The sequence below is a fragment of the Lissotriton vulgaris genome, chromosome 12, assembly GCF_964263255.1.
Source record: "Lissotriton vulgaris chromosome 12, aLisVul1.2, whole genome shotgun sequence".
In the NCBI taxonomy this organism is placed as follows: Eukaryota; Metazoa; Chordata; class Amphibia; order Caudata; family Salamandridae; genus Lissotriton; species Lissotriton vulgaris.
Window position 1 is genome coordinate 46,007,965 of NC_141700.1, and position 957,969 is coordinate 46,965,933.

At 45.9% G+C, this 957,969-nt stretch overlaps 3 protein-coding genes across 5 annotated transcripts; 1 reads left to right on the forward strand and 2 right to left on the reverse strand.

Moving 5' to 3' along the window:
- Positions 1-54,321: 54,321 nt before the first annotated feature.
- LOC147673218 (uncharacterized) lies at positions 54,322-96,160 on the reverse strand. The gene is made up of 2 exons (XM_086946558.1): positions 94,837-96,160; positions 54,322-54,326 (listed from the first exon to the last, which is right to left on the reverse strand). Exons 1-2 carry the CDS (start codon positions 96,158-96,160, stop codon positions 54,322-54,324), a joined length of 1,329 nt encoding a protein of 442 aa, XP_086802684.1.
- A 77,876-nt stretch (positions 96,161-174,036) lies between these two features.
- Positions 174,037-706,649, forward strand: SSBP4 (single stranded DNA binding protein 4). Of its 2 annotated transcripts, XM_086947014.1 has the most exons (18): positions 174,039-174,219; positions 283,480-283,552; positions 303,319-303,380; positions 338,067-338,151; positions 589,637-589,726; positions 649,506-649,589; positions 664,145-664,204; positions 667,027-667,093; positions 668,913-668,983; positions 669,668-669,735; positions 671,161-671,206; positions 672,957-672,992; positions 674,348-674,402; positions 679,405-679,475; positions 688,777-688,855; positions 693,430-693,458; positions 694,111-694,212; positions 702,751-706,649. In XM_086947014.1, the coding sequence occupies exons 1-18, from the start codon at positions 174,164-174,166 to the stop codon at positions 702,778-702,780; spliced, it is 1,164 nt and encodes a 387-aa protein (XP_086803140.1). In that variant the 5' UTR covers positions 174,039-174,163; the 3' UTR covers positions 702,781-706,649. The 2 variants fall into 2 exon arrangements, with proteins under 2 accessions (XP_086803141.1, XP_086803140.1); XM_086947015.1 differs by lacking the exon at positions 649,506-649,589 and having other exon boundaries at positions 174,037-174,219.
- A 101,645-nt stretch (positions 706,650-808,294) lies between these two features.
- On the reverse strand, positions 808,295-833,030 carry ISYNA1 (inositol-3-phosphate synthase 1). Of its 2 annotated transcripts, none has more exons than XM_086947016.1 (11): positions 832,745-833,030; positions 830,150-830,288; positions 825,635-825,796; positions 824,455-824,584; positions 823,714-823,907; positions 819,823-819,972; positions 818,046-818,261; positions 815,931-816,095; positions 814,654-814,767; positions 811,418-811,635; positions 808,295-809,059 (listed from the first exon to the last, which is right to left on the reverse strand). In XM_086947016.1, the coding sequence occupies exons 2-11, from the start codon at positions 830,261-830,263 to the stop codon at positions 808,858-808,860; spliced, it is 1,665 nt and encodes a 554-aa protein (XP_086803142.1). In that variant the 5' UTR covers positions 830,264-830,288; positions 832,745-833,030; the 3' UTR covers positions 808,295-808,857. The 2 variants fall into 2 exon arrangements, with proteins under 2 accessions (XP_086803142.1, XP_086803143.1); XM_086947017.1 differs by lacking the exon at positions 832,745-833,030 and adding an exon at positions 830,364-830,433.
- Positions 833,031-957,969: the final 124,939 nt, after the last annotated feature.

A 957,969-nucleotide genomic window follows, 5' to 3' on the forward strand; every position in this document is an offset into this window, starting at 1 on the left:
TCTTTTGCCATTATGAAGAGCCCACAAAAATATTGTCCTGATAATATTATGATGAACAGTACGCCAACCTGCGAGGGGGACGACTCAAGTACCTCAGTGCTTAATTTGAGCCGGTAATTTCCGGCACTTAATTGTCAGCACCGGCGCTTGTGAGAGTCTGCCACAAGGTGGCGTTGTCTGGGGAATTTCGAGGGGACCACCACAACAGTTAATTATAAATTGAATATACATAAAAAATTACTGTACCTGCTGCCCAAGCCATTCTTCTAGCTTTGGGGGCCTGAAACTTTCCGTATTGGCACACTTGTAGGTGTGTGAGGGTTAGTAGCTGTGTTGGTAAAGTCATGGCAGAGCTGGGAGGGGCAATGTGTGGTGCACGTTTCAGTGGCATCCTGACGAGAGCCCTGGCACTTATTTCTTTTTTTTACAAATTAAGCACTGAAGTACTGCTTCTGAATGCCAGCCTGGCATGTGTGACCACTGATGCGGACAGAGACCAGAGCTGCACACTGCATTATCACACAACTTGCTTTGACAACGAGCTGCACATGGTGCCAGGGCGGCTCCTGCAAATGCAAAATATGTTGTGTGTTATCTGTGGAAGCGAATGCTTCCCACACAATTGCTATTCTAAAGGTTACAAGTATTGCCAGTGTCCACGCATCCCAAGTATGAAAACTAAACACTGCCATCTCCGTGCCTACATTGCCCATTTACTTAAAATAACACTTCCGCGTGAGAAAAAAAACATTTGAGCTACAAAATGTAACATTACTGTGTATAAATGTTTTCCTTTTTTTGAACAGCCCCACAATCTTACCAGATTTCTTATTACCCCAAATGTAAAGCACGATTGTCATGCCAGAATCCACTTTGCCTAGGTATATGCAGGAATATATTCATGCCGGAAACCAGACTGCCCTGATATGTTGTCAGGTTTCTTTTTTTAATAAATCTTTTTAGTGGTTTTGAACAAAAACAGACAAAAAATGCACATTCACACCCTGTAGGAACATGGCTAATACATGCGAGTCTGGTAACCCCCACTCAATTACCACGTCACAGTTCATGTTGTCCAGAGGTGGAGAGGTTAACGTGGACCAAAGACTTGTGAAAATGATGCTATCCACTGGCCCATATCTTTGCGTGCGTCCTCGTGCCTTATATATGAGTTCTTCCACTCTGGAGCAGAAGTCGATCGCCCATTGGCAACTGAGGGTGCCTAGACAGCTCTCAATTATTTTGCCATGTCGCTTTTGGCAGTGGTGGCTGCTTCGCTAAGGTGGAGGAGCATCGCCCCACTGTTTTTTTCACCAGTATAAGAAACAAATAAATGATAATAACTCAGATATTGTAATTTTATTCTTTTGTTTTTGGTGAATGTTAGCTTTGTGAGGCGAGGTGGGGAGGGGCAGGGCTGACAGAATAGCCGAGCAGTGCTTTGCCCCCGCTCCCAAGTGCCTTCTCAGGCCGCCCAAACCAGTCATGCGCACTTTCCCTCTGCTCCATTGAGGCTGCTTCCTGTTCCAGTCAGCGGGAGGAGGAGAGACGCAACCAGGAGGAGCGGTAAGGATGACGCGGCAAGCAGGTAAAGATTTTTTTTTATTTTATTTAATCTCCTTCAAACCTGCGCTGCTCCTCTCCCCCCACCGCCCCTCCACCCCCTGATCGATGCCGGCAGCTGCTGAATTTTGGCTACATGAAAACACATCAACTCTAGTTTTGGGTTCCCCCATTCATCCATTAGCTCAAGAGGTGCCATATTAAGGTGAGGTTCGTTGGGTCCACCAGCTACCTGAACCAACATTTTAGGTACCTCATACTAGTGTTGCTGAATCTTGGGACATAGCCATATTGTGTGAAAGAAAGTGCTTATTTCCAATACACAACTGAGGCAGTTGAGGGAGGGGCTTCTCTTCATTTCACAGCCTATGGGGGCGCGGGGGAGTGGGAATGAACTCTTTGAAAGTACTTCTGTTGTATCAGGCGTAATTGCATCAACACTGCCAAATTACAGAGGGGTATTTTTGCCTCGGTCCAGTCCGCCTCCTTCAGTGGTCATTATCACTCCTCAACCTGCAGGAAGAAGCCTCAGAAGGTTCAGGGTATTGTTGACAATGGAAATATAAAGCACAGAGTTGCCCTTCTGAGCCACCCTGTCCAACATCACCCTGGCCTCCAGTGTACTAAACTGGGGGAGTTAACCAATCTGGGGCAGCATTATACATGCAGCGTATTTTTCTTCATTGCGCTGGGCGCACCTTTTAAAAGGTGTGCCCAGTGCAATGACGGAAAATGCGCCATATTATGATGAATGGTAGCCCTTAGGGCAGCCGTGAACTCACAGCGCATTCAGGTGAAAAACAGAGTGGCTGCTTTGAAGCCTCTCCATGATTTTCACAGTGCATGGGGCAGGCCAGGGATTAGAGATCCCCTTCAGTCGGTGACAGCACTCGTCTGCAAGGTGATATCTGGGGGGGTTCATAGGACCCCTTTTCCCCCTCCAGAGTTCTGCTTTCAGGGCGGCGCCATCTTTTAGTTGGCGCACTGTCAGTGCGCCTCCTATGAGCTTCTTTGCCTCTGCAACCACGTCTGTTATAGGGCGCATGCGCAGAGGCAAAGGAATTCCCTCATTTGTATAGGGCACGCTCCCGAGTAAATGAGGGTTCACCGCCTGAAGATAGCGCTGGCGCTTTATGTGCACCAGCGCTATCAGTATTACAGAATGGGCCGCAATAGTATCTGCGACCCCTTCTGTAATACCAAAGTGTCCCGGGGCTTGCAAAGCAGACGCAAACGCCCGTTGCCTCACCGGGGCACTTTGTGTAATAAGGCCCCTGGTCTCTGTGTGTATCGATTGTGTGCCATAATTGAAAATAATGACAGAATTGGGACTTGCATAGAGCGAAATCTTGTACTAGCTGTGCAAGTGTTTTAATATGGTCGTCCTCCTACATGTTCCCTGGTATAACAAGCGCTTGGATACTGTGTGTGCAAACACCGCACTGTGGAGAGCGGGAGAGACATCTTTTTTTAAATAATACAACTCGGCGCGAGGCTCCTTTCCTCTGCAGAGCGCGAGCTGCGGCCGTTATTACAACACAACTCACATGCCGAGCACGAGCAAGCGCTTGGATACTGTGTGTGCAAACACCGCACTGTGGAGAGCGGGAGAGACATCTTTTTTTAAATAATACAACTCGGCGCGAGGCTCCTTTCCTCTGCAGAGCGCGAGCTGCGGCCGTTATTACAACACAACTCACATGCCGAGCACGAGCAAGCGCTTGGATACTGTGTGTGCAAACACCGCACTGTGGAGAGCGGGAGAGACATCTTTTTTTAAATAATACAACTTTAGAAGCTAAAAAAACATTTTAACCAAGTCAAAACAGCTCACTTGTAAACAACCAGATTGCTCAACAAGCCTTTCACCGTAACACGGCGGGCAGGGGAGGGGGCGGAGAGGGGAGAGGTGCGACACGGCAGGCAGGCAGGGGAGGAGAGTAGGAGGAGGAGGGGGGAGGAGAGTAGGGGAGGCACGGCCTAGCGGCAGGCAGGCAGGCAGGGGAGGAGAGGAGGAGGGGGAGGAGAGTAGGGGAGGCACGGCCTAGCGGCCGTGCAATCAAGTAGTGAGGGGGCGGAGTTGTGGGAAGGCTGAGAGAGAGAGTAGGCGGCTGGGGGCATGTGCACGCGCATTTAAGCTCAATGCGCATGCGCATTGAGCTTAAATTTATCGTGCACTGCAAGGAATCGCCACGATTCCTTGCAGTGTGGATAAAGAGTGGATAACTCGCAATAGTCTCGCTTGCTCGATGCGCATGCGCATCGACAGGCGAGACCTAAAAACTAGCATTGGCACATTTAATTGGTCTGGAATGTGCCATCAGCCTCTTGGTTTTGTCAATGCTTGTTTTATTTTGTTGTAGTTTTTGCAAAACTTTCCTGTTTGGGAAGCTTTAGGACCCTCTTCAATCTAAAAACCACATTGGTGAAAAGCATAAACATGTTTGTTTATCTCCGAAACGCACACGTTGCCATAGTAGTCTCTGGTACTGAAGGGACCTACGTTGCGTGCGGATGTGCCTCTTGTGAAAGAAAAGAAGGCAGTGAAGTTAGCCAGTGGCTGAAGTGGGCTGACCCACTGCCCCATCCTGTATGCTGTAGCAAGTGAAAGAAATATGTTAATAAACAAGAAAAGATGAATGGATGATGAGAGCTGACTGAAAGTCCATGTACAAAAAGTATATATACATACAATTTTATGAAAATCAAAAGGTCTTGGCTAACCTCACACCTAGAAATGCAAGACTTGGAAAACAAAAAATATTATTTACCAGCACCGAGCTTCTTTTTTTAATCAGAAAGCAATGCTTGACTGGGTATGAGATGTCTAAAAATAGCCGGGTGTACTTCATTGTTTCCAGTACTGTCCACATAATGTCTCTTCCAAACTCAGTGACCTTTGCTTTTTCAGTTCAGGTCGTATTAGCTCTTCAGATGGTTCTATAAACAAGCACATACAACCTGCACTGTAATGGCTTGCTAATCATTGACCTAGACGGCCAGCATTTGTGCTCCAAAGGGTTGGTGGAGGTGCTGGGGTGGGCAGTCTTGAGACATTTAATGTATATTTAAACTCTGATAAATGCAAATGTGGCAAATTAGCCAAGATTCTCTTTACACGAGAGATGCTAATTTTGCAGTGTTTTCCCCATATTACCACAAATAAGATCTGAAAAACTGTCTTGTTATTTTTCGGTAGTGTGCATGAAAACAGGGGTAGTGCAACATGGTCCCTAGAACGGTTTTTGCTGCAGCTTAAATTTGCTCCACATGCCCTGTTCCATGTCCCACCGTGTGCATGCGTGTGACAATCCTACAAAGGGGAGAGGGCGGTAGAGATGAAAGTATGGAGGTGAACCTAGAAAGGAATGAGCAGGGCAATGGAATTATGTGATTACGCATTTCAAGCATAATAAGGATTTACCCTTGTGCCACATAATCCGTCATCTGCTGAATAATTTGTATATTTCAGCAAAAGAGTGCGTTTCTACCTCAAAAGTTCCAAAAGAAATATGCCACACCTGGCACGGTGGCAGACCGTTTAAAGAGGTTAACTGGTGGTTGTATTTCATTTGGTGTATTCATGTGTTAATCAGGTATTAATGAGGTGGAACGTTTGCCCTTACATTATTAATATGTGCTAAAATTATAAAATAGAGATATAATACAACTATGGAAAGTGCCACAGGCTGGCCACTTAGGACCTGATTCAGATCTCGGCGGATGGGTTACTCCATCACAACGGTATTTTGTCCCGCTATTTTTTGTCTACAATATTCGTGATTCACAATATTCCTATCCTCATCACTTAATAGTACAATCATCACAGACGTAGGAGGCAGGCCCCGCTATCAGAGCCCTTTGATGGCAACTGTAGTTGTTGGGGAGACACAGCAGCATCAGTAGCAGCATCTAGAATAGCATCCTGAGCAGCATTCCTCATAGCATCCATGGTAGCAACCAGAGCAGAATCCTGCATAACATCCAATTCAGCATCCCACACAGCATCTGGAGCAGCATCCCACACAGCATCTGGAGCAGCATCCCACACAGCATCTAGAGAAGCATCCCACATAGCATCCAAAGCAGTATCCCACATAGCATCCAGAGCAGCATCCAGCATAGCATCAAGAGAAGCATCCCACACAGCATCTGGAGCAGCATCCCACATAGCATCCACAGCAGCATCCAGAACAGCATCACATATACCATCCAGAGCAGCATCACACATACCATCCAGGGCAGCATCCCACATAGCATCCACAGCAGCATCCCACATAGCATCCACAGCAGCATCTAGAGCAGCATCACACATACCATCCAAGGCAGCATCCCACATAGCATCCTGAGCAGCAGCCCATGTAGCATCCACAGCAGCATCCCACATAGCATCCAACTAGTTGGAAGTGGTACAAAAAGCCAAAGCTCAGGCGATCCTCCAACCTAAACCAAGATATCCGATGTCCCCCTCCATAAATCACTTCATTGGTTGAGACTGAAATCAAGGATTACATTCAAAGCTCTTGTTGTCTTTTTTAGGCCCTCCATGGGAAAGGAGCTGGCTACCTTGGCAAACGAGTCAATCTCTACATCCCGGCTAGACCTCTAAGATCCTCCTCCTCGGACCTTGCTCGTACTCCCAAAGTACGCCTGGCTCAGATGGGTGGCAGATCTTTTGGATTTTTTGGGGGCCCAGGCTTGGAATAGGCTCCCAGCCACCCTACTTTCCATTTCAGATATTTCAGTCTTCAAGAAACACCTAAAAATGTGGCTTTTTAAAACTTAGCAGCATACCATTGCTTCTCCCCTAACCGCTTCTGTCAGCGCTGGGACATTCTTCTGAGTAGCTTTTTTGCGCTATAACAAATGCGTTTTCCTTTATTCATTCATTCATCTTCCACAGCAGATTCCTGCCTAGCATCCAAAGCAGAATCCCACATAACTTCAACAACAGCATCCGGAGAAGCATTCAGCATAGCATCACGAGCAGCATCCCACACAGCATCCACGGCAGCATCCCACAGAGTATCCAGAGCAGCATCCCAAATAGCATCCAGAGCAGCATCCCGCATAGCATCCAGAGCAGCATCCCGCATAGCACCCAGAGCAGCATCCCGCATAGCATCCAGAGGAGCATCCCACATACCATCCAGAGCAGCATCCCGCATAGCATTCACAATATTATCCCACATAGCATCCAGAGCAGCATCCCACATACTATCCAGAGCAGCATCCCACATAGCATTCACAATATTATCCCACATAGCATCCAGAGAAGCATCCCACATATCATCCAATGCAACTTGCAGAGCAGCATCTCACATAACTTCAACAGCATCCAGAGAAGCATCCAGCATAGCATCACGATCAGCATCCCTCACAGCATCCACTGCAGCATCCCACAGAGTATCCACGGCAGCATCCCAAATAGAATACACAGCAGTATCCCACTTAGCATCCACAGAAGCATCCAGAGCAGCATCGCACATACCATCCAAGGCAGCATCCCACATAGCATCCAGAGCAGCATCCCACATACCATCCAGAGCAGCATCCCACATACCATCCAGAGCAGCATCCTACATAGCATCCAGAGCAGCATCCCACATAGCATCCAATGCAGCATCCCACAGAGTATCTACGGCAACATCCCAAATAGCATCCACAGCAGTATCCCATATAGCATCCACAGAAGCATCCAGAGCAGCATCCCACATACCATCCAGATCAGCATCCGACATAGCATCCAGAGCAGCATCCCACATACCATCCAGAGCAGCATCCCACATACCATCCAGAGCAGCATCCTACATAGCATCCAGAGCAGCATCCCACATAGCATCCAATGCAGCATCCCACAGAGCATCTACGGCAACATCCCAAATAGCATCCACAGCAGTATCCCACATAGCATCCACAGAAGCATCCAGAGCAGCATCCCACATACCATCCAGAGCAGCATCCCACATACCATCCAGAGCAGCATCCAACATAGCATCCAGAGCAGCATCCCACATAGCATCCAATGCAGCATCCCGCAGAGTATCCACGACAGCATCCCAAATAGAATACACAGCAGTATCCCACTTAGCATCCACAGAAGCATCCAGAGCAGCATCCCACATACCATCCAGAGCAGCATCCCACATACCATCCAGAGCAGCATCCTACATAGCATCCAGAGCAGCATCCCACATAGCATCCAATGCAGCATCCCACAGAGCATCTACGGCAACATCCCAAATAGCATCCACAGCAGTATCCCACATAGCATCCACAGAAGCATCCAGAGCAGCATCCCACATACCATCCAGAGCAGCATCCCACATACCATCCAGAGCAGCATCCTACATAGCATCCAGAGCAGCATCCCACATAGCATCCAATGCAGCATCCCGCAGAGTATCCACGACAGCATCCCAAATAGAATACACAGCAGTATCCCACTTAGCATCCACAGAAGCATCCAGAGCAGCATCCCACATACCATCCAGAGCAGCATCCCACATACCATCCAGAGCAGCATCCCACATACCATCCAGAGCAGCATCCTACATAGCATCCAGAGCAGCATCCTACATAGCAACCAGAGCAGCATCCCACATAGCATCCAATGCAGCATCCCACAGAGTATCTACGGCAAAATCCCAAATAGCATCCACAGCAGTATCCCACATAGCATCCACAGAAGCATCCAGAGCAGCATCCCACATACCATCCAGAGCAGCATCCCACAAAGCATCCAGAGCAGCGTCCCACAGAGCATCCAGAGCAGCATCCTACATAGCATCCAGAGCAGCATCCCACATAGCATCCAATGCAGCATCCCACAGAGTATCTACGGCAAAATCCCAAATAGCATCCACAGCAGTATCCCACATAGCATCCACAGAAGCATCCAGAGCAGCATCCCACATACCATCCAGAGCAGCATCCCACATACCATCCAGAGCAGCATCCCACATACCATCCAGAGCAGCATCCTACATAGCATCCAGAGCAGCATCCTACATAGCAACCAGAGCAGCATCCCACATAGCATCCAATGCAGCATCCCACAGAGTATCCAGAGCAGCATCCCGGATAGCATTCACAGTATTATCCCACATAGCATCCACAGAAGCATCCAGAGCAGCATCCCACATACCATCCAGAGCAGCATCCTACATAGCATCCAGAGCAGCATCCCACATAGCATCCAATGCAGCATCCCACAGAGCATCCAGAGCAGCATCCCGGATAGCATTCACAGTATTATCCCACATATCATCCAGAACAGCATCCAGAGCAATATCCCGCATAGCATCTACAGCAGCATCCAGCACAGCATACAAAGCAGCACCCGGTGCTGTATCCACAGCAGCATCCAGCATAGCATACAAAGCAGCACCCGGTGCTGTATCCACAGCAGCATCCAGCATAGCATACAAAGCAGTATACTAATTTTTGTTACATTTAAATCACAGCACAATGGCTTCCATCTACCTCCCAACATGACTCACCCTTAAAGTGTTACGGCTGTGAGAAGAGGAGGGTTGGAATGGGAATGAAGAGAAAGCACAACACTGTTAGTAGTCCAGTGAGGCCTAGCCTCATCCTTCTTCTAAGCACCTAACCATATTTCATCCTTTCACAGGTGGCAAGAAAAAAGTGTCATTGACAGGAGAAAGTCTCTAACCCCTTCTGGTGTGGGAAAGGATCAGGAAATGGGTTGTGAATACTCACAAACGTGTATGTTGGTTTAAATGTCCATCTGCCACTGGTTACAGTCTTCCAGGACATTCCTTCCCTCCACGGAATACACACATTCCAAATACAAGGCAACATGTACTTACACAGAAATATCTACAAAAGTAACCTAATTTATGAGCCTAAAAACAACTTTCCTGAATAGCAAATATGGTTTTGCATCCACAAATGAAGCTATTTTGATGTATAAGTCAGCCTTACATGTGTAAATGCCTTTAACAGTGCGTCTCAAGATGGGGACCTCTGAGCCAATACTTTCATTTCAATGGGGTTACATCTTTCCAGTGCTTAATGTGTGCCGGTGTTTGCTGGTGCTCAGCACCAGCACGTATTTCTTAGCACCGACACATAATTTTACAGTCCACCACATTTTGGTGCTCTCTGCCTTTTATCCAACTGAGCACATCAGTTGAGTGTTTAAAAATGCTTAAGTGTACTTAAAAAAAAAAAAATTGTTCTACCAGAGTCCCCATGTCCATTTTACAGTTTTGCGTGACCTTGAATAGACCAGATTGTCACATATGGATGAGGATGATCGTTAATAGGTAATGTTCAGTTCAGTTCACATGTCTTGTAGAGCGCATGGCTACCCTACACGGGCTACCCAGTGCTTTCGCTCCTAGCTGGAGTGAATGATGTTTAGGCATAAAGATAGGTTTTCAATTGTTTTCTGAAGCTCATTAAGTTGTCATCTAATCTCAGGCTGGTAGGTAATGAGTTCCAGAGTTTTGGAGCGACATAGGCGAACAAACAACCTCTGCCTCTAACTCTGGGGACAAAAAGAAGGCATAAATTATTCAACCTGAGATCTCTAATGGTCCCATTTGAATTGACAAGCTGATGAAGTATGTGCGGACCCACTTTGTTTTGCTCGTTGTGTGATGCATAGAGCCTTGAATTGTATTCTACTGTTTATTGGCAGCCAGTGAAGGGTATTGAGAGCCGCACGTGCCAATTGAGTTTTAGGAATAACCATCAGTATTCTTGCTGCAGCATTCTGAATAATCTGAAGTTTTTTAATAACAAACATTGGGCTACCAGGATAAAGTGAGTTGCCATAATCAAGGTAGGAAAGATTTAATCCTTGAATCACTGTCCTTCGGGCCTCCATAGGGAGTCATTTCAGAGTCTTCCTTAAGGCTCTAAGAAGGCCGAAGCAGCTGGCTGCAACCTTCCATGCCTGGGAAGTCATGGAACGATGTTTATCCAGAATATTACTTGGTACAGCCCTTTGGCAGCACTGGTAGGGACAGTGGGTGGCGAAGAGACGGTGACCTCCTGAGAATTAGGTTAGGCCTTTGCACTTATTTTTACTAAATTAAGCACTGCCTCTTTCAGCTTTTTAGGGCTCACCTGCTAATGCGCTTGCGCATAGCTGGCGAGCTATATTGTGGCTTAACGAGAGCCTAACCATCTCTGCGATTTGTTGCTGTGCCCGAGAAAAACAAGCCCAATGCGCAAGCGCATGGGCAAAAAGCGCGTGCACATCAAAGCCACCAGCCTCCCTCCCACAGGCATCTCAAGCTTCCCCCAGCCGACATTTCTCCTCCCCTAATTATTCACTGCACGGCCGGCCGACACATCAAAGGCTGCTTCTGCCGTGACTCGCATTTCTCCTCCCTCCTCCCCTTTCACTGCCCAGGCCGGCCGTACTTTCACTTTACACGGCCGCCAGGCCGTGTCTCGCTTTATGCTGGTTAACACGAATGCTATTGGTACCATTAAGACATCTCCTACAATAGTAACGCATTATCCCTTCATTGGAGATCTCTAAAAGCATGCTATGTTGTCTTTTCACAGCCAGTCTTCAACGCATGTTAACTTTGATGAAAGGATAAAACTTCAGTGGCTGCTTAGGCGAAGAGGCGTTCAGTGTAGACACCGGAAAGGTGCTTTTTCATAAAGCAACGCATGGTCTCCCTCCACAGGGGACATGAACAAACATGTTGAACATGTGCCACTCTCCAAGACTGTAGGTCAGCCTGTAGCTCTTCACTGGCTTCAGTCACGCAGCTCTCCACAGAGAACGTGCGATGACAGCGCAAATAATGCTTTCACGCCTATTTTATGCAAGATACTTGAGCAGCAAAGAATGCATAACTATTCTTATTTTACTTTGTTGGCCACACCTCACTAATAGCTGTCGTAAGCTGGTGGAAAGATTTCATACCCAGTAATTGTCCCGTTTTGAAACTATTTTTGTTTTTAACTGGTATTGTAGCTTGGAAAGCAAGCTGACCAAACAAACAAGACCAAGCTCTCTCTTTTCTTCGCCCTGATCTTTTCTGATTATTTCTCATGGTGTACCCGCAGATGCAGTCTGCGTGTTTCGGTCCGCCTTTCAGCTCCCTGGTTGAATGTCTTCTACCTTTCCCTCATTGAGTTTCCTGCGCTGCCTTGTTGGAAGGCTGCCAGCACGGTCCGATGACACCCAGATGTTGCTAATTCACAGGGGCTTGTGTTGTGCCAAAAGCTACTGCCTTTATATAGAGTGGGAAACAGTCCTTCTTTCTCGGAACTAGTGTGTTGCGTTTCTAGTAGTGATTGTTGTTTGTGCTGCACTCGCTTATTATTTCCACTTATTTTTATTCGGTAGAAGTGATGCAATGAGTAGGATTGCCAAACATAGCTACAAATCACCCCCGAGTACCTTCCCTATTCTGACTCCCTTCTTAGCTATTTAAATATGTTGTCTCAGTTTCCTTGTTTGTCTAATTGGCAGACTCAGCTGAGAGGCCAACAACTGAATGGGTGCGTGGGAAGAGTCAGGTAGCCTGTACTTCTGCCACGCGCTTTCCTTTCTAATGCCTACAGAGCAGGCAGCGCTAGTCTCTCACTCGCCTCTCTGCATGCATGCTTAGCTTCCTTTGTTAGTTTTCCTTGGCCGGACTCTACCGCCCTCACTCTACCACTCTACAGCCTCACTCTACCGCCCTCACTCTACCACTCTTCCTCTACCACTCTACCGCCCTCACTCTACCACTCTACAGCCCTCACTCTACTACTCTACAGCCCTCACCCTACCACTCTACCGCCCTCACTCTACCACTCTAACGCCCTCACTCTACCGCCCTCACTCTACTGCCCTCACTCTACTGCTCTACAGCCCTCACTCTACCGCCCTCACTCTACCACTCTTATGCCCTCACTCTACCGCCCTCACTCTACCGCCCTCCCGCCCTCACTCTACCGCCCTCACTCTACCACTCTACCGCCCTCACTCTACTGCCCTCATGCCCTCACTCTATCACTCTACCACCCTCACTCTACCACTCTACAGCCCTCACTCTACCACTCTACCTCCCTCACTTCACCACTCTACCGCCCTCACTTCACCACTCTAATGCCCTCACGCCCTCACTCTACTGCCCTCACTCTACCACTCTACCGCCCTCATGCCCTCACTCTACCATTCTACCACCCTCACACCCTCACTCTACCGCCCTCAATATACCACTCTACTGCCCTCAGGCCCTCACTCTACTGCCCTCACACCCTCACTCTACCACCCTCAATATACCACTCTACTGCCTTCACGCCCTCACTCTACCACCCTGCCCTCACTCTACCACCCTCACACTACCACTCTACTGCCCTCACTCTACGACAACAACAAAACCCTTCTCCAGCGTGAGACCGCTTGGATATACAGACTACAGGCAATGAAGCCGCACGGGCTCAATGACCGGATTGAACTGAGTTGTTTCCTATGAATACCCTGTGTGGTATATTTGCTTCACCCTATATCTTTTGTGCTTGCGGCTTGTACATCATTAATGAAATGATACATACTGAGTTCATTACACACACACTTCCCCATTCCCATTCCAACATGGCCGTCACCCTCCCGATCCCCCACTCAGTCCCTTTTCTATTTTCACCGCCAAACTTCGCGTAGTGTCATATTCCGGCGGCTCCTGCCGCCACTCCGTGAAACCTCCGGTCCGCGACCTGAGGATCCATCAGAAGCCGTCCCTTACCCATTACCAAGTAAGTTGGAGCTCCAACAGAGACCCATGCGACTCTGTTCAATGCCGGGCATCGGTCCCGTTTAACCGTCTGTCATTCCTTGTCTCCCCAGAGAGCCAAGAGTTTCCAATACCCTGACACGTAAGTGTACTACGCTCAATTTCCCCTCTTCCCGACCCCTCTGGTTCCCTACCCCACCCACGCCACCACACTGGTTCACTAAACGGGTGTATCACGTTATTTCTGCCACCGAGGATGTTATTATTTAACGCAATGTGAATGTATTTGTTATATTGGTTAATTCGTAAGTTAAAAGCGTTTGTTTTGCTTTCAGAACTCCTTGACAAAGGGCAATTCATGCCCGAAATGCATCGGAGTATTTCTTTGGAAAAGGATGGGATATAAAAACTTTGAAAAAATTTTGAAACTGTGTGAATTAACACGTCAATGACTTTTTGCAATACTGATGAATAAATAACTAACCGATAAAAGCAACATAGGAGTCTGTCTTCATTAGACGAACCATAGAGTGTGCCCATTAGCAAGAATGCGTTTACTCCCCATGTGACGCACTCAACTTGTTCTTATCCACGACGTACACGGACGGTTACGTCTCTTGCCGGAGCGCCCAAAAACTACCAACAATAATTATAGTAAACACAAGGAACTAACAAAAATCATTGCTGTGCGCCACGCTACTTATTTTTTTCTCACTCTACCGCCCTCACTCTACCGCCCTCACTCTACCACTCTACCGATCTCACTCTACTGCCCTCATGCCCTCACTCTACCACTCTACCACCCTCACTCTACCACTCTACAGCCCTCACTCTACCACTCTACCGCCCTCACTCTACCACTCTACTGCCCTCATGCCCTCACTCTACCATCCTCACTCTACCACTCTACCGCCCTCACACCATCACTTTACTGCCCTCAATATATCACTCTACTGCCCTCAGGCCCTCACTCTACTGCCCTCACACTACCACTCTACCGCCCTCACTCTACCGCCCTCACTCTACTACTCTACTGCCCTCACTCTACCGCCCTCACACTACCACTCTACCGCCCTCACTCTACTGCCCTCATGCCCTCACTCTACCACCCTCACTCTACCACTCTACTGCCCTCACGCTTTCACTCTACCGCCCTCACTATACCACTCTACCGCCCTCACTCTACCACTCTATCGCCCTCACTCTACTGCACTCACTCTACCACTCTACCGCCCTCACTCTACTGCCCTCACTCTACCGCCCTCACTCTACCACCTCTACTGCCCTCACTCTACCACCCACACGCCCTCACTCTACCGCCTTCACTCTACCACCCTCATGCACTCACTCTACCGCCCTCACTCTACTGCCCTCACTCTCCTGCCCTCACACCCCTGCCCTCACACCCTCACTCTATCGCCCTCACTCACTCTATCGCCCTCACTCACTGCTTCACTCAGCGCAACCACAGGATCACTCAGCGCAACCACAGCATCACTCAGTGCAACCACAGCATCACTCAGCACCACTACAGCATCACTAGTTCAAATATGTTCTTTCAATGTTTCAAGCTGTTTTCAAGCTTTCAGGCTTTATAACAAATCACAAAAAGATGTTAATATTTCACTTCTGTTCTTGGATTTTCTTCACTATAAAAAACACTGAACATAATATTCACAAAAGTTATTTACAAAAGTTTAAGCTATTGCCATTACAAATTAAATACATTATTTAAGTATTAATTATTTAAAAAAAGTAAAAGCCCATGTTATTTGTAATATCAATACATCTAAGTCACGTAAATACAAAACATGTTGCATTACAAATGCTATAGGTGTCACATTTGCGAAAGTTATAACTATTGGCATTGTAAATGACAAAGCTATTAATTTAGCTATTTTAAAAAATTACACATAAATAAAAAAAATTCATTTATAAGACCAATAGCTCAAACTTTCCTAATGCGAGCCATATTGCATTTCTAATGCCTTTTGAGATTTTGAAATACTGTCAACAATCCACATTTCCCTGCCTTTTTCTGTCACCCTTTCTCTTGTTTTCAGTAAATAACGCCATGTGGGGTTAGCTAAGCAAATGTGACATAGTGCCTCAGGACATTGTTGTATAAACTGCGACTGGCAAACCTTGTAACAGAAATGCTAATGTTTTTGCATAAAAATAAATAAAACACTTTTGAAATAAAAAAAAAATCTCTTCACAGCAAACAAAAGCAAGAGATAGTCTTTCTGATATTTCCATTATTTAGTGTGGAAACAATAAAAAACATCTGCTTGCCCACAGAGGCGAGCTGCCAAGACTTCTATCCATTGAACCAAAGTCTCCTGCAAATTAACTCCTCGCGGCCCATGCTCTATTACGGAAGCAGCAAGATTAGCATTCAGGGAGCGCTCTGCGTGTCCAGCCACTGAGAATTCATTTAAAATTCACTGTAATAGCACTGAGATCATGATGAATTTCTCCGGTAATCGCCGCGATGTTGCCGATGTCTCTGCGGGAGTTCCATTACAGCTCGGCATTAGTTAGTTAAAAAGACCAGGGCTGAAAAATAAGTCAAATGGGAAAGAATAAAGAATACAATAAGGCAAGGTTGAGGACTTAAGAATAAAATAAGTCAAGGTTGCTGAGACTCTTCAGAAAATCACCTTTTCAAGCTGTTGGTTCTGAAACTTGTGTTGCAACATTACATGCACAAGTTCACATCCAGAAATTAATATTATTATCTTTAGGTCACCTTACGCATCTCCGTACCTGCCAACTCACACTATGGCACCGTGTGTCACACGATTTCGTCTCCCTTCACCCGAACACGATGAGGAGTTGAAATCACACAGTGGCAGGGAAAATTAGCTAAAAACCAGTGTAAACGGTGAATTTTCTTCTCTTTTTCAGAGGCAGTTAGCAGCCAATGTCCAATGGGAGGTGTGAAACCACCTTAGCACAGCCTCAACGACCCTTTGTTAGGTCTCGCCTGTCGATGCGCATGCGCATCGAGCAAGGCGAGAGTATTGCGAGTTATCCACTCTTTATCCACACTGCAAGGAATCGTGGCGATTCCTTGCAGTGCCCGTGACTTTTAAGGTCAATGCGCATGCGCATTAAGCTTATGCGCATGCGCATTGACCTTAAAAGTCACGGGCGCGTGCATGTCCGTCTTTGTTTACCCGCTCCGCCCCCTCCCGCCGTGTCGCCTTGCCTACTCTCTTCCACAGCCTCCCCCAGCTCCGCCCCCTCACTACTTGATTGCACGGCCGCTAGGCCGTGCCTCCCCTACTCTCCTCCCCCCTCCTCCTCTCCTCCCCTGCCTGCCTGCCGCTAGCCTTGTTTCCAATTATTTCTACACGCAGGCTCCATATCCAGTAGCGCTGCCTGTAAATATCGCGAGCGTTCCTCAGTCCGCCACTGCGGCTGTCCAGGTAAATAAATACAAAATGGTTGCTTGGGCGGGATCGTTAATGGGGCTGCATAGTACAGCCTGCATCTCTCCAATCCATGCATCTCTCCCCTTACCCAGTCTTCGGTTTCCAAACACGCCTCTACTGGTGCTTGCTTTTACTATTGTGCCGAAGATTATTGTGTCGCCGATTTCACGAAGCGCCTTCTGATTTGTTTTTAAGGGTCAGCATTCTAGTGTTGCCTGCTGTACCAGCACGCACGCACCATAGAGTCTGGCACTGCGTAGACTTGAATGCCCTGATCACGTGACCCGGAAATACCGAGCAATCTGGTTTGGCGCGCTCTGGCTTACCTATTTAAAAATAATCGGCCAAGACAAGCCCGTGTACACATCGAGGGAAGCGGGCAGACACTTTTGGTACCAGCGGCATGTAAGTAACCCTCCAGATTGTCCAGCTTGCTAATCTCCATTTTACTTTGAGGACATAGTGCGAAGCCGCATCACTCAGTTAAATTACCCGCTATTCGTTAACACCCTATCTTGGATGTATTTGAGTATATGATCTAGCTGCACTTATTGTTTGCGCCACGTCCCCACCACATTCCACTGCTTTACAAATATTGTGTTAATCTCCTATTGATTTGGTTCAAAATCAATTGGCGCTCCAATCTTATTAGTGATCTGGTCAATATTCCTCGGTGTTGTGCCTCGTTTTATTAACCAGCGTGCGTTAGAGGGGTGTTTCAGTCTGCCGTGACAGCTGGTGTTGTGTGTTTTCGTTATCAGGGTCAATAGTACTTACTATCGACAATGGTTGTAATTTAAACAGTCTATAAGCAGTCCTCTGAAGTCATTAGATGTAGCTCACTCACCCTCACCCACACTCACCCTCACTCACCCTCACTCACCCTCAACCCCTCACCCTCACTCACCCTCACCCACACTCACCCTCACCCACACTCACCCTCACCCTCACTCACCCTCACCCTCACTCACCCTCAACCCCTCACTCACCCTCACTCACCCTCAACCCCTCACCTACCCTCACCCTCACTCACCCTCAACCCCTCACCCTCACTCACCCTCAACACCTCACCCTCACTCACCCTCAACACCTCACCCTCACTCACCCTCAACCCCTCACCCTCACTCACCCTCAACCCCTCACCCTCAACCCCTCACTCACCCTCACTCTCACTCATCCTCACTCACCCTCAACCCCTCACCCTCACTCACCCTCACTCACCCTCAACCCCTCACTCACACTCACCCTCACTCACCCTCACTCACCCTCACTCACCCTCAACCCCTCACCCTCACTCACCCTCACCCACACTCACCCTCACCCACACTCACCCTCACCCTCACTCACCCTCACCCTCACTCACCCTCAACCCCTCACTCACCCTCACTCACCCTCAACCCCTCACCTACCCTCACCCTCACTCACCCTCAACCCCTCACCCTCACCCTCACTCACCCTCAACACCTCACCCTCACTCACCCTCAACACCTCACCCTCACTCACCCTCAACCCCTCACCCTCACTCACCCTCAACCCCTCACCCTCAACCCCTCACTCACCCTCACTCTCACTCATCCTCACTCACCCTCAACCCCTCACCCTCACTCACCCTCAACCCCTCACCCTCACTCACCCTCACCTTCACTCACCCTCACTCACCCTCACCTTCACTCACCCTCAACCCCTCACCCTCACTCACCCTCAACGCCTCACCCTCAACCCCTCACCCTCACCCACCTTCACTCACCCTCACACTCACCCTCACTCACCCTCACCCACCCTCAACCCCTCATCCTCACTCACCCTCAACCCCTCACCCACCCTCAACCCCTCACCCACCCTCAACCCCTCACCCCCACTCCCTCAACCCCTCACCCTCACCCTCACTCACCCTCACTCACCCTCAACCCCTCACCCACCCTCAACCCCTCACCCTCAATCCCTCACCCTCACTCACCCACACTCACCCACACTCACCCACACTCACCCTCACTCACCCTCACCCTCACTCACCTTCACCCTCACTCACCTTCACCCTCACTCACCCTCAACCCCTCACCCTCACTCACCCCCACTCACCCTCAACCCCTCACCCTCAACCCCTCACCCTCCCTCACCCTCATTCACCCTCAACCCCTCACCCTCACTCACCCTCAACCCCTCACCCTCACTCACCCTCAACCCCTCACCCTCAATCCCTCACCCTCACCCACACTCACCCACACTCACCCACACTCACCCCCACTCACTCACACTCACCCACCCTCACTCACCCTCACCCTCACTCACCCTCACTCACCCTCACTCACCCTCACTCACCCTCAACCTCATGCTAAAGATTTACAAAAAAAACCATTAACAATTCTAAAAGCACTAACTCTAATGCTGCGAGACCTATTGAATTTCTAATGCTTGTTTTTATTTTTCGGGGAGAGGCGCATGAGGTGGGATGATGGTTGAGGGGGAGAGTGCCTCTTAGGTAGCTCTCAGCATGAGACCCTGCCCCCTTCAAGGCCCCGCCCCCTGCTCACACGGTGGCATCAAGTTGTAAGTTGGCAGGTATGCATCTCCCTTTGTTTGACATAGGCAGCATACAGCAGGGGAGGAAAGGGTAGGTAGGGGGCATACACTCTGAATCTGGCTGGCATTCCAACGCCAAAGAAATTACTTTCCATATAATTTACTTTTTTTTAGGTATGAGAAATGCTCCATTTTTTCCATTGTTTTTCCACAATCCTGTTTCAAGCAGACCCCACGCACAGACTTTGTTTTAAATGCAGACTGTTCACGATCATTCTCAGTCAGAGCTTTAAGTGACAGAGGAAGGGTCTCTGAAAGGGGCGTGGCCTATGTAATTAAGGGCATGGCTTAAACATGTAAACTAAATGTTTGTGATCATAGTGCTGGTATTTTGGTACAATATTAAGTAAAACATGGGAGCTATGTCTAGGAATAAATCGCTGACATGGGTTACCTTAACATATTCAACATTAATTGTTCAGAAATCGATCAGTGTTATAAGCTGTAGAGTTAAGGGCATGAATATAGCGTCTGATAGGGCCATTTTTTATTATTAACGGTCTGAGATCTGGTGGGGGACTCTCAGGGCCAGACTGGCCATAGCGGGCACTGAGCAATCCCCCGGTGAGCAATCCCCTGGTGTGCCGCACGGGTGGGGGGCGGTTTTGGGCCCCTCGGGCCGTTTTTGTTACAGGGCCGTTTTTGTACCAAAACCGGCCGAAAACCGGCCCGGCTAAGAGCTCGGCGGCACCTCCACCCTCCCCCCCCCCCCCCCCCCCCCCCCACCGAATGGGAAGAGGGGGGGCCAGCCAAGCACTTTGCCAGGGCCGGTTGTGGTTCCCGATCCGGCCCTGGGGACTCCGCTCCCTTAAAGCTCTGTTCTTAGCTGTGAAGATTCTCTCTGCAATGTCCTTCGGTGCCCCTTTGGTATAGCGCCTCAATGCATATTTATTTATGCATTTTTATATAGTGCAAACTTTACCCGAAGGTGTCAGAGCGCTTTACAACAGAACCAGTTACATTACATAAGGACTTCAGAGTACATGAATGACACAAAAGATACAAAGAGATAAACTCTAAACATAAACAATCATTTGTACCCTGCAAGCCTCCCTTCCTGCAGCTGCTGGAGTGCCCATGAGGTGCTGGGAAGCCAGACAATAAGAGGCCGCATTCTGCAGCCCACAAGGAAGCACTCCCTGACCTTTAACCTCAGACTCAGGGCTTCATCCATCTCGAAGCCCCGAGAGGAATTAACATGGCAAAATCCCGGCAAATCAGAGCATGGAAACTGGGAGTCATTTGCATAATTAACAGGCTTCTCCTGAAGGGGGAGGCGACCCCTCTCCCCGAAGATGCAGGCATCAGGCAGGCTGGAAGGATGCTTCTCTCGAGAGGCTGGTGCCTGGAGGTCAGGCGCGGGGGCAGCTGGGAGTGGGGGAGGAGAGGGGGAGGCTAGCAGCAGCACCGCTTATGTAACACATCTGCTGAGTGTGTGAAGACGAGGCTTACAAGCCGGCCCTTCTCGTGGCTCCGTTGCACGTCAGGGTTCACATAGTCATGACGCTAGTATAGCTTCTGAAATAGGCACCTTTGGCCATATTTAAAATACAATTTTCTTTTCTTTTTATGATCTCTATAAAGAGAATTTTTTTCCATGGATTTTTTTTTTTTTTTTGCTGCAGGGGGGATTTGAAAAGGACGCTGCTAGCGTACAATTTACTAAGGAGGCTAAATTACAGCACGGGCAGCGCGACATGCATATTTTCCGCCAGTTGGTGGAATTTCACTGGATCTCGCAGAGTTTTTATGTAACTCCACGGAGTTCTGGAGAGTAAAAGAGTTCAGCTCACTCCTACTTTTTTGTGCTTCATGCAATTTGTTTTTTTATACTGAATGTAATTTGTTTACTTAGATGACTGGGTAGCATAGCAAATGTCATGCAAATGATTACCTACTACAGAGATCCTGTATCTAGCATAAGTTTTTACCAGAGGGCAGGATTTCCGTAAGATTTTCTTGAAGGCCTTCGCCCATTGCAATGAGCAGGTATCCTTCAGGACTGCAAGACAGCTGCCCAAACGTAATTCACATATAACATGCAGCTTTTCCAAATATTGCTTAAAAAATTATGCAGTTCACGCACCCTTAATCAGCAGCATGTACTGTAGAACGGAGCCTGTTAGAAAAGGTGCAAAGTGCAAGCTTCCTCTCGGTGAATTGTCCTTACCAGTCCAGAGAGTAATTATTAACACACTCAGAAGCATTTCAATTTTACTACATTGGAGACTTTGTGAAAATCTGATAGTGATAATGTGAGGCACTATAAACATATGCACATTTATTGACTGACTCCAGTGGCATTGATTGTTCCCATACTCAAACTAGATATTGATCACTTCTGAAGTCTATCCTTGCACTTCAATGCTCAGAAGAGTATTTGATAAACAGTGTGCATTTTATTGATTAGATACACTGTGTTTTTAGACGCTTGTGTAAGCAAAGTAGTTTACAGACCATCTGCCATGTTTGGGACTACGTCAGTCGCTGGCTAGTAAAAGAATGGAAACTTTTAATATTGGTATCAAAGAAGAAAAAATAAAGCTTTTTGCTTCAATATAGAAGCGACTTATTTACACTTCAAGACAAGGTAAAAGTCTAAGTATTAGATAGATGCAAAATCACACCGACTAATCAATAAATAAACATGTGAAATAAACAAGAACATTTTGTGCCTACCAATGTTCCCCTGAGTACGCAAGCAGCAGGGTCTAAGTTAGATCTAAGAGGACTGTATCCATGCAGGACGTTTAGGAGATCCAGTCTGAATAAATTTACATCCAATGAATCTAAGGGAACTAAGGGCCTGATTTAGATGGCGGACGGACTTCTGTCCATACGTCATGGTCCTGGGGAAGGGGACCGCCCGCCTATATGGCGGCGGTCCCACATATGGCACTAAAATGCGCCCGCCACCATGGCGGACGCAAGTGCCATGCTTTCCATTGTGGCGGGTGCTGCTGGCTGTAGCACCCACCTCAATGGAAAAAAATGCATGTTTTACTTTTCCCGGCACTAGGTGCCTGCGACATGGTGCCGGGAAATTTGGTGCCCCCCCCCAAGTGCAAAACCAAACTTCCCCTGCTCAAAAGGGGCCGCAACGGGCCCCCAAAGTCCATCCCCATCAGCCTTTCTATGGCGGGTAAACCGCCATGGAAAGATTGGTAGGGAGGCACATCCTAATGCCGATGGCGGTGCCTGGTAAGCACCGCCACCAATTTGGGGATAGGAAGGTCTCTGCCGCACCGGCGGGCTCAAGGAGCCCGTCGGATGCGTAGCGGTCAGATTTTCCCCCCACCACGGAAATAGTATGGTGGGTGGGAAATAGCCTCATGGTGGCGGGTTCACCGCCATCGTAATTAGCCCCTATGTGACATTGTCAGTGCTAAGGCTGAAAATCTTTTCACCGTTTCATTATAGATATGCTGAAAACCTGGCCTTCTCTGGGCTTACATTTGGCACCGTGCAGGGTCGGCCTTAGAGTATAAAACAGCATTTATTGATTATTCTCAGAGACTCTTGGTAACAGCAAAGGAAAGTGATACCTTTTGTTTTTGAACGTTTATGACCTATTTCACTTAATGGAAAACTTCATATAAAATATATAGGTCCGAAAGGGGCTAGGGGCATTCTCCTGAAGTATTTTTATGAAAACTGGGAAATACTGCGGTTTTAATGCCCTTTATTTCCCCAGTTCCAATTAGGATCATTATTAAATCGTAGCTCGGAGATTTTCACCTAAAGAATTTGTTCAAAATAGAATAAAACAATACAAGTTTTGAAGGCACTATATCTCATAGCTTCCTTTTTTTGTTTAAAGGGTTTAATTCCGAAGATATGATTGTGGGGAGTCCTCCTCGAATTTGTTATTAGAAAATAGAAGCAACATGGCACCTTCTTAGATCACTTCTAGCCCAGCAGAGAAATTAGAATTGAAATGAAATAGCACGAGCTGTTTATAAAGTGCAGTGAACTAGCACTAAAGACACTCAAGAAATGCCCCCCAAACCGTATGCAATAATCCTACAACAAGTATACAATCCCACAAAATATTACTAATAGATACACCTTACATCAACAGGAAATAGTTGCATAACAAGCATCACATTTACTTATGTTTGTGCGCCTGTGGCAAACATGGCATTATTTGTGCCACATAATATTGAGATGCAGGGCTTATTGTCCAATATTGCTATAGAAACCATGTTACAGGGTGTCACACAAAGGAAGCCGCCAGCAGCAAAGAATAATTCCAATAATTGTCACAGAGCGTTGCCTTTTAGTGCCACATGATATTAGTGTGGTACACGAATATTATTATCATCATCAGAATATCAATTGACAAAAGTATTGTGTCATAAACAGCATCAACAAAAAAAATAAAATGGCCCCACTGGAATTATCAGTAGAAAATCCATGCCCAAGATATATATTTGTAATGATTTGTCTGGTGTGATATTTGTATTAGGCAGTATTTCAATATATAATATTTTGACGTGCGACCCATAATGTTGATTATCAGTGCCACGTAATATTAGTAACCGATATATTTCATGTTTGCCCTTCCTTTCAATTACCCAGAGCTTGATATTCCATGCAACCCCCGTCCTACTGCCGACATGATTGATGTGGTCTTAGAGTGCCACGCCCCTGTCCCACCCACCAGTATCATATTAGGGATATTGCAGGCCGGGGCAAAAAATATTTTTGGAGGCCCATGTTTGGAACAACTTTGAATTTTATTACCTGTTTTTTGGTAATTCAAGCTCAATGGTACCAAACAAATTGAATTATATAGTAAAGGTTGAGATACAGAAATATGCACAAGTGAGCGAGAGCAAAAATTAACTTTTCCGAGGGGGGCTAGAAAGTGAGGGCCCTGGGCAATTGCCCACTTTGCCCATGCCTTAAACCAGGCGCGCAATGCCCATTGGGCTCAAAGGGCTTCAACCCCCGTAATCTGTGCAGCCGGGGCTGAGACAGCATCCCGGGCACACACACAGACAGTTTTTACGTCTCCTGGCGTTGAACCGCGCGAAAGCGTGGTCTCGCCAGAGACCTATTGTGAGCGACTCTGCTTCCCAGGAGAGGGGACAGGAGCTGGCCGCGCGCTCCTCTGAGAGACGGAATACAGCGGGCCACGCGCACGCGAACGCGCTCGCTGTGGCCAGCCCCTGTCTCCTCTCCTGGAAAGCTGCCACACAGTCACAGCTCCCCCTGCACGCATGCGCACAGAGACACACACACACGAGCACACCTACACACACGCACGCACACACACATAAAGAGACCCCCGCCCCCCCCTGCCGCCGCCTCACACATGCACACACACACGGGCGGACACACACACACAAGCGCACCCCCCCTCCTCCCTACAACTAAGCCCCACTTACCATTGTAGAGTTCTGCAGCCTCCGCGGGGCTCTACCTCGGGCATGGGAGCCCCGCGTCACCAGCACTGCTTGTTTGGCCATGCACTCCGTGGGCGTGTGCGCGGGCTTCCGAAGACGGAAGTCCCACCCCACGTTAGGTTTCAGTTTCGCTCACGTCTTGTTCTCCAGGTCCTTGAGGGAATCGCTGGGGGCGTGTGGTGAGTACATGAAAAACAACTTTGAGCGGTGGATTGTCAACGGCGGACGTTATTGGCGTCTCCCGGTTTTACTACACCTCCTGAGTAATTCGAGAACTTATTTACTCCTTTTAAAAAAAAATAGTATTGCTTTGACTAGATCTGGAGGGAAACGGAATGATTTAGAATAGGCAGTTATGTTGGGCCCTAAAGAAATCAGGGATGCAAGTTTTAATTTTTAATACGGAAATTAAATTGTCTATAAAGCGCTCCCTGTAGTGTTAATTGCATTTTGCTTCTGAAAGTATCCGGTTGCCGCACGAACTACTGTTTAATGTCTTAAACGTCTACAGGTTTCTTATCTAGGCATGTACCTTTATAAAAAAACAGATTAGTTGGACTGGTTTCTCATGTTTAATTTCTCCGACGTCATGAAGTCCATTTATTCCACACACTAACAGATGACATACATATTCATATGTTGCCCAAATATTGTGCCAGTCCGTCGAAAGGTAGGTTATGCATCAAATGTAAGATTGTAGTTATACGGTTACATTTTAATGTTTGACTAGTGTAATACTACAAATATATCCACATGTGCGTTGGTGGTTGTTATTGATTAGTACAGTTGCTGCCTGGAAAACGAGTATTGAATTTATTTCACGAGCAGGAGTGAGGGCGCTTTAAGCATGGAAAGATTAGAGTCAACATACAGGTGTCGAAAGTGCTCATCTGTGCAAGATGAATCACGGTACTAATAGTGGAATGTAATACTATTCGAAATTGTCACAGTTTCTCTCTCTACCATCTCACTTTGTGTGGCAGTCTTTGTGGTATTCACTCCACTTTTTTGCCCGGTATATATGAGGCTTTTGTTCCAGATATTGAGATCCTCGTATCTCTCTCTAGATGTGCTGGGCTCCTTGGAGTATCCTGGGGCCCAGTGAGCCCCCACTGCCCTCTTTGGCGTTGCTTCTATCCTCCGCTGGCTCTCTGATGTGGTAGTCCTTCTGTCTTGTGTAGTTTGTGCTAAGTCCTTGAACACCATACCATTTTCAGCACGATAGATCTCGCTTGCCCTATGCCTTGCCCACTGCCACATACGTGCATTGTTTTTTTTGTTGTTTTTAAAAAAAAAACTTTATTGCACCTTTATAATACACAGCGGAATGCCTACAACCCTGTGGGCCGGCCGCTAACACAGTTCGTGATTCAAAATGCAGCAGTTCAGAATCTTCAATGAACACACAGTCTCTGTATAACTCAAGAAAAGGCCGCTGCGAAAGTAAGGTGCAGCACACATATCTATATCGTCACTGATTGAGGTTTTTGAGTTTACTTTTTTTTGAGAACAACAACACTCCAACTTCAACGTTAGGAATAGTATTACGATCGTGCATGAATCAATACAATCTGAGTTACAAGTACCTCTTGCGAGAGGCCTACTCTAGTCCCACCCCCATGTATTTGATCGCTCCCAACCAATCTTACCACGTCATCCACCCCCTGCCTCCGCACTTTAGCATTCAAGTAGGAAATCTCATACAATAACCTCGGCTTTCCCTCTCACAACAATTTTCACATGGCTATTATCGCACTTCCTCTTCCTCATCGGAGTCATCTTGGTCATCCTCCGGCAAGGGGTCACAAATGTCCCCCCTGTACACATTCCATTTCATCCAAATCTTATTCCACTTCCCCGGGCAAGCCCGGTTGGAATATACTGCCCTTTCCGTTACCATCACCCCGTCCATGTTTAGACACCATTGTGACTTGGTCGGCAGTTCTGCCGCACCCCAGCGCTGCGCGATGTCTCGTTTTGCCACCATCAATCCTACTGTGACCCAGAGCTGTTCATGTCTGGAGAGGTCAGTCGGCTCCCATACGTTTAACAAGCACCTCTTTGGGTCGGGCAATAGCGACAGGTCTAGTGCTTGCGAGATGGTGCGGAGTATCTGTTTCCAGTATTCCCGAATCCTGGGGCATTCCCATATGGTGTGGAAAAATGTGCCTTCCTCCCCACACCCACGAAGGCAGTAGGGATGTGGTATCCTGTGGATGCGGTGTAGTATGGTCCTAGTGTAATAAACCCTGTGTAGTATCTTCAGTTGTACTAGCCGTAGTCGGGCCGAGATGCCTACTTCCTTAGGGGACCCAAGTGCCTCATTCCATTCATGTTCGTCCATTTCACTAGTGTGTCCCTCCCATTTTGCCTTTAATAAGAGTGTCGGATCTGGGAAGTTAGTGAGCAATTTCCGGTATGTGAGGGATGTTGCCCGTTCCATCATAAAATCAGTAAGGAGGCGGTCTTCTAACGGCGAGGACTCAGGCAGTTCTGTGTCTGGGGGTAGGGCCGCGAGCGGTGCATGTTGTATCTGGATGTACCTGTAAAGTTCCCTGTCACCAAGGTCATATAATTCTTTCTGATAGATACATCTGCCGTGTGGATTCCTCACCTTGTATATCCCCCTTGCGTCAGCAACGTTCGGAAATTTTCTTCGTAGCACGCCGTCGTGGGCGACGTCACAGGAGCACGGCATCGCGCGCGACTCCGTCTGACGTCACCGACCCCATATTAGGCCCACGCCGGCGTGATGACGTCAGTTCCCTTTTTTCCGCGTCTCCGACGCTAACGGTTTTCGGGATCTTCAGCGATACCTAGTATCTTTCTGACTAATATTTGTCACTGTTTCTCTCTTGCGACTTTGTTCTTCTCCGGAGATGTCGTCGAGGAAAACAGGCTTTAAGCCATGTAGGTCTTGTGCCCGCATGATGTCTATCACGGACCCGCATAAGGATTGTTTGTGGTGTCTTGGATCGGGCCACGACGTCAAGAACTGCGAGTCCTGTTTCAAGATGAATCCGAAGGCGCTTCGGGAGCGTGAAGCAAAGTTGCTCTTGGCGAAGGTGAAAAAGGACTCTGGGCAACTTTCGAGATCTACGTCACGGAGATCGAAGTCGAAGCAAAGGTCTCGGTCGAGGTCGAGATCGGCGTCGAGGTCCAGAGCGGGTTCGAGGTCTGGAGACGACTCGAGGTCCAAGGCGAAGTCGAAGTCCAGAGAAAGGTCTAGGTCTAGATCTAAGTCGGCTTCCGGGCATGCTTCGAGCTCTTCGAGGAGAAAACATAAGAGAAGGAAGCACAGTTCGAGACATCATTCGGGGAAGGATTCCTCTGACTCGAAGAGAAAGTCTCACAAACACCGTAAGGACTTTGTCTCTCCTTCACCTGCTTTGTCAAGAGTGGGTTCTCCGGCGCCGGAGCCGGAGCCGGAGCCGGACCCGGAGCCGGTTTCCTCGGAGCATGAAGAAGAGGAGGTGACTCAAGAACCGGCTTCGGCGGAGACTCCTGTGAATCCAGAAGGTCAGGGTGAGGATGTGTCGGGTCGGCCTCCATTGCAACATCCGGTAGGTCCGTACCCTTCCTTCCCTGGTCCTGGGCAGGATCCCTCGCATTTTCTCAATGCGATGTTTGGAGTTTATTCTAGGGCGATGTACCCCGCTGGAGCGCCTGGTGGCCCCATGGGTCCGTTATCGTACAACCTGGGTATTCCTCAGTCGTATGCCCCTGCTCCATTTATGCCTTTCATGCCGGCGCCTGTTTCACCTTGGCTCGGTACGGCTCCACCGAGGTCCTCGACTCCGCATGCGGCTTCGCCGACTCCGGATCGACCTCGCAGTCGAGATCGAGGTGCCACACCTGTTCTTGACTCTCGTCCTCCTGCTTCAGTTCCTCGAGCGACGTCGGAACCGGCTCCGTCGGAGTCGTTACCGGATCCGTCGACTTCGATTCGAATGGAGTGGTCGAGGCGAAGAGCTCAGCGTCTTCTCGAGCAAAAGGATGATGAGAGTTCAGATGTGGAGGAAGGCGAGCTTCCTGATCATGGTGATGACTTCGAAGAGCTTCGGGATGCTAGTGGTCTGGAACTCTCTCCCGAGTGGGGTCTGCCTTCGACTTCTGATGCACCATCAAGGGACGTGGCTCCTTATCACGTGGTTATTAGGAAGGCTGCTGAGCTTCTTAACTTAAAGCTGCCCACGGTGGAGTACAAGCCCAACATTCTCACGGAAGTCCTGCATTCTCCATCCTCAATTGTGGAGCCAACTTTGCCGTTTACTGATGCCTTGTCAGATCCAATTAAGGAAATTTGGAAGAGGCCGTTGTCTGCTCCTGCAGTTTCAAGGGTTATTGCAAGGCGCTATAGGGTGGCTCCTGATGACCCTGCATTTCTTTCTACGCATCCGTCTCCGGAAAGTCTTGTGGTTCAGGCGGCTTGTTCTAATAGGGCGGCAGGCTCCTTCCCTCAAGTGCCTGCTGACAAAGAGTCTAAGAAAGTGGATCAGGCTGCGAAGAAGACTTTCTCTTCTGGGAGCATGGCTCTAAAGTCGTCAAATGCCACTTGCCTTTTAGGTAGATATGTGCACGCGCTGATGGACTCAGTGAAGCAGTTGTCACCAAAACTTCCTGAGGAGGATAGAAAAAACTTTAATGAAGTCATCTCTGACACTCAGGCTGCGGCCCGCATGGTCATCCAAAGCGGCATGGACACTGTGGATTCAGTTGCCAGAATTATGGGCTCATCCATTGCAACTAGGAGAGCCGCATGGTTAAAGTCATCTGATTTCTCGGCGGATGTACAATCTACTTTGTTGGACTTACCCTTTGAAGGATCTGGCCTTTTTGGTAAGAAGGCAGATGTGGCCTTGGAAAGGTTTAAAGACAGCCGTGCCACTGCGAGATCGTTGGGTCTGCAGATGAGAGGGTCTGCAGCCAGAAAATTCAAGGGTTTTGGTAAATCTTCTTTTCGTCCCTTCAAGCAGGGCCAACAACAGCAGCAGCAGCAGAACCCTCTATATAAGTCCTATAGAGGTAGACAGAGGGGTCGTGGTCGTGGACGTCAAGTCTCCTCTTCCTCCACTTCCTCCAATAATGCCCAACCCTCACCCGCATCAGCAAAGCAGCCCTAGATCCACCATTCTGGATCATGTAGGGCCAGTAGGGGGTCGGCTTACTCACTTTCTACGAGATTGGGAATCGGTTACATCAGATCTTTGGGTTCTCAATCTCGTAGAGAATGGGTATGCACTTCCTTTTCAGGAGTTCCCTCCCAATTACCCTCCTTGCCAAGGTTATTGCTCGGAGGACCACCTGCTTCTCCTGCAGGAGGAAGTCCTGGCTCTGTTTCGAAAGGGAGCGATAGAGGTGGTTCCAGAGCAGGAGAGGGGTCAAGGGTGCTACTCCCGGTATTTCTTGATTCCCAAGAAGGATGGCAGGCTTCGGCCTATCCTGGATCTCAGGATTTTGAACCTCTATCTCAAACAGGAGAAGTTCAAAATGCTCACCCTTGCTCAGGTTCTTCTGGCGCTGATGGAAGAAGACTGGATGGTGTCGATCGACTTGCAGGATGCGTATTTTCACATCCCAATCCTGAAGTCGCACAGGAAGTATCTCCGTTTTACGGTTGGGTCGCAGCACTACCAGTTTGCGGTCCTCCCGTTTGGACTTACTACTGCGCCTCGAGTTTTCACCAAGGTGATGGCAGTGGTGGCGGCGCATCTCAGGAGGTCAGGGATTCCTGTATTCCCTTATCTAGACGACTGGCTGATCAAAGCAGAGTCGCCGGAGATGGTGCTCCATCATCTGCAGGAGACAACTCAGTTGTTACACAGGTTGGGTTTTTCGATAAACGTACCCAAATCTCACCTGGTGCCCTCCCAGCGCAACCTGTTCATAGGTGCAGTACTGGACACGTCTGTATGTCGTGCATTCCCTCCACCTCAAAGGATTCGCGACATACAGGAAATGATTCCTTTGTTTTACCCTGGAGCGGTCGTTCCAGTCCTGAAGGTCCTTCGTCTGCTCGGTCTGATGGCTTCTTGCATTCTGTTGGTCAGTCATGCACGCTGGCACATGAAGGCGCTCCAGTGGTGCCTCCGCAGGCAGTGGTATCAGCACAACGGAGATCTCAGGGAGTCTGTGAGGATCTCCAGAGAAACTGCAGCGGACCTGTCCTGGTGGGGCGTGGAAGGCAATCTGTCACAGGGAAAGCCTTTTCAGCTACCTCCATCAGTGGCCACAGTGATATCGGATGCATCCACTCTCGGGTGGGGTGCTCATCTGGGAGACCTGGAGGTCAAGGGTCTTTGGTCTCCGGAAGAAAGGTTGTTTCACATCAACCTTCTGGAATTGAGGGCGATACGTTTGGCGCTCAAGGCCTTCCTCCCTTCCCTTCGCGGTCGTTCGGTCCAGGTCCTAACGGACAACACGACTGCGATGTGGTACATCAACAAGCAGGGAGGAGTAGGGTCGCAGTGTCTCTGCAGAGAGGCTCTGCGTCTCTGGTCCTGGGTTCAGGACCATCAGATTTGTCTGGTGGCAAATCATCTGGCCGGGGTTCTGAACGTGCGTGCGGACAGTCTCAGTCGGCAGTTTTCTGCCGACCACGAGTGGAGGCTTCACCCGGAGGTTGTTCGCAACATCTTTCGGATGTGGGGGACTCCTCGGGTGGATCTTTTCGCCACTCGCGAGAATGCTCACTGCCCTTCATTCTGCAGTCTCCAGTATCCGATGCAAGGAGCATTGGGGGACGCGTTTCAGTTGAGTTGGGGAGATCGACTCCTTTACGCGTTTCCCCCCATACCTTTGATTCCTCGGGTTCTGAGGAAGATTCGTCAAGACCGGGCCCAAGTCATTTTGGTCGCCCCGGATTGGCCGAGAAGGGTGTGGTATTCGGACCTACTCCACCTATCCTCTCACCAGCCGCTCCGTCTCCCTCACAGGGCAGACCTCCTCTCTCAGTTGGAGGGGCAGGTTCTACACCCCCACCTCCAGACATTACACCTTCATGCCTGGAGATTGAACGGGGCAACTTGAGTTCTTTTTCTCTCCCACACGAGGTGGTGGATGTCATTCTCTCTGCCAGGCGTGACACCACTAAGTCCATTTACTCCTATAGGTGGACAAAATTTGTTTCTTGGTGCAGGGAGAGGGATATTGACCCTTTGAGGGCTCATTTGTCTAATATTTTACAGTTTGCCCTTTATCTGGCGCGGCAAGGTTTGGCTGTGTCCACGGTCAAGGGCTATCTTTCGGCCTTATCGGCGTTTCTATGTTTGCCGGATCAGCCTTCTCTCTTTAAGTCTCCGGTGGTTGTGAGATTCTTGAGGGGTCTTGTGAATATGTTTCCTCCTACCCCTTTTATTATTCCTCATTGGGATTTGAATCTTGTGCTGACCTTTTTAATGGGTTCTCCCTTCGAACCCTTGCACAAGTGTCCATTGAGGCTTCTCTCTTTTAAAACTATTTTCCTCGTTGCAATCACCTCGGCAAGGAGGGTAAGTGAGCTTCAAGCTCTAAGTTCCAAACCCCCGTTCCTGACCATTCATGCAGAAAGGATGGTTCTTAGGACCAGGGCTGCTTTTCTGCCTAAGGTGGTGACTCCTTTCCATCTTGGGCAGTCTATTACCCTTCCTACCTTCTATCCTCCCCCTCACCCGTCTAAGGAGGAAGAGAGACTGCATCGCCTGGACCCTAAGCGGGCGGTGTCCTTCTATCTGGACAGGACTAAGGACTTCCGGATGGACGACCAGCTGTTTGTTGGCTTTGCTGGCTGCAAGAAGGGCAGAGCGGTGCACAAGCGCACTCTTTCCAGATGGATAATCCTGTGCATCAAGATCTGCTACTCCCTTGCGGGTAAGGACCCTCCTGAGGGTATTAGAGCTCATTCAACTAGAGCAAAGTCTGCAACATCTGCTTTGTCTAGGGGTGTGCCTGTTGAGGATATTTGCAGGGCCGCGACTTGGGCCTCCCTCCACACTTTCGCGAAGCATTACTGCTTAGATACCGAGGTGAGGAGGGATGGCCACTTCGCGCGTTCTGTCCTCCAAGACTTCCTGGTGTAGCAGAGTAGACACCCTCCTCCGGGAGTGGGGACTGCTGTGGGAATCTATTCACAAGGTGAGGAATCCACACGGCAGATGTATCTATCAGAAGAACAAGTTACTTACCTTCGGTAACGCTTTTTCTGGTAGATACTATATCTGCCTGTGGATTCCTCACTGACCCACCCGCCTCCCCGTTTGTCTACTCTGCTATACCTGGTCTTTCTGTATATATGATTATAATACTGTTGTATTGATTTGGTTCTATTTGTACTGTGTACATTGTATATTTGCATATTTGCTATCGTTGGTCCGTCCGTGTGCCTCGAAGGCACGGAAAAAAGGGCGGAACTGACGTCATCACGCCGGCGTGGGCCTAATATGGGGTCGGTGACGTCAGACGGAGTCGCGCGCGATGCCGTGCTCCTGTGACGTCGCCCACGACGGCGTGCTACGAAGAAAATTTCCGAACGTTGCTGACGCAAGGGGGATATACAAGGTGAGGAATCCACAGGCAGATATAGTATCTACCAGAAAAAGCGTTACCGAAGGTAAGTAACTTGTTCTTTAGTCGGTCAAAGGGTATCACCCCGTTCCTCTCCCAAAGATCACCCACCGTGGAAAGCCCTATAGTGTCCCAGTGTGCAAATCCCTTACTGTTTCTCATATTGCCCAACACTCGAGAATCCCATAGCGGGGTCATCTTGGTGATTCTCCCCTTCCAACCCAGCGCCGCTGTTGCTGTATGCCACATCTGTACCGTCAGTCTAGTGGGCCCCAGCAAGGCACGAACTTTACGGTGGTCATATAATGGACCCAGCAGGCTGTTCATGCCCAGTTGCGCCCTGTCGGACTGGAACGCTGGTTCGGTTTGAGGTGCGTGAATCCACTGGTTGATTGGCTTAAGATGTGCTGCCCAGTAGTACAACCTCAAGTTAGGTAAAGCGATACCACCATCGTACCAGCCTCTGTGCAGTTTGGATTGCGTTATGCGTGCAGGGAGGTTTCCCCATAAAAGGTTAGAGACCAGCGCTGCCACTTTCTGGAAAAACCTAGGGGCCACCGGGTAGGGTGTATTTTCGAGGACATACAGGAAACGTGGCAACGCCATCATTTTGTAGAGTGCAGCTCTCCCCAGGAGTGTTAATGGAAGACCCGACCAGAACGTAACATCTTGTTTAAGTCTATCCAGGTGAGGCTTCAGGTTCTTATCCATAAATTCTGTTGGATCCCTCGTGACCTGAATGCCTAGATATTTAAACGACGAGCCCGCTATCGCTAGTGGGCACGCCGCACCAAGGTTCGGGGCCTGTCCCCGCAAAACATACAGTTCCGACTTATTCCAATTCAACGTATAGCCGGAAATGCTGCCGTGCGTGTCGCAGATATGTAATAAAGCCGGCACCCCGCTTTCGGGGTTTGTCAGATAAATCAACATATCGTCTGCATATAGAGACAGCCGGTCCTCCCATCCCTCACTCCAGGATATGCCCTTGAGGAGAGGCGAGGTCCGGATGAGAGTTGCGAGGGGTTCCAAGGAAATAGCGAACAGTAGTGGTGATAAGGGACAACCCTGCCTCGTGCCCCTCCCCAGCGGGAACGTGCGCGAGATATGTCCGTTAGCTACCACGTGTGCCACCGGGTCAGTGTATAACAGTTTAACCCACCTAATAAAGCGGGGCCCGAATCCCAAGCGCTTCAGTGTCTCAAAAAGATACGCCCATTCCACTAGGTCAAACGCCATCTTAGCGTCAAGTGCTAGTATCACCGCTTGTGCGTTGATAGAATCTGCTTCAGCCAGCACACCGTGCAGCCTTCGCAGGTTCAACGCTGTGTTTCTGTGTGGCATAAATCCGGACTGATCCGGATGTATAATGGACGGCAGATGGGGCAGGATTCTGGTTGCTAGGAGTTTCGCCAAAATTTTAACTTCGGCATTCAGCAAGGATATGGGGCGATAAGAGGAACACTCCTCAGGTGGTTTGCCTGGTTTAGGAATAGTTACTATGGTCGCCACTCGCTGGTCCGGTGGAAGGGAACCCTTCTCTAGACATTCCCTAAACATTCCCAGTAGATGTTCACTGAGGGTTCCAGGCACTGCTTGATACCACTCAATGGGTATACCATTGGGTCCCATTGCTTTACCCGGGTTTAGTGCCCGAATCGCCAGCTGGATTTCATCGTCTGCGATGTCCGCTTCCAGCTCATTCGATGCTTCCGGTGATAATGTTTGGACCTCGATCGGGGCTAGGATGTCTCTGGCCATCTCAGGTGTAACCACACGTTCCGGGGTGTACACCCGTTCAAAGTAGGTCGCGAGTACTTCAGTGATATGTCCCGGGTCTGTGTGTACCGCACCTTGGTCGCCTTTCAAGCGCTGGATCCCCCTGGAATTACCCTCCCGTTTGTCAAGCCATGCCAACATCTTCCCAGCCTTCTCACCCACCTCGTAGATTCTATTTTGAGTGTCGGTTATGTGCCCTTTTACTTGGATGCACAGGTGATCGTTGTATAGTTGTTGTTGAATGGTAAGTGTGTGTAGGGTTGATGGAGATGGGTGTTGTTCATGAGCTGCGGTCTGTTCCTGTAAAGCCACCTCCAAAGTAACCAGCTCCTGTGACAGCTGTCTTTTATGACCCGTGATGGAGTTAATGGCTTGTCCCCTCAAGACTGTTTTATAAGCTTCCCAGAGTGTCTCGGGGGAACGCGCTGAGTGTACGTTTTCTTGAAAGTACTGCGTCGTTGTTTTCTTGAGAGCCTTGCGAACCTGGGGTACCTTAAAATAGGTAGCGTGAATGGGGTAAATGCGTTTGCGTGCTCGTGCCTGGGAGGAAAGTGTTAGTGTGAGTGGCGAGTGGTCCGAGATCCCTCGAGGGTGAATTGCCATTGTGTCTATATGTTGGAAACCTTCTCCCAGCGTCAGGAAGTGGTCAATGCGAGAAAGACTGCCTTGCACAGCGGAGTGAAAAGTGTATTGTTTCGTACCAGGGTGTAGATGTCTCCAGATGTCAGTCAGTCCCATGGCCGTTACAAACCGCTGGAGGTGGGGGACCCCACCCGTATGAACCGGTGTGGGGTATCTATCAAGTTGTGTGTCCAGAACTGCATTGAAGTCCCCCCCTAGGATGATCTCACCCTCGGGGAGAGTCAGGAGGAAGTCTCCTAATTTTGGGAGGTGAACCGAGTGCAATGTCGGTGGGATATATACTGAAACTAAATTGAAAAGTTTCCCCTCCCATTGCCCCTACAGGGCCGCAAAGCAGCCCTGGTCGTCAGTCTTAGTCTGTAAGAGGATGAAACGCGTGTTTTTCTGCATCAGGGTACCGGTCCCCCTGGAACCGGACGTGAACTCAGAGTGGACCAACATTTTATAGCCTCGTCTATCCAAGGCCTTGGTAGCCCCCCTACTAGATGAGTTTCCTGCAGTAGCGCTACAGTGGGTTTTTGTCTTTTAATTGCGGTCAGCACCAACCCTCGTTTGACCTTGTCCCCAAGTCCTCTTACATTCCAAGATAGTAAACGCAGGGAAGGGCACTGTGACTCAGGGTCTATGACACCCATTACCGGGACAGGCTCGTCAGCCATTAGTTATTATGGGATCCATGGTGTAGTGGCCAAGAAGTGGACCGTGTATATTGGCTATGCAGATGCATAGCGAAGGGCTGAGGGACCTCACGGGGGCTTATGATCATTGTCCATCCCACCCATCCTGCATTGACTCATATAGAAATTCAAACATTGTTTTCGACCGTATACATACATTCCTAACTGTAACAGTACAACCCCCCCCCCCCAACCCCCTTCCCTGCTACCCTGCCTAACGGACTTTCAACTGCCCGCCCCCCCAACTGAGCAGAGTGCTTTACCCATCCCACAACCAGAGTACTTGCGTGTAGGGGGGAGAGCGTCTCCCCGAGCAGGCGGCATCCCTGCGTGCCGATGGGGTGTTCATGCCAGTGTCCAATTGCAACTGTTAAACGGTGTGTGAGTAGTCAGCAACTGCCCTGTTCATGAAAATCGGAGTACGGGGTTTATTCTTCACCTCCGGCCCCCGCTAAACCACGGGACAGAGAGCCCTCCGCTCCTCCTCGCCCTGACGTCTGTGAGCCAGTCCTGCTGTCGCCTCTGCAATCCTGGTTAGACCTGTGTCGCCGCCGCTGCCGGTCCACAGTATGCCACCCCTCAAGCAAGTCCCGGGCCGCTTCCGGTGAATCAAAAAACCACACTTTTTTGTCCGCCACCACACGCAACCGGGCTGGAAAAAGCATCGAGTACGGCAGTTCCTTTTCCCTCAAAGTTCTTTTCACCTCCATAAATGTTCTTCGTTTCCTAGAGACCTCCACCGTGTAGTCTGGGAAGAAGGCAATTCTCGAGTTCTGAATTTGGATCGGTGGCGCCACCCTTGCGGCCTGCAAGATGGCGTCGCGGTCTCTGAAATTGAAAAGCCTTGCCAGTATTGGTCTAGGCGGCCCACCTGTCTTTGGTTTGCCCCCCGGCACTCTGTGGGCCCGTTCCACTGAAAAAAAGTTCGAGAGGCCTTTGGGCTGGAGTCGAGTTTTGATTATTTCTTCCACGTAGGGTCCATTGCACCCTTGTCTTCCGATTCCGGCACTCCTAAAATTCGAACGTTATTGCGCCGGGAGCGTCCTTCTTGGTCATCCAACTTTTCTCTGAGCAGTTTATTATCAGTTTGTAGCCGTTCCATCGCCGTTTGTAACTCAGACACGTCTTCAACCAAGGATTTAGTGACAACCTCCACCTGTTTTACCCTTTCATTCATTTTCTGGAGGTCCGCTCGTATCAGAGTGACTTCCGTGGCTGTCGCTCCCACCGTTGCCTGCACCTGAGCCAGTGCCGCCAGAACGTCCTCTAGTGTGGCCTTCTTCGCCCCCTCGGTTTCCGTCGTTTTCCCCGTATTTTTGCGTTGTTCTTGGGGAGGAGTTTGCCTCTCGTAGGCGAATTTGTCCAGTTTGGCCTGAGTAGTGCTATTCCTGGGGCCTCTGTTGGACATGGCTTTGGTCTCGCGGTCGTCTCGGACCAGCGTGAAAAGTCCGTGGTCGAACCAAGGAGGGCCGGCGCTTCGCTATCCTGCGTCATCTGTAGATGTTCACGTTAATTGACCATTTCAGTAGTAATCACCTGTGAGGCCTCCAAGACCACGGGTCTCTATAGTCCCGCCCGGGCGGGTGGCTCCACGGGGGCGGCTGTTGGAAGAGCCCGGGGCACTACGTGTAGCCAACGCCCAAGATGGCGGGTCTGGCTATTCGAGCTTCGGCGCCTCCGGGCGTGGTCTCCACGAATGCCCACCGTCACTGGCCGTCACGGGGCCCTGCTGGTATCACCGGGCCGCCGGAGGATGCTTACAATTTGTCTTGGCAGTGCGTCCCGGACACCGGTACATCCGGCCAACCACCGCCGCCAAAAGTTTATTTCTGGCCGGGTCCCAAGTTCACGCAACTCTGCTGCCTCCAGGAGAACGGTAGGCCCCACCTCTCGCCGATCTCTGCCAAGCAATGTTACGGTGTTCCAGGGTCGTCGCTGCCTCGAAACTGGTCTGCCGGGCGCTGCACGGGCTCTGGGTCCGATCCACCCCGTTAAGCACCTTGGAAATCAGGATAAATATGACGGATTTGAGTGGGAAGCCGCCTCGTCACGGGAGCCTCTCTAAGCTGCGGCCGCCATCGTTGGCTGCTAGCCACGCCCCGTGCATTCGTTTTTTTAACTAAGCTTTGCCTGAGGTGAATAATAACTGCGTGAGCCCCGTGCGTGAGTTGCATCATCAGAGCTGTGTGAATAATAACAGCTGTGAGCCCGTGCCTGAGCTGCATCATCAGAGCTGTGTGAATAATAACAGCTGTGAGCCCGTGCCTGTGGTGCATCATCAGAGCGTCCATATCTCACTGGTATGCATTTAAACACATTTTGTCGAGTTACACTCACTCCTGTAATCTCACCCCATCCACCTTGCTCACGTCACCCAAATACCTGCACTCTCTACCACACTGCTTTCAAGAACAGCATACTCTTGCACACACTCTCACTGCTCACCAATTCAAAGTTTGCTAAAAAATTTATGCAAGGCATTGTCACACACAATGCCAATAACTCAAACTTTAATGCTGCGAGACACATTGGACTAGTAGTGCTAGCATTTGTGATGTCACGCTAGGATGTTAATGCTTGTCACACATGGAGTGAGATAACTGTACCTGTTAGTCAGCAGGGCTTTTATATGTGGTGTTATGTGACTGGTAGGCACGGTGGGTAGGCATTGCCTCTTCATATTGTGGACACCGTGGGTCACCCATGACTACGTGTGCAGCAGGCATTGTTATATATGCTTCTGTAAAAACATGCAAAATATAACCATTACTAAATATAATTTTATCAGAGAAAAATTAGAAAAAATTGCTACTCATCTTTGCTACTCAAAATATTGCTAACTACTAACACACATACCATGCCATAAACAATGTCAAAAGCTGTAACTTAAATACTGGAGACCTATTGCATTGCAAATGCTTGTTGAGCTGCTGTGGTCTGGCTGGTCTGGCGTCCACGGTCCATCTCATCTCAGCCGCAACGAGTACGTCACAGGTCTTTAAACGACCATTTACGTGTTAACGAGGCTTTGTTGTTTTTTCACCCCTCTGCCTATTGCTGGAAGATTTAGACCCCCCTGCAATTTTAAGTAGCCCCCCCCCCTTAATTTGGCTCTAATTGCGCGTCTGCCTTAAACCGTCTCTGCCACCCACCCCGGTGCATTCGTGTGACTGTTATGGTACAACTATGGCCCTCGTCTGGCTTCCACATTGCCTCATGCACAGCTTAGAAGAGGTACGCTTGCACCGTCACGAGTATTGTGCTGCAGTGGATGGCCGGGGAGAGGCCTCCTCTCCATGGTCTCACAAGCACCCAAAAAAGATTTCAAAGTATGAAGAGTCAGAACCTATGCAGAAGGTTATCTAGTCTTATACCAAGCCTTGATACTCGTGCTGATAGTATTGCAGTATGCATGGTAACTCCTATTACAGCACATGTCACAATTACGACGTGTACGATGATCACTGCATCCGCACATGCCAATGCTTGTTTTGTATGCAGCCTGAAGATAAATAGTTCATGGTTGCACTATTTTCTGAAGATTTTTCAAATTCCAACATCAATCCAGCGTATGCATGCATAGAAGGACATTGATCAGTTCTTTGCAATTCGATTAAAGGTTAAAGCGCGGGTATTCACTTTTTCAGCATTTGAATGAAGCTGCTTTTTTAATATAATGCAAGGTACCGTGAAACATTATTTACTGGTTATGAACATGATGGGAAAGCTAGGTTACTCCAGTATTGGAGCTTTCATAGATTCACATACGACGATGGGGAATGATTCAGGTATGTGAATGTATGAAAGCTTCCAATACTGGAGAACTACAGTTAAGGTAAGTAACTTGTTTTCTTTCCTGGTTACAAGACCCACCTGGTTTGCACTGATTGCCAGTCAATTCGCTCCCTAGGCAAGAGACGGGTACGTCTGGTCAATCTGATGGCCCTGGGTTCAACTAGGCAGTGAAAATGTGAGCAAAGGAAAGGCTCACATTTTGATTCAATTTGATCGCCTGATAATTTCTCTGGCAAGCATTCCATTCTTTTTGTGAGCTCACCTGTGCTATTATAAAACATATGCACCTTGACCCCAACTTGACTGCTAAGCCACTTTTGGGAGCTCGGGCGTAATAGTCAACAGCGTCGCCCCTCTTGCGTTGGATAACGCACCCCTTCCTGGACCTCATGAAAAGCTCCAACCATCTGAGCAGGTGCCAAGGTGTTAATAGGATATTCTGCAAAGAGGGACCCTTTCTGATTGGTCAGAATGCGACCATTCGAAAAGGTGAAAGCATCATATGGTTTCAGCAGCTCATTGTTCGGTCATTCAGAATTGGTTCTATGTGTTTAGCAGTGGTGCAACAAAACTTAAGAGAGCCTCCCCCTGCAAAGTATATGGAGCCCCCCACCCCTTCGAACCCAGTCTGGAGCTCTCAGGCCAAGGACACGCTGCCCGGGAACAGTACTGGAGGGGGCACCCAGATCTCAGGGCCCCTGCGCATCGGGCCTAATGTTATGACACTGGTCTTTTGGTCGTTCTGACTGGCTCCTGGACAACCAATCAGAACATATCAGATCACATTTATGCCACCGATCTATCTAGCTGTGGGTTTTCTCTGAAGTGCAGGCCTCGTGACGCACCCCATATGAGTCATCTAAAAATAAAATTCTCATTATCCTTCTGTTCGAGAGAAATTTTCCACCCCAAAATGCTGGGGAAAGGTATTGGGTTGAGTGTTTGTCAAGAACTTTAAGGGGCTTGTTCTCTTTTCTGAGACCCTAGGCATCGACTTGCAGCCCACTAAGACATCAGCTAGGGGTAGTAACTGCTGCTTTTTTGTTTCCATTCCCACCATTTGCAGGACTCCTAGCAGCGAATAGAAGGCTGTTCATAGGCTAAGGATGGGAAAAGGGTCCATGCAGCAATGTCTTCTGGGTCAAAGGTTGTATGATGTCACTTCCACTTCCCCTGGCATTTTGGTGAACTGATACCAGGCCTTCCGTTTCCTGAAGGTCAGGCATTGGGGAGGAGGTTTTGGTTTATACTAATGTTCCTCCCTCTGTTGTTTTAGCTCTTGTGTTCCTTCTCAGTCTTTCCACCAGACCCTGGCGTGGAGTGTTTGCATGGAACCTCACATTACCTCTGCATGTGTGTGGAGCTATTCTTATCCTGCGATGTAGGTGTTACAGCTTTCGATGGAGACTCGCGCCTCACAATGCGACGTGCTACTTTACTAGGAGTGAGTCATTACTGAGACGGGCACATTGACTTATAAATGGTAGGCATGGCTACCACAGCACCCAGCAGGTGAGCTCACAGCTAGCTGGGGCTTTCCTCTGTACTTTGCATAAAAAAACCCTGATTTTCGCATGCCTATGCTCAGTTTTTTTAGCCTTTGCTGAACAACAACTGCCCTAATTGGAAATTGGAATATGGAATATTGGAATATTTAATAATAGGCCACCCAGAGGGCTGACGAATTTCAGATACATGGGTTATTTAAAAAACAACAGGCAGGGCCACTGTTATCACACGATTTGTGGCCGCTTTCCTTTCCACATATTTGTTGATATGCCATATTTCCCACATAATCTGTCATGTGCTGCATAATCTGCAGTTTTTAACAAACAAATTGTTTCTAACTCAAAGTGATCAAAAGTTACTAAAAACGAGGCAACACACTGGCGCGTAGCGGAAGGCCGTTCTCAAAGGTTGACTGGCCACCTTTCTGTTCGAATTGCTGCATGTGGTTTTCAAACTGGTACTGATGAGGGGACACATTTGCCTAGACAGTGTTAACATGTGTAACCAGATAGTGTTAACGTGTTAAATGGCAAAGCAATAGCACAATACAATTATAAAACGTGCCACATTATGCTGCATAATTTGCCTTTTCTTGCCTTATAATTTAGGCATCCCTTCCGCACAGTTTTGTTCTCCTGGATGCATAACTCAAGTAACCTAGCCAATTAGCCAGTCCACCACAGAACTGAGATAAAATGTCCAGAGAACAGGTTTAAGAAATTTGACTGGGCTTTGGATGACAATTTGATTTTAGGGTACTGGGTGTGGCTGGTGCTAGGATTTGTCTTCGTCCGAACTGTCAACCAGATTCATATGTCCAAGCGTTTCTTATTACAGTTGGTCATCATTGTTTATCAAGTACCTGAACTTCCTCTCGAGATGCCCTGATATTCTAATCAGCCGCATTGCAAAATGTGGATTCGCAGGTGGTCGCAAACCCTGCTGCCTTTTGAATATTAATTAGGCGGGAGGCTTTCTGCGACCACTGGTAATTGTATGTTGTTCTAGGGACAGAGACCTGTGAGTAATAGACAACCTCCAACCTTGGGATTGCAGTCATTCCAAGTGAACATACTTTTTAAAGCATCCTTTCTCCCTTAAAGGAACATATGCTGGTATTGTTAAGTTGGAGTAAATGAAACCGGGAAGAGACTCCAGTGGTCCCTTCAACAACTTTCTGCTCCCCAAGGCCACCGGCACGATTCTTTGAACCCCTGTGCCCGTTTTGGTGGGCTTCCTATTGGGAACGAAGAGGACAGATTGGAGACTACTCAGAGTTGAACTTCCAAACAAGGGCACACGCTGCATCAAAGCCCCTATGATTTAGCTCAGAGTTTTGCATAGAGTCAACATGCCAATGGAGTGGCCTGTCCACAAATAGTCAAGAATTTAAGTGTGTCCATATGGATGGAAGGAGGGAGCAGAGACCATAAGACAGCACAGACTTTGCTAAGAGCAACAAATAGCATAATGGAGCAAAGACTTGGGGACAGGCGACCTGACGTCACATGCCATAGGGAAATTAATGACATCATATAACCTTCTGGTGACCCTGATGACAGGACATTGTGCATTAATCTAGGCCATACCTATAGTAAACTCCAACCCTCAGCTTAGTGATCAACAGTGATTGTCGACTGAAAGTAGAAGCCAACTGAAAAAGCTAAAAAGTGTGACTCACTTTCAAAACTTCATAAATTAGATTGGTTAAATCATGTAGATTACACTATTTCCAAGCAAGAACCAAAGGGCGAGTGGAATTGCTTTTGATGATAGTGCTCAGCGATTATGATTCCTTGGGTGGCAATTGAAAGTTTAATTTACAGAAATTTAAAGTTTAAAAACTAAAGATTCAAAAATGGAGAGTGCAAAAATATTTAACACTCAAAAATAAGATATCTTATCACAAAATGTCAACCTTCTCCCCATTCCTGTCCACATGCATATCTGAACAGGGGTTAGAATTACATTTTATATATTTTACATACAATAAATTGGAAGTTGCTTTGACGGTGGGTTTAGGAACTTTTTTACCTGTCCTACATTTTTGTGGATAGGTATTTTTACAAGTTATTTTTTTACAACCCTCATCTTTTTAAATTCTGTAATTTAGCAGGCAACCAATGCAAGAAGTGAATGCTTGAACAATATTCGTGGATGTATTTTTCTTACAAAGGGCTTGAATGCCTCAAATAACTTCAGGCAGAAGGAATAAAAATACAAACAGAATGTGAATTAAAAAACACCCGGGGCAGTTGCAGGAAAGAGCCTTTTGATGTCCTACATGTCTCCGGCAGGATCAGTTACGTGTTACCCTAACTGATTATACTCTGGACCGGATAAATTATTCATATTCAGAGATTTGTCAGTTGTGAGAAGGTTATTCACTGTGCAACCATTATAAAAAACCTACCATTTTAATTAAATTGCTAAGCAACATACCGAGGTTGCAGTATGGGGACATGCAAACCTAGCTACAATTCCATTACCATAACATAAGCACTTCCTTTGGGCCAACAAACTAATTCCTGATCACAATGCATACCGTGCCTTTGTTTTCTAGTCAAAGAAAAGAAAATATTTTCATTTATTTTTGAACGACCCACAATTGAGTAAAAGAAAAAAGGTCCCTATTTAGGCGCTTGCTGATGGTCCGCCGGGGGGCAGAGGTTGCTGTATTGTAAAGTGAGCCGCCACTGTCCCAGCTCCCCTTACATACAACACTGAAGATTTTCCTATCAGGCACCATGTTTAAAGCACTCACTCTGCAAACTTTTTTGTCCAGAGAAAACTAAAGTGGAAATTTGTTTTATCTAAGGAAAACACAAATGGCCTGGCCAGCCAATGGTTACCATCCTTACCTCTGTCACAAACAGAGTTTTTCTCCAGCTCCTCTGGTAATTTTCAGTTGCTAAAACGAAAATTCTGAACCTAGGCTTTGGGACTCTACTAACACCACACAAGACACCACTTGGGTCATATAGAGTGTGGAGGAGCAGGACCTCAGCTGTCAATCAGTGGATGTCCTGTTCTGCCACATTTGCAATTCCCCAGCCACATTTAAGGTCGAAGAATGGAAGGAATTACAGCACGCCCACTGCTTTTCATTCGTTTGTTTCAATGCCCTTTAAAAATCTTTGCTTCCAATTGGGTACTTCTTCCCATTTGTCCCTCCTTTTAGTTGTTTGTTCCCTCCCATGGAGCAGGCCACCAGGAATTGTATCGGTCCACTTTTTGTATTTTAATTACTTCCCAAGGACCTATTTTTTAACATAAGTGTTAGTGTGTTTCTCTTGATCAGCTCAGCGCCCGCTTCAGAGATACTGTGCTTAATCTTTCAGCATACGTCTGCTTCGGAAGGGCCTAATTTGCCATACGCCCGCTTTCATCTCAGCCTCAACTCTGATTTTGCTGTTCCTATCCACCCTGGGAAGCATGGTGGTCACATACTGGAAAAATAAGAAAATGTCCCACACTTTCTAAGAAAAAAAGTCCTTCAGCATTTCAGGTCAGTTCTTCTTGTTTTTCAAAAACAGTTGGGAATTTGTTTCTGAAAAACATGCTTTGTGGGCACCATGAGATGGCATTCTCCCCAGCATTGGCACTTTAACTGAAAAAGATCCCATAATTTTTTTTTATAAAACTTTATTGGTTTTTTAATGTACACCCATCAGGGACAATTAGACGTCAACTCTTGGTTACATAGATCACAGTTGCCCTAGCGTCAAAACAAATCTCGATTCTGAGATGCGCTCTTCTCTGCCCTCCCACTCACTCTCCCAAGGTCTAAACATCAAGTCAATAATATTACAATAATCTAACCCAACACGGCTCTGTCTATCGCATTGTACAACATCTGTACTCTATAAGCCCACTGTAATCATACTGATTCAGGCTAACCCAATAACTCTTTTAAATACCCCCCCTCCCTCTCCACCACAGCCCCCAGGCATGACGCTCCTATAATTGCACCTTACTTTCATACATCTATAACATCACATAAATTGGAATGGAAATAAACCCATGACCCAATACTATGGACATGTGCATGAACCCATCCATGATAGCTACAATGGCATCCCTTTTATTATTGTGGCGAAACATCATGACGGTGCTCTAGGTCTTGTATGATTGGCGCTGTATCATCATCACTATCAGCGTCTGGGTCTTTTAGCAATCCTACCAGATGCTACCATGCCCTTGCCATCTCCAGTGCCTTCTTGTTTCCGGATCTTTTTGCCAGTTGGAGCCGCACCTGAAAGAGTTCTCATCATGTGAGCAGAAACAAATTCTAAAATACCTAACATGATGATGGAGTTCACTGAATGCAATGGACAGCCTGCCTCACAGCGGGTGGAGACCACCGCACTGGTTGAGTGGTCAAGGGCTACATGATCCAGTGTATGCCTTACCTAGGAATATCAATGTACAGCATCCTCTAACACATGTGCGTGCCCTCTGAAGCTGCCATGCGCCAACATATTTGGTCAAACTAAAAACTCTATATAAATAAATACCATAAAGTGCATCTGTAACAACTTAAAAAAACACTGTCTGCTCAGCAACCCCCATTGCCTCTGGCTACATGAATGAGCACCTTCAAACAAAATCACCACCACTGCAGCACAGCATGGATGAGTGGTCTATAATTTGCTGGATTGAGTTACCTGTTTTTTAATTTGTCATCCTAATTTCTGTATGGATCCTGTAATGGCGGGTTTCAATGGAGGAGTTGTTTGGAACCGTTATAGAAGTATGGTGCAAGAGTTGTGCTTAGAGGTTGAAAAGTGGCAACAGAGTACATTATGTGCAAGTGGAAATCTTGAAAAGATGGTGAAAAGAGAGTGGATGACGACTCAAGGGACCAAATGAAATCCCACAAACTCTCAGTGTGCTAGCCAAAGCTCTTTGGCATGGAACCCGGTCCTTAAACTGTCACTGGTGCGCAGGACCCGGAAAGAATTCCCTCATTGGAGCTGATTGCGGCTGCCATCTTGGATGGGATGCAGATGGGTAAAACTGAGGATTAAAATCTATGACCGCCATCTTTGATTGGAGCTCATGCTGTGATGCTTGAGTCGCTGTGTCACGGCTCCAAACGGCCACCCCATGCCATTGCCGGTTCAGCTGTCGCAGTGTTCCACTCCTTGGACCTCAGCTCAAAGACATATAGAATTCAGGACTACTCCAGAAAGTGCAATAAAGTCTGCAAACACCACCATGCACAGACTTCATTCCAGAAGACATGATAAGAATTCATAATATTCCCGGTGGATGTCTGGCAGCCGAGTGAGCCATCACAATCTGCTTGCCTAGCAAAATAGCATTGTGAATTTCCAAGGCAATTTGGTAGCACTCATGTGGTTTATAGAATATATATTCCTTATGCCAGTGTAACAGATATGCAGATGTGGAAGCGTGACCTTTATGAAGATGTATTGAAATGTTGGGTCCACGTTTGATCACGATTTTGAGTCTGCAAAAACATATTTGAAGAATTGCATTGTCCTGGTACCCCATGACTGCAAAAGTCTGGTAAGACAGGATTGACAAACAATTGCTCCACGTAAGTGTGGTTAAGGCATTGAAGAATGGAGTATCATCTTTTGATTGGCTGGCTTTTTGGCTTCCACTGCTTGCTTTACAAGCACTACTTTTGGGGCAAGCACTTTTTGGGAGTGCATGTGTTTTCCAGCTGTCTCCTCCTACCTCTCTTCACCTGCACTTCATGTTGCATGAATTTGTCCTGTGTGCTTATCCCTAAGTGATTACGCCTTAACCAGACTAGTGGTTTGTTTACTTAAGATGATTGGTGTATGCGTAATTTTAGCGGAATGAGTTGCATGGATTTTTTTTAGGCATAAATCCTTTCCCTCTGAGGCTTTGTTTTTTGCCTAAAATGGAAAGAGCAGGCATTCCGTGGCTGAATACAACTCTGTTGCTTCTAGTTACTGTTCTAACTATAACTTTGCAAAACATTTCTCTTTCAATCTTCTTTTAGTTCCACGTTTGAGGACAAACTGCATAGTCTCCCTTTGTAAACTCAGGCTTCTCTTTAATTCTTCCACATTGACGTTGAAACCATTTTGGTATTTACAAAGCTCGGGCTTACACTTATACGTTTTAGTCACATGCAACATAGACTATGTATTGTGTATTAGTACTTGATAGTACATGTTCTCATGTGGATGACTAGTGCCAATTCAAGGATTGGTATGTTCTGAAAGGGTTGGCCTCACTCACAAACTTCGGAGTTTGTGTGTATTTACTAACTTTTTCTTGGCCCTTCCGACCATGGAAATGGCTGAAGATTTACCCCCTGTTGAAGTCTGGAGTAAGTCCTTTTCTGGGATGGGAATGTGCATGCAACACCCCCAAAATCGTTGGGAGTGTGTGGGAAGGGAAAAAATGTTTTCCCAAAAGAAGAAAAAAATTAAAAAGAAATAAAACCGCAATTGCACCCATGTTTCGACACTTTCTGTTTCACAATTCTTTATTGGAAGATTAAAACAAAACAATGTACAGGTGACGGAGGGGCAGGGAACATAAGGTACCAAATGTGAAACAGAAATACTGTACTGAAAAACTAAGTGCAAGATGAAACTAAGCTCTAGGTACATAGCATGTGATATTCCCATGAGACAGGAGCCCTTGAAGGACAAAGAAGGGCAAAATCAAGCAGAACACGCAGATCCGTAGCTGTACACAGAAAGGTCAGCGGGTTGGTATTCAGAAAAAATATCCCCCAAAAATATTGAGATGTAAAAATATCAAATAATAAATATTGTAATGCACGAATATTGTGTAAAAAATATAGTTGACAAGAATATACATTTTAAGGTAAGTAATATCGATGTTAAAAATAACTATGTAGTTAAAATCGATTTGAAAAATATGTTTGTTGCTAACCTCATTTACAAAAATATTATTTTATTATGTTTATGTATTTTTGTATATATTTTAATTATATATGTTCTAAATTGTTTGTATAATTATTGTTACTGTTTTTTAATATAGTTTGTACATTTTTTGTTGTTTTTTCATTAAATATAGTTTTGTCCACTTTTTAGTGCTGTAGCGGGTTGTGGGTTTGTAGGGGTACAGAGTGGGAAGTAAATGAAATATAATTAATTGTTATTTAATATTAATTATTTAATCACTAATTAAATATGTTAATTGTGTAATTAATTTTTATAACATTGACATTTAGGTGCAGGTTGTGGTGATTTTAGGGGTATAGAGCGGGAAGTAATTTTATTATAATTAATCATTAATTTTTAACAATTAATTATATAATTGATAATTAATTATGTAAATTGTGTCATTAATTTAACATTTATTTTATATTTTGGGTGTGGGATCATGTTTCTGTAAGGGTAAAGAGTGGAAGGAAATTAATTATAATAATTTATGTTAATTATTAATGATTATTTAACTGATAATGAGTTATGTAAATTGTGGTATTAACATATTTTCAAGTTATATTTCAGGTGCAGGTTGTTGGATTTATATTATCATGTAAATAAGATATGTTTTTGTTTATCTATTAGGTGCGCATTGTTGTGTAGTTATAAATGTGTGGGAAGTTAATTAAATATAATTATTTTATTATTAAGGAATTACGATTAATTTTTTAATTGATAATTAATTATGTAAAGCTTTTTATTATAATTTTTGAGAATTTTAGGTGTGTTTATTTTGTAGCGGTGTAGGGTAGGACGTTATGTGAATTACATTAAATGTAAAAAATCGTTTTTTTATAGTGTATTATTCATTATGTTATGCGTTAATTGTGTTATGCTTTTCAATTGTAAATGACATTCAATTTGTTGGTTGTTATGATTGTGAAAATATAGAGTTGTGTTTTAATTGTTTGTAATATTTGTGTTAATTTAAAATATGTATTACACATTGTAATAAATATGTATTTTAAATGTTTATATATATATATAGAACTGATGGATGCTAGCGGGAGGAATTTACTTTCTTTCAAACCACTGGAGGAGTATGATTTTTTACAATCAGCAATGACACTGCGGGCGAGACCACCATAGCAGTCATACGGAAGAGGCGCAAACGCAAGAGGAAAACAACGAGGCGGGGAGGAGAGAAACACAAGAGGAGCAATGTCGCATGGGAAGTCAACACGACAGACCAAGCAGCAATGATGGGTGAGCCCAATCTGACTATCATAAACATTTCTTCTCATGTCTTGACTTGGGCTTGACATTTTGCCCAATGGCCAATTTCGACTACAGCTGGACTAGAATCGATGTTTTTCTTTTTGTGCGCAAACTGAAATTAATGAAAATGTTTATGCTAAAGAAAAAACGGGCTCTAGAACAGAGGATTAAGGAACCAGATTGGAGCACACAGGTGTCAAATGTTCTCAGTATACAGGATGTGGAGAGTCTGGCATGCGCTATGGAATTGTGTGGTGAAGATGTGAATGGTTTGAGTGATTCTGAAATACTTGGCAGAATGGGATTGACACTGGGAGGGTGCAATGCAACCAACCACAGACCCAAATCAACCTTCAACCCCATCACACCACACGACCACTTAGAGACATTCCATGACATTGCAGTTGGAGATCTATTATTTCTCTGGGAGAACAGCAATAATAAACACGCACACAACCTGACGCCAGACCAGAGAAGAGCCCTTGATACACTCAATGCTGACCCCTGTTGTGTAATAAAGCCATCTGACAAGGGAGGCAATGTTGTCCTGTGGGACGTTAATCTGTACAAACAGGAGGCCAATAGACAACTGGGGCTATCTGGCAATTATAGGAAATCTAACAAAGAGGAATATGTCTCCAGTATTACTACCTACCATGAGAAACTACAGGGCTGGAGAGAAAGAAACTTGTTAGCGGAATCAGAGTTCAGATTTCTATGTGTCAAACAGCCAGTCTCCCCCTGTTTCTACATGTTGCCGAAGGTGCACAAGGACGTCACAAACCCACCTGGTAGGCCCATTGTTTCTGCCAATGGCAGTCTTCTCGAGAATACCTCTATTTTTCTAGACACATTTCTCTTTCCCTATGTCCTCAACCTCCCATCATACTGTAGGGACAGTACGGATTCAATTACCAAGATAGACGGGATCAGATGGGAGGACAATTTCTGGCTAGTCACAATAGACGTAGTCTCCCTATATACGTGTATCAGACACTCTGACGGCTTGAAGGCATGCAAACATTTCCTGAGGGACAGATCTGTCTTCTTTCTCCAACAAACTGAAATGTTGCTTGAAATGTTAGAATTTTGTTTACTTAACAATTTTTTTCTGTTTGAGGACAATTGGTTCAAACAAGAGGTGGGCACAGCGATGGGAAGCTGCTTTGCTCCAGGTTTTGCCTGTATGCTGATGGAATGGTGGGAGGAACAAGTATTATGGTCTGATGAAAATGCCAACCTCACACGCCACATTGCCTTTTACACCCGTAATATCGATGATATTTTTCTGATCTGGGATGGTTCCAAGTTAGAATTGAACAAATTCCTTGCCTCTCTTAATAAGAATGATGTCAATCTGAAGTTCACTAGCAAGACAGATCAGACAGAAATGGACTTCCTAGATCTAACAGTCAAAATTGAGAAGGGAGTTATACAAACCAGCCTATACAGGAAACCCACCTACGGTAACAGCATCCTGCATGCAAGAAGTCACCACCCCACTAGTCTCAAGGATAGCATTCCGTATGGGAAAATCCTGAGGGCAAAGCGCAATTGTAACTCAGAGACAGCATTTGAGAAGGAACAGGCCGCTATGACCAAAAGATTCAAGGCTAGGGGCTATTCCGACAAGGTACTGCTGGTGGCAAAAGAAAAAGCTAAAGCCAGGAATAGAGAGACACTCTTGACAAAGAGGATAGGGAGAACCACAGAGAACCTTAAATCCAACAATGTCAGGTTGATAACCAACTTCAATGTAGAAGCAGGCAGAGTACGTGAGAAACTTAAGAGACACTGGCACATTGTCAAGAGTGATCCTATCATAGGGAAAACGGTTAAAAGACAACCCCAGATCACTTACAGGAAAGCACGATCATTGAAAGACATGTTAGTGAGGAGCTATTTTGAGGTACCTAAGAAGAAAAAGACTTGGCTCAAGGAACAGAAAGGTTTTTACAAATGTGGCAAGTGCAAAGCCTGTGGTACCAGCAAGAATGTCAAATCATATCCCCTTCCTACGGGCAAAAATGAACAAATTGGGAAATTTATGAATTGCAACACTGATTTTTGTGTGTATGTGATTGTATGTCCATGTGCCAAGTTTTATATTGGGAGCACCATCTTCCCAATCAAAAAACGGATATTGGAACACATGAGGGCTATCAAGAATGCTGATATGAGTTATGCTACTGCACGCCACTGGATGCGTTTCCATGTCAGTGATGTTAATCATTTTTCGTTTTTTGGTATTTAAATTTGCACTGTATACCATACTGTAATACTAACAAACGGGTACAACCAATGAATGTGTCAGAAAATAATGTTGCCGATTACTGATAAAATCCCTTCAATTGTTTTGTGTGTTAGCATGATTAAACAGTACCAACATTTAGCACATACTACATGCCCCACAAGCCTAAGGGGCAGGTTAAGGACATAACAGGAAATTATGTAATGGTCCGGTTTTCAAATGTTTGAATGAAAGAAAAAAAATGTGTTGTAAGATGCCGTGATCAAGCAGCGGCTGCTGTGAAACGCCTCGGCTTTGTTGTCTTGTTTTGGAGTGTAAAAACGAAATGAAAATGGAATAAAAAGGAAACTTTATGAACACGAGTACCTTTGGTGAGTGCGATCCGTTTTTGCAATATATATATATATATATATATATATATATATATATATATATATATATATATATATATATATATATATATATATATATATATATATATATATATATATATATATATATATATATATATATATATATATATATATAATATATATATATATTAATCCGTAGGGAAAATCAGCAGTCAATATATGGAATTTCTAGATCTAAAAGTTGAGGTTGCTGGTAGTCGACTAGTGATGAAATTATTCAGCAAAAGCACTGCAGGCAACACACTGCTTCACGCAGAGAGTAGTCACCCCAAGTCCCTAATACGCAGTATTCCGTTTGGAGAATTCCTCCGGGCTCGGAGGAACTGCAGTAAAGATGAAGACTTTATTTTGGAAGGGGAATGCATGAAAGAACGCTTCAAGGAACGTGGATATCATCCACAAGTAATTGAAGAAGCCTTTGTGAAGGCAAGTAAAATCAGCCATGAAACGTTACTGGTCCCCAAAGAACAAGAGAAAAGTGAGGTACAGGAGGTGGTCAGATTTATCTCAACCTACCATGCTAAATCTTGGCAGGTACAAAGTAGCCTAAAAAAACACTGGAATGTATTGAAAACTGAGCCTACATTAACTGATGTAGTTGGCTGCAATCCCAGCATCACATATCGGAAAGCAGACTCTCTAAAAGATAGACTGAGTAAAAATGAAATCAACACCAAACATAGAAGAACATCTGACATACAGGGTTTTTTTACATGCATGACATGTAAGGCGTGCAAATTCAGCCAAAATGTCAAATCAGTCTACTATCCAATTGAAGATAGAGAAAAGACTATTAAACAACATCTGACCTGTCTTTCCGATCATGTGGTTTATATTCTTGTTTGCCCGTGTTCCAAGAAATACGTAGGAAGCACAATGTTTCCTGCTAAGAAACATATTCTGGAACACATGCGGGCAATCGAAAATAAAGACCAAAATTCACCAGTAGCCAGACATTTTGAAGAACTACACCGAAGCAATCGCAATCTTTTGAAGTTTTTTGGGATTGACAAAATACCCCCCATGAAAAGAGGGGGAGACAGAATACGTAGGTTACGACAACTAGTGAGTAAATACATTCTTGACTTAAACACCCGTATTCCGGGTGGGTTCAATTCTGAAGAGGAATTAAAATGGCATCTGAGAGAGTAAACCACTGGGTATAAATAAGATTTTAACTGCATAGGAATGTACAGCTGTTCTCACAGTCTCCTGTTTGTGCTTCTCATGTTTTTAACATCACAATATTTGTTTATCACTTTATAATTTCATTAATGTTTATGTCATGCACTTTTATGATTCGAATCATTAGGCCACGCAACTTCTATCGAATATCGAGACTTATTGGCTTATATCTTTTTCATACAGGTAATATATGTTGAAGAAGAATGAATGTGCAAGACAAGATATACTCCCACTTGGGATTTACTAATGTGTAATGCACAAGGACATTGTCATTATTGTTTGTGACTCATGGCGAAGACCATTCCACTGGGACATTTCTTGATCATAACGAGTTTTGATTGTCAAAAGGATGTTTAGAAGTGCATTGCTACAATATCCTTCTAAGTGTGATTTTCATTATAATTATCGACAGCATATTCAGAAAATGTTATAATCGATGTCATTGTTATTCACTAGTAGGACACTGTTCCAATATGGCCACGCTGTTTTGATTCGTATTTTAGTCCTTTGTTTATGATAACACGAGGAAGTGGTATGAGAAACTTTATTTAACAATGGTTTTGAGGAACACAATTCACCCGTGATCAAGCCGAGCATTCGGTGAAACGCGTTGGGTTGGCTCCATGCACTGTTTGTCAGGCTGGAAATAAATTGGAAAATTATGAACTACGATCATCTGGTCTAATGGAGTGGTGATTAATGCTGGACTAGAGTGCATTTACGCTACTTTTTGGAGCGTTTGGTGAAACTGATTAATATATATATATACATATATATATATATATATATATACATATATATATATATATATATTCACTGAAAAAACCATTGGTTATAGACCATATATAGTTAGGGATTAGCCTTTTCAAAACCTTATTTTACTCACACAAAACCATTGAAATTTCATATATAGTTAGTTCCACTAACTATATATCGCGCACCCGCAATCCACTGCTGATGATGTCACATATTACATCATTCATGACATGGTTAGTGACATCACTGATGACATCACTGATGACATCTCAAATGACATCACTGATGACATCACTGATGACAACATCCAGTGACTGTATGTTTCTGTAAAGTTAAAATATGTCTTACAAATTGAAGAATGAGTGGATGTATAAGTGTCTGGATGAAGGATTTAGGAGGTGCATGACTGACTGTATGAGTGAGTGATTAAATGTGTCTCACTGAGTGCATGGGTTAGTGACTAAACTGTTTTAATTTGTGCATCATTATATCTGTTGTTCTACAAACTGCTGCATATGTTGATCAGTAGCTATATGAGTAACTGTATGGGTTATTCATTGGTTGTCCAAGTATTTGTATGGGAAACTGAGTGTGTGTGTATGGGTGGCTGGGAGGTGTGTGACTCTGTACATAGATGTGTGAGTAGTTGATTCACTATATGTATGGGTTCAAAAGTGCATGTGGAAACAGCTGTATGGGCGGTTGACTGTGCATGAGTGTATTAGTGAGTGAATGGATATCTCAGTGCTACATGTCAAAGTAAGTACATATGTAAAACACAGTACATGTGAGAGTTGACATATATAAATAACTGTGCATAAGAGCCAGTGAATGTGTGAGTGGCTGTATGGATCATTGTGAACATGTATCAGGGATTGTATAAGAGAGTAAAGTAAATATGTGTTAGTATATGTTTGAATAAGTAAGGTGTGTATAACTGTATAGTTGAGAAAATGGAGGTGTGATTGATTTTTTGCATAACTGACTAGGTGTGTGAGTAACTCCATGGATGAGTGACAGTCTGTGACTGTCTGTTTACACTGATTGTATCTTAGGTTATATTAGAGTCTGAAGAGGTTCATGGTATTATCACATGAATGATATCATCAGTGATGTGATCAGTCATGTCAAAGGAGATGTTATCAGTGATTTTATCAGTGATGTCATTTGAGATGTCATCAGTGATGTCATTTGAGATGTCATCAGTGATGTCCTTTGAGATGTCATCAGTGATGTCATCAGTGATGTCACTAACCATGTCATGAATGATGTAATATGTGACATCATCAGCAGTGGATTGCGGGTGCGCGATATATAGTTAGTGGAACTAACTATATATGAAATTTCAATGGTTTTGTGTGAGTAAAATAAGGTTTTGAAAAGGCTAATCCCTAACTATATATGGTCTATAACCAATGGTTTTTTCAGTGAATTTTCAAGGTTTTGTAAATGCAAATTCCTAACTATATATGGCCTATAACCTATGGTTTTTTCAGTGAATTTCATTGGTTTTTTAATAGCAAATATCAAAAGCTGTAAAATGTCAAGTACGTGATAGGTAAAAACTTTTTCGTGTTTATGCACGCTGATGTGCTTTGAACGCTGCCCCCCTCCCCTCTTTTCTCTTAGTAGTACTCTCTCTTTGCAGATAGTGAAGAGTAGTTAACGCAGGCCTTTACCCCCGTTGTAATCCGTCGTGCCTGCTTGTCTCTCCATTTGATTGATTGTTATCCAAGCATTTACTGTTTTACAATTGATTCTCTTTGGTTCATTCTCTATTTACAAACAAGCACAAAGTCGCAATACTCTGTTTAGTCTTTGCAGATAGTGAAAAATCGTGAAAAATCGTGTAAAAAAATAAAAGTAATCGAGCAAAATCAGTAGGCCACTAATTGGATCTCTTTTTGACCTCGCTAAAATAGAAATATTAGGAACAACCCTTCATGGGAAATACGAAAATAGTGAGATGAACTGAGCTCCACACCATGAGGGCTGCAAGACAGCTCGGCTCCGTCACCCACCCCGCCCAAAATAACGACAAACCCTATGCAAATATTAAAAATATAGACAACACACCAGCAAAGTAACAGGGTAAAACATTTTATTAAATAACTATTTACATTACGTTGGTTTATGAGATGATGTCAGTAGTGGACCGATGTGTGAATAGGTCGGAAGCAGCACAAGGCGCCAAGATCCGGATGGCAAGTCCTGGATGTTGGGTGGCATAGTTCAGAGTTCTGAGCAGCGCTTATAACACTGTCTGAAGCTTATTTCCACCTACTGCAGCTTCACTATTCTCAAAGTAAGTGAGGGTCGTTTGTGGACCTGACTGCATTTGAAAACAATGTTATATGGTACCTCCCTAAACCGCTTGACGGAGGCCCCCGAGGGGCGGTGTGATGGCACGGACTCGGAGAAGACGCTTGGCTCCGACCCCCTCCCCAAGTCTTATAGCACTGGTGTAGCCTGAGATCGCCCCCGACATAGGCGGCCGGCTCCCGGGGTCCGGCGGAACTTTTTGCCTTTTGATGACTCTTCTATTCTGGACTTTGTCCCACAATCCGTTTGACCTGAAGACACGCTGTAGTGGGGCGCCCCTTTACCGTTTTAGTTGCCATTCCGCCCGCTTTTGCTACACTGTGCCTCTTCCGCCATTCAGCTGTTTACCGCCCGCTCTTGCGACTACAGCGTCTCGCTCACCATGTAGTTGAGTTGCGCCCACTCTTGCGGTGCAGCGATAGGCGACTGCCACAGGACTCTCAAAATGGCGGCCGGCTCTTCAGATTTGGGCGTGGTCCACTAAAATGGCCCTGGGACACCTTGGAACTCGGACGCTTCCCTGATAGGGCTTGGGTCCCATTCTCGAAAGCGTCCCCTCAGCCGTGAAGATTCTACAAAAGTCTTGGGGGCCCCGACTCCCGCAGGCTTCTGGTGGGGAGCGGCTGCCATGTCTGCTCGTGGAATGGCCACGACGGAGCTACGAGATGGTAGTGCTCTCATGCTGACGCCAGCTTTAGTCTGAAACATCCAGAAACACTGTAGACTACCAATTCGATCAGTTCCGGTAGCGCCCCAACATGACCCGGTAGAGAAGAACTTGCCCTCCCCTCTTTGACTGATGGTTCTTGTTGCCTGTCCCCTCTATTGTCATTTAACAGAACTTTTTGGACTGCTGAAAGGGGTTGTGTTCCGAACGCTGGTTGGTGGAGACATTTTGACTATATTCTTGACCTACGTTGTCGCGTAATGCGTTATATGACACGCCGCGTTAGCGCACCCGGAAGTGATCCGGGGCGCGGGGCGCAGCGCGTAACGTAAGCATAACAGGTCATGTGACTTGTTAATAAAACTTTTTATTGGTTCATTTTACTTTTGTTATTTTAATAATGAAAAGCTTGGTCATATGACCTAAAAAATACGCTTTTTATTGATTTCGAACTTTTTAAAAAAAAACATATATGTTATAATATTCCAGGCTAATGTACTTTCCCGGAAAATTTACAACTGTCCTGCAAGTAAAATATATTCCTTTTTCGAGAAAAAGGGCGTTTCTTCGTTCCATGACGGAGCCGTTGAGTAAAAGAGACTCGGCCTGCTGTCTTAGTCGCCGATACGCCTGATTATCAGATTCTTATCGATCACTTTATGTTGCAGGAGTGGAAAACACAACTGCCCTTGACCATTTATCTTTACTGCGTTCCTACATATTATACCTTTTATCCGACATGTAATTGGACTGCTTTATTTCACTTGCCTTTTACTGATTCGAAAACAGTGACTAAAAGTAAAAACTTTACCAATGTAAATACTACTACCATGTTTTGTTTTAAAAACCTTTATTGTGAAAATGTCAGTATACAAATACGGGCCTATAACCACGTGGGCCGGCCACGGAGCAAACTGAAATCGTATATGATGAGGAGACATTTACATTATAGAGGAACGTAACGAGCGAGCCATTAGGTTGCAAGAACTAAGGTGTCTAACAGTTGCGGAATCGGTGGATGTACATTTTGTAATTAAAATACGACAGGGCCACTTACAAAAAAGTTATCTAGATATACATTTGCGTGCAAGTACCATGGGTGACGTTAATTCGAACTTTCAATAGTACAGTAATCAATAACACATCAGAACTTAATATCAATAGGGATGTCGAAATATTCAATCAATTCTCGTCCCCGCCCGCCATGAGCATCAAAACTGCATTCATATCTCGTGATATCAAGGTTGTTCAACCAGTACACAACAAGGAGTTACGAGTCCCATTTATACCGGCGCCATTTTGGGCGATGCCGGGCAGGTCCAAGATATAGTCAAAATGTCTCCACCAACCATCGGCCAGACCAGAACCCCTTTCGGCCCTTTATGCTACAAGATGGTGTCTTCCATTCAGAAAATATTGTTGGCAGCATTTTGAAAGGAAAGATAAACAGCCGTTCTCCTAGTGAGTCTCACATTGTTACATTTAGGAAGAATGTTGAAGAGTAATATGTGGAAAATCTGAAGCCATTTTTCTACAAACTCTCAATCAGCCTTGGATGGAAAAAAAATCCTGAAGAATGTACAAACTGAAAACCAATTTTTGTCTGTATAGCATCAACAGCAACGCTTGAGTCAGCTTTGTGTCAAGCCGCCATTTTCATTCAATCAATAGCGTCCCCCTGCACACATTCAGGGACCTGGTCGTGTCGTCAGGTGAAACGGATTGTGGGACAAGAAGCAGAAAGGAAAAGGAAAAAAGTTCCGCCGGACCTCGGGAGCCGGCCGCCTATGTCATGGGCGATCTTTGGCCACACCAGGGCAATAGTGAAGCTGCAGCAGGTGCAAATAAGCTTCAGACAGTCTTACAAGCACTGCTTTTCTAAACATTTTTTGATTTTTTTGTATTTTTGCACAGTTTTATATTTTTTTTTTGTTTTTGATGGAGGGGAAACAACAAAAAACAGGCATTGAAAAAGGCTCAACAGTGCAGGGCGCCTTGTGCTGGTTCCGACCTATTCACACATCGGTCCACTACTGACATCACCTCATTAGCCAACGGGGCACCCCACGCCGACTTTCGGCGCAGCATTGTAGGATGGCCACACCAGTGCGGCAACTTGCTGGACACCACCTCGGTGCCATCCGGATCTCGGCGCGTTCGAGTCACTGTACCGCAAGAGTGACCGGAACTCAGCTGGACACGCCGTCTTTCGGCACAGCATTGTAGGATGGCCACTCCAGTGCGGCAATTTGCTGGACACCACCTCGGTGCCATCCGGATCTCGGCGCGTTGTGCTGCCTTCGGCCTACTGTAGCCGCAAGTGCGGACGCAACTCAGTTGGACGGCGAGTGAAACGCTAAGGGGCGCTCCACTGCAGCCGAGGAGCCTCCATCTTGGGGGAGACGCACAGCCCCCACTGACTGACGCGACCAAACAGGCCAATGGGGCGCCCCACGCCGACTTTCGGCGCAGCATTGTAGGATAGCCACACCAGTGCAGCAACTTGCTGGACACTAACTCGGTGCCATCCGGATCTCGGCGCGTTGTGCTGCCTTCGGCTTATTCGCACATCGGTCCGCTACTGACGCCGCCTCACGTGCCAACGGATTTTCTACGCTTTTTGTAGCCCTATGCCGCATAACAGGTCATGTGACTTCTTTATAAAACTTTTCATTGGTTCATTTTACTTTTGGTTTCCTAAAGATGGAAGGCTTGGTCATATGACCTAAAAATAACACTTTTCATTGGTTTAGAACAATTTTTTTTCCCAAACGATGAAAGCCCCACCTTGTTTCTGGATGATTCAGACTGAAGCTGGCATCAGCATGAGAGCACCACCATCTCGTGGCTCCGTCGTGGTCATTCCGTGAGCAATCATGGCAGCCGCTCCCCACCGGAAGCCTGCAGGAGTCGAGGGCCCCCAAGACTTTTGTAGAATCTTCACGGCTGAGGGGACGCTTTCGAGAATGGAGCCCAAGCCCTAGCAGGCAAGCGTCCGAGTTCCAAGGTGTCCCAGGGCCATTTTAGTGGACCAGGCCCAAAACCGAAGAGCCGTCCTCCATTTTAAGAGTCCTGTGGCAGCCGCCTATCGCTGCACTGCAAGAGTGGGAGCAACTCAACTACATGGTGAGCGAGACGCTGTAGCCGCAAGAGCGGGCGCAACTCAGCTGGATGGCCGCCACCTGGGGAGGCCCGTTCACGCCGCCTCCCCCACGCCCCCCCCGGGCCACCCCACGCCAATTTTCGGAGCAGCATTGTAGGATACCAAAACCAGTGCGGCAGTTTACTGGACATCACCTGGGTGCCATCCACATCTCAGCGCGTTCTGCTGCCTTGGGACTATTCGCACAACAGACCGCTACTGACGAGGCCTCCCCCCGCACCACCCGGGACGCCCCACGCTGTTTTTCTGAGCTGCATTGTAGGATCCCAAAAACCAGTGCGGCACTCAGGTGACATCACCTGGGTGCCGTCCAGAACTCAGCACGTTGTGCTGCCTTGGGACTATTCGCACAAAAGACAGCTTCTGACCATTGTTGCTTTTTTTGTCAAAAATGTTTAAATGTTTTTACAGTTTTTGTTCCGTTTGTTATATTTAAAAGTTAATAAAGTTTTATAATCCTACTTTGTTGGAGTGCTATATATTTTTTAAAAATCGGGTGAATGGGGCCTTGAATCGGGTTATTGTCATGTGTGGGCTTTGCAAGTGTACTGCTACAGGATCGGACATGTCAAACTCAAATTCACATTCTTTTTCTTACCTTTCCGAAGCATGGAGCGCAATAGCAGGCAGAGAAAGGGTGATGCAAGTGTTGAACACTGCCTGGCCTGGCAAGTTGCTGGCAGTGCCCCCCCCCCGCCCGCTCCTGAAAGAGGACACACACACACCGCCGCCCGAGTACTTCACAGATCTTTAAAAGACCATGCGCTTGTTCATGAGGCTTAAATGGTTTATCACCCCTTCTAGAACCCCTGCATCGACCCTCTGACGTTTCCTGGAAGAATTACCACGTAACACAATACCAAGCCTTGTCAGCTGAAACCCCCGAGGAATCGTGGGGCATATTATCAAGGGGGTTTATCTCCGCTTTTTTGGCTTTAAAAGCCAAGAAAGCGGAGATAAAATTATCTCCCTATTACCAAGCTGTCGCTAACACCAGTTAGTGACAGCTAAAAGGAGATAGCGACCATCTTAGGCCGCGCTTTGCATGTCAGTGATATTTATCACTAATGACATGCAAAGTGGGCGTGCCAAGATGTTAGCGACTGGAAACAGTCCCTAACATCGCTATCTCCTATTACCAACTTTTGGAGATATTCGCGCTAAGCGCGAATATCTCCAAAAGCTAACACCTGCCCTGAGCAGTTCTTAGCCATGTTATCCAATGGGAGGTGGATAACATGGCTAAGAGCATTTGCTCGATAATGCATGAATATCGCTGACTTTTCAGCGATATTCATGCATTGCGGCCGTTTTTTATCGCATTTGCGATAAACCTTGCTGATAGCAAGGTTTATCTGCGATAAAAATCGCCGATGTGCGGCAATAATTTTTGTCTCTAAACAAGTTAGAGACAAAAATTATCGCTAGTTGTTGGTAATATGCCCCCGGGTTTTTGCTTGCAGAAATCGGGAGGCGGGAGACTAGCACTGAAATCAGTAGTCTCACGCCTGAATCGGGAGGGTTGGCATGTCTGGATTCTCTACAGCTGGGGCCATAAACTACATCCGCAGGGCTAGGTGATAGCCTGGGACCGGCCTGGCATCTAAAATGGCTGCCGTGCACGACAAAATTGTGGCATTGGAAAAAAGGCAAGATGGCGCAGACAATGTTTATCAATAAGGATTCATTTATAACAAAATATTTTATCGCACTGACAAATTGGCGGTCAACACTTCCTGATTTCCATCGAATCGAATGTTAACAGACGTCACGCAGCAAAAAAAAAAAAAAGCTCACGCACAGCCGCTGGAAGACATGTATCAACATATATGAGCCTCCTCAGCCACCCTCAGAAAACATAAGGGATTAGGATACGTCTCCCGCACCCCCTTATACCTAGTAATTTAATTAAAACGAAGCACAAAATGGCGAATTCCCGTTTCGCTACCAGTTTGCGGCCCGGGAAGCGCTTCTACCGTGAAAAATAATTTTTATTTTATTTTCCCCACGGGACCCTTTAATAACCCCAACAACATTCCTAGGGGGTCAAGAGGGGTATACCTTGCCCCCTTTCATTAAATTCCCCCTTCGTTTTTCACCTCTTCTTCTCTCTCGATCCTACCGAGAGATAAAATGGCGGCCGCTCCGGACTGTTTAGAATGTTGACAGACACCGGGGAGCCAATCAGCTTCGCATCGCAAAGTTCCGTTTCGCGAAAAGTAAGCGGACCGGAGCGCAGCCCGGAGCGCTGTTACAGATATATATCTTGTTTTGAACGTTAATTTCTCAAAATCCACTGGAGCACATATATTGAGACCTAGCAAAGGCACATCGGGCTAACAGTCCCTACAATTTTGCCAAGTTTCGTGCAAATCCATTCAGCCGTTCGAGCTAAAAGTGAGGCCAAAGGCCCTATGGAAATTAACATGGGAAAAACGCGTTTTGGGACCCCCCTTTTTTCTCGGCCCCCCCCTTGACGAAACCCCCCCAAATTTTCAGGGGCTGCTCAGAAACAGAATGTGCCATTTTCCTGAAAATTTCAGCCGATTCCGTCCACAAACGCCAAAGTTATTAGACATAGAATTTTCAAAAGTTCCATAGACAAAAAATCCTAACTATATATACCTACTGGCGACACACCAGTAGGTAATATATATATATATATATATATATATATATATATATATATATATATATATATATATATATATATATATATATATATATATTTTATAGTTTATAGTGTGTCATGACATGTACTTGTTTATGGGGTATGGTACTGTTTCTACATATGCCCATTTTTAACTTTTTGATACTTTTTTTACCATTTGCAATTTTAGAGAACCAATAATTCAGTCATACAGTCATTTATGAACTCAGGACAAAGATTGGTGGTAACTTGCCCAGAAATTATCGACAGTAGTTCTTGGTACCAGAACAATCAAGGCTTTTTCAGGTGTAAAACCTGCAAAGCATGTGTTCATGGTGTGAACAAAAAAGTGTACAAGGACGGATTTAGTGACCAAGAGCATCGCATCACTAAAGTCCTGACTTGTAAAACGGACTATGCCGTTTACGTCCTTGAATGCCCCTGCAAACGGCAATATGTGGGAAGCACGAAGCTTCCCGTGCATAAAAGGATATTGCAGCATCTAAGGGCGATAACCACGCAGGATAACACCTATCCCGTGGCGAGGCATTTTAAAAGTCAACACCAAAGCAATAACAAGGATCTAAAATACTGGGTGGTGGATGCTGTAAGTGCGAGTAGGAGGGGAGGCAACAGGGAAAACAAGTTACGTAAAATGGAAACCAACTACATACTCAAGCTTAATAGTAAACAGCCTGTAGGTCTGAACTTGACAGAGGATCTGTACACATGTTTGCATAATTAGGGACTATGAATGATAAAAATGCCCAAGCGAGAGTAATAAATGAGTGTCAACAAAATAAATGTGTAAATAGGATGTATATATATGAATTAGAAATGAGCAATATATAGATGTATATTTTTTTAATAATTGTGTATACTTGTATGTATGTATATATAGTTGTATATAGGTGATTAAGATATCAATTGTAAATAATGAATTTTACACAGAATCAGTTGGGCAACTATCATAGTCACCAATGTAACTAAACACATGTGATAATTGAGTAAGAAGTGGAAGGACCATATTTATTGATACATAGTATTGAGGTCAGCAACCTGAGGAAAATGATCACGAAGAGTGATGTAACTGGGAACATTAATGACAAAAAGATAAACTCAAATATACTTGTTGTGGGATGTATAATGTATGAGAAAACACGGTTGGCTCTACCAATTATAACAATGAAACTAATTGCTAAATTTACAAGGTATAGCCCTAGTTTACACAGTTTTTAAACACTTTTTTGCACAGGATCACTTTTTAATGGGTATGGGAAAGAACACATATAATGCAAGGAAAACTAAAATATAAATGTAGTGTTTAAAATGATCCTTAACACAGTAATGGAAAAAAGACCGACATGGGGATTTAACCCAGAATTGCATTGAGTGTGGCAACATCGTATGAAAGTAGTAAAAAAATATATATATTTTTTATATACACAATGGGATTTAACCCAGAATTGTTCAAAAATATTTAGGGATTTATCCCAATATTAAAAGAGAGTGGACCGTAAATGACAGTAAACATTCATTGTAAATACGTGTATATATCGGTTTAATGTGATGTGTAAGTCCATCATTTGTGTTTACCTAATGTATGTAAAATTTGAAATGAACCAATCACTAATGAGCACTGTGCACTTTAAATATGCCAAAAAAACAAGGTTACGCTGTCATGTGATCAAGGCTTTTCAGCCGAAACGTTATGGCGACAGCTGAATAAACGCAACTAACCAGCATCCAAGTGTGGTCCGTGTCTGTTTCCAGCGCGATCAGGTCAGAGGTGATTGTGGCAGGAGAACGGAGGTTATATATATATATATATATATATATATATATATATATATATATATATATATATATATATATATATATATATATATATATATATATATATATATATATATATATATATATATATATATATATATATATATATATATATATATATATATATATATATTTTATAGTTTATAGTGTGTCATGACATGTACTTGTTTATGGGGTATGGTACTGTTTCTACATATGCCCATTTTTAACTTTTTGATACTTTTTTTACCATTTGCAATTTTAGAGAACCAATAATTCAGTCATACAGTCATTTATGAACTCAGGTATTTGAGAAATTATATATGTATGAGATTCGATGGTATCTCCGTTCTGATGGTAATGCGGCTCATTCTTGCACTTTGCACTTTTGACTCTTAGATTTTGCACTTTTTTACACTTTTTGCACTTTACCTTTCGCTGCTAATGTATAGATTTGCACATGTTAAAAGAAATGCTACAAATAACCTGATGGGGTAATTATTCAACATCTATTTGCTCAGAGGATTATGACTATTGTATTTATACTGTCAAAATATATTTTGCTAGTTTTAAAGAAATTCATATCTTTGATGACTGGCAAACATTAGCCTCTGAACATGTTTTACTATTGAATGGAATTTGTGGCCTCTTTTAATTACATGGATTTAACCAGTAATAATTTTTTCATATGCAATGTGAAAGAAAGACTTGCAGCGATAGTATGTTTACACTGTTTGTTGAGTCCAGAGACCTAGTTTGTGTGTATGGTTACTGCGTAATTCTGTCAGTATCTACCATGAGAAGAAAGAAAAATTTCTTTCTAGAGTCCCCTCACTCACCGGGGTTTCCCCACGGTGACATGCTTCATCATTGGGGCCATCCCAGTTCTCTATGAAAAGGGGCGTGCTGCGACTAGCGGACTACGCAGGAGCACTGTATATGTGAAAGGCTATGTGTGGTGTAAAGTGTTGTGGTGGTGGAGTGGATATGTGATTAAAAATACCGTGCTAGTGGGCCTCAACCATTTATTCTGCTCCTAGTTTGGTATATTAAAAATGGGGTGACACTGTTATCTAACCTTTAGTTGGGCTAGATCAGTGTCTCGTGGTCGACATGTTTCAAGCTCCCCAAGCTTTTCATCAGGACCATACAGGGTCCAGCCCTGTATATTCCACTCCTATATTTAAATAAATAGGATTGATTTAATATTTTACTATTACGCTGTTAATTTTTAAACATGCGTTTTTTTTTATACATACGATTTGTATTTCAATAGCGTATCTGTAAAAGAGAATGACACTTGATTAGTGGCAAACATCCCCCTCAAAGAGTAAGGGGATCACACATGCAGCTCACTTTGTCTAGGGCGTGAGTGTGCCTTATGCACCTTATTGGTGCGTGCAGGTTTTCAAATCCAGTGCAAAGATAAAAACAATGTGAAAAAACGTGGTTTTGTGAATTCACACATATAAATAACACAGGACTTGATGTGACTATGGACAAGACACACAACATATATATACACATAATTTTGTCATGGCAGAATGAATATTTACATGTATTGGTGCTAAATTGCACTTCATGGTCTCAGGCGAGGGCGGGATCACCTCGTGGAAACATTGCTGTAGGGTTTTTAAAGTAATAATTAAAGTCGTGTTTCATCAGAAAAAAACGCGTTGTTAAATGAAGAGTCTAAACCCTCCTTGCGTTCCGTTTTACTGTACTTACTTCCTTATCAGCGAAACCGCTCGGTATTACCTGCTCAGTCCTCACCCGACCGCATATTGACGGTGATCGGGCAGAACGGTGTATATGACAACCCCGCTCTTCCGGGTTCAGAGTTCTAGAGGCTAGACCGCCATATTGGGAGGATGCAAAAGTGGCGGGACGAGTATATTTGCAAACTCGCTCGCAGGTGCCGTTTTACATGGAGATTTTTAGATACAAAGTTTTATCGTATGTGTCCCAGTGGTTTGCTTCTATTCTATGTTATTTAGAACATTTCTTGAAAAAAAGAAGAAACGTTGGGTATTTCAAAACGCTTATGAGTGGGAAGTTGGCTCTTGTCACAGCTAAAATCTGCATTCTTCGCCACTGGCATTCTCCCACCCCCTCCCATGATGAATAGCTCTCAACCTTGTTTAGGCATTTTAGGCGTTGTATACTATGGGCCTGATTACAAGATTGGCGATCCAACCGTCGGACCACCATTGCGCCAGTCGGGAGTACACCACCAAGCCAGCGGCATCCCGGCCGCCGCATCATGAGTTTACAGTTGGGCTGGTGGTGTGCTAGCGGTGGTCTTGCAGGGTAGGCATGCTTTGACTTACAGAGTGTGCCTGAATGCAATGCCGCTACACTTCTGTGCCTGCATTGTCTTGCATGTCATGCATGGCAAATAGTGCGAGCACAAAAGTGCAAGTATAGAGGTGCACAACATGTGCCCCCAACCACATTTTCCAATGCGCTAAAATGCTCGGGGCTTTGTTTGGGGCACCGTTTTTGCCTTTCTGATGACCTCTCCTTGGCGGGGTTTCTGCCATTAAAAGGTCGCCGGAAATGCAATTTGTAACTCCGACGGCGTTGCCTGTCAGTGGCGGCCTAGAGGCGGGCCAACAGCCCTACTCGTAATAGGGTGGTCGGTCCGACAATTAGGCTGAGGTTGGACCGTCACCGCGGCTAAGGTGGTCTTGAGACCACTGTACTTGTAATCGGGCCATATGCGTGGTTTCATGTGCGGGAATGGGATTGCATGGGCATAATGGAAATTTTGCAAAAGAGTAATCTCGGATAGTTGAGACTGCCACATCTTTCTGGCAGGATTCTTGAAAATCTTAGCTTTGTGAATACCAAAAACTAGAAAATCCTCATTCAAATGGAGGTCTTCATTTATGGGCTTAGATTTTGGATTTGTTTGCAATTTTGGGCCTTGCAAGTATTCGGACATTGAAAGGTATTGCATGAACTGTGAAGGGAAGACATTCTATTGTGCATTGTCAGCACTACATTTTTAAAAGCATAGTTGCAGGGCCCAAACATTTTCTAGAAGCCAGCCTCTGGTGCTGCCCATCTCCAGGGCTGTAGAATACCAAGGCTGCCGAGTCTTGATTCCACCTCGTGCATCTTATTTCCACCCCCTACACTTCCTATCTCTTTATTTCATGAATCCCACCTCATGCATCTTACTACCTTTACCATATTCTTCCTATGTCTTTATTTCATGAATACCAAGGCTGCTTAGTCTTTATTCGACCTCATGCATCTTACTTCCATTACCATACACTTCCTATCTCTTTACTTCATGAATACCAAGGCTGCCTAGTTTTGATTCCACCTCGTGTCGCTGTCTTCCTCCTTGCTGTATTTCATGTCTCTTTATCCCTACCTTCTCACTTTTTTCATATCTTTGGCTTTCTTCTTTCCTCCTTGTCATTGTTTTCCTACCTTTCATTCTCTCCTTTATTCATCTCTTTTCTTCCTTTTTAGTTCTTCATGTCTTAGCACATGCGCAGTCTCGCTGGCAAGATTTGAGGTTTTTGAGGGCTTTCATGTATAGGGCTTTAAGCCCTGCCCCTCTTTCCCATTAGCCGGCGTCACCGTTTATACTAAACAGTGGCCAGCCATTGGGAAAGAGCTTTTGGTGACGTGGACTTTTCTCTCTTTCAGACGGCCCACTTAGACGGGCTCCTCTGATTTACGTTGGTCGCAAAAGGTTTCTTATCTTTATGGGGCCATGTGTTTCAATCACACCACCCCATAAAGACAAGCTCGGCGGCATGTTTTTTTTGGCATCTCGCTTTCACTTTAAAGTGAAAGTGAGATGCAAAAAAAAACTGCTCCAGTCTCAGGTTTCTTGTTTTGTAACTGGTCGGATTTGCGGGCAGCGAAGGAGTGTTGGCCGTCGAGGGGCTCACTTAATCATGAAAACTTGAGGTTTTTTTACAGAGTTCTAGTGTCTCAAATTATTATTATTGTCTGAAACTTTTTTCTTTTTTCTGATTCCAATTTATCCTTTACCACTGGTCAGACGAGGTAAAAACTAAGGAGCAATTAATTTGCTTTTTTTGGGCGGATCGGCAAAATTGTCCTGGTACTGTTTCTCTGTGGGTGTCACCCACATTTGCATTGCATGTCTTTAGCCACTCCTTGATCACTCCTCTTTTGGATATGTAAATCAAGGTATGTTGTACTTCCAACCCTGTCGCTTTACAGCATACTTCGCCCATGTGCAGCCAGGGCTGGTGTAAATTAGTCTGTGATTGCAGAAGTTATGCTCACGCAAAGTGATTTACTTACACGCACATCAAGATAATCACACTTAATATTGGCTCGAGCAGCTTTTGCGCATGTTCCAACCTGCACGTTTTAGAGGGCGCAACTCTTTTGCTATTAAAAAAAAGCATGAAACTCGTAAAATATGCCATGATTTAATAACACATTCTTAGTGATGGGATGAAAGAATAACAGAAAACATCGAATCGTCAAAGAAGGACAGAGGTTTCTAGCATTTCAAACCGTAGGGGATAAATATACTCTTGTTAGCAAACATATTTAAAAGAAAATACGAGCCTCAAATGTAGCGCATCGATTGAATTTGAAAAACACAGCGCAGAATTTTGTTTGGAAATCTTTTCACACATAACAGGAAGCACAACTTTAGTGCAAACCGTTTACAGGAGAAAAAGATATTGTTAGTGGGAAGTCGAATATTGCTAATGGCTATCGTACATAAACCGCGAGGGAAGCAGTTGGAGTGCCCAGGAGCAAAAGCTAAGGGATATCATCCGGCTCCAGGGACCTCTAGCGATGACCTGCTGTAGTGCAGTCAGTGATAGCGTAGGCTCCAGGGACCTCTAGCGATGACCCGCTGTACTGCAGTCATTGATAGTGTATAATTCTGTGGACCTCTAGTGATGGCGTGTGGCACTGCAATTTAGTGTAATCAGCGCTGGCATCTGGCTCCAGGGACTAGAGGGGGGCGAGCCGGCAAATTAATAACTAGAGCGGAGCCAATGGGTTGGTTTATGTTGAAACACAACAGTTTGGCTCTAAGAGCCGGTACATGAGATCAGCCATGAAAATGTTTAGCATGTAAACCATTGCAATAAAATTCATGTAAACGTAGTCTAAGAGGCCAAGGAGCGTGTCACTTTATTACATTAAGGGGCTGATTAGGATGGACGATTTTCCGCACCCTCCGGGCCGGCGGAAGCCACCGCCGGCCTGGAGGATGCGGAAAATCCTCTGCGGACCCACCAAGACCCACCGCCACATTAGGATGGCTGGTGGGTCATGGTATCCGTCCGCAGCTTTTCCTCCGCGGTTGGCTTACAACCGCGGCGGAAAAGCACTAATATGGTGACGGTGTCTCTCAGACACCGTCAGCCAGATTAGGATGTGCTTGGAAACATGCTTTTCCGCGGCAGCTTTTTCCCCGTGGAAAACATGTATAACTTCACTGCGGGGGCCCGTTGCGGGCCCCCTAGGTGAAGGGGGGTGGGGGGTGCACATGGGGGTTACCTATGGTACCCCCCTGCATTTGTATGCAGAAAGCGGCAGGCACCGCGCGGTGCCTGCCACTTTCTACATTCAAATGCAATGCGTGCATTTTTAACATTGCTGCGGGTGCAGCTTGAAGCTCCACCCGCCGCAATGTTAAAAATAGAGGATGTGACCGCCAGGGTGGCGGTCACATCCTAATCTGCACAGAGGGAACGCCGCAGCCCATGCGGATGTTCCCTCCTACTCTGGGGTCGCGGACGGACGCAAGTCCGTCCGCGATCCTAATGACCCCCTAAGTTTGAGTTTGAGTTTTAAATTATTTATAAAGCACGCGTACACCTGCCGGTTCCATGGCGCTACAGTATGCTGAGTCCCTGAGAAGCGAGAATCACGGGGGGGGAATGGAGGGAAATTATAGGGGGAAGGCTTTTGAGAATAGAAAGGTTTTAGATCCTTTCTGAAAAGCGAGTATTAGGTAGAGCATCTAAGTTGAATAGGAAGGGAGTTCCAAAAAATGGGGGCAAGAGTAGAGAATTTCGAGCCTCCCCATTTTTTACGGCGAAAACGGGGGACAGTCAGTAGATGTTGAGAAGAGGAGCGAAGTTCCCTGGAGGGGGCATATGGTTTGATCTCCGAGGAGATAAAAGCGGGAGATGAGCCTAGCTGGGCCTGGAAGGTGAGGCAGCCCACCTTGAATTGGGAACGTTCGCGAATGGGGAGCCAGTGCAAGGATTTTAAGAGGGGAGTGACGTGATGGGATTTTGTAAGGTTGTAAACCAAATGAGCCGCTTGGTTCTGGACCAGCTGAAGTCGTCGTACGTTGTAAGCCGGCATGCCGTGGTAAAGGGCATTGGCATAATCCAAGCGGGAGACGACCATGGCAAGTACGATAAGTTTCAGGGCCGTGAAGGAGAAGAAGCGGGAAACCTTGCGGATAGTGCGGTGGGATAAAAAAGAGGAGGAAACCACCGAGCTCACCTGGGAGTGCAGAGTGAGTTGGGCATTCATTTTTATGCCGAGGGTTTTAACAGAAGAAGGGGGTGGGGGGGGTCCAAGGGAAGAAGGCCAGAAGAGGGGGGACCAGTGACTGGACTATTGTATGTGGAGTGGTAATTATTAGAAGTGATTTTCAAAAGATTAATTTAGAAATAGGGACCTCTAGTAGCAGCCTGTGGTACTGCAGTAATTAATAATAAATGCTACTAATAATGCCTGTCGCTAGCGACCATGTTGTGCTGATTACAAATCTCTTTTATTCCCTCTGTCTGTTTTCGCCTTTTCTCGTTTATAGCCCCTGGGTGCGCGCTCTATATTTGGGTGTGGTCTGGAGAACCGCAGCCTTAAGGCCCGGCGGCGCAGGGTACGCCTAAATCCCCGGAGTTCACCTACCTTATCAAATACAGAGACACGGACTCTTCGTCTGGCGTAGAAGATGGTATTTATTAGCTGCAGCTAGTACAGTGGTCTTAGAAGTCGTCAGTGCAACGAGGTTCAAAAGAGACTGCCACTTAACTCCGTGGCGCACAGGTTTATATACAGTACACCACAATACAAAAAGGCAATAACACACAAGCATGAGCTATAGGCAAACGTTAGAGACAATGTTTTAAGACTAAGGCAACTCAAATTCCCGGTCCCGTTTTTCACTCGACCCATTAAGTAAATTACAAATGAATCCACATTATTTGTTTTACAAGCAGAGAAAAACACAGCTGTGTGTCGTAGAAGGACAGTCGTGAAACAGGAGAATACAGGAGACATGTAGCGAAGGACAGCAGATAAGATAACCTAAAGGAAACAATGGTGTGAACCAACATGTAGTCCGGACGGGGATTACTCAGCTCAGACAGGAATTAGTGTACTCGGCCAGACCCTGACACTCGCTAGTAAAGATTAGCATTGAAGCCACCTGACACGCAAAAGCAGAAACGACAAAAACATTGCGTTCGCCGAGCTGCCTGAGTGAGGGCAACCTAAAAGGGCGGCGATCACAAAATGGAGGCTGAGTACGAACGAATTCGTAATTTTCAGAACCTCAGACCCTCCTTTTGCCATTACTCAGGCAAAGACAAACCAACTCACGCTAATCTGAGTCAGAGTCGACACTGATGTTCATAAAGTCTTCAAGTTGTTGCTGCACCATTATTCGAATATTCTCTGTCTTCTGAGTAGCAGATTGTGGAACACATAAAGTAGCCAACAGGCCACAAACTGCAGGACCACATTGCACACATACATAGAATATGACGGCTAAGATTGCTCCAAGGAATGTGAAGATCTTCCATCCCCAAGTTGACAATATTCCCCAAAACCATCCCATAAAAGACCAATCTCGTTCGTCCTGATGAATCGACTCGGAGGTCTTGTGCAATTTGAAAATGGCTTGGTATACTACCGGAGCGTCGTCTGGAATATAAATGCAGCAACTAGATCCTATCAATCTACAGACACCACCTCGGTCTGCTAGGATCACGTCTAATGCAATTCGATTTTGCACCGTCATGAGACGGTCACCCTGAAGCTCTGCTGTAATATTACCTATCGCACCTGCAGTAACATTAATAGTGGTCTCAACCACTCGAACCAGTTGCCTAATATGTCTGCTGTTAATCATCGGGCCCCAAAGGGGAAGGAATCCTTTAAGGAAGTCTCCTCCCTCTTGTTCTGCCGTGTCTTTGGCATCAATTACACCTCTGCTATGTCTAACTCTGTGATGGTCTGACGGAGCCATATATGTAGGGGGAAGGAGAAAAGCTATGTAGCAAGTTCCAGGAAAATTAGAAGGGAGCCAAGTATGAGCTCGGTCATTGCAGACAAAATACGTTCCTTGTGACGGAACCAACGGAGGGAAATCAAGGGACGAAAAGAAATATGTGTATGCACATTTCTGCTGCATGTCAGCCTTCTTGCTATTCATTTAGAGACAAAATTTACCTTGATGGGGCACAGTCCATACTGGAGAAGACTCACTCTTCTTAGTTTTGTCCCCAAGAATAGAGACATAGTGGGTAACATTCCATCCATCGTAAGCTCTCTTCTCATCTAATGGAATCTTACTCTTCTCTACGATTTTAGCCATTATTACTATGCCTTTTATCAGGGAGCTATGACTAAAATCTAGTCCATTCCCAGAAGTTCTAACAGGGCTTCTAAGTCTGTTGTGGTATGCGGCTGAGAACATCGTCAGATAAGCCCAAGCTGAACCTTCATATGAGAAGGGAAGGACCAGATATGGCATTCCCTTTTGCGCATTATGTGGCATAAGACCGTACACCCAACAGTCAGTCATATTAATAGCCAACTGATGTTGGTGCAACAATTGAACAAACGTATTGTTCATATACTCGGCTCTCCTTATCTGCTCATGAGGGGGTAGAGTATGCATTTTATATGAAAAGACAGAAAGACGAGAAGGCAAAGAGGATGTAGAATTAGCAACATTTCTAGTTTGCAAAACATGAACGATCCATCCTGAGCAAGCTAATAAAATACACAAGACCATCAAAACACACAAAGTTACGCCAAAGCGACTACGCAATAATTTACAATACTTGGTTCGCATTTCCTGCTTCCTATTTTTCCTACCTATGGTTGTTGCGCCATCCATCTTTGTCTAAAAAAAATGTCGCTCACTGCAATCTTCCTTAATCACTCAGCTACTTATTTCTGTATATTCTGAGGCACTAGCCACTTACTAAAAGATCAAAAACCAGGTTACAGTCTGAGACTCCTACCGTGACCCTGCGACGGAGACAGATGGCACATCTAAAACCAAAAGGAAGCAAAAAGGTTAAAAAAGAAATGTCTTTAAATAGGAAAATGTTCACAAAAAAAGTTCAGTTCTCTTTATTAGTTCTTGGTCTCAAATTGTAACGTGTTTTGCTCGGCACGGTCTGGTCCCTAAATAGAGCTTCTGGATTTGTAGTATCTAACCGACGATGCAAAGGCACAGCAGCTTGAAGAATGTCATCATCCGCCTTTTCTGACTGAGTCCCATAGATTTGAGCGTCACTGAAGGGAACGAAGCAAGGAATAGCTGTGTCTGATTCTATCACACCACTACGAATCCACTGGTCGAAGGGCAACGGCAGTGGCACTTTTTTACAGTGCACACCGTGGACCCAGCTTCTCTTTCCCACCACCTTAACAGCCGTGCGGGTGACGAGCAAAACTTGCGTAGACGCAGACCAGCGTGGCTCCAGATTCTTCGTCCGTTGAAAGTTTTTCACACAGAACCAGTCTCCAGGTTGAATCGTATGACCTGGGTCTATGGAGGCCTCCGGCAAAACACTTTGCACCTGTTGGCGAATAACACTCAATTTAGTAGTCAAATTCTGCAAATAATCAATCAACAAAGGATATGGTATGTCAGAATATCTTTTGGGACGAGGGATGCCCCAAACATTAGCCGGGCGTCCGAATACCACCTCACAGGGGCTAAGTCCCATACGAGAGTGCACAGTAGTTCTGGTGGACAAAAGAGCTAGGGGCAAAGCATCAGGCCAAGCAAGGCCAGTGCTGGCATGAATCTTGGCTAGCTTCAGTTTGAGTGTACCATTGTAACACTCAACCAAACCTGCTGACTGTGGGTGGTTTGCCGCAAGGAATTTTTGTCTAATACCAAGACCAGAACATACTTTCTGCATAATCTGGCCCACAAATTCACTTCCATTGTCACTCCAGACAATGCACGTGAAACCAAATCTAGGGAAGAATTCTTTAATTAGCACTTTAGCAGTTGACAGAGCACCATTATCATTTAAGGGGTAGGCCTCTGTCCAACGGGAAAAGGCACATACCACCACCAGAACATACTTGAGGTTGTTGCAGCAATCCATATGAATGTAATCAATCTGCAACACCTCAAAAGGATATGACGGAGGAGCAAAATGACCTGCTGGAGTTGGGGTACCCTTTCCTGGGTTATGCATTACTCTTACGAATCCGCGCCCATATACCTTGCGGAATCACATTTCCAAATAGCATATCAATGTTGGCCAAATTCATAATGCAGGCATCGACTGTTTGGGACAATTCTTTATAATATCCAGCAGGATTCTTACGGGGGTCCGGAAGAGTGCTCTTAAGTGCCAAAACTTCAGACCTCTTCCAAGGTTCATGGACACATATACGCTGGAAATGAGCGGGGAACGGGTGGTGGACCAAGTTCCGCTTCTCTCCATACAGGAGGAACATCACGCATCGGATAATTCTTATTACCTTATTTATTGGCGGGATTAGCCTCGGAAACAGACAAGGACAAGAACATAGTGCGGAATGCAATGAGTTTATTCACTGCCTCTTCATCCCCGTTTCCTACAATAATGCCTTTATTAAAGTCTGCCTGCAACTTCAGCAATTCCAAAGGAACTGTATCTGACTCCATATCTTCCCAACCTTTAATAAGAGTTTGACACATAACATTAAAAACATATCTCTGCGTAGGTTCTGACCACTGATAGAAGTTACTCATAATATCTGCGGTACTATATTCTAGTCCCTGCTCAATCCATCTAGAGCGAGAGTACCCAAAACTACTTTCTCGTCCGTAAGAGGAAGCTGACAACGAGATTGTCATCTAGAGAAAGCTGGAGACAGATTGAAAGACCCAATGAGAGGAGAAAAGAACTTGAAACAGCATCCGCTATCCTCCTCTGCGAAGTAGGAGAATCCTTCAAAAGGATAGGAGGCATGACAGATGTAGAAGGCAGCGGAGACTGAAACATAACAGGCTGAAGAGTAGGAGTAGGAGAAGGCGGAGGTTGAATCACAGATTGCGTGGATTGAGCAGAAGCAGGCAAAGAAGTATTAACAGGCTGAGCCTGTTGCTGAACAATAGGCAACTGAGCAACCACTTGCTGAGCAACAAGAGGGGGTAACGGAGGTGCTGTAGCATTTTGCACTTAGGGCGGAAGGGAACTCAATAAACAAGTCATTAGGGCATCATCTTCTAATTCCATATTTTTATCTGAAGAGGAAGTAGGCAGCATCGGATAGCATATATCTATCGCCATACGATGTTGTCTCTCTGATACCTCCTTTGCATCAACCACTTCATTATCTTTAAGCTGCTGGGCAGCCTGTGAAATCGACATGTACTTTCTTATCCTTTTTCGCTTGTTTAATTTCTTTCTGTTTGGCTTCTTTACGCCAAAGGCGAAAGGAGTCAAACATAGCCGGCCGGGCTTTTCTTTTAAACAAAATCGTTTCTAGATTGTCTAAAATAGTGGGATCAAAGCTACCATTCTGGGGCCATCTTAAAACTCCACTATTTTTCGTATATCGGACCCATGTCTCGTTAAAGGTAATGGGACCAATACCATGTTTCGAATAGAGCTCATAAGTGGGAGTTCCAACTGGAGGGATCGGGCACGATTCCTCTAACTGGGAATCCCTTGTACAACCTAAACAACAAAATCTCTTAAACTTACTCAGCCCAGGCATAGTCACTTCTCTAGACTGATCACAAACAACAAGGGGTATAGATCATTGTAATAGTCAATCGTACTCACCCCTTGGCTTCAGCTATTGCAATACCTGAATGTACCAAAGACAAAACAAAACAAAGGTCTGTGGGAGCGACCCACCAAATACTTAACTAAAGATCGTTCTACACCAGCGAAGGTCCGTCTATCATCTCGCTCTACCAAACGTCATCAGAAGGGTCCAAGTCAGGGCGACAGTCAGGGCAGCAGTCGTCAGCAGCCGTCGCAGAGGAGTAGCCGCGGTGTCAAAGACCTTCGGTCCACTTCTGACATACAGGGGTCGATCAGGTGGTGCGCCTCCTCCAGAATTTTCTTGCGGGGCTCCTCACGACCCTCGGGCTCAACCGCTACCGCTGAAGTCGCCCCACATTGGGCGCCAGTTGGAGAACCGCAGCCTTAAGGCCCGGCGGCGCAGGGTACGCCTAAATCCCCGGAGTTCACCTGCCTTATCAAATACAGAGACACAGACTCTTCGTCTGGCGTAGAAGATGGTTATTAGCTGCAGCTAGTACAGTGGTCTTAGAAGTTGTCAGTGCAACGAGGTTCAAAAGAGACTGCCACTTAACTCCGTTGCGCACAGGTTTATATACAGTACACCACAATACAAAAAGGCAATAACACACAAGCATGAGCTATAGGCAAACAATAGAGACAATGTTTTAAGACTAAGGCAACTCAAATTCCCGGTCCCGTTTGTCACTCGACCCCTTAAGTAAATTACAAATGAATCCACATTATTCGTTTTACAAGCAGAGAAAAACACAGCTGTGTGTCGTAGAAGTACAGTCGTGAAACAGGAGAATACAGGAGACATGTAGCGAAGGACAGCAGATAAGATAACCTAAAGGAAACAATGGTGTGAACCAACATGTAGTCCGGATGGGAATTAATCAGCTCAGACAGGAATTAGTGTACTCGGCCAGACCCTGACACTCGCTAGTAAACATTAGCAGAGAAGCCACCTGACACGCAAAGACAGAAACGACAAAAACATCGCGTTCGCCGAGCTGCCTGAGTGAGGGCAACCTAAAATGGCGGCGATCACAAAATGGAGGCTGAGTACGAACGAATTAGTAATTTTCAGAACCTCAGGTCCGCATGTGTTCTGTACTGTCAGGTGTTATATAAGGTGGAAGGCGCTATTTAATAACCTTTAATCTTCACTCGCAGCGCATTGACGTAACCCCGGTAAATTACATAACTTTTATAACAGTGATGAATTTCCAAGTTTCCTCAATTTCTTTTTGTCGGTTTCTTGTTTTTTTCTGAGCTTTTGACTGCAACTCGACACTAGGGTACATTGCTTGAGCATAGAGGCAAGCGTGCAGACGGGTGCTGGGCCATGCTGACACTATGCAGTGTTGTCGTCAGGCTCCACTGACCTGTTGCAACTCGCGCCCACTGACGCACAGGTGCTGCACTTCCAACGTGGGTGTCTTGCTTGACACACGAACAGGAACTTTGTGGATGATCGATAGAGTCCCCCTCTTAAGCACTCACACCTCTGAAAAGAAAGAATAGCACTGCAGTCAAAGCACTAACCGGGCTGTACGGGTTGCAGGTCAGAGTTCATGTGTTTGCCTTCAAAAACTCAGCAGTCCTGAGATACGTGGCTGTCTGGGTAAAGAATGAACCCACTTTGGTATGTTTTGTATACCCTAGATTGGCTCTAGGTTAAGGTGACACTAGCATGTCAAAAGCACTCGGGTATGTAAGAGCTTAAGTGGCAGTGACTCACAGCCAGGTGTCACCACCTTCACATTAAAATACACATGCCTGTTTGCCGCAGCACTCCTTTTTGCGTGCCATTTCATTTATTATACTTAAAAACATCAAGGTCTTTTGCAAATTGAAAGACAATGGTTTTATTTCTTTTTTGCACTTGAATGCACAGTATTCCTTTACATGCACATGTTGTAATTCAGGACTATGTCATGAACACACATCAATAGGGTGTTTTTGTTTTCAGTTATTTTGTAAATTGTTATTGCAGCGCTTTACTTCGTCAAGAAGGAACATCTAGAGACACAGGTTTCCTTTGCAGCTTTCACAAAGGACATCTGTTGGTGGATTGGTGCCAATGCAGCCTCTTTAAACAGATGACTTTGTACACCGAGCAGCTTCATCTGCTCCCGTATATTAAGGTATACTTCTTCTGCAGCGCACCTTCCAATCTGTGGGTGTGTGCAGAAGTTATGGATATTGTGCTGCATATCTAAACACTTATAAGGTTCCAAAGGTAAACACATAGAGAAAATATCTTATCATTTACAATGCCAATAGCTCTAACTCTCCCAAAACGTGAGACCTATTGCATTGCAAATGCTTATTTGCAAGATACTCTGGCTCTTGATACCACTTACAGGGCTAACTGAAAATGTTCAGATGTTAATAAAAGACTCATACTTCAGGATAAATGGAAGTAAGTCTGGCACAGCTTTTCAGCAAACAGAATATTAATCTTCTAGTTCATTTAATCTGATGAGCGGGAGAAAAGGTGATATTATCTCCTCAACCAATTCCATTCTTTATTTTTAACTAGCGTTTTGTCCCATATCACAATGAAATCCATTTTCAACAATCATGATATTGAAAAATTAAATGACATCATAGAATGAGCAGTGACCCCCATTCAGCAGTACTTGAGCAATGCATCCGATATGAAAGAAAGGAGAATAAAACAACAAGCATTAAAAATGCAATAGGTCTCGCCTTTCATCAAGTTAAAGCCATATGCTTTGCTGTACAATACCATTAGCAAAGCAAATGGCGTTAACTTAATCAAAGGCGAGACCTATTGCATTTTCATTGCTTGTTGTCTTTTGCTGTGAGTCAAATTCCAATGATGAAAATAAGGCCCTGTGTTAAAAACATGAGTGCCAATGTACGCAACCTGCAACCCCGACCCCACATTAGAGCATTGACTGCCACCGGACTGGAAAGTACCGCATTCAAGGAGACCTCATTAGGGCAGTGTAATCCAGAAAGAAGGAAAAAAGGCCAACACTTTGCTGCTTCGTTCTGTAGCAAATTTGGAACAGTTGCGGTTGCCATGGCAATTCTGGCATCAGGTCAGATGCTGGTCCTGCACACAGTCTGCTTATAGTTTTTGCAAAGTACTGTCGCGCCACTGGTGCCCAGCCCAATGCCGCTTCTGGTGGATGGGGCACACAGTGGAGCAAGTACAGCTGGGGCAGCGAGGCCGACAGGCCGCCACATTCCCTGTCTCAAACTTACCTGGTGGCGGCTGGCCTACCATTCTTATTTTTGGGGGTGACTTGATGGGGGCAGCCATTAGGTCATCCTCATTTCCTGGTGAATTCTGGGTCCCAGAATTTCCACCACAGAAAATATCCAGCCCAATTTAAGCTGGCTGCCGTGCTTTCTTCTCCTACCAGATTCTCCCATTCTAAAATCGCCATGCTCGCTTTGATGCAATTTCCTGTTTTCAAGAGTAAAGATTGAAGCCTGTCCATCCTCATTCACGTTGCAACGCTTCCTAGTGTTAGGTGCGTTTCTTCGCTCCTGTTTCCTGTCCAGGGCAGAGGACTGCGTTCCTTCCTGAAGATTTTGCTTCCTGCTCTTTCAGTTTCTTCTCCTGCGAGCTTGCTTCCTGTTTATGGTGTTGCTCTGCTCCTCCACCGCCGGATTTGTTGCTGTCACCTGGAGATTTTTTGCCTTTGGGCTTTTTCCTCCGTCTGGGGCTCCTTCCTGGAGGCGCTACCTAGTGTCTGCGGTTCCGTGGCTGCTGGAAGGGGTCGCCCTTATCTCTGGCAGACAAAAACAGCTAATGCCGGAGCCCTTCAGTCTCTTCATCGTAAACGTCCCCCAGACACGCGTTTAGAGCCTGACAAGTGCTGTTTTACAGTGAGAATGATTGATGCTGTCGGGTGCTACTGCAGGTTTAAAGGTTTCTCATGTGTGTGTGTGTGTTGGGTCATATCTCTTGGCTGTGCGTTGTATGTGAATTGTTTGTGAGTCACCTTTCCGGAGCTACTTCTGGCATTTCTGAGGTACATGGGAGTGAAAGATGGCCTTGTAAGTTGTCTGCAAGGGGCGAGAGATGACCTGATTTTCTTGCGAGTGCCAATGTGAGATGCAAGATGGTGTGTGAGCAGATATGCCCTTTAAATATGTTTGAATGCATGTCTGAGAGATGCCCTTCGTGTATTGTTGTATGAGAATCTGCCGGATGCTCTGTTGTGTATGAGTGTGAGATGACTGATTGATATTGTTACATGTGGGTTTGAGACACACCCTGCTGAAATGTATGCTTGTGGGTAAGAGTGGTGCCCTTTTGAAATTGTTGCATGCCCTCTTGAAAGATGCTTTGATGATACTTTTGCATATTGGTACGAAAGATGCCATGTTCCTGTTTTTACTTGCGGGTACCAGTCGCGGGCGGTGCAGGTGAGAGCAGTGGGGTGGGGGAAGAAGTCAACAGATGACAGAATAGGAAAAAAGAAATAAAACTACTTACCACTCGGCCGCATCGCCAACTCCAGGTAAGTGGCTTTATTTCTTTTTTACATTTTATTGTCCACATTCGGTTGTCTGTCGACTACCCCTTTGCCCTGCCTCACCACTCTTACCTGCACTGGCCGCGACTGTCAGGCACCCAACATACCCTTTCTTTATTGTTGCAGGCGGATATGACAGAGGCCCTTTGAAACTGTTGTGTGTGAGTATGAGATGCACTTTTGGTATTGCTGCGGTTGAAATTGCTACATGGCCGTATCAGTGATTTGTGAATGCCGTATGAAAGATGCTGGTGTATATTATTGCATATGGGTATGAGAGATGCGATTTTGTTATTGGTACGTAACTGGTATGAGAGACGCCCTTCTGATAACGTTGAATGCAGGAGCAACAGATGCCCTGTAGATATTGTTACATGTGGGTATGAGAGATGTCTTATTGATATGCTTACATGCCACTGTGAGAGATGTCGTACACATGTTGTTACATGCCACATGGCCTGTCGACGTTGCTACATGCCAGTATGAGAAACGCCCTGTTGATATTCTTATATGGTGATGGTATTGCAGACAGGTATGAGAGATACCCTATCCATATTGTTACATTCAGAAATGAGAGATGCCTTTTGACACATGTAGAAGTGATGCTGTGTCTATATTGTTACATGGGGATGTGAGAGACACCCTATAGATATTGTTAGCGACAGAATCAGAGATGCACCATATGTAGTTGCATGGAGGTGTGAGGGCTGTCCTATGGATCTTTTCACCTGGGGGTATGAGATATCCTGTAGATATAATTACATGTAGGTATGTTAGACACCCTTTTATATTGTTATATTGTTGAGTACAGTTTTAAATATTGATGTATAGCGGCGTGGTCCGGCCGCACGACTGCACCCCCAGCAAGTGCTCCAATACTGCCTTTGAGGACCGCCTTTGGAGGAGAGTTGTGATGCGACACATGGCAGAGGAGCCGCCATGAATCACTGCGGCTTGGATCTATATAGCCTGTATGTTACGGAGCTGTGAAATAGAACGAAATTGGGGGCGCTACCTTTTAAAAGTATTTTATGTGGCCCGCTGGGGCTAAAAAACTGTTTGACACTACAAAGACCATCATGCATTTCAACCCACGAGGATAACCAAACATTAAATATGCAATAGATCTTTGGTGTCATTTAAATAAGAATGCCGTTACCTGTGAACCAGGTCAGATGAGACCAAAACGCATCAGTTAATTACAGCTGGTGACTTGATTTAAATAAAAGGATTTCCATGGCCATATCGTGAGTGCAGACTTCTTTCTTCTTTTGGAGAGAAATGTGCTTGAGATATATATATATTCGTAAAGCCACACATATATATAATCCTGTAGGTGCGTTATGTGATCAAGGCCTGCATAGGCCGAAACGCGTCATGGCGGCACAGCGCACAAAGCAAAAGAAACAATAAAAGGTTTGCACAAAATAAGAGGTGCCCGTTGCTGTTTCTGGTTCCGAAGGCATTGAAGCAAGTAAGAAAAAGGACATTCGTGATGATATATATATATATTTATATATATATATATATATACACATATATATATATATATATATATTCGGTAAGCACAGACGTCACAAACAAGTTGGTATCTTGAATGACGAGGCAGGACCCATAGATAGTGCAGGTTTTCAATTTATTGTGCGACCCAACACCAGTCCGACATGACGCGTTTCGGCTCTTACAAGCCTTGATCACATGACCATATATATATATATATATATATATATATATATATATATATATATATATATATATATATATATATATATATGGAGTGGATGAAGAAATTCGCTCCAGCGGCAGAGTTTTGCCCACTCCGCGCTGAGCAAAGAGATCCTTAAAACTCTGCAAAGTGATGCAGAGCGAAGTTTTTCTTGTGCAGGGTTTTGCTTACATTAGGCATGATTTCTCAATGTGTCGCGGAAGGTCACAACCACTGAGAATGCTGCCACGCGAGTAGAATGTCTACTCAAGTGGCAGAAAGCAGAAACGCCCTCCGGGCTGACTCGGAGTGCCATTCGTGCTGATTTTACAGTGCAGGACAAACTCCCAGCTCTTAATATCAGTGCAAGTAGCATGACTTAATAGACCCCGCCGCTGGTGGAACTCCCCAGAGTGCGGCAGAGCTTTTGCAGCACTTTGCAGAGTTCCGCAGAGTAGAACTCTGCAACTCCGCCCAGGCTGAAATTTATATATATATATATATATATATCAAACCACTGGGAATCACAACTCTGTAATTATAGTTACATCATGGTTTCCATAATCTTGCCGACAAATATGCATGAAACTTTGGTGGGATATTCCCATGTTCATTCCCATAGGAATCTTTCCTCTCTGATACAGAATAAAACAGCTCTAGGCATTACACCAAATGTGGCAAACATTTTTAAAAGGTGCTCAGATGGGGCGTGTAGGGGTTAAGGCTCAGAAAAAGCTAGGTATGTCTAGATGGCTTGTGCCGCTGGAGTCACGCAATACAAGAACATTTAAGAATTACAGCCTTCTGATTGGATGAGGGAGCTTTTTTCCCCTGTGCCGGTACCATGGTACATAGTGATCTGATTGACTATCATCAACACTGAACAAAGTGTTGCTGCTGCCATTACAGGACTCGGGAACCTGGTCAGCCCCTGATGTACAGTGCCATAGGCTGTACGCAGCAGCGGTTGGCCACTCCATGGGTTTGGATGTACTGCCTGGCTGCAGGTCAACCACTGGCCGAAGGCTGTGACCAACAGGTGTTCCTGCCTTGCGGGGGGTTGGGCTATGGTACAGGTCAAGCCATGCAGCGAACCCGTGGTGCAGCAAGGGCTGGCCGGCAGGCAATGGGTTGGCAGGCCCTGCAACGTGTCCCCGCTGCGCAGCACTGAAGGCCATACACAGTGCGGGTTTGCCGCTGATGTGGGGGCTGGGTGTGAGTTGCCAAGGAGGCAGAGACTATACACAACTTAGATGTGTTCATAGGTTTCAGGCCTTATATAGTTAGGAATTAGCATTTAAAAAACCTTTGAAATTCACTGAAAAAACCATAGGTTTCAGGCCCTATATAGTCAGGAATTAGCCTTTAAAATTCACTAAAAAAACTATAAGTTTTAGGGGTGTTATAGTTAGCTGGACATTTCACTCATACAAAACCATTGAAATTGCTGCTATATAGTTAGTTGTACTAACTATATTTCGCACACCCGCAATCCACTGCTGATGATGTCACATATTACATCATTCATGACATGGTCAGTGACATCATAATTCCTAACTATATAAGGCTTGAAACCTATGGTTTTTTTCAGTGAATTTCAAAGGTTTTTTAAATGCTAATTCCTAATTATATAAGACCTGAAAGCCCACCAGGAATCTCCAGTATGCGCCAGGGGACTGCATTGCAGAGAGGTGTAATGAAGCCACGCCCCTTTTTACACCTCTCTGCAACGCAGCCCCCTGGCACATTTGCAGAGGGGGAAAGTAATTCCTTTTGCATACTGGGGGTCCCTGGGGGCCAATTAGCCAACCAGGAGCCTCCAGTATGCGCCAGGGGGCTGCATTGCAGAGAGGTGTAATGAGGCTACACCCTTTTTTACACCTCTCTGCAACGCAGCCCCCGTGCATGTTTGAAGAGGGGGAACTATTTCCCCTTGCATACTGGGGGTCCCTGGGGGCCAACTAGCCCACCTGGAACCTCTAGTATGCGCCAGGGGGCTGCATTGCACAGAGGTGTAATGAGGCTATGCCCCTTTTTACACCTCTCTGCAACGCAGGCCACTGGCGCGTTTGCAGAGGGGGGACTAATTCCCCTTGCATACTGGGGGTTCCTGGGTCATATCTGCCCAAACGCCGATATTCCGATCGATTGAAAATGACTTTTCTTGAGAAACATTTGGATTTGGATTATCATGTCCTATAATTTGGAATTTTTGAAAGACTGACTTTGAGGATGCTATAAATTACTCAAGTCTGCCCGAATTGTGTGGGTAAAATTGATACCTAGTCACTTTGAATAAGAATGTACTTACTTCTCGTCTAACATTTGGAAGAAATATCTAGTTATATGACAAAAGGATACCGACATAACTTGAAGGAAATAAGAATGCCCTGAAGAAGTTCTGTTGTACAGAACGAAACGCGTCGGCTGGCTGTGGTACATAAACTTAAGGAAAATAAAAGCATTTGAATATATACCAAGATTCAGCGCTTCAATAAGGACTCTAAGTGATATGATTTGATTGGACTTATTGTGGAAGTGGTGCTGTGCCAAACCTTAGAATATTCTCCACTACTCTCTACTACTTACTCTCTACTACTCCACTACGCTCTAATACTCACTCTCTACTACTCATTCTTTACTACTCTACTACTCTCTCTCTACTACTCACTCCCTACTACTCACTCTCTACTACTCTCTACTCTCTACTTCTCACTCACTACTACTCTCTCTTTACTACTCACTCTCTACTACTCTCTACTACTCACTCTCTACTACTCTCTACTACTCACTCTCTACTTCTCACTCTCTACTACTCTCTACTACTCACTCTCTACTACTCTCTGCTACTCACTCTCTTCTACTCTCTACTATTCTCTCTCTCTGCTACTCACTCTCTACTACTCACTTTCTACTACTCTCTACTACTCACTCTTTACTACTCTCTACTACTCACTCTCTACAGCTCTCTACTACTCACTCTACTACTTACTCTCTACTACTCTCTACTACTCACTCTCTACTACTCACACTCTACTACTCTCTACTACTCACTCTACTACTCACACTCTACTACTCTCTACTACTCACTCTGCTACTCTCTCTACTGCTCTCTATTACTCACTCTCTACTCTCTATTACTCACTCTCTACTCTCTACCTCTCTCTACTAGTCTCTACTTCTCTACCTTTACCTCTTTACCTCTACCTCTCTACCTCTACACCTCTACCTCTCTACCTCTCTCTACACATATAAATATATATATGTGCATATATAAGCATATGCATTTATATATATGTATGTGTATATATATATACATACATATATAAACATATATATTCTGCATATCTATATAAATACAAATATAAATGCATTCATACATATACATATATGCATACATATGCATGTTATTTACATGAAAGTTTTAAAAACACTAATAAAAGCAAAGCTAAAAAGCCACCTCATTACAAACAGAATGGCTTTAACTTAAACGAGGGCGAGATCTATTGCATTTTCAATGCTTGTTTACTTTGGTTCCATCAAGAAGGCTTTCAGATGTGTCACACATTTGCCATAAATTCTGAATGTTAGCACTCTAGTTGCTCATTAGATCACTGTAGTAAAGATACTGCTCACCAGGGAAGTCTGCTGCTGGTGTTCAAAATGCATGATTTCAGTCTGCATGTCAGAATTTTTTTAATGAAATAGAAGAGGATTTGAGAAGTCACTCAAAATGGGCCCTAATTTTTCTTTCTGAAGCACTAATTATACTTTCTATGGAAAAATGAGCCCCCTCATTTTGTTCCTTTTTAAATTAAATGTTTTCAGACTTACCACTTCATTCCAATCAAGATGGCTTCTGGTGTGCCATACTTTTGTCACAAGTAAGACTGTTAGCGCTCTAGTTGTTCTTTAGAACACACTGGGACATTCTGTCATTGGGCTATACTTGGGCTACATCTGGGTGATATTTGGGCTACATTTGGGCTCTTTTGTCTCTGGTGGCCATCTTGGGAGACTGCATGTCAGAATTTTTTTATGAAATAGAAGAGGATTTGAGAAGTCACTCAAATGTGCCCTAATTTTTCTTTCTGCAGCACTAATCATACTTTCTATGGCAAAATATACCCCCTGATTTTGTTCCTTTTTAAATTAAATGTTTTAAGAGTTGCCACTTTATTCAAATCAAGATGGCTTCAGGTGTGCCATACCTTTGTAATAAGTAGGACTGTTAGCGCTCTAGTTGCTCTTCAGAACACTCTGGGACATTCTGTCATTGGGCTATACTTGGGCTACATCTCGGTGATATTTGGGCTACATTTGGGCAAGCCCGTCTACGCCCGTTCGCGCCTGGACCGCGCCCAGTGCCAGACCCCCTGGTCCCCGCTACACCCAACCCACTAGAGTCACTTATGATGCCGCAACTCTCCTCGCCCTCAACCCCGGATGCACACCTCACTGCTGCGTTGCCATCCCTGGACGTACCCACGGCCCTTTCGCCTGCCTCTCCTGCACATTCAACTGCTCCAGAACCCTCACCAAATCCACTCCCTCCGTACAAAGCACCGACTCTGACCGCCTGAAATGCATACTGCTTAAACACCCGCTCAGTCCACAGACACGCAACTGAACTCTGGGACCTACTCGACACTGCGTCACCAGACATCGCCTTCCTCACAGAGACATGGATGAACACATCTTCAGCACCCAACATCGCCATAGCCATAGCGGACTCTTACAAGATTATCCGTAAAGACCGCTCCATTCAGACAGGAGGAGGCATCGCCATCATTCATAGGAACACCATCAAAATCACGACTAGCTCCGACGACAATCTTACAACCACCGAACATCTCAACTTTCAGATCCACACCGACCCTAGGACCACACTCAGAGGCACCCTCATTTACAGGCCTCCAGGCACCCGCACTCAATTCAGCGATGACATCACAGAATTCATCACCCCACATGCCCTCGCCTCCGAGAACTACATTCAGCTAGGAGACCTCAATTACTACCTTGAAAACAAACACGACAGCAACACCACCACCCTTCTGGACAACCTGAACAACCTCGGACTCAAACAACTTGTTGATACCCCCACCCATATAGCCGGACACACGCTTGACCCTATCTTCACCTCCAGCAAGCACATCTCCTTCGACCGCACCACAGCTCTCCACTGGACAGACCACAGCTGTGTACACTTCAGCTACAAAACCACCCTGACCCACAACCGCCCACAACCTATTCCTCTGAGAAACTGGAACAAAATCACCTCCGACCAACTCCTCGCTTCACTCAACCAAAACCCTCCCACCCTCTCATTGGACCCTAACCAAGCGGCCACCAATCTCAAGCAATGGATCACCCACAGTGCTGACGAATTAGCACCCCTGAAAAAGCACCAGACCAAATCAGCAAGCAAAAAGGCTCCCTGGTTCAATGATGACCTAAAAAAATCCAAGAAGCTATGCCGCACCCTGGAGAAAACATGGAGAAAAAACCCAACCAATGACAACATGGCCACCCTCAAGGCAGCCACCCGCAAACACCATCAACTGATTCGTTCAGCCAAGAAATCAGCATTCACGGATCGTCTCAACAACAACTCTCACAATAGCAAGGAACTTTTCAACATCGTCAAAGAATTCACCAACCCCACCGCAGCATCCAACGACATCACTCCCTCCCAAGTCCTCTGCGATGCGTTATCCTCCTTCTTCTACAACAAAATTGCCGACATCCACAACAGCTTCGAGAATACCCCCAGCGATCAACACTCCCCACCCCCCTCAGATCCTACTCCACCAACTAACATCCTTAGCGCCTGGAACCCAATCACCACTGAAGACACCATCCGCCTAATGAACTCAATCCACTCTGGCTCGCCAACCGACCCCTGCCCCCACCACATCTTCAACAAAGCCGACTCCATCATTGCACCCCATCTCCGTGATGTCATCAACTGCTCGTTCAACTCTGCCACCTTCCCTGAAAGCTGGAAACATGCCGAACTCAGCGCTCTTCTGAAGAAACCCACAGCAGACCCCTCTGAACTTAAAAACTACCGACCCATATCCCTCCTCCCATTCCCGGCCAAAGTCATTGAGAAAGCTGTCAACAGCCAGCTCGCCGCCTTCCTTGAATCCAACAACTCCCTCTCAATCCGGATTTCGGGCCAAACACAGCACCGAAACCGCCCTCATTGCAGCAACAGACGACATCCGAAATCTACTGGACAACGGAGAAACAGTGGCCCTCATTCTACTCGACCTCTCAGCTGCTTTCGACACAGTCTGCCACAGCACCCTCATACAACGCCTCAGCAACATCGGCATTCAAGGCAAAGCCTTGGACTGGATCACCTCGTTCCTAGCAGGGAGAACTCAGAGAGTCCGACTTCCCCCTTTCAACTCAGAGGCCACTGAAGTCATCTGTGGAGTCCCACAAGGATCCTCACTCAGTCCCACCCTCTTCAACGTCTACATGAGCCCACTCGCATCCATTGTGCGTCAACATAACCTTAACATCATCTCCTACGCTGACGACACCCAGCTGATCCTTTCCCTCACCAAAGACCCCAACACCGGCAAAACCAATCTGCACGAAGGCATGAAAGAAGTAGCCGAATGGATGAAACACAGCCGCCTAAAACTCAACTCAGACAAAACGGAGGTGCTCATCCTAGGATCTTCCCCATCTGCCTGGGACGACTCCTGGTGGCCTTCCGCTCTGGGCACAGCACCCACACCCACAGACCATGCACGTAACCTTGGCTTCATCCTAGACTCCTCTCTCTCGATGTCCAGACAAGTCAACGCAGTCTCATCCTCCTGCTTCAACGTACTTCGCATTCTCAAAAAGATCTTCCGCTGGATCCCCCTCGAGACAAGAAAGACCGTCACCCACGCACTGGTCACAAGTCGACTGGATTATGGTAATACATTATACGCAGGAATCACAGCAAAATTACAGAAAAAACACCAACGCATCCAAAACGCATCAGCGAGACTCATATTAGACGTCCCTCGCCAAGATCACATCACCGGACACCTAAAAGACCTCCACTGGCTTCCCGTCAACAAAAGAATCACGTTCCGTCTTCTCACCCACGCACACAAGGCCCTCTACAATCTAGGACCCGAATGCCTCAGCACTTGACTGTCCTTCTACAAACCCACCCGCCAACTAAGATCGTCCAATCAAGCCCTCGCCGCAGTCCCGCGCATCCGAAAATCCACCATGGGTGGCAGATCCTTCTCCTTCCTGGCTGCCAAGACCTGGAACTCACTCCCCACTCACCTCCGCCTTACTCAAAACCACATCTCCTTCAGAAAAGAACTTAAAACCTGGCTATTCGACAAATAATGAACCCCTTCCCCAAGCGCCTTGAGACCCTCTGGGTGAGTAGCGCGCTATACAAATGCCCGAACTTGAACTTGAACTAATCATACTTTCTATGGCAAAATTAACCCCCTCATTTTGTACCTTTAAAATTAAATGTTTTCAGACTTACCACTTCATTCCAATCAAGATGGCTTCTGGTGTGCCATACTTTTGTCATAAGTAAGACTGTTAGCGCTCTAGTTGTCCGTTAGAACACTCTGGGACAGTCTGTCATTGGGCTATACTTGGGCTACATCTGGGTGATATTTGGGCTACATTTGGGCTCTTTTGTCTCTGGTGGCCATCTTGGGAGACTGCATGTCAGAATTTTTTTAATGAACTAGAAGAGGATTTGAGAAGTCACTCAAAATGTGCCCTAATTTTTCTTTCTGAAGCACTAATCATACTTTCTATGGCAAAATGAACCCCCTCATTTTGTTCCTTTTTAAATTAAATGTTTTCTGACTTACCACTTCATTCAAATCAAGATGGCTTCTGGTGTGCCATACTTTTGTCATAAGTAAGACTGTTAGCGCTCTAGTTGTTCTTTAGAACACTCTGGGACATTCTGTCATTGGGCTATACTTGGGCTACATCTGGGTGATATTTGGGCTACATTTGGGCTCTTTTGTCTCTGGTGGCCATCTTGGGAGACTGCATGTCAGACTTTTTTAATGAAATAGAAGAGGATGCAAAATTTCCTAGCTAACGTAACGGAAAGTTTCAATTCTATTAAGGACAAGGAGGCGAGGATTATGCAGTCCTTTCTTCTCTTTATTATAATCAGCACTTCAAAGAAAAACCAATCAAAACATTTTTCTTGAACCACAACTCCCATGAGCACATGGGAAAACAGTGTCCATAGCAACCAACAACCAATGATGGCTCCGTCCGCCGTATAACTAGCCATGACGTCCTCTTCTATTCCTCGTCTTCTCTGTGAGGCAGAAATTTACGTAAGACACCTCATTCTTTCTGGTCGTGTCCTAAAGTAAATAAGGAAAACGTTATCCAGTCCTTCTGACCAGAAGCGAGGCACATCAATACATAGCATGTAGAGAGACTACGAAGCATGATGATTTATGCGCAAACAGTACAGATTGCAAACCAGTGAACTGACATGGTAAAAACAGTGATTCTCACAATGCATTGTACAAACACAGTTGCAACATACTTCAAAAAGTAGTACTTACTGACATACGAAGGTACACGGGGGGGACGAGGCCGCCCCGGCTCGGGTGGGATAATCCTCGCCTCCTTGTCCTTAATAGAATTGAAACTTTCCGTTACGTTAGCTAGGAAATTTTGCATTCTATGTCAGGACGGAGGCGAGGATTATGCAGTTTCAAAGCTTATCCACAACAAGCTCTGCTGCGCCATAGATAGGCTTGAAGTAAAACTTTTTGAAGGTAGACTCCGAGGACCAGTCTGCTGCTGCCATGATGTCCTCTAACCTACCACCTACCTGAATGGCTTTAGAAGCCATGGCACCTCTAACAGAGTGAGCTCCGAAAGTGGTCACATCTATGCCCGCCTCGGCCATAAGCCAACGGACCCATCGGGCAATAGACGGGGTTGAAACCGCTTTAAAAGGTTGCCTCAGAGCAATGAGGAGTTGACGCTCTCCCGGTGGGCGACAATCCTCGGTCATGTCTTCATACGCCTTAAGGCAACGCACCACGCACAATTTAGGGTGATCTGAGAAGGACGGGTACGATACTGACCTGATGCTAGTCTTTGTACGCCTAGCCACCGTGAACGTTACCCCTTCCGGAGTAAATACGCGTGCCGAGACGTCTAGCGCCCGCACGTCAGAGACTCGTTTACACGAGACCAGACACAGCAACATAGCCAGCTTAGCTGACAGTTCTTTCCTAGACAAATAGCTATTATCACGCCAAGAGGTAAGGAACCTGAGAATGATATTGACATCCCAGAGATTGGAGTACCTGGGCTCGGGAGGAGCCGAAAGCCTGGCGCCTTTCATGAGTTTGCAAACCCAAGGGTGTTCTCCCGCCGGGCGTCCATCGACGTGAACATGTCCTGCCGAAATGGCGGACCTGAAAGAATTAATGGACCGATACGCCAACCCCGAGTCGGACAGTTCAGCCAGGAAATTCAGAACGAGGGTAATGTCGGCCCCCACCGGATCGGCGTGTCTTCCCAGACACCAACGACGCCACCGTTGCCAAGCCGATCGGTACCTTTTGATCGTACCAGGGGCCCAGGCCCTGCTGATGAGTTCTGCTGCTCCCGCCGAAAGGCGGTCGTCCGGCCACCGACCCCGGAAATCCTCCATGCCATGAGGACCAGGGTCCCTTGAAGTACCAGCGGGTGCCCCTCTCCCAGAGGCCCCGAAAGTAGCGACGGAAACGAGGGCAGTTGAATTGGACAGTCCCAAGACAGCTCCAGCAGTGAGGGAAACCATGCCTGAGCCCGCCAAAAGGGGGTCACTAGGACCAGGGAAGCTTGCTGGCGGCGTACTTGAGCCGCTACTCGAGGAATCATGAGAAAAGGAGGGAAGGCGTACGCCTGTTCCGTCGACCAGTCCTGTAAAAAGGCATCGACCGCGACCGCCTCCGGGTCCGGCCTCCAGCTCACGAACCTCTGAAGTTGACGGTTGAGCCTGGAGGCAAACAGGTCCAGCGTGAACGGACCCCACGCTCCCTGCAGGGCCTGAAAGACCCCTCTGTGCAGCCTCCAATCGCTGAAGTCCAGGAAGTTTCTGGAGTGCCAGTCCGCTATCGAGTTCTGCGTGCCTGGGAGATATTCCGCCGAGACAGAAATCTGTTTCTCCAGGCAATAGTGCCAGAAGTCCTTCGCCATGTTCGCTAAGGCCTTGGACCGAGGTCCACCCAGGCGATTGATATACTGAACCGCTGACATGTTGTCCATGCGCAGCAGAATACAGCACGACACTTTGTTCTGCGTCAGAGACTTGATCGCAAAGGAGCCCGCCAAAAGCTCTAGGCAGTTGATGTGGAGACGGAGTTCGTCCTCCGACCAACGGCCCCCCATCGTGATCTCTCCGCAACGGGCTCCCCAGCCCGCTCTGCTGGCGTCCGATTCTATGATCAGGTCCGGGCTGGATCCGAAGATCGCTCTCCCGTTCCATGCACTCATGTGTTCTATCCACCATCGCAGTTCCGTCCTCGTTTCCTCCGTGAGGGAGATGAGTTCGGAATAAGTCAGGCCTTTCCGGAGGTGTTGTGCCTTCAGGCGTTGAAGAGCCCTGTAGTGTAGTGGGCCCGGAAAGATCGCTTGGATCGAGGAGGAGAGCAGGCCCACAATACGGGCCAGATGTCGAAGGGAGATCCTGTCCCTCCTCAGGGTCTGTGAAAGTTCCTTGCGGATCTTGTTCACCTTCTGCTGCGGGAGACTGAGACTCGCCGCGTCGGAATCTATGAGGAAGCCCAGGAAAGAGATTTGTTTCTTCGGGAGGAGATCCGATTTCGGGGCATTCACCACAAAACCCAGGTCCTGGAGCAGGGCAATAGTCATGGTCAAGTGTGACCGCAGACGATCCGACGATTGATCCATGATCAGGATGTCGTCGAGGTATATGATCATCCGAACCCCCCTCTCGCGTAGTGTTTCCACCACCGGCCGAAGGAGCTTCGTAAAGCACCATGGGGCCGACGAGAGGCCGAACGGAAGGGCTTGAAATTCGTAAACGTCCTCGTTCCACAGGAACTGAAGGAAGCGCCTGTGAGGGGGAAAGATCGGTACCGTGAGATACGCGTCTTTCAGGTCCAGACGGACCATCCAATCCCCTTGAAGGAGAATGTCTCGGAGAAGATGGATGCCTTCCATCTTGAAGTGGCGGTAGACCAACCACTCGTTGAATTCTCGTAAGTTGATAACCGGGCGGAACCCTTTGTCCTTTTTCTGGACCAGGAAAATATTGCTGAGGAAGCCCGAAGGGTGCAGGCGCGTTCTGCGAATCGCGCCTTTTTTGAGGAGATCTGCAATTTCTGTGTCGACAAGATGTCTGTCCTCTGAGGACAAAACCAAGGGACGAGGGCGAACCCTCTGTAGGGGAGTGCCATAAAACTCTATCCTGAACCCCCTGACCGTCTGGAGTACCCACGGGTCTGAGGAGATTTTGCTCCAGTTGTGGAGGTGATCCCGAAGCCTCCCTCCCAGAACGACTGGGGAAAAAAGGGTAACACTCACCGGAGGGGCCTCCTGGTGCGTTTGCACCACCGTGGTAACCTCTGCCGCGCCCTCGGCCGGCGCCTCTGCTAGGGTAGAAGTTCCCCTGGCGTCCATCGTTCCAGCCATTATTTCGGCGCTGCTGGGCCTTGTTGTTAGGGCCTTGCTGGGGCTGGCGGCCGGAGGAGCGACCCCGTCCTCGTCCGGCCCCTGCAAAAACCCGTCCTGGAAAAATCTTTTTTATGGACGTTTGTGCTCTGTCGAGTGCAGAGAAAGTTGTTACGAACTTGTTTAGTTCCCTAATAAAAGGCTCTCCAAAAAGCCTGCCTTGTGCAACAGGGCCCGCCTCCGACGTGGCTAGATCTCCTAGCTTCGGATCTATTTTAATGAGGAGGGATCTCCTCCGTTCTGCCGCCAACGCACAATTTGCGTTCCCCAGGAAGCATAGGGCCCGCTGAGCCCAACCTGCCACGACCTCCGTGGACATCGGAGACCCCGACTCCTTGGCCCTCTCGGCCAACTGGATGATCTGGGTGACGGGGCCCACGGCGTCCAGGAGCTTATCCTGGCAGCTGCGCCAGGAGCGATCGATACCCTTCCTGGGGTCTTTCATAAATTTGGCGAAGAACGCATACAGTTTCTCGTCAATATCAGGAGTGGCTGCCACTCTGCCATCCAGTTTAGGTCGAGGGCATTCACCCCGCATGCGGGTCCGAACCTCTTTCTCCAGGGGTTGGCGCACTTTACTAGCTACATACGCCGCCACCTTGGGATCCGGGGTCCATTCCGACGAGCGCGGATGGTAGATCCTCGCCGGGTCGAACATGTCCGGGACTTTGTCATCCCCTTCCAGGGACTCAGAGGAGTGCGACGCAGGGCGCCAAGGGCGTCCTGAGCCCTCATCCTCATCGTCCGAGGAGGTATCGTCCTCGGTTACACCCTCTCCCTCCAAGGGGAAACCATCATCTAGGTCTGAATTCGGGGCGACCTCGTCGCCATCATCTCCGGGGAAGAAGCCCTCCCGGCAGGGTACATTTTTAAGCGTCCGCGCACTTTTATGGAAGGATTCCCTCAGGCGGTCGAACTCCTCCAAGTGCCCCGCGTGACGCTTCGCCGACTTTTTCCCCCCCCCCTGCGCGCCTTTAGTTCCGCGGTTCGCAGGCACTGCGCCACTGAACACCCCGGGGATACTCTGAGTGAGGGCCTCCACACTCTCCCGCAAAGGAGCCAGCACCGAATCCAGCGCCTGTGACAACGCGCGGCCAACCGCCGGCGGCAGTGGTTGGGAGCAGCCAGGTTCTTCCGTCCCCTGAGTGAGGGGGGCCGACTGATCAGCAGTCTGCATCGTGTGAGGGTGAGAGCACTAAACACCTTTACTCAATTACAGAAGGTAGCCCCCTCGCCGGTGCTCAGACAGTACCGCTGTCAACTAAGGGTGCGGTGACTGACAACCGCCACTAGAGGGCGTCGCGCACGAGGGCGCTTAACTACACCGGCCCGGTGTCAGGCGAGGGTTGGTGAGTCAGGTGAAAACCTGCCTCAGCGCACCGATCCGAGGGGCAAGCGCCGCAGTCGCAGCCTTAACCCGAACAGCGGCGCCCTACGGAGCTAAGGGGAATCGAAGGCGCTCTCCACAGAGCCCGCGATGAGGGAAACGGCAGAGACGGCGCAAGCAGCGCCTGACGCACGTCGAACTGCCGAGGATCTAAAGTAAATCAAGCGCACCGCAAAGCAAGCGCTATTGCACAAGCAAAACAATTTAATCTACACAAGACACCAAACGTCAGGAAGATAAAAGGTTTGACTTATCTGACGAGCAGAGAAGAAAGAGGAATAGAAGAGGACGTCATGGCTAGTTATACGGCGGACGGAGCCATCATTGGTTGTTGGTTGCTATGGACACTGTTTTCCCATGTGCTCATGGGAGTTGTGGTTCAAGAAAAATGTTTTGATTGGTTTTTCTTTGAAGTGCTGATTATAATAAAGAGAAGAAAGGACTGCATAATCCTCGCCTCCGTCCTGACATAGAATTTGAGAAGTCACTCAAAATGTGCCCTAGTTTTTCTTTCTACAGCACTAATCATACTTTCTATGGCAAAATGAACCCCCTCATTTTGTACCTTTAAAATTAAATGTTTTCAGACTTACCACTTCATTCCAATCAAGATGGCTTCTGGTGTGCCATACTTTTGTCATAAGTAAGACTGTTAGCGCTCTAGTTGTTCGTTAGAACACTCTGGGACAGTCTGTCATTGGGCTATACTTGGGCTACATCTGGGTGATATTTGGGCTACATTTGGGCTCTTTTGTCTCTGGTGGCCATCTTGGGAGACTGCATGTCAGAATTTTTTTAATGAAATAGAAGAGGATTTGAGAAGTCACTCAAAATGTGCCCTAATTTTTCTTTCTGAAGCACTAATCATACTTTCTATGGCAAAATGAAACCCTCATGTTGTTCCTTTTTAAATTAAATGTTTTCTGACTTACCACTTCATTCAAATCAAGATGGCTTCTGGTGTGCCATACTTTTGTCATAAGTAAGACTGTTAGCGCTCTAGTTGTTCTTTAGAACACTCTGGGACATTCTGTCATTGGGCTATACTTGGGCTACATCTGGGTGATATTTGGGCTCTTTTGTCTCTGGTGGCCATCTTGGGAGACTACATGTCAGAATTTTTTAATGAAATAGAAGAGGATTTGAGAAGTCACTCAAATGTGCCCTAATTTTTCTTTCTGCAGCACTAATCATACTTTCTATGGCAAAATATACCCCCTCATTTTGTTCCTTTTTAAATTAAATGTTTTAAGAGTTGCCACTTTATTCCAATCAAGATGGCTTCAGGTGTGCCATACCTTTGTAATAAGTATGACTGTTAGCGCTCTAGTTGTTCTTTAGAACACTCTAGGAGGCTGCAGTAGAACACAAAGGAATCAACTGACAGTCTCTGTTCTTGTTGTATGTACATGTTTTACTGAGAATGTCTGACTTCATTTTCACATGACTGAGAAAGATAATGTGAATTTACAGAAAATATGCTTTCAGTTTAGCTTATAGATCCCCTTCCAAACCACTGTGGGAAAAGCATGATATAATAGTTTTCTTTCAAACATGATTCATGATATCCCAGCAGAAGGCTTTTTCACATGGTAAAATCACCTTAGAACACACCACAATTCCTAAAATGAGTATGGTACCATCAACAAATGATTTATAATGTAACTATTACCTACAATGCTTTTTGAGGTGCTTTCATGTATATTGGTTCCAAGATGGCTGCCAACACTTCTTGGATGAAGTGCTGACAGCCAATCAGATCTCATGATGAGATGTGTGGTTAGGCTCTGCCCAGATGTATATGTGTTTTTGAAGTTAATTTTCATAAAAACCACTGGAGCAAATTTCACCAAATATAGCAAAGGCACATCTGCGTACCAGTCCATACAATTTTGCAAAGTTTGGCGTAATTCTGTTCAGCGGTTCGGGCTGTAGCCGTGTCAGAACGTCCTATGGAAATTTGCATGGGGAAAACACGTTTTGGGACCCCCCTTTTTTCTCAGCCCCCACTTCACGAATCCCCCCGAAACTTTCAGGGAAGGAGCGGAGCTGGCCAAAATTTTGGAAAATTACATGCAAATTCCTCAACCGGCGCCAAAGTTATTCCCAACAGAATGTTGTGGATTTCCTATGGTAGCTAGGTCCTAACTATATATACGTACTGACTATCGCCAGTAGGTAACATATATATATATATATATATATATATATATATATATATATATATATATATATATATATATATATCTCAAATCCTGTAATGTGACTCCTTGTACACTCCACGCGGATTCAAAACAGGACACGGACCCAATTTCTTTTGTGTCTCAAATGTTTATTTCGGCCAGATGTCTGAGACGCGTTTCGCAGCGCGAACGCCGCTTGTTCACTCGACAATCACATTTGAGTGCGAAGGCTTATTTAAAGTGACAGTGCTGTGTAGTACTAAGACCACGTGATTACTCAAGTCATAGACATGAAAGAAATACATATCAATTCAGTGTAATCCTAGTTAAATACATTGTTTGTGTTAGGCGTTGGTTGAAATCTTTGTACTTAGTACATGTAAAATACATTGGTGCATTGCTAAAATATCTAAATCCAGGATTTCATCAAACAGACAATTTACTGTTTTTATCAGATCAAGTTAAATTTATGTAAAATACAATAATCTTTTGATCCTTTGCCACGCCGACTAGGTTACTGTTAATTGTACATTCTTTTATTCATGCTAATCTACAAAGAAAAGTTATATAAAGTGCTCAGTGATAGGTGCTTCTACTAGATTTAAAAATGATATCCAATATCTTACTCATCATTTGTTACTTTTCATGTATTCGTTCACTTTACCATTTTATAAATTTTGATGTACCATATCCTATATATTTACATATTCTTTACCAGATCCTGCATCCTGTTGCTCATTTTTCTTTTTTACTTATTTTACGTTTTTTTCCACCATTTTTACTAGATACATATACATTTCATGTTTATGCTAATCTTCCTCGTATGTCATGTTATCCTGCTTTGCCCTCATGTATATTCATTGTGATTTTAGTCACTCTCCATCTACATCAAATATTTGTATTTGGTCCACCTTAGTTGCAATACTGATCATTAATAATGCTTTGAATAAAAAATCGATAAAACATTCCTAAAATATTTACATCATCCTGTATATTTCATATATATACAACCTATTTACAATATACAAAAGTTAATAGTATAGATCATGGGTGTTGTACCACAATTGATGTATTGATTATTATTATTGTTCGTCTTCTTGGAGCATTTGATCTAATTCTTATCATTGTCTTACCCTGTGACATACATTTTCTGATTCGTATACATGGTTATACTAGGACAAACATGTGTACATATCCTCTGTAAGGTTCAATCCATGGGGGTGTTTCGAATCCAACAGAAGGATATACCGTGTTTCTAATTTACGCAGCTTATTTTCTCGGTCCCCACCCCTCCTATTAGGGGATATTGCATCTATCAGATAGAACGTCAACCCTTTGTTGTTCGATGCATGATACTTTCTGAAATGGCGAGCCACTGGATACGTATTATCCATATTAGTTATGGCTCTTAGATGTTGCAGTATACGTACATGGGCCTGTAGTTTACTGGACCCCACATAGTTCAGCCCACAAGGGCAAGTGAGTACGTATATTGTGTATTCAGTTTTACAGTTTAGCATTTTGTTAATCATATAGGGTTTGGTTCTAAAGGGACTTAGGTACGTTTTTGTATTTACACCATGTGTGCAGGCTTTGCAGGTTGGACATCGTTTAAACCCCTTCAGATTCTGATACCAGGAGGGTTTGCCAATAATTTCTGGATCTGACACCACTAGTGCATCCCTCATAGAGGGTCCTCTGCTGTATGTAATGGACACCCTCTGCGGTAGCAGGGGTCCTAGTACTGGATCACTTAGGACTGTGGGCCATGCATCTCGAATAATTTTCTGTATGGTTTTATGTTGTCTGCTATATCCCACAACTAAACGAAAATTATCCACTTCCAGATCCTCTTGGCTAGGCTGTGAGCCTGCTATTGACTGGTCAGAATCTTTAACAGTTTTGCCAGCTAATAGTATATCTCTCTCAATCAGGTTGGTTTTAGCTATAGCCTGATTTATAGTTTTCTTAGAGTAACCCCTGGCTATGAATCTCTCCTTACTCTCCTGTTGGGCTAATTCCAAATCTTTCTGGGTACTGCATATCCTTTTTATTCTTAGCATTTCGCCATAAGGAATGCTTTTCACTAAATGTTGGGGATGTGAGCTCGAGGCATGCAGTAGGGAGTTTCCTGCCGTTTTCTTTCTGTGTAGTTTAGTTTGTAAGGTGTTATCAATTACAAACACTTCCGTGTCCAAGAAACTCACCCTCGTGTCACTGATCTCCACCGTGAATTTTAAATTAAGGTGGTTGTTATTTAATTCATCCATAAAGATTTCCGCCTCTCCTTTTGTTCCATGCCAGATTACAAATAAGTCATCTATAAATCTATGTATGTATATATATATATATGTATATATATATATATATATATATATATATATATATATATATATATATATATATATATATATATATATATATACATACATATAAAGACTCTGCGCATCACTGTTCCTTATGGCAGAAGATTATCCCACTTAGTGTAATTAAGAAATAGCTTACAAAGCGAAGGCTGTTATACAGCACTTATTAATGGCTCCCGCTGTTGTGTAAGTGGTTATGCATTTGTGTTTAAAATAAATGGTGAAGCAAAACTGAAGCATTTTTTTTTAGCAGCAGGAGACATTTATCACTTAATGTGATCCCACTGAATCATTATCTCTGTTATCGCAAATTAATGGGTTAAGAATTAAAGTTGCCTTCCAGAATTCAAAGAATGTAAACCTCAGCTTTTATCTGTCTATAAATGCAATACTGGTGCCTCGGCTAATCCAGAGCAGACTCCCTGGGGAACTGGTGTGGATCAGAATTATCCAAATAGCATTTACTTTTTCTGCTTCTTATCTGCAGCTACACGTGGAAGGAGCAACCGGACCAAAGGCGGGAATATTTAGGAAACATCTCTTGTGTGCCACCTAAAGGGCCTGTGCAGTACTGAGATGGTCAAGTCAGACTAGGATTGGAACACTCAGGCCCACCCTGGTGGTATAGGATACCTGCAATGGTAGGAAGTTACTGGCTGTGAGATCCTGCTGGCAACAACACACTAAATGCTGCGCACCACCCACCATTGGGCGGGTCAATAAGCCATCTCAATACATCTTTTCTCCAGTCATTCACCGCCCGGTTGCAGAACCGGAGATGGCATTCCCACAACAGATAAACCACTGTTATTAAGACCAACCCAAAATTAATTTACAGCTTCATTACTACCTTATTTCTCAATATTAATGTTTTCAGACAGAAAAATCGCTATTGCCCTTCTGCCTACATTCCTGGCAGAAGTAGGTTCAGTTTTGCCTCCACTTCGCCCAACAAATTTCCAGAAGAGGGCACTCAGATATTCTCAGTTGCAGTTTGAGTTTTACCTCACATTTTACCGTCAGTTGTGAATGAACACAACAAATTAAAATTATGTACCAGGCATCCTTCCACCCTCCTACACTTTTTTTTCTTCACTTTCACTAGCAATGTAGCCCGCTGGCGAGAGTCATACTAGTTGTTGAAGGCCTTGAACCCAATTTATAGGCCCACGCTGCAGGCGAAGGACTATAACGAGGGAGAGCGCCTTTAAAACCCGTAAAGCCCTTGGCAGGAGGGCTATAAGGTTATTAGAACATTCCACCCACTAAGGGTAGAATCTTCTAAATTAAATAGAAAGAAACATGAAGACAAGCATTGGAATGTTGGAGCTCCGGATTATAATAGGCATTATAAGCCCAGAGCTACCACATTGTCTTCAGTGGAGCTCCCAGCATTCCAATGTTCTAATCCGTGGTATTTAAGGGAAGTCTATCTGTTGAGAAGTATACAGGACACCAGGTAACTGTGAAGACTTCTTTATTTGACCATCCACTCTCCAACTACGCTTCACCTCACTCAACATTCTAAGGTAAGCTTCTTCAGAAGATTCCATTATGAAAAGAGGGAAGGGGTGGCGGAAGGTTCCATATATAAAGTAATTAATCCAACACACCTCCCTTACTTATTCAACATTTTACAATTTTATCACAACTCCACAGTTGACCATTTTCTAACAGAACTACATTGTTGAAAACTGTAGACACTTTACATGGTGGGTAAAACCTGCTTTGATTGTTGTGATCCTTGACACTGCGTTTGACCTGTACCCAGTCTCCTACCTCATATTTGTGGTGTTTGACACAATATCTGGTGTCGTACCAGTTCTTGTAAGATTCCTGGTGCCATAAGATCTTCCTTCCCACCTCTACAGTGTCAATATTAACAGGTTTACCCCCTTTAGCCAATTAGGGTTTAGTTTAGTGTCAGGTTCCCTACCCCTGAGAGAAACAAAAGGGGAGATTCCAGTAATGGCGTTGGGGGTGGTGTGAAAAGCCCACAAACATTCACACAGGGATGATTCTACTTCAAGACCACTGGCTATAGCCAACTGAAGATGTTGATTTATGAGTCGGTTCACTCTCTCGACCCACCCATTGGCCATAGGGCAATACAAAGCAGTTTTCTCATGTTTGATGTAATGGTTCTCCAAGAATTCCCTCATGTCCTGAGAGGTGAATTGTACACCGTTGTCCTTTACAATGGACGTAGGTATCCCCTCAGTAGCGAAGGTCTCTGTAAGGAACTTGACAACTTATTTAGTGTTCACACTGTGTACAAATCTCTGTGTTAGCCAGTGAGATGTATAGTCCACCAATACCAGCATAAACTTTTTGTTTTCTCCTAGATGATCCATTGGTCCAATCACATCCATGGCCAATTTGCTCCAAGGTTTCTTGGGAACAGGAACTGGGGACAAAGGTGCTCTGCGGATGGATTTCGATGTATCACTCCTGGCGCAGCTTACACAATCCTTGACTAGACATTCGACCATGGTGTCCATACTTGGGAACCAGTAATTAGCTCTGATTCTGCTCTTAGTCAGGCTACTTCCTAGTGTCCTTCATGAGCAAGTACCACGATTCTTCTTCTTACATCTCTAGGAGGAACTAATTTATCCTTCCGGTGAACTTTTCCTCCTAAAATGCTCAGTTCTAAACGGACTTCCCAAAAACTTTTTAAGTCGTCATCAACTTCCATACGCAACAACACGATCGTAATTGCTACCCAAAGATTAACCTTCACTTATTTGCTGTTTGGTAGCCATTCTTAAGTGATTTTAGTAAATCACTTTAGAATGGAATAGATGTATGCAACCTACATGGAGAAAAGGGCAAAGTGCGTATGACTGGTTTGGTCGGCCCTGGGGCCGACCTAACAGTCAGCACCCTCAGAGTGGACAAGCCACTCCTCCCCTGCCCTAGAGCAGGACCGCCCGCCCCCAACCAGACTCTTCTGCTTTCTCGCAGTGCAAGAAGCAGAAAAATACAATTGTATTTATAATGCCATTTTATGTTTCTGCTTCTCGCACTGAGAGAAAGCAGTGGGGCGACGCTCCTCCACCCACATGGAGGAGCCGCCCCTGCAGATGCCTCCTTTCATCACAGCCTGCGATGCCTCCTTTCAGCACAACCTGCTTCGACCAGCCTCACATGCCTCCTTTCATTCCAGCTTGTTGAGACCAGCCTCAGATGCCTCCTTTCAACACAGCCTACATTAACCTGCCTCAGTTGCCTCCTTTCATCACAGCTTGCTTCTGCCTGCCTCATATGCCTTCTTTCATCATAGCTTGCATTGGCCTGCCTCAGTAGCCTCCTTTCACCACAGTCTGCTACGGCCTGTCTCAGATGCCGTCTTTCATTACAGCCTGCCTCAGTCCCATCCTTGCACCATACTCTGCTTCTGCCTGCCTCTGTCACCTCCTAGCATCACTGCCTGCAGCCACCTGCCTCAGATTCCGCCTTTCAGAAAGAGCCTGCCTCAAATACCTCCTTTCATCACAGCCTGTTGAAACCAGCCTCAGATGCCATCTTTTACCACAGCCTGCTTATGCCTGCTTCAGATGCCACCTTTCATTACAGCCTACATCGACCTGCCTCAGATGCCTCCTTTCATCACAGTCTGCTTCTGTCTGCCTCAGATGCCTCCTTTCAGCATAGCCTGCTTCGGCCTGCCTCAGTACCTCCTTTCCGTCAAAAAAACTTAATTTCGATTTAAAAAAATCATAAAAGTTATATCAACATAGTAGAAAATAAAAACAGAGGGTATCCACATGCAGGTTTGTCCAAATTTAGAACAATCACTCTGAAATTTCATGATATAACAATAAATACCTAAAAACATTAAATCTCACAGTATTAATGATACAGTCTAAAATATCATTCCTTCATTAATCATCATGTGGGACAGAATCATACAATAAAGTGCAAGGTGATAAATTATTAATGGAAACCTACAGGACATAAACAAAACAAAAAAAAGTCGTTTTTACTTTCCAACGTATCAGCCCAAAAACTTTGCAACAGCGATGACAATTGGACCTTCCAAAGATGTTTTTAAGATCCTAAATGCTTTGCTGCTGGACCTAGTCCCCATGTTTGAACATATGAGTTTCAACCATTTGGACCTAGGTTTGTGATACAATGGGCAGGCAAAGAAGATGTGTGCCACAGATTTCCTCATATCATCACAAAAGGGACAATTACTACTGTTGGAAATGCACCATTTGTTGGTAAAAACACTTGTGGGTATCGAGCCCACCCTAAACTGATGGTACACTTTCCTATCTCTTGGGGAAGTAATTAAATCCCAATAGCTCTCATAAGAAGCCTCATGCTTGGTGTCAAGAAATAATGTAGACAGAGAGGGATTAATATTAGCTGAGAAGCGCCTAGTAACTATCATGTTCCAGTACACTGCCTTTAGCTCTGTTTTAGATGGAAATGTACTTTCGGCAGGTGCTGTTCAGAGGCGGCTCATCCCCATGTCACTAAGTGTATTTTGTGACACACTGTAGCCATAGAATTTTCCAAGAAACATCCAATTCTCTAACTTCTAACAAGGCCAGTGCATAGTGTGATCGTTCCGGTGTAACCCAAAGCCTCCTCCAATGGGCTAACGGCTTATAGTGTGCCACATCTCTAATCGATTGACAACCAAGATCCAAATATAGGGGTATTAGTGGGGTAGACTGCGGGAGGCCAATTATAGACCTCAAAAATTTGTTCTGGGCCACCACCAAGTGATCCAGATTAGCATAACCCCACAACTCTATCCCACATAAGATTGAGGCGGCAATTTTAGAGGTATAAATATGTAACAAGGGAGCAATTGGTTTAGTGTGAGATAACCTTTGCTCCTTCCACAGAGCGCCAGACAATTGCGCGTGCTTAACTGTAAGCAGGTCTATTTGAGGCTTCGAGCTAATTTTTTTGTCAATAGTAACTTCTAGATATGAGAAGGTCTCTGTTTGCTCTAGGATTCCCCCCTTCATTTTGACAGCACCCACAGTATTGTTGTTGTTTTGTAGTGTAGGAAGGTGGATACCTGACTATGGTTGCCCCCAACTTTTTTCCTGGTGTTTTGCTGGTTTTCCGACTTAGTTGGCCTGGGACCCTGCCAATCAGGACCCCAGGCCTACTGCTCTCTCTCTAAAATGGATTCTGTGTACCTTAGGTGCATTATCCAATTGGTACTGGGCCACCTTATCAGACCCTGTAACTCAGGGCATAGGTGTACCCAGGGCCTACCAGGGGCTGAAGCATGTATTATGCCACCCCTGGATGGCCATCTAAATCTGACAAAACTGGCTGCACGACAGCTGGGGCAAGAGGGTGTAATCACCCTTTGCTTTAGATATAGTATACCTATATCTAACCCTAAAAATGGACACACAGATTCCTATCAGTCACTCCTATGGCAGGCCTTGACAATCCTGAAGGCAGAGTGCTTGGAATCGTGTGAGATGGTGCTCTGGCATGAGCTGAGCCCGTTTGCAGCTTGCGGAACCAAGTCCTAATAGCTGTTCCATGATAACGCATACCATATACTCTTAAGTGCATTATAATCCTCGCGGTTAAATGCTATCTCTGGTATCGCTTTATCAAAACATGTCGAGTAAGGTGTCATACGAATTGGAATACTAACCCCTCGCCAATTCTGGCAACGGGGTTAGCATTCCACCCTTCTAGAGGGACACAACATGTATGTAACTGTGAACCCCGGTTAAAGTTAACTGAAGCCTCAGCTCCACAAAATGGATGCTGCCACCACAGACACGAGTCTGACCTCCTGCTGCTGGGAGTCCTTCCAGCGAGGAGAGCTTGGACAAAGGGTTTCCTGTCAGGGGCGGTGCTAGCACCATCCCAGACAGGGTTTTGTGTTTCCTGGGTAGGCAGGGCTTTACAGGAAGGTGACTGCAAGTGGCACCCCGGTGCTCACTACGCATCTGCCGGCTAGAACCAGTTCCAGGGGCACACCAGCCCCTGGCCTGGGGAAAGTCCGGCATGGGAGAGGGGTGTAACCACTCCCCTTCCTGGTCCCACCCCTAGGGCAGGACCTAGTCGCGTACCCACCCCTTTCTTTAGGATAAAGACAGGAGCGGGGACCCTTCCAAATTAGATCATCTTTGAATCAAGAAACTACTTTCTACGAAAGGAACTCTCGACTTCTTCTCAAGATTTCTCCCTTGTGACTAAGGAGTAGTCACCCTGCATCCGCAGGCACCATCTAAGAACTCTGCGGTTTGCTGCACGTCCTTCCTCAGGAATCCGACCGACCAGCTCGACGAGACCCAGCTTCCCTGGCACCTCTGACCTCTACCCACATCATCAGCTCAGCTGAGATCCGTGGGTACGACGAGACCTCGAGGGACCGGCCATCATCAGAACTGCACGACTTCTATCCAGCACAACCGCCGAGGGATCCTCTGGTGAGTGCTTTGGGGTCCGAGAAGCCCCGACCCTGAGCAGCTCCAGCACCGAAGCCCAGCCTCCCAGCATCTCCACGATCTGCGTGGGGCCCTTCTGCTTTTTGCTGCTCATCACGCTGTCTGGCTACTAGCCCGCTGGCTTGTGGCCTTCTCGACGACGCCCGACGACAACAACACTGCTGGTCTGGTTGCTCCAGACTGGCCTTTGCTCCCTTCTGAAAGAGGAGCACCCCGGACCCTCCTGGTCCACTCAAGACGCCATTTTAGGTCCACCACGTGGCCCTGAATTTGCCAAGGCTTGTTGCCCCAATCCTGGGCCCAGCGACGCCAACAGCATCAACCATCGTGGGACAGCTCGCACCTCCATCCTGGTCGCCGACAACGCCTCCTGGTCCGTGAGACTGCAGAGCCTAGCGTCGCCCACTCACCTAGTCGAGGTGACTACCATCCGGTGCCCTCCTGGTGCCCTCTGACTACTGGCTAGTAGTTACGAACTTGGTCCCCTCTGCTTTCAGGTGTCATCCATCTTCGATCCAGGCTTGGATCTCTTCGAACTATCTTCACTGGTCCCCTGCCAGCAACTCCTTCCTTCAGGCTCCTGGTTCGTCAGCGAGGATTCCTGACGTCTGTAAAGACCTATGCAGCCGCAGCCCCTGGGCTAGGTAACTTCGGCATTTCGGTGCCCCAGCATAGCCTCATTATCTAAGGGTCCAGAGTCACTGTCGCTTCCAACTTACCTTATCGGGTTCGCCCGAGAACACTAAACTTTCCGTGCCCTCGGGCATTTGTGTAGATTGTGCACTTGAAGTATTTTCCTAAGAGTTTTGTTGTGTGCTTAGTACCCTGTCCTCATAAAGAGTACAGGGCTGTTGTGACTTAAAATAAATACACTGTTTATTTTCATAACACTTGTGTGGTGTCCTTTCACTTGGTGTTCAAGGGGTATATGTGATGGTATAACAGCTGGCTTAACACGCCCTCTATAGTTTAGCCCGAAGACTGCTCGTATCCACGCTACTAGGATAGCTGGTCTAAGGTTGACTTACAACCAATCACCATAAGGGTCGTTTGGACTGATGCATAGTGATCACTAGAATAGTGAGCACTGCATATCAGGCCAACTTCTCACATGTAGGACCATGTATTTAGTTTTATCCACATTTACAATGAGCTCATGATCCTCACAAAACTCCTCAAACCTCATAAGGGCTCTTTGAAGGCCCTGTCTTGTCTTGGAAAGAATAAGGGTGTCATCAGCAACCATTAAAAGGGGAATCTTGGAACCAACCAGGGATAGTGTATCCATGGCAAAGTTCTCAAAATACTGCACCACCCCATTGATATATATGGAAAGGAGGGTTGGTGCTAGGACACACCCTTGTCTCACCAGCTTCTCAACTGGAAACTTATCAGTGGTATTACTCAGTGCGTTCTATCTAACCTGGGCAAAATAATCAGTGTGTAACTTAATCAATAGAGCCAAAATATCCAGCGGCATACCAATCTTCAAGAAGCTACACCACATCTTAGTGCGGGGGACGAGGTCAAAGGCCAACTTAAGGTCGACGAATGCTGCATAGATTGTACCTCTCCCTAGTACTACTGTGCGCCAGTATATAAGAATAAGCCTTAGCACCTGATCTATGGTGCTAGTGCATGGCCGGTACCCCGCCTGAAGGTGGGATAAGATTGCACGTTCTTCCAACCATGCCTGGATTCTACCCAATAACAGCCTTGCTGACACCTTTTAGATACAATCTATAAGGCTTAGTGGCCTATAGTTCCCAGGTCAGGAGTGCTCCCCCTTTTTGTGGATGGGGAGGATAATTGCGCCTGCCCAAGTAGCAGGTATTGGTGCTCCATTGGCGATGGCATTCACTAGCTATTGAATGTAGGATGCCCACGTATCTGTATCATAGAGAAACAGGTCGGCGGGGATACAAACAAGCCCCGGCGCCCTACCTCTTGGAACTAAAAGTAATGCATTTTCCACTTCTTTCTTGCTAAGGTAAAGAGTGGAAGTAGGAGTGGGCAATTCAAACTGGTCTTGTGTTTCTCCAACACTTGCAAACTGTGCTTTAAAATAAGAAACCCACTGGTCTGGCTCTACATGATTCGTGGGCACCTTGCTAGGTGACCCTCTGCCCCACTTAACCAAGAGCCATAAAGCAGTCATATTTCTTTCCAAACATGCACTGAGCAATTCTGCCCAATGTTGTTCATCCCAATCCTTTTTGGCAGAATTTCTTGCAGCCTTATATGTGGCCCTTGCCTTACAAATTTCATCCCTATCATTTGACCTAACTGCCACTGCTAAATTCCTGTAGGCAGTACGACAGGAAGAATTATACCAGGCGGCAACTTTATTGCCAGAGTTAATCATGGGTTTCTTACTTTTTGTAATAAAATAAGCTTTAAGCTTCATAAAAAAGGTCCTCATGGACCTGGACCGCGGTGGAACTGAACTCTGTAAGGTACCTAAGGCTTTAACAACCAAATTGCTCATTTGTTCCATGTGCTCTGTCTTTGTCCTCACATTCGCCCATTTTACACGTCTAAAATCATTAGACAATTGAACCTCCACATAGTCAGTGGAGGGCACTCGCATTGCTCCATGAGGCAAGGGCACTAAACGTATGGACAGAAAAAGTGGATTGTGATCACTTTCAAGTCATTCACAGACCACCCTATCATTTAAATTAGACCAGAACTCCATGTTTATTAAAAAAAAGTCTATTCTGCTAGTACGCTGCCCAAAACTAAAGGTAGGCATGCCATGTTTGTCAGAGACTGTTCTCCCATAGGCTGCCCTAACCCTTTGTTCCAGGCAAAAAACTTTCAGCTGCAGTGCCGCTCTCGTCCACCTTTTTATTACAGGAAAATCCAATGTTGGAATAGACCACACGGCATCCTCCTCTTCGTTAAAATTAATATCATGAAAGTAAAGGGGTTCAAAAGTGCAATTAAAATCACCCACTATTAATACGTGTTTATCACCTCTGTATTCTGCTAAAAAAGAATCTAAAAGTGCCTCCGTAGTGGAACCTTTACCACCTTGCATACCCCTAGAGTAAGTCAGAAAGAAATTCCCTTTGGGCGAATTTACAATAGTACATAGGTACTCACAAACATACAGAAGACTAACCAACACCTCACATATAACAAGGAAGCAATGCAAACAGGTGAAAATTTCAATATATGTGAAAACACTCTGGAAAAAATTAAGGTATTAAAAGAATTTATTAAGCATACATTACATCAGTTAAAAATTGGGAAACAAATACAGGACGGTACAATAATCAATAAAAACAACATTCCAATAAAAAAAGGAGTTTACAGGGAAAAAGGATTAAACTCAAACTCAAAACGGTAATTTTGAATTTCTCCTTAATTTGTAATCCCAGATTAGCTCCTTAGGCATCGACGCGTTTCGGCGGTACAATCAATTAGATCCGCCTTCATCAGGACAGTGTATAGAAAATGTTTCCCAAATATTTTCTGAAATTTAAATAAGATCAGTCTTAGTCATAGTATATAGATACAATAGATCAGATTAAATGACAGAAAGTGAAACCAAAATCCTTAAAAAACGTAATGTTTCCAGCTCACTATATTAACACACATAAACATTGCTTCCAGTACATAGAAAAACATGCAACATAATCACATAGACATTAGGTTACTACATTTGTACCAAACAACCATTAATTCATTACATCGTAGAGATAAGTTCCACATGATTGAACATAGTATAAAGGACCCATCTCTTATTGCCTAGATTGGAGACCAGGAACATATGATTTTCCATTGGTTAAAAATAAGGGGTAATACCAAATCCAAATAAACCAGAGGTGGCAAGTACGGCAAGAAATTATATATCACCTACCTCAAGCAAAAGATTGATCTAACAATGTATCATAAGGGGTGTTCAGCCTCCTTATCATTGAGTAGAGATATTCGTCCAGCGAATGATCTTCTATATCTGTTCAGAGTTCCTAATTATGAGAGGAATGAACATCTTATTTAATTTATTTCAAGGTCAAAGTATCCTATTTATTGACCAATACAATCGGCTTATCGATGTACCACAGTGGCATGTATCCAATGTGTCCTAAAACAGCTATTTGTCCATACTGGACACCTACATATCCACTCACGCATTGGTCCAAACAATGAGCAAAAACCTCTCTTCTCTGCCTTGTATATAGGCGGCACATTATTTAAATAAACCTTGCTTCTACTGAATGTAATACATATGGATGCATAAAGTCAGTAAGTATCATTGATATCGAGGCAAAACGGAGAGCGTGCCGATATTGGTACAGAAAAAATGTTCATATAGAGATGGCTATCCCTCCTTATACTTACTGTTTAAAAACAGTGACAAGAAGCGTTTACATATCTTTCAGTGTCGTGGAAGCATCCAGCTAAGTGACTGGAGGTGAAAATAAAAAACATGCCATTACTGGCTAAATGCCACCCGGATGAAGACTATTAATGTACACGAGTCACTAGGTATACTCACAGAAAGTTTAAAACGGCTGCGTCCAAAGCACGCGGTAATTCTATTATTGATTCCGACTTCCACTTCTCAATGGAGCATTTCATGGAATCGGTAAAATTCAAAATTCAGGGTTCAAGGTTCCAAAAAGGATACTCGCTACACGAGGTAATTCCCTCTCTGTAGACCCTGCATATTGTGACAAATTCAAACAAACAAGCTATGTAAGGAGCGTGCCCTTCTTATAGTTGCGCGTTTTTGATAATGCCCCCCATTCAGTTCATTTACCTTATGTGTAGAGATCGCATACGTCCCGCGTGCTTGTCTGCTCGTCTTCCCGGCTAGCAACATCTATGGAAGACGCGCGGTTTTAAATACCTGGTAGAGAATGGCAATTCGCGGGCGTTTGTTAATGACGAACGCGGAAGTGATAGAGCAAGAGAAAAGACTACCCGTGATATTTACCGCGTTGCTCAATAAATGTGGTAGTGATGTAGTCAACCTTTTATTCATTAGAACCTGATAAAGGAGATAACATCATACACTATATTTACACAAAATAGTACTGCACTTCGAGAACATATTTTATTCTCCAAATAATGGTGTAGTAATATGTTTATAACGACCATAGGAAAAAATGTTAGATTACCTAAATTCAATGGTCGGTATTGCCTTAATTTTAGTTAATTTTAGTTACACTAGGATAGCTCGTTTAATAACCATATACCATATAGATGGTGGAGAAATACTGAGGCTGGTAGAAATAATTATGACCAAGGGGTTTTTTTAGAACCGCGCCCAAGGAAAGGGCAGACCTACAATGGGAACCGAGGCCAGGGTCACTTCAGTCGAGGAAGACAACAGTATCAGAATCAGGGGCATCCCCAACAAAATTACAACCAAGGACCTCCCCAACAGAACTACAATCAGGGACCTCCCCAGCAGAGCTACAACCAAGCACCTCCTCAACAGGAGTATCTAAGTACCCGGAACAAGAAGTACTGGAAACAAACAAACTACCAGTGATAAACCTATCAAGCAAAATCCTGAGCAATATAGAGATAGGGATTCTTAGTAAAGGCTTTAGTTTTGTCCCATCCACTTACCTGGATAAATTCCAGTTTGAAAAGGACTTACGCTCCTTTTTCAGGAAGATTAGACTTAAAAGATTTTTTGAGAACAGGGAGTATAGAGAAAAAATAAATATTTCTGGTCTAAAACCTAAGTCTAAATTTACCCCCACTCTAAGAATGGTAAATAAAAACATTGAAGCCTTCGAAACAGCTGTCGAAAGTGGTATTCATAAACTTTTTGAAAAAGAGAAGCGATGTTATAACCATAACATCTCAGCCAGTGAAAGAGAGGCCCTTAATTGTCTGAGAGAAGATAGCTCCCTAACTATTAAGCCAGCAGATAAGAGGGGCGGGATGGTGGTCTTCGACACTGGAGACTACGAGCAGCGAATGCTTGGGTTACTAGGAGTTGGGGAACACTACGCCAGGACCACTGAAGCTAGCCTTAAGAAAGTAGCGAAAGAGTGTCTAGCATTGCTCACAGAAGCTAAAGAGGCGGGCTATATCTGTGAAGAAGAATTCTGTTTCCTTAATAACCTTGAGCCTAAAACACCAGCCATTTATGGCCTGCCTAAAGTGCATAAAGACAAATTGAACCCACCCATGCGTCCAATAGTGAGCAGTATTGACTCACTACTGGAACCAGTCAGTAAATACGTTGACCACTTTTTAAGACCCATTGTTTGTAAGTTAAAATCTTATGTGCGAGACTCAGCGCACATTACCTCCTTGGTTGAGGGCATCCCTTTCTGTGAGGAGACTCAGTGTCTAGTAACTCTAGACATTGAGTCTTTGTACACTAACATCCCGCAGATGGACACCATAGAAGTAATTGATGAAATTCTGTCTGGACAAGATCTTGGTGGGGCTAACAAAGAGTTCATAGTTGAATGCGTAAGACTCATCCTCACTAACAATGTGTTTCTTTTCAAGAATGATTATTACAAACAGCTCAAGGGGACCAGCATGGGGGCCACTTGTGCCCCCAGTCTGGCCTGTTTGTATGTTGGTAATTTTGAAAACATACACATTAACAATGAATTGGCCCCTTTTTTCGAAAATGTAGCGGGCTGGTACCGCTACATAGACGATATTTTCTTTATATGGGAAGGGCCAATCGAATTACTTGAGGAATTCCTTCTTTGGATAAACTTAGGAGACCCTAATCTAAACTTTACATCGTCCTATAGTACCAGCAAGGTCGAATTTTTTGATATATGCATTAAGAACTGCAATGGAGTTTTGGCAGTTGAATTGTATACCAAGCCAATGGCTAAAAACACATTGCTGGAGTTTTCTAGCTTCCACCCGAAATCACAAAGGGAAAGCATCCCTTTTAGCCAGTTTCTTCGTCTCCGTTGAAACTGTTCAGATTTGAATGACTACTACAAACATGCTGAAGATCTCAGACTTAAATTTAAAGATAGGGGATATCCGAAAAAACTCCTTTCCAACTCTATGAAAAGAGCACGGTTTTATGACCGGGATGTTCTGATTCGTAACATCCCCAAAGAGAAGGAGCCCCTTAATAAAGTTGTCTTTGTCAGTAAGTTTTCGAATATGAGTAACCAAATAAAAAATATGGTGAACAGGCACTGGCACATTTTGAATTATGAAGAAGATTTAGCATTAGAAAAACCTCTATTTGCTTTTAAAAAGAACAAAAATCTTCGGGATTTGCTGGTTCATACTTATAAAGAGGAACCAGCGGACAAACAAAGAACAATCGATGGCACTAAGGTCACTGGTACAACTAAATGTGGCAATTGTAACATGTGTACCCAATGTATTGTGGGGTCAGAGATTGTATGCAACTCCAAGAAAATTACATGTAAGACCCACAATAATTGTAAGAGTAAAAATGTCATTTATCTGCTTCAGTGCCCTTGTGGCCTTTGCTATGTTGGAGAAACTGGAAGAGAGGTACGAACCAGACTCCAGGAACATAGATCAGCCATTAAAACAAAAAAAGTAACTGCTCCCATTGTTGCCCATTTCCTAGAAAAGGGTCATAAGGAATCTGAATTTGGTTGGTTCATTATGGAAAAAATTAAAATAGGGAAAAGAGGTGGCAATATGGTTTCCAGAAGAAAAGAAAGAGAGCAGTGGTATATCTCTTACCTCGACACAGTCAAAAGGGGTTTAAATTCGAGAGAAGAGTGGGATCGCATTATCGGAGCTATATAGAAAATCTTTCTGCTCCATTTGGATTCCATTTGGATTGTATTGATCTAATTTGCTGAAATCAGATAATATACTTAGGCAACTGAATAGCTCTTAGAATTGTGCACATAGTGGTCAGATTATAGATGATTAGCTCTTAGAAATATGCGCTTAAGGAGTAGAATGTATCGGGCTACTGAGAGAGGCACAACATCGACAACAAACATACATTAGACACATAGGAACATATGCGATTAACTGGGTGGCCATGTACTATGAATGCATGCTACCAATAGGATATTTAGATTCGCACACATGACGGGCCAACAGAAGTATTTCTCCACCATCTATATGGTATATGGTTATTAAACGAGCTATCCTAGTGTAACTAAAATTAACTAAAATTAAGGCAATACCGACCATTGAATTTAGGTAATCTAACCTTTTTTCCTATGGTCGTTATAAACATATTACTACACCATTATTTGGAGAATAAAATATGTTCTCGAAGTGCAGTACTATTTTGTGTAAATATAGTGTATGATGTTATCTCCTTTATCAGGTTCTAATGAATAAAAGGTTGACTACATCACTACCACATTTATTGAGCAACGCGGTAAATATCACGGGTAGTCTTTTCTCTTGCTCTATCACTTCCGCGTTCGTCATTAACAAACGCCCGCGAATTGCCATTCTCTACCAGGTATTTAAAACCGTGCGTCTTCCATAGATGTTGCTAGCCGGGAAGACGAGCAGACAAGCACGCGGGACGTATGCGATCTCTACACATAAGGTAAATGAACTGAATGGGGGGCATTATCAAAAACGCGCAACTATAAGAAGGGCACGCTCCTTACATAGCTTGTTTGTTTGAATTTGTCACAATATGCAGGGTCTACAGAGAGGGAATTACCTCGTGTAGCGAGTATCCTTTTTGGAACCTTGAACCCTGAATTTTGAATTTTACCGATTCCATAAAATGCTCCATAGAGAAGTGGAAGTCGGAATCAATAATAGAATTACCGCGTGCTTTGGACGCAGCCGTTTTAAACTTTCTGTGAGTATACCTAGTGACTCGTGTACATTAATAGTCTTCATCCGGGTGGCATTTAGCCAGTAATGGCATGTTTTTTATTTTCAGCCTCCAGTCACTTAGCTGGATGCTTCCACGACACTGAAAGATATGTAAACGCTTCTTGTCACTGTTTTTAAACAGTAAGTATAAGGAGGGATAGCCATCTCTATATGAACATTTTTTCTGTACCAATATCGGCACGCTCTCCGTTTTGCCTCGATATCAATGATACGCACTGACTTTATGCATCCATATGTATTACATTCAGTAGAAGCAAGGGTTATTTAAATAATGTGCCGCCTATATACAAGGCAGAGAAGAGAGGTTTTTGCTCGTTGTTTGGACCAATGCGTGAGTGGATATGTAGGTGTCCAGTATGGACAAATAGCTGTTTTAGGACACATTGGATACATGCCAATGTGGTACATCGATAGCCCGATTGTATTGGTCAATAAATAGGATACTTTGACCTTGAAATAAATTAAATAAGATGTTCATTCCTCTCATAATTAGGAACTCTGAACAGATATAGAAGATCATTCGCTGGACGAATATCTCTACTCAATGATAAGGAGGCTGAACACCCCTTATGATACATTGTTAGATCAATCTTTTGCTTGAGGTAGGTGATATATCATTTCTTGCCGTACTTGCCACCTCTGGTTTATTTGGATTTGGTATTACCCCTTATTTTTAACCAATGGAAAATCATATGTTCCTGGTCTCCAATCTAGGCAATAAGAGATGGGTCCTTTATACTATGTTCAATCATGTGGAACTTATCTCTACGATGTAATGAAGTAATGGTTGTTTGCTACAAATGTAGTAACCTAATGTCTATGTGATTATGTTGCATGTTTTTCTATGTACTGGAAGCAATGTTTATGTGTGTTAAGATAGTGAGCTGGAAACAATACGTTTTTTAAGGATTTTGGTTTCACTTTCTGTCATTTAATCTGATCTATTGTATCTATATACTATGACTAAGACTGATCTTATTTAAATTTCAGAAAATATTTGGGAAACATTTTCTATACACTGTCCTGATGAAGGCGGATCTAATTGATTGTACCGCCGAAACGCGTCGATGCCTAAGGAGCTAATCTGGGATTACAAATTAAGGAGAAATTCAAAATTACCGTTTTGAGTTTGAGTTTAATCCTTTTTCCCTGTAAACTCCTTTTTTTATTGGAATGTTGTTTTTATTGATTATTGTACCGTCCTGTATTTGTTTTCCAATTTTTAACTGATGTAATGTATGCTTAATAAATTGTTTTAATACCTTAATTTTTTCCAGAGTGTTTTCACATATATTGAAATTTTCACCTGTTTGCATTGCTTCCTTGTTATATGTGAGTTGTTGGTTAGTCTTCTGTATGTTTGTGAGTACCTATGTACTATTGTAAATTCGCCCAAAGGGAATTTCTTTCTGACTTGCGTCAATTGTGGAACCCTATCCCTTTGGTTTTGGGGTCCCTCTCTCTTTTATTAGAGATACCCCTAGAGTAGACATTAATTAATAACAAGTCTATGTTGTGTGCCCGCTGCAACCTAATTATGGATTGTCCTCTGAATCAATAATAACCTCTTCCAATTTATCCAGGTGGTCAGTTCCCCTTTCGGTCGGCCTCGCTGCCCCTGGTTCGCTGCTTTGGAAAAATTTAAGTATCCAGAATACTTGGTCCACTGCCCATGTCTCTTGGAAGAACAATATGTCTTGTTCTTCAATAAACGTGGACCAATCTACAGAGGCTATTTTCTGAGAAAGCCCCGCAATGTTCCATTACACTAATTTGGTGACTACTATGTCACACAGATTAGGTCTAGGACCTGACTGCTGACTTGAACCACATTTCGCCAGAGAAGGAGGAGCCACCCCTTCTTGTGAATGGACCACTACTGTTCTAGATAGCAGTCCCCTCCCAAACCACTCACTGGTAGTCCAGAAGGCATTACATGATTATATCTGTTATATAAGGATAAGGGGTAACTATCTATATTATTAACGCCCCTGGGCCCTATTCCCGCTTTCGTCTCGGCTGTTGCGGGCAAGGTCGGAGCAGACATTAGTGATCTACAAAGTCAATCTATTTCCTCTAAATTGGAGAAAAGCTCAAATCTATTATAAGTTGCCACATTATAGTCATAGGTGCCTTGTACCAAATCTATGTCCCTACGTCCCTCCCATCGTATTGACTGCATTGCAGTGTTGTGATAGAAAAACCCTAGAGGCAAAATACTAATGGAGTCCCTACTTTGATACCTGGCCCCTGCCCTATCCAAGATCGTTTTGAATATCAGTGGTGATACAAAATTCAACACAACGCAGTCACCTCTGGAAGTTTTCTGTGAATTCCCGAAATAGATGGTTACCCAGCCCAGTTCTTGAATTCAGCAAATGAAGTGCCTGTTCCTGAGGGAAGCCCAGTGTTCCCCATCCCCTGATGAAAGGACTGGCACGTTGGAGAGAATAATTGTATAAGGCGTGGCTTCTGGCGGTAAGTTAAGGGGATCACTATGGCTCACCCGCCCACCCTGTGGCATCCCCTGAGTTTGTTGCCCTTCATATTCCCTCCTCTGGCCAGACTTAGGTGTTATAATCAGCGTGTTACATGCATTTAAAGAAGGGGCTCACTCTACATTATTTGAACAGCTGCCTAACTCAATAGTTGGGTGGCTTGTTGTGGACGTCTTTGCTAGAACTGATTCAGGTATGCTGGCAGGGATTCCATTGGGCAGGGGGGCACTTTAAAGAAAAAAAGATGCTGCTCTGTCTTGGACAGTCTTAGATCAATGGCAGATAATTTCGAAATGAGGGGGTTAAGCAAAACTACAAGTTTTTTCTTCGAATTTTGCTATAATGGAGTCCTCGAAATCGTTGGGCATCACTCGAGTACTGGCCAGGTCACCACCACCTACAGAGCATGGGAGGCTTGGAGCCATAAGAACATGAGGGCTACACTTGTTACCCGGACTGTCCCTCTAGTTTTGGGCACCTTATTAACCTGTTGTGTGGTTTGTGGCAAAGAACACGCTTTCCTTTTTTTGTTAGGTTTAATACTTTCCCCAGCCTTAGTTTGCACGGATCTTTTTTGACGCGTGAGAACCTTATCACAGGGAGGGGATAAAGGGGATGGTGTACTAGCTGTATTCAGTGCTTCCTTGCATTGGGAAGGTGAGGACTCAGAAACTACTGGCAAGGCTGGGATAGGTAGATTCTCTTCCAGGGGATCCTCATCAGTCATAAGCACTGAATATTCCCGCCCATGTGTGGGACCCCGGAAACAATATAAAAATATATATGTAAAAACACATATATCTCGCTCCCCATATATGTACATACATATATTATTTTTCTCACACCAATGCAGCTTCAAAACTGAGGCTAAAACAATGTAAACACATGTACATGTACTGCAATTAGTAAGTAAACAAAAAACACATTAGGTCAAATTTCCCTTGAACTTTGTGTTTTAATGAGTAAAACCACTCATAAATCCTGAAAATTGCTTATAAATAGACATTGTTAGCCCTCAGACTGCATTGTAAAACAATTGCATAGAAAATGAAACCATTTTCAACAAAAAACTGGCACCGTGCCTTTAAAGCAGCCCTGACCCCAGGCTTCCCACCATGCCTCAGGGGTGACAGTTAGGTCAGTTGTTCATTCCGGCTCCTACAGTCAGGACCCTGGTGAAACAGCTCCCTTTCTTTTTGACTTTCTGCCAAAAAATACTCTTGTTAATCTACAATTTTTGCTTTCACTCGACGTCTTTTAGACCTAGGGTGCTATTACTACCTTTTTTAGGCTTAAAAAAGGTGTTTTTTCTGTCACAATGCCTTCCCTCTTTGACAAATGCCCTTCATGTGGAAGGAAGATGGCCAAGACTGACATTCATTCAGTGTGTATCCTGTGCCTACCAGACTCTCATTCTTCGAAAACCTGGGAACACTGCCAGGTTTTAACATCCAGAACTCTCAAAGACCGAGAGAGAATTCGAGTTTATGGACTTTCTGAGAGAGGAAGATCTCCCAAGAACCAGAAAAGTCGGAGGGTGCGGTCGATGTCGAAAGAAGCCCCGACTTGTTCACCTTCGGCGTCGAGATCGGCGTCGAAGAAGCAGTCTACGGCGACGAAGAAGACGTCTTCAGCGTCGCCATCAAAGGTACCTTCGCTACAGGCAGCATCGAGGGGTAGGTTGCCGTCGAAGCAGAAGAGCTCGACGGCGAGCCAACCGACATCGGAGCAGCATCGTCATGCTGTGATGTCGAGGCATTCTCTGTCGACGCCTGGCCACCGGCGTTCGACGTCGAGACAACCTCCATCGACGACTAGTCGTGGTCGTTCGGCGTCGAGGGAGTCTCTGCCGACGCATCGTCAATCGACGTCGAAGCTGCCCACGTCGACGCCCTGTCAATGGCGTTCGACGTCGAGGCACCCTCCGTCGCCGCCAGAGCACCGGCGGTCGAGGTCGAAGCAGCCTCCGTCGTCATCGAGCAGGCATCCTTCAACGGCAAGATGCTCTATGTCGAAGGACAGTCATTGACACTCGAGGTCGGCGTCGAGATCACGGTCGACGTCGAGAGAGCGTCTATCTGCTCGGCGTCGAAACAGCCACCGTCGACGGATCAGCGGAGATCCAGGGAGCGGGGCGACTCGCAGCCAGTGAACATCTCTCCTACAGATCACAGGAGAGGTCGCCTTTGAGGCAGGTGGTGCATGAGATGGAGAGTGAAACATTGGACCAGTCTCAAGTCCTAAGGTCTCAACTGGGTTCCCCAGGATCAGCATCGGCTGCGGAGGTAGAGCAATCACCATTACAGGATCCTCCCGCCAAGAGAAGGAGGGTCTCAGAAGAGAGAGGTCGGTCGAGGTCTTCCTCTAGACGGTCTCTAGTGAGCCTGTCCTCATCCTCCTCGGCAGCTCGAAGTGGCAGATCCTCGGATGGGGAAAACAGCTATTTGGATAGGGAGAGGTCAAATTCCCCTGCAAGGTCGCAGCAGGATCAAGCGGATCAGCCTCCTCCACGTTCACGTTCGCCAGAGAAGGATCGCACCCAAAAATCTCCTCCTGTTCGTCTTTCCCCAAGGTGGTATAGACCTCTTCACCACTGGGCCAAGGACAAGGAGACATCAGATCGGTTGAGGGCGTATCGAGATCAAACCTCCCGCCGCAAAGAACGGTCTCGTTCTAGAGGGCATTCAAGTAAAAGAAGATCTAATCACAGGGAGCGATCTCGTTCTAGAACGTGCTCAAGTAGGAGAAGATCTAGGTCCAGGCAGACTCATAGGTCTTCAAGTTCATCGAGGACCCGATCTCACAGGAATTACTCTCCGGCCCTAACAAACAGTCCACGCTCGAGAATATCTCCAACTGAGGATATTTTCTCGTTCCAAGACAACTTGGGCAGGGGAGCCCTGAAGCTAGGAGTGCCTATGACAGCTCCGCAGATCACGACGACGGTCATCTTCGAAACCCTGCAGCACAGAACGGCACCCAAACCCTTATTGCCGTTGGTCCCGGGTATCATGGATCCGGTGAATGAAGTCTTCCTGACTCCGGCGACGGTGAAGTCAGTCCCAGCGAGGATTCTCAAGAAATATCGCCCTCCTGAAGAGGATCCTCTGTTCCTCAAGTCCGATCCACCGCCAGATTCAGTAAGCATTGCGGCGGCTAAAAAATCCAATGCGGTGGCCTCCTCATCCACGGTACCACCGGATAAGGACAGCAAGTTACAAGACTCATGGGGGAGAAGAGTATGTAACACCTCAGCTTCTTTCCTCAAGGTCTCCAATGCGGAAGCTCTGCTGGGCAGATATGATAGATCTCTGTGGGACTCGCTTCAGAGGTTTTCTGCAAACCTTCCTCAGGAAGATAGAAAGTACTTCGAGGAGATTCTGATGGAGGGCAATCAAGTCTCCAATCAGATTATAGGGGCTGCGGCAGATGGAGCAACGCTGGCTGTGCATGGTTATGCGCATGGAATCACAGCGAGGAGATCCTCGTGGTTGCGCCTAACAGCATTGAAACCCGAGGCTCGAGCCAGAATACTAAATCTTCCTTTTTCAGGCACATCTCTCTTTGGGGCGAGTGCTGATGAGGAGATGCAACGGATGAAAACGGAGTTAGACACCCTTAAAGCTGTGGGGCTTGAAAAGAAAAAGGAATTCCGGAAGAAGTTCCGTTCTGACAACAAGGGCTCTTCGAAGCAGAGGGTTCAAAGTCCTCACTGGCAGAAGGGCCAGAACCAGCAAGGCCAACAAAAGTCGCAATATAAAGGCAAGCGCAATTCCAAAAGAAACCAAATCAGCGTCAAGGCAACAGCTTCAATAAGCCTCAGCAGAAGCAATGAATCTTCACTTCCCCCAGCGCCATTGTCCACTCCAGTGGGGGGAAGCATTGCACATCACAGGACAGAGTGGCAGGCCATTACAAAAGACCAATGGGTGTTGTCTACGCTTCAGAATGGGTACTGTCTTCGTTTCCATCGTCTACCTCCACCCGTTCCTCCGATGTCAACGTCAAGCCACCAGCTACAAATGTTAAAGAAAGAAGTAGTGACACTCCTCGAACAATCAGCCATTGAGAAGGTGCAGGTGGCTCAAAGGGGGAAAGGAGTATATTCGAGGTATTTTCTGGTTAGAAAAAAGGGCCAAAAGGCGGAATACAGGCCCATTCTAGACTTGGGAACACTCAATCTACATGTCAGAAAAGAAAAGTTTCGCATGTTGGCGATTCACCAAATATATCCACATCTCAGGAAGGGGGATTGGATGTGTTCGATGGACCTTCAAGATGCGTACTTTCCTGTCCCGATACGGCCCGATCACAGGAGATTCCTTCGATTCCGGATGGGGACCTCCCACTACCAGTTCAAAGTCCTGCCGTTTAGGTTGAAGTCGGCCACCAGGGTGTTCACGAAGTGTGTCGCAGTGGTGGCGGCAGCTCCACGCCGCAGGGGGTCTTCGTGTACCCATACTTAGACGATTGGCTGTTGAAAAGTCCAACTCCAGACAACGTAAGGAATCAATTCCAGACATGCATAGAACTCTGTCAGCGCCTAGGCCTGCATGTCAACTACAGCAAGCCTGTCTCCCAACCCACTCAGAAGATTCACTTCCTAGGAGCTCTGCTAGACTCTGAGGTAGGAAAAGTGTTTCCTTCGGAGGAGAGACAGTTTTCGATAACTCTCAAGTGCCAGCAAGTTCTTCGCAACAGGACTCAGAAAGTGCGAAAGATAGCCTCCCTCTTAGGGTCGATGGCTTCATGCATCTTCTTAGTACCGAACGCCAGACTTCGGATGCGTCCTCTTCAGCAGGATCTGGAGGACAAATGGGACCAGCAATCAGATCGCTGGGACGATCAGATCACTTTGTCGGAGTTAGCTCGATCTTCCATCCCGGGGTGGACAAAGAAGCAGAACATGCAGGTGGGAGTTCTCTTCCATCAACCTCCTCCTGCACAAACGATCATCACAGACGTGTCTTTACAAGGCTGGGGGGCGCACATGGGGCCTCTCCAAGTGCAGGGTCTGTGGTCGTCCAAAGAAAGCACATACCACATCAACTTGCTGGAATTGAGAGCAGTCCACCTGGCTCTCAAAGCGTTCCTTCCCTCGCTTCAGGAGGAAATGGTTCTAGTACAAACGAACAACGCCACCACGATGTACTATTTGAACAAGCAGGGAGGAACACGCTTAAGGACTCTATCACTGGAAGCTCAGCGCATCTGGCATTGGCTTCTGGCTCGCAAGTTGTCTGTTCAAGCAGTCCACCTCCCAGGAGAGCAGAACGTGAGGGCGGACGCACTAAGTCGGCACTTCGAAGACAGAAAGGACTGGGTTCTCAACGACAAAGTGCTAGAAGACATTTTCCAGTCTTGGGGTCGTCCTTCCATAGATCTCTTCGCGGACGACGTAAACAGCAAATGCCCAAGCTTCGCCTCAAGGTTCTACCGACCAGGAACGAGAGGAAATGCTCTGTTGATCGACTGGTCAGGGGAATTTGTGTACCCCTTTCCACCCCTTCCGCTGATCCCGAAGGTGGTGAGCAAGCTGAGCCACTCGTGCACAACAATGATCCTGATTGACCCGACTGGCCGAGGCAATGGTGGTACACGGACCTACTTCACCTGTCAGTGTCTCCTCACAAGAGGCTTCCATGCAGGCCGGACCTGTTATCGAAGATGAACGGGATGATTCACCATCCCAACCTTCCGTCACTGAACTTGGCAGCATGGCTCCTGAGGTCATTCAGTACGGCCATCTAGGACTGCCACAAGACTGCATGTCCATTCTGAGAGAAGCACAACGTCCTTCCACAAGACATTCTTACGCATGCAAGTGGAAGAGGTTCTATATGTGGTGCATGCAGAATGGTCAGAATCCGGTGAAGAGTCAGGAAGAAGCAGTTCTTCCATACTTGTTGTACCTGGCTAAAGCAGGGTTGAAGTTTAATTCCATTAAGGTGCATTTAGCCGCTATAACTGCTTATAGGTGATCACCTTCACAAACCTCTTTTTTCCAGTTGCCAGCAGTAAAAGATTTCCTGCAGGGTCTGAAAAAGGTGTACCCTCCTGTACGTCCTCCTTCTCCTCCCTGGGAGCTAAACCTAGTACTATCAAAGTTGATGGGCCCTCCTTTTGAGCCCATTCATAAAGCTACTTTACAGCATATTTCCTGGAAAGCGGCTTTTTTGGTAGCGATTACGTCAGCCCGTAGGGTGAGCGAGAGTCAGGCCCTCTGTACCAAGGAACCATATACAGTGTTTCATTTGAATAGAGTAGTGCTGAGAACGCATCCTTCTTTCCTGCCGAAAGTGGTGTCAGATTTTCATGTCAATCAGTCGATCTCTCTGCCCACTTTCTTTCCCAATCCCTCTACTCCAGCTGAGAGGGCTTTACACTCTTTGGACCTGAAAAGGGTTTTAAATTTCTATCTGGACAGGTCCAAGTCTATTCGGCATTCTGATCAGTTATTTATTAACTATGGATCGATCAGAACTGGTCATGCAGCATCGAAACGTTCCATTTCCAGATGGATCGTCTCGTGTATCAAACTTGCTTACCAATTGGCACAAAAACCTCTGGGGTTTACCTCTAGAGCGCATTCCACTAGAGGTAGAGCTGCCACGGCAGCTTACCTACAGAATGTGCCCATGTCTGAGATTTGTAAAGCGGCGACCTGGAGGTCTGTCCATACATTTACCAGACATTACTGTCTAGATTCGGACACGAGAGCAGATACCCAGGTGGGCAAGGCCTCCCTAAGGAATCTGTTTAGCAGCTGAGTTATTGGCTGTTATGATATAGTTGAGTCATGTACTTCTCATTTACCTGCAGGTGGTTGATGGGCTTGCTATTCTATTAAGTGCTTATGACTATTGATGAGGATCCCCTGGAGGAGAAGGATAAGTTACTTACCTGTAATCCTAGTTCTCTTCCAGGGGTATCCTCATCAAAGTCATAAGCAACCCACCCGCCGCCCCAGGTAAATGAGATTCTGTACTATTGCAATCTTATGGTTGAGCCCTGTCTTCAGGGTTATGCACAGAACAACTGACCTAACTGTCACCCCTGAGGCATGATGGGAAGCCTGGGGTCAGGGCTGCCTTAAAGGCACAGTGCCAGTTTTTTGTTGAAAATGGTTTCATTTTCTATGCTATTGTTTTACAATGCAGCCTGAGGGCTAACAATGTCTATTTATTAGCAATGTTCAGGATTTATGAGTGGTTTTACTCATTAAAACACAAAGTTCAAGGGAAATTTGACCTAATGTGTTTTTTGTTTCCTTACTAATTGCAGTACATGTACATGTGTTTACATTGTTTTAGCCTCAGTTTTGGAGCTGCATTGGTGTGAGAAAAATAATATATGTATGTAAATATATGGAGAGCGAGATATATGTGTTTTTACATATATATTTTTATATTGTTTCCGGGGTCCCGCACATGGGCAGGAATATTCAGTGCTTATGACTTTGATGAGGATACCCCTGGAAGAGAACTAGGATTACAGGTAAGTAACTTATCCATATCTTTTATAGATATAGGGCCTGATAAAGGGCCTTCAGAGGGGGCACAGTAGGGTTCTAAAGATAGGCGCCGTTCCGTGAGCTCTATTTCATGAACTAAGACAGACTCCGCACGAATAAGAAAAGGGTCCAAAGTACCTGCTACCCCCGAACCACCAACCCCCTTGCAATAACCTCTACCCATGGCAGCTTAAAGAGTTATAAATCAAAACGTATGCAAATACTACCAAGCAATAATATGCTAAGTTTTAAACGACTGACCAAGTCCCAAGAAGACAGAGAAGTCCAAAATGTCACATGAAGGGGGGTGGCCCAGCCCAGCCTCTTCTGGCTGCTGGCGGGCGCAGACGGGCCCGCCCTTGGCCAGGGCTTCACCCGGGCACGCCCGCGCACGTCCCGCACTGCGGGAGCCCTTGAGCGTCTTTAAGCGCCTCCTAGCACTTCTTATGTGACCCGATGTCTGGCGCCACATGGAGGTTGCTGGGGATTGAAGTCCTGTCCCGTGAAGACCGCAAATACCAGGAGCTTGGCGGTGCGGTAGGTAACATTGCAGTCTCCTGGACTGTTAATCTCCTGGGTAAAGTAGAGCAACTGCAACAGCAGGAGCTTGAGGGACCCGCGCTGCGGGAGCCCTTGAGCGTTTTTAAGCGCCTCCTGGTGCTTCCTATGTGACGCGATGTCTGGCGCCACAGAGAGGATGCTAGGGATTGAAGTCCTGTCCCTCGAGAAGACCGCAAATACCGGGAGCTTGGCGGTGCGGTAGGTAACGTTGTAGTCCCCTTGACTGTTAATCTTCTGGGTAAAGTAGGGCAACAGGAACAGCAGGTGCTTGAGGGACCCCTGTCTCAGATGCCCTCTTTCATTACAGCCTGCCTCTGTCCCATCCTTGCACCATATTCTGCTTCTGCCTACCTCTGTCACCTCCTAGCATCACTGCCCGCAGCCACCTGCCTCGCATGCCGCCTTCACCATGGCCTACTTCCACCTGCCTCTGTTGCCTCCTTTCACCCCAGCCTCCTTCCGCCCACCTATGATGCCTACTTTCATCACAGCCTGCCTCTGTCACCTCATTGCACCATACTCTGCTCCTGCCAGCCTCTGTCACCTCCTAGTATCAGTGCCCGCAGCCGCCTATCTCAGATGCCTCCTTGTACCATGGCCTGCTTTCGCACGCTTCTGTTGCCTCCTTTCACCACAGCCTCCTTCCATCTACCACTGATGCCTCCTTTCATCACAGCCTGCTTCTGTCACCCTCCTTGCACCATACTTGGCTTCCACCTGCCTCTGTTGCTTCCTTGCACTAGAGCTTGCGTCATCCTACCTCTGGCGCCTCCTTGCATCACTGCCTGTTGCCATCTGCCAGAGATGCCTCCTTGCAGCACAGCCTGCTTCCGCCTGCCTCTGTCATCTCCTTGCGCCACTGCCTCAGATGCCTCCTTGCATCACGGCCTGTTTACGCCTGCCTCTGTCACTGTCTTCCGTCACTGCCTGCAACCGCCTGCATCAGATGCCTCCTTGCAATAGAGCTTGCTTCAGCCTGCCTCTTGCACCTCCTAGTATGACTGCCTACATCTGCATGCTTCAGATGCCTCCTTGCACCTCGCCTGGTTCCGGCTGCTTCTGTCGCCTCCTTACATCACAGCCTGCACCCGGCTGCCTCAGATGCCTTCTTTCATCACAGCCTACTTCGGTCTGCCTCAGTCATCTCCTTGCACCAGAGCTCGCTTCCACCTGTCTCAGGCACCCCCTTTCATCAAAGCCTAAGTTGCCTCCTTTCAACACAGCCTGCTTCGACCTGCCTCAGTCATCTCCTTCCACCATAGCCTTCTTCCGACTGCCTCAGTGACCTACTTGCACCAGTGCTTGCTTCTACCTGCCTTAGTCACCACATTCCACCATAGCCTGCTTCCGCCTGCCTCAGGCGCCTCTTTGGCTCAGAGCTGACTTCTGCCTGCCTCAGTGTCTTCCTTGCACCAGAGCTTGCTTCCACCTACCTCAGGCACCTCCTTGCGCCATAGGCTGCTTTCGCCTGTCTCAGTCATCTCCTAGCACCAGAGCTCGCTTCCACCTGTCTCAGGCACCTCCTTTCATCAAAGCCTGCTTCCTCTTGCCTCGGTTGCCTCCTTTCAACACAGCCTGCTTCGGCCTGCCTCTGTCACCTCCTTCCACCATAGCCTTCTTCCGCCTGCCTCAGTGAACTACTTGCACCAGTACTTGCTTCTGCCTGCCTTATTCACCACCTTCCACCATAGCCTGCTTCCACCTGCCTCAGTCTATTCCTGGCACCAGAGCTTGCTTCTACCTGCCTCAGTCTCTTCCTTGCACCAGAGCTTGCTTCCGCCTGCCTCAGGCGCCTCTTTGGCTCAGAGCTTGCTTCCACCTGCCTCAGGCACCTCCTTGCACAATAGGCTGCTTTCGCCTGTCTCAGTCGCCTCCTTGCACCAGTGCTTGCTTCTACCTGCTTTATTCACCACCTTCCACCACAGCCTGTTTCCGCCTGCCTCAGTCGCATCTTTGACTCAGAGCTTGCTTCTACCTGCCTCAGGCGCCTCCTTGCACCATAGGCTGCTTTCGTCTGTCTCAGTCGCCTCCTTGCACCATTGTTTGCTTCTACCTGCCTTAGTCATGACCTTCCACCATAGCCTGCTTCCGCCTGCTTCAGTCGCCTCTTTGGCTCTGAGCTTGCGTCCAGCTGCCTCAGGCGCCTCCTTGCACCATAGGCTGCTTTCTTTCGCCTGTCTCAGTCGCCTCCTGGCACCAGTGCATGCTTCTACCTGCCTTAGTCATGACCTTCCACCATAGCCTGCTTCCGCCTGCTCCAGTCTATTCCTGGCACCAGAGCTTGCTTCCACGTGCCTCAATCTCTTCCTTGCACCAGAGCTTGCTTCCACCTGCCTCAGTCTCTTCCTTGCACCAAAGCTTGCTTCCACCTGCCTCAGTCTATTCCTGGCACCAGAGCTTGCTTCTACCTGCCTCAGTCTCTTCCTTGCACCGGAGCTTGTACCACCTGCCTCAGTCTCTTCCTTGCACCAGAGCTTGCTTCCGCCTGCCTCAGTCGCCTCTTTGGCTCAGAGCTTGCTTCCACCTGCCTCAGGCGCCTCCTTGCACCATAGGCTGATTTCGCCTGTCTTAGTCGCCTCCTTGCACCAGAGCTTGCTTTCACCTGCCTCAATCTCTTCCTTGCACCAGAGCTGGCTACCACCTGCCTCAGGCGCTTCCTTGCACCCTAGGCTGCTTTCTTTCTACTGCCTCAATCTCTTCCTTGCACCAGAGCTTGCTTCCACCTGTCTCAGGCGCCTCCTTGCACCATAGGCTGCTTTCTTTCTACTGTCTCAGTCGCTTCCTTGTACCAGAGCTTGATTCCACCTGCCCCAGGCGCCTCCTTGCACCATAGACTGCTTTCGCCTGTCTTAGTCGCCTCCTTGCACCAGAGCTTGCTTTCACCTGCCTCAATCTCTTCCTTGCACCAGAGCTGGCTACCACCTGCCTCAGGCGCCTCCTTGCACCATAGGCTGCTTTTGCCTGTCTTAGTCGCCTCCTTGCACCAGAGCTTGCTTTCACCTGCCTCAATCTCTTCCTTGCACCAGAGCTGGCTACCACCTGCCTCAGGCGCCTCCTTGCACCATAGGCTGCTTTCTTTCTACTGCCTCAATCTCTTCCTTGCACCAGAGCTTGCTTTCACCTGCCTCAATCTCTTCCTTGCACCAGAGCTGGCTACCACCTGCCTCAGGCGCCTCCTTGCACCATAGGCTGCTTTCTTTCTACTGCCTCAATCTCTTCCTTGCACCAGAGCTTGCTTTCACCTGCCTCAATCTCTTCCTTGCACCAGAGCTGGCTACCACCTGCCTCAGGCGCCTCCTTGCACCATAGGCTGCTTTCTTTCTACTGCCTCAATCTCTTCCTTGCACCAGAGCTTGCTTTCACCTGCCTCAATCTCTTCCTTGCACCAGAGCTGGCTACCACCTGCCTCAGGCGCCTCCTTGCACCATAGGCTGCTTTCTTTCTACTGCCTCAATCTCTTCCTTGCACCAGAGCTTGCTTTCACCTGCCTCAATCTCTTCCTTGCACCAGAGCTGGCTACCACCTGCCTCAGGCGCCTCCTTGCACCATAGGCTGCTTTCTTTCTACTGCCTCAATCTCTTCCTTGCACCAGAGCTTGCTTCCACCTGTCTCAGGCGCCTCTTTGCACCAGAGCTTGCTTCCACCTGCCTCAATCTCTTCCTTGCACCAGAGCTTGCTTTCGCCTGCCTCCGCCGTCTCCTCGCACCCTGTACTTCTTCAGGTTTTCCTTAAAACAACTGAACACCAACTTAACTAATATAGTTGAACTAGGGAACACTTACTATGCCCCCTTCTGGGACGACCATGTTGTCTAATAACCGAAATGATGAAAAAAGTAGGTCAGAATGAAGAACAAAGTTGGGGATGGGTGCACGGGGTCAAAGTGCAGAAAATACTAATGGGGACATAAGCAGGACTGGGAGAGAGCAGCATTGGGCTACTAAGAAAAGTAATGAGATGAGAAAGGGAACAGGACTCATGGGGCTACCCAATAAAAAGAGGAGTCTCGGATGATGAGGAAGGTTGAATGCCAGAAGAACGGGGAGGGTTAGGCAATGGGGCGGGGCAAAGGGGCAAGAGACAGGGAATGTAAATGGGGAAATGAGCTCCTCCAAAAACATCGCAGAAAGGAAGGGGCCTAAAGTTGGGATTCCCTCCTCACCGACGTGAGTGAAGAAATGGTGGCGGTTCATAGCATTTTTCACTAAAGAGTGTGAGTTAGTCAGCCTGGTAAATGTCATTCACGTTAAAAAATCTGGTGAAACAGGATAAACGAAAGCTCTGCCTCAGAAGGGGCGGGGTCAGTGTGGTTTTCACGCGAATCTCATAAATAGCTGCTTCCGCATACCTCAGGCAGGTGCATGACTACCTTTGGTACAGCAGGTGCAGTGGCACCAGGGTATATTGAACCATGAAAATGCTGTGTTTTGCTACCCCAACAACAGTCAAAGGGACCCTTTTCCTTGCTTGCACCAAGGCCCATTGCATTTTTGCTACCTTACTAGCCTCAAGCATTCAGTTCTTCACTCGACTGCCACAGTTGATGCTTAGAATGACTGTCCACGAGCGGGACAGAGGTATGAATGTGAAAGCATGCAGGAGAATTCTCAATAAAAAAAAAAAATAGACATACATTTTGTCGAGCGTCCAAACTTAGCTGGAATGTTTTATCACAATCTAGGTGCTAGGTTGTTTAGGTCCCAGTTGTGAGGTATAGTTACTGCCCTTCTGTCTCGCCATTGTTGCTAATACTGGTGGACTCCAACCCTTCTCATTTGTCACACCTTTTCCAGTGGTGGCTTCTTGAAGGAGTGCTGTGAGGAGGGGAGGGCGATAGTAAACTCCGGCATACGGCCAAACTGAGTTAAGTACATAAATAAATAAATAAAATGAATTAAATTACGCCCGCTGCAACCCAATCGGCGATGCAGCATGCGCAATGTAATTTGTTTTATTTATTTATTTATGTACTTCACTCAGTTCGGCCGTATGCCGGAGTTTACTAACTCCCACCCTGGCCCTGGCCCTGCCCCTCCCCGCCCTGCCCCACCGCCCGCAGCATTCCCTCGAGGAGCCACCGCTGGCCTTCTCCCTCCTTCACATCTTTTTCTCCTTTCATCACTCATTCGCTACATCCCTGATATATTGGCTATTTCAGACAGCCTCTCATTTTTAAGCATTAAATGGTTTTAGGTCTGGCATTAGCCAAGACCTTTTGATTTTTCTACAACTATATGTAGAATATACTTACACGTAGGGACTTTTAGCCAGCTCTCTTCATCCATTTGTCTGTTTTGGTGTCATTCTTTTTTTTTCTGCCTCTGACTACACCATAAAGCATGGAGCTTCAGCCCACTTCAGCCATTGGTTACCTTCACTGTGAGTGACATCATTTCACTTTTTAATGAGACGCATAACAGTGCACAAATTGTTTTTTAGGTCTCGCCTATCCCATTCCGCAAGGAATGGATAGGGGAGAATTATAGGAGGCAAAATAACTTCTCAAACCAACGGCAGATTTCAAACAGTGCATGTGCTCATGAACGCGCTTCTCCCCGAGCCGCCTGCCTCCGAGAGCTTCACTTCAAAGGGCTTCACTTCAAAGGCTCCGCCCACAGCGTGCGCTCGGCCTCAGGCATTTCTCCTCCCACGGCCGGCGGCAGGCCGTACTTTCACTTTCACGGCGGCCAGGCCGTGTCTCGCATTTCTCCTCCCCCCTCCCAGTGTACCAACAACATATCCATGGAGGCAAATAATCTATCAGAGCTTCTCCGCAATTTCTACTCCGTTGACCCCCCGCTATTCCCCCCATGTGCAGTGCAACAATTCAACGTGAGCCTCAAAGAATTGCAGGTCTCACTTTATCTTTTTTACTACTTAGGAATGTGAAGACATATATGTTTTATTACTATAATTTCTGACAATAAATACGTTTTGTATACTGTTTGAGGTGCGTGATTCCGCATTGGCAGCTTTAGAAAATGGAATCCTTCAAATGTATGTATAGCGTGTAAAGCCAATTGTGGCACCGAGAGTTGCTGTCAGTTCTGCTTTTGGGGAAGGGACTGGGGGGAGGCTGTTTTTTGTGACTTCCAAGCAACGAATATGGGTTATCTACGGCAAGTGTTGACAGCCTTTTAAATACTGTACACAGCTTAGCTTGATGTCTTTTCTGTAACACATGTGTCACAGATCACAACAAGAGTCAGCAACTGAGCCAGGCATCGATAAGAGACAGCCCGCTCCAAAGGACGTCTCCAAACTCTGCACAGTAGGATATTTTGTAAATTAATGATACCTCTACAAAATACTAGTAAAACTCTGTGTGTTGATGGATTGATGGACAGGCAGCCAGAAAGAAGAACAACTTGTTTTTACTTCCCGTTGTAGTTCGTTGGTTGTGTAGTCGTCACCAGAGTCCTTTAGGTATATGAGTGCACTTCACTCACAGTTGCCACTTTACTGCTTCATAGCTGTGAAACATGGATTGCAGTGGGCATTGCCTGTATAAATCTATTCCCTACGGTAAGAGTGATGGACAGACATCAGTCAAAATATCACACAAAATATCGTGATAAGTTAATTTGATTGAAAAGGTGGCTCTCTAAGAGATCGTAGTAACGGCGACAGAGCTTTAGTATCTTTGCATAGGTGCGGCCAACGTTTTAGCTGTGCTCAAGCGCGAAATGTATAGCGCTTAATTTGTGCAAGAAAGAGTGCCGGTGCCCAATGCTATTCTCAGAAGTCTAGAGCTCTTGAGCATTGCTTAATTTGTACAAGAAAGAGTGCCGATGCCCGAGGCTATTCTGAGAAGCCCGGTTACAGTCCATAATTTGTAAAAGAACGAGAGGCAGTGCTGAAGCTATACTCAGAAACACGCGGCCAGTGCAATTAAATATTAGGGCACCGAATACGAAGGGCGAGTAGTCTTCTATTCACCTCAGAGCTCTTTAATCCAGTACCAGACACACTCTGCTCCTTTATTGCTCTTTCCAGTCACTGCTTTCCCCTTTGTGACGGTTTTGCCTTCTTTCTTTTCTTGCGTCTTTATATAATCTGTGTGTCCCCCCCTCCTCTTGCGCTCGATAAAAATATGATGTGGAAAAATAAGTCCCAGTTCCCAACAATGAGCGCTGGGGCCCCCACCCCCACTCCCCCCCAAGCAGGCACCGGCTCAAATTAAGCCCTGGAATGACCCAAAGATATACCAGTGGGGTCGAGGCAATAATGTGTACACTCAAAACATTTATCTCACCAAGTCTACCCTTTTAGGGGATTGCATAATCTATTAGGAACAGGAGTAAGGTTCCGTAATGTGGCCAGGGGCCATAAAGAGCAGCCCTGGTCCTGACGGTAAACTAAGCGGACACCAGACACTCTTGGGTCTAGGCGTGGCCATGAGTAGGCCTGTTTATTTATGCCTGGTTATATTAAGTCTGCACACAGTCTTCGATTTAGATTTTAAGTATGGTCTTTTAAAACCTGCCTTTTAAATGCAAGTTTAAATTAATGTAATGTTGTTTAGATGGATTTTTTGGATTTCCTTTAGAAGTTTTTAACATTTTCAACCACAATTTCAGGGTTTAGTACCCAATGTAATGCTGCGCAGTTTACCATCCTTTGTGGGATGGACAGCTGGCTTGTTTCAGGGAGGAAAGGGTACTCTATTTTCACCCAGCAAGCATTACCCCACGAATTGGAGTTTGGATTTTTTATCTCGGATTGAAAAACGGAAAAAACGATTAACATGTAGTATCTACTTTTTCGGTCTCGCTGAGCCAACGCGCACACACAACACCCCACACCCACACCCACAACCCCACACACACACACACAACTCCCCCACACACACAACCCCACACACACACACCCACCACACACACAACCACACTCAACCACACACAACCCCAAAACCACACACACAACCCCAAACACAACACACACAACCACACACAACCCAAACACAGCACAAACAACCACACACACACAACCAAACACACGACACACACACACAACCCCACACACACACAAAACCACACACACACAAACACACACACAAACACACACACAACCCCACAACCACACACACAACCCCAAACACAACACACACAACCCCACAACCACACACACAACCCCAAACACAACACACACAACCCTAAACACAACACACACAAACACCACACAAACACCACACATACACACAACCACACACACAACCACAACCGCACACACAACTACAACCGCACACACAACTACAACCGCACACAGAACCACACAGGCAAAACAACACACAACCATCTATCTATCTATCACCCTCACTCTATCTATCTAGCTATCGCAGTCGCTCTATTGGCCTCACTCTATCTATCTGTCTATCTATCGCCCTTACTCTATGTATCGCCCCTCACTCTAACAATCTATCTATCTATCGCACTCACTCAATTTATCTCCCTCACATTATCTATCCATCTATCTATCTATCCATCTATCTATCCATCTATCTATCCATCTATCAATCACCCTCTCTCTATCTATCTCTCGCCCTTACTCTATCTATCTATCTATCTATCTATCTATCTATCTATCTATCTATCTATCTATCTATCTATCTATCTATCTATCTATCTATCTGTCTATCTATCTATCTATCTATCTATCTATCTATCTATCTATCTATCTCCCTCACTCTATCTATCGCCCTCACTCTATCGCCCTCACTCTATCTTTCGCCTTCACTCTATCTATCTATCGCCCTCACTCTATCCATCTATCGCCCTCCCTCTATCTATCTATCGCCCTCCCTCTGTCTATCTATCGCCCTCACTCTATCTATCACACTCTATCTATCGCATCACCACAGCATCACTCCGCACCACCACAGAATCACTCTGGGGCACCACAACATCGCTATGCGCTACCACAGCATTACTTAACGCCACAGCATCACTTGTCGCCGCAACAGCATCACTCGTCGCCACCACAACATCTCTCAGCGCCACCACATCAATCTGTGCAACCATTCAACAACAACTGGTTCAAATATGTTCTCTCAATGTTTCAAGCTTTATTACAAATGTCACAAAAAGATGTTAATATTTCACTTCTGTTCTTGGATTTTCGTCACAATAAAATACACTAAACATATTCTTCACAAAAGTTAAAGCTATTGCCATTATAAATTACAATAACTTTTATTTAAGTATTAATTATTTAAAAAAGTTAAAAGCCATTGTTATTTGTAATATCAATACATCTAAGTCACGTAAATATAACACATATTGCATTACAAATGTCATAGGTGTTACATTTGCGAAAGTTAAAACTTGGCATTGTAAATGACAAAGCTATTAAATTCGCTATTTTCAAAACCAACAAATAAATAAAATATTTGTTATTTACAATACCAATAGCTCAAACTTTCCTAATGCGAGACCTATTGCATTGCAAATGCTTGTTTAAAGTGCAGGGACCACTATCACAACGTGTGCCTTTTGAGACAAAAAATACTTTAGCTTTTTTTTATATCACTGAGAGCCCAGCAGCTTCTCCAGTGAAACCTTTTGCAAAAAGTATGACAAGTCAAACAAGCACTGACCTGGCCAAAAGAATGGTGAACAATGCCAGACATATTGGCCTTGCCAATGCTTGTTATTGTTAGTACTCGATATTCCATACTCTGCAAACTGTGCGGATACCCGTTTGTGATATTCTTATATAGTTTTCGAGTACCTGTAAAAGTTGAGCGAAACTCTTTAGCAAAATGTCAGAAAAGAAATAAAAAACATTATGTTCAGCAATTAGGCCCTGGGCAGCTAAAGAACAGAGTATTAATGATACAGAGAAGCAGTTTTTACTCACTGAGAAAGTCTTCATTTAGATTCAGTCAGGGAGCGGGCACTTAATTCAGTTATGTTGGAGGGAAATTGAAAGTTATTAACAGCTCTAAGATAGGACAGGCTGCTCTAACGAGCTCACACTTCCAAGCAGAGAATATCTAAAGAAAGCAAGGGAGGAGATCATTGCTATAGGCCGACACATTTATACTCACACTTATTGTAATTTACTGTAGCCTTAAAGCCCGCTGCTGAGGGCTATACCTGTTGTTAAAGGCAGGGCAGGCTTTAGCGCTGGTGGCGCCCGGTTTGACAATCATTTTTGGCGCCCGCTACACCTCATGGCCGCCTCCTTGGATTCTCTCACTGCCATTGGCAAAAGTGGCCCTCATCTCACCAATCATAAGTTATTGCTAAACACAGCTCCCCTGGTGAGATCAGCGCCCCTCCACTGGTCAGCGCCCAGTGTGGCTGCATCGGTCGCACTGCCCTTAAGCTGGCCCTGGTTAAATGTCTTGAACTCGAGTTATAACGAGGGAGAGGGCCTTTAACATCTGGTGTAGCCGAGGCAGAAGGGCTATAATGCTATTAGGACATTCCACCCACGAATGGTAGAATGTTCTAAACAAGCATTAGAAATGCAATCGGGCTCGGATTTATTTGAGTTTGAGCTAATGGCATTGTAAATGCCAATGTCTTTTCGCCATGTGTTATGGAGTGTGTGCATGTGGTGTGTAGTGGAATTATGTGGGTTGGATTGTAATTTTACCAACGGTGGCATGCTGTGTTTTATATGAATATGTTTAAAAGTAAAGTGTACCATACTGCGATTGCTTGGTGGAAAAGTGCACTGCCGGCTGGAGGTGTGTGTGCCTGGTGGAAGGGTGCACTGACGGCTGGTGGGTGTGTGCTTGGTAAAAGTGTGCACAGATGGCTGATGGTTGTTGGTGTTAGTGCATGGTGAAAGCATTCAGTGATGGCTGGGGGTGAGTTGTTCTGTGTGTCACTCACTGCCACTCTGCACTCACCGCCACTCTGCACTCACCGCCACTCTGCACTCACCGCCACTCTGCACTCACCGCCACACTGCACTCACCGCCACTCTGCACTCACCGCCACTCTGCACTCACCGCCACTCTGCATTCACCGCCACTCTGCACTCACCGCCACTCTGCAGTCACCGCCACTCTGCAGTCACCGCCACTCTGCAGTCACCGCCACTCTGCACTCACCGCCACTCTGCACTCACCGCCACTCTGCACTCACCGCCACTCTGCACTCACTGCCACTCAGATTTCATATTGCCGAATTGTTAATAAGGATGTGAATGTGAACTAATAATAATGATAAGGTATAAAACGCATAGTCAAGCAAACACATTAGCACCAAGGGCATGCTAATACCTCACGAACACAACTAGAAAAGTTTACTTTCAGGAAATTGTGCTACGAGGCCAACGGAGGAGTTGGTTGTGTTACACAAAAGTACCAAGGACATCTGGTTTGTTAACATTAGCAGAGCCCGAGAGCGCACCATGGCATGATATTAATCGCTAACAGTTATCTCTTTTTTAACTAAAACACGCGAACGCACCCGACCTTCTCATTGCTTGAAATTTGTAATGTAGACGCGCGCCCGACAAACGCACTGCTCAATGGTGAACGCGCGCACACCATCTGGAATGCATTACACGGGCACCCTGACAGCTCCTAATTAAAAGTAATGGACTGCAGTGCGCAAAAACGCAAAGAATATGCCAAAAATGGCGGACCAAAAATAAATAGCCCTATCGCATCCCGACTATTAAAAACACACCACCGCGACGACCAATCACCATTCAGATAATAAAAAAACGCACTGAAAATGCACGAGCAAAGAAAAATTTATCCAGCACGAACGCGAAACCCGCTACAATACGGCTCGCAGCTCCTCCCCACTTCGTGGTGACGTCGCCGAGCCCGTAATTAAAAAGTGAGAAACAGAAAGACAAACATTGGAAGGTAGGAGTAGAAGGCTTATACCAGCTATTATAAGCCCTGAACTACTCCATTGTCTTCAATAGAGCTCTCAACATTCCAGTGTTTTAATATATTTTATATTTTAGAGCTTCAAAATTGGAACTGTTATGATAAGATACAATTGTATAATTTTCGGTGGTGATTACTTTTGTAACTTATGTATGTATGGTATATGATATTTTATATTTTTGTATTTTGCTTTGTAAGATGTTCTGTTCTCTGTGTCTGTAAGAAAAATAAAATAAAAAACAATGATTTTTACTAAATAGACATCATAAAACATGAGGTGAGCGATCATTGGCTCCTTCAATGGCATCATTCAGAGTCCTAGTAAATCCTGAATTAGGATTCAGTGGTTTGCAGAATTTACCACAAAGCTGGAAATATTCCCCTTTTTGGAAAAACCTGGTGAAATATGACTGGAAAAAAGTGTTCTGAGAAGGGAAAATGTGAGGCATCTCAGGCTACTTAGTCTCCCGAGTAAATAACTGGAAATAGGAAAAATGCTGCACTTTGGCATCTAATTAGTGGGTGCGGTGTTACTACCCAAAATTCCGTAGCATTTGGAATGAGTGCCATAGAAGGAGAATGGGCTGTAATTGCGGGAGTGGAGATAGGGGAGAAGGCCATCTATGAGTGTGCAGAACCCCTCCTCGATCGCCACTCTTACCTGGTGATAACCCCATGGTCCCTCCTTGCTACTCCCAAACGCCGTCAGAGCCTGGAAGGGAAACAAAAGAAGGACACCAGATTAGAAAAGGGGCTGGAGTGAGTGGTTGTGTTACCCTGGTGGCAGAAGAGTACAAATGTCACTTACAAACCCTCATGGGGTGCACTCTACCATATTATCCACTGAAGCAAGTGGCATGTTGGTTATTTAGGAAAAGTGATTGTTCCCTACCAGGACCTCTCAATGTGGACCACTATCTAGCACTGGTGAAGAGTCGGTGAGATTCATGACAATTGGGGTCCAGACCTTTTTTCTCAAAGGTGTTACGGTGAAGGGAATAAACAACGCTTAGTGACGCAATTTATTTACCGCATTCTTTCCAGATTTCCCTGAGGGAGCTGGCAGTGGCCATCCTGGTGGAAGACCTGTAAAGAAGACATAGAAAAGAAAGAAAACCCTATTGTCACTTGTTACCTGAAAGACACGAACTCATCAGTTCATCATTCTATACGTGGATTGTAAAGCTACCAATAAACCTTCACGATTAGTAAATCAAACCTGCCTCCAAGCCATATATCTGCCCATCCTTACTACAATGGTATTCTCTTTATGCAGTTTGAGCTGTGGTCCCATCCTGACCTCCTGTAAGGATGCTTTGGGCAAGCGGCCAAATCCTTCCATGTGAGGGTTGGTCACGCCCTCTACGTTAGTCCCACTGTCAGCGCAATGCTACCATCAAGGCAAGGACTTGTGGCCTGTTGTGGAAGAGGGCGGCAAAGCTGGTTTTGCCAAAAATTGGCATAATCTTCCTCAACACCTCCAGCGGCCCAGCAACCATATTTGTAGTTTCTTCAACGGTGGACATCTACCCGATAGAAACTCCTCCCGCTTAGGCATTGGGTGGACATCCAGCAGATAGCTCCTCCTGCTCACTCATTGGGTGAACATCCAGCAGACAGAGACTCCTACTGCTCAGTCATTGGGAGGACTTCCAGCCGACAGAGACTCCTCCTGCTCACTCATTGGGTGGACATCTAGCAGATAGTGATTCCTCCCGCTCATTGGGTGGACATCCAGCAGACAGAGACTCCTCACACTCAGTCACTGGGTGGACATCCAGCATGCAGAGACTCTTACCGCTCAGTCATTGGGCAGACTTCCAGCAGACAGAGATGACTCCTGCTCACTCATTGGGTGGACATCTGGCAGACAGAGACTCCTCCTGCTCAGTCATTGGGTGGACATCCAGCAGACACAGACTCTTCCCGCTCGGTCATTGGGTGGACATCCAGCAGACGAAGACTCCTCCTGCTCAATCATTGGTGGACATCCAGCAGAAAGAGACCACTCCCGCGCAGTCATTGGGTGGTCATCCAGCCAACAGAGACTCCTCCTGCTCACTCATTGGGTGGTCATCCAGCAGAGAGAGATTCCTGCCGCTCAGTCATTGGATGGACATCCAGCAGACAGAGACTCCTACCGCTCAGTCATTGGATGGATATCCAGCAGGCAGAGACACCTCCTGCTCAGTCATTGGGTGGACATTCAGCAGGCAGAGACTCCTCCCGCTCAATCATAGGGTGGACATCCAGCAGACAGAGACTCCTACCGCTCAGTCATTGGGAGGACTTCCAGCAGACAAAGACTCCTCTTGCTCAGTCATTGGGTGGACATCCAGCTGACAGAGACTCCTACTGCTCAGTCATTGGATGGATGTCCAGCAGGCAGAGACTCCTCCTGCTCAGTCATTGGGTGGACATCCAGCAGACAGAGACTCCTAGTGCTCAGTCATTGGATGGATATCCAGCAGACAGAGACTCCTTCTGCTCACTCATTGGGTGGACATCCAGTAGACAAAGACTCCTCCTGCTCAGTCATTGGGTGGACATCCAGTAGACAAAGACTCCTCCTGCTCAGTCATTGGGTGGACATCCAGCAGACAGAGACTCCTACCGCTCAGTCATTGGGTGGACATCCAGCAGACAGAGACTCCTACCGCTCAGTCATTGGGTGGATATCCAGCAGGCAGAGACACCTCCCGCTCAGTCCATCCACCCCTCCCTGTTTTCTCCTTCTGTTGATGATTGCAGGATGATTCTGAAAATAATAAACCGTTTATTTAGCAGACCCTTTGGCTAGGGCCATAAGCTACTACCATGAACAGTCATAGGTGTGCCCATCACCATATTGATACCAAAAGCATAACAAATTATTGATTACCGGCACGTCAGCATAATTGATAGGTCATCAGAAATCCTTGCATTTCAATCATGCAGCAGGAATGGTGACTGGGCAGCCAGTATGACCTTTCAAGATTGTGGCTATTGGACAGCCACCAAATTCTACTTCAGTCGTTGGCTCAGCCACTTAAGTTGTCACAGTGTGTCAAATGTAGGAAACAGGTGGCAATTGAGGAGTTCTGAGAAGTTCCCATTTAAGGGGCAGAGAATTTTAAGGGACTTGCAACATACCACAATTCTTCATTTTGCATTTTTTTTATACTAAGATTTTTTGCGGGCACACATGTGGCGAAAACAGTGCAACGTGTTTCATTGATTTACTTGCCATTAAAAAGTCTGTGAATACAGCGCTGAATTGTGCAGTGCCACACAACCTCCTATTCAACCCTGTGGCTTCTATTTGCCTTTTCGGTTGCTTGTCTTCTAGCAAAGTCTTTAGACGTTGGCTGCATAGAAAACCTCACAAACCAGAACATGACTTAAGTCTTCACTATTACTGAGAAGTATCTCAAACCAGGACCGGACTGGAAACCAAAATCATACCTGGCAAAAATGATTCAATCCAGCCCACCCTGTGGGTGGCGGCCACTATAATGGGCCATCCAGTCTTCAAATCTGCGTCATGGCAGCTCATTTGGCTCTGAAAGGATCCCCCAAGACTGCAGAACCCTGGGAAAAAAGGCCAGAGTGGTCGAATGGTCAATCCTTCCTTTCACAAATATTAGTCAAGTACCACCCAGGAAAATCTGAACTAAAAAAAACACCCACATATTTCACTTTCAGTAGAGCTTATTGGAGGAGTGCAGCTTACTCCAGACAGGAGTAAGACGTCAAGTACTTGTAAAACCAAAATGCAGAGCAGCTTATGAAGGCGTGTCGCATCAAACATGCAAAATAAAGCAAGAATTGGCAAAGTCAGTAGGTCTGGCTTCAATGTGCCGACACATGCAAACACAGGTGTCTGAAAATTCAGCATGCATCAGCACTTTAAAGACATGCCTATCATCTTAGCCAATGCTCTGTGTCCATAGACTGAAAATTATTTTCAGTGCCCCAAGATAAATGATAATTTGCACTTTAGTCACTCCCCTTCTCACTGGCAACACAGATTTGAGAGCTATTTGTGGCAATTTGCCACCTTCTTGGGATCATGTGTGGTAGCACAGGTAGACACCTGCAATTAATAGCCTGAGTATTTCACCAAGTACAGCCCACCCCCCCCCCCCGAACAAAAAACTCCAGATACATGTAAATAGCCACACCAGCTTTCTCTGGGTCCCCATTCTCCCACTATGCATGTGTGAGGTAAAGAATGTAACATTCAGTCTACTTTGAGATGCAAAATAATCCCTCATGCACTGCAGTGCAAACACTCCATAGGAGATGGACTGATATATCAATAGCACATGCTGTGAGAGATTTACTCCTCTGAATGGAACCAAATCCTACTCAATATATAATTTACAGAATTGGTAACAATAAGTCTGGAGGACAACTATTTTTCTAAGCCGGACCTAAAAAGCACTTTGGGATTTGTGGGTGATAGAACTCCACTGGGTTGAGAAGCAAGATCAGCATAATTCATAAGTCCTCTCTAAAAGTATAGGGTGTATTTGTTTGTGGGGTATACCCCAAATGGATGCATCTCAAATGTATCTTAATATAAATAGTCTTACAAACCAAATAGAAAAATATTACAGATACATGGTGACAACAAATGAGAGCAGGAAGAATATGTATTCACCTACTAAAGACTGAAAAATAAGCAACCAAAAACTTATTTAGCAAGAAACGTGAACAATGGATGCGCTGTCACGCCTACGGCAAGATTACCCTTTTTGTGGAATTTAAGCACTTTGTTTGCTCATGTAAACCTAATCAAGTAATTATGAACATATTAATTGCCTTTGTGTTTGGCGTGAAGAGGATAATTTCAGACTTTCTAAGGAGCTTTTCACAGAATGTACAACATTCTGTATTTTGGGATCTTATTAATTAAATGTTAATACAATAAAGTAATTCATTCACTTAGATGCTTTCATTATGCGTCGTTTACGGGTACTATTCATCAAAGCAGAGGCAAACATCATTGTGAAAACTACTTGCATTTATTAATAATTAAATGCACTGACATTTACATAGAAGCAGCAATATTTACATGCCCTGATATACACATGTATCGTGTGGTGATATATATTAATGTTTTTCCCCTTATATAAATGTATCTGCTTATAACAGGAAGCATAGTTCAATGTATAATGAGATGCATAGTTTTTCATGTCTGTGAATATCAAAGCGTGCGCGGGTATTCACAAGCGAAAAAAAAGATGACTTGAACCTATGTGTGTCTAAGCACTCAAAGCATGAAAAGTGTATTCCTGTTGCTCAGGATTGGAACCAGTGACATGCTGTTCTGTGAGTGTGACTTCAACCTGCTGAGTAATCTTCACTCGTCTCATGGTAAAAGCTAGGAAAGTCACCAGTCTAAAAAGGCTCCAAAATAGTCCTAGATGCCGCAAGATTTAATTGTTTCTTCTTAGTAACTGCATAATAGTAGTTATACAATCAAGATTTTTTTTAATGATTTTCTCTTTTTTCATCATCAAAGTTTTAATAAATCTATAGGATTTAAAAAGGTATATGGTCTGTTTTACTGTTATAAATCTTTATAAGGACTTTTGAGTCTAAATAAATAGATCATAGAAGTATAGGACATTTTTGCTTCACTTGATGGGTTTAGCCTGAACATCCCCCACCACTTATCCACTTACCTTTATACCCCACTGTTGTGTCTTCCTCGTAATAACGACAGACTACTTCTTTATGTATCTAAGAGCTTTATTCAACATGTGCTCTCAGGTCCCCGTCCCTACTCTAACTGACTAGCCCATCCTCTGGATCCTCCTCTTAGCCCCAGCCCACTAACTCCGCCCACCCAACTACTAGACCGCTCACAATCCCACATCTCCCCCTTTCTTAACAAAATGGAATAACCAGTTAATTCATAGTTCCTCAATTAGTCGTTTAGGCCGTCGAACATCTCGTCGAGGCCGTTGGGAGCCTCCATCATGGGCAGTCTCACTCTCAGGCTGAGCGTCCACATTTGGAGGGTCTCTTATTTGGTCACAACTCTCACTGCATTCACCACTGGTTGGTTCAACTGTTCTAGTGAGAGCATCTCTCAGAGCTGGAGTACATCTTTGGAAATGGGATATGTTCCTGGTAATTCTCCGGCTGTCGATTCTGCAGTCACCATGGTGCCCTTCTGGCGCGTAATGGTCAAAGGATCATCTCGGAATCGACAGTCCGTTTTCTTTTGTTGCTCTTGTTTTACCCCAACAGTATCTCCTTCCTGTAGGGAGCAGGGTCTGGCTCGCCGGCGTCGATCAGCATATGATTTCATGATCTCTTTGTTCGCACCATCGGCAGCTCGGACTTCGGAATCAATGCGGGCAGGGGACACGGGTCTCAGCGCGCCTTCCCATGTGGGAATTCTGATCTGGGTAGGTCGACCCAGCATTAATGTCGCTGGGCACTTGCCCGTGGTGGCATGTGGGGTAGTTCTATAGGCCCTCAGCACTTCATTGAGAGCCACTTGGAGATCTCGCTTATTCAAAGTTACTTGTTGAAAAGTCTTCTTGAGAGTGGCCATTGATCGTTCCACTTTCCCGTTAGCCTGTGGCCACAACGGGGTGACTTTCCGGTGGCGGAAATGTAAATGCTTTGCAAAGTCCTCGAACTCCTGACTAGTGAATGGGGGACCATTGTCTGTTTTCAGTTCTTTAGGAACACCCCAGGCAGCAAACACCTCATCTAGCATTGCAATTGTGCTGGACGCACTGGTGGACAATATAAATTGAGCAATTGGGAATCTTGAATATTCGTCAATCACTACAAGGACATATTTGCCAGATTGCAGCGGGCCATAAAAGTCCATGGCCAATTCCTGCCACACTCCTTGAGGCAATTTAGTCATTTGCAGTGGCGGCGGCAGATCTCCAGACTTGACCAATTGACATTGAGGGCAATCTCTTAATGTGAGTTCGTCCATGTGATCTAATAGAGGGAACCAGACTCTTTCTCTCAACGCCCTTTTAGTTGCTACAATGCCACGGTGACCCTCATGCACCAGATTGATGACTCCCTGGCGTAGTTTCTTGGGAATGACAATTCTCTGATTACTAAACAGGAGTCCCTCGGAGGTGGATGACAATTCCTATTTGATGTGCTGAAATGCCTGCAGTTCTTGCCGAAGCTGTGGCTCACTCTCCCCTTCCTTATCAATGTCTCTCCACCGGTTGTTTCGCAAACAGCTCATATCTTTTTGCAGCGCTGCATCATCTCTAGTGGCTTTCTGAATGACCTCGAGGGGAACTGCCGGTGGCCTGGCCTGATCCACCACAAAATAAAGATACTCCTCAGCCATAGATGGCCCAGTGATCTGAGACTGCTCTGGATGGCGTGACATATAGTCAGCAGGATTGGCCGACTTCCCAGGCTTATGCACAATGGTATAGATGTAGTCTTGTAGTCTCAAACCCCACCGTTCAATGCGAGGCGGCATCTTCGCTCGAGGGTTTCCAAATATCGTCACAAGGGCCTGGTGATCAGTCACCATCGTGAAATGTTTGCCATATATGAAGACGTGAAAATGTTTACACGCCCACACAACCGCCAGTCTTTCTTTCTCTGGTTGTGAGTATGCTTTTTCTGGGTCTGTCAAACTGCGGCTCGCATAAGCCACAATGTGTCTTTGATCAGTGTCGTTATCATATTGTGCAAGTATGGCACCTAGTCCCACCGGACTGGCATCCACAGTGATTTCTGTCTTGCGCTTGGGGTCAAAATATGCTAGGTTGGAGGCAGACTTTACTGCCTTTTTGATCTCGCAGAAGGCTCGCTCACATTGGGGGGTCCATTCAAACAGCTGACCCTGCTTGGTGAGGGTTCTAAGAGGATGACTGATGGTAGCATAGTTTTTGATATACCTGGCAATATAACTGGCCATGCCCAGGAAGGACCTGATGTCTCCAACGTCCTTTGGACTCTTGGCGTCATTCATGGCAGCTACTTTGTCGGGGTCAGGCTTCATCCCAGCTGCTGAGAAAATGTGCCCGAAGAACTTGAGTGTGGACCGGTGAAACTCACATTTCTCTCGATTCAAGGTCAGGTTGGCTTCCAACAATGCATGGCAAACTCGATCTAGTGCCTTGTCATGTTCTTGAGTGGTAGACCCATACACCAGTATATCATCACTGTAGTTCAGGGTGTTGGGTATATGGTGAATGGTTTGACGAATGGCTTCCTGAAATATTTCCGCTGCTGAGGATATGCCAAAACTCAATCGCTTGTAGCGAAATAACCTCAGGTGTGTGACAAAGGTCGTGATATATCGCGACTTGTCATGCAATTCTAACTGATGATAGCCTTTATTTAGATCAAGTTTGGAGAACACTTTTGCGCCGTTTAAGGCAGATATCATGTCACTCAGATGGGGCCCTGGATGGCGCTCCCGTTCTATGGCCATGTTAGGCACTCGCATGTCCACGCACAAGCGCACTCTCTCGGGCGTCCCTTTCTTGGGAACTATCACTACCGGTGACACCCAGGGCGTGGGACCATGCGTACGTTCAATGATGTCAGCTTTCAGTAACTCTTGCAGTTCATCTTCGACGGCCAGCTGGAGATGGAATGGCACCCTGCGAGGGTGTTGAGCAACAGGACGGACTTGTTCATTTATGTGAAGTTTAATCTGACACTAATTCATCTTCCCCAGGCCGGAGAACAACTTTGGAAATGTATTAATTATATCAGGATCACTGTTGACTTGATACAGAATTTCTACTAGGCGAAGGCGTTCAGCGGTCGGCTAGCTGAGAAGGCAGTCCGCCTCTGGACCCTCAATAACATGTATGACAGCTGATATGGACTTAGTCTTATATTTGAGGGTCGTAGAGAATTGCCCAAGACAGTTCAGTGTCTCTTTAGCCATCCATGTGTACACCCGGACATGTGCTAGGTTCAAGGTGGGCATTGGTTTCATCTTTCTATACTCAGTCACTGGGAGATAGTTTAGCGATGCTCCACTGTCTAGCACAAACTTAGTGCTATGGTTTCCTACGAGGATATCGAGTCGGGGGTACTTTTTCAACTGGTCCGGGTTAGCCACCATGCTTGCATATTCATTGGTGTATTTAGGTTCCCAAGATGCTGACCGAAATTCTCGGGACGACGATCTGCAGACTCACTGAGAGTGAGACCGTCTCGACTCTCTACTAGAGTTTGGGGACTCAGGCAATAATTGAGTGTGATCTTGTGAGGTTTGCACGTGGTGACGCCGAGCGCCTGGCCTGGACGTTCGAGCTGCACCATTCCTCATTTCACCTCGAAGATCTCCATGCATAGCTTCCAAATGGTCCTTGTGCTTGCACTTCCGACACTGCTGGTCCATCACAGGACAGGCGACTGTATGTGGGAGCTCATAACCACAACAATAGCATTTCTTGGTACGATCCGCCCTTTTGTCTAGCCGACGGGTTTCAGGGCGCCGGTGTCCGGCTTGCTGGTGCCAGGCAGATGACCTGTTTCTTCTGGGCCTTTCTCTGGAACGCTTGCGGGATCTGACATTCTGGACTCTGTTGGCCTGCCCTCTTTTCTCCGCACGCCCTGACTCCATCTTCTTGGCGTGCTCCTTGGACTGATCGTGCACCCTTGTCATCTCCTCAATTTCATCAAGTTTGTGACTTTTCTTTACAGGCTTCCTTCTAAGTGCTTCGGATTGACACCAGTCAATGATTCGAAGCCGTATGGCATCTTCAGTGGAAAATGTGTCAAAATTGCAATATTGTGATAGTCGGCACAGTCGTGTTAAGTAATTGCTCATAAGCTCTTCTTTGTCCCGTCGAGCCTGGTGAAACATGTATCTCTCGTAATCAACATTACGCTTGCGCAGGAACTTTTTGTTTAAGGCTTCACAAACTTTGGCATACGTCCCGGTTTCAGCCGGGGGCAGTTCTTTTATTACTTTGCTAATGTCTTTTCGGAACGGATCCCTCGACCTCTCGCAATCTGGCTTCCGTGCCAACCATAGCACCGAGACCGCCCTGATCGCAGCAACCGATGACATCCGAGCCCTGCTCAACAACAGAGAAACAGCGGCCCTCATCCTCCTAGACCTCTCCGCGGACTTCGACATTGTCTGCCACCGTACCCTAGTACAGCGCCTCAGCAACATCGAAATCCAGGAGAAGGCACTGGAGTGGATCACCTCCTTCCTCGCCGGAAGGACACAGAGAGTCCGCGTTCCCCCATTCAGATCAGAAGCCACCGAAGTCATCTGCGGCGTTCCTCAAGGCTCCTCGCTCAGCCCAACCCTCTTCAACGTTTATATGAGTCCCCTCGCTGCCATTGCACGCCAGCACAACCTCAACATCATCTCCTAGGCCGACGACACCCAGCTGATCCTCTCCCTCACCAACGACCCCGCCACCGCCAGAGCCAACCTACACAAAGGGATGAAAGAGGTAGCCAAATGGATGAAGAACAGCCGCCTGAAACTGAACTCGGACAAGACGGAAGTCCTCATCCTGGGATCCTTACCCTCCGCCTGGGACGACTCCTGGTGGCCCCCCGCCCTAGGCTGCGCACCCAAACCAACAGACCACGCACGCAACCTGGGCTTCATCCTGGACTCCTCCCTCTCCATGACCAGACAAGTCAACGCTGTCTCCTCGTCGTGCTTCAACATCCTACGCATGCTACGCAAGATCTTCCGGTGGATCCCCACCGAGACCAGGAAGACGGTCACCCAGGCCCTCGTCACCAGCCGACTGGACTACGGCAACTCCCTCTACGCCGTAACCACGGCCAAACTCCAGAAGGACTCCAGCGGATCCAGAACGCCTCAGCACGACTCATCCTGGACATCCCCCCGTCACAACCACATCTCCGGACACCGGAAAGACCTCCACTGGCTCCCGGTCAACAAGAGAATCACCTTCCGTCTCCTCACCCACGCACACAAAGCCCTGCACAACCAAGGTCCAGGATACCTCAACAGCCGCCTCAACTTCTACGCTCCCAAACGCCAGCTTCGATCGACCGGCCACGCCCTCGCCGCCGTCCCCCGCATCCGAAGAGCCACCACAGGGGGAAGGTCCTTCTCCTACCTCGCCGCCAAGACTTGGAACTCCCTCCCGACCCACCTCCGCCTGACCCAGGACCACCTCGCCTTCAGGAAGCAGCTCAAGACCAGGCTGTTCGAGCAGTAGCGGACCCTCCCTCCCCTAAGCGCCTTGAGACCCTCCGGGTGAGTAGTGCGCTATACAAATGCTTTGATTGATTGATTGATTTTCCGACTAAATTACGCAATGCAATCAACTGGTCTTCATCCACCGTCACCTTGGTTCCTTTGATGTAGTCCTCGAAGTCTTCAATCCACTCCTGCCACCGTGGACCCATGCTTCCACCAGCTATCAGAGTCAATGGCTCTGGGGGCCTCCGGTGGATCATGCCCACCAGGATTGGCTTGGCTTCTCTTTGTGGCGAGTTGTGCGTTGACATGATGAATGATTTATCTAATGTTCCAGTTTCCTGTGACACTCTATCTCTCTTGACCACGTGTGGTCATTTGGATTGTCTTGTGCTTGTTCAAGAACTCTGTCGCTGCCTCTGGGCAGTCGTGTGATTCACTGTTCACAGTTTCAAGTGATGACCTTATTCACGCTGAGCCATCATCTCATGTTATTCACGTTTTCATCAGTTCATTACCGTGTGGCTTGGATGTCTCGGGCTTGTCTTCATGCAACAGGGTCACCTCATTCATGTGACTCGTCGGTACACTGTACTCGTGACACTTTATGTCTGCAATTCTGTGCAACACTACAAACACTCGTGTCCTTCTTTGTCTTGCCTCTCGGGGCGAGGCTTCTTGGTACAGTCCGTTAATCGATCATTACTGTGCTCGAATATCTTTAACTGACTGGCGCGCACTGATGCCTGACTCCAAGATGGCCGCTTCACTATTGAACAGGGAGGTCCTTCCCGTCTTGCCTGACTTCAAAATGGCCGCTTGACTGACGGCTTTCACTCTGCGATGTCCGACGACATGCACTCTTCACTCGCACGATGCGTTGCAACAGGGACTCACCGGTCGCCACCACACTGCTGGCACAATGATCTCTCCAATCGTCTGCTTGTCTCTCGCCAGCCACTCCGCTTCACCAGGTATGCTTGGGCCGCAATTCAAACTTCTTAAGATTTCGTAGCACGGTGGTACTAAGTGACTTCAGAGCTTGTCAGTAGGCCTCATACCACGCCGGGCCTCTTAGCTTCTCACAGCTTCAGGCGGGTACCGGCGCCCAATTCAAAACTTCCCCAATGCTCGACAGCGCTTCTTCGCTGGGGCTCTACGCGATCTCCCAATCACGGAACAGATACGAACTGCTGGCCTCTCTTCTCTGGGTGGAAATTCTTCTTGGGGCACCTGCGTCGCAACAGCGACATCCTTCCCAATTTCTAGGAACGGGACCAAATGTCATTTGCGGGTTCAGGGACAGCAAGCTGTGCATCCCACCCTCGTCGCCAGTTGTCGTGTCTTCCTCGTAATAACGACAGACTACTTCTTTATGTATCTAAGAGCTTTATTCAACATGTGCTCTCAGGTCCACGTCCCTACTCTAACTGACTAGCCCATCCCCTGGATCCTCCTCTTACCCCCAGCCCACTAACTCCGCCCACCCCCCAACTACTAGACCGCTCACAATCCCACACCCACTTTCTGCTTCCTGTGCCCCAGCACCAAAGCTGACCGGTGCACAAGAGGTGCTTTGATCAGATCTAGTTCCGGTTCCTCTTTTCCTGACACAACTGCTGTCAGGTGGAGGTCTGTAAGAGGAGAGGATGTGGTACAGGAGGAGGGTGTGTGTTAGCGGGGGCGGTTGGCCCTTGCCATCTAATGCCATTCCATGCCAGCCATCTTCATTTGACCCATGGCATTTCATGCCTCCAGCATGGGGGTCCTTGATGTCTATTCTTAAGGAAGTCTCCCCTAGACCTCTAGTAAAACAGAACCTCTCACAGGACCTGCATTGTCAATCTAACGTTAGTATTCGCATGTAATTCACAACGTAAACTGAATTAGGACTCAATGCTCACAGAAAAATCTTTGTGAATCAGGATCTGTGCTTTGCTCTTCACCAGTGGAAAGCCTACCCTTCTGCACAGATTACTGGAGAGTGAACAACTGTTAACAGGTCAGTCCACTGATCTTGTGCGCTGCAGTGTGAACAAGGTGACAATCACAACTCTACTGGAGCACACCGGCCACAACTTCACGACAGTCCCACTGTATGTGTATCCTGCATTTATTTCTTCATATTGATGGAGTTGTGATTTGTGATTTCTCTGTCTGACTCCCTTAAAATCCATTGTTATTGCCTGTGTATTTTTTTGTTCTAGCTGTTATTCCTCTTAATCCTTCCCGAGTCATCAGGAATCTAAAGTTTGACTCAACTCTGTTCTGTGTCAGCCTTTAAATCGTGGCATAGGTTGTAGACATTTGTGGTGCAAGATAGTGTTGGTTAGAAATGGAATGAGGAATTTGTGGGAATAATTCTCCTGAGAAGAGCTACAAATGGCTTGCTGTTTAGGAGCATTTTTTCTAGTACACTGGTGAAGTGAGAGGAAAACTTGTTTCAAGGTGAGCATATGTTGAGAGAGGATGTACGGCTTTACGACGCGTACTTTCACAATGCGTGCCGTTACAACACAGTTTTTTCAATGCAAGTTGTTACCACGGCTTGCGTTGGAGGGGGTGCGGACTTAGGAATTTTTTAATTTACTATTCCAACACCAGCCTACGTACAGTAGGGAAGGTGTTGGATAGTAAATTAAAAAATTCCTTGTAAATGTAAATGTAAATGTGGGTGTACTTGTAAAGCGCACTGTGACTCCAAGGAGTATCCTGGATCTGAAGACCGCTGGGGAACCCGTCCTGGTTTTCCCTGTGAGATGGTCCCTTACTGGGTATCTCCAAGGTGAAACCAGGCATCCCCGGCGTCTGTGGGGGGCCGTTGTAGAGATGAGGCAAGCTTAATGCCCAGAGTTGCCGAGTGTGTTCCCTGGTTAGAGTAGGCACCGAGGCGAGAATTATCGAGTCCGTATGACCCTGGTCCACGACCCTGCCGCGTCGGGAATTGAACCCTGGTCCTGGGCCGTTCTCTGCTTACGGGTCTGCCGCCTCTAACCAGTGAGCCACACCACTCCACTTGTCCTGCTGCGCCCTCCAGCGCAAGTCGTGGTAACGACTTGCGTCGAAAAGACCGTGTTGTAACGGCACGGCGGTGTAACAGCCACGTCGTAAAGGCTGTTCCCCGTTGAGAGAAGATGGAAGTGGCGATGGACATGGATACCCAGAGTGGCTCTGGCAGTGGCTCGAGCAAGAAGCACATTGAAGTCAAGACGTGCAATGCTGTGGCACTCTGGACATGGGAAATCGCAGAGGATAACTCTAGCATCTACAGGACCCACATCAGTTCACTAACAGAATATTGAGGCCACTAACATCAACCTACAAAATTATTGACACAATAATATCAACATTCCATACTTATAATGTAAATTACAAAAATATCAAAACAAAAATATCGATGTCACTAATATAGTTGTCTAAAATATTGTTTTATATATTGTTATCTGGTGTGGATTGTTTAATGTTGAACAATTCAGTACTTAAGTTTACTTGTTGCTTTTTCTTTATTTGTGGTGCTTTACAACGTCATATATTGTTTTAGTATGTCTGTTCTGAAAGGACAAAAGCAACAATAGAGTACGAAATGAAAGAAGTAAAGTCAGTAATGCTTATTCTTAATTGCCTTCTTCTCCTCTCTTTCAGGGCTTTAAGACTTCTATCCACGGACACCCTCATAAAAATGAAAAAGACCAGGTAAGTCACAGCTTTCAATCAGTTTCACCCAAGTGATTGGTGGGCTTAATAGAGTGCTCTTTCCTTTATCATGGACTTGGTGCGGTTATTCTTTAAAGTGATAGAGATGACCCTTGGGTTAACATGTGACAGGCGTCACTTATGAAGGGTGATAGGGATTAGGGAAGACCTCTCCTCATCTCCCTTCTCACTCCCTCACTTCTCATTCCCTGTCCTCCATACAGATGCTCCTTCCCTCTCCCCTCCCTATGCGTGTGCCCTGCTCAACAGCCTCTCACGCACCTGGGAAAGCCACGTTCTCACCAGGACGTGGCTAGGAACAGGAGCGGGCTGGTAACCAGGACTTCTCCTCTCCTCATCGGGCATCTTCGTGTCTCCTCAGGCTGCTGCCGTCTCCTCTTGGCGTTCTCCTCTCTCCAGCCTCGCATATTCCTCGTTCAAGATGTCTGTTGAACACCCCTCCTTCTCTGGCTGCTCCTCTTCGTTAGAAGTTGGGCTCTGCATCTTCCTCTATCCCGTGCAGCTTCCTCTCCCGATCTCTCTCGCCCCTGCGGCCTTTTGATGTGGGACTGACGGGTGGAAGATCGTGGCCGTTTCAGTTTGCCTGACTTTCTGTTGCTGTCATTGACTGCGGCTGGAAAAGAAGAAGGAAGCATTCGGCTCCATCAATCCCTCCCACTGGTTCTTGATATATATATTACTTACTGGCAGTCGCCAGTAGGTAGTTATAGTTAGGACCTATTTTCCATAGGAAATCCGCAACATTCTATTTGCAATAACTTTGGCGCCGGTTGACGAATCTTCGCGAAATTTTCAAAACTCGTGGGGCTCTCCGGTCCGCTCTTATCCTGAAATTTATGGGGTGATTCATCAAGCGGAGCAGAGAAAAAAGGGGGTCCCAAAACGTGTTTTCCCCATGCAATTTCCCATAGGAACCTTTAGTAGCAGCTACAGCCCGAACTGCTGAACAGAATTACACTAAATTTGGCAAAGATGTAGTCCTTGGTTCAGACTCGTGCCTTTTTGTTAAATGGTGTAAATCTGTTCAGCAGTTTTTTAGGTATTAAAGGAAAAGAATATATATATATGGGCGGAGCCTAAGGACACATCTCATCGTGAGATCTGATTGGCTGTCAGCACTTCAACCAAGAAGTGTTGGCAGCGATCTTGGGACCAATATACATGATAGCACCTCATTAAAAAGCATTGCAGTTAATAGAAGGTTTTAAGACTTTAGTTACATTATAAATCATTTGTTGATGGTACTATACTCATTTTAGGATTGTGGTGTGTTCTAAGGTGATTTTATCATGTGAAAAAGCCTTCTGCTGGGATATCATGAATCATGTTGGAGAGACAACTATTTTCTCATGTTTTCCCACAGAATTTTGGAAGGTGATCTATAAGCTAAACTGAGAGCATATTTTCTGTAAATTCACATTATCTTTCTCAGTCATGTGAGAATGAAGTCTGACATTCTCAGTAAAGAGACTGTCAGTTGATTCCTTTGTGTTCTACTGCTGCTTCCCAGAGTGTTCCTAAGAACAACTAGAGCGCTAACACTCTTACTTATGACAAATGTATGGAACACCTGAAGCCATCTTGATTGGAATAAAGTGGTAACACTTAAAACATTTAATTTGCAAAGGAACAAAATGAGGGGCTTCATTTTGCCATATAAATTATGATTAGTGCTGCAGAAAGATAAATTAGGGCACATTTTGATTTTTCAAATCCTCTTCTATTTCATTAAAAGATTCTGACATGCAGACTGAAACATGCACTTTGAATACCAGCAGTAGACTTCCCTGGTGAGCAGTAGCTTTACTACAGTGATCTAATGAGCAACTAGAGTGCTAACATTCAGTATTCATGGCAAATGTGTGACACATCTGAATGCCTTCTTGATAGAACCAAAGTAAAAAAACTGAAATATTTCCTACTCAGGAGACTGTAGTAAATGAGGAAATTAGGAAACTTCATAACAAATAAGTCTCCCAGACGTGGGTCCGGTGCTGTCCATGACACTGGAGTCAAGCATGACGTACCGTAATGCGCATGTGTCGCAAATACGTGGGAGCAGGAGTCGTGGACTGGTCACATACACATCGCGCACATCACGTAATATTAAATGCATATGATGTAACTGAAAAACACGCAGCCGTAGCACACCGTACGCGGATCCTTCACAGCTTTTCTAAAATGGCGGCTAGAATCCGCGCACCCACCGTGATGTGTACAATGGGGTGCATGACTCAGAAAAAATTTGGAAACATTTTTTTTAAAGAAATAATGTAAATATAGTAAAAGAAATAGAATTAAACAATATTTCAGTTTGATTTTTTTGTGTTGCAATTTTCAGAAAAATATATGTTATTTAATGAATAAAATATTTATCAATAAATAGTTTAAAAAACTGTAGAAAATCTGTACAAAAATAAGTATAACTACTATTACACTTAAAAATTTGTATTTAAAAAAGCTTTGAAATTCACAGAAAAAAACATACGTTTCAGAGGCGTTATAGTTAGAAATTAGCATTTAAAAAGCTTTGAAATTCAGTGAAAAAAACATAGGTTTCAGAGACGTTATAGTAAGAAATCAAAATTTTAAAAACCTTAGAAATTCACAGAAAAAAACATAGGTTTCAGTGGTGTTATATTTAGCTGGACATTTCACTCGTACAAAACCATATAATTTCCTCCGTTATAGTTAGTTCTGCTAACTCTAACTCGCACGCCCGCAATGCACTGCTGATGATGTCACATATTACATCAGTGATGCCATCAGTGATGTCACTGACCATGTCAAGAATAATGTAATATGTGACATCATCAGCAGTGCATTGCGAGCACGTGAAGAGAACAGCAGCAGGGAAGGGATACTGCTGAATCTGGGAGCAGCAGGTTGATAATCCCTTGATGAATGAATGAAAATAACACCTAGTGCAAAAAAGCAAAATTGTGAAAATACACCAACTCGAACACAAGAACATGGCAGACAAATCCAGGAATCGCTAACAGAGGGCAAGTGAATTGCTAAATGATGAAGCAGTACTCTCGACGAGCACGAATATGGGTTCAAAGACGGGGGATCTGCAGGTGAAAAAGAAAGAAGAACTATAGTGAGTGTCCTAAGAGAATTGCAACAGAACAGGATCTTGGAAGTAAACAAATGGTGGGAAAAGACAACCTTGGAGATTATATTTAATTCAAAAGAGTGCCAAGGTGGCTTTGTATATTAATTATGCCCACGTTAAATGACTTGGATCCAGATCTAATCAAGCAATGGCAACAGGACATGAATGAATGTTCCTTAAAACTGATGAGGACATTAATCATTCAAGCGGAAAGGAAATTGGACAAAATAACAGCCATTATCCAAGCACTGGATTCAGAATTGGCAAAGTTCCCGACATCTGAGGAAAACAAGGAACTAATTGACAACATGGAGAAGAAAATTAACAAACACGAAACAGAGGTGGAAAAAAGGAAAGCGCATAAATTCATGAGAGACAGACTTGACTATGCCAATGGGCGTATTTACACCTTCTCCCGTAAATACGACAACCTAAGAAGCAGAGTGGTGATGGATAAATGTGCAGGATCGTCCACAACAACCATAGATAATGTTGATAGCTCAGAGGTGAGCTCTACGGATGAAGACTCAAGCACGATGCCGTTGGATTTTCGGGGGGAGATGTAATTAGCCCAAATGATAATGCGGCAACGAGGGAGAGGCAGAACCAACACGTGGGGGAGAGGACAGCCAAAACCACCAGGCGGGGCAGGAGAAGAAATAAAACCAAAGAGAGGAAGAGGAAAACAAACATAGCGCTACGGAAGATAGAGGCAGATGGGAACATCAATCTAGTCCTCAATATCTCAAATAAAGTTTTGACAGAGCACCAACTGAAATTATTGAACCAGGGATTATCCTACTGTCTGAATAAAGAAATGGACTACCCTAATGCACGAATAGACCTCTACAAATTCTGCAGGAAAGTAAAATTGAAAAAATATTTTCTGAAGAGAAAAAGTCCACCCGAAAACCAACAAAAGGAAAGAGTAGAGCCATCGCCAGTCTTACAAAGGGATCTCCCAGCTTTGAAAGCGCTAACCTCATTGGGCACAGGAGTTTCATTGAATGTGGAAGTAAACCAAGACTCAATAACTTCGGACATAGATTTCTGCAACCAAATTGGAATAGCCACGAACAGAGGAGGGGAAAGCAGACTCAAAAAACAGTCCAGATATTGCCAACAACTTCAAACTGGTAATACATTCGACCTATTTCAAGAAATTATGGTGGAAGAAATCACTCAAATGGCGGTAAAATCGGCCAAGAACTATAATCCGGATAAAGGTAAACCTAAAAGCAAAAAGGACTGGAATCTTACACCTAATGAATACAAGGCAATAACAGAATTGAAAAATGACCCCACAATAATCATCAAAGCCTCGGATAAAGGGGGCAACATCGTGGTCCAAAATATCACAGACTATGTGGAAGAAGCCAACCGGCAACTGTCATGAAAAGAGCATTATGAACTCCTGACGGAAAACCCAATCGAAAAATGGATGGAAGAATATCACACTCTCCTTCTAAAATGGCATGAGAGGGAATTGATTGATTTCAATGAATACATGTATTTAAAAACTGATAATCCCATCATGGCGATAATTTACTTTCTGCCAAAAATTCATAAATCAACAAAAAAAACACATGGCAGACCCATTGTCAGTTCAATTGGATCTCTATTGGAGAATACGTCAAGGTTCATAGACATCTTCTTGATGAACTACGTAATGAAACAACCCTCATACCTACGAGATACTATGGACTTTGCAAACAAATTAAATGCCACAGAATGGGACACTGAATACCTAATGGCGACCATAGACGTCTCTTCACTATACACGTTCATAAGACATCAGGACGGTATAGAGGCAGTTCAAACTTTTTTGAAAGAAAGACCAATAGACTTCCTAGAACACTCATCTATGCTGATCAAGATGTTAGCATATTGCCTGACACACAATGTCTTCATCTTCCAAGGAAAATTGTACCTACAACAACAAGGGACGGCAATGGGGACATCTTTTGCTCCCACGTACGCAAACTTGTTAATGGCCACCTGGGAAAAAGAGGTTTTATCAGAAGAAAATAAGACATCAAAGAATAATAAGTTGGTGGAGGTACATTGACGATCTCTTTGTGATATGGGACGGAAACCAAACTGAATTACAAGCTTTCATTGACTCCCTAGGAAATAATCGTACAATCTACAATTCACGTCAAATATCAGTGACACCATTGTGATATATTTGGACGTAGAAGTGAGCATTCGCAATAATAAGATATGCACCAAGATGTATGGTGGGTAGGAGGAGCACTCGTTTATTTGGGTTTTATTTAAAAAAAGTTCAACCAATAATACTGAAAAGTATTTTATAATTTTCTCTCAGCGTGCTGCTAAGGTAGCACGTTTGTCTTGTCCGTGCCTACACTGTAAACTTATCTTAAGTGTCTGTGACACTTAACCTCAGCGCACTGTCGCTCTGCGCGGTTGTAAAACAAACACTCCGCCTTGGTTTTTTACTCAATAAACGCAATTTTTTGCTTTCAAAATATACTCTTTATCGTGAAATGAACACAAATGATTCAGTAACTATTCCTCAGTTACATGACAATTTCATTCCAAAATTATACAATACAAGAAAATTCACATTGTTACATTTTTCAACAATTTTAAACAATGAAAATAGATGACTTTATCTTGGTGCCCAATGCATTTCAAGCTCAAACGAGCTCTTCCTCAGGGGCCTGTGAAATGAATTATGCGTATGAGTTACTCTGTGCATCATTAAATGAAACAGGAAACAAAACTTCACTATGTACAAGGTATCCAGAACGTCATTTTAAAACGTGCTTTGCAGGGTAAAAAACACACATCACCATCACCCCAGTGAATGCACCTCACTGTGCAAAAAATATATCCCAAAATCACGAAGAAACTAACTTACTATGCCGTAGTCACCTATGTCTTCAATCTAAACCCTAAAAAAGTGTGGAAAACATATCAGAAACCAAGTGAAAAGCTGCTCACGACTGTCAAATAGTCCAAGAAACTGACTGACCGGTCGTGCAGTTCTCTCTTACCTTGTGATGGAAACTCAGTGCCAAAAACATGGGGTTCTGCTCTTGCGGGAGTATGAACTGATCTGAAAAGACAAACCAGGTCACTAAACCCTGGGTTCACAAACCTCAAGACCGAGTGGTGTCTGCATGGACAGATTGTTTAGAGGCCCCTTACCGAATTGAGAAGAACTGCGCTTCAAACTTCTCCTCCGCTACTCAGCAATGCTCTGTAACAGCTGCTCAATGTGCCGACTCGCTGTGTGGAACACACCGCGGTCTTCCCTGATACAAAGCGGGTTGCTAGGGGTATGAACACTAAAAACGGCCTCAAGTCACCAGCTAAAGATCATGAAATACGGGCGCCATATTCAAACAGTCTAAAGCGACTCAATGCTCACACGAAAATGCCTCAAAGTGGAAAATAAAATAAGAATATATGAAATAAACCAAAAAAGAAGAAGAAAGAGTGTGTGTTTTTTAAAAGACTCCTACTATGCATCATTTTCTTGCTGTTGTACAGTAGTCATGACATTCTACACAAAACAACAGACATCAAGCTGAAACAGACTACAGGGTGAAAAGACTCATATGAAACATGATAAATCAATTTTTTCATTTAACCCTTTAGGTTCCTGAGTGGCCAAAAATTTAATCCAATGTATTTCTCTTTGGAGGAGGGATCTGGTCAGATCAACCCCCTCGTAAACTTTCACAACTTCAAGAATGGAGAACTTGATTTGAGCTATGCCATGATTATTGTCATTCCAATGTTTTGCCAGATTGCTTTTTACGTTTTTGTTTCTTATTGTACTTTTATGTTCAGTTATTCTCGTTTTAAGTTTTCTCTCTGTCTTGCCTACGTAAATTTTCCCGCAGGGACACTTGATGTAATAAATCAAATTTTTTGAATTACAGTCTCCATTGTAGTGCAGTTCCATTGCTTTCCCAGTTTGGGGATGATGTAACGTTTTCCCTGTAATCACATTGGAACAATGAACACAATGCTCACATTTCTTCATCCCTCTGTTGGACACTTCTATGTCTCTTGTCGGAGTCAACAGTAGTTCTTTAAGGTTTTTCGACCTTGTGTATGCGAATATTGGTTTGCTATTGAAGATTCCATTAAAATCATCTTCGTTGCTCAAAAGATCCCAATGTTTATTGATAATTGTTTTTAGTTTATGGGATGAAGTTGAAAACTTGGATACAAACACGTGTCTATCCGTGGTTTTTTTTGGTTTTTGGGTTAATAGATTCTCCCTACTATTTGAATCTACCCTTTTTTCTGCTTTTAGCAAAATTTCATCAGGATAACCTCGTTCTTTGTAACGTTGATGTTGAGTTCTGAGGTTCTCTTTCAGATCTTCCTCTTGAGAGCAGATCCTTTTGATCCGCATATATTGCGATACTGGTAAGTTATTTTTTAGGTTCTGAGGGTGAAAACTGTGAAATAACAATGAATTATTCACATCAGTCTCTTTTCTGAACACTTTCGTTTTTATCTGTGTGTCCTCAATATTGATCAAAACATCTAGGAATGGAAGTTCTTTGTCGCTGATAGCATGGGTGAATTCAATGTTGTCTACACAGTGGTTCAATCTGGCAATTTCAAAATCTAGACTCTCCTTTGTTCCAGACCATAATACAAATATATTGTCTATAAATCTACGATATAAAATTGCATGTTCGTTCCAAACGGTGTTCGTGTAGATATGGTCGGCTTCAAATTTGGCCATGAATGTGTTAGCATATGCCGGGGCCCCAGCAAAGCCCATGGACGTACCATTCTGTTGAAGATAAAACTTTGATGACCATTGAAAATAACTGTGATACAAACAAAAATGTATCAAGGATACCAATGATTTCTTATTGACATTAAAGGAAACTCAAATACCATGTTCTATTCTTGTGTGTACTATCGACGTGAAGTCGTTGTACACCTCTATCCCTCATCATGCAGGAATGGAGGCCGTGGAATGGGCTCTGCTTCAACAACCCTCTGTAAAGGCAGAAAAAGTTTTCATTTTGGAACTATTACATTTTTGTTTGTATCACAGTTATTTATGGTCTGGAACAAAGGAGAGTCTAGATTTTGAAATTGCCAGATTGAACCACTGTGTAGACAACATTGAATTCACCCATGCTATCAGCGACAAAGAACTTCCATTCCTAGATGTTTTGATCAATATTGAGGACACACAGATAAAAACGAAAGTGTTCAGAAAAGAGACTGATGTGAATAATTCATTGTTATTTCACAGTTTTCACCCTCAGAACCTAAAAAATAACTTACCAGTATCGCAATATATGCGGATCAAAAGGATCTGCTCTCAAGAGGAAGATCTGAAAGAGAACCTCAGAACTCAACATCAACGTTACAAAGAACGAGGTTATCCTGTTGAAATTTTGCTAAAAGCAGAAATAAGGGTAGATTCAAATAGTAGGGAGAATCTATTAACCCAAAAATTAAAAAAAACCACGGATAGACACGTGTTTGTATCCAAGTTTTCAACTTCATCCCATAAACTAAAAACAATTATCAATAAACATTGGGATCTTTTGAGCAACGAAGAGGATTTTAATGGAATCTTCAATAGCAAACCAATATTCGCATACACAAGGTCAAAAAACCTTAAAGAACTACTGTTGACTCCGACAAGAGACATAGAAGTGTCCAACAGAGGGATGAAGAAATGTGAGCATTGTGTTCATTGTTCCAATGTGATTACAGGGAAAACTTTACATCATCCCCAAACTGGGAAAGCAATGGAACTGCACTACAATGGAGACTGTAATTCAAAAAATTTGATTTATTACATCAAGTGTCCCTGCGGGAAAATTTACGTAGGCAAGACAGAGAGAAAACTTAAAACGAGAATAACTGAACATAAAAGTACAATAAGAAACAAAAACGTAAAAAGCAATCTGGCAAAACATTGGAATGACAATAATCATGGCATAGCTCAAATCAAGTTCTCCATTCTTGAAGTTGTGAAAGTTTACGAGGGGGTTGATCTGACCAGATCCCTCCTCCAAAGAGAAATACATTGGATTAAATTTTTGGCCACTCAGGAACCTAAAGGGTTAAATGAAAAAATTGATTTATCATGTTTCATATGAGTCTTTTCACCCTGTAGTCTGTTTCAGCTTGATGTCTGTTGTTTTGTGTAGAATGTCATGACTACTGTACAACAGCAAGAAAATGATGCATAGTAGGAGTCTTTTAAAAAACACACACTCTTTCTTCTTCTTTTTTGGTTTATTTCATATATTCTTATTTTATTTTCCACTTTGAGGCATTTTCGTGTGAGCATTGAGTCGCTTTAGACTGTTTGAATATGGCGCCCGTATTTCATGATCTTTAGCTGGTGACTTGAGGCCGTTTCTAGTGTTCATACCCCTAGCAACCCGCTTTGTATCAGGGAAGACCGCGGTGTGTTCCACACAGCGAGTCGGCACATTGAGCAGCTGTTACAGAGCATTGCTGAGTAGCGGAGGAGAAGTTTGAAGCGCAGTTCTTCTCAATTCGGTAAGGGGCCTCTAAACAATCTGTCCATGCAGACACCACTCGGTCTTGAGGTTTGTGAACCCAGGGTTTAGTGGCCTGGTTTGTCTTTTCAGATCAGTTCATACTCCCGCAAGAGCAGAACCCCATGTTTTTGGCACTGAGTTTCCATCACAAGGTAAGAGAGAACTGCACGACCGGTCAGTCAGTTTCTTGGACTATTTGACAGTCGTGAGCAGCTTTTCACTTGGTTTCTGATATGTTTTCCACACTTTTTTAGGGTTTAGATTGAAGACATAGGTGACTACGGCATAGTAAGTTCGTTTCTTCGTGATTTTGGGATATATTTTTTGCACAGTGAGGTGCATTCACTGGGGTGATGGTGATGTGTGTTTTTTACCCTGCAAAGCACGTTTTAAAATGACGTTCTGGATACCTTGTACATAGTGAAGTTTTGTTTCCTGTTTCATTTAATGATGCACAGAGTAACTCATACGCATAATTCATTTCACAGGCCCCTGAGGAAGAGCTCGTTTGAGCTTGAAATGCATTGGGCACCAAGATAAAGTCATCTATTTTCATTGTTTAAAATTGTTGAAAAATGTAACAATGTGAATTTTCTTGTATTGTATAATTTTGGAATGAAATTGTCATGTAACTGAGGAATAGTTACTGAATCATTTGTGTTCATTTCACGATAAAGAGTATATTTTGAAAGCAAAAAATTGCGTTTATTGAGTAAAAAACCAAGGCGGAGTGTTTGTTTTACAACCGCGCAGAGCGACAGTGCGCTGAGGTTAAGTGTCACAGACACTTAAGATAAATGCACCAAGATGTACCACAAGCCAACTTCATGCAACAGCATCCTCCATGCCAATAGTGGTCATCCTGTAACCCTTAAATGGAGTATACCGTATGGAGAGATGCTGAGAGCAAAAAGAAACTGCTCGGAGGAAGAAGACCTGAAAGCAGAAATCAAGAGAATGTTCAGCTGGTTTCTATCAAGAGGATATCCGCTGGAAGTTCTAAAAACAGCAGAATCCTGGGTACAATTGAAGAGAAGATCGAATCTATTGATCTCACGCAAAGAACAAAAAGCAATAATGGGAGCTCAAAAAACGGGCGCTGGTGAAAATGAGGAGGAATCAGGAAACAAAATACGTCTCATCATGGACTTTAACAACCAGAGTCGAAATCTAAGAAGGTCAACAAAAGGAATTGGGACATCCACTTATTAGATGAAACACTGAAGGAACATCTAACGCCCTTCCCCAGTATAACTTATAGGAAGACATTGTCCTTGAGAGACATTTTAACCCAAAGCCATCTTGAAATCAAACAGAAAGAAGGAGAAAAAAACACTTGGCTGAATACACCAGGCTTTTGGAAGTGTGTGAAGTGCAAGGCCTGTAAGTATGGCCAGAATATCAAGGAGTACACATGACAGAATGGAAAAATAGAGAAGATCTCAGATCACATTACTTGTGAGTCAAAGTATGTTATATATAGACTCAGCTGTCCATGTGGAAAAGACAAGTTGAAACTGCAAATCTTCCAACACTTACGGGCGATAAAAAACAATGATCCCAATTACCCTATGGCGAAACACTTCAATGAACAGCACCAAGGAGATTGCGCCAAACTAAAATACTCAGGGCTAAAGATCGCCAAAATCTCCGAGAGAGGAGCAGATAGCATTATGAAACTGAGAAAGTTAGAGAGTAGAATGATCCTTGGAATGGGAACCGTATACCCACATGGACACAATTTAGATGTTGAGTTATATGTACACCTTAAAAAATGAACATCTTATCAAGAATGACCAGCAGCACCACAAGTCCCACTCCTTAAAGAGTGAGTTAGACATATCCTCATTATGAAATAAAGAAGAAAAACAAGACACAGGAAACAATCCTTTTTAGTAGATTAACCCCTATAAAAATGCATAGAATAAAGAACATTTTCGACAGGAATGAACACAAAAAAAAGAAAAGAAGAAGAAAAAAATATACCCAATGGTTAAAGAAGCTGAGATCGGGAATCATGGTTCAAAATAAGTGAGAAAAGAACATAAACAAGATGCTGGCTGTGAGAGTAACATGAACACTCAAGAACAAATTCAAAATTGGTGAAATGAAAACCCAATGAAGCACAAAAGATGAGAGTATTTGGGAACATAAACTTTGCACGAGACAATATTAATGACAATTTCTACTTCAGAAAAAGAACTTTTGAATTGACGTAATTACACATCAAGACCGAATAGATCTCAGCGCTTTCAGAATTTTGTCATCATATGAATTAATCAGCTCTTAGACTTATTACTCTCACAATCTTGAAGAATGAAGCATTTTTGAAGTCTCGATCTAGATACTTTAGGATCCAAGAGAAAAACATAAAGAAAAGATTCCTTGCACTATGCACTTTTCCGTTGCACCACAAAAAACTGTACTTTACCGTAAAAACGTTTCAAAGATATAGTGAATAACGAGATGAATTTCAAAGAAAATATGTGCAATATGAGACATCTTAGAACAGACTTGTCAAACCTAAGCACAATGAACTTTACTATGATATTCCAAATATTCCATGTACTATGCATGATGCACTTTCTCTTTGCACTTTGAAAAACTGCATTGTACAAGAAAACGTTTTAAAGAGGTAGGAAATGATGGAATGAAATTTAGAAAAAAACATTCAATATAAAAAATTAGATTCCTCGAATTAAGCACTATGCACTTTATTAACACACTTTGAATAAAGTACTTTACAAGAGATTCTACAGATGTTAATATAAAAGAAGTGTTGATATAATATGCCATGTAATAGCGTTTCTAGTTGGTGGTCTAGTTGTTTTTTTAAAACTTAATGGAAACTGAAAAGGGTACTATCACAGAGCACAGCATAAATTGTCTAGACACAGAGGACTTGATGGTCCAGTTGAAGACTAGGTATAGTCGAAACGCGTAGGCCGTCCTGTTTGCTATCGCACATGGTGTTTTAAAATAATAAATAAGGGAACTTACTGCTGCTGTGGTGCCGTGACTTTTGTTCATTACATGAGGAAAGCAAGAACTCCAAGCCATATATATATATATATATATATATATATATATATATATATATATATATATATATATATATATATATATATATATATGTGTGTGTGTGTGTGTGTGAGCAAGGCGGTTGTCCGCCGAAACGCGTAGGGTTGGTTTTGGCTTGTGGTTATGAAATAAACCAAGGATTTGACCAAGCAGACGGTATTGTGTCCAATTTCCATCTGTGTGGAGTGCGTTGTACTTTCTGTACGAGTGGATTTGCATATATATATATATATATACATACGCTTCTTCGTACACAGAGTACTAGCACTCGCGGGAGATCTTTAACCCAAATTTATTGGTGAAACACAATCAAGACATGTTTTGGCGACTGCCTTCTTTAATATAAGGCGCCAGCCTGAGACAGTGCCATTTAAATACATAATGCAAGTTCATTGGCAGTTTCAAGGTGTCACAATCAACAAAGGACTGGCCTCCGTACAGAAACCATTTTGGCCGTCTTAGAACTTGCAAAATAATGACTGACATTCAAGTCCACATGATTTAATGCACTAAATCATAAAAAGATACCACCCTGAATGGCCATGTGAATATATACATATCTATTTACATCTTTTAGCCTTTAAACAGCATTAAAGTCCACATCGTTCAAATTAATTGAATCATGGACATAATCTCGCCCTGAATGAGCTTGCACATATATACTTCTATTAACATCCTATTGATAGCTTCATATTCAGGACAAATTAAATAGTATGCCTCTGATGGGCCTGTTCCACATGAATACTAGTCAAAATAACACAAATTAAATACCGCACACCTGTCTCCACACTCACAAATGAAAAGGTGACCAAAATATCATCATACAAATAACTATATACAAATGTACAAGCCTACTCTAGATCATTTAACTACAATACCCTCATCCTGTGAAACTACAGATGGATTACCAGCTCTTCTCCACTATTCAAACCATAGGGCATTTTGGATTGCTACTCTAGGATGTACCTTGACTCTAGTCTTCTAAGCCTCAGCTCTCTGTCCCCCCCCTCTTATATCATTGGGAACATGGTCCAGGCAAAAATAGCGCAACAGATCCCTGTTGCTGTCGTGGTGACTCTCGAAATGTCTAGCCACTGGATGATTAATATTCTTGGAGACAGTGGCTCTTAGATGTTAAGAATCCGTATTTTTGTCAGATGAATGATGCTACCGACATACCGTAATCCACACAGACATACAAAATAGTATACCGTGTGGCTGGTATTACAATTCATAATTTTTTCTAACAATTTAGGATTCTTGAGCCCTGGTACAATATACGATAAGACCTTTCGACTGTATTTGCAGGCCTTACATCTCCCACAACAAAAAAAGCCTTTTAGAGAGTGAAAGCATGATTGTCTATTTTCACTTGCATTGTGGCTTTGTACCAAATGGTCTTTTAATGACCAAGCTTTCCTGAATGTCAGAAGGGGAGCCTTGGAAAGGTTCTCCTCTAAAATCTAATCTGCCTTAAGGATGTGCCAATTCTTCCTCAATAAATTTCTAATCTCATTGGCACCACTGGAGAAATCTGTGATCATTCTACATTCCCTTAGCTGTGTATCATCAGTCAAGGATCTTTTCTTTCTCAAACTGAATGCTCCACTGACCTTTTCTACTCTCGACTTGGTATCCACCTTCTTCTTGGCTTTCAATAAAGTTTCCCCCGAATATCCTCGCACTTGAAACCTGGCCATACTGTAAGCAGCTGCCGCCTGGAAATCACATTCATGTGTACAGTTTCTTTTAACACGTAATAGTTCCCCATATTTTATGTATTTATTTATACAATTTCTAGAGCGCACTACCACCTAACAGGCATCTTGGCACTGATAACTCTGAGATCATATCAACACAGGAGGGGATCAATGCGCAGGCCTAGTTCTTAGGGAATAGCCAGGTTTTAAGGTTCTTTCTGAACGCAAGCAGCTCCTTGTTTTGCCGCAGTTCAAGAGGTAAAGTGTTCCACAGCCTGGCTGCAGCCACCCCAAATGTTCTGCCACCCTGCCCTGACTTTGTTGAAGCGTGGTACTTTTATTGACATTCCTCTCGAGGAGCGGAGCTCTCTGCCCGGAATGTACCACTCAAACATTTGCTGAAAGGAGGTTGGGCCTTTTCCATAGGGGATACTGTTCTTTAGTTTCTCCAAGGGACAACTGCTGGCATGCAGCACAGAATTGCCTGCTTTGGGCTTTCAGTGTAAAGTGGTGCAAAGTATACCATTAGATACAAAAACGTTCAAACCCAAAAAATTGACAGATGTTTTACTGATTTCTCCAGAGAATTTAAGAGTTAAATCATTCATGTTGAGCAGTTTTACAAATTCCCTGTCTGATTCTTCTGTTCCACTATAAATGATAAACAAATCATCAATATATTGGTTCCAACTAACCAATCTGTTGGTCCACTCTCCATTAGCATACGACCAGGCCACCCCTTTTTCCCACCAGCCCACAAAAAGATTAGAGTGACCGGGGGCGAAGCAGGTGCCAATAACCGTGCCTTGAACTTGTTTGAATAACTTCTCTTGGAAGAGAAATATATTGTTATTTAAACAATAGTTGACAAATTCCAATAACATCACATTATGCTACATATATTTCAGGGAGCAACCATGCAGGAAATATCTAATGGCTTCCAAGCCATCCACATGATGGATACTGATATAAAGAATAGAGATGTCCAATGTGATCATCACAAAGTCATGCTCCCAAGACACTCCCTCGGTTTGCTTCAAAAAGTGTCTTGTGTCCTGGGTATAAGAGACCAACTCAACCACAAAGTCAAACAAAAAAGTAATCAATAAAAATGGACATGTTCACAGTCAAACTCCCTTTTGAAGAAACAATAGGACGACAGGGAGGATTCATGTTGTTCTTATGTATTTTAGGGAGATGATAAAATGTTGGAATGTGCGTATATTTGCAATTTAACACTTTATACTCTTCATCACCCAGCATTCCTCTCTGTTTCCATTTAATTATTAAACCTCAATATTCTTTGATGCTATTCTCATATTCTTTCAATCCAATTGGTATGTAATTGGAAGCTTCGTGTAATTGTTTCAATGCCTCCCCACAAAAATACTATATATGTTTATATATTTCCATACAATCCATTTTGCGTATTTCCCTGCCACCTTCTGCGGCAGGCTCACGGCGAGGTCGCTCACCTCATAAATCAATCATTATGCTCTCGTTAGTAAGAATAAAGCCGGGCCCAATTCCTTTTCCAGCATGTATTTAATAAATCACAAACAGCGGAAAAACGCTACACGCGTTTCAGAGCAGCCGCTCCATAATCACCAGTTACAAAACATTTGTTTCTACCATCACCATATAGTGCACATAGATTTAGACATAGTGGTAGGACTACAATATCATTCGCAAAACTCTGCAAACTGGCTTCCATTTTGGAGTGGTCATATTTCCTTATACTATTCTTACATTAATTTTACATGTTTGAATTTGGTGTATTATTTTAGATCATATCACGCATAAATTAAATCTTATATTACACATTAGACAACATTGTTTTCACATTTTCCAATTCTGCCCTAGTGGGCTAATGATACTTTCAACCAATGTTGATGTTTAAATTCGTTTTTGCCCCAGTGGGCAAAACTCACATGAACTGTATCACATCAACAATTATTAACTTTTCAACCTAAGTCAATGACCATGATATTTCAGCTCTTTTGCATTTGTCTTTCTTGTGCGATGATACCTTTGTCTCCTACCAAGATAAACATAAAGTGGAGGAATATCATTAAAATCAACAAACTTGTAAATAAAAGATATGAAGAGATTGCCACATTTTAAAAGATACATAAAGATCTAAAGAACTAGAAAAGCATTTTTTAGAAAAACATTTTTAGCCTAACTGAACTGACAGTTCCTCGTCTTTATTGAGACCCTCTGGATGCTTGGTCTCATATTTTAAAAACATCTTAGATTCTTGGCGTTGCTGTTCACATACTCTGTTTCCTCCTCTTTCGGAGATCATGATTCTATTCAGGGCACAAAACTTTAGCAACCTTGCGCCTTTATTGTGGCTTTCTTTAAAGTGCCTAGCTATAAGATATTGTTTGTCTTCTTTTGTGATCGCTCGCATATGCATGGACATATCAAAGCATAAACACACAAATCAGAATTACAAGTTAAATGCTTTTTGATAGTGAATGGCTTCAGATTTTTTGATAGCTCTATTTGTTTACAATTTGTGCTATGTTTATATGCTGTGTACTCTGCACAGGTGAAAAATCCCTCAATCTAGTTTAAATTTATTGGGATTGTACCATACTCGTACATAAGATATCTTTCAAAGAAGTGAACTTTCTGAAGGTAATCTTAGGATTCTCTCCTACCTCTTTCCTCAGAGTATCATCAGTGTTTAGACCATGCCAAAACTTTTGTAGACATCTTTTTACCTCCCAACCCTGGTTACTAAAAGATGTTACAAATCTGATAGGTTGTATTTCATTATCCTCTTTAGTTTTTATATTTAATAACTCATCTCTTTTTACTGTTTTTTCTTATTCACTTACTTGTTCTATCACTTTTTCAAAATAACCTCTTTCTTGGATTATAGTTTTCAACCCTTCCTTTTCTTTATTGAATGTTTCCTTAGAGCTTCAATTTCTCCTAGCCCTGTACGGTATACTTTTGATTAGATTCACCGGGTGACAACTATTGGCATGTAATAAGCTATTTCCCGCTGTCTTTTTGCAGAATAATAGAATTTCCAATTTTTTATCAACCACGCTCACTTTTACATCCAGGAATTCAATTTTTTGGGCCTGTATCTCACTGGAGAATTTCAGATTCAATTCATTATTATTCAAGATCTCAACAAATTCAATGGCTTCTTTTTCAGTTCCTCTCCAGATACAAAATATATCATCTGTTTAACTTGCCCAGAGGATGACATGTTGAAAAGGCCTCTATGTTAATTGCCACCTGCTCCTCTGACTATTTTTTAAGACCGTTTGTGCTAATGCTTCCCTTGTATTGAGAGACACCGGTGATTTTTTACAGTTGATCAATAATATTGTCTGGAAAGATGATTTGTGGCTGATGGTATTGGTTGTAATCCTGCTTGTATACATGTATACGTCACAAGTCAGGTATGAGAGCAAGTCGACATTTCTTAAAAGCCAGATCTGTGTAATATCTAATGCACACTGAGATGTTGTTGGACATGATGTTTACATGTCTGACAAATAGTTTTTTCATCTTTGATCATGTGATCCATAGAGAAACCCAGGGGACTGTAATGGGAACCTGCTTCGCCCCCAGCTATGCAGGGCTATACCTGGACTGGTTGCAAAAAGTCGGTGCACAATTGTTGCCACTTGTTCGAACCAGTACAGCAGTACATCTGGTAAATTATTCTTGTAAATGTTCTCTGTTGCCCCGATAACCGTAGACTGTTGGTCAGTGGTGTTCACCTCCTCCTGCTAAAGTCTCGATGTTGCTTTTTGTTTTGCTGGTGTTTTTTTTGTATCACAAAGCACTTCAAAATGATGCTAAGGTGACAACCAGTGCTTTGTAAAACACCCACATAAATAAAAACACATTGTGCAACACTGGACTCCTGCTTTCTCCTCCATTATAGTGACATGCCTGACAGCACGAGGCCTGAATGGAAGAATGAGACCGCAGCAGCGTTGGCAAGGCTCTGCAGGATAACATTGGCAAGGCTCTGCGCCAGCCTTCAGGAGAGCAATTTAATGGCTTTGTATTGGTCTGCAAACTTCTGTGAGAGTGTTAAAGTTCAGCCTTGACAGTGTGTCAATGGTTATATTTTTGTAGAGAAGTGTGGCTCACCGATTGGAGCGGCAGATCCTGAGGCAGAGGTCTGGTCCGGACCAGGGTTCAATCCCCGTCGCCGCAGGGTCTTGGGCTCAATGTCCTCGGACCCGATAATTCTCGCCTCGGTGCCTACTCTAATCATGGGTTCCAGTCAGCAACTCTGGGCAATAGCTCGCTTAATCTCCACACGGCCCTAACAACGCTAGGATGCCTGGCTTCACCTTGGGAGTGCCCAGGAGTGGACACCTCACAGGAACAGGCCAGGAAGGGTTCCACAGCGGTATTCATACAGTGCTTAGAGACCCCTGGGTGATAGGCGTTATACAAATCCAAATTACAATTACATTTACATTTACCTATTAAGCGTATTAGGAGTTGGGTGGATACAAAATGTGAATATTACATATAGCTAGCAAAGGGAGCATTCTGATTGGTTGTACATCTTCTGCAGTGCTTAATTTGTAGAAGAAAAGGGTGCGGTGCCCTAAGCTCTGCTCAGAAACCTGCGGCCGGCAGTGGCGTGCCAAAAACCAATGCTGCGAGTCTAGAATCCACCCCATGGGTCTTTAATCCACGATCAGACACTGCCTGCCCTTCTACCTCTCTCTTTTGGTTTCCACCAATCTCGCTATGTGACGTTTTTTTTCACCTTTCCCTTTTTCCTTCTTTCACCATTGCGCGTTTCCCTCTCTTGCTTTTGGGAAATGCCCACGGAGGAAAAATAAGTGCTGGTCCCCAAAAATGAGTGCCAATGAGCCCCACCAGAAACCACCAGCTCAAATTAAGCACTGATCTTCCAGGAGCTAATGAGTTATGGACTTCTACCAAATTTATAGTTTTGTAGAACTAGATCTTTTTTTATTACCAGTCTGCTGGTGACCAAATTGTTTGGGACTGATTCTTACAAAAAAAAGTTAAGGTTTAGGTTATAAATCTGTTACAAGAGAAATCTTCAAATACGCATTTATGGAAACTAAAAAAGAATGAACATAAGTTATGCAATGGAATTTATGCTGGTAAATTTCCAAGAACAGTCCTAGTTGTGCAACAGAAGGATACTTTTCTTTCTAGTATATTTAGATTTCTTGGAAATCAGTTTCCGCTGAGAACGTTTGCCATTAATTATTTAGTTAGCAAAATAAAGCTATAATTTTACTGATTTGTCACGCAAATGCTACTTCGATTTGTTTACTAAGGTGACTAAAGGCATGCATTGTGTATATAGTTATCCATAGGTAAAGTATGCCAACAATTGCAGATGTTCAATATTCTCTTGAGGACATATTTGTGCAGAGCGCTCAAGTTTTGAAGGCCCTTAAAGAAGAAGCTCATTCTGGCCAGGCGCTCGCCTGGCATTCTGGGACTTTTAGCCCTGAATGCGTAATGGCATAAACCCGACTACAAAACAGACGGGTAAAAGGAAAATCCTGGACTGGATGAACTAGGACCTGGGAATTTACAGAAGGGTGTACAGATCAGGGACTGGGAGATGTAGGGTCCCTTCCCACTGGCACCGCATGGTTTGGTATTCTAGAGAACTGGTTCTGAACACTGCCAAGGCAAACGCAGCCGCCCACCCCTTGGAGGAGGATAAATTAGGAACATTAATTTGATATCAATGATATCTGTTATTTACAGCGCTCAGAAACTACCGGTCGCGGTATTTAGCGCTATTTAAAACTGCTGTTATTATATATGCACTTATATTAATTATATTTCCGTGAGCATTGATTATACATATGAATGTTTTATAACTGTACACATTATTTTTCATGTGTAGATTATATGCGCGTGTGTTTGTTATACGATTGTACATCTTCTCAGGAGCAGGGCCTGGCCTGGCTCCCTCTGTCTGCCCGCTCTGCCATTGCCCTTTTAAGAGCGAAAAAAAACACCATCTCATCAGCGTGGGAGGAGAGCGCGATTCCTGGAACAGCTGAACAAAAAAAAAAGGGGAGAAAAAAAAAACGAGAAAAAAAAACTCGAGCTCCGGCGGTTTCAAGCTCCCCGCTGGAAAAAGTGCCTGATTTGTGGCCAATGCTCGGGATGTGAAATCCGGAGGTAGCTATGGAGATAGCGCGCAGCCGGGCTCCTTTCTCTGACAGGTGCTGAGCGGGGCAAGTCTTGAGAGGAGCAGCATGTATGCCAAGGGGAAGGGCTCCAGCGTGCCCTCCGACAGCCAGGCCCGCGAGAAGTAAGTGCCCCCCGGGGCCCCGCGCCCACTTTGCCGGCTCTTTGTGTCTTCTTGCGGCTGAGGCTCTGGGGTCCGGGGAGGACCGCAGCAGCCTCTGCCCTGTGCCCCGGGGTGGCTGCTGTGGTCCGGGGAGCTGCTGGCTGCCCCCCACGGATGCGCAGCGTCCTGGAGAGGTCTGCCGGCCTCCGAGGCAGAACCCCCCTGCCCTGGGACCGGGTACACGCGGACAGACACACGCAGACCCGGTCCAAGCAGCACCCCGGGCGCAGACACACTCCTGGCCGTCCTGCCTGTGCCCAGCTCTGCCCGCCTACTGCCCAGATCATCTGTGCATGCTGTCCGGTTGCCCATCGCTCTCCATGCTGGCCACAGTGCCCATCTGCCCACCCAGTGCCAAGCTCTACCCAAGTCTCACCATCGGCCCATGCACGTCCCCTTGCCCCGCTTGCAACCTGGTAGACTAGTGCCCCAGTCTCGCATGCTAGCCAGCCCCACTGGCCAGTCCCAACCCTGCCTCATCAGCTAGACCTACAGCCCCCCGGAGACCCAGTGCTGACCATTGCCCACCCGGGCCCTAATGCCAGGCTCTGCCCACGCTGGGTGCCTCTATCCTGCCTCACTGTCCATCCCTCGCATGCTGTACCTGCTGCCCGGCTCTGCCCACGTTGGGCCACCTGACTGCGCCCACCCCTTGCGCTCAAACTGCCCGCGCTTCTCTTCCCACACTGCCTGCTAAGTTTTGCAGCCTGACCTGCAGTGTGTGCTCTTGGGCAACTTTGAGCCCTCCGTGGAGGGTGGCGCTGTAGGTGCCGTTTCTAGCGTGCAGTGTTTTTAAATGCAGTTTAAAGAGCGCGGGTGGCCCTTGTGGAGGAGGGGCCTCCTCAGCACGGGTTCAAGAGCGGGGGGTGTGTATGCTGGTTCCAGGCCAGGGTCTGAGGCGGACACTTACAATGAAACCTGAGGAAAAGTTCCGCGCGCTGCTTTGTCTTTTTTGTCAAACAGACTTCATTGAGGTTTTTGTCAAGTGCTTTGCACAAATACATACCAGCAGCAGGTCGCACTGCTCTTCAGAGCATACATGTTATTATAGTGCCTCGTGGCCGGACTTCGCCATGACGACAGTGTTTTAAGTCAAGGGCGTCTCTGTGCGTATACTTCTCAGACTGCACAGAAACCTGCACAGCCAGCTAAGTTCCCGGCTTTGTGGGCTTCTAGGCACATTGGGGAGCGAACTGGGATATGTAGACGCATGTTTACCCAAGAGCTGATGGTTCAGGTTAGTTTGGGGAGTCTGTCTGTGGCTGGTGTTTAGAAGCTTCTGAGTAGAAGTGGGCGCAGTTCTGTGTTCAGTCTCATAGACAGGGGTACACGGCGTGTATACGGGGTCTCTCGACAGGGTGTAGGACTAGTGTGCGCCGATGGTGTACAGTGCGTCCCGGGAGGTGCCTGCTGCTGTGCACGTGGGGCTGTTGCAGTGCACGCGCGGTGCCTCAGAGCGGTGCATGTACACGGGGTCTGTCGAGAGGGTATATGCTTTGTATGTACGGCGTGCACTCATGGGGTGCATGCTGTGTACACAGGGTGTCTCGAGAGGGCCGTTGCAGTACACGCGCGGTGCCTCAGAGCGGTGCATGTACACGGGGTCTGTCGAGAGGGTATATGCTTTGTATGTACGGTGTGCACTCATGAGGTACATACTGTGCACATGAGATGTCTCGAGAGGGCCGTTGCAGTGCACGCGCGGTGCCTCGGGCAGTGCATGCTGTTTCTGAGGGTGCATGGCGTGTACACGGGGTCTGTCGAGAGGGTATATGCTTTGTATGTACGGCGTGCACTCATGAGGTGCATACTGTGCACATGAGATGTCTCGAGAGGGCCGTTGCAGTGCACGCTCGGTGCCTCAGAGCGGTGCATGTACACGGGGTCTGTCGAGAGGGTATATGCTTTGTATGTACGGCGTGCACTCATGGGGTGCATGCTGTGTACACAGGGTGTCTCGAGAGGGCCGTTGCAGTACACGCTCGGTGCCTCAGAGCGGTGCATGTACACGGGGTCTGTCGAGAGGGTATATGCTTTGTATGTACGGCGTGCACTCATGAGGTGCATACTGTGCACATGAGATGTCTCGAGAGGGCCGTTGCAGTGCACGCTCGGTGCCTCAGAGCGGTGCATGTACACGGGGTCTGTCGAGAGGGTATATGCTTTGTATGTACGGCGTGCACTCATGGGGTGCATGCTGTGTACACAGGGTGTCTCGAGAGGGCCGTTGCAGTACACGCTCGGTGCCTCAGAGCGGTGCATGTACACGGGGTCTGTCGAGAGGGTATATGCTTTGTATGTACGGCGTGCACTCATGAGGTGCATACTGTGCACATGAGATGTCTCGAGAGGGCCGTTGCAGTGCACGCTCGGTGCCTCAGAGCGGTGCATGTACACGGGGTCTGTCGAGAGGGTATATGCTTTGTATGTACGGCGTGCACTCATGGGGTGCATGCTGTGTACACAGGGTGTCTCGAGAGGGCCGTTGCAGTACACGCTCGGTGCCTCAGAGCGGTGCATGTACACGGGGTCTGTCGAGAGGGTATATGCTTTGTATGTACGGCGTGCACTCATGAGGTGCATACTGTGCACATGAGATGTCTCGAGAGGGCCGTTGCAGTGCACGCGCGCGCGGTGCCTCGGGCAGTTCATGCTGTTTCTGAGGGTGCATGGCGTGTACACGGGGTCTGTCAAGGGAGTATATGCTTTGTATGCACGGCGTGCACTCATGGGGTGCATGCTGTGTACACAGGGTGTCTCGAGAGGGCCGTTGCAGTGCGCGCGCGGTGCCTCAGAGCGGTGCATGTACACGGGGTCTGTCGAGAGGGTATATGCTTTGTATGTACGGCGTGCACTCATGAGGTGCATACTGTGCACATGAGATGTCTCGAGAGGGCCGTTGCAGTGCACGCGCGCGCGGTGCCTCGGGCAGTTCATGCTGTTTCTGAGGGTGCATGGCGTGTACACGGGGTCTGTCAAGGGAGTATATGCTTTGTATGCACGGCGTGCACTCATGGGGTGCATGCTGTGTACACAGGGTGTCTCGAGAGGGCCGTTGCAGTGCGCGCGCGGTGCCTCAGAGCGGTGCATGTACACGGGGTCTGTCGAGAGGGTATATGCTTTGTATGTACGGCGTGCACTCATGAGGTGCATACTGTGCACATGAGATGTCTCGAGGGGGCCGTTGCAGTGCACGCGCGGTGCCTCGGGCAGTGCATGCTGTTTCTGAGGGTGCATGGCGTGTACACGGGATCTGTCAAGAGAGTATATTATTATTATTATTTCTTTATTTCGGCCAGTTGGCCATAAAAGACACACAAATATACATACATAAAACAGAGGGTCATAACAATGTATATACACAAATACTTTAAAAACAAATAACTTTTAAAATACAGTACAAAATTAATCTCCGGCATCCTCTTTTAAGCACAAGGTGCTCCATTTCATTTGACAGCTGGAATATAAGCATGTACAAGATTCCTAATCAAAGCATCTGACCAGATTTCCTGCGAACAATATACACAGAGTAAAGAAACCTACTAATACTGAATACAATAAACTGGGCAGTATTAGTTTTTAAAATCCTATATGCCGTGATACAAGATCTTGTTCCTAGGAGAGTGCACATAGTGAGAGTATATGCTTTGTATGCACGGCGTGCACTCATGGGGTGCATGCTGTGTACACAGGGTGTCTCGAGAGGGCCGTTGCAGTGCACGCACTGTGCCTCGGGCAGTGCATGCGGTTTCTGAGGGTGCATTCTGTCACACGGGGTCTTTCGAGAGGGTACATGCTTTGTGTGCGTGCATGGATTGTATAAGTGTGTCCAGGGAGGTGCATACTATGCACATGGGATGTCTCAAGAGGGCTTTTGCAGTGCACACGCGGCGCCTCAGAGCGGTCCATGCTGTGTATATATGGTGTTTCCGAGGGTCCTAGGCGTGTACACGGGGTCTCTCTCGAGGATATATTTGCTTTGTATGCACTGTGTGCACACATGGAGTGCAAGGATTGTATACAGTGCGCCAGACATAACAACACAGAGCCAGACATGGTAAGGGGACATTACTGCACAGAGCCAGATGTGGTAAGGAGACATTACTGCACAGAGCCAGATGTGGTAAGGGAACATTACTGCACAGAGCCAGATGTGTTAAGGGGACATGACTGCACAGAGCCAGACATGGTAAGGGGACATTACTGCACAGAGCCAGATGTGGTAAGGGGACATTACTGCACAGAGCCAGATGTGTTAAGGGGACATGACTGCACAGAGCCAGACATGGTAAGAGGACTTGACTGCACAGAGCAGGCCCGGTATGGGGACATGACTGCACAGAGCCAGATGTGGTAAGGGGACTTGACTGCACAGAGCCAGACGTGGTAAGGGGACATGACTGCACAGAGCCAGACGTGGTAAGGGGACATGGCTGCACAGAGCCAGACGTGGTATGGGGACATGACTGCACAGTGTCAGGTGTGGTAAGAGGACATGATTGCACAGAGCCAGACATGGTAAGGGGACATGACTGCACAGAGCCAAACGTGGTAAGGGAACATGACTGCACAGAGCCAGACGTGGTAAGGGAACATGACTGCACAGAGGGAGACGTGGTACATGGACATGACTGCACAGAGCGAGACGTGGTATGGGGATGACTGCACAGAGCCAGGCGTGGTAAGGGGACATGATTGCACAGGTCCAGACGTGGTAAGGGAACATGACTGCACAGAGCCAGACGTGGTAAGGGATCATGACTGCACAAAGCGAGACATGGTACGTGGACATGACTGCACAGAGCCAGACGTGGTATGGGGACATGACTGCACAGAACCAGGTGTGGTAAGGGGACATGATTGCACAGAGCCAGAAGTGGTAAGGGGACATGACTGCACAGAGCCAGACGTGGTAAGGGAACATGACTGCACAGAGCAAGACATGTGACGTGGACATGACTGCACAGAGCCAGGCGTGGTAAGGGGACATGACTGCACAGAGCCAGACGTGGTAAGGGAACATGACTGCACAGAGCAAGACATGTGACATGGACATGACTGCACAGAGCCAGACGTGGTATGAGGACATGATTGCACAGAGCCAGGTGGGGTAAGGGGACATGACTGTACAGAGCCGGATGTGGTAAGGGGACATGACTGCACAGAGCCAGATGTGGTAAGGGGACATGATTGCACAGAGCCAGACGTGGTATGGGGACATGACTGCACAGAGCCAGCCGTGGTAAGGGGACATGATTGCACAGAGCCAGATGTGGTAAGGGGACATGACTGCACAGAGCCAGATGTGGTAAGGGGACATGACTGCACAGAGCCAGATGTGGTAAGGGAACATGACTGCACAGAGCAAGACATGTGACGTGGACATGACTGCACAGAGCCAGGCGTGGTAAGGGGACATGACTGCACAGAGCCAGCCGTGGTAAGGGGACATGATTGCACAGAGCCAGATGTGGTAAGGGGACATGACTGCACAGAGCCAGATGTGGTAAGGGGACATGACTGCACAGAGCCAGATGTGGTAAGGGGGTATGGCTTCACAGAACCAGGTGGGGTAAGGGGACATGACTGTGCAGAACCAGATGTGGTAAGGGGACATGGCTTCACAGAACCAGGTGGGGTAAGGGGACATGACTGTACAGAGCCAGACATGGTAAGGGGACATTACTGCACAAAGCCAGATGTGGTAAGGGGACATGACTGCACAGAGCCAAGCGTGGTAAGGGGACATGACTGTACAGAGGCAGACGCAGTAAGGGGACATGACTGTACAGAGGCAGACGCAGTAAGGGGACATGACTGCACAGAGCCAGGCGTGGTAAGGGGACATGACTGCACAGAGCCAAGCGTGGTAAGGGGACATGACTGTACAGAGGCAGACGCAGTAAGGGGACATGATTGCACAGAGCCAGATGTGGTAAGGGGACATGACTGCACACAGCCAGATGTGGTAAGGGGACATGACTGCACAGAGCCAGACTTGGTAAGGGAACATGACTGCACAGAGCAAGACATGTGACGTGGACATGACTGCACAGAGCCAGGCGTGGTAAGGGGACATGACTGCACAGAGCCAGAAGTGGTAAGGGAACATGACTGCACAGAGCAAGACATGTGACATGGACATGACTGCACAGAGCCAGACGTGGTATGAGGACATGATTGCACAGAGCCAGGTGGGGTAAGGGGACATGACTGTACAGAGCCAGATGTGGTAAGGGGACATGACTGCACAGAGCCAGATGTGGTAAGGGGACATGATTGCACAGAGCCAGACGTGGTATGGGAACATGACTGCACAGAGCCAGCCGTGGTAAGGGGACATGATTGCACAGAGCCAGATGTGGTAAGGGGACATGACTGCACAGAGCCAGATGTGGTAAGGGGACATGACTGCACAGAGCCAGATGTGGTAAGGGGGTATGGCCTCACAGAACCAGGTGGGGTAAGGGGACATGACTGTGCAGAACCAGATGTGGTAAGGGGACATGGCTTCGCAGAACCAGGTGGGGTAAGGGGACATGACTGTACAGAGCCAGACATGGTAAGGGGACATTACTGCACAAAGCCAGATGTGGTAAGGGGACATGACTGCACAGAGCCAAGCGTGGTAAGGGGACATGACTGTACAGAGGCAGAAGCAGTAAGGGGACATGACTGCACAGAGCCAGGCGTGGTAAGGGGACATGACTGTACAGAGGCAGACGCAGTAAGGGGACATGACTGGACAGAGGCAGACGCAGTAAGGGGACATGACTGCACAGAGCCAGACGCGGTAAGGGAACATGACTGCACAGAGCCAGACGTGGTAAGGGGACATGACTGCACAGAGCCAGACGCGGTAAGGAAACATGACTGCACAGAGCCAGACGTGGTAAGGGGACATGACTGCACAGAGCCAGACGCGGTAAGGGAACATGACTGCACAGAGCCAGACGTGGTATGGGGACATGACTGCACAGAGCCAGGTGTGGTATGAGGACATGATTGCACAGAGCCAGGCGTGGTATGGGGACATGACTGCACAAAGCCAGACGTGGTAAGGGGACATGACTGCACAGAGCCAGATGTGGTAAAGGGACATGACTGCACAGAGCCAGGTGTGGTTAGGGGGCATGACTGCACAGAGGCAGATGAGGTAAGGGGACATGACTGCACAGAGCCAGACGTGGTAAGGGGACATGACTGCACAGAGCCAGATATGGTAAGGGGACATGACTGCACAGAGCCAGATGTGGTAGGGGGACATGATTGCACAGAGCCAGACGTGGTATGGGGACATGACTGCACAGAGCCAGGCGTGGTATGGGGACATGATTGCACAGAGCCAGGCGTGGTATGGGGACATGACTGCACAGAGACAGAAGTGGTATGGGGACATGACTGCACAGTGCCAGACGTGGTAAGGGGACATGACTGCACAGAGCCAGATGTGGTAAGGGGACATGGCTTCACAGAACCAGGTGGGGTAAGGGGACATGACTGTACAGAGCCAGATGTGGTAAGGGGACATGACTGCACAGAGCCAGATGTGGTAAGGGGACATGATTGCACAGAGCCAGACCTGGTATGGGGACATGACTGCACAGAGCCAGCCGTGGTAAGGGGACATGACTGCACAGAGGCAGATGTGGTAAGGGGACATGACTGCACAGAGCCAGATGTGGTAAGGGGACATGGCTTCACAGAACCAGGTGGGGTAAGGGGACATCACTGTACAGAGCCAGATGTGGTAAGGGGACATGACTGCACAGAGCCAGATGTGGTAAGGGGACATGATTGCACAGAGCCAGACATGGGTAAGGGGACATTACTGCACATATCCAGATGTGGTAAGGGGACATGACTGCACAGAGCCAGGCGTGGTAAGGGGACATGACTTTACTGTGGCAGACGCGGTAAGGGAACATGACTGCACAGAGCCAGAAGTGGTAAGGGGACATGACTGCACAGAGCCAGACTCGGTAAGGGAACATGACTGCACAGAGACAGACGTGGTAAGGGGACATGACTGCACAGAGCCAGACGCAGTAAGGGAACATGATTGCACAGAGCCAGACGTGGTATGGGGACATGACTGCACAGAGCCAGATGTGGTAAGGGGACATGACTGCACAGAGCCAGGCGTGATAAGGGGGCATGACTGCACAGAGCCAGACGTGGTAAGGGGACATGACTGCACAGAGCCAGGTGTGGTGAGGGGATATGACTGCACAGAGCCAGATGTGGTAGGGGGACATGATTGCACAGAGCCAGACGTGGTATGGGGACATGACTGCACAGAGCCAGGCGTGGTATGGGGACATGATTGCAAAGAGCCAGGCGTGGTATGGGAACATGACTGCACAGAGCCAGACGTGGTAAGGGGACATGACTGCACAGAGCCAGATGTGGTACGGGGACAGGACTGCACAGATTACAGACGCGGTAAGGGGACATGGCTGCACAGAGCTAGATCTGGGGGTGAACATGATACTGGGGGGGGGTGTCTCAGACGCAGACGTGACACGTGAGGGAAATCAGACACCTGTAAAACCAATCGAGCGAGGTGCGCTGCTGAGGTCTTGGGGTCAGACACCAGTGACGGGTACAGGAGATGGGGGATGGGGGGACTCTCGCACATGCATGATACACCCCTCTGACAAGAGGTCTGTACCTGGCTTGGAGGTGGGACAGGAAGGGTCGGGAGGTAACACCTCGGATGTTAAGTGCGGGGGCCCACAATGGTGCCATGAGTTAAAGCACTGTACGAAGTTGAGGGTCACAACATAGCAAGATGTTTTTGGGGCGGTCATGCTACAGAATACAGATACAAATTCTCCCCTCGCAACACACAGCCCCCCTTTCACCCCCCCAGGCAGTGAGGCAGGGCTGCGGTACCCCCCAGGTCAGAGCGCTGACACCTTATAAACGGGGATGCCGTGGGATCGATGCAGGGGCACCGGCGCGTGAAGTGGAAGAGAAACACGGGCCGGCGCGCAGGAGTGCGCATGCCCAGAGCTGCTTGTGTGTTCCTTCTTCTCGTTCCCCAGAGTCCGTGGTCCCAGGGGGGCCCGGGAGAAAAGGGCACACACTCCCAGCTGGCACAGCACACCCGGCAGAGCAGGGCACACAGCACCCCGCCCGCGGCGGTACCCAGGGCTTTAAGTGGGCCGGGTCTGTCCGGGTCTGAGCACCGGCAGTTTTTTTGGGGGGGCCTCGAAACGGGTCTCTATCGGGCTCTATTTTCCCGGCTGGCAAAGGTAGTCCGTTCTTTATTTTATTTTTTTTAAACCCGTTTCGAGGGCCCCAAAACAAACTGCCGGTGCTCAGACTCTGCCTCTGCCCACTTAAAGCCCTGGCGGTTGCTGCTCGTTTAGGAAACCGGTCTGTGACATTTTGCACTACTGCAGTGAGAGCTCAGTTTTCTCACTCAGTAGTGGTCACGGCATGACGTCCACGGCACGACGTCATGCCAGGTGAGCTTTGTTGGAGGAAGGGAAATCCTTTAAGAGAGCCATTTTCTCTCAGGATTTCCCTTCTCTCCTCTCTTTCCAGCGCAGAAGCAACGTCGTGGTGGTGCCAGCGCGGGACTTTTACCAACACAGGATCAACGTCGTGGATGATGAAAAACTGAAGAGGCAGAGGCCCCCAGGCAGCCTGCTCCAGCACGACCTACCCGACCTTCACTTGATGAATTGGCGCCGTGTTTAGAATTGGAGAGGTCGGGGAAACTAGTTTCAGCATTTTCACCTGTGGAGTCCCATCCTTGATCGGTAAATGCAGTGGATTATCCCCACAGTTTGCTTATAAACGTTTTTTTTGTTTCAGCTTGCATAACGTGTAGATTCTAGTCACAAACTTGCATCTTTGTTTTTTATGCGTGTTTTGTTATCGACAGACAAGTGCCTCCTGGCAACTAATTGCAACCAATTGTTTTGTCACTTTTAGTTTCTTGATGCTTATCTTTGACTCTAAAATGTATATTATCCAAATGGTACGTCGAAAAACTGTACAGTTTTAGTTGGGAGAAAGTCACGGGGGTGGGGCCATTAAAGGGACTGTACAGGTGGTTGGGGCCTGCATCTGGGCTGGAGAGGTGGAGATGGCCGGTGTCTGTGCTGGTGGGGTGGGGATGGCCGGTGTCTGTGCTGGAGAGGTGGGGATGGCCGGTGTCTGTGCTGGAGAGGTGGGGAGGGCCTGTATCTGTGCTGTAGAGGTGGGGATGGCCGGTGTCTGTGCTGGAGAGGTGGGGAGGGCCTGTGTCTGTGCTGGAGGGGTGGTGGGGGCCTGTATCTGTACTGTAGAGGTGGTGGGGGCCTGCCTCTGTGCTGGAGAGGTGGTGGGGGCCTGGATATGTGCGGGAGAGGGCATGGGGGCCTGTGTGCTGTAGAATTGGTGAGGGCCTGGATATGTATAGGAGAGAGGAGGGGGGCCTGTGTCTGTGCTGGGGGGGGGGGGGGGTGAGGGCATGTGTCTGTACAGGAGAGGTGGTGAGGGCATGTATCTGTGCTGTAGAGGTGGTGAGGGCCTGTATCTGTGCTGTATCGATGGCGTGGGCCTGTATCTGTGCTGGAGGGGTGGCGAGGGCCTGTATCTGTGCTGGAGAGATGGGGAGGGCCTGTGTCTGTGCTGGAGGGGTGGGGAGGGCCTGTATGCGTGCTGTAGAGGTAGTGAGGGTCTGGATCTGTGCTGGAGAGGTGGCGAGGGCCTGTATCTGTGCTGGAGAGGTGGGGAGGGCCTGTATCTGTGCTGTATCGATGGCGTGGGCCTGTATCTGTGCTGGAGGGGTGGCGAGGGCCTGTATCTGTGCTGGAGAGATGGGGAGGGCCTGTGTCTGTGCTGGAGGGGTGGGGAGGGCCTGTATGCGTGCTGTAGAGGTAGTGAGGGTCTGGATCTGTGCTGGAGAGGTGGCGAGGGCCTGTATCTGTGCTGGAGAGGTGGGGAGGCCCTGTGTCTGTGCTGGAGGGGTGGGGAGGGCCTGTATCCGTGCTCTAGAGGTGGCGAGGGCCTGTATCTGTGCTGGAGAGGTGGGGAGGGCCTGTATCTGTGCTGGAGAGGTGGGGAGGGCCTATGTCTGTGCTGGAGGGGTGGTGAGGGCCTGTGTCTGTGCTGGAGAGGTGGCGAGGGCCTATGTCTGTGCTGGAGGGGTCGGGAGGACTTGCGTCTGTACTGTAGAACTAAGTAATGTCCTGATTTGTTACCTTTGCCTCAAATTGTAAAGCGCTCTGGTATCCTGCGGGATCAAGTTTGTGCTATTTAAAACTTTATAAATAAATTTTTCTTTAAATCCTGTGAGCAGCAGTTAAACCCTAACAGGGCCATATATCCTGCTCAGTTTATCAAGAGGGCAGCTCCCAGGCAGTTGGAGAGCTGAAGGCCATGCACATCCATCATTGTTATTTTGCTGAGAGGGCACAGATAGCAGTCGGATTGCCCTGTAGTTTTTCGAATTTGATGTCCTCTCTGAGCCATGTCTGGCAGTAAAAGGGGGTTTTAGCAGGATGCGACTTCATGATTTTCTTAAGCACACAATGCTAGTTATCTTGATTTAGACCACGCCCCTACTCTGATAGACCACGCCCCTACTCAGAAAGGCCACACCCCTTTAAGAGATTAGCCACTCCCCTTTTAGAGCACCCCCAGTTTTTTTTTCCCACTTAAAGCCCTGGCGGTACCCATCACAGCTGGCACAGGGTGCACAGCACACCAGCACTGCCGGCCTAGAAGAGCGCTGGGTACCCGGCCAAGCGGAGATCAGGGTCCAAGCTCATGCCAGCACCTAATACCTCAAGACAACCAGAGTACGGGGTACCCTGCTCCTGTCAGCACTCAGTACCTCAAGTCAAGCAGATTACGGGGTACCCTGCTCCTGCCAGCACCTAATACCTCAAGACAACCAGAGTACGGGGTACCCTGCTCCTGTCAGCACTCAGTACCTCAAGTCAAGCAGATTACGGGGTACCCTGCTCCTGCCAGCACCTAATACCTCAAGACAACCAGAGTACGGGGTACCCTGCTCCTGTCAGCACTCAGTACCTCAAGTCAAGCAGATTACGGGGTACCGTGCTCCTGCCAGCAACCAGTACCTCTAGCAAAGCAGAGTTCGGGGTACCATGCTCCTGTCAGCACCCAGTACCTCAAGTCAAGCAGATTACGGGGTACCGTGCTCCTGCCAGCAACCAGTACCTCTAGCAAAGCAGAGTTCGGGGTACCCTGCTCCTGTCAGCACCCAGTACCTCAAGTGAAGCAGATTACGGGGTACCCTGCTCCTGTCAGCACCCAGTACCTCTAGCAAAGCAGAGTACGGGGTACCCTGCTCCTGTCAGCACCCAGTACCTCAAGACAAGCAGAGTACGGGGTACTCTGCTCCCGTCTGCAACCAGTACCTCTAGCAAAGCAGAGTACGGGGTACCCTGCTCCTGTCAGCACCCAGTACCTCTAGCAAAGCAGAGTACGGGGTACCCTGCTCCTGTCAGCACCCAGTACCTCAAGACAAGCAGAGTACGGGGTACCCTGCCCCTGTCAGCACCCAGTACCTCAAGTCAAGCAGAGTACGGGGTACCCAGCTCCTGTCAGCACCCAGTACCTCTAGCAAAGCAGAGTTCGGGGTACTCTGCTCCCGTCTGCAACCAGTACCTCTAGCAAAGCAGAGTACGGGGTACCCTGCTCCTGTCAGCAACCAGTACCTCTAGCAAAGCAGAGTTCGGGGTACCCTGCTCCTGTCAGCACCCAGTACCTCAAGTCAAGCAGATTACGGGGTACCCTGCTCCTATCAGCACCCAGTACCTCTAGCAAAGCAGAGTACGTGGTACCCTGCTCCTGTCAGCACCCAGTACCTCTAGCAAAGCAGAGTACGGGGTACTCTGCTCCCGTCTGCAACCAGTACCTCTAGCAAAGCAGAGTACGGGGTACCCTACTCCTGTCAGCAACCAGTACCTCTAGCAAAGCAGAGTACGGGGTACCCTGCTCCTGTCAGCACCCAGTACCTCTAGCAAAGCAGAGTACGGGGTACCCTGCTCCTGTCAGCACCCAGTACCTCAAGACAAGCAGAGTACGGGGTACCCTGCCCCTGTCAGCACCCAGTACCTCAAGTTAAGCAGAGTACGGGGTACCCTGCTCCTGTCAGCACCCAGTACCTCTAGCAAAGCAGAGTTCGGGGTACCCTGTTCCTGTCAGCACCCAGTACCTCAAGTCAAGCAGATTACGGGGTACCCTGCTCCTGTCAGCACCCAGTACCTCTAGCAAAGCAGAGTACGTGGTACCCTGCTCCTGTCAGCACCCAGTACCTCTAGCAAAGCAGAGTACGGGGTACCCTGCTCCCGTCTGCAACCAGTACCTCTAGCAAAGCAGAGTACGGGGTACCCTGCTCCTGTCAGCACCCAGTACCTCTAGCAAAGCAGAGTACGGGGTACCCTGCTCCTGTCAGCACCCAGTACCTCAAGTCAAGCAGATTACGGAGTACCCTGCTCCTGTCAGCACCCAGTACCTCTGGCAAAGCAGAGTACGGGGTACCCTGCTCCTGTCAGCACCCAGTACCTCTAGCAAAGCAGAGTACGGGGTACTCTGCTCCCGTCTGCATCCAGTACCACCAGACAAGCCGTGCACAGGCTTCCTGCTCCGCTCAGCACCCAGTACCTCCAGCTAAGCAGGGTAGAGGGTACCCTGGTCTGGTCAGCGCCCAGTACCACCAGCCAAGTGGACTACAGGATTCCCTGCTCCCCTCTGCATCCAGTACCACGAGCCAAGCGGACTACAGGGTACCCTGCATACAAAGCATGTACCTTCCTGACGGCATGTGTACACAGCATGCACCGCTCAAGGCTCCGCGCGTGCACTGCAACAGCCCTCTTGAGGTATACCATGCGCACAGCATGCACCTCCCGGGACGCACTGTATACAATCCATGCTCCCCATTAGTGCACGCTGTGTGCACAAAGCATATTCTCTCTCTCTCTCTCTCTCTCTCTCTCTCTCTCTCTCTCTCTCTCTCTCTCTCTCTCTCTCTCTCTCTCAGCACCTAATACCTCAAGACAACCAGAGTACGGGGTACCCTGCTCCTGCCAGCAACCAGTACCTCTAGCAAAGCAGAGTACGGGGTACCCTGCTCCTGTCAGAACCCAGTACCTCTAGCAAAGCAGAGTACGGGGTATCCTGCTCCTGTCAGCACCCAGTACCTCAAGTCAAGCAGAGTACGGGGTACCCTGCTCCTGTCAGCACCCAGTACCTCTAGCAAAGCAGAGTACGGGGTACCCTGCTCCTGTCAGCACCCAGTACCTCTAGCAAAGCAGAGTTCGGGGTACCCTGCTCCTGTCAGCAGACAGAGAGAGAGAGCGAGAGAGAGAGAGAGAGAGAGACCTTGTGTACACAGAGTGCCCCCATGTGTGCACGCCATGTGCACAAAGCATATTCATTCTCTCTCTCTCTCTCTCTCTTTCCCCCCTGGGTACACAGAGTGCCCCCATGAGTGCACGCCGTGTGCACAAAGCATATACCCAGGGCTTTAAGTGGGCCGGGTCTCAAGGGGTCTGAGCACCGGCAGGAGCCCTGACACAGGCAGCCCGCTTTTTTTTCCCCGGACTGCAATGACCGCTGTTGCTGTCACTGCAGTCCGGAAAAAAGTGCCATGGCGCAAAACAAAGCCTGATAGAGACCTGTTTCGAGACAGCACCAGGCACATGGATGTGCGCTGCTCACACTGCTCACTTCTCAGTAGTAGAGAAGTTACAGCATGACGTCATGCCAGGGGAGCGTTGTGGGGGAAGGGAAATCCTTTAAGAGTCATTTTCTTTCTGGATTTCCCTTCTCTTTCTGAAACTCAGGAGCTGCAACATTGTGGTAGGGTCACCAAGGATTTAATTGGAAGCTTTGTCAATATTATATACAAGTCATAGTTGCAGCTTATTTATCTTCTGCAAGTAATAACCATTGACAAAGCCAATATTCCTTACTTATTGTAGGTATGATGTTACTTGTATCAAATATCTGGATGCAATGACGGAAACCGCAAAATACAAGTCGGGGGGCACACTATGCTAAGCACAGTTTTTTTGCGTAAGTGATTTAAAGCCACGCCCGTAATTACACTGACCACGCCCCTTTGCGAGACCCCCCAGTTTTTTCATCCCACTTAAAGCCCTGCATATACCCTCTTGAGAGACCGTATGTACACGCCATGCACCCTCGGAAACGGCATGTTTACGCAGCATGCACCGCTCGAGGCACCGCATGTGCACTGCAGCCCTCTCTAGCCCCCTCCCAACCAATGGCCATCCTTCGCGGCGTGGGGGTCTGGACACCAGTGCCTGTTACTTGTGTTCTGTCATTCTTGCTTCTGCCAGGGCCCGGGCCTCATGGCAAGTACTCCACAGTGCATCGGTTTCATTTTATATTTATAATTTCCCTGTGACCTAAGGTTTTACCACTGGCCATTGCACTTCATTGATCTGTTTCTTAATCCCCCCCCCCCCCCCCCCCCCCCCCGGCCCCCAGCAGGACCACTACAATTATACGACTCTACTGCCACGGATTGTTCTACTTAGTTATGAATTTGCAACATAATAGATCATCTGCTGCGTAATCTACAGATGTAAACAAAATAATATGTTGTGGTACAAAGGTAGCCCAGCACACTTTGATGGTCAAGTAATAAGCAATAAACAGTTTTCAAGATGCACATGAATTCCAATGAAGAGTCGATCTTATGTGGTCGTATTCAATTTCATCCTTTATTTTTCTTTTTTTTAACCGTTTTGCAACCGCCAACGCGTTTCGGCCATACAAGGAATAATATGTTATATTTAGCTCAAGAACAAACCTAAAGTTACTAAAAACACAGCAACACATATTGCTGCGCAGTGGAATGCCCTTTGAAAGGGCTGACTGGTTAACTTTCTTGCTACATTTGGATGTGAAACTGTTAATAATGAGGTCACCATTCTGCCCCGTGTTAACTTCTGTAGAAATAGCAAAATAAAGAGGTATTGCTATCACAGAATGTACTGCGTTAGAATGCTTAATTTGCCTTTTCTTGCCCTATAATGTAGCCATCCCAGCTGCATAATGTAGGCCTTGTCTTCTGCATAATTCCAGTGACCCTGCCTATGACCCAAAACTCGCCTAGTACCCACTGTACCTCACTTGAGCAGATCTGTTTCTTAAACATTCCTCCCACCTCATAAGTGACTGACCCATAGTGTGCATTACCCAGCATGCATCAGGCTTCTTTTATTCTCCATATCCCTATGACCCAAGTTTAGGCCATTCCCCATCATCGTCTGGTACATCCATCCACACATTCCAGGACTCACCGAACCATCCATCTCACGGCTCACCGAACCTCCTGTCCGCCCATTCATTCTAGGACTCACCAAACTATCAACCCCAAGACTCGCAGAACCATCCATCTGTCCCAGGACTTACTGAACCATCCATCCCAGAACTCACCAAACCACTCATCCATCCCAGGACTCACTGAGCCATCCATCCGTCCCAGGACTCACTGAGCCAGCCATCCATGCCAGGACTCGCTGAACCATCCACTCATCCCAGTACTCACCGAACCATCCATCAATCCATCCACCCACCCATTCACCCACCCACCCATCCATCCATCCATCCCAGGAATCACCGATCCATCCATCCATCCATCCCAGAACTCACCGAACCATCCATCCATCCCAGGACTCACTGAAACATCCATCATTCAATCCAAACCCATCCATCCCAGGACTCACAGAACCATCCATCCATCAGAAGGCTCACTGAAACATCCATCCATCCATCTCATGACTCACTGAACCATCCATCCATCCCATGACTCACTGAACCATCCATCCATCACAAGACTCACTGAAACATCCACCCATCCATCCCAGAACTCACTGAACCATCCATCCATCACAAGACTCACTGAAACATCCACTCATCCATCCCAGGACTCACTGAAACATCCATCCATTCATCCAAACCCATTAACCCATCCATCCCAGGACTCACTGAAACATCCATCCATTCATCCAAACCCATTCACCCATCCATCTTGTGACTCACCGAACCATCCATCCTTTCATCCAAACTCATCCACCCATTGCTCCTCCTTGCAGTACATGATCCTGGAATGCTAGGGTGAGAACGGGCAGGGGTCTGCACCCTGCACCCTTCTATAAGCCTTGAATGCACCGAAAGGGGAGGCCAAGCCCTCCAGGTGCCAAGCACACAGGTTCTTCACTGGAGCCGCCATGATCTTGGCAAGCCAGGGTGAAGCCCTAAACTCTGGTAGCCGAGCCCAGTCCACCATAGGGGCCCGCCTGCGTGATCCGATACCGGTGGTGTAACATTAGCTCCCACGGGGGTGGGCCCCAGCTCCAAGGGGCCCCCTCTGGCACTCTGCACGGGCGGTGAGGCCTGAGATCTCCTGACCGGGTCTGGAGCGAGGTCTCCCTCCATGTACTTTGCAGGGGGCGCCCTCAAGTTGCATTATCCCTTGCCTGATACCTCGGTCCTCCCAAAAGATGCCTGTGTTTGCGTCTGTTCTCCCAGGTGTTACTCGTGCTGTCTCCCTCGTACCCTCCCCTCACAGAGCTATCAGAGCTCTCAGTCTAGGAGAAGCGGCTTGGGCTGCGGGGGGGGGGGGGGGGGGGTCCCTCTCTTTCTCCTCTGCAATTCTGCTGGCTGTAGTGTCACTTGTGAGAGACCAGCCTCATTTTTAATCCATGACAGACTCCGATTACATCACCACCACACAGACTCTCTCTCTCTCTCTCTCTCTCTCTCTCTCTCTCTCTCTCTCTCTCTCTCTCTCTCTCTCTCTCTCTCTCTCTCTCTCTCTCTCTCTCTTTCTCTTTTCTCTCTCTCTCTCTCTCTCTTTTCTCTCTAAGGGAGAGGGACGCACTGAGTTTTCCTTCCACGTGCATTGATTGCAGATAAATAGTAAAGTATTCCTTGTACATCAACGTTAATAAATATAATGCTTATTTGCATGCTCAATAATATATTAGCTAAGATCACGATGTGTCTGTATACATGTATATGTGCATTTTTTATTTTAGTTAAAAAATAAAAGGGGACCCACATTTCTATATACAGCAAATGCGTGCATTGTCCATTGCATACATATGTATATCATAGTGCAGAATAAATACATCTTCTTTACATAATACATATGTGGTGGAGCATGTGTATATATTTATATATGGCTTCATGCCTCCATTCTTCGACAACACATATATGCCACAGTATGTAAGTCTGATTATAGGAAAGTATTCCTATATATTTGGATAAATAAGGATTACGTGTGTCTCTCCCTCTCTATGTATGTGTGTATATATATATGTATATATATATATATATATTATGGTGCATGTATACTTAGAAATTACAAACTGTGCTTCTTAGGGTATGGAGATGAGGTTGTTATTACACATTGTCCTTCTACATAGAACTATGCTTCCTTTCGTAATCAGGTTATAAGGGTGAAAGCTGTATACTTCGCCACAAGATAATAAGATTTAAGTATATATAAGACCACGTAAATATTTCTGCTCTAATGTACATATGGGTGTGTATGTATAGAGGGTTTTATGCCTACTACTAAAACTTTACAAGGTGTCATATGTAGGTATAAGTTAATTTGCTTTTTGTTGAAAAAGGAAACGAAACTAATTCCTTCAACCTTCGCTCCATCCCCCCCTCACCCCTTTCTCACATCTATGGACTCCCAAACACCCTTCTTCGAATGTTCCCCTCCTTTCTAGACCATTCACCCAACTAACAGGAGCTCATGGCCACTATTCCAGATACGAACAGTTTATTTCTTCCCTTTTCTAATCTGCTCCCATCATTGCATCCCTACTCAAAGCACTACTAAACACACAAGAACTCAAGAGCACAAACTCATCACAAAGAACCCACAAGAAGAAAAAAGAAAGCACATATTGCTAATATACTAGCAATTTAACACTAATCTTGGATCCCGGAGTAGCAAGCTACTTGCCACAAAGTGGTTGTGCGCTTCGTCATGGGTATAAAGTGCTACCTTCTTCCACTCCCTACTTCTGGGCTCTTTAGCTCCGCCGTTGCTGTGAGTTCCTTGGCTCTTATTTCACTCCCTACCTTTATTAGCCAACTTGTGCTAGGGATCCCTTTGAGCAGTTCAGCTTTCAGCAGCCTCGCTTCTTCAAGTTTTAAGTTCTCTCGTTGTAATGTGGCGCAATCCACAATTTTGAACCTTGTTCACACTTACTTTCTCCCATCTTCACAAATGTGGCAGTTAAAAGTGACCTACAGTCTCCTGGACGCTATTATCAGTATAAAGTCCCCACATTAATACACTATTTTTTTCATCTTTTAAGCGAGTTAGCAGAATTAAAATTCCACCAGCTATTACCATCTGAATTGCAATTAAAACCTTTTTTCCCAATGGCAGAGATTGTATTTTGAGAGTGAATCAAAACTTCTTACTGAAATGCGTTTGTAAAATTAGACTTCACACAAAATAGCTTTGTAGTGTCGAACTTTGGATTAGACAAATAATCAGTGATTCGGGTTTTTATAAGGTCTCATTATCAAAGGGTTGTGAACAGCAAGGAGCCACAAGCTTTGGGGCAGCCTGCAGAAACAGAGCAAGTCACTAAATCTTTTGACATTTGAGTTCAAATTTGCGGTTAAAATTTGATTTGTAGAATTAGGATTTGTAGGTTTGCACCTAAAAATGCCTGTTCTGGAGATATTCTTCTAGGATGGCAGAGTTTCCGTAGGAGTAAGCTTAGAGTTAGGGGCATGGTTTAATATCCATAAAATCAAGCACTATGGCATGATTTCAGATTTAGTTAATTGTACAGTTAATAAAAACTCACAATTTTAAAATGTACAATTATATAAAAAGAAGTCAATAGCAAAAGATAAAGCTTAAAAGGAGCGGGTAGGCTCACATATTTAAAATCTTAAAAGTCACAATTGGATTAAATACAGTCCTTTGGGGTTAGGAGGAGAAGGTGCTTGCAATTGTTTTGGTTTGTCTAGTGCTTCGGGTAAGCCATGTGACTGTTTCTTTTAGTCTGCTGGCCACTATGTCAAACATTTTTGTTATTCTGCAGTTTAGCTGGGTTTCTGCAGGATTAAAACAAAGCAACACAGCCTGTCTGCAGCTTGTTATGCCCTTCTGATTCCATAGGATCCGAAGCAGAGAACGCCTTCTGTCCAAAAGGTTTGTGCAGATGCAAGGTCTCCAGTGATTCCATTAGGTAATTTCTTGCTGGTGAATTATCTCTAATGGACAGTTCAGTCCAGAGGTGGGCATTTAAGGATCCATGGTCCACGTCTCTGATTTTCCGCCAGCTTTTTATGTATAAGCCTCTTCTCTCCACCGTTTGTTTCTGCAGTCCGAATTCAAGACGGATTTGAGCAGGCGATGAATAGGTGGGAAGATGGAATATTGCCCCGTATGCTCGACTAATGGCGTTATCTAGTGTCATTGCATCTTTGCCTCGCATGGATTCGCTGCCGTAAGTGAGCATCGGCTATAAGCGAGCTCTTATTACCTGTAGGAGACTGCCCAGTGACCGGTCAGGAAGAGCTTTCTGCAGTGGCTTTATCGATAGTTGAAATATCATGCCCTTCCGATGGATGGCTTCTAGTTGTTGTTTGAAAGAGCCGTTGCAATCTATTATGACGCCTAAGTATTTATAAGAGGCTACCTGCTTTAGCCTCTGTCCATCCAGAAGCCATGTGAATTTCTGTTTTTTGTGGTGATTCATTGTCATATGGCATGAGATCTAGGTCCTCTGACTCACAACTTCTCACTTTTGCTGGAGGCAGGCGGAGAGTGCGGGTGATACATTTGTGCTGTTCAGTACACCTTATTTCCCCAGAAAGGGGAAAACATGCTGAGTTGGACTTGATATTCTGCCATCCACAGGAATTTCGCATTCCGGGGGTAGATCACTCCTAATTCCAGGATATATCTTGGGGGAAACCTCCCCGGATACAAGTGCAGTGTCTATTTCCAGAGTGGTTGCATGCAATATCTTCTGGTAAAGCAAACCTCTGCTTGTGCGTTCTCTAGTAGGCGTGTGTGTGCGGGAATAGTGGTTGGAATGTGGGGTATCTACTGCACATAACCAGGTGCCTTTGTTTCTCATCCCCTGAGAGTGTTACTATGCGCTTCTTCATAAAATACCATAAAACCTCGCCCTTCCACCTGAGGGACTTCAGCCTTATTCTGGTGTCAGAGTCAGGGTGCCGCTCACTCAGGTCCTTGCAATGTCAATTTAATGAAACAAACATTTGCAATGCAATCAGTCTCGCCCTTGGGGCCTTATATGTATTTAGCCATGCAGCACATTAGCATGGATGCTGAAACATCTACTGTTCTTTAACATGGAGGGAAAGTTAGCACCAAACTGCGTGACATGCCAGGTATGGGAACACATGGAGAGAAATATTTCCCTTTGGTGGGAAATGATATAGTCCTTCAGTGGTCATATCACTGAAAATACAAGATTTGAAAAAAATATTGTCTACGGGTGCTCGTGGAAGACAATTTTTATGGACTGGAATCTAAAGAATGCTAAAGTTCTGGTAATTTACTGACCTCGGCTGGTCGTTTTCTATCAAGACAGTTAAATAGAGGCATTTGAACAGAAAAAAAGTCCCTAAGCAGAAGCAGACAAGTCCTAGGGCTGATCTCCAGAGCCCACAAAGTACATACACATATAAGTATATACTAAAGTATTTTCAAGAGGCCTCGAATGCTCCACCTAAAAAGTGGGAATGCTTGCCTTAGACATTGCTGTCTGAGGAGAAGGGGTACAGTCCCCATCTCCTAATCTTCGCTCACTAACAATGCGACTTCCAGGGTATCCCATCTAGTAGCATTTTGAGACCTAGTGTGACATCATTCCCTACATGGGATCTAGTCTGGCATCACTAACTCCGTGAGACTTAATATAGCCTCGCTCACTGGATGAGTCCTGTTGTGACGTCATTCAGTGAGACCTAACTTGACAAAAGTAAGGGTGCCCTAAAATGACTTTTTTTTACTGGTGGAGACCTACTGTGACATCATTCTGTGCTTGAGACCTTTTGCGGCATCACTCAGTAAATAAAACATAATGCAACGTCATTCATCAGAATTATCGTGATAACTATCACTCTATACTGTGACAGTCACTAGACGAGTCCTGTTGTGACAACACTATATCAGTTCTGTTGTGACATCATTCACTGAATGTGGACTATTGTGATATAGATTCGTCTTTGGAGAAGACCAGTCGATCCCTCGTTGATACTTGTAGGTGGCGGCAGCCCACAAATACAAATAAAAAATGCCATAATTTCGTTCAGTCTAAGAGCCCACTATGACATCTTCCATACAGCGAGTGCTGCTGTGGCCCTGTCCACAGGACGAGACTATCGTGACATCCATCACTGAATGAAAAGTATTGTGATGAACTTCACAAGCATAATATCTATTAGGACATTATTCAAAGAATGAATCCTATTGCGACTTCATTCCCTGAATGAGATGTGCTGTGGTTCATTCATTGAATGTTTTTTCTTGTGATGTAATTCTTTGAATGAAATCAATTGTGATGGCACTAAAATGTGCCCTGTCGTGACATCATTCACTGGATGCAGCATATTGTGACTCCATTTGCTGCATAATATTACTTGCTATGGCTTCACTGGGTCAGATATGTTGTGATATAATTCACTGAATGAGGCCTATTCTAACCGCACGCAGTCCATGAGACCTATTGTCACATTACTCTCTCCATGGGACCTGTGTGACACTGTTTATTGCATGACACCTTTTGTGGGATCATTTGCTTAAAACTTCCATCCCTCCATGGGACCTAAAGCGACAGTCAGTGGAGGACTGCCCTTGAGGTATTGTCGGGCCACTGGAATTATGCGGCAGGAGAGTGCCAAATTATGCAGCAGTGTTGATGCAGGACATTTTCTTAAAAGTAGTACTTCATTATTTCATCATTTTTAAACTTAATTAGACTTTTTGGGCATTGGTTGCACTACATTAGTACCAATTTAACATCAAAATATAGCAATAAGCAACAGAAAGGGGACCAGCCCAGCTTTGCAAAGGGCCTTCCAATGCTCGGCAACCCGTGTTGTCACATTTGGAGTAACTTTTGAACTCTTTGAGCTAGAAACATTTTTTTTGTTAAATTCTGCGGCAGATGATGGATTAGATGGCAAATCTATAATAATGCAAAAATCTCAGCAGCCTCACAATTACATAATTCCAGTGGCTCTTGTTTACTATATGAAACGTACAGAGGACCGCTGTGGGTCCTGCTGTGACATCATTGGCCCCATGTGGCCTACTGTGATACTTCTCACTGAATGGGACCTGTTGTGATGTCAAACATCGCTAATATAAACCTTTCTGTGCATGCTGTCCCCAAGTACCCTCCTTCCTACGACACTTCCTTGCTTTACATTTATAGGGGTGACACTGCAGGATCTGTACATTATACACACTCCTGTACCATGTAGAGTTTCTCTATTGAAGTGGAATGATACAGTATTTCTTTGTAGTGTTTTGTCAGTGTAGTGACTTTGGAGGTTTTGTGTACAACCTAATGTGGTGGACATAACCTATAGGATAGACACGTGTATGAAGTGGGACTGCTTGAAAGTCGTCCAGGACAGAAGTCGAGGGTACACACAATTAGACGGTGCCAACCCACTCTTTTCACTGGGTACACACCGTCTACCCTGCCAAGAAGTTGGGCCCCAAAGAAATATGCTGAACTCCTCCAGTGTCATTTTAATTTCAGACATCGGGACACATTCAGCAGTGCCTGTACATTGTCTGGTTTTGATCAGCAAGGTCCAAGCGGCTATTGCGCTTTCCTATTTCAGACTCCAGCTGGGCCATGAAAAAGGCCGGATTTAAGAGGCCAGCAGTGCCCGTGCAGGTAAGAGCGTTGGGGCCACATGGGGGGGATTTCGACAGCCGACAGCAAGGGAAAATTAATTATTTAATTTTCGCTTGTGGACGTCTGACGAATTCCCCCCCAACCAGGCCTCACCACTGTGACCTGAATGTACCACACCTGCATCAGGCATCCTTTTGTTGTAGTATCCTTCCTGGGAACTATCTGGAGCCTCACACCTAGATGCAAATGGAGTGCAGGGGAAACATAGGCACACAGCTTATTACTTCACAGGTACTAAAGAGAAGCATTCTTTTGCCTTTGTTCAGTCCCTGCATATGAGAGATCCGCAGGCCCTGTAAGAATGTCAGATGTGCTGATCTGCCCAAGTAGTTACACAGATAGCCATTTAAATACCACTATTTTGTTTTATTTCTTTTATCACATTGATCATGCCAATGCTGGGTGTGTGAGCGCTTTACACCACACATATACTTTGACAATAAATCATGTGTGTAAATCAATGTACAGGATGTGTTGCATAAGACAGCAAGAGTTACAGGGTGTAGGAGCCACATGTCCTTCATAGCTCACTTTGCGGTATTAGAAGGATTTAATATATGAACTGCAAGTAACAAAGGGATCTCTGTTTTAAAAGCAGTAACACACGTTCACACTTCCCAAAAATACAAAGCTGTTATCTATGTGTTACATGATTTGTTTTGCAGGAGGCTTATTAACCCTCTATGCTTCTTTGATTCAAAGTGGGACCAGACATGGATCTCTCCAGCAAGTGCATTAACCTCCAGAGTTATCTCACCATTATTATTATTCCCTGAGATATACTGGGCATTCAAAGATCTCTGCAGCAGATGCCTTAACCACATTAGATATTTTAAAATGCAGATTTTGCAACCAACTAATCAAAACAGGTTGACTGCCGCTGTCGCGAATTTCTTTGTCACAGAGTTTTGGAAAACATATAAGTTGAGATCCAGATTTTTCGTCTGGACTTTGTCACTGTTTTGAACCAACCCACGAATCTCATTTGTTCAATATTGTAATGCGTTCAAATGTACTCATGATAGGCCTGCTAAACATATGTGTGAGGTCTTAAGATCTAATATCACTTCTTGTGATGTCACTTCCTGTGTGGACATGGTTTGTGATGTCACACTCCATGGTGTGACTTGCACACTGCCTAACTTGGACAATATCCCCACTTCTTGTTTTAGGACTTGTGTCCTGGGGGCGTCCCCCTGCATTTATAGCGCCTCTGAAAAGAGACGGATCTGCTGTCTGTCTGCTCCTGCGCGCATCAGCGTTTTTTCTGGACGTCAGCAGAATTGTCTGTGTAGTTATGAAACAGGACACATGGTTTGTTCGTATTTATTGTGTCTTATTGTGATAGTTTGATCTGTTTCTATTTCATAAAGACTTGGACTGCTTGTCTTATTTTTTTGTTTGCGCCTTAAAGACCGGTTTCAAGTACTGTTACAGAGCATACCTAAAGTAAACTGTGTGGGGCAAGCCAGCCCGTGCCGGGTCAAGCAGGGGGGTCAGCGGATGGTGCTCCTGGCCTTTCAGGAAAGGGAGATGTAGGATAAATGTGGGTTAAAAACATCATTAGGGTCCTCTTTACTGGAATACGCTCTGTCGTCGACCCCTTTTACACCAAGATTTGCCCAGGTGCCTACCCTTTCAAAACACGGACTGCGAAACATGCCCTGCGGCTGCTCCAAACAAGGCAGTTGGCTGCAAGGACATGTCCCATTTGTGCCCCAGAGAGGGCTGTAAAGGCATGTGCCATGTGTGCCCCAGAGAGGGCAAGAAAAACATGTCCCGTGTGTGCCCCAGAGAGGGCTGTAAAGACATGTCCCGTGTGTGCCCCAAAGAGGGCTGTAAAGACATGTCCCGTGTGTGCCCCAGAGAGGGCTGTAAAGACATGTTCTGTGTGTGCCCCAAAGAGGGCTGTAAAGACATGTCCCGTGTGTGCCCCAGAGAGGGCTGTAAAGACATGTCCTGTGTGTGCCCCAGAGAGGGATGTAAAGACATGTCCCGTGTGTGCCCCAGAGAGGGCTGTAAAGACATGTCCTGTGTGTGCCCCCGAGAGGTAAAAAAAAACATGTCCTGTGTGTGCCCCAGAGAGAGCTGTAAAGACATGTCCTGTGTGTGCCCCCGAGAGGGCAAAAAAGACATGTCCTTTGTGTGCCCCACAGAGTACAATAAAGACATGTCCTGTGTGTGCCCCAAAGAGGGCTGTAAAGACATGTCCTGTGTGTGCCCCAGAGAGGGCTGTAAAGACATGTCCCGTGTGTGCCCCAGAGAGGGCTGTAAATACATGTCCCGTGTGTGCCCCAACGAGGACTGTAAAGACATGTCCTGTGTGTGCCCCACAGAGTGCAATAAAGACATGTCCTGTGTGTGCCCTAGAGAGGGCTGTAAAGACATGTCCCGTGTGTGCCCGAGAGAGGGATGTAAAGACATGTCCTGTGTGTGCCCCACAGAGTGCAATAAAGACATGTCCCATGTGTGCCACAGAGAGGGCTGTAAAGATGTGTGCCCCAGAGAGGGCTGTAAAAACATTTCCTGTGTGTGCCCCAGAGAGGACTGTAAAGACATGTCCTGTGTGTGCCCCACAGAGTGCAATAAAGACATGCCCTGTGTGTGCCTTAGAGAGGGCTGTAAAGACATTTCCCTTGTGTGCCCTAGAGAGGGATGTAAAGACATGTCCCGTGTGTGCCCGAGAGAGGGCTGTAAAGACATGTCCTGTGTGTGCCCCAAGAGAGGGCTGTAAAGACATGTCCCGGGTGTGCCCCCAGAGAGGTCTGTGAAGACTTTCCCGTGTGTGCCCCAGAGAGGGCTGTAAAGACATTTCCCGTGTGTGCCCCAGAGAGGGCTGTAAAGACATGTCCTGTGTGAGCCCAAAAGAGGGCTGTAAAAACATGTCCTGTGTGTGCCCCACAGAGTGCAATAAAGACATGTCCTGTGTGTGCCCCAGAGAGGGCTATAAAGACTTGTCCCGTGTGTGCCCCAGAGAGGGATGTAAAGACATGTCCGGTGTGTGCCCCAGAGAGGGCTGTAAAGACATGTCCCATGTGTGCCCCAAAGAGGGCTGAAAAGACATGTCCCATGTGTGCCCCAAAGAGGGCTGTAAAGACATGTCCCGTGTGTGCCCCAGAGAGGGCTGTAAAGACATGTCCTGTGTGTGCCCACAGAGAGGGATGTAAAGACATGTCCCGTGTGAGCCCCAAAGAGGGCTGTAAAGACATGTCCTGTGTGTGCTCCACAGAGTGCAATAAAGGCATGTCCTGTGTGTGCCCCATAGAGGGCTGTAAAGACATGTTCCATGTGTGCTCCAAAGAGGGCTGTAAAGACATGTCCTATGTATGCCCCACAGAGTGCAATAAAGACATGTCCCGTGTGTGCCACAGAGAGGGTTGTAAAGACTTGTCCCGTGTGTGCCCCAGAGAGGGCTGTAAAGACATGTACCTTGTGAGCCCCAAAGAGGGCTGTAAAGACATGTCCTGTGTGTGCTCCACAGAGTGCAATAAAGGCATGTCCTGTGTGTGCCCCAGAGAGGGCTATAAAGACTTGTCCCGTGTGTGCCCCAGAGAGGGATGTAAAGACATGTCCCGTGTGTGCCCCAGAGAGGGCTGTAAAGACATGTTCCATGTGTGCTCCAAAGAGGGCTGTAAAGACATGTCCTGTGTGTGCCCCACAGAGTGCAATAAAGACATGTCCCGTGTGTGCCACAGAGAGGGCTGTAAAGACATGTCCCGTGTGTGCCACAGAGATGGCTGTAAAGACATGTCCTGTGTGTGCCATAGAGAGGGCTGTAACGACATGACCTGTGTGTGCCCCAAAGAGGGCTGTAAAGACATGTCCCATGTGTGCCTCAAAGAGGGCTGTAAAGACATGTCCTGTGTGTGCCCCAGAGAGGGCTGTAAAGACATGTCCCGTGTGTGCCCCAGAGAGGGCTGTAAAGACATGTCCCGTGTGTGCCCCAGAGAGGGCTGTGAAGACATGTCCCGTGTGTGCCCCAGTGAGGGGTGTAAAGACATGTCATGTGTGTGCCCCACAGAGTGCAATAAAGACATGTCCCATGTGTGCTCCAGATAGGGCTGTAAAGACTTGTCCCATATGTGCCCCACAGAGTGCAATAAAGACATGTCCTGTGTGTGCCCTCAGAGAGGGATGTAAAGACATGTCCCGGGTGTGACCCAGAGAGGGCTGTAAAGACATGTCCTATGTGTGCCCCACATAGTGATATAAATAAATGTCTTGTGTGTGCCCCAGAGAGTGCTGTAAAGACATGTCCTGTGTGTGCCACGGAGAGTACTGTGAAGACATGTCCCGTGTGTGCCCAAGAGAGGGCTGTAAAGACATGTCATGTGTGTGCCCCAGAGAGGGCTGTAAAGACATGTCCCGTGTGTGCCCAAGAGAGGGTTGTAAAGACTTGTCCCATGTGTGCCCCAAAGAGGGCTGTAAAGACATGTCCCGTGTGTGCCACAGAGATGGCTGTAAAGCCATGTCCTGTGTGTGCCATAGAGAGGGCTGTAAAGACATGACCTGTGTGTGCTCCAAAGAGGGCTGTAAAGACATGTCCCATGTGTCCCTCAAAGAGGGCTGTAAAGACATGTCCTGTGTGTGCCCCAGAGAGGGCTGTAAAGACATGTCCTGTGTGTGCCCCAGAGAGGGCTGTGAAGACATGTCCCGTGTGTGCCCCAGAGAGGGCTGTAAAGTCATTTCCCGTGTGTGCCCCAGTGAGGGGTGTAAAGACATGTCATGTGTGTGCCCCACAGAGTGCAATAAAGACATGTCCCGTGTGTGCCCCAGATAGGGCTGTAAAGACTTGTCCCATATGTGCCCCACAGAGTGCAATAAAGACATGTCCTGTGTGTGCCACAGAGAGTACTGTGAAGACATGTCCCGTGTGTGCCCAAGAGAGGGCTGTAAAGACATGTCGTGTGTGTGCCCCAGAGAGGGCTGTAAAGACATGTCCTCTGTGTGCCCAAAAGAGGGCTGTAAAGACATGTCCTGTGTGTGCCACAGAGAGGGCTGTAAAGACATGTCCCGTGTGTGCCCAAGAGAGGGTTGTAAAGACTTGTCCCATGTGTGCCCCAAAGAGGGCTGTAAAGACATGTCCCGTGTGTGCCACAGAGATGGCTGTAAAGACATGTCCTGTGTGTGCCATAGAGAGGGCTGTAAAGTCATGACCTGTGTGTGCCCCAGAGAGGGCTGTAAAGACATGTCCTGTGTGTGCCCAAAAGAGGGCTTTAAAGACATGTCCTGTGTGTGCCACAGAGAGGGCTGTAAAGACATGTCCTGTGTGTGCCACAGAGAGTACTGTGAAGACATGTTCCGTGTGTGCCCAAGAGAGGGCTGTAAAGACATGTCCTGTGTGTGCCCCAGAGAGGGCTGTAAAGACATGTCCAGTGTGTGCCCCACAGAGTGCAGTAACGACATGTCCTGTGTGTGCCCCAGAGAGGGCTGTAAAGACCTGTCCTGTGTGTGCCCCACAGAGTGCAATAAAGACATGTCCTGTGTGTGCCCCAGAGAGGGCTGTAAAGACATGTCCTGTGTGTGCCCCAGAGAGGGATGTAAGACATGTCCCGGGTGTGCCCCAAGAGAGGTCTGTAAAGACATGTCCTGTATGTACCCCAGAGAGGGTGTAAAGACCTGTCCAGTGTGTGCCCCAATGAGGACTGTAAAGACATGTCCTGTGTGCGCCCCCAGAGAGGGCTGTAAAGACATGTCCTGTGTGTGCCCCAGAGAGGGATGTAAAGACTTGTCCTGGGTGTGCCCCAGAGAGGGCTGTAAAGACATGTCCCGTGTGTGCCCCAGAGAGTACAATAAAGACATGTCCCGTGTTTGCCTCAAAGAGGGCTGTAAGGACATGTCCCGTGTGTGCCCCAGAGAGGGCTGTAAGGACATGTCCCGTGTGTGCCCCAGAGAGGGCTGTAAAGACATGTCCTGTGTGTGCCCCACAGAGTGCAATAAAGGCATGTCCTGTGTGTGCCACAGAGAGGGCTGTAAAGACTTGTCCCGTGTGTGCCCCAAAGAGGGCTGTAAAGACATGTCCCGTGTTTGCCCCAAAGAGGGCTGTAAAGACATGTCCTGTGTGTGCCCCAGAGAGGGCTGTAAAGACATGTCCCGTGTGTGCCCCAACGAGGACTGTAAAGACATGTCCCGTGTGTGCCCCAACGAGGACTGTAAAGACATGTCCTGTGTGTGCCCCACAGAGTGCAATAAAGACATGTCCCATGTGTGCCCCAGAGAGGGCTGTGAAGACATGTCCTGTGTGTGCCCACAGAGTGCAGTAAAGACATGTCCTGTGTGTGCCCCAGAGAGGGCTGTAAAGACATGTCCTGTGTGTGCCACAGAGAGTACTGTGAAGACATGTTCCGTGTGTGCCCAAGAGAGGGCTGTAAAGACATGTCCTGTGTGTGCCCCAGAGAGGGCTGTAAAGACATGTCCCGTGTGTTCCCCCAGAGAGGGATGTAAAGACATGTCCTGTGTGTGCCCACAGAGTGCAATAAGACATGTCCTGTGTGTGCCCCAGAGAGGGCTGTAAAGACATGTCCAGTGTGTGCCCCACAGAGTGCAGTAACGACATGTCCTGTGTGTGCCCCAGAGAGGGCTGTAAAGACCTGTCCTGTGTGTGCCCCACAGAGTGCAATAAAGACATGTCCTGTGTGTGCCCCAGAGAGGGCTGTAAAGACATGTCCTGTGTGTGCCCCAGAGAGGGATGTAAGACATGTCCCGGGTGTGCCCCAAGAGAGGTCTGTAAAGACATGTCCTGTATGTACCCCAGAGAGGGTGTAAAGACCTGTCCAGTGTGTGCCCCAATGAGGACTGTAAAGACATGTCCTGTGTGCGCCCCCTGAGAGGGCTGTAAAGACATGTCCTGTGTGTGCCCCAGAGAGGGATGTAAAGACTTGTCCTGTGTGTGCCCCAGAGAGGGCTGTAAGGACATGTCCCGTGTGTGCCCCAGAGAGGGCTGTAAAGACATGTCCTGTGTGTGCCCCACAGAGTGCAATAAAGGCATGTCCTGTGTGTGCCACAGAGAGGGCTGTAAAGACTTGTCCCGTGTGTGCCCCAAAGAGGGCTGTAAAGACATGTCCCGTGTTTGCCCCAAAGAGGGCTGTAAAGACATGTCCTGTGTGTGCCCCAGAGAGGGCTGTAAAGACATGTCCCGTGTGTGCCCCAACGAGGACTGTAAAGACATGTCCCGTGTGTGCCCCAACGAGGACTGTAAAGACATGTCCTGTGTGTGCCCCACAGAGTGCAATAAAGACATGTCCCATGTGTGCCCCAGAGAGGGCTGTGAAGACATGTCCTGTGTGTGCCCACAGAGTGCAGTAAAGACATGTCCTGTGTGTGCCCCAGAGAGGGCTGTAAAGACCTGTCCTGTGTGTGCCCCACAGAGTGCAATAAAGACATGTCCCATGTGTGCCCCAGAGAGGGCTGTGAAGACATGTCCCGTGTGTACCACAGAGAGGGCTGTGAAGACATGTCCTGTGTGTGCCCCATAGAGGGCTGTGAAGACATGTCCTGTGTGTGCCCCAGAGAGGGATGTAAAGACATGCCCCGTGTGTGCCCCCAAAGAGGGCTGTAAAGACATGTCCCGTGTGTGCCCCAACGAGGACTGTAAAGACATGTCCTGTGTGTGCCCCACAGAGTGCAATAAAGACATGTCCCGTGTGTACCACAGAGAGGGCTGTGAAGACATGTCAAGTGGTAGCTCAGGAGAGGAAAGATACTGCTAAGAGATGCTCCTCGGATGCATCCGTGAGATGCAAAAACATGCCCGCTGGTGCCCCCACGAGGGCAGCGGACTGCGAAGACATGCCCGGCGGGTAAACCTCTCTTTAGAGCAGCTTGGTGGTTGCCAAAGGCGGGTGACTGGGGGTGCCCCTGTGGCCCTCTCCAGGAGGCAGCTCATTGCAGAGACATGCCCATGGGTGCTGCAGCGAGGGCCGTGGACTGCCCCGAAATGCCCATCTGATTGTCTACAGAGGGCAGCAGCGATGGGATGTAAAGACATGCCCTGTGGGTGCCCCAGAGAGAGATGTAAAGACATGCCCGAGGGTGCCCCAGAAAGCATGTAAAGATATGCCCCGGGGGTGCCCGAGAAAGGGACGTGAAGACATGCCCCGGGGGTGCCTAAGAGAGGCTTCTAAAGACATGCCCCGCTGGTGCCCCAGAAAGAGATGTAAACACATGCCCCGGGGGTGCCTCAGAGATGGCATTGGTCACTAGTGCTTTCCTCAACCTTTGGCGTTTACAATGAGGTTGGGGTTAAGTAGTTTTGCTTACAACTCAATTGAAATCAAAGAAGAGTAACCCTTTGTTTGGAGGTGGAGGGGGATTTTTAGGGCATGCATGCATCCCACTGAGGCCACTGTGAGGGCCGTAGAGGGTGATGAGTCCCTGGTGGGTGACACCCTCCGATTGAGGGGTGCCATGGGTAATACGAGAGGTATGTCCCTCACACCGTGTGGAACGAGACGCTTCCTCGTAAATGGGAACTGAGCCAAGGCGCGCACAGTCTGAGAGAGGCAGGAGACCAGGGCGGGTGGAGGGTGATGGAGGTAGAAGGGGTGGGGGAGGGGAGGGGAAGACGAGGAGGGAGCAGAGGAATGTAAGCTGAGAGGGGGAGGCCGGAGGCCCCGCACTGGGGGCACGTCTCAGTCAACCACAGCGGCTGCAGGCCTTTGTGTCTTGGAATGCAGGGACGGTGCTGTCTCTGGAGCAAGGAGAGGTCACTCTGGGGTGCAGGGACGGTGCTGTCTCTAGAGTAAAGAGAGGTCACTCTGGGGTGCAGGGACGGTGCTGTCTCTAGAGTAAAGAGAGGTCACTCTGGGGTGCAGGGACGGTGCTGTCTCTGGAGTAAGGAGAGGTCACTCTGGGGTGCAGGGACGGTGCTGTCTCTGGAGCAAGGAGAGGTCACTCTGGGGTGCAGGGACGGTGCTGTCTCTGGAGTAAGGAGAGGTCACTCTGGGGTGCAGAGACGGTGCTGTCTCTAGAGTAAAGAGAGGTCACTCTGGGGTGCAGAGACGGTGCTGTCTCTGGAGTAAGGAGAGGTCACTCTGGGGTGCAGGGACGGTGCTGTCTCTAGAGTAAAGAGAGGTCACTCTGGGGTGCAGGGACGGTGCTGTCTCTGGAGCAAGGAGAGGTCACTCTGGGGTGCAGGGACGGTGCTGTCTCTGGAGCAAGGAGAGGTCACTCTGGGGTGCAGAGACGGTGCTGTCTCTAGAGTAAAGAGAGGTCACTCTGGGGTGCAGAGACGGTGCTGTCTCTGGAGTAAGGAGAGGTCACTCTGGGGTACAGGGACGGTGCTGTCTCTAGAGTAAAGAGAGGTCACTCTGGGGTGCAGGGACGGTGCTGTCTCTGGAGTAAGGAGAGGTCACTCTGGGGTGCAGGGACGGTGCTGTCTCTGGAGTAAGGAGAGGTCACTCTGGGGTGCAGGGACGGTGCTGTCTCTGGAGCAAGGAGAGGTCACTCTGGGGTGCAGGGACGGTGCTGTCTCTGGAGTAAGGAGAGGTCACTCTGGGGTGCAGAGACAGTGCTGTCTCTAGAGTAAAGAGAGGTCACTCTGGGGTGCAGAGACGGTGCTGTCTCTGGAGTAAGGAGAGGTCACTCTGGGGTGCAGGGACGGTGCTGTCTCTGGAGTAAGGAGAGGTCACTCTGGGGTGCAGGGACGGTGCTGTCTCTGGAGCAAGGAGAGGTCACTCTGGGGTGCAGGGACGGTGCTGTCTCTGGAGCAAAGAGAGGTCACTCTGGGTGCAGGGGCGGTGCTGTCTCTGTAGCAAGGAGAGGTCACTCTGGGGTGCAGGGACGGTGCTGTCTCTGGAGCAAGGAGAGGTCACTCTGGGGTGCAGGGACGGTGCTGTCTCTGGAGTAAGGAGAGGTCACTCAGGGGTGCAGGGACGGTGCTGGTGCAGGGACGGTGCTGTCTCTGGAGTAAGGAGAGGTCACTCTGGGGTGCAGGGACGGTGCTGTCTCTAGAGTAAGGAGAGGTCACTCTGGGGTGCAGGGACGGTGCTGTATCTGAAGCAAGGAGAGGTCACTCTGGGGTGCAGGGACGGTGCTGTCTCTGGAGCAAGGAGAGGTCACTTTGGGGTGCAGGGACGGTGCTGTCTCTGGAGCTAGGAGAGGTCACTCTGGGGTGCAAGGACAGTGCTGTCTCTGAAGCAAGGAGAGGTCACTCTGGGGTGCAGGGACGGTGCTGTCTCTGGAGCAAGGAGAGGTCACTCTGGGGTGCAGGGACGGTGCTGAGGTCACTCTGGGGTGCAGGGACGGTGCTGTCTCTGGAGCAAGGAGAGGTCACTCTGGGGTGCAGGGACGGTGCTGTCTCTGGAGCAAGGAGAGGTCACTCTGGGGTGCAGGGACGGTGCTGTCTCTGGAGTAAGGAGAGGTCACTCTGGGGTGCAGAGACGGTGCTGTCTCTAGAGTAAAGAGAGGTCACTCTGGGGTGCAGAGACGGTGCTGTCTCTGGAGTAAGGAGAGGTCACTCTGGGGTGCAGGGACGGTGCTGTCTCTAGAGTAAAGAGAGGTCACTCTGGGGTGCAGGGACGGTGCTGTCTCTGGAGTAAGGAGAGGTCACTCTGGGGTGCAGGGACGGTGCTGTCTCTGGAGTAAGGAGAGGTCACTCTGGGGTGCAGGGACGGTGCTGTCTCTGGAGCAAGGAGAGGTCACTCTGGGGTGCAGGGACGGTGCTGTCTCTGGAGTAAGGAGAGGTCACTCTGGGGTGCAGAGACAGTGCTGTCTCTAGAGTAAAGAGAGGTCACTCTGGGGTGCAGAGACGGTGCTGTCTCTGGAGTAAGGAGAGGTCACTCTGGGGTGCAGGGACGGTGCTGTCTCTGGAGTAAGGAGAGGTCACTCTGGGGTGCAGGGACGGTGCTGTCTCTGGAGCAAGGAGAGGTCACTCTGGGGTGCAGGGACGGTGCTGTCTCTGGAGCAAAGAGAGGTCACTCTGGGTGCAGGGGCGGTGCTGTCTCTGTAGCAAGGAGAGGTCACTCTGGGGTGCAGGGACGGTGCTGTCTCTGGAGCAAGGAGAGGTCACTCTGGGGTGCAGGGACGGTGCTGTCTCTGGAGTAAGGAGAGGTCACTCTGGGGTGCTGGGACGGTGCTGGTGCAGGGACGGTGCTGTCTCTGGAGTAAGGAGAGGTCACTCTGGGGTGCAGGGACGGTGCTGTCTCTGGAGTAAGGAGAGGTCACTCAGGGGTGCAGGGACGGTGCTGGTGCAGGGACGGTGCTGTCTCTGGAGTAAGGAGAGGTCACTCTGGGGTGCAGGGACGGTGCTGTCTCTAGAGTAAGGAGAGGTCACTCTGGGGTGCAGGGACGGTGCTGTATCTGAAGCAAGGAGAGGTCACTCTGGGGTGCAGGGACGGTGCTGTCTCTGGAGCAAGGAGAGGTCACTTTGGGGTGCAGGGACGGTGCTGTCTCTGGAGCTAGGAGAGGTCACTCTGGGGTGCAAGGACAGTGCTGTCTCTGAAGCAAGGAGAGGTCACTCTGGGGTGCAGGGACGGTGCTGTCTCTGGAGCAAGGAGAGGTCACTCTGGGGTGCAGGGACGGTGCTGAGGTCACTCTGGGGTGCAGGGACGGTGCTGTCTCTGGAGCAAGGAGAGGTCACTCTTAGGTGCAGGGACGGTGCTGTCTCTGGAGCAAGGAGAGGTCACTCTTAGGTGCAGGGACGGTGCTGTCTCTGGAGCAAGGAGAGGTCACTCTTAGGTGCAGGGACGGTGCTGTCTCTGGAGCAAGGAGAGATCTCGCTGGCTGTCTCGGGGTTGCTCTGATCTGTTTTTCTGGTCTCGCTGCAGAGTGCAACAGTGACAACAGTTTCGCAGCGCGAGAGGCAGTGAGTGCACCAAGGATGGGGTCTGCAGAAGAGACTCCAAGATTAATAATGAGGGTCGGGGTTCAGTGACCGTGTGTGCAGCAGAGAGAGTGCGGTGCCCGGCGATAGAAGGTGCTGCAGAGCAGAGACAGCGTGGGCTCCAGTGAGGAGAACACAGCAGCAGTGACAGTGCAGAGTCCAGTGAGGGGGGTCCAGCAGTGACAGTGCGGGGTCCAGTGAGGGGGGTCCAGCAGTGACAGTGCGGGGTCCAGTGAGGGGGGTCCAGCAGTGACAGTGCGGGGTCCAGTGAGGGGGGTCCAGCAGTGACAGTGCAGGGTCCAGTGAGGAGAACACAGCAGCAGGGACAGTGCAGGGTCCAGTGAGAACACAGCAGTGACAGTGCAGAGTCCAGTGAGGGGGGTCCAGCAGTGACAGTGCGGGGTCCAGTGAGGGGGGTCCAGCAGTGACAGTGCGGGGTCCAGTGAGGGGGGTCCAGCAGTGACAGTGCGGGGTCCAGTGAGGGGGGTCCAGCAGTGACAGTGCGGGGTCCAGTGAGGGGGGTCCAGCAGTGACAGTGCGGGGTCCAGTGAGGGGGGTCCAGCAGTGACAGTGCAGGGTCCAGTGAGGGGAGTCCAGCAGTGACAGTGCGGGGTCCAGTGAGGGGGGTCCAGCAGTGACAGTGCGGGGTCCAGTGAGGGGGGTCCAGCATTGACAGTGCGGGGTCCAGTGAGGGGGGTCCAGCAGTGACAGTGCAGGGTCCAGTGAGGGGAGTCCAGCAGTGACAGTGCGGGGTCCAGTGAGGGGAGTCCAGCAGTGACAGTGCGGGGTCCAGTGAGGGGGGTCCAGCAGTGACAGTGCGGGGGGTCCAGCAGGGGCAGTGCAGGGTCCGGTGAGGGGAGTCCAGCAGTGACAGTGCAGGGTCCAGTGAGGGGAGTCAGCTGTGACAGTGCGGGGTCCAGTGAGGAGAACACAGCAGCAAGGACAGTGCAGGGTGCAGTGAGAAGAACACAGCGTTGACAGTGCGGGGTCCAGTGAGGGGAGTCCAGCAGTGACAGTGCGGGGTCCAGTGAGGGGGGTCCAGCAGTGACAGTGCAGGGTCCAGTGAGGAGGGTCCAGCAGTGACAGTGCAGGGTCCAGTGAGGGGAGTCCAGCAGTGACAGTGCGGGGTCCAGTGAGGAGGGTCCAGCAGTGACAGTGCGGGGTCCAGTGAGGAGGGTCCAGCAGTGACAGTGCAGGGTCCAGTGAGGGGAGTCCAGCAGTGACAGTGCAGGGTCCAGTGAGGAGAACACAGCAGCAGGGACAGTGCAGGGTGCAGTGAGAAGAACACAGCGTTGACAGTGCGGGGTCCAGTGAGGGGAGTCCAGCAGTGACAGTGCGGGGTCCAGTGAGGAGGGTCCAGCAGTGACAGTGCAGGGTCCAGTGAGGGGAGTCCAGCAGTGACAGTGCAGGGTCCAGTGAGGGGAGTCAGCTGTGACAGTGCAGGGTCCAGTGAGGAGAACACAGCAGCAGGGACAGTGCAGGGTCCAGTGAGAAGAACACAGCGGTGACAGTGCAGGGTCCAGTGAGGGGAGTCAGCTGTGACAGTGCAGGGTCCAGTGAGGAGAACACAGCAGCAGGGACAGTGCAGGGTCCAGTGAGAAGAACACAGCGGTGACAGTGCAGGGTCCAGTGAGGGGAGTCAGCTGTGACAGTGCAGGGTCCAGTGAGGAGAACACAGCAGCAGGGACAGTGCAGGGTCCAGTGAGAAGAACACAGCGGTGACAGTGCAGGGTCCAGTGAGGGGAGTCAGCTGTGACAGTGCAGGGTCCAGTGAGGAGAACACAGCAGCAGGGACAGTGCAGGGTCCAGTGAGGGGGGTCCAGCAGTGACAGTGCAGGGTCCAGTGAGGGGAGTCAGCTGTGACAGTGCAGGGTCCAGTGAGGAGAACACAGCAGCAGGGACAGTGCAGGGTCCAGTGAGAAGAACACAGCGGTGACAGTGCAGGGTCCAGTGAGGAGAGCACAGCAGCAGGGACAGTGCAGGGTCCAGTGAGAAGAACACAGCGGTGACAGTGCGGGGTCCAGTGAGGGGAATCCAGCTGTGACAGTGCAGGGTCCAGTGAGGGGAATCCAGCTGTGACAGTGCCCCAAAACGAGACATAAGCAGAAAGTGAGATCTCTGGGTTTCAGAGAGTCGTCGCTGAACCCCAGCCTGAGAGCTGAATAAAGCACCAGAAATTCAGGAGATTGCTGCAAACTGACATAGTCAACAGGCCTCCACCGAACTGAACTCACACCAGGGACTGTGACTGAGGGGGCGGGGCTCGGGGGACCTACCTGGTCTGAGTGCCCCCCACCCCCTTCCACAAACCCCCAATCACCAAGCTGCACTTCTCTCTCTGCCAGGCCCCGGAATAATCAATGGGAAGAAGGAAGACCCCTTAAACAAGTGAACAGTCCTTCCAAGTGCCGGGTGATGGGTCCTATCTGGGGTTCTGGTAACCCCACAAATTGTGATGTCATGGCTTCAGAGTGTAACAATCGACACGAACCGAAACGAATCCATAGAGATGAATATTTGGGATCGAACTTGAAAGGGGTGTGGAAAAACGAATCAATAACAGTACTTACCCTGACGCGGTTCGTGGCCTGTCTTATTACAGACTCAAAGTAGTGCTCAGCCTGTTTCTAGGCACTTGCAGTTATTTGGCAAAAGAGTGCTTTAGGTACTGGGAAATACATTATTTACCAAGCATCACACAGTTTTGTCAAGAAAAGAAGCGGAGAATAGCCATTTAGACGAAAACGTATATTGTGACGTCCCCTCTGCCACGGTCCTTGGGCTCCGGCGGAAATGAAAGCCCGTTTCTATCGTATACAGAATATTTGTTGTTTTGCAGACACCCCTTCTGGTTTTGTAGAATTTATTTATTTTTATTTATTTTATTTTGGCGGTTTTTTGTAGCGCGAAAAAGACCCTTGCGGGTTTCAGAGCGCTTTATAGATCAAATATAGGTAATAGCATATAAACAGATATAAATATAAATACAGTGTATTATATGAATACAGTACTGGGAACAATTAAAGATTAGCACATAGCTGCAGTAGTGTCTAAGACAAGTTCTAGTGAATTAGGACATGAGAATCAATTTCACTTCTTTTTTAAAAAAGGCCGCAGATGGATTAAGTCTCGTTTCTTGGGGTAGAGCGTTCCGTATCCTGGAGGCCATTCCTGTGTAGCTACAATTGTATGTTTTTTTTCTTGGAGAAACGTTGTGGTTTCAGTAGAAGGTTGTTAGAGCTCCTGGTAGACCTGTTGCCTCCTGATAGTTCTAATTTCTTCGCTAGGTAGCTCGGGGTTTTGTGATGGAGTGCCTTATGTGACATACAGGCGATTTTTAACTCAATTCTGCCCTCAAAAGGTAGCCAGTTGAGGGCCTGAAGGTCAGGGGAAATGTGGCAGTTGCGTTTGGTGCCTGTGACGAGTCTAGCAGCTATATTGATGGAGGCCCTGAGAGGAGTGGTCGTTGATTTGGGTAGACCACAGAGTGTGACACTCCCACAGTCAACTCTGGGAATTACTAGAGATTGAACTGCCTGTATGAAGTCATTTGCGGGTATGAAGGGTTTCAGTTTTCTTAGTGTGTTAATCTGAAAATGTGCACCCTATGTTGCAGTGCTGATGTGTTTCAGCATGTTTCGTTTATCATCTAGGGTTATTCCCAGAGATTTAGCGACATTAACGATGAGAGGTTGACCGTCTAGTGCCGTTAGGTGCTACATCCACTCGCGGATGATGGTTGTTTGGTTGGGAGGGGCGATTAAGAGGAATTCTGTTTTTAGTGTGTTTAGTTTGAAATGGTTCTTAGCTAGCCATATTTGTGTATCTTGGAGCGTTGAGTTAAGGGACTTGATGTCTTCAAGAGATCGGACCTTAATGTAGAGTTGTGTATCGTCTGTGTACATGTGATATTGGATATTTGCGGAGTTGAGAAGCTCTTTGAGTGGTTCCATAAACAGATAGAAGAGTGTTGGGGAGAGAGAAGATCCCTGAGTTACTCCCAAAGTGACAGGGGTGGAAGTAGATAATGATTGGTTGATCTTGAATCTTTGTGTTCTGTTATGGAGGAAAGAGTTGAACCAGTTTAGTACTGTTCCAGATAGCCCCATTCTATGCTTCAGGAGGTCCAGTAGGTTGTCGTGTTTGACTGTATCGAAGGCTGAGGAAAGGTCAAGAAGGATTAGCAGGCAGGCTTTGTTTTGATCCAGTATTTGTAGTGCATCATCAATTATGTGGGTCATGGCTGATACAGTGCTGTGTCCTGATCGAAAGCCTGATTGGAATTGGTCTAGTAGGTTGAAGCGGTCTATGTGGATACTAAGCTGCGTGTGGGCACATTTTTCGAGTAGTTTGGCTAGGATCCAGATGTTGGATATTGGGTGATAGTTATTCAAGTCGGATGGGTCCGCTGATACTTTCTTAGGGATGGGGGATACCTGACCAGCATTGAGGATGTCAGGGATGGTTTCCATGCATGAGGGAGGAATTTATGATCCTCATCCATAGGGGCACTAGCAGTGGCATGAAGGTCTTTAGGTGTGATGCTTGAAGGAGGTCTGTGAAATGGTTAGAAGGATTCAGAGAACTGAGCGTGTTAAGGATAGTTTCTTCGTTGTAGAGGTTGAAGGTGGTCCAGGAGGCATTGTTTTTGAGGTCGAGTGTTGTGAAGCAATTGGACAGGGGCCCCACTGTGGTCCGTGGGGAAATTGTGTGTGTATATCAGGAAGTGATATTAGATCGTTAAGTAGGTCTGCCTTTAGTTTTTCAGCCTTTGGTGTGAAAAAGGAGGCAAGATCCTCACATTTGGGGAGTGTGTCCGGGTTGGCTTGAGGAGAGTAGTGGACACCCTTAGACTGAGCTTTGATTATTTTGAACAATTTTTGGGGGCGATTCTTAGCTTGGTCTAGTTGAGTGCATATGTAATCCGCTTTAGATTGTCTAATCCTTCTGTAGTAGGCATTTCTGGTGCTCCTTAGTAATTTGAGGTGGGCAGTGGATGGGACGGCTCTCCATTGTCTTTCAATAGTTCTCAATGATCTCCTTTCTTCATTTAGTCTACCATCATACCAGGGGTTGGATTTCTTTGTGTTGACTCTTTTTAGTTGTAGGGGGGCTACGGTGTCAAGAACCCTGTTCATCAAGTGGAATTAGTGATTTGTCAAAGCCTGAACATCATTGGATCCATCAGGTGGGGGCGCAAGGGTGTGACTAGCTGATGAAAGATCGACCGGATTGATGTTTTCTAGGATCCTCTTCCAGAATTTTGTTCTTGTGGGCAGGGCCGGACTGGGAACCAAAACCGGCCCTGTCAAAGTGCTCGGCCGGCCACCCCTCCCCTGGGGGGGGGATGGGTGCGCAACCGAGTGCAGTGCCAGATTTCTGGCGATTTTGTTACAGGGCCCGTAACAAAAGCGGCCCCCAGGGGCCCAAAACCGGCCCCCACCCATGCGGCACACCGGGGTATTGCCCGGTGCCCGCAACGGCCAGTCCGGGCCTGCTCGTGGCTTGGACAGAGAGTAGTTTAACTACTTCCTTGATATGGAAAGTGATAATGTGATGGGAGGACCAGTCGCATGGGAGGATCGATTCCAGCTGGGTAGAGTCTGATTTGGAAATTATTAGATCAAGGATTGATCCTTTTTTGTGCGTTGAGCTGTCACAAATTTGGGTTAGATTCAGGTCGGATAGGAAAGCTTTGAGGCTATTGACCTCTGGGTCGTCAAGATCGTTCCAGTGGAGGTTGAAGTCCCCCAGGAAGATCTGTGTATTCTGTTATCCTACATTTGTCGCTAAAATATCCATCATGTGTTCGATGAAGGTGAGGTTATTGCCAGGAGGATGGCATAAAGAGTGTAGTGTGCATATTGACTTGCTATTGCTAGTAATGCGTAGGCAAAGGTACTCACAGGAAGAGAACATTGGGGTGTTAGAGCGGCTCACAGAGATGTTGTTCCTATGAATGCAGGCAATACCATGCCTATCTTATCAGGTCTATCTAGTCTTGTGATGTAGTAGTTTGGGGGAACTAATATGTCTAGAATGGGTGTGGATGACTCAGTTATCCAGGTTTCCGTTAAAATTATAAGGTCGGGTTCATTGGTTATAATAAGGTCAGCTATGTCAGAGGCATGACGTACAGCCGATTTACAATTCAATAAGATGCTTTTTAACTGGGCCTTGGTCGAGGGGGTGCTCTGGTCATGGGAGATGGGTTGCTTTCAACAATACCTCTGGGAGTGAGTCTTGTCCATCTAGAGGCATTGGGAAGGATGGGTTGGATTAAGAACCGTTTCTGGGTAATCTCTAAGTGAACTGGCCCACCAGGTAGGGATGGAGGTTCATAGGAGTGAAGTAGGGAAGTAAGATCCTTTGGTGATCGTGTTCTCCTTTCCCTAGTTGGCCGGGATGAAGCATTGGGGTAAGGTACTGTTTTTCATTTGGGGGGCCCCTGAAGCGATGGACTAGAGCAAGGCTGCTGAGTGTTTTTTTTTGCGCTTACTTTTAATAATACCCAAGGCTTGTTGGTTCTTTAAGGGTCTACGTCGGCATAGTCATGAGGGAATACGCCATATGTCGGCCACTGTTGTTTGGCACGTTTGGTGTTTCAGCATGTTTAGTTTATCATCTAGGGTTATTCCCAGAATTTAGTCAACTCTGCTGCATAATTTGGTGGTTTCATGCCACATAATTCCAGTGGATTGGTTTATCTACTGTCATGCTGAAGTGTAGCTCTCTGATCTAATGCTGTAATATTAATCCCTTTTTCGCATCTGTACATATATGTAGAACTAGTATTCTATTTTTGGGAAAACATCAACAAAAAGTTATGAACACAAGTTTGGTCTTCAACCAATAAATTTGTAATGTTTGCATTGAAATATAGCGCCTTGATGCTTTTGTTGAAATTAGAGCGTGCACCACATAGTTTCCTAGTGGCAGAGTGCTTGATGGAGAGAAGTGGTAAAGCAATTTGAATTGTCATATTTAATTCCCTAATAACAAATCTATAGCTGCAAAGTGTCTGTTCATTTTCCTGGGTTGCAGCACGTTTCCCTGCTGGGATTGTCCTCAACACTGGGGCGCTTTAATAGTGACTGACTCCAGCCGCCCCTTCTCGCCTTAGCCTGCTATGCTTCCTCATACAGTACTGTTTTAATGGATTTTGTTTCTAATCAAGGCTGTTACTTTGTTTCAATTTGTCCAGGAAAAATCCTTCCTGGTCGCTACACTTGTCTTTTTTTAATTTGAATTTTTACTATTTTGCAACAGTGTTTCAGTGCTTAGAAGCCAAGTGTTTTGTGTTCGAAAAGAAACAATTTGACATGTTGGTGAGATACTGTAGCCATACCTCTATCGGACTGTGACTTTGTAGACTATTATGAACCCGAGTGTTATAGGTCTACCAAAGGGCTCTTCGAAGCGCTATCGAAGCATGAGGGCCACGGGTAAATCCCTGGGAGGAAAGGGCATCATAGTGTAAGAGTAACGCTGTGCTATTAGTATTTGTGTGTTGGCCGGTAGTCCTGTAACTAGAATTCAAACAAGCACTGGCAAAGCCTAAATACCTGGCTTGCATGTTTGGTCCAGGCTAATCCGGGGAGGAAAGGGCATCATAGTGTAAGAGTAACGCTGTGCTATTAGTATTGTGTGTTGGCCGGTAGTCCTGTAACTAGAATTCAAACAAGCACTGGCAAAGCCTAAATACCTGGCTTTGAATGTTCGGTCCGTGCTAAAACAAGAAAAACTGTTGCATGAAAAAGCAAAAAAAGAATGTATTTCTTTCTGCAAACAATGCATCTATGTGGAGAAGAATTCAATAAATGGTGGCAGTGCACTGTTGAGAAAGTAAAATAGCCCCTTAGGCATCGCAGTGCAGGGGCGTGGCTTCGGGGGGGGGGGGGGTGTTGGGGTGTTAAACCCCCCTAAAAAAATTAATCTGTAGTAAATAGTTGGGTACAGGTGCTTTCCGTTGGGTATGATGAGGTATCTGTCGGATTTCACCATGGATTTTTACATGCCCACACTGCCAAACACAATTGGTTAGTTTGTAACCCGTTGTGTTTGAAGTTCCCCTAACAATCCACCGCCTTGTAAGCCCCCCTCGTGTTCTGCTTCTCATGGTGTATTTTAACAAGGTATTCAGCATGACTGTTTGGAAATTTGAAGCTTTCGCCCTCCCCCAATCTTACTGACCAAACTACGCCCTGAGTGCAGGCCCTTCATAGAGGGCGGCGTGATACACCAGACACCCAGTGGTGTGAGGCTAGAGAGAGCTGTACTCCTCACGACACAGCCCAAGGCTTGCCGCGGGTATGATTTAAAGAAATGCCAACAGTTGTCTAGTTGGATAGCTCAATTGTCGAGCCTGAGTTAAGTTTGTTGAAAGGTCATCTGGCTCCTGCGAAAACATAACAAGCATTTACAATGCAATGGTTTCGCCTTTGGAAAAGTTAGAGCTATTGGCATTGCTCATGACATTTCTTTTTTTTTTTACTTATAAATAAATGGCATTGTTATTTACGACTGTTAGAGCTCAGGGCTGATACTTTCAAATAGTGGATCTGCAACATTTTATCTGACTGTGGAGAATATGATTTGGAAGAAGAAATTATGTTGTTCAATTCAATTCAATGTAAGGGTGGTTGTGACCCTAATCTTAGCCACACTAGACTACTGTAACGCCCTCTATTTGGGAATAAACAAGGGTCAGCTTCACCACCTGCAGCTGGTTCAAAACGCTGCTGCAAGGTTGGTTCTGAATCTTCCGAAGCATCACTCGGCTTCATCTTCTGTTCAAGACCCTCTGCCTCACCCACAACGCATATCATGGCCTAAAAAGCATCATCAAAAGATATACCCTCAAGGAATCTCAGGTCAGCAAATCGTAATCTTCTCATGGTCCCAAGGTTCAAAAGATTGAGGTGTGTGGGGGGGTGGGAGGGGGGAGGGGGATAGGTGGGGGGGGGTGAGCGCTTTCTCGCTGACTGCGGCCAAGGCGTGGAACTCTCTCCCGGTCTTCCTCTCGGGGCAACAAGAAAACACTGTCTTTCGTAAGTCCCTTAAGACCTGGTTGTTTCCTAGGCGCAAGGCCTAAGCATGATTTCCAAAGTGGTCTGTGGGTGATCTGTACACAAGCGCCTTGACGCCCTTGGGCTTAGTTTGCGCTATACAAATTGCTCATTCATTCATTCATTCATTCAATCAAACCCAAAAAATCCTTTCTAGAACTGTTCAATATTATCAGAGAGAATGGAGAAACAGGCATTGGTCAGCAAACCAAAAGACCTCTCAAGCTCCCTAAGAAAGTAAACATTCCACCATATATACACAAATCACACCACTACTTAAGTTAGCATCTGAACCTTTTACATTTACTATACCTGTCCATTTCAAGTGCATTTCCTTGAGTTAATGTTTTTTATTTTCACCTCGACAAGGGCACAAGGTGCTGAAATCAAATCAAAATAAAAGTTGGCATATCATGTCTCGCCTCTAGCCAAGGAGTCTCGTTCAGAACTAATGGGCAAAATCTTGTAGTGAAGGCATACTGATTAGGCTGAATTTGAAAAGTATGATTTGAACTTTTTTAAAGCAGCAGTTTCATACGGCCCCATTTATTGGGTTTAGGAATGAAAAATTAAATAGGCTGAAATATTCTTGAATTGAATACGGCAAGTTGGGTCCACAGGATCGCAGAGTCTATGGAAGAATAGGGTCTCAACGGACAATGGGATTGAATCTAAACGAGTTGCAATATCCTGCATGCACATTGGGCCTTTGGGCATAGATATCAGTAAACTCAAATAAATTGGGTTACAAAAGTAACAAATGGGGGGGGGGGTGGTAGGACGTGGGTATGTTCATAAGTTACATAAATGCCGTCCATTATCACAGAAACACTTCAGACAAAGACCCAAAGAATCTACCAGAAGTCAAGTGAAGGGGTACCGTGGGATAGAGATTATGCAACTTTCCATGGATGATACTGACAAGTGCCTCAACAGGGTTACCCGACCTAGACAATAGAAAATATGGTGCAGGGTGTTCATACCTGGGGGCATTACTCAAACATAACATGTGTATTTGTAAAGCGCACGTTCACCCAGAAGTTTCTTGGCGCTGAATAACAGATGTTCATTGTTACCCAACTCAATGGTATTCATTTTATCGACCTCAGATGGATGAAAGGCTGAGTAGACCCGCCGGGATTTGAACCTGTGACCATGAGGTCGAACACAGGCCCCTGCAATGGACGCATTAGTCCACTGAGCCACCAAACCCGGTTGGCATGCAGCCAATGTGGCCCTTGCAACACCTAAACATGTTACAGTAGTGTTCTATATAATTCTCTCTTTCAATCAATCTTTTACAAAAGTCTTGGTTTCTGAAATATCTGTTGCTTTACCCGGCTCATCACTAAAAATGTTCCTTCAGCCATGAATAGATTCTCGTAGCAAGAAACAAATAATAATGGGTAATTTTCGGGGACAGTAAACTCCGTGCGCTGCTCTCCTACTGTGATTAGGTGCAAACTGGTATTGTCCAAAGTTTTAACGGAAATGCTGGTGGGCAGGATATGGAGCAAGTATTCCAAACTAAACTGATAACTAGACATTTTCTCTGCCATTTGCTTTACACTGGATTTGCTTTTTCTTTTTTCCCAAACGGCAATCATTGTCCCACAAAGGATGACAAATAAGTTCTCTAGAAACCCAGTTTCCATGTCACCAATGGAAAGCAGATGGATAGGTGAATACTTGAATGGGGCTCTATTGTGCCTAAAGGGATCTGAAGCAGTCTGAATAGGTGGATAAAATAATGTGTATTTGAACAGCGCACATCCACCTGGAAGGGTATCTTGGTGCTGTACAACAAAGGTTTATTGTTACCTAACTCAATGGTATTCATTTTAAGACCTGAGAAGGATGAAAGGCTGAGTAGACCCACTGGGATTTGAACCTGTGACCATGAGGTCAAACACAGGCCCCTACAGTGGACACCTTAGCTCATTAAGCCACCAGACATTGCTTGACCCGGATGAAATCGTAGCTCTAAAATCAGCAGAGAACTGCATCCATCTGTCCGAGTATGCCATGTGGAGTCAAGCAAGGGCTATAAGCCCATGAGTTCTCTGCAGCCACTATCCTGAGATAAACAGATAGGTCCAAAAATAGATGAACAACTCACTGACAGACATCACCTTTGCCAATTGGGGCTTCTCCTTCCTTCTGTCGGCAGACTAATCAGCTAAACAGATTGCAGTTAAAGGGATGTCGGCAGAGACACAGTCTGGTTGCCTGGAAAACAAAACAAGAACTGGAAAAGCCAGCAGGCCTTGCTTTAACGTGCATATACATGCATAGAAAGGCATTCACAATGCTGTTCGTATGTGTTGCATGCACAAATGTCGTTTAACACACTAAAAGTAGGTCAATTAACTTTCCAACTAAAGCACTGCCTGGAAGAGGGACTGGTATACCAAAAGCCCAACATGAGGCATGAGAAACATACTTATCTAGGTGGAGCTGCAGTCCATTATGTATTCTTTGAAGAACTGGCTGCATAAGGTAGACATTTTTAAAATAATTAGTAATAAGAGGTAAAGCAGACTGTTGCACTAACACACCAGACCTAAACAATCACCCAGAAGGCTACATGTGGGCGGACGCAGTGAAAAGGAATGGATCGGTGGTGGTTTAGTCTCCCTATACCCAGAACCATGGCACCAAGGCAGATCTGGGGAATAGACTGATCTGTCTATGTGCTGAATGAGGTGTCATTATCAGCACAAGAAACCAATGCTTCCTAAGCAAGTTAGCATTCCCGGACAGGCTCTTCCAGTCTGATGGATCTGTTACAGACACACTCCAGCAGACCGATGTACTACCAGCCTGTAACGAAGTGATAAGTGGAGATGTAGGAGCCTGAAGACGGATGCACGGTTCAGTGAAATTAACTCTTTTCTCGTGAGCCAACTTCTCACCCTGAGGTTCCTCATATTAAGCCAAGACATGCAATGCTGATGTCCAATTAATGGCCTTTCTCTCGCCTGCAAAGCTAAGTAGGCTAATACTAAAGTTTGCCATTCAGGAAAGGTCAACCATCTCCCCTTTAAAGACTCGAACATGCTCCCTTTCAGGCCCCAATGGCTGCACATAATATTCCCGACAACACATTTTGCCCCCATAGGAGTCCTGCTGCTTTGAAATGCTTGACAAGCCAGCCGGGCCCCGCGCCAGTCCCTCAAGCACACAGTGTTTCAGATAGCACGCGGGTGCGCTGCCTTGCTGGCTGGGTTAGCAGTCTCCAATTCAGCACAACATCTGATGCCCTGACTGTTCAAATGCTCATGCACGACTGATCAGAGATTTTTACTCTCGAAAACGAAAGAGCTATGAATGCTTTTCTCTTCTCTTTGGGCGTACAAAAGCAGCAACAAACCTAAGTAGAGGATGTGTTCGAAAACCGGGTAAGTGCGCACAAAATCAGCCTATGGCGGAAGTGGGAAAGGCACATCAACGCCTCTGCAATGGGTACTTACTTATTCTTAGGCGTGTGATGCACGTTCCCCCGCACACAGATGAAATGTCACAGCAAACGGTCTTAGATTAAAGTATTGTATTTTAATTTGTGTCTTTCACTTTGCTGCAGCTGAACAGGCACATGATGACGCAAGGGAGGACGTGGTTCGAATTAAAAGAAGGAATGTGCTCTGAACGCAGTAACGGGAAACAGTGAACGGGATGCAGCTCACAGGAGGCGGGCAAAAATGTTATATCAGTGGTTATCGCTGCCTAGGGCACAGTCCAAGCCAGGCGAGAGATCCTGATCCCAAACACGGACACAATCCCTGAAGGGGTGAAAAAAAAAAACACAATATACATGCACAACTCTGCTCTCACCGCGCTCTCCGGTCCGCCCCCCCCCCCCCGCCGCCGGGGGGCTCCTTGCGACGGCGGCAATCTGTTGACTTCTCCGGTCTCCCTCTTCAGCATGGGAGACCGGCAACGTCCTCCGCTTCTTCCGGGGCTCCCTCCAGGCAGGCCACGGGAGCCCCGCATGGGCCGCCATACTTCTTGTGGGCCGCCGTCTTCCTTCTTCCCCCGGGCGGCGGGGGGGCGGGCACTTCCGGCCGGCCGCGCTAGGATTGGCCGGCCGGCTGAAGAAACCCCCGGGCGGGGATCGAGCAGTAAGGGAGGGAGGGAGGGGGAGAAAGGGAGGGAGGGGGAAGGTCACTCACCTGCAGACCTGGGCATAATAAGGAGACCCGTCCCGAGCAGCAAGGGAGGTGCCGGCAATGCCGGAACAGACTCGGGGGCGTTCCCGGCGTCGCGTGACGTCGGCAAAAGCCAAAGAATCTCGGGAACGCCCCCGTGTCTGGTCCGGCATTGACGGACAGGCCCCTCGTCCAATGGCTAGGCTCCATTTATGGAGCTAGCCAATGGGACAGGGGGGCGTGTTCCAGAGTGCTTACTGTAATCAATAGATTTCTCTGGAGGCGGAGCCTAACGGCTCCGTCCCCCAACGAAACCTAAAAACGAACCTAAGCCTACTTCTGGCTGGAGAATTCTGTGCCGAATAATATTGGAGGGGGTTGGATATTTGGCCACTTCTGAAGTTTCAGGAATTTGAGAAACTCTTGACTACAGAAATGTACTATCTTCGCTTAAGGTTACACGCAGGACTTTAATTTTGTCACATCTTGTTTGAGGCCCTCAGTTTTAATGAACGCGGGTTGTGTTGTGGCTAGGGCCCTGGCCTTGGGGGGGGGGCATGAAGCTGGGGGTCTCCATGTGTCGTGGTTGCTTCTGAGGTCAGTACTGCACCCTTACAGGTAACTGAAAAATATACATTGCTGTAGTAGTTGTGTAATGTGATAATGCTGGGTGATCGCCTACCTTACGCGCGGCACTATGTGTGCCCTGTGCAGAGCGTAGGAAGGCGCATAGGGGGTAGATACTACATTCGGTATATTGTGCCTTGCGTAGGCATATACAGGCAGAATACGTTGCAAATCGGTATAGCGCTAAGTGTAGTTGGGCAGAAATTGATGGAACTATTTGCATAAGGCACAGAGTGTACGCAGACAGACCCTGCACTGTTTGCTTTTAGTCCTTTGTGTTAGTGTGCACACCTATGGACTGTAAACACTGCACTACTTGCGTCGTCTGGTTTGTGTCAGCGCACACACTTACGGACTGTAAAAACTGCACTACTTGTGTCGTCTGCTTTGTGCCAGCGTGCACACCTACGGACTGTAAACACTGCACTACTTGCATCATCTGCTTTGTGCCAGCGTGCACACCTACAGACTGTAAACACTGCACTTTTTGCATCGCCTGCTTTGTGTCAGTGCACAGACCTATGAACTCTAAACACTGCACTGCTTGAGTCGTCTGCTATGTGCCAGCACGCACACCTATGGACTATAAACACTGCACTACTTGCATTGTCTGCTCTGTATCCGCGTGCACACCTATGGACTGTAAACACTACACTTTTTGCATCGTCTGCTTTGTGTCAGCGCACACACCTACGGACTTTAAACACTGCACTGCTTGCATCGTCTGCTTTGTGTCAGCGCACACACCTACGGACTGTAAACACTGCACTGCTTGCATCGTCTGCTTTGTGTCAGCGCACACACCTACGGATTGTAAACACTGCACTACTTGCATCGTCTGCTTTGGGTCAGCGCACACACCTACAGACTGTAAACACTGCACTACTTGCATCGCCGGCTTTCTGTCAGCGCACACACCTACGGATGTAAACACTGCACCGCTTGCATCGTCTGCTTTATGCCAGTGTGTACACCTACAGACTGTAAACACTGCACTACTTGTGTCGTCTGCTTTGTGCCAGCACGCACACCTACGGACTGTAAACACTGCACTGCTTGGGTCAGCTGTTTTGTGCCAGCGTGCACACATACGGACTGTAAATACTGCACTGTTTGCGTCGTCTGCTTTTGTGCCAGTGTGCACACCTACGGACTGTAAACACTGCACTACTTGTGTTGTCTGCTTTGTGCCAGCACGCACACCTACGGACTGTAAACACTTCACTGCTTGGGTCAGCTGTTTTGTGCCAGCGTGCACACATACGGACTGTAAATACTGCACTGTTTGCGTCGTCTGCTTTTGTGCCAGTGTGCACACCTACGGACTGTAAACACTGCACTCTTTGTATAACACTTAAAAACAATTATTAAAAAAGTGGTTAGGCGTCAGTGAGGGATTGTTGTGGGGCCAGGCCAAAGGCCCGTCCATGGTGGGGCTGGACGCTATGCTTTGTGACTAAACTATTATAACAAGTGTATTTTAGTGTTATTGGATTTTTGCTTTATAGCATTGGCACATGCCTTACTGCAACATCTAACTATAACGTCACTTTCACCTTTGTTTGTATATAAGCATCATATATATATTCTCAATCACATATTCAGTGCCAAGTCCCTTCGAATGTACCAGCCCGCACACCGCAAGTGTGAAACTAGCACACACAGTTAAAGCATAACCTCAGAGGAGGAGATTGTTCCAAGCGGGAGGTGTGTGAATGATAAAAAGATTTGTGCCAACGCTTTGTATGTGGGACTAGCAGCGCGTCTGTTGAATAAACTCCTGCGGGCACCAAATGTGGTTGCGTTCCGCTTGCTGAGTCTGGAGGCGAGAACTCCCTCCGCTTAGCATTCAAATCCCTGCATTGATTCTCGGGCACATCTATCAAAGCATTGCCTTGATCTTGTGAGCCTGGCACACTCCTTTGATGGGCCGGTGCCAGTGGGCGCCCTGCACACATGGCCATTTACCGTCCGAAACCCTGTGGCCTGACTTGCAAAGCCCACCGTTAGCGCCCTGCCAGGGCTTTAAAGGAGGACTCCTGCATGAAAAGTGAATACCTTTTCAAAGGTCTTGTATCAGACATCAAGGTGGCCTCTTTTTCCTGGTCTCTCTTACCTTGGGAATAAATTGAAACCACAGCTTGGAGTTGAGGAGAGTGGGCACTTCTAAAGCCAATGCCTGACTGTGCTTCCTCTTTGAGAACGGAGGAGGCATACCTAGAACATTGATAAATATATTTTTGTGTTTTTGAAGGAATGGTAGTGGGTTATGGAGCAGTCTTCCGGCAGAAGAGGTGGGCAGAAGAAGATTTATCCGAATCCACAGGGTTCTGGGCAAGAGCGCAGTTATATCGTCCTATACAGCTGGAGATCATTAGAAAAGAAACTGAGTGTGCCCAGACTTTCTACCTTTTTGCACATTCTGTTTCTACCTTTCTTATATTGTCCGACTCCAAACACTTTTCACAGGTCCTTGTTAAATTCTGATTTTCCAGGACTTTATGATTTCCAGTCTGAGGCAGCCATTTTTAATTATGACGGTCTGCTCTATATCAGAGCTACATTTACAATGCACAGTAGGTCAGTGTTCCTCTGTTAAGGATCTACCAGCCCCTGACACACACTGAATGTGAGTCATAAGCGGCAGGGGTCATTCCTCGCCATCAATGTATTGTATCAGGAAATGTTGCATCAGATCAGCGAGGTTTCCCCTCGGACCAACGGCCATTTCAGCTCTGTGATGGAAATTTTTATGAATGAGTAGTTGCTGCAAGATCCTGTTCTACATTTGGTAATCATCGTGATGACCTGGATTGACTGTGCCTAAGGCAAATACCCAAACGTAATTGAACAAGATGCACCTAGCTACTAGATAGTGGCGTAATGCAGAACACCAAAATCTAGAGTAGCCTTTTTCATCTGCTGCCTGAGATGAAAAACAGAAAACACTTGAGGATGATTGATAGTGTTGTTTCAGATTTTAACAAAAAATGAATCAGGAGTTCCACTTCCAACTCACAATTCTTTTCACCTGTATATAACATTGATGATCAAAGCAAAGCTCCTCATTTCATTAGTCATTGTCTATGTTTTGAGTTTTACATCCTGTATGATTGTTGTTTTACTTTTCTGTCACATAATAAGCACCTCTGCTGCCTGACACAGTCACATCTCCTTGAAGACTGTAATCTGTTGACCGCCTTAGGCACCTCTACATCCTGATGCAGATCTAGATGCCACACAAAAGTGCCTCTTCACGCTGAAACATGTTGATACCGCTTTGGCAGAAAGTAGAAACCCATCCACCAGCAGGTGCCTATTTGTAGACAACCAAGAGTCACTGCTGCACTCATTCTTTCAACCTCATTACCTAACTTTCTGCTCTTTCATATCTCCTGAATTTTAGACTCACTGTCAAGGATAAGTTCGCCCTCCTTTTAGGGTCTGTTGTCTGGTTTCGCCATTTTTGATTCTTTTCTGATGTGTTTTGGTCCCATGTGATTGATGGTTGATCAACGTTACTTTCTAAAGGGGTGAATCTCCCATTCCTCTAAATATAATGTTAATTAATGTCATTTTTGTCATTTAACAAATTGATAAAAAAATAATGATATAGTCCTTATCAGCTCCTTGAGATTTGTGAATGTACAGTGTTCTATGAAGGTGGTATCCCGGAGTGAACTGAAACTGTTGCTCCAGTTTGAACTCTCCATTCAATCTGCTTGTCAATGTGTGTCCAGAAGGGTCGCCGCAGGAAAGCTGTCATCTAGGACTGAAATAGGGATAAATGAAACCCAGGTAATGACCCAGTGAGAATTATGTAATGAGCATCATATATATATCTTGTGTTCTTTGCTCAATCTGTTACAATGTTTTGGTATATCATTTCAAATTATCATTTATCTTTGCGTCTATTGAGCCTATTATTTTCTTTTGGAGCGTTACTTTATTTCAGTATTTTAACTTATGTCCCTCTGTTACAGTCTTCCCGTCTGGTTCGGTATTTCTGTAATTCAGACTGTTAATTTCTTTTGGAGCGTTACTTTATTTCAGTATTTTACCTTATGTCACTCTGTTACGGTCTTCCAGTCTGGTTCAGTATTTCTTTAATTCAGACTGTTACTTTCTTTTGGAGCGTTACTTTATTTCAGTAGTTTACCTTATGTCGCTCAGTTACGGTCTTTCAGTCTGGTTCAGTATTTCTGTAATTCAGACTGTTACTTTCTTTTGGAGTGTTACTTTATTTCAGTATTTTACCTTATGTCACACTGTTACGGTCTTCCAGTCTGGTTCATTATTTCTGTAATTCAGACTGTTACTTTCTTTTGGAGCGTTACTTTATTTCAGTATTTTACCTTATGTCCCTCTGTTACGGTCTTCCAGTCTGGTTCAGTATTTCTGTAATTTAGACTGTTATTTTTTCTCGGAGTGTTACTTTATGTGCCTCTGTTACGGTCTTCTAGTCTGGTTTAGTATTTCTGTAATTTAGACTGTTACGTTATTTTGGAGAGTTACCTTCTTTCAGTATTTAAGGTTATGTCTCTCTGTTAAGGTCTTCCAGTCTGATTCAGTATTTCTATAATTCAACCTGTTATTTTCTCTTGGAGCATTGCTTTATGTCCCTCTGTTACGGTCTTTCAGTCTGGTTCAGTGTTTCTGTAATTCAGACTGTTGCTTTCTCTTCGAGCGTTACTTTATTTCAGTATTTTAGGTTATGTCACTCTGTTACCGTCTTTCAACTGGTTCAGTATTTCTGTAATTAAAACTGTTACTTTCTCTTGGAGCGTTACTTTATTTCAGTATTTTACCTTATGTCCCTTTGTTACGGTCTTCCAGTCTAGTTGAGTATTTCTGTAATTCAGACTTTACTTTTTTTGGGAGCATTACTTTATTTCAGTATTTAAGCTTGTTTCCCTCTGTTACGGTCTTCCAGTCCGGTTCAGTATTTCTGTAATTCAGACTGTTACTTTCTTTTGGAGCGTTACTTTATATCAGTATTTTACCTTCTGTCACTCTGTTACGGTCTTTCAGTCTGGTTCAGTATTTCTGTAATTCAGACTGTTACTTTCTTTTGGAGTGTTACTTTTTTTCAGTATTTTAACTTATGTCACACTGTTATGGTCTTTCAGTCTGGTTTATTATTTCTGTAATTCAGACTGTTACTTTCTTTTGGAGCGTTACTTTATTTCAGTATATTACCTTATGTCACCCTGTTACGGTCTTCCAGTCTGGTTCAGTATTTCTGTAATTCAGACTGTTAATTTTTTTGGAGCGTTACCTTATTTCAGTATTTAAGGTTATATCTCTCTGTTACGGTCTTCCAGTCTGGTTCGTTATTTCTGTAATTCAGACTGTTACTTTCTTTTTGAGCATTAATTTATTTCAGTATTTTACCTTATGTCCCTATGTTACGGTCTTCCAGTCTGGTTCAGTGTTTCTGTAATTCAGACTGTTACTTTCTCTTGGAGCGTTACTTTATTTCAGTATTTTACCTTATGTCCCTTTGTTACGGTCTTCCAGTCTGGTTGAGTATTTCTGTAATTCTGACTGTTACTTTCTTTTGGAGCATTACTTTATTTCAGTATTTAAGCTTCTGACCCTCTGTTGCGGTCTTCCACTCTGGTTCAGTATTTCTGTAATTCAGACTGTTATTTTCTCTTGGAGCGTTACTTTATGTCCCTTTGTTACGGTCTTCCAGTCTGGTTGAGTTTTTATGTAATGAGTTTTTATGTAATTGAGACTGTTACTTTCTTTTGGAACGTTACTTTATTTCAGTATTTTACCTCATGTTACTCTGTTACGGTCTTCCAGTCTGGTTCAGTTTTTCTCTAATTCAGCCTGTTACTTTCTTTTGGAGTGTTCCTTTATTTCAATATTTTACCTTATCTCCATCTGTTATGGTCTTCCAGTCTGGTTCAGTTTTTCTCTAATTCAGCCTGTTACTTTCTTTTGGCGCCTTACTTTATTTCAGTACTTAAGCTCATGTCCCTTTGTTACTGTCTTCCAGTCTGGTTCAGTATTTCTGTAATTCCGACTGTTACTTTCTCTTGGAGCGTTACTTTATTTCAGTATTTTACCTTATGTCGCTCTGTTACGGTCCTCCAGTCTGGTTCAGTATTTCTGTAATTCAGACCTTTACTTTTTCTTGGTGCGTTACTTTATTTCAGTATTTTACCTTATGTCCCTCTGTTACGGTCTTCCAGTCTGGTTCAGTGTTTCTGTAATCCAGACTGTTACTTTCTCTTGGAGCGTTACTTTATTTCAGTATTTTACCTTCTACCCCTCTGTTACAATTTTCTGGTCTGGTTCAGTATGTCTGTAATTCAGACTGTTACTTTCTTTTGGAGCGTTACTTTATTTCAGTATTTTTTCTTATGTCCCTCTGTTACGGTCTACCAGTCTGGTTCAGTATTTCTGTAATTCCGACTGTTACTTTCTCTTGGAGCATTACTTTATTTCAGTATTTTACCTTCTACCCCTCTGTTACAGTTTTCTGGTCTGGTTCAGTATTTCTGTAATTCAGACTGTTACTTTCTCTTGGAGCGTTACTTTATTTCAGTATTTTACCTTCTACCCCTCTGTTACAATTTTCTGGTCTGGTTCAGTATGTCTGTAATTCAGACTGTTACTTTCTTTTGGAGCGTTACTTTATTTCAGTATTTTTTCTTATGTCCCTCTGTTACGGTCTACCAGTCTGGTTCAGTATTTCTGTAATTCCGACTGTTACTTTCTCTTGGAGCATTACTTTATTTCAGTATTTTACCTTCTACCCCTCTGTTACAGTTTTCTGGTCTGGTTCAGTATTTCTGTAATTCAGACTGTTACTTTCTCTTGGAGCGTTACTTTATTTTAGTATATTACCCTATGTCCCTCCGTAACAGTCTTCCAGTCTGGTTCAATATTTCTGTAATTCAGACTATTACTTTCTTTTGGAGTGTTACTTTATTTCAGTATTTTACCTTATGCCCCTCTGTTACGGTCTACCAGTCTGGTTCAGTATTTCTGTAATTCCGACTGTTACTTTCTCTTGGAGCATTACTTTATTTCAGTATTTTACCTTCTACCCCTCTGTTACAGTTTTCTGGTCTGGTTCAGTATTTCTGTAATTCAGACTGTTACTTTCTCTTGGAGCGTTACTTTATTTCAGTATATTACGTTATGTCCCTCTGTTACGGTCTTCCAGTCTGGTTCAGTATTTCTGTAATTCAGTTGGTTACTTTCTCTTGGAGCGTTACTTTATTTCAGTATTTTTCTTTATGTCCTTCTGTTACGGTCTTCCAGTCTGGTTCCGTATTTCTGTAATTCAGACTGTTACTTTCTCTGGAGCATGACTTTATTTCAGTATTTTACCTTCTGCCCCTCTGTTACAGTTTTCTGGTCTGGTTCAGTATTTCTGTAATTCAGACTGTTACTTTCTTTTGCCCCATCATTTTCTTTTGGTTACTACCGTCTGTCTGGTATTACCTTTTGATTGGTCTCTTTCTTACAATGTGCTGCTTTCTTTCAGCAGTTAATTTATTTCGGACTGACACTTTCTTTCTGACTGTCCTATTGTTCCTCTCTGTCACTTTGTTTCTCATTCTTCTGAACTTTCACTTTGTTATTATCAATCACTGTGTTACCTACCTTTGACTCTGCTACTTTTATCCATTCTGTTGCTTTGGTTCAAGCTCAGTATTTGTCGTGGGTGTTTCCTGACATTTCTGTGCCCTTGTTACTTTTGCACCATAAAAATAGTGGAGATATTGCTTGTCTTTTGGTACATTACTGGGCAGAAGTAGGAGAAGTTTAAATACCATCTTACATATGGTCTTTCATCCCTTTTTTTTGGGTCTTACTTCAGTTTTCTTTAGCTGTCTAAGATCCAATATCTTACAAAACACCTTCAACCCCTTGGGCGCGGCCGCGATTCTGCGCCTGTGCGGCAGAATCGCGAGTGGGCGGGTTTATGACGGCCCCCAGCCGTCATCAGCACATGCCCACCGTAGTGCATGACGGCTGGGGGCCGTCATCAGCATCGAAGGGGTTAAAAATTGCATATAAGAGTTAGTACAGAATCAGTGGGCTTTGGCTCAGCCCACTTCACCCATTAGCTGTTGTGGCTATTTCCTGGTATGTTATTGCTTGGATGAGCTGTCCATCAAGACGTTTTGTGATATGATACATTTTCTGTTTGCGTTCCTTGTGGTGATGATGTTCAAATAGTGCTTTGGTGGACTTCAGAAGCGTCATGGTGCGTAGCTGGTACTGTAGACAGCGTGGGCTTTGTTATATGTACTTTATCGAGGTGATGACATTTTAACTGCTGGTTTTGTTTAGGAAGCGTGTCAGTTTGTGTTCATGGAGGCTAAAGTTATTCACTAACCACCCTTGCAAGTTAATTTGTTTGACATCGCCACCTTGATAACGTGTGGGTGGATTAACTCAGTAAAACCACGCATGCGCTCACTTACATCTTAACCAAACATAATGGCACTTTACCAAAAGTATGTAGCATGCAATATTTTTTGGCTGTTTATGCCTTTTAAGTTCACCGCCGATAACACAAAGTTAATTTTCCACAGACTTCTTTGAGAGAGCATCAGAACTCTTGAGCCTGTTCATCAACAGGGGCCGCACGCGCAGCACTGTGGCAGCAAAAGACCAGTTCATGATGGTATCTTCTGTTTTTAGGCCCTTGGGGAGCAGCACACACCTTGACCAAACACTTCCCCTAACAAAAAGCCAGACCTATTGGTCTTGGCATTGCGTTATAATAAAAAAAAAAACAAGCCTATTGGCGGTGCCAGTGCTTGTTTTAAGAGTCTGCCGATTGCCAGAATTAGTGTTTTAAAAAAAACATTATATACATCGACTCTCGACAAGAATTGAAGACTATGAACTGATGTCAGTCTCTAGATTTACTGGGCTCTGTTCGTGGACATGTAGATGTGCCCCTGTGCACTTACGTGTAGGTGCAGAAGTGCATTTGCTGCTTTTACTGCTCATCAGTGTTCCAAGAAGGGCGCCTGGGAAGCTGTTCAGGTGTCCTAGTGTGCTGGTGTAAATGTCCTTCTATTCCAGCTCTTCAGAGGTCTCCATCGAAGAAACGTTCCTACACGGGAGCGTAAACCCATGTGCAAAAGCACAATTCTTTCATCTTCACTGCTAATATTTTTTTCTCTACGGACTAATCCCTTCCCCTACACCCCTACCAAATTTGAGGGTAATAACGTTCCATTTCCACCTCAGAGGGGTTGTTTGCTACTTCAGCTTATGCATGTTACTTATGTAGTTATTCAGCCCAACTGTCTGACACCTTTTCCACTTCCTACATCTCGACTGGGACTTAAGGCTGCAGATGTCCCTGCACTCGTGGCAAAGAAATGCGCACTCGAACATGCATGTAGGCCTGCAGGGAATCCATCACAGAATTCCTGGTAGGTGTAATGTAGGCAAATTTGGTAATAAACTTGACCAGATGATGATGCTCGCAGGTGCTGATGGCTTTCGGAATACTCCCAGTGGAGCTGGTGGGCCCTGCAGCTGCCCTGGCGCTTTGTGATGAAGTTTTAAAAGTGATATAAACCATTAAAATATGACCCATTAAGTATTTAAAAAAGAGAGTTAGGTTTGTCCTGAAAATTCAAAGGGAAACAGGAGGCGCGTGGCGGCGCTCTACGAGTGAAGTCAGCAGAGGACTCGGATGTTGGGTGGATGATGAAAGCTGTGGCCTGGATGGGAGGTTGTTTGTATGTTTTTATGTGGAATCTCTATAGCATGGACCCAGCCAAGAGGCAGGCGAGCTCTGTAGATGGTGAAAGACCAGCATGAAGTCAACAAGTAAGAGGAGCGGAAGCTAGCTGGGTTGTGGATGGTGAATGCCTGACGGCATAGTGTTCTTTCAAGAGATAAGTCTCAAACTCTCTGCTAAAGTGGAGCAGCGTTGGGCCGTCTTGATGGATACGAGAATGGTGTTCCAGATCCCGGGTGCAGAGATGGAAAAAGCCTGTTGTCTTGTTTTTTTTTTTTTCACGGTTCTTAGTCTGCTGTCTGATGGTGTCCTGGTTCAGTGTGTGTCAAGAACCACCAATAATGTTGACCTGTTGGTTTATTGTTACTACTTCCTGTACCTTTTGCGATTGCCAAATTGTAAAGCACTCTGACCCCCGGGGGCTATATAAAACTTTAAAAATAAATAATGCTGAAGGTGTCTGAAAGATAAGCGGGGATGATGGGATGGGTACCATGGCTTTGTAAATGATGCAGCTGCTTTTGAAGATGGTACAAGCCGGCAAGAAGCATTAGGATGGGAGGGAATGGATGTCCATGCACAGGAGCTAGCTTAGCTTTCTTCAGTCAATGTATCAAGCTTTTTCCCCACACATTTAATCCCTGGGACTCCATAGACTTTTACATTTGCCACATAGGGGGGGGGGGGGGTGGTCGAAAAAGACCAAAAGGCGCTGTTGAAGATTTCAAATGCTGAAAATGTGTTTCTCACTAAGATTTGGATTAAGACATTAGACCAGTGACGTCCATGTTCTTTTGGCTTCTTTTATGACTATATATGGATTTGGAACAGAGGTGAATGTTGCAAAGTAAACAGAATCCGAAACCTCCATTCATATTTGGATTCAAAAAGCCTCTGCACAGACAAGACATAGGTTTCAGAAACACAAAAAGTTCCCACTCCCCCTCGTGTTACCAGGCAACGGGGCCCCTCCGAGGCAGGCTGTTCCAGGAGAAGGCCTCACCCTCAGTGGGGGAGGGGCTGAGACCCCTAGACGAACAATGGGGTGGCCAGATGGCTGCATTCATGAGACCACTGCTGTTTTGTCCAGTTTTCTTTCGTATTTCTGTTTTAAAGCATTGGAAGGATGTAAATTCTCTCTCCCTCCCTGGGGAAATATGTCCCCCCACACCCCTCTCCCCCCTCCTAATGTCCTCCTCTCAACCCCGTGTCCACCACGGGCCCCAGGTCCACCCAAATGCCACATATAAACACTGTTCAGTGGCTTCAGACAACATGTTCTGGGAATCAAGGACTGCACACATGCAGCAGTGTCTTAGCTCCAGTCTGCTTAACCAATAGATGGGCAGCAGAGAATGAATGAATGAGCAATTGAATAAATGTATGCCGCTCTGGTCTGCTCTAGCGACTTGAGAAATCTTTAGGCAACTGTGGCGTTTTAACCAGTGAGACTTCAAAGTCTAGAACTTTTAGTTCTACGGTTCACACCCTATACGCCACAGGAGTCAAACTGATGAAAGTAAAAAGAACAGGACAGGCTGAAGATGTGCCATGAAGCTGAGGTACACGTGCAAGATATTCAGATTCCACTCTGCAGGTTCCATTAGTACAAACTTTCCCTTTTTAGGTTTTGCCTAGACAGCACATGCAATGTCTTTGTAACACATGTTGTTACAGCCACCATTTGTTAGCTTCGAGTCTCATTTGCTTTGCTCCTGTTTGTCACTGCATGCGGGTGTCCTGTCCTCTTGTTTTATTTGACCCTCCCTGGAGCATAGACCAAGTACTTGTTCCATCCACTGCTCCCTTTTTAGGAGCTACTTTTTCTTTGTGTTCAAATCCTCAAAACGTGCGTGTTCTCAGACTGTTTCCCATATCCTTGTACATGTAGCTTCGATTCCCACCCACCCCTTCCCTGTTGCTTCTTCGGCCTCCCATCACTCTAACCGGTACTCTACATCACTGTGCTCTACTCTGCACCACTGCACTCAACCCCAATGCACTCTATGCCATTGCACTCTACTCTGCGCTACTCTACTCTGCACAACTCTATTCCACTGCTCTGTACCACACTACTCCACACCACTGCACTCTATTTGTTTATTCACGCCATAGTATCTCATATATCTTTGTCCATACTCATAGTTTTTATACACCGTTCTGAAGTGAAACTTCTAACCTTTTCTACTTCTCATGGGATGATGCGGTGCCCAGAAGGATTATTTTGTGGTAGCAGCAAATATTGTATATGTAACTTGCTTGTTGCGTCCTCTGAGCTCCTTTGAGGTCTGAGTGATTGGGTTAGCAGTTACAAGATAGTGCTGTTTCTGAGGGAACTGTGTGCTGTTACAGTGCACTCGTACCTGGGTCACATTAAATGTGTTGGCTTGTCACTATGCATAGAGTCTTTCCTTTAGCAGATTCACAAGTCCATGACGCCCTGATAGCCGCCTCCTGCACCCTAGTATATCAAGAGTTGTTTCTGGGTTCCGCTACAGCCTGAATTTATCCCAGATGCTTTGTGTTTCTCTTGCCAGTCGCGTTTATGTTTCGTGCTCTCAGTGTACCAACAGACCATGAAGGTCAACACAAGCATGCTATAAGCACAACTTGTACCCCATTTCTATGTGTTTTACCACAATCTTTGTACGCTTTTCCGAAGGCTCGCACTCTTCATTGCCATTTGATGGCATTGCATATGTGTCACAACGGCAAGTAGTAGAACAAGATGAGGAGTAGCTATTACTTTTTAATGATTGCCTGAAATTGGCTGGAGACTGTTCGAAATCATATGATATTCGAGCGCACTTCCATATAGACCCACAACGGCTCACCTGCCCCAGTGCTTAATTTGTAAAAAACAAATAAGTGCCAGGGCTCTCGTTAGGAGGCCACTGCAGCTTCCACCACACATTACCCCTGACAGCGCTGCCCGTGATAGTAACAACACAGCTACTAACCACCACATTCTTGCAAGTGTGACAGTTCAGTCTATTTCAGGCCCCCAAAGCTATAAGAATGGCTTGGGCAACAGGTAATAGTCAATTTTAATGAATATAGCATTAATAATTAACTGTTGCTTTGGTCATCTCCAAATTACATAGACAGCGCCACTTTGTGGCAGGCTGTCACAAGCACCGGTGCTGACAATTAAGTGCCGGTGCTGAACACCGGAAACCACAGGCTCAAAATGAGCACTGATCTGCCCGTTCACAAATGGACCAGCAGTTGGAGATTTTTAGGTCTGCCATTAGCCATGTTTTTTTTTTATTTATTGAAACTATGTGCATAAATATACTTTCTTATAGTGGCTTTCAGCCAGCACTCTTCACCCATCGGGCTGTTATAGAGTTATTCACGTGCTTCTTGCACCCATAGGGCAGTGGGTCAGCCCACTTCAGCCATTGTATAATGTCTCTGTCAGTGACCGCATTCTGCTCTTTCACATAGATTCCATTCACACACAAAATAATCCACTTAAATGCAAGCCTGCTATGGCAAGGTGTGCTTTGTGAAACCAAAAATATGTTTGCTTTAATCAGTGCTTTGTGTTCTAATTTAGAATGACGAGGGAACAGCAGCTTCACCAATTATAAAGGGTTGCAAAAACCATTACAAAATAAAACAGGGATTGAGAAAGTCAAAGTGTTGCTTGTCTTAGCCACATTTATTAGCTTTGCCAATGTTTGTTAGAGCAAGCAGTAGGGCAGCTTAGGGAAAGCAGTAGCAACCAGTAGAGTAAGAATACTGATAACTGTGATTTTATTTCCTAATTGCACAAAATCAATTTTTGCTTCCCTTAAAATCCCAAACAACAGCTTTTATAATTTCATTTGCTGTATGATACATGTCTGTGTTCTACATGAATTTTCCAAATTTCTCGATGATGCTCAGACACCCTCCTGGGAATGGTTTGCGGTGTAGACATTTGCAAAATAAAAATATAATCAATACATTTAGCGTAGACCTTGAGCATGAGCGTTTCACTGGATGTGCCAGGAGGCCGATCCATCTTCCCAAAGCACTTTTTTCTATCACTTAGTGGATAAAAATGCTAATTTCTGTCTGGAACCCGAGCACAGGAGGAGAAGGATGCTCTTGTTTGTCACCGACTGTCGCACCTGAGGATTTAAGGCTGCGTGCCCGGTGGACTCTTTTTCCGCCAGGTTGCACATGGAAACAATAGCAGATTGCTTACTGCGCAGAAGCAGGTTGGCCGCAGTACCTATTTTGCCCAGGGGAGGAGTGCTCATTCACCACTACACATTCCATCACTCCCTCTCCAATCCCCCAGCCACCATTTATCTTAGTGTGAGGCTTTTTTCTATTTCCATTACAATCTCCTGTCTTCTGCTGATCTGTGCACATGGGAGTTGTGCATAGAAGCTTGCAGAGTAGATAATGTATATATGCTTTACTGAATAGGCCTTGTGCAAAAGATGGCTTCTGGTTATTATTGCTTGAAATTATTTTTTAGCACAAAGATATTTTTTTAGATTTTCAAGCAAATTTAGTAAACCGCACAATATTTTCATGAAAATATGCATTTGTAGAAAAATATGTAGTAGGTGGTCTAGCAAAAACTGAGTCTTTTATTCTCCCAAAATAGCACAAAACTTACTATACGTGCAGGGACTTTCGAGTTACTTTAGTAGTGTTCTGGATCTTTGTATGTACTCAGACTGTTAGCATCTATATTGAAATTACACTTAGGAAGATATGCACGTGAATCCTGTGTCACAGAATGTGGCGTAGCGGGGAAGGCAAGAGTGAGGTACATACTCTGGCAAATTAGCCGTTAAACTAGAAGAGCGAAGACACACACACCTAGCTGTATCTCCTTTTACTTCCCCGCACCATTACACCCACCTGGCTGGCCTGCCCAAATTGTCTAGACCTGAAGTTTGAATATTAAATTAGACATGATGAAGTGATGGTGGCAAGATTAAAGAGTAAGCAATAGATGTCACAGTGGTGACATGATACACAGGCCGTAAGATAGCTCAGTGTGCTCAACACTTACGGCTGAGGATCATTTGTAGCCCTCAGGTTTACTTATACCTGTTTAAGGGATTCAGATCTTCCGGCTTTGAAGTCAGTAAATTGACTATTATTAAGTGTCTTAGTCAGAGTGCTATGATAGGATAAAGGTGCCTTACTAGGCGCATTATAGAAGTTATTTGTTATTTCTTCTATTACTAAAAGTAAAATCTCCCGCATTAGAGAATTCTAGAAATTAGGCAGTTCCTTTGCCCCGTCAGGAGGAATAATATGGCTGAATACATTTAGATTCCCAAAAAATCTTAAAAGGGGCTACAGTGAATATATTTTTTTTTTACATACTTATAGCAGGGATAAGAATTCATCGAGCGGAATTACATAGATTGATTTTTACCCCATCATGGGCATTTGTAAACTAATATTCAACACAAAATACTAATAACGTTTAATAAAAGACAGCACTAATGAAAATATCTTAATAAACCTTGAAGAAGACCGGTGTCTCGAAACACGTGTTGGAGTCTTGGACAATAATTAGCAATTTTTTCCTTACCTTTACATTTGTGGATCTCCGTTTAAGAATTTATATATTTTGGAGTCTAACAGTAATAGTGTATATAGGATTCTTCGGCAGAGCACCACTCCCGCTGAAGCACAAATGCAATCCTTAAAAAACACAACATACATTATTTAGTTCCTATGAACCTGCCCCTTGACCCCTCAACAACTCTTCAGTGGAAGATCTGCCTCATGGCCCAAGAAATATGGACCATATCCTCTCATCGCGTCTCTCGTAGGATCTGTACTCTGCATCCACAGTCTCTTCTCAAACAAGGCATATTTAGGCTGTAGCCTAGGGCGCAAGCAGCAGGGGCGCCAGATCACCTCCGAAATCTGCAAAGGGTATTAGGGCAGCACAAAGTGACACAACACTACAAATCATGCCTCACTTCCCTCCACCGTTTCATCTTCCAAACAATAAGCTCTTGAATATAATGAAGAATTCTTTTACAGTCCTACCCTGGCACTGTGAGCACTCAGTGTGAAGGCAGAGCAGGAGGCCTCCAGGAATCCCTGTGAAATTCCAGCTGTGGAGCAGGATTTTCGCACGTGTCCGCTAAGCTCCCTCTGGCAGCATGGGATGGTGTTTGCAACATGTCGCTCTCCGGTTCCAGGGCACGTTCCCCCACACTTCCCAGTGAAATCCATACAGGGTAACGGAGTTCCCTCTATGGAGCTGCCACCCAGCAGGAGCTGGCTGACGGCTTAACCTCGCCAACAGTAGGACATGTATGTGGTCTGCAAGCTCTAAACACATCCGCCCCTAAAAAAAGACCTATTACTGGATTTGACTGTAAGCATTAACTAAAATATCACTACATTAACCACTAACCATGGGTCCATAAAATCGCCTTCCCGCTTCATTGGGGGTAATACGCCATATATAGGTGCAATTACTATATATAACGTGTAGGGTTTTAACATATGATAACTCCCCCCCTATTGTCTTTGTTGTTTCCCGTTTCCTACATGGTATGTGGCGTAGAAGGAAAGGCTTTGTTTACGGTCAAACGGAAATAACTTGGATCAACTGCCCCCCTTCTTTTTTAAATACAATTTTTCTCAGCTGAGCCCCCTTTTGATAACTTACTGTTTAACCCTTTCGCTGCTGATGACGAGCTGGGCTCGTCATGGTGCACAGTGGTCGTGTGCTGATGACGAGCCCAGCTCGTCATGAACAATGGGAATTTTGAAGGATCAGCACAGGAGAAAAATTGCCTTAGCAGCCAAGGTGTTAATAACTTTTTATCCTCTATTCTAACTGTTTATATTTATGGATTTTATTACTGTGCTTTGTATGTATTTTATCTGCACTTTTATGGTCTGTGACCGAAATAAAGTTATCAAATGGATACTATATATAACAATGTTTGTCCAGAGCAACAAGGTGACACACATCACAGTTAAATGAATACTTTTGCTTGCGGCATCAGTGTTGGCAGAGGGACAGCAAGGAAGATGAGTATTCATGGTGTTGCTTACCCTTGACATTCTACCAGTACTGGTGCCCCAAAAGCATGGCTAGGTTCATGCTATACACTCATACATACACTCATACATCTGTTCACCTTCTACGAAGGGGATGAATTGCTCCTCGCGCATTCGATGCACGGGCACAGTACTGCACGCCAGTTAAGAGAGGAGGCCTCCAGCTGGTCAAGGACTAATATATTTATTTCCAACGACCCCCCTATCTTTCATGGATGCATAAATTATTCCTACCTTGGTTGTAGTAATGTGTGATCTTGAGCATGTTGTGGTAAAGAGACTGTGTGAGGGCCCACTTGAGAGGAATAACCCACCATGAGCGCTCGGGTCTTGAGTCAGTAGTTTTGTATGTGTTAAAAGGAAGCTGTTAAATATGGTTAACAAGGTAACACTAGGAAATTGGAACTGTGCCTTTAAGAAATGTGGACAGATCCAATATTTTTTTTTAAATTATCAATAAGCATACTTGTAAATCAATTCTAGCACATCAAATGTTTCATGAGGTGCTCAAGTGGGTCATTTTAACAGAAAAGCTCAAAATTATGTTTGTTGTTGATTACATTTTACTTACTCTAATAGGAGAGAAAAAATAAAGTATTTTAATTAAATAAACCAGAATTGTATATTCCATTGTGAATCATTAGAAAAGGTGGACGTCCAATTTGCGCACCCCTTTTCCGAACAATTATTGGCAAAATGCACAGGAAGGCTATACTTTCTAGACTGTAGGCTTTTCCATAAGAAAAGGAAACGCTAGATGCACCATGCCCCCCAGTGTTTACATGCAAGTCTAACAGTGTAAAGAATGATCCCCTTTTCGAGAAATGGCGTTATTGCGCCATTCAGTCAAATCCTTAATTACTTGGACGTTGTTCTTCTCAAAACCTCAATTCGTGCAAGTGGTCAGCCAGAAGGCTCCACTCTTGGAAGACCGCTGCTTGACAGCTTCATCACTTCATTTGGTCGTATCAGAACTGATGTTCAAGTCATTGTACTCACACATCTGGATGGGGGTAATGCCCTGACCCATGGCCTCCCAGGTCCCCACACTGGCACTCGATAAAGGCATCCTGTCAATACGGAGTTGTAGAGGGAACACAAGCAACGGGTCGCCCTCCTCTCAATTCATCAATAAGCATATCGGACCTGTTCCATAAGGCTTATCAAATATCTAATGTGGAGGTAGAGTTCTTTCCTATCTTTTAATGTACAATTCTTTCCTATCTTTTAATGTACATTAAAAGATAGGAAAGAATTCTACCTCCACATTAGATATTTGATAAGCCTTATGGAACAGGTCTGATATGCTATTGACTCCATAAAGGCACCCTACACACCGTAGCACGTCTCATCCAGGGTCGGTAGAAATATGACCACATCTCTCCCATCCTGATGGACCTCCATTGGCTCCCCTTGCCGGCCCGCACCATCTTCAAAACCAGCTGCATCATTTCAAAGGCTATCGGAACCAGCACCCCGCGTCTCTGGCTGACAAGCTCCCATCTCGGCTGGTTATTTGCAAAGCCGCAGCCAGGACACCGCAAGACTAAGAGAACGAAGTCTAGGAAGCGTAAAAAATAAAAGACAAGACAGCACGTCTTTCCCATCTGCACCCAGGATCTAGAGCAGCATCCCTCTATCCATCGGGACCGCCCCAACTTTGCTCCGATTTGGGAAGGAGTTGAAGACGCGCCTCTTTAAGGAAGACTACATTACAACGCGTTAACCGTCCACAGCTCGCTTCGTCTCCTTTCACTCGTTGACTTTAAGCTTGCCTTTGGCCATGTTCAGTGCTCCACTGCCTTTCGGGTCATGCTATAGAAATACCATATACATGCAAACATACATATCTCCTCTGTGCCTCTGCTTTCCCCGTCAACCCTACCTCCAGGGCCCCTGCTGATGTTATTTGTGGAGCTCTGCCGCACTCCTTTCTGTTTCCCTTTGAATTTTCGTGAAAAACCTGCCTCTCTCTTCTTTTTATTTTATGGCCTAGCAGTTCATAATATTTTGAATGGTTTAGCAGGTCATATAATTTTTAATGGCTTAGCAGGTCTTATTACCCCCTTTCAAAATTTCCAATGGAGTCTGACAAGTGGGTTTGATGCAAACAAGAAGGGATGCGCTGTGATGGAAGATATCATCTTTACATGGCCCCCTTGGTCTTCAAGTCGTGACTTTGAGCCAATTGTAATATTTGTCCGGATGATGGAATTTGGTCCAACAGGTATCTGTACTTATATTTACAATGATATAACAAACACATGATTTTATTGAGGGACATATGGTTTCAGTGGGTGTAAGCTACAACATTTAGGATAAAGCCAGAAAAGTATTAACATTTAAAAAAAAATTATTATTTACTCACATCTTAACGCATACAAAAGGTTTTATGCACCTGATATTATGCATTGTATTATGTTGTGTGTTGTACTTTGGTGTGCTGATAATCACTTCGAGTTTAGTTTTTAATACAGTGCTATAATTTGATTAAAAAACCCTCTTGTTTCGCTTTTTTGTGCGTTTGGGCTTTTGGAAGTTATTTAAAGTTGGACGGGTGGCCGGCCAGCCCTCCAAATCAGTGGGGTCCACCCAAAGTCAAGCGCTCATGCGATTTCCTCCACCCGCCTGGCAGCGATCTCCACGCCTTGGGAGCAAACAGCTGTGTGGTGGATGCGCTGAAGGCAGAAGGGTGGCACCTTGTCCTGGCACTGCCAGGCAAGTTTTTGTTTATAGTATGAAACTCAAAGCAGGAGTTTGTTTGTGAAAAACAAAAACATACTAGCCCTGAAGTATGAAATTTCCTCTGGAAGTGTCAGGGGCATCGCTCCATTCCTCTGCCTTGGGTCCCTTTGCTTCGCATGGCGGACCAAGGCTTAAAATCTAGTGACAGCCGACTTGTCGTATTCTGGGTTGGGTAACTGCCACTATGTTCTGACGGCCCTATTGAAAATTGGCTGGATCTTACTGATGGAGCCAACTGAGTCCTCAGGTGGTTACCACACATCTAAATGAGACAGGAGGAATCAGGAGTTTGAAGATGTGGGTGATTGATCATTGAATGCCGGTTCATAATCTCTGCTAAACTGTAAACCAGCCAGTTTATATATTTTGTTAAGTATTTTAATTTGTATTCATTGTAACCCCCCCCCCCCTCCCGCCCACCTACCCGCTTTCAGTGGTGTTTATTTTTCCCAAGTAAGCTCTTTTCGTTTAAAGTGAGTGAAGCATCTCTATTAATAAGGGGGCAACATTGAGATGTTCAGGCTCAGTATGGAGCCCTACCAGACTCCCTTAGTAGTGCTTGTGAGTGTGATTTTTCTTAGCCTCTATGGCTTATTTCATGGTGGACCAGTGCATTGCCTATGTGCATTCATTGGTCTGGATTGAGGTGTGCATTCATTGGTCTGCATTGAGGTGTGCATTCATTGGCCTGGTTTGAGGTGTGCATTCATTGGTCTGCATTTAGGTGCGCATTCATTGGTCTGCATGGAGGTGCACATTCATTGGTTTGCATTTAGGTGCGCATTCATTGGTCTGCATGGAGGTGCACATTCATTGGTCTTCATTGAGGTGCACATTGTTACAACATAGATCTGTGCACACGTCAATTTACGGCAGAAAAATACTGTAAGTAGTCACAGTCTGAAAGTAACACAAATAATGTATGTAGCCGAAGTCTTGATAGAAGAATGTTCGAGAAGAATTTCTTTCAAATCTGTTTTAATCACATCGCCCAGCCAACATGTGTTTCGTCAGGGCACATCGCCCACGACTTCATCAGGGTTCTACAAGATGTACAATGGTTGCATGTTACAAACATGTAATTGAACCACTTATATCACCACTATTTTATCTGTATTAATGTATACCAGTGACAGCATTTGTGAGCACACAGACCACACCCAAAGGACAGCATCCCACGCTGTGTGCGAGTTACGTGAAGTGTGTGAAGGTGTCATATAGCCATGCATTTTTATGCTACCAACGTTATTTGTCCTATAAAACATGTTTAGTGCACAAGGATATATACAGTGCAAGCATCTGGACACACATCCAATATTTACAAAAGAGAAAAGAGCACAGATAGAAAGGAAACAAAGAAGATCACCCTATGTCACTGCACTACAAGTGCATCTTACTTGTAGTGCAGTGACATAGGGTGATATTTGTTTCCTTTCTATCTGTGCTCTTTTCTCTTCACTAATGCATGCACTAGAGGTTACTGAGTTAAATGATAGCCTCTGTTTTCAGAGACTTTAATATAATATATTGATATCTGAAGTATTTTAAATATTGTAAATATTGGATGTGTGTCCAGATGCTTGCACTGTATATATCCTTGTGCACTAAACATGTTTTATAGGACAAATAACGTTGTTAGCATCAAAATGCATGGCTATATGACACCTTCACACACTTCACGTAACTCGCACACAGCGTGGGATGCTGTCCTTTGGGTGTGGTCTGTGTGCTCACAAATGTTGTCACTGGTATACATTAATACAGATAAAATAGTGGTGATATAATTGGTTCAAATACATGTTTGTAACATGCAACCATTGTACATCTTGTAGAGCCCTGATGAAGTCGTGGGCGATGTGCCCTGACGAAACACGTGTTGGCTGGGCGATGTGATTAAAACAGATTTGAAAGAAATACTTCTATCAAGACTTCGGCTACATACATTATTTGTGTTACTTTCAGACTGTGATTACTTACAGTATTTTACTGTCATAAATTGACGTGTGCACAGATCTATGTTGTAACAATGTTATATGGATCTTGGTCCTAATGAGAAGTTAAAGGTTGTCCTCTTTTCTGTGGCACCGTATACTAGTTACTGAAGAACTGATAAATTACGTTACACACGGGAGGCGCCTTGTTCTGGTCGACACAACAAAAACCTGTTGCTTGTTTTGAATTGAGGTGCACATTCATTGGTCTGCAGTGAGGTGTGCATTCATTGGCCTGGTTTGAGGTGTGCATTCATTGGTCTGCAGTGAGGTGCACAGTCATTGGTCTGCATTGAGTTGTGCATTCATTGGTCTGCACTGAGGTGTGCATTCATTAGTCTGCATTGATGTCGGGGTTCATTCGTCTGCATTGATGCGCATTCATTGGTCTGCATTGATAATCATGTTCATTGGTCTGCATTGATGTGCGCGTTCATTGGTCTACATTGATGTGCGGATTCATTGGTCTGCATTGATGCGCCTTCATTGGTCTGCATTGAGGTGTGCGTTCATTGGTCTGAATTGATGTGCTTGTTCATTGGTCTGCATTGAGGTACAGGTTCATTGGTCTGCATTGATGTGCACATTTATTGGTCTGTATTTATGTGCGCATTTATTGGTCTGCATTGATTTGCGCATTTATTGGCCTGCATTGATGTGTGCATTTATTGGCCTGCATTGGTGCGCACGTTCATTAGTCTGCATTAATGTGTGCTTTCATTGGTCTACAATGAGGTGTGCGTTCATTGGTCTGCAATGAGGTGTGCGTTCATTGGTCTGCAATGAGGATTGCGTTCATTGGTCTGCATTGATGCTCGCGTACGTTGGTCTACAATGAGGTGTGCGTCCATTGGTCTGCAATGAGGTGTGCGTTCATTGGTCTGCATTGATTGTGTGCGTTTATTGGTTTGCAATGAGGTGCACGTTCATTGGTCTGCATTGATGTGTGCATTTATTGGTCTGCAATGAGGTGTGCATTCATTGGTCTGCATCGAGGTGCCCGATCATTGGTCTGCATTGAGGTGTGCATTCATTGATCTGCATTGAGATGTGCATTCATTCATTGGCCTGCACTGAGGTGTGCATTCATTAGTCTGCATTGAGGTGCGCATTCATTGGTGTTCATTGAGATGTGCGTCTTCATAGTTCTACATTGGTGTGTGGGTTCATAGTTCTTCATTGGTGTTCGGGTTCATTGTTCTTCATTGGTGTGCGGGTTTATTGTTCTGCATTGGTGTGCGGGTTCATTGTTCTGCATTGGTGTGTGGGTTCATTGTTCTGCATTGGTGTGCGTCTCCATTGTTCTGCATAGGTGGCGGGTTCATTGTTCTGCATTGGTGTGCAGGTTCATTGTTCTGGATTTTTGTGCGGGTTCATTGTTCTGCATTGGTGTGCGTCTTCATTGTTCTGCATTGGTGTGCGGGTGCATTGTTCTGCATTGGTGTGCGGGTTCATTGTTCTGCATTGATTTGCGGGTTCATTGTTCTGCATTGGTGTGTGGGTTCATTGTTCTGCATTGGTGTGTGTCTTTGTTTTTCTGCATTGGTGTGCAGGTTCATTGTTCTGCATTGGTGTGTGTCTTTGTTGTTCTGCATTGGTGTGCGGGTTCATTGTTCTGCATTGGTGTGCCAGTTCATTGTTCTGCATTGATGTGCATCTTCATTGTTCTGCATTGGTGTGCATCTTCATTGTTCTGAATTGGTGTGCGTCTTCATTGTTCTGCATTTGTGTGCGGGTTCATTGTTCTGCATTGGTGTGCCGGTTCATTGTTCTGCATTGGTGTGCGGGTTCATTGTTCTGCATTGGTGTGCGGGTTCATTGTTCTGCATTGGTGTGTGTCTTTGTTTTTCTGCATTTGTGTGCGGGTTCATTGTTCTGCATTGGTGTGTGTCTTTGTTGTTCTGCATTGGTGTGCAGGTTCATTGTTCTGCATTGGTGTGCCAGTTCATTGTTCTGCATTGATGTGCGTCTTCATTGTTCTGCATTGGTGTGCGTCTTCATTGTTCTGCATTGGTGTGCATCTTCATTGTTCTGAATTGGTGTGCAGGTTCATTGTTCTACATTGGTGTGCGGGTTCATTGTTCTGCATTGGTGTGCGGGTTCATTGTTCTGCATTGGTGTGCGGGTTCATTGTTCCGCATTGGTGTGTGTCTTCGGTGTTCAGCATTGGTGTGCGGGTTCATTGTTCTGCATTTGTGTGCGGGTTCATTGTTCTGCATTGGTGTGTGTCTTTGTTGTTCTGCATTGGTGTGCAGGTTCATTGTTCTGCATTGGTGTGCCAGTTCATTGTTCTGCATTGATGTGCGTCTTCATTGTTCTGCATTGGTGTGCATCTTCATTGTTCTGAATTGGTGTGCAGGTTCATTGTTCTACATTGGTGTGCGGGTTCATTGTTCTGCATTGGTGTGCGGGTTCATTGTTCTGCATTGGTGTGCGGGTTCATTGTTCTGCATTGGTGTGTGTCTTCGGTGTTCAGCATTGGTGTGCGGGTTCATTGTTCTGCATTGGTGTGCAGGTTCATTGTTCTGCATTGGTCTGCGGGTTCTATTGTTCTGCATTGTTGTGTTTCTTCGTTGTTCTGCATTGGTGTGCGGTTTCATTGTTCTGAATTGGTGTGCGGTTTCATTGTTCTGCATTGGTGTGTGTCTTTGTTGTTCTGCATTGGTGTGCAGGTTCATTGTTCTGCATTGGTGTGCCAGTTCATTGTTCTGCATTGATGTGCGTCTTCATTGTTCTGCATTGGTGTGCATCTTCATTGTTCTGAATTGGTGTGCAGGTTCATTGTTCTACATTGGTGTGCGGGTTCATTGTTCTGCATTGGTGTGCGGGTTCATTGTTCTGCATTGGTGTGCGGGTTCATTGTTCCGCATTGGTGTGTGTCTTCGGTGTTCAGCATTGGTGTGCGGGTTCATTGTTCTGCATTGGTGTGCAGGTTCATTGTTCTGCATTGGTCTGCGGGTTCTATTGTTCTGCATTGTTGTGTTTCTTCGTTCTGCATTGGTGTGCGGTTTCATTGTTCTGAATTGGTGTGCGGTTTCATTGTTCTGCATTGGTGTGCGGGTTCATTGTTCTGGATTGGTGTGCGGGTTCATTGTTCTGCACTGCTGTGCGGGTTCATTGCTGTGTGTATTCACTGGTCTGCGGGTTCTATTGTTCTGCATTGGTGTGTGTCTTTGTTGTTCTGCATTGGTGTGTGTCTTCGTTGTTCTGCATTGGTGTGCGGGTTCATTGTTCTGCATTGGTGAGCGGGTTCATTGCTGTGTGTTTTTATTGGTCTGCATGCAAACTCCTTGTTGCGATGTACATTCGCATCAGCAAGTACACAATAACTATAATGTAAATGACTCTGTCTGAACAGACGTTTGCCAGAGATAATATATATTTGCTTCAATGCAGTTTAATGTGCTTTGCATAGTTTACAAAGTGAGTTTTGTACCAACCTCGTTATCTTTTAATTATCTTTGAGTCCGGCCAGTGTTAGAACATACATTGTCAAGGTGTTGTGACTTTCAGACCGCACTGTATGCTTTCGTGATTCTTTGCACTTTCTCTATTTATGAATCTAGATCATGTGGTAATTCTGTGTTCAGGCCCCCTGCCCCAACCGCAGGAGTATGCCCACCACCCCCCCCCCCCTTTTGTAAAGAGCTCCAATGCTCAAGGTGGAATTCGGATTTAGCAAAAAGTGACATGACAGTTTTGACTTTTTGTGTCTGCAGAATACATTAAAATGCGCAAGCCGTTTCGTTAAAAATCATGCCTTACGCCATGAAATCCTTGATTAGAGTTCACCAAATTTGGCTTATGCAAGTGCAAATGTCTTCCAGGCAACTGTTCGAAATTTGGTATACTTTGGGCAAAAATTGCCAACCTTGTAGTAGAAACATGATTTTTTAATTTCCTGTTGAAAATATAACTAATCTGAACATGAGTATGTTTTTTTTTTACTTTTAATTTGTTTATAGAAGAAAAACAAAAAAAAACATGCACATTAACTGCATGCCAAAAATATCTGAGAGTTAGAACTGCATAATGAGTCCCTATGCAAGATACGACTAACTGCAGCTAAAAACAGATCTGTGTGGTATAAATTGTGCTGTTATACAATCAACAAGAAAACTTAGGGTCATGTGACTAGCAAAGGAGGGAAGCCATTGAAACTTAGCTGAGATGAGGCGTGCTGTGATGGGGTCAAGCCGGGTACTGGTGAAGCGGGAAGGCCTTATAGACCCATCAGTTGGCGTTAAAGTTCATAACATTCGAATGGACACGCTAAAAAGGAATGGTTTAACAAGCAAGAGCAGGGGGAGGATGAAACCCGGATTAGGCTGAATCAAGAGAGACGCACAAAAAAGGCGGGCGATGGTAGCCGCTACCCAAAGACCAGATTAACGGAGCTGAAAAGAGGTCCCCCACGGCAGGCCCTTAAAACCATGTTCTGGAGAAGAGGTGAATGGGAAGCCTGCGAGGAATGCCCTGTTCTCTTTATAATACCATGATCACTAACAAAAAAACACCTTCAAAAAAAGCATTGGCAAAGCAAATAGGCCTGGCTTTTTGTAGTATAGTGAAAATGGGATTCAATGTATTTTGCACAAAAAGGTGTTTTGTGTCTGTAAAAGAGTTGATTAAAGCAAATCCCATTGCAAGGAGTTGTGTGCGTAACACAACGAACGATAAGGAACGTGTGCGGTTAATGGTTTCGCCAAACCCCATTCCATAGTTTCAAGTCGATGCACTCATTTTCAAAGTTAGTTCCAAAATTAAAGGTGTGACAGCGAACACAGAACTGGTGACCAAATGTATGTGCATCTCATCACAGCAGGTACTTGAAGGACATGTCAGTCAGGCCTGGTTATAGTTGGACAACATCTGCATACGTATGTAGCGCAGTTTGTACACGTGCTCTCTTGCAAAATGCCCAGTAGGTTTGCTTTTGCTTTATATTCCATCACAGGCAAGTAAAGGCGCCGTTCCTGCAGCTGCTGTCTGTGGTAGATGTCCAATCCCCACTTCAAAGCGCTTTATAAACCTGCTCTTGCCTGTCCTCCTTTAAGGTGCTGCCTCTTTTCCAAAGTCCATATGTTGGCAAATCGGTAGACTCCTCTAGATGATGTCACGTGGCTCTGACACTTATCTCCTATTGTTTTATCTTCCACAAACAAAGTGGAGTCAATACATGGAAAGGTTCCTTGAGAGCACAAGACCAGTCCCAAGAACCTACATGAACTAGTGACCAACAATAACAAGTCACCTCTGGAGGAGCAAAAAAATGTGGTTTCCAGAGTAGCGTACTACTGGCTGGGCGCTGGGACGCCCTAGGGTAGCTATGCGCTTTAGAAATCCCTATTCAAATTCAAATTCAAAAAATTCAAAGCACTCCAGTGCCTCGTCATGAGTAGGAAGCACTATATAAATGTAATTACTATCAATACAGAGAACAAGCCATGTCAAAGCCAATGGGACTGGGTTTAATGTGCTAACTTACATATGCAGCATTGTAACACATGAAATCTCACCTTCCTCTGTGTTCAACTATCCTTTCATGGTAATAGCAGAACCATGATTCCAGGACATGCGTCTAGGCTGTCAGTGCACCGATTACAGTCGACCCGATTAATTCTTATATGTGCAGAAACTCCTATTACAACATATATTGCAGTTACGAGATGTGTAACCAGCACTGCATCAATGTCTGCAACTAAAACATTCCTAACTTTACGGGGATGGGGAGAGTGTCCAATATATATTGTGGTATTCGGATTTCGGTGAGGGGTACACCAAAATCCAAAGGAATGCCCCTAATAGAGGGCAGTAGTCGTAACTGGTTGCTACTTATCATACCTGATAAAGACCAATCTCTGCGGTGATGAAATATATTGGTTGTAATAATATAGCACCCTTTTCTGGGACAGGACTCTTTTTTTTCAGGATCTGTTTTATCTAAAGTGAGACTTTAAAGAGATCGAAAATGTCTGTCACAATTGTCTGGTGTGCAAAAAAATACCCTTCCTCCTTCTATATCTCATGTTATCCCTTCTTGCCCTTTCCCTTCAGGGGCAGTTATGCCCAAACAGTTGTGATCATTGCCATGAATAAGATTGGTCACCACTTGAGTTGCTCAGCTTTTCTGCTCTTAAAAGAAAAGAATGCTCCTGGTGTGTCCAGTCATGAGACAACAGATGTATAGAAACACTTGTGTCCGTTTCGCCCCCAGTAATTGCTCTGGGATTGTTCAAGCCCATTGTTTATTTTTAATCCAAAAGGCACTAACCAATCTTAATTGTACCCCGGAGTTAGCATCCTGTCATGATCTGATTATCAGTGAAAGGGATAATCCTTATCTACTGAACCATCCTGTCTGGACTATATATGATCAGGAGTCCAACAAGGTTTGACATGTAATATCTATAACTTTCTAGACTTTTCAGATTATTGGTTATAGGCGAGCAAGATGAATCTTGAGAATTCTGCCATAAAGAATATTTTGTACAACAAAGAGGATTTTCCACTTGATATAGCAAAAACATTATTCACCTTTCTTTACACTTCTAGGTTTGCTCCTTAATACTAAAATAAATGGCTAAATTAGACCTAACCTTTGCTACTTGTAGGTTTTAGTTTACCTGCCTTCCTGGATTTCCGATCTGTAATCAGTCTTGCTTTTATTTTTTTACGTATGTTTTAAACGCATTAGTCCCACTTACAATTAACACCTTGGATGGAATTTTATTGTATGTTTAGATTAATGGTTGTTTCTTTAGAATGCTTTCAGTAGGATTACTTTCAAAATTGTGCCTCTTTACTGGCTATTGTAAGCATGAATTGTCTGCTTGATTAAGGGTTTCTTGGTAAACCCTCCATAAAACATATCTTAAATTCTTATTTTATGCATAACATTTCTCAATTGAGGTGGTGTACTGTCATGTTAGTAACTGTCTGGTTGCCCATGATGAGTTTTTGAATGAATTTCTTAGTTTGGCTGAGAACACCTTTAAAAAAGTCTGGGTATTTATTTTTGCCACTGTGCCAATATTGCATTGGAAAAGGAAGTGAGTGATCCCAAAGTGTGTATGATTTCCGTTTAGCTATAAGGTGTTGCTGCATAATGGTCCTGTGTGCCCAGGGGCTTTCTTTACCACATTTATTTACATATTTCCAAGCGTTGATTTCTGCAGGTATGGTATGAATCTGCTTGAAATCTTACACTTTGGTTTCTTAGCTAATTGTCTAGACAGTAGCAAGATAACAAATATCTGTACAAGGAAGATGGATTCTGAGTGGGATGTGAGACTCATTCTGTTCTTGTCAAACCTTGCTATCAGTTTGGGTTTTTAAAGTTTTAGTAGAATACAAGGATTTAAGAAATTAGACCTACCTGTAGTACCACATGCCTCTTTTGTGTTGCCTTTGCTTCTACTACACTACCGTCCCAATCTCTCCTTTTGACTTCAGTGACCAGTGGCCTAATGTCGGAGATGAGTCGAAAGTGAACGTATGGACATTTAATTTCAAATAGGAAGGGGTTCTTCAAACAGCACTTTTGCATAGGTGACAGACTTGCACATTGCATTTTACATTTATTGAATATTTTGATAATTTCCTTTCCTGCTAGTTGATGAAGCAGCTAGAAGGGCAATTGACAAAACTTGGTTTTACAACTGGTTAATTCTCTCAAATCTCAGTCTCTTGTCGTAGAGATATTGACTGGTTTGTGGTAGCAAGAGTTCCTGTTTTTTAATGTTTTTGGGATATGTAGGCCAATCTTTTACAACCACCTAAACTTCAGTTAATCTGAACTATGGCTTTTAGGAAACAAAACTTAGATTCCCAGATAAAACACGTAACTTCTGTGCAGTTCTGAAATGTGACATTTTTACGCATTGGCACTTCCAGGTCTAAGGACGTGTTTGAAAGTTTCACAAGTCGGCACAGGTTTGCATAGACACTCCGCCATTGGATGTAGTGCAATTGGATTGTGAAAAGCAGTCTGATTCGGTACAGATGTCATAATAGGAAGTCCCGCCTCAGAACTATAAGTACCCTAGTTTCACTTGCCAAACAATGACAGCCTATGAAAAACCATCTATCCATATTTCACCCCACAGACATCCTGGAGAAAACATGCCATGTCAACGTGTTTCGGCCTCGCAGCCCCGATCACAGAATAGATATGTTTTGGAAAACACAGAACTGTGCCCTTTAAGTAAATACCGAATGACCGAGTATGTTAAGAGATTGTGTCTCTTTGGATGAGGTCAGATGGCTTTCGCAATGCAAAGCCTATATTGAGGGTGGAAGAGGTTCTTTGTTCATCTGTGTCAATGGGGCGAGTATAATGTTGAATACAGTTATTTTTGGATACAATTAAAAGGCTTGTTTTATAGTTTTTCCCTTCCATAGTTTTAACTTCAGACCTGGCAAGTTCTGGTGTTGTGGATGACACCGAAAATGGGGAGGTCTAGCTTCCAGTAGGGCAGTAGATTGATCGAAGTGTTGATGCAGTCAGTTCAGTTCAAATAACTTTATTCGATTCTTTAGAATCATAAAAGTTTGCATATGCAGTCAATTTTCTTTAGTCTCTTGATGAGGTGAGTTGCGGCCGGTAGGGCACCTTTCTGCAAGGCTACCGTTGAGTCAGAGATGCTCGTGTGTAGAGATCCAAGTGGAAAACTGGAATGGTGCAAGGTCTTCCAGCACTCCAGGTAAACTGTATTTGAAAAACTTTTTAGGCCTTGTGCAGTAATTTTGCATCACCACTAGGCAGCTTCCTTATGCTGCAGTTGTTCCTCACCTTATGAAACTACTGTCCCTGGTGGGTCTGAAGTCTGATTTGGGAATAGAGGGTTTTTTTTTCAGAGGGAAGATTTGACCTAAATGTAAATTCCCTTATGAACTGCTTGACATGTAACTGACACTTTCCCACCCTTACTGACTATCGGTGACACCCATCTACCAGGTTCTATTTTCTTACAGGCCATACTTTTTCTTTATGAAGTACCAGAAACTAAGGATGGTTTTCATGGATGGGGAGGGGCGTATTTAAGAAAAGACCTACCACATGTGTGCGCCATTTCTCCTCCATTATCAGGTAGACTCCTCCATGCACATCCCATATGTGCCTCGCAGTAGGACCAGCTCCTAGAAAGGTTTAGTCTCAGGCCTGCTTGTTTTGATACTATCGATTTTCACACTGGCTCATTAATGGCGGGAAGAATTACCTAGTGGACAAATGCATCATCCTGCAGCCTGGTCCTCTGAGCAGCCTCACCCATCTCCATCCTGCAGGGAGATGTGCAGCCTCCCCTCATCCTGCCTTGTGCCCTGCAGCCCTTCTGACCGCACTGGAACTTCAGCGCTCTCTCTAATGGGCTCTTAAATATTTGATTCCAAACATTAAGGCGGCTGGATGCAGTGGACCAAGAGCGCCTTCTTCCTCCGCTTGACTTTCTATAATCCCTCTTCCCTCATCTGTGGTATTATTTTTGGACCTGTCCCACGCTGGAGCATTTCCACCTTTAAATACCGGTAGAGTCCACCACACTTCAGTTTGGTGACCTGCAAAAGGTGCCACCGGTTCCAAGATAAATTCTGTTGGAATCTAACTGCACCTGAACTCAACTCAAATTGAATCCTAAAAACATACATTTATAATAAAACCTAAAAGAAACATACATCTAAATATGTGTTTTAAGTTTGCCTTAGTAAAATCTGATCAATTTAATGTTTCTAATTAAACATTTATTCGTTTACATTAGTAGACATGCTGAATAAATCACCGCCACCCAGTGACGTAATAAAATACGAGTGCCCCCCTCCTGCAAGAAATGATTACGGGTTCCCTCACATTCACATCAGTAAGGGCTGAGGGGTCGCTTCCAGTGTGAATAAGCCGGGTGGCCCCCCTGCACGCGCTGCAGGGGCCTTTGTTACACCCCTGCCACCACCTATAATTTATTAACCTAATACATTTCTGCTTGTAACTACACTATTTGAATAGTGCTCTAAAGAACATCTGATGAATGATGTCTCTATATATCTGACACCCCAAGGTGACGTCATCAAACAAATCGGCATTTTAAAATGACGATTTGTAGTGATTGTTAGTGACGCAGCACTCTTTAAAGAGAACTGCCTTTTTATTAAAAAATAATTAAATAATAATTCAAAATGGGCAGCCTTTTTAACATAATTTTAATTGAAAGCAAAATATGCATAGTCAGAAGAAAATAAGATAGCTGTTGTACTTTAGGCACTCCATTAAATGTGAAAGTTCCCCTCAGAATATTCCTAAATACACACAGTTTGGAATAAATGCCCTCACTTATTGCTTTTTCTCATTCCTTTAACAAATGGCTTGTTGTTTAATTACTAGTAAATTCTGTAGAAAGTTTTAAATAATTATCAGTTGTTAAAAAAACGTTAAAACATTAGTTGTCGACTTTCTGAATATGGGTTCCCTGATGCTGGTACAAGAGTGTTTTTTTTAAAAATGCGTATCTTCTTTATAAATGTACTTGTCTGCCAGAGTAGCGGGGCTTCAAGTTTTTCTCCCTTAAGAGGCGAGTTTCTGAAGTTGTGGGATAGTACCGTCAGACATTTTTTCTATGGTTGTATTTTGGGTGCTCTAAGCAACCTGTTACTTTACTCCACAATGCAAAAAACATTGCAGAAGAAGTGTGCCACGAATGCGTTAACTTGGCACGTTAGTAAATGTACCTGCATAAGTGGCGCAACTTGGAACCACAGAGCGAGGCCACCCTCTGGTCAACGATTTTGTGAAATTGGCCCCCAACCACTTAAGGAGTGGCCGAAAGCACCTCCCTCCTTTTCATAGGCACGTCATGTGCCCATGAGGAGTTTCAAAACCGTGACTTTCAGCTCCCTCCAGTGGCTGGGCATATGGAGCGCTGGCAGAGACGGACAGGGGGGAGCAAGCCTGCTTCCATGCCAGTATCCCTGTGGGGCACGCTGGCCTGTCTTTGGCGGGACACCAGGGATCACCAAACGAGGTGGGGTAAATCTGTGGCTCCACCCCCCTTTATGGGAGGGCTCCGGACAGTTCCTGGATTCCAATGGCCTGCACCCAATCATCCCTAACTGCTCCTCCCCTGGTGTAGCGTACAAGTTTTTTTGTACCCATGATATGGCATCTCTAGTGGGGGTTGGAAGGCTGGCGAGGGCATTTATTTATTTGCACGATCCAAGATCCCAATCAAAGGAGAGAACCCTCCCCTTACACAGGCAGGCACTTACTTATACACAGTCAAGAAGTATTACAAAAGGGACAAGCAAGTGCCTCAGCTGTAGTGCACATTATTCTTTCTGAACAGATTCCTTGATCTGCACCCTAGGGTCTAGTTTCCATGATCTTCACTGGAACCACTAGATTACAATTCCTTCCTGGAGTTCTACTCGACCTCCAGGTGATCTGTAATTACTGCTCCTAACTCTCCGCCAACCCCAGCGCACCGCCCGGTGGCATGGCGCTGGCCCAGCGGCAGCTTAATGTGGCCACGACTGGCACTGGGAGCATTTACGGTTGCCATCAATAACTCCTGTTCAGTGTTCCAAGCGCACGCGAGTTATACAGAGTCCCCCAAAGACCGTACATTGCCAAATCCCAAAGCAGCCGGCAATCGGGTCATTCTTCGAGTTGGTTTCCTCTGGGATAGCTGTGAGATTACAATAGGGACAGTAATGAAATGTGGTGCACTCGTCGACGCGATAGGATCTGCTCGTACTGAGAGCTCACTGGGCTGTGGCTACAGCTTCCCGTTGAGGGATTAGAGGCGCCTGCCTGCACTCTCAATTCACCAAGGAGTTTATTTATTTATTTATTTATTTATTTATTTATTTATTTAATTTGTATGGCGCGTTATAACCACAGGGGTCTCTAAGCGCTGTCTGACCATATTTACGTGATAGATGTTATATTCACTTGAAACCAGCTGTACACCTAAGGTCTGCTCCATGCTTGTTTGAATAGTACGGTTTTTAATTTTTTTCTGAAGGAAAGTAAATTACTCTCCTTCCTGAGCTCTGGATCCAATTTGTTCCATAGGGCTGGGATTGTGTTGGAGAAAGCACGGCCCCCCACCGTGGTCAATTTAAAACGGGGCTGAGACAGAAGAGTGGCGTCCGACGAACGCAAAGTCCTACCCGGTATGTAAGGGGATAGTCGGGATTTTAGGTATTTTGGTGCTTTACCATGCAAAGCCTTGTGAGCAATGCACATCCCTTTGAAGACAATTCTCTGGCGAACTGGTAGCCAGTGTAACTCCTGCATCAGGGGAGAGGCATGGGCATTTCTGGGTTTTTTAAATATCAACCTAGCTGCATCGTTCATGACTCCCTGTAGTTTGTCCAGCAGCCGCTGTGGCAAACCTAAATAAAGGGAGTTCCCGTAGTCCAGCCTAGCCAGAATTGTGGCTGAGACCACGTGTCTCAAGGTAGAGAATGAGAGTAGGGCCGCGATCTTCCTAAGTTGTCTTAACAAGCCTATACTGGTGCCTACTACGGTGGTAACTTGTTTTTCCATGGATAATTTATTATCCACATATAGGCCTAGGCCTTTGACTGCAACTGCCGGCTTTGGGGGTACACCCAGCTCCATTGGCCAAAATTTATCACTCCACGGGTTACCCGAGATGGAAATGGGTAATACTTCCGTTTTATCCGGGTTGACTTTTAAGGAGTTCTCGGACATCCAATTGACTGTGGTTTTCAATATGTCCTGTAGCCTGGTGGGAGCTCCTGGACCATCATCCAGCCGGATGATTATCTGGGTGTCATCGGCATAGTTGTACACTAGGCAGTCCATCCTATTCAGGAGAGCAATTAGTGGTTGCAGGTAGATGTTGAAAAGTAGTGGAGACAAGGCAGATCCCTGGGGGACCCCGCAGGTGATCGGAGCAGGGGTAGAAAGTAGATCCCCCAGCTGTACTCGTTGTGTCCTACCCTGCAGAAATGAAGAGAGCCATGCATGTGCTGTACCCACGACGCCAAAGGATCTCAACCGCGACAGAAGCTGTTTATGGCACACGGTGTCAAACGCCGCGGAGAGATCCAATAGTACCAGGGCGCTCGGTGTTTTTACATCAGCTCGCATCCTTAGCTCATCCAAAATGGATAGCATAACTAGTTCCGTGCTGTGATTAGCACGGAACCCTGCCTGATTGGTCTCCAACAGGTTGTTACTCTCTAGATGGCCCGATAATAGAGCTAACACATGCTGCTCAATTACCTTGGCCAAGAAAGGCAACTGGGAGATGGGCCGAAAATTTTTCAGACATTTTGTGTCTGCTCCAGGTTTCTTCAATAAAGGGATCAGGCGAGCCTCTTTAAAAGCTGAAGGGATCTGTCCTGTCCGGAGAGAGGTGTTCAATAGGTGCAGAACCTCCTCCTCTATTCCTGGCATTGCCATCTTGAATATGTCAGGCGGGCAGGGGTCCACCAAGGAGCCTGATTTGACTCGGCCTGTGATTTTAAGTAATTCCTGTTTGGAAATAAGGGATAGCTCAGCTAGAGGTGGAATGTTTAGCGGGCCAGTGAGGTCCGGTATGTGCGGACATTCGAGGGGTGCAGTTTCTGCAATTTCATCCAAGATGTCGGATATCTTCTTTACGAAGAAATCCTGGAACCTCTGACAGTCCTCCTGGGTGAACTCAGGACTTTGCTCCTTGTTCACCCTGAGCTCCGCCAGGACCCGGAAGATTTCTTTTTGCGGATTTCTAGCAGTAGTTATTCTTTCCTCAAAGAAATCAGCCTTCCTTGATTGTATGGCTAGTTTGTACTGGGCTAAGGATGAGGTATATTCTTGTTTGGAGATAGCGTCGTACTTTTTACGCCATGCCCGTTCTTTCTTCCTCACCCCGCGTTTCATCTCTCTAAGGGAATCATTATACCAAGGCGCCCCGGCTCCTCTCGCCACCTTCTTCATCCTGCGGAGAGGTGCCACCACATCAATGGCACTCCCCAGTTTATGCTGAAGATGTCTGCATAGAGCATCAACGTTGGCATCCTGCTCTATGTCTGAGGGATGATGTTCTAAGAGGTGGACCAGTTTTTCCTCATCAAGGTTTCTCCATTTGCGGGCCGTTTTCCAGCCCTCCTCAGGTTTGGACAGGGGGCCCCTCAATGTGAGTCTACCCTTAATTAAAAAATGATCAGACCAAGCACAAGGAAGAATTTCCGTGATACCCTGAGCTGGCATGGTGGTCCAGACTAGGTCGAGCACATGACCTTTCTTATGTGTTGGTCCCTTAACCTGTTGGATGAGACCTAAGGAGGAGATCGCCTCCTCGATCTGTAATGCTTGTCCTTCTTTAGGGGACTTTTCCCAGTGATAATTGAAGTCTCCAACGATCACCAATTTATCGTATCTTGTACACAGGTCCTGGACCAATCTTACAAAGAGGATAGGGAAGTCAGGCGATGCCCAAGGTGGCCGATAAACCACCAGGCACACCACACAGACTGCTCCCCTCCTGAGCTTAACCCCCATAACCTCAGCTCCTCCAAGGGTTTCGCAGAGGAACCTATTGGCACGGAGGCATGATTTATAAAGAAGGGCTACTCCTCCTCCTCTCTTAGCTCCCTCCCTGTTAAAATGAATAGCCAAATAGTTATCTGGGAGGGCCGCCACCAAGTCGGGCGCTGAGCAGTCCTCCAGCCATGTTTCAGTAAGCGCGAGGACATCTAACTCCCCGTCTTCCAGGAGTGTAAAAACCTCTAACCTATGGCTCTGCAGAGAGCGAGTATTCAGTAGACCGTAGCTCAGGGTATGTATGTTGGGCGTGCGCTGGCGCCCTCTGGCGCCTCTAGGTGACATAAGCAGACCCTCGCAGCCTAGCCGGTGTAGGGTAGCCGGCTCCGGAAGGGACTTGCCCAAATTAAATTGTAATAGATCGGCCCTTGAGTAAACCACAATCTGGCCAGGGGTTCTGGCCCCAGGCCCCGGATGGTCACGGATGGGCAAAGATGGGCTCACCTCTGGCGAACCTCCGGCGCAGGTCCGGCGCATCCGCTGTCCGCGTCCGCTGCGCGGAGGCATGACTGGCCGTTTAAATAGAGCGAGTAGAGCGCTCCTTCAATAGCGCCCAACCCAAGATGGCCGCCAAAACCAACAACCCGGGACCCGGTGACTTAGCCTCGAAAAACGGCCAAGCAACACCTGGGAAGCGGGGAAAAATGATTTAAAGCTGCTGGCGTGTCCTAACAATAATTATCGACCCCTAGGTGTGCAAGAAATAACTCGAGGGGGGGGGCGGACACAAGGGGAAATTCTACACACAATTGAAGGCTAATTTGTTAAAAAGTCTAAAATAGCGTTTCCAGTAAAAACGACCGCTCAGGAGCAGCCTTAAGCGTCTGTATGGGCAATCTCCCGATTTGGTGAAGAGCCCTTCCTTAAATAGAGCTAGTAGAGCGCTCCTTCAATAGCGCCCAACCCAAGATGGCCGCCAAAACCAACAACCCGGGACCCGGTGACTTAGCCTCGAAAAACGGCCAAGCAACACCTGGGAAGCGGGGAAAAATTATTTAAAGCTGCTGGCGTGTCCTAACAATAATTATCGACCCCTAGGTGTGCAAGAGTTGGCCATTTTTCTATATTGCAAATGTTTCTTAAATCAGAACTTTCATGCTTTACTTAGCTCATAAACCTAAACTGCCCCTTTTGCTGCAGGCTTCAAGCCATTCCTCTGTAAGCTCAACAAATGCAAAGCACGTCAGTTCCTAAAAATAAAATAATTGTGGTGCTTGTTTAAGTTCTAGAGAACTATGTTTGTAAATGGTCATTTATAAGCATCCTTGCTTTTCGACCTCAAGACGATGCCCTTTTCGATACATAGCATAATAAATAGAATTGCTGAGGATGAACAGATATTTGGGACCTCCACAATTAATATTCATTAGATACATTTTCAGAAAATCAATTCAGGCGACGGCTCATGTACATAACCATTCGTTTTACTAAAATTCAAACTTGGTGCAGCCCTGTCAGTAGTTATACAGGAACACAAAATGGTTGTTCATACACTGTCGAAGACAAAGTCCACAACAGATCCTACTAACTATTGGCTAATTTCGGCCTGCCATATCCGCTAAGTCTCCAGGAAGAGGCAGTGATGTAACAAGGCGGCCATTTTGGGAGAACAGGTAACGGTATTACGGACTCTTTCCAGACTCTCCTTTGTCAACAGTATTGAAGTGTGACATCTGTTCTATTTATGAGAGAAGCAGCAGTCTCTACATAATGTCGCAAAATATTGTGTAGAAAGAGATACTCAGAGCCTTTTGCATTTTCATTGCGCAGGATGTAATAGTGGTGCTTCCTGACCAGTCGCTACAACTATGAGCGTACCGTTGAGTTCTGCATCCTTCCTCATCACACCTCTTGACTGCTTCTGGTCTATGGACAAGCGTGAGACGCGGTGGCCGGCTGCTAGTTCCTTGTTTTCCTTCCTCTAGAAATGTCATGATTAATAAAGGAGAAGAAGCTGTAATTGCAGAATAGGAAGGCATCTGTTGGGAGTTGTGTCAAAATAGATTTTTGAAGAAGTGCCCTGCAGCTTTAGTTGCTTTTTAAGAGTCGCCTGCAGCTCCCTGTCCGTTCCTGCTGTGCTCCGTCGGCGCACCCTAAGGTGCATTGAGCTCCTTTGGCGGAAGCAGAGTGGTGGTGGTCGCTTAGAGCAGAAGAAAGGAGAATTTAAAGTGTTTTGTTTTTGCATTTATATTTATACATTTTAGTCAAATCTTTGTTGTCTGGTTAACTTTATGGAAACTCTGTAGTTATAACGCTGAAAGTAACAAATGGGCAGGCTTGAACATACATATATAGGAAAAGCTAAATTTAGGAACAGTACAAGAGTAGGCGTTTCTTCTTCTGCCTGTAAATAGGTCATGAGCTTGCAGTCAATACCCACAATTTTTAATGTTCCGTAGAAAAAGACGCTTTGCGAAGCCGAACTACGATACTATGTGATAATGCACAGCCCATGAATCTAGACCATTTTTACCATTCAAGGCTGTTGTTTGAAACAATTGCCATTTTTAATGCTTTTACATCATTGTAGGACGTGTGAAGTTGGTTGTTCAAATAATTACGAGGCATATCCGCCTGTCCATCTGTCCTCAATGATGGCAACTGCAGGCGGGTGACCATCTTGTTTCAGGCGATGCTATCAACTGCTGAGGAAACACATCTATTCTAATTTTAGGTCTAGCTTGGACGCGCAGCTGCTTGCCACCCTCTGCCACTAATTCTTTATTATATAAGTAAAGTGGACTTGGGCTCCATACAGTGGAGTACGGCCCTCTCACCTCATGCTATTGGTGTTTAAAGTTCCATTCTACCTCCTCCGGAAAGGTTGCATTGCAGTGCATGAGGGACTATTTTACATCTCAAAAGTGCACTGAATCATCACACATAAAATTGTATACCTCACTAACACACTGTGACAGGAAATACACATTTTTTTTCACTGAATAACTTTTTTTTCAAATATTGTAGTCTGGAATCATGTGCGAGTCCCAAATATATGTACATATATATTTTTATATACCCGTGCATAAGGATGCACAGGCCAGCTCCTTAAAGCCAAACAAGTATAGACAAATTAATCAGGTGTGGTTTTAAAAGTAGTAATCGTGGTGCCACAGACATGCCAAATGAAGTTTGAATGCACTGGTATATTAAAGCGAGGCTTAATGACTTTGCCAGTGGTTGTTTTTAGTTTAGTATCTCTCGTTCTAATTTCCCTAAAGTTCCACGAAACATTTGTGGTTCGTTGTTATGCCTACAGCTGGTGTCCTTATTTAGTGCATTAATTTAAAGTTTTAAAAAACGCGAACTAATCCCAAAGTGCGCTTCATAAGAACTGCTACATTGCAGGCTCCTGGGAACAGGGGGGCCGCCACAATGTGTCAGACGTCACACCTCCCTGTATCCCAGTTTGTGTTCTTAGACCCAGGGGTGATCCAGATGGGGGCCTCGTGCAGCCCCCACCCCTCCTTGCTGTTCCCTCGGGTGCCCAGTAGCAGGCCTTTTAAAAGATTGGCAGGAAGGCCTGAATAATTGATCGCTCTCAGTGCCGCTAAATGGACGTTTGAAAATACAGCGGGGTCACGCAGGGAGCGCAGGAAGTTCTGCTGCGTGGCGTCATCCTTTATAGTGGGAGGGCACCGGAAGTTACGCTATTTGACAGACAGCCAAGGAGAGTCGAGCAAGTCGGTGATTGGTGGTGGCGACAGGAAGTAACAAAGGTAAATAAGTTAGCTGTAGGGGGCGGGGCTCGAGGTGTCAGTACTTTACCTTATGTGCGCTTTTACGCACACGCAGTTAAAAATAGAGGAATTCAGAAGGAAACAATGAAGAAACAAATTAAAGTCAACGTGTGTGCGTGCATCAAGTTAGCTCCAAAACGCAAATTACTGAACTAACTTTGTAAAGGGACTGGAGAGTTTCAGAGGTGCAGCTCCGCCAAGGTTCCCAGGTCCACGCGCTACAAGCTGCTCCAGTCCAGGTTTTTTCTAAAACCTGGGACTTGAAGTCTTGCTTGTTTTTGTAAAACCAGGAATATAAATTGAGGCGCTAGACGAGTAACGCAGAGTAAGCATAACCAGGTAACTGGAAGTGCTTCTGTCCGGGTCAGAAATGGTGGGGTTCTTGTGCGACGGCAGAGTGTGGCTGGGGGTCTCTTGACCCCGCCACTCCTTACCTCGAAGTCCCGGGCTTGTCCTGGGAACTGCCCCATTCGTGATGCAGTTGATTCCTTTTCTTGTTCTCCAGTAACTGAAGTTAACAGTAACATGTAACCCGCTGTGGACGGTGTGTGCAGCCGCGGTGCTGAGATGCAGACAGTTCAACTGTAAAATGGATGCGCCTAGAAGCTGACAGCTGTAGTGAAGCTGCGACCACACATACGTGTGGTTCGAGTGTCTGCTACAGCTGTGTTGTGTGCGTGCATTGACGTGGCTCTGTCCAAGTGCGTGCATACATGCATTATTTGGAGTGTGTACGTGTTGTGTTTGTGTACATTCATTTGTGCATTTGAGGGGTGTATTTGTACAAGTGTGTTTTTATATGCGTGTTTGTGGGTATGTGCAAGATGTTTTGTGGGTTCTTATGCACTTGTGTGTGTTTGAGGGGTTGTGCGCCTTTATGTGGGTAGAGGACGACTTTGGGATAGCTACACCATGCATTCACTACCCCACAGACACACACACATGAGCTGAACACATTTTTAACAAGGTGCAGACCTTTATTTATTTTCATATCTGGCGAAGTTTTCGTCTACTCAGTAGCAGTGGGTCTCGTGGCTGGGATATAGGTGTATGGATTTCAGCTGCCGTGGAGAAATCTTTAGTTGTGGGTGTCGCATCTTGAAACTAGTAATTAGTGGCTTTTGCTCCTGGACTTCTGGGAGGGAGTCCACAGGGCTAAATGTGTGCCGAGGTCTCTGAGGGTGTATTCATTTGCCTACAGCTGGGTGTAAATCTCTACCTAGATGCAAATCACACACAGCAGGCGGGGATTTAATATTAATAATCATAGGCGTCCTCGCCTATATCCATAGAAGCTGGTGACGAGGCCAACTCCAAGAATAATCGTAAAGTTACGACTAGTAACTTTATGAAAACTTTATGGGTGCGTGCATTTGTGGTGTTAGGAGGCCGAATGTCCGTCTACCTATTGTAGGCAGGAACAGCTACTCACACTAGATGGAAATAAGAATTAAAAAGAATAGGGAAATAGCCATCACCACCCCTCCCTGGGGTTCGCCTCTTCACCTTGAGCTGCAGACCCTGGAGAGACAGGAATTGACAACAAGAATGGGTGTGTGTGGGGCATAACACGTGTTATGGATGTCTGTGAGTTTATGTAAAGTAGAGGCATTGTTTTTTTTCTGTACAATTTATGAATAATTTAAGTATGTGTAATTTTCTAAGTATGTGCATCTGGTATATTTACATTGTAAAACTGTGATTGGTATGAGTGTCGGCAAAACCTTATGTCAGCTGACCATTTAAAAATCTAATTTGGTTTTGTGTTAGTGCAATTTATTTTGTATGAGTGTCTGCAGAATATTTCTTTTTGTAGATTTTGAGATTTATGCAGGCACTGTTTAGTCCTCATCTCCAGTGGTTTATGTGTGATTTCCTATGCAGTACCTGTGAGTGGCCATTTGTGGTGTGTGACTTACTCCAGTGATTGGCTGGAGTGTGTTTGCGGCTACTTGGTCTACGGTACTACTTTGGTAGGTTTGGGTGTAACGTTAGTGAATTGCTACGGACTTACCCTTTTTGCGTGCATGTTTTTGTATTTGCTTTTTCCTTCTTGAGCCACTTTTTAATTTTCCATTTCCTCCTACCACTTTGTGGTAGATGCTCCCCCTTCATCCTCTCACATTGTCACCTATAAAGTAGAACTACTTGTGATTGGTTCTTCTCAGCAGAGACCTCCAGGTGGGACTCTTCACATGCCCCTTCCTGAGCTGGAAGTATGCGGAGCAGTGCTTCACTTGTATTTCTACCTCCGCTTGTAGCTGCCTTTGTGATTTGCACCCGTAAAGTTCGTTGTCCAACAATTCACAATTTGGGAATTGACCCAGTATCAACCAATTGTAACACAGTCCATGGAAGAGGTCTTGGCACCTGTCCTATCTGTCGCTTTATTTACCACCTACAAAACCTGTGCACTATCCCTGCTGGTGATTGATGCTTGCAAACTTTGTCATCATACCTACCAGACCTCTGAGATACGTGGCTTTGTGTTCTAATCTCATTCAGATCTTACTGTGTGCATCACACAAATAAATGCACATTAAGCTGAAATAATAAGGCCTTGTTTGAGACCAGCAGGGCTAAGTTGAAAAAAGATGTGTTCTCCTACCACCTAGCCTCTAAGAAATGGTCATGGTTTTGTTAATTTACAGATTGTGTTGTACCTAATGAGGCCTTCTGTTGTGTGTGTCACCAATGTTCTGTACATTCATTTATATTGTGATTTCGGTACAACAAACAAAATGGCCTACAAAATATACTTGTTGCAAAGGCAATTGAGCGCCTCCAGGGTGGAACATAATGTTGCCTGGTGACTTGACTGTACAAGGCCACCAATTAAATACATTCCTCTTTACAATCACAGGAGGAAAAAAACTTTGTTAAGCTAGAGGCAGAGTATATAGCCGTGGAGTGAAAAGCAGGTAAAGTGTACTACAATATGTTTTTTAATGTTACTGGACAGATTCAACGTACCGGTTAAAACAATTCAACTGCTGCCGATTCGATAGAGAGAGCAGTCTGTTCAGCGCTCAAATCTGAGATTTGTGCATTACCCGCAGTCACAATCTTGAATCCGACAGGGCTGATGCCGATTTTAACTTTTCCAAAATGGATAAATTGAGCACTACTAAGCGGGTCCATAACAATATTATTATTATGTTTCTTATATAGCGCCTGAATCGACCCCCGAAGGGGTATCTCCGCGCTTGCCTTGGGAACCCGTCCTGGCTTTTCCCTGTGAGATAGCCCCTACAGGGCATCCCCAAGGTGAAAGCCAGGCATCCCGCCGTGGAGATTAAGCAAGCTTAATGCCCATAGTTGCAGAGTGTGAACCCATGATTAGGTCAGGCACCGAAGCGAGAATTATCGAGTCCATGGACATTTGAGCTCAAGACCCTGCCACGTCGGGAATTGAACCCTGGTCCCGGGTCTGACCTCTGCTTCAGGGTCTGCCTGCTCTAACCAGTGAGCCACACTTCTCCACCATGCTCTATCAGTGTTATCAAACATAACACGCAGCAGCAGGAGGAGTTGTACAAACAAGTAAATAGTATTAGAATGTTTATGCTCATGTGCTCAGTATCCCTTTTAACATGCAGAGCTTATGTGCAGGTGTAATATGCTGTTTATTACCATTACTGAGCCTGAGGAGCAGCCATGACTCACAAGAGGAGAGCATATGTTACTCACTATATCTGCTTACAAGGAGGCCTGGGGGGAAATTACATTGTGCCAGTGCAATTTTCTTGTATTTTGCATCACACTTTTTACTTTACAGTGGGTGCTTGGGAACAAATGTACCAGAGAGGCTGATGTAAGCGGTGCATTTGGGTTTTTCTTGGCACTTTTTTTTGCCAGGAAATGCATCCACGTTAGAAATTGACGTGAAGATACATTTTGCAGAAAAATCTTTGCATTAAGTGTAATTATGTGGTATTTTGTGTAATTTTGCCAACATTTTGTAAAATTACACTACATCATATTACAGGAATTTTGCACACTGCTACTTATATAGTTAGCGCCACGTTGCTGTCATTTGTAGCAGTTGCAACCAATAGTATTTAACCAGAACCAGGATTCCGGGTCTTGATCCATGTAAAGAGATACCGTCGCACTCCAGGAGCTTTGTTACTATTAGCAAAGTCGAAACATTTCCACAGACATTGCATGAGACACTCAGCCATGTTGCCTCGTGTCATGTTACATTGTTTTGAGGCCATCACATGGAACTCTGCCTTTGCACTTTGTTTTGTGCATCCAAGTGTCAAGATCTGCGTTCCTTCTCACATATCTCAGATACCGTGTCCAGAGGCCAGTGTCTCTGCACCCTCGCACACCTGCTTTTACCTCCCTGTTGTTTTTGTATGCGCTTGTGTGTGCCTTAAGTCTTCCACCTTTTCCAGAGAAAAAAGACAGCCATTGATTAATGTTTGCAAACTCTACAAAGCCCCGGCCATGATTCCAAAATAGGATTCTATGGAAGGTCATCCATATTCATTTTAACACTGCTTTTCTGCCTTTATTTATTTTAACTATCAGTCAAGGACCATTAAGGCAGCTCTCGAGCACATTTTAAAGTGTTGTTTTAAGTATGCACTGATAAGACTCTAAATTACTGACTTTAGATGTTTTTATACATTTTTGTACCAGCCAGAGTTTAAAATACTGGTCATGCAGTAAAAAAAGACAGTCCGTGGCAACCTTAGTGTGCCTCCTAGGAGCAAGCCCCTGCTTGCCACATTCATTCACAGGAGGGAACCACTGGCTGAATTGGGCGAGGTTGACTCACTGCAGAGTCTGAGAGGTTCCTCAAAATGAATACAATTGCACTAGTGACAAAACCAAGAGTTGAATCCCGGCTTCTTGAGTTCCCGTGGCCACGACAAAGTGCGCTTCCTGCATCTCCGCTTCAAATAACTCTTGAGTGCCGGTGTTTCCTACTTACTTTGGAGTCCAGACTTCACTGTTTATCAGCTGGAAAATGAATCACCGGAATTAGTTCTCTTTACAATACAAGATAACTCTCTCTATATTGGCCGGTAATACTGATATAGGTGGAGAGTAGCTGCACGTTGAGTTGGAAAGTCGCTTACAGTGGACATTGACCATGGTTTTTGTAGGTCTTACCTAGACGGGGCATGGAATATGTCTAAAAGATACGTTGTTTACACACAGTGGGCTTATAGCTTGCCAATACCATTTGTTAGCTTGAGCGCCACTCTGATTTTCTTTATCCTTGTTTGTCACGACATGCGAGTGTCATGTCCTCTTCTTGTGTTTGGCACTCCCCTGGAATATAGACCAAGTACTTGTGTTCATCCACTGGTCCTGTTTTTGGAGCTACTTTTTCCATTGTGTTCAGGTACTCTACGACAGTGCTTGTGTTTTCAGTCCGTCACAGATATCTGCATCCATGTAGCTTCTATTTCCTCCCAGTCGTCCCCCTTCCATGTAGCTTCTTTTCTTTCCCACCCGTTACCCTGCACAGTAATCTATTCCACCATACTCTATACCACTACAACCTATGCCACAGTGCTCTTCTCTGCATCACTACCCTATGCCACTGCACTATACTCTGCACCACCCCACTTTATTCCAGTGCACTCTATGCCACTTTACTCTAAAACCACTCTACTTGATTCTACTGAACTCTATGCCACTACACTCTATGCCACTCTGCTCTTCTCACCGCTGTAGTATATGCCACCGCAGTCTACTCTGTACCTCGCTATGCCACAGCCCACTTCTCTGCACCACTCTATGCCACTGCACCCCTCTACACCACTGCACACCGCAGGACTCTACCTTGTACCACTCTACACCACGCCATTATACTCTACACCACTGCCTCTACTCCACTGCATCACTCTAAACCACTGCTTTGCTCTACACCACTCTGCTCTATGCCACAGCACTCTTCTCTGCACCACTCTACACCATTATGCACTCTGCGCCATTCTACGCCATTGCACTTTACACCAGTTTACTCTGTTTTGTGGCACTGCACTCAGTGGCACTGCTCTCTACACCACTGCTCTCTACACCACTGCTCTCTACACCACTGCACTCTACGCCACTGCACTCTGCTCTGCACCACTGTGTGCCACTACGCTCTACTCTGGACCACTGCACTCTAACCCAATGAACTCTACACCACTGCATTTTATGCCACTGCACTATACACCACCCTACACTGCGCCACTCTACTCTACTGCACTCTACACCCCTCTACTGTATTCCACTGCATTCTCAATACTGGACTCTATGCCACTCTACTCAGCACCACTCTACTGAACCCCAATGCACACTATGCCATTGCCCTCCACTCTATTCTGGACCACTCCACTCTATACCACTGCACTCTGAGTCACTGCACTGTATGTACACCACTCTACTCCACTGCACTCTACCTGAGTGCACTATACATCACTTTTCTTTACTCTGCACCACTCTACTCTCTACCATGTATTTGAGATTGTATAGCGCACAGCTACCCGCAGTGGGTTTCCCGGCGCTTGCTTAGGGAACCCGTCCTGGTATTCCCCTGTGAGATAACCCCGGCAGGGTATCCACAAGGTGAAAGCCAGGCATCCCGCCGCGAGGGGCCGTTGTGGAGATTAAGCAAGCTCTCTATACCACTGCACTCTACCCCAATCCGCGCTACTCTACTTTATGCTACTCCACTCTATGCCTCTCTAAGCCACTCTACTTTTCCACTCCACACCACTCAGTGCCACTCTTTGCCACTCCACTCAATGCCACTCTGCTCTATGCCACTCTACTCTACCCCACTTCACTCTTCACCACTCTCGTCTACACCACTCTATTCTATGCCACTCAAATCTATGCCAGTCCATACCACTCTACGCTACTATAGTCTACCTCACTCTAATGTAGGTCACTACAGTCTACCTCACTCTACTCTATTGTACTCAACTATACTCTATGCCAATCCACTCTATGCCAGTGAATTCTACACCACTCCACACTATGATGCTACTCCTAGCCACTCTCCACTACTACAAGCCACTCAACGCCACTCCAATCTATGCAACTCCACACCACTCTACTCCATGCCACTCCACGCTGCTGACATTCTAAAATACATCAGCAAAGCCAACAGCTCTCACGTAGTTGAAACCTATCGGTTTTGGCAATTCTTGTTTTTTTTTATTATTGCGAATATGGCCTTGCTACACCACTGCCAAAGTGAACTATGCAAGGGAACAGTAGCCATCATGTTGAAAGAGATCTTGATAATTTGTAAAATAACACAAGGAACCGAACACTGCACTAAGCAGAAACTAGAGGAACAGAGTGAAGGTTACGGCAAAGAGCGGTGATTTGTAGCAGGGTTGTGGCTACCAACCCAACTAAATGACTACAGTGGAATGTCGTAACATGCACTGCTTTCGACAATGCCTCAAGTGTACCGATAATTGAGTTATTTAACAGTAGCAGATAAATTGCATCTGAGAAAAAGTAAACCACATCCGGGTGGTCCTTTAGCAGTCAAAAATGCTAACCCACAGAGCATCTTTCGAAACAGGCATTGAGTCGGCCTGCAAATTCAACCTGTAATTAAATGCAGCCATTTTTCAGTCGCCACCTGTTATGTGACCAAAAAATACGCAAATACAAATTAGCAAAGTGATTCTGTATCATGTAATATTAGTGTTGACAGGGTAGACCAACGCAACATTCGGTCCAGAAAGCTGCGCCAGTCCAGTGCAATTTAGGCAGTTCACAAATCATGTTTCCCTGGCTCCCTGGGTAGTTGCCCAGGAACAGCCTTGCAGTGCTGGCAACACCGTTGGCATACGTAGCCAATGTAGACAAATCCGTCCTTTTAATTGTGTAAATCTCGACAGTTGGCCTGCAGTGAGTTTTTCACATATGGCCGCACTCCCAGTCATGCTGTACGTTATCTGAAGTAGCTTGTTGAAACAGTGGGCCTTGCACGAGCAGCACTTCAAAGGGACGGGCTTTGGGTGGTGTTCTGCCAAGAGCCACTTCTTTCAACCCACCACAAGATGGGACAATCCACCCCAGGTACCTTGGAAGATTTTGGAGCACTGCAGATAGTGAGCAAGTAAAGAGCAATTACAACAGTATTGGGCATTGGAAAGACACAAGTATATACATCTCCCGGGACAAACCTGGTCTCCAACACCCTACTCGCCACTCACTACTACCAATCTAGACCTTAATCAAAGTCCCGCTTAAATAAATACATTTTTAAGAGCTTTCTGGAGTCCGGTAGTAGGGTTCTTCCCTCTGTGCTGGGTTCTGGTAAAAAAAACTTTGAGCCTTAAACTCCTAGAAACCTGCTTCTGTATTTTAGTCTTTTTAAGTTTGTTGAGTAATAAGGAGTGAAGTAAAATCAGATTAACAAAAACGGTTATGGTACACTATAGACGCACTCTCTGTAGTTCCTATTGGAACGTGCTTACTTCCAGGGCCAACCGTTTGGAGCACCCCAAGAACATAAATCTTGGAAATTGTAATAGAAGGAGCCCTGTGTAGTTGACTATTTTGTCATAAAGAGACGAATCATTTAAATCACATTGGTCTCAATATCTATGAGTCGATCAAGATTCCAATAATGAAATATAAAAAATTATCCCAAAGAAAGTTTCAAATTGTCATGTGTATTCTATATATACCTTCATTTTTTTTTCACATTTATGACGCATGAAGACACAGCCAACGCATTTCATCCCTCAACATGGGGACTTCCTCAGGGCAAAAACATTGTCGAACAGAACACTAGTCACTAGGTAATAGTGTAAAGAGACTCCTTAGTGTTCTATACTTCAAATCTTGTTGAGGTTATATTTGTAAGTCTGCGGTCAGGACGATAGACACCATGTGCACATCCAAACTCTATAATTCTACAAGGGTTTATAATAGTAGCCATCTTTTTGAAATCACTTTGGCTCACGCTTCCATTATTTCAGTTTCATCGGTCCCGGCGTATCAGTTGGAACTGGATTTTCTTTCCAATGACCCAAAATGATTAAAAAAAGACAGCTACTACTATAAACCTGTGTAACCCTAAATATTACCCTAAAGATTAAAAGGAAGTCTGCTCCCCTTGGCTTTGTGGGTGGCCCATCTAGGCCTTAGCAAACCACTGACACATTCTCGCACCCACAAAACTAGACGGATCTGAGAAAATTTAGAAAACATTTTCATACCATGAAAAGAGGTCAAATGAAGATACCCGTTCCACCTATTTATATATTACTTTTTTCATAGACCTTCATCTTTTTCTTCGATGTTCCTTGTAGAATTTTTTCTCTTATGTGTGTGCTTTTTGTCACAGATAAACTCTAGATTTTTTAGGTAGAGATCCCGGGAGGAGGTTTAATTGCTGTCTGATAGAAGTCTAGAAAACCGGGAAAAAAAATCGAAAAAAGCTGATTAATTGTTGTAAAAAACCCTGCAGAGCACGACTGCCATGTGCCTTTCAGATAATTCCAGGAAAAAAATGCTTTGCCATTGGTTTCAGCTTTTACGGACGTTTTCTTTTCAATGTGCAGCTCACATAAGGTCTTGTTCTATAGTTACGATATTTTGCTTTCTAGTTAGTTTCTCTCTAAACTTTTCTTTGCTGTTCAGAGTAGTGAAAATATAAGTGTTTAATGCTGGACGTGTAATTGGGTTGGGGTACTTCTACGTAGTTGTAATTTGGGCGTATTAGGAATTAAGACAGATGGAGATATTGATTGCTTAGCATCACACCGTTTGGTCTAGTTGGCAAAGGATCATTCGAATCCATGTCTCACAGTTTCACTGTACAGGGCCGGCTCTAGGCATGTGCAAGCTGTGCACCTGCACAGGGCCACCAAACCCCAGGGGCCACCACACCAATATATATCCTTAATATATTAATCCTCTGAGGATGGATACATAGTTGCGTGGTGGCCCCTGGCAGGTATTTGGCGGCCTCCAGCTCTGTTCCACTTCTAAACTCCCTGACCCCCTCCCCTCTTTACTGGCCTGCGCGCTCCGCCCCGCCCGGACCCCCTCTTCCGGGCCCTCTACCTACGCTCCCTGCCCAGGGCCACCATGAGCCTAGACTGCACTGTAAGCAATATTATAAAAAGACTACACCTCCCGCCCACTTTTGTTTTCTTCAGTTGTCTTTCATCAAGAATAGTATGTCACAGTGCTTCTGGGAGAAGCATGAAAGTGAAAAAAAATTATGAAGAAAAATACTGTGGTGAACATAAATTAGAAAACAGTGAAAAAAAGAGTTTTGAGTTCTACCAAAGAAAATCCATTACAATTTAGGATCTTCCATTAAAATTTAGGATCTTTCCCTCTTCACTGATGACATCAGGGCTGAGGTGGACATAAGGTCATTTGTAAGACTTATGGTTCTAGTTCAGTGAGGAATGGGTTCGGTTGGACTCTGGTTTAAGTTAGAGTTAATATTAAGTTTCTGGTTAGAATTGTGGTTAAGGTCTCAGTTAGTTTACAGTTCCTGATTAAGGTGAAGGTTAGGAACAAAGTTTCTTCAGAGTTAAATCTAAAGTTCTGCTTCTTGTTAGGTTGAAAGTTGCTGGCAGCTTTTGTGAGTGTTTGAGCTGTTTTTAATAGAAGTAAGGGTTCTAAAAATAGAGAGGTGTCCAGCATTGGTCTAGGGGATCCAGAACCAAGCAGTATATTTTCAGGATAACCACCTATTTTGGTAGTAAGTACATTTATCCCCAGTGGATAGCTTGACCTGGACATCCCTGGTACCTTTAGGTTGACCGCTTCGCTCCATCCTTCGTTTCATTATGGGCACTCTTCTTAACCATCGACTTTTTTGTGGTAGCCTAATGCATTCTGGGTGTTTTAGTCGCGGTTTGCACCCATTTAATTAATTAGAATAACACATCTGAAAGCATTGATTTGTCAGTGTAACCTTCTGAAAGGAGACCATGTCTGTACTGACCTGGAGTCAGGAGATCACCGTAGTAACCCACTGACCAGTATTCAGTAATGGACCACCGACCAGTAGTCTCCATGAAATATATTGGAGAAAAAAAAAAATATATATATATATATATGCTGCAAGAACTCGTCTCAGTCTCCCAACGAAACCAACAGCCAATATATATATATATATATATATATATATATATATATATATATATATATATATATATATATATATATATATATATATATATATATATATATATATATATATATATATATATATATATATATATATATTCCGGTTTCCCCGTTAGGGGAGTTAAGTCTCCATGCACTCCCGGATATTCTTTTCAATTACAGCCATACACCAAAGTTGGTAGATCGGTTTAGATTTATTTTCATTTGTCAGCAAGCCAGCAACACCTAACGCGTTTCGGTCTCTACGGAGACCTTGCTCACAGGAAACCATCACTACATTTTTTTACTAAATTTAAATAAAGAAACATCCTCCATGTTGATACTTCACTTCCTGTTAGTTGCACAGGAATTATGGGACATGTAGTTTTTAACCAACCATTTAAACCATGTTGCGGTTATTTTATGATTTGAACATTAAACAATTAAATAGTACATGGGAATCACAAAATAAATTCATGCCCTCCAGTGGGATAATGAGTTATTGCCGTAATTCAGACTTTTAACCCATAGTTCGTTATAATCTAGCCCTCTAGTGGGCATTCAATTCACAAATTACAATCCACGGATCTTATCCGTATTATATCACATCTTCCCATGTAACTTTTAGATTCCTACTATTTATCCTGTGCATCTAAATAAGAGGAAAAATAAACAAAACAAATTTGTGCCCTAGATTGTTTCATATACAAGGTGAAAAGTTGTTAAAAGTTATTGAGAGAGATATAGTTCATGTTCATTTCTTTTAGTTTTGAGTTCAGAGATGGCAATGTAGTTCCTCATCCAGGTTGTGCCCACGAGGATTAAGGGTTCGAAAGTTCATTATGTGTTTTGATTCTTTCTGTCTCATTATTTTTTCACGATCCCCTCCTCGCTGATTTATTCCAACACTTTCAATTCCATAGAATTTTAGTTCTTTCCAATTCACATTGTGTTCCCTCTCCATGTGTTTGGCCATTGCATTGCTTCTGTCATTATTAATTGTTGCTTGCACATGCTCCAAAATGCGCATCTTTAGTTCTCTTTTGGTGCTGCCAATATATTTTAACGAACACGGGCACTCTAAAAAATAGATGACAAATTGTGTTTTGCAGTTGATCAGTTGGTTAATTATCCAAGTTTTATTATTTGCCATGTGAAGCATGTCCTCTCTAGCCTCAAGTGTATCAACAGAACCAGGTGTTAGTGGAGGAGAAGAGGAACAAAGAGTAGCAGGGGCAAAAGTTCCTTTTTTAGACAAAATGAAACTAATTTTCCAACAGAAAAATTGGGAGAAAACAATGGGACCCCAGCAAACATATCAAAGAGGAAGAGGGAGAGGCCGCGGAAAAGCACCACAAAACAAACCAGAAGAAGCAAGTGCAAATACAGCACAAAATACTGGCGCAGTCCACGTGGGAACCATGACAAGGAATATGCGGAAGAAATTGAATCATTAAATATGAATGACACCGATGACAATCAAGAACTACAGGTTATTAATCTATCCTCGAAAAACCTAAATGATGTGGAACTGAAATTATTAAAACGTGGCATGAACTTCTGTCCAACTAGTGGAATAAATCTAGCGGAAACACGTGTGGATTTATATAAATATATTAGGAAGATTAAATTGGCAAAACTATTTGTGGATAAACCGGATATGGCCAATTGGAGAAGAACAATTCCACAGCCGACTATGCAAATACCACTATGGGGATGCAGAACACTTTGTTAACCTAATGGAATTAAGCCAGGATCCACAACAAAGTGGAGGAGAAGTGCAAGCGTATTGTGTTCAACTGGGAGCTGGCATTTCCAATATGAAACCAAAATCCAAATTTTATCCGCAACTACCCCCAGGAAATAAAATAGACTTTTTCCACGAATGCGTAGTGAAAGACCTTTACCAAATAAAAATCCCTCACAAAAAAGACAATCTCTTGAGAGAAGAACGTCAAGTCCTTAATCAACTACAGAAAGACGACACTATTGAGATCAAAATAACCGACAACGGTGGGAATGTAATCATCCAGGACAAAGAAACATATATGCGTGAGGCACATTCTCAGCTCCGCAATAGGGAATATTATTAGAAGTTGAAAACAAATCCTTTGCCGAAGCAAAAAGAAGAATTAGACCGAAAGTTGGACAATTGGTTCAAACAAAATTTATTGGACAGTGACGAGTACAAATACCTCCAAACATCCCATTTCAAAATGGCAACCATATATTTCCTTCCCAAGATACACAAACACCCCACGAAACCACCAGGGAGGCCTATAATCTCGGCTAAAGGTGCATTGTTGGAACCTATTGCAAATTATCTGGACAGTTACCTATTACCCTATGTAAAGGGTTTAACATCATATGTGAAAGATACGGGGGATCTATTGAGAAGACTGGAAAATACCCCCTGGCAATCTTCCTATAAACTTGTGGCAATGGATGTTATATCTTTGTACTCCAACATTCGGAATGAAATTGGCTTAGAAGCTTGTAAATCTTTTTTGATGGACAGAAATATTGAATTTGCTGAGCACAATAACATGCTTCTCGAAATGATCTCGATGTGCCTGGAACAAAATGTATTTATGTTCGGAAAAGAGATGTATCGACAATCAAAAGGCACAGTGATGGGCTTTTCTTTTAGTGCATCCTATGCCTGCCTAACAATGGGTCATTGGGAAAGAACGTGGGCATGGAGATGTGAAAATGAAGTGGCGGTATCGAAAACCATAGCCTGGTTGAGATACATAGACGATTTGCTACTGATTTGGGATGGTACGGAGGAAGAATTTGCAATATATTTTGAAATATTAAACAACTCCAACTTTGGCCTACAATTTACTTACACAATAAGTGAATCAAAAGTGATTTTTTTGGATACAGAGATTTTTATTCAAAATAACACAATACAAACAACATTGCATCGCAAAAGCACTGCGACAAACGCAGTATTACATGCTCAAAGTTTTCACCAATCCAGTCTAATCCACAATATTCCATACGGGGAATTCTTAAGAATTAAAAGAATATGCTCAAAAGAAGAAGATTGGTTTATCAACAAAAAATTGGCTAGTAAAAGATTTGAAAAACGTAAATACCATCCAGCCACAATCCAAACTGCTTTGAAACGATCCTCCAGTATCAAAAGAACAGAATTGTTGAAAGAAAAATCCAAACCAGAAAGTGATGATCAAAAGATTCGATTCATAACAACCCACTCCACAGCAAATTAATCTATAACAAAAATCCTAAGGAAAAATTGGCATATTTTGCACATGGATCCAAAAATAGCTGAAATTGTGGGAGACCATCCCAACATAAAGTATCGAAGGGCTAAGAACCTAAAAGACAAATTAATTTTCAGTCATTTTCAGGATCAGAAGAAACCAGAAGCCTGGTATAAACCCAAAGGTTTCTATAAATGCTCTGGTTGCAAGGTTTGTTGTATCGCCAAAAATATCAAGGAACTGAACATGGCAAATAATAAAACTTGGATAATTAACCAACTGATCAACTGCAAAACACAATTTGTCATCTATGTTTTGGAGTGCCCGTGTTCGTTGAAATATATTGGTAGCACCAAAAAAGAACTAAAGATGCGCATTTTGGAGCATGTGCGAGCAACAATTAACAATGACAGAAGCAATGCAATGGCCAAACACATGGAGAGGGAACACAATGGGAATTGGAAAGAACTAAAATTCTATGGAATTGAAAGTGTTGGAATAAATCAGCGAGGAGGGGATCGTGAAAAAATAATGACAGAAAGAATCAAAACACATAATGAGCTTTCGAACCCTTAATCCTCATGGGCACAACCTGGATGAGGAACTACATTGCCATCTCTGAACTCAAAACCAAATGAAATGAACATGAACTATATCTCTCTCAATAACTTTTAACAACTTTTCACCTTGTATATGAAACAATCTAGGGCACAAATTTGTTTTGTTTATTTTTCCTCTTATTTAGATGCACAGGATAAATAGTAGGAATCTAAAAGTTACATGGGAAGATGTGATATAATACGGATAAAATCAGTGGATTGTAATTTGTGAATTGAATGCCCACTAGAGGGCTAGATTATAACGAACTATGGGTTAAAAGTCTGAATTACGGCAATAACTCATTATCCCACTGGAGGGCATGAATTTATTTTGTGATTCCCATGTACTATTTAATTGTTTAATGTTCAAATCAGAAAATAACCGCAACATGGTTTAAATGGTTGGTTAAAAACTACATGTCCCATAATTCCTGTGCAACTAACAGGAAATGAAGTATCAACATGGAGGATGTTTCTTTATTTAAATTTAGTAAAAAAATGTAGTGATGGTTTCCTGTGAGCAAGGTCTCCGTAGAGACCGAAACGCGTTAGGTGTTGCTGGCTTGCTGACAAATGAAAATAAATCTAAACCGATCTACTAACTTTGGTGTATGGCTGTAATTGAAAAGAATATCCGGGAGTTCATGGAGACTTAAATCCCCTAACGGGGAAACCGGAATTGATTTAATCGCGGCTTGGTTCTGCCGCGCTTCGTGTGCACCGCCACAGAGCGCCTGGAAGCCCGCCCTGTGGACCAAACGGAAAGGAATATATATATATATATTCAATTCAATCAGCTTTATTTGATTAAATGCAATGATCATAAAAGCACAATAAAAATTTATGGCACAATATAAACATACATTAATTAGTAAAATTCGTATAGTAACAGTACTGTCCAAGTCCAGTTAAATGTACACCATGATTGAATTTCTGTATTTTAAAACATACTTTAAAAATATGAAAACTATATATATATATATTAATTACAGACAGACCAACCGACCTTTTATGGTCTGACCTTATACTATTGCTTATTTGAAATATTGTTCCGCCCTCCTGTATTTCCTTTTCAATCCCTGAGCCGGACTATGTTATGTCCGAAAGTAGCACTCTGTCATTGCATTGTTTGTCATACATTCTATATGCAGTCTATACAGAAAGCAAATCTTTTTGCTACTTTTACCCCTGAATTGGCAATGCCAGTAGGCAGAACTTTAATATGACGAACATCATTTAATCATTTAGCTATTGTAAAACTTGTGTTTACATGTATTGGTGCATTAAAGCCAGTCGTATTGGATTTGCCAGTGCTTCTTCCAACTGCTGTCACCGTTCTGCGGATAATAATCTAAAAAGTGGGGGAAGAATATTGTTTGAGATGAGTCTGACAGTGGTGATGATGATATGACTCGCACGTCAGTGGATCGCGGCAGCAAGGGCTGTCAACCTGTGATATCACCAATGTGTGACACGCTGATAAATTAGGTGTGACATTCAGAAGTGTGCTTTCAAATGCATTGAAAAGTATTTACTTTCAAGTGTCACATTCTCACAAAATTGCCTTAAACATGAGTGATTGTTCTTCGAAACAAGTGACAATTTGGCGGAATGTAGTGTGTCGCGGCTCATCTTGGGTAATTTGTACTTCGCGCTTGTTGGGTGTTAAGCTGCACACCTTCGGCCTCGGCCGTAGAGATTGGCATATGATTGTCTCACTCTATTTATGTAATGAAGTGTTAGTTCAAACTGGCTGTTTTTGAAATGCACCACCTTGTAGAATAAGAAGCAAACTACACGCGACTAACTTTCCCACGGTACTACCTGCCTTTAACCCCTTCGATGCTGATGACGAGCTCAGCTCGTCATCAGCCACGGGTGGCGTGTGCTGATGACGAGCTGAGCTCGTCATGTAACGCGGAAAAATAAAAAAAGCCGCACAGCGCAAAAATCGCCGCAGCAGCGATGCGGTTAAGGGCCAACTGCTTGTCCTGTGAAACTGCTCACTTTTAGACAAAGGGCCTAATGTGGTCTTTCCGAGAGCTTACAGCCTGCCCATTGGTTACCAATGGTTGGCTTTTTTTAGGACTCTGATTTGCTTGCTTCTTTTTTCAATGTCTTTCCTTCCTCTTCTTGTGTTTGACACTCCCCTTGAGCATAGCCTCTTTACCATCCTTTTGATTGAATGACTCGCATCCTTCCAATGCTCATGTTTAGGAAAACACTTTTTTCTTTTTGGTTAAGCACTCCATGAGAGTGCTTGTGTTTTCCGGCTCTCTTCCATGTGTGCCACACCCTATTGCTAAATATCCACCCCACACTCCGCGTTGACCTTATCTCATTTCAGGGCCGGCCTTAGGCATGTGCAAGCTGTGCACCTGCACAGGGCCACCAAATCCCAGGGGCCACCACATCAATATATATCCTTAATATAATAATCCTCTGAGGATGGATACATATTTGTGTGGGGGCCCCTGGCAGGGATTTGGTGGCCTCTGGCTCTATACAACTTCCAAACACCATGACCCCCCCCTCTTCACTGGCCTCCGCCCTCCGCCCCGCCCAGACCCCCTCTTCCGGGGCCCCCTACCTACGCTTTCTGCCCTGGGCCACCATGAACCTAGAGCCGCCCCTGCTCATTTGTCTGCTCTCTCTCTCTCTCCCATGTCCACCTTGTCTTCCTTCTCCTCGGCTGCTCTGTCCCTTGTCTGACACTTTTCATCGTCTCCTCCTCCCACCCAGCTCTATTTTAATTTCTGCCCCTGCATCCACCCCATGCTGCTTCCCCTCACTGCTCCTCCCTTACCCCATAAAACCAAAGGTCTGTTTTTTAAATATTTATATCTTTTTTGGAAGGAGAGGGCTAAGTAGCAAATAGCTGTCTGGCCATCTGCCTTAAGAATTGAGCTCTAGCCCTAGTTACATTTAAAAAATATATATTTCTCGATTCTTGTGTGCGTACGTCATCACATATGCACGCACCTACAAAATAACGTGGTGTGTGGCTGCATCAGCATCAATTAGTGCAACATTCAGGCAAGCAATAGAACATTCATCAGGGCTGGTGCAAAATTACCACCCACACCCGAAGACAAAGTGCTGTTGCGCCACCTCGCTCCTGTAGGTATCTGGCCATAATTGCTGCTTGTAAAGAACACCTGCTGCTTGTGCCCTCAGCGACTGACTAAGAGTGGGTTATAAGACACCGAGCTTGTGTGAAGTGCTATGTCTACTCACTCACTGCCCAAGTCTTTGGAATATCACATCAGAGAGGGGCCTTTCATTTACTTGTCTGCTTAACCGTCGCCTACTTTTATCCCACAACAACCAAGCATGGCTGAATTGATGGTTGAGTGGCGCACATTCCTGTCCCTAGGAAGTGATCTTTACGGCATACTTTTTTTTGCCTGGATTCAGCTAATAAAGACTTTTTTTTTTTTTTAATCCTGAATCAAAATCGGTCAAGCTTGACTTGGTGACTGAAGGCGTCCAATCTGATGGTCACTCATTGGGTGTGAGTGTCACACGTTGAAGCTTCATCTGACTGTTTATTGGGACACAATATCCTCCTCTCAGATGCTGCTCCCATTGATCTTCATGGGGCCATATATGTGAAGCAGACCTCAGGAGTAGCGTTTGGTTTTTGGCTTTGGAATGACTGGTTTTGGGTTAGCAAAAAAGAAAAGTATACTATATATATATATATATATATATATATACTGCAGTCCACCACAACATCACGGACTGGGTTAGGTGAGCTGACACTGGAGGGGCGGAGCGGACGCTCACTATTGGTGACCAGCAGGAGGCATTTTGATGTTTAAGTGAAGCACCCTGAACTTTATGCCGCTGACGAGAGCCGGAAAGGCCGAAATGCATCCACCATTCAACAAATAAAGATGCTTCCAAGTCTCCCCTACGAGGCCTCTGCTCGTTCTTTTGAAGGAGGTTGTAGTGATATATCTATATATATCCATGAAAGTCAATAGGAGCAGCCTCTGAGAGCAGGATGTTGAGTCCTGCTAAACAGTCAGATGATGCTTCAAGGTGTAACTTGTTGGTGCTCAGAGGCCATTAATGTGCACAGAGCTGTTGTCTAATCCTATTACTATATAGCGGGAGGCAAGAGCAGTATTACAAAGGATGGCTCGAAGTCAGACTCTCAGGATATCCCTAAGCTACATTTATAATCAATGGACTAGAAGAACTTGGTGAAAACCAGAAGCTCTGGTCCAGCAAAACACAACTGAGTCCACCTCAATCGACAGTACATCGTAAGGTCCTTTGCGGTGCTTAATTTGCACTGGTGTTTGCCGTAGCTCAGCTCTGGAACTTATTTCTTAATGCCAGCAACTATTTTTGACAGACCACCACATGGTGGCACTGTCTGTATATTAATGTCCAAAATTGACCTGGTCGTACCTCTTGCCTTACAGCCATGAAAATATGATAGCCTTGGATGCCAACTGGCCGGTAGGAAGGGGTTAATGGCATGGCCTAGGTCTTCCTTGAGCGGTACCTGGCCGAAGACCTCGCTTGTGGTCCTGCATTGAGAAGAGCATGTACCCCTCAAAACCATCACCTAAGGCAGAATGAAATGCTTAGCGCCAAAAGGAACCGTTCGGGCGGCATAAATGAGCCAGTAATTGTGATCACATTAAGTCTGACTTTTAAGTACTTTTTAAATATATACGGTGGCCCACTGAGACTATTAAAGGCAGGAAGCGCTACTTCATTTTATATTATGCTTTTATACATGCATAGAAGGAGTATCGTAATTTGAAGAAATGCAGATTGCTCAATTAAGCCGAACATGTGACTAAAATACATTTCTCTTTTCTTGCAGGTTAGCTTTATATGTATATGAATATTTGCTGCATGTTGGAGCTCAGAAATCAGCACAGACTTTCCTGTCAGAGGTAAGAATAATTCCAGATCTTAATCCACTCTAGTGATCCCTAAAGTCTACAGCAGGTTTTGATTTAGTGTTAGCTTCTAGGCTGTGTTCCTTTGCTCCTCTAGGGCAACATTCATCGTTATGTAAAAGTGAAATAGAATAAGATCTATTTTAATCAAGGGTTATGATGCAGTAAATTATTATGTTCATTTGTTGATCATGACTACTATATTGCTGAGTTTATCATCTGGTTAATCTTCTTGGTTTGCACCCCTCCCGTGCATGTGACTGTTTGCTCTTGTCTCTTACTTCCCCATCTTGAAAGAGCTTTGATACCCTCACAGGTCATGTTTGCGCGATATAAAACTTTATAAATAAATATCTTGTAAACTACCTACAACAGATGACACTCAATCCTTGTCATCGTTCAATTTCCAATCGCCTCCCACCCAAGGAATTTCTTCGAAATCTCTTGAAAAAATTGCTTACTTTAAGTGTCGTGTTCATTCCATGTGAAGCTATCCTGCCCCACCGCGGCCCCCCAGGTAAATAATTGGGAGTTTGGGACCCTTTTTCTGTAGTTATTTCATCCCTTTAAAATAATGGAAATGCATGAATTTAGAGGTGTAATTCTTCTGGGTAATGGGATATCATTTATATGAAAATACTAAAAATTAAGACTTTAGCACATTTGTATTGAAAATTTCAATGATTCTACTGTGGGAATTATTTTTTCTGCCCTATCATCTTATATTTAAAACCCCCTGGTCAGATTTAAATTTAAATGCAACACATTTACGTAGGTCAAGGTTGTCCTGACATTCTGCCATGAATCCGGCAATCAAAGACCTACGCTGGCCTTCCTAGTCTAGACGTGATGAGACTCCGGCGTTCGTTCTATCTATCTCATGAGTTGATCAAGAAAGGCTTACTTGCTTGTGTTTTTGGTCTTCGTGACTATGTCTGCGGCGAACATCAGGCTTCTACGCTGTGATCTCTGTGACCGGCCCGCAGACCTTCGAAGATTCGTAGGGATTCCCTCATCCTGTTATATGTGCATCGGTTACATCGCCTGGGACGTGCATAAGTGCCTTTTCCTCTCCTACCTCTGAACCTTTACGTAAGCACTTACACATGATAACTGATATGTTTGCAAATGCGTTATTCTAAATCATGCATAAAATTATAACTCTTTGAAGCACGACAGTGCTTGAATGCACTTACATTACTTTTTTGGCTTTCTGTGGTGATTACATTTTTTTCTGAGTTCTTTTATTAAGGCCAACCTTCATATATATTAAAAACCCACTATGAAGCATTACATGAAAAATTACAATATGAAAGTCATTAGACTTTTTTAACACATCTGCATATTATTATGATGTGACTTTAGATCTATTTGTTTATTAATTTTATCAGCTTACACAGTCTTTTACTTAGTGCACCGTATATGTTTAAATGCATGGATCGGAAAGCTACATTAAGTTACACTTTGTGCATTAAGGTAACAGACTTTGATGCACATAGATGAGCAGAAGGTCGGGATATGGGACCACCGCAAGGTTCTATGGTACTTATCTGGTCAATCATCCATGTGGGCCAGTGTTTTAAATAAACGGGAACTAAGTACCTGAACTTCTTTCATTTGAAAGGAAGAAGATGTCTTAGTGGTGCTTTAGAGCAGATATATTGACAAGTATATAAAAATACATTATCTTTCATACGTTATTATCAATGAAAACTCTTTATTTCAGCCCCAGGGCCATAAAAGTACAATTCATCATCACACTATACATCACAAAATAAACAACGAAAATACATCAATTATTTCCTAAAAGCATATAAGATACATATGTGTGTGTGTGTGTGTGTGTGTGTGTGTGTGTGTGTATATATACACACATAATTTTAAAATGTTAGAAATAATATCCCGAAAGGGGCCCAGATAGGACACTCTGAAATATCAGTCAACAAATGGGAGAGCGACCTAGGGCGTTTTTCTACGGACCACCCACATTGCACCCAAAAAGTTTGCACTAGAAATAACCATTACAATGGAAGAGTTTGATTAAAAATATTGAGGTCATTCTGATGGTTCCGTACACCTTACGAGCTGCAAATCGGTACCAACCAATTATGCTGGGGGATAAATGGCCTGGGCAAATAAAGATAACTAGGGATACACTTTCTTTCTGGTGGGCACATATAGGACAAGTGATACTTCCTCCACCCTTCCAACCTGATGTAAACGTTCCAAGGGGTAAGGTGCCTATACAAAACTGAAAATAATGTTTTCTGTGCAATAGAACCGTCACTACGTCCCAAAATAATTCCCACCCCAACATGACTTAATATCCATGTAATCACTTGTTTGCTTACCAGCGACTGACTTCTGAACGTCCTCAGCTTCCACAAGTGATCTGTATTTCATTGTCATCTCAGCCTTGGATGGAGCAACAGATGTATACGGTTATTCCCACAGATCATGGAGTCCTAATGAATACAAGGCTGACTTCATGTTTGAGACCCATGGAATTATGTTAAATTGGTCAGCCTTCATGACATCCCGTAAACTGTCAATATTTTGAGCAAGTTCTGGAGTGGTCCACAGGCGCCCCCAATACAGCAAGGGCCGTGAATTTTGCGAGTGGCGCTAGAAACGTCTAAATCACAAAACAGTGGGTATACCGGAGTACTATTTGGGAGAGAGGTCAAGGTTATTAATCTCATCTACACCCCTCACACTTCCCCTTCATTGCCCCAGATGCAGGGCCACTAATTACACCCAATTCATGAAACGAGTTGCACGTATGACCAGTAAAATATATTTCGCAAGGGTGCACCTAAAGTTTCGGAGCCCGCCGGTCAACACCTTTCATTACGGCGAGTGGCTGAACAACGAGAGCAGGTGCAACACACCTACAGCCCCGTGCAATACATTCAGGCAGATGTGCTGCTCCTTCTCAAGTATGGAAGCAGTGGGGTGGGGCAGCAAGCTCACATGTTTCCAGTCACGTGCCGCGTACGCATTTCACCCAGGAGAGCACGTTCACGTGTACTGGCTTTACGGCTCAGTTACGATAAGTTGCCGTCAGTCTTCATTGTGAAACTCTGGCGTGGGTCTACCTGATGTGGACCCACCATTTTGGCTACTAAGAAAATGCAGTATAAACCAATTTTAGGGTGAGAGTACTGTTCCAAAAATGTTTAGTAAACAAAGTGTTCCCTTCAGGCAATCCTACACCTTAAGCAGCCTTTCTTCAAGAGTGTCACCGAACAGGAATGTCTAAAATGTAATTCTGTTAATCACTTCTTTGGAAGGTATAATTTTGGTAGGAAGCTCACAACTTTGTACTGATCCTTATATTTTAATATTTTTTTACTGTGAAGCTGTAACATGATAGATTACCAGTTTTGCACAACAACCATAATCAGTGGTGTAACGAAACTTCAGGGCCACCCCCTGAAAAGGGCAAGGAGAACCCCCCCCCCCCACATTCCGGTCCCAGTCAGGAGCTCTTAGCCCAGGGGCCAGCCACCCGCGCACAGTGCCGGGTGGGGCCCTTTGGAGGAACTCGGAGCCCCCCTGCACCACGGGGGCTGTTGTTACTATACTGACCATAATCACGTTTTTTTTTTTACTACTAAACGCAAATTTGACAAATGTCTATCTGGCCTGATGTTCAAGATAAATCCATGCTTAACCCTTCACTGCTTGCGTCGGCCAACGGCCGTCGCGTGCACTACCTCTGTAGTGCCACGCACGTCTGATCGCCGGCGTGACCCCGCCCACTGCGCTAAACCGCCGCACCGTCACAGAATTGCCACTGCGGTTAAGTCAAATGAACATAGACAATAGTCTTACAAATGATTCAAAACCCCTTTTTCTCATCTAGATAAGCTGGTTTTCCACTCATAAAAAGATTTACTCACATAAAGATTTTCATGCGTGAAGATCTTTAAGAAGGGTTGGAGGCGGATGGGGAGTTGGTGGTTAAAGAAAGGGAAAGCCTTGTGAGTTTTTGAACACGCAGAAGCTTACAGGTTAGTGATTTTCATAAATTCTCCTTTGGTCCCTTCTATTCCCAGACTAGGCGGGGATTTGCTATAACGGGATGGGGGTACATCCTTTCCAAACCAGGAGGGGAAGGAAATATCCTCCAGTTTGTGTGGGAAGTGGCATTCCTACCAACAAAAATATTTACCCTTTTGTGGGGAAAAAAAACCCTTTTTTGCGCTGTTGATATTTCTTAAGCAAAAATATGTGCATGAAATATTTTTGCAAGAGAAAATTGAATTATCAAAATCTTTCCAGACTAGCTGTCACAGGTTTTCAATCGCAAACATTTAAAAATCTCCACAAGTGCAGCGAGAAGCTTGCAGATGCAGATTGGGAACATTTTAATGGTAATCTTTCACGTTGTATTAAGAATGACTTTAAAGGCGCCTACCTAGAATAAATAAATGGGAAATGAGGTGCAACACAGCGCCGCCTAACTTCAGGGCAGGACCAAAATTAACTCTTCTTGGTCAAACGTCGGAAGTAACCACTCCTAGAACCCGCTCAACCTGTAGCTTCCCCTATGACCCCATAGAGACAACCTATTTCGTAAGGCCCCATCCTATGTACATCATGAGATTCCTTCTTGAGTTTCCTTTGATTGCACACTCCTGGATCAGTAATATAAAATTGCCAAGACCCATGTGGTTAAAAGTTGACCTAGCTAGACAGAGTAGCACCATTGAAGAACAATGGATTTGTAAATGTTTACATCTAAATGTTTAGTTTTTCTGTGTACTATCTAATATCAGTTTTCAGCAGGGCAATGCGCATAGTGATCAAACTACCAGGAAGGACAGGAAAATATTGACTTCCTCAGGATTACACATTGTGATAAATTATGGGAAACCGAGAGTGTGGCTCTGATACAGACATGATCAGAAGAATCATGGTACGTAACTATGTTTGCTTCCTGGACTAAAAGTTGCTGTAGCGGGGATGTTCTTAGCGCGTCAGCACACCCACCATGTTAAATCACTCTGGTGTTTTGCAGACCCAGAGAAACTGTCTTGGTCTTTACTGTTTTACGGAAGAAAGTCGTTGTACGGCCATATTCATTACTGAGCTAATGTAATTATTCCTAATGAAAAATCGGTCGTCGCCTTCAGTAATGATGGCATCCAGTACTTTAAAGGTCGTTAATAGTCTATTACCGTCCTGTGTTTGCCAAGATGCTAATTCACTTAAGTCATGAGTCAGGCTTAAGACAGTGGGTCAATCAAAGCGTTAATTCAGAAAGATGTATCACCAAGTTCCGTGTCCAGTCGCACTGCTTCTAGGCCGCCTATCTTCCTCCAGGGTAAGCACCGATTCCTAGAAGTAAAGTTTACGTGCCTTGAACTGATGATCAACACAGCCTGGACAATTGCCTAAAGCTTGTAGTAGCTATGCATGATCTGGTTGTCACGTCACTACTCTACTGTAATAAGAAAGGGACATCACTACTCTACTGTAATACATTGTTACTCTTCAGTATTTGCCTCACAGAGTCAGCAGTGATGCTGCAGGTCACAGAACAAAATTCCAGCTCCTGTGTAGACAAGGGAAGGATTAACTAGCGTTTCAGCTCTCCCACCTTTTTTAGCCTAGAAAATCATGGTCAATAGCTGATAAGGAGATAAGGAGACATTTATGGCAGGATGTTTATTTAGAACAGTATGTTTATTTATTTCACTGATGGAATTATATACAAGGATGCAGGGGTCTGGCAGTCTAAGCTACAGCTGCTTTTCTAAACTATACCACTTAAAATATAATTGACCTCCAATTATACCTGCTTATTGATACATTTATTTTTATAAGATTGATTCTTATTTATTCTACCTAGAAACAATGATATATCTATAGGAAGAAACACGAGACCAAGAATTTAAAAACAGTCTGGGAAAGAATTGTGGTGTGAGCTTGTATTAAGGAATAAAATACCCCCTCCCACCGCTACTAGGGTATTGTACGCCATCTCGAAGTTCCATGACTGTAAATGAGCTCTGCCTGTGGCCTTTTGTCTCTTTCTTCACAGAACTCCTAAGTGATATACAAGATCCCTACACTGTATGCTGGGGGTACTTTATTCCATATAACTTCTATGCTTAGCAAATGTCATTGTGCAAGAAATGGTTTCTAAATTTGTAATTAATGACAGTGACGTGAAATCTATATTTTGAGCAACCATTACCAGGCTCTATATTTTGTCTCAGTAAATAGCAGGCAGACTCGCTTTCGTATTTTAATTTGATAGCAAAACTGGCAAAAAGAAAAGTGAACAATTTCATATAATTGCTGAAGCCAAGTATCAGCATTTTCCACCCCAGGCTATAAATAGCATGCGGAAACCCCAGCTAAAAATCTACAGTGGGAACACTGAATGGACATATTAATCTTGCCAGAGTTCTACAATTGACCCTTTCATACCCTCCTGCCATTTTGTGCCCCTCCACCCATGCCCTATTCAATGGCGTTCCTTGTATTGTGTCTGGCACCAGCAAAATCAGCATGTAACATTTACCCTATAAGTGGGTGCATGTTGTAATAAAAGAAAAGGAACAGAAAAGTGCAGTCACTTAAATTCTAACAGTTTTAAAAGTTGTCAATACAAACATTGACAGAACCATTAGTTCGGCGTTAGGTCTGCAGTGAAAGGCGTTTCCCCATGGAGCACAAATGAGTGTTTAACCCTTTCGCTGCGGCGGCTATTCCGCCGCAGCGCTAAGTGGGCGGGGCGGCCGCCCACTTAGCTGGTGACAGAACCGCATGCTGGTGACAGAACCGCTCCGTCACCAGCCGCGGTTGAGCTGTGCTCGTGACGGAGCGGTTCCGTCATGGCCCGCCCGCTCAATAGAACGCGCCGCGCAGGCGCGGCGGCCGGGCCATGACGGAACCGCTCTGTCATCAGCACAGCGCCACCGCAGCTGATGACGGAGCGGTTCCATCATCAGCAGGGGAGGGGTTAAATTTGTGTTGTTTGCAAACAATCAGCATTATTGAATTAGGAATGAGTATAACACAAGGGACAGGAGTGTGTGTTCTTCTGAAGATTATAAAAATAAATATTTCATAATCCTGATGATTAGTTGGAAGCTTTTAGTATAAGATGAAAGTTTACGATAGCGACAAGCAGTGCAAGACAACATTTCTCCTTGCCCATTTTAATGGTGCTCTCTTTAGTGGATGAAATGCTGCGATGGTCTTCTGAGAATTTGAACTTGTAACTAGCAGATCATGTCAGTTACTATCTATCAGCACTTAACTCGCTGAGCTCTCCCGCCGCTTTACAATCTCTCCTATTTTCCTGCAAACCTTTTTGCCTGCCATCTTTGTTATGTACAGTTTAGTTTAGTATATCTCTCTGGGAAATACATTAATATTCACGCACAGTCATAATTTTGATTTTAGGCAGCTTTTCAATCAACAGCATCCAAAATTTCTGGCCACTAGTACACTGTCCTTGCCATCTAATGTGTAAATCTGTGACAAAAACCTACCATTGCTGCAGGTTTCAAGCTTCTGCTTTGTCCCTAAATCTCAAATATAAGATGTTACCATGTCAAATCTTTTTTACAATCGTTGCCAACCTTCTGTTAGTTTGTAGCTTAAAGGCAGTCCCCTGTAAGACATTCACTTATTTTCAGTCACCTGAATGTTATATTCTATTTTGGAATACTCGGCTACTGAAACGCATTCCTAAGTAAGCGCATAGTCCCGAAAAGGTAAAATAGATGGGGTTTACCTGTTCTTTCATAGAAAGGTTCTAGAAGGATGTCCAGATTTCTTACTACCTTTTTAGGGGTGGGAGCTACTAATCTTCTGACCAAAGGGCGTGGGCCTTGCTGGAAAGCAGGATCTCAGTCTTTCTACTATCTCCTATTATCCCTCTATGTTTACATTCAAGGTACAACAGCAGTCAACGTTCTGGATTCAACATTTTTGTAGGCTCATTAAAAAATAAATATATATTTCTATGTTTACATAAAACTAAGATTAAATCTCTTTCAGGTATGTTGATGTAGAGTAAAGAATAGTAAATATAGAAGTATAATTACCTTCACGATACAGTAATAAAACATTTTCTGGACTCAATATTTTGTAGGTTGATAGAAAAAAGAACAATATTTTGACACATATCCATATGCTTGGCACTACAGAGGATCACATGCAACTAGGATTATATATATCTTCAAGATACATAGATGTGGCGTTAATAGTAGTAAATCTATACTTTACTTTTTTACATTTATACTGAAGGTGTAGCAGTGGTAGTTGATCTTCTGGATTTAAAATTTTGTATGACAAGTTTAAAAAGAAAATAACTCGATAATGTGGTGGAACACCCTAGCTCATTAGTATAGCCTTTGGAACCACACCTCGAGTACCAAACAATGACCATTAGGCCTTTTTACAATATTACATTGGTACGAGTCATGACGATCTGTCGTGCAATACTACAGTAGTACCACCCATGGTAACTTTATCACAATGGTCGGCGGGATGAACCTTGCAATCCGGCCCCACACAATAAGGTATGTTTCTAGGTGTTCATATCACTACATGCATAGGGGCTAAGCAGGTAGGCCACTTTATTCAATCATAAGCTTCTCAACAGGCGAATGCATTTCGGAATCACATATGCCTTCTTCAGCGTCAAGAGTCTTATGGGGAGTTTGCAGGTAACAACGTATATATTTCATTTTTTGTGGCCGCGGTTTGTAATTGAATAGAACTTTGATGCACCCCAAGCTGTGGCTCATAAGGGACTGAACTTACCCTGACTTTGGACTTTTGCTTGTAAAAACTCCTGGGAAAATAAGCAACATGCAACTGTCAGAAAGCTTTCAGGTCTGCAGGCAAGTGCCAAAAATCCCCTGCTAAATGATCATAATTAACTGAATTAAAAAATAATTATGTACAAATTGCATCTGGGAATTAATTATATATGAAGTGTTTAAGTGTGTAATGGCATTTGTACGGTCTCTAGCAAGGCAAACATAACTAAATGGGTGAAGTATACTAATCAGCACCCCTGGTCTTTGTCAGACTTTGAGATAATTTATTTTCAGCGATAATATACCTACTGACCTTTAATTAACATTCTGATCGTTGACACCCTATCTTTATTCCCATTGTCACATTGTAATCTGCCTATCATATGTGCATTACATCCAGACGTTCTTAATGCGGTTTCTGAAGGCCGTTTTAGTGTGGTTACCTGACCCTCGCATCTGTTTTCATGCTTATCGCACAGCTGTTACTGAGTCCTCCATTACTTGGGCATTGCACGAATCACTATTCTTCAAACGCTCATTGAATAGCTTTTTTCAAAAAATGCCTGCTCCCCCTAACCAAGCTGCATTCCAGTGATCATATTTTCAGAATTTCTTATTTTTTCTATTGAATTTAAATAATGAAAAATTTCACAGACTCTCAATATAGAAGGAAAAAAACACAAAATATTTAAAGAATTGAAATCAATGCATCTCACCTTCCAAAGAAAACAGAGAAACAATTGACAATCATAAAGGCAATAGGTTAATAAATGTTAGATATACTAAATCAAGTACATGCATTTTATCATAATACCTCCTTCACCAATAAATCAATCAACTCACTTTGAACAGGCAATGTAATCAAGAATAGTAACAAATCGAATACCCCTTGGTTAAATGTCATTCGTTAAGGTATCTCCAAAAGAGATCACAAAAAGAGGGGTTAGGTGTAGATTTAGTATATTTATTCAGATTATTAAAATTCAACTCCACTTTCGGTAATGGAAACCCGTCCCTATCAATAATGCACAGAAGTTATTCAAGCAGGTTTCCAGTTAGAGGTTTGATCTTGGAAATTGCAATATCAAAAAGTTGCGTCCGAGTTATTTTATCCAATGGACCACATGATTTAAAAATGAAAATGTCATACAAAGGTAATTGTGGGATACAAGTTACTACTTATTGTTGTAAGTTAAAAGCAAAGCACTGGATGTTGGGAATCCAGCGACTTTCTTTAAATGCCGATTCGTGCAAGAGGCCTTGTTACCGGGGTAAAGCTCAAGCTAGGGTGTATATGCACTCAGTACAATGACGGCATTAGCTACTGATGCACCTTGAATTTTGGCACCTAAGAGCTAATAGTGAGCATCAGAGGAGGAAGTGATGGTTTACCAAACCAATTTAAAATGTATTTCCTTACTCCATCGACCGAATAAATATAGAATCATTGGTCCTGCTTTCTGGTATGAAGCTCAAATTGAATTTCCATTGCAGATGCCCTTTAACAGTTTTTGAAATATCACTCTAAAAAATGAGGTGAATGTGGCGATTATGTAGTCAAGTGAGGGTGGAAGTAGATACCTCAACATTGCTCACCTGTTCCAAAATTTGCATCTTGTAGGCATTCAATCAGGATCTTAGTGCCTCAGTTAGTTCACTTTTCTGGCTTGCATCAATCCCTTACATCGAGACAAACCAGTTTTTTATGGTGACAACTGCCCTTCATTGATCATCTAATAATTTCATTGTTCAGTGATCTGGAAGATCCTCTCTCATCAATAACTTTCTGCTAAGCCTGAATGCAATCAATATTATCCATAATACGTAAATGTACTCACTCCCAGGATTGTATCCTGCTGGAAGACTGCCTTACCCTAAAACTTTAGAAACATGGTCTAGTAAAAGCATCTAGATTTTCTAATAATTAAAGGAAATTCAGTCTTTATTAGTGAATGTGGCAAGACTGCTCCCGTCTGGGCCGACTTTAGGACATTTTGACATTGTGTTTCCAATGCCATCAAGCCTGATGCCCTACAAATAACTGCATTGAATGCTTGTTGCTTAGACAGTGATTAGCAAGAGACACTGTGTAGATTCCTCAATGAATCCCTCATTCCCCCATCACCTGCACTTTCCTCACCCTGCCCCGAATCCCAATGTCACTCCTGACTCGCTTTCTACGATAATCCCGCAACACGACCTTTGTCAATTATTGTATATAAAATACCATTCCCCTCAATTAATTTTGACCTCCTTTGTATATTTTAATGCATCTAATGAGCACCTGCTCTTTCAGTGATTTAACAATTGCATTTTAAATTTGTACCAAATATGAAGTCATCACGTTTTTAATCTTATAGTGTTACACACGTTTTGACTGTGACCTCCCGACATTGTTTTCTCCTGACGACACCTACTAAGCTTTACAAGGGTGTTTTTATGTTTTAATATATGATGTACTTTTATGATCTTGGAGATCGCCAAAAAGTTATTTTCATGATGGTATATAAAATATAAGTGTTGCCTTAGGATCACAGTGCCGTTACAGCAAATTCAGAAAAGGATCTTTCCAACCATATATCCCTGAAAGTTATTCTTCAGTATATCTGAAGTGTTGTCCGTATCTCTTACCACGTCCTCTCCCTTACTGCGATATCATCAGTGATCTCTCATATCTCATCCCAAAACCAAAGCTTTATTGATGATTGTATCTAAATCTAAGTATGTTCCAAACCGCAGCTTCTTCCTTAATGCAATTTAATTGACGATCTCTCGTATCTTGCCTTAGAATCCAAGCCCTGATAACAATCCTTCAGCAAATCTGAAGTGTGTTTTCCTTGTCCTGAAACTCTCTAATCTCCGCTCCTGCAGTGGAGATCAATTCTTCTCCATTCGTGATATGTTAATTGCAAGAAGTTTCTGTGCCTTCAATTGAAAATCACACTGTTAATTTATTTAATTAAAAAGGAAATGTTTGTTTCCATGTTCACAGCTGGCATCCCATCCACTTGTCCAGCCTCCTCAAATGCGGTCTCCTCAGCATCTTTGTTAAAGATGGAATTAAAAAAAATACTTGGTGTAGGTTTCCTGAAACACGATCACTTTTCTAACTCTGGGTCACAATAGATAAATGTGTTGTGTCCAGGTCATGCTTTTATATTTTACTCACAATGGCTGCTCAGTAAAGGGCAAATGCATAGACACCTTCTTTGCCTCAAGGGAAATAGACTATTCTTTGATGTACAATGTAAATTTTGCTTTGGGCGGCTAAGGGCAAAACTAAGAAGTATGGAGTCGGAAACAGCTCTATCATGCAAGGTTTCCCATTTCAAACAGGCAGGGTAATAAGTGTAATGTCCAGCAGTGGCATTGGTACTACAGTTGTGTTACCTGCACTCGAACACTGTTATCGCACAGCAGGATTGAAATCGCTGCTAGATCTGTATTATCCATGTATCACCCACGGCGAGCTCGCTTATTAATTCAGTCAACCACTGAAAAAAGAGCTATTAGGTTTTTATTTTGAGTTTTAAATTTTTTGTATTATTGTTTGACAAGTAGGAGTTTGATTTTCCAGTGCCAAATCTTTGGACTTTTTTTTTATCAGTATCGACTTTGAAATTAATTCAACAAGAAAGATGAGGTACTATATTGCTTGAGATGTATTGCATGAGAAAAGTTGAATCTATTGTAACAACTGCCACTATACTGTCAAGGTAGGCAGATGTAGAATTAAGAATAGTAGGTACATACTTGTCTTGACAAAATATTTGGTGCACTATATTTGTACATAGATATTGTTAACTTCGATACAATGAAATGCGACAGTGGCAGATAATCAAAGTGGATTTTTTCTTTCTGATATAAGATCACTGCAGAGAAATGTTAGTGACCAGCTGCCCATAAGACTGAATTCCAGAACATCATGGATAACATGAGTATCTTTGAGCGGAGTAATGTGACATATGTTATAAACAATGTCACCCCTCAGCTTCTACATACTTCTCTCTCCTGCACATCTCAACTTAACTCTCATTCTCCATCAGCACCAGTTACAGAGTAGCCAAGTCCAGTGACACAAAACATTATTGTTCTGTCAGGTGAGATTCAAATTTTATGGGGAAACCATCGCTGTCTATCGCAGCCCTCTTTTCCATCTCTTAACTCCTCCCCCACGCAACTCCGGCATATTTAAGGAGAGCTTATGTTGGCATAAAGTGACCAACATAACTTAACCCTGCATTAATTGTACCTTTTGGGTCCACAACTACTAAAAAACTGACTCCGGCTCGCCCCGGTTAATGTGATCTGAAATATTCTGTTGAAACACCCCTTACCACTGCCTTGATAAGTTTTCTTCTGTGCGTTACTTCCCTAGTGTACAAGACCAGCAATGGTCATCTCTAAACACCTCAAACTTAATAAGTTTGTTCTTCAGGAGTTTGTCCTGTCTTACTCCGCAAAAGGCAGCCCTTCTGCATCAAGTATAAACAACAAAGCTAAAAAGCATTGAATGACAAAAAACAGAAAGGCAAAACACAAATTGGAGTGCTACTCCGAAACCACAAGAGAACAAGCGGCAAAAAAGAGGCATGTCCTACTACAAGCCCAAAGCGAAACAAGAAAGAAGAGGGGCTGGGAATAGAACCACAACATGGCAGTAGTGGGAAAGGAGGGTAGCACTAGGGGTGGGTGGAGTGGTAGAATGGTGTAGGGAAATGGGTTTCAACACTTAAAACAAGCATTGACAACGCCAACAGGTTTGGCATAGACATTCCGGTGTGATGGTTGTGTTTCTTTAATTGCATCCACCTAAAAAAGGAGAAAAATGCTGCCACTGTGGTTGCCTCAAGCTTATAATAATAGTTTTAAATAAAAAAATATTCACCTATGCAGCTGTTTACCAGTGTATGTTTTTGAGTAACTGATATTTAAAGGTAACACCCAAACTAAATAAGATTGAAAAGCATGCTTTGAGTCAGCTTTGCGACCGAAGAGAAAGAACAGTTTTCTGGCAGATATGATGAGTGTGCTCAGGCTGTGTGCAGTCACTCAAAGTGAAAGAAGCCAATGACCGCTACTCTGATGTGCAACCATAGATACCAGTTTTACCATGCTACTCTTAAATATGTGACAAGTGTCCATTCTTAAACTGTATCCCAACTACTCTATAATGTAAAGCGCTCTGATGTCCACTAGGGTCATGTTCACGCCATACAAAACTTTATAAATAAATAAATTACAATGATTTTCTTTTAAATGGGTAAAGTAGACTGAACCACTGACCCATATGCAGTATACTGTGGTGGTGGAAGCAAAATCTGAGTTGAATTGATGAAGTCTGCAGAGAGAGAGCGAGAGATTGATTGATTTATATTTTTGGGACAAAACACAATTTTCGAGTGAGCCAGCGAAAGCTGTGTCCTAGGGCCAGATTACTGAATGGAGGGTGCATCTGTGTCTGTATTTAAAGGTTTTTCTTCATGGTTGTATTTCAGACTAAAATAAGAGAGTCATACCTATTAGATATGTGGAATGTAACAGGGAGTACAAGCAAGCTTTAGCTCACCAATGCAAGCACATATCAAAATTGAACATCTCACCGTACAATTCTAAATGTTGGCATTTTTAGGAATGGCTTCCTTTATATTTACTAATACAGGGGTGTCCAACTTTGGCCCACAAATGCCGTTTCCAGGATGGAATTTCAGGCTTCCCAATGGTTATGGAAATGATTCCATTTAGATTCATTGTATCCAAATGTATGTCTATGTGAAGATCTCAAAATGCTGGCTTGGATCCTCTGTCATGGACCAACACTAAGCACTCCTGAGCCTGTACTTCCCCATTACCCTGCGATGCTCTTTGGAGATGACGTTCTTACTGGAAAGTCTGAAAGGGAAACCTTAAATCTCTTGTTTCCTGAAGAGTTTCCCAAGTTCACCCATACACTGTCCTCTTAAGACGCTTAATGTAGTCTTCAGCAGACCCGTCTCTCCTTTTCAATAGCGCTCTATCACAGAAATGATTACCCTGGCCATTACGTGGTTTCATGCAATCCAAAAAAGGAGGCAGATTTCTGAAAGAGTGCTGCATTATCAAGTTTGAGATGGGAAGCTCAGCATTTGCTTTTTACTTAAAATGGCAGCGTAATAGTTTATATGATATTCAGACTGAAATAGCTTAGGTAGCCGTTTGCACTATAAGGGAGGTGGAATAGAAAGAGACTGCTTGGAGAGTTTCGGATTAGAATAGTTTGCCCGACAGTAGTACAGGAATTTCTTTGCATTGGGGGTGGGTGGGTCAAATAGAGTCCCCTATCACGCTCAAGTGACCGGATGTATTTTCGACCGCTATGTTTGTATCCGGCATTCTAGGCAATGTAGGAGAATCTACATTTTTTTTTCAATGCAAGATTTCTGTTTACTGTTTTTTAGTACGAAGAAAAATCTAGGAGTGTATGAAAATTTAGGTCGTTTTTGCATAATTGGTGCAATTTCTGCAAAATTACATGAAATGCAAACCTGTCATTTTGTACTACGTTTTAGCATGAAATGCGTCCTTGCATTAATTCTTGACGCTAGGATGCATTTAAACGAAGCACCATGAACTTTCTCGCAGTCTGTTATTTGCGTGTGTTTGTGGTACATGTTTATATCAAAAGGCACATAATTCCGTTAAGTGGCGTAATGGCGTCATTTCAGGAATGTTGCTGAACAAGTGTAGAGTGAAATTACGTGAATCTCACCCAGGCCTACAATACAAGATATCTCTTTTTTTTGGTAGTTGTGTGGTCATTGGCTAGCAAGGGTCTGTTGTTTAATTTCTTAAACCAATACAAGGACTATAAGGAAAAAATGAGGAGAGGCATCGACTTTGAGAGCCACTCTGGACACACAAAAAATACTAAATCCCGGTAGGGCTCACACATGCCATATTTATGTATGATCATTAACAGCAGTGCGATGGAATCCTGTGTTCATCGAAGTGCCCGGCTAGAGATGCGCCCAGCATGCTTACAGATCGCATGGTTAGGCGCTGCATTGCACTGTAGCTTTTCCAAGGGGTCTCACTGCAAGTGATGCTGCCCTTAAGACTTCGCTCATGAACACTGCCAGAAGAACTTTCTCCATTATAGCCTGCTGCCGAGGGGTATACCGGTTGTTAAAGGCCCTGAGCCTGAGTTCTGAAAGACAAACATTGGACTGCTGCAGCAGGAGGCTTATACCAGCCATTATTAGCCCTTGGGTTCTTCATCGACGTCAGTGTAACTCCCAGTATTTCAATGTTCTAATAGTTGTTATTGTTTGATTAGTTTTGAGATTATAGAATATGATGTTTGAACATTCAGGTAATGCCTTGCCCACCCCAAGTCAGCTGCAAAGGCTTCCTCTTCTGAAGACATTGCCTTGATATTTGGGGACGTGGAGGGGGTACAAGAAATGTGGTCCTGTAAGTATGCGTTGGCTTTGGATGGTCCCATTCAACCTGCGGCTGAGATTAAAGGTTTGTGCGCAAGGGTGGGTCGCTCGTATGAGACCACGTTCATCCACGGTGGCTAAGAAGTGTGAATATGAAAGACGAGCAGGTGGCCAATGGGGCTGGAGAACCCACTGGGATTTTTGGATCATACATTTTTGCATCCAAACCCTAGTGTCCAACACTTAAATAGAAATTTAGATTAAAAAATCAAGATAAACATGTGAATTTCCAACAGGCTTGGATCTCTGAAGGGCTCTGAGGGTTTTGTAGAACGACTCCAGCATTAGGATCTCCCTAACCAGACATGACCAACTCTGCTTCAACTTTTCGAACTACTCAGAGGGAATCCAGTGAGGGGAGCCCATTTAATTTTAAATACGTGTTCTTGGCACGGACAGCATGGCCACCATGCTGCGTGCCCATCCACCCAGCTGCTGGCATGGACGAGTAGCGAATGGTCAGTCATCAGCCAATGGCAGCAGGATGACAGTTGGTGTCAGCAGGCTACTTTGTTCCCGCAGAGTTTGGGATAATAGTGTACAGAGCAGCCGGTGTGCCGGCGATGTTGCACAGTGTGATCCCTAAGCGGCTTCTTTGGTGCCTTCTGCATGCCGGCTTTGTTTCCGCTGACAATGGACCTTGTGATAGCTGCGCCAAAAACCCCAGGCAACAACGTCTTTGTGCCAAATCGCGTCCTCGTGCTCCATGTAAATTGTGATTTGCTTCCTGGAACAGTCACACAAAATCATAGAGATGTCTGGCCGGTATGTGCAGAATGTTCTCCAGTTGCAGAATCACCGGCAGCCTGCCACAGCACTAGTGCTCTGAAGAAGCGACCAGGAAGTATTCTGCATGCATGCAACCTGTGATGTCAGCACTGTGTGAAACATGTTGACCAAATATTCAGCTGGGTAGTCCAACATCTATCCGACTACCTTGCCTACTTTTTAAAGTAGACAAACGGGCAGCACCAGAATAAACTATTTACAGTGCCCGTTTATCTTATTTTAAAGTCACTCACTCTTTCTATTTTTTGTTCCATCACTTTTTATACACTACAACACCAGTCACCCGTGTCTATACCATCTACACTACCAACATCACATTTGAGTGAGACCATTACATCTTTAGGGAGGGATCTAATCCAGCTATGGTCCCTTAACCTTCTGGCTCTCACTGTGAGATGGTCCTTTGAGGAAACCCAAATGATGAAGGGCGGCTCCGTGTGGTGACTGATGGGCATCCGGACCAAAAACCATGAGTTGTCTTTTGGTTGGCTGACCCGTAGTTTAAGTACACTTGGGAGTTTGAGAGTATGTCTTTGGTTTCTGGCTAATACTGTCAATAGGCATCACTATACATGTTGACCCCCTGACATTTTGTTGTGTTACTGGTCATCACTGTGTGACCTGAAAATAAATGCATGAACACAGCAATGGATGCGCCAGCTTGGAACCAGTTCACCTACCGTCCTAGAATGCGTATCACTTTGGCGGGGTGGTTTGTTGGTAATATCAAATTGCAGGTTCCACATCAACCTCCAACTTAGTGTCTGTGGCACTGCTTTTGGACGAAGATCGGCATGCTACTGTTGCACACCTTTTCCACAAACTAACTATGGACTGCACCCATGCAATGGGTGGTGAGTGATGTAAACACATGGTTGGCATGGGGTTCGGCACAGTGGCTTGACATCTTTTTTTTATTTTAAGAGTTTTATATAGCGCAAACTAGACCCGGGATATCAGGTATCAGAGCGCTTTACATGAGCATCATTTTCGTTACAGATGGACACATTCGTTTTTTTGTTAGGCACGGGGAGATGAAGTGATTTGCCCAGAATCACAGGATGTTGAGCGTTATTGCCGAGACTCGAACCCGGTTCCCCAGCTTCGAGGTTGACTGCTCTAGCCATAAGGCTACATCCTCTTCCCATCTTTGTGTCATCCGGTGACGTGCTAATGTCCTGATTTTTATTTAAATGGGACACCAGTTTGGTTCAACACGATTTGTGCTTGACAATGGTTGTGAAATATTCGTTGTGTAACTTGGTGATTCATTGTGGGCAAGGATATGCATTACAGCCAGACCTTTTTCTCTTGAAAACAAATACATCAGTTTAATTTCTTAGGCGGACGGAAAGTCTTACGTAGTTAATTGACAACTCTGGAGAAGATATGCCCAGTAATCCGTTAGCCAATGCTAAAAGATGCCCACTCGCACACAACCAGAATGCAAACCTCCTTATCACTGAGTTTAATTGTGTCATCAAGCAATTTGATGAAAACAACAAAGGTGTATCGGGTGCCAAAACCTGCGTGGAAACAGTCACCAACTTCATGCCACAAACTACACATAGTATTTGGTGGGACCGTCCAATAGCATCAATGTCCATGATTGGTGGAATAATGTATCACAACAGATCCCTTGTTCAGGTGCCTAGTGGTAAAGCTAAATGTGCTGCACTAGTCAGTGTGAGGGGCATTAAATGTACTTGAGATGGGGTGTAGTTGCCACCGTGTGCACCAGGTTTCACACAGGCCCCTCCGGTGTTACCAAATAGACGCTTCCTAAAATATCTTTGCAATTGCAAGTAGCATAAGATAACATATTAAAACCCTAATATTAATGGTAGCTCAGGATGATTTTCATTGAACATAAGTAGAAATAGCTACCGAAAATGTTGGAGACCCCTGCCTTAGAATATGCATGTTCTATCGTCCAGTACAGGCCACCACAGAAGAGGAGATTTTAGATGACTCCCAAAAATACAGATATGGAATCAAATTCTGGGCAAAAACTGGCAAGGTGTATATTTCTGCCTGTGTTTTTTCCAATTCGGGCCGATAGTATTTGCACACAGTCAATCAAGCAATTTGAAAATGTTAAATGAAACTTGATGTGCAAGTGCATTACTACTGAATGTATCTTTATTAATCTGACTAAACCTTAACATTTGTATCAAGACCTTTCTATGGGAGGGGAGGGGGTTGTGGGAATATGAGACCCTCTGGTCCCAGATGATGTTGGAGATCGGAGCGGAAGCTTGGAAGACATTACATCTGACCAGCGCTCCCTCACCGTGTAACCGGCTTTTCATTATTGAATTGTAAATACAATTTACAATAGATCCAGCGTAATATATGGAATGAAGAGTAGGTTGTTCTTACAAAGGATCATTCCATTGAGCTGCCATATTGTCCAGAGCCTTGACATTTCCACAGACTTCTGCAGCTAACTCCACCGCAGACCAAATAGTTTCCCTTGGTGCATTCGGTGAATAAAGAAGTCACTTGTTAAAAAGAAACTACATTAAGTAGCTATATGTGAGTTTTGATGTTTATTTCCAAGATGTTAAAATTCAGTAGTATCTGTAAGCAATGTTCAAACTTTAGAGAATTTGTTGTCTGACTTTACACACACACACGTTGTTGGATGCCAGCTGATCATGTCTCACTTTAACCCCTTGTTTTGCCTTTTTTATAGATACGATGGGAGAAAAATATCACGTTAGGAGAACCTCCTGGGTTTTTACACTCGTGGTGGTGGTGAGTACAATCTTTCTCTTTACATTACTCCCTGGTCGACAGACTTGAGATGCTAAGAAAGGCTGAGTAGAGAAGGGACTTCTATTAGTAGCTACAAAGAAGGATAGTGGCACACAGGTGGAAAAGAAACTACCTGCAGTAAGAACTGACAGTACAAAGTGATTAGCACTTCGAAATCTAAATCACATTTTTCTGGTTATGTGGGTGGAAGATTAATGGTTTCAGACAAAATAATGCATTGACTCCACTAGTTCACTCCGCCTCTTTGGCTAGGTCTGTACACCTTGAAATGTCTCCCCATGTTTGTCTCTGGCTCCTTGCATCCATTGTGGCTTGGCTTTTCCCTTTGGTATTGTATTAGCATTTGTGTAGTATCTTATACCTTTTAGGCGACCAGGAAGGGCTTGGCTTCAAATTGGACTTCTAGAATGCTGGCTGGTAATTTACTTGGTTGATAAAGTTAGGGTTTATAGAGTGGTCTATATGAGGAGTTTTGGTGTTGTGTGAGGTTCAGAGAGGTGCTCTTGTGTTGCGACAAACTAGTAGCCGCACTTAAGTGATGAGTTGACTGAAGAACGAGAGATGAATCTGTGTATGGGTGATACGTACTGTGTTTGTGTATGACTATATGTTTCTATTTTGAGTGAGTGACTTATTCCTCCTCGGTGGAGGTAGTTGTAGGTCTAGCACTGGTAGCACATATGGTATATATGTATGTTCCATCTTTCCTTGAGTTATTGATTCCTTCTTGGTGGAGGTATTTTGGGTTATCACCGGTTGTACATATCATACGTCTTTGTGTGGTTGACTATTTTAAATTTCATGGAGGTAGTTCCGATCCTCACTTGTTACACATACCGCACTCATGTATGTATGTACCGTCTTTGTGTGAGTGACAGATTCCTCTTTTTTGGAAATAGTTAGGGTCACAACCCGTTGCATGTACCGTATATATGTTTGTACAGTCTTTGTGTGGATGACTGACTGCTCCTCATGGAGTTTGTTGGGGGCTAGCACTGGTTAGGTAGGTTTTATGCTAATTGTGTTATCTGTTTGGAAATATCCGGGCCTTTACTGCCTCCCTGAATTCCAGGTGATCCATACAAACAAAAGTATATAGATGATTAAATAACATATGGGTCAGGGTCGTATTTCTCTTAAGGTAGACATTTTTAAGATAAAGGGAGAGAAGAGGTAGTAGACGTTTGCACTTTTAATTAATCCTGTCACACCTTAAAGTTATAATGTGACTCCGAACAAGCGCGACCACCTCTTCAGAGTGGAGTATTACAGCTTTACTGCAGTAAGACTGGGGTCCAAAGAAGGTGCAAAAGGGTAGAACTAAAACAGAATGTTCATGGTTTTGTGGAAAAGAGGAAATTGATCCTACCCTACTGGAACTATTGTGGACACCTATTCATCAAAATGGTTTTACTGTGTTAATTTGGGTGTGGGGGGTGGGGTGGGGGTGTCGCTGATTATTCTGAGATAGGTGGAAACTGCTAGTTTTTCGGACAGGATCTTAGAAAATTTGGACCCTAGCCAGGAGATGTCAGGAGGTTAGTGTCAAGAATATTTACTTGTCAGGTTGACTGTGTTCTTTTTTTTTTTTGGTCGTAAGGGTTTTATTGGCATTTATCATCAATACATTTATAGTCGCCTCCAACCCGCCGGCCGGCTTTTCTACATTTTCATGCGTGAAACTTGTATTTGACGCAGCTGTTTAGCCGACAACCAGCGGTCCGGCAGCGTATTATTCGGAGTTAACTGTACATCAAGTCATATATAGCTACGGATTCTCATCCACCTCTTACTTTTTTATTTTATAATTATAACTTCAACTCATTGAATCACTGGTTCGAAGAACATTCTTCCTTACTGCCCTGCTTGTGTAAAGTACCCCTCTGGCGGACATTCCATGCTCCCACCAATCAACACTATGGGTCTTCCTTACCCCCTGTGTGTCGCCCTGTTGTGTAGTGTTGGCCCGCGAGCCCCCTAGGTCTGCATTCATCACCACTCACTCATCTGAATCCTCATCTTCCGAACTGTCATTATCGTCTTCAGCTAGCGGTTCACATATGTCTCCCCGGTATTTATTCCAGGGTGTCCACACTGCATTCCATTTGCGCGGGTTTGCTCTCTTCTCATACAACGCTCTTTCAGTCACCATAATCATATCCATATTCCTGCACCACTGGCCTAACGTTGGAGTCTCCGCCGCCCCCCACTTTTGAGCTATATCCCGTTAAGCTACCATGCAGCCCACCTTCGTCCATATCTGACCCTGACGTGTCACGTCCGTCGGTCCCCATATATGTAGTAAGGCCATTCGGGGGTCCGGTACCAGTGTCGTGTCTAGTGTCTGTGAGATGGTGCGAACTATACGTCTCCAATATTCTGAGATCCTAGGGCACTCCCAAAGTGTGTGCAGGAAAGTACCCTCCTCTCCACAACCTCTCAGGCAATTCGGGTGTTCCGCCCTTTGTAGTTTATGTAAGGTTGTCCTTGTGAAGTATATTCGGTGTAGGACCTTCAGTTGTACCAGGCGAAACCTTGCTGAGATGCCCGCCTCCCTCGGGGATGCCAGCGCTGCATTCCAGTCTGTTTCATCCATGTCACCCAGTTCCTCCACCCATTTCTCTCGCAGCTTAATTAATGGGTCAGGCATATTGTTTAGTAGCTTACGATAAGTGAGGGAAGTGGCGCCAGTTTGCATGTGTTCTGTCAGCAGTCTGTCCTCCAACGGAGAGGACTCTGGGACTGTAGTTCCCACTGGTATTGCAGTCATTAGCGCATGTCGGATTTGGATATATCTATACGTTTCGTTGGGGCCCAGGTGATAAGTCTGTTGGAGGTGGGAGAACGGGACTACAACCTCCGCCGCCCACATGTCTCCCACTGTAGATATACCTATGTTGTCCCATGCAGTGAAACTTTTAGTGTGTCGCAGGTTCCCTAGTGCCCTGGTGTCCCACAAAGGTGTCAATTTCGTTATAACTCCCCTCCATTTAAGCTTTGCCTGTGCGCTGTGCCAGAGCGTCACTGTTTGTTTGGTCGGCCCCAGTAGCTTCCCCGCCTTGCCCTTATGATACAGCGGTTCGAGTAAGCTCTGTGTGCCTAGCTGAGATCTATCCGCCAAGTAGGCCGGGTCATCCTGCGGGGCATGTATCAAATATTTGATGACCTTAAGCTGCGCCGCCCAGTAATACAGTTGTATATTAGGCAGGGCGATGCCGCCGTCATACCAACTTCTGATGAGTTTCATGTGCGCTATTCGAGGCGGTCGCTCGCCCCACAATAGGCTATTCACCACTGCAGTCACCTTCCGTAGATATCTCGGGGACACCACGCTCGGGGCATTCTCCAGTACATATAAGAAACGTGGTAGTGCCATCATTTTATATAACGCTGCCCTCCCTAGCAACATCAGTGGAAGGGTCTTCCAGTGTCTGACGTCTCCCTTCAGTCTGTTCAATGGTGGCAGTAGATTCCTCTCCTGAAAGGCCGCGGCGTCCCGTGTGACGTGTATACCCAAGTATTTGAATGATACGTCCACCGTCAGCAGTGGGCAGTCAGGTGGTAGGACAGGGGGGTCCCCTCAGCTCGTACATGACAGATTTAGTCCAGTTTATCTTATAGTCAGACGCCTGTCCATGTGCCTCGCACACTGCCAGGAGTACTGGGATTCCCCTTTCGGGGTCTGTGAGGTAGACCAGCATATCATCAGCGTACAGGGAAACTCTGTCTTCCCAGTTGTCTCCCCACACGATCCCTCTAAGCAGTGGAGTGGTTCTAAGGACCACAGCTAGCGGTTCCAGGACTAGTGCAAATAGTAACGGCGAGAGCGGGCATCCCTGCCTCGTCCCTCTGTTCAGTGGTATTTCCCGGGAGATATGCCCATTAGCCGCAACTCGTGCCACCGGATTGGTGTATAAAAGCTGAATCCAGGAAATGTATTTAGGGCCAAAGCCCATATGAGCTAGTACTGCGAAGAGGTAACGCCACTCCACCATATCGAACGCCATCCTGGCGTCTAATGACAGGATGGCCGTCGGTTCAGTCAACAGCGAGGCCCGTGCTACCGCACCATGAACTCTCCGGAGGTTCAATGCTGTACTTCTGTGCGGCATAAAGCCCGATTGATCTGGGTGAATCAGCTGGGCGAGATGCGGCATCATCCTGGTGGCCAGTAGCTTTGCTAATATTTTGGCCTCTAAATTGAGGAGTGATATTGGGCGATAGGACCCGCACTCCTCAGGTGGTTTGCCCGGCTTCGGGATTGCCACAATGATGGCCTGTCGCTGGTCGAGGGGCAACACCCCTCTAGCCAAGCTATCCTCGTACATAGCCAACAAGTGTGGGCACAGCGTTTCCGACATTGCCTTGCACCATTCGATCGGAATGCCGCTGAGGCCCGCAGCCTTCCCCGAGCGTATCATATTAATGGCCTCTTGCACTTCTTCTACCGTAAAGTCGGAGTCAAGTTAATCTACTGCGTCCTGCGACAGAGTCGGCGTAGGTACGTCATGAAGCGCTGCCACCGCTATTTCTTCTGTGACACAAGTTTCTGGGGTATAGACCTCCTGGAAGTGGTCCACCAGCAGTTCTACAATTGCCGCAGGACGTGTGTGCGTCCCCCTATCCGCATCCTTCATTTGCATTATATTCCTGGCTCCTCCCCCCTTTTTTTCCAACCAGGCCAAGAGCTTAGTGGCCTTGTCCCCAACATCATATATTGTCTGTGCCGTTGTTGCTATGTGCTCTACGGCCCTCTTCTTTAAGTGGTCTGTGTGAAGTTGTTGACTTAGTTTTAGTGAGTGTAGGGTGTCTGCTGATGGGTCTAACATGTGTGCTTTGTGTGCCTCTGCTAGGCTCAATTCTAGTTGCGCGGCCTCTCCTGTGTGCGTTTGTACCCCTGTATGGTCGATATGGCCTGCCCCCTCAGGACTGTTTTATATGCTTCCCATATGGTCGTGGGGGAGTCTACCGATGCCATATTTTCGGTAAAATAGTGCCGGGTCGCCTTTTTCAGCTCCTTCTTTATCGCTGAAATCGCTAGATACCCCGGGCGCAGCTGATACATTCTCTTGTACGCCCTTTCCGGACATGACAGTGTAAGGATCATGGGTGAATGATCAGATATCCGCCTCGGTCTAATTTGTATGTCATCTATGTTAAGGCGACCCTCCCCCAATGTGAAGAAGTAATCAATGCGGGATAGGCTATTGTGCGTTGCCTAGTAATAGGTATATTGCTGCTCACTGGGGTGCATGCTTCGCCATATGTCCACCAATCCCTGTGCTTCTACGAACTCGCTGAATCTGGAGGGGGCCGGGGCACGCGCCTGTACTGGGAATCTGTCCTGTGTGTTATGTATGACTGCGTTGAAGTCTCCCCCTATGACCACGTCACCCTCCGGAAGGTCCGATAGGAACCTTCCCAATTCAGGGCTGCGCTGGGGGAATGTAGACCGATACTATAGTTAGCGGTCTACCCTCCCACTGACTGCATGCTGCCACAAATCGGCCTTGGTCGTCCGTTTTCGTGGATTTAAGCAAGAACGGGGATGATTTCCGCATTAGGATTCCCGTTCCCCTCGATCCCGAGGTGAAGTCAGAATGTACTATCATATGGTAGCCCTTCCTGTTCAGCGCCTGCCTTGCAGTTCCCACTAAGTGAGTCTCTTGGAGAAGGACCAAGGCTGGATTCGCTCTCCTAATGCCCTGCACCACTAGACACCGCTTGATTTTATCCCCCAGTCCTCTTACGTTCCAGGACATGAGCTGCAGTGGCGCCACTGGTGCCATTTGGGGGTCTATCCCTGGGGTGTCAGCCTGTGTACCACGTGCCATGGTGTAGTGTGAGGTAGAGCAGTCCTGTCCGCCACTAGGGGATCCCCAGAGGAGCACCGGAATAGGACCATGTATATGTGTGTAGCAATCTTGCAACGTGTTCTTCTACTTTGATTCAAATCGTCAACCAACAAAACCTCATACATTGAGTTATAAACTTCTAAACTCACCCCCCCTTGAACTCCCCCCCTCCCTGCCCTCATGCCACACAGACTCGTAACTGCCCGTCCCCCCAACTCAGCAGAGTGCTTAGCCCCTAACCCGAACAGTATACTTGCACGTTGAGGTGAGGAATGCCCCATAATCGGCGGCCTCTCATACTCTCCTTGGGGGCCCTTAGCCCGATATCCAATGGCAGTCTCTCAGGCAGCTATCTCGTGCGCCTAATGATCTTTATCCACCGGTGGATCATTGTCCCGTTCCTGGGTCTACCTCCGCCCCTTCCGTCACTGGTGAGTGTACCCTTTCGGCGTGGTCTGGAGTCCGCGAGTCCGCGTGACCCCTAGTGCCATGGTCACCTTGTGTCTTGCCCGCTCTATGGTGCTGGGAGGCCGGCCTCCACCCTTCAAGCCACTCCTGCGCCATCTCAGGGGTGTCGAAAAACCAAGTTTTGTTTTCCACTACTATTCGCAACCTGGCCGGGAAGATCATAGAGTATGGAATGTCTCGTGCCCTCAGGTCTCTTTTTACATCTAGGAATGTTCTCCTGCGACGGGCAACCTCTGCCGTGTAGTCCGGAAAAAAGGCAAGTGTCGCATTCTGTATTTTGATCCGGGGGGACCTCCGGGCTGCCTGTAAGATGGCGTCTCGATCACGAAAGTTAAATATGCGCGCCAGAATGGGTCTCGGAGTCGCTCCCTGTTTTGGTCTTCCCCCTGGTACTCTATGCGCCCTTTCCACCGAAAAGAACGTAGACAATCCCTTGGGTTTCAATTCCGTTTTGATCAGTTCTTCAACGTATAAATCTGTCGCTTCAGTGCCCTCCGATTCGGGAACTCCCAGGATCCTTATGTTGTTTCTCCTCGAGCGCCCTTCCTCGTCATCCAGCTTTTCTTTCAGTGCTCTGTTCTCCGCCGTGACAAGTTCCATCGCCGTCTGTAGTTCCGACACATCCTCCACCAGCGATTTTGTGACCACCTCCAGCGAGCCCACCTTTTCGGATATTTTATGAAGGTCCGCTCTGAGTAGTGTAATTTCTGTGGAGATAGAGCCAACTGTAGTTTGCACCTGTGTCAATGTGCGCATAACGTCATCTAGCGTCGCCTTCGGCCCCTCACCATCCCCATCTGCTGATTTTCGGCCGGATTGCCTTCCCTCCGGAGGTGAGGACGTTCCCTTACCGTATGCATATTTCTCGAGGCGGGCCTGCGCCGTGCCCCCTCTGGTCCCTTTCCCAGCCATTTTGTCGTGCAGTGTGACGTGCGTCCCTCGTGGGCGTCTCTGCGGACACAGTCGTGTGTGGCTTGTACCCTGAGTGATGCCCCTTGATGTTCGTTCCACGCCGGTTCCGCCTTATAAGGGATAACGGTCTTGGCGTTAGAGTCCAATCTGCCCGTACACTATTGCGGTCACGTGCAGGGGTACTGTTCAGAGGACGCCTCCAGGTGCTCTTCCCAACTTTATGTCAAGGGCACTATGACCATTGCCTTCCTAGCCGGGGGGGCTTATGTGTCAGCTGGCGCGCAGTGCGAGTTGCTAGATGCACTGTGTGCTGGGCGATGGGGGCGCACTGCGCCTGTTTCCCGATCTTCTTGGCGCTCCGGTACCTCACCACTACTCAGAGTCCCGGTGCAGGTGTGCGGCTTTACTTTGCAGAGTGTGCGGTCCCTCCGCGTGCGTCTAGTTGTCTCCGCCACCTCTATCACCTGCTGCGCCAGGGAAATCCGCGGCTGCCGCCCGAGTCGGGCTGTGCTCTTCCTATTCGGCGGTACTCGCCTGCTCGTAATTGGCCCCCGCACTCTCAGCCGAAGGCGCCCTGTGCGGTGAATACTCGCCTTGGCCGTGAATGCTGGTCCTCAAGTGCGGTGCTCACTGTGCACCGGTAGCGTCACTCACGATGTCCCGAGCTCTCCGTCTGGCCGCAATCTATGACGTCCTCACCTCCGTGGTCAGCTCCGTCGTGTGTCGGAGTCCCGGCTGTAGTCTGGTTGTCTCCTCCGGCCGGTTCTCCGCTCGGCGCCGCTCCGCTCCCCGGTGATCGGGCACTTGCGGTCCGGCCAGCCCGTGCGCCTACCACTTCCTGTCGGGGTAGTCGGTCACTTTAGCCCCTGGATTCGAATCGCTGCGCAGGCCGCGGAGGTCTTCCGGGATAACTCGACCTTCCGGATCTTGATCTCCACCGGAGTCACTGCCTTCGATTCCGCCCTGTCTCGGGCTTCAGGTACACCCCGAAGGAGGCATATGTTCAGTCGGATGAATGGTCGGATTTAGGGAGAGGCCGCTCTATTCACAGAGCTCGTCCTCTAAGCTGCCGCCATGCTCGGCTGCAAGCCACGCCCCCGACTGTGTTCTTTTTTGCTGGCTGTCTTTTCACCATCTTTCTGGAGACAAAGGCAGTATAGTGGGTTTTTTCGGTACTTTGAAGTCTGCATTGCCCCTTAACTTGCTCTTCTGAAGAATGATAAGGAGTCATGGCAGTATCAGAGCTGTGGAGTTGACTAGGCTCATGCATGAATAATGGTCCAATCCAGTTTTGTTTCTTTGGCTTCTGTAGTCCTCAGTGTATGATGGGATAAGCTGAACTACAACTACCAGAATGCACAGGAAAGACCTGGACTGGATGAGGCACTTCCAGTGATCTGGGAGACTTGAGAGCTCTCTACTATATGCTGCACAGAACGCCTTTCCAGTGCTTCCGAGGCGACCCATCCGCCCTCTTGCCAGTCCAGTGCAAAGTATGTAGCAGTCTGGAAAATGAAAAGCTACAAAAACGAGGCAGAGGTAATAATGATTATATCCGCGGTTGTCTGTATTACCTACCGATGGTTTCTCTGTGCTGTGAAGCCGGTAATGGTATTGTAGCAACTAGTAGAACCTCTGTGCCCTTTAAAGTCCTGACGATCACAATTGAGAATTTAGGATGTTGAAGCCCTTCCCTGTCTGTCAGGCATATCAGTAATTTATTTATTTATTTATTTATTGACATTTGTAGAGCGCGGCGAATACCCGTGAATGCCTGAACTCCTCAGACTGGCAAGCTCCTCGTACTTCCTGGTCAGTGCACTGCTTAGCCGTGTCCCCTAAGGTCCTCATTCTATGTATTCACGGTTCCAAAGCTCCTCCAGCCACTCGTCCGGGGTTCCCAAGCTCCTCACACATAACTTGTCCAAAAGCATCAAACCCTTCATTCTATCCAGTGCTTAATTTTAGACGGTGGTTTCCAATGCTTGGCACCGACACTTAATTGTCAACATCGGTGCTTGCGACAGTTTGCCACAAGGTGGCTCCGGCTGGCTAATTTAGAGATGACCACGGCAACAGCTAATTATTAATCAATATATTTTAAAAGTGGGCCTGCTGCCCAAGCCATTCTTACAGCTTTGGGGTCTGAAAAAGTCTGAATTGTCACATTGGTAGGAGTGTGATGGTTATTAGTTGTGTTGTTTCTATTATTAGCATCATAGCAGGGGCAATGTGTGGTGTAAGCTGCAGTTGCCTACTGACGAGAGCCCTGGCACTTACTTTTTGCAAATTAAGCACTGGTTCTATCTTTGTAAGAACCTCTTGCTACTCACACTTTGTCCACGCCCTCCTTAAGTGCTTCAGAGCATCTATCATTATACCCGAAGATCCTTGTATTGTCTGTCCAGATGCCTCAAGGACCTTATACTATACGTCATTGGAGTCGAAGCTGATAGTACTCTGTCCTTCAGCCCCAAACTTCGTAAACAATCTGCCCAGGGGCCCCACACTATTCACATTATCTGTCCATGTGATCCAGCCTCCTATGACTCTCTGTCCATGGGTCCTAACCTCCTCAAATCATCTGCACATGTGTGCCAAGCTCCTCTGACTGTCTATCTAGAGCTCCAACCCCCTCATATGTGCTCTGAGATCAAATATGCATATAGGGGACAAGATCCAGTCAATAATATGGAAATAGAGGTGCAGGCGTGGTCAAACATAGCTGCAGTAGTAGTGTGGACAGTAAGCAGCATTTGTTAGGGCCCAATGCTAGGGCCCAGACATGGGGCTTTATTCAAAGTTTATCAGGCAGAGCAAATGCCAAAATGTAGTGGTTGCCACACTGAGAGCACCATTGACGTTGATGGGACACCTGTCACTTTTTGGCAGATGCCCCTGCGGCTGCCAAACTCTTGAGCATGGCCAATTGGTCTTGTTTTCCTTAAACATGCTAAGGCACAACTAGTATATCTAGCTTTGCGTTAGGGAATGTGTTTGATAATATTTGGAAGACTTTGTTTGTATGGCTCCTGACTGTCCTGGGAGCAGCATCTTTGTTACAACAAAATGGAAACTTGGAGTAGGCTCCCTTTGTTGATTTGCTTGCATTTGCGTAGTTGAGTCGTACCTTGAAAAAGGGTGTTCTAAAAATGGAGTCAGAAGGCAAAGTTTGTATCTTATGTGGGGAGATTAAAAATCTTAAACCGCAAAATTTTTCTTTGTAGTTATTTCTAACATCTATTAATATACTATGAAGATAGCAAAGGAAAACAAATGAACTTGGAGGGGTGATTAGTGGTTAAACATAGCCTGCCATAAAAATAAAAGGATGTTGTTCCTAAAAAAAAAAGCGAAAATTGAGCAATTAACATATATATTCATCTGAGTAGATACATCAGTATCCCTCACTGACTCACCCTGAATTACAAGCTACACATCATGGCTCATCTAAATTTTAACATAAGGAGTGCTTGAGTACTCATGAGAACCCAAATGTAACAATGTGACAATGCGTGAAATGCCATGGCCTTGATGGACAGCACATCCAAGCAATAGCAAACCATGTAAAAGCCATAAAAGCTGTAATGCGCTGACCCAAAGCCCACTCTCTGTACTACATCCGTGTACTTTTTTAAAGTATTGATGACATGATGTCTCCCAGATAGCTAAAGCTGTCTGTAGCAAGACCTAAAAAGGACACTTCAGTAACATTTGATGATCTCTTTGGAAGGGCTTGTTGACCTGTTCCGAAGGCTCTCGACTTTACTCCGAACAGTCTGCTCGAAGCTCAGTAGCGGATGTGGCCAAAAGCTGACAGCCGGCAGGGAGCCTAAATTGACCCTGGAAGCGGCAGGAGTATACTAACTCTTCGCGCCTCTTAGCGTTATTGGCACTAGAATTAAACGTCCCCCGTTCAGCACCTGCTGCGACTGGGCCTCTGAGACCTCCATCTTGGCTTCACATCTGGAGAAGCGCTGGCGCGAACCTCCGCGCACAGCAGCGGAGCCGTTTACAGGCATTTCATAAACAAATAACACAGGCATTGGGCCTATTCGGAATATAATCAGATCCGGCGTCTGATGGAGCAGGCGCCAGTCTAGCGTTCAAGACTAAATCTTCACCGGGTGGTGACCAGCACCGGGCGGAGCCAGGTAGTGCCCCAGGCCTCTCCTTGAGACCAGGGCTGGACTAGGAACCATAACCGGCCCTGGCAAAGTGCTCGGCCGGCGCCCCCTCCCCACTCGGGGGGGGGGGGGGGGGGAGGGATTTGGTTGGAGGTGCCGCAGAGCGATTTGATAGGGACGGTTTTCGGCCGATTTTGTTGCAGGGCCGAAACAAAAACGGCCCCCAGGCGCTCAAAACCGGCCCCCACCCTTGCGGCGCACCGGGGGATTGCCCGGTGCCCGCTATGGCCAGTCTGGGCCTGCTTGAGACAGCCCTTCCACTTACAAAAGTTTCTGGAGATCGCCTACTGTGAACAAGTCAGATGCTCTCGGATGTGTCCTAGGTTGGTACTGGATGCGTGAGAGACTCAAGGGCTGGTCGTGACTGTGTTTGATTGGTGGAGAGCCAGGGGCGTAGCTTGGTCAGTAAGACGGGGGTGTGAGCTTCAGATTTTCCGACAATCACTCTACCATATCATGTTAACTATTACATGAGACTCAGCGCATGAGGGGGGGGGCGTATGGACCAATGTAAAGGAAAAGGAGTGCTAATTGTGAGGGTTCCATAAAACATAGTATTTTGTAAAATACCCATGTTTAAACACCTTCAAAACAGAAGTGTGTGTTTGTCTGTGTGAGTATTTATTAATCCCATGTGAAATCTGACAAACACCTCCCCATACCCAACTGAAATCTCCTGTACCCAACTATTTACTAAATAATATATTTATTAGGGGGGGGTGTAATCCCCCCGCCCCCGTAAAACAACCCCCTGAAGCTACGTCCCTGTGAGGAGCATAGTTTTAATGGCCAGTTCCATGGAGTTCAGTAGCACTCGATATCTCCAGCCAGACCGGGTTTGAAGCTGCAACTTAAAATCTAAGGTGCAACTCTTGTTTGTGGAGAGACTGTGAGAGCTGCTCCTGATGTGGCCGCCAGAACAGAGAAGAAACAGCCACCAGATCTGATGCTGTGGAAGAAATGTTATACTCCTCCTGATTCATCCTTACTTACCAAACTGTGACGTGGCGATAGGCTCTGGTGTCTCGAGTTGCCTTCTCTGGAACCTGGAAAGCTTGGCTTGAATCCCAGCTACCCCAATTGTCTCAACATTGTGTGATATTGGGCATATCGGTTAATCTACCTGTACCTAAAAATAAGAAATGTAAATGTGTGTAACATAAGTCACTGTGTCATTCCCACTTGATATACGCATATGTATTGCCTTCCAACACCCCATGTAATATACTGCGCTCCTTAGCTAGTTACACACTAAGTACCAATATATATTTGGTTCCTTTTAGAAAGTGTGCAGTGCTAAGAAGCTGGATCGACCAGAAAGGTTAGAATTGAGATTCTTCTGCAGCCCATTCGCCAGTGTCCCCTTTTAGCACCTCAATTCCTTAGATTCGTTGGTGAGGGGCCAGATAAACTTTTAAATGCCAGTCTGCCCTCTGCCCTATTCACTCAATCTGTTGTTTACCACCCTGGTGTCCTATCGTACAGAAAAAAACAAGTGCAAGTCAGTCTGATCTCTTTTTTTCAGGACACTTAAAATATGTAATCACTTCAACTATTTGGAAATCTACCGTCATTTTATACAGCACCTAATAATGGTGTTTTGACGTTCTTTCAATATAAGGGCCTCAAAGTGATGTGCAGAAGATCACACAGTGTCTGGAAGTAGGGAACGCAGAACTGGAAGCATCCCCTCCTTCACACCCCAAAGGCACCCTATGTAAGTGATGGAATATCTTTTTGCTTTCAAGGAATGACCTTGAAGAGAATTCAAACTAGGGCAAGCAATAGGTCCTTCAAAGTGTTCACGGTTTTATTTTTAGGTCTGCTTCAACAGCTTGGTTGTCTCCATGACCTAATGTTACCAGTTGTTTGAAAGTATCCGTAGGCTGGCTTTGGTTCCAGACAGAGGAGTAGTTATCTCTCGCCACCTTCTATTGGCTATTTGGTGCATCGTTCCACTTTCCAAGAACTTGCATTGGAGTGCATGCAGGACTATTTTTAATCTTAAAAGTACACTCAGTCGCACAGTTTCTTGCATTTAATTCTTGTGTCACCTATATTCTTTTTCTGATAAAAAAATTCTACTTTTTCCCCAGCATTGGCACAATCAATATGGTAGTCTTTAATGTGCATGCAACACGTTTAAACAGCATTTTGAATGTCTACATTTACGTGTGTTAGCACACTAATGTCAATTGTATTGGCTTTGCCAATGCTTGTTTTCATTTATTGTTCATCCATATTACTAATAGTTGAGTAGAAATGTAAACCGGTTAGGCATAGTTTGTAGGGTGCACTAACAGCAAGACATGGTCCAGTGTGTCAACTACAGAAGGAACTCCTGTTTAAACAAGTCCGCCCTCCGTCGGGTCTGTTTGAGATGACCCGCTCTCTGCAGCATTGTTGCTTATAGAGTTGGACAGGCTCAAGCTTAGGTGCTAAAGACGTGTCTTCTCTCGTTTACCATCACAATTTGCAGAGTGTGATATTTATCAAATACTAGTGTCTTTGGTGCCTGCAGGGGTCGTCTTCGCAGGGTGTTGTGAAACGTTGCAGGTTTACATCTTGTCGGTCTGATGGAGCGTAAAGTCTTTTGCTCGAAACCAGCATGTTTCGGTCTTAATATAGCTCAGCCTCGCTAGTCCTTGTGAATGGGACTGTGTGTCTCGAACAGGATTACCACCTAATAAAGAAAGTTTAAGAATAAGAGCGAAGACATAATGCAGTATTGATGCAAGTAAATCCAGGCTCGGCTGCAAATTGATTTAAACCCTCCGGGGTGCAAGGGTGAACCTTCACAGGTTGGCATTGGAGCATAGCGGGAGGCTCATTGCAGTGCGAGTGCTGCATGGAAGCAGTCGGGTTCCCTTACTCGTTGTGGAAAGGGAAAAAGATTATTAGATAGGCCAACCAGTGGATGATGTCACAATGCATCTCAAAACCCAAGCAGACGTCATCAACCAAAGCAACACGTCTTTTGTTGGTGATGCCTGTCTGGGTATTTTGAATTGTTCCTTCTCTACAATGGATGGCACATTGAGTAGGGTTGTGTCATCAGCCGCCACTTTGCCTGGGACCACTGGTATAATTTGAAATTCCTGTCCTTTGGTAGGGGATTTTAGGTGTCGGAGCAGGTGACTGCAGTTGGTTTATGAAGCTGGAATGACATTTCCTCCTCCGAGAACTAAAAGAATTCCAGAATTTCTCCATCTCATCAATAGACGCAAAAAAATAGCTGGCACAGCTGGAAACAACTTTGTTAGCAGAATAGAGAAAGGGATAGATTTCATGCCGGAATACAGAATCCCGTGTTCAGGCTGCCTTGGACACCAGGAAAGCGCACACGTCCCTCCGGTATTCTAATATGCTGCCAAGCAGAATGGTCCTAACAGGAACTCCTCTTTTCATTGGTTGAAAGAATACCTAATCACATTGTTGTAGTTTCAGATCAGATTAGGTTCTTTGATTGGCTGCGAAGAGCCAGTCTGAAATGTTGTAGGACAAATAGCCTGACACGTGTGCTTGGGATGGTAATCTTGCGTAGGTCCATGGACCGCTATGTTAAAATCAATTTATAAAGCGCTCGTACGCCCGTGGGCTTCATGGCGCTATAGGAAGTATGAAGAGTCCGAACAACATAACACTACGCTGACAGAGGCTAATGGTAGGCTTGAGAGAACAACCAGGTTTTTAGTCCCTTGCGGAAGGTGAGCAAATCCTTACTCTGCCTAATCGGTAAGGGGATGGAGTTCCAGAGTGAAGCTGCTAGATGGCGAAAGCAGCAGCCGCCCTGTCGCTTCCTTTTAAAGCGAGGCACCTCTAGTAAGGATTTTTGAGCAGAACGCAGGCTTCTAGTGGGAATATATTTAGAAACCAGGCTGCGAATAAAGGCAGGGCCTTTATCTTGTGTGGCCTTGAAGGTGATACAGCCAGCTTTAAAGGCAATGCGTTGGGAAATCGGAAGCCAGTGTAGCTTTTCTAGTCCTGGTTTGATAGAAGACCATTTTGGCTGTTGTAGGATGAGTCTAGCCGCCTGGTTCTGGACTAGTTGAAGTCTCTTTGATAGGCCCACTGGAAGTCCCAGGTAGACGCTATTGGAATAGTCCAAGCGGGACATGACCAGGGCAATAGTGACCTGGATTAAGGCAGACTGGGTGAGTAAGTGAGCAATTTTTTTTATTTTCCTCATTTGGAAAAAGCTTGCGGAAACCACGGCACCCACCTGGGTTTTTAAGGACAGGTCCGTATGGAGCGTGATCCCTAGGCTCTTTACCGCAGTGGACCTTACAGGAGGAGTGCCCAGGTCTGCTGGCCAGTAGTTGACACTCCAGCTGGATAAACTGTTCCCGGGCAAAAGTAGTTCTGTTTTGCCCGGGTTAAGTTTTAGATGGTTTTCGTTCATCCAGCATTGGATGTGTCTCATGGTGTTCTGAAATTCGGACACAGCGTCAGGGATGTTCAGTTGGAATAGTAGCTGTAAATCATCCGCATAGTTGAACACCGTGACTTTAAATTTCTTAAGGGAATGAAGAAGAGGGCGGAGATAAAGATTAAATAATAAGGGGGATAATGACGACCCCTGCGGGACTCCACAGGTGGATGTGTGCCTAGTGCCTGTAAAGCTGCCAAGTTGAATTGCCTGAGTCCGGCCCTCGATAAAGGAAGTGATCCAGCTCAACGCTGATCCTCTCAGGCCAGCCTGTTCGACACGGTTGAGCAAGATGTCATAGTCAACCGTGTCGAACGCAGCCGAGAGGTCAAGCAACACCAAGGCTTGGTGTATGTCGGCGTCCGCGTTGGCTCTAAGGTTGTCTTGGAGCGCCAGGATCACCGCCTCTGTTGAGTGACCTGGGCGGAACCCCGCTTGATTAGGCTCCAAATAGTTGGTGGTCTCGATGAAATTAGAGACACTCTTAGAGACATGGGCCTCCAATACCTTTGAGAGGTAGGGCAACAGGGAGATAGGTCGATAGTTTGTAAGATCCGAGGGATCCTTCCCTTGTTTTTTTACTAACGGTATAAGGAGGGCTTTTTAAAAATCTGTGGGGACTCTGCCTTGTCTGAGGGATTCATTGAGAATAGGCAAGAGTGCATGTGGAAGAGATAAGCCTAATTCTCTAAAGATGGAAGGGGGGCAAATGTCATTGGGTGACCCAGATTTGATCCGTTGAAGGAGTTCCGACAGTTGTTTGAGGTCAATCGGAGGAATGTGGTCTAAAATCTCTGGATTCTTGTAAGCATCCTCAATGGTATTGCTGGCAGGGTGTAGTGGTATACTTTGTTTGATTGTGATGATTTTATTAATGAAGTAGTTGTTCAAGTCATCACATAAAGCTTGAGAATGTGCGATAGGTAGTGACGTACGCTCATCGTTACAGAGGTCGTTCACTATTCTAAAGATGTCTTTAGTTTGATTGCGAGAGTGCAGAATTATGCCTGAGAAATAATCAGTCTTCCTCTTAAGAATGGTTTTTTGGTAGAGACGACGACTACGGCAATAGACCTCTTTATCTTGTGGAAGATAATTTCTGCGCCAAATTCTCTCTTTTTGCCTGACCTCTAGTTTAAGTTGTTTGAGGTCCGCACAGAACCATTTATGAGCCTCTTTGTCGCGTGAGCGTGAGAATTTTACACTAGGGGCATGAGTATTGGCAGCACTTTGGATCCACAGGAAGAGCGCTTCATAGATTGCATCTACGTCTCCCAGGTTGTTGAGTGGTGGCAAAGTAGAGGCCAAAGTGTCCAGAAAAGCAGGAAGATCTATCGACCCCCATTTGCGAGTTTCCCCTCCAGGCTGTGGAGGAGTCTGATGTTGTCTCGTTACTTGAAGGGAGAAGTAAACAAAATGGTGATCAGACCAGATGCAGGGCTGAATCAGGATAGACGTTAGTGGGAGATTATGCGACCATAGTTGGTCAAGATGATGGCCTTTGTCATGGGTGGTAGACTGTGTGAATTGGATCATATTGATGTCGGTGAGTGAGTCAAACAGTTCTCTAGCTTGGGTGTCAGAGTCCAGGTTGTCGAACCACAGATTAAAGTCTCCAATAAGGATGGTATGAGGGTAATTTGTGGTGATAGATGCTAATTGTTCGGCTAGACTTGAGGGAAAGGTGGGCATAGGTTGTGGGGGGCGGTAAAGTAAAACCAGAACTATGGCGCCTTTCTCAGTGTCGGTTTTTATGACTAGGTTTTCAGTACCAGGTAGCAGCAGGGATGGGCGACTAATGAAGTTATGTTTTTTATTGATAATGGCCGCTACTCCCCCTCCAGCTTTACCTGGGGCGCGATTTACTGCCAGTATATAGTAGTCCGATGGAAGTGAGGCCAGTATGTCAGGCTGCGAGTACTCAGTGAGCCAAGTCTCTGTGAGTAGTAATAGATCGGGTTTCTGTGAGGTAAGTAGCAAAAAGATGTCTAATTGATGCTTCACCAAAGATCTAGTGTTAAGGTAGATGCAGTCCAGCTTGAGCAGAGGTAGGTTAGAGCAGGTGGGAAGTTTGATAGGTGCCATAGTGCGTTTGTACTTCGGTCCTGGAGGTGAAATGACCTGAGAAATGTCTAGATCGCTCAGGCGTTTAAGCGTGTAACAGGGGAGTGATGGGCAAAGAGGCGCAGGAGGTCTAAGGTCTAAGAGTTCCTGGGTGGTGTATGTGTGGATGGGTAAACGGGCAGAATGACATGGCCCTGGTCCCGTGCGGTCACGGACGGGCACAGACGGGCTTACCTTAGGCGCACCTTCGGCGCGCCACCGTCGCGCCCGCTGCGCCCGTCCGCTGCGCTCCCGGAGGCACATTGCCTCTTATGCTCTCCCTCGGGAAGCACTAGAACGCTGACTGCGTCCAGGCTCCCGGGAGACACCCACCCAAGATGGCGCCTCGCACTCCCCTCTCCAGACCCTAATGGCCGCTGAATGATACTGTCTGCTATTCACATTTATTTTTTGATTTGCGACAGGACAACGCTGACCCCACAATGAAGGTGGAATAGCCATCTGTAGCAACAGGCCTTCAGTTTCCTAATTTGTCAGCGTCATCCTGCAATGCTAGAGAAGCAACAAAAGCTACATCGGCCTTTACATTGACCTGTCCAAAACCTCGATCTGTCATCATGTCACCAGAGCGGGTTTACTGGTCTGAATCCAGCCCCAAACATTTTGATTATACAGTGAACATGCAGGAACTGATGTTCAAGCTGGAAAGTCGCACTCGGGTCAATTCACTGGAGTACATTTTCTGGGATCTGAGGTGAAAACTGCACCAGTATGGTAGTTTTCCCTCTTTGAATGTATTTCCTTATCATCTTATTTTGTGACTCATTGTCTCTATACGCCAAAGAGAATCTATAAAATTCTGGGATTCATCTTTCCTAGACTTCCTCATTTGTGTCCAAATCTCTATAATTGGTAGGTTGCAGTCCTATGCTATATACAACTGTCACCCAAGGCACCTGGGTGACAGTCGTATTTAGCATAGGACTGCAACCTACCAATTCAATGAATACACTCCTGGCGGGGGGTGATACCCAGGAGCACGGAAAACATTGAGAATTACAGAATAAAGAGGCTGTGCACGACACAAAGCACTAGCCAAATCTCTATAAGGTCATGGTCAGCTGAAAGTAATCGTTAATTATTCTTCCTCCAAATTTCTATCTTGCATTCGTGACATGATGGCAACGCCATTCAAGATGCTTGTCTTTGAGTCTGGTCCAAACACACATGTCTGTCCAGCTTCGAATGGCACGTCGGGCAGCTCTCCAACGAAGGAATGCACAATCGTCGCTTCAAGGTAGAGCTGATGTACTTGGCCCATAGTGACTGCTCCCTTGATTACTCCTTGTTTTCCCATGATTCATTCAGAGCCAAAGGTTTGCATCATAGAGAGCTAATTGAAGCTTTGTCCGCCCACCGAATTATCATCTTGGATACGCTCTGCAGCCGTCTATTATTCTTCATACGGAGAAAGGAAGTTATTTATTGGGATGCTGAAGTATTAAAGGCCGCCTTATCTATTGGATGCTGCATCACCGGATATAGAGCGATTTCCTCCGGCATCGGGTCTGTGATAAACCCTTCAAGTGACACCAAAGGTTACAGCGTTAATATGCGCCACACGTCATGGCTGTAAATAATAATTTCCTTTAATATGTTGCTTATGTGACCGGATACCTATCTTGAATATTTTCTGTCAGTAAGAACGTTTAAATCCTACCAGCTTGCTGTACAAATTCCTCTTGTTTATTACTTGTAGAGCTCTTGTTTATAGTTTTTTGTCTATTACTGGGATTCGTGGACACTCTCCTATTCCAGAAGTGACAGATGTTTTGTGTGTACACAAAAAAATAAATCCAAGTGACTTCTTGTGTGTATTCTAATTTACATGTTTTAATATTGTCTTTAGAGATTTGTGTAAAAGACTTATCACAGATTCCAGGAACCTCTTGTAAAATGTTCTTTTTAACTGGTTAAAGTGACCTTGCATTTAAATATGTATTACAAATCCTACTGGCCTCTTGTCTAAATTCTAATTTGCAAGTTTTAGGAAAATTGCTTCGAAGCCTTCAGATAATTTATAATAGGGAAATGTGTTTTTGTGGGAGGCTCAGTGCAAGATTTATCAGATATTTTTATAGCACTATAAAGCTATTACAATTACAAACACTCAATAACTCAATGCTAGTCATTGTATTGGCCTTGGAGCGATGCACAGCTTAGCTGTCCCTACCAGATGTGAACTTGTAAGCTGCAGGTTAATGCCAATAACAGCCGGGAGGCAACACTTGCAGAACTTTAGTAACCCAGTTGGATTGTTTCATAAACTGTCAAGTCTGAGATGCACAAACTATGGGTCACAGCCATGAATTCAGCTGCTTAACTAATAGAGGTCCTTATTTAGCTAGGGTATATGTTGGGCTCGCAAGCCCACCAAGGCTAGAACCACATAATATGCCACCGACGGAACCATCACCTCGAAAAAAACGGGCAAGGCAAGCAAGACGCTGAATCGAAATGAATGAAAGTTAGGACCCTTATGGCCTGCGACTGAAAGATAAAATCATGCATTTTGCCAGGAAACTACGGCTATGGCTACGTAGAAAACACACCATTGTCTACTAAAATGTAGAGGAGCTGGTACAGTGCCATCCTTAAGGAAAGTAGACAGTGTTCTGTATCAAAGTACACAGTAAAAGTTTCCAAGTGCCAAAGAGGTCCAGTACCAGTAAATAGTCTGCAAGTCTAAAGGTGGCGAGGATAAGTGTTCCACTGACTATTGAAGAGGCTTTAAGTCGAAGTTTAAGTCATGATCCTTGTGCAGACACAGATGGAACCCAGTGAAGTGGAAGATGACAACAGAAGAGGATGATGGGTGACAACTAGTCCAGGGTTGTCCCAGAATAGGACTTATCAAGCAAATCATAGTGAGGCAAAGTCATATGCTTAGCTCTGTGCGGGTGAGATACTGTGTGGTACAAAGTCCAAAACGCCAAACAGGAGGAGGTAAGGTAAGGTCAGGTCATGATCCAAGAAATGAACAGACCTAGCGACACAGTCCAGGAAAGAGTTGTGGAGCTTGGAAGCAAGGACAAACACCCTATTTAGAGGGCTTCCACTGTCTTCCATTTAATTGCATAATAGTCATGGTTGGTTGTATTGTCTCCAGCCAGCCATATGGGTCTTTCATGTTGTGATTTTTCACATACCAGAGAGGGTTGGTATCCCTTTCTTAACAGATTCCAATGTAGATATTTGTTATTGGCTCCCTGTCAAAAGGTTCAACTGACCCTGAGTCATGGAGGTATAACCGTTTGTTGCCCACCCAGCCTTCTGGGAACCCACCCTGAACTTGCTGGCTCTTAGAAGAATCACTGGCAAAGCCAAAAAGTCCTGGCTGAAAGTGGTAACAAATGCAGACTTTGCACATTAGAGCAAGACCCATGAGAGGGAGTGGGAAGAGAAGTCTATAGTTTGTAAAGTAGTCCTTAGTGCTATACAGCACGATCCCGCTTGAAGGTGGAAGGATACATCAAAACAGCCAATGGCATTAAGTAAGAGATGATCCTCCACTGGACTGAGTCAAGACATAATTGACAAAGTCTAAAGCCAAAGGGTGAAAAAGGCTGATCGAAGAAAGCCATTGGTTAATATGGGCGCATAAAAAAGTCAGTCAGTATATTGTTAACAATAGGTCTGCTGGACAGCTGTGCTGTCAAAACCCTAAAAATGAATTACAGATCGGGAGTAAATGTGTTCTGGCTTTATCTGACTTCAGTCGCAAGACATATTTCAAGAGGGAGTAACTTCAAGACTTAGGGTGGGATATTTCGTTCCATTGTGGAGCCACAATTTGAGGGTTGCCAATGAGAGTAAGGTGTGCATCTTCATCAGTTCCAAAGCAGTTAATATCTACTTGGAACACCCTTCCCTGCACACCTTGAGGTCACTGATCCTTTTGACGGAGTGGTTTTATATATTTCTTAGCTTTCCATGAACTTCTGCGACCATTGTGTTAGGATGCGGCAAGGGACTCGGAGAGAAGTTGTGTTGACTTGACTCTTCATCATCCCTTATAGTGTGTTGTGGTTGCCTCAACCCTCCTTTCTCTTCAGTTCTTCTTTGTAGAATTATAAAGTGTTAAAGGGAATGTTAGTCACAGGATTAGTGGCTGTCGCAAAAGAAACATTAGAACCTGAATGGATTTGGAACTTGTGTAAAATTGTGACGCATGAGAGCCTGGTTGGTGAGTCCTTTCTTGTTTTTAGAAATATTTGTAATATTTACAAACGGTACATATTTTTAAGTTAATATTTCTGTGTATTTGGCTTTTAGTAAAAGAAAAGAGAAACTAGGAACACATTTTGGCCATCCCTATAGTTCACTAGTGAAGCCTGGAATGCACACTTTGATGGGAGTGTTTAAGTGGGAAATGTTTGTATGTGTTACACTGCAAAAAACATGTGCTATTGTTATACAGTGTTATTGGACCTAATTTATCTACATCAAAAGGAGAAAGGCCAAGTGAACCCTCCATTGACTTGAATCATTATTAATAAGTAGCATAAAATCTCAACACTGACTGCTTATGCCACTGAGTTTTATTACTAATGTGCTTATTCGCCAGTTCCCCCTCAACCAAGAACTCATTCACTAACCTGCATACTCACCCCCTGTGCTGCATACTCTGAGTGGGATTGTAACTCTCTAAAATAAAGATAGTGTCGAAGTACGCCTTGAAATGCGGAAATACCGAGCCGTCCACGCATGCCAAATGATAACAGCTTAGAGGTGTGAACTGGCAGTACGCCATGTGCAGTAACTCTTGAAAACTAAATAAATCAAAAACGTTTCTGTAAGTGAGCCAATAACAATAGACCAAAATTCACATTGGAAATACTGGTGACACTGCTACGGCTACTTTTGCTCTAAAACTAGCCTTAAGGCGTGGTATTTTCATGCCATTCAACAGATAGGGTTTATGGACATGACAACACACTGAAGTTGTCTTCTTCGAAAGCTGTCTTACTACATCCCTTCGAAAGCTGAACACCTTTTCCAGGTTATCTCTCTGAAGTCTTGTGGATAAAAGAGGTCATGCAAAGAAGTTGTCTTTTTTAAAAAGCAAAGCTACCCTTAGACCTTCACGGCATACCCTCCATTGGCTGAGAACATGCCCTGTGCTGTATTCAGAGAGTCCATGGCAGCAGGGAATGGCCTCTGCTTGTAGACAAAAGGACTCTTGCAGCAGATGGAGTGGGGCGGCATGGAAGTCGGGTCAGCCTGTCATGGGAACAAAGACAGAAGAATTGACTTTCTCGCTGACTTCCACCATGACAAATCCCCCTTTCTCACGCTCTCCGATGGCGAGAATGGAGTAGTCTTATATTATACTGTCAATCGTGAAATTTGAAACACCAGAATGACTTTACACTTTCTAGAGGTTATAAGGGATACCCCATGCTACACAACGCACTGTCGGTAGAAGGAAGGATCCTCTTTGTACTGGGTGCAATAAGGAATTATTTCACAACTCGGTTTCAGAAAGAAAAACATCTTCTGTATGCGAGTAAAACTGAAAAGGTTATCTGTTCCTAGTGCTTCCTATCTTATATTGTGTACAAAAGCTTGGAAGTCGCAATCTTCTCACCCCGGCAGCAAACCAACTTCCATACACCAATATTTTCAGCACTATATCTCTTGGTGGACTCAGGTTAAGATAACTAATAATCCTTGTAGAATTTGTCTGTGTAGTGTTGATTGAATGACATGTTTGATTTGTGTTCACTTTTCTCCTTTTTTTCTCTTCGTTCTTTTTTGATGTATGTTTATGCACATATGAAAAATTCAGTAAAAATTAGGTGATACATTTAACATCATTTTTGGCGGTGTCTGTGATAACGTCAGTGGAGATTATTTTCCAAATCTTAAAAACAAATGTGATACTAAGGATAAAATCACTCAAACTGATTATGATTGAACTTGAGAAAGTTAACATGCACAGTGGATACATCTGAGAAAAGGCAGGGTAGGATTGCAATGAAGATTGGCTTTAATGATGGTTTTATGCAAAAGGAGTTGTATTGAAGTCTTGAGGGAGCCCCAAACCAATCCTTGTTGAGGCCGAAACATAAATCCTAATGCCCAGATTTCAAGGATGAGCAAGAAGAATGAGGTCTTTGTAGATAAATTCTACACAAATAAAATCTGGTGTGGATCTGGCACTCCTGGACCTACATTGGATTTGATTTCTTAGCCAGAGAGTTGATCATGCATTTCATACTGGTACAAATGTAGGTTTTTAATCAAAAAAGGAATGTGTACCACGGATGATGAGTAGTAAAATTAACTGTTTGACTTTACTATCACACATTGTGCTGTTTTTTATTTGTATATATTGCGGTCATGTCTTTTTAACTTGTAATCAATGTAATTTTTATTTGAAAGAAAATCGCCTTTTTTTCCCAAATCCAGGTGAGTTTGTTGAACACAAATCTCTAAGTGTTTTGCGCCCCTTCAGTCCTTTTTCAGCAACAATAAACCACAGTGTGATTATTACATCCAGGTCCAAAATCTCTATAAACGAGAAGGACTAGTTTGAAGCTAGTTACAATGAATTTGGTAGGTTAGACCCTCAGACACCTGCTGGGTACCAGATATCAAGTATTTCCACAGTGTGCCTGCTTCCTTGCAGGTCCTCGCTTGTTATTGATAACAGTTTGAGCTGGTTGCAGGACCTCTTTGAAATCCATTGTCATCACTGATGAAGTCACATGTGCTGAAACAAGCCTCCCCACCATCTACACGCGCCATGGCCCTCAATAGTCCAGGTGCACTGTGTAGTCAAGTGACCTTAGGTGTCAACCTCGTGATTAACCAGGGATAGTACCAGCCCTTATTGTCCTCCGCCATGATCAAAGGTCGGGTATTAGGCTCTCATCAGAAGGTACTCCAAGGCGGCCAACTGAGAACACAGGTGGACTACTCTTGGCTACATCCCTTGCACACTGTGGGAGCCCAAATAATATTGTTGTCCGGGGTCTAGCGTGGTCTTACACTTCAAAGGACAATGTGCTAACTGCAGAGGGGTCTCAGCCAGACATCCTTACACCAACCAGATTGTCTATAAAGGAATCCTATATCTGTGTGTCGGCCTCATACCAAAGCTTTTTGTATGAGACTTCTGGGTGATAGTCCACCCACAATATTAGTACTGAGTACAGGAATGCTGTTTAATTAAAGGAAAAATGTGTACCATTAATTTGCAATTGAGAACTGTTGCTGTAAGCGAATCAGTCTGTAGCAAGGGCACCGCGTCATTCCCAGTTTCAGGAGAATCACTATCTAATTTGGGAGTGTCCTACATAAGTCCAGGAAGGCAAAATCCACTCAAGATTTTTGTGATGTAAAAGGACTATTTAGACTCACTGTATGTACATTTGTGACACTGGTCCAGGCTTCCTGGATCTGAGTTGAACATCGTTGATCTAGAAAGTTCCCAATTAGATTAATTGTACCGATTTTTTAAGCCATTTGATATTCTGAAAATCTAACAAGGGTCCGCCCCCTATGGACCAATGCTGGACTTTCCTAGTCTATTGCGTTTGCCTCATACATTCAAAGATGAGAAATTCCTTCTTTAAAGCACACCTAAAGTACCAATGAACTTTATCATTCTTAGAAGTCTTGTCCCCTTGAATGAGACTCCTCCGCCACACCTGTGGCTTTAAAGGGCTATCCCTCCCGCGAGGCCTGGCGAGTTTCATCAACGAACGTAGAGCATCATTTCATTGTGGAGGCCTAATCTGATTGGAGACCTCGCGCTCTCCCTCAAAAGTGTCAGAGTGGCATTTTCCCCAGTTTTAACAGGAAAGACAGATGTGATATATTTATTATGATCCTTTTTGTAATCTTTGGAGACTGCTCCCTGGCAGCTGCCTTATGCTTTTCAGATGGACTCCTACTGTTTACTTCCTCTCTTCCCTTAGCAGTAAAAGGCTTTTTTTGGCTGAAGTTTTTCCAAAATCGTATTTTCAATGGATTTTGTTCCGTCAGGTCTGGGTGTCCACTGTCTTATGCAGAACGACTTACAGTTTGACTCAGTGTCTGGTTTCTGTACACACACAAAAGTGCAAAACTCATTTTCCTATTCTCAGAAGTAAATTTACATGTTCAGGGTGGTTCAATTTTTACTGCACCAAAGTGTTGGCCCAATTCTCTTTCCTGAGGTGGGAAGGAGAGGTCCGGGATTTACTCCTGTTCAGTGTAGAAGTAAATGCCTTTCCAAGGTTGAAAGGGAAGGGGCATAGTGTCAAAGCTAGTGTGGGGGTCTAGTGGAAAGAGTTTCTCCATAGGGCGGAAAAAGCAAGTGTTTAAGTTTTTTGACACCTGCAGTGCATATTTTCTCAAGTAAAAACAAACACATTCATATTTCACGTGATTAAATGGAATTTATGTAGGTTTTCTAGGATTATCCCCGGAGACGTATGACAGTTGTAGGTTTACAGGGGTAACCTCGATAGCCATTGTGAATTCAAAAATTTGGGAAATTTGCGCCCATGCCAGAAACCCATACCTGCAGATTATAAATTTTTTCTTTTTTAAATCGGACCCTTTGTGGTTTCTTCCCATAATCTCTCACAAACAAAAAAAACATGAAACCACACTATCAAGGCAGGCAAAAAGTCATCATAGTTTGACAACATGTTTGAGGATAATGTTATTTATGTAAGAGTATTTTGTTAACTAGGTCTTCAAATACTTGAAAATATTGGCCGGTAATTTCTTTTTTTGACTAGAGCAATTATCGAACTGGACACCAGTGGCAATGTGATTGACATCTTTTAAATTCCATCATAAACGTTCAAACCCTATTCTACAATTCCAGCAGAAAGGGTCTGCATATAATACTGGGGGAAGGGATATATAAGGTTTCTTCAAAGAATGTCTATGTGCTTATCGGAGTGGAATGAATTCCTGCGCAGACTACAGACTCTGGCCTGCCATTCCTGACCGGTGGTCCCTCACACTTTTTACCAATGTTGCCTAGTATTGTGTCCACCATAAACCTATGTAGGCACAAATGTATATATTGAAGAGGAAATCCCTTTGACACTTGGCCAAGCCTTACCCAGTAATGTTTATTTCTTTTTTCTACGGCGAGAATTCCAATATTCTATTCCCAGATTTCTTCAACAGGCAATGTGGATTTTGTGTTGAGGATTTTAACCCGGGAGGTTACTGCAAAGAACATTCGCAGGCTCTCGCCAACCTGTCCACTCGCAGGGACGCCTAATTAAAGTGAAGTGATTCTGCGATTTCCCATATTCGGTTACCTCAGTGCTTCCTCTGGGCAGCTGCAGAAGGCTCAAATACTTCAATAGGAAATTAAACACTTATTTTATTAGAAAAGTGAACCTCGGGGACTCAATTGTTTATTGTCGCAGCTTAGTATTCCGTCATCGCTACTTCTGGACAGTATTGAAGTAGAATTTCTGATCCTGCTCATCCTTTCAGAATCTAGAGCGGGAGCAGACCCAGGTAGAAGAATTGTGTTCACTCCAATAGATTATGGCAGGGGTGGAAGAGGGCTGTTCATATCCACTGTCCCTTTGACGCTTACCAAGACCAGGTTCTGCTCCCTTTGATCAACCTTCGAAATTGATGCAGAGAGCTGCAGAGAGCTTCATAAGTAGACTGAGCTGGCTTTATGCTACTGTACCATAACTTGGCTGTCCTAATCTTTTGTTCAGGCTGCCAGTCCGCTGCCGGCTCCATCATTAAAAGCAGAATTATTTTTATTATACTCTACGCCGGAAATGACCAATGTGGTTCCCTGGGACTGGGTTGGTGTCATCTTTCAGGAGCTCCTAAATGGCTAAATTTACATACAGGAAGTTACAAAGCAGGTAATATGGAAACTGGCATGGATCTGACCTGGTGGACCATACAGAGAAAAATAACCCCAAAATCCCTATTATGGTTGTGACCCAGTACTGTATCCAGTTAATGCGAGGGTCACAATATAGTCAAATGTGCATAGGCTTGGCATGTAATCCACAGATGCGTAAAATGATGCCAGGTAAGAAATGGAGGTGACCTCTCACAAGATTTCAACGCACTTGGACCTCATGTGTCAACACATTTCGCCATAGGGAAAGAAAGGTTAATCCCTTTGACCCATCAAGCCTTTGGTCATTATCAGTCCTCCAGGTACATTTTTGCGGACGTTCATTACTCTTCAAAGTCATCCTGTCATCACAGCACTGCAGCAAACTGACAGACTACAAGAGTCAAGCAAAAGACTTAACCACCAAACTCCTGAAACGCGGCTATCCATCAAAGATCACACACAAATGTCAAAAGCGAGCTAGGAATCAACCTAGGCAAGCTCTCCTTGAAGAAACAACAAAAAACAGAGAGACAACTCCACTCACATGCGTAACAACTTACAACGCAATCTCGAATCAAGTCAGCAGAAGCATCCAAAAACATTGGTCCATAGTCAATTCGGGAAATCTAAGGCGGGAGAAACCTTTGTTCTCTTACAGAAAAGCCCAGAGTCTAAAAGACAGCTTGGTGAATATCAGACCCAGAAATACGACAACCAACAACAACCCCACCTTAACGCAAATGTGGGGCCTCCCCCCAGTAACAGGACACTCGCGCTGTGGGGATTGCAGTGTCTGTCACCTTACGGAAAATACAAAGACTCTAAATCTAGAAGCAGGCAAAACCTGGGAACAGAGATCCCATACTAATTGCAATAGCAGCAACGTCATCTACCTCATCACATGTACTTGTGGGAAACCGTATGTGGGAATGACCACCCGCAAAATAAAACAACGCATCTGTGAGCACAGAAGCACAATACGCTGCAAGAAAAACATTACCAAATTGACAGACCACTTTCTCACCCTCCATCACACCCCCAATGACATGAGGTGGACGGTGATAGAACAATTACCAACAGGCCCTAACATACAATCCCGCCTCTTTGAAAAAGAGCAGCGATGGATTTATAGACTTTCCACCAACAAGATAGGCCTAAATGATAACATTCCATGGGGTTCTGTGTTGAAATAATTAACCATGATACTTGATATCCTTTTCCCATTTGAACATATCTGAATCTAATAGGTCTACTCGGCATCAGACAGGACATGTATCCTTTCCTTATTCTCTGTTCCATTCACCCCGGCAATGATAGTCTTTAGCCAATGGCTAGGTGGTACTCCATCATGCCGTTCATATATCCCCCTGCATTATCTGTTTCCTCAAAAAAAAACTAACGCGACACAAGACGTGCGCGGCAGAACCTTTTTCTACTTCTCCTTTCTTTGCTTGTTTCTTTTTTACTATAGCACTGAGAGCATAGAGAAAATCGCCTTGTGCAATAACAACGTGCCGATTTCACCTTCCTTTGCTTGCTTCATTTTTACTATAGCACTGAGAACATAGAGCAAATCGCCATGTGCACAAACAACGTGCCGATTTCACAACATCCGCACTTTGAGGTGCCTCTCTGCAGTACCTTTTTCCTTAGGATACCGCAAACGCGCTACCACGCATGCGCGGTTGTCCAAACATCAGGTCCCCATGACCACCTACAACCGCACAGGCTCCCGTAGCTAACCCGGTCACGTGGCTGAACCCGGAAGCAGCCTCCCGTTATTACCAATCCCGCTTTGCTCGACACTCATAGCCGAGCAGCGGATGGTAGACGTAGGTTATGGGCCTCCCGCCACGCCAGTAAACTGTGAGTAACCCCCCCCTTTTTCCCACAGAACCCGGACTTGAGCAGATGCAAGTCCAGACATCTGTTTTTTAGCGGTTTCACTTTACCGCCCCCTGACTTTGACCGTCTCTCTTAACCTAATCACGGGTACCGTATTTCTTCATTTAGAATACGTTGTAGTGCGTGAAGCACCTACCCCCTGCCCATCGAAGCTTAACGGGATAATCCCACAAGTAAGCCTGCCACATGCCACTAAATATTTGTGACCATCTCCATGTTACATGTTTGTGAGTCTTGTTTGTCATATGATGACGTTATAATCACGGAGGGCTACCATAATGTGGCCCCAGCTTGAAAACAATTCGCATTTGAAAAAAGCTGCGATAAATCCCACAATCCCACATATTTTGGCAATAAAGCCTCAAAACAATGCGCATTTGAAAAATCTGCGATAAACCTCGCAATCCCGCACATTTTGGCAATAAATATAGCGATATTGCATGCAATGTTGCACGCACTTATAGACTTTGATATAATAATATCCTAGCCCTAATGATAAGCGCTCACGTTCACAATATGATCACATTTGTTGTCTATTGAAGCTTTTCCAAACACCACTGTGGTATGCGGTATGAATGCACTGAGAGTCTGCACGACGTAACAGGCTAGTATGGACATTTTGCGCCTGACGCCCTATTATCTTATTTTCTCTCTCCACAGGTTTTTTGTATCTATGCTCCTTATTTTTAAGAGCATCTCACCTTTAATATAATTTACCATTGGTCTTTTAAGGATTTAGGACAGGGTGGGTCTTTTAGGGGGCCCACACCATCCATCTCCTTGGTCCTGATGAATACCGGGAACCTTCCCTAACGGTTGAAACATGTTGACCAATACACTTTGAACACATATTGAGATACGTAGGTCGTAACTCCCCTTCCAGTATCTCACCCTTATTATTTTATCATTGTCCAGTTGCTTTTCAATAAAATTAATTTTCTACAAAGTTAAACCAGGACAATTTTTAACACGTTTTTTTGCACCCACATCCCACATCCTGCTCCACTGTAGTACAGGTGTCGAAGCACACCCTGATGACGCTAGGCCACCAGGGTGGACCCCGATGATGAAGCATGTCACCACTAGGTGGTGAGTGAAGGTTTTTTAGAAAAGGAATAAATATTCCAATTTGGAAAACCTTCATCCCACACATCGGGAGATACTCCTTCATTTGTTTTACAATATCACAGCATTATATTCAGTCCAGCAAAAAATATATTCTAAATTTGAAATTTGCATTTTTGTTTCAAACCATAGTTTCTTGGTGCTGGTGAATGAAGACAGCTAGTTGTACCTTAAAGGCATTCTGCAGGCCAGCATGGACCAACCATGTGCAAATCCGACTCTTCCTACTCCACTTGGTACAGTCCTTCCTAAACCATTTGAGGGCTTGTAGCTGGAGTCCAGTGGGTCTGCAATCCTGGGACCCACCTCTCACCCCACCCCTCACACATGAGAAAACAAACCATTGACAGGTGGTTGAATTTTCGAATTCATCTCAGCCTTTGGTGATCACGCGGTTCATTTAGCTACGCTGTTTATCTGTGCAGTTCTTTAAAACATACATTTATCTTGCTGCCTGCACAGATCCACCCTCCATGATTTACACATTTAACAGTAAAAAAAAGTGAGTAGCCCGGAGGCTCCTGGTGGGCCCTGCGGGTTTCTTCTGGAGCTTGGCAGGGTGCAGACAGCAGCAGGATGTTGTGGCTGCTGGGAGCAGCCTCTCTGGCCTGCCAGAGGATGCTGGAGCTGATGTCAAGTTCTTGGAATTTCCACTTCAGATGCAGATGTTCTTGGCAACGGTTGCCAGGGGAAACAGTGTCCAATGGAATTCACTGTCCTCGTCAGTTAACTCAGGGGAGACCACGCTGCCGGCCGCAGTGGGAGAGATGCGCAGGGCTTGGCGATTAATGGTGATGTGAAACTTATGACACAAAGTTTGCATTGGCTTACAAAAAAAATAAAATAATCAACAACTCCTTCTGCACTTAGTTTGTTTCTTGCATTCTAGCAAATTGTGCAGACCCCACTCCACATCACATAAATATTTTTGCGCCAAGGTAAGAATGTGGAACACTAGCAAAAATAGTTTTAAAACATCTATATGGTGTAAGCCATCTCACGTTTTTAACGTAGTCTCACGAATAGCCGGATCCTACTGAGTTTGCAGTTGTTTTTTTAAGTATATGACAAGAAATGATTCAATCGCGCTTTACCTAAAATCTAACCCCATCTTCCACATTCAAAGATTGAAAATTATGTTTGCTTTATTTTGTGTTGCATAAACGTATAAAACAATGACGCATATATCTTCTGTTCTGTCCATATACTGTTTTGGTTTAAACAGCAAATATGTTTCATCACAGATTTGCTCAGTTTCCATTTCCTTGGCGCAAAACGTGACGTAATGTGTCATCTGGCCAGCTTTGGCTCGGTTACCGGTAAACAGGACCCCAAAAGAGTTTGCCTGGCATTGTTCTTGATGGGGTATCCCCCCTGTGTCCACAATGAGAGGTTAGTGGTAGAGGTTTATTATTCAAGGGTACGGAATGTATGTACCCAAGAGATGAAGTCTATCAACTCCCTTATACCTAGTCCGTTGGCCCCCTTACACATGTCTCGCCCACATGTGTGAGTGTACAGTAACGTTGATTTAAGGGTCCCTTGTACGTACAGTTGTGTGACTTAAAATGGTGGTTGTCTTTTTGCCCCTGCTCCTCCTCCTTTTCTTCCTGTTCAGCTACTTGTAGGAATCCCAGTTTATGTTGTGAGCAGAATAATATTTAACTAAATTCAGGAAACTGTTAGACAACCACTTGTTCACCGCTACCGTCTAGCTCAGGTAGGATCATCCATTGTCGATTTAGAACTAAGACGCCTCTTTTTCAGTTAATAATGTGCTCTATACATTTTTAAACATTCATTCTATCACAGAACAGGATGACAAGCTAGAATTGGCCTGTCAATGTCAGGGTAAGCTCCATATATGGAGTTGTTTTTCTCCTGTCTAATGTGGACTGGAATACACATCTCCAATTCTTCACTGTAGGACAAAACGGATTTGTTGACCTTTAAATTGATTGTTTGGTGCTTGACGCTTGCATTTTGAAAGCAAAGGAGTTACATCAACTCAGACTAGGCCAAAGCCTGAAGTTCTGCGTAAGGCCGTGCTGCTACGCTGTTGCATGTTGACTGGACAAGTCCTACGAGGAATATCTCTGCCATCCAGAGGAAGACAGAGAAACAGGTCCAGCTCCTTGAAGCCCTCCAGAGAAAATTCACAGAAGACAATGGAGAACAGTACATATGATGACAGTGGGTAGATGAAGCAATCTTTGGGAACTGAAGCTCTGTATAGCTGGCAAACTCATCAGTAAACTTTTCATGAAAATTGCACCCCCACCTTTTTCACTCCCTCCGCTTTCGAGCTGGCTCCCATCTAGCGTAGCATGACCACATCATCCTCAAGTCTTAGTTTATGAAGAGTCTAACTAAGCCATTGAGCTGACTCCTCTGACCCAGCCGGCCCAGATCCAGAAATTATGAACCTGGATCACGAGGTCCATCGTGGAAACGTTCAGTCCATCCAGGCAGAGTTAAAAAAAATCCTCAAGTGATCGATGAAGAACTGTTAATCTCTGGTGAACGATATCATCGTAGCCCGAGATAAACAATTCTAAGGTTTTAGACTCTCCATCCATAGTGAGGAAACACCCAGTCCTGCCCCAGCATGAACCTGTTGAAATTTCCAAATTACAGAACAGCACCTGAACCAGTTTGTGGATAGCAGAGAATGTACCATGTGTAAAAGTTATAGTTAACCATATTTATCTCCGCAATTCTTCTAATTTGTGTCGGTGCGGTCACCCAGGATATGCCTGGAAATGTTTAATGTCTGTAAAACTATCAGGACATTCCTATTTAATGTGTTCTGCTTCATCTGGCTTCACCTTCCCATAGCCTCCCTGGTGCTAATCCTTGACGGCTCCACCAAGCTACCAATGAAAGACATCTTGGCTTATGAGGCCCAAATTTGTTACTCAGGCCACGTACCGGCATCTGGATCAGTAGGGAACAATTGCAGTCTCTACTGTGGTGAACCTGGCTAGTCCCTACCACCTGAACAATCCATTGCTAAGCCGATAGAGGCACAATCGATGTATCTGTTTACATTTTTGGAATCGGAACCATGCACGAATGGGGTAGGAGGGGAGTTATGGGTCAATCTAGGAATCGGTGGAGAAACAGGGAGCACCAGGAGTATTTTCTACTATTTTCTCTTTTCTCGTGTGTACCCCTGTGGAACTCTCCCAATTTTGCATTTTTCCTTCAATTTACTATGCACTTGTTTAGTAGTAGAAAAGCTTGCACACTTTAAATAATGTATATGTAAAATGTATATTATTACGTGGTGTGTAATAATCAAAAATGAGGTGAAATACAATAGTAAGTAAACATTTTAAAAACGTAGTTCCATAGGTGGCAACATTTTATGTGTGGCTGGAGGAACATTTGTCTAGTACTTTGCAATTCATATATTTCCCTTCTAAATTCACATAGTTTATAACTCTGAAACTGCAAGTATCGATCTCCGGAAGCAATTCTGCATGTGTGCCTCAGAACCCAATGTCTGATTACCTATATCATAAGCTAGTAGTCCACCTAAAAATATAAGAAGAATTCTTGAATCTTGTGTTACAGGCCAGAGTATGCCAAGCCCACTTATTCTAGCTATACCTTTTAAGAATAGCCATGGCTATTCAACAAAACCACTCTGTAACCCTGGTATGGACTCTACATCAACGGAAATATTTCATTGTATTATTTTAGTTAATCTTGTGTGTTTGCACAGCTCTCCAATGTTGAATTGGCCCAATTGAAAATTGAAAACCTTGAAGTACATGTGGAAATGCCTAAAATTAACTCATGTTTTGCTTTCTTTTCTCAAAGTGTGTTTTGGGATCTCTACTGTGCAGCCCCCGACAGAAGGGAGACGTGTGAGCACTCCAGTGAAGCCAAGGCCTTCCATGACTACGTAAGTACTCATTCCCTTATCAATTGGAAATGTTTTCACTGGCCAGTAGATGGCAGTCTATAGGTGTTTGATTTTGATTGGCCCAGAGGTTGTCCCGCTGAGGGCGCTTCTGCAGCCGCGCTTGCCATTTTCTTTTTTTTTTGCGTGAGGTCTTCTTCAGGCTATAACTGGAAATAAATGTCCGCCATGTGTTGTTGGAACGCTTTTACAGACTGATAAACAAAATTGTAATCCAGCTGGAGACCTGTAAGTTTGTCCTCTGCTGTCCCTACCTTGCTCGCGGTTTATGGTTTTTATGAAGCCCCGTGGAGGCTGGAGGAGCAGCTGGAAAGGCTTTAGAGAAAGCTGCTGGTGCCAGGGAGAGCATGTTTCACTCTGTTATTATGCTTGGCTGTGGCATGCGCACTATATAATCCGGGGCTAATGTACTCCGGCGGCGATGGAGGAGTTTTGCATTTAATTGGCGCATTTTGGTGGCAAAGGCCTCGTTTAGTGTTTCGGCTGCGGTAAGAGGGCCCCGTTGGAGGTACGTCCGGAGGGGGTCGCTGCCCTGCCACTCATGCTTCTGTGCTGTGGATGGCGGCCAGTGTTGACATACATTGTTGGAACACGATTGAATGAGCTGAAGAAGAAATAATAATCCCTTACTCGCTTTTAGATTTTAAATAGAATTAAAGATACTATCCCATTACAAGTTGAAGAGCAGTTTCTTTCTCAAAATAATAAGTTGCAAAAATGTTTTACTGTCTTCCACCTGAATGAGAAAGCTGGAGGCAAACTATTTATTTCTCTTCCATATGATTCGTCACAACTGGTTTTATTCTGTTTTTATATGAGTGGCAGAACTTTTGTTCTCTTCTGAATCATTTACAAAACATGTTTATCATCTTCCAAGTGATTGACAAAACTGTCTTGTCTCTTCCACGTGATTTGCAAAGTTTTTTTATTCTGTTTTCATTTAGTGTCAAGGGGCTTAGTATTGTCTTCAAATGAGCAATTAGTCTGTTTTAGTTTCTCCCAAATGGGTGGTGCTGAAGCTGTATTTATTCCTTTCATATAGGGGATAAAACTGATATATTTTGCTTTATGGCAGTGGCAAAGTTGTCTTCGCTTCTTTTCCATAAGGGAGAAAGCTTTCTTATTTTCTCACAAACGAGTCATAAAATATTTACATTCTCCTGACTGTTAGCGACAGAAACATTTTATTCTCTTCTGCATCAGTGATAAATATGTTTTAGATTTTCCAAAAAGCGTGCTGGTGATGGTTTATCTTGTTCTCGGTGATTGGTTTTAATTTATGTGGCTGACAAAGTTGCATATTATTGTCATCCATAAGCGATAATGCTGTTCTGTTTTGCCTTTTACTATATAAAGTGGTTTAATTTTCCTTCATGTGACTGAAAATGTTTTGTTGTGTTCTCGTCTAAGTGATCTGCGTGGCAAAGATGGTTTGTGGGAGAAATGTATTCTTTCAAAATGGACATGAGTGAGGCAGTGTGTTTTATAAGATGTTTATTTGTGAATGTGTACATATTACATACATGTATGTGCTCTTCCTCTTGGTGAACTGTAATCTGTTCGGATTAAAGCACAACACTTGCCACTTGTGGAACAATTCAGACAAGTTAATATAAACATGGCCTTTCACAGATTTTTTGACAGTTCAAAGTGGTGTTTGTAATAAAAGTGGAAATGTGAAATGAGTGTCTCCTCCAGCAATGCAAGGCTGTCCTTTATTTCACCCTGACACAACAACGTCATATTTTGGTGATTTTGAAACTCTAGGGGTAGTCACCATTTTCCCCAAATCAAATACAGAACTGGATCCACTCGAAAAATTGATTCATGTTTAGAGATTTTGGATTCCTTCTGTGCCCCAGAGAAACAATCCAAGTTACAGATCCAAATGCTCATTTGATAAATGATATTTTAATGGGTAAAAAGTGGTGCGATAGATGACTGCTGCACAATGTATATGTCACAGAAGCAAACATCGGTCAGTCTGAAATGTTTTTAGTTAATACTCCAATAGCCGAAATGTCCAGCTTAGGTCCACTCTTACAGTTTGTCCACATACAGTGACTCTAAGTAGAACTCATTTACGAGTATCCTGAAAATCAGGTGTAGAACTGGCACGCCTACACCTACGTTGGAAATATTTATTTTCTTCATGCCTGAGAGACTTAAAAGGTTGTTATGATTCACCCAATTGGCCATGGATAGGGTTCATGCTCGCTGGTTAAGAGGAGTATGACCTTGGATGGTGCAGGAAGGGTGCTCTTGGGCCTCTAGCTCACACCTCTGTCTCGCTCTGTCTGCTCAGACTAGTGATCACTCCGCCCCAGCTCGCAATCGAACCGATGGGGGCCTTGTTGATAAAGGGATTTGGGTCACTCATAAACATGAAAAGGCATGAGCCAAGAGACCCTTCTTCAAGAGATGTGCCTTTCAGTTTAAATGCTGACCAATAAGGCGAAAATCCTAGAATAACTCCAGCATCATAGGTTTTACGAAGAGGCCATACATGCCTGTATGCAATGGCAGACAATGCCCAGTCCTGTTAAGATTTTGTCTGAATCTCTGAGATAATTACCCATAGCTTGCCACTGCAAGCCCCTGCTTTGATGCAGGCGGCCCTGTATCTGAATGAAGAGCAAAACTGCTAAATGTAGGCTGACCAGATGACTCCAGCCCACCTGGATAACGTGTTCTTAGTCCTGGGCTTTCACTGAACGGAGCAGTGCATCGTGGAACTTGTAGTCTTAGTTCACTTTCATTGAATTACACACCTGAAAACCGTGGTGTGAGGAGAGCCCAGATAAAGGTAGTTTCTGCCGGCTTAGATGCTTTGGTCACCCAACGGAAACTATAAAAATGTCAACTTAAATAAAAATAACATTGAAAAGATGATTTATGAGAAGTGTTTCTTTCTCCCTCGTTCTGCTGAGTTTGCTGCTTAACACAGAAATACTCAAACTCGTAGCAAGGACAGTCCAATAAATATATGTACATTAAATCATGTACATCAAGTGCTCAAAATGAAGGAAGATTGAAGTGTGAAACAAAAGTGTGAGTTAATTATGTTTTTACTACCCTTTGTTAAAATGCTTGCCCCCACCCCATCGTAAACTTGTACTAAGTATATCCTTTCTTTAATTAAAAATGTCCTCAACTTTAATCCTGGATTGCTTAGTGTGCAAATAACTGTATAACCCTGGTGCACTTAAGTAATACAAAAATATTCTGCATTATAATAACATAATAAATATTAAGAATCTACTGTCTGATTCGTTCTTTCCTTACTCTCAAATCAAAATTTCTTTTGTAGTAATAGAAGAGAAATCTCAGAATTACTCTTAAGTTAATTCTGCTATTAAAGGTTCTTTTGTTTGGAATTGTGTGGTTATGATCTAGGCCAGGTGCATTAAGAAGCGAGGTATTGTGTGGAAAGATCTCGATACAGAAGCAGTCGCACTCCACGTGGGTTCCCTTGCTCCAATCTTTATGAGGGTGCTTTTGAAGTATTGAAAGTGAGGGGTGGCTTTTTGGCTGAGAAACAATTCCTCATGAAGAATGTTATGGATCTGAATGAAAGATCGATTGGTTGGTTAAGTAGAATTGATGCTCAAAGAATTATGGGTGCCTGTCTGCACAGCATCATATTTCTCTATTTTTCAAAGAAGATTGTGTAGATATGTATTGTAGTTATGAAATGGAAGTGTCCAGCAGTATTCAAGCATTTTAATTCTTGGGTAAACTTTAAAAATATTGTTCATAATTTTCATTTCGTAAAACACATTTCTAATTTTTTGTATAAGCTCCTGAAACCTCAACTCTAAACCACGAGAAAAGCAACAAGAAAAACGTTATCCTTGTGTAAGGTGTAAACAGATGTTCATGTTATGAATTCTTTCAATTTAAATCATCGTAATTAAATTCCTTCTACCCACATTGCTTGTTGCACTACCTTAAGATGGATCGGAGATCATTTGTATATTTACCTCGAATTGTATTAAATCTAAAAACTGTACAATGAAGTATATGATTTCGGTTATAGATCTTTAAATGACTTGATGGGCTGCCATGATGGTGGTTCCTTTTGAGATATAGAAATCACAGCTGAGCCAGAACACCAGTCGGGGACCCGTGTCACTCCTCAAGGGTTACACGCTTCGGGAGCACTCTTCTGAATGACTGGACAATTGATTTTAGAAGTGACGACCTTGCGCCTCCATGTTTTTTGTGCACATAAAAATTGGGAGTACTGGATATTTGTAGACCTTGTGATAATATACATATCCTTGATACATTCTTGACTACCCCTGATGAAGTCTGCTGTCACATCTTCCGCATAGTCGAAACAAGTGTTGGCAGGCCAAAGATTGAAAGACGCTTGTCGGAGAAAAAAAATGAAGGCTCTTGTGGAAATTTCACTATGGAACTCAATGTTGACTTATTTGAGAGTGCTCAAAGCTTTTCTTCTGCAAAGGTACAGAGATCACAGCTGAGCTAGCAGTGATCCTTAAACCAGACAGTTGATCGTGTGTCACAGTGAGTACCTAATGTTAGAGTCACCAGGCATCACAGATTTGCTGGGACAGTCCAGTTTTTTTTCCACTGTGTGTCCCGGCAGATTTCAGAAAATGTCGACTGAAAACAGTAGGAGACCCGTTTTTATGTGTTCCAAAGCAGGGCTACTTGGCAATGTTATAAGAAAACAATTGAATTAACTGGTACCATACTGGGTTTCGAAATTAAATTTTATGTCTTTTCTTATTCTGTATTTCTGTTGATGAGTGCTCTCATTCTGTGGCGCTTGTATAATGTGAAATCGTAGTCCTATTTTTGTGAAATGTCCCGGTTTACGATTTTTAAAATCTGGTCACGTCATCTAATGTCCTTGTCTTCCCTGAGGGATTGTACGTCGTCCACCAAACTTTTTCCCACTGGCCAGTGCTTAGAATGGAAAAATAGAAGTGCTGGTACGCCTATCTTTAGAAGTGCCGGTACTCTCCCTCTCAAAATAAAAAAGTGCCTATACTTCGTACCGGACAGTGCCGGCCTAGTTAAAGCACTGCCTCTGGCCCTCAGTCAGCCGATGTGAAGCGATCTGTGCTTGGTTGGCATGGGTGTGTGAATAATTTCTAGAGGTGAATGCTCAAATAATGACTCCAACGAGCAACATGTGGACTTGCAGTTATGCCCTATATGAAGAATGTTCTGAGAAATAAAAGACTGATTTTAGAACAAGGTAAAGTTTGTTAAATTTCCCTATTTCCCTTTGCCTTCGATTACTTGTGCAAAGATTTTCAGCGTGATGTGCGATCATTTTTACCACTTTGTGAGATAATTTTCACTGTAATCAGTTCCTGCTTGGTTGGGAATTTTGTGGAGACCTTTTCACACGAAATGTACCCTTTTTCACAGCTTTCACCTGCATAATGACAAATGTAGGCAGACGTTTTCCCTGCAAATTTACCTTTTTCGAGAATTCTCTCAGAAGTCTCTATTACCGCAAGTGTTGACCAGCATAAATTGTTTCGGACTCTTAAGTTTCACAAAACATTTCTGCCACACTGTGAAGGCTGTGAGCAGGGCACAAGTCCTAAAACAATAAGTGGAGGGACTAACCTAGTTAATCAATATGCAGGTGACATCATGAGGGTGTGACATCACAGGCGTGTGACATCACAGGAAGTGACATAATGGGAGTGACACCAAATCTTAAGCCCTCACATTTTTGTTTAACAGGTCTATCATTAGTACATTAGAGCACATTCCCAGTATACAGGGAAACCCTCCTGATGTAGGCAGAAGATTCACATTTTTGTAAGCTACACATAAAACAATGTTGCCTTTTGTCTGGGTAAACTTCCTCTACCCATAGTGTTTTACAAGAAAACATTGTGATATTTAAATTATTACAACACCGCCTGGGGTGAGGGGAGCAGCCACTATCTAAATGCTATTTATTTTGTGTAAATACTGGAAAGACCAACACATCTGACATTCCTACAGCACACAGGGACTGAACAAAGTGAAAAGCTGCCTCTCTTAAGTATGTGTGAAGTGCTAACAAGGTGTGAGCCTTTGTTTCCCCGCCTCTGCATTAGTATCAGGTGTGAGGCTCCTGACTGCTCCCAGCCAAGAGAATCACACAAGGAGGCCTGATGAGGCCTCAGATTCGGCCTTTGTTGTGGGCCCAGCAGGAGTCTGCGCTAGGAAAGCCCCCTCCCGCCTGCACATTGTTGCGATGGAAAGCAGACAACAACGTGCAGGCGCTGCTGAAGGTGTCTCCAGCTGTTTGGAAATTACACCGGGACGAATTTAGCATCTTTTTCAGTGGGGCCATCTCCTTTGGCAGGGTGGACAGCATCCACCCCGTGAAAATAGTGGGTGGACGCTGTTCACCCGCGTGTACTCCCGCCCTCCTCATTTAGTGAGAGTCAAGAGGCGCTAAAGTGTACCCCGGCACCCCCACTTCAAATGCAGCGCTGCCCAGCCCTGGGAGGGCCCTCGAGGGAGCAGCGCTGACACCAGGTGACCTGGAATTGCTTAACAGTAGCTGGAGGTCATCAGACCCCTGGCGGATCTGGATAAAACCCGGAAGCTGTCGGAGGGAGGAAGGCCGTGAACGTCACGCCTTTCGCCATCTTCTAAATCACTTGCAGCGGCCCTTGAAGACGGCACCAGAGGCTTTCAGACTGAGATGAATGCGCATTTCCTTTGACCTTTGCCCTTTGGACCTTGAACTCTGGTTTTGGCAGAGGCTAATGTTCGCCTGCAGGGCACCAGGTGGCAGCGGGATTCTCGAGGGGTGCTTTGGTAAACTTGGGAGCCCATGTGGCCCCTTAAGATGTGTTTATATAGAAGCAGAAGGAACACTGCCATTTCCGTTGTGGAATTTCCAATCTGTCAGTTACAAATGTGTCTGACTAGATCACGTTTCTGTTGTAATGCATCTTTGGGACTGCTACTGTGGAGAAAATGTGTGGGTGCATTTTAGAACTTCTAATTGGTGCCTAAATAAATGTGCCTGTAGGTTCCAGTCAGTGTTACATTTTGTAGTTAACAATAAGGCTTTGATTTTTCAGCTGCACCTCATACAGTCCGATGTGGAAACCTTTTGAAACTGGTCAAGTGGGTACTTCACCAGGGCTGGGCCTTCACACTGGGCGAGTAGAACAATACTCGAGGTAACAGCCATCAGGTTTGGCTTCGGGTAAAGTTGCCTCCCCAGTGCCAGCATTCTGGGAAGAAATTGTTCTTTGGTCTAGTCACTAGACAGGTGTTCTGCTTTCCTGCATTAACTTTGGTGGCACTGGAGTTATTTGTTTTAATTTGTTTTTAATGGCCATAGCTTGTCTCATAGTGGATGGTGGACCAGATGGTCCACCAAACAAAGTTCTCCCGCCTCATCTAGAAGCTGGCGAGAAGCTGATTGTGAGCTCTTGAGCCTCCATCGGCTCTGCTGCGGCTGGCCGTCGCCAGCTACTCTGCATCTAAACCCTTACATGGAAGCGCAGTCTATCCATGAACTGGGATCCAGCAAACAGAACTGTAAAACCTCCTTGGGGGTTTGGGGGCGGGGTTTTTTAGGTAAGGCTTTATATGTAGAGGATGCTTCACATTGCTTGGAATGTGCATTTCATTTGTTATTTATATATCTTGACTCCGACCTGTTCGGTCTATTGCTGCCCCTTCAAGCCTTCTTGTTACTCGAGTTAGGAATTGATTAGTCAGTGCTTAATTTGCAAAAGAAAAAAGTGACCGGGGCCTTGTCAGGAGGCCACTGCAGCTTGCACCACCCATTGCCCCTGTCAATGGCAGCGCCAACACAACTACTAAACATCAAAAGTGTGGCAGTTCAAACTATTCCAGCTCACCCAGAGTATAAGATTGGTTTGGACAACAGGTATTAATTAATCATTTTTATTATCTATAGAATTACTAACCAACTGTTGTGCTTATTACAAAATTACAAAGACAGCGGCACTATGTGCCAGGTCTGACAGTTAAATGCCGGTACCGAGCACCGGAAACCACCGGCTGAAATTAAGCACAGGATGAGCTGAGGCTCATCCTTTTCATCAGGTAGACTGCGAAATAAGGGAGCTCTTCCCTGGCCCCCATAAGGACGTACCAGATGATAGCTTTAGATGTACCCCACAGGGATGGGATGGGACTGGGGTGTCTTGTGAAGTACAGCCTCTCTGCGCTACCCCAGTGGATTGAACCTGCATCCCGCCCTTTGGAAAGCATCCACCGAGAGCTTTGAATTGATATAAAGAAGTGCTGGTCCTCCCTACCCAGAGCAGCTGTTGGCTTCTGAAAAGTGCTGGTACTCTCCAATTCAAGTAAAAGAAGAGTAGGTATGTTTTTACCAGATGGTACTTGCCCATTTAAAACACCCATCCCACCAGTGTGTCGTGACACACGTAGGCAAGTAACCAATTGGAAGCGGTTGAGTTTCAAGGCCACCCATTAGGGTAGCTGAGGATTAACGTACGTCTTGCTGGAATATGCAATGGGGCTGTGCTAATAAGAAAGCACAAGCAAACACAAAACACAGAAAGCGAAGAAGTAAAGACCATTAATGAAGTTTTGATCGAGGTGGTGAGTAATGACAACGTGTCAAGTGCCCGTGAACTACCCCAGGAGTACAGACTGGTGACTGTGCTCTGCAGCACCAACATCTATATTTTTAGGACAGTTGAAACCTCCCTGTAGTATCCACGTATCAACCAGGCGCCCTTCAGGATGGCCTGGGAACAGGCCCTTCAGCACCCTTGGCCTTGGGTGCTGGAAGAATGTCTAGTTTCACAATAGCAGGCCCCCATACTACTATCATAACGTGTAAAGTTTCAACAACAGGCCACTGTGCCTCTGAACCTAGAGTGCAAGCCGTAGATTATAATTACCCTGTTAGGAGTAGACTGGCTTCCAACCCAACTTCATCAAAGTGAGAAATCTCTGGGAACCCATGACCAATGTTGCTACACCAATCCTTCATTTTGTTTGGAGTGCCTAACAGCTACTCAGAAACAGGCCAGGTCTCAATATATCCAAAACTAAAATCAGTTTTGCAGAACAGGGTCCTACCAATAAAGGCCATGACTGCTCGACCAAACCACCTGGAGAGTCAAGTAGGATCCTGAGGGCACCCCTTCCTTCTCAGATGAAAGAACCTGCTTCCTGGCAGGGGAGGAGCTCTTGCCGTCTCACCTCTGACACTACTGCACAATCCCTACAACAAGAAGGATCCATATTTTTTCAACCTAGCCTGTTTCTGTAGAGTAGACTTATGAGGAGACTGTGCCGCCAATGGGATATACTGTTGTCTCTGCCTTTCAGATATGCAAAGAAATGGTGACGTCAGTGTGGCATGCTGTTGTCGCTGTCTAGTAGATGCTCAGGGAGCCAATGGTGGCAGTTTGGTAAACTGTTTTTCCTGCCGAGTAGGCACATAGGAAACCGGTGGCGCTGGTGTGGTATACTGTTGCTCATGCTGAGTAGTCATGTAGAGAGTCGGCGTAAATTAAGTGGTATACTATCATCCATGCCTAACAGGATTGCAGAGAGCCTGTGGCTGTGGTTTCGCTTACTGTCAGCAAGTGCCCTAGTAGACACGCTAGGAGCCTGTGACAGTGATGTGATGTACTGTAGTTTCTGCCTAGCACACACACAGTAAGCCGGTGCCGGTGGTGTGGTACATTGTCATTGCTTCCTATCACGGAACCGGTGGCGGTGGTGTGGTACATTGTCATTCCTGCCTGTCAGTGAACAGGTGGCAGTGGTGTGGTACATCGTCATTCCTGCCTAGCAGATACACAGGGAGCCGGTGGGCGTTTTCTGGTGCTCGGTCCTTCATGCTTAGCAGATGCGCAGGGAACCAGTGGCGGTTTTATGGTGCTCGGTCCTTCCTGCCTTGCAGACACGGAGGGAGCTGGTGGTGGTCATGGTGTGGTACTCTGTTGTTCCTTCCTAGCAGACGCGCAGGGACTCCGGTGGTGTGATGTGGTACATTGTCGTTCTTGCCTAGCAGGCGAGCAGGGAGCTGGTGGTGGTGGTGTGGTGCTCAGTCCTTCCTACCTAGCAGATGTGCAGGGAGCCGGTGGCGGTGGTATGGTACATTGTCCTTCCTGCCTAGCAGATGTGCAGGGAGGTGGTGTTGTGGTACATTGTCGTTCCTGCCTAGCAGCCATGCAAGGAGCCGGTGGCGGTGGTGTGGTACATTGTCAATCCTGCCTGGCAGGCGCACAATGAGTCAGTGGCGGCAATGTGGTACTCTGTTGTTCCTTCCTTGCAGACGCACAGGGAGCTTGTGGCAGTGGTGTGGTGCATGGTTCTTCTTGCTTAGCAGACACGTAGGGAGTCAGTGGCGGTGGTGTGGTGCCCGGTTCTTCCTGCCTAGCAGACGCGCAGGGAGTCGGTGGCGTGGTGCTCTGTATTTCCTGCCTAGCAGACGCGCAGGGAGGCAGTGGCGGTGGTGTTGTGCCCGGTTCTTCCTGCCTAGCAGACGTGCAGGGAGTCAGTGGCGGTGGTGTGGTACATTATCGTTCCTGCTTGGCAGGTGCACAGTGAGTCGGTGGCGGTGATGTAGTACTCTGTTGTTCTTTCCTTGCAGACGCGCAGGGAGTCGGTGGCAGTGATGTGGTACTCTGTCGTTCCTTCTTAGCAGACGCGCAGGGAGTCAGTGGCGGTGGTGTGGTGCTCGGTTCTTCCTGCCTAGCAGACATGCAGGAAGGCTCTGGCAGCGGTGTAGTATATTGTCGCTCCTTCTTAGTAGACGAGCAGGGAGCTAGTGGTGCATTGTGATGTGCTATTTTTCGGGCCGGCAGGCACGCGGAGGGAGCTCTTCGCTGGCAGGGGAGCTGTTGAGGCTGTTGCTGTGATTTTCTCTCCTGGCTCGGGGGTAATAGCCGTGTCGGAAAGGGGGGGTAGAATCACGGTGGCAGCTGGCAGATCAGTGGTAGCAGCAGGGAACGTACAAACTTGGGAGACCGAGCCGAGGAGGGGGCAGGGCGGGGAAGAGAAGAGAGGAATAATAGGTGGAGGTCTGGGTCTGCCAGGCTTTCCTAGAAGAAGGGTCTCTATGAACAAATCCTGCCTTTGGGCTTCTGATAAGAGGCAGAGCTATGACCACTTGAGTGTGCAGAAGGCTGTTTTTGCAGCCATAGAATACTCTGTGCAGAACATCAATTGTGCAGACACCAGAACCTTATCTGCAGGCACACTACTCCATGCACAGTATTCACACAGCCTCCATAGTCTGAGCACAGATGTAAAATACTGAATGTTCAGGAACGAACTGTTCTCTGTCCAGACCAAGAATACTCAGTGTGCATAGAAATACTATGTACCGGCAGATGACCATAGGGGTGGACAGACCACTCCGCGTGCAAACACAATACCCTGCGTACCCATACAATACTATACGGGCAGACGGAATACTTTATGTTCATGCACAGAATATGTGCAGACACAACACCATACCGTCATTGAATGCTTGGAACTGTGAAAGAATATTGTCTTTGCAGACTCTATACTCTGTGTGCAGACACTAAATGCTCTGTGTAGGTGCTACTGGAATTATACCATTCCGCAGCCACTGCATCCTCTGTATAATTGTGTTATTTGCCACCGTATCCATCATTTGCTGCATAATTTACAGATTTGAGCAAAAACAAATATCTGTTTCTATCTCAAACGGATCAAAAGTTACTAAAATTGCAGCAACCCGTGTTGCCGTGCAGTGGAAGGCCCTATGCAAAGGTTGACTGGTCACCTTTCAGTTGCTTATAACTATATTTGGACGTTAAACTGGTACTACCGAGGTGTAACCTTTGCCCAGACTCTCCATATGACGTATAATTTAGCCAACCCTGAAGCAAAATTTGGTCCTCCCCTGCTGCCAAATTTCCAGCTGCCCTGGTTATTATGCTGCCTTTCAGTACTAAAGGCCTTGTTAGCAGTGACATGGTTAACCAAGCATTAAATCCCACCCTGTGGAAATAACAGTTGTTCAGTTTGCCTGTTTAGTTGTGAATCTCGAATCAAGGTTTACTTTACAAAAATAAGACATTTTTGGACTAAAAATTATTTTTTGTGCCCCATTTGCCCCCTTTTGCAGTTTGAGGCCTTATCTTTACACCAGCTAGCAGGTGATTTTACAGGTAATACTCATATCTGAAAGAAACACGTTAGGTATAGATTCCGAACCTTAGAATTACCCCGAGGCGTCATACTGGATCCAGAAAGTTTTTTCGTCAGCAGTACCTCTGCGCGTCGGGAGGTGGAATCGGTTGGCTCCACGTTCGCCGCCGAGGACGCCGGGATGACCTCGCGGCAGCTACTTAGATGGAGCTCTCGCGAGCTGACGTCAGTTTTTTCCGCGCCAACCAGCGCAGGTTTATTACAGATATATTGTTACCGAAGGGAAGTAACTTGTGCTACGATATGTTACCCAAGTAAAATGAAATGTGAGGATATTCAGTTCTGTATATGAGGCCAATACACAACATTATATGTATGTGTAAAATTCTGTATATAACACTATCCAATTCTTTATATGTGGGTGTGTGTGCCTTTTGAATTATCTGTCTGGCCAATCAATCGTATATTTTTTTGCTTTCAATGCTATTTTTAATAGCAGCAATGTTCACAATTAATGGATATTGTAGTTTATGCATGTATAGAATACTTTTTATTGGCCTACATGCCTAAAACTTTATGAATGTGCAGTACTGTACTCGAGGACATGCTAGTCCATATATGTGGACATACTGTATTACATGTGTGGGCACTCCATGCCGTATATGCACCTTTGAAATCTACATGGACGCTAGCCACAGAAAACATACATGCCCCAAACAAAGGCATTTATTGTTCAATAGACATAAAAAATGAGTTGTTCTAAATTTTTGCACACTTCATCTCAGGTTTGCCCAAAAATGTAAGTAATACCCCCAAAACCTGAAAAACAAATTTGTTCCACAAATCTTGGGTCGATCGCAGGAGAGGCGGTATGTTGATAGCAGTTGGTGCAATTTGCGCTCCTGTAAGGAAGAGGCCCCATTGAACGGTGTATGTTTGACTTTTAAACTTTTTAACCTTTTAAATTTCATCCCATGAAGTGCTTAGGTAAGGAGTAAAAAAATGCTGCAAACCTCCACACCGGCCTCCAGTTCCCAATGTTGCAGACGTATTGTGGAAAGATTTCACGATAGGTGTGTTAACACTGAGCGTAAACCCTGCGTGATACCTTCATGCTCCGTTGAGCCTGTTTTACCCCACTCTCTTTTGTCCAGAGATGGTCTGTCGGGCGCCTGATTGTTCAGCTCACAAGCCACCAGCTGGCTTGGCGTGGGTCTCTATTCGGCATGGCCTCTGACGGACAATGGCCGCCTCAAAGGCCATTGGCCTGAATGAGAATGAGACGCCATACTCGAGGGAGAGTGCGAGCGGTGTCATAGAAGGAATGATTACCAATGAGGTCTCTCTAGGAAGGAAATACGAATGGCTTTCATGAGTGAAACAATAGGGATTATCGCCGTCGGGCTTCGACGGCCAACTGCGGCCGCCTCAACCTGCCCTGGACATCCAATCACGGTGCCCCCCCAGTCACCTCTTTTGAACTTGATTTCTGTGAAATTGAACCAGATTTGTCGGTTTTGACCTCATGCAGCCACCTGCCTTACAATCTGCTCCCCTGCTTGGGGTAGCGCTCTCTCCAAGTATTAGGAAGAGTGATGCCGCGTGGCACTTTTGGAGGAATGAGGTGTGACCACCTGAGTTACAAGGGTCATCCCCCAGCAGGGGCTATTAAATTTCACGGAATATGCTGTAAAATAATAATCTAATAAAAGTCTAGATTTTTCATAGCGTCCTTAGCAGGTGGACATTTGCCCTCATTTAACCACTGAATCCCTTAATTTGGGAATAGACACCTTAGACCGCTAGGTCTTTGGATATTATACACTATTCTTAAAGAAAAGTTGGAATTAGATGGAATTTGACATTATTTTTACGTTTCAAACCGGCTCCTGTTACTAATGAGGTTTTTTCTTACAGTGCTTGCTTTTGATCTGAGCAATACAGTCCATTCAGCGATAATATCCCTAACCTCTTAATAATAGGTTATTTCTAACTTCATATTATTTAGGTCTTGTAAGAAGAAAGGTGGTCTTAGTTTAGTCTAAAGTACTTTTAATGCATCTGGCCTTGTTTTCAATCTACTTTTCCAGGCCTGAAGCTCGCCCTGGCCATGCCTAGCCCCCCCACCTTACTTTTGGCATGGAGTGAAAGAAATAGTCCCTCCCTTTTTCATGGATTAAAATACATTACAATATAATAAATAGCTTGGGAAGGGCATGAAAACGACTGCCCAAACATATTTTTGAATCCCAACGGAAAATATAAAACCTTTACATCTGTATTCAGAGGAAAAGGGGTGTGGGCTTGGCAGAAGTCCAGGGGTAACTTCTGGATCTGATTTCAACTGGCAGCTAACATCATTTTCCCCAGTCTACCTAGGAAGCTTTCAGACTGGCCAGAATTTCCTTGAAACATATTTGTGGCCTTGTCAGTGCTTGTTTAATTTTTTCATGTTTTTTTAAAAACTTTATTTTTAAGGGAGTTGCCAGGCCCTTGCCAATCATTAAAAAAATAGCTGAAAGCAAAAATATATTTTGGTGTGGAAAAGCACACATTGCCACAGTAGTCCCTGGCACTGAATGAAATTCTTTTTTGTAGGGATGTGTTCTTGTGAATACTGTCACTCACAGTTAAGTTAACCAATGTCTGAAGTGGGCTTACCCATTGCTGCATGCTGTATGTTGTAGTGGGTGGAAGAAAAATGTGAATGACAAATAACTTACGAGTGGATAAAGCGGGTTGGCTGGAAGCCCCTAAAAGTAGGCATACGACTCATTTATACATTTATACACTTTTAGGAAAATCAAATGCTTTTGGCTAAGGTCAGATGATAAAAAGTACCATCATACGGCAATCTGCCGCAGCAGGATATGTTTCACACTGATTATCAGATGAATGTGTGTGGTGCAATACCCAGGAGTGGGTGCAACGCACACCCAAACTCTAATGCCCCCCTGTTTAAAGGTGAATACGCATGACTCACAGCGCCTCTGGAGGATACGCCTGATACCCAGGGTCGGATTGGGATCACAATTCGGCCCGGGCACTGACGAAAAAAGTGGCCCACATTCAAGAGGCGTGGCCCATATTTAAGGGGCGTGGCCCACATTCAAGGGGCGTGCCCTTTCATGAAACACCATTTGCACAGACAAGGAATGAAAGTGGGAGGATACTGTTCTTGCACAGGACACAGGGCCAAGGTGACAATGGCCTACATGCTGAGCAACTAAAAAAAATAGCAAGGACCCTTTTTGTCACAAAATTATTCCAGTCCTCCAGCACAGGAGCACCTGAAAAGCAGCAAAGCCCCTGCTATTACTAACCTACTCAGCCCTCCCCAGACCTTCAGCTCAGGAGCACATGAACAGAGGTAAGGCCCCTGCAATTAGTAAATTAATCAACCCTCCAGGCCTTGGGAAAATGTCCTGGCAGGGGAGCACAAAACACAGCTTTCTGGGTCATCCAAGGTAGCCAGGTAGCCAGGGGGGAGGCTGAGGTGAAGCTGGTGCATGGGAAGTGCCTTCCCAGTGTGTTCTGGCAGTTTGAGTATTTACCATTTATTGTAGTATTACCTTGTACCTGTGTATGGTACCCTTTTGTAACTTGCACAAGTCACTTTTCTCTTGTAACACACTGTTTGCTACCTCTCACTTTTGTTTGCTTTAGATACTTGCACAAGTGCCACCATTGCCTACGTAACGTTTGTTCTTGTGCTGGAGTGTCTGCCATTAATTGCAGTATTATACCTCTACTTGTATTTTGTACGCTTTTGTAACCTGCACACATATCTCTTTTTCCTCCTGCAATGTATTGTTTGCTCCTCTTGTATTTTGGTTGCTCACTATTGTCACTTTTGATTCATGTAACTTAACGTTTGCTTTTGTAATTTATCCACTTGTAATTTTTCTCCTCATGTATTATTGCTGTTCCTTGTGTGAAGCGCTCTGACACCTTCGGGTAAAGTCTGCACCATATAAAATCGCATAAATAAATAAATAAAACAAAAAACTTCCAAACATCACCTGGCCCCCACAGCAAGACCCATTCTTCCTCGCCCACTATGCCCTGAATGTGAAGGGCTGTGGGCGAGGTGTTAAGACTAACACCGTTTCTGGGCTGCATGGGCGCCAGGGGGCCGAGGTGCAAATGGCTCAAAGGCCTGAGAAACACCTAGCCCCCAGGGAGGCCGATTATTGCAAACAATCACCCCTCCCCAGCCCAGCCTCAGCTTCATTGCTGACAATCGCTGTCTGGCCGCACAGCGAGGCTGCTTTCATTTTTTCAGTCTCTGTCTCCGTGCACTCTGTGGGCCGTTTTTTTTTCTCCCCTTTCCTAGTCCACTCTCTGTGGACTGGGACAGGGGAGAAAAAAAACGGCCCACAGAGGGCACTGAGGCACCGGCCCTTCGGCCCATTCCCGAATGCCCGCCTTGCCAATCCGCCCCTGCTGATACCTCCATCTACAGAAGCGTCTTGCGCTTCGCTACGCTGACTCACCACTGCTTCGCCACTTGCTGAGGGTTTGGGGGAGTTTGAAGCCGTTCTCTTGGCAGTGAAACAGGATGTTATGTTCTCTCCACCCCCTCCTCCGGCACAATGAGAAATAAAATGATGGGCAGTAGCGAGAAGAGCTGGCTCTTGGGCGGATGTCAGTGGTTGAGTCGTGTTTAAGGGCCGGCAAGAGCCTGAAGACATGAAAATGGAAAAGAACCACAGTGAGTGGTCCTAGAAAGTGTTTGTTTAGCGTTGGTCCGCCAGGGCCTTACCCATGTCCAATTCAGAGGATTTCCACGTAAAATACATTTCCATTTAATGATTACAAATGGAGCTCATTTACATTGTCTCAGGCGTATTTTCGCTCTTGTCAGAGATACTTCACTGCTGACGTCTAAGTGTACCTTGTGAATACCATTTTGAAATAAAATACACATGTTTTTTATTTTATATTTTATTAATCGACCAATGCATCAAAAACGGTTACATCTAATATAGAATATTATACCATACTAAATATAACTTCAGGTGCCTGTTCCAGAAGATGAAATGTATTTTTCTTCTGAGCAATCCCTCTCTCTTTCACCCTCCCTCTTTTTCTCTCTCACCTCCCTCTTCTGGTCACTCCCCCTCTTTATCTCTCTCACCTCCCTCTTCTGACACTCTGTCACACCATCTCTCTTAAACACCTGTCTTTCCTCCTTTCGCCCCCCTTAGGCTCTTCCTCTCTATTCCCTCCACCGCCACCACTTTTGTAGGGTGTTCGTAAGTAGGTATGGAACAAGTGATGCGTGGGTGAACCATGGGCCAAGTTGTCACATGCTTGTGATGCTGAAAGCATAGTTCGGTGGGCACCATGGACAAAGGACGTAGTTTGGATCTTTTTTTTAATTTAATTATATTGTCTAGTACCAATGTGTGCCTTCCCCGCTTCACAGTGCTTCAAAAGACTCTATAACCACAAAAAACATTCAGTTATCCAGCAAATTTTGCCGCACTTGAGGCTCAATGAGCTACGTATGTGATATTACGATTCAAGTGGCTGGAATATATCCATGAGGTAATCCACAAGGATCCTGGAAAGCATCTGGGAAAGACCCAGGGTGAGTTTGTGGCAGCTTTCAGCACCCTGGCCAACTTCCCATGAATGCTCCACACTTGCTGTGTCTGGGGGAGCAGCTCTGCTATCTCATCACTGGGCCATTGTAGAGCAGGATCTGGTCAGACACAAGTACATGTTGTATGCTTTCTCTTCTTTGAATCAAGAGATGGGGTCCATTCGGGTGGCGAGACTGCACTTCATGTAGAGGCTGTAGATTCCCTCTATCGTGCCATGTGGGTTGACATTGTTAAATTGTCGCTGTTGATGGAGGAGCAGAAAAGGCAAAGAATGCATGGTAATCTGCAGGCGTTGCCATAGTGGGCTTGCATTGGTGGCTTGCATCGTGACTGTGGACTGCGAGTGTGTTGTTAAATTGGTGTTGAAAGCACTTTGGGGCATGTTGATGTGTTTATGGTATCCAGGTGAGTTTAATACAATTAGCGGCTATTGTCGTAAGTCTTGGCTAGTGAGATAGAAGGGGTAGCCTTGGCATTGATGAAACGGAGCGAATTCTGTGGAGATGATATATATGGAATATTGCTCGACTCTTAGACTCAACACAGACCCCTGTGGAGCGACTGGCCAGCTGAAAATATCACCCCTCCAGCCTAAACTCTTGTATATCTGTGTAGTTGCCAGTCTGAGCAAAGAGTGTGGGTTCCCCCCTCTCTATTCTTTGATAAGGAGGATCATTTTGTGTTGCCCCACTTGTTGCAACAGGGAAAATCTTGATGTCTTGACACTCTGTGTTCTGCTGTACGGGAAGACCCAGTCAACCAGTGCTGATGCGCACAAAAGAGGTGAAGACGTCAGCGGTCATCTTCTGTCAGGGGACCGCTGCCAAAGCCCCACGGCAATGACAGGGTTAAATTAATCCTCCAGCAGTCCCAATCCCCACCAGCCAGGGACATGAGGAATGAATCTGACCTATTTTTATGCACAAGATGGAACTGAATGGCTTATCCCCCTGGGATGCTCAGCTACCCAGTGCGGCTGCTCCCACCCCGGCACCACCCCACCTCCCCAACAAGATTCCGTATTTCAAATAAAAGAAAAATACATTGTCTCGCTATGCAAGACGATTCATAAATATTGGCTAATGGGACTCATTCCCAGCAATGAAATCCATGTGTCTGCGCCCATCCGCCCCTCCCCCTCCCCTTTCATTTTTTTTTTTTTTTGGTATAGCGAATGATTGACTCATTATGCGTTTCAGAATGTGAGAGGCGGGCTTGTTTTTCTGAAGCTTTTGTTTTCATCATTTAATCTAAAAGCTTTAGAAGAGGCTGGCAGGCGCTGAAATTAGGATGCCATTTTTTAAGGGGTGGTCACAGTAAAAGACAGAAGGTGAAGCCTGAAAGTGGTTCACTTAAACCAACTTTGAACATGACAAAAATATGACTTGTAAATTAAATACTTTGATATATTGTTTTGAGTTTAGAATATGACTCCCAGATTTGGAGTATGCTAAGCTTTCTTATAGCAGCAGGAGGCCACTTTTGTACCAGTCAGTAGCTTCCTGTTTCCCTCCTTCTACATCCGGTGTCCACTTTGGGACTTCCATTGGCTGCTCTGCCCGTCTTGTTCTTCGCTGAATAAAACCTGCTTTGCCAACATTATCATCTCTGGGATTTAATGTACTAATGCAGACGCGTTAGCGCATTGAAACGTGACACACATGAGAGATCCAGCATGAAGGAATAACAAAGGCCATAGTTGTAAAGTAATTTATCATGAAGCTCAGTGCCGGCACTAGAGTGGATGTGGAAGGTTACACCCGACACAGCCAATAGTATGCAGTGAGATATAAATACTGTACTTCACAGAGCCAAGACGTGATTGACTAAGTCTCAAGCCAATGGATGAAAGAAGTTGATAGGTGAATGCCAGTGGTTGAAAGAGGCGGACCCAAAGCCCACTCTGTTTATATTGTTAACAATAGGTCTCTTTGGTAGATGTGTGCTCAAAACCAGACCTAAAATGTTTTATCTGAAACATAGTAGCACATACAACTTGTCTAAATAGTGACTTCCGTGTTTTTTTATCTGGAACCCCAGAATGGTAGACAAAGTCCAATGACTTACAAATGTAATTTTTTTTTTTACTTATTTGATTTTATGTAGCATTTATTCATCTTGAAGGTCGGTTCAGATCACTTGCATTTTAGGTGTGGAATTTAATAGCACAAGGTACAAAGACCGACGCATGTCAACCCAAACTGTTTTTTCTTGCACTAGATCAAGTTGAATAAAAACACGACTGACTCATTTATAGTAACAGGCATGAAGAAAATGCTACCATGAACTCAAAATAAAGCGTTAAATGGTCATCCGAGAAAATACATCTAAAACAATCCCTGAGTAATCGTAGTGTCGTTACATGGTGATAGCAGATTGGGGAATTCAACGTTGTCTTTCCTGCTTGGCAGCATTGTGCACTTGGCATTTCACAATATGGGAAGAGTCCCAATTTTTTTTAGGTAAAACAATATATGAATTAGGCATTTATCTCATAGGATAAAAATAATGAGATAATGGCATTACTGAAGTTACTGAAGCTCAAGTGGGCCTATAGATGTTATTGTGGGCCAACACAGCTGCATAGAGTATGGATCCATATGATAATATTTGTAGTTATGGTAAGTCAACACAAAATCATGGTGGTTACAACATATGGTACTAAATTGTCTACTAGAGGGATCATCGATAGAACAGGATTCAGCATTCTGTTTTAAGAGTGAAGGGGCAGATTCACACACACTGAGTTGCCCACGAGATGATGGATAGAAACAGCAGAGCTCAACCACCGAGCCACGCTCGCCAAGGAGCAGCTATGGGTCGGCACCTATGAGACGGTGGCCGATAGCCCTGGCTCACTGAGTGGCCACTTCGAAGCAGCAGAGCTTGAGTCTCCACACCTCTGCCACTACCAGAGGAAAGCCACAGTCAACCACCCCTTGACCCTGGCTAGCCTTAGGACAACCCAGATTTTGTCATGGCAACCCCTTACAAGACATGCCTGCACTACCAAGGGCTGGTTTTTAAATGTAGTCCCATGGAGTGATCAATAGCCCTGGATGAGGGGGGTGGCGGGTGCTTCACTGGATGAGTCAGTCACTGAATGTCCTTACAATCTGATCTCGGTCATGCAAGCTTCAGCCCGGCACTAGATGCAGGCCGACACGAGATAAAGCACAGACCTATGCTGGGGATTACTAAATTGACTTTTTAGTAGCTGTTCACCAAACCATAAATAAAATGATGACTCTAGAACATACCATACTAAAAGTATAAAAGGGGGTGGCAAATATGTTCTATTTAGTGTGTGCTCAGGGTCTTAGATTGGAAGAGATGCTCACCTTTTCAACAGCGACGTCACTAAAAGGCAAATTAAGACTGAGCTGTTTATTTACATGATTGGCCAAAGAAGGCCTGCAAAAATAAAAGAAGGCGCACAGAGAAAATAATGGGTTCACACGTGTGATTTTCTGTTAATGGTGAACAAAAATGATAGGGTGTCAGTCTGAGCAGATATCAACAACATTGATTTTCACTTTAGTTGGTTTGTGGCAGAACTCATGAGTGCACCCCTTGGATACTATGAATGAATTGCGTATATACAGATAGGAATGACTCACTGGCACCTGTATCTATTGTTAGGGGGAAATTATCCAGACTGCAACAAGCAGTAATAAATCCAAACCCTGTCTTTTGGTGGACTTTTCAGCCATAATATCACCTTGAGAAGGACAAAGGACTCTGGCCCCAATCCACCTTCTTCTGTGCTGATAACAGGCTGTGTCTTGGATTCCCTTTGCAGTTTGTAAACAGGTTCTTGATAACTGTTTGGCTGTTCCATGGTGGCCGACAAAGGCATGTGTTTTTATCAGGAAGTATATTTCATTCTTAAGAACACCTCCGAAATAGGGTTGAGGATGTTGCGGACGTTCCCAACTCGCATGTAGAGTCAAAGTAGCAGATGCCCTCCAATTAAAACACCCCTGTAGAAAAGCCTCACATCTGTACTGAAATGTGAATCTCCCAATGTGATACCTTTCCCAAATGCTATATTAGTATTACACTGGGTGTAGTCCTTCAGAAGATAGTTAAAGTTTCTTCTCTTGATAATTCTCAAATGGATACATAATAATTGTATTTCTTCATACAGTTCATCACAGAAGACCCTCTTAAAAAATATTCACAGTCCCTGTCAATACTGGGTGTAGGAGAGTAGGGTCTGCAATCCTATGATCACCCAGATTTTTTGCTTTTGTTTCACTGGTTTACGACTTTCTCTGGCTGTGGGCCTGCCAATCAGACCCACAGCCTGGCTGTTCTCTTTCTAAATTATGAGATGTACCCTAGGTGCATTTACCAATTGGTACTGGGCCACCTTATCAGACCCCGTAACGCAGGGCATAGGTGTACCCAGGGCCGCCAGGGACTGCAGCATATATTATGCCACCCCTGGCTGGCCTCCTAAATTTGACACAACTGGCTGCATGACAGCTGGGGCGAAGTCGTGTAATCACCCTTTGCTTTAGATATAGTAGTCCTATATCTAACCACAATGGACACCCGAGTTCCTATCAGTCACTCCTATGGCAGGCCTTGACAATCCTGAAGGCAGAGTGCATGGGCTCGTGTGAACTGTGCTCTGGCCCGAGCCGAGCCCGGCTGCAGCTTGCGGACAAAGAACCCAATGGCTGTTCCATGATAACGCGTGCCACATCGGTAACTTCGGTGTCGCGTTATCAAGACATGTCGAGTAAGGTGTCATACGAATCGGGATGCTGCCCTCTCACCAACCCTGGCGACGAGGTTAGCATCCCGCCCTTCTAGAGGGACACGACATGTACGTAACTGTGAACCCCGGTTAAAGTTAACGAAAGCCTCAGCTCCACAAAATGGATGCTGCCACCACAGACACGAGTCTGACCTCCTGCTGCTGGGAGTCCTTCCAGCGAGGAGCGCTTGGACAAAGGGTTTCCTGTCGAGGGCGGTGTTCGCACCGTCCCAGACAGGGTTTGTGTATTCTGGGTAGGTAGGGCTTTTGCGAGAAGGTGACTGCGGAGTGGCACCCCGGTGCTCACTACGCATCTGCCGGTTAGAACCAGTTCCAGGGGCGACAGCCCTGGCCTGGGGAAAGTCCGGCAGGGAAGAGGGGTGTAACTACCCCCCTTCCTGGTCCCACCCTTAGGGCAGGACCTAGTCATGTTCCCACCCCTTTCTTTAGAATAAAGGCCGGAGCGGTGACCCTTCCAAATTAGATCATCTTTGAATCAAGAATACTTTCTACGAAAGGACTTCAAGACTCTTCTTAAGATTTCTCCCTTGTGACTAAGGAGTAGTCACCCTGCATCAGCGGGCACCATCTAAGAACTCTGCGGTTTGCTGTAAGTCCTTCCTCAAGGAATCCGACGGCCCAGCTCGACGAGAACCGGCTTCCCTGGCACCTCTGACCTCTACCCACGTCATCAGCTCAGCTGTGATCTGTGGGTGCGACGAGACCTCGAGGGACCGGCCATCATCAGAACCTGCACGCTCTTAACCAGCACGACCATCGAGATAACTCTCTGGTGAGTGCTCTGGGGTCCGAGAAGCCCCGACCCTGAGCCGCGCCAGCACCGAAGTGCAGTCTCCCAGCATCTCCACGATCTGCGTGGGGCCCTTCTGCTCGCTGCTCAGCACGTTGTCTGGTCACTAGCCGCTGGCTTGTGCCCTTCTTTGACGACATCCGAGAATCATCACTGCTGGTCTGGTTGCTCCAGACTGGCCCTTGCTTCCATCTTTGCAAGAAGCATCCCGGACCCTCCTGGTCCACTCAAGACGCCATCTTAGGCCCACCACGTGGCCCTGAGACCTGCCAAGGCTTGTTGCCCCATCCTGGGCCCAGCGACGCCGACAGCATCATCCTTCGTGGGACAGCTCGCACCTCCACCGTGGTCGCCGACAACGCCTCCTGGTCCGTGAGACTGCAGAGCCTAGCGTCGCCCACTCACCTAGTCGAGGTGACGGCCAACCGGTGCCTTCCTGGTACCCTCTAACTACTGGCTAGTAGTACGAACTTGGTCCCCTCTGCTTTCAGGTTTTCATCAATCCCCGATCCAGGCTTGGATCTCTACGAACTATTCTTCACTGGTCGCCGGCCAGCAACTCCTTTCCTTCCGGCTCCTGGCTCGTCAGCGAAGACCCCGACGCCTGTAAGACTTGTGCAGCCGCAGCCCTCGTGGCTAGGTAACTCGGCATTTCGGTGCCTGCATAGCCCCTTACTCTAGGGTCCCGAGTCCCTCGCTTCCGACTTGCCTTAACCTTTCCGTGTCCTCGGACACTTGTTTTAAACTGTGCACTTGAAGTATTTGCTAAAGAGATTTGGTTTGTGCTTAGTACCCTGTCCTCATAAAGAGTACAGGGCTGTTGTGATTCTTAATAAATATACTGTTTATTTTCATAACACTTGTGTGGTGTCCTTTCACTGGGTGTTCAAGGGGTACATGTGTGGTAAACAGCTGGCTTAACGCGCCCTCTCGAGTCTTTAGCCTTAGACTGCTCGTATCCACGCTACTAGGATAGCTGGTCTATAGGTTGACTTACAACCAAACACCATAAGGGTCGTTGGAACGATACATAGCGGTCGCTAGAATAGCGAACGTTGCATATCGGGCCAACTTCTCACATTGGTGAGCAGCGGTTGGGATTTGAGCTTGCTGTTGTTTTACCACACGTATCCTAAGAATATCTTGTTGAAAGATCGCACAAGTACTGTTAGTACATATAACTAAAAGCTTAGAATACTCTGAGTTCTACTGAACCAGCTGTTTTAGCTCCTCAAGGCTTAGCACACCTTGGCTACAACTCTTAGCAAGGGAAAAGTAGGTAAACACATAGTGTAGGTAGGTGCATCACTTACACCACACTAGAAACAGTATGTCGGACAAAGGTGGAAACTCCGGGTCTCCCCTTGTGTCAGTTGACCCTCCACAGGTCATCCCGTCAAGATATACTGCGCTTAACTTCCATGAGTTACGACAAGTATGTACCTCTAGGAAAATTAAGCAAGGGGCTAACCCCACCACCTCCTTTCTGATTGGTCTCCTAGAGACTTATGATGCCAGAAAGGCTGAGAAGCTTCTTAGCCCTTCTAATCCAGAAGGAGGCATGCCTCCCCTCGAGGGAACCCGGGACGATCCTGACCTCATTCTCCTCGCAACTGAGAACGAAGATGGGGAGGAGGATGAGGATGAGGATCTCTCTGGGGATGAGGCAGATAAGGGACAGGTAGAAGTCGTCAGACTAACACGGTCCAACTTAAGCAAACACGATAGTGGTACTGGGGGACCCCCGGCGCTACTGTCAGGTGCGCTTAACATTGGGAATGGACGAGTTAGGTCTCTATCAAGAGGCTCTAACAGATCCTTTCGAACCAATGGCTCTCACAACTCTTCTCAAAGAGGGATGACGTCCCCTCAGAGGAGAGTGTACGAAGCTAAGGAAAGGGCGGCTAATCTGCGGATCGAAAGGGAAGAACTTGCCCTGGCCAAAGAGAAGCTTGCCTTTGCTAGAGAGCAACAGTTAAGTGGGGTAGTCCCCACTGGTGGCAGCAATGTACCTAGTAATAGGGAAAAGAGTTTCGATACGAAACACCTTGGGAAGATAGTGCCCCCCTTTAAACAAGGGGACGACATCCACAAATGGATTACTGCTTTGGAGAGGGCCTGCACTGTGCAGGGTGTTCCCCAGAGTCAGTGGGCAGCTATCTTGTGGCTCTCCTTTGAAGGAAAAGGAAGAGACAAGCTCCTCACCACAAGGGTGGAGGAGGCCAACAATTACCAAGTCTTGAAGAATACACTCGTTGAAGGGTTCGGCCTAACCACTGAGCAGTACAGGGTGCTGTTCAGGGATACCCAGAAAACGCAGTCTCAAGATTGGTCTGATTTTGTCGATTGTGCCACTAAGGCTTTTGAGGGCTGGTTGCTGGGCAGTAAGGTTACTGATTACAAAGGATTGTACAATTTGATGATGAGAGAACAAATTTTAAACAATTGTCAGAACCAGTTGTTGCATCAGCATCTTGTCGACTCGGATCTGACCTCTCCCCAAGAATTGGGACAGAAGGCAGACAAATGGGTTCGTACGAGAGTTAAACAGAACCAGGGCCAGAATCAAGGTGGTCAGAAGAAAGCAGACCAGAAGGGTAAAGATTCTAAGGGGGAACAAAATGACCAGAAGTCTTCGACAGGTCCCCAACAACCCAAAGAGGGTGGGGGTCAGGCTCCCCAAAAGAAGAAAGAAGGCCAATCCAAAAGATGGTGCCAGTACTGTAAAAGTAAGTCTCACTGGTTTAGTGAGTGCACCAAGAAAGGAGGAGGGCAGACTCCTGCCACTGCAGCCCCTAAGGCACCTGTGCCCCCTAGTACAGTCAGCAGTGGTAGTGCGCCTCCCAAGGGTTTAGTAGGGTTAACCCTGGGTTCTGAGGGGCGTGACAACTTAGTTGGCACACTCACTCAGGCTGTCCTTGTCAGTACAGGGGACGTGGACGTGTCCCCTGACGTAAGCCCCAATACTCTGGGCAAATACCGACAGACGCCTTTCATAAATGGAAAGATGGCTCAGGCCTATAGGGACACTTGTGCCAGCGTCACCATGGTGACGCCTAACTTTGTGGACCCTGGACAGATCATGCCAGGTACAGAATTCCTGGTGACCAATGCAAGCAATGTCACTACCAATCACAGTATGGCAATTGTAGCTTTCTCCTGGGGAGGGGTAACTGGCCAAAAGAAGGTTGTAGTTAGTCCAGACCTCCCAGTGGATTGTTTGTTGGGCAATGATTTGGAGTCATCACAATGGTCAGAAGTGGAGCACCGGACTCACATGGAAATGTTAGGTTTGCCAGCACATGTGTTCGCTGTGACTAGGTCACAGGTCACAGGTCAGGAAATGCCCCACTGAACAGGTGCTGGATCCTGGAACAATGGACCAGACACCTCCCAAGAAAAAGAGCGGTAGGGTTAAGGCTGCGCCTTCCCCCTTGCCCCAGGTCGTGGATCAAGTCTCAGAGGAGGCTGACCTACAGGAATTGAGGGAAACTGAGCCGCGGGAGTTCGAACTTGATCAAGTTGAATTCTTGGGCTCAGGGGGACCCTCAAGGGAGGACCTGGGGGAAGGACCAGTTAGACTGCCCTTCTCTTGAACCCCTCAGACAGCAGGCTGCTGCTGAGGCTGCTGGGAACGCCACAGGTACCCACAAGGTATACTGGGAAGATGGACTCCTGTACACTGAGGCAAGAGACCCCAAGCCTGGCATGACCAGGAGGCTGGTCGTACCCTTGTCTCAGCGTGGTTTCCTACTTACCTTGGCCCACGAGATTCCCTTAGCAGGTCACTTAGGCCAGACGAAAACGTGGGACAGGCTCGTCTCACACTTTCACTGGCCGCACATGAACGAAGATACCAAGGAGTTTTGCCGCTCCTGTGTCACTTGCCAAGCCAGTGGTAAGTCAGGTGGCACAACAAAGGCCCCCCTTATACCAATGCCTGTGGTGGGGGTGCCCTTTGAACGGGTGGGGATCGACATCGTCGGTCCCATGGAACCACCAACAGCATCAGGGCACAAGTTTATACTGGTGGTAGTGGATCATGCCACCAGGTATCCTGAAGCTATTCCCCTTAGGACCACTACAGCACCTGTTGTGGCCAGAGCCCTAGTTGGAGTGTTCTCCAGAGTGGGCTTCCCTAAGGAGGTCGTCTCCGACAGAGGTGCAAACTTCATGTCGAGCTACTTAACTGCTATGTGGAAGGAATGTGGTGTCAACTACAAGTTCACTACACCCTATCATCCACAATGCAATGGGCTTGTTGAGAGATTCAACAGGACCCTAAAAGGGATGATTCATGGACTACCGGAAAAGCTTCGGCGAAGATGGGACGTCCTGATCCCCTGCCTCTTGTTCGCCTACAGAGAAGTCCCACAGAAGGGGGTTGGCTACAGCCCTTTTGAACTTTTGTACGGGCATCCTGTAAGAGGACCCCTGTGTTTGGTGAAGGAAGGATGGGAGAGACCTCTCAAAAAGCCTGCAGCCAACATAGTGGACTATGTGCTTGGCCTCCGCTCGCGGATGGCTGAGTACATGGAAAAGGCATCTGAAAACCTTAAGGCCAGCCAAGAACTCCAAAAAGCTTGGCATGACCAAAAGGCTGTCTTGACTGTTTACCAGCCCGGACAGAAGGTGTGGGTGTTGGAGCCAGTGGCCCCAGCAGCACTCAAGGACAAATGGTCCGGGCCCCACACCATCCTGGAGAAAAAGGGAGAGGTCACCTACTTGGTCGACCTGGGAACTCCCCGGAGCCCCCACAGGGTGCTTCATGTCAACAGGCTAAAAGCATATGTCGACAGGAAGGACATGAGTTTGCTCATGGCCCTAGATGAGGGACAGGAAGAAGAGAGTGACCCTCTCCCCGACCTGCTCACTCAGAATCCTGACGATGGCTCGGTAGATGGTGTTGTCTTTTGTGGCAGCCTCTCCGAACATCAACAGAGCGACTGTAAACAGGTTCTTCAGTCGTTCAGGCATATGTTTTCTCTAACACCCAGTCGGACCGATTGGTGCACCCATGAGGTTGACACTGGTGACAGCCTGCCCGTCAAGAGTAAAATCTACAGGCAGCCTGATCACGTTAGAGACTGCATCAAGAATGAAGTGCAGAAAATGTTGGAGCTGGGAGTCATTGAACCCTCGGATAGCCCTTGGGCTAGTCCCGTAGTTCTAGTGCCAAAACCTCACACCCAGGGTGGTAAGAGAGAGATGAGGTTTTGCGTAGACTACAGGGGTCTCAATGCAGTCACTAAGACTGACGCCCACCCAATACCAAGGGCAGACGAGCTTATCGATAGATTGGCCTCGGCCAACTACTTAAGTACGTTTGACCTGACAGCTGGGTATTGGCAAATCAGGTTAGCTGAGGACGCCAAGCCTAAAACAGCATTTTCAACCCCTGGTGGGCATTATCAGTTCGTGGTGATGCCCTTTGGTCTGAAAAATGCACCTGCCACCTTCCAACGGTTGGTGAATCAAGTCCTTACTGGGCTGGATGACTTCTGTGCGGCGTATCTTGACGATATTGCTGTCTTTAGCTCCACCTGGGAGGATCACCTGGTCCACCTGCGGAAGACGTTAGAGGCGCTGCAAGCAGCAGGTCTCACTATCAAGGCCACCAAGTGCCAGATAGGGCAGACACAGGTTGTATACCTGGGCCACCTTGTAGGTGGAGGCCAGGTTCAGCCCCTGGAGAGCAAGATACAGTCAATCAGGGACTGGGCTCCTCCAACCACCCAGACTCAGGTTCGAGCTTTCTTGGGCCTGACTGGTTACTATAGGAAGTTTGTCAGGAACTATGGTTCAATTGTGACACCATTAAACGGACTGACAAGTAAGAAAATGCCAAAAAAGGTTCAGTGGACAGCGAGCTGTCAAAAAGCATTCGATGACCTAAAGCAGGCCATGTGCACGGCGCCTATCCTCAAGAGTCCGGACTACTCCAAACCATTCATTGTCCAAACAGATGCTTCTGAGTTGGGTGTGGGAGCAGTTCTTTCTCAACTGAATTTTGATGGTCAAGACCAGCCCATTGCTTTTATAAGCAGAAGGCTGACCCCTAGAGAGAAGAATTGGTCAGCTATTGAGAGGGAGGCCTTTGCTGTGGTTTGGGCCCTGAAGAAGCTGAGGCCATATTTGTTTGGCACTCACTTCAAGATTCAGACCGACCATAAGCCCCTCTTGTGGCTAAATCAGATGAAGGGTGAAAACCCCAAACTGCTTAGGTGGTCCATTTCCCTACAGGGGATGGACTTTACAGTGGAACATAGACCTGGTACTGATCATGGCAATGCCGATGGGCTCTCCAGATATTTCCACTTAGAACAAGAAGACTCACCTGGTCAAGGTTAGCTAATTGTTCCGACGTTTGGGGGGGGTCATGTAGGAGAGTAGGGTCTGCAATCCTATGATCACCCAGATTTTTTGCTTTTGTTTCACTGGTTTACGACTTTCTCTGGCTGTGGGCCTGCCAATCAGACCCACAGCCTGGCTGTTCTCTTTCTAAATTATGAGATGTACCCTAGGTGCATTTACCAATTGGTACTGGGCCACCTTATCAGACCCCGTAACGCAGGGCATAGGTGTACCCAGGGCCGCCAGGGACTGCAGCATATATTATGCCACCCCTGGCTGGCCTCCTAAATTTGACACAACTGGCTGCATGACAGCTGGGGCGAAGTCGTGTAATCACCCTTTGCTTTAGATATAGTAGTCCTATATCTAACCACAATGGACACCCGAGTTCCTATCAGTCACTCCTATGGCAGGCCTTGACAATCCTGAAGGCAGAGTGCATGGGCTCGTGTGAACTGTGCTCTGGCCCGAGCCGAGCCCGGCTGCAGCTTGCGGACAAAGAACCCAATGGCTGTTCCATGATAACGCGTGCCACATCGGTAACTTCGGTGTCGCGTTATCAAGACATGTCGAGTAAGGTGTCATACGAATCGGGATGCTGCCCTCTCACCAACCCTGGCGACGAGGTTAGCATCCCGCCCTTCTAGAGGGACACGACATGTACGTAACTGTGAACCCCGGTTAAAGTTAACGAAAGCCTCAGCTCCACAAAATGGATGCTGCCACCACAGACACGAGTCTGACCTCCTGCTGCTGGGAGTCCTTCCAGCGAGGAGCGCTTGGACAAAGGGTTTCCTGTCGAGGGCGGTGTTCGCACCGTCCCAGACAGGGTTTGTGTATTCTGGGTAGGTAGGGCTTTTGCGAGAAGGTGACTGCGGAGTGGCACCCCGGTGCTCACTACGCATCTGCCGGTTAGAACCAGTTCCAGGGGCGACAGCCCTGGCCTGGGGAAAGTCCGGCAGGGAAGAGGGGTGTAACTACCCCCCTTCCTGGTCCCACCCTTAGGGCAGGACCTAGTCATGTTCCCACCCCTTTCTTTAGAATAAAGGCCGGAGCGGGGACCCTTCCAAATTAGATCATCTTTGAATCAAGAATACTTTCTACGAAAGGACTTCAAGACTCTTCTTAAGATTTCTCCCTTGTGACTAAGGAGTAGTCACCCTGCATCAGCGGGCACCATCTAAGAACTCTGCGGTTTGCTGTAAGTCCTTCCTCAAGGAATCCGACGGCCCAGCTCGACGAGAACCGGCTTCCCTGGCACCTCTGACCTCTACCCACGTCATCAGCTCAGCTGTGATCTGTGGGTGCGACGAGACCTCGAGGGACCGGCCATCATCAGAACCTGCACGCTCTTAACCAGCACGACCATCGAGATAACTCTCTGGTGAGTGCTCTGGGGTCCGAGAAGCCCCGACCCTGAGCCGCGCCAGCACCGAAGTGCAGTCTCCCAGCATCTCCACGATCTGCGTGGGGCCCTTCTGCTCGCTGCTCAGCACGTTGTCTGGTCACTAGCCGCTGGCTTGTGCCCTTCTTTGACGACATCCGAGAATCATCACTGCTGGTCTGGTTGCTCCAGACTGGCCCTTGCTTCCATCTTTGCAAGAAGCATCCCGGACCCTCCTGGTCCACTCAAGACGCCATCTTAGGCCCACCACGTGGCCCTGAGACCTGCCAAGGCTTGTTGCCCCATCCTGGGCCCAGCGACGCCGACAGCATCATCCTTCGTGGGACAGCTCGCACCTCCACCGTGGTCGCCGACAACGCCTCCTGGTCCGTGAGACTGCAGAGCCTAGCGTCGCCCACTCACCTAGTCGAGGTGACGGCCAACCGGTGCCTTCCTGGTACCCTCTAACTACTGGCTAGTAGTACGAACTTGGTCCCCTCTGCTTTCAGGTTTTCATCAATCCCCGATCCAGGCTTGGATCTCTACGAACTATTCTTCACTGGTCGCCGGCCAGCAACTCCTTTCCTTCCGGCTCCTGGCTCGTCAGCGAAGACCCCGACGCCTGTAAGACTTGTGCAGCCGCAGCCCTCGTGGCTAGGTAACTCGGCATTTCGGTGCCTGCATAGCCCCTTACTCTAGGGTCCCGAGTCCCTCGCTTCCGACTTGCCTTAACCTTTCCGTGTCCTCGGACACTTGTTTTAAACTGTGCACTTGAAGTATTTGCTAAAGAGATTTGGTTTGTGCTTAGTACCCTGTCCTCATAAAGAGTACAGGGCTGTTGTGATTCTTAATAAATATACTGTTTATTTTCATAACACTTGTGTGGTGTCCTTTCACTGGGTGTTCAAGGGGTACATGTGTGGTAAACAGCTGGCTTAACACGCCCTCTCGAGTCTTTAGCCTTAGACTGCTCGTATCCACGCTACTAGGATAGCTGGTCTATAGGTTGACTTACAACCAAACACCATAAGGGTCGTTGGAACGATACATAGCGGTTGCTAGAATAGCGAACGTTGCATATCGGGCCAACTTCTCACACTGGGCAATACACCTTCGCTGTCTATTGCCTTTAACAACCTTCCCACAACGGCTTGAACAAGATATTGGTCTTGTCTGAGTACCAGCCATGGATAACTTAGTTTGTAAGTCAGAAAAAGTTAATTGTAATGGAAGGACACTTTGGGTATCTGACAGTTTATCCTTGGTTCATCAACTTTAATACAATTGTTTAGCATATTGAGGAACTTAATGATTATATTAGGGAAAAGTTAGATAAATTAAAAGTGAACAAATGGTTGGTTTTCAAAGTTGACGCAAGGCTAGATCCACAGTAGGGATGTGTAATTTGGCAAAATATTATTTTCAATTGGCCAGATATATATATCAGTCGGTACAAGAATTAAGGTAATTTACAATATGGGTGTCAGGATATGTTTGTGTCTCTTGTCACAGATTCCATAATTTGTCCCAAATCGATTCAAAGCCTTTCTCTTATTCTTACTTTTGGTCCTAGTTTCGAGTTGCATCGCATTTTTCACAACTTTTTACTAAACCAAAGTGTTCCATTTCCCTAACTATTTATTTATTTCAAATTAAAAACTCAATTGGGATTTCCCTTTTATGTAATTGTTCTGTATTAGGTTTAGGTAACTACTGCACAGCTATATATGAGGTTTGAGGAATGCAAGTTGTTGCAGCCATAATTAAGTTCATAGTGGTGGAAAACATAGGTGGCTCAGCTGATCTAGGCAAAAGGGGAATCTGGTCAATCTTTACTCAAAAAATTGGATTTATCGATCTCATCCCAGAAGCCAGCAGGAGTGTTGTATAAGGGTTTCAGGAAGCTAGTTGTGGTAAATGTTCCATCTAACAATCCTATGTTTTGCCACCATTGTGGCCAATTATGCTTTTGAAAACTATGTTTATATTTAGTTCTTGCTCATTTGGATTTGTTTGTGGTGATCCCATTAGGAATTGTTGTTTCCTGTGCTCTTTTATTGTATTTATTTTCTAATTCAAAAATATAGAAATAATAATTCCACCCTGCTAGTATTTAAACCATTGACTAGCAAGTTAGTCACAGATCCCTACAGGGGGCACACAGCGACCAGAGCAGTCTTTTTTGTTATCGATACACAAGCAGGAGGTTTAGTGAGAACGCCTCTGGCTTCAATGTGAGACCCCCACCCCTCATCGCTGTCTAGCCTAGAGCAATATGCTTTGCCTGGATATCTCACAGAGAGACATGCCGCCGATCAAACAATGATTTTGGTTCTTAAATTAGGCCCATCGTGCCCCGATCCAGACTACCTTTGATCTCCAGCACTGGCAGACAGACACAAGCCCTCAGGTGCCTTGGTCCTGGGGTCTGCCGTCCTGTTGTGCGATTCCACAATTTGTCAACTTCCATAGTTATAGTTGCCAAGAAGAGGCTCAACCTCGTGCTCTGTAAGTGTTGGTAACAGCAGGAGACGTGCATTCCTATCTAGTTGTTTGGAAGGAGATGCAAATGATGATTGAATTAACTGGTTATTTTTCAATCTCTTCCCCATTTAATGAAATAATGCTTTCATGGTTGGCACGGGTGTTGGTCGGAGAGTTGGGCCCCATGGCTTTCTTAATCTTAAATCAAAAATTGCAATTTAACATTTTAATGAAAAACACATATAATTGGAAAGAAGCTTAATGCATTAGACAGATAGCAGTATACTTTTAGCCTTGCGTCAATTCTATGGCGACCGCAACACATTCAAAATGTGTCATTTCTAAATGTCCTCTCAAATTTTTCAATCTTATCGACAAACCAGAGGAAGATTGGATATCTAGTCATGCCGTAAAGCAATGGTGCTGCCCATCACGATCAAACGAAAGCTCTAATTAAAGGCTGATTGTTTCGTAATGACGAGAGTCATTTCGGAAACTGACAGTCTATAATTATATCCATGTATACTTATTTACTGAATTATAATTAATGCATTTACACTTCTACCCCTCGTATATATTTTCTGTCCAATAACCCGAGTTGCCCTATCCAGGGCAAGCATCGCCATTGTCCCAAGAGGCAGTGTTCGCTGTGCCAGTTCTGGTAATTGTATCTGGGTTTCACAGTCTGGGTGCAAAAATATTTACATGTCCCACATATGGTTTGGCGCATGCAAAATATTTTGTGCGTCACCCATGTTGGCGCTGCATAAATATACTTCTTAAAAGAAGTGACTGCTGCCAATCAGTTTGCAGGCCCCCTTGGCGCCCAAGACGCTGCAGTAGTCTCCCTTGCATTTCTCTTTTAAATGCGGTCATTGCCGATTTGGTATTCAGCTTTAAGCAATACTTAGCTCTGCTTGGCAACCAGGAAGTAAATTGCCTCTTAGAGGAAGGCAGACACCATGCTGAATTCTGAGCAGGATGGGGGGGGGGGGGGGGGGATCACAAACTGCATTCAAATAAACTGCTAATAGTACTGCCGTATGCTGATGTGTTTGAGAGAATAGGACAGAGTCCACCACCATTGGAATATGACCTTTTGTTCTATTTTCTGCTTTTACGGATTGTGTTAGTAAGCGTAATAAAGAAATACTCATATTTGCTATTTACGCAGAGCTCTCGAAAACGTTGACATTTTTTTCCTAATTTATTGTTTTTAATATTTTCCAACTCAGTGTAACTTATCAGCCACAGAAGGATGAATGGTTTAGACAATACACCTGGACTATGTCTATCAAGTGCTCAATCCACTAGGCTATCTCCTAACTCTTTCTAAAGAAGCAGTACTAGTATGTAGAATGTAACCGGTGGTTAACACTTCGGTTATGATGTTTAGTGTTCCAGAAAAAGAAAATAAGACCCAAAATATAATGTCAGAGTCGTTTAGATGATGGTGGCCATATTTGGAGCTTGCTGGCATGCTTAAAGGGGCAGAAGTCCAGATGGCGATCTTAAATGTCCTCCAGTGCCCCCCTGCCCTCCACTGCCTGTGCCCCCAGTGTTTCTCTTGCAGATCCCTGTGAAGATGTAAATACTGCAGGTATCTTACATACCCATGGATTTCAAATTTCTTTGTTGGGAAGAAATGTATTCCCAACATTTTTGTACATATGGAATGCCTCCAGGTGGAATTCCACCACTCTGTCTCCAAACAGTTTATCTGAAGATCTCCATGGTTATATTAACTGATAGCTATGCATTAAAAGGTTGTTTAGAAATCAGTCCAAGCACGAAGGTCAGTATTAACTCCAACCTATGCAGAGTATGCAGCCTACCTGCGCTGGACGCATAAAGTCTCACGCCTTCGACTACGGTATCAGTCTCCAACAGTCTAAGTGCCCCCCTCTAGTATCATCTAATATTTTGCTACTAAAATATATATTTTTTCCCCAAACCATATAATCTTGCTCCCGTTCACAACTCTATTGAGCCCTCTGCAAGATCAAGCCGTAATGAATTTGTACTTTGTTTAGTATCACATGATCAATAAGGACTTCACGAGGTCGATCTAGAATGGAGGAGAGAGGGGTGACCGGATGCCTCCCGTTGGAAGGTTAAAGAGCTCACATTTCCTTTGAAACATGTCTGCCGTGGAGGACCTTGGTATATTAATTTATTGATAGAGTAGGCCGCAGCACCTTGATTCCATAGGAATGGTCGGCGCTCTGGAGTTCTACGTAGATCTATAAAGTTGAGAGAAGTTGATTTGAAGAAGATCCTGGTAACATTAAGTGACTACTGCAACATCAATAAGAAATTTGGGATGAAATGAAGCTACCTGTAATCTGGGTTGCCAGATAATTTCAATTTTCGCAGGGGGCTATTACAAGCAAAGGATATAAATCCCAGAAGCACCAATTCATTAAAGGAAAGATGAGGTGTGGCAAATGCATGGCCTACAAGATGTGATCACTCGACCTTACTTATGAGTTTGGTACTAGTGATGCCAAATGTGGCTCTCACTGTCTCTAGATTGGACACCAAAGTCCTCCTCCCACAGCGAAGAGATATTCTCTGACAACATGTCTCTGCTAGATCCAGACATGCTGGTCTCATCTACTGAGCCCGTGTATGGATCCTGCCTGAATTAGTCCCCTGCGGCGCTCTACCTTTCTTGCTTCTCGAGTCTGCAGCTTGTCCCGTCCAGTGATTTACCTTTCCGTGCTACCACTGTCCTCTTGTAAAAATCCAGTTTTTATGAAGGTCAGGAGTAAAGCAAGAGTGTGTTCCAGTGAATTTCCTTTCTCCAGTATTAGGGGTGTCTTTCATAGATTCACATGCCTGAATCATTCCCCGTCGTCGGAGTGGGAGTCCCACGGTACATAAAAAAGCAATAAAATGCTATAAATAAATATAGTAATACCAATAGAAATGAACCAGGAAGTAAAACAGCCAATGGTACAGTAGGCAAAAACTTCCCATCTATGACTATCATAGTCATTTTGTATAGTCCAAACTACAGCCAATCAGGCGCCAGCACCCACCAGAATGTTCTCCCCAGAGGCTCAGGCTCTCAGATTTTCTACCGCACGTCGTGTGAAGGGAGTCTCCCTGAGCTCTGCTCAGTTTTTCAAACTTCTACTTCATCTGTGTCTTCTCTTCAGGATGTCTTCAAAGAAATCTCTCTTCAGAGCCTGTGACTGCTGTGGTAAGCCTCGGCTTTTTGAGAAGGATCCACACAAAAAGTGTATTTATTGTCTCTACCCAGACCACCAGGCCTCTGATTGTAAAATCTGCAGAACCATGCCTCAGAAGACTCTCAGAGACAGAGAGGGTCGTTTACTGCTGTGGTTGAAGAGGCTAAAGGATTCTTCAAATACTGTTTCAGAAGTAGACAGTGTCACATCTGCTTCCACTTCAGCCTCCAGGAAGAGATCTGCGCCTGAGGGAATGTCATCTCCCAAGGCTAAGCTGTCTAAAAAACAACCACCTGCTAAAGGACTGGATCAGCCTTCCACTTCTCAGGCTGTCCCCACCTCCAGGGGCATGGAAGGCGCTTCTGCTTCCTCAAAGGGGAAGAAACTCAAGCTTCCCCTATCTTCTGACAGGATTTTACCACAGAATCCATCTCCGTCTCCTGTGAAGTCTTCTTCAGCTTCCTCGTCGACGAGAACGACGACCTCAGTGACATCTACGGTAACATTTTCATCTCCTAAACCTAGTATGGTTATGTCCTCGTCTACGGCATCTCCAACGATGGTTTTTGTTTCTGTGAGGCCTATCTCGTCGACGTCCGTCGTCGACGCCTCGTCGTCGACGTCTTTAAAGGTTTTACCGCCGACGAAAAAGACTCCGTCGACGAGCTCGTCGTCAGGCTCTACGCCGTTGACGAAAATACCACCGTCGACGAGGAGTGACTCGTCCACGAAGACGGTCCCGTCGACGAAGGGTGTCCCGTCGACGAAGAGTGCCCCGTCGACGAAGAGTGTTCCGTCGACGAAGAGTGTCCCGTCGACGATGAGTGTCCCGTCGACGAAGAGTGTCCCGTCGACGAAGAATGTCCCGTCGACGAAGAGTGTCCCGTCGACGAAGAGTGTCTCGTCGACGACGATTGTTCCGTCGACGACAGGTCTTCCGTCAACGACGGGTGTCCCGTCGACGACGACTATTTCGTCGCCGAAAAGTGTCCCGTCGACGAGAGGTGATCCGTCGACGACAAATCCATCGACGCCGCAGTTATCCTCATGCACGGCACTACAGGTGTGGTCTCCGTCGACGGTGTTTTTAACACCACGCCAAGCAGCAGAACAGCTGCGCAACACTGTAATGAGGCTTTCACCCCTGCGTGTTTCACCTCACAAGGTGTCCTCTGAAGTCCCAGACCAACTACTGGATTCTGACAGTGACAATGAGATGGCCCAGAATACTTTTGGACAAGCCACTAGTCCATCGGAGTTACATATTAAACTTCAAGATGATGAATATGAGGATCCTCACACTCCTGCTGAGGTATCGATGCCTGTCACTACCCCTGTTGGTCAAGTGCCTTTGGATTTAATATCCAACTTACAACTTATGCTGGACGATTACTATCGGAGGTTTCCACCTTCGGAATCGGCAGGTTCTGGACAAGCAACTCCAATTTCGGAAACGCCTCCACCCGTGCTCCCATCGGTGGGCCCACCTTCACACCCACAACCTGCTCACGAAGAGGACCCGCAATCCTCGGAAGATGACGACCAACGGGAGGAAGGAGAAGTGGATGATTTATCGGAGTGGGAGGACTATCAGGTCCAATCTCCTTCTACATCTCCTCAGACTGCGTCGGCCTCCCCTCCTGTTGATGTAGCAAATTTTCACTTGCTGATGGAGCGTGCAACCGCACGTTTTCATATGAAGATGGAGCATACTCAACAAGAATGTTTCCTTTACGATTTTAAAGATCAGCCCAGACGACAAATTAAGACAATACCCATTGTGGAATTCATCTGGAAGGAAGGCGTTAAGGTGATGTCAACACCGGCTTCCATTCCTCCAGTCTTGCCAAGAATTGATAAGAAATATAAAGCTCCAGACAAGACGCCTGCCTGTCTCATTGGACAAGCAAAACTTGACTCGGTAATTGTCCAGGCGGCTCAGAAAAGGGCCAGAAATCCGTCCTCTGCAGTTACGGCACCGCCGGATAGAGATGGCAGACGCCTAGACTCAATAGGAAAACGAGTTTCCACCATGGCTGCAACAACTGTCCGTGCTGCCAACGCATTAGCCATCTTAGGTCGTTACGACCGTCAAATGTGGTCTGACATCTCACCATTTATCGACCTACTCCCTGAGCCATCCAAGGCGGAAGCACTCCAGATTCTCCATGAAGGTCAAAAGACCTCTGAAGAGATAATTGATTCAGCTGTTGATGTGGCATCTACAGGTTTTCGCCAATTAGCAGGGGCTGCGGTTCTCCGTAGACAGGGGTGGTTACGTTCCACGGCCTTTAGACAGGAAGTGCAAAACCGAGTTCTAGACATGCCATTTGATGGCGAATATTTATTCGGCCCCGAGGTAGAGGAGGCCTTACAGACTATCAAGAAGGATACCGAAACGGCCAAATCCTTAGGCACTCTACAATTTCACAAGCCGCCCTTTCGAGGAGCGAGAGGACGAGGAACGTCCTTCAATAGAGGTGGATACCAGCAACAACATCAACAATCCTCATACCGTCAGGGTAATCAGCGCTACCAAAATCAGCGCTACCAGTCTTATGGGCAGAAAAAATCTCAATACACCCCAAACAGGGGTAGGACAACATACCGCGGCAAGGACAAGCGACAATGATATTCTTCACCTGCCACCACCGTCCTTTCACCCTCTCAAAAGACTTGGCGGAAGAATCTCCAAATTTTACTCCAATTGGCAGTCGATAACAACGGACAAATGGGTCCTGGATATTGTCGCCAGGGGCCATGCCCTAGAATTCGAAAAATTTCCCCCAAATGTACCGCCAAAGGGCCCGCCTCCAGCTCACCTGAAGGAGCTGCTTACCCAATTCAAAGTGATGATACAAAAAGGAGCTATCGAGAGCGTTCCTCAGAGGATGAGAGGACTAGGATTTTACTCCAGGTTCTTCCTGATCAGAAAGAAGAACGGGGAGTGGCGCCCGATCCTCGATCTTCGAGCATTAAACAAATACCTAAGGAAATTAACTTTCCGGATGCTCTCTCTTCAAGAAATTTTGCATCTTTTATCACCGGGAGATTGCATGGTCACCCTAGACCTCCAGGATGCATATTTCCACATCCCCATCCTACCTCGCCACAGGAAATTCCTTCGCTTCAGGGTGGCTGGCAGGGACTACCAATTCAAAGTCCTTCCTTTTGGACTACGGTCAGCTCCAAGAGTTTTTACGAAGGTTTTAGCTCCAGTAGCTGCGCACCTCCGGCTGGAGGGAATACAAATTTTCCCATATCTGGACGATTGCATTATAAAGGCCAATTCTCATGGCACCGTTCAACGTCACCTTCACCAGTGTCTCCACCTGTTTCAGTCTCTAGGCCTGACAATAAATTTCTCCAAATCCCAAATGCAATCGTCTCAAAGAATAGCATTCTTAGGAGCAATGTTGGACACTCACAAATGCAAAGCCTTCGTCTCCAAGGAGAGACAAATGAAAATAAGTCGGCTAGCACAAGATCTCATGCAAAGAAAGTCAGTTTCTGTCCGACTATACAAATCCTTTCTGGGGATGGCATCGGCTTGTATTCCATTACTTCCAAATTGCAGGCTTCAAATGAGGCCGCTCCAGGAGGAACTAGTCCTGCAGTGGCAACAGGTTTCAGGCACTTTCGAGGACCTCATTCAAATCACAACACTCATGAAAGAGTCTCTTCGGTGGTGGACACAGAGGTGTCATCTCAGTCAGGGTCATGCGTTCCTTCAAGAACCACCAAGTCTCACCATCACTACAGATGCATCCCTCGAGGGCTGGGGGGCTCATCTGCAAGGCCTCACGATCAGTGGCAAATGGACTGTACAACAGAAACGGTGGCACATCAATCGTTTGGAACTGAGAGCCATTTTTCTTGCCCTCAAGGCGTTCTGTGCCATCATTCAGAACACCAATGTGTTGATAAGAACAGACAACACAACAAGTATGCACTACGTCAACAAGCAGGGAGGAACTCGATCTCTTCTCCTGTCTCAAGAGGCGCAGGAATTATGGACATGGGCTCTTCACCACAATGTACAGTTGCATGCGGTGCATGTTCCGGGAACGGAAAACGTCCTTGCGGATGCACTCAGCAGGACCACAATCACCAACCACGAATGGGAGCTTCACCAGAACACAGTGGACCACATCTTTCATCAGTGGGGTTGGCCAGACCTAGACCTATTTGCGACAAGTACCAACAGCAAATGCCTGAGCTTCGCCAGCTGGCACCCCCACAAGAATTCTCTGGGGAATGCATTCTCCCTCGATTGGTCCCTGAGGTTTGCGTACGCTTTCCCACCGATTCCGTTAGTCCCCAGGGTTCTGAGGAAGATGAGGAAGGAACCTTGCCGACTGATCCTGATCGCGCCCAGATGGCCGCGCCAGTATTGGTTTACGGAGCTCCTCCTACTATCAGAGAGCAATCCAATTCAGTTACATCCTATCCCGAACTTGCTCAGTGTTCAGGAAGGTCAAGTCTTCCATCCGGACCCAGCATCGCTGAGATTAGCGGCTTGGCTCCTGAACACCATGAGTTTGCACACTTGAACATCCCAGCAGACTGTAAAGAGGTGTTGGCCAAAGCTAGAGCACCCGCAACCATCAAGACTTACAGTCTCAAATGGAAACGCTTCTGTATCTGGTGCCGTTCAGCAGGTGTTCACCCTTTTTTGGCAAAGCCTGAGGAAATTCTTCCTTTTTTCTTGCAGTTGGCACGAACAGGTCTGTCCCATGCTACTTTGAAAGTATTTCTGGCTGCTATATCCAGATATCGACAGGATGGGTCCAATTCTCTGTATTCATCAAGAATTATTCAACAGTTCTTTAAGGGTCTCTTTAGAATGTTCCCTCCAGTACGTCGTCCACCTCCTTTATGGCATCTGAATGTGGTCCTGGGTCAACTCATGCGTCACCCATTTGAGCCCATCCATCGAGCTGACTTGAAGTACCTTTCATGGAAAGTATCACTGCTTTTAGCCTTAACATCCGCCAAGAGAGTTAGTGATATCCAAGCTTTCACTGTTCATCATCCTTTCCTCCAATTCACTAGCGATTCTGTCATACTTCGCACCAATCCCAAATACATTCCGAAAGTGCCTTCGGATTTTCATCTGAACGAACCTGTTGTTCTTAAATCATTTTTTCCAGACCCGCAAACTCCTGCGGAAAGAGCTTTACACTCGCTTGACATTAGAAGATGTCTCAAATTCTATCTACAAAGAACTTCTGCTGTACGCACCTCTGACCAGTTGTTCATTACCTACGGTGCGATTCGTAAAGGGCAGGCAGTATCAAAACAGACTATTGCAAGATGGATATCGGCTGCCATTGCCTTTTGCCATGCACAGGCTGGGAGACCTTTACCATCTGCGCCCAGAGCGCACTCTACAAGAGCAGTCTCCTCATCTACGGCCTTATTTGCTGGAGTCCCACTTCAGCAGATCTGCAAGGCGGCGACTTGGGCAAGCCGCCATACCTTTACCAGACATTACTGTCTAGAGTCCATCAGCGAGGCTGATACTTCTGTGGGTCGAGCTGTTCTACGGAACCTGTTTCATTAAGGTGAGCCTCTGTTTCCCACCTCCTTGTTTTCTGCTGTCAGACGCTTCTTATGTTATGTTGTCACATATTTTCTTGATTGCATTATGTTATGCATTATATGATATGTGTTTATTCACTTCGCATTGTTATTTACATTACTAGCTGACAAGCTGGGTGTTATGAGCGTCTGTTCAGCAAAGATATGTACTGCTAGCTACTCTGATTCAGGCATGTGAATCTATGAAAGACACCCCTAATACTGGAGAAGAACAATAGTTACTTACCTGTAATCTGTGGTTCTCCAGTATTGGTGTCTTTCATAGATTCACATGCAACCCGCCCACCTCCCCTCAGAGGCTTTTAGGCTATTATGGTTTACCTTCACTCCTTGCGAGAAAATCTGAGAGCCTGAGCCTCTGGGGAGAACATTCTGGTGGGTGCTGGCGCCTGATTGGCTGTAGTTTGGACTATACAAAATGACTATGATAGTCATAGATGGGAAGTTTTTGCCTACTGTACCATTGGCTGTTTTACTTCCTGGTTCATTTCTATTGGTATTACTATATTTATTTATAGCATTTTATTGCTTTTTTATGTACCGTGGGACTCCCACTCCGACGACGGGGAATGATTCAGGCATGTGAATCTATGAAAGACACCAATACTGGAGAACCACAGATTACAGGTAAGTAACTATTGTTCTTCTCGTCGCCTTCTTACAAGTCGCACAGAATGGCGGAAGCTCAGGGGAAGGGTTATTTATAACCGCATTCAGGCAACTTAGATTTTTTTTAAGGTCTCTGATCTAAGATTTTATTGCACAGTGACTTCTCTGTCTCTTTTTTTGGGCTGCTGTCCCTACCCTGCAGTGTTCCTTATGCACTCCGTAAATGCTAAACCCAGACCAAGTGATGGGCATGGGGAAGATGAGGGACCAGTGTTGGCCCAACTAGCAAAACTGCCTCAAGAATTTAGATGTGTGCTCAAATTGTTCAGTGTTAACTCTGAAACCAGAAGACGGGAGTTAAAATCCTGGCTTCACAACTTTACCATATTGTATGATCCTCTTCAAATTGGGTTAACTACGTGTTCAAGGGTTCCTTTTACTTGCCAGCACTTCAGTAACTCTGCAGAAAACCTCTAACCCACGACTCACAAAGCAGTGCTTTATAAAAAACTGGACATTTATTTTGTTAGATTAAGAGGAAGTAGAAAAACAACCGGCGGATGGGGCAGGGTCCAGTCTTAAAGAATCACCCAGCATAATTGGCTTGGACATTTTTAAGGCTTGCTATCTTGGAAAATCATCTTCAAGTAATGGTGGGTGGAGCGTGTTTTCTGCAATGACATTTTATGGGACAGATTTTCAGATTTTCTTAAACAGTATTTACATAGATGTCTGCACAGTTGTCTTAGGGTGGCACAAAAGCTGCAAGCATGTTCTAAAGATAATAGAGAAAAAACAGTAGTTGCCACACATTGTCCATTTTATTTACTGAATTATAATTCGGAAATAAAATGTGACAATTAATTAGCGGTTCATTAGGAAAGTATTTATTTTGTATGTGTGTGATGCATGTATTTTTGGTATAAGATTTGTTTTTGTTTTTATTATCTGTGTAATTTTTTTAGTAGTTATTACATTTTTTTGTTCTAATTTTACATTTTTAGTTCCATAGTGGGATGTGGGTTTATAGGGGAATAAATAAATAAATAAATAGAGAATTATCCCGATTTTTAATTATGGACTTGGAAAGTGTTTCTATTAAATTCTTCATACCAGAGTTTTGTCTAAAAATGTTCTATTACGTTGAATTTAAAGGCTCCCCTGGGAAGTATATTTAATTATGCAGATACTTCACCAAAGCTGAAAACTCTCTGCACATCTTGCTAAACACAAAATTGTTGCAAACCAGTGTAAAATAATTTCTAATAAGGATAGCAAATCCTGAAACATGAAGATTCATGTGAAATGAGCTTTAAGACCACATTTAAGTTTACTTTGATAGGGAACTACGAACTTTTGACTTGGAGCAGCTGACACCCCAGACCTAACGTGTACAACATTATCCCACAATGCCCCACTGCATCAGGTTTCTCTTAACCTACACAAAGGAGGGACACGAATTGAATGAGCGGGGTGGAAATAGATGCACATTAGGGAACAATTTGATCAAAAAGGGACGTGGTTGAAATACAGGTCTCTTGGCTGGTAATATCTCGCTCTTTCAATATCATCCCAGTGAGTCTACGTCTTCGATCTCTAATTCCATTCGGGCCTGTTTTTGTAAACAGTAGTTAGGACACAATATGTAGTAACGCTAGTCTCCTAGCGCCACCTCTAAAACCAGGGCTGGACTGGGAACAGAAACTCGCCCTGGCAAACTGCTCTACTGGCCTCCCCCCCCGGGGTGAAGGGGAGTGCAGCTGAGCAGTTTGCGAGGGCCGGTTTCTGCCGATTTTGTTACCGGGGGCAGATATTGTTGACCCCCAGTAACAAAAACGGCTCCCCAGGGGCCCAAAAGCAGCACCCACACTAGCGACCTACCGAGGAAACAACACTTACAACGCAACTTTTACAACGCACTACCTCTACAACGAAACTTTTACAATGCAACATCCATTACAACGCATACCATTACAACTCAACCATTACAACGCATGTCACTACAATGCATACCACTACAACGCATGTCATTACAACGCAGACCATTACAACTCATACCTACACTATCCAACGCTTACCCTACTGTTGCACTCCCTGGAGTTAGAATAGTAATTTTTACCCCTACACTATCCAATACTTATCCTACTGTTGCACCCCCTGGAGTTAGAATAGTAATTTTTACCCCTACACTATCCAACACTTACCCTACTGCTGCACCCCCTGGAGTTAGAATAGTATTTTTTACCCCTACACTATCCAACACTTACCCTACTGTTGCAACCCCTGGAGTTAGAATAGTAATTTTTACCCCTACACTATCCAACACTTACCCTACTGTTGCACCCCCTGGAGTTAGAATAGTAATTTTTACCCCTACACTATCCAACACTTACCCTACTGTTGCACTCACTGGAGTTAGAATAGTAATTTTTACCCCTACACTATCCAACACTTACCCTACTGTTGCACCCCCTGGAGTTAGAATAGTAATTTTTACCCCTACACTATCCAATACTTACCATGCATGCAATGTAATGGTATGCGTTGTAATGGCATGCGTTATAAATGTAATATGCGTTGTAGTGGAATGCGTTGTAAAGGTAGTTTCAAAGAATTTGTTGTAATGTCATGTGTTGTAATGGATGTTGCGGTGTAAAAAATGCGTTGTAAAGGTATGCGTTGTAAAAGTATGCGTTGTAATGACATACATCCCCAGTCCGGCCCTGTCGAAAACGTAATAAAACCTTGGAGAGTGTAACATCTTGGGTAAACTGGCAGTGCAACTATTACCACTAAACAAGTCTGCAAGCCCTTTCTCCCACGTCTTCGCCATCACCAGCACCACGCTTTGACCTCGGGATCTCTCAGCTAGGGACCAGTGCCTACATTAGGGTGAGGTTTACTGGGTGTAGCATTCATTTGCAGTTTTTTTTAATGCCCTGACCTGTCTGGTGGTACCAAGATTCCTTTGATCCTTCCCACAAAACATTTGTGGAATTCGTCCACACTGGTGTCTCACTTTGTGTGTTTCTGTCTGGGAGAAGCCAGTTCATTTGTGATGCCAACAAGAAACAGATGTGTACAGCGAGGGGCCCTCATTCGTCTGGGTATTCAAGATGCAGAGGACATAAAACTCTGGAACCTGAAGGCTTGGATCTGTATGTATGTTTGGGCATCTGTGTGGAGGGTGGTGGGTGATGTGCACTTATAATAAAGGCTCCCAGTGTTCAGTTTTTACCGATTTTGTCAGATAAATATAGGCAGAAAACAGTGTGTTACCTGTCTGTATTTATTTTTAAAAACGGAAAAACACTACAAATTGTGCTTCTTGTGAGAGGCTCTTCATGCTGTCATTTATGAATTCCAGGCAAAAGCTGAGCTGACAGACAGAATGGGGACGTACAAAACAGGGTGAGATGTCCTTAAATCCAGGCATATGTTAACATACATTTGTAGTGTAACACTAATATGCACCTATGGGTTTAGTGTTTTGTTATATGTAGCTGCTTAATTTGCTAAAACGTGACGGGCATCCATGTATGAGTATACGACTAAGAGTTAAAAAAAATGTGGAAATATACCATTTTACAACTCCATTTATTCTCAAAAGACAAAAAAATATGGATAAATACCGATAAGCTGGCCAAAAAATAAATATGGATAAAAACGGACGGAAATATAAAAAAATACCATAAAACCGGGAGCCCTACTTATAATGCATGCCAAATGTATTCATTTCTGTCAAACAGTTTCAGAACCTTTTCTTTCTCAATAATGTTTAGCAGGTAGCACTTTTGTGCAGGCGTATCCACTATTGCTCCAACATGACGTACCAGATTTTGAGGATTACCTCCAATTTTAGGCGCACTTTAAGTATGTGTACCGTATATGGATTTAGGGTGAACAGATTCTCAAAGCCAAAAACATAGACATAAATGTAGGTCAACAACTTGTCAGAATGATTTAAAAGATAACCTAGAAAAGGGACAACAAGATAGAAATCGTAGAACATCGAACAGGGGCTACAAAGAGGCAGGTCTCGAGATCAGAATTTTTGTACAAGTAGTATTAAGAACAATTATTTAGTTTTATATAGTGCAAACTTGACCCTAGAGGGGTATCAGAGCATTGACTGCATATTTGGCACACACAGTACCGCCCACTTGTGTTACATTTCATACTGTTGACTGCAGGAATTCAACCTGGCCGCGGCCCTGTACAAAAGGGCGCATTTGATTGCATGTGAGACAACATAGGAACAGAAGACCGAAATCTGTGGGCATCCTGGCAAATCCAGGACACCTCGTCACCCTAATCAAATCATGCAAATGTGGCAAGGCTCTTCCCAGTGAAGCGACATTACGCCATCTTGTTAATTACGAGGGTTTCCAAAGTGCGTAATTTTTGGAGTAAAATGTCAAGAAATTCCTGGTAAATTTGAATGATATTGCGTAAGATTGGGCTTTCAGAGCAAAATGTGGTTTGCCTGGATCTCCATACATTTTTTTAAATCGAACTACTACTCTCCGCAGAAAGTCTGTTCAAAGCATAAAGCATAAATCTGTAGACATTTTCTATGTGAAGTAGTCTCGCACTGGTACTAGTGGGGTGGATTGGGGGTGACAGTAAGAACCGAGGGTTTAGCTTCGGACCGCTATAGCTGCACTGTGATCATGCAGTCTGGCCATACATCACTCCTATTAAATCCGGGCCTGGCAGCAGCCCCTAAGCACGTGCAGCTGTGCCCCCTGGCTTCTGTTACAGACACCTCTGGGGCCCGGGGGCGGGCGGCACTGGAAGTCCTCGAGGCCCCACGTGCATGTGTGTGCAGTTTGGTATCCAGACATGAAGAGCTGGAGAGCGGCCTTGGCTAGCCGGGGGCTGAAGCTCGCCCGCCGGATTGGAGGGTGCTTTTAACCCTCTCACATCGCAGCTAGAGATGCACAAAGTGGTTGCATGCGAGAAAGGAAGCTTGCACTCTCTTATTTCGGAACGGGGGAGACCTGCTCCCCGGCTTACATGATTATTTCATGGTGCCTTAAAATATGAGATCATTGGAAAAGAGTGTTTGCAGAATTTGAGACCGAATCCTTGAAAGTGGCGTGGCTCCGCCGGTTGGGCGCATGCTGCAGAGCTGTGGGTCTAGACCAGTCATTGACTTTTCCGGGAGCCTCGTCTCCACTCGGTCTTGTGTCCTTTTGTTGGCTTAAAACAATAAAATAGCACTGACTTGTTCGGTGATACGTTACGAGTGCCGATTCTGTACAGTGCCATCGGGGTACAAGGACAAAATACCAATGTCTTGTTTGGTGATGAGAATCCTGGTTCTGTATAGTGCCATGAAGATCCAGGAAAGACAATAGCAGTGTCTTGTTCGGTGATATCAACACTGGTTCTGTATAGTGCCATCGAGGTACAGACCGGTGCTGTATGCAAAACTATTTATGAAGGAAGGTTAAACCATAGAACCGGCTGTGCATATTTGGGGGGTTCACCCCATAATCATATAGACTAGAAGAAGCACAGCCCTTTGTTTCTGAAGGGCGATGCCACAAAAGATTTTTGGGACGTTCACCCAAAATGTTATCCCACATATTGTAAATAAATTAGAACCCTTTAGAAGAAGACTGTCCCACACTGCTTCAGGAAGGCGAATCCATGCCAGATTTTCATAATACCTAAATCCATTCACATTCATTTTATGTAAATTGACTTGAAGTGCATATTTTGAAGCTCTTGCATCCAACTGATTTTCCTGGAGCTGCAATGGACACACCTCATTCATCGGTTGTCGTTAAGATCTGGCATGGCACCAGCCCTCACGCTGCAGTGTTGGACACCCTTGCTGTGGCCATCGTTTGAAGAGTGAGTTTGAGGGACATGATGCGTATGAAAGAGAATCCTGTTCTGGGGGACCCCTGCTTTCCCTACTTGCTTCTTAAGTTCTGCTTATTAGATGTCATGCCAGATTTCTGAGGCCAAACCGCAGCCCTAGAGGTTGGGACATATGGGCTTTCCAAGAAGAAATGGTGCTGGTGTGACAAAGCAGCAATTGTGAGTCCATGTATACAACACTATCTTCTGTTACTTTGTTGTTATCCATAACGCAACAGGACTGGTTCAACATTCTTGAAAAGAATCTCCTTTGGTGTGTATCTTATTTTATTTTGCGCGATCTGACGTTTTAATGGGCAAAGCTGGGCATTTATCAGTATTTTTAGCAGAGGGCCAACTCTTTAAGAGTGAAAGTGTTTACCCCAATCCCCTACATGATATTTGGTTAAGCTCTGCTAGAATAGAATCTTCGCCTATTGAAAATGTGACAATAAATGGGATTTGAGCTGATGGAGTGATAAGGAGAATTCACCCACCCAAAATAAAGCTACCTGTACCGTAGTGCGTCAGTTTCGAGGGCAGATCCTTGTCAGATTTTTAGGATTGCCACCAACTACATAGATGTGTTCAAATTCAGATCCCTTGGATGTAAATATCTCTAATGTGCATGTCTTGAAAATATGGCATTCCAGGGGATACATTGGACACCCATATACACCCCTATGCTACGGAATATTGAGTGCTTGATGCATGTGACATTTTCGAACAGAGTATTGAGTCTAGTTTTGGGGGACACATCTCCAAGATGAAATAACCAGATTGGAGTCTATTCCATAGGTGCGTACAAGGCTGGGGCAGTGTTTCCACCAAACACTGTTCCGAGAGGAGGAAGGCGAGAAGCAAAATCCAGTTGAAATAGGATGGAGGGCAGTAGTAGGACATAAACATTTACCGGATAAGTAGGGCAGAAGAGTCTTTGCATCAGCGCGGGGACCCACCAGTTGGCGGAACCAGGCGCGTTACAAGTTTGACTATCATTATTATTATTAAAGGGTGGATATGTGACAGATGCATTTAAATACCCCTAGGGTAGACAGAGAGAGATAACATTTAAATACCCTCGTGCTGTAAGTCCAGTAGGGGCAGAAGGGGGCAGATATGAAACAGGAATGCAAATACCCAAGGTAAAAATCAGACAAACGAATAGAGGGGTAATAGGACTGATAGGTGTAAACACTACACGAGTGACAATAGGAGAGATCAAGGAGAAAGAAGGTCAATGGGACATCATCAATTTTAAAACCACTGCTGTAAAAATAGGCTCGATAGGGAAATGGGGAAAGACTAGGAATTTATTTAAATTGACCACAGCTATGGATGCATTAAGCAAAAATGGTCACGCATACACATAATATGACGGATATATGTAAAAACCCAAGGATAGGAATATGATAGTTGAAAACAGTGGAGGCGTGACAGATACATTTAAATACCTGTTGGATATAAGTAAACTAGATAGAGAAAAGGGTGAAAGGATAGATGCATTTAAATACCCATAAAGGGGTAATGTAGATGACAAAAAGGGCAGATATAGGAGATAGGTGTATAAATATCAAAGGGTGAAGGATGGTAGATGAAGAAGAGGGTAGATAGAGCCGAGGAATTTAAATACCCCAAGTATAAAACTTTCTAGATGAAGAACAGGGAAATAAGACACATGCATTTATATAACCCTTGGGGAATATGATGGATGGAGAAGAGTAGATATAGGACAGATGCTTTTAAATACCCCAGGGGTAAGATATGATTGACTAAGACAGTGGTAGATTGGATAGATGCATTGAAATACCCCAGGGAAAAAATATAATAGATGACGAAGAGGGACGGTAGGAAAAATATAGGTAAATACTACAGAAGTAAATTATGATAGATTTAGTAAGTGGGGAGATTGAAGACAGTTAGTGAAATACTCCAGCGGAAAAATAAAGAAAGAAGAAAGTCAAAGTTTTGTAAAGCGCATGAATGCCAAGGCGTCTTAGCACTGGAGTTGCCTTTACTGATCACATGGGGAAAGAGGAGAGAGCAGGCATAGACCTTGGATACAAATAGCCATGCTTTTAATTTCCGAACATCTGCCTGTTGGTTTTAGTCCTCAGATTAAGAGACATGGTGCTCTATAGTTTACTGGTCAGGTGGAAGAAGCTTCGACCCCCCCCCCCCCCCTTTACTGTCTTGGCCGTAGGGATGTCCAACAGGCAAGCGATGGACGATCCAAGGCTACGTCTTGAAACATACCTCCATAGGAATTTATTAAAGTTAACAGGGCTGGCACCATAGAGGGCCTTGTGAACAATGCGTAAAAACTTAAATTTAACCCTCGCCTGGACAGGCAGCCAAGGCAGATCCTTGATACTTTGTGACACAGGACTGAGTTTGGGAATTTTGAGCAATAAACGTGTTGCTGCATTTTGAAGTGACTGTAGCTTCCGTAGAGTCCACTTTTTTGCTCCCAGATAAAGAGCGTTACAGTAATCTTTCTTTGATAATACCAGTGCTACGATCGCTGTTTTCTGTAGATCCTTCAGAATAAAAGGAACAATCTTTTTTAGAATCTTCAAAGTACAGAAGCCAGTAGATGAGCTGAGATTAACCTGGTCCGAGAAGGACAACTTATCATCTAGTGCGACACTTAGACTTTTTACTTTTCTCACTGGAGATGGACATGGTCCCGCGGCATCTGGCCACCAGGAGTTGTTCCAGAATGAGAAGTTGCTTCCAAATAATAAAACCTTGTTTTTTTCGGTATTTAACTTCAAACAGTTTTCCTGCATCCATCTAATGATGTGGGCCATACAGTTGCTGGATTTATTCACCACGTTCTCTGGCTTGGATGATAGTGGTGACACCACTGTTTGTGTGTCATTGGCATAACAGATGGCTGTAAATTCTTGTGAGTGGATTGAAACACCGGTGGGTAAAGTATGACAGATCAAGAAGAGAGGCTGCGTGTCAGATATATTTGAATACCTTCAGGTAAAGTAACATATATGAAGAAGAGGGGAGATAGGATAGATACATTAACATACTCCAGGGCTAAACTATGAGAGATGAAGAAGCAGTGAGATAGGACAAATACATTTAAATACTCCAGGGCTAAATTAAAATAAGAGAGATGTAAAAGAGGACCAGTAGGACAGACACATTTAATTACTATTTGGGTAAATATATATACATAAAAAAGAATGGAAATAGGACAGATACATTTAAATAGCTGAGATGTAAAGTATGCTGGATGAAGGCGAGTGTAGATGCAAGAGATCCATTTAAATACCCCAGGGGCAAATATAACAGATGAAGAGGAACAATAGGACAGATGCATTTAACTACCCCATGGGTAAAGTATGACAGATAGAGATAGGGTAGATTCTTCTACATAACCTAGGGTGCAAGTAGTGTAAAAACAGAAGAGGGCAGATAGGACTATTACGTTTAAATATTATGAGTTAAAGGACTAAGTATGAAGAAGAAGAGCGAGAGGAGAGATGCATTTAAATACCACATGGGTAAAGCATGTTGGGACAAGAAAAGGGGTGGTGTATGGCCCATACGTTTAAAGACCGCAGCGGAAAACTATTATTTGGGCTAATATTTTATGCTTATAAGGTGAATCAATTCCACTGTTATGTTAGATGATAAATGTTTTATCAATTGCGGGAAAATATTGCTGGTATCTGCAGTGTGCAACTAAGATTAAGGGATATTTTAGAAAACATATGGCTGTTGTTTCTAGGTTATTAGCACTTTGAATGCCTTTGCAGTTTTATTTAATCATGATGAAAAAGAGAGGAGATAGGACAGGTTCATTCAAAACAGTGTAAAATGACTTTGGGTGAAGAAGATGGGAGCTATGAAAAGTAGATTAAGTGGGGGGGTATGACAGAAATATTTAAATACCAGAAGACAAATAACCGTATGGAAGAAAAGCGTAGGTGAGATCGATGCAATTGAACCCCACTATGGTACAAGTACAATGATGATAAATAAGAGGGGAAATATGCAATACATTCAATCAGGGGTCTTCAACATTTTCTGTAACCAGAGCTACTTATGCTCAATGAAAAATTGTCTGAGCTACTGATATTGTTGGCCCTGTAATCGCAGCCCCATCAGACAAGATTATATCAGTGGCCACGCTGTTCAACTTTACCAGCGGTGATCACCTCAGCGCATCAGGCAGGGTTGCCAGCAGTAACTTTAAAAAGTCTTTGTCAGTTTGCAATCTTTTTACATAGGTCGTACATAGCATTTGTAGCTCAGATGCTCATGGCACCAAGATAATAGTATTAACAATAAATCTCCCCAGCACCACATGATTTATCACTTGGCTTTAAAAGAATTGTGGAAATTCAACAATTTTTCTCCAAACATTAGCTCATGAGCTCTGAAAATACATACATGTTTTATCTCAAATAAACAAATTTCGATTTGGTATAAATATATTAAATCGGCCAAGCTTCTAATTTAGCAGAGAGGGCTACAAACAGTAGAGCTACTCAAAGAGAGCTGGAAAGCTGCCAGTAGCTCACAAGCTACTCGTTGGAAAGCCTGATTTAAATACTCCAGGTGTAAAAATACATTACAATTGAGAGAGGGGAGATTTGCCGGATACCTTTAAATTTCCCATTGGTAAACATGGTGAAAATGAAGCGATGAGATAGGGCATAGGTTTGAATACTTCAAGATAGGACTTCAGTAGGTGAGGATGAGGGGTGCTAAAAGAGATATATTTAAATACTACAAGAGAATAAATACAAGGTGGAAATGAAGGCCAGTTGAGAGATGGGAATGAGAGATTTGAATCACTTGGTGATACCAATGCAGCATAAGAGGTGAGGGCATATAGCATAAAGGGGACATGAGAACATGGAGTATTAAAAAAGGCTTTGTTTGGGAGAATCAGCTGTAAACTTTATTTAGTTCTGAGAGGATTGGAGCATATTCACATAAACTCTTTATGTAGCAATGAGCCATTGGCACGAGGCTGTTTTAAAGTTTGTATAATTGTTTCAGGTATGGGAAAGTCGAAGAGAAGGCAATTAGGATATAAATTAATATTTTGCGTATGTAACTATTCCTGGGAAATAACTACCGAGCCTGTTGCCAATAATGAGAAGCAGATTGAGGGATCACTTTGTCATGAAATGAAATGACTTTTTTTGAAAGACCCAAGAGTTGGCTGCTGGATAAGTTGTGTTGAAGAAAAATGTTGGCAGTGTGCAGCTGTTGGTGAGTGTCATAATATTGAGCAGTTGGAATGACTCACCTGGGTGTGCTGTAGAGTTAAACAGAACAGTGAGGTTTATGGCTGAGGGACAAAAGTGAAGTATACTTTGAGGCATGGGTCGATGGATGATTTAAAAAAGGTCAGTCACGGGTGAGTTGAGTATAAAGGATCTAGGAGTTTGATTATTTAACCCCTTCGGTGCTGATGACGGCACCCAGCCGTCATGCATTACGGTGCTCGTGTGCTGATGACGGCTGGGGGCCGTCATGAACCCGCCCACTTTGAAAAACGCCACACAGGCGCAGAATCGTGGCCGCACCCAAGGGGTTAAGAAAGGGAAGGTCTGTTTACCATCTTTACAGGAAAACAAAGATGAAGTCCAGAGTTAAAAAAGGTAGGAGTCCTGCTTGTTCTTAACGATTGGTGGTATGGGGACAGGAGTGATCCGGCGTATGCCCTGGAAAGGCATCTTATGGGTGACCATACGCTCCACACCGTTCTATACTCTGCGCGTATACGCCGTGGGTTGCCATCGGTGACAAGGGTGGTCTTTGCAGTGTGGCGGCAGTCCTTGCGCCGCATGGGATGGTGGGGCAAGTTGACGGCGGAAACGCCGCTGTGGCACAACGGTCTGCTTCCAGAGCTGGCGACTCTGGCTGGGTTCGAGGGTTGGGAGACTATTGGGATTACTCAACTGGGCCACGTCGTGTCCGGCGCAACCCTCAAGTCCTTTGCAGACCTCCGGGTGGAATTCCAAATGCCTCAGTCCCAGTTTTTCCGTTACTTACAGCTGCGACATGCCCTCGCCCCAAGCATTGCCGGCCTTGACTCCCTTCCGGAGTTTAGCCCAATTGAGGCGAAAGTCTTTATGGGCGACCTGGGAGACAAGAAGGTTTCCAGGATCTACCAGACTCTGGTTATTCACTGCTCGTCTACTCTCAGCTCCCTCCGGGAAGCCTGGGAGGTGGACGTGGGCACTCTGGACGAGGACGACTGGAGAGAGGCCCTGGAGTCTCCTCGTGGCACCGCTATCGCGGTTCGGCTCCGTCTCATACAATTCAAGTATCTACATCGTGCCTATTACACACGTGAACGGCTGTGGAGGGCTGGTTTGATTGAGTCATCGGAGTGCCTGCGATGTGGTGAAGTGCCTGGCACCTTGTTGCACACGGTATGGTCATGTGGTCGCCTGGCTGGCTTCTGGAGGGGTGTATGGAATTGCCTGGCTGAGGTCCTGGGCTGGGATCTTCCCCGTACCCACCGGCTGGGCCTGCTGCACGTCATGGACGGGGTTGGGGGCAACATCTATAAACGTCACCTACTGCTTCTGGGCCTGGTGGTGGCTAAGCGCGACTTGGCTCGGGCCTGGAAATCTGTGAGGGCCCCCCCCCTGTCGGCATGGAAGGCGGGACTAGACTATTTTATGGGTCTTGAGAAACCGGTTTTTGAGGCGCGGGGCTGCCCACGCAAGCACTTCAAGATCTGGAAGCGGTGGGCTGACTACCGTGGCCTATCCTTGGAACCCCCGGCGGAACCGGAGGAGGACATTTGATCGCAGCGCTGTCTCTGGCCCTAAGGGCACATCCCAGGTTGCTTCATGCTTGCTTCTCTTATATGAACCATCTCTGTATTGCCTCTGTACATGTGTGGAAGGGGGGGGGGGATAGTGGGTACGGGTGGGGGTGTAGTTGGGGTTGGGATGGGTAGTTGGGATTTTAAAGCTGAGCTTCATTGATACTTGCTTAAGTAATTCTTGTGTATGTGATCCATGCATTGATCTTGATGTGGTGACCTTGGTGTGGGAAGGTGCCTCATGCTTGTCATTCTTTTGCTCAATAAACTTGGTTGTGAAAAAAAAAAAAGGTAGGAGTCCAGGAAACCACCTTCGGGAATGATAGATGGAAGATGTGTTTGCAAGAATTGAGGCAAGCGCCAAGAAAGTGACCAGCACTGCTGAGAACAGTATGACGCTAACCACCCTCAAACAGTGCTGATAATGCCAAGTGGTGCGCGGGTGTTAAGTAGTGATATGCGATAAACTATATTGGATGAGGCCAGCAGGTTGAGGATAGTGAGGATAGATGAAAGGCAATTGTGATGACCAGAAGGGATTGAACTGAAGAAATGTGAAGGCTTTGTCAGTGAAGTTGAGTACATGAGGCAAAGTGAGTTGGTTAGTGTGTTCCCGGGATTGATTGACGAGCTCGGGAGTTTGTTGAGCATTAATTCAGGAAGGCGGGTTCGTATCTGGGTTCTAGTAAGGAACTAGAGGTGGTTATTCATCATAGGAAAACATGGTAAAGGCATGGGACTGCCTTCCAGCAAAACTAGTGGGTCAAACAGAAGTTAAGAGGCGTGGGCAAAACAAAGTAGGCTGACTTTAATGTGCTGATGCTTGCAAACACAGGCATGCTCAAATGCTGTGTCTGATGCATGCATTATTGCTATTCAGCATGTCCAAGTCAGATCTATTAGTGGTGTCAGTGACGGGAAAAGGTAGGAGAAAAAGCATTGCTTTCTGTAAAGAATGCATTTAAGAGAACAAGAATAGAGTGTGACAAAAACCATATGATTGAGCGTAATCACCAGTTGTAAAATAGTATCTCATGCATTGCACTGAAAGCATCCCAAACAGAATGGATTGACACCCCAGCTAGTCAATAACATGAGGTGACACAGAGATATCCTGCCATGGGTGAAGCTAAATCCCAACTACTTGTATGTTTAGTTTAAAAAAATCAGTTACAGTAGGTTTTACAGAGAAAGCCCACTCTATGCATAGTAAAAAGAAATAGTAACAATAGGTCTTGTAGACTGTTGTGATGTTCAACCAGACCTAAAACGGTTCTCTAGTGAGAGCCGATACAAAAGCATAGTGAAGGTGGAGTCTTCATATTATTGCAGGTAGGTGACTGCGGAAACTAACCAGGCAGAAGTTAAATATCTATACATCGGACAAAGCGTAAGAAACCCCTAATAATAGGTTTAGGGATCCGCAAAGAGGATCTTGGATAGCAACGCATTAATACCAGATGAGTTACAAGGAAATGCATTGACCCTAAGAAGGCCCAGAGAAAACTGCCCTATCCCAGGGACTGGACCGAAACGCCTAAGGATCGAAGTGAATAATCTTAAATACGGAAAACAGGATTACACCTGATGTTGGGGTAGGGTATAGTCTTGTGAGAAGACATTTTGACTTTCAGAAGTGAGGTGTCTTCTGTGTAATTTAAAAATTTTGAAGGGGGGGAGGGGTGCAGAGGAAACTGGCTTCCAAACGGACAAATAAAGACCATTAAAGGCCAGGAAAGTGGTTGAGAACATCACCCCCCTTCGATGGGCCCTGTGAAATGACATTATTTGAAAATTCCAATTACACAATCCTCTCAATCGCATGTTTTTGTGATTTATTTACCCCCTGCACCGCCCCATGTCCCCACCCACAAATAGCTGAGAAGTTCATGCGCCCCCACCCCAGCATGGAGGAGAATGGACCGGCCTCTGTGCCAAGGGACTGAAAGGAGAGACACAAACAGCAGAGGATTACAGGCCAGGTCCTGAGAGGGTCAGAGGGGCGTGCAGGCTGCTCCCAGGGCGTCCTTTCCCTTCTATTCTCTTCCTTTGTCTGCCTTGGAGAGTTTGGCAGCAGTGCCCTCCCCCCTTGCCTTCCCCTCCCCCTTACCTCTGCCACCCCCCCACCTCCCCTCCCCGCCGCAGCTCTGAAAGGCTCTCAGGCAGGCCTGGCACCGAGCCAGCTTCCGATCACTTTCACGAGGCGTACGCCGCTAACAAAATATTCCCTCTGCCAAGGCTGGGGGGGTTGTGGGGGGAGCAGGAGGTGCGGGCTAAATGCAATTTGTACCAGTGTTTTTAACCCCTTCGCTGGCTCCGGCGGCAGCCTCCTGCCTGCTCTGTCCTTGGGGGCGGTGGGGACCTGGACAAACAAGCTGGCATTACTGGTTCTGGCGCTTGGAGCATGTATGAATGCCAACCCTTCCCCTGGCAGCGGGACCCCTTACCCTGGATTTGGCACCCTCCCCCTGGCAGCGGGACCCCTTACCCTGGATGTGGCACCCTTCCCCTGGCAGCGGGACCCCTTACCCTGGATGTGGCACCCTTCCCCTGGCAGCGGGACCCCTTACCCTGGATGTGGCACCCTTCCCCTGGCAGCGGGACCCCTTACCCTGGATGTGGCACCCTTCCCCTGGCCCAGGCACCCTTCCCCTGGCAGCGGGACCCCTTACCCTGGATGTGGCACCCTTCCCCTGGCAGCGGGACCCCTTACCCTGGATGTGGCACCCTTCCCCTGGCAGCGGGACCCCTTACCCTGGATGTGGCACCCTTCCCCTGGCAGCGGGACCCCTTACCCTGGATGTGGCACCCTTCCCCTGGCCCAGGCACCCTTCCCCTGGCAGCGGGACCCCTTACCCTGGATGTGGCACCCTTCCCCTGGCAGCGGGATCCCTTACCCTGGATGTGGCACCCTTCCCCTGGCAGCGGGACCCCTTACCCTGGATGTGGCACCCTTCCCCTGGCAGCGGGACCCCTTACCCTGGATGTGGCACCCTTCCCCTGGCAGCGGGACCCCTTACCCTGGATGTGGCACCCTTCCCCTGGCAGCGGGACCCCTTACCCTGGATGTGGCACCCTTCCCCTGGCCCAGGCACCCTTCCCCTGGCAGCGGGACCCCTTACCCTGGATGTGGCACCCTTCCCCTGGCAGCGGGACCCCTTACCCTGGATGTGGCACCCTTCCCCTGGCAGCGGGACCCCTTACCCTGGATGTGGCACCCTTCCCCTGGCAGCGGGACCCCTTACCCTGGATGTGGCACCCTTCCCCTGGCCCAGGCACCCTTCCCCTGGCAGCGGGACCCCTTACCCTGGATGTGGCACCCTTCCCCTGGCAGCGGGACCCCTTACACTGGATGTGGCACCCTTCCCCTGGCAGCGGGACCCCTTACCCTGGATGTGGCACCCTTCCCCTGGCCCAGGCACCCTTCCCCTGGCAGCGGGACCCCTTACCCTGGATGTGGCACCCTTCCCCTGGCCCAGGCACCCTTCCCCTGGCAGCGGGACCCCTTACCCTGGATGTGGCACCCTTCCCCTGGCAGCGGGACCCCTTACACTGGATATGGCACCCTCCCCTTGGCAGTAAGACCAGTTACAAACTCCGCTAGCGGAGTCCAGCGCCCCTGGGCTTCATGCGCCCTAGGCAGCCGCCTAGGATTGCCTCTGCCCTGGTTGTTATTGGAGTTGTTTACTACTGAAAACCACGGATATAGCGAGTAAAAAAATACAAAAAACAATTGTTTTCAGGTCCGCGTTAAAAATATTTTGCTCTCCTATGAAAGTAGCGACTCCATCCAGTCACAAGCGGGGGCGTTCACCCCTAGGCAGAGGCCAAACCATTTGTACCAGAATGTTACCTGGGGATTCTTGGTGGTTCATATCAAACCAAAGACAATGTGTGTAGTATCAGGCACTCAAAACGATCATGCACCCAGAAATGTTACAGGTTGGCACAACTTATTTAGTAAATAGTTAGGCAAAGTTCTGCTCTTAGTCTTTTTGGTCACTCTACAGCGCAGCTTTCAAGTATAATATTTTCCAGGGCACGTTTGTGTCCTGGCGATGAAGAGGAGTACCCTGTTCGACATTCTCCAGTCACGTCCCTTGTGTCGATGGCCTATTCGACATCCTCCAGTCAAGACCCTTGTATCGATGGAAGTCGGTTATAAGCGCGTAGTCTGATTCTGCCCTCGGGCTTGGATCCGATGCAATGCAGAGCCTGCGATCCTCTGCCCCAGGGGTGCTGTCTATATGTTCCCCCTGTTTGAACATTGATTAGGAGATCAGATGAAGGAGGCATCCTGTTGGGTGATGGCTCAGTGCTTCTTTCTGCAGATAATTGCTTCCTTCACCAGATCATGAACCTCAAATGTGATCCTTACATCAACGGGAGTCGGTGGAGATCTTACGGAGCAGGTCCAAAGAAGTTTCTCCTTTCAAAATTCAGGCACATTCTGGCTTTTTGTTTTTTAGAGCCTTTGCAGCTTATCAATGAGCTTCTTACAGAACCTGCGGTTGATGTTATGGCAATTACGGGTACCTAACATTACGGGTACCGATAACATGAAACTGGGATTAGCATTTATCTAGTTCCCCAATTGTTTCTTTTCTGTAGAATAGCCTCAAAAGTTCAAATCGCGGTTTGACCCATATTGTAACTTTGTTCTCAATGCAGTGAATGATCGTGTAGGGGGCACTCCTATCAACATCAATGTGCTTTAAGCAAACAGGTGGCAACTGAAAACAGGCATTACTTCCCATCTCGTGACAGAGGGGTAAAACAGCCTCCCTTTGCCTTGGTTTGGGTTCTGAATAACTTCAGTAAGGAAGTCAACATAGAGCTAATTGAAAATCTGCTTAGTATTTATTGACAAGTAAGGGTTAGGACGGCCGGTGCAGTTGTATCGCCACATAAATCCTTTGATGAGCCACAAAGAGAAGACAGCTTGGCAGCCTAGAAGAAACCACTCTTCTACCCCCCACAAGAAACCACACCGACATCACAAAAGTGAGTGTCAAACTACAGGTTTTCTACCACCCGAGATTCATATCACTGACTATGGTGTTACCCGGTGTGCTCGGACAGGCTGACCATTGGGACGTGTTGTGGGATCGATGCAGGGACTTCAAACCCCTGTCGATTGGCAAAAGCAGCTTGTCCGACATAGCACAACAGGGACCCTGTCACGGTGTGCAGGAGGCCAGAGAGGGCACAGGGATTGTTGAATGTGCCAGTCTGGGTGTGTTTGTAGGTTCCTTTCAGCTGTTTCTTACTACTGTGCCGCCTGGGCCTGGCTAGTGGCACCTGTAAAAGCCATTTTAATATATAAATGCCAGAATGATTGCCTTTGGTCCTTTTAGAGATGCATTTTCTCTTTCATTTCCTGAAACTCTGGAGAGGGTAATGGATTAGCCAGATGACTTCTTACTGAAACCAAACTTGATATATTTTACAAATCCATTGTCTGTTGACCACTTCAAGTCTCTCTGGGAAAGACCTCAGATCCATGCAACTAGGATACTAGTTGGCTTCGGCTTTAGAGTTCACATCATAACTGTCCCGTAGACCTCAAATTCTCCCAAAAAGCTGTCAGATAAATCCCAAATTCCTCTCCTGTATCCCTCAAATATACTGGAATAGAATGTCCAAGCAAGAACATGTTTGTTTTCTGTAGCATAAAGCTCCAGGTATATAAATATCCAACTCCTACCTGTTTGTGCAGATGTTTAGCATATACATTTTCATATTAGCAGAGCGGTCCGGTGGGTAATCATTATGCCTAAAGGTTTTATTTCAGTTACTGGTTATTCTTGGAGATAATCCCGCACATGGTAAATTCTGATATTGGATGCTGTATTTTTCTGGTGGGGTTTTATGCCCTTATTCGAACTTCTGTGCTTCGGCATGCGGAATAAACGCAGAACAAGAGGAAAGTCCCTTCCCCAAAGCATGACTGCCTTGTATACCCATGCATATATTCTGATGTGTTTTGTCTGGGAAAATTTGTGTGGGTAAAGAAGTGCAACAGAAATTGTAATCTCAATCCGGACACACTCCCATTTGTGTCCAAAGTGGGATTACTGGCTATCCTAGAATGAAGGCCGAAACCACAAATAATGCATTTGTATATGCTGAGCCTAAATGTAACTCATTTACATGATACGTGGTTATCCTAAAATTATGGCAATGGGCCAACCTTACTGGACCTACTGTGGATGGCTCTCATCTAGACACAACTGCTGATCATGGTCCCTTCATGGAAGAGTGTATTCACCTGCCACCGCTTGAAGAACACATTTACACATTGTGAATATCAGATATAAATGCTGATGTTGAACATAGTTCACAGCAATAAGGGTAATTGGAAACTAGGACTTTGATGCATCTGGGAAACGGATCTCAATTGGTGATGATAGAAGATTGTGGTTTAGTTTGATCTAAGTTCACGTTATTTGTGGTTGTTAGGTTGACCCAAAGAATATGGTCTTTCTCAATTCCGCAAACACATAACGGTAGAGGAGGACCTAGGGGAGATTTAAAGACCTAGCTCTGGGTACTATCCCCAACAGAACCAATATATACCAAAGGTACCAGAGGGTCTAAGGTAAGTATGCCCACATACAAGAAACCAAACCAGGACTCACCCTTACAACCAAGTAGTGACACAGAGAGCTCTCCGTGGATGAGGACAAGTACCCATCAGTCACCATTCGGATCCGCCCTTCATCATTTGGGAATTTTATCCGTACCACCCGTCAGAGATTTATCGGTACTCTCTTAGGAGGTCAACCCGGTGGTAGGGGGTAGCCTCACTAAAATAAGAGGACGACAGTGTGGTGTACCACTTGATGTAAGTAAGTGGTAAACAAGATGGGACTGGGGTGTGTAGTGCAAAAGAAGATGTGAAGGAACAAAAAAACCAAAGGGAGTGGATTTAAAATTGGTTAGGGCTAAGCACCCAACAATGATTTTATTCCAATTGTGCTTACCGTACCAATGTTAAAAGCAATACGCCTGCTCACTGACCAATAATGTGGACAGCCTCAGGGCAGTGTGGTCGACTAGTTTCAGCAATTTGGCGACTTATTTTGTCAATTTCTTTCTTCAGGACCGAAAATATCAATAAAAGCTACTACACCATGTGAAAGAAAGTAAGTAAGTAAAAGAAAGTAACACCCTGAAGAACACACAGCAAGTGCAGACAGTCACCTGGATGTTCTGGGTGTCCTTACAGTCTGTACACACTAGACATGTAAGGTAAGATGGCCTCACCCCACCTGGCTGTGGCTCAGGGGAAGAATGAAGCACCGCTCTAACCGTCGGTACTCCTGGCCGGCGTCCTGGCCATCTGGGGAGGACCTCCTTAGGACGGCCGGTGCAGGCCATCTTACCTTACATGTCTAGTGTGTACAGACTGTAAGGACACCCAGAACATCCAGGTGACTGTCTGCACTTGCTGTGTGTTCTTCAGGGTGTTACTTTCTTTTACTTACTTACTTTCTTTCACATGGTGTAGTAGCTTTTATTGATATTTTCGGTCCTGAAGAAAGCAATTGACAAAATAAGTCGCCAAATTGCTGAAACTAGTCGACCACACTGCCCTGAGGCTGTCCACATTATTGGTCAGTGAGCAGGCGTATTGCTTTTAACATTGGTACGGTAAGCACAATTGGAATAAAATCATTGTTGGGTGCTTAGCCCTAACCAATTTTAAATCCACTCCCTTTGGTTTTTTTGTTCCTTCACATCTTCTTTTGCACTACACACCCCAGTCCCATCTTGTTTACCACTTACTTACATCAAGTGGTACACCACACTGTCGTCCTCTTATTTTAGTGAGGCTACCCCCTACCACCGGGTTGACCTCCTAAGAGAGTACCGATAAATCTCTGACGGGTGGTACGGATAAAATTCCCAAATGATGAAGGGCGGATCCGAATGGTGACTGATGGGTACTTGTCCTCATCCACGGAGAGCTCTCTGCTTTCTCAATTCCGACCTTGGATGCATAGATTCTTCTGGACTAGATCAGCTGTCCACTAGATATTTGCCATTGGGACACTCTAGATTTTTTTCAGTTAGTTTTATCTTCGACATTTAATGTGAAAGGGTTCCAAGACCAAATGTGGTGATCTGGAAAATGTATTAGCAAATGTGGTCACCCTCACCTAAAACATGGAATCTTCTAAAATGGATATATGTTTGGGACCCCGCTTGATGCATCTTATCTACGCATTTACCTAGCCCCTGGGTTGGCGCTGAATGAATAAATCCCATTAGAGCTACTTCCGATGTTATTCAATTTTATTGTATTGAGAGGGTAAAGTGCAGAATCCGTGTATGGGCACTCTGATCCTAGTATGGTCTTTTCAATTCAAGTATTAACTGAACACCTTAGATAACATTTAAATGATTGTGACTCCTCTTGCGTCAGTTACTCAATTGAACTTTGGAAGCCTTGAGCTGTGCCTTGTGCTCAGCCATCAAAGAGAGGTTTGTGCAAAGCACATAGGTATAGTTGGAGACGTTATCTTTCAGACTTGTGCTGATCTGAAGAGAATTCAGCAGTTTTCCTAACAGACCCGACTGCCATCCTGCCAATCTATCAGGAACTCTCCCTCAAATTAATTTGCCAATGATAAACAGTGCTCAGTTCAAGTCTTATTAACCACTGGCAAGGGATTACTTGCACACCTTTAACTGCATCCAATCCCACTGAAAGAAACAGAAATGAATACATTTATAATTTTCAAGACTGCCTCTGCTTCGTTGTGACTTTTCTGGAACAAGGATAAGCGACCCAGTAAAATTTTTAGAAAATACAACTGCTATCAGAATTGCACGTTTATTGTGCATGGATTTGTTTTTTCTTCTAGATTATGCGTCAAATGCATTCTATGGAGATTTCAGCTCCAGAATTATCAGAGGGGGGGGGGCTTTACGGCACTTAATTAAATGTGATTTGATTACTTCCATACTTGATAAGCTTCCCACTTTCCCGTAGCCAGAATACTTCTGGCGAAGATTGGGAGTGCCCATACAAAGATTTGTCCTACAGAATATGGACAACCAGAGAGCTACCTTCATCCACCATGATAACCTTCGAGAGGGGTGTGGAAATGTACCTTACTGCCATTGTTGCAGCCGAGTTACCACCAGGTCCATAAGTTAACATCCTAAACACCTGGGGGGGAGGGGGATACTGAGGTAAATAGCTGAAGAAAGATCCCCTTCTGCTTAGGACAAGCGGTCGCAAGATGAAATACAGTCCTGCAATGGCGCACACATGAGGCTACGGAATTACAGCAGTGGAAGAAGATCTTAGACTGGTGTATGTTGGTCAAAAGAATGTGTGTGAGGAGAGGGGCTGCCTAAGAAATGGGACAAGGATTGGGCGCCCTGGAAAGCATAAGGTGGTAGGATAATCCATCATTACAAACTAACATGCAACATGCAAGTTCAATAGGGAAAGGGGCGAGGATGTATAATATTGTAATACCATTGATTCCTGAAACGTTAAGTATTGCACGACTAAATGTATACCCATGTGTTTTGTGCTTGTCTTTTCTTGTCAATAAAAATCAAATAAGAAAAATTAAAATAGAAATGTTAGAAATGAGTGCAGGAAGGCAGGAGAATACTGTAATGAACCATGCAAAGAGAAAGATCTGTTATGCATCAATACAATTAAATAAATAGAAGGAACTATAAAAGCAGAGGATCATGCAAACAAACTGAAATAAAGTCAAATAAATTAACAGAACTTTTGAGTGAAATAGGACACCTGGAAGTCTAACTAAGGTTGAAATTAAAGAAGAATGAATGATGGGGAAAATGAAATCTAAAAGGAACAACGAATTGTTGATGAACATCATGAATGGAAGAAGTATAACCAGAGGTTGAACAATAAAATAAGAAGTGGAAGGAAACAGAAAATGAAAGAAATGCAACTGACACAATAACAAGAGGCGTAAAGAATTGGGATAAACAGACTGGAGAGAAAAAAAGCAATTAGTACAAGTGGTTTGTAATACAAGGACACAACTCTGTCCCCATGAGCTCTGTTAGTCTGCCATAGCAAGTTGTTGTGTAACAAATTTGTGGAAACTAATCTTTTGCAATGTAATGTAGCACTCAGTAGCCCCTATTCTTATTGGTTAGGATTATCCAGATAATATGCAAAAATTTGAAATTTTTAGTTTCTATTTAGTAATTTTGCAACGTTAAAAATTTAACAATTTTGATAGTTTTCGTGTAGGCTCAAAATGTGTGTTAGCGATGGTTGTGCGTAGCCTATGCTAACGAACCTTTAATGTTTATGCAAACGAACCTCTGACTTTTTAGACCTAGAATATTGCTAGGTCTCTTCGAAAGGCTAATAGAGAAAACAGGGGAGAGCAAAGGAGGGAAGATGGAGTGGTGGAGCGAGGGGGGAGAATGCAGCAGATTTCATTTAACTAATGGATACTACACTCCTATTCTTCATCCAGTCCGAAAGCTAATGTTCTCTCGCGACTTATCGATCTGCTTCTCGGATAATAATACTCTGCAAAAAGGTCTACAGCAGAATAAAAATCAGCGCCCTATGCATGCGCTGCTGGGCACAACGTCCAGAAATGCAGATGAGCTGTACGCACTGCCTAAGCACCCGTAACTCAGCATAGTAGTCGAGTGAGTGACGCCTCAAATGCATCTGCTCATACTTCCAGGATAAGGAACCTTGTATCGTTTCGCTAGAGAGACCAATTGTGGATTGCAAGAGCAAAAGGGAAGTTATTTGGAGCACAGGGAAAAGAGTGGGGAAATTGAGGTACCCATCTTGGAGTTCAGTGGGGCAGATCCTAGTCTACTGCAAGATGGTGGAAGGATTTAACGTTACATTAACGGTACGGGACAGATTTATGGCTGGGTGCTGGTACTCGACTCACATGGCCATACCCATTGCTGGCGGATGGTCTGAAAGATCTGTCTGTGATGAGGTGCACTGTGCGTTCCTTTTAACTTATCCTAAGGTTGATTTGTTGCTACTTTTGTGCGAGATGCCAGTAATCTGCTTTAAACCAAGCCTCGTGAGGCTTCCATCCATAAGTGAGCTCAGCCTCAGCCCGGTGGTGGTGAACGTCACACTGGCCAACTTTAGTTTGTACCAAAAAGGGCAAGGTGTAACCCGCTCATGAGGTTAAACATGCATGGACATGAGAAGGGAGTGAACTCACTATAGTCACAACTCCTTATAGAATGATCTTGTGCCACTTTTTTCTAATCTGCGATTATGGATAGAGATCACTTTTTTGGTACTCCGGCCTCTGGACTCCATGTGCTAGCTGGAGGGATCCACGCCGATAAGGTGAGCAGCAGACCTCTCCGGAAGAGCTTCATCGGGGCATCAGCCTTTACCAATATGAATTATTTAATCTTCATGTACAGCAATGCCACTCTTCAAAGTGCTGAAGTGGGTTTCCAGACTATAATCATAGAAATTGGCTGATGGGTAGCCCCCATTGCGGATCTATTCCACTACATATATACAGATTAAAAATTCGATCAGTCCGCTTGTGACCGGTTTTCTCATCCCAGAAGGGATACTTGGTATAGTAGGCTGGTCCTGATCCCAACATGAATTATAGGGACCAGGCAGGGCCACTTTCCAGGAGTTGGTTTTAGCGACAACCTTTGTGCAGTCCCCTGCTGAGAAGCCTTGTGGATTAAAGTAGCAAGGTGGAGAGAGAAGCAGTGGTGGACTGTCTGACCCTATTGTTTTTCTGTGGGTAGCAACCATCTTCCATCTTAAATAAGGCTTGCGTACAAGCAGATGTTGGTGAACTTCTGAAGATATATCATGTGCACCTCAGCAGATACCATTGTGGTACTATAATACCAGACGGCATCCAATACCATTTCTCCTGCTTGTATAACCACAAGCTGTTTGTTGTACCTAACCCTGCACTTACCACCATAGAGTCCACCGCCGCACGAGTGCGTGCAGAAATGTAACATCGTCGTAGTAAAGAAGAAGAGAGGAGATGGTTCAAGCGAGGAAGCAGAACATGTGAAGGGTTCCAAGCCAATGGTATCTGCTTGCCAAGACAAGATACCAGATTTAGAACTTCGGGACATCTGTCTGTGTTTTTTCTTAATCGCTTGCTTTCACCAACACACGTTGGGAAACAAACACAAAACGATTTGTTTACTAAGCATACCATATGCAAGCAGAAACATTTTCATAATTTATTTCGGAAACGACTCCCATCCATCACTGTAGTTTCCCACAATGGCGGCGCCGCTGGGCCACACGGGATCACAATGAAACCAGCCGAAACCTTGAAATTGCTCTGCTGGTTCAGGTTTTGTTAGAAATCCCAAATCCATGTTCTTCCTTACAACAGCCACCACAGGGTTCTAGAACAATTGTTCTCCGCAAATGCAATACCCGTTATGTCTCCGATTGACGGAAACATCTGTTCCTCGGTCTGGTCTAGGGAACGATGCACACAAACTATACTAGCAAAGGTGATGAACCTGACTCACATGTATGTTAATCTTATTTATTTTTGAATTTATAACATACCAAAAATCACTCTTTGCCCACTTAAGAGCATCATGTGTGTAATCCACATTTGGAAGGCCATGCAAAAGGCATTATAAGTGTAAAAGTAGTCAAAAGTAAAAATGCCACTGTCAAAGTTGGCATGGCAATGTTTGCAAAAATAAGTTAAAACATGACCAAATGAAAAAAAAACATGAAATGAAAGCATAGATTAGCCTTCTGGCCCAGGCTTTGAAGTGAGCTATTTTTTAGATGCATGTGCACAAGCAGAATCCTGTACTGTGATAGGGCTGGTAAGAAAACCGTCTATAGAGCCGCTATTTGAAGGGATTAGTAAATATCACCTGTTAGGGAAAATATATCTATAAACCAAAGCGAATGGGCCATTATTTAGTATCAATATAGACTTCATAGATACATTATGCAAGCAATAAAAGAGGCATACTTTTGGAATGTCTCACTTAGGAATGTTCTTAATTTCTAGGGCTAACTCTACTTGGAGTAGAAACAGTATGGACATGTGTAATGTGAGCTTCTGCTCTTGCCATAAAATGATATTCGTTTAGGACATCGTGACTGCTATCAATGTGTGAAAAAGGTGTTCAGGACTACTTGCGACTCTCAAACTTAAAAACAAAAAACATTTCTTTTTAAATGAAGTCCATTTCCTTTTATTAAAACGGGCTGCATAAAAAAATGTCTTTATTCAAATGTGATTGCCTACATGATAGTCTGCAGACCCAAAGTTGGCTCCCCATCCTTGTGATAACATCCAGTAGTAGTGAGTCACAATGTGTGACATACCTTATGGATAGTGATGTGGTCGGTTAGCGTGCGGCCCACTATGATTCAGAATTTTGTAAATAGAACTATTAGTACATTGGTTGCTTTTTAAAATTCTTTTACATTCACAAAATCTCAATGCATAATTTGTCTCCAGTTTTGTGAAATATAAATGTTGTACTTCAGGCTCAAAGTGGAGAAACTTAAAAAAAAATTGATAGAGGTCCTGCTAGGAAGAAAAAAAAGAAACTCTGGGATGGGTGGTAAAGCAAAGAAAACAGAGCTACAAGGGGCAGATGTTTAGTAAGCATAAAACCAGTAAATTCAATAAAGGTACTTCATTTTAGAACTTTAGTGAAAAAGAGAAGTGTTAGCATCACCCTCAGGTCTTTGGGCAGAGAATTCAACAGCACAGGGCCAATATAGGAGAAAGAGTTTTTCATGGCCAGTTGTGCCAACATCATCTTGTATTGGTAGAATATCCATGTAAGATGCATTTACATGAATTCAATATAAATGGATGTCATCTACGTAGTAGTTGGTTACCCGAAATGACTGATCTACTTATAGCTGGGTCTGAGGTAGGGTGGTGAAGTGAGCAAAAAGAACAATGATGGATTCAGCCCACATCTGAGACTGGGGGTGAGTGTCTGAAAAGTTTCAGCGCTCCGTCCATCATCTCCTTGTGTTTGCTTTGTTTACCCTGAAAACCTGACCTAGTCCTATGGTGGACATACCCTGTGTAGATCATGGCGGGGTATCTCCTACATCTCATCATTTCTTTGAAAGCGTTGACTAAACATGGAGCTGTCCCTCCTGTGCGTAAAACTCATATTGTAAACAGATTGTTTAATGTCCACCACAATTATTAGTTTTACTCCATTGTTTCCAGTTGCTGTGATTTGCTTCACATTAAGGTATCTCTCTCTGCAGACAGTGTAAGCTCTGACACTACCGGTAGAGTCCCTTGGGCCTGTTCCTTTGGCCACGGAGGAGTCTGTTGCTCGGATTTCCGAGATTACCCCCCAGTTACTTCCACAGTGACTCAAATCAAATCAGGTGTTTGTTAAGCGCGAATACTCCCCCAATAGGGTCTCAAGGCGCTGGGGTGTAGGGGAGGATGGGGGGGGTTTGCAGGCTCCAGTCCATCAAGGAGGGGGTCTGTCGAGGAGCCAGGTTTTGAGGTTTCTTGTGATGATGGGGAGCGATGTTATCTCTATTTCGTCTGCTGCCCTGGGCACCAGTGACCCCTTGGTCACACTGAAATCCATTATCCCTGGTCTGCCATTTCTGATCTTTTAAATTAAAACAATTTATGTTAAATGGCACAAAGAGTGCAGCGGCTTGATCGTACTTATAGCAGGGCCACTGGAGTTAAGTTATTTTGTGACTATGAAGTTTTCTGCATAATTATTGATTTGCCACATAATCCACCATTTGCTGCTAAATCTGCAGCTTTTAACAAACAAAAAATGTTTCTAGCTCAAATGGATCAAAAGTTACAAAAAATTGAGGAACACATTGCTGCACAGCGGAAGGCTGTTCAAAAAGGTTGACCGGGGATCTTTCTGTTGCTTATTGCTGTGTTTGGGTGTCAGATTCGTACTAGGGAGGTGAAAACGTTTCCCAGATATTATTAACATGTAACAGTGACAAAATAATGAGATACTAGTACTATATCAAAATGTGCTGCCCGTCAAAATTTGCCTTTTCTTGATGACTAATTTAGTAAAATCCGCCGCATAATTTCAGTGACCCTAACATGGCCACTCTCTCTTGGTGTTCCCCTCGGGTTTGCCGTACTGGCACCAACCAAATACGCATTCTCTGCCAGTGGCCACGTGTGGTCATTTGTGAGCCACGTGAGAAGAAAACTGCCCTAAACTTCAGCTAGGTTGTAACTATTATATGCGAACTGTCTAGGCCCTTGCCTCGCTCGCTCTCGCTCTCTCTCTCTCTCTCTCTCTCTCAGCTTTTGTATCTCCTGCTCTTCTTCCCACTGCTTCTCCCACGGTTCACATGAAGCGTCTCTCTCTGCCCCCTTCTTTATTTCCTTCTCCCTATTATCCTCCAATTATGTATTTTTTTACGATTATCTGTTGTTTACATAGCGCAGACATGACCCAATGCCTCGGTCTCTTTCTTTCTTTCTCTCTCTCTCTTTTTCTGTCTGTCTTTCTCTCTCTCTCTCTCTGTCTCTTGTCTCTCTCGTTCTCCCCTCTTTCTAGAGTGCCCCCGCAGATGGATTCCCTCTTGCTCCATGCCTTCCTGTGTCCCTCCTAATCTGCCTCTCCCCCGCCCCGGTTGGACCCCCAGCCTTCAGGGTGCTCTGCGGTCCTACTTCAAGCCCCCGTGGTGTGGCTGCCTGCTGGCTCTCTCTCTCTCTGCCCTCCCCTCCGTCCGTCCCCCACCCTGCCCCTTGGAATGCCCTATGCTGAAATGAGGGTAGTCATTAATATTTCAGGGCCAGTGTGTTAGGGTTCTTCTTTGGAAATGCCCTGTGCGTCATTTGTGAGTCCTCGGATGCAGTAGATGTCACCCTCCTGCCCCTACGCTGGCCTGGGTGACCTGCGAACCCTGGCAGGCTCAGATGAGCCATTTCCATGGTTACCGCGGAGGCGGAGATACATGCGGTTTAGCCACTCCCCCTCCTACGGAAACCAGCAGGGGCCTGAATCCTGATAGCTGGATTCAGTGAAGCAAAGTAACAGGAGGGAGGCGCATCACTAGGGGTCACCAGAGGCTGCAACTTCCCCCCAGTTATTCCCCATTACAACATGTTCATCCTACCTTCTAACCACTTCAATTGGCTCTTTAAGTTATTTTGTAAATTAATCCCGCACTGTCATTCGGTGTTGAATTAAACGCTCTCTGATCTCATGTCCGGGGACGTCATAGGGGGTAATAGTTCCATGATGTCACTCGTTGTGCTGATACGCCCATCAGTGTCACGGGGGTAATGAGAGAAACAAAAGAGGGTTGTGGAACGCTGAGTTGATCCCAATCACTGCTAATATTTCGGGGCTCTTTCCAGTCCCTTCTCTTTTCCTGTCTTTTCTTCCTCCCTCCAGAGATGGAGTACCATATGCAAATCAGCCTTTGGTCCAGGTCCAATAGGAACAGTCCAGCCTGAACTGCCGAGCCACATCCCAGCTGAATCGGAACACAAGAACCCTACTCAGCCTTGTGGGGATCACCAGTGAGGCGCGGCGAGTCCGGGGCACACTGAGCACTAGACCCACCTCTGGGCACGCCACCGAACTCGGGGATTCACAATGCTACAAACAGAAATGGGGGGATGGGGGGGTTCATGCAGTGTCTCTTCTTGTGATGTCCAAGAGCGTTGATTCTCCTCCAAGTATTTAACTTTGGTATTCAATCCCACCCTTTAAAATAGCTCCAATAAGGTGTATGCGGGATACCTCAACGAGGAACCTTGCCCAACCTATGCAGTTTTTAATGTTCTACCTACAATTGTTTTGTAGTCATAGATAGATATTCCTTCAGACTTCATAATGAGTGAAACTTCTATCCCCTCTGATTATCAGGTCCCATCCTCCATATCCTCGCGGTGTTCACCCGTCTCTCCCTAACTAACACCGCTGTGTGCATCACTAACTGGTAGGACAGCAGTTGGGTCAAGGCACGCGTTGCGACTGCTAAACTGGATTGCCATTAGCTAGTCCTTCCACGGCGCTCGCTACCCTTGGCACTGCCCTTGCTACCCTTGTTCGCCGTCTAGAATCCGCTGCAGCGAGAAGAGAACGTAAATAGGGTCCTGTGGGCTTTGTCTACTCCTGTAGTTTCTGATCCTTGCTCTTAGCAAGCAGAAAGGAGGTCAATAAGAGTAAAGGGGGGACAATCCGTCAACTCTCTGTCCCCGTGTACGGGCCGAAGCGTGTGTGACCTCACCTCCACCACCACTGGCATTTTGAGGGATGTACATTCATGCTAACAGAAGGAAGGTGCTATGAGGATTCTGCATGATGATTGGATGTTATGTTTTTGGGGAGCCATTGTGGACCTCCTGATGTTTCTAAGACACCAATGTTGTGCATGGTGGTAGGAAACAGGGGATATTTACTTCTCTTTCAAGTCCACGGGTGCATGCAATGGAGCTGTGAATGAGTCTGGCAGGCAATCGTGCTCCATACAGATGGGCAGTCTAGTGCTTCATTTGTGCCGGTGCTTTCCAGGGTCGGTATTGGCAATTAATTGTCAACACCAGCACGTCTGATTTTGAGACTAGCACAACAACAGTTGTTTATTCATTCAAAATACACAAAAAATAACTAATACCTGCGCCTAAGCTATTCTGTTAGCTTTGGGGGCCTGGAATAGTCTGAATTGTCCCACGTGTGTAGGAGTGGAATGGTTAATAGTGGTGATGGTACTGTCGTTGGCAGCGCTAGCAGGGTCGATGGGTGGAGCAAGTTGCAGTGGCCTCCTTACGAAGGCCCTGGCACTCATAGTTTACAAATTAAGCACTGGGGCAATCAAATCAGGCCCAGGCAATAGATTGGTGCAAAGGAGCCTGCTGACCACCCCCCTGCAAGTTATGGGAGGGGGCCCTCCAGACTCAATCAGGAGCTCTCTGGCCAGAGTACTGTGCTGAGGGGGCCCCCCACACAACGGGGGCTGCGGGATGCCTGCTCTAGTGTCTTCCTCTACCCATTTTCTTGGTCCCTGCCCTTGTCATTCAGCCTACAGGCACCTGTAAGGGATGTGTTATGGGGGCGATTATTAGGGACTTGGGTCCCTGCTGTGTCCTTTCTAACTCCCTTTCTTCCCCACGTGTCGTGCCCCAGGGATGTGAGCTATCCCTGTAGGAGGTTTCTCCCTCCGCCGGTCTCTCTCCCTGGCTCCCTTGTCTCCCCTCCCTCCCCGTCGCTCGACCCCGCCCCACCCCCCGAGCATGCTCCGTGCAGCGGGGGCATTAATATTTCAGGCCCATGCTGTGGAGCTGTGTACAGCGTCCCTGCTGGAGCGCTCTGAGCACATGAATAATTGTGTTAGAGCGGAGTGCGGATCCAGGCCCGGCCCTGTGGGAATAGCGAGGCACGCTTCGGAGGTTTCGCTGTGCAGCCGGCCCCACAAGAAACACAAAGCCATTTTTTCATCTGCATTGCCACCACACACACAAACAAGCATTTACAATGCAATGGTTTTGCCTTTGCTAAAGTTAGAGCTATTGGCATTGCTCTTGACATTGTTATTTTTTTTAACATAAATAAATGGCATTGTCATTTACAATGCCAATAGCTTAATCTCTCGCAAATGCCACACACAAACACCCACGTAGAGCCCCCTCCACACCTACACACACACACAGAGCCCTCCACACACACACCCACACAGAGCCCCCCACACACACACCCACACAGAGCCCCCCACACAGAGCCCCCCCACACAGAGCCCCCCACACACACCCACACAGAGCCCCCCCACACACTGCGAGCCCGCCCACACACTGCGAGCCCCCCCACACACTGCGAGCCCCCCCACACACACTGCATCATTTTAGCTCTCATTGAGGTGCTATTGGCACCTTGCATAAACTGAATAACTTGGACTTACACATTTGTTTTTTTTCACTTAAGCCCCACAAACACTACTGACAAGCCTGGACTAAAGGCACCTTCACACATGAGGTTTTATGCATTTTCCGACCCAGGTATAATTAAAGTAGTTTTTCGCCATACAAGGACACAAGGGCAGAGACTGCTGGTAACTGTTTCAATGGGGCACAGCCTTCCGTCTCACAAGCATCATGTATATGTTTCTCAGGGAAACACCAGCTAGACTTCAGAAAACACCCCCAGCCTTCAGACAGCACCCCCAGCCAGCACCTCCCAGCCTCAGACATCCCCTCCCAGCCTTCAGAAAGCACCCCCAGCCTTCAGAAAGCACCCCCTCGGACTTCAGACCAATTACTTAAAATTAGAATGAATAACGCAAGTCGGCTAATATTCAGGCCCTGGTGTGGTACTCTGAGATGAAATCATTATGTGCCAACGGCCACAACGATACTCGCCCACCCAAAAGACCAGCGCGAGTGAATTAAGGCGCCAACACGGTCCCGTCGCTCCCTCCAAAATCGCCACCCTCCAAAACCTCAATCACCGCACCATCCCCCATAAAAACACAGTTCATGATTTCATAAATTGCCAGAATGCACAGTAGAGCATCAGCGTGCTATCCCTGTATGTTCGGGAAGAAACTCCCAGTTTGAAGCGCTTCTAACCATAAGGCAATGATTGGTCTTTGCCCGGCACCACATGGGATGGTGGAGCTGCCAGTCTTTGAGTGAATCTAAAGCTATGCCCAACACACGAGTGAGGAGATCATGGAACCAACACACTGTATAACGGCCTCAGCGGCACAGCATGACCAATCCAAGCTCGAGGCTTGAAATAATGTGTGTAGAGTTGGGAGAATGAGGGTAAAGACAAGGTGATCGCCAGAAGAGGCGTATTTCATAAAAGTTGAATTACCAAAGCTTCCAAAACTAATCTCTGCTTGGTATATTCAAGAGCGGGCTGACCTGCTGATTCATACCGTAAAACAAAGCTTGCCAAATTGTAAAAATAAGATGCTGCAGAGACAGGCTCTGGGCACATAAATATTCAACAGCTGATCGGTTCTTCCAGAAGTATTAGTGATATGCAAAACATCAGACGGATTTTACATTAGCGTTATGAAGCTCTGTTGCTTCAGGGCTGTAATTGAGCTCAAGAAGGAAAAATATGCACAATTATCACTTAAAACAATTATTCCCCACTATAAATAACCGAACATGCTCGCTAGTAGCCCCTGCGTAGAATGTCCCCTCTCTCGCGCTCTCTTTTCCCGCCCTCATTTTGTCAGCTTTTAACACACACGGATTTCAAGTACCGCTTCTGCCAAAGAAATCGAGGTCACACCCAGGAAACAACAATAACTGGGGGGACCAGACGCTGAGGGATAATGCCCGGGGCGATTTGGATGCGAAGCTGCCTGTGGCGTACAGAGCACCTCACTCTGGAGGGTAGAGGTGTGTCTGCCCTTGGTGAGGGATCACAAGATGGCAACGAAATCTCTTGTGCAAGAGCAAGCCACAAGGGCAAGTATAGGCTGCGGAATGGTGAGGCGCTTCTAATGAGGGCCTATAGTCAGTGTTTACTTTGGAAGAGGATAATTGCATACCGGGCGAGCGATCACTACAACATCATCCCAAAGACGGCCGGCCCCACAGCGCCCGAGGCCGGCATTACTCAAGACATAATCTCACTTGCAATCACGCCGCCAGGCGGAGCAGGATTTCTGTGTGCACGAGGCCTGTTTGACCATTGCGCAGCTGCCGCCCATCACAATCATCCGCGCGCTCCGAGAGGACACTGCTGCGTCTGCCAGACAGAGAGGTTTATTTGATAATGGTGTTTACACAATCACACACAGGTAGCTTTGGTTGTAAAAACCGCGTGCCTGATTAATCGACAAAGTTAAAGCCCCACTCACCACTCGAGCATCCCATGTGCAGTAAAGACGCAACAACAAGACATGTACGCCGCCACCAAAGCCCCTCAAAGTTCTCAGTCGGGAGGAATAATTTATCTCCCTGACATTTGAAAATTGATAAATGAAGATCACCACGAAACGTCATGCGCATCTCCTTAATGCCGCAGACATACAACTAGCAAATTAAATGCACGTCCTTGCAAGATTGGATGTGAAAAATTACACAAAACAATGTTTTTATGAAATGCCCTCCGCCGATACAATTGTGTGAAACTTGAAAGACAGGCAATGTTCCAACCAAACAAATTCGAGCTACGTATCGCACCAGAAGGAGACTCGTACGAGCAAGAGACGCCTCAATGATGCAGCGCACCTCCCGTTCACAACATTATGGCGCTACACTGCTTCCCTGAAATTCCCACAATGCACTTCACCATACCAAACCGGGGGGGGGGGTGGCTGTAAACACATTAAGAATTAAGGTGACTTCTCACGGACTGCAGGGTACTGTACAACACAATTTCCTATTCTCGATGCAGCGCACCTCCCGTTCACAACATTATGGCGCTACACTGCTTCCCTGAAATTCCCACGATGCACTTCTCCGCTTCACCATACCAAACGGGGGGGGAGGGGGGGGCTGTAAACACATTAAGAATTAGGTGACTTCTCACGGACTGCAGGGTACTGTACAACACAATTTCCTATTCTCGCAAGACCCCCGCGTGCCTCTGCATCCTAACATTCACCCGCCCGGACTGCATCGAATCACCCCATCGCCGACTGTAAACTCACCAGCCGCTGAAACCACACGGGAACGAAAGGAACAGCACCCGACGCCAGACAAGCCCCTGACGGAGCAAACTGACCCCTGCACTCACCGCAAAGTCGCTGTCCGGAAGCAGGGGAACCGACCGGTGTCAGACATGGAAAGACCGCACTCTAAAATCAGCGGCCGGGCAGTGCAGCGAGGCAGGCAAGCATTAAGCCTCGCCGAATTTGAATGCGCCTCTTGCCAGCCTACACTTGCGAGGAAAAATAAAAACAACAAACAACAAGGAAGCATCAACTTGCGAAGAAGCAACCTCCAGGGGAGAACTCTCCGACCGCGCCGCCATAGTGCTTGCCGTCTTGCTCTCCTTCTTCCCCGGGCTGCGGGGGGCGGGCACTTCCGGCCGGCCGCGCTAGGATTGGCCGGCCGGCCAGTCACGGGGCGGGAAACGGGAAGAAGAGACGCAGTAGTGCCGGCAATGCCGGACCAGACACGGGGGCGTTCCCGGCGTCCCGTGACGTCGGCAAAAGCCAAAGAATGTCGGGAACGCCCCCGTGTCTGGTCCGGCATTGACGGACAGGCCCCTCGTCCAATGGCAAGGCTCCGTTTACGGAGCCAGCCAATCAAGGACGAGGGCCGAACAAAAGCCACACTACTCTTCTCAACAGGATTTCGCCTGCGCGGAAAAGCTGCGCAGAGCGCAGCTTCCGCTAGGCAAAACCTAAAAACTGAGACTGGCAGAAGGCAAGAATTTGTTTTGAGTTTTATTTAAAGGGGTAATATCTGTTCTTACCCTACCAGTTGTGATGGATAGTTCTCATCTTTAAAATATAAATATATATATATATATATATATACACACACACACACACATGAGTAGAGTGGAATGTGTTACCATTGTTGAGGATAAAAAGGAGCCATGACTCATGAGAGGCGGAGCTTCCAGCATCCCCTCCCCCTTTCCTCCACATTGGTAATAAATAGCCCATTGCACCCTGCGTAGCTGTATGTATGGGAACTGCCATGGCATTATTAAAGCGCTTTTGTTTAAAACCTAGCTTTTTAACCAAAACCAGGATGCAAGGGGTTACATTTGCGCAGTATGGTATCCTTTTGAAGAGGCCTCCCATTGGTTGGGCCGTCGTTTTCCTGTGTCAAGTAACTGTAACATGCAGTGTTTACCAGGACGATGCAGCATGGAGGACAAACTAAATAATGCAGAAAGCTTATTTTACTTATGCAGCACATTCTTTGGAAGATTTATTTACATCCATTTGAGGTGGGAACAAACTTTCTTGTGAAATTTGCAAATTATGTAACAAATGCTGTAAATTCATAATTATGCGGTAAATACTGTAGCCACAAAATCACTTTCCCTCACCAATGTCCAAAGTGTTCTGAACAAGGTATTAATAAAAAGTAAATACAACCTAAACATTCTAATCCAATCAGTGCTCATTGTTAGCTTCACTTTTAGAAGACCGCTTTTCATAGTCTAGGAGTGAGTACACAAACTGTGATTGACCTCACAAGAAAGGTTGTAATAGTTAATCGATAAGATCATGACTGTATTGGTGCCATGTGAGAAGTATGTTTATTTCTTATAAGACTCCAAGTATATATTGTTAATTTTATGTTTGTAGCGTGCGGCTCCTGAAGAAGGCCGAGATTGGACAAAATGCATTGAGTGTAAAATGACAAATAAGTAGTTGCGTATTCGACACATATGTTAGAGACAATAAGGAGAGAAGAAAGACTGTGCCACACCAGATTAGTAATAGTGAATGGGCTAAAAACAGAAGCAAAAGATTGATAGGAAGATTAGAGATTACACTTCAGGGAAGTAAAGAGTAAGTCTTGCAAGCACAGCCCTTGAGGCTGCATCAGTACTCACCTACAGGACACATTCACAGCAGCTTTTAGAAGTTTGCTGAAGAGCATGCGCACAACAGTCAGAAATTGGCAGAAGCGGACAGTTCCTAAGTAGCACATGGAAAAAATAGAAACCAACAGTGCTCTGTTGGCAAGGTAATTAACAAGCAGAGCCCAGCAGTCACAAGAAGTGGAGTGTGGAGACCTCCAATGGCAACTCAAGAAATCATGTTATTACATGCCCAGGGAACTCACAAACTCTGAAGATTGACAACTGTTTACAAGACTCTCAGAAATAAAGAGTTGCGCCTGCTGGAGAGCACTGGGTCCACAATCAGAGTTGTGTTCAGGGAGCAGCTTCAGTAGTTGTCGCATGGACGCAGACGGTTGTGAGTGACTTGACTGCTTGACCACACGTATTTAACTTCCACTCACCACCTCAACCAGTATCAGCCCAGCCGTCTGCGCCATGTGGGTAAACCTAACTGACGGCCTGACTAAGGCATTGCAGGACTTAATACATCTATTATGTCTATGGCACTACAGACATAAAAGAAACACTATCATTTACATTCATTTTATCTACAATTCTAGTAGTAAGGGCATTTACTTAATTGTATGTGTTAAGCAATTTTTTTGAGAGGGTGCAATTATTAAATGCAAAATTGATCTGCACCTGTTCTCAGGCTACTCTGAATTTTAGTTACCCACAAATATTCCTATATTCAGGGTGGTAGGTGTGTGACCCGAAAATTCATAGGTATGGTTTATATTCTATGCCTATTTGTAGAAAATACTGACTGTGAGCAGGCTGGACAAAATGATGAACAGAAAGAATAAAACTAGTCAACAGGAAGTATAAAGACAGTCGGCAGGAACTATAAGACACTGAACAGGAAATACAAGGATAGTTTACAAGAAATGCAAGGATGGGGAAACATAAAATACAAAGGCAGTGAGCAGGCAGAACAAAGAGATTGAACAGGAAGTGCAATCATTATGGGCAGACAATGCAATAAGGATAAACCAGACTAGGAATGCAATGATGGTAAATAGGAAGTTAAAAAAAATTGGTGAATAGTTAGTGCAAAAATTCAAAGATATTGTAGAGGATTTAGAAAGATAATTAATACCACAAGAGAACCTAAAAGACTGTGCTTTGTACTTTCATAGCTTGGTAGTAGGAAGTATACATTGCATTGAAAATACCTTGCAAGACGACAGAGTTCTTCAGGTGGAAGTAGCAGAACTTGTTGAAAGCCATAATATGCATCGTAGAATGCACCAGGGATGAATTTCCTTCCGGGGTTCTTCTATTTCTCTTGAGCTGACGCAGGCCGAGAGTTATAAAGAAACCCATCTTGGGAGCATCAGCGTTGATCCAATATCACGTTGGTATCCATTTCAGGTGTGGACGGTCAAACAGGGTGAATTTCAGGATACATGGGGGCTGTTTTGTGTCAGGGAGGTGGTTTCCTACCGCTCGCCCTGCCTGTAAGGCTCGCCGCTGTCCCCTGGAGCTGGATTGACTATGTATAGCCTGTGAGAGTGGGACTCGTGCTAGCAGTTAAATATATGAACCAGGGGCCCAATATCTTATGGTAAAAAGTGATTTTTAATGTATTTAGGCCGAATAATGTTGTAATGTCTGGAATCATATAGTCTACCAATGAGCCAGCAGTTGGCGAGGATTGCTATTTCTTCCTATAACTAATAATCATTTGAATTTTTTTGACATAGCGCTTCCATTCCACTGGGATCTGCAAGCACTAAAGATAATACGCAACTCATTGGTGCGCCCTTTATCTACTTTGAATTATGAAATGGTGAAGTGGCCCTGCTCTGATTCAAAACATTGATTTCCAGTAAATACACAGTTCTCTGCAGCATGCGCACCAGTCCAATGAACTTATCTAACGAGCTTTCTAAAAACCTTTCATTCCTAAAAGTCTAGATCGTGGACAATCTGTCATTTTTAATACTTGTTGGGATTACTGAGGAAGAAAACGGTTGACAAGAGCAAAAGTGTTGTGGGGGGTCGAGGGGGGGCTTCATAGCAAGTTAAGCTCGAAGAAGCACAACATAAAGTGGCTCCTTTTGCATTAAAAAAACAAATGTTTTCTTTGAGAGGTTTTCTTTAAAGAGAATTAAAATGTATATCAACGAAAAAAAAACCTTGATGTTGATATATATATGCATGTACAGAACATGAAAAGACAAAGCTATAAAATATCTGCACGGTGTAGGAGATTGTGTATCATTAATTCGCGGTTTTCACCAAAGTTTAAAGGAAGGAAAATTCATACTGTGCTTTTCAATCCCCTCATACATAAGATGGGGTCTTTAAAATTGAAATCGAACTTGTGGACTTGAAGGACCAATTTCTTGCTAGGTATTTTGTAAACTCAAGGCATTTTTTTGCCGAGTCTGGTTGGTTTGTGGTAGTGTCTTCCGGGAGATCAAGCTTTTGGAGAAGCATCCACCTCCTTAAGAGACCGGGTGAAATTTGGGATTCGCAGTGGCTAGCTCTACAGCAAAATAAATCGTCAATTGCGATTAGGAGTATACAAAGTTCTTGGAAGTTTAATAAAAGTAGCCAAGCTGAACGAAAGTGGAAATGTGTTTATTGATCTAACGCTAGTGCATGAGACAAACATTGTGTAATTCCACTGTATATCGAAAAGGTAGGAGAAGTGACATCACTATCCGTTTCCTCATGAGGAGATGACATCACAGGAAGTGACTTGTATGGTCCATTATCCCTCATCACAGAGGTTAGGTTCAATTGTGCTGAATTCGCTACCTGGGTTGATCTGGCATCAAACTGTAAACATTTGTTTGACAGAATCCTTATGACCCCTTCATCTGGCCGCAATTAATGCGATCTGTGAGTTTCTCTATAAGGAACCTTCTTGGCTCAAGAAGAGTATAGCCTCCATTTTACAGAGCGATGTGAGCAAGCGGCAGACATTTTTACGCGTACCATTCTTTAGAGCCTGCCTCATCTTGGAAATGTGTGTATTGCAAAGCAGGTTTTGTAGCACAAAACATGCCCTGAAGGGCTTCCAGACCAAGGCTGCCTTTCACAGAACACCCTATGGACTTGTGCTCCAGGGCCCCAATGCCCAAGGGCGCTTCACGGTCCACGGGGAGGCAGAGGTCTGACCCAGGACTCCGTAGACAACTGTGGCCTCAAGCGCAGGCTCTTTTTGCATCTCTAGAGGGCAGGAGTTTCAGAGATGGGGGTCCCAAGAGTCTTCCACAGATAGAATTAAATAGTTTATTGAGATAATGTTCCCACTAGTGTGATTTTTAGGTGCCTGGAATTGTTATTATTCTTTTTATTGCTATCATTTTGTTGTTTATATCTACTATTGCAAATAATATTAATGTCTTGTCAGTAATAATAGTGCTAATAATAATATTAATATGAACATCAGTGAATCCAACTCAAAGATCCTGGTTCGCCTGAATATCACTGATCCCCACTGCGCCTTGAAGACTACTTGTTCTCATAAAAGCACGTAGCAGATCCAACATAAAATGTGGTACTTGCTATAAGATTTACTCTGAAGTAACATGTTCCTGAATCTCTGCCAACTTTTCTCATGCTATACTTAAGAGGACTTCATTGACTGATACACCGGCCACTAGATTTCACATACCTCAAATCACATGCGTTCTGCCATGTGCCCCGCAGGGACGCACATCCTTCTGTGGTACATGTGGGAACAGAATCTTTAATTGTATGAGTGACGTGCTCACGGTTCCACCACCCGACTCAATTATATCAGTTATGCCGCTGGCTTCCATTAGCCGGATTGTGGTGAGCGAGCCAGGTCGGTTCTCCATTGCTCCACCAGCCGCCTAAGTGTGACCCAAGCGTCTAATTCCTTCCACAAAGTGCAAAGGAGTCTGTTGGTGGAGACCCTTTTAAGGGAATAGAAAGGAATCGCTTGCATACTGAGGCGCACTTACATTAAAAATACATAAGTCCTGCCAGCGAGCGTACTCCGGCATTACCCTGTGTGAGATTTACAGAAAGGAGACAGTGCAATCTTGCTAAATACACTTGTCTTAACCCACAATGTATTTATTAGTCTTACATACGAGAAGCATGGCACATGGTGCAAATCCGGGCCTGGAGCGAAGTCCCGGGGAGTTTATAAAGTCTTAAAGTCATGGTAGTGCAACCTGCCATGCCAACTGTCCTTCTAGGAGTTTTTCCTCTCTCTCATACATATCTAGAGAATTTAGTAAAATCTTTTTTTTTCCAGAATGCAGAATAAGAAGCAATGTCTAGGGTAATGATGGTAGACACTTTCACTTCCACAAACTTGAGGCGTTAGACCTTGCTCTGATCCCTGTAACACATCTGCGTAACACTGTCTACTGAAACCCTCAACATTTACTGCAAGGGTCTCCGGCTCCATCTTCCTTTGCCCTTCTTTGTCTCATTCCTCAGCTACCCAGCCTGCTCATAACAAACTCCCTGCAACTTCTCAATCAATCTTACTCAACAGCCCTCAAAAGAGGGCAGAGTGTTTACTTGCTCCTCAGTGTATTTGACTTGGAGTGATATGGTGCAATTTGGTTGGTCAGAATCACATTGCTTTTGGTCAATGCCAAAGTCAGGATAAAAACCGATAGTTCTTAGTAATGGTAGGCAGCCCGAGCCCGTGGCATAATTTACTCTCCAGACAAAAGCTTTGGTCTTCTTGTCTTCATATCTTACACCACAAGACTTTTCCACCAAGAAGCCTGCTTGCCTAGTTCTTCTGGAAGGCATCCAAAATAAAGAACCATGGGCAGCACAAATTGTATTGGGAGGAGCAGGCCGAGAAATTGGCTACATTTATTTAAAGGATTCAGTTAAATTGGTGGGTCGTTGATAACAGTATTTATGTGCCCGGGCGAGGGATTATTGGCCCTTGCTCAATTTCAGATTTGTTATTCAGATGACTTAACAGGTAAACTCTTAGGGACTGATTCACAAAGAAATCAGCAAATCTGCCAAATAAAGACAAATGCTTATGAGTTTTGTAAACTTACTCTTTTCTGCACAGCTCCCACAAATTCCCATGGTTTTCAAAGGTAACTGTACAAAAATCATTGTTTCCATAGATTTGCCTAACTGTACACTGGTTAGAATTAAGATCTTAATTTAATATATTGATTGACTGATTAATAGCATTTATTTTGTACATCTTTTCCACAAGTCTCTGCCACATTTACATGTGAGAAAATCACTTCCACCTTCACGCCTTGAAAATATAATTGGTCCCCAAAAAATTCTAGAGCATTTTTTTACCACTAAAGATTTTGTGAACAAGTACATTGTGGATAAGGGTGAATAGCTGCAAAATGTTGACCTTGTTGTAGGGATCTCTACGTTCTACTCTCCTGAGGATGACTGGCAGTCATGACTACCATTCTCTAGAAGAAAGGAGTTTCTTTCTCCATTGGGGTTGGTGTCCTCTTCAGATATACCCTCTCCACTGGATAGAGTGTTCTGGATGATTTATATTACGTCATGGCTCACCTGACATTAGGAGCCAGTTTGGGTTGGCCCGCCTTTCTTCTTTCCATGTCTGCGTCTCCTTCTGAGGTGTACCTTTGATTTGGGCAAAACAACAGTTGATGGACAGAATGCAGAACAATGTCATACATTCACCCCAGTACAGAGATCTGGGCCTAGATCCATCGTTTTTTGCACTCCACACCACCCCAGTTCAGACATGGCCATATGCAAATCAGCCTTGACCCTGTGCTTCATGGGAACAGTCCAGCCCGAACTGCCAAGCCATGTCTTTCCTGGACCGGAATCAAGCATCCTAGGACCGGTTTCTGGCTATCAGCCGTCTTCAGCCAGGATAGCTTGACTCCAGTGGCGTGGAGAGCACAGGACTCACTTCTGAGCATACCCGTCCCACTCGGGGTGACAAATGCAAAACAACAGTTGATGGACAGAATGCAGAACAATGTCATACATTCACCCCAGTACAGAGATCTGGGCCTAAATCCATCGTTTTTTTGCACTCCACACCACCCCAGTTTAGACATGGCCATATGCAAATCAGCCTTGACCCTGTGCCTCATGGGAACAGTCCAGCCCTAACTGCCAAGCCATGTCTTTTCTGGACCAGAATCAAGCATCCTAGGACCGGTTTCTGGCTATCAGCTGTCTTCAGCCAGGATAGCTTGACTCCAGTGGTGTGGAGAGCATGGGACTCACGTCTGAGCATACCCATCCCACTCAGGATGACAAATGCAAAACAACAGTTTATGGACAGAATGCAGAACAATGTCATACATTCACCCCAGTACAGAGATCTGGGCCTAAATCAATCGTTTTTTTGCACTCCACACCACCCCAGTTCAGACATGGCCATATGCAAATCAGCCTTGAGCCTGTGCCTCATGGGAAGAGTCCAGCCCGAACTGCCAAGCCATGTCTTTCAATTGTTGTTTTTGCACATACCTTTGATTTGGGCCTCATCCAGACCAGGCAGCTGGTAGTTCCCGCCCACCTAGGAAGGTACCCTGGTTAGTTACTAGGTTCTCTCCCCTCTGAAAGATAACACGAGCTGCCTGCACCAGAGGGAAGGGTGTGTTTCTTCGAGTGGGGGGACGAATCTTCGCCATCTGGTAGGGGCAATGAGTCTAGGCTGCCATCATCCCAAAGGGGCAAACAAGGCTGGATTTTGAAAATTCTGGTAGAGAGGTGCAGACTGATGAACTGAGAAGGATGATGGATGCCTCCATCAGGAGGTAGACTCCCCCGGAGTGCACAGTCACCACTTGAAGAGTCACACTTTTCCACCGGTCATTCTGTCTAGCAAACGCTAGAATCCCTGGATCAACAGGGGAGTTCCTTGTATATATGATCTGGAATGAGACGATCCGAGCTGGAGTCACCCACAACAATGGGAAGTTATCAAATTAAGGAAAGAAAAAATGGATAGATTGAATGCTTGAACTAACACTCCTTTACCCTGTGACTTTTTACCTCCCCTATAGTACTATTAAAAGATAACATCTAACCTTAAGCAATTTACTTTTCTTCATTGTTGTCCTGCAGAGAAGTAACCCAGTAAATAGCAGGCCGCGTCCATTCTGCAGAGAACACAGTAGGTACCCCTATGCATGTTTTGTCGTTACTGGATCCCAGCGGCGACAGCTAGGGTAACATATGGGGGGACACCTTAGTCACCTTCAGAGACTCAATGAGTGTGCCGGCCATACCATGCACTGGGTACGATGGAACGAATTCCACTACCTAACTTAAGGCAAACATATGCCAGTGTCTCAAACCCATGTTTCCATGTGGCAGTACATGGAGTCCTCAGTTGATTTGAAGGATCAAACACAAGAGAGCAGGTTACCACCCGTAAGTCGGCATTCTCTTTAGTCCCGTCCTGGTCGCTCAATAATTTCCCGGTCGTTGGAGTTAGCGGGTCTCGCGGCACACCTGTGATGTGCTGTAACCGTAAGGTAAAGCTCTCCCTGCTGTGTACTCAGACCTAATTGCGGAGCCCCAAAAGTGCTTTAGTGTTGTTTGAGAACATTGGCGGGTGCCGTGGAATAAATGCGTTGACTGGTGGCCTGTGATGCGGTGCAAGTATTAGGCCTCATGGTAGGATAGATTTCGCTGGAGATCTGTGATGCCAGGCCTCACATATACCCTCATTTTGTTTTAGACTATATCTATCTATCTATCTATCTATCTATCTATCTATCTATCTATCTATCTATCTATCTATCTCTCGGTTAGGGGCTGACAGTGTGGTATATTAAAACCCGACAAGGGATTAGAGATTGTGTATAGTACCAGGTACGGCTGACCTTAAGGACATTGATGCCCTAGGTGAAAACGGCCACAGACGTAGCCCCTTTCTATCAAATGTGCAACCAGTCACAAACGGCAAACACAAACAAATACAAGCCCATTTTAACCCATTGTATGTCACATCCATCTGCTTCACAGTTAGGTAAATACTTGCATTCAAAACTCACCCCAGCTGAAAACATTTTAAAACAAATGGCAAAATACCTTGGCAATAACATTTGAAATATGCACTTTTCACTGTCACGGAGTGAATGAAAAAACATTGTTTGTTTCTTTTCTTAACCTTTTTGCCGCGGCGGACATTCCGCCAGGGTGTGGCCGAATACGACGCATGCGCAGATCGACGCACAAGCCCACCGTGACGTCGGACGGCAGGGGGCCTTGTGACACATCGAAAAGGTTAAGGGAACGGTTTTTACTGTTGAGAGTTAAGGATGGCAGGCTTGGCTATTTGATTTGAAAGAAATGATCACCTCTGCCTGATCTTTGAGAAGCAGACCCCCTGGCAATAAAGGAATCAAGCTGTGGTCTAAGAGTTTATGTTGTTATGTTATGTTAATGGGAGTTTTAGAGCGCACGCTCACCAACAGGTTTCTTGGCGCTGGGCGATGCTCTGGTTTCTCTGGCTACAAATATCTTGAGCCCTTATCTCCTGCTGCCTCCGGCAGTTGCCTGGGTTTGGAAAATTATGGGGTCGGATAATATAGGTCTTATAGAAGCCTCTGATTAGAAGGGTCCCTATTGGCGGCTCAGGAGTTAAATGTGTCCTTAGCCCACTTCTAGCGAAGAAAGAGGGGTGTAGAGGCCTTGTGGCATTTCACATAACGGCCTCCTGAAAAATGTGGAGAGTGCCACTCAGGTTCCCATATCTCACAGGTATTCATCGGTCATGACTGATTGGGGGCCCTCTGAGGGGTTTGGTGGCCCCCGAAATGTTGAGCTTCTCCTGAGCTCCTGAGGCCTGCATTACGCCCCTGTGGGTGTGATTCTGTAGGTGTCAGTAAGTCATACTATAAACTTGTTGGCCTCCACTGGATTGCCCTGCCCTGAATTGTCATGCGAGGAGAGTCCGGAGCATGGAAATGCAAAAATAACCCTGAGAAATCCCCCTTTGTGCGCCAGGGAGATATTTTTCTGAAAAGTAAAATGAATGTAGAGTGGGCCAAACAACACAAAAACGCTTGGAGAGCCACTCAGCATCTCAGTGACACACGTACATCCACTGTACTGGTGTCAGCACTTTCATCACAGATCCCCGCACCCACAGGCAGAGACCAATAATTATGACTGGAGGACCTCCACTGCGGTAGTGGAGACCTGGGCCTCCACCGTGGTAGTGGAGACCTGGGCCTCCACCGATCTATCGGGCTGGCTGGCACCCAGAAGGGCCACTATGGCCTAATAAAGGCCAACAACAGAGGACCTGCTGGAGGAGTCACACCTGCCGGGGGCCCTCTAGGCGACTGGGGTCTGTCAAACCGAAGCGTCACCTGTTGGCTCTGTTAGTCTGGCACTGAAAACAGGACTAGTGCCTATGGCTTGTAAGGTTTTGATCGCTGAGCTCCCAAGATGATGTAATTGACATTGCGTCCACCACAAACTGAATGGTGTCTTGGCACTTGAATAACTTAAATATCCAAACATCTAATGTACACTTTAAAAAAGTAATGAAAATACTATCCAATATTTTAATTCCCATCTTTGAATTCCAGCTATTTTGGCCAGCTCGGCCTGTTCAACGGGAAGATGTGGTCTAGGCGCTGCGTTGCTGACTTCCTGTCCAGGGTGTCATCCCAGCTTCAGACCTTTACCAAATAAAATTGTGATCACGTGTTTGTGGGCAGTTTGCTAAATAGAACTTTAAACTAAGCAAGAAATACTCTGGTTACTACTGGAATTACAAAAAGAAAACTATGTAACATCCACTCATAGCAAACTTTTTGGCAACTCAGACCTATTGTCTGTCAAGCACATTAACTTAGGCTTACACTAAATTAAATCCTCCAGATAAAATAATTTTTTATTAGAGTTGCACGTTTTTACTGTTTGGCACCGGTTAGATACATACAAAATCGCTCAATTTATACAGAATAATTAAACTTAAGCGAATTGCGCTTTGAAGATTTGAATGTGAACTTCAGTGCACCTATTCCGACACAAACTGGTTTATCTAAGAGGCACATGAATGATAAAAGTTTTAAAAAAGGCATGGGTTTAAAAGTTGACTGCCTTACTCTTCACCGGATTTCGATTGGCTGCAGTGCTCACGCCCCACCCCTTTATCAAATAAACACCTCTCCCGCTCACGGTGAAAGGAGGCCAAATATTCTTCGGCTCCAACAGAAGGAATTGTAACAAAACGAGGTGAGAAATCGTCGAATGGGCCTCGATTCAATACCTCCTTCCCAGGGTAGCGAGAATTAATGGCTGTTCCTGCACATCTGAAATTACTTTAGCTTTTGCCTAATACCACCTTTGTATTCAGTTGCCACCTACCTGTTATTTGTAGTCACAAAGAGGCTTTTATTCCAGTTTGGACGCCAGCTTTGAATGGGTGCCACTTTCCCCTGGTGCACCCATTGTGTTTCGCTCTGAAAGAAACCGGGAAACGACATCATATGCTAATGCGCAAGTGCCTCTGAAAGATGATAGGGATTTCTGTTTTTTTTTTTTATTATTTTAAGATTTTATGAAGTATTCACAATAGGGCATATTGGAAACTTACAGCAGAGAGCTTGTTTCTGAAAACTGTGTGGTCTGGGCACCTGCGGGCGAAGATTGCTTGGTTTCAGGTGGTGCCATAATAAAAAGAACGAAGCTTGGCCTTGAGCCGGGGAGCGCCTTGGGTGGGCTTTGGTATGGCCGCCCTCCCAAGAGGACCACCATGGTTTGTGGAAGGTGTAATGCTTCTGGCAGCTGAATGGGATTCCTAGGCCTGATTTGTGTCACTTCAATCTCAGGGATTTCTCTCTGGTTATTAAATGACCATCACGTTCACCAGATTCACACTGAAGGGTGTCAGACCACATGTCCTGCAGATTCACAGTATTAATATCTTTCTATGGGAAGTGTTAGCTCTCTAGTGGTGACCTTCAGCTAATTTGTATGTATGTCTGTTCTGTTTTTCAACCCATGGGATGTGTACCACCTTGATGTATGCATTTTTTTGCCTAAAAGCGTTAAAGCAGGCCTAAATCAAAACAGAAAATACAGTAGAGGAAGGTGGAACGAAAGGAACATGCAGCTATGCTCCTTGTACCACTTTCTATCTGCTGCAGCCAGGGCACAAGTCGTAAAAAAAGAAGTGGCGGGACGCTGTCACTGGAAGTGACGTCACGACAGGAAGTGACTTCACGAAAGGTGGCTCTGATCTCGTCCCAGAGAGGCTAGAGAGTAAAGTCCAGCTGTTTGGTAGGGGGGACGGCGTCCCCCCCCGGTAAAATAAGTGGGGGGATGGCCTCCACCCGCGTGGTACCCCGACTCGAGCCCTGGCCGCAGCACCCTAGATGCTAGACGCATACATTTATTTGAAGAAAAAAAAATATATCTTCGTGGTCAACGCGCAGAGTGGCCTTTTATTAGAACCACTGTCTGGCCTACTGGCTTTGCCAATACCTGTTTGCTGACCTACTGTGCATGCTTTGCCATTCCTGCAACCTGTATACAATCTGTGTGTTCCATGTATCAAACTCCATAAGACTTACTGACAAAGTGGCAGCCCATCCCCATCCCTGCAGGGCATTGAGGTCAGGAATAAGATTATGCCCTCTCTGCAGGTTTGAATGTGACATGGAGGGGATGCGGTAAGGGATTGGATCGAATCAAGTTTCCCAACCGTGGATCCCAACCAGATAGGTCTCCTTGCTCCTGTAGAGTTTGTGGGGTTAGGTTGGCATCACAAAGCGTCAGTTTAGTGGTTGTTTTTGTGCATCAGGGGTCCGTGCAGGCAGTCTTGCTTGTGAATTCAGTGATCGGGGTTCTGGACATACCGGAATGAGGAGGCAGCAGTGATCACTCAGACATCTTTCAAATTGTCAGCGTGAGATGTGATTTTGAAGGCCCCAGCCTTCTTTGTTCTTCCAGAAGTCTTTTTTTGCAAACTATTAATCCTTTTCACTTTTAACTGTATATGTTCATGTTTTTGCCTTTAGTGAAAGGTTTACAGTTCTTAAACGGGTGCAAATAAATCTCTTGGGGATTTGTAAATATTCGTCACCTCCAATCATCTACCTGAACCTCATAGTAAAACCTTCCCCGAGATGATAAATCTCTTCAAATGACCAAAAAGATGCCTTACAGATGTCACAGAACATCTAAATAAACTTAACATGAATTCCGCGTAATCCTGGCCTAGCCAAATGTTGCTTCTGCACACGCCCGCCTTCCACCGAGTTGCTTCCGTGACCCATGTTGCAAACGCCAACCAGCAAAATTGCCATGGGATAAAATAGTATTCACAGATGTGAGTCCTCCCTGGAGATTGTCCAGCTCACGTCATGTGAAGTGGAAAGGGTTCTGCACAGTGGTGATGATAACTTTTGTTTTATATAGCGCCTCGCAGTGCACTGTGTAAGCGCTATAAATAAAAGCTGTTACTATTAGTAAATCTATTGATACCCATTTCCAGCTGATTGGTATTGCATAGGTATGGTGATGTTACCACATGAGGCCCTAATTAACAGCTGCAATATCGGTTCTGTGTATATCGTGGTGGGATGCCTCCAGTCTAGGTATGCTGGTGTCTCCAGGTCCGGGATTACTACATTTACAAATCTAGTCGGAGTAGTCCTGGGTCTGCAAAATCTGGACCTAGGAATTCAGAACCCAGAAACACCAGGAGTGAATGTGCGCCAGGTAAAACCAGTGCAGTGAGATGGGACAGGGCTACGGACCAGAGCGCCGGACGACCCCTGCAGTGCCGCAGTGGTACCACCAAATATATAGGGAGCGCTCTAGCAGGCAAAAGTCTAGATTGAAAAGCTACTTGTGTTGTTTGTGCAATTTAGCCCACAAATGCTTGTAAGGCCAGCTCAGGTGCTCGACTGCCAGCTAGTGGGGGTGCAAACTTACTGCAAACGACCAAAGAATTTGCCATTTAAAGTTTGGTGTTAGCCAATACCTTTTGATTTTTAGGACTGGTATTAACCAATATCTTTTGATTTTTAGTAAAATTATATATACTTGTAGGCGTCTTCAATCCAGCCCTCTTTCTCCATTGGCCAGTTGTCATTCTCGTTGTTTTTCCGCCCACTTCAGCATGCAGCATGTGCCGTGGGACCGCCCACTCCAGCCATTGACTAACAATATCACTGTAAGTGATGGCTCTTTCACAAGGACCACATCCACACACAAAGTAGTTCCTTTAAATGTCAGGGATTGCTATGGCAATGAGTGTTTCTTGAGACCCAAAAATTGTTTTGCTTTTAGCCACTTGTGTTTTTATTTTATGTATTGTTGATGACCCCACAGCGCATCCAATAACATTTTACAAAATGCATGATGAACAAATTATTGACAAAGCGAAATGTCTGCCAGCTTACGCCTGGCCTACTGGTTTTGCCAGTGCTCGTTTCCTGTTATGAGGTGCACTCCAAGAGACAAAATTTGAGTCTGAGAATGTACTCAAGCTGTGCAAGCAACGCACACCACAAATGATTGTTGGGCCAGCACAAGGGCTGGGATGTGGGTCTAGTGTGGAAGAGGCTAGGCCTGAAGCAGGGCTGCCTTAAGAGTCGAGCGAAACACTTGTGACTGAACAAGAACAGAGTGTACATTGAAAGAGAGCTCTGTCAAGCTGCAAAAATGCATTGTTTGTCCCTACAGCTGAAAACAATTACCATATACCCTAAAACGGAGATAACACAGGCAGGCCAGGCCAGGCCAAACATGTGGTTCTCCTTCTCAGTTACATGTGTCTCATTGCTGGACCTGGAAACCCTGCCAAAGGGGGTAGAAGTTAACTCTTCAGGATCTGTACAGCCTGATGCAAGCCTGACTCAAAGGGCATCCTTAAGATGCTGGGTGAGACTGGGTGAGACTGGAACTGGGGATACCTCCGGTGTCAGTGCGCTTTATAAATGCAGCCTAACATTAACATTAACATTAACATTAACATAGGCCGGTATTAGTCGTACTTGGTCCTTACGGCTCATTGTTGGGCATTAAAGTTGGGCACGTTTGATTCTTTGGAAAGCTTGTTGAACCTTCTGCCAGCATTTTGATTTTTGAGAGCCGGGAGCAATTTATCTGCCATTTGGCAAAAGGAAACTGAGGAGTATGGCACTGCACCTCGTTCCCCTCAAACGACTAGTGGCATGTTTTGCTACTCATAAATAGAAATTTAGTCTTAAAACAGGCAGATATTGGTACACAGAATTCTGCCGGGTTATCTTGCTCAGTATTTGAATACCACATTGCTTACCGCTTGGCGATTTGTTGAAGACTTTGGCTTCCTAGTTGTGCGTCATCCAGTGATGCTCCTCCTCTGCTGAAATCCTTCTAGAATTACAAATTGATATTGTCGCGTGGTTCCGAGGTTGCCTGGTTACCCTTCTGGAGATGTTCCTTAGGGGAGGTGTACCGATAGGAATATTGAATGCGTAGTGGTTTTCAGTGGAGGGTCAGGTCTTACGGCACTCTGCCAAACCTGTGTCTGCTTTCGTTTGCCCAATCCGGGCAAGGTTCTAATTGTCTTATTGCTGGTGGCGGTTGTTATGTTCATGTAATAGATACATGCGCCTTAAGGCAGTGGCAGTATTGTGGCACTTTTACAAATGTCTTTACTCTCGAGGGAAGGATACTTACGAGTTAAGATATGTTGTCCAAAGGTCCTGGATAGTTGTTTCGATGTTTATTTGAGATGTGCAGTGCCTGTTCTTACTCAGTTGATTTAGAACGTGTGTCTTGTCCCAATATTTTGCTTACGATAATGCCCTTACTGGGGTCTTAGTTTAGCCCCTTACATCTTTGAAATAGAGTTTTCTGTTTTAGGTTCCTTTGGTTGCTCTGAATTAGGAATTTAGAATTGCAGGACCGCTGGGCCACTTAAGAAACTTTTACAGGCTTGTCGTCCAGTGCGATAAAGAGTTGGCCAAGTTCCATGGCCAAAGTGTGTGGATGGAGTGAGGGGCAATGGATGGTTTCCCATCAAACTCTGCCCTTTGTCTGTCATTGATAAAATGGAGACAACTTTGATGACTCGCCCTTTGGCTGGAGACCCTCTTGTGTTCAAGAGAACCAACCACAGCTCAAAGACTGAAAAGATCTGAGTGTCAATTCAAGGTCAATTAGATCCCCAGAGTTAAGGGCGATTTTCAGAACAATCTAGAAGCCCCCCCCCCCTTCAAAGTTGTTCAGGAAGACACTCTGCAGTTCAGATTTACTGGCTTTGGTTTTATTCAAATTATATTGGAGGTGTGAGATTTTAAAGTGATGGATCATGTATGTTTTGAAGAACCTGAATAGAAGGAATGAAACCTTATTAAAATAATATATCTAAGGGTTAAGGCAATACAAATGATGGTTGATAGCCTCACTTTAAATCTGTGATTTAAACCGAAGTGCAAGTGATAGTACTGGCCGAAATGCCATAGATCTTTTAATACATCCTGATGAAGGCATAAAGTGATTACTAGCCAAAACTGCATGATCAAAGTTGATGATATGTGAACAGCATTTGAAATAACACTATACATGGACATAGACTCTCAATTCAGTTCAAGCCTCACATCAAAACTGGAGAATTTGTAATACTGAATTATGGTATGAGTCCATATTCTGGAAATATCAAGCCAATCTAGGCTTAAGAACTCCCTGATAGCATGGCTAGCTTTTTTTTTAAATTAAATTATTTTGAAAGTGTGAGACTTTATAACTATGGATTCTGTATATTTTGATGAAACTAAATTCAAGGAATGAAAGCTTATTAAAATAATATATGTCTTAAGGGTTTGAACAAAGTTCACAGTAAATGGGATTTAATAAATGAAGTAATTTAAGACATCATTTGTTTCGGAGAGGCATCATTTGTGATATTTAAGATAAAAGCAGTTTGCTCCAATAGTGCTCATGCCCACTGGAAGCTGAGCGCACATTGCACACCTCTTTTAGATTGATTGACAATATCACCAGGTGGTAATTGCTTGTGCAAACACGTGCAAGAGGTAGTAATGCATGTAAAATGGATGCAATTATGTTTTGTGTCAATCCTCCTTTATTTGCATGTGTAGAGGTGTTATTCTGGTGCAAAACCACAAGTGAAACCAGGGGGCAGAAATGTTATCTGTGCTCTGATGTTTTTGCATGGGTTAACACGTGTCGGTCTATAAGGCCACGCTCACAGAATCATGACACCCTTCTTCAGGCTCATTGGTGTAATGCGAGTTTCATGATTTGCGATTAATGTACTTCAGGCACTCACCGTCACCAACAACATTGGTTCTAAAGTGTGGTAAGGAATAAATGGAGATAAACAACCGTCCTAATTGCGCTATAAAAGAACACAGCAGCCTTTTCTCAGTAGATTTCAGCACGGGATCCTGAAAATTAGGCATGAAATGTTCAAGGACTGAAACAGATGTTCCCATCAGAAAGACAATGAACTAAGCATAAATTGTGCATTGTTTATACATTTAAAGTTAATGGGCTCGATTTATAAAGATTTTGCTGCGCACCAGCCAGGCTCAGGGACAGGGAAGGTTTCTAAACTGAGGAATTGTGAAAATAGGGTTTGATTCTCAAAGGCAGATCCACTGTAATTGTGGCTGGGGAGGAGTCACTTGAGTAGTGAAAATTCTGCAAAGTCAGTGTATGTTTCGAAGTCGTGACACACAAAGGGTAAGCGCTTGGTGTGTAGGCCGCATGTCATGGGCCCTTGTGCGAGGGAGGAAATGGGTCCCACTGGCTACTATTTGAACTGTGAAATACAGCAATAATCGTGGTTCAGTGGCGTAACAAAATTTGAGAGGGTCCCCTGCAAATAACATGGAGGGGGCGCGCCATGCGCCTGACCCAGTCAGAAGCTTTGAGGCCAGGGACCCGCCACCCGTGCACAGTTCGGGAGTGGTCCAGTGGAGCTCGTGTTCCCCCGTGCGGCGGGAGAGCTATTGTTACGCCACTGTTCAGTGAGCACTGGAGCAACTGACCCTGTTGCCCCAATGAAACCTACGCTCATGTGAGGGAGGTGTGGTCAGGGAAATGCAATGCAAATGAGGTGAAAATGTATGCACCTGTGCAGGGCTTTCTCCACACTTATCTGTGCTTCTAAGCTCGCACTTAAACAGTCCAGGTGTAGGTGTTGTGCAAAGTGACTGCATATCGCTAGTCAGACCGCCGCAGTGCCCTAAGGGCTGTTCTGCATTACAGTTGTTAGCCAGTGTGTCATGGGCCCCAGTGCAAGGAAGGATGTGGGCCTCCTGGCCGCTGTTTGAACAGAGAAATACAGCACTCAGGGGTCAGTGGGCCCTTCAGGCCTCTGACCCCCGGTGCCACTGCACCCATGGAGGCTATGGGCGGTCTGTACTGTATAGTGCTTTCATTTGTATAGCGCTTTGTTCTACTGACGAGGCCTGGAAGTGTCTTTGAGGGTGGGTCGCGAGCTAGCCGTTTGGTTATGGTTGAATGAATAAGTGTGGCCAGCGTGGGAGGAGTGTGTGCTGACCAGAGGGTTGCACTGATGCAACACCCTTCTCACTTCACTTCAAAAAACCTCTGCACTGAGTGGTCAGACATCTCTGCGCCTTTAACCGTCCGCTTTATGTGCACGATGAAACAAAACGTTTACTGAACCTGAAGCAGTGCTTATTTTGTGCCGGTGGTTTCCTGTGCTTGGCACCCGCACTTAATTGTCAGAACCAGCTCTAGTGGCAGGCCACCACATGGCGGCGCTGTCTTTTTCATTTTGAGATGAGCACAACATCCTTGTTTATTAAGTCAATATACATTGAAAATGAATAATACCAGCCTCTCATGCCATTATTATAGCTTTAGAAGCTCACGAAAGTCCCACTTATTGTGCAGCGCTTTGAAACCTGCCCGACTCAAGTCTGTGCTATTGGAAACACATGAAAATACATAAACAGATGTAAATATCATACTTCTAGGCTTATCATTTCAGAATATTACTGACAACTAATGTGTTTGGGCAGGACTTTTGAGTTTTTATTTTGAAATAGTCTTAAATCACAACAACGTGGTAGATTTCGCCGCAGAGATTTGGGAGGGATGTAGTTGCAAAGAGTATCTACATGTTTGGTGCATATGATTTGGGGTCATTAGACTACATGTTTGCAGCCGAGACAACCACGGCGGTCCCCGAGTTTCCATATACAAATAGAATGTCTTTAAAGTGACCCCCTGCTGCCTACTGGACCAAACATCAACCATTTGTACCTGGTTAACTGGAATTTCCACCAGGGAACAGCTGAGATAGGGGCATAGTTATCAGCAGTGCAGCAGGTGTAGTGGCACCGAGGACCAGGGGCCTCAACAACTCACTGTACCCCAATTGTAGCTGTGCATGCCAAGAACACAAACAAGCATTGGTAAAATCTGTACATTTGTGGTAGAAAGCTACATTTTTTTTACTGGTATGAAGATACAAATACAGGCCAGGCTGGTACAATAGTGGTAAAATACTGGCCAGGCGTCAACCCTATCAAAGCCATTCCAGTGTAGCCAATGGTTCCTTCCCGGCCTCGATGGCACTAAGAGAATCCCGGACACCAGGAAGGCAGGATGGTGAGTGTTTAACCGACGCACATGGTGGTTGAGGGGTGAGTCACAGGCTGGGGTCACCAGAGCTGACAGGGCTTTGATGTAAGGTGGATGTGCGTCACTTCCTGTCACATGGAGGACTGGGGTTTTAGAGAAGGAGTCCGGAGGTGGACGGGCATCAACGCAATGACGCGTATAGGACACCGCATATGTGCAGAAAAGCTTTATGTACTATAACCATAACCAGGGCACAGGAAATGTGCAGCAGGGATTGATAAATTATGCGGTAAAAATATGCCAATGATGAGGCATAATGCAGCACATTTTGTGATAGTGTCAGTTCATTATTTTGTCCTCTTTACACGTTGTCAATTTTAGACAAAGGTACCACATTAACAGTACTAGTTTAACACCCAAAATACAGCAAATATGCAGCTGGAAGGTGAACAGTCAATCTTTGTAAAGCGCTTTCCGTTGCAAGGCAACATGTGTCGCCGCATTTTTAGTAACCTTTGATCTGTTTGAGATCGAAACCATTTATTATTTTAAATTTGAAACTTGTGCAGCAGATGATGGCTTACGGGGCCAATGCAGTAAATTCATAACCACGCAAAAAGCACCATGGATGCAGAATCGCATAATTCCTGTGGCCCTGCCTATAACAACATAAGTGCCCCAGTAGTGAATTGGAGGATTCACCAACTTGAGAGTGTGAACTCACACTTACTAGAGGACACAGCCTGGCATCCTCTGGTATTTAAAGCACTTCTATCGTCCCCCTCATCCAGACCAATGGTTTCAAGATGGCAGTCACATTACCATTGATTTGGCACTGTTTGTCCTATTTATGTAAGACTTTTCGTCAGTGCGGTGATGCTCTTGCCGGGATCCCAGCGCTTTTCCAAGATGGAATATTTATCTCTGAGACATATAAGAGCTGAGGGGGCGTGGTTACACAGTGTCACATTTATACCTGAATTTGCAACTATAGTTTGTGTACAACTTTTGTCGCAGGACCACCTTGGCTCTTAAATTAAACCTGTCCTAGGTTTGGCATGTCAATAAACCTCTTTCTAGAGAGGTGTGTGTGTGTATAGGAATATATAAGACAATTTCTAACTTTTATTCTCATCACAAACATGAGTCTGCTGTTTAAAGATGATCATGTCTCAAAGACCTTCAACAATAACAACTACCTCTTGACCTTTCTACAGTTCTTCAGAGTGGAGTCATCTGCAGAGCCCTTTGTTTTTCTCCGATTATTGCAGAATAGATGTATGTATATGGTATTTCTGTAGCGAGAATCTGACCAAAAGGCAGGGGGCGCTGTACAGGGTCAAAGACGAGCATAAAGTCAACGAGTGGTAGGTGAGGAAGCTGAGCTATGGACGGTTAACGCATTGTAATGTAGTGTTGTTTAAAGAGGTGAATCTGCAACTCTTTCCTAAAGGGGAGCAGTGTTGGGGTGGTCCTCATGGGTTTAAGCAATGCTGTTCCATTTCCTGTCTTGTATGTTTCTTTATTACAGTTCGTAGTCTGCAGTCGGATGGTGTCGTGGCTGTGGGTGTGCTACAAACCACCAGAGATGCTGAGCTTGTCTACAAGATAACTAGGCGTGTTGCTCGTGATGGCTTTGTGAATGATGCAGCTGGTTTTGAAGATGATGTGACTGGCAAGGGGAGCCATTGGATTTCCATCAGGATGAGGGTGACGTGGTCATAGTTTTTCACTCTGTGTCTGCGTGTTGAGTCTGGGAAGCCATGATCTTAATAGCAGTTCTGAAGACGCTTTCTAGAAGAAACAGTTCCACATTCTTTAGAACAGAGAACTGGTTCAATGCGGCTTTTGTTTTTGTCAATTTATAAGCACCAAGGTTCATGCCGTTGAGCCAGGTTTGTGCTGTTTCTTGTTTGTTGTACTCGGCAAATAACCAGAATTCTGTGTTGGTTGCTCCGAGCTTCGTGTGAGCTGTAGGCATCCAGGTCTGGATGATGTGCAAGCAGTGTTTGAGGCATTCTGTATCTGAGGCAGAGAAGACTTCAAGCAGAGTTGTTTCATCAGCATATTGGTGACCCAAGATGAGGTTTAGACCATGAATGCACCTATTGTGGACATCTTCAGTCTGACTGCAAGTGAGGGGCTCCTTGGAGTAGTTCTTATCCAGTGGTCCCACTAACCTGGTGTCTCACGTGGCCAACTGTGCGTGCCCAGAACAGAAACAAGCTTTAGTAAAATTTGTAGATTTGGTAGATTTGACTTTGGCACGGTTGTGTGCTCGTTACTTAAAATATATATATATTATAGCAATGCCACAAAAAAAGATGCAGAAAAGACGCCACTGCATAAATGTGGCGCTAATATGGTTGCAATACAAATTTATATAATAAAAATTAATACGTCTAACCTAGAATTTTAATAAAAGAGTAAGATGCTTCCTCGCAGGCAGGTGTACTTACAAAAGGTTTAGAAACCATTTGTAGTTTAAAGCACATCACAGGAAAATATAGGCAAAAAAAGTACTTTTGGCTTTGTAACTTCAAGGCATAGTTGAAACACAGAAGATTGGATAAAAAAAATAAGGAAGGATAAAGACTTGCAAAAAGGCATTGGTAAAATAAAGTTTTGGTGCCCCAGCGCTGGCACTGAATTACACTTCTTTTTAGTCAGATATGCAAATATAATCAGGAAAAATGCCATCACTCATGGTGCAAGAAGTGCCCAAGGGTAAGGGTGCAAAGTCCTCATGTCAAGATTCTGTTCTTTGTGCTTAGACATCTCAGACTCACTTAACCATGAGTTGGGCATCCTATCCCAAAGGGTGCGTGGTGGTGTTTCCTTGTTTGCATGGGTCCGCGTCCCAATGCAAATGATGGAACAGCCTCTTTTGAATGTACATCCTTTGCACTAGGGCGTCATAAGCCTTATTTCACCATAAGCATTGCTGACCATTCTGTGATCGAAAGTTGCATCTCTTCAGGTGCCTAAGGACCTGAGCAAGAGCAGGTGCCGAAGCGGCTCCGCTTTTCTAGGCCATCTAAATGGTTTGTGGAGGTTGTGGCTTTGCCTTTTAGACCGCCACTCATGTACTATCATATGCTTATCTACAAAGAGAAGCTGGTGAGTTAATCATTGGCAAGAGAGCAAACACTAGGCGCGTTGGCACCAATTTCTTTTTCCAGGTGAGTTGATGGTTGCATGCGCGTTCACTCATTGACGTTATGTATTACCGCCACTCGCTGGTGAGGTATTGGTGTGTGAACTGGATCAGATGTCACACGGTGTTGGCTGTGAGCAAGACTCTATTATCTAAATATGAATTTACTTCAGGTAACAAATTGTTTGTTGTCTTTGAAGACCTTCTCGAAGCCATCGAACATCGGCCGCAAGTTTTGAATATTTTGTCTTGCACATTATGAACCTGGTTAGTCTTTTACCACATTATAATGACCGACTACAAACATTCCTTGACTCTACCTGCCCAGCAACCAATTGATTTCATTCAACTAAAGTACTTCACAAGGTTCCGGTGAAGTTTGCAAACCGACGAATGTCGGGCTCGTGGTTAACGACAAGTCAGCACATTTTCTTAATCAAAACATTACACGTCCTTCGTACTAGGCTGGTTACCAGTCAAATATTTTCCTTGTTAGATAAGATGTTGAGAGTTTCATTCATGTTTTTCTAATGGCTGAAAAACACAAACAGGAATGAAGACATTATATCATAATATAAATTCAGCACACTTGAGAATTTGAATCCTTGGCAAATGTAGCACGATCCATATCTTGATAGGAATACAACGTACTGTGAGATGTGTATTTTTTTTAATGTTTCAACCCTTACATAAAATAATCAGTTTAGTAGTAACGATTTATAAGATCTGAACTGTCCTACATATATGCAGTAAAGACAACTTAACATATTTAGAATTGTGAAATCAATGCCATGCAAATTCCTAAACTTTCCATTTCTTTCATGTCATACCACTCCCAAAAATTCACTGCAGTAGTGGAAGTTGTAAAGTTAATTGCAACTTTGTCAGTTTGTAAACATCCAGACACGTTCTCCAGATTTTACAAATAAGTCCCTGTGACCCCTTAATTTAAATGTCCACTTGTTGGACACTAAAACGTCGTTTCAGCGGGAGTGAGTTTAAGACGATTTAAGAAAAAATCTATTCTGTGTGAATGTGATCATGAGGTGTGTGTTAAAATTTTTGTTTGATGTGTTTTTTTTAAAGAAAGGTGTTGAACTACTGTAGTTAGCAGCCATTTTATCTTTAACTCCTTTTGATTTTTTTCCAATGAAACAGTTATCAGAGTGGAAAAGACTTCTGTTTGACCTTTCACCTCCTACAGGTTTACGTACTATTTATTCACAGGTTAGCCTCGCTGCGCCTTTCTTAGTCTCAATGTACATTTGTTTGGCATCAGTTCCGTGTTTACTGAGCTAATTAATACAGTGAGCTGGGCAATAACTAAGCCAGTGATCTGGCTTCGCCATGAGAGGCATGCTCGAGCCAAGCCGCCAAAATATATGGCAAAAAAATGAATGCATCAACCGTATTGTGAAAATATGATGAAGACTCCTCAAAATGAAAAATGTGCTCCATTAGATTTGGAAGTGTTCCACTTTACCGATTAGATTATATTGCGGCATTAAGCGACATTTCTTGGAAGTGGTAGTTTCTAAGAATTAACTTGGAAACATTTCTAAACCCTCGGAAAAAGTACAAACAGAAACAAATCCATCCCCGAAGGAGAAGACCCGTGTCAGATGCCAGTCTGGTTCCCCGACCTTTCAGCGTAAAGGCAGACCCAGAGCCAGAAATTGGGCTTGAGCCTTGGTTGGGTCACCTACTCCTGTTCTTCTTTACTTGACTTGAGGCCCTCTTAACCCCTTAAGCGCTGCCGTCGGCCGACGGCAACGCTACCTCCCCAGTGCTGCGAACGACCGTTGGCCGACGGGCCAGTGCTCGTTATTCGAACGTTTAGCACTGGGTGCTGAACGTTCGACGCAGCTAAGGTGTTAACATTCAGAGTTATCAAGAGGTTCCATGATGCAGGACTTGTCTCTAGGATGCCCTACAGCTCTTTACTTCTTTGGAAGCTCTTTGGAAGCTCAACATATTTAAGGCTTTTCTCTAAGCCCAAGAATACAAGTAAATTAGATCAGTGAAAATAAATTTGTTCAAGAGAGCTCCGAGATTACGAAACATTCCATGCGACAAAACACTTGGCTACAAAGTTGAGCCTTGGTTGGCAAACCCCCAAAGTAAACCTTATAACATCTCAAAAATAAATGATGGGTCTGATTCTGACTTAAAAAGACGTCGGCACTTTCTGCCCTACTTCAAGGTGGCGAAATACGGGGCGGGGGCACTCTGTCTACGGAAATAGTGATGGGGCTGTACTTGAGGTCTGGTTCTAGTTTGGAATATTTGAGTCAAGGTGGTAAAAAACCGTGCAACAGATGTCACGCTAAATGACAGCAAAGTCGGCAGGCTCTACTCAATTGAATCAAAAGAGTATTGATTCTGAAGAGCACAGAGCAGAAAGAGATTCGACTAAGGGGTCTCCCCTGCCTTTGCTTATGCGGCACACTTGGCGGTGTTTCAGTCAGTGAAGCTTTTATTGTACCTTTTTTTATAATCATACTTTTTTTAAACAAGAACAGTTTAATCTTGGAAAGCTAGCCCGAATCCTTACTTCCACTCCTTTTAACAAAAGTGGGGGATCTTTGCAAATTACATCAACTTCTGGTTTGTTTCAGACTTGGAGAAACTGAATTTGGAAAGAGTTCCCTGGTTCCTCGCCTCACTGTTGAAATCGCTCAGTCCAAGAACCTTAAACAACAATGTATTTTACTCTGCTAAGGACTCTTTCCTGTGTCCTGGGCAGCCAGTGGACTCTGGGCAGTGTTCTTGGTGTATGCTGTTTATTCTACCTACCTCGAGTGAATTCACACCCGACCACTGTGCACTGTTGCAAAACACTTTTGTGTTTATTTGTTTAAATAAAGTTTTTTCATTATTTCGTTTTCAAAATGAATCAAATTAAATGCGTTTTAACAGTTCAAACGTTTACAACAAAACATTAACTGTCTATTTTAACAATTAGCAAATCTGACAGCAAAATTTATAAGCTTGACGAACATATCACATTATTCAATACATTTTATCAATTGATGCCCGATGCATTTCGAGCCAAACAAGGCTCTTCTTCTGGGCCCTGCAAACTAAACAGAGATGAAACATATATATCAAAAACAATCCGGCAAAAATGGGACCAGCTCATTCAAATGTGATGTGTATGTTTCATCTCTGTTTAGTTTGCAGGCCCCAGAAGAAGAGCCTTGTTTGGCTCGAAATGCATCGGGCATCAATTGATAAAATGTATTGAATAATGTGATATGTTCGTCAAGCTTATACATTTTGCTGTCAGATTTGCTAATTGTTAAAATAGACAGTTAGGGCCGGATGTAGGACGCCAAATACCGGTCAGTAACGGCCGATTTCGGCCGTTACCGACTGGTGTTCGGTGTCTGATATGTAGCGGGCCAATATTTACAGAATCGGTATATTTACCGATTCGGTAAATTTACTGATTCTGTAAAATACCGATTCGGTAAATTTACCGAATCGGTAAATCTACATTTAGGTGGCACTGTAAACAGTGCCACAGGCCCTTCAGAATTCGTTATTACCATGACATACTATGTCATGGTAAATAACAAATTCCTGTGTACATGCACATCTGTGCATGTACACCTGTGCCATGTGGCACACAGACATGCCCTAAGGGCATGTATGTGTGTCACATGGCACACAAGTCAGAATCAGGGGTGCAACAGGGTGTCAAAGTGACACCCTGTCCCCCTTGCAAAATCGGTAATTTTACCGAATCGGTATTTACCGATTCGGTAATTGCCATTGATTCCTATGGGACTCAAGGCCCATAGGAATCAATGGCAATTACCGAATCGGTAAATACCGATTCGGTAATTACCGAATCATACAGATTCGGTAAAAATTACCGATTTTTTACCTACATCTGATTTACCGAATCTAGAATACCGAATCGGTAAAATTCGGTATTCTAGAGTCGGTAAATCAGATTTACCTACATCGGGCCCTTAATGTTTTGTTGTAAACGTTTGAACTGTTAAAACGCATTTAATTTGATTCATTTTGAAAACGAAATAATGAAAAAACTTTATTTAAACAAATAAACACAAAAGTGTTTTGCAACAGTGCACAGTGGTCGGGTGTGAATTCACTCGAGGTAGGTAGGGTCAGTTTATGGCACGTGTGGACATACGGGCCACCACTGTAGCACGCATAGAGGATACATTAATGAAATTGAAATTAGCACAAAGTTAAAACAGTTAAAAATTGGTGTGCTTCTCCTTCATAAACATTTCAGTATGCTGTTTATTACCACTGGTGTCCCAAAGCTTGGGTGAGAAGCACTCCAGATTGATAGCTACGTTACTTCCTTTGTACACTTGATTTTCCAAGAGTAGATGCATTTAAAAGTCTGCGGAAGCCAACATCATGGAGAGTTCTAGAAAACGATGAATGTTCGATTTGGTGAAGGTGAACAGTAGACCCGTATTGTAGAAGCTGACATCATGGAGAGTTCTAGAAAACGATGAAAGTTAGAAATCGGTGATGGCGAGCAGTAGACCCGTACTGATGAAGCTGACATCAAAGGGAGTTCTAGAAAATGATAGAAGTTAGAATCGGTGAAGATGAACAGTAGACCCATACTGTAGAAGCCCACATCATTGAGAGTTCTAGAAAACGATGAATGTTCGATTTGGTGAAGGTGAACAGTAGACCCGTACTGTAGAAGCCGACATCATGGAGAGTTCTAGAAAATGATGAAAGTTAGAAATCGGTGAAGGTGAACAGTAGACCTGTAGTACAGAAGCTGACAACATGGGACATTCTAGAAAAAATGAAAGTGAGAAATCGGGGAAGGTTTAAAAGTATGCTCCTACTGCAGGAGCAGACATCTTTGAGAGGTCTGGAGAGTGACCGCTTGGGGAAGGTGAAACATAGACTCCTATTACATGCCTTCGCTTATCATGAGTCCTGAACAGCTCTCAGTCAAAGGTTATCCTGGAGTGACTTCTAGGAAGTTGAGTAGATTGAACTAAGAGTGCTTCCAAGTCATCCCTAAACTGATGTATTTCTTAGGCATAACCACTATTTATTTTTCGTGAGCTCTTAAAAAGTTTTCACGCTATCCTACCATCATGTATTACCAAATACACCATACCTGCCAGAAGAGCAATTTCGGATGGAAGTTTGGATAAGCACTGCCCTGATCTGTTTGAGATGAGCTCCGACACCTTTGGTGGGTTGGAATGAAAAGACCACATTGTTCAGTGTTCCGACCTGGTGACGCCAACCTTGGGTAAACCACAGAGGATGGGCGAGGCATAAGACAAAGGTTCAGGAGGGTTGCGTAAGCCCATGGAGACCGGAAAAAAGAGTTCTGAAGAACTTACGCTTGCATAGACAGGTAGCGCATGAGGCGACCACATGTGTCATGGCCAACCCAACGAACCTGGGAGTGAAACTAAGTGATCGCAGGTGTAACCCTTGAGTTGCTGCTTTCAAACATACAATCCTACTCATTGTTTCATCTGGCTATTATCGCACACACAGCTTGAAAGAGCAACAGGCAGTCAGGAGACAAGTTGGCCTCAGACATTACCAGACATTCGCAACTCCTGACAACATTGGGGTGATTTGCGCCTAAGAAACTGTCTGAAAAACACAAAAGTTGTATTTTTTTTTATTCTGAAAAAAAGCGGTCATATATGCATTTGGTATAACGTAAAATTGAAGTTATTTCAGAAACCTGAAAATCTAAATTGAAGATGGAAATAAAGATAAAGCATCCTTTTGTATCCCCCACCCCCCACCCCCACAAAGCAGCAGTAGAGCAAATTACTGTATGTATGCTTAAAGAGATGGAGTACTCTGGGTACCCAAGCATTGGCTGCCATCCCTCACAACTTAACAGGAGCCTTTGACACAACCTGCAACCTTTCAACAATATTAGACATAACTTGAGAATATGACTGAAAAGAAAGCTTTGAAATAAATATAAAGTTAAGCAAAATATGTAGAACAATTAAAATATCCAACATAAAAAAGAAAAACAATGTGTTCCAACATAAATAAAACAATTTAAAAATGTTGAAACAATGCAAACATTCTAAGTTTAAAAACCAAACCAGTTAACTGATTTAATAAATAAAATAACATTTGGAAAAAAAAAGCCAGTCATTCATTAACAATGGCAGACAACCCCCCATCTACTTAGCTGCAAGAAGATAAGAGACCAGTTGGAAGGAAGAGGAGTGCACAGAGAGAAAAAATAGTCCCTCTTGTTCTCTGCAATCCAAGGTGTGATGTCAGCAGCGGAAAGATACATGGCAATGGATTCTAACACTATGAAACCGAAAAGGACACACACTAAAATTGGGAGGAAATTCATAATGAATAGCTGCAGTAGCGGCCGCCACAAACAACAGGTGGTGAGGCAGGCGGAGGAAACGCTGGAGGGGGAGTGAGGGCTGAGCATTCAGGGGATATATAAAAATAAATAAAAAACGTACCTGAAGCCGACAGCAGCCTCCCACGTTGCGCTTCCTCTTCTCTTCCCAGCGGCCTCTGGGACAGACTCCCATCCAATTCCTGCGCAGGGATTGGCCTGAGAGAGCTGAAAAGATGCTCCGCTCAGGCCTTGGAGTCTGTGCGGGTTTCTCCAGCCTGCCTGAGACGGCCAGCCGAACACATATGCGCACTTAGGGAGTGCACATAGCACTCCTCATCCTCTGCCCCTCCCTGCCCCAGCTGGCTCAGCGCCGGCAAATGAAAAATAAAACAATGCTAGAACATCGTTTTATTTTTCATTTGCTTGCTCTGAGCTAGGCAGTGGGGCGACGCTCCTCCGCCACTGCAGAGGAGCTGCCCCTGAATAGCTGAGAAGTGAGCGAGATTCGAAAGTCAACAAATCATTAGTAATGGGCGGACTCATACTCACTTTTTGTGTTACTGTTTTGTTCAAAACAGGTGTACCTAAAAATATGTCATACCATTCCCCTCTATCTCATATACAAAACCATTCATTGCCTATAGCAGTGATACTTCCATCCCCTGCTCCCTGTCCTCCTTATAGAAGCCTTTGCTCAGCAAACCTGAACCGTATCACCATACTCCCCGAAATGTGGAAGAGCTTTTCAAGTCCTGGGCTCATTCCTTTCTCTCTGGCTACAACTCGAAGATGATTGCTTCAATTAACCGCTCCCATGCCCATGACGAGCTCAGCTCATCATGAGCCACGGTGCTCCGGTGCTCATGACGAGCACAGCTCGTCATGGCCCGTGGAACACTCGCACACTGGGCTAATTCCCCTTCCATTAAACGGGCGTGGCCGTGACGAGCTCAGCTCGTCAAGAGCTCCGGAGAACCATGGCTCATGACGAGCTGAGCTCGTCATGAGCATGGGGGCGCTGTGCGTGCCCCCCCCCCACCCCCGTCCTCCAGCAGAGCAGGGGAGTAGCCCCAGCAGCCAAGGGGTTAAAGAGGGAGAACGAAAACTCACCTCCTGGTTCATTCCTCTTACCCGTGCCTTGATAGGCCTGATTCTGCCGCCTGCTTGTTCATGCTTGTACTCAGGAGCAGACATGGAAGGGTTACTGTCCTCTCTGGTCAAGAACCAGCACTAAGTCTTTCATCCATCCAAACACTTTAAAGGTCGGTCAACTATACGTGGAGGAGAGTTTCAGACGCAGCTCCCAGCTGATGGACTATTGACTGGTTCCTGGGATCTTCTGATTGGTCAGGTATAAATTCTCTTTCTCTTTAGCTCCCTTCAATCCCTCTGAAACTCTTGTATGGTGGTATGTGTTGGTTTCCAATAACCGCAAAATAATTCAACAAAGAATAGGAACTTACCCTCAAACATAGCAGAAAGTCTTCTGGAATGTACCGGAGTATCCCTCATGAACTAAAAAGCCACTGCTCCGATTGCGTGATCCTAAATTTCCAGAAAGTTTGTTTAATTCTATGAAGAAATGAAGTACATGTGTCTAGTGATGAACTCACTGACCTGGTTTCTAAATCTGGGTATAGGATCTCGCCAAAAAAGTATGCGAATCTGGGAAAATTTGTTAAACTTCCTGAGCCTAAGAACTATGTGTAAAGGGGGCATGTAAAAAAGCATATAAGAGTGTCCTGCCTAAAAAAGACAAATGTAAACTTCCTGCCCACTCTCCAGCATATCTGCAATTCTGTTTTCCAATTTCAACAGAGTTCAAAGTCTGTGCAGTTCTCTGTGCGACAACGTTGCTTATGATGCTTCTCTAACCAGTGCCGTCTCAACGCATGGGCACGCTGGGCACTTGCCCCGGGGGGCCCACAAGCATAGGGGACCTATTCAGACCAGAATTTAACACAAATTTTTCGTTAAATATGTTCATTCCTGTGAGTGGTTGTGTAGGCAGGGGCCAGTGCACTGCTTTACCCGGGGGCCTATAATGCTGTTAAGATGACCCAGGCTCTTACTGTGTACAATGTCCTCTGTATAGAACTCTGCTGCTTCTTGGAGCAGTTTATATCAAATACCTAAAAAGAATTTCTAGAAAATAGGAATCAATTTGCCCAAGATCTCTCTAAATTGATACTCATCCCGAGAAAAATCATGATTCTGTGTGAGTAAGAGATTGAATATGTAAATATTGATGCTCTGGGTAAAAAGAAACCCGATTGAGCGTGAAGCGCCCTTGATTTACAAGGGAACTTTGTCAATAGTGATTGCATCGGAGGCGCTTAGGCCCAGAACTACCCATGGAGTTGTCGGGACAGGCAGAATCGATGAAAGTCACACATTTTCCAGTCAATGACCGTACCAGTAAATTCCAATTCACAACAATAGCAGTTGTTTCTGATCGGTAATTGTTACTATTGTTTCTGATGAGTAGTATTAGCTATCACTTTTCCTAACGGACACAGCTACAGTTTGTAGTAAACCTCAATCGGTACCTTTCCTTATAAGAGGCGGTAGCTGTCATTACTGAACAAAGGCAGTAGATATATTTACTGATCAATGGCGAATCTGCCTTTTTAGCTCAACTTTGGTAGGTCTTTCAGTTTCCTCCATCGGGGGCGACCTTTGATCACTCAAACACTTGGGCTTCATGTCTGTCTGCCAGGGAGCTGCATGTACTCAAGCCGTGGAATCTCTTTTTAGCCTGGGCTCGGACCTAGGAAGCAAACCCACATGCACTCCAGTATTAGCTTACGGAGCTAGGATTTGGGACTATTGTAATGTTTCCAACCTGCAGGTGGAGGAAACAGGCTCTGGGATGAACTTTGGCTATCTTTGTATGCCGCTCACATAAATGCTGTTCAGCAAGAGTTTGGGCCAGATGTAGGTCACCAAATATCGGTCGGTAACACCCTTTTTCGGCCTTTACGACCGGTATTTGGTGATTAGGATGTAGGGGGCCTAAATTTTACAGAATCAGTAAATTTACCGAATCGGTAAACTTACCGATTCTGTAAAATACCGTTTCAGTAACTTTACCGAATCTGTAAATCTATATGTAGGTGGCACTGCAAACAGTGCCACAGGGACTCCTAAGAATTCGTTATTAACCATGTAATACTATTGCATGGTAAATAACGAATTCCTGTGTACATGCACATCTGTGCATGTACACCTGTGCCATGTGGCACACAGACGTGCCCTAAGGGGATGAATGTGTGTCACATGGCACACAAGCCTGAATCAGGGGTGCAACAGGGTGTCAAAGTGACACCCTGTCCCCCTTTTCAATTCGATAATTTTACCGAATCGGTATTTACCGATTCTGTAATTGCCATAGGTTCCTATGGGTCTCAAGGCCCATAGGAATCAATGGCAATTACTGAATCGGTACATACCAATTCGGTAAAAATTACTGGTTAATTACCTACATCTTATTTACCGAATCTAAAATACCGAATCGGTAAAATTCGGTATTTTAGAGTCGGTAAATAAGATTTACCTACATCTGGCCCTTTGTTCGGGATCATTTGAAGGAGCTCAATAAATTAGCACCCTTGTTACTTTGGACCAACGAGCGTGCTTCCCTCCACAAAGGAATCATTGACGTCTGTTTGTCGTGTGATCTAGGAGACAAGATCCCCTGGCTTTATTTCATCAAGACTACCACTATTTATCTAAGTAGACCTTCCATTATTTCTGAGGCATCTGAGTTGCAGAAAGGGGAAAAAGACTAGCGCATTAAGTTTTATTTGGGCCATGAAAGTCCACAAAAGGGAAGCTGTAGAGCTCTTGAACCCCTCTCCGTGGAGAGGTCACTGCTGCATGTTTTATTCTTTTCCGAATTTTATCATCCTGTGTCCCGAAAATGTTTAGTCCCATTTCTTAGGCAGGCCCAGTTTAGGAGATGCAGGCCGGCATTAATATTTCTGCAGGCCCTGAGCTGCCCTGAGGTGTGCTCGAGTGGCGCTTCTTCTAAAATCAACCATCGGGCTTCCTAATATTCTAAGATTTTGAGGCCTGAGGGGTGTTTCTTGTTTACTGGTTATTTTAGCTTGAGACTGCTTTTATGTTATGCTTTTAAATTTACATTATTTGAAATCTGCTTTAGAACTCGCTGGTAAACAGATTTTTTTATTGATATTAATTGTCTGATTCGATCTTGATCACTTTTAAATAATCGAATAAAAAATCATTTGAATCTTGAATTGTGGTTGTTTTCATTTCCAGATAGTGAAAGTGGCTATCATTTCTGTCCTGTGTCAATAACTAAAAGGTTTGATCAGTGGCAGAAATGTTGTTTCCTATCATGGTGGTAGTCACTGGTCCTCGGTATAGCAGTAGACATCATATTCAACAAATGGTGTTAGCTATTGTTTTCAACTAGTGATACTATTTCTCATTCTGATTGATGCCAATATAAATATTTTTCAATCAGTATCCATAGGTCTAAGTGTAGTTCATTGTTGACAGCTCTTCAATCTGATCAGTTGCGGTCGTTTTCCTTTCCGATTAATGGCAGTAGTGGTCGGTGCCTTACTTTGGGGGTAACTATTATTTCCTAACCAATCAGATCGTTTACAATCAATGTTATTAACTATTCGTTCTGATCAATTGTGGTAGCTTCCATTTGCTTCCATTGACCGCATCTATCACTTACCATTGCTACTAGGAGCTCTCATCTGTAATCAACAATCATAGCTTTAATTTCAGATTAATATCATTAACTATTGTTTCTTATTAGTAAGATTATCTATTCTTCTGATCAATACTGGTAGCTTTAATTTATAGATAATAGCACGGGTAACGGTTTTAGGTCAATGGTTCAATGTAGTGGCTTTTAACCCTGATCCTTCAGAGACAGCAAGTGTCACTCTTCACGAGTAAGACTCACACATTTGAAAGGTGAATCGAAACAGGACTGCCAACACTATAAGCGCAACCTGTCTGAAGCAACATAAGGATATTGCTGCTGGTTGGAGCAGCTCAGAGCACTGTCAGTTATATGGGAATTCAGTATTTTCGATATTTAATCTAGACAACTGAATATATTATTCCTGCGGACCATTTGCAAAGCAGGTGTCTAAGTGAGTTTTTAGGTTTCGACCTGGCCGTGCTCCGCCCAGGGCGAAATCTTATGATCCTACACTATGGGGGCTTAGTCCCGCCTCTGTCTTCCATTGGCTAGCTCCATAAATGGAGGCTAGCCATTGGAAGAGATTGGCTGTCAATCATGCTTTCCCCGTGAAAACGCGATTCGGGGGCGTTTCTGGGTCTTTTTTTAAGCCCCTTGTTGCCGTGTGTCCCGGGCCGCGCTGTGATTGGCTGCCGGCCCGGGACACCCCCGTGATGTCATTTGGCGGTGGGCGTGTGTTTTTTTTCCGTGATGTTTTGGCCATTTTGGACGTGTGAGCTTCGGAGCCTGGTGTTGTGTAACTGCCTTATCGTTAAGTCAAGCTTCTACAAATTAATACGGTGCAGCATAATGTATTACCTACACCTCTTTGTTAGGACTTGCAGACGGAATTTGTGGCTCTTCGGTGCAGACCCGGCGAGTGATCTGTGTAGGAGCCGCATGCTGGTTTTCCTTTCCTTTACACACTCTACTTCGCACGATGAATTTACCAGCCACATGCACGATCCACAGCAAGATAAGAGAAAACGAAGACTTAGCAGTCAGCACCATGAAGAGGCCGTGATGAGCTATACAACCAGCCCCATAAATGAGCAAGACGCTTTACGCACGGGGTGGAAGCAGAGACGCTCCCATCCGACGCTGTGGTGTGGGGCAGATTGTTGGTTCGCCTTCCCCACACCCCCGACACGCCTTTGCGGGGAGTGCGACGGCCCTGCTCAGCTGGAACCCGCTGATGCACCGTGTCACCCTCGCACCATTTGTCAGCTATCGAGAGGGAGGGCTGTGCGGGACCACCGACCCAGCGCATCCTCAGCCTGCAGCGACCAGGGCGAATTACCAAAGCCCCCACGGGAGCTGCGGCCGACCCCAGACTCAATTCACAGCCCACAAATGGGACAGCATGCCAGACCTGCCCCCCAACCCCCCAGAGTGTTGGGGTATTGTGCACAGCTTCACCAGTGCAAGAGCACACACTGTCACTGTACTAGGGGAGCACCAGGGAGGGAGCCAGACATGGGCGTCCGCAGGGGAGGGCAAGGGGGTGCGCTTGCCCCCCCCCTGGATCGCCGGTCCCATTCCTTTTGGTCCGTAATGTTCAAGATTACAGCAGGCTGTTCCCCTGCGGGAAACCCTAGGAGTTTAAAGGTTCTCTCACTTGGGGCCTCTCACACTACTCTTTGAACTCTGGAGGCTGCAGCAGCCCCTCCCTGACCTCGAGCAGACTGTGGACAGGCCCATTGTCATTCTCTCTGCTGCTGATCATCACATAAAGAATGACAATGGGCCGTCTGCATTAAACGTGCCTTTAAGGCGAGTGAGGAAGTTAACATTTTGCCTCCCCCTGGAAACATTTCTGCGGACGCCCATGGAGCCAGACACGCAAGCCAGCAAACACTGCCACAACCAACAGCAGAGCAAGCATTTAATCCACCTGAAGCATGCACACGCTTTTTAATGATTTATCCGCTTCAGTTTATCAGGACTAGTGCCTTAACACTGCCACGCGGAGACAAGAAGCGCTACGTGCCAATAAAGAAACGTGAAATAAATGAAATAGCGCGATCCATTTCCAGGCGGTTTAATTTTGAGAATATGACCGATGTCAAAAGTAACATGGAATGTCTGCAGCATTCACTTTTACAAACCTGTGCGCAGTAAACTGCAGGGCTCTCAGCGTGACGCGGCTACGTCCACTTCATTACTGGAAACAACTGGGGTTCTTAGGCATTTTATAATTTCGCAATAAGGGGTGGTCTGCTCTTATATACGTACATTGCCTCTTAAATGCGGTTAAGCATGTTTAATATCAAGGGGGGGGCACACGCATCCATTCTTCCCCTTCATGTGCTTGTGTGTGTTGAATTCTTTAACTCTCAAGGAGGCAGCTTATTGACACTCCACGTGCAGCCACGCAACCGCCGTGCCCTGCCACATGCCGGCGCGCGCAGCTCTGCCTCTTTTTACAGGTGCGTGCCCACGGCTGTTGATTACAAATGGAAACTACAATGGAACCGGAAATTACCCTTTTCCGACGTCCCACACGATATACGTAAGATATCCGTTCATAAAGTCCATTATTAACGGACGTTGCAGTGTTCGCTTTTAGAATGAATGACACGACCACAGCAGCATTGCAATATCGCATTAAAACCCTCAGGAAACGTAGTAGAACGTACAGTTTGCTCTGAACAGTCCGTCCACTACTGCATCAATCCACCCATCCATACACCCATTCATCTGTCCATGTCATCCATCCTCCATCGACTCATCATACCAACCCACTCACATTCATCCACTACCCTCCACCCGTCCATTCATCACCAGCCACCCTCCAATACATTAGTCATTTTTACTGTTTGCGAGAGATTAAGCTATTGGCATTGTAAATGGCAATGCCATTTATTTATCTGTTTTCAAAACCAACACATAAATAAAAAATGTGTCATTTACAATGCCAATAGCTCTAACTTTTACAAAGGCGAAACCGTTGCATTGTAAATGCTTGTTGTTTTATCTGGTTCATTCGAACATTTCATTTTTTTCATTTCTTTAATGTCACTTTCTGTGATGCTGTTGACGTCATGTCATGTGACATCATTGGATATCTTGATTAGTATTTGAAGACTTGAGAGCTTTGTCAGGGGTAGTAGTTTTAAAGGGGACTTCCAGTTAATAAAGTCCCAGTAGATCTCAGAACCCCCTCTGACATCATCATACAAGGGAACATTCGAGACCTCCTGTTAGTTGTTGATGATTGGTTGAGATGCAGGACTGGGTAAAGAGCAGTGTTTTCTCTATATTGTATGACACTTTTAATTTCCGATTAACGGCATTCGCATCAGCGAAAACAATAATTTTCTCAGTTGTTGGCGATTGTTTCTGATCACGTTCAGGAGCTGTCATTTTTGATCCAGAGCCTTTGCACCTTGTTGGTGATAGCACACATTAAAACACTCATACCTGTAGTTTTAAGCCTAATTACCCAGGTATAGCCTGACTGTTGTTAAACAAAGTTGAGAATTGTATACATGGTCATTGTGTTTGTGGCAGGGCGACTCCTACATAAGTGCCTAGAAACCACCATGTTGCATCTTATGTTTTCGCCCTTGGATTCTCTATTTGTAGCATTGACTCTCAGCCCCCACAATTTCCAGCTCTACCAAAAAAAATTGAATCACTTTACGGATTAATGTAACCATTACCAATAAATGTTGAGGGTTCACCAGAAAGTTTTGAGTTGTATTCATTTTAACCCATGATGCCATGACCGTGCACTTGAGTAATATTCATCCTCCTAATGCACAGTTACACCATCACCTTAAACTTCCAACCCACATTGTATCACTTTTGTTTGTTTCTTCTTAATGTATGAAAGATGTTACATGACATGATTGTTACATGACTTCTTTGAAAATATACAAACCAATAAACAGTGGAGCAAGGTTGAGTTCCTTTATAAGGCTTTACCGTCCGCCTGGGCCTAATGCGGGGTTCTCTCTTGCCCTTACTGAACTGTTAGCTCCTCATTTGAAAGCTAACGGAGATTTTATTCTCTTAGGAGATTTTAACTTTCATGTTGATATTAAGGATCACCCGGACACCAAAGTTTTTCTCGCGGACCTTGCTCTCTTAGGTCTCCATCTTAGAAACAGTGAACCCACTCACTCAGGTGGCCATATTTTGGACTTGATTTTCACTTCGCATCCGAATGTTCACTGTTCTTCCCCTAAATACATTTTTTGGTCTGACCACAAACTGATTAATTTCTCCTTCACCCACCTTACTAATCCTATGAATCGCTCGCATTCCCAGCATATTAAACGCAGACCCTGGCATAAAATAACTTCTGCTAAACTCATGCAAACATGGGAACAGCCAACATTCTCCAACTCTGACAACATCAATACTGCTCTCTTTAAGTTTAATTCCACCCTGACGATGGCTATTGACACTCTTGCCCCTCAGAAAAACGTAAAGAAACCTACCATGGCCAAAAGGGAAGCTTGGTACACCGAGGCCCTAAAAACTGAAAAGCAGGGATGCAGAAAACTAGAGAAAATTTGGAGACGAACAGGCAAGGAGGAAGATAAAACCCGTTATCTGGAAGTAATGACCTCCTACTATAAAAATATCAAAAAGGCCAGGAAAGTAGGCCTTACAGCCCAAATTGAAGAGGCAGGTAACTCTACAAGAGAGCTTTTTAAAATCATCCAGACTTTCACTAATCATGAGGTGTGTGAGAGCCCAGACACTTTCACCCAGGCCTTGTGTGATGATATATCTCAGTTCTTTGAGGACAAAATAGAAGGGATATACAAAAAAATCACTGCAGTCTCAGATCCTTTGGGAAACGAGGTCCCTGAAATGTCCCCTATACTGACCCCTGTAACGACCCTTCGGGTAATCCCAGCAATAACTTTTGAGGGCCTGACCATACTCATTCATCAAGTAAAGACTGGCTCCCCCACTGATTTGCTACCTGCCAAACTCATTTCCCCTCTTATTGACATAGTAGGACCTTCCATCCAGAAATTACTTAATCTCTCTTACACTGAGGGCTTGCTCCCATCAGCCTGGAAGGAAGCGGTGGTGAACCCCATACGCAAAAATTCCATCTTGCCCTGGTCTGAACTCTCCAACCTTCGTCCGATTTCTCTCCTTCCTTACATCAGCAAACTGGCAGAGAAGCATGTAAATACCATTCTTTCCAGTTTTATCGAAGCGACAGGGGGCCTGGACCAATCACAATCTGGGTTCAGGCCCAACCACAGCACTGAATCAGCCCTTCTTTCTGTGACTGATCAGATCAAAATGTCACAGGACAGAAGTGGCTCCATGATTCTAGTGCTGTTGGACCTGTCTGCAGCCTTCGATACCGTGGATCATAACATCCTTCTCAGCCGTCTGCAAGGAGTAGGAATCGGAGGCCCTGCACTATCTTGGTTGGAGAGTTTCCTTTCCGGGAGGTCACAATCTGTCAGCCTGGGCCCCTTCCGCTCCACCTCTAGGGGGCTCACAAAGGGGGTGCCACAGGGCTCGTGTCTTAGCCCAACATTGTTTAATGTATACGTGGCCCCCCTTGCTGAGATTGTGCGGAAGTATGGGTTCACACCGATCTCCTACGCTGACGACACCCAGCTCCTCTACCCTTTTAATTCCCTTGACTCTAGAGTCAAAGAGAATTTTGCTGAGGGTATGAGGGCGGTGTCACATTGGATGGCGACGAACTGCCTCCAATGCAATGTCACAAAAACTGAGGTCATGCTCTTTGGTAAAGCAAGCATTCTCTGGTCCCCTGACTGGTGGCCGGTAGATCTTGGCCCTGCACCCACATCTAAACATCATGTAAAGAATCTCGGGGTAAAGTTGGATCAAAAGTTAACCCTGAAGGAGCACACCAACTACATTGCAGGATTGTGCTTTTATACTATTGGTCTACTTAGACGTGTCTTCCCGTATCTTCCTGCCACCTACAGAAAGACACTTGTGCAGGCTCTAGTGACCAGTCGTCTGGACTACTGCAACGGCCTGCTGACACTAGCAAATGCTGATGCAATAGGTCGCTTGCAGGTGGTCCAGAACACGGCAGCAAGACTGGTCATGGGCGCACCAGCTAGAACCCCTTCCAAACCCCTGCTGAAGGAATTACATTGGCTTCCCATACGACAGCGCATTGATTTTAAGATCTGCTGCACGGTCCATAGGTGCATTTATGGTGTAGGTCCTAAATACCTGTCTCAATCTCTGGTGTTATATCAGCCGAGCAGGTCTCTTCACTCAAGCAACCAAACGCTTTTAAAACCTCCGGTCACAAAGAAATCCAGACAAGGAGACCGTGCCTTTTCATCGGTTGGACCTGCCTTATGGAACAATTTGCCACCTGATGTTAGATCAACTACTAACTACCTATCTTTCAGGAAAACATTGAAAACCCTTCTTTATCAAGAAGCATTCCTGTCCACTTAATTCCCCTAGATGCACTGACTGAGAACTCTATAGCTGGCTCAGCGCGGAGATACCCTTACGGGATTGATTCCAGCGCTATAAAAGAAATTAAAATAAATAAATAAATTAAGGCTATGCGTATCCTTGTAATGTACAGCAGCGGGTATTTTATTCTGTATAACACATTGACACACATCACTCTTCCCACAAAACTCTTAAATCCTTGATATGATAGAGAGAGCATGACTGCAAACGTGAAGAATAAAAGCAGTAGTATTGCAAAATTAAACACACCAAAAAGCTAGTAATTTGCAGCAAAACATATTATAATAACTTTAATGTAAATCAGATTTAAAAGGGCTGTAAGTCAGAATGAGTGCTAATCTAACCTGCAGAGAAATTGATTCATTCCATTAGTTAAGTATATGTAAAAGGTAAACGTGTTGCCTTAAATCACTCCTTTGTGCTGATCAGTGTTCATTTTAGAAAAACAGGTTGGAAGAACAGAATTCCAGTTTTTGGTATTGTTTAAACTGAAGCTGTAATTATGCTCAGTGAGCTGCCTTTCACCTTGCCTGCTGGCTCTTACAGCGGGCCTTTACGCATCACAACTCAACTGGAAGTACGCAGAATCTCCTCAACAACTGCTTTCAAACTGGAAGCCAAAAGATTCCTAATCAACACATTTTTGCTCTAACTGGGCTAGGCTCACCTGCTCCAAGTCATTGATCCTACAACCATTGTACCATAATTTGATGCTGCTCTTCTTTACCTCATTGTGTGCCCTTCTTTATAGCCCGCTATATACCTGTTTATTGTATTGCTCACCTTAAATCATTTGTCTTGTAATTATGCGATTATTCCTGTGTTGTACTCCTACTTGATGTCGATATTGCATTTATGTCCTTCCTTCCGTCCTTTTGTAAAGCGCTCAGATATACTTCGGGATCTTGTTCGCGGTAAATAAAACTTTATAAATAAATAAACTGTAATGGGTCATTACTGTTGAATAGCTACATCTCTTACTACAGGTCGCTAGAGACGTCACAACCCTGTTGTACAAGGGAAATTAGTGACAGGTGTTTATACTGGGTTTGCAGGCTTCCATGCATTATTAGATAATTCCAGGCATGTTGTTATGTAAGGTCTGCAGGCTTCCATGTGATATATATACATTTCTTATATCTGTGGGGTTGTCAAGCCTTATATGTGCCGTATGGCCCACCTTAGGAACATAATTAACTTTACACCGCAAAAAATTAGATTCCTACTTGTGGGGATGATAATGAATTTACCACTTCACTATAGTAATAAACTTTATTCTAGCATTTCTTTAAAGCATAGTAATAGATGAAATTGGTGTCAATATGGCCCATGGCTCATGTGAAAAGAAGAAGTTTGGTTATGACCCCCTCTATTCGATGGGCGGTTGGTGTAAGGATGCTATGGAGGGTCCATGTGGTCCCTCCAGGAGTTGATCAGGACATTAGCTACTACAGACATAAATAAAACAGCTACAAAACTACACAGTTGAAAAAATAATTCACTAATTGTTTTTTTTATTTAATTGTTAAAAATATATATATAATGCATCTGTTGCACTGTCCAGCTTGTTACATAAATAAAATGACACCGCCCTCTGATCATTGATGGTATAAAATAAGAGGGATTATCGGTTCAGCAACACGCAGCTGTAGATCTTTGAACTTCATTGGCTCACTGCTGCCTCAGGGGTCCTCAGATAGGATGCGGCCACCCATGCCATTACGTTATAACAGTTATGGACGAGAAAGCTGAATGAAAGCTTCTCCATACACCCTCTGGGCCTTGAGTGACCTCCTCCTTACTCTTCTCAGCCAGGAATCTGCGGTCATACAGTCTTCATTCCACGAGTCATTTCAGACATTTATATGAACCAGGAGGTTGTTCTACCGGTGTTCTTTCTCAGATCTCATTTGTGTCCTCTGGGATTGAATGTAACTAGTGTGCACATTAGATAAGGTGCCTTGTGTTATTGAGTGTAAGACGCCAGTTAATGCTTCAGTAAAAAAATGGTTAACAGTCTCAGTCCATTTGAACATGTGCAAAAATACTCCCAATTTACATCACAAGTGGGATGCCTTTAAAGTGCCCATATGTGTACACATTATTCATCCTACAATTATGTCATGAACGCAAACACCCCTTCAATGACTGTAAATGGAGGCCAAATTCATTTTCAGAATAACTGCTGACTGAGTATGTGAAATGATTCACATGCACATTTATTCTAATTAGCTATGCCTTGCTCCCCCCGGCAAAAGGTCAATGTTCTTAATTTTTCTTAAACCTGCATTAGAGGACCATCACTATTTCAGCCACGCTGTCCTGTCATAATATGCTACTTTTCATCAAGGCTGCTGGATTTATGTGATTCTCTGGCCACTGGGTTTTCCGCATAATAATGGATTTACTGCATTTGCCACAGAATCCACCATCTTATGCAAAATTTGTAGATTTGAACAAAACAAATTGTTTCCATCTCAGACAGAAATACTGTGTTTTAAAATGTTGAAATAGTGAAATTACACAGCCACAGAATGTGACACATTAAACCACATAATGATCCTTTTCCTTCAGCATAATTTAGTAGTCCCTTTTTAACAATGTGTTCCTCCGTTGCCATATAATTTCAGTGGCACTTTTACCTTGCAGTGTTGCTCACCTCTTTGCAGTTAATCAAGTCTCTCTCATTGGTTGTGAGTCTCACACCTTGGAGTACTGTAGATTAATTTACACAATTAGTTAAATGAAACTCTTGAACATAGCCTAGATGGGGCTATGCTGGACATCCGACTTCCATCCCACCTGGACCCATCTTGGACACCCCTGCTATAGAACAGACATCACCGCTGTGAACTCAGGGACCTAGAGATCTGGTCGTGCGGGGAATGCTGTGCTTCACTCAAGTGTGCTGGCACTTAATTGTCAACACCAGCTCTTATGACAGTCTGCCAGATGGTGGCGATGTGTGTTTTATTTACAGATAAGCACAACAACTGTTGTTTATTAATACAATATATATTAAAAATGACTAATACTTGTGTCCCAAGCTATTGCCATAGCTTTGGGGGCCTGGAATAGTCTGAATTGTCACCCTTGTAGGAGTGTGGTGGTTAGTGGTTGTGTTGGTACGGTCATTGGCAGCGCTGGCAGGGGCAATGGGTCGGCACAAGCGGCAGCGGCCACCGGACAAGGGCCTTGGGTCTTACTTTTGTACAAATTAGACACTGAGCCGGGCCTTCTTGTCAGGCCCTGCAGGGCCACGCTGTGAAGTTTATTTAACTCCTGCCTGTGTTCTTTTTTCATTAAAACAGTTTACAGTGACTCCCAGGTCTTTGCAGCTTCCCCTCCGTTCTAAACATGCCTCGGCTGGTCAAGGGCTGGCCTGGATCCCCCCAGTTAGTGCTGGGAAGAGCCAGCTTTGGCGGCAGGGGCACTGACAGCTTGACACATTAAAGAGGAGCTGCAAATGTGCCAGAGACATAGCTCAGTGGGTTGCGCGCCGGTTGCGAATAACTGTGTGTGTAAGATGCAGGCTGACTTTGTCCACTCAGCCATTCTTGCGAGACTTGGATCAGAGGCGAGTACCACTGTAATAGAGTCATCAGTCTTGGGTTCCTAATATACTAACGAGTGACTCCGACTTTCATCCTTGTGAGAGATGACGAGTCTTACATTAGCGATTCGGCGCACCCCCTCCTGCCTAAACCATGGTTGCACTACTATTGACGCCAACAATATCGTGGTAAAAGAATATTGAGGATAGAATATCGAGGGTCAAAAAATCGAAAGGTAAGTGCATATAGAGAAGAATAGATTTACTATTCCCAACACCACATCTGCGTACCTTGAAGATATATGGTGCACCTGTGTAGAGTTCGATGTAGAAATGCAGACTTACCTGATGATTTTTTTTTCTTGCGCTCCATATTTTATCTCACTGACATTATGGGTTCGATATTCAAGAGCCACACCCTACCAATAACGGCCCCCACAGCTTACTGACGTTGACAGGCTCCGTGCTTAGGTCCTCTCAAGGAGTATGAAAGCGCTAACTACGTCATACCAGCACAACACCATATACTTGGTACAATGACCATTTATTCTGCCCGCAGCACATTTTCACAAGAAGAATCAGACCGCGGTCTGCAAGTAAACCTCAGACTGGGGGGCGGCCCCCTTAGGGGAGCCAGGCTCTGGCCAAAAGAAGCATTGTACTAATAACAGAGCTTTGATTTAAAATGGAGGACATGAGCGTCACCAAGGGGCAGCACCAACATCTTCTGCTATTTATACATTGCTGGAGAAGGTGTCTAAAGGGAATCCATATTTGTAAAGTGCAAACTACTCACCCTTACGGGTCTCAAGGCGCTGGGGCCGTTGTGGAAATTAAGTGAGCTATTGCCCAGAGTCACATGGTGCTGAGCTGAGCTGCCGCCGGAGCCGGGGATCGAACTGTGAACCTGGCCGCTGCGGCACACCTCAGCACTCGAAGGGAAGGGACCCCAAATGTTCTTCAAACCTCAGCCCTAACTTCCAATAGTCACACCATGGATACTTGCACGTGTTAGCACGGCCTTCCAGGTCAGAATAGTATGTTTGGCACTCATGTATTTGATTGCATTTTTAAAACAGTAACAGAACGTAACTGCAGTATTTAAATATGTGTAGAGATATTTAAACATTGCCAATGTATTAAAATAATTGTGAAAAATTCTGAGGGGGGTATTTTTATTCATTTTATGAACAAGTACATTAGCATTTCTAGGGGGGTGCGGTATTAAAAAGTTTGGACACCAGTAATCTAGTTGTTATTACACAACACAGCAACTAGGACTTCATTTACGAATATGGCTCGTTAATTCTGATGGGCCCGGGGACAGAAATTAGCGGTGCTTCAGAGTTATGAGTTTAGCTGGAACACAACTTCTCGGTGGTTTTCCACCTGGAGGTTTAACCTGCTTCAGTAGGTGAAGCATCCGGGTGGTACCCCAAAAAAACTTGGAGACCTCTGTACAGTAAGTCAGATTTCCACGTTATTCCCCAAAAACTTGTAATTCCCTTTACTTCCCTGACCTCTGAAATGACAGGGACGCCCATTAGTGTTAAATCCTGGGGGTTGCTGGGGGTGTCATTTCCGGGGTGTTTTACAAGCCACTCGTATGAGTGCCCTAACTTTCGAACCAACAACTCCCCATTCAGTCCTTCTGAGGACAGACAGCATGAAAAACATTCTATTGGCCAATAGTATCTGGAATTATATGTTTCTGTTCGTCCGACGCAATGGACGGATGCACTCCGCATTTCATTCAAATCAAGTGGATGAAATGATGACACTAATAATAGAATTATCTAATTCAACGCCAGAAGACACTTCAGATTGTTGTGTAAATTGTTTCTTTAGCGACTGCCTCACCTACCCCTTGTGATAAGAGTGCAGGAAACTTCCCCCCAGTTGTTTTTGTTTTGTAGTTTCCTTCTTCCCCCCACAAATAAAAAAAAACATATTTACCGAACTGCGGGGAAAAAACTCTGCTTCTACGGTTAAAAAAAGAGGAGACTAAATAAGTAAGGTCTTTAAAAAATATTTATTATACATAGTTTTCATACTGCAGTAAAACTGGCAGAGACCATTTTTGCCGGGAGCAAAAAAGGGAAAAAAATATAAAGTCCTGGAGAAAAAAAAAGAGCTGTGTGCTGTATGCATAAATGATTTCCATTTTCGAATTAATGAGTTTCTCCTGAACTGAGACACGGCGGCTTCAGAAAGCAGCCCGCCTCACAGGTCAGCTGGCAGATTCAGGCCTTGTTGCCATGGCAGCGCTGCCGCGCATATGTAAAGCCCAGGCCTATGGGACTCTGTGAAGGAGCCCCCTCCGAAGCCCCTTTTCAAGGGGGAGGGGGGGGCAGAGCTGTGCACAATAGACGGATGGGGCGCACAAAGAGGGGGCCCTCACCCTGCTGCCTGCCCCACACAGAACGTGCAAATGGAAAAGTTTTAAACTAAATATTAAGAGCTAATGCGAGAATAAAAACACCGAAAAGGGACACATTGGAGAAAATACCAATAGCTCGGACGGGGTGATACTGCCTCACCTGGCAAGGCAAAGGGGGCGGGTGAAAAAATTAGGGCCTGAAATGAGTATTTATAGATCTACTGAGAGGGTTTAAGGTATTCCAGATTATGAAAGGCGCACAGCCGGGTAACCGTAGGATATTTTATGGTTGTCAGGTATTGTTTTTCCAGGCAATGGGGCGGGCGGTAATCCCTCGTAACCGCTCGAAGGTGGACCAGAAATCCACACAAATGTACAAAAGCAACAGAAGCCCCTGCTCTAGGAAGAGAGTATTTGGAACTCAATGGTCTCAGGTTGGGAATAACATTAGTAATAGAAGCACATCAACAATGTTACAAAGTCAAAAACCAATGTATCCAGAAAGAAATATATAATGGAGAAGAATCCTTGATATGGAGAAAACTTTATTGTTCCTCTTGTTGTGGCCAACACGTGTTTCATCGCAGGGAAACAAGCTGCGAATCTTCAGGGCTGGGTATAGATACAAAAATTGCATTTATAAGGACGTCCTGTATGCGTTATATTAGAAGTGGTAGGTGAACCCTTCGTGATACAGAAAAAGCATGCCATTGGGTGACATGGTGTCATACATATGTGACATGAAATTTTGGAATATTGGTGACTTCAGTGTAGGTGAATAGTGGTCTCCTTTTTAACGTGATTATGCAGAATGTGTGAAAGTGACTTCGAATAGTCTGTAAATATATTTTTCTAAAAGTAAACACTAAAGAGCAGTGTATTTAGATATGGCTGTAGTTCGGGAAAAGTTCGTACAGAGTCTACAAAGTAATAAAAACCAGCGAGCAAGTATAAGTGCTAGTGAACAAGTATAAGTGCTAGTGAGCAGGTGTACAAGCCATTGTAACCTGTGGTGACTTGTCGGTGAATTTAATATTATAGGTGCTCTATGAAAGCAGTCTTGTTATTGGCATAAACACTTTAGTACAGTACATTCGACAAAAATATTCCGTTCAGTATCCTATCAAAACTACATTGATACATGTGGTCTGATTCAATAAGTATTTTGTATTGGTAGCAGGATAATGTCGATATAGGGTAGTGGGTCTAGACGGATAAAGTGTTAATGCTTTTCCCTTGGTGTTTTAGGAAATTTAAAATCTGTTCCCGGTTTAAGGATTGTAGTACAGCCATATGGTGGTGTCTACAAGTATCAATGAAATCACCAATCATTAGTCAAATGCCACTGGTCAGGCTGAGCGATGGCACGGAAAGAGGGGGGATTTATCTAGTAAAGAAATTTGTTTAATAAGCACGCTTTATTTAAAGACTATTAATCTGATAGTCAGACATAGGTCATCACGTGTTTTGTTAGAAACACGCATTACATGCATAGACTCGAGCACGTTTCTGTAGAATATGAATGTATTTATTTTATTTTAGTGTAAAGCCAAACTCGAGTTGTCATACCCGTCGAAATTCGAAGATTATACACATTTCAGCAACTCACCCTAGTTCCGATGAAAGCCGAGATTAAAGTGATGTGGCCAGAAGCCCATGCGGGCGAGAGTGTGATGAAGGCGCCTTAAGCGCGTAGTATAATTCGAACCTATATGCGAGACGAATGTATAGCGTCAAAAGAATGTGACAAAACGCTATAAGAGTTAGTTACCACAGGCAAAAGAATTAATCATAGAGATGCTCGTACCTTATTGAGTTCTTAAATGGGCCATAACCGGGAGGAGAAAAAGTATTGTGACTGTAACGATCGAGCAGCACAATCAGGCGGGTACACCTGTGGAGGAAATAATAAACAGCAAAGCGCTGTGTTGTAGCATTTTTTTGTGCCAATCTGGTGTGTATTGAGTTCAGGCGAAAAAACGCCGGTACGAACGTTTTTAAAACCGGTTTACCTGGTTGGCTTAGTTCCCCCTCTTGTTGTTCCCGGCGCCGTTTGTCGAAGACGGTCGCCTAACAGGAAGTGGGGGCGGGTACTTAAGGGTTATTTCCGCTATTTTTTTCTCACAGTTGTTGAGAAACTAGAGCGCGGACTTATCATTCAAGTGTAATTTACGACTATTTAAAGAAGAAATACTATAGTTAGTATAACGGAAAAGGTGAGAGACCTGTGGTATCATAGGGGATTGGTTTGTAGGGAAGGAAACGAGTAATTATTTGCAAATATTGTTGGCCAGTGGGTGTACTGATAACAGTATTATGCTAGCAGAGTGAGTGTGTATAAAAACGGAATTAGGGCTTGGTTATTATTACGGAGGCTGTTTGGTATTACAAATTCTTAGTCATGTTAATAAAATATATATTTGGTGTGATCTAGTGTATCAATCCGCAGGCGATTTGACAATAAAACACATTAATGTAAAGCCCATTCATAACCCAGATACATGTAGTTACATGGGTATGGTTTAAAACGAAAAGTAATTACATTTATAAACTCCAATACAAATGGTTACGTAGGTATGGTTCTAAAGAACAGTACTAACAAGGCGTTGCGGTATATGGGTGCAGTTGAGAAATGCGTGTAAGCATAAATAAAAAATGTTGCGTTGTTACAATGGGTCTCTTGTGTTCAAGAAATCTTAGACTTGATCTATGCTCTCGTGTTTTCTGTCTCTTTTAGTCCCCTAGGAAGTATTGCATCTCAGGGTCATAGTTCAGACCGAATTCAATGCTGCGTAGACGCATAATCCAGGTTGCTTCCTTGCGTCTTAACGTCAGTTCTCGGTTGCCACCCCTTATGTGAATAGGTACAGTGTCAATGCCGTAAAAACAGATGCGGAAGTCTTCGGTGTTAGGTTGGCATTTGGCTACATGTAGGGCAACAGGGTATTTGGGGTCTTGCTTTTGTATTGCTCTCACGTGTTCTGAGATCCTGTCTTTAAGACACCTTATTGTGCTGCCCACATATTGTTTGCCGCAGTGACACTCAATTATGTATATCACATATTTCGTGGTACAGTTGATGTTCACTCTGATGTCATAAGTGTCTCCATTTGGACCGTTAAACTTCATTGTCTTATGCTTTGCCCATTTGCACATGACACAAAAACCGCATTTGAAAAACCCTTTGCTGCGTTGTGTCAGCCAGTCTGGAATCATGTCTATCCTTGGAACTGTTGGACTTAGTCTGTTCCTAAGGGTTCTTCCTTTGCGAAAAGTTATTTGGGGAGTTGGAGGAATGAGATCCTTGAGTACTGGATCTTTTTTAAGTAGATTCCAATGTTTGGACATACTGGTACGGATGGGTCTATGTAGACTGTTAAATTCTGTAATCATCCTCACTGTTGAATCTTTCGCCTTGTTAGTATTGTTGCATTTAAGTGTTTCTAGTCTCGTGACTTTACTAAGTCTCTTTTTTGCGGTGGACAGGGTGGCTTGGGGATAACCACGTCTTCCGAATCTTTGCTCCATATCTTGTATGGTCTCAGTAAGCTCGTTGTCCTTACTACAGTTTCTTCTAGCTCTCAAAAATTCACCGAAAGGTATTGATTTAATCTGGTGTGGTGGGTGGTAGCTGTCCGCTCAGAGAATAGCATTGCATGAAGTGGGTTTTCTGTAAAGTTTACTGTGTAGTCTATTATCATGTATGTAGAATTCTAGATCTAGAAACTCTATATTGGTTTTGCTGGACTTCATGGTGAAGTTGAGTTCCCAATCATTGTGGTTGAGGTGTTCGAAGAAACTTTGGAGAAGTTCGTCTGTACCTGTCCACAATAAGATACAATAAGATACAATGAGTATTTATACTTGAGCGGAGTACACGATCTGTTGCAACAGAGTTGCTGATCTGGGCCCAGAGCACAGAGTGAGCTTAAACGCGTGTGAGCGAGCTGCCAGCGGTGACCAACAGAGCTCTGTCTTTCAACAGTTTCTCGAGGATAAAAACATGTTAAAAAATTCCTGCGGCCGGAAAACTTCACAAAAACACTGGCTAGAAAGTGCCACTGCAAGGAAATGTAATGAAAATTATTAAAATTAATTTTTTTTATATTCATCTCGGAGAAATATTTAAGTGTCAAGTTTGAAAAGGGACAATTTTGGGATGGTCATTAAAATGAGCAAGTGTTTCAGATGGTGAAAGAGCAAGCGTCTTTGAAGGATTTGCACCACATTACATTCATTGCCTGTGCTCCGCTGCTAACATATTCCTATTTTGCAGGTGCATTTTTTTTCGGCACTTACCCATTTTACACCCACTTTTTTTGCAACCGATCACAATTTGCACATGTACAAGTTGGGCGCACCTCAATTCCAGCAGTGCAGGTTTCCGACAGGAGCAGCTTTTTTTATTTATATGTTTTATATTTGACTTTTATTTAATCTTGTTACACTCACTCTTTTTTTTTGTTGCATGTATGCTCGATGGGTTCAAGTCTATCTGCCCATATATTTGTAATTTCCAAGTATTTTATTCATTTTATGAACAAGTACATTAGCATTTCTGTTACAAGGTTAGCCAAACGTAGCTTGTGTTGCAGTAAATACAGGTACATTGAGATATATGTTTAGCTAATCCCCTCTACATTGACTTGCTGGGAAATTAGTCAAAGGATGGTAGAAAGAGAGAGAATAGGAAAGAAAGGGGTGAAAAGACATATTTGTGATCATAAGTACCCAGCCACTTTTCCATGTGACGCCGCTGTCTGGAATATGAACCGCAGCCAAATACAATATCCAGGACCCGCTGACTCCACTCAACAAGTCCCCGGGAACCCCAAAGGGCGCCCAGACTCCACAGGCGCTTAGAGACTATATGAGTGACAGTAAGCGCTATAAAAATGCAAGCAGCACACCCTGCCCTCTCCTGGTGGCTGCTTTCCTGCAGCTCACATTGATGGAGAGCAGCTGGTGGGGAGGGTATGGGGCTGATTCTCGAAGGGAAGTAAAAGTATGCAAATGAATACTCTTCTAGTACTTTACACCCTCTTACATGCCCTTTTGACTTGGTCCATATACCTCTAAAATGAGAATAACATTGAGACAAACTCCACAGGGCCCCTTTAGTGACCACTAATGCCACACATGGCTTGGGATGTTAGTCCAGGCACTGGAATGGCCCAGGCATGGAATGCTCACCTCCTCCTTTCAGAATGGCACCCCCTTCCCACCTTCAAAGGTTCCCTCTTGCATGCCTTTGCCGCAAAGCAAACACGTGTCCAGGAGTATGCATTCCTGCTGAACTGAACTCTCACGGAAGGACGTAAGACCATAGGGCGGGCAGACTGTGTATCACATCCCGCCCCCTCCGCCGGCCCGCCAGTGCTTAATTTGTAAAATATTTAGTGCCGGAGCCCTGGACAGGAGAACTCTAGAGCATGCACCATCCGTTGCCCCTGGCAGCACTGCCAATGACAGCACCAACACACTACTAATCAGCACACTCTTAAAAGTGTGACAATTCCCACTATTACTGTGCTCCAAAGCTATAAGAATGGCTTTGGAGACAAATACTAATAATTGGAAATGTAAATTGAAATAATAAACAGACGTTGTTGTGCTCGTACCTAAATTGGAAGACACCACTACCATGTGGCAGACAGTTATAAGCCCGGTGCTGGTAATTAAGTGCCGGTGCTGAGCACCGGAAAGCACCGGCACAAATTAAGCACTGCGGCCCGCGGGTCCCTGACTAGACCCCTTGGCACTAGCCAACTTACCCAAGCAGTTGTCTGAAGTCCCTCTCCGTTCTTCTACATGGTTGTGAATTATGACCTTTACTATCGGACCCTACTGTATTGTCATGGCATATAGCATTTATATAGCGCTTCCTACCCCTGATAAGGTGTTGAAGTGCCTCAAGGTGGCTAGCGCGCTACTCCAGAACCCAAGTGTAGTGGTTAATCCAGTGGATATTGACTGTACTACCAGCCTCCATTGTTCACCAACACATATGATCCTGCTAAGTAAAGAGCTCTGATACCCAGCCGTGCTTGGTTTGTACAGTATATAAAAACTAAGCGCGTTTTATAAATAAAAAAAGGAATTTATAAATAGTCTCCACTGGAATCCGTCGCGACTCATGGTTTTGGTTGTAAGAGCTGTACCACAGGTAGGGCTGCTGGTGTTACGTGATTCTGCAGCCACAGTGTTTTTATATAGTTTTACATTTCAAAAAATCGCCACCTATCCTAACATTTGCTGCATAATATGTAGAATTCACAAAAAAGTTTTTGCCCCAGCCAATTAAAATGTACTAACAAAGCCGGAAAGACTGGGCTCTGCACAATCTTGGACACCTTGCAAATGTGACCCGATAACTCTAGTTTCTGATTGCTGTATTCTGGTGTTAAACGGGCACGCACCCTGTCAAAGTTTGCCTCAAAGAAACAGTACAATCATAGATTGTGACGCACTATGCCACATACATTTCCTTTCTTGCCCCACAGTTTCACAAAACGTCTGCAACTCATTTCATATCCCAATCTTCTTCTTATCTGTCGGGCTACCTTACACCTGGCCCAGGCTTTTGTGATGGAGCAAGTGTGTGAAAGGGCTCAAGTCTTCATAATTGATGCAGGGTTGGATACAAGAAGAAACAATAAATGAATGTTTTTGTCATGAAGTTAATAAAAGAAATCATTAGAAAAAAACTTTGCATTTAATTAATTTCTAAATTTTTAGAATGTGTGCACTACGTAGCGTGTAACCTATGCACTCTGAACACTGATTCAAAATACTATTGAAAACCGATCTATTCAAGATTTCACACGGGAATCCAAAATTCCCAGAAGGGTATCCCAAAAGATTATCGTGGACACAATAGTCCTACAAAATATTCTATGGTCAAAGCATAGGATACTAAAGTTGTGTCAAGGTACGGAAGTATAAATAAGTGTAGGTACACAATTCTTAACTCCACAAAGACGTGCAGTGACAATGTTAACATATTGCTAAGGTACATGGATCTAAATTTAAGAACAGTGAATTTATATTTGCCTCTGTTCCTTTTTCCCTATATTTTGGCCCACAATATATTTGCGACATCCAACTTTCCGAGAATTGGCATCCCGCTATCAGTGGGTGGAGACATTCTACCTGCGTACTATTAGAACTGTCTACCTACTTACTAATACTTCTACACCCACAGTACTAACCTCTTTCTTTCTATAAATTGAGTCAACCGACTTTACCCTCTCCTCCGAATCCCAACGGTAACTTGCCAGGGGTTGCTGCTTTCACACCTAGGAAGGCCTGTATGTACGTATGCGGTATTTCTGTAGTGTAAACCAAGCAAAAGGCAGCAGAGTATTGGGCAGGGTCACAGGCAAGCTTAAAGTCAACAAGTTATAGACGTCAAAGATGGGTTGTGGGCAGTTCATGCACTGTGATGTAATGTTCTTTAAAGAGGTGTGGCTTTAACTGCCCTAAATTGGAGCAGTGTTCTGCCAGTCCTGAGGCGTATGGGGAGGTTGTTCAGGATCCTGGGTGCATGGATGAAAAATGCATCCTGTCTTGTTTTTTTGTGTGAGAACCATCAGAAATGTTGAGCTTGTCTGCAAGATAAGTGGGGGGTGCTGATCATGATGGCTTTATAATCGATTGAGTTGGCTTTGAAGGTAGTGCATGTCGGGAAGGGGAGCCAGTGGAGTTCCATCAGGATGGGAGGTGATGTGAACGTATTTCATACTTGGATAAATATTCTACAATTACCCTAGTACTAAAGTAAATAAACTCTACTAAAGTAAACTCTTCCTAAAATGTCTTTTTTTAAGCTTTCCTGAAATTTCTTTTTCTTGCACATTAAAATCTAAGAAAATGTTGATTTCCCAGAACATGCCCTTTCTGGTGGAAAGTCCAACGTTTTCGAGGTATGCTTGCGGTGTCTCTTTATCATCAGCATGAAAAATAGTTTTCCATGCATATAAATTCTTTCACCTTGCTCCTCCTGGACATATTGAGTTGTTTGTACACTTCTACTTTCGCTTTACTTAAATAGGCCAGCATTTGCGGCTACAAAAGTTGTGTGTGTAAATTTGGTACGAAAATCCATTGTAAATACTCGCTAGACAAAGTTAGATGTTCACCACATTCTAAAAGTCCACCTCTTTGGAGAACATCCAAAGACCAGTCCCTAACTGGCTTCTAACAACAGAAATTCAGCTATAATGACAATTTTCCAAAATCGCAAGTGGGCTTTAGATTTCGAAAATTGTTAACATTTTAATTGTTTGACTGAGGATTTGGGAATTCCAAATCTAAAGCCAGCTTGTTGTGGTCACAAATACATTTTTTGCTCTTAGTCTCTGTTTGAAGGATGGAGTGGGACTGGATCCAACCGTAATTAACTCCTTCGGTGCTCATGACGAGCCCAGCTCGTCATGAGTCACAATGGAGCCGTGTTCATGACGAGCCCAGCTCGTCCGAACGGCTGCGCGCCGCTGACGCGCAATTGATTCCCCACCTGTGCGGGGAAATTAATTAGCGGGCGGGGTTGTGACGAGCCCAGCTCGTCATGAGCACAGCTCCACTGTGAATCATGACGAGCTGGGCTTGTCACGAGCACCGCAGCGCCGTGCTGACGCCGCCTCTCACCGTGGGGGAATTACCCCCGCAGCGAAGCGGTCAAGCTGAGCACACCTGATTTTTATTTTGTACAACCCTTTGTTATCTGTATGAGAGCATGAACCTGGATTAATGACTCCTACTTACATGCTGATCTGGGCATGACCTAGAGTTTGGTGGGCTGGTTTCTCTATCGCAGTTACAGTAGGGTAGATTGCCTGCTTAACTGATGGAGACTTTCTATATTTCGGGTGGGTAGGACCATCAGCTTTCCATCAACGGAGACATGTTGGCTGCCTCAATGGAAAGCTTCCACTGATGGCCTGATGCCTGCTTTATTTAGGGTGGATGGTGTAATGTCCATTATTTTCCGTCCATCACCACCAAGTTGGTGGTGAGGTGCAGAAAAACATAAATTATGACACCACTTAGGAAACAGAAAACTCCCTGGCTGTTTAGTTTGATTTGTTTTTCCGTAACAAACTCCCACATGTGGTTTTGTACTTTGACATGCTGATGGTTCCCATGAAGGTACAAAGATCACTGCTGGACCAGCTGCGACCTCTAAATTTGGTGGACGGTGGTCGTTAGTGGCGGACGTCCTCCACCCCCACCAGACTGACGGGTACCACCTGACAAACTCTACCTGCCCCCTTAATTTCCCTTGCTATTTATATGTCTTATTGTTTTCATTATTTTACAGAAAGTGATTGTGTGAAAAAAGAAAGAACAGCGTTTTAGGCAAGTGGAATATGGGACAGAGATGCATGCAAAGGAGCGGAAAAGGCCAACGAGAAGAGTGTGATTCCCTGTAGATTTGGGAGTTATTGATTATTTTTTTGGTTGCCTTTTTTTTTAAAGGGAAAAGATGTGTTATATCTTAATTATTGTTCCTTGTTTTATATATTTTTGTGTGCAGTGGCTGCTGGTGCAGTGTGCTCTAATAAAGTATGCAAAGCATGCAAAATGACTCGTTATTTGACAAGTTTAATTGAATTTCCCTCGTCCTGTACTTGCTTTTGCCGCTTCTATTAGCAGTTACATCATTTTAAATCTTGTTGTTTTTACTATCATTTTTATTTACTAGTTATTATGTTTTTAGATATATCATTATTAGTCTTGTTGCTGATATCGGTTTGTACATTTATTAATAGAACTTCCAGTAAGAATATATTATTAGTATTATTGTAGTGAACATCTTGTAAGTATTATTTTGTATTTTATTTTATTTTTTATTATTGCTGTTATTACTGCTGTTGGTGTTGTTGATAGTCGGTATTGTCATCAATAGTCGTCCCAGTAGTATTACGAGGTGTGTTACCTTTATTATTATTTGTACTAGTGCCAATATTACAGTCTATTATTGTTGTTGTTAACTGGTGTGCCTTTAGTTGAATTTCCAGTTTTCATTTTAGATGGTTAGTTGTAGTATTTAAAGTAGTAATTTTATCATTTTCATTGTTATTTTTGAATTTTATCAAAGGTAGTTTCAGCATTATTAGGGCTGCTATATTTAGTATTTTTAGTAGTATATCGTTAATATTTAATCAGTAGTAGCTCCAGTTTTATTTGCTATATTATTTGGTATTGTTGGTAGTGCTGGTATGGATGTTGTAGGTTTTGTTTGTATTGTTATTTATTGTTTTCCTTGATAGTGCTTCTAGTTTTTTGACTAGTGGAATGATTATGATCACTGCTAGATTTTCCCTCTTGGAGGCTGGGGCTTGTGGGGTGGCGGTAGTCGTCATGGGCTTGGACGGAATGCTGACAGAATAGAAATGCCATGAATCCGGCACCGCTAGCCTGCATCTGAGAATCTGCATAACTCGCCGGGGTGCAATAATTACAAAAGGTTATCGCTTTAATGCAGGCGGCATAATCAAATGTGATACGTATGTGCTGCTCCACAGAAGGGAAGCAGGATTTGTAATTCTAATTCAAATTCTCCGACACTCGCTCTCTTTTTGCACTCAATTTATGTTTTCCTGTTATTTTATGACAGTGAAACATATATTTAATAAACCAAAATATTAGCAATATCACCGAACAAGCACTGACTGAAATCGGAGGTTGTCATTAGACCATTCTTAAAATCCAGATACATCATTTTAAAAACTTTTAACCAAAGAAAAAACGCAGGCACCTCTATACAGGGTTTGGATATATGAAAATCAAAACATTCCCCACTGGGAATAAGTTATTCCATTGCTGCTACATACGAGACTAGTGGTCGAACCTCCTGCCTTCTTCAAAAGGTATGCAGACAGCAATATTAAAAGAAGTAATAAAAAAGAAAGTTTTTAAAAACATCGACTGCATGCTTCTACCTGAATCATCTCTGAGGTGTTTGCTATACTCCATATGATAGTCTGGCGGAGTCTGCAATAACTTTGGAGATTTTAATTGTTTCCTGCTTATATAATTCTGCTTCCTATGTGAATGGGTCAGTTATTGAAAATGATAATGTTTATTGTGAAAATGTCTGTTTTACAGACAACTCATACTACTCGGTATCAAATTAATGTGTTCACTCGCATATCATAATTACCACATGCATAATCACAATAAGAAGAATGAAACAATTATACTATCCAATACAGGTTAAACAATGGTTCAAAGGTGGATATTCAGATTATTACAGAATATTAGGAATTTAGAATTTGTTTGACAGCTACTCAAATTCAAAACGTGGACAGTGTTTCGCCCCATCACATTCTTTCAATTGTTCTTCTTCAGGAAAAAAAATGGGGTCAAAAATCATAGAGGGAGTGTTGGATAAATTCTATCAGGGTGATGTTATTTTCTGGAAGAAATGGAAGGTTTAGCTTTGTGACTGCCTTTAGTAAAGCATAAAAGCAATGTGTATAACTGAGGCTTCTTAGAATTGGTCAACTTTTCAAGAATTCTGTATCAGTAGCGGTCAAAAAAGACAGAATTTTGCCAACCACTCAAGCTTAGCGTCTGCAGTTCCACTAAGTCTGAATCGAACAAATAATGATTTTTTAACAATTGCAGAAAATGGAACCTTGAAAAAAAAATTCTCTCGACCTGCTCATTTGTAAATACTACTTAGAGTGAGATTACGCAAGATTATCTGCGGATGGGGAAATACCTGCTTAGAGAGACTCATCTAAAAATAAGTGAAAATATTTCCCAGATTGATAATGATAGCAGGTAGCACATCCACACCACTCTGGTCGGGGCTAGTCATCTCCCTACTGGCTGCCACAGTCACATCTAATGAACATAAAAAGAGACATTTTACTTTAGTGCAGTTGTGTTTAGTTTAGTCTAATCTAGTTTGGTCTATTCTACAGTCTTGTTTTCACACTACATGTCCTTTTGTAATGAAGTAGAAAGGGGACTAAGCTTTAAAACTGAGCAAAAACAGCAAGGAAAAAGCCAGGTCCTACATTTAGGTTTTAAAGGTTTAACATTAATTGTATAAATGCAAAGTAAATCAAAAAAACTAAGATGATTTACCGCAGAAAAACGTGAATCCCTGAACAAATTTGGACAAAAGAAGCATCTTTGGTCTGCCTTGGAAATCAGTCGTCTGTCTGAATGTTGAACAAAGGGAGGATGCAGGGGGCAGAGAGTCAAGGCTGCGGCCATTGTGTCGTAAGGAGGCGGTACAGCAGCCCACCGGCGGGACAAAGCGCCACAAGGACGGCGCCAGGAAGCTTAAGGGATGGAGTTTTTGCCTGGCCTAGTCAGCTTCCTTTCTTCCATAGACAAATATACGAAAGGAGCAAACCGTGTTGATGCACAAGGTACCTGCATGGGGCGGCTGACTTAGCATTTTTTGGGTGTACTACGACTAAACCTAAAAGTAGTCGCCATGTTGTCAGCTTTTAGATTTGACAAGGATTTCTGATGTACAGTGATAAAAAATACACAAACTTTTTCTGTTGTTCCTCATAGACCTAATACCTTTTAAATAAATAGAAAATAAAACAAAGTTTGAGGTCTTAAGATAATAAAAGATCGGATAGTCGCTGCCAGGCACCACTTCTAAGAGTTTTCTCTTTAGCGGATGCTAACAAAAGATCTGCCATGCTTACACTACCCAAGCCTTTGGTGCACACTTCCATGCCAGTGAGTTGTTAGGTTCAGAGCATACGTTTTGGTGAATAGGAGTGTAGGAATCTCCAGTTTTGTCTGATGGAAGTTCCCACTTCCCACTTGTGCTAAACATCTAAGATAAAGAGTTTAAAACCTTAAAAAAGACACTTGAGGAAGTTGTGGGGTGTACAGGTTTTGGCTGAGAGATGTTATTTTACACCGTAGATCGCAGTAAGCGCCCTCTCGAATGTTGTTTTTTAAACTCCGATACCTTAATAGCTGGTATTTCTGCATACACCCTGGTTCCGTTCACAGGGAGGTGAGTAGCGCCAATTGTTTGAGTATGGGACTCTATACACTGTGCAGCCACTTTGTGCCTGGGTGCAAAGTCACTGGGCGTAAAATAATTGCAATAAATTACTGCATTGTATGTTAAACGAATATGGATTCCTGCAACTTAAGAACTGAATTCTAGCTAAATTATAAATCAACCCAGTGCATCCCAAAAATAGTATGCCCTGAGTCAATGCATATGTTTTTATTTCTTTGAACCTGCCCATCTCAGGCGCCTGTCACATAATGCTGAACTAGAGGCAGATATCAGTCACACCAACTCACTCCCGGAAGAACTCACTGCAACACATAGTTATACAGCAGGGAGAGTTGTACCTTCAAATGTAGATAACTCATCACAAAAAAACACATTGGAAGGTCCATATGCACTCTAGTTCATGCATCACAGCTTTGCTGCATCACAACCTTACGTCCACTTGTCTGACGATAATCCCTTGGAGCCAACAGAACACGTGGTAAGGCCCTCCAGCCCCCTCATGTACATAACATAGTCTTAAAACTATAGCTGTGGTCATGGAATGTTTCCTAACTACACAACTTAACACAACCACCCTTCAGTGGACAACTGTTCTTCATCTGTAGTGATATGGAGAGCATTGTTGCCTATGTCGTGCACTTCGTGACACATATGGGTGCCTTACAGGCTCCAACTTTGAACTACCTACTTAAACTAATAATAAACTAAGATATCACAGACCAAATGCACACAACACAGGCTACACAACTAGGGGGGTTGCTTGGTCAGTGAAATTGGGGGTGGTGTGAACTTCAGATTTTCCTACAATCACGCTGGCATATAATGTAAAAATACATTATGCGGGAGCAGGGCGCATGAGAGGGTCTTAATGGCAATAGAAAGGGAGATGATAGGGGTACAAAACTATTTGTAAACTTGCTAACATTTTTGAAGACTTTCAAAACAGATAAAGGGTGAGTGTGAGTGCGTTTGTTTTTGTGTGTATATCAAAATTCCTGGTGAATTCCAACAGACACCTCACCATACCCGACTGAAAGCACCTGGACCCAACTATTTACCATAAAATGCATTTATTAGGGGGTGTAACACCCCCAAACACCACCGCTGAAGCTACACCCCTGTGCACAACAAGAGACTCAACTGCATAATAATGGCAGAAAGTTACCATTGAAATGAGCATAATATAATATAAAGACGCAGACTAGCAGCAAGAGACCTTCATCCTCAAAAGATCATGTAAAGCAAGAGGTGCAAGCGAGAGTAGAAAGTGCGGGGGTTGTGAACTCAGGTGAATGATTGGTGGTCGATGACCCACTCGGAAAAGATGCTGGGCCTTGAAAGTACAACTCTTTCAAAAGATAATGTTAGGAGCTGGTAAAGGTGGAGTAGACTGTGAGGAAATATATGGATTTGGACGTCAACTGACCTGAAATGTACCTGACTCTACCCCAGCTCTGCTGGCCATTCCCCAGACATTGCTGTGATGCAAAAACTCAAGATAGCCCTTCTGAGCAGCTTTATCTGTTTTATTATCAAAGGCCATGTGGTTCTCACAATGCAAAGTATCAATAGTTAGTGGAAGTGTGCAAAAATATGGGATAAAGGAAAAATCGAAGCTCCAGTGGGGAAGTAAACCATTATTTTTATAGAAAAAACACACAGGACCGTTCTGTTGTAGACTATCCCATTGACAACCTCAATGTAAATTTGCACTTGACACATTGCTCAACCTTTGACCCGATCGATCTCCCAATGCTTGCGCGCAGGACCTCATGTCCACCTTTATGCCCAATTTCTCATTGACATAGAGGGTCCTCCAATTAAGTTATTTTAACTATTTGCGTGTGTTAAGTGTCCGACCGCTGATCAATAGCCAGTTAAGTGGAATTGACTGGAGCGTTTAGTTTTCAGACTTTAGGTATTTAGAGAATCAATGATATCGCGAGCCAGTGAAGAGGCTATTGTGCTCGGAACATTAGAGCCACTATACTCCTATTCATAGCCCGCTGCTACTCGTGCACAAGTTATGCGCCAGGCTCATAAATTTATCGCTGACGGAATAATCTGCCACAGTGCAGGCGAGTGGATCAAATGTTCACCGACCAGGCATGTTTAATGGAGGTGGTGGCAGCGTATTTGGCACAGTTGGTTAATCAAGGGACATTTTTCTCGGGGAGGATGGTGGGTTTTCTTCAAGGTGACCCCTGACAGCGCAATGGATGACAGTATGCGTCCAGCCCTCCTCTTCGGCATCAGTCGGGAGCTTTAGAAAATTTACTATGTCTTGTGCCTCTAATCTTACACCTTCCATTTCGGTTATAACTACTCTTCTAACCCTTTGGGGTTGGAAGCCTTCTGTAGGCGCATGTTCGACAGTAATGGAAAAATAGTTGGTGGAATTCAGCAGGAGCTCACGTGGTGTTAGCCGAAAGAACCTCTTAAGAGGAATTGAATGATACAACTGCTGTGCCCAAGTTTAGACAAGAGTGGTCTTTGGTAAAAGTTGTTAAGCGTAAAGGATGACCCAATAACAGGGGCTAGACACCCGCATTCTAAACTAGGCTCTGTTGCGTTACCATATAGTGTGATCTTCCATGAAACGGTCCAACTTCTTCCATTTTCTTACCAACCTAAATTGTGACTGCTTAGAAATAGGTTAACACCAGTACCAGGTGCATATAAAAACTGAGCTGAAATACCTGGCTGTGGGCCTCCAGCTCAGACTGCACACAGTGCGGTAATAGTCCGTGCTTGCTGGCAACCTGGACAGTGACCCTATAGAAGTACTCTTGTGGGAGCCCGGAACTGGACAAGCATCAGGACTATAAGCCATGATACTCATGCCGGACCCATTGTGCCTGCTTAAATTTACTGCTGAGAATTACTTCCTTCCACATCTACCCATGCCACGGCATGCATGCCTGTAGCAGTAACTGAGTAGGGAAAAACTCTTACATGCATCAGTAGACACCTTGTAGTAGTGAGCTTCAGGTCTGAGTGTTCTAAAACCGGCACCATTCGTTAGTGCACTGAAGTGATCCGGCTCGGACCACCTACCTTAAAACAAAAAAAACACCCACCCACAAAGTATTATTAGTCAAATTCGAATCTTTAAAGTTTACGGGTGTCTCACTTCTCATAGTTCCCGCTCCTCATTGGGAAAACCAATACTGAGATTCATGTGCAGTCGAGCTACTCGGCGGAGTTGTCCCGTCCTTGTCAAACGCAAGGCAAGGGCTCGCAGCCGATCTCTTCTGTGCACACAGGTAACAGCAAACAAACCATTTAAAAAAACCTCTGAACTTTATGTAAAGATGGGAGAACAGGAATTTCTGTAGAAATGTGGTGGAGATCCATATTACAAGTACCAAAGGCTATAATAAACAAGTATTATGGTGGACTGATACTCCGTTGAAACGTGTTGGCTATCCATATTACAAGTACCATAGGCTGTAGTTTACTTGGAACATGGCAGGCGGGATGCTCCATCAAACCATGGTGGATTTCCCATCCGCTGTTTTACAAGTGCCCTAGGCTGTATTGCAGTGTGGCAGACGGGATAGTCGCCAAGTTTGTGACGCAGAATCCATCCTCACCTCTAAAGAAGGCCATATCTCTCAAAGGACAGGAAGTGTCAGAGATCCTCCTGGTTAAAACCAGAGACTAGGTGAGTAGCCTAGATGTAGTATATGTTCTTGAAACCTGGACAATGCCAAGTGTACAGAGTCCGAGGGGGAAGCACCTGCTGGTCTTGTCACAACTTCTTTTACATCCGGGTTGCAGGGTACCAAGGACGACCCGTAAGGCCGGTATGGGCACACCTTGTCAGCGCAGAGGCGCGCGATGAAATGCTACAGAGAAGCTCCATGCTGCTGGCAGCAGCTGAACTGAATTAGTCAGCGGGGCTCTGGCACTATCGATGAAAACAAGGGTTTGATGCAGTTGGCATGCATAGTGCTTTCTCATCAGCTGGAATGCAGCAGCACATGCGCAGCCGATGAAACCAAGCGGCCCACGTTGACAAGGACGGCTGGTGGTTAAAAAATTCAACAAAAATTTGAAATAATTTGGTGCCTTTTTTTGCCAAGGATTCTTTAGTAGCCCTAAGATCTGTCAACAATTTAAGCAGTGGCTGTAGAGGTCTGTCCATAACTTCCAGCTTTAGAGGAGCAATCAGTTCTAGGACTGATCTAGCCCTTCACATTTCCAAAGTCAATACAATGAGGTCTGCTGGCTTGGCTAATTGTTTATTGGGTGACTTCAGTTGCTTCTCAAGTATGTTGATTCTTACTATATGTGTTTCATTTCTGCTGATTTATTTAAAGTATGTTGTTCCCGATACCGCCCTCTTTAGTATACACTGCATTTAACCCCTGACACCGGAAGTGATGCCAAAGAAGAACAGGAAGTTACCTCTGTTGATCCCACCACATTAGTTACCGTGTGAAGAGATACATTTTTGTTGTTGTTGGTGAAAAGCTGAGATCGAGGCGGGTAGAGGACGGGGAACGACGTTCCCATGCTTTATTAATTTCTTAAAAACAGTTCCCATACTTCTTATTAAAGAAACATCCGTTCCTGAACTGTTGAAAGGGGAGAAATAACTCCTCTGGCAGCAAGTGTAAGGGGAGAAACATCTAAAGAAGAACCAACCTTCTCTCCTGGCAGCCTGCTACCTGAAATAAATGTAAATGTGGGCAGTTAGCTACTCTGCAAATCCAAAGGCTGCTTGAGAGCCAATGTGAGTTAATGTTGGTACATTCACCATATTACTAAAATCATACATGTTGAAATCACTGTAAACATTGAACTCAAATCTTTTTGCACATTCTGCAACAGCCTATTTACACTATTTGCAACCCGTCTTGTATTGTGTGTATTGCATTGTTTACATTAATGATTTATTCAAAGTGCTTTGTCATAAGGATTAGACATCTCAGCACTATAAGTACACGTCACTGTTTCCGCAGTGCACCGACCATTTGCCAGATAAGGCATCCCCCGGTTACACCCACAGAGATTTGAGGTGATTGCGTTAACCAACCAAGCTATCCCACTGATAAACTTATGTTGCATCTATTTTTTTATTTAAAGTGTTTGCATTATGTTGTATACGCCGGTACCTTTAGGTGAAAGGCCAGCAAAAGAGTTAGAGTAATTTGTTTTTTGCCAGCCCTTTGACTCCGCCCCACAGTCGCTGACCTCACGCCCATTGTGCCCAGGATCACAGGGTACATACTTCTCTTTACTGGTGCAAAGTAAACGTTGCTGCATATAATTTCCTTTATTGTGATAAAATGCTGCACATTCCTTGTTTTGTCCTCTTTTGACGTCATTTCCCGTTTCAAAAGTTAATGGCAATTCACAAAATGGAGGAAAGTGTGTCTGCCTGGCTGACCCTTCACACTCTCTGAATGAGGTGGCGTAGTGACATAAGACGCTTTGCACTCACTGATGGTGGTGGCGTCCTGAGGGGTGACCCCTCACACTCTGAAAAAAGTCCACGCCCTCAACCCTTCTCTCTCAGTGAAGGAAGCTGTGTCCTTATGGAAGATGCTTCACACTCTGAAGGAGGCTGTTTTATGGACGACCCTTCACACTCACTGAAGGCGGCTGTCTCCTCGTGGATGACCTGTCACACTCACTGAAGATGGCCTTGTATTCGTGCACGACCCTTCACTCTTACTGAAGGAGGCTATGTCCTCACGGACAGCCCTTCACACTCACTGAAGGAGGTTATGTCCTCATGGCCGACTCTTCACACTCACTAAAGGCGGCGGTGTCCTCGTGGCTGACCCTTCCCCCTCACTGAAGGAGATTATGTTCTCATGGACGGCTCTTCACACTCATTGTAGGTGGCTTCGTATTCCTGGAAGACCCTTCACACTCACTGAAGGAGGTTATGTCCTCATGGCCGACTCTTCACACTCACTAAAGGAGGTTATGTTCTCATGGACGGCTCTATACACTCATTTAAGGTGGCTTCGTATTCCTGGAAGACCCTTCACACTCACTGAAGGAGGTTATGTCCTCATGGCTGACCCTTCACACTCATTGAAGGAGGTTATGTCCTCATGGCTGACCCTTCACACTCATTGAAGGAGGTTATGTCCTCATGGCTGACCCTTCACACTCATTGAAGGAGGTTATGTCCTCATGGCTGACACTTCACACTACCTCCTCATGGCTGACCCTTCACACTCACTGAAGGAGGCTGTGTCCTCATGGCTGACCCTTCACACTCACTGAATGAGGCTATGTCCTCGTGGCTGACCCTTCACACTCACTGAAGGAGGCTATGTCCTCGTGGCTGACCCTTCACACTCACTGAAGGAGGCTGTGTCCTCATGGCTGACCCTTCACACTCACTGAATGAGGCTATGTCCTCGTGGCTGACCCTTCACACTCACTGAAGGAGGCTATGTTCTCGTGGCTGACCCTTCACACTCACTGAAGGAGGCTATGTCCTCGTGGCTGACCCTTCACACTCACTGAAGGAGGTTATGTCCTCATGGCTGACCTTTCACACTCGCTGAAGGAGGTTATGTCCTCATGGCCGACTCTTCACACTCACTGAAGGAGATTATGTTCTCATGGACGGCTCTACACACTCATTTAAGGTGGCTTCGTATTCCTGGAAGACCCTTCACACTCACTGAAGGAGGTTATGTCCTCATGGCCGACTCTTCACACTCACTGAAGGCGTCGATGTCCTCATGGTTGACCCTTCACACTCCCTGAAAGAGGCTATGTCCTCATGGCTGACCCTTCACACTCACTGAAGGAGGCTGTGTCCTCATGGCTGACCCTTCACACTCACTAAAGGTTGCTTCATGTTCCTGGAAGACTCTTCACACTCACTGAAGGTGGCTTCATGTTCCAGGAAGACCCTTCACACTCACTGAATGTGGCTTCATGTTATTAGAAGCCCCTTCACACTCACTGACGGCAGAGGTATCCTCATGGCTGACCCTTCACACTCACTGACCAATGTTATGTCCTCATGGATGGCTCTCACACTCAGTGAAGGAGGCTATGTCCTCATGGCCGACCATTCAAACTCACTGAAGGTGGTGGTGTCCTCATGGATGACCCTTCACACTCACTGAAGGTGGCTTCATGTTCCTGGAAGACCTTTCACACTCACTGAAGGTGGCTTCGTGTTCCTGGAAGATCTTTCACACTCACTGAAGGTGGCTTCATGTTCCTGGAAGACCCTTCACACTCACTGAAGGTGGCTTCATGTTCCTGGAACACCCTTCACACTCACTGAAGGCAGCGGTGTCCTCATGGCTCACCCTTCACACTCACTGGAGCAGCGGTGTCCTCATGGCTGACCCTTCACGCTCACTGGAGCAGCGGTGCCCTTATGGCTGACCCTTCACACTCACTGAAGGAGGCTATGTCCTCATGGCTGACCCTTCACACTCACTGATGGCAGCGATGTCCTCATGGCTGACCCGTCACACACTCTGAAGGAGGCTATGTCCTCATGGCTGACCCTTCACACTCACCGAAGGAAGTTATGTCCTCGTGGATGACTCTCACACTCCATGAAGGAGACTATGGCCTCATGGCTGACCCTTAACACTTGCTGAAGGAGGCTGTGTCCTCATGACTGACCCTTCACACTCACTGAAGGTGGCTTCGTGTTCCTTTAAGACCCTTCACACTCACTGAAGGTGGCTTCATGTTCCTGGAAGACCCTTCACACTCACTGAAGGCAGCGGTGTCCTCATGGCTGTCCCTTCACACTCACTGAAGGCAGCGGTGTCCTCATGACTGACCCTTCACACTCACTGAAGGCAGCGGTGTCCTCATGGCTGACCCTTCACACTCATTGGAGCAGAGGTGTCCTCATGGCTGACCCTTCACACTCACGGGAGCAGCGGTGTCCTCATGGCTGACCCATCACACTCACTGAAGATGGCTACCTCCTCATGGCTGACCCTTCACACTCACTGAAGTAGGCTATGTCCTCATGGCTGACCCTTCACACTCACTGGAGCAGCGGTGTGTCCTCATGGGTGACCCTTCACACTCACTGAAGGAGGTTATGTCCTCATGGCTGACCCTTCACACTCACTGAAGGAGGTTATGTCCTCATGGCCGACTCTTCACACCCAATGAAGACGTCGATGTCCTCATGGTTGACCCTTCACACTCACTGAAGGAGGCTATGTCCTCATGGCTGACCCTTCACACTCGCTGAAGGAGGCTATGTCCTCATGGACGACTCTTCACACTCACTGAAGGCAGCTGTCTCCTTATGGATGACCTGTCACACTCACTGAAGATGGCCTTGTATTCGTGCACGACCCTTCACACTCACTGAAGGAGACTATGTCCTCATGGCTTACCCTTCACACTCACTGGAGGCGGCAGTGTCCTTATGGCTGACCCTTCACACTCACTGAAGGCGGCGGTGTCCTCATGGCTGACCCTTCACACTCACTAAAGGTGGCTGTGTCCTCATGGACGATCCTAAACAATCGCTGAAAGGGGCTATGTCCTTAGGGATGACTCTTCACACTCACTGAATGTGGCTTCATGTTATTAGAAGCCCCTTCACACTCACTGAAGGCAGCGGTATCCTCATGGCTGACTTTTCACACTCACTGAAGGAGGCTGCGTCCTCATGGCTGACCTTTCACACTCACTGAACGGTGTTATGTCCTCATGAATGACTCTCACACTCAGTGAAGGAGGCTATTTCTACATGGCCGACCCTTTCAAACTCACTGAAGGTGGCGGTGTCCTCATGGCTGACCCTTCACACTCACTGAAGGTGGCTTCATGTTCCTGGAAGACCTTTCACACTCACTGAAGGTGGCTTCATATTCTTGGAAGACCCTTCACACTCACTGAAGGCAGCTGTGTCCTCATGACTGACCCTTCACACACACTGGGGCAGCGGTGTCCTCATGGCTGACCCTTCACACTCACTGAAGGAGGCTATGTCCTCACGGCTGACCCTTCACACTCACTAAAGGAGGTTATGTCCTCATGGCCGACTCTTCACACTCACTAAAGGCGGCGGTGTCCTCGTGGCTGACCCTTCCCCCTCACTGAAGGAGATTATGTTCTCATGGACGGCTCTTCACACTCATTGTAGGTGGCTTCGTATTCCTGGAAGACCCTTCACACTCACTGAAGGAGGTTATGTCCTCATGGCCGACTCTTCACACTCACTAAAGGAGGTTATGCCCTCCTGGCTGACCCTTCACACTCGCTGAAGGAGGTTATGTCCTCATGGCTGACCCTTCACACTCACTGAAGGAGGTTATGTCCTCATGGCTGACCCTTCACACTCACTGAAGGAGGCTACCTCCTCATGGCTGACGCTTCACACTCACTAAAGGAGGCTATATCATCATGGCTGACCCTTCATACTCACTGAAGGAGGCTACCTCCTCATGGCTGACCCTTCACTCTCACTGAAGGAGGCTATGTCCTCATGGCTGACCCTTCACACTCACTGAAGGAGGTTATGTCTTCGTGGCTGACCCTTCACACTCGCTGAAGGAGGTTATGTCCTCATGGCTGACCCTTCACACTCACTGAAGGAGACTATGTCCTCATGGCTGACCCTTCACACTCGCTGAAGAAGGTTATGTCCTCATGGCTGACCCTTCACACTCATTGAAGGAGGTTATGTCCTCATGGTTGACCCTTCACACTCACTGAAGGAGGCTGTGTCCTCATGGCTGACCCTTCACACTCACTGAAGAAGGTTATGTCTTCGTGGCTGACCCTTCACACTCGCTGAAGAAGGTTATGTCCTCATGGCTGACCCTTCACACTCATTGAAGGAGGTTATGTCCTCATGGCTGACCCTTCACACTCATTGAAGGAGGTTATGTCCTCATGGCTGACACTTCACACTACCTCCTCATGGCTGACCCTTCACACTCACTGAAGGAGGCTGTGTCCTCATGGCTGACCCTTCACACTCACTGAATGAGGCTATGTCCTCGTGGCTGACCCTTCACACTCACTGAAGGAGGCTGTGTCCTCATGGCTGACCCTTCACACTCACTGAATGAGGCTATGTCCTCGTGGCTGACCCTTCACACTCACTGAAGGAGGCTATGTTCTCGTGGCTGACCCTTCACACTCACTGAAGGAGGCTATGTCCTCGTGGCTGACCCTTCACACTCACTGAAGGAGGCTATGTCCTCATGGCTGACCCTTACCACTCTCTGAAGGAGACTATGTCCTCATGGCTGACCCTTCACACTCACTGAATGAGGCTATGTCCTCGTGGCTGACCCTTCACACTCACTGAAGGAGGCTATGTCCTCGTGGCTGACCCTTCACACTCACTGAAGAAGGTTATGTCCTCATGGCTGACCCTTACCACTCGCTGAAGGAGGCTACCTCCTCATGGCCGACTCTTCACATTCTCTGGCAGCAGCTGCTTCCTCGTGGCTGACATTTCAAACTCCCTGGCGAAGGCGGGCCCCTCATCCTCCCCTCCCATCCCCCCAGTGGAGGTACACGCACCCTCAGGGCTTCGAGGTGCATCAAAAGTGGGACACCACGCACGCACGCACACACTCACACCCGCACTCCCTGTTCGCAGAATGGCCACTTCTGCTGCGGAAATCATTATTGCCAAGCCTGGGCTCTCTCAACATCTGAAAGTAACTAGCCCGACATATCTTGGCTTCCTGGAGCGGCCCCGTGGCCCCAGGATGCCGGGGCTTGGAGTCAGACACAACACATTCCGCCCCTCACGGCCGCCTCCCCACATCTTGAGCAGATTCCGTGCAAAGCATTCTGGGCCGAGGTGGGGGGGTTTGTATGGGAGCTTTTGTTTAGTAACTGAGACTTCAGCCCTCCTCACCCCCCCAAATAGCCCCACCGCATGGAATAAAAAAAAATAGAGCACGGCACTATTTTGTTTTTTAATCCAGGCTGCTGAAGTAAGCCACAACATTAACATATGTACATACATCACTAATAAAGACAAGACGGTGCGGGTAGTTCTGGAATAGATGTCAAGCTGCAGAACTGCGGGTGCAGGTAAGTACCCTTCTCCTTGCCCCCTACCACTGCTCTGTCTGTCATCGGGTCTCACACTTTATTCTCACTAAGTGGCAAGAGGCGATTAAACTGCTTCAGGGAGCTATTGCCATGTGCACAATCGTGAACTTCCCAATCCAATCCCCTCAGCGGAGTTTAGCCGCCGAGACAACCGAAAAACCGACAAACTGCACAACACCAATCTTCAACTGAAGGAGGGGCCGATCTTTGTGTGTTTGTGCGATTTCTATTTATTGAAACCGCTCCAAAACACCAACCCAAGAGGACACTCCAGTTACCTGACGAATTGGCTTCCAAGGCTAAGTTTTTTAGGCAAATCCTATGATCTGATTGGTTTAGAAGACCAACAAAATACCTTGACATATATTGTCTGATTTAAAAGCACAAAGGAAGCCGTCATATTGATTTGCGTGGTGGCTCTGCTGATGCTGGGCTCGCCCCTAACATTGAGCTGAAAAGAAGGTTTATATTGCACTATGGACAGGTTGAAATGCCCTTCACCCCCCCATCCCAAGAAAAGCCCCAGGGAGCACCCCAAAAATTGGAGTGGACCCTAATTTATAAAACAAAAACGCTTTAAAACCGGTTATGTCGTGTGAAAGGGGTGAGCCACTTGCCAAGTACCTATGCCCTTTTTTGGTTAGTATTTTTACATAGGGTGACCAAAACTGCTTGCCAATTCTACTTTCTAAATTCACAATGCAAATTGAAATTACGTCAAAATATAATTGAGGATTCAAATCAAATCAGAGTTAAATACAGTTTAAATGATGATTTAAAGTAGCAGTTCAATCAAATTAAAAGGATCCCTGAGCTGGGTTAGTGAGCAAAGGGTGCTCCTCCCGTTCCCAGAAGTAAAGATTCTAAGGTGGAAAAACATAATTTAAATGCTACTGGATTTCTGCGCACCCAAGAGTTTATGGGTGTCCACTGCTTTTGCAGGCCTCCAAATAGTTCCATGAACGTGCCCTTTCCTGCTCCTAATCCTAAATTTATGACAGTGGAAAATCCACTATAGTAGTGATTTTTCCACGTTCCAAGTGTAATTTACCATCTTAAAACCTCACAGATCCTGGTCTGTAAATGAAGATGTGGAGAATCCTACTGCAAGCCCGGGACGTGTTAGTGCATAAAAGGTGCAAAATGAGTGCTTAATTTGAGCTGGTGGCTTCAGGTGCTGGGCACCGGCACTTAATTGTCAGCACCGGTACTTATGACAGTCTGTCACGTGATGGCGCTGTTTGTCTAATTTAGAGATGAGCGCACCAACAGTTGTGTATTGATTCAATGTACATTAAAATGATTTAAACTTGCATCCCAAGTCATTCTTCTAGCTTTGAGGGCCTAGAATAGTCTGAATTGTCACACTCGTAGGGTGTGATGGTTGGTAGTTGTGTTGGTGCTGGTAGCAGTGCTGTCAGGGGCAATGGGTGGTCGACTCGGCAGTGGGTTCCTGACAAAGACCCAGGACATTATTATTATTTATGTTACAAATTAAGCACTGTTTGTGACCCAGGTATGGCAATCTTTTAACCAGGAGGACTCTTGCGTTAAACAGGGGTACTCTGCCTCGATTCTCTCCTCTGGGATAGTGAGTGCTTAGAAACATCCTTCAGGCAATATCAGGCGCTACATGAACATCTGTGATTTACACCTGTGTTTGTCGTCTTTGCAAGGGGCGTAAAAGCCTTGATGTTGTGGTTGGGTAGGTGCTTTTATATTTGCCTTTGCATTTCCACTCGAGTGAGAATCCTCGGATGAATGACCTCTGAGTGACCTTGCTGGGTCTGAAGCGGCAGACCTCCCACCGGATGTAACCCTGTAACCTAAGAAGTCTAAAGGACATCCTGGCGGATATCCTGTGGCTGGGGGCGGGGAGCAGGCTTTGTGTCCGAGCAGCATGAGAAGGCTTGAGTGACGGGGCCTCCTCCTCCGACCTCCCAGCAGCCCTGGGAATCCGCCCTCCTCCTTGCAGAGCTCTTACCCAGGCCTAGAAAGGTGCCAATAACATGAACACATAGCATCTTATGTTTGTAAAGTGCCTGTTCACCGCCACAGTGGTTGTTGGGGCATATCCTTAACCAACTCAAGGGGGCACATTTTATCGACCTCAGAAGGATGTAAAGCAGAGAAGGCGGGCATGGTTCAAACATATGACCACAGTGGTTGAGTAGCAAGCAGACTGGAATGATACATGCAGGACAAAGCCCTGGCACCGAAGACAGAGCAACTCGAAAGTGATGTTTGGGGATGTGCCTAGCTCCTACTTGTTGCCTGTCTAGGCCCCCATCCATTGATTGGTGTCACTGTATGTCCCATGATGCACCAGGTCCCATCCAGTGGGAGATTTTTATATTAAGTCCCATATAGTTAATATCACATCACAATAAATCTCATCCAGTGAGTGATATCAAAATAGGTCCCAGTTGGACAATATTACTTTACTCAACCAGCCTTTTTCAGCCATTGGTTTGGGTCTTTGTTAATCGTATCTTCGCTCTGCCCAGTGGAGTACGCTTCTCTCACCTAATGCTGATTAGCTGTATCCTTCCGCCTCCACTCAGCTGATTGTGTTGAACTACATGAGGGACTACTTTACAACTGTAAGCCTCTGTCCGCTTCTGCTGTCTCTCTCTCTCTTGTGTCTTGCTCCAGTGTGCCAACATTGCATGCGTTAGCACATTAAACCAGACCTCTTGGCTTTGCCAATGTTTGTTCTCGCTATTTAGGCCTTTTCTTAGTAGCCGTCTGCCCCTTGAACCCTGCTCATTCCCCATGTGAACTTGAGTGGTGTGTGTCAAAACTCATCCCCTTGCTTCGGTCAGTCCTAATCGACTCAGTTCCCAGGCTCAATTTATATCATATTTATTGGTGTTTCTTCTTTTGTAACATGTCCTCTTACCATGTTACTGTTTGTTCTGTGCTACATACGGTGCCATAACCTAAACATATGGAAATATAATTAACACAGTAAATGACTTTAACTAGCACAGTCACTACCCTGTGACATTAATTTGCATTGCATTCAATTTGATGTATGATTTTTATTATCGTTGCCAACATAAATTCATTTTCAAGTTTCACAAGCAGGTCCTTACTGGCATCAACAATCTGCTTCATTGAGGTTTTACAGCTAAAGTTGAAGTGATCTACTTTTCTTAAACAATTTGTCAAGTACGTATCATGGTCTCCCCTACATTCCTTTGCGGTGTGGTACGCAGAGCTGGGACTAATGTGTAGACAAGCATTTACGGGACAAATATGGATCCACTGGTCACCTGCGAGGAAGCCTCAGTATCCCTTCATCCTCCGTTTTCCATAGCGAGACTGGTTTGTGAACCTCCTTGATGTCTAATGGTCATCGTTATGGAACACTAAAAAGCCGCACCGCTGTGAGAAACCTCTGAGGCATCTGGGGTGCCATGCTCCACGGCCATACCCAACTGGTAGTTTTAATGATAGCTTCTGTCAAGCGGGGTCTTCAGTTTACTTATTTATTTTGAGAAGCTCTGGGATGCGGCCTCGTCTCCAGACCTTGATGCCGGCAGACGCCGAGCCGAAGCAGTGGTACTCTACCTGTTGTCATGGCAACAACTGCTTTGCATCCAGAGGCATCAAGTCAAGTTGTGATTGACAGAGCCTGACGGGAGTTGGATGGCGGAGGATTGTGCGAATGTTTACAGCTCTGGCAGACAGCCCTGGTGTACCCATGAGACTTGGCTGGTTTGTAGTTTTGTGTGCCAGTTTCTTTGCTTTCTGTTACAGAGCTTTGTGGAGGTCACACTTTTTGGAAAAGTTTTGGGTACTGTGCAGTGGGTAAAGCTGAGCTTAAACACATTCTGATCATGGAATTCTATTTTCCTTTTCTAGGTTACTACCCTCCTCTACCATGAGAAGTGTGCAAAAGACAACATCTGATGCCTCAGTTTTGGAAGGTTGCTTTCATCGTTTACCTAGTCAGATACTACAGACCTTACTTTGCATTCCTAGGCTGTGGATCTACGGAGAGATATGTGTTACTTATGATTTGAGCTTATAGAGCCTACCAATGGTATAAAATAGCATATTGGAACAGAACAATAAAGGAGTTTGGGAACTCTGAGGCAAGTCTCTTTATGAAGTAGTAGTGAGTGGTCAGTAAAACACCTGGTCCACAGCAGAGGGATGCCTCATAACTGAAGAACCATAGCTGAGAAGGAGCCGCCCGAGCAGGCCATGCAGATCATAGATGCAGCGAAGAGAAATAGCTAGAATGACATCAACTTATTGCATGGTACATAGTCGGTATGTTTTTTTTTTCGTGGAAGTGGGGTGTGTCCAAGTTAGGCCATGTGAGTCAGACACCTAATGGGATCTGAACTCTTTGTGACATGGGGCACAAACCAAAGAGAGGCGTGAGGCCTCCCATAACGTCCGGAGCGGAGCATTGCAGACTTATTTCGCACTAAGTGATACACCGATACGAGTATCCCAATGTGCGATTTGCACCCAGGGATACAACAAAAAATAAGGAGAAACATTGAAGAACACCAAGTTGACGTTTTTGGACTAGAGATGCTGTACTACGGTAGGATGTTGTCTTCATATTGACAGCTAAGGAGAGCAGTTTGGGTCCTCCAAAGACAGAGGAGTCAATAAAGCTCAGCGAATCTTCGCAGGCAGCACAATAAATAGCCATCGGCATCTCCTGTCCTACTAGTTGTTAGTGTCCAGGCAGGTTCACAGCTAGAGGAGATAAACCTAAAAGCTCAGAATGGGTTGCCAAATAAGGCTCCAAATCTTGGTAAAGAATGTATGCGCCTACGTATTTTTCTCACGCAGGACTCTACTTCCGTACACTAACAAAACCAGGTCATCTTCATGGCATCAACAGCTCTGGTTCCTATGCATTGGCATAACACATAGTACAGGACACAATCCTTCTCTCTTCGTGGAAGGTTGTTGTTGTCGAGCACTGGCTCCGATGGGTGGTACATGTAGATACAAGGAAGGGTAGGGATGTTGAAATTTGAGTTGGAAAAATTTAAATGTTTAGAAATGTTGTCTTTAAAAATGTTTCACTATTCTTTACGTTTACAAATTTCACTCCAGAATGAAGATAGAGAGAGAGGTCTGAGCAATAGAAGACAGTAAGTGCTATTCCTAAGGATGAAGTCCCTCAAGCAAATTTCTAGCTCTGCAGATCAAAATAAAATATTTTAAAATTGATACTTTTCAATTTTAATATAATCTCCTACAAAGTACCTTACTTTAGAGACAGAATTGTGAACCATACTAAAGAAACAAATTGCGTCAGAGTGAATCACCAACCAGAATTGTTTTGTGAAATTATATAGTGGCATGTTGGCTTATACCAGCCATTTGAAATGCATTGTGGGATTGTATACATTATAAAATTAATCCATAACAAATCCCAGACTTGTAAAGCATAGATTCGGTTTATAGTCGTGATCGATAGACTCCATGCAAAGGGCTCTATCCACCCTCTTATCACCCCAGTTTTGGCAATTAAACTATTTAAACTTTAAGTTTTATCATATACCCATCCGTGTATAATTATTGACAAATTTCACAATTTCCTTGAAGCAGACTGAAATAACCAAATTCCACTTATTACAAGATAGGATATAAATTCTGAATCCCGCCTGCTCATTTGTAAGGACCCAGTGTAAGCTCTGTGAAGCTACTCTAGAGTAGGTGAGGAAGCCTGGTTTAATGTGGTTCAATGGTTATTGACTTCACTACTGTCAGCCTTGCACAGTCACTGTGTTTTTGTAATAAACATATTCCTTAAGATCTGCAAAGATTGCTTTTGTAGGTTTGAGAAGTTCCCTCATTACTATTATAAATAGTAACGATTTCAAAACCTAGTATTCTGGAAGACTGTATCTGTGGCTGATGCTCCTTTTAAGTAAAACACTTCAACTGACCAATGGCAACGTATTTTACTTAGTCAAATGCCTGAAAGATTCAATTAGCGTCATAACATGCATTCCAAGTCAATAAGTGAAATAATAATGTTTTTGTTTTGAATGCTTCCCACCTAAAGAGGGAGGCTACTCAGCTCTGAGTGCCCCTTTGGGTCTGGATTGGACATCACAGCTGTCAATCACACCTAATGTTTCTAATATGCTCAGAGTGGAGTTTGAGTCCAAGGCTTTCAGCCATTGGCTTTTGAGCAGCTTCTTTAACCCCTTGCGTGCTCGTGATGGAACCGTTCCGTCACGAGCCTCGGGTGGGCTGTGCTGGTTACGGAACGGTTCCGTCATGGCCCGCTCGTCGCGCCTGCGCGGCGCTAATTCCTCGCCTGCGCTGAAGGTTCTATGAGGCGGGCGGGGCCATGACGGAACCGTTCCGTCATAAGCACAGCCCACCCGAGGCTCATGACGGAGCGGTTCCGTCATGAGCACGGGAGCGCCGCGCGGCCCCCCCTCTCCTTAGCGCTGCGGCGGAATAGCCGCCGCAGCTAAGGGGTTAAGCCTTTGGTTTGAAATGTTGTCAATCACATTTTGTTTCGGCTCAGAGGAGATTTACTTTCTCACTTCATGCTATTGGGATATGTAGTTATACGTAATGTAAATTCATACATAACCCTTCGAACGCTCAACGGTTGTATAGCCGGCTGTAGTTCAGGCACGCTGCCTAATAAATCCCTTGCACTGCTTGGCCTTATTACACACACAAGACAGAGCTGCTTCAGGTCATGTCTATCACCCCGTGCAACACCAGTCCACAGCAACAAAGAGATGGCGAGAGGATGTGCTGCTACGCTAGCCGACTTTGGAATTGGGAAACCAGGTTTGAGTCTCCCTGTCAGGGCAACATATTGTTATTCTTAGGAAACCACCTAATCTCACCTTGTCTAAAAAAAATATGAACCTGACCATGTGTAATGTAACTTGTCTTCATGTAAAGCGCTCCAATACCTTTGAGTCGAGTTTACACTATATAAAACAAAAAAAAGTCAACTGAACAGGCACGGAAAAACTGAATTGATCTCCCACATACCACTTTCCGCCAGAGGACTCTACTTTAGTCCACAACTCCAGGTCCCGTTTATTGACATACTGTGACCGCTTCTTGACTTCTCTCTATGACATTCGTATTAGGGATGATTGTAATGATGTCTATCCCAGCTTATCGCTCCACCATCTCTCCCTTCAAAGTAAGCCCGCTCAGCAACATGAACAAAAATCTTGGAATGGTCCACCCTGTACAGTAACCATCTTAGTGAACTCTGATCCTAAGAAATACCATAAAAGGACCTGCAGACCCGATGAAAGCTGCCGATTCATCAAAAACTATAAACTACATGCCTATCCCTCACCCTTATTCACTCAGCAATACGTCCCATAACACCATAACCGCACCGCGGAGGTCATCACGCACAACATGGAAACACTTCCCATATGGGTTCAAACCAAACACAACAACCGTCCGACTACACTCCCTACACTGAGTAGTGTGCTATCCACATAGGACAGTGCTTCAGAACTAGGAATGTTACAATACAGTGTAATAGAATGTCTAATTCTGTAGAATTCCAAAAGAAAAGCAGGAAGTGACTCTTAAATACAGAAGCAACTCCGTTGTGGTGCAGGGAAGGGCCTGTATTCAGTTGGTTGTTTACGTGTGTTTTTATTTTATAGGACCCCCTGATTCAGTGCCTGACGTTTCAGTGTCAGTCCTTCCATACCTAGATTCACTTCAAACAGGTGGAGAGGACATGGCTGCAACCTGTTTGAAAGGAAATTAATGGGATTAACCGATTTTCCTTCAAGCTAAATGAAAAATAATAATAAGTCTCATTACTTTATTACTTGTGCTGGAAGGAATACTTGGCCAATATATGGCTCTTCTTGGGGTTAAAAATAAATGCATCTGTATGTAAGGTATGTGTAAAAATAAGCATTGGCTCAGCTGATATGTCTGGCCTCAGCAAGATACAATGTTGGTTTTGCAGACATGAGAAATAGAAATTAAACCGATAACAGTAATAAAGTTTGGACTGTTTTTTGCAATCCAGTATTGGTAATATTTACCCCAGACCGCTAACTGCATACACCGTTTTGTGGCTAAGCATGTATGTAATGCAGTAATCCATGCACAATGACTTAGCTTGTATGTTCTCTCTATCTAAATTGAGAGACTCCCAAAACTCTCCTAGTTTACCTTGTTCTATTTTGCATATTTTATGCAATGTCATCCTAAGTTGATCAGTGATGTTTTGCTTTCACTTAAGGTAACTGTATCTCTTGCATGCAGAATGGCTTCAGCACCACCGATGTAATGCGACATGGCAATCGCTCCCTAGAAAATAGGGCAATGGGCCCTTCGGATTTTCTCACTTAACGGGTGTACATCAACCTTTGCTTGCCTGGGATCACCCTTTGCGCAGCCTGCGTTAAAAAGTACACCTTTTAGATCATTGAACAATTGTGGCCCTCCATCACATTGACCAATCTGTTGATCAAAGCTGTAATGCCCTAAAGTTACAAAGCTACTGCCGGTTCCTCAGTGCCAGGCCATAGCATGCCACACCACGCCTACAGAAACGTTGAATGAAAAGTGCCACGTGCTAGTGGGCAACTCTCTTCATCTTTTCTTACAGCAAGATTATGACACAGTAGCTTGTGAACCTACATCAGCGCCCTAGCCATGGTTGTGGCTTGTCACTCATAGATTGTTGCAGTAAACAATGTGTCATTTGCTCAGACGGGTTCCTTCATGTGAGCTGTTTCCGCACAAACATTGTATGGTGTTGAGCACTTGAGTGATATTGAATGCTACCGTACGGCCCACACAAGCTAGACTTTCCCAGGACGGTACTAAATTTTGTAATCGGGTAATAGAATACATGAAGAAAATCAATGTTATTATTTGGCATTAATTCATTGAGTTTAGCTTTGTAGTGTGTCTCTTTCCACTTGCTCCTTGCCCATAAATCCAGGTGAAATATAAAAGTCATTGACTATTGTAGTGCGTTAATGAGGATCAAATGGTTGGTGTGGGTAATTCATTCAGAGTCTTGTAAAGACGGGTGTTGGTCGCCAGCATCATGGCACCACAGAACTCCAAGGTCTACCCGCAGATACGAATCCACTCCAGATAAAATTGTTTGTTTCAGAACCAGGGTATCTCTTTATGGCTAAACAAATTCAGAGAATTGTTTGAAATGTAAAAATTCGTGGTTGAGCGGATATTTTTGGGAAAATGGAAGAACATCAATGTTGTTGTAGACAAAGAAAGAGAAAGGGGGTATATAGAGGACATGTTTTGGGTGAATTTTGGGTAGTCCATCATTAAAAACTGTGAGTGTGAAAACCTCTTAGTGATGAAGGATGTATTACTTTAAAGAGACAATAGTCTACGGACTAGGGCGTGAGAAGATGCCAAGAGAAAACCATCACAAAATGTTCCCCTTATAAACAACAGTTTAGTAACATTTGCCTAATGGACACACATCCAGAATCAGCCGAGAGAAACATTTTCTTAGAGTAATTTGCAGAAACAAATCACAATAGGTGACCTTGACTTCAGAGAGAATAAACGCCTAGTTGTTTCTTTATGGGTGCAATGGGCCTTTAAATAATGACGAACTCCTTTGAAGGCCCTGATGTGGTTGACCATTTCTAAAAAAATGAATTCCCTTTAACTAATGCAAATGCCAAGACGGCCATTGCAGGACATGATGTTCTGAAGCTCTTGAAAGTTTTCACACTTCTTATGAGCGCTATGGACTACCATCATTTTACCAATTGGTGGGCCAAAGATGGACCACTTTAGGAGCGTAAACATTCCTTGTTCCTCTCGTGTGTTCTTAGATGTTCAGAATTGTCAAATGAATCGAGACAGCTTTCCTTCTCCCTCTCTGTCCAGAAATACATTCTCTTCAAATGTAGAGAGGCTGGTCTGTGGTCTCTTCATTGTTCAAGCTGAGGTTGTGCATGGACCCTACGATGTCCTGGGTCACAAGCTCGTGCAGCATGTTTGTCACGGGTATACTCAGGTGTACCTCTTGCATCTAAAACATTTTTACGAATTCCTCCTTTTGAAGACGTCTTCTCTAAATACTCCCATAAGCAGCGAGAGCAGAATTTTTACTATTCAGCTCTTTAAATGTAGGTTCCATTTCTGGATTTTTTTAAGACCTGAATTTTTTAATTTTAGTTCAAATGTTGTCAATTTCTTTTAAATCCATGGATCCTACCTGGTTTAAAGGCATATGATCTATGCATTGACTGACAGGAGCCCAGCTCTGCACAGACGCTCTGCATTGGAACACAGTAAGGTGTGAATGCATAGTAACAGCCTACGGTATCCATTATTGGGCCTTCAAAGGTAAACATATAGGCTAGGTTCTGAGGTGTGGAGCACCACCCACTGTCATATGTTGTTAAGGATGTTGTTTGCATTTGTCACCCCGAGGGGGACGGGTATGCTCAGACGGGAGTCCCGTACTCTCCGTGCCACTGGAATCAAGCTATCCTGGCAGATGAGGACTGAAAGCCTGAAACCGGTCCTAGGATGCTTGTTTCCAGTCCAGGGAGGACCTGGCTTGGCAGTTCGAGCTGGACTGTTCCCATGGGGCACAGGGTCAAGACTGAATTGCATATGGCTGGGTTCAAACTGGAATGGCATGGTGATCAAAAAAGATCTCTGTACTGGGGTGAATGCATGACATTGTTCTGCATTCTGTCCATCAACTGTTGTTTTTGCGGGGGCACATTTTTAGATCAGTTCCACATTTTTAGACCTTGTCTCCAAACAACGTTAGCTGACACACCAACCTTATGTTTTCCAAAAACTTCAACCTGTGTGTTGGCTCGCCGAAACACAGATTTTCAAATGTTACAGGAATTAATTAAAGTTCTATCAAGAGAACAACAGGACACTGGCTGCCAGCATCAGCCGCATCAAAGTGTTATTTTCTTGTGTTTTTTGTGACGATGTAAAAAAAAAACATCGGCAAATGTGTTGCACTTTATTCTTATCTTGTTCAGGGTTGCCAACAAGCATTGCAAATCCCGTAGGTCCCAATGATGAGACCTATTGACTTTGGAAATACTTGTCATTTGTTTGTCAACATGACTGCGTGTACTACAACTATTATTTTTCTTTTTTATTACTTTTACACTTTTAATACCTTATGCGTGTGTTTGCAAAATAAATAAAATAAAAACAATTGCATTCGTTTTCTGATTCTTTCCTCCCCTGGATATCCAACGACTCTGATCTTTTCTTTTAGAGTCATTCTTTGATAGAAGAGAAATGCTCATATTTTTGGAGGTTACAAAAGCTGCTACTTGCGTTAGGGTTGTGGATACTTTTGAGTGCTGCTTCTGTCCTTGTTGTTTGCCTCTTGCAGTCATCAATCTCGGCATTTGACTGCTGACATAAGGCACAGGGAGAAGCTGTGGGAAGATATATTTTCCTGGAAGGCCTCCATTAAGTTGATTTAATGATTCCAAGTAAAATGTTCCAAGCTAAGTGTCAAAATAAACTCAGTCTTAAAAAAACACTCTCCTCGTGATTTCTTTTACGAAAAACAACTGTCTCCCAAGGCTCTCTCAACAAACATAGACACATTTTACACTCAGCAACTCCACGGTAAATAAACGGTAAGTTGCCTTTGTTCATGTGGTCGTAGCGTGGTCGTAGCGGGTGGTACGATCCTCACGCCATCTTGGCATACTGAGGGGAGGTGATGCCCACTTGTTTCAGGGTCTTATATAACCCATCGTCTCCAGACAGACTGCCCAAACGATGTCCAATCCCTTGGGGTGAAAAGGTGCTTGGACCAATCAGCACCCAGATCACTAAATGGAGCACTAACTCCAGAGGGCTGTGTCCTTGTGATGTCATGCCTGTCATATGTCAGTGGTAACCAATCAGGCCTTAGCACTGTCATCCCACCGCTTGCTGCACATGTTAAGGTGTAAGGCCTACTGTTGTTTGAACCAATTCCAGACCAGGTGCTAAATTACCAGCTCTGCCCGCTAAAGAGCTACCCAGGGAGATACATGGGTCCTTTCTCCCCTGTAAAAGGTGCAAGAGCTGATCCAGAGGTAAAGGGGACCTATGCAGCATGTCCAGTGCTAGAGACACCTGACCAGCAGCAACCCACCCATGGCTCCTTAACGGCGACCCTATCTGAGAAGGGCAGAGGCATGCCAGCCGGCACGGGTGCGGTGAGTTCTTATTACTGGAGTAAGCTGTTGGAGGAAAGAGATCCAGACAGACTGACTCACCCCACAGGGTGCACGAGGAACGATGGAGGTGAGTGGCTGTGAGAGGGGCTTGACTATTAGCCCGTGCAAAGCAAGCCCCCTTGTGCTTGGGCTCGTAGGGATGCCCATGGCGTAACACAGGGCCCGCAGCCCCTGTTGGGGCGAAGGGTCCTGGGGAGTGGGTGCCCTCGAGTGCCCATGCAATGCCAGTGCAATCTGGGACAATTAACAGCCCCTGCTGCTCCCGTCGAGAGCCTGCACTGTGAGGTGTGCTTGGGGGTTTATTGGAAGAAACACAACAGCAACATTTATGGATTTATTGTTACAATATAGAAAATCCACGCTGAAAAGGTGCCTACGTGACCCTGTGTCCTTCATACACGAGTGACGGTGAGAACAAAGCGAAACCGAGAGAAAGAACGACCAGGGAGAGAGGAGACAAACTATAAAGAGGTGAGTGAGCGAGAGACGGCTGGGGGAGAGTGAGCGCGAGGTATAAAGACAAAGGGGAACCATGCAACTGAACAGGAGAGCAGGTGGAGGGATAAACCAGAGGGAGAGGAGACTGAGAACCGAGGGCCAGACAGAGAGAGACGCGTCTGCAAAAAGCACACTTCAACAACAGAGCCATGACAGAGACAGAAGGAAGCACGAGAGTGAGAGAGCAAAGGAGGGGTATAACGAGACCGCTTGGAAAAAGAGCAGAGAGAGAAGTGAAAGTGGAAGTACTGCACTTAGGCCCAGGTTACGAACCTCCCTCGGGATTTGTTGCACTTGATAAAGTCCAAATCCACTCGGTTTGAATGTTTCAAGTGCTAGAAAAAGGTAGCACCTAAAATTGCACCTATTCAGAGGTTTTCTGAGTAATGCAGAATACAATAGACCAAAATCTCCTTGCCCCAGTAGTTACTGCCTCTTTTTCCCCGGCATACCAGTCAGAAGAAGCTTTGGGAAGGTAGGCGATGGAGGACAGGAATGGTTGTGTTACGGTGGGGTGGTCCCCTCATCGTTCTTAGCATGGGCACCCTAAGGGGCCACCGGGGATCCCCTGTGGTTTTTTCCTGGTTAACACACTGGTTCATGTGTTTGTGCCCATCAAGGCTGTGTTTTTTGACTTGCTGTGCGTTGTAAAGCATGTGCGCGTATCTTTCCTGCTGTGAAATTTTGTTCACTGAAACCCACTCCATGCCACGTGTTTCTTGTCTAGATGCCAAGCGCCGTCGGTCGCCAACTGGCCATGATACCAAATGTATTTGTGATTTTACAAACCATTTAGCACCACCCCTTCCAGAACGACAACAGAGTGTACGCCCGTTAAACCCAGCTGGCAGGTGGCCGGTGGAAGCTCATACCCTGAAGCCTTGTGGGTAATCGCAGCTCGGAGATGTGAATTTGATGTCCTCGAAATCGCCCTGTTTCTGAGGACTCAACTTATTGATCAGCCATTGTCATCAGTACCCTTGAATATTAATGCCAGCGTTGACTTGTCCAGATGTGTTTCAGGAGGAAATAGGCCATGTAAAGGTTCAATTATGAGCAAAGAAAACAAGAATTGGCAAAGTCAATACGTTGACCCTTTGGGACGTGTTAGCATTACCAATGGTTTTCAGCCACACTGCACAGCATTCGCAATGTGATACTGGCTTGGACGACCCACTTCGGCCCACTTTGCTTCAGAGCAGTTTGAGAAATATCCATTAGAAATGTTAGTATAGCCTAGCAGCACTCAGCTGGCTTTGGGTACTCTCTTCCAGAGTTTCCACAGTAGGCTGGACTCCACAGCATCTAGCTGTGATTTGTTTGGGATTTTCGGTTGTTCTCCATCTGTGTTTGGATGGCAGTGTCGTTTTAGGTCTGGCCTACAGACAGACGGCTTTATCAGTTTCACCTCCTTATGTTTTCCAAAAATGAATACATACTCTGCATACATAGAGCAGACTTTTTGCCGGCCCGCTTCAGCTGTTGATCTGTTAAAAAGTCAGTCATATTTTGCTTCTGCCCACGACAGCATACAGCGTGGGGTAGTAAGTCAGCCCACTTCCACCATCGGTTCTCTTCCAGTGTTAATTTACGCATTTCGCCTGATGATAAATGCACCACGGCCTGAAAAGAGTGGACTTCAGTCCCGGGGCTTGTGTACTAAATGTCTCGGTTGCTGCTTTATTTTTGTTTTTCAACATTTGGGCCATTTTTTAATACATTTACCAATAAACATTGCACGTTTGCCGAGACCAGAAATATTGATTTTTCCAATGCTTGTTTACAGTGAGCTGTGGGTGTGTGATCCTGGCATTAATAACTTATTATCGTGAAATCCTAGTTTTTTCCCACTGTTTTTTTCCACCACCATGTTTTTAATGTAGCAGTAAATTCAGTCGTTTTGAACCTCCACACACAACATTTAATACATAAATACCAATTTAATATCAATAACTGAATGATTTCAAACCACTCCGCTAAAGATCATGAACTTTGACTGTTAAAGTAGTCATTATTCTTAACAATGCCCCTGAAAGCATTGGTACGTGCCCTATGAAGTCATTTATTGTACGTAATAATCTTTATTTGTATCAGTTAATTAAAATCATTACAAAAGAGTTAAAACTTGAAAAACAGTAATTTATCTCATACCAGTATGTAGATGCAAATTTACTGAGACATCTAAAGCAATGATGTTAGCAACAAGTAACTTGACAAATGCATAATCAATCAGACACAACTTACATGAATGCATTGATTGCATTGGAAGGTCATGCTGTCCAGTACATGCTTATTAACCTCATTGGCTCCACAGTTTGTAGGTATTACAGGTCAACCACGGATCAGCATCACATGTGTTGTGTTCGGACTGAAAAGTACCTGCGAGCCTCACTTCTGTATTTTCACAAAGAGATAGAAAATCATCTTCCAAAAAAGTCTTAAGAAATCCCTTCCTCTGCCCCAGCCTGTTTCCTTTAATTACTACATAAAAGAGCCTGGGCATGGCAGAGGCTGGGCCGCGAGCTGTAGGTCCTCAGAAAGTGTTGTTATGCTTTGAAGACATGGCTGGAAAACTAATGTTAGGCTGATTTCTGTTATATTGATTTAAAATATGTTTGCAAATTCCATTGGCTACCAATTATGAACAGAAGCATGTTCAAAGAATTATGCTTATGTCACAGAACGCTTTATATCTCAGGAAGGGACTGCGTTGTTCATCCGACATGCTATTACAAGACTGTTTACATCTTTGTTTCAAGATATGGCTGGTTATTCCCAAGTTTAAAAAATAGGAGTTCGGATGCTGTCAGTTATTGTTCTGAAGGGTTGGAACAACATGTCGAATAGGCTAAGATCGCAAACTGGTCTCATGAGTTTTAAAAGCTACGTGTCTGATCTTAAAGTCTAGCACAGCAGTTTCCGGCCACAAGGATACCTTTTTAGCAGTTTTGCTTTACACTTGGATGTCTCTCTTGACGCACTGCAGTTGCGCCATGCCATAAAGATCTCACATTTATTCATCATTATTTAAAAATGTGTAAGGGGTCACTAGGCTCCCTCCTATATGAGCATCTTGGAAATCTGTTTGGTAGAACCCTTGGTCACGTGAAGGTTACATACCAATTGCATTCCTGAATGAAGTCCCCACCCTCATCCCCCCCCCCCCCCGTCCCCTTCAAAATACCCCACCCCCTCCCGCAGCCCACACAAACAATTTACTCACATTCAATTTCAGGCCCTACTTGGCTACAAGTCCTAATTTGTCTAAGTCGCCCCCTTTTAATTTTTGGAGCATTGACGCTTCTCACTAGCTTTGACTCTTCAGTTTATTTTCCAGATTTGTCAGTTATTCAGGCTTTTCGATCAGCCCTGTGCAACCTTTTGAGAAAATGCACTATTTGCAGTTCTTGAATAAATCATATGTATAAGACACCTTCCATTTGGGAGTCTAGTCTACCACTATTTCCACATGGGGAGCTGGTTATCAATAACTTTTACAGAAAGATGGGCGCATGCATAATGCCGCCAGTTCAAAGCTAAAATAACCGCTCTGTTGCCCTTTATTTCAATTTCTGGTTATAAAAAAAATGTGCACGTTAGTTCCTTGAAGATTCCTTTTCGCTGACTGTAGAATGCACCACTCCAAAATTTAATATGTCAACATGACTTAACAAAATGGATAATCCAAAATTGAAAAACCCTGCTGATGAACTGCCAGTGGTGGACAGCTTCCCCTTTGGGAATTGTCAGGAGATTTGGGGGGCTGAGGGCAGACCACTGGCTGGTTTTCCCAATGTATTTGAATTTTTTTAAAACAATAAAGCATCACTGGTTGCATCTCAAAATCAGAATGGGGTTGCAAATAGTCGCTATGCAATGGGCAACCTGTCTCTTTGCACATTGGGATCTGCCTTTTTATTTATTTATTTTTTAAATTTGCATTTTTAAGGAGTGCATGCATCTATGGTTCAGTTCTTGGTGCTAATTCCTGCAACAGCGTAAAATGAGTTTTCCTATTCTGTTTCTTCTGCCCAGCGCCTGCAACGTTCCGTGAATTGCTACTGGGGACAATTTGACCTTGTTCCTGGCTGTTACAAGCCGGTCTCTTCAACAGAGTGAAGTGGTCTCTGAGACAGAAGGTTCCAGAAAAGCATGTGCCTCTCATTGCACAACGTGTACCATGTCAGAGGAACTCCAAGTTCTGGTGACCGGGAGTAGCGTGTAAAGGAGGCAGTCGCCACAATCACAGTATGAAGTCCTTCCTCATCAGGCGTGAGCAGCTCATCCAGTCCCGTTTTTATTGTATTTGTATAGCACTTACTACCCCTGACAAGGCGTTGAAGCACTTTTCAGCGAGTAGCACGCTACTCCAAAACCCCAAGAGGATTCGCAGTGGATCAGTATTGCAGGACAGATAGGCCCTACATTTACTGTAGGAAAAAGATACAACGGAAGCTTGCATTGACAGCAGGGCAGGATAATGTACTCAAGCCTTACGCAAAACAAACTTGAGAGCTCTTCTAAAGCCTGGGTGTTGAGTCCAGCTTTACTAATGCCCATGACCACAGACCCGAAACGCATCAATGTGATTCTGGAAACCAGAGCAGGTCAATAGTCGTTGATATCTGTTGATGTTATTTTGAGAACAGTGCAAAATCGTAGACAGCGTGAACTGATTTTCATCTACTGAGCCCTCCTGTTAACTTTCCACTGGGAAACTGCAGCAAACATTTTAATAAAATCATATGGATTGCAGAAGGTTCATTGTACGCCCCTTGACTTCCTGATGACTTCACATGGCCGTCCAGGGATAGTAGATTAACTTTGAACCCCGTGCGTTTCACACATCCGTTGACCCTGATGAAATCACTTTAAGTGGGTAAGAGTATCCGAAAATAATTATAAAAAAGAATAAATACATTTAGCAGATAAAAGGCAGGTGTGGGCGTGAGAAGAGATGTGTAGGATGCAGTAGAAATCCCTGGATCGCCTGTGTAACCCTGATGAAGGAACTAAGGTTCCACTAAATGAAGGGTCTTCAGCCTCTTCGTGATATCTCTAGGAAGGGGTGCTGCAAAAAAAGTGCACATATTCTATTCAATGCAAAAGCATTTCTTAAGCGCATGGCTACCCGACGGGCTTCCCAGCGCTGAAAGGTTTTTCAGACTCCTAGGAAATCATGATTACACAAACAACTATGTTTTAAGCTGTTTCCCCATTCACCTTTGGGACAGCAAATTTAGGTTCCTGGATCTTGCATCTCTTGTGGGACAGTAGGGGTGAACCAAATGAAGTATAATTAGTGGCCCCTTCCTATAAAGAGCACATTCACCACTCCTATGACCTTCAGTGGTAGAGACGTAGGAGGGGCTGGTCCATACCCAAGTCTCCAGAGCTGACTGCCTACAATTTCAATCCACCACAATGGTATTCACGTGGACCGCCCTACCATTGACAAAAAATCTGCCACATTCTTGAGTACTTTCAGAACTGGTGGCGTCAGACCCCGTTCACTCGGGCTGATGGGGATGTATTGCTCCACCCACTTCTCGCAGCTCCAACAAGCAATCGTTGTGGATCCAAACACATTGTGTACACACGTACGGTGCTGACGTCACTCCTGCGGTAATTTTGTGTTGCGTTGTTAAAAAGGGTTCCAAAGACAACCGGTAACCAAAGACCCTTTTATGTTGCCCGGCGGTATCGCCTCTATGACCCACCAATATTAATCAATGAAGAAGCAGGCGCTGGAGACTGGAAGGCGGGAAACGAGGATTTTATTCTCTCCGGAGGAGAACACATCAATTCAGACAGCAAGTATCGTCACGAGGTGCTCTAACCACATCTCTGAGGCCTGGCCTCTTATACTAGAGTTTACAACCTTTATTGCACATAACACATTCTCGTAATATTTTAGTATTTGAAAAGGACATCCTCGGAATCTCCCCTTCAGACCCGTTCCCACATACATTTACAGTTGGATTCCCCACCCCGGTCACAACAGGTGGTGGTGGTCGCACAGCAGGGCATTCCGCCGATTCACGGAATGCATGGGGTTTGATCGGATCTCATGGGGTGGGGGCTTTGATCGGTTCGGGGATCTTTGATGGGGAGGGGAAGCTTCCTACTGTACGGGTAATAAACAGTATCCGCAGGGTCAGGTGGCAGCCTGGGAACGAGGAAGACAAACGGGGACACAGGAAAAGGGGGTTTGCATCAAAAGGGTTTGAGGCCATGAAAGGAATGAGGGGAGGTGTCGCGCTGGGAACAGGATGGGACTCAGTGGTGAAGCTGCGCTGAAGAGGGGTTTATGACCCAAGGCATGAGAGAGCGGGGGTTGTCAGCGTGCGGGGGAATGCTTGCGAGGTTAAGAGAGAGAGAGACGCGCTGGCTATTGGCGAGGGGCAGGGAGACCATGATGCTCAAAATGGCTGCCGCTTACGCGCACGAATGGGCTCGAAAAGGGGGCAAGATGGCGCAGATAATGTTCACCAAGATTGTATTCATTTTTCACAGTCCTCCCTTTAACATTTCCAAGACATCTTGCTGGCCTATTTCCTATCTATACCTATATGCAGCAATCACAAGTAAGGGAGAGGGGATTTAGGCAAAGGAACTGTGCATGTACATTATTTTATAAACATCACATTGAAAAATTTCATCATTTAGTAAGCGGGTTCATTGTTAAGTTGGTTGCAGGAAAAAGTCATCGTAATGCAATATCAGACTAGAATTACGTAGCGAGGGCGTTGGGTACAGATCATAGAATAAGAACTGGTAAATTATCATATAAGTAAGTCCTTCTTGTATACAGCGAGTACATAGTCAGTCAAATGGTGATTGGGAGAAAAAAGGAGATACAGTAAATATGTCAAAGTTCTCGTTGTCCTTTGTCGTCTTCTGTCAGCGCTGTCGAGCACCTGGATTACTTAGCAACAGAAATGTTCATGTGGATTGAGTCGTTGGAGGTCTGCGGGCAGGGGTACCTTTTGCTTTGATTCGCCAGACCCCATAGGAGCAATGCGTTACGGTTTGGAACAGATGCACTTTCTTTTGTAGCGTAGAGCATAGATTTGCAATAAAAAAATGCGATTGTTCCAGAATTGTGAGATCTGTTCATTTCTTGAGTCTCTGTGGTGGGCATTTCCTGTTGCTTCCATCATCTCCAAGGTGTTTGGTAGCGGGCAGAACCACAGACTTTGTTTATCTTTTCTTCGGGGGCGACCCTTGGTGGAGTTCTAGGTCACCATTCTGGGATTTTACACAGTTCGTGGTCTACTTAGTCGGAGCTCCCTCCCTTCTGGCGTAGGGAGTACTCTTCTCTGGGTAGCTCAGTAGGATTTGGAGGAACTTGGGAGTTCGGGTGGAAAGGTGCGGGTGTGAACAGTCCTTATGGTAGGTCGGAGGAAGAGGGGATGGAGCAAGGCCAAGTCGGGAACAGATCAGGGGGAGGCGGAGAGTTTGGCGTCAGGCGAGTCCGTGACCATGTTCAGAGAGCGGGGGCTTTTTGGCATACGTTGATCATAGAGCAGGGGCTTCAGGTCAGCCCTTTCCTTAGCTTTGTTTGAAACAGTGCCCCGTCCTGTGACTCCTTACTGCCGTGGTCTCGCCTTGGCCTCCGTTGCTGATGTTCCACAATCCGCAGTCAGGCCGCGTGCTCCCACATCCGGTCTCTTTCTCCTCCGACAGTGATATCCTTAAATGAGTGTTGAAAAGACAGTCTTTTAGAGATTTTGCAGAAAAAGGTAATTACATGAATCTATTTTCTTTCCCAACACCAAGCGACTAGCGTAAGCACTCGCTACATTTGAGATTTTTGCGGCTTACGTATAAACAATTGATGATGGGTTTGCTGGATTCCTTACAACTTCCTTTTGTTGGCTAATTCTTTGACGCTTTGATGATTATTACGTTCATTTGTCATATGTCTATTATAGTAGATGTCAGTTCTTCTGGCAGAGGCCCATTTCCCTAGTACAAGTCTTGAAAGGCTAGGCTGGTCTTCCGGGCCTTGTATTTTACAAAAAAAGTGCAACGTGCTATTCACCATAGTCTGATAAGCATCCTTCTGAGGGATGAACATAGGCTAAACAAGTCTGCATTACATAAAAAAAAACATCTTATTTTCAACCATGCTTACTGCAACAAGTTCTTTCGTGTTTCAATCTAATTTTCAACTTTGCACACATCCTTCTAACTTTCTATATAAATCCTCGCAACCTGGTTACTACAAAAACTCGGGAGGGGTGGTTTGCAATAATTATTAAACTTATCCTCGGGGAGGGAGGGATCTGATGGATACCAAACTGGGAGCATTTTGGGTAGATGGGGGTGTCTCGATCATTTCTTACAGCTTGGGGTACGGAGACAATTTTCAATGGGGATGGTCGCATTACCACAGACACATTTTTATCATAGGAGCCACTGACAAATAGTTCCCTGAGAGTGGGTCGAATTTAGGGAACCTTAGTCGTCTTACCTGTCCCTTTCCTATCGGCCAATTTAAATTTCATCCATATTTTAGTAGAAAAGGAGAGGTAGTAACGTGGTACCAATACAATTTTATTTAGGACAGATTTGCGCAAATACTTGTGGTATTTGGGGCCAATCAGGAGATGCACCAGGTTCGCCAATTAGGTGCCAGTTGCTAGGAAGAGGGAAAGTGTGGAGGGGTGGAAGAGTGAGTGAGAGAAAGAGAGAGAGAGAGAGAGAGAGAGAGAGAGAGAGAGAGAGAGAGAGAGAGAGAGACAATAGGCCGAACAATACACGTGTGACATAGAGAATGACCGTGTATTGTTTGGGCTATTCAGTGCGTTACCCAACGTTAGACGTTTCGGGTCTGTGTTAGGAGGTGGGAAGCATGCAGTTTTGGGACAGAAAAGCGTTAGATTTGGTAAAAAGGTCGTGAGAGCGTCCTTGTTGTGCCATTTTGTAGCGCTAGTCCGTCTTCATGCATCGGGCGTGACGTGGTTCCAGATCCCTTATGATACTCTAATCGGGATTCTAATGTAACCTGCAGAGGAAAAAGGGGGAGAAAAAGGGGAGGTAGGGGGACAACATTCGAACACATCAAATGTGAGGGCACGAAAATCCTTTACTTACCACATACTCGTACTTGTCTCTTCGGGATATAATCCCTTAGGGTGCTGGTTTCTTAAAGTCATGGGGGCAGGCAATGTGATAGGTGGTTCATGGGGAGGTTCGAGGATGGCATTAAGGATCGTGTGTAGTGAAAAACGCTAAAAAGAGGAATCAGAGGTGTCTAGCGCGAGGTACCCGGTTTCGTAGATGTATCCGGTCATCGGGGTTCCTAAATCATTCCCAAAGTTGTGATGTTCTTAAGGCATACCAGTTCTTCGTTCAACCCTGTACCTTAGTACCTTCGACCACCATATCCTTATAACAATTTATCAATCACACCATTTTACTTTACCCATTCTCTGAAGTCGAGGTCCTTCTTCATAAGCAGCGTATCATACCTTCGTTTTGACCATCAACCCAGGGCCGAACAACCATTTCTCGGATAACCTTAAAAAGAGAGCAGAACAGTTGCGTACAGAAAAACCCTCCCACCGATACCCGTATTTACAAAAGTACGCGGGGCCTATCCATAGCTTTTAAGACTTTTATTTGTAGAATTATTCAATACGTAAAATGTGAGAGCGCAATTCATATTTTGGCCTGACATGTCGTCGATGGAAGCACATACAGTAGGGGGTTATTTTGTAGTACAAGAACATGTAAAAAGGTCTAATTAATTATTTGTAAGTAACCAAAAACATTTCATTGCGTGACGAAGGAATCAGGGGCATTTCAGTTCATAGATGGAAACACGGTCAAGCTCATCGTAATCACATTTCCTAAATGCAAAACCCCGGGCGTGCATCATGAGCGACGTTATGTATCAGTTACAACAAATATCAAAAATAAATTGTTCATTGAAATCAACATTTTTACGGAACCCTTCTTAAATGTTCGCCAAGTGAACCCTCCTCCCTTTAACATCGAGTGCGCAATGGTTTGTACATATATATATATCTTAGTACATCAAGTTTCATTAGCTAAGGAACACCACGAGGCACCCGTAAGTTCCATTGATACCAGCGCCATTTTGGGCGAGGCCGGTTTAGTCCGGAAGTAGCATCAGGGGCAAAATATCCCCGACAATTGGCGGTTGGACCAGAGTCCCTTTCGGCAGTTCAAAAGAAAACTGTGCTAACAGAGGGGCTGGTGGTGTGGACCGTCAATCAAGAGAGGGAGGGGGTAGAGTCTCTCTTACCGGGTCATGTTGATGTTCAGCCGGAACTTGCTCGAGTTCGTTAGCCCATAATGTTCCTGGGCGGTTCAGACGGAAGCTGATGCAGACACGAGAGCACCGCCATCTTGTTGCTGTGCCGTGGCTATTTCATTTGAGATCAATGCAGCTGTTTCTCACCGGAAGCCTGAAGGGGCCGAGGGCTCTTGGGACTTTGGTAGAATCTTCAAAGTCGAGGGGATGTTTTGTCGATGGTGGGGGCTTGCACCCAGGTGGGCAAGCGCCCGAGTTGCAATTTCGGACAAAGTTACTCCAGCGGCCTAGACCCGCCTTTTGAGGGCCCAGACGCCATTTTGAGGCCCTGCAGCAACCTTTGCCGTATCCATCAGGAGCGGAGGAAAACTTCTTGTGATGGCGAAAAACAGAGCATCATGCGGTTGGAGCAGGACATTTTGGTTCGGGGCGCCAGGGTGCAGTAGTGGAGCCTTCATCTGGGGAGGTGAGGGAGGCTCACCGTGTCGTCTTCCTCTCCCGGTGCATCCTACGCCGTCTCTTGGAATCAGGGGCGCACATGATGACCACCCTACACCCCTGATTCCGACTCTTGGGGGACCACTGTACATCCGGCACTCCGTAAATATGCCCGTCGGACATTGTATGTCCTGTGCTACGGAAGTATACCAGCCGGGTCTTGTATGTCCTGTACTACGCAAGTATACCAGCCGGGTCTTGTATGTCCTGTTCTGAGAAACTATACGAGGCGGGCATTGTATGTCCTGTATTACGGAAATATACCAGCCGGACATTATACTTCCTGTGCAGCGTAGGTATATGGCCGTCGCCCGGCTGGAGGACATCGGCGTCGGGCCAGGGCAGGGAAGCCTCCTACCTGTGGAGGTGGAAGAGGCTCGTCCGCGTCGCCTCTTCCTCCCTGCCCACCCTGCATCCGTTCGGTGGAGGAATTCGTGATGGCCGGACCAGAAGATACGAGGGAGGGGGTCATTTGCAGCCGCCCCCTCCCTACTCGCGGCCCGGGGGACGCCATCCCTGGAAGGGCAATATGGGAAGACCATTTCATTGGCTGCTTTGTGGAGTCTCCGGAACCTTCTCGCCGGCGATCTCTTTTTGGCCCATGGTTGCTGGCAGGCCCCGCCCCACACGTGCTATGTGTTTCGGATGGGCGGGACCATCGAACTGTTACATTTCGAGGACTTCCGGAGTGAGCATAACATGTTTTGTATTTTTCCTATTAGTCAAGTTTGCTTTTTAGAGAGTTCTACTAGTTATTCTATTTACTGTTGGTTGTGTGTTTTACCGTAATTAAATCCTAAGTTATATAATAGACGCTTGGCTTTCTTGAATCTTTTCTCTAACGGGGGGGTTGTTTACACTGACCTGCAGTTGTGTTTGTTTTTCAGAGTGGGGGGAGCAACAGAGAGCAATCAGTCCCAGAACTCTAACATGTCGTTAAAATTGGTCTGACGAAATCTGTGCCACCGAGCATAATCGAACGGGGTGGTCCTGTCTGTTCCGTCTGCACTAGTCTGATTGGTTTTTATCTCACGTCTTTTTCCTTTCTGTCGGTCCGTCCTTTCTGTCAACCCTCCATTCTTACCTATGCTTTGCAGAGTCGGGCATTGGGCTTTCCAGTGTCCAAGACGTTTACAGAAAGCACATTGGTTTTGTTGTAAATCTGTCCGTCCTGTGCGTGATGTCGGGGGATTACCTTCGGGTCGTTGTGTTCCGGGGTTGGCTTGTCGGCACATCCCTTTACACCATTCGTTTTTCATGTCTACTCCTCGGGGCTGTGCCATCGCTGGCCCTTCCCTATGCCTACTAGACGTTTGGGGGGTTGTCCGTCGTGTCCCTTCACCTTCTCCGAATTCGTCGCCTTCCCTTCGTCGTGCGGCTTCTTTGCGCCACATGCCGAGACTATCGAGCATAATAGGTGTTGTTTTATTACTACGAAGGGCTATTTCTACCGTTTCTATTTTGTCAAGATCAAAGGATCCTCTCAGTGGCCACTGTCTTTCTCGATCCCTTTTTGTATATTTATGCCACAGCTCACTATAGGCTATAGCAATTAATCCATGCTTCATGAACATGTCCTTATTAGGGGTGCCTTCCAGCGGAGCTGGATGGTTCATCTCTAATAAGCGGTCCGGGTTAAACAGGCTATTGACCAGTGGGGAGAAGACAGGCATGACGGATCACAATGGGATAATAGTCAGCACTACCTATCTTATCACTGCGCGCAAAGACTAGACAGAATATTTCTATTCTACGTTGTTTGCACGTAGTGAATACCTCATGAACCAATTCTGAGCAATCGATCAACGTTAGGTCAAAAATAAAAAATCAATATGGTCAATGGGGAGAATAAGTAGGCTCGCAAAGGTTCGCGTCACCTACCCTTTCACTATCTGTAAAGAGGGGACCTAATCTTCCCTGTTTTCAGACAGAGAATCTCCAGAAAACAATCTATAACCGTTAATCAATGGGGCAAAGGGGCAATTGTTTAGTGGGGGAGAAAAATAGGTCCGACGGGTGCGTACCTATCCTTCGCTGTTTATAAAGGGAGAGCCTGTTGTTTCTCCGTTCGTAGACAGTGAATCTCCAATAAATTAACAAAGAGTAATACTAGTATTTTCACAACAATTATCAACTTCTTTCAATTATCTATCACTTTCGCAATTCGTCGTGTTTACACGACCTTACCCGGACCGCAGGGACAGTTTCTCGTCTTCCGAATCCAGCGCCCGATCGTCCTCTTCTCTTCGCACTTCTCGTGGCACTCCTGATGGTTCCCAGTCAGGACCGCAGATCACTCGAGAGAGGTCTGTTCGGAACCAGTGAAGTTCGGATGATCGGCTGTCAGACGAGGGTCTATCGGACAGGGTACCTTCCGATCGTTGCAGTCGTTCACTCTGTCGTCAGGACCTCTCCCACTGGATCCACGAGTCGCTGATGGGCCCCACGTTTGGGACGCCAATTGTTAAAAAGGGTTCCAAAGACAACCGGTAACCAAAGACCCTTTTATGTTGCCCGGCGGTATCGCCTCTATGACCCACCAATATTAATCAATGAAGAAGCAGGCGCTGGAGACTGGAAGGCGGGAAACGAGGATTTTATTCTCTCCGGAGGAGAACACATCAATTCAGACAGCAAGTATCGTCACGAGGTGCTCTAACCACATCTCTGAGGCCTGGCCTCTTATACTAGAGTTTACAACCTTTATTGCACATAACACATTCTCGTAATATTTTAGTATTTGAAAAGGACATCCTCGGAATCTCCCCTTCAGACCCGTTCCCACATACATTTACAGTTGGATTCCCCACCCCGGTCACAACAGGTGGTGGTGGTCGCACAGCAGGGCATTCCGCCGATTCACGGAATGCATGGGGTTTGATCGGATCTCATGGGGTGGGGGCTTTGATCGGTTCGGGGATCTTTGATGGGGAGGGGAAGCTTCCTACTGTACGGGTAATAAACAGTATCCGCAGGGTCAGGTGGCAGCCTGGGAACGAGGAAGACAAACGGGGACACAGGAAAAGGGGGTTTGCATCAAAAGGGTTTGAGGCCATGAAAGGAATGAGGGGAGGTGTCGCGCTGGGAACAGGATGGGACTCAGTGGTGAAGCTGCGCTGAAGAGGGGTTTATGACCCAAGGCATGAGAGAGCGGGGGTTGTCAGCGTGCGGGGGAATGCTTGCGAGGTTAAGAGAGAGAGAGACGCGCTGGCTATTGGCGAGGGGCAGGGAGACCATGATGCTCAAAATGGCTGCCGCTTACGCGCACGAATGGGCTCGAAAAGGGGGCAAGATGGCGCAGATAATGTTCACCAAGATTGTATTCATTTTTCACAGCGTCGTACCTTAAATTTGCTTTGTTACCACCCAGTTTTCTAAGCACAATGCATTGCAACCTACCTCAATGGTGGACAATTGAAGCCATCCTCATTGGAAAAGGAAATCCGTCTATCATTCTACGCAACTTCCTTACAACAGCAGCAGACTCTTTCACCCAAGAAGGCCTTTCAGTCCTTGATCAGCTTTTCGATTGTTCTTTCCTATTTGCCACCATGTTAGCAGAGTGACTGAGAAGTCCTTCTCCCCTCTTCTTGTGCCTGGGTTCCCTCTGATGCTTATTCTTTCTGGTATGTTCTACATTTGGGGGTCCAGCCACACCACAGCTAGACCCCATACAAAGCACATGCCTCACCTTGGCTTGCAATGATCTGACCACTTTACCCACCATAAATTTCCGAATTAGGATGGACTGAATTTCAAACCATTCTTCCTAATTCAAAAAGCATTGCATTGTGGGGTTCATGACCGGACCAAGCTTACCACCCGACCAAGCGCATGAGGCTTGCTTCTGAAATTGTGCCCCACATCTGTGAGACACTGGTCCTTCTGGGGTGATAACTAAGCATACCATGGTCCACTGTCTGGATTTATCAACTCAAGCGCCTTTGTAAGGATTTTATGACATTTTATTGAAGATAATGTACCCACCTGTTCCACTCAATATGTGCATTGTACTCATACCCCAAATAATAACTTCCCCTTTATGTCTTCGTTACTCTATCTTCCCCAGCTTTTCTCCTTTGCGAAGTGCTACCAAGAAGTCTTCCAGAAGGGAAAGCTGTGCCAAATTATTATAATTATTTTAAAGCATGGATCCTGTATTTTTTTAAATTAAACAATTGTTTTTGAAATACTCGTAAAAAACAGAGAGTACTAACAAGCACACATTTTCCCCCATGTCTGTTTTAGGACCTGCATAATAGGCCCATATGTTTATTCATGGTGCATGTCCGGTGATCCAAACTTGTTTTTTCCAAATCGTGTTGCATTCTCACCTGCAGGCTGTACTAGTGAGAATGATTCCATTTTATTTCTGCCCAGAGATAAACTGCCAGTACTATCTTTTGTAATTTGGCAAAAGGGCGTTTGCGCCAGTAGGGCTGGAGAAGAGATACTCTGACGTCTGGCAAGCTCCACTGCGCTGGCAAAGCATAGGCCATGAGTCAGGTTGAACTTGTTTGAGATGGTGAGAGTGTGGGCGGGTTAGAGTGAGTTAAGTTTGCAGGATGACTCCATGTTATCATGGATACCATATTCCAATCCTGGACTTATCTCAAACAACTTTATACGTGTAGATTTCTGTAATTTCAACTGATCCAATTGAACACCTGAAAGCAATGATTATGCTGAAACCTAGTGCTTCTGATGTGTGTGTGTGTGTGTGTGTCTCATTGCTTTAGTTGTAACATAGTAAGTGCCAGGGCCCTTGTCAAGAGGCCATTGCAACTTGCACCGCAGATTGCTCCTGCTAGCACTGCCAATGACTGTATCAACACAACTACTAACCATCACACTCCTACAAGTGTGACAATTCAGGCTGTTCCAGGCCCCCAAAGCTATAAGAATGACTTGGGCTGCAGGTATTAGTCATTTTTAACGTGCATCACATTAATAAACAACTGTCATTGTGCTTGTCTCTAAACTAGACAAACAGCTCCACCATGTGGCAGACTGTCATAAGTGCCAGTGTTGACAATTAAGTGCTGAGCACCGCAAACCGCTGGCTCAAATTAAGCATGTGTGTGGTGCTTGTGTATGTGTGACATTTGTATGGACTGGTAGGTGCCAGCTGTGGGGCATGAGGAGGTTAAAGCGGGTATTGTGTATGTGGTTTATATGGAATGCACTAGAGGTGTGGATGAGTGGTCTGCCTCTGTTGTGTGGGCGGGTGTGTACAGAATGCTCTGGAGAGCAGGATTAGAGGAGGTTTCTTTGGAGGTGGGCAGGAGACTATGAGGACCAACAGACAACAGGACTAGTCTTAAAAAAACTGAAAGCCTGGTTTTATGTCCTTCCTTCAGCTGCATCACCTACAACAGTATCGAAGTGCGTGTGGAGTTAGAATAGTACAAACACATTCCGTACAGTCAACTATCGGTACTCGCACATACATGTATGTCATTGTGTGTGTGTGTGATGCGTACGTACAGTGGGAGGATGCCATCATAGGTTTTAAGTGTGGATGCTCTGGGGGCCACGTGGAGAGTGGAAGGTGCTCCTCAGAAGTGTGCTCATGGAGTGCTTTGGAGGGCTGCACTGTGCTTGTAAGGATGCACTCCTGGGGAGAGGCCTCCCCTACCTCTGCCTGGGCCTTGTTGGTCTTGGCTGTCTCCACAGACCCTCCATTGTCTTGCAAATGGCTGGTGCTGGCTGTAAAGTGAGTTCAGCTGGACCAGCGCCCTCTGATCCTGCAGATGATACTCGAGGCTGAGGGGAGGAGCCAGTGTCAGCACCTCTGCTGTCAGGCGGGCCTTCTGCAGGGTCCTAGCTCCCGCTGAGTTCTCAATTCTGAAGGGAAATAGGGAAACTGATGGGCCGCTTCTTCCAGGTGCAAAGACTTAAGGTGGCCAAGAGGCCTCCATTGCATGATATGGCTGTTTTTTTAATGCCATGACCAACAAAAAATAATGAAAAATCTGCAAAAGCCTGTAGGGATATTCACAACAAAGTAGATGATAGCAGATATATACATCTGAGCATACAGTGCATTTTTCATTCAACAATACTCATTGAAGTAGGTGCAGGTTTCTAGGTGTACTTCAGGAAAAATCCAGTGGCATGTCCTAAGGCTTTTATTCACCAATCCCACACATATTCTGTGCGTGGGGGTGGTGGGGCCTAATGTGCAAACGCATTTTTTTTGTTCTCTGGGTCAAATCATTTTTTCCTGCTGAGGAAGCTCTTCTTCTACATTCCCAGCAAACGTGGGGCTGATCTGTCCTCCTTCCCATCCTGGAAATATCCAGCTATTTCGAGGGTAGGAAAGGGCCGGATAAGAGTTTGGGAATGCCCACTAAACTTCCAAGGCAAACCACACTTTCTAATGCCAATGTCTAAACCCGCTCTTGAGATTTACTACCTAGATTTCTGTGTGTTGTGTTGTATTGCAGCACTTATATAGAGCTTACTACCCATATGTGGGGCGCTGAAGCTCTTGCCTACATGGATATTAAGCTACACCGTATAGGGTGGGAGATTGGAAGGATGTTGACTTTGTTTTGATCCTATATGGGATGTGTTTCCATGTCGCGCATGATGACCACAGAGGTGCGGTTATCGTGTTACGGAACAATAAGTATTGTATTGTATTGTAATTGTATTTATATAGCACTTACTACACCTGACGAGGCATCAAAGTGCTTTTTCGGCAAGTGGCACGCTACTCCGGGACCCAAAGAGGATTAGTGTTGAATTAGTATATTGAAACATGCAAGTACATTTTAAGTGGTGGATAGGTTAGTCAGTTATTTATATTCGGAAGGATAGCAGAAGAATAGAAGAAGAAGAAAAAGGTTTGTATTTATATAGCGCTTGTTACCCCTGATGGGGTGTTGAAGCACGCTGCTACTGAAACCCATAACGGATTAGTGCTGAATTATTATGGTGAAATATGAAAGTAGTTTGAGTGGTGGATATTAGTCAGTCATTTGAAGTGAGAAGGATTGGGATAAAAGGGGAGAAAGATTTGCATTCATATAGCACTTGTTACCCCTGATGGGTGTTGAAGCGCTTTTCTGGCGAGTAGAACGCTACTCCGAAACCCATAAAGAATTAGTGTTGAAAATGAGTATAGTGAAGTATGAAGTAATTTGAGTGGTGGATATGTTATTCAGTTATTTGGATAGAGACGGGGAGGTTGCGGAATAGAAGAGGGAAAGAGGTTTGTATTTATATATAGCGATTGCTACCCGTTGATGGAGTTTTGAAGCGCTTTATTGGCGAGTAACACGCTACTCTGGAACCCATAAGGATTACTGTTGAATTAGTATGGCGAAACATGAAAGTAATTTGAGTGGTGGATATGTTAGTCTGTTATTTCGATTGAGAAGGGTTGGGGAGGGATAGAAAGGGGAAAAAGGTTTGCATTTATATAGCCCTGGTAACCCTGATGGGGTGTTGAAGCGCTTTATTGGCGAGTAGGAGGCTACTCTGGAACCCATAAAGGATTAGTGGTGAATTAGTATAGTGTAATATAGAATTTGAGAAGTGAAGATGTTATACAAGTGTTAAATAAAACCCTCCAGCATTTAGGATTCAATTATATTTTTGGTGAGCCTTCATCTCTTCTCATGGGTCATCTTAAATAGAAAAAAGTATTTTGTCTCTATAGCCTTCCGCCTACAGAAATAATGCGCCTCCCTTCCTGCATGAATATACCTGATCCCAGTACCCTCCCCAACCAACCCAGCATTGAATCCTGCCCTCACCTCTCGGGTAGTAGGAAAACCCACAGGGCACCCTGCCGCACTCCCTGCCTCCACCCCACTGTCCAGTGCTCGCATGTTTGAAAAATAAATCTGACATTCTGTTCTTTAAAGCGCCTTTACATGACAGCTATGGTTAGCACCAGATAAAATTGCCAGTAGAAAAAACATAAACGCACAAAGATTCTGCGAAATGTACCTTTACCTGCAATAGTTTAGCTAGCTTCGACTTGGGTTACAGCAGCTATTATTTAAACTCCCAGAGTTCATGTTCCAGTGTATCTCGTTGCGTGATAACGATAGCTGCTGTTCTTTGTATAGCGCTTTGTGGCATAGCCTCTAGGCTTCAGGGCGCTGTGATAACAGCCACAAGACGTTCCGAACCTCTTCCACCCCCGGTATGTGGGGAATGAACCAGAAGAGATGTTTGCAACATTTCTCAAAATATCCAGTTTTAGGCCACTAGTCAAACTGAACGGAGTGGTGTTTTTTCCCTCCAGATGTTTTGCAGGGGACACCCGCAGATGAAGTCATCAGCTCCGCTTCTCCAGATGATGTGCAGATGTTGCTTCTGATACTTGCAGGATCCTGGAAGGAATGCTACCATAAAAACACAATTCTATGTCGCAGACATAAATGTTGCTCGACTATCATGTCACACAACTCTATTTGGGATACCATTTGGTGTATTAGTCAACCTTAGTAGCGAGGTCTTGGGTTCCAATCCCGGCATGGTCAGTTAGGCACATCGTGTGACTTTGGGCAGCTCGTTAATCTCTGAACCCCGTTTCTCAGTAGAATTAGCCATGCTTCGGTGCAGGTGCTCGCCGCCAGGGCTCTTGGCTTTAAATAAAGTGGCATTTCAGGCAGTCGTGATAGACCGCTCTTTATAACGCGAGGTGGTTAATTTATAGCTCCTCGTATGCGCCATGTAGCCTACCACAGGCAGAAATTTATCAGTATTTGGAGCTTTACTGGTCATGCGAAGCAGTGTTTGTCGGTTTACTGGTCATGCGAAGCAGTGTTTGTCGGTTTACTGGTCATGTGAAACAGTGTTTGTCTGTTTACTGGTCATGCGAAGCAGTGTTTGTCGGTTTACTGGTCATGCGAAGCAGTGTTTGTCTGTTTACTGGTCATGCGAAGCAGTGTTTGTCTGTTTACTGGTCAAGCGAAGCAGTGTTTGTCGGTTTACTGGTCATGTGAAACAGTGTTTGTCTGTTTACTGGTCATGCGAAGCAGTGTTTGTCGGTTTACTGGTCATGTGAAACAGTGTTTGTCTGTTTACTGGTCATGCGAAGCAGTGTTTGTCGGTTTACTGGTCATGCGAAGCAGTGTTTGTCTGTTTACTGGTCATGCGAAGCAGTGTTTGTCTGTTTACTGGTCATGCGAAGCAGTGTTTGTCGGTTTACTGGTCATGTGAAACAGTGTTTGTCTGTTTACTGGTCATGCGAAGCAGTGTTTGTCGGTTTACTGGTCATGCGAAGCAGTGTTTGTCGGTTTACTGGTCATGTGAAACAGTGTTTGTCGGTTTACTGTTCATGCGAAGCAGTGTTTGTCTGTTTACTGGTCATGCGAAGCAGTGTTTGTTGGTTTACTGGTCATGCGAAGCAGTGTTTGTCTGTTTACTGGTCATGCGAAGCAGTGTTTGTCGGTTTACTGGTCATGCGAAGCAGTGTTTGTCTGTTTACTGGTCATGCGAAGCAGTGTTTGTCTGTTTACTGGTCATGCGAAGCAGTGTTTGTCGGTTTACTGGTCATGCGAAGCAGTGTTTGTCGATTTACTGGTCATGTGAAGCAGTGTTTGTCGGTTTACTGGTCATGTGAAGCAGTATTTGTCACTTTACTGGTCATGTGAAGCAGCATTTGTCACTTTACTGGTCATGGGCCGTAGGAGGCCTTATCATGTGAGTTACATCTTGCTTTTCTGGTCCTGTGAAGAATACAACGAAGCTTTACTAGTCACTTGGATCAATGCATGAGGCTTTACTTGTCACATGAAGCAGAATGAGGCTTCGCGGGGCATGTGAAACAGGCATCACAGCTTTACTTTCACATGAAGCCGTATACTGGCTTTTAATTGTCATGTAAACAGCCTATACAAGAGGCTTTAGAGCTCATGTGTTGCAGTATGTGAGATTTTTGGATCATGTAAACCGTGTGTGAGGGTTTATCGGGCTTATAAAATGGTCTGAGGCTTTAGTTGCCATGTGTAGTGGTATGTGAGGTTTCATTAGTCATGTAAGTGGTCTGAGGCTTTAGTTGTCCTATTTAGTTGTACGTGAGGTTTCATTAGTCATGTAAATGGTCTGAAGCTTTAGTTGTCATGTGCAGTGGTATGTGAAGCTTCACTGGTCGTTATAAATGGTCTGTGAGGTTTTCGTTGTCACGTGAAGCAGTAGGTGAGGTTTCACTGTTCATGTAAATGGTCTATGCAGCTTTAGTTGTCATGTGTAGTGGTATGTGAGGTTTCATTAGTCATGTAAGTGGTCTGAGGTTTTAGTTGTCATGTGTAGTGGTATGTGAGATTTCACTGTTCATGGAAATGGTCTGAAGATTTAGTTGTCACATGAAGCAGTATGTGAGGTTTCCTTGGTCATGTAAATGGCCTGAGGCTTTAGTTGTCATGTGCAGCGGTATGTGAGATTTTATTGGTCATGTAAAGGATGTATAAGGCTTAAGCAGTCATGCGAAGCAGTATGTGAGGTTTTACCTAAGATTTAAAGCGTCTACAAGTAATTAGCGGTCATGTGAAGCTACATGGGAGGTCTCATTCACCATTGTAGGAGGCTTTACACAACATGTTAAACAGTCTATGAGGCTTTTCTTCTCATGTGAATCAATATGTAAGGCTTTATTGGTCAAGGGAGCACTCTGAGGCTTTTGAGGTCATGTGAAGCCGTATACTAAGTTTAATTCGTCATGTGATCAATATGAGGCTTCCGTCTGAAACAGTACAGGATGCTTCAGTAGCCGTGTGAAGCAGTGCGGTTGTAACGTTTATATAGCGCTTACTACACCTATGTGGTGCGCAGAAGCACCTGCGTACATGGCTAGCACACTACACAGTGTCGGGCGTGTGGTTGCACTGTGCGGACTTTGTTTTGGTCCTTTGTGGGAAGTGTTTCCATGTTGTGCATGAGGTCTCGAGTGTGCAGTTATCATGTCAAGAGACGCAGCGCTTCACAGTGTGATGAATGAAGAAGTGAGAGTGATAGGTGCTCAGTTTCAGGTTTTCTGTTCGCTGGCAGCTTTGAGCAGCCCTGCAGGTCTCTTTATGGCATGTCTTAGCATCTGTGTCCAGGTGAGGGCTTACTGTTCACGTGAATCAGTACGCAGGGATTTCTTGCAGTCACTCTGGTCACACACCTGGACCCATGGATGTGAGTGACCTGCAGCAACACAATTATGGCCGCCTTTCACTGCACAACAGGGGGCCCATTTTCCTTTCTTGCATTAGGGCATTTTACACTCTTTGCCACATCACTGCATTAACACACCTTACCCAGCTCTGTCTGAAGTTTAGTTCAACTTTTTAGTTGAAAAAAAGTAAAAATACAGTTCCCAGAATTCATTTATCGATTACTATATGTAAATATTATCATAACTATTTACCTACAGTTGCTTCACTATTGAAGTATTGAGAATAGATTTAATAAAACAATTACAAAATACACAAATAAATTAGCTCAAAGTACAGCAACTCTTGAAAGTCTGAGTTTATTAAATACAACTTAAATCTTGATATATTAACCTCCTTAGACATATATACCTTCCACACACTTATGTTTCTATATATTTATTACTTGACTCATACTGTAATTTTAAATATATATATATATATAACATTTTGAGTCTCTCCAATGCACGACCCTATGTTTCATGTATCCCTCCTTAGACTCGTCGTACTACTCATTTTACTACTATGGTTTCCCTAATCCAGTTCTAGCTACTCTTCCTCCTCCATCTCTCCTTTACTCATCCCAAACCTCATCTTACTACTGTTCTTCCAATAAACACTTTCTAGACCCTTCCCTCTTCTATCCCACATTATACTTTTCAACCCAACTAACAGACTCATTTGTCCACCGCTCAAATGAACTCCTATTTCCCTATGCTAATCCACCACTAATCCTTTTTGGGTTCCACAGTCGCGTGCTACTTGCCAAAAAGCTCTTTGACGCCTCATCTGGGGAAGAGTCATACGTTTCAACTTTTAAACCAGAGCAGTGCAAGATTAAAAGAGCAATTGGGGAAAATTAATTCCCCTTTTAACCCCTTCCTGTCCGACGTCGCAGTGGGCGTGTGCAGAGGACGGCCATGGGCCGTCCGAACCCCGCCCACTCAATAAATCACTAGCACTGCAGCGGAATTCGTGCCGCAGTCAAGGTGTTAACTTTCATTGAGGTAGACCATTTCCTAAGACAGAGAAAAACAGAAACAGCATATTTTTTTATTTTTTTTTTTAACAGTGAGTCTACCATCTAAATCAGTTGTTTAGGCTTACATGCTATTCTCTGACTGCACTGGGTGAAAAGTCTGTCTCTTTAGCATTGAACCAGACTTGAATGAGCGCGCAAGTGGACTTTTGGTAAGCATGACCGGTGCTGCGGAAATAATGGTACCCTGGGTGCCCTTCTTTCAAGCATGCATTTAGATGTTTAAGGATACAAAGGTACATATGCGGGAGGCTTCATTCATATTTTGTTTGAAGGTGGAACGTTCCCCTTTAAGGGCTGTCCCGCTACATTCCTAGAGGTCCATCCCTGAGATGGCGGGCTCTAGGACCCCGGGGGCGCGCACGCCTGCCTTTCAGCAGCCAGTCTTAACCCCAGCTCCCAGGGGCCTGCTGCACAGGATGCGCGAGCCTGCAGCAGGCAGTGGCAGCCTGGGGCTGAGGCTTGGCAGGCCCTGAGATTAATTAGCTGTTAAAAAGAAGCAGATAGGGAGAGAGGGGGAGCTGTCTCCCACTGCTGTGATAAAAGGGGGAGTGTGCAGTGTCCCAGCTTAACCCCTTCCTGCCTGCACACTTCTGTCTCCAGCAGGGAAGAGGGTTTGGTGCATAATATATCCTGCCTTTTTCACATCTATCTGGAGGGATTATTGTTAAATATCTTTTTGACAAATTTATTTCAAGATTTTCAACAGTTTTCCATAAGGTGATAGTAAATAAACAGATATAGATTACAGGTACAGTTTTCTTTGTTTACCATTCAAAACTTTAGTCTAAGCGTTTCTAAAAATATATTTGATTTATTTTGTTTAGTTAGGAGTTTTGTAAAGAGCTGCACATTACCTTCTCCCCTTTAGAACCCTGCTACTGTCATACCAGCAAAATCATCTGAGCGTCCGAGAAACGTAGTCCAGCCAGATGCACACAATGAACCCAGAGCTTGTATCTCCAGTGCTTCCATGTAGGGTGGATGTTTATACAATAAAATAATACATTATTACTATATAGAGAGAGTTATGAGTAGCTCGCTGTTTTACGTTTCTTTTTTTCCTCTTTTCTTTTTCTTTATTTTGTTTTTAGCGCTCCATCTTTATATAACACTGGAATTAACTTTTAAGAAAATGTAAACTATTTAATAAATTTAAAAGCAGACATTTTATTGCCTATAAAAATGTTTTTACTGTCCCCACCCCTTTATACGAATCTTGTATCTGGCACGTGTATGGAGAAGCGGTGTTATTATTGGTTTAGCGCCAGAATAAAAACTCTACCCTGCAAGTTGTACTTACAGTTCTCTTGCGAGATACATTCAAGTGGAATGGCTGGGACGGAAATTGGGAGATTCCCAAGCAGGTTGCATTTCTGGGACAGTGTGTTGGGGCAGAGTCCTTCACAGGTACTGCATATAAGAGGGTCGCTCAGAGGTTTTAATAACTTGTGTAGAGTATGACTCTAGTGAAGGTGGTGCTACACAGAGCCCTGGGGAGAGAAGCCATTGGCCACTGTGAACATTCGGCATGTCACCTTGGTCTACGGTGGCTAGAAAGCTCAGTCGGTCAATGCAAATGCAGACCACACATTTGTAACCCCCTTTCATCCAATAAAATGTGTATCAGCAGGGCCACTGGAATTATGTGGCAGGGAGAGCACCAAATTATGTGGCAGGGTTGATTAAATTATGCACCAAGAAAAGACAAATTATGCAGCACAATGTGCCACATTTTGTGATATTATTACTTCATTATATTTGTCATTTTTACACATGGGAATACAGTGTGGGCAAAGATTTTCCCTCAGTAGGACCGGTTTAGCAACCAAACACAGAACAGAAATAAGCTTCTGAGAGATGACGAGTTAAACTTTGCCAAGGGCTTTCCACTGACCACAAACACGTCCCTCATTTACAGTAACTTTTGATCCGTTTGAGGCACAACATTTTTTAAAAAAAAATCTTTAAATTATGCAGCAGATTATGGAGTATGTGGCAAATCCATAATTATGCCAAACAAAAACCTGCAGCCAAATACCTGGTTTCTGGATTTTCGTCGACTAGTTGAATTAGGCTTCTGTTCCACTGTGTTTGGTTGTATTGGATTAGTGGACTTTGGTTGGCCCAAGTGTTGCTTGTTAAGCCAAGGGTCGGCATTACATACTAAATATAAATTAACTCCTCAGGAAACTTTTAAGTGCATGGATGTCTGTGCCAGAGGACTTTTGCTGTTTGTTCTGTTTCACTGGGTGACTGGTTGTGTGTTTACCTGAGAGTAACGTTATGGCTGGCATTACTATGGCAGACTTGATATTTTAAGTGGTCTCTGTCATTGAATTGGCAATGACCAACTAAAGGCCGAGCCAGTGGAACGCAGTGGAGGAGGAACTGCGAGGCAGGCCCACCCAATTATGCAGTAAAGAATGACAGCTTATGTGGCATAGCGGGGCGCATACTTATTTCGAGATGTTTCATTAATTCTATCTGGGCCGGAATGTAACTCCATTAGTACTAGTTTTACCTCCTGAGAACAGCAATCACCAGCGAGAAGGGCATCAATTCACCCTGGCAAAGGGTCTGCCACGGTGCAAAATCTCGCGTGGCGCTTTTTAAAGTAACTGTTGCTCCATTTGAGGCTGAAATACATTCTAGGTTGAAATGTGCAACTTATAAAGTAGATGGTAAATCTTGTGGCAAGTGTGTCAAAGTATGCGGAAGACAGCAATTTCTGAGCCGTGTCGCATGCATGTTGAATGTTCTGCCTTGCATGTCCTGTTGAAAGATCTGCAAGGAGCATTGCACGATACTCCCCTACGATTCAAGATCCATCGTTGACCGTCCTGGTGGGATAAAACTCGGAGTAAGTTACGTCGGGCGTATTAGTAACCCTGGTTACAGCCTCCTCTCCCGCTCCAGTGAGATGGCATGGGCATTCCAAACACGAGCAGAGCCTGGCCATGCTTGTGTGCCCACGTCACGGGGCCTTGTGGGCTGCACACCTTTAACCGCCGAGTAAGCATCTCGCTTGTGCTAAAGAAGTGTCGGGCTGGGCCCGGTTCCAAGCGCATAAACTACAGTATTTATATTGCTTTAAAGGCTTTGACAATACATGGCAGAGATTTCACGAACCACCGGGGTTTCATGTGTAACCGTGTAATCTAATCCTCCCGCCTCTCCTGGGCTTTGTGCTCAGCAAGTGTTCGCTGTTGTGGCCCGAGGTCCGGGTTCAGGGCCGGGCGGCGCTCCAGCGGCTGCCTCTGTGACACGCCATCCAGGCCGGACAATGGCACACTGGCACCTCGGGCGCTGGGAGGGCAGTGAGGTGGCTGAGGGCCCTCGCCCAGAGGCCTCTCCCTGCCGGGGCTTGTTTTCATTGGCAGACAAAGCCAGCAGCTAATCTTTCGAAAACAACAATCGATGCCTCAGGCTGCAAGAGAGAACCGACCTTGGCATGATGAACCCCCGGGGGCTCTGCTAACTATAGTATAGTCCTGCGTTGATGGTAAACTCTACAACTCCTATTCTACAAGTTCCAAGTTAAGCTGTTTATGCCAAACAAGTCCTCCCTACAGCATGCCTTAGTGTCACTCACTACTCATGGAACTTCATCTGCAATCTAGCACCATTGTGGCAGTTTTCCTAAATATAAGTTAATATAGCGCTTAGAAATGGCAGTTGTGATAGGAAGTGCTGTCAAGAAAACAGATAGTATTATGATTGCTGGGCTGTAACTTGAGTCAGTATAAAACATCAATGCCCCTCGCACAGCAGTAATGAAGCGCTCCGATTTTTAACTGGGATCAGGTACCCTTTATGTTAAGGCATATTTAAGCCTGATTTTAAGGTGTATTGTAATGGTATTTATGTAGCACTTACTACCACTGACAAAGCTTTGAAGCACTTTACGCCACACATCACTTTTCATTTCTTACCAGGCATACAGGCAGGATTCTGTACGATTACTTATGACTTGTGCACATGTGGAAAGGCCCGCCGCACAGCCAGCAGTGCCACGAGGCCCTACTATTGGCATACTGTGCACTATGGAGATTGCAATAGCTTAATATTAGTGTGAGTCAGAGAAAGTAATAATAAATTGGGCTAAAGCTTGTTTGGTTTGTTAAGGGGCGGAATTCTTTTAAATAGCCCAATTAGGTACTTATCCAAAGTTAACTCCGCCCAATGGTGAACCAATGTATAGATGGAGATTAATTGTGATGATTGGTACTAATGAACGTCTGAGGATTTAAATTCCTCTGATAACTTAGCAGAACTAATTTCACACTTTTGAGTCTATCCTTGATGTCCCCTAGATAAAGTGTGTCTATAAAGTTAACCAATTTTCTCATCATTTATTTTTATGGAGTGTATCTGCCTTGTTATAGTTATTGGAGCAGGTTGTAATTCCCGATTACGGTAGCTGGCACAGTCATGTTGTATGTTAGATGCCACTATAAGGAATACAAATATAGCAGTAGCTTAACTGTTTCGACCTTTTACGACTCAAAGTTAGTCTTCTTCAGGACTAGAGATTGTTAATTAGCTTTTTTACATTTTGGAACCACCTCAGATGCTGTAGTGGAGTGGATTGCGCTAAAGATTTTGATCAATTGCAGTCTTGAGACCCGAGGAGAGGATTGAATTTAAAAAAAAACTTTATTTATTCAAGGAAAGAAAAAAAATAAGAGCAGGGAAAAAGACTGGGAGAAGGGCAAATACATTACAGTGCACGTTGTTAGGGGACAACTCACGCAATGTCTACAACATGGTATTGGTTAAGTCCATCAGATGAAAATCATCTAAAATGGAACATTTATACCTGAAATATCTGGTTGTGTTTCAGGTACATGGTTCAGGAGAAACTGTGGTTGGTACTCATACCCTCAGTTGCTCATTATAGTCATTTTCATCCATTGCCATATCTTCGCCAGATATGACTGTTGGGCATCCCAGATGTTTCTAGGTCTGAATTTGGATGGAATAATCAGATGCAGTATTATAGGTCGCACAACCAATCACTCGTATTGAGAGAGGTTCCCTGCCCCATCTCATTGCATTGTGTCTTTTGGTCAGTTAAAGTGCAAGAGCAGTAAATTTATTGACATGGACAGGTATGACTTTCGCATATCCAAGCAGTGCTAATAAGGGGGTGTATATTGATGTCTATCATCTTACTGAGTTCAGTAAATACAATACCCCAAAAGCTTATTTTCCAGGGTATACTTTAACTGTACAAGACTGCATCTTCTATTTAGGAAGATGTTTTGATGGCCAAGAAGCAAAACGGCCATTGCTCGTCAGAGATGTCCCAGTGAATATCTGGCTGCCATCTAAGGCGAGACCCCCATCCGCCACAGAGAGAGGATGTGCTGATGGGGCGGGATTGGGAAGTAATGAGCCAAAGAGACAGCACAACACAAAGATTGAAGCCAATAGTGAAGAGAGGCTGCAAAGCAGTGAGGAAAACATGGCGAGAGCCAGATGGATGTAGGTAAAACAGAGAATGAGGGAAGCCAAAGTCAAAAATGTCCCACTGGCCCAATAGAAAACTCAAAGAAATGTACCTACTTCCAGAGGACGTGGCTTGAATATTCACAACAGTAAGCAAGCACATCTGGTTTTTTTTCGCTGCTAGAAATACACAAAATAACGAGAAATGAAAAAAAAATGGGCAACCTTGTCGTCTCAAAATGAAAACCATTTGTGCTAGAGAGGCAGCGTAAAAGGCTTTGCCAAAAAGAAAAAAAGCCTTTCATTTTTAATGCCTCCCCAAGGACATTTTCTGATGCTTATAAACGAAGCAGCGATTATATCATACCCTCTATGGAACACACTAAGAAATGTTCAATAAATTGAAACCATACTCCGAGGGGCCATCGCGCGCCTTACTGCAGGAAGCCCTGCGCTAAAATTCTTAATTCGGATATCATTTGAAATTAAACAAACAGCAGGCTGTGAACGTTAACTTTATTTGTTTGTTTGGTCACAGATATAATTTGGTTGTTTGTCCCCAAGTTACTGGTGGCTTGTCAGCTTCCATGACTCAATGATCGACACAGAGGGAAGATACAGCATTATCGCTTTCTACTCTACCCCTGGAACAAACAGCACGAGACGCCAGCCACAGAAAAAGTAAACCACAAGAGGAAGAAAAACTAGAATAAAAAACATTCCAGGAATCTTTCTCCCGCTACATTGAACTATGGCAGCCATCTTGGGACTAAAGTGTTTATCCTGGCCTGCACCTCCAACGGCAACCAAAAATACGCGTTTTAGATTTTTGCTTTGTTTGATGATGTCAACTGGGGTTTTGAGATGTATTGCAGCATCATTCATGGGATGGTCCCTTTAAAAATGTTATGGCCCGTGGGCCAAGGGTCAAAGGTCCTAACCCATTTAGCAGTCGCCAAGACTGTGATCTGCTAAATCACAGGTTTGCAGTCTCTTTTGCGATTCAGTAACAGGTTATGCTTTCCAAATCACAATTTGGAAGGGAATGTTTAGGGTGTCTCTTCCAAATTGCGAATTGCAGTGCAATGTATCAATGGCTTTCCACTGAAATTACGGTCTCAAATTTTTGATAGGTTTCTGTCTTCTCAAAGGAGGTGGTAGTCCGTTCACAAAGCCTCCCCTTTGTGAATCTTGACAAAACAATAGTTAGGCAGAGGGCAGGGCTCCAGGAGACCACTGCCAATTCTTAAAACAAATTTTGTTTTAAAAAAAGAAGGTATATTTTCTTTCTTAAATTCAGACTGGTCACATTAAAAAAAATACTTTATTTAAATGCAAGCATACACATGGTGGTCTGCTGGCACCGGTGAGCCACTATCCCTGTGATGTCATCTAATTGGAGTGAGTCACAATTTACGACCTATCTCATGAATATTAATAAGGTAGGTTGAATTGCGAGCGATTCTACGTCAGCGCATCTTAGGCTGAACCTATTACACAGGGGCATCACCAGTTGCGCATGGGTTTCACCTGAGTGGTTTCGTTTATGGTAGAAAGGAGCTTGTAAACTTTCTACCCCCATCCCAGATGAGACTAATAATCATTTGTTCAGTAGATAATGCTTCGTACTGCACTTCTGTTGTTTCTAAGCGCTGTGAATGACAGCTGTTCCTGATATTGAACCCTAGCACTGTCCCTCACTTTACCACTATTGTAAGAGTGGAAAGGGTAGACACAGTAAGCTTGTAACCTGCAGATCGCACATAACACAGCAAAGTATGTTTAACTCGCTGAGCTTTCCTGCTTGCATGTGCATTACGCCTCTGGTGTGCTTCAGCACTAGGGCCCAGCAAAGAGGTTTGGGTCTGTGACACGCGTAGGTGTCTGTTACGCAGGCTGCAGGGTTCTTTGTGTCCACCGGGGGGGGGGGTGGAAAGCCTGCTTTCTTGCCTTGCCCTGGGGGTAGGTCCAACACAAGTAGCAGACTAGATGAAGTGACATTTTTTTAACCTGCTTCAGTAGGTGGGCAACGCTTGATGGTTGCAGGTGAAGAGGGTAGCACGCACCGGCTGCTGGGCCCATAGGTGACCAGCTACTTGTATCTACACGGCTTTGACCTAGAACCCACCCTGTCAACGCCGCTCCAACGGTGCTAGCTCTAGAGAGCTAGAATCTGATCAATACGTTTCATCCTTCTTTCCAGGAGGGCCCTGTTTTTCTGTTTGGTTTTTCCTCTCTCTGTGGTTTTTAGTCCTCCCACCCTTGCACTACACCCCTATGTTTTTCTCTCCCTACGCTTCCAGCAGTCTTGGTGGGCTCCCGGAAGTATCTCCAACAGCGCTTGCTTGTCAGTGTGCGTTGCTCCCAGTGGAGCAGTGACTCGCGCACCTCCTCCCCACATCCTGTCCAGTCCCTGGGGGACCAGGGGGTGTTTTTTCTGCCCCTTCTGCAGAGGTGGGGGATGGGAGGGGGCGTGATGTGAGACACTGGGGAGGGGGAGAGTCAGACAAAGAGAGGTAGTTTGGCAGGGCTAGCTAGACCAAAGCTACCAGACCCCCAGGTAGCAGCTCTGGGGCTTAATGTAAGATAAGTGAGTGTTTGTATGTGCTTATCCCGTCCCATTTACAGTACAGACATTCTAGAGAGATGTCTATTTGCAGTACTATAACATATTCTAGCAAGAAACTGGTAAAAATCTACAAAATGCATATCTTACCAATAGGCCATCTCATTTTGCCTTTTAAAAAAATACGTTTATTTTTACCCTTTAAAACCTCATAATTGGTATTAATGGTCATTTCTGAACACTCTCCCTCAGTCTCCTCCTCTTCTCTCTCCAATATTTTTCTTCTCCTGTCCCCCACTTTCCATACATGAATCACTCCCAAGCTTTAAAAGAGTTCCTCATCTAGCTTGTAGGTGCTCAGCGCTTAGCAACGTTGTTATTAGCTTCTAAGCTATAGATGTCCTTTTTCTTTTGGTGTAGATCCGTGACACCCAAAGTACGGCCCGCGGGCCACTGGCGGCCCGGCAGACCTTTCCTTTTCGACCCGCAGACTTTCCTCTCTGGGAACAGGGCAAACTGCAGCAGAGAAACAAAGCAAGCTGCTCGATTCCGTTTTTATTCTGTTCCTGCTAATCAAGCAACATCATTTGTGATTTTGGGCTTTTTTTAATATCAGTTGAGCTTGTTTTATGAGCTGAGCTGCCCTGCTCATAGCACAAGCTGAAATGACTATAGAAACAACGCCCATAATCAGAAATAAAAGAAAGCAATGTAACAAGGGTATATTATTTGTGGTCTTTAGGCTATAGGCTTTGTTTCTACGTCTAGTTCAACTTGTAGCAGCAAGGCAACCCTGCTCATAGGTGATTGCTCAGCTGAGCAGACATTAAGTGCACAGGAAAGGTATGGGGACTACGGACAGGACAGGGTCAGTGAGTATGGGGAGGTGGCCAGCAGGTAGCTACAAAGAACACACTGTTCTGTAAACATTTATCTACTGGTAACTGCATATACATTGTAATGCACACACCCTAAATGAAACTTTGATGCAGGTTAAACTAATAACTGAAAATACATTGTTTTGATAGTAAAGGGCAGTTTGATCACAATGGAGCTGACTGTGTAGAATAGATGGAGGGTCATTGACTTGAGTCCTGGCTGGTGCAATGGGGTCTTTTTAGTGCTATTGAGTTCCATAGTAAGCACTATGAATATACATGTAATTTGTTTAAAAATATATGACACGCAGTATAAAATAGACTACAAAAGTCATCAAATGTATAGAATACACACATTTCTACTAATCTTTAAAAAAGGTGTGTGTTTCTCGTCTATCCCCACAAACCCCCACCACACCCTGTCTCCTTTGGCTTTCACCAGCACAGGTGTGGCCCTCGGGCACACCCCTTACTGTACTTTTTGGTCACTGAGAACCATGTTTTTCCCCATTATTTGACAAAGCTAATAGGTCTCACATTTGCTAGACCTATTGGCTTTGACAGTGCTGGTCAAACATGTTAATACTCTCAGGGCCAAGGTTTTACCTAATTTGCAGCAGTTTAACACCTAAATACAGCAATTAGAAACTGAAAGAAGACCAGGTGTCCTTTGCAAATGGGCTTCCATTTAGCGGAAAGTGTTGCAGTGTTCCTTGTAATTTTTAAGCTAGAAACAATGTTTTTTAGTAAGATTTACAATTTATGAAGCAGATGGTTGTATCATGTGGCAAGCGCCGAAAATCCATAATTATGCAGAAAACTCTGCAGCTGCATAATCCAGTGGGCCAACCTACTATGTCATCTTGGGGTTCTGGTGACATTTCCAAACCACTCAGCCTTATCCCGCGTCACTTCTCATAGAACTCTCTTCTCCACTAAGATGCCACAATGCCAGTTTCTGCTTCTTGGATCTATTTGTCTGATTGCCACTGGGAAGTCTCTTGTCCTTTTGTTGCACTTCACACTGAATGTCCAGCTTCTGCTGCTCGAAGATAGCTCGCTTGTACATCTCCTACCGGAGGCTGTTCCTTCCGGGCAATTGCCTGGAGCATTTTTCTCTTCATGTCCTATATTTTCATCTCCACGTATTTGTCATTTTTGACATCAGCCTCCATGTTGACAACAGATGCTGCTGAATTGTGAGTATATTTTATTCTTTTATACATTTCAATATCTACCATGGCTCTTGTCCAAGGAAGACAAGGCTGCTGCTTTTGCGGGTTCACAAATGGAGATAGTCTCCATTCCTTTTTTGCTCCTAAACTCCTTCAATTATTTAATTCTTTTATTTTGGAGGCTAAAGCCTCTGGGTCCTTTTTGGATGCTCTCATTGTAATTATCCCCAAACCTGATAAAGATCACTCCCAATGTAAAAATTTTCGCCCCATATCTTTAATCAATTATGATTGTAAAATTTTTGCTAAAATCCTTGCCTCTCGCCTTGACTCCATTATCCCTCGCTTAATCAACACTGACCAGGTGGGTTTTGTTAAGGGAAGACTTGCTGCTGATAATGCTCGTCTTTTTTCCAATGTCCTTGCCCACAGTAAAAATGTCCCCACCCCGTTGGTAGCCCTTTCGTTGGATGCTGAAAAAGCTTTTGACCGTATTAATTGGCAGTATATGTTCCGTGCCCTCCATTGGTTTGGTTTTGGCCCAAATTTTATATCCTTCGTTAAGCTCCTTTATGCATCACCCCGTGCCAGTATTTTTGTTAACAACCAATTTTCTAGATTCTTTTCTTTGTCCAGAGGCACAAGACAAGGATGTCCCCTTTCCCCTTTATTATTTATTTTATGTCTTGAACCTTTTCTACAGCGAATTCGTTCCAACCCTGATATTACTGGTATAAAATTTTCCTCTGTTGATGTTAAATTATCAGCGTATGCTGATGATGTCCTCATTTACATGGCTAATCCCGAATCTTCCCTTCCACCCTTTTTGCGCGAAGTTCAGTTGTATTCCTCCATATCAGGTTATAAGCTTAATTTATCTAAAACGGAAGTTCTACCCCTTAACTCGCTGTGCTTCCAATACATGTTTAGTGATACTGATTTTGCATGGTGCCCATCAAAAATTAAGTACCTTGGTATATGGTTCTCTTCCTCTCTGAAAGATACCCTTAAATTAACCTTTGATTCATTAATTAGTAAAATTCAATCCCTTCTGCAAATTTGGTCCCCCTTGTTTCTATCCTGGTGGGGTAGACTGGACACCATCAAAATGATGATTACCCCTCATGTTTTATATACTGTATCTATGCTACCTTTCAAAATTCCCAAATCCTATTTTTCACGTATTAATTCTGTATGTACAACATTTTTGTGGAATAGCAAACATCCCCGTATTGGTTTATCTAAGTTGATCCGTCCCAAAAATGAAGGTGGTGTGCGCTTTCCTGATTTTGGCTCATACCATTCGGCCTTTTTGATCAAACAATCCTTCTCCTTGGCATACAACTTCCTTGATACTCCTGTCCCTAAGTGGGTTCTTCTGGAACGCTCTCTTTTAAAAGATTTCTCATTTCAGCATATTACTTTTATGTCAAATTGTACCTTTATATCCAAATACCCCATTTTGAAGTATTCCCAAACTTTGTTGCAACAGGTTTTTTCCTCTAATCTCTCCCCTCTGCAATGTTTTTTATCCTCTATAGTTTGGTATAACAAATTCCTTAGATATAAAGGTAAATCGTTCTATTTTAAACACTGGAAAGAAAAGGACATAATGTTTGTACATCAATTTTTTCTTGATTCCTCCCTTATTTCTTTTCCAGTATTACAAAACATGTTTAATCTACCTTCCTCATTTCTCTCTGAATATTCTATTATAACATCTGCTATTCAATCTCACTTATCCTCTCTATCTTTTTCTTCCGAATCTTTTTCTTCCTTTACTCCAGTCACTCCACTTTATCCTCTTTTTTTCTACTCAACTCCCTAAAGCTGCTCTTGTATATTCACTTTTACTGTCCAATTCTTCTGTTCGCTCTAAATCCAAAATAGAGACTGCCTGGGAGACTGATCTTGATGTCGCTCTTGACATTGCAATGTGGGATCGTTTATGGTCCAGGATTTTCAAAGTCTCTGTTGCTGCACGCATTACTCAATCCTTACTTTTTTTATATCATAGAGTTGTTATTACCCCAGTTTCTATTCATAAATTTTCCCCAACCTCTTCTCCCTTATGTTGGTCTTGCTCTACAGTTACAGGTACTCTTCAACACCAATTGTACGAATGTTCATCTGTTTTATCATTTTGGACTGATGTTTGGACTATATGTATGAAAATATTATCTCTTTCCTCCCAATTGTCCTTTTTACGTATCTTTTTAGGTTCTTTATCTGAGGATATTAATATTGTTACATCATCTTCTGCTAAACTGTTAGATCTATTTATTGCTCTTGCATTTAAAGTTATCTTATCATGTTGGAAAGACAATTCAAAACTCTCGGTCCACACATGGTGGAATTATATTTGTGATGAACACAGAATTTCTATTGTCTCCTCCACCTCTATTTCTCTGAAAATTAAATCTGATCTATTATGGCTTCCCTTTACCTCCTATCTCTCCTCTAATCCTTCTCCCTTACCGCGTGCTCCTCATCCTTTATGATCCCTCTGGTTACCTACCCTTTTTCCTCTCTTTCCTCTCTATTCTTTCCTTTTCTTCTGTTCTCATCTTTCACTCTCTTTCCTTCTTTTCTTTCTCTATTTCTTCTACCCTTCTTTCCCTTATATAAATTCCTATGGATTAATGTCTTTTATTAATATATTCATATGTACTTTTCCTAATTTTTCATGACATGCTTTTTGTATTGCTCTTCAATGCTTAATAAAAATTTCTTACACAAAAAAACAAATGGAGATAGTCTCTGTAGGGTGGTCTGGTCTTGCTACCACCCTGAACTACTTTGGTGGCATGGACTGAGAGACAGGCACTCAGTAGCTGTGAGCCATAACAGTCCTAAATTGGCTTGGGTTTCTCTGCTGAAAACATAGAGTAAGTATTTTCTCAAGTGTTTAGGGTATTTTGCTAATTCTCTTTCAAATTTTAGGAAACTTAGACATGAATCCCAAACATTTCTACCCACTGTGGATTGCACCACCTTATAAAAGTGTCCAAAAACAGTAAATAGAAAAATGTAATCCAGTAGTTATCCGTTTCCAAATTTTCTTTATTCTTCTTTAATTTGTGAAAAAACACCGGGCAGCCAACGCGTTTCGTTATTGTAAAAAGAACTTCGGCAGGGTGCCCTTTGAGCACCTGAGAAGAGATATTGTTGTTGTCTTGACAAACTTGGCCACGGGCACAGCAGCCATTTACCAGAAAAGAGTTACAAGACCAAAGGGATACCAGAAATATAGGAGCAATAGGCACACTAGCTGGTAAGGACACTTGAGGTGTCTGGAAATAACAAAAGAATATCAGGAGAATTTGCAATTGAGCCATTTTCGAACACACGTTCTCTTATTAGCAAACAATCACGCCTAGAAGAATCGCCCTGACAGGGCGCAGTTCTTTTTACAAGAACAAAATGCGTTCGCTACACTGTGTTTTTTCACAAATTTGGAAACGGATAACTACTGGATTACATTTTTATATTTACTGTTTTTGGACATTTGTATAAATTGGTGCACTCCATAGTGGGTAGAGTCTATGTTGATCATTGGAATCGCCCCTTGGGCACAGCAGGGGTAGTGGAAGTGCACACCGTGACAGCCAATAGCTCGCGCACCAGTTTTACTTTGGGAGGGTAGGCAGGTAGTACCTTGAGAGAGGTGCGCCACACACACTTTTGTGAGTGTAGGGTTGTGTTGTTCGCTTTTGGTTTTATGAATCCCAAAAATGTTTACATCACTGCCCACATTTCCAGGTAGAGAGGGGAAGCATGTTCGTACATCAGTGGGGCTGCAGATAGATCTGTCCAAACCCGTCACGTGGGTACACAGTGTGGCAGCTGTCCCCTATAGCTGAAGGTGGCAGACTGTTCACGTGGGTGCACAGTGGCAGCTGAAGGTGGCAAACACTAGCAGGACATGAGGAAAGGGGAATGAGGGTGAAGGCACCCTGGCATAAGGACTATAGGGTAGGAGAAAAATCGCACATAAACATGGGACATTTTGTGAAGATTAAACACAGTTACACAACATGTTTTGACATGTACATCACAGGCTCTTCGGTGAAAACTGAGTGCGGGCACTTACCTTCCATTCTGAAGCCATGTGAGATACCAACTGTTTCAAGCAGAAAAAAATGTATTTTGCCTCAATTCATTTTCTCCTGCAGGTGAAAATATCAGATTTTTTTTTAAGTCCGTGAAATCTTGCGAAATTTTCCAAATTTGCTTAATTGAAAGTTTTGAAAAATTCAATTAACGCACAATATTTACATTTCGTATACTTGACTCATATTAAAAAAACATTTGCCCAGGCACAATTGAGCCACAGAAAGGATGCTGAGAGGTGCATGCGTTTGCAGAGACAAAAACCTTGAAATATTCCATGTATCTTCTTTTTGAAATGTTCAAAAACATTGAAACAAAGAGAAAAAGTTGATGTTCTTTTTAATTATTTTTGGCATTGACTAAGAAACATTTATACGGGTTCTCACCTTTGTCTCCACAAACTTTGCAGGTTTACCCTCTGATTTGATTTCTTCCTCATGCAGAAATGTGAACATATACCTGAAGATTTTCAGATATCTTTCCCCAGATTTTTGAAGTGTCTACTTATGTGCTTGAGCTATTCTGCAGCCCTCGCAAGTATGAAATCACAGTGTATCAAATCAACCAAAATGTACAAATACATATGTATATCCTGCATAATTTCTAACCTCGACAATCACAGACTTGAAGGGTCGGTGAACACAGACCCCGATTCTGCTTCTCACATCTGCAATTGTTGAGGTTCAAAATGTTGTATTACATATATACCAAGACACATACATACATACATACATACATCTTAGAAATCACAGTCCCTAATTGTTGCACCAAGACTGCTCCATTCATATTTTATTTTATAAAGTTTTATATAGCGCGAACATGACCCAAGAGGGTATCGGAGCGCTTCAAAAGACATAAAGCGTTAGGGAGCACCCTGCCCCAGCCACGCATCCCTAGCAGCCGCGCGATGCTCAGGGCTAGGGCTGCTGGATGGCGCCTTCTTACTGAGTCTGATCCCACTGAAATGAAGCTTCAGCCTCCTGGCTCAGCAGGCAGAACTCTTTCCTCAGACCTTCTGGTCCAGCTGATGCCTTCGCCGGAGCCTTGCAGCCTCTCTGAGTCGGCTTGGATTGTGGGACTGAGCTAGGGATTTTGAAGGCTAAGAAGTGAGCAGGGACCAAGCGACCCGCAGGATCTGGGGGCTTTTAGAGGCCTGATCTTTTGATGCACCTGGGAAGCTAAACCAAATTATTGCTCCTCTGCAAACACTGGAGGCCGGAGTGGTCGCTTTTGTGTTTGGACTAAGACGGGAGCTCCAGTTTCCTGGCCTGGTGGCTTCGCTCTCGGTTGTGCATACTGATGCTACAGTCTTCCACGCACTATTGAGGTCACAGTCTATCTCAGCCGGGGTGGTACAATTTAGAGATATCAATTAAAATTCTGTTAGCGGGCCAGAGCAGGAGCTAGAGGTAAGGAGTCCGCAAATTCTGAGCTCGTGCAGGCTAGGGTCTCGTGCATGATCAGACTAGAAGGCACTGACCCATCCATATCCAGGGCCACTGGAATTATGCAATTATGCGGCCACTGCTTTTTGTCATGTAATTAAAGATTTTCCGTATAGCCACATAACCCAGCATTTGTTGCGTAATCTGCAGCTTTAACAAAACAAAAATGCTTCTAGCTCAAACGGATCAAAAGTTACTGAAAGGTTGCAACATATGTTAGCGCACAGTGGAAGGCCCTTCAAAGGGTAACTGGTCATCTTTCAGTTGCTTATTCTGTATTTAGTTGTTAAACTGATGCTAATGAAGTGAAACATTTGCCCAAATAGTATTACCATGTATAAAAATGAAACAAGAATGGAGCAATACTATTAAAAAAAATAGTAGTACTGCTTTATGCCGCATAATTTGACTTTTCTTGGTGCATAATTTAGTCAACCCTGTTGTATGATTAATTCAGTGCTCCCATGCAGTGTAACTCCAATGGCCCTCCCCTTACTTGTACACCCGAGCTGCTTGGACTCACACAATCACAAAGTTTTTGACTTGGTGAATTTATTGCACCAATCCCAAATTTAGCAACCTCTAGGTGCTTTGTGAAAAAAGAATGAGTATTAAGCCATGCTTCATTTTACAATCCGTAATTCAACAAAATGATATATTTCTCTTTGTTGGCCCTTCTTTTTGTTAGGTCGAGCATTCGAAACCTCTTGTATATCCTTTAGTATATACTTATATGTACTTTGTGGGCTCTGGAGGTCAGCCCTAGGACTTGTCTGCTTCCACTTAGGGACTTTTTTGTCTATTCAACTGCCTCTATTTAACTGTCTTAATAGAACACGACCAGTAGAGGTCAGTAAAATACCAGAATTGCTTTCTACTGAGGGACTTTCTTTTTTAAATTTTTCTGTCAACTGCCTCTATTTAACTTTTTTGATAGAAAACGACCAGCAGAGGTCAGTAAAATACCAGAATTACTTTAGCATTCTCTAGATTCCAGTCTATAGAAATTGTCTTCCACGAGCACCCGTAGACAATAATTTATTTTTCAAATCTTGTATTTTCAGTGATATGACCACGAAGGACTTGCTTTTATATTAAAAACAGAGCTTTGGACTATACCATTTCCGGCTGAGTGCAATATTTCTCTCCATGTGTTCCCATATCTGGTGTGTCACGTAGTTTGTTGCTTAATTTCCCTCCATGTTAAAGAACAGTAAATGTTTCAGCACCCAGGCTAATGTACTGCATAGCTTAATACCTATATGGGGAGAGGAGTTGGCGTAACGGCTAGGGCGTCCAACCTCGAATCCGGGGAACTGGGTTCGAATCTCGGCAATGACTCAGAACATCCTGTGATTCTGGGTAAATCACTTAATCTCCCCGTGCCTAACAAAAATGAATGTGTCCTCATGTAATGCAACTGGTGCTATGTAAAGTGCTCTGATACCCGATTTGGGTAAAGTTTGTGCTATATAAAACCCTGTAAATAACATTTTTTAAAAAGGTCCCAAAGGTGAGACCGATTGCATTGCAAATGCTTGTATTTTCTTGTTGGCTGCAACAGACTATTCGTGCTATGGGGCAAGGTGAACTGTGCTTTGCAAAGTCAAGAATTGAGGTTTTTCTGATTTTATTAAATTTTAAGGTCGAATTTAGGTTACCATTTAAATATTTGGTTTGTGTGTGGGTTGGTCTGGGCTTAGAGATATGGATTTCGAGATGTGCAATGATGGACTTTGGTTTGTCATTGGGATTTGACTTGGCTTGGATGATTGTTGGTTGAGGTTGAGTTAAGGTTTGGGTTAGGAGTTAGCGTTAGAACACTGATAGTGTAAACCTTTAGGTTTGGGGCGCATTTTTTGATTGAGGATTAAGTCAACATTTCAACATTATTTTCCTACCACTGGTAAACTACACACTTGTCTCTATGCATGTTTACACTTGGAGTACAGGTACAATCATCTTTTGGTCTACTCACCAAAGCGCTAGATTTTCTAATAATCTTTTTTTTATAAATGTGTTTTTAAAAAAAAAAAAATTATTGATAGATTGTACACAAAGCACAGATCCCCGTACTCCGGAGTTAACTGCCAATCAAATACACAGCACCGAAGAATTAGCAATCTATGCATCATTTTGAGTCCAAAAATAATCTAAAACTTAACAAATCTACCCCCACCCATCCCTCCAACCCCCCTTCCCCCAACTCCCCCCACCTGGATCCGACCCAAACCGGTCGCACGACAACGTCTCACAGTTCCTACAAACCAGTCATCTTTCTGATAATGCATACACACCTTCCATTTTGACCCCTTTATTCCACCTCCAGAGCACCCTCCCGTTCCACAGGAGGTTCCAGCCACAGGCCCTGATAGTCCGCCCATCGCCTCCATATCCTGTAATGCTTTCGTGGGCTTCCTCGGGCCACAAAAATTTGCTGCTCCAGCCCCATACAAAAGTCAAGCCCCTTCTTCCACACCAGAACTGAGGGAGCTCCGGGATCCTTCCATGCTTGGGCCACGTCTCTTTTTGGCCAAGGTTAGGCCCAGTAATAGTAAATGCCTCTTATACATGTTACCCCTCACCCCCTCCATCACATGTAGTAGACCTAATTGCGGTGTGCGGGGGAGTTCCCACCCTAGGACCTCAGACATACAATCCCACACCCCATTCCAGAACCTAGCCAGTGAGCTACAACTCCACACCATGTGGATCAACGTCCCCACCTCCCTGCCACACCGGAGACAGTCTGGGGATGCTATGAGGCCCGCCCGCCTCAATCTCTCTCTTGTAAAGTAGACCCTGTGCAGGTATTTGAATTGAATAAGCCACAAGCGTATTGCTATGGCCGCGCCCCTAGGGACCTCTAGCGCCTCCCGCCAGTCCTCCTCCTCCAGGGCCCCCACATCCCTCTCCCAGGACTCCTGGAGCTTCAGCAGTGTTGTGGAGCAATGTGTGACCAATGTCTGATATATGCGAGATATCTTTTTATCCCCTAGGTCCCCCATAAAGACCTTGGCCTTTAATGGACTAAATTCTGGGAGGGAATCAAGGCCTTCCAGGCTTGGTGTAATGGCATGGCGGAATTGCAGATATTTAAAGAATTGGGACCGGGGCATATCATACTCTTCGCGAAATCCTGGAAGGATTTAAGTGTCGTTCCTGACATTACAGTTCCTAGTGTCAAGATTCCAATATCATCCCAACCCTTGAAACCCTGGAGTGACGCCAGAGCAGGCAGACGTCCATTATGCCACAATGGGGTCTCCTTGGTCAACGTGCCCCAACATCCCATACAACGTAAGGCCTGCCTCCAAATCCGAAACACTACCTGGGTGGCCGGCGGTAACTTCTTCCGCAACTCTGCTGTGTACAAAACCGTATGCAGAGTGTTAAAGCCCATAAGATGGCGTACCAAGACGTATGCCGGATCCCCCCTATCCCCATACCACCTTTCTTTCAGGACCAGGAGATGGGAGGCTTGGTAGTAGGAAAGGATATCGGAGGTCGCCAAACCACCACAGTATGTTGACAAAAAGCAAGTGCGCAGGGCCACCCGCACCGCCCCCCAGCGCCGAATCAACTTGCCGGAACCAATGGGGTGAGATCGGGTGGTTCTGTAATAGATAGAGCAACCGGGGAAGGGCCACCATTTTAAAGATGGCCGACCTGCCATAAATAGTAAGGGGCATTCGAGACCACAACTTCATCTCCGTCCGGAACCGATCCCAAACTGGCACCAGGTTGCGCTCCCAGGAGATCGTAAGAACTTCAGAGATAAACACTCCCTGGTACTTAATACCACAACCGCCACCTGTAGCATGGATGCCCAATCCCCAACCCCAGAACGCTCCCCCAACACCCACAGGGTCGATTTACGAGGCTTCAGATATAACCCGGAGGTTTCACCAAATATCTGCATAATCTCAAGTATGCGCGGCCCTGACCTGCTAAGGTTTGTGAGAAAGAACATGACATTATCAGCATAGAGTGCAATTCTATCCGATGGGCCCCGCTCCCATTCGAAGCCACGAAGCTGCGCATCTATGCGCACCCAAGCCGCCAACAGCTCCATGGCCAGGGCGAACAGGTACGGCGAGAGGGGGCAGCCCTGCCTAGTGCCACGCCCAATGGAAAGTTTAGAGGAAATGCCCCTGCCACCCTAACCGAGGCTGTCGGGTCCGTGTAAAAAGAGTCGCAAATATAACAGAAACCGAGGCCCCAAGTTAAGCCTAGCCAGAAGCGCAAACAGGTAGACCCAGCTCAGTGAATCGAAGGCCCTGTCTATATCCGCTAGGAGAAGTGCCGCTTGCTCCCCGATATCTCAAACTGCCACCAACGCCACATGGGCCCTGCGAATGTTGTGTCTAGTTGCCCTATTTGGGCATGAACCCGGCCTGATCCGGATGGACGAGCCCTGCAATGTGGGGTAGGAGACGGTTAGCCAGTGCCTTAGCTAGAATCTTAGCTTCTACGTTTAGGAGAGATATGGGCCGATATGACGCATGCTGTCCCGGGGACCTGCCCGGCTTGCGGAACACCACCACCTCAGCATGTCTCCAATCTGCGGGGAGACTGCCTCGTTCCCTGGCTTCTTCTAATGCCGCTCTATAATACGCACCCTGCTGCAGGTGGTATTTCTAGCGCTAGATTTTCTATTGTTTTTTTTAATCTTTATTGTGTTCAGTGCTTGTGCTGTTCTTCAAAATACCTATTGTAGTCTGTATTTACCATGAGAGGATTTGGATCAGCTTCATTTCACTATTAGATTCTTTCCACCAGGCTCCAAGCCATTGGCTTTAGATATTGCCAATCACATCTTGGCTCAGCCTTCAGTGCATTTTAGTCTCACTGTATTTAATCTGGCTGTATCCTTCCTCCTCCTTTGGGATGCATGAGGTACTCTTTTATAGTGACTGAGTGGTCCTGTAGCACTCCCTAGTTCACAACAAGCCTTTGGGAAAGGCAATAGCCCTCAGTACCAATGCCAAACCTGTTGGCTCTTTTAATTGTTTTGTTTTTGTTTTGAGTTTGCGAAATAAATATCTCTATTGCTGCAGTGTAGAATGTCTTTTTGCGCCTAGGATCCAAACGTATTGTGCTCTTTCTGTGCATAAAGTAGGCAGCTCCAGATAAGTTTGTCTTCTTATTTTCTTAGATTTTTCATACCATCCCAAGTATTTTGGTTTACCATACTTTTCCGACGTGATCTTTGCTCTTCACCAAGGAGCCTGAGTCCAAGGAACCTAAAAGAGGATATTAAGAACTCTGAAAACTTGCAGTGGATCAAGAGAATTTGCTTCTCAGCTGCTAAGCCTAACCTATAAAAAAAATCCATTGTTGATTAGTGACCCCGCGGCCCAGGTAGACTGCATGTGGAATGAAATAAGCCAGGAGTGCCTTGCGGCTCTGCAGATACTGCGTAATTGAGGAACCAGGTTCCTCTCCCTGCAGTAAGATGCATTTGGTGATTTTAATTAAAGTTCATACATTGCTACACGAGTTCATTACCTGAAACTCAGATAAGGAATTATCCAATGCTTATTCTGGAGTGGCATGTTTAACTACAGCTTGGGACGGGTCTTGGTTACCAAGAGTCTTTGTCCCTGGGTGTTTGGTGGTCCTGTGAGTGTGGAGAGGTAGCTTAGTTGGTTGAGCCCCTGTTGAAGATGTCTGAGTTTAGCAGCTCTTTAAAGTGCATTCCTGCCGCGGGTTCACGCAAAACGATGGGATGACCCTGTGCTATGTTGTGAGGTAGTCTTAACACCTCTCTAAGGCTGACTGTCTCACAGGTAAACAACAGGATTGGCTGGAGGGGTGTGTTGTCACTGGCTAGTGGATTAGCCCCCAGGTTGTGTGGTGCAATGCATTACACCTCTGGGAAAGGTGGCAGCATGGCTGACTCTATTAAGGTTCCAGTTTTTCTGTCGATGTTGTTCATCTGTTGTTTTCGGACCTTGTGGGGTAAGCCTCCATTGCCCCCGAGCAGGATAAAGGTTGTGATAGAGGATAGTGACTTGTGCTTGTTTGTGTGTGGGGAAGAGCAGGAGTTTACATGCATATAATGTGTTTACTTTTTGTTGTCTGAAGTAGAACACAAAGCTATAACATCAATAAACTACTGTAATTATGCTGTAGAGAAGGACTACATTTTAAAGCTGGAATTACTAAGTATGTGGCAAGAAAAAGCCAACTATGTAGTGTAAAGTGAAACATTTTGTGAAAATATCATTACTTTGTGATTTTTTGGTCTTGACTGCCTGTTGCAAGACATTTTGTTACCTTACAGGGGGTTTTAGATCCTGTCCATTGTTTACCATTGGTTGGTCCCAGAGCACTCTCGTTTGCTCGTTTCTTATTTGCTGGCTTTTGTGGTCTTTACCCCATCATGAGTTTTCCCCGCCCGCTGAGTATGGACACATTACTGTGTCCTTACACTGCTGTTTTTTTGGGGGCTACTTGTTTCTTTTTAGTTGAGCATTCTACAAGAACACGTGAGTTTTCCAGCGGACTCTCTTGAGCGCTTCTCTGCCCGCACCGTCTCTATTGCTTAGACTTTTTGTATGCCTCTGTACCCCATCTCTGTGTTGCTCTGTCTTGCCGTGTGCTCCTGTGTTCCCCCACCCCAGTCTCCATGTTGCTCTGTCTTGCTGTGTGCTTCACTGACCCTGCCGTGTTGTTTCTGGCCCCTGTGTTGCTTTTACCCCGTCTCCGTGTTGCTCTATCTCGCCTTGTGCTTCTGTGTCCCGTGTCTCCGTATTGCTGTTTCACATCTTGTCGTTTTGTGCCTCCGCATGTGTAGCCTTGGCTCGCTGTGATCGTCTTCCCCTGTTTTTGTCTGCTGTGTTGCTTCCCCCTCTCGCCTGAAGCCCCCATTTTTCTTCCATTCAACTTGCCCGCGCTTTTTTGGGCTAACAATGTAAATTAACAAAAAGAGCAAACACATCATTTTGTAGGTGCCTTCAAAGTGATCATCGTTTTTTTTTGGGGGGGGGGGGGGGGGAGGAGTTTTATTGGGTTAAGTTCTTTAACCATGATGCACAGTGTCAGACACTGCAATGTTAGTATCTCTTTGGAGCTTAGAATGTAAGGCAGAAATATCCAACATTGGTGAATGATACCCGGATCGATTAATCCCTTTCAGGATAGCCACAGAAATATACCCACAATTAATCTAAATGGGCTTCATTCATACAGTCAGTCACTGGTTATCCTGAAAATATGGTGTCCACTGCTGTTTTTCACATTTCAGATACTTTGTAAAGAATTGAAAAAGCTCATGTAAATTCTCAGTTTCAGCCCTTACTTACCACTCAACACTGAAGCGTACAACACTACAGCACATGGCACCATTCATTATTCAGGTTGTATATTGTCAGGTTGTATATGGGATTTGGTGATGTAAAAAGAAAACTTATCAATAGATGCTTTTTCTACTTTTTAAATTTTCTATTTTTTTTTATAATTTGTTAAACTTTTTTTCTTTAAACATAAATGTCTTTTTTTACATGATTAAAGCACATTCTCTGGAATGAAAGATTAGGTTTCTTTATTTACCTTTTATTAGAAGGAGTAGTTTTTTGAAACATTGCTAATTCACGAGTTTCCTGCTGTGCATTGTGAAGGTTCAGAACCTTTCTTGGGTGGAATTGAGCAATAAATAAAGATATGAATTACCTCTGGACTAGTATACACCACAATGGTTGTTTTTGTCAGAGCATTATTTCTCGCTTGGAAGGGCAGTCATGTTTCTTGAGCAATAACATGCTTGAAGTAGAAACCAACTGATTTGTTTTTACCCCAACGGGGGCCAATTGGGATTGCCGGTCGATGGTACCTTTCTGTAAAGAGCTTTCACTTGAGGGTTGACAACTAGGTCTGTGGTCTCCGCGTGGCAGTGCTCCCAAACTTACATGCTGGTCGGAAGTCCAGATCTCCAGCATGGTGGGTGCTTCTTTCAAAGCAGAGGGTCTGGCCGATCACCTGGAAAAGAGGACAGTTTGAGAAGAGCCATCAGGTCTCCAGTCCCTGAAAGGTGCTTGCTACTGAAAGACTCTGGATGGAATTTCCTAACTAATAACTATTTTTTTGCCTTTAGGGTACATTACTAATTAGCTACACTAATTTCCTCCAATTAGTTGCACATTTTCAACGAGACCAGGCCCAGATGATCTGGCTCATGGGATATGGCGGGACTGGTGTCGCGCCGCGACCCTGGTGGCCTCTGGGTAATGAGTGGAGCAAGGTGGGAATAGGCCCATGCTCTGCTCCTCAGGTGCAGGGTAAACTCAGCAATTAGCCAAACAGAAACCAGTCTCTCCATATTGCAGCAGTAATCTGAAAGGGTGGAAATGAGCGAAGAACAGACCTCAGATCAGAACTTAATTTAATTTGATTACTCGCAGTTGCGCGGAAGACGTCACGGTTGCTTCGAGCAGGGACAGTTTTCGCACATTTAGTGTAGACGTGTGTGCAGAAGGAGCATGGTCATGGGACTTAATTGAGGCTCTGATCAGTAGCACCCTCAGTCCAGGCCTGTGCTTTTATTTGTACTGCAAAGAATTCTGGGAAAAGCAGTTCTGTCGTAAGCAGCAGGAAGTACTCTTTGACGGTGAACTGTGGACCCTAGGTCTGAAACGGTTAGATGTAGAGACCCTTCCAAGAACGCCATCCTATTGATGCATGCTCCGCATTAGTGGTGCGCAGTGTTGGCGGTGTGATGCTTCCATCAGTTAAAGACAACATCTTCATGACCACACAATGAACACCACTTGACTATTTTTTGGCGACCTCTATGAAGAAAACATAACGGTCCGTTTTTGACTTACGTCACTAGTTTATTCATTCATTTTTTCACTAGTGGAACATAATTATTTTCATAAGCAAATAAACAATTTTATCTAGTTCGCATAGACCCTACTTCTAAAATAAAATTTAAAAAACCTTCTTCTCTGGTATTCTTCTTTTAGCATCTCTCTCATCTGCAAATCAACAAGTTAATTTGTTAAATTTTTAATTTACCTGCTAGTGTTTGTCTTATTTTGTCTCACCTTTTTTTTATTGAATTGCTTTTGTTCTTCGAAACAGGAAATGACATCAGAAGGGAGTGAGCAAGTGTGGGAATTAAAAGGTAGCAGTTGATCTTTAGGCTGTGTTTCCTGTGTCTGTAAAAAACATTTCTGGTTTCCAGGCAGTTCACACAACGGCAGAGAGCCTGAGCAAGAAACGTGCCTATAAATAAGGCACCCTGTTTTCTGTTTTTTTCTGATTTTCAAAGATAAATACAGACAGAAAGCATTTCTTTTCTTGTCTGTATTTATTTTTAAATGTGGATAAAACCGGAAATTGGGTTGCTTTTTGAGCAATTCTAAATACTGTCTGTCATGACTGCCAGGCCAATAGATGTGTAGATTGATAGGTAAGGGGCTAAAATAGAAAGGAATTTTAGTAAAGGGGCTTTAACAGCAGTAGATATGCACAAAGTTGATACTAAAATTTGCATATTTGTTTTATAAGGGCATTGATTTATCTTCTGTGGGTGTTTACAGCGTTGAAACCTGGCAGGCATTCAAGCAAGACTGTATTTTTATGGGTTAAATAAATATGGAAATATACTAATTTCAGCTTCATTTTTCCATATTACCAAAAATAAGTATGAATAAATACAGATAATATTAACAAAAAAGAAATATGGATAAATACAGACGAAATGTAAAAAAAAAAAAAAAAAACATAAAACCGGGAGCCCTACTTATAAATACGTTTTTTAAAAAGTCCTATAAAAGTTGTTGGCTTGGGGACCCCAGCAGGGAGTGAAACATTAATACTGAAAATGGACAAATTTAAATGATTTAAGTGTGCATGCAGTCCTTAGTGTTGCCTTAAAATAATTTGCTGTGTCTGCAGGGCCAAACCTCTGATAAGCCCAATAACTGGGCTTATGTTCATTTTGTTGAGAAATATGTAAAATCTTTCAGTAGACCATTCACAGGCTAAGTTCTCAAATGTCCCTGTATACCCGGAAGCAGTATTATTTCACACGACCATCTGGCCAGAAACAGTCAATCATTTCCTGCCATATTGGTTCCATGTATGTAACCCTCATTTTCTGCCATATTGGTTACATGTATGTACTTTGACTGAGTATTCCCTGACTCCAGGTACAAAGAGGAGCCACAAGAACACATAACCAGCGAAATTCAATCAGGAACATGCTCCGGAAATCGATAGTTTAATCTCCTTATGACAGATAACTGTAGGTGTGAGACGCAAAAGGTCAGTGGTGCAGGTCACGTATTGAAGACAGATGAATGACTGGTTGGTAAACTGCACTGAAACTGCACCTATTGATCGAACTCCCTGAAAGGCGGTAACCCTATCTGGTCAAGGCTCAAATCTGGTTCCTCTGCCTGGGACGTTGAGGCAGGGCTATTCTCATGACATTGGCGTCTTTAACCTTTAGCTGTCGGTCTTCATGTGCAGTGGAATTCTGGTCATCTCCAGTACTACCGGGATACTCTTGGATTAGTCTTAGTGTAACTTTTGGAGAACCCTAAATCTGGGAGTGTAAATATTGGCTAGGTTAAAAAAAAGAATTGTATAAGTCGCAGCAGGATCTGTCAGAAATTTGCTAATCTGTCTAACCCCATGCCCTGCCCCCAACACTTGAATCATTGTGTGCAGCCTACATTCAGTGTTTTGAGAGAGCGTGAGTAGCCCACAGTCACATAGTGAATCAAGTGCGTAAGCCAGAACTGAAAATCTCGATCTAAGTAACTTCACCTCAAGATCTCACCGCCTGCAACAAAAATCCACAATCAATACATTTTCTCTATTTTAGTCTGATGCCAGCTGTGGCTAACGATGTTAGACCCTATGCATTTGTTGGCATGGTGCATGCACTAAAGCACTCTGAACCGGTATGAATCATGTGAAGGGATATAACTGTGTCCGCCAAACTCCTTTCACAATTTTTGCTTACTTTGCAAATATATCTCCACATAATACCCTATGTAGGGTTGCCTACTCGTAAGGCATTCCATAGGTTACAACCTTTGCTGCTATGCACATTCTTCAATAATTTGGAAAATTAGATTGTGTTTAAGCATCCTTTGCAAAACTAGAGTGACCGGAACACACTGACTGCTGCCAGAGGGGCGTGGACATTGGAACAGAGGCGAGACACTCACCCTAGGGCCAAGGACGTGCGGCTATTATGACATGAAAACGTGGACATGGACTCTGGGTGGGAAGAAGAGAAATGGACACAAACACTGGAAGGAGGAAAATCAGGCAGAGAAAGACACCCACCACCAAACTGATGTTCCACAAGCAGCCATCGGCAGAAGTTTCACATGCCACTGAGCATTAATGACCCGAAATGTGCTGTAGACTACAACCTGCAGTGGCCAGTTATCCCCTGAAAATATCCACCGCAGCATTAACTATCGGTTTGATAATAACAATTTCCCAATAGCTCAGTACTTTGTCATCTCTGAAGGCTTCTGTACTTGATATTATGGTTTTTAACTGACTTAGTTAATGTCTCACCTACCTTGGAAAAATGACATTCTCGGCCGGAACATAGTCAGACCTTTATTAGCTAATCTATGAGAGATTTGTGCCTTATGTTGGTCTATTTTGATATTAATTTGACACATGCTATTTTGATATCAAATTGATGCATAAAAATTCATGCATTCCAACAACAAGGAGGTTAGAGACAAAAGAACTATTCAAAACAAGCTTGTCAAGGAGGGTTTTTGTGTGCATCACAAACGAAACCACCTGTAGGCACTTGGGGAGAACTTGGAGGCCATGGCAGTGGAGCAAGGTCCTAAAGATGTCTCTGAGATGCCTTCTTTCACTGACCACTAAGGTATCCCCAACCTACCCAGTTGGCACGAATGTGCTGAAAGTTTCCGTCTTGCGATATCTCAGTCCGGATTACAGAAACCAAAGAGGTTGTTCTGGCTAATGTAAACATGGGTTTGAGGGGAAAATTGTGGGTAATGTGTTAATCAGTGCAGTGTGTCCTGGAGGGCACTGTGGAAAGTTGTCTTGGTTTTCTCATTCTCGCTGTATGCCACAGAGCTCTGTATCACATGCCAGTTGACATCGCACAACATCGATGTATAGGGTCTTGTTGAATGGGCGTCTAGAGGCCCATCCCAGATTTGCCATTAGCCGGGTGCGACCCGTTACACCAGTGGAGTGGCTGTCCTCTCTTGAGGTGGGGAATGACTCATTTGCCCGAATCTGAAGGGTGCCCATCTGTAACCTCTCTGGAATGAGCAGTTGTTGCTAGGATGAGGTCGATGGTAGTTCTGAGATGGTGGAGGCTCTGGGGTAGACACTTATTTCATCTTAGAAATGCACTTAGAAGTGGCAGATAACTTTTTCAGACAATACTGTGCCGCAGTTGCTTCATCTTACTATGGATGTATTTATATGTATTTTGAGCATAAACCTAGCTAGAAAACAGCACCATAAGAGGGGGAAAATGAGTTATGATGGAGGATTGCTTGCAATGATGCAGGATGGGTGGTGAACCCTGTCGTGTGGCGATGGTGTGCTCCAGAAGGGCTGCTCTTCAGATCATTTCTGAATTGCAGAAGGGTTGGGGCAGCTCTGATGAGGAAGGGGCTGCTGTCCCAGATCCCCGGAGCATCGAAGGAGCAGGCATGTGTTCTGGTCTCCTTGTTTGCACTAATTGGCATCGAGCCTGGCGATGTCCTGGCTTCTGCTGTTGTCTTGTCCATCTGAGGTAGTTAATGTTCATGCCAGGTATGCCGGCGTGCTGCTTCTGGTAGACTTAGTTATGATGGAACCCACCTTGAAGACCATGCGAGCTGTGAGCGGGTTTCAGAGTTGGAGTGATGCGTTCAAACAACGCAGCGCGTGCCGTGCAAGTAAGGCCAGCGTACAGAGGCGGTTGGGACGGGGCGGTTGTATCGGTATCATGGCACCCGCACTAGCCTTTGAAGCCCCCTATGCTATCCTTCTTACAGGCAGCTTGCCAGGACCCCTTCCCCTCCGTCTGCCACTCTCACCCCACCAAGGACCGTTCTTATGCTTCCTGGAACACTTGTTTACTGGTAATTAATTTACCTGATTGGCATCCCAGCTGTTGGAAAACAAATACTAGCAGTGAGGGAGGGGGCGGCCTGTTTTCATCACTCCGGCACGGCGCACGCCTCTTATTGATTAAAAGCCACATCTGCCAGCTCGCGGGGACGGGTCCTGTGTGGCACGCATCCGGATCGAGATCCAAGGGGTAAGGGAGAGATGAAAAGGTTCCCAGGAGTAGTTTAGGGCAATGGTGAAGGGATGGCAGAGGTTTCTGGGCACTGTCGTTGAAGAATAACGACGCAGAACTAATCCCACCTAGTTGGTGGCGTGAAACATAAGTATGACCTCAACTTTATACATTCAAGAGATGATTGGCCAGGTTTTCATAGCACCTACTGCCACTTAGAAGATGAGCCGATGTGCCCAGGGCCATTGGATGAGGCCTCCCCGGGAACTAAAGCTGTTGACCCCTATACGTTACCGCTCTTGTCTATGGCATCAGTTGGTACTTCCGTTGACGCCATTGTCTTATCAGATAAACGTTAAATTCTTCTCCAATTCTGGTTGTCTGGTTTGCCCCAAGCCTGGTGTGTATGATCGACCTGAGGAATTCGATTAAAAGTCCAGTAGTAGATTGCTATTCAGTCGCAGTTGTTGTGTTATGCCAACTGCAGGAACACGAGGTCTGCCTGGGGAAGTTGGCATTAATGTTTTGTTCTTTGGTGTTTCATGCTTGGCCAGTCTTTCCTCCTCGTTGCCATACCCAGAAATGCCAACTGTGCCTCGAGTGAACACCAATACTTTTTATGGCATGGGCAAAGTGGCCATGGCCCAGGGCCCCAGCCGTTCAGGGGGCCCCTGATAGAGACAGACCTATTCTGCAGTCTCTTGCACTGATGACCTTAAATACTTCGTAAACAGATTATTTTACATTTCGTTTTCATTTACTTTATTTTTAATGAGGGCGATGCATGGGAGTCTATTACAGACATTTTGCAGAGAAATGTTGTTTTTCAACAGTATGCAACATCCATTAAAAAGATTTCTTCTAGATCAAAACTGGACCTCACAGTTGATAAATGGGAGGGGGAACAAATATCACTGCAATGATTGCAATGATATTGGTGAGCTGAAATTGGATCATAAATTTAAATCTGTTCCGAATTAGGGCCTGCAAATACGTTTGGCCCAGGACCCCTGAAATCCTTAAGATGGCCCTGAGTGGACACACCTTGGGTTCTGCTTGCATAGTATAAAAGCACAGCCTATGCCAGAACAAGGCAGGTCATGCATGGGATTGAAGGGAGAACTGTGCTTTACGCACCAAATCTTCAAAATAGGGAAAATAATTGTCTAGCAGATTTTGTTGCAAAGGTTTAAAAAAAATGTCATAATTTACTTGTTGCAGGTCACATTTTCCGTGTTTCACAAAATAATTCCAGTAGAATTCAACTAACGCCACTTTAATCCCAAAATGTGGCTACATAGTCAATAAATTGGTGGCCATGTTTGCAAAATGTCTTCATTGTGGAAGGTTGATGTTGCAAGACTATAATGCAAATCATCTCATGTGTATGTACATATGTATGTTAAAAACACTGGTGAAAATATTCAATTAACACTAATTTAACATTGGCCAACATATTGTTTTCAGTGTATGATTATTGGCTTTGGCCCATCTTTATAAGTTCCTTACTAATAACCAAGATATAATTTTATGTTTTAAATCAATCAATCAATAAAAAGCAAGCGAATCCTTGTATTCAATCACTTGTTTAAACATGCAGCCTAATGATCCATGTTTGAACTAGTGAATCACAAAGTTAATTAAACGGCATGGCTGTAGGGAGGGCTACTGGAATTATGCGGCAGAGGTGGACCAAATTATGTGACAAGAAAAAGGAAAATTATGCTGCATGATAGTGTACATTTTGTAATAGTATTACCTCGTTATTTTGTCATTTTGAATTTAAGACTATCTGTACAAAGGTTTCCCCTCATTAGTACCAGTCTGACACCCAAATACAGCAATAAGAAACCAAAAGATTGAGTCGACCTTAGCTAAGGGCCTTCCACTGCAATGCAACATGTATTACGGTCACTTTTAATCCTTTTGAACTAGAAATAATTTTTGTTGTAAAAACCCGCAGATCATGTAGTAGATAATGGATTATTTGGCAACTGAGACAAATTCATAAATATTCAGAAAACACAGCTGCCGCAAAACCGCATAATTCCAGTGGCTCTGGCCATTGGTGACATTCGTATCTCAGACCATGCTCTCATTATCCACCGACCAACCAGTGCTTAACGATTTTTCACAGTGCTTAATTTGAGCCAGTGGTTTCCGGTGCTTAGCACTGGCACTTAATCATCAACAGCTGCACTTTTTATAAGCCCCAGCTAAGGACACATTCATTTATGTTTAATATTATTAATAATATTTATTTATTCACAGGTAGATTTTAAGAAAGTTAGGAGCTCTGGGCATTACGCCACTTCAGAGAAAATGTGCTTACAATATCTGGAATAGACATTACAGAAACTTCACGTGAAGTGGTTTATCCTTCTGGCTCCAAGGACTGTATATGCTGGATCAGGGAAGAGAAGAGGGGTTGTTTTTCATACAATTTTGCAGGACAAGCAAAGCCATCCTATCAATGCTTTTATTTTTTAACCACTGCCCACGCTCCTTTGGAGACCCAAACTTTAGGACTACGTGAATTACAATGCAAATGTGTGTTTTGTTTATATGTGTACAACACAAACTTGTCGAACAGCACTGCAGTGCTGTACTGGCTCAAGGACAAGGATACAGTCTATGAGTGATAGGCGAGGTAGCTGGTTTGTGGGGTATTACTGCATCATGATGTAGTGTTCTTTAAAGAGGTGCGTCTTCAACTCTTTCCTGAAGTGGAGCAGTGTTGGGGCGGCCTTGATGGATACGGGATGTTGTGCCTTGATGGATGCAAGGATGTTGTGCCTTGATGGATGCATGGATGTTGTGCCTTGATGGATGCAGGGATGTTGTGCCTTGATGGATGCAGGGATGTTGTGCCTTGATGGATACGGGATGTTGTGCCTTGATGGATGCAGGGATGTTGTGCCTTGATGGATACGGGATGTTGTGCCTTGATGGATGCAGGGATGTTGTGCCTTGATGGATACGGGATGTTGTGCATTGATGGATGCAGGGATGTTGTGCCTTGATGGGTACAGGGATGTTGTGCCTTGATGGATACGGGATGTTGTGCCTTGATGGATGCAGGGATGTTGTGCCTTGATGGATACGGGATGTTGTTCCACACCTGGGTGCACGGATGGGAAGAGGCCTGCTGCCTTGTTTTCTGTTTTATCACACTTCTTACTCTGCAGTCTGATGGTGTCCTGGCTGCGGGATCGTGAGCTTGCCAGCCAGCTAGGCAGGGATGCCAGTCGTGATGGCTTTGTATAGGATGCAATTGGTTTTGAAGACAACGCGGGCCAACAAGTGGGCCTTCCGTCAGTAGGGGGTGATTTTATCATATTTCTTCATTCCCTCGATGAGACTTAAGATCGCTTGTTTGGAGTCTAGGAGGCCATTCAAAAGGGTGTTTCCATCATATATGCTAGGAGGCCTTAGGTCAAGAAGAACTGTGTACAATGTCAGAGTTATTCTGACCAGTAGGGTTTAGGCTTAACCAGTGCTTTAAGTGGAAAATTAAAAGTGCCGGTACTCAGTAATTTAGAGTGACCGAACGTCCCGGATTTGCCAGGACAGTCCTGATTTTCGGGAAATGTCCTGGTGTCTGACACTTATTGCAAAAAGGATAAAATGTCCTGGTTTTGAGAGAGGGTCGGGTGAGCACGAACATTTACACTTTGCTGTGAAGGCTCACCTTCACACCAGCCCTTTCAAGATACCAGGGACAGAGACCAGTTTGAAACGGCTCATATACTTGCAAGCTGCTGGGAAGTTCTGCCCTGCCCTGGAGGAGATGCCTAGCCTGAGCCTTCCGGCAATGAGGGTACCGGTACTCTCCCTGTGCTACAGAGAAGTGCCGGCAGGGGTACTAAGGACCCAAAATTCAGTACCAATGAGTACAGGCCCATTTAAAGCACTGGGCTTAACTTCTATAGTGAAATGCAAGGTTTTATATTGTCCTGGGAGTACTTTTAATACCTGATTTTTTTTGTACATAGTGTGGAAGAGAGCTCCACAGAGACATCGTTTTTACACATAACATTAGAGGAAGAAGTAGATCGGAAGCCCTTTTTGGAACAGAAGTGGCAATGTTGATAAAAGGAAGTAAATGCCAAAAGTGGATTTTTTAGGGGCCAATGATTCTAGGGTGAAGGTTGTAAAGCAGATGTCTGAAAGAGTGTGAGTATCTTAGTTTAGCATTTGTTGTTCATTAGGTTTGTTGCGTCCTATAAAGGTTGTCCCCCGTCTGACGTAGCATAGGAGCTATATGATTTAGTACCCCATCAAAACGATAGAAGCTGTCTTGTTAGAATAGAATGCAGGACCACAAATACCAGAATGCAAAGGGGAAACGAGCACTGGCAAAGCTAAAGCTACATGAAATGGAACAACTCTGGATCAATCTATCCCTTCTTAGATGGGGAATGCTGTAAAATATTCATAATTCTCTAGCGCTTTGCAGAGGACTATTAGAAATGGACACAACGATAAAGCAGGAGTGGGCAGAGCCAGCAGTAGGCAGTAATGGTTGAGACCTGATAACATCTTTTTACCCTGATACTTTTTTCTTTGAGTGATGACCTCATAATAAAATTATTCTAGACAGCTACTTTTTTTTAAACCAAATTAAGCAGTGGGGAGAAGGCAGTAGTAAAGGTGGGAATGGGGACGAGACCAGGAAATTGGCTGATGTAAAGGTGGAGTGAGAGGTAGAAGGGCACATGGACGCAGTGCTTGATTTGAGCCAGTCGTTTCCGGTTCTCAGCACCGGCAACTAATTGTCAACACTGGCACTTATGGCTGCTACCACATGGTAGCGCTGTCTGTCTAATTTAGAGATGTCCAGAGCAGTAGTTTATTATTAATTTAATATGTATTAAAAATGACTAATAGCTGCCACCCAAGCCATATCACTTTGTGGGCCTGGATTAACAGAATTATCGTTGGCAGGGCTGGTAGGGCCAATAGGTGGCGCAAGCTGCAGTGGCCTTCTGATGAGGGACCTGGAACTTATGTTTTTACAAATTAAGCACTGCATGGAAGTTCAAATGTATTTCGTTAATTTGAATATCAGCATAGCGCTCACATGCCATGTCACCTTTAAACCACCACGTCCAATCACTTTTTCGTATTTTTATACTAATCAATGGCTTTCAACAAGTTGTATCCCAACCGCAGCCTCTTTGTTGTTCTGGTTTAACTCTTTGGGCGACTATATTAATAATGTACAAGCAGCACAGTCTACCTCTCTTCAGAGTCCTGAAAACTCTTACTTTACATTGAAATTCTTCCCTGGTCCTGACCTCTGTTAAAAGGCAGCATGGAGAGGAAAGCTTGCGAATATCGCAGCTGGTAGCGCATTATGTCGGTACTAGTTAGTAAGCCTCACAGCCCTAACGTGGGACTGGTCAAACCTTTTGTCTTAAATTTAGAACTAACAGAATTGAAAATATAAGTCTACCATTTGAATACCTTTTGGATAATTTTCAGTCTTCTCAACTCATCTTCTTCCACTGGAGCGAAATGTCTTCAGAGATGATTTCCTTCGGAATGGTTGGCGGGTGTTGGGAGGAGGGGCAGGGGCCGTTAATTCCCCCCCCCCCCCCCCCCTGCTGAATCGCATTCCCATAATGCAAATTTTAATGTTTTTTTGTAACATGCGCAGCTTCTTGAAGCGGCTTCTACTTCCTGCCTCCTCTAGGGCCTGCGCATGATTGACAGCCTCCGGGTTTTTAATGGGCGCGGGAGAGGGAGCCAAGGCTGCGGTTGCTGTGGCAACCAGGAGTGTGAAGCTTGCTCACCTGACTGAGGAATAGGTTTGTTGTGCACAAGTCTCCGACACTGGCTGGATCAGACCCAGCCACCACTGCAGCTAGAGCTCGGCGAATTAATAAAATAGAGTGGTACTGCGCCGCGGGCAGGGTTCGGAGGCCAACAATTGGGTTATGGTAGCATTTGATGCAGCCATTGGTCCCAACTTCCAATGGTATCTACACACCTCGGTTTCACTGAGGTGCACAAACAAATTTACTCAGCCAAATCCCCATTCTTAAATCACAGACTCAATAGAGGCGTAAATTCACACTCCTAAATTACCTCACAGTGATGCATACCAGTTTTGCTGTGGGTAGACGTGCCCGAAGGTGTGGGGTTTTGGGTGTTGCCGGGAGTAGCGACCTACATAAGTTGGTGATTACTTACGAAACTTACAATTTGGGGGGTTTTATCCAAATTTTTGCACGTCGTTTCCAGCCCTTGGATTGAGGAAAATGTAGACTCTCTTAACCATCAAGGGATGTGGTAGATCTGTTTTGAAGGTGGACATGGGGAGAAAGCACCCTCAAAATTGGTTGCGAAGTTGAGCAAGGGGTATGTCCACAGTGCAAAAATATTCTCATGTTCGAGGAAACAAAAGAGAAATTGAACATGACGTGAAATTTCCACTTGCAGAAGTTAACAAATTTACACTGCCGTGGGTGTAAATTAGTGTGAGTACTTCTTGTAATCTGCAATAACCTCAGCTTCTTGGCAAAAGCTGGAAATTTAAAAATCCCGTGAGGGGGAGTAATTTACCTAAAACACAGATGTAAGTACTACATGGCAATACATAGTTTATAGTGTATTTTAGAATAGTCACAACATTTTCAAAAAGCATTACTTTGTTGCTTACTATAACCCCGCCCCTCCCCCACCTCCCAACCTCTCAATCCAGAAAGGGCCTACAAATTATGAATTTGGTAACTTCTCTCTGTGCAAATTTACTCCAGGGTTGGAGATATCGCAGGGTGTGAGTTGAAATTTCACTGGGACCTTAGGAGGCCTTTGCACCCAAATGAAGCCTTTCTTTTAATACACAATCAGAGAAAGTTGCCAATTTTCCTTGTTTGCATTAAGACCAACTTTACAAAACCCTTGGAAAAGAAAATTTCCAAGGAAGCATACATGTCAAAAGAGTGAGGTCCAAAAACGACTGTGCTGTTTATGGCAAGTTTTAGCACTTTATACTAGCTTTGAAGTTCTGTTTACCGATAGAATAAAATCAGTATGCTGCATGGAAGGCAGGGCTGGGCTCGCAAGCCTCACCACTGCAACAGGGATAAGCTCTGCTCATTCAGGCTGCCAGCCTTTCCAAGGGTGATGAATCAAATGCCACTGAATTGGAAAACGGTAGGAACCGGTATTTAGAGCGCTGAAAAACTGCACCTCTGCCGTGCCAGGCACTATGCACAAATAGAGAACTTGTTAGTATTTTAAGTACAGGTAGGCATAGCTTGGTCAGTAAGACTGGAGGGGGGGGGGGCAGTGTTAGATTTTGGGAGGGGGCTAACGAGGCAGTATACAGGGACACGGATTGGTAGGGTACTAGGTGAGAGTAAACAATATTTAGTAAAATATCCAACTTCTTTGCAGACTTTCAAAACAGAGAGGGAGAGAGTGTGTTGTGTCTCTGTTTTTGTCTGTATGTGTAACAATTACTGGTGATTTTCAACAGGACCCTCACCATACCGGACTGCAAGCAGCTGTACCCTACTGTTTACCTCAAAATACCTGTATTAGGAGGGTGTAACACCCTCCTTGAAGCTACACCCCTGACCAGTAGGGTTTAAATAGCAGGTAGAGGGTGCCCAGTTGCTGTACAATAGCACCTCTGGTTGAATCCAGTGGGGTACCAATGAAAAGCACTGCTTGCACCTAAGCCCCTTCCCAGCGCTGCTTCATGCGCTGGGCAGCTGCTTCAAATACTGATCTCGAGTCACAAGCGGGCTCATTTTTGCTGCTGAGCCCCCCTCCCCCACACACTTGGCCCGCCTGGCCCTGGTGCCCTGCCTCCAGCTGGCTCCCCTTGTACTCTGCTGGTGCTTCCACAGGCTCAAGGGTCTGGCCTGTTTGTGAAGCAGTCAAGCGTGGGCACTGCAGACAAGCTTCACAGCAGCAGCAGCCCTCAGCATCCCCCTCCCAGCCAGCTCCAGCAGTAACTGGGGTCACACCCAGCCGAGCTCAGCAGCTCTCCCTGCAGCCACCACACACAATTGACACGTCGTGTTGTGAGTGTGTGTAGGGAGCACTAGCTAAATCTATAAAAGGGGATTGCAGGAAAGTAGGATCTGCTTTCATGGTCACCCCCACTTTTTGCTGGTGTCATTGTTTTTTCTGACTAGTGTGACTGGGATCCTGCTAATCAGGACCCCAGTCTCTGTGCTTCTTCCCTAAATTGGACCCCCCAGATTGGTTACTGATGTAACCTTGTAAGTCCCTAGTATATGATACTAAGGTACCCAGGGCATAGGTACACCATGGGCTGAAGCATGTATTATGCCACCCGTGGGAGACCCCTCAAACTCTAACTAGAGGCCTGCCATTGCAGCCTGTGTAAGCTGGTGCTAGCACCACTTACAGCAGATATAAGTTTCCTTATATCTAAGGTCACGGTACATAAAACCTATAAGTCACCCTAAGGCAGGCCTTTCAATACTGAAGGCAGGGTGCTCGGTACTAAGTGTGAGGTTGCCCCTGCATGAACAGGACACCCCTACAGTCCACTAAGTCAATTCTTGCAGGTTGTAAATGCATAAGCCATTACGATATATAGAGTGGCCATGCTTCATCATGCGGTGCCTAACTCTAAACTGGCTGTAACGTACCCTGGCATGTTTGGTATCAAACATATGGGATTCATACCCCAACACCGTAACACCATAAACGGTGTTGGAGATATGATTACATGTCTTGTAAAACTCCTCCAGGAGGTCCTGGTGCTCCTGGTACCAGTCTTCTAGACCCGGACAGCAAACTGTGGCTGCTGCCGGCCAGAGACATGATTCCGCCCTCCTACTGCTGAGCCAAGCTAGAGCAGGGGAAGGCAGAACAATAGGTTTCCTGTCACAGGGAGGTGTGACTACCTCCCAGACAGGACTTAGTCTATTGGAACAGGATGGGGGTGCTTGCCAGCACCACTAGACTGCTTTCAAGGGCACATTTGGTGCCCTCCTTACATACTCCAGTTGGAACAAGTTCAGGGAGCCATTGGCTCCCACTCTGATGCGAAATTGGACAAAGGACATAGGAGTATCCTCACCACTGCCCAGCCACTCCTGTGGGAGGGTCCCCTGATTTGTCCCAACCCTTTTGTTAGGGTACTTAGGGCTTACCTGTGGGTGGTTCCTTAGATTTGTTGTGGGACAAGATTCAGATCCGAAACCACTTTATCTTCAACCGTCTGGGCACTTTGGACTTTCCTGGACTTCGCTTTGGGAACCGAGACTGCAACTGGGAAGACTCCTGCTGCTCCTGGTCTTGTCATCCTGCCAGTCTTCTGCCTCATCCATGCCTGTGCTCCATACAGGTTCTTTGACAGGCCTGTGGACATCCAAGACACACAAATGAATCTCCCTTGAAGTGAAGGAGTCACTTCCCTGCATCTGCAAGTACCGCAACAAAGCTGACCGGTCTGCTGCTCTTGAGCTCCTACAGACTCCGAAAGGTTCAGCAGACACACCAGGTGGTTCTGCAACTCCCTCATGGCCTGCACTGTCTTCACAGCAAGTTAGAAGCAGTATCCCTCATTGAAACCGTTGAAGCAGTACCCCTGTGCACCGCGTAGACTTGCCATTGCCAAGGCTTGTTGACACTCTTCACCAGAGATCTTCAGGCTCCCAGAAGCTCTAGCCTCAAGCAAATCCTTCATCCAAGATCTTTGCCTGCACAGCATCCTCTGCACCGTGGGCGTTCATCATTTGGTAAGCTGCTCAAGGTTCTCTTGCGACTCCGGTGCCTCTGGTCTGGGGGTCCTCTTGAGGGTCTTCTTCAGCCCCAGTGGGCTCCCTGCTTGCTTGGGGCCTGCTCTGACTTACTTGCTTGTGGTGAGTCACTTTGACCTTGCTGGTCTCGACCTTGCACCCTTTTCAACTACTATGTTTGTTGCCATTGCCAAGGCTTGTTGTTGCCCCTGACCAACACTACCCCCCTGGCTCGCGATATCTGATGTGGGACAGCTTGTGAATGGCTCCTGGTCTTCCACAGCGTCACCTGGTCCTCATAGCTGCAACTTCAAGGGCACCGTCAACTCTCCTGCATCTCCGACATCGGTGGGCATTTATCTTCCTTGCCTCCTGTTCACTCCTGAGTGGCATGGACTTTGTCCCCTCTGCATGCAGGTACGTCTCATTTTGAATCCACCTTTGGGTTCCACCGGACTCTTTCGCCTTCTTCGCCAGCAGCATCTTCACTGAAGTCCTCAATTGGGGTCTATGGCAGTTTTACGACCTCACTTCCCACCTATGTACCCGGCTTCCCTGGTGTAGGCATCCTGGTTTCCAGGGTATCCACAGGTGGGGTGACTCTCCAACCTTCCATCTTTCACACTGTTTCTTCAGGGGCCTTTGGGAAGGACCCTTCTCCTTAAAAACTGCAACCGCGACTTACCCATTGACTTATATTGAGCACTCGGTCGTGTTCCCGCTCTGCACACGGCCTCCATGGGATTCCTGGAGACTTACCTTGGGTGGTTCCTTGGGCCCCCAGCTCTTCTACGTCTTCTGGGTCCAGTCTCGACTTAGGTCGTGGTTCACATTCCACTATTTTAGTATTTAGTTTGGTTCCCCCGGCAGACTACTGTGTATTTGTGCTACTTACGTGTTCCATTATCAATGTATTATGGTTATATCTCCGGGTAGCAGAATTGGGAAGTCATTATGTTCCAAAGGTGAGACCTATTGGCTTTATCAAGGCATGTTTTTCTTGGGACAAATGCCAAAGGCTTAGTTAGGTTTACTATAAAATACTGTATGGTATTATTTCTGCCTGAGTATCTCTTAAGAGCAGGTTTTAGAGAGCATGTTCATGGAGGCAGGATCCAGGGCAGATTTTAAGTACAACCACTGGCTACTTGAGCAAGTGTCATTAAGGTTGTGTGTAAATCTGTGTAAAGTCATCCAATAAATATCCTGAAAACCTGCAGTAGGTCCGGGCCATCTGGACCTACATCACACACCTCTGTCTTGGACCTATGAGCTTGAGAAATAAAAAAATAATACAAAACCAAGGATTATCATTTATGTGCACCGAAATCTTGCTCACCCTCTGGGAAGTATGTTCCTTTGGACTGATTATGACTACAGACGTATTACGTCTTAGTGCGTCTCTTACACGCTGAGTCATAAGTCGTACATTGGCATGAACTTTAACAAGACCACCAAATATAGACCATCATGCATTGGTGAAGGAACAAGGACCTCTGGGCTTTTAGGGCACAGTGAAGTTCAAGTTGTGTTGATTCAACACCAGTTCACTATTGTGCCTTTCATAACAGAGGCAAAGCTGTCCGCTGGTAGTAGAGCCCACCCGTAGGTAGCGTACAACATTGGTGGAAGCATGCCCGCAAAACAACCTATAAGTAAGTACAGAGTCCACATTGGTCGCCCCCCCAGTAAAATAACATGTAAGTAAGTACACAGTCCACTTTGGTCAACCTGCCTGTTAAATAACATGTGAGTAAGTACAGAGTCCACGTTGGTCAACCCACCCGTTAAATAACATGTGGGTAAGTACAGAGTCCATATTGGTCAACCCACCTATAAAATAACATGTGAGTAAGTACAGAGTCCACATTGGTCAACCCACCTGTAAAATAACATATGAATAAGTACAGAGTCCACATTGGTCAACCCAGCCGTAAAATAACATGTGAGTAAGTACAGAGTTCACATTGGTCAACCCACCCGTAAAATAACATGTAAGTAAGTACAGAGTCCACATTGGTCCACCCACCTGTAAAATAACATGCAAGTAAGTACAGAGTCCACATTGGTCGCTCTTTTATTTTGCGTTCTTTTGTTAATATGTCACTCTTCTATTTTGTATCAGGTGATTATCTGCCATGTACCTGCTGTAAAGCGCTCCGATACCCTACTGTCAGGCCAGCGCTATAGAAAACGTCTTAAATAAAACAAAATAACACGTGAGTAAGTAGAGAGTCCAGCTTGCTCAACCCACCCGTAAAATAGCATGAGAAAGTATATTGGTCAACCCTACTTCATGTTGCACACTCTTCATTTCAGACCTGGGGCTGGTCTCTTGTAGGGCCAACTAACCGTTGCTGATCCTTTCTTTAATTTTTGCAGAAGAAAAACATCTGATCTTACTCCCACCTTCAGGCAGTAGGTGTGGCTGTCCTCAGTATCCGGCCCCTAGTGAAGCTTGGGTGGTGACTGTATAGAAGACCTTTGCACCTAGCAATGGTAGGCAAAAGACAAAAGAGAGGCAGCAACTATCTTTATCCTCACAAGTGGAAAGATGAGGCCAGTCATCATGCTGCATGATTGTTTCCACTGGGAGATTTAAAAGGAATGTCAGGTGAATGATGTCACTGTAGGTCTCATCCGGTGAATGTCAATATAGGTCTCAAACAGTAAATTATGTCACAGTAGGTCTCAAGTAGTGAGAGATGTCGCAGGTTGCATCCAGTGAATGATGGCACAGTAGGTCTCAACTAGAGAATCATGCCACGGGTCGCATCCAGTGAATGATGGCACAGTAGGTCTCAACTAGAGAATGATGCCACGGGTCGCATCCAGTGAATGATGGCACAGTAGGTCTCAACTAGAGAATGATTCCACGGGTCGCATCCAGTGAATGATGGCACAGTAGGTCTCAACTAGAGAATGATGCCATGGGTCGCATCCAGTGAATGATGGCACAGTAGGTCTCAACTAGTGAAAGATGTCACAGGTTACATCCAGTGACTTATGGCACAGTAGGTCTCATCTAGAGAATGATGCCACGGGTCGCATCCAGTGAATGATGTCACAGTAGAACTCAGTTTGTGAAAGATGTCAGTTTGTCCCATCCAGTTAATGATGTCACTGTAGGTCTCAACTAGAGAATGATGCCACAAGTCGCATCCAGTGAATGATGTCACAGTAGGTCTCAATTAGTGAAAGATGTCAGTTTGTCGCATTCAGTTAATGATGTCACAATAGGTGAACAATGTCACAAAAAGTTTAATCCCCCCAAACAGTCACTGTAGTTCTGCTCCTGTGAATGACTGATCTCACGGTAGATCACCTCTAGCTATGATGGTCACAATAGGTTGAATTCAGTCAGTTATATCAAGTGGGTCTAATCCAGTTAATGATGTCACAGTCGATCCAGTGGAATGAAAACACCACAAGTTATAGCAATCAGAGAATGATGTCACCGATGTCTCACCTACTGATCATGCCACAATAGATTGCATCCAGTTAATGATGTCACAGTAGGTCTCAACTAGAGAATGATGCCACGTGTTGCAGCCAGTGAATGATGTCCCAGTAGGTCTCAACTAGAGAGTGATGACACGGGTCACATCTAGTGAATGATGCCCCAGTAGGTCTCAACTAGAGAATGATGCCATGGGTCGCATTCAGTGAATGATCTCACAGTAGGTCTCAGTTAGTGAAAGATGTCAGTTTGTCGCATCCAGTTAATGGTGTCACAGTAGGTTTCAACTAAAGAATTATGCCATGGGTCGCATCCAGTGAATGATGTCCCAGTAGGTCTCAACTAGAGAATGATGCCATGGGTCGCATCCAGTGAATGATGTCACAGTAGGTCTCAATTAGTGAAATATGTCAGTTTGTCTCATCCAGTTAATGATGTCATAGTAGGTCTCAACTAGAGAATGATGCCACGGGTCGCATCCAGTGAATGATGTCCCAGTAGGTCTCAACTAGAGAATGATGCCACGGGTCGCATCCAGTGAATGATGTCACAGTAGGTCTCAATTAGTGAAAGATGTCAGTTTGTTGCATTCAGTTAATGATGTCACAATAGGTGAACAATGTCACAAAAGGTTTAATCCCCCCAAAAAAGTCACTGTAGTTCTGCTCCTGTGAATGACTGATCTCACAGTAGATCACCTCTAACTATGATGGTCACAATAGGTTGAATGCAGTCAGTTATATCACAGTGGGTCTAATCCAGCGAGTGATGTCACAGTCGGTCCAATGGAATGAACACACCACATTATAAAGCAGTCAGAGAATGACGTCACAGATGTCTCACCCACTGATCATGCCACAATAGATTGCATCCAGTTAATGATGTCACAGTACGTCTCAATTAGTGAAAGATGTCAATTTGTCGCATCCAGTTAATGATGTCACAGTAGATCTCAACTAGAGAATGATGCCATGGGTCGCATCCAGTGAATGATGTCACAGTAGGTCTCAGTTAGTGAAAGATGTCACAGGTTGCATCCAGTTAATGATGTCACAGTAGGTCTCAACTAGAGAATGATGTCACAGGTCGCATCCAGTGAATGAAGTCACAGTAGGTCTCAACTAGAGAATGACAACACGGGTTTTATCCAGTGAATGATGTCACAGTAGGTCTCAGTTAGTAAAAGATGTCACAGGTTGCATCCAGTTAATGATGTCACAGTAGGTCTCAACTAGAAAATGATCCCACGGGTCGCATCCAGTGAATGATGTCACAGTAGGTCTCAACTAGAGAATGATGCCATGGGTCGCATCCAGTGAATGATGTCACAGTAGGTCTCAACTAGTGTAAGATGTCAGTTTGTCGCATCCAGTTAATGATGTCACAGTAGGTCTCAACTAGAGAATGATGCCACGTGTCGCATCCAGTGAATGATGTCACAGGAGGTCTCAACTAGAGAATGATGCCATGGGTCGCATCCAGTGAATGATGTCACAGTAGGTCTCAATTAGTGAAAGATGTCAGTTTGTCGCATCCAGTTAATGATGTCACAATAGGTGAACAATATCACAAAAGGTTTAATCCCCCCAAAAAAGTCACTGTAGTTCTGCTCCTTTGAATGACCGAGCCCTCACAGTAGATCACCTCTAACTATGATGTTCACAATAGGTTGAATTCAGTTAGTTATATCACTGTGGGTCTAATCCAGTGAGTGATGTCGCAGTCGGCCCAGTGGAATGAAAACACCACATTATAAAGCAGTCAGAGAATGACGTCACAGACGTCTCACCCACTGGCCATGCCACAATAGATTGCAGCCAGTTAATGATGTCACAGTATGTCTCAATTAGTGAAAGATGTCAATTTGTCGCATCCAGTTAATGATGTCACAGTAGGTCTCAACTAGAGAATGATGTCACAGGTTGCATCCAGTTAATGATGTCACAGTAGGTCTCAACTAGAGAATGATGCCACGGGTTGTATCCAGTCAATAATGTCACAGTAGGTCTCAACTAGAGGATGATGCCATGGGTCGCATCCAGTGAATGATTTCACAGTAGGTCTCAACTAGAGAATGATGCCGCGGGTCGCATCCAGTGAATGATGTCACAGTAGGTGTCAATTAGAGAATGATGACACAGGTCGCATCCAGTGAATGATGTCACGGTAGGTCTCAACTAGAGAATGATGACACAGGTCGCATCCAGTGAATGATGTCACAGTAGAACTCAGTTTGTGAAAGATGTCAGTTTGTCGCATCCAGTTAATGATGTCACGGTAGGTCTCAACTAGAGAATGATGACACAGGTTGCATCCAGTGAATGATGTCACAGTAGGTCTCAATTAGTGAAAGATGTCAGTTGGTCGCATCCAGTTAATGATGTCACAGTAGGTCTCAACTAGAGAATGATGCCACCTGTCGCATCCAGTGAATGATGTCACAGGAGGTGTCAATTAGTGAAAGATGTCAGTTTGTCGCATCCAGTTAATGATGTCACAATCGGTGAACAATATCACAAAACGTTAAATCCCCCCCAAAAAAGTCACTGTAGTTCTGCTCCTGTGAATGACTGATCTCACAGTAGATCACCTCTAACTATGTTGTTCACAATAGGTTGAATTCAGTCAGTTATATCACAGTGGGTCTAATCCAGTAAGTGATGTCACAGTCGGTCCAGTGAAAGGAAAGCACCACATTATGAAGCAATCAGAGAATGACGTCACAGAAGTCTCACCCACTGATCATGGCACAATAGATTGCATCCAATAATGATGTCACAGTAGGGCTCCTGGTGTGGGGGCCAGTGATCCGGTTGGTTTATCTTCTTTATTTCTTCACCTGGGATGAACTCTATAGCCTGAGTCTTTTTTGCCAAAGGGCCACACACGATTAAAAGGCGGAGCCTGCATCGGGGGTGCTGGCAACTACCCTGAGGCACGCGCTGGAGACCGTCCAGTGAAGGCGAAATTGACTGGTTATTGATCGAACGGTGCTTGCTGGGAGGTAGAAACTGTCAATCATGATGGAAACAGTCCTGAGTGACAGGCCCTTACGCTTAAGAGCTCGTGCAGGCAGCTGCTCAGCCACGTGACCAGAATGCTAAGACCATGGAATGGCTCACTCCCCCTGGGAGCTACCCAACTAAAGGAGACATCCTCCCCACTGAGGGGCTTCAAAATTCAACAAGCACTGCCAAAGCAAAGAAAACTGGAGTAGAATGCCAGCATTCTGGTTTTGTCAGTGCTTGTTTTGTCGTGATTTTTACGAAAAGTTATTTTTGGGAAACATGCTGGGCACTCAGAATTCTAAAAACATTGCCTAAATCAGACATATGGTTGGATCAAAAAACACAAATTGACATAGTAGTCCCTGGCACAAAAGGGAACGCCTTTGTGTGTGGATGTGCTCCTTGTGAAAAGGCAGAATTGCCCTCACTCACAGTAAAGTTAGCCAATTGCTGCAGGGTGCTGACCCATTACCCCATGCTACATAGCTGTAGCGAGTGAAATTAAAATAGGAACAGACCAATGGATGAAACGGAAGGCCCGGAAGCCCATATAATAAATAATGTGTTCTTTGTAGAGTTAATGTTGCTGGAGTCTATCAGCTTTGACTTGCTACAGATGTTTCTGTGAAGCAGGAACGGGGGTGAGAGCACACCGCTTCACCTCCCAGCACGCTTCTCCCCTGGCATTGTGGTAAATGCAGTTTCGATTACTTGCTTGCGTCAAGAGTGTTCGAGTGTTTCGCCACAGTTGGCGCAGATAGTGCTGATCTCTAGACACGTGTTTCTGGTTCTTTAACCGTCATCAGTAGAGATTACAGTCTTTGAAATTTGGGGTTTGCTTAGTAGGCTGCCAACATCTTTCTCAGGTCAGGTACCTCTCACAGGCATGCGGGTGCTTCATCCACGAACTCGTCAGCTCAATGACTCACGGGAGTACTATTAAACAGTAGAGATATACAGCAATGTCTGCACCAACTTTGGTGAAAAACTCCAGTTAATTTTGAAGTAAGTTTGAACTGTGTACTACCTTTACCAGGATGTAAAGGGGCAAACTGTGCTGGGACTGTGAGGCAGTGTGCTCGCAACCCCATTCTGTTTAAAAGGTTCCCTTGAGCCAGCAAGCTGACGAGCTTTGGAGATGCACCTGTGTGCCTGTGAGTGGTACTGTGACCTGAGAGAAACTTGGCAGCATTTCCAGTAACCCCAGATGATTTTTATTTGCTTTAAGTAGAGATATACAGCAATGTCTGCACCAACTTTGGTGAAAAACTCCAGCTAATTTTGAAGTAAGTTTGAACTGTGTACTGCATTTACCAGGATGCAAAGGGGCGAACTGTGCTGGGACTGTGAGGCAGTGTGCTCCCAACCCCCAAGATGTTTCTGTGATCAAATGTAATGGCACTCATCGACTACAAAATGTTGAAATGCCCAGACGGCCTTGTCAGAAAGTCTCAACAGCCGATGTATTAGCCCAATGAGAATGTGAAGCTATGTTTAATGCCCGCTGGTGTCTGCCAGAAAAGTGGGATACCTTAGTATATGACAGACCATTATTACTAGAACTGTGTTTGGAGTTTTTGTGGGATGTGCCACTGTTTGAGGGGAGGAGTGCTACACCCCTCCCCCGTTCCCTCCTGCTCTCTACACCCCCTCTCCCAACTTCCCACAAGCTCACTCTTTGACACCACATCTCTTTCACCCTCCCCACTGCCTATCTCTAGCCTCCAGCCACTACTTTAAATCGGCAGGTTCTGCCCAGTACTCAGTACCTGCACTTCTTTCATTTGAAATAGAGAGTACAGCACTTATTTCATTTGAAAGGGAGAGTACCTGCCTTTCTTGAATGAAGTGAAAGGGAGAGTACCTGCACTTCTTTAATTTGAAAGGGAGAGTACAGCACTTCTTTAATTTGAAAGGTAGAGTACAGCACTTCTTTAATTTGAAAGGAGGAGTGCCTGCACTTTTTGAATTTGAAAGGAAGAGTACATCACTTCTTGAATTTGAAAGGAAGAGTACCTGCCCTTCTTAAATTTGAAAGGGAGAGTACTTGCCATTCTTGACTTTGAAAGGGAGAGTAAAGCACTTCTTTAATTTGGAAGGAAGAGTATAACACTTCTTTAATTTGAAATGGAAAGTACAGAACTTCTTGAATCTGAAAAGAAGAGTATCTGCACGCCTTTAATTTGAAAGGGAGTGTACCTGCCCTTCTTGAATTTGAAAGGGAGAGTACAAAACTTCTTTAATTTGAAAGGGAGGGTACCTGCCCTTCTTGAATTTGAAAGGAAGAGTGCAACACTTCTTTCATTTGAATGCAAGAGAACCTGCACTTCTTGAATGATGGAAAAGGGAGAGTACCTGCACTTCTTTCATTTGAAAGGAAGAGTACTTGCACTTCTTGAATGATGTAAAAGGGAGAGTACCTGCACTTCTTTCATGTGAAAGGAAGAGTACCTGCACTTCTTGAATGATGTGAAAGGGAGAGTACCTGCACTTCTTGAATTTGAAAGAAAGAGTACATCGTTTCTTAAATTTGAAAGGAAGAGTACAGCACTGCTGTAATTTGAAAGGGAGAGTACAGACCTTCTTTAATTTGAAAGGTAGAAAACCTGCCCTTCTCGGATTTGAAAGGGAGAGTACCTGCCGCTCTTGAATTTGAAAGGAAGAGTGCAGCACTTCTTTCATTTGAAAGGAGGAGTACCAGCACTTCTTTCATTTGAAACGGAGAGTACCTGCACTTCTTGAATGATGTGAAAGGGAGCGTACCTGCACTGCTTTAATTTGAAAGGAAGAGTACCTGCCCTTCTTTAATTTGAAAGGGAGGGTACCTGCACTTCTTGAATGATGTGAAAGGGAGAGTACCTGCACTTCTTTAATATGAAAGGAAGATTACCTGCACTTCTTCAATTTGGAAGGAAGAGTACAGAACTTCTTGAATCTGAAAAGAAGAGTACCTGCACTTCTTTAATTTGAAAGGAAGAGTACCTGCACTTCTTGAATTTGAAAGAAAGAGTACATCACTTCTTAAATTTGAAAGGAAGAGTACAGCACCTCTGTAATTTCAAAGGAAGAGTACAGCACTTCTGTAATTTGAAAGGGAGAGTACAGAACTTCTTTAATTTGAAAGGTAGAGAACTTGCCCTTCTCGAATTTGAAAGGGAGAGTACCTGCCCTTCTTGAATGATGTGAAAGGGAAAGTACCTGCACTTCTTTAATTTGAAAGGAAGATTACCTGCACTTCTTCAATTTGGAAGGAAGAGTACATCACTTCTTTCATTTGAAAGGGAGAGTACCTGCACTTCTTGAATGATGTGAAAGGAAAAGTACCTGCACTTCTTTAATTTGAAAGGAAGATTACCTGCACTTCTTCAATTTGGAAGGAAGAGTACATCACTTCTTGAATTTGAAAGGAAGAGTACTTAGACTTCTTTCATTTGAAAGGAAGAGTACGTGGACTTCTTTAATTTGAAAGGAAGAGCATGGTACTTCTTGAATTTGAAAGGGAGAGTACGGCACTTCTTGAATTTGAAAGGGAGAGTACCTGGACTTCTTTAATTTGAAAGGAAGAGTACCCAGACTTCTTTCATTAGAAAGGAAGAGTACCTGGACTTCTTTAATTTGAAAGGTAGAGTACCCAGACGTCTTTCATTTGAAAGGAAGAGTACCTGAACTTCTTTAATTTGAAAGAAAGAGTACAGCACTTCCTTAATTTGGAAGGGAGAGTACAGCTCTTTCTTAATTTGGAAGGAAGAGTACCTGGACTTCTTTCATTTGAAAGGAAGAGTACCTGCACTTCTTGAATTTGAAAGGAAGAGTACCCTGACTTCTTGAATTTGAAAGGAAGAGTACCCTGACTTCTTGAATTTGAAAGGAAGAGTACCTGGACTTCTTTCATTTGAAAGGAAGAATACCTGCACTTCTTGAATTTGAAAGGAAGAGTACCTGGACTTCTTTAATTTGAAAGGAAGAGTACCCAGACTTCTTTCATTTGAAAAGAAGAGTACCTGGGCTTCTTTAATTTGAAAGAAAGAGTACAGCACTTCCTTAATTTGGAAGATAGAGTACAGCACTTCCTTAATTTGGAAGGAAGAGTACCTGGACTTCTTTCATTTGAAAGGAAGAGTACCTGCACTTCTTGAACTTGAAAGGAAGAGTACCTGCACTTCTTGAACTTGAAAGGAAGAGTACCTGGACTTCTTTCATTTGAAAGGAAGAGTACCCAGACTTCTTTCATTTGAAAGTAAGAGTACCTGGACTTCTTTCATTTGAAAGGGAGAGTACCCAGACTTCTTTCATTTGAAAGCAAGAATACCTGGGCTTCTTTAATTTGAAAGAAAGAGTACAGCACTTCCTTAATTTGAAAGGAAGAGTACCCGGACTTCTTTCATTTGAAAGGAAGAGTACCTGGGCTTCTTTAATTTGAAAGAAAGAGTACAGCACTTCCTTAATTTGGAAGGAAGAGTACCCGGACTTCTTTCATTTGAAAGGAAGAGTACCTAGGCTTCTTTAATTTGAAAGGAAGAGTACCCAGACTGCTTTTATTTGAAAGGAAGAGTACCTGGGCTTCTTTAATTTGAAAGAAAGAGTACAGCACTTCCTTAATTTGGAAGGAAGAGTACAGCACTTCCTTAATTTGGAAGGAAGAGTACCATGACTTCTTTCATTTGAAAGGAAGAGTACCTGCACTTCTTGAATTTGAAAGGAAGAGTACCTGGACTTCTTTAATTTGAAAGGAAGAGTACCCAGACTTCTTTCATTTGAAAGGAAGAGTACCTGGGCTTCTTTCATTTGAAAGAAAGAGTACAGCACTTCCTTAATTTGGAAGGAAGAGTACAGCACTTCCTTAATTTGGAAGGAAGAGTACCTGATTTCTTTCATTTGAAAGGAAGAGTACCTGCACTTCTTGAACTTGAAAGGAAGAGTACCCGCACTTCTTGAACTTGAAAGTAAGAGTACCTGGACTTCTTTCATTTGAAAGGAAGAGTACCCAGACTTCTTTCATTTGAAAGTTAGAGTACTTGGATTTCTTTCATTTGAAAGGGAGAGTACCCGGACTTCTTTCATTTGAAAGGAAGAGTACCTGGGCTTCTTTAATTTGAAAGGAAGAGTACCCAGACTTCTTTCATTTGAAAGGAAGAGTACCTGGGCTTCTTTAATTTGAAAGAAAGAGTATAGCACTTCCTTAATTTGGAAGGAAGAGTACCTGGACTTCTTTTATTTGAAAGGAAGAGTACCTGGGCTTCTTTAATTTGAAAGAAAGAGTACAGCACTTCCTTAATTTGGAAGGAAGAGTACCCAGACTTCTTTCATTTGAAAGGAAGAGTACCTGGGATTCTTTAATTTGAAAGGAAGAGTACCCAGACTGCTTTTATTTGAAAGGAAGAGTACCTGGGCGTCTTTTATTTGAAAGAAAGAGTACAGCACTTCCTTAATTTGGAAGGAAGAGTACAGCACTTCCTTAATTTGGAAGGAAGAGTACCTGGACTTCTTTCATTTGAAAGGAAGAGTACCTGCACTTCTTGAATTTGAAAGGAAGAGTACCTGGACTTCTTTAATTTGAAAGGAATAGTACCCAGACTTCTTTCATTTGAAAGGACGAGTACCTGGACTTCTTTAATTTGAAGGACGAGTACCCAGACTTTTTTTCATTTGAAAGGAAGAGTACCTGAACTTCTTTAATTTGAAAGGAAGAGTACCCAGACTTCTTTCATTTGAAAGGAAGAGTACCTGGGCTTCTTTAATTTGAATGGAAGAGTACAGCACTTCCTTATTTTGGAAGGAAGAGTACAGCACTTCCTTAATTTGGAAGGAAGAGTACCTGGACTTCTTTCATTTGAAAGGAAGAGTACCTGGACTTCTTTCATTTGAAAGGAAGAGTACAGCACTTCCTTAATTTGGAAGGAAGAGTACCCAGACTTTTTTCATTTGAAAGGAAGAGTACCTGGACTTCTTTAATTTGAAAGGAAGAGTACCCAGACTTCTTTCATTTGAAAGGAAGAGTACCTGGACTTCTTTAATTTGGAAGGAAGAGTACCCAGACTTCTTTCATTTGAAAGGAAGAGTATGTGGACTGGATGTACCATGTTACAACGCATACCATTACAACTACCTACTATTACAACGCGACCATTACAACGCATAGCGCTTTGAGGTGCTGGATAGTGGTAAGTATAATTTACTATTCTAACTCCAGTCCCCGTGGACACTAGGGAAGGTGTTGGATAGTAAATTATACTTATTCCCTATCCTAGAGCGCCCCCCAGCGCAATGCGTTGTAATGGTATGCGTTGTAAAAGTTGCGTTGTAATAGTAGGTAGTTGTAAAAGTTGTGTTGTAACAGGTGTATACCATGTGGACTTCTTTAATTTGGAAGGAAGAGTACCCATACTTCTTTCATTTGAAAGGAAGAGTACCTGGACGTCTTTAATTTGAAAGGAAGAGTACCCAGACTTCTTTCATTTGAAAGGAAGAGTACCTGGACTTCTTTAATTTGGAAGGAAGAGTACCCAGACTTCTTTCATTTGAAAGGAAGAGTACCCAGACTTCTTTAATTTGAAAGGAAGAGTGCCCAGACTTCTTTTATTTGAAAGGAAGAGTACCTGGACTTCTTTGATTTGAATGAAAGGGTATAGCACTTCCTTATTTTGGAAGGAAGAGTACAGCACTTCCTTAATTTGGAAGCAAGAGTACCCAGACTTCTTTCATTTGAAAGGAAGAGTACCTGGACTTCTTTAATTTGAAAGGAAGAGTACCCAGACTTCTTTCATTTGAAAGGAGGAGTACCTGGACTTCTTTAGTTTGAAAGGAAGAGTACCCAGACTTCTTTAATTTGAAAGGAAGAGTACCTGGACTTCTTTAATTTGAAAGGAAGAGTACCTGGACTTCTTTAATTTGAAAGGAAGAGTACCCAGACTTCTTTAATTTGAAAGGAAGAGTACCCAGACTTCTTTCATTTGAAAGGAACAGTACCTGGACTCCTTTAATTTGAAAGGAAGAGTACCTGGACTTCTTTAATTTGAAAGGAAGAGTACCCAGACTTCTTTAATTTGAAAGGAAGAGTGCCTGGACTTCTTTGATTTGAATGAAAGAGTATAGCACTTCCTTATTTTGGAAGGAAGAGTACAGCACTTCCTTAATTTGGAAGCAAGAGTACCCAGACTACTTTCATTTGAAAGGAAGAGTACCTGGACTTCTTTAATTTGAAAGGAAGAGTACCCAGACTTCTTTCATTTGAAAGGAGGAGTACCTGGACTTCTTTAGTTTGAAAGGAAGAGTACCCAGACTTCTTTAATTTGAAAGGAAGAGTACCTGGACTTCTTTAATTTGAAAGGAAGAGTACCTGGACTTCTTTAATTTGAAAGGAAGAGTACCCAGACTTCTTTAATTTGAAAGGAAGAGTACCCAGACTTCTTTCATTTGAAAGGAACAGTACCTGGACTCCTTTAATTTGAAAGGAAGAAGTACCCAGACTTCTTTAATTTGAAAGGAAGAGTACCTGGACTTCTTTAATTTGAAAGGAAGAGTACCTGGACTTCTTTAATTTGAAAGGAAGAGTACCCAGACTTCTTTAATTTGAAAGGAAGAGTACCCAGACTTCTTTCATTTGAAAGGAACAGTACCTGGACTCCTTTAATTTGAAAGGAAGAGTACCTGGACTCCTTTAATTTGAAAGGAAGAGTACCCAGACTTCTTTAATTTGAAAGGAAGAGTACCTGGACTTCTTTAATTTGAAAGGAAGAGTACCCAGACTTCTTTAATTTGAAAGGAAGAGTACCCAGACTTCTTTCATTTGAAAGGAACAGTACCTGGACTCCTTTAATTTGAAAGGAAGAGTACCTGGACTTCTTTAATTTGAAAGGAAGAGTACCCAGACTTCTTTAATTTGAAAGGAAGAGTGCCTGGACTTCTTTGATTTGAATGAAAGAGTATAGCACTTCCTTATTTTGGAAGGAAGAGTACAGCACTTCCTTAATTTGGAAGCAAGAGTACCCAGACTACTTTCATTTGAAAGGAAGAGTACCTGGACTTCTTTAATTTGAAAGGAAGAGTACCTGGACTTCTTTAATTTGAAAGGAAGAGTACCTGGGCTTCTTTAATTTGAAAGGAAGAGTACCTGGACTTCTTTAATTTGAAAGGAAGAGTACCTGGACTTCTTTAATTTGAAAGGAAGAGTACCCAGACTTCTTTCATTTCTTTCATTTGAAAGGAAGAGTACCTGGGCTTCTTTAATTTGAAAGAAAGAGTACAGCACTTCCTTAATTTGGAAGAAAGAGTACCCAGACTTCTTTAACTGAAAGGAAGAGTACCTGGGCTTCTTTAATTTGAAAGAAAGAGTACAGCACTTCCTTAATTTGGAAGAAAGAGTACCCAGACTTCTTTAACTGAAAGGAAGAGTACCTGGGCTTCTTTAATTTGAAAGAAAGAGTACAGCACTTCCTTAATTTGGAAGAAAGAGTACCCAGACTTCTTTAACTGAAAGGAAGAGTACCTGGGCTTCTTTAATTTGAAAGAAAGAGTACAGCACTTCCTTAATTTGAAAGGAAGAGTATGTGCACTTCTTTAATTACAATGAGAGAGCACTGCTGAAATACATATATGGGAGAGTACTGGCACGTCTCAGAAGCAAATAGGTACTCTGAATAGTGAGTACCTGCACTTCTGTATTTCCATTTGAAACACTGCAACCAACTCTTTCTTGTTCCCACTCTAGTATCTTCCTCTCTCCCACCTCGTGCTTAGTTTCATTCGCTCTTCCTATCTCCCCCTTACCATGAACTCTCTGTCATTTCATTCTGTTTCTTTCCTTCTCTCGCCCTCTTGGTAGCCCTCTCTCAGCCTTACATAGTAATCTTTCACTCCTCGTTTTCTGTCCCTCTCTCTTTTACCTCTGTTTATTCCACCCTCACCCACACTCCACGCCTATCCAATCTCCATGTTTTTAGTCACTCCCCTCTCCCCTCTTTCCCTTTATATCTTTGTTGCTTTCCCTGTGTCTCTCTATGTTACTCTCACCTCCTTTTTCCATCTTCCTTTCTGTCGCTTTCACTTCGCTCTTTCACTCCTTCCACTTTCCTTGCTTCTTCTTCCGCTTCACGCTCCGGCCCACTCTTCCATTCTCTCCTTCTTTGTCCTTGCCTTTCACCCACCCCTTTGTTGCTGCCTCTTCCTCTCTCATCTTTCTCTCCACCCTGCAGATCACCCTCCCCCTCTCCCGTCTTTCAATCTCTTGCCCTCTCTCCCTTCCTGCATCTATCACTTACCTTGGTTTTCCCGTCCCACTGCTCTCTCCTCGTGCCTCTTTCTCTTTCTACCTCCTTTCCCTCCCTCTCCTCCCTCTCCCACGCACACACTCTTTTCACTCTGTCTCTCTCTCCCTCTCGTCTCTCTCCCTCTTTTCACTCTGTCGCTCTCCCTCTCATCCTCGTTTCTCTCTGTCTCTCTCCCTCTCATCTCTCTGCCTCTCTCCCTCTCATCTCTCTGCCTCTCTCCCTCTCATCCTCTCTCATCTCTCCCTCTCATCTCTCTGCCTCTCTCCCTCTCATCTCTCTGCCTCTCTCCCTCTCATCTCTCTGCCTCTCTCATCTCTCTACCTCTCTCCCTCTCATCTCTCTGCCTCTCTCCCTCTCATCTCTCTGCCTCTCTCCCTCTCATCCCTCCTGTATGTGCCACTCTTGTCTTCACTCTCCTCGCTCCCTAAGTCCCCCCTCTCCCACCTGCCTCTTCCAGTCTCCCCTCCTTTCGCCCCGTCTCTGGTCCTGGGGTCACTGCTTCCACTCTGTTCTCTTTCTCCCCATTCCTCGCTCGCTCTCCTCGTCCTTTCGTGTGCCCCGTCTTTCCGCTCCTCCACCTTTCACAGTCTCCTCTTTACCCTGCTCTCCCTCCTCTCTACTTTTCACTCTCCTCCTCCTCCTCCCTCCCTATCCTCTCTTAACCTCCTGTCTGTCACTCTCTCCCTCTTTCTCCTCCTCTTCCACTCTCCTCTCCCTCTCATGTGACTCTCTCCCCTCTGTTGCCCTCTTTTCCCAAACTGCCCTGCCTCTTCCCCTCTCCCCTCACTCACCCCTTGCTGTCATACTCGCTCCCCTCTCACTCTCCGTCCTCTCTTCCCCTCCTGCCTCTGGCACTCTCCTCACTCCCTCCTGCCTCTCTCCCCCCTCTCACTCCCTGCTGCCCTTCTTCTCTCTCTCTTTCTCCCTCTTTCTCTCTTACTCCCTGCTGCCCTCCCCTCCCCCACTGTCCCCCCCATCTTCCTGCTGCCCTCCCTCCCTCCCTCTCTACTGCTCTCCCTCTCTTCGCTGCTGCCCTCCTCGTTTCCTCCTCTCCCTTATTCTCTCTGCTTCCCTCCTCTCTCTCTCAGTGGTCCTTCCCCTCTCTCACTCCCCTTCTCTCTCTCTCCCCACTGCCCTCCCCCCCTCTCTCTGCTGCCCTCCCTCCCCCCCCCCCCCCCCCCCCCCCCCCCCGTCCGTCCGCGTCGCTCATTGTCATGCACGGGCTTTGCTGAGGCGGCTCTGCTCTCCCTCCCCGGCCCGGGCTCGGCGGCGGGAGCTGGGAGGAGGCGGCGCCGCGGGACCGGGGACGGCAGTAAAGTGACAGCCCTCCCGGCCGGCCGGGGTGAGAGCCGCCCCCTCCCTAGGAGCCCCCAGAAACCCAGAACAAGGCGCGCGCTGTATTCTGCAACAAACACCCCCGGCTGAGTTCATGTTGTGGTTAAAAAACAGCATCAGCCCGAGAACTGAAGGACAATGCACCGTTGTCATGTAGGTGAACTCCCTGCTGGGATAGGCATTAGCTGCATATGAGGTCATTCACAGGGTAGCTCAGCGGTCCAGGCGCCTGCGGCATTCGTTTTTGTGTAACTCGCGATTTACTAGATTGAATAAGCTACAATCTCTTCCAGTCCATGATAAAAACGAGTCCTGGTGACTTAGTTTATGACGACCAACCTTTGAGCCCCAAAATACCATTCAGGTTTATAGATGGTTATATCTTCATAGTCTGCCTTTGAGGTCTATAACTGATGTTAAAAGCCTTCTCTTTAGTTCCTGGCCCAACCTGCAGGTGAGGGCCTGTGCTGATGGAGGGGGTCTTAAACAACTGGTATTGTCACAGACCCGAAGGCTTGTAGAAAGTTTCACTCACTCAGGTTAGAATGCTATAAAATAAACAAGGAGAAACAGAAATGCACGCACTGGAATGGTGCATCAGAGTGTCTGTTCCAGCCATTATTGGCCCTGGGCCACTCCACATTGTCTCCCAGCATTCCAGTCTTCTAAAATTGCTATCTAGCCTGCTGACAAGGGCATTACCCGCTATTAAAGGCCCTCTAGGTAACTTATAGTCCTGAGTTGTAGGTGAGGCACGATAACAAGACACAGGGCCTTTGATGATTGGTATAACCAGAGGATAAGGGCTGTAATATCATTAAAACATTCCATCTACTGCAGATAGAACGCTCAAATACAGCAGGGAGAAACGGAAAGAGGAACAATGGAATGTTGGAGCAGACGGTCTATTCCAGTCATTATTGGCCCGAGCCCTCCACTGTCCCTGGCAAGGGTCTGCACTTCTGGAGTGTTATTGATGCGGGTATTTGAGGACCTGGGTGAAACAAAGCAAGAAGCCTGAGGTCCCCATCCCTCCTTTCGTGGTGCTAACCTCTCTCGTTGTTACTCCTGGCCTGCCAAGTCAGCGTAATCTAGTACAGGAAGACGGTGCTGAGCCATCCGAACATATCAAATGCAAGAGAGGGGCGCCCTATCAATGAACAGGTTAAGAACCAAATATAGAACTCTGCTCAAGCCCATCTGGCATTCTCACATGGACAATGCTTAATTTGTGCCGGTCCTTGCAGGTGTTGGCCCACAGTATTCAGCTTTGGGGACCATAACTTATGTTTTGTCATCAGTCTTTGACCCAGGGCTAGAGAAAGAAATAGAGGAGAAGAAGGAAGAGAAAAAGCGTGGATGAAAAAGGGGCATGAGATGACAGAACATGAAGTGTAGGGGGTGGAAGAAAGAGGCATGAGGTGGAATCAAGAGCATTAATGAGATAGAGAGAGGAAATGTAGGGGGTGGAAGAAAGTGGTGTGATGTGGAATGAAGACTAACAGCCTCAGTACTCAGGCGATAAAGAGACAGGAAGTGTAGGGTGGAAGAAAGAGGCATGAGGTGTAATCAAGACCAGGCAGCCTCCACATGCATGAGATAAAGAGACAGGAAGTGTAGGGGGTGGAAGAGACATGAGTTGGAGTCAAGACCATGGATCTTTGGTATTTGGCAGCATGATAGATAGATAGATAGATAGATAGATAGATAGATAGATAGATAGATAGATAGATAGATAGATAGATAGATAGATAGATAATGCACCCTCCATATTGTAATTGGTTGGACTTTTGCTGTTTAAAACTCCAGTGATGTAACTTATCAATAGGTGCCCCTATCCATATGTATATTTTTGCTAATAATGTGTTACCATGCTCTCCATGCCACTGGAGTCAAGCTGTCCTGGCTGATGAGGGGTGAAACCTCGAAACCTGTCCTAAGATGTTTGTTTCCACTCCAGGGAGGACCTGGCTTGGCAGTTTGGGCTGGACTGTTCCCATTAGGTGCAGGGTCAAGACTGATTTGCATATGGCTGGGTTCAAATTGGAATGGCGTGGTGAGCAAAACAACGATGGATTTAGGCCCAGATTTCTGTAGCGGGGTGAATGGATGACATTGTTCTGCATTCTGTCCATCAATTGTTCTTTTTCCACTATTCTGTATCAGGCACCGAACCCACCCTCCTGTATCCAGGGAGGTTCCGGGTAGCCCAGTCCAGACTGTTGAGCTATGTTTCTAGGCCAGACAATGCCTGGAAGTGCACACACTCTCCCATAAAGGCAGTCCGGAGGCTCGGAACTCCACACTGAGCGAAAAGACACTTCTGTCTTGCAGAATGTATAATTTTAGACCGTGAGGAGCGTTGACATATAATACATAGAGAGTGAAAAGAAAATTCTGAGACAGCTATTTTAGAAAAAAATGGCATATTTCATGCAAGAAGGCGGCAGGTTCTTGTCCGCCGGGCGAGAGATACTGAGTGTGAAATATGGCGGCTCTGTCGCTCCGGTACCGCGCCCTGGATTTACCGCCGCACCGGCGTAAAACGCAAGCATTTGTTTTAGTTGGACAGCCGGTTAACTTGCCGAAGGAGGTTATCGAATGTGCTTAAATCATGGCTTCTGGAGACGAGGCACTTCCGCGGAGCACGTGGCCCCGGTTCAGAGACTTCCAGAACAACCGTTTTCTCCAGGCCTACCCATCCTTTTGTCTTCTTTTGATCCCTTTAATCCTTCTGGTTTGATACTTTTCACTTTTATTAACACTGAAAACAAAGACATAACAACTAAAACTGAGGATGGACCAAAAAAAGTGAACGTAGGGCTGTTGGCGTATACATTTTCTAGTCATTATATTAGCGTGCGTGTAAAAACTGAATGACCTCATAGCAGTTGTGCCACATGACCCAGTGGTACTCATTGTTAGCCTTTGAAGGATGAATGACAAAGCTATCCTTTAAGCTACCTATCATCTGCAGACTATGTACAATGAAGGCAGGTGGAGCTTCCACTGGTGCAGCAGGTGGAGTGGCACCGGACCTGAGGAGGCCACTAAACCGTAAACCGTGATTTGTGCTGTATTTTGTCATTCAAACAGTAGCTAGGAACCATTTTCACTATGCTCGAGCCACCCTCAGGCCATGCACTCTGGTGGAGTGTTGGTGTATAATGGGGTGGCCAATCACAAGCGTCTGATTGGTGGAACAAGAGGCAAGGCCTGATTGGTGGAACAAGGGGCAAGGCTATTGAGAGGGGCGGGGCCGCAGATCCACCTCCTGTCCCCTGGCAATGTTTGAACTCAGACCTCTCCCCCAGCCAGTGCCGTACGTTAACCTGCAAGGCGGGTAGAGGTGGAGCACAAGAGAGTTTATGGATTTCCATAAAAGAACCATTTTCATATAACCAATAGAAATGTAACTTGTTCACCTGGTGAGCGGTTACCCTGAAACTGTGGCCTGGATCCGGTCTCCTGGATCTACGTTGGTAACACATGGTTTACAGTAGGCGGGGCCTGCTGGGATGGACTTTATTTAAGTATTTCAAGTTACCGCCCTTTATGCGGCATCTCAGTCCATTTGTTGCATGGATTCATTCATGACGTCAAGCTCAGTTTTTCATTGGAATCCTAACATGGTAAAACATGCATGAATATGGGAGATAGACTCATCACCCCAGCCTACCCCACCTCTATGGTTGCTCTGCCCTTACCCTTGAAGCTTGTTCGTATTATTGTAGCAGGCACCAGCCACAGACATCGCCCTGCTTTGTCTTGTCAGAAGGCTTTGGCGATTTACTGGTATTTTTATGATTATAGTTGTGGGAGCCAGGCTCACTTTGTTACTCCATATCCCATTCCCGTGGCATTAATAATTATAATCCTACAACAGAAAGCTTGCAGCACAGTTATCACCCAGAAAAGCAGTAATTGACCTCCTGATCCATGTGAATTTAGCCCTCCTTTTGTTCACCCTAGCACGATGAAAGGTCGAGCCAGCCTTGAAGGACAGAGGGGTGCATCCCTTACCTGTTGCACATGGGCCTTTCACCTCCAGGAATATCCTTTCGGAGATGGTTCTATAAGCAGGACCTCTACATTTATGCGGCAGTGTTGACGAAGTGTTACGGCAAGAAAAGGCAAATTATGTGGTACTTTTTTTATTGTATTGTTTCATTATTTTGATATTTATATGCATGGTAATACTGTCCGTGCAAAGATTTCACCTCATTAGTATTGGTTCAGCAACCAAATGCATAAAAAAAGCACATGAAAGATGACCGGTTTATCTTGTCGAAGGGCCTCCTACTGAGTGCGAACACTTCCCTACATTTTTAGTAACTTTTGATATGTTTGAGCTAGAAACAGCATTTTTGGGGTGTTAAAATATTCAGATTATGCAGCAGATGATGGATTATGTGGCAAATGCGTCAAATTCATAATCATGAGGCTGCAGAGTTGCATAATTCCAGTTTTCCCCGACTATAAGGAAGTGATGATTATTTAATACGAGGTGTAGGGAAAGGCCACAGGAATTATGCCCCTCTGGACGGCTTTCCACATAGTTATGGATTTGATAATTTGCCACATAATCAGTCATCTGCTATATAGTTTGCAGATGTGTACAAAAACATCGTTGCTATCTCAAACGGTTCAAAAGTTACCATCATCCTTCACAAAGGTTGTCCTGGCACCCCTCCGTTGATTTTTGCTGTGTTTGTGGGTTCTTGGAAGAGTTTAGTTCTCTCTTGGGAGGGTAGAAATGTTCTCGAGCGATGACCTGCTCGAAATAGAAACGAGATGATTTGTTTTTACGGTCAGTTGTATCTTTCCACGGAGTTCCACTGTCAGTGGCGTAGCAAGGTCAGGTGGTACCCGGTGCGGACAATTTCTTGTCTCCCCCTCCCCCCCCGCCCACATTAAAATGATTAAAATAAGGAGAAAAAAAATAGTTACACATATTTTTGCCATTTTGTCACCCCCTTAGTGATGACACCCGGGTGTCCCGAACCCACTGCACCCGTACCCCCCTTCCTACGACACTGACCCTGTCTCCAGTGGCAATCAATCAGGTGCCCACAGTCTTCGCCATCCCGCGTTTGTTAATTTCACTTGTTATCAAATTTTCATAAAGCTCCTTGAATGCCCAACTCTGTGTGACTGGGCGCTACACATATGATAACCAACGATAGCAAGCTGGAAGAACCTTCATTCATTCAATGATTAGATGTCCTTCTCCTGCAGTTTATTTTGCAGCGGTGTCTCTGCTCAGCACTGCGGCCCCATCCTGCTGACTTGGTGGTACCCAACCTCTCGTGCACGCCTCCTTGTGTTGCACCATCCTTATTGTCCAGAGTAATGTAAGATTAGACCAGCTGCCCCTAGGCGCAGAGTTCAGAGATGGGCCATTGGGTTTTTAATCACATCGATCTGTTGATTGCGGTGCATTGTGGGATACTCAGGACCGCATCCCCATCCTCTCAGGCGCAGGGTGTAGTGGAATGAAGTCTAGTGTTTCCCATCGCCAATAAATAGATTTGACTGAAGAGTGTTTTACAAAGTCCGCAATGGAATCTGATGGATAGACGTCTAACAATGGCAGACTGTGTAAGCAATGGACGACGGGCTATATTGTTTTTGCATTAAATAAAATGAATAATGGGATAATTATCATTAAAATACATTGATACAGGGATTTGTGTATTGATATCTGTGGGCACAAACGTACCCTGTAAGTTACACATGGTGATCCTACTTTAACTAGGTCTTTTTGGAGGGAATTTGATGTCCAACTAGAACTCTAAATATTGTGACTTGGCTGGTCTTGGATGTCTTAAGCATTCAGGGAAGAAGTTACCCCTGATCATGAGACTGTGCGGTAGGCTTTCAGCTAATGTCCATCCATGACTAGAACTGTGGCCAGCTAGGGGTTGGCCAAGCGTGCTGATGTGATACCCGCTGGAAAGATTTTAATATTGTGTCGATGTTCAGTTTTGCTCGACAAACCTATTGGACTCGTCGGTGGCCCACAATTGTCCTCGCCCTGGCTACTTTCTTTGTTGCATGTCCTTCGATTTGTCAAAACCCTTCAGGAAGTATACGGTTAAATATAAAAACAAGCCCTCGCCGCCAGGGAGACTTTATAAACCATAAGTCTGCTATTACCATAGAAACAGTCCAAACATGTGGCTAACACTTCAGCCCCGCAGACCGCACAGCCTCCCCGCGCCTCCATTTTTCCCCTCAGAGAGCGTATCAAACTCCACGATATGAATCAAAGGAGTAAACTGCTGCTCCAACGTGCTTAAAAATTCCAGCTGCCTGTGGTTAGGCAGGAGAACAAGAAGTCCGACTGCGTTCCCAGGTCACAGCAAGGAGTTGTTTTCCCGGCTCCAAGATCCTTGGGAGCTCATTTTCTCCTCGCACGCTGTGTGCTTTTTGAACTTCCCCCATGTACACACTATAGCTCTTTGTCCACTCCATCTGCACGCAACGGATTCAAAAAAATAGATTCACCGTACCAGATATATCTTCAATGAACAAAAGATAGATTCACCGTACCAGATATATCTTCAATGAACAAAAGATTCATTTCACCGTACCAGATATATATTCAATGAATGAAAGATAGATTCACCTTACGAAACATAGATTCACCTTACGAAACGTAGATTTACCTTAAAAAACAAGTCACCTTATGAAAGATAGTCACCATATGAAAGGTAGATTTAGAATATAAAAAATTGATTCAGTGTACGAAAGATTTACCATACAAAAGGCAGATTCACATTCTTTTTTTTCTGATCTTCCTACTGCATCATTCAAATGGGGAAGAGGGCTACCCAGAGGGAAATTAGAGGATTTTCTGTCTTCATGTGACCACAAAACGTTAGTCTGTTAGCTGGTTGGGGCACAGAGACTTGTGTCTGGTTCAGCTGGACGGCCAGAGCCATCAGACTGTCTGATTGCTCCCAAATTCATACCTCCTTGCACTTTATCTCCCTCACTATACCTCCCTCTCTAACTGTAGGTTCACAGGTAAATCTAACTATTGGGTAAACCAGCAGTAGATATCTGACCCCTTACATTGAGAGACATTTAGGAGTCAGTTTCCTGCATACCAGGGACTCTCACAGTCCTGCCCTAGTTTCTTTCAAGAAGTTGACCATGATTCCAAACTCGTCCACCATGAGGCTTCTCTCCCTTTCCCCAGCCTCTAGTCTGCTGATGCTTCCACCTGTCCTCCCCACCATCCCTGCTGGTGTCTAACACCAGACAGCCACACAGCACTATTGATTAGTTCTATGTCAGAGTAGGAGGTGAGGAGAAATCATGTGGCAGCCATAATGACAGGCATGTACCGTACAAAAAAGTAGTGTTAAAATGGAAACCTATCAAAGTTGTGGAAAAATGTCACGATTTAGATGCATTTCAAGCAGAAAGAGTAGTACTGGCCAAAAAGCATTAATGTACATCCTATGCCACCTGATCATAATGTAACCCTTTGAGTAGCGCCTTAACTAGACTCCAACCGTAGCAAGCCTATCTTAATTAACTTCATCTCTTAGTTTAACCCTTATCCATGCCCCAATTCAAACCCTGACCCTTCCCCCGCTTACTCTAACTCTATCCTTTAACATTGCCTTGAAAGAAAGCCCCCCCCAAGCCTTCCATTAACCCTAAACGTTTAAATAATCCATTACCCCTCTCCTTACTCTGTCCCATCCCTTACCTTCACCGTAAACCTAACTCTTACTTTAACCGCATCTCTTTTCATAACCTTAACTCAAAGGCGGACCCTGGCATCACAAGGTATTCTAATCCCACACTTTAAATCTAACCCAACTCTTAAACCTCAACCAAACCCCATGCCTAAGCACCAACCCTTTCTCTAACTCCACCCTTGCCCTGAACCCTTACTTAATGCATGGCCACACCCTTATTCTGCCCAATCCTTACTCTCACGAGTGTTGTCTAACAATGCAAATTAGAATATAACAAATATTTGTTTTGCTTTTAATATTCAAAAGCCTGTTTAAAACAAATACATTTCCGATTTGTTTTTAAAAACATCTGTTCTGTAAATTAAAGTATTTCCATTTTTGCCCTACTCTTGTGTACCACAACATTTTTCACCACTACATTTTGCATGCAAACCAACAAAATACAAGGGGCCTCATGACAAGGTTCATGGTAATAGTAATTTGCCCTTTAACTGGTTACGAGGCAAATTGCAGATGAGAAGATCTGTAGGTACTCGGCAGATCTCCGGTGTTTCATCCGGAGGTTCTTTTCTGGATGACACGGCTGGGAAAAATGAGGAATTACAGCTTCAAAGATCTACTGCTTTGTATAATTGTGATATATACAGATCTTATAAAATATTATGTACAACCCTGCAAGGTCAGCATGTATGACCTCTATAAGAGTTCTGATTAAACCCAAGATGCTATCTAAGTCTCTCACTCTTGCCGGAGAGTTTCACATCCTATGCTTTCCTCCTGTGAATACTTTGAATTATTTTACTGTATGGAGTCCTCTCCCTTCATTGTGGGATGCAGAGCAAGTTTACTACATTAAAAACAATGGCAAATTATATAGCACTAGCATTCTAAGAAATAAATTTGAGGCATTTCCAAAATTTGATACATTGATTGGACATTTACAGTGCTTTTCTCCTGTGTTCTTTTAGCAAACAACCCATGTGAAGCACTTTTACAAAAGGTGCCCATTTCTCCTCCACACCTATTAGCTCTGGGAACAAAGTGGCCCTTTGGGTAGCAATTGAATCTGTGCCATCCCTCCTCCTAAACAGGCTGGTCTAGAAGAAAAGCGAGCCCTTTGGTAACAATTAGAAACTGGTCTGCTAAACCAAGACAAACCCAGCATAAATGATTGCAGGATGTACCGGTGGGGGATGCAAGACAGTGTGATTGTTGCTCACTGCTGCCCCCTAGCTGTTACTTGGTTGGTTCTAGTGGGGATGTCCAGCAAGTCCAGTTCCATTCCTGGTTTCAGGTTAATCACTGACTATGTACATGAGGCATGGTGGCTTAGTGGACTAGTGCATCCACTGTAGGGGGCCTCATGGTCACAGGTTCAAACCTGGCCGGTCCACTCAGCCTTTCATCCTTCTGAGGTCGATTAAATGAGTACCATTGAGTTGGGGAATAATAAACATCTGTTATTCAGCGCCAAAATACCTTTCTGGGAGAATGTGCACTTTAAAAATGCACTTTATTTTATGTAATGAGGTCCATTAACATTCCTTTTCTGGCCTACTTGAGAGCGTAACTGTATGCTCTACCCATGGTCACCCTTTCTTTAAAATATACAGAGTGAGCTTTGGCTCCACCCACCGGAGTATTTCCCACTCACCTATAAAGTGCTAGCTTTGCAATGCATGATGGACTATTTTTTGTTTTGTCATTACCAGTGTTTGAATGTTTTCCATTGGGCTTCAAACACATGCCAGTCTTATTGTGTTTGCCAGCGCCTGTATGTGAATTTATCGATTACATATTCCCTAAATATTGTTCTTGGGAAAAATGTAAATTACGCTGATGTAATTTGCGTAAATTGGGTAATTTCACGTTACACTTACTGCGCAAAATTCCCCAAATTACATCATTTTTTCACTTAGCATAATTGTGTCATTCATGGTAAATATTTACTGCGAATGCATTAAAACATGAAAACTCACAAAAAGTAGGATGTGAGCAGCTGGTGTTCGGTGAGCTTTAAAAAAAAAAGTGTCCTCTCGTCAGGACCCAAGGAAGCATTTCACACTAAACTATAGTACAAAATCATGGATTTGTTTTAAACTTAGTTTCACATAATTTTGTCATAATTTCATGTAAATTTGCTAAACAAATTACTCAAATTTTGCATAGCCCTCCAAAATGTAGCATTGGTTTTAGCGCTTCAGGCCTACATTGAATATAATTTACTCTAACCCTCATGTATGATAAGACACTTTGCTCAAGTTTTCCCTCCCCATCTAATGTTATATTTCATGTCTGCGACACAGTCAATAGTCCATTTTTTAAAGTATATTCTTGTGCTATGTGAAAATCATGCAGCCGGATCCGATATGAGCACGCACACCTATGGAGACTCAAATAACTTCCCACATTATTGTATTTTCAACTTTTTGTTTTAAAATTGTATTTCAACATGAACAAAGTTTTATAGACCAAAAGTTTCTGGTGAAGCTTCAGTGATTAATTTGACTACCACATTCCAGTCTCGATGGTATTAATAATCAAGCTCTGTGCATTTTGACACCTCTTCTATTTATCAGGCTCATTAGCAACAGGTACTGTTCAAATTAAATACACAAATGCATTACACAGTTTTCTATCACTAATGTGCAACAATTACCTAAACATTCTTTTACTGTGTTTTGGCTAATTTGTTCACACTTGTACATACTTTAAAATTGGCAGATAAAGATTTATTGCAAGGAAGTCCTTGAATCCAGGATTGGCTTTCTTCCTTGACAGCATCTGTCATTAGTTCATCCCACCTTCAAGTTCTACATCAAAGTTGTCTTTTCAGCCCATTTGATGACGTCATAAATGTTCACTTCCAGCCATTTATTTCCCATTCACTTAATTAATTTATTGTTAGCAATACACGTTTAATAAATCATTTAAAGTTGCGTCTAAAACATGCTGGATGAATAATAAGAGTTTCGCTTTTATCAATAAAGCAGCTATTTGTTTGAGTTTATTCTGCAGCTTAACATGGATTAGTTATCAGCAAGATGTGTGCAATAGTTATTAAATACAATTTAACAAAAACAGATTAAACATATCTCATAAAATTATTAAATAAAATGGTGTATATTAAATTACTTTTACAAAACGATAATCTGCATACCAAATGCTATAAATTCATCAGTGTCTCAATTTTAAAATTACCAACATTCTCCCAAAGTATAGATATCAGACCAACACAAAATGTATCCACGTCGTTCCATTCATACGTCAAACTTGCAACTACTAGTGGACACAACCGTAGAACATCCAGATGCACCTATTATCGGTTGTCGAGCAATAATAATGGAAATCCGTAGACGAGAATCCAGTTTCAGATTCAGTCTGGTTTTCTTTCCAGCCATAGGAATATTTGTGGTTTCAGATTTTGTCCTTTTTTGACCATTATTCATTTGTTTTATTTGGATGAGTCAAAGGCTGTCCTCTCTATCGGAAATCATAAAATGATCAATTAATATCAAATCTGCACTTTCTGTTTCTGTAACCACAATACTGTGGACTGTACATGTCTCAGGATCAAAGGCAATATCGCTGTCAATATTGGTACCTAGTATTTTAATAGCTGGTTGCTACTAGGTAGTTTCACTCGGCACCAGAAGAGGTGTCCCAGATCACCTAAGGCAAACTAGAATCATAAACTTTGGATATTGTGATGACTGTTTCACCAGTGCCTGCCCTAATTGTTTTCTATTTTCTTGCACCTGGTAGTTTGCTTTTTCCATCTAATAATTGTAGAAATTCACAAAATAGTTACCAGTATTTGTTACTGTTTTTAGTAATATAATTTCCCATATTTTGACTCTGTGATATCAGTGATGCATAAAATTTGCAAATTGTTGTTCGTGGGACTGGTTGTCAGAATCACTTTTCGACAACGTATGAGAAATGCCGATAACCATTCATTAAATTCTCTCTCCTTTTTCCATGCAGAGTGCGGCAGCTGCTCCAAGTCCGGTAATGGGCAACATGCCTCCGAACGACGGAATGCCAGGCGGGCCCATGCCTCCCGGTTTCTTTCAGGTTAGAATTTTGTTTCTTACACTGTTTGTTTTATGCTTTGACGACAGTCTTAAAAATGAATACATTGCACCTACACATTCTAATTGGGCAATTGAATGTCTTCCCTTCAAAAGCTGTGTTGTATGCTTTTGTAATAATTGTTTAGATTATGCGGAAATCTAAGTTATACAAATATAAATCATGTTTAAAACGCAAAACTGTTTGCAGAAAAAACTAATTTGGTGAATTATGTGCCACTTGAATTAAAATTCCATGAGGTTTACTGTATATATTAACTAGATAGGTCATGTTTTCCCAGATGGTCTAGCAGGGTAGCCTCTTAGTGCCAAGAAAGAAATGAGTGCTTGGTTCTTTTGCAAAAGTTCATGTAAAAAAGTACGTGCAATCACATGCCTCACAAGGAAGAGCAGGTTACTTCATGGCAGGTTCCTCAATCATTAGAAGTCTTGACAAGATAATGTGGTTGTTGGCTCTTTGCTGAATTTGGACTGTTCTTGATCAGATCTTAAGAGCGAGGTCTAAATCTAAGAGGGGACAGCAGATATCCATGCTAGATCAGCCGGTGAAATCAAATCTATCCATCATTAGTAATAACCATCATTGGAGTGTTGGAAACAGAAGTGGGGGGCCACAACTCTGTGGTTTTGGAATACTAATGGAAAAGGCTTGGGTTCATTTGAGGAGTAATTGATACAAAGAGAATAGGTGCTTGGAATGAATGCAGCCTCCCTCTTCGCCGCCCCCCTGGCACGCTTCCCGTCTTCTGACTGAGGCAGGTCCACCCAGGAGAAGTGACTTCCTGTGGGTGGGGCAAAGGAGGATATTCTCTTTTGGGTACAGTAGTAGGGTCAGGGTATACCAGACACGTGTTTGAAAGCTCCTTAAAGGTAGGGGCTAAAATGCTGAGAGTTTGTGTGAGTAGATTCACAGTGATGTGTGAGGTTTACACATTCAGAGCAGGCAGACCTCCACAGTGTAGGATTGCTGCTTCAAGGAGGTAGTAACAATTGGTACTCTACTTCAGCCAATGTTGCATGTGAGATGTACTGTTTGAAAGGTCATGTTGCAAAGCTACGTACGTGTTGTAAATGGCGTATATCTGTAGGGCATGCAGTGTGTGAGAGGAAACTAACAGCGGGTTGTCAATGGAGTTCATTTCCCCCACAGTCCAGAAATACTGCATGATATAATTTAGATTTCAGTGTTAAATTGCTGCTGCTGCTGACTTATTGTTATGATTGTTTTTGACAGTATTATTACTATTGTTATTAATATCATTATCACTATTTTTAGTATGACTATTATAGTTATCACTATTACTCGTGTTCTTATAATTACTATTATGTATTAGGTTATTGTTATCAGCATTATCATTGCTAATCATGATAATATAAATAACCCAAATGATTCTAATTACTATTTATTATTGTTGTTGTAGTTATTGCTGCTATTCATATTATTAGTATTAACATTTTTATTATCCTGATGATATAGTCCTAATGTTAACAGTTATAATAATAGTGTTTTTTTACCATTGCAATTGGTTTTTTTGTTATTCCAATAATAGTAATCAACTGAATGTTTAACCTGTTTGCTGCTCCAATGCTGAACGTTCGAAAAACGGGTGGGGCAGCGTCGGCCAACGGACGTTCGTAGCACTACCAAGGTAGTGCTTGCGACGACCGTTGGCAGCAGCCAACGGGTTAATATTGCTAAACTAAAGATGTTGCACTACACATCCGGATTTTCAATATTTTCTGACCTAATAATCAGTGCTTAATTGGTGTTGGTGGTTGCCAGTGCTCGGCACCTGCCCATATTTTGAAACACCAGCATGTATTTATGAGAATGGAGGCGCTGTGTGTGTATTTTAGGAGAGTTCATTAGTGAAGCTTTTAACTATTTAATATATATTCTTAAAAACATGATAAAACTAGTATTTACACCTCCAGTTTAAAGTTACATTTGGGTAGTTAAATCTGCAGTGGGTCTGTATGAAATGCTTGGGCCCTGACTTATTTTTTTCTTCTTCTTTAAATTAAATACTGAATGCGATACACCTTGTAGTGTCTTCATTACTTAATAACTGACATTGGATTCCATTAAATGTATTCTATGTAATGGACCCTCTGGTTCTATTGCACTTTTTTTTAAAATGAAAAGACAGTAGATTAATTATGAGTTGGTGAATAGATGAATTTGGACTGTACGACAAAAGATGGACCCAGTAAAGGCAGGGCTTCGGATGAAGGTTGAACTGTCTACACTGGCAAAAGGCCAGTTGGTCTTGGGAGAAAAGGGGTCCATTTTGAGCATGAACAAAATTTCCCATCATCTCATTCTTGAATACCTTCTTATTGCTGTAGATTGTGGTCTGTACTGTTTGCGTTGGGTACTTCGTTCAGGATAGGTTTTAGGTCAGACCTGCATTTCTTGTTCCCATGATGTAGGTCCTCAAACATTGAAATTTAAAGCTATTCGCAAACGAATGCCAACTTTGAGGATGGTGTCGGTTGAGACGCCGCCTCGCAACCTGTAATATTTTATTACATGTGCCAATTGGCCAAGTTTAACAGCATTTCGGCAGACTTTCTTGGCTCTTGCAGCTAGCAAACAAATGTGCTGGTCTCGCGGGACTTGTGAAAAGAACCCACCGTCTGGGCTGTCAAGCTTCTTTACCGCTAGAGCTGGTTTGACCTGGATCCCAGTCAGGCAACGCTGAGGTTTACTACCCTAAAAGGCGTACACGAGCCTACAGGATGATGCGTACGCGCTCATTGTGTCATCACACTTTTGTTTTTTATTGCCCATGCTGAACAACATTACCAATGGATAACAAAGGAAAGACCTATTCGCTTTGCCCAATGCATGTTTTTTCTTCTATTACTGTTTATCTTTTGCAATCATTTCAGGATTTTGTTTAACAGGAAGATAATGTAATGTAAGGCAGCCAGAGAGCTCCTGTATCTTTTTTAAACCATTCCAGAACAGTCATGTATATGGATGATTCTTCCCCTTACACCTAAGAGCAGAGAACATTTATTTGTTTCTTCAAGGGTGGCCTTTGAGTTTCTCTGCACACTTGGATCCCGTTCACAAATTTGTTTTGAAGTTGGCATAGTTGTATTGTCTTTGATACTAAGTTAGTAGCCTTTCTAAGAACATATATTTTCCTTGAAAAACTTTAAAAAATCACATGGTGTTTGATTTTTTTCAGACTACTGCGTTTTTCAGACTATAGAATTCTTAACAGCGGCGACAGCCGGATCCAGGTAGCCCTACTTTTTTTGGGTGTAATATCTTTAAGGTACAAAAGACTCAGTGGGGAGACCTCTGATCTTTCCATGTCCTGTCCAGTTGTAGAGAGTGGTATCTTGTACTCTTATAATTGCTTTTCTATCTTTAACCCCTTCCCTGGGCCACAAATTCCGCCGCTGCGTGGGGGGGCTAGAGGGTGAGCGTGGCGCTTTGTTGCTCATGACGGCTCCACACCGTCATGAGTCACGGGCTGCGTGTGCTCATGACGGCTTGGTGCCGACATGACCACGTCTGCTCATTAATTCGTCCGCAGAGGCTGGGAATTAGTGCTGCATGGGCGGAGCAGCAGCGGACAACGTCTCCACGCCGTCGAGAGCACATGCCTACCGTGACTCATGACGGCGTGAAGCCGTCATGAGCACCCAAGGGGTTAAAGCTGTTAGTAATTCTATGTGATGTATTTAGAATGTATTTGGTCACTGTCTTAAATGACTCTAGAATCCTTGTATGTGATTGTCATTCACTTCCTGGATGCCTGCTGGATCTGTCGTGGGTCTCTGCTTCTGGATTAAAGTTCTCTTTTACAAAACCTACCTGGAGCATCTTATATTCTTTACGAGAACCACCTTCTTACACTAGTGAGCCCATAACCTTCGCACCGTCTCCACTAGTCTACAATTGTAGAAGATATATTTGCACCGGCATGGGCTTTTAGAGGAAGAATGTTTGTAGAGCAGGTAAGTTTCTCTTTCGTGAAAAAGAAAAAAGCATCGTCACAAAGAGGGTTAGTCATGGGAGCAGAATGTAAGTGATAGCTCTCTCCCTCTTTGTCTTTTTCAATATGTGTGTGTATATATGTATATAAGTGTGTGTGCAAATATATGTGTGTGTGTGTATATATATATATACATACACACACACATACATTTTCACACACACATATACACACACATATCGAAAAAGACAAAGGGAGAGAGAGCTTTCACTTACATTCTGCTCTTACGACTAGCCCTCATTCTGACGCTGACACTGGTGTTGAGGGTGCTCTATACAGGAGCTTCTTTCCACCTAAACCTGAGAGCTACCCAGAGTTCTCTGCTTCCTTTTTGCTCACAGATACATTATATATATATATATATATATATTAGTTGTCACCCCCCGAGCACACTCCCCGTGAGTGAGCCCGTCCCCTGGTGCCGCCTCTGCCCTGAGCTGTGCATCTCTGCCAGATCCGCTTGTTCCACGGAGCTCCAGTGCCTCCTGCCACCAGCTGTGCCCGACCGCCGGATCCGCTTGGTCCGCGGATCTCCTGTGCCCCCTGCCACCAGCTTGCTTTGCCACCTTTTCGTTTTCTTTCCCCGCCGTTTTGCCCTAGCCCCCAGTGCTCCCCCCTCCTCGCCCAGCCCCGGCCGCGTTTCCCGCCACCTCCCTGCCGCTGCCCCCCTGCGGCCCCGCCCCCTTCCCTCGCTCGCCATCCCCATTCGCCACCCCGCTCCCCCTCCCAGTGGCCCCTCCCTCCCACGAGACTATTTCTAGTCCTCTGTGGCCAGTAAGGTGCAGTGACCGCTGTCCCTCCGGGCAGGTCACCCCCCGAGCACACTCCCCGTGAGTGAGCCCGTCCCCTGGTGCCGCCTCTGCCCTGAGCTGTGCCCTGTGCATCTCTGCCAGATCTGCTTGTTCCACGGAGCTCCAGTGCCTCCTGCCACCAGCTGTGCCCTCGGCTGTGCCCGACCGCCGGATCCGCTTGGTCCGCGGATCTCCTGTGCCCCCTGCCACCAGCTTGCTTCGCCGCCTTTTCGTTTTCTTTCCCCGCCGTTTTGCCCTAGCCCCCAGTGCTTCCCCCTCCTTGCCCAGCCCGCGTTTCCCACCACCTCCCCACCGCTGCCCCCCTGCGGCCCCGCCCCCTTCCCTCGCTCGCCATCCCCATTCGCCACCCCGCTCCCCCTCCCAGCGGCCCCTCCCTCGCTCCGCCCCCCCCCCCACTCTCCTCATATGGCAGAGTGGCCAACGCGCAGCGTGGACGCGCAGCGGGCGCGCCCTAAGTGCCCCGAAGGTTCTTCCAAATGTAAGACCGTCTGCGCCCGTCTTCGCCTGGACCGCGCCCAGCGCCCGTACCCCTGGCCCCCGAGGACCCCAGCCCAACCGCCGGACGTACAATGCCGCCACCCTCAGCGCACTCAACACCGGCCGACACCCGGGATGCTACCGAGCCACCCCGAGACGCACCCACGGACCCTTCAGCTGCCATGCCTGCCAGTTCACCTGCATCCGGACCTGCCCCGCACCAGCACCCGCCAAGCCGAACACCAGCAGCAACCACCTCAAGTGCATCCTGCTCAACACCCGCTCCGTCCACAGACACGCCATCGAACTCTGGAACCTCCTCGACACCACAGCTCCTGACGTTGCCTTCCTCACGGAAACCTGGATGAACGACTCCTCAGCGCCCGACATCGCCATCGCCATCCCAGAGGGATATAAGATCACCCGGAGAGATCGCGACATCCAGACTGGAGGACGCATCGCCATCATCCACAAGGACACCATCCACATCACGACCAACACCGACGACACCCTGACTACCGCCGAACACCTACACTTCCAGATCCACACCGACCCGAAGACCACCCTCAGAGGCACCCTGGTCTACCGACCCCCGGGACCACGCACACAATTCAGCGAGGACATCGCCGACTTCGTCAGCCCGCATGCCCTCCCCTCCGCTGACTACATCCTCCTGGGGGACTTCAACTTCCACCTGGAGAACAACAACGACCGCAACACCACCACCCTGCTTGACAACCTCGCCAACCTCGGACTCAAGCAGCTGGTGTCCACCCCCACCCACCTCGCCGGACACACACTCGACGCCGTCTTCTCATCCAGCAAAGACATCGCCTTCAGCCACGCCACTGGACTCCACTGGACGGACCACAGCTGCGTCCACTTCACCTTCAGAAGAACCACGATCCACCACCATCAGCAACAGGTTGCTCGAAGAAGCTGGAACAAGATCACAGCCGACCAGCTCGCCGCTTCCCTGAGCCAGCACCCTCCCGCCAGCTCAGCGAACCCCAGCCAGGCCGCCGACAACCTCACGAAGTGGATCAGCAACTGCGCGGACGAACTCGCCCCACTGAGGACCCCGCCCAGCAGACCCGGCAGCAAGAAGGCCCCATGGTTTACCGACGAACTCAAGAGCTCCAAGAAGAACTGCCGAGCCCTCGAGAAAGCCTGGAGAAGGGAGCCAACACCGGACAACATGACCACCCTCAAGCTCGCCACCCAGAAGCACCATCAACTGATCCGCGCCACCAAGAAAACAGCATTCAAGGACCGGCTGGACAACAACGCACACAACTGCAAGGAACTCTTCAACATCGTGAAAGAGCTCTCCAACCCCAAAGCCGGAAACAACGACATCACCCCATCGCAAGACCTCTGCAACTCCCTCGCCTCCTACTTCCACAACAAGATCGCGGACATACACAACAGCTTCAGCACTCAACCGACGCACGCCACGACCGAACCACCGCCCCCCACCACCACCCTCCGCGCCTGGACTCCGATCAGCACCGAAGACACCGTCCGCACAATGAACTCCATCCACTCCGGATCTCCGACCGACCCCTGCCCTCACCACATCTTCAACAAGGCCGACGCTGTCATCGCACCACACCTGCGGGACATCATCAACACCTCCTTCAACACCGCCACCTTCCCTGAGAGCTGGAAGCACGCCGAACTCAGCGCTCTACTAAAGAAACCAACAGCGGACCCCACCGAACTCAAGAATTACCGCCCCATCTCGCTCCTTCCGTTTCCAGCCAAAGTCATCGAGAAGACCGTCAACAAACAGCTGGCCGCCTTCCTCGAGACGAATGGATCCCTCGACCCCTCACAGTCTGGCTTCCGAGCCAACCACAGCACCGAGACCGCCCTCATCGCTGCCACCGATGACATCCGAGCCCTGATGGACAACGGAGAAACAGCGGCCCTCATCCTCCTAGACCTCTCCGCGGCATTCGACACTGTCTGCCACCGCACCCTAGTGCAGCGCCTCAGCAACGTCGGAATCCAGGAGAAGGCACTGGAATGGATCATCTCCTTCCTCGACGGAAGAACACAGAGAGTCTGCCTACCACCGTACAAGTCAGAGGCCACCGAAGTCATCTGCGGCGTCCCTCAAGGATCCTCGCTGAGCCCCACCCTCTTCAACGTCTACATGAGCCCCCTCGCGGCCATCGCACGCCAACATAACCTCAACATCATCTCCTACGCTGACGACACCCAGCTGATCCTCTCCCTGACCAACGACCCCGCCGCCGCCAGAGCCAACCTTCACGAAGGGATGAAAGACGTAGCCGAGTGGATGACGACCAGCCCCCTGAAACTGAACTCAGACAAGACGGAAGTCCTCATCCTGGGCTCCTCGCCCTCCTCCTGGGACGACTCCTGGTGGCCCCCCGCCCAGGGCACCGCACCCAAACCGACAGACCACGCACGCAACCTGGGCTTCATCCTGGACTCCTCCCTCTCCATGACCAGACAAGTCAACGCTGTCTCCTCGTCTTGCTTCAACATCCTGCACGTGCTGCGGAAGATCTTCCGGTGGATCCCCACCGAGACCAGGAAGACGGTCACCCAGGACCTCATCACCAGCCGACTGGACTACGGCAACGCCCTCTACGCCGGAACCACCGCCAAGCTCCAGAAGAGACTCCAGCGGATCCAGAACACCTCAGCCAGACTCATCCTCGACATCCCACGACACAGCCACATCTCCGGACATCTGAGAGACCTGCATTGGCTCCCCGTCAATAAGAGAATCACCTTCCGTCTCCTCACCCACGCACACAAAGCCCTACACGATCAAGGCCCGAGCTACCTCAACAACCGCCTCAACTTCTACGCTCCCAAACGCCATCTCCGATCAACCAGTCACGCACTCGCCGCCGTCCCCCGCATCCGAAGAACGACAACAGGAGGAAGGTCCTTCTCCTACCTGGCCGCCAAGACCTGGAACTCCCTCCCGACCGACCTGCGCCTGACCCAAGACCACCTCTCCTTCAGGAAGAACCTCAAGACCTGGCTGTTCGAGCAGTAGCAGCACCCCCCCCCCCCACCCCCCCCTAAGCGCCTTGAGACCCTCCGGTTAAGTAGTGCGCTTTATAAATGTCTTTGATTGATTGATTGATTGAACTATATTTCGCGCACCCGCAATCCACTGCTGATGATGTCACATATTACATCATTTATGTCATGGTCAGTGACATCACTGATGACATCACTGATGACATCATCCAGTGACTGTGTGTTTTTGTAAAGTTTAAATATGTTTTACATATTGAAGAATGAGTGGATGTATAAGTGTCTGGATGAAGGATTTAGTCGGTGCGTGACTGACTGTATGAGTGAGTGATTAAATGTGTCTTACTAAATGCATGGGTTAGTGACTAAACTGTCTGAATGTGTGCATCAGTATGTCTGTTGTTGTGTAAGCTGCTGCATGTGTTGATCAGTAGCTATATGAGTGGCTATATGGGTTATTGATTGGTTGCCCAAGTATTTGAATGGGAGACTGAGTGTGTGTGTGGGGGTGGCTGGGAGGTGTGTGACTCTGTGCATAGATGTGTGAGCAGTTGATTCACTAGGTGTATGAGTTCAAGAGTGCATGTGGAAACAGCTATATGGGCGGTTGACTGTGTGCATGGGTGTGTTGGTGAGTGAATGGATATCTCAGTGCTACATGTGCAAGTAAGTACATATGTAAAACACAGTGCATGTGAGAGTTGGCATGTATAAATGACTATACATGAGAGCCAGTGAATGTGCGAGTGGCTATATGGATCATTGTGTACTTGTATCAGTGATTGTATAAGAGAGTAAGTATGTGTTAGTATATGTTTGAAAAAGTAAGGTGTTGTGTGTATAACTGTATAGTTGAGGAAATGGAAGTGTGATTGATTCTTTGCATGACTGACTAGGTGTGTGAGTAACTCCATGGATGAGTGGCAGTGTGTGAGTGTCTGTATAGGTGTATGAGTGCATATGATAGTGTTGTATTGATGAGTGACTGTATGTATGAGTGATTCTATGGGTGAATGAGTGAATGTGTGTGTGGACCTAGGAATCGGTGAGTGCATATGTAGTAACTGGTATTGGTGTGTCAATGGTTTCAAGAATGGTAGTCTGTATTTAACACTGGGTGTATCAAAGGTTATATTAGAGTGTGAGGAGGTGCATCGTATTATCACATGAATGATATCATCAGTGATGTGATCAGTGATGTTAAATGAGATGTCATCAGTGATGTCATTTGAGATGTCATCAGTGATGTCATCAGTGATGTTACTGACCATGTCATGAATGATGTAATATGTGACATCATCAGCAGTGGATTGCGGGTGCCCGAAATATAGTTAGTACAACTAACTATATAGGAGCAATTTCAATGGTTTTTTAAATGCGAATTCCTAACTATATAAGGCCTGAAACCTATGGTCTTTAAGTGAATTTGCAAGGTTTTTAAAATGCTAATTCCTAACTATATAAGGCCTGAAACCTATGGTTTTTTAAGTGAATTTGCAAGGTTTTTTAAATGCTAATTCCTAACTATATAAGGCTTGAAACTATGGTTTTTTCAGTGAATTTGCAAGGTTTTTTAAATGCTAATTCCTAACTATATTTTAGGCGTGAAACTTATATATTTTTTCAATAAATTTCAAAGGTTTTGTAAATGCTAATTCTATTAGCGGATAACGTTTATATATGTCATTATCCTTCTGGGACCACCTGAGCAGCCATCTTGTTTCTCAGGACAAGTGAGGCACAAGAGAGCACAAAACAAGAGTGGAAAACGCGAAAAGGGGGCAGGGTTGAGTCCCCCTGACCCCCTAGCCCTTCTCAGGAGGTCCCAGAAGGACCACCAATTGCAAAAAAATTTTTTACATTGCGGGTTACGCGCACGGTACGCGTACCCTACGCATACGGTGCGTGTACCCCGCAATTTCTTTTTTTTTTTTTTGCCCTTGGGGGTCCTTTTGGGAACCCCTGAGAAGGGCTAAAGGGCTGGGGGGTCTCTACCCTGCCCCCTTATCGTGTTTTCCACTCTTGTTTTGGGCTCTCTTGTGCCTCAGTTCTCCTGAAAAACAAGATGGTGGCCAACACTTCCTGGTTTGGTCAGTTTGGAATGTTGACAGTCGACTGCCAGCCAATCAGAAACTCGCTCTAGCACGTACGGTACGCGTACCGTACGCGTACGGTGAGCGCATATAGTATATAATTTGATCAAATTCAATTTTCTCAACAACTACTGGAGAGATTTTCACCAAATATAGAAAAGGCACTACTGCATACCTGTCCCTACCATTTTGCCAAGTTTGGTGTAATTCCGTTCAGCCGTTCCGGCTGTAGCCGCGTCTAAAGGTCCCATAGAAAATGTCATTTGAAAAATTTCAAATTCAATTTTCTCAAGAACTACTGGAGGGATTTTCACCAAACATAGCAAAGGCACATCTGCATACCAGGCCCTACCATTTGCCAAGTTTGGTGTAATTCCATTCAGCCGTTCTGGCTGTAGCCGTGTCTAAAGGTCCCTATGGAAATTAACATGGGGAAAACACGTTTTGGGACCCCCCTTTCGGCCCCCGCTTGACGAATCCCCCCGAAACTTTCAGGGAAGGAGCGGAGCTGGCCAAAATTGTGGAAAATTACACACAGATTCCTCAATCGGCGCCAAAGTTATTCCCAATAGAATGTTGAGCGCATGTAGATATATAATTTGCTCAAATTCATTTTCTCAACAACTACTGGAGGGATGTTCACCAAATATAGAAAAGGCACTACTGCATACCTGTCCCTAACATTTTGCCAAGTTTGGTGTAATTCCGTTCAGCCGTTCGGGCTGTAGCCGTGTCTAAAGGTCCCATAGAAAATGCCATTTGAAAAATTTCAAATTCAATTTTCTCAAGAACTACTGGAGGTATTTACACCAAACATATAAAAGGCACTGCTGCATACCAGTCCCTACCATTTTGCCAAATCTGGTATAATTCCGTTCAGCCGTTCGAGCTGTAGCCTTGTCAGAATGTCCCTACGAAAATTAACATGGGGAAAACACGTTTTGGGACCCCCCTTTTTTCTTGGCCCCCGCTTGACGAATCCCCCCGAAACTTTCAGGGAAGGAGCAGAGCGCAGAGGCAAATTTAAGGAAAATTACAGGCAGATCCCTCAATCGGCGCTAAAGTTATTCCCAATAGAATGTTCGGAATTTCCTATGGTAATTAGGTCCTAACTATATATACCTACTGGCGACCGCCAGTAGGTAATATATATATATCTATACTACTATTATAAAGAGAGAACTGTGTCCTTTGAGCCAGGTAAACTTGAAAAGTACTCCACCAATCCAAACACCCAAGACATCTTTGGAAAGCTCAGGGCAAGCAGAAGGACATAGGCTATATAAAAATAAAAAATATACGTTCTTCAAAAAATTTAGGAATAAAAAAAAAAAGTAGTCCCTTGCAAGTAGCGCCGGCCACGACGTGCGTGAAGACATCGGGAGCGCGGGGAGGAGCGGCGTTCAGGAGCAAGAGGAGCTGCGGACAGGCGGGAGGAGCGGCGAGCTGCGGACAAGCGGTGAGGAGCGGCGGAGCAGTGGAGCGGTAAACTCAGCAGCGCGGGGAGGAGCGGCGGCTGAGGTAAGTGAACCAGCCGCGGGTGCGCACCGAGGGACGGGCGTGGACCATGAGTGCTCGCAAGCCTTTTACTCAAAGTCGGGACGTCGGGGGAAACAGCGGACAAGAGCCGCGGGTGCGCACCGAGGGACGGGCGGGGGCCATGAGTGCTCGGAAGCCTTTTCCGGGACGTCGGGGGGAACAGCGGACACGAGCGTGGGCAGAAGCGGCCAGGACCAACAAAACCGGAGCAAGGAAACACTGTAAGTACGCTCTGCTGCTCCCGGCCACTCTGCTGCGCCTCTCCTGCTGCGATGCTGCCCCCAGCCACCTTCTGCCCCTGGCAACGCCGGGCTGGGCTGCTAGTAAATATATATATATATATATATATATATAGATATATATATATATATATACATTGAACGAACAGTTAAAAACAGAGTTTTCTGACTCAAATTCTCAAAAACACACAAATATGCCTGTTGCCGTTTCTAACACACACAATAACTCTGTCCATCACCATGTGTTTTTTCTTCATCAGTGGCGTGTCCTCACTGCTCTGCAGCAGTGAAAAGAAAGAACAATAAAATAATAACTCGAGGTTATTATCACTTCATTTCATCCTGCTGCAGCAGCTTTGGGGGCAGGGCGGGGCTGCTCTGATGACAGGAGCAGGGAGAGGAGTGGTGAGCACGCTTTGGAGGTGCTCAGGAATGTTTGGACGGCCCACTCGGGCTGACCAAACATTCATGCACACTTTGCACGTTCTCCATCTAGGCTACATTACAGCCTGGGTGGAGAACATGCCCAGGCTCTCATTCCTTGACTGTGCGTCGAACCCCAGCGCTCAGACCAATAAACAACGCTGCATTGCAGAATTGTGATTGGCTTAGGGGAGCCTGGATGTGCTTCCTTTTTTGGCTGTGCAGAGGGACGAGGAGAGACGGATGTGAGATGGAGCAGTAAAGTATGTTTTTAAAATTATTGTTTTTGTCCACTTACACCCCGCTCACCTTGCCAACCCCGATCCGGGCCGGCCGCCACTGCTCGCTGTCAAATGGGTGTTTTGAACATAGCGTGCAGTGCAAATTATGGCATGTGCTTTGTGTCTTTGTAACCAAGACTGGAGAAGTTCAATGACTTTGAGCTGTTGAGCCAGAAACAATTCAGTTTTTAACTGTGTTTGTTTCATTGAATGTCATTGTTTTTTTAATTACGTAATACATTTCCGTCAGCCATGTGCACGCGCACAGCCCCGTGGTATGCACGGCCATAGGAGAGAGAAATACTGGAGGGTGAGTAGTAAAGCATGAGTGAGAGAGCAACATGGGGGTGAGGAGAGAAGCACACGAGGGAGAGAGCGATACAAAGCGTTGGGTGGAAGTTCACGAGAGAGAGGTGGAAAGCTCATGCAGTCTCTTGGAGTACTAGGACAAAAAGAAAAAAAGTTGTTTCCTAAAAGTGATCAGTGGAAGGAAACAAGACATCCAATCAGAAGTCTTGTAAAGAGGCTGTGCTACTGATGAGGGACAAACACAAGCAGAGGAACCCAAGCAAATGGAAGCCAATGGAAAGGAAGCTTTCAAATAAGACTGCTAATGTAGCCAATTTGTGGGCAGGCTGCATTAGCCCACTATGAGTTCTTGGTAAGCCCACAAGAGGTCTTTCACAACCTAACAGCTTGCTCTGACCGGTGAGCAGGAGCTAGAAGTGACTGAAGCATCTTGAGTGAGACTGGAAGAGTACATTAAAAGTACATATGGAACTTCCAAACTAGTATTTTACTCCATACTATGTGCACAAAAGGTTAATGCGTAGGACCACAGGACCTGGAGTGTAAGTACAACCAGCCCGTCGCCTGCACCAGCTTCTTTGCAGGGCACTGCCTGCAGTCCACTGGATGCCTAGCCCAGAGAACATCTGATACAAGGCACAGCTGTACCCTTACTCCCCTTACGACACCCCGCGTGGAGGCATAAAATCAATGCGCCCCTCCAGGGTGCAGTCGCTGCTCAAGATACAGCGCGCTTCATCTAAAGTAATGCCTTGCCAATGGGAAGGTGTTGTAGCAACAGAGCAGTCAATAGCTGCCGTAAGTCATGCGCAGAGGTTTATCAGTCAATGCATAAATAGTTAAACAAATGCGTTATTACATCTCGCAAACTGACTGCAGTGACTCTGATCCTGATACTGATGCCGGAGGGATATCAAGATATTTACCATCATTTTTATTTCATAAACAGGTTATGAAATAACTAGTGATATGAAGCACTATATACATAATGGTACAGGGCCACCAGAAAAGCGCTTTATGACTTGAGAATTGTATGGAAAGCTCTACATAATCAATCACACAATCCAATGCAGTTGGCGTTTTTTCATATCATAACTATTAGCTTAAACAAACATTTAAAATGCCGAAAAAGGTATTACAAACAAGTAACGCAGTTCTAGCAGTTACAAAGCCCAAGTGTGTGCAACTTCTGTGTGTGCACTCAAGCGTTTTTCTCTTTAGGGTTTTGCCAAAAAACTTAGACAAGCAGCAAAGTAAACTTGCAAAGATGATGTATTTCTGTGTATTGTAAATAAAGCAAAAAGACTAACCCTATAAGCACCAAACCAATGAAATTGTAATTCTTATAGAAAAGCATACATTTAATGTCACTATTTTTTTGTGGTTTCATTTGTCGTCATTGTTGCTAGCCTTAACACATGTATGTGTTCCGTTTTTACATAAACCTACTGTACAGAAATAATACATTGTTTTTATTTAAGAGTACTTGTTTAATACCAATATTTGACCATTCGCATCTTTATTTAATACCTGATTTTTTCAGTTACCCACCTGTTTTCATGAATTTTTATCATTAGCTATAAATATGTATTGGCTCGCTCATAAGGGCCAACTTGAATTTTCTTTCAAAATACAGTGATTTCGTTTTTCACTTTTTAAAACCATGAATTCCACGCTGTGGTAGACCAGCGAGCACAGTCCTAATTAGACTAAAAATCTGACATTTTGCACAAAAATGCTTAGCACTAACTTTTGGAGTTTGTACAATAGCTCATTTACATTATTTAGGTATTTAATGTATTTATAGATAGAGGTACTCCCTAGACTTCATCCTCAGGCAGACGTGCATTTTGAGTTTGCACTATACATTAAAAAGAGAGCCTACTGCACTGAAAACACCCAAATCGTGATTGTTATTTCTATAGAATGTATCTATACAATAAATAGTTTAATGTATGATGATTCACATTCCCTTAGAGATATAAAATTCTCCCTCGAGCATTGCAATGCAGGCGCCTCATAGACGGTAGGATGATACACCGAACAGCCAATAACATTAGGTGAGAGAGGGAATCCTCTTAGAGGAACTGAAGCCATTCCGTGTGTATTTTAAAGAACTAGAAAATTAAGTCTTGCAAGCAGCTACGCTGTCAAGCCTGACTAAGCAACTACACTGTCAAGCCAGACCTTAAAAAATGTGCCTTTTCTTTTTTTTTTTTCTTTTTATTTAAGCCCAAAAATAACAGTTATGCAAAACTTTCTGGTTGGCACAATAAGAAATCATCAAGATTGAAGTCCCTTTTCAATGCAACATTTCTCCTGCCTGAGTTGAACAAGTTTCCCTCTAATTGTTTGTAAACATCTCACTCACAGATTATCTGCCTTAATTAGTTCAACCTTTTTGGATAGCATATGGTAATTATCTTTTCCTCAAGGAGAAATGGTCTTTGAGCCAGCATCTCTGTCATAACTCTTATGCTGCAAAACACTTTTCAACCCTCACCAAGATGGAGCGCAGCATCGGCACATTATTGTTGACATTTCAGCTTATCCGCCAATGGTGATGGTGCTGCCCGTGATGAGGCAAAGACCAGCAGACATGATGGTTGGCCTCGAAAAGATGGCCCCACCAGCCTTCCACACACAAGAATGATAATATATTTGATATAGCACTTGCTATCTTACTGTTTGTCCTTTGGAAGCTTGGTTATTGCTACCTACCACAATGCTCCTCTGTCAATCATCCTCATGATGTTTACAGGCTGTCATTGGTGCAGCGATTTAAACCATTGACCACTGGGTTACAAACACTTCCTATCAAGGAGCACTTTAGTCACTGGAATAACTCCCCAGATCAGCACACCAAATTGAAGCAAAGAGTTACAGACTCCAACTAGAAACATGAAAGATGAGAATTAATTTGCTTGAGCATGTTATATTAAGAGTTCTACTGAGATGTTTGCTACAAAGGTTCCTTGGGCATATTTTAAAAATCTTTCTAAATCTTTCTAAGAGACCATTTAGATGAACTAACTTTACTTATTTAAAATCTATTGCCACTGAACAACAGATTTCAAAATGTAATTGGTTCTTGAGCATTAATATCAGCAGCTAAGTTTACTATTCAAATATGGCCTCTCTATTTACAGAGTAAGCTAGTTTTTTTTCCATCTAAGTGTTAAATTGGCACAAATTTAAGGAGAGTTGGAAAAGGGGAATAGGAAAATGCTCCCCTCTGGTAAAACAGTGCATTGCCTATGGAGAATATCTTAATCGCAGTGACAACTAATGTTCTTTTAGGGGCCTTTACCCTTGAAAAGCCTGAGTATCTTTATAAACTAATACATTGTGTCTGTGTGTTTGTGTCAAAAACACTTTAATGTTAGCTGCCGTCAGTTTAAAAAAAAATGAAAATGTATTTTCTATTGTTTAAAACATGGTAATCTTTTTGTGGTTCAGTAAGAATTCTTTTTAAATGCACTATACTGCATTATGCACTGTAAAAGCTCAATCCACCGGAAGTAAAATTTGATTATTAGCAGTAATGTGATTGGTTTGTTGCATTCAAAGCTATCTTGTGTACGTTTATGGATTAAACTGTATAATGCAAGGTTTGCACTTTGCTTGCGTTAGGAAACCGAGGGATATTGTTTCACTTGTCTCAAGCAGGAATATTTATATGAGGAATCTGTAATTTGTACTTCGGGGGCGCTGAAGGGGATCTCTACTCTTTATAACCACCTGAGCCACAAAAGTAAATTCATATGACTGTGGCGTGGAGTTTTTGATGATCTTTACCCCATTTTTTGCCTTTTTTAGGTCTCGCCTGTCGATGCGCATGCGCATCGAGCAAGCGAGACTATGGGGGCTTATCCACTCTTTATCCACTGCAAGGAATCGTGGCGATTCCTTGCAGTGCCCGTGACTTTTAAGCTCAATGCGCATGCGCATTGAGCTTAAAAGCGCGTGCACGTCCGTCTTGTTTTACCCGCTCCGCCCCCTCCCCTTCCCGCCGTGTCGCATTTCTCCTCCCTCCTCCCCTCTCTTCCCTCTCCCCTCCCCTCTCTTCCCTCCCCTCTCTTCCATCCAGTATCCTCACACCGCCTACTGCAGCTCCCAAACAACATCCAGCACCACCCGCTCCGCCCCCTCCCCTTCCCGCCGTGTCGCATTTCTCCTCCCCCCTCCCCTCTCTTCCCTCCCCCCCCCCCTCCCCTCTCTTCCCTCCCCTCTCTTCCATCCAGTATCCTCACACCGCCTACTGCAGCTCCCAAACAACATCCAGTACCACCCGATAAGACGGCTGGCCCCATAATACCAGCATTCAGCTTGTTTTGGGACCCGGGAGATCGTCCCGCGCTAACCCCAGGAAAGCTGATACACGGCATTGATTGTTGTGAATTATAAATAATTATGAGAATGTTTTACACAAATGTAACCGGCACATGAAATTGTATGTAGGGGCATGATACTGCCATAACTGCACATTTAAGGACTGTTTACTAACAGAAGGATTATGTTATTTAAAGAGTAAGCATTGTGATGCAATGAAAAGTACCATGCTAAGATGGCCGCCATTATCGATGCATTGTGAGAGTGTTCCCTACCGTCATCGAGTTTGTTACTCGGGTGACGTCAATTAGTTTAAATAGCTTCCTCGCAGTGATCATAGTTGACACTGACGAAGGATTTTCCGAAACGCGTCTGTTTGGTGGAGTTGTTTGCTAAATAAAGATCCACTACGCTACCCCCTTGGAGTGCTTGACTCTTTTGCAAAAAACGAAGGAAGTCGTGGCAGTATATATATATTTTACACACATCTAATTGGCACATGTACTCCTAATAGTCACATTTTTGCTTCCATCTCCAAAACAGCTGAAAAAGAATTAATTGCATCAAAAAGAGGCATTGGATGACGAAAAGACTGCTGTGCCATTAGAATTTGGCGTATTTCTGTTCAATGGTTTCAGGGATGAGTGCAGAGAATGTTTCCTTTGGGAAAACGAATGTCAGTTACAAATTTCACCCTCACTCACCCTCACTCACCCTCAACCCCTCACCCTCACTCACCCTCAACCCCTCACCCTCACTCACCCTCACCCTCACTCACCCTCAACCCCTCACCCTTACTCACACTCACTCACACTCACTCACCCTCACCCTCACTCACCCTCACCCACCCTCAACACCTCATCCTCACTCACCCTCACTCACCCTCAACCCCTCACCCACCCTCAACCCCTCACCCTCAATCCCTCACTCACCCTCACCCTCACTCACCCTCAACCGCTCACCCACCCTCACCCTCACTCACCCTCAACCCCTCACCCTCACTCACCCTCACTCACCCTCACTCACCCTCACTCACCCTCACTCACCCTCAACCCCTCACCCTCACTCACCCTCAACCCCTCACCCTCACTCACCCTCAACCCCTCACCCTCACTCACACTCACTCACACTCACTCACCCTCACCCACCCTCAACACCTCATCCTCACTCACCCTCACTCACCCTCAACCCCTCACCCTCACTCACCCTCACTCACCCTCACCCTCACTCACCCTCAACCCCTCACCCTCAATCCCTCACTCACCCTCACCCTCACTCACCCTTAACCCCTCACCCTCACTCACCCTCACTCACCCTCACTCACCCTCACTCACCCTCACTCACCCTCACCCTCACTCACCCTCACCCACCCTCAACACCTCATCCTCACTCACCCTCACTCACCCTCAACCCCTCACCCTCACCCTCACTCACCCTCACCCTCACTCACCCTCAACCCCTCACCCTCAATCCCTCACTCACCCTCACTCACCCTCAACCCCTCACCCTCACTCACCCTCAACCGCTCACCCACCCTCACCCACCCTCACCCTCACTCACCCTCAACCCCTCACTCACCCTCACTCACCCTCACTCACCCTCACTCACCCTCACTCCTCACTCACCCTCACTCACCCTCACCCACCCTCACTCACCCTCAACACCTCACTCACCCTCACTCACCCTCAACACCTCACTCACCCTCACTCACCCTCAACACCTCACTCACCCTCACCCTCACTCACCCTCAACACCTCACCCTCAACCTCAACCCCTCACCCTCACTCACCCTCACCCTCACTCACCCTCACTCTCACTCACCCTCAACCCCTCACCCTCACTCACCCTCACTCACCCTCAACCCCTCACCCTCACCCACCCTCACCCTCACCCTCACTCACCCTCAACCCCTCACCCTCACACAGTGCAATAGGTCTCAGACCATTTCAGTTAGAGCTTTAAGAAATGTTTATGGCTTTTTTTATTTGTAATTCTTTAGCATTGGCTACAGGAAACAAAAATGCTAAACATTTACAAAAAAAAACCCATAAACAATTCTAAAAGCACTAACTCTAATGGTGCGAGACCTATTGCATTTCCAATGCTTGTTTAGGTCTCGCCTGTCGATGCGCATGCGCATCGAGCAAGCGAGACTATGGGGGCTTATCCACTCTTTATCCACTGCAAGGAATCGTGGCGATTCCTTGCAGTGCCCGTGACTTTTAAGCTCAATGCGCATGCGCATTGAGCTTAAAAGCGCGTGCACGTCCGTCTTGTTTTACCCGCTCCGCCCCCTCCCCTTCCCGCCGTGTCGCATTTCTCCTCCCCCCTCCCCTCTCCTCCGTCCGTCTTGTTTGTTTAATTTAACCCGCTCCGCCCCCTCCCCTTCCCGCCGTGTCGCATTTCTCCTCCCCCCTCCCCTCTCTTCCCTCCGTCTCGTTTGTTTAATTTAACCCGCTCCGCCCCCTCCCCTTCCCGCCGTGTCGCATTTCTCCTCCCCCCTCCCCTCTCTTCCCTCAGTCTCGTTTGTTTATTTTACCCGCTCCGCCCCCTCCCCTGCCCGCCGTGTCGCATTTTTAGGTCTCGCCTGTCGATGCGCATGCGCATCGAGCAAGCGAGACTATGGGGGCTTATCCACTCTTTATCCACTGCAAGGAATCGTGGCGATTCCTTGCAGTGCCCGTGACTTTTAAGCTCAATGCGCATGCGCATTGAGCTTAAAAGCGCGTGCACGTTCGTCTTGTTTTACCCGCTCCGCCCCCTCCCCTTCCCGCCGTGTCGCATTTCTCCTCCCCCCTCCCCTCTCCTCCGTCCGTCTTGTTTGTTTAATTTAACCCGCTCCGCCCCCTCCCCTTCCCGCCGTGTCGCATTTCTCCTCCCCCCTCCCCTCTCTTCCCTCCGTCTCGTTTGTTTATTTTACCCGCTCCGCCCCCTCCCCTGCCCGCCGTGTCGCATTTTTTTTTATTCGAAGCCTAGTGTTTGAGCTGCTTCTCCTCCTCACCGGACTGGAGTCCAAGAGCACTTGCTGCTGGTCCGGGCTGGCCATCGGCCCTCTTTAAGGGGACGGAGAGGGCAAGGATGTGTTTTATAAAACCATGGCAGCCTCTACAATGACGTGTAAGGCAACCCCCTATTTACATACCCATATAATAAAAGGCAATCTATTAAACCAGCTGTGTTTGTTTAATTTAACCCGCTCCGCCCCCTCCCCTTCCCGCCGTGTCGCATTTCTCCTCCCCCCTCCCCTCTCTTCCCTCCGTCTCGTTTGTTTATTTTACCCGCTCCGCCCCCTCCCCTGCCCGCCGTGTCGCATTTTTTTTTATTCGAAGCCTAGTGTTTGAGCTGCTTCTCCTCCTCACCGGACTGGAGTCCAAGAGCACTTGCTGCTGGTCCGGGCTGGCCATCGGCCCTCTTTAAGGGGACGGAGAGGGCAAGGATGTGTTTTATAAAACCATGGCAGCCTCTACAATGACGTGTAAGGCAACCCCCTATTTACATACCCATATAATAAAAGGCAATCTATTAAACCAGCTGCTGTGTCTGCAACGTCATTTCAATGAGTAGTAATAACATGGCACTGCCGTGTCTATTGCTGTCTGGTTTGCTGTGAGAAACAATGCACTGTGTTCTCGAATACAATAACGTCCGTGGACGAACTAAATAAAATGTACGTATGTGAGAGGTAGCATACACTTCCAGAGCCCTGCATACCCTTTTATGTTTCACGCTGTGGGCGACTCTTCCTTACGGATGTCTGTTTTTAGCGCTGTGAGGGCTTTTATTCATTTAAATTCAGGCGCAGCCTTATTTTTCCATGCTCTATTTTACGAGCCCCACAGAAAAAAATATTTGTTTTTACCCTAGAAAAGTGAAGAATTTGTTTTTGTATCAATATTCATTGGCTGCAACTGCTAGAATCTGTCACACGCTTGTAAACGCACCCTAAACGTAAGTTCGATTTTAAAATATTAATTTGAAGTGCACTTTACCAAGTAGACTTATAACTCGCAAAGATATGGGTAGCAAAGAACTCGCACAGTGCAGTTCGTTCAGCTGTTTTGTAACTGAACAATTCTTGCCCCCTTTTGTTTGGAAAAAAAAAGTTTAGAATACAGTTATCTCGCACCGTCTTTAACTGAGTTCTTGCATTGCCTTACTTCTGGGGCACTTTAAAATAGAATTAATGGATGACTCCCAGGGTAGAAACTATATTCATTTTGCCTTCTGGTTTGATGAGCATTCTTTGCAGAGATGGCGTACTTACTCCTGCCTAGCGCCAATGTGACATGTCTGGGAGCACTATTTCGAATTACTGATTCGATTCCCTCTGTTCCAACCCAGCCTCACCTCCTTCGGAGGGCCCAACAAGTAGGGTTGAGTTTGACATAGTAAGGGGCCTTGTAAAGCTCCAGTACGCTTTATAGAAATATAATCTTCGCAGGGCCTGATACACTTTCTCTGACTGTCGCAACTATTCACCCATTTATCTACGCCCGCTGCATACTTCCTGTAAGACAACTGGAGTTCAGTTTTCGAGTGAATGCTGGGCTCAAATTGGCAGGTGATCTTCCTCACTCTCACTCATCCTCATTCACCCTCAACCCCTCACCCTCACTCACCCTCACTCACCCTCACCCTCACTCACCCTCAACCCCTCACCCTCACTCACTCACTCACCCTCAACCCCTCACCCTCACTCACTCACCCTCAACCCCTCAAACCCTCACCCTCACTCACCCACCCTCAACCCCTCACCCTCACTCACTCACCCTCAACCCCTCACCCTCAAACCCTCACCCTCACTCACCCACCCTCAACCCCTTACCCTCACTCACCCTCAACCCCTCACCCTCACTCACTCACCCTCACTCACCCTCAACCCCTCCCCCTCAACCCCTCCCCCTCAACCCCTCACCCTCACCCTCACTCACCCTCCCTCACCCTCAACCCCTCACCCTCAAACCCTCACTCACCCTCAACCCCTCACCCTCAACCCCTCACTCACCCTCAACCCCTCACCCTCACTCACCCTCACCCTCACTCACCCTCAACCCCTCACCCTCTCACCCTCAACCCCTCACCCTCAACCCCTCACTCACCCTCACTCACCCTCAACTACTCCCCCTCACCCTCACTCACCCAAAAGCCCTCACCCTCACTCACCCTCACCCACCCTCACCCTCACTCACCCTCAACACCTCACTCACCCTCACCCTCACTCACCTTCACTCACCCTCAACACCTCACCCTCAACCTCAACCCCTCACCCTCACTCACCCTCACTCACCCTGACTCACCCTCACTTACCCTCACTCACCCTCACTCACCCTCAACCCCTCACCCTCACTCACCCTCACTCACCCTCACTCACCCTCACCCTCACTCACCCTCACTCACCCTCACCCTCACTCACCCTCACCCTCACTCACCCTCACCCTCACACAGTGCAACAGTTCTCAGACCATTTCAGTTAGAGCTTTTAGAAATGTTTATGGCTTTTTTTATTTGTAATACTTTAGCATTGGCTACAGGAAACAAAAATGCTAAACATTTACAAAAAAACCCATAAACAATTCTAAAAGCACTAACTCTAATGGTGCGAGACCTATTGCATTTCCAATGCTTGTTTTTTATTCGAAGCCTAGTTCAGACTATCGAGGTTCCTGCCATTGTGCCGAGGACCGGAGCCGCACACCGTTGCAACCTCCACGAGACTCCTAAGAGGTAAGCCCTTTTCATCATGCTGAGCGCACCCTTGTGCTCCCCATGCCTTCTACCTTTCAATGGTAAAGGATGGCACCGCTGACACAACCTACACCCTTTCCCACTCCCCAGCTCCAACAGCAAGAAACCGCTAATCAGCGAGGTTAAGCTGCCCTACCAGCCACTCCGAGCAAATACGAACCATGGAACCACTTCCAAGGACCGCACTGAGCGAAGAAAAGGTAATGCTCAACCCTTGGCTATTCACATTCTTTTCTGACGCCATATGCCCGGCAACCAGCCCTGACATTCATCACTTTCTTTCAAAAGGAATGACGCAGCGCTCTATACACCTTAATCATTCGGATTCAAGCAATATTTCGCTTGAACTAGGGTAAGGCAGTCCATTTACGAAGTTCCGCCCATTCGTTCACTTTACCCTGCCGCCTTGCAAACTTCTCTTCCCACGTCTCGCCACTAAATTAATTGACCCTCCGCACACACTCTATCACCCCCATAAATCCATTAGAACATAAGTTTCACCTTCTTGAACACTTGTGAAAACACTTGCACAGTATACCTCGCCACGAATAACACAAAGCTAGCAGTTTTCCTGACATGCACAAGTGCTATCTAGGAGCACACATCCCACAGGTGGCACGAGTACCCGACTCCAACATTGTTTTAACTTATGTTGTCTACAAATATGGTGGCACTTGATCCCTACACCAGTTGTTGACATATTGAAATGCAACTATTACAGTAATTCTGACAGGTCGCTGTTGTCTGTTTTTCCTCCCCCCTTTTTCCTGTTCCTTATCCCAACAGGCTCCAACGATAGACACCAGGCAATTGTATTTAAATTAGTCCTGATGATGATCCCCCTTATCTAGGAGCTAGGGATCGAAACGTCGACTGTTCTAAAACAATGCCACAAACTGACCATTGAGTGACATTATTGTGGACATTGTTTGGCAAAGCTTGCTTTACTAGATTTCAAGTGCAAGCCACCGTGGCTCCAAAGTTATTGCCTGATATTTTGTATGTTTTGCACTACTTAGTTCGTTCAGCTGTTTTGTAACTGAACAATTCTTGCCCCCTTTTGTTTGGAAAAAAAAAGTTTAGAATACAGTTATCTCGCACCGTCTTTAACTGAGTTCTTGCATTGCCTTACTTCTGGGGCACTTTAAAATAGAATTAATGGATGACTCCCAGGGTAGAAACTATATTCATTTTGCCTTCTGGTTTGATGAGCATTCTTTGCAGAGATGGCGTACTTACTCCTGCCTAGCGCCAATGTGACATGTCTGGGAGCACTATTTCGAATTACTGATTCGATTCCCTCTGTTCCAACCCAGCCTCACCTCCTTCGGAGGGCCCAACAAGTAGGGTTGAGTTTGACATAGTAAGGGGCCTTGTAAAGCTCCAGTACGCTTTATAGAAATATAATCTTCGCAGGGCCTGATACACTTTCTCTGACTGTCGCAACTATTCACCCATTTATCTACGCCCGCTGCATACTTCCTGTAAGACAACTGGAGTTCAGTTTTCGAGTGAATGCTGGGCTCAAATTGGCAGGTGATCTTCCTCACTCTCACTCATCCTCATTCACCCTCAACCCCTCACCCTCACTCACCCTCACTCACCCTCACCCTCACTCACCCTCAACCCCTCACCCTCACTCACTCACTCACCCTCAACCCCTCACCCACTCACCCTCAACCCCTCACCCTCAAACCCTCACCCTCACTCACCCACCCTCAACCCCTCACCCTCACTCACTCACCCTCAACCCCTCACCCTCAAACCCTCACCCTCACTCACCCACCCTCAACCCCTTACCCTCACTCACCCTCAACCCCTCACCCTCACTCACTCACCCTCACTCACCCTCAACCCCTCCCCCTCAACCCCTCCCCCTCAACCCCTCACCCACCCTCCCTCACCCTCAACCCCTCACCCTCAAACCCTCACTCACCCTCAACCCCTCACCCTCAACCCCTCACTCACCCTCAACCCCTCACCCTCACTCACCCTCACCCTCACTCACCCTCAACCCCTCACCCTCTCACCCTCAACCCCTCACCCTCAACCCCTCACTCACCCTCACTCACCCTCAACTACTCCCCCTCACCCTCACTCACCCAAAAGCCCTCACCCTCACTCACCCTCACCCACCCTCACCCACCCTCACCCTCACTCACCCTCAACACCTCACTCACCCTCACCCTCACTCACCTTCACTCACCCTCAACACCTCACCCTCAACCTCAACCCCTCACCCTCACTCACCCTCACTCACCCTGACTCACCCTCACTCACCCTCAACCCCTCACCCTCACTCACCCTCACTCACCCTCAACCCCTCACCCTCACTCACCCTCACTCACCCTCACTCACCCTCACTCACCCTCACCCTCACTCACCCTCACCCTCACACAGTGCAACAGTTCTCAGACCATTTCAGTTAGAGCTTTTAGAAATGTTTATGGCTTTTTTTATTTGTAATACTTTAGCATTGGCTACAGGAAACAAAAATGCTAAACATTTACAAAAAAACCCATAAACAATTCTAAAAGCACTAACTCTAATGGTGCGAGACCTATTGCATTTCCAATGCTTGTTTTTTATTCGAAGCCTAGTTCAGACTATCGAGGTTCCTGCCATTGTGCCGAGGACCGGAGCCGCACACCGTTGCAACCTCCACGAGACTCCTAAGAGGTAAGCCCTTTTCATCATGCTGAGCGCACCCTTGTGCTCCCCATGCCTTCTACCTTTCAATGGTAAAGGATGGCACCGCTGACACAACCTACACCATTTCCCACTCCCCAGCTCCAACAGCAAGAAACCGCTAATCAGCGAGGTTAAGCTGCCCTACCAGCCACTCCGAGCAAATACGAACCATGGAACCACTTCCAAGGACCGCACTGAGCGAAGAAAAGGTAATGCTCAACCCTTGGCTATTCACATTCTTTTCTGACGCCATATGCCCGGCAACCAGCCCTGACATTCATCACTTTCTTTCAAAAGGAATGACGCAGCGCTCTATACACCTTAATCATTCGGATTCAAGCAATATTTCGCTTGAACTAGGGTAAGGCAGTCCATTTACGAAGTTCCGCCCATTCGTTCACTTTACCCTGCCGCCTTGCAAACTTCTCTTCCCACGTCTCGCCACTAAATTAATTGACCCTCCGCACACACTCTATCACCCCCATAAATCCATTAGAACATAAGTTTCACCTTCTTGAACACTTGTGAAAACACTTGCACAGTATACCTCGCCACGAATAACACAAAGCTAGCAGTTTTCCTGACATGCACAAGTGCTATCTAGGAGCACACATCCCACAGGTGGCACGAGTACCCGACTCCAACATTGTTTTAACTTATGTTGTCTACAAATATGGTGGCACTTGATCCCTACACCAGTTGTTGACATATTGAAATGCAACTATTACAGTAATTCTGACAGGTCGCTGTTGTCTGTTTTTCCTCCCCCCTTTTTCCTGTTCCTTATCCCAACAGGCTCCAACGATAGACACCAGGCAATTGTATTTAAATTAGTCCTGATGATGATCCCCCTTATCTAGGAGCTAGGGATCGAAACGTCGACTGTTCTAAAACAATGCCACAAACTGACCATTGAGTGACATTATTGTGGACATTGTTTGGCAAAGCTTGCTTTACTAGATTTCAAGTGCAAGCCACCGTGGCTCCAAAGTTATTGCCTGATATTTTGTATGTTTTGCACTACTTAGTTCGTTCAGCTGTTTTGTAACTGAACAATTCTTGCCCCCTTTTGTTTGGAAAAAAAAAGTTTAGAATACAGTTATCTCGCACCGTCTTTAACTGAGTTCTTGCATTGCCTTACTTCTGGGGCACTTTAAAATAGAATTAATGGATGACTCCCAGGGTAGAAACTATATTCATTTTGCCTTCTGGTTTGATGAGCATTCTTTGCAGAGATGGCGTACTTACTCCTGCCTAGCGCCAATGTGACATGTCTGGGAGCACTATTTCGAATTACTGATTCGATTCCCTCTGTTCCAACCCAGCCTCACCTCCTTCGGAGGGCCCAACAAGTAGGGTTGAGTTTGACATAGTAAGGGGCCTTGTAAAGCTCCAGTACGCTTTATAGAAATATAATCTTCGCAGGGCCTGATACACTTTCTCTGACTGTCGCAACTATTCACCCATTTATCTACGCCCGCTGCATACTTCCTGTAAGACAACTGGAGTTCAGTTTTCGAGTGAATGCTGGGCTCAAATTGGCAGGTGATCTTCCTCACTCTCACTCATCCTCATTCACCCTCAACCCCTCACCCTCACTCACCCTCACTCACCCTCAACCCCTCACCCTCACTCACTCACTCACCCTCAACCCCTCACCCTCACTCACTCACCCTCAACCCCTCACCCTCAAACCCTCACCCTCACTCACCCACCCTCAACCCCTCACCCTCACTCACCCTCAACCCCTCACCCTCACTCACTCACTCACCCTCAACCCCTCACCCTCACTCACTCACCCTCAACCCCTCACCCTCAACCCCTCACTCACCCTCACTCTCACTCATCCTCACTCAACCACCCTCAACCTCACTCACCCTCAACCCCTCACCCTCAACCCCTCACCCTCAACCCCTCACCCTCAAACCCTCACCCTCACTCACCCACCCTCAACCCCTCACCCTCACTCACCCTCAACCCCTCACCCTCACTCACTCACTCACCCTCAACCCCTCACCCTCACTCACTCACCCTCAACCCCTCACCCTCAACCCCTCACTCACCCTCACTCTCACTCATCCTCACTCAACCACCCTCAACCTCACTCACCCTCAACCCCTCACACTCACTCACCCTCAACCCCTCACCCTCACTCACTCACCCTCAACCCCTCACCCTCAAACCCTCACCCTCACTCACCCACCCTCAACCCCTCACCCTCACTCACCCTCAACCCCTCACCCTCACTCACTCACCCTCACTCACCCTCAACCCCTCCCCCTCGACCCCTCCCCCTCAACCCCTCACCCTCACTCACCCTCAACCCCTCACCCTCAAACCCTCACTCACCCTCAACCTCAACCCCTCACTCACCCTCAACCCCTCACCCTCACTCACCCTCACCCTCAACCCCTCACCCTCACTCACTCACCCTCAACCCCTCACCCTCAACCCCTCACTCACCCTCACTCTCACTCACCCTCACTCAGCCTCAACTAATCCCCCTCACCCTCACTCACCCAAAACCCCTCACCCTCACTCACCCTCAACACCTCACTCACCCTCACCCACCTTCACTCACCCTCAACACCTCACCCTCAACCTCAACCCCTCACCCTCACTCACCCTCACTCACCCTCAACCCCTCACCCTCACTCACCCTCACCCTCACTCACCCTCACCCTCACACAGTGCAATAGTTCTCTGACCATTTCAGTTAGAGCTTTTAGAAATGTTTATGGCTTTTTTTATTTGTAATACTTTAGCATTGGCTACAGGAAACAAAAATGCTAAACATTTACAAAAAAAAACCATAAACAATTCTAAAAACACTAACTCTAATGGTGCGAGACCTATTGCATTTCCAATGCTTGTTTGTTGACTGGAAATATATTTGAAAAAGTACTTCGAGGTCTGAATCTGGTCATACACACTTTTGTGAAGTTACTGAAGAAAAAACATCCTTGGAGTCACAGAGAGCAGATATGCAAATATAACAGGCTGGGGTTAGAGCGAGGGTTCCCTGGTACTGTTTGAAAAGCAAGTGTTTGAAAAAACCTGAAAATGAGCAACCTTTTTCCTTCTAATCCTGAGCACCACCGAGGCAAGGTTTTGTTTTGCTTTGAGAGCAGAACATCACTGCCATCTTCCTAGTTCCCTTTATAAGAAAGACTCAAAATATCAAAGAAGGCTAGATAGCGCTGGTTTATCTAAGGTTTAATTATATACTTACTGTGGTTTTTATTCAGATAAACTTTGTCTTGCTATAAGCTCCGTTTGTGTTTCATGAACATTTTTAAAATGTAATAATGTATAAATGAGTGTGTATTTATCTGCAGCCTTTGTAATTATAAGCTCCCAGGTTTATTTATTTATTTATTTATTCAAAGTTTTATATAGCGCGAACAGGATCCTTACAGATATCAGAGCGCTTCACAAAGACAGGGAGGGGCAATAGGAGTAAACAGAGATAATGGGAACAGTATAATAGTCAGTGACATGGTAATAACATGGATGATAGAAACAAACATAAAACCAATCCATATATGATCAGGTAAATAACATGGTAACATGGTAATAACATGGTAATAACATGGTAAGTAACATGGTAATAACATGGATGATAAAAACAAACATAAAACCAATCCATATATGATAAGGTAAGGGAGTAGTATAGAGCAGCACAGGTCATTGATCCGACTACAATGGCGTACAGGTGGATCAGTAAACCAACGTGTATCATATCTTGGTCGGTAGTAAGAGAGTAGCGTAATAGTGCCCCCAACAAGTCAAGTATAGTGCCAGGGGATATGCAGAGCAGCGGTACAAGCAATGCAGAGTCTCTGACCCAACATCTGTAGCGATCAGGAGATCTTGGCCAGAAGCAATGTTTTCACCTCTTTCTTGAAGAGTGCAGTGGAGGTGATTAGCCTTGTTTCAGGAGGGAGCGCATTCCAGATCCTGGGTGCCATTCCAGAGAAGGAGCGTTTGTAAGTTGTTTCCAGGATGCATATAGAGATCACAGACTGAGAGTATGGCCTGTGGTTCATTGATATAAGACTTATATAAGATTTGTGATGGTGATGAAGGCCATCTGCAGCGGAGGGTTGGGGGCTCTGCCTGGATGAAGGCTAGGCCTGGGACCAGTCCCCTCCTGTGCACAGTCAAAAGCGTGCTTAGTGATGGAGCTGGGTGAATAAGATTAACAAAAAAACTGGCATTTACTGGAAAAAACGTAGGTTAAAGTGATGTTATTGTTAGGTATGGTGATAAGGTCTTACTTTATGTTAGCCTAGAAAAGGCCTAGATAAAGCGTAGAAATTCACTGAAAAAAAACAAAGGTTAAAGTGACATTTTAATTACTTAAAGTATTAAGATCTTACTTTAGGTTAAAATATACCCTAGCATTTTCACAGAAAATGTTATTTAGGTATGATAATAATTAAGGGTGGGCGTAGTGGGGCTTCGCGAAGCTACGCGAAGTGGGCAAAAAACTACGCCCACCCACGCACTTCGCGTAGCCCCACTACGTGCCACCCGCCTCCCTCCCGCCCTCACTAAATGCTTAAATGACCTTAAAAAGGAATTATAAAACCACTTACCTTGTCCGCTGCTTCCCCGGGGCTCCCTCTCGTCATTGCGCCGAAAATGAAAATGGAAATTATACCAGTTCTAGTTTACTGAGCTAACTATAACTGGCACCCCCTCCATGCATCACTTATGACCCTACATATAACATGACTCATGACATGATAAATGACATCATTGGCAAAGTTGCTCATTCATTGCGTCATTGTGCGATGGAGCTTTGGCCTTGAGATAAATCAACCGCGGGTGCATCTGTCCCTTACCTACACGGGGCCCTAGAACCGCAATGGCGTCTGTCCCTTGCCTACACGGGGCCCTGCAACCGCGGGTGCATCTGTCCCTTACCTACATGGGGCCCTAGAACCGCAATGGCGTCTGTCCCTTACCTACACGGGGCCCTAGAACCGCAATGGCGTCTGTGCCTTGCCTACACGGGGCCCTGCAACCGCGGGTGCATCTGTCCCTTACCTACACGGGGCCCTGCAACCGCGGGGGCGTCTGTCCCTTACCTACACGGGGCCCTAGAACCGCAATGGCGTCTGTCCCTTGCCTACACGGGGCCCTGCAACCGCGGATGCATCTGTCCCTTACCTACACGGGGCCCTAGAACCGCAATGGCATTTGTCCCTTGCCTACATGGGGCCCTGCAACCGCGCATGCATCTGTCCCCTACCTACACGGGGCCCTAGAACCGCAATGGCGTCTGTCCCTTGCCTACACGGGGCCCTGTAACCGCGGGTGCATCTGTCCCTTACCTACACGGGGCCCTAGAACCGCAATGGCGTCTGTCCCTTGCCTACACGGGGCCCTGGAACCGCGGGTGCATCTGTCCCTTACCTACACGGGGCCCTAGAACCGCAATGGCGTCTGTCCATTGCCTACACGGGGCCCTGCAACCGCGGGTGCATCTGTCCCTTACCTACACGGGGCCCTAGAACCGCAATGGCGTCTGTCCCTTACCTACACGGGGCCCTGCAACCGCGGGTGCATCTGTCCCTTAGCTACACGGGGCCCTAGAACCGCAATGGCGTCTGTCCCTTAGCTACACGGGGCCCTAGAACCGCAATGGCGTCTGTCCCTTGCCTACACGGGGCCCTGGAACCGCAGGGCGTCTCTCCCTTGCCTACACGGGGCCCTGGAACCGGATGGGCATCTGCCACTTACCTACACAGGGCCCTGGAACCGCGGGGGCATCTGTCCCTTACCTACACGGGGCCCTGCAACCGCGGGGGTGTCTGTCCCTTGGCTGCACGCAGGCACACACGGAGCCCTGGAACCACGGGGTGTCTGCCCCATACCTACATGGGGCCCTGGAACCACAGGGGCGTCTGGCCCTTGCCTACGCGGGGCCCTGGAACCGCGGGGGCATCTGCCCTTTTCTTACACAGGGCCCTGGAACAGCGGGGCGTCTGTCCTTTGCCTACACGGGGCCCTGGAACCGGATGGGCATCTGCCACTTACCTACACAGGGCCCTGGAACCGCGGGGGCATCTGTCCCTTACCTACACAGGGCCCTGCAACCGCGGGGTGTCTGTCCCTTGGCTGCACGCAGGCACACACGGAGCCCTGGAACCACGGGGTGTCTGCCCCTTACCTACACGGGGCCCTGAAACCGCGGGGCATCTGCCCCATACCTACATGGGGCCCTGGAACCACAGGGGCGTCTGTCCCTTGCCTACACGGGGCCCTGGAACCGCGGGGGCATCTGTCCCTTGCCCACGCGGGGCCCTGGAACCACGGGGCTACTGTCCCTTGCCTACACCGGGCCCTGGAACCGCAGGGGCGTCTGCCCCTTACCTACGCGGGGCCCTCGAACCGGTGGGGTGTCTGTCCCTTGCCTACGCGGTGCCCTGGAACCGCGGGTGTGTCTGTCCCTTGCCTACTGGGGGCCCTGGAACCGCTGGGGCTTCTGTGCCTTGCCTACGCTGGACCCTGGAACAGCGGGGCGTCTGTGCCTTACCAACACGGGCCCTGGAACCGCAGGGGCGCTTGTGCCTTACCTACACGGGGCCCTGGAACCGTTGGGGCGTCTGCCCCTTGGCTACATGGGGCCCTGCAACCGCGGCGGCGTCTGTCTTTTGCCTAGAGCTCCGAAGGGCTTCTGTCCCTTGCCTACGCTGGGCCCTGGAACCACGGGGCGTCTTTCCCTTGCCTACGCGGGGTGTCTGCCCCTTACCTACACGGGCCCTGCATCCGCGGGGGCACCTGTCCCTTACCTACACAGGGCCCTGGAACCGCGGGGGCGTCTGTGCCTTACCTACACGGGGCCCTGGAACCGCTGGGGCGTCTGTCCCTTCCCTACGCTGGGCCCTGGAACCGCGGGGGCGTCTGTGCCTTACCTACACGGGGCCATGGAACCGCGGGGGCGTCTGTCCCTTGCCTACGGGGGGCCCTACAACCGCGGGGCGTCTGTCTCTTGCCTACACGGGACCCTGGAACTGGGAAGGGCGTCTGTCCTTTGCCTACACAGGGCCCTGGAACCGCGGGGCGTCTGTTCTTTTGCCTACACGGGGACCTGGAACCACGGGGGCGTCTGTCCCTTGCCCATGCGGGGCCCTGTAACCGCGGGGGCGTCTCTCCCTTGCCTACACGGGGCCCTGTAACCGTGGGGGCATCTGCCCCTTACCTACACGGGCCATCTGCCCCTTACCATGGGGCCCTGGAACCGCGGGGGCATCTGTCCCTTACCTACACAGGGCCCTGCAACCGCGGGGGCGTCTGTCCCTTGCCTGCACTCACGCGCACACGGAGCCCTGGAACCACAGGGTGTCTGACCTTACCTACACGGGGCCCTGGAACCGCGGGGGCGTCTGCCCCTTACCTACATGGGGCCCTGGAACCACGGGGGCGTCTGTCCCTTTCCTACGCGGGGCCCTGGAACCGCGGTGGCATCTGTCTCTTGCCTACACAGGGCCCTGGAACCGCGGGGCTGTCTGTCCTTTGCCTACACGGGGCCCTGGAACCGCAGGGGCGTCTGTCCCTTGCCCAGGCGGGGCCCTGGAACCGCGGGGGATCTGTCCCTTGCCTACACGGGGCCCTGGAACCACGGGGGCATCTGCCCCTTACCTACGTGGGGCCCTGAAACCGGTGGGGTGTCTGTCCCTTGCCTACATGGGGCCCTGGAACTGCGGGGGTGTCTGTCCCTTGCCTGCACAGGGCCCTGGAACCGCTGGGGCGTCTGTCCCTTGCCTACGCTAGGCCCTGGAACCGTGGGGGCGTCTGTGCCTTACCTACACGAGGCCCTGGAACCTCTGGGGCATCTGTCCCTTGCCTACGCAGGCCCTGGAACCGCGGGGGTATCTGTCCCTTGCCTACGCGGGGCCCTGGAACTGCGGGGCATCTGTCCCTTGCCTACGCGGGGCCCTCGAACCGCGGGGCGTCTGTTCCTTGCCTACGCGATGGCCTGGAATCGCAGGGCGTCTGTCCCTTACGTACACGGGGCCCTGGAACCGCGGGCGTCTGTCCCTTGCCTACGCGGGGCCCTGCAACCGCGGGGCGTCTGTCCCTTGCCTACGCGGGGACCTGGAACCGCGGGGGCGTCTGACCTAACCTACACGGGTCCCTGGAACCGCGGGGGCGTCTGCCCCTTACCTACATGGGGCCCTGGAACCACGGGGGCGTCAGTCCCTTGCCTACGCGGGGCCCTGGAACCGCGGTGGCATCTGTCCTTTGCCTACACAGGGCCCTGGAACCGCGGGGCCGTCTGTCCTTTGCCTACACGGGGCCCTGGAACCGCAGGGGCGTCTGTCCCTTGCCCAGGCGGGGCCCTGGAACCGCGGGGGATCTGTCCCTTGCCTACACGGGGCCCTGGAACCACGGGGGCATCTGCCCCTTACCTACGTGGGGCCCTGAAACCGGTGGGGTGTCTGTCTCTTGCCTACGTGGGGCCCTGGAACCGCGGGGGTGTCTGTCCCTTGCCTGCACAGGGCCCTGGATCCGCTGGGGCGTCTGTCCCTTGCCTACGCTAGGCCCTGGAACCGTGGGGGCGTCTGTGCCTTACCTACACGAGGCCCTGGAACCTCTGGGGCATCTGTCCCTTGCCTACGCAGGCCCTGGAACCGCGGGGGTATCTGTCCCTTGCCTACGCGGGGCCCTGGAACTGCGGGGCATCTGTCCCTTGCCTACGCGGGGCCCTCGAACCGCGGGGCGTCTGTTCCTTGCCTACGCGATGGCCTGGTGGAACCGCAGGGCGTCTGTCCCTTACGTACACGGGGCCCTGGAACCGCGGGGCGTCTGTCCCTTGCCTACGCGGGGCCCTGCAACCGCGGGGCGTCTGTCCCTTGCCTACGCGGGGACCTGGAACTGGAGGGGGGGGGTCTGTCCCTTGCCTAGGCGGGACCCTGGAACCGCGGGGGCGTCTGTCCCTTGCCTACGCGGGGCCCTGCAACCGCGGGCATCTGTCCCTTGCCTACGCGAGGCCCTGGAACCGGGGTGCATCGGTGCCTTGCCTACGCGGGCACCTGGAACTGGGGGGGGGTTTCTCTCCCTTGACTACACAGGGCCCTGGAACTGGGGGAGGGGGTCTGTCCCCTTCCTAGACAAGCTGTTGTTGATTTTTAGCTGGCTTGCGATTGTTTTCCAGATTTTTTTTTACCTTCTGAAAACCAGTTGGGGACCCTTCTCCTCACAGCCACGCTCAGCGGTACAGCCGCCCATAAATCTCGAGCTGCGGGGAGGGGTGAGGGGGGAGCTGCGTGCGAGTCTCCCTCCCCCTTCCCCCCTGGACGTGTTAGCCGGAGATCCCTCTCAGCCCTGGCGCTGACAACATTACAACGGTTTCATGCAAGTGTGGGAGGCTGTGTTTGTGGACGATGGCGTGTGGGTGGGTGCTTTCAGGTGTGTGGGTGGCTTCAGCTCGTGAATGTTGTAGAGAGTTAGTCCCTCGTGTGTGTGCGTTTGCAAGTGTGCACGCGTGTGTGCATGAAGGAGTGTGGGCTGCATGCATATGTGGAGGTCACCTGCATGGTATTGAGGGCGGGAGAGGACGGACTCTCACACCTGCATGGACTCGTCTCTGAGGTGCTCCCCGCTTCTCCTGGCTTGTACTTTGTTACTTTGGCCGAGCTCCAGACCTGAATCCTTTGTGGAAGCAACGAGAATTTCAAGCTGAAGATTAACTTGATTTAAAACAATTTAAGAGATAAAAAATATCATTCAAAGACCAAAGAAGGTCCAATGATAACAAGAATTTATTACAAGACACTTCTCTTGACAAAATAGAGCAATATTATTCTTAGTGGGAAGCAGTCTATCCGAGGTTACCATGCCTTGCGGTCTGCTTCTGCGGTCAAACCTACAAGCAGGGTTGGGTTTCTCCTGTGGTCGTCTTAGATCGCAAGCTTGTGATGATGTTTTGTTGACATTTTTGTCATAATTGCTCTTAAATGTGGACCAGTTGTGTAGTGCAATCAACACTTTGAGCCCGAATTATAGTTTGTCGGCGAGGGTACTCAGCCTTAGCGCTGTGGCCTTGTCTTCTCTGAAGGCAAAGAGATGTGTTAGACTGGCGGGGGTCTCTAAATACAGAGGGCCGAGTCTACTGCAGCAGGCATCTTCAGTGGCCTGGTAGGTGTTAGGCTGTATGTCAATCACATAATCAGACCAATGGCCATTTTTTTTTCAAATTCTTGGGTCTCATCCCTTGAAGAAACTACGACTAGTTTAACAACTAGAAGCAGATTGAGTGGCCACACGCCCAGTGGAGGTCCATCTTTGGCCTCAAAACAACAATCTTGAATTAGTGTAGGCCTTCAGTGGTGCCTAAATGTGCTTCTCTGCAAATAAAGATGCTGTCTCCAGCAACGCCGTGAAGCTGCTGGAAGATTTTTCAATGTTGACCTGTAAATCGGGCTTTACCATTTTTCTTGCACTCTCTCAAGAGGTCTTAATGCCCTAGGCGACCGCATGGTGAAGATATGGCCTTGGCCGATGAAGCGGACAGACAGGACTGACGACTCTGATCACGCAGCATTTATGGTGAATTTAACCTGTTCTGAAGAAAATCCTGTTTTGTACTGGAATCTTCTAGCCCTTGAAAGGATTGTGAGCAAGCTTTTAGTGACAAACTGAAAAGATGATCTTTAGTGGACGCAGTTAGTGACCACCCAGGCCCTGGAGCTTCTGAATTGGTGCAGGTTTCTAATCTTATAGAGACCAGTCAGGAATATCCAATACCTACAAGAAACTTTATTTGGTCCGAAAACTAAAATCATAATTCATAAGAAGCACTAGCAAAGCCAGTAAGTCCTCCCTTTGTTTACCAATTGGTTTTGCTAATGCTTTTTGCCAATACTGTGCAGAATCGTCAAAAGATGAAGGCCCTTTGCCGATGTTTTGTAGCATCATCCAAAAAAGTAAAAAAGCTTCAGTGACGCATCAATTGCTGGCGGGGCTGTGATTGTGTAGGTGGATGTATGCCTGATGACGTATGCATGTGCATGCTTTACATCTCATTTGCACCTACAGAATGATGCAGGCACCATTTTTTTTCCAGTTTATATATTGATCCAAAATGGAGGACGCCATTTGCATCAGTAAATTAAAAAAAAAAAAATTTTAGTTGTGCAAAAGTGCTTTTCGCACTACAAAGCAGCTACTGCTTCTGGGCCTAAAAAATAAATAAAAACAACTAGGGTTTTTGTGAACAATGGAGTGGGTCGGAGAGTCGGTCTAGAGGAGCATTGGTGAGTATGCAATGAGGGTGCAGCAAACATGCTTATGGCGGGGGCCAGGGGAGGAGGTGGGGAACATAATTGAAGAAAAGACAGGGTTAGGGTAGAGTAATGGACAAGCTTGTGGGGGAGGCATGAGTAGGCAGCATGGAGAATGTGGGGACTGTTATTTAGGGGGAGCAGCCGATGACAGAGAGAGGTAGATAACGCGTCTGCACTCTCATGGAGCACTGAAAGAAAACAAAGTTGCCTGAATCTTAGCATTTAACAACAAGGGGTGGTGATGGACAGAGTTTCTGAATTAAGCAGAATACTCTCACCCAGTCAAGAGATCAGGGCTAGATCCACCACCGTTTTTTTAGCTCACTGCACCATCCCAGCTCAGAGCCTGGCTATATGCAAATTAGGCTGTTCCTGTCCCAGTGCAAGATGGGAACAGGACAAACCAAACTACCAAGCCAATTCTTACACTGGGAAGGAAACAAGCTTCCGGGGACCGGTTTCTGGCATTTCAGCCGTCGTCGGCCCGGCTTGCTTGAATCCTGATGGTGCAATGAGCAATCACATCTGAGTATACCTTTCCACGCTTAGGGTGGACAAAATATTTAACAACAAGGGGTGGTGATGGACAGAGTTTCTGAATTAAGCAGAATACTCTCACCCAGTCAAGAGATCAGGGCTAGATCCACCACCGTTTTTTAGCTCACTGCACCATCTCCTTTCTGGTGAAGAATTGGCTTGGTAGTTTGGTCTGCCCTGTTCCCATGATGCACTGGGCCAGGGACAGACTAATTTGCAAATAGCCAGGTTCTGAGCTGGGATGGTGCAGTGAGCTAAATAACAGTGATGGATCAAGCCCTGATCTTTGGACTGGGTAAGAGTGGTCTGCTTAATTCAGACACTCTGTTCATCACCACCCCCTTTTCTGAATCGTTTTTGGCCACTATAGGTGTGGCAGGGTATACTCAGACATGAGTCCCTTGCTCACTGCACCATCAGGATTCAAGCAAGCCGGGCCGACGACGGCTGAAATGCCAGAAACCGGTCCCCGGAAGCTTGTCTCCTTTCTGGTGAAGAATTGGCTGGGTAGTTTGGTCTGCCCTGTTTCCATGATGCACTGGGCCAGGGACAGACTAATTTGCATATAGCCAGGCTCTGAGCTGGGATGGTGCAGTGAGCTAAATAACAGTGATGGATCAAGCCTGATCTTTGGACTGGGTAAGAGTGGTCTGCTTAATTCAGACACTCTGTTCATCACCACCCCCTTTTCTGAATCGTTTTTGGCCACTATAGGGGTGGCAGGGTATACTCAGACATGAGTCACTTGCTCACTGCACCATCAGGATTCAAGCAAGCCGGGCCGACGACGGCTGAAATGCCAGAAACCGGTCCCCGGAAGCTTGTCTCCTTTCTGGTGAAGAATTGTCTTGGTAGTTTGGTCTGCCCTGTTCCCATGATGCACTGGGCCAGGGACAGACTAATTTGCATATAGCCAGGTTCTGAGCTGGGATGGTGCAGTGAGCTAAATAACGGTGATGGATCAAGCCCTGATCTTTGGACTGGGTAAGAGTGGTCTGCTTAATTCAGACACTCTGTTCATCACCACCCCCTTTTCTGAATCGTTGAATCTTAGCATGGCAGAATACAAGCCTTCCAATCAAAAACATGCTAAAAAAGCTATGCTGTAATGAAGGGGAAAACACAAGAAGAGGTTGGTAAGTCTTGGAAAAAGAAACAAGCAAATGAGAGTGACAATAAAGTCGACCTGTGACAAGCAGTGGACATGCTCTAAAATCACTGTAAAGTTTAGGTCTGGTCAAAAGAAGGTGTTTCACAAACAAACTGCTGCAAACGGCATGGAAGGTCATACCTAGAATTAAGCAAACACAAAATGATGGACGGAGCGCTAAAACATTTCAGACACTCACCCCCAGTCATAGATCTGGGTTGAATCCATCATTGTTCTTTAGCTCACTTCTCCACCCCAGTTCAGACCCAGCCATATGCAAATCAGTCTGACCCTGTGCCTCATGGGAACAGTCCAGCCTGAACTGCCAAGCCAGGTCTTCCCTGGACCAGAAACAAACATCCTGAGACTGGTTTCGGGGTAACACCCCTCATCAGCCAAGCTAGCTTGAATCCAGTGGCAAAGTGAGTAATAAGAAATAAGTGTCTGGGCTCTAAATTTGTCTTAAGAACTTGATGCCGAATGCCAGGTTGCCAAATACCAGTGATGTATATTCTTGAGCACAACATCAAGTCTCTTTCTTTAATTTTGTATTATGAATTGCAATAATGCATCATATCTTCTTCAGGTGACTATAGAACTTGTTTATGGAGTCTTATTTTTCATCATCAGATTTTCACTCCAGGCAAGAGAGAGATCCATAAATGGGGAAAATGGAGAAATTGAGTAAGATCCTGAAAGAGTGAGAGAGAGAAGGGAAGTGTATGACAGTGGAAGAAAGAGGCATGAGGTGAAATCAAGGCCAGGCAGCCTCGGTATTCATGAGATAAAGAGACAGGAAGTGTAGGGGTGGAAGAAAGAGGCATGAGGTGGAATCAAGACTGGGCAGCCTCGGTATTCATCAGATAAAGAGACAGGAAGCTTAGCTTGATGGACGATAGATGCACTAGGTGGGATCAAGACAGCACAGCCTCAGTATTCAAGAGATAAAGAGACAGGAATTGGAGGTAAGAGGAAGAAAGGTGCATGAGTTGGTAGCAAAACTAGCCAGCATTTGTGTATTGCAACCTTGCATTTGACATCACCAGCAGCGGGCTCCCAAGAAGCCCTTTAGGCCCCTGCATTAATGTTGCATTTTTTTTACAAATTAAGCACTAGAAGCAGCATGTTAAGTCTTCTGTGGGTGTGAGGGACGTATTGTACCACAATTATTGTGTCTTTTACTCCTGAACTGGGTGAATACCCATCATCCTTGACTGCACTGGAGCCCACCTCCCAGGTATCTCAACCGTTTCTGTAGCTACATTGTGGAATGATTTATGAAATGCCCCTTAAAATGGTATGTAACCCTTTGGATCCTGCTCTGAACTTGTGACTTAAAAAGAAAAAAAAAGAAACGTCCTAAGAATCAAGCGCACCCTAGGTCTGCACTCTGTCTCACAATAAATTGAATTAGTGGAGAAGTCACAATCCACTTGTAATTAATTTCCGTGCTCCATGCACAGCTGGCCAGCACCGGAAGCTCATTAACACTTCCATAAAGTCACTCCTTGGAGACACGCGCTGCAACCAGTCTGCTGTGGGTAGGAGAAAGGTGCCCAGAAGACAGGAGATCTCTAAGCCATGACATGGTCAAAATGATTCTTAAAGAGTAGGGAGAACTGGGGGCCACTGGTAAGTAGTGTGCATGTGTGTGTTCGTGAATTCTTGCGATACGTGGTTCTTACTCACTAGAGACTCTTTCACTCCCTGATAGATTACCTAGTGAGAAGCAAATCCTAACATGCCCTGAGGAAAATTTAGTGATGGGTAATGAATCTCGAAGAGCCCTTACAATTTGTAAGTAATGGCGGCAAATGTCAGTTTATGTGGCAGATCCAGCTTTTTCCAGTGTCTGTCCATGGCCGCTTACTTTGCCTAGGTGCCCCAAAGTCCTAACATGACCTGTCCCGACCTCCCATGATCTTTACATGGTCTAACTGTCCTGTTGTTCCTCACACTTTCTGTCAATCTTTCCCTAAGTTTCTCTCACTTTGTATGTTTGATGGAGAGTAGCGGTGTTAGGGAGTGTATAAGCGCAAAACCAGGTAGTCGTGGAGGTGAGTGGGGCGTTACTGGTTCACGAACAGACTTCCTGGAGTCTATATGCACAATCCAGGGTCGTAGATGGGCGAGTGGGGCGTTACTGGTTCACAAACAGACTTCCTGGAGCCTACAAGCACAAACCAGGCTGGTCGATGGACGAGTGGGGCGTTACTGGTTCATGAACAGACGTCTTGGAGTCTACGAACATAAAGCCGGGTGGCGTGGGACACGGCAGCGTCACTCAGTGGCCCTGGTCTTCATAGTAGCTGAAGAAGGCACTGGTACATTGAAGGCTTCTTACCCTATTGTACCTTCTCTGCAGACAGTCTGGCTGGGCCCTCGCCAGGTGTGGTAACTCCCCACCTTGCACTGGGGTTTGGACTGGCATCCGGTCAGGCAGGTGGCCTGCATTAGAGAGGACATTTTTGCAGCATCCCTCATCAGGGACCTCTTGGCCTCTTTGACGGTGCAATATAAGCAAAGCGACACCGTTCCCAGGGGACTGCTCTGCTCTGCTCTTGAAAACTCCTCTCCGTGCTGACTTGCGCTTTTCCGCTTGCGAGCCCCAGCAGCGTTTGATAAAATGCAGCAGTAAGCACAAATAAAGAAAAAAACATCTCAGGTCATAGAACTGTGATCCGCACTCATCCTTCCTTTCTACAGCGCGCTCCTTCTTTTCATCCTAGAAATGTTTTTGTTATAAAACCCCCTGGGTTGAGATGCAATAGGACTCTGACCTCAGCAGATCCTACCCTGATGTGGGTGGCACAACCTTGGGGTGATCCAGTGAGGCTGATGCCCACAGAGATCTCAAAGAGAAAGATTTATTAGTTTTGCGACCATTAAAGTCTAATTTAAATCTTGGAGAGAATAAACACTTCTCCATCTCGGGCCAAGGTTTTTTAGGGGAGGGGAGAGGGGGGGGGGGGCTCCAAGATGTTAAGGTTAGCGAAAGGACGGTGCCTGCTAGTTGCTCGCAGCTCTGCTTCTACGCCAGGTACCCAATCTGGTGGCAAGATTTAGAGGGGTGCCGGCGTGGTCCTGGTGGTCAGGAGATTGGCCACCACCCATGCCTCCGTCATTCTTCATCTCCATGGGACATCCAGGGAAGACTGGCCCCTCAAAGCACCTGTAAACATGTGCATCATGGTTGTTGGGTGATGGAGACATGTTTCCTCTAGTCCTGCACCAGGATTTACCACCAAGAGCATGCTTGTACTTTCGTACTGAGTATGGTGGGTTGAAATAATAACGAGCCGCAAAGCCCTCATGGCCAGAGGTGAATCCGAATCCTGGCAGCATCTGATTGTGAAATCTGGTTACTAAAAACATAGCCCCAGCATCTGGAGGACATTTGAAGGTGATTGGGCATGGAGAATCTTGAATTTTTGTTTATATATTTATTGGGCTATTTATAAAGCACAAACCCCCCTCGACGGGCAGGAGATCAGTGTACGGAACAGCATACGCAACTGTGATACTGAGCAAGTCTGGCCCTTTCGCAATTCGAGTGGGCAATAGTAAGGATTTGGAAATAGAAAGGGGACTGGAAACTGAGCATCCCCACTGTGGGAGTGAAAGGGGAGTCTAGCATGAGAGGAAGATTGAGTACAGGAGGGATTGAGACCTTTCAACAATGGCACCAATGAAGGAGCAAGGAACAAATGTACTAATTTGCATATTGTTTTGGTTGTGTCCTTCTCAGTGTTCCTCCCAGTCCTTCCCGTCTGAACCCAATAGCCTCCGTAGATGAGTCGGCGGCATCCCTAGGGTGTTGACTGTCTGTCCTTCCTTAGTAGTGCACAACCTGGACATTCTAACCACCCCGGGTATCCATGCTGCTCCTGTCCATGTCATCGGTGTGATCTTACTCACCTGTACACTTAAGCGTGCTGTAATGTTAAGCTAATCGGCTAACTGGCTCACCAGGTCTTTTTGGACCGTGCCTATGCTGAAATAAAACCAGACTGGAGATGTCATGGTGATGTGTCACAGGTAATAGGAACTGATATAGCCAGTCATGCTCCAAAGATAATTATTGCGACGCATAGATACCAAAGGGTGAAGATGTGAATCCTAGCCAATATTGTGGCAAAAGTGGACGCGATGGGTTGGCAGACGGGTGCAGCTAGTGTGCTGCTTCATCTTGGCTGGTGCGACTCTTTAAGGCTGGCATTGTCTTGTGAGTGCGAAAGTACATTCTTTCCCCTTCTCGACGGTCCTAGGTATCTCTCAATACGTTTCAGAGGTCTTCATCCAAGCCTAATTCTATACTGAGCACTTCTAGGCAGGCAGAACCATCGCTTGCTATTCCATCTTGTGCCCTTATGCAACTGTGCTGCCTCTTGCCAGCAGCATGGCATCCCAGGGGGCGTCATGGGGGTCTTCCTGCTTTGGCCTGAATGTAGAATAGATTCACATTAAGCCATTCATCCTGTGCAAGAATGAGGAGTGCATCTTGGGTGGATCTTGGCACCTTGCCTGCTGCCATGTTTCTTGTAGTTGTGACTTTAATGGGAGCAGTCACTTGGTTGCTTGCGGAGCTGTTGTCACTGAGGGTTTCTGCCCAAGTCTGGGGGTGTGTGACGCGGGAAGAGGTCTAGTAAGGCTTTTGAGAGTGGGATCCAAACTATGGGACAGTAAGCCATAGTTGAATAATTATAAGGCCCCAGGTTTTTAAGGCTAGTGAAAGGGAGGCGCCTGCTCTTGGGTCCTTATTCCTGTCCTGGGTTAATTTCTTTAATTCCGCTTGATATTCACTTCATATACCAACAAACTCTTCATGGTGCAACTAAATTGATTTACTCTACAAAGTATTACCGTGATTCATTCCACTAACACTATGAGTGTTATCATACTTAAATCAAGTTCATAAAAGCAATTAGGGATTTTAAAACAATTGTGTTTCCCGACCATTTTTTAATGTGATCAGTTCTCCTGATTAATCATTAAAAAAATTCACTAGAAGTAGTTAGGGACACCTGACAATTCTTCTATTTGATTAGTGCTCATTAGTCAAAAAAATGATATAGTTAATATAATGAATCGGCCTACCTCTAAATGAGATCCCAATCAGCCACCTATTTGCGTTGCAGACATAAAGAGTTCACTGGTTTAGACTAGCAATGGCTGTTTTGGATTTTGAAACATCCCCATATTTTTTTGAAGCGTCTCATATAGACCGCCAATGCGTTTCGACCTCCTCAATTGTAAGAACTAATCATGAAGGTCTTCATCAGGACTAGGGATGTTTATCTGTCAGGTCACTAAACAATAAAATAATTGTATTCAATTTTTGCAGACGGTACACAAAATCTAAATGGTGTCCTCCTTTGCAGTTTTGGGCACCTGCTACATTAACAAGTGTTACATCCCCAGGGCCATCCTGTCGGGTATCTCTTACCTTGGGCTGCATGGGCAGGTGCTCCAAGACTCCAGTTCATGGAGATCAGTCTTTGGATGTCCAAGGCAACTGCTGGCTATTGAAATATGTCCATATTTCCTACACTTCTCACAGTGCTTCCGTCCTCTCTCTCTGGGTACTGAAGCATGTCTGAGATGGAAGTCCATAATTCCTGACGTGGTTGTTGCTTTAGTCATCAGTCCTTAGTACAGTTGCATTTACTTGATTGTTTGCCTGGAGTTGTCCTGCACGGCTTGATTCACTAGGGCGATTATTCAAAGCATAAGCAACTAAGATCTGCGCTGCTCTTGCTGTAAAGTTTAGAGCGGAAGATGGTCATTTGAGGTTGAGACACCTGTTGAAATAAAATGTAAGTCAATGGGGTGCTTGATATATATATATAAATGCCTGGGGATAAGACATTTTCAGTGGCAGCGAGTAAGCTCTGGAATTCCCTACCCCTGGTGCTTAGATCTATCCCTCTTCTGCTCCCGTTCAGAAAAGCCCTTAAGACCTGGCTGTTCACAGCTAAACGGTGAGCGGAAGTTCTTTCGCTTTGCTTCTGGACTCCGTGGTAAGTGCATCCTCTCTCTAGCGCCTTGATGGCATCGGGTGACTGCTGCGCTATATAAATATCAAAATAAAATCAAAATCTTGAGAGTTGTGCTTAAGTGTTTAGATACTTCACGTTTTTGGTTCTATAGAGACCCTAGATGTATTTGAAAATAATCTTGTGTATGTCTCCACCTGGGGAGGAGAGTTTTGGAAGCTTGAGTGGTTGAACCATCTGCCTGATCTTAAACACAGGTTATGTAAATTCTCGCTTAAGAAATCCAATAGTGTGTGATACCACAGTCTTAAGTTGCTGAATGACTAATGGGGGCATAGTGATTTTTTTGTCCTGTTAAAGGGCTTCAGGGAAGATTTGCTGTGCTTCAATATTTATATTGCCTCCTGCCCTTTACGTGAGCGTAGGTACTTTCACTTCTCTCTATTCTTCATCTTGCTTGGGTTGTGTGATATTCCATCGTCATATCATCAAATGCCCAATTTTCAACTGTTTTTCCTACCTGCACAAAGATCATTTGTCACTGTGTAAGCCAATAGTGATAGTTTTCATTGGATTGTCCAACTGGATACAAAGTTGTCGCGAGATGCCAGCGTCCACGATCAGAACAATTTTATTGGTAAGAGTTGATGGCAAAGAAACATTTTTTTAAACTCCTTAATGCACGGTGTAGGAGTGGATGTATTGTTACGGGAAAGAGGAAATGATCCAGGATTGGGCTGCCCAAAGAGAGCGGAATGCCGGCCATTGTACGGTTTGTTGGTCATCTATGGAGCGGTATTCTGTGGGCGTCCCAGGCCTCTTCATTTCCAAATTAACAAAGGGCATTTCACTCAACCTGATTGGCAGACTCGTAGACAGTCCTGTAGGACAGAATGTTCCAGACAGACGCATTGGACGTATATGCCAGACAATGAGATTGCAGAGAGCGATTTGCATCCTTTTGGAATGGGTGGATACGTTTTGTTAGGGAAGAGTTCTGTCCACTGTTAAAATGTGGAACGTGAGGGTGTGCACAGATGGGCCCCTGTGGCCATGCCTCCATCTCAAACGAGTCCTCAAATACAGACACTTGTTAATCTTTGACAAACTAATGAAGAAGAAAGACAGTTTCATTATGGGTGCTGGTGCCATAGAAATGGCTCCGTCCAAACTTCCTTGCAACCTACTCCAAAGGTATAGACAAAGAAAAGAATGTCAATGATAAGTTAAAATTTTTTAAAAAGCCTGTCACTGTTTAGTCCCATGTTCTTTAGAGTCCTGAAACTTTTAACACGTAGATATCATTTGAGTAACACTTTAGGCACGGCAAATAAAACCGAGCTGGGCTGAAATTAAAATATTAAAGGATTTAGAGTTCAGACCACAGGGGCCCATAAAAGGAAGCAGCAAATTAGCCGTGTATTCTCGGGTAGAGAGACGGAGCAACAATTTAAGGAAGTTCTTGCTACCCCTCACCCTGTTAATACGTTCTTCTTTTTAGATGATTTTTTTTACTTTCTCTTTCCTTTTTACTTCATCTGGCCTATATATTTCCAAAATCTTTCTTGTGTTCCACCTTTTTAAAAATCTTTTTCACCTCAATATTTTTCTTCAATATTTTGTATGTATGGAAGGAATTTCGGTCTTTACTCTTTTGCTTGCATATTTTGCCCTCAAACACCTGACGTTAGGAAGGTGGGTTAAACCTGAAGTTGCCAGCTCAGGTTCTCGGCACCACTTCTCTGGTTAGTGCCAGCCAGAGCTGGCATCAAAGCGTCTCTGAAGCTGGAAGTTCGACTTTCAAGGGCCGCCTCGCTGAACTAGGCCGGCGCACTTCCAGTAGGGTGAAAGGCAAACTGTGTGAAGCTGAGACAGGCTGATTCACATCCGCCTCTCTCCTGATACACTTTAAACAGAGGGCGTGTCGAAAATGGATTCCGCGCTGCACTCCCCGCTTTAGACTTCAATATGGCTGCCTTTCATGTCTGTCGAGTGAGAGTCGGGCAGAGTCCAGGTATTAAAGGCCACTTTGCTGATGAACATATTTCAAACTGCAGACTCCACATTTTGAGGCAGGTTAATTAATGGAATTTTACATTTTCCAATAAGTTTTGGGGTTCTATTTAGGGTCACAGATGTTTAAGTGAATTTGTCAAATACAGTGACTGGCCCTATTTTCTGATGAGTGAATGTGTTTTTGACCTTTCTTACCAAATTCCTCTACTGATTGATAACATACTAAATTATTAATGTCACAATTCTAATGCAGAAAAAAGAAAGCAGTGGCAGCTCAAATCATTACGTTTTGCAACAATTGTCTTTTAACAAATAAATATACAGCAAAACAAACATATATAACAATTACACTGAAATAATGTCGGTTTTCAGACGATGAGGTATAGATATTATTGGTCTTGGTCAAGAGCTATTGTGTGGACCCCTCCTTCCTCCACGTCACCTGGCCAAAGCTATGTTCTACCATTTAATGTTGTGAGTTTTTGAATCTCTGTCATAACAAGAATACATTTACAGAGAAATCTTTTCGGAGAAACCACGACAGTGAAAAAAAAACTTTATACAAAAAATATCTTGACTTGAGAAAAGTTGGTACAGAAAAAAGTACTACAGGGAAAGTTAATGAAACATTTCTTTTTAATTAACATTAAAATGATTTCTAAAGTGAAACTACTACAGTCAATTACTTTACATTTGCAAAGAAAATGTATTTATTTCCCTGTGTCCTCAATTTACCACACATCTCACTCCAACAATAACACTAACTCAGTAGCTAATGCTAAACCCAGTTTTGCTGAGGCCACCGACACTGACCTGAATCCTTACTCCAGGACTAAACCTATCCCCTATTCCAAACTTACTGTAAACTAATGTCAAACTAAATACTTTTTTGACAGTGTTTATGTTTTTGTCTTGGCAACTACTTTGCTCTGTGGTGGTTTCTTTGTAAACACACTTCCCTGGATTTAATTCTTGCTGTAATATTTTTTGCTTGACTGTATTCCACGATTCAGTTTTCCTCTCATGACATCAGTTTGTGTTTTTAAAATTTTATTTTTTATGATGTTATTGTATGTTTTGTTTCGTTGTGTCATGTGTTATTCGTTTCATTTTCTTATGTTCTCGTAGTTTGTGTTGCTTGTCCTACGTTCTAACACTTTATATTGCAGTTTGATGTTTTGTTAGCATATCTTACACTGGTTAGTTATGTTATAGCATTCCATGATTATATGGTGGATGTTGTGGTAGCTCCTATTACTTTCTTGTATGTGATTTAATGTCAACATGTGGAAACTAGGCTGACCTAGCTACTGGCCAGTCTTCCACCAGTCTCTTGCAGACAACTCCGGGATCTTCGCTATAACTGGTGCACGAGGAACTGATTATTGTTGTATTTTACTAGCCAAAAGCTGTGCTGAAGGTTCATATTCCTTTCTTGTCATAGGGCCCGTGGCGCCCAATAGACCACCCTTACTGCTCTCCAACTTGTAACTAGAATGGAGGACCATAAAATCTCACAAGACCTGAAAGGTATTCAAATGACACATCTGTGCAACAAATGTCCAGTCTAAGGTGGGAGCCATTTCTTAAGACAGCACTCCACACTGTCTCGTTGTGGTCTCCACACTAGGCATGGCCTTCTTTACGTCTCACTTTAACGTCTGTGTCTTTTTAGGGAGCACAGTTGGTAGGAGATGGGGTAACCCTCTAATTCCATCAGAAGTCCCCCAGTGGATGGGTTCAAGGCACAGTGAACGGCACACTACCTTCTGCCTCATCTCTGCACAGTGAATGATGTCCTCCCCTGATTGATGTCTGGGTTACTGCACATCACTCCAATGCCTGCTTGCGTCTGTTTTGCTCTTAACAAAACTCTATAAATTGATAAAGAAAATATTGGTCCAGTTGCCAGTAGTATTCCCCAGTAGAGCAGTTTATTTTCCACAGCAGACCCAAGAGGGATGTTCATAAACGAAGCGGTGAGAGAAAATAGATGTTTCACTGCAAGTCGAAATACGTATGAGACTGATGAAGGCGAGGCAGTGTGAGAGAGCGGTGCAGAGGATCATGCAAGAGAGGGGTGGGTGGAAGATGCAAACTGCTTGCAGCAGGGTGCAGACGAGAGACTGAGGAAATATGAAATGTTTCTGGGTGAGACTGAAAGGTAGCTCACCCTGAGGATTCTCTGATCAACTTAAGATGCTATGGTTCTAAAACTGTCATTCTTCTTAAGAAATCATTTCACATTATCTCGATTTTTTAAATAGATTTTCTGGTTTTTGTGTTTTTGCCACTTTCCCAAAGCAAGGTGAGAAGGCAGCCAGGGATGCGGATATGAAGCTTTGCGTTGGTTGAGGAGTTTTGTGTTTTTTGGGTCATTTTGAAGGTTGGGAGATCTCTGGGAGAGGAAAGCATGTTCTACGGTTTGTTCTGGGTGTCAGTAGAGAGCCTGGTCTGAACCTTAAGTTGGTGATTCTGTTGGGAGGAGACTCTTTCCTCTAAAAGTCTGAACTAGTTGTAACGGGTAAAGTTTAAGATAAAACCAGTATGTACACTAGCTTAAAATCATGATCCTGTGACCAAGTCCAACATATTTGTTATTTGAAAACACAGCCATCTTGGGCAAGCATCATGGTCCTAACTCTTGTTCAAGAGCTTGGACTATAACATCTTGCAAGGTATAGCAAGAGTTACACAATGTCTTTGTGTATCTTTTATGAGGGAAAGCACATGGGAGAGTGGAATTCACTCTGACCTTAAAGCCCTAATGCACTCTTTGGTTTATGGTGATGCTGGCGAGGTTTGTTTCGGCCAAATTCTCCAGGTGGCTGTCTGTTGGCAATAGATTGCTAAAGTTCTCTCTTTGAGCATGGATGAATCCATCTGTCGACGAAAGGAGGACTATTTGAGTTGTTGTCTGATTAACTGGTCCCTATTTGTATGCACTTGGAAGGGATAAAATTGGAAACATTTGAGAAGCCATGCTAGAACAGGCATCTGCTGGGCATGGTGCCACAGACATAACTGAGATGGTTAAGTGTTGCAAATATAGCTGTGTAATTTAAGTTGGTGGTCTGCGGGGGCACAGCTTTAAACTAAGTAGTGGTGACCAGATGGCATTACCTTTTTTTATTGTACATAAATGTTATAGTTGTTTGTATTTTAAAGTATTTGTTGGAAAGTTATATCTTCCCATAAAAAATAGTTGAAAAAATGACATTAATTCACTATAAGCAGATACGTTCCTTCCGATAAGGGAAATACCGTCATAGAGGGTTGGTTACTAATGAGTGCAATGGAGGAGGGTAATTGATTTTCCCCAGTGTTATGTGAACTGTATGTGTTTTAAGCACGGTTATTTTAATGTCGGTATTGCTGGTATGTTGTTCGAAACGACCAATGGGTAGGGGAAATTTTGTCTTCACAGAGATGAGGCTGGCCATGCAGCAAGTGTCCTCTGTGTGAGTATAAGATAGGGTTTTATTATAAAAATAAATTATGACTGTTATAGTCTATTTTAAAATATTTGTATTAGATACTAAATAAGCAATGAAAGCTTACTTTACAATATACATTATACAACCAAACTACAAGTAAAGTAATTGAAACAAAGGATTGTAGCTAATTAAACATTCTTTTATTTTTATTTAATAAGTATGTTTTAGTTGTGAATATATCAACTACATTTTTAGAATATTTAATTTTGTAACAAATACCTGTTTTTATTTGAGTCTTAAGTGCTTAAGAACATTTCAAACAAATAAGATTAGAGTAAAATTATTTGAATCGTTTTTTGTTAATTTCAAACAAGCACACTACTACTGCCCTGTGAGGGAAGGGGTGCATATGAACACTGGCTAGATGTGGCCACTGGACTCTTTCTGACTCCCTTTTCTTTGACTCTGTGTGAAACGAGAGCTTATCTGAGCACAGCTTGATCAATGCAGTGGCCTTATTGCACTTCTTACACCCATTGCACATGGCCATTGTTTTATTTTTAAAAGGTAATTGTCCCTCCCCTTTTAATTAGACAGTATTGTTGGGTCTGTTTGAAAGGGGGTGATCTGGTGAGTAACTTATCAGCTGTAAAGCTCAAATCCAAATACTGGGTTCTTCCCTTAACAAGAATTATTTAATCCCAAAATATTTTTTAACCAATATGTTTCGGTACCTACGCCTGCCAAAATGGAGGTGCTTCTGGGCCAGTAACTCCCCTGTTGGTGCGGATTTCAAAAATAAAAAAATGCTTTATACCCTTAAATAAAAAACCACCGCTGCTCGCCCATGAAGTTGGGAGGCTGAACGCCCATGCGTTGCAGCCAAGCCGACAAGTTTGCACTGGCTAGTTTACTATTGATTCTTCACGAACTATTCTTGGTTGTTTTTGTGGTATATTGATGGATGGGTGTGACATTCACAGCCAATGACACAGAGAAAGGACTACGCTCGTGCAAGGGCCACTTCAGTGTTTTGCGTCTTCAAACAAATCATTCTTTACACAGCCCTAATCTACCAGTGTATATTGTTGGTAATTTAATTGAAAGAAGCCTCACTTCTTCTGATTGGCTTTTACTCAGCTCTCTTCAACATATTTTATTATAAAGCCATACGATTAAGGCGTAATAGGTAAATGCCTGTCTACTTCAGTAGTCTGCTTGTAAAAATCCCTGCCAAATAGATTTTGAAAAAAAAAACTTTCATTGGAAGCAACAGGCTGTAACACCCCTCTGTTTGTCCTTTACATGTAAGTTTGCACATCAGGCGCCATAACCAGTGTACACAAATGTGCACTCAATGTCTGGAGTACGCTCAATAGAATAGCATACAATCATCATTTTGACAAAAGAAATCCCTCAACAGGGAACAGTGATGTCATTGTATGTGTGAGAGCGCTTTCTGAATTTGGATCTATTGACATCTGGTAGAAGTGCTATCCATCAGTCAACCCGATCCTAACTCCAAAATCCTGATATGTGGCACTTGGTTCATTTTGCTGTGATATGATTGAGGTATCATTTATCTAGCACAGACACCTCCGATGAGAGGCGATAACTGCCACTCCGTTCATTCAGTCAAGCTGACAAGGGCTGCGCGAAAGCCAACCACGCGGCCATATACGCCCAGTCTCGCAAAGGATAATCTCCATAGCACTGCTGCCTTTCACACAATAGTACTATGGGATATCGATCATAGGAATGTCATGATTTGATAATCCAGGGACAAAATATTGAAATTTAAGTGCATGTAGAGGAAGTATAGATCTACTAAACTTAACTCCACATCGACGTGCTATATATATATATATATATATATATATATATATATATATATATATATATATATATATATATATATATTTCCCCAATGGTACATCTAAATTGAGTTAGGTATAGGAAATCTATACATACCTGGGATTTGAGAAATAAAAATCTAAATTAAGTTTCGAAGTCACAGTCCACGTTTGACTGCATCTTCTGCAACTAGCTGTAATCTCAACAGACACTTGTCTACCTTTGGGTGTTTGATACTTTACCCCCTACCGAGGAGTATTGTTTTCTTTGGCTCGCCCATTGGTACCCCTGCACTGCCATTGTCATACCTTGACTGTGGGCCATTTTCCACTGAGAAGTGCAGGAATTTAGGGTGTTTTGGATCATTTACATTAGTTGTCAGTAATCTGTGTTTCTCTATATTTGAAAAAAAATGCATCATGTATACCCGGGGCATTATTAGAAAATCGGGGGCTCATATCTAAAAAGAAATGATCTTCCACGTTCTGGTCGATTAACATTCCAGTGTCAAGTTGAAGTTCCCTTCAGTAATTCGTCAGCCCGACACATTTGTGGTGCCAGTTGTGGCTGAGGATAAGGTTGTCATTTGTACGTCAGTGGTTGCGAGAGGTAGCTTGTACCATACATCCTAATACTGCGCTCTGTATCAGTCATTGTATACTTACTCGATGAGCTGAACCAAGATGAGAGCCCTGGACATTTTAAATGGTCTGGGAGAAGGAAAAGCCAGTCCTGTAGCCTTTTGCCTCATGACCGAAACATCTCCAAAGTTGGGTTATAGTGATTCATGGTCCCTACTGCCCACGTAGGTTCTGTCGGTGACTAGGGAAAACAAGCAACAACGAAGTTCAAAAAAGAGTATGAGATTCAATGGTGATTCCAGTTGGCTGCACTCATTTATGTATTCCTCGACTCTTTGCACAGAATTTTGCTCTCTCGTTCCATTTGTCCTTTATCACCGCAGTCCAAACAAAACACCAGTGAAACCGACCTATTGAAGGTACAGTCATTAGGGTCCACAAAAGCCTTTTCTATGCCAGGTCCTCAAGCTATCCACATCAAACAAATTGATATGCACTGAATCATATTTTGAATTGACTTGCATACTCTACAGATATTCTGAGAGCATGGTGTGTAAATGAAGATGGAGGTCTGGACTTTAGCTGGTCAACATATCAACATGAACATCTAGCTGCTTTTGTTGCCTTGTCTCTTGGCTGCACCGAGATACCCCTCGGGGTGATTCGAGCGCGTTACAAATTAAATTAACATAACATAACGAAGCCGTTAGTCAGCAGCACTTCCATAAGTATGGGATTCACATCTGTGCAGGGGACTGGGCAAGGTTTTTGAAAGGTGTTTTTTCTAAAAAAAAAATTTAATACTCTTAATAAATTTGCCTAACAGAAAACACGAGTTGAAAGTCACATTTTCTTGTACATGGCATTGAGTTAAATACTGTACTGTAAGATTGCTTGATGTGAGGGAAAATAAACTTTAATATTTAGTAGACCTGAACTAAAGTTGAACATAAGACTTTATCCTAATATTGAAGAAGTTGTTCCAAGACTTTTCCAGAAAGGAAAATGTAGTACTTATGTTAATTTATGTCTGAAAATTGGTAGTGAACATTTGATACTGAATACTGTCATTATATTTTTGTTGGCATAAGATGGTGGAATGAAGTGACCTTTATTCTGGTGGAGTTTGTGTAGAAACCAATCTGTGTGGGAGATGATAACAGGGCAACTGGAATTATGCAGTACAGGAGGTCCAGATTTTGCAGCAGGGTTGACGAAGTTATGCAGCAAGAATGGGCAAATTAAGTAGCGTGATGCAGCACATTTTATGATTTTATTACTTCATTATTTTGACATTTTTCCACCTGTGAACACTGTCTGTGAACTAAATCGACACTAATAAAGTTAAATATTTTCCTAGATAAAATAGGTAACTGAAAGGTGATCAGTCAACCTTTGTGACGGGCCTTTCAGTGCGTAAAAACACAAGTCGCCACTTTTTTTGTAACTTTCGATCTGTTTGTGCTAAAAAAAATCTGTTAAAATCTGCAGGTTATTCAGCAGATGGTGGATTACATGACAATTGTAGCAAATCCTTAATTATGTGAAAAATGCCACACCCGTAGAATGGCATAATTACAGTGGCCCTGGTTGAGAGTTTAATGGCATCTCTTGGTGCAAATTGTAGTCAAACTGAGCAGTCTTTGTAAGTGGCTGTATTTTTTCGTGGACTGTTCTACTTCCCCACTCAACCAACTAGTTCTGGTGTTATCCTAGCCCTCCATTTGCACGTCACCTCTTCCCTTGTAACTTGTCCATTTTTGAAATCATTTGTTGCAGCCTGGCTCCCTCTTGTGGCTGGCTGCAGTGGTGCTGTAAGGCAGGTGCTAATATTGGCAGTGGTCTCCGGGCGCGGCCATGCAGGTGGGAGTGGCGCGCAGGGTGGGGGGAGTCAACAGACGACAAGGCAAAAGGAAAAAAGAAAACCACTTCCCTTGCGCTTGCCGCATCACCAACTTTGTGATGCCGCGAGCGCAAGCAAGGTAAGTAGTTTTCTTTTTCTTTTCCCTCATCGTCATCTGTCGACTCTCACCAGCCCCACCGCTCGTACCTGCACGGGCCCGTTCCTGAGTGATCTGCTACTGAAGCTAGCAATATAGAATTTTGTTCTGTGTTCTTGTACCATGTGATGTGTTGTGTCTGTACTCAAAACCCCACATATGTGACTCTTATGCCGTCCTTGGCTTGGTTTACGCTCTAGAAAACACAGGGGGGAATCGATTTCATTTGTGCTGTCTGTCTTACTCTCCAATTACTGTTTAACATTACTCTACCCTACTTATGTCTTAAACTGCTTACATATCCAGGTAATAAAAATCCTAGTTGGGCAGTTACGGTGTTGTTTACAGCACCCAAGTGTCGTGCTTTGGATTTTGCACATTTTGGACATTATGTGAAGAATGTCAGAAAAAAGTAGAACATTCTAATTAATGTATTCGTGTGTGTGTGTGTGTACTCCCTCTTGAAGTGCAAAAACAACCCTCCCAGCTGAGCTCACAGAGAATATATATATATTGTCCAATACTTGAAATTTATTCGAATTTAAAAAGAAGATGAGTATGTTTTCGAAAACCCATCTCCCAGCCACCCCATCAAATGCAAGCCATTTGTTTACCCACCAACTGTGTTTTATTCCAAGCGCTCGTTTGGTTTCGAGTCCAGTAGGGCTGTATGTTTTTTCTTCTTTGTTAGCTCGAGTTAAGAGATTTTATACCTTGCAGAAAATCCGAGATGTTTTTCCTTACCTGCAAAGTGGAACAGAATCTCCAACTTTCACCTCGTTTCACTCTTTAAAGTCTGGTCATGTCTTCTAACCGATTCCACAATGTGCTTCTGCAGGAAAAAAAAAAGCTAAGAGGGAAAAAAAAGAGCGAAGAGGAAAAAAATAAAAGTTCACTTGTTGCAGTCTACAGTTTCCGAATAAAAATAAACTTGACAGCCTTGCCGTAATTGATTTTCGTGTAGACAGTGCCCCCTAGTGTTTCCTCTCCTCAGTGCATTCTCCTGTGAAGTATCAAATGGTGAGATGCATGCGGGTTGTCGGATGAGAAGCTCCGCTGAGCCAAATAGTTATCCCCTTAGCTGGATAGAAAATGATTTTATTAATTGCATCATTTACCAGCATTCCTTGCCCGTGATCTGATTGGTTGGGAGCCTCCCAAGCCGGAGCTGGCTCAATATTGCAAACCTTGGTCTGCCATATGTTGCCCATTACGCCCAGACAGCGACTGCAAAGCTGCATGCACGTGATTATTAAATAAATACTATCCGGTGTGCACCTTGGTCCTTCTGTCAGCTTGGAGGGGAGGGGAGAAGTTGCACCTGCAGGGATTCTCATCAAGATAACGCCTCGCTTTCTTCCGAAATCATTAACTGCATCAGCCGCAGTTCCAAAAGTTTCAATGGAGCGAATTAATGTTGCACCTCACAATATAGGCGCAGATTCTGGGTTGCATAAGGATAATCAATCACTCGGGATTTGTATAGCGCCTTGATCACTGGTGAGGGTATCCAGGAGCTGAGATCCAGGCTGCTCGGATGTGGTGGGGGGGTCATCAGTTGAAAAGCCATGTCTCGAGTCCCTTTCTCAACTCCCGAAGAGAGGGTGAGGGCCAGAGAGGAGTGGGAGGGGGCGGGGAGGATGTTCCAGGCTTTCGCGGTGAGGTAGGAGAAGGAGCTCTCTCCACTGTTGCATCGGCGGATGCGGGGGATGTGAGTGAGGGAGAGGAAAGCGGATCACAGGGGTCTGGAGGATTGGTGGAAGCGCAGGTGGTGGTGGATGCGTGCTGGTCCTTCTTTGGTTGGATGGATAAAGGAATACCGTGGACCCTTTCTTACCAGCATTCCTTTCTATGATCCTAAAATTACTATTTTGAGTGTATAGATTGTATAGAGTGTATAGAGTGTATAGATTGCGGAATAACGCCTGGGACCCGAACGCCTGGAACCTTAGACAAAGAATCCAATTTAAAGCCCTTTGTACAGTTTTTAAGGCTCTTCATGGCTGCGGTCCAGCCCCTCTACAATCCAAGTTTGTTTGGTATACCTCTACCAGACAACTTCGTTCATCTGATGCTAGACTGGTAGGGGTTCCTAGATTTAAGAAGGTCAGAGCTGGAGGTAGATCCTTTGAGGTGGCTGCCGCCAGACTCTGGAACTCACTCCCCATCGAGCTTAGGTCCACAAATGAACTCTTGCAGTTCAGAAAAAAGGTGAAAACCTGGCTCTTTCCTTGCTAGCCTTCCTACGCTGTCTGATCTCTACCCCTCGTTGGTCTCTGTCAGCGCCAGGATGCCTGTAATGGTGACGGTTGCGCTTTATAAATTCTCAAAATAAATAAATAAATAAATAAATTACCAATTGTCATGTCTCTTAATAGCTATGTACTGTTTCTCATCCCTACTCAGAGGTACATTGTTTATTTTCTCTCACTTTAATGCATGCTCCTAAACCAGGGTTCCCTCTTTAAATCTGGTCATCGACTGATTGAAAGCGTCTGAGGTGGGTGAAAGATCCTGTATGACACACAGCACCTCTTACATGCATTTGGTTTGTGTTCTCTTCCCTATAAGTACTTCCCATTGTGTATTTCTTGTATGCAGGCTCATTATTCATACTATTATCTATTGCAAGTTTTTACCTGAAATGAATTTTCAAATATATATCTGTTCTTCAATAGTAGATTATTGATTGCATCTTTTATCATTTACCTGTCTGCATAGAACTCTCCCATACTGGCTGGGGTCTCTGAAGCGCTTGGTCGAAACGGCACTATACAATGACCTTCATCAGGGCACAACAAGGTCACTCTGACTCCCAGTTGTGGGTTGTTACAAGATCTTATCTTGCTGAGAATCCCTACTGTCCTGCTCCCAGTGTTATATCTGCAACATATTTTGGGACATTTTGAGTATCTACTGTTTCGGAGTTCTTTGGAATATTGGTTCATAGTTAATTTGCAAGAAGTGTTCAGTGAAGGGGTTTTAGCCCTCAGCAGCTGTATTTTTAATGACTACTTTACAGATAGTCGTTTAAACACCTAACCTGGTTAACAGATATCGATAGATTACCATTTGTGAAGCTAAAAATTAGCAAAGTTGAAATTGTTTGTGGCAGGGCGTCAATAGAGTTTGTTTAGTAATGCGCTTGACATGAGTTTCCTTTACAGAACGTTGGCTTCATGTTTTTAACATATTAACCATGTTTTTAGAAGATGCTTCATCATGAAATTAAAGGAGTAAAGGACTCTTCTAAGTATGGTGCTTTAGAAATAATGCATGTGCCTGCATCCCTGTGCGTTACAGTACATGGGCCGAAACATGTTGATTAGTGTCTGTTCAGACCCTCTTCCTTATGGCTTTCAATATGAATTCCACTGGTCTCATAAGCAGAGACTGCTTCAGTAGCAAAGACATTTACACGGCTAACTAATCAAAGTCTATAGGTCCCTGCAGAGCAGCCTTGGATATAATGTTTTGTCTTCCAGGCTCGAGGTCAGTGAGGTCATCTGGTGGATAAGTAATGTGATGTGGAATAAGTAGGAGACTAAAATTGTAATTCTAGTGTTCCTACTTTACAGCATTATTGCGGTGGTGGTTTGCCTCCTTGGACCTTATTCAATGGCACATGCATGAAAAGGGCTTTCAACTCCTGTAAAAATATGAATCCATAAACTTCAATGTAGCATTTAACAGCTTTAATGATCTATTTATATTCCATTTTAACTTCTCTGCTAAACACGCTTTCTCTTTTTCACCCAGACTCCTTCATTTTTCTGAATTTCTTGCTATGATTGCAAGACATGGTCAGTGAAGGGCTTCTATCCACCAAGAGCTGTGTTTTACATGACTACTATCATTGTATTTAATTGCATTCAAGAATCTGTAGCAGATATTTGCCTTTATTTTGTCACTTGTGTCTGGAGCAATATACATGTAGGGAAGAGGGTGACTGATGTGGTATGTAGTAGTGTATTAAATATATAGCTCTGGATTTCTGACCAAACAATTGTAATACAGTTTGCATTTATACATGGAAACAAGCAAATGCGTGTGGTAAAAGGTTGTGAACAAATTAACTATCTGAGGCTTCAGGCCTGGAAAAGCTGTGAAACTGTCTGCAGAAGATGGCAGATTTAATTTAAATCTTATACATTTGTGAGTAAGCACAAACTCCAGAGATTTCTCATTGCCTCAGATCAAGTCTGGACAGTTCTCCCAAGCCTAGAATTTTGTTTCCATGTTGGTACATGTGGGTATGAATTTCTCCTTATAAATGCTGAACTACAAGTTCCAGCATGCAAAGAGGGAGACAAGCGGGTGTCACTCACACCTGACCTGGACTAATTTGAGATCGCGGATGACCTTTTCTGTGTCATGAGCTTTCATGCAAGTCTTGGATGTCTAATTAGGAAGTCGGTGAATAATGTCTATTTCAGAGATTGAGGCTAACACATATCAGTGCGAACAAAACCACATCAAGGTTCCTTTGTCTTGGATTGTCTTGCAAACATCTCATGAATTGTATCTTTTCCACTCACCCGTTGCTTATATCCAAAAGAAACAGTTGTGCTAGCTGGCCCCGTAGGAACGTCCCAGTGGTTGACTGGTCATGGCGGTTGATGTATCTGGACCCCATTGGCAGACCCGCTTGGGAATGGGTTGAAGCGCAGGGGCACTTGAGCATAAAGAGCTGCACCCTGTGGCTGCCATACCGTAGATACATCATCTTCCAGTCCAACCATTCAACCACATTCTATAGAAATTCACATTGCCTTACCACATTGTTAAGACCGCGTGCACATGGCTGAAACGGAAGAGCCCAATGCACCACAGGCCAGCTGCTGAGCAACCATTCCCCTTTCCTGAGTAGTAACCACTGCCTCTCTTTTATCTTGTTTCTCTTGAAGGGACCTCCAGGCTCTCAGCCATCACCTCACGCACAGCCTCCTCCACACAACCCCAACAACCCCATGATGGGCCCTCACAGTCAGGTAAGGACTTCCAACATGGCAGCTTGAAAGCCCTTACAAGAGGCTGGCTTCCATGGGGATGTAGCATACAGCCCCATGGCCGCCTGCACGCGTGCAACAATTTGTACATTTATCAGAATTGTTTTGAATGGTTTGTGACTGTTTCCAAAAGGGTTCAAGCACTTTTTTTAAAAGAAAAAAATGTTCCACACCACTGATATTTTCCCCTGAATTTCCTAATCAAATACTCTACAGTATATTTTATGTTTTGTATATTTATCTCTCCAATGCTGTCCCCTATATTTTTTTGTTTCAATGTTTTTCATGGACAACAATGTTGTGTCTGGTTTAGTTCACTGTTTCATAAACTGTCTCCAAACACCGAGACAGGAAGTGACATAAGAAGAAGTGACAACTGTGCACCCTTTACAGTAGCCAAAACGTTACATTACATGTTCCATCTACCTTGTGGTAAAAGGTAAAATACAGTATGCTCTGTTGCTATGTACCTTGTGTTGTAATACTGCTACACACTGTACTTCCTCTCAACCAATATGGAATTTCCTGTTAAAAATGGTATAGGCTCTCCACAAAGTAAAGGAAAACCTACTTGAGGAAAATGCTCATAACAAGTAAAAATAATATAAAGTTGAAAAGAGATTTCAATCATTTTAGAGAAGGAAACAGTTTTTGATTATGAACATCATATATGCACTTTTACAGAAAAATCTATGCCCCTGATCTTAATATTGTGTGGTCGGTCACCCCAAGGAATGCCAGTAATCGACTTAATGGTAAACGTTGGCGATCATATTCCATTGTACAATTGAACAATGTGGGACTTGTACTGAAGGGGTATTCAGTGAGAGAAATGATGGAAAGTATCGGAACCCTGCGTCCATTAGTATTTAAAATATGTTACGCCGACAGGTCTGCCGAGCTATTTCAATTTACTTCATGAAATGCACCATTGTGGTTTTATGCAAATTTGTCTGAGCCAACTAGTGTGGTCAATGGTCAGAACACTGCAGGTGATGAGTGATGTCTTTGAAAACTCTGGAACATGCCTTACTTAAGTGTAAGGAATTGGAGAGCAAACTAAGGAACATTTGGATTTCTGACCTATTGGAGAGAGGTTTACACAAACTGTGCAAAAATATACAATGTGTGCAATTTGAAAGCCAAAGGTGAAAACGACTTTGAATGTGGTCAGTGATTTGTTAGCTAAAGAATTTAAATATAAAATGAATGTTACTATTAGAGGTTGTATTATTGATAAATGCGTTTGGTTTACTTTGTTGAAAAAAACCACGGCCTGACTGACGGCGTACAATATGTAGGTCTACACATCTCTACGTCTTTTCATTGATTTAGTGTGTTTGCAAGTTCGTTTAGCTTTGCACCATTCTAGAATTTGTCAATTTTGTTAAGTAAATGGTGTTATTGGCACATTGTCAACGTCTATTAAAGTTTGATGTTAAATGTCTAAGTATTTGTTTGCACTCTTCACGCGGTCATATTGGGCATCCTTTATTTTGACCCATTGTTTATTTCTGTATTGATGTTTTTACTAATGATATTAACAAATGTACAATTAGCTTGGCGGAAATGACGACTGTTCAAAACAGCGATTGAAATACTCTAGACTCAATGGATTTATAAACTTCCGATTGGAACACGCAGCAAGCCTGGTCTGATCTTGCGGGCGCTCCAATCTTCAATCCAGTTCCCTCTCTTATGGCCTTTTCATTAAATTGTCAGCAGGAGTGCAAAGAGACAACATTTCTGATACCACCAACTTAGTGACCGACACTGGCCTTCTTTCTCTAGGATAGAGAAATGTTAATTTCACATGCTGGATAGAAATGAATGGTTTTGATTTGCATGAAATGTAATTTCTACTGTAATGTAGACTACAGAAGTGACTCAGGTACATGGACAGGTCATCTGGCCAATAGATCAGACACACAAAAGGTGATGGGAGGATGCTTGTAACAGATGGCAATTGCTCGGGGGACTATCCCAACTCGTCGTTCTTTTGCCCACCATGGCTCCCCAGATTAGACCCAGCCGGTTAAAGAGGAAGATAAAAGGAGCGTCCGACTCCAGGTAGGACCAGTCTTACAACACCACACACAAAAAACTATATTCAAATCTGTATTGGAATAAAAAGGTGCTCGTAAATAATTTATCCAAAGCTGTTTGTGCTTCTGGTGCAGCACTCGGCGGTGAAAGGAAAATAATGCAATATTAAACGCGTATCGACTACCTGTTGTATCACGGGAATAAAGGAGCAAGTGCAGGCATTCAAACCTACCCCAGGTTCTTAGAACAGCCTGCTTCGCTCATCCATTATTCAGCGCTCGCCAAGGCCGGCGCGCGGCAAAAGTTTAGGAGGTAGCGTACTGCTCCAGGCCATGGGCTCTTGTTTCACGTCCCTATTTTATGTGCCAGTCATCCTCCTTGCTACAGATAGCCACAGGTGTGTTGGTCTATGTTTCGGAATCAAGAGCTTTAATTGCAGGCCGGTGCTGCCGAAGGGTCGGGTTGGGGCAGAATGAGTCGCCGTGAGCCTGGATCTGTACCCTACTATTGAGATCTATGATACGCCTGGGGTTTTTAACCACAGACTTGTGGTGCCATAGAGCTGGCGGTTCTGTGGCTGAGTGAGTCACTCTGAGTCTTAATGGGTAAAGTACTGGTTGGAGGGTGCACTCATGACAGAACAAGAGCTTTTTATATTAACATTTGTGAATTGTATTAGATTGCTAGGAGGCAGACCACGCGAAGGAAAGGGACTATGCCTATCTTGATAGAAGGTTCCAATAAAATGGTGGTGTCGATTTACAAAAAATGGTGAAATAGTCTGTACCAGAGTTCGGCACTGGTACAACTTGAGGTTCAGATATTATGTATTCATCAGATAGTGTAATCGGACGTGTAAACCTTTATGACAGGTCAGGGTGTTATGCACCAATAGTAAGGCCATGCAAGAAAGTTTGTGTGCCACCTCTTGGCCTCTCAGCATCTCACCTTCTTACCAAATGATGGATTCTGGTTACCAAAAGATGACATCCTGGCATGAAATTACATCCCCTACCACCGAATCGTTCTTCCAATCACAAAATGACACTGCCAGCTACTAGGTCACACATCTGTATATCAATGTGATATATATATAATGTAAGGAGTCACTGTGACATCCTGGATCCTGGCACTGGTACCCGGTGAGACCCTTCTGGCACCAAGCATCTTGCTGTCAGACAAGGAGCGTACTGCAGACTAACACGGCATGGTACTCATTTGAAAATCCTGACGCCATTTAAGACAATCTGGTACCAGGTTCAGCAACTTGATACTCGGTCCAGTGCCCTGGTACAAGTTTACTGATCATTTGCTCCGATCCAGCATCCTGCTACTATGGCAAAACTCTTGTTACAATTTCCAGCATTTGGATAATTTGTGAAGCGTCAATTTATCTACTGAATAGAGAAGATGTGCTACCAAAGATTTCTATGTGATTGAGCGAATTAAAACTACCCGTATACATGGTATCACACCGTCGTATATCCTGGTACAAGGTGAGACATCATGGAAGGCTTTCTGGCACTACATGAGACTTGCACTGAGACGACCTGGTGTGGAATGAGACATACTGATACTGGTGCAAGAGAGACGCAAACATCAATGAGTCTCCCAAGTATTAAACACACACCCTGATATCAAATGACCATATCCTGGTAGCAAAGTACCTCGCTTAGTACCAAACTAGAAATCTTAGGACTACATCTATCCGGCTAGCAAATCACACAACCTGCAACCAAATTTACGATGATTACACGCTAGATACGTCGTGGCACTAAGTGGCACAATTTCTAATTAGAATAGCTATAAAACGTAGAGAAGATATATGTGGGTGGGAGAGAGGGAGAGCCACACCTTCACATTCCTTACCCATTATTTTGAAAACAACTCTGTAAAGTCATCGTGGTCCAGGCTAGGCTCAACCACCCGTTTTATGTTGTCTGGAATAGGTCCATAATATTGGGTGCTGCAGTTTTCAAACATACAAATATATCATATTCTAATTCTTTACAGATATCAAAAACCACCTTATATTTTTAGTGTGTGTTTTCTCATTTGCCTAACACCCTTCTCCTATGGCAGATGTTGGAAGATTTGGATGCAAACGTTTTTTGTTTTTAGCATGGACTAGCTTTTTATGCTGTCACTATATAACGTCCCACATAGGCACAACAGGTGCTGCTCTGCATGTTATGTGGGGGATTTCCAGAAGTCCTAGTTGCTTTACTTTCTGGCAGAGTTTCGGGAAAGAGGCGAACGGTCCCACCCTGAACCACATCTTCCAACTGAGAACCATGTACTGATAGACTTTTGATGTATAGGAGCATAATCGGGTTAGGTATACCAGTGTTCAGCACTGACTGGCTGCTTCTTCACCTCGTCAAGTTTGTCAGAGCTGCAGAAGAGGTTTAGGTAGATTTAGTCGATAAAGCGTTGCCCTCAAAGAACTTTGTGTAGCTTAGTAAGTCTATATCTTCGCTAGGCAAAATTGGGCATTCCCCCTACTAAGGTTGTTAAAACGACTTCCTGTAAGATGGTAATAAACATGAATATAAGTTTAATTGTCGAGAGCCAGTTCACTTTGTGTGGATGTTGCACGGTAGGTCAAGGGACGCAAAAATAACTATTACAGAATGGAATGCATCGCGCTTATGCATTATGGTCATATATTGACGTCTTGGGGTTCTGGTGACACAGACCCCCTGGCCAAAGTTTGAGTGTGTTGTAAATGTTGCAGGTAACTTCCATAAGTGTGTTAATGTTGGTTGTAAGCAACGGCACTCTCCTACATGGCAGTATAAATGCCAGGGAAGGTGGCTTCTGAACATCTGGTCTCCAACTATTGACTGATCACGATTCCATCCGTGACATCTCAGAGGGGTTTACGGATGACAGAATTAATTACACCAATGGCGCAAATTATAACTTCAACAGTGATGTAATCAGTGACATCACTACTGTGGCAGATGAGTACACCTTTTCTTTTATTGTGTAAATTTGGGGAGTATATTTAAGTTTTTGAGCACTTTATGGCCCTTTTGAAGAATAGAAGAACAGCACTTTATGGATAGAAGACAGCCCTCCCTGGGCTCCTGACAGCACTTTGTTAGCAAATGTTGGAACTTTTAGACCCCTCTATAGTACTTGCGGACGGTGATGTTTTAGGTGTATTGGTTGTTGTACTTCTCCCGTGTTCATTGGTCGTTGGCATTCGCAGGGATGCAGTTCAGTAGCTGCCTCAGCTCTGACTTATAAGAGTGGTGACAGTCATTAGTTTTTGCAGATCACACTCCTTGAGGAGCGACAGTTCATTGGTTTGTCTGGTGCACTCTGATCCCAGTCTTCGCAGTTCAGTTTCTCCAATAGTCCTTTTTCATCCCAGTGCTCACCGTTCATTAGCCGTGGTATTTTCCTCTTTCCTCTAATGTCAGTGCTGAAAGTTTATGGGTTGTTACTGCTCTATGATCAAGCTGCTGACAGTTTATTAGTCCATGAGTTCTGTTTGATTCAGTGCCCATTGGCTTTCATCTCTCTTCTTGATTGTAGTGCTGCCAGTTAAGTGGTTTATCTTCTATTCTGATTTTCTGCTGTTGAAGTATTGGGTTCAGTGTTTTACCAGGTTGGTGTGCTAGTGGTCAGTTATTTCCTCAAATTCTACTTTGTACCAGTGATTACACTGATGTGCCAGATCTCGTTGTTCCAGTTACTGCCTATTGATCCGTGACCCCATTGCTGACAGCCAGTTGATGTCATTGTTTCATCTTAGTGCTAATAGTTGATTGTTTGCTGTTGTTTTTTCAGCTCCACAGAGCTCATTGGTTACTGTGGTCTTCCTGATTCTGGTGCCGACAGTCCATTGGGTGCCATAGTGTTCTTGATTCTGGTGCTAATAGTTCATTGGTTACTGTAGTTCTCAGATCCCAGAGCTGGTATTGCATTGGCTGCGACAATGTTTTTGATCGGTTGAACCTTGAACAGTTCATTGGGTGGTTTAGTAATCCCGATTCTGATGGTTACAGCTTATGTTTGCTGTGGACCTACACTTATGAGCTGATACTGTTGTGTTTGTAGTGTCTTAATGAGATGTTAGCACTACTGATTGTTTAATACAGTTCTGTTGCATCATGGTGCTGAGAGTTCATTGGTTGCTGTAGCATTGTTTTCATTGCTGACAGCTCATTGGTTGCTGCTGTTCTCTGATCTCAGCACTCATAGTACATTGGCTGTTGTAATGTTCGTGATCCTGCTGCTGATAGTTTATTGGGTATTGTACTTCTAAGATCCAAGAGCTGATAGTGCATTGGTTGGTGTGGTATTAACAAATCACAGTCCTTCCTACTGGGTGCTCAAGTAGAGTTGATTCCTTTGCCAAAAGTTCATTTGTTGGTGTCATTCTTTTTGATCCAGGTGCCCAAACACCATTGGTTACTTTAATTATAGCAGCTGTCTATGCTGATGCTCCATTAGACAGCATAGTTGTTTCCGTCGTACGGCTTTTTGGCTGCCATGTCTGTGCGGCTTTTACGCTGCATTAACTCAACCCTATGTCTGTCCGTTCATTGTCTTATGGTTACAATTGACACAGCACAAAGAATGGTGTGCGCTTGAATGACAGCCGTACGGTGAGTACGCTGTCAGTGGACTGCTCGATTACATGGCTTTATCACTCAATACCTTTTCAGCGGTGGCGGAGGGTGGAATGATATCCCATAATCACTGCAGGAGTACCTGGCTCTGCTCCAGTTGGCAGGGACTTCTGAAATCACAACCAGCAGCACAAACACACTGTGCACACATCATTATTGGTGCTAATTGGCCATTCAGAGGGCTTTTTGTAACTCAATGGATCATTTAGCGAAGTTGATTGTGTGCCTTGTTTCCATGTATTTGCTTGATTTGGTTGCATACAAGAGAAGTACATTAACGGCATATTTTGGGGATCTACACATGTAAAAAATATAATTTAGAAATGGAGTGTGATTACTAGGCGGTAGTGGGTTATGCTAAGTGCTCTGAAGTGCAGTAAGGCGGCATATTGACACTACACATATATGAAAATTGAAGGAATTATGGATCAAATTAGTAATTAAATTCACTTATAACTCATTAGATTGATTTTCGATATTTGTGATGTGCGTTGCTCACGTGTAAGGTCCATATTCAAAGCTCACGCTAGAGCGAAGCTGTAGTAGGCAGCCGCTTAAGGTACCACAAGAAGAGCACACCAGAACTTCCATGATAAACATTGTCCCCTCTGCTCATGACAAGCAAGAGGCTTGCAAAATATCGCTTCCCATAGGGCAGCAAAGATCTTGTACTAGCTCCTTGTTTAGTCTTTCTTCCAGCCCTATTATGGGACAGTGCTTTCGGTGTAAAAACAAAATGAAGGTGGGAGTCTAAAGTGGGCGTGTCTTATATACTTTGGGCGTGGCCCAGAACATATGAACTAGAATCCTGTGCTTGCCACGGCATGCAACCTGACTAGTGTTCTGTTGCCTCTATTTGTGGTTTCTGTTAATGCATCCAAACACTTCACAGAACTACAAACATACACCTAAAACAAGCCAGAGCTATTCCCTTAACCAGTTCTTGTTAGCACTGATTTTTAGTTAGTTTCAGATAAATGAGTAACAATTCCCATTGTTCCATTCACATCGCTTTCCTCTGCAATCCCTCCCTCTGAGTTAGTTGCATACGCCCTTTTTTCCCAAAGATCTCTTTCTAAAGTCCCTCCATCAGCGAATCACACATAATCTCCTTCTCAGCCACCCTTTTTTCACTCTTCCCTTCTGCATGTTCTTCCTTTCGTCTCCTCTATTTCACCATCCCCCTTCACACTCATTCAAATGCTGCATTTTTTCGGGCGCTCTCAATATTACGACAGTTTTGTACCTCTTCAGACCCGCTCCAATGGATTTGTGATTACCACTGGAAGGTATGTGACAATGGCATCTTGTGCTCTGCAGAGAAGCTGTGGAGCGGATGAGTATATATCTTGAGCGTATCCTCCATAGATTGCATGGCAGACACTAGCATGGATACTCCGCCTTCGTCAGCCTACTCTCAGTAGAGCAGGAGAGTGGTCGATGTGCCCTGATCTGCCGCCTTGTCAGAGATTTACTCCGATAGAGCCCCTGCCTATGTACACCTGGCCCTTCGCCGCCTCTCAGTAGAGCAGAAGAACCACGTTTGTTGTGGCGGGAGCCTGACCGATGCACAGTGATGCGTCCACTCGGCCGAACTGTAAATAAGGCCAACTTTGTATTGTATACAGGCCATTAATGCTGCTGCTTCTATTCTTATTGTATGCTGGATCCAGACTAGCAGCCCCGGATGATCTATTCCTAACGTCTGAGGGTTCCCCGCTTCCTCCTAGTTGCGTCTTTCCTTCTGTACATCTCCCACTCCTTAATGTTTTAAAAACATTAGCTGTCATTTATCTTTCTTTAAAAAAGGTCAAATCTTTCAGTTTTAGATCTTTGTCTGGTTCTGTATCTCAGTTACTTCACCACATTCACTTCATAGCTCACAGAGACCTCCAGGTGTGAGAGAGTGCAATAAATCTTCGTTCGCATCATAGAGCATATCTTCCTCGGGTACTCACACACTTGATAAAAAGGTTTGAAGGCAGAGAAGATGGCAAGAGAAGGGTCTTTGTAAAACAAATTTGTAATCAACTCATCCTGGACCTCCAGAGAGGCGTAGACTCCCATTTGGAACATGGTGAAGACCCTCTACGTCACTGGTGTAACAAAACCTGAGGGGCCCCTGCAAAATACATGGAGGGGCCCACAACGCTTCGGAACCCAGTCATGAGCTCTCAGACCAGGGATATTGCACAGTTCAGGATGGGGCCCCGTGGAGCTTGGCCCCAGCTCGCACCGCGGGCTGCGAGGCCTAAATCTACGCCTCCACTCTACACGGGAAGGATGGTGGAGAGCGGTAGGACGTTGTCAGAATATGAGCAGACATGAAATCCTAGTGTCTCTTTGACATCCCTCTGAGAACCTCCCACCCCCTCAAGCCAGGATTGCACGTAATTCAATTCTATCTAGAATTCATTAACCTGCAGCGCCTTTGTTTACTCCCTTAATGCGAAACTCCACCGCGCCAACACTTCCGACTGCAAGATCCCAGTGTTCATCCCACTGATAATCAAATAACGGAGTAATAGCTTAGGAGGGACCGGATGGTATTTCAGTCTTTAGAAGAACAAATTTGCAGTAATGAGCAGCTCATAAAGATACATTCAATTCAAAGGCTGAAATGTATCTGGTACCAGAGTGCGCCAACTCCGCAGTCTCCCAGGGACCACATGATCTGTACAGACAGCTCGGGAGGTGGGTGACCATGGTGCAGTGGGGACTGAGGTCCTGTGTGTTAAACGGGATGACCACGTAGCCACCGGGAAAAAGCCTGGGGTCAACCTGTTTACCTCCACATACTGTTGAACGGCAGACTCTTCATTTGCTCATCCCAAAGTACATTCCTACCAAGGTAGAGGCTTTTTAAGGCATGGGCAAAGTGGGCAAACGCCCAGGACCCCCGCCTTCCCAGAGCCCACCTGGAATAATGACCTCTTTTTCACTCTATCTTTGTTGAGGTTTCTTTTAGCAACTTTTCTCTCTCTCTGCCTACTTCTGTCTCTGACTCTGTATCTCTCAATGCAGTGTCAATTTAATAATTTTTGGACTTCCTATACAGAGCTTAATTTGTTAAAGAAGAAGGAGCCACTGCCCAAAGCTCTGTGTAGAATCCCGCGTCTGGCACCGGCGGGCCGAGTGCCAATGCTGCGAGTCTGAAATCCACCGCCTGTAGCTTTAATCGACTACCAGGCACTCCCTGCCCGTTTATGTTCATCTTGCAGTTTCCTGCTTTCTCTCTTAGAGATTTTTTTTCTGGTCCCTTTCTCGTTCGTTCCCCGTCATGTGTTTTCTCTCTATTGCTCTCAGGAAGTGTCCAATGAGGAAAAATAAGAGCTGGCCCAATCAAAGGGGGCAGGTAGACCCCGTCTAAGCACTGCCCCATTATATATGTAATCCAATATTATTTGGCATTTTGCACGCTTGAATTAGTTGAAAATAGGCGATATGATTTAAAGGTTTTCTGAACAAGTGGACCCAAAATGTGTCTGGCCCAGGGCCCCAAAAATCATTAAGATGACACTGCCTAAGGTGAATTGCAGGTGTTGAATTTATATGAAGATTTATATGAAGATGGGGTAGGGTGACTGGGCTGATGTCTGGTCTGATGTCTGCCCTGACCTGATGTGATGTATGGTATGATCTGATGTCTTATCTGCTCTGATGTCTTGTCTGTTCTGGTCTGATGTCTCATCTGTGTTCTTGTCTGTTGTCTGGTCCAATATTCAATAAGCTCTGATCTGATGTCTGCTCTGATTTGCTGTCTGTCCTGATCTGATATCTGGCCTGGTCTGATGTCTGTTGTGCTCTGATTTTATGTCTGCTCTTAGCTGATATCTGGTCGTTTGTGATATCTGTTCTCTTCTGACCTTGTGTCTGCTCTGACCTTGTGTCTGCTCTGACCTTGTGTCTGCTCTGACCTTGTGTCTGCTCTGACTTGATGTCGTCTCTAAGCTGATGTCTGTTCTGACCTGAGTTGCATGATAACATTAGTTACTAGACTCATCTGAATTATGAATCGCGTAAACCATGTGCATCTCTCTTCTTCGCATTGGATCTTTCATATCTACAAAAGTACCGTAAACTATGGTAAAAACTTTGACGAGGAATGGGGAATTATTAGATAATCTAACCTGATATGTCCAATTCACCTGGTAATTCCCAATTTCTCCGAGGAATTTCAGGTTCCACTCATAATACTTGCTAACTACATACTCAGTGTCAATCAATCGAATATCATTGGCTAAATTAAGCCATAAAAGTACATCCGCAAATTAAAATACATAAGAAATTCATTCAATGTCAACAAATATTTCATAGTACAGTACAATATGCGAACAAAAAACTCCAGACACAGCTAAGAACACCTAGTTAGACATAAGCACAAGTCCTGAAGCCAGTACTCACATTAAAAATTAATCTATAAATAAATACCATTAAGCAATAAAACGTTGGTAAAATTTTAACATGATTGAAATTGAATGAAATAAAAAGCTCATTTACATCTGAAGCTGATCCTAAAGTGCCAAGGTGCATATTTAAAGTGTCGCAAACTCTGACTACATTTCAGAATTTCATGCCCTAGAGTTTCTTAGCCTGGCCACAGCTGAAATATATTTGTGTACCATTACACAGACAAATTCAGGTTGCAAAAGTGTTAGATACAACAGCACAGGTCTACATTTCCTTATGTTAAGAGATTTTTGTAAAAACATTTTCCTTGAAACTGTGTAAAGGTTACAAAAGAAAAGCAAATGCTGCATAGATTGTGGGGACACAGAGTTGCATGGGCAAGTTATCAAATCCAAGTGTCTATACTCGGCTTTAGGATAGGAACTGAGAAGTGAGCTATGTTAAAACAAAATGTCACCAGATAAAATCTGTGACAATGATTAGGAGCGAAATAAAGGTCAGGTTCCATGTACATTGCGCTTGATAAAAGTTGATAGGCAGCCACCCTCTGCTTAGTACACTCTGCCACCTCCCTATCTCTTTTTAACATATTGCAAGATAGTTGCATTAGACAGACACTTTAATAGCAGGGTTAATGCATTCTGAGGTCTCAAACTCGAGCCCCCCATCAGAGAAAATGTATCTTTAATGTACATCAACCTTGGAGTATTGCGAGCTTTTGTATGGCTCAGGCAATCTAATATCACAGATTGATTACGTTGAATTTCTGGTTTGGACCATACAGAAAGTCACACCATCAGAGGGAACAGTTTCTCATAATCCTCCGAGTGCAATAGCCCTAATTCAGAGTGACAGAAATATAGGGGCGCACGAGAAGGGACACATAGCAATCTTTTCAGAAATTAATTTTCACTCACCTGGAGGTCTGATAGCGCCTGAGTTCCTCAAATCCCAGCACCAAAAGTGGTCACAGAGACACACTTAGCTCTGTAAATATTAATCATCACTCCCGGAGTACTGGAGCCCAATTTGGCAGAACATCTGAAAATTGCAGCTAGAGACTGCTCCTGCTGTGATTTACTGACTTTTACTAAGTGGGCCCAAGTATCTTTTTCATCAAAAGAAACCCACAAGTACGTAAACGTGGGCATACATAATAGTCCAGTATATTTAGCATAAAGTGATTTCACTTTACCTCTCTGACCACCGCATACCATGGTGTATGATTTGGAGGTATTGATGGCAGGTCTAAGTCATCCATGAACTGGGCAGAATCACCTAATAACCTCTGAAGACCTACCACCATTCTAGGCATTAAAAAGCAGTCATCTGCCTACATCAGTACAGGGAGGTGTCCAGTCCCCACCGTAGACGTGTCGGCCTTGACACACAGCATAAAAGATTGGAGCTCTTTGATCTAGAGACAGAAGAGAAAGGGGGCAAGCACACACACCCTTGCCTAACACCCTCCCAAATTCCAAAGTGGGTCTACACTCCATTTGGCCCATACGCAATACATCCAGACAGATCAGTGTGTAGTTGAATTGAAAAAGACACCAGCGGACACTCCACCCCCATTTCTATCATTCTGTCCCACAGCTTTGCCCGATTGACACAATCAAACGCAGAGCTGAGGTCCACGCAAGGCAAACGTAAACAGCTGTTCTTCACCTTCGTATACTTATTAATTATGAGATGAAGATTCGAGCATTGTTGCTTGGTCCCCAAACCTTGGCTGAACCCATGCTGGACATTGCATAATATACGCTTCTCAGTTGCCCATGTCTGAAACCGACCTAACAAAACTCTGCCAAGTATCTTGGGTTAATCAAGGAAATTGGACGGTAACACCGGGGATCAGCTCTGTCCCCTTCTTAAAAATGGGGACAAAAGATAAATACGACCATGACCTCAGTGACCCTATCATCATGGCTATCCTCAGTACATTTACTAAAAGGGGTACCCAGAGCTCGATGTTATCTTTGAACAGGTCAGTGGGACCCCATCCGGGGGTGGAGGTGGACCCATAGCAGTGACTGCCTCTTTCAGAGCAGTGACTGGAAAATCAATGCGGTCTGAACCGACACCACACAAAGGACTGCTTCCTCCAGATCTGTTTTGGGATTTTCATAAAGCTTAGATAAATGTTCCACCCACTGATGAGACGGTATAAGGGTGTCCACAATGGTGTAATGACCATTTCCAGAAAAAGACGCATTTCCAGTTTTCTGGAATGGAGACATATCATTCCTGACTCCGCTATATAAACCGTACGTGACACAACTGAAGGAAAAAAACAGTAAGTGAAAGGAAGAGATAGTGCACCGAGGAGTCTTAAAGGCGCAACATAATCCCTCTGGGGTATAACAGTACACTATAAGATCTAGTGAATGATAACATACTCTCTTGGGAAAAAGGAGAACCCAAATGATGACAAGGGCGATACCGAACGGGAACTGATGGGTACTTTTATACCCTAGAGGGATTATGTTGCGCCTTTAAGACTCCTTGGTGCACCATCTCTTCCTTTCACTTCCTGGTTTTTTCCTTCAGTTGTGTTACGTACGGTTTATCTCGCTGAGTCTCCTCTGACCTCTAGACACCTTGTGGTATTATATTGTATCCCCTGGGGCCTGTGTCTAAATGATGGTCATTAAACATGCCCTTAGACCCTCGATCAAACTGTTGTTATTTGTAGGACATATCATTCCTGCCACTGGCTTTACACAATTGAGCCCAGGCAGCCTGCCCAATCACTTCCTTTCTCTCCTGCTTCTATCCAACGCTACGTAACTTTACTTCCTCTAGCACCCGAGGCATTTTATTAAGTGCCAGCATTAAATTCTGCTGGGCTGATGAACAATCCCCATCGAACCATTGTTTGCCATAGCGTCAATAGGACTTGGCAGGGTTAGCTCAGTGGGTGCAAACGGTGAGTCCGAGGCCCTAATAATGAGAACCTGTGAGCATTCAATAGGGCCTGAGGGATCAACATGTCCTTCAGAGCAAACTGGTAGATGCCAGAAGCATCTCTGATCTACTCAATCCATTGAAGAACGTATACACAAAGGTTTGCACCAGCGCTGGGTGTTGTAGGTTGCTACAAGGCAAGGTCTTGTGAAGCAGATCACTTGTATGTTTAGATCAATATAGCCTTTACTTGCCTCAGGGTTCAGAGATGCTAACACCCAAAACTGGACACATTTATTCTTTGCTGAAGACCATGTATAGTGCACGCCTGATCCGTTGCAAGATGTCCTGTTTTTGCAGTGATGATCTCAATTGTTGAATTGAACCACATTGCTCGACATCCCTCTTACGCCTCGATAGGCCCAGAGTGCGCCTAGTAAATCTACCAATGTATAAATAAATACATGCATTTAATGTACTTGTCTCCTGCAGACATTAATGTTAGTTTTGCTTTCTTTCCTCCAGCCCTTCATGTCTCCGCGCTATCCTGGTGGTCCCCGACCCTCCCTCCGAATGCCAAATCAGGTAGGATTGCAGGTCTTACTTTTGAAGAAAGTGGTGAGAATTGTAAAGTTATTTGCAAAGAGAAGTGGTTCTTCGCAAGCTCACTTGTTCTGGTGCTGAGCGGCATGTATTGTTTGGGAATCCCTTCTAACAGCAAGGTCTCCTTCCATCTTTTTTGCTATAAAATTTCCTTTCAGGGAGTTCCCTAACGTTGGTCCAGCAGTTTTGTGTCAACACAAGTTGTCTGGAGATGGTCAGCTGTAAGCTGTGTTTTGTAATACATTGAAACCTGCAATAACTGTATAAAACCCGGTTACTAATTTTCTTTTTGCAGTCTAGTTGGGACAGCACAAGTCAACTGTAATAAGAAAATTCCATAGCTGCTCTACTGTAATAATTTATTACGTGCAAGGTGTGGTATTACAATACCTGCCACCATAGAGAGCAGACTGCGTGAAAGTCTGGACACCGAGTCAAAATGAAAGCCTGCAACCCAGGAAGGATAGCTAGCTTGTCAGCTCTTCCTACTGAACTTTTTCCCCCTGAAACTAAGGGTGGCTTTGAAAGAGACTTATAACAAACTGTGTAACACGTGTGATTCTCAACACTCGTTTATTCCTGTGGCACAGATTTCAGAGTTATTCGACATGTCTCCAACTTTAGTCCCTCTTTCAGTAGAAGGAGAAATAGACCAATGATATGCGAGCTTTGGGGGAAATGTGACGCTGTGACCATAAAGTGTATGGAATAAATCCCCCTATTGTACATTATAAGTCACTGCAGGTTTCCATGACCATATCGAGAAACTCTCTGTGCTTTGCTTTATATGGTCACCAAACTCTTTTACCATTTTCATTACGTGAAGTCAGAGGTGTGTTTGTGTGTGTATATATATATATATATATATATATATATTCTGTGATCAAGGGCACCCGCCCGAAACGCGTAAGATCTTGCAGCTCTACTCGCAATAAAACATCAGTACCGAATTTTTGGGACCTGTGCCTTCTTTTAGCCCACCAAGGTACTGTTCGAAGACGGCAGATCTTTTTTTTATATATATATATATATATATATTTATATTTATATAGTTTCCATTTGTCCAATTTTATATTTGTGGATATGTTCAGTTTGAGACCCGCATGAAGAAATTAGTATATTGTTTGTGCTTGCCTGATGCCTTATATTCTCCCAACAATGGCGCTCCTACCGTTAAAGTAATCAAGGATGCGGCCGAAATGCGTCAAGGCATCTTTGCAATAGCAATAAAAGTTTGAAAGCATCAATGGTGGTGGTCTGTGTTTAGTTCAGCTTAGGAATACACCTGTCCTTGAATTGATCGAATATATATGTGACATAAGATTGGATGGAAAGCAGTATTTAAAGATATGTAATATATATTTACATATGGGTAAACAACCTTGACCCCGCATCCATCACCCAACATGTTGTTACAACACGGTTGTTACAACGACTGTGTTGTAACATCCCATACCATTACCCCGCAAGTCGTAACAACAACTTGCGGAGGTGGGAGAAGGTGTTGGATTTAAAATCCAATACCTTCCCTACTGTCCGCATGGACTGGAGTTGGAATAGTAAATTATACTATTCTAACATCCAGGGTCCCCCTCGGCAAGTCGTTACGACTTGCGGGGTAATGGTATGGGTTGTTATAACACGGTCATTGTAACAACCGCGTTGTAACAACATGCGGGGTAGCAGGATGCGAGGTCAAGAGGCATATTCATACATATGTATTGCTCTTCCATCGTGAATTCTCTTGCTGGTGTGTGTAACCAGCGTTGCATTATGTCACATATGGAATGTTGTTCCCAGGAAAGGAGAATCTCTGTGCTTCACTTTTGGAGTTGCTCTATGCTCTTCCTCCACTTACAGTTTAGTCTAACCTTACTCTTGCTTTGAATAAACCATTCCTATTACCGGTACCGTCTCCACCTCTAACTAGCATTACGCTCTTTTGTCAACACTATAGCCAAGCCTTGTTCGGGTTACGATGAACAAGACAAAGGTCATCCCTTTAAGTTGAAATCAAAGATTCCCAAAGATGCACCACCGTCTTCCTCTGCCTTATTGGCCTGAAATATAAAGGATGAAATTGAACCTTCTCCAGATCCCAATTTTCAGTTGTTACTGATGAGATGTGTGGGAATGAGCCTAGGCAATCCTAATCTTTCTGGGAGGTCAGATGAAAAATATATCTGTAGCCATCTAGCATTTTTTTCATTGACACTGTAGACCACAAGGTCAAAGCTCGAGAGCTTTGATGTTGTTCAAAACAGAAGGACGGGGATGTCCGATTAGAGACTTATCATTTGACTTTGGTGATGGACACAACAGTGAAAAAGTGACTTTTGAAAAGCCTGTAGGCAGGATTAATGCATGTAATTTTTATTAGCTAGAGCCTAGAACTGTAAGGTCCTGCATGTGAGAAGAATAACAAGTGACTAATCAGACAGAAAATGGAGGACGCAGTCAGGTACGGGGGCAGACAGGCCCTTTCTCCGTGCCCTATTGCCCTGCATCTTGTCCACACTGGGATGGCCAACACCGTGCCCTGTCCTTACTACACATCTACCTGAGCGTGAAGTTCAAAGACTGGCTGACCATCAGGCCAGGGATCCGAAGTAGACCTAACGGGGTGATAGGTGTGTGACTCTTCCACCGCCCTACTAGAGTTTCAGGCTCCTCACTTGTCCGGATATCTCCAAATTGCCCGATGGCTTCATTTGCCTCTGAGTCAAAATGTCAGAGAGTTCTTCCCTTTTTCTTTACTGCTTTTTACATTATCCTAAATTTTCAGTTCTGTGCATTTCTTTCAGCCTCCTGTAGGAGTACCAGGTTCTCAGCCATTACTGCCAAACGCCATGGACCCCACAAGACCTCAAGGTGAGATTTTATGGTTCACTGAGTCCCCTGTAGTCCCCTCCCCCCCCCCCCACAAGACCTCCAGGTGATATAGATTCTTTCACAGAGCCCTCCCATGCAATGAACCCCTCATAACCTCAAGGTGAAACGTTATAATTTACACTGGATTCTCTGTGCAGTTTAAATGCATATACGTTTACAAACAAAATTGGCTTTTTAACTCGTATGCCTTTCAAGCTGGGCATGCATTCACAGCCGCATCTCCAGTCTATTACATAGACATGCGGATTGAAAGATAAAGAGGTGTAGATTCTTGTACTGACATTGGAAAAGCGATGATGTTTCGGTGTTAACGACTGAAGGGCTGCAGGCGCGGGCTTCAACAGTTTTACTGGTTGTTAATACAGCTTGCTTGTATGCAGATGCATTTTATATAAAGTGTAGAATGATATATGCATATTTGCCTCATTAGGGGCTGAAATGTCATGCAACGGTGGGGAGCCCCTTTTATATCTTTTCCATCATCTAAATTGTTGATTTCAACTGAAATGTTTACAAGTTAAATACAAACCGATTTGGAGTACGGTGCATATTAGTCTCCGCTTTCTCATTATTCATTCACCTCTTCGTCCTGCTGAAAGTAGGCGTGATTCCGCCCACCCCTCGCAACCCTATTGCCTTTCTGTAGTTTAGTTTTTTCATCGACTCTGTAATGAGTTTTGCTGCCAGCCATGAAAACTTGTTATACTTATAAAATTTATTGAATTTGCAGAAAATGGCCTTTGGAGAAAGTGATAATGTAGATATTACCTAGACAGGGAATTGTGTGGTAAAAGATGAATAGGAACAGGTATTTAGCATGTAAATCCTAAATTTGATTTGATCTTCAAATACCATGAAACCAAATATAGAACTACATATTTTGGAACAGATCCAGGGTGGTAAAGCAGGTTGGCTTCTTCAGGAAGGATTTAGAGATGATGAAACTGAGGCCCTCTCTAAAAGCTGATGTGAGAGCTCACTGGATTGAGTGCCTTAGGCAGAGATCTATGCAAATTGGGGGTTTTGGGGTCGAATTCTGGTAATGCTGAATGAAGCTGTCGTCTTTCTCGATTGATAAAATGAATACTATTAAACCAGGTAGTTGCGGTACATTTTTTCAAAGTCAAGCTTCAAGTTGTATTTTCACCAGCAAGTGTTACTTCTGTTTACAGACATTCCCCAAAAACTTAGTGCAAGTTCCAAAGATGGTTAGATAGTGTGAAATCAGACTTCACCAAATTTGTGGTCTTGATTTTTTTTTTTTAATTGGTCAATTCTTTGATGTGGAAACGATTTAAAATATAGTTTAAAAAAAGACCTAGCGGGAGAGAAAACCCACAAAAATTATGCTTTGTGTTGGCATTCTTACTCCCAAAGAATATGTTCAAACAAATGCCTTCTAAATTCTTTTGTGCATGAGTAGAATTTTAAAGTTTTTGGCCATTGCACAGTCCTGGAATTATAAGCAAACTCACTTCTGGTTGCTGTTCTTTAGTATCTGAAACACAAAATCTAAAATAGTAAATAGCAGTCTTCAAGTACAGCTCAGGCACACTGAAAATGTAGGGAAAGCATGAAAGGTTGCTTGGAGTGCACTTGTGAACGCGGAGTTACATAGTTGAAAGTGAAACGTGAGAGCAGCGACCTAGTGCTTACCTCACCCGCAGAATTTTGTTGGATAAATCCTTGATATTGCAAACTTTGTTGGAACATCCTCTGTTCATCGTGTTGTGAAACCTTTTGAAGCTGTCTCTCACTCTTTCGATTTTTAGTTTTTAATATTTTCTTCCTTTAACAGGTCATCCTAACATGGGTGGACCAATGCAGAGGATGAATCCACCGAGGGGGATGGCGGGAATGGGACCTCAAGTAAGTAGCTGTACATTCAGAGGTACAAATGAACCCTGTTGACAAGTGCCTAAAAACTTAAGATAGGAGGCAATGGTGGACATGCTTTTACCACAAATTGTAGAATGGGCTTGTAAAACATTGATCTAAATATAATGCTTGGAACTTAGATGTTCTTTTCCTGGCACAGTATTTGCAATGATTAGATTAAAATTTTTGTTGATGCATTCAGATGAGTCTTTAGTTTGATATATGCAAGGCAGGTGGTGTAAAGTTATCTGGTGGACCGTGTTTCAACTTTTGCTTATAATGTGTAACCGGAGAGCGCAAGGACATTGTGGAATATAGGTACGTGCAAAGAAATTACAATATAGTCTATGCCAGGTTTGGAAACCCAAAGCTGAGAAAAAGTGTTTGAAACGGTTGGACAAAATTAAACCTGGAAACTAAAGCCAGGTTTTGCTTTCCATTAGACGCCTTAGTTAACCCTTGAAGGTCAACATGGACCAGCCCTCCCAAGGGAGAAAACAAGCTGTCTGTCACCCTCTTACTAGCACACTTAGATGCCTAGCGGATTGATGTCCCTATTTTAGCTGATGTCCTGTTAAGGGGTGTTTCACATGGGATAAAAGTCCCGATGGTTTTGTGTTCATCGCCGCAGCACCTGGTCCCATCTCACTCTGTGATCCTAATTTCTTGTTTCAGAATTACGGCAGTGGGATGAGACCGCCCCCAAACTCCTTAGGTGGTCCAGGCATGCCAGGAATGAACATGTAAGATTTACATTTTTTGGGCAACTTATCTGTTATTCAGTAATAAATTGTTAAGGTGGTGTGAATATGTGATGTGTCTGAACAGACCCTGATAAAAACGTATTTTCTAACGTCGCTCAAGGTTTCACTATTAATTTGCAGTTAAGGAAATTTTTTGTAAACATGCAAATCTGGCTACATTTTATTTTTACACAAATAACCTAAACACTCTTAATTGATTTAGAGATGTTTGTATATTATGCACACTAATGGCATGAGGCATATTCTGGTGCTAAATTCACTGTTTGTGAGCAATTTCACAACTGTAAAAATTATTTCCACCACATATGTTTCGCGTATTGTTGTGGTTGTCCAATGATTTGCTGAGTGAGATCACAAGTTCAGCCTGGGAATACATGAACAAAGCCACAATTTGCTGAGCTGTGTAGTTCTCTCTGGTAGAGAATTTGGGCTCCCACTCCATTGAGTATTGCACAAATCGTCACAGTGAATATTTAAATGCAATTAGTGACATTGAGTGATTAGAAAATATCAGCTGGGCCTTTTCTCTAGAATTTGTAGCAATATTTTGTTTATAAATGGTGTTTGTACAACAATGTCTACACATTGTACACATAGTTTCTCTTTCATGCACTCGCCGACATGTGTTTCGCTCATCCATGCTGTTTTTAAGTCTTCTGTATTTTTCCGGGATTCCACCTGAGATCCAGGCGAACGATCATGTCATTTCTTTATGATCTCCTGTTGTGCTCCTGTTTGAAGTGCGCTACAATAAAATGGCCTTCCCTCACAGTTGGACGGGTCGTAACAAAATGAAGAGTTTTAGATGCAGGAAGTGCTCGAGAACACACCCACTTGAATGTCAGACACAATGAAATAGACAGAACACTTGAAAAGTCCTGGAAGAAGTAGTTTCACGGTGGACTTAGGGAGTACACACCTGATTCCTATTAAAATGCAATGTATGTGGGTATCCCAAAAATCTGAACTGCTGGACCAATATCCCACATCCCTGCCCTATTGCCATGGCCACATGAATTGGCAGCAATTGAGAGCCACATTTCTGATTTATTCCATTACAAAACAAGGCTACACGTCCCAGAATGCAAAGGAAAAAACCTGGTAGCATATCACACATGGACATGGGAAGTTTGGCAGGTATGCCATTTGAGCTTGCACATATTTTTTTACAAGTCTGCAATTGATGCAGCAGATGGTGGCTTATGTGGCAATTCCAGTAAATCCTTAATTATGAGGAAAACGCTGTAGAATCGCCAAAAAATTCCAGTGGACGTGCCCACAATCACTCACCCTGTCTTTGTCCAGTACCTCTTTTGGAGGCTATATGTAAAGATGGATATGTCAAGGAACTAGTCTTATGGCGAAATTGATGTTGGTAAAATGCATTGTTTCTGTCTGTTCCAGGGGACCAGGAGGAAGGGGCCCCTGGCCGAACCCCAACGCCAACTCGGTGAGTCATTTTACTGGTGTCTTTGAAAGATGTTCCATGTGATGTGAATTACAATCTGTAGCCCTTCCTTCTCCAGTGCTGTTTTCAAAACAAAGTTAATTTTCCCCATGTTCATGCCCAGGAACCCTAACTCGAGTCATAATTTTATTTCTAAAATAAAATGACATTTTCACATCAAATAAATCTGTATTTGTCTCTGATCTGAAGTACTGATATATGTCTTATTTGTGGTTGTCTACAAAATACACCCAAATAAACATGCTGTATTGTATGACCTTATAAATCAGGTGTATCAAGCGTAGGCCCAGGACGACTTGATTCATTTCAGAATGTAACTAGGAATAATGTAATTAGCCCATGGTTATCCAGGCAATATGGCTTGAATCCAGCCCTCTCAGGCCCTCACTGGGCACCTCTTTGACTAGGGGGTGGTTTACTTTGTCTGGCAAACAATATGATGCTCTGTAAGTGGTTATTTGACTTTTATTTTCCTCAGTCACTGGAAAACAATTGTACACCACTTAACCCAGCTGCTAAAAATGTAACACCAAATCCTATTTTAGGGATGTCCAATTCCCTGGGGCATGCATCCAGACCCAAAATATCGCAAATATTAGGACCCCAACAGAATATTCACTAGCCATTACTATAAAAGTCAATTAAATACTTCTGATTCACTGTACATTGATATATTTACGTGTGTTGCTGGCTATCAACTACATTGTTCAAGGAAGGGGGCCTCAAGAGACTGAGTAGGTTTTACAACCCAAGCAGATGTGAAACCAGGGGTCAATGTATTATTGATGAGGCCAGATTGTGTAAGAGAAGAAGCTTTTCACTTACCTCTGGTTAGCTCTTTAATGGTTAGGCTATAATGCCAGATGTACTAAACCGTGGTTGCAAATTGTGCAATGAATTTATGTGACAAGGTTTAATTTGGAGATGTGACATAGGCATGTCACATCTCAAAATAAAATCCTGGTAACATATTTGCAGTGCACAATTTGCAACCGTGAACAAATCGGCTGCCTTACAGCATCTGCAGTCGGAGTGGGTCGCAGAATGAGCAACCTTATGATTATTCATTGAGCAGGCGGCTTTATGCAATTGGCTACAAACACGGTGATGGCGGTCTGCCACCTGTGATTGCATTCCCAAACAGAAAACTGAACTGGTGAAGCTTTGAGCTAAAAACCTTCCCTTCTGGGGAAACCGGGGGAACACTCAGTGGCCCCTTACACACTGCCTACTTCCCCCCGGGGCTGCTAACATCATTCGCAAAGAAGCTGCGATCCGGTGGGTCAGCGTTGTTAGAAGTATGTGAACTGACCTTCATGTGGACACTCTTAGACTGAGTTTCATTGGTTTTTCAAATGAATGCATCCTACAATCCATAATAGGAGCTCTGTTTTTCTTCCCATAGTATAGAGGACTCTTGTTTTGCCTATCAGTTATTTAAAAGTCCTATTTGTAAGCCTTTGAACTGAAAATTCTCTAGATATGTGATCTAAATCTTTCCCTATAATGGTGGTTATGGCACTAGACACAAATTACTTCATGTGTTTTTCTTAAATATCCCTCCCACAAGTTAAGCCTAGCTCTAACTGACTAAATACCAAGATTAAGTACTTTTTGGAAGAACACAACACTGGTGCGGATCTTTGAAATTCTGATCTGTGTCAAAAGGTATTAGCAGGATAAATGTTTTACATTCTTGTAATCTTATCTTTATCACTTTTTTAAATTCTAGATAGCTTATTCGTCGTCGTCTCCAGGAAATTATGTGGTAAGTTCCTCTATATTGTTTTTGGTTTTTGTTACATTACTAGCTCTCTGCGCCGGTGCATGGAATATTTTAATATATGATATGAAGAGACCACCCTGTTTCTGTTCAATTTGCCCATTTTGATTTCCCCATTTTCTACCTGATGTAAACCTAAATTGTCTTCTCTTCGATATCCCAAGGCACTTTAGGAAGTTTCTTGTTAAATCTTTATTGGGCCCACGCTGTGGCAAATAATACATTAAAAACTATTTTTTTTAAAAAGCAGGACCACATTCCTGCACCACCTTTGATACTTTAAGATTCACCAACTCCTTCTACTTTCTGAATATTACATGAAGCATTACAAATAGAAAAAACATTTTCAATGTTTTAGACAACTCTGTTAGTATGAATTGCCATTGCAACAGGTGGAATCATTAGCTTACTGTTCACAAGCACTTGTGCACCACACAGTTTAAGCACTGTACAAAAAATAAATTGAAGAAAGAGCTATCGTCAGGCTACGAATGGAAGCAGAGATCAAAATGGATGCCCGAACAAGTCACCTCTTGTAGCATTAGCCCTTTCACAGCAGGGTTAGACGTCAAATCAAAGTGCGGTGCACCTCGCGCTGCCTTCCTGGTCTCTAGTCTGTGGGAGAATGAGAAAGAAGCACTTTGCAGATAGTAGGTCTATTTAGACCTGCACCTCTATTGTTATTAGTCGTTTGCCCCACCTTATATAGTGATGTACATGCATTGCACCTGCAACACATGTACATCACTGGGAACACACCACAGGGTTCAGGTTGGTTCACTGAGATGATTAGCACCGCCTGGCATGGCGTCTGCAGATGTTCAGTTTTAGAAAAGTGGTTGACAAGAACTCAGACTAAAGAAATAAGGAAATATTTCAGTTCAAGATCATATACTGACTTAAAAACAAATCTTTGCCAGTCAACTTGATGGTAACGACCACCACAATTACCTGGAAACAGAATAGCCATTAACTATTGTAGAAAGCTGGTCTTTAGTTACAGACATGGATCAGGCAGTCACTACGTCTTCCCACTGTGGAGCCCATGGTACCATTAGCGAGCGCTCTTCTTCTCACTGTTGGGGATTTCACATCACCTTCATCTCCAGGCCTTTTGATTTCCATTGCTGTTTTGGCCAAACACCACCACTGAGTGCTCTCACAGAGCAGTCCCGATGTCTTTTATGGAAATGCAATTGTGGATTGATTCCAGCCGAATTGTACTCGCTGTATTTTTTGTATATATTATTTCTTACAAGGCATGACAGAAATATAATACAGTTTATGGCTATTGTTAACAGTGGGTTTAGTAAGTTTATAATTTTGTTTTTGATTTTTAGGGTCCGCCCGGGGGCGGAGGTCCACCAGGAACGCCCATCATGCCTAGTCCAGGAGGTACGTACCTTACAACACAATAACTAACATGAGTTTTTCTTCTTGACTCACCGGTGTTACAGGAGCTGAATGTTGGTGTCCGTGTAAGGGCTACTGGGGCAGTGTCTGTTTGCGACCCCTTGAACCTCTCTATGATCCCCTAACTTACCCCATCTGTGCTTATCCCGAGTACTCGATACCTGCTAAAAGCATACCTGGGATACTTGTGACATTGGAAGCTGCTGGCACGTATGAGACTCAAAGGCCACTTACCACTGCACACACGCGGACGCAGATGGTATTGAGCATGTTTTATTCCGCCTGTGACGTGTTTTCCTCTCCATTGTGTCTGGTTTCCCTAGTTACTCTGAAGTGCTTTCCTGACAGCAGAAATTTTTATCTTTTTTTACTGCAAAACCCTCAAAAGACATGTTTCTTTGGAGCCCGCGAATGGTACTTGAAATGAGACCGAAATCTGAAGGGGCCAAGGAGAAGGCCAGACAAGTAAACAAAGGCATCACGACAGCTCGCGTCAGTCCCCGCCGCAGTGCTACCTGGAGGTCAGCCAGCCATTACTAAACTGAGGGAAAAGTTTTCTGTCGTTCTATAACTTCCCTCGTTCCGCTCTTTGTCTTCTGAGTGAGCAGCGCAATCATCTTCAGAATGCTTGAAAAAGTAGGTCAGGCTGGATGCTCAGCAAAAGGAGACAAATATGGCCAATGCAGAAACAGGTGCCATCATCCCTGATGCCATAGGAGTGTAGCTTTTGCTTCTCTGTCGGACAGCTTTTCCTGCCAGTCTTACATGCGGATATGGGAATAAAGTTCCCCCAAAGAAGGCCTTCTACACCCACACCTCTATCTCAAGCCTCCCGCTCACAAGCAGTGTTGTGAGCACTAGTGAAAGCACTAAGCTGTGGGCTATATGTTAAAAAGTGGATACACTGTTGAGGTACTGACATTCAAAAAGTTAATCACTGCTTTGGGGGTGAACTTGGAATGCCGAAGTATTGTGTGGTTCCTACAGATCTGCAGGATCTGTGCACTGTTTGGATCACATAAACTAAGGGATTGGTGTCTAGACTGACTCCAGACACCCCGCAGGATATTTCAGCCTATAGAGCAGCTAGCTCACAGTGCCACTATAAGCCTCAACTTTCGAGCCCCTCAAGGATTGTGGAAACAGTGCAGTGCTTTTCGCTCAGTTTCTCGGGCTCACTTATTCTCAGACAGATACACAGAATAAACGATGGGGACGTTTTCAATAAGCATTTATTGAACCAGCGTCATTCTAGTGTAAAATATATTTGCTGCAACAATCATTCGACAGAAACAGATATATAAGATTACAAGGACCGACCGAGTAAATAAAAGGTAGAATTCTACCATGATGCTAAAACAGTGAATAAATGCAGGCATATCGATAAACGGCCGTAACCGAGCTTACTCCTAAGATGCAAACCCTATCTAAGTGTACCTAGCATGTATGTGAGTGTAAAGCCATGAATCCCCTAGGAAAGAGCCAACCCCATTACCCAATGGCAGAGAATGAAGGACCCCGTCTTGGTCTCGAGTAGGACACCCCTACAAGGGATGTCAGACCACTGCGTGCTGGACCTCAGCATTGCATGTCAGCGTGAGAGATTTCTCCTCTGGTTTGGCCAGCGAAGATGTGGTGATTATATACTCAAAAAGGTACCCTCAGGGATTCTTCCTAAATGTGTGATGATAATGTGGGCCTGTCGAACAAGGATGACGATAGCAGTGACTTTTGTACAGAGTTATTATAAGGAAGATGGTAATCCTGCTGTGATACTAAGAATCCTCATACATAATAAAGTAGTCTCGTTTTCAAAAACCACACAACATTTATTTGACACATAACTAGGTAAAAGGTCAGTGCCAGATCGTTATGTAGAGCAAGGTAGGACAAAAGTAGGTAAAAAGTATTGCATCTACCTAGGCCTATATTGGGGTACATTGGGGCTCATAACAGCCGGTCAAGCGAGCCTGTTGGTCAGGCGTTACTCAAGTGCTTATTGGTGGAAACCATCAGTGTCTTCTTCCAACTGCTGTGGTACTCTGTAGGTCATTTTTTTTCAAGTTTATTTCCAGTTGTGTAGATCTTTGCAGACATGTGTTGAAGGGTGCTGTCAGTGCCTGTGCTCAGAGTACTTACTTTCTGCTGCCTATTGAGGCCCCAAAGAGATGCTGGGAATCAAGGTCTATGAAGAGGGTCAATTTGTGCCTGGTACTCGTGAGGAGACTTGACTGGAGATGGCACACCTGTGTGCTGTTGGACAGGCTTATACTGCTGTCACCTCTGTTACTTGTAGTTTATAGACTATGACACAGGAAATGGCTTGGACATAATGGCTCAGTTCAACTTAGTTGAACTGAGGAGTGCAAATACCTTCACTTACAAGTGAAAACTTACATTTGGTATTCACAAAATGGGAATTTATGCCACTATGTAGAGTTGCTGACACTAATGTGGTGTAATTCTACTCCCAGTGGCAGGTTATGGGAATTCCAGGACTGGATACCTGCCTACGTAGCCAACACCCTCAAACTAGTGTGTTGCAAAAATATTTGTCAGGTATATTCCATTAAGGTCAATGTCAGAAATACACTCCTATCAAGGGCAAAAGTAAGTCCTAGCCAATATTGGCATAGGGATGGAACACTCCCTGTATTAGTGGGGAATTTGGGAAGAAGGGATTCTTCAATGAGGGTGAAAGGTTTACCTGTAGATAATCACCAGAAAAGCTTTTAGAGTGCGAAAGCACTTCACATTATATGTTTACATACACTGAAAGTATGCCTGTTTTGTTTACACATGTTTAACCCCCTCTGTGTTCCCGTCGGCCAACGGCTGACGTGAGCACTCCCTCCCCAGTGCTGCGAACGGCCGACGCAGCCCCGCCTACTCAGAACGCCCGCACAGCAGGAGAATTGCCGCCGCGGTTAAGGCGTTAAGCATTTGAGTTCTTTAGAATTTTTTTTTCCTTTTAGCACTTTTCGGAGAATGTGGCAGCCATCTTGAAATAGCTCCTTCACTGTGATGCTGATCTAAAGCTCAGTTTGCATCCTTTGTGTTGTAGCCTGCTGTGGATGGTCATGCAAAGAGGAGGAAGTTGTGAGGTAGTGCTTGTTATGTTTTCTGCTGAGAATTCCGGTACAGTCCCTAGAAATTTTTCATTGGTGCTAAGAAATGACAAGTATCTGCAATCAAGACTATCTCTTTTGCGTCCCTGTGCTTCACCCCATTGACGTCATTTGGGGGTGGTCAGGGGTCGCAGCTGAGACCTCTAACTTGCTCCCTGCTACTCTTCTCACTTCCTTTGCGAACCCTGGCCTCAAAAGGGACACATTGTCTGCCTTCTCTGAGGCCAAGGGTCACAAAGGAAGTGCCATGAGTAGCAGGAAGCAAGCCAGATGCCGCAGCTGTGACCCCTGACTACCTCCAAATGACGTCTATGGCCCACACGTTTACTGCAACACAACTGTTTCAACCGTATGAACTTCATGCTTGACCCCCAAAGCTTTCCACATAGGCCACCCTATGAACCCTTTTGCTACCAGTCTTGCGCACCAAACATTGTAGCCTCTTGCTGAAGTGTTTTAGGACCTCAGCATAGTTAGGAACCGCTACACAAATGCTATAAATACAATGTGTCACAGGATAATACACACACTGTTGATACATGCCTCTGAATGCTTGTATCCCTTAAGATAAAAAAATTAATGTTCAAAAGTAATCTAAGGTGGACCCATGACTTGGTGTGGATACCTTATTAATGGCAGCTCCAGCACCGAATCCTGAATCTCAAAGGTAGAATTGTGGCAATGCTTGGAGAAACTGAGAGCTTGTGAAGGAAACAAACCCGCCAGTTGGAAGACGGTCTGAGGCTGCCAGGAGTGAAATATATCCTTATCTCCTGTGCTGCAATCATGATAATGACACTAAAGGCCCAATTCACGGGGGCTTGGTAACAAGTTATGGCCGAGCTGCGTTGCTAGGGCTAGTTTCGGACGATTTTGATACGGGGGACGATATTGCAAAACTAGCCCCCACCCTGGCAGCCCACCGGGGAAATGCCCGGTGCCCACTACGGCCAGTCCCGATGTACAAAAAACATTTGAAGTAAAGAAATTGTGGTATCAGTTGCTGTAGATAGTGATACACATGCTTTACATACTCCTGCCATCTAGTGTTGGACTCAGACGTGTGCAACATATTTTTCTTCAAAGAAGTGTTTCAGGTCAGGAGGTATTGTGAGTCCTTAAATGCTTTTTAATGTGCATGGGCATCGGCTCCATTGTTAAATTGTCGACTTCTTTTTTTTGCCTTCGGTTTTGGACATCGTTATAACAAGCCGTAGGTCAATCCCTCTCAGTGTTTGTCGTTGGACACTTTAGGACTTCCCATTTCCCTTGTTAAAGACAATTGCTGTGCCAACAAGTTTTGAAACTCTTTCTTTCCCACAAAAGTGGCTTTATGACTCATTATGAATTGCATTTTGGAGGAAATGTGACTGAGGCATCAGATTATGGGTACAATTCCACAAAAATGTTTTTGCTGAAAATGTATCCACTGCAAAAACGTTATTTTTGAAAAAGTTTTTTCAGCAAAAAGTATATTTTCTGGTTTTCTCCTGCATAATTTAATTTTTAATTTTTATCCTCAATTTTTTTAACATAATCTGCATTGTCAAGCTCTTTAAATTGATGAACTAAAAAAGAAAATGGCAAAGCTTGTTGATGGCAATTGTGTCTGCTTTGCATGTAACTACTTCTTTAGAAATCTGTAATTGAACATATGTTAGTGCATTACATTGTTACCTTCAGGTGCATTTAGTCGTTACACACTATGCTATGATTGGTTACGCTATGCATGCTTTTGTATACTACCACTATACACAATAGTTGCTAGAGCTGGTGTTCACAGACATAAGAATGGCATTATATTAATTGCCTGTCTCCAACAATTTAACTCACTGTGAAATGTCTTTTATTTGCAGATTCTACCAACTCTAGTGAAAATATGTACACAATGATGAACCCTATAGGGCCCGGTGGAAATCGACCAAATGTAAGTTCCTACAGTGTAAATTGCTGAGTAGGCTGGAAGATGTCATGTCACAAATAACATAGTTACTTTACTTTAACTACTATTAGTGAGTGCTAGAATCAGGCATTAATGAGGCTCACACTCGTTGTCGCACTGATGAGTACAATGCAGTCCGCTTTGCCGGATATCCACAGTGAATATGTATGAGGATAATTTACCTATGATTTTTCAGTTTAAATTATTTGAACATTTGCTGATCATTTCGAAATTCAGGCAGGTTTTACCATTCGTTTAAACAACACTCTTCACTCTACGCATCTCTTTACAGAAGATTTGAAAAGCGTAGTTTCCTCCTTCTTAGCCTCCTCTCTCATACAACTGTCTCCGAATTCTTCCAAACTTTACTTCGGACTTGTTTCATCTTCATCCGTCTCAGTGTGTACTTGTGAAGACCATGGTTTAGGGTTATGAATTTTGGATACCATATCCGTGGCTTCAGCCCTGCCACCCCATGTTTTTATTGTTATACCCCTACTGAATGCCTAGAACTTGACGCTTAGTTTTACTTACAACTTACCACTGCTCACACATTGCAGTTGTTGCTTGAATACGCATATATATTTCACCAGTATCGTTCTACGCAATTACAACTTAAATGTTTGTGACCTTGTATGTGATTTGGCCATCCCATAATAGGATTTCTTCACAGTCCGTGGGAAACGTGCATAGAAAAAGCTTTACGAATATGCTCAGAAGTCGATGCAACAGAATTTGCGTCTGTGTACGCCACAGAATTCCAAGATGATAGGGAGCTGCGAAAGTATTGTGGTCTACACACTTCTGTCCATGACACCTTAACCCATGAACTTTATTCAGTGTGCTCTTCTGAAGTCATGACCCTCTAACCCTTACCCATGATGAACCTCACACGTTGAGACCAGACGCTTCCCATATTGGAAACCCACACCTTACCCGCCGAGCCTAGCAGCACATGAACCCTGTTACCCACCTACATGAATCCAATTATGAATGTCTGCAATCGAGGCTCTTGCATCTCTATGGCTCGCTCCATGCGCAAGTGCATCTACACATTTACTGCAGCATGATTGTCACAACCCTATGAACTTCACTTAGACCCCAGTCCCCTCCGCATAGGCACACTATTAACCCATTTGCTACCAATCTTGCCAAGCAGACATTGGATCCTATAAATCAACCAACCCAAACTGCTGTGAGGCCTCATCATAGGTATAAAGCACTATACAAATCTATTATGCAGTGCAATGCAAGACGAAATGTACCCACGCTTGGCATACGCTACTCTGTATCCCTTAAGTTCAGAAAGGAATTGGCATAATTCAGCGAAGGTGGGCGCATGATTAGGTGTGTATTAAAGTAGGAGGGAAGTAATATTGCTTGAAAAGGCAAGAGATATTGCCTATCACTCAATGTTAGTTAATCCCCCCTTAGTAGCCCTGCCTACATTAACCCTAGTAGTAAATGGATTCGTCCACTGTGTAGTTAGTTAGGCATTAGACGCTACCAGGAAGCTTTAAGGGTGTTGAATGGAGGCACATCTACTTACACAGTGGGTACCTTAGGCAACTATTTGCTTGCAGTTGGGTTGTTGAGAAAAGAAAAGGACCAAACATGTTATCCAGTATTTGGGTGTCTTTCATAGATTCACATGCCTGAATCATTCCCCGTCGTCGAGACGGGAGCCTCCGGTACATAAAAAAGTAATGTCCTAAGACATACATAAAGAGAATAGGTCTAAGGGTCTAACCTTAGTAACCTATCTAGGTCCTTATGCAGGAAGGACCAAATAGAGTAGGCTCCAGGGTCCCACCTTGGTAGCCTATCTGTGTCCTTTTGTAAAAAAAGGACCAAAACAAAAGGAACAACCAATCAGCTACTACCTCCCTCTAGAACCTTCCTGTGAGGAGCCTCAGTCTCTCAGATTTTCTACCGCACGTTGTGCTAGGGAGTCTCCACCTGAGTTCTCCTCAGGAATATCGTATTTTCTCCAAACTTCACAGTTTTTTCGACTTTCTACTATGGCTGACGTCAAGAAAAGAGCACTTTTCCGTCCCTGTGCCTCCTGTGGTAAACTAAGGCTCCACGTGGACGACGAACATGAGGAATGCCTGTATTGCCTCTACCCTCACCACAAGACCATCGACTGCAAGATTTGCCGTAAGTTCTCCGTCAAAACCCAGAAAGACCGGGAAGGGAGACTTCTTATCTGGCTGAACAGGCTCAAAAACAAACCGACCGACCTCATTTCCGAGGGTGGGAGCATGTCGGTCGCCTCACAACTTTCCCTGAAGAGGCCTAGGGCTTCCTCGCCTGGCCACTCAGCGACCCCTCCTAAGAGGTCTAAAAAGGCTTCAGAGGGCAAGCCTGCCGTATCTAGCAAGGACCTTCCTGTCCCTAGGAAGCAACCACTGCTTACGGTGACGACGGCGCAATCGGCGACCACCTCATCGCCTAAAACCGTCTCAACATCGACGACGACGGTATCGACGACGATGGCATCGTCGGCGTCCTCCTCATCGACGACTCTAACCTACTCGTCGTCAGCAGGACGACCGATTTCATCCTCCGCACCGTCGACGACAAGACCGTCGACGAGGACATCGACGACGGCACCGTCGACGAGGGCGTCGACGACAGCACCGTCGACGAAGACGTCGACGACGACACCGTCGACGAAAGTCACACCGTCGACGAAGCCGTCGACGAGGGACACTCCGTCGACGAAGGGCGCTCCGTCGACGGCGGCGCCGACGACGAAGCAGTCGACGAAGGAAACGCTGCTTAAAGCTCCGTCGACGAGAGGGTCGTCGACGGATGCACCGTCGACGAAGACTATACCGACGGCTACTGGTACCTGGAAAGAATCCGAGCTCTTGTCACACGCAATGGACGCTCAGACTTCCCATGTCTCCATTAGGATCACCAAAAGGCAGATCACTCCGGAGATGACCTCACCTAGTAAGGTCCAACAGCTGACACCATCCTGCTTCTTACAGGACCAGGAGCCGGAGGAGGAGGAGGAGTTTACCCAAGCCACTAGTCCTTCCGACCTAATTGTCAAGTGCCAGAGTACGGACGAAGAGCAGGAGGTTGAGGAATCGACCCCTCCAGTAGTGCCTACCCAAGTCCACACCCAGGTGACCCCAATGGTGTGCTTGCCGGCCTCATTGGTTGCAGACTTGAGCTTTCTCGTCCAAGACTACAAACTGCGGTTTCCGCAGAAAGCCACCCCTACTGTCCCACCAACCCCGCAGCCATCTGTGCCCGTTCCTGCACAAGGGACAAGACCTAGGCCCCCTCCACTGATCCTTCCTAGGACACAGGACCCTGCTCAAGACCCTATCTCGTCCGAGGAAGAGGACAGAGAACATGAAGAAGGGGAAGTCCGAGATGATGATACGGACGTGGATGCGGACCAGGACTATGTTACTCACTCTCCAGCCTCTCCGGAGCCACAATCTTCTGAGTCTCCACCTGCTGATATTGGAGGTTTCCATAACCTCATGGAAAGGGCTGCCAAAAGGTTCCATATGTCAATGGAATCTCAGGAAACTGAATGTTTCCTCTATGACTTTAAAGAACCAACTAAGAAAACTACTAGATCGATTCCGATCATTGATTATCTACTCAAACAGGGCAAGCAGCTCATGCAATCTCCAGCTTCCCTACAGGTAATCGTACCCAAACTGGATAAAAAGTACAGAGCTACGTCTTCAGCTCCAGCATGCCTCACGGGTCACCCCAAGGCGGACTCTGTGGTCACCCAGGCGGCGCAGAAGAACTCGCGTAACCCTGCATCACCTTTATCGACACCACCAGATAAAGAAGGCAGGAAGTTAGATGCAGTTGGGAAACGCTTTTCCACTACCTCTGCGACAACGGTGAAAATTGCCAATTCCATCGCCCTTCTTGGGCGTTACAACCGCCAACTCTGGGCGGACATCGCGCCCTACATTGCCGACCTGCCGGAAGATGCTAAAGCGGAGGCACACTCGCTCCTCCTTGAGGGCCAAACATCGGCATCAGAACTGATAGACTGCGCCATTGACGTGGCCATGACTGGATTCAGACAGCTGGCGGGAGCCGCTGTCCTGCGACGCCAAGGCTGGCTTAAAGCCACCTCTTTCAGACAGGAGGTCCAGACCAAGATCTTAGATATGCCCTATGATGGCGATCACCTATTCGGCGAGAAGATTGACGAAGCCCTCACTGCAATTAAAAAGGACACTGACACAGCCAGAGCCCTGGGCACTCTGCAATCTCGCACTCAGTCCTTTCGTGCCAACAGGGGGAGGGGACAATCCTCCTATAGAGGATCTTATCAAAACAAGTCCTCTTACTCTTACTCTCAGGGTAAAACGCAATTTCAACAGCGCCAAAACCAGTCGGGACGTCAGTCCTCCTTCAATAAATCGTCCTACAGAGGGAAAGGACAGAAGAGACCAGCAGGCAATCGACAATGACTTTTCCAATTGGCCAGCCCCTCCACCATCGCTTCCCTTGCGACTTGGAGGGAAGCTTTCCTTTTACCTTCAAAACTGGCGGCAAATAACGACAGACCGGTGGGTTCTACAACTCCTTCAATTCGGCCACTCTCTAGAATTCCTCTCAAACCCTCCTCAGACACCACCTGTCAAGCGTCCTCACAGACACCTGCGGCTGCTTCGGCAAGAACTAACATCCATGCTCCAGAAAGGCGCGATAGAAAAAGTTCCACACGCCCAGATGGGGGAGGGCTTCTATTCCCACTTCTTCCTCATCCACAAGAAGGGGAAGAAATGGCGTCCAATTCTCGACTTAAGAGCCCTCAACGTGTTTCTCAAGAAGCAATCGTTTCGAATGGTCACGCTACAGGAGATCCTGGGACTCCTGGAAAAAGGCGATTACATGACATCACTCGACCTACAGGACGCCTATTACCACATCCCTATCCTCAAGGGTCACAGAAAGTTCCTAAGGTTTGCAGTCGCAGGGATACACTACCAATTCCGCGTACTCCCCTTCGGCCTCAAATCTGCTCCAAGGATCTTTACGAAATGCCTTTCTCCGGTCGCAGCCTATCTCCGCCAGCAGGGACACCAGGTCTTCCCTTACCTGGACGACTGGCTGGTAAAAGCTCCGTCGAGAGCAGCCGCAGCTGCATCTTCCAGCGCCTGTCTGCATCTTTTCCGCCGCCTTGGACTGACCCTCAACAGGGAAAAGTCATCCCTGACACCAGCTCGAGTCATCACCTTCCTAGGAGCTACCCTGGACACGGATTGCACGAAGGCCTTTCCATCACAGGAGAGAAAGTCGAAACTCATCTCCTTGGCCAAGTCAGTGGCATCCAAACAGTCTCTGACCGTCCGCCTCTTCAAATCGCTCCTTGGCATGATGTCGTCATGTATCCTTCTCATCCCTCACTGCCGCCTAAAAATGCGCCCCCTTCAGGAAGAACTGTCAAAACAATGGACACAAGCGAAGGGATCCTTCGAGGACCGCTTACGAGTCACTCAACATCTAATCAACAGTCTACAATGGTGGACTTCAGACAAACACCTGTCGCAAGGACTACCGTTCCTGCTTCCGGCGCAACCACATATCATCACCACGGATGCATCCTTGGAGGGCTGGGGTGCAGTCCTACAAGAACTGCAGACCAACGGAAAATGGTCGCCACAGGAGTCCAAGCTCCACATCAACATTCTAGAGCTACGGGCGGTCTTCCTGGCGCTCCAATCGTTCCTCCCGCGCATCAGAAACTCCCCAGTGCTAGTCAGGACGGACAACACCACGACTATGCACTACCTGAACAAACAGGGTGGGACGCGCTCGCTATCTCTCTCTCGAGAATCTCAGAGAGTTTGGAACTGGCTTCTACAACATGGCATCACCCTCAAAGCCGAATACGTTCCAGGCAAGGACAATGTCCTGGCGGACGCCCTCAGCAGAGAACAGTCCCTATCCCACGAATGGGAGTTAGACGAGAGTGCATTGAACCACATCTTCACGAAGTGGGGGACACCACAGATAGACCTCTTCGCCACCAGGGAGAACGCCAGATGCCCAAGCTTCGCAAGCAGGCTTCCCCAACCAGGAACTCTAGGGAATGCATTTTCAATAGCTTGGCAGAACGTGTTTGCTTACGCCTTTCCGCCATTCCCACTGATACCCAGAGTAATCAGGAAAATGAAATCGGAGCCCTGCACTCTAATCCTCATCGCCCCATCCTGGCCGAGGCAGCACTGGTACACGGAGCTCCACCGTCTATCCGTCCACCCACCTCTTCGTCTTCACAGTCACCCAACCCTGCTCACGATGTCTCACGGGCAGGTTCTCCACCCGAACCTGGGCCCTCTGAAATTGTCAGCCTGGCTCCTGACTACCGTGAGTTCAGCCATCTAAACATCCCACAAGAGTGCAAAGATGTCCTGTCCAACGCCAGAGCTAACAGCACAAAAAAGACCTATACTCTCAAGTGGAAACGCTTCTGCATCTGGTGTGAAAAGGAGGGTCTACACCCCTTCCGGGTCACTCCCCAACAACTCCTGCCATACCTTCTACACCTGGCGCACTCAGGCCTGGCCCATGCGTCCATCAAGGTCCACTTGGCAGCGATTTCTAGGTTCACTCGAACTTCTAGGGGCCCCTCTCTGTGGGCGGACAGACTCATTAAGCAATTTCTGAAAGGCCTCTTTAGGTCCTTCCCTAGACCAAAACCTGTCCCTCCAACGTGGCAGCTCAACATAGTTCTTCACCAGCTGATGAAACATCCCTTCGAACCTATCCACAAGTCTGACATAAAATTCCTGTCGTGGAAGACAGCCCTCCTACTTGCTCTGACCTCGGCCAGAAGAGTAGGCGAGCTACAGGCCCTTTCCGTCCAGGACCCATTCCTTCAATTCAAGGAGGACAGAGTCATCCTGCGTACCAACCCACGTTTCATACCCAAAGTCCCTTCGGACTTCCATCTTAATGAGCCGGTGGTTCTTAAATCATTCTTTCCGAACCCATCTACCCCGGCTGAGAGATCACTGCACTCTTTAGACCTTCAAAGATGCCTAAAATTCTATCTTGACAGAACAAGACAATTCAGGAAGTCATCCCAACTCTTTGTCGCATTCAGCAGGCCTAGGAAAGGCATGCCCTTAACTAAACAGAGCATATCACGATGGATCTCCTCAGCCATAACTCTCTGCCACGAGAAGGCAGGAAGACCTCTGGACTCACGGGCCAAAGCCCACTCCACCAGAGCCATGTCTACGTCTGCGGCACTATTTGCTGGAGTGCCACTCCTAGACATATGTAGAGCGGCGACCTGGAAGTCCCCGCATACCTTCACCAGGCACTACTGCTTGGACGCTGAGCTGACGAAAGACGCAGCAGTGGGCAGAGCAGTGCTTCGCCATCTATTCCAGTGAGGTGAGCCCTCCTACTTCCCACCATCCTTGACTGGTATGCACATTTCTTTGTTACTAGATTCTGCATGACATTGTATGCTGTTGTTTTTTTCCTACAGTCACAAATGTTCATTTCTTGCAGTAATATACTGTCTGTATCTTCACAGAATGTGCATATTGTATTGCTTGCTACTCTGATTCAGGCATGTGAATCTATGAAAGACACCCAAATACTGGATAAGAAATGCGTTACTTACCTGTAACTGCAGTTATCCAGTATTAGTGTCTTTCATAGATTCACATGCACCCTCCCGCCTCCCCTGGAAGGACTCACCTCTCTCTACAGGTTTACACCTATCCAACTTGGTGCGTACGAAAATCTGAGAGACTGAGGCTCCTCACAGGAAGGTTCTAGAGGGAGGTAGTAGCTGATTGGTTGTTCCTTTTGTTTTGGTCCTTTTTTTACAAAAGGACACAGATAGGCTACCAAGGTGGGACCCTGGAGCCTACTCTATTTGGTCCTTCCTGCATAAGGACCTAGATAGGTTACTAAGGTTAGACCCTTAGACCTATTCTCTTTATGTATGTCTTAGGACATTACTTTTTTATGTACCGGAGGCTCCCGTCTCGACGACGGGGAATGATTCAGGCATGTGAATCTATGAAAGACACTAATACTGGATAACTGCAGTTACAGGTAAGTAACGCATTTCTTCAGTCGCAATGAGCGGGTTGGCCGGTTTTATGCCTGTTTATTTTAAACACAGCAGCTCCCTCTCACGCCGCCAGTCCAGCACAAAGACCCGCCTACCTTTGTACAAAATAGCTGACAGCACTGGGTCTGCACTTTGATTTGTAAACCTTTTTAACTCATTTTATCTGACTTTTAAGACATTTGATTAACTCTACGTTATGCATGACTATATTACTTGCACTAGCACTTTAGCGTGCACCAGATTAGCCGGGTGGCTGCTACCGCTTACCTCTGAATTGCCTCTTGTTTTCAATCTGCATACCGACATTCTAGCATGACATTAGACGAGTTGGTTGACTGGTTATTATCACAACCAGCTTTAAATAAAATAGCTACTTTACTTTGGGCAGTCCATTGACAGAACAGCCCAGCTTTACACAACGTGTTAGCATGAATGGTTTTATGCAATCAACTTTCCGAAATAAACATTGCTTGCAGCCATATCCAATCTGTATATTGCCTCGAGCACCAGTTAAAACTTGCTACACTGCAACAAGATGGAGGACATTTTGTGAGAGACCTTTTTGCGTGACATTTATGTTTAATAAGCATTATTACCCATTGCAGAGTATGTTAACTACTGTTAATTGCCCACCCTGCAATTACGGACCCGCTAAAAGGACCTAAAATGAGAAGAGTAATTAAGATCTGTTAACATCCAAAAGCAAGTAGAAGATGAGGCTATTGCCATCCGTCCCGCTATTCTTGTCCAATTCAGGCAAATAAACACACCCACTGTCTCTGCCCGCTTCATGCCCATGACCCAAGTATTCACCCAAATAACCTTTGTTAATGTCCTGTTCGAATTGATTGACTGAATCACAGCATAATACCCATATTCCTTATATTGACAATCAGGAGTTACTGTGATCTGAATACAAGGGTGTCGCTCTGAGCCCATCATGTCTTCTCGGCTTAATGCAACGAATGTCCCGCTAGACGTACATTCCAGAACGGATTGCCCAACAGGTTTTTAAGAGCGCCGGCAAAGCAATCATCTGCGAGGCACCCCGCATACCGCTCGCTGCTGCAATTAGAAAACTGGCAGCAAGAGCGGCCGCTTAATATGGAAATGAGAAGCTTGCGCGCGTGCTGCTCTGGCTCTGCGCGACGCTTGTTCTGAATCCTAACCTGGCGCCTTCTCTTGCAGTTCCCCATGGGCCCTGGCCCCGACGGCCCAATGGGAGGAATGGGAGCCATGGAGCCACATCATATGAACGGATCGTTAGGTAAGTGTCTACTGCGCATGCTCCCTCCAACTTTGAACCTCTATTATTTTTCATGTTGCCCTAACACATCAGACTTGGAGATTTCAGTCCGCAATCTGGAACCACAGAATTATGAGAATGTGTGCTTGTTAAAGTGTTGTACCTAGCCAGTTTGTAGAAATTGTTAATTACCTACTGAAAAAATGGAATTCACTGTGTCATGTGGTAAGGGATAAGCACACACCCAAATCATCAATCTCACAAACTTTGAAAAGGAGATTTTGTATTTTTGTTTTATTTCCATTCATAGTGTTTATTTTGGGACTTTCACCTCATAAAACAATGCATACATACAATAACAAAGACAATAAGCATAAAAAATAAATCTTACTTATACCATGAATATGTACAGTACAAAGTAATCGCCTCGCATGTGCAAAAAGTTCCTAGTATCAAACATTTTCATAAGAAATTACACTTTACAGAATAAACCCCATTTTATTGAACATTTGAACCACTTTTAAAGCAATACATTCCATTTAAAAGCTGTATAAGCGTAAATGACCGTTACTATCAATAAAAACGAAATTGTAGAAAATGTGTGAATGTTGCACTAATTCAAAAAAACACAACCTGTACTAATATCTAAAATACAAATAAGGTTTGCTGCAAATTTGTGTTTAATAAGGAATGCCCCATCCGCTTCCTTACTAGCCAGACCACGTGAAGATATCCGCTTACAGTGGGTACAATACCCGGATTAGTGTTTATCCGGAGGATCCTAGAGGCCGTTGGATAATGCCTAATGCCGAGGTTTAAGAAAGTGGTCTGATCCAAATTCTTCTTGCTCCTTTATGCAATGGGCAGAAGAAAGTCAGGTGTTTGGTCACTTCCATTGAATCCCTACTAGATTATCGCTGCCTTCTACCACCACAGCACCAACCCTATTCCAATACTTGGGGATGAAAGGTGACGCTGACGTCACATGGCTCCCCCTTTGGTGTTTTACGGCTGCTGAGTGTTGGACACTGCCCTGTGCAAGTGAGAGTCCTCATTGGAGACGCCTGTCCTGGTTGGGTTCTCTACGCTGAATGCCGCTAGTTGGGTAGATGCACTTTCCATAAAGTTGAATCCGCGGAGGGTTTCAGGTATTCTTCTTTCACGAACTCTGCATTTTGTTTTGTATTTTACTATTAACTGTTCAAAGCTGAAGTACATGAAAAGGTCTAAAGCAATAGTATGAGGTGAGAGAGCTTTTCGCCTTGTGTGTGGGAACCATTGTTGGGGTCATTTTCCAGGGACTGTCATGCAGGGCCGGGTTTAGGAAGGCACGACCGGTGCAGTGGCACCGGTCACTGAGCTGAGAGGCGCAGCGTTTAGAAATAACATGGGTTTAAAAGCACAGCGTTCACCCCTGAGGGTGTCCAGGAGCTGTCCTGGGCACAGGGAGATTACGGGATTTGCCCAGAATCGCTGGATATTGCACCGATGCACAGACTCGAACCCAGCTCCCCGGCTCCGTAGTCGGCAGCTCGGGCCCCTGTGCCACATCCTCTCCCAAGTTCCTTTTGTGTCCACCCGTTTTGAAGCAACAATACAAATATCAAGATAACTTTGGTGATTAATGCTCTTACTGGAGAGAGATTGTTTGTCTAGTGGCAGTTTTGACTCATCAGAAAGTTACTAAGAGGGTTAATGTGCCTACTGCAAAGAACCTGTTCAATACAGTTTACAGAGCTGTTATTTATGTGGATAGCTCAGTGGGTTATTGCTTTTGTGACAGAGATTCTTTTATTTGCAGTTCATAAGTTGCAATCCTGATATAGGACAGTCACCTTTGATCTGGCCTCAACGAGCTGCAGGCACTTTGCATGGTACAGGGGAGAAGATTATGTTTTTTGCACTCCTTCATCAGCCTTCTGTTGTTAAAAGGGGCTTGTATGGGTAGAAATACATTCTTATTCGTAAAGTCAACCCTAACTACTGTAGTACGTTTTAAATCCGGAGTTTCTGCTTCTCCAGACCAAACACTCTTAAAATATACTGCCTACTATGGAGGACATGTGATTCCTACACATTGTAATCCTCTTTGTCGTATGTTAAATTCACTATAAACTGATTTACACATGCATGGTTATGTATAATGTGTGGTACAAAAGGGGGTGGTGATGGACGGAGCATCTGAACCAATCAAACACTCACACCCAGTCAACAGATCTGGGTTTGATCCATCGCCGTTCTTTAGCCCACTCTGCCACCCCAGTTCAGACATGGCCATATGCAAATCAGTCTGACCCTGTGCCTCATGGGAACAGTCCAGCCCGAACTGCCAAGCCATGCCTTCCCTGGACCGGGAACAAGCTTCCTAGGACCGGTTTCTGGCATTCCAGCCGTCTTCAGCCCGGCTTGCTTGAATCCAGTGGCAAAGTGAGCAAGGGACTCACGTCTGAGCAAACCCTGCCAACTTATGTTCTGGCGCCCTACACTGGTATGAGTAGTTAGAAGCATAAAACAAATGAAATGCATGTGAGTGAGGGGGCTATGGAGAGATGAGGGGCACTGTTGGAGGGTGGTAGTGTGGGAATCCGAGGTGAAGGAGGTCATTGAGGGCCCCCAAAAAAAGATGATTGCACCTGATGTCATGGTCTGGGAAAGTATGCATGAAAACTGCCAACTTCGGTTGATGCGGGCATCTTCGGTGGTTGAAGAGAGGTTCACCCGCTCTAAATGGGACGGAGAAACCACAAGTTAGTTCGCCCTCCTACCACACTCCGAATAATTCCCAGAGCATTTAATGTAGTCAGTAAAACTATTTAAGTGGTCTCAGTTTTGCAGCAAGTACAGAGAGACTGTGTGATTCCATGAGGTAAAAGCAATATGCATGATAATCGTGCCAGGCCTCCAAATAAATACTAGAATCATTTTTGGGGGTCATTTTGTGATTTGGCGCCACGTAGTGCTTCTCTTGGAAATTCCAGCCTTGTGTACATCAAATTCAATTTCAATTTGTTGTAGGGTCAAAAAATAAAAACATGTTATTGAAAACCACGAGAACAACCACAGTGGGCACTTAAAAAAAATCCAGGATGCGTGGCCACTGTGGCAAAACAAGGTGGTAAATTGTTGTTTATTTGCAAAAACCCACACATCAGCAATGTAGACAACTAACTAGGGATTGTGGGTGCATTTTTGCGTTCCTCTGGATATATGTTAGCAGAGGATGGAAAGCGGCCTCCTCCGAGTCGGCAAGTTTCCGGACGATGCTTTGAGTTGCAAGGGGGTGCCCTGTACAGAAGTGTCCCTCTACCAGGGCATCGTGGTGGGCATACATTTGGGCCCACTTCACTGAGCCCTTTTTCTGCTGCTGAGCCACAAAGCAGTTTTGCCTGCAGATGTCATGCAGGGCCGGGTTTAGGACGGTACGACCGGTGCAGTGCCACCGCTCACTGAGCTGAGAGGCGCAGCGTTTAGAAATAACATGTGTTTAAAAGCACCTGCTGCCAAGTTAGTTTGTAGAGCAGAGGATGTGTTATTTATTTATGCAGATATTCCACCGCATCTACAATTTTCATGCCAGAGCCCGCATCCTGCTACCCCGCCCCCCTCCCCTCCCCACCACCACCACCACCCCCACCCCCTGTTACTGGTGAGCGTTCCCAAGAAAGTGCCAGGAAAACGAAAGTAGCCCCCAAGTGCCTCGCCCAAATTGACTAAAACCTCCACAGGCAAAATGCTATTGCCCTGGATTGCAAGTTGGAAGTAAAACAAGAGCCGGTTGTCTTTAGTAGTTCGATGTCCTTCATTTATCGCCTTTGAAACAAATGAACGACTGGTTTAAACGGGCCAGAACGTGCCCCACGCACATTTCTGAAAGTGCACACCTATCCACTGGGCTGCCTTACTGTCAACGCCTCCCTCCTGAAAGGTGTTACGACCAAAGTTTCCTTCCTCAAATGTATTGAATGACTAGATGGTTTTGTTAGACAAGTCACACGTCTCTTGTTGTTCTTCCTGCCTTTTCTCATGTCCTCTTCGAACTTTTCTCCGTCAATAAAAATGTTAAATCCTAGCTTTTTTTTTTACAACTTATTTCCTGGCTTGTTTAGTAAGCTTTGGAGACAACATTTGACCAAAATTTAGAACTACAGGTAGCACATTTGACAATCTTGGAGCGCCATCTGGTGTTTATGAGAAGTAGTACACGCTAAAATAAATGTGATGTGGCAGGTGTTATTTGTAACTAACTAAGTGCCTGTGCTGTATTTGAACCCTTAGTCTCGTGCTTTAAAATCGGAGTTTGAAAACGAAACCACCTATTGTACTTTAATAGTGAGTGTAGGGAGAACTCTTGTATAAAGTTTATTGCTGGCTGGGGTGGATTATACTGTTGAGAAATTGTGAGCCAGTCCAACAGACTGAAGTGACGGGGAAGAGTCAGTCGCATAGCTGCACCAGACGTGTGCCTCTCTCTCCCCACGCCTATAGGATCTTATTTTGATGTGCTTGCGGGCCCAGCCAGGTCTGGTCTAGAATCCGTTACAGTGAGGTTTAATCCAAATTACTAAAATGAATTCATGATTTTTCTTTATCTATAGGTTCGGGAGACATGGATGGTTTGCCAAAGGTAAGATCATGCAAAATAGCATCATTAAATGTGATTTCTGTGGTTGGAAGATGTTACAATATGTTTCATAGTGATAGCCTAGGAGTGCGTGACACACATCACAAGAAGTAGCACATACCCCTAGTTGGATCGGCTTTCTTATCACTTATAACATTTGAGAATACCTAAACAGCAGTTTGCTTTATTTAGAGGAAGTAGTGCAGATTTTGCAGTATGAATCTGTCATGGATTCACATGCTGTGCTTATTGTGCCATCCATTGGTTGGCCTGAGAATATCATTTTTTCTGAATAAGTTTAACCCGTTGACTGCTGCTGTCGGCCAATGGTCGTCGTGTGCACTATCTTGGTAGTGCTTCACACGTCCGTTGGTCGACGCTGCCCCACCCGTTTTTTGTAGGTTCAGCACTGGAGCTGAACGTTCGATGCAGCCAGCGGGTTAAATGTGGGTATCCACCATCTTTAAATTGTTTATTTATCTTCGCACACCTTTAATCTGTCAGACCTGTACAATACAGAACAACTCTCTAGGATATTAGCATTTTTTTTAAATTTCCCAATCCATTTTAGTTATTCATCCACTAACATTTTTATCCTCTCAGATTGACATTTGTGGGCATCTTTAATTATTTTTTAACATTTTTTTTTTTTTAGAACTCTCCAAACAACATGGCAGGGATGAATAACCCACCAGGAACTCCTCGAGACGATGGCGAGATGGGCGGCAATTTCTTAAACCCTTTCCAAAGTGAAAGTGTAAGAGATCTCTTCGTTAAACTTTCAAAGTAAAATGTTGACAATATGTTGTGCCACATCCTTAAATGTGAACAGATTGTAGGGTTACTCAGTTGACGGTGTAAAAAGTTGTTCTTTCTCCGCACGGCTTAGAGTTTAGACAACATTGCTGGCAGAATAATTGAGAACCTGAAATTTAAAATCTCTTTTAAACTAATTTCTTCAAACAAGACCTGACCTTGTCATCTTGTTAAAGTTTGTACTTAATTTGTGCCAAAACTTGCAGGCCATGGGCCCTGGAAGTAATTTTTGGAGACCAGAACTTCTTTTTCATCACCTTGACCCTGAGCGAGACCGAGGAAGTCAGGAAAGGGAGTAAGATGGGAAAACAGTGGCAAAGGGAGAAAACCAGAGTGAAAAAGAGCCTGAGAAGAGTGAGATAAAGGCCCAGGAAGTATAGTGCAGAAGACGAAACTTGTATGGCGCTAAAATGTGCTGAAAATGCTGCAAAACTATGCAATGCCGTAATTTTCTAGAAACAAGTTTAACTCCAAGATCCAGAAGTGATGTAAGTTTACACAGGCGTCACATAAATATCTACCAGGCCTAGTGCAATCAGACTATATTCACAGGCCTCAGAGCTACAAGCCTATGCCAGTTGGCGTGTTATAGAACTGCTAATCATATTGCCTAGCAATGGCTAATTGGAATTACTGTACATATTGTAAGCAACGTATAGCTTGTGGTATCGAGTTTCCGGGGTGGAATTCTCTGTAGTGTACTCTATATTAATCTGTATACTCACCTACTTATTCAGTTGTGGTGTACATACACAAGGAGGGTGTGGGGTGTGTTGCAGTCTTGACAACACCTTCAATAATTTGAGACCAGCAGTGCTGTAAATCACAGATGGCTGGTCTGAGCAAATGAGGCAACCTTTTCAGTGATTGCCTAGGTTTGACGTCACATCCTGGGAGTTATTGGCATGCCCGAAGTAGAAACCACTGTGCACATCACATGTATCTTTGTAAAGTGAGAGAGACCTGAACATCTTCTATAGCAGAATTCGCAGATAAATGCCTGGCTCTCCCAATTGGGAATGCAAACGTATCTTGTAAACGTATCTTACACAGCATTTTTAAAAAATACAGCCTTAATCTTGCTGTTTTATAATCTAAATTTCTGATGGATACATCTACCAATGGATTCCTCAACTTTTGAATATCCCAATGTGCCAGCAATCCACGGAAACTTTTCTTTGCAGCTCTCTCATGTCGATGAGGACGTCATAATGCCACGGCTCCGCAAGCGACTCTGCTTGAGGCCATCAGAGCCATAAGAAGCCCATGTTGGCATGGTGACATCAGTTCCCTTTTTTCCGCACCCTTGTTGCGTAAAAAAAAATTTCTAGGCTCCCTGATTCTTCAGGAGTCTTGCAATATTTTTTCCAGAAAGCCGCAACGTTGTTACATCGAGAGAATTTCGCCTTCGAGAAAGTCTGGATTGACGCCTAGCAGGGAACGTGAAGGTCAGATGTCGATAATCGATCCTCCAGCTTGACCCACGACATGGACGTCTGTTCTTCTTGCCAGACAATTAACCCCAAGTCATTGAAGGGAAGAGAGGCAAAGCTATTTATGGCCAAGCCAAGAAAGGAGAAAAGAGGACTTCAAAAGTCTCCACCTCGGTCAGAGTCGCCATCTCCCCACTCTTCGAAGTCCTCTAAGAGAAAGCACAAGGAGAAGTGGTGTCATTGTCATTATTCAAGGGATATCTCTTTGATGTCAATGTCCCCGGTTCTGAAGACTCATTAAGACAGAGGTGAGGTGTCCCCGACTCCATCCCTGGAGATCACCCCAGTGTCTCCATTGAGTCCAAGAGTACCGACTCAACCTGGGCACCCGGATCCGGAGTCAGTGCCAGATCCAGTCCTTCCACTGGTTATGCCGTGACCTATCCTTTCTAGACAGGAGCAGGAGTATCCAGCATTTCCAACTTCGCAGTCCGACCCATCGAGTTTTCTCAATGCTATGTATAGCATTTTCAGTAGGATGAAGATTCCATCGGTTGCGCATGCAGGCCCCATGGGTCCCCTTTCCAATTCATTGGGTTTTCCGGCACGGTGTGAGCAAGCTCCATTCTTGCCGTTTATGCGAATGGTTCAGGTTAACAGGCTCCCTCCAGCACTGAGAATGGTGATTCCATCACCAATAGAACAGTGACACAGAAATTTTCAACATCTTCCTGGGGCCTTTGCTGCCTTTTATTGAAGCTGTCACTGAACCAATGCTCGAAATTTGGCAGAATCCTGTGTCCTTGGCAGCAATAATAGGTCCATTGCAAGGAGGAAAACCCTGCTCCAGGGGCCCGTTGTTCTTTCCACACACACTACTCCTGAAAGTTTGGTGGTAGAACCTTTCTGTTCTTCGAAGTTATCTCCTGGGTCATTTCCAACCAGTCTTGCAGATAGAGAGTCCAAAGGAATGGAGCAGTCTGCAAAGAAGGTGTTTTCATCTAGTAGCATGGCCTGAAGGCTACCAATGCAACTTTTTTGTTAGGACGATACATCCATGCGTTAATGGAATCAGCCAAAGCAGTGATCTCTAAATTACCTGCCGAAGTTCGAGGACATTTTTCTGAATTACTGAATGATAGTCAGGCAGCTGCCCGCCAAGGCATTCAGTTGTGTCTGCATACTGCTGATTCGGTGCCTAGGGCAATGAGATTTTCAGTTACCACAAGGAGACATGCATGGCGGAGAGGGCCTGGTTTCTCGTCATATGTACAATCTACCTTGATGGATTCACCATTTGATGGTTCTGCCTTGGAGAGATTCAAGGACATTAAAGCAATGGCTAGAACCTTGTGCCTGCAGTCACAGCCTAAAGATTATAGACTATTTCGTGGGTTTGGCCAAACCTTTTAGTTTCAGGGCAGAAGCCAATACTAGCAAGAGCAACCAATCCCTGCTACAGGAATTATAGGGGTGGGGTAGGTGGGGTTGGGTGGGGTGGGGTGAGGCAGAGGCAGAGGCATACAATTTGTAGCGGCACATCAGCCTTCTTCCTCCTCTTCCAGTGGGAGGATGGTTGGCCTATTTTCTACCTCAATGGAGATCTGTAACGGCAGATCTTTTGAATTTGGTTATTGTGGAAAATGGGCCCCCCTACCCTTTCAGGAGTTTCCCCCACCCTTTCCTCCCCAACAAGGCTTTTATTCGGAAGAACATCTTCTGCTTCTCCTTTATGTCCAAACCTAGGCACACTTCCAAGTAAATCAACAGTATATAAATTCACTACAAAGTTAAAATGTTTTTGGAACAAAAATACATATACATAAGATGTTGCTTCGTCTTTAATTTGGGTTTCATTAAAGACGAAGCAACATCTTACCTATATGTTTATGTATTTTTGTTCCAAAAACTTGTTAACTGTGTAGTGAATATACATACTGTTGATTTACTTGGAAGTGTGCCTAGGTTTGGATATAATTCAGTAAGTGTGAGGGCCAACATTGAGGGGTTATAGGGTGTATCCCCTCTCCTAGCAGCACCTTCTGACCTTTGAGATACACTTATATTTACGCCCCCCCTTTTTACTAAAAACCCTTCAATAGAGAGACATCTTCTGCTTCTCCAACTGGAGGTTCAAATCCTACTTCAGAAGAGTGCTGTGGAGTAGGTTCCAGAGAAGGAACAGGGTCAGGGATGCTATTCCCTGTATTTATTGATTCCCCAAAAGGACAGTCGCTTGCGGCTGTTCCTCGACTTCAGGATTTTGAACTGGGTCCTCAAGCAGGAAAAGTTCAAGATGCTGACCCTTGCGGCAGTGCTTCTTGCACTGGAGAAGGAAGCATGGATGGGTTTGATCGATTTGCAGGATACGTACTTTCACATCCTTTTTGTTGGGGCTTACTTCCGCGTGTCGAGTCTTCATAGGGGTGATGGCAGTGGTTGCAGCGCGCCTCAGAAGGTGGGTAATACCAGTATTCCCTTACCTGGATGATTGGCTTATCAAAGCCAAGAATCCAGAGTTGATGTTGCATCACTTGCAGCTGACAATGCAGTGGTTTTCAACCTGGGTTGTACCTCCAACGTACCCAAATCTCACCTAGAGCCCTCTCAGCGCACCCTGTTCATAGGGGCAGTACTGGACACTACTGTGAATCAAGCCTACCCTCCCCCTCATTCAGGCTATGATTTTGATATTTCACAGTGGAGCTATGTATGGTTCCAGCCCTGAAGGTCTTATGCCTGCTCGGTCTCATGACTGCCTGCATTCTGTTGATTACCCATGCACGCTGGGTCCTCCAGTGGTGCCTCTGCAGGCAGTGGTTTCAGCACAAGGGGAATCTCAAATCGAGATCTCCAGCGAGACTGCAGTGGATAATCTCTGGTGGGGTGTGTCCGGCAATCTGTCTCAAGGAAAGCCGTTTCAACCTCCTCCTCCGGTGGCAACAGTGATAAAAGATGCCTCCCTTTTAGAGTGGGGATCTCATCTCGGAGCTCTGGAGATCAAAGGTCTTTGGTCACCGGAGGAAAGATTGTTGCATATTAATCTTCTGGAATTGCGGGTGATACATCTGGCTCTCAAGGCCTTCTTCACTTCCCTTTGCAGTCAGTCAGTTCAAGTCTTAACAGACACTAGTACTGCTGCAATGTGATACATAAGTAAGCAGGGAGGAGTAGGGTAGTGTCATCTCTGCAGAGACACTCTACAATTTTGGTCCAGGGCTCTTGACCTCTAGATTTGCATCTTGGCAAATAATTTGGCCGGAGTTCTGAACGTGCATGCAGACAGTCTCAGTCAGCATTCTTCAGCCAATCACAAATGGTGTCTTCATCCGGAAGTAGTCCAACAAACTTTCTGGCTGCGGGGAACTCCTCAGATAGACCTATTTGCCACTCAAGAAAATGCACGCTTCCTTCAGAATCCTTTGCAGGAAGCTCTAAGGGATGCGTTTTAATTGGACTGAGGCGCTCAGCTGTTTTACGTGTTTCCTCCATACCTTTGATTCCTCGGGTTATGGAGGAAGATTCGCCAAGACCAGGCCCATGTCATTTTAATATAGCCCCGGATTGACCACGGCCAGATTTTTCCCCTCTGACTGTGTCCTCCGCTCCATCTCCCTCATAGGGCAGACCTCCTCTCCTAGTTGCAGGGGAGGGTTCTAAACCCCCACAAACTGAGCCTGCCCCTATACAACTGGAGATTTAATGGAGAAACAGGAGTTCTTTTTCTCGTCCTCCTGATGTAGTGGATATTATCCTATCAGCCAGAAGACACTCCACCAAGTGTTGGGCAAAGTTTGTAAAGTGATGTGAAGAAAATTCTATTGATTTTTTAAAAGCCAATTTGTCTGAGTTTTGTGCTTTCCCTAGCGCAGCAAGGTTGTGCAGTTGCAACAGTTAAGGGATACTTGTTTGTCCTTTAGACATTCCTCCTTTGACCTGACCAACCTTCCTTTTTTAAGTCCCCTATTGTATTAAGATTTATTAAGGGACTTACTAACACATACCCTCCCACTCCTGTTTATTATGCGGCAGTGGGATCTTAGTTTGGTTTTAACTTATCTTATGGAGACTCCATTTGAGACCTTACATAGTTGTCCTTTAAGGGTATTTACTTTTAAAACAATTTTTCTGGTTGCCATGTCTGCTAGATGTGGTAGTGAATTGCAAGCATTGTGTGAAACCCCTCCTTCATGACTTTCTATGCAGATAAGTTGGTACTGGGAACCAGGGCTGCTTTCCTGCCAAAAGGGATTACTCCCTTCCACTTGGGCTAGTCTATCACCCTTCCTACTTTCCATCTTCCCCACAACTACTTAAAGAGGAAGAAAGGCTTCATCGCTTGGACCCTAAGAGGGCTGTCAGCTTTTATGTGGACAGAACTCGTGATCTCTGGCTGGATGATCAGTGGTTTGTTGGCTATATGGGCAAGATGAAAGGAAAAGCAGTGCATAAGAGGACATTGTCCAGATGGATTAGCCTGTGCATCAAGATCTGCTATGCCATGGCTAACAAAGAACCACTTGAAGGTATTAGAACTCATTCTACTAGAGCAAAGTTTTCTACTTTAGCTCTAGCTACAGGTGTCCCTGGGGTTGACATTTGTAAAGCAGCAACTTAGGCCTCCCTCCATACTTCTGCAAAGCACTATTGCTCAAACTCCAAAGTGGGGAGGGATGAACACTTTGCCTGCTCAGTTTTGCAGGATTTTTTGGTATAGGCAGACAGGCACCCACCTTCTATTAAAAAGGTGAGGAGTCCACAGGTAGGTGTATCCATCAGAAGAACAAGTTACTTGCCTTCAGTAAAGTCTTTTCTGGTAGATACAGTGTTTACCTGTGGATTCCTCACTGACCCACACGCCACCCTGATGCTTGTCTGCTTATGCAAAAAAGAAGCTATTTGTATATAGTTTGTGTATTATTTATATTTGTGTGTGTGTGTATGTATATCTATACTACTATTACAAAGGAAGAACTTTGAGGCTTTGAGGTGGGTAAACTCGGGAACCACAGCGCCAATCCTCCCTCACACCTGATACATCGTTGTAATCCTCAGGGTGTGCAGATGGACATAGGCTATATAAATTAAAAATAAATACGTTATTTAAAAAATATAAGTTAAAAAAAAGTAGTCCCTTCAAAGTAGCGCTGGCCGCAACGTGTGTGCTTACATCAGGAGCGGCGTACATGAGCGCGAGGAGCGGCGGAGATCAGCGCGGGGAGGAGCGGCGGAGATCAGCGCGGGGAGGAGCAGTGACGAGGAGCGGCGGAGATCAGCGCGGGGAGGAGCAGTGACGAGCGGAGGAGCAGCGGACATGAGCGGGGGACAGGCGGTGAGGATCGGCGGGCAGGCAGTGAGGAGCGGCAGCGGGGAGGAGCGGTGAGCGGCGGATGGGGTAGGGCGCCAAGTAAGCAGTGAGCAAAGCAAACGTGAGGGAGGAGCGGCGGCGGCGGCGGAGAGGAGCGGTGAGCGAGCCACAGGTACCAAACGGAAAAAGAAACGTGTGCAGGTTGCAAAAGCGTACAAAGTGGAGCTGTCAGCTGAAAGCTAAAATGACAATCGGGAGAAGGTAGCAAACGGGGCATTACAGGAGGAAAAAGTGACGTGGGCAGGTACCAAACGGGGCATTACAGGAGGGAAAAGAAATGTGTGCAGGTTACAAAAGCGTACAAAGTGGAGCGGTCAGCTTAAAGCAAAATGACAATCGGGAGAAGGTACCAAACGGGGCATTACAGGAGGAAAAAGTGACATGGGCAGTGACGTGGGCAGCGACGTGGGCACCTTACAAAAGCGTACAAAGTAAACATAGAGGCATAATACTGCACAACGTCAGGGCGGGCGGGGGCCCTGAGCCATGATTGCTCCCGGACAACGTCGGGACGGGCTGCTAGTGTATGTGTGTATATATATATATATATATATATATATGTGTGTGTGTGTGTATATATATATATATATATATATATATATATATGTATCTTGATTTAAGCTCTGACAGATGCTTTCTCATGGGCACTGGTAATTTTACCCGGGTGCCTTGAAGGCACAAACAAAATGGGTAGAAACTAACGTCAGCATGCCGACAAGGACATCTAATGGCTCAGATGACGTAGCGTTCAGAGCCGTGGCATTACGACATCCTCATTGACGTGGGAGAGCTGTAAAGAAAAGTTTCCGTGGAATGCTGGCACATTGGGATATTTAAAAGGTGAGAGGAATTCACAGGTAGATACTCTATCTCACAGAAGAAGCGTTATCGAAGGTTAAGTAACTTGTTCATTTAAACTGACCTTCCAAACCCTACAAAACACTAGAACCAGACATAACATATCCTAAAGCTATTGTTTCCCGGATATTTCATGCATTTATAAGGGATTCGTTTTTAGAGTTTCCCCTCATTCTGTAACTGGGCCAAAAGCCCCTTGCAAATAATGTCAGTTTTGTATATTTTATGCACAATCTGAATTCTCTTTGGTGATCCTCTGTGACCTTATCGATGTCCTGTAATTGGTTTAAGGGGAGATGCATTTTGAGACATGGATTGAGCCAAACTGTATTTATTTGTAGGAATGAGGTTGTTTTGCAAGTTTCGCACCTCATGAACATCACTTGCCATCATGCAGACTTCAGAAGTTGTCTTAACCTATGTAGGGTCACAGGATTGTGAAAAAAATTATCATTCTCAGTTTTTGAAAAATGTAACTTATTAGGAGAGAATTGATATATTTGTTGTTATATTTTTATAGTGTCTCTGAATCCTGCCAGGCTCGCAGATTTATCTTAAGAATATGAATATGATAAAGACTCCTGTGATTGAGATTACATACATGACACCTTTACCTGGTCTTCTCTTCATTATAGGAATCATTATTTCCTTAATCGTGTACATCTCTTGGAAATAATTAAATCTTTTGCGACCGCAAAATTGCACTTTTTCTAAATAACTGCCTTTTTGTGCGTATTCCAGTGCTTTCACGTAAATGTTGCTTTGTCTTATATTTTATTGTAGACTTTCTGATGTTTTTTTTCCGTCTCTCTTCCTACAGTACTCCCCCAGCATGACAATGAGTGTGTGATCCCCACCAGTAGGAGGAGTGCTGCTCAGCCATCCCCCTGGAAATGTTCCTTTAACTGAAGAGTTCAAATGTGGGCCATGAAAATGAAAAAAACTTTCAAACTATGTATTTAAAGAAACAGGACATTTCCAGAAGGCTGCTACATTTCTTAAATTCCACCCTGTGGGCATACAACTAAGAGCAAGGAAAAGGGACTGCACTTAACAGGCTGAAGACCTCCGCAGAAGAAGTTGGAAAATTGCTCTTTGCTCGTAACATCACTTCATCGTCCTTGCCTGCCCTGCGGTGGTAGCACCACCTATTTCTTACTGGGAACAATAATGACAGCCAGAACAGTACACCTCTTGACTTTGCGTCATGAGACCTGGAATACAAAGCAGTAATCACATATGAACACTTTTGGGCGATTCGCATGAAATATTGAATGAGATAGTTTGGTTTGGGGAAGGGCAGTCATAGGAAGGGGTCCAAGGCAGTCAGAATATTTGCAAGAATGTTATGTTGAGCTGAGCACATAGTCATCATCACAAGGGAAATGTGAAATATTCTAGAGGTTATTTTTTTTGTTTTATGTTTGAATTCCCAGCTGCTAGCAAGTTGGGATCTGTGTCCATCCAAAGAGAAACTCTCACGAAAAGAGGGTTATGACGAGAGAGTTGATCTTCATCATGATGAATATCTCAAAAATAAATATTTATTATTTCAGGTAAAAAAGAAACAAATTACAAGCCCACGCTGAGGTCATGACGAGGCAGTGGACTTTGACAGCCCTCGTTTTATTGATCTTTTCACTGGATTCAGCGTCTCCTAGGCTCGAAGCGCATATCAGTATTCAAGACCTCAGTGAAAGTCCAAGAAATTTAGAGTGCTGCAGATTACAAAACTTTGGACTGATTGCTCTGGCCTTACTAACTTAGGACCACATGGTACTCAGATTTGCATAAAAAAGTTTGTTGTTTCCACACCAGGAGGCGGGAGCAGGGGTGGGGGAAGAACATGCCTGTTTTTTAGTTTAGCGTGCACACCCAGGAAAACACCAGGGTTGTGTAGGCATTCAAATTAAGGGGGTGCAGTGATTGTAAATGACCAGCAGGGACATTCCACCAGGTAGCTGCTATTGCTTGCAGTATTTCAGCTGATGTGCTATAGAAAAAGTTGCCCACAAATACCCAGTGGTATGTCAAAGTCAATCATGTGTTGGGTTATCGGTTTCAAAGTTTGGGCGTTAGTGGACCAGAAAAGTCTTGAACTCCCTGTTTGTTCCAAGTTTACGAGAGCAGGGTTACCTTTTCGCTTATAAAGTTGTGTGCCAATTTACATCTTAATCTCACTGTGGTATGGTCAAAATCCTCTGCACATAGGGTATTCTTTTGTAGACTTTGTCAGGGAGATCACACAAAAGCAAGGTATAAAGACTGAACCCCTAGCTTGCATCTGTCTCCTGGCTGACCTTTGCATCAGATTGGTAGCAGTTTTTGATCCAGAATAAAGCCCTCTCTTGAAACTGCCCAGTCTAAATTGTGGCTAAATACTGGACCATATTCCTATTGCGGCCCCCGACATTATACAATTTTAAACATAAAAGAAATTAAGATGACCTAGATTAAAGGGATAGGATTATACCAGTTTTATTTTTATCCTACATTCTGTAAATTAAAAACCTTATGGGGTAATGTCCAAAACAAAAGGTTGGCAATTTGTTAGATACTGTGCATGGGAGTCATCAAATGAATTACTTGAGCATCCACTGTGGAAATATGTGCCTAAAACATTATGTAGAAGACAATTGAAAAGACTGTTCTCTCTCTGTCTATTCCTAGATTTGATCTTCGGAACAGTTCAGTGATAGAAGAGGGGTTATTCATCAGTAGTGCATGTGAACACATTATGTGCCTGTGCTGTCGCCAGAATCTGTTGCCTAGAATCTACTCTGCCCTTTTAATCATGAGAAAATGTCCTGCTACACTCCACGAGGGCAGTATCCATGCCAGATTTTCCAGATCGCCCCATTGACAAATAATGAATCTAAATGGAAGTCATTTTCACAGTTATTGGTTATCCATAGAATCTGGCATGGATAAGTCCCTCTTGAAGCAAGAGTAAGGCCCATGCATCATAAAGTAGAAATATTTCTTTCTTAAAGTTCTAAACATTCCATGTGATCAAACCTCTTACGATGAACAAAATAACATAGATGAAAGGGACCTGTTTGATAAGCTGTATCTGCTTGATTTTAGTGGAATTTAAGAGCAAGCGAGAATCCACTGTGATCTCTTAAATTCTCATCTCTTTAAAGTCACTCATCAGAATTGACAACAACTTCATAAACACGTTTATGATGTTACAACAGAAGAAAATCAAATCAGCTTTGTCTAGAAACAAGAAACAATGCAAACAATGTAAGCCATCTTCCTTTCCTCTGGATAAACCCGATCGAAGATCTTTGTCCAACGAAGATAATGTCCGCTTTTCTCTTTGGTGGCTGGCATAGATAACCTCAACTCTGTGACCCACTCAGTACTGTACAGTATAGTCTCAAAAAGATAGCCGGATCTCTGAATTGATTACCACACAGAGCAAGGTCTCAGTCTTTTTATTGAGTGGACAAGTGTTCATGTAGCAACAAGAAGTCACCACTTCGCCCTTTCCATTATTTTTAAGCTAGTGACAAATTAATCTGGCACGAAAGGCATACTCTTCACAGCCAAAGTTATTAAGTAAAGTCTCTGAACTCCAAGTATCCCAGATGTCTACCATGCATCTAATGTTTGTGTTTTTATTTCAATATTTTACATGACTGTCAGCAAATGCATACATTGGCCCGCCGATGCGTTTCACCCTCAGTTGGGCTTCCTCAAGGCTGCAGTGTTGCATAAGATCAAGCTGCTGCCACGCTTGCATGTCGGCCCACATCCGTGGCCTGGAGAATTGTTGGAAACCTACACTCTCTTCAGCGACCTTCACGCGGGGCAGTGGAGTTTTCAAATTCACCCAGCAAGGAAATCCGAAAGAGATGCATGCGTCGCCACCTTACACCCTCTCCGCTGTGCTCAACCTCACCATCAGCAAGAAACTGTTAACGGCGGTTGCCTCTTTGCTCCAGATGTAGCACCTGTTTTCTGGAACACCACTGTGATTTTACTCCCACCCCCCTCTTCCACCAAACCTCGCTCCTACGTAGAATGATATCTGTGCGTTCATGACACTGGTGTGACTTCAGGGAGAGGTACCCAATGCCCCCAGGTTTTGCAAAGCTCAGTAATGGCATATACCATGTCAGGGCAAAAGGGGCTTTGCGACGAGGGTTGGCATGTGGCTGAATTCAGATGTAGTGTAGGCGCCTGCAGGTGAGAGCAACCGTCTCTTTACATGGCAAGGGACCACTTTTAACTTTAATATGAAGGATTTTTTTCCTATTTTATAAACATAAAGGACCTCATTAAAAAAGGATGTGTCTGTGTTTTTTTCTGCTATTTTATCCCAAAGCAGCTATGTACAGATTAATGCTTAAGTCCTCCCTTCCCCTTTTGTTATGCCTTTTTAATTTTAATGTTTATATATTTTTTTGCAACGTCTGCCATTCTGCGTAATTCTAGTGTGATGTAAAATACTGTAACATTAGGACGGAATTAAAAATAAAATGTACTGTTATGTGTCCTTCATGATATGACAGTATTGAATATGAAGCTACCTTGAGGTTGCTTTGTATTTGCTAGTAGGGATAGAAAATCCAGTCCTAGGTTTTAGTTGTTACGTGTAGGATATATATTATGTCATTTGTATGTTCTTTATATTGTAAAAATTCTTTAGACGGAAAGTTGCTTATCAAAAAAAACTGCATCAATAAATGTAATTTGATTTTTTTCATAGTTCTGTCTGTTTGCTCATTACTGCTCTGCAGCGATATTTAAGCGTATCAAGAAAAAACCTGTCTGGAAAATAAAGGGGTTCATTTGGCTGTGATTGTGAGAAGTTTACAGGTGAAAAATGGCTGTGTGCAGCAAGTAAACGGCTTAGGAAGACTCGCCGCAGTAGTTAGCAGGGAGAGTGTGGAGGATGCTGCATCCAGCATGACTTGCCCCAGGCAAACTCAGAAAGCAGGTTTCAGCTTCAATAACTTGAGGACTGTTCCCAGGAGGACATCGATACAAATATGATGTCACTCCGATGTGACATATGGTGTTCACTATCCAAACATCAAGGCTTGCAGCCCTACGTGGGTTTAGCACTCAAGTAATATGTCAAAACTTAATGCATATCCCGCTCTCCATATTACAAGTGCCATAGGACAGGTGGGAGAGCCATTTCCTACCTCGCAGTCAAAACCTGGAACGAGGTCCCCGTGAACATCAGACGCTCCCCAACCCTGCACACTTTCAGAAAGGACCTCAAGACCTGGCTTTTAGATTGATCCGTAGCTGCGACTGAGCCGGAGCTGACCCCCTCTCCCCCCTCCATCACCTTCAGACTCTCACGGGTGAGTAGTGCGCTTTATAAACCCTTGATTGATAGGCTGTAATGCACTTTTTCAGTAGCGGGTGGGACCTCTACAACGTTTGCCCTGGAGTATCCCACATGCCAAACTCTAAATAAGATGCTTTGTTGTTTTCTGTACAGGATCAAGACCAACATTCATGTTATTAAACATCTTTAAGATCTAACTTTGCAAACACCTAGAGTCTAGATCCCAACTTATTTTTGATGCATTCAAAGAAGTTCCAGGTGAACAAAAGAGCCAATAAGACACCAGCTTGCCCCATTGTCCTAGTAGTCACACTGCCTGGCTATGTTTACGAACATTAGTTGACCTGCATGGTTGGTCCCTTTCGTCCTTCGATCAAAGGGGGATGATGGTGGGACTGCTGAAAGGCAGTAAATGGTCATCTGGTCACGGCTAGTTGCCTCTTGATCTAGACATTTTCTCTAGGGCAGTGCTAAGTGCTGCAGAATTCACACTGTTCTACTCCAAGTTTTACCTTGTTTCTAACCTTCTTTTATTTTCTGAGGATTAATCCCTTTCTTCGCCTCCCACCAGTGTCCTCTACTGAAGTATCCTTGCAAGTTTCATGCTGTCTCTCTCCCTGATTTGATTATTGTTTTGTTTCTTAGGCATTAGTAGCTTTCTGCTGGCTCTCCCTGTTTTATTTTCTCATCCATCCTTTGTGCAGCACATTCTTCTAGGAGGCTGTGGCCGGTTGTACCCCTTGCTAGAAATAGTAAAAGGTTTGAGAAATAAAAAAAATATTATTGCCTACCATTATTTAGGTTTGAATGCATATTCTCCTGATATTTTCTTCATTTTTAAACACTTTTTAACTGATATTTAAAGCTTATTCGGTTATTTCTGTCGCTGGGATTCAATACGGGGTGGGTCCATGATGTACAGCGATATGGTATTTGGATGATTTAGTGTTGATCTAATATATTATTTTTTTTTGCTCTGGAAAAGCTTGATCATACACACTGTTTAAGATTGCAGGATACATTTTTTTTAACCATAGCCACTGCCCCATTCTGAATATTATAAAAGGGCTAATATATATCAAGAAGTTGTGATTATCCTTATTCAAATTATTAATGCTGTCTTGTGCTCGGAAGCATCCAAATTGTTGTTGTTTGTTTGCATCAATATAAAGTTTGTTTTGCATTTGAAAAACTATAGAATACAGGTCTGATGATGTGAGAGGCTCTGCCGTGATATTTAGACTTTTGGTTCCAAGCTAATGCAGGTACATTCTATATTAACGGTCGCGAAAAAACTATTACATAGCCGTCTGGAGTTCATGAATCTGTATGTTACGGATGTCCTCTGATCATAGATGAAAATCTAACAAAAACAGCACTTATTTTGTTCAATATGAATGGCACTGAGTCAGTAGGTTTACAATACTGTCCAGAGACAAGAGAGTGGCTTTTTCTGTCGCTTACTCACTAATGCAATTAGAAGTGTATGGTAATTTACTAAACGAGGGTTGCTCTAACTGTGTGCATGAGAGTTCCTGTCTAAGTAAATACTTTCCCGTAGATTCCTTGGATGCAAAGTCATGGTTCTGTAGTAGGGGATCTCTGTGTATAGTCATAATCTAGTGAATAGTCCCGCCCATGTGCGCGGACCCCGGAGCAATCAAAAATAATCTCTTAAGCTGTCAAAACATGCAGACCTGCATAGACACTTAAGAGAGAATTTAAAGACAGATAATGCAGCCTATATCCACAGGCTACACTGTCCAATACTTCAACTGGAAATTCCACCAAAAACCACAACAGCACAGCCTGTCCAGGGTTTTCCACAGAGAAAAACCTTGCTTTGAACAGCAAAACCCTCTGGAATGATAGAGAGGAAGGAGTGGACAGACAAGCCCCATAGGCTGCCATTATGTGGCTCAAAACAGGATACTGTGCCTTTAAGAGAACTTCCCAGAAGCCTCACAGTATCCCAGAATGCAGTGCAGGTCCCTTTCACCTTCAGTTCTTTTTTCCGGCTCCTGCTAGCAGGACCCTGGAGCATTAGCTCTTCTTTTCTGAGCTTTTTCTATACTATTTTTGTGATATTTTTGGATGTTTGTAGCTTCACTCGACGTCTTTGGCCTTTATCTGCATTCTGCTGTGGTTTTTTGGCAGAATTTCTGCAGTCTTTTTGTCTTTAGACTATTTCTAGTCTGACATGTGCTTTGTCTGCAGCTGAACTGAAGGCCAAAGCTGAAGCTCACAGGGTTTGTACTCTGTGCTTGCCTGTGTCTTTGGACACCTGTCTTCTCTGTACCTTCTTTTCTAGGGGGCTTCGGCTTCCAGGTTTCAAACAGAGGAGTTTGAAGGCATCTTCAGCCTCTGGGTGAGGTGAGGGTAGGTCCTCTACCGAGTCCCATGCTGTAATCTCTGGGGTTATCCCCAGTAAGGACACGTCTGAGCTATGACGCGGTTCCAGTCGTCTCGTGGAGTGCCTGGACGTCATGGAGTGCCTCGACGTTGACGTCATGGAGTGTCGACGTCATGGAGTGCCTCGACGTCGACGTCATGGAGTGCCTCGACGTCGACGTCATGGAGTGCCTCGGCGTCGACGTCATGGAGTGCCTCGACGTCGACGTCATGGAGTGCCTCGACGTCATGGAGTGCCTCGACGTCGACGTCATGGAGTACCTCGACGTCGACGTCATGGAGTACCTCGACGTCGACGTCATGAAGTGCCTCGACGTCATGAGGTGCCTCGACGTCATGAAGGGCCTCGAGCATGGAGTGTCTCGACGTCGACGCCATGGAGTGTCTCGACGTCGACGCCATGGAGTGTCTCGACGTCGACGCCATGGAGTGTCTCGACGTCGACGCCATGGAGTGTCTCGACGTCGACGCCATGGAGTGTCTCGACGTCGACGTCATGGAGTGTCTCGACGTCGACGTCATGGAGTGTCTCGACGTCATGGAGTACCTCGACGTCATGGGGTTCCCCGACGTCATGGGGTGCCTCGACGTCATGGAGCGGTGCTGCTCGACGTCATGGAGCGGTGATGCTCGACGTCATGGAGCAGGGATGCTCGACGTCATGGGGCAGGGATGCTCGACGTCATGGGACAGGGAGGCTAGACGTCATGGAGCGGTGAGGCTCAACGTCATGGAGCAGTGATGCTCCTTTTGGGGCATTGGTCACTTGGGCTCTGCCCTCTTCCGTTGGGTCAGGACTTCACCGTTAGTGATGGCTCGGCGTCTCCTTGGTTGACACCTAGTGACATTTTGACGTCTGAGTGTTGGTTGTCATAGAGACAGTCACTGTCTTAGTGATGGTGACGTCGTAGTGAGGTCGGCGTCATGGGTTACAGCCGCAGAGTACTGCCGGCTCTTGACGCCTGGGTCTGGTTCCAGGCCTCGCTCCTTGGTGAGCCTCCCGTCGTAGAGGGGACTTTGTGTTCCCGGCACCTTCCACTCACGACGCAGAGCAGTTGATCAGCGTCGAGGAACCCTTCTGATGGGGAGTTTGTGGTTACTCACCACGTGTACACGAGGGACGTTTGTCCTTTTGCTTAGTTTTGAGTGCTTGCATGCCTGCACGTCTGCTAGGTCGCCTCCTGCTCAACCACTACTGGTGAGACCTCCGGGGATGTTTCAGAATCCCCTCGGTTCCCTCTTCCGTCCAACACCCCAGGGGCCTTTTGCCCCTCAGTCTGCGAACCTCCGTGCCTTGATGCCAGGGATGCGTCTGCCATGAGTACGGGGAGTCCCTCTCCGACTCTTTACTGGTTGGCGGGACTTACCTTTCGTCCACTACCGCCTGGCAGGAGGTTCTGGCTCCGACCGTGCTCCTGACTTGGTCGCAGGGGTGGCGGCATGTAGGCCTCGCGCTGTGGCCCGTGGTTGTTGGACCGTTGTTGTGAGATCCCTCTGTGGGGGGGGTTTTCTTCACCGATTTGTGGTTCCTCTGCCGAGAGACAGGAGGGAAGCCTTACAAGAGGTGGTCTAATGGGCCTGATAGTTTCGGATCTAGGCATCGGTGTCGGAGCGAAGTTTTTCTCTCCTGCCTACCCCCAGGTATTGTGGGTTTGTCCTACATTGCCATACTTTTATTTGCCTGACGTCTCTGCAGCCTGCGGCTCAGCAGTGTGCTTCTACTCTCCCGTTCTTTGGGCAACCCTTGGGTTGCCATGAGAGTAGTGAGTGGCCCGCATGAAGTCTGAATCAGAGACTTTTGGACGGCTGTAGGTTTGGGGCATGGAGAACGGCCTGAGGCCTTCTGCCCTTTCTAGCGGCGTTTTTCCTCCCAGGATTTGCCGGTGGTCCCGGGCCGCCACTTGATGCTTTACAAGTATATTGTGCGCATACGCGGGAGAGCTTGTGGCTCCTCGGCGAACAAAGGCCGGCTGGGTCTAAGTCAGTCTTCGGTTCATCGGCTCTCCTCCAGCACTTCCTCCGGTCGGCTCGCGGTTTCAGCGGTGCGAGCTCTAAGTAGAGGCCGTTATCCTGTCTAGGACAAGGGCGATAGAGGACGTACCTCTGTCTCAAAAGAGGAGAGGTCTGTACTCGCGGTTCTTCTGGTTCGTGAGAAGGACAGGAACGAGTTCCGGCCCATTCTGGATTTGCGACAAGCAAACAAGTGGATTCGCAGTAGAGGAGGTTCGCATGCTGTCGTTGCATCAGGTTTATGCTCTGCTGCAACAGGGAGATTGGCTTGGTGCCATAGATCTACGGGATGCATACTCCCATGTGCTCATTGCACACAGGAAGTTCCTGCGATTCCAGGTCTGCGCCCGTCATTATCAGTACACAGTACTGCCAGTCGGGCTGAAGTCTGCGCCCAGACTATTCTCGAAGTGCATGGCAGTGGTAGCTGCACGCCTGTGGAAAAACGAGGTGGCTTCTCTAACCGTGCCTGGACGATTGGTTGATCAGGGCCTCCTCCTTCTCGGAAGCTCAGGCGCACTTCAGGAGGATGTGCGTTCTCTGGAACGAGCTGGGGTGGCACATCAACATGTCCGAGTCTGTCCCCATTCCGGTCCAGTGCATACAGTACTTGGGAGCCTCCGTCAATACGCTGTCAGCAAGCGTGTCTCCTCCGGTGGAGAGTCGATTATCTCCCCTTGGGAAGGCTCAGGCTCTTGTGACCGCCCCATCTACGGTAGTGGAGACGGTGTCTTCTCTACTGGGGTCGGTGGCCTCTTGTATGTTCCTCACGCCATACGCACGGCTGCTCATGAGACCTTTGCAGGAGTGCTTGGAGGATCAGTGGGATTAGAGGAAAGGATCCTTGGGCGATAAGATACGACTGTCTCTGCGTGCTCTTCAGTCTCTGAAGTGGTAGTGTTCAGCGGAGAATCTCCTAAGAGGGGTTCCCTTTCACAAGGACATTTCCACACAGACTGTCGTGACGGATGCGTCTCCCCACGGCTGGGGGGCGCTTTCCGTGGACTTGCAGATACAAGGAACGTGGTCCCCGATGGAGTCCACGTATCACATCATTTTCTGGGAACTCAGAGCTGTTCCCTTGGCATTGAAGGCGTTTCTTCCGTCCTTCCAGATCAACTCTCTGCTTGTACAGACGGACAATTTGACCACAATCTATTACCTCAACAAGCAGGGGGGTTCGAGATCGCGCACTCTGTCGCAAGAGGCGCGGGCGATCTGGCGACTGACTCTAACGGCTACCCATCTGCCAGGTGTGCAGAATGCTCGGGCAGACGTGCTGAGCAGACTGATTCAGGAAAGCCATGAGTGGGTCATAAACGACGAAGTACTAGGAGAAGTCTTCGGCGAATGCCGAGACTTCGCCTCCAGGTACTGCCTGTGGGGAAGCTGGGGAATGCGTTCTGGATTAACTGGTCGAACAGCTTTCTGTACGCTTTTCCACCCTTTCCCTTGATTCCGGCGGTGTTCATCAAGCTGTCCCAGTCCAGGGCGCGGATGATCCTGATTGCCCCGGAATGGCCCAGACAGTGGTGGTTCACGGACCTGTTTACCGGTCTCTCCGTCCTCTCATACGGAGGCCTTGCAGGCCGGACCTTCTCGCAAAGTTCAGGGGGCAGACGTTGCACCCCAACCTCTCGTCTTTGAGTTTGGCTGCATGGCTCCTGAGATAGTGTGATATGGCCATTTGAATCTACCAGAAGTTTGTATGGACATACTGAAGGAGGCTAAGCATCCTTCCACTAGGACTTTTTCTGCTTAATAGTGAAAGAAGTTTTTGCATCTGGTGCAAGTCCAAGGACCATGCCTTGTCGACGTGTAAGGAAGATGTCTTTCTTCTGTATCTTCTACGCCTGGCGCAGTCGGGCCTTAATGTCTACTCCATTACGGTTCATATTGCTGCGCTGACTGCCTACAGGAAATGCCCTTCAGACTTCCTTCTTCCAGATCCCTGTGATCAAAGATTTTTTTGGAAGGCTGGAAGAAAGCATTCCCTCCTGTCTGGCTTCCTTCGCCTTCATGGAAATTGAATGTGGTGCTGTCCAGATTGATGTAGGAGCCTTTTGAACCTATTCATAGGGCTTCGTTGCAGCATCTGTCCTGGAAGGCGGCGTTCCTCGTGGCCATCACATCGGCCCGCAGGGGGAGTGGTATTCAGGCGTTGTGTTGCCAAGGACCTTATCCTGTATTTCATGCTGCTGAGGTTGTTACGCATACTCACCCTAAATGTCTTCCTAAGGTTCTTTCTGGTTTTCATGTCAATCAGACAATAACTTTGTCTACGTTTGTTCAGAATCTGGCATCTCCAGCGGGAAGGTCCCTACATTCCCTGGATGTTAGGAGGGTGTTGGAATTTTATCTGGCTAAAACCAGAGATATTCGTGGTTCAGATCCATTGTTTGACAATTATGAATCAGTCTGGACCGGTTTTGCTACCTCAAAACAATCCATCTCTAGGTGGATTGTGTCCTGTACACTATTGTGTTACCAACAGACTAATACGACCTTAGGAGGTAAACCTAAGGCTCATTCCACCAGGGGCAAAGCTGCTGCGACTGCTTTGCTGCTTAATGTTCCGATTGCAGAAATCTGCATGGCCGCCACTTGGAAGACGGTCCATACCTTGGCTAAGCATTACTGTCTGGACACTGATACCAGGGCAGATGCTCAGGTTGGGCAGGCTTCGCTGCGACATTTGTTCGCACGATAGTGGTGTTATTTCTCGTTTCTCCACCGCCGCTTTGGTGTGGGGATGGGCTTGCCATTCTATTCACTAGATTATGACTATACACAGAGATCCCCTACTACAGAAGGAGTAGTTTCTGTCCTGTAACTCCAGTTCTGTAGTAGGGGTATCTCTGTTATAGTCATAAGCGCCCGCCCTCCTCCCCGGTGGAGAGAGATATTCATGTAAGGAATGCTACAGGTCTGGCGTGTTACGCCTTCAAAAAGAACTGAAGGTGAAAGGGACCTGCACTGCATTCTGGGATACTGTGAGGCTTCTGGGAAGTTCTCTTAAAGGCACAGTATCCTGTTTTGAGCCACATAATGGCAGCCTATGGGGCTTGTCTGTCCACTCCTTCCTCTCTATCATTCCAGAGGGTTTTGCTGTTCAAAGCAAGGTTTTTCTCTGTGGAAAACCCTGGACAGGCTGTGCTGTTGTGGTTTTTGGTGGAATTTCCAGTTGAAGTATTGGACAGTGTAGCCTGTGGATATAGGCTGCATTATCTGTCTTTAAATTCTCTCTTAAGTGTCTATGCAGGTCTGCATGTTTTGACAGCTTAAGAGATTATTTTTGATTGCTCCGGGGTCCGCGCACATGGGCGGGACTATTCACTAGATTATGACTATACACAGAGATCCCCTACTACAGAACCATGACTTTGCATCCAAGGAATCTACGGGAAAGTATTTACTTAGACAGGAACTCTCATGCACACAGTTAGAGCAACCCTCGTTTAGTAAATTACCATACACTTCTAATTGCATTAGTGAGTAAGCGACAGAAAAAGCCACTCTCTTGTCTCTGGACAGTATTGTAAACCTACTGACTCAGTGCCATTCATATTGAACAAAATAAGTGCTGTTTTTGTTAGATTTTCATCTATGATCAGAGGACATCCGTAACATACAGATTCATGAACTCCAGACGGCTATGTAATAGTTTTTTCGCGACCGTTAATATAGAATGTACCTGCATTAGCTTGGAACCAAAAGTCTAAATATCACGGCAGAGCCTCTCACATCATCAGACCTGTATTCTATAGTTTTTCAAATGCAAAACAAACTTTATATTGATGCAAACAAACAACAACAATTTGGATGCTTCCGAGCACAAGACAGCATTAATAATTTGAATAAGGATAATCACAACTTCTTGATATATATTAGCCCTTTTATAATATTCAGAATGGGGCAGTGGCTATGGTTAAAAAAAATGTATCCTGCAATCTTAAACAGTGTGTATGATCAAGCTTTTCCAGAGCAAAAAAAAATAATATATTAGATCAACACTAAATCATCCAAATACCATATCGCTGTACATCATGGACCCACCCCGTATTGAATCCCAGCGACAGAAATAACCGAATAAGCTTTAAATATCAGTTAAAAAGTGTTTAAAAATGAAGAAAATATCAGGAGAATATGCATTCAAACCTAAATAATGGTAGGCAATAATATTTTTTTTATTTCTCAAACCTTTTACTATTTCTAGCAAGGGGTACAACCGGCCACAGCCTCCTAGAAGAATGTGCTGCACAAAGGATGGATGAGAAAATAAAACAGGGAGAGCCAGCAGAAAGCTACTAATGCCTAAGAAACAAAACAATAATCAAATCAGGGAGAGAGACAGCATGAAACTTGCAAGGATACTTCAGTAGAGGACACTGGTGGGAGGCGAAGAAAGGGATTAATCCTCAGAAAATAAAAGAAGGTTAGAAACAAGGTAAAACTTGGAGTAGAACAGTGTGAATTCTGCAGCACTTAGCACTGCCCTAGAGAAAATGTCTGGATCAAGAGGCAACTAGCCGTGACCATATGACCATTTACTGCCTTTCAGCAGTCCCGCCATCATCCCCCTTTGATCGAAGGACGAAAGGGACCAACCATGCAGGTCAACTAATGTTCGTAAACATAGCCAGGCACTCTCTTCAATGCCTTATGTTTTCAATGCTTTTCTATATGTGATGTTTGGTTTTATATATTCTCTTTGCTTTGCATTAGGTGCTTTTTAAGATATCAAAATTAATTACTTGTGGCTATCCAGAAAGTCTGGTCTGGATCCAGTGTTTCCGGATCTACATTTGGATGGCCTTTTGTAGTTCAAGTTTGAAATGAAAGATATCAATAAGATATCAATAACATTTTAACAATTTATCCTAGATTGATGCTATGTCTCCATGTTGTTTGTTTTGCCTGTAATATTTTCCCTGTGAGTAGGACGCCGATCAGCTGCTCCCTGCTCTCAGCCTGCTCTGAGCCTGACGGTTAACGCCTGCTGCATGCCGGTCTTTGATCCTCGCCCCCCGACCTCTATACTGTCGTCATCGTGACTGGGGGGAGACCAAGTGTAGAGCATCAGCGAGTCTCATCCCACCCCGCTCCTGTCAAACCGGCACTGGCTCCGCGCACACTGCAAGGAGCTGCAAAGGGGGCTGAGTCGCCTGCGGGTGTGCCAGCACCGAGGACTAAACAGCGTGGAGCCGAGAACAGGGGCAAAGGCAGGGGCAACAAGCGGAGCCTGTGGGGCTTGTGACGAGGAGGAGGTAAGGACGCATGCAGGCAGGCCCAGAGGGCCAAGGCTCATTCAGGCCAGCGTTGCAGTGCTAGCCTGCACTGCCCATCTCCTTTTCACCACCCGGGCTTACTGGTGCTATTGGCCTGCCGCGGACTGCCTAAAGACGTAACCACCCAATTACAGACTGGAGCAAGGTGGGTGCAGCAGGGGTGGGCGCAGAGTGGCTTCCGATTTGCCTCATTTTGCTCCACCGTCCCCGCTTTGCCCCTCCCAACCAACCAACCATCGCCCTATTTCGCCCCACTTCGGTGTGTCAAAGCAGCTGCAACTAGAAAATAGCAGAAACAGTGGCTTGTGCGAGTGGGTGCAACAGGTCCAACGGTATTAAATGCGCCCCAGCTCTATTCAGTGTGAGTAAATGAGTGCGTCTTATAGACCCCTCGCAAACCCTCTATACAGAGGGGAGGGCAGAAGGTGGGTCTTCCAATCCAGTACCCTTACAAGCCCATCATATAATAGTGCACTAGCGTACCCGTACCTGTGCTCTCTCAACATCATTCAGTAAACAGTCTTTCCTCATAGAAGAACTCGGGGAAGAGCCTGAGTATATCAGCAGTAGCATTACAGCCAGCAACTTGTGCCATCCATACACTTTCTATTCCAACTTTCTCCATCTCCAACTACTTCGCCTCCCACTTTGAGGGCGAAGAACCAAGGTCCAATCGATTGAATCGGCTGAATCAACTGAACTAAAAATCGTGATTAGGAGTTAGGAGACATGAGATCTGGCAGAGTAAGAAAAGCTCCAACAAAACCCAAACCAAAACCGCAATCCAAGCCAATCAAACGGAAAAGCGAGGGCACAAGATGTTTTAGGGGCAGCAGCACACAGGATCTTCACCACGTAAGCCACAAGACAAAACGAGAAAAACTTGAAGTTACTCAAAACAGCGAAAAATACGAAGATATACAAAGCTGCTTAATGGAAGATAAGGTAACCGGATTCCTGAATAACTCGCACTCCATCACTACTCATAACAACAGCGACCTTTTGCCCCAGGATAACAGAATTACAGCTCAATCAAGGGATAAAGAAACCACAACGAGCGCAAGACTGGTGGACCAGGACTTAACTGTGGCAGAAGGAGAACGAGCACTGAAAAGGAAAAATCCCCATATATTCCAACCAAAAATTTACACAAAGTTCTCCTTCCTAAAAGACCCTGGAACAGCAATATTTTCTAAAAGCACTAGTGTAGAAGGACTGCAATCCCCTCTTCTACCTCTCTTCCCACTTGCTACAAACAGCCTAAATCACAAACTAGGCTCACTGGCAGCGAAGGATACCGTAGCACAAATCCACTCTAAAGGAACATCTCAAATGAGTCCACAACTCAAAATCAAAGACTATCTGGGATCCAAACAAGCAACCAAAGACACAGAGTTATCTTGTGGAACCAAGGTTGACAACTCCGATCAACAGGGACTATTGGAATACCCACAAAATCTCCAAAAGGATATTACTAATGACTACTCTAACCCATCACAACACTACACAGTGGAAAGAACAAACATTGCCCAAATCAGCATCCCCAATCTTCAACAAATTAGGGTAACAACTGTGGCTTCATCAGTGCCAGCACTACATTTTAATTAGCAAGAATGCTCAGGACAAGGACCAGATCCTCTGAATGCTCAACTTTCCAGTTATTCAGGACAAGGACCAGAACCTCTGAACGCTCAACTTTCCAGTTTCTCTGCCGAGAACCTTCTAGGCCAAGATGCCAGCTTCTCTCCCCAACAAACAATGATTGATAAGGGACCAGAACCAATTATCCATCTACATCTATTATCTACTCCAGACAAGTCGGACGCCCGAAAGCAGATGAAACAGATACAGCAATCAATGAATCCCCCACTATTGAATTTATCACCTACATTATCAATCACCAGTTCAGTTGGAGGATCTACGCTGGCAAACAAGATGGCTGCTTAGGCTCCCGGCTCCGCCGACCTCCGTATCCCGCCACAAGATCCTGTACATTATCCTGATTTTACACCTAGCCTCTGTGTGAATGAACTGTTCCGCACTCCGATGGTGAAATCCGGAAACTTTTATCGGCTGGTTTGACGAAGTTGCATCGAGTTGAAGATTGTGGCCTACTCCAGCAGGGAAGCCGGGGCCTTGAGTACCGGGCTGCAGTGCAACAACATCGGCCGGAAGACCCAGGCAGGGTCCGGTCAATCGGAGTGGAGGCTTCTTTTATGCCCAAATCATTTCCATTGCTCAGCATTGATGGAGGAGTGACTTTGCTTGCTGTTGACTGTGGGTGGGGGTCCTCGTCCCGCAGACCCGGTATTGGTCCCCGCCGGGGTTCGGTGGGTTGGGGTCCCGGCCTGCGGCGTTACACGGGGTGACCGCGGCCGCAGATAAAGACTGGTCACCCTCCGCATCTGCCCGTTCGTGATCCTGTTTGTCCCCCCCCCCCCGGAGATGCCAGATTCACAGAGGGAGGTGATTGTGATTGGTGTCGGGCGTGAGACTATGGATCGAACGGTGCTTGAGCCATCGCTGAGGTCAATATTGGCAGAGATTTGGGCGTTTCATTCACATGTGGATGTCTCATTGAGCAAATTGGATACAGGCCTATCTGAGATGCTGCTTGTGGAACCGGACCCTGCCTCACTGTTGGAACAGCAATCTGCAGCCATTCAAGCCGCGGCCATTTTGACTCCATGCGAGGACCCCAAGAGGAAGCAAGTATTGAAACCATCGGATGGTGCCCTGGAGGACGGTGTTCCCGAGGTCGTGAGTGTACCGCCGAACCTTCCATCACTATTGACTTTGAAGGTATCGAAAGGCGTTCCCCTTCCGGAGACTTTTGTTGTTGATTGTTCTTTCATCTTGTGGTCGTCTTCTCCCTTCTTGGTGACTTTACGACTCCGGGGCAAGATACATTGGGACTGTCCATCTAGGAGAGAGAGTTTTTCTGCGTCTGAAGTTCTTGTGGACTCACTGTCTACAAGTTGTAACGGATGGATTCTTGATGACTTCCTTCTCCTCTATGACTCCTTTGTGTGCCTTTGGGTCTCGCTGGGGGGGGGGTTCGTGTGCTGGTTCGGTAGGGTCAAGGTTAAGGTTAAGATCAATTAGATCGGGACGGTTTGGAGTGGCTTTTATGGGTGTTCGACTTGCAACTGTTTGATGTACGAGGCTGGGCGGTGTATCACGGTGCCCCCTAATTTCCTCTATAAGGGTTGTCATACATTGGTCTTTTTGCGATAGGGGGTGTCTTTTTCTGGCGGGGGGACTAAGGGGGGTGGGAGCCCATACGGATATGCCCTCCTCCATTCTTTTTCCTACTTTTAGGGTTTTCGTTATTTGGGGCGACAGGCACGCTGCTAGTGGGGTTAGGCTGTAGCCATCTGCAGGGGTGCAGGGTGGGGGGGTTGGAGGTTTTTTAATTTTTTTATTTTGCCTTTATTTATTTCTATGGCCTTTTTCTTCCTTCCTTTTTCTTTCCTTTAGGATCAGTATAGCTTGTGAATCATTCTGATTTTTATCGTGTGCTTGTATTTAGTGCTCATGCTTCTTACGTTATCCTGATTCCCGGGTCGGCAGGCCCTAAGGACTGGCGCTTAACGTAGAATGTATATTGTATTGTTGTTTACACCGATTCATATGCTTTGGCGCCAGCATTCCAATTATAGTTGTTCCTACGTGCATATCCTGTCTCTTGGCCCGTCCCCCGTATTCTTCTTTTTGATTGTATGGCACCTGATCCGTTTATTGAGATAATATAAAATGGAACCTCGGTCTCATCCTGTGACTTAGTTGTGCGTTCTAATACAAGTTCTATCCTGAATCGCTGCCGGACCTCAGGGTTGTCGGCTGATGAGCTGTATCGTACCGTGATATAGTGGGTCTTAATTTTGTTTAGCGGCCGGCCCCTGCGGTTGTAGGCCCATGCTTGTATTTTTATTGAATGCTACAATAAAGGTTTTCCACAAAAAAAAAATCACAAGTTCAGTTGACAACCTATCTTGTAAAATCAACGGAACAGCTCAATCAGTGCAAGGGCAGTTCCCACCAATCAATGCCCAGTCTGCCTCCAACTGCGACATGACCTTCCTAACTTCCCAAGAGTGGGAAGACCTAGTCGCCTCATATACCCATGGTCCCAGTGATCGCCCCAATGACCTGCAAACTGGAGGAAGTAATTCGGGTCACAACAACAAAATAATAATCTGGGAATCACTATTCAGCCCCATGCAATATTCAACTGCGGCCCTGCACTATCAATCCCATAAAATGGACCTCCAGCTCACTGTTCTGCAGACGCTTGACGACTTTACTTCGGGGTTCGATAAAAAGCTAGGCGAGCTGAACGGTCTAATAAAGAGAGGGCATGCTGCGGCCGCAAAAACACTGCTTGTGCAACAAGAATGCCTATGCACCCTGATCATGGACAAGCTACAAACGCTACCAACAACACTGGCTGACCTGTTGTTGACTCTGAAACCAATAACCGTATCGCAGCAAACAGCCAACAATGGCATCCCGAGGGAAGACGTGGCACAATTGCCCACACAACCAACAGTGATAACATCACTAAACAGCGACACTCTGAAGGAATGCAACAGTTCCCTCCAAGGATCAAAATCAACACCCTCCGGAAACAAAGCCCTATCGAAAAGACCAGGGCGAAAACAAAATAGGAAGGGCAGGAACAAGAAACCAACAGTCCAGGCCCAGCCCTCAACATACCGCTCTCCGGCAGGTTTATCTACAACAGAATTGCTATACGACTAAACATCTAGTGCAGACGAGCTAGTTATGGCAAACAGCATGAAGATCTTGATCGCAAACACCAAAAATATAAAGCAGCAGCAAAAAACACATAGCAGCCTAGCTAGCCCTAGTAACAAAAGAGCGGACAAGACCGAACAGAAAGGGAATCAACTTGACAAGATTCCGCAACCAACTGCATTTGCCCAGGAGAAGAAACAAACAAGCGCAAACACAGGGATCGAGTCGCCAACCACCCCCGCCCAGAAACAATGGCACTAATCAATGGATCATATCAAACAAGTAAACTGCCTGGCTCAGCCGACAAGGTGGTCATAAATAAGTGCCAACAATCATTAAGTCATAACCACGAGGAAAAGGTGACAGCGCATGCAGCAGACTGGAATTTACCTGACAATAGGGAAAATTCCCACAACAGTGACAACACTGAAAGATTCACAGCAAATCATTTTGATCAAGGGCTTCTTCTTAATAGTGTAAACATCAACACAAGCAGACCATCTCAAAACCAAGACCCTCTTGCTTATAGACTAATCACTAGCAATAACACACAACCACAAGACCAGGCCATAACTAAGGCTGAAGGGACAGACACAATAATATTTTACCCTCAATATGAATCCAGAGGTCGTGTGGACAAACTGAATAGAGGGAATATTCTACTGCTATTACATTTCACCACATCCTTAGCAACCATCGAAACCACTGACTTATTGTCAGTAGAATTTCTGTCAACAAACAACAGTCAGTGCACCGAAGCAACTAGAACAAAATGGTGAACAGCCGAGGTTGCAGGTAGAATCCTTCGGGAAAGAGACAACTTTTTAAACTGGGGGATAGGCCTATAATCAATCCCAATACCACACGCCAGATGACTTACTCAGTCTTGAAAGGAGCAAGAAGCAGAGAACCAGGCGCAACAACCAAGGCAAATTTGACAATCTCACTGCAATTGACCCACGGCCCCCAGACTCGCTGTCCCCTTCAACGCTTAACAATTGGACTGGGATACATCGGCAAACAACACTGGCATGTCCTAAATGACAACTGCCAGATACAACAACGCTTTCACAAATAGAACGCGCCGGAATTGCGGTATGTGCATGGAACATCAATGGCCTAGCCTCCAAAAAGCAAGACCAAGAGTTCATAAAATACCTGACCACCTTTGACATAATTCTGCTACAGGAGACTTGGGAAGATAAGCCATTTGACCTGCAAGGCTACACCACTTACTCGCTCCCGGCGACAAAGGCATCCGCCTTTGGCCGCCGCTCGGGGGGCTTACAACTTCTTGCCTCAATAACCAAAATAGGCGAGCTACTTCCTGTTACCATACATTTGACACCACCTAGCGGAATCCAAGCCACAAAGTTAACACTCAAGCTTAATCAATCCAAACAGAATATTATAGTAATAAACGCTTATGTGCACCCAAAACAAAAATCAAAGGCAGCTAAGGAGCTGCTACTGGAGTTGCAGAGAGTTATGGAAGAAGAATCAACAGACCTCATAATTTTAGCTGGCGACTTCAACATGCACCTCTTAGGGTATACTAAGGAAGAAGATTCAACGCAGGAACTCTCTAGTGCATGGGGAATACCAACACAAGGCCAAATTCATTCCATCAAGCCGCCTAGGGTTGCATAGAACTTACTAAGGGGCCTAGATCTCTTAAATATGAGAGCTTTGAACGGACGTTTTAAGGACGACAGCCCACCAGCAGCCACATACCACTCATCTACAATATCGTCACACATAGACTTCACCTTTGTAGGAGAGTAGGGTCTGCAATCCTATGATCACCCAGATTTTTTGCTTTTGTTTCACTGGTTTACGACTTTCTCTGGCTGTGGGCCTGCCATTCAGACCCACAGCCTGGCTGTTCTCTTTCTAAATTACGAGATGTACCCTAGGTGCATTTACCAATTGGTACTGGGCCACCTTATCAGACCCTGTAACCCAGGGCGTAGGTGTACCCAGGGCCGCCAGGGGCTGCAGCATGTATTGTGCCACCCCTGGCTGGCCTCCTAAATTTGACACAACTGGCTGCATGACAGCTGGGGCAAAGTCGTGTAATCACCCTTTGCTTTAGATATAGTAGCCCTATATCTAACCCTCCAATGGACACCCGAGTTCCTATCAGTCACTCCTATGGCAGGCCTTGACAATCCTGAAGGCAGAGTGCATGGGCTCGTGTGAACTAAGCTCTGGCCCGAGCCGAGCCCGGTTGCAGCTTGCGGAATCAAGACCCAATGGCTGTTCCATGATAACGCGTACCATATCGGTAACTTCGGTGTCGCGTTATCAAGACATGTCGAGTAAGGTGTCATACGAATCGGGATGCTGCCCTCTCGCCAACTCTGGCGACGAGGTTAGCATTCCGCCCTTCTAGAGGGACACGACATGTACGTAACTGTGAACCCCGGTTAAAGTTAACGAAAGCCTCAGCTCCACAAAATGGATGCTGCCACCACAGACACAAGTCTGACCTCCTGCTGCTGGGAGTCCTTCCAGCGAGGAGCACTTGGACAAAGGGTTTCCTGTCGAGGGCGGTGTTTGCACCGTCCCAGACAGGGTTTGTGTATTCTGGGTAGGTAGGGCTTTTGCGAGAAGGTGACTGCGGAGTGGCACCCCGGTGCTCACTACGCATCTGCCGGTTAGAACCAGTTCCAGGGGCGACAGCCCTGGCCTGGGGAAAGTCCGGCAGGGGAGAGGGGTGTAACTACCCCCCTTCCTGGTCCCACCCTTAGGGCAGGACCTAGTCATGTACCCACCCCTTTCTTTAGGATAAAGGCCGGAGCGGGGACCCTTCCAAATTAGATCATCTTTGAATCAAGAATACTTTCTACGAAAGGACTTCAAGACTCTTCTTAAGATTTCTCCCTTGTGACTAAGGAGTAGTCACCCTGCATCAGCGGGCACCATCTAAGAACTCTGCGGTTTGCTGTAAGTCCTTCCTCAAGGAATCCGACGGCCCAGCTCGACGAGAAACCGGCTTCCCTGGCACCTCTGACCTCTACCCACGTCATCAGCTCAGCTGTGATCTGTGGGTGCGACGAGACCTCGAGGGACCGGCCATCATCAGAACCTGCACGCTCTTAAAAACCAGCACGACCATCGAGGTAACTCTCTGGTGAGTGCTCTGGGGTCCGAGAAGCCCCGACCCTGAGCCGCTCTAGCACCGAAGTGCAGTCTCCCAGCATCTCCACGATCTGCGTGGGGCCCTTCTGCTCGCTGCTCAGCACGTTGTCTGGTCACTAGCCGCTGGCTTGTGCCCTTCTGTGACGACGACCAAGAATCAACACTGCCGGTCTGGTTGCTCCGGACTGGCCCCTGCTTCCATCTTTTGAGAAGCACCCCGGACCCTCCTGGTCCACCCAAGACGCCGACAGCGACATCCGTCGTGGGACAGCTCGCACCTCCACCGTGGTCGCCGACAACGCCTCCTGGTCCGTGAGACTGCAGAGCCTAGCGTCGCCCACTCACCTGGTCGAGGTGACGGCCAACTGGTGCCTTCCTGGTACCCTCTGACTACTGGCTAGTAGTACGAACTTGGTCCCCTCTGCTTTCAGGTTTCATCAATCTCTACGAACTATACACCACTGGTCGCCGGCCAGCAACTCCTTTTCTTCCGGCTCCTGGCTCGTCAGCGAAGACCCCGACGCCTGTAAGACTTGTGCAGCCGCAGCCCTCGTGGCTAGGTAACTCGGCATTTCGGTGCCTGCATAGCCTCCTTACTCTAGGGTCCCGAGTCCCTCGCTTCCGACTTGCCTTAACCTTTCCGTGTCCTCGGACACTTGTCTTTAAACTGTGCACTTGAAGTATTTGCTAAAGAGATTTGGTTTGTGCTTAGTACCCTGTCCTCATAAAGAGTACAGGGCTGTTGTGATTCTTAATAAATATACTGTTTATTTTCATAACACTTGTGTGGTGTCCTTTCACTGGGTGTTCAAGGGGTACATGTGTGGTAAACAGCTGGCTTAACGCGCCCTCTCGAGTCTTTAGCCTTAGACTGCTCGTATCCACGCTACTAGGATAGCTGGTCTATAGGTTGACTTACAACCAAACACCATAAGGGTCGTTGGAACGATACATAGCGGTCGCTAGAATAGCGAACGTTGCATATCGGGCCAACTTCTCACATTGGTGAGCAGCGGTTGGGATTTGAGCTTGCTGTTGTTTTACCACACGTATCCTAAGAATATCTTGTTGAAAGATCGCACAAGTACTGTTAGTACATATAACTAAAGCTTAGAATACTCTGAGTTCTACTGAACCAGCTGTTGTAGCTCCTCAAGGCTTAGCACACCTTGGCTACAACTCTTAGCAAGGGAAAAGTAGGTAAACACATAGTGTAGGTAGGTGCATCACTTACACCACACTAGAAGCAGTATGTCGGTCACAGGAGGAAACATCGAGTCTCCCCTGGTGTCAGTTGACCCTCCACAGGTCATCCCGTCAAGATATACTGCGCTTAACTTCCATGAGTTACGACAAGTATGTACCTCTAGGAAAATTAAGCAAGGGGCTAACCCCACCACCTCCTTTCTGATTGGTCTCCTAGAGACTTATGATGCCAGGAAGGCTGAGAAGCTTCTTAGCCCTTCTAATCCAGAAGGAGACATGCCTCCCCTCGAGGGAACCCGGGACGATCCTGACCTCATTCACCTCGCAACCGAGAACGGGGATGTGGAGGAGGATGAGGATGAGGATCTCTCTGGGGACGAGGCAGATAAGGGACAGGTAGAAGTCGTCAGACTAACACGGTCCAACTTAAGCAGACACGATAATGGTACTGGGGGAACCCCGGCGCTACTATCGGTTCCGCTTAACATGGGGAATGGACGAGCCAGATCTCTATCAAGAGGCTCTGGCAGATCCCTTCATACCAACGGCTCTCACAACTCTTCTCAAAGAGGGATGACGTCCCCTCAGAGGAGAGTGTACGAAGCGAAGGAAAGGGCAGCTAATCTGCGGATCGAAAGGGAAGAACTTGCCCTGGCCAAGGAAAAGCTTGCTTTTGCTAGAGAGCAACAGTTAAGTGGGGCAGTCCCCACTGGTGGCAGCAATGTACCTAGTAATAGGGAAAAGAGTTTCGATACGAAGCACCTTGGGAAGATAGTGCCCCCCTTTAAACAAGGGGATGACATCCACAAATGGATTACTGCTTTGGAGAGGGCTTGCACTGTGCAAGGCGTTCCCCAGAGTCAGTGGGCAGCTATCTTGTGGCTCTCCTTTGAAGGTAAAGGAAGAGACAAGCTCCTCACCACAAGGGTAGAGGACGCTAACAATTACCAAGTCTTGAAGAATACACTCGTTGAAGGGTTCGGCCTAACCACTGAGCAGTACAGGGTGCTGTTCAGGGATACCCAGAAAACGCAGTCTCAAGATTGGTCTGATTTTGTCGATTGTGCCACTAAGGCTTTTGAGGGCTGGTTGCTGGGCAGTAAGGTTACTGATTACAAAGGATTGTATAATTTGATGATGAGAGAACAAATTTTAAACAATTGTCAGAACCAGTTGTTGCATCAGCATCTTGTCGACTCGGATCTGACCTCTCCTCAAGAATTGGGGCAGAAGGCAGACAAATGGGTTCGTACGAGAGTTAAACAGAACCAGGGCCAGAATCAAGGTGGTCAGAAGAGAGCAGACCAGAAGGGTAAAGATTCTAAGGGGGAACAAAATGACCAGAAGTCTTCGACAGGTCCCCAACAACCCAAAGAGGGTGGGGGTCAGGCTCCCCAAAAGAAGAAAGAAGGCCAATCCAAACGATGGTGCCAGTACTGTAAAAGTAAATCTCACTGGTTTAGTGAGTGCACCAAGAAAGGAGGAGGGCAGACTCCTGCCACTGCAGCCCCTAAGGCACCTGTGCCCCCTAGTACAGTCAGCAGTGGTAGTGCGCCTCCCAAGGGTTTAGTAGGGTTAACCCTGGGTTCTGAGGGGCGTGACAACTTAGTTGGCACACTCACTCAGGCTGTCCTTGTCAGTACAGGGGACGTGGACGTGTCCCCTGACGTAAGCCCCAATACTTTGGGCAAATACCGACAGACGCCCTTTATCAATGGAAAGATGGCTCAGGCCTATAGGGACACTTGTGCCAGCGTCACCATGGTGACGCCTAACTTTGTGGACCCTGGACAGATCATGCCAGGTACAGAATTCCTGGTGACCAATGCAAGCAATGTCACTACCAATCACAGTATGGCAATTGTAGCTTTCTCCTGGGGAGGGGTAACTGGCCAAAAGAAGGTTGTAGTTAGTCCAGACCTCCCAGTGGATTGTTTGTTGGGCAATGATTTGGAGTCATCACAATGGTCAGAAGTGGAGCACCGGACTCACATGGAAATGTTAGGTTTGCCAGCACATGTGTTCGCTGTGACTAGGTCACAGGTCAGGAAATGCCCCACTGAACAGGTGCTGGATCCTGGAACAACGGACCAGACACCTCCCAAGAAAAAGAGCAGTAGGGTTAAGGCTGCGCCTTCCCCCTTGCCCCAGGTCGAGGATCAAGTCTCAGAGGAGGCTGACCTACAGGAATTGAGGGAAACTGAGCCGAGGGAGTTCGAACTTGATCAAGTTGAATTCTTGGGCTCAGGGGGACCCTCAAGGGAAGACCTGGGGAAGGACCAGTTAGACTGCCCTTCTCTTGAACCCCTCAGACAGCAGGCTGCTGCTGAGGCTGCTGGGAACGCCACAGGTACCCACAAGGTATACTGGGAAGATGGACTCCTGTACACTGAGTCAAGAGACCCCAAGCCTGGCATGACCAGGAGGCTGGTCGTCCCCTTGTCTCAGCGTGGTTTCCTACTTACCTTGGCCCACGAGATTCCCTTAGCAGGTCACTTAGGTCAGACGAAAACGTGGGACAGGCTTGTCTCGCACTTTCACTGGCCTCACATGAATGAGGATACCAAGGAGTTTTGCCGCTCCTGTGTCACTTGCCAAGCCAGTGGTAAGTCAGGTGGCACGACAAAGGCCCCCCTTATACCAATGCCTGTGGTGGGGGTGCCCTTTGAACGGGTGGGGATCGACATCGTCGGTCCCATGGAACCACCGACAGCATCAGGGCACAAGTTTATACTGGTGGTAGTGGATCATGCCACCAGGTATCCTGAAGCTATTCCCCTTAGGACCACTACAGCACCTGTCGTGGCAAGAGCCCTAGTTGGAGTGTTCTCCAGGGTGGGCTTTCCTAAGGAGGTCGTCTCTGACAGAGGTGCAAACTTTATGTCGAGCTACTTAACTGCTATGTGGAAGGAATGTGGTGTCAACTACAAATTCACTACACCCTATCATCCACAATGCAATGGGCTTGTTGAGAGATTCAACAGGACCCTAAAAGGGATGATTCATGGACTACCGGAAAAGCTTCGGCGTAGATGGGATGTCCTGATCCCCTGCCTCTTGTTCGCCTACAGAGAAGTCCCACAAAAGGGGGTTGGCTACAGCCCTTTTGAACTTTTGTACGGGCATCCTGTAAGAGGACCCCTGTGTTTGGTGAAGGAAGGATGGGAGAGACCTCTCAAAAAGCCGGCAACCAACATAGTGGACTATGTGCTCGGTCTCCGCTCGCGGATGGCTGAGTACATGGAAAAGGCATCCGAAAACCTTAAGGCCAGCCAAGAACTCCAAAAAGCTTGGCATGACCAAAAGGCTGTCTTGACTGTTTACCAGCCCGGACAGAAGGTGTGGGTGTTGGAGCCAGTGGCCCCAGCAGCACTCAAGGACAAATGGTCCGGGCCCCACACCATCCTGGAGAAGAAGGGAGAGGTCACCTACCTGGTCGACCTGGGAACTCCCCGGAGCCCCCACAGGGTGCTTCATGTCAACAGGTTAAAAGCATATGTCGACAGGAAGGACATGAGTTTGCTCATGGCCATAGATGAAGGACAGGAGGAGGAGAGTGACCCTCTCCCCGACCTGCTCTCTCAGAATCCTGACGATGGCTCGGTAGATGGTGTTGTCTTTTGCGGCAGCCTCTCCGACCATCAGCAGAGCGACTGTAAACAGGTTCTTCAGTCGTTCCGACATCTGTTTTCTCTGACACCCAGTCAGACCGATTGGTGCACCCATGAGGTCGACACTGGTGACAGCTTGCCCGTAAAGAGTAAAATCTACAGGCAGCCTGATCACGTCAGAGACTGCATCAAAAGTGAAGTGCAGAAAATGTTGGAGCTGGGAGTCATTGAACCCTCGGATAGCCCTTGGGCTAGTCCCGTAGTTCTAGTGCCGAAACCTCACACCCAGGGTGGTAAGAGAGAGATGAGGTTTTGCGTAGACTACAGGGGTCTCAATGCAGTCACTAAGACTGACGCCCACCCAATACCAAGGGCAGACGAGCTTATCGATAGATTGGCTTCGGCCAACTACTTAAGTACGTTTGACCTGACAGCGGGGTATTGGCAAATCAGGTTAGCTGAGGACGCCAAGCCTAAGACAGCATTTTCAACCCCTGGTGGGCATTACCAGTTCGTGGTGATGCCCTTTGGTCTGAAAAATGCACCTGCCACCTTCCAACGGTTGGTGAATCATGTCCTTACTGGGCTGGATGACTTCTGTGCGGCATATCTTGACGATATTGCTGTCTTTAGCTCCACCTGGGAGGATCACCTGGTCCACCTGCGGAAGACGTTAGAGGCACTGCAAGCAGCAGGTCTCACTATCAAGGCCACCAAGTGCCAGATAGGGCAGACACAGGTTGTATACCTGGGCCACCTTGTCGGTGGAGGTCAGGTTCAGCCACTGGAGAGCAAGATACAGTCAATCAGGGACTGGGCTCCTCCAACCACCCAGACTCAGGTTCGAGCTTTCTTGGGCCTGACTGGTTACTACAGGAAGTTTGTCAGGAACTATGGTTCCATCGTGACACCATTAAACGAACTGACAAGTAAGAAGATGCCAAAAAAGGTTCAGTGGACAGCGAGCTGTCAAAAAGCATTCGATGACCTCAAGCAGGCCATGTGCACGGCGCCTATCCTCAAGAGTCCGGACTACTCCAAACCATTCATTGTCCAAACAGATGCTTCTGAGTTGGGTGTGGGAGCTGTTCTTTCTCAACTGAATTTTGATGGTCAAGACCAGCCCATTGCTTTTATAAGCAGACGGCTGACCCCTAGAGAGAAGAATTGGTCAGCTATTGAGAGGGAGGCCTTTGCTGTGGTTTGGGCCCTGAAGAAGCTGAGGCCATACTTGTTTGGCACTCACTTCAAGATTCAGACCGACCATAAGCCCCTCTTGTGGCTAAATCAGATGAAGGGTGAAAACCCCAAACTGCTTAGGTGGTCCATTTCCCTACAGGGGATGGACTTCACAGTGGAACATAGACCTGGTACTGATCACGGCAATGCCGATGGGCTCTCCAGATATTTCCACTTAGAACAAGAAGACTTACCTGGTCACGGTTAGTTAGTTGTTCCGACGTTTGGGGGGGGGTCATGTAGGAGAGTAGGGTCTGCAATCCTATGATCACCCAGATTTTTTGCTTTTGTTTCACTGGTTTACGACTTTCTCTGGCTGTGGGCCTGCCATTCAGACCCACAGCCTGGCTGTTCTCTTTCTAAATTACGAGATGTACCCTAGGTGCATTTACCAATTGGTACTGGGCCACCTTATCAGACCCTGTAACCCAGGGCGTAGGTGTACCCAGGGCCGCCAGGGGCTGCAGCATGTATTGTGCCACCCCTGGCTGGCCTCCTAAATTTGACACAACTGGCTGCATGACAGCTGGGGCAAAGTCGTGTAATCACCCTTTGCTTTAGATATAGTAGCCCTATATCTAACCCTCCAATGGACACCCGAGTTCCTATCAGTCACTCCTATGGCAGGCCTTGACAATCCTGAAGGCAGAGTGCATGGGCTCGTGTGAACTAAGCTCTGGCCCGAGCCGAGCCCGGTTGCAGCTTGCGGAATCAAGACCCAATGGCTGTTCCATGATAACGCGTACCATATCGGTAACTTCGGTGTCGCGTTATCAAGACATGTCGAGTAAGGTGTCATACGAATCGGGATGCTGCCCTCTCGCCAACTCTGGCGACGAGGTTAGCATTCCGCCCTTCTAGAGGGACACGACATGTACGTAACTGTGAACCCCGGTTAAAGTTAACGAAAGCCTCAGCTCCACAAAATGGATGCTGCCACCACAGACACAAGTCTGACCTCCTGCTGCTGGGAGTCCTTCCAGCGAGGAGCACTTGGACAAAGGGTTTCCTGTCGAGGGCGGTGTTCGCACCGTCCCAGACAGGGTTTGTGTATTCTGTGTAGGTAGGGCTTTTGCGAGAAGGTGACTGCGGAGTGGCACCCCGGTGCTCACTACGCATCTGCCGGTTAGAACCAGTTCCAGGGGCGACAGCCCTGGCCTGGGGAAAGTCCGGCAGGGGAGAGGGGTGTAACTACCCCCCTTCCTGGTCCCACCCTTAGGGCAGGACCTAGTCATGTACCCACCCCTTTCTTTAGGATAAAGGCCGGAGCGGGGACCCTTCCAAATTAGATCATCTTTGAATCAAGAATACTTTCTACGAAAGGACTTCAAGACTCTTCTTAAGATTTCTCCCTTGTGACTAAGGAGTAGTCACCCTGCATCAGCGGGCACCATCTAAGAACTCTGCGGTTTGCTGTAAGTCCTTCCTCAAGGAATCCGACGGCCCAGCTCGACGAGAAACCGGCTTCCCTGGCACCTCTGACCTCTACCCACGTCATCAGCTCAGCTGTGATCTGTGGGTGCGACGAGACCTCGAGGGACCGGCCATCATCAGAACCTGCACGCTCTTAAAAACCAGCACGACCATCGAGGTAACTCTCTGGTGAGTGCTCTGGGGTCCGAGAAGCCCCGACCCTGAGCCGCTCTAGCACCGAAGTGCAGTCTCCCAGCATCTCCACGATCTGCGTGGGGCCCTTCTGCTCGCTGCTCAGCACGTTGTCTGGTCACTAGCCGCTGGCTTGTGCCCTTCTGTGACGACGACCAAGAATCAACACTGCCGGTCTGGTTGCTCCGGACTGGCCCCTGCTTCCATCTTTTGAGAAGCACCCCGGACCCTCCTGGTCCACCCAAGACGCCGACAGCGACATCCGTCGTGGGACAGCTCGCACCTCCACCGTGGTCGCCGACAACGCCTCCTGGTCCGTGAGACTGCAGAGCCTAGCGTCGCCCACTCACCTGGTCGAGGTGACGGCCAACTGGTGCCTTCCTGGTACCCTCTGACTACTGGCTAGTAGTACGAACTTGGTCCCCTCTGCTTTCAGGTTTCATCAATCTCTACGAACTATACACCACTGGTCGCCGGCCAGCAACTCCTTTTCTTCCGGCTCCTGGCTCGTCAGCGAAGACCCCGACGCCTGTAAGACTTGTGCAGCCGCAGCCCTCGTGGCTAGGTAACTCGGCATTTCGGTGCCTGCATAGCCTCCTTACTCTAGGGTCCCGAGTCCCTCGCTTCCGACTTGCCTTAACCTTTCCGTGTCCTCGGACACTTGTCTTTAAACTGTGCACTTGAAGTATTTGCTAAAGAGATTTGGTTTGTGCTTAGTACCCTGTCCTCATAAAGAGTACAGGGCTGTTGTGATTCTTAATAAATATACTGTTTATTTTCATAACACTTGTGTGGTGTCCTTTCACTGGGTGTTCAAGGGGTACATGTGTGGTAAACAGCTGGCTTAACGCGCCCTCTCGAGTCTTTAGCCTTAGACTGCTCGTATCCACGCTACTAGGATAGCTGGTCTATAGGTTGACTTACAACCAAACACCATAAGGGTCGTTGGAACGATACATAGCGGTCGCTAGAATAGCGAACGTTGCATATCGGGCCAACTTCTCACAACCTTCACAACTCTGACTTTGTTTAACAAAATCGCCACTTCCAAGATCGGCAGCAACGTATTTAGTGACCACCCCCCACAAGAATTGAGTCTTCAAATAAGCCCAAGCCAAACTCCTGAAATACGCAAATCCGTCTTGCTGGAGGAAACAACTTACTTAAAAAGAATAAGATGCAACTCCACCAATATAGATGAAATAGCAGCATGAGCAAAAGCTTTATATAACAAATACTCACATAACAATGGCTTGAAACTACGGAAAGCGGCAGCTGCAACTATTGACTCACATAATAGCCCTATCACTAAAAAACAAAAGCAAACTTTAAATAGCAGTCTAAATCAACAACATAAATCTCCAAACAATCTGAGACTGCAAGGAACACTCCGTGAGCTAAAGACCCCACTAAAACGTAGGAGATGGGAGAAAAAGAGAACAAAGGACAACGATCTTTGGGCGAAACTTATACATGATGCAAACCTGAAAAACAGTGCCAAATTTTGGCAAACAGTAAACAAATTGCAGCATACCAAACATCATGGGATCAACTCCAAAATCACTGAAGTCACCTGGACAGACTATTTACTTAAACATTTCAACAATCATGAACCAGAAACAGCAGTCGCTTTCGCTTCATCGACTTACGTGGACAATAAATTTATTTGGGGTGGGAAGTAATTCCAACCGTCCAAATGTTGTGGGCATCGAACCGCATAATCCGCCGCAGCTAGAGGCAGCTCCCCCCTCAAGTCACGATCGCCCATCCTGTACAGAAGACATTCAAAAAGGAACTCTAGTCGAAGCAATAAGCAAACAAATATCGAGAGGCAGACGGGCAGGAGCACCGGGCCCAAATGGCATACCTCTGTGGTTATACAAACAGGACTCTGATTTCTGGAGCAATGCACTAGTCCCAGCAATAGGACAGGCATTAAGAACTACAGCAATCCCAGAGTCATGGAGAGGCTCAATCATCAGTCCCATATTCAAGCAAGGAGCAAAATCTGATCCAAACAATTACCGCCTGATAGCCTTGATAGACACCGAGGCAAAATACTATGCAGGGATTATACTCAAAGTCTTGGTTGCTTGGTACTCAAGAAACAACATAATACCAATAACACAAACAGGTTTCCGGCAAGGGCAAGGACCCATAACCAACATTATGTCCTTAACCATGCTCATGGACGCAGCAAAGCAAGGTAAATATCCCCTATACCTATGCTTCATAGACTACTCAGCAGCCTTCGATCATGTCGACCGATTCAAGCTCTGGCAAAAGCTGAAGGATTGGGGGATACCTCCACTACTCCTAGATCAACTCATACAGCTGCATACCAACACATGGATAAGAATTAAACTAGGCACTGGAAAGCACGTCTCAAACAAAATCATGACCACAAAGGGATTAAAGCAAGGATGCGTTCTCGCTCCACTGCTTTTTAGCCTCTTTCTGGCCGACCTGCTGGCAGAACTGGATGCTTGCTCCTCACATGCCCCAAAGCTAGGTGGCATGACACTGACAAATCTACTCTATGCTGACGACCTAGTGCTGGTCAGTAGAACCCCAATAGGTCTCCAGCACCTTCTAGATGCCACCCAAAAAGTTTCACACCGGAGCGCCTTAAAAAATAAATTTCAAAAAATCTAAAGTTATGGCCGTAAACCACCGCAAGAAGTCAAATCCCCACTGGCACCTGAACGGCAAATGTCTGGATCAGGTAACAACCTACAAATACTTGGGAGTGCTTTTAGACAAAAATAATTCTTTTAAACCGCAGCTAGAATCCTTAAAAAGGAAGGGAGTAATGACTTGCTTGGCATTAAAACCCCTGAAGAAACTGCTTCCGGACTTAACACTCGACCCCTTTTTAAAAGTCCTGCGAGCAAAACTTCAACCAACAGTCACCTATGGGAGCGAATCCACGACAGGAAGAGACGCTGCTATCCTCGATTGCTCAATTGCAACCTCCTATCGTGCGTTTTTCCAACTCCCCAAATTTGTTTCACCTGCACAAATAAGACTGGAATTCGGTCTTCAAAAACAGGAAGTAGAAAGGCAGGGCTCCTTTTTAAAGAGCTGGCACAAAATCAGAGCTGCCGACACAGTGTCCCTGAACTATCAGCTCTGGCAAGAGCTGACCCGTACCGGAAAGCTGTCAGCTAATGACTACCTTCAGAAATCCTTGCAGGCTCTTGGTCTGACAGAAGCCTAGAACACCCCAATGGCCCACTTGGTTTTCAAAAGACTAGTCGCAAAAACTACAAGACTCATATTGGTAATAGAGGATAAGGAAGCGGTATCCAGGCGTGCTCATGGTTGGGTCGTGCTTAACAATTATGTAGCTCTTAATCCCCAGCCCTACCTTAAGGTCGGATCCAAGCTTGTGACCAAAGAAAAATTCCTAAGGCTTCGGTTGGGAGTCGGACCGATCAGTCCGCTTTTGCCACCGTGGGAAGGTAGTGGGAGCGATCAGATCTGCCGTCTGTGTGCGAAAGACACTGAGTCTCTGATCCATATCATATGCATATGCAAGAAACTAGAGGACATTCGGAAGGCACTGTTAAAACCAATATTGAACCAGTATGGAGTGAGGTCCTGCAGGCAGGCAGTGATGCTGTGCTTTAACCCTACCTTAGTGCAGCTAAACTGCCGCCTTACAAAATTCTTCAATCTAACAGCACTGCGATTGAAAAAACCTGCTGTCAACAGTTAAGACCCATTACAGAGATTTAAAGATGTAGAACTGGACCACACCACCGGTCAACCAAGAAAGTTTCCATAATTGACCTTACAAATGCCTTCATGCCTGTACCAGCGGTGCTAATACAGTTGTAAACAACATTTACGTCTTTTAAACACAATACCAAAGCATTTTTAAACTAGTATTCTATCTTAAATTGTTTTAATGCAATATTTTCTCTTAAATGTACTTTTAATGTTCTGAATGCAACGGTTTTAATTAATCATGCATAATAAATTTACTTACTTACTTACTGAGAGTAGGAATATTAGGGCCTTCTCCGATAGAGGCTAGGCCTTGAAATTGTCAGGAAACCAAATTTTAAGTAATCCGCTAAGTCTTACCGTCCACATGCTTCCCTTAAAATTTAGAACTAGTAGGTGCACCATGTAACATCTCCACACCATTCACTTCCATAAAGACAAGGATGCAGCTAAAAATGTGGGAGATTTATCTTTAATCAAATTGCTGTGAAATATAATATTTTTTTAATTGGGCAATAGTAATGTATCATCTTTTTTTTTACTATCCCTAATCTTGAACGCCCCATTTCTCTCATACTCTTTTACTTTCAGATAAAGCAGTTGCAATGAGTTACTAAGATATGGGCTTCTGAAGGACTTCCAAGTTTGGCCACGTCTGGTTTGTTTTCCTTCGCTACAACTTGGCGGGTACCATTACACCACCATTACACCAATGTGGGAAGGAGCCAAGCTGCTTGGCATTCATTTTGTGTTGCCAACCAGCGCGTGGCATGGTCTGCCACACTGCACACCTGGATAGGTAAGAAATACAAATATGCTGATTCCTCATGAGAACAACATCTTTTTCTGCAGATGTTGGCCATTTAGTTAGTGTTCTTTGAGCATGCCATGCCAGTAAAAGCGCCCAATGACTCTTCCGCCGCTGCCTTGCAACCATGGATGTTATCAGCCACTGCATGCCGGAAACCAGGTAAAAGAGCCAACATCTTTGCGCATATGTTGGATGTTCAAAGTAGATGCAAACATGTTGTCCATTTCCTGAATGGTAAATGATAATATTCATAAGTTTTACCATAGGTATACTCAATTAGATTTACTCGTAAATGTTTATTTCTTTTTATCTTTACCATTAAATTGTAAAACATATCGCAGGGCATGAACGGAGCGTGCATTTCATATAGACGCATTAAGGGTCTGAATGTAATAAACTCAAATATAGTCAGGTTAAACATTTATCAAAGATATTAAATTGGCCTTATTAGTATTCACTACTACAAGCACAATAGAAATATATATATATTTTTAAATCACAACAGACATTAAATCACATTGTACATTTATCCCTACAGGGCACTGGCTTCTAATCCAGTTATCTCATGAACCAATCGAGATTCCAGACATCTGCACCAGTAAGTTAATACATATCGAAGGTGGTTACATCCAGAAGTATGTATATCACTAACTGTGAGTTGGCTACCTTAACTATACATTAATTAATAGTTTATTTATTGTACTTGCTTTTACCTGCTTTGTGATTAAGACTTTAATTTTTTTAACCAATTGTATTTTTCAAACAGTACTACAAAAAGCGTCCAAATAAATACTGACTTACTACCTTCTACGATGCTCTTTCTATTTTCCAAATGCTATAGAACTTTACCACGAAAGTGTGCTATTTGGTTTAAATCCATTTAGTAATTTTTGAGAGTTCCAAAAAATTGCAGAGAGGACTGCCCTCTGTGAAGTCTGGATTGGCCGCCCATGGCAAGTTTCGAACAGGCCTGGCCAAAGGCCATCTGCAGTGGGGAGGGTGGGGGTTGGAAATGGAGTACCACTCACTTAAACATAAAATCTAATGAAATAAATAGTTAAAAACAGAGTTCTTTTTCTAGCTGAAACATGCAGAACCATTTCAAAGTACTAGTGTTGGTTAGCAGTACACGCCATAACTGCCGGACTCAAAATACCGATTTACCATAAATGCAGAAAGCAAACAAGAACTAGCAAGAGAATAACATGGCATGTGTTTTGTGCATTGCTAACTATAGCTGATAAATGTAATTGTTTTTGTACATTTCAGCCAGAACCATAACTCTATTTTTAACTGGGTTTTTTCAGTGTACATAAATATATAAATGTGTGTGTTGGTGTGTGTGTATATACATATACACACACTAAGGAGGTGTTATCCGTTCTCTGCTTTCATCAGTGTGTGTGTGCTCCACTTGAACTGTGTCTGTGCAGAATAACTTCTTCAAGTGCAGGTCATGAAGATTTGAAGGTCCAGTTAGGGGAAGCTGAGGAAGTGGACTGTCAGTAGATACTTGGTTTTGACTTGAAATGGAATACTGTATTTTCAGTGGATTTATTTTTCAAAGTTGTGGGACTTTGGTTTTGTACTTGGATCGCACTGACCACTGGTCATGCCTCTTTTCTGTGCCTGTCAGACTTATCCATAGTAGATGACTTGCGGAGGGTCACTGATAAAAGTACTACCCATGCTCGGGTACTGCTCAATCTTTCGGCTGCCTTCGACACGGTCAACCATATGATTCTGGTGGACCACGTCAGGTCCGCGGATCAGCTCAGGACTGGGTTATCTCGTTCCTGACGGATTGTGCGCAGTCAATTATGCTTTCTTCCTTCTGCTCTCTGAAAGTTGCGTTAGCATGTGGAGTTCCTCAGGGCTCATCCCTTTCTCCCTGCCTGTTCAATTTTTATATTCACCCTCTAGTGTGTGCTCTGAATGAAATGCACGTTCAAGTGTATAATTGTGAAGATGACATGCAATTGATTTTTACCATTGAGGATTCACAAGAATCAAAATCTTCCTTCCAGGATACAGTGGTTTTCGTCCAGAATTGGATGAATAATAACCACCTTAAATTAAATTCAGATAAGACAGAAATTGTTATCATTGGTAAAGAAACACAACCTATGGGATGCTGTTTTTTGGCCGGTCTCAAAGGGTACTCCTCCCCAGCTAATATAGTCAAAATTCACAGAGTTGTGATTGACTCTAAGTTGTCATTGAAACCCCAAGTGGGGGCCATTGTCTCTGCCTACTGTTTCCAACTCCATAAACTTAAAAAGATTGGCAAACGTCTTTCTTTTGAGGCTTTAAAACAAGTCATCATAGCATTGGTCATCTGCAGAGTTGATTATGCTAATTCACTCTACTTGGGCGTCCCTAAGAACCAAGTTGGCAGGCGTCAACTAGTTCAAAACCAAGCTGCTAGGCTTTTGTATCAAATACCCCGGAAGTGACCTCCTGGTTACCCTTCCCCCACCTCGTGGGGCTGTGTGCGACAGAAGAGTTTCCGGTCCCCGTTCTCTCCATGCTGCTCCATCGCTCTTGCTCCTGCATTCTCCATCCTTTTCGTTGCATTTCCCCATGTTTTTTGAGCGCCTTCTCCTTGCCTTTCCCTCATTTTCCCTGCTTTCTCCCCTGTTTTTTGAGTGCCTTCTCTTTCCCAACGACCCTTAAATCCTGTCTGTTTGCGTGAGTCTCCGGGGCCTGCACGCGCATGGATACCCTGTCGGGTTATTAGCCGCACTGTACAAATTCTTATTGATTATTGGAGGGAAAAAATGTGCATTCGAGTAGGGGTTCCATTCTCCATGCACGGTCTCCTCCACTATAGAGAACTCTCCACGTACACAATAAGATCCTTTCGCAATAGTCACACGACATTAAGTATGCCTTGGATTCTGCACCAAGCTCAGATTTGAAGGCGTACTTCTAAGAACGTTTGTGAATCCCAAAAAGTTGTATATTTGCACCCGCACGTAGGTGTAAATCTACAGGTGAAGATTTTCAACTTTTTATAAATCAAGCCCTACGTCTTCAGGGTCCAGTAAATTGAAGCCAATAGCACCAGTAAAAACATTTCTCTGTGATGAGCATTAAACCAGAAAATGTACAGCAACCTTTTTAAAATTACACTTGAGTATTAGAAAGTACCTGTAGTGTTCAATAAAAATGATATGTGGAGTATTATTTTATCCACTTTAGCAAACACATACAGCCGCAACGTATAGCTGGCGGCATATGCTTGCAATAAATGAGCATTGTCAAAGTCAATAGGTCAGGCTTCAATCTTAAATCCTTGCTACATTACGAAAGCCTCCTTCAATAGAAAACAAGCATTTACAATGCAATGGTCTCGGCATTATTAAAGGTAGGGCTATTGGCATTGCTCATGACATTTTTTTTTCTTCAAATCATAAATAAATGGCATTGTCATTTACATTGGCAATAGCTTAATCGTTAAATAAATGGCATTGTCATTTACAATGCCAATAGCTTAATCTCTCGCAAATGCATGACCGATTGCATTTACACCCACACAGAGCCACCCACACACAGACACAGAGCCACCCACACACACACACACACACACACACACACACACACACACACACACACAGAGCCACCCACACACACAGAGCCACCCACACACACCTTTTCCACACTTTTTTTTAACTATGCCCTTGTCAGAAGTAACGTTTTCAACCTTTCCAAGAGTGGTAAAGATCATATTAGAGTTTCAGGGTGTCACCCTTCTTCAGCCAGGCTAGCTTGAATCCAGTGGCACATTCGTAGAGGTTATTATCAGAGCTCTGATATAATGAGAACAAAGACATAATTTGGCACCTAAATATATGGCACCAAATTCAAACAAGTGGATTTTTTTTTACATGACACGAAGATTTATGAAGTTTCCTGCTTCATGGACAGTGAGATGTTTCGGTCCTCGACCTAAAAAATGGGCCACATCCCCTTTGGTTATACTGCATAATGGGGGTCTTCAGTCACCCGAGTTACAGTATCACTGCTCAGCTTGCACTAATGACAGCTATACCACTAGGCACACACAGTATGTGTTAGGAGGAGTGACTCAATTCCCTATTATGAAATGCAGCAGCATGTGTACAAAATTGAAAAGGAGGCCTGATGAAAGTTTTCTGTGGTCGGGAAGTGTGTGGGGGACAGAGACCTTGACATCAAGACTCAAACTATAGCTTTGAGAGATGTGTGTGAGCGTGACAGAAAGTCTCCACATTTCAACAAGCTTGGTTAAGGAATGCTGAAAATCAATACACTAAGTGCAGTTTGAGGTACTTTTCTCATTTCTGACTTTGGCCTAAGAACAATAATATTAGTTTCCACTACTACGTCAGCTGAATTTACTTATGTCTCCACATAAATTTGACACATTTCCCACACATCTGGCCAGACATTATGGGCTTCACAGAATGCAGAGCGCCGTTTGTTGTACTGTTAGTGTGTGTAAACAGAATTATCTATATTAAAGCTAAGTGGGTGGCTGATCCTGCAGTGATAAACACACAGGTTGGGGAATTACAATCTTATCCAGCACTAATGATTTCAGAGGCACTTACATTTTAAATAAACCTTAACATGGGGTTTAAAAATCAAACTCTATAACCAAACTTACTCCCAAACATTCTACTAAAATAACATGGAACACTCCAGTCACCCCAAAGAAGAGAGAACACTCCTGAAGCAACACGTGGCCTCGTGCCATACACTTAACTATGAAAGAAGCAAGGGGGCAGGGTGGGCACGCGCTCCAGAGTGTGTGTGAAATAGAAGTGCGCTCTGTACTCGGGCAACCCCAGAAAAGAGACGACAGTCCCACTGCAGCTGAAAGTGACCTCGTGCCAGACACTTAGGGACAAATGAAGTGAGGGGAGCAGTGTGTGTGCGCGCACCAGGGTGTGTATACAATAGAAGTGCGCTCTGTACGTGGGGCCACCCCAGAAAACAGGCAACACACCTACTGCAGAAAGTGACCTCGCCCCACGCACGAGATGCACATGGGATAAGTAATTAACCAGCGGAAGAAGCAATGATTTTAGCAGAACGTGTCGCCCTGTGCCAGACAGGAATAGTGCGAGCCGGGTGTGCTGTCATCCCATAGAGGTGGTAGGGCTCCACATGCAGCCTTCAATGCACTGAATAGTGCCCCAGGCACCACAGAGAAATGGCAAAACACCCAGTGCAGCAAGTTACCTACTGCAAGACTGAGTAATTGGGGGGGGGGGGGCTGCAAGCGAGGCTACGCTGCTGCCGTGTTTTGATGATGAAAAGTGGTTTTTGAAAACTGAGGGCCTTGAATATGTAATATTTCCAATACGATGTTCACTAATTAATCACTAATAGAGGCTTTACATATATAAGCACACACACAGGTGTATCTAGAGCAATAATGAACACCCTTCATGCCTTCACTGATATGCCCTTGTTCTCCCACCTCCATGTCTAAGGGATATATTATTTATGTTACAGCATTTGCCAGCCATCCTGCGATTCTGTAGCGCTCTACTTAGCACAGGCTACTTTATCACATGATCTTACCAGTATCCTTTTCACCTCCGCAGACGTTCAAATGTTGGGAGTGCTACACAAAAGCACAGAATGCCGTAAAACACAGCCAATTGCTTCATTTCACTGACAGCCAACAGGCTTCAGATGCGACATCTGCGTGGAAGCCCGTCTCACCTGAAAGGCATCTCCTAAATAAAACAAGGCTAATTCTCGTGATTTACGTGTGAGCGGTTTCTTTGGTACATGTTTTTTCTGCTTACCAAGCACTCAGGAGCCATAGCCCGGGCTTGTTGCTGAAGCGCCGCGTGCCTCTCTGCAGACTCCCCCTGCATTCCAAGAGGCGCGCGGCGCGATCCGGTCTGCATTGGCATGCTGTGGAGAGAAGACCTGGCCGCGCACAACGTTATCTTAAGGGGAAACGCTGCGCGCGGACAGGTCTTGTCTCACTTCGGCGTTCTCAGACTGCTGAGACGCCGACTATAGTTCTCGGCGAGAACGCGCTTTCAGCGCGTTACTAGCCGAGACCTAAAAATGATCATGATGGCTTTCTGTGCAAAATGCTTCTATGAGGTCAAGAATTTAACCAGTAATGATTCAGAGTATATTTGAGATGAAAGATAGTCCCTCGTGCACAGCAATGCAAGCAATCCAAATGAGGTGGAAGGATATCCCCAAAAAGCTAATCGCCTGAGGTGAGAAAGAAATACTCCTCTAGACAGGGCCCTTAATATATATTTTAAAGAACTGGTAACATTAGGTCTTGCAGATAGTAGCGCTGCCAAGCCACAGACTGAAAATGTAACAATTGCAATAGCTTGCCAAGACCTGACCTACTCACTTTGCCAATGCTTATTTCACCTTGTCCCGTCCCCCCAAACTCACTATTCTTTCTTATACACGATATTGTCAGCAGTCGTAGGCTACTTTTTTGGGTCCCTCTCACCCCTGCCTCTCCTCAACTATCTTCTCCCATCACTCACCTACTTTGTCCGTGCCCCTTGTTGTACAATAAAGCATCATGTGGTGACAGAGGTCATGGTTTTTAGGTTGCGCTTAGGCAGCGCATGCGCTGTCTCTCTTTGACACATGCTTTATACACTCTGTGGGTTTACAAGCCTGCCCATTGGCTTTTTATTCGTTGCTTGGACTGTCCTGCAAAAAGGCTTGCTTGCTACTTGGTAATCTTTCTTCATTGTCCCTCCTTGTGCTAATGTGTTTCCTCCCAGGGAGCAGGGACTAACTACTAGTATTATTCCACTGTAGTCCTTATCTGTTCATTTTGTGCACCATTTTGTTGGTTAACTTCCTGCTCCAAACACCGCTTGTCTGGTTAGTTTCCTGCTCATGTTCTGAACTCTGCTAGCACTCTATCTGCCTGCCGACTGTTTTCTTTCCCAACCAGCGCAATTCTTGCTTGTTTTAGTTGAACTATAGCTGCCACGCTTCCTCTTCCAGCATGGCAGCCATGCACTTTTCTTCTGCACGGCGCCTGCTTGTTTAAAATCTCCTACCAGTGCTTTACCCCACCCTGGCCACCCTCCGTGGTCTTGCTGCCTCTTCCCGGGTCCCACCTACTTGCTTCTTTTTAAATGCAACACTAGTGGTCATTATGCTCCTGGCGTAGCCTGCATTTGCTTGGTCTTCTTGCTTTATTTTATTTTAATTCTGAAAGAACACTGGATGAGTGCGGCGCAAGCTTTACGACCGCCGCACTTTCTCTTTCAGCATGGCCGCTGTGTACCTTTCTTTTCTCCTGCACGGCATCCGCTTATTTTAGAACTCCTACCAGTGCTGGAAATTGGAGTCTGGTTAATGGCAGATCAACTCCTTCTGAAAGGTGGTTTAGCTGCTTTTAGGAGATTAAATGAGGTGGCTTTGGCCTGCATTATTTTCCATTGCTGTTGTTTTCCCTTCAAACACTGCTGTGTGCTTCTGTGAAACCCCCATTGGCACCCATATTGCTTTCTTATCGCCTCCTGCTTCATATTCTTCCTCCTTTTTACCCCTCCTGTTTTTGCCTTCTCGTCCCCTCCCTCTCAGCATTCCTTCTTTTTAGGTTTCGCTGGGGGACGGAGCTGGAAGCTCCGCCTCCAGAGAAATCTCTTGTTAGGTTTCGCTGGGGGACGGAGCTGGAAGCTCCGCCTCCAGAGAAATCTCTTGATTACAGTAAGGACTCTGGAATACGCCCCCCTGTCCCATTGGCTAGCTCCATAAATGGAGGCTAGCCATTGGAACAGAGAGGCGTCCGTCATGGCCGGAGCAGACTCGGGGGCGTTCCCGAGATTCTTTGGCTTTTGCCGACGTCACGCGACGCCGGGAACGCCCCCGAATCTGGTCCGGCCGGGCCGTGCTTGCTGCTGTCCTGGGCATCGTGAGTGTTTTTCCCCGGCACGTTCTCCCGCCGTTCGTGTTCTCTCCCGCCCCCCTCACGCCCCCTGTGTCCTCTCCCGCCCCCTACCGCCGTCCGCCACTGCTTTAATGTTAATTTTTTTGTCATCATGGCGCCAGCTTCATGGGTTGCTGCTTTCATATTTATATGAATATCTTCATAACAGGCGCTTCACAGGCCTCCGCTTTTGTGTTTGTCTTTCTATCATCATGCGGCCGGGCCGTGCTTGCTGCTGTCCCGGGCATCGTGAGTGTTTTTCCCCGGCACGTTTCCCGCCTCCCTCCCGCCGTTCGTGTTCTCTCCCGCCCCCTCCCGCCGTCCGCCACTGCTTTAATGTTAATTTTTTTGTCATCATGGCGCCAGCTTCATGGGTTGCTGCTTTCATATTTATATGAATATCTTCATAACAGGCGCTTCACAGGCCTTCGCTTTTGTGTTTGTCTTTCTATCATCATGGCCCCGCTTCTCAGACGGCCATGGGAACTAGCACGCAGTACCCTTTAACATTTGTTGCTGTAGATGAGTGTAAAGTTTGCTCACTGCTTACGTCAGTACTGTGTCCATCTTATTACAATATGAAGCCTGTGCATATTAAATTAGCAGGTGCCATGCCCAAACGAGGATCTAAGGGGCCTGAGTTGGATGATTAAAAAAAAAAAGAAGGATTTAAGTGGGCAGCGGGCTATACCATCAAGCGTAGACGGCCTGCATATTAAATTAAGAGGACGCCACGCTTTATGTTGTGCATTAGTCTTGCCGACTCACGTTACTTAGTGCCGGCGTGAGTCATTCATTACATTTCCTCCACCTTGCTGAGGTCATGTGTAGATCCCGAGAGTATTCCCACTCTGTGCTTAGAGGGTCAGCTGTAGTATTAGCCAGACCAGCTGCACCGTGTTGTGAGAGGCGTGCGAGCGGCAGTCCCAATCCCTATTGTTGAGGACTCTGGACGTGGGTTGAGACCTCGCAGGAGGCCGCCATTTCACCTTTTGGAAGATTCTCTGATAGCTGCTCTACAACACTTTGTGGGCCCTGGAACCCCAGACTAGGGCTCTGCCATAAAGAGTCTGACAAGGGCACTGCGCCTCCTGCGCTCGGCACCGTAGGGCCCAGAGCTAATCACTCTGCAAGGCAAAAATGTCTGCCATTTGCAAGCTAGAAGACGCGCAAATATCCTAGTGCCAGATAATCGTTTATGGCAATTTGTGTCCACTTATTGTCATAAGTCATAAGGTTTTTTTGAGCGCACACGTCACCCAGAGGGATCTTAAAGTGCTTGTGTGCCTTTTGCTGTCGCATCTGGGATGGCTAATGGGTGCTAATGTCATTCCTTTACCGGTTTGATTCATAATCCGAGGCACTACCAGACCTAAGCAATTGCTGCCCTCTTAGTTTCATATTGTGTTGGTTTTTGCACTATGAGGACACTGGGTGCCCTAGCCCTAGTTGTTTCATTTGTGCGGTACTAGTGATATATGTCGTTTTATGCCTGCCTTGAACCTGATAACAGTTGCTGTAGTCATAGCTTTACTATACGGTTGAAATAAAAACATATATTATGATATAGTGTGCACTTTTTTAATCTAAATAATCACTTCACTGCAAGCAAAAAATCATAAAGAGAAAACATTCCCATATACAATGTCAATATCATCAACTCCTAAAATGCGAGACCAATTGCATTGAAAATGCCTGTTCTAAGTAGGTGTAAAGTTAGAGTGCTCGGTAGCATGCCAAAGAATCAGTTGTAGCTTGGGTTCCCAACCATTTTAATTGTCTGTATTCTAACCCTATACGGATCTTTGGCTGAAATATAGGTTAGTGCATGCACTCTATTTTGAGCCCCCTTAGTTTATTGCTGAATGCTGTGCTCTCTGAGGTTCAGATACTTACATTTACTGTATAAGTGTTTAAAAACGTGTTGTTCCCTGTCTGTTTGCATGGGGACATTTGTTTCCAACGGAGTAGATCTTTAACTTTAGGGCTTTATTAGCTCCGGTCTATATGTGGGATTTACAGATCCATTTCTTGAACTTTTGCCCCCCTCACCTTGATTTGTTTCATTTAAAGCAATAACATTTCATGAAATTATCTGTCTGTCCATCAGCCCATAAACAAGACTAATTTTACTATAACTCACTTGCATTCTTATAAGATACCCTACCTCTTTTAAGCACACAACTGCCACCTTCAAACCCCCAAAAAGGGAAACAACTTAATTTGTGAAGCCCACTTTTTCCTGCTGAATGGGACTACACAATTTGAAAGTTTGTTGGGTTTTCAGACAAAATTGTAACTCTAATAAGTGTATCGCCACGAGCCTAATGGCATGTAGGGAGCCTGAAATCTTCAGTAATGTTTCTCAGGCAGATCTGTGAGGTTTCTGCAAATTAGTGACAGGTCACTTCACCTACTAGGGATTCTTGTATAGTAAACGGAAGATTGACAATTAGCTTTCCATTTATCTACATTTTATGGTTCACTGCAGGGTCTTGTGACATGACATAAGCCATCAACTAAGCCATCGTAATATTAGCATACTAAAAACTAATGTAATTCTGTTTTGTAGTAAATGACTCCAAGTGAAATACATGTATCTGACAAATAGATCAATTAATAAAATAGCAGAAAGTTATTAAATATCATTCAATTCATTTTTTTCATGTACATTTCTTAAATGCTGTGCATTATTTATTTTTGCCATTAAACTATCGCAATATATTATTCATTGAAATATGAATGACACGTATCTGTTTTTCTATTCTACCTGCACATCGAGCAGTTGATCCAAAAGTAATTAAATTATATGTAAAAAACATTGCAGGATTCATCCCTTTATGGATATAAGCCATCAGACAGCAGTTTTATTAACATCTTCAGACAATTGGGGCTTCTAAAATGCTGCATTTTGATTGGTCCATATCTGCACTGGGGTTTCATAGACAGAGCCGTATTACAGCCACAGTTCACATCTGTTTTATCTTGTTCTCATAACAGCTGCTTGTCAAGATCACAGAGTTCTGAGCAAGAACTAGGGTACTCACCTGGCTCATAGAATATCCCACATTTTTTCATTCTCGTTGTTCAGGAATCAGAATGGAAACATGAAAAAAGACTCTCCTTTCTCTTTCTTCAAATTCTAGAAATTAATGAGTCCACAAAATCGTTTCTCTTTTCTTCATTTTGAATTTTATATTTAAAAGTTGAATTTAAACTGTAATTTATAACCGTTTTATTGTGTTTTGTGTTTTAAATGATTGCCTCATTGTTCAGATGAGGTTGTGGTGTTAAAAAGTGCATTATTGGGGGGTGGTTCCTGCCTGGGATGAAGGTGCCCATTTGCCAGCACACACCCCGCCTGATTGAGGATGCATTAACACGCTTCTGTTCTAGAGTGCCACAGCACAAATCAGTGTTTCCAACGTTCTGTGCGCTGCAGCTGCTGCAGGCGCCTGTCCCCACTGCGCTCCAGGCCCCTTCCTGAGGATGCTGTATGCACCGTTCGACCTGGTAGCCCTGTGTCCCACCCCCGTCCCCTGTCTCAACCTCCTCCCCGATGCCATCTAGGGACGCCAGGCTGATAGCTCAAACCTGCCAGGAGCGCTGTGTTCACAATACCGGATCAGAGAGACCCCACCAAGGAGACAGGGACAGATATACAGCCATGTGTCGGTGACAGCACATGCATTTAGTCACCACCAAGTGCATTCTACAGCATTTGATTTCATGTGGGGCTCTCTGTGTGGGGGGGGGGGGGGGGTCTGTGTGTTTGTGTGTGCATTTGCGAGAGATTAAGCTATTGGCACTGTAAATGACAATGCCAATTATTTATCTGTTTTCAAAACTAACACATAAATAAAAATGTTGTCATTTACAATGCCAATAGCTCAAACTTTTCAAAAGGCGAAACCATTGCATTGTAAATGCTTGTTCTCCCTTCTGTTTAAGTTAACTCCTTAACTGCTGCGCAAATTCCACCACAGTGCGGGAGTTTTATTGAGTGGGCGGGGCTGCGTCGGCCAACAGACGTGCTCAGCACTACCGAGGTAGTGCTTGCGACGGCTGTTGGACAACGCGCGCACACAATGGGTTAATGTACAATGGTAATGCGCGTAGTAAGTATCAGATCGCTTTACATGAACACCAGTTGCATTACATAAGCTCATATTTATTTTGTATGCACGGGGAGATGAATTGCTTTTTTTTGTTAGGTGAGGTGGCTGACTTTGGTGTAATTTCGTAATATTCATTCGCATCTTCTAAAAAATTATATTAGTCCGGTCGAGCTTATTATTGATGTTGGCGTCTGCCATGCTATGCTGGTGGTGTTACAGGAAAGGGCGTTGCTTGTTTGTTACACATGTTCAATCTTTTTGATATGTGCCTGTGCTCCTCTCTGTGGTGCTGCACGTTCAAAATTAGGGAACCCCATCTACCTTAGGTAACCTGCCCCAATCCCTTGCTTACCTCCTTTCATTCCAGGAATATACTCCACTATTTCTGCTATGCACAGTTAAACCGGTTGCAAATTGCAGCTTTTAATTCCCTCCCCCCACCCCAGAGTTGCTCCTTCGTGCTCCACACCAGCATCCGGGCAGTATTTCAGGATCAAGGGGCCTTTACTTTTGCCTTCGGAACAAGCACAGCAGCTGCAGATGGACCTGTTGTGTCCGGAGGCCTCCTGTCCTGGGAGAGGACATGGCATGCTGGCCAGAGATGCCGATTTAGGGGCTGGGGAACCAGTTTTGATTATTGGAGTCATCTCAACATCCTGTGATTCTGGGGAAATCACTTAATCACCCATTGCCATTAAAATAAGAACAATAATTCCCTGGTGTGATGTAACTGGTGCTTTGATGCCTTATGAACGGCCTTGTGCTTATTTAAGGTTGTAGTGCGATGTCAATGGATAGGGCCTCGGTGTAGTTTAATGATCTGAAGTAGGGGCAGCACTCTTGTTGCATTTGAGGCTGACCTATGGAAATTGGCTTGGATATTATAAATGCTTAAACTTCATTCAGAAGGGTGGCATTTTCTTTGGGACTGGTGCTGATATAATGCCACTTTATCACAGCAAATGCTCTCCTCTTTTCTCTACGCCTTTTACACACACCTACTTGATGTGTATTTCATTAACAGATTCCAGCCAAATACATTTAGTCAGTAAGGTACACATTTAATTGCATGCTTTGCTTCCCATCTGCAACTAGTCAAGTCAAGTCAAGTCAGAAATTTGTATAGCGCGCTACTCACCCAGAGTGTCTCAAGGCGCTTAAGGGAAAGGGTTTGTTATTGATCGAATAACCAAGTCTTGAGTTGCTTCCTGAATGAGAGGTGGTTCTGGGTGAGACGGAGGTGAGAGGGGAGGGAATTCCAGGTCTTGGGAACCAGGTAAGAGAAGGATCTTCCTCCCATGGTGGCTTTGCGGATGCGTGGGATCACGGCAAGGGCTTGGTTGGCCGAATGTAGTTGGCGGGTGGGGGGGTAGAAGGATAGGCGATTGTTGAGGTAGCTGGGTCCTAGGTTGTGGAGGGCCTTGTGTGTGTGAATGAGGAGACGGAACGTGATTCTCTTGTTGATAGGGAGCCAGTGCAGGTCTCTCAGGTGTTCTGATATGTGGTTGTGTCGAGGTATGTCCAGGATGAGTCGGGCGGAGGCGTTTTGAATGCGTTGAAGTCTTTTCTGCAATTTGGCTGTGGTTCCGGTGTAGAGGGTGTTTCCGTAGTCTAGTCGGCTGGTGACAAGTGCTTGGGTGACCATTTTTCTAGTATCGGTGGGGATCCATCGGAAGATCTTTCGGAGCATGCGTAGGATGTTAAAACATGATGATGAGACAGCGTTGACTTGTTTGTTCATGGATAGGGAGGAGTCTAGGATGAATCCTAAGTTGCGAGCATGGTCCGTTGTTATGGGTGCGTTGCCTAGTGCCGGGGGCCACCAAGAGTCGTCCCAGGCAGAGGGGGATGTTCCTAGGATGAGGACTTCCGTCTTGTCCGATTTCAGTTTTAGGCGTCTGTTCTATCCATTTGGCTATGTCTTTCATCCCTTGGTTGGTTTTGGCGATGGTTGGGTCTTTGGTGCAGGAGAGGATCAGTTGAGTGTCATCGGCGTAGGAGATGATGTTTAGGTTGTGTTGACGTGCGATGGATGCGAGGGGGCTCATGTAGACGTTGAAGAGGGTGGGGCTGAGCGAAGATCCTTGTGGTATGCCGCAGATGACTTCAGTGGCCTCGGATCTGAAAGGGGGGAGACAGACTCTTTGGGTTCTGCCGACGAAGAACGATATGATCCAGTCCAATGCCTTATCTTGTAGTCCGACGTTCCTGAGGCGATGTACTAGGGTGCGGTGGCATACCGCGTCGAACGCCGCGGAGAGATCCAGAAGGATGAGGGCCACTGTTTCCTCGTGGTCGAGCAGTGTTCGGATGTCATCTGTAGCTGCAATGAGGGCGGTCTCGGTGCTGTGGTTAGCTCGGAATCCGGACTGTGAGGGGTCAAGGGAGCCGTTAGACTCAAGGAAGGCGGCGAGCTGGCTGTTGACGGTCTTCTCGATGACTTTGGCGGGGAACAGGAGGAGCGAGATGGGGCGTTAGTTCTTAAGTTCGGTGGGGTCTGCTGTAGGTTTCTTCAGGAGGGCGCTGAGTTCGGCATGCTTTCAGCTTTCCGGGAAGGTAGCGGCGTTGAAGGAGCAGTTGATGATATCTCGGAGTTGGGGTGTGATGACGGAGTCGGCCTTATTGAAGATGTGGTGGGGGCATGAGTCGGTTGGAGATCCGGAATGGATGGAGCTCATCATGCGTATGGTTTCTTCGGTGTTGATTGGGGTCCAGGCGCGGAGGGTGGTGGTAGGGGGCTTCAGTTCGAAGGTAGGAGGAGAGGAAAGGTCGCTGAAGCTGTTATGTATGTCTGCGATCTTGCTATGGAAGAACGAGGCTAGTGAGTCGCATAAATCTTGAGAGGGAGTGATGTCGTTGTTGCCGGCGCTGGGGTTGTAGAGCTCATTGACGATGTTGAAGAGTTCTTTGCTGTTGTGGGCGTTGTTGTCTAGTCGGTTTTTAAATGCTGACTTCTTAGTGGTGCGGATCAGCTGGTGGTGTTTGCGGGTGGCGTTCTTGAAGGAGGTCATGTTGTCTGCGGTTGGCTTTTTCTCCAGATTTTCTCGAGGGTGCGGCAGTTCTTTTTGGAGTTCTTAAGGTCGTCATTGAACCAGGAGGCTCTTTTGCTTTCTGGTCTGATGGGACGGTTTTTCAGGGGTGCAAGTTCGTCAGCGCAGTGGGTGATCCATTGTGCGAGATTAAAGGCTGCTTGATTTGGGTCCGTAGATCTGGTGGGAGGGTTTTGGTTCAGTGATGTGGTAAGCTGGTCGAGGGTAATTTTGTTCCAGTTTCTGCGGGGAACCTGTTGTGGGTGGTGGTGGGTCGTTGTCTTTCTGAAGCTGAAGTGGACGCAGCTGTGGTCCGTCTAGTGGAGTCCTGTGGTGTGATTAAAGGAGATGTGTTTGCTGGAGGAGAAGATTGGGTTGAGCGTGTGTCCGGCGTAGTGGGTGGGGGTGTTCACCAGCTGTTTGAGTCCGAGATTGGCGAGGTTATCAAGCAGGGTGGTGGTGTTGTTGTAGTTGTTATTCTCCAGGTGAAAGTTGACGTCTCCTAAGAGAATGTAGTCCTCGGAAGGTAGGGCGTGTGGGCTAACAAGGTCGGCGATGTCTTCGCAAAATTGTGTACGGGGTCCTGGGGGTCTGTATATGAGGGTGCCTCTGAGTGTTGTCTTGGGGTCGGTGTGTATCTGGAAGTGGAGGTGTTCGGTGTCTCTGAGGGGGTCGTTGGAGCTGGTCGAGATGCGGATGGTGTTCTTGTGGACGATCGCGATGCCTCCTCCTGTTTTGTTGATGTGGTCTCTTCGGATGATCTTGTATCCGTCTGGGATGGCTATGGCGATGTCGGGTGCTGATGAGGCGTTCATCCAGGTTTCCGTGAGAAAGGCGACGTCTGGAGTTGTGGTGTCAAGTAGGTTCCATAGTTCTATGGCGTGTCTGTGAACCGAGCGGGTGTTGAGCAGGATGCACTTCAGGTGGTTGTTGTTGGAGCTCTGTTTGGCGTTTGTGGTTGTAGTGTGGGTCCTGATGCAGCAGAACTTGCAGGATTGGCAGGTGAAGGGTCCATGGGTGTGTCCTGGGGTAGCTCGATGGCAGTCGGGGAGTCTACCGGTGTTGAGGGCATTGAAGGCTGCGGTGTCGTATGTTCGGCGGGGGGATGGTCAACGCAGGGGCCAGGGGTTCTGGCGCTGGGCGCGGACGGGCATACCTTTGGTGCGCCTTCGGCGCGCATAGGGCGCGTCTGCTGCGCGTTTGCCACTCTGCCATAAGTGGAGAATGGAGGGGGGCGGAGCGAGGGAGGAGCAGCTGGGAGGCGGGAGCGGGGTGGCGAGTGGGGAGTGGAGGAGAGGTGATGCAGGAGGGAATGGGGGTTGGGCTGAGCGGCGGCAGGGAGCGGGGTGGAGGGGCGCAGGGCAAAACAACAGCTATACTACAACAGAAACCGAAACCAGAGAGGCACGGGGGCCAGCGGTGTCAGCAGCAATCAGGGGGCACAACACAGAGCAAGAACGAAATACAGAGCAAGAACAAAACCAGCACAACAGTTACGATACTGGGCAGTATTTAAAAAATACACAATTATGCACAAGACCAGATCCTTGGCGAGCTCTGGGGCACAGCAGCTCCGGAGCACACCAGAGGCACAGCGGGCAGCGAGGGCGTCGGGGGTCTGGCACGAGGCGGGTGGAGCGACCGGCTCTGACCAGGTCAGGTCGGGTCACAGCTCCCCGTCTCGTTGGTGCAGACCTAGGCAACCCGTGGGAGGGAGGAGCAGCTGGGAGGCGGGAGCGGGGTGGCGAGTGGGGAGTGGAGGAGCGGTGATGCAGGAGGGAACGGGGGTTGGGCTGAGCGGCGGCAGGGAGCGTGGTGGAGGGGCGCAGGGCAAAACAACAGCTATACTACAACAGAAACCGAAACCAGAGAGGCATGGCGGCCAGCGGTGTCAGCAGCAATCAGGGGGCACAACACAGAGCAAGAACGAAATACAGAGCAAGAACGAAATAAGCACAACAGTTACGATACTGGGCAGTATTTAAAAAATATACAATTATGCACAAGACCAGATCCTTGGCGAGCTCAGGGGCACAGCAGCTCAGGAGCACACCAGAGGCACAGCGGGCAGCGAGGGCGTCGCGGGTCAGGCACGAGGTGGGTGGAGCGACCGGCTCTGACCAATGCTGTCAAAACTACATATATATATATATATATATATATATATATATATATATATATATATATTATACATATATATTTGTTTTCTTGAGATGCTTCCTTACCTGGGCAATAATGTTCTTGCTGCTACCACAGCCAATCACACTTTATTGTTTTGATTTGATTATAGGCAAATTCATTAACAAATACTGCTATCACGATGTACGTAAATCATCAGCTAACTCGGCCTAGGTGGCGCAGGTGTGAATATTTAGAGTAAGAGTGCAGCTGTGCTTAACGGTACGGATCCCAGCACTGGCAGTCATATAATCCCTTTTTATTATTATTGTTATACTGTTAGTGCATGTTTTCTTTTAGCCACATGGCTCAGGAAACGCACGCCTCATGACAGTTTATCAGGCGCCTGAGCGGGTACTTTCATGTACAGTTTTCTAGGCACATGGATGCAAACTCTCTAGGTGTAGTACAAGTACAATGTACGTTGCTTTTCACATGAAGTAAAAGTAGATGTTGTAGCACCCAGGAAAAAGTGCTGCATGGCTAAATACTTATAAGGTCCCAAAGGCGAGACCTATTGGCTATGCCAATGCTTGTTTAACTCTATCTTTACCATCAACCTTCATCTGTTCACGAGTCCTCTGCTAAACCGCACCCTTCTAAGACATTCCCAACACATCCTTTTAACACAAAGCGAGCTAAACAGAATGTACTGTCAAACACAGGTGACGTTATTAGAATAAAAACAAATTCAGCCTACCAAAGAGGAATTTCATTTGAACGCAAAAGACAATATAATTGAAGCTAATCTAAATCTTTCAAACTTTTGGTCTGGCCATGATAAATTAATTACAAGCAGCTGCAGCTGGCTTATTGTTTGCCAGAAATATTTATCTTTTCCTAATGTATTGTGTTTCTTTTCTTGCCTGACCAGTCGTCTACAGGAGGGTCCTTGCTCAGCTTCTATATGGATACCCCGTCCAGGCAGTCCTACTCGAAGGGTCGCGCCCCTGTCTAGAGGAGCTGGTCCATTGACAGACCCTTCTGAATCCCTGCGCCCATGTCAAAGAACACCTTGCTGTGCTCTTGGGCAAAAGGCTGTTCATATATCCTGAGGCTGCAAAAAGCGTTTCATCTTTTAAAAGGGTAAGATGAACTTTCCACTAGAAATCAATGGAAGGGGACCATGCTGGGAAAGCTTTGATGGATGCTGGTGACGTCATCTAAAACGTACACTCGGCCGCAGAGATCAGCAAGGATTGTGCACCTCAAGCTTGTGGGTGTTAAGGTACAGGAAGAACCACTGGAATTGTGCAGAAGTAGAAGATCAAAATGTGTGCCAAGAAACAAAAAAATTATGCAGCGCAATGCAGCACATTTTGAAGCACTATTACTTTGCTATTTTGACATTTCTACACGTTTACACTGTATGGATAAAAGTTTCACCCTATTATCCATTTTGTACTTAAATAAAGCAATAAGCAACTGAGATGTGCCCTCCCTCTGTGTGGCAACATGCATGGTAGCGTTTTCTGTAACTTTTCATCCATTTGACCTAGAAACGACTTTTTGTCAACATCTGCAAATTATGCAGATGATGATGGATTATGTGGCATGTACGGCAAATCCAAAATTAGGCATAAAACCCCTCGGCCGCCAAGTCACTTAATTCCAGTGGCCCTGGATACAGAAAGGTGCATTGTGGAGAGGCAGTCAGTATGCACCATGGTGCTACACAATATCTTGATACGATATTATTGAGAGCAAAAACTTTTTTTTAAAACTAGTTACCCTCCTGTTCCTATCAGTAATAAATGTAAATTGGTCAATCCTTCTTGTTTGTCCCTCTTTTACTTTTGTTTCCTCCCACTGAGTAGGGACCAAGTACTTTATCTTTACACTTTGGTTGTCTATCTGTTCATTTGGGAGACTATTTTTTTTTAATTGTTACCTACTCGTATGCCTGTTTGTCTGTGTTCAGCTGCAGGACCCGTAGCTGCTTGAATTTTAATGCAACATCTGACCCACAAAACCTCCTCCTAAGTCACTGTTTATTTTTTTAAATTACTAATGCTGTTCTGCCAAGTTTCTGTGAAGCGCATGAGGCATTCTTTAACTTCTCACTTCCCCATGTTTGAACGATCAGACCAATGTGAGAGAGCAGGCTGTACTAAGACACACGTGGATGATGAGCTTGCTTCCAACTTGTGCCTGCTGACAGGGGCAGGGCTATTACCACCGTCAACTTGGAGGTTGGCTTGCTCTCTGAGGCGGGGGGAGGTGCAGGGCTTGTGCCCCTGGCTGGCTCACACCAGTGTGCCTGGAGCATCTCACTGTGTCGTCGCCCTGCTCTTAGCCTGGAAACAGCGGAGTGAACCCGTCTCCTCTACTTGCCCCCCCCCCACCCCTCTAGAACAGCAGCACCCGCTTGCTTCAAGACAGTGGCCTGACCACCCCAACTAGGTCTCAGGATGCTTCTCCCACACTGGTCCCAGGTAAGATGATGAGCCTGTGTGGCGTTGTGCTATTGCACTGCCTGCTGATCATGTAAGGCCGCATGACTTGACACTCCTGTGTGAGAAGCCCTCTGTGTGTTGGTACTAAGTTTGTACCACTGTTGTGTGCCATCCTACTGTGCATTTCAAATGTACTTAACCTATTACGCAAGCTCTTGGTTTTTCTATCGGCCAGACAGCGGTCTAGCTGCTATTAGGTTGACTGGTCTCGTCCTGTTTCTCAACACTGACTCTCTCTTTTGATTCTGAGCAAATCATTAGATTCTGTGGTACCTGTTTTCCCCCACATATCAACACTACAGACTGTTTTCATGTTTTAGGAAAGGTGGAATTTTAAACATTGAGGAAGTCTTCTCAGGCGGGAACAGGACTCAAGCACGCCGCAGGTTATGGTGGTCGTTCCAGTCACCCGCACAGCAGGCAAGGGGCGGGGTGCGGTGCACAGGAAGTGACGCGTGCAGCCCCTGCCCGCAACCTACATTGATTGGACGTTAGGGGCATGACTTGCGCTTCCAGATCAACATGGGCAAATGCGGCTGGGAAGCTGGTTTTAACCTTCCCCTGCCATTTAGGAATAAAAGGGGCTGTGGAGCGGCGAATCGACCTCTTTCATTGCTGCTCCACAGCACAAACAGGACACAGCTGTCCCCAGGATGGAGACTTTTTTCTATAGAGTTTGTCTTCCTTTTTCTCTAGTTTTTCCTCTGCCCACCTTCTTTGTTTCCTCTGCAGGCTTAAGGAGATTCAGGACCCACGGACTAGCCAGGAGCTGCAGCCTGCCCATACTAGTGTGCCTCCCTTTTGCAGCTGGGAGCCACGCTGGCTGAGTGAATACTCGCCGGCCCGCAATATTAATGTTTTTTTTTCCTCATATGACCTCCGTAGCTACTGCCACCTCTCGACCTGTCCCACCACTGGCGCAAATAGCTTTTGATGGATGCTGTCTCAGCTGATATGTTCTAAATGGGGAGTGCCCGTTTATACACAACTTGAGCTGACCTAGAGGTATTAATTATTGGAAGATGTCCTAGATCCAGATCTAACATATGGTAATCCAGAATCTAAAACCTACTCAGGGGAGTCATCCAGCCAATTCCAAAACACAGCATCCGCCCTGTCCTTAAAAACATTAACCCTCTTGTCTATGGCTCGATAATACTTAACAGAATTCCACCAGGCATTCCAACTAGGAGAAGTTTCCTGTCGCCACAGCATCATTTCCTTGCCAATAACATCAGGTAAAACACCAGTTTGTATTGAGGCCCACACTGAGGCCATATCCCACCCGGCGTAGACACCACAACAAAAAAGATAAGAGTTGGGCTTACCTCCACATCTACACCCAGAACCCTGGAGATGGTCTTACCGACATCCAACCAGAATTCGTGTATCTTGGGACAGGGCATGAATATATGGACATCATCCGCGTTCTGAAAACCGCACCTCCAACAGTTAGCTGCTCCTCCACCCTTCAATTTAGAGACCTTAAAAGGGGTCCAGTATATCCTATGGAGTCGGAAGAAATTATTTCTTCTGAGTGCAGCAGATTTTTTTAATTCAAATAATTTTTATTGGGTGTTTCAGTATCAAATAAAAATGCAAATAATACAAACATTGGGAACATATCTTATTGCAGTAGAGACTGTACAATAATGCAAAAGGATAATAATAAGTAACGTAAAGTAGGGTACAAAATAATACATATTACATTACCATAACTCCTTCCATTCTTCGCCAGGCAAGTAGTGCTCCCATATCCGATACGGCTTATCCATTCTTCTTTCTGCTGCAACCAGAAGATAGTTATACCATAAGGCAACTTCTTTCTTCCTCTGGGATTGATTTTGCAAGTCCTTCTCCATGTCATTATCCACACAACCCGACCAGCTTTGATGTTGCAGTAGTGGCTCCAGCTGGTTTGCTGAAGGTACACTGGTAATCTTGTGCAGTCCTTTGCTGGCAAATCCACAAATCTAAGGTGAAGGGACCAGTGCTTTTTGGCGCTACATAGGCTTTATGGGGAGAGGTGCTTGTTGTTATTCGTGCAAAAGGTTACTTTTAACTGGGTTTCAATAGGAGCTAGAGCAAGGGGTGATTCCCTTTTTTAAAGGATAGCAGCTGTGTTTAAAAGGTGCTGGTGGTTAGTGAGCTATACTGATTGCTGTAGTGTCTTTGTTAAAGAGCACGTTGTGTAGCTGAAGCGCAGTGGGGAAAAGGTTGTATTCGTAAAGCTTTGGCGACTCAATTTTGGTAAATGGCCCCAAAGGCAAAGAGGAGCGAGCAGCGCTCACGTATGGAGGTTTTTATGGAGTCCAAGATGCAAAAGATGGAGGACATGGGGCAATCCTTAGCTGAACTGAGGAGCAGAGTAGATGGGCAGGATGGGGCGGAAGAAAGGCCCAGACGGACAGGAGTGGCCCCTAGGGTGGCATTCCCTCCGGTGTCCAGGAGGTCTCGAGCCAGGAGAGTGGGGATAAGGTCATGATTGGTGGGCATCTTTTACGGTCCGTAGCTGGCATCACCATTGTCAAATGGGGACGTCTGATGGGGGGACAGATGGTCTCTCATGGAACTCCAGGGGCCGTTACAGCTGGTAGGCTGGAAAGGTGCGGGGGGAGGGGAAGTTCAGCCTCCGGTAGGCTTTTGATGCCAACGCCCGCGCAAGGTCGCAATAAAACTGGGCATAACTGCACAGCCCCTTATGGCGATAATGTTGAGGGCGTAGGGGGTGCCCGGGGTGAAATAATCTTATGGCAAACTGGGCCTCCTGCGCAAGATCACTCCATTAGGAGTGTGGTATCTAGCATGATCTTGGGCCAGTCATTTACCTTGTCGTAGGCTCAAACAGGGATACGCAGGAAGATAATGTTGCTGATCACTTAGCTTATGATAGGATGACAGGAATGGCTATGTATAAGAAACATGTTAAGGATAGCTAAATGACATACTGTACATATCAGTGTAATGGACCAGGATCTGTGTCTGCCCTAGGACCCCAAAGGATGAGGTAAAAGGGAGTTGTCTGACCGGAAGAGGGGGACTCGGCAGTACCTGGCCATTACCATTTCTGTTACTCTTCACTTGGACTCCAGCTGTTTTTAAAATGCACTTAAGGTGACATTGAAAGTACGTCTTTGGATGTTTTGTGCAATTGGCAGTATGTGGCTGATGTAGAAATGTTTGAGCTCCTAAGTAGTTGGTAGAGAAATATGTGAAGTTGATGGTGTGGAGTGAGGAGTTATCACCACCTTCTCTTGCATGTAATAAGTCCTCATATAACCTTCAAATTAACTCCCTTTTGTTACTTCATTTAGCGTGTTGTCTGAAGCAACTTTACAGAGGTCGCAGTGACTGCGAGTTCTGGGTAGGCTGGAGTTACATGGAACTCTCTTGCCACAGCCTGTGCCTCCTAAGTGTAATGGGACTGGTCACAGTGACAGGGAACATGTCTGTCAGTTGTGTGTAGGTGAGAGGTACATGACTCTTGGTAAGATCCCCCGCGCCTTCTAAGAGATATGTGACAGTTGTACCTCTAATTGAATCTTTTTTTCCCTCTGTGTTCTCTTTAATTCAGTTTGATTATGCAGTGTCAGTTGTAGATGTGATGCGCACATTTATATAAAACACTGTCTATTCACCTCTTTCCTTGACAATCTTGATGTAACTATTTGCAAACTATTTTGATTGTCTCTACAATGATGTAGTCCTTTCTTAGGTGGAGCCTGGGCAGTGCATGTGGTGTCTCTTCGAGACTTGCTGTATTCACTTTGTGGGCTTACAGCCAGCCCGCCCATTTACATTTTATTTGTTCTCTGATTGTCGTTCCAAAATGCTTGCTTGTGGTTAATCCTCCCTCTTTGTGTTTGGTCTGCTCCCAATTATTGTTAACATTATGCTTCTGTAATCATTTTGGGGGACAAAAATTCTTTGATTTCTGTCCATGTCACCATTTGCACATCTTCAGTGCCAGCCCCTAGGTTGTGGTTGAATAGTTTTAAAAGTGAGGAATATAATGGCTCATTGGCTGTCTTTTGCACTTCTGATTGGCACGATTGTTGCAGGTAAGAGCTGACCCTTTCAGTTTTAATATTTTATTCCTTGTGATCTTTATTAGTCACATTTCAGGCTGATTTTTGCGATTGGTGTGGACCTTTTCCCTGTAAAGTTTGCTATTAAGCAGTATGTTTAGGAGCTTGTAAGTGTTGTTTTTGTTGCTATTGTATGATCCATGCTCAAGTTTAATATATGGATGGCTTTAGCTAACCTCCCCTTGATAAGAACTGTGCCGCTGGGTGGTCATTGGATTTCTTCCATGGCTTTCCAGTCCTGTTTAGTTATATTTAACAGTTTTTGTTATCGTTGCTTGTAAATAACATTTGTTGGATCCAGCCTTTCCGGTGAAGGGGTAATGAGACTGGCTCCCTCTTTGTTAATCAACAACCAAGGAGATGGTGGTAAAAAAAGAATGCGTGGAAGCAATTGGCAAGACCCTTTATTTAAGTGTTGTAGAGGGATATGGTGGGAAAATATTTAATAGTATAATTGATGTGTTTTCATTCTATTATATTTGTGGGTTAGTTGGGCAGGGGTATAGGGTGGGAAGTTAATTAAGTCTTGATTGTAAATTATTAAATATACTGATTTATTTTAGTCGCGGACTGCTAGGTTTGTAAGGTAGGAAGTTGATAATTATTTTATTGATGATTAATTTGGTAAATGTTTAAATACACATATCTTCATGGTAGTTTATTGTTTTTTCTGAATTCATGTGTGTTAGAAGTGGGATTTTTGTGCCAAAGCCAGTCAGAAACCACCACTCTAGTCAGGATAAGGGAGTTACACTCCTAAAATAATCCCTGCTCACCCCCAGGATAGCTTGGCATGAGAAGTCAGGCTTTTCTTAGCAAAACACACAAGATGATGGACGAAATGTTGCACAATGGCAAAAAATTCACCACCAGTCACAGATGTGGGTTTAATCCATTGTTATTTTGGTCACCAAGCCAGGCTTTTCTTAGCGGCATTATGTAAAGCATTCACACATAACCAACAGTAATACAGTGTAAGCACTTCAAAAGGACACCACAACAGAAAAATATCCAATATTTATATATATACTTAAGGCAAGACCAAAAACAATAAAATTCCACAATACAGTACTTAGAAATCTTCAGTTATCAAAATAACCTTGAAAAACAGTTCCTTGGAGTTGATAGCTCCGTCTGGTGTCAGAAGACCCGCAAAAGGTACCTTTTAGAAATGCAGGGCATCGGCAACCTTTCCTTGAGCTTCCGAAAGCACGGCACCCATAGGCGTTGGATCCAGAGGTCGATGCAGGATTCAACGGGGCCCTCGAAGTCGCACGCATTGCAGATCAAACTCCTCTCTGTTGAAGTCAGAAGCACTGGCTTGGGGGCAAAGTGCAGTGGTATGGCGTACGGTGCCCTCAGGTCACGGCGCGGTGAGACCAGGATCGCGGTGCTAAGTGAATGCGGTGCTCGTCGCGGTGCTGGCAATTCATAGTGCAAGTAGCGGTGGTGTTGTTGCTGGAGAGCTGTCGTCTGGAGTCGATGGCGCCGGGGACAGTAGGCCAAGGCTGCGGTACGGGATGAGGGTGGTGCGTCGTGTAACTTTACGAGCGGTGCCCTCGAACCACGGTGCAAGCAGCAGCGTCGATTTTGGAGTGGTCGGGGAGGCCAAGGCGACGTCGTGAAGCGGGGCAGTGCAGAGTGCGGTACCCACTGGACACGGTGTGAGCAGCGGCTCAGTGGCGGCGTCAGCAGGCGTTGTCCGTGAGACCAGGGTCGCAGCATTGCCCTCTGCGGTGCCTTCAGGATAGTGGCGGTTTTTGTATGAGGGCGTCGGGGTTCCGCCTCGTCACTTTTACCCCCTAGGTCTGCCATTTAAGAGTGTAAAAAATTATCGAATTTGTCTGTATTTTTTTTTTTAATTCACAAACACAAGACACATCTCTTATCTTTGTTGCTGTGGGTCAGGGTCTTGTTTTCTGATGCGTCTCATGTTACTGCAAGCTGCGCTGATCCTCTTCATTTACTACAGATGCTTGAGTCTTTTGCCGGGCGGACGAGCTCAAAGGCCTGAGGCCTGTGAGGTCATCAGCTCGGCAAAAGACTTAGCCTTGAGGAGCCGTCTCCACCCCCTGATGACGTGGAAGTGAAGTTTGCCTCGGGCGCTTATGGGTGAAGCCCTGTAGTGCCAGGGGCTTCACGTCAATCAGGGGACGGAGAGGAGGGTTACCCCACCCTTTTTCTACTCCTCCCTGTGTGGAGTTAGGAAAGGGTGGGGTAAAGGCTGCAGGCAGGCATGATGGGAGCAGAAAAATCGAGTCTGCGCAGTTTGGCTTCAGGATTTCTGAAGACACACTGCGCAGAATCGAGGTGTCTGCTTCCCGCGTTTCTGGTAAATGCAGGCCGAGTGTGGACACCAGTTACAGCTCCAGCTTCTATGCTTGATTGGCAACGGCAGTCAGGAGCAGCTTTAGGATACATGGATTTAGGCAATGCTAGTGTGCATTACATAGAAGATGTCCGATCCCGACGGTTCCCGAGTGGACCAGGCACCAAGCTCCTTGGTAGGTGCGTAAAAAAAGCTAAGTGATCTATACATCTTCAAATCAAAACAGAATCACTGTCGGTGACAAGCATGTTGCTTTGGCAGTGAATCTGATTGGTTAAACTGAATTCCGGACTCTGCCTCAGCAGTACCAGCAGCAGGGAGTTTAATTGGAGATTAATGGCTAAGGTGTGCATGCTGGACGAGTGCAATGTATTATTCCTTTTCAAAGTTTTCAGCTCTGAATTCCTAACTCATCTGGGAGGAAAAGGGGAGGCCGGGGGTGTCAGAGGGAAGATATTATTTTTATCACTGCCCATAAATCAGCAGCAGTGGTCGCAGGGACAGTCTTGTGAGATGTAATGTTCATGTGGCTGCGCCGCCTTTCTTTTTTAATGCAAAACATATTTTCAGTTGAGTCCAAAGCATCTCCATTAATGAGTAAAGGGTGATTTATCAGTCTTTGAAAATAATTAAAGTCACAGGGGCATATTATCAAGGGGGTTTATCTCCGCTTTTTTGGCTTTAAAAGCCAAGAAAGCGGAGATAAAATTATCTCCCTATTACCAAGCTGCCGCTAACACCAGTTAGCGACAGCTAGTAGGAGATAGCGACCATCTTGGGCCCCACTTTGCATGTCAGTGATATTTATCACTAATGAGATGCAAAGTGGGCGTGCCAAGATGTTAGAGACTGAAAACAGTCGCTAACATCGCTATCTCCTATTACCAACCTTTGGAGATATTCGCGCTAAGCGGGAATATCTCCAAAAGCTAACACCTGCCCTGAGCAGTTCTTAGCCATGTTATCCAATGGGAGGTGGATAACATGGCTAAGAGCATTTGCTCGATAATGCATGAATATCGCTGACTTTTCAGCGATATTCATGCATTGCGGCCGTTTTTTATAGCATTTGCGATAAACCTTGCTAATAGCAAGGTTTATCTGCGATAAAAATCGCCGATGTGCGGCGATAATTTTTGTCTCTAAACAAGTTAGAGACAAAAATTATCGCTAGTTGTTGGTAATATGCCCCACAGTTCTTTGAGAAAAGTAGCTAAGTAACAGCAGCTTTTCTGGTAAAAGCATCCAATAAATGGATGGCTATGTTGTGAAAAGAGTGAGATGTTTGTAAAGTCTGGGCAACATCGATTTTCATGTATTTATGTGTTTGGACACGGTCACTGTTGAACATGTTAGTGACATGGACAGAAAGGAGTGCACAGTGCAGTGAGGCTTCTTTGTGGCCTCTGGAGGGTTTTGGTATAACTGGTATCATGTTGCTACTATGCACATACATAAGAACTTGCATCTGCCTCAGCAGTGTTACTTAACCTGCTGCATGATTTCTTTTTATCTGTAGAAGAAAATGAGCTTGTGCTGTAAACCCCTCAGCTTGGTGGGTGTGGGGTGGTGCCGGATGGGAAAAAATCACTGGCCATAAATCAGTAGCAGTGATTATGTGTGCCAGACTGAGGCCCTTCCTCAGCAGTAGTCAATTAGATTATACTTGTACCAAGTTCCTGCGCTTACATTTTTGTTGCTGTACTTTTTTGAACTTCAAGCTCATTCGTGGCCTGCATGATGTTTTGAAAAAATCTCTAAACCATGCGCTGAAGACTGCTCTTCTCGTTTTAAAATTTGTGTCCATCCATGGATTGAACACTTTTGAGAGATGTTTTAAATTTGTGTGATTTGACAAGCCTTGAGACCTTATTCAGTATTGTCATTAAAAATTAAAGTATTTTTTTTTTAAACTCGGCAAACAACAGCTTTTTTGTGAAATCTTCTAATAAAATGAATGACTGAGAGGACTGTGTGGTGTTCATATATTCTTGCCAACATCGATTTTTGTGTATTTATGTTTGGACACTTAATCATGTTAGTGTATGAATAGACGAAAATGCACAACAAGTGCAGTGTGGCCTTTGTGTGGAGGGTTTTGGTGTCACTGAAAGTATGTTGATTTGCAAATAAACAAGAGCCCAGCCTCAGCAGTCAGTTACTTGGTTTGCTGCACAAAGTATTTCTTTTCAGCTGTGTGTGTGTGTGTAAGGCTGGATCCAAAAGTGGGGCCACTAGGGATGCTGGGATTGTATGCAGCATCACCCCAAGAATGCAATTATCCTGGAGGGGTGACTTCCAGACCACATTATGCGGTTTAGTTCAATAATGTTTATCCCTCACCATGAATCATTGTCTCCTTGCCATTGGTTAGTCAGATTCTTGAAATAGGTGTAGTAACTGGCCTCCAAGTTTGTTGTCTCTCCCGCTGAGAAACCAATCACGAAATGTCTCACCATCTGCACACATTCCTTAAGAAGAAAGTCTGGCTTACCTAAGAAGCTATGAAATTTCCAAGGTACTTTAAAAGCCTATGAAAGCTATTGCTTTTTGTTCCTTTTATCTTAAAGTTCACTGGAAAATGCATCATGTTATCCCATTCTTTGCTAAAGATTTGCATGGGAAATGGTGAACAGCCTACTAAAAATGCTGTGTTTCATTAAAGTGAACCCCAGTGCTTTACCTTCCCTCCCCCGTGCACAGCCCAGCCTGACCACTCTGAAATTTCACCAGCCGCCACTGCTTCAGGACAAGGAGTCGGCAGCGGCACCGGGTTGCTTTTTCCTCTGTTGCAGTACATAACACAGTCCCCAGTGCTGAGGGCAGAAGAGCTTGAAGTCTTTGCTGTTCCTGAGATTTATTGAACAGGGGGCAAGCTCTATCTCAAGCCCTTGGAGAAACTCACAAAAGTAGATTGCAGAAAGTTCAGTTCAGACAAGACAGAAGGAGCCACAGCAAAGTAGTAGTTCCTCCTCACAGCCTTGCCAGCTCTTCTTCATCCAAAAGAGTTCTAAAGTTCAAGGGTCTGGGCCCCAATATTTATATCCCAACATCCTTTGATCTCTTAGGCACAGAGTGTCTGTGCCCAGCCAGAACCAGTTCTGCCTTCTTTGGTGTGACTTCCTGACAGGAGGTGGAGACTGCATGGTCAGAGGTCGACCAGGCCCTTTGAGGTGCAAGGAAATCTCCTCCCCCTTCCCCAATTCATCCCTTTCCTGACCCACCTAGACTATTTGGAGCCACTCCTACACCCCAGCTCTGTCATGCAAAACCCAGACAGCCAATCCACATTTATTATTTATTTATTTATTACAAACTTGTACCGCGCTAGGAATCGACTCCCGAAGGAGTATCTCCGCGCCCCTGGCGTCATCTTTGAACAGAGCAGGTCCTACAATGTAGCATTATTTCCCTTTGTCGGATAAACTAGTATTGGAAAAGGAAAGTTTTTAGTTTCTTCCTAAAAGGAAGATGTTCCCTACATTGTCTGATCTCTCTGGGGAGATTGTTCCACAGCTTTGGGCCAGCCACAGACAGGGCCCTACCCCCTTGCCTTGCCTTCTTAATCCTAGGAACACATAGGAGCTCTTGATCTCCCGATCTAAGAGATCGGGAGGGAGCATATGCATTACATTTTTTTGTCAGATATTCGGGGCCTTTCCCTGTGAGGCACTTATGGATGACACAACATGTCTTAAACAACACCCTCTGTTTCACTGAAAGCCAGTGAAGCTTAATCAACAGGGGTTTAGATGGAGTACGTGCAGGGGCCTTGAGGACAAGGCGTGCAGCAGTGTTTTGCACAACCTGCAATCTGGAGATGACCCACTCGTTGGCAGCTAACAGCAATCCATTACAGTAATCAAGCCTGCTCAACAGGAGCGCCTGTACCAAGGTTTTTCTAGTGGTATCAGGGAGCAGGGGGAACACTCTTCGGAGAAGCCCAATGATATGGAAACAGGAGCCAACCACTTGGTTTCCATGTTGTTTCAAGGAAAGCTCCTGATCCATTCCAGCAAAGGCACACAGGATGACTGGGCAAGAAAATACCTACTTTCTAAAAGTGGTATTTTCAAACACAGAATGTAAAAATCACCTTCACTAAAAGATGCATCTTTAGATTCTGAGTTCAGGTATACTAAATTTTATTTTCCCACCTAGTTCCCAGGCCCAGTTATGTTTATAAGATGTTATAAACAAACTCCCCATTCTGTCCTATGGGGAACAGGTAGCCTTGCAATAGCAAAAAACGAAATTGCCGTAATTCGCTATCAGGACATGCCACACACACACACCATGTCCTACCTTTCACATACACTGCACCCGGCCCACAGGGGTACCTTGGGCCTACCTTAGAGGTGGCTGAGATGAAAGGGACGATGAGGACTGGCAAGTGTGTGCACTGGCCTAGTCGACATGGCAGCTACAAACTGTGCGCAGGCTCTTCAATGGCGAATCTGAGTTACCCTTTTCAGGGCTACTCACATGGGTGGCGCAATCAGTGCTGCAGGCTCACTTGTAGCATTTTATTCACAGGCCCTGGCAAACTCTGTGCACTTTACTAGGGACTAACAAGTAAATCAAATATCCAATTATGGAAACACCAATCCATAACACAATTTACCACAGGAGCACTTGCAATTTACCACTGATCAGCAGTGAGAAAAGTTGGCAGAAACACCACATCAGCAAAAACAAGGTAAAAACCAGGAGGTCAAAAAGCAAAAACTCAGGGCAAACACGCCAAATCTAACACATGTCCCCTCCAGCTTAAAGTAGGGAGAACTATCCACCATCCTGGGAGTTCTCTTCACTAAGGTGGAAAAACCTAGACAGACCATCTGCATTGGTGTGTTCTGTGCCAGGACAGTGTTCCACTGTAAAGTCCATTCCCTGTAGGGAGATGGACTACCTCAGCAGTTTGCGATCCTCACCCCTCATTTGCATAAACCACCTGAGGGGCCTGTGGTATGTCTGAACCCGGAAGTGAGTCCCAAACCGGTATAGTATCAGCTTCTTCGGTGCCCAGACCACAACGAAAGCTCCCTTTCTATGGCACTCCACCTCTGTTCCCTGGGGAGTAGTCTCTAGCTAAGGAAGACTACAGGCTGGTCTAGGCCCTCTCCGTTCAGTTGTGAGAGCATCGCTGCCACTCCTTGCTCTGAAGCATCAGTCTGCATGACAAATTCCATTGAGAAGTCGGGTGCCTTGAGAACGGGTGCCGTGCACATGGTGGTCTTCAGGGCATCAAAAGCCTTCTGGAAGGACTCAGTCCAGATCACCTTTTTGGGCTGCTTCCTGGGATTCAGCTCTGTTAAGGTTACAATGGTGTCATACCCCTTAACAAATGTCCTGTAGTACCCTGTAAGTCCTAAGAAGGCCCTCATCTCTGTCTTGGGGTGCTCCCAAGCCAGAATGGTGTCAATCTTGGGTTATAGGGTCGACACCTGGCCGCTTCCTACCTGGTGTCCCAAGTACACCACCGAACCCTGCAGGTATCGAGCACTTAATGGCCTAGATTGTGAGGCCTGCCCTCTGCAGCACCTTCAACACTTCACAGAGGTGCTGCAAGTGTTCTTCCAGCTGGAACTGAACACTGAGATGTCATCCAGGTAGGCGGCACCGAAATCCTCCAGCCCAGCCAACACCTGGTTGACCAACCTCCGAAACGTGACACCCCGCACCAGCCTCCCAGCTGCTCCTCCCTCCCTCTCCCCCTCTTAAGGAGGCCGCACAGTAGCGTAGGAGCGACCTCTGACCCTGCTCGCAGGCAGGTCGCTCCACGCGCCACCACACGGCCGCCTTCTGCCTCGTACCTGCTCCCTGCGGCTCCGCTGACCTGCTCCCCATTGGACACCCCGCTACCGCCTGCTCCTCCCTCCCTATCCCCCTCTTATGGAGGCCGCTGGCGCACCGAAGGTGTGCCAAAGGCATGCCCCTCTGCGCCCGCCCGCGCCTGGACCGCGCCCAGCACCAGAATCCCTGGACCCCGCGAACGTCACAACACTAGACTCCGCTACGACGCCAGACGAAACTACACCTGCTTTCAAGCCGCCCCGAAACAGACTCACGGACCTTTCTCCTGCCACACCTGCAGCTTCACCTGCAACAGAGCCACCAAACCTCCAAGGACTGGACCCAACCACCTCTGCTGCATACTCCTCAACACCTGCTCTGCACGCAAACACGCCGTCGAGCTCTGGGATCTGCTCGACACCTCCGCCCCAGACGTGGCCTTCCTGACCGAGACCTGGTGGAACGACTCCTCGGCGCCCGACATCGCCATGGCCATCTCGGACGGCTATAAGATCACCCACAGGGATCGCGCCAACGGAATCGGAGGAGGAATAGCCATTGTCCACAAGTCCACCCTCAAGGTCGCCACCCACGCAGACGACACCCTCAACACCGCCGAACATCTGCACTTCCGGATCCACACTGACCCCAACACCACCCTCAGAGGAACACTCATATACAGACCCCCGGACCCCGAGCTCAATTCAGCGACTCCATAACAAACTTCGCCAGCACTCGCCTCCACGGACTACATCCTCCTCGGGGACCTGAATTTCAATCTCAAGAACAACGACGACGCCAACTCCACCACCCTGATCGACAACCTCGGCCTCAGGCAACTCGTCAACGCACCCACCCACGCCGCTGGACCCCGTCTTCTCCACAGGCACCCACGTCACCTTCGACCACACCACCGACCACTGCTGCATCCATTTCAGCTTCAATAAACCAACCACACACCACCGCACCCAACCGCTACTTTGCCGCTGCTGGAGCAAAGTCACCGAAGACCAGCTGCTCACCACCCTTGCCCAAAACCCACCCATCGACCCCACCAACCCATACACCGCAACCTGCAACCTCAGACAGTGAATCGACGACTGCACCAACACCCTCGCCCCACTCAAGGAACCCTCCAACAACCACGCCAGCAAGAGAGGCAACTGGTTCACCGACGAGCTGCAGACCTCCAAACGTGCATGCCGGAAACTGGAGAAGATATGGCTCCACGAACGCACTCCGGACAACCACACAGCCCACAAGGAAGCCACCCTCAGACATCACCACCTCATCAGATTAGCGAAGAGATCCTCCTTCAAAGACCTCCTGGATAACCACGCACACGACAGCAAAGAGCTTTTCAGCATAGTAGAGGAAATCTCCAACCTTAGAGCCAACGAAATACCGCCCTCACAAGAACTGTGCAACTCACTGGCTATCTTCTTCCACCGCAAGATCGCTGACATCCATGACAGCTTCAACACCATGACCGCTCCGACTACGCCAGACCCCACCTCCCCTGTGAACACCACCAGCGCCAACCGTCTGCACTCCTGGTCCAACATCAACGACGATGAGACACGCAAGTTCATGAACTCCATCCACTCAGGATCTCCATCAGACCCGTGCCACACCACGTATTCAACAAAGCAGACGCTGCCATCGCACCTCAACTACGGAAGGTCATCAAAATCTCCTTCGAAACAGCAACATTCCTGGAAAGCTGGAAACACGCCGAAATCAACGCCCTCCTCAAGAAGCCCAAGGCGGACCCCAAGGACCTCAAGAACTTCCAGCCCATCTCCCTGCTCCCGGCGAAGGTCATCGTGAAAATAGTCAAAATGCAACTGGCCCGCCACCTGGAAGACAACAACATCTTGAACCCGTCCTTGTCCGGGTTCAGACGAAACCACAGCACCGAGACAGCCCTCATCGCCGCCACAGACGACATCAGGCGCCAACTAAACAACAGCAAAACATCAGCCCTCATCCTCCTGGACCTGTCAGCCGCCATCGACACGGTGTGCCATCGCACTCTAAAGACACGCCTCCTAGAAGCCGGAATCCAAGAGAAGCCCTTGACTGGACCATGTCCTTCCTCTCCGGCAGAACCCAGAGTGTCCGCCTCCCGCCTTTCCGATCCGAGGCCACCGACATCATCTGCGGCATTCCCCAGGGCTCATCCCTCAGCCCGACGCTGTTCAACATCTACATGGCCCTGCTCGCACAAGTGGCCCGCCAACACAACCTCAATATCATCTCCTACGCTGACGACACTCAGCTCATCCTCTCCCTCACCAAAGACCCGCACACCGCCAAAACCATCCTCCACGAGGGAATGAAGGCCGTCGCCGACTGGATGAGGAACAGTTGTCTGAAGCTGAACTCGGACAAGACGGAGGTACTCATCCTCGGACCCACCCCCTCAGGCTGGGACGACTCCTGGTGGCCGACCACACTGGGAACAGCACCGACACCCAGCGACCATGCACGCAACCTAGGACTCATCCTCGACTCCTCCCTTTCCATGTCTAAACAGGTCAACGCCGTCTGCTCCTCCTGCTACAACACCCTCCGCAGGATCTACAAGTGGATCCCGACCGAAACAAGAATGGTGACACAGGCCCTCGTCAGCAGCAGACTGGACTACGGCAACGCACTCTACGCAGGAATCCCAGCCAAACACCTACGACGACTACAACGCCTCCGCCCGACTGATCGTTAACGCCCCCCACCGCAACCACATCACCCCCTACCTGAAAGACCTACACTGGCTCCCCGTCGGCAAGATGATCACCTTCAAGCTCCTCACCCACGCACACAAAGCACTCCACAACACCGGACCAGCCTACCTGAACAGCAGTCTCAGCTTCTACAACCCCACCTGCCAGCTCTGCTCCGCCCCGCCAGCCTCGCCCTCGCCGCTGTTGCCCGCATCCAACGAACAACCTCCGGCGGCAGATCCTTCTCCTACCTCACCGCCAAGACCTGGAACACCCTCCCTACCCACCTACGGCAGACCCAAGACCTACTCGCCTTCAGAAGACTCCTCAAGACATGGCTCTTCGAGCAGTAGCTGCACCCCCTCCCCTCAGCGCCTTGAGACCCTCATGGGTAAGTAGCGTGCGTTACAAGTACTCTGATTGATTGATTGTGGGGCATTCTTCAACCCAAAGGAATTTAAAATGCTGACTCTCCTTGGCCCCATCGGTTAAGGCAATCTGCCAGTACCTAGACATTACATCAAACGTGCTGAGGAACTTGGCAGCTCACAACCAATCAATGAGTTCATCAGCCTGGGGATGTGGTGTGTGTCAGTCCTGGTGACGCCAGTGAGCCCACGGTAGTCCACACAAAACCGCAGCTCTGGAGTGGCACCAGGTGCAGCAGCCTTTGGGACCAAGACCACTGGGCTGGCCCAAGGACTGTTGGAAGGCTCCATCACCCCTAACGCCAACATCTTAGAGACCTTCACTTTAACGCTGGTCTTGACCTGGTCAGTTAACCTGTAAATCTTGTGCTTCACAGGAGGGCTGTCACCGGTGTCCACATCATGGGTACACCAGTGAGTAACACCTGGGTTAGGGAGAACAGTGGAGCGAACTGTCCCAACAACTGCTGACAGTAGCTCTGCTGCTCTAGAGTGAGTGTAGGGGAGAGGATCACACCTTCCACTGACCCATTGCGCTCCTTGGTAGCTTGGTAGACAGGAGGTCAGGGAGAGGTTTACTCTCCTCTTCCACCCCATCATCTGTCACCAAGAGCATGCTCACGTCGGACTTCTCGAAGGGGGGCTTGAGGCAGTTCACGTGGAGGACCCTCAAAGGGTTCCTTGGAGCCCCCAAATCCACCAGGTAGGCGACATCACTTTTACACTCCAACACCTCAAATGGCCCAGTCCACTTGTCCTGCAAGGCACAAGGTTCCACTGGGGCCATGCCCCACACTTTTTGCCCAGGTTGAAATTCGAACAGAGTGGCATTCTGGTCATACCACTTCCTCATTTCTTCCTGACTTGCTTCTAGGTTTGCCTGAGCGAGTTTCCTGAAGCGGGCAGTTTGGTTTCTGAAGGCCAGCATGTAACTGAACACATCCTGGGGAGTTTTCCTGGGAGCTGCCTCCCAGCCTTCCTTCACCAAACTCAGAAGTCCTCTCACAGGGTGACCATACAGAAGCTCAAAGGGACTGAACTCAACAGGCTTCTGTGGTACTTCTCTGTATGCAAAGAGAATACAGAGCAAGAGGGCATCCTACTTACGCCTCATGGGTTCTGTTAGACCCTTAATCCTGGCCTTCAAGATCTGGTTGAATCTCTCCACCAGACCGTTACCTTGAGGGTGGTAAAAGGTGGTGAACTTGTACTCTCCTTCCACAGGGATGTCATATACTTGAATATGAAATTGGTCCCCCTGTCAGAAACCACCTCTCTGGGAAACCCCACTTGGGAAAAGATCCCCATTAACGCTCGGCCACCACTGGCGCCGTTGTTGTCCGGAGAAGAATTGCCTTCGGGTACCGGGTGGCATGGTTCACTAAGACCAGGATGTACCCGTTGCCCATGGCTGTCTTGGAATCCAGTCGCCCCCACAATTTCCATCCCTACTCTTTCAAAGGGTGTTCCAACCACTGGAAAAGGTTGGAGAGGAGCTTTGACCTTCTTTCCACTTGCCTGGCAAGTTTGGCAAGACCTGCAATGTCCACCTGACTGCCTTCGCATTTGGGGCAAGAAGAAGTGGGTGACAAACCTGTCAAAGGTCCTCCCCAAATGTCCTGCCAAAGGCACGTCATGAGCCAGACCCAGTAGGAAGATCTTGAAGCGCTGGGGCACCACCAGCACACCGGCTGACCCAGGCTTAGCGACCTTAGGCTCACTGTACAGGAGATCATTCTCCCAGTAGATCCAATGTGAGCCAGACTGATCACCAGCTGCCTGGTCTGCAGCCTGTGCTGCAGACCCTCTTGAGAAGGGCACTCTTTCTGCTCCTTGCAGAATTCCTCCCTGGTGGGATCCCCTTCTTGCTGCCAATGGGTCAGCTCAGAGATGTTCCCCAGTTCAGCTACCTGCTCCTGTGTAGGCATCGGGGCGTTCCCCTCAAGGTGGGCCTCCTCCCGATCCGTGGGAACGTCAGGGACTAGTTTCCTGCATCCCTTGCCCTTTCTCTCGGCAGGGACTTGGGGCACAGTTTCAGGCTCCAAGTCCTTTTGATCACCCTTTCTTGCCCCCATTGACCGAGTGGACTTGCATGCCTATTCTCGCCCCCATTGACCGAGTGGACTCGCATGCCTACTCTGGCAACCCAAGCATCTCCAAGTGAGACCTGAGCTCAACATCCTATCACAAGGACTGCTCCAAGTCATTACCTAGTAGACAATCGACAGGCATGGAAGGGCTCACGACCACCCTCAAGGGACCTGAGACCCCCCTCCCCCACTCGAAGGGAACTTGCGCCATCAGACACTGGCGCTCTGAATTGTCCGTGGTGCTCTGAATTGTCCACCGCAATTACTTGGTGGAATGCCCCTTGGACTACCTGCTTCTCAGAGACCAGCTGACACTGGACTGAGGTCACACTGGCTCCAGTATCTCCGAGAGCCTCTACCCTTTTCCCATTGATGGTCACTCCGGTGCTGTATTTCTTTGTGTTAGGGGGTACCAGGTTTCCTGGGACCATCTCACTATCCCCTTGTGAGAGGGTCATTTCTGCGGGGTCCCCACCCACCTGTGGGTATTCCACCTTCTCAAGCGCTACACTAGCCAACACCTTGGACTGCCCACCAGTGGGTGGCTGTGTCCCCTTAGGGCACTTGGGGTCCCCCTTCATGTGACCTACCTGGTCACATGCAAAACACTTGCCGGGGGTGTAAGAAACTGGCTCTCTATACACTACACCAAAATGAGGTATAGTGTGTATAGAGTCCAAGTGTCCCTAGAGGTAGGCAAAGGTTAAAGTTAGATAGAACCTTACTCTCTAATAGTGGTAGCTTGGTCGAGCAGTAAGGCAATATCAGAGGACAGTGTTAAGCATTTGATGTACACACACAGTCAGCAAATGAATTCATACACTCAAGAACTGAGCTCTAGGCTAATTGTGTTTGTATAAAAAGATACTGTTGTTTATTTTTAGAACCAAGCAAACCTGGTACAGTTAAGCATTAAATACTTTTCAGTAATACATTACTGGATATAGAAATGTTTAAAAATGCAATAGAAATTGTACTTTGATGTACAGGGGAGCAGTAGTATGCAACACTAAGCAAATACAGTACATTGAAATGAATAGGCTTTTTCAGTAAATTGCAGGTAAGTTACTTTTTAAGTTACTTTTCTAACTCAGTGCTGAATACCTAGATTCAGCACTTGGACATTTCCTAGCAACAGGTAAGTAATTATGTTTTAGTTATTCGCATGATTTTTAAAGAATATTTTCAGATTTCAAAACTCCACACTTAGAAACTTTTTTGAGCAGTACATTGCAATGAATAGGCTTTTACAGTAAATTGCAAGTAATTTAAGTGAGAAAGTGGCTCTATATATACTGGACCAAAGTAAGGTACAGTGTGTATAGAGACCACCAACCCCAGTGGTATAACAGGGGTTAAAGTCTGGACTGACCTTACTCTCGAAAGTGGTAGCTTGGTCGAGCAGTAAGGCAGTACCAGAGGACAGTGTAAAGCATTTGTTGTACACACTTAGTCAGCAAAAGGTTTCACACACTCAAGGACTGAACTCCAGGCCAATTGTTTTTATATCAAAAGATATAGTTGTTTTATTTTTAGAACCAACAGGTATCAAAATATACTTTTCCAATTATGAGTGATCTCAGATAATTACTTTACAGAAAGGAAATAACTTTGTAAACACAACAGGTACAGGGGTTACAGTATGCAACACAATTCTAAACACAATCTAACATTAAGCTCAATGGGTTTTTCTACAAAAAAATTCAGTTGATTACTTTGTAAATTACTTTTGTAATTCCAGGACTGGATCCTAGATTCAGTCCTGGGGTCTAAGCTGAAAACAGTTTAGTAAAAACGTTTTAGCTATTGCAATGATTTTTAAGGAGTATAAAGGTATTTTAAAAGTTCACAATTAGAAACTTTTCAGTGAAAGCAATGTTTTCCAATGGGAGAAAATTTAGGTTACAGGTAGGTGTGGGCGGAAAATCCGTTACGCTCGCGGATTTTGCGGATTTTTGGGAAATTCGCAATCCGCGAGATTTGCGAATTTCCCGCAAAATCCGCAAATTTGCACGCAGCGGATTTTTTTGGCGGCGCGCGGCGTTGGTGATACAATTTTTGCGGCGCGCGGCGTTTATCATCGTTTGCCGAGTAGTTTTTTTCGATAGTTTGCGAGTGCTGCGCCATTTTGGATCTTGCTGTGTGATCTCGCGGGAATTGGCGAGCGCGATTACGTCATCGCGGCTTGCCAGCGATAGTTTGTCAACGCGAGTACGGCGAGATCACGTCTCGCGGTACTTCGCAATTGCGAGATTTGAGATGCGGCGAGCGAAAATATAAATTTGCAATTCTGCACAAGAAATCCACCAGCAAGCAGCATAAACCTTCTAGAAATGATGATTTTTATCTGAATAACTCCTTAGTTTGACATTTGCCTGCACTTTTTTAGCGAGGAGTCCATTTTGGGGAGGGGGGCAGGGGGGTGGGAGGAAGGAAGTGCCCCACAGTCTTCAACTTCCTGTTCCTGTTCAGCAGGCTCCTCCCAGTGCTTTGTCCATCTCCTGGTCACTTTTCATTTGGGTCTGGAGCTGGAAGGATTACTTTTTGTGGATGCTGCTGGATATTTGGATTTGAGGCCTTTTTGACTTTCTTTGCATCACTGTTGGATTAGAAATTTTACAAGTAAGTTTGTTTGGGGCATTACAGTTGCTGCAATTAAAATTTTGGAATTTTCGATTTTTGGGCTGTTTTGGGGCCTTTTGCCCAGGGGTACTCAGTGGTGGGTGGACTGAGTCTTTCTGTGGGTTGTCTTGAACTTAAACATCATGGAGGCCATGGATGAATTGGGATTGTGCTGATTTTTCTGTGTTTTTCGATTTTTGACCTGTTGTTGGGGCCTTGACCAGGGGTAGTGAGTGGTGCATGGGCCTAGTCTTTCTGTGGGCTGTCTTGAACTTTAACATCATGGAGGGCATGGATGGAATGGGATTGTGCTGATTTTTCTGTGTTTTTCGATTTTTGACCTGTTGTTGGGGCCTTGACCAGGGGTAGTGAGTGGTGCATGGGCCTAGTCTTTCTGTGGGGTGTCTTGAATTTAAACATCATGGAGGCCATGGATGGAATGGGATTGTGCTGATTTTGCAGTGTTTTTCGATTTTGGGGGGTGTTCATGGGGAGGGACATGCCATGTGGCTGGTGGCCATTTTGAGTGCAGCTACAGGCACTGGCCATGTGCTGGCAGGCAAGTGGCCATTTTGAATGCAGGCTTTGTTGGAAGGCCTCCAACCATTTTGCCTACTTTTCAACCTTTATTTATGCCCAGGGGTAGTGAGTCTTGCATGGGCCTAGTCTTTCTGTGGGTTGTCTTGAATTAAAACATCATGGAGGCCATGGATGGAATGGGATTGTGCAGATTTTTCAGTGATTTTCGTTTTTTGGGCCTGTACTTGTGGCCTTTTCACCAGGGGTATTTGAGTCTAGCATGGGCCTAGTCTTTCTGTGGGCTGTCTTGAACTTAAACATCATGGAGGGCCTGGATGGCTTGTGATTGTGCTGATTTTTCTGTGATTTTCGTTTTTTTGGCCTGTTGTTGTGGGCTTTTCACCAGGGGTAGTGAGTGTTGCATGGGCCTAGTCTTTCTGTGGGGTGTCTTGAATTTAAACATCATGGAGGGCATGGATGGAATGGGATTGTGCTGATTTTGCAGTGTTTTTCGATTTTTGGGGGTGTTCATGGGGAGGGACATGCCATGTGGCTGGTGGCCATTTTGAGTGCAGCTACAGGCACTGGCCATGTGCTGGCACTGGCAGGCAAGTGGCCATTTTGAATGCAGGCTTTGTTGTTAGGCCTCCAACCATTTTGCCTACTTTTCAACCTTTATTTATGCCCAGGGGTAGTGAGTCTTGCATGGGCCTAGTCTTTCTGTGGGTTGTCTTGAATTTAAACATCATGGAGGCCATGGATGGAATGGGATTGTGCAGATTTTTCAGTGATTTTCGTTTTTTGGGCCTGTACTTGTGGCCTTTTCACCAGGGGTATTTGAGTCTAGCATGGGCCTAGTCTTTCTGTGGGCTGTCTTGAACTTTAACATCATGGAGGGCATGGATGGAATGGGATTGTGCTGATTTTTCTGTGTTTTTCGATTTTTGACCTGTTGTTGGGGCCTTGACCAGGGGTAGTGAGTGGTGCATGGGCCTAGTCTTTCTGTGGGGTGTCTTGAATTTAAACATCATGGAGGCCATGGATGGAATGGGATTGTGCTGATTTTGCAGTGTTTTTCGATTTTTGGGGGTGTTCATGGGGAGGGACATGCCATGTGGCTGGTGGCCATTTTGAGTGCAGCTACAGGCACTGGCCATGTGCTGGCAGGCAAGTGGCCATTTTGAATGCAGGCTTTGTTGGAAGGCCTCCAACCATTTTGCCTACTTTTCAACCTTTATTTATGCCCAGGGGTAGTGAGTCTTGCATGGGCCTAGTCTTTCTGTGGGTTGTCTTGAATTAAAACATCATGGAGGCCATGGATGGAATGGGATTGTGCAGATTTTTCAGTGATTTTCGTTTTTTGGGCCTGTACTTGTGGCCTTTTCACCAGGGGTATTTGAGTCTAGCATGGGCCTAGTCTTTCTGTGGGCTGTCTTGAACTTAAACATCATGGAGGGCCTGGATGGCTTGTGATTGTGCTGATTTTTCTGTGATTTTCGTTTTTTTGGCCTGTTGTTGTGGGCTTTTCACCAGGGGTAGTGAGTGTTGCATGGGCCTAGTCTTTCTGTGGGGTGTCTTGAATTTAAACATCATGGAGGGCATGGATGGAATGGGATTGTGCTGATTTTGCAGTGTTTTTCGATTTTTGGGGGTGTTCATGGGGAGGGACATGCCATGTGGCTGGTGGCCATTTTGAGTGCAGCTACAGGCACTGGCCATGTGCTGGCACTGGCAGGCAAGTGGCCATTTTGAATGCAGGCTTTGTTGTTAGGCCTCCAACCATTTTGCCTACTTTTCAACCTTTATTTATGCCCAGGGGTAGTGAGTCTTGCATGGGCCTAGTCTTTCTGTGGGTTGTCTTGAATTTAAACATCATGGAGGCCATGGATGGAATGGGATTGTGCAGATTTTTCAGTGATTTTCGTTTTTTGGGCCTGTACTTGTGGCCTTTTCACCAGGGGTATTTGAGTCTAGCATGGGCCTAGTCTTTCTGTGGGCTGTCTTGAACTTAAACATCATGGAGGGCATGGATTGAATGGGATTGTGCTGATTTTTCTGTTATTTTCGTTTTTTGGGCCTGTTGTTGTGGCCTTTTCACCAGGGGTGGTGAGTGTTGCATGGGCCTAGTCTTTCTGTGGGGTGTCTTGAATTTAAACATCACGGAGGGCCTGGATGGCTTGTGATTGTGCTGATTTTTCTGTGATTTTCGTTTTTTTGGCCTGTTGTTGTGGGCTTTTCACCAGGGGTAGTGAGTGTTGCATGGGCCTAGTCTTTCTGTGGGGTGTCTTGAATTTAAACATCATGGAGGGCATGGATGGAATGGGATTGTGCTGATTTTGCAGTGTTTTTCGATTTTTGGGGGTGTTCATGGGGACAGGCCATGTGGGTGGGGGCCATTTTGAGTGCTGGTACAGGCAGGCCCTGGCCATGTGCTAGGAGGCAAGTGGCCATTTTGAATGCAGGCTTTGTTGTTAGGCCTCCAACCATTTTGCCTACTTTTCAACCTTTATTTATGCCCAGGGGTAGTGAGTCTTGCATGGGCCTAGTCTTTCTGTGGGTTGTCTTGAATTTAAACATCATGGAGGCCATGGATGGAATGGGATTGTGCAGATTTTTCAGTGATTTTCGTTTTTTGGGCCTGTACTTGTGGCCTTTTCACCAGGGGTATTTGAGTCTAGCATGGGCCTAGTCTTTCTGTGGGCTGTCTTGAACTTAAACATCATGGAGGGCATGGATTGAATGGGATTGTGCTGATTTTTCTGTGATTTTCGTTTTTTGGCCTGTTGTTGTAGCCTTTTCACCAGGGGTGGTGAGTGTTGCATGGGCCTAGTCTTTCTGTGGGGTGTCTTGAATTTAAACATCATGGAGGGCCTGGATGGCTTGTGATTGTGCTGATTTTTCTGTGATTTTCGTTTTTTTGGCCTGTTGTTGTGGGCTTTTCACCAGGGGTAGTGAGTGTTGCATGGGCCTAGTCTTTCTGTGGGGTGTCTTGAATTTAAACATCATGGAGGGCATGGATGGAATGGGATTGTGCTGATTTTGCAGTGTTTTTCGATTTTTGGGGGTGTTCATGGGGACAGGCCATGTGGGTGGGGGCCATTTTGAGTGCTGGTACAGGCAGGCCCTGGCCATGTGCTAGGAGGCAAGTGGCCATTTTGAATGCAGGCTTTGTTGTTAGGCCTCCAACCATTTTGCCTACTTTTCAACCTTTATTTATGCCCAGGGGTAGTGAGTCTTGCATGGGCCTAGTCTTTCTGTGGGTTGTCTTGAATTTAAACATTATGGAGGGCATGGATGGATTGGGATTGTGCTGATTTTGCAGTGTTTTTCGATTTTTTGTGCTCTATAACTGAACTGATGTTCCTCTGTCTTCCATTTTTTTTAGGTGCACAAGACTCAAGAGAACCACCAGTGCCAGGAAGAAGTCCTGCAGCGGTGTGTGTGTGCAGCATAACGTCATGCGACGTCACGTCTGGCCTCAGACAACTCTACCATTCGTACAACTGCGGCCTGCTGTCTGACCTGCTCTGAAGAAGACGGCCCCGCCCCCAAAGAAAGTTCTCCGTAGCTCCTCTAGCAAGAAAGTTGCTAGTAAGGAGCAGAAGAAGCAAGTTACCAAGGAGGCTGGTGTGCCACCCGCCACGTTTTTTGGGAGCAAAAAAAAAAGTACGCCTGCAGCAGCAGGATCTGCTGGGGACCAAGCTGGGAGCAGCACCCCTGCTCCATTGGGTTCAGTGCCTCCACCACCACGCCAACTTAAGTCAAAGCCCTTGAGTGCTTCAGAGGCAGTCAGTGTACTTCTCCAATCACCATCGACCAGTGATGTTGGCTCATCGCAAGAAAGTAGCAGCAATGTCCCTGAATCAACACAGGTTGTTGTAACTCATCTGACAAGTGTTGAACAACCACAGCCGCAACAACAACACCATGTGCAAGTACACGCCCAAGTACATGTGGAAGGAGAGGCAGCAAAAGGAGATGCGCAAGCAAAGGTGCATGGAGGTTCACAAGTGCCCACAATAGTTGTTCCTCCCGAAGTAGGGGCACATCAGGAAATCGACAATGAAGCCGAGGTATCATTGGAAGCCACTCCTCCTGATGATCATTCATTGTCTTCCACATCCCTAGCAAGGAAAAGATTAAGGGGGGTGTCTACATCTTCTTCAAGCCCACCTCGTTCTGATGCAAGTGATCTGTCTTGGGAACCACAACTGCGGTCTGACAGTGAGGCACACCATGATCTGACACCGGTACCTAAGCGTAAAAGGAAGGTCGACCAAAAACTCAAACCTATGGAGTGTGATGAGGCTCAACAAGAAGTGACAGATACTGCTGGTGATGAAGCCTCTCACGATGACGATGAGCCAGTAATCACAAAGGTCACTGCAGCCCCACCGGGCATGCAGCAAAGAGACATTTTGACCCTATCCCGAGAAGCTGCTGAGCGTGATGATGATGTCGGCGAGGAGGCAATGGAAATGGAATCATTAGATTTGGAGTTAAGTAGTACACCAAAACCTACTGCTTCCATATTTCTTCCTCGCAAGAAGGTACCCACCTCGTCCTCGACCTCAATTCGTGGTGGTGAAAGTGCAAAACGTACTGAAGTTCGGCAATCCACATCCTCCACTTCATCTGGCATTAGCAGCAGGACCACCACCACCAGTATCGCCGCCTCCTCCGGCCCCCGAAGACATTTCAAGTCTCCAGTTTGGGACTTCTTTAGTGTTTGCCCAAAAAAGGAAAACGTAGCCATTTGTAGCCTTTGTAAGCTTCGATTTAGTCGTGGTAAGCTTGGTTCTAACTATGGTACCGGAGGCCAGAGAGGTCATCTTGAGAGAGAGCACCCTGTCCAATGGTTTCCGCACCTAGAGGCGGTCAAGAAAGCCGCAATTGCACGTAATGAAAACGTTGATTTTTCATCTGGTGATGACGAGGAGGTAGAAGACGATTCAAACACTTCACTTACACCCAGTTCCCCTGTCAGCAGCACACCCCATGGGAGCCACACTAAGAGTGTGGGAGAGAGTGAGACATCAATGCGGAAAAGTTCATCAGCGAGCGTAACTGGGTCGAAGAGATCATCATCATCCCGTAAATCCTTGGTCCAGGGCAACATTAAAAAGATGTTGTTTACAGAAGCGCAATATGAACGCAACCACCCAATGACCCGTCTGTATAACACTAAGCTGGCTAAAATGCTAGCTCTGGACCTTCTCCCTTTTTCTTTTGTAGAAGGGGTTGGTTTTCTAGAATTAGTGACAGCGCTCTGCCCTAAATGGAAGGTTCCTAGCCGGTTCTATTTTGCCCGAGTTGCGGTTCCAGCACTACATGAAGATGTTCTGAAGGTGATTGGGGCAGCTTTGCAGAAGAGTGCTGTTCACACTATACATCTGACAACAGACATGTGGACCAGTGGCGCAGGCGCTGATTACATGTGCATCACTGCACACTGGGTCTCTTTTTCAGGGGCTAAAGCAAAGCTAAACGCAGGTGTTGACACTAACATTGTTTTTAAAGGTGCTCGGAAACATGCAACACTAGCCATGTTTGGTTTGGAGAAATGTCACACAGCAGAAAACATTTTGGATGTCTTTAACACAAAGGTCCTTAACTGGCTGTCCCCACTAAAACGCAAGGTTGGTTATGTTTCCACGGACAATGGCGCCAATATAGTTAAGGCCATGAGGGACGGTTACTATTTCAGAGTGCCGTGTTTGGCGCACTGTATAAACCTGGTTGTCCAAAAATTCTTGGGTAATAAAGGCAGTGCAGCGTACAGTGTATTGGAGACCTGCCGAAAAATGTGCAAGCATTTCAGGCATTCTTTTAAGGCCCGGAAGCAGCTGAGGAGCCTGCTATATCAACGTCAAATGCCAGTGAAAGCACTCATCCAGGAGGTGGTAACACGTTGGAACTCAACCTTCTACATGCTTGAGCGTCTGTATGAGCAGTATACGGAACTCGATCAATATTTCTTTAAAGAGGGTATAGAGGAGCTGAGGATGGGTGGGCCGCAATGGAACATAGTTGAAAGCCTGACACGCATGCTTCGTCCTTTTGAGTTCTTCACGCGTGCAGTCAGCAAGGAGGACTCTAATTTGGGAAAAGCTATCCCATTGTTGTACATGCTGGAGGACCAACTGAAGGAGGTGTGTTCTGTGTTTGGAAAAGATGACAAAAACCAAGACTCTTTGCTTCTGGCTGAGCAATTATTAGAGCTCCTACAAGGTGATGAACGTCTTAAAAAGATCCACTCAGAACAGCATTACATTTGTGCTACTATTCTGGATCCACGCTACAAAAAGGCGCTGGCAGGCCAAGCATTCTTTCCTTTTGATGATGAACATGTTCCAAAGTACAAACGTTGGCTAGCCTTGTCAGCCAAGAAGTTTGAAACAGAACGGCTGGAAATTGAAGGAAATGGCAGTACATCAGCAGGCCATCCCCAGTCAAAACAATCCACTTCTGCACCTGTGGCTGTGGCACAAGTGACCTCTCAGCCGTTAAAGACACCGGCAACCGGATCATCTGCACGAAAGACAACAGAAACATTGGAGGCTGAAGAGGATTGGCTAGCTCTGCGTGGGTTTGGTTCTCAAAAGGTCAGAGGCACAGCAAGAGCTAAGCAAAGTGGAGGAACCTTGGATGAGGACCTTGAGTCGATGGTGAAGGACTATCTGAATGACTCAACAGAGGTCTATGTTAATTCTGACCCATTGGCGTATTGGCATGGGAAAAAAGAATTGTGGCCACAGCTCACAAACCTGGCTTTAAACTACTTGTCTTGCCCACTCGCAAGCCTGTCTTCTGAACGGGTTTTCAGTGCGGCTGGTGGGATTGTAACTCCCAAACGGAGCCGCCTCTCGCCCAAAAATGTGGAGAGGTTAACAATGATCAAGATGAATCAGCACCTCATACCACCAGATTTCAGAGTACGAGAGAGCGTGCCGGATGAAGAGGAGGTGGCCAGCAACATAGATGAGGGAATTTCTACTCTGTCAGGTGACACTGAGCTCACCCTGCCTGAATTCGCAGAGTATGATGACGAAGCCTTATTCTTATTCCTGGACCGTGATACCGAGCCCTGAAAATGAGACAACGAATCAATAACTTTCTTTTTCATCCTTATTCACTTTTATTCCTGTGTGTCTGTCTTTCTTTGTTGTGCACAGTTAATATAATTCAAACTTTAATCAGATAATCACAAAAACAAGCCCATCACCAGAACTGTCTTCACTTGTTTGCTAATTGATTTGAAGGTGCCGCAGTCTGCATTCCTCAGGTTCACAAGTTCAGAAGAACATGCTCCTCTATCCTCCTCCTCCAGACTCCTATTTCCATCAAAGCAGAGGGCTGGTTTACGCCCAATGAAGAAAGACTCAGCACTTGTGGGGGTGTTGTTCTACCTCTCTGCAGGTGAGTTGACGGGTCTCTGGGGCCATTGCTGGGAAGCACTAAAAGTGGTTTGGACCAAATCCGAGGCGGAACATTTTTTGTGTTTTTGATGACTTGCTTGCCTTTTAGGTGCTCTTAGGGGGGGGTTCCGTCTGTTTGTGGGTGAGTTTCGTGGTCTGGGAGCACTGGTGGGACACTCTAATCTTGATTGCATTTGCTTTTCAGGAAATCCGTCGTGGCAACCCCGACTTATGGCCTAGCTACGCAGTGCGTTTGGACCGAAGGCCCAGAAATATTGCAAGTATGAGATTTTGCTTTTGGCCTGTTTGGGGGTGTTATGCTTCTTGGCGGGTGGGTTGGCGCCGCGGGTCTTGGGGCATTCCTGGGAAAGGTCTAATACCGGGTAGAAGTGGTTGGGACAAAATCCAGGCCGATTTTTTTTTGGCTATTTCTGACATTTTGCTCTATGTAGCGTTTTCGGGGGCCTGTTTGGGGGGCTTCCTGGTGTTTGTGGGAGAGTTTCGTGGTCTGGGAGCACTGCTGGGACACTCTAATCTTGATTGCATTTGCTTTTCAGGAAATCCGTCGTGCCAACCCCGACTTATGGCCTAGCTACGCAGCGCGTTTGGACCGAAGGCCCAGAAATATTGCAAGTATGAGATTTTGCTTTTGGCCTGTTTGGGGGTGTTATGCTTCTTGGCGGGTGGGTTGCCGGGTCTTGGGGCATTCCTGGGAAGGTCTAATACAGGGTAGAAGTGGTTGGGACAAAATCCAGGCCGATTTTTTTTTGGCTATTTCTGACATTTTGCTCTATGTAGCGTTTTCGGGGGCCTGTTTGGGGGGCTTCCTGGTGTTTGTGGGAGAGTTTCGTGGTCTGGGAGCACTGCTGGGACACTCTAATCTTGATTGCATTTGCTTTTCAGGAAATCCGTCGTGCCAACCCCGACTTATGGCCTAGCTACGCAGCGCGTTTGGACCGAAGGCCCAGAAATATTGCAAGTATGAGATTTTGCTTTTGGCCTGTTTGGGGGTGTTATGCTTCTTGGCGGGTGGGTTGCCGGGTCTTGGGGCATTCCTGGGAAGGTCTAATACAGGGTAGAAGTGGTTGGGACAAAATCCAGGCCGATTTTTTTTTTGGCTATTTCTGACATTTTGCTCTATGTAGCGTTTTCGGGGGCCTGTTTGGGGGGCTTCCTGGTGTTTGTGGGTGAGTTTCGTGGTCTGGGAGCACTGCTGGGACACTCTAATCTTGATTGCATTTGCTTTTCAGGAAATCCGTCGTGCCAACCCCGACTTATGGCCTAGCTACGCAGCGCGTTTGGACCGAAGGCCCAGAAATATTGCAAGTATGAGATTTTGCTTTTGGCCTGTTTGGGGGTGTTATGCTTCTTGGCGGGTGGGTTGCCGGGTCTTGGGGCATTCCTGGGAAGGTCTAATACCGGGTAGAAGTGGTTGGGACAAAATCCAGGCCGATTTTTTTTTTGGCTATTTCTGACATTTTGCTCTATGTAGCGTTTTCGGGGGCCTGTTTGGGGGGCTTCCTGGTGTTTGTGGGTGAGTGTCGTGGTCTGGGAGCACTGCTGGGACACTCTAATCTTGATTGCATTTGCTTTTCAGGAAATCCGTCGTGCCAACCCCGACTTATGGCCTAGCTACGCAGCGCGTTTGGACCGAAGGCCCAGAAATATTGCAAGTATGAGATTTTGCTTTTGGCCTGTTTGGGGGTGTTATGCTTCTTGGCGGGTGGGTTGCCGGGTCTTGGGGCATTCCTGGGAAGGTCTAATACCGGGTAGAAGTGGTTGGGACAAAATCCAGGCCGATTTTTTTTGGGCTATTTCTGACATTTTGCTCTATGTAGCGTTTTCGGGGGCCTGTTTGGGGGGCTTCCTGGTGTTTGTGGGTGAGTTTCGTGGTCTGGGAGCACTGCTGGGACACTCTAATCTTGATTGCATTTGCTTTTCAGGAAATCCGTCGTGCCAACCCCGACTTATGGCCTAGCTACGCAGCGCGTTTGGACCGAAGGCCCAGAAATATTGCAAGTATGAGATTTTGCTTTTGGCCTGTTTGGGGGTGTTATGCTTCTTGGCAGGTGGGTTGCCGGGTCTTGGGGCATTCCTGGGAAGGTCTAATACCGGGTAGAAGTGGTTGGGACAAAATCCAGGCCGATTTTTTTTTTGGCTATTTCTGACATTTTGCTCTATGTAGCGTTTTCGGGGGCCTGTTTGGGGGGCTTCCTGGTGTTTGTGGGTGAGTGTCGTGGTCTGGGAGCACTGCTGGCTATATATACTTTACTTTGCAAGAGGTTTGAAGCAAATCCATGGTGGCAGAGGGGACTTAGGGCCTAGCTGCAGAGCGCGCGCGGAGTGATTTGGGAAATTTGTGAAAAATTGACTAAGTCCCCATTTTTGTACTTTTGCTCTTTGGCTGTTTGGGGGTCTTCTACTCGTTTTCTCCTGGGTTGACGGCTCTGGGGCCATTGCTGGGAAGCTCTAATACCGGATAAAAGTGTTTTGGACCAAATCCCAGGCGGAAAATTTTTTGTGTTTTTGATGACTTGCTTGCCTTTGAGGTGCTCTTAGGGGGGGTTCCGTCTGTTTGTGGGTGAGTTTCGTGGTCTGGGAGCATTGCTGGGACACTCTAATCTTGATTGCATTTGCTTTTCAGGAAATCCGTCGTGCCAACCCCGACTTATGGCCTAGCTACGCAGCGCGTTTGGACCGAAGGCCCAGAAATATTGCAAGTATGAGATTTTGCTTTTGGCCTGTTTGGGGGTGTTATGCTTCTTGGTGGGTGGGTTGCCGGGTCTTGGAGCATTCCTGGGAAGGTCTAATACCGGGTAGAAGTGGTTGGGACAAAATCCTCGCGAAAAAGCCTTTAGTTTTGGCACTTTTTGTAACTTAGGGTTCGTTAGGGTTAGCCCTAGCAGCAGGATTGCATGTGTTTCGGGGTGTTCTAGATTTTTCCAACTGAGTTCTGGGGTCCTAGAGCACTCGTGAGAATGTGTAATTTTGGTTGCAAGTCATTTGAAGAAAATCCTGTGTGGGAAAGGGGGGATTTGGCATAGTTAAAGAAAGCCTTTGCCACTATTCTTAACTTAGGGTTCGTTAGGGTTAGCAGTATTTCTATTGCATGTGTTTGAGTGGGGGGGATTTCGAGTCTTGGAGCGATGCTGGCTATGGCTACTTTTGCTTGGTTGCTTGCAAGTGGTTTGAATGCAATCCACGGTGGGTAATGGGTAATTAGGAAGGGGGTACTTCGGCCTACTTTTACTTTCAAAGTAAGTTTTGTCACCAGTTTTCTGCTAGGCCTCGTTTTTTGAGATTTGATTGGGGGTCTTCTACATTTTTGCGACTGGCTTTAGTAAGGGTCTGGGTGGGAGCACTGCTAGGAAGATCTAATTTTGTTCTAAAACACAGTTTACAGTACACCTAGCTTGAGGGGCAAGATCCGCTACATTAATTTGCCCATACTTATTTATCCTTCAAAAGGTGACTCAGAGTACGCACTTTCAAAAATATTGTACTGTCTACTAGGAAAATCAAATTGTGACTTTTTGCACTCCACAGCCTACATACCTTATATTTATTTATCAGTGGTGTTGTAATAATATATCACTTCCTGTTTTTCGTTGAATAACTACAGGCCGGGTTTCAGTCTCTGCAATGGGGAAAAAAGGATGGAGTCAGGCTTCACAGTAGCGAGCCACAATTCAGCATCAGGCAGGCAGTGGACAGGGTGTCTTCTGGTGACCAACATCGATGGACGAAGCGTCGGCTGCAATGGAGGAGTGCCGCTAATAGGAGGATTTTTTTTCTGCAGGCAACTTACTTACCACTTCCAACAGGACCACTACAACCACATAGATACAGTATCCCTTGCCTTTTTCTCTGACTGCGACTGCATTTCTTGGATCTCTCTCTGCTTCTAAATTGATCCCTTAACACATCACTTAGTCCACTCCACTATCACATCTGCACCACACATAGTCATTTGTAAGTGCTCCTACGTAATTCGCAAGTCGCAGCACGCCCCAGGCCGTAGAGGACTGGGATGGCCCCAATGATGAAGCATGTCACCAAGGGGCAACCCTGGTGAGTGAGGGGACACCTAGAAAACAAGCAATTTCTCCTTTTCTATCTACTATACCTTCCAGACCAACCACACTGAGTGTTGTTGTGAATGGATTTATAGTGACCAGCAAGGCTCTCGGGTATCTGGCTAAGTACAGAGACCTTTTGTTGAATATCGTTATCAATAATTCCACACAGGCCCTGTACTGTCGCATTCTTTCTTCCACAGTTGTCGAATGTACTACTTACTTTTCACTGACATGCATGCAGTAGTGCATGCACTTTCAAAGATTGATGGATAGGTTTGTACCCAAAGAATTGTTTATGTTCCATTCTTTGTCTATGCTGTGCTTTTTTTTACAGGGTGTCTTCTGGTGACCAACATCGATGGACGAAGCGTCGGCTGCAAAGGAGGAGTGCCGCTAAAAGGAGGATTTTTTTTCTGCAGGCAACTTACTTACCACTTCCAACAGGACCACTACAACCACATAGATACAGTATCCCTTGCCTTTTTCTCTGACTGTGACTGCATTTCTTGGATCTCTCTCTGCTTCTAAATTGATCCCTTAACACATCACTTAGTCCACTCCACTATCACATCTGCACCACACATAGTCATTTGTAAGTGCTCCTACGTAATTCGCAAGTCGCAGCACGCCCCAGGCCGTAGAGGACTGGGATGGCCCCAATGATGAAGCATGTCACCAAGGGGAAACCCTGGTGAGTGAGGGGACACCTAGAAAACAAGCAATTTCTCCTTTTCTATCTACTATACCTTCCAGACCAACCCCACTGAGTGTTGTTGTGAATGGATTTATAGTGACCAGCAAGGCTCTCGCTCGGGTATCTGGCTAAGTACAGAGACCTTATGTTGAATATCGTTATCAATAATTCCACACAGGCCCTGTACTGTCGCATTCTTTCTATTCTTCCACAGTTGTCGAATGTACTACTTACTTTTCACTGACATGTATGCAGTAGTGCATGCACTTTCAAAGATTGATGGATAGGTTTGTACCCAAAGATTTGTTTATGTTCACAATTGTTTGTGTATGCTGTGCTATTTTTTCTTGTCTCCCAAAACCTTTCCCAAAAACCCCCGTACCCATCCATTTTTCAAACCCTAACCCTCTTCCCCCGGACTGTGTGGTTTTGATTGATGTGTGACTAAATGACAGCAATAAATCCACACACTTGCTGGGGAGGATAAGGTGATAGCAACAGGCTGGTGAAGAAATCCGAGGATATATTCTTACTCTGCTTGACAAAGAACCATTGCTAATGTGAAAGAACTTCAACCGAATTAGTAGTTATACTTTACCATTTGTTAGGCTACAATGTGGCACTGTTCTACTGTACTTCTGTCACCTGCTATATTCTCAGTTGTACCGTTGAATTGCTCAGGAGGACAAACCAGATTTCATTTTCTTTTTTTTCATAGGCATGCAACTGCCACTGTGTCACACCACTAGTACCACCGCTATGAGGAAATTTTATCCGACCAAGATTGCCAACCATATTCGCTGTCTCCCGTGGAGCCAGCCCTGGGTCTAGCCCTACTTTCAAACACAAATTACAGGTAAGATAAGCGTTTGGTGGTTTGGGGGTATAATGGAGTATTAGTACGAGAGACGAGAGACTGAAGGTAGTACTACTAAAGTCCTAGGACTCTTGGATTCACTTCGTCTGTGAGAGGCACTTAGTGTTGAAAACATTTGGGCATTTACACTTAAAGGAAGAAAATGGAACTAAACTTTCAGGAAAACAAAGTCAACGTTAAACCCCCACCCACCAGGCAAGCAGTAAGAAACGGGTATGCTCAGATAAAGTTTGAAAAAGTATATTTATATCCCTAACAAAATAATCTCCCGCAAGACCCTCCCTAACCCCAACAATTGTCCTTCAAAAGTCCCCAAAAACCCAACTCCCAATTCCCACCCCCCAAAAGTCTCTAAAAAAGGGGCAAGGGACACTATGGGCGGATGCTGTCAACTTTTTGGGCCAGGGCATCATGCTCCTGGCGGAGCAAGGCGTGCTCTACGCGGAGCCCCTCCAACTGGTTGGAAAAGTGGTGGAGCTCCTGCTGGAGGCGGGACACCATCAGGGTACTGCGGCGCAGGCGTGCCTTCAATGCCTTGTAGGTGCAACGGCTGTGAGAGGAAGCTGTAGCTGTTGTCCTTGCTACTCGGCGGTGGCGTTTGGCTTTGGCAGCCCGGCTCAGTCTGGGTGGACCACTGTGCTGGGTGGCACTGGCAGCCCGTGGGGGAACAGAGGCCGATGCAGACGACGTAGTTGTTGTGGTCGACTGCACACTTTCTTCGTCCTCCAGGGCCACCAGCCGCCGATATTCGGCCACAGTGGCATCGATCCTCCGTTGCCGGGCCGCTCTAGCCAGCTCCTTCCTCCTTGTTCGTTTGGAAGGAGAACCTATATGAAGAAAGAAAGACATAGTCTGTAACCAATGCTCCTTAAGATTAACTCAATCATTCAGCAGAAATTTGTGTTGCACTACAACTAGCAACTTGCAAACGCATTACATAACTATTGAGGCCAGTATCTATCTAACCTCACACTTCTTCATCCTTGCTCTAACATTAGTGGGAGTTTAAGGAACAAATTCAACGAGCACTATGGACTTCCATTAGAGTCGACTATGAAAGTACACCAGTCTTATTCTTCTTCTTGTCTCTTGTTTTGGAAAATTGGTACGTTATCTTCTGCAAGCCGGCATAATGCCAGCGCAGTAAACTTGCACCCGAGAAAAAGAGACGCACGCCATGAGGAGTGACCTAGACTTGCGTTGCGTTACTGTACCCGTCCAGTACATGCAGGTGGTGAAGCTCTTACTTTTCTATTACGGGTGGCACTGAGAATACTCTGTTACAACTCAAGGGCTACTCCTTAATTAATTTAACTTTCACCCTACAGTGGAAATGAGTACTAGAAATGGAAAATTGAAGAAGATAAATAATCTGATTATCTATCACTTCAAATGGGATGTTTTTGCTTATATATGGGATGACTTTTGGTGCTTTGCTTTTTATTGAGTGACCAGTGATACATCCACACATGAATGACTGAGTACTACTAAACTTATTAAGAGAGGTAGGGAGTGGCCACCGTAATAACCGGATCTATGCAGTGCTTGCAATACAAACTACTGCTACTATTGATGGTAGTATTTGGACAAAATTAAAAGTTCTTTTCCTTGCCTTTCCTACACTGGAACGGACGTGCGGGTGCAGTGTTACATGCTCTTCAAAGTTACACTTAGTTCATCCACTGACCGTCTACTCTCTCTAGATCATGGGTACTCACAAACTTTCTCTCAGGGGCTACATTTACAGTGTAGTTTGGGGCCGAGGGCCGCACTGGTGGGGGCGGAGTCAGAGGGGGCGGGGCTAAAGCAAAACGATAACTTGTGACCATGAGGTTGCACACAGGTCCCTGCAGCAGATGCCCTCACCCACTGAGCCACCAGACCCAGCATATACATACATCTCTCTCCCTCCTGCTCTCCCTCCTGCCCTCCCTCTCCATCTGTCTCTCCCTCCTGCCCTCCCTCTACCTCCCCCTCTGTCATCTCACTGTGTGTGTGTCTATCTGTGTCAGCCTTCAGCCCGGGTTGAGACCGCTTCCTCAACGCGCACACACAGACAACAACACCAAAGTACTTAACAGGTCTTTAAAAGACCATTAACATATTATTGAGGCTTTGTTTGTTGTAGCGCCCCTGCTTCTCCACCCTGACAATCACTGCTTGCCCGGCCCCACAGAGGCTTTGTTCTATTTCACCTCTTTGTGGCCTTGCATCTCCACTCTGCTCTGTGGGGGCCGGGGGAGCAGTGATTGTCTGCAAGGTCTGCGCACCGCCAAGGAAGGCTTGCCGGGCCACCACCGGCCCGCGGGCCGTACTATGAGTACCCCTGCTCTAGATACACATATGCTATCTAAGAGTCAGATAGTAGCATGATCCAGGTATATTGACACATACAGTTTCTGTGTCACCCACCCAGGCTGTTGTCCTTCCACCCATCATTGCTTCATCATTCACCCAGCCATGCATCTCATATTCTTGCCTTCCCAGCTAGTCTTCAATCTCAATAAGTAAGGAATATATAAGAGCTTACCTCTGGCCGCCACCACCACCGTCTCAACTCTCACAGCCGCCGCCTCCTCCCCTGAAGAATCGCCCTCCGCCTCCGTGTCGAGCACCACCACCTCCACACTGGCCCCGCCACCAGATGTTCCACCTACAAAGTACATTTAAGAATGTTAGAATAAAGCACTCACTAGTCTTTGGTCTAGGAATGAAGACATGTGAAAACAATGTAATTTGTGACTGTCTACGTTAAAGTTAAAAAAAATGTCCCTTTTTCCAGGGAAGGTTGTCTTGCTGCACTTTTTGGCACAACTGATGAAGGCTGTTTTTTTAACACGCACCATTTTTCTCCGCACAGACAGAAGATGGACTTCTAACAACAAGATCAAGTTAAAACCAGGTGAGAGCTCGGCTCGACCACAAGAAATGTCTTCAATTAATCGTCAGCACTAACCACTTTTCCATTATCAGTTAAACGTTTAGTTTTATTATGACTTCATTTTAATAAATGTGTTTACTTTTAATAAAGCTTTTAAACTTAAATACAATCTGTGTATTTTGGTCCAGACTAGAGTGACTGAGCGAAAGGTTTTGCAATTTTTGCAAGCATGAGTCCAGATAGAACACTTCAAAAGACATTATGGACAATCCCAGAGGACTGCACTAAGTTGATAGAGCTATTGTTGACTAGAATCATGGGAGTTTCGCCAACCGTGCAATCTTAGTTAGCTACACAGACAGACTAATAAGAATAATCTAGTAATACCACAGGGAGTCATAGTAGAGGCAGGATAAGAATTTAGATACAGTCTACAAGAAGAGCAAAGACAATTTTGAAAAAAGTCAAATGAGGAACGCTAGGAAAAATAGGTACTTGTGTAAAATGAAAACTTACTGGGGCCAGCAGAGGAGCCCTCGCCTGCCCGATCCTGGCCCTGTTGAACAGCATCCGCCGCCTGCTGCTCCTGTGTCCTCCTCTCGCCCCTGGGGGGAGCTGACGTACAACATGAAAGAAAGAACAGAAAACATGGATGATTGTTGCTTGTCAATGTCAACCAAATCAAACATTTCAAAAGAACAATAACAAAATATTTCCGCGAATTTATATTGATTAAGGTTAGTTTTCATTTATTTGCGGACCTGTGACTTCGAAAGTCACGTACCTCACTAAACAAAGTACTGAAACGTTCACCTAGGACTGGCAGGCAGCAGTCCGCAGGCAAGACGCAAAGTGACAGACAAACTCCATTGTGATTTCAGTCAGATCAGTGACAACACTAACAGTTGCCTGCTACATTACCAGTCATTGAAATAGTCAAACTATCAATCCACCGCCACTATTTTTCTTATTGTCAGGGGTACAAAGGAAGGGGCAGATTTAAGCCCCTTGCGGCTCTTTTGCGCCGTTCTTGCGTGACTTTTGTGACGCAGCAGCTAAACAAAAAAGGGCGCCATGGTGCGACGTATAATATTATAAGAACGTGACGCATTTGGGAGATGCATCCCGTTATAAAGCCCTGCGCCATCAGGGGGCGTTCCGGCGCAAGGGAGGGCATTCCTGCGCTGGAACACATCCTAATAGTGGCTGAGGGAAATCTACAAAATTTCAATCAGTCACCTTTAGGACAATGATGCGTCACACAAACCCTGCACCTGCTTGAAGCAGACGTACGGCTTGACCCAGCATTGGGGAGATAGGGTACCCCAGAGCATTGCTGGAGCTGCGCCATCGTTGTGACGCAACTCCAGCAGTAAAGCTTCGGTGACGTTTTGGGCCCATGGTGCGCCGCATTGCAAATACGGCGCACCATGTTTGGTGGTGGTAGCGGGCCGCACAATTAATGGCGCATCCCTGCTACTTTGCAGGGATGCGACGGTAATTGCAATTCTGCCCCTTAGGGGCATACTTACTTACGCGTTCTGGCGCATCTCCAGAGATGCGCCAGATCAAATGCGTCACGCAAAACTACCCTTGCGACACGGCAGATGCGCCTCATTTACAATGCGGCGCGCCCTGGCGCAAGGGTAGGCACTTGCGTGACGCATCTCGTCACGTAAGAGCGGCGCATCGCTGGAGTCACGTCGCCAACGCAATGCAACTCCAGTAATGCTCAGGGCCACCCAATACTTAACATGCTGTGTCAGTCCTTTAGCCTGCTTCGAGCAGACATAAGGAATTGAATTGACGTAGCAGCGTCGCAGAAGTGCCTGCGTTAAATCTTGTAGATTTCACGCAGGCAATTTTGCGAGGCGCACAGCCACCGGACCGCCCACCCTGCGTACTAGGAACGCACCCATTGTGGTGCAGGCCCATGGCTTTATAACGTGACGCATCTCCCTAGATGCGTCATGCTGTAAATGACTCGCAGGGATGCGGCACGTTTACGCCGCAGTTGCGTCACGCAAGGCAACGTAAACGTGGCAACGTAAACGTGGCGCAAGGGGCTTGTAAATGTAATCTGCCCCCTAGTGTCTAGCATTACGCAGTTCTGTAAAGTACACTCATACATAATAGTTACTCAGGCCAATGAGACCACGAAATAGAAAACAAATAAGCATAGTAGCAACGCCACTGAGAAGGAGAGCAGTGCACCTGAAATGCACAGAAGATTTTGAAATATAATTTAACTACAATGTAATCGTCATCAGCGGCATTATTGGCTTGCTCCATGTAAAAAACAAATATTTGCAATACAACAACACAGAGCAGGAGAAAACATCATAGTAGTGAGTGATTAAACGGCTACTACTACTCACCAAGCCCGGGGATCTCCAAGCCGAGCTGGTCCAGCAGGTCGCGCTCGCGGTCCAGGAGGTCCGTCCAGCGATGGGTGACCTGGCTGTAGGTGCGCTGGACCCCGTAGAGGTGGGATATGGCCCAGCACACCTTCTCCCACCGCTTCCGACGCTCCCGCATGTTGTAGCCGCCGGCCGCGATCCTGCCGCCTCCCGCGATGGTCCTGGGCAGGCGGCGCTGGACGAAGTAGACCAGCGCGCCCACTTCCTCCGGGCTGAATATCTCCCGTCGAGTCACCTGCTCCCCCCTCAATCTCCCGCATGCTGTCCTGGCACTGGGTCCAGCACTACTCCCCGCCGCCGCTGCGGCCCTCAAGTGCCTGGGCAGCTTCACGGCGCCTGGCTTGACCATGGTCTGGGCAGGTAAGATAGGAAGAAGTTGAAAATTAAGAAAGAATAGGATAGAGAAGAAGAAAAGAAAAGAGTTTAAAAAAGTAGTTTAAAAGTAAAGAAAAATAGCAGAAAAGACAAAAATATACAGCTAGGAAAAGAGAGGGATAGATAAGAAGCAAAATCGTAAAAAAAAAACTAAAAATAAGCAAAGGATGGCAAAGATACCAAGAGGATTAAACACCATGCCCAGACACAGGAAATGAATGAAAAACAAGATGGCCGGCGCCCGAATTCGGTTGCCTGCTTGCAACTATTGTGTGACCCTGCTCTGACCTTAACTGTATGCCACAAAGGTCCTGATTTACAGCTAAAGGAGCAGACAAGCAGGTGCCAGGCTGGAACTTGAAATTCTTTCAGTGACACATTAATTAGCCCCTAATTCATTATTGTCAGTTGGGGCAGGGCAGGTGTTGTTAATAAACTAACCCCAAATTAATTCATGTCAGTTCAAGCAGGGCAGGTGGGCTTGCTTTTCCCCCCCATCTTCTACAGTGATGATGAACCAGAGGGTGGCATTGATGTAACAGAGGGTGGCATGGGTCAAAGAGAGGGTGCCAGTGGTGAAACAGAGGGTGCTGGGAGGCGGTGATGATGAACCAGACGTAGAAACAACATAGTCGCGACCGTTGCGAGCCGACAAGTAAGTTCGCAATTGCGAACTAGTACCAAATCCTCGCGAACTGGCAGAAACAATTGCGAACACACAAAAAAAAAAATCCGCAAATTCGCGGGAATTCGCGGATTTTGCGGATTGCGAGTTCGCAAATCCGCAAAATTCGCGAACGCGAGATCCGCAAAATTCGCCCATGGTTAGTTACAGGTAAAGTATGTTCTTGTTACTTTTGTAATCCAGTACTGGCTCCTAGGTCCAGCACTGGGATCTCTACTTAAGACAGGTAAGTAATTACGTTTCAGTAGTTGGTTCGATTTTTAAGGAATATTTTAGAGTTTTAAAACTTCACACTTAAAAGATTTTTCGAGTCAAACCAGTAAATGTTATCCTATGGCAGGAAAGTGAGTTATTGGTTTCCAGGTGAGTACTCGACTGGTGAAGTTATGGTTCTGGGAATAGACTCAGGGGTCCCCCAGGGTCAGGTAGGTACAGTTGGTACACCCTCAGCAGCACAGGGGCAGCGGGTGCAGAGGTAGTTAAGCCCAATGTTATCCGAGGGGAAGGGAGGGGAAGGGAGGGGGAGGGGAAGGGGGAGGGGAAGGGGAACTTCGGTTGGTGGCTGCAAGCAAGAAGGCCACGCGGCTGTGGGAGCTGAGCTCCTGGTCACTTACTCAGGGCAAGTGGGGAAGTAGAGTAGGGTAGTAGTTGCACTTCCAACGGCAGGGTGCTTTTGAGCCGTTGGGCGCCCAATGTTATTTAATGGAAAAGGTAAAAAGGGAACAAAGGGTGCAGACTCGGGGACCGAGATTCTTCAGGTACCACTACCACTTCGAGAGGTAAGTTGGGATCCTGGAGAAGAGGTGAGTACCCCAAAGGAGAGCTCAGGGGGCCGTGGGGCACCGGGTGCAGGGGTGTCGGGAATCTTACCCTCGGCTGGTCGTGGTTGGTGGGGGCCCGGGTTCTGAGTTTGCAGGAGTTGTCTGGGTCGTCGAGGAGGGTCTTTGGGCACTGGACTTCGGGTCCCAGTCACCGGGGGATGTCCTCATGGTCTTGGATCACTGAGGCGCAGGCCGGGCTTGGCGGGTGCAGAGTGGGCTAGATTTGCGGTTCCTGGCTGGCACCAGGGGTGTTACTGTTGGAGCAGAGCCTCTGCTCATGGGAGTCCCAGTCTCTTAGAGGGTCAAGGCAGGCAGGTCCTCAGGATTGTCCAAGGTTTCTGTCCGCAGGAGTCGCCAGGATGTAGCAGGAGCAGGTTCCAGGGTCGACAGGCCAGTAGGGCTGGGGCCAAGTCAGTGGGTGTTGTCCTGTTAGCAGCTGCACAGCGGGTCTTCTTCTTCTTGATCTTCTTTCCGTATCGGGATCTGAGGAAGGAAGGTTCAAGGAGCCCCTAAATACTGAATGTAGGGGCGTTACAGGTAGGGCAAGGGCAGGGACCAATAGGTCCCTGTCCTGGGGTGGGTACACCCCCTAGTCTGCTCCTCTCCTGAAGGAGGGGGGCTGGAACCTAGATGTGATAGGGCAGGGCTCCCCATCTTTAACCCTTTCGATGCTGATGACGAGCTCAGCTCGTCATCACCCACGGGTGTCGTGTGCTGATGACGATCTGAGCTCGTCAAGATGCCACTAAAATTGCATTTTCCAGCACAGGGGGGGAAAACGCCCAGCAGCCATGTGGTTAAGATGGCCGGAGCCCTGCTTCACCTCGCCTCTCCCACCTGAGGGGTGGGGTTGGCACACCCCCCTTCCTGACTTAGGGTTTCCCACCAGAGTGGGAGTCAGAACTGGTGGGGGACAGTTGCTGGGTACAGCAAATGGTCTGGAGAAGCTCACAGAGGCGGCAGGCCTTTGAAGCTTCCCCCTGCCCATCCTGGGGGAGGAGACCTAGCACCTCACCCAGGATGTGCATTGTTGCAGGCCGAGCGGGGGCTCTCCAGCCTGGGGTCCAGCAACATGTCTGCTGTGTGGCTGCCTAGGCAGCCTCTCAGTCCAGACATGGATTGTAGGTTAGGTTTCAGGGGGCATCTCTAAGATGTCCTCTGGTGCACTTCTCAGTCTTCAGAGAAGACATCCTGGTGCTGTGGAGTTTGTAATGACGACCTCCCAGCACCATATATACTCCTAATGGCAGCACTGCACTTACAGTGCCCAGGAATGGCCCTGGGTACTGTAGGGGCACAGGGCTCATGCACTTGTGCCCACACCACTGGTATAGGGCACCCAGCTAGAGGGATGACTGATGTATGCCAGGGCAGTGGGGTTGTGGGCATGGCACACAGGGATGTGTTCCATGTGGACTCTGTTTAGTTCTGTACTTAAACACTCACCCTGCAAAGGCAGTGTGTGGGTGTCAGGGTACAGGGCCCCTAAGGGTGGCACAATAAGTGCTGCAGCCCTTAGGGGTCTTCTCTGGTCACCATGCCCTGGGTACCTAGGGTACCATTTCCTAGGAGCTGAAAGGTGGCCAGAGATGCCAATTGGGTTTTGTTTCAACACAGCTTTGGAGAAGGAACACAGGCCCTGGGCACCTGGTTGGCAGGAGCCCAGGGCACACTCAGTCAAAGCACATCAGCAGTTCAGCAAAAAGTGGGGGCACACCAATGCAAGAAAGATGGCACTTTCTCCCAATTTACTTTTCACATTACTTTTCTAACTCAGTGCTGGATACCTAAATTCAGCACTGGGACATTCCTGCAAACAAGTGAGTAAAAACTTTTTGGTTATTTGTGCGATTTTTAAGGAATATTTTTAGATTTCAAAACTCCACACTTAGACACTTTTTCTCCAAAAAGTTTCAATGCTATCCTATGGAGGGAAAGCAGGTTAACGGTTCTCAGGTAAGTAATCGACTGTGGGAGTTAAGGTTCTGGGGTTAGACACAGGGGTCCCCCAGGGTCAGTGATGCACTGTTGTTGCACCCTCAGCGGCACTAGGGCGGCCGGGTGCAGAGCGTTGAGGCCCAATGTTATCCTATGGAGGATAGGGGGTCTCAGGCTGGTGGCGGCTGGCAAGCAGGTCACAGGGTTGTGGGAACAAAGCTCCTAGGGTTTAGCTCAGGGCAAGTTGGGGACCAAAGTAGCACCAAAGGTGCACCCTCAGCTGCACTAGGGCGGCCGGGTGCTGTTTTGAGGTCGGGTGCCCTGTTGTTTCCAATGAAGAACCTCCGGGACAAAGATACACTGCAGGCTCGAGGACGAGGGTCTACCAGGAGCGACCACTTGGAGGGGTACGTTGGGATGTCGTGCATTGGTTAGGCACCGTTGGTTGAGGCACACAAGGCTGTGGTGCGTCTGGTGCAGGGGTGCCTTTTGGGGTCGGATTTTCTTACCCGCTCTGGTCGCGGTGGGGGGGGTCCTCTGGATTGAGGCTGCAGGCGTTGTCTGGAGGCTTGAGGTAGGTCAGGGGTCGCCGGATCTCTGGTCAGGATCGTCAGGGGGACTTCCTCATGGTGTTTTTCCGCTCTGGCCGGGTGCAGAGTGGGCTGGATTTGCGGTCTCTGGGTGGCACCAGAAGCTGCAGTTTGAACAAGTCCAGTGTTGACAGGAGATGTCAGTCTTTGAAGTGAAGGCAGGCAGGTCCTCTGGGGTTTTTGAGGTTCCTGGCTGCAAGACACACCTGGGTTTTTGCAGGAGTAGGTTCGAGGGGTGACAGGCCAGTAGGGCTGGGGCCAAGTCAGTGGGCGTCGTCCTCTTGTTAGCTCTGCGCGGCTCTTCGGTCCTTCCTCTTATCTTATCTTCTTTTCTTGTCAGGCTGGATTTGCCTTCTTGGTTCAGGGCTGCCCCCAAAATACTGTATTTAGGGGGCGTTTTAGGGGTCTTGAGGTCAGTAGCCAATGGGCTACTGACCTTAGGGTGACTACACCCTTGGTGTGCTCACCCCACGTGAGGGAGTGAGCACAATGCCTAGTCCTGATTGAGGAGTGCCTGCCATCTGCAAGATGGCGAGCACTGGAGAGTGGGCTTCACCTCGCCTCCCCCATCTGAGGGGTGCAGTTGGCAGAGATGGGCACACCTCCTGGGCTGGCTAGTTTTTCCCGCCCATCTTCCCGCTGAAAGGGAGGGGAGACGGGGAGGGGGCCTGCTCCTGATAGCAGGAGAGGCTGTGGGTCGCATTACAAAGGCTGCCTGGCCTTTGAAACTCCCTTGCCACTGATGGCTCTTCCTGGCCTGGGGGAGGTGTGACCACCTCTGACCAGGAAAGGCTTTGTTTCTGAGCTCAGGGAACGTAGGCTCCCACCCTACGGGTCCAGAAACAGGTCTTGTGGTGGCAGGCTTGTGTGTACCAGTCAGGGAACCCACAAGAAGCTGGTCGTTTTTCAGGGGCATCTCTGAGATGCCCTCTGTGTGCATTTTTTCATTAAATCCCACACTGGCATCAGTGTGGGTTTAATAGGCTGAGAAGTTTGATACCAAACTTCTCAGTTTTCAGTGTAGCCATTATGGTGCTGTGGAGTTCGTAATGACAAGCTCCCAGCACCATATACTCAATGGCAGCACTACAATGCCTAAGAATGGGTTTAGACACTGTAGGGGTACAGGGATCATGCAGCTGTACCCTCACCACTGGCAAAGGGCACCCAGCTGGAGGGGTGGCTGATCTATGCCAGGGCAGTGGGTTTTAGGCATAGCACACAGGGATGTGTGCAATGTCGACTCTTTACTTTGAGCTGCACCAAAACATGCAGCCTGCAAAGGCAGTGTGTGTGTGTAAAGGTACAGGGCCTCTAAGGGTGGCACAAGAAGTGCTGCAGCCCTTAAAGTTCTTCCCTGGTCACAGTGCCCTGGGTACCTGCGGTACCATTTACCAGGGTCTGACCTGTGGCCAGAGATGCCAATTGGGTTTTGTTTCAACACAGCTTTGGAGAAGGAACACAGGCCCTGGGCACCTGGTTGGCAGGAGCCCAGGGCACACCAAGAAAAAGTGCATCAGTAGTCTGGCAAAAAAGGGTAGGGGTTACTGCAACAGAAACCTACTTTCCTACACAAGCCCCCCCCCTCCCCCAGCCCAAAGGCCAGGAGCCTCTGCAAAAGCTAGGAGAGTCTTCCCAGTCTCTCAGGCGAGGAAGAGAGTAGGAGGTGGTTTGAAAGTTGCAGGGCCTACTCTGCCCTACATCCTTCTGTCTAGGTCTGTCCCTTTGGGGAGCTGGCCTACCTCAACAGTTTCAGGACCTAATTCCCATTGCTCCTTTCCTAGCTCTCTAGTGTCTTCACCCCATCTTTTTTGTTTGGGTTTAGGGGTGCCCACCTCTGCAAATTCTAACTTAGCCAGGGCAAAGCCCAGCTTACCCACAGAGGTCACCCACAGCTTGAGCACCCCCACCATAACTAATAGGGTCAGGGGGGCCTAACATTATATTTGGCAGGGGGCTAGGCCACCATGCCAAGGCCAGTGCTGCCATGAAGGCTAACACCCAGCAGAGGCTGCTGACAGCTGTCAGTGCCCAGAAGTACACCTTTAGCTCCTGACTGGTAAGGGAAGGGGCTATCTTACAGGCTTCTTTTGGTCTGGCTGCCTGTCTGCTGTTTTAGGGTGGGGGTCACTACACTTGGCAGTGAATACCCTTCCTCCACTCTGTTCTGCCAGCTGAGGAGCCACCAACTCAGACTGGACAGTTGCCTGACTAGTCAGGTCTTTTTGTTGGCTAGGGAGAGCTTTACCAGGGCCACTTTTGGAGTCCTCCCTTACTGGGATAGAATCTCCATGGCCCACTGGAACTGTGGCTAACAGTTGCCCACCTTTCTTACCCAGTTTCTTCTTTTGGGGCTTAGCTTCACTAACTGCAGATTGAGCCCCCCCGGTTTCTTGGGTGAGGTCTGGCATTGGACCAGTACCTCTCTTTGGCTCAGACCAACCTCTGAGTGGTCATTCCCCAGGAGACAATCTAGGGGGAGGTCTTTACTGACTACCACTGTTCTCCATCTAAGGGACCCAGCTATTGCTAGGGGCACTACAGCCACAGGCCTAACAGTGACTTCCCCTGGGACATACTGGTGTGGGAGTACCCACCTGTAATGCACCACAGTGTGACTGGCACAGGTGTCTCTCAGGGCAGTGGCTGGGATTCCGTTCACCAAAAGGTGGTGGAAGTGTCTACACCCCTCTGGAATTTCAAGCTCACCTCTTGGGCCCATTTTCCAGGTAAAGGCTAGGAGGACTTGCTCATCTGTGGACCCCTTGATCCGATCCTGGAGTGATTTTGTAGACTACTCAGTAAAAACACTATGTGGCTGGTTAACTGGAAAAATGTGCATGGCTTTAATGGAATTTACAACCTGTTTATGAAGAAACACGTTAAGTAATTGCATTGATGAGCACTTGCATCAGTACCTGGTAGACCTAGGTCCACTTTCTCCCCAAAAATTGGGAAAGAAGGCAGACCACTGGGTCAAAACAAGGGTAACTAGGACATGCACTGGGGGTGACCAAAATAAAGGGGTTACAAAGCCTCCCTAGAAAAAAAGATAGTTAACCCCTTAAAGATAAAGTATGAGTCCCAGGTATCGCCCCAAAAACCTGTCAAGGAATGGGACATTTCCTGCAAACAGGTGAGTAAAAACGTTTCGGTTATTTGTGCAATTTTTAAGGAATATTATAAGATTTCAAAATTCCACACTAGCACTTTTTCTAAAAAAAGTTTCTATGTTATCCTTTGGAGGGAAAACAGGTTAACGTTTCTCAGGTAAGTATTCGACTGTGGGAGTTCAGTTCTGGGGTTAGACTCAGGGGTCCCCCAGGGTCAGTGATACACTGTCATTGCGCCCTTAGAGGCACTAGGGCAGGCGGGTGCAGGGTTGAGGCCCATTGCTATTCTATGGAGGATAGGGGGTCTCCGGTTGGTGGCGGCTGGCAAGCAGGCCCCGGGGTTGTGGGAGCAAAGCTCCTAGGGTTTAGCTCTGGGCAAGTTGGGGACCAAAGTAGCACCAAAGGTGCACCCTCAGCAGCACTAGGGCAGCCGGGTGAAGGGTGCTGTTTTGAGGTCGGGAGCCCTGTTTCCAATGGAGAACTTCTGGGACAAAGAAACACTGCAGACTCAGGGAAGAGGATCTTCCAGGAGCGACCACCACTTCGAGGGATAAGTTGGGATGTCGTGGGTTGGTTGGGGCACACAAGGCCGTGGGGCGTCAGGTGCAGGGTGCCTTTTGGGGTTGGATTTTCTTACCCGCTCTGGTCGCGGTGGGGGTCCTCTGGATTGAGGCTGCAGGCTTCGCCTGGAGGCTTGAGGTAGGCCAGGGGTCGCTGGATCTTGGGTCAGAATCGCCAGGGGGACCTCCTTGTGGTGTTGTTCCACTCCCGCTTGGGCTGGATTCGCGGTCTCTCTGGCTAGCACCAGAAGCTGCAGTTTGAACAAATCTGGTGTTCACAGGAGATTTCAGTCTTTGAAGTGAAGGCAGGCAGGTCCTCTGGGGTTTTTGAGGTTCCTGGCTGCAGGACACACCGGGGTTTTTGCAGGAGTAGGTTCGAGGGGAGACAGGCCGGTAGGGCTGGGGTCAAGTCAGTGGGCTTGTTAGCTCTGCATGGCTCTTCGGTCCTTCTTCTTATCTTGTCAGGCTGGATCTACCTTCTTAGTTCAGGGCTGCCCCCTAAATACTGTATTTAGGGGGCATTTTAGGGGTCTTGAGGCCAATGGGCTACTGACCACACCCTTGGTGTGCTCACCCCAAGTGGGGGAGTGAGCACAATTCCTAGTCCTGATTGGGGAGTGTCTGCCATCTTGCAGACACTCCCCAATCAGGACTAGGGATTGTGCTCACTCCCCCACTTGGGGTGAGCACTGGAGAGTGGGCTTCACCTCGCCTCCCCCACCTGAGGGGTGGAGTTGGCAGAGATGGGCACACCTCCTGGGCTGGCCAGTTTTTCCCACCCGTCTTCCCACCTAGAGGGAGAGGGAGACGTAGACGGAGACGGGGCCTTCTGATAGCAGGAGAGGCTGTGGGTCGCATTACATAGGCTGCCAGGCCTTTGAAGCTCCCCTGCCACAGATGGCTCTTCCTGGCCTGGGGGAGGTGTGAAAGGCTTTGTTTCTGGGCTCAGGGAGCGTAGGCTCCCACCCTAGGGGTCCAGAAACATGTCTTGTGGTGGCAGGCTGGCGTGCAATCCTGCTCCACAATTCTCCCCAGGGACCCCAATCATGTGTTTCTTGGAATTTCAACATTTCCCTGAACGACCCCATACTGAAGACCTTTAAGGTCTTCCTTTGTGACCTGGACCTCACCCAGTCTTGTAATGACCCAATCATCGATCTAATCATTGCCAAGGAAAACGTCATACAACTGGAATCCACATCACTACTTAATCCCCTTCCTCAACTTGGAAAATATGCTGATTAGACAAGGCCAACCTTGTAAAACCAAACTATGGTCCAAAGACCTGAGAAATATCAACATAGATCGATCTAACTAACTTCCATTAGCAACAACCTCCTATCCATGTCAGACATATTTCATACAATTACTCCAAAGCATCTTAATACCCAGCAGACACTCCAAACTCTGGTCCAATGACTATCTTAATGAGTTAATGCATAAATTAAGGCTCACCAAGAGAATATCCCCTTCCACAGCACATCTTTAGCCCAATAAGAAGCTCCTCTAACAAACTAATATGTAGCTCCAATGCAGGATACTTTAAGATGTGACTTGACAATGCCAAAAGCCATCCCTACAAAATGATTTGACATCATTAAACAAGCTAGCTGCAGATCAAACCAGCACTTTGAGGATAATATCTTACTCCCAAGTGCTCTCTGCTCATTTAATTGAGAAGACGAGGAAGATTGAATCAGAACTACAACTCTCCTCTCAACATCCGCTATGGCCCAATCCAGCCCCCCCCCCCCCCTCACACTGACTTCACTACAAAAACAATAATGCTACATGGAATACCTTCAAACGTCCGGATGAAGTTGAGATACTTAAAACTAGAATATCAATAAATCCCTGACTCTCTACCAGGCAAACTCAAAGGGCTTAGATCTTCCATACGCCACTTCAATGCATCTCTCTCTCAGGGCATGATTACTGATTGCCTAAAGATAGGACAGGTTACCCGAATCCCCAAAAGAAACAAGTGCAGACCTGTCTGACCTCAATTTCTGTCCAACCACTAACACGATGACAATACGGAAATGTGTACATCTGCAAATACATTGAGCAGTTTAAGCTCCTTGACCTCTGGCAATCTGGCCTCAGAATGGGTCATAGCACTAAACTGGCTCTTATACACATTGTAGATGATGCCCCCAGACTACCTGATCAGAATGAACCTTGCCTGCTTATAGTCCTTGATCTCTCCACTGCGTCTGATACGGTCAAATATGATAGACCTTTTGGAGAAAAGGATGAGGTTATCTGCTCCTGTCTTCAGCTGGTTTTCCACGTTCTTTTATAATAGAGCTCAACGGTCAAAAGTCAATCAAACCCGGTTTACTCAAGTCTCAACTGGAGTACCTCAAGGATCCACACTATTCAAAGTGTTAATGAAACCTCTTAAACACTCAGAAATACACTACCATATGTACACGGATTATACACAATGGTACTTTAAAGATATCAAAACTCTTAACTGTGCCCTAATGAAACCCCACCCTACCGATGAATGGCTCACACAACTTACAGGGCTCAACTGCACCCCACATGTTGTTAATTCTCATTAGGCACAATAGTTCAATTTCCATTGAACACAACAAGGAAAATCAAACCCTTCTTGCTCCTGGATAACTTTCACTTAGCAGTCCAATCCTTAGTTATCTTCCGACTTGACTATGGTAGTGCTACAGATTTACCAAAAGCTAGCTCCCTTAAGGACGACTCTGAAGTCAGCTGCAAGGCTCATCATGAAATCAAGTAAATGTGACTACATTACACCAGATCTCATTTTTTGTCCACCCAAACCTGGGGTAAAAAGTCAAATGTTTGTCCAATATGGAAAAGCACCGCTTTGTAAGTCAATCCCATCCAAATCGAAGAGACTAGACAACTTTCTTAGTGTCTTCACACACAGACGCTGAGTCTTGATATAAATTTTCAATGATCATTTAATGTTCTGTAACTGAGATGGCTGCTTTTTGAAACGGCGGAACGCCGCAGTGTTGATGCATCGAGATCAACATTTCAGGTGATTACCGATTTATTGACTCTGGACTAAGAAATATAGAAAATATATACATCATACCGCATAGGACGGACCTGAGTTTCTAAGATGCCATAATATTTTTTTTTTAAAACACTTTGAAACTAACTGATTCCAGCACTACTATGCATCAGCAAAATGAATAATATCAGAGTGGGGCAAATAGAGTACTTCTAATTTGGAGCCATATTTGGGGAATTCATAATACAAGGAATACTTAAGGAGCATAAAGACACAGAGGTTTTTTTCCCACTTCCCCACCGCTTTAAGACCGGAAATCAATGCGCATTGGAACAACTACTTCTCCCTGAAGAATTTCTGTTTGCAGAACGAAACGCGCTGGCTGGCTTTTTTCCTAAAACGGAACATTAAATGATCATTGAAAATTTATATCAAGACTCAGCGTCTGTGAGTGAAGACACTAGGAAAGTTGTCTAGTCTCTGCGATTTGGATGGGATTGACTTACAAAGCGGTGCTTTTCCATATTGGACAAACATTTGACTTTTTACCCCAGGTTTGGGTGATGCTCTTAGGACAGGGAGCATTTGGAAATAGCACGCTAGAATTTGAAGACTAACTTGTGTGATGATTTTAGGATTGGTGCCTTCTTTTCCTTGACAGGTCCACTGTCCAAATTGTTGCTGTATAAATTACACCAGATCTAAAACTGCTCCCGTTTGAAGCAAGAAATCAGTTTAACCCCTTCCATGCTCATGACGAGCTCAGCTCGTCATGAGGTACAGTTGAGCTGTGCTGATGACGAGCTCAGCTCGTCATGACACCAGCAAAATGGCAATTTCCAGCACAGGGGAAAAATAACCACAGCAGCGATGTGGTTAAGAGATTCATCATAATACGTCAGTCTAGCTTCTAAAATAAAAAAAACACACACACAACTCGAACTATATGGTGGGAGTCTTTACCTAAGAAGTACTAACTCTCTATTGTTGAAGCTACAGAAGTTCAACCAGAAGAAATCTTATAACCGCCCCTTCCCCAAGAATATGGAACGCAATATCCTTATCACCCTAACTTAACCACCAACCCAAAACCTTTAGCTTTTCATTTAGAAAGCGGATGTTACCTTAAATGATGTAATGGTGTTTTACAACAATTTTATGAACATGTACAAATCTCTGATCTTACTCAGCTACATGGTCTTGGTGGCTAGTTTCAAAATGTTAGCCGTAAACTGGTTTCTTGCAAAGTAAATCCATTAATTCATTCAAATAAGTAGTTAAAGAGTGTTAGTATAAGGTTGTCACGGTTCAGGTGTGCTAAAAAAAAAACAAAGTCAGTTAAAGTGGTCTGACGTTAAACAGGATGGTTCAGCAACTTAGGAAGAAATAGATAGGAATAATGAAAATTCAGACTGATGATAGATCATCAAGACTGTCACAACTAACTGTATAAAACCACAAAGAAAATATATTTTAAGATTCTTTATTAAGATATATAACAGGTAACCATTCCACACTAATACAAAATATCAGTAATTAAAGGGATCAAACATAAGGTAAAATATGTAAACAAAAGTCTTGTTAACATCCTTTTCCAAGTCTTTAGTCTCCAAAATGGTGTGAGGTCTTCCCATAAAAAGTTGCACGGCAACTAATCACTGCCGATGTAGTAGTGGTTAGGTTCGGTAGTTAGCTCAAAGTAATTTTAATTACTTGTATTTCAAGATCTATTAATTATAGCAAAACTCAGAGATTTCAAAGTTTCCCCCCAAAGAAGAGTATTTTAGTTTCCAGCGACATCTTTCGACGTAGTTGTTTAAATCATATGGAAGACACGTTTCCTCATGCTCCACGCGTAGCAATTTTGAAACAAATGAAGGTTTTTTGATATTGGCTATTTAGAAACTCTTTATTGAAATTAGAATGTCTTTGTTGCTTCTTTCGGAAGAGTGCAATATTTGCAAAGGGTACTGAAGACTGAGGTATTATCACATTGTGTTTTGCAGAGTTCGTTCCTTAAAACCATCTGCTTAATTATCAATTTCCAAGTGGCCATTGGTGCAGCCGTTTGCAATAGACTTGCAATGGTATCCGTTGGAAACAGCAGAGGCCCTCTTTTTAGCTATTGGCGCATGCAAGTAGACCGCATTTGGCCTTTTCAGACTGACAAAGCTTCTCTGCATCTTGTGCTCCAGTAACATGTGGTTCTGGGGTGCAAGTCCAATGCAAGCCCTGTTAAGTAGAAGAAAGGGTTTTTATTAATTACATATGTCATGTAGAACTGGCATAGAATCAAACAAATGATACCACAAATATTGACTCTACAAAGTACATAAAGGTAGACAAGTGCTACTAACAAATGCTTTAAAAGGAGCATGCATTTAGCATAGTTGATTTCTTATATCCCTATTTTGAATTTAACAGTAAAGAGGTCTTATAGAATTACTTCAATGCCCATAGTTTTCCCAATGGTCTGTGCCAAAGTAGAACTAATACGTGTCTTTTCCTCAAAATGTTAAACAGGTTAATTTAATGTACACTGGTATGAACAAAATTCCTACACCTTTTTGTTAAATCAATAAGTATAGAAATAGCAAGCCTTTATTTCAGCAACCCATACAAATGTCTGGCAAAGGATTTGAGTGAGAGTAAGCTATACATCCCATTTTTTTCATAACATGACCTGATAGACACAAAATAATTCTAGCTTAAATGGTTTTTAAACTTCTTACGAATTGAATTCTCACACAAGAGTGCCAGGTGGAGACTTAACTACTCCGATTTAGGCTGCCCAGGGTCACCTTTGCAAATTAAGCAGTGTTCTATCTATCCATCCCAAGGGGTGAATCTGTGGCTAAGAAATGGTGCACAAGTGAGAAAACCGGAGGTACAAGTTGCGCGCAACCACAAGCGTAGTAGGGTCTTCAAACAAATGTATGAAGCCCATAGACTGCAGAGCTTGAATAAGCATAGCATATTTAGTGTGAGAATTAGCTTTAGCATGGAAATTGAAGTCATCCAGCCTCATTAACTTTAAGGAGAGAGTAACTAGCTCTCACACCAAGTCAGTAAGTTTATCCAGCTAGTCTGGGTCAACATCAGACCAGCAATAGCTCAGAGTAAAGGTCCAGGTGGCATGTAGAGAGGTATTACATAGATAGAGCACGGTATAAGGCTGAAAGCTTGTTTAAAAACAAGCATTTGCAATGCAATTGGTCTCGCCTTTGGTACCTCATATGTATTTAGCTATGCAGTACATTAGCCTGGGTGTTGAAACATCTACTGTTCTTTAACATGGAGGGAAAGTAAACACCAAACTGCGTGACATGCCAGGTATGGGAACACATGAAGAGAAATATTATCTTTCAGCAGGAAATGGTATAGTCCAAAGCTCTGTTTTTAATATAAAATCAGGGCCTTCGGTGGTCATATCACTGAAAATACAAGATTTGAAAAAATATTATTGTCTACGGGTGCTCGTGGAAGACCATTTCTATGGACTGGAATCTAGAGAATGCTAAAGTGATTCTGGTATTTTAATGATGTCTGCTGGTCGTTTTCTATCGAGGCAGTCGAACAGAGAACAAAGCCCCTAAGCAGACACATCCTAGGGCTGATCTCCTGAGCCCAGTATATACAAGTGGTCTCGAATGCTCGACCTAATAATGGCTATCCTGCCTCCTGTTTGCCTATTTGAAACTCCCAAAGCCTGAGGAAATAGCTATATTGATGCCCTGCCTCAGCAATAAAGAGTCGGTCTAATTGATAGTCATTAAGGACCTGGTGAAATTTCCATCAATGTTTACGGCCACACACACAATACAGGGCTCATAGACGGCCTAAAAGCACTTGCGGTTAGAGCTAAAGTTGGTTGTACAATACTAATTCATACTCCTTGCTGAGTTCTCTGTAGCTGACCTGGAATGGACTAGGGTAAATCTCTGTTTAGCGTTGACAAGTAAAACTGAATACCCCCAAACTTCATGGGTGGGCAGATATTCTCCACAGGGGAATTTTTTTTTTATATGTGGAGAAGACAAATGTGTTATGGCACAGCATGGATACCTTTGCGGAACTGTATTGTACTGTGTGTAGAATTCTACAATAGGCAAGAAAAGCCCGAACTATACCAGAGTTTACCTGTGACTGGTACAGCTTTCCATATGTACCCTGGTTACGTTTTTTGTGGATTAAAAAAAACCAAACCTGAAATAAGTTCAGGTAAGTGAAGAAATCTTAAAACGTACAACATACGTTCAAATTTTTTTTTGGTACTTGGGCACACTATTTAAAAGTTGGATTTTTAATTATTAGTATCTAAGAAGAATTACTTTAAACCCTACAAAGTTGCCTCATTATTAAAGTCAGGGGGTGTCAATGACAGTGCACAGCTTCCGTCCCAACATAAGGAATAATATGCAAGAAAATATTCAGACTGCAGTTACCCATTCAGTGCTAATTTTTTAATATACATTTAAAGATTTATTTGCTCCCAAGGACATTGATGTTGCAAGTTGAAAAGATTCTCAAAATGCAAACATCTGGAGTCATTCCACCATCACAGAATTCGGAATCGAATGTCAACCCTACCTTAGTATGTTCTCAATGCAACTTCTTTGCCTGAAGAGGGCGTTCACTACTGGCGTCCCTTCGGGAACCAGGGGCGCTTTGCAGAGGAAGCTAAGTAGCGAGAGGACGCTGTGGAATGTCTGAAACTCTGGATCTTCTTCTGTGCGGAATGTTATCCTTTGGCAGAGTTCCGTGAGGATCACCAAGTCTAAGATGAGAGGGCTTGCAAGCAAGGAATCCTAAAGAAGCAAATGAAAATAGGTCAGTGAGTGAGAGAATGTGGTGGCTTGAATTGTGTAACACGTTATAGTATTACAGAGTTCCTAGAAGTTTCCTGACTGAGAGTCCTGGTCCTGTACTTACCCAGCACAAGAGAATACCAATGTCACCTAACCCGCCTTTGGAGTGCTCACCAAAGAAAAAGTTTAAATTCCAGGACCACTCATTGCCTGAACTTTGCTCAAGATTTGCTTTTCAGGCCGTTTTAAATTGTGTTGACATCTGAGGTTGGTAGTTACCTGATGAGTGAGACTAGACCAAAAATGTAAGTTTATGACAGACTCTGGAAAAACTATTTTAAGACATTTTCAGCCTACTCTATACATAAACAGGTTACCCCAGATGTAACAGAATCAAACTAAGCTCACAATACTAAAAATAAATAAAACTCTTCCTCACTTTACCCTCTATAAGGATAGCCGCACATTTCTGTTAACTATTGCATCTCATCTGTTCCAGTTGATACACTATCCCCTAAACATGGAAATTACTTCCCAAGTCTGTTAATACAGAGCATGGTACAGCAATACTTGCCCTTTAAGTGTACATATACATAACCACTCCTCATTCCCCGGCACATATTTTCACCAGTTCCCTATTTTATAGGCGGTGTGTGTCCTAGATGTAAGCTATTGCTGAGGGATTGGCAGGAGAGTAACTTTATCCTGTTCATACTTTATGGCTCTAACCTGCAACAGAGGTGAAAAGGACATAGGCAGCACATGGCTGGTCAGTCATACAGAAAAACACGTTTCTTACTTCATGGGTGGACCCTGTATCACCTCTCGAGGAGGGATTAAGATTCTTTGCTGTGCCTGAGTAATAGAATAGCTCTAATATTTAGTGGAATGTGCAAGGATGTTCCCTGTACGTAAAAAGAAGTCTTTCCATCTGTCAAAAGTTCATCTAAAGCTAGTCCCAAGAACGAAGATGTTTGCCCAGACAGAAACAAGAATGTGCGCCCCCTTTATTTATGTCTGTCCAGCTGGAGGTTTAGTGAATCAATTCCTTACTGATCACATTTCTAGTGGAAAGCCTCACGTGAGGAACTAACCACCCTTATTCATGATAGCGCCTTGACAGCAGAATGTGAAGCTCTAGCTGTCTTTTAAAGCATTGACACTGCTAGGAGACTTGGTGACCAGCGGTTTTAACTTACACTTTGAAAACACAACGGATTCTCTCGACACAAGCTTTAAAAAATAATGAAATGCTAACTCTTTACCTAAAACAAGGAATCTTCGGACTACACTGGGCAGGTAGCATGTTAGATTTGCTATTCTCAAACATAGAAATGATCACAATCCCACAGATCTCTCTCTCACAGAACCATTGAAAAGACTGGAGTAAAATCAACACCGCTTCCTTTTCAAACCATTTTTCCCCACCAAAAACTAGCAGAGACATTTCCCTTGAGTGCTTCTTAGATACTTTCATTTATCCCATTGCCAGCTCTCTGGACAAGTGCAGCCCCTGCAAAGCAAATAAACCATCTAGATGCTTACCAATGGAAAACTGGCACTTTACTCCGCGGAGTTAAGATTAGAGAAAAGAAAATGCAAAATACTAGAGCACATATGGAGGAATTATAAGAGTATAGATGACTGATTGGCCAACAAACTAACTTAATAAACATCACGGCGCACACAAAAAAAAGATTTCATCAAAAGATTAGAACAAAACAGTGGCTCCCCAAATAACTTTTACTATTTTAAAAATAATTGTCCCAGTCAGTCTACAATTTCAATCCATCAACTCTTCTGTCGGTCATTGAGAAAAAAAGACTAACTTATTCACAGACAAACTAGATCAGATCTATCCTACCTCTGCTTTGCAAAAATCTCTAGATGAGACCCCTGAGAGGAACTAGGCCCACATACCAAAGCAAGCACACAATTTCTCTAGTTTATCTGTGCATCAGGTAGACGCTAAAAAAATTATGCAAGAGGTCAAATCAGATTTCCTACATGATCCCGTTCCACAATTAATTTTCTCACACCTGATCCCGTTCCCCAATTACTTTTCTCACGCCTGCTCATACTCAGTCCTTATCTAACACATATCTTTAATCTCTCCCTATCTAATGCAGACTATCCTGATATCTGGAAACAAGCCCCAATATTACCTTTGGCCAAGAAGACAGGGACACATCCATCCTATCAAACTATCACCCCATTTCCTTGCTCCCCTACATGGCAAACGTCTTGTAAATACTAGTCTATAACTAACTAATCTCTTCCCTTGAGAACACCTTACTGGATCCATCAAAAGATGGTTTCTGAGCGAAGATTAGTACAGAATGAACCCTTCTAGTCTGATGGTATCCAAGGCGGCAAGAAGTAGATTAGGGCAAGGCCATGATTCTAATTCTACTTAACCTTTCCGTGGCATTCAATACCATCTAGTTCTGCAAAATACCTTCAGATGAACCCCCTTCCCAATGCTTTTGAATGTGATGTCCCTCAGAAGTCATCACGAAGCCGGACACTTTTTAACATCTATGACTCCTTCATGGCAAACGTGGTCAGAAAACAGGATTTCAAGATTTGTTCATATGCTGACGACACCCAACTGATTATTGCCGGCATCCCTTAGCCAAAAATGTTTTTTTTGTATGTCTCCCATACAGATGCAAAAGAGTCCAGATTCAATAGGTAGCTCAAATTTCCCAAGGTCTCCAAATGAAAGCCACCCTAATGTAAGATGAAAAGTATCTCAGCACTGACTGTTGCAATGTACAGTTTGACCTGTCACTCTGCATGGAATGTTGAGTGTTACTGTATACATCGATCCTTGTACAATGTAAAACATATCTAGGTTATGTTACTTGTAATGTAAACAGCATTAAGACTATTAACTGCACTCCAGGACATTTTAACTAAAACAAGATAATTGAGATATGAACATAAGGTGTTAGGACATAGCTTGAAGTAACATTAACCTGAGACACAACAGAGACAGGACTGCAGGTGACTTACCTCACAGGTGTTGTGAAGGACTATGGTGTTGGTGCCGCCCATCATGATTTCTGAAGTATATTCATCCATAGCTCGTTTACTGTCGCCCACATAAGGGACATACTTTATAACCACCTGCAAAGCAAGAGTATATTACCAGAAGACCTTTCCAACAACAAATGCTTGCAAATTAATAGGTCTGGTGAAGACAGTTGGTTACACCAGTCATTTACCTACACTAGTACATCTGCATTAGCCTCAACACTAAAATAGATAATACACTCCATGAACCTTCATTTATTAGGCTACAAAAAGAACGAAGGGGATCTGTTAACCTGTCTTGCAAAACTTTGTAAAAATTGAAACAGTTCAGGGCCCTACCACTAGAAGACAGACTAATGCACTGCATGTGACTAAGATTCACGTTGCAAAAGCTGAACTTTGATGAATTAGTGTTAGAACTGATGCTTTCTTAAAAAATAATCAGGTGTTTCTTATCCATGGAATATTACAGTGAATAGCAAGGAGCCAGCTTAAGGTTGAGGGGAGAGAAACGGAAGCCCGTTTTCAGGTCTAAATAAAAAATAAAAAAACGTCCATCCTATAAAAAATCCTTTTACAATTTTCTGGGTGTTTTCAGATTCCTAGGGAAACTCGTAGCTGAATCCAAAACCACTGCCAACCCATTCAAGAATCTTTCTGCTCACTCCTAAAATCATCCCAACTTTTTTTTTATTAACAAAGTGTGATCATACAACCTGCCGCAACTGGCAGCTATTTGCAAATTAATCTGTTGTATGGTTCAAAGGACCATCTAAATAAGACTGTTGGTCTATTTAAAAATCAACAGTGGGCTAACTTTATAGGATCTCACCGTAATCATTGTGAGAGTAAATATCTTGCCCCCCAATGATATCCATGGGTTTGTTCCTACAAATTTGCCTCTGTTCATTGAACTGACTAGGATCTACACAGCGAAGGCACAAATTCATGCACACTCACAAGACACTTCACTATACATCTGCCCAGAAGATACATTTTTATGTTTGTGGCAGCTTCAAGAGAAAACTTGCTGACTCACCTATCCAAATACCCCAAAGTCCAGCTGCCCAGTCATACCACTAACCCATGCAGGAGTCAAGCATATTTCTTAGCAGACTTTCTTCGTGCACAAGTAGATGCCAAGGACTTGAAAACTGCATTAGCTGCTCCCAGGAAAAGCCCAAGATCAGTCTGTCCATCCTGGCATATGCACAACACTAATAATTTAAAGAACAATTTCATTAAAGCTTGCTTACACAGTGGTCAGGTTTCTCCTCCGGACCATACAGGATCGGATTGGACTGAACCATGTCATCCACCACATTGCTCTTGGATATCTCCTTGGACCGGAACTGCTGAGGAGCTGAGAGGTTCTTCCCATCATTATTTCCCAGATGATTGTAGCTCACAATGGACACAGTCTGCAGAAAATCGGACAAAGAGCGTTAGTGCAGTCCTAAAGAGAAGCCCAGCATCATACGCACCAGCACAGTATTTAAGGACTCAGGCAATTTGTTTACATTCTGTAATATTCAATATCTCCACAAGAGCATCAGAGCCAAACTGCAGGGGTAATTTTGATTCTCTGGCACCTCAGGGGTTGCCTTTCGATACCTCTTGTATTATGGAGAGCCACACACAAACTTTGAATATTCCTATTACACCATGCCAGTTATTATTGTACGAAATGTCTTATATGATATGGGCTATCATGACCCTACTTTTATTTTTAAACTGTGACTTATTTTTAACTGAATTATTTTGCTGTCTGTTCTGTGTACTTTTATGGTCTTAAAAACTGAATAAAGTATTGTGATAAGAGTCTACCAAATCAGTCGCTTTTTGATGGAATATCCTATCCGCAAAACTCTAAATATGGCAAGAAGTTTGGAAAGTCATAGTTCTATCTGATCAAAGGGGATGAACAGGTGCGTCCAAAGTGCTAGAATGTGGAGATCTAGGTCATTACCGAGAAGAAAACTACGAGAAATCCCTAACAAACGTCTCCTTACTTCAGCCCCAAACCATATTTGAATACCTTTCTTAACCAGAAACCCAACTCTGATCTCCAAGTGTTTACTTTCTACCATCTCAAGATGTATATTTCCCTCAATATTTATGCATCACAACTAGTCTGTTTTAGTTTTGTTGTGAAATATTTTACATGGAATAATCCGAGTCTGCACAAGTTACGGGATAGGTCATGAACAGATTGGTGTGGTCCGGAAACAAGGTGGGGACACTTTATTAAAGGATAGATTTGTACCGAATGAAGCAATGTCCTGCATTTAAGATTGTGCTTCCCTGGTTTGACATCTATATTGTTGTTTTTTATATCAGCAGAGTGCTGTAATTTAAGGTGTGCATCTTGTGAAAACTTCTCCATCCATTTTGCTTAATGTAGATCTTCTTGTGTTACACCTTGGTTATGAAACTGCCTTGTGAAAAGAAAATCTGCACATAGCAGTCACTGATTAGAATGTCACTGCCAAATAGTAAAGGATAGAAGAGTATTAAAATACATTCCCTTTTTCTCAGGCACGGACAAATACAATATTTTGCATTTTATCAGACTTTTGCATTGTATTTTTTTTACTCCTGGTATCTGTGATGTTTGACTATTTTGCAAAAATAAAAATGGAATGACTCCACTGTCAAAGTTTTTGTAGCGTACATTAATGGGGACCAATTTCTCCAGCTATTACTGCCTAGAGACATACTTTATTCATATTTTCTGAATAACTGTTCCTTATGGATGCACTTATTGAGGGGATGGTGATAATCCTTAAAGTAGGATTCGACCCTACGAGAGGTATAGTTTTAAGAGTTAAAAGCTAAGGAATGAAGCTGAAATAACCTTAAAATAAAAGCACTTCATCTGCAGTTCACACCTTTTAAGAATAGTACTACTTCCACCACCACCACCTAGCATATCAGAGAACAGAGCTTGAAGCGGAGTATTTCTTCCTCAAGCAGCAAGTTATGTTTATACAACTAGCGAATACACAGAAAGCCTGGCCAGCGAAAAGAACACAAATGAATGACATAGGAGAAATGTTGCTTTATGTAGTCAATGGAGAACCAAGAGAATAAATAAGACGGTTTGGCACAAGAGACATAGGAAAATGTAAATGACAGCTGTAAGTTATTGGTTAAAAGACAAATGCAACTAGAATTATTACAATAGCACAATAACACCACATAATAAGCCTTGAAAATCTAGGCAGCTGAAAGTGACCTGGGTGAATGTGTGCTTCAAAGATAATTATTTTTTAATGTATTTCCCTCTAGCCCAAGTTTTCTGTGCATCGGCATACATACGTGAATCAATGGGAACTACAAGTCTAATAATGAGATAAGTATTGCGTTACCTTGAGGCCGGAACTGATGAGGAAGTCAACCAGAACAGATTTTATCTTGGTCTGCCCAGACTTGAAATCATCTCCTCCAATGAAAACCTTGTTCTTAATGGCAAGTTCTACGGCTCCGGGGACAAATGTATTTTGAGGCGATCCGTTGATGTATGCACAACCCTCCAGGATGCTGGCCACAGCAAACAGAGTTGAAGGCGACACCTCCCGATCACACTGCAACAGATTATTGTAAGAAAAATACATTAATTTACAAGTTGGACTGGGGTCTTTCAAAGAGAAACTACTAGAATAGGAATATTATTAACTGAATATTTTTTTAATGTCTTTGAGGTTTCTGTAATACATAACTGCTTTTGCTGGCTGTAACTTGATGGGACTCTGTAATGACTATTTAAATCCTACAATATTAAAGGTTTATTCCTACACTGACATTTCTAATTCACATGGGTAACAAGACGGGTCCTCACTTTCCTGGAACTCTTGCTCCTATCTGTCACTTGCAAGTGCTTCTTTTAATTTGTCTCTTCTGTTACTTACCTGCTAATCCAAAGTTTTAAAAGTAAAGAGCTGGGATTCCCTGCACAGGTACGAAGTCTATTCCTTGGGACTCTGTTCTCAAGTTTCTAAATATCCGATGTATAAGCTGCAAGTAGATAGACTGCCTGTTACCTTCTCAGAAAAGGGAACAGCTTAACGGAGCAAAGCCAAATGTGGAATTTAAAATCGGGTTTCAAAGAAAATGTGTTTGTGTTCAGAACTTCGTTTTTTGAAGTGCACAACATCTCCCTCTGCCTCTTTTCATGTTTATAATGTTGTGCAAGGAGTCTTGGACAACACTGCTTCTATTTGGTGTTACACACCATTCACATGTAATCTTGAAAAATATTGATTCACACATTTTCAGAAGTCCTTGCTGCAAACCCCATCCGTGAACTATGTTTCTGCACTTATATGCTTCATATTTTGACATAAAGAGAAAAATCTCCCTTGACATTGCTCCTAAACTTTTCCATTTACTGGAAAAACATGAAAAGGGGAGAATGGGGTTAACCCAAAAGCATGCATTAGTTATAGGCAGAAAGGAACAAAAGTACGTAAATAAAGGTATAAAGTGGCTTTAAATGTAATATACTTTGAGGGCTTCGATAACTCACATGTTTATTTGAAGAAATCTCAACATGTTGGGATGCGTAAAAATTCCCAAATATTATCAAACACATACCTATTAAATAAAAGACCATCATTAAGACACAGTAATATATATCATCTGATGGCAGTTTCATTCTAAAGTCACGTCTAGTTGTGTTACAAAATGGAGGGAGCCAGATCCTCCACTTCCCTGATGAAGGCCCATCAACAAAGTAAGAGTGTGGGCCGAAAAGTCAACACCTGCAAGGCAGTGACTAGTATTTTTACATAGGTCTGTCTATTTAAAAACATAGGACTAACTCTATATTGAAATTCTGTGTTAACTTCCATCAGCGCTCACTGTTGCACACCAACAAAAACTACCCTTTTGCCTGCCACAACTCCATTTAAAATTTCCCAGCATTACCTGAGCATTTAATAAACTTCCATAATGTGATCATCTATATTTATTCGGGGATTACATTACAATGTGAGTGTTTTATTGTCTACTGTTGAAGATCCGCAGTTAGCTCTTTTGTTTACCTGTACCAATAAAAAAACTTTAAACCTCTTTCTCTAAAAAGTATATATTTTTTCTAAAACGGTTGTTAATGTGTCTCACATGACGCAGTAAAAGGTTCCTCACCTCAATGGCTTTCAGCAGATTGTATGCAGTGTCATTCACACCTGGAACCAGATCACAAAAGCGCTCCGTATTGGCTGTCCACAACACAATGACTTTGTCCACCCCGGTCTTCATCTTAAAGTCCCGAATATCTTGGCGTATTTTCTGAACCTGAAAAACAAAACAAAATTGGGTTAAATCATGGCCACATAACAAACGATGAGTTTTTGGAAAATAGTGATCAAACTATAAAGATATACCTGGGGGGTATTGACTACGGGTTCCATAGGTGCTTGTGGAGACTGAATAATTTTGCGCTAAAGCCACAGGCTTTTATAATGGTTATAAAAGATTTGGGGCACATGTGAGGCCCATGGTACACCTTTGTAAATAACCCTTTTATTTTTGGACTGAGACAAGTATGATGGAAAAATAACACATTTACAATACTTGATTTTGGTTGTGTAACATTATAAGAGAATCTCGCTCCCCTTGGGATGCGCAACAGCAAGTGGGCACCTTACAAACGGCAACACTTTACTAGTAATCGTTGTGATTAAAATGGTAATCTCGAATGAGTTCCAATGAATGGAGGGCAAAACACAAAACTACTGCATTCATAATTATGTTCGATATACAGTAAAAATTGAAGATCAAAACAGCAAAATAAAACTACATCATGAATCATAAAATCAAAAGACCCTTTAAAAGTTCATCAGATTAAGCAATTGTATTGCACTTTTGATCCCACAGCTAAACATACACCTCAAGACAATCCAACTGTTCCAAATAGAGCAGTGCGCCACTCTGCACCTGCGAAAATTGTGCTTGCGAAAAAGAGGCAATAAAGAACGATGTGCGCAGGAAAAATATAATTTACAAAAAAAAGAGAAAGTGCAACATAGTCCGGGTGGACACCTTGTCGTATGGGCAGAAGAATTGACCTGGTGGGAAACATAATTACCATCTGATAGAGCCCAATCTATACAGGGACAACATACACTCCCCCCAGATTCTAATACCTGGTCCAAATAGGGCGCAGCCCCCAGCATGCTCTATACTAGATAGAATTCCCTTAGCGGAGGGCTTCAGTAATTCTCGGCCCTTGCATCAAATAAGAAACAATCCCAAACCCACCCGTTGTCCTCCTTGCGGATGTCAGTAGAATTCTTGAAAATAAACGAGCAACCAAGAGCAATAGTTGCACCCCTAATATATTTGAGCCAGGAGATTCGAACCCCATAAGGCACAGGAGTAGCAGTTTAAGATTATCTCTCTGTTTATACTAGGCTGCTCGTCATACCAAATTGAGCAACACAGCAGCAGGGGCAGCAGGTTTGATCGAATGCTCAATATAGTCCATGCCCAATTCTTGGTGGGCGACAAAGTGGAAGTTGTCAAGAGAACCTCCATGTGCACCCCGGTAAACGATTTTCTTCACTTTGGATACAACCCACATTCCTATAACTTCATACATCCCCCTCCCCCCCCCTCGGGATACATTTCCTTTTATAGATCTCCATTATGGAGTGTACAGGCTTTTCTCCTATGGAGTTAGTGGGGGAATCATGCAGACTGCTTGAACAAACAAAGTAAAAAAAAGTAACTTTCACTTTGGTAACACATGGTGCCCGGAAACAAAAACTATAAAACATTAAAACACGAAATGGGGACTGGCTCACTTTCTCAAAAGTCCCATCATTAATGCAACAGGTTTATACTTTTTAGAACCACAGAACATACTGAATGTTTTTGGTAAATTTGTTTCCCGGTCTAATCGTTTCATAAAAGAGACAAAAGGTAACTAGCAATGAGTGAAAACTGTTGGCTGTCCTGGTAAGCAATACAGCAGAAGCACTGGCAAGTTTTTTTTTTTTAATTTACCGCCGGGACATCTGACCCAAGGTCAAAAGGGCGGATTCTAGGCTGTTTATATAGAGCAAGAAAAAGATAGGTGCCAGCAAACAACTCTGGCAACCCCCCTCCCCTTACAGAGGAGGAAGCAATGCATATCCTCCCTTCCCAGATCCCAGGGTTTTCATTATATAGATCCATAGGGATCCCATTGGGCCGAGGGAGATTTCTGGAAGGTCTATTAAACACCTACCCGGATACAAATTAAGAATCAAGGAGCAGGACAAAGTCATCACCATTCTCTCTCACCTGGTTACAATTGTTGGGGCCACTCCTCAAGGCCAATGTGGACTTTATTAGAAGCCCTACATGAGGGAAGGCCAGCAAATACTGTCTCCCAGAAGGCTCTGGAATATTTCGCTTGGCAGGCATACATCAATTGTTTCCAATGTTTATTCTTCAGATCCACCTTTCTCTTTTTAGTGACAGTGCATACTCCTTCCTACCAGGTCTTATTTCTTCCCTATCTCTGGGGGTTCACTTTAATTCCCTCTTGAGGCTATTTGCTTCTCTGCATGCCTTGTGGAACCATGGCTTATTACATCAGAACTGTTACCGAAGGACATTTGCTGCAGCATGCACCAGTTATGTGAACCTCTTGCTGCTACTATTGCTATGTTAAGTACATACAAGGAGTTGGAATGTGGAAGGAAGGCCGGAGTCTCTTTAGTTTATAGTGTTCTGAATGAGGGCGATCCTTACTAGTTGGTGCCAGCATTTTAATGAAGATGGTGGGCAAAAGACACTGCTTACCATCATCTTCAAAAATGGATTCGAATATCCCACAACACTACACAGATGACTTGTTCAACCACGCACCGGAGATTACAGAAGATACAACAAACGCTAATGGAAAAGAGTTAATAAAAGTGTGCCTGGATCTAGAAAACTAACATATCACATTATGGTCATGTGTCAACAGAAAGTACGGCAAGTACTGCTGAATACCATAATAGAAGGGACATAACTGATTAGCAGTTGTTAACATATTTATACACACTTTTTCAAAGCCTGTCTAACTGGAATTTAACACACTGCATGATGTATAAGGCGTTATTGCTGCTGCAAAACTTAAAATTCACAAAACCACTGGTTTTAGATTTGCAAAAATACATATCACAAAGTACAAAATGAGTCAGAAAGATCTTTCATACTTGCTAACTGGACTTCAAGACCCATAATATATTGCAAAGGAAAATGGCTTGTGATGGGAGCCTCCCCCACCAATGCCTTGCCATTCACTATATGAATTCATACTTTGCAACAACAACTGAAATTGAGAACCACTGATCTGTTACTGACTTCTAAATAGAGGGGCTAAGACTTTTGCAAAGTGTAAACTGTTTCGCAGGGAGAGCTTTCACTTTGTGAATGCTGTCTGCTGGTATTGTGGGGTGCTTCCATCAAGAGACCGCCTGTCCAAAAAGAAAATGCTGGCATTTCGTGAATGCTAAAGCAGGTAAGAAGGTCTGCTGTCGCTTGCAGTTGCAAAAGGGCTCTACCCATAAATATTAATGAGGTAGGAGTGTTTGTGTCTCCGTGCATAATAAAAGGTGAGGCTGCAAAGCAAACACTGTACAACTAACACAAACTGCTTTTTAAACCTGTCTTACTACGTGCGGCCCTCCGTTTTAGGTCTAGGGAAATGTTTTAGTATACAGCAACATTTGCCACTGAACTTTAATCAAATAAGAGACAAAGTGCTAGCTCAAGAGGTCTTTTTTGTTGTCGTTTGAATCTGTTGATTGCATTTTGACAGAGTTACAGTTATATACTTTACAAGCGTAAAGCTAGCAATCAACATTTACACTGCACGGTAACAGTTTCATCTTTCATCAGGACTGAAAGGTGCGTTAAAGGTAAAGTTGACCGAACAGACTGCTGATTGCACTGGACCGATGCCTGCTGGTTCAAGAGGTCTTTATGGAATTGTAATGCAGCAATTACCCAACTAGCACATTAAATCGTTTTTAATGCAGTTCTTGTTCCATGAATTACCTGTTCTGCTTTAGTCCCATGGATGACATGGTTGGCGCGATCTTCTTGATTGGCTGCAATGAACTCTGGGATGTAAATAGAAGGCCTTGGCTTCATTTTCTCCATGTGAGGTCTCAGCTGCTCCTGCAGCTGCCAGTCCAGGACTTCTGCCCTCTTCATGGCATCTGCCAAGTTCATACTGGAGATGTCCCAGCCTAGAAAACAGAGCACTTGGGTAAGAAACAACATATGACATTTTTCTAAAGCAATGATTGGCAACAAAGGGAATTTAGATATGTTTGGTAAGCTGTGGGGTTTAGGTCGCACTTTCTACCCCGACTAGGCGCTGAAGGCTTTGCTGATGATTTGCGTGCCACCCAGCGTACCTCTAATCTTCACTGTTTATTTTTATTTTTTTAATACCAGTTGTTTGCACTGGTTGGATCCAATGCGAGATGGGGAGGGGGGAGAGGGGAGAGTACCCATATTAATAAAAAAAAAAATCTTATGTAAACTTACATCGATCAAGGCTGTTACCCCCTTTACATCCACGGCTGTCTCCCTTTACCCCAAATATGGATTTTATGTAACTTATCATTGTAGAATGTGGCACATTTTTAAGCCCTACCCCTCAAATGGTTTCAGAAACACAACTAAAACATGAAATGTTTATTTTAGATAACATTTTCCACGAGAGGTCTAGTCTATTTAAATCAGACCAACACACTAGTAGATCAAATATAAGATAAAGTGTCCACCTACCATCAAAGACTATGTCGTTTGGATTGACCATGGGAAGAAGGTTACAGAACGGCACATACACCTCCCCACTGGCATTGGTGCCCAGAGACACAGTAGACGACTGCAGCATTGATCCATAGTAATTAGCAACCTGGAAAGAGAAAGGAACTGGTTACTGGCAGCTGGAACCCTTGGCAAGGATACAAAGCCTTTCCGTGGCTGGCTCAACAGTGCCCAGACTTTGGCACAGTCACTGGTCACACATTAAACTAACTGTGGAGGTGGGTTCACAGAGTTTACACGAGGCCTACTTCATCCCAAGTGACCTTTTACCCAGTTTTAGGGTTATGTAATAGAAATGGACAGGAGTGTGTGGAAAAAGTATCTACTCGGTAAGGGGAACTACATAGTTTCATTAATGAGTTAATCACGTATTTACTTTTTTTTCCTCCACATTACACGAGCAAACCTGTGCTGCCTAATTGGTGATTGCAACTGCGGCATAATAATCAACATGCTGGGAAATATCGCTGGTTTGTATTTAAGTGTTGAAGTGATTCTACGGTTGATGACCAAATCAGTCTAGAAGGAATGCCTTCACTTTGACTGGAAACTTATTTTTTTAAATCCAGTGGTTACTTAGACCCTCAACAACGGCCCTTAAGGTGGAAATGATTATACTGCCCAAGGTGACTATGAGGGTGTTTTTAAACGTTTTTGAAGGTTTGAAAACAGAAAATACAACTTGAGAAGCAGGCCTTTTATACTCATTACAAACATTCACCTGCTCAGTCCCACGTTCCCTAGCAGTTAAGAGAATTGAGCAACCGTTCAGGAAAGCAGGTATCATTTCAGTCTATTTGAAGGATTTCAGTGCAAACTACTACAGTGAACCCGTTTAGTAAACAGTGTATTCATTGACATTTTAAACCATAGGTATTAGTACAGGGGTAGTGCGAGGGGGCAAGGTTGCGTGAGAAGGTAGTTAAAGACTTATTGCATTGTATGCTAGTATAAACCCTTTAATTACCTTCAGCCCTAATTGTGAACCTTTGTCTTAACATTTAACCGTTAATGCAGGGCAGGCAATTAAAAGTAGTTAATGCCCTCAGGGGAGGGCTAGATCAGTTGCAGATCAGCCTCACTTTGGTTTAATGGCTGCCTCTTGGCTCGGTGTATGTAAACCAGGAAGCAGGCTTACCTTTGGCCCAGTTTTTGTCATCCAGGAAAGGCCAAGTTTGTTTGCTAGGACAGCTGCCGTCACTGTGGTGCCGTTGTTGCCTCCCCATCCGACTAACATCACTCCAAGTTTTGGAACTCGCCGCTCCGTGCGGAAAGTAAACTTGGTGGAACACGGTTTGACCTTAAAAAAGAGACAAGGCATCAAAATAAATGTTTACAGTTTGTAAAGGTGCCGCAGTAAAAAAGCACAAAAAACAAATGAGTCACAAAACCCAGTTCTACCACTCTTCCTTAAACATACTGTTAAAGAAATAGTTTTAGGACAGATTACACTTCATATAAAATAAACTTATCAAGGACAATAAAATGCAAAAGTGCAATTCAACTGCCAGAAAATAAAACTGATACATAAAAACACACATGCTTTTATTGAAAATATATCAAAACATTTAATCAGACTATTACAAATCATAAATATTTAAATAACATCTGCAGGTAAAAGTCACAAATATTATATAATAAGTCACACATAAGTTAAAATATTTTAGTGAAATACGTTAGTCATAGAAAAACAAGATAGATTTGTTTGTTTAGTTAAAAATATCAGCTATACTTATTGACGATATCCCTTCAAATCTCTAATGTGCAAACAGTTAGCTAAATCCTTCCTACCTGGCTCTCACTGTACCAGGGATCCTTTTGTAGATGTGCCAGTTCCAACCCACAAAGAAAAGTACTTGCTGCCTCCAGGAGAGAGGACCCAGGACCTCGTTCTGAAGCCAAACCAGAGCATGGGAGCTGTGGCAAATGGACCCAGAGTGGTTTAGACTGAAGAGTGCGCTTTCAGAAGCAGCGAGTCTGTCCTGCGAAGGGTGTCCCATGCTGTGAGCGTGCTTTACCCAAGGGTTTCCCCTAGCAGACACCCAGGAGTAATATGTCAAGGTGCACAGCTTTTTGTATGCAGAGGGCGGCTGAAGTAATCAAGGCTGTATAATATTATATTGACTTATATTCATCCATAAACTTTGTAACGCGTCAGAATTTATTTGTGCACGTCCAGTATGTACACACTTGCATTCATGCCCATATAATGTGTACTCACTTTACATGCACACATAAAGTAGATGTTCTGCTACAAAGCTCATGGGTGAAAACGACTGTTTAATAGATTGTGATTACTACGTCTGGGCTTTTACATCCAAAATACATTGAGACCCACGTCACCTCCAGTTGTGTGTGGTTTATGGGGATCTTTGGCCCTACAGCTGGAAGGGATAGCACTGCTGAGAAAGGAAGAAACACGTACACTCATTGGTAAGAGAATCTGAGTGGGCATCTTTTAAACTATGGGATACTGTTACTAGAGGCAGGTCTTAAGGACACCTCTGCACTACCTACTGAACTGGTCTGGAAACCAAGAGCTGGGACTTAGCCAGACTTAAGTCAGCACTTTGGTGGAAACAGCATCAACCTTTGGCCCCCGACGTCCAGCGGCGGTGCGTCCATTGGGGCGTTAGGGCGTTGCCCTCCCAATGCGCACTGCCGCCATACGGGACCGCCAGTGTGCCTAAAATTACAATTATTTAGCAACAAGTTTCTGGCCGGCCGGTCACCGGGCCGGACCAGAAACCATCAGGAAAAGGGGGGGTGGGGCTGCTCAGGGGCGCTAGTGCGCGTGTCCTCTTTCGGACAGGTCATTTTTCTGCCCGGCGGGAACATGCGCACTAGCCCCCCCCTTTGCAAACTGGGGGTTGCCTAATGCCGCAGCCCCCAGCCTCCTAGTGGGGCGGTGAGTTTGGCTGCCCTCTAACCAATTCTTACCTGCTTGATGACGTCTGGCATGACTTGACGTCACTCACCTGCTTAGTCACTAGTCTCACCCCGCACCCGCAGCCATTCCACACACAGTGATGCCCACTTCAAACGTGGTGTGTGTGCTCCTCCTGTCCTCCTGATGGTAACTCTTCCTGGCCTGCCTCGTGAGCTGAACTACTACAGTACCGTTACCGTACTGTAACGACATCGCAAGGAGAACTACTGAGGTGAGTGAGTCACAATGGTGGTGATTACCGCCCTTTTGAATTGTATGTGAAACCCCCACCCGTTACGTGTTACCCATGATCCCACAGCTGTACCCCCCTGAGAGTGCCATGACGGGTTTGAGTAACTGGCATCGGTCGGTCTGTACGTTTTTTTTTGTGTAATTACAGCGCTTCCTATGGCAGCCGGTTTGATGTTTTGTACTGCCACTGCCGTGACTTTTGTTCCCCCCAGGACCAGGTGCAGTTGCCGGGTGTTTATGTACAGGGCTGGGCTGAGAATACAAAGCAGCCATGGCGACTCTGTCTCTCACTGAGAGACAGAATCGCCATGGCTGCTTTGTATTCTCAGCCCAGCCCTGTACATACAGAGAGACTCTCACGCGCGCTTACAAATGAGGCAGGTGAGGTTCCCCAGTCGGCATTTTGTTGCATAATAATGTGGCCGGGGCTGGGAGGGGGCGCGCGCGTATAAACAGGTCTGGAGTCTGGACACCCAGGTATTGGTTACCGTCTTCGTCCTTAAGGCACCACAAGTCAGCGAATCGATCAACTGGTCAAGTTGGAGTAACATTAAAAACGCGAATGAAAATCGTGATTTCATTTATTGAAACAAAAATATACTCGGAAAGCCATGAACTGGCACATATTTGAATTTAGCAATCGATGAAAAGAACACACCCGACATAATTTCTGTTAACACAAAGCCCTACTTCCTCTTACCAGTCCTTACTTACTATGAGATGTTTCCAATTAGTATAAAAAAGTTCAATTACAGAAATGAAGCTATCAACGAATAAATGAATTAATTAAGCAATCTATTTTTAGAAGTAAGCTCAAAAGCATGCAATAGGAGGATTTTAAAATAAGATAATCATCGCCGTCATTTAAAATGTCCCTGCTCTTTTCCCGCTCGTTATCTCCTTTCATCGGTAGCCAACCTTTTGATTCAGTTGATTCATCCTTGCTTGGGCTGGCGGCTGAGCCTTCTGTGTACAGGCTGCTCGTCGCATCTTTGGTCTTTCCTTATGTTCCAATTCAGAAGGACTTTGGAAATTTAGCTGCACAGCCTCTAATCCACCCACTTCAGGAATATCTCCACCGTCTGGCCCCGTAGACACTGGCCTACGGGGCCCACTTCTTTTAGGGGCCATGCAACAAAGGGTCGAAATGCAACTTTAAATACATAAAGCAGAGAAATAAATCAGATTCACAGAGCAGTTTGTCTCTTAAAAGCTTATACTGTGGCAGCTGTCAGTTTGTAAGAAAAAGAACAGTGCATCGGATTTTAGGAGATAATTTGTGAGGGGGCCCGGAAATTTCGACTGCTTAGGGGCCCCCAGAAGATTTAATCCGAGCAGGCCAGGTGCCATTGCTCTGTGCGCTAAGGCCGAGGGGGAGCCATTTGAATGACAGGCTGAGGAGAGATAAGAACAGCCTGCGAATATGTTTTTATTTACTGCCTTTTTCAGGGAATAATAACAGCACGCGTACTCTGGTGATTGATGCACTTTGATGGTGAGAGCTGTGATCAATCTAGTGATAATTTTGACTCCTGCTAAAACAGCTTAGAGTGTTAATGTTCATGATGCAAAGCACAAAGTGTAGCATGCCTATCACAGATTTCTTTTTGTAGATAGCTCAGTGGGTTGCTGCTTTTGCCACAGAGATCAGTTTCTTGAACTTCATAGCTTACCATCCTTCGGACATAGCTCAGTGAATCATGACTGGCATCAAAGTGCTGCATGTAAACTGAAAGGCATTGTTTCAGAGGGGGGGGGGGTTGGGTGCGGGTGTTCGGGCACGCGCGCCGCGCTCGCGAGCTAGTGTGGAAATCATTTTCCGCCCCACCAGGTTCAAATGTCACCAGCCGCCACTGCCGACGTCACTTCGGTACTAGTAATGCTGGACCTCAATAGGCACCTGGGAGCTTGCTACACTAGGCATGGGGCACACCTCGGATGCACTTTAGCCTGCTACTTGGCAACAGGACACACCATGCAGCTTTTCCTGGAAAGACTTTAGCGGCTGAAATGCGGCTAGAAAGCAATTACCTGCTGATCAGGAGGGACTATCCCCCCAAAAAATCTCTCCATATTGAAGATTTGAAGAATGTATAACTCATCTGAAACGGCTGACCTCTCACGGCAACAAATCCCTTGCGGATCCATGGGGGGTCAGTCTAATATGGTCAGCCGCCGTAGGAGCAGGTTGGTTAACTGCGTGCATGCCAAGAGGGGTGCTTGTGCTCACTGTACATTCTGTGAAGGCCTCTTAGTGAATTAACCCATGGAGATCTTGATCCTGGTCCTGATCTTAGGTGATCAGGACCTTTCCTCACGCTTCGGTAGGAAGCATACCAAAATCATTCAATAGCAAAAAGTAGCAAACTCTCACAAATTTATTATAAAAAAAAACATCACATAATTTCTCAAATTAAAAATGATCTTGACTTGAAAACCACATTTTATATAAAATCCTGGGACCCTTCTTACCTTGGTGATTCCATTGTCGGTGAAGACGCGTGTGGTTTGGTAGGGGTAGTCTGCTTCGATGTACTCCTTGGAGTACTTCACAGCTGGGCTGTCCACCATGAACCTTTCTGCCATCTTCGGAGGTCTTGGAGCTGTAGTCCTGCTTACAAGGAAAAGCACAAGGTTACAAGTGCAGGGTGCCTGTCACCTCTGGCAGCATACATATGTAACATACTTGGCTCGCAAAAGAGATCAGCGTCGGTGCCCTGTCTCCTCATGCCTCGTCATCCTTGCCTCGCCTCTTTGCCTCGTCATGCCTGTGCACCACCCCCCTCCGAGTCCCCGGCCCTGTGCACTCGTTGTTACTACCTCCATCCGCTCCGCGTAGTCATCTCTGCCACGCCCCCTCCTCATTCATGCCCAAGTCTCTGCCTCGCCCCGCTCCCACCCACCGCGTGTCCCACTACGCTTCGAAGGGATCCCTACCCTGGGGACAGGCAGGGATATCCAACCAACCATCAGAAATGTTTTACTATGCCCGGCATCAACAAAAAGGCATCGGCTTGCCACTCCCTGTGCAGTTTTTATATCTAACATTAGAACCTTTTACTGCAACAGGCAGCTGAAAGAGATGTGCAGGTTCAGAAACTTTGGAATCCACCGATCTAGCGATCTGTGTATGTGGGCGGAGCCAAAGCCCCTACCTAGTGACAGCCCTCCCATCTGTGTATGTGGGCGGAAAAAGCCCCTGCCTAGTGACTGCCCTCCCATCTGTGTATGTGGGCGGAGCCAAAGCCCCTACCTAGTGACTGCCCTCCCATCTGTGTATGTGGGCGGAGCCAAAGCCCCTGTCTAGTGACTGCCCTCCCATCTGTGTATGTGGGCGGAGCCAAAGCCCCTGTCTAGTGACTGCCCTCCCATCTGTGTATGTGGGCGGAGCCAAAGCCCCTGCCTAGTGACTGCCCTCCCATCTGTGTATGTGGGCGGAGCCAAAGCCTCTGTCTAGTGATGCTCCCATCATTGTCTGGACAGCTGCGCTGTCAAGGCAGACCATAACAAGTGCTAAGTAGCAATAACATTCAGCCTACGGATAGAAGATGCTACATTTTTTTCCTCTCGCAAGTATTCTTTTACCCATATTAAAAGACAATCCACATATGTTGAAATGACATTTATCATGCCCTTACACTTTACATCTGAGGCGGTACCCATATATGCATCTGAGGCACATGGCTGAACTTGGATGCATTTAATCCACGCCACATTTTACCTTTAAGATGCCTCTTTCCCTCGAGTGTGCACACTTGGGTTCAATCGCAGGCACTGCCAGGGTGGTGCACATGCCTGCCACGCTGCGTCTGGAGCATGAAGCACGGACGACTAGGGGGGGGTGCACATGGCCACCTTCCTCGCACTTGCATCCTGACACCCGAACGACCGCTCTACCCAGGGTGGAAGTAATATTACCAAGAGGCGCCACCATGCAAGGGTTTTCAGAGCTCCAAGCTAAATGATGTTTTGCCTTTTGGGCACTCCCTTTCCTCTATGAAAAAAAAGAGACCAATGCAGGCCAATATTTTTTGCAGTATCTTGTCTTACTGTGTTGCCATGTGCTGTGTCAGCTATCAGGCGCCCTCTAGTTTGGCCTTAACACGTCATCACAACTGGCCCTCAATTGTATCTGAAATGTGTTGACATAGCTGCCAAGTGCATTGGTGTCCAGTAAAATAAAATATAAACAGGTGCTAGCAGCCTACCAGAGGTGTGCCAAATGCAAAAGAGGCACTGCAGTAAATCCCTGGCCTTTAGCCAATACCACGTTGATATTGGCATCATAATGGCTAACTTAGAAACCTGCATTTGGCTGGAAAATCAGGACAGACCCACCCATCAGCTCACCCTCCCTGGGAGTAGTGAACATCTTTTTGATCATACTTGCCCTTTCTAAATGAAAAATGTCTCCGAAGACTTTATTAGCCCCCCCCCCCCCAACATATAACACCCTCCAAAATGAGTTTATTCTCTATTTAAACTACATCAGAACGAGCACCTAATCTCTGACGTCACCCTCTTTGGGGGGGGGGGGGGGGGGGGGGGGGTCAGGTTGACAGGTCATCTGCCAACCTTGACATGGGCTCCTGAAAGCCAAAAATGCATCATGGGAGCTGTGGTCTTCCCTCTGTGAGGGGCCCTAAAAATGAAAAGTTACTGCTGGCTAACAGAGGCATCACACTTCCTATCAGTAACACAGAAGTAAATAAACTGTTAAGAATAGCCTTTCTTTGCCAATTGAATTCATATGCATCATACTGTGGGCACAACATCGCGCAGTTACTGAAGTAGGAGCGGTTTCCTCGTGTGGGCGGCTCTGCTGCTCTAAGTAGGCTCACCCTGACGAGGAGGAGGCTGCCCCTACATGCTGACTGACAGCGAGCCGACCGGCATGAGCGAGCAACGCCCGCCCAACTGTCACCGAATGAATGGACCGGTCTGCGCAAAGACACAGCGACAGGACCCAAAATAGTCCCCTCTATCGAGAGCAAATACACAGCATGGCGACCTCTGTCGCTACGTCAATCAATGTAGGGTCTAACCTGCTGGGGTTCCTGAACTTACCCTGGGCAACTATTTATGAAATACAAGGTTTCACTTGAGTTGACCGTGAGAGGTCCGGGAACGGCCGCGGAAGGATTCGCACTTTAGTGGTTAGACGTTATTTCCGTGTCGGGCAGTCGCGGGGCTTCTGGAAGCTTCGGGGCTGCTGTGACGCACTTTAGTCGCGAGGATGCTGCTGCTGCGGCGGCGGTTAAGACTCTGACTGACACAGGGCTTGACTCGCGGCTCGGTACCGGGTGGAGCTGGCGCCGCTCGCTCTTTATAGAATCCGCGGCGGCTCCTCCCCGCCCGGGCCGGGCCACGCCTGAGCCCGCACCCTCCCCGCCGCAGCCGGCCGCCTGCCTGCCTGCGAGGGGATCTGCGGCTGGTGAATTTCCACAGCCGCTCTGCGCCGGCCCGGCCGCCGCGCAGCTCCCGCCCTCGTTTCGGGGTACACATTGTTCCCGGAGTCTGCCAGCAGCGCTCTGTAAATATCCCGGCCGTGGGTGCAAACACACCCCCTTTCTGGAACAAAGCATACGACAATATCACCGAGACAGTGGAAACTGGAGCATCGTATTCTATCGCTGCCTTCATGCAATATTTATTTTAGCGTCTGAGTTTCTCAAACGTAAACAGGCAACCTCCATCAGAGATGCTTGCGCTCCTTGCAAACATAGGTGTGCAGAAGGGCCACAGAAGTTGCACTATGCAAAGTTATGGAAAGACCCGAAGCTGGATTGCCCCTAAGAAGGCACAAACTATCCATTTTAAAATGCTGGCATGTAATTTACATGTCACGGAAAAATAGAAAGGAATCTTTTTAAATTAAGAAATTAGGGGGTCATATTTACTTGCCCCTTAGCATTGCTTTCAAGAGCGACGCCATTTAAAAATGTGATTTATGAAGCCACTTTGCGTGGCTATTTTTGGCTTCATAGATCTCAAGTAATGCAACCTGGCGCAAATTGCTGCCTTGCATAACTGCGCTAGGGAGGCATTCCCATGGGAGTGTCCACACAACATCCATGGATTTTGACGTATTCCCAGATTTACCAGAAATGGTAGACCTGGGAATGCACCAAAAACCTGCGCTTCACAGGTGAGGTGTAAAAGAAGGAGACGTTGGTTAATTTCTCTTTTTTTCCCTTCTTTCTAAGTTTGCTGCATTCTGCAGCACACTGAAAGCTGAAAAAGCCTCCGGGGATTGTTTTTGTGCAGGAAGAGGCTCCTTCCTGCACAAAACAATCCTTACAACGCATGCACCATGGTGCAAGGGTGCCTGCACTGGCGCTATGCAGCCAAAATGGTGACAACGATGGGGAACTGGCATGAATGCACCTTACTGCCCTGGCTGCGTGACTTGGCCATAAATATGGCCCTATGTATTTTGGTGAAATCTTTTTCTGTTCTGCACGCACCAGGCACGTGCTGGGCAAAAAAACAGACACACACTGTTAAAACATGGGGAAGCAGTGTCATGTTAAGGATTTTGGAGGCCCCAAGCAAGACCTACTTTGGGGATCCCTGTTTGGAACTCTGAATTGTACAATTTATTTTCAGCTAGCTCAAGCCCCATAATGCCAAGCAATATTGAACTGTGTGTTAAAGGTTGAGATGGGGAAACCAACGAGTGACATAGAGAATATCCCTTTACAGGGGGCCATTGGAATATGGAAGCCCCTTATCCCGGGACTTAACACATCTCTCTCTATACAGAAGCCTGCACAAACCACAGATACTACATACCTTTAACTAACACTGTGACCTAATCATTCGGCCAACCCAAATAACAAGAAATAAATTGTGTGCTCACCAGAACACCCCATTACAGTGTAAACCAATGGGCAGGTAATGGGTACAAAGGTTCATCAAAAAACTGAGGGACAAAAGAAAGTTTACTAACCAAAGAGTATCCCTTCAGTAGTTCAAGCATCTCCACAAGGAAGAGAAGTGGGGGGGGATCTTTAATATGCCACACCTGTGCACCACTCTTACTGGAGTGGGAAAGGGGAACCCCCCTTTTTTTTTATACAACCCTCACCCACTCTTAATAGAGGCATGTTTCATCATCAGTTTCACCCTGACTGCTAAAGGTCAGGGTGGGCTTGACCATATTCCATGGAGCACTTATGAAGATGGTTGGATAGTGGCCGTAACTTTAAAGAAAAAATTCTTCAGTCACTCCCAAGGTTTCCCTTTATTAGTGGGGTTGGTAGGAAGGCTAAAAATAAACACTATGTAGGTGTATTAGGATGCAATGGTCCTATAACCCTAAAATACCAACATGTTTCAGCCCTATACTCACGGCCTAAAAAGGTCCTGGGTTTTTGTCAGGGTGTCTTACGTGTCGTTTTTAGGGCTCGGCCTACGTCCCACGAAGTGGGCGTGGCCTAAGAGTCCTTTTCTGAGGGCTTCGAAAATCGTACCTACCGAATTCCAGAAAGCTCGTGATTTTTGCTGTTTTTTTTTGCCAGCTGCATGGCAATTGGCCCTCGCATGCGTGTGTTTTTACAAGAGAGCACGCCATAGGCGTTAGAGTTGTTTCGCCTAGTGCATTTCCGTGCAGACATGCGCAGCAGAAGGGCATATTTCTTCAATTACCAGCTGTCAGGGCCCGCAGTAATTGAAGACAGATGCTGGGCGCGCGTGCACCACTCTCGAGTTTCTTTTTTCTCACGTTTTGAATGCATTTTCAACACAAAGCCTTGTGTTCTTTTCAAAACATCGCAGTCAAACAAAAAAAAACGAGATGTAGGTGCACGTAAATGAGATCACATTCGATCACTTCAGAATCAAATTAATGAGTTTTTAGTTGTTTCACATGTTGTACCTAGTTTGTTGGGGTTATATACAACAAGGGGTTCGTAGTCGATATTGAATCCTTCTTGGTCTCATAAAACATAGCATAAAATATACCATAACGTAAAGTAACGTGAGGGAACTTGATATGAGATTAAATGGCAATGGAACAGTTTAAGCAGCGACTTACTGGGTTCGCGCAGCAGCGTCCGCCTCCACCAGACAAGCCAAGGTGCGCGGGACACGCAAGCTGCACTGTTTACCAAATCTGCTCAAACGTGTTTACCACCAAACAGGCCATCCTGCTTTTAAGCAGAAGCCAGCAGCAATACCACTGGCCAGACAGCCGCATCAACAAGATGCGCAGGCTACCTAATGAGGTATTTAAAAAGCCGAAGGTATGATGAAGTTGAACTTCATCATACCTTCGGGTATCTCTTAACGCAGTGCACTGGGGGACAACTCCCATTGGGAGATTGCGATATTGTACTTACTTCAACGCTGATTTGTCCAGACAGCAAAGCCCTGGTTTGCACGCGACAACCTTTCATTAATTCAACTTGCTGTTTACTCAACGGTGCGTGTCTTACCCCATATTGTATTTAAAAAGTCCACATGCGCCTGCTTGACATCTCTCCAAACGCGATGTACAGGGCAATTGTTTATTTTGAATCGGCGCATGTGCCAGGAAAACACGAATGTTATGTTCCTGCTGGGGAGAAGGCACTGTACACAGGGTCATCGATGCCCACTGTAAACTGGGATATTGTGTTTGCTAGCGCCCAAGAACCCTGGGCAGACCTCTAACGCTATATTTCAATCTTTGAATTCTATGCAGTTCGTTCAGGTGTGAAATGCTTCTGGCAGCCAGCAAACTTCTAATTAAATACTTAGGGCGATGGAAACGCATCCCGGTAAAATCGGAAACCGTGTCCTCCTCCCTCGCAGCAGAGTGTTGGCATGTCAGGCGCGTTAGTGTAGCATGAACGGTCTAAAAAGAGGCTCTAAACCACCACGTAACATGCTTCCAAATATACTACTTTCTTATATCTGGCGAAAAAAGTCTTGCTCCTTGAAGTGTTTTCTAAGCGCAGCAATCAGAGCAGGAAATACCCTCTGTCCCACTTTACAGTACTATCCCTCGGACTTGCACTTTTACTCGAGTTTGGACTGGAGCCTCATGACAGGCCGTGTGTGTCCCAGGACCCAATGGGGAGTGACTGCCATTACATCTCATTACAATTAGATGATGTAATAGCAAGTTGTTACTTACAGTGCTTATCAACAGCATGTGTGATATGAACAGGTATATAAACAAGCATTGGCAAATGCAATAGGCCTCGTCTTTTAGCCCTATTGGCTGTGACAATCTGTTTTTAGTGCATTGTATGAGTTGTACTCCTTTCTTTGCTTTGCTTCCTATCCTCGCACACCAAGAGTTGCTCAGCAAGACATTTGAACTGCATTTGCGTCACGAATCACGTGCTGTGGGCAGTGTGCTGTTGAGTGCAGTGTGCTGTTGAGTGCAGTGTGCTGTTGAGTGCAGAGTGCTGTTGAGTGCAGAGTGCTGTTGAGTGCAGAGTGCTGTTGAGTGCAGAGTGCTGTTGAGTGCAGAGTGCTCTTGAGGGCAGAGTGCAGAATGCTGTTGAAGGCAGAGTGCTGTTGAGGGCAGATTGCTGTGTGCTGTTGAGGGCAGAGTGCTGTTGAGGGCAGAGTGCTGTTGAGGGCAGAGTGCTGTTGAGGGCAGAGTGCAGAGTGCTGTCGAGGGCAGAGTGCAGAATGCTGTTGAGGACAGAGTGATGTGTGCTGTTGAGTGCAGAGTGCGGTGTGCTTTTGAGTGCAGAGTGCTGTTGAGTGCAGAGTGCTGTGTGCTTTTGAGTGCAGAGTACTGTGTGCTTTTGAGTGCAGAGTGCTGTGTGCTGTTGAGTGCAGAGTGCGGTGTGCTGTTGGGTGCAGAGTGCTGTTGAGTGCAGAGTGCTGTTGAGTGCAGAGTGCTGCTGAGTGCATAGTGCTGTTGAGTGCTGTGTGCTGTTGAGTGCTGCAGAGTGCATAGTGCTGTTGAGTGCAGAGTGCTGTGTGCTGTTGAGTGCAGAGTGCTGTGTGATGTTGAGTGCAGAGTGCTGTGTGATGTTGAGTGCAGAGTGCTGTGTGCTGTTGAGTGCAGAGTTCTGTGTGCTGTTGAGTGCAGAGTTCTGTGTGCTGTTGAGTGCAGAGTGCTGTTGAGTGCAGAGTGCTGTTGAGTGCAGAGTGCTGTTGAGTGCAGAGTGCTGTCGAGGGCAGAGTGCTGTCGAGGGCAGAGTGCTGTCGAGGGCAGAGTGCTGTCGAGGGCAGAGTGCTGTCGAGGGCAGAGTGCTGTCGAGGGCAGAGTGCTGTCGAGGGCAGAGTGCTGTCGAGGGCAGAGTGCTGTCGTGGGCAGAGTGCTGTCGAGGGCAGAGTGCTGTCGAGGGCAGAGTGCTGTCGAGGGCAGAGTGCTGTCGAGGGCAGAGTGCTGTCGAGGGCAGAGTGCTGTCGAGGGCAGAGTGCTGTTGAGGGCAGAGTGCTGTTGAGGGCAGTGTGCTGTTGAGGGCAGTGTGCTGTTGAGGGCAGTGTGCTGTTGAGTGCTGTTGAGGGCAGAGTGCTGTTGAGGGAAGAGTGCTGTTGAGTGCTGTTGAGGGCAGAGTGCTGTTGAGGGCAGAGGGCAGTTGAGTGCAGAGTGCAGTTGAGTGCAGAATGCTGTTGAGGGCAGAGTGATGTTGAGGCCAGAGCGATGTTGAGGGCAGAGCGATGTTGAGGGCAGAGCGATGTTGAGGTCAGAGCGATGTTGAGGTCAGAGGGATGTTGAGGTCAGAGGGATGTTGAGGGCAGAGGGATGTTGAGGGCAGAGGGATGTTGAGGGCAGAGTGAGGAGTGCTGTTGAGGGCAGAGTGATGAGTGCTGTTGAGGGCAGAGTGATGAGTGCTGTTGAGGGCAGAGTGCTGTGTGCTGTTGAGTGCAGTGTGCTGTTGAGTGCTGCAGAGTGCATAGTGCTGTTGAGTGCTGCAGAGTGCTGTGTGCTGTTGAGTGCAGAGTGCTGTGTGCTGTTGAGTGCAGAGTGCTGTGTGATGTTGAGTGAAGAGTGCTGTGTGCTGTTGAGTGCTGTGTGCTGTTGAGTGCTGTGTGCTGTTGAGTGCAGAGTGCTGTTGAGTGCAGAGTGCTGTTGAGTGCAGAGTGCTGTTGAGTGCAGAGTGCTGTTGAGTGCAGAGTGCTGTTGAGGGCAGAGTGCTGTTGAGGGCAGAGTGCTGTTGAGTGCAGAGTGCTGTTGAGTGCAGAGTGCTGTCGAGTGCAGAGTGCTGTCGAGGGCAGAGTGCTGTCGAGGGCAGAGTGCTGTCGAGGGCAGAGTGCTGTCGAGGGCAGAGTGCTGTCGAGGGCAGAGTGCTGTCGAGGGCAGAGTGCTGTCGAGGGCAGAGTGCTGTGTGCTGTCGAGTGCAGAGTGCTGTCGAGGGCAGAGTGCTGTCGAGGGCAGAGTGCTGTCGAGGGCAGTGTGCTGTCGAGGGCAGTGTGCTGTCGAGGGCAGTGTGCTGTCGAGGGCAGAGTGCTGTCGAGGGCAGAGTGCTGTCGAGGGCAGAGTGCTGTTGAGGGCAGAGTGCTGTTGAGGGCAGAGTGCTGTTGAGGGCAGAGTGCTGTTGAGGGCAGAGTGCTGTTGAGGGCAGAGTGCAGTTGAGTGCAGAGTGCAGAATGCTGTTGAGGGCAGAGTGATGTTGAGGGCAGAGTGATGTTGAGGGCAGAGCGATGTTGAGGGCAGAGCGATGTTGAGGTCAGAGCGATGTTGAGGTCAGAGGGATGTTGAGGTCAGAGGGATGTTGAGGTCAGAGGGATGTTGAGGTCAGAGGGATGTTGAGGTCAGAGGGATGTTGAGGGCAGAGGGATGTTGAGGGCAGAGTGGGGAGTGCTGTTGAGGGCAGAGTGATGAGTGCTGTTGAGGGCAGAGTGATGAGTGCTGTTGAAGGCAGAGTGATGAGTGCTGTTGAGGGCAGAGTGATGTTGAGGGCAGAGTGATGAGTTCTGTTGAGGGCAGAGTGCTGTTGAGGGCAGAGTGCAGAATGCTGTTGAGTGCAGAGTGCTGTTGAGGGCATGAGGGCAGAGTGCTGTTGAGGGCAGAGTGCAGAGTGACTGTTCCAGAGAGAGAGCAGGGTATGCTTGTGCGCTTACACGGTGCACTGACAAACAGGAGCTAAAACAAAGAACAGCTGAACACCTGTCTTGGGAGCTTCATTGAGGCAGCTGGCCCTCTGTGAGGGGAGCAGCAAGGAGGGGACGCCTCAATCAATCAAGCGCAACTACTCACAACCTACTGTACGATTACAACACAGGCCAAAGGGCAGTGCTAGGTCTTTTCGCATTACGTAGGGGGAGCAGTGTGTAAGTGTGTAGTGTGAGCAGTGTGTGAGCATGCAGGGTGAGCAGTGTGTGAGTATGCAGGGTTAACAGTGTGTGAGCGTGCAGGGTGAACATTGTGTGAGCATGCAAGGTGAGCAGTGTGTGAACGTGTAGGGTGAGCAGTGTAGGAGTGTGTAGGGTGAGCATTGAGGCAGCTGGCCCTCTGTGAGGGGAGCAGCAAGGAGGGGACGCCTCAACCAATCAAGCGCAACTACTCACAACCTACTGTACGATTACAACACAGGCCAAAGGGCAGTGCTAGGTCTTTTCGCATTACGTAGGGTGAGCAGTGTGTCACTGTGTAGTGTGAGCAGTGTGTGAGCATGCAGGGTGAGCAGTGTGTGAGTATGCAGGGTTAACAGTGTGTGAGCGTGCAGGGTGAACATTGTGTGAGCGTGCAAGGTGAGCAGTGTGTGAACGTGTAGGGTGAGCAGTGTATGAGTGTGTAGGGTGAGCAGTGTGCGAGTGTGTAGGGTGAGCAGTGTGTGAGTGTGTAGGGTGAGGAGTGTGTGAGTGTGTAGGGTGAGCAGTGTGTGAGTGTGTAGGGTGAGCAGTGTGTGAGTGTGTAGGGTGAGCAGTGTGTGTGCAGGGTGAACAGTGTGTCAGTGTCTGGGTGAACAGTGTGTGAGTGTGCAGGGTGAACAATTCCAATCCAAACCACGTAATTCCACTACACACCACATGCATACACTCCATAACACATGGCTAAAAGACATTGCCATTTACAATGCCATTAGCTCTAACTCAAATAAATCCGAGACCTGTTGCATTTCCAATGCTTGTTTGTGTATGGCATGAAAAATACACAGAACATGCATATAGCGTGTAATACTTGCCACTCAGGGTTATTTTATACTTTCAAATATACATAAACCACCTTCATAAGTGAGTCCTGGAATATGGCAGGGCCCACCCTGACCTTTAGGAGTCCGTGTGAACCCGATGATGAAGCATGTCTCTATTAGAGAGGGTGAGGGTTGTATTAAAAAACAAAAAAGGGGGTGGAGTGTGTTCCCTTACCACTCCAGTATGAGTGTGGCACTTTACAGATCCCCAACCCAACCCCTTTTCTCTTCCTTGTGGAGGCGCTTGAACTCCAGAAGGGATACTCTTCTGTTGGTAGTATTTGCACAGGGAGGGTGTATCCCTTCATCCTCAATCAAGAGGACCTACCTCTCTACCTTTCAGGGGCCTTGAAGTTTTCTGAACCCATAGGCCCCCTATGTTTTAAGAAGACTAAAGAAATTCAACAATGAGAGCTCGAACAAGCATTCGGGAAAAGTGTACCAAGATTTAAAATATACGCAACTAGGTAGTATTGTCTCTGGGAAGGTGGTAGAGAGAAGGGTGGAAGTGGGGAAGGGGGGGGGGGGGGGGGAGGGGGTGTGAGGCCAAAATAAAAATAAATACCTGGATGAGTATTTCAACAAATGTTGGGTTGTTCGGATACACCATGGGTGCTTGAATCATGTAAATGAGAATTAGTCCCAACTTCAGGTCTAGCCATAGGATAAATAACCTTATGGGGCTGACCAAGAGTGTGGATTTCAACGATGTGTCCTATACAGAGACATCCATGTCACCAGTTTTGGGTCCAATGCTTGAAGCGGTAGGTCTTTAAAACATACATAACTTGCGATACATGCCAATCTTTCTGGCTAGCTGAGGCTAGTGTGCCTTTGCACTCTGTCAAGTTCCTAACTGGGTGTTCGCTACCAGTGGGGCCACCCCTTCGCCCTCTTGTTCTCATGAAAGGGCTGATGCCGCTCACTGAGATCATGGCTGAATTATGGCACGCGTGTCCCGTGCCACTGTAGAGTTGCACAGCTATATGCACATTTGAGAAACATTATCACTCGTACTCCTTAGTATTGCCAAAGTTCATCCACATTTTATTCTCTTATTACAACCATTTTTAATCCATCACGGCCAAGAAATGAAGTCCAGAAATTTTCCGTATTTAAATTGCTCAAGAATTGCCCATCCGGGCCTTTTCACTGGTATGTAAATAAACTCCATTCCATTCAGTACACTTTGATTTCACCCAATGCATTTCGGTTTTAATATAAACCTTCCTCAGGGGTATCTAAAAACAATTAAAAAAATGATCATCAGCCCCATGCATATTGCTATAAAAAAACAAATGATAAACAAAGAATCACCGCTACGTATTACACCTACCCCACCACATTTTTAATCCATCCTACTCAACACAAAAAAAATCATCTTAAAGTCTACATCCCATATTTTTTGCAAAATCACTCTTGAACATCCTATAATGTGGAACAGAATCCTAACTCCCATTCATTACCATACACCCCAAATCCGCCTTCCCTCTAATAAATCTTTGCTCATTGAGATCAATCACAGAGGCGAAACACCTGGTGGGACTTCCTGATGACCCTTGTAACTGTGGTGATCCCCGAACCTGAGACTCATCCAGAAAAGATCTCCGACCGGTTTGGACCACGGTCAAACTGCTACGCCAGACAAATGACAGGCAGAGGCATTCACGCAGGAAACCAAACGGGATATGATCCATCATCTCCGTAGCCATGGGGGGTGGGGGAACCTCTCCCACAGGCTCCCTTTGTACATAAACTCTCCTCTCCTTGTTGGCCATCATGCCTATACTGACGCTGTCCCGTGAACTCACTTGCACTCTACTGGCAGCACAGGGCCTAGGAGACACTCGGAAGTCACTGTTGGGCCCTGTTGGTCCGTTGTTACTATTAGTTGTAATTTATTTTTCTTTCCAGGTTGACTCATACTACCAGCAGGCACTGCCACAATTGGCAAGGGTCCAGCCCAATATCAGGAGAGGCAAGAGGAACAGGTTCACGCGAAATTGCCTACCCCGCACCGCCATTTCCAATGGATTCTCAATGCTGGGGGCTTGGTATGGGTTCTCATTGGGCTGCTCTCCTCTGGGGGAGAGCTGGGTGGCAATGCCTTCCACTTACTTATAGGTGCAGCGCGCCTCTTAGAGCTACTCATCTTCCTGCTGTAGTGTGCCCCACACGCATCATTTGCAATCATGTCAATGGCGGTAGGCAATAAGGTGATATCTCTGAATGTGCATGGCCTAAACTCACCAAACAAGCGCAAGCAAATCTAGCGATACACACTGCAATATGACCCTGATGTCATCCTCCTGCAGGAGATCCACCTTCTGAGGGCTGATTGCCACCGCATGGCGCACCCAAGATACCTCAGGCGCCATTGGGCATGCATGAGTACGAAGACCATTGGGGTAGGCATCCTCTTTGATGCGGGCTTTTACACTTGTCAGTAGGGAGGTGCCGGATGGGGAGGGACGCTACCTCACATTTCATCTCCTTAGGGGTCCGCGGAAGCTTGCATTGCTTAATATTTATGCGTCAAACACCTCACAGGACACCTACCTCGGGCGGATTTTGCAAGAACCACTAGAGAGGGTGGAAGGTGACATTTTAGTATGTGGGGATTTAAATCAGGTGTGAGACCCCACTCTTGACCGCAGCAGAGCCACATTCCAGAATGCGGGGGCTATTTGATTGCATCTCAAGCGTGATATTGAAACTCTGGGCTTAGTCGACGCATGGCGCTACAAACACCCCAACATGCGGGACTACTCCTTTTAATAACACGTACACGCCTCCGACTCCTGCATCGACTATGCCCTTGTTACTGAGTCTCTCCTTCGGTGCCTAGACACCATAGAGTTGTCAGACATCCCTATTTCTGACCATGCACACTTATAGCGGACATGGGTGGGTAGTAGCTACTCCACAAGGACCCTGGGGCCTACCCCCACACCTCTTGCAAGACCCAGGAGATGTGGGCGAAATCCTAAAAGGCATCACTAAATACATCTCCCTTAACGCCCTCCTTGAAACCTCACTGCATACTCTCTGGGATGGCTTTAAAGCCACCATCCGGGGCACAATCGCATCCATCGGAAATGCTCGTGGGAGGGAGTCCAGGCTAGTGGAATGCAACCTCACAATGGAAATCAAACAATTGGAGCAACTAGAAAAAGCTAAACCCTCACGACGCACTAAAGAACAGCTTGCAGTGCTGCAGGGGCAAAATTCACACACATCGGAGGGGAAGGGCTTAGCGAGCACACCTGGTATCACAACAGCGCTACCATGAGGGGGGTGCAAGGTGGGAAGACTCTTAGCCCGTAGGCTCCGCCAAGCGTGTGCTAAGACCCATATTGCCAAACTGCAGTCAGATGACGGTGTTGGGCGACAACAGAACAAGACAAACTCCAGACTTTCCACGATTACTATCAAATGATATACTCTCGAGAAGATCCACCCCCATCTTGATGCCTGTGACTGAGAGCCTTTGCATCCACGTCAAGCAGATCTCCTTGATGAGCCGATTACACTGGAAGAGCTTCAGGCGGCAGTCTGAGCTCTTCCCCTGGGTAAACATCCAGGACCCGATGGCCTTCCAGTTTCCATATATCAGCTTTTTTTATTTACCTGATCTGCAAGATCACCTAGTACCACTATTTAATTCCTTCTATAATGAAATAGGACTCACGCCTATGATGGCTTCTGCCGAAATCTCTTCCATCCACAAGGCAGGTAAAGACCGGGCCTTGTGTTCCTCTTACCATCCCATCGCCCTGCTCAACACAGCCTCAAAGCTGTTTACAAAAATACTGGCCCTGAAGCTGGAATCCTACCTTATGGGCCTCATTGACCCGGATAAAGTTGGATTTTAACGCCACAGGCAGGGTGCAGACAATGTTTGCCACATACCTCACCTAGTTGAAAAGACACACCGCCAGAACTTACCTGCATACCTCCTTTCATTGGATGCGGAGAAGGCCTTTGATAGGGTAAGTTTGTCCTTCCTCCGCGCTGTGCTGGTAAGGATTGGGCTGGGAAGATGTTTGCTCACCAAGATAATGTCCTTGTATGTAACACTGGTGGCCAAGGTGCGGGTCAATGGGCAGCTCACAAGACCTATTACCATCCTGCGTGGTACGCGGCAGGGGTGCATCCTATCGCTTGCCTTGGTAGTCAAACCTCTCGCCATTGCGATTCGTAACACGGACGTAGTGAAAGGCATCTCCTTTGGGGGCCAACACCACAAAATTAGCCTCTTTGCCAACTATCTACTCCTTACACTCCCTCAGCCCGAGATCTCCCTTCCAGGAGTTGTGAATTGCCTTCAGACTTATTGATCCAAAGGCCCAATACTATCTCATATGACCAAGTCCTCAGTGCTCAACTGGAACATCCCTGGGCAGGACCTACCAGCCCTACAGCACAACTTACTTACCTTCGGTAAAGATATATCTGTAAGAATAAGTAGTTAGTATTAGATTCCTTACCTTAGAATATCCCCAGGCGTCAGACTGGATCCGGAAACTTTTGCGTAGCAGTACCACTGCGCGTCGGTAGGCGTTGTCTACGGCTCCGCGTCTGTCGTCGGCGCCAGGATGACGTCGCCGGAGTACTTCGACGCCGCCCTCGTGCGCTGACGTCAGTTCTTATACACAGCATTTCCGCGCCAGAAACGCCGAGCCATGATAAAAACCAAAACTGGTGCCATGAAACTAGGGCCCTAAAAGGGGATGACCTTAACCCTAGATATCGGTTCGCAGAACGGGGAGGATGGGTGGGGCGGTAAGGAATCTAATACTAACTACTGTTTCTTACAGATATAGTGTTACCGAAGGTAAGTAACTTGTGCATCTGAAAGAAACAGGTTAGTATTAGATTCCTTACCTTAGAATAGATACCTCCGCAATACCAACCCCGGTGGTGGGTCTGCGAACCAATAATCACACCAGAAAGTCCTGGAGGACGGAACGGCCCAAGAAGCCATCCCTCCGGACTTGGCTGTCCAGGCATTAGTGGCTTGCGTACGTGTGCAGCAAGGCCCACGTAGCTGCCTGACAGATGTCCTGGAAGGGGACTCACCGGCCCAGGGCAGGAGTAGCCGCCGTGGCCTGAGTGGAATGGGCCCTCAGCCCAACAGGAGGCTCCTTCTTAGCCAAAGAGTAGCATGCCTTGATGCACAACACGACCCACTGAGAGATGGTCCGTTTGTGCACCGCCCGTCCCTTCTTAGCCCCCACATAACCAACAAAGAGTTGGTCATCCACCCGGAACTGTCGTGTGCTATCCAAATAGAAAGAGAGCGCACGTTTTGGGTCCAGACGGTGGAGCCGCTCTTCCTCTTTAGAGGGATGCGGAGGCGGAAAGAAGGTGGGCAAGGTGATGGACTGCCTGATGGGGAAGGCCGTGACTACCTTGGGCAGAAAAGATGGTCTTGTCCGCAACAGAACCTTGTCCGGATGGACAGAAAGGAAGGGAGGCTTGGATGAAAGAGCCTGGAGCTCACTCACTCTCCTGGCAGAGGTGATTGCTTTCCTGGTTGCCGTTCTAAGGGTAAGAAGACGGAGAGGACAGTTATGAAGTGGCTCGAAGGGAGCGCACATCAGAAAAGTAAGTACAAGGTTCAAGTCCCACTGAGGCATCACGAAAGGAACAGGGGGAAACATACGAGTGATGCCCTTTAAGAATCTATTAACAACCGGGGACTTGAACAAAGAAGGCTGATCAGGTAGCCTTAAGAAGGCGGAAAGGGCAGAAAGGTAGCCCTTGATAGTTCCCAGAGCAGAGCCCGGCTGGGCAAGAGAAAGAAGGAAGAGGAGAACCTCAGAAAGAGGGTCAGAAAGGGGATCCACAGCCTTTGTTGTGCACCATGCCACAAACTTGTTCCACCTGCAGGCGTATACCGACTTTGTGGAGGGAATCCTGTCTGCCAGAATTACATCACAAACTTCAGGAGGCAAGTCAAATAGTCTCAACTGTCACGCTCAATCTCCAAGCATGGAGGTGGAGACTGGACAGGTTCGGGTGGAGGACCGTCCCCTGCTGCTCCGACAGAAGGTCCTCCTGAAGAGGCAGATGAATCGGGGGATCGACAGACATACTGAGTAGCTCGGGATACCAGTATCTTTGTGCCCAGTCCGGAGCCACAAGGATAAGTTGGGCCCGGTCGCGCCTGATCTTCTTCAGCACTCTGGGCAGAATTGGTATAGGCGGAAAAGGGTACAACAGACCGCAGCTCCACTCGCGACGAAAAGCATCTCAGAGCGAGTGCCGCCTTGGAAATTCCAACGCGCAGAACTGATGACATTGCGCGTTCTCTTCTGTGGCGAATAGATCTAAGCGGTACAAAGGGGGGGGGTGATGGATGGAGCATCTGAACCAATCAAACACTCACACCCAGTCAACAGATCTGGGTTTAATCCATCACCGTTCTTTAGCCAACTCTTCCACCCCAGTTCAGACATGGCCATATGCAAATCAGTCTGAAACTGTGCCTCATGGGAACAGTCCATCCCGAACTGCCAAGCCATGCCTTCCCTGGACCGAATAGATCTAACCAAGGCTCTCCCCACTGCTGAAAGAGGCCTTGCACCACGTCCGAGTTCAGATGCCATTCGTGATCCATCATGCACCGACGGCTGAGTTCGTCCACCCTGGCGTTCAGGGAACCTGCCAGGTGTTGAACCACCAGGGTCACGCCCTGATGTTCCAGCCACTGCTAGAGGCGCGAAGCCTCCTGGCATAGGGTCCACGACCCCACCCCGCCCTGTTTGTTGCAGTACCACATGGCGGTGCTATTGTCCGTGAACACCTGCACTACACTCCCCCGGACAGGGGAGGAATGCCTTCAGTACAAGCCGGATTGCCCGCAGCCAGAGGCCAGAGGCTTCTGATCTCCGCCTCTCCCATTTGGCCTCCCCAGCCCTGGAGGGACGCGTCCGTCACAACTACATGCTCCGGGTGGGGTAGGGAGAGGGATCTGCCGCTGACCCAATCGCGGTCCGTGAGCCATCACTGCAACTGTCTTGCAGTGCCCTCCGAGATCAAGACATGGTCGGACAGATTGACCTGATGCTGGGCCCACTGAAACTTCAGGTCCCACTGCAGAGCCCGCATCCGCCACCTGGCGTGATTCACCAGAAGGATGCAGTAGGCCATCCGCCCCAGAAGCCGCAGCGTCAACCTGACCGAGACTCGGGATAACGGCTGAAAGATCGGAATCAGAGCCTGAATATCCCGAACCCGCTGCTCGGGAGGATAAACCCGAAACTGCACCAAGTCCAGAACCGCTCCAATGAAGAGGAGCTTCTGAGAGGGACACAGGTGTGACTTCAGCACATTGATGGAGATTCCCAGCAAGTGCAGGAGGTCGGCCGTAGTCTGGAGGTGGCTGACGACTGTCTGGGGTGAGCCTACCTTCAACAACCAGTCGTCGAGGTAGGGGAAGACTGAAACCCCTAACCTGCGCAGATGAGCTGCGACCACCGCCATCACTTTCGTCAACACCTTTGGGGCGCTGGTAAGGCCGAAGGGGAGCACAGTAAACTGAAAGTGCTCGTGGCCTACCATGAACCACAGGTATCGCCGGCAGGACGGGGATATGAAAATAAGCATCCTGCAAGTCCAACGCTACCATCCAGTCTCCTGGGTCCAGGGCAGCTAGGACCTGAGCTAGTGTCAGCATCTTGAACTTTTCCTGCTGTAGGAAGTCGTTGATGTTCCGCAGGTCCAAGATAGGGCGTAGGCCCCCTTTGCCCTTCTTGGGTACCTGAAAGTAGTGGGAGTAACAACCACACCCTACTTCTGGCCCAGGAACGCGCTCTATGGCCCCCTTGGCCAAGAGGGCCGTAACTTCCTCTCGTAGAAGTGCCAAGTGATCTCCCGACACGCGGTGGTACTGCGGTGGCATCGCTTAAGGGTCGCCTCGAAGGGGTGGGACTATTTGCAGCACCCACCTGTCCAATGTGACAGTGCACCAGTGGAGGTGGTGATGGCGAAACCTTCCCCCCCACTGGCGTCACATGGGCCTGAAAGCTCGGACTAGAAAGGTTTTGAGGCGGATGCTGCAGAAGCAGGTGTGGACTGGCCTCGCCGTTGTCCCCGACCGCCGCGGTTTCCACGTCCGCCACCACGCTGGACGGTAGTCTGCAGCCCGTGACTGGCAGGACGTGTGGGGGCGCCCCTTCCTTGGCCACGAAAGGAGCGAAAAGCAGCCGTATGCTGGAGCGGGGCTGAGAGGCCCAAGGACTTGGCCGTAGCCCTGGAGTCCTTAAAGCGCTCAAGCGCATGGTCTGCCTTGTCGCCGAAGAGGCCACGCCCATCAAACGGCATGTCCATAAGGGTGTTCTGGACATCAGCCGAAAAGTTGGCGGACCTCAACCAAGCGTGGCGACGAATCGCAATCGCTCTGCCCAGTGAGTCCGTGGTATCCAGCCCACACCGGATGGAGTACCGTGTTGCATCTCGACCCTCCGCAAGGGCTTGGGTGAGTTTAATCTGGACCTTCGCCGGACATTGTGGCAGCACGTCCGCTACCGTGTCCCACAGAGAATGGGTATAACGGCCCAAGAGGCACGCGGTGTTGACTGACCGCAGCCCTAAACTCAGGGAGGAGAATACCTTTTTCCCGTATTGCTCGGATTGCTTGGATTCCCGATCGGGGGGAGCCGTCAGGAATTCGGTTTGGGAGTTAGAGGCCTGGATGACCAGGCTCTCGGGTGGGGTGGGTGGACAGGAAGGAAGGGTCACCCGGAGCCGGGCGGTGGCTTCTGGCCACGTTCCTATCTACAGACTGACCTGTAGCGGGCTTGGACCAAGTGCCCAGAAGAACGTCAGACAAGGCCTCATTAAACGGCAGCAGAGGCTCGGCCGAGCTTGCCTGCGGTCTAAGGACCTCAGTGAGGAGGTTAGTCCTCACAGCCGTGACGGGGAGCTCCAGGCCCAAGGCCTTGGCCGCCCGCGTCAGTACCACACTATAGGCAGCCCCCTCCTCCGTAGCCACGGTAGGAGGGGAGACAAAACCAGTGTCCGGAAAGGTGTCAAGACCACTGGCCTCCCCCAGCTCACCTGTCCAGTCCTGATAAGACTGGCACTCCTGTGCCAGAGGGTCCTCAGACCTCTCCCAATCCCCCTTGCCACCCATCTCCTGAGACTCAGGACCAAAGGATGGGGTCGGGTCATAGAATTAGAAATCTCCCATCTGCGTCATTCCGGCGCTGAACCCGAATCGAGGGAGGGATCGGGGACGGCGCCGCCGGGGGTGACACCCTGGGGGCCAGCGCCGGCAAGGTCGTAAGGTCGACCGGCAACGACCCGGTTCCGGACCCGGATCCTGCGGGAGCCTGCAGCGCCGGGACCGTAGTCACCGGCGGTGTCGGGACCAAAGCACCCGACGGCGTCGGGGCCGAAGCGCCCGACCCGCTGGGACCCCACAGTCGGGGCCCCTGGGCCCGAAGGCGCCGCTGAGCCCGACGGAGGAGTGAGTGACCTCATGGCCGTGAGGAAGGCCTCGATCTCCTCCGGCGTCGTGTTCTGCCCAGGGACCGACGGGTATGAAGCATGCCGCGACGCCCGCGGCTCCACCGGAGCGGGGAGTCAGAAGAGCAATGACGTCTCTTCGACTTCTTGTGCTTACCTGAGGACTTCGAGCCCGAAGACGACTACCGGAGCAATGGTGGCTCCGACTCCGCGACCGGTCCCTCAACCTCCTCGCGGACCGGGACCTTGAGCGGCCGACTGCCGGAGCTAGAGTCGCTTGCGGGAGCGCTCCCGCCTAGCTTTAGACGTCAGGGCCCGACAGTCGGAGCAGGCCTTGTCGTCGTGGTCGAGGCCCAGGCAATGAAGACACCGGCGGTGGGGGTCGGTAACCGACATCAGTCGGTTGCAGTCGGCTCAGGGTTTAAACCCGGGCATCCCTACCGGCACCGTCGGAGTCGTTAAACTTCGAAAATGATTAAAAAAAGTTTAGTCAAAAATTGACTAAGGGGTACCACTTTTTCCGGATCTGCGCTTGCTGGCGCAGAAAAAAGAAGAACTGATGTCAGCGCGCGAGGGCAGCGTCTAAGTACTCCGGCGGGGCCAAGGGCGCCGACGCCGGACGCGGAGCCGCAGACGACCCCTACCGACGCGCAGAGGTACTGCTACGCAAAAGTTTCCGGATCCAGTCTGACGCCTGGGGATATTCTAAGGTAAGGAATCTAATACTAACCTGTTTCTTTCAGATACGCCCAGCACCATTTCAGTGGTCCCAGGCTGCTATTAAATACTTGGGTCTCAATATCACCCCTACACTCTCCTCCTGGTCTCAAGCTAACTGGCCCCACCTATGCCAGTCCTATCTTGGTCGACTTTCAGAGACAGAAACCCCAAAACATCTCCTGGATGCGGCGCATGAATGTCGTGAAAATGAACGTTCTTCAGGTCCTATATCTTTTTCAGACTCTGCCTATACAGATCCGCAGGACAATATCCTGCGCTTACAGCGAGACGTCCGTACCTTTATCTGGAACAGAAAGTGCCCCCGGATGGCAAACGCACCCTTGATGCACCCGCGGGATATGGGAGGTCTGGCGTGCTCCAATCTTCTTGAGTATTACTGGGCTGCCCACTTGCATCAAATGGGTAGTCAGAGAGAGGGAGAAGCTCTGGTTCTACATGGACTGAGCATTAGCGTGTCGACCCCTGTAGGATCCGGCATGGCTGCCCAAACACACCGGCCCACGTAGTGCGTACATTGCCACCCCGACCCGGATGGTACTCTATATCTGGGCCAAAGTGGCTCTTAAAAACTAAGGGTCTGACTTTCTTCCCCCATCCCCAAACACACTGATCACACGCAACTCTGACTCCTCATCCTCCCCCCGCCCCACCCCCCCCCAGCTCTCTCTCCTCTCATTCTGCCGCTGGAGCATTGGGGAATGTTGGACACTCCGAGACTTATTCACGGGGGACGGCATGAAATCCTTCGATCAGTACAGCGTGGACTATCAGCTCACAGATTCAGTATTGCCAACTGCAGCATTGAGCCTTACACCCATAGGTATATCCAGCAGTCATTCGCCCCTTCACCTCCTTCGAGAAGCATTTCCGCACTTATACTGGCTCCAAAGGCCTCAAATCCAAAACTGACCCGGAGCTTTAACACTCTACACCAGTGCATACCCATACCTACCAGTCAATATGGCAGGCCAACACACAGGTAGACATATCACCCAAACAATGGGAGACTCTGTGGCAAGATCTACCCAAAACGTACCGCAGTGAAACAGCCTACAAATTGATGTTTCAAAGGCACCACACACCGACCTGAGTCTAAGTAATTTACCCGGGAACATCCTCTCTTTGCTGGTGCTGTGGGTAGGGAGAGGGACAATTCCAACATATTTGGTGGTCATGTAAAGTCATAACGTACTGGAAAGAGATACTGGGCCACATTAGGGATGCCATAGACTACCCGCTCCTGTCTTCATACCTCATGGTCATTTTGGGCATTAGGCCCCTGGATCTACAGTCATGACTCATGCAGACTGAAAGCTTATCACCTCCTAGCGTTGTGGCAGCTTATATCACTCACGTGGAAACAGACAGCCCCTCCTTCCCTAGCATAATGGTTCGCCCGAGTTTGGTATATTTTAGCCATGGAATGGATATCGCACAATTTGGAAAAAACGGTTGTGGGGGCCTTTAATTCAATACCTTATGCACAGAGAGTTCACCTGCTTTTGTCCAGTGAGCTCCATATGCTCCAGGTTTTTGATTAAGATTACCACTCATGCCCCACTGTGCTGCAATGGGTGTGACCAGGTAGAGAGGGGGTGACCTATCCCATGCCTGCCTAGCGCGTGAAATCATTGCCCCCTCCCTACGGGGAACCTCGACCTGTTACTCTAATGTTTGTTATGGTTTTTTCAAAGTTACAAGAGCATGCTTAATCTGGTCTTTCTCGATTTTATTTGTGTACACAACCATGAGATGCTGCTCACAAATTATTATGCATTCATTACACGCTATATCATTACAGCCTGCTATGTTTCATGCATGCCTAATGTAACATTACTCCAAAGCAAATGCTAGGGCGGACATTTTCCATGTTATTCTGAAATCCAGTCAGGCCTAACAATTGCTCGTCTGCACTATAGTTGGCAATGTGCTATGTATGTACTGATGTCTGGATATACAATAAACAGAATTTGAGTAAATAAAAAACTAGCTCCCTAAATGAGTTCGGCGGGTAAACAAGACAAGGTATCATCAGTTCATACTCACAGGAAAAAGAATCCTTAATAATCTCCCTATTCAGGTTGCCTTCATGAGAAGCCCATAATGATATCCAGAGCATCAACGGGGCCAGGATCACCAGATCCAATACATACTGCAGCGACAACTCCGAGTGCATAATAAAATGTGAACTGGATAGTGGAACTGAAAGAAGTCGTCTACAAGCAAGGCATTCCTCGTACTGGAGCGATGAGGAGTTAGAATAACCCCAGACACCTGCCTCCTACAATGCAACCGGAACGCACAGGGATTAGTAGATTGTAAATAATGGCAGCATTGTTGTGCAACTTTGAGACTGCGGTAGATTAAATATGGCAACATCAGATTTGGACAATCAAAGGCAAGCGTCTGTAATCTAGGTATGCCAAGTACCTGAGGAGTCAAACTCCTATGTAAGGAAAGATTTTAATGCTGATTAAGATGTTACTACCAATGTGTAAATTTGGAATGTTGTTCTTACCAGGGCCACAGGCCATAATATGTGACTTGCTAAAATTGATTACTACATCCAATTTGCCTATAAAAGATACGAAGGAACCCACTGGTGGAGAGCATTCGGTGTATGAGCCATGAGTACGGTGTCGTCGGCATCTAACAGCTGAGGCACGGCTTGTCCCCATCTCCGAGATATCATCAGAGGCGTTGGCTAGACAGGGGATAAGATTGTTAATATAGAGAATTAATAATACCAGGGAATGGATGCGTCCTTGGTGGACCGCATGGGAAAGGGCGAAAGGTTCTATCAGTTCCCCCGAAGGACCACAGTGGACTCTGGCAGCCAAATTAACATTAAGGGTGTGGAAAAAATTGAACAATGATACCTCTACGCAGAGATCCAACAAAAGCAACCACAGCCTGCTACGGTTGATACAATCAAAAGATGTGGACAAGGCCATTACGGCTAGGTACAGAGAAGCAGCTTCTAGCGTTGTTGTGCATGCCCAGGATGAGATGCAGGTTCAAACACTGCTCCACTTTACCCAGCCCAGACCTGAAACCTTATTGACAGGGTTTTTTATAATGTTATTTTGTATGAACCAAAAATTAAGACACGATAACAGGACCTGTGATCATCACAGTGCTGTCAATTAAAGAAGTGGGTCTATATCACTTAGGGGTGTTTGGGTCATCCTTTTTAAAAATCGGGATGATCACCGATAAGGCCCAAGAGCTGGGTGACCTGTGCACAGGAAGATGTTGAACACATTGGTAAGCAAGGGATCCCAGAGCTCAGGTTTACACTTGATCAAATCAATGGGCATGCCATCCGGCCCTGGGGCCATACCCCCGGGCTTTAACTTCAACTAATGTGAGTGACGTACATGAGTCTCCCTTCAGGGTACTCTTTATTAGAAGAGTTGGGTACCCTTCCTCTAAAGACTGCTAGATGGACTGGGAATTAGTAATCCTCTCACTACCAGAAATACTACAGCAGTGTGTTTAGCGGGACAGGCCTCAGTCGAAGTTTTTTGACTGGATTTCCGAACATTTTACTATTCTTACTAACCGCTGCATTCTTCAACTCTTCCCAGTATGCCTTGTACAATTAATTTTTCCTTTTTTTGTGTACTTTTATGACACCAGCCTGGATCTTAGGCTAGGCCATCAGACCTTCCTAAGTTTACAGTTAGCAAGAGAACATTCAGTGTTGAACCATCTAGGACAATCAAGTAATCTTCAAGAGCTTCGCTAGACTCTTTTAAGGCAATTACAGAGATTCCCAAAATAAGCCGGCATGGCTACCCACCCCGTGACGTCTGAAATGCAGACGAGGAAAATCTCTCAATATTTAACAAGGAGGGAAGCAAGAAAGAACTCCAGTGCATGCAGAAACCAACAAAGCCAGAGTCAATCATTAGAAGGAGACAGAAGGTGTAGCTGCCTTTCAGAGGTTGAGGGGGGAGGTACCACTTCTTGTACTGGGAAAAGTCCTACGGTCGCCAGGGCATTGTGGTCACCACAATTGGTTTCTAACATATAGCCTAAAAATTGAGGACAAATTCCATGTTGAAAATATTTAGAGTGGAGGGATGCCCTCCTGGATTCAAAGCATGGATAATATTTAGTCCAGGCTGCATTATAATCCAGTGCTATATTATATTCTTCTTTGGGGCCAATGTTTGGTAGGATCAGAATAATTTTGGACAGATGTGCCAAAAAAGACGGAGCTCTTAACTTCTGCAGGGACAAATGGTGGTCCTCAAATGTGGTACCCACATGATCCAACATGGAGCAATGGATGATGGTGCTGACAATAGCTGCAGTGGTAACATTGGAATGGACAATAATAGAGTGCTAAGGAGGGCCAAGCTCCTAGATGCTGGTTGCGCTGAATTTGCAGATATAGTTCAGCTTACCGTTTTTTTCACAGCACCTTCTATGCCAACTGTTCTTGTCGCATGCGTAGAGGACCTGTACACTCCTTTCTTCAAGGTTTTCTCAGTAGCCATCCCATCACTCATCACCGATGTTCTGTTCCGTGCTCAGCGAGTACACGGACATGTACCGGGTATGTGCTGCAAAATAAAGACAGAAAGAACGATAGTGCAGTATGGGAGGCTTTTACACTGCACCCTCTTGACGCGGTCAAACTCTATAAGGGGCATGTAGGGGGTGTAAATCGGAACACCCCTCCTACGGGAAAACAAAGGGCGCGTCATGGATAGCAACAGCTTAAGTGTTTCAGTTTAGGACTTTAGATGATGTTGCTACATTGAGTGACATTTGTTAAACTGTATAATTTCAACGCTTGAAATTAGATTCAAGAAAGTAAAAAAATATATATATATACATATACTCACTCCCTGGCGAACTAGCCTTGAAAGGGCACAATAGCATTACAGTTTGTGAGGCGCTCTATATATGGGAAATATCACAGCTATTCACGACATATCAAAGTCCTAAACCATTATGAATGATTTATTTTGAACAGCGCTCACATTGGACTGTATGACATGGGTGCAGCCCCATTTGGCAAAAAACGGAGCTGCAAATAAGCAGCTCCATTTGCTCAAAAACATATCATTTGATGAGTTGGGATTTGCAAAAATGGAGATCTCTCCGGTTTAACACAAAATAGCAATGCACTGGTGTATAATTGTCTTTGAAAAAGTTAGATTTGTTCAATACAGCTGGCTTGCAAATTATGCACAGTATTTAGTAAATCATTTGATTATATGAACGAGAACTTCCTGGGACAGAGGCTGGGCAAACTAGGTATCAGGGGCATACCTTGGTCAGTAAGATTGGGGGGCTCGGAGCTTCAGATTTTTCAACAATCTTGCTGGCATATAATGTTAAAACATTATACGACAAGCAGGACCCATGAAGGTGGCTTAAGAGGCAGTGAAAATGGAAAGGAATGCAGATTGGTAGGAGTACTAGGTGAGAGAAAACAATATTTTGCAAAATAACCACAATTTTTGAGCACTTTCAAAATGGAGGGAGGGTCTGTGTGAGCTTTTTTTGTCTGTGTATGTAAGAATTCCTGGTGAAATGCAACACACAGATCACCATACCCGACTGAAAGCACCTGTACCCAACTATTTATCAGAAAATGTATTTATTAGGATGATGCAACACCTCAAACAACCACCCCCCAGCTACGCGCCTGCTAGGTGTGATCGATTCTCAAAAGGGCACAATTGGGTATATACAAGCTAATCCTGCAAGCTACATGGATTAAAATGTCCACGTGGCTTTTTCCATGGTTCATAGCTCAATCTAAGCTTTCCTAGATAACTTTGTTAGACCACATCTGCTTGAGCTGCCATTTTGGGCTCTTTTGACGGAGACCACGGAGGGCCACGTTTAAAGAGCAAAGATCAATTCCCACCTTCAGAAAGGTTACATGAATACTGCTACTCCTGCATGATAAAGAAAAAGTAGAAAGATGTACCCCACCTTGGGTCACAACTAACTCAACCAGCCCCCTCCCCCCCTTTGTAAAAATGGTTTTTTTTTAATATATTGACCCAGGTATTAGCAGCCTTCTTAAACAACAATGGGCAATATTCTGGGGCTCTACAGGACGCTTACTTTCAGATACAGCAAATACCCCTTTTTCATTGTGGGAAATCAACAGTATGCATACAAGATTCTGCCTTGCTTGACATGGCCCCAAGTCTTCTTAAAGATCTTGGCATCTTGTGCGGTTTGTTTGTGGTTTCGAGTGACATAGCAGAAATGCAAAAAACACTTTGGTCTGTACGCAAAGGACATCATATGATCCTGGGTTCTGTAACTACCCAACACGCTGTCTGATGTCATTAAAGAACAATCTGTTAATCTGGGCTGCTCAGGACTTGCATTTGATCCCCTGGAGAGCAGCCAGACCATGTTTTTTTCATTAGTTCTAGAAGAACCGTGCCATGTCACCATGGGGTCACTTAAGCTTTTGGCATTGTCGGATTGGATCTCGCCCATTTCAAGCTAAATTTGTGTCTTCTGCCTCTGGATTGCTGAGCACTGGCATCAAACGCTGGGGCCTCAGTCCAACCCTATCCAATCTACCAGTCTCTTATAGCAAGAGCACAATGCTGGGACATGCCCCCCAACCTCATTATTGCGCCTTGCAGCCAATTGTGGCCAGCGTGTGAGGTCATGTAAGACTAATCTTACTCCAGTTCAGGAGTGGGGCTCACTTGGATTTGGGAATAGATGGTTATGTCCATATTAACCTGCTAGATCTTAATGCAATTTATCTGTTTTTAAAAGTTTTTTTTTATACCACTGACCATGTCGGAGGTAACGGAAGTTCAAGTGGGCCACACCACAGCCTTCTTCCATCTAAAGCAGCAAGGGGAAAGTCACTTCTCACATATGTCCCAGCTCGCTGTAGAATTAAGATAATGATCACGTGCTCGAAATATATTCCTTCTGATTTCCCATAGTGCATCACAAGAAACAGCTTGAGCAGGGATCTTCTCTCTCTCACAACTGGGCACTTCCATCTTTGAGGCTAGAGTGCCCATTCATCAGTGACAAGGCTCGAAAAATCCACCTGCCATGGCGAGCCCGATTTAATCAGAGGATCTGTTTGAGCTGACAACAGGTGTTCTGCTTGCTCACAAAGAGTGAATGAGCAATAAATATGCTTTTAAATCTTATTATCTTGTCACATTTGCTTCCCACATTTACTTTTCTTTCTGTGACTGAAGTTAGAGGATTTTGTAAAGAGAACTGTTTGACAATGGCGCTGTGCAAAGCATGTGAAATAAAAGGCTGTAAGATTTCAGTCTTTTTTTCTAACACAACACTGAAATAGCTAATAAGGGAAGTGTATATAACTAGTCATTAAGACATTTTTGTAATTCAATAGTAAAAAAAAAAAAAATTCTTCTGGGATAATATTTGCCTAGGATCACACAATTTGAGACCAGTTCACAGGTTAAGTGCATTACAGTGAAGTCAAGTAGATTATTCAAGTTACTAGACCTGCAGGTCTAGTAACATGTTTATGAATTTGAGCCGAGTGACTTTGTGACCCACCAGAACTCCAGATTAGAACAGGTTTCCTCTTGGATGGGCCATGGTCCCAACACCGTGGGCAACAACCTGATATTAAATTGGCTAGAGATATTCTGTATAATATCAAAGACATCATTTGCTGCACTGTTTTCATGGCATCTCCAGTTTGGCTTTCTTAAATTTGTTTCTCAGACAAATCTCTCCTATCATGTGAAAGGGAGTAAGACATCTTCTCTTTCAGACTCCAAAACCTGCAAGAGTAAATATCAAGCATTAACAATGTGCTTATAAAATCCAACAATTCCAGCCTTTTACTTTACTACTTTAACTTATTTCAAAAGTTTCTATGGCGTAGGAGCAAAATGTAATCTTAGTGGTTCCTATAATGTACCTGACCTGCAAGATACGTTTTCTTTTACAGTTCTTTACCTACCATTAACCACACTATATCCTTTGGAGAGCTTTGGGGGCTAACAAGCTCTCAAACACTGAGGTTTCATCCAATGAGATTTTGAGCCATTTTTAAATGCTTTAGGCATACCTTGGAGTCTTAACCCCTTCGATTCTCATGACGAGCTCAGCTCGTCATGACCACACCCAGTTCTATTATGGCCCAGCACAGGAGAAGAATATCTCAAGCATCGATGATGTTAAACTAGTCAAAGCTACCAGCAGTGTCTGCAGTTTTGAATTGCCTTTTCATCAGTTTGTTGCAAACTAGCATGTTTCTGTTTTCATCTATGTAGCCCTCCCTGTGGAAAGCAGTAAATAATTCTCTCAAACTGCTCAAATAAATAGCCTACAAAGCATTAACCCCTTCGACGCTGATGACGAGCTGGGCTCGTCATCGCGTAGCCTCCTCGCACGCTGATGACGAGCCCAGCTCGTCACGCAAAGTGCGATTTTAAAAAACCCAGCGTGCGAGCGGAATTCCGCTAGCGCGCATGCGGTTAAACAGTATTTTCAATTCAGATTCACCCTATAACTCCGTATTCTGCATTGTTAGAAAATGTAATTCAATGAACAGCAGCAACCTGCTTCCCACTGCTTTCTGCAAATTATGATAATATTACAGAACAGTCTGCAAGTGGGTCTCTAGACATGAAACTGGGGCAATGTTCAACTGAAAGACTGGGCATGCACCTTCAGAAAGAGTAAAAAGTTACACTTACCTTAAGGTGGTCTTATCTGAGAATCTTTTGTGCCAGCCACCCTGAAACATCTGTTAGGGAACGTCATCGTTCATTGTGTAGGTTTGAGATCCTGTTATTATGATACATGGAAGAAACACTTAGATGCGACCTTTAAAGTGCAACACACTAAAATACCCCCTGGCCATTTAAATGGAGTAAAAGGCCTGACAGTTCATAGAATACAAGGGAAGATGTTTAGTCTCAGAAGCATTATGATTAGAATTTTGGATGATGAGGTCCAGTGCTCTAGTTCTTAGCGCCTTCATAAATTTGAGTGTCCAAATAAATCAGACAGCCACAAGTACCATCAGACATCTGGCAAAATTCTAACTCTGTATTACTCAGCTAATTCTACTATTCAACATAATTTGGAATTTGCTTTGAGAAGCTTAAACTTAGATTATGTTGATTTTTTTTTAAGTGGCCTAATACTAATCAGATAAAAATAGTTTGTTCTTGCGTGTTTGAGCTACGTTTTCCTGCTGGATATGAACTACTGTTCATTAATGAGACACATTCAGTTCGTTTTTAACCTGGCCGTTCTGACGCTTTCTTAATGAAACACACCCTTACCTTACAACTTTTATCAAGCATTCAGGAAGCAGATTTTCCTCATTCCCCACAGCTGTGTTTTACCCTTACTATTCAAAATGTCAATGTTAAAACTGGCTATTTCTGGTAGGCTAAGGCTGACTCCAAAGCAGGCAGAAACCACCATTCTAGTCAGGGCAAGGGAGTCACACGCCAAGGTAACCCCTGCTCACCCCCTGGTAGCTTGGCACGAGCAGTAAGGCTAAACTCGGAGGCAATGTGTAAAGCGTTTGCGCCAGCACACAACAGCAACAACATACTAGGCACACCACAAAAGAGACTCCACACAAGGTTATTATAAAATAACTTTTGTATTGTAAAAATACATCAGATAGTATCACACAAAATACAGGGTGCCAACTGGCACGGGCAATATTCACAAGGGATTATTTACAGGACAGGGCCGCATGGGCCACTGTCAGAATCAGCACTTAGTAGAAATTAGAATATAGGATATAAAATCACTGTAGCACAAAATAACAGTTATAACTTACAACCAGTATCTACTGGTAACAGGTAAGTACCACCTACGCAACCCTAACCACCTTAGGAGAATGTCACGCAGGGAACCAGGACCTTACTAGGACCACCTGTACTAAAAAGAACAACCACCTAAGTATCACACAGCATTTAGGGGTATAAGCAAGAACACATTACCCATGATGCATGAAACACATTCAGAGGAGTAGTAAAGGAAAAACACATGATGCCTAAAACATTCAGAGGTGTAAGGACAACCACCTAAGTATCACACAGCGTTTAGGGGTCTAGGAAAGAACACATTACCCATGATGCATAAATATACATTCAGATGAGTAGTAAAGAGAAACACATGATGCATAAACCTACACATTCAGCGGTGTTAAGAACAAAGCACATGATGTAATAAAATACATTCAGAGGTGCAGCGCAAGAAGACACATGATGCCTAAAACATTCAGAGGTGCAGCGCAGGGAAAGAAAGGAAGACACATGATGCCTAAAAACATTCAGAGGTGCCTGAACAATACAATAGCGCAAAAATCACATGATGCCTAAAACATTCAGAGGTGCAGGAATAACACATGATGCAAGAAAACACATTCAGAGGTGCAATAACCATACAATTGCGCAAAACTTACATAAGCCACCCTCTGTGGCAGTCCCTAGGCCAACTGGCCTTGTTGGGGCTCAGACGCCCTGTGTCCAAATGTCAGGGCGCGCTGCCAAGCAGCGCCAGTCCAAGCACAAGCCTAAACGTAGCAGGTGCCCACTACTTGCTGGGCACCTGTGAAATCCCAAGACCTAAACGGTGCAGCTGCCCACTAATTGCTGGGCAGCTGGGAATCATCAAAACTGCGCCAGGGCCCTCACTGACCCTTAGGCGCAAACTGCGCCACTGCTGGAGCAACACAGGCTCTGGACATCGCACATGTCCCCAAACGTTGGAGCCACACAGGCTCTTGCACAGATATGCCCCCGAGCCTCCCTGGGCTCTTAAAACAAATTGGCACCTCGAGCCTCGCTGGGCTTGTACACAAGCTTCTCGCAGGCAGGAGGGGGCGGGCACCGGCAATGTGCCCCGATGCCCCCTCTTAACTAAAATGGCCCCCAAAAGCCTCTCATGGCTCTAAATAACGATGGGCCCCCTAGAGCCTCCGTGGCTCCAAACACAAGTCTTGCCCCGTCGTTGGAGTCCCACTCGGGGACTCAAGAGTTAATGGCCCCCAGAGCCCTCGGGGCTCAAACAAATACCACGGAGCCTCTCTGGGCTCTAAATTGCGAAAATGCGCCCCTACACCGGGGAGCGGCCCGCTGCCAGACGGGGCCGCTCTACACTTCCATTGGAGACCCCCGCCCGAGACGCCCGCACTCACCGGATGCCTGCTGTGAGGCGGTGTCTTCACTGGGGCTTCTTTCGGCGGGGAGCAACGCGTCTCCTCTCTTGCTGCGGCATCTCCGCTGCGTGTAGCTGGGCTTCCGGGGCTCCCTCCATCGCATGGGAGCCCCGCACCACTCGCGCTGTGTCCTCTCCTCTTCGTGGCGGCCCCGGGGCTCTCCATAACTCACCGGAGCCCCGGACCGCGATAGACCAGCTGCACTTCCTCTCTTTCTGCCGAGGCCCAATCCCAGCACGGCTCACTAGGACGAGCCCCCGGGTGACGAAGCACTGCTTCTGGCGCTGGCCTCCCACAGCCAGCCAATGGCTGCGCGGCTCTCGAGGAAAGCTTCTCTTTGGCGGCCATTAAACACAGCTCGGGCCGCGGCAGTGAACAAAGGGGCATAACGAGGGGTGGGCACCCTCGGTTTCAAAATTAAACGTAGAAGCGGGGTGAGCACCCGTTAAGACACGTAAATAAATGCGGTGGCACCCATCACTAAAAATATAGCGTCCGTATCAGGGACAGAGGTGACAGTCGCCCAGCGGGGGTGGAGCCAGCATTGTGGTCAGGCAGGCACAGCCCTTCACTATCAGGTGCCATCTCCTCCCACTTCCCTGGCAGCAGATGCTGCCTTTCATCCATGGGCTGACTCAGACAACCTCCTGGGCTCTCCCGCCCCTGTCACCCTCAAACCAGACAGTCAATCCACAAGCAGGCCCAGGCACTCCTGGACCAGGCTCACCAGCCAATCACACGCCAGACACAAATTACACAAATATGCCAACTTCTAAAAGTGGCACTTCTAGACTAGACACAATCATGCCGCATATACCATTTCGCAGCATTCAGTCTCACGAGTTCTCTCATACAAAACTCGCCCCTGCACTCCCCACACATCAGGAACTACCATGGGCATACATATTCCCCATTCATTCCTATGGGAGGGCAGGTCACTCACCACACATACACAGAGAGCTCAAGCACTTTACGCTGTACCACAGTGAAAAAGTGCGCAGAGGCCTAAAATCACCAACACTAGGTCACAGAAACAGGCTAGGAAAAAGCAAAAAGTCTCGGGGTGAACCTGCCTAAAGGGCCGGGTCCAACAGTCAAATAATGCGGAAACTAAGATGAACCTAATTGCTCAAACTGTACTTCTTATGTGCATGATCTTAGTCGTCAACAATGTTTAAAGGATATGTTTATAGGGCATGGCATAAGTAGTGACTGGAAATTTTCATTTTTGTATTTTCTCCTACACAGTAACGGGTTGCTAAAGGGCCTTTACATTTTTCAACCAATTTTTAGATTCTTATTATAGTGAATTTTAAACGTTTTGATGAAATGGATATAAATGTGATGTTGTTTTATGAACTTAAGACCACATTTTTGCAATGATGCGGTTTTGAAATGTTAGGTTTGTATCTGGAATGATGCAATTTGTTAACTGCATTGGGAGGTCTTTATCGAAACTGAATTAATGAATGGGTTTAAGTTTAGGAGTACAGCAGGCTCTCGAGGGTGAACAGCAAGAAGGTTCAAGAAACAATGCTTTGACAGGCCTAGTTTCCTATTCAAGAAGCTATTCGTTATATAAGCAAGGAAGTAACGTCTCTCATTGTCGAGGCGTTGGGTAATTTCTAGACCATATGACAGAGCGTAAATGACGTCTGGGTCCTTGTTTAAATCGAAATGTGAGACCTACAGAGGATATGTAAACAGAGTGTGGAATCAAATCAGATCTTATCTATATTTATTGTGAGGTGTTTTTTAACACAACTTCTGCTCAGGGTGACACCGCAAGTAGTTTCAGTATATGATCAATTAGCCATTGTGACCATTTGATCACCAAATAAATAGATCACCATCAGTTAGGGGACCAATCGCTCGATACCTTGATTCAGAGGCATGGTGTTTTACTAAGACTCGCCTTACACAATAGTCTCAATTAGACGATCAGTAGATTATGTCAACAGACTTGTAGGCCTGTCTTATATTAAATCATTCATTAAAACGTCCAGGACAAACAATACCATGTTAACTCTGTGCAACGTAATTTCCAAGGTGTGAGAGGCATATAGAAAATAAAACCAACAGCTCAGAGCACACAGTTGCAACGGAAATTAAGACTACCGTTCACTTTTAAAGTAAAAACAAACAACTGAGGCTTTAAGCTCCATCATGACTAGGTAGAGCTCCAAGAAGCCACCTGCCACAACCAGTGACACTCATATCTGAAGATTAACTCTTGCAGGGATGCTCAGAGCCGATGGAGCTTCGGATGAAGGGAACCGAGCCCCTCTTTGGGTTCCACTCTCTGCCTTTGGCAGCTGGTGATACACAGAACTTGGTTGTGGTGTCCATGATCTTGGTGTCTGGAAACAGCTCTCTGCTTCAACAGAGTATAAGAACCAGGCTCTTGATACGCCGTTTTGCAAGGTTAGTGGTGGAACGGATGTGGGTTGTGACGATCCCGAGACCTTACAAAAACAAGGAAGATATTTCTTCAGGAGAAATTCACATTATGGGGTAACTACATTAGTTGCTGGTTAATAGCAACTATTCAGAATACATTTCTGGTAATAAATTAATTCAGTATATCACCAAATATATATTGCATAAACAAATTCTGTAACGCAGATGTTTGATTAAAACTGATTTTTATTGCTGATTCTATAAATGTTTTATTAAAAAGACAATACAGTACATAATCCTTGTCAATACATATGTATAAAAAAAGCATCAAAAACTTGTCCTTGAGCATATAACTCTCTCTAAAACAGAGCTTATTATAAGGATGAGCCAATATCCTTATTTTCTTTTTTTTTTAGCAAAGTAAAGAGGCAATTTAACCAAATACATTGAAATACCATAAGTAATATCCTTAATTATTTCAGTATTTCATATAGAGAGTTGGCTTCCTAAAAGTGTTGACTCGTTTCTTCCTGGTGCGTTCCCAAAGTCCCTAAATCATAACCTCTGTTGTCACCTTGTAGCTCAACATTTCAACACCATTTCTGGTGGTACTTGTATCAAAGCAGATAGCCATATCACTGATGATGTGTTAACTGCTACTTTCTATTGAACCATTACCCTTGGGCCGCCATTGCTCCTTAGGCGATGTCGTACACCAACGGGTGCACAGCCAGGATCCATTAATGAGCAAGGGAGATTTTGCATTGGAATCAAATGGACCCCACAGCACCATCTAAGTCAAATTCATTAAAATTGACAACCCACTTCTAAGCGTGTTCTTTGCCTCAGACAGAGTTGAGCCTCACATAAAGAATATTGTGAGAAACATTAGCAAAAGCTGAGCTTAAATCCAAATAGAACAGTACTGCACAGCCTCTATATTTTTTTTTTTTTTTTTTTAATATCTTTATTCGGCAATTTTTCACCATAAAAGAATACAAATACATAAACATTTCAATCCCAATAAAAGATTATAAAATACAGTAAAAGCATGGACACATCATTCATCAATTTACTGACAGTATAATCGTCCTCAGTTAGTGGGACCTCCAATTTGTAGTTTCAGTAACCGGGAACGTGTCATCCACGCACTTCCTAAAAACTTAGCCACCCCACAGATCATACTGGCAGATGAGGACTCTGTAGAAAGGACGCGTAGTGCCAGACTATGGCACCTCAGCCCCAATTCCCTGCAGACGGGTTTCAACCAAAATTTCCGTGCCCCTTTGTAAGCTGGGCAGGCAAAGAACATGTGAGCCACCGATTCCTTAGGGGCCGCACAGCCCGGGCAAACACGCGAGCAGGCATCTGCATCCAGCCATCTTACCGTAAACTCATTCACCGGGAGCGTCCCATATCGCAACTTGAGGTACAGCGCTCGGTCCAATGGTTTGGTTATTAAGTCTAGAAAGGGTTCCAATTTACGCACACACTTAATAGACAAAAACTGGTCAGTGAGTGAGCCCAAATTCGTAGACCTCATAGTGTTATTCTGTACCCAGTCCCAGTACAGTTTTTTTATAACATCTTTCGGTGGTGGTGACTGCGACTCCCATGCCTCTCTAAGACCCAAGCTGAAAACCAATTCTTTCAATTTATTTAACCATCTTATTTTTTTACAGGTGTCCAATAGTAGCAGTTCATCCAGCCCTTCTGCATACTTTGCGAGCTCCTCAGTTCTTCTTAGTCGGGACCAGAATAACAACGGGCGAAGCCTCACCAAATCCTTTACTGTTTTTCTGCCCAGATCTAATCTTAGAGGGATCATTGGGGTAGAAGTGGGGAGAGCTACCACTTTCCTAAAAAAGTTGTTTTCCGCTCTCATCAAGTCAGAAACCCCTTCAAACCCCCACAGTTCAGAGCCATAGAGTGCTGCGGGAAGGATCTGGCCCTCATAGATGGTCATAGCTGGGGAGACCGGTTTGCTGGTTGACTCCCGGATCTCCTTCAGCGTCACCCCGGATACTCTATGATGGTTTAATAGCATTTTAGACAAATGATCCTTCCAGGTCATGTGACTGTTAATTCGGACACCAAGATAGTCAAAAGACTCAACCAGCTCAAGGGGGGCGTTATTAAGCACAAAATTATTTCTAAATCTTCTTGAGGGTGCAAATGCCATCAATTTGGTTTTTGATGTGTTGATAGTTAAGCCTCGGTTGGTGCAGAAGGAGCTAAATCGATTCAAGAGTTTTTGCAAGCCCACCGGGGATTTAGAAATTAATAGGGTGTCGTCAGCGAAGAGAAGTGTGGGGATTCTCTCCCCCGCCAGGGATGGGGCATCCGACTCCTCCCCCATCAGATGGTCAACCACTCCGTTTACGAATAGGGAGAAGAGAGTCGGAGCCATAACACAACCCTGACGCACTCCTCTTCGCACAGGGATCCTATCTGTAAGTTGACCCTGGGATCCCCATCTCACCCTCGCATAGTTCCCCTCGTGCAGCTTTACGATTAGGCTCAGAAGACCACTGGGAATACCCATCTCTTCTAGAATTCCCCAAAGTTTTGTACGAGGGACCAGGTCGAATGCGGTTTTAAGATCAATGAAGGCCATATACAAACTGCCCTTCATGATAGTAACCGCCTTCCAGTAGATGGCAAAGAGACGAAAGACCTGGTCCATCGTACCTACCTTCCTTCTGAACCCCGCTTGTAAATGGGAGAGGATACTAGCCTCCTCTATCCAGTCGCCTACTCTTGAAATGATGACCCTGCCGACCACTTTCTGGATTATGTCTATCAGACTGATGGGTCTGTAGTTTGCAGGGTCATCCCTAGCCCCCTTCTTGTACACAGTAACTACCTCAGCCCCTTTCCAGGAGTCTGGAACCTGGTGTCCCCTCGTGATCAGGTTCATTATAATCGCTATTAGTTTGGCCCAGGCCTCCGGCTCCGCCAACAATAGATCCCCAGGGATCCCATCCTGCCCAGCGGCTTTTTTTGGGGTTAGGTGTCTAATCGCCAATACTACTTCTCCCGTTGAAAACAAAAGCTCGGTATCATCCACGGGGACCCCTTCACCCAGGCTATTCACCCCAGGACAAGTTGTTTCTTCCGAGTCTCCATATAGGGATGAGAAGTGTGTAAACCATTGCTGGCAAGTTATATGATCAGACAATGGTTGCGATTTTCTCTGCCTAGATCTATTAACCAGTTCCCAAAAGAGGTTTGGGTTCCTGCCACTCACTGCATTGGAAAGGTCCTGCCAGTGCTGTTCCTCCCACTCCCGTTTGGCCAATGATAATACTTTCAGGTAATCCTTCCTGGCCGCTCTAACCAGTGGAGGGTCCCCTGAAAGTAGAGCTTCTGTCAATTTTTTCCTTTTACTTTTACAAAGTTCATTATACCATACTTTGCTAAGGGTAGAGGGTATAGCAGGAGCCCTATTACTTTTCCCCTTCGAGATAAAAAATTTGCCAACTTGGTCTATTGTGGATTTATAGGCAGAGTCAAGGGAGGGGTATTGGGGACTAACGGTCCAATTTTCACCAGCCCATATTTCTAAGGTGGAAGATAGACCCTCAACCAATGCTTTGATGCTTCCTATATCGCCCTCATTAAGCTTAGCCTTATCCCATTTCAATCTACGGTTGTTATTAAATGGGATAACTTCTTTAGTTGTTTTTAGGATGGCCATCGCACACCTGTCATTCAGAACACCCCAATGGAACTTGCAACACAGGGGATTGTGGTCACTATCCTGGCTTGGGACGACCTCCATGTCGATCAGGTCCGGCCAGAATCCAACATCCATTAGGATGTAATCGATTCGGGACGGACCCGAAAGTCTATTAAAGGTCCATGCCCCTGACTGGTCAGACATAGTCCTACCATTGAGGGCTCTTAGTTTATGGTCCCTTGTCAATGCATTAATTTGTATGGCCCTAGACGACCACTTCCTAACAGGGGACAGGGAAAGAGTTGGAATAGACCATTTTGAATCCTCCTCTTCGATTCCTAAAGGGTCGTCTCCGAGAAGGGGTTCAAATGTACAGTTAAAATCTCCCCCCACCAGAATTTTAGCTGAGCAGGGGCAATTGGCTAAAGCCAAATCCAGGGATGTTAGGGTCAAAGAGGGGGAGTCACCCTGTGTCCCTCTTGCATAAACATTAAAAAGGTCAAGCCTGACAACATCCTCCCCTCCTTTTGCCGAGAGGTGGAGTATATCATTACACTCCACAATATGTCTTGTAACCACCCAATTCAGATCTATTTTTATCCAGACTATGAGCCCGCCCGATGGTCTGCCCTTTCCCTTACTTACTGCGGGCACACAGTGGGTGGTATACCCCGATTTATGTAATGGAACAAAACTCCATGTCTCCTGAAACAGGCAGACATCAAACTGCTCAATTTGTATGTGCCACTCTGGAATATCTAACTTCCTCTTTAGCCCAGCAATATTCCAAGAGAGGAGGTTTATTACCCTCCTTCCTCTAGGCGTGGAAGTGTAACCCACTTTTGGCAACCTCTCATTAGCCACCCTAGTCAAGGGGCACCCCCCCTCCTGGGCCATTGAAGTTAGGGTTGCTAAACAATCAACCGTACTCATCACGGGCCCAGCTGGCCTAGAATCCTCAGTAATGTCAATGGTGGTCACCATGTGGTCTGTAGATAGACTAACTTCTTCAGTACCAATGCTACCCCAGAGTGGACGAGGATCCTCCACCCTTGGAGGTTCATTATCAGTTTCCCCCCCCCCTTGCCCCCAACTTCAATCACAGTCTTCCAGCCCAGACAGCTGAGAAAACCGATTATAGGTGTCCAATGGGGTAAAGGGCATCAGATGGTTCATACTGGGACCCTGGTTCTGCCTATGTCCATGAGGGACCATGGACCAGGCGGAGTGTAGATCAGGCACCCTAGTCAGCTGATGACCATACTGAGGTTGATTATTAATGTAGGGCGGAATAATGGGCGGCCTATAAAATTGTGGTCTGTTTAAATATTTAGAGTTGGTGACTTTTGACCTGGGATAAAAGTATGTTAAAGCCCGTGGGATAACACAGGTTTCCCCACTCCCAGGTGGCCAGTTTAGGATGTAATCAACTGCCCGAGGGTCTCTAAAATTGACCACCACTAGGTCCCCCTCAATATCTTTAATTCTACTCCCCAGCCAATTGATCCGTCTAACATGAACTATGTCCCCATCTATGTTAGGTGCTATCGGCCTGTGCAACCGCAACCAATGGATAATTTTATTTTTGAGGTCAACAAATCCCTCCTTCTTATTTTCAGTTAGCTGCGGGACCCCCGTTAAGATCACCACGTAGGGCACAGCTTCTGGGGGAATCTCTACTTGTGGAACCCTTTTCTGAGGCATTCTGCTTTTTCCATCATCCCCGTGTGCACTCTGGTTGTTACTCGTCGGGGCCTTTAGAGATGGGTTGGAGGGGCCCACTCCCAACCCAGTAGCTGGTGCTTTTGGTTGTTTAGGCTGCGGTGTATTATGAGTTGGGGGCACAGCTCCCCCCGGCAGCTGGCGAGTTTGCTTAGCCGGAGCAGGAGCGGGAGGAATTTTAGATTTACTTTGAGGTGTGGTCGAAGGTGGTTTGGGATGTACCGCCACACTTCCTTTATTTTTGGTATGGGTAGACATACTAGTTATGGCGGCTTCCAATATGGTTAATCTAATTTCCACCTTTTTAATTGACTCATTAATGGGTAAAAGGAGAGATCTTAACAAAAATTCCAGATTCCCTGATAATGAAGAAGGAAGTACTGGTGAAGTGATAGGTGGGGTGACTCTAGTGTTATTATCAGGAACCTCATCTTGTATAGTTACTGAAGATGGACAAAGACCCGGTGAAACAACTACCTGTGGAGTGTGTTCCTGCTCTACTACTGTGGGGGTCTCAGTTATAATCGGGGTTTTTGTCCCTTTACCAAAATCAGTATGCGATGTTTTTGCTTTACCTGATACCACCCTTTGTTTCCTTCTTTTTTTACTAGGGGGCGGGCGGTGGATCTGGGCTACAGGATAAATATTAACTTTCTGCTTCCTAGATTTGGATTTGTCGGCCACACGACTACCACTAGGGGTGGGTGAAACAGTTATAATATTATCCCCGGGCAAACTAGGAGTGGCTACAAAGTCACGAAACAATAGGGGGACTCCATCTTGACTTACGTTATCCTCACTTAGGCCAATCGAATCACCTTCCCGATTTAATTCAAGTAGGCTATCAGTGAGGGGTCTATGTTTCATATTCTCAACAGAGCGACGCCGCTCTGCCCTCCGCTCCGCTAGGATGGAATCTTTTTCTCCCTCGCTCCTCTTGGGAAAATAATTCTCCAGGGATCCATTACGTAATCTAGATTTTTTCCCCGGGGTTTCTTCTTCTGTTGCCATATCCAATATGTAATGAACAATGTCCTCCGGACTGCAAACGAAAGAGGTCAGGCCCAGCCCGGCCTCCTCCGGCCCCTGACGGCCGCAGACGGTCCCGCCCTTGTCCCGGGCTTCTCCCGGGACGCTCCCGCGCGCTCCCGCGCAGCGGTACTCACGTGTTAGTTTATGGCTGTGGTGGAGGGGGGCTGGTCGTTGGGGGCGGGGCGGGGAGGGAGAGCAGCCCAGGTGGAGCGGGGGCGGGTTGCTGGGGCTCCTGGGAAATGGAGTCCCAGCCCTCTTGCTCGCAGCCCTCGGCCCCTGATGTACCCCAGCAGCAGCTTCACCCCAGGAAGATAAGCGCCCCTCTGCGAAGCGGGACCCGCGCAGCGGGTTCCGCGAGGCGTGGAGAAAGTTGCACAAAGTGTCCTCACAAAATCCAAGAAGGCAGAGGCAGGTCTGTTGGAAGGTCCCAGGAACTGCAGGGCAAGCCGGTATTTAATTCACCTGGTCGTTGGGGGCGGGGCGGGGAGGGAGAGCAGCCCAGGTGGAGCGGGGGCGGGTTGCTGGGGCTCCTGGGAAATGGAGTCCCAGCCCTCTTGCTCGCAGCCCTCGGCCCCTGATGCACCCCAGCAGCAGCTTCACCCCAGGAAGATAAGCGCCCCTCTGCGAAGCGGGACCCGCGCAGCGGGTTCCGCGAGGCGTGGAGAAAGTTGCACAAAGTGTCCTCACAAAATCCAAGAAGGCAGAGACAGCCTCTATATCAATTAGCATCCGCTTATCACCCATAACTGCTAACAAGACCACTTCTGGTCTATATAAAGGGATAAGCCCAGCACGAATGCATTCTAAAACATTGTTAGATTACTCAAAGAATAAAGTTGATGATTAATACTGCTTTCTTAGCTGGAAAAGGAAGAAGGGAAACTGGTCAAGAGCTACTCGGCACCACTGGGTCACGCGTAGGCTTCAGTAACAGAGCCAACAGTGCATTCTTCTAGTTCCGCAGCATTGCAGCTAAGTCCAAGGATGGTTTGGATAATGCTGCTGGATGAGGCATGATTACGTCACTTGGCATGTTAAAAATAGAGGCAGGCCCGTGATCGCTTTGTGATTCAGATTCAGTCCTGGATATAAAATGTTACATATCATAGATCAGGAGTTGAAAATGCTACAAAAGTACTGCCATCCTGGACCAAACCCAGTATCCCTCGTGGGGCAGTTATTAGCCCCATCAACTGCAAGCGTTTGATCAATATTTTTGCATTTGTTTCTTTCAATTAGGAATAAATGGCTTCACAAAGCTCCAAGGAGCAGAGAATGCCTGAACCGGCAGACGACAGCGGGGGCTGCAGCTGGTGCTGTAGACTTCTTGATCTACCCCTTTCTCAAAAGGAGCGGTACGTTTGCTGATGTATCTGACCGACTGGGAGAATTGTCTGGACTGCTAAGCTATGGATTATCCCCTGAACTTTTTGTATTGCTGATGTAACCTTATTGCAGGCAAAGCCATGTCCAGCTAGCAGGCTGCAGCAATGCAATTCTTGAAGCGGTCCAGGGAGGAGTCAACCTTTTCATCAAAAACCTGCTCGATTTTGAAGGGAATATCCCTCAGAGTGGCCATCCATTTCCCAAAAAGCCAGTAAAAACACATGCAAGCATGTCGACGTAAAGTGATGATCTTGCAAATGGACAGGTCAAGTTAATCAAAGAATTCAAGCATTATTGACAAATTCAAAAACCTGCTTCCGCATGTCTTCTGGTAGTCTTAGACCTGCCAGCCTTTTGATTTCCCACAAGGCATGCACGCAGTGGTCTAAGGGGTACATGGCTTTCGCCATACAGAGAGAAAAACTGCCTAAAGCAAAAGACTTTCGGCCTATGGCGACGGCAGTTTGGACACCCTGTCTAGAGGGGCTGTAGGTATGGCATTGGGGTTCACTTTGACCCTGAAGTTAGAACCAGCAGGCTCTCTGGCAACAGGTGTAAGGACCAATATTTCAGATCACCTCAGGTTACCCTTTGGCATCCGCTAGATGGTCTGTGGACTGCAGGGTTGAAGGAAGGCTTTTCCTAGGCATCCATGAATGGTTTCAGAGGAATCTCATTAAATGGGAGAGGAAGGGCACTGCAACTGAAGAGGGGGACTGCATGATTTCCATCAAAATGGTAAACGTGGTTACCTGTGAGGGCAAAGTCTAATCCTGAGGATCTGTAGCTTTATACACAGAGTGGCAAACGAGGATACATTTTCTATTGCGCCCCGGAGGGGTAAGGGATGCCTCCTCCTGGAGGGGTGTCTAAGCCATTGTCATATTGTACAGTCAGGCTATATCTCTGCAAAATAATAAGGCCGAGGTAGCATATTGTCCGCCTCTGAATTATCTTCCTTGTGTCCATAATCCTTATCAAGCATGGAATTGGAGATGGAACGAAATAATTTCACTATCCGGGCAAACGTTTGGGCTCAAGAAAGAGACAGTTCTTTAAGGCAATCCTTGACCTTCTCTTCTGCCATCCACATAATTTTACCTGACTTGCCGGCAACTACGAATGCGGTCCTGGAACTGCCTTCAGGGGCAACATCCAGGACAAGAAATGTTCCTCTTCAGTTTTTTTTTAACTTCTTTTTAGGCTTTGAAGGCAGCATCTATGAAGGCACCAATCCTCAAAAAACAGGTCCACCCTTGAGTGGCCCAGAGGGTGCCGGAGCTGGCCTTAAAATGTCCATCTTGGCACTACAGAAGGCCCCAACCGGCTTGGTATTGGAAGAGGCGATGGTAATTTCAAATTAGTCTCCTGCTTGCTGCTTCAGAATCGACTCAGAGGATGAGGAATACAGAGCCCAGCATTCGGGAATGGTGCTTCGCCTCTGAAAGGAGGATTATTCCTCATGGAAGGAATAGGGCTTGTCCTTCCTATGTCCCATTTCATTAGTGGGCTTTTGGGTTCAGTGTTCTCCCGCTGAACGTTAAGAGACTGAACTCCTCAACCGTCTAAGATTCGATCTTTTCTAAAAAGGATACTGATATAGTTGCTCTGCAAGAGAACAATCTAAGAATTATATGGGCTGATTAGCCATATGAAAGTGGCAAATCCATGCCTCTGGTAGGGCTATGGCTGTGGGGTAGCCTTACTGGACCACAGACAGGAGCTGCTCCCCATCGGATAACCTGGGCGCAAAGGAACACGTATGTATCCTGGTCAAAGAGAAGACGGGCAAGGAAATTCCGATGTGGAATGTGGCTCATGCCCCCAAGCCTCAAACAAGTATACTTGAAAAAGCTACTACGCACCATAGTGGGCTTTGCTGTGGCAAGCGATCTCAAAGTTATTTACTCCAAGTTAGACACCGCTGAGTGGGGCAGGAGGGGGGGCTCCTTGATGGTGGTATCTTGCAATTCTCAGGAGAGGCTTCTCAATCTGGGACAGACTGGTAAGTGGAGGAAGTTGATCATTATAAGATATTCTTCTCCCATGTACACCAACCCTTCTCTAGGACAGATCACCCATTTCCCGCAAGGCTGGGTAGAGAGGTCAGAGAAGCCGGCAGAAGAAAGAACAGAACAATGTTGGACAATTCCCCATTTCAAAAGCAGTGCGCCTCGGGCCAATGGCTCCTCGAGATGGAGAATGAAAGATGCAGTTAACATGGTGGAGATTAGGAAATATGATCAAGGAATATGTGGGCAGAAATGTAACTCTTGAATTTAAGATGATCACAGTGTTCATGTCATAAAGGAAGTGTTAAATGGGCAAACTCTGCTTCATGGCCTTAGCCACCAGGGGGGAGAGATCTCAGGTAAAAGTTCAATTTGAATTTTAAAGCCACAGGAACTTGTAAAGCCTTTAGGGCAATGACGAAGATTTGAGAACAACTGAGTGTATTACTAGTGAATAGATCTGAGAAATGACTGTTTTTGTTTTTATTTCAAACTAGCAGCCCGACCCGACGTTGTCTGGGAGTAAAAGGCTGCTTCAGGGCCCCCGTCCGCCCCGCAGAAGAGTTGTCTGTGCAAGTCCTGGCCCTGTTCAACTGATTTGGCCCACTTGTGTTATTTTTTTAATTCGTATGTATTGTTTTTCACGTTTTATGTTGTCCGCAAGATGTGAGGAAAGTGTCGTGTCACCTGTTTAATGTTTTTTTTTCTTTCGAAGGCTCTTTCCGTGTGTTCATTTTTGTATCCCTTCAAAGAAGTTTCCCTTTCGTTTTGTCAATTGTGTGGTGAAGTCCTGGCAGTGCTCGAGTGATTATGGGCAGTTGTGTTATTTTCGTTATTCGTATGTCTTATTGTAAGCGTTTTATCTTGTCCGCAAGATGTGAGGAAAGTCTTGTGAATGCGCAGTCCATTGCGTTTCTCCGTTAAGAAATGTCAGCTTTTTTTGTTCGTGTTTACCCCCCTGTGACGTCGTTGGTCAATGGCTACTGGTTAAAGACTTTTTTTGGTAAGCCGAAGTCGTGTGTGTGTTTTCTTTAGTGCGTTGTGATTGGTGTAGTATGCGATTAATCCTGCCCCATGTGTGGCGTCATTTGACACGCCTCGTCGATGGAAGGCCCGCCCGGTTTTTAATGCGAAGGTGTCAATGTTGTCTGGGTAACTGCAACAAATGTGTGTATATTTCTTATAGCGCGCACCTCTGCTGTTTTTGTATATTGGTGTTACCGCGCTATATGCGTGAATTTAAATTCATTGAAAGCGCATTTCCGCTATATGTGTTGGGATTTGCAAATGTTTGTTAGAAATTCAGTGAAAGCGCATTTCCGCTCTATGTGTGCATATGTAAGTCTGTTAGGAAGTCGCTTGGCCTATGTTTGTTATTTGCACTTGGCACGGCCCTGTAAACGCCCACATTTGTTGTTTGAGATGCCCACGGCCACGCCCCCAAGGGACTACTTTACCACTTTTGGCGTTTTTTCTTTTTAATGTATATGGTGTACATATCTATAGCCTATGTCCTTCTGCCACATCTCCCCTTTCAAATGGTGTATTGGGTGTAGTGATTGGTGCATTACTTTTGTAGTTTACCTGGCTCAAAGGTTTGTGTTCTCTCTTTATAATAGTAGTATAGATATTAGAACAGAAAGGTCGCATGATATTGCAAGTGGTGTAGACTGTGTACAGCTCAGTTAGATGTGTCCTGGTACTCTCTGAACAGGTGGCCTTGGACCCTTGGCTCGTCTGTTATTGGTGACATTCCAGTCCTTTACTCCCCTCCTACTCCCTCTGCACGAGTACTTCTGAGAGCTATCGTCCTCTCAGTCTCCTCCAGTAGGAGGGATCATTACCAAATGTGCTGCAACCATGTTTCCCAGGTTCTCTGAAATTTCCTAGGGCATTCCCTCCCCTAACTTACTCCGCTTCCATACACTATCTGCCAGCGGGTTTTGGATGGACTTCCTACCCGTTCAAGACCCCCAGATTATTGCTCGCTACTATACAGAGATTTCATTTTATGACAAGCGAAATAAGGCGAAGGGCATTCTCACGTGGATCTACGAAGTCATGCATGAAAAGCCTTTGTCGGCACAACGGCAGCCCAGTCACGGGTGAGAGGGAAAAGGCCTGCTTGTTAGACCCTTCCAACAGGAGCTACATAACTCCACGAGGAAGTGGCTAGAGATATCCAGATACTATAAGGATCCGAAGTTATTGCCAGAAAAGTAGGCGGTTTTGTTGTTCATGGTTTCCTATGGTGACCTGCGAAGCGTATTTGGTGAGATGAAAGTAATTAAGTGCTTCAATCCTAATGGTTTCTTAGTTGTCTTTTATTGGATATTTGAGTTTGAGATGAAGCCTTTGATGGGTTTAATTCTTTGTGTTCTGCTAGAAGGGTTACCTCCAAAAAAGTCTGAAGGCAATATTACAGTAATTCACAAGCAATTCAAAGACCATGCAACATCTAAATCACTCTCTTCAACCCTAACATGAAGCTCTGTATGAAGATTCTGTCCAAAAGGCTAAAATAACTACTACAGACATCAAGTCACCCACACTAACCTGGATGTTAAGGTCGAAAGATTTAATCCACTAAGGAATACTGTCTAGAAAGTTCTCTTGATTCAGAGAGACCGGCTATTCTTCTTAGCTGCGAAGAAGGCCTGCAACAGAGTGAACAGGATCTTATTGAGATGCGTCCTGGAAAGATTGGATACAGCGATTAATTTATGAATAGGTTTAAGGTGGGAATATCAAAACACTATCAGCCAGGGTTGTGGTAAGTTGATGTTTTCGACCCCGGTTGGACTGAAGAGATTACGGTAAGACTGTCCAAGAATTTGTGTGAGAGCAGGGTCAAGCTCTTATGTATATGTTTGTGTGTGCTCTAATATAGAACAAAGAACTGACATACAACAGACGGCGGCACACTTTATGACTGGTCATCATAATGTTGGTTAGTATGAAAGTTGGGGTGGGGGTTGGGGGGACAGGTATGGAGTACCATCCGGATATGTTGCAATGGGGAAAAGATTGAACAGTACCCGAGGGCCCTAGGGTGGATGGTTGATCCATGCTACAATGTACTTTTATCAACCATTGTTTCTTCTTCTTTTCTAGTGGTGTGTGTCCTTGATTCATCTTGGTTTCTCTGCTGCTGTGGACAAGTGCGGGGATGTTTTAGAGGTTTCTGTGTGACACTGTTGAATCAGTGTTCTTATTCTCAATCGATCACTAAAAGGTTTTGTTTAATACAACTTTCAACACGTTTCTTCTTTGTCGCTCCATATTTAATACGGCTTCAGCATACTTGTTTTCTTTTAATATTCCAGATAATGCCATACCTCTGCTTTTCTTTCGAGTGTTGTTAACTCCAGTTGTTCTTTTTGACCTTACTTATGGTCCTCAACGTCCTAGTCTCTGAAAGGCTGATGCTGCCTTGCTGAGATTTGAACTCATGACTACCAGCGCCCATCGTTCAGTTCACTGAGCCATCTTCTAGGTGAGCCACGCTACACTGCACCAACTAGTTAATGCAGAAACCCTGCATGGAAGAACGCTTGTGAGCGGTAGAAGCCAACGTCAGCTCTTACTAGCCAGCTCCTTGCTGAAGCTGCTCTGTGGCCTTTGAATTATGCAAAATGTTTTTGACCCACGTGCTCCTTTCCCTGAGGCTGCATTAAATAACATAGAACAAATCCTTCGAAAGGTAGTAGAGGGTCATCGGGTTTAGTTGTACAACCAGCCTTATCAGCAGACTCCAGTGATGATGCAAGGCCTGCCTATTGTTCCATAACTCGTGGCCTTTGAACTTTCAAGGCAAAGCGTGTGCTACAGATGCAAAAAGCATGGCATTTAGAGTGCATGTCCTACCACGCCACAGATAGCATAGTTCGAACAAACCCTGCATTCAAAATGAATACTAATTGCAGTTCATTTTTCTGTGTCTCAGAATATGATGCATTTGTCCCTGCCTGCCTTTCTGACGATAACCTGTGGTTTTATAGAGTTTCCAGCGAAAGATTGCTGCTACTGAAAATCACGGAACAGGTCAGATTTTATGGTCTGGCTTGAAAGTGCAGCTGTCGCCAAACAATTATGTGAGCATCGGCACAGAGGGACTTTGGCAACATCCACATTTGAGGAGCCTGGGGTCCATGTTTTGATTGGCCAGAAGTGGTGTGCTTCCACAAAAAACAAGCATTGGAAATGCAATAGGTCTCGCACCATTAGAGTTAGTGCTTTTAGAATTGTTTATGGTTTTTTTTTGTAAATGTTTAGCATTTTTGTTTCCTGTAGCCAATGCTAAAGAATTACAAATAAAAAAAGCCATAAACATTTCTTAAAGCTGTAACTGAAATGGTCTGAGACCTATTGCACTGTGTGAGGGTGAGGGGATGAGGGTGAGTGAGGGTGAGGGGTTGAGGGTGAGTGAGGGTGAGGGGTTGAGGGTGAGTGAGGGTGAGGGGTTGAGGGTGAGTGAGGGTGAGTGAGGGTGAGGGGTTGAGGGTGAGTGAGGGTGAGGGGTTGAGGGTGAGTGAGGGTGAGGGTGAGGGGTTGAGGGTGAGTGAGAGTGAGTGAGGGTGAGTGAGGGTGAGGGGTTGAGGGTGAGTGAGGGTGGGTGAGGGTGAGTGAGGGTGGGTGAGGGTGAGTGAGGGTGAGGGGTTGAGGGTGAGTGAGGGTGAGTGAGGGATTGAGGGTGAGTGAGGGTGAGTGAGGGATTGAGGGTGAGTGAGGGTGAGGGGTTGAGGGTGAGGGATTGAGGGTGAGTGAGGGTGAGGGGTTGAGGGTGAGTGAGTGAGGGTGAGTGAGGGTGAGGGGTTGAGGGTGAGTGAGGGTGAGTGAGGGTGAGGGGTTGAGGGTGAGTGAGTGAGGGTGAGTGAGGGTGAGGGGTTGAGGGTGGGTGAGTGAGGGTGAGTGAGGGTGAGTGAGGGTGAGGGGTTGAGGGTGAGTGAGGGTGAGGGGTTGAGGGTGAGTGAGGGTGAGGGGTTGAGGGTGAGGGGTTGAGGGTGAGGGGTTGAGGGTGAGGGGTTGAGGGTGAGGGGTTGAGGGTGAGTGAGGGTGAGGGTGAGTGAGGGTGAGGGTGAGTGAGGGTGAGTGAGGGTGAGGGTGAGTGAGGGTGAGTAAGGGTGAGGGTGAGTGAGGGTGAGGGTGAGTGAGGGTGAGTGAGGGTGAGTGAGGGTGAGGGTGAGGGTGAGGGTGAGGGTGAGGGAGGGTGAGGGTGAGTGAGGGTGAGTGAGGGTGAGGGTGAGTGAGGGTGAGGGAGGGTGAAGGTTAGGGAGGGTGAGGGTGAGGGAGGGTGAGGGTGAGGGAGGGTGGTTGAGGGAGGGTGGTTGAGGGTGAGTGGTTGAGGGTGAGTGGTTGAGGGTGAGTGGTTGAGGGTGAGTGAGTGAGGGTGAGGGTGGGTGAGGGTGAGTGAGGGTGAGGGTGAGTGAGGGTGAGGGTGGGTGGGTGAGGGTGAGTGAGGGTGAGTGAGGGTGAGGGTGAGTGAGGGTGAGGGTGGGTGAGGGTGAGTGAGGGTGAGGGTGAGGGGTTGAGGTTGAGGGTGAGGTGTTGAGGGTGAGTGAGGGTGAGTGAGGTGTTGAGGGTGAGTGAGGGTGAGGGTGAGTTAGGGTGAGGGGTTGAGGGTGAGTGAGAGTAGTTGAGGCTGAGTGAGGGTGAGTGAGAGCGAGGGTGAGTGAGGGGTTGAGGGTGAAGGTTTGAGGGTGAGGGGTTGAGGGTGAGTGAGGGTGAGGGGTTGAGGGAGGGTGAGTGTGGGTGAGGGTGAGGGTGAGTGAGGGTGAGTGAGGGTGAGGAGTTGAGGGTGAGGGTGAGTGAGGGTGAGGGGTTGAGGGTGAGTGAGGGTGAGGCTGAGGTGTTGAGGGTGAGTGAGGGTGAGTGAGGGTGAGTGAGAGGTTGAGGGCGAAGGGTTGAGGGTGAGTTAGGGTGGAGGGTGAGGGGTTGAGGGTGAGTGAGGGTGGAGGGTGAGGGGTTGAGGGTGAGTGAGGGTGGAGGGTGAGGGGGAGGGGTTGAGGGTGAGGGTGAGGGGGTGAGGGGTTGAGGGTGAGTGAGGGTGAGGGTGAGGGGTTGAGGGTGAGGGAGGATGAATGAGAGTGAGGGGTTGAGGGTGAGGGGTTGAGGGTGAGTGAGGGTGAGTGAGGGTAAGGGTGAGTGAGGGTGGCTACGGTATGGGATGTCTCATATTAAAATTACGTGTGACCTGTGAAAACGTGAGTGAGATACCGGCATGCCATGTTCTCTTGTACAAGCGCAATCGGGTGTTCAACAATGCCATAGTGGGCCGGTTCATGGCTACGTGTTCTATCATAAAAATAGTGCAAATGCTCATGTTTAAAAACGTCAAAGCCAAAGGAAAGTGCGATTTAATTTTAAAATCAAATAACTGATTACGGCGTGGTGACAGCGTGGCAGGAAAGTGAAAAGTCTGATTGAAGTGGATGTTTTTTTAAAACCAAACAACTGTCTAACTAAAGGCAGCGGGTCAAGCGTGTCAGTCCCTGGAGCTTACCTCCTCTCAATGTCCGTGCGACTCTGAAAGTGAGCCGGCGGGCAGAGCTCACGCCTAATGTAGTGAGTTTTTCCGGCATGCGTGCACCGCGTGGTGCAGTAGCTGCTGTCATTGGTATGGGCTGGTAAACAACTGAGCTGTAGCTGGAGCGCGCTGACCTTCCCATTCCAACTTGGGGGGTTTGAAGAAACAGATATAAGTCTGTATTATCGGTGCGCTCAGGCACAGTTTGTGCATTTCTAGTTTTTCCCACTAAAATATCTGCCACATCTGGCGGTGGAGGGCATGGCACATCCAACACCCCTGGCAGCTAGAATATTATATTATTGTGAGGGAAGCCATAGGAAGGAAATTAATCCAGTCAGTTGCATTGTCTGCGCGTGGAGCGCCATTGCCTCTCGAGCTGGGAGAGACCTCGTATATGCATCAGACCCTCCGTATTGGTTCCCACCCGGGAATCTCGGAGCGCGGGGCATTGGAGATGCAGTCAGTAGGGATTATCAAGCTAGGGGATATGTACAGAAATGGCCCTTTTATAACTCTAAATGAATTTCAAGCAGAACAGCCATACTAAGCAATGTATGGGTTATATATGCCAGGCTGCGTGCGGCGGTGCACTTTTTAAGCCCGAATTTCCAGCAGGAACCAATTGGGTTAAAGGCGCTACAGGCTGTGTGACGCACGTGGCCGCGTCTATGAACGTCACGTCAGACTTGCACGACTGCCCCTGCTGCACCACGAGCTCTTGGTTTATTGAGTCACGTCGAAGATATAATGTTCTGTGCTGTTGTTTAAACCTGACCCAGGAGGGGGGAGGGGGGAGGGGGGAGGAGAAATGCGACATGGCGGGGAGGGGGCGGAGCGGGGGAGAGGGTGTGTGTGTTAGGAGGGCATTGCGAAATGCGAGACGGCGGGAAGGGGGCAGACATGGCGGGGAGGGGGCGGAGCGGGGGAGAGGGTCACGTCGAAGATATAATGTTCTGTGCTGTTGTTTAAACCTGACCCAGGAGGGGGGAGGGGGGAGGAGAAATGCGACATGGCGGGGAGGGGGCGGAGCGGGGAGAGGGTGTGTGTGTTAGGAGGGCATTGCGAAATGCGAGACGGCGGGAAGGGGGCAGACATGGCGGGGAGGGGGCAGAGCGGGGGAGAGGGTGTGTGTGTTGTTAGGAGGGCATTGCGAAATGCGAGACGGCGGGAAGGGGAGGGGGCGGAGCGGGTAAACAAAGACGGACGTGCACGCGCTTTTAACCTCATAGATGCTATTAAACATTCCTCCCCAGTGCTGCGCTGTCCATTGGAACTAGTGCTGAATGGACGTCCAATGGTCGTGCGCAGCACTGGGGAGGTAGTGCTGCCGTCGGCCAATGCACCGAGGCAGCACTTAAGGGGTTAAGCTCAATGCGCATGCGCATTGAGCTTAAAAGTCACGGGCACTGCAAGGAATCGCCACGATTCCTTGCAGTGTGGATAAAGAGTGGATAAGTCCCAATACTCTTGCTTGCTCGATGCGCATGCGCATCGACAGGCGAGACCTAAAAAGGGCTTGCCCTCCAGGCAGCAGTGATCATTTTATTTATCCAGGCGCCCGAGCTTGAACTTTCAGGGGCACACATGACATTGTAATGCTATTGAAGTGACTTAGATAATTTACGGTGTTCTTCTCCGGCTGTTGCACAGATAAGAGGTGGGCAATCATTCCCCCACATGGATGTTTAAGTCTGGCTAGACGGTGCGACTGTCACCAGACCTTTTAACCCTAACCAATATTATTCTACAATTCTTAGTTTCAACACAAATACATGTCAACTTCTATGCTATTTATTTGTAACGCTTCACATTACCATACAACACTCCTTTACAGCCAGACCTATCGGCATTGACAATGCTTGTAGTATTATGCTTACAGGGTACCTCAGTGATTTAGATGGTCCCGAAGACATCTGCTGTGATCTAAAAGTCACAAACACCAATATAGCAAGTCATGGACTTCCATCCTTCCAAGGTCGGGAAATTAATATTTAAATGTATAATAATAAAACATGTCATTTACCTTCCTTAGAATCTGCAGAACTATAGTATGAAGCGCTGCATATACAACCTGTTATTCCAATTACCCACATCAATGGCAGTCATTTTATCAAGCATGAAACGCTGAGTTGGCCCTGTAGGAATACAAACTAGTAGTCTGCATTTAATGTACCCCTAGATTAAGTTTGTAACTTGCGTACAAACAACAAGCTTTCCAAATAGTTCCAACTCTGCAATCTTGTCGTTGCAGCAAACTGTTAACCTTCATTTTAAATGCAAAGCAATTAATTATATTGCTGGTGCAGAAAGTACATCCGAATTGTGTCATGGTATAGTGGGATAAACATATAACAGACTACTAGCGATTTACAGACTTTCCAAAAACACTTTGAGACTATGCTACCCTAGCTCTCCTCAGGGTCCAGAAATACATGTATCAAATTATCTCAGTATAATGGGTCCACTATTTGGGGGGTGAGCCTCACCCCACGGGTTTCAGTGCGCTGTACAATCCGGGTTGAGATTTACAGTGGCAACAAGGGGAATAAACATGCTTTTTTGTACCAGAAAACTGTTTTTGAAGGAATGGTCATACCTGTGGGACAAGACAACTTATATACTGTGATCACGCTCTACTTATGTCATACTTATGTCACAACCCCAGGGTGTCGGACACACATCTGCCCTATTGGACTGCAAAGTCTGCTGAGCGTCATAAATCTGTCACACGTGGAGAAAAAAAAAGACTACTCGTGTCCGCAACTGCACAGAAAGTTAAATATTAGCAGATTAGTAACGTATATACACATTAAAAAGGCAAAACTTAAAATACATTTTGTTTATGCTGTGTAAACGTGAAGGAGTTCAAAATTAGAGGCTATAATCTAAGTTGGGGCCCATAGTTTGATTTGCGGAAGTAGCATAATTTCAGCAAACAGTAGTGCTGATGACTGGCGGCCGCAGTTGGAAAAAATAGACACTGCTTTAGGCAAACAAAAAAAAGTGATAGATCAAACTCTAGAATATCGCTTTATCTTTTAGGAATAAATGTAAAAGCTTCAACTTCCTCATTAAAATTAAAATAGGATTTTTTTTAGGTTTTGTTGTGAATTTAAGAAATCTCGTAATTAGTGTATTTCTTTAATTTATCAGTCTTTAATTTTGTATATATTTTTTTGGGGTGCACATAAGACAAAAGGCCAAGAAACCCTGCTCTATAGTATTAGTGACAGGCAGGCATGGTGTGCTGACGGACTGACACTTTGTTAATGTTTACTTAAATTGATGTGTGTAGCTCTGGGGGCGACAGCAGGGGTCTAAGAGTCATGGACACTGGTGACTTTCTAGGACAGGAAGATAATGGGGTGCGCACTGGATTTTACAAACCCGGTGTACTCCGCGTACACTTTCGCTTTACCTCCAAAAATCTATACAATAATGCCACCAGCCTTTAGCCTCTTAATACGGAGTTTGAAGGTGCTGGCGCCTCAAACACTATTTCCTGGGGATGTTCTAGTGGTTACCCCTAAAATTCCTCACCCACCATCCCACCCCATTGGTAAAAGCAGCCCAGGCATCTGCTTGGGGGGGCCGGATTGGCCCAAGGCGCCCTTACTGAAGTTAGGGGTCGAATGATGAATTAAAGCACATTTCTCTTTCTGCCTCGTTTGCAATGACTGGCAGGTTTTATGAAAACAACTGTCCTGTAAAGCGCTTAATTCAGCACCGTTGTCTCATCAAGCAAGGGAATGGGGGCGTGGGAGCCATGTGCATGGAAGGTTCACCCCAAACAGTTCCCACCACACTAGGTGGCCCGGAAGTGGTGCTTAATGGTAGTCAGCCTTTGGCTGGACAGGAAGGTGAGAGCAGAAGGGCGGGGGGCTGGAGCCACCTCGAAAGGGCTGGGATGGTACAGACTGTCCCCATCATTCGGAATGACCCAATTCTTCACGGATTAAAGGGACAGCAGGGGGCGTGGCGTGGAGTGGCGTGGCGGGGGTTTCCAACCTATTTTTAATTGCACAATTCGATGCAATGCAGCAGCACGTAAAGGATGCATTTCCAGCCCAGCCCAGGGGTTTAAGCTGTCCGGAGGGCGCGACTCGTTTCCTGTGGCAGGTGCTTCAGGGCGCTGCGACATTAACATTTCATCATCCCCCCACGGCCCCCCCGAGTCCCCGACAATGGCTCACAGCTCGGATGACGAGTCTGCTCTGCACCAAGCAGGCAGCGGTAAATTTCCATCGTCGGAGGCGGAGGCATCGGCTAAGTCCGGGGGGGTTGCTGTCTTGAGAACACGCTGTACATTTCCACAGGCAAACCTGGCCAGTCGCAGCGCTTCGAATGCTGCTGGCAGTCTGACGGTGTCACGAGAGGCACAAAAAAAAGAAGCAGGAAAAAAAGGGCACACAACTCAGCCCCCCCCCCCTCCAGGATGCAACTTGTCTAGGATGCTGCGATGGGGAAAAAACAAAAAGTCTCCTAACTGTTTTGAAATTCAACGAGAACGTTCTAGCAGAAAATGCACAGTCATAATAATACTTTTTTTTTTAATGTGGGTGTGTTCAGGGTGGGGAAGGCGTGGACAGCTCGTGGTAACTGGGAATCATCCGCGGTGGAAACTGCCAACTACCACACGGCTTAGAATATCAGACACTGCAAAACATTAAAAAAATAACACAATGTTCACGAGGGCTGACAAGAACAGGAAAGAAATAACGCAACAACTATAATTGGAACACACAGAGTTCTGGAAGGTGCTGGCACCTTCTGGTGCCAAGTTAAAAATCTCCAACATTTATTTTTGTACTATTTACATGCACAATGGCCTTAGGGTCAATGCCAGCTTTTGGGATTACAGTGCAGGTGAGTTTGGTAATTGGCCATTAACAGCCAAGAGACAGAGGTGGCAGATAAAGGAATGCAACATAGTAAGTTTGCAATGGTCATTCTGGCCTCGTGGTTCAACCTTGGTCAACCCAGTGGTCATGCACAAAGTTCAGATAATAGCTGGTCGTGGTCAAGGTCTCAAGAAGAATGCATCCCTTGCAGGGGGCGCTGCCTGACTTCACGGTTCTAACTGGCATCTGGGCTTCCAGAGTAGGAACCAACCTGAATATGCAACCAGCTTAAGGTGAAGGAAGGTTGTTCTACAGGTCAAGAAATGAGAACAAAAGTGCTGGTTTTGTGGCGTCCAAGACCGCCAGGTCCCTATGGGTCTGGGAAAGGGCAGGCATGGACATCTTCAGCCACATATGCGTCGTGATGCCACAAGAAGGGGACCAATACATTGTCTATGGTCTACTGTTGCCTTGATTTCAAGGTCAGTGGCATGCAGCCAACTCCCAGCTCCTAGGAGCCCTTGATTCCGGAGGAATCCTTTAAGCAGGTCCATGAGGCGGCCAAGACCTCTGCAGGTATTTCGAACGTTCAGGGTTCAGCTCTCCTCCTCGAAGGTTGTTGTCCCGCTCCACTCTCATACTCAGGTCAAGGCAGCAACAAGGTTCAAGAACCTAGGCGTGGCCGCAGCCTGTGCGAGGACGTGTCTAGCAACGATTTTGACCCCCAAGTAATGCATGTGTGTGGGGAATTTCTCCAAACACCCATATGATGAACTGGCTACTAGACCAAGGGGCGTTTATATACGTATTGAGAGTCCAATAAGCAAAGCCTCTTCCACCAAATTCCATATTACTGCACCTTTTGAATGTCTTCTTCCATTTATGTTTTTTTTGGGGTGGGATGAGTGCATTTTGCTTCTTTGTCAGAAGACTTCACCGGGTCCTGAGTAAGTTAGGTCTACGCCCGGCGAGCAGGTCAAGGTGTGGGTAAGCACTGGTTCCAAGCTGAGCCAAGTCGAAGATCACCGATGCCAGGTGACAGCGAGTAAAATAGGAAATTGGGTGGGAAACCCAAGAGAAGTGATAGGGAAACCTCTCCTCCTACCCCACCGGCAGGCCAGGCATCTGGGAGAATGCTTTGTGGACTGAGAAGTGCAGGATGTCACTCCCACCATGGATAATGAGCGGTCCGCAGAGAGAGCAGCGTCTTATTTAGGGCTCCTCCAGTCATTCTTAAGGTGAACCCCCCACAAGACACACACAATAAGTAAGGGACCCCGATCTTGGGGAACCCAAGGATGAGCAGGTGGAAAGTTTTCCTACCAGGGATGCATACCAGCGTGTGTGCACCGGAGCTGTAAACTGGGCCATGGCCTAGTTACTTCATACGGGATAAGATTCCGCAAGCGTCAAAATAGGCACCACCTCCGTTGAGGGCAGTTTATAAAAGGCAAGCCCTGCAGCGATTCTGCAGATCTTTGCCTTCACAGGACATGAAGCATGGGGCAGGCCAGAACAAAATGTTGGTTGTACCTTGTTGACAGGAGCTCCTAAAATCGGATTGCATTTTTAACATGGTGGAGTAGGAGGGTTTATGAATTTTTAATTCTGAACTGTATACATGAATATCTTCTTTCCAACACTGAGAACCAACCAGTATTTCACTTCCTCTTTTCAATAAATGTACCATTACCTGATCACCGCCCCAAAATAAACAGGCGATCTAAAATGGATAACATCATATGCTAGTATTTGTAAAGGCTCTGGTGATATTTACAAATGAAGAGACAGTTGGTCCTCTGGCTTGTGATGGCACCAAAACCCCTCAAAAGCAATGTCGTTTATTTCACAACTTCCATGGCGACCCTCTACGCGGGGTGTCTGCATACCTTACAGAAAAACAAAACCAATGGGACAGGTCTTGAAGTACCATGGAACAGAGAGGTAAAGTGAGAGCCATTGGGGCCAGGGGAGGGGAGCGAGAAAGAGGCGAGTATGAGGATGAGGGGAAAGAGGTGGAACCAAAAGCAAGAGGGCCTGGAGATGAGGAGGGTGGGAAGGGAGAAGGAGTAAAGAGGAGTGAGGTAGAGGGGCAGGTTGAGGAGGTCTTGGAGGAAAGGCAGAATTGTGGGGGTGAGGAAACGGTGGTTAGGTGCAGGATAGGAATGAATGATATCTATAAAGCATGACGTTACACGAACATGGGGGTGTCCTGGCGCTAAGCTCATCAAAAAGGGCGCATTACAACTGTTGAAACAGCTATTATTATTAATAATAAAGTTTTATATAGCGTGAACATGAACCGAAGGATATCAGAGCGCTTTACAATTTGAGGGAGAGGAAGGTAATAGTTGCAGTACAATCATCAAAAGGAATGACATGAAACAATGTATGTACCACAAGGTACACTAGGCGGCCCCCTTTTACCCATACACCGATGCCTTGTAGGAAATTACGTAGATTACAATAAAAAGAAATAAAGGTTCGACGTTATGGGCATAATGCTTCCAATGGATCAGTAAGTTAACATCACTCACCAATAATATATTTTGGATGTATGACGTTACAACGCAGGCTATTACAACGCCTGCCTTTACAACGCGGTTTTACATCGCATACCTTTACAACGCATAAAGCTTAGTGGTGCTGGATAGTGAAAAGTTAAATTTTCTATTCCAACTCCAGTCCCCGTGGACACTAGGGAAGGTGTTGGATAGAAAATTAAACTTATTCCCTATCCTAGAGCGCCCCCCAGCGCAATGCGTTGTAATGGTTTGCGTTGTAATGACCGCGTTGTAATGGTAGTGCGTTGTAAAAGTTTCGTTGTAAAGGTTGTTCACCATATATATTATATCCCATTAACATCAAACATGTAGTCATTCATTTAAGACCATATGTTTTTAGAGACTTTCTGAACAGAGAACAGTCAGATGTCAGCCTCAAGGAGGCAGGCAGGCGAGTTCCGCATCTTATCGCTGTGGTAGAAGAAAGAACACCCCCACCCCTTGCGACAGTGGTGAAATCTGGTGGTCTGCGAAAAGCCTGGCTCCTAAAGAACAAAGGATCCAGAAAGCCAAATACTGACAGATATGTGGGGCCAGTGCCTACTGTGGCTTTAAAAGCCAGGTAGCAAACTTTGAAGCCACATCAGTGCCGTATGGGTAGCCAGTGAAGCATGGAAGAAGAGATTTGACCGAAGGCAGGGTGAGAAGGCAGGGTAGAGTTCATCCTGGAGCTGCGATAGAGTTACAAAGTAGAAGTTCGGAGCCCGAGGGGGTCTTTCAAAACTGGGGTGATGACATTTGAGTGACAGACAGCAAGCAAGAAGTGTGGTGGAAAACCGACTCAAGAGGCCAATGCTAGTGTTGGGCCATATTACAGGTTTACCAGGTTTTTTTAAAAACATTTTTATTGGCATTTAAAGGTTGCAGTAACAGAGTACACTTGGGTACAGTACATTGTATTGCAATACTCTCCATTATTATATGGTACAGTGTTGTTCGTACTGTACTTAGTCCGTTTTTCTGGCCACAGTGGGGTGCAGACTCGATGTTTGCCATGTAAAACTGGGGTACAAAACTGGGGGTGTTCATGGAAATCTGGGTACTGTTGTCAGGTGAAGGATCGGGGCATTGTATTCACATTGGTCGGTGCAGCGATGCCCCACTAGGGAGAACGGGGGATACATAGTCTGACGTGTTCTGATATCTGGCATTCAGATGTGACGCGGTGTGTGGCACTATGTGTTAGTGATTCTGCGTGGACGCCGCGGGTGGAGAACTGGGGTGTGTATTTGTGGGCTGGTCTGGTGGTTGTGAGGCCCTAGGTACTTGTGTCTCGCGGTCTGGGTTATCATGGGGCGGGGACTGTTTGGATTGGTGCAGTTACAGCGCCCATTCCATGGAAATGGGAATCTTGCGTATCCCTTTCACCGCCTCCTCGCGCAATGTTTCTTCCACAGCCCATTTGAGTACTGCTCCCACCTATGCCGCAATCGGGGGGCCTGTGGGGGATCGCCAAAGCATGGCTATGCCTCGTTTGGCCAGTAAAATGGCCAATGAGACAAACCTGGTGGGTACTTTGTGTTGCTTCTGCTTCGGGAAAATGCCCAGGGCACAGGATTCCCAGGGGGTCAGGAGTGTGAGCCCAGTGAGCTCTCCGAGTGATTTGTGGAGATTGTGCCAGTATGCTTGTATATTTGGGCAGCTCCAGACCATATGGTAAAAATCGCTTCCTGTGCGCGACGTCTAGGGCAGAGGAATTGGGTATCAGGGTAAACTCTTTGAAGGCGGGCCGGTGTCAAATATGCCCTGTGTAGGATATAGAATTGTATATTTTCAAATTGTGCGTTTCTGGGGACCTTCTTGGGGAATTCAAGTGCCCTCTCCCATTCCTTCTCATGCAGGGGGCACCCTATTTCTCCTTCCCAGGTGATACATAGGGTCTCTAGGGGTCTGTTTGTGAGTTCCCGTATGGATTTGGAAAGCCACGTGGTTAGATGTCGGCCACCCCTTGGTATAATATTGTATGGATGACCGGGTGAGTGGTTGGTTCCCCAGACGTTAGGTTGTGGTACTGTTGGTAACTTTCGAGAAGTTGGCGATGGAGTAAAAACTGACCTGGGGGGGAGACCATAGCAGTCTATGAGTTGTTGGAACGTTCTAAGTTGTTTGCCCTCAAATAGCGACTCTGCTTTGGTGATACAGCAGGTCGTCCATGTGTGGAGTATGTTGGGTGTGTAATAGTGTTTGTGTTTGGGTCAGCCGACCAGCGGCAATAGGGGTGAATACAGAGGCCTTCCTGGTGACATACAATGTATTCTTTGCATGCACTTGTGGGCCACCACTACTTGTAGGGGGTATGTCCGTCTTGGTGTAGTTCCTGGCATTAATAGGCGGCGTAATTCTGGGGTGGGTACCCGGCCAGTTGTGGTGTATCTCTCGCCTAAGTGTCTGCCTGCCGTCCAGTAGGATAGCCACAGCAGCTGTGCCGCAAGGAAGTATTATTCGAAGGATGGGGCACCTAGTCCTCCTTGCGTAGTGAGTAGTTTCAGCTTTGCTAATGCTATCCTATGTCTGCTTTTCCCCCATATTGGCGAACTGAAGAGTGAGTCTAGGTCTCTGAAAAAGGTTCTGTGCGGGATTACTGGTAGATTAGTGAAATGGTACAGCAGTCTCGGGACTATTATAATTTTGGGTAGAGCCACCCGGCCAACTGGGGCCAATGGGATTTTCCACCAAAATCCAACCGCCGACCTGATACCGGCCAATGCCCTATGGTGAGTGCCTTCGAATATGTCGATTGGAGAATGGTAAAGCCGGATCCCGAGGTATCGGGGGGCCTCTGCGGTCCAGGCCACTTTCTGATCCCGAGCCAAACTTCCTGGGGGTGGAATTTTCGGACGCAGTGGGTACACCGTGGATTTATCCCAATTCACTCTCAGCCCTGAAGCATCTGCAAATTCTGTCAGAGTCTTCCAGATGGGAGTGAGATCTACAGTGATATCCTGAACATATAGAAGGAGGTCGTCAGTGTACATGGATACACTGTGCCCGGAGTCGGCGAGTGGAATGCCCCATTGCTATCCCTCCTGGTGCAACCGTATGGCTAAGGGTTCCACCGCGAGTGCAAAACTCAGGGGCAAAAGCGGGAAGCCCTGCCTCGTGCCTCTCTGCACCACCAACTCTGATGAGATTTACCGCCCGATGTGGACACGTGAGGTGAGTTTGATGTACAAGAGCAGCGTGTACGCCATGAGGGTGGGGCCCAGTCCCACTCGTTGTAGGACAGAGAAGAGGAATTGCCATGTAAGGGTATCAAAGGCCTTCTCGAGGTCCAGGATGAGGCAGGTTGCTCGAGGGTACTCATCACCGAATTGATCTTGAACATGGAATAGTCGGCGTATATTTTGGGATGCGTTCCTGCCTGGGACGAAACAGCATTGGTCTGGGTGCACCAATGGTCGTATGATTTGCGAGTATACATCCGCTAGTATCTTTCCCAGTATCTTACAGTCGACGGACAGAAGTGTGATGGGACGGTAGGAGGCCATTTGCTGGGGATCGCGGTTTGGCTTAAGGAAAGTCACGATGACAGACTCCCGAAGGGATCTTGGCAATTCTCCTGTCTCTAACGCGACCGCTAACATTGCCACCAATCGGGGGACCAGTAAGGGGGAGAAGGTGGTATAATATTCTAGGGGGAAACCATCTGGTCCTGGAACCTTATTGCGAGCTAGGTAGGGGGTAAAGGGCTTGCGTAATGTTGGTAGACTGTATCTTCGCATCTAATGTTGTCCTGTCTGGCTCCGAAATTTTGGGGATCGTAAGAGGGTCTAGAAATTGGTCTGGTGTGCCCTGATCAGTCGGTGTTGGGTTACGATAAACTGCCAAGTAGTACTGATGAAGCGCCAGAAGGATCTCATCCTGGGACCGTGCAAGATTTCCTAGGGGGTCTATTATTTCTGTTATGGGCCGCGTGTCAGTGTCTTGTTTAGCTAACCAATGGCAGCAATGTGCCGGTTTTATCTCATTCCTTGTGCATCCGGGTCGCGTATGTTCTAAAATTGTATCGCCGGAGGCCTGCACAGGTTGCTTTGTACTCTGTCTTGGCGTTAGCCACTAGTGTCGCCGTTTCATCAGAGGCGTTGTCTCGTTCAGTAGCGGTTGCAAGTTGTGTTTCTGCTTTGGCAAGGGTTTGTTCTGGTGTCCGCTTTACCCCGGCTCTTTGTTTAATACATTCTCCACGGGCCACTACCTTGAATGTGTCCCACTCTACTAATGTCGTGAACACTGTCCCCGCGTTATGGGCGAAGTTGTCTTGGATCTTTAGTCCCTGTTCTTGTGTGAAGGTTTGGTCCGTTAGGCAGTCCTGTGGTAGTCGCCATGTGGGGACGGGGGTGTGGAGGTCTCCAATTGAGTATCAGGACGTGATCGTCATGGTCAGAGACGATCCTACCCATGTAGTCAGAGTGGTGGATTTTGGGGAGTAGCTCCGCCAAGCATAAGAATCTATCTAAACGGACCCGTAGGTTATGTGGGATGGAATGAAACAAGTACAGTCGAGTCTGTGGATGTTGCAGTCTCCATGCGTTTGTGAGTGCCCATTGTGTGACCCATACCGTAAACCGTTCAATTTGCCTAAATGTGGAAGAGTGCGGGAGAGGGGGGTGGGATCGGTCCAATCTGGGGTCCAGTATACAGTTGTAGTCCCCCCTAGGATCCATGGTGTTGAAGCAAATTGGCAAGAACCTTTGTGAGGTGGTCCCAGAATTTATCCTGTTCGACATTCGGGGAGTATATGCTACCCAGTAGTACTGCCTGCCCAGGAATCTACCCTCTTTGTCCACCACCCGTCTAATTTCTTGGAATGGGGTTCCTGGACGAACCCAGATCAGTGCCCCGTGGGGGAATGCAGAGTATGACGTGGCACCTATGGTTCTGCGCCATTTGGCCTGCAGTTTTCCTACCTCCTCCGAGGTGAGGTGCTTCTCCTGTAGAAACATCATCCGCGCATTTTGGCGCTTTGTGTACGAGTATACCGTATAGCGTTTGCTCGGTGTGTGCAGGCCTCTAGCATTGAGCATGAGGATACGAATATCCGTGTTGTCATAGCCATGTATGATTGTTATCGTACGCTAATGTGGCTGGTATCCGCCGGGGTGTAGTGGCCAGTGATCCCCCAGTGGTGTGATGCATCTATGCGACATACAATGCCGCCTTTATGTACTTTGCAGGTACCCTGTTGTGTGAAGTTCCATGAGTGGTCGGGATATTTTTGAACTGGGGTAGTAAACAGTGGGGTCAGGAAACGGTCCCAATACTGAGAACCCATCGTTGGTGACGATGCGTCCAAACCGGCTCCCTCAAGAAAAAAGGGAGGTGGGAGGGGAGTACAATAATATGCAATGGGGGTTGCGGTGCATGTGGGCGAGGCAGGATGCTGATCGGGCTGTAGTAGGATCATTGTGCGTCGCCTGAGACGTGTCAGGCCGTGTCAATACAGTGTGCGCTCAGTGGGTGAGCCTGGGTGGGGCAAGTCCATACTGTATTCTCCACTGGGGAGTAGACGATTGTCCTTCCAATACGGAGTCTGCTGTCTGAGGGGTGACCAGGGGAGGGGTGACTGAGTCCGCCCCAGATAGTCTTCCGTCGCTGTCATCTTCCCCTTCCAATGAAAAGAAGTGTGGGGGTCGATCTATGTCCTCGACATTGGGGGAGGCCTGCAGGTCAATCACCGCCTGCAACACTTCCCGTCTTTCCTTCATAATCTGTTCCAAGTCGGGGGAGTCTTGTGTGCCAATAACCTTCTTTGATCTGCCACACTGCTGTTTCGGGTTGCGTCTCCTGGTGCGTGGCGCTTTGAAGGGCGAGCCTCGTGTTGTCTCGGTTCTAAGTTGCTGCGCGCAGTGTTGATCCGCCCTTTCATGCGCTTCCTCTGCATTTGCAAAAAAGATAGCAGGGCCATTAAAAAGGACTTTGAGGCGAGATGAGAAGAGTAAGGAATATTGGATATTGTTCGCTCGTAATTGACGTTTTACTTCCAGAAATGAAGACCTTTGTTGCTGCACCGCTCGCGAGTAGTGAGGAAAAATCATTATCTGTTTATTCTCCACCCGCAAGGGGGCCGCTTGTCTGGCTGCTCGAAGCACCGCATCCCGGTCTCAAAAATGTAAGATTTTCGCCAGCATCGGTCTGGGAGCTGATCTTGGTGGAGGTTTACAGGCTGGGACTCTGTGGGCGCATTCAATGGAGAAGAATGCTGTTCGGTCAGACGTGGGGGTGAAGGTTTTCACCCATGCTTCTAGATACTCAAACGTGTTTGCGCCTTAGATTCCCTCCAGGAGACCCAGTACACAGATGTTGCAGAGCCTCGATCGTCCCTCTAAATCATTTGCTTGCTCCTCCACGGTGGATAGACGGTTCAGGACATCTTGCAGCGTCTTCTGCTGTGCCTTGATGCTAGGTTGCATGTCCGCTAGAGTCTTCTCGCCTTCCCTCACTTTGTCTGCCGGACAACCTGGAGAGTTTGATGGCTGCTAAGACCTTGTCCAGTTTGTCCGAAATGGACAAGTCGGGTGGAGGAGCTGTATTTAAGGCCCATGGGCCGGGGTCTTTGGCATGTTCTCTGGGGCGGTCTCGGGGACCGCGGCGTGCTACGATGCTCTCAGTTTCCCCATTGTTGCGGTGACTGAAGGAGCGTTACGTGGTGCGGTGCCCTCTGCGTGTATGTTGGGTTGCGTGATCCTGATGGAGGAGTGGCAGCCACCCGACGGAGGAGGGAATGCACAGCCGTTCGATGGGCGTCTGGAGGTGCAGGGGGACCTTCCCTCCGGTCACCTCAGTGTTGATCTTGCCACTTTGTCGCTGCGGAGGGTGGCGGGCGCTGTCTAGGCTGCTGTGGCGCGGTTTTGTGTGGTCACGAAGAGGCAGCCTTTGTAGAGACCCCAGGTGGGTGATTAGCCAGTTTGTGTATCTCTGCAGTACCCCAGCGAATAGATCTGAACCAGGAGAGTCAGGATTACAGGGCCGCCATTTTAGGGTCAGGCAGTCACACTCGTGCAACCGTTATGACTTTGCAGCAGGGTGAGGAAGTCTCTTTGGAAGTGCCCCTGATTATCTGCAATCAGCTGCTCACCTCACTCTCAATGGTGCCGCTCTCCCCCAGGAGGATCCAGGTGTTCAGAATCGGCTCCGTCGGCCGCGTTCAATGCTGGGCACCCTTTTGGGGTCAGGCGTTCCCAGCTGGTCGGGGGCTGTCGCGTGTTTCCCTGTGATGTTGGGGGTAATGAGCAATCCTTTAGTTCAAGAGTCACCGCAAAGCAACGTGTGGTGCAGCGACTGCGCTCAATAGAATTGCTGGGCTGTGGAGCAGTGCCGCAAAGACCGCGGCAGCCAAAATGGTGGGCCGTCACCAATCTCCGCCGCCCGCCTCCGCAAGCACTCCTCAGGGTTCCAGGTGAGTTGCGATGATATCGGAAAGCCTCTGCTCATCCGCTGTGCCCGTACTCATTTTCCCAAATGCGGCTCCTGGTATGCGGCACGGGGCACCGATCCGGACTCCCAGAGTTCGCGGTCAGAGGTCCGCAGGCGCCATTTTGCTGCTGGGATCCTGCAGGCCGGGTTTCCTTGTTGTATTCGTTTTTTGGCGCAAGAAGCGCCTCCAGGTACTGTGTCTCGGCAATCCTTTGTGCTGTGTATGTTCCGACACCAGACTGGTGTCCTTGTTGGTCACGGTGACGCCTGGAAAAAGGCAGTATGTTTGCCCGATCGCGGAGCCTCAGTGGGTCATGTCCGCCATCGCAGCCTGCAAGGCCAAGCCCATTACATGTTTCTAAGTTATGTTTCTTCTATATAACTATACATGCATGTACACATGTGTATATGTATGTATATATATATATATATATATATATATATATATATATATATATAACTTTTTTTTTTTCTTGAAACCAACTAATTCCTCACGACAAGCCCTACTGATGCCGGTGAGCAGGTAGGCAGTGAGGAGTCCTAGTATGAACAAAAGAAAACCTGAATTCAATCCAATGTAAAGCACACTGGCACCCCAGAGCCCCTCAGTCTGAGTATTTTATAGTAAATCAGCAACACTGAGTAAGGGCATGTTTTGGGCAAAACGCACAGGATGTTTCTATCATTGACTCAACATTAAATATTTTCACTTAGTAGCTCTGCACTAGATTCTGCTTAGGATCTGTGAGGAGTACTACTGCCCCTTTCGCTGTGTGTTGCTTTGCTGGGTTGCCCTGCAGTTGCTGCTTCTGCTAAGGAGAGCACAAAGACTGTACTTTGCTGTGAAACCTGTTTGAGAAGAATCTCCAAGGGCTTGTGTGTGCTTGCCTCCTGTCCTGAAGTCTCAGTGACACAAAGACTTCACCGACAGCCTTCTTCAACTCCACTGCTGGGAGTTTTGACCTGCCTGGGGGTGCCTATTCCAATTTTGGGCCTCTGAAGGTTGTTCCTGCTACAGAAAGCTCTGAAGAACTGAAGTAGTCTACAAAACTGACGCTAGGCTCTTCTTTTGGCTAAATCTTACGACGCAGCACCGTCTCCACAACACTTCACCAATAAAGATCAGCGCACTCACGTGGTGTCGGTGCAGTTTATCCATGCAAAAAAAAAATACCTGCATGCAAGTGTCTCACATCTACGAGTTTCAGCTGGACAACAGCCTTGGTCATGTTGGTCAAGTTCTGTGGACCATTAGGCATTGGAGCAGAGATGCCAGATTACGGAACCGCCGGTGATCAGGTTGCGCGTCTTATTTATGTTTTGGTCGTTTCCTCTGATTTGGCACACACGTCAAACATTTATCAAAGGAAACCATTTTTAGAAAGAAGGATACAAAATCCATTTTAATATTTGTTCTTTGTAACAGCAAACACTATAGGACAGATTTAACCAGGCTTGGGTACAGCCCTGAAAGTGTTAATCGTTTGTACATCTGTATGGTTCGACTCGTCAACTAATTTGCAAGCTTTGCTTTGGAGGGGAAAAAAAGAGTAAATATTTGATAGGTGGAGAAGACTTCTGCTTCACAAACCACGTGCCCATGAATAGGGATCTGCGGATCACGCACTGCAAACGTCTAAGAGTCCATGTAGGGAGAGGTAGTCACAGAATACCACCGGGGGGTGGGGGTGGTGGTGGGTGGGTGGGTTGGTGGGTGCGGGGGGCGCGGGGGGGGCAATGAGTGACCCGAAAAAATGACGTTCATCAAAAGCAACCCATCCAAACAGTTAAAGGACTAGAATATGATGGTTAACAAACGAAATTCTGATTACGATTCCATAAGGTTCAAGATCTGTATGATAAACCAGCACCATACGGGGTGTAGGTATCAGCAGCAAAGCAGGCGTAGTCGCACCGGGGCCCAGAGGCTGGTGGAGGCAAAGCTGCCCTGCACTGTCCTCAGTTATTTTAGAGTCTGCCTGCTCACATTGTTTTTAAACACAGATGCTGCCTGGTGTCTGGCCCAACTTTCACTCTTTAGGAAAGTTGGGTGTGTATGAAATTGTAAAGGATAAGACAAATTAAGAAGAGTGAGGAATGGAGAAGGTGAAAGATAAAGAGGAGAGGAGAGGCTGGCATGATGGAAAAGAGAATACTTAGGAGAACAAAGCAAGAGAAAGGGAAATTAAGGGGTCACAATTAGGGATGTCAGGGAGAGAAGGAAGAGGATATGGACATGCGAGACTGAAGAGGAAAAGAGCGAGAATCAAGAGGAGAGAACGGAGCAGAAAGAGGGAAGAGAGAGAAGAGAAAGAAAAAGAGTAGAGGTAAAGCAATCGATATTGCAGCAGGTGCAGTGACACTGAAGTCCTTGGTGTGGTCGGCCCACTGCATCCCAATTATGTCTGTACATTAATACTGTCCCAGGTGGTGGCGGCACTATGAGAGCTACTACCCTTGCTTGCATTAGGTACCATGACATCCAGATTATGTTACTAGCACCAAAGCTATGATCATCACTAGTGCTATACAAACCAGAAGATGTGTTTCATGAACTAAAAACATAATCACTTGCAGGTGACGCACTGCTGGGTAACTGTAAAAGTAATTTTAGGAGACATTTACTGAAGACAATATTCATCGACACCATCAGGGCCACCACACACCCGCTCCCCAGCTAGAATGGAAAAAGTTACACAACTCTGCGCTTTCGGTGGAGGTAGTAACCACAGCACGTCAACTCTATAACTAGCGTCAGTGCATTTAAACTTTTTATGTTAAGTAACAAACACCACTGCAAGTACTTACGTGTGCTTCACAAGCACAAGAGCCACTAGCCGACAGGTTAAATCTACAATCGATCTCACACATACCACTTACCCACCCTCACTATTTGGAACACCCCCCCATATATGTGCATGTGGTGGGCTTGTTGCATACCCATCACCGCAGCCTCTGCACGTTTCCCAGAGTCAGCTCTCAAGCTCTGAACATGGGTAATAAGCTTCTGCTCCTTACGTGTAGACAAGGGGGGCGGGTTCAACCCTCAAACCTGTGTGTGCCCCAAGATGAACTTGCGACCAGTGAACACAAGTTACCAAATCAATCTAGGCGCACCCAACTCTGCCGAACATCCCTCCCTTCCGGCCAGGCTGCAGACTCCATCTGTGTATCATGGATGTTTTGCACATTTCCCAACCCTTGACCTAGGGGCATGACCCTTAGCACTAAAACCACCCATGTATGTACATGCTGCAGGTACACCCCGAGATCTGTACATGAGGTAACAACCAGCACTCTAATCTTTGCATGTAGGCCAGACTCATCCCTTGGGCAGGAGCAAGCTGCATGATGCACAGACAAACCCCCTCTGGCCTGTACACAACGGCAGAACCAGATCCCACCCTCCACCCCCCACACACACTTTATCTTGGATAACGGCCAAATTAGCAGCACATAAAATAAAACAGCAAGCAGGAACGGCGGCGCCGGAGGCTGGCCTTTAACATCATAACATGCCTCTGAGGAAGCTGCTTTACATTGTCACTTGCTATTTGCCTAAATGCAAAGCGTTTCTTGCCCAATACCTTCTTTGATACAATGCTTAAAATGTTTTTTTTAGTAACTTACTTTATATTGTAGGTTTTTACTGTACTTGATTATCGACTTAGTTTTATTTTAGTCGAATGCTGCAGTTTTGAGGGCTCGACAATGTGAAGATATCTTGTGCAGTAAGACTGACAATGTCCTCTGCGAACTCAAGCTTTCACTGCGACCTTGTGTGCGTGCAAGGAAGAATGCGTGAGGGAAGCCTGCACTGCTGCCTGAGCTGTGACCGTCTGTGCATGCAAGGAAGCATGCATGAGGGAAGCCTGCACTGCTGCCTGAGCTGTGACCGTCTGTGCGTGCAAGGAAGCATGCATGAGGGAAGCCTGCACTGCTGCCTGAGCTGTGACCGTCTGTGCATGCAAGGAAGCATGCATGAGGGAAGCCTGCACTGCTGCCTGAGCTGTGACCGTCTGTGCGTGCAAGGAAGCATGCATGAGGGAAGCCTGCACTGCTGCCTGAGCTGTGACCGTCTGTGCGTGCAAGGAAGAATGCGTGAGGGAAGCCTGCACTGCTGCCTGAGCTGTGACCGTCTGTGCATGCAAGGAAGCATGCATGAGGGAAGCCTGCACTGCTGCCTGAGCTGTGACCGTCTGTGCGTGCAAGGAAGCATGCATGAGGGAAGCCTGCACTACTGCCTGAGCTGTGACCGTCTGTGCATGCAAGGAAGCATGCATGAGGGAAGCCTGCACTGCTGCCTGAGCTGTGACCGTCTGTGCATGCAAGGAAGAATGCGTGAGGGAAGCCTGCACTGCTGCCTGAGCTGTGACCGTCTGTGCATGCAAGGAAGCATGCATGAGGGAAGCCTGCACTGCTGCCTGAGCTGTGACCGTCTGTGCATGCAAGGAAGCATGCATGAGGGAAGCCTGCACTGCTGCCTGAGCTGTGACCGTCTGTGCGTGCAAGGAAGCATGCATGAGGGAAGCCTGCACTGCTGCCTGAGCTGTGACCACCTGTGCGTGCAAGGAAGCATGCATGAGGGAAGCCTGCACTGCTGCCTGAGCTGTGACCGTCTGTGCGTGCAAGGAAGCATGCATGAGGGAAGCCTGCACTGCTGCCTGAGCTGTGACCGTCTGTGCGTGCAAGGAAGCATGCATGAGGGAAGCCTGCACTGCTGCCTGAGCTGTGACCGTCTGTGCGTGCAAGGAAGCATGCATGAGGGAAGCCTGCACTGCTGCCTGAGCTGTGACCGTCTGTGCGTGCAAGGAAGCATGCATGAGGGAAGCCTGCACTGCTGCCTGAGCTGTGACCGTCTGTGCATGCAAGGAAGCATGCATGAGGGAAGCCTGCACTGCTGCCTGAGCTGTGACCGTCTGTCCGTGCAAGGAAGCATGCATGAGGGAAGCCTGCACTGCTGCCTGAGCTGTGACCGTCTGTGCGTGCAAGGAAGCATGCATGAGGGAAGCCTGCACTGCTGCCTGAGCTGTGACCATCTGTGCATGCAAGGAAGCATGCATGAGGGAAGCCTGCACTGCTGCCTGAGCTGTGACCGTCTGTGCGTGCAAGGAAGAATGCGCGAGGGAAGCCTGCACTGCTGCCTGAGCTGTGACCGTCTGTGCGTGCGAGGAAGCATGCATGAGGGAAGCCTGCACTGCTGCCTGAGCTGTGACCGTCTGTGCGTGCAAGGAAGCATGCATGAGGGAAGCCTGCACTGCTGCCTGAGCTGTGACCGTCTGTGCGTGCAAGGAAGCATGCATGAGGGAAGCCTGCACTGCTGCCTGAGCTGTGACCGTCTGTGCGTGCAAGGAAGCATGCATGAGGGAAGCCTGCACTGCTGCCTGAGCTGTGACCGTCTGTGCGTGCAAGGAAGCATGCATGAGGGAAGCCTGCACTGCTCTCTGAGCTGTGACCGTCTGTGCGTGCAAGGAAGCATGCATGAGGGAAGCCTGCACTGCTGCCTGAGCTGTGACCGTCTGTGCGTGCAAGGAAGCATGCATGAGGGAAGCCTGCACTGCTGCCTGAGCTGTGACCGTCTGTGCATGCAAGGAAGCATGCATGAGGGAAGCCTGCACTGCTGCCTGAGCTGTGACCGTCTGTGCGTGCAAGGAAGCATGCATGAGGGAAGCCTGCACTGCTGCCTGAGCTGTGACCGTCTGTGCGTGCAAGGAAGCATGCATGAGGGAAGCCTGCATTGCTGCCTGAGCTGTGACCGTCTGTGCATTCAAGGAAGCATGCATGAGGGAAGCCTGCACTGCTGCCTGAGCTGTGACCGTCCATGCGTGCAAGGAAGCATGCATGAGGGAAGCCTGCACTGCTGCCTGAGCTGTGATCGTCTGTGCGTGCAAGGAAGCATGCACGAGGGAAGCATGCACTGCTGCCTGAGCTGTGACTGTCTGTGTGAGCATGGAACCATGCATGAGGGAAGCTTACACTGCTGAGCTGTGTCTGTGCATGCATGGAAGCATGTTGAAGGAAGCCTGCACTGCTGCCTGAGCTGTGACAGTCTGTGCGTGTAAGGAAGCATGCGTGAGGGAAGCCTGCACTCCTGCCTGAGCTGTGACCGTCTGTGCATTCAAGGAAGCTTGCATGAGGGAGACCTGCACTGCTTTGGGAGCTGTAACAGTCCTATGCGTGCAAGGAAGAATGCGTGAGGGAAGCCTGCACTGCTGCCTGAGCTCTGTCTGTGCCTGCAAGGAAGCATGCTGAGGGAAGCCTGCACTGGTGCAGGAGCTGTAACTGCACATGCAAGGAAGCATGTGTGATGGAAGCTTGGACTGCTGCCTAAGCTGTACCAACTTCGCATGCATGAGGGAAGCCTGCACTGCTGCGGGAGCTGTAGTAGTCCTATGCATGCAAGGAAGCATGCTGAGGGAAGCTTGCACTGCTGCGGGAGCTGTAATAGTCCTATGCATGCAAGGAAGCATGCTGAGGAAAGCTTGCACTGCTGCGGGAGCTGTAATAGTCCTATGCATGCAAGGAAGCATGCTAAGGAAAGCTTGCACTGCTGCGGGAGCTGTAATAGTCCTATGCATGCAAAGAAGCATGCTGAGGGAAGCCTGCATTGCTGCGGGAACTGTAGTAGTCCTATGCATGCAAGGAAGCATGCTGAGGGAAGCTTGCACTGCTGCGGGAGCTGTAATAGTCCTATGCATGCAAGGAAGCATGCTGAGGAAAGCTTGCACTGCTGCGGGAGCTGTAATAAGTCCTATGCATGCAAGGAAGCATGCTGAGGAAAGCTTGCACTGCTGCGGGAGCTGTAATAGTCCTATGTATGCGTCCTCTCCGGCGCGCAGGTGCGTCTCAAAGGGCCCTGAGCTGACGAGCTCTTGGAGACGCACCTGCGCGCCGGAGAGGCATCAGGGCCTGAGACTGTTATTTGGCGGCCTTCTCATCCACCCCAAACACTGCTCTGCTGACGAGGGAAACTGTCCCGAAACCCGGGCCATGTCTCGGGTCCAGAGAACTTGGGGACAATGAGTAACTACTCGCACCAACTGTGGTGAATTACTTTTTACTCGTCCATCTACATGCACTTCATATACCAGAGTGCCAAGGGGCGACCCGGAGGAGAGGCTAGTGGTGTGCGATCCATCTTGCTTGTACTTAAACGGCTCCCGTGAGCCCTGAGCTGACGAGCTCTTGGAGATGCACCTGCGCGCCGGAGAGGCATCAGGGCCTGTGACGGTTACTTGGCGGCCTTCTCATCCACCCCAAACACTGCTCTGCTGACGAGGGAAACTGTCCTGAAACCCGGGCCATGTCTCGGGTCCAGAGAACTTGTGGATAATGAGTAACTACTCGCACCAACTGTGGTGAATTACTTTTTACTCGTCCATCTACATGCACTACATGTACCAGAGTGCCAAGGGGCGACCAGGAGGAGAGGCTAGTGGTGTGCGATCCATCTTGCTTGTACATGCAAGGAAGCATGCTGAGGAAAGCTTGCACTGCTGCGGGAGCTGTAGTATTCCTATGCATGCAAGGAAGCATGCTGAGGAAAGCTTGCACTTCTGCAGGAGCTGTAATAGTCCTATGCATGCAAGGAAGCATGCTGAGGGAAGCCTGCACTGCTGCGGGAACTGTAGTAGTCCTATGCATGCAAGGAAGCATGCTGAGGGAAGCCTGAACTGCTGCGGGAACTGTAGTAGTCCTATGCTGTAGTGTAGTTCGTATTTTCCCTATAGGCCCTGCGCATTGGAATAACAAACAGCAGTGTAGACGTAGGACTGCGGTCTTCTAGGTCTCTACTGACTATGTTAGACTTAATTGGGTTTGTACCAGCTAGCGCAGAGGTCACTGGAAACTTTCTTGACTGAATAGGAAGTGATCAGCTTCCCTGGCTCAGACAAGAAGGGATTCAGTTTTCCAACAACCGCATTAACATGACAACTTTGCTCCTCAGAATAAGAGTCAATCTCTAGAGTCGTGTGAAACAATAGACAGCTATTTCACTCAGTCAGTTGTGCAGAATTACCTTCACCAGTTATGCAGAGAATAGAGAGACGGGCGTTTTCAATAAAAGGTATTATTTATTGAACAGTCTTCCTTCTCATACAAGAGAAATGAATTGCCACAATTGCAAGACTTGATATTATAAAAAGTGCGTACAGTAAAAGTAGTATTACGAAATAATACTGTAAAAGCATTGATATGGTTTCTTAGCCATACGATAGTTAAAATGAATAAAATATATACATTCATATATACATTTGGCTAAAGTCCTCAACTGGTGCTTCTAACTACGCCTACCCCGGTGTACCTGACCTAAGCCTAATACGTGGGAGGGAGTACGTAAGTAGCAGTTTAAGTTAAGTTGGTTTTGCCAAGGGTTTGCTTCAAGAATTCTCTCTAAGGGTTTTGTCAGCACCGTACCTCTGGAATAGAATGTTGGAGGTCTGGTATCTCCTCTCAGGACTCGATATTCCAGTTACCCGCAAGGGTAGGCTGGAAACGCCGGAGCTGGATTTTCTCGGCAGGAGAAAAGACAGCGTCTTTCTCAGCGCGTCAAGGAGGAGGGGCAGCGTCCGTGGGCTACTCAGATCTGCTGGGCTATCTGCAAGGGACAGCTGTTCTGCTCCAGTATTTCACCACCACCGTGTTTGCTTAAGGCAACGTTGGTATATTTATACCTGAAAGGTGCTGAGTTTGACGTAAGTTTTTGGACATAAGACGTCAATAAAGATGTCACTAAAAACTGGTCGTTCTTACAGTGCTTGCAAGAGTTCTATTACTAATCAAAATAAAGCAAGTGGGGCTTTCCCAGGTTGCTGGGGGGTTTGAGCTGTCGAAAGAACTCGGTGTGTTATCTAGGAATCTAAGGAAGTGGCTTCTGCTGTGTCATGTACTGTAATGAGCTGCAGAGACGAGTTACTGAAATATGACTCAGATCGTTTATGCCATTATAGGGATATCAATTGATTATAGCCGTATAGGGGCATGAGGTCACAATATTGATCGGGGTCCTAGATAGAACACAACACCCACTCAACGAATTTATGTCCATCAAATTACTAAAAACTAAAGCAATAGGATGCGCGTGTATTCCTACCCACCCCAAAATACATATTGCATTTGAAATGGCGTATATGAAATACATGAGAATATAGGTACTGTACGTTTTCAAGCATAGTAATCATTCAAAAATTATTGCATATGTAATCAGTTTGAACAATTTTGCGAAAAAATTACACATGAAATGTCTCTTAATACAGAAAAGAAGGGCAAGACTATTTCATCACATATAAATACAATTGCTATAAAATGTGCTAGAGGCTGAGGTAAAGTTTTTTGTCTCTAGATCTACTAAAAATAGAAGCTCTGTTCTTTATGAATAGTTATACTTTAAGCAAAAGTATTTGTGCCAGAAAAAAGGTAAATATTTTGAAAAAATGTCTGATTAAAAAATTATTTCATGGGGAGCGGAAAAATAGAGTTTCAAAACGCTTATCAGTAGCTTTTGTTTATCAAAGCAGAAGGCCGAATTCAGAGTTCATGGGAACGCTGTGCGCCGGATTGTTTTCCAAAATTCATTGTTTCTGTTCAGGGGAGAACATCAGATCAGACAGGCTCTCAAAGAATAGGTCTGCATATTCAGGTGACAATTCGACCAGGTTCGATAGTGCGGTAACCTGGCAGTTGTGAGAATGATTGCTATCATCGATGTCTGGATCAGTAATGCTCACTGAAGGTCGTACCTGGGTGATGCTGCTTTCATTTATTGCTTCACTGCTGCAACCTAGTCATAGCGCAGGAGTCTCAACGAATGCCGTCATCAGGATTGGTAGCCGCTGGGGACAACACGATGCGTGAGCCGTTACAGGACTTAGCAAAGTATCGATATCCATTGGTACTGCTGATGGTAGTGCAAGACAGGTGTCTAACACGCATTCTTCTCCGCATAGCATACATCGAAGCACAGGTAAGATGCAGGTCTGCCATATAAGTCTAAATGAAAGAAACCAGGTCATGTTCAGATCTCTCAGCCGGGCCAATCCAAGGACCTTAGTTATGCGGTCCCGGCAGCGTATTGCTAGGATCGTTTCTTCCATCCTTGCCGGAGTCATGTCTGTGTTTTGGCTTGCCATATCGGAGCAGGAGGGTCAAAAAAAAAATGCCTGCTACGAGTCCCAAAAGTAGTGGTAGGCCGCCAAAGACTGAATGGACAAAATTGGGAATAATGCCCAGAACTGCTTTGAATGGTGTTAACAGTCTTAAATACGTTTGAGATACCAATGGCATCCGACATATTTAGGATTTGGCTGAGCATTTCTGTGAAATGCACGGGGCAATTTGTTGATAAAAGTTCATGTATCTCTGATGTTGTCCTTGCAACTTGGAGATCATACGTTTCTTTTGATGACGTGATGGGCACTGTTTTCTGCAAAAGCACAGACTTCATTCTGCTTAAAGTATCAATTCGTATAGAAGAGATATTCAAAGGAGGCCAAATCGGAGTCTCGGAATCTCCAGGGACGTTTGGAAACAATGCTTGCATACAGCAAGTGGCCATGGAAGTCACGCTTACGAGATATGCTTTCCCTAGCACCAAGCCACAACAGCTGTGATCCGTTATTAGAATGTAACTCCTGTTAGAAAGTTGCCTAAAGAAGGGCTCTATCTGCGTTGCAGATATGACGTGCTGGTGGCATGAAAGGTTGTTTGAAGTCCCTTCACAGGCCCCATGTAAATTAATACCCTGACACAAAAGTATACCGCTTAGTGAATGTTTGCAATTTTCACCACTAAGAAATACATTTTTGTCGTTGTCACTGTAGCATGTGTGTGTATATGGTAATTTCCATGATGACTTAATGTACCCTTTACCCAACCTTTCATACTGGCCTGTCGGTATATACTCAAGGCAATTTTTAAATCGGAAAGTTGTTATCGGAATTGTGATAATCCCGTGTATTATCCATTCTATGACCGGTCTTTCTGACATTGTCAATGGTAATCTCTCAAGTTTTTCGATGCTCAGGATTGTATAGTCTGCTCCTGTCTGTGCCAAACTGATTTGTTTATCAGTAAGGTTAAAGATGGAAAACAATGACATTGTGTTGATTAAACGCCATGGCACATAGCCTGAACGAAGATTTTGCAACGTCCAGCCTAGCTGTACAATAGAAGGTAATTGGGACTGGCCATGTTGTAACATTAGCAAGTCTTTATCTATTATATCGATGGCAGATGATACAATACTGTCCAGTGAATATATTCTGGAGGACAGAGTCATTAACCCATTGTCCACAACAGAAAGTGATTTTTCCAAATTAATACGATCAATTTCTCGTATTTTTTCTGCTGTTTCAATTTGCATTACTTTCCATGCCTCGTTGTATGCCGCATATACACTTGCAGCTATGAAACGTTTTTGACGCTGTTTGCGTGGTCCCATAATGAAATCGCGCAAATCAGCACCATCTTTAAGTAAAGATAAGTGTTGCTTAATTTCTGCCAGTGTGGATGTTTCTAGCCATTCAAGGCACAGTTTCCCTACACTGTATGTTGTTACTATCCCTGGATGTTGTCTCTGGGAGTATCTAGGGTCTGGTCTGGTCATCTTTAACCCCTGTGTTTTGTTCAGGAATCTATCTTGACAGTAATTAGTGTCTTCTTGCCGGATTAACCACTTTTTCCAATCAGGATGTGTTCTGTTTTGATGTAAAATTTGGTATACGTCCATATCAATATCTGTGGTAGCATTATCAGATATTGGCTTTGGAATAGACGGTTTGTTTAGGTCCTTAATCTTAGCTAGGCCAAGACAGGTTGTTTGATGAATTGTGTCATTTAAGAACATTATTTGTTCTGGGATCATGCAGGCTCGAAATAATGCTTCTAGGCCTTGTACCTGCCAATCTTTTGTTCCCCAGATTGTTTTTGTTTCAATGTTGTTTTTCCAGAAATCAAAACCAAATGTAATCATTTTTTCATAAAATGCTTCTGAAGATATCAGTTTAGTATTTGTCAGCATGGTTTTTGTCCCTGTTTTATCCAACAGTTTACAATAAAATGTTTCTGCATTACTTATGTTAAACCCTGAGAAGTATTGGAATTTCTCATAGAATGTTTTTGAACTGCTTTTAGGTGGAGTAGCACAATGTTCCCATTGGTTATATTTAAAAACATTTCTTGGTTGAGCAGATTTATGTAAATAATGATCCGCGTAATGTGAAAAACAGTACATCTGTTCATAATTAGATGAACCTTGTAAATAATCATGTTCTGTAAATTTTGCTGACAATACTAAATCCGACATCATATTATTTATACTTTCAAAATCCCAATCATCAGAGAATGTACTTGGTTTTGCAAAGTCACTCAATGAAACCTTGAACTGGTGAGGATATTTCAAGATCTCGACCGGGCCATATATTTCATAGTCAGTCTTGTCCCACACTACCCCGCCGGGTATTGGAATGGCTGTGACATTTACTGATGATAGTTCTCTTTTCTTGACGTGAGATGATTTGTGAGGTTTCAGAACTAAGTTGATGTTCTGACTTGCTGTGTCCATTGAACTTTATTTTCCCTCAATGAATTTTCCCAAACAAAGTACCATGATGAGCCAAAGCAGGAGGAAAAATACACCTAGCCCAAACCAAAACTCTAACCATGAAGAAATAAGATAAGTTTCCTTGAGTTGATGAAAGAGTTCTGTTGCCTTTTCTTTAAAAGTCTTTGTTTCGCTTTGATCTTCAGAAAAGTTATGGAAATTGATGAAGTAGCCAGAGGCAGTTCTGGCAATTGTTGGAATTGTTTTCTCCATTTGCCTTTCATTAGCACATTCTGATGCCACATCATTATAGACTGGTGTTTCATGACGAACTGTTTCAATTTGAGTGCCAAGAGGCACGAGTTCCATGGCATTATTGCATAGTCCTTCTCTGTGCACTGCAGGTTTATCAAATGTGATTAGTCTTTCAGTTTGAACCTCTTGGATTGTTGCAAATTTTGGTATTCTGTTATTTCTTGGGAGTCCACTTGGCCTACTGTTGATTATAGGCCACATGCTTGTGGTTTCACCAGATCGATGGATACAACTCGGTTCTCCTTTTTACCAGCAAGCGGCGGTAGTACTACTGATCTTGTTCCGTTGATTGCTAAGACAGGTACTGCTTTTCTGTAAGAAGGCCCAAATTCCTTCTTCACCGCTATTTTTTCTCCGACCAGATCCCCAATCTTTGGAATTCAGACAGGTCTTGCTGGGACAGGTGGTGTGTCTTCAGTGGTAGGTGGCTGTTGCTTTAACTTTATGTTGCTTAAGGTTTTTCTTGTTTCATTCAAGTCCTGTAAAACAGCCAAACGATCTTTGATGTCAAAGTCTTTATTTTTATCTTTTACCACTGAAGCCTGACTATCAAGATCCTGAATATACATTCTAGTTCCGAACAATAGATCGTACGGGCTGAAACCTTTTAGAGAATTTCTTGGCAAATTATTAAGACTATGTTGGACACTTGTTAAATGTTTGACCCACCCATCACCCGAACCTAATACCTTTGCTGTTATAGATTGCTTTATGTCTCTGTTTTTTCTTTCCACTACACTGTTTCCCTCAGGATGGAATGGACAAGAGAATCGCAATCCAATGCCCATACCGGTCATGGCCTCCTTATAAGCTCGAGAGCTAAAAGCAGGACCCTGGTCAGAATGTAGCATGGCAATTGCGTATGTGCCGATAAAGACTCGCAGATCTTTTATAACAGTTTTGGCGTCAGCCGAGCGCTGGGGCCACATTTTTATAGTGAATGTAGTCTTAAACAATTAATAGGACGCATTCTTGCGTATAGACAGCATTACCCTGTCCATAAAGGGTATCTGGGCTACAGGCTGGACCGGTTCACAACTGCGATCTCTGCTGCAGTCTTGACAGTTTTTTGCAAATATTTGATGTTGCACGCTCATCCCCGGCCACCAGTACTCTGATTGTAATTCAGTCAGAGATTCTTTGATTTTTTTTGTGCTTCGGACCCAATCCCATGTGTGCGTCTGCTATTAAAAAGATTCTCCGCTTCATGTTTGGAATTACCCTATCCCCCACTCCAGGGATTCAAGCAAAAGGAACGGAGTTTGCATCAATTACGTATGTATAATTGAGTGGATAGTTCACGGGTAGTGCTGCACAGTCGCCTTTTATGGACGTTTTTACTGCCAGCATGGTTTCCCCGTCTATGTATTTTTCTGAACGCTTTTTTGTGGCTATGGAAGCCGGTTTAGTTGTTTCCGCTATGGCTGTATTAGCCAATGAATTCCCTGCAACGTGAACGCCATCACGTTGATGACTCAGAGTGTGTATCACGTAAGTCTTTTGTAGTTCTTTCTGTAAAAGAACTACTTGTTTCCAAAGCATTTTATGCTTGATTGTGGCACCTGTGTCATCTTTGTAATAATTTTGAATCCAGTTCTGCAAATCATTATTGTAGGAGTTGACGCAAAAATGCGAATCGCACACGATTAGTGTCGGGGATTCACGTTCGGCATTTTCAAGCGCCATCTTTAAAGATCTGATTTCAGCTCGCTGAGCTGAACATTTTCTCAGTGATTCAGTTTTTGTTATTTTCGGTCTGAATTTACCGCAGAGCCAGCGACCTTTAACAATCGCACAGGCTGCATCATATGATTTATTTTCTACATTGTAGTGCTGTACAAATCTGTCTGTATAGATTATACAGGAGTATTGTTCTAGGGGCAGAATTTCGATTGACAGAGCATATTCTTTTTCATAATTTAAATCATTCAATTTTTCATGTGCGGGGCGAAATAGTATTTCACGTCTTCTGCACCAAGAGAATTTTCCCACTGTATCCATTTCGGATCCAGTGATACTGTAGGCAGGTTTACTGGGCTGAATAGTGCCTCGAAGGCGGATTCTGCTGTGAGAACAGTGATCCTTTTGCCTTGTGCTAGTTCTCGTTCCTTTGCTATAGCAGTTTGCACGGCCTTCACAGTATTTTCTGTGCTACTGAATGTTTTTTCTGCTTGTGTGTACAAATGTGATTTGTAAGCTATTGGTACAGTTTCTCCCTCATTAGAGGTCAGGTACGTGAATCCGCATCTTCCTGGGATGACTCGGATTACAAGGTTTTGTGTATTGTCACGTGTTTCTAATTTTGCTTTTGCTAACATGTCTGTTTGCAGTGATCTTAAAATTTCCGTGTGTTTTTGAGTCCAGTTGATTGGTTTAAAATCAGGTTTTATTAATTCGTAGAGAGGTTTAATCCTTTCTGCGTAGTTTAGAATGTAAGTTCTTCCGAAATTCAGGAAGCCTAGAATCGATTGTAAGTTCTTCAGCGTTTTTGGTGCTTGGAGTACAGCGCACTTCTCTAGGAAGTTGTCCGCTAGGCTTTTTCCTTCACTTGATAATTCGTATCCTAAAAATAACACTGTCAGATGGGCAATTCTTGACTTTTTAAAGTTAAATAAGTATTATGGTGTTCACCCTTTTCAAGTGAGTATCCAAGTCGTCGTCCGTGAGATAGATGTCATCGACGTAAGATAATGCCTCATCATCATATATTTGTAGTAACTCGGTTACTCTGGCTGAAAATAATCCCGGGCTATTCTTGAACCCCTGTGGGAGCCTACAGAAATTTTTCTGTGACCCCATTATTGAGAAAGCGATCAAATACCTGCTTTCTGGTGCAATATTTTGACAAAAGAACCCATTAGATATGTCTAATGTTGTTTTATATTTTTTCCGAACTATGTTATTCATCAGTGCCGCACTGTGCGAGTTCTGTACCGCAAATGCTTTGCAACACGAGTTAAGGTGTCTGTAGTCCAGGACTAGACGATACGAATCGTCTGGTTTGGAGACAGGAAACAAAGGATTGTTCATTTGAGAGGTGCATGTTTCAATCACCCCCTGGTATTCAAGTTGATCTAAAATCTCCCTGACCTGTTTTTTAGCTTCTTGCTTAATTGGGTACTGCCTTTGTGCAGTAGGTTGACATTTTAACTGGATTTTGTGAGGAGGAGAGTCCTCATCCCATTCTACATGATTTTAATATAATGCTGGTGCCTGGGCTACTGCCCATTTCCATGCATATATATTTAGTGTGAGTTGGAATATGATTTGAGAAGGCAGGCATAATCATTTCTTCGCCATGAGGGCACTCCCTGACAAACTCCGGGGGCCAATCTTTCTCAGCTAACAGGATGTCATAGCCTTTTGAGAGGTTATCCCAAAATAAACCCCTTATTTTTCTAGTCTCATCGCCCTCTATACGCAGTGTTATTTTGTATATCTTATGAGGTTCGCTAACTCTGGTGTCTGCAGTTTCTACCTGAATGTATTCATTTGTGTCCACTGTCTCCAGATGACTCATCAGGATCTTGCGAGCTATGGTGATTTCTGCTGCACTGTCTAGCATAGTCTGTGCCCACTCTCCGTTTTTCAGCTGTGTCCTCAGTATTCTCGGCATGTTCGATTACTCTAATACTGGCTACCTTCTTCCTTGGGAATTGTAATTTTTTACTTTGAGCAGGTTCCTTGTCTTTGGACTTGGTGTGCTCTTCCCTTGGGTCTGACCGTCCTCTTTCCGATTTCTGCGAAAAAGATCGAGAGGGACGTGTATCAATTCTTTGATATCTATCAGGTTTTTCAAGTTATCCCTATTTCTAAGGTTATATTTTTTCCGAGAATGCTCCCTCTGGGGAGACTGGTGTTCTCGAGTCGGAGTTCTTTCCCTCCGCCGAGGAGACCTTCCTCTGGACTGGAAAACTTTTTCCCTGGGAGTGGAATGTTTATTTCCATCCCAGCTCTTTTTAGGAGTGTTTAGATTATTTTTGATAAATAATTTTTCAGGATTTGAGTAGTTGTAGTTTTACAGGTTTCCCACCCAAACTATCTCTACCTAATTCTTCATAGCATTTTTCTACAATTCTGGCAAGCTCAATTGGTTCGTCTGTTATATCTGTTTCTTTCAATTTCTGGCAGATCGCCACAGATGCCGCTTCTCCTTTTATGTTGGCTAGTAATATAGCCGAGACCTGCTTGAAGTCTTTCAGTAATTTCATACCAAGAGTTAAAGCAGGTTCTGGACCGTATTCATTCTGAATTTGTTTTAGCACATCTGGTATTACCGCCATGGACGGAACACCATGTGTTTTTGTGTAAATGGAAGCAAAGACTGTACCCCAAGTGTCACAGTCCTCCACGTGTGGTGCGACCCCCATTGGAAGGCAGATAGTCAGAATTCTGTGTTTCTCAATAGGGGTAGTATTTGGGAATATTGCCTCTATTTGAGTAATTTTCTGTGCTAACCAGAAAGGGATTTGTTCCAGTTTTATGGGTATTTTACCAAGACATGATTGTATGTTCTGTGGTGTAATTTTATTTGTGTTCCCCTGATGAGGGGTCATCTGTGGAACATTAACAGCTGTTTGGACTGTTGCAGTCCGCATTACATATGTGACTAACTGTCTATGTATTTTAATTAATGTTGTTAGCTGTGCTAACAGCTCTTCGCGAGACATTTTTTCAATGTCCGGATGTGGTGTGTAGCTGGCTAGAACCGGCCACGTTGCTCCTAGTCCAGCTAGTGGACCGAGCCTGGTGATGTGATCATTGTGTTTTAGGGCACCTTTAAACCAGAGCAGGTGCTCTTGGTATTTTAATGGAATTTCAATCTCCTCGAAAGGAGCGTACTCATCCAGTGGTTCCTCTATTTTGTAATAGTGGAATCCGTGTGTTGTAGCGTTTGCCGCTGGAAAGTTTATCCATGAATAGAATACCTCTGTCTGCCGATATTAGTGTGCCTCTATCACGAAAATGACGGTACCACCTCGTGAGGTCAGTCCGTTTTCTATAAGTTTTAACGTTCTAGTTTTTCTTATGTTTGCCGGGATGATATTTGCATCCGGTGGATAAATCCCTGTTTCAAAGGATTCCTGCTGAGTCGCATTTACTGCGGCTTCAGCGGTCCCGTTGTTCCCGCCTTCTCCTGGCATTTTACTGTCAGGAAGGTCTTTTGTTGCAGATCAGGTTTCAAGGAGACAAAGATTAGGTGCACAATATTTTGGAACACTGTATCCTTCAACGTTGAATAAACCAGAAGCTCTACATAGGAATCTCTTCCTACTAAGTTCAGGCGGATTTTAACCTTTCACCCACTCCAGACGTCTATTGGAGTATTCACGGGAGAAAGGGTCTGTGTGAAAAAGCACGACTGAGTTACTCTAACGTCTTGTTTTATCGCCTTACCAAACGTTGGGCGCCATGTAGTGTAGTTCCTATTTTCCCTATAGGCCCTGCGCATTGGAATAACAAGCAGCAGTGTAGACGTAGGACTGAGGTCTTCTAGGTCTCTACTGACTATGTTAGACTTAATTGGGTTTGTACCAGCTAGCTCAGAGGTCACTGGAAACTTTCTTGACTGAATAGGAAGTGATCAGCTTCCCTGGCTCAGACAAGAAGGGATTCAGTTTTCCAACAACCGCATTAACATGACAACGTTGCTCCTCAGAATAAGAGTCAATCTCTAGAGTCGTGTGAAACAATAGACAGCTATTTCACTCAGTCAGTTGTGCAGAATTACTTTCACCAGTTCTGCAGAGAATAGAGAGACGGGCGTTTTCAATAAAAGGTATTATTTATTGAACAGTCTTCCTTCTCATACAAGAGAAATGAATTGCTACAACTGCAAGACTTGTTATTATAAAAAGTGCGTACAGTAAAAGTAGTATTACGAAATAATACTGTAAAAGCATTGATATGGTTTCTTAGCCATACGATAGTTAAAATGAATAAAATATATACATTCATATATACATTTGGCTAACGTCCTCAACTGGTGCTTCTAACTACGCCTACCCCGGTGTACCTGACCTAAGCCTAATACTTGGGAGGGAGTAAGTAGCAGTTTAAGTTAAGTTGGTTTTGCCAAGGGTTTGCTTCAAGAATTCTCTTTAAGGGTTTAGTCAGCACCGTACCTCTGGAATAGAATGTTGGAGGTCTGGTATCTCCTCTCAGGACTCGATATTCCAGTTACTCGCAAGGGTAGGCTGGAAACGCTGGAGCTGGATTTTCTCGGCAGGAGAAAAGACAGCGTCTTTCTCAGCGCGTCAAGGAGGAGGGGCAGCGTCCGTGGGCTTCTCGCATCTGCTGGGCTCTCTGCAAGGGAAAGCTTTTCTGCTCCAGTATTCACCACCACCGTGTTTGCTTAAGGCAACGTTGGTATATTGAAAGGTGCCGAGTTGGACGTACGTTTTTGGACATAAGACGTCAATAAAGATGTCACTAAGAACTGGTCGTTCTTACAGTGCTCGCAAGAGTTCTATTACTAATCAAAACAAAGCAAGCGGGGCTTTCCCAGGTTGCTGGGGGGTTTGAGCTGTCGAAAGAACTCGGTGTGTTATCTAGGAATCTAAGGAAGTGGCTTCTGCTGTGTCATGTACTGTAATGAGCTGCAGAGACGAGTTACTGAAATATGGCTCAGATCGTTTATGCCATTATAGGGATATCAATTGATTATAGCCGTATAGGGGCATGAGGTCACAATATTGATCAGGGTCCTAGATAGAACACAACAATGCATGCAAGGAAGCATGCTGAGGGAAGCCTGCACTGCTGCAGGAACTGTAGTAGTCCTATGCATGCAAGAAAGCATGCTGAGGGAAGCTTGCACTGCTGCGGGAGCTGTAATAGTCCTATGCATGCAAGGAAGCATGCTGAGGAAAGCTTGCACTGCTGCGGGAGCTGTAATAGTCCTATGCATGCAAGGAAGCATGCTGAGGAAAGTTTGCACTGCTGCGGGAGCTGTAATAATCCTATGCATGCAAGGAAGCATGCTGAGGAAAGCTTGCACTGCTGCGGGAGCTGTAGTAGTCCTATGCATGCAAGGAAGCATGCAGAGGAAAGCTTGCACTGCTGCGGGAGCTGTAATAGTCCTATGCATGCAAGGAAGCATGCGGAGGAAAGCTTGCACTGCTGTGGGATCTGTAATAGTCCTATGCATGCAAGGAAGCATGCTGAGGAAAGCTTGCACTGCTGCGGGAGCTGTAATAGTCCTATGCGTGCAAAGAAGCATGCTGAGGAAAGCTTGCACTGCTGCGGGAACTGTAGTAGTCCTATGCATGCAAGGAAGCATTCTGAGTGAAGCCTGCACTGCTGCGGGAGCTGTAGTAGTCCTATGCATGCAAGGTAGCATGCTGAGGGAAGCCTGCACTGCTGCGGGAGCTGTAATAGTCCTATGCATGCAAAGAAGCATGCCGAGGAAAGCTTGCACTGCTGCGGGAGCTGTAATAGTCCTATGCATGCAAGGAAGCATGCTGAGGGAAGCCTGCACTGCTGCGGGAGCTGTAGTAGTCCTATGCATGCAAGGAAGCATGCTGAGGGAAGCCTGCACTGCTGCGGGAGCTGTAGTCCTATGCATGCAAGGAAGCATGCTGAGGGAAGTCTGCACTGCTGCGGGAGCTGTAGTAGTCCTATGCATGCAAGGAAGCATGCTGAGGGAAGCCTGAACTGCTGCGGGAGCTGTAATAGTCCTGTGCATGCAAGAAAACATGCTGAGGGAAGCCTGCACTGCTGCAGGAGCGATAACTGTCTGTGCTAGCAAGGAAGTCTGCACTGCTGCCTGAGCTGTAACTGACTGTGTATGCAAGTAAGCATACTTGAGGGAAGCCTGCATTGTTGCAGGAGGTGCAACAGTCCTGTGCTTGCAAGGAAGCATGCGTGAGGGAAGCATGCTTGAGGGAAGCCTGCATTACTGCCTGAACTGTAAGCAACTGTGAATGCAAGGAACCATGCGTGAGGGTAGGCTGCACTGCTGCCTGAGCCGTAACTGTACAGTGCATGCAAGGAAGGATGCGTTAGGGAAGCCTTCACTGCTGCCTGAGCCGTAACTGCCCTGTGCATGCAAGGAAGCATGCATGAGGGAAGCCTGCAATGTTACATGAGCTGTAACCGACTGTGCATGCAAGGAAGCATGCATCAGGGAAGCCTGCACCGTTGCAGGAGCTGTAACAGTCTTGTACATGCAAGGTAGCATGCATGAGGGAAGCCTGTACTGCTGCCTGAGCTGTAACCGACTGTGCGTGCTAGGACGCATGCGTAAGGGAAGCCTGCACTGCTGCATGAGCTGTACCCGACTGTGCATGCTTCCTTGCATGCATCAGGGAAGCCGGCACCGTTACATGAGCTGTAACAGTCCTGTACATGCAAGGAAGCATGCGTGAGGGAAGCCTGCACTGCTGCCTGAGCTGTTACCGACTGTGCATGCTAGGAAGCATGCTGAGGGAAGCCTGCACTGCTGCCTGAGCTCTGTCTGTGTGTACAAGGAAGCATGCTGCGGGAAGCCTGCACTGCTATCTGAGCTGTAACAGTCCTGTGCATGCATGGAAGCATGCGTGAGGGAGAACCGCACTGCTTTGGGAACTGTAACAGTCCTATGCATGCAAGGAAGCATGCTGAGGGAAGTTTACACTGCAGCCTGAGCTGTAACTGTCTGTGCATGCAAGGAAGCATGCACAAGGGAAGCTTGCACTGCTGCCTGAGCTGTAACAGTCCTATGCATGTATGGAAGCATGTGTGAGGGAAGCCTGCACTGCCGCCGGAGCTGTAACAGTTCTGCGCATGCAAGGAAGCATGTGTGAGGGAAGCCTGCACTGCTATCTGAGCTTTGTCTGTGTGTACAAGGAAGCATGCTGCGGGAAGCCTGCACTGCTATCTGAGCTGTAACAGTCCTGTGCATGCATGGAAGCATGCGCGAGGGAAGCCTGCACTGCTGCGGGAGCCGTAATAGTTCTGTGCATGCAAGGAAGCATGCGTGAGGGAAGCTTGCACTGCTGCCTTAGCTCTGTCTGTGCATGCAAGGAAGCATTCTGAGGGAAGCCTCCACTGCTGTGGGAGCTTTAACTGTCTGTGCATGCAAGGAAGCATGCGTGAGTGAAGCCTCCACTGCCGCGGGAGCCGTAGCAGTTCTGTGCTTGGAAGGATGCATGCTTGAGGAAACCCTGTAATGCTGCCTGAGCTGTAACCATCTGTACATACATGGAAGCATGCGTGAGGGAAGCTTACACTGCTGCCTGAGCTATAACCGACTGTGCATGCAAGGAAGTATGCGTGAGGGAAGCCTGCACTACTGCCTGAGCTGTAACTGTACTGTGCATGCATGGAAGCATGCGTGAGAGAAGCCTGCACTGCTATCTGAGCTGTAACAGGGCTATGCGTGCATGGACGTATGCGTGAGGGAAGCCTGCACTACTGCCTGAGCTGTAACTGTACTGTGCATGCATGGAAGCATGTGTGAGCGAAGCCTGCACTGCCGCGGGAGCCGTAACAGTTCTGCGCATGCAAGGAAGCATGCGTGAAGGAAGCTTGCACTGCTGCCGGAGCTCTGTCTGTGCATGCAAGGAAGCATTCTGAGGGAAGCCTCCACTGCTGTGGGAGCTGTAACTGTCTGTGCATGCAAGGAAGCAAGGGTGAGGGAAGCCTGCACTGCTGCCTGAGCTGTAACCGAATAAGCAGAATGAGCCACAAGATGGCCACCGGAGCAGGAGCCTGCTAAGAGCTCCTGGTGCCTGGGATCCCTCTAGGTGGATTTATCCCTGTCAGCGCCCACTGCTCCGCGTAACCGAATTCGTAAGAGTAACAGGATGTAACCAGAATCTTTTTATTTCCTCATACCTGTCCGGTGGAAGGTTGGAGCCACCCGTCGCAGCCTGGGTCAGCTGGAGACATCACCACTCTCAACGGATGTCTGCTGAACACGGGAATCGGATGTCCCGAGCCTGCGGAGGGTCGGCACTCTGAAGCTCCGCTCTGAGGCTCCCCGGCACGATTGCGATCACACAAAGGGCTCTTGCCATCGACGAGTCTCGTGCCCACGGTGGGTTGTGGAGCGACCTGAAGCTGACCCCCTCCCCCACCCCTGCATCGGAGCAGTGGATCTACTGATGGGCTCCAGCGCTGGACGAGCCTCGAGCCTCTGGAGGATCGCCGCTCAGAAGCCCTGGAGTTTGTATTTGGTGACTAGCGCCGGCTACTTGGCGAACAAAGAAGAAAAACAGCAAACTCGGCGTGCGTTCCACCGAATCGCGCAATTTCAAAAATGGCCGCCGCAGTGGAACGCATAACTCTGAAGCCGGGAAACCATCTCCAATGACCCCGCGAGGAGTACTGAATACCGTGCACGCTCGGCTGCACCGGAGAGTGGCCCCCCCTCCCGCCCGCTCCAAGGCGCCGGCCGCTGGTTGCTGTGCCTGGACTGGCCGGAGGACGTCGGCGGACACCCCCTCCCGCCCGCACCACAGCACAGGAGGTTGGATGCTGAACCGGGAAGGACGCCGGTTGAGTGGAGTCGGCTCATGGAGGCACCGGTAAACGGATGTGGACGTGTAGAGGGGCTAGGGAATTGCTGAACTGGGCTCTGGGACCAACGAAAGCTAGAGGGCCGACAGGAGCCGCCCCCCCACCGGGAGTGGATATTTGTCATTGAGTCCACCACCGCGCAGGGAAATACAGGTTTGGAACATCGAGGCAAACACATAGCTGCAGTCTGATCTATCTGCGTCACACCTGGATCAAAGCATTGCAGCAACAAAAACTCTGCTGGCAAGCTCAACACGCTTATGGAGGCATAAGGTATTTATTTCACCCCACCCGCCTGCTAACATTTTTAGACTACCTCCTTGGTACAAAATGGCTGGGGCCATAAAACTGCTCACATTCGTAAACTACCTCCTTGAGCAACATGGCCGGGGCCATAAAACTGTAGAAATAAATCCTCGCCGGTACCTTTGATGTCCACGAGGCTCCACAGCTTTAACTCCCCCACTTTTCCTTCCCAGCAAGCTATGAGCAGTGCCTGCTCGAATAGAAAGTGAAACGGTCCTGCTCTGAGCCCAAAGTAACAGCAACAGACAAAGGACCAATATTTCTATCTCCCCTATCGGTTCTGCCATCTTAGTTTGTCTATCTTTGGGAGACCATCATGGACTAGTCATTTCTACCATCGACCTAAAGACCTAAGGCCTCTTAGACTCCTTCTATCGGCTGCACAATTTACACAGCTTGGCGTTTTTACGTTGGATCTAGATAGTCTGCTTTTTTACAGTGATATTTATTAATATATTCCTAATTGTATCCAGCACATTTCACTTTTTCTGCACCTATTGCTACCCATATATTATTGCCTTTTACAGTGGCATTATATTCTATATTCCTAATTGTATCTTGCACGTCCCACTTTATCGTCACCGGTAATGCACCGTTTGCTACCTCATATATTTTTCTTTTGCTGCTCGCTAATGCCACTTGTTGTTTCATTGAATCTGTGTGTGCAATTGTATTCTGTCACTGACTCCTGTACCTTACATATTTTTGACTACTCACTATTGTCACCTTCGATTTAGATACTTTTATGGTTTGCACAGTTATTTTATTCCAGTATTTTGTCAGTTTTATATTTCATATAATATACCTCATATATTTTTCTTTGCTGCTCACTAATGCCACTTGTTGTTTCATATAATTTGTGTGTGCAATTGTATTCTGTCACGGACTCCTGTACCTTACATATTTTTGACTACTCACTATTGTCACCTTCGATAAGATATTTTTATGGTTTGCACAGTTATTTTATTCCAGTATTTTGTCAGTATTATATTTCTACTTGTTCTGCACTTGTTTATAACCTACATCGAATTCACTCCTATTCCTAAAATGTACTGACGAATATCTCACATAGACTTGTCACTGATGTAACCTGCACTTACATTGTTCCTTCCCGTATACACTGATTACTACCTCATATTTGTTAGCTGCTCATTGGTGTCACCCCTGCTCCAAGTAACTTCAGTCCTCATCAGTATTCTGCTCCCTTATATCTTTATTGTGCACCCTACACTTGTGCAACTCGCACCCATCTCAAGTGTTAGTCTTGTATGCACCGATTACTACCTCAAATACCTTGGCAGCTCACTAGTGTCACTTCCCATTATCTCACTATTATTGTCTGCATCTGTACTCTGTGTATAGCATTATTGTGCACTCACTAGTGTCACTTTAGGCCCACGCAACTGTTTAGGACAGTGCACCCTCCCTACTACACCTACCTAGACTGTCCTCCCATCATGGAACCCGTCGGCAAGAACACATATAGAATCAACTACCCACCCTCACTCACTAAAAAAGCCGCTAAACGCTTTAAACACAACTTCCTGAGGTCCCACCCTGAAACTCCCTGTGCAGACACCTACTTCTCACCAGTCAATGGTTCACTGAACATTGATATCATCTTCCACACCACACGCAGAGCCCAATGGAGAAAAGCGTTCCTCACCTTACTCACCGTCTCCACCTCCAGGAATTTCGCGCATGGCCTAAAACTCTCCATCACACCATCCCAACTCTTCCCGGGCAGAACCACCATCACTATATACAATAACGGGATTATCCTAATTCAATCCACAGACAAGAACCTGGAACTACTAGACAACCTGCTCCCCACGTTCAAACAACACCTCGCCAATCATCGGACCCCCACTCATAGCACCCTCAGGCCTATCACCCTTGAATTCACAGCCCCCAATCACAACCCTTCTAACCTAGCTCAACCCCAAAACGACACGCACCTTTCCTCCACCCCCGGCACCTTAGACATTCACCCACCTAATGTAGCTACCTCGCACTCCACATTTACAGACATAGATCCCTCACCCACACATTCCAGCGGCACCCCCTCCCCCCCCTCCAACCTCACCTTGTCATCCTCTCATAACACACCCATTCCTGTCACCCCTGACACCACAGCCTCAAACCACATTCATTCTAACCTAGCCCAGCCCCAAAACGACATGCACCTCTCCTTTACCCCCGACACCCTAGTCATTCACCCACCTACCGTAGCTACCCCACTCCCCTCGAGCACAGACATAGATCACTCCCCCTCTTACACCAACCACCTCACCCCTTCCCCTCACACACCAGCCCTCATCCCCTTTCCTCTCACCCCTGATACCACAGCTCCCACCCAAAACGACATGCACCACTCCTTTACTCCCGGCACCTTAGTCATTCACCCACCTACCGTAGCTACCCCACACCCCTCAAGCACAGACATAGGTCTCTCTCCCTCTTACACCAACAACCTCACCCCTTCCCCCTACACACCAGCCCTCATCCCGGTTCCTCTCACCCCTGATACCACATCTCCCACCCGCAACCCGCCTAACCTAGATCAACATCAGACCGACACACACAAAGGCAAACCCCACCCTTTATCCCCTCCCATTCTCAGCCCCCACTTCCACCCATTAACTAATCACACAGAACACACCACCTCCATCAACTCAACTCCACCCCCTCAAAAAAGAACCATCCCACTTCCCCCCCCAGTCTCACCCCCCACTACCCAACCTCCACCCCCTTCACCACTAATAAACGCCCATCCTCCACCCTGCACTCTCCGCCTACCACCAATACTCTCATCCACACCACCAACCTCTCCCCTATGTCATCCACGCCCGACCCTCCCATCCCCACCTCCAACACACTTCCCACACTGGACTACATTACGGCCTCCCTATTCCAGCTCAAAGAAGACATGCACATCATCAAACAACAACTACTCTATCACACTCCAGTCACCCCTCACCCAACACCCTCCACCAGATCAAAAAAGACATTCACATCATCAAACAATTACTCAGCACACACCCCAGACACCACTCACGCGCCTCCACCATCACCTCCCCTCCCAACTGGTCCTCCACCCGGGCGGCGAACTCTCGCACTCTACTCCCACCACACTGGACCTCAATCCCTGTTCACAACCGTGAAAAACGCCCCCATCGCTCCTGCAACCCTCTCTCGGACCTCGACACAATCACCCTCCTCCGCTCCTACGACTCAGCTCCCCATAGCAACACACCCGACACTCCCACTGCCATTCCTACGATTCACTCCAATCCCCTTAGACCCCCCCACACTGAACAACAGAATCGCTATCCATAGTAATCTGAGTAAAGTCCCCCTCGCTCTAGAACCCCCTTCCACCCTCGACACACCCAGTCTCAAATGCACTCTCCTCAACTGCAGATCAGCCGCTAGACACTCCTCCGCTATGCCGATCTCATCCTAAAATTGGATCTTGACTTAATCATCATGACTGAACATGGCTAACAGAATCTTCTACACCTATAATGGACATTCTGGTTCCCCCCCAACTACCACATCACTAGACTTGGCAGGTCTGGCAATAAAAAAGGTGGCGGAATCGCATGTATATACAGGAGCAAACTCTCTGTCTTGAAAGTAACTTCCCCTTCCCTACCCTCCCCAACCTCCTGTGAATACATCTGCCTCGATATTATCAGTGAGGGCAAACCGATCTGCACTCTTCACGGCGTTTACCACCCACCCGGCGACAACCTTACCTTCTCCCAACAAATCATGGATATGATCTCAACCAACTCCGGGCGACAACTCACACAAATATACCTTGGTGACTTCAACCTCCACTGGAACGATCATAATGATGCGGTGGTAAAAGGTCTGAAGAATTTCCTTAACGCCCTTGACCTCACTCAAATTTGCAACAGTCCAACACACGAGAAAGGCTCTATCCTCGACCTTATCATCTCCAAAGAGGCCTCTATCCAACTCGAATCTATCCAGCCCTGTGACTGGTCAGACCATCATATTATCACATTCTTCATCAATGAAAAAGTTAAATTTAACCCGGTTCAATCCGCCAGGCCCAAAGTCTGGAAAAGAGCCATAAAAAAACTAAACTCAAACTCTCTGCCCCCCAACAGCTGCAACTTACTACTTCCTCCTGCTGGCGTTAAGGACGTCCAATCCTTGACTGATCACTATCTTAACACTATGACCTCAATAATTAATGAAGTCGCACCCTTGCAGCTAAAAAAAGCCTCCGCAAAAATGTCCAATCCCTGGTACGACAGGAGTCTAAATGACGATAGACGCGCCATGCGAATGGCAGAGCGCACCTGGAGATCAGCTCCCTCTGCACTGAACCTAAAAACCCTGAAGAAAAAGAGAAATGCCTACTTCAGGAAAATAAAACGCTCAAAATCAGACTTCTTCAGCCGTCAGCTCGACCAAGCCAAAAATCGTCAGAGAAACCTGTTTGAGCTTATCCGAACACAATCCAAAGAACAACCCCAACCTCTCAACACTATGTGCGAAGCTCCCTCCTGCAGAGACTTCGCCTCTTTCTTTAACCAAAAAACTGACAACATAAAGAATGATCTCCTCATGGACGCAAGCCTCTATCCCAAACACCACTGCATAGCACCCACTAAACCAAAAAACAATGCCACCTGGTCAACCTTTGTCACCTACACGGAAGAAGAAATTGGCAGACTGCTCAGCACTCTGAAACCATCCAATCACCTCACGGACCCCCTTCCTGCTAACGCTGTCAAAGTCCTTACCCCGTCGCTCCTTCCACTCTGGACTAAAATCATTAACAGCTCACTTCAACAAGGGACCATTCCCGACTCCCTCAAAGTTGGACAAGTCACACCTTTGCTAAAGAAACCTACAGCCGACCCCTCTGACCTAAACAACTACCGTCCCATTACCAACATTCCGACTCTTGTCAAACTGCTGGAAAAATGCGCACAAATACAATTGACTAAACACATTACTCAGTTTGATCTCCTCAACTCTCATCAATCAGGCTTCCGAGCAAATCACAGTACTGAAACTGCTATGACTCACATAATCGACGACGCCCTCCAAATCCTAGATCATAACGATAACTGCCTCCTCATCCTCCTTGATCTCTCCTCCGCATTTGACACCGTCAAACATGAGAATTTACTCGAACTATTAAACACAAGAATGGGCCTATCAGGAACTGTGCTCAAATGGTTCACGTCCTTTCTGCATAACAGGTCGCAGAAATTCAAGAGCAAAAACTTGATGTCCGCGCCAAGACCTGTATCGCTAGGCGTACCACAAGGTTCCTCCCTATCCCCAACTTTGTTCAACCTAGTTATGGAACCTCTCACCACCTTGCTACAAGAATCCAATGTACACTTCCATATGTATGCTGATGACACCCAACCTTATCTCAAACTACAATCACCCAAAGACATCACGCTCTTGAACTCAACGATCAGAAGCACCCAATCCTGGCTGGCCGCTAATCATCTCAAACTCAATGCCCTTAAAACAGAGTTCCTTCTGATCTCACCTCCCGCGAAGATCACTACCGCACAAATGTGGCTTAAACACCTAACGGCACTCAATGTTCAACCCATCATCGTGGACTCAGCGAAATCTTTGGGCATAACACTTGACACCAATCTCAGCATGCAGGAACACATCAACAAAGCAACTTAGGGAGCGAACTACCAAATCAACACCCTTAGGAAACTTAAACCTTTCCTTCCAGCCAAAGACTTCCAAACTGCGGTACAATCACTAGTCATACCTCGAATAGAATACGGCAGCACCGCCCTCTGCGGTCTCCCCCTAGCTACTACGGCACCCATAAGAGCCTCTTTAAACACCGCAGCAAGACTTATCACTGGATCAAAAAAACACTCACACATTTCCCCTGACTTCAAATCCCTGAACTGGCTGCCTTTTGAAGCCAGAATACACCTGAAAATCGCTTGTTTGACGCACAAGGCTGTCCACCTGAGCTCACCTAGATACCTCGCTCAAAAGCTGACGATTTCTGGAGGCTCCAGAAACACTAGAGGCACAAACAATATTTTGCTAAAGCCTAAAAGGTTCCGCAAGGAAAAAACCTATAAACGCTCTTTCTCAGGAATGGCTCCCAGGATTTGGAACTCACTCCCCCCTGAAACCAGGCTCATCCCCTCTACCATACTTTTCAAGAAAGAAGTAAAAGCGATCCTCATGGCTAAATACACTTGAACCACTACTGGGGATCAACTTCAAAGACTCGTTACTCATCTGTACTACTTGTTCGAACCCTTTGCATTTTTGTTTGACTTTGAAATTGACTTACTTGATTGTTTATGATATCACTTCACTGTACTTTTAACACTATTGATGTATCTGTGCATATATGCTCCCCTCCTCTGTAAAGCGCTCTGATATCAGCGAAGATCTTATTCGCGCTATATAAAACTTTCAAAATAAAAATAAATAAATAAATATGCATGCTTGAGGGAAGCTTGCACTGCCATGGGCGCCGTAACAGTTCTGTGCATGCAAGGAAGCATGCGTGAGGGAAGCCTCCACTGCCGCGGGAGCCGTAGCAGTTCTGTGCATGGAAGGATGCATGCTTGAGGAAAGCCTGTAATGCTGCCTGAGCTGTAACCATCTGTACATACATGGAAGCATGCGTGAGGGAAGCTTACACTGCTGCCTGAGCTATAACCAACTGTGCATGCAAGGAAGTATGCGTGAGGGAAGCCAGCACTACTGCCTGAGCTGTATCTGTACTGTGCATGCAAGGAATCATGCTGAGGGAAGCTGCACTGCTGTCTGAGTTCTAACAATCTGTACATGTAAGGAAGCATGCGTGAGAGAAGCCTGCACTGCTGCCTGAGCTGTAAACTATCCTGTGCATTCAAGGAAGAATGCGCGAGGGAAGCCTGCACTGCTGCCTGAGCTCTGTCTGTGCATGGAAGGAAGCATGCATGAGGGAAGCCTCAAATGCTGCCTGAGCTCTGTGCATGCAAGGAAGCATGTGTGAGGGATGCTTACACTGGTGCCTGAGCTGTAATCTTCTGTGCATGCAAGGAAGCATTCATGAGCAAAGCCTGCACTGCTGCCGGAGCTGTAAACTATTCTGTGCATTCAAGGAAGCATTCATGAGCAAAGCCTGCACTGCTGCATGAGCTGTAACCGACAGTACATGCAAGGAAGCATGCGCAAGGCAAGTCTGCACTGCTGCCTGAGCCGTTACTGTCTGTGCATGCAGGAAAGAATTTGTGAAGAATGTCTGCACTACTGCCTGAGCTCTGTCTGTGCATGCACGGAAGCATGTTGAGGGAAGCCTGCACTGCTGCGGGAGCTATAACTGTATGAAAGGAAGGAAACATGATGTAAGCCTGCATTGCTGCCTGAGCTGTCTGTGCATGCAAGGAAGCAAGCTGAGGGAAGCTTGCACTGCTACCTTAGCTGTAACCGCTGGATCAAGCAAGGAAGCATGTGTGAGGGAAGTTTGCACTGCTGCCTCTGTATGCGAAGTAAGCATGTTTGTGGTGAACTGCTGGTTTGCTTGAGGGATGCTTGACCTGTTTGTGATGTATTTACTTGTTACTAAATTAGTCTTCCTATGTCGCCTCCTCTAGCATTGTCCCGGCCAAATATCTGGTTAGCTAACACTACCATGACCAATTGTATGTACCCGTCCTGCAACGATGCATGTACTTGATATTCAAATGAAACAGTGGATCAAAAAGCAGCACCCTTCGAAACCATGCAACACTAAACTCCCACTATGGCAATAAAGAAACAATTTACCATTTAATGACAAACATGGCAAGCTGAACTCGCATATCTAGAATGAGATGCACAATTGTTATACAGATTTCATTCACAAGCGAGCAGGTTATGCCAGTCTCATTCGTTTCAGACCCTCTTCTTCAGTCCTGATATAGTATGAAAGACAGCGAGCAATCGAATGAGAATAAAGCCATAAGAAGAAAGTAGGACAAGAAAACAAGCTATCATTCATCCTACGGGCGACGCATTATAGATTAGAAGGATTTGCATTCTAACTCCTAAGAGGGTTAATCTGGCAGCCTGTACTAGTGCACAGTGAGGCACAGTGATGACATGCAGTGTCCTTGAAACATTATATGTATGTGGTCACCAAGAAAACACAGTCAACTCCAGAGAAGGACAGTTTGTGGGAGATTCACTTCTTCAAACCTTGATCTTATCTACTTCTGACCGATGTTTTTATGACCCTACCCAGCATTAAGAAACAAAGTTGAAAAAGTTATAAAATATATCTATACATTACATTAACGTTTTCAGTCATTCTGCATCATATCTAGAAACAACGGAATTCACACAAGTTTGTTATTCGTCCATTGACTACTTTCAGAAGGTGCAAAGCTCAACCGAATCAAGGGGCGTGAACGAAAAATCACGAACTTGTAACAAATAAACATGCACGGCATAAAAGTATTACATATACTTATTGTTTCAAATACTATAGCACTTATACAATATATATAACAAGCTCCAGGAGGAAGATTAATGCAAGACCAGAGAGTCCGCAATGAAGCATGTGTTTGTTAAAGTTTTGAAACACTATCTCCAGATATCAGCCACTGGATTAGTATTCCAGGAAGTAGAATATAGCACAGGATAACCTGAAGCACAGACAGATCAGACTAGGTTTTACCTCTAGAATATTGATGAAGAAGGCACCAAGAAAAGGGTCAACGTATAATCTAAAAAAAAAAAAAGCCAACATTCTTGTGAGGTAAGGTGCAAGACACATCAACTTACACTACTGGATCTCCAAGTTGCTCATTAGACCAAAGATTGAAACCTCTCAACTTTACTTGAGACTCAAAGGCATCTTTGAACTACTGACAAGAAATCTTCAGCATCAGCACATTCCTTAAGACTTGAAAAAAATATATATCCATTAGCAAGCACTTTTTTTTTTAACAGCATTCTCTCTTGCTTCACATTAAAGCGGAGCCACACGACCTCCTAGCCCAAGAGATCATTCTCCACCTCCCCCACATCAGTCTTTACTCTTGGGGAGGCAGATGTGTTTCTTCTAAAGTAAATGGAGCAGGCCCAAAAACCAAACTTTGTGACGGCCAGCAGGAGCTACTACTAGGATAACAGAACTTTCTGGGTGGTTCTTTACCCTTGTGATCAGAGGAGTTTAAGTGTATATAAAAGCATCACTCGCATATCATCAGGGTGTGCCACAGTGTCCAAGTCCTCTGCACTTCCAGGAGGCAAACTATTTACATCAGATATTCGAGTCAAAGGGGATAGGAGCACACTCCTGACGCGTCTCAGCGTCATTACCTCTTTGCATCTTGGTCGATGTAGTACGATGTTTTGCGCTCATGACAAAGTTCGAAAATGTCTTGACTAATGCAAAATTTTAAAGCGTATCCCTAGACATGTGTTTCTGGATTCCTCCGTCATCAGTAGGGAAAATAGTAGTAGGTTGCTGGACATGCTGCCACTCAATGTTTTCAAAAAACACAGTTGATGTACAGAATGCAGACCAATGTCTTACATTCACCCCAGTACAAAGATCTGGGCCTAAATCCATCGTTTTTTTGCACTCCACACCACCCTAGGCCAGACAATGGCTATATGCAAATCAGCCTTGACCCTGTGCCTCATGGGAACAGTCCAGCCCGAACTACCAAGCCATGTCTTTCCTAGACCGGATTCAAGCATCCAAGGACCGGTTTCTGGCTATCAGCCTTCTTCAGCCTGGATAGCTTGACTCCAGTGATGTGGAGAGCCTGGGACTCACGTCTGAGCATACCCAGCCCACTCGGGGTGAAAATTGCAAAAAACACAGTTGATGGACAGAATGCAGAACAATGTCTTACATTCACCCCAGTACAAAGATCTGGGCCTAAATCCGTCGTTTTTTTGCACTCCACACCACCCTAGGTCAGACAATGGCTATATGCAAATCAGCCGTGACCCTGTGCCTCATGGGAACAGTCCAGCCCGAACTACCAAGCCATGTCTTTCCTAGACCGGAATCAAGCATCCAAGGACCGGTTTCTGGCAATCAGCCTTCTTCAGCCTGGATAGCTTGACTCCAGTGATGTGGAGAGCCTGGGACTCACGTCTGGGCATACTCGGGGAGAAAATTGCAAAAAACACAGTTGGACAGAATGCAGAACAATGTCTTACATTCACCCCAGTACAAAGATCTGGGCCTAAATCCATCGTTTTTTTGCACTCCACACCACCCTAGGTCAGACAATGGCTATATGCAAATCAGCCGTGACCCTGTGCCTCATGGGAACAGTCCAGCCCGAACTACCAAGCCATGTCTTTCCTAGACCGGAATCAAGCATCCAAGGACCGGTTTCTGGCAATCAGCCTTCTTCAGCCTGGATAGCTTGACTCCAGTGATGTGGAGAGCCTGGGACTCACGTCTGGGCATACTCAGCCCACTCGGGGAGAAAATTGCAAAAAACACAGTTGATGGACAGAATGCAGAACAATGTTTTACATTCACCCCAGTACAAAGATCTGGGCCTAAATCCATCGTTTTTTTTGCACTCCACACCACCCTAGGTCAGTCAATACCTACATTCAAATCAGCCTTGACCCTGTGCCTCATGGGAACAGTCCAGCCCGAACTACCAAGCCATGTCTTTCCTAGACCGGAATCAAGCTTCCAAGGACCGGTTTCTGGCTATCAGCCTGGATAGCTTGACTCCAGTGATGTAGAGAGCCTGGGACTCACGTCTGAGCATACCCAGCCCACTCGGGGTGAGAATTGCAAAAAACACAGTTGATGGATAGAATGCAGAACAATGTCTTACATTCACCCCAGTACAAAGATCAGGGGTTAAATCCATCGTTTTTTTGCACTCGACACCACCCTAGGTCAGACAATGGCTATATGCAAATCAGCCTTGACCCTGTGCCTCATGGGAACAGTCCAGCCCGAACTACCAAGCCATGTCTTTCCTAGACCGAAATCAAGTATCCAAGGACCGGTTTCTGGCTATCAGCCTTCTTCAGCCTGGATAGCTTGACTCCAGTGATGTGGAGAGCCTGGGACTGACGTCTGAGCATACCCAGCCCACTCGGGGTGAAAATTGCAAAAAACCCAGTTGATGGACAGAATGCAGAACAATGTCTTACATTCACCCCAGTACAAAGATCTGGGCCTAAATCCATAGTTTTTTTGCACTCCACACCACCCTAGGTCAGACAATGGCTATATGCAAATCAGCCTTGACCCTGTGCCTCAAGTGCCAGTGGCAAAGTGAGCAAGGGATTCAAGCAAGCCGGGCTGAAGATGGCTGGAATGCCAGAAACCGGTCCTCGGAAGCTTGTTTCCAGTCCAGGGAAGACATGGCTTGGCAGTTCGGGCTGGACTGTTCCCATGAGGCACAGGGTCAGACTGATTTGCATATAGCCATGTCTGAACTGGGGTGGCAGAGTGGGCTAAAGAACGGTGATGAATTAAACCCAGATCTTTTGACTGGGTGTGAGTGTTTGATTGATTCAGATGCTCCGTCCATCACCACCCCCTTTTGTACCGCTTTTGGCCGCCATAAGTGTTGCAGGGTATGCTCAGACGTGAGTCCCTTGCTCACTTTGCCACTAGATTTAAGCATGCCGGGCTGAAGACGGCTGGAATGCCAGAAACCGGTCCTCAGAAGCTTGTTTCCAGTCCAGGGAAGACATGGCTTGGCAGTTTGGGCTGGACTGTTCCCATCAGGCACAGGGTCAGACTGATTTGCATATAGCCATGTCTGAACTGGGGTGGCAGAGTGGGCTAAAGAAAGGTGATGAATTAAACCCAGATCTTTTGACTGGGTGTGAGTTTTTGATTGATTCAGATGCTCCGTCCATCACCACCCCCTTCTGTACCGCTTTTGGCCGCCATAAGTGTGGCAGGGTATGCTCAGACGTGAGTCCCTTGCTCACTTTGCCACTGGATTCAAGCAAGCCGGGCTGAAGACGGCTGGAATGCCAGAAACCGGTCCTCAGAAGCTTGTTTCCAGTCCAGAGAAGACATGGCTTGGCAGCTCGGGCTGGACTGTTCCCATGAGGCACAGGGTCAGACTGATTTGCATATAGCCATGTCTGAACTGGGGGGGCAGAGTGGGCTAAAGAACGGTGATGAATTAAACCCAGATCTTTTGACTGGGTGTGAGTGTTTGATTGATTCAGATGCTCCCTCCATCACCACCCCCTTTTGTACCGCTTTTGGCCGCCATAAGTGTTGCAGGGTATGCTCAGACGTGAGTCCCTTGCTCACTTTGCCACTAGATTTAAGCAAGCCGGGCTGAAGACGGCTGGAATGCCAGAAACCGGTCCTCGGAAGCTTGTTTCCAGGCCAGGGAAGACATGGCTTGGCAGTTCGGGCTGGACTGTTCCCATGAGGCACAGGGTCAGACTGATTTGCATATAGCCATGTCTGAACTGGGGTGGCAGAGTGGGCTAAAGAACAGTGATGAATTAAACCCAGATCTTTTGACTGGGTGTGAGTGTTTGATTGATTCAGATGCTCCGTCCATCACCACCCCCTTTTGTACCACACTACTGGAGGTGCATGATGCATCTCGGGTCTTCCTCACACGACTAGGGTGGCTCCAAGGTGCTCTCATCTAGTCAGTGGGTCGTTGGCTCCAGGGGGTTCACACTTTAGGTTGCATCTTCAGTGTTTGGCCACGCTTTGCAGTTTTGTTTGCTCCTGCTCCTTGCTGGCACAGCCTACGCAGGGAACTTAGGGGGATGGGCAGTTCTCTGCATCCAATCCTAAATCTTGCAAAGAGCCAAGGCTGACAGACTTCCACCAATCAGCACCAGTTTTAAAATCCAAACCTTAAGCAGAAACCAGTAAATCCGAGCCCGTTCTCGCCACTTCGCGCAAAGAAATCAGAGGTCCCGTTCGAGTGTGAGGTATCAGACAGTGAGAAGAGGACTGTCTGGTTTAATTTAATTTAAATATTTGTTAAGAACATGCCTGTTACTGGGGTACTGTTTTTCTGGCGCAAGGAGATTTTCAAATTTGAGATAGGAGTCATTTAAATAAATATAACACATACGTTTTCATCGCTCTGTTGAAACCTCCCTCCATGCGGGTGGTGCACATTAGTGGGAGGGCGTGCACAGTGGATTTAAAAGTAAAAAGGAATATGGAAAACTCTGGAGGGAGAGGGAACACACAGGGTTGTGGGTGCTGAGGGAAGAAGCGGTCAATTACCTGTTCATCATTAATAATTGGAAACTGCCCCGATTGCCCACAAGTGCATTATGGGCCAGGATTTTTTAACGGAGCAGCCCTGTCAAAAGGTAGGTGAAGGTATTTCATCTGATTACACCTTGAAGGACCAGGGTGTTGGGGAGGTTTCAGTCACTATGTATGCAGTGCGCTGTAAGTGATAAATTTTATTTTGACTCTGGTTCTCAAAACATTACGCACTCATGTTTGTTTCAGTTCCTCATGCAGCCCTTTAGCAATCCCGTTTGGGCTGATGTACTCTGACACCAATCAATGAGAAAATCTATCAGCAAGGGGAAATGAAAAGCAGTCCTGTGAAAGCAGAGGCTCTTGATTGCATTGTGAAGCATGTTGTGCGCTGGGCCAAATCATGATTCCAACGCCGACAGGTGGAGATGACACTGTCAAATGGGTTCTCGGGTCTTCAAATAGTTAATTTACAAACCTTGTGAATTAAATCTTAATCAGAACATACTACTTTCCCAACGTACCCAAGACATGCGCGGCGCCCCATGCAAGTTCTAATGGCGAGCTGAGGTGCCGTGGCGCACAGTTTGGGAACAACTGCCCTGGTGGAATGGGCGCACAGCCCCACAGGACGCTCCTTCTTAGCCAAAGAATAACAGGCTTTAATGCACAGAATGACTCACCTGGAGATGGTCCGTTTGTGCATGGCCCGACCATGGTCGTCCTCCCGGAATAGTTTGATGCGATCTAAGTAGAAAGAAAGTGCACGTTTTGGATTCAGACATTGGAGCCTGTCTTTCTCTTTTGAAGGATGCGGAAAAAAGGTGAGCAAAGGGATGGCTTGGCCAATGTGGAAAGAAGTAACCACCTTGGGAAGAAAGGAAGGTCTAGTTCTAAGGACGACCTTATACGAATGGATAGCCAGAAAGGGAGGCTTGGAAGACAGAGCTTGGAGCTTACTCACCAAGTTCAAGTCCCACTGGGGCAAAACGAAGGGAACAGGAGGAAACAGATGAGTAATGCCCTTAAGGAATCTATTTACAACAGGGGACTTGAAAAGAGAAGGCTGATCAGGGAGCCTGAGGAAGGCTGAAATGGCCAAGAGATAGCCCTTAAGAGTGCCCAGAGCAGAGCTCTGCTGGGCCAAAGATAGGGAGAACAAGAGAACCCCAGAAAGGGGATCCACAGCCTTTGCTGTGAACCATGCCACAAATGTATTCCATCTGCAGGCGTATACCGTCTTAGTGGAGGGACGTCTGGTTGCCAAGATTACACGACAGTCTTCGGAGGCAGGTCAAACGACAATCAATCTCCACGCAAGGAGTTGGAGGCTGGACAGGTTCAGGTGGAGGACCGTTCTCTGCTGCTGCGACTGAAGATCCTCCCGAAGAGGCAGCCGGATCGAAGGTTCGATGGCCATGTTGAGCAGCTCGGGATACCAGACTCTTCGTGCCCAATCCGGAGCCACAGAATGACTTGGGTCCGGTCGCTCTTGATCTTCTTCAGCACTCTGGGCAGAAGTGGAATAGGCGGAAAGACGTATAGAAGACCGCAACGCCACTCGCGCCAAAAAGCATCGCCTAGCGAGTGCCGGCTTGGAAATTCCAATGCACTGAATTGCCGACATTGCGCGTTCTCTTCGGTGGCGAATAGATCTAACCAAGGCTCTCCCCACTGTTGAAAGAAACCTTGCACCACCTCTGAGTGAAGACGCCATTTGTGATCCATCATGCACCTGCGGCTGATTTCGTCCGCCCTGGCGTTCAGTAAACCTGCCAGGTGTTGAACCATCATGGATATGCCCTGATGTTCCAGGCATGTCCAGAGGCGGAGGGACTCTTGAGATAGGGTCCACAAACCCACCCTGCCCTATTTGTTGCAGTACCACATGGCGGTGATGTCCGTGAAAACCTGCACTACTCTCCCCCGGACAGAGGGAAGGAATGCTTTGAGTGCAAGAAGATTGGCCCTAAGCTCCAGAAGGTTGATGTGGAGCCCGGACTCCACCGGAGACTAGAGGCCTCTGATCTCCACCTCTCCTATTAGGCCGCCCCATCCCAGAAGGGATGTACCTGTCACTACTGTGTGTTCAAGTTGGGGAAGGAAGAGGTATCTGCCGTTGACCCAATCCTGGTTCGTGAGCCACCACTGCATTTGTCGTGCAGTGCCCTCTGAGAACTTCAGGTCCCACTACATATACCACCTGCCATGATCGACCAGCAGGATGCAGGAGGCCATGAGGCCCAGCAGCCTCAGGGTCATCCTGACCGAAACTCGGGCTAGAGGCTGAAAGATCGGAATCATAGCCCGAATATCCCGGACTCGCTGTTCGGGAAACTGTGTTGTGTCCAGAACCGCTCCGATGAAGAGGAGCTTCTGAGAGGGGATCAGGTGTGACTTCGGCACGTTGATGGAGAACTCCAGCAAGTGCAAGAGGTCGGGCATAGTCCGAGGTGGGAGACAACAGCCTGGGGCGAGCCCGTCTTCAACAGCAATTTGTCGAGATAGGGAAAGACTGGAACCCTGTGAGAAGGACCAGGACAAAACCCCATCCGTGGTTCCGCCCGTTGCCCCCTACTAACCCCCCTAGGGTAACGGGAATGCCTTTCGCTAACCCCATTCCAGCCCGGAAAGACTTAGCCTCATTCGGCCCCTCTCACATGAGGACAAAGAACGCCCTCTCCACTGCAACGGCCAATGGCAGGACACTTCGTGGACTCAAGAGGCGGAGCCTTTTGCTGAAAGGAGAAACCAGGAATACGCCGAGGGGAGCGTGAACGGAAGGAGAGTGTCGGAGGAAGAAGCATGGAGTACAACGCAGGAGATGGGACCAAGTCATACAGAGCCAGGATGAGAATCAGACTAGGATCACCAGCAGAAGAGAGAGGCGACGCCAAGTGGGAGGAGTGGTCCGAAGAGTGGTGGACACCCCCTAGAGGACGCCTCAAAGCCACTACAGCTCAGGAGAGTTGCGGCCCCAGCGGTGCGTGAAACGGGGGAAGGGACATTGTAATACGGGGAGGAGTGTCTAAGTGACTTAGGGTACACGGGATAGTGTTGGGGTCACGGTTTACTCCATGTTTTCACAAATTCTCCCCCTCTTTTCTCTCCCTCTCACATCCTGAAATTATCTTGTACAGCACTAGAACCAGTATAATAGAATAACCTATGTTGAACGGCGTTAACCCCCATATCCTTAGGGGTTCGTTTAGAAATCGGCAACTCCTGACAAACAAGGAGTCCTGCGTATGAAAAGGACCTGAGTAAAAGAGGTCGATTCTTTATGTTTGTTGATTATTTTTCCCCACACCCTAAGCTTCACCCGTTCTATGCCTATTTCTCCCTTCGCACCCTCTGTGGTTTCTTTGATATTAAGGTGGTGGAACGTGACCTACCTCATGTTAACCTTCCATTACAGGACAGCTGCATTGACCGTCTTCCCTCCTTTGTTTATGCAACCTAGGGTTGTGTCACCATTGCCCTGCGAGGAGAAGATCAGCTACCACCAGCCTAACGGAAGAAGACGACGTCCGAAGTACACATCCTGATTTGATTCTCCTGTTGAATTGTTTTCTGTCTTTGGGTTTTGTTAATAAATAAAGCAATCATTCAGCCACACATAAGACCTCCTCCTTTTACTGTCTGCCCATCCCCTCTCACAAACCCCGGATCTGCGTAGATGAGCTGCGACCCCTGCCATCCCTTTCGTGAACACCCGAGGGACATTGGTAAGGCCAAAGGGGAGCATGGTAAACAAAGTGCTCGTGGCCTACCGTGAACAGCAGGTAACGGTGGTGGGCCGGCAGGATGGGGATGTGAAAGTAAGCGTCCAGCAATTCCAAAGCTCCCATCCAGTCTCCAGGGTCGAGGGCAGACAAGACCTGAGCGAGCGTCAACATTTTGAACTTCTCCTTCCGAAGGAAGCGGTTGGCGTTCCAGGGATCCAAGATAGGACGCAGGCCTTTGTCCTTCTTTGGCACCAGAAAGTAGTGGGAATAGCAACCACAAGCTACTTCTGGGGCAGGAACGTGCTCGATGGCACCCTTGGCCAAGGGTGCCTAACGGTCTGTTGAAGAAGGGCCAAGTGATCCTCCAACATGCAATGGTACTGAAGTGGTATGGAGGGATGGGTACTCTCGAAAGGGAGGGAGTAGCCCTTTCGGACTTTCTGCATAACTCACCTGTCCGACGTGATGGTGCGCCAGTGGGGACGTGTTAGTGGTTCCTGCCGCCCACTGGCGTTTGGTGGCCCTGGAAGGTCGAACTAGGAGGGTTTGGAGGCTGATGCAGATTAGGCTGTGGTGGACTGGCCCGCCGACTGGCCCCAAGAACCACGCTGGTGGTTCCCATATCCCCAGTCACGCTGGGGCTGAACAGCCTGCGCCAGCCTGTGGCTCTGGCGGGACGTAGGGGGGCACCCCTTCCATAGCCACAAAAGGGGCGAAAGGCAGACTGCGCAGGACGGGTGGTGAAGAGGCCCAAGGACCTGGCCATAGCCCGAGAGTCCTTAACACGCTCTAGCGCGCTGTCTGCCTTGTCGCCGAAAAGGCAAAAGCCGTCAAAGGCCATGTCCAGAAGGGTGGATTGGACATCCCCGGGAAAAAGTAGTCGAAAGGCTGATGTGGAAATCGTCCGGCCAAGTGCGTCAGCGGTCTCCAGCCCACAGCGGATGGTAAGCTTCACTGCATCCCTCCCTTCGGCAACTGCACAGGAGAGCCCGGCCCGGGCCTTCTCCAGGCACTGAGGCTCTTGCGCCACCGTATCCCACACAGAGTGGGAGTAACGGCCCAACAGACACGCAGTGTTTACCGACTGCAGTCTCAAGCTGGAGGAAGAAAACATCTTCTTCCCAAGATGGTCCAGCTTTTTGGATTCCCTATCAGGTGGAGCGGTAGGGAAGGCGCCTTTGGATGTAGAGTCTTGCACCACCAAGCTCTCGGGTGGGGTGTTGGGAGAGGAAAGTGGGGTCGCCCGGGCCGGGCAGTGGCATTGGGCAATCATCCTATCCACGGGAGCCCCTTTGTTGGGTTGGACAAGGTCCCTAAAAGGATGTCTGTTAGGGCCTCATTGAACGGCAGCACGGGCTCCGAAGAGTTCGCTGATGGCTGAAGCATCAGTCCTGACTGCCACTGTAGGGAGCTTGAGGTGGAGAGCCTCGTCACCCTATGTAACACCACAGCGTATGACGCTCCCTCCTCCATAGCCACAGTAGGAGGAGACAACATGCCTAGGTCTGGAAAGGTATCCAGACCACTTGCATCCCCAGCTCCTCTCTCAAGTCTGGATCATACTCCAACTGGTCTGTTAAAGGGTCACCAGACCTCTCCTAGTCTTCCTCGCCGTCCTCTGGCTGCCAATCTGGCTGAAAATGGCCAGGGTGGAACACAGGGACAAAAGTACCTTTCAGCGCCGGATCCGGCGTCGGTCGACGCCAGTCCGGCTCAGTGTCCACATCGGGCGGAAGCTGGGGCCGACATCGGCTCGGGGTCCAGCCGGCGTCCGCTGCAGACGTGGTGCTGGTGGAGTCGGCACCAGCGGAGGTGTAACGAGGTCGACTGGTGCTGATCCGAATCAGGCCTGGATCCAAGGGGGCCCTGCGGTGCTGAGGCTGAAGCAGACGGCGTAGAAGGCCTCGGGCCTTCCAGCAGAGTCCACAGGGCCCGAAGGCGCGCTGGGCTACCTAAAGATGGCGTGCATCGCTTCGTAAAATTGACGAAGCTTGGCAGGGGTCGCTCCCTGGATGGCCGTAGTCGACCCTGAAGGCTCTGTACGCGGAGCGGGACCTACCTGCACCCTTCGTCGCGTCGGCCGACGGATGAGGGGAAGTCGAAGAGCGACGATGCTGCTTTGACTTCTTTTTGTGCTTCTACTTACCCGACCCCGAGTGGGAAGACTTAGAAGAGGAGTGAGGATGATGACTCCGCGATCGGTCCCTCGACCTCCCACGCGACCGGGACCTTGAGCGACGCAGATCTGACTGACGGGGCTCGAGGAGCTTTCGGGACTGCTCATGCAAAGACTTCAGGCCATGGTTCGGCAGACGGAGCACGACTTGCGGTTATGGTCGCGCTCCATGCAGTAGAGGCACATGCGGTGCGGATCAGTCACCGACATCAGTCGGGTACAGTAACCGTATGCCTTGAAGCCGCGCTGCCCTCGTGCATCAGGAGTCGGTTGAGACTCAAAAACGATGTTGACCAAAGTCGCAAAAAAGTCAGTCAAAAAGTGACAGGGTGTACCGCTCACTCCGGATCTGCGCTTGCTGGCGCGGAAAAAGAAAGAAATGACGTCAGCGCGAGAGAGCAGCGTCTATGTAGCTACCATGTCATCCCCGCGACCACAACGCCATCGACGGATGCAGAGTCAAACTACGCCACCTTCCGACGAGCAGGGGTTCTGCTGACGAAAAACTTTCCGGATCTAGTCTGACGCCTTGGTAATTCTAAGGTAAGGAATCTATAAGGAAAATGCTACTTACCAGTATGCATCTGTTCTTGGCATTTAGGGCAGCTGACATTCATATCTTAGCATAGATCGCCACCTAGTGTTGGGGCCGGATGTTTGCACCTTGTTGTCTTGGAAGAGTCTTCGAAGTATCACGAGATAGGTGACTCCTCCCCTGGACTACAGCGCGCATGGGCATCTTCAGATTGTTTTTCACCATTGTGGCAAAGATGGAGTATAGGAAAGTAAGAGATGACTATGTAAATGTATGTAAAAGGATAACTCTGTAGCTGTGACAGGCACCGGGGAGGAGGGTGGGAGATATGAATGTCAGCAGCCCTACATGCCAAGAACAGATGCATACTGGTAAGTAGCATTTTCAGTTTGAGGCATGTGGGCTGCTGAATTCATATCTTAGCACAGACTGTATAGCAGTTTCTCCTCTAGCGGTGGTCACCTGTTCCAGCTGCAGTGGTTTGAAAAAGAGTTTTAAGGACAGCCTGGCCTACAGCAGCTTGTTGCTTAGCTTGCACGCCTACACAGTAGTGTTTAGTGAAAGTGTGTATGGTAGACCATGTAGCCGCCCTACATATATGTCTTCTAGGGGAATATTTCCTAGGAAAGCCATGGATGCCCCCATTTTGCGGGAACTGTTTAAGTGCGCTTTGCCTTTTGATAGCATATTTGAATGCATTTAACTACCCATCTGGCTATTCATGTCTTTGAAATAGGATTACCCTTATGTTGTGGAGAAAAGGCAACAAAAAGTTGCTTTGTTTTTCTGAATGATTCAGTTCTGTCAACGTAATATAGCAGAGCTCTTTTTACATCCAGTGTGTGTAGGGCTCTTTCAGCCACCGACTGCGGGTTTTGAAAGAAAACTGGCAATTCTATGGACTGATTGATGTGGAAACTGGATATCACTTTTGGCATAAATTTAGGGTTAGTACGAAGCACTACCTTATTGTGGTGTATTTGCATGAAGGGTTCCTGAATGGTTAGTGCCGGTAGCTCACTTACTCGCCTGAGGGGGGTAATGGCAATTAAAAATGCCACCTTCCATGTTAAGAATTGTAGTTCACATGAATGGAGTGGTTCGAAAGGTGGCCCCATGAGGCTGGTTAGTACTACGTTTAAGTTCCAGACTGGCGAAGGTGGATGCTTTGGAGGGATAATTCTTTTAAGTCCTTCCATAAAAGCTTTGATAGGTGGTATTCTGAACAGGGACACATGTTGCCTGTTTTGAAGATATGCTGCTATAGCAGCAAGGTGTAGCCTTATGGATGAGTATGCCAGATTACATCTTTGAAGATGTAGCAAGTAACAGATTATGTTTTGGATGGAGGCCTCTAATGGATTGATTTGGTTATTATTACAATAGATTACAAATCTTTTCCATTTAGCCGAGTAGCATGCTCTAGTAGTGGGGCGCCTTGCTTCCTTGATAATGTTCATGCAGCCTGGAGGCAAGTTAAGGTATCCTAACTCTAAGACCTCAGGAGCCAGATCGCTAGGTTCATCTGATTGGGATCTGGGTGCCTTATTTTGCCATGGTTCTGTGTTAGCAATTGTGGCAACAGGCGTAGTCTTTGGTGCGGAACTGCTGAGAATTCTAGGAGTGTTGTGTACCATGGCTGTCTTGCCCATGTGGGAGCAACCAGGATCATTGTCAGTGACTGTTGCCTTAGTTTGCGTGCCACTAATGGGATCAGTAGAGTTGGCGGAAAAGCACATGCAAATCTGCCTGACCAGTTCATCCATATCGCATTGCCTTGTGACAACGGGTGTGGGAACCTGGCGGCAAAGGACTGGCAATTTGAGTTTTCTTTTGTGGCAAACAGATCTATCTCTGGATGTCCCCATTCGTTGAAGAATGGTTGGAGAACTTGAGGGTGAATCTCCCATTTGTGTATTTGTTGGCTGTGTCGGCTTAGTAGATCTGCGATCTGATTGTCTATTCCTGGGAGGTGTTCTGCCAGGAGAAAGATGTTTTTTAGAATTGCCCACCTCCATATGCTCTGTTCTAGGTGTGAGAGCTGTGGGGAGTGTGTCCCTACCTGTATTTGGATGTAGTACATGGCTGTCATGTTGTCCGTCCGGATTAACACAGCCTTGTTGTGCAAGTATTTCTGGAAGGTTTTTTATTGCTAGAAATACTGCTAGTAACTCTAAGTGGTTTATATGCAATAACTTTTGTTTGACTGTCCAGAGACCTTGGACTGTGTATTGAAGGAGGTGGGCTCTCCAACCTGTCAGTGATGCGTCCGCTGTTTATACTACTTGTGGAACCGGCTCATGGAACAGTCGCCCCTTGGAAAGGTTTTGTGGGTTCCACCGCTGCAGAGAGTTGCAAGCGCGACTGTCTACCAACACTAGGTCTTTTAGTTGCCCTTGAGCTTGATTCCACTGCTGTGCTAGGCATTCCTGCAATGGACGCATTTGAAGTTGGGTATGAGGGACAATGGATATGCAGGAGGCCATCATGCCTATAAGCTGCATGAACACTCGAGCTGGCAGGGAGTGTTGTGGCTGAAATCTTTGAATGAGAGAGTGTATGTTGGATACCCTGGCTGGATTTGGATATGCCTTCACCACTGAGGTATCTATTGTTGCTCCCAGATATTGTTGTATGTGGGAGGGCTGCAGATGTGATTTTGGGTAATTTATGGAAAACCCCAGAATGTGCAGTAGCTGGATTGTCTGAGACGTATGGTTTGCACACTGTACGTATAAGTTGGCTTTTATGAGCCAATCGTCCAGGTAGGGGAACACATGGATGTGTTGCCTTCTGAGGTGTGCTGCTACTACTGCTAGGCATTTTGTATAAACCCTTGGTGCTGTAGTTACCCCGAAGGAATCAATCAATCAATCAAAACATTTATATAGCGCACTACTCACCCGGAGGGTCTCAAGGCGCTTGGGAGGGGGGTCCGCTACTGCTCGAACAGCCAGGTCTTGAGCTGCTTCCTGAAGGCGAGGTGGTCTTGGGTCAGGCGGAGGTGGGTCGGGAGGGAGTTCCAAGTCTTGACGGCCAGGTAGGAGAAGGACCTTCCTCCTGTTGTGGCTCTTCGGATGCGGGGGACGGCGGCGAGGGCGTGGCTGGTATATCGAAGCTGGCGGGTGGGGGTGTAGAAGTTGAGGCGGCTGTTGAGGCATCTTGGGCCTTGGTTGTGTAGGGCTTTGTGAGCGTGGGTGAGGAGACGGAAGGTGATTCTCTTGTTGACCAGGAGCCAGTGCAGGTCTCAGGTGTCCGGAGATATGGCTGTGTCGGGGGATGTCAAGGATGAGTCTTGCTGAGGCGTTCTGGATCCGATGGAGTCTCTTCTGGAGCTTGGCGGTGGTTCCGGCGTAGAGGGCGTTGCCGTAGTCAAGTCGGCTGGTGACGAGGGCCTGGGTGACCGTCTTCCTGGTCTCGGTGGGGATCCACCGGAAGATCTTACGTAGCATGCGCAGGATATTGAAGCAAGACGAGGAGACGGCGTTGACTTGTCTGGTCATGGAGAGGGAGGAGTCAAGGATGAAGCCCAGGTTGCATGCGTGGTCTGTTGGTTTGGGTGCGCTGCTCAGGGCGGGGGGCCACCAGGAGTCGTCCCAGGCGGAGGGTGAGGAGCCCAGGATGAGAACTTCCGTCTTGTCTGAGTTCAGTTTCAGGGCGGCTCGTCGTTATCCACTCGGCTACGTCTGTCATCCCTTCGTGTAGGTTGGCTCTGGCGGTGTCGGTGAGGGAGAGGATCAGCTGAGTGTCGTCGGCGTAGGAGATGATGTTGAGGTTGTGTTGGCGTGCAATGGTCGCAAGGGGGCTCATGTAGACATTGAAGAGGGTGGGGCTGAGCGAGGAGCCCTGAGGGATGCCGCAGATGACTTTGGTGGCTTCTGATCTGAACGGGGGTAGGCGGACTCTCTGTGTCCTCCCGGCGAGGAAGGAGATGATCCAGTCCAGTGCCTTCTCCTGGATTCCGACGTTGCTGAGGCGCTGCACTAGGGTGCGGTGGCAGACAGTGTTGAATGCCGCGGAGAGGTCGAGGAGGATGAGGGCCGCTGTTTCTCCGTTGTCGAGCAGGGCTCGGATGTTATGGGTGGCTGCGATGAGGGCGGTCTCGGTGCTGTGGTTGGCCCGGAAGCCAGACTGCGAGAGGTCGAGGGATCCGTTCGTCTTGAGGAAGGCGGCCAGCTGCTTGTTGACGGTCTTCTCGGTGACTTTGGCAGGAAACGGGAGGAGCGAGATGGGGCGGTAGTTTTTGAGTTTGGTGGGGTCCGCTGATGGTTTCTTCAGTAGAGTGCTGAGTTTGGCGTGCTTCCAGCTCTCAGGGAAGGTTGCGGTGTCGAAGGAGGTTTTGATGTCCCGCAGGTGGGGTGCGATGACAGTGTCGGCCTTGTTGAAGACGTGGTGAGGGCAGGGGTCGGTTGGAGATCCGGAGTGGATGGTGTTCATCGTGCGGATGGTGTCTTCGGTGCTGATCGGGGTCCAGGCGCGGAGTGTGGTGGTGGGGGGCGTCGGTGCGGTCGTGGGGAGCGTTGGTTGTGTGCTGAAGCTGTTGTGAATGTCAGCGATCTTGTTGTGGAAGTAGGAGGCAATCGAGTTGCAGAGGTCTTGCGATGGGGTGATGTCGTTGTTTCCGGCGTTGGGTTGGAGAGCTCTTTAACACCTTAGCTGCGTGTAAACATCCCTCCCCAGTGCTGCGCTGTCCATTGGAACCAGTGCTGAATGGACGTCCAATGGTCGTGCGCGGCACTGGGGAGGTAGCGCTGCTGACGACCGTTGGCCGTCAGCAGCACTTAAGGGGTTAACGATGTTGAAGAGTTCCTTGCTGTTGTGTGCGTTGTTGTCCAGTCGTTCTTTGAAAGCCGTTTTCTTGGTGGCGTGGATCAGTTGATGGTGTTTTCGGGTGGCGAGCTTGAGGGTGGTCATGTTGTCTGGTGTTGGGTCTCTGCGCCAGGCTCTCTCGAGGGCTCAGCAGTTCTTCTTGGAGCTCCTGAGTTCGTCGGTGAACCAAGGTGCTTTCTTACTGCCGGGTCTGCTAGGTGGGGTCCTCAGTGGGGCAAGGTAGTCTGCGCAGCTGCTGATCCATTTCGTGAGGTTGTCCGCGGCCTGGCTGGGGTCCGCTGAGCTGGTGGGGGGTGCTGGCTCAGGGATGCGGCGAGCTGGTAGGCTGTGATCTTGTTCCAGCTTCTGCGAGCGACTTGTTGCTGGTGGTGGTGGACCGTTGTTCTTCTGAAGCTGAAGTGGACGCAGCTGTGGTCCGTCCAGTGGAGTCCGGTGGCGTGGCTGAAGACGATGTCCTTGCTGGATGAGAAGACGGGGTCGAGTGTGTGTCCAGCGTGGTGGGTGGGGGTGGTCACCAGCTGCTTGAGACCGAGGGTGGCGAGGTTGTCCAGCAGGGTGGCGGTGTCGCGGTCGTTGTTGTTCTCCAGGTGGAAGTTGAGGTCCCCGAGGAGGATGTAGTCGGCGGAGGGGAGGGCGTGCAGGCTGATGAAGTCGGCGATGTCTTCGCTGAATTGTGTGCGTGGTCCTGGGGGTCTGTAGATGAGGGTGCCTTTGAGGGTGGTCTTGGGGTCGGTGTGGATCTGGAAGTGCAGGTGTTCGGCGGTTGTCAGGGTGTCGTCGGTGTTGGTAGTGATGCGGATGGTGTTCCTGTGGATGATGGCGATGCCTCCTCCTGTCTGGTTGCCGCGGTCCCTCCGGGTGATCTTGTACCCGTCCGGGATGGCGATGACGATGTCGGGTGCTGAGGAGACGTTCATCCAGGTTTCCGTGAGGAATCAGACGTCTGGGGATGTGGTGTCGAGGAGGTTCCAGAGTTCGACGGCGTGTCTGTGGACGGAGCGAGTGTTGAGCAGGATGCACTTGAGGTGGTTGCTGCTGGTGCTCGGCTTGGCGGGTGCGGTGCAGGTCCGGATGCAGGTGAACTTGCAGGAGTGGCAGCTGAAGGGTCCGTGGGTTCGTCTCGGGGTGGCTTGGTAGTATCCCGGGATCCGGCCGGTGTTGAGTGCATTGAGTTCGGTGGTGTTGTAGGTCCGGCGGGGGGGGGGGGCTGGTGTCTGCGGGGGCCAGGCGTTCTGGCGCTGGGCGCGGTCCAGGCGCGGACGGGCGCAGACGGGCTTACCTTTGGCGCGCCCGCTGCGCGTCAACGCTGCGCATTTGCCACTCTGCCATATGTGGAGAGTGGGGGGGGGGGGGGGGGGGGGGCGGAGCGAGGGAGGAGCCGCTGGGAGGCGGCGAATGGGAAGGGTCCCAGGTGGAAGGGGGCGGGGCCACAGGGGAGCAGCGGCGGGGAGTGGGGAGGTGGCGGGAAACGCGGCGGGGGCACAGCAAGAGGGAAAACAGCGGGCAACAAGTAAACAGAGGACAATGGCTGGGCACAGAAGGGCAACAAGGGAACAACTAATATAACAGGAGACAGAGGCTGGGCACGATACGGGCAACAGAGGAAACAACAGTCAGCGGGGAAACAAACTGGGAACACAGGAGACAGTGGCTGGTCACGATACGGGCAACAGGGGAGAAAACAAACAGTCAGCAGGTGCAAAGCAGCGCTGCGCTATGGAGGCGGAGACCACACCAGTGGTCAGGAAGGAACTTTGAATTGATAGTGGCGACCCTCTATTGTGAACCTGAGGTATTTCCTGTGAGCTGGATGTATAGGTATGTGAAAGTATGCATCCTTGAGGTCTAATGTAGCGAGGAAGTCGCCTTGCTGGAGTAGCGGGAGTACTTGTTGTAGAGTGATCATATGGAAATGCTCTGAAAGTATATATTGGTTCAGAGGTCAGAGATCTGAGGTCCAATATTGGTCTGAGGGACCCGTCTTTTTTGGGAATAAGGAAGTATAGAGAATATACTCCTGTGCCCTGGTGTTGAAAAGGGACTGGCTCTAAGGCTCCCTTTTCTAGCATGGATAGCACCTCGTGATGTGTTCTTTGGACATTGGACGGTGTTTGGGTGGTATGTTGGGAGGAGTAGAAGTGCGTTCCAGGCAGTAACCATACTGGATAATTTGTCTCACCCACCTGTCTGTGGTAATGGCATTCCAGGCAGGTAGGAATTGTGTTATTCTGCCTCCGACTGGTGTTAAGTGGTCTGGAGGGAGTATGATCAAGTCACTATTTGGTGGCCGTGGAGGCTCTGGTGTTCTTACCACCACGTCCTCTGCCTTTGTTATTATTTCCTCTCTAACCTCCTCTGTTGGAGCCTTTATTAAAGGTGCCTTGGTTATTAGACTTAAATGATGAAGAGGTTTGTGATGTGTCACCTCTGCCTGAGCCTCGAAAGGAGGAGCGGCAAAAGGAGCCCCTAGACTGTTGAAATTGAAGTGCACCCATGGACTTTGCGGTGTCAGTATCTTTTTTCATCTTTTCTAAGATGGTATCAACTGCTGGGCCAAACAAGAAATCCTTGTTAATGGGTTGATTAAGTATGGTAGACTATTTCATTTTTAAAACCTGAGATGCGTAGCCAGGCATGGAGGCGTAGCAACACACTAGTGTTGACAGACCTAGCGGCTGTATCGGCTGCATCAAGGGCGCATTTTATGGATGAGTTAGTGATGAATTTGCCCTCTTGAATGAGGTCATTAGCTTTTGCCTTATAGGGTTCTGGTAGGTGTTGTAATAATCCCTCCAGCTCATCATAGTGTGCTCTGTCATAGCGTGCTAGGAGAGCTTGTGTATTAGCAATTCTCCAGGTATTTGCTGCTTGAGAGGCCACTCTCTTTCCTGAGGCTTCTAAGATTTTGGACTCCTTGTCAGGAGGGGGGCATCCCCTGTTTGAGAATTTGCCCTCTTTCTGGCATTAGAAACAACTAGAGAGTCTAGTGGTAACTGTGACTTGATGTAAGAGGGGTCTGTAGGGGCTGGTTTATATTTATTTTCTATTCTTGGATTGAGGACACGCGCTCTGGCTGGGTCTTTAAAGATGTCTGGTGCATGCTTAAGTACTCCCTTTAGCATAGGGAGTGTACGTATAGTCTTCTCTTAAGTTGGGAAGGTATTAAATAGGAAATCCTCCTCTACAGGGTCAGTGTGCATGCTTACACCATGATACTGAGCTGCTCTGTCAACTAGCTGGTTAAAAGCGACCGTGTCGTCAGTAGGGGATGGTTTTGTGGGATATATGGAGGGATCTGGTATGGGTTGTGTATCATATGGGTCATTAGGGTCATTCTGATCGTCCCATGTGTGATCTTGGTTTCCCGGATCATCAGGGTCTACAGTCCTGATGAGGGTCTTCACCCATGTCCTCTCCCTCATCATAATGTGGAGGTGTAGGAGAATATGGAACGTAAGGCATGTCAGGAGTGAAAGGAGGAGGTGTGAAAGGTCTAGAAGGGGATGTCCCAAAGTCCTTTTTCTTAGGAGGAACAGGAGAAGGAGCCTCAGTGTCCAGTCGTCTCTTGTTTTTATTGTAAACTGTTATATGTCCTGTATCAGGTTCTATATACAGTCTATTTTGGTCTGGGCTCAGTGGATCAGGATGAAAAAGTTCTTCTTCCACTGTTCGTGGCTTCGGCGCCAATGTTTTTGGATCGGTCTCCTGCTTTCTTGCTTGTTTTTATTTTTGTCTTGAGCTTTTTTCGGCTCAACGTCTTTTGTCGGCTCGACGGCTGTTTTCAGCTCGACGGCCTTGTTCGATTCGACGACCTTCTTATGTTCGACGGTCTTTTTCGGGTTGACAGCCTTTTTCGTCTCAATGTGTTTTTTCGGGCCGACGGCTTTCTTCGGTTCGACTGCGTTTTTTGGGTCGGAGGCAGTGTTCGGATCGACGACTTTGTTTGGGTCGATTCTTTTTTTCGGGTCTGTTAGACCTGGCATCCTTCGCGTGGTTTCCCCTGACTTTTTGACCTCTGCCTCCTATGTTTTTGACTCTATGCTGGATTACGTTTTGCTGGTTTAGATGCTTCGGGCACTTTGCCACTGCTGATCAGAGCCAAAGTGCAAGTGCTCCATGAGTAATATTGTCCCAGGAATGGGATAAACATGATTGGCATATTTGCTTTACTAGTGGGTCCCTAGTAAAGGGCACCGAGTGTGCCAGGGCTGGTAATCCAAATGCTACTAGTGGGTTTGCAGTACTTATTGTGCCCCCACAGGAGTAGCGCTGAAAAGGTGTCTCAGGCCTGCCACAGCAGTGCCTGAACGTAGTTTGAAATCTGCCCTATTAGCCTGGCCAGTTACCCACTTGCCAGGATGGATCCTGCCCTTTCCTTACACATTGGTCACCCCTAGGGAAAGCCCTGGGTAGCCCCTGGGCAGGGGGCAGTGTGGGTGAAAGGTAGAGCCTATACTGATGTAGGGGACATGCTCTAGTAGTGAACTACTGCCAAATTCGTTTTTCACTGCAGCAAGGCTATCATGCCCATATGACAGAATTTGGGGAGGGCTGGGTCCCATGTGTACCTGCCTATCTTCCCCCAGGAGCAAGATAGAAAATCCAATTCTGGTTTCCCAGGATTCAGAAATTTATAATACATCTTTTAGCACAGATGGTTTTTAAATTTTGTGTCTGGAAATAGCACTTTTAGAAAGTGGCTATTTTCTTGTCCAGTCTGTCTGTGGGCCTGCCTGGGTGTGCGAGCTAGAGGGAGTGTGACAGGGTCTGGGAAAGCTCTAGCAGTGGGGTGATAGCTGGCTGCCCCTGAAGGTTAGGGGGAGGAGGGGTTCTGGGCTGTGCCCTGCCTTTTACGATACCGGCTCCCCTGTCTGCTGGAGGACGGATGTCCCTGCCTCTCTGCTTCAAAGAGAAAGATTCCCCAGGACCAAGAGACTCCCACTGCCAGGATCTGGACAAGGGCAATCCCTGCTTAAATCACAAAACCTCAAAGGCATCAAAGACAATTTGCTGTATAAAGGAAAGACCCGTGCACAATAGAAGCAGACTACTTTTGACTCAAGAGGAGGATCCCTGCTGAAGAAGAACACCGGAAGAAGACCTGGGGAACAGTGCTGCCATTGCTGTGTGTCTGGGAGCTGACCTGCTGTCTTTATTCTTCTACCTAAGAGGGACCGTTGGGACCGTGCTGTGTGCTTGGTCCCCCTTCTGCCAAGAAGAACTCTCCAAGGGCTAGAAGCAGAGCTAGCCTTGTGATCCCAGGAATCAGGGCCATCAAATTCCTGCCGTTTTGACCTACACCACTCTGCTGCCTTCAGAGCGGAAAGATCACCCTTTCTTGTGTCTGCACCGGAGGAGAACAAGAGCGGCATGTGCCTTGCCGGCCCGCTCTCCCCCTGGTGCCTGTTTTACCTAAGATCACTGCTGCGGCCACGGGGCCTGTCTGGCCGAGCCTTCCCCCAAGCGCCGAGGGCCCCTGACCTCCACCGCTGGAGCCGCGAGGTCCAGAGGTGCCCCCCCGCCGAGGAATCGCACGGAGAAGATCGCCGTGAGGGAAGAGGGGCTCGTCGTCCCCGCCGCGCTGCGATTGGCCCGTGAGCCCTGACGTCATCGCCGGAATCCCCAGAGGCCGCGCCGTGAGTGGCTCGCGACTCGCCGAGTCAACAGGAGGAAAGCCCGGAAGCAGCGCTGGGATTGGCCCAGCGCGTCTGCCACGAGCTTCGCGTCACAAGGAACCCGGGAGCCGTACTGCCTGCCGCTTCCCCCCCAGGTAACGCTAGAGTGTTTGCCTCGGACGAGCGCGTGTCCACCTGGGGGGAGGGGGAGGTGCGGAGTGTGTGGATCGCCGGCGCTGAAGTGATCTATCGCCGAGCCCCTGCCTGAAAGCCCGTACCGCACCAGAGTGAAGTGCGGTACCGGGCTAAAAGGAAGGTATTGTTTGTATCATCATCTGAGCAGCCTTAAGGAGGCACAGTTCGTGGGGGCATTACATTCTTACGCGCACCCGCGCACAGGGTCCCCATGAAGAGAGGGGCAGTCCTTTTCAATCAAAGACTGCTCGTGGTGCATTCTGAACTGTACAATCTTTTGCCACAGACTCTTTTTACTTTTTAAGATCACTTTCCACAAGAAGAATACTTTTGGTTCAAGAAGCATAGGTTATGTTGGTTTATGTGCGTTTTTTAAAAGTCTGCCTAAAAATATATATAAAGATATATTATTTTTATAAATATACCTGTGTGGTGTCAGTTTGAGGTGCTCTATTTCATTACTGTATGTGTTGGCGCAAATACTTTACACATTGCCCTGGAGATAAGCCTGTCTGCTCTGCCAAGCTACCAAGGGGGTGAGCAGGGGTTGTCCACACACGTGTATCCCCCTTACCCTGACTGGAGGAGAGGGTCCCTATTTGGTCAGAAGCCTTGGCCTCTGCCAACTAGAGACCCTCAATTCTAACAGGGTTGATTACCTTTTTTGGATCAACGCCCTTCTTCGGGTCGATAGTTTTCTTAGGTTCAACGCCCTTTTTCTGGTCGACAGTCCTTTTCGGATGGACGACCTTTTTTGGTTGGCCGGTGTTTTTCGGATCGACGACTTTCTTTTGTGTCGGGCCCGTTTTCGGCTGTGCGGCAGTCTTTGGGTCTACGCCCTTTTTGGGAAGAGTCTTGCTCGGTCCCAGAAGGCTTGGTAGTGGGCTTCAGAGCCGAGCTGGAAGGCGGGGCTTCTGAAGCAGTGTTTCGGTCACGGCTATGGCCTCTTGACGAAGCTTTGACTGGAGCCTTGTCTGGAGGTGGAGGCAGGGTAGGGGCTTTAGTACTCACGGTTTGCACCAGTGGGATGTCCTCATCGGAGTCAGTCTGGTCTTCGACTGTGACGAGCACTAGGTCGGAGTCTGCTGCCTCTGGAAGTTCATGTTCGTCATCAAAGCACAAGTTACTTACCTTCGGTAACAATATATCTGTAAGAAACAGTAGTTAATATTAGATTCCTTACCTTAGAATATCCCCAGATGTCAAAGACTGGATCCGGAAACCTTTGCGTAGCAGTACCCCTGCGCTGGAATGACGTCGCCAGAGTACTTAGACGCCGCCCTCGCGCGCTGACGTCAGTTGTAATACACAGCTTTTGCGTGCCAAAAACGCAGAGCCATGATAAAAACCAACAGTGGTGCCATGAAACTAGGGCCCTGAAAGGGGATGACCTTAACCCTAGATATCGGTTCGCAGAACGGGGAGGATGGGTGGGGCGGTAAGGATAATACTAACTACAGTTTCTTACAGATATATCGTTACAGAAGGTAAGTAACTTGTGCATCTGAAAGAAACAGGTTAGTATTAGATTCCTTACCTTAGAATAGATACCCCAGCAATACCAACCCCGGTGGTGGGTCTGCGAACCAATGATCACACCAGAAAGTCCTGGAGAACAGAACGGCCGAAAAAGCCATCTCTCCGGACTTAGCGGTCCAGGCAGTAGTGTCTTGCGAACGTGTGCAGCGAGGCCCACGTAGCTGCCTGACAGACTCCCCGATTCAGGGCAGTAGTAGCCGCCGTGGCCCGAGTGGAATGGGCCCTCAGCCCAACAGGAGGCTCCTTCTTAGCTAAAGAGTAGCATGCCTTGATACAAAATACGACTCACATTGAGATGGTCCGTTTGTGCACCGCCCGTCCCTTCTTAGCGTCCACGTAACCAACAAAGAGTTGGTCATCCACCCGGAACTGGCGTGTGCGATCCACATAGAAAGAGAGCGCACGTTTTGGGTCCATACGGTGGAGCTGCTCTTCCTCTTTAGAGGGATGCGGAGGCGGAAAGAAGGTGGGCAAGGTGATGGACTGCCCGATGCGGAAGGCCGTGACTACCTTGGGGAGGAAAGAGGGTCTTGTCCGCAACACAACCTTGTCCGGATGGACAGAAAGGAAGGGAGGCTTGGATGAAAGAGCCTGGAGCTCACTCACTCTCCTGGCAGAGGTGATGGCAACCAGGAATGCAGTCTTAAGGGTAAGAAGATGGAGGACAGTTATGAAGTGGCTCGAAGGGCGCGCACATCAGAAAAGTAAGTACAAGGTTCAAGTCCCACTGAGCCATCACGAAAGGAACAGGGGGGAACATATGAGTGATGCCCTTCAAGACCCATTAACAACCGGGGACTTGAACAAAGAAGGCTGATCAGGTAGCCTTAAGAAGGCGGAAAGGGCAGAAAGGTAGCCCTTGATAGTGCCCAGAGCAGAGCCCTGCTGGGCAAGAGAAAGAAGGAAGAGGAGAACCTCAGAAAGAGGGGCAGAAAGGGGATCCACAGCCTTTGCTGTGCACCATGCCACAAACTCGTTCCACCTGAAGGTGTATACAGACTTTGTGGAGGGACGCCTGGCTGCCAGAATCACATCACAAACTTCAGGAGGCAAGTCAAAAGGCCTCAAATGTCGCCGCTCAATCTCCAAGCATGGAGGTGGAGACTGGACAGGTTCGGGTGGAGGACCGTCCCCTGCTGCTGCGACAGAAGGTCCTCCTGAAGAGGCAGACGAATCGGGCAATCGACAGACATGCTGAGTAGCTCGGGATACCAGTATCTTTGTGCCCAGTCCGGAGCCACAAGGATAACTTGGGCCGAGTCACGTCTGATCTTGTTCAGCACTCTGGGCAGAAGTGGTATAGGCGGAAAGGCATACAACAGACTGCAGCTCCACTCGCGATGAAAAGCGTCTCCGAGCGAGTGCCGCCTTGGAAATTCCAACGCGCAGAACTGATGACATTGCACGTTCTCTTCTGTGGCGAATAGATCTAACCAAGGATCTCCCCACTGCTGAAAGAGGCCTTGCGCCACGTCTGCGTTCAGACGCCATTCGTGATCCATCATGCACCGACGGCTGAGTTCGTCCACCCTGGCGTTCAGGGAACCTGCCGGTGTTGAACCACTAGAGTCACGCTTTGATGTTCCAGCCACTGCCAGAGGCGCAGAGCCTCCTGGCATAGGGTCCGCGACCCCACAACGCCCTGTGTTGCAGTACCACATGGCAGGGGTGTTGTCGGTGAACACCTGCACTACACTCCCCCGGACAGAGGGGAGGAATGCCTTCAGTTCAAGCCGGATCGCCCGCAGCTCCAGAAGGTTGATGTGGAGCCGGGACTCCGCCGGAGACCAGAGGCTTCTGATCTCTGCCTCTCCCATGTGGCCTCCCCAGCCCTGGAGGGACGCGTCCGTCACAACTCTTGCTCCGGTTGGGGTAGGGAGAGGGATCTGCCGCTGACCCAATCGCGGTCCGTGAGCCACCACTGCAACTGTCTTGCCGTGCCCTCCGAGATCAAGACATGGTTGGACAAGTTGCCCTGATGCTAGGCCCACTGAAACCTCAGGTCCCACTGCAGAGCCTGCATCCGCCACCTGGCGTGATGCACCAGAAGGATGCAGGAGGCCATCAGCCCCAGAAGCCGCAGCGTCAACCTGACCGAGACTCGGGATAACGGCTGAAAGATCAGAATCAGAGCCTGAATATCCCGAACCGGCTGCTCGGGAGGATAAACCTGAAACTGCACCGAGTCCAGAACCGCTCCGATGAAGAGGTGCTTCTGAGAGGGACACAGGTGCGACTTCGGCACATTGATGGAGAACCCCAGCAGGTGAAGGAGATCGGCGGTAGTCTGGAGGTGGCGGACGACTGTCTGTTGCGAGCCCGCCTTCAACAACCAGTCGTCGAGGTAGGGGGAAGACAAACCCCTAACCTGCTCAGATGAGCTGCAACCACAGCCATCACTTTCGTGAACACCCGCGGGGCGCTGGTAAGGCCGTAGGTGAGCACGGTAAACTGAAAGTGCTTGTGGCCTACCGTGAACCGCAGGTAACGCCAGTGGGCCGGCAGGACGGAGTATGAAAATAAGCGTCCTGCACGTCCAACGCTACCATCGAGTGTCCTGGGTCCAGGGCAGCTAGGACCTGAGCCAGTGTCAGAATCTTGAACTTCTCCTGCCGGAGGAAGCCATTGACGTTCCGCAGGTCCAAGATAGGGCGTAGGCCGCCTTTCCCCTTCTTGGGTACCAGAAAGTAGTGGGAGTAACAACCACACCCTACTTCTGGCCCAAGAACGCACTCTATGGCCCCCTTGGCCAAGAGGGCCGTAACTTCCTCTCATAGAAGTGTCAAGTGATCCCCCGACACGCTGTGGTACTGCGGTGGCATGGCTGGAGGGGTCACCTCGAAGGGGAAGGAGTAGCCCCTTCGGACAATTTGCAGCACCCACCTGTCCGATGTGACAGTGCGCCAGTGGAGGTGGCGATGGCGAACCCTGCCCCCCACTGGCGTCACATGGGCCTGAAAGCTCGGACTAGGAAGGTTTTGAGGTGGATGCTGCAGGGGCAGGTGTGGACTGGCCTCGCCTTTGTTCCCGACCGCTGCCACAGCGGTCTCCACATCCGCCACCACGCTGTACGGTAGTCTGCGGTCCGTGGCTGGCAGGACGTGTGGGAGTGCCCCTTCCTTGGCCACGAAAGGAGCGAAAAGCAGCCGTTTGCTGTCGCGGGGCCGAGAGGCCCAAGGACTTGGCCGTAGCCCTGAAGTCCTTAAAGCGCTCAAGCGCATGGTCTGCTTTGTCGCCATACGGCATGTCAATTAGGGTGTTTTGGACAGCAGCCGAAAAGTTGGCGGACCTCAACCAGGTGTGGCGACGAATCGCCACCGTCCTTGCCATCGTTCTGCCCAGTGAGTCCGTGGTATCCAGCCCACACTGGATGGAGTACCGTGCTGCATCTCGACCCTTCGCAAGGGCTTGGGCGAGTTTAGTATGGACCTCCACCGGACATTGTGGCAGCACGTCCTCGACCGTGTCCCACAGAGAATGGGTGTAACGGCTTAAGAGGCATGCGGTGTTGACCGACTGCAGCCCTAAACTCAGGGAGGAGAATACCTTTTTCCCGTATTGCTCGTACCTCTTGGATTCCCTATCGGGGGGGGGGGCCGTCGGGAATGCGGTCTGGGAGTTAAGAGGCCTGCATGACCAGGCTCTCTGGGGTGGGGGTGGGTGGACAGGAAGCAAGGGTCGCCTGGGGCGGTGGCGTCTGGCCACGTTCCTATCTACAGGCTGACTTGTAGCGGGCTTGGACCAAGTGCCCAGAACAACGTCAGACAAGGCCTCATTAAACGGCAGCAGAGGCTCGGCCCAGCTTGCCTGTGGTTTAAGGACCTCAGTGAGGAGTCTTTATGGCCGCGATGGGGAGCTCCAGGTCCAAGGCCTTGGCCGCCAGCGTCAGCACCACACTATAGGCAGCACCCTCCTCCGTAGCCACGCTAGGAGGGGAGACAAAGCCAGTGTCCGGCGAGGTGTCCAGACCACTGGCCTCCCCTAGCTCACCTGCCCAGTCCTGATAAGAATGGCACTCCTGTGCCAGAGGGTCCTCAGACCCCTACCAATCCCCCTTCGCCACCCATCTCCTGAGCCTCAGGACCAAAGGATGGGGTTGGGTCATTGAAGTACAAATCTCCCATCAGTGTCGAGAACGGCGCGGGCCCCGAATCGAGGGAGGGATCGGGGCCGCCGCCGTCTGGAGGCTGCGCCGGGGACGACACCCTTAGGGCCGGCGAGGTGATAAGGTCGACCGGCGACGACTCTGATCCGGACCCGGATCCTGTGGGGGCCTGCGGCGCCGGGACCGAAGTCACCGGCGGCATCGGGACCGAAGCACCCGGCGGCATCGGGCCGAATCGCCCGACCCGCTGGGGCCCCCAGTCGAGGCCACTGGGCCCGAAGGCGCTGCGGAGCCCGACGGAGGAGTGAGCGACCTCATGGCCGTGAGGAAGACCTCAATCTCCTCCGGCGTCGCGTCCTGCCCAGGGACCGACGGGTATGAAGCAGGTCGCAACGCCCATGGCTCCGACGGAGCCCTGTGGGCTGTGTCGCCCAAACCCCCGGCGCGTCACGCGAGCGTCGGGGGGAATTGGAAGAGTGATGATGTCTCTTCGACTTCTTGTGCTTACTTGAGGATTTCGAGCTCGAAGACGACTCCCGGAGCTATGGTGGCTCCGACCCCGCGACCGGTCCCTCGACCTCCTCGCGTACCGGGACCTGGAGCGGCGCGGGGCCGACTGCCGGAGCTAGAGTCGCTTGTGGGACCGCTCCCGCCTAGCTTTAGACGTCAGGGCCCGTCAGTTGGAGCAGGCCTTGTAGTCGTGGTCGAGGCCCAGTCAATGAAGACACCGGCGATGGGGGTCAGTAACCGACATCAGTTGGTCGCAGTCGGCGCAGGGTTTAAACCCGGCATCGTCGGAGTCGTTAGACTTCGAAAAGGATAAAAAATGATCGAAAAAGTTTAGTCGAAAATTGACTGAGGGGTACCACTTTTTCTGGATCTGCGCTTGCTGGTGCGGAAAAAAGAAGAACTGACGTCAGCGTGCGAGGGCGGCTTGTAAGTACTCCGGCGACGTCATCCCGGCGCCAACGACGGACGCGGAGCCGCAGACGAAGCCTACCGACCCGCAGGGGAACAGCTACGCAAAAGTTTCTGGATCCAGTCTGACGCCTGGGGATATTCTAAGGCAAGGAATCTAATACTAACCTGTATCTTTCAGATAATGTTTTACGGTTCAGGTGCCTGTCGCTGCATCTCTTGTCGAGCAGCTCTTCGGTTCTGTATAGTTTTCTTCAGCCGGAACTGAGCACAAGCTGGACAGTCTTCCTCGTTGGGCTCCGGAGACAGGCACTTATTGCATACTGTATGCTTACCGCTATGTGGAAACTTTGATCGACGTTGTGGGCATCTTTTGAACGGGGTCCTTTCCATCGGCAGGAGGCCCACGTGGAGTCGAAAAGGCCCAACGGCCCGCGTCGACTACCAGAGATGGATGGAAAGAGTTGTCAAGTCGAGGGATACCGAGCGGAAACAATACAGTCGAAATGATGAGGTTTTTGGCATTAGAAATTAGGACAACTTCGGTCCCGAAGTTGGAGTTGAAACAATCTGAAGATGGAGAAGATGACCATGCGCACTGTAGTCCAGGGGAGGAGTCACCTATCTCGTGATACTTCGAAGACTCTTCCAAGACAACAAGGTGCAAACATCCGGACCCAACACTAGGCGGCGATCTATGCTAAGATATGAAATCAGCAGCCCACATGCCTCAAACCTCACTGTTTCTTTCAGATACAGTGATTAATATCCAGAGATGGTGCAAATCAAGATCCAAGGCAGAAACATCACAATCAGGCCAGGGGATATTATTCAAGGCATGCCTCATATTTTGGATCAGCTAATGGCATGGAATAGACCAGGTTGGTAGCAATAAATACTTTGTATTTAAGGGAATGTGGCAGAGAAACACTTAGGGCCAGATGTAGGTGGCCATTTACCGACCGGTAACGGCCGATTTCGGCCGTTACCGACCGGTAAGTGGTCATTCCATATGTAGGTGCCCTATTTTACCGATTCGGTAAATTTACTGAATCTGTAAAATACCGAATGGGTATTTTTACCGATTCGGTAGATTGGGGATGTAGGTGGGACTCTTCTGAGTCCCACAGGCCTTACCGAATCGGTATTTTACCACCCAATCCAATTGGGTGGTAAAATACCGAATCCAGATGTGCATGCACACCTGTGCCATGTGACAGTCAGACATGCCCTTCGGGCATGATTGTGTGCCACATGTCACACGTGCCTGAATTAGGGGTGCTAGAGGGTGTCAGAGTGACACCCCCCGCACCCTTACAAAAATCGGTATTTAACAAATCGGTAAATACCGATTCGGTAATGACCATTGATTCCTATGGGCTTCAATGCCCATAGGAATCAACGGACATTACCGATTCGGTATTTACAGAATCGGTAAATACCGAATCTTAACGATTCGGTATTTACCGATTCTGAATTACCTACATTTCCCCCCCTCTAAATTACCACTTCTTAAATACCGAATCGGTATGATTTGGTATTTTAGAAGTGGTAAATTAGAATTACCTACATCTGGCCATTAGAGGGGTACGGTGCAAGAATAATTACATAATCAATTACATAGAGGGAGAATGGCAGACCTTACTTCTGGAAATGCTAGGTGGAAATAAGTAAGAGACTGATTTAAGTTGT

Bases quoted from the DNA above. Each gene is read 5' to 3' on its own strand.
- LOC147673218 (XM_086946558.1), bottom strand. From the start codon at position 96,160: ATGCAGACTGCTGATCAGTCGGCCCCCCTCACTCAGGGGACGGAAGAA.
- ISYNA1 (XM_086947016.1), bottom strand. From the start codon at position 830,263: ATGGCAGAAAGGTTCATGGTGGACAGCCCAGCTGTGAAGTACTCCAAG. The intron at 825,797-830,149 runs GTAAGAAGGGTC...CTCTTTTTTAAG, and splicing joins CCGACAATGGAATCACCAAG to GTCAAACCGTGTTCCACCAA. The intron at 809,060-811,417 runs GTAGGGTTGACA...TCTACTTAACAG, and splicing joins TGCATTGAGAACATACTAAG to GGCTTGCATTGGACTTGCAC.
- SSBP4 (XM_086947014.1), top strand. From the start codon at position 174,164: ATGTATGCCAAGGGGAAGGGCTCCAGCGTGCCCTCCGACAGCCAGGCC. The intron at 688,856-693,429 runs GTAAGTGTCTAC...CTTTATCTATAG, and splicing joins TCATATGAACGGATCGTTAG to GTTCGGGAGACATGGATGGT. The intron at 693,459-694,110 runs GTAAGATCATGC...TTTTTTTTTTAG, and splicing joins ACATGGATGGTTTGCCAAAG to AACTCTCCAAACAACATGGC.